Genomic DNA, 1,153,433 nt, shown 5'->3' with positions numbered 1-1,153,433 from the left:
CTTTCCTTCCACCCGATCCACACTCAGTGCTCCCCTAAAGGAGAAAGGCAAGACGTGGCAGGTAGAAAGAGCTGGATCATCTGGCGGCAGCAGCAGCACTGGATCTACTGCCAGCACTGCAGTTGCAGTCGCCTTCACAGGTTTGGCTCACTCCAGCGCCTCCCTACCGCCCCCCTTCTGTTCTTTCACCCCCACACCGCCCCTTTTCGTTCTACTGCCCCCCTGAAAAATGAAATCGCCCCCTGGGGGGCATTATTGCCCACGTTAAGAACCACTGTCCTAAATCATAGAATCATAGCATAATTCAGTTGGGCCTATAAGGCCATCAAGTCCAACCTCTTGCTCAGTGTAGGAATCCCAATCAAAGCAAATCTGACAGATGGTTGTCCAATTTTCTCTTGAACACCTCCAGTGTTGGAGCACTCACCATCCACTGAGGTAATTGGTTCTGTCATCATACTGCTCTAACAGTTAAGACGTTTTTCCTGATATTCAGCCTAAACCTGGCTTCCTTTGGCTTGAGCCCATTATTCCATGTCCTGTACTCTGGGAGGATTGAGAACAAATCTTGTACCTCCTCTGTATGACTACCTTTCAAGTATTTGAAAAATTCTGTCGTATCTCCCCTCAGTCTTCTTTGCTCAAGGCTAAACATGCCCAGATGTTTTCTAGAGCATCATTTTATTGCAGCTTTCTTAGGGAAATGTTTCAGCCTAATACTGTGAACTCTAATTGGCAATGGCTCTCCAGTGTTACAGGAACAATTCTTTCCTAGCCCTACCTGAAGGTACTAGAGTTTGAACCTGCAGCCTTCTAGGTGCAAAGCATGAGCTCTAGCACTGAGCCACAGTCCCTCACATAATCCTGTACTCCATCTCTCTTTAGAGACTATTTCAGTGCCACATCCATTCTTCTTAAAAGTCCCTTTCCAAAGTTCTTATTCCAACTCAGTTCCTAGATCATGAAAATATGTACAGTGATGCCTCACAAGACGAAATTAATTCGTTTGGCGAGTCATGTTGTCTTGCGAAATTTTTGTCTTATGAGGAACGGTTTCCCATAAGAATGCATTGAAATTTAATTAATGGGTTCCTATGGGCGAAAAAAGTCAGAAACAAAAAAGTCAGAACAAAATCACTTACAGTACCAGGTACTGTAGACCGAGCCCTACTCTTCACAGTGCCTTAGTAGCCCCAGAACAGCCAGACTCTGTGTAACCAGAGCACCAAACAGCTGAGAGGCGGCAGCCATTTTGTGGTTGTCTCCACTCCCCGCCCCCCAGCTGTTCGGTGCTGGGTTTCAGAGGCTTCCTGGGGCTTGTCCCACATGGGAAAAGGCAGGGGGAAAGGGTGCTTTGCCCTTTTCGATGCTGTGCCAGGAAGCCTCTGAAAGTGGTGTTTGCTGTGGTGGGGCACACGCCCCCATGGCCAGCGCTGCTTTCAGAGGTCCTCCGCCAGTCCTCCCAGCACTTGCTCCACCTCCCGGGGCTTGCTCCGCAGAGGAAAAGGCAGGGGAAAAAGGCAGGAAATTCAAAAATTTCACCTGCCTTTTTCCATGCTGGGCAAGCCCAGGAAGCCTCTGAGACCCAGCACGGAATAGCTGAGAGGCAGGGGGAGCCAGCGCCACTTTCAGAGGTCCCCCACCAGTCCTCCAATGGTGCTGGGAGGACTGGTGGAGGACCTATGAAAGCGGCACTGGCCACAGGGGGTGTCCCCTCGCAGCAAACACCGCTTTCAGAGGCTTCCTGGGGCTTGCACAGCATGAAAAAAGGCAGCAGAAAAGCACCCTTTCCCCCTGCCCTTTCCCGTGCGGGGCAAGCCCCAGGAAGACTCTGAGACACAGCACCGAACAGCTGGGGGGCGGGGAGTGGAGACAACCATGAAATGGCTGCCACCTCTTAGCTGTTCGCTGCTCTGGTCACATGGAGTCCGGCTGTTCTGGGGCTACCAAGGCACCGTGAGGAGTGGGGCTCAGTCTACACTACCTTGTACTGTAACTGACTTTGTTTTGACTCATTTTTTTTTTACTTTTTTCGCCTATAGGAACGCATTAATTAAATTTCAATGCATTCCTATGGGAAACCGTGCCTCGCAAGACAATTTTTTCCCTCTTGCGAGTCACCAAAAAAGCTCACAAGACGCTTTCATCTTGCGAGTTTTTCGTTGCGCGAGGCATTTGTCTTGCAAGGCACCACTGTACTAAAAAGGTACACCTTGATGCAAAATAAGCAAAAAGGAAAAAAGGTGTAGGAAAAATTTTGAAAAATGTATCTTTTGAGAGAAAGTGTTTTTAAACTATTTAAGTGTGAATGTTTGTGCAGCTTGGTTTGTTTGTTTTTTAAAAAGCCAGTTGATGCAAAAACAGGATAGACTGGAGTAATGTCTACATAACGGCATATGCAAGTGACAGAGACTCGAGAAAACAGACGTGATTCACCCACCCCTACCAAAAAAGCAGTTTTTCTTATGTCTTCAGGGAAGAGATTCAGTGGATATTATCATGGGATCTATCCAATCACTTAAAAAAAAAACCAATTCTACCTATAAGGAATATAGCAGTCTCCTGTCAGTTATTATATTTACATTGATTTGGCTTCCAATATGAAATGATTTTGCAGTTGGACTCCATTTTCCTAACCCAAACCAGTTAGACTCCATTTTCCCTCTGCCTTGCCCCTGGCTGTGAACCTCATTATTGACTGATGGAATAAGTAATCAATTGGCTTTCATGAGGGGCCCCTTGAGTTACAAAAATACAGCCCTAGTACCTGGGAAATGTTTTTATGGCTCTCAGTTGAGCTGTATCTGAACGTCTTTATTTGGATTGCACCCCCCTCTTATCTAGCCCCCATGTGTGTTTCTGTCAATATTATAACTGCTTCACCACAATGCCCATTATATTCTGTCATGTCATATACCGGTGGTGCCCTTTAAATGGACCCCCTTCATGCTGTAAAGTCTGGACTGTTTAAATCTATGTTGTTGGCCAGCAACCAAGGTTCTCCAATTGATTTTTTCCCATTGCCCCTCCCCTTTTTAAAACTAATTCCCAGCAAGATCAATGAACAGCTGAAATTCATTGCGGCCCTTCTCCTTTCATCTTGGTAATCAGCTAAATGGTAGCTGCATGGTGCAGAACAGGAAACAAAAGAGATGACCCAAGGAAAATGAAAGATAATAGTAAGATTCTACTCCAGGTATAACAGGGCTGCTTATAGCGCAAGCCCGAATTCTCCAAAAATAAAACCTTATTATTATTATTTCTTTTTTCATTTGTTTGTTTTATTTATAGGCCACCTTTCTCATGATAAGGGGACTCAAAGCAATACACAATATTAAAAGAACAGAATTAAAAACTTACCAAGTTAAACATTTAAAAAGCAACGTGGAATCAGCATTATAACATCTTCCAGAAGAAAAAGCAGAAGAAATAAAAGGTGAAATGACAAGGATCCTACGAAAAGCAAAACCCTCAAAAAGTAACATAATAAGAAAGAAGAGAAATGCTATCAAGTCCCTAAACTCAGATCCGGACATCATCATTCTGCCAGCAGACAAAGGCAACGCCACAGTAAGCATGCAAACAGAATAATACAAGGACAAAATCAGGGAACTTCCAGACCCCACCACCTACAAAAAACTGAAACGGGACCCAACCAACAAAATCACAAAACAAACAAGGATGCTGATCAAGAGTTCCTCCCTGCACCCCAATGTCCTTCAACAAATTTGCAAGACAGAAGCTCTCCCACCAAGAGTATACAGACTTCCCGAAATCCACAGACTCAATCCCACTCAGGCCCATTGTAAGTGCCATTGGCTCCCTGGTATATGAATTAGCCAAACACCTAGCGACCCTCCTACAGACCCACATTGGACAAACCTCATCCTACATCAAAGACTCAGGACATTTCATAAGCAAGATCAGCACCCTAAAACTCAACCCTGGGGACAGACTGATCAGCTTTGATGTAGTATCCCTGTTCACTAAGGTACCGATAAAGGAGACCCTGACACTCATCCAGCAGATCTTTCCAGAAGACATCAAGGCCCTCTTCCAACACTGCCTAACGACCAGCTATTTCCAGTGGGATAATGAATTCTATGAACAGACAGATGGAGTGGCCATGGGGAGCCCCCTCAGCCCGGTTATAGCCAACTTCTACATGGAACATTTCGAAAAACAGGCCCTGGCTTTTGGCACCCTTCACACCCTCAGTCTGGTTCCGATATGTGGATGATATGCTGGCATGTTTCATATTTGTATTCCCTCAATATGAATATGAAGCGTACATCTCTTGTACATTTCGTGAGTCAACACTTTTATAAGTTCCATGGATACAGTGGGACTCGTCTAATTAATATTTGCCATTGAATTTCAGCCACTGCCTTGATACCCACATCTGACACTATCCCAACCATACCAATGTAGTCAGTATTTAATTGAATAAAATACTGATATAATAGGCTCTGCCAGGCTCTGTAACAATTCATCCATTTATTTTAGTTTGTAAATGAGGTAGGATGATTTCAGGCATGACAGTAAGAAAGAAATAATGGAATGGCACTTGCAAACTGGGCAAAACTGGGCAAAATGATAGTACAGTGGTGCCTCGCTAGACTATGATAATCCGTCCCACAGAAATCGCTGTTTAGCGAAATCATTGTCTAGCGAAAATCGTTTCCCTATTGGAATGCATTGAAACCTGTTTAATGCCTTCCAATGGGGAAGAATCGTCATCATCTCACGAAGATTGGCCATAGGAAAGCCGCTTTGCAAACCGCCGATCAAATGTTTAAATAGCTGTCTTGTGAAGCTTAGGTCCTGAAAACACCCTTTTTGCATGTGCGGAGGGAGCCATCAAAATCGTTGTCTAGCGAAAATTGGTTTGCGAAGCAGGGACCAAACATTGTCCAGCGAAATTCCCCCACAGGAATCACTGTTTTGCAAATCGCTATAGCAATTGCAAAAAGTCAATGTCTAGGGGAAAAAAACTGTCATGCAGGGTACCTGTCTAGCGAGGCACCACTGTATCTGATACTTTGCACAGATTTTTAAAGGCTAGAAGCACTGGAAGGGGTGTGACCCTCTATTTCAACCACAAGCCAGTTGTCTTGTGCTTGCTGTGTGCATGTGTTTTATTTTCCAAAGGGAAAGTATAGCAGAACCCCACTATCTGCAGGATCCGGATCCACTGATACGCTTAACCACTGCCTGAAAATACTAAATAACATCCCCCATACATATCTATACATATTTCTATGGTTTACTTACCAGAACTTGTCACCAGAGGAAGACAGAGTCCATGCAAGTAAAGTGTTATATACTTCTGTGTTTTTCAGCATCTGTGGGAAACCTGGACCCAATTCCCTATGGATACTGTGGTGCTACCATATGCTAGTATTGCAAAGAGAAAATATGTGTGAATTACGGAGACCTGGAGTCGGAACTGGAATAAATACTACTTCTCTCAATCTTTTCTGGGAAACAGGAATCATTCAGGGCTTAAGAAGTCCTTGCTGAAATATCTTGTTGGGTTGAGCCAGCCAAAAAAAATGAATGGGAAGAAGTATTTAGCAATTTTATATGATGCTTTAGCTGGCTGGCTGGATAGATAAGCGAGTTTGGCTTCTGGCTGCAAAGCAGAGGTGGGGAGCTTCATTCCCCGGTGTGCAACCCCAAAGAGCCAGCCTCTGTGGTCTTGGGAAAGCTTCGCAGGCCCAGGGTGCCCCCAGAAGACCGAGATCGTAAACTACGTCTGAATCCTCCAACCCAACCTGCCTTTCCAGCATTATGATCCAAAATCCAATTTTCCCAAGCTTTAGAATCTGTTGACCTCTCATGACATCCCAAATCTGGTATCTGAGGTAGCTAACTCAATCTGCCTGATGACAGGGCTGAATCGGAATCTCTCATTAAATGAGTAAGTAATTAACTGCTCCACAGTCAAGAATATTTCATTAGGATTTCACCCTTTTTCTGTTTTTCATGCCCATTCCTGCACATTGTCTTTTGGAAAGATTCTTGTTTGAAGTACACATCACAGTTTGCTTATTACAAGTCGTTTAAAACAGAAATAATTACATACACGACGCTTAGGGTGTATTCAGTTCAGGACTTAATGGAGAAATCCTTCCCTGTGTGTCTGTTTTGAGGGGGGAAATATCATTTGATAAGAATTAATGTACAGCCTTTTGAAGATTTTAAAGGCCATTAATCCCCAGTTACCTGGAGTTTAACATTAGCAAGAAAGCAAATGAAAAATGATTTCCATGTGTGGATTGTATTATGCATTATGGATTAGTGTTTCAATATAACCAAGATCCTTGTCTTAAAATAAATTGATGGATATGCTCTTAAGCTTCACTATTTAAGACCCTTTGAACAGAAACAGCACCCCTCTAAGGATAAAAAAAAATAAGATTCTTTGTCGCACTATTTAGAATGAAAAATATTTGTTCTGAGATATATTAAAATGTGCCATTAATATACCAAGGTTCCCACCACAATATCGCAACTGTGTGTTTTTAAATTCATCTCCCCCCCTCGTTCTCAGTTTGCACATTTAAGCCAACCAAATACATAATTTATTATTTTTAAAATTATGTTTATACACAATAAATTATCCATCTACCACAGGAGAAATGACATATCAGGAGCCAAGTGTCTGAGAGAGCATTTTTTAAAAAATAGGCATCTCTGTCTCTCCTACGTGCCCAGCCGAAGTTGTCGCACTAAATCATCCCAACCTTAAGAACATACATGAACTGTAAATGAATGAGGCAGGCAATTTTGGTTAATTAGAATCAATAGTATCATCCTGTAATTAAAGAATATTGATTGCGTTATGCAGAGGGCAGCTTTGGGAAGAATGTAGTTTAATGCAATTTCAGTCTGAGTTGCAGAAGCATGTCAGAGGTCAAGTTGGACAAAGATAGAGATATATTCCCTCACAGAACGGTCTTCCATTTTGTACTAAGTGCCTTCTGTGTTTCTTGATGGAGGACAGCTGTGCGAAAAATGTTAATTTTGAGAAAACATATCAAGAAAATATATGCTGACTTCCAAAGCAAATGCATTTGATTTATTAATTTCTCCTCCCTGGGTAGGCTTCTGGTGGGTGGAGGATTCCATTTTCACATGATCTCTAAGAGCGGAAAGGGCACTAGGAAGATAAACTGAAGCTGAGACTTCAAGACACTTGGGCAGTGTCTTCAAGAATAAGGAGTTTTCCTTCGAAGGCAGGTCAGAGCAACTGAAACACAAAGAAAAGACAACAACAAAATTTTACACCAGTCCAAGCTGTATCAAGGGAAGCATAAGACGAGAACAGTGGAATCCTGTTGGAAATTCTGAACAAATAAAGTTTACTCTCTTTAACAAAGCGCTGGTCATAGTCTTGGTCATGGGCCCATTGCATCACCAGGAATGTGCTTTTGTTAATCAATGGAATTCACTGCCACAACTTAACATGATTATCCTTGCGCATGCATGAATTATCAATAGTATTTCAGCCAGTGGTCCTTCAAGAACTTTGAGCATCTTAGAATGTACCTGGCACTACAGATGAATTTGGCCTGGACAGAGCAAGGTGTGAAAGCCAAGCATTCTTATACACTTAGATGCTCTTTGGAAAGGGACAACATTGTGCTGTTTGAGATGGAGATCTTCTGTTGGGCCTGGAGATTCCTTATAAATGCCCAGACATGCCATCCTCTAGAATGGGCTGGAAAAGCATATCTGGGGACTGGATTCATCTCTCAGGTGGATAATTTATTAACTCATTCCTGGCCAAGAGCATTTGTGCTGGCAAAGAGATTCTGTGTGTGGTTGTAAAATATTTATAAAGATTTTTTAAATAGAGAATAAATATTTAGAAGCTCACTTGTTTCAGCTGTGAAATTGCTGGGTTTTTTTGCTTTGGAGCTGGGGATGATCTTATTGACTATTAGCAGAGCACTGGTGTCTATATCCTGTCCCGGGTTCAACCATTCCACCCATCTTGTCACTATGCAATTTCTGATAATTAAGAAAGAAACTTCAAAGATGTTATTTGCCATTAATTCACTTCTGATGTGCAGTGACTGTATGAGTTAATGAGCTCTAGATTGACCTATGGTTAACAGCTCTGCTCAGATCTTGTAAACCAACAACATCTTAAATTAGGTTGCTTTCTTTTCCTACTGCCTCCCCTTCCTAGAAATATTGTTTCTTCCTGTAAGTTTTGCTGAAGTCTTGCAAACTAACAGCTGCAGCTTCCTTTATTGAGACAATCTGTCTCATGTGGGGTCTTCCTATTTCTACTTCCCCCTCCCTTTTCCCAACAATATTGCCTTTTCTGGTTAGTTCAGTATTTTCAGTTTAAGTGAGAGTGCAAGCTTGACTTGTTTAATCACCCACTTCCCTGCATTCCCGGCGCTCTGCACTATCTAGAAGGCTGTCCTCCAGCACCACATTTCAAGTGAGTTGATTTTTGTTCCTGTCTTTCTTTATCGTCTTTCTTTCACAAAGTATGGATGATTTCCAATTTGGTTCCCAGCGACAATCTTTGCTAGCTCCAACCTCTCCCCCACTCTTGTTTTTTTTTTTCTTGTTTTTTAATTTCAAAAGGTGAGGGGACATATTTTTGGGAAACAAACACTGACCATGTTCATAGCGCTTTTGGTCTGATATAGCTTTTCTTTCTCAGGTTGCCTACCCCAAAGAAAAGATTTGGGAATTAGAAAATAGCTTTCTAGTCTGCATTCTGCAGAGCTGGCATGTCATGCATATGTTTCTCCGTTGTTAAGTGTTGCATTTACTCACACATTTCCTTCACCATTTCATTAAGTCCAAAAACAAGTCTTCAAAATATTTTGGCACAGAGGGACTAGAGCCACATCTCAGATATTCTGGCTTCTATCCTCTGCTAGCAGCCATAGTACAGATCATAGGCTCATCTTCTGGAATCCTCTCACACTGGGTAATTCTACTTGAGGGACATTTCTGTTGGAATTTGTGTGTAGTGTATGTATACTTAATCTCCCATTTTTAAAAGCCAGGAAATTCAATTCTTGAAAAACAATATAAGCCTCTCTTGTTTATGAATACAGGAAACTGTGCTTCTGTATCTACAATTCAAAGGACCAGGAAATCACCTGATATTGCTACACAATATCATACCCATACTGCCAGCAGGAAAAAAGGATGGCAAGTTTTGCATAGCAAAGAGAAGCCCAAATGTTGACAACACCCATGGCAGCAGTCAAGATGGTCTACATACAGGATACTCTTTTGTGCTCACTACAGTTCACAAAGTAACATTCTCACGTCTGTTATTTGACATGTGGATAATCATGTTTTTTAAACAAAAACCAAAACTGTATCATATTTTTAGGAAAAAGTGTTGAATCCTTCCTAAAAGAATGAGGAAAATCAGACTCCCTAGAAGAACCATTTCTCCCTCCAAAAAAAAAAAACAAAAAAAACCTAGGGTTGTTTTTTCTTTCTTTTTTTAAAAAATGAGGATTGATTGTTTATTTATTTGTTTGTTTGTTTGTTTGTTTGTTTATTTGTTTGTTTAACTTTGGGGAGGCTCCTTGGGGCATCAAATGGACTTGGTGGGCCACATAATTCTCACTCCTGAAGTAGATGTATCTTGAAATTCTATGCGCATGTTATTTTGGCTGTTCCGGGCAATCACGCCTCTAACATTATATGCCCTCCTCATATAATAATAATTTATTGTCATTGTAAGTATATACACAGTATACCCATACAACGAAATTCACATATGTGTGATATCAGTTCACTTGACTGAGATGTGTATTAAAAATTTACAGACCTGAACAGAACAGAAGCCTTAATGAGCTACCATAATATCCAGGTGTGTAAAATGCTGAGTCACAGTGACTCTGGAGAGGTGGTGCCTTGGATGATGCAACATCTGCTCTGATTGGGCAAGGGCAGATGCTTAAGTGTATATATATATGAACTGTACAGAGAAGATGTACCACCCTTCCCTCTTCTACTGATGATTCCATGCTGTCGTGCTGCCGCTTTGTATATATGTATATGCTGTAAATACACGTGTCGTGCTGGAGAAAGCTGAACGTTTCTGCATGAGTTGTTTTGCCATCAGGACCTCAAATAGTCCTCTGCTGGATATTCGTGGGTTCTCGCTTAAGACCCAGATGTTCGTGGGTGTGGGTGGCCAGAACACGGAATGCCAAAGGTGTTGCCAAGTATTTCCCTTCTACATACAATTCTCCCTACATGGGACTAACTCACCAATCCATTATGGACTACTTTGGCTTTAGTGAACACCACTTGGTTTAAATGTTCCTCCAAATACTCCCCATTCCCATTTTTCTTCCCAGAATTACATAGGCAAATGTTTCCCTTTGAATAACTAAACAGTATGTGGAGAAGGAGTTTCCAACACACTATCTTTCAACGTAGATGCAAGGTTCCTGACACGGAAAATATGTCAGCAAAACAGTCTAATTTAATGGCTGAGAAGACATCTTTGTACTTCTCTGAAACTGTTTGACAGGTAATGGGAGACAGGGAAAGAAAAGAGTGGGGGGAAATCATACAGCCAATTGCAGGCATCAGACGGCTTCTGTTTATTAACAGAGGTCTGACACGGAGAAGGTTTGAGGCCAAGAATTCTTCACACCTAAATGGGCTTGAATATAAGATTATTGCCAGCACAACACATTACATCAAAGGATGCATCTCATCATTGCGTTCCTCTGCCTTGAAGTTTCTAATGCCAGCTCTCATATCTTGTGTTTGACACATGAAAAATGCAAAAACGTCCCTGTTTCCACAGAATTAGGGAATGCCTTTGAAAGCTCCCGCTGTTATTCAAGGAGCTTTCCTCTGGCTGTTTGTTATTATCAGATATCTCGCTTCTCACTTCCTCAGCCACCCTGGCTAATATTACTAATGGAAGGAAGAACCATGATTCCTTCCATAAATCCCACTTCTCCTCTTTCTGAAGGCTGCTGCTGGGGCTTGTGCACTTTTTGAAATGTTAATTTGCTTTTTTTAAAAAAAATAGATTGCAATAGCAGCAGTTCTTTGGACAGTATATGATGCATAAAAAAGGATTTCGAAATAAGTGAATAATGGCAAGAGACAAGACTAATAAAGTCCAAATAAAACAAGCAGAATGGAAAAAAAAACCAACGGCATATAAAACCATAATAACACAGGAGCACTGAAGAAGAGAGTGTGTGTATTATGTCCTGCATGTTGCTTCTGACTTCAGTTATTCTAACAGTGTTCAGAGATATTGGAGTGGTTTTAATGAGCACCGCTCCTTATTGAGTTTCCAATGCTAAGCAGAGATTCACACCCAGATCTCCTGGGTCCTAATTTGTCACTACATGACATTGAGGACCCAGTGTGCTGCATATAAAAAAAAGGATTCCTAAATTCTAGAAGTGCAAATGCTAATCAAGGGATGGGATTTTCTGACTTCCTAGGCTTCAAATAGCATAATTTTCCATTCTGGGAGTTCTACCTACCTTATAGACTCCTTACAAAGACTTAAATGTTATGCATCTGGGACAAGATGGGAAGGTTTTGCTGGACCTACCTGTGTCAGAGCTCCGTGCTCCAGAAGAAAGCTCACAGCTAGCACTGGGGCAGAAATAGGAAGAGCTAGGCCTAGCTAAGCCTCAAAACCTTCCAAGGAAGCACTAGGCCTAGCTAAGCCTCAAAACCTTCCAAGGAAGAGCTAGGCCTACCTAAGCCTCAAAACCTTCTAAGGAAGAGCTAGGCCTAGCTAGGCCTCAAAAGCTTCCAAGGAAGAACTAGGCCTAGCTAAGCCTCAAAACCTTCCAAGGAAGAACTAGGCCTAGCTAAGCCTCAAAACCTTCCGAGGAAGAACTAGGCCTAGCTAAGTGTCAAAACCTTCCAAGGAAGAGCTAGTCCTAGCTAGTCCTCAAAACCTTCCAAGGAAGAGCTAGGCCTAGCTAAGCCTCAAAGCCTTCCAGGTTAAGCCTTTGTTTCAAGTGCATCCCATCTAAGTGTTTGCAGAATAGACAGAACTCCCAGAATGAAGAACTGTGTGGTCTGTGTAGTCCATAGAAATCAGAAAATGTTGTTCTTGTTAATATATTAGCTGTCCTGGGCTGCACAGATCGAAATAAAAGAGGGAAAGGGGTAGGATTTGGAAATGACCATTGATCTATTTCTATTTTTGTAAAAATAGTTTTTAAAAAAAAAAAAATTAGGATAAGAAGCGGCAATATTTTAACCAAGGTTGGCCATCTCCATATAGTTAGCCAACTCACTGAGAACCCACTAGTGCTGTTCAAGATCTCAGGATGCAGCATGAGCCTGAGATTCCAAGTAACATACTTATTTCATTGTTGCATTTAAAACTTATACCAAACTATTCTTTTTTTTTGTTTGTTTCCACGCAGGAAGCAGGCAGAAAAAGATAAGTGATTGATCACAAGGACACAAACAAACCATTTAATGCTGCTGCTGTTACAAGTTCACACAAGAGGGCGACACAGCTGTCATCTTACATTTTACAAAATGCACTAAAAAGCTGTTATTTTTAAAAGGTACGCATTCTCTCTATTGTCAACCCCCTACCTGACTCCCCCCCCCCCATGTCTCACACCCAAAATAAATGTTTTTGTTGTGCTAGGATGACCAAGTCAGGGGCTCACATCTGTTGCATCCACCCAGAGGTCAGGCAACAAAGGCAGGTCCAGTGGACATGTGTCTTTGTGACCGGGGTGACCATTATAGGCCCTTTGTCTGCCGACACATTGATGAGCAAAAGCTCCTGAAAAGCTTAGTGCTACAGGCACTCATTCATGTTACAATTTTAAATACAAATGGTTGGGTTTCCCCTTGCTCACACAGTGCTTTTTTGAGCATTTCTCTTTGTTTTGTTCATTGCACACTCAAAATACTGAACTGCATCTAGGTCATCTCTGCTTTAGACATACAGAGTAGCTCAGAACTTGAGTCTGTGATGATGGGATAAAGAGATGGGGTTCGCCTGGAATACTGTGAAGACTTGTGAATTCACCAATGCAAGAAATTCCACCACCAAGGCAGATCAGAACCACTCCACACTGTCGTTGTGTTCGTCATCTGTGAATGACAGGTTTTGCTAGGTTGATCCTAGGAGATTTTTTGCAATGGCTGATGTTTCCAAGGGCTTCCTGTTAGATATGGATCATAAAATTCATAACTAGCAGCCGGAGAGGTAAGAGGAATTTGCATTAACCATTGATAGTGAATTGATCCTGTTCATCCTGTGTACTAATAAAAGCATGCATATGTCTTTTAGTTTCTTGTTACCATCAGGAGGAAAACAGGAGCATTCCCCCCCACCCCACCACCTTCCCCACCCCTTCCTTTTCAAATGCATGCAAATAAATATGTACAAGTGGATTTTTGCACATCACCAAGAACATGCCGAAGCACATGCTACAGGAGGTCCCTGTTCAATCTTCTAAAGGAGGTGTAGGAAAGGATTCCACCTGAAAACCTGGACAGCTCCTGCCAGTCAGCATCATCCCTGGGGCCAAATGGATCGATCGTCAGTTCTCGCTATACAGCAGCTTCTTATGTTCCTTACGAGTCCAACTTTGACTTCAGTTTCCTGCTGATGGATATACCCACTGGAGATAGCTCTGTGGTGGTGAACTGAAGCTCACTTCTGTAATGAAACAAGCCGCTTCTGGCAATGCCTTCTTTAAAAGATGGATCACAAGAGTGCATTTTGCTAAGCCGTTTGATGTGGGGTGCAGAAGTAACATGCTGTTTGCTATTCTGAACCTTTCAAATAGATTGTTAGGAAATGAGCTTCCATCATCTGTTACCAGCATTTCTAGGCTAAATCCAGCCTAGATCTATCTAGAGCAGACCCGGTGAAGTGCACAGTGCTTGCTAATCACAACTAACTTAAGTCCCATTGTTTTCAATTACTCTACAACTGACTAGCGGTAGATTTAGCTCTCTGTATGCATAAAATCTCATTCTTATACCTTCACTTTTAGCTTGTTAGCATTTAGAGTGTGCATCACCTAGTACTGGGAATACTTTACCAGCAACAGAACTTTACACCCAAAACATGTTCTTCAAGGTTCCTCTGGCCATTCCTAAGGATGCAGGGAGCCAGGGCACTGCTCCATTGAATTCCCATTAGTCTATTTCTAGGGGCAATTTGCTATTGAAGTGCTTCCTTAAACTGAGACTTTTGCTGAAGGAACTTGTAGCATCTGGAAGTCACCAATCCCAAGATGTTCTTCCCTGATCATGGTCAGCCCAAGACAATCTGCTATCAATGGTGAAGAATAAAATAGTGTTTCTTCTATTCCATGAATAGAAGGAGAGGAATCTTTATTCAACAGAAGTGATAGGATTTTAAGGCAGTAGAGTAGCTTAGGTGGCAAAGGCAGATCACGCAGTACACACTTTTTTTCCTCCAATACCTTCTGCTACCCCTTCCATCTACTACCTTAGGAAGGACCTTCCTGTGCCTAATGACAGGGCTGGCCCTTCCTCCCGACCTGGCATTTGCAATTTATAATGTGAACGCCTGCTATTGCTCTCCAACCATTAGGGAGACTGGAGAGACCTTCAGAGTTTGCATTTCCTCATGAAAATTTCCACGTTGTACATCCTGAGACTGGCATCCAAACATTTCCAAGGCTTGTGATGCATTTTGATGAAGGCAAATGGATACAAATCCATGCAAATATCTGGGGGAAGTGCAGGACTAAAAAAAACCTTTAAGTTTGAAAAATGCAGACTTTTATCAATAAGGAAAATGCATACAATAGTGTATATTAGAGATGGGCAAGAGCCAAAGTCGTAAGATCAAATCCATGCGACGGAGTGAGCTTCTGCCGCTTGTCCCAGCTCCCGCCAACCTGGCAGTTCGAAAGCATGCAAATGCAAGTAGATAAATAGGGACCACCTCGGTGTGAAAGTAACGGTGTTCTGTGTCTAGTCGCGTTGGCCACATGGCTATGGAAGATTGTCTTCGGACAAAACATTAGCTCTATGGGTTGGAAACGGAGATGAGCACCGCCCCCTAGAGTCAGACACGACTGGATAAGTTGTCAAGGGATACCTTTACTTTTAGCTTTAAGAGCTGAAGTACGAAAGGGAAAAAGACACAAAAAGGGATGGTTCATGGTTCAGTTTGTGGTTCTTTTTGTGCAACACCGTTTTGCCAAAGCGAAATGGAGTGCCAAACATTTTTTCTGCTCTGTGTTTTGGCAAAACAGATGTCTGCCTGCCCCCTTCCTTCTGGCCCCATCACTTCCTGCTGCTGCTTCCTCCACCACTGCCACTGTTCAGAGACAGCAGCCCAGTTTCCCTTTCAGGAGCCGGGTCTGCTCTCTCTGCGCATGTGCCTGCCTATCAGCTGATGGGGAAGAGGCAGTAGGTTCCCCTCCCCAGAGTCACAAAGAAGTCTGGGGTGGTTCGTGGTTTGTGGGTCGCCTGATTCATCATTTTTCCAGGTTGTGCCCATCTCTGGTATACATACAAAATTGAATAGATTTGGGGGAAATGTAAATACAGTATAGACAACATCCTATGCGGAAATAAAAGAAGCATCTCAGTGTCCCGATGGCAAAAGTACACTGGAAGTATTCTGAGAAAACACAACCAAAATATATGTTTTTACATCTCTTCTCGCTATTGGTCAGTCTTCTCCAAGCCATCCTCAGCACTTTCTCCTGTGCGTGTTTTTTTAAAAAAAAACTCATATTCTTTCTCTAGCGCTGATTAGAAAAATTACTAATTTTTTTCAGAAACGAACCAAAACATTTTTTTAAACTCGTTCCATTCTGGCAAAATCAAAGGAATAACTCATACCTAACAAAGGGAGAAACATGGTATGCCTATCTGTTATATATGTGTTAAAGATGAGAAGCCCTTCAAGGAGAAACAAATAGATGCAATGCAAGTTCAGCAGTTAAATATACAGAGATTCCTAACTCAGACTTTTCAGAATCAATTCTTCAAAAAACATCCAGTTTGTGAATGTGGGATATTGTGCTTTTGTGTCCATGATTCAAAATACCAGGGAATGGAACAATGCTGCTAGCAGGAAAAAAGGATGCCAACCTTTACATAACAATTTTTTGTTGTTTAGACATTAAGTCATGTTGGACTCTTTGTGATCCCATGGACCAGAGCACGCCAGGCTCTCCTGTCTTCCACTGCCTCCTGGAGTTTGGTCAAATTCATGTTGCCAATTTCGATGACACTGTCATCGATTACATAACAAAAGGTAGTCTACGTGAATACAACAGTCAGGATGCTTTACAGGACACCCTCTTGTGTTCATGACTGCAGATGGGATGTAATGAGGGTCTGGCCCCTTGGGGCCAGATTGTCCACTCACATGTCCACTGCTGCAACCAGCTCCACTCTCCTTTCCAATCGCTCTGGAGCTCATGGTCAGCTATCCACTCGTCAGCCTGGCAGGGAGACTTTTCTTCCCTCCTTCTGACAGGAATGGATAGTCAAACGAGAGCTCAAGAGTGATTGGAAGGAAGAGCGGAGCCGGCCAGAAGCAGCGGATGGGTGAGTGGATGGTTACATCCAGCTCTTTGGGGGTATTTTACAGGTTTAGGAGAAACCTGGAGGAATTGTTAAATACAGTTTTGTACTATGCAATAAGTATTTGTAAGGATCATTACTAAAGAAACAAGCAAAGCTAGAATTTATCCAGCTGAGTAAATTGTAACAGCTGAGAAAGCAATCCCAGGATTGGCTAACCCTGGGATAAAGCTAGCAGACCTAGCACATACACTCTGTGGTGGTGTGGGTTGCTGTTGTCATGCATTGCTGTTGTCATGTTGTTGTGCTGGAGTATCCTGGAAGAAGCTGTGTCTTCGTGCTGTATATTGGAAGAAGAACTCTGGCTACTGGACTGAACATATGGTATTTGACTGCTGAACTAATTTATAAGGACTTTTGACTCTGATTTATGCATTGAACTCTGTTGAAACTGCTGTGTATGACTTCGGGACTGGAAACAAGGACTAAGCTGTACATGTATGTATATATCCTGTAAATAATACAACTATTCTGCTATCAACACTGTTTTATTGCTTGGTATCTTCATCTCTCTGGGAATTCTACTGGTTAGTGCCACCTAGTGCCTCCTGATAATAGAGCAACTCTGTCAGTATTCATATTCGGAGATGAATACAAATACCCCCATTTCTACTCACAACCATTCACAAAGTGACACCAAGCAAAGGAAAACCTCAGAAGCTCCTTTTTTCATCACTTAACCACTTCTCATTCAAACACAAAGCAACTGTCAGGGCTATCTTTCAACAAATGTGAGTGTCTCATTGGAGGTGCCAATATTTAACTTCTTATTCCGCTGAGGAAGAGGCTAAATGTTGGAACCTTCAATGTGACATTAGGAATACAGGTTCACATCAATACTGAGCCATGGAATTTACTGGCTGATCTTGGGTCAATCACTAGCCTTATTGAGTCAATTGATCAGTGTGTGGAGACCACATACCTTGAAGAAGGAACTCCAGTCCCATCATCTCTTGTGTTGTTTTCAGTATATAAAAACAACACTCTGAAGAGAGAAAGACAGCTATATTCATGTAGCCTCTCCAACTGGATTTTGAGGGGTGGGGTCAGTTTCTCATTCATGTGGAAAGACCCCACAGATACAGATGCCATGCCCATTTCAGTCTGTGCTTGTGGAGAGCAATTCCAGAGCAACACCACCATGCTTCCCTCAACACTTGTGTTCTCCATATTTTTATCAAATGACTGCATATAGTTATTCTCTCGTGGACTGGGGTTGTTATGAGGCTGAGGTATGAAGAGAGGAGCCATGTATGCTGCCTTGAGCTCATCAGAGAAAAGTAGGTCCATATGTCTGGGAAAGTTTAATAATATTATTGCACCCGGGCAAGCAACTATATGAATAGGAATTCAGTTACTACTACAACCCAGTGTGGTGGAGTGGATAGAATGCTGGACTAGGACTGAGGAGACCTAGGTTTGATAGAAACTCATTGCGTGAGTGGAGGGTTGGAATTTGTAAAATCACTCCTCTCATTTATAACTGCTGGATAGCTTAGTGGTTTAGGTTTGTGGCTGCAAAGCCAGTGGTTGGGAGTTCAATTCCCCACTGTGCATTCCTGACAAGGGCTGGAGTCGATGATCCATAGGGCCCCTTCTAGCTCTGATGATAATCATCATCATCTTAGAACTACAGAGCTGGAAGGGGCCCTATGGAGCCTCAAGTCTATCCCCTTACCTTGACAGCCCTTCTAGGATGGTTAGTTCAGTTGTGGTTAGTTAGGTCAGTTCCAACTTGATGGCACATACTGTAACACAGAGAAATGAAGAGCAGAGAATGTGCACCTTTTCGGATCCTGTGGGGCCACAATTCTCATCATTCTTCACTGTTGGTTGTGATGGCCACAGCTGCTAATCCCCATTCCTCATTTTGAGAATGCATGGACCTTTCTTGTCCACACAACTTCCCTGCTAATCCCTGTTAGCACCATCCAACATTCACCCCACCTCTAATATAGTTTTCCTTGTGTGCTTTTACTGTTTCTTCTTCTCCCCTCTCTGTTCACTAAACCACTATCACCTAAACCTATTTACTTATTGGAAGATATTGCAAAATTTGTGAGAGTCGATCCTCCCCCTGCCCCTGCTTCCTTCCTTACCACTTGCAGACTTCATTGAGTTCATCTCATCAAACATAGCCAGTGGGTTTGTTTTCTCTGCAAAGGGTGTCTGCAACAGGCTCTCAGCCTCCAGCTGTCGTTTTGGTGTCTGTCAGTTCCTCTAAATACACAGCAGAAAGTTCAGAAACACGACATGGCTCTCTGAGCTGGATCCCAGCTGTTGGAGTCTTCTTGTGAAACCTTGGAGAGGAGAAAAAGCCAGGGGCAGTTGCCATCATACCAAGTGTGTCATTTTGCATCCAAGATTTCTGGGGAGGGATGAATGTAGAGAGTCAGTAACAGACTGAAGGATGGGCATGAGATGCTGTAGGGCTCCAGCAAATAATGTGGTAGACCTAACACCAAAACATCTAGGTTCAAATTGGTCCTCAGCCATGAATGTAGTACAAGATGTTTATTCTAGAGAATCTTATCCATGCTTATCCATTATCTGTAGTCTTAACTTCTTTACAACTCATGATTGTTTTAATGTTTTCTACTAAAAATGTATATCATCATGTTCAAAGTCCTTGGATTTCTCTACAAATGCTATTTATTGGTCAATCTGAACTATATTCATCCTTTTTCTTAAAAATGATCCCCCAGTGATTCACAACATAGTTAACAAAGAGATGCAAGTAAAATCACATCAATCTATAATAACGGAAGCAGAATTAAACATGTTCTGGTATGAAGATGAAAGTCAGGGTGGTGCTGTGGATAGAGTGTAAGGGTAGGACTCAGGAGACCTGAGTTCAAATCCCTGTTCGCCCTTTAAAAATTATAGGGGTAGGGAGGTATGGTCAGGTTCAGGTATTCTTTGAACATCTTGCATGCCTTGAAACCTTCCTTAGGGTCAATGTAGGTCAGATGCAACTGGAAGGCTCATAACTAGGAAAAAAAATTAAAACAGAATTGTATGAATTCGGTTTAAAACCATTAAAATAATGGTTACATTTCCAGGCCTTAGCAGGCAGCTCTTTACTTTTCATTGGAGGGGGAGGAGAACAGGGAAGGGCCATTTTAGCCCATCTCCCAGAAGCAGCCACCAAGAATATTCTCTGTCATCAAATGTGCTTCTGAGGAACACATGATCACAGAGGATCACCCCCTACACACCATAAAGCTCAGCAGGGTCACATGGAGCAATGATTCCCAACCTTGGGTCTACAGATGTTCTTGAACTACAACTCCCAGAAATGATGGACAGCACAGCTAAGGGTGAACGCTTCAGGGAGTTTTCATTCAGGAACATCTGGAGACCCAAGGTTGAGAACCACTGTCATGGAGGCTAATCATCTTTCTGTTCATCGTCGTTTAGTTGTGTCCGACTCTTCATGACCCCATGGACCAGAGCACGCCAGGCTCTCCTATCTTCCACTGCCTCCTGGAGTTGTGTCAAATTCATGTTGGTTGCTTCGCAGACACTGTCCAGCCATCTCTTCCTCGGTCGTCCCATTCTCCTCTTGCCGTCGCACTTTCCTAACATCAAGGTATTTTCAAAGGAGTCTTCTCTTCTCATGAGATGGCCAAAGTACTGGAGCCTCAGCTTCAGGGTCTGTCCTTCCAGTGAGCATCTTTCTGTTATCCCAGACAAAATTAATATATGGCCCCACAGGTAATCTCCAGGATTTCTAACTATGCCCAGAAACAGAATTTTATGGACACACCTACTGGTACAATGCAGTTGATGCAAATCCTGGCAGTGAATTGTCATAAGTTAAGAAGCCAGTGTATACATTTGCTGTTCGATGTCAAACCATGTAGGTCAGTGCACCAGGAATTGCCTACACCAATGTCTTCAGTTGTACGAGCACTTTAATACCAAGATTTATTTAGTTTGCATTATGCTAGATCACAGTAGGATGCTGGCCTTAGGAATTATTGCCATTCATTGCTCTTTAGCATCTATACCTGTGGTAGAATGTCGAACATACTCATTTCATTTTTTTAATTCTCAAATTCTTTTCATCAACTTTATGAAGAAATTGGTCAATTTTGGAAAGGATGTGTACAAAACGAGCTGAACAATATTGTTAACCATCTGCACCTGCCAAATTCAGTAGTTACACCTGTTCCCAGGGTGCAGAGAATTATGTTGTACTTGGCTGCCATGTGGCTGTTGAAGCTGTCTGTCGGGTTTGGGGGAAAGTGGTGACAACCCTATTTCCATATCACAAATATGGCTGAATACTTAGGCTTTTTGAAGCCAGAATCCTTGGTGTAAGAGCTAAGCACTCACTGCCTTCTTCTTGGGTAAGCAAATTCAGTTTCACTTTCTTCCCCATTCATTTTTTTTACATTCTGGATTCTTTACTCCTACCCATGCAGTGGTTCCCAACCTTGGATCCCCCGATGGACTACAACTCCCAGAAATCTTGGCCAGCACACTTAGTGGTGAAGGCTTCTGGAAACTGCAGTCCAAGAACATCTGGGGATACAAGGCTGGGAGACACTGATCTAATGGATACATTTTGCATATTGTTGAATGTTCTTCTTTAAACAATGAAAAAAAAGATGAAATTCTCAGAAATTTCTCAGTGCAAGGCAGCCATTTCAGATTTGATGATGTACACACATAGATACTCTCTATCTATCTATCTATCTATCTATCTATCTATCTATCTATCTATCTATCTATCTATCTATCTATCTATCTATCTATCTATCTATCTATCTATCTATCTATCTATCTATCTATCTATCTATCAACAGATAGATAGATAGAAGGCTCATCGATCAATCTACAGTATATCACGGAAGTGAGTACACCCCCTCACATTTCATATATATTTTAATATATCTTTCCATGTGACAACACTGAAGAAATGACACTTGACTACAATGTAAAGCAGTGAGTATACAGCTTGTATAACAGTGTAAATGTCCTGTGCCCTCAAAATAATGCAGCACACAACCAATAATGTCTAAACCGCTGGCAACAAAAGTCAGTACACCCCTAAGTGACAAAGTCCAAACTGGGCCCAAATAGCTGCTTTCCCTCCTTGGTGTCATGAGACCCATTAGTGTCACAAATCTCAGGTGTGAAGGGGGAGCAGGGATTATCACTCTCACTCTCTCAGACTGGTCACTGGAAGTTGCACATGGCACCTCATGAACTATCTGAGGATTTGAAAAAACCAATTGTTGCTCTACATAAAGATGGCCTAGGCTATAAGAAGATTGCCAAAACCCTGAAACTGAGCTGCAGCATGGTGGCCAAGACCATACAGCGGTTTAACAGGACAGGTTCTGCTCAGAACAGGCCTCACCATGGCTGACCAAAGAAGATGAGTGCCCGTGCTCAGCGTCATACCCAGAGGTTGCCTTTGGGAAATAGACTATGAGTGCTGCCAGCATTGCTGCAGAGATTGAAGGGGTGGGGTGAGCCTGTCAGTGCTCAGACCATACGCCACACACTGCATCAAACTGGTCTCCAGGGCTGTTGTCTCAGAAAGAAGCCTCTTCTAAAGATGATGCACAAGAAAGCCCGCATATGGTTTGCTGCAGACAAGCTGACTAAGGACATGGATATCTGGAACCATGTCCTGTGGTCCGATGAGACCAAGATAAACTTGTTTGGTTCAGATGGTGTCAAGTACAGTATGTGTGGCAGCAACCAGGTGAGGAGTACAAAGACAAGTGTGTCGTGCCTACAGTCAAGCATTGTGGTGGGAGTGTCACGGTCTGGGGCTGCATGAGTGCTGCTGGTACTGGGGAGCTACACTTCACTGAGGGAACCATGAATGCCAAAATGTATTGTGACATGTCTCCAGACCTAAACCGTATTAAGCATCTATGGGGCATCCTGACATGGAAGGTGGAGGTGCACAAGGTCTCTAACATCCACCAGCTCTGTGATGTCATCATGGAGGAGAGGAAGAGGACTCCAGTGGCAACCTGTGAAGCTCTGGTGAACTCTATGCCCAAGAAGGGTTAAGGCAGTGCTGGAAAATAATGGTGGCCACACAAAATATTGACACTTGGTGCCCAATTTGGACACCTGAGACTTGTGACACTAATGGGTCTCATGACACCAGGGAGGGAAAACAGCTACTTGGGCCAAATTTGGACATTGTCACTTAGGGGTGTACTCACTTTTGTTGCCAGCGGTTTAGACATTAATTTATTAAATGGCTGTGTGCTGCATTATTTTGAGGGTACCGCACATTTACACTGTTATACAAGCTGTATACTCACTGCTTTACATTATAGCCAAGTGTCATTTCTTCAGTGTTGTCACATGAAAAGATATACAGTGGTGCCTCGAATAGCGACCGCCTCTATTAACGAAAAAATCGAATGGCAATGTGGTTTGGGGGCATTTTTTCACTTTGAATAGCGATTTTCCTATGGGGGATTATCGAATAGCAATCTTTTTTTTCCCCATTGAGATGCATTGAATAGGTTTCAATGCATTTCAATTGGGGAACCGCGGTTCGTGTTCGCCATTTTTAAAGGGTTTAAAGTTAAAGTTTCCTGTTTGAAATGTTTGAGATCATAAAGTGCACTGAACATCCCTGTGTTAACCCAATTTGACCTTGTTCTGACTCTTTTTTAATTTGTTGTTGATTTCCCCCCCCCATTGAGATGCATTGAATAGGTTTCAATGCATTTCAATTGGGGAACCGCGTTTTGAATAGCGAGGTTTCCTATGGAGATTTTCCATTAACGACGGCAATTCGTTCCAATTGGAACGGATTAGCCGGCTTTCAATGCATTTCAATGGGAAACCGTGTTTTGAATAGCGACGAAATCCAATAGTGATGTTTTTTGCCGAACGCATTAACATAGCTATTTGAGGCACCACTGTACTAAAATATTTATGAAATGTGAGGGAGTGTACTCACTTTTGTCATATACTGTAGCTAGCTAGCTGCCTGAGGCCAGTGTGATATAATGGTTACAGGGCTGGATTAGGACCTGGGAGACTTAGTTTCAGACCCCAACTCAGCAATGAAATTCAGTGTATAGTTTGCAGGATTGTTGAGAGATTATAGTGGTAGGAGAGGAGTACCGTGCACAGCACCTTGAGTTTGTTTGTGAAAAGGTGGAACAAAAAGGAAACAAACAAATAAGCAATATACGATCACGCAGCAAGTACAGTAGCTAACCTCACTCACTGCTGAACATAACTATAACACTGATAGCAAAACAGAGACCTTCACTGCATCAAGTTCAGTAGCTTAAAGTGCATGGGCCATACTGGTAAAAAACATTATGTTTATCTTCTCAGAGGTTACTGTCCTATTAGTGTTCATGCATAGCTGGCTGGATAGCTTTATGTCTCAGGCTACAGAGCCAGATGTTGGGAGTTTGATTCCCCACTGCCCCTCCTGTGATGAAAGCCAGCCTGTGTAGCCATGGACAAGCTGCACAGTCCCAGGGCGCCCCCAGAAGAAGTATTCTCTACCTCTAAAACCTTGGGAAGGGTCTCCATAAGTCAGAATTGATTTGACTATGGCACTGGTTCTCAACCTTGGCTTACTCAGGAGTTGTGGACTGCAACTCCCAGAAGCCTTCACCACCAACTGTGCTGGCTGGGGTTTCTGGGAGTTGCAGTTCAAAACATCCAAGTAACAAAGGTTGGGAACCTAGGGACTATGGTAATGTAAACCAGTGGTTCTTAACCTTTGTTACTCGGATGCTTTTGAACTGCAACTCCCAGAAACCCCAGTCAGGACAGCTGGTGGTGAAGGCTTCTGGGAGTTGCAGTCCAAAACTCCTGAGGAACCCAAGGTTAAGAACCAGTGATGTAAACCATCATGTTTTGCATTGCCAATTTTGCTTCCCCCAACAGTCTGCAGAAAGAAAGCAATCAAGCTATACTTCAGCATGCTCTCTTTCACTATACTTTTTCATAACGAGCTGGCACAGTCTTCATGCTTTTTTGCTGAGATGTTCTGAAGCTAGAGAGAGGTCCAATGAAGCATTTGGTTTTTCTCCTTGTTCTTCTGCTCCAGCAGATGACTTGTTGGAACATGGTTACTTGCCTGAATGTCTTCTTCGAAGTTCATCTTCCTGTCTGACCCAGCCCTCAACAGAACTCATGCCTATGGGAGCTAACGCTTTGAGAAGCTCAGAGAACGTCAACTAGAAACTGGGTTTTCTCAGCAGTGGTGCCCTCCTCATTGAATGCTCTCTTGCAGGAATTACAGCAGGTGTCCTCCCTTTGTGCTTTTAGGTAAAGGTTCCTCTTGACAATTTTTGTCCAGTCGTGTTCGACTCTAGGGGGTGGTGCTCATCCCCATTTCCAAGCCATAGAGCCAGCGTTTGTCTGAAGACAATCTTCTGTGGTCACATGGCCAGTGCAACTTGGACACAGAACGCTGTTACCTTCCCACTGAGGTGGTCCCTATTTATCTACTCGCATTTGCATGCTTTTGGACTGCTAGGTTGGCAGGAGCTGGGACAAGCGATGGGCGCTCACTCCATTATATGGATTTGATCTTACAGCTGAAGATCTACAGGCCTTACAGCACAGAGGCTTCTGCAGTTTAACCCGCAGTGCCACTACATCCCTTTGTGCTTTTAGAAAGCTCTTAGAAACAGAGCTTTTGGGGGAGGTTTTGAGGGATGCTATCCTGAATTAATTGGGACAGAGAGGAACAAGGAGGGTCAAGAGGACTATTTCATTCTAGCCATAACTGCTGGATAGCTCAGTTTAAGTATCTGCCTGTAGAGTCAGAGGTTGGGAATTTGATTCCCCACTGTGCCTCCTTGAGAAGGTTGATGGTCCAAAGGGTCCCTTCCAATTCGGCAGTTCTAAGATGATGGTGATGATGATTGTTGTTGTATGCTCCGAAACTTTTATTTTACCACCTGTCTTGTCATGTTTGTTTATTTGTGGGATAGTGTGATATATTATAGAAATTTATTAATTGTATTTCTTAATAGTCTTTGTTGTAACCCAGAGTAGCAATTTCCTAGATGGTCAGTATATGAATTGAATGGATATAAAAATAAATCCTCAGTGCAAGTCCAGGAAATAATCCATCTTTCTCTTTACACGTGTCCTTATTCTCCTTCGTGCAGGTTTTTTTTTTTTTTGCATGTTTTACCCTCAGCTGCTTTTGTGCAATCCATTCGAACCGCAATAAGAGAATGCAGGCAAAGGTTAACAATACTGTGAAGCGCACATTAAAATCTGGTGACCTGAATGATAACTTCTTCTGATCAGCATGCAAGGGCAATTTCACATGAGTCAGCAGAGTCTCAGGGAGCTTTAAAAAATGAGGAGAAAAAAAAACATACATACAGCATCATTATATTGTGTTGAGTAGAAGGACATGAAGATATTCCTTGCAGTTCAGAAACAATTTCTTCGTAGGCTCATTAGTATGGAACCAATGTCCTCAGGAGATTAATTGGGTGCTGCTACAGAAGAGGCAAATGAAGCAAGATAACAGAATCTAGTGGATAAAAAAAAAAATAACAGTAGTGCCCACAATACTGGACCAACATTTTTCAGTGCCAAAAAAACCCCAACTTTTTTCACTGGAGCTTAAAAACAGAAGAGTTTTTTTTCCAGTATGAGCCCATCCTTTGCCATCATCCACTCAAAAAAGAGAGAATTATTTCCTTCTGCCTTGCAGTCAGAACTTTGGTTTTGTTTCTGTTTTTCGAAAACTTTTTTTGGTGGATCGTTCCCAGCATCCGGCATGGCCACTGGCTAGAGGATTCAGCACCATGACAACTGACAGGAAGATTCATATCAACTGGAAGATTCTGAGAGTGGCCATCCTAAAAAGTAATTTTCATGGATCCGACTTGCAGCTTCACTTCTTATTCTGAGGTAAAATTAGACTTTCATCCAGATTAGACCCGAAAGATAGCCAAGGCACCAAAAGAGACCCCGTTACTTCCTGAACAACTTGTTTGTTTGCTGAGGGGGGGAAAATAGAGACCTTAAGCCTTCCTTGTCCCATCCTTGCCTAGGCTCTGAGGAACCACAAAATTATGCTGCTCACTCTGAGAAAGGGCATGGAATTTTGTGGTGTCCTTGGCAAGAGAAGGGTTTTGCACAAGTTAAGCAAAATCGACAGCTGGATGGCTAGCTCAGTGGGTTAGGGATCTGGCTGCAGATTACTATGGTTGGGAGTTAGATTCCCTATTGTACCTTCTGTGAGTAGAGCCAGCCCATGTGGCTTTGAAAGGCTCATCATGAGTCAGAAGTGACTTGATGGGGCATGATTATAATTATTAATCACCAAAAGCCTTATTCATGTTACATAGCAGCTGTAACACAAATGACATTTTAATGCAACATGACCATGGATACAGCTTAATTGTGCAAAACTTTAAGCATTAGTAGGAAGAAGGAAGTTGTTCGAGTCTTTTAAAATGGTGTGCCAATCATTCTCTCTCTCTCTCTCTCTCTCTCTCTCTCTCTCTCTGGTCTTGCTTTCTCAAATGGGAAGGACAGTAGTTTTAAGCATGTACAGTATCACGTGGAGCTGGGATGACAGTGCTGATGGGATTCCAAGAAATGCAAGGGAAAAAGGGAAATGATGGTCTTCACATTTGTGGATTAAGCAGTACTAGTTTTCATGAATGAATAGTCTGATGCACATCAGGCAGATTGTCTCTTATTAGCATAAAGCATGACATCCAAATAAGAAGAGGCTGTAACTCAAGGGTGGTGCACATGCGTTGCATGTGGTGGAGGATTTCCACTGTCGTCACCATCATCATCTTAGAACTGCAGGATTGAGTTGCTTGGATCCCTAGGTAGGGCTGGGCAAGCTGTATGAGAAGTACTGCTAGTTACGGTGGACGCAACTGGGCTACATAAACTCAATATAAAGCAGAACTTGGGAAGGCATGGTTTTTGTTTGGTTTGGTTTTTAATTGGGCAGGGCTCTGCAAAAAAAAAAATTACAGAGTAGCAGACATATAATTTTTGGTGTTTTTTTTAGAAAGCCACGCGTAAGCATCAATCTTCTTTGGCTTTTTTATGGTGTTAGGTAGAAAGCCAATGGGGCTGGTTTGGTGGCTCTTCTTTTTTGAGTTTGCTTGCAGAAGTAGTTTAGAAGGTTTTTATTTTTCGAACATATGTTCCAAAGCTTGCAGTGTTGAATTAGAAAAGTAAGTCATTATAGCTATTGTTTCAAATCGCCGCTAGGAGATCATTAGAATTATACCTAATGGTAAAGAACAAATGGCTGCCTTACAGATCTCATAAAAGTCACTACCACTGTTGCTTTTAAATGATATAGAACAGTGGTTCTCGACCTTGCATATTGGACTAAAATTCCCAGGAGCCTTCATTACTAACTGTGCCAGCTAGGATTTTTCGGAGATGTAGTCCAAGAATGTCTCGCAACCCAAGGTTGCGAACCACTGACCTAGATGTTACAAGCTACTAGTTTAGGCTACTAATTATGAGAAGTTCCTTAAAAATGTTATGTCACTTTTTTATTATTTTTATCCTGCCTTTCTCCTTTAAAAAGAACAAAGATAGCTGAGGGTTTAAAAGACAATATTTAAAGCTAACAATAGTGACCATGCAATACTAAAACATGGTAAATGGAAGCAGGATTTAAAGCAATAAAGCATAACCATCCATTAAAAAAACCTGCCCAGGTAGCCAATCACTAAGGAAAAGCTTGCCTGAAAAGAAAGGTCTTTGCCTGCTTGCAGAATGACAGCAAAGATGGGGCCAACCTGGTCTCCTGTGGGAGGGAATTCCAGAGCCATCAGCAACAGAGAAGGTCCTCTCCTGTGTCCCCACCAAACAGACCTGTAAGGATGGTAAGACCAAGCGGAAGGTCTCCCCTAATGATCTTAATACCTGAGCAGGCTCATTACAGGCATGTGGTCCTTTAGAAAATTTGGACCAAAAAAACTGGACCCAAACTATTGCAAAAAGGGGCTGATTACAAGGGACTAGATATTTGTTATTAGTTATTTCCAAGCTTTGGCCCTTGATTCCACAACAGGATCTCCTCCTTTCATTTCTTGAACTGTGAAAATTGCTGGAGCAAGATGCTCAAGCCAAGACTGCTTTGGCATCTCATAAAGGCCATTTTTCAAGGCTTTTGATTTCGCCTCTTGAATTAACTTGAGAAAAATCAATTTCATTGTGGCTACCGACAGAGGAACAGAGCAAAAGGAGTTAGAGAGGTGAAAGGGGACCCGCACAAGTATTGCTGAGCACTCTATTAAAAGAAAAGAGAAGAGAATGATAGATTCACATTCAGGGAGAGCAATTCACCTTTCCTGCATGCCATCCTCGCTGTGGCAAATCATCCATTACCTATTGGTGCTGAGGTGACAGGAGGAGCCCTAAGTTCCTCTTTACTTGCAGCTGTCCAGGAATCAGCAGGAGATATGTTGTATTTTCAAATCTTTAAAACAATTCACATCATCATGCTTAGGTCCATTAAAAAGAATGCAGAAGTGTCAAAAGTAAAGTACAAACACATCACTGAAATAACACATCATGTTGGCTTATACTGCAACCAATCATATCATGTCACTAGTTAGTGCTCAAAATCTGTTGAGTTCTTTATGCGATGACAAACCTAGACAGCATCTTGAAAAGCAGAGACATCACCTTGCCGACAAAGGTCCGTGTAGCAAGCCACTCTCAAGCCTCTACCCATCCAGGCCTCCAAGAGTGCTCGCTACTTTTCACCAAAACTGCTGCTACCAACCTATCCTTAAAATCAGGACAAGGGTTTCTTTCAAACAAAATAAAGTGTTTATTGATTACACAAAATAAAAGGAGTAAATCACAGGTATAAAATCAATTAGTTAATCACTGTTTATAAGACACTAGCTCACACAGACTTTTCCCTCACTGACAGGCTCTTTCTCACTCTCTATCAATCTCTCTAATCACTCACCTTCCAAACTCAATCTGATCTGCTCTCACACATCACACACACCTTATATAACCCAGCTCCTCCCACTTCTGCACCACCCTCCGTCCTCTCATTGGCTGAGGTTCCCCTGCCCAGCTATGACGGACAGGTGAGAGCAGAGCTGTATGCCAAAGTCCGCATAGTCAAAGCTATGGTTTTTACAGTAGTGAAGTATGGAAGTGAGAGCTGGACCATAAAAAAGGCTGTCCATCGAATAATTGATGCTTTTGAATTGTGGTGCTGGAGGAGGCTCTTGAGAGTCCCCTGGACTGCAAAGAGAACAAACCTATCCATTTTGAAAGAAATCAACCCTGAGCGCTCACTGGAAGGACAGATCCTGAAGCTGAGGCTCCAATCCTTTGGCCATCTCATGAGAAGAGAAGACTCCCTGGAAAAGACCCTGATGTTGGGAAAATGTGAAGGAAAGAGGAGAAGGGGACAACAGAGGATGAGATGGTTGGACAGTGTCACCGAAGCAACCAACATGAATCTGACCCAACTCCGGGAGGCAGTGGAAGATAGGAGGGCCTGGCGTGCTCTGGTCCATGGGGTCACGAAGAGTCGGACATGACTTAACAACTAAACAACAACAACAACAATGCAACTGGTGTACATCTTGTTGCGATGTGCTGCAAATTAATCTAACATATGCATTTCCAAAGGCCAAAGCACCCATCTCTGCAGCTTAGAAAATCATATCTGAGACCCCCCACCATGCCCCATGCAAAAATCTTACACGTATGTTGTTGTTTTTCAATGAAATGTCCCTTAAACCCTCCATGGGCCCAATATTTTGGGGAAAAATCAATTTAGGAAATGTGTGCAGGTCCTTAAAGCCTAGCCTAATTGCCCATGGCCCCACCCATGGGACACCAATGGATTTTAAAGGTAATCTTGATTTAAAAACATGTTTTTAATTGGGCAGGTTATAGGTGCCATGGGACCCCCAGAGTGTTGGAGGGAAACATGTTGCCCACCTCTGCACTAATCTCATCAGTTTGCAGAACATGAAAAATGACATCTGAGTATTTGGGTTCAAAAAAGTTCAGGTTTTTGTCTGTTCGTTTATGTAATATTCTGTGAGATTCTTATTACTCCAGTGAATTATCATTAATTTACTTAAACAACACTTGTCATGCAATACTTATAATAAGCACAGATGCTGCAGGTAGAAGGGGAGAAAATTGCTCGATGCTAACAAATTACAGGCTGACACAATTATTTTTTTAGAAGAATGGGATCTACACATGTAAGATATACTCTGAATTCTTTTAAATGCCCTATTATTATATGGATGGGGAAGCATTTCCTTCACTTCACATTTTGATGAGAACCTGCAAAAAATTCTCTTCTCATATAGATATATGAACCAGTGTGCATTTATCTTTTAATTTTCTCACCTCTCAGAAATATAGAATGTAGTTATTTGAACAAAAGGTGGATTGAAAAACATGTGCATTTGTGTAGCGTGTGCACAAGGTGTCAAAAATTGGGAATATAGTTATACAATGGGAAGCCTGTTTTAAAGTGATTGTTTTAGGTGAAGCTGCATAGAACAAGGTAGCAGAAGGGCAGATGAAAATGAAAGCAGATTTTGGTGTCTATGTACTTTTAAAGACTGCCTCAAACCAAGAGCTAGAACAAAAAGAAAAATGAAGAAATAGGAAATGATTGTTTTTCTAACAATTGTTCACAGAATCATAAAATCATAGAATAATTGAGTTGGAAGGGGCATATAAGGCCACTGAGTCCATGCACCCTCTGTTCAATGCAGGAATACAAATCAAAGCAGATCTGAGAGATGGTTGCCCAATTTTCCCTTTGGCATTGGAGCACTCACCACCTCCCGAGGTCATTGGTTCCATCGTCGTACTGCTCTAACAGTTAAGAAGTTTTTTTTCCTGATAGTCAACCTAAATCTGGCTTCCTGTAGCTTGAGCCCATTATTACCTGACCTGCTGTCTGGGATAATATTTATTTATTTATTGTATTTGATTTGATTTGTATCCCACCCATCTGGTCTATGCAACCACTCTGAGCGGCTTCCAATATAACATAAACAATTAATAAAATAACACAAAATTACATAAATCTTCGAATGAGAATGTAAAAATCAGGAAAATAGAGTAAAAATAAATAAAGAAAAAAAATAAGAAAAAATCAAGTACTGACAGGAGGGAAGGCCTGAATAAACATCTATGTTTTTAATTGGCTTTTAAAGATACCCAGCCTAGGGGCCATGCGAATCTCTGGAGGGAGTTTGTTCAAGAGGCGAGGAGCCACCGCCGAGAAGGCCCGATTTTGTGTCTTTTCCTTCCGGGCATCTCTCGGCGTCAGGCTCCTCAGCCTCACCTCCTGACTCGCATGGGTGATCCAGGTAGATCTTGGTGGCGTTTTGCCAGGTATCAAGGTCCTAAACTGTTCAGGGCCTTATAAGTAAGCATTAAAACTTTGAAGTCAATGCGGAAGTGAATGGGCAGCCAATGCAGTGCGGCCAGAGTAGGAGAAATATGCTGGTATTTTCTCACCTCACTAAGGAGTCTGACCACCGCGTTCTGCACGACCTGAAGTTTCCGCATCAGCCTCAAAGGCAGCCCCACGTAGAGCGCATTACAGTGGTCTAATCTTGAGATTACGAGCACATGCACCAAGATAGTGAGCACCCCTGTATAGAGGTAGGGTCGCAGCCGGGCAATCCACCTGAGATGGAAAAAGGCAGTACGGACTACCGATGCCACCTGCGTTTCCATGGTGAGTGCCGGGTCCAGATGGATCCCGAAGCTGCGAACCCCACTCTTAGCGGCCAAGGTCATCCCCCCAAACAAGAGAGAGTCACCCAAGCTGTCAACCACAGGGGCACCCACCCTCAGAACAATCCTGCCCCTGAGAATGGCTGGTCTAGATAGAATACAACAAGAAAGAACTAGCAGCCCATGATTGATTGAAATGTTGTGTCTTCTTTGTGTTGACTTCTGGGAGAACAGTATTGAAAACTTGAAGGTACCCTTTCTTAAATTGGATGCCTCTGTAACAGAATTAAATTTTTATGAACACTCCCATTTAAATTGGTAAGACAGGGTTTCCATTCCCTTATATAAAGGACATTTCCCTCTTATGCCTATTTTCCATCATAGTCTTCATAGCTTGCGCTTTATTAACACAGGAGGCTGTTTAAAGTTTTAATGTAGCTGAAAATTTTTGCTGTGGGAAAAATAGTGCATGTGTGAATCTACAAATGATGATAATAATTAAACACCCATCCACGGCAGAAAGTTTCTTCAGAACTCTGTGGGGGCCTGGAGATCATTCAAATTCCCCTTCAGCACCAAAAATGTGATTAATAATTTACTCTTGCGCTTGGTATCAACAACAAAAGCAATGAGCATGTATAATAGGAGATCTGGTGAGCAACTTGAAAAATGTACATTTTATAGTGAAATAAGGTGGGGTGCGGTGGAAATTCCTGTTTTGGTGGATTCACTGGTGTGTGTTTATAAAACTTGCAGATTATCAGTGAAGGGGGCAGATAACTTGGTACCCTTTCACTGTTTTGAATTACAAGGCATATATAAAATAATGGACAATGACTGTTAAGTAAGGTGTAGTGTAAAAAATCTGAACACCTCTCATCAGTGTTATTGAGTCTGTTGTTTTTAATTTGCTTACAATAGGCTCAATAAGAAGCTGACGACACATACAAAGATCCAAGTCTATAGAGCCTGTGTCCTAAGCACACTCCTGTACTGCAGCGAGTCCTGGACCCTTTGTGCACGGCAGGAGAGGAAGCTGAACACGTTCCATATGCGTTGCCTCCGACGGATTTTTGTTATCACCTGGCAGGACAAAGTCCCAAACAGAACAGTCCTAGAACGAGCTGGAATTTTCAGCATGAACACATTACTGAAACAGCGACGTCTGCGTTGGCTCGGGCACGTCGTGAGAATGGCTGATGGTCGGATTCCAAAGGATCTCCTGTATGGAAAATTAGTGCAGGGAAATCGCCCCAGAGGGAGACCACAGCTGCGATACAAGGACGTCTGCAAGCGAGATCTGAAGGCCTTAGGAATAGACCTCAACAGATGGGAAACCCTGACATCTGAGTGTTCAGCCTGGAGGCAGGCACTGCATCATGGCCTCTCCCAATCTGAAGCGACCCTTGCCCAGCAGGCCGAGGCAAAGAGGAAATCACAAAAGCAGCAAAACCAGGGAGCTGGACAGGGGACAGATTGGATTTGTCTTCAGTGTGGAAGGGATTGTCACTCTCGAATTGGCCTCCTCAGCCACACTAGACGCTGTTCCAAGTCCTCCATACAGAGCACGCTACCATAGTCTTTCGAGACTGAAGGATGCCTAACTAACAATAGCATCACCAAAGCATTCCTAGAATCATCTAATCATAGTAACAGGAAGCCTTAGGCCATCTCACCTAGCTGTCCAGTTTGGAGAAATCTGAAGACAGGGTTTCTCCGAAAGACCAAAAGAAAAGAAAAATTTAAAAAAGAAGAAGGTATTTGAGGAAGTTGACTTGTCCATGAAAACTCATATTAAAATATAGCACTTAGTCTTTAATATGACACAATGTTTATGTCTTCTTTATTTTTTTACTTTTGTTTTGTCTGGTATGTTGGCACACACTAATACAGCTGCCTCTTCTAAATCTATATTTCCAGTTGTTGAACATGTACTTGAGGATATCCAGGAATTTATTGGCTGAAATCCAGTAGTAGGTTGCAACTAGGGTAGACCCATTGAAACAGTGGAGATTTGGTGAGTCAGATCTTCCATATATTCACCAGATTCAATGGGCCTACTTCAGCTGTGAATTGCTACTGGATTTCAGCCATTAAGTACAGGACAGCATAGATCGCAGCTGGGACCTGTGTAGCCTATGGATCCGTTCCTTTCCATTCTTCTTCCTGCCCAAGTCCTTGCAATAGAAATCAGGGCAAAAGTGGTCAAGTGAATTCTGCAGAATCCCATGCATGTGTGTGCAATTTTCCATTTCAGTTCATTTCAGAACTGTATTAGACTCAAAATAGTATTTTTAAAATGAAGAAACAGCCCCTGGAAGTTCATGGGAATGAATACATAGTGAATATAGTCCCTGAACCCTCTGCAGTTTCCCCGCCTGTGATGGAGAGACAAATACTGTACTGTACGGTACCCCTACTGTAAAATAACTCTTCTATTCATTAGATAGATAGATAGATAGATAGATAGATAGATAGATAGATAGATAGATAGAGAGAGAGAGAGAGAGAGAGAGAGAGGGAGGGAGGGAGGGAGGGAGGGAGAGGGAGAGGGAGAGGGAGAGGGGGAGAGGGAGAGGGAGAGGGAGAGGGAGAGAGGGGGGAGGGAGAGGGAGAGGGAGAGGGAGAGGGAGAGGGAGAGGGAGGGAGGGAGGCTGGCTGGCTGGCTGGCTGGCTGGCTGGCTGGTTGGTTGGTTGGTTGGTTGGTTGGTTGGTTGGTTGGTTGGTTGGTTGGTTGGTTGGTTGGTTGGTTGGTTGGTTCAGAATAGCATGAAATTCAAAGGCCAGAGCTTTGCCAAATAGATTGTATGAGCAATACATCTACAATATGGTACCTTATATTGTTGTTCACTGCCTCCCTGGTGTTGGATAACTCTCAGTGGCAGAGCGGTGGACCAATTTTCAGATTTGTGTGTTCCCTAGAATCAACACACAGAGTCTATACAACTGAAGGTATAATGTAAATGAAGTAACTACAATAGGAATTCCCATCCGGCAACAATAGCAGAAATGTGTGGGACATGCGTAGATGTATAAATGGGATCCTGAAAATCCAGGCAGAAAGTGATATATAAGCACTGGCTTGGGTTGGCATGCAGCCCCAGAGATCCAAAGACCCCCCCCCCCAAAAAAAAAACTAACTTTCTAAGCTCTAACTCAACCCACTCCCCCATACTAGATTGTGATGAACCTGTTAGAGAAAGACCATGTGAGCTCCATAGCCTAGTCTAGACCAAAAATCACATTCTTATTATAACATACAAAGATTCTATATTACTACGAAGATAAAGTGCATACTAGACCTCCATGCTGACCTAACAACACAAATCTTTCCCCAGAAGGCACTGTAAAAATGAGAAAGTAACTAATAAAGTTCTACTCCAGGAAAATATGAGGGGGGAAAAAGATGCAATATTTGTTACACTGCTGGAGGCCAGTCCTCAGTCTTTACATCTCTTAAAAATAAGCATTTTCTTTTCTTTTTGCCTCAAAATTGGCACAGATCATGCTTAGAGCTAAGACAAGGGTTGATGTATCTTATTTATCAATGAGTTCACTACCCATTGCAGAACCAGCATGAACATACATGAGCTCATCTTTGGGAGCTAAGCAGGGTCAGTCCTGGTTTTTACTTGGATGAGAGACTATCAGGGTGTGCCAGGGTCGTCCAGGTAAGGCTAGAAAGCCATGTTGCCACCAGTACAAATTGGGAATACTGGGCTAGAGGAACTGATGGCATCTCAGAAATGAACAGAGTGTTGTTGCTGGGCAACGGAGATGGATGAGAAAACCAACATGGAGCAATTCTCATGCAGTGGTTCCCAACCTTTGTCAAGTCATGATCCTCTTTTATAATAGCCAAGTAACCTGTGATGAACACCCTTCCATCGCCATGTTTGCATTAAAAAGGTATTAGTTATACCTTCTCAGAAAGTAGAGGCTTCTTTCTTCCCCAAAGGGCTTGTTTCACATAAACACTAACTTTGATATCTGGCTCCAAAAGGCCAAGGAAGAAATTATTTGATAACACAGATAAGGCCACCCATGCCCCTCCCCAAAAAAAAACCACTCATTTCTGAGATGCCATCAGTTCCTCTAGCCCAGTATTCCCAATTCGTACTGGTGGCAACATGGCTTTCTAGCCTTACCTGGATGCCCCTGGCACACCCTGATAGTCGCTCATCCAAGTAAAAACCAGGACTGACCCTGCTTAGCTCCCAAAGATGAGCTCATTTATGTTCATGCTGGTACGGCAATGGGTAGTGAACTCATTGATAAATAAGATACAGTGGACCCTTGACTTACAGACGGCTTGACTTACAGACTTTTTGAGTTACAGACTTCACTGGCCGCAAAATTTAGGTTTGACTTGGAGACTGAGATTTGACTTACAGACCAGAAAAAAACCAAAATGGAACAAATATGGCCTGTTACGGGATTAATCGGTTTTCAATGCACTGTAGGTCAATGGAGACTTGACTTACAGACTTTTTGACTTGTGAACCGCCTTCCAATACGGATTAAGTTCTCAAGTCAAGACCCCACTGTATATCAACCCTTGTCTTAGCTCTAAGCATGATCTGTGCCAATTTTGAGGCAAAAAGAAAAGAAAATGCTTATTTTTAAGAGATGTAAAGACTGAGGACTGGCCTCCAGCAGTGTAACAAATATTGCCTCTTTTGTGTTTTTTGACTCCCTCAAGGGTCACGACCTCCAAGTTGGGAAACACTGTCCAAGTGTGTTGGACTTGAGTACAGAATGTCAGGAAAGAGTGGCTGTGGCTGTCAGTCTAAGACAACAGATAACTGTGTAGTGTTACATAGGGATTCTTGCGTGTGCTGCCATGAAGGTCACTGCGTGATCTTACAATAGCGTAACCTATTTCCCTTGTATTTCCAATCACCATGTATGGGTGTGAAAGCTGGGCAGTAAAGAAAGATAACAGGAAGAAGACCAATTCGTTTAAAATGTGGAGGAGAGCTTTGTGGATACCTTGGACTACCAGAAAGAGGAGCAAGTGTGTCCTAGGTCAAAACAAGCCTGAACTGTCTCTAGAAGCAAAAAATGTTGAAACTGAGGTTGTCCTGCTTTGGGCACATCGTGAGTCTTCTTAATGACTTGGTGGGCTGAGAGGGATTCTTCAATGGCTTCTTGTGCTCTGTTGTTTTAAATGTGTTTTAACACTGATTTTTTTCACTATTTTATTTACCGTTTTTAATATAATACTTGTTTAATTCTTTTTTAAAAATGTGTATGTTTGCTGTTTTTAGCTTTTGAAGATTGGCCTTTTAATGACACGAACTGCCTTGGGTTCCTTTTGGGGAGAAGGGTGAGACAGAACTAACTAACTAACTAACTAACTAACTAACTAACTAACTAACTAACTAACTAACTAACTAACTAACTAACTAACTAACTAACTAACTAACTAACCGTAAGACTGATGGTGAGGGCAAGATCTCTCTTATGGGACTGCCATCCCTCCTGCCCTCTGCCGACAAGGAAGTGCAAACGCCACCTATTTCCTCCCAGGAAGATAAGACCACCCAGAACAGACCCGGGGATCAAAGAATAAAAGTTGAAAGGAATGACTGTTAAAGAAAGCGCGAATGTTTTGGAGGGAGCAGAACGACAGCCCCAGGTAGAGAAAGAGAGATAAAAGGGTAGAGGCTTGTAGATATAAAAAAGGGGGGTGGGAACCTGCCTCATGGTCAGAAGTGGATCTGGTTGGAAGATCCATGGACAGGGAAGATAGAAAAACTGAGAGTCCCAAAGAAGGAGGCGGATGCAAGGAGGCGAAGTGAGAGTACCTGTAAACCGTCTTATTTGGGAGAGCAAGAGACAAAGGAGTGGAGGAGGAAGTTAAGGGAAGAGAAGGAAAAGGTGGAGAGGGAGAGGAGAGATAGATTAGAATGGCAGATGATGGAACTACAGCGTAGGGGCCCCTCAGAAGATTATGACCAGAGGACTCCCCCTCACGAGACCAGGTGTGGACAGATGACCACAATGAAGACACAGTCCCCTAACTGGAAGGGGAGACAGGACAATTATTGAACTTGGGCTTTACACTGGACTGGCCGGGACCCTGGAACACTCAGGGTGCAACCCCTTTAAAGTTGAAGAGTGGAAGCCCCCATCTAACCATCTAATGGTTGGAATTCCTTTGTTGACACAGGTTACAATCCAATAAATGTTACACCGATTTCTAAACCGAAGAAGTCTGTCAGTTTATTTGAAGAAAAACAGGAGCCTGAAACTGAACCCACACAATAACTAACTAACTAACTAACTAACTAACTAACTAACTAACTAACTAACTAACTAACTAACCAACTAAATAAATAAATAAATAAATAAATAAATAAATAAATAAATAAATAAATAAATAAATAAATAAATAAATAAATAAATAAATGAGAAGACATGATTCTCTGGGGAAGAGAAAAAATGCAAGAAAGCTGGAAGGCACCAGGAAAAGAGGAAGATCAGATAGGTTGACTGACTCCCTAAAGAAAGGCACAGGATTGAGTTCCCAAGAGCTGAGCAAGGCAGTTGAAGACCGGATATTTCAGAGATTGTTGAATCATAAGTTTGCTATGAGTTGGAACTGACTCAACAGCACATAACAACCACCACCACCATCACCACCTATCTCACAGTGTAGATTTGATATCATCACAGGAGGTGGGGAGAATCCCGTGACTGAAATATTCTACAACATAAAAGGCATGACATCTGGAGACATATTTCCTCAAAGGAACAAATATCTGTTGCATACTGAGTGACAATGGCTAAAGACATTTCTTAACTTCAGGCAATTGGCCTCCAACAATTACACTTCTTGTGCAGCAGTGCAACAGGACTATTATTCTATTTGTTTTTAACTCCTTGAAACAAGGAGGGGAATGAAACAGTAATAAGTAAGTGGCAGTCGCTTTTAATCTACCTGATAGACCTGTCTGAAGATAAGAAATTGCTTTGAGCTTCCAGGAGGAGCAATATGATGGAAAAGAAACCTGATTTGTTTGTGGCAGTTCAAAATACTAATTGCATGCTATCAGGTCACTTCTGATTTATAACAACTCTTTTTGTGGTTTCTCAGGTATACAGAGAACTCAGAAGTGGTTTATCATGGTCTTCTTCTGTGGACACCTTGAGACTATGCAGCTTGCCCAAGGCTACACAAGCTGGCTCTTCTCCTAGGATGCACAGCGAGGAATCAACCTCCCAACCTCTGGCTTTGCAGCCAGATACCTAATTCACTGAACTATCCAGCACAGAAGTTGAAAGAACGTATTTCTAGAATCTCTTTCCAATGATGTCAGTTCAGCTTCCACAATAGGGTATGGAAGGCACAAAAGTCTTTAGACATACGTGTTGTCTGTTCTTATGTAGAAGAACCAGGATTGATCGAGTTAACCTACTTAACACCAAAAAAATCCAAACATTTTACTGCACATTGGAAATAAAACTAGCTCGGCAACACAGAAGAAGTCTAGGTTCATATATCGGAAGGCCTTAGAAATGGACCTCAACAATGGGAAACGATGACATCTGAGCGTTCAGCCTGAAGGCAGGCAGTGCATCCTGGCCTCTCCCAATTTGAAGAGACCCTTGTCCAGCAGGCCGAGGCAAAGAGGCAGTCCTGAAACCAGCAAAATCAGGGAGCCGGACAGGGGACAGATTGTATATGTCTTCAGTGTGGAAGGGATTGTCACTCTCGAATTGGCCTTTTCAGCCACACTAGACGCTGTTCCAAGACCTCTATTCAGAGCACGTTACCATAGTCTCCTGAGTCTGAAGGATGCTTACATCATATAACAGCAGCAGCAACAACACAACAAAAAGGAATCTATTTCTGTTTTATCATATGTTAAATCTGGCTCAGCTTGAACAGTAAAATGCTGTTTTTAAAGTCCTCATGAGCATATTGTTCCTACAACATGGAGTTTGGATGCAATTTTAACAATTTTAACATGCATTTTGTGAGCAAATTTCCTATTAAAAGGCATGCCAATAGTGTTTTCTCAACGCCATTCATTGTTCTCTGCTCTTTAGCCTCATATGTGAATTTTGAATATTTCCCACCCACCCGCCAAAATTTGGAGAATTGTAAGTTGCAAAGGATTTCTTATTTTCCCTTTGGGTACTGGTTCAGAAATGCTAAGATATAAAGCAAAGGCAGTGTGCCACTTATATACGCCAGATGGGCGGGGTATAAATCAAATAAATAAATAAATAAATAAATAAATAAAAATAAAAATAAAAAAATTTAAAAAATTAAAAATAATTTTTTTTCAAAAAATTAAAAAAATAAAAATAAAAATAAAAATAAAAATAAAAATAATAATAATAATAATAATAATAATAATAATAATAATAATAATAATAATAATAATAATAATGATGATGATGATGATGATGATGATGATGATGATGATGATGATGATGATGATGATGATGATGATGATGATGATGATGATGTCCCATAGTGCTTAAAGCACTCTCTGTCCAGTTTATAATTTAATTATGCAGGCTACATATTGCCCCCCATTCAGTACTCATTTTACCAACCCTGGAAGGATGTAAGGCTGAGTGACTCTCAAGCCAGCTCCCTGGGATTGAGCCCAGGTTATGAGCAGAGTTTTGGCTGCAGTACTGCAGCTTAGCCACTGCGTCACAAGGCTGAGCATATTTCTATTTTTGCTGCTGCAAAATCACACAACCACTGTTCCCCACTGTGGCGAACGACCTTGTTGCCCCTATTTATTTAGCCCTCACAAGGGATCACGCTCTTTTCTCTTCTAGCTGCCACCAGGTATTCTCCTAATACCAATTATGTTATACCCGTGGGCTGCCAAAACTAAGGGTTATTGAACTTAGGAATCAGAGGTTTAATTAACAAATATTCTTTTATTGTCAAGTAAATCATAAAGGTAAATCACATATGAACTGTATCAGGTATTACTACGGATTGGATAATGTATGCAATCACTTTCACTCCAAACTACAATATATTTCTAATCAATATCTCTCTTATAGTTCTAATAACTTCATTCCTGCTTGTTCAATATATTTTGACCCTCACAATTCTTTCTCCTAACACTCTCAGCTCAATTCTCTAACCCTCTTCTTCTCACTCCTAAACCCTAACTGCCATTTCACATCTCCAACTGTCTCTCTCACTCTGCCCCTCCTGGCCTATCCTTGGCTCCTCCCTTTTGAGCTTCTGATGGACAGGCAGGCATGATGTCACCTGTAGGCATTTCGCTACACCCACCTTGCTCCCCAACGTATAGATCACTATTCATAATTACAGTTCCTTTCTCTCAAATTCCCCCTCAAAAGCACACATATATTACTGAAACATAGGTCAGTATTTTGTAATAAAGGAATTTGTGTGCGCCATATTGTTATGAGGCATACATAAGTCCATTTAGTTATGTAATTGAAAGATAAATCACTATGCAGAATCGCTGAGCGAGAGGGGCATAAAGAAACCTATGCAAAGCACATGTGACTTAAAATTGGGAGTGGAGATGATGCAACTCATCAACCAAATTCCAGTGCTTTGTTGTTGCTTTCAACTTGTATTGTACAGAATTCCCACCTCTCACATCCCTCAGACAGACACTCGCTGTAGATGTATTAACCGTCCCAACCCATTTACATCCTCAATGTCACTCACAAGGTGATTCATTCCACTTGCCACTTACGAACTGCAGAAGATTTATCTGAGTGGATCAGATCCCATAGCAAGCTCTAAAACATCTTGATGTCTTATTAATAAGTTAATTGAATTCCACAGTTCCTTTACTACTGCTAATGCATCTACGCGTCTGTCATTGACTGATAGGCAGTGATGCCTACAAAGATACTTAATAGCTGCTCTTATGAACAAATGAACACCTAGAGCCAAGTTATAGCAGAGCAGGCATTAATAAGGGATAGTGATAAGCTGGCATTAAAAAAATTGCTAGCAACATTAACTGACACAAGGTGGGTCCCTTGTCTGTTTTAATCTAGGACCTAACTTAGTGAAAGGGAAAAAAGAAAGGCAATGGGGGTGGAGGAAAAAACATTTAAAATCCTATTTTGTTATGATATGTAGCCACAGGAAGGATACAAATTAGATGGCTCTTTATGACACAGTTATCACCATATGATCTTAGAAGTGCAGAGCTAGACGACACAATGGAAAATCAAACTCTCAAACTCTACCCAACAGTTCCATCCTTTATCCATTAACGACGGGATGATCCATTAGTTCTTGACAGCAGTTGCATGTATGTACCTTAGTTTAGTGATTTCAACTGATGGGACATAGGCATATTTTCAGATGAGATTCAAGGGTTTTTTGAGGACATCTCTCCCACAAATCCCACATCCTTCAATAGATGTGATGTGCTGCCTCTTACCAAATTTACCTGACATGGATTATCTATCTGTGACTTTTTGGCATGCTAATAGCAATGATTTGTATCCTTGCAGCTCCTCCTCAGTCCCTACTCCTCTTACCCAATCCAGGGTGTCATTAATGCCCCACCACCTACCACAGATTACTCATAGTGCCTTTGTCCCATCCACTCTCTAGTACAATTCATATTCAACAGTATTGCTACAATTTTCAACTATCAATGGAATGATTCTCTTGGTCTGTTTCTCTTTACTTTCAGCAGTACTACAGTAGGACCCCCAAACCTGCTGGAGATTGGTTCCATGATCTAACATGGATGCCTGAAACTGCAGATGCAGGGAAGCCTTATATAAAACATACATGGGGGAGGGACAAAGGCTATAGGGGCTGCCCTGATATGTTGTATATAGGCTGTGGCAAACCACAGATAATGAAACAGTTGATACTGATTCCGTGGATACAGGGATTCTACTATACTGTGATTTTTATGTCCTTAAAACAAATAAAGTGGAAGAATGCATATTTTTTGTTTATATGTGGAAGTAAGCAAACTTTTGGTTTATATCATGGTGGGACCCTGGTTCATTGATAAAGTAATTGGTAGGACATGAAAAAAAAATGAAAAGTTGAGGAGAAATGTTGCTATAGGTTAAGCATAAAGGGGGTTATTACATTAGCTGCAGTACACAACACATTTTGCAGGCAGCAACAGAATTAATGTTGAACTTCTGGTCCCCGGATGTAAAGTCCTCCAAAGCTATCACTTAAACTTGCCAGATGATGGGAGCCAAGGCGGACAAACAAAGCATCAATACATGGACAATATGAGTAAGAGTAGCAGATGCAAGGCCATTTGCAATCCCAAATTTATTAAATTTTGCATACACTGACACTCTGTCTGGAATCCTACCAGTGCTGCATATGATTTGTATATCTTACCGTGGCTTACAGTGGTTCATCTGTGAAGTGCTGGAGTACATCTCAAGTGTGTGATCAGACGCATGACCAGGCATGGGATTGAGACCCACTGCAGCACCTTGCCATTTAGCTGCAATTCGCAACACCAAGTGATGCAAATATTGGTAAAAATCTGTCCCAGGTGTTGTTGTAATGGCACATACTATGTGCACAAAGTCTGCTAACACATCACTATATGGCTTTGCCCTTTCACTGAAAAAACTCCCATGGATACTCTTGCTAGTGTGGTTTGTGCACATATCATTTAATAATTATCATCGGATGCTAAATTCAGCCTAGACAGAGCTATCCTATTGGAAATTTCTGAAATGCATATAGTTGGAAGTCGTTTGTTACTTTAGATATATTGTCCAAAATCCCATTGGTTCATATATTAAGTTCTACTAGATTAGGCCCATTGAATCAGTGAGTATTTGGTGAGTCAACTCCTTCACAAGTTCAGTTGATTCAAATAACTCTTTGTTTTTTGCCTTCAGGTAGGAACTGATTATTGAGACCCTAATAAGGCATCTTAAAAAGCAGAGACAGCAACTTGCCAACAAAAGTCCGAATAGTCAAAGCTATGCTGTTTCCTGTAGTGATGTACGGAAGTGAGAGCTGGACCATAAAGAAAGCTGATCACCGAAGAATTGATGCCTTTGAATTGTGGTGCTGGAGGAGCCTCTTGAGTGTCCCCTGGACTGCAAGGAGAACAAACCTATCCATTCTAAAGGAAATCAACTCTGAGTGCTCACTGGAAAGACAAATCCTGAAGCTGAGGCTCCAATACTTTGGCCATCTCATGAGAAGAGAAGATTCCCTGGAAAAGACCCTGATGTTGGGAAAGTGTGAGGGCAAGAGGATAAGGGGACGACAGAGGGCGAGATGGTTGGACAGTGTCATCAAAGCCACCAACATGAATTTGACCAAACTCCGGGAGGCAGTGGAAGACAGGAGGGCCTGGCGTGCTCTTGTCCATGGGATCACCAAGAGTCGGACATGACTAAACGACTAAATGACAATGACGAATAAGGATCTATGTGGGGCTGCCTTTGAAGACAGTTTAGAAACATCAACTGGTGCAAAACTCTGGAGCCAGACTACTGACTGAGGCCAGCTACAGGGAGCATATAATGCACCTGTTACAAGAACTGCACTGGCTACCAGTCTGTTTCCGGGCCCAATTCAAAGTGCTGGTCATTCCCTATAAAGCTTTATACAGCTTGGGTCCAGCTACCTGAAGGACCGTATCTCCCTATATGCACCTTCCTGGTGATTAAGATCAGCAGAGGAGACTCTCCTCTTGGTCCCACTGCCACACAGCTGATGGGAACACGGGGAAGGACCTTCTCGGTGGCAGCTCCCAGGCTATGGAATGTTCTCCCTCGGGAGATCAGGATGACCCCTTCCCTGTCCTTTCGGAAAAGGCTAAAGACACATCTCTTCAGGCAGGCTTTTAATCATTATAACTGTATCCCTTAACCCCATTTTAGCAGGTAATTTCAATCTTTTTTTTCATGTTTCTATGTTTTAATCTTTTAATTGTATTTTAAATCATATATTGTTTAATTTGCCTTTTAATATTTAACTTATTGTGTTTTTAATTGGGTGAATTTTAATGTTGTCAGTCGCTTTGGGTCATTTGTTGGGAGAAATGTGACATATAAATAAAACAAATGACAATAAACAATAGAGCTTTCAAGGTAAGTGAAATATTTAAGGGGTGGTTTTATCCATTCCACGCATCCCAATGAATTTCCATGACTGAGCAGGGATTTGAATCCAGGTCTCTTGAGTCGTAATCCATTACTCCATCTACTACACCACAATGGGGTTGGGATCTGCTGTAACGGCAGCTTCTTTTAGCATAGTAAATTACAACTAGAACAACTCTATTTGAATCAATGGTACTTAGACAGAGGCGTGAACATTTCCCAGTCTCGGTTTCACTGCATTTCTACAGGGTGGAAACTTTGGTGCATATTTTTTCATGTGAACCTTTGTGTGCATTTTGGTGTGCGTGTTTCTTAAGTGACACACTTTTGAATGCCTTTTGTTCATAACAGACACATTTTGGTATGTGTTTTCATCGTGGATTGAAGCATTTTTCTACATGTTTTTAAAGGATACACTTTTGGAGTTGTTTGCATCTATTTCTATGCACTTTGAAAAAGGAAATAGAAAAAGAAGAAGCTGTAGCCTGCGGTTTCTTCTAAATTATAGGAAACCAATATGTGTGTTTTTCTCTCACGTACCACAAATTGGGTAAATGCATACCTAATCAAGATGGTTAAATGTGCTTGGGGAAATCCTAATGGATCACTCTAGTTCGAGTGGTTTTCTACAATTGGACACTTCTCGTATACACAGACATTGTGCCTTCAAGAAGGAATTAGTGGGTGCATGATTGCATATGTAATGGATTGATATTGGAGCTACACCCTAGTACATGTTGGAGACAACAACAGATAAATACTGTACTTGATTGTGGCATGGTAGCCTGAATACTTTCAGGAAATATTTGTATAACTTAATAATTTTTTCTAGTACATGATAGAAGTATCTGTGTGCATAAGTGAAGCTGTCTCACTGAATTTCTCTTTGAAATACAACCAAGCATGTTTTGAGATGATCCCATACAATATTGTTTCTCCACGTAGATATATGTAGGTGTTTTGTTTCATTTTGTTGTTGTTAATCTCCTTAATGTTGGGGTACATCTTCAAATGTAACTTCTTGCTTCTAAAATAAAGAATATCATTTTCAAAGTGGCACTTTAAACATTCAGCATTACGTGTAAAATGCTATTTTCTTAAGATTGCATCGACTCCCCTTTTTCATGCCAAAGTGCTGATTGATTGATTGATTGATTGATTGATTGATTGATTGAGTGAGTGAGTGAGTGAGTGAGTGAGTGAGTGAGTGAGTGAGTGAGTGAGTGAGTGAGTGAGTGAGTGAGTGAGTGAGTGAGTGAGTGAGTGAATTTATATACAACCCCATAATGTTTGGAGCACTTTCTGGGTGGTTTACAACAAAATTAGGCAAGGAACATGGGTACTCAATTTACCAATCTCAGAAGGATGGAGGGCTAAGTCAACCTTGAGCTGGCTACTTAAACCCATCAGGATCAAACTCAAGTCATGAGCAGAGGCTCGGCTGCAGTACTGCAATTTAATTACTGCACCAAAAGTAGAGATTTTAACATCAAAAGGTTAAATCTAATCAGTGCCAGCACACAATTTCCAAGCCATGTTGAGTTTAATATAGTTATCTAGTTGAGATTTATTGCAACCATTCACTTTTTCTTAACAAACGCAGTGAGCACTACGTCTGCATAAGTATGTATGTATGTATGTATGTATGTATGTATGTATGTATGTATGGATGGATGGATGGATGGATGGATGGATGGATGGATGGATGGATGGATGGATGGATGGATGGATTTATTTATTTATTTATTTATTTATTTATTTATTTATTTATTTATTTATTTATTTATTTATTTATTTATTTATTTATTTATTTATTTATTTATACCCTGCCTATCTGGTCGTTATGACCACTCTAGGCGGCTAAGTACTTACATGGACCCCCCCCCCTGACACCACTATCCTGAGTTGGCAAAGTACCACTGACTCCTTGCATTAGTCACTACCAATTTGTTTGGCTTTGTAACAAATATAAAATTATTTCTATGCTATTATGCTTCCCACTCCACCCCCCAGATCCTGAAATTAAGCACACTGGATTTAAACACACACACACACACACACACACCATTATCACCAGTATAACTGCCTTACAACTGGTGGCTATAATCTATAGACAAAATTATGTCTGGTGGGGAATGAAACAACTCCTATGTGAATCAGAGGTATTAAGTAGCAATCCTTTTAAGGTTATTCTTTTATTACAGTTTGTACAGCTTGAACAAGGGTGGTTTTTTTTAAAAAAAATAATAATTACAGATTACTTCTCCCTGCTTTTCTGAAATACACTCAATTATATCTGATTCTTAAATCTCCCATGGTTTTTCTAAAGAGACAATTGGGAGAGAAAAATAATCTTATGGCATCTAAAGTGCCAGCCACTTGAGGAGAATTCATTATATAAAAATACATTAAGACTGCTAAAACAATGCAGATTGGATGGGTTCTGCTACCAAATTATGGGCTACCCTTCCTCATTTTACTTTGTATGAGAGATGAATTCTTGCTTCTGACATGTTGATTGGTATCACTCGCTCTGATTCCCCCTCGAATAATTTGGATAAGATCTAATGCAGAATGGAAAAATGTTGGATCTTGGGATGTTTTGAGCCTCGTTTTCAAGAAGCCGCATCTACCATAGCTGTTTGGGTAAGATAAAGCATGGTGCAACTTATGGTCCAAGAACTTCAAATGCCCAAAGACCTTTCCCATCTTTTTTTTTAATTAATGGGAGAAAGAAAACAAAGGTCAGTGGGACAGAAATTATCTCAATCATTCCAAAGTGCAGGACACACAATGGGCTCAAGTTACAGAAAACCAGTTTTCAGTTGAATATTAGGAATAACTTTCTAACTGTTAGAGCAGTATGACAATGAAACCAATTACCTGGTGAGCATTCCAGCATCGGGGGTATTCAAGAGACAATTAGATAACCATTGGTCAGATATAATTTGAGCCAAATTTCTGCATTGAACTGAGGGTTGGACTCAGTGACCTTAAAGGATGCTTCCAATTCCATTATTCTGTGAAGATTCTGAAGATGCCAGCCACAGAGACTGGTGAAACATTCAGAACACGGCCAAAGAGCCCAAAAAACCAGCAACAACGGTTTTATAATTCTTAATTGTGCGTGACCTACTCAACTAATTTCAACAGGTCTTTTCCAGGTATGGCCAAGCTGGCATCCAAATCCCTGAAAGCATAACCTTCTTTCCACTAACGAGGGAAATCTTTTTTAAAATTAAAAATAGGGCCCCTTCAGATTTGCTTGATTAGCCAGTCTCTATGGATTGACAGATTGAAAAATTTTTAAAATTATGGTGTTTCTGTGGGAGTTGGGATGTCTTGTTGTTTAGATGTCAAAGCTGGGAATTTTTATTTATTTATTTATTTATTTATTTATTTATTTATTTATTTATTTATTTATTTATTTACACCCCACTTTTCTCCTCAAAAGGATGCAAGGCGACTCACATAATTAAAAAGACAATATCCAAAGCTAAAAACATTAAGTGTACAAATATTTTAAAAAGAATTAAATAAGTATCAGAGTAAAAGCAGTAAATAGAAATCAGTACTAAAGCCCATTTAAAAGCAACAGGGCACAAAACCCATTTCAGACTGCCAGTCACTAAGGAAAGAAGAGAAGAGTCTTTGCAGAAGGACAGCAAAGATGAAGCCATCCTGGCTTCCCATGGGGGGAGTGCCAGAGTCTGGGAGCAGCCACAGAGAAGGAATAATCAGCAATACCCTAGTATTTCCACGCTTGAATGTAGTGGGGGGTCTGTCTTAGAGTGGTACCATTCACCACTGTGATGAAGTGTATTTTTCTAATTAGAGATGGGTTATGTAGTCATGTTTTAACCATAGAGAATCCATTTTGAGTCTGATACAGGCTAAGTTCTGGAAAATTACTAGTAGTTATTTTCAGCTTCATGTCGCCATCCTTATCGCTGCAGCTGGAGAGAAAAACACAGCAGAGTCAAAATATCTCTAACCTGAATTATAAACAATTCTTTGGTGTTGATGGGAAAGTAGGGCGTACCCTATGCTAATTCTTGCCTTCGTGATTGGTCCAGTATGTCAGGTAGGGGTAGATTGGAAAATTACAAGAGGTTGGGACTCTTGAGAGAAGGAAGAAGAGAGTTTTGGGTATCTGAAAACATGGCGAAGGAACCTGATTTAACAATATGGACTGCGTAAGAATATCGTTTGTTTACCTTAGTTTATAGTTTAGATTTTGTTTTGTTTAATAGTTAACTTTTATAGAAGGTGCTGAAACGTTATGCTGTTGCTTAGAAATGAAACTGTAGAGAAATGTTTTCTTTGTTCGCTTAAATAAACTCATGTTGTTTAATAATTGGCCTTTCTAGTCCTTTGAACAGAACAGTTCCCCCTATAGATAATGAATTTGGCCTTACGTTACCAAGATTGAATCATTGAACAGTAAAGATACGGTATTAAGTGGTTTCTTTTTAGTAAAATCGAAACAGCCTTAAATGCAGGTTGTCCAAGAGTTCATGTCCCGGAACTGTGTTTGACTCAAGCAGTTAACTTCAATCGGGAGTGAAGGAAGCCTGGATTTTCCTGTTTCGTGGTTTTTGATCTCATTTATGAGACCAATAACTGACAACCACCACTCATTATATTTGTATTTTCCTCCTCCTGAATAAGCTTATGCAAGAGCTTCCTTGAATGTTTGCTCTGAGAAACCTGATTAGGCAATATTAAAATGTCCACTATGCTCTTGTGCAGTTATGTCTAGGCTTTGGAATGCTCTTCTTGTGCCTATGTGGTGAAGTCCTTTTCTCTCCATGTTTCACCAAGGCTGTCCAGGGCGCGCATACTTCAACAAGAGCCCACTGTACAACCCTCCACTTTGACGATCTTTCCAATATTGCGTAATCCCTATCCTGGCATCACTTTTACGACCACAGGGACCAACGCTTTTACATCATTCGGTGTGAGAGCAAAAGAATGGGTGTAGAAGGAAGAAAGGAGAAGACAACAGAAATCAGGGAGCTCACCCAGCAAGTCAGAAAAGAAAAAGAAATGGGGCAGAGGGGCTATGATTTGGGGAAGGAGGCAGATGTGACCTGGGAGAGTTCATCAGCCAAAGCCATGAACCCTTATGACTTTTGAATAAAGGTCAACAAACTCTACCCAGCCACAAGGACCAGGGATCATTGCACACAAAAGACCAGATAAAGACACCCATCAATCACAGTGACAGATGATCTCTCCCCCTTATCACAACAGTACATTCACGACAAAAACACGCTGATCACCATCATCACCCTATCTCCTGAAAAGGACAAAGGCTGTTCCCACAGCTATAAATACTCAACTATCCAACAAATAGCAACAGAGCATGGACTGAGTTCCTACTCCAGTCCTCTGAAGATGCCGGCCACAGAGACTGGCGAAACGTCAGGAAGAACGATCTTCAGAACACGGCCAAAGAGCCCGAAAAACCCAGAACAACCCTTTTGATTTCATTTGTGGATTTAAAGCAGATTTAGTCATGCTTAGGGTAAACCCATTAAAATCAATAGGACTGAGCCTCGCCTGAATCAAGTCTTGTATCCCTCACCCTATGTAGAGTTATCTCACCAAAACCCATGGAATTCAAAATTAATTGGGGTCCACATATCCCATTCATTCCAAGAAGTGACTTTTTGTAGGGACAGTTTTGGCTATAAGACTTTGATTTTAGTGAATCAAGATGAAGAAAACTCAACGCAATGATGTAAAGTTCTCTCCCTCATACAGACTCCGCTTCCTGAGATTGGCCACAGAGATCAGTCACCCAGAGAGAAGCCTGTTGGAGAGGTGGAAACATGCATGGGATTAACCTTACACAATTACATAACAGGATTTTGGACAATGAGCCTATTCCACACATGGCTGTTTATTTTCTCTTGAATAAGAATACCGGTTTTCAGTTGTCTTGTGGCAGTTTTTGAGCAAAGAAATGTACAATATTCAAGCACTGTCAAAGCTAGAAGCTCAATTAAGTTCCAAGCTGCAAGAGGTACAGATCACGTTGGCTTGCATTTGAAAGTTTGATGATCTCATCCCTCAAGCATCATGTCACATTTTAATATAATCCCCTTCCTTATTTCAACCTAGTTGAAAAGTTTCTCTTAGTTTGTGCAGTTATCCTGCAGAGAGGTAATATGTAAATGTGCTTGGCTTGAAAGCACATATTTTCCTACTCTGTTGGCTTTCCCTGTGAGCTCAGCGGACAAATATTGTTATTAAATATTGATTTTTAAAACTCTGGTTGGTTCTGACCCTTAGTCCCATGGAAACCATTTGCTTTGCATGCACTGAATCATTATTGCATAATTTGAAATATTTGAGACCTGAAATGGATTGGACTTTCCTATTATTAAGGCCACTGAGTTTCAGCGTTCACTGCGCTTGTTACTCCTGAACAGATATGTTGAAATTGTGACCTAAGCAAAGCATTCTTGACCCACAGGCTAAGTATGATCGCCTGTCAGGCGTTCGCAGAATTTTCCTGCTTCTCCAAGTTTTTGTGCTGTCAAACAAGTACAGTGCTGATGGTTGTTGTGGGTTTGCTGTCCTCTGAAGATGCCGGCCACAGAGACTGGCGAAACGTTAGGAAGAACCACCTTCAGAACACGGCCAAGAAGCCCGAAATACCCACAACAACCATTAGATCCCGGCTGTGAAAGCCTTTGCGAATACAAAGTACAGTGCTGCCTCGCTTTATGATTGCTCCGCATTACAACGAATCCACTTTAAGACTATCTTTTTGCAATCGCAATTGCAATCGCAAAACGATGATCTAAATGGGGGAAATTTGCTTTGCGATGATCGGTTCCCTGCTTCGGGAACCGATTCTTTGCAAAACGATGATTTTTCAACAGCTGATTGGCGGTTTCAAAATGGCCGCTGGGTAAATAAAATGGCTCCCTGCTGTGTTGAGGGACAGATTCCTCACTATACAGGCAGCAGAAATGGCCACCATATGGAGGATCTTCGCTGGACGGTGAGTTCCCATTGGAACGCATTGAAAGGTTTTCAGAGTGTTTCAATTGACTTTTTATTTTCGCTTTACGATGTTTTCGCTTAACGGCGATTTTCCTGGAACAGATTATTGCCTTTAAGCAAGGCACCACTGTATTAGATAAGCAAGGAGGTTTATCAAGCCCCTGTAGAAATGTTCTGTGGAGCTTATGCATGACAAACTATGTAGGTCTCTTTTAAAATATTTCAGATTTTGGCAGGGAAGCCACTGATTTAGAATCGACATACTAAGGTGATAACCTTTATTGTTACATTATTTGTTATGTGCCTTCAAATCAGAACTGACTTATAGAGACCCTAATAGAGCTTTTAAGATAGCCCAGAAGCCTTCCCTGCTAGCTGTGCTGGCCAGTATTTCTGGGAGTTTTAGTCCGAGATCATCTGGGGACTCAAGGTTGGGAATGATTGTTCTTGACCCATTGAGGAGATGCGCCAATCAGATATGGAATCACCCTGAACCTTCTCAAAGAAGGGAGTAATTTCTCCAGAGTAATTTTTCTCCCCATCCCTTCTCTTCATCTGAAACCATTCTTTGCTAATTAGCTTTGTACCCAAGAGGGAACTGTCGCCTTGGGGAGTCCCTTCTCACTCTGATAAGGCACTGATCTTATGGCCTTCCAAATTAATTCAGAATTTTTCTTCTTCTTCTTCTCCTGGATGGCTCATCTCAGACACAAAATATCAGGCCTGGGTCTCAAAAGGGAAACTGAAACCATGATCCTCTATTTTTCAGTTTCTTGACACACACCAACAGATGCCAATGTTCATCCTCAATTAGGTACCAAGTTGAAACACCGTTGTGCATTCAGGGTTGTTGTTCGGATGGGGAGAAGCTTCAGGGATCATAACTCGGTTTGGGTCTATGCAACTGTCAGAAGGGATTAGAAAATTGTGAATTTTATTTTGATCATGTTCCATTATGTGAAACACTGTTGTTTTTTTAAAAAATTACCTGATCATTTGATCTTAGTTATAGGAGAGACAGAACCGTTTCAACAATAAATCAATTAAAATGTGCGTTTTGCTTGTTTAATAGTAATCAAACAACATTTAATTGTATATGTAATCTTTGTCCCAGTACCTTTGTACTTTTTGGCTGGACCCATGGAAAGTTGGAGCAAGTTTACTACTGTACTTAGAGAGCTATTGGCTATGAGACGACCTAAAGGATTTTGCTTTTATTGCCTGAAAAGAAAGTAAGAAAGAAAAAGACCAGTTGCTGCCTTATTAAATGAAACCTGAACATGCAGGAGAGGTTTAGATTAGAATATAATGGGGTCGGATAGAGAGCAATGTAGAAATCTTTCTTGTACACGAACCAGAAGAAGCCAACGCTGTTTGTTAAAATAGCAGAAATGGAATGGTAGGCCAGAAGGACTTTTTTTTTCTCTTTTGGTATTGTGGCCTTCCTAACAGCCCCAGGTGTGGTTTCAGATATGATGGCCTACCGAGGAAAATTTATTCACCAGCCTATCAGGGACTTCGGTAAACTATTTTATTTTCTGCCTGGCTGAATTGTGTAAACAGAATGTGAAGACGGAAAAAGATTTCTTAAGCACCAGAAGCCCCATTGAATGGATGTGGAGTTGTATTAGAGGAGCCTCATGGCATAGTGGTTAAACTGCAGTATTGCAGTAAAGGCTCTGCTCACAACCCAAGTTTGATTCCCAGACTCTGGTAACTGGCTCAAGGATGACTCAGCCGTCCATCTTTCCAAGGCTGGTAAAATGTTTACCCAGCTCCCAGGGTGGGGAAAATGTGTAGCCTGCATAATTACATTGTAAATCACCCAGAGAGAGCTTTAAGCAAGAGGTGGGGGGGTATATAACCAGAATGCTTTGCTTTGCTTTGTACAGTGGTGCCTCGCATAGCGAACGCTTCGCTATGCGATGAAACCGCACAACGATGGGTCCCAGGCCATCACTGGAGCGTTCGCTCAGCGATGGCCCCTATGGGCTTTTTTCGCTATGCGATGATCGCGCGGACGCGATCAAAGCATAGCGAACAGCTGATCGGGGGTTCCAAAATGGCTGCCGCTAAAACAAAATGGCGACCGCTGTTTTGCCTCGCTAACGAGGCATCCAAAATGGCCGCCGCAATGGAGAAAACTCACAGAACGGTGAGTTTTAAGTCCATAGGAACGTATTAAATCAGTTTTAATACGTTCCTATGGACTTTTTTGTTTCACTTAACGATAGATTCGCTAAGCGAGGCACCACTGTATTAGGTTTGATCAGGTCTAGCCTATGACTGAATACAGCCTTTCCAGGCCTTGGAGAAACCCTGCTGGTGGCTTCCATTTTAGAACTGGGCCAGAGAGCTTTGAGCCACCCTGGACTGACAAAGGAAGGGCGGGAGGAATGAAGGAAGGGCTCATATGACACGGTGTCTATAGACAAGAAATTTGCAAAATTCCAGAAAGATAGACACTAGGGAGTTACAGTAATTTTTAAAATTTACATTGTTCGTTATTTTGCATTTCTAGTCATAGTCGGGTCTGGTTTTTTTGTTTATTATTGAATGTTATTACTGAATTTTATTTGTGTTTATGGTGTGATATTGTAAGCTGCCCAGAGCAGTGGCCAGGCCACTCGTTGGAGGGGTGGGTGGGTTTAAAAACAAACAAACAAATAAATGAGATCTGTTTCTGTAGTATTCACCCTTATTATGTTAAGTAGTTATGAATATTCATGTTTGAGGCTAATGTTGCTGAGAGGCGGAGCCGAGAGTTATGTAATAAAGAGGCGGAGGCGGAGTGAGTGACTCAGTCAGTGAGAGAGTGGAGAAGGAGATAGAGTGTGGTATTTGGGAGATCTGAGGTGATTAGAGAGAAAAGAGAATAAGAACTGTAATAACAGGTAGAAAGTTGTGATTGATGATAATAGAAGTTACCTACGATTAATAATAACATCTGTAATCAATTAAAACATTTTATTCAAAAAGACAGTGAAGTTTGGACCTGCATCTTCATCCTTCCATAATTAATGTTGATTTAGTGATCAACTGGTGGCAGTGCGGTAAAGAGGAGGAAGAGTTTGCCTTCAAGTGCTCTGTGTTTGGGAGGGGCGAATGCCACAATTTCCTACACAGCTGGCACCCAAGTCACAGAAAGTACAATGGGACAGGCATCTCTCAGTGGAATCTCCCAGTGTTTCCATGGTGGCTCATCCATTAGGACAAGCGCTGCCTCACCTCAGGCTCAGATTGCGGGTGACACCCCACTCCTCTGTTATGAGTGCATGTGTGGCTATTTTGGACAACTCTATGTGTTTGTGTGTATGTGCCTGACATGAGTGTGAATGCCTTTTGCCTCAGCAATGTCCTCCATCAGCTGCTGTGCTTCCATCCCACCAATCACGAGGGGCATCATCAGCCACCACTGGTTATAAACCTCCAGGTGTCTCATGTTCCACATCCTTGCTCCTAGAAGAGAGAGAAGCCCAGCAAAAAGCTCTCAACGGTAAAATAGTCTTGCAATATGGATCGGTACCTCAAGTTACTGAGAAATTTGGACCTATGTCATAGGTCATTTTGACTGTTCATTTAGCAGTTATCAAAAGGAAAAAAAACAGGATGTCAATTGTGTTCATCTAAGTGGAATGCTTTGTCTGCCTCTTGGTGATATGCACCCTACCTTTCAAGCCATTAATTGTGTTATACGCAGCCATTTGTTCACAACAAGGATTGGATAAGGGCTCTAGACATTTTCTGTTTCTTTTCTTGCTCAGGTTTCTTTGACATTAATAAACGAGCAGTTTCTGCATGGGGTTATGAGGAAAGCTGCGTTGAAAACAGCTCAAGGACATTGCCAAAGTAAACATAGTTAACATGTTAAATGCTACTGATGTTTACATAAGAGTGTTAGATATGAAAACTGCTCTCATTTCACATGTTTGGCCACCATCTTGAAATGGGCTAAAAGTGGCCTGAATACATTTGGCTGTATTCCCAATCTGCTGAAGTACCCCAAGGGGTAACACAAAAAAATAATAACCCATTCCTAAACATATACCTACTACAGTGGCACAGAAAGGGGCTTTCTGAAAATCATATGGAGGCATCTTCTATAACAATGTTTAAATGTATATAGTATTCAGTCTATTTAGGTTGAGTTTGGGATCTGCCTTCTATAGATGGAAAATGCCCAGATAGCAGCTGAAATCCACTGTGAAAAGATGATTACATCAACAGCAGGGGAAATGTTCAGCAGTTACAACTTCCCTCTTCTCTCCTATGGCTTTTCTGACTTATAAACAATAACTTTCATTTTGTGGAAGCCTTAGGTGCCATAGGAGAGAAGAAGGAAGTCTCTCTCTACTAGAATTATCTCCCTGCCTGTAACATAATCTACTGGGGGTGGTTTTTTGGTAATAAAAGACTTCTTACTTCCATCTTGCAGCTCCCACGGTTTTCCCTCAATGAGACAATTCAGAAAAGCCAGGAGGAGAAGGGGAATCTTATATTACTAGACGTCTGCCCCTGCTGCAGATGTTGTAACCCTTCCACAGACATAGCTAGCTGGACAGGATCTCAGCCAGACAAAATAAACACTGGATACATATTCAATAAAACTATTTTTTCTTCTTTGTCTTGTTACAATTTATTGATTGACAGCCATACTTGAGATCTGTTCAAGAATAACAAACAGGAATTTAGGCAACCCAACATGAATCCCTTTCACTCTACAGCATGGGAGAGCACAACAGAGAGTACGGGGAATTACTTAAAATGCCTCCCTGCCTATTCCTCTCATGGTGATGACAGGAAACAAGTTAGATTCCACTAAGAGAGTTCGGGCAAATCATCTCCACATCCCTGTTGAACGAAAAAATGAAGGGCCACTGTGGCCCACAAATGCAAGAGTAGGTGATACCTTTTATTGGACCAATAAAAAATCAAAACTAATAGCAAGCTTTCATGGATGAAATCCATTTCCTCAGGCTCTAAGCACACCCCCTTCATGGACGATGCAGAAAAATTGTTCAGAAATTGATATTGCATGTCTGGGAAAGATGATTGGTTCTTCTTCTGAAACTAGGCCTCTACTGTGTCTGTAGCAAGGTTTGGGATGTTTACACCCTAGCTTTTGAGACCAAAAGGCTGCAAACTACACACACACACACACACACACAGAGAGAGACAGACAGACAGACAGACCTGAAGAATGTCACTGTCGTAAACTAAGAAAAGGCAATATTTTCCTCTCTACTTGTTGTCTATGATTTTGGAATGTTTCACTATTAATGAGATAGACCATCTGCTAGGTTGTTTGTCTAGATGCCATTTTGCCTTTAGCAGTTTCCCCCTCAGTCTTGCCTTCTTCTGTTCTAAGGAGAGTGAACAGACACCTGCTCTCTGGCTTTGAAATGTGAAAGCAACAGTTCTCATTTTTAATTTTCTAAGCCTGTTCTCCTCCAATCTTTCTTCACACACAGAAGCAGAAATTAGACAAACAGCACATACATACACTCATCTATAATCACAGCCTTCAATGTCCTCCATAGTGTAACCTCAGTCTCTGGTTTGAGCAGCACAAGCTGAGTCTCGAGGACAGAATTAAAAATATGAAGATTAAAGACAATGTGATGTGGCTGCTAAAAAGGCAAATGCTATTTTAGGCTGCATTAGCAGAAGCATAGTCTCCAAATCCCATGAAATACCAGACCCCTTCTGTTTAGGTCTCATCTAGAATACTGCGTATAGTTCTGGATACCATACTTTAATGAGGATGCCAACAAACTGGAACAAGTTCAGAGGAGGGCAACAAGGATGATCAAGGGACCAAAAAGCAAGCCCTAGGAGGAATAGCTGAAAGAACCAGGCATGTTTCGCCTTGAGAAAAGAAGACTGAAAAGAGATATGATAGCGTTTTTTCAAATACCTGAAAGGGAAATGGTAGGATCTGTTCTCAATCATCCTAGAGTGTAAAACATATAATAAGGGGCTCAAGCTACAGAAAGCCAGATTTCAGCTGAATATCAAGAAAAATTTCATAACTGTTAAAGCAGTACAACGGGATCAATTGTCTCAGGAGGAGGTGAGCACGTTAAAGTTGTAGGCATTCAAAAGAAAATTGGTCAACCATCCGTCACACCTGGTTTAATTTGGATTCCTGCACTGACCAGAGGGTTGGATTGATGGTCTAGGTCCCTTCCAGCTTAGTTGTTCTATGATTCTATGCAAAAGTTAGTAAGTGGGTTGGAGCTATACCTGTGTAGAGTCCTTGTTGATGCCATCTGCTGCCATGTTGCTTGTGAGTGATGACAACAGTAACAGTGTCTTTCAACCTGTGAGATTAGGAATATAGAGAGAGTACTCAAAAATTATCATTCTCAATGACCTTCTAAATCTCACCTCCGTAAGACTCCTCACCCTGCACCAGTTACATTTCCCAGCTTCCTATGAAAACAACACTTGAGTCTTTTGTTACTATAATTTCTTTGTTGCCTTGGATGTGTTTTTTGTTTTGTGCTCGAAACTGCTAGATTCTGTGTAGCTCAGTGCTTTTTCCAGAGAATTCTCTTGAGTGCTGGAAATTTCCCCAAGCCAGCTGTTAAAGGGCAGTTTCCTGGGGGGATGTGCTTTGTGGGTGTATAACTCAGATATCCAAAATCTGATCTTCACCAGACTTGGAGGGACTGTAGAGGACAGCCAGGAGAAACGTCTCTGTGATTGTGGTATTGCTAGGTTCCTGTGGGGAATTTTCTTCAAGTGGGCTCTTTGTGGGTGTATAACTCAAATGTCCAAAACCTAAACTTCACCAAACTTCCAAGGCTTGTAGAGCAAAGTCAAGGGAAGTATCTCTATAATTTCAGTGTCTCTGGGTCCTTGTGTGGGCATTTATAGGGTTTTAAATATGAATTGACTAATCAGTTCATCAGAAAAAAATATATACAAATTTGTGATTTGTTGACCTTGACGAGTTGGAAGGAAGGAAGGAAGGAAGGAAGGAAGGAAGGAAGGAAGGAAGGAAGGAAGGAAGGAAGGAAGGAAGGAAGGAAGGAAGGAAGAAAGAAAGAAAGAAAGAAAGAAAGAAAGAAAGAAAGAAAGAAAGAAAGAAATTGAAAATGCTAGAATTTTTAACTGGCTGGCAAAGAAAGAACCTGTGGGTTTATCTGAGGTAACCACTGTGCATTAGAACAGTCCTGCAAACCTCATAAAAATGTCTTGCAAACAGTATTATATCTTCATGACATAGGTTATTTTGCTTTACTGTGTTTTACCCAATCTTTGATTTTTCTCATTCATCTCTCTTTTTATCATTTTACTGCTTCAGATGCCTTCAAATTATTGTGCTCCTATTTTGTCTGATTCTTATTGAGATTTGTATTTTTCAGAGGGGTTTGCTTTGTATGACCTTCTACACTGTTCTACACTGTTGGTAGAGCTCGGACACATACACATACACCCCCCCCCCAAAAAAATTGCTTATTGTAGAAGGTCGTATTTTGTGTCATCTGTCTCTATGGTGACTTTCAAATTCTTCTCTTTGTTGGCTCCAACCTTCTGATGTGTCCTCTGCCCTTCTTTCTTGTAGCATTGTCTCTGTACCTCTTCACTAGAATAGTAATCTTAGGAATTCTGTGAAAAGACTTTACCGGTTCTGCCAGCATTGGACTGGTAAAGAATGCCTCCCACAAGATGTATTTACAGTAATTTGTCAGGGCTGTGGGTACATTTGCACAGATAGCACCCACCAATAGAGTACAGTACATCTCTTTGTATAATTAAAATAATAAATACATTTCAGATTCAGGGGGAATAAGCATCCTCTTGTTCCCCTGCTGACACCCCTGGCATTGGTACATTGTGCAATTCATTCTGTTTCCAGGACAACGGTGACCCACAGGCCAATCAGAGGAGGCATATCTTCCTACCCCTGTGGGATGGAGTGTCTCCCCCTACCTGGATCACTGTTGGCTGGTTCTCTATTGCCCTTCCTGCTTCTCTGGACACAAACAATAATATCAGTACAACTCCTCTTGAAGTAGTCCTCCAGCATCAACCATTTGCTTTCTTCGCTACCTTTGCGTCTGATCGAAAAGTGCAAATGATCAAAATTTAGCCATGCCTAGAGACACTGTTTTGCCCACAAATGTTTCAAAGCAGACCTCTAATTGCTTTCAAAAAGTATGTTTCTAAGCTTGCTATTTTGATTCACACTACGCTATGAAGGGGTATGACCTTCTGTTCTACACTGTTTTGGAAACTTCCTGGAGCTGAAGAAACAACCCTCTTGGAGTTAAGCTCTCTTGAAACTCCTACAGATACAATGTTGGAGTAGAGCGCAACCTCCCTCCTCCCCAAAGTTCGCTTATTGTAGAAGGTCATATTTTGTGCCATCTGTCTCTATGGTGACTTTCAAATTCTTCTCTTTGTTGGCTCCGGCCTTCATATGTGAAGATCTTGATTCACATTACACTATGAAGGGGTTCATATTCACTAATGTGTCTGTGTACCTGATAACTCTCCCTTTTACTTCCTGTTCAGAAAATCCACATTAAAAAATTTGCAAATCATTTGTGATGGCAATAAAATGTAAAAGACTGACAATAGGCTCAAACAGCATAGTTGAATTCTGTGGTTGTTTCTGTTGGCTTTTTTGCTGTCTTTAGTATTTTTGGCTGGATGGGACCTTTTTGGGCTGGAGTGACTGTCAATCTATCCAGCAGTAATAGACTGACAGTCTCCTCCCTGCCTCTAAATTCAAAGGGAGCCCCACCTCTCTGCTCTGAGCATTTTCCCCCTCTCTTTTGTCTACTGGAATTAGTTAGCCCATCGAAAACAGGTAGTCTGTTAAGGCCTGTTGCTGAGAGCAGCCACGTTTGTTAGTTTTATTGTTCAACTCAGGGAAAGAAAATTATTTCTATTCTTTCTACTACGAGGGGGTGCTGATAAGTATTGAGCCTTTCCCAGAAAAAAAAAATTGAGCTAGGAAGCTGCAACTGCCACACTATTCTACATATTCCTCCAGGAAGTCATTGCACTTGTGACATCTGTCCTGCAGCTTTTTAAGTCCCTGCAAATAAAATTCTTCCGACTGCTGGTGTAACCACTCATTTGCAGCATTAGTTACCTCCAGAATACTCCCAAATCATTGTTCCTTTAGGTGTTTGGGGAACAGATAATAGTCAAAAGGAGCCAGGTCGGGAGAATAGGGTGGATGGGGCACCACTTGAAACCCTAAGGAGGTCAATTTTGCCATTGTTTCACCTGCAGTGTGTGATTAGGCTTTGACATGCAACAGGATGACACCTTTGGAGAGCTTTCCTCAATGTTTTTCCTTGGTGTTTTGCCTCAACTTCGTCAATAAAGCACAGTAATATTTTGCATTGATGGTTGAACCCTGTCGGAGGTAGTCCACCAGCAGAACTTGATTATGGTCCTATGCTCTTCCACATTGCACTTTTCTGGAGGTGCCGCTATGTTCACTTTGAACCGGAAAATGAAAGTTAAGTTAAAGTCATAGGTAGTTGATTTTTGCACCACTGAATACAAATTGGCCAACACACCCTGCAATTTATTGCTTCCTAGCTCAATTTTTTCTGGATAAGGCTCAATACTTATCAGCACCCCCTCGTATTAATGTCTCAGAGTGAATGACTGAGACTGTAAGTGCCAGGTAATGAGGCAAAAGAGTAGTCTACTCTGGAGAATGTGACGCTATTCTGCTCTATGAATTCCTGCACTTCTGTTGCCCAGCTAGAGGAATTTAACCAAACATTCAAAACTCTGCAACATATAGTTGTTTCTAGCCTAGTGAAACAGCTTCCTGAGGCCAACCCTACTTTCTTTTGTCGATCCCCTATATCAACACCAATTCTGCCTTTCAGTTCCAACACCCTGCAAAGGTAGCACATTGATAGATCTGGAGCCAGCAATTCCAGCATTAACAGTTGTCACAGCAAGCAAGGTATGGGAGTTGTGGAGTGTCAAGGCTTGTTTTCATTAGTCTAACGGTCAAGCTAATCTATTTGGCAGGAGGTACAAGGCCATCTGTATAGAGCTGCATATCAGGAAGGGAACGGGTGAAAAGAGCAGAGCTGGCAGGAGGAAGAGCACGGATTAGCAATTCAAAGCATGTGGACTGTGTGTTAGGATGGCAGAGGTTAAAACCATCACCATCGGGGCAAAAATAAATAAAGACTCCACTGTTAGGAGCTTGGAAATCATCTGTCAAAACAGCAGCAGAAAAGGGCAAGGCTGGAATGAAATGCAATGTCTGATGTGTGGTGACTGCTAACAGCAGCAGCTTCATGTCCCTTTGCTGGCACTCTCCTCCAACATCTATTACTGTAAAAATATGGCGCAACATCATTACACTCTGATAGCTTTCATTTCACTGGATGCTGCTTTTGGCAGCCTGGGGAAATTCCAGCAAAATAGTTCAACAATGACATCATGTTTCTCCCCCTCCTTTTCTCTCCATGCCTTATTGGAGGAATATGTCATGGGGACATCTACTTTAGTTTTGAAGGACTTGTAACAGTAGTTCTAGCTGAAAAAAATAATGATCTCTGGCAGAAGTCATTAGGACAGGAGCTGAAAAGGGGGTTGACAATCAAGCCACTGTTGTTCGGTCTTTAACACTAGCCACACAGAGAGCTGGAGGTCAGGCAGGTGGAAAACTCATCCAAAAGAAAAACGTCAGAGAAAAGTCCCAAAAAGAGCAATCAAAATGATCGTGGAGCCCGACACTTTTCATACAAGGAAAGAGTGAAAGGCGGTAGGTAGAGATGGGCACAAACCATCGTTCGGCGGTTCGGCACAGTTCGGTGGGTTGGCTGCACAGCTGTTCTCTGGGTGTCCTTGCCCACTCCTCCAGTGGGTGTCAACTCAGAGGAAGTGGCACAGCTCTGCCTTCTCCAGGTTTGCCTCTGAGTGGGTGCCCGGTGGAGAAGACAGAGCAAGGGAAACTGAAGTGCCCGTAGAAGTGCCAAACTGTCAAACTGCACCAAACCACTGAACTGTGGTTCATGCCTATCTCTATTGGTGGGCTTTCCAGCTTTAAAAAAAAAAGTTAAATCAAAGATATGATCAAGGGCATGACTACAGATCAAAATATTCCTTGTTTTTGCATCGAGTTTGGCATGACGGTGGGGACGTGGTGGCATTGCGGGCTAAACCGCAGAAGCCTTTGTGTGCTGCACGGTCAGAAGACCAGCAGTCGTAAGATTGAATCCACGCGACACAGTGAGCTCCCGTCGCTTTGTCCCTGCTCCTGCCAATCTAGCAGTTCGAAAGCATGCAAATGCGAGTAGATAAATAGGTACCATCTCGGTGGGAAGGTAAACAGTGTTCTGTGTATAGCTGCTCTGGCCATGTGACAACGGAAACTGTCTTTGGACAAACATGGGCTCTATGGCTTGGAAACGGGGATGAGCACTGCCCCCTAGAGTCGAACACAACCGACTAAAAAATGTCAAGGGGAACCTTTACCTTACCTTGGCATGACTGAAATCAAATTAAAAACTAATTAAAATTAAAAATGTACAAATAAGTGCACTTTTTTTCAGTTGGGAAGCACGGTTTATTAAACACCTACTTGGTGTAGTTTATTACAAATGGATTCTGATTACACTTTATTTTACTCGATTTGGCATGTGCCTGTGTCAGAGTAGCATCTGCAGGATTTGCCGAATTGCAGGCTACCCTGCAATCTGAACTCTTCCTTTCCCCTATCTGTTTCTGTTTTAGTTCTGCCTCAATCTAGTGCTATGTCAGTTCGGAACTTAATATATTTTTTTAAAAAATTAAAAATATGATTTACCAGAGACAATGATTCTTAAAAGACAAAGGCCAGAGGAAATGGCTGTTAGAGTAGTTGTCAACTGTGCTGTAGACTGCAATGCTGCCTTTCTTGAATAAAACTTTCTGTGTCTGGCTTCAGCTGCCTCAAGGCAGGCAAGGTCCAACTGAAGAACAGAGTTAAGAATTAAGTTCCTGCTACAGAGCAAAAACCTGGAAAACTGGGACATGTCAATGAACCACATGTCTAGCTATTGAACTAAAGGTTATTTCTTGTGGATGCACACACACCAGCACAAAAGCAGGTATGGTTTGAAACCATTGTCTTTTACAACCACCGCAAGTCCAAGCTGTGCCCAAGATGGACTCTTTTTTTTTTTGTCCAGCTCTACACTTTTAATTTGGAGGGCATGGCTTGAGTGATTCCCCAACAGACAAGGTTGCTTTGTGGCTTATTGCACCAGATGGGATGGCTGGATATCATTGGGCTCTACTATCTGGAAGTCATTGCTCCAGGCTGTTTTTGGAAAGACTGATTTTCTGCCTAGAATGGATACTGGAATGCTGTTTCTGGATATGTTTGGGAGCTGCTTACACCAGTGCCCTCTGCTTGGATGAGACAAGTGAACTTGGCTGGGCTGCCCTACTTAGGAGTCATCGTTCTGAGCTATTTTTTGCAATATTGATTTTCTGTCTGGAAGAGGTACTAGAATGTTGTTCCTAAGAGCATTGTCAGGCTGGTTGCATCAGTCTCCTTTATTCAGATGGGACATGTGATTTTGATTGGGCTGCCATACTGGGAAATCACCGTTCTGCACAGTTTTTGTTTTCTTTTGTTTTTTGCTGTATCAATTTCTGCCCAGAACTGAGCAAACATATAGCTCTCTCTCCTGACCCCTCTGGCCATTGAATTAGTATAGCGGATTTCAGTCTTCCAGCATCATTGAAAACTGCACTTTCTTTTTTTTCCCTTTCTTTTATTCTTCTGAAAATAGCTGAAGATCACAACTGTAAGTAAAGATACTTTTTTCTACTTATGATGCTTTTAGAGCCTTTTTTACTATACAAAGTGCTGTTGTGAAAGGGAAGGTAGCTCTGAGACGTGAGCTACTCTCTTATGCTTTCTCTGTGCAGCTGTTGTTTGTATTTTAAACTCTGCTAATTATAAAGTAATTACCAAGTTCCACAACAGAGCCAAGCATGAGCTTGGAGAAGTTATTTGGTTGGTACTACAACTCAAAGAATGACCTGCTCAGCATAAATCATCCACAACAGCTGGGAGACTCTAGGACTGCAGCCCCCAAAAGTACCTTTTCTGGTTTCTCTCTGTTGTTGAATGCCAGTTGCTGAGCTCCATAACTGGACGGGGGGATTGCTTTAGAGTCCTCTACACTGGTTTCCAAGAGGCATCTGATTGTCCTCTGTTGAGAAGAATATGCTTGACTAGACTAAATTTCAGACTGATCCGGTAGGATTTCTCTTATGAATGATATTGCAACCCAAAGGCAACTGACCAAAATATAAACAAAGGGAAAGGACAAATATGATTACTGTGGTATGTATTTCAAGATAATTCTGCCCCCAAACACCAAATAGCTAGCTCTCTCCTTGCACCCTCGTGTAATATAATATCCATTCTTGAAGTTGGCTGCCTGAAGGGATGCATAAGCATAATCTGATCTCCCCATGATTATATGATGGGAATTGGTTATGCTTATGACAAGAACATCTGAGATTTCATCATGATCAACAGTGTGTGCCACTGCACTATCATGGGAAGATCAAATTATGCTTGCAAATATCTCCAGGCAGGCAAGTTTAAGAGAGAATCTTACGCGTTATAGGGTGTGAAATGGTCTGGTTGTTTTGGGGGCAACGTCTGGAGTACGGGAGGGGTCTCGTGCAACGTACAGCCCAAATTATTTCTTCTGTGATATATTTAGACTGTTCCGGGAAGGAATAAGGAAACTGTTTAAACCATTACTAGCAGCACTTGGAGAATTACCTCAAAGTAACAGAAGAATTGCAAGAGAGACATTGATTGGAGCCATGGTGGAATAAAGCCACTGATATTTTTCCAGTGTGGTAAAAGTGACTCACAGTTAGATTCCAAGGAGGCAGACAGGAAAGTATTTAAAGAAACAGGTCACCTAATTGGAGCAGAACTCAACAAGAACTCACACGAATGAAGACAATCTTTTAAAAATTGTCCTTGCCCTAGGGATCTGTTACTTTCTGTCATATACCCAGAATCACACCTCTGAGAATTAATTGAGCTCCATTCCTTTGAACTCATTCCCTGGTTTACAGTGCATGTGGAAAAACTGGTGGTTTTCCTGCTTTCAACTGTTCTGTCCTCATCCTGTCCAGCCTAAGTGAGAGAGACTCTAGGAATACTCTCGCTAGTCCCATTTGACTTCTTGGTCCTTCTCTGGTAGGAACTGTTGCCGTGCCACAGACTTCTGCTCTAAAACATGACATCTGGGTATTCAATACCACGTTGCCCTCTCTAGCTAAGGAAGCGTGTTTGATACATGCACTGTGAGGGCTTCTAATATTTGTCACCATAGTAACTTTAGCAATGTTTGAATAAGGTGGATTTTGGATATGGTTAAGAAGATTGGCTTAGCATAACTGTTCTGTTCACAGAAGACTCAGAGTAAAGGCTAGTCTTATTAAAATCCCTTTAGTTTCTCTCTAGATAAGGAGACTAGAGATGTACAAAAATCTTGCCAAAGATGAGATTTTAGATAAGACAGCACATCCAGGATTTTCCAATCTATTTGAGAGATCTATGGAATTTTTTTTTCCTCATTGTGGTTCTTGCAATTTGCAAAAATAAAATTTGTGGAAGCTCACATCTATTTATTCGCGAAGACTTTCACGGCTGGGTTCTAATGGTTGTTGTAGGTTTTTCAGGCTGTCTGGCCATGTTCTGAGGATTGTTCTTCCTAACGTTTCGCCAGTCTCTGTGGACGGCATCTTCAGAGGACAGGAGTAGCAGAGTGCTATTCCTGTCCTCTGAAGATGCCGGCCACAGAGACTGGCTAAACGTTAGGAAGAACAACCTTCAGAACACGGCCAAAGAGCCCAAAAAAACCCCACAACAACCTCACATCTATTCTTGAAGCAGCACATGCACGCGCACACAAGAAGTACAAAAAGACAGGCTGATAGCTTCCAAGATACAGTATAAACAACTCATCCAGGGCTACTATGTCTACCAGTCCATACAAAAATGCAACAATTATCACATATTCCCTTTTTGTAGATTTTACAGAATTGTGCAAAACCCACACACAAAATACACAAAATCGCTTTAAGGCTGACCAGAGGGTCTAATCATTATTCTGTCTGTTAATGAGGAGTTTTGGTTTGGTTTCTTTTGTACCTTTGCTCATTTAGGGACTTCTGTAACACAGTGGTTGAACTATACTGCAGTCAGGTAGTTGACTCAAGGATGATTCAGCCTTCCATCCTTGCAGGGTCAGTAAAATGAGTACCCGGCTCGCTGGGGGGCAGGGGGCAGAGAGTATTTCCTGCATAATTATGTTGTAAACCACCCAAAGAGTGCTCTAGCATGACCGTGTTACCTATAAAGTGATCTGTGACTGGCCCAGAACCCCTTGGGTGTCATGACCCCTAGGTTGGGAAACACTGGTCTAGATGGCGCAGTATAAAAGTATAAGAAGCTAACAAACAAACAAATCTGAGGAATTTTAAATATTGCTAATTCCTTGGGTTTCCTTCAAAATATCTTGAATAATGTTTCTATTGATTATTCCCTGAATGAGCATCATGAGTTTTTCCTCTCAACCGTTCCGTGAGGTAGACTACTGTTATTATCTTAATATCACTGAGAAAAAGCAGAAAAGATGGCGGCCTGCCAAGGATACGAGGGATCAGTCAGTTGTTGACACAAATCTAAATCTATGTCTATGTTGTAGTTTATCTGATACAATTAAAAAGAGGAGAGAGGAAAAAAGGAGAGATAAAAAAGAGACAAATCTAAGGCAACATTCTCACCCTTTGTTCATTTTCTTAATACATTATGCCGTACAGTCTGGTTCTCCTCAGTTTTACTCCAAAATTTACTTGGAAGGGGGGGAAAAGATTCTTAAAAATTCTTCTTCCATCTCTCAAGTCATTTGACTTGATTTTAAAACAGATGTTTTTAGGGAGTCACTAGCGCCAGAAGAATTCCCTTTTAGCACTAATGAACTGAGGTTAGAGAAGGCCTACTGATCTCTTGACTTCCTTCTTCGCAAAGATGCTTTGAGCGATGGTGCCTCTCCCTTCTTATTTTTTTGGAGATGTTATCCATGAGGAACAATTTGAAATCATCTTCCTACATCTTGTGAGCCTAAAATGCATTAGAAAGCAGGCAGGTGACCTTTCAAAAAAATGTTCCAGACATGACTAGCATCTTTCTTTCTGTCAGGCTCTCAAAGGGTCCCAGAAAGTGCTACTCAAGCTGCTCTTCACACATTCCCAACAGACCCATTAAAACATTTCATCCTCTAAATTCACCGAAGTCTTCAAAATCTGCCACACAGTATTTTTTTAAATAATAAAACACATAGAATTTATTTCACCTACCAACCTTCAGGAAAGCTGCTTATGCATGGTGTTATCAAAAAATGTCTGGGACATTTGTTGACAATGCTGGTGCAAATTGTAATTTGTGTGCGCGCACGTGCGCACACTTTTCAAATGAGACCAAGCAAGAGGGCAGTACTTACTTTTAAATTTTAATATGTTCCTTACGGGAGTGGGAGTATAATGAAGGAGTAGCGACTGTGGTTTCCATGCTGTGAAAACTCTATGTGAGGACTGTTACATACAGCACTGATGTTACCTGTCTGTCATGGGTTTGGAGGGAAAGTTCCATCCTATGGGGAGTGGAAGGCGGGACATCAGGAGGAGGGGCTGTACTGTATAAATATGTGAAGCGTGTGTGGAGAGTTTAGAAGATGCTGAGAGAGACTGGGATGTGACGAAGCAGCAGCTGGGAAGAAGAAGCTGTTGTGGGAGTCTGTGTGTCAGACAGGGTACTACTGTGTGTCAGAGTACCAACCTGATAGGTTCAGGTGTCTGTTGGTTAGCCAGAACTGATAGGTTCAGGGTCTGTGCTTCAAGTTAAGGGTTCTGGGTGAACCAAACTGTGTGTATGTATGAGTGAGAATAAGCCACGTTATTTTACTTATTCACCTGATTGTTTATTTTTCCCTGTGTGTATTAAAATAAACCTTATTCTTTTTATTGTTTAAAAATCCATCCCTGGTCTGTGTGACTTCTTAAAGGGAATGGTTGGTGGCAGCTTAGTGTAACTGTGTGACATATCCCAGTAGGTCTGGGTTTGTCACATTGATTGGTGTCCAGCGGGTGGGATACGACTGGTCCAGTTGTCCAGCGGTCCAGCAAAGCCTTGGCAAGTGTGCCCAGAGCAAGGGGGGTCTAGTCAGGGACAGTCTGAGGCGCGTAGGTAATCTTCTAGGTGTACCTCACGGGGAGGTGCGCTAGTAGAAGAACGTGCCAACTGGGGAGACTTAGATTAAGGTGCTCTGAGGCAGCCTAGTTTTGGCGGGAAAAAGCTGAGGCAAAACTGCGTAGTAACAGTGAGCTAGCTTGCCAGCTGAGAGGCCCAGCAGAGGGGGGTAGGCTCTGACTCGATACTGTTGCAAGTTAAGTGCTGAAGAACAGCAGCAATCTCTAGGGAGAGCTGGTTCTGAGGCAAGAAGAAAAAAAAAAAAGTGGTCGTTTTATTTTGAGGCTTGACTTTTTAAAGCAGCCTGTTCTGAGGGGGGATTATGCCCTTGACTCGAAGCCAAGTAGCAGACATGAGTGAAGTGAAAGACCCCCAGATTGACCAAGGTTCTGAGGATGAATTTGGCTCAGTGCAAGGTGACAGCACAGGAGAGCAGAACCCAGAACTCAGAAAATTGATCCTAGCCCAACAGCATGAACTGAGGGTGAGGGAAATGGAGGAAAGATTAGAGAGAGAGAAAATGGCATTTGAGTTAGAGAGAGAGAGAGAGAGAATGGAGAGAGAAGAAAGAATGGAGAGAGAGAAAATGGCGTTTGAATTAAGAAAACTGGAACTGATGAACCAGAACAATAATAATAATAGGGATTCTGAGGGAGGCCAATTGTCTAAGGCTGACCTGAAGAAATTCCCTGTGTACCACAAGGGAGATTGCCCTGAGGTGTTCTTTTCCTTAGTGGAAAGAGCGTTTGTGGACTTCTCAGTGAGGGAAACTGAGAAGATGACCATCATGCGATCTTTAATCAGTGGTAGCCTGGCTGAGGTTTATGCCGAGATGCCTGAGGAACTGATGAAAGATTTTGCAGAGTTTAAGAAACTGGTGTTTGCCAGACATGGGATAAATGCAGAGCAGCTGAGACAAAGGTTCAGGTCCCTCACCAAGAAACCAGAACAGACTTTTACCCAAGTGGGGGCCCAATTGGTGAGGCTGCTTGAGAAATGGCTATCGCAGGAAGGAACAGAGACCTATGAGCAGCTTAAAGACTTGATAGCACTGGAACAGTTCTATTCAGTCCTGCAAGGGGAATTGAAATTCCAGGTGAGGGAAAGGAAACCGAAATCTGTGGCAGCAGCCTCAGAGATCGCAGATTTTATTTCCCAAATAAGAAAGCCCTTGGGTGAGGGGAAATCTGTAGGTAAACCCAAAGAAACCTACAGCAAGTACTCTCAGGGACCAGGGAAAAGCCAGCAAGGGGGAGGGGCCCATGGTGAAGGGAAGCCCTCAGACATGAAACCAAGACCTCAGATTTTGGAGGGAAAACCAAAACAAGATGAGAGAGAATCAAAATACACCAGAAAATGTTATTTCTGTCAGGGAAAGGGCCATCTAATCTCAGAGTGTGAGAAATTAAAGCAGCTAAAAGGAATGGTGCCTCAGAATTCTAGTGGGACCAAGCCAAAAGCTGTGTTCTGTGTCCAGAAAGAGCAAGGCTCAGTGTCACTGAGGGAGCCTGTTGCCATGACTACTCAGTCTGGAACAGCTACCGCTGCTGATCAGGCTGAGGAAAATGGTCCTCTTATAGAGGTAAAGCGCTGCTTGCTGGTAAAAACAGATTCTCAGTTGTTTGAGACAGCTGGGGTGGACGTAGGAATACTTGACCGTCAGTATAGGGGGCTGCGGGACACTTGTTCCCAGGTAACCCTGTGCCATCCAGATATTATTCCTAGGGAGTTTATAATCCCAAATGAGAGCATAAAGGTGGCAGGGATTGAGGGGCAGGTAATCTCTCTGCCAGTAGCGGAGGTACCTGTCAACTTTCAAGGCTGGAGGGGAGCTTGGCGGCTAGCGATTTTATCGACTCTGCCAGCAGCCGTGCTCGTGGGAAATGACCTGGCTGAACATGTGAAACGGGTGCTAGTGATTACACGCTCACAAGCCACCACAGAGACAGTTCAGGGGGGTAATGATGAGCCAGAGACGGAAGCAGAGGGGAGTTCAGAAGCTGTGGTGGAAACCTTAACCACAGACAGCAGATTTGGACAGGAGCAAAAGGCAGACGCCACTCTCCAAAAGTGTTTTGAACAGGTGACTGACGCTCAGCTAACACCTGAAACCCCAGTGAGATTTCTGGAGAAAAAGGGGATTTTATATAGAGAGACCCTGAGGAATATCTCAAAAGGGGGAGATGGGATCAGAAGTCAGCTGGTGGTACCTGAAAAGTATCGCCCCATGATCTTACAAAGGGGTCACTCTGACATGTTTGCTGCACACTTAGGGGTGAACAAAACACAGCAGAGAAGGGTGAAAGGGCCCCTTGATTTGATCAAACAAAATTGGGAGCAGATCACCCAGGATGACCCACAAGACGTTGTGACATACATAGACACCTTGATGAATGACCTAAGGAGAAATCTAGAGCTGGCAGCAGAAAACCTGCAAGCTCAGAAGGTCAGACAGAAAACATGGTATGACCACAAAGCTAGAGAGAGGCACTTTGACCCAGGGGAGGAAGTGCTTTGGCTTAGGCCCTGCAGAGAGAATAAACTGCAGCCCAAATGGGCAGGACCATATAGGGTCATTTCCAAGATGTCAGACCTGAACTACCTTATAGAGCAGGAGGAGAACCAAGCAAGGAGGGTGGTTCATGTGAATGCCCTAAAACCCTACTACAGAGGGGAACAGAGGGTTTTATTCGCGATAAAAGCAGCTGAGAGTGAGGAAGCTGAATTACCCTTCTGGGAGGGTAGAGGGGAAGTAAAATACAACCCAGAGGAGGTAAAGATCAGTCCTGCACTCACCCAAGACCAGCAGCAAGAACTAAAAATGCTGCTTAGTAAATATCAGCAGGTGTTTTCCAACAAGCCGGGGATAGTGAAGGGAGTGATGCATCGGATCCATACAGGGGATGCACCCCCGCAGGCAGTATCCCCATACCGAGTAACGGGACCCTATAGGGACAAGGTGCGGAAGGAGCTGGACGAAATGCTGAGGGAGAACATAATCGTCCCCTCTTCTAGTCCTTGGTCCTCTCCGATAGTCCTTGTGGACAAGCCTGATGGGAGCATTAGGTTTTGTGTCGATTACAGGAAATTAAACCGTGTAACCACTCCTGATGCCTACCCAATGCCCAGGCTAGACAACCTGATTGAAACCATAGGGGGTTGTCGGTTCATCTCATCATTGGACCTGGTAAAGGGATATTGGCAATTAAGAATTGATCCCAGGGATCAAGAAAAGACTGCCTTTTGCAGCCCTTTTGGTCTCTATGAGTTTCGAGTCCTGAGCTTTGGTCTCAGAAATGCACCAGCCACATTCCAAAGGCTGATGGACCAGACCTTGGCAGGGCTCAGTGACTTTACAGTGGCCTACATTGACGACATAGGGATCTTCAGTAATACCTGGGAAGATCACCTGATGCACCTGGAGTTAGTGCTGCAGAGGTTAAGTGCAGCAGGGCTAACAGTAAAGGCCAGCAAGTGTCAGCTGGGTAGCCCAGAAATAAAATACTTGGGTCACATGGTAGGGGGAGGAATGATAAAACCCCTGGAGGCCAAAATAGAAGCTGTTCGTGATTGGCCTAGACCCAACACCAAGAAAAAGGTCAAATCATTTCTTGGGTTGGTGGGCTACTACAGAAAGTTCATCCCGAGGTTTAGCGAGATTGCGGCTCCGCTGACCGATCTGACGAGGAAGACAGCTGATGACCGCATCCCGTGGACCAGCGACTGTGAGGCGGCGTTCCAGAGGTTGAAGGAGGCGTTAATCAACTATCCTGTGCTGCGGGCTCCAGACTTCGACCGGGAGTTCATCATCTACACCGACGCGTCTAACAGCGGGGTAGGAGCAGTTCTGTGCCAGGAGGATGAGAATGGTGACCAGCATCCAGTGTCCTACCTGAGTAGGAAACTTCAAAAAGGTGAGAGACATTTGGCAACCGTGGAGAAGGAGTGTTTGGCCATAGTCTACGCGATCCAGAAGGCCAAGCCTTACATCTGGGGAAGACATTTTATTCTGTGTACTGACCATTCACCATTGCAATGGTTAAAGACAATGAAAACCCACAATAGCAAACTTATGAGGTGGGCTTTAAATCTACAGGACTATGACTTTGAAGTGAAGGTGGTCAGAGGGTCAGTGAACTGTGTTGCTGACGCCTTATCAAGAAGACCTGAAGATTGAAGACGGCGAAAGAAACATGGACTAGGTGTATATAATGATGACAAAAGTTAAATGTACCTGGTTTTGAATTTGGTTTGTATGAATAAAGGTAAATTGATGTAATGTTAATGGTAAATGTTTAAATGCATAATTGCTATGGTTAACTTAGAATGTAAGTATGAGTAAGTATAATATGGTATGTATAACTGTTGTTGTGTATTTTACCCAGGTTGTTTTTTTGGTGAAAAGCACCTTAGCTTTCCCCCTACAAAACAACTTATAAAGAGGGGAGGTGTTACATACAGCACTGATGTTACCTGTCTGTCATGGGTTTGGAGGGAAAGTTCCATCCTATGGGGAGTGGAAGGCGGGACATCAGGAGGAGGGGCTGTACTGTATAAATATGTGAAGCGTGTGTGGAGAGTTTAGAAGATGCTGAGAGAGACTGGGATGTGACGAAGCAGCAGCTGGGAAGAAGAAGCTGTTGTGGGAGTCTGTGTGTCAGACAGGGTACTACTGTGTGTCAGAGTACCAACCTGATAGGTTCAGGTGTCTGTTGGTTAGCCAGAACTGATAGGTTCAGGGTCTGTGCTTCAAGTTAAGGGTTCTGGGTGAACCAAACTGTGTGTATGTATGAGTGAGAATAAGCCACGTTATTTTACTTATTCACCTGATTGTTTATTTTTCCCTGTGTGTATTAAAATAAACCTTATTCTTTTTATTGTTTAAAAATCCATCCCTGGTCTGTGTGACTTCTTAAAGGGAATGGTTGGTGGCAGCTTAGTGTAACTGTGTGACATATCCCAGTAGGTCTGGGTTTGTCACATTGGTGCATTTCTGAGACCAAAGCTCAGGACTCGAAACTCATAGAGACCAAAAGGGCTGCAAAAACATTTCATCCTCTAAATTCACCGAAGTCTTCAAAATCTGCCACACAGTATTTTTTTAAATAATAAAACACATAGAATTTATTTCACCTACCAACCTTCAGGAAAGCTGCTTATGCATGGTGTTATCAAAAAATGTCTGGGACATTTGTTGACAATGCTGGTGCAAATTGTAATTTGTGTGCGCGCACGTGCGCACACTTTTCAAATGAGACCAAGCAAGAGGGCAGTACTTACTTTTAAATTTTAATATGTTCCTTACGGGAGTGGGAGTATAATGAAGGAGTAGCGACTGTGGTTTCCATGCTGTGAAAACTCTATGTGAGGACTTAGAAGCATCATACAATAATATGTTTAAAATGCCATACTCTCTCTCTCTCTCTCTCTGTATATATATATATATATATACACACAGTATGGCATTTTAAACTTATTATTGTATGATTTAAAATATATCTATATATTTAAAATCTATCTATCTATCTATCTATCTATCTATCTATCTATCTATCTATCTATCTATCTATCTATCTATCTATCTATCTATCTATCTATCTATCTATCTATCTATCTATCTATCTATCTATCTATCTATACCATATATATACAGTATGGCATATACATACAGTATGGCATTTTAAACTTATTGTATGATTTTAATTGTTGTGAGCCGCCTTGAGTTCTCTATTGGGGAAAAAGTAGAGCTAGGAAACTCACAGTCTCTCTCTCTCTTTTTTAAACTTATTTATTTTTCTTTTGATAAGGTGATTGCTAGGGAAAATCCCTCATTTCTCTTTACAGCAACAGCCTCCTCAGTGGGTGCTATCTTGGGAAAGCAGTCCCCTGTGAAGCCAGAAATTCACAGCCAATTTGGTACACAACCTTGGTGGAAATCTTTCTCTACGCCTATTAAATTAATGTTTCTTGGTTATAAGGCCTACGCCCCATTGCTCCTCAAACTTCCCTAGTTTGCCCACTTCCACGTTGACACTAATACACAATTCTTTCCATGCCTATATATTATGTGAAGGTTTTCTGTTTTCTCTTTAGTATCTTCCTTGAATTCAGTTTCTGTAACAACCATTGCTTTCTTAGATCTTTTCAACCTACTGTTTCCTTCCCCCCCCACGCTCACACCTTTGCCCTCAGAAGCAAGCAGCTCCTAATGACTTTAAGTTCTGTAACAATTCTTCAGAATCTTTTTTCCCCATTTCACTATCCTATATAAACTCCTTGTCTCTTTGTATTCAATCCTCCCTCTCCTTCAAATATCCTTTTCACACATTCTTCTCTCTCCTATTATTTACTGTGCACTCTCTCTACAGCCCTGATTCTTAATGTTTCTATTTCCTGGTACTTTTTTCCCCCAATATGCAGCTTTTCCTAGACAGAAACTAACCTCCTTACAACTTCTGAGAGTCTTCACAGAAATATGGACAACTTTGCCATTCTTTACAGAGGTTCGGTTACAGACTTCTGCAGATAACTTTATCAATTTGAATATCTATGAACTTTCTATTCCACTGTACCAGCTCAGCTGAACAATGTGAGGCATTTCATTGCATAAAAACAAAATAATATAAATGGAAGTTTCGTAATTATGGGAATATCATCATTCAGTAGGTTATGTACCATTGGAATTGGACTGAAATCCAAACAGTCTCCTCATGCACACTGAAAATCAATTTTATTTTTTTAAAAAGGTTTATCACCTGAACTGTGTGTCATTCATTTAGATTCTTTAAAAATTCTACAGATACATAATAAGAAACATTTTATCTGTAATGATTGTATCTAGTAAGAAGGTGCATTCAAATTTGCATGCCATTAGGGTAATATTTCAGTAATCACTAGTAATTATGAACCTAAGTTATTACATTTGAAATACAGCTCCATATTCAATCTAGCAAATGTTCCCTTGTGAATGGTTTTGGATGTTAATTTTCTTTGTATCGCTTATCCATACCATTCTCTTCTCAAGTGTGGAACATGCTATTTTTTAAAATACATTTTAATCTGTAATTCAATTTGGTCAGAGTTATTGAAATCCAAATGATTGCCATTTCCCGTACATGCTGTTCCAGTCGTAGTCCCTACAGACTTCCAAAAATGACATCTCAGCTCTGAAGCGTTCAATCATTCCACGTGTATGTGTAATATATATACCTCACCTCAAGTACAGCACTATTCACAGCCACATCAGTATAAAATGGGTTAAGAGGGATGGGATGAAGCACAGATTACAGTTGAAAAGCAATAAGATAAAATTGTGGGTGCACACATTTGGTGCTGGAGGAGACTCTTGAGAGTCCCATGGACTTCAAAAAGAACAAGCCTATCAATTTTGAAGAAAATCAACCTCGAGTGCTCACTGGAAGGACAGATCCTGAAGCTGAGGTTCCAGTACTTTGGCCATCTCATGAGAAGAGAAGACTCCCTGGAAAAGACACTGATGTTGGGAAAGTGTGAAGGCAAGAGGAGAAGGGGACGACAGAGGACGAGATGGTTGGACAGGGTCATCGAAGCGACCAATATGAATTTGACCCAACTCCGGGAGGCAGTGGAAGACAGGAGAGCCTGGTGCGCTCTGGTCCATGAGGTTACAAAGAGTCAGACATGACTAAATGACTAAACAACAATATTTAAAAGCAGAGCCAAAAGAAGTTGGTTGCTGCATTATCAACCATATTTTAAGTGTCATCAAAGCTCCCTGTGAAGGTGTGCAGATGTGCACCGCTAGCGCCTGGCTTCAGAACACAAATAGCAGACAGCCACAAAGACAGCAAGTTTTCTCAGGATCAGGCTGGTGGGAATTGAGCCCATATACCTGAAGGAGCAACAGGTGGAGGAGGCAGGGTCAAAGAGAGTAAAAGAGCAGGACTGGAAAGGCAGAGGATCATTGCCTGTTTTCAAAGAAGAAGACTTGTGGGAGGATGCAAGAAGCTGTCTACCCTCACCTGGTTTGTTTGCTTGCCACAGGAGTCAGACACCAGATACTCCAACCACATACTTGGACAAGGCTACGTTAGCCTGGATACCACCACAGCCCTGGAGAGGTAAGTGAGGAAGGGGTTAGGTAGAGATGAGTTTCATGGACCTTATCTCTTCTCTCTTTCCTGCTTTCCAGAACCTGGACTCTGGGGAACTCCAGTAAAATTAACTAGGTCTCCAAGTTGGCAAGTGGTGCCCAAGGATTTAGAGACTATATTTCAACACTAGGGGAGAAAGGCAGAGGGAAGTGATGCTGTACCACTAATAAAAGCTGTTTGGGGTCCAGAAGTTGATCTGAAGTCCATGGAGTTATTGCTGGGGGGGTGGTCCTGGCCCCACAGGCACCAAGGGAAAAGGTCTGGCAGGGGCCATACTCCCACAAAGATTTTGTCCATATTTACATTCAGTTGAGGTGAAATTAAGGGGCAATGGGGGGAGGGTTCACCATATTTTATTTTGTGCTTCAAGGCAGGAGTATACAACTAATGAATATCCAGAATTTGCACTCACCCTACTTTCAGTTTTTAACCTTGGTGGGCTGTACACATCATGTTTGCCCCCCTCAAAACAAAGTGATGAGGGGAAAGAGCAATTTTCAGCCTAAAACTGCTCTGGGGTGGGTAAAAAACAGCCCTGAAAATTGCTTTGTGTTTGACTGAGAAGTGGTTAACTGATTCCCATTGTGGTGTAGTGGGTAGAGTGATGGACTAGGACTCTGGAAAGCAGGGTTCAAATCCTCACTTAGCGATGGAAACTCGCTGGGGGAGTAGAACTGGTAAAACCACTCCTTAAATATCTCATTTACCTTGAAAGCCCTCTTAGGGATGCTATAAGTCGGTTCTGACTTGGCAGCACAGAACAGATTAATTGATGAAAAAAGGTGTCAACTTCTAGGATTTTCCTTTCGATAGTATGACTTTGTGAATTGTAGTGAGCACAAGAGGGCATCCTATAGACCATCTTGACTACACTCTTGGTGTTGCCAATAATCTAGCTGCTGTTCGGTATGCAAAGCTTGGCATCCTTTTTCCTGTGGCACTGTGGGCATAATATTGGGGCATTTCCTGGCATTTTGAATCATGGGTACATAAGGACAATACCCCACATACGTAAACGGGAGGATTTTTTTTTTCTTTCGTTCATGAATTGGATTTATTTTCGCTGTGGCAGCTGAAATTGGAAAGTTGTGAATAGTTTGTGGTTTTGGCTGGTCCATGAGGTATACAATGGCCACCTTTCATTTAGGGTGTCAAAATGCTGCAATGCATCCATGTTCCATACCAATACAGACAATCTTATAAATGATAAAACTCTGTGGTGCTACTACAGTGTAGTTAAATGCAGACTGATGCATGGAAATGAGATGCAACAGAATTATGACTGTGAAACTTGCACATGAGAAAGTGATACACATCAGAAATAGATTCGGACCTATTCTGTGCACACAATGGTGAGTCAAGATCCAATGGAGACAGTCAGTAGGCAACTTTCTCCTCGTCTTGAGGATGAAGAAAAATGTTCAGATACAGAGTTTCAAACTTTATATTAAGTGAACCCTTCACATATCAACCTGTCTATCATTGGAACTCACACTTATTGTAGATGACTGTTTGAGGACATGAACTCAGTTCATGCAGAAAACTTCTCATGAATAGAGAACACTCCATGAACACAATGCTCCAGAGGATGTGAATTGCACAAGGACAAGATAGTTGCAAGGAAGCTGGCTTTCAGGTATGTTTCCCCACCATCATCTCTTTTTCTGGCAAAGGGGCCATGATTGTCTCCTAAAGAACACCAGCATCTCCTGGAAAATGCTATCAGAACATCCCAAACCTCCATAGCACAACCTGCCTTTGGATTTTAATACAGATACCTTTAATTCTGTCAGTCTAGTTCTCAAAATAGAGCATAAAATCCGCTCATTGTGACAGAAGAAGCCTGGAAAAGTTACTTTGGGGGTTACAATTCCATGAATCTTCCAGATAATTATTCTATCTGAAGAAGAGGATTGTAATCCATGAAAGCTTGCACTGAAGCACATGTGTAAGTCTTACGAGTGCCACCATCATTTTGTCCTGTGTTTTGTTTCTGTTGTTGCCCCTGCTGAGACAGACTTACACACACATCACTCTGAAAAACAGCTCTGCAGTAGTGACATTTCCAAGTTCTAACAATCCAGGGATGCGGCTAGGAATGGAAATTTATTTCTCTCTCTCCATGTGTCTTGTTGTATGCATTTCTTCTCCCTTTTGGAGGACAAAGCATATACATTCATCAAGATATCTTCCAAGAACAATAAAATATTTAGAGTCAGCATTACTTCCAGTTTACATTACCGCGTCTCATTGTGTTAGTTGTATCTCATGCTGCTTTGTTTTATTTCATGAACTGGTGAGTTTTGTTAGCTCTGATGTTGAATGCTAGTGGATTCTTTCATGCTGTTTCCAATGGAAAGAATCTGTTTATCCAAAAGAGATGGGTTTCTACTAGGAATTTGTATGCAAAGATGGGGACTTGAGTCACACAACTTGCTATCAAGTCAGATTTAAGTCACATGGGTGACTCAACTTGGATTTGATTTGGATTTTTCTCCCCAATACCTTGGACTTGACACTTGACTTGGAATGCACCCACCCCTCCCTTTTTTCTGGGGGAAAAGCTTGGTTTTAACTCTTCCATAATTCTTTTACATTAAGTTTAGCATTTGTGGGGTTAAAATTATGGAGGTGGGCCTTATGATTAAAAGCAGGGAAAGGGGAACTGAAAGTATCTATACCTTTAAAGGAGGATGCTGAGCAACTGCAAAAAGAGAAGGAAACCGGCAGCTTCACTTACCAATGAAGCTGAGCCTTATTGTGCACCCTTGAAGTCTTAGCAAGGTTCTCTGAATGAGACCACTAGGTGGTAGGGGAAAAAATCCTCTGCAATATTTCTAACTAGCAGCTTAAAAAACTGGGGCTCCTTTTGCAGTAGGACATTGCCTGGCCTTTGGGGGATTTTTAGCTTCTTCTTAAAAACTGAAATTACCTAATCACATTACATTATTAGGATCTAGTGTGTTTAGCAGATGAATGCATGCCATCTTTGGGTGTAGGTAAGGAGATCACTTTAAGATGCTGTGTCTGTCTTCCTCCATCTTTTATTTATTTTTATATTTTTGCCTGTTCTCTTGTTGATGCAAAAGAGTCTCTGCCAAAGTTCATAATAGCTCTCAAATCCTTTCTTTTCCTTTTGTATTCTGGGCTGGATGTGGGCAAACAATTCTGTCAAAAATAATTATGATAGTACAGCGTAACTCTCCCATTCCCAAATCATTGTTGTTGTTGTTTAATCGTTCAGTTGTGTCTGACTCTTCATGACCCCATGGACCAGAGCACGCCAGGCCCTCCTGTCTTCCACTGCCTCCCAGAGTCTGGTCAAAAAAGGCCAAACTTCCCTGTTGTTCCTTTTATCTCTTGACTCCCTACTTAAGCATTCCAGTCCCCTATGATGAGAAGAACATATTTCTTTGGTGTCAATTCTAGAAGGTGTTGTAAGTCTTCAGAGAATTGGTCAGTTTCAGCCTCTTCAGCATCGGTGGTTGGTGCATAAACCTGGATGACTGTGATGTTGGAAGGTCTCCCTTGGATTTGTATTGAAATCATTCTATTGTTTTTGAGATTGTATCCCAGTACAGCTTTTCCCACTCATAGCCATCTGCATTTTCCCAAGAGATCTAGAAAGAAACAACAGTCTGGAACCAGGCTGATTCGTTTTATCCTCTATAGCAAAACAGGACATTTTGACACCTATTTGTGTGCCCTTATTTGGATCTGGCATGAATTGGGGAGTCAGTACACATCCCTAATTTCTTTCTTTAAATCATGATCATCTTAAAACTTCAGAGCTGGAAGGGACCCTATGGATCATCAGGTCCAGCCCCTGTCAAGAAGGCACAGTGGGGATTCAAACTCCCAGCCCCTGGCTCTCCAGCCAGAGACCTACACCACACATTATTGAAACTGGTTTGTGCATTACATTTAAAGAAATGTTATATATTTTTGCAAATACTAATACTGATTATGGGCAGGGGAAAGTTCTGTTCTTATGTTTGCTTAATAAACTCAGTGGATGCAAGGTAAAACCTTACATTCTGGTGCCAGCTAGAGATTTCCCTTAAAATAAATACAGAGATTATCCTTACAAGACAGAGTAAAGGAAGGAAGGGTTAAATTCTCTTTCCGTGCCAGCTCTGATCTTATTAATTATAACTCTGTCCCGGGTGATGCAGTTTGCTTTTCTCAGACAGGCATGCTAGATCTAAATGTACACTTAACCCTGCACATTTGGGCCTTTGAGGGCTGTTCCAAAGCATTTTTTTTGTCATTCCTACAAAAAAGATCGCCGGGAAGCTGCCTTACACTGGGTCAGACTAGTGTTCATTCATCCCAGCAACGTCAGCATTGCAGGTGGTCTACCACTGAGACCTTTTCCAAAGTGTATACTTTACAAGTAGCAAGGAAATGAAACATTTGCCCAGGTCTTAACTGTGAAATACCATGCATGAGACTGCACAGTTTTCGCAATATGCTGGCTGCCATTTGCATGCCTGTTTGTGCAACTGTTCGCACACCTCATTGTGCAGTAGGACTGGGTGGCAGAGTGAACTCTTGATTGCACAATTGCTGTTACACAATCATGTAACATGGCCATTGTGTCTCGCCTTCTACCCACCTCTTCCTTTCTCTTTCTTCCTTTTACTATTGTGGGGTTAGGAGGGACGGATAGGGTGCTTATTACACAGACCTACAGACACTCAGCAGTGTTGATCTTTCCACCCAGCAAAGCAAGGCACTTCTTATCTTTCCAAGTCAGTACCAGCCCTCTAGAAGCAGCTGGGGGGAAAAACCACAACACAAGGGAAAAGACTGAACCACAACCCCTATCTCGGTTGGAGCTGTAAGAACTACCCTAAAAAGTGAAAGGACTATGTGGAAGAAAGCAAAGCAAATTTTATAGTAGGCATCCTTCAGTCTCAAAAGACTATGATAACGTGCTCTGTATGGAGGACTTGGAACAGCGTCTAGTGTGGCTGAAAAGGCCAATTCGAGAGTGACAGTCCCTTCCATACTGAAGACAAACCCAATTTGTCCCCTGTCCAGCTCCCTGATTTTGCTGGTTTTGGGACTGTCTCTTGGCCTCAGCCTGCTGGACAAGGGTCCCTTCAAATTGGGAGAGGCCATGCTGCACCGCCTGCCTCCAGGCTGAACACTTAGTGGTCAAGGTTTCCCATCTGTTGTGGTTCATTCCTAAGGCCTTCAGATCCCACTTGCAGATGTCCTTGTATCACAGCTGTGGTCTCCCTCTGGGGTAACTTCCCTGCTCTAATTCTCCATACAGGAGATCTTTTGGAATCCCACCAAATTCCAAAAAGCAAAGCAAAGAGTGCTGCTTATATACCGCCACATAGCACGTCAAGCACTCTCTGGGCAATTTTGCAAGTTAATTATGCAGGCTACACATTGCCCTTTCCCCCGGCGAGCTGGAAACTCGACCTTTTACTTTACTGTAAAATAAAGTAACTTTCTGACCTCAGAATGATAGAAGGCTGAATCCACCTTGAGCCGGCTACCTGGGATTGAACTCTGGGTCATGAGCACAGTTTTGGCTGCAGTACAGGGGTTTAACCACTGCACTACAAGAATTCACCAGCTGCAGCCTGTAAGAAGCTGATTGTGGTTTCTTGTAATTGGCATTTGAGGGGGAATAGTTACTCAGTGTTTTTATTAATGTCTGATTATAGAAACAGCAGGCATATTGATCTTAGGGTAATGTATTACTGATAATAATATTAACTGAATGATTGTGAAGACTGCGTATTTCATAAAGGAAGTGTTATAGTACTGTAGTATTACTAATGAAATGCTGAAAAGGCAACCTTTTCCAGAGTTTTCTAGGAAGAGAGTACTCAGAAGTAGTTTATCATTCCCTTCTTCTGGGGGCATCTTGGGACTGTGCTGCTTGCCCAAGGCTACACGGGCTGGCTCTTCTCCCAAGACGCTCAGTGGGGAATTGAACTCCCAACCAGATGCCTAACGCATCCAGCCAGCTACTATCTAGCTTAATGCATCCATAATTTATGTAGAAGTACAAGAATTTAATTGAAAGTACAACATTTTAAAGACTAACTCAAGCATTGCACCTTTGATCACCTGTAAAAACATATGCCTTGTATCTCTAACAGTTCTTCAAAACATTTTTAATGATGGTTGAGCTATATGTATGTTAATGGCTCCATATTATTCAGGGGAAAAATGATTATCTTAAGCATGACGTTAATAGGTATAATCATCTTGTTTTAACTATGCTTCTGAATAGGGGGTTCTCACATTATCCACCTACAGTGTGCTGTCAGACAAAAGACCTGTCGTTTATGATTGATCTGTTGCCTGGAAATCCATGTTGGAACTTTCATATAGGTAATTACCTGAGCAGCACTGTACAGCTCCTCTGGCTTCCTGTGTGGCAAACGGACAGCTCCAATTCCATTTGTACCCATCACTCAACTTTGGTTGACGACTGACCCTCCATTGACCTAGAAATCTACAGACCCTCCACAAAAGTTGAAATAACAGCTATGATAGGCAGACAGTGCATGCCACAGACTTGCAAAGAACAAAATCTAATTTATCTAAAATTGCACGTTAGCTGCTCTTCGGCATTTCCTTTTGTGCATGAGCAGATTTTGCTGGGCTACTTCTAGACAGGAACTTATAGCACTCTATTACTTATAGGAATCTGAATACATTGATATCTTTCATCACCGATGTTAATTCTCCCCATAAGAATTGAAGGTCAGTTGCTAAGTGGTATATGTTGATGGAGGGAACATTAGGTTCTGGTGGAATCTGTCTTAGGGGGCTCTGTCAATATTGCTTCCTAAATCATATACAGGATAAGATGCATTCATATTAATAGCGTTCTTTCATGGATACTGTGAGTTTCACACTGAAAGAGCACCTAAAGCTAAATCTGAAGCCTGTTTTGAGATTTCCTTCTGAGGCAAAGCATTTGCGGAGTTGTGAAGGGGGCCAAGAGAATTTTGCCAGAAGAGTGTCAGTCTGGCAGCTAAATTTCACCAAGTATCTGCAGATCCTCAAGCTGCTTCTACATCTCACCAAAAGCAGAACTGATGTGGCTTTACTAGACCAACATCGCAGTTTTGTGTTTCCTTAACTGAGAGTAAAGCCCGTAGATTTCAGTCCTGAGGAATGTTCACTCCTTTGACCAAATATAAGCTAACCATGAAATATACCATTGGACACTTGGAAGAGAGGCCTCCTTGTTAGTGAGTCTTGCAGTCCAGCTATGAGAAAATCTAAACCAACCACAGTGTCGTGATATCAGCAGAGGAGTTTCATAGTGAAAACAAGTCCAACAAACTTAGTACTCCAGAGCCTTATAATATGAAGGAGCTGTTTGGTCCTGGAGATACCAGATCCCCTACAAAACCAGGGGCCGGAACCTGTGGATGGTGGGGGCTTAGAGCCTGAGTTTGAAGAGGAGGTAGAACCTCCATCCAACTCTCATGAGCAAAGAAGGCTGAAGACATGAGCCCAGTTGAAGCCTCAAAGTTGACTGCTTAACTTCAGGGGAGCTATCCTGAAGAGATGATGGTCTTCTCATGAAATGCTCTGTTGCCAGCGCGCTGAAGCCTCTATTATCTCAGGCCTTCAGGGGGTGCTCACTCTTCTTCTTTAGTTGCTGCCACCAATACCAGTTCAGTACCAATTATTTACTGAGACATGTGTTGCTTTGAGACTTAAACTTGTTTATTTGATCAGTAAAATATAATAGGTAAATCACAAGTTGCTAATCTTTTTTTTAATCAATTTCTCTCACTCACTGAACTCACTGACACACAGAACCCTACTCTCACTGACTTTCTTGCTCACTCTCTCACAGACTCGCAGATCTCCTTAAACTTCCTCTCATACTCAATACACCCCCTTTATATCCCAGCCCCTCCCCCTTTAGCACCACCTTCCGTTCACTCATTGGCTCCTTTTCCACTGCTCAGCTGTGACGGACAGGTGAGGGCAGGGCTGAACGCTACATGCTCCTCCTCCCAAGAAGACCCAGGAGCCAAGCCCTGTGGCTGAGTTCTTTTTCTTCTTTCCATGACACTCACAGCTGTCTTGTAACATCATGGCTATAAAACAGCCTTCTATTGTTACTCTTGTCCAATAACTGCATGCTTTGTTCCTATATTCCTTACCATGGCTTTCCTAGACCTTGGTTGACCCTTTAAGCTATGACTTTTTATTGTCCTTCCTGGTTGTCTGTTGTGCTAAGCTCTGCAATGTGGTAAAAGCGTTCCTTAGAACTGCCTTTACACGAGACAGAGAGGGATTCAGAATGATCAGTCCCTATTGCCAGCAAAATCGGGTCCTGTAATTTTGCTCTAGGCGACTTCTCACTCCTTCACCCAAGTCTGTCTCGATTTTAAATAAACAATCTGGAAGGTCTGCTCTTCCTCTTTTATTACTTTAGGACCCTCATTTGGTAGCGTAAATGTGGCCAGATTAAATAATATATTTTTAACGTAGCCAATTTTACCATAGTAGCTGTGGTCTAAACAAGGAGACAGCTTACAGACAATTTGTCTTTTTATATTTTATTACAAAAGATATCATTTCAACAAGCTCATTTTAATGTCATTCAGTATTTCCAAATTATAACCAAAATAACCCCCAGCCTTAGCCACCAGTCATTTCCTCTATAAAGTGAAAATAATAAACAGTCTAGCTATATCTTAAACTAACATTCTTACACAGTCTTCTGATTAAAGTTCTGCCAGACACACCTCTCTCCGTGTGTCGTCTCTGGCTGTCGTGAAAGCAAACTCTTCCCCCATCTCTCTTCTCCGTCCTCTCTCTTCTCAGTCCTTCTTCGCCCATCTTTCTTAAATTAAGAAGTTATGTCCTTGTTCGTTGGAGTTTTGATAAGATAACGGTCATCTTGACTTTTTTTTTCTTTAGCTGGAGAAGAACTGACCTTGTACATTTTTTTTCTCTAATTAGCACCTGGACACAAGCAGATTTCTAGCTTTTTCGTTGCAGCTCTGAAATAAATCCTATGAAATACAACTCTATTCTATTTTCATAATCAAATTCATGACATGCAATACCTGGTCCATTCCCTGTTTTTGAACCTTACCCAAATGTTCTTGATGGGCACTGTCAACCTTCAGTTAGTAAATGATTAGAAGGGATCCCAAGCTAGGATGAATAACTATCATCAGCCAAATCAGAATTAGACAGCAGGAAACCACATTCATAATTGAATCCTGCGCTAGCTCGTCTTGCATTGCATCAACGTGAAGTCCTATCTGTCAACTGAAGTCCAACTGTTGTAGAAGTCCAACTGTGGTGTTGTTTGTTGTTTAATCATTTAGATTCTTTGTGACCCCATGGACCAGAGCACGCCAGGCCCTCCTGTCTTCCACTGCCTCCCAGAGTTGGGTCAAATTCATGTTGGTCGCTTCAATGACACTGTCCAGCCATCTCATCCTCTGACATCCCCTTCTGCTCTTGCCTTCTCATTTTCCCAACATCAGGGTCTTTTCCAGGGAGTCTTCTCTTCTCATGAGATAGCCAAAGGACTGGAGCCTCAGCTTCAGGATCTGTCCTTCCAGTGAGCACTCGGGGTTGATTTCCTTCAGAATGGATAGGTTTGTTCTCCTTGCAGTCCAGGGGACTCTCAAAAGCCTCCTCCAGCACCACAATTCAGAAGCATCAATTGTAGATTACATCAGATTGATATGTATGTGATTTAAAGCTTGACTGCTGGCTTTTGTCTCAAGACTCCAATCCTGCATACTCCTTGAATCTCTTCTCTGACCACTCAGCATTTGCACAGCTGTTGACTTCCTCTTTATAGATACTTTATAGACACATGGCTTGCTTTAGAATGTGACACTGGGCTGCTGTTAAGACTTCTGGAAGGCTGACCACTACTCTAAGAAGAGCTTTCCCCCTCCAGGCCAGGCACCACTGCTACCTGGGCATATGAGAGAAGTTCAGAAGTCACAGCAAAGGGCTCCTTTCTCTGCATTGCTGCAAATGACTTGAGGGGCCCAGTGTGCGTGTTATCTCTATGGGCTATTTGGTTCAGCTGAGTGAGTGCAAAATACAAAGGAAGGCACTGTGGTGGAAAGGAAAGATTCAGTTTTTAGAGAGAGGTAGATCCCCCCCAAAAAGGAGCTTTTATTCACTTAGAAAAGGAATTAGGCCCTTCTCACCTTGCTTAAGGCAACAGAATGTCAATCCATGTGCACAGGAGGAGCGGTGGAAAGCCAAAATCCTTGGAACGATACTCTGAATTTGTACCTGCCCTTGTATTTAATTTCAGACCTTTGAAGAGTTTGTCTCCAGCACTGTGCAGTTTGCATCTTGGATCCTTGAACAAGAGGAAAAACTTTGAAATATTTAATTCCTGATGCATTTGGATTAAAGGGACTTTTGAAGAATTTTATTTTCTCTGTCAATTTGCTTCTTTGCAGAATTCATATTCTCCCCCTTTCTTTCTTCTTTCTTTTCTTTTTGGTAGCATCTAATTTGGTCTGGATTTGCATGATTTCTTTGCATTGGAGGTATTTAAAATTTTTAATACTTACAAAGTTTATTGTATTTGCAGTATTCCTTTAGAAGAGAGCCCCACAGAACCAAGCAAACAGTCCTTTCCTATATGGATATACCCACCTCTGATCCGGTAGACTAGTAATCCCTAATGTGTGGAGACTCTCCACCATTACTCAGTGATGGAGGAAATACATTTTTGCAACTGCTCAAAAGCACTTTAATCTCTTCTTACTTTGTACATACCAGGGCTAAGAGCTCTGGCATTTATTTGAACAGAGATGCTCTGGTGAATCGTGGTGGAAATCAAGCCCTGCTGTTAACAATTCCCTTAAAATGAAATAAATGTATCATATCATGCTCAGCTGCTCTTCTGCAAAGTCTATATTTGGCCTACAATGTCTCAAACATGTCAGCAATAGACTCCTATTATAAATCCATTCACAGCTTGCCAATAGACATCTACTAGGGGCGAAAATGTTTAAAGCAATGACACATGGTGACAGCAGCATAGCATGAGTGGTTGGGTCAAGAACAGGTGTTTTACTCCTTCCCCCCACCCCCAACCCATCTCCATAACGTGGCCTGACTTTTGCTTGAAATCAATGAAATCCTATTGATTTCAACACCAGAGACAAAATGTAGAGACAGAAGAAAGAAATAGAGCAAACCGTGTTTTTTTTAAAAAAGTTCTGTTTCAGCCCTTTGCTAATAACACCAGAAGAGTTTTGTAGGAAAGGATGAGAATCTTGTTTCTGTTCAATTTGGGGAAAGAACTTTCCAGAATTTACCAATTACTTCAAAACTCTAGCAGGAAGAAGTTGAGATTAAAGCAAATGGATTGTGAAAGGAAAGTGCAAGGTGGCTTTGAAAGCTTAGCTCTTATAGGTAGCACTGAATCTCTCTGAATTCATCCATGTTTCTGGCAGCTGAATTAAGGTTGTGGACTCTATCTGTGTGTGTGTGTGTGTGTGTGTCTGTCTGTCTGTCTGTCTGTCTGTCTGTCTGTCTGTCTGTCTGTCTGTCTAAAATGTCTGTCTGTCTAAAACAAGACCTTCACCCTTAACAGCTACATGACTGGGAATTACAGCATAATTCTCTCCATGCCATAAATAATTGTACCAACTGAATTTAGCTTGTGGAGATGGTTGCGTGACTGTAATTCTACAAGATGGGGCCAGCAAGCCACTTCTATTGTCGGCCTATCAAGAGTGAAAACACCTAGACTCCAAGAAGTGAGATATATGGACCAATAAACAATTTGTCAGAGCCACCACGTTAATGAGGAGGCTGAGGCAGTACTCATGACACCATCATGTTAGAACACATAGATGTTGCATAGTTGTTCCAACCCAGGGGAAGCTGCTGTTCTGTGTGCCCTCATACATGTCATCTGTGAAACGTCAGCAGGAAAAACTTCCCTCACCCTTTAGGGATGATGATTCCCATATCATCAGCAGTCTAACCTGCTGTGAAATGCCTTCCCCCCTGCACAGTACCTACTAGAACTGGGCAGGTATGGATTTTTTGAGTACAATTCTCCAGAAAGCATAACTGCCTGAGGTAATTCAGAGTTAGAGATGGGGCCCTTTTCTCCTCTGAACTGGCTGGATAGCTCAGTGGTTTAAGTCTCTGGCTGTGGAGCCAGAGTTTGGGAGTTTGCCTCCTGAAAAGTACAGCTAGCCTATGTGGCCTTGGGCAAGCTGCAGTGTCCCAGGGCACCTCCAAAAGAAGGGAATAGTAAACTATTTCTGTGTGTTCTCTATCTGAGAAAGCCTGAAAAAGATCACCACAAGTCAGAACTGACTTGACAGCACATGGTTTTCTTCTCTGAAACGCACCAAATGTCATGTTTAGGAAAGTTATGACAGCCCATGGTAGCCTAAGAAGTGCATTGCCGGGAGGAGCTTCAAGTGAGCACCTTGTCTGAACAAGATCTGGAGATCAGGGAAGGCCTTTTATATCTTTGAGCTGTGATTCCTCCTTCTTGGCACCTTTCTCACAAACACAAACAGTAGAAATACACAGTATTACAGATCCATTTTTCGGGTTTACTAAATCATTAAAAGAATGTATGGGTCTCTGACAAGGAAGGGAGGAGGAAGAGAAAGAGAAACAAAAGCAAGACTTATTGATGGAATCCGAGAAAATGTCTTTAATTTGTTTTCAGATTTCCCCACAAAGAACCAATGCTTGATTTATAGAGTCATCCATGTTAGTCAATGATCATAAATACTCAATCTTCACTTAATAATTGGAATTGGTGGGGTGAGGATTTGTAGCATGCAATCTAATAACTACCTCTTTTTTTTCTATATCAGCACATACTTCTTATTATTGTTAATAAGTGTTAAAAGCAACAAGGTAAACTCGAAGCAGACGTGCTCTGGAGCTAGATTAACACATGGCCATGGAAGCTATTACGGCCTACTGGATCAATAATCCATTAGAAACTAAATATATTCTAGTGACTACTTGGCACAGGGGAATTGTAAATGGCCTACAGAGACTGCTTAACCACTAATTGGAATGCAGATGAGATCAATGGGAAGTGAAGCTGGTCACCTTTTTAAGGAACTCAACCACACCAGAGGTGGAAAATGGTGGGAGCTAGATATAACTTCTATTCTCTTCAAAGAGTCAAAACCACTGGCTTTATATCATATTGTCACTTCAAAGATCAATGAACAGTTGGGGGGGGCACACTAAGGTCTGCAACCCAATCCAACAGGAGACACTGCATAGAGAAATTGCTGCTACCTATCCATACAATACTTCTGGGATGAAAACTCAAGCCGGCATCCTAAATCTAATTGATAATCCCAAGTGTGGCACACCCATTGAATCAGCTACTGAATGGCAATTCAGCATTTATTTAGACCCTGTTTGTTCATTTAAATTTATGCTGCCTTTCTCCTGGCAGGGCACCCAAGGTGGCTCACAAACTGTTTAAAAAAAAAAAAACAAGCCGACCAATAGCATAATAAAGTTATTATATTTTAAATATTGTTGTGGTTGTTGTTTGGTCATTTAGTCGTATCCAACTCTTCGTGACCCCATAGACCAGAGTGCACCAGGCCCTCCTGTCTTCCATTGCCTCCTGGAGCTGGGTCAAATTCATGTTGGTCGCTTTGATGACACTGTCCAACCATCTCGTCCTCTGTCATCCCCTTCTCCTCCTGCCTTCACACTTTCCCAACATCAGGGTCTTTTCCAGGGAGTCTTCTCTTCTCATGAGATGGCCAAAGTATTGGACCTTCAGCTTCAGGATCTGTCCTTCCAGTGAGCACTCAGGGTTGATTTCCTTCAAAGACTAGATTCATATATCTATGTAAATCACATACTCAAGGAACAATGATTGGCTTCTAATCATAAGAGTGAAAGAGTGATGCCTCCTCTGCAGTAAAGCTCTATTACCTGATAGGCTATGATATGGTGCTATTTGTGTATTGAGCGAGCAAGCGGGAGAAATGCTCACATGTGTTCACTCATATTAACATTCATGGAGAGAGGGGAGTCTTGCTTAGTTTGCTCAATTGTGCTGACTGGGACCCCTGCAGGGACCCTCTGAGAATAAGAGAGGGACATGGTTGGAGAAAGGGATGTGGCAGTCCAGCTCCCGGTCTTGTTTTTGGCCATCTCTCTTGGGAGTATGTGTGTCTAGATTCTGCCCTGAATTTACTTCATATTCTCAACTAGAATGGACCCACTGAACCCTACAGTATATGGCTTGGGAACAGGCTATCTGAAGGACCATATATTCCTATAGGAGCCTCCCAACTGCTTAAGACCTTCAGGGAGGGCTCTTCTTTTGAACCTGCTAATATTAGACATATCTGCTAAGGACATGAGAGAGGCCTTCTCAGTGGCTGTTTGCAGGTTGCAGAATACCCTCCCTCAGGAGGCTAGTTTATCACCCTCCTTCTTGTCTTACAGACATGTAAAGATCCCTTGAATTGGATAAGGAAGAAGGTTTGATTTTTGGATGCTGCACATCATCATCGCCACCCACAACCGCCATCATCATGGTTGTTTTTGTTTTTAACTTGTTTCTGAATTTTTTAAAGAACTGGTTTTAACGAATGGGGGTCAGGAAGAGTTGGACACAACTAAACGACTAAACAACAACAAAAAATGAATCTAGTCAAGTTAGACTTGCAAATTAGACTTGTGGGTACTTTACAATGACCAATCACAAAACTAATCTCTCTGAAATGCAAGATACAAACATGAGGACCTCCTCCTAGTCTAGTCTGACTCTCTTTAACACCTATGTTGAAAACAGATTCAACACAATCCTCTATATCTTCAGAGTTGGTATGCTTATTGAACTTGCTCAGAACAGATGAGGGAAGATGTCATTTTGGTTTTCCTTTTTCAAAATTAGCTAATGTTTTAAGGCTAGGAGAGAATGAACTTGTGATTTTTTTAAAAAAAGAAAGAAATGTAAAAGAAATCAAAAGTGACATTTCTCCTAGACCTATGATTTTGAGTTACTATGCTCTGATTATTTTGCATTTGAAATATTGTGTCCAGTTCTGGGCAAGTGTCAGGGTTCATTTTAAGAACACTGTCACTAGGGAGCCATTTTGTAGCTCGATGATGTGGAATCTGTAAACTCAGTCTGATGAAGGATATCTGAAATGGCTAGGTATGCTTATCCTGGAGAAGAGAGAGTTTAGAGAACACGAGAGAGCTGTCTTGAAATATTTGAAGTGATCTTGTATTGAGGTTGGAGCAGACTTTTTCTCTCACATGCCACAAGGCAGAACTAGGAAGAAAGGAGGGTGGAAATTGTAGAGAAATCTATATTTGCTAAACATTCACAGAAATTTTCTGATGGCAAGACCTATTTGTCTGGGAAACAGAGTTCTTTGATAGAAACACTTAGCCAGAGGTTGGGCAGCCATCTGGTTGAGATAACAAGCTGCCTTGCAAATCCTACAATGAATAAGGCATTGGGCTAGAACGTTTCAAAGGGCCCTACCATCATTATGAGTTATGACGCATAATGTTCGCCTTGGATGAATGACACTGTTGGTGACAAACTCAGTGACGATCTAAAATGAAGCTATTACTCTGTGATGCACACTTCTTTTTTCTGGACTGGAACCAGTAAAGTGCAACTTGCATGGGGGTTGCTCCTATACTGTGGGTTTGCCCTAAATAGGCAGAACAGCCATATCAACATTCTCAGGGGTAAGTTGGTTGGTTGGTCGGTTGGTTGGTTGGTTGGTTGGTTGGTTGGTTGATTGATTGATTGATTGATTGATTGATTGATTGATTGATTGATTGATTGATTGATTGATTGATTGATTGATTGATTGACCAACTACATTTACATCTCACTGTTCTTCGGTCTTCTCTTTCATCTTCACAATTCATAACTACTGACATCTTACACTGTAAAAATTCAAGAGTGATGAGAATCCAATTGAATTTCTAACAGAGTGGAATCTAATTAGAACATAAGAAAAACTATCTTAGAACAAAACAAAGCCTTTTCCAGTTCTGCTTTGACTCATCTCAGTGGCCAGTGGACAAAACTTTGAGTCAATCTATTATTTCTTCATTCATTTATACTCCAACTTCCCTCTAAAAAAATAGCACTCAAGGCAGCTGACAAACATTTGAAAGAATAAAAACCGAGGAAAATCATATTTAGCTAAACACCTGGGCTTAGTGGGGGAAGGACGCCTGTTTCTATTCTTCCTCGGGCAATAAAATGATTTAATTCAGGTAAGTTGTGGCAGAAGGAGGGCTGAAAAAAATACAGTCTTGCATGCTTCTCTTTTAATGAGGAGTGTACCATGTATCTGTTAATAACTTAAGAGTTATCTCAGAGTTCTTGAGATAGCTAGCCTCATCCTTCCTTCCTTTATTAGCTGCCTTTCCTCTCTCCTCCACTTTCTGCTCTCCAAATATAGAGATGAGATGTAGCTGTGCATGATATAAAAGTAGAGAACCTAGGCATGTACTGTCAGTAAAAAAAATGTTCCTTTAACTAAGAACACAGACAGATTATTTTTCTTCTCCAAGAGACAGGGAGAGCGCTTTCCATGCTTTTCTCTGCTCTGAAGAAGGAATAACCAAATTCCAAGTCCCTCCAATGAGGAGTTGCACATTCCTCTTGCATACTAACCTCAGAGAAGGACGTGTATACTTTGAGATATGCAGAGCCAGTGAAAATGAGGTGCAATTACAGTGCTTAAGAGAGGCAGGTTTGATTAGGCAGCCCAATGCAAAGCTGCTGTTAATATTTCAGTGAAAAACAATCAGATACAAACTTTGTGCAACCACAAATATCAAGACAAGGTTATCTGCAAGATCACCTCATCACAGTGGGGGCTGGGGAAAACTTTCAGAACACTTTAGTAATGTAGACAGCTGTTGGCATGCCATATGAGGCTCAAGTTGACAGCATGTACATAGCAAAAGTATAAAATTTCAAGGGATGTATTGTGACAGCTTGGAGTTAATTATTGCTCACAATACCTAGCTACAATTGTACCATGGTGTAATTTTCCACATCGAGTTGATCTCCACAGAAGTTTCTTCTCTGACAATGGTTTCTCTGGAATTCTGTTGAAACCTCAAAAATGCAGTGGAACAGTCCCTGGTGTTTCCAACATTGCTGGGGCTGTTTGTCTATGAAAGCAAAGCACCTCATTTTAACCCTTTGCTCTAAGAGAAGGAAGCAGCATGAAGAATTAGTGCAATTTTTCTTAAATGCCTCGGGAATTGTTCTAGCAGCAGTTGAGGAAAACAGTTATGAATATAATACCCCAAAAGCTTGCTGGAGAGTGTAAGACAGAAGGTGAGAGGGATACCCCACTCACTGGAGAGCCGTCCCTCCTCCACCATGAGGATAAGGAGGTGAAACCCCAGCCAGCACCATAGCCTACGGTGGAAGCTCAGCAAGGAACAGAAATAGAGGAGCTGACTGAAGAGATGCAGGGAGTAACAATGGGGGAGGTTCAGGAGGAAAAGGCGGGAAAGGAGAGGAAAAAGAGGGTGGAGTTTGAGGCAGGAACAGGTAAAAAGAATGGAGAGTCACTTGCCACTTGATTGGGATGGGTGTGGATGGAGGATCCCTGGATGGGATTATGGGAGAGACTGAGAGTGCCCAAGGAGGAGGCAGATTACAGAAAGAGAAGAGAGATCCCGCTCTTATTGGGGAGAAGCCAAGGCAAGAGTGAGGGAGGAGAGAGTTGAGAGAGAAAAGAGAGAAAGGCTAGAATGGAGAATAAGAGAGATGAGGAAGAGTTACAAAGAGGACCCTGGGAGAATTGAAACCCCAAGAGATGAACCCTGTGGAATGACGAGACCATGCCCTTGCTGGAAGGCTCGATGGGGCAGAACGTGAGAGACTGGATTCCCTCCGATTTACCAGGACAATGGAACAATAGTTATGGTAACCCATTCCTGTTTGAAGATTGGGAAACCCCTTCCAGACCCGTTGGCAGAAGGAGAAAAGACTCACAATCATGTTACAGACACTTGTTTATTGTTAAAGGCACCAATAAATCTTTCACCTGTTTTGAAGCAACAAAAATCTACAGATTTCTTTGAACCGAACGTGGAGCCAAATGTCGAACCCTCACAGAGGGATGGCTCATGGTAGCACAGGTGAAGACACATCTTTGGGGGGAAAGAGACAACATGGCCAAAGTGTTGAATGGATCGGGATACAGAACTTCATAAAAACATTGGGAGACACAATACCTAAAATCCAGTAGTCAGTTGCAATTAGAGTAGGCCCACTGAATCAGTAGAACTTACAGAGAGGTTGACTCATCAGATCCCTACTGAAGCAATGGGCCTGCTCTAATTGCAGCTTAGTACTGGATTTCAGATGACATTGCAGAACCTCACGATTGCCACCCAGTGACATCAAATGAGGCTTGTGATATGGTGCGGATCTTAAGTTGTCATAATCTCCCAACTATCATGGTCACACTGGCTGGGGTTTTGAGGGACTTGTACCCCCAAAACTAATTTTCCAAAGTTGTGTTCAAGCCTTCCCACTGAATGCCCAAATACGGTAATGCCCAAATACGGTTTTTACCCTTGCTTCAGCTCCTAATTCTCTTTGGATATTTTTGTGTAGAATTTAGAAACATATTTGTTTTCGTCTTCTTCAGATATATGCATGCATTCAAACCTTCCCCACCCCCGCCTTTCTTTCAGAAAATGCTTCCTAACCAGAGAAAAATATGAAAGTTCTTCCTCCAAATTTTATACAATTCCCTGATTACTCCACGAAGTGTGGAATTGGGTAATCTTTCTCCTTTTTTTTTAACTCAGTGGAATAGATTTCTCACACAGCCCTCATTTGCAATATTGCCATCCTGCCTAGCAATGCTTGGGTGAAAACAACTAGACACCTAGAACTATATCTGAACAAGAGCATTCCTGTAGTCAAATGTACGACCCATGAAAAAGTTGGGGAAGACCATTTGTAACACAATACATGTACATAAGTGGAGAAGAGGTTTTTATAGGGAAGCTAAGATTCCCATATCCCATGAATGTCTCATCTATTCCTTGCTACTTATTCTGTTGCCCATCACTATCATGTCTCTCATGTATACCTTATAAATGGTTTCTTTTCTGTTTAGTTCTTCGTTACCTCCAAGCTCTTTGGCAGGAAAGTAGGATATTGATGTTTTATATAAATCAGTGAATAAATAATGTAACCCCCACTAAACTTGTGTATGGTAAGAGGCTACCAGGCTGTTTCCATGTGCTTATTGTGAAAAAGGCCAGAGGAGAAGGAAGTGTCGACACAAGTCATTGCACCAAAAAAGATATTTAAAGAAAGCTAAAATACCCTACCTTTGGAATTGTCCATTTAATTACCTTTACAGTTAATGAATGCTAAAATGCTATTAGGCAAAAACAAACAAATAGATAAGTAAAGCATCTTATAGTTTTCCCTTTTTTTAGCAGAAATTCTCTTGCTTCCCTTGTGGATATACTTTCTTCCTCCTGGCAGAAGGAAAATATTAGCATGTCCAAACAGGAAGTTATAAATTCTGTCTCTTGCAGAGATCAGCATACGTAAAACCTGGCAGCTTTTGAGGCTGTAAAGTAGATAAACAAGCAATGATTCCACTAGGACAGACATCAGCAGAATCCGTCAAACATTTCCGATTCCACCATCTCCAACGGTCCTATGGATCCCTGGACACCCCTTTCATTGTGGCGAAGCCATTGAGGCTATGAGATGGAGGATGTCATTGATGCTGGGATGATAATGATGATGATGATTTATTGGACTTATATTCCACCCATCTAGTGGTGTACCACTGCTCTGGGAGGCTTACAGAGGAACATACAGTATAGGACAACATTGAACACAAAATGCTTAAAGATAATAATAACAATAATAGAATAACAGATCAAGCTTCCTTCCTTCCTTCCTTCCTTCCTTCCTTCCTTCCTTCCTTCATTCATTCATTCATTCATTCATTCATTCATTTCTGTGCTGCCCCATAAGCGCATATGCAACAGACCAATTGAAATTTGCACAAAATGGGCCAAGACATCTCTCACGCAGAGAGGATAGACTTGAATGCCTGTTTAAATAGCACTATAATATAACCCCCACTAAATTTGTGTATGTTTACTTATGTCACTGGCATTATGCAGCATAGTTCTGTAAACAGGATTTCCCCCACTATAAGACAATTTTCTGCGTTCCATTGTGTGATATGACAATACTTTGCAAATACTTGAAAGATACAGAGGAAGAGTAGGATCTGTTCTTTATCATCCTAGAGTGAAGGACATGTAATAATGGACTCAAGTTATAGGAGGCCAGATTTCGGTTGAATATCAGGAAAAAAAATCCTAACAGTTGGAGCAATACAACAGTGGAACATGTTACCTCAGGAGTTGGTAAGTGCTCCAACATTGGAGGCATTCAAGAAAAACTTAGGTAGTCACTTGGCAGATATGCTTTGATTTGATGACCTTATAGGCCCTTTCTAACTCTATGATTTTATCATCCTAATTAAAGCAAACTTACTGAATCAACGGAACTTATGTATCCCTAATTGGGATTTACTAGGTCCACTCTCGTTAGAGCAAACAATTAGATTTGGTCCAGTATGTGTTCGCAAGAATTTAGTTAGTCATTTTCTCCATCTCTTACGAACACAAATGAAACATTTGGTCTGAGGGTCATATATTTCTATGCTTGCAATGTGATATATAGAAACGGGAAACAGGAGGGCAAAACCATGCATTTTAAAAAGGTAGTAGACGAGTAGACTTTAATACATAATAACAGTACTTTTTTAAATTTAAAAAAAATGCATTATTTATTTATTTATTTAAATAAATAGCCATGCATAAAAAAAAGATGAGGGAGAAATTTCTTAAGGCAATGACATGAACCAAAAAAGCTTCGAGATTTTAAGAAATACCTCAAGGCGCTCATGTTTTACAGACTTTCACATTCTCCATCTTTGCTTGGAAGACACGAACACATGATTATGCACCTGGCACATTTTCTTCCCAGCTGAGGCTCAGACAAACTAATATTTAGCATGTTCTCTGGAGTTGTAAATAGTAATGAAGGCATCAACAGAACCTCACTCTTAACAGAAAATGTCTACTGCTTGCACCCATGTACCTGTCCAGGAGATGTTACAGTATTTTCATTGCACATTTTTAAACAAGTCAACCAAATTCAACTTTCTCAGATTTATGTATGGCTCACAAAGTAGCTGTCTTATCGAGGGAATCCAACTCCAGATTTTTGCAAAGCAGCCCTTAGCAAAAAAAAAAGTACTTTTTGAGAAATGCATTAAAAATTCACATTTTAGGGGATAATTGCATGAGGACATGCATATTGTAGGAGAAAATAAAAATTTTAAAGGCTCATTTCATTCAAAATTTGGGACTAAATGACAGCTGCTAGTCCCAGCACAAGTCGGCACATTGAACTATTGCTACTCAGCACTTAGGAAAATCTTATCTGGTTTAGTAGATCAACTCTAGTGACGGCTAGCAATTGGACTGAGATTTTGTATATCAAAGGGAAATATGTATGCCATGCAAATTTTCTTGCTTTCTTTTAAAATCCAAAGAAAAGGGGACAGGAAGATATATGACTGATCACATGTATAATCGACACAGACCAGAAGTGGATCCTTTCACGAAGACACACAGTTGACTCTTCTTGTGACTCCATGGGTAGAACTAACGTTGCTTGCCCTTTTCCTCTTAATCTGTTAAAAATATGAGCTGTGTTAAAAATTAACTGTCAACTGGGAGTCTGGGCCAGAATTATCTGTTAAGATACAGAGCTCTAATATATGTTCTCTAAAGACCAAACAATAAAAGTACTGTAGTTATGTTTCAACTCAGGCCAGACGTTTGTTGGCTGTATAGCTAACAGGAACAAACAGAAGCATGACTTCAAATTGATACTGGCCGAGGACAGCATGTTTTTGCTATATCGTGGGAAAAGGGATGATGAAATTCAGCATCAGATAGGAGTCCTTTCTTGGACACATGCAGTGTTAGTCTGCAAACAGGAGGAAAGAAAGGGGGTGGGAATCAAAATGGGAGTGTTCTTGTGATGAATTTTACAAATGTGTCGTTAAAACAGGTATTTGTACAGGCATTTTCATGAAGATTTAAACAAATATTGCAGAGTAGTAAAAAACACCATAATTCTATCCTGTTCTGTTTTTGAACTTATCTGCAATACAGTGGTATCTCGCAAGATGAATGCCTCACCAGACGAAAAACTCGCAAGACGAAAGCGTTTTGTGATCATGTTGGTGACTCGCAAGACGGCTTCTTCTGCAGCCATGCTTCACAAGACAATTTTTTCGCAAGACCGGTGCCTCACAAGACAAATATAATTCGTTCGTCTTGCGAGGTTTCCCATAGGAATGCATTGCAATGCATTCCTATGGGAAACCACTTTTTGCAAGATGGCACTACTCGCGGAATGAATTACTTTTGTCTTGTGAGGCACCACTATATTTGTATTATATGAAGCAAAAAAAACCAAACTGTGCTACTTATATACAGTACTGCCCCACAGTGCTTAAAGTTCTCTTTGGGTGGTTTACAATTATTTATGCAGTGTACATATTGCCCATCTCTAGTGAGCTGAGTACTCATTTTACTAACCTTGGAAGGATGGAAGACTTTGTCAACCTTGAGCTGGCTACTTGAGCCCATTGAGACAGAACTTGTGAGCAGAGTCCAAAAGGTTTTTAAAATATTTCAAAGAACAATTAGAGTAAAACACAATTTGAGACAAGTCCAAGATCATCAAGAGAACACACAAGAAAAATAACAAAGCTAAACTAATCTACCTAATATTTTCACATTAGTATAGTGTCAGCATAGTTCTGAAGTACACACAGAGTGCATCTTTCCGGGCATGACATAGCAAGATAGCAACTGAGCATAGTGTCTCCCAAGAGGTGCATTAATCCAACTAAAATAATTTCTAAGTCCCGTTTTAATTAAATGTCCACATGGTCTGCCAATCAAGTATTGAGTTCCCTCACATGTTCACAAAGACAATATAATGTTATAGAAGAACTACGCATCTTTCATGTTGACAATGAAGAAATTGAAATAGTTGTTGTATACCTTAGTTCAATCTTCAATGAAGGCGACTGTAGCCAAGAAATCAGGAGACTGAGGCTCTGAAGGGCAACAATGAAGGAATTAGAAAAGATCAAGTGTAAGGATGTGTCATTGGAGACCAAAGCCTACATGGGTGTGAAAGCTAAACAATTATGAAAGCTGAATGGGAAAAAAAATGATTTGTTTGAAATATGGTGCTGGAGGAGAGTTTTGTGGATACCCTGGACCCCCGAAAAGGCAAACAGGTGGTCTTCGATACAATCCAGCCTGAACTATCTCTGGAGACAAAAATGTTGAAACCGAAGATACCCTACTTTGGGCACATCATGAGATGCCAAGACTTTCTGGAAATGACAATAATGTTCACCAAGTCAAGAGCACTTTTTGTCCCCTCCTGTCACACAGCTGAAATCATCTTCTACTTAGTGTGGTTCCAAGGAAGAAGTTGACTTTGCTTTGAAGGCATATCTCACAAGATATGGGCTGGAGGTGTTACTCCCGTCTTCTTACTGGGCAGAAATTGAATCTACTTTCTCAGCTGGCATTTCCTGGCACCCATAGAAAACCTGAACCCCCTAGATCAGTGGTTCTTAATACCGAACCCCCAGATGTTTTTGGAATGAAACTTCCAGAAGCCTTCACCACTAGCTGTGCTGGCCAGGATTTCTGGGTGTTGTTCAGTCCAAGAACATCTGGGCATCCAGAGTTCGGAAACCACTGCTCTAAAGGGACTCTATGTTCCACCAATGTTCCCCCAAATGTCTCAAATTCTTCACAAAAGAAGTACTAATAAAAAAGGCAAACATTATAATACACTTTCCTGATGACAAACAGCCTTGACCTCATCTGCAGGTAATATAAGGGAAGCTAAAATGGTTCAGAGGATACCTAGTGTGGTGTAGTCTATCAAGTCATGAACTGAGACTTAGGCGGCATGGGTTCGAGTCCCCACGCAGCCACAGAAACTCACTGGAGGTGTGGAACTAGAAAAATCACTCCTTAAATATCTGACTTACCTTGAAAATCCTGTTAAAAGTTGATATAAACCAGTTCTGACTTGACACATAACAACAAAATTTGGAGTTGTTAGTATATTGTCAATTTCAGAACCATGGATAGCAATAACTTTCTCAGGCCACTAGTGGTGATCCCCCATGGCCCCAGGGCCCTTGCCAATCCTCACCTCTGAGGCCATCTTGAAATATTTTCCCCCCATGCAGTTCAAACAGAAAGCACCATTTTAATATCCCCAAAGGCCTCAACATAATCCTACCGGTGATGCCTTGTGAGAAATTACAACAGAGTACTCGTCTTCAGTTACCTGGTACTGCTCTTACCCATCAGGAGGGCCACTGATGTAGACAGAATGTTCCAGAGGATACTTTGTCATTGGCTTTCTCTGATGTAGAACGAGTCCTGCCCAATTTAAGCCCTCCATTTGTATTTCTGTCTCTATCATTAAGAGAGTTCTGCAAATATAGCCATGTCCATAGCCACAAATCCTGATAATGAGTGGTTTGAGGAAGGTGGCCAGCATAATGAAATGAGACGTACCTGAACTATAAATACATTCAGTTCATGTGATATTCAGGCACTAAACATGTCTACACTTACTACAGGAGGAAGAAGTGCCCACTCCATCTCTTGTTCCACCATCCAGTACATATGGAGAACAATGAGTCTAAAAGGAAGAGTATCCTATATCCATCAGAGCTTTCCATATGAACAAAAATCATGGAACCTCAACATTCTAATTCATATAGAGAGCCCTCAGTGATTACAGGAGGTGCCCTCTCTTCAGTAATAGAGGCCTCATCCACATGTACCAAGGTGACAAGTGGTGATAGAGGAGACTTGACCAGAGCGATCTCCCCCATGTGGTGAGCAGTGCTTCCTCTAATTTTCCACCACTGCTGGGCAGAGGTCATGGCCCCCCACCACACGGAGTTCGGGTCGTGACCACAGCAAGATGGGCAGCACTGCTGACTGCGGGGGTGTGGCAGTAACATTGTGCTACGCAGCCACACAGCTTTGAGGGAATGCTGGTGTTGAGTGTTCTCACATTTAAATGCCTGAATATGACTATATCCTCCTCCACGGGGGTCGTGGGGAGGCAGAAGCAGAATTAGCACAGGTAAGTGTAGTTTGTACACCAACCACCTGTCTATTCTTGGTCTGAGAAGGGAGGTGATGGCTGTATACAGGAAGTGGTTTGAATTTACTTTAAATCAGAAAGGAGCCTTCAAATCACATGGAGGCTTCCACATTTAGATTTACCTCAATATATTTTCATCACAGCTCTCATTATATATATTTGCATCTCAGCATGGGGTGATTTAATCTCTCATTAGCACTAATGGTGTTGTGAATTATTGAAGGGTATATAAGAAATGCATTTTCTAACTATGACTACTCTAGGTGTTCTTTGCTGGGTTGATTTTTTTTAGGGTGTAGGCAGTCTTGGGAAAAGAACAACTGAGAAAGCCCTTCTGTTTATTATAAGTATTTTTTTTTTCTTAATGCAGCCCCTCTGTTATATTACATTTCACTTTCATTGCAAAAAGGGATAATACAAAGATATTTAAACAGAAAATAGCAACAGATTAACAGCTGCAAAATCCTAAAAACCGATAATACTGTATATAGGTTTGTCTGGGTTGTACAGACTCCAGGCTCAGGAACAGAAATCTAAAGTGGAAAAGGGAAAATTTAGTTTCTAGAGGATTGATATGCGCTGGACAGAATCCTGCCAATGAGAAGTAAGTACCAAAGCAGGACCGCAGTTGAATATTAAGAAGACAAATATAATGACTACAGAAGAACTACACACCTTTCATGTTGACAATGAAGAAATTGAAATAGAGATGTTGTATACCTTGGTTCAATCGTCAGTCTGAATGGAGACTGTAGCCAAGAAATCAGGAGACTGAGACTCTCATGCCCTGCCATGGATTTTCAGCAAAATTGGCCTTGAGGGCACCACCATGTCCTCAGGACACATTTCATTCACCCATGTTTCATTAATGGGACTGAACAGTATTCACTCTAGTGGTCAAAATGGGCGAGCACTTGAAAACTGTTCAACTTGAATAAGAATTCCTTCTCGCAGAACTGAATACAGATCTGAGTGCCAACTGTGCTTAGAAGTCCATACTTTCTTGAGCATTCACTTTAATGCAGACAAAAAAAACATGAAAGTATGTTGGAATAGTGCATATTGTTGGAAAGGTTCTTGAGAATGTGCAATTCTTTTTAATATGTGCACCAAAACACTTTAGTCATTGAGAGATAGGTAAAGGTTCCCCTTGACAATTTTTGTCCAGTCGTGTTCGACTCTAGGGGGTGGTGCTCATCCCCGTTTCCAAGCCATAGAGCCAGCGTTTGTCTGAAGACAATCTTCCATGGTCACATGCCCAGTGCGACTTAGACATTGAACGCTGTTACCTTCCCACTAAAGTGGTCCCTATTTATCTACTTGCATTTGCATGCTTTCAAACCGCTAGGTTGGCGGGAGCTGGGACAAGCGATGGGAGCTCACTTCGTCGCGTGGATTCGATCTTATGACTGCTTGGTCTTCTGACCCTGCAGCACGGAGGCTTCTGCGGTTTAGCCCACAGCGCCACCACGTCCCTTTGAGAGATGAGTGCATGAAATTAAAAAGGATACATACGTTCCAAGTTGCAATTCCAGACAGAGGCTAGAAGCCCACATACCATAACATTTTAGAAGGCCACGGTTAGACTATGTCTGCTGTGCCAGACCTGACAAACCAGTGGTCTCTTAATAACAGCACTATTCTAAAATAGTGGACAGTTTGCTGTCCTCTGAAGATGCCGGCCACAGAGACTGGCGAAACGTTAGGAAAAACCACCTTCAGAACACGGCCAAGAAGCCCGAAAAACCCACAACAACTAATATCCTAAAATACTTTACGATCGCCTTATTTTCTCCTTTCATTTTTTAAAACCTCTGTCCTTTGAAGCAAGATTTTGTGTGGAGTTTCTTTTCTCTGTCTTTGCAAGGCACCTCAAAACTTTGATGGGATTTTGAAGCCATTTCCCTCCCTAAATCGTGGTTTTCGAAATGGTCAAAGCAATACCTCTTCAGCTGGTATTATGATCACTTGCAAGATGGATAGATAAGCGTGCATTCAACTGTGTATGCAAAAAGGGGGGGGGGAACCTTTGGACCAAATCTCTTGGCAGCTTTAGGATCAGATTTCACTTATTTTATAGGTTGCCGTGGCAACTGATCAGCTCCATTGACATTTTCTGTTTTGTGTGCGTGGTTTTTTTTTTTTTAAAGGCATGTTTGAATCAAATGCAAAAGTGCAATCCACAGCATGAAAGAAAAGAACAGCTGAGGGCAGGAGCAATGTAAGCTGACATGTCAGACGGCAGCCAGACAAAGTGACGCAGGCCCTGTCTGAGCAAGAACGAACGGGAGAAAAAGAGGAACAACTGAACCCAGTCACCAAAATCTGCAGCACAAGCCAGCTGTTCACTCTCATCAGAACTAAAAAAAAAGAGCAAGACAAAAATTCCAGGGCTGGAGATTAAATTTATGAACAGAAAGGAAAGGGGGAGGGAAGTTGCTTTCATATGGAAAGACATAACAGAATTTCAATAGAAGAAAAAAAAAAACTCAGATCCTGTCCAGAGCTCTTAATCGGAAATAATTTGGCTCTGTGTTCTGGATGAGGCACACATCCTTCGGAAGCATGGTTTATGAAATGCAGTTGCCAAAAGGAATTGCCACACGGTTATTAGGTTTGTCGCCACATGGATTGTGTTCATTCTGTTGTTATTGGCTGAATGTTACTTCTTGGGACAGAGGTCTACTGGGAAGGGGCCATAGCTCGCAGGTGGGGTGCTTGCGATCTGTGTGGAACAGCAAACCATGGAAATGAATCGCTAGTTAGTCAGTGTGGGTGCATTGATCTAAAACAACCCATAGTCTGAACTGGCAGCTCACACCTTCCCATATTCCCAAGAAACACGTGGATTTTATTCAGATGTCGAAGCTGCTCATGATGTCGTACTTTCATCAAAACCAATTATGTCCCACCACCATGGCTGTGAAATAAGTAATTCATTTCAAGAACGGATTGCTACTTTAATGATTGACTTCCAAACTTTGAATCATAAGCACAGTGTCGACGGGACTGTGATTTTCAACAGCTTCCAGAAAGCAAGGAATCAGTTCCTTCAGGCCAATGAATTTCCTCTAAAATTAAACTCAAGATGAAACTCAGATCATGTTGGGAGTGGCATGGGGCAATTCATGAAGGAATGCAGGTTCAGCCTTGTAAGATAGATAGATTAACTTGCTGCTAGCCATTGGTAGTCAGCTCTTGAAAATTAATGTTATAGAAAGGAATGAAAGCCATTTTATATACAGTGGGGTCTCGACTTACGAACGGCTCGACATACGAACGTTTCGACTTACGAACCGCTCTCATATGAATATATGGACTCGACTTACGAACTTAGATTCGAGTTACGAACTCTTTTTTTCCTTTGTTTTAAAGCTAAGTCATCTTAGGTTAAAAGGAAAAAAAAGAAAAAATATCCCCCTCTAGTGGCAGAAGGCGGAATAGCAGCTTCCCATTAGTTTCTATGGACGAAAAGAGCAGATACGGATTAAATGGTTTTCAATGCATTCCTATGGGAAATGCAGATTCGACGTAAGAACTTTTCGACCTGAGAACTGCCTTACAATACGGATTAAGTTCGTAAGTCGAGACCCCACTGTATTTTGTTCTTGCAAGTGAGAACAAAACATTTCAAAAAAAGAAATTGTCCTTGCTGGGTGAGATTCTGTAAGTTTTTCACCTTTTGGCACTTTTCTGCAGAAAAATTCACAGTAGTGTTTTGCTGTTCTTATGTGCCGTCCTCTTGTCCCCAACCCACAGCGACCCTACGAATGAGCAATCTCCAAAGTGTCCAGTCCTCAACAGCCCAGCTCAGCTCCTGCAAACTCAACCCTGTGGCTTCCTTTGGGGACTCAGTCCATCTCACATTGGGTCTTCCTCTTTTCCTGCTGCCTTCCACCTTTCCCAGCATTAATGTCTTTACCAGAGACTCCTGCCTTCTCATGATGGGCCCAAAGTAGGACAGCCTCAGCTTCAAGATTTTTTTGCCTCCAGAGATCGCTTAGCCTGGATATGATGTAGGGCGCACTTGTTTGTTTGTTTGTTTGGGTTTTTTTGCAATCTAGGATATCCACAAAGCTCTCTTCCAGCACCATAATTCAAAAGAAGCCATTCCCCCAAGGCAGCTTTCTTTACTGTTCAGCTTTACTTGTATTTTGTGCCAAAAAGAGCTTGTATTTTACATAGAAGGTCCCTTCCAACCCTGTGACGATTCTATGATATATTTGACAGAAGCAAACATGCAAAATGAATGTTTTTCTCTCTCAAAAAAAATACACTGATCCGTTGGGTGCTCGTTTTTGTTTTGTTTTTGTTTTTTGTTTCATTTGGGGAGTATGTGGTTTTGTGGCTTTCTAATGCCGATGTCATCAAAACGACCAACATGAATTTGACCCAACTCTGGGAGGCAGTGGAAGACAGGAGGGCCTGGCGTGCTCTGGTCCAAGGGGTCGTGAAGAGTCGGACACGACTAAACAACTAAGCAACAAAAATGTTGATGATGTTTGTCCATCATATTATGAATTGAACTTTTTGTTAAAAGGGGATTAGTTAATGGTGAACAAAAAGGTGGGGCATGATGCCAGAGGGTTTGGGAACTGCTTATTCAGCACACACAGAGACAAAAGTAGTGGAAAGCCTGAGAAGTTATCAGTTTTTAAAGAGGTGGCTCCTATTAAGGATGCAGTTGCTGGTGGGACATGAAATAAAGAATAATCTGTTTGGATTAAGGGCACATTTCTTTAACTGCATGTTGGGATCTGTACAGGAGTGTGTGGAAAGCTCATCGATGTGGTGTGAAAGACAATTGTAGCTTTTCTGCCTTTTCACCGCTTGAGTCCTACGTCAATAAGTGAACTATAAATCAAGAGATCGGATGTACCCAGTGAGAAAAGACCCTGCATATTTTTTTTAAGTTAAACCAATAACCGAACTGAAATTCTTTAGAGAGAGAAAATCAAGGTGTCATCTATTCCAAGTGACCCAAGAATATTTCGATTCAAATCTCAAAAACAGAACAGCAACAGACCTGAGAGTGATACGTAAGTCCTTAGAAATTATACACATAAATAAATATTGATTCAGATTTAAATCCAGTTATTCAACCCTGCTAGCATAGAGCAAAGGGACTTTGGTAAATCAATACTTAAAGTTAAATCGTAGTCATTGAATGGGTCGACTGATTGTTAGCCACCTTGTGATCTCATGAACAAGAGTAACATATAAATCAAAGCAATCAATCACTCAAACAATTAAAATAGCAACTGTAGTTGAGACTAATAATTGGATTTAGCCCACACAGCTAAAAACATAATGGGAGTCTTGAGATGGTGCATACTCTATCTTCACACAAAACATCTATTGTTTGTGATTTAACTTGCAATCCATTGCTCTAAATATTTACGCCAATCTACAAGTAGAGTGTATGAAAAACATGATAGCTGAGGAATATATTAGTGTTCAAACAATGTCACTGAACTGTAAATTTGAGGCCCAGCCAGGACCTTTTTATGGCCTGACATGAGAGATGAAATGGTTTCCCTCTAGTATTTCATATGCCACAGCCTCACTAATGGTAGCTGAGACAGCATTGTCCACAGTACATAAAGATGGCAAGGTGGTCTAGGAAATTATGAAAAAAATCTAAAGAGTCCTCATATCTTTTTCTTCCAAAACTTCACTGCTATCCCTCCGTCCCTAGGATTTGCATTAGAGGCAGCCATCTTTCTTTGCCAAAAGGTGAGGCTGTCCCCATGTAAAGAAATGTAAGGGTTTTCTTTTTCCACACTGAGGGAATTAAAAAAATAATAATTGGTCCCATATGTAATTTCAGCAACCAGCTCAGCATAAGCAGGTAACAGCCTTGGTTGTTGTAGGTTTTTCGGGCTCTTTGGCCGTGTTCTAAAAGTTGTTCTTCCTAATGTTTCACCAGTCTCTGTGGCCCGCATCTTCTGAGGACAGAACTCTGTCTGTGTTCTGGTGTAGTGTGTGGGATAGTTCAGTATTTGTAGCTGTAGCTTTTTGTCCTTTTCAGGAGATTGGGTGATTATGGTGATCAGGGTGTTTTTTGTTATAGGTTGTGATAAAGGGGGAGATGATCTGTCCCTGTGATTGATGGGTGTCATTACCTAATCTTTCATGTGCAATGATCACTGGTCCTTGTGGATGGGTTGACTTTTTGCAGGCTGTATTTTTCAGTGCTGGGAGCCAGGCTTTTTTAAATTTTAGACTTTCTTCTTTTTTTGTTGAAGCTGTGCTGGTGTTTGTAGATTTCAGTGGCTTCCCTGTGTACTCTAACATAATGGTTGCTAGTGTTTGTTGTCCAGTACTTCTGTATTTTGAAATAGGATTTCATTTCCAGGTCATCTCAGAGGATGGGGAGGCTTGTTTCTAGGGATGGAGGGACCAAGGAAACAGCCCGAAAAACCTACAACAACCATCAGATCCCAGCTGTGAAACCCTTTGAGAATACAGTAACTGCCTTGCTTACTGTCCTTTTGGTGGGTAATCAGAGGCTAAGCAGTTGTCTTCTGTATGAGGCCAGGCTGGCCTCCTTCTTGGTGTTCTTCCATTGGCAGAAAAAAGACACGTTTTATTTACACAGGCCTTTGGCTCCACAATGACTGATAAGGAAGGGCCTTTTGATGGGCAAGTGAGTTTTGTACCTCTTTTTATTGTGTATAAATAGTGTGCTACACCTGTATGAATGTCATCCAATATCTTTGTTAAGGGTCTTTGAATATTGCCATGTGTTGGCTTTAAAAAAAAGCTGTGTCTTCTCCCTCCCCCATGTCTTCAGTGAGCTGCTTGAGTCCCAAAAAGGAGAAAAGTGGGATATTAAGTAAATTAATATAGCATGAAAGAATAATCTGGAGTCTAGAAAAGGCTGCATGTTCACAGGATTCTCATAAGCCCTGCTGAAGAAAAAATATACATGATTGGTTCGGATTCGAACACAGAAACTTTCAGCTTGCATTTTCCTTAAAGAGTTCCATAGCTTGGTTTCATCAGCTTCTAGATTTGTGCATCTCTTAAAACCACAGTCCACATAATGGAATTTGTTTCAGTAAGAAGAGACATATTACGGTCAGCTGACCATGTGTCAGTTAGCAATTTCATACAGTTCCAAGATTAGCCCAGCCTTCAAATCAAAACACTAGCCTAGCATCCAGTTGAGATGGAAGGGCAAGCTCTAGTTAAAGTGGGAGATTTCCCCAGGGTGTCTCAATTTCTTCACCACATGTGCTGTATTTCATGGTGAAAAGTTTAGAGTATTTAACATTCAGAATATCTCCATGACACCTGTGGCTAGCTAAGCCACTGAGCTAAATTACTCATCATATCTTATTGAATGTTCATTTTCCATGACCATTGCATCTGGTGAAAACCAATTTTCAGAATCCAGAAACTGCTTCCACTAGGCAATTTGAACAATCAGTGGTTTTTTTTTGTAAAATCTAGTGCAAGAATTCTTCTTGCACTAGATTTTACAAAAAAAAAACCACTGATTGTTCAAATTGCCTAGTGGAAGCAGTTTCTGGATTCTTCTTGCACTAGAAAAAAAAAACCTTGAGTATTTCCCTGTGACTTACAAACAAATTGAGAAGGACATGGTAACTTCAGAGGACCTGTTAGGCAAGTGTACTTTAAATTCTAGAGGGCACCACACAACTGTTCTTTTTCATTGTCTAATACAAGCATACCTGCATTATATCAACCCAACCTTGAGCCCCAAGATGCTCTTGGACTAAAACTCCCAGAAGCCTTCACCACAAGTTGTGCTGGCCAGGATTTCTGGGAGTTGTACCCCAAGAATATTCGGGGACCTAAGGTTAGGAACAGAGATGGGCACCAACTGGTGATTTGGTACAATCTGTTTCTCAGCCAAGATGATCTGCAGTTCAGTGCCCACCCTCTCCATCAAGCTGTCATTCAATAGCAAGCATCTGGAGGAGGCCGGTCATGGCACTGATGCTGAATGGGTGCTCGATGGAGGGTGCCGGGCACCACATAACAGATCAGCTGTTTGGCCAGGAAATGAACCACACCGAACCACTTGTTCGTGCTCATTTCTAGTTGGAAAGTCCTGCATTAAATAAAGAGCGAGGACTTTAAAAAGTGTTGGACTGCCATTCCTGTGATTCTTCAGTCCACTGGTTGAATCAGCTACATCAAAATGGGAGTTGCAGTCCATCAATTTGGACAGCTGCATTTTCCCCCTTCTGTTTTACACTGTTGTGATCGACCTTGTGGCCCCTGTTTTATTTGGCCCTCACAAAGGCTCACACCCTTTTCTGTTCTAGCTGCCACCAGGTATTCTCCTAATACCAATTATGTTATGCACGTGGGCTGCCAAAACTAAGGGTTATTGAACTCAGGAATCAGAGGTTTAATTAACAAATATTCTTTTATTGTCAAGTAAATCATAAAGGTAAATCACATATGAACTGTATCAGGTATTAACACGTCTTGGATCATGTAGGCAATCACTTTTATTCCAAACTGCTGTATACTTTCAATCAATATCTCCCTTATAGTGCTTATGATTTCATTCCTGCTTGTTCAATATATTTTGACCCTCACAATTCTTTCTCCTAACACTCTCAGCTCAATTCACTAACCCTTCTCTTCTCTCTTCCAAACCCTAACTGCCATTCCACATCTCCAACTGTCTCTCTGACTCCGCCCCTCCTGCCCTATCCTTGGCTCCTCCCTTTTGAGCTTCTGTGATGGACAGGCAGGAACGATGTCACCTGTTGGCAATTCGCTACATACATGGCTGTTAATTCCTGCATTCAATGCTTGGACGTTGTGGTCAGTATGTTTAGGAAATATTTCACTAGAAACTTTGATGATGGTGTTAGCATACATGAGTAAAGCTACAGGAGAAATCAGTTCAGTTCGCATTTTAATTTAATCTTTTTGCACGGTATTTTTTCCAAACTGATATGCACAGAAACACTCAGTCACCCTTCAGAATCCACACTACTGAATTTTACAACAGAGCTCTCCAACTGGATAATGTATACATATATATTCCAAAATATTAGGGAAATGCATGCGCAAAGGTGCTTGAGGTTTTGAAAACTAGGTTTGAAAACAGATTTTATTGAGAAAATTGCCTACCAAAATGTGTATATTCTCCCTCCACTATAGGGGTGCAAATGGATCACGAGAAGTCACTTGTATGTAGGATGAGTTTTAGCCACTTTTTTCTTTACAGTTGTGAGAATTCTATTACACAAATACACTGGTATTTGATTGGTATCAATCACCACTGGTTAAGAAGTTGACACTAGACATGGGGACAAATAAAAAAAAAAAGAATTGCAGTATTCATGAAATATTGCTGATTCATGGGATATTCATTCCTTCATTTTATTTATTTATTTATTTATTTATTTATTTATTTATTTATTTATTTATTTATTTAGACCCCGCCCATCTAGTCAACTGACTACTCTGGGTGGCTTCCAACACATATAATAACAATAGTAAACTAAAACAACATTTAAACATCAGTAATAGAGTTATTTAAGATGGAAAGAACTAGGGCGGAAAATTAAATAATAGCTGAGAGGAAGGCCTGCCTAACCATCCAAATTTTCAATTGGTTTTAAAAGATGCCTAGCGAAGGGGCCGCGCAGATCTCCAGAGGAAGATTATTCCAGAGGCAAGGAGCTACCGCCGAGAAGGCCCAATTTCTTGTTTTTTCCCTCTGGATCTCCCTCGGCATCAGGTTCCTCAGTCTCACCTCCTGACTCAATTGGATGATATTATTCATTCAACTTCATATTCATTAGGTTGATTTGTCACTAAAATTTGGTGTTTCGGAGATTCATCCATTCATCAACTTTGACAAATGATGAATCACAACACATTTTTTTCTCCATTCGTCCCCATCTCTAGTTGACACGTATTTCTCAGCATGTGCCAGGTGATGCAACTGGCGCACAACAAGGAATACAAGTCACAACTGCTTAACTAGCAGTAGTTCTCTGTAGCAGTTTATATCACTTGACTTAATGCTGGCATACATAAATAACAGGATTGATAGTCCATGAGGATTTGCCTTCATTGACCAATGAGGCCTTGATCTGAAGAAGCAGTCATAACCCATTTAGCTGGAAACCTTGCAGAAAACATTCCTCTCTCCTTTTCCATCCCCCATATGCCAGTTCCTCAATTATCCTTTCTTCTTTACTCCAGAGACAAAGACTCATCAAGAATGATGACGAAAGGAATTTGCCAGGTTAATAACAACAACAATCTTCATCTTAAAACTGCTGAGCTGAAAGAGACTGTATGGCTCCTCCAATTCAAGCCCTGTCAAGAAGGCACCAAATCGAATTTCAAACTTCTAGTTCTGCAGCCAGAGATCTAAACCACTGAGCTATCTAGCAGTACAGGTTAAGGGTCTATATTGTAGAGACCTCCCAATAACAAAACAAATGCTGAGGGAGAAACTGGAAGGAGAAAATATGCAGTGACTACAGATATTGCAGGTCACATTGTTTGCTCAGTCTGATCATCGTAAACACAGATCACCTAGATTGATGACCAACCAGGAGGGTCCATGCACAGGCTCATACAATGGAATGTGAGGTCAAGCACCGCTAATATATCAAGGGCTCATAGAAGAGCAGTGGAATGGTACAGCAGGATCCAGATATGTCTGGGAAAGGGATGTAGAAATAACTATAGCTGATACAAGGTAGAGAGGAAAGGAATACGAGCATCAACGTCTTTTAAAGCCACTTCTGCTAGAATGGGAAAACAATATAAAACAATACATTGCCAGCATCTCTAGCCTGTGAAATCGCACAGATTTAACACAAAGATATCCTCACAGCACTGAAGAAGCTGTGAGCAACCGCTCTACTTTCTCACAGTGTGGTTGGAACATCTAGTGATTCATGAGTATCGGGAGAAAGCTGTATCTCATTTTGTCTGAGTAACAGGGCAGCACATTATACCTTGTAGTGTATTGCTACAGTTGTCACTTTATGATGGCAGAAATGAAAATATGTTACATCAGCAGTGGATTGGCCTAATAATACTAGCAGCAAGAATGGAAATCACCAAAAAATTTGATAAAATAACACAAACCTCCGTTGGAGAGAAAGATTCTCCTCTACTAAAGAAGATGTCAGATATAGTAAGCTTAGAATTTCTAGAGCCATTCATACAAGATGCAAGTTTATTGGAATATTGTGAAAATATGAATAATGCACCAAAAATAATGCACAGTTCATGTGTTCATCTGTGGGTTTTCCTCTATTTTGTTTAAGGGTTTTTTCTTTTTCTTCTCCCCAATGTATCTCATACACATGACCATCCCTTGATGTTCATGATGCCACTTTTTTGTTGTTGTTTAGTCGTTAAGTCATGTCCGACTCTTTGTGACCCCATGGACCAGAGCACGCCAGGCCCTCCTATCTTCCACTGCCTCCCGGAGTTGTGTCAAATTCATGTTGGTTGCTTTGATGACACTGTCCAACCACCTCATCCTCTGTCATCCCCTTCTCCTCTTGCCTTCACATTTTCCCAACATCAGGGTGTTTTCCAGAGAGTCTTCTCTTCTCATGAGATGGCCAAAGTACTGGAGCCTCAGCTTCAGGATCTGTCCTTCCAGTGAGCACTCAGGTTTGATTTCGTTTAGAATGGATAGGTTTGTTCTTGTTGCAGTCCAGGGGACTCTCAATTCAAAAGCATCAATTCTTCGGTGGTTCCACATTAATGAAGCCAAGTTCCAAATTCTGAAGATTTTTCTCCCACTCTTTGCAGGGTTTTGTTGTTGTTGTTGTTGTTGTTGTTGTTGTTGTTGTCGTCGTCGTCGTCGTCTTTGTTTTGCTGTCGTTATGTGCCATTAAGTTGTCTCGACTTAATAGTGATCCTACGAACAAGGGATCTCCAAAATGCTCAACAGCCCTGCACAGCTCTTGCAAACTTAACTCTGCAGCTTCCTTTAGGGAGTCCACCCATCTTGTATTTAGTCTTCCTCTTTTCCTGCTTCCTTCCACCTTTCCCAGCACTGTAGTCTTTTCCAGAGAATCCTCCCATATCGTGATGTCTCCAAAGTAGGACATCCTCAGCTTAAACACTTTTTGTCTCCAGATCCATGGGAAGCTGATAAAGAAACAGCATGTCTTGGAACATGACACACTGTTTCTGCACCATAAGGCAGTGTTGGAAGGATTGTTAGCTGCCCAGAGTGGTATGATATACCAGATGGGCGGGATAAAAATCAAATAAATAAATAAATAAATAAATAAATAAATAAATAAATAAATACATACATACATACATACATACATACATACATACATACATACATACATACATACATACATACATACATACATACATACATACATACATACAGTGGACCCTTGACTTAGAGACGGCTTGACTGACAGACTTTTTGAGTTACAGACTTCTCTGGCCGCAAAATTTAGGTTTGACTTGCAGACTGAGATTTGACTTACAGACCAGAAAAAAAACAAAATGGAACAAAAACGGCCTGTTACGGGATTAATCGGTTTTCAATACACTGTAGGTCAATGGAGACTTGACTTACAGACTTTTTGACTTGAGAACCGCCTTCCAATATGAATTAAATTCTCAAGTCAAGACCCCACTGTAAAGACAGTTCAGACTTGATTTGATTGTTCACTTGCTCATCTTTCTGGCAGTCCAGGGTACCACAAAGCTCTCCTCCAGCACCATATTTCAACAAATCAATTTTGTTTCCCCATCAGCTTTCTTTCTTTACTGTCCAGCTTTCACACCCATACATGGTGAATGGAAATCCTAGAGTGCGGATGATCTTGTAGGCTCTTAAACGTCACTAGATGTGATGCTGAGGCTCTTAGCCGGTACACTCACACATGAAATGCACAATTGTGTTGTAGTGTTATGCACTGTGCCCACACGTTATGTTCAAAAGAAATTCCAGTGGATGACCTTGAATGGTGGTCATCAAAAGCCACTAATGACAATGTAGTGGTCCAACTGAAGCAGAAAGCTGAGAGCTGCTGGTTCAAAGCAACACCTCAGTTAATTCTAGTTAGCTTCTCTCAGCCCTTCGGTTGCTTACTTCCTTCTGATGAATTGGCTAATGGTACAGAGGGCCAAACTGTGGTGTTTTTGACATGACACACTGACAAAATTTGCTGATGTTCAGTAAAACACGTTGGCCTTCTCAACTCATATCCTGGGGAGAAAAACTAAGAAGAAATAACTATGAGCTACAATGGCAGATTCCCTCCAGCAGACTATAGAATTAATTAGGACTTTGCTCCCATGAAATTACCTTTTTTTTATTAGCTTCCCAGCACTAACTGACTCCGAGTAATTTCCCGAGGGGTTTTCCCGGAATGGTGAAGGAAAGGTTGTGCTTGTCACCAGAGAAGGAAGATCTAGTCCTGCCAGCCTGCAGAAAGCAGCAGCATATGGAATAATATATCCTACGGAAAGGCAGAAATGCTAAAAGATAGAAAGGCTGTTTTGATACCTATAGATGCCTCATTGTTTTGTACATTTTTAAAGATCTTTCAGTTTCTACTTGCCACTTCTCACAAATCTCTTATTCTTCCCCATTTGCCTGTCAAACCTTCTACAGCCCGCACTAAGTGTGCTCAAAAAAATTAAACTTTTTTAAAAATTGTCTGGCTTCATTTTTTTTAATCCAGATGATTTCAGACATACACAGAAATAAGAGGTACCTCATGTTTACAAACACAGACCAGCACTTTCATAATGATTGGAAACCACCAGAAAAACAGATGAGTAAATTCGCCTGAGACCTACTCAGGTGACTTCTGGTTTTCTCATTGTTTTTATTCAGACAAGGTCGAAGCAGAGATAATTCTCAAACACTCCATCCAGTATCCCAAATTGAATCCATGTTTGTTGCCAAAGAAGAATAAACTCTCTTTATGTGTGTATATCCATGTATACATATTTACTACATTTTTCAGGGGGGGAAAAGAGATACCTAAAGTATAACTCTTGTCAAGCTGTAATATATGGCAGGATAGTGTGGGAAGCCACATAAAAGTTGCATATTTGTAGCAAATGCTGGCTAGATGGCTTCCATATGGTTATAATTCGATTTTCAGACATACAAAGAGATCTGAGATAGAGACATAAGCAAGAGGTAGATGTTCTTTGTCTCCGGCTGAGCTGCCTTGCTACCAGGCAGATCCATGGGAAGCTGATAAAGAAACAGCATGTCTTGGAACATGACATGCTGTTTCTGCACCATAAGGCAGTGTTGGAAGGATGTGCTAGAAGTGTTTGGGTTACACTTTTTTTCTATGAAATCTCTGGAGAGTTGTAAACATCAACAACAACATAATCACCACCACTTCCACTCCATCATAATAATCTGCACATATTTTGCATTCACAACCAGAAGCTCAAGGCAACGCACATGGTTTTCTTCTTCCTTATAGTCACAAAATCAATATTTTGGGTAAATCCCACCTGCTTTATTGGGTGCTTTTGATGGCTGGAGTTGCCAAGAGAGGTCTGCAACAAAAGGTTGCAGTTTTGATTTCTCCATTCCACCATCCTGCCATAATTTTCCCATAGACAACTGGAATTCTGTGTACTCAGTCCTCACTAGGCTTTCAGGATCAGTCCCAAACAATAGTTCCTCCCCCACTACAATTCCTTCTTTTAAAAAAATGATAATAATAATAATAAAAACAAAAGTATTATGGCAACGTTAGCAGATTTATTTCAGTGTTAGCTTTGGTGCCTTGCAGTTCATTCCTGAAAAACGTGTCCAGCAAAACAACTGGCAGCTTGTTAATTAGCAACAATTCACCACTTCAGTTTATGACATTCCACTGAGGCCAGTGTAATTCCACAGCAGGATTCTGGCCACTAAATCAGGCTCTTCATCCACCTACTCCAGTATTGTCAACTCTGACCGGCAGCTATTCTCCATCGTTTCAGGCAAGATTCTTTCCTAGTCCTTCCTGGAGAAGCTGGGAATTGAAACTAAACCCTCCTCCATGCAATGTATGTACCCAATTACGCAGCTACAGCCTTCTCGCTTCATCTTGATTCCTTGCCTACCATATAATAATTCCGAGGTAAGCTGCACACAAGTAACGTTGAAATCCTCTGGGGAAGCACATTCTTTCCCCTGCTGAACAGGTGGCTGTTCCTTTATTTATTTATTTCCCTAAAGGTCTTCACCTCTGCAACATGTTCTGTGGAAGCCAGCAGTCATGGAAAGTCCTGTGATCCCCCTCAGGGATGTACTGTCACAAGACGCAGAGAAACAGGTGCCTGCCATTTTTTCTGTGTTCCCTCTCACTTTCTTTTGAGAGACATTTAGTTTGTAAGGAATGGGTGAGTCCGACATTTTTGGGCTCTTCCTTCTCCATCATGGTTTTTGCTGAGCAAACAAGCTATTTGAGTTACTACTTTTCAAAAGAAAAGCAGCAATCTCTATCATGACTGGTATTACAGATACATACCACCCACCATGCAAAGCTGGAGGTGGTAGTGACCCCTTCCTGCAACTGTTCCCAGGAAATATTTCCAGGGCAGCTGCAGAGGTAAGATAAAATAAAGCCCCAGCCCAGCCAACATCACAAGCAAACAGAGGGAAACTGGAGTGCATTAAAACAAATGGAAACCCTTCAGAGTCTTGCCCTGGTGTCCACTATTTGGCTCAAGGCCATGAAACATGGCATGTCAAGTACCCAAAATGAACACAGTCATCTGAGTTGCGCTGGCTTCCGGAAACCAGAAACGGATCTTAGAGTATTCCAAATTGTTTACATATACAGGGAAATCTTCTCAGCGGGAGCCAAATATCAAATTAACGTAGACTTGGTTACTGAAAATAGGAATAATAAATGGTCCCAACCCTAGGAGAAAGATTAGTTTAAATACATTCTTACCCTACAAGAAAGTTTTGTCGGGAGATATCTCTTAAGGGTGGATGAGAATTCTGTTTCAATTTTGGTTCAGGCCAGAATTTATTGAAGGAGTATATCATGATTCCCTGTGTACCTTCACCATGTTTAATGTGTTCCTGCTCCATGGCTGAACTCTATACATGAGTAAGAGTTCAAGAACACAAAGGTTTTTACTCTCAAGTAGAGTATACACACAGGGGTGTGGTGGTGCTGTGGGTTAAACCACAGAAGCCTCTGTGCTGCAAGGTCAGAAGACCATCTGTTGTAAGATCGAATCCACATGACGGAGTGAGCTCTCGTTGCTTGTCCCAGCTCCTGCCAACTTAGCAGTTTTAAAGCATGTAAAAATGCGAGTAGATAAATAAGTACCTCCTCGGTGGGAAGATAGCGGCATTCCATGTCTAGTCGCGCTGGCCACATGAACACAGAAACTGTCTACGGACAAACACTGGCTCTATGGCTTGGAAACGGGGATGAGCACTGCTCCCTAGAGTCAGACATGACTGGACTAAATGTCAAGGGGAACCCTTACCTTAACCCTTACCTAGAGTCTACACACAAACAGGAATGCTTCTTTTGCAGACTTGACAACTGCAACATATAGAAAGCAATAACAGGAGGAAGGGTGTAGAAGTTCTCCCTAAAGCATTGTCAGCATATTGCGATACAGGAACAACAACATTTATACAATTCAAGTGGAGGGGGAAAGCAAAGCTGGCACATGTTCCCAGCTGAGAAATCTGCAAAGATCAGAATGTAGGAGAAAAGGAAGCCATCAGATTTGGCTACCTGGAGATACCAACCCATGGTGGAATGGGGATGGAGGTCACTTCAAGCATAATATATTTCTATTGTAACATTGAATATGTTATAAATACCATAGGATTTTTACTGAGTGTGTTTAAGAGATAGGCATGAACTGCTCTGTGGTTCAGTGCCCCGCCTCTTCCGGTGGGTGTCCAATCAGAGGCAGTGCCAGAAGGAGGTGGGTCAGGAAAGTCAGGCTGCTGCCTCTGAATGGGAGCACACCAAAGGGGGCGGGGCACCAAAATGCAGAACACCTGTGGGGCCAGTAAATGAGCCATCAAGAACCACCAAACCAGTGGTTCATGTACAGTATATCTTTTAGTGTGTGTGTTTATAAGCGACACAGATGCATATGTCAAAGACTGCAATTTCTGTGAGTACTACTCTGGAAGCTATTCCTATTGAGAACAGTAGACTTACTTTTGAGGAAAAGTACAAAAGATTGCAATCCTGTGCGTCCTCACCAAACAACACATACTCTCTACTCCAACTTATTTTATTTTATTTACAACATGCTATTCCTTTGTTCTGCTAAAAAAAAAAAAGGACCCAAGTTGGCTTACATATTTAAAAACACAGTATTAAAAGTTAAAAACAATAAATTGTTCAAATATTAAACAAGAATTAATAGCATTGTATTAAAAATGTTAAGTAAAAACATTATGAAAAACGGATTTAGAAGCAACGAAATACAAAACATCCCTATTATTGTCTCCTAGACAGTCAGACACCAAGGAAATTTCCTTTCCTTTTATTTAGAGATCAAAGTCACAATATTATCTTCTTAAGGACTTCACAGGGAGGGAGAGATGAAGTGAGCAGTCTGTGTGTACGAGCAAGAGAATGAATGGAGGGAAGAATGAATGAATGCATATGTGTCTAAGTGTATCTTTATGTGTGGCAAAAAGAGAGATCAGGTTTCTTGCCCACTTTTGACTTTGTCCTTCCAAGATTTGAATTTGGTCCCCTCAACCATGGGACATACCTTCCCAACCATTTATCTATGAAAGGAAAAAGCTCCTGCCTTCAAAATTGGTCTTTACCTTCGCATGATGGGGATTCAAATGAAGCTCCACACTTAATACCTCTAAGAATACACTGCTCAGCACAAAATTGCCACTTTGCTGAAGATATTGTCCCCTAAAAGGCTCCCCTTGATACTTACTCCAGTCATGTCTAACTCTAGGGCAAGGTGCTCATCCCCGTCTCCAAGCCGTTTGTCTATAGACAATTTCTGTGGTCACATGGCCAGCACAACTAGACACGGAACACCATTACCTTCCTAACATGGTGGTACCTATTTATCTACTTGCATTTTTACATGCTTTCCAACTGCTAGGTTGGCAGGAGCTGGGACAAGCGACGGCAGCTCACTCCATCGCGTGGATTCCATCTTACAACGGCTGGTCTTCTGACCTTGCAGCACAGAGGCTTCTGTGGTTTAAGCCACAGCGCTACCATGTCCCATGTGCCCCCTATTATTTCATAAAAGTGTGGGAAATGAGTTTAGAATATGGATTAACAATAATAGTAATAATAACAACAAGAACAACAATGTGCTGTTAAGTCAGTTCTGACTTATGATGGCCTTTTCCAGGATTTTCCAGGTAGAGAAGATTCCTGAGACCATGTACCTTGTCCAAGGTTTCAAAGGTTGGCTCTACTCCCAGGAGGCACAATGCAGAATTAAACTTCCTACTGAGCTATCCAGCCAGCTAGAATATGGATTACAAAAATTAAAATCTGCCAGTCCATGGTGAGAAACCTCTCACTGAAAGAAAAAAAAATCTCAAATTCAATATTAATATGGTTGTATAGGCATAGATTCAAGACTAGACTTTTAAGGTTAAAACACTATGACCCCCAGATTAATGAATGTGTTACTTTCAATTTCTCCCACATTTGAAAGCTTATAGTATCAAGCGCTCTCTCTCTCTCTCTCTCTCTCTCTCTCTCTCTCTCTCTCTCTCTCTCTCTCTCTCTCTCTCTCTCTCTCTCACACACACACACACACACACACACACAAAAGACCAACCCAGTAAGCTTTACACAGGCAAGCTTTTAATGGTGAATATCCAAAATCACTAATTATTTCCCTGATTATTGTGATTAGGCAACCCATGTATGGAATCTTTTCTCCCAGCCACGCACCCTCCACTTCTGTTTTTCTCTTTGAATTACTCACAAGGCAAGTTACAGTATTGAACCTCGAAGATCTATAGCTGAAAAGAGCTACAGCCATATTTTCAGCTCTAAAGGGGAAGTGATAAACTTAGGCTAGGTTACAAGTGGGGGTCAATAAGAGTTGACAATGAGCCTTTGAGGTTTGATAGAGTTGAGACTTTGATCTATAAATAAAAGGACAGAAAGAAAAGTTTGCAGAAAGCAACTTGGAAGAGAGAAAATATATTCTTTGGTGAGGACTAGAGTAAAAAAATAAAAAAGACCTCAGGAGGAAAAAAGCATCTGTGAGACCCAGAGTGAAAGTACATTGGTTTTTCGTGCTTGTGATGAAAAATATAGCCTCACTTTATTGAGAGAAATCAAGGTATAGGTGGGTGCTCTTCAGTAGAGAGAAAGGTCACATTATGTTCTGCCTGAGCTCCCATCTCAGAACGTCTTGAAACATCTGCAGAAGTGTGTATAACCTGAGCAACAATCATCACACAATACAAACCGCAGTGATCTTGCTTTTTCCTGGACTGCAGCATATCAGGCGGTCATGTCCCTTAAAGTTCTGTCAGAGTTTTCATCTGCCTAAACTATATCAAAGTACATTTAAGTTTCACTTTATGGTTCCCAAGAGAACAATCCACAACACATAATATATGTTGATCTCTCCCGCTAAGAGTAGAGAGAGAAGACAATTATTAGGTGATAACAGCCAACTTCAGAGACCTCCATCCAGCCTCCACGGAAACTTCCATAGCTGGTTCTTCTCTAGTGCAAGAAAGTGGTGAAAGAAACATCCTAGATTTGAGGCAGATAGTATGCTTGGAGAAGATGGATATTCGAAGGAGCTACAGATCTGCTGGTCCCCATATCAGCACCCAACACCATCATCTCCTGGCAAAAAGAAGGGGAAGATATGGAGGCAGTGACATATTTTACTTTTTTGAGTTCCATGATCACTGCAGGTGATGACAGCATCCACAAAATTAAAAAACGCCTGCTTCTTGGGAGGAAAGCGATGACAAACCTCGACAGCATCTTTAAAAGCAGAGACACTGCCTTGCCAACAAAAAGTCCACATAGTCAAAGTTATGCTTTTTCCTGTAGTGATGTATGGAAGTGAAAGCTGGACCATAAAGAAGGCTGACCACTGAAGAATTTATGCTTTTGAATTGTGGTGCTGGAGGAGGCTCTTGAGAGTGTCTTGACTTCAAGGAGAACAAACCTATCCATTTTGAAGGACATCAACCCTGAGTGCTCACTGGAAGGACAGATCCTGAAATACTTTGGTCATCTCATTAGAACAGAAGACTCCCTGGAAAAGACCCTGATGTTGGGAAAGTGTGAGGGCAAGAGGAGAAGACGAGATGGATGGACAGTGTCATCGAAGATACCAACATAAATTTGACCCAACTCCGGGAGGCAGTGGAAGACAGGAGGGCCTGGCGTGCTCTGGTCCATGGGGTCACGAAGAGTCGGACACGACTTAACGACTAAACAACAACATAATTGTATAAATACTTGCCATGTAGCCTAACCCATATATCTGAGGAAGTGGATTTGTCCACGAAAGCTCATAGTAAAACACAGCTGTTAATCTTTAAGGTGCCACAAAGTTTTTGTCTTCTTTTTTTTCATGTTCCTTTTGTTTTTGCCTGATATGCTAGCACAGACTAACATGGCTCTCTTTTCTAAAATTCCTAACAGTTGTTTGCAATATTCAAGAGAGTGAGTTCTGTAGATCTTAAAAGACTAGGCAGAAACATTGACTATTTTATCGTCTTGAGCCTTAATGGGGCAAGGGACTTTTTTAAGGACCGAAGAAAAGGGAGCAGCTAAAACACTGTTTCCCCCTTCCTCCCATCTTTACTACTGCAAATCCAGATGGACATTGCTTTGCGTTTGTTTTTCCTTTCTTTTGATGTCAGGGCTTCCCTGCCTTGCTATAGGTTGTTGTGGTTAAAATGCACAAGAAAATACATTTGAAAGGACAGGATAATAGTACAAAATAGCCTTATGTAATATGTTATAAGGACGCGTAATCGGGTGATTCATCTGTACATGATTTAAGTCCCTTGCTCTTTAATGGAGGATTAGGCTGAGGAACAGTGACAAATTAAGACATGGGGGGAAAAAAAAACTACAATTTTAAAAAAAGAAGAAAGAAACTGACCAAATACCAGGGACACAGCGCAGTAACACAAAAGCAATGAATTTCAAAGTCATCTTTAATGAATTCTGACCCTCTGATTTCTTCTGTTCAACCTTCTGTGGAACAGATTTTATGTGGGGGGTTATTTTATTTTATTTTTCTCTTGAAAAGCAAAGAGGAAAAGATCGGCAAGTTTCAAACTTTATTATTATTATTTTAACCTTTCATTTCTTTTCAGTTTGTCCTGTCTGGCAATGGGCAAAAGGTTCAGATAACTGCAAGGCAGTGCACAAGAAATGAATTAATTCAAAAAAGTGGGGTGGTGGACCGCTGGAAGAACATCACTGTAATACGTAACTGCTGGGTAGCTCAGTGGTTTAGGTAGAGGTTGGGAGTTCAATTCCCCACTGTGCTTCCTTGACAGGGCTTGGAATTTGTGGCCCATAGGATCCTTTTCAGTTCTGCAGTTTTAGATGATGATTATCATATACTGTATGACCCAGGAAAAGTTCAAAATGAATATTAAAGGGACATAACCAATGGAAACAGATCTCGGTGTATATGAATCCTAACAGGCATTCCTATCTCCAAAAAGGCTGTGAAGTGAGGGTGGAATTTTCAGATTTCTTGGACTACAAATCTTATGATTCTCCATTCTTGGAGTTTTACCCGATAGGCACCTAAATGTGGCTAATCTGGGAGAAAGGGCGAAACTAGAAGGCTTTGAGGCTGGGCTAGGCCTAGCTCTGCCTGGCTTCCTGTTCAGAAAGAAAGCTCCCAGCGAGCACTGGGGCAGGAACAGAAAATCTGGGTGGTACTAGGCCTAGCCCAGCCAGAATGCCTTCCCCAAGAGGCTTTTCTCCACATTCAGGTGCCTATAAAGCAGCTGACTGACAGGTGAAGATGGAAAAGACTTTTAATTGTTTGGAGAGCCTCATAGAAATTTATCCTTTTTTGCCTCTGGGGACTCACTGCAAGCTACGTCACACTTCACTTACAAATGTGCAAATTTGCAAGGCTTGTGTACATTTCATACCTATAAAAGCATGCATACATTTATAGAGTTTGAACAACTAAATTGAAAAATATGTACAAACACGCTTTATAGGCGACATATGTACAAGAGTGTATACATCAGGAAAACTGCATAAATAACTGCATATTTTCCAGAAGAATGCTTATGGAAAATGTCTTTGGAAAGAAGAAAACAAAGCCTTGCACACTGATGTAAGAACATAGATGGGATCCAGATAAAGGCAACAGAAACTAAGAGTTTTCCACATCCTCATGCTAGAGTTTCTGTTTGGCACAGTGGATCGGCATACAAGAGTCCAGATGAGCATCATAAATTAAAGGCATTTATTAAGAGGCTGTAGAGCCGTACAGGTTTACCTGCTCCTCCCAACACGGTTTTGGCTGAGCAAGCATGAAGGCTTGCCAAGCCAGCAGCATCCCCTTCCCTGAGATTTCAGGACCAAACCCTAAGATCCAAAGACAGACCCTGTAATGTCATGGGGACACAGTTTTGTGGTGGCACAGGGGAAGAGCAGAGCCAGTTTTGGTACCCAGAGCTTTGCAGTCCATTGATTGGGCCATAACGATATTGCATATACAGCAAGAGGGCAGAGAAATGAAGAGGAACACATGGGTTTCATTCTGTAACAGCCATATTGGTTCCGCGCTGAGTCCATTGTTTTCCGTTTCCTTCTGCCCAAGCAGGAGTCACTAGAGGCAGAGCAAGCAGTCACAGTGGGTGGATTCTCAGCCTTCCAGTAGCAAACACCAATGGGTAAGTTGGTACTTTTTTTATCAGCAATTTTCCCCCGTCTCTAAATTTTGATGCTCTTGTGTTGAAGCCTCAAGTGCCCTACCCTAGTCACAGCTCTCTCCTTCAGTAACAATGGCAGAGCTTACTGTGTTCCTGAGACACAGATAACTTAGAAAACTCTATGAGGAATTTCCACGTTAACGTGTGAATTCCAGTGGGAGCGTCAGCACTGCAAGGCAATGGAAAAGAAAATCATGAGAATGGACCTCCCACTCTAGGACTGCTGGGGATACAGTATAGTGGAAAAACACAGGATATTGCTAAAATAATCTGGAAAACTACACATGATGAACTAGACAAACCATAGTGCTCAGAACAAGAAGGGTCCATTAACACGGAGCCATTTTCATAGCTCTTGAAAACAGAGTTCCTGATTTACCTCCTAATAGTGCCAAATTAGAGATTTCTGCCTTGGGTGCTCTTCCTGTTTCTTTTTCTTTCTTTCTTTCTTTCTTTCTTTCTTTCTTTCTTTCTTTCTTTCTTTCTTTCTTTCTTTCTTTCTTTCTTTCTTTCTTTCTTTCTCTCTTTCTTCCTTCCTTCCTTCCTTCCTTCCTTCCTTCCTTCCTTCCTTCCTTCCTTCCTTCCTTCCTTCCTTCCTTCCTTCCTTCCTTCCTTTCTTTCTTTCTTTCTTTCTTTCTTTCTTTGACTTCTTCCCCACCCATCTAGACCAAAAGTCTACTCTGGTCTCTGGGTGGCATTACAGATTTTTAAATACACTGAAACCATAAATGTATACTATGAATCCAAGATGGCAAAAATGTCAAAATTTAAAATACAGCAGGAGGGAAAGCCTGTCCCCTATAGCCAGATCTTAACTTTACTCCTCAAAACACCCAGAGAGGGAGCCAGGCGGATCTCCATGGGAAAGTTGTTCCAGAGGCAAGGGGCCACAGCCGAGAAGGCCCAGTTCCTCCTCCTTTCCTTCTGGACCTCCATCGGCATTAGGCCCTGGCCTGGCTAGAACAAGTGACTCTTGCAGAACTGGGTGGGAGGAGATGCTCTGCCATATATCGAGGTCCTAAACCATTTAGGGCTTTATATATCATTCTTAAGGCTTTGAAATCAATTTGGAAGCAAATGGGAAGCCAATGCAAGGCTGCCAGCATGAGGGAAACCTTTTCACCCCCGTTAGAAGTCTGGCTGTTGTATTCTGCATCATCTGGAGTTTCTGCGTCAGTCTCAAAGACAGCTCCATGTACAGCACATTACAGTAGTCTAATCTTGAGACTACAAGCACATGAACCAAGGTGGTGAGTGCCCCCACATCAAGATAGGGATGCAGATGGGCAATGAACTTGACATTTCTAAAACCCTTCTGTTCTTCAGGTTGTCTAGGAGCGCTGCTTATTGCAAATACATGCTTAGTTTCTTTCTATGTACATTGGCTTGATTGTTAGCCTTTCCCTTCCATGAAAAAGTTACGCTGCAATAAATGTCATTTTTTAAAAAAAAGAGTGATGGAATTTTCATTTTTTTTCTTGACTGCAAACACCATAGTTCTGTATTCTGGGAGCTCTAGTTACTGCGCAGACACCGTACAAACACCAAAATGTAATGCCCCCGAGGGAAAACCTTAAAATAGAAGGTTTAGAGACCTAGATTTGTCCAAGCTTCCCATTCCTGCCCCAGTGCTAGTTAAGAGCTTTCTAGCTGAGCAGTAAGCTTTGATCGATCTAGCTCAGTCTTAAAGTCTTCATTAGACTTCATTCTGAGTTTCTCTGAAGAACATCACATTTCAATATTTGTACTCCTTCCTATCTCTGCCATCTAAGGAAGGAATACTACATTTAATGAGCTGTTTCCGGATCTGCTCATAAATTTTACACTCTAAGATGACATGACTCAGTGTTTCTATATTCTCCTCGCCACATACATACAAGAAATGCCTACATAAGCTTTTGTAGGATAAGGATAAAGAGGTAACACACAGAGTAGCCAAATTTGGATGGCTGACAATAAAACTAAGGGATAACTGGTGAAATAATAAGGAGAGACTAGGATGTACTAGAGTTAGGGTGTAGGATATGAAGCTGATTAGAGTCTACATAACTTATCAGATATTATTTATTTATTTATTTATTTATTTATTTATTTATTTATTTATTTATTTATTTATTTATTTATTTATTTATTTATTTATTTATTTGATTTTTATCCCGCCCATCTGGTCTGGTCGACCGCTCTGGGCGGCTTCCAATAAAAGTATATACAATAAAAACATGAGGATTTTACATACGATCCAAACACATACAATAATAAAACAAATAATAAATGGGGGGGAAAAGAATAAAGAAAAGATTAAGTATTGACAGGAGGGAAGGCCTGAATGTACATCCACGTTTTTAGTTGATTCTTAAAAGTGCCCAGCGTAGGGGCCGCATGAATCACCAGAGGAAGGTTGTACAACCTTACTATAAGGTTCCCCCTTGACAATTGTCCAGTCGTGTCCGACTCAAGGGGGCGGTGCTCATCCCCGTTTCCAAGCCATAGAGCCAGCGTTTGTCCGTAGATAGTTTCCGTGGTCATGTGGCCAGCACGACTAGACATGGAATGCCGTTACCTTCCCACCGAGGAGGTACTTATTTATCTACTCGCAGTTTTGCATGCTTTCAAACTGCTAAGTTGGCAGGAGCTGGGACAAGCAACGGGAGCTCACTCCGTCACGTGGATTCAAACTGTTGATCTTTTGACCTTGCAGCTCAGAGGCTTTGCAGTTTAACCCGCAGCGCCACCACGTCCCTAACCTTACTACAGTATAGTTATATAATTTTCTTGTTGATTTTAATGTACATATATACAGTATGTTCATGGTTTTAATGGACAGAGGTTATAATAAACTTTACAGCATAGATATTTGTAAGGTATCTCTACAGTAGGCAGAACTCTCAGAATGCATAATTATGCTATCTGTAGTTCAACCCCCCCCATCCCTAATGAAAACCATGTGACATACTGCAAGGTGAGCATTCAAAGCTACAAGTCTTTCCTATGTATTAATGGTACAACATTGTCAGTCTCTTCTGCTGAAAGGTCTTTCTGTGCAAAGCTAACATTACAGTTCTGGTTATGGTATACCAGGCATCAGGTTCCATTAACTTCAGGGAGGCATTAACTTTTAAATATTCTTATATTGGATTCTCACCTGGTTGAGGCACCCTGATGTTCTCCCAGATGTTGTGCATTTCAACTCCAGTGATTGCTTACCACTGGAAATTCCAGTTAGAGTGATACAGGTATGTGGCCTGAGAAGCAAAAAAAGACACAGCAGTCTGGCTATTGCATTTTGTGTTGCTGTAGCTTCCAAACACATTTCAAGCAGAGCACTACATAAAGCAGTCTGTAGTAGTCTAGCTGTGAGATGATACAGATATGGCTCGCTGTAATTTTGGTCTTACACAAGACTACATAATTTTGTTACTGGACATAAAAAGGCCAAGAGCTTCCTTGTCTCCTCCAGTACAGGATAACTAAGTGACCATATAGAGACAATTGTTTCACTTTTCACAGCGTGCAAGGAATAGCAGGCCTTGAGGTTAAATGGGGACAAATGGCCTCCCTCCTTTTCCTAGAGATTTGCAGGGATGTAGAACTAGGCCAAAGCTGCCCACAAGACAGGTTGGGGGCAGAAAGAGCTTCAGTAAACGATCTCATTGGGGAGCGCTGAAATTGCTAGCAGGGTGAGCGAAGCAACTGTGCTAAGTGGTGAATTCAGCCATTTGAAATACTGTATCAAAATGGATAGAAGACCACCTTGGAAAGCAATTCTCTTAGAAGAATGAGAAACCTAGAATATCATATACAAAAAAAAGAGATAGGAAGGTGGAGCCATGGAGGGAAGCATGACTGGATCATGCCTCTGAGAAACAAAGCAGTGTTTGCACTGTTGCAGTGTTTTGAATTTCTGACAAAATTTCCTTTTGTTACACTGTGGAAGTACAGAGATCCACAGAGGAGATGAGCTACAAAGTTCCCCAGAGTCCACTCCCGTTTCATTAAGGGGCACTTAAAGACTTATGCTGAGACATTTGTAGAAAAAAATAATATTTCTTTGTTTACAGTTGCTTGAAATTATAGGCTTGTGCATCCTGCTTTCTTTAGTGCACACATACTGAGCGACCAGCTGAACAGACCAAGAGCACACAAACAATTGCCTCCAACAAGGAGAAAGAGAGGGAGTGGAACATTCTGCAGAGTGGAGGGACTGTCTTTGAATTTAGGTCTGGAAAAAACGATTAGTTTGTGCTGGACAGACAGATCATCACCCTAGCCCAGAAATCATTCCCTCCCAGTCACACAAAGCATGCAAAACTCACACATCTTCTCCCAGGGAGGGTTGACAGAGCATGAGAGAAAGAAAGGTGTATTAGCAACTCTAAAAAATGTAGGTCTGTGCAGCAGGGAGTCAATATAGCTTGGTGCCTGTAAGCAGCAGTCTAGGAAACATTTTCTTTCCAGTGGCAGCTCATAGACCAGGACAGGAGGGTCCTTCACTCCAGCATTTCAGTAGGCACTAGTTATGAGTTTTCCTTGCTTCTTCCTAACTACGGACCAATGTTGAAGGACATGGGGGGGGGGGTTGCATCCAGTCACCTTTATAAGAAAATGTGGAGGATCCATAGTTCTCTTGTGTGTGTGTGGTATGGGCTACCAAGTCAATTCTGACTTACGTATGACAACCCTTTCCAAGATTTTCTAGGGAGATAATATTCAGAAATGGTTTACCGGTCCCTTCTTCTGGAAGGCATCCTGAGACTGTACAGCTTGCCCAAGGCCACACAGGCTGGATCTACTGCCAGGAGATGCAGTGGGGGAATCTAACTCTGCAACCAGACGCCTAGATCGCTGACCTATGCAGCCAATCTACTGGATATCGTGTGATATTCTTTGGTATCGGTATTTCAGGTCTTCTCTCCTACCCTGCTGTGTCAGCAAAAATCTAGGTCAGCTTGGTGGTTGTTCTTGTTCGTTTGCTTAAATTAGATTTTTATTTTTTAAGAAAGCAAGAGGAATCCTCCTTTTTAGAGCTCTGCCACATGGGGGATCGGTGAATACTTACCTTATTGAGTGTATGAAATGGCCAAGAAACACAGCAAATCCTGGCTCATTTGCACAGTTCATGTGGTCCACTTGATCGAGTGTTTGGGGTTTCGATACGAGTTCAAATTCCTGCTCAATCACAAACTGACAGGTGCCCTAGGAATATTAATGCCCAGTTCCCAAGGGCTGTTGCTATGATGGATGGAGTAAGAATTTTAAGACACGTTTCACCTAAACATGACTGATAATCTACAACTGATTAATAACAACACGAGAGCACAGATAAGGCAGAAATGATGGATAATTTTGAATTGTCAAGGGGTGACATTGTAACTGAAGGGGATGGATTTTTCAGAGTCAGAGACTCACAGCCCGGGACAGGGAGGGCAAACTTCAATGCAATTATATGTAAGAAACGTTTAAAATTATTTATTGTGCAAGGACGATAAAGTAACAACAGAAAGCTCTCTTAGTGCCAGAGCCGTCACAGACAAGACTCAAGGGACTACAAGGAGAAGAAGGAAATCATTCTTTTAAGAGTAGTGTAAGGTCTGCACTTAGCGGCATGCAGTGCTATACCTTAGTAATGTTGTTGTTTAGTCATTAAGTTGTGTCCGACTCTTCGTGACCCCATGGACCAGAGCACGCCAGCCCCTCCTGTCTTCCACTGCCTCCCGCAGTTGTGTCAAATTCATGTTGGTCGCTTCAATGACTCTGTCCAACCATCTTGTCCTCTGTCGTCCCTTTCTCCTCTTGCCTTTACTCTTTCCTAACATGGGCATCTTTTCCACGGAGTCTTCTCTTCTAATGAGATGGCCAAAGTATTGGAGCCTCAGCTTCAGGATCTGTCCTTCCAGTGAGCACTCAGGGTTGATTTCTTGCCATCTCCTGTTTGAACACATCCAGCTTCCCAAGGTTCATAGATCTTACATTCCAGGTTACTATGCAGTATTTTTCTTTGCAGCATCGGACTTTCCTTTCACTTCCAGGCACATCCACAGCTGAGCATCCTTTCGGCTTTGGCCCAACCACTTCATTAGCTCTGGAGCTACTTGTACTTGTCCTCCGCTCTTCCTCAGTAGTATGTTGGATGCCTTCCGACCTGAGGGTCCCATCTTCCAGCATCATATCTTTTAACCTTTTGTTTCTGATCATGGGGCATTCTTGGCAAAGATACTGGAGTGGCTTGCCAGTTCCTGCTCCAGGTGGATTGTGTTTAGTCAGAACTCTCCACTAAGACCTGTCCATCTTGGGTGTCCCTGCATGGCATAGCCCATAGCTTCCCTGAGTTACTCAAGCCCTTTCACCACGACAAGGCAGCAATCCGTGAAGGGTTTCTCAGTAGAGATGAGTAAATCTCTCCTTTTTAAAAAAAAATTCTGTTGCATTTTGTTTCAGTTCCACAGGCATTTCCTCTCCCTCTTTGTTTTGTATCGGCTTCTGAGACTCTGCTATTTCTTCCAGCATCAATGTTCATAGCCATTTTTACACATTTTGTCTATGTGCAAATTGATTTATGCATTTTAACTAATACGTGTCTTTCCCCCTGTGACTAAAGAATCTTGGTATGCATTTTAGCTGTATACTTTTTTTAGCCATTTGCAATTTAAATTGTCTGTGTTCTTCAACGCACACACAATTTCTCCATTAATTTCCATCCATCTCAAAAAAAGTGCCAATTCTCAAGGTGACATGCATTTATTCTTATAGTAAGTCCTGGGGTACATACAGGCCATTTCCGTTAAAATGCCAACATCTATTTCTAATTCTCAGAAAGTGTGGGTGGAGAAGTATAAGTAATGTGAATGCAAAATAGATTCTTTTTTATTTCTTTTGTTAAAATATTTTTACCCTGCCTTTCTCCTTAAAAGGACCCTATTACAAAAAGATAATATTTAAAAGCTAAAAACAATAAGTATACAAATATTTTGAAAGGAATTAAACAAGTATTATATTGAAAATGGTAAAGAAAATCAATATTAAAAACAGTACCTCCCACAGGCTATCTGAAGTTTCTGTTGTCTAGAGAGAATCAAATAATAACACAGTTAGTGGCTAAGTTTTTATTTTCAGCTATGAGAACTTGCAAAATGCGATAGCTAGATTTTATATTATACTGTGCATTTATTTTATGCATTTTATCTTTGAATAATCGGGTCTATGACTGCATAATAAAACTTTACTTACTATTAAAAATACATTTTAAAGCAACACAGCACAGCAACGCTTTATTTTAAAAACCCTCTCAGACAGCCAGTCACTAAGATAGAGTTTTCCTGAAAAGATCTTCGCCTGCCTGCAGAAGGACAGCAAAGATGGGGCCTTCCTTGTTTCCTGTGGGAGGGAGTTCCAGAGTCTGGGTGCAGCTACAGAGAAAGCCCTCTCCCATGTCACCACCAAGCGTGCCTGTGAGGGTGAAAGGATGGAGAGCAAGTCCTCCCCTGATGATCTTAAAGCCTGGGCAAGCTCATAGAAGGAGATGGGGTCTTTTAGAAAGCTAGAGGCAAATCATTCTTATGGTATCTCCAATAACTGCCCGACCTCTGCGCACCATTGTGTATTGAGTGGGGTATAGGCACATATTCAGTTGAGTGTGCTCCAGATCTTCAATGCAGCCAATCATGATGTTCCAGGTTGCATGTAGGATTCTATGCACATCAGGAAATAATCAGTTACAGAGTAACCACATCAATATACAGTGGTGCCTCGCATAACGTTTGCTTCGTTTAATGTTTTTTTCACTTAACGTTTATTTTTTCAGAGTCAGATTGTGCTTCGTATAACGTTTTTCCCTATGGGCGATTTTCACATAGCGATTTTGGGACCATGCTTCGCTTAACGTTTTTGGTTTTAGGTCCCCTGCTTCACTTAACGATGTTCATTTTTTCAATTACAAAAGTGTCTTAACATGTTGAAAAATGGTTTTAAATGCTTGGAATCGTTAGTGCACCTTCTAAAATGTGTGCATACTTAATTTGGCGTTGATCTGACTTTTCGTTAATTTTTTGTGAATTTTTTTCTCCCCCATAGGAAACAATGGAGCTGTCAGATTTTGACAGCTGTCAAAAGTTGGGGGGAAAAATTCAGCATAAATTAACGAAAAGTCAGATCAAAGCCAAATTAACTTTTGCATCTGTTTTAGAGGGTGTAGAAGCTAATCCAAGCATTTAAAACCATTTTGACCCTTTTATGACACACTTAAATTTGCAAAAATTGACTTCGCAAAGCCATTGAAATGTATTGAGTCAGCTTCAATACATTCCAATGGAGGAAACACTGTATCGTTTAACAATGTTTCCTATGGGTTTTTTCGCTTAAGGACGCCAATCCGTGCCTATTGGAACGGATTAACCGGTTTCCAATGCATTCCTATGGGAAATGGTGTTTCGCATAAAGTTTTTTTTGCATAAGGGGTTTTTTTTGGAACCAATTAAAAATGTTATGCGAGGCACCACTGTACTGAATTATTGTCTGATATCCTGCATAAAATATATGCTCTCTTTATTTAAGCACAGGGGCAGGAGAAACAGACAGAAGGAACTAAAGAGTGTCATCAACAGGATGAGCACAACATTCAGTACAAGAATTAGGAAATAATGTATTTTTAAAAACAAACACACGACATATATACCTTTTTCAAAGCAACACCACAACTATGCAAGCTATACAGAATTTTAGTTGCAGAAGTATCTATATTCTAAGAGGGCTGAATGAGGGCTTCAAGACAGAAGGTATCTACTGAGAACTTTCAGCCAACATAGGAGAAAGGCCCAAGTTACATTCCTTTTTTTTGCATTTCGGGAGCGGACATGACTTACAAGAATGGAAAGTAAATTTCGCTAGCACAGCTCTTAGCAAAGACTGCAGCCAGACCTGTTCAGTTTAGATTTTTCAGGGACCTTATTACAGTTGCAACTTTATTCCTCATTCCTTTCCTAATGATCCCCAGTACAGAATCTGCATTTTGTTTGAGGCAGTCAAACACTGGGTTGATGCTCCATTCTGGCACATCACTCTGAGTCTAGACTGGGGATAGGATTTTGTGTTTTTTTTTCTGACTTCAGTTCCCCATTATCAGAGTTTGATCTTACAGACACCTACACACTTGATCTTTCATCTGAGTGAAAGGCCTTAACTAAAAAGCTAGGCCTTGCTCTGTCCATGCTTCCTGTTCCTGCCCCAGTGTTAGCTGAGAACTTCCTTTTTGAACAGGAAGTTAAGCAGAGCTAGGCCTAGCTAAGCCTCAAAGCCTCAGAGTTCAGGCCTTTCCCCCAGGTGAGCAATGTTCAAAGGCCTGTTGGGTGTTTGTCAGGTCAAATAGGATGTGTGAATGAACTCATTCCTTCTGGAATACAGAAGAAGTCTGGATACAGTACAGCTCAGATCCTCCCTTGTTCCCTTGCTTCACCACTTTGGGGACGTGTCTACCAGCAGAGCTTAACCAACAAACTAGCAGGTCTCTGTGATGTCCCAGCCACCAGATGGGAGTTCTGCCAACATAATGGAGTTTCTGCTGTTCCAAAGAGGCATCTGTATATTCTGAGCCTCCTTGAGTCAGCACATGTTCGCGTTACTGCTACGATTACCCCGTATAAAGTGAGGAATATTATAAGATTACCCAACAGTGGAAGGTCGTTCACCCATCTAACATTGCATTATGTTCCACTCTAGGCTAATTCTCTAAATGTCATTTTACGGTTTGTCCTCCATTCTAGCTGTTGGCTATGAACCCTACTTTCTTACTGGCAGACTCGTTCAGTTATATTGGGAGTAAATTTATATTTAGTAGAATAATTTAAATTGTAGAGGGCATTGCTGTTCTTGTCTTCTAAAAACAATAAAAGCAGAACCTCCAACAATTCTTATAGTTCATTAAGGCCACTCCTTTGCTCTCACTGTGGAACAGTCCTCACTCAAGCTATTATGTGCCACCATTGCCATAAGAGTTGACTGCATGCAAAATTCATCCCACTAGCAACGTGAAGACTTTAAAGCACTGTAACTGCCTGGTTAAGGCTAAGAATAATCTCCTCTTTGCAATTAGCTCAGAAGTCAAGGGGAGAAGGATGGCAAAATTGTTATTTTCATTTTAGTTGAAGTCAACAGGTTAGTGACCGTTGCACAAGATTGAAGAAAGCAAGAACAAAACGTTGACCAGAGAACAAGCTCTAAAAATTAATGCAGGGGTTAAAAGGCACACAAAAAAGTGTACAAGATTGCAAGATCATGGACCTCTTCATTAGGTAAGATACTAGAAAAGCAAGAAAAGGGGAGAGAAAAAAGGAGGTAAATCTATATGTATCAGGACCTTGCATACCTCATAGGAAATCCCAGAATTGATTTGCCATCTCACACATAATGAGGGTCACTACCCACACAGCTTTGAAGCAGAGTGGTTTCTCTTGTTAGCTTAGCTACAGAGCTATTTTCTAGTTTGGTGATTTTATATTAGGAAGCAGGGATACTTTCACCCCACAGAAGGGCTGTTATTTACATGCTCAGTTAGTCATAGAATCCTGGAATCCTGGACTTGGAAGCAGCATATAAGGCCATCGAATCTTACCCTCTGCTAAATGGAGAAATCCAAATCAAAGTATATCTGACATAGGATTGGCTAATTTTCTCTTGCAAACCTCGGAGTTCGAGCATTCAGCACCTCCCAAGATAATTGGTTCCATTTTTGTACTGCTGTAACAGTTAATTTTTCCTCCTGATTTTCATCCGAAATCTGGCTTCCTGTAACGTGAGCCCATTATTACATGTCCTGCACTCTGGAATGATGAAGAACAGGTCCTGCCCCTCCTCTTTACAACTATCTTTCAAGTATTTGAAAAGTGCTATCCTATCTCCCCTTAGTCTTCTTTTCTCGAGGCTAAGCAGGCCCAGTTCTTTCAGTCTTTCCTCCTAGGGCTTGGTTTCCAGGCCCCTGATCATCGTGGTCACCCTCCTCTGAACTTGTTTCAGTTTGTCAACATCCTTCTTAAAACTGTCCAGAGCTAGGTACAGTATGCAAGATGAGGCCTTTGTTGTTGTTTAGTCGTTAAGTCGTGTCCGACTCTTTGTGACACCATGGACAAGAGCACGCCAGGCCCTTCTGTCTTCCACTGCCTCCCGGAGTTGGATCAAATTCATGTTGGTTGCTTCGGTGACACTGTCCAGCCATCTCATCCTGTCGTCCCCTTCTCCTCTTGCCTTCACACTTTCCCAACATCAGGGTCTTTTCCAGGGAGTCATCTCTTCTCATGAGAAGATGAGGCCTAACTGGTGCCAAATAGAGGGGAATTGGTACTTCACAGAGGGGGACTTGTCTTCCATCTGGCTGATGAGAGTGAAGTTACAGTGCATCTAAGTGATTGACTTCATGTTCATCTAGTCCCACTCAGCAACAGGACCCCTTTATCACATTGCGCACTTTCAAAGTTAGGGGAATGCTACCTGGCCAACCCGTAGCTCCTTCGATAATAACATCCACGTTGTTAATAGTTAAAATGTTATCCTAGATATTGTGCATCTGCGGATACCGCACTAAGATCTTGTGTAGCTGTGCACAAACATCTGTGCACACACACATAAGCCCCAACACAAGGTAATGAAATTTGTCTGACTCTGGTAACAGAGCTGTATGCATAATGAAACATGATATTCATTTCTCTTTTTCCCTCTGCTGTCCTCTGGCTTTTCTTCCACAAAGCCAACTGCCAGATTTAGCTGTCAATTCCATGGCCTAAAGACTGAGTTGGATTATGCAGTCAGACATTTCTCATTAATAACTGGGGAAATCAATAGGAGATAAAATGTTTTGCATCACAGACCCGAGGAAATAAAAGGAATAGGAAGCTACTGAGTTTATAACAGCTTAGTTGTTCAACTCCCATGTTTTCTCAGGCAGTTTGGCATGAATGAATCTCAGGAGCTGTCTGTTAAAGCTGTCTGAAATTCCACTAATCACAAACACAGGCCTCGCCACATTTGCATGCGAGTTCTTTATCATGGCTGCGCGAGTTAATACAGGCTCCGAAATGCAAAGATACATCTAGTCATCAGAGTCTCATCAGTGGGGAGATTCAACAGAAACACAGAGACAGCCAAGACACAAATCCCAAAAACAGATATCGTGCATCCATATAGTAGAATTTAAGCTGGCTGGATAGCTCCACGGTTTAGGTAAATGGCTGTGGAGGGAGAAGTTGGGAGTTCGATTCCCCATTGTGCCTCCTGGGAGAACAGCCAGTCTGTGTAGTCATGGGCAAGCTGAACATTCCCAGGGCACCTCCAGCAGAAAGAAATGATGAATTCTTCTGTGTATCCTCTACTTAGGAAATCCTGGGAAGGGTTGCCATAAGTTGGAATTGACTTGACGGCATGCAATTGTTGTTCCTGCAGCTTCACAGACATTAGAAACCCCTTGCTCCCATACTTTAATGCTCTTGCTGTTTTTCCAACCCATTTTTCCCCACCCATCCCCTGAAATTATCCAGAGATGAAAAACATTGGTTAAAAATCCTATTTCTTAAACCCACCCTGAGCCCATCATTGGTGTTAACTTTTTAGCGGCAATTTGCTGCAAGGTGAGGATTCAACATAAGTGTTTCCTATCATACATCAAGTCATGTGGCTGCTGTGCAACAGGAGAGGTCTACATTGAGTTCTTAATTTGTGGCAATTTGCCAATGAAAGTCCTGATGGTATTATGTGCACAAGAGCAACAAATAGGATTCTGGCCACCACATTTTTGTGGTTATCACTCCCCATTTACCTCAGCCAGGATTGGAAAGATGCAATACAATTCTTTTTCGGAGCAGCACACTTTCATGCATTTGGAGCAGTTCAGCCTTGTCCTCATTGCCATGGATCTCTGGAGGTTCTCCTTCCCATCTCATTGCATGGCATTGGGTGCAAGAAGATGGCACGGAACAGTTACTATCAGTTGGCTCAGTACCATAAGGCAAGCCTGGATCGGAGGCGTGTGCAGAATTCCGAGAGCTAGTTCTTGGCTTGAAGGATCTGAACCCTGTTTGCTTCCTAACTTCCATGTTTCTGTTCTGGAATGTCATTTGTTCCAAACACAGTCGCTCCTGCACAGACATTCTTGTCTTGCTGCTCTTGGAACTCAGCCATTCTGCTCTGATGCCATAGTGTTCTTCTCTCATCCTGGAAGATAACAAAATGGAGAGGAATGATGATGAATTTCTGCTTAAGATCCTGAACACCACCCACACTAATCAAAGAACCATAAGTGCCGTCCGACAACTCCCTGTTTACCTTCTATTTAAAAATGCCTGAAAATTGACATCTCTGTGTGGTGCAGCCTACAGCAGGTTCTGGGGCCTTATCTACTAAGCCTGCTGAGATTGCTTATCATTGTTCTGAATCTTTCCAAAATATCAGAGGTTAGAATTTTTTCCATATTTGCTCAGGTCACATTCACACAAGAGGATACGGGTCTATTGGGATAAGAAGTAACCTCCCCGTTTCCAAAAAATATTACTGAACGTCTAGAGCAGTGGTTGTCTACTTTGGATCCCCAGATGTTCCTGGACTACAGCTCCCAGAAATCCTGGCTAGCACAGCTAGTGGTAAAGGCTTCTGGGAGTTTTAGTCCAAGAACACCTGGGAACCCAAGGTTGGGAACCATGATTCTACAGAAATGCAGAATACTGTTATTAGCATGCTTGGGAACATCTGGGGCTATCCAGAACCCCCCCCCCCCAAGTAGTGTAATGTTTCAGTTATGGTGGAGGTTCCCACCTCATCAACTGCCAGTCCAGGTGGCTTCTACACATGAAATGGAGATGGTCATCATCTTGTCTTTCAATTCAGACATCAATGGGTCATAGATCGTTTCTTTATTAAATGCTTTCCTACTTAAGGGTTTTCAGGTTGACAGATAGGATCTCATGGATAGGAAGTGCCTGTGCGTTCCTCTGTGTATCAATGATATAACCACCAGGATTTGACAAAAGTCATGCACTTTGTCACAACCGTCCTACAAGCTAACACCACTTCTCTCAATACCCGGTCACTCACCATCCATCTCTGACGTGCCTCCTACATGTACCTAGATTATGTACCCAATCTCAGACACCCACCACGTCCTTTACTACACTGCCACCAGTTGATCTCTTTACCAACTATGTATACTGTCAAAGACTGAGGTCCATTCAGTACTTAACTTTGAAATAAGAACAGGTTTAATGGTTGTTGTGGGGTTTTTCAGGCTCTTTGGCCGTGTTCTGAAGGTTGTTCTTCCTAACGTTTCACAAGTCTCTGTGGCCGGCATCTTCAGAGGACAGCACTCTGTGCTCTGGTGTAGTTTGCTTGGGACTTGAGTATTTATGGCTGTGAGATCAGCTTATGTCCTTTTCAGAAGAACAGGTTTATTGGTTACAAGTTGTTTCATGATTAGTTCTTCAGCACATTCTTAAAGTTACACAAAGCATCCAGTTAACCTCTTCTATACACTAATACAGATCACACTCTGGCTGTTCACTCACTAAAATCTCTCTCTGCCACAAAACTCCCAAACTATCTCTCTATCTCTTCAAATTCTTCACTCCTTTTTTTATCTCCTCCACACTCTGCTTCATCCCCCCTTCTATGTAGCTGACTCTGCCTCCAAACAGCTCCCTATTGGTTCATGCAAATGCACTGCTGAATATGCATGACAGGGTGACCGCTACACACTTCTTATGTGTATGCATCTTTGGAAACAGCAAAGTCCAGCTTAGAAGTGGCAGAGGCAGAAGGAGAGAAAATGAAAAAGGGGGAGAGACTGTGCATTGGCTGAAAACATGTATAATGGCTCTCTGCCTTTGGAGAATCTGACGTGTTGGAGAAGTGTGGCTCCTAACGCAGGTCACCCAGGTGTTCTTGAACTGCAACTCCCAGAAACCTTCACCACTAGTTGTGCTGGCCAGGTTTTCTGGGAGCTGCTGTCCAAGAACACCTGGGTAGCCCAACGTTAGGAGCCAACGTTAGAAGATCAATGAGCTATCGTCTGAGAAGTACCTGCTCTTTCCTTCCATTTATCCTCCAGTTCCATGTCAATAAGTGAAGCAAATGTTGTGAAGTTTTCAGAGTACTGTATTATTCATCTCCACAGCTTCCTCACTGAAAGGAAACCGAAACTTGACCAAAGCTGTCCCTTGAACCCACTCACCACTTGGGAAACTATGGTCTGTGGGACAAGATTGTAGCCCTGTTCTGTTTTATTCCAAAAGAGAAAACATCCAAGACCTTCTTTGCTTTTGATTTATGTAAAAAGGACAATCTACAGATGAAAAGGCTCCCTTTTTTTTCCATCTTCCTTTTTTTTCATTCTGTTCCACCACTCCTTCCTTTCTATCCTCGTCTCCTAACTGCCTATAAACCTTACAAAGGAGAGATGAATTGCAACCATCTTAAAATAAGAACATTGTAATCTGTTGTCAGAGAAAACATTCTGTTATCCTTCCTTCAAGTGTTTTCAAAGGAGATATGTTACAGTTGTTTTCCAATTCACCCTGTTTCAGAAGCCAAACCAGGCCAGAATGCTGAAGAATGAGTATCAGCATGTGGGGAAAATGTCAGTGATTTATGATGATGGGGTGAGGTGGGAGAAGCTCAGACAGTAATTTCAGCTGTCAGAATCAGGGTACTACAAATAGATATGTCACTGAGATGTATATTCTCACACTCAGAAATATGAGTCTCAGGAACTCTTCATATCAACTCAGATATGAGTTGTGTGTTATAACGTCTCTGGTCTTTCTACCTCTGATGTTCAATTTGAACAAGAACAGAACTCATAATCCTCCAAAGCTCTTCAAATTAACAATGCAGCCCAAAATTTAACAATAAATGTACAATAGCTCTAGAGGGTTAGGATTAGGCACCAGCCTTTGCTCATAGCAGGAATCACCTTTCAAGTGATGGCAGGACCCTCTTCTGCCAACCGATCTCAGAGATCTGCCAACAGAAAGATCTGCTGGAGGACCTTCTTATTGGCTAAGATCTGCCAGCAGAAGAACCCAAAGGGAGAACGACAGAGCAGGATAGATCCGACAGCATGGAGCCACCATGATTGCATAGAAGGTAGGCCAAGGTGAGGGTAAGCTCTGAAGAATTTTCATCATCTCTAAGTTGGGAGGTTTTTAGAGTTAGCAGAGCTTCAGTCAGCCTAGTGTCAGGTCAGCTGGGCTTTGGGCATCTTGACCCAGTTAGGATGGCACTTTAAGTTCTTTTTCTCCTTCATAATTCCAAGTAAAAACAGGCAGTTCTGATCCTGATTGAGACTCATATGTGAAGACAGGAGTATGTTAAACAATCCTGTCCCATTCTTTGCATTTCTACATTAGCATCACAGACAGAGAAATAGACTATGGAGGTTTAACAAAGACTGTCTTCATGCAGATTCAGGGTGAGGTGAAAGTTGAGGGATACAACTGGCTGCAGAAAGTTTCAAATTGTCCTACCCCTGAGTCTTGATTTGCAGCCTTGAAGGTGTCACTGAAATGGATTCAGCTGCATGTCTTTATTGCATGGTGTACATCAGCCCTAAATAAAATGCTTTGTGCATCCAAAAGCATGTAGCACTGAAGTCAAGCCTCTGAGAAAACAAAATAAATAAATGCAGTCCATCCAAAATAGCATCCAAGTCCGTATATGTAGTCTTCAACACTACACTTTATCCATTTACTGCTCCTCTCTTTGCGTTGTGCCTAATAACTTCCAAGTATGCTCCTCTCTTTTACAGTGGTGCCTCACTAGACGATGATAATCTGTTTCACTGAAATCGCTGTTTAGCGAAATCATTGTCTAGCGAAAAACATTTCCCTATTGGAATGCATTGAAACCTGTTTAATGCGTTCCAATGGGGAAGAATCATCGTTGTCTAGCGAAGATTGGCCATAGGAATGCCGCTTTGTGATCCGCCGATCAGCTGTTTAAATAGCTGTCTTGTGAAGCTTAGGTCCCAAAAACACCCGTTTTGCGAGCGCAGAGGGAGCTGTCAAAATCGCTGTCTAGCGAAAATCGGTTTGCGAAGCAGAGACCAAACATGGTCCAGCGAAATTCCCCCATAGGAATCACTGTTTTGCGAATCGTTATAGCAATCGCAAAAAATCAATGTCCTACGAAAAAACTGTGATGCGTGGTAAGTCTCGTGGCGCAGTGGTTAAAACGCTGTACTGCAGCTAAAACTGTGCTCACGACCTGGGGTTCAAATCCCAGGTAGCCGGCTCAAGGTTGACTCAGCCTTCCATCCTTCCGAGGTCGGTAAAATGAGTACCCAGCTTGCTGGGGGGGCAATGTGTAGCCTGTATAATTAAAATTGTAAACCACCCGGAGAGTGCTTGTAGCGCTATGGGGCGGTATATAAGTCCAAAAAAAAAAAAGTCTCTAGCGAGGCACCACTGTACTTTTATAAGAACTCAGTCGGATGGGAAATGCTGAAAGGGAAACCACTAAGTCATCATCAAGACTGAACTAAGATTTCAGCCTGGATCATCCCACTTTTACTGGAATAGGCCATTTTAGTGACAGGATTATCGTAATAGTCCTCCTATCCGCCACATCCAGCAAGGCCAAAGGTCAGACATGGTGGAAGTTGGTGTCCAAAAATCTCTGGAAGACTGTGTTTTCTCTATCCCACCTTTACCTAGAATGCCATGTTGGAACCAATCCTGTCTCTATGTTTCACCTCCTAGAAAAGCCATTTTCGTTACCGCGCTTCTTTGAAAGTCCCTTCCTTAAAGGAGGCAATTAATTAGCAAAGCCCTCCAAAGAGAAATAAAACTTTAAAATCATTTCTCGGCTTGCAACTTGATTGCATCTTTGTTCTCTGGCGTTTGGTGATCTAATGTTCTGTAACAAACGTCTCCCCGACGCTCGGATTTCAAAGGCCATCTTAACAGTTTTACAACCAAGCTTACGAAATGAGCATGAGAGAGCTAAGTGGCCTACTAAACAGCACTTTTCTTTGGTGATTTGTCCCTAATTGCAACCTGGAGTTAATGAATTAAACAGGATTTTTTATTTTAATTCTCCAATATAAAAAAAATAAGGAAAGGGGGGTCTGACAAACTAGTTCCATAATCATATAGCACAAATATTGTGCACTCACCTAATTGAAATGTTGCTCTTTCTGCTGTGTTTTGTTTTTTAATTGAGTGGTCATTAGCTTTCCACAAGGGTAGGGGCGGAATAAGCACCCCCTCTTCCCAACTGATCAACAGACAGATTTTATATTAATGGTTACCTTTGCAAACTGTATTTTGGAGCGATTCATGTTGCCAGCAGAACTGGCCACGTTTTCACCTTTTGTGTGAGAGGCTCACCGAATTTCCAGGGTCACCTTCAAAGTCTGGCATAGGCCCAAGAGAAAAAAGCATGCACAGGCCTATTTTACAGCAGATATAAACAGTTCATCATTGCAGTCCCTGAGGTTGTTGTGCAACCTGTCTGAATCTTAACTTTCAGCATCCAAAATGCTTTGAGTAACCCTTGCTGCTTTCCAAGGTTCAGTCATTGGTACCAAAGGCAATTCTACAAAGGTCCAGATTTAGAACAGTGGTTTTCAAATGTTAAGCAGGGCACAGTGGTATAAGACAACAGGGGCAGAAAACAAGCTGTGCAACGCTAAATCTGTATACATTCACCTACCTACCTTCCATGTCTTTCTTTCCCAATGAGACAGTCAAGTATTCAAAAACCACAATTCCACTATTCTGTTGTAAAATGGTGGCAATAGTTAAAAGAGAAAACAAAGATGAGTATAAAGATGAATATAAAGACATACAAAGCAATGCACACATATGCACAAAAGTGTAAAACATCCATACTATCGGTCAGAAGGTACAACTGCAAAAAATAAAGTGCTTCAAGCATCATTGGTCCACCCAGGACAAAGGAATGTGTAGAAACTGGCTTTTCATTTGGTACTAAAAGGCAAATGAACATGGGTACCACTAATAAAAAGAGTGTCTTCCATAGGATCACCTATTGTACTTGAGGTGGAAGTGCGACATAGGGCATAGGATCAGCTAAAGTGTGATTGCTTCCTGGATTTGTGGTCTTCAAATGGAATGCTGAGTTAGAAAGACATTTCTCAACAGAGTTACTTGACCTTAGAGGTGGAAGTGACATCTCACAAATCTTGGCATTATAGGTCACTCAAAGCCAACGATTGGAAGCAAACTGGAAATCAATAAAGCTGTCATAATATTGTTATTATGTAATCTACTGAATAAGCTTCTATTCAGCCTGTTGTGCTCCATTTTTCACTAGCTGAAAGTTCGCAAAGGAAATTCTACAAAGGTCCATATTAGACAATTAATTATTTGACATCAATTATTTGCTTTTCATTTATGACCATCTAGGTATAACTGGGACCTAGGGACGTGGTGGCGCTGCGGGATAAACTGCAGAAGCCTCTGTGCTGCAAGGTCAGAAAACCTGCAGTCGTAAGATCAAATCCACATGTCGGAGTGAGCCCCCATTGCTTGTCCCAGCTCCTACCAACCTAGCAGTTCGAAAGCATGCAAAATGCAAAATACGAGTAGATAAATAGGTACCATTTCAGTGGGAAGGTAATGGTGTTCCATGTCTAGTCGCGCTGGCTACGTAACCACGGAAGATTGTCTTCGGACAAATGCTAGCTTTATTGGTTGGAAACGGAGATGAGCACCACCTCCTAGAGTTGGAGACAACTGGACAAATTGTCAAGGGGAACCTTTACCTTTACCTAGGTATAAGTACTCAGAAATGATTTGTCAGTCCCTCCTTCTAGTAGTGCCCTAGGATTATTGAAGGTGCCCAACCCTGGCTCTTCTCCTGGAAGAGACAGTGAGGATTTCGAAGCCCAATCCCTGGCTTTGCAGCCAAGTGCTCCAACCTACTGAACTATCCAGCTCCTGATTACTAGAACCTTAATCAGGATATAACTATGGATACAGTTAATCAGGATATAAGGAATACGTCATCGTGGCCAGATCCTTTGTCAAATAAGGCCAGCGATACTCTTGGAATGAACTTTGAACTGGATTGACTAGATTTCAGTGGTAAGGATTGCAGCCGTTCCTGGAAATGTCATCGCTGATAATAGTAGCACATGCCTCAGTTACATCCCACATGTACGACTGACTTTAAAAGGTGTTTTAAAATTTCAGCAGGTCCATATTCTTCCAGCCAGACACCTAAAAAGGGCTGGTTATGGGTAGCATGTGACTCCCTTGAATAGCTGCATCGGGTACTGGTGTATTTCCAGACATAAGTCAAATGTTAATTGTGTCTGATACAGCTATACAACAGCAGAGCGGTCTTTGAAAAAAAGATGCATTTGGGCAACCATAAGGCAAGAACTACCTGCGGAAGGCTTTGATAATCCACAGTAAGCTTTTTAACTGCATGTTAATAATAATAATTCATTATAATCCACAAGTGAAATGTTTTGATTGCTAGATCATGGTTCCCATCGCTATGAGGACTTTGGAAACAATACCATGGAATTTCACACAGTATTATAATCAGCTGCAGACCTCATAAAGAACACCATCAGAGCTACAAAAATGGGCAATATTAGGAACAGCATAGAGTGACGAAATTTAATAAATACTAAGGTTTTGGGTTAAAACTTGTTACCTGTTACATAATAGCTGTCAATATTTTTATAATTTTGATTGACTGTAACAAGAACAACAACCTTAGAAGGGCAGAGCTGGAAGGGACCCTATGGATCACTGAGAACAGCCCCCAGTCAAGGAGGCATAGCAGGGAATCGAACTCACAGCCTTTGGCAGCCTAAACCACTGAACTCTATCCAGCAGGTTATCTGCAAACAGCCACCAAGTTGTCTGTTTTACACATCCTGCTTTAATGCAATTTAATGCATTAAAGCAGGACGTGGAGCAGCCACTGGCCTGCCAGCCAGGCGGCCAGGCCATATTGGGCGGCTTCTTGCCATTACTGACAGCCCTGGGATCAGGGCAGCAGCTGGCCTGCTTCACATGCAGTGGAAACGGAGCCACTGGCATGACCCCCTCCCTGGAACAAACAATGTCATAAGCCCACCAGTGCCAAGGTAGCCGGGAATCCTCCCAACCCTGGCTGGGCAGTGATGCTGTTCTTGCCTATGAGGCAGCTCCAGAAGCTCTGTTTTTTTGCCATGTGTTCAGTCCCGACCCCAATACTCTCATGATCTGGGAAGCCACCCAGCACTAGCTAGCCAGTGACGGAAGCCTTGATGTGGTTTTAAAAAGTGTGCATAGGTGCCAAGCCTCACCAGGGTTCGCATCCTGTGCAAGCGACCAAGAATACTGTGAATTCACTTTCCGTTATCCCAGAACTTTAGTTGCAGCTTAAGATCCTTAGAAGAAGTTCTTTCTGTTTAACTATTAATGGAGGTACCTATGGAAGGAACTCAAGGAAGGACCTTTCAGCAGTGGCTTGTTGCTGGCTGCGCCAAGAGAAGCTGGACAATATTTGATCTTTGTTGTCTTTCAGCAAGACACAGAATTTTTTTTTATCAGAGACACTTTGTGTTCATCAAAGAAGGTCCATTCTGACTCTATGACTCTGTGATTCTAGAGAAAGCAGATGCAGACTAAACAGGAAGACAACTTCCCGATAGTAGAATACCATGCAAGGTGATGGTTTGTAAACAAAGAAGGCCAACTGTTAAGAGATGCCAAAGGTATAGATTCCTGTATTGGCAGAAGCAGGGTGGATTCGATTTAAATCAAACTGTTCTAAATTGTGATTTTAAAAAAATTTAAATTTTAAAATGTGACATTTTTGACCATTGAAAATTTAAAAGCAATTAAAAAATTAAATCATGATTTAAATCATTTTGATTTTTTTAAAAAAAAAATCATTGATTTTAATCACACTAGTCAGAAGTTTGGAGAAGATGACCCCAGCAGTCAATTCCAACTCTATAATTCTATGAAGTGATGCGCTGGATCAGACCACATGCCCTGTTGGCACAAAGTGGTCAATCAGTTGACAATCTAGAGCAGGGTTTGACTGCACCTCATCTCATCATGTTCATCAGCTGATAAACTTAGGCATACCACTTTTAATATTAGAGGTTAAAATTTTCTGATGATGATGGTCTGCTATCAAGTCAATTCCAACTTATGCCAACACTTTACAGAGGTTTCCAGGTAGAGAATATTCAGAAGTGGTTTATCATTCCCTTCTTCTCAGAATGCCCTGGGACTGAGCAGCTTGCCCAAGGCCACACAGGGTGGCTCTACTCACAAGAGTAGGTACAGTGGAGAAATTAACTCTCTATCTCTGGCTCCATAGCTCAAACTACTGACCTACCCAGTCAGCTATAGTTTTTCTACCTAGTTGTTACTGATGGCCTTGTCTTTGTGGATTTATTCAACCTTGTTTTAAAGCTATCCAAATTATCATCCCTCACTACATCTTGTGGCAGGGAATTCCACAGTTTAATCATGTACTATGTGAAGAGGTATTTCCTTTAACTGTGGATGTGACTACATGGTATGAAAATCTCTGTTCTCCTCAGAATTTTTCAAACCAGCTCCATGATTTCTGTGGATGAAATCGCAATAGCCATCCAGGCCAGTACAAACAATTGTTGTGTTGAAGGAGTCAGCAGGGTTAGAGGCAGTACCTGTGAGAAGAGCAATCCTTGCTGGGATCAGCAGAGATGACAACTTCACTTCATTCTGTTTTGTTTTGTTTTTTAATTTCCAAAGTGATATAGTGCTAATCCAGTAGACTGCTAGCTTTGGCATGCATTAAAAAAGAAAAGAAACATTCCTATGACTGCCCCTTTGCTTCTGATCAGGTGATTACACACCAAAAAATGAAGAAAAGTGACACCAGCTGAAATGGAGCAAAATAATCCACCACCACCCCCGGCTGGATGAACAAAAAGAGATTATTCTCCAATGAAAAACACTGGGTTTTTCTCCTTAGCTTTATGTTGGGTAGTCAGTTTGTGTCTGATTTAGCCTTGCCAATTCAGACATATACTGTTGAATAAATGGCCAATATCCTCAATCTCATACCATTCACCTTTAGGGAACAATCTCTGTTTCTGGAACAAAGCAAGGATTTTATTTTTCAGTGCAGCTAATTTATTTTTGCATGGACATGTTTTAATTGATTTAATATAATGCTGTAGTTACAACATGTTGCTTTTTTGTTAGTGGCCTTGAACACTATTTGTAGTGGAAATATGGAATATATATTTAGTAAGTAAATTAAGGCACAAATACCAGCCTAAACAGGATAAAAGTACTTCTAAACACAACTATGACCTGAACTGTCCAGGAGCAATTCTGAATCCAGCAGAACCACCAGATCATGAAGCTGATTATTCGTGGAAATAGCAATACCATCTAAAGCAGGGATTGTTCTATCCTCAGCTCAGCTATTTGACTAGTCTTACTGTCTGATCTGTATTAAGCTTCAGTACATCCAATCCATCACTGAACTCAGATAATGGTTCAGAACTTGCACAGCCTTGCTGATTGAAAAATTAGATAGAAAAATAAATTAAAGAGAAGGAAGAGACAGTGTTATCAGCAACGCTCAAAGAAAAATGATCCACAAACTCAGATCAAAGTAGTCCCATGCCACAGTGATACCCAGCTCTCCGTCTGTCTGTCCCACTCCTCCTATGTCTACAGTAAGTAGAGAGGTTGCCCCAAGAAACAAAGTCAAAATGTAACAGAAATACAGTGGTGCCTCGCATTATGACGTTAATTCATTCCAGCAAAATCGCTGTAGAACGAAAACGTCGTAATGCGAAATAAAAAAGCCCATAGAAACGCATTAAAACCCGATTAATGCGTTCTTATGGGCTTGAAACTCACCGTCCAGCGAAGATCCTCCATAGTGCGGCCATTTTCTCTGCCCCTGCAGCGAGGAATCCATCCCAGAAAAGAGCGGGGAGCCATTTTTTTTAACCCGCCGGCCATTTTGAAACTGCCAATCAGCAGGCTGAAAATTGTCGTTTTGTGAGAATCGGTTCCCGAAGCAGGGAACTGATCATCGCAAAGCGAAATTCCCCCATTGAAACCATCATAAAGCAATCGCTTTTGAGATCGCTAAAAGTTCGTTGTAATGCGATTTCATCGTTAAACGGGGCGCTCGTCTTGCGAGGCACCACTGTAACATTAAGTGGCTAAGCAAGGGGGAGCCCACGTACACCAGATTTCATATATACTAAATAGACTATCTACTAAATAGACAAAGTGGATATCTGCTCTACAAGCTGATTGAAAAAAATGTTACATGTTGAGTAGGAGCCAAGTTTATACATGTAGGGAACACGATGTGCCTTCAAATTTAATTCAGAAGAAATATCTTGTGCTGCCAGATATGAAACTTTGGGGAGACGTCGTCTTAGAGCAAGATTCCAACTCTCAATGACAGGGAAAAGAATGGAAATAAGGCACAGATGTCAAAACTCTCATCTGAGCTACCTCATTGGCCATCTGCTATGCTTTACAAGCCATTCCAAGAATGGAAGAGGGTATATGCATTACAGGTTTTCATTACATATCCTAAAATCAGGAGGTTGAGACCTCAAGTATCACAGCTCATGGAAAAATAAAGAATATCTGTGTCATGGATGCCTATTTATTTATTTAGAACATTTTATCCTGAAAAGGACACAAGGTGGCTGGCATCATTAAAAGGCAATATGAAAGCTAACAACAGGGAGAATACAAATACTAAGAAGGATCAAACAAGTAAGCAAAAAACATAAGCAATACCAAAACATATTCAAAGCAGTAAGGTACAACAATCCATATAAAAAAATCTCCACTCAGGCAGCCAGTCACTCAGGGAAAGCTTGCCTGGAGAAAACTGCTTGTGGAAGGACAGTAAAGACGGGGCCTCTTTACCACAGCCTGGCCTCCTGTGGGAGGGGGTTCCAGAGTCTGGAAGCAACAGAGAAGACCCTCTCCAGTGTTCCCACCCTCGAAGGTGGCAGGACCGAGAGAAAGGCCTGACTGGGAATCTTTGGGCTACATGCCACGTGTAACATATAATATCTGGCAGCCCTTCTACCAACTTTCTCAAAAATTAGTAGATATTTTGCTCCTTTTTTCATCACTTTAATAATAATGATGTACCGTCAAATCATTTCTGACTCTTAATAATCCTCCCAAGGTTTTCAGGTATAAAATACTGAGAGGTGGCTAACCAGGGAAACTCCAGGAGGGTGTTCCTTATTTAAAGGCCATACAGGTGTCAGGGTAGGTTGGTGCCTCGCATAGCAATCACTCCATATAGCGATGAAATAGCTTAGCGACGCTATTTTTGCGATCGCAAAAGCGATCGCTTTGCAGTGATCCCTATGGGGAAATTTCGCTTTGCGATGATTGCAAGGAAGCGATCATCGCAAAGCCCCCATTTTCGGCCAGCTGATCGGTGGTTTCAAAATGGCCACCAGGTTAAAAAAATGGCCGCCCGCTGTTTTCAGGCACGAATTCCTAGCTTTAGAGGCACCGAAAATGGCGGCGCTATGGAGGATCTTCGCTTAAAGGTGAGTTTTAAGCCCATAGGAACGCATTAATCACATTTTTATGCGTTTCTATGGGCTTTTTTATTTTCGCTTAGCGATGTTATTGCTTAGCAGCGACTTTTTCTGCACGAATTAACATTGCTAAGTGAGGCACCACTGTACTTAACTTCATCAGCCATTCATGCTTCAGGTGATTTCAGCTGGATCCTTTCTTTGAATGCTTTGGGAGCGCCTGAGCCCTGACTTCCCATGGAAGCACCTCAACTAGAGATGGGGGTATTTATATTCGTATACGAATACCCTCACACAGCTGGACATAATGAGGGCCCAGCCCCGTGGGGGCAGAACATCCACTCATCTGTCCGCTGCTGCCTCTGGCTCCGCTGACCCTTCCAATCGTTCTGGAGCTTGCGGTCGGCTTGCCACTCCTGGCAGAAGGAGGGAAGATGAGTCTCCCTGCCAGGCTGATGAACAGACAGTGGAGCAATTGGAAGGGAGAGCAGAGCTGGCGGTGGCAGTGGACACATAAGTGGATGTTCTGGCCCCAGGAGGCCAGACCCTTGTTCCACCCAGCTGTGTGGGGGTATTCGTATTGTTTCCCTGAAAATAAGAGAGGTTCTTATATTAATTTTTGCTCCAAAAATGCATTAGGGCATATTTTCAGGGGATTTTTTTCATGTACAACCATCTACATTTACTCAAATGCAGTCATGTCATCTTCATCTGGTTGCTGCACAGTGGTGGAGGGCAGGCCTTCACTTAACTAGGGCTTATTTTGGAGATGGGGCTTATATTATGAGCATCCTGAAAAATCATACTAGGGCTTACTTTCAGGTTAGACCTTATTTTCGGGGAAACAGGGTAATGTTCAACACAGGGGGTGACAAAAGCTTGTGAGGGGGGAGCAGATACCTCTTCCCTCATAAAGATTCGGCTCTTCTAACCATGTGTTAAGTGTATTATTTAATTCTGCCCTCATATGTGCTGTGATCCCATATGTGGCATAAACTTACCAGACTGGGCTCTTTACTTAAAATGTATTTCCAGCAGACCCTCATGGACCCTGAGTTTAGTTGGTTAGCTGGCTCTTTCAGTTTCTGCAACACAATTTCTGACTTAATCTATATGTTCAACGCACTTGTTTATCTTGGACAACTAGTTTCAAAATGAGTAATACACTGAATTATACCTCTTTAGTGCCATTTTTGTTAAAGTCATAATGATCTTATATGCTTCATTAATGCTTTTATGTGTTTTTAGATATTCTTCTGTATTGCTTATTACATGCATGCTAAATTAAATTTTATTTGTACATCTATGATGTTGATCTCCTATCACCTGCTATTATGGAGCTAATTAAAACATACTTTAAAACAAAACTCTTTCATGATGCCCTTCATTTGCAGGCTCTAAAGTACTTAAACAATCACTGCAATAAAAAAAATAAGCTCCCCCTCCCCGAGTTTATATTGTTTCAATCTTTTTCTTCTCTGATACTATTTCTGAGATGACTAATGCTGTTTGAATCCAGATGGCGCCTAAATCAGTGAATTAACCACAACATTGAACGCAACTGTGCCATCATGAAAAGAAATTTATAAATCTTCAAATGCATAGGCAGATAGAAAAGGAGCCTCACTGAAGAATATGAATATCACACGGATAAGACACACACAGTTATCAAACTTTCACCTCCTCCAGCACAGTTTGCTAGGAAATTTGTCCTCTTGCATGAGTAACAGAGAAGCAGAGCCTCTATCCTGAGACCAGGCCACCCGAATTATCTGCAATCTATATTAATAGGTTTTATGTTTAAAAAACATTCTTCAGAACTGAGTATCATCATGAAACTGAAAAATCAAAGCAAGAATCATACAAGAGTTCTTAAGGGTAAATGTCTCAGATGCAATAAACCGGAGTCTCTCCACCCTCCAAATCAAAACGAGCTCTTTTTAAAAGGAAGGCTGAGTTTTATCTCTTCCACTGATGGGAGAGAATAGAAAGTAGACAATTGCTCCTACAATATTCCCTAGCAAGAAATCAGTGCTATGTTTTTGTTCCACCAGCCGCTAGCCCATCTAACAAATGGCAGGACTTTAAACATCTCTATAAAAGCCAACAGCCAAACGATATAACAGGATCTATTACAAAGGCAGGAATGTCACTGTAAAAACTGGAGCATCTGTTCATTATCTAGGGACCTCCAAAAAAAGAGAGAGAATGTTTCATAATGCAATCCCTTTGCTGTAAAAGGTGTTGAATTCTGTGAGGATGTAACACCGCTGTTTGTTCTCAGAATGGAGGAGAGCTTTTCTGATATGTGTGCTCAATGGATTGCTTGCTGGCTCTCTTGCTTGCTGGCTGGCTGGCTTGCTTGATTGATTGGCTGATTGGCTGATTGACTAATTGATTTGCTACCTTGCAGCTACAAAGAGTTACACCCCTCCCTCATTGACAGATAAATGAACAGGCACAAGTTTCACTCATACCAGGATAACAACAGAGAGCCCTGTGGTCCTTCACACTATCCAAATGTAGAAGAGGTGATACCTTTATTTAGATCAGCGGTTTTCAAACTGGGGTCCCCAGATACCTTTATTTAGAAGGCTTCTGGGAATTGCAGTCCAAGAACATCTGGGGATTCCAGGTTTAGAACCACTGCTTTAAGCATAAAGGTAAAAGTAAAGGTTCCCCTTGACATTTAGTCCAGTCGTGTCCAACTCTAGGGCGCAGTGCTCATCCCCGTCTCCAAGCCATAGAGCCAGCGTTTGTCTGTAGACAGTTTCCATGGTCATGTGGCCAGCGCGACTAGATACAGAATGCTGTGACCTTCCCACCAAGGTGGTACCTATTTATCTACTTGCATTTTTACATGCTTTAGAACTGCTAGGTTGGTGGGAGCTGGGACTAGCGACGGGAGCCACTCAGTCATGTGGATTCAATCTTATGACTGCTCATCCTATCACCTTGCAGCACAGAGGTTTCTGCAGTTTAACCCGCAGTAGCACCATGTCCCACATGCTTTAAGCATAATCATGTGTTAATTATTACAGCTCAAAAGGAATTGTCACATGGTGAAATAAAGGATCCATGTTTGGGCAGTATCATTATTAAGAACAATCAAAATATGATGAAATACATTTCTCTGTGGTGGTTGGGCCTAATACAGACATCGTCCATTATGAGAAACCAGTGAGCACATTCACTGAAACTAAATGGTGACAAATGAAGGGAAGTATTTCTTCACCTAATACCAAGTTCTATTGTAGAATTGTTCAGTTGAGAAGCAAAGTATCTGAGATAGCAGGTGGTGGTGGTCATCCCATATCAGTGACTCCCAACCTTGGGTCCTTAGACGTTCTTGGACTGCAACTCCCAGAAATCCTGGCCAGCGCAGCAAGTGATGAAGGCTTCTGGGAATTGCAGTCCAAGAACATCTGGAAAACCTAGTTTGAGAACCCACTGATTTAGACCACTAAAAATCAAACATTCAATCTAAACTTTTGTGAACAAAATTCACTTCCACAGACACAAGGTAGAAAAAGTATGAATGAAAGTCTCAAATTGTACATGGCAGAGTACAACGCCATCATCCCCCGCATCAAAGTTGAGCCACATCTGTGACCTATGGTAAAGGCAGCAGAAAATAACTTCTAATTTAAATTCACAGCTACCTTTTGGATACTTTTTCTTCTTCCTCTTCTTTGCATGTAAATTGTTACAAGTACACTTATCTCGATGAGACACTTAATTAAGGAATAAAAGAGGCTGAAGGAGAGGAAATTGCTATGCACTCTTAAAGTTCTTCTGTGCATAGAAGAGATAATGAAAAAAATGAGAATACATGTGATACTTGCTGAACAGCTGAAGTATGTGAGGAACTTTACTTTTTTGACCTCTTTGGTGTGTCTATGGATTGTTCCATCAATAAAGTAAGTCAGTGGGATGACACAGCTCAGAAAATGGCCATGTGTGGCTCAGAGCGCCTTCAAATGTCAGTCCTAATTAATGAGTTGTAGATTGTTGGTGGGTTTTTTTTAAGCTACTCTTCTTTACTTCTTTCCATCTCCATTTCTAAGCGTGCAGAGTGCAGGCACATTTAGGGAGAAGGCTATCCTGAATACATACGTATGAAGGAAAGGCAGAATCCCATTTTCAAAATCAAATTTGGTTTAACAGTCCTTGCTTAACAGAGGGCATTTTTAAAATCCACGTTTGAAATTTTATAGAGAGCTTGTATGATTCAGAAAATTGAGGATGAACCAGTCTCAAAGGTGGAATTAAAAATGTTGAAGAAACACACTAGCTCAACTACTAGCTTAAGAGAAAAATCCAGTATTCCACCCATACCAGTTGAAAGAACAAAGATACCAACAAACTGGAATCCTATTGTGCAGGTTGAGAGCTGGCAGAAGGACTCTGGGATGTTTGCTGTAGAGATGGGCACTTTGTTTGTTTCATATGACACACAAAACCACAGGTGGTGTGAAGGCCCATTCCCCCCCCCCCAGCTGGTTGGACTGCTTACCAAGTTCTGTGTACTGCTGGGATCCGTCTTCGGCAGCAGAGTTCCAATCTAGGTGGGAGCCCAGCAGGCCCTTCCCCACCTCCTCAGGCAGCTGACCACTCATTTGCTGAGTGGGAAGACCTCCCCCCTGTCCTGCCTCCCTGCAGGAGACATCAGCTGCCTGAGGAGGCAGGGAAGGGCTGGCTGGTGTTCTGCCAGGATTAGAGCTGGCAGGGACTCTTTGGAACCAGCACAAACCTCTGAACCAAAGTTTGTGTCCTTCTCTGGTCACATCACTACAAGGCATTATACAACCCAGAGTTGGGTCAATGAGAGGAGGGGAAAAAGGACCCACCAAGCTCAAATCCTTGCCTTAGGCCCAGTGAAATGGCATGGCACAGGAAACACTAGTAGGGTAGCTCAGCTTGTTGCATTGTACCCAGTTTAATGTGCTTCACACAGAATAACATCAGATACCTTGCTAAGGACAACGCAGGAAAAAATTAACAGATGAAACATGAGTGGCAGATCTTAGCCAGACCAGTTTGGCTGGTAGCCCAAGGACAGCCTCCTCCTCCTCCAACTCCTCTCTCTCCCCCCCCCTCTCTCTCAAATACACACAAACACACACGGTCAGAAAAGCCCCCCTTAAAAGCTGCAGGAAAAAAAAACAATGTGGCCCACAATTGCAAAAATGGGCATGTTCTTGTCTTATCTGTGGCTATTGTATAAAGCGATCCCACCTGTTTAAGCTTATTAAGTCATTAGCTATTGTTTACAGTGCTTCTTTTCATGTACAGTTGTGCTGTTATTGTTTTAAATTCAAATTTGTTTCAATCTTTCTTCTTCGTTTGTGACAAAAGCAAACCAGTGGTGTACCAGGAAGTGTATAGTACTGTATAGTCCAAGGGAAGAGCGCCTTACATAAGGTTTGGGGTTTTGTGTGTGTGTGGCAGATCATCTGTGATTTGGAAGATTAATTTTTTAATAAATATTGTGGAGAGATTTGGGACCTTCAAAGATAGACTTGGGGAAAGACACATTTTTCATAGGCCGAATAGTCCCTACCCCATAATTTACAATAAAGGGAAAGGCATATTCCTCTCTGTTTATATCTGTCTTTCTTATAGTTACTTCAGCTTACTTCCAAGTATAAACCATCGATAGGTTTGGCCTAGGGGCATGAGGACATGACTGGAAATTCAGTGCAGTACACAAAAAGATTTCAGTCAACAGACAGTCAGAGAAATGCTGACCTTCCATGTCGGTATGATCTTTGGGGGCGGGAGGAGCTAACGTTTGCAGGATCACAGAGGCATACCATGCAGAATGTTCTCCCTCCAGCATGACATCAGCTCACAATAACTGTATACTTTTAGAATTTAAAAAGGATTTTTTAAAACTTTGTGTCCCCCCCCCCCACGGAAACAGGGGTTTTTAGAAGTTGCATTTTTATGTCTTATACTGGACTGATTTATTACTGTACATGTTGTAAACCACTTTTGTACAGATGAGAAGCAGTATGTAGAAATGTTTATAGTAAATGGAAAAAAAATAAATAATAAGGGGCTGATATTCTGGCAGGAACATCTTTATTCCTTACTCATTTCTTCCTGCCAGAAAAGTGGATGGTTTTTCTCAATACCCTCTCACATGCTATTAGAGATCTCTTCATTATGGTAGACTTTAATGCAGTCTGGCTTACTGGTCTTGTAGTGACTTATCCTGCCTTGCCACATCTCACCCCCTGCGGCATAGCTAAACAGGAGAGGCCGTGACGAGGAAGCTGATAATGTGAGATGCACATTATGTCATTCTTGTTATTCCAGTGGTAAACGAGCAGAGATGAGAATGCACTGCATTAACAACCTTGGGAAGGAAAAGATTTCAGGAAACCTTTCTCTCTTTTTTTTTTAACCCTTCCTTTCAAACATTTGATCTTAACAAGCTAGTTTACAAGGCATGTCTCCCCACTGACTCATTTCAGATCCATTAAAAGAAGAAGAAAATACAACACAAAATAAGATACCAACGTTATACAAATGGAAAAGGACAGACATTGAATTTTTTCTCCCTCTGCCTCTGCTGTACAAAAGAGACAGACAGAGAGACTTCCATCCAGCCTTCTGGAAGATAATCAGAACAAGAGTTATGGTTTCGAAGGTTCAGTTTTTAATGTATCAGTTGTCCTTTTCAACTGATTTTTCAAGTTTAGGAAACCTGCTTGGAGCAATGTGTAGCCTGCATAATTAACTTGTAAACCGCCCAGAGAGTGCTTGAAGCACTGTGAAGCGGTATATAAGCAGCACACTTTGCTTTTGCTTTGTATCCATGTGTGTGAAATGAAAAATTAGCTGCCGGTTGGTTTACAAGGCACAAACACCACCACCACCCCTCCAAAGCTTCTCATCTATGAGTATCCATGCAAAGAAACAACCACCCTCATCCCCTCACACATTTTGCACTATTGTGGCAAAGCATTAATTTGTGCAGCTTGGCTTGATCTTTATGAAACAGTCGTCATTCTCGTTTCTCATAGAACGATCTTGCATTCTCTTGCCATCCTGTGTAAGAGCAGGGTAAATAGGAATTGGCAACCCTCATTCAAAGCAAGTTTGAATGTTTCTCCTTATGTGGAACGCCTCTGAAACATGGAACTGGAGAAATTTCATGGGTTAAAGCAGACCTGGGCAAAGTGTGGCCCAAAGGCCACATATGGCCTGTGAGCCGCTCCTCTCCGGCCCGCGGACAGTTTCGAACATCAAAACCATTTATAGCTTTTTGTCTAAAGTTGATCAGTTCCTTATCTTTAACATACCACCAAAAAACCTCTTTAGTATTTGTGAAGATTAATGAGTTTAAAATAAGAACAATCATGACATCACCGTTTCATGTTATTTTTAAATAAAGATCGTTCGGCCCCCGAGCACAGTTCAGATTTTTCATGTGGCCCCCCTATAGAAATTAATTACCCACCCCTGGGTTAAAGGGGGTGTTGATCATCTGAATGTGCTAGGGGTGCCTCCCACCCCTTCCTGCTGTTCTATATCTCTCTTCCATAGACCTTAATATTTTTACCCTGGTACAAGTCCAATCAAAGTTAGGATTTTTTAAAATTACAATAGAATATTACAATACTGTCAGGACCTTGATTTTACGTACAGCAATAATGCTGTTTCAATGAAACAATATGATTTCATTGTGTAGTTCCACCCTACCCTTTTTTTTAATCGATGCTCAACAGAACTACATTCCCTAACAGTGGTTCTCACCACTGGTCCATTGATTCCAACCAGCTTTGCTATTCACAGCAGCTGAACATCTGGTTTGACTAACTTAATTGGATTAGGACAAGAATGTAAAAAACAACAGCCAGAACAAATCCAGCTAGGCCACTAAGTGGGTCCTTATTTACATCTAGCTGCATGACTGTATGTCTCCTGAGCCCACCTCTAGCCTTACACATTAATTGAGATGTCTTTAGAATTCTGCTTTTGCTGAAACAAGGAAACCATCATATTGCAGAATGCATCCGTGTTAACAGTTCCATGGTGACAGATTCAGCACTCCCTCCTCCTTTTCTAAAATACCTTTTAGCAAAGGCCATGTCCAGACTAGGGATTTAAATCCGGATCTGGTTCATCTTTGCTTGGTAACTGCAAAATTTAAAAAAAAAAAAACACCTCTAACCACATGATCATATCATTAGTGTTGGTCTCCTAGAGATTGTGTACATTTTTGAGGGGGAAACCTGAAAAATGTGGAAACTGATGCTTTGTTCCATGAAAGCAGAAACACAAATGTTGCCTGTGTCTTACAATCATTCTGTGTTTCTGTATGTGCTTAGCTTCATAAAGGAGAAAAGACAATAGTTTCATATAGATGCAAAAATTTTCCACAAAATTGCAGGAAGGTGTTTGAGCTATATTCACAAGGGGAAGGGAGAGATATTGACTGGACACTGCCTCCTCTTGTTTGCCCAAGACAGTCTACCGAACCATGGGTAGTTCTGCCTTCATCTCAGAAGAACTTGATATAGTAACCATAGTATATCCTTTGCTCTCCCGTGGTGGCATGGCCTACTGGATGCCAAAAAGCAGTGTTCACCCCAGGGACCTGGTTCACTGCTGTCTTTTCTTTGGCAATAGACCAGGCTGTTTAGCCAATCTTGGGACACTTTGAGGAAGAAGAGCACCCTACACACTTGCTATTTGTGGCAAAGCCCCACGTGCCCTGCCCTAATTGTGGTGGAGAGCAGCCAATTCAGCATCGTGATCTCCTCAGACACCTTCCCTAGAACTTCAGCAGTGGGAATGTCCAGGAGAGGACTTTATTGGGCACTGTGGCTATCAGTCGCCTGCTTTTTTTGGCATCTGCTCTCTCTTTCTGATACTTCGTGTGAGTTTGGGCTTCCCTTTCATCCTGTGATGCACTCTTTCTTTCTTTTTTTAAACTTTCTACTTCTCATTGCAACAAGTTCAGAGGAGGGCAACAAGGATGATAAGAGAATTGGAAACCAAGTCCTTTGAGGAAAGACTGAAAGAACTGGACAGGTTTAGTCGTGAGAAAAGAAGACTTGAGGGGAGATAGGATAGCACTTTTTTAAATACCTGAAAGGTCGTCATATAGAAGAGAGGCAGGATCTGTTCTCGATCATCCCAGAGTGTAGGACACCCAACAATGGGCTCAAGTTACACAGATTTTGATTGAATATCATGAAAAACATCCTAACTGTTAAAGCAGTACGACAATGGAATCCTTTGGTTTGTATTCCTGCAATGAGCAGGGGATTGGACTTGATGGAGTTATGGGCCCTTTCCAACTTCACTATTCTATGATTCTATAATTCTATCTGTGATGACAAACCTAGACAGTATCTTAAAAAGCAGGGACATCACCTTGCCAACAAAGGTCCGCATAGTTAAAGCTATGGTTTTTCCAGTAGTGATGTATGGAAGTGAGAGCTAGACCATAAAGAAGGCTGACCGCTAAAGAGTTGATGTTTTTGAATTGTGGTGCTGGAGGAGACTCTTGAGAGTCCCCTGGACTGCAAAGAGAACAAACCTATCCATTTTGAAGGAAATCAACCCTGAGTGCTCACTGGAAGGACAGATCTTGAAGCTGAGGCTCCAATACTTTGGCCATCTCATGAGAAGAGAAGACTCCCTGGAAAGACCCTGATGTTGGGAAAGTGTGAAGGCAGGAGGAGAAGGGGATGACAGAGGACGAGATGCCGGGATAGTGTCACTAAAGCTACCAACATGAATTTGACCCAACTCCGGGAGGCAGTGGAAGACCAGAGGGCCTGGTGTGCTCTGGTCCATGGGGTCACGAAGAGTCAGACATGACTAAACGACTAAACAACAACAATAATTCTACCTTGGGAGATGATGAGCACTCCAGTGTTGGAGACATTCAGGGGAAATTTGGACAACCAAATGTCAGATATCCGTTGATTTATTCCTTCATTGAGCAGGGGCTTGACTTCATGGACTTATATGTCCCTTCAAACTTCAGTACTTTGATTCTATGATTCTAAACCCAAGAATGTGACACTGAACTGCTCAGGGTGCTACTCTGTCCCAAGGGTGACCAGGGGATTTTTTTCCCCTCTCTGGTCAACACAGGACTGTGCAAATTTCCCTGATTCAGTCTGCATTTACACATTTGTCTGAAAGCAACACACACACCCCTAGTTGCCACAGATGTCTCTGCAATAAGGAGTTCTAAAAATATGAGCATCATTCTAAAAATGAACACTGATAATGTTTTTGAAATCCATATGCAGTTCTGTTTACCAGATTTACACATGAAGGACGGCATTGCCTCTTGCTAACATTAGCTATTGTAACATGTGGTGCATTTGTTTTTTCAGCTCCATTTCTGCTTTAGCGGCCATTTGTTATAAAAGCTTTCTTAAAAATACAGGCACTAAAACCTGCTCAAATTTTAATTGTTTCAAACAGAGGAAATTATACCAGCTACGGCCCTACCTGGACGAGCGGAGTCTCATGACAGTCACACATGCACTGGTAACATCCCGCATAGATTACTGCAATGCGCTTTACGTGGGGCTGCCTTTGAAGACGGTCCGGCGATTGCAACTGGTCCAGAATCGAGCTGCGCGGCTGGTGAGTGGTGCAGCTGCCACGGAACATATCAAGCCGATTCTGTACAAGTTACATTGGCTACCAGTTGCTGCCCGGGCCCAATTCAAAGTGCTTGTTTTGACATATAAAGCCCTAAACGGCTTGGGCCCTGGATACCTGAAGGACCGCCTCCTTCCATATGAACCTACCCGGCAGTTAAGATCTAGCCAGGGGGCCCTTTTGAAAGAGCCGTCCCTCAAGGAGGTAAGAGGGACGGCTTGTAGACAAAGGGCCTTTTCGGCAGCTGCCCCCAGACTATGGAATGCCCTCCCGACTGAGATTCGTCTGGCGCCGACGCTGATGACATTTCGGCGCCAGGTCAAAACCTTCCTGTTCCAGAAGGCTTTTAATTGAAATTATATTAGCTGTGGGTCTGATGGCAATTTTAATTGTATTTTAATTGTATTTTAATTATTTTATCTTTTGCTATATTGAATTTTAATTATTGTAAGCCGCCCAGAGACCTCTGGGTAGTTTGGGCGGCATATAAATTGAATAAATAAATAAATAAATAAATAAATAAATTATGCCACAGAGTCTTCTGAGATATTTAAACACAATAGACTGATAAGATTCCATTTTGCATGTCTCCCATCATCAGCCTTACTCTTTTATTAATATGATGTTAAAAAAAGGATTATGTGAAATGCTGTTTAGTTTTAAACATTTGCAACTGACCACATTTGGACCCCCATATCCATGGGGAGTGGTTTCTAAGCTCCCCAGTGGAAGCTGAAAAATGTGGATTATGGCAAACACTATTATAATGGTGAACATTATACGTAGCATGGTCTGTGGCTCCTTCTAATGGCCAGCACTGGAAATTTCATTGTTAGAAATATATATTTATGGGATTTTTCTTTTAATATTTTAATATATTTCAGACCGTGGATGAGTGAATCAGCAGATACCGATCCCGCTGATACAGGACCTACTGTATAATGTTGCTCAATAATATTTTACCAAAAAAAAACCCTACTTTTATTTCCAAAGGAGAAATATGGTTAACCCTGAAAAGTAAATAAATCAGTGAATATTGTTTCAGATGTTAGAACCAGAGGCATTTGAAATATTTATTTTGCATTTTGTGACAATTCTACACATTTTCATCCTTATCCTCTATCTGGTGATTCAGACGAAAGTACCACTGAGTGCAAGTGGGGCTTACAGTCAACGAAGTATCATAGGACTGTAGCTATCAGTCTTACACATAGTTACTTAGTGTTGAGTATCCATTATGGAGCAATCTAGTAAATGTGCATAAGGTTGCAGCATGAATCATCTTTGTCCTCTCTTGCACTAAAAGGAAGAGTGTGACAGCAAGAGGTACTTAAAAGGAAGAGCTTTCCTATTTACAAGTGTTGTCTCCCTTGAAAAGCAGTCAAACAAAGCCCCCACTTTAATGAACAACTTCCATTATCCTTTGGGAAAGTTGTACTTTCTATTTCTTACAAGCCAACACCAGAAATCTCGCAAATACTTAATAAACTCCTTGTATGCTTGATTTTTGGCTGTCTTGACAAGACACCTTGACAAGAATTTGAAAGCACATTGGCATATCTAACAACCAGCCGAACAAAAATTTGGCTGGTGAAAGAGGAGAGTGCAAAAAACGGTCTGAAACTCAACATCAAAAAAACTAAGATCATGGCCACTGGTCCCATCACCTCCTGGGAAACAGAATGGGAAGATATGGAGGCAGTGACAGATTTTACTGTACTTCCTTGGGCTCCATGATCACTGCAGATGGAGACAGCAGCCACGAAATTAAAAGATGCCTTCTTCTTGGGAGGAAAGCGATGACAAACCTTGACAGCATCTTAAAAAGCAGAGACATCAACGTGCCAACAAAAATCCGCATAGTCAAAGCTATGGTTTTCCCTGTAGTAATGTATGGAAGTGAGAGCTGGACCATAAAGAAAGCTGACCACCGAAGAATGGACGCTTTTGAATTGTGGTGCTGGAGGAGACTCTTGAGAGTCCCCTGGACTGCAAGGAGGACAAACCTATCCAATTTGAAGGAAATCAACCCTGAGTGCTCACTGGAAGGACAGATCCTGAAGCTGAGGCTCCAATACTTTGGCCATCTCATGAGAAGAGAAGACTCCTTGGAAAAGACCTTGAATTTGACACAACTCCAGGAGGCAGTGGAAGATAGGAGTGCCTGGCATGCTCTGGTCCATGGGGTCATGAAGAGTCGGACATGACTAAACGACTAAACAAACTTTTAAAGTTCTCTATAATTTGCATTACATTTGCACAAAAGCAATGTTCTTTCCACTTGAGAAGCAAAGCACAAAGACTAGTTGGTTCTTAATGAAAGAGACCAGTAGTCCAGGAACTCGATTTCCATGAACATAAGTACTATTAATCAAGTTTTGTGCAATTTTTGCATACACTGTGTACAAATTTTGTGCAGAATACCCTCACATCCTTGCAAATGCAAATGGTCAGGATCAAAACTGGGGGGGGGGGATAAATCATTTAATCGTTGTAGATGAGGAGGAAAATGTAGCAAGTCCTCATCCTTCCTGAAATAAGAATTTATATTCCCAGATAAGATTATTACACTATTAAGCTGTTTGTGCCTTCATGAATCATCACTGCCATCCTGTTGACACTGATTAGAGCATGAGAAATCAAGATTCCATGGCCTTATGAGCTGAAGTTGCAGAAAATCCATCACTTTCAAAACTCTGATAAAATTCAGCTAAGACAGGAGGTTGTAGGAATTTTCCTTTTGTGATTTAACCTCTGCTTCTTTATTTTTTTAATCCTTCTAACTAGAATTTAGTTTGTGAAATAAAGGCTGGACATTTATTTAATAGCTTCTTTATTTAAAATATTTTTAATGCTATGGGGGTAGAGATGTGCATGAACTGGTTCGTCCCGGTTTGTAAAGGACAGAGCACTGGTGCTGCTGCTCCCCTCGCCCACCTCCTCAGCCAATTCAGCTACTCAACAGGCCCTGCTTGCTTTTTTCCACCTCCCCAGCTAATCTCCCAGTCACAAGCAAATGCACAGACTTCTCTGCACCCACCCTTTTGTCTGAGTGGGAGATCAGCCAAGAGGGCAGGACAAAGAAACCTGTGCTGCTGCCGGGACAGGAAGATCAGTTGAGGAGTTGGGGAAAAAACCAAGCAGGGTTTGGTGAGTGGTTGGTTGAGCCAGAGGAGGCAGGAGAGGAGAGCAGCAGCAGCTGTGCTGCCACCTTTATGAACTAGGATGAAACAGGACAAACCGGTTTGGGCCCATCTGTATTTGAAACCATAGCTGCAATACAAGGAGATCTGCAAGCGGGATCTGAAGGCCTTAGGAATGGACCTCAACGGATGGGAAACCTTCACATCTGAGCATTCAGCCTCGAGGCAGGCAGTGCATCATGGCCTCTCCCAATTTGAAGAGACCCTTGTCCAGCAGGCCGAGGCAAAGAGGCAGTCCCCAAACCAGCAAAGTCAGGGAGCTGGACAGGGGACAGATTGTGTTTGTCTTCAGTGTGGAAGGGATTGTCCCTCTCGAATTGGCCTTCTCAGCCACACTAGACACGGTTCCAAGTCTTCTATTCAGAGCACATTACCATAGTCTCAAGACTGAAGGATGCCTAATCTATCTATGTGAAAGCATGTTGACATTTCTCACATCCAGCCAGACAAAAATTGGCAAATTTCTAAGCAAATTTAGGGATATGATTGCAGAAATCCTGTTTCTTTTACTAAGTCACAACTAGAATAGACCCATTTGGATCAATGGAACTTGCAGATGAGTTGGTTCACTAAATCCTCACTGATTCAATGGACATACTCTAGTTGAGACTTGCTTCACTCAGCAACAGGATTTCAGCCTATGAAACAATACCTCCCATGGGGCTTTTCCAAACCAGGAAGTATGGACTGCCAGCGACGCTGAGGTTTGATGGACAGAGAGAAGATGTAAGAGAGAGAAGAAAAGCACAGAGTGCTCTCAGCTAGCTCAGTGATAAGAGAAACCCCCAAACACCCACCAAAGTAAATTCTAAATAAATTCTAAACCACCCAGAGCATGGGACAAGAAAAACAGAAGCCTCTTATGCTGGGAAGAAAACATTCAGGAAATCAGGGGACAGATTTTGGCAAAGCACTAGATCAAATAAGCTGCCAATGTAAACAGTACAGAATTGGTGTAAAATGTCTGAAATACCCTAGTTCCCACAAGCGGTCTAGCTGCTGCATTATTTTCTCATTAAAGTTTTTGAACCAGCTTTTAATAAACTAGCTTCATCCTGAAAGCTGTGCTTGCTTTTTTGTGAAACAAGTTAGCTATTTCCTTCTGTGAAATATTGTTTGGTTTTACAATTATACGAGGGCAGAGTTGCTGAAGAGATTATTCTTCAGTCAACTGAGAATGAGGGAGAGGTGAAGGGTTTGTTTTAAAAAAATACAAAAAAACCCCAGTATTTTTGACTATCGTATTCCTGCCATGCAGCCAGTCAATTGAAATTGGTGACTCACCCCACAGAATATAGCGTATACACTTTTCTTTAATGCTGCCATGGAGACAAATGTTTCATTGTTCCCCACAATTTTTTTAATTTATTATGAAAGTCATTCATGCTGAAATTACATATTCTGTTCATTATAAATCGGTGGAGGGGGGTGGGAATAAAACTCCAGAACAAAACTATGGATACATCATTACATCGATCTCAAAAAGTGTATACACACCCACACCCATTAGGATCAATATGCCCATGGGTTTATTTAACTCATTTCCCCTCAGCAAGACCCACAATGACTATCCTACCTGCTCAAGACATTGTCCTCCTGCTCCTTTTTTCTTGACGGCTGCACCTGGGAAAGAAGAACTTCAAGATCCGTTTGCTCACCTTGTGTTGCATCAAAAGATTTTTGTGAAAGCTCTCTGCTTATAACAAAGGAAGACTGGCACAGCTGGCTACTTTGATGTCAGCTCCTCTGAATCCCCATTTTGGTTTGATATCAATATAATCAATCAAGAAATTATTGGAACATCCCTTTTCGTACATACCTGCTCAGGTCCTTTAGTGCTCACTGGAAGGACAGATTCTGAAGTTGAGGCTTCAATACTTTGGCCATCTCATGAGAAGAGAAGACTCCCTGGAAAAGACCCTGATGTTGGGAAAGTCTGAAGCCAAGAGGAGAAGGGGACGACAGAGGATGAGATGGTTGGACAGTTGTCATCGAAGCTACAAACATGACTTTGACCAAACTCTGGGAGAAAGTGGAAGACAGGAGGGCCTGGTGTGCTCTGGTCCATGGGGTCACGAAGAATCGGACACGACTAAACAACAACAACATACAAAGATTTATCCCGGTCCCAGCTTCATTTAAAGAACCATAAGGAGGAAGTGGCAGTAAGGGGAACTCTAGGTGAGAGTGACCATGTCCTTCTAGAATTCTTGATTTCAAAGGAAACAAAAGCAGAGTGTAGCCAGACATATCTGCCGGATTTGTAAAAAGCCAATTTTAATAATCTCATAACAAGGATAAGGAAGGTCCCATAGTAGGGTATCCAACAAGAAAAGATGGGAGCTTCTAAAAAAAATAAATTCTAAAGGCACAACTACAAACATTTCCAACAAGGAAAAAAAGGTGGGAAGCAGCAAAAAAGGCCAGTGTGGCTTCACAAAAAGCTTAGGGAGGACCTAAAGAGAAAAAAAAAGAGACATGTACAGGATGTGGAAAGAAGGCCAGGCCACCAAGGATGAGTACAGGCAAGTAACAAGGAAATGCAGGGATGGCATTAAGAGGGCAAAAGCTCAGAATGAGCTGAGATTAGCTAGAGACACTAAAAAAGCATTCTTCAGGTATGTGAGTAGCAAAAGATAAACAAAAGACATAATGGCACAGCTCCCCAATGGAGATGGAAAAATGATAACAGAGGACAAAGAGAAGGCAGAGGTGCTCAATTTCTATTTTAGTTCAGTCTTTTCCCATAAGACAATGAACTCCCAAACAAATTGAAAGTGCAAGTGGGGGAGACAGGATTGTAGCTGTAGGTAGATAGACAGTCAAGAAATACCTTGCCACCTTGAGTTCATATCTCCAGGGCTGCATCTGAGAGTACTGAAGGAACTGGCTGAAGAACTCTCAGAACCGCTATCCATTATTTTCCTGAAATCATAGGAAATGGGGGAGGTGCCAGAGGATTGGAGGAGGGCTAATGTTGTCCATATCTTCAAGAAGAGCAAAAAAGAGGAACCTGGGAACTACAGGCCAGTCAGCCTGACTTCAATCCCAGGCAAAATTCTGGAACAGATTGTGAAACGGTCATTGTGCAAGCACCTAGAAAACAATGCAGTAATAACTAGAAGCCAACACGGATTTGTCAAGAACAAATCCTGCCAAACTAATTTGATCTCATTTTTTGATCAGGTTGCCTCTCTGATAGACAGAGGGAATGCTGTAGGCATAGTATATCTTGACTTCAGCAAAGCTTTTGACAAAGTGTCCCATGAGATCCTGATTAGCAAGCTAAGTGTGGGCTGGATAGATCAAGTGTCAGGTGGATACACAATTGGCTACAGAATTGTACTCAGAGGATGATGATTAATGGGTCCTTCTCCAACTGGGAGCAGGTAACAAGTGGGGTACTCCAAGGCTCAATCCTGGGCCCAGTGCTCTTCAATATTTTTATTAATGACTTGGATGAGGAAGTGCAGTGAGTGCTTGTCAAATTTGTAGATGATACAAAATTGGGCGGAATAGCTGATACCCTAGAAGACAGAAACAAAATTCAAAATGACCTTGATAGGCTGGAACACTGGGTCAAAAGCAACAGAATGAAATTCAACAGGGATGAGTGCAAAGTACTGCATCTTGGAAAAAAGAAACCAATTGCACAGTTACAAGATAGGGGATACCTGGCTCAGGAAAACTGTGAGGGGGAAGGATCTTGGAACTGGTGTAGATCATAAGCTGAATATGAGCCAACGATGTGATGTGTCTACAAAAAAGGCAAATGCTATTTTAGGCTGCATTAATAGAAGTATGGTCACCAAATCCCTTGAGGTGCTAATCCCCATCTATTCAGCACTGGTTAGGCCTTACCTTGAGTACTGTGTCCACTTCTGGAACACCACACTTCCAGAAGGATGCTGACAAATTGGAACAAGTTCAGAGGAGGGTGACAAGCATGATCAGGGGGCTAGGAGCCAAGCCTGATGGTGAAGATCTGAAAAAAAATGGGCATGTTTAGCCTTGAGAAAATAAGGTTGAAGGGTGATATGATGGCACTTTTCAAATATTTGAAAGGCTGTTATACAGAGGAGGGGCAAGATCTCTTCTCAATCATCCTAGAGTACAGGACACGCAACAATGGGCTCAAGTTAAAAGGAGCCAGATTTTGGTTGAATATCAGGAGAAACTTCCTGACTGTTAGAGCAGTGTGACAGTGGAACCAGTTACACCAGGAACTGGTGAGTGCTCCAAGCCTGGAGGCATTCAAGAAAAACTTGGATAATGACCTGGCAGATATGCTTTGATTGTATTCCTGTGTTGAGCAGGGGGTTGGACTTGATGGCCTTTAGGCCCCCTCCTACTTCACTTTTTCTATTATTCTATGAAGCTTTAGGGGCCCTGAAGTTGCCCATGTTAGCAGAGTTTTGAATTTTGGTTAAATTACTCTAGCTGTGCAGCAGAAGTACAAGGATTCATGGAGCTGAATAGCTTCAAGTTCCCAGAGTAGTCCACCCCTTTTCTCATTAACTGGCACTTACAGTCCCAAAAATTCACTCTGAGACATCAGTAGGAGAAAGAATTGAAATGTTTCATTACTAACAGATCAATAGCAAACTGACAAACAAAACTATTTTGAGCAACAGTGTTCAACAGACTTTGGACAGGCAAAGCGAAATAGTCTCTCTTTGAATTCTGGGGTGGAAAGGGAACGGTTAGTTAGTGCTGGACAGATTGAAAGTCATCCCAGCATAGAAAAGTTCCTCCCAGTCAAACAAATAATAGGCAGCATACAAGGTTGTAAAAGCTCCAACAGCCCATCCTCATTCATTACCTGGATGGTAGACAAGTCACCTGGTCACCACCTTGCCCCTGGAAGTGGGATACATTATCATTCTAGTTAAGGTATGAAAATAATTTCTAATTTTGCATCTATACATATAAATAATTATATGTAACTTTATATGAATGTCCTCTTTAGTCTTCCTTTTTTAACTGACCCACTGACCACCATAGCTCTTCCTTGTACCTAAGAAGCTTTTCTTCATACTGGAAAAACCAACTCATGTTATACTATTGGCAGCAGCCCAAATCCTTCTGTTTTCCCAGGTTTTTTTAATAGCCACATTTTAATCACTGTGGTTTGGTTGTCTTATTAATATGTGGTATATTCCATGGATGTGTCTGAATATTATGAATGATATTGGTCTTTAAGCATTTGTGGATGTGGTTATATTTTATTATGGTTTGATTTGTACAAATATAGAGATTGCCTCTGGAGCATTTAAAAAACTAAATCAAGCAAATTTCTAAAAATCACGTTGTGTGATCTGTTAATTAAGAAAGTAACAAATACTGGCAGATTTTCTCAACCAAAAAGAGTGTCCTGACACATCAGGAAGTTTTATTGAAAAACAGGCAACTGCTGAAAGATTTTCACTCTTAAATAAGAGAGAAAATATTAGTAACATCTACCCCAAGATGGAGGGGCCAGAAAGCCGGACAATTAGAAGCCAGGTGAGAGAAACAAAACTGAGATAAAGGAAGAAGACTGAAAGTAGAGGACATGTTCCTTCAGTCTTCTTGTAACCAAGCCTCAGGCTGCTCAGATAGTTGAAGAGGCTACTTCAAATTCACATTCTTGCTCTACTTCATATTATGCTTGGAGCAAGTCCAGAGATGGCTGCTTATCAGTCTAGATAAATACCTACTCTAGTCAACACATGAACAAAATAGGGGTGTCATCATTTTGGAGGTGGTATCGTTGCCTCCCCTACCACCACTACTGGTAGAATTCTGGTGACAAATGAAAAGGCTGAGTAAACTGTGAGTGGTCTCAGAATTCACTACGAGCCAATGAGAAAATGGTAGGTAAACATGTGAAGTTGCAGGCATGCAGAAAATGGTTTTTAAAATCAGAAATTACATGTTTAAAAATACTTGTCCATTTTTTCCCTAAATTTGGCACAGGGCAGACCCATACTGTCTGCAGTTATTTTGCCAAATATGGCCCTGATTCAAGAATTTGCTCTTTCTTTCTTTCTTTCTTTCTTTCTTTCTTTCTTTCTTTCTTTCTTTCTTTCTTTCTTTCTTTCTTTCTTTCTTTCTTTCTTTTTCTTTCTTTCTTTCTTACTTACTTACTTACTTACTTACTTTAACTTGTATATCTCGCCGCTTAGTGATAAACACTACTGTAGGCAGTTTACATCCAGAATGAAATATGAAATACAACAACTCAATATGTAATAAGAAAACACCACATATAATCAGACAAAACCATGAAATCAATGAGGGTGAATAGGCAATCAAAGATCATCAATCATATCATTAGAGACAATGCTCTCAAAAGCTTCAGTAAACAGCCTTGTTTTGAGTATACTCTTATTTGGGGGTTGATTTGGGAAACTGAAATGTATTTGAAACACAGATTGAAAAACTACTTTTTAAAAGAAATGTTCTTGTTACTCACTATACTATTGGAAAAGTCATTGGTTTCCCTTACTCCCTTACAATTGTGGATGCCATTTCATCCCTTCAGCGCTGCCTGGAGGCTGTATTGCAACAGATGCAGATGAATGGACTGAGGCTGAACCCAGACAAGACAGAGGTCCTGAGGGTGGGTGGCCCTGCCATTGGTGGTTTGGGAAACTCTCTCACTTTGGGGGGAGTGACTCTCACCACGAAGACAGGTTCACAGCTTGGATGTCCATCTGGATCCGATGCATACCATGAAAACCCAGGTAGTGTCAGTGGTCCGCACCACCTACTTCCATCTTTGGCAGATTGCCCAGCTGCATCCCTATCTTGATGGTGGGGCGCTCACCACTTTGGTCCATGTGCTTGTAGTCTGAGATGAGACTACTGTAATGCACTCTACGTGGGGCTACATTTGAGATTGATGCAGAAACTTCAAATGGTGCAGAACGGGGTGGCCAGACTTCTCACTGGGGTGAGAAAACATCAACATATCTCCCCCACTCTGGCTGCCCTGCATTGTCTGCCCATTCATTTCCACATTGATTTCAAAGTACAGTGGTGCCTCGCATTACGATGTCAATTCGTTCCAGCGAAATCGCTGTAGAATGAAAACATTGTAAAGCGATTGTTAAAAGCCCATAGAAACGCATAAAAACCCGATTAATGAGTTCCTATTGAAACTCACCATCCAACGAAGATCCTCCATAGAGCGGCCATTTTCGCTGCCCGTGCAGCGAGGAATCCGTCCCAGAAAACAGCGGGTGGCCATTTTTTCACCCGGCAGCCATTTCGAAACTGCTGATCAGCTGTGCGAAAATCTTCATTTTGCGACAATCAGTTAGCGAAGCAGGTAACCGATCATCGCAAAGAAAAAAAACCATAGGAAACTTCTTTGTTATGCAATTTCTTTGTTAAACGAAGCACTCGTCTTGCGAGGCACCACTGTACTAACGATAACATATAAAGCCCTAAATGGTTTAGGACCTCCATATCTGGTGGAACGCCTTCCCCAACCTAGATCAACCCGAACCACTCGTTCTAGCCAGGGGGGCCTAACACCAATTGAGGCCCAGAGAGAAAGAACGACAAACCTGGCCTTCTTGGCAGTGGTCCCTCATCTCTGGAACAGACTACTCCCAGAAATTAGTCTGGCTCCCTTGTTGGGTGTTTTTAAGAGCAAGCTAAAGACCTGGCTCTTTAGGCAGGCTTTTCCTCCTGTCATTATTTAATTTATTTTTGCCGTCTTGAATCATATTAAGGTTGTTGTTTTTAATCTTATACTGTTATTGTTTTATGAGTCTGTTGTTAGCTGCCCAGAGTAGACTTTAATCTAGATGGGCAGGATATAAATAAATAAATAAATAAATAAATAAATAAATAAATAAATAAATAAATAAATAAATAAACAAACAAACAAACAAACAAACAAACAAACAAACAAACAACTCATTAACACTTTTGAAGGGGAAACTCGTTACACTATTTGGTATGCTGCTCATCGGTTTTAAATTATCTTTTGTTAGTTTTGAGTGAGGAGAATTAGGGCCGATAAGTGTATGCCATAAAGCCTGAAAAATTCTTGTCCAAATGCTTCCTAAAGTGCCCTTTAAAAGCAACTTTGGCAAGCACCTCAAAAGAGTTACTTACTGCACCAATATGTTATACTCTTCATTGCCCCAGTAACAACTTAAAGCAACCCTTTTTCAGGGTTTTCCAGGTAGAGAATACTCAGAAGGGGTTTGCCATTCCTTTCTTCTGGGGCTGCCCTGGGACTGTACAGATTGCCCAGGGCCACACAGGTTGGCTCTCCTCACAGGGAGTCACAGTGGAGAACTGCACCTCCAACATCTGACTCCACAGCCAGATACCTAAACCACTGAGCTATCCAGCCAGCTACGTGATCTGTTATTTTCAAGTTCTGATTATGAAAGGACGGTACTTAGATTCAGGAGCACAATGCCCGCAGTGTTGAGAGTAGAAACCATAGGTGATTCTCTGTCTGCTTTCATTCCTTTCAGTCACATCTCCCCCTCTCCCACTGTCGAGATCTCACAGACCTATGGAATGCCGCAGGAATGCACAACTTGCATTGACATGTTCTAAAGATTTCAACGTTTTTATTGAAACATATTATTAGAGGCAACTCCCCCTTTTCTTCACCCATGAAGCCATTGTGCATGACTGATGCTTCAGACTGGTATTATATCTGGGAATTTCACGAACATCCGCCTATGGAATGTCAGACGTGGCTGGACAATCCCATCCATGTATTATGAAGGAATGTAAATTACTTACATGAATAATTTTTCACCATAGATTGGTGCGATGCTCTCTGCTTGCTAACAGAGAGCACTGTAGTAATAAGGTTTCTTTTGGGAGTGCTTTGTTCCCCTATAGAGCTGTGCTTTATGTAAATGAAAGAAGCATGCCTCGTTTTCCATTATCTATATTGATGTCGGAAATATTTGCTGTCACGCTCAATAGGCATGTTGTGAATCATTTGCTAGAGGGGACAACTCAGATTTCAGATGGTCTGAAACTCAACATCAAAAAAACTAAGATCATGGCCACTGGTCCCATCATCTCCTGGGAAACAGAAGGGGAAGATATGGAGGCAGTGACAGATTTTACTTTCTTGGGCTCCATGATCACTGCAGATGGAGACAGCAGCCACGAAATTAAAAGGTGCCTGCTTCTTGGGAGGAAAGCAATGACAAACCTTGACAGCATCTTAAAAAGCAGAGAAATCACCTTGCCAACAAAGGTCCGAATAGTCAAAGCTATGGTTTTTCCTGTAGTGATGTATGGAAGTGAGAGCTGGACCATAAAGAAGGCCGACCGTCGAACAATTGATGCTTCTGAATTGTGGTGCTGGAGGAGGCTCTTGAGAGTCCTCTCTACTGGAGGAGGCTCTTGAGAGTCCTCTCTACTGCAAGGAGAACAAACCTTGCAGTAGAGAGGACTCTCCATGCGCCACGCCACCATGAGCCTCGTGGCGCAGTGGTTAAAACGCTGTACTGCAGCTAAAACTGTGCTCATGACCTGGGGTTCAAATCCCAGGTAGCCGGCTCAAGGTTGACTCAGTCTTCCATCCTTCCGAGGTCGGTAAAATGAGTACCCAGCTTGCTGGGGGGGCAATGTGTAGCCTGTATAATTAAATTGTAAACCGCCCGGAGAGTGCTTGTAGCGCTATGGGGCGGTATAAGTCCAATAAATAAATAAATAATAAATAAATAAACCTATCAATTCTAAAGGAAATCAAACCAGAGTGCTCACTGGAAAGACAGATCCTGAAGCTGAGGCTCCAATACTTTGGCCATCTCATGAGAAGACTCCCTGGAAAAGACCCTGATGTTGGGAAAGTGTGAAGGCAAGAGGAGAAAGGGACGACCGAGGATGAGATGGTTTGACAGTGTCATTGAAGCAACCAACATGAATTTGACAAAACTCCGGGAGGCAGTGGAAGACAGGAGGGCCTGGCGTGCTCTGGTCCATGTATGTGGAGCTGCTGGTGGAAAGTGTCAGGAAACTTCAGTGAGTCCAAAAGACAGCAGCCAGATTGCTGACTGAGGCTGGTTATAGGGATCACATAATGCCCCATTACAGCAATTCCAATGGCTGCCTATCAGTTTCCAGGCACAATTCAAAGTGCTGGTTTTAACCTCTAAAGTCCTAAATGGCCTGGGTCCAAGCTTTCTCAAAGACCATATCTCTCATGATGAGCCAGCTTGGGTGTTAAGATCATCAGGAGAGGCCTTTCTCTCAGTCCCACCACCTTCAGAGGTGTGTCTGATGGGGACACAGGAGAAGGCCTTTACAGTTGCTGCTCCTAGGCTTTGGAACTCCCTCCCACAGGAGGCCAGACTAGCCCCATATTTGCTGTCCTTTTGCATGCAGGCAAAGACCTTTCTCTTCAGGCAAGCCTGTCCTTCCTTCAGTAAATAGCTATCTCTGTGTGATTTTTATTAGGTGGATTATTACTCATTACTGCTTTGACTGGATTTTTAGAATTACTTTTCCATTTTTTGTTGTTTTTTCATTTATCAGAGTGGTATTTAGTTAAAATATTTGTGTACTTATTGTTCTTAGGTTTTATATTGCGTTCATGATGTAAGATGCGTCTTTTTACTCAATGTTCTTAGCTTTAAATGCTGTGTTTTAATGTTGTAAAATGTTGGGTCCTTTTCAAGGAGAAAAGTGGAGTATAAATAAATAAATAAATAAACAAACAAACACATTACACCAGATCATTCAGCACAGTCCTCCAGGCAAACAGACAAATACCGACCTCTTTAGATTCCCTACATTTTGCAGGAGTCCACAGAACCTTACTGGAACATCAGCTTTCTTTTTAGGAAACACTTTGAAAGATCTTCCGGCATTTGAATCAGACACAAAGAAATACAAATTTATTCATTGCAGTGTTGCCCCTATTCTAGAAAGGAGACATAAAGAGCCACTTTGGAGCAGACTCATAGTCTATCTAGTCCAATGTTCTGCTTACACAGTGGCTAACTAGTTCTATCTCTTTCAAATTATAGTCCTTTCCTTTCTTCCACTCTTGGGAATCAATAACACACAAATACTCGAATAGACATACACCGAGATACAATAGGAATATCCCCAAAAAGAAAAAGAGCGAATTAGGCTTTGACCCATGTTCCCTTATTCGGATAGGGACTGTATTGAAGGGAGGGAGGTGCACAGCCCTAGATCCCATCTTTACATCACATGGCAGCACATTCCACATGGATAAGTAGGTAAAGTTTGGGAGAGTTTGGTAGTTCAATTTTCCCCCATGCTTCCTAAAACAGCCAGCAAACTGCACAGTCCCAGACAGCCCCCAGGAGAAGAGAACGGCAAACCACTTTGGAGGACTTAACCCTAGAAGACCCTAAAAAGGTTTGTTGCGAGTCAGTTCAAATCCCGGGTAGCCGGCTCAAGGTTGACTCAGCCTTCTATCCTTCCGAGGTTGGTAAAGTGAGTACCCAGCTTGCTGGGGGGGGGGGGGAATGTGTAGCCTGTATAATGAAATTGTAAACCGCCCAGAGAGTGCTTGTAGCACTATGGGGCGGTATATAAGTCCAAAAATAAAAATAAATAAATAAATTGACTTGACAGCACACGATTATCATTATTGAGTCAAGAAGCATTTGCTTTTATCTATCCAAAATGTCCTATCCTTCAGATTCAATGGAAGACCCCAGGGTTTAGTATTAGAGAGAGAGAGAGAGAGAGAGAGAGAGAGACCATTTTGTCTAGTTTCAACCCATCTAACATAGTACACATCTTCTCTTACTCATTTTTCCCAAATTAAACTGCTATAAACGTTGCACTCTTTCCTCATCCTCCAAGCCCTAATCATTTTGACTGCATTTTTCCTCCTTCAGAACTAAACCACTGTCCATGATGGGGATTCTGTGAGAAGTTATCCAGAATACAAATAAAATAGAATAGATATAGGATTTTTGAAAAAAAATTTGCTAAGCAACAAACCCCATTTTGGGAGTTCTACCTGACAGACAGACACCTTGCAGACACATAATGTGACTCACCTGAAAGAAAGGTCTAAACTGGAAGGCTTTGAGGCATAGCTCTATCCAAGCTTCCTTTTGCTGCCCTGGTGTAAGCTGGAAGCATTGTTTCTGAACAGGAAGCTAGGCAGAACTAAAGCTACCTAATAGTAGACATGGGCTATTTCTATTTGTATCCCTGGGGTCCTTTATTGTTGTCATGCCAATTCGGGAAGGAGCCCAGCCAGCGCTTCCCCATCTCCCTGTGCAGCTGACCACTCATCAACTGGGCAGGGAGACTCCCTTTCTTGCCTTCTCATGGAGTGGTTGGCTGCGTGGGGAGTCGGGGAAGCACTGGCTGGGCTCGTTCCTGGATTGGCGCAATGAAAATGATGAAGGACCTCAGCAGTGTGTGGTGACTATATGGTATCTGTCTGTCTGATAGGACTCCCAGAACTGAGAATTATAGGATTTGTAATCCAACCACCCCCTTCGAATCCCATCGCTAGAATAGCTTATCAAATTGAAAGGTGTTTTTTTTTTTCCAAAAAAAAAGTCTGCTATTTGCATTGCAGTGGTGTTTCATGAGCCCAAGAGGTAGGATTCCTGAAACTAGCCCTGTTCAAATTGGGTCCCAGAATCTCCAGATTAATAACTATCCTTTTGGGTCCTTGCCAAGAGCTACTCAAAAGCTGGCTCATCTCTTAGCAGGGTGGTCTGGCTATATGCCACACCTTAAAGAGAGAAAGAAATTTGGGTGGGGGGAGCAGCACAGCGCAAAAGCCATAACCACAAAGTCCTTTGTTTGGATTTTCTGGCACGGAATACTTACGATGCCCACCCTGTTTTCCTCTCTTCTCCTACAATACACAAAAGTAGAACAACCGGACCGAAAAGAGAGTATTGCAGTGAATCAACACAAGGGTTGTCAAGCGGTGGGCCACCCAGAAGAGCAGTTAAAAAATACCATTTGCACCAAGTCAAGGTGGAATGTTCAGTGTTTGTTGCTAACCAGAAAGTCCTGGAGACGTTCACTGGAAGTTAACTTTTTAAAAAAACTCAATAAATATTAAGATTTCTACTCAGAAGAATGCAGCACTAACCGATGCCATGGGAGATTCCGATTCCCTGAAATATGGAGCCAGGAAAGGACAATAAGGCTGCTTCAAGAGACAAACATTCAAACAGAGCTTCTGTCTGTGTGTGCTTCCCCTAAAACATGCAAGAGGCTAATGAGCCCGACAGCCATGCAAACCTCAAGGCGTCTGCCTGTGGAGCCTGCCAAGTATGTCCTATACAGCCGGAGCTGTTAATTTAGCATGACATTGTGAGTAAAGACTAAAAAGCAAGTGGAGTGGTAAGCATCTCTCTTGCCAGGAGAACTCCTTGCATTTGTTTGGAGATCTACCCAATGCCTATTTTTTTAAAAAAAAAAATAAAACAGTCCTGGGTGCTTTCCAACTCATCCGATGATTGATTCCAAATGGCTTCTCACGCAGCACCAACTTTCCAAAGAACCACAAACTTAAAATTAAATCTTCAAGGTAGGTAAGATTGCTTTAATTATTATTATTGAGATATTACACACCAAAGAGAGAAAGGTTTAATGCCATAGCTGCATAGTTATAGTTCCTTTAAGCACTTAAAAAAAAAGATGATGAGAATTTATTCTCTCTTCTTGCACATGTTTGTTCTTTTTCATAAATCACAGCTTGAGAAAGTTTGGGTTTGTTTTTTCCTTGCTTGCTTTGCCTAAGGACATTACTCTTCAACTACTTAGCTGTTACCCTTTACGGGACTAGATAGGCCTGTGTTCTAACTCAGTTGCCATTTTGACATGGTCTGCTAGCTACATGCAATGAACACGTGGATGAAACAGTAGAAGTTGTGTATAGCAGTGATCCCCAGCCTTGGGCCTCCAGATGTTCTTGGACTTCAACTCCCAGAAATCCTGGCCAATAGAGGTGGTGGAGAAGGCTTCTGGGATTTCAAATTTATGAAGTCACCTGTAACTTTTTGAAAACTTTTTTCCTTTATGAAACAAACAAAAAAGATCACCAGCTGTTCCAAACCAAAAGAATGCAAAAGAGGCTACCACCTTCTCTGATTGGTTCCATGGCTGAATCACACTTAATGATTTTTTTCCCTTTATATTCAACCAAAATCTCTTTCCCTCTAATTTGACTTCATTTGCTTTAATCTTGTTTTATGGAACACTGCTGAAAAAAATCCATGTGAGAGGTTCTTTGACAGCCCTTCAAGTAATTCAGGAACACTTGCCTTACAGAGTTATGAGCCATCTTCACCCAGCTTTTCTAAACTTAGTATAGCTTGTATTAGGTAAAGGTAAAGGTAAGGGTTCCCCTTGACAAATTTTGTCCAGTCGTGTTCGACTCTAGGGGGCGGTGCTCATCCCCGTTTCCAAGCCACAGAGCCAGCATTTTGTCCGAAGACAATCTTCCGTGGTCACATGGCCAGTGCGACTTAGGCACGGAACGCTGTTACCTTCCCACCGAGGTGGTCCCTATTTATCTACTTACATTTGCATGCTTTCGAACCGCTAGGTTGGCGGGAGCTGGGAGAAGCGACGGGTGCTCACTCCGTCATGTGGATTCGATCTTACAACTGCTTGGTCTTCTGACCCTGCAGCACAGGCTTCTGCGGTTTAGCCCGCAGCGCCACCACGTCTTGTATTAGAGATGGGCACAAATCAGAAAAATGGTGATTCAGTTTGATTTGTGATTCATCAAGGCTGACAAATCACAAATTACAAATTTATGAATTTTTAAATTGACGAATCAATTCATCAATTAATTTTGACTTTAAATCCCTATAAACTGTCAACCCTAGCACCTACAGAAACCAGATTCTCAGGAAAGCTTCCCCTGACTCTCCTCTACAAGCCTCATAAGTTTGGTGAAGTTTGGGTTTCAGACATCCAAGTTATACACTCACAAGTAGGACCCTCCCAGTAAAGCTGCCCCCCCCAGCACCTAGAGACACCAATATAACAGAGAACTTCCCCTGACACTCCTCTACAACCTCTCCATGTTTGGTGAAGATTGGGTTTGAGACATCCAAGTTATACACCTGCAAAGTGTGGGGAAGGGGAGATGGGCAGAGAGCAGGAACATATATGACTTTTTTTTTCTGGTGGGGGGAAGCTATGTTTTCCATAGGCACTCCGACTTGAGGCTTAGGACTTGGGACTTGGTATCGAAGACTCAGATTGGACTTGGGACTTGGACCCAAAACCTTGCCAATATCTTTTTAATGTTTGCAGAATCAGATAGGAATGCATGATTTGTGTTTCATTTTTCAGCTTATGGCTGCAAACGGTGCTCTCAGTTTTAGAAAGACACATCTTGGTCACATGAAAAACAACAACAACTTCCCAGTATTTTAAACAAGAGCAATTATTTTATGGGAGGAAAACAAAATGTCATGCATTCTCTGTACAAAGTCCGTGCACGTGGTTATGAAGAAATTAAGAACAAAAGCATGAAACGCTGCAAGCTGAGTACGAGATAACATTGCTTGAAGTACGCAGTAATTTCTCCGACTGTGTCTGCTATAAGAGAAAGGGACCTTTTCACCTCCATTTACATTCTAATTTTCTCTCCAAATAGAGTTCTTTTCTTCTGTTCCTTAAATATATAACATGTGCTTTCACAAGAACATTGTCTGTATAGATAATAAAAGAGGAACACAACAGAATGACAAATGGTGTTGGAATCTAAATAAGTAAAAAAGGAGGTTGTTACCCAATTTCACCTAAAGTGAAATTTAAAAGAAATGGAGGTTCACTACATTGAGCACAATCCTCCGCTCACATATGCCATGTCACCTGCCACTTGATAAAGAGCATTCTAATTTTGCTGCTTTCCTGCCACTACAGGTTTAGCTGGAGTGAGTAAACCTTTCCAGTTCACAAATTAAATTCTTTTTGGGAAACAGATGGGGAGGGGAGATCCAAACTGTTATTCATGTTTGCATTATACATTATTTTATTTCAGTAACTATGATTCTGTAACTCTGATTTTGCCTTCCCTTTTAATCTTTCATTGTGCATTGTTTTGTACATGATATGAAAAAAAAAAATGATGGGATTGTCACACAACCATCTGTTCGTCCTCCTCCCGGAGATATCAGATTGGTGGATAGTGGGAATGCCTAGATGTATTTCATCATGATTTTGGCAAGATATTTGACAAAGATCCCCCTAACATTTGAATTAGCACCTGAGTTAATGCAGGCTAGATGATCATTGTCTCATCGGAGGGTTTTCAATTTACAAAATACTCAGAAGTGGATTATCACTGAAAGTAATAGTGGTTTTGGTATCTGGTTGGGGAAGCAAAGGCTGATAAAGTTAATCCTCGACTTAGGAACTTAATCCGTTCTGGAAGTCCGTTCGTAAGTTGAAAAGTTCGTTAAGTCGAAACCAAATTTCCCATAGGAATGCATTGAAATTTAATTAATGCGTTACTATGGGGGGGAAATTAAAACAAAGGCACTTGCCAGGTCCTCACAGTGCCTTGGTAGCAGCCATTTTGTGCTCTTCTCTTCCCTTTCCCTGCCTCTCAGCTGATCGGCGCTGGGTCTCATCTCAGAGGCTTCCCTGGTCTTGCTCAGCAGGTTAAAAGGCAGTGGAAAAGCACCCGGGAAGCCTCTGAAAGCAGCGCTTTGCTGTGGGGGGCATGGGGGGCAGGGGGTAGGCCCGCCGCCCCCCACCCCCTGCCAACCCCTGCGGCAAAGCGCCACTTTCAGAAGCTTCCCCAGGTGCTTTTGCACTGCCTTTTTACCTGCTGAGCAAGCCCAGGGAAGCCTCTGAGACCCAGTGCCAATCAGCTGAGAGGGGGGAGAGGAGGGCGGGAGCAGAGAAGAGCACAACATGGCTGCTGGGAAGGCAGGGGGGGAAAGCTTGAAATTAAAAAATGATGCTTTTCCCCTGCCTCTGGGAGGCTTCTGATAGTGGTGGTTGCTGCGGGGTTGGGTGCGGGGGAGGCAGGGGGAAGGTAGGTTCCCTGCCTTCCCTGCGTGTTTTTTTCTGTTCGTAACTTGAAAAAAGTTCGCAAGTCAAGTCTGTTTTTCCCTAGTAGAGTGGTTTGTAAGTTGAAACGTTTGTATCTAGAGCCGTTCGTAAGTCGAGAGTTGACTATAGTTTGATGCCCCACTGTGCCTCCCCAGAGAAGTGTCAGTCTGTGTGGCCTTGGCAAAACCAAAATCACAGAGTTGCTTCCCATGGCTCTCCTCTACAATCCCTCCAAGTTTCATGAAGATTGGGTTTCCCCCCCCCCCAAGCCAGCTGTTAAAGGGCACTTTCCTGACGGGACCGCCCACTCTCATGCTCAGAGTCGTGGCCAATATGAAAAAAAAAACTGCTGAGCCTGCCTCGCCTTTCCTCACCCCTCCACCCTCTCAAAAACCCTCCCTGCCCATCGCTACCTCCTCCCTCCAGCCTTTGCTGCCATTTGCTTGCCTCTCCTGCATCTTCTGGAGAACATCACAAGGCTTCTTCCAGGTTTATGGTGTCCTTCATTAAAAGAATGGGGAATCAAAAAAAAAAAATGACTTGGAAAAAATGTGTCCAAATCATGAGTCAAGCCTGATATATATATTTAAAAAACCAAGCTGAATCCGAGTAGCCGGTACAACTTAAGTCCAACGTGACAGCAAGTTGCGCAACTGAAGAAATGGCAAATCTCCTTTCGGTTTCTATCATTTCTGAAAACTACATTGCGATATCCTCTGTAGGGAGGTCAAGAGAACCCTACGGATTGATTATTTATTTATTTCAAATATTTCTCCCCTACCTTTCTTCTCAAGAGGACCCAAGGTGATTTAGAAGATTAAAACAAACATTAAAAAAAAACTTTAAACAGTAGCTCCATTTTAAAGAACCTCCTCTTCGTCAGCTAATGACGGAGAAAAAGCCTGCTGGAAGAGAAAGGTCTTTGTCCACTTGCAGAAGGACATCAAAGAGAGGGGTTCTCTGACCTCCTGTGGAAGGGAGTTCCACAGCTTGGGAGCAGAAAGAAAGAAGGCCCTGTCTCGTGTCTTCACCAAAGGCATCAATGAGACAGAAAGGCCTTCCCTGATGATTTTAAAACCTGGGCAGGCTCATAAAGGCAGGTGGCACCTTTCAGGAAGCTTGGACGCAAACCATTTACAGCTCCATAGGTCAAAACTAGCACTTTGAATTGTTCCTGGTAATAGCTGAGTAGTAGAGCCATTGCAACAGGCGAGTTACATGACCCCTGTGACCAACCCCAGCTAACCATGTGGCAGCAGCATTTTGGATCCAATGAGTCCAAAACAGGCGCGCATGCCTCTGATTTTTCTAAGGGAGCCTGGTTTTTTACTGCACACTTACTGGGGCATATAGTCCTGCACTGAGCTATACACCGGTTGCAGGTTCAGCAGAAGTATTTCAATAAGGCTTTCAGTGAAACTGCCTTTCCAGGGTCATATGTCTGACTAGAATCCAAGAGAAACTGCACCAGAAAACTCTGTTGTACACAGAGCTTGAAGGAATATTAGAAAACCTGAAGTGCTACTTTTCTGTGTTGCAAGGAACTTCTGGCATGGCGACAACAGAGCCTGTCAAACCTGGACAGGAACTGAAATCAGAGCAGAAAGCTGAACCTTAAAAAGCAATAACCGCAAGATTAAGGCATGAACCCATACCGTTTCACTGCAGGTTCGTCCCCCCACCCCCTTTGGGGACTAGACATGCCAAGTCTGTGAATATATGGCCTGGATAAACTGGGGAACAAGGAATGTGAGATTCAAAGTGCATAAAAAGCTGTGCGTCTGACTTATTCAAAACACCTGTCTATGCACTTAAATGCATAAAGGCCAAGAGGGAGAGAGCAGGAGGAACATAAAAAGTGAGGCTTCCCATTACATCACCACCTGATGTTTTACTTTCTAAGTAAGAGGATATTACAATTCACTTAATAAAACATCTGTAGTATCAAATTAAAGTAGCAAAAAAGAGCAGTCAGCTGCTGGGAATGTGCCTTCGTTTTATTTTGGATGAGAAGGAAGAAATTATCTCGTTTGGAGTTCCGCAAGCAACCAACGAGATGGGGCAGAGTCCCGGTAGACAGACATCTTCCTCTTTGTTATGTGTAGCTTTGACTTAAGCCAGGCAAAGAGTTATGGCTTCGCCTCCCTTTTCAACTGCCTCCTCTGAACGAACCTTACATGTCAAAGAACCATAGGATTATGTTTGACTCTATGGGCCAGCTAAGCCTTGACCTGCGTGGCTTGTAACTTACCAGATCAAATGCAACTCGCTGGTTATTTATGATGGGATTTGAAAAAGATCCTAGTTGTGCTGCAAAAAATCTGCAAGAGAAGGGTGTTTAACTTGGCCAGTCTCATCTTGTGACTGCCTGATCTAAAGTGGTAGCACCTTAAAGACTAATTTTATATGTTCTTTAATGTGAGCTTTCATGGACAACTCCACTTCCTCAGACGTAAGAGAAGGAGATTTAACATGGCAAATATTTATACATGGCATCAAAATGTAGATATCAAAATACAGAGATCATGTTGGTTGGTAAGAAAGTTGTGGTGATACAAGTGTCCTCGATAGGCAGATCTTTCATTGAAACTAGTTCTGTAAAGAATGTGAAAATGTCATGAATATTGGTTGTTGTGGGTTTTTCGGGCTCTTTGGCCATGTTATGAAGGTTGTTCTTCCTAATGTTTCACCAGTCTCTGTGGCCAGCATCTTCAGAGGACAGGAGTAGCACTCTGTGCTCTGGTGCAGTTTGTTTGGGAGTTGAGTATTTATAGCTGTGGGATCAGCTTTTGTCCTTTTCAGGAGATGGGTGATTATGGTGATCAGAGCAACGAGCCTGAAAGACCCACAACCATTAGATCCCGGCTGTGAAAGCCTTTGCGAATAACATGAATATTATTTAGACTGGCTATTCAAAGTAGTTGATTAACTTTCCCCATTTATAAATTTTCCTTTGCAATCAGTTGCAGTAATGTGTGAATTGCCCCAGGTAATAGATGACCACAAGAGAAATGTGATTGCTTTCTTTTGTTTCTGTGCACACAGGGGGAGATACACTCCACAGATAACAGCCAAAGTCCATTGGCATTAACCAGATCCTGCAAATGTTTTGGATGTCTTAGAATATACCTTCTGGGTATTGTAGTGCTGGAGGAGACTCTTGAGAGTCCCCTGAACTGCAAGGAGAACAAACCTATCCATTTCGCAGGAAATCAACCCTGAGTGCTCAGTGGAAGGACAGATCCTGAAGCTGAGGCTCCAATACTTTGGCCAGCTCATGAGAAGAGAAGGTTCCCTAGAAAAGACCCTGATGTTGGGAAAGCATGAAGGCAAGAGGAGAAGGGGATGACAGGATGAGATGGTCGGACAGTGTCATTGAAGCAACCCAACATGAATTTGACCCAGCTCCGGGAGGCAATGGAAGACAGGAGGGCCTGGCATGCTCTGGTCCATGGGGTCACGAAGAGTCGGACACAACTAAACAACTAAAGAGCAACAATTGTAGTGACAAAAAGCAATGTGTCAAAGCACTATTGTCAAGCAGGAAGGGAAGGTACAGCCTCTTGCCAAATTATTTCCCCTGCTTTGAATGCTCACAGATGTGCCAGCTGTTTTCTAGCTATTAAGAGCAATTAGCTAGCAATGCCCCATTTGGAAAAGGCATTTATGAGGATTTCTGACTAGAAGGTTTCACCACTAAGGAACTTTGAGGCAGCCTTCTGTTTATCTGTTTAAACAATGGACAGGCAAGACATTTGTTCAGTTTGCACCTTAAGATGAGCTTTGCAAATAGTTATTTCCACACCCTATACAGGAAGCAGAGTGCATTTGGGCCTCAAAATGAAAAAAAAAAATTCTATGGCTTACTGACATTTAAAAGGAAGCTAGCCTAATGCCTGCCCACAATGCCTGTATGTTTGCAAGCGTACACATGACACATGCATGCTTTTGAAACAACAACAAAAAATAGGAATAAATTCCAAACTACAGACACATGAAATACTTTATTCAGTGGGAAAGTCAGCTGAAGGTGTGAACAGGAAAATGTGTCTATTACAAAAGCTTACCAGTTGCTGGAGAACACAAATGGTGGGGTGTTTTTTTCATCCCTATCCAGCTTGTAACCTTACACTGAACATCCGGCTGGTCACTATGAGAAGCAGGATGCTGGACTAAATGGCCCGGAGATCTGATGGAGCATGGGTCTTCCAATGCAATGCTCTGATGTTTTGTATGACTTCTGTTAAGAGGTTCCTAAATGGTGAAGGCAGGAAGAACAGCCTGACCCATAATCCTATAATCCCCTGCACTGTTCCAGATAGGGATTCACACTTACTTGGTGCAGGATCTGCACAGCCTAGAAGCAACGACACATATACAAGCTCTGCTCCAGATGGCCCTTGTCTAAATTGAATCCACATGCCCATTTGTGGTGATTTTTACAGCAACATCTGACTTTATATGGTCTGACTTTGACCTGGGACTGTGCCAAAATGAGGACAGAGGCAACAGGACATCTGCCCTCCAACCCTTCTCCTAGCTATGGTGGCCCCCTACCATGGGAATACAGAAAAGAAGCAACTTTTTTTCCCCTCACAGAGAGAAAAGTGGCTTTGTGGTGTTGTTTTCTGTTACAGCTCAGCTTAAGCACTGCTGCCTGAGATGGAAAGCAAGATTCTCCCCCTACCACCATCATATTTCATGTGCAGTAACTAACGGGGCTTAAAAGTATAGGTTTCTTCACAGTTTGTGGCTGAAGGAACACTTCCTCCTGGACCTCAGGGCAGAAAGCCAGTTAGGGGCTGCTTGGCAAGTGACTCTGCCCACAGAGTTCTTTTCTAACGCCCTCTGACCACTTCTTAGTTTATGCCACATGACATAAACATTTCATTCCACCGAAAAGTAGGGGCAAGCCGTGATTCAAACTTCATGGGCAGCTCACGATGCTCCTCCTGATCCTTCCATTCTTCCATTTCTCGGAATTCAGCCTCTGAGGACCTTTTTAAAAAGCTTCTTTTTAAACTGGAAAAATGGCTCTGATATTTCAAGTCTGAAACAATTTGGACAAACGGACCAGGCCAGTATTCCTCCTCAGGATTAATCCCCTCCCACACAGCCCAACCCTGTGTGCCCCATTAGTAGAGGAAGGTTTGATTGAATGTACCACCTTTTTCCTCATAGAGGACTCAAGGCGGCTCGCAGTTGATGAAAACAACATCATAAATACAATTAAAAATACCTGTGCCATAAAACATAATTTTAAGAAGCCGTTAAGTACCACCATTTAAAAACACTTAGAATATATTATAAAAATACAGTCCAGTAAATACAGCATGGCATAATGCTCTGACTTGTCTATCCAATGGAAAAACCTGACTAAAAGAAGGAAGGGGATCCATTGTAGTGCTTTCCACAACATGCAAGGAGACACTGAAAAGCCGCCCCCCCGGTCCTCATAAAAAAAAGACTGTGAGGACAATAGGACTGAGAGAAGGGTCTCCCCAAAAAGCCATGAAGGCCAAGCAGGCTTATATGGGTGACACAGTCCTTCAGATAGCCTGATCCCTCTAAAACTCTTCCAATCCTGAATTCCAGTCTCACCATTCTTTGCATGAATGTATATGTGAGAGGCAGACAACGAGAAAGTTGGAGGAAGGAGGATGAGTATGGGTGAATACGTAGCCAGGCGCAGAGATACACTGGAGCAGGTAGCCAGAAATATTTCTCCCTTTTTTCCCACCCTCTCTGTTCCTCAAACAACTTGGGGAATGAGTGAGTACTTCAGCACTCAGACGTTCAGGAGGCCTTCCCTAAAAAGAGTGTGAGCAGCAAAGGACGGCAGCAACTGGCATTTATAAATAGTGTTCCACGGAAGCCTTCACAGAAATCACCACGTTGATCTAATTTAACTGAAGAGACTTGATGGCTTGACAGTCAATGCACCGCTCAGTGTGAACAGGACCCATTCATTTGCTGACATCTTTTGGCAACTCATCCCAGCTGACAACTGTGTGTGAAGAAAAATTACACACGCTACATGCGGTTGGGTTCGGAATGGCCAACTGCCACCCCCCAGATGGACTTTTTCCTCGCCTTGCAACACTTACGACTGCCTCCATCCCTGTCGGGGGCCCAACCAAATATACTTTCACTGAACAAGAATCCACCAAGTGTTTTCTCATAGGCATTTTTCAGTGATTGTGCTCCTCAGAAGGCCTGTAAATCCCAAATGAGATGATTCTAGAAACCCTGGCACTTCGTGGAGCTTAGGAGGGCAGTGGAGGGCTACGGCTCATGGGGGTCCATGAGGCCCCAGGTTCAACCCTCATGTTCCAACCGCCTGAAATGTCCACAAGCTGTTGGCGGTCAATATAACTCTTCAGTACACTAATGGCCTGATGCAATAATCTTAGAAGTACAGAACTGGAAAGGCCTCGAGGAATCATTGAGTCCAGTCCATCAAGGAGGCAAAATACAAAAACTTGAAAGCATTCCTTTCCTCAATGTTGTAATTAATGTGGAAAAGCCTAGAATATTACTACTGTTGTAAACGATAAAGATTTGATAGCCAAGCAAAGAACCATAATTTGGATTATAAAATTCTTGCTTCAGTAAAAATCCTGAAACACGGGGCAGGGGAGCTTGAAAGGAAATATTGTAAGGAGTTGAATTCCCAACTCCTGGCTCCACAGCCAGACATCTAGTCCACTGAGCTTTCCAGCGGTTCCTTCAGCTATCCAGCGAGATAAGAGTTTCCTGTGTTCCTATGAATAAGGATGGACAAGGGTGAAGGAGTGCTCCTTCTCTCTTCTCTCCCTAATGCTTCTGCTGGAGCACCATCCTGTGTTGAACCCAACAATGGAGGAGAATGCAAAACATCCTGGGGAGACACTGATTGAAATCATCTCCATGTGCCAAAGGCAGAACATTGGGTCTGAGAAATCAGATTTGCAAAGGCATCATAAGGTTACAACCTGAAGACCAGTCACAAAACAAGCTCCTTCGCAAACTGCAGAAGTTGTGAAAACTTCCAGCTGTGACAATCGGATGTTTTTCACCCCACAAGGAATTCCCTTACGTGCACTCTGTAGTTTATATAGTTTAATCCAAAGCAGAGGTGTGATTCATTTCCTTCAGCTTCTTGAATTGGTTCAAGAAATGTGCTAGTTATATTTTTTTGGAGGAGAGAGAGAGAAATTGAGTCTGCTTCAAATCTGAGCACGTTCATTGAAGTTCTGGGCCATCTTACCCATCCATCCAGATGGCTTTGTGCTAGAGTTCACTTATTCCAAAAATTGGGAGAAATGAGGGATTATTTAATATTTTATTGGAATGGTGCTTATACTATTGACCATGAGCAGCTCAGAGTTCAGTTCATCCATTAAAGGTAATAATTTTTAATGGAAGTTTTTTAATTGAAATTTTTAATTTTAACTAATAGAGTTATGGATTTTGATTGTTTTTGTAGATTGTTTTTGTTTTATTCTTGCTTTTGTAGAGTATAGATGTAACCATATTGGATTTTAATGTGTTTCCTTCAAATGAACTGTTTTAATTGATATTGGAAGCCAGCCGGAGACCCTTGCAGGGTGTGAGCAACTCATACAAGGTAAATGGATGGATGGATGGATGGATGGATGGATGGATGGATGGATGGATGGATGGATGGATGGATGGATGGATGGATGGATGGATGGATGGATGGATGGATGGATTATTTTTGTTTTATTCTTGCTTTTGTAGAGTATAGATGTAACCGAATTGGATTTTAGTGTTTTTGTTTCAATTGAATTGTTTTAATTGATGCTGGAAGCCACCCAGAGACCCTTGCAGGGTGTGGGCAACTCATACAAGGTAAATGGATGGATGGATGGATGGATGGATGGATGGATGGATGGATGGATGGATGGATGGATGGATGGATGGATGGATGGATGGATGGATGGATATGTAAATAGCCTGTGATCCTAGCTGACAAATTCTTTCTCAGTGGGTGGGTATGCAGTACAGAAACTGGGAAAGGAAATTAAAAAAACTGACAGTGAGTGTGAATTGTAAGAAGTTGAGAAGAAAGAGAGATGAGAGGAAAAAAATTGAAGCAAGCTAAAGGCCCTTTTTAAAAAACCAGAAACCTTCCCTATTGTGGAACAAAACAATCTGGGTTGATTCACACTGATCTGCTGGCAATCCCCAGAAGTTTCCTGATCTTATGCTTTCTGCTTTTTAAAAAAAAAAAAAAAAGTCATATGCTTTGTTTCCAAATATTCTGAAAAAATATTTAAATCATTGAACACACAATTATAACAAGAAAGGCTATGGGTTTATGTGTTGATTTAACTGTAACTGAAATTCAAGCTAACTTGTTTTGTGAAACAGACTAGCCCATCTATCAGACTGATCAAACACATGAACAAAATAGGAACGCATGAGACAGTTGTTTCAGTTAGCCTTTTGACCAGAATTTATCCAATTCATGTTGGAATTTAGCAGCCTTTGTGGGCTGCCTTTCAGAGCTGGGGGAGACCTTTCTGGGTTCTGATAACTGCCAATCAATCCATTCCCTCTTGACCTCAGATTTTGAAGAGAGCCACGCCTCTCTACTCAAAGTAGAGCTCTGTTCTTGTTCTTCTTCTGTCAGTATGTCAGGGAGCAATTAGAGTTAGTTATGTAGTCAGTCAGTCAGTATTCTGTTAGTTATGTAGGCAATCACGTAATCCTAGTATGAAGCTATGAATCAGTTTAAGCTCTGTTCATGTATCCAGTCATTATTATTTTTCTACAGAATGCTGTTTGTTTTGATCTATGAAGTACTGTGAGTAAATGGATGCTTCGAGATGGAAATATGAAACTTGACAAGACCACATCTTGTGCCAATACCTCTTGAGAACCAGTGTGGTGTAGTGGATAGAGTGTTGGACTAGGGCTCAGAAGCTGTGGGTTCAAGTCTCTTCTCAGCTATGGAAACTGGACTATGGAAACTCATTAAGGAATAGTAAAAACCACTCCTTAAGTATCTCACATACCTTGAAAATCCTATTAGGATCACTGCATGTCAAATGTGACCTGACAGCACACAGCACGAACTCCTCTTAGTCCTAAATGCCATTAACTGTGGCCAGTGGGGTGTGTGAGGATGTCATTATGGCTTGAATACCATTGATTTCTGGACAATGCTCAGAGGTGTTGCAGCCATCTATAAAATTCCTGCCATCGAGGTCAGGGTTATCCTGGCTGTTTCCGTGGCAACGCTGTCCCCCAAATGTAACATGTCACTTTCCTCACAAATGTGAATGTCAGTCACAATTCACAGTAGCGGTCAGTAAGCTAGTGTGTGGAACAATGACCAGCTTACCTTCACTGAGCAATGACCATTGATAAGGACACCTGAGAAAGTCACCATTCGGAGTTTCAGTGTTTCGCCTTTTGTATTTTGTCATCGTTTTTCAACTATTTACCCACCTTCACACCTCCCAGACTGAACACAGAAACAAATTTGATTTCCAGTTGTAAATCCATACGTTTGAAGGTTTTCAGTGCAACCCAGGGAAAGGAAAATAGTTGAGTGGAATGCAGACATACACTTGAAAAATGTATGCACACAAAAACACTGCATATGCATACAAGAAAGGACTTAATTAACGGGGGCATGTCTGTGCTCAGCCTTTTAGTTGAAAAAAGTGCACAAAAAAGACATACAGATTGTTTCCCATATTTAGAAAACAAAACTACGACATGAGAATAGCAAGGATTTTGGGGCTGGAAAAAGGAGGGCATCCACTGAAGCCAATTTGAGTACTTGCTTATCTTCAATCGTAAGAAAGAAGGCCAATGCTCTTACTGCAAGACACTGAAATCCTCTGCTTTCATATGAAGTAACTCTTGCAGCCAATGAAGTTTGCACAATTTATATGCATAATTAATTGCATGGTTCACATAGGGACTGTCGCGCAAAACACAGGCAGAAATGCTTCATAAACACCACTTTCACCATCCTAAAATTTTTCCAAACAGGTTCTGATGCTTCTCATCACAACAAGCCACACAACAAGATTTTGGCCATTGTGTAGCATAGAGGATATCACAAATTAAGTGCAAATTTTCTGGTCCTTCACGAAAATGGGTGTCAAAAGTAACACCCTTTTGGAAAAACAGACTTTGACTGTTTTGCTCCTAAATGAAGTTGAAAATTTTTTTCTTACATCAGTAGTAAAATAGCCAAAAAACACAAAAAATGAGATTTTTGCATGCAATCCTTGCCTTTAGTGCTAAAACACTCAACTTTTGCACATAGCTGTATATTTTGAGCAAAATCCACATCTGTGAATTTTTCATGAAAAAATGCCACAATGCAAAAAAAAACCCCACAAAGCCCCCCAAAATTGGACAAAATCTGTTACTCGGTGAGGAGAAAACTTTTGAATTTTTTTGTTCTTGCCTCTGAGAACAGATGTGTGAAGATTTACATCTCTGCAGTGAAGCCATGTGGCTACCAAGTGGCTATCAGCATAGGTCAGCGATGTTCATGGCTGACACACAGCACTGCTTTCTGGTCAGTAGCCATGTCACTACATTGGGGTGAACCGAACTCCCCCATACTACTAGCTTACAACAGACATGTTTAGGATATTGGGGTCTTCTTCTTGACAGTCCCGACTTAATAACCATGACCAGTTGCTATGTGCAACATCACCACATTTGCTATTTTAGGCTCACTTCTCTCTTTTATGCCAGTAGAGCTTGGCTTTTAATTCTTTAGCCTATTTTTTGGCCTATTTCTCACAATTGCTTACTATTAGTCTAGCAGACTAGGACTGGTGGAGGTCAAAAATACCTTGAGGTCTACAGCTTCCCACCTCTTTTTAGCCAGAGACAATCTCCCTGATATTTTACCTTTGCCTGTGGCTTTGTTCAGGTTTCATCAAGAAAGAGAGGAAGAATTAACTCTAAATGGAGGAAAAGACTTTTCTCTTGACACCAGAGATACCATATCACAGCAGTCAATTGGTTTCGTAAAGTCACCCAAGTTTTGTACGAAGAGCACCTTTTGCTCCCATGTATGCTCTAGAAAAACTATGCTCGAATTTCACTCTCTAAATAGATAGAATTCTTTTCATCTTAAACCTTAAGGTGTGCCAATAAATTCTGACAACCTCACATATATTTTTAGGCCAAACTAAGTCATCTGTCTTTTTATCCTGCTTCCATTTAAGATAATGAATTATTTTTATGGCTCTTAGGCAGAGAAAACGAAGCTGGGTTGTTCCTAACTTATGGCAAGACCTACCTTTCTTTCTTTCTTTCTTTCTTTCTTTCTTTCTTTCTTTCTTTCTTTCTTTCTTTCTTTCTTTCTTTCTTTCTTTCTTTCTTTCTTTCTTTCTTTCTTTCTTTCTCTTCTCACATTGCAAGGAAAGCTCAGCATGTCATTACCAAAATTCATAGCAGCTTGCCTGCTTTTCTTTTTCTTCTTCCTTGGCCTGGAGACGGACAAACAATTCCATCAGAAATAATTCTGGTAATGGAATTCAACACATATGCCCAACTCACCACCAAGGTATATCTACAGTGGTGCCCCGCATAGCGACGATAATCCGTTCCAAAAAAATCGCTATGCGGATTTGTAGTTAAACAAATCACTCGTTATGCGGGGCACCACTGTATTTGCATTTCCCATTCACAGGCATGAGGTTTTCCCCAAAGATTCAACAACATAGAGTTATTGACATGGACACAAATATGGATGATAAGCAGGAGTATCTATCAAAGGGCTCATAGCAACATGAATTCCAGTCTGCACACCCTTATTTGAGAACAGATTGCATTAGGGTGCTGGCTTATCTGCTTGGTTACAACTGTAATGTAATATAGTGGTGCTTTCATTTTGGGGAGAAACAGTTAATTGCAATTAGTCAGTTATTTATAACTAAAAGAAGCTGACGGCATATACTAAGATCCAGGTCTATAGAGCCTGTGTCCTGAGCACACTCCTGTACTGCAGTGAGTCTTGGACCCTTTGTGCACGGCAGGAAAGGAAGCTGAACACATTCCATATGTGTTTTTGGGATCACCTGGCAGGACAAATTTCCAAATAGTGTGGTCCTGAAATGACCTGGAATTTTAGCATGTACACATTACTGAAACAGCAACATCTACATTGGCTCGGGCATGTTGTGAGAATGGCTGATGATCTGTATGGAGAATTCGTCCAGGGAAATCGCCCCAGAGGGAGACCACAGCTGCGATACCAGGATATCTGCAAGCGGGATCTGAAGGCCTTAAGAATGGACCTCAACAGATGGGAAACCTTGACGTCTGAGCGTTCAGCCTGGAGCCAGGTGGTGCATCACAGCCTCTCCCAATTTGAAAAGACACTTGTTCAGCAGGCCGAGGCATAGGCAGTCCCGAAACCAGCAAAATCGGGGAGCTGGACAGAGAACAAACTGTATTTGTCTTCAGTGTGGAAGGGATTGTCACTCTCAAATTGGCCTTCTCAGCCACATCAGACGTTGTTCCAAGACCTCTATTCAGAGCACATTATCATAGTTTTTGCGTTCCCAACACTGGAATGAAGACGTGAGACAATTAATTAATTGTCTCACGTCTTTGTTTTGGTGTCCAATTAATTAATAATTATTAATTACATAGACCACTATCAGATTGTCACACCAAAAACATACGACAATGCCTAAGCCACCAGGTGTCAACTATTGTGAAAAATTTCACAAATGTTAAATCTCTGGTGATTCCTATGTGGTGCCACTTCTCCAGCCATTTGCATGTGCACCATCTGCCACTAAAGTAAATTTTGTACCCAAAGGCGCCTGCAGCGGCCGACTGTACAGTGGTGCCCCGCATAGCGACGTTAATCCGTTCCGGATTAATCATCGCTATGAGGAAACATCGCTATACGGAACGGAAAAAGCCATAGGAACGCATTAAACTTCGTTTAATGCGTTCCTATGGCTCCTAAACTCATCATTCAGTGAAGTTCCTCCATAGCACCGCCATTTTCACGTCCTCGGTGAAATGCTTACTGATCATCGCAATGTGATGTTTTACCCATTAAAACCTCGCAATGCGATCGCATTAGCGATCTCAAAAAAGTGATCGCTATGTGGATTCATCGTTAAACGGTGTGCTCGTTAAGCGAGGCACCACTGTACCTGAATTTCAGCCTAATGCATCTTGTCTCCTCTCCAAAAGGAAATGCCCTTGCACTCAGCTAAGAACTGACCCCAAACCTTCAAATCTTCTCTTATGCCATATATAACTCTAGCCCTATGAAATGGGTGATAGAGCCCTCTCATTGCCTTGGAAAGCCACGCAGAAAGGCATGACCATGCAAAATTTAAATGTCCTACCATCTCCTGGAGCTCCCTCATGGACATTTGTTCTTTATGTAACATCGAGGCTACCCTGACCTTAAAGGCAGCCAACTCAATATCTGTCGACCTAGACGTTTGCTCTACCATGTCTACTTCAGCGCCCAAGAGCATCAGGGACGTGGTTGGTCTCTCCGTCGTTCTTCAACCAGAGGTATACCTAACTCTACTGCCATTGAACGAAAGGTATCTAGTATAAATTTACACATTCCCATGTTCCTTTCACCACAAAAGATAAACATCCCAATAATGGGCCGTATTTTTCCATACCCATTCTACACCTATGCTTCCATTCAAGAAATGAATTGAAATGTTTGAATGCTGCATATGAAGCAGGGCAGCCCATAGGCAATGCTCCATTTATATAAAAAAAAACCTGGAAGTAAAATCCGAACAGATCAAAATCCTGCAGGTGAACTGGCAAAATCCGGAATCCTGATTTTCTGTCACATTTTGCCAACTCCGCCCCTGACCACACCTACAGACCATGTCAACAGCCTCATCAAGGGAGGGATAGCGCATGGAACAAAGTTCCTGATGGATAGCATCGTTAACCGACTCCCCCTCAGGGTAAGACAGATGGTGGGTCAGTCTAAACTCACCTTGTGTCTTCTTTGGTACATTCCCAAAGGTCAACCTGCAAAGTCTCCAGAGGAGCTGTTGCTAACGGTCCCAACACTCTCCCTTCCTGTACTTCTTTGGCAGTCTTTTCTTGAACTGCAGCCTCCACGCCGTATATCGATTTAAGATTTTGGGCAAAGAATTCTGTGCCCTCCCTGACCGCTGGTATCCTAAAGCCGTTCCTAAAACCTTCCAATAAATAACCAACTTCGTCTCTACTAGGATAATCACACAGCCATGCTTCTAAAACCGGGACCTTAAATGGGCTCGGGCCTTTCCCAGGGTTATCCCCACTGCCATTGGGCTTCTTCCCATCTCCAGCGCTCTGATTCTGTCTCAGGGCACTGCCCCTGAAGCATATGGTACAGCGGTGCCTCGACTTACGACCATCCCAACATACGACCATTTCGAGTTGCGACCAAAATTTTGCTTTGACTTGCGGCCGGAGCTTCCAGTTATGAATAGAATAGCGGAACCGAGGTGCAGCTGGATCCCCTCCTCGCTAACGAGCAAGAAAACCCAGATCACTGTTAATAAAAACAATCTTAATTAAAAGGAGAGGCCCCATGACGGAAGCTGATTCAAGCTCAGACACGGCGGCTAAACACGCTCTATTCTTTCCTCGCCAAAGGGAGAGGGTTGAATGCCAAACGGCTGAGCCGAACCGAGCCCAGATCCGCTCCTTGCGCCCAAGGGGAGAGAACTTTAAGCACAATGGAGCAGTATAAAACTCAAAAGCAATTGATTGATTGATCAATCAATCAATCAATCAATATTTCTGAAGGCCACTATAATAATATTTGAGAACTGCGGAGCTGGAATGAATCCTATGGATGATCAAGTCCAGCTGATGTCAAAGAGACTCAGTGGGGAATCCAGCCTTCCAGCAGTGTTTTGGTTAACTGGAAAATGTATTTCACATTTGAAGGGGTAGGCTTTTTATGCTGACAAAGCCAAGTCATGACCTGCCATGCCCCCTCCCCAATAACAGTTTTTAAATGATCAGGTATTGGGAGCCCAGAGGCGCTGGGGATACGGTAAAGTTGGCAAACACTGTGCCCCCATGGAATCCTGGCCAAAGAGTTGACAATGCCACCGATCCTTTTTTGGCTTAAACAAAACAGAGAGAAGGAGGGGAAAGATAACAAGAATCATAAACTGAACCCTGATGGAGTGGATTTATCCACAAAAGCTCACATTAAAAACTCTAAAAGTTAGTCTTTCAGGTGCCACATTTGATTTCTCTTTTGCTTTTACCTATAATGCTTGCACAGACTATCATGGCTACTCCTTCTACAACTGCAACACAATGATAAAGTATGTGTTCCTGATGTTCCAGATGCCACCACCCAAACCTCAGCATTCTATGTCCACTGAGCATATTTAGTTGTCACTAAGCTTTTCTCAGAGGTGTTTCCCCTGCTTGATATTTTTAACCCTCCTTAAGCCTACTTCCGCTGCTCTGGGGGGTGGCAACACAAAGACCCACATTCAGAAGTTAAGCTTGCTAATAATTGGTAATAATAACTGGGAATTTTGGTTAATCTTCTGAATTGTATTATTCTACTGATCTTCCAAATGTTCCTATCATGATCCAGCCTAACTCTCAGATTTTTGACCTTTTCCTAAATTACTTTCCTTCCGCTTCGGCTTGCTTGTCTTTTTAATTGGTGCTAGCTTTGGAGTTTTTTTTTAAATTTTATTTCTCTCGGCTGTAAATCCTCCAAGTGTTTGTATTAATTATATTCAATGTGCACAAGGTTTTTGCTTTGCTTTGCTTTCCTCTCTTCATCCATAGTGGGATAATCCCCCTGTGGAGAAGAGCTGCTAACAAGCCTATCTTCTCTGGCAATAGAAATAAGTGAGGAAGCCGCTACTAATCATCTCAGAGTACCTCATCTCTTCTGCAGTGGTGTGTAGCGATATGGGACATGCTGACTTTCTTTCCCAAGGGTTGATATGTCATTTCAATCCAACCACTCTGACTAAGAGGAATTGTCCTAGCAAATCAACTATATCTGTTTCCAGAAGGATTGTGTGTGCTTCCGTCTGCATTTTCACGATGCTTCCTATTTGCATATCTTAATATTAAGGCTGTACAGGGGAACCCCCCCTCCCATATTTGTTCTAGTTCTCTGAATCTTATCTGCATTCACATCCTGCCTCACAATGTGGGCCTTCTTTTTTTTTTTAAGTTCTTTCATGGAAATGTGCATAAATTTTCTGTGCATGTTTTCCACAGTGTATATATTTGGTTATCTCCTTTTCCTCATGCACACAATTTGGTACCTGTGAACTAAAGCAGTGGTCCCCAACCTTGCGCCTCCAGATGCTCTTGGACTTCAACTCCCAGAAATCCTGGCCAGCAGAGGTGGTGGTGAAGGCTTCTGGGAGCTGTAGTCCAAGAACATCTGGAGGCCCAAAGTTGGGGACCACTGAACTAAAGCACATTTATGCACATTTGCAGAGAAATTGGCCTCAAAAATGCTTAAAAATCTCTCCATATGCAACATAAAGCATCCTAGTACTTACCGTATTTTTCGCATCTTATGGTTTTATGGAGCGAAGAAAACAGATTATATTTTCCTGTGTTCTTCTCCTAAAAAATTGGTGCGTCTTATGGAAAGGTGCGTCTTATGGAGCGAAAAATACGGTAATAGTAAAGAGAAGCCTTGCTTCATTCATTCATTCATTCATCCATTCATCCATCCATTCATTCAATTTGTACACTGCCCATCTCGTGGCTGCCTTGGGTTCTTTTGGGGAGAAAGATGGAGCAAAAATATTTTAAATAAATAAATAAATTTTCAAAGTGCCTCTACTCTGAGCAGTTTCCAACATAACATAATACATAAGGATAAGAAACTGTTTCCCCCTCCCGCCAGCCTACAGTAACAGAAAAGCAACCCACAAAAACCCAAGACGGCAATGACAAATCCAGAAACAAAATCAACATGTAACCTAAACAGCAGCAGTTATAAGGGGAGGATATCCTGATGTGCTTCGCTACAAAGCAATGTTTTATATGCTTTCTGAATATTACCTTGTCTACTATATAAAAATCAATATTTACATCCTTTCCCCCAATAGGAAGTCTGATATGAATTTATGTATGGCCATGTATCAATTTTCCCACTGACTTCTTGCTTTATTGGTTTTGAGACCTAGAGACTTTTCTAGATCTGTATCTTCTTATCCTCGTCTTCTTCGCTGGCAAGGTTTTGAATGCACTTCAGCAGAGTTTGCCGTAAGCTACTAGGCTCTTTCTCGACCCTAAGCAAACTTATCCATGCTCTCACTTGACTACAGTTGCTAGTTGCTCACTTTTGAACTCCTTTTAGAGGAACTGAATTTCTCTAAGGAAACATTGCCAGTCAAAGTCCATCCATGCTGATTCATGCAGAGTAGCAGGGGCACAATGATGTCAATAGCCCAGGCTCTTCCTTGGCTAGATGTTTTTAAATGAAGCCAATTCATCATGCCGTTTCTTTCTCCAAGGGCAGTCAGGGCACCAGAACTACTGTATAGTGTTGGAGATGAATCAAACTGTGAGTACTGGTGGCCCCCACCATAACTGGATAAACCTTAAATGATTATTCTTGTATGATCAGAAAGACTATGGATCAGGAATGCAGATGGGCACAAGGCAAACGGCAAAGCAAAAAAAAAAATACTCATGCTGTAAAGTGTACTTTACTGGGGGGACCTGCTTTGCGGAGCTGCAGTTCAGACATCCCGAATCCAATCTTTACCAAACTTGGACGTGGTGGAGAGGATAGAGAGATGAAGACATGCTGTGAGTTTGGCATCTCTAACTTGTGCAGGGGCCATTCTAACGTTCCTGGAAGTCCCAAATCACATGAACCATGAAATGAATCATTTTGTGAGAAAGTTCATGGAAGTCTGTGGTTTGTGGTTCATGAATAGTACCATGAAGGACCATGAACCGCTGTTTTTTTTTACAATTCATGCCCATCAGGAGATGAACTAAAGCTCCCAGTCATCCACATCTCCAGTGCTTCTCCCATTGTGTGCTGCGGCACCCTGGCCATCGTCAAACCCCCGAACAGGGATGCCACCAAACCCAGCCAGGGCCTAACAGTTCAACCAGCTGCTGGCTAGGTCTGGTATTGACAGTGGCACTTCAGTCAGGCTTTTCAAAACCTCTTTTCCTCTTCCCCCCCCCACTCTCTCTCTCTCACACACACACTTGTGGAACTTTAGCCTCTTTCTGCATCTCCTCAGCAGCCTCTTTGCTCTGCTGCCGTTCACGGAGGGCCTGAGCCACCAAATGACCCACTGACTGAGAGGAACCAGAGAGATACAGATTTACTGCTGCCACCACAGGCCCAGATAACACCCAGATACTTGCGGGTGGGAGATGGAGGGGTGGATGAGCATCTGTGTCTATCTATGCCTATGCGGGGTGCTGCCACTTCTTCATACCTCTCCGCCCTCACTCCATCTCTTATTTAGTTATCTTCTTTTTCTATTGACTTCAGCTTTTTCTTTCTTTACCAGTGAGACTTGTCTTCTCATGAGGTACCCAAAGTATGATACCCTCAGTTTCATCCTTTCTTCTTCTAGAGAAAGTTCAGGCTTGATTTGATCTAGATAAAGGTAAAGGTTCCCCTTGACAATTTTGTCCAGTTGTGTTCAACTCTAGGGGGTGGTGCTCATCCCCGTTTCCAAGCCATAGAGCCAGCGTTTTGTCCAAAGACAATCTTCCGTAGTCACATGGCCAGTGCGACTTAGGCACGGAACGCTGTTACCTTCCCACCGAGGTGGTCCCTATTTATCTACTCGCATTTGCATGCTTTCGAACCACTAGGTTGGTGGGAACTGGGACAAGTGACGGGTGCTCACTCCGTCACATGGATTCGATCTTACGACTGCTTGGTCTTCTGACCCTGCAGCAGAGGCTTCTGCGGTTTAGCCCACAGCGCCACCACGTCCCTTGATTTGATCTAGCGCCTACTTATCTGTCTTTCTGGTGGTCCATTATATCCACCAAGCTGTTCTTCAGCATCACCTTTCAAAGGAGTTATTGGTTGTGGTTTTGTCCTGTCAGCTTTCTTTACTATTCATTCTATAATGATAAATTATTTTCAGGGAGAGAGAAAAATGGAAGTACTACTCAGGCCAGGCTTCTCCCCTCCAATCCAAAGTATCTTATTGGGAAGCTAAAGCCAGTGGCCAGTAAGTCAAGGGTGCTGCGAGTTGAAAAAAGTTTGGGAACCACTGTACATCTCCTTGTCTTTGAAATGGAAGGGGAAAACAAATGAATCTGTTGGCATTGACAGCGCACAGCGCAAACCTGCCAATTAAGCAGTCGCTCAAGAGCAGTGCTTCATCCAAAAGAGAAAAGCAAGCTCATGTACGATGCCAAAAGCTCTCAAGGGGGTCAGGAGAGGACATGTGCAAAAGGCAAAATAGGAGAATGAGAGAAAGAGAGACCAAGAGATCAGCTCCTATAAAGAGGCCTCCAGGAGAGGTCCTGAGCAGGGAGCTGCACCCGGACCAAGATGCTTAGATGCTGTTTCCAGTGCATTGACAATGACTTTACTGTTCTGCCTGATTAAATTGTAAATGGTCAGGGAATGCTGCTACGGGTTGCTGTTCCTGGGAACCAAAGCAACACAGAGGATAGAACAGCCATTTGGAAGTGAAAAATGCAGAATAAAAATGTGGCTCAGATATGACGTTGACTGAAGAAGTTGCTATCGCTAGGGGCTGTACTGTAGAAAAAACACAAAATGTAGCAGTGAAGAGACAGACTAGCACTGCTTATGGGAGGTGTGGGTGACTTTCAGGCATGGATAACTCCAATTTGCTTTACTGGAACGGTAGAGTGAATGTACCTTATCCCTTCCACTGGTGCAAAATGCAGCAATTATTGACTGGGACCAATTATAGGGAGCATATAATGGCCCTGATACAACAACTGCATCAGCTACCGGTCCATTTCTGGGCCCGATTCACAGTTCTGGTCATTACCTATAAAGCCCTAAATGGCTTGGGTCCAGCTACCTGAAGCAACATCTCCTCCCATATGAGACTTCTCAGCCCTTAAGATCATCACCTCTTGGTCCCATTGCCGGCAGAGGCACAGTTGATGGGGATGCAAGAGAGGGCCTTCTTGGTGGCTGCTCCCAGATTATGAAATGTTCTGCCTTGGGAGGTCAAGTTGGCCCCCTTTTATCTTTTTGCCAACAGCTGAAGACCAACCTTTTTAGGCAGGCTTTTAGCAATCATAACTGAGTCTTTGAATGCCATTAAGACAGTTTTTAACACTTTATCTGTTTTTAATTATTCAACATATTTTAATCAGTTTTATCACCCAGTTGATTTATTATGTCTCTTAGGTAAAAGGTAAAGGTTCCCCTTGACAAATGTCCAGTTGTGTCCAACTCTAGGGGGCGGTGCTCATCCCTGTTTCCAAGCAATAGCACCTGCATTTCTCCATAGACCGTTTCCGTGGCCAAGTGGCCAGCGCGACTAGACATGGAACGCAGTGACCTTCCCACCATGGTGGTACCTATTTATCTACTCGCATTTTTGTATTTTGCATGCTTTCAAACTGCTAGGTCGGCGGGAGCTGGGACAAGCGACGGGAGCTCACTCTGTCACGTGGATTTGATCTTACGACTGCTGGGTTTTCGACCCTGCAGCACAGAGGCTTCGGTTTAACCCAGAGCGCCACCACGTCCCTAATATGTCTCTTACTAAGTTTATAATTCTTAATGCTGTGAGCCACCTCAAGTCTTCTTCCTGGGAGAAATGCAGCCTGTAAATAAGACAAAAAAAATTAATTTAATTAAATAAATAATGTCCTTGCAAAACAAAAAAACCACTTCTTCCTTGTTTTCATTTTAAAGCCAGCTGCACCAAGTTCTTGTTTCAAAGCATACTTGCAGCTCTGGGGGAAGGAATCTGCTTTAAAACCAGGTGGACTCTCCTGACATATCTTGTTTTAAAGAGAAATACAGAAAACAATTACAGCAACGTCTTTGTCAACCAGCTACAAAACCAAGCAGGAGGGTGTGTGATGCCCACAGGCCACATATTGCCTGTCCTAGGTTGACTGCAACCAGTCAGAATATCCTACCTCACAGGGGTGCTGTGAGATTAACGGTGAATGCAAAACCAGCAGCTCCAACCCTAGGAGATAGTTCATTGGCTGAGCACGCACCTTGCACATGGAAGCTGTCGGGAGAAGACAAGAACGGATGCAGTAACTGCTAATTTCAAATACTATGGGTTCCTCCCTTTTTCTTTGCAAATCCAACTTGTTTCTAAATCTTATGGCTTGGTCATGTTTAATTTTAATATGCTAATGTTTTCTGATATATTATTGGTGTATTACTTTCCACACAGTATAGCTGCCTCTGCAGGCAGCATGTTATGCTTGAAATCTATGTGCCATAATTTTAAAAAAAGTTCTTTTTATCACCTTTTCAGTCTCCCCCTCGGCTGTTTATATTTTGCTTTCCTCGCCCGGCCACATCGCTCCTGCATTCCCCTCCTTAAGCTGTTTTCATCAGTATTAGCCAAAATCATTTTACTGCTTAGTGCAAAATCTAAATGCATTGCGGGCACACGCGTGCACACACCCAGATATCCACCAGGACCTCTTTCAAAAACTTTGCTGCACTATTCATATAGCATTTGCAGCATTTTTGACCATTCCCCCCAGACCTGTCTCCAAGTGGTGACTTCAACATTCTTCTATGGCAAAGGTGGTCCGTGCTGATTTGCCTTTAGCTACAACATGGGAAAGTGGAATGGAAAGGAGAATTGCAAGTCAAAAATAGCTTTTATCCAGTAGTAGCATCCATGCTTCTTTTTCTTTTCTTTTTAAATCAGAGACTCACAGAATTGTGAAGTTGGAAAGGGCCTATAAGGCCATCAAGTCCAACCCACTGCCCAGTGCAGGAATATAAATCAAAGGATATATACTAGGTGGTTGCCTAAATTTCTTTTGAATTCCTCCAGTGATGTTACACTCACCACCTCTCAAGGTCACGGGTCCCACTGCTGTACCACTCAAATAGTTAGGAAGTTTTTCCTGATATTTAACCAAAATCTGTCTTCCTGTAACTTGACCCCATTGTTGCATGTCCTGAACTCTGGGATGATCAGGAACAGATCCTGCCCCTTCTCTGTATGACAGCCTTTCAAGTATTTGATAAGTGCTATCAGATCTCTCCTTAGTCTTCCCTTAACATCTGAAGAGGAAATGGGGGAATGGAGTAACACCTGTCTATGAACTTGCTAGACAGCTCAGTGGTTTTGGTATCTGACTGCAGAGCCGAACGTTGGGAATTCGATTCCCTACTGTGTCTCCTTGCCAGGGGCTAGACTCAATAATCCCTAAGATCCTTTCCAACTCTGCAGATGGAAGGGGCCCATAAGGCTGTTGTGTCCAACCCCTTGCTCAGTGCAGGAATCCAAATCAAAGCCGATCTGACAGATGGTTGTCCAGTTTTTTCTTGCGTGCCTCCAGCGTTGGAGTGCTCATCACCTTCCAAGGTAATTGGTTCCATTGCCGTGCTGCTCTAACAGTTAAGAAGTTTCCCCTGATAGTTAGCCTAAATCTGACTTCTAGTAGCTTGACCCCATTATTACACTTAGAGAGTCTAAATTTTGAGCACTGAAAAGAATGTGTAGAAATTAGCTCTAATAATAACTATAGTTCTAAGAAGAGTGCATCAAATTATTTTGAAATAATGATGTGTGCAAGGTCATTTGCTCAAGTTTTATTTATTTATTTATTTGTTCATATGGTTTTTTGTTTGTTTGTTTAAAATATTTTACCCCACCCATCAGCTCAAAAAGGACTCAGTGTGGCTTACATCATTAAAAGACAATATCTAAAAGCTAAAAAATATTTGTAAAAAATATTTTAAAAGAATTAAACAATTAATATGCTAAAAACAATAAAGAAAATCAATATTAAAACATATTTAAAAGCAGTAAGGAGCAACGATCCATTAAAAAACCACCTCTCAGACAGCCAGTCATAAGGGAACACCTGTGTGAAAAGAAAAATCTTCATTTGCTTGCAGAAGGACAGCAAAGATGGGGCCGGCTTGGCCTCCTGTGTTCCTCCTGAGTTCCAGAGCCTAGGAGCAGCAGCAAAGAAGGCCCTCTCTCATGTCCCTTCCAAGCTGCCTGTGAGTGTGGTGGGACCAAGAGAAAGGCCGTCACTGATTATCTCATCATCCCCTGGGCAGACTCATAAAGAAAGATGATGGGAGCGACCATTGGACATGGGGGGAGGGGTTCCTGGCTCACCATTCTCCTCTGACTCAAGATTCCCCATGACTGCCAGATGTTCTGTCCTTGATCTTATACCTGCTCCCATCAACAGAACTGAAAGACTTGTATTCCACCTTAAAGAACAGTATATTGTTGTTTAGTCGTTTAGCCGTGTCTGACTCTTCGTGACCCCATGGACCAGAGCACGCCATGCCCTCCTGTCTTCCACTGCCTCCTGGAGGTTGGTCAAGTTCATGTTGGTTGCTTCGATGACCCTGTCCAACCTTCTCATCCTCTGGCGTCCCCTTCGTCCTGCTTAAATGGAGAGATGCTGACGGAGGACTCCATAGTAACCTCGGGTAAGGAAGCCTGCCCATTCCTTAATGTATCATTTTTACAGCACTATGGATTTACATCATCTTAAATATCTAACATTCCCTCTCTCCTTTCTAGTCCCAATTTTAAACCAATCTAGCAGATGCTAAGTCAAAGGAAAATTGTTTCAGTTTAGCCAGATTCATTCTGTTAAATCACCCCTGTACCTCTGGAACCATTGTCTCCGTGCATCTAACAACATCTGGCAAACAAGCATTGATATATTATAATGTTTGCAGGACCATATGGCAATGCATCTTCAAGGTCATTAGCAGGTGTCTGTGTTTGTGTGTGTGTATGAGCACAAGGGGAGGGAAGCTATCTTTTCTGTTCTCTCACCCACCCACCCATTCTTTCAACTCAGCCACAGACAATGGTGCAATATATTTAAATTATTGGTTATCATGACCAGCATCATACTGAACTTTCACAGGAGGTTGACAAAAGATACTCCAGCAACACTTGCAACAAACAACATATTGATCACCTCTTGAAGAAACATCTTCCAGTGATGTCAACCTCTGCCCACCCACGCCCCAAGTAATCTGAAAAGAGAGAGATGTATGGTGCAAACGAGCCAGAAATCCACACTCAGAGAACATTTTTTGAAAATATTTATTCATTTAAAATATTTTTTATCCCACCTTTTTTCCTTCAAAAGGACCCAAGGTGACTTACATTGTTAAAAGACAGTATTTAAGGCTAACAACAGTAAGTATATGAACACTAAAAAAAGATCAAACAAATGCCACACTAAAAAACATAAGCAACAGCAAAATACATTCAAAGCAGTAAGGTACAACAATCCAGGTATGTGAGCAGAGGTTTGACTGCAGTACTGCAGGTTAACCACTCCACCACAGAGCTCTTGATAAGAAGAATGCTGAAAAATATTGCAAGGGGGAAATCTATTCATTTGGGATGTATAGCAACAGAACTGAGAGGATCCTAGATCACATCAAGCCTCCCTCAAAGCTAAAATGACTAAACTGAGCCTATCTTACTTCAGACATATCACAAAAAAGCAAAAGCTCAATGGAAAAGATAATAATGGTAGTAAAACTGGAACTAACTTGGAAAAAAAGGAGACCTAACGTGAGGTGGATGAGGTCTTTAGTTTGCAAGACCAGAGCAGAGCTGTTAATGATAAATCCTTCTGGATGTCATTAATTTATAGGGCCATTGTAAGTCATAAATAGGGGAGGATTTCTATGACATTTCACACTTTTTCTGCAACCTATACTTGAATCCACAAGCAAGTTTAAATGTGTTTATGAGTAATCTGGTCTTTCTCACCAAATTACTCATTAATATGTCCAAAGCCACTTATAAATTCAAACATAGGCTGCAAGAAAAAAAATGACATGTCATTGAAAGCCTCCCCTTTGTCAGAAGCAACTCAGCGGCACATAACGATAATGGCATCGACAATGTCTGACTGCACAGTACAGAACAGAGACGGGCATTCCCTTATCCACCACCTCAGGTGCAAAATGTTTTGGGTGAATATGTTCTTTCTACTTCCAATGATGGGTTCATAGGTCAGTGGCATCTCATTTCCCTGTCACTTCGAGATCAGAACCTGAAACCAGGTGATGTCACAGAAAGGAAGGGTTGGAAGGGACTAACGGGGGGAGTTGGCTGCTTCACAAACAAACATCAAGCTCTCTTCTGCAGCCCTGCTTGCCCTGAAGTTTTGTCTTCTTGTCTGGAGACATAGCTAGCTAATAGGAACCCTAACTGATAGAGTCCTTGTCGCGACTGCCACCTCCACCTACGTCACCACTAGAGATGACAGGCCACGATCCTTCTCTCACACACACACACAGTACTTCGCTGCCACCAACCACACATAAATCTGACACCTCAGACTATGTATGGATTTTAAAATAAAAATAATGATTTATTGAATACAGACTTAAAAAGGAAATCACGGTGTAAAAGAATCACTTCTAATACTATATTTATCAGACCTTCACCCTGCACAGTTCTTTATTTCTTAACACACAGTTTCTAAATCACCTAACCTATATCTAACCCTGTCACTCTCCAATTCCCCAACAACCACTCTCAACAACCTCCTCTCTCCTTGTACACCCCCCTTATATACACAAGCTCCACCCCTATAAGACCCACCTCCTGCCTTGCCATAGGCCAGGAAACTCCAGCCTTAGCCAAGACAGGCAGGTGACGTCATGGCACACGTCACATACCTTCCCCCTTTAATAAGTTGTTTTGTGGGGGAAAGCTAAGGTGCTTTTTCCCCAAAACAACTGCAACAAACACACAGCATTACATTTATTACACACTTTAACACAACTACAAATATACTTACACTTTCTCCATACAGGTAAATAAAAACATGCAATGTAAACATTTATCATAATACAATACATAACTTTCAAAACACTTTACATTGCCATATATCATACACTGAGTCCATAAGTCCTTTAGATGTCGTCTTCCGGTCTTCTGGATAAGGCGTCAGCCACACAGTTTATAGTCCCTCTGACCACCTTAACCTCGAAATCATAGTCCTGTAAAAGAAGCGCCCACCTCATCAGTTTACTGTTCTGTGATTTCATAGTCCTCAACCACGATAGAGGTGAGTGATCAGTGCACAAGGTAAAATGTCGACCCCAGATGTAAGCCTTCAGCTTCCGGATCGCGAAGATGATCGCCAAACACTCTTTCTCGATGGTAGAAAGATTCTTCTCCCTGGGAAGCAACTTCTTGCTCAGGTACGCCACTGGATGTTGGTCTCCGCTGTCATCCTGTTGGCACAGTACCGCTCCCACACCGGCATTAGACGCATCTGTGTAGATGATGAACTCTCTGTTGAAGTCAGGAGCATGCAGCACTGGATGGTTGGTTAGAGCATCTTTCAGCCGTCCAAACGCCATCTCGCACTCTTCCGACCAGGAAATGCTGTTGCTGCTCTGCTTCTTTGTCAGGTCTGATAAAGGTGCAGCAATCTCACTGAAACCGGGTATAAACCTTCTGTAATACCCTGCCAGACCTAGAAAGGACCTCACTTTCTTTTTAGTGGTAGGTCTGGGCCACTTCAGGATTGCTTCTACCTTGGCCTCTAAAGGTTTGATTAGGCCTCCTCCCACTATGTGACCTAGGTACTTCATCTCTGAGTTACCTAGTTGACACTTACTAGTTTTAACAGTTAAGCCAGCATCTTTCAATCTTTGTAGCACTAACTCTAGATGATGTAGGTGATCTTGCCAGGTGTTGCTAAAGACCCCTATGTCATCGATATAAGCTACTGTGAAGTCACTAAGCCCTTTCAGAGTATGGTCCATGAGCCTTTGAAACGTTGCTGGTGAGTTTCTCAGGCCAAAACTGAGGACTCGCAATTCAAACAGTCCAAATGGACTACCAAATGCGCTTTTCTCTTGGGCCTTAGGTTCACTTCTTCCTTCAATCATCTTACTTATGTCATCAAGCCTAGGCCTAGGATAAGCATCAGGTTTAGTTACTGAATACAACTTGCTGTAATACACACAGAACCTGACACTGCCATTCGGCTTGTCTATTAAAATTGCAAGGGCTAACCAAGCGCTAGATGAGTGTACAATACTTTGATCGTTTAGCAGCACTTCGTCTAGCTCTTTGCGAATATTGTCACAGTAATAACCTCTTACTCTATATGGTGTTACAGACTGAGAAGCATTCCCTGTGTCAGTCCTGGGTAGCATTCCCTTGTCAACACCAGGTTTGTTTGAGAACGCTTCTTGAGGTTTTGTAACCAGCGCTCTACAACTATTCTGCTGTTCTCTGGATAGAGCATGGCTGATCTGCACCTCTTGTGGATTGAACTTTTGTGGGCCCCTCCCTTCCCCGAAGGGCAACCCATGTTCCTCCTTATCAGCCTCTTTTATTGCCAACTGCATAAGGTTGATCTCTCTGTGATAAGGCTTCAGGGCATTTATGTGAATGACCCCCCTGCCTAACCTTTTCATAAGTTTGGTTGTATGAGAGGTTCCTAAATCTGTGATTATCTCAGAAGGACAACCCATCCTACTCATGTAATTCACTAAGGCTTCTGCTACAGTCTGGGTCTCTATAGTTAAAATAAATCTGTTCCCCCGCTTAGTGGCATTGGGCATTGGACCTATGATATCCACCCCTAGACGTGTAAAAGGAGTTGAAATCATTGGTAATGGGCATAGCTTTGCTCTGGTTTTATCACAATTAGAGCCCTGTCTCTGACAAATATGGCATCTTTGACAGACACTCTTAATATGTTTACCCATCTCAGGCCAGTAAAAGTTTTGGGCTATTCTTTGTTTGGTCTTGTTAATCCCCATATGAGCTGAGAAAATGTCTGCATGTCCCTTTTCCTGAATCATAGGGCGATATTTCTCAGGCACCACCAACTGTCTCTTAACTTCAGGCCCCCCTTTTGAAATATTATTCAATTTTTCCCTATAAAGTAAATCACCCTTAATAATAAAGCGTTCAGGGCACTCAGGTGATAAATCTTTATCAGTCACCTTTGCAAAACAGTCTTTTAAGGTGAGATCTGCTGTTTGTTCCTTGACAAAGAGGCTTTTCTGAGGTATTTCAACTGAGAATGCCTCAGGTTGTGGTACAAATTTCTCTGGCTCTTGAGAGTCATTCCCACTACTGGCTTCACTTTGTACTGATTGTGCACGTGTTACCACTAGGGCACTCTTGACATGCTTTTTTAAGTCATTACCAATAAGAAAAGGGGTAGGGATCTCAGAAGACACCCCCACTCTCCACAATCCCTTCCAACCTTGATATACAATTTTCAAGTCAGCTACAGGTAGTGAAACTAGTTCTGACCCAATCCCTTTCACAGATAGAGTCTGGTCAGCAATCATACAACTTTGTGGTACTATGTCTGAGTGGCATATGGAAATTTCAGAACAGGTGTCTCTCAAAGCTGAATAGTCATTTTCAAAAACTTTTATCCTGTCCCCAGCAGATTCCAGTAAAGCAGCATTGGTCTGTATGTAATAGCAATGGACGACTTCAGCGAGAGGTAGCTCCTTCAATGTATCCAATTCAGAGCTCCTAACTGCCTCTGCCTGGGTTTCCATGACAACAGAGCTTTCACTAGAAGAAGCTTGAGGTTTACTCTGAACACAAAATACAGCCTTTGCTTCTTTTACATTAACTTTCTGAGGTGGAATTTCTTTATTTTGCCTTGTATTAAAACATTGTGAAGCAATGTGGCCTTTCTTTTTGCAAATGAAGCAGATTCTCTCCCCCCATGAGCTTTTCCCATCAGATCTTTCAAGTTTCTCTTTTCCCTCCAAAACTTGTTTACTGTGCTGGCCCTGTTCTGAGGGCTTTTCACTAAAATGGCCGCCTACTTTAGTCTGTCTCTGTGCTTGTTCTTTAGAGAACTTTGGGTCCCATGTTTTCCTCACAATTCTCCCCTCATAACAACTAGGACCCCTTATTTGAGAAATAAAATCAGCTATTTGAGCAGCGTTTCTAACATCAGTTGGTTTCCGTTCTTGAACTAAATATTTAAGTTCCCCATGGAGTAAGGAATAAAACTGCTCCAGGCCCACAACATTTTTCAATTCCTGAAAAGTTTTTACATTCTCCTGTTCAAGCCACCGATCTAAACACTTTTCTAAGTTAAAACCAAGTTGGTTATAAGATTCATCTGCTCTTTTAGAAAGTTTTCTGAACTTCATTCTAAGATGTTCTGAGTTAATGCCAAACCGATTGTAAACCATCTTTTTGAACTCTGAATAATCTTTACTGAGCTCAACTGGCATGTCAGCATACACATCAGCCATTTTTCCACTCAGGAGAGACCTCAAAATTATCATTTTCTCTGTTTCCCTCACAGAAAAATCAGCACAACTTCGTTCAAAGATTTTAAGGAAGTTTTCAGGACAATCCCCCTGTTTATATGTAGGAAATTTCTTCAAATCTGCTTTTGATAATTGGCTCCCCTCATTTTCCCTATTATTATTATTGTTCTGATTCATCATTTCCAATTTTCTTAATTCAAACGCCATACGCTCCCTCTCTAATTCCATTTTCTCTTTCTCTAGGGCAATTCTTTCCCTTTCTATTCTTTCCTCCTTTTCTATTTGTCTCATTTGAAATTCATGTGCCTGGGCTAATTGAATTTTCTTAATTTCTGATAACTGTTCACCAATAGCTTCTTCCTGCACTGAGGCAACTCTTCCCTCACCATTTGACTCATCCCCAGACCAGTCTGACATTGCTTGGTCTTTTTGTTCACTCACTTCTGCCATTTGACTGCGCGTGAGAGGCATTTTAATCACACAGGAGGCTCTTTTCTATTTTCAAGCCTCTGTTTAAAACGTCACTTTTTTTTTTTTCTGTGCTAAGGTCTGACACTCTCTAACAGGGTATATCAACAGATATGGCTAGGCTTGTTACTGTAGTCTCTAATGGCTTCTGCCCCTTCACTGGGCCTCTTGCCAGATTTAGAGCTACTTTAACTTTCTGCCCTTGGCTCTACTTCCAAAATCCACCACAGCTTCACCCTCTCTCAGGTTCTGTAGTTCACTAGAGAAGTCCCAAATCTTCGCTGCCCTTGGTCTGTCTGTCCCTTCCGAGTTCCCCTAACTCTGGACTCTCAGACCAAGTCACAACAGCCTCCTATTTTGGGCCAATCTCCCTCACAAAATGGACCTTCTAGAGCTCATAAGTCAGTTCCCTCACTCTGAAGTTTAGGTGCCTCTCTACTAGATCTGCTCCCCCCTGGAGACAAATCCTAGAGCGTTACCCACACCCCACTTCAGGTGCTCCTAACTGAAATCCTTTTGCTCTGGTCACACTAGCCAAGGCTTTTCTGGGCAACTGGGCAACTGGACAACTCGTATCCCACACGCTGGCACCAGTTTTGTCGCGACTGCCACCTCCACCTACGTCACCACTAGAGATGACAGGCCACGATCCTTCTCTCACACACACACACAGTACTTCGCTGCCACCAACCACACATAAATCTGACACCTCAGACTATGTATGGATTTTAAAATAAAAATAATGATTTATTGAATACAGACTTAAAAAGGAAATCACGGTGTAAAAGAATCACTTCTAATACTATATTTATCAGACCTTCACCCTGCACAGTTCTTTATTTCTTAACACACAGTTTCTAAATCACCTAACCTATATCTAACCCTGTCACTCTCCAATTCCCCAACAACCACTCTCAACAACCTCCTCTCTCCTTGTACACCCCCCTTATATACACAAGCTCCACCCCTATAAGACCCACCTCCTGCCTTGCCATAGGCCAGGAAACTCCAGCCTTAGCCAAGACAGGCAGGTGACGTCATGGCACACGTCACAGTCCTCTTCAAAGGAGGGATGTGGTTAGAAAAAAGAGGCCACGCCTAGCAACTCCTCCTGCCCTGTAACATAGGAGGTTGAGCAAGACCAGTCCAGTAGAGAAGGGAGCCACCACGGACAAACATCTCCTCCCTCCCACAGTCCCAGAGAATGCCAGCAACTCAACATTCATGATGCTCATATCTGGGGGTCCTCTGTCAAGCACATCCGTGCTGTAGAGATTAATGAGTAACTGCAGCTGTGGAATGAAATTCTTTGCACCACAGTTGCATAAATATACATTCCAAGCTCCAACTCAATACTTAGAGCAACATTCTTACCTCACCTGACCTGATTTCTGCTCCCAGCTCTCAGTGTTCCTCGTCTCAGTGCCCAATAGATCCCTCCAAAGGCCTGCCCTACTTCCTGACTTCACTTCTGCTTGTTCCCTATCTGGATTGCCAATCCAGTAAGGCAGTGGTCCCCAACCTTGGGCCTCCAGATGTTATTGGACTTCAACTCCCAGAAATCCTGGCCAACAGAGGTGGTGTTGAAGGCTTCTGGGAGTTGCAATCCAAGAACATCTGGAGGCCTAAGGTTGGGGACCACTGCAGTAAGGCATTGGTTTATGGACTAACTGGTGACACGAACCTTGACTCTTCTTTCACCTACTCCCTGAACTGTTGGTAACATATCTCCTGTGGGTTGGGTCAGCTTGGCCTTGAATACTCTCTTTTCATTGCCTTCTTGGTGATGGCTTCTTCACTGAACATATTCCCAACTTTATTAGGCACTTTTGGCTTGAAAACTGGTCACTGGATAAGCAGAGCCCTTCCCCTGGATTTAGCCCAGCACCCTGAGACCTAGCAAGTATTTCCAGTGTTTAGTACATCAAATCCTGGGTACAGGTTTTTATGGAAACCAATATTAGCAAAAGACTGAAATCCATGAATAGTGGACCTTATTTCGATAGCAGATGGCACTCAAAAATTGACACCCATCTCATGCTATTAAAAAAGCTTAGTTTTTTTTTTAAAAAAAATAGCACTCTGAACAGTTTTTAATGTAGAGCTTTGGTCAATGGGCCAAAACATTCAAGGACAGATCATGGGATGTATGTCCATGAAATCAAAGAAAGTATTTTGTTCACCTTTTCCTTCTTGTTGTTGTTCTTCTTCCTCCACTCCCTACTCCTCTTCTTCCAGAGACCGCATTTTAAATAACAACTACTTTATCCTTCCACTTGGGATTCTCCATATGCTGTGTCCAAAATAAAGACACTTAGAAGTCATTTCTTTCTTCTGTTAACATGGTTCATGTTACAGAAGCTTAACAGTTTGCTTCCTGGTGTCACTATTCCAAGACAGTTTAAGGTGGGATCCTAGTGTAAAACAGAGAGAGTAAAGTGAGCCATTTCTTTACATTATATATCAGAGAAGTTTTTCCTGCTCATTTCCTCCGGCTGCCAGAGACGATATATCCTATTATGTCTTTATCAACCAAATCTTGCTTATCTTAAGGTTTCAAGTGATTTATGGTGTGCATTTTAGAGACAAAGATGAAAAGTTTTTATGGATCAAACACATGTTTAGGGCTACAAGATATTTATTTTCAAGGGCCTGCCTCAAACTGCATCATACCTCATGAGCTCTGGAGGTTTTTCATATTTTAAAACCTCACTGGCCAAATTAATACACTATATTACACGAGAAACTCTCTATCTCCACGAGAGAAAATTAAACTATTTGTCATTTATCCTTGCTCTCGGCTTTCATCCCGAGAATGTAAAATTGGCCAATATGCCATCTTCCACAGCACCTTGCTGCAAGCAGTAGCCGGCAGATAACTGGGATCTTAGACTTTTTAAAGGTACTAAGAAAGAACATTTTCAAAACAAAGACTGCTTGGAAATAACACCTCCTGACTCCCAGCTATGTTTTCTTTGTTCCTATAGAACAAACTTGAAGTATGCATAGTTCAGTTGGGGAAATTGTTGTCTTAACAACCATTTAATTTTCTCTATTGCTTTTACCAAATAAGTGCTAAAAATTAAAATGAAGCTGCAGTTAGAAGACAATGTATAAGAATGGTGTAGTTGCTTTAGCACCATAAAGCCTGTGAATAATAAATGAAAATTAAGAAAGATAATCCAGCAATAATACCCTTACTTTCGAAGGTTGTGCTTGTTCTTAGGTTCTCATTTATTTGCCAGCTTATATGTGGGTTTGCCATTCTATTTTCTTTCATGGGCTCACTAGGCGGGTTCATTAGGGAAAATAAGGCATTGACCCACTTCGGGCTCAGGTTATCCTTTGCTTGGGCTTGGGGTAAATCATGGATTGAATTAATAGGGTGGAGGTGGAACAGTGGCTGAAGTCCTGTTGCATACTCACACAGCATTTGGAAGCAAACTGGCGTAATTTAAGAAATCTCCTTAGGTATTGTACGTTGCATGTTGTGAGAATGGCTGATGGTCGGATTCCAAAAGATCTCTTGTATGGAGAATTAGTGCAGGGAAAGCACCCCAGAGGGAGACCACAACTGCGATACAAGGAGATCTGCAAGCGGGATCTGAAGGCCTTAGGAATGGACCTCAACAGATGGGGAACCTTGACATCTGAGCATTCAGCCTGGAGGGAGGCATTGCATCACGGCCTCCCCAATTTGAAGAGTCCCTTGTCCAGCAGGCCGAGGTCAAGAGGCAGTCCCGGAAGCAGCAAAATCAGGGAGCTGGACAGGGGACAGATTGTATTTGTCTTCAGTGTGGAAGGGATTGTCATTCTCAAATTGGCCTTCTCAGCCACACTAGACGCTGTTCCAAGTCCTCCATACAGAGCACGTTACCATAGTCTTTCAAGACTGAAGGATGCCTAATGGGATACATTGCACATTAGGTTGTACAGTAGATAAGGTTAAGACAAATGAACAGAGCAATTTGATTCCAAAACTTATGATTTTTTTTCCTTGCCTGAATAACAGGTTTTCAGCCATTGTCTGAATGAACGCCTGCCTGCATGCATAGGTATGAAGACCTACCTGATTACCTATCTCTCTGAGGATTCTGCCTGTCATCCACTCAGTACCTACTATTGGGTACCAGTCCTTCCACAAGCCACTGTGAGCACCAGCTGCTGAAGCCTAAAGTTACGGTGTCTGACCAGCAGTGAAATCTAGATATCACATCCCTCAAGGTAGTTAATCCTGGCGTCTAAGAAAATTGTTGGTTCAGTCAAGATATAAAAAAAGAATAAAAAAGAATGAATCAGTAGGTGAGACAATAGTCCTAAATTCAGGACACAATTGGGTATGGGAAACTGGCATCTGGACCTTTTACGTTTGCCCACCATTTAAAGAAAACATGAGAATGGGGAGAGGAAAAGGAAAGGCATGGCTTGTTGATTGACAGCTGTAGTTTCTAATCACAGCCCATGGTTTTCCCTGGGCTTCTGGTTTCCTTAAAGGACTCGTGCTGAAGAACTGTATCTCAGGACTGTTCCTGTGTGCTACGTTTTTCGCTAGTTTTTTTTCTCCAGGAAGCAGACAGGTGGAATCATCTTTTACTGTAGTTTGTGAGATGTGGGAAGATGTAGCATTAGATGGTTCCTTGCTGTACATCCCACATGTATCATCCACCTCTTCCCCATTTACATTGTCTGTGACATGGGTCAAAATAAGCCCCACACTGCATCTAATCCATCAGAACTCCCCGGTGCCTTCTTGAACTGTGGAAGGCCCTTGCCTAAGGATTTCTTTATGAAATATACCATGCCCCCTCCCAACACTTCCTTTTATCAGATCTTTCCACCTAGTCTTCTCACATTTTGCAAGTTTCTTAACTAGGGATGTTTCTATGCTATGTGTATTTTTTGTAATAATCCTCCCCATGACCATCACACTAAAAGAGTGAGCATCTTTTTTTAAAAAAAAAAAAGAAAAATTCTCAACCTTAAAACTTTACTTTTTGCTAAAAAGAAGAACCTACATGCATCGGTTCTCCTGAAACCTGGCATGCTTGATCCTCATAAGGATCATAAGGACCAAGTATGCCTACAGGAGAAAAATGTGATTTTTGGAAGTCATTGATTCATAGTGTCTCTAGAAGTCAGAAATGGCTTGACAGCACATAATACATCCCTAGCAATTTGGTGCAGTCCTTCTGAGAAAGAAGGTATCGACTTTTTCCCTTTTGCAAAATGTCATAAAATGAGATCAAATTTTAAAAGGACAAAAATAAATATGTAAAGCTGTGTATCAGAAATCCCCATTGACTTGTTTGCTTGAAATTTGGAAGGCTGCCATGGACCACCAGAAAGCAAATGGGTGCTTGCCGGGTCAAATCAAATCAAGCCTGAACTGTCTCTAGAAGCAAAAACAACTGAACTGAGTCTATAATACTTTGTGCCCATCATGACTCCCTGGAGAAGTAATAATGCTAAGAAAAGTTGAAGGAAGCAGGAAAAGAGGAAGACCAAACATGAGATGGTTTGACTAAGTGAAAGAAGCCATAAGCTTATGTTTGCAAGAGCTGAGCAGTTTTTAATAATAGTACCTTTTGGATGTACTAATATATATTGGATCACCATCAGTTGGAAGTGACTTGATGGCATATCGAGCAAACAAAAGCTGTTGCACCTGAAAATATCACCCATTTTTGACAAACTAAGCAGTTGTTGATATCCAGTGGTAGTCAATGGCAGACACAAAGATCAGGGATGGGGTGAGGTCTCAAGTCGCAGGACTCGCTGTTAAGTCAGGCTTAATTCACACCAGCAACTCAACTCAGCGGGGGGTTCAATTAGTTGAGCTGAATTTGTGACTTAGAAGATACCCACCCTCTTCTTTTTTTTCCTGGGGAAAAGAGCTTATTTTAAATAGGAACTTGGACTTGGGACTTGGGACCAAAGTCTTGGACTTGGAACTTGGCTTTCGTTGCCAACATCCCTGCAAAGATCTAGCTCTCCAAACTGATCATCAGACCTGTGTTCAGTAGAACAACCTCGTATCAGCCATATCAAGCTGAACCACCGAAGCCCAGTTGAGGCACTCCTGAAATGTCGTGTTTAAATGTTCAAGAAATGGAGCAAACCATCCCCGACACCTTCTATGGCTCAGTGATCAGTCTGAAAAGAAGAGCCCAAATTTCCTCACATGGTCCCTTTAGCACACAGCCCCAAAGACTGAAAGTGCCCCTCAAAGCAGGAAGTGTCTTCAGAGTCCAGACCAAATCTTGTGATCAGGACACACGTCAGAATATAACAAACTATCAGCATAAGGTAAACGTAAATATTCCCCTTGACATTTAGTCCAGTCGTGTCCAACTCTAAGGTGCGGTGCTGATCCCCCTCCCCAAGCCGTAGAGCCAGTGTTTGTCTGTAGGTAGTTTCCGTGGTTACGTGGCCAGCATGACTAGAAACGGAACACCATGACCTTCCCACCGTGGTGGTACCTATTTATTTACTCGCCTTTTTACATGCTTTCGAACGGCTAGGTTGGCAGGAGCTGGGACAAGCGACAGGAGCTCACTCCATCGTGTGGATTCGATCTTACGACGGCTGGTCTTCTGATCCTGCAGCACAGATCCTGATCCTGCAACACAGAGGCTTCTGCGGTTTAACCCACAGCACCACCACATCCCTTAGAAAAAGTTTTAGAAAAACCAGATAAAAGAATTGCAGTTCTTGAATAGTTCAAAACTGTCTCAAGGCAGTGATCTGTATCTTGGGGAATTTTTCTAGCAACCGTGTGCATCCAATTAATCACAAGAAAGAAGAGGGTGAAATAGGAGCCACTGCATGATTACCATTCAGTTGAAGACCCCACCACTGAAAGGCCTGGACTGGCAAGACCTGCCTCTCAGAAATAAGGCAGAACTGAAAAATAGTTATGAAATTTCTGGTACAGGAAAATGTGCCCATTATTTTGCTACTGATTTTTGTCAGAAGAAAGGGAAAGGTGGTGAAAGTATTTGAAAACTGCTCATTTTTTCCCCCCAAATTTTCCTTCTAACATTTGTGTCAACATTTTCAGTAGGCACCATTTAAAAGTTACAGCTGGGCAAAAATGAACTTTTAAGCTTTAATGTGACAAGTAAAAGTGGACAATTGTGGGTTTGGGTGGAAGATTGCGGTTGTCTCTGGCAGCTGAGCCCAAAAACAGGTTTCCTAGAAATTTCATGGGAAGGTCTAAGACCGTCCGAGCTAAAGACTTCTTTTGACTTCTCTTTAGTAGCTTAATGGCGCATCTTTTGCTCGGAAAATGAAGTGTCTCTCTTAGCTCCTTTGCATCTCCAGCAAAAATGAAAAAGAAAGAAGTATCTACACCCTGGGGAACTGTTGATGGATGGAGTGGACCAGCATGGCCAATGGTAAGGGCTCAGACCTCTATCTCATATGATGTGTTTCTGTGTGATATGAAGGAAGAACACTCAGTTATGTGAGTTTCCATATACAGTTTCAAAAGGTATAGCTTAAGAACAGGCTTATTTCACCAGTGAGAACAATGCCGAAGTGTCATGTGGACCAGGATGGGGACCTCACCCCACAAATTGTTGGGGGCACAACCTATTCCCCTCTCATGTAGAACTGCAACATCATTGTTGATGGATGTGGAGCTTCAGTTGTATGCCCTTACACTGCCAACATGAAATAGGTCCTTATATACAACCGCACATATCCAGAGCATAGCTCAGTCATAAAAATCCAGGGAGAAATGAGAGTATCAAGTCAAACCTCTGATGCATCCAACTCTTGTCTACATTACTCTCCAGGATGTCAGAAAATTCCTGGCCCTGCTTCAACCTGCAATTGAACCTACTACTTTTTGCATGCAAATGATAGAAGCTATTATTATTCCCTTAAAGACGAATCCTGATGGCTGTGAGGAGCAAAACTATTTTTAAGTAGGGGTTGTTTGGCTGGACATTCAGGACCAGAAGAACATGATGGAGGAAAGGCGTTCTTTGGTATCATCATGCACTGTCAAGTAACTCCTGATTTATGGCAACCCTTTTCAGAGTTTTCCAAGTAGATTGTACTCAGAAGAGGCTTGCCGTTCCCTTCTTCTGGGGCTGCCCTGGGACTCTCCAAGGCCACAGAGGTTAGCTGAACTCACAGGATGCGCAGTGAGGAATCCAGCTCTGACTCTGTAGCCATATACCTAAACCACTGAGCTATCCAGCCAGCTCCTCTAAAGTTCGAGCTAAAACCTGGAGTTCATTCACTACCTCTGCACAACCAAAGCCACTAGCCTTTACTGAGGCCATAGATGGAGGTGAGGGATCCTTCATCCCAAACGTTCATGCAAGATGCCTTCTTGGTCACTCTGCAAGCCATCTGTGCTTGATTGCCCTGCATCTCAGAATCATAAGCTGTCACCTTTTCTATGACAAGCAAGAGTGGATGTTTGAGCAGAAGATTCAAGGTAGCAACCGAAACGGAACCATTTCATGGCCCCAACAATCACCTTTAAAAAAACTCTTTTGACAGTATGTTGCTTCTGGAGGTCATGTCTGTATCGCTGTGACAATAGATGGAAAAAGTTACCTTTTTTGGACACCCATTTGCAGAATCATACTTAACTAGAGTGGGGCAACCACAGCTTAGAGACCAAGGCACTAAAATGTAAAGGGTGCAAAAAGCTGTTGTCAAAAGGCTGCAAACCCACCCACTTCTAGCACATGCATCACCTCTGGGTTCTCCTCCCTGGGTAGAAGTAAACAAAAGATGATTCTCACATGCCCAGTACCAGATGTTCCTCTCATTCTTCTGACCTTTTTTCACGTGTGCTAATCATAGAATAATGGAGTTGGAAGGGGCCTATAAGGCCATTGAGTCCAACGCCCTGCTCAATGCAAGAATCCAAATCAAAAGTGGATCTGATAGATGGTTGTCCAATTTTCTCTTCAATGCCTCCAGCACTGGAGCACTCACCGCCTCCCAATGTAATTGGTTCCATTGTTGTACTGCTCTAACAGTTAGAATGTTTCTCTTATATATTCAACAAAAATTTGGCTTCCTCTGACTTGAGCCCATTATTACATGCCCTGCACTCTGGGATGACTGAGAATAGATCATGTGACCACTCTGGATTCTCGGACTATCAGTGGCATTTCCCAACCACCCAGCTGTGATGGGCCTTGATGTGTTCCTGTAGGATCAGCTGACTGGCCAGCAAGAGTTTCAGGATGTTCCATTAGGTTAGCTGCCTCTTCTCCATGAAACACGGATTTCTATATGAAAGGATGTGGGGGGGGATATTTAATGAAACAGCTGTCATTAATTCAAAGTGAGACCTACCATTATTAAAGCAAAGAGATTGGGATCCTTTTGTGGCATTACAGAGCGGTCTGGAAAAGCATGCAGCTCAACAGAAATAATGAGGCAGGTTTTGCAAGCCCCAAAATTCATGACCCACCCTGAGCCTTGGGATAAGGAAGGAAAGACATCTTTATAAATGCCCCCATCTGCTGGGCTCAACAGCATGAAATGTCAAGCCAAGAAGCATTTCCCAGCATATAAAGTGGTTGGGGTGGGGGAGGGGAGGCTCCATAAATCTCTGCCTAGGAATTACTTTATCATCAGGTGAAAATTCAAACATATAGAATGAGAATTGTAGAGTTACAGATATATTCTGCTTATTTTGTATCCGGCACATTAGAGATTGTGGATTATTTATTTTTTTTAAAAAAAGAACAAAGGAGAATTTGACCTCTTCAGTGGTATATGGCAGGAAACTAGAAGCCCAACAGCTGCATTATATCAGAGGCAAGCTGCTAAGGAGTATACAGAGGACAGAAAGGCGATGGGTCACAGCTGGCAGTGTGTGCCGTGTCACTCACATTGCTGACATACAGGTCACCTCGGCTGCATCTTCCACAGTCATCCTTCACTCCCTGAACCATCAGGGTTCACCAATATGGTGCAACATTGAACAAAAGCATCACAGGAGAGAAGGTATGGCTCACATTAACAGTCTCTTCCCCACCACAGTAGCATAAGCAGCAAGGTACAGAGCACATTTATGCAACCAGTTGTTGCTGATGGAGGTAAAAGAACCATCAGGGGCATGTGGCCAAGGCTGCATAATTCTCTGTACAACCTATTCCATTTCATGCCTGCTGGTCAAGTCTGCCTATGGGAACTTAGCGACCGAACGGAGTTCACAAACCTATGTTTGAATATGGCAACTTGGTTCTCGGTTCAAGATATATTTAAATAAATACTTGGGAAGAGAGAGAGAAAAGATCAATGGAATTTAATATGCAGTTTGAAAGAAAATGATTTTCAATACATTAAAAAAGAGAAACATATTTCTGCTAAAATACACGTATTGAGACCCAATGTGATGTAAAGCAGTGGTTCTTAAACCTTTTTGAAAGAAACGCCCCCTTGAGCCATTAAGGAAGTTATCATCGCCCCCTCCCCACGGTGATATCTTATTTGTTTGTTTGTTTGTTTGTTTGTTTGTTTGTTTGTTTGTTTGTTTGTTTGTTTGTTTGTTTGTTTAAGACACTTAAATCCAATAACCCCTGAAAACAAAATTCAATTCCAAGAAAAAAAAGTAACATTTAATGATTTAGTTGCAAACGAATTTTAAGACGCAAAAAGAAATATAAAAAGGGCATAAAAACAAGCCACAATGCAGGAACTAAAAATTTCAAGACAAAAACTCTGAAACTAAATTAAGATTGGAGGAAAATATATATTCATGCACACTGTAAAAAGGCTGCAGCCATCTTCACAGGTTTGGCTTGCTCCAGCGCCCCCCTACCGCCCCCCTTCTGCTCCAGCGCCCCCACACCGCCCCTTTTCATTCTACTGCCCCCCTGAAAAATGAAATCGCCCCCTGGGGGGCATTATCGCCCACGTTAAGAACCACTGATGTAAAGGATGGAGGCTTGGATGGAGAGCTGGGTTCAAATTTGTACTTCTTGAATATATCTCATATGTATCACATATCTCCAAAACTCTATAAAGATTGCCCTAAGTCAAAAGCAACGGGACAGCACATCTGCAAGAACACAGATGTGTTTTAAATGAGAATGAAGTGCAATCAAATATGTATTTTAAGAAGAAACACACAATGTATAATTTGGGGATGAAATATATTTTATTAAGATAAATATTTAAATATACATTTTGAGATGATAACTTTTTAAATGGCAAATGAAAAGAGAAATGCTTGCTGGAGGTAAGGGAAGACGACAGGGCAAAGGCCACCCTAGCTCCTTTTGGCAGGCGGTTCCACAGACTAGGAGCAGCCGCTGAGAAAATTCGTCCTCGCAGGTCCACTGTGCCTAAGGGTGACAGGGCTGAAAGAAGACCTTTACTAAAGATATGTCATCAGTTCTGCCGAAGAAGATCTGGAATTTGAGGGGTTAATTACAGCTGAGGAGAATGCTGGGCAATCAGAATCACAGGCAGCTGAATCACCACCAGATTCTCCTCCCCCGGTAGCCAGAGCGAGGGAGAAGCTTCGGCAAGGACTCATGACATGAAGATTCGAAGCCCACATGAATGCTTCCCATAGGAACATCAGGTCGACCAGCCCTGAGTATTAGCAGGATAAGGTGTTTAGATGGCTGTTGTTGCTACAAAATCTACACCCAGAGGCTTGCAAGTTTGTGGAAGCAACAAGTCAAACACTTTGGCTTGCATCCACACTCCTGCTTATCCTGGACCTTGTTCCCTGGACCCTTGGCTTTGGACTCTGACTGCTGACTACGGTTTGTGTTTTGGCTTTGGTGTTTTGGTATTTGCTCTGCATCTTCTGGACTTCTGATATTGGACTGGTTTATTGGACTATTACCTGTTGAAACCCCCTGGGAATGTGACAAGATACTGGAGTCTAAGCAGCCTATGATACACAAGAATATCATCTTTTTAGAGAGCTTGGGCCCACATGTTCCACTACCTGTTGGAATGTCTTTACCGAATGTCAACAGAGCTTCCCAGACCAAGCTCCTCTGGGTATCCACCCAAAAGAGGCCCTGAAGTGCTCAATGAGAGATTGGACCTTCTTCGTGGTGGCTCCAATGTTATGGAACCAGCTCCCAGTGGAGCTACACTTGGCCCCCTCCAACTGAAAACATTGCTTTTCAGGGAGGCTTTCCATGCTAACCCAATTTGATATCAATGTTACGCTCCTTGTCCTGCCATTATTCAGAATATTGTCCTTGGTGCTATTTGTTCTTATTTTATTAATGTTTTAACTTTGTATAGTTAAAGTATTGTATGCTTTATCTATTGTCGTAAACCATACAGAACAGCACTTCTGCACTAATGGGGTACTATATAAATCAAAGAAATAATTAAATCAAAGAAATAATTAATTAATGTACATATCATACTAACTGCTGCTATGCTTTTGCTTTCCCTACATTTGTTCATTAAACTTATCCACGCTGCTTCCCCAGTTCAGTCTAGGGACAAATTTGGAGTTTTGGAATATATCTGGTTTCAGTCTAGGATGATTTGTGCCCTGGATCCACATCTGTTTATAAATTGGCCAAGTCAATGAATTGATTTGCATTGTAAAATCAACTTGGCTGTTAACCTTTTCGATTTTGCACTGATCTTAATTAAATCCAGCCACATGGTAGATTCTAAAGAGGGGCATAAACCTAGCAAATTTCAAACTGCTAGATTTGGTAGTCTAATTATTAGACATCTTTAAACTTGGTCTTTAAAAAGAGCAGATTTATAACCCCATGGGATTTGTGTCCTGAATCTGAATCAGTTTCTAAATTCACTTCATTTCACCTCCGAATCTGGTCATTTTGCACTGATTCAACCCTTATCCAAATTAGTCTGAATTAGGCCAATCTGGTTCGAAATTTGGAGTTTGTTTGAAACTGAGCCACAGCCCATGTTTTCACCCCCTATGGTAAGAGCAAGCCTTTCTGAGGTGGCTGCTGGTAGGCTTTTTGACTTGTAAGAGGAGGGTCTCTGGAGGAAGGCAGCCAAAGTCAACAGAGGGAGAGATTAAGTAATTCATGGGGAGGGAGTCTGGTATCCTTCCTGCCTACAACAAGACTTTCCTTGTTCGTGTCAGAAGCACCACAGTACAATTAATAAATACAGCAGATAATTTTCGCCACATAACAGGTAATACTAAGAGTATTCAGGGCAGTAAACAATGAAGCCTCCATGACACTGATATATAACTCCTCAAATTTTAACACCTAACCGAACTGAAGGATAGTCACACATGTTGCTTCAACAACATTCCGTGCGAATGCACTTGATTTGCTGCTAGAAGGACATCGCTGCCCCTTTTCTAACCACCCAGCGGGCAGTTATGGAGGCGCCAGATTGTCTCTGTATTAAAGCAGAGCAGTTCATAACCCTCATTCTGCAAAATCTCCATGGAAAAGTTAATTTTTTGCCATTAAAGCAAGGAAATCACTTGTCCCTTGAATTGCACTGGTCTGGTTAGACACAGATCTTTCTCCCCAATAAATAAATAAATAACTATTTTAATAAATAGACAAATAAATAAATTGAAAAAATAAATATTCAATAAGTACTGTGCCCCTGGCCGCCCAGAATCCCATGAGTCTCTCATTCAGCCTCTAGATTAAGGGGTTATAAGGACCTTTAAAGTTCAATACTCTATGGAAAGGATTGTCAACACCATGAAAAAGAAACCCACATCTCTCTCTCTCTCTCTCTCTCTCTCTCTCTCTCTCTCTGTGTGTGTGTGTGTGTGTGTGTGTGTGTGTGAGAGAGAGAGAGAGAGAGAGAGAGAGAGAGAGATTTAATCAATGGTTTATGCTTTATAGTTATATTTGGGCCAGGCATAAGCGTTGTACATGGAGTCTTGCGCCCCTATGCCCAGCAATGCTGAAGGGAGAAGTGTATTTTCTAGTGCTACGGTAACATTCTGCTACTTCTTCGGGGTTGTGATGACCGTGCGGGCCTTACAAGATAGGAATAGAATCTGCCAGCCAGTATGTTATAGAAACAGTTTGGACATCAACGTGGAGATCCCTTTCCCACCATTTTTTTTTCCACCAAGGAAATAAAGGTTGTACAGCTGAGTAATTTTCCATGGTTTCCAGCTTCCTTGCATGGCCCAAAATTAAGCTACCGACAGATTGTTCAGAGAATTTAAATAGGGCGGAAAGTCCCATATGCTGTGGGGAAAACTGGATACCTGCCAAGGAATTAATAGAAACAGTTTAAGATGCTACCTTTTTTCCATCTCTAATTAATATTTATATGCCAGTTCCAGAGAGATTGTTGTTTATTTAACAGCATTTCTTCAGTTCTTAATGCAGCTGTGTTCTGACGCGGTTTCACTGAGAAAAGCTTTTCTTATATTAATAATAATAATAATTGTTCTCCCTGTTTATAATACTGAATGGTTTTAAATGAGATTTCAAAACGAAGTGTGAAGGCAGCTTTGTACACATCTTTTAACTTGTCATGACCACTGTTTTTTACACCCAGCATGGTGCTCCCATTTTGGAGAAGGTCTGTGGTGACGTATTGCCATGGTAACACAGGCCCAATGGCACTGGGAAGCCACCTCCAGTAGCAGCATGGATACCACCAGGCAAGGCTGAACGATGTATTCAGAAATATCATGTGACATAACCGTCCCTGGATTGTAGCACTTCACTGATGGCCGATGAAAGCAGGAAAGCTCATTCTTTCATGGGAGAAGAGTTATGTACAATGCAAAATAGCTCTAGTCTTTTTTGCTTCTGTCCAGTTTTTGGTATAATAGACTAATTCAATGTGTGACATTCCTCTTCCTGCATTTTGAAAACAGACACCATTTAAATGCTGACAGAATGCCTCAAAGTCAATAAAGTGAAAGTGTCTTCAGTTGACCTAAGACCTGGAAATGGCCAATCTGTGTAGAATGATTACAAAATGGTGCCTTTCCAGTGCAAAATTCCCTAGAAACAATATTGAGCTGTGCAGAATTTGGGAGTTTATAGCATGAAAGGTAAGAGAAATCTGGCAAGATTTACCATGAGGATTCTCAGAAGCAAAACAAAGAAAAATCTTGCAGCAAGGAGAAAAGGTCATTTTTTCATCAGGAGCAAGAAGCTACAAGATTCACATCTCTGCTTCAAGTAATGGTTGCTGTAATCAAACCATTGGACGTTGGAAATCCTGGCCATCTATAGCAGATCACTCAGTGATCTACCACAGATCCTTGCCAATCTACAGCAGATTACTCAGAGATCTACCACAAGATCCACAACAACCTTCTGTCCATTGTGTTGCATACAATCCTGACCTAAATTGACCAACAATCTGACCTGATAGTTTCCATTCCTTATATTTGGAATTCACTAACCAACAACAACCAAGAAGGTGTTCATTTTTTCTTCTACAAATCATAAAGTCTGGGATTTGATTTGTTTTTTAATTTTTAAATGGCCAAATCAAGTAAGGCTTTAATGTGTGCTAGGCCTAAGTTCTACTGAAATCAATTAGAGTAGTAATAATGGATGTACTTTCTTATTTTCACAACAGGACTGAAACTAACTTTTTTCTGAATTGAGGCCTTTCTCCTTTCTGGAATCAGACTTTTCTCTCCCTCCCCCTCACCTGAAGAAGTTTCTCATTTGTCTAAATCTTTGGGGGAATCACCATGCTCATAATAAAACATAGTATTTCAATTATTGCCTCAGCAGTGCTATGGAGAGCAAAATAATTACCTTGCTTGATTTATATGCACCAAACCCATCTTCCTTGTCACTGACCTAGAATACAGTATCTAAAATCCATGTAGAATTTGTTCCAGTTCACATTAAGGCGTAATTACTTTCTGAATCAATTGGAAGCTATTATTTATTTTGCAAATGCAAAACTTCTGTTGGACTTTTTACTGCTATCCAGTGTCACTGCAACATGTCTCAGAATGGTACTTCACCTACCTAATTCAGCTTCTGCTAGAATAAAGCAGAGCTTTGTTGCCAGACTCCAGAGTTTAAGAGAGACTTGAATCCTCCAAACCCAAGACATTGTCTCTTTCCTAAATCCTCACATCTCATTACGGCCTCTCAGTGTGAAACAAGATTATTCGCTTAACGTAGAAGTAGTAGAAGTGCTCTGTGATTAACACTATTCTTCCTCTGGAAATGGAATTTCCTCAGAAATATAATGCTTCAGCAGACAAACCTATGGATTACCTTCCAATCATTCGTTTATTCATTTAGTCGTGTCCGACTCTTCGTGACCCCATGGACCAGAGCACGCCAGGCCCTCCTATCTTCCACTGCCTCCTGGAGTTGTGTCAAATTCATGTTGGTTGCTTCGGTGACGCTGTCCAACCATCTCATCCTCGGTCGTCCCCTTCTCCTCTTGCCCTCACACTTTCCCAACATCAGGGTCTTTCCCAGGGAGTCTTCTCTTCTCATGAGATGGCCAAAGTACTGGAGCCTCAGCTTCAGGATCTGTCCTTCCAGTGAGCACTCAAGGGTTGATTTCCTTCATAACGGATAGGTTTGTTCTCCTTGCAGTCCAGGGGACTCTCAAGAGTCTCCTCCAGCACCACAAGTCAAAGGCATCAATTCTTCGGCGGTCTGCTTTCTTTATGGTCCAGCTCTCACTTCCATACATCACAACAGGAAAAACCTTCCAATGCCTAAATGTAAAACAATGCAAGATAAAGAGGTGCAGAAAAGCACCAGACTGGATAAACAGACATCTTTCACCACTTCAGGAGATCACTTCTAAACATGTGCTAAGTGTATAGTGTAATGCAGAGGCTCTCAAACTGGAGTCCCCAGAGGTTCTTGGACTGCAATTCCCAGAAGCCTTCACCACTTGCTATGCTGGCCAGGATTTCTGGGAGCTGCAGTCCAAGAACATCTGGGGATCCCAGATTGAAAACCACTGTTCTAACTTGATCCTGAAGTATAAGCAGTCTTAATCATTACATAACAACATGCCTGTGGCTAGAGAACATAAGGAAAATTGGTCCAGTTCCTCCACACCCATATGTCATAACCAAAGGGAGCGCCATTTTGATTTCCTATAATGCCCTTGACGGTTGCTACATTGGAAATAACTGGTAAGAGAAGATGGCAGCTAATTGATAGGAAGAAGGCAGCCAGCTCACCTGGAGCTGACTGCCATGTTGAGATAAATTCAGTCGGAACCACCAGTGCAGGAAGGGTATGCTAGAAGACATTATCTCAGTAGAAAACGTGGGCATTTGAGAACCCTGGCATATGACACACTCTCAGAATGGTCCACATAGAGCACCATGAGATGAATACGATGCTGCTGCTTCAGGCCATAGGACAAAACTCCACACATTTGAGCTTTCCCCTATGGAAACATTCTACCAAAAGCCAACAAAAATTGCACATCAGAGTGATTTGTTCTCTCTCAACCTTCTGATCAGTCACAGAAGAGCATTAGAAAAGTGATCCGCCTCTTGAAGGTTCTTTCAAAGTATCAGTGTATGATGATTTTTAGGACAAAAATAAAATGACATATCCCTACCCCATAATTTTATAATCTAAAATCTGACACAGAAAGGAAAAACAGACAGAAGAGGAAGATGGAAGAAAGGATAAACTGACAAATAAGAATCCCATTTCAACAGACTAACTTTAGTTAGTTAGTTAGTTAGTTAGTTAGTTAGTTAGTTAGTTAGTTAGTTAGTTAGTTAGTTAGTTAGTTAGTTAGTTAGTTAGTTAGTTAGTTAGTTAGTTAGTTAGTTAGTTGATTTTTATACCGCCCATCTGACCCATGGTCACTCTGGGCAGTTCACAACTTAGAGCCGTAACATAAAAACACAAACAAATACATCAAATTGCATAAAAGAAACTCAAAGCAAGCATCCAAAACGAAATTAAAACAAGCAGCCATTACATAAAATGGCTGACAGTCTCAAAGTGCTTAAGCTGGCAGATTTTGAAAACCGTGACAAAATAGGGATCTTTTTAAAATCTTCTTGAAAGACATCCGGAAGGGGGACACGTGAATTCCAGATGGTAATTCATTCCAGAGCTGGTGTGCCACTGTCGAGAAGGCCTCATTTCTTGTTCTCTCTCTCTCTTGGCCTTCCTTAGGGTCAGTGATCTCAAGCCAACCAGCCTATGAAGTGCAAGTAGGATGGGCAGTAGGTATTCTGTCATGCACTAAGCCCCCCCCCCGGGGGGGGAATGGGACTAAGGAATTGTACGAACGTTCTGTGGAAAGATGGTCTTCAAGGAAGGATTTCAAAGAAAAGACAGCCATAGAACCCCAGGGTGTGGAAATTCTGGAAAGGCAGTTCCAGGGATAAGAGGTGTGGATAGCTAGAGAGAAAGCACTGTGATTTAAGAAAACACGAGACGATAAACAAACAGAATGGCTTTATGCAGCTATACATCCAGCCAAGAAAACCCTGACTGACATGACATTTCATTGTATTCAGCATATTAGTACTGGAAATGGATGGAGGTTGTTCTCTGAAATGCTTGCTGCTACTTAGAGTTCTCCATCAGTTTCTGTCAGGAAATTATTGTTCCCGGCTGTTCACTGAATGGGAAATTCACCCAAGGCAACTGGTGTTCAACACAGTGAGAATCCCCTCATCTAAGCTTGCACAACTTGTCAAATGCTACTAAAGGTGGGAAGATCTGTCAGTTCCATTTTCTTCCTTCTTTTACACATTTTTTTTCAGCTCCAGGCTCTTTCAAAACTTTTGGGAATTCTTCAAAAATGAAGTTACTTTCTTCCAATATGCACAAATCAAATCTATCCAGCAGCTATTCCTAGCAAACAGGGGCCCATTTTACAGATGCTAAATTTGCAACAAGTCTTCAGCTGACCCTTCTCCCCACCCCCTCCAAGATTGAGAAAGATTGGATTTGGGATGTCCAAGGTATAGCCCCACAAAGCAGGTCCCCGCAGGAAAAGTGCTCTTTAGCAAACAGCAAGCATATTAAATCAAATTTTAAAGGTGGATAGCATCAAAGCACCTAAACCTATGTGTATGAAGAATCAAGAATCACCCATTCACAAGAGGCTATAACATATACTTAGATGAGAAAAAAAAAAGTTATGACTATTTTAAAGGAAATTTTTAAAGAATGCTGGTTTGTAAACCCTCAGAACCCATTTGTCTGGAATGTGGCAGGAATGAGCCACTTTGAGGGCCTAAGGTCAGTTCAAATGGTACACACGCCTATGAAAAAAACAAAGTCAAAGCCATTTTAATTTCCCTAGACAAATCAGTGAGTAGGGAAAGATTAGGATGTCTGCATTTAGACTCAGTTGCAGGTGGGAATTAGACCAGATCAGGTCCAGATTAATCTAAACCATGGATTAATCCTGACTAAATGAGGACACTTTTGCACAGCCGTAATGGCACTGTGGGTTAAATCGCAGAAGCCTCTGTGCTGCAAGGTCAGAAGACCAAGCAGTCATAAGATTGAATCCATGCGGTAGAGTGAGCTCCTGTTGCTTGTCCCTGCTCCTGCCAATCTAGCAGTTCGAAAGCATGTAAATGCGAATAGATAAATAGGTACCACCTCGGTGGGAAGGTAACGGCGTTCCGTGTCTAGTCGAGCTGGCCACGTGACCACGGAAACTGTCTTCGGACAAAAACGTTGGCTCTATGGCTTGGAAACAGAGATGAGCACCGCGCCTTAGAATTGGACACGACTGGACTAAATGTCAAGGGCAACCTTTACCTTTACCTTAATGGAAATACAATAGTCATGTCATCACCATGCCTCACATTGTAAGAACAGTGAGAGCAACAAGTTACAGCATCTCTACTGGCTGCTGATCTGTTTCCGGGCACAATTCAAAGTGCTGGTTCTAACCCATGAAACCCTAAACAGCTTAGGTCCAAGCTATCTGAAAGATTGCATCTCCTTTTATGAACCTGCTCAGGTGTTAGGATGACCAGGAGAGGCCTCTCTCTCAGTCCCACCACTCTCGCAGGTGCAGGTGATGGGAACACAGGACAGGACTTTCTCTATTTGCTGCTCCCAGATGCTGGAACTCCCTCCCACAAGAGACCAGGCAGGCCCCATCTTTACAGTCCTTCCAGAAGCAGGCAAAGACCTTTCTCATCAGGCAAGCTTTCCCCCAATGACTAGCTGCCTGAGTAGAACTGTTAAACAGATTGTTGGGCTTTACTGCTTCAAATGTGTCCTTGGAGTTGTTTTTGCTTACCATGTTGAAGTGTGGTATTTGACCCTTTCTAGTATTTATATACTCACTTTTAGCTTTAATATTGGTTGTTGTTTTTTTGATTAAACCACCGTGGGTCCTTTTTAGGGAGAAAGGTGTGGTAAAAACATTTTAAACAAATAAACAAGGGTTCAATGATCCACAATACACCATTGGTTGATAATACAACTCTGCACAACTAATCATTAATAGTTCTATTCAGTTCTCTCTATTAAACTTCTATATGAAACAGTACTTTATTATTAGTGATGTATTGTTCCTGATACTTGTAGAGCAGATCATTCCACCAAAACGAAGGCCCTTTTGACCTAAGAGCATCCAGTCCTCTTATGGTTTGCCAACTGGCTTCTCTCCTGAGTTTTGAAGTGGTATTCGTATGTATTATCTCTTTGTACAAGCCTCCAGAATACCTTATCCATTCAGTAGACCCTTTGATGCTATCCTCCATTATATGTTTCTGCTGCCATCAGTGTTCTTCCAGGAGAAATTAAGTTTCTTCCATGAGCTTCCAGTAAGAAAGAATTTTAAGGTTTGAAAGGTTTCCTGGCACATCCATTTGCTTCTCCCCTCCTTCATCATTTCCCTTCCATGGGGAGAAAGAGATGAGTGTGTACCATTGGCATGAAGAGCCAAGTCAAAAACTCACATTAAGAAATTAAAATGAAGCAGAGTTGATAAGCCATATCATGAAACATTACAATTATATAGTCTCTTAACCGGCTAGGTATAGGCTTAACTGCCCCCTTGGGCATGCATCCTTATAAATGTTCCATGCTATGTTAAAAATTAATAACGATGCCTCATTTCAGTTTTTGACCATGCTGTAGGTCTCAAAATCTTAGCACACAAATACATTATCTGTGTAGGGATGGGGAAGTCTAACTGTTTCAATTTCTCCCATGTTCAATTTTTTTTTCATCTGCACATTCTTTCCATTGGGGGAGGAAAGTGTGAATGTTTATAAACACTTCCCCCAAAAAATCAGTGCAGAGGTCACCATGTTGTAACCGCCTGTGTTAAAGAGGAGGAGCTTTCATAAGAAAGTGGTAGCAACCTTAACGCAGAACCAAAAGCATGGCTGAAGACACAGTGCTTTAAACTTAGACCTTTTTCTGAATTTTACACTCAAGGCTGTGTTAAACTTTTTAAATTATCAAGATATTTCCATGCTAAATAAGTAACTTTTAGTCAACTGGTAAATTTAGTTAATTGGTTCAATAGCTCTGCTCTTATTGAAAGAAACATTGGCCAGTATCCCACTGTGTTACAGAACGGCAATTGTGTAAACATTGCCCCCGCTGTAACAAGGTCCCCTTGAGCGCCCACAGTCTTACAATGCTTGAAAGATGGATCACACAAGATGTATTATCAATTGTACAACAGAGTGCCAACAAGATCAGGGAAATGCTTTCATAATCAGCCTTATACTCTGAATAGCATGCTGGCCATTGGATTTATATCACACCTGTTTTAAGCACTAGATCATGAACAGAAATATAGAATCACAGAACTGTAGTTGTCCAAGAATCATCCAGCCCAACCCTCTGCCAATGTAAGACATCTGCAGCTAAAGCATCTCCCAAAGACATCCATATCCAGTCTTCATGTGAACAGTTCCAAAGGAGGAGAGTTTCTATTTCACTGTTGACTACATCTTATCATTAGAAAGTTCTTCCTAGTCTTTAGTTGGAATAACCCTTCTTGTAATTTGAATCCATTGGTTTGAGCTTTCAGATATCTGAAGATAGCTATCATTTGCTTCTCAAATATCATCCTTTCCAGGTGAACCGTTCATCAGCTATTCTTCACAGAACATGGTGCCCAGACTCTTTATTATCTTCATCATTGGCCTCTAGACATGTTCCAGATTGTTTATGACCTTCTCAAATTCTTGTGCAAGTCACTCAATGGCTTGAGATTTTACTGGAAACCAAGTCTGATGTAACTTTTAGAAGCATTATTAACCAGTAAATTAATGACTTCAATGTTAAGTATAATAACCACCTTAGAATTGCAGAACTGGAAGGGACCCTATGGATAATCGTGTCCAGCCCTTGTCAAGGAGACACTGTGGGGAATTGAGCTCTCAACCTCTGCTCCGCAGCCAGATACCTAAACCATTGAGCTATAATGGTGACCTTCTTACAAGTTAAAATGTGTACAATCCCAACCTGCTGATGCTAACCAGGTGTACATCATCCATTGGCCAGTTGGACCTACAGCAGTTATGTTGAAGTGCCAAGCACCTTGGTTTATGCATGCACTGGATCCTTCCTTTTGTTGTTGGTTCTAACAAGTGTGTCCACAGGCTACATAATGAAGTTAATTGCAGTGCTCCACAATCTTGTTGTCAGTGATATCACACTGCAATTTATTGGTGGTGTGTGCATTCTGTGCCATCAAGACAGAACTAAATAATCGTTCGACCCCATGGACCAGAGCATGCCAGGCCCTCCTATCTTCCACTGCCTCCCGGAGTTGTGTCAAATTCATGTTGGTTGCTTCGGTGACACTGTCCAGCCATCTCATCCTCGGTCGTCCCCTTCTCCTCTTGCCTTCGCACTTTCCCAACATTAAGGTCTTTTCCAGGGAGTCTTCCCTTCTCATGAGATGGCCAAAGTATTGGAGCTTCAGCTTCAGGATCTGTCCTTCCAGTGAGCACTCAGGGTTGATTTCCTTTAGAATTGATAGGTTTGTTCTCCTTGCAGTCCAGGGGACTCTCAAGAGCCTCCTCCAGCACCACAATTCAAAGGCATCAATTCTTCGGCGGTCAGCTTTCTTTATGGTCCAGCTCTCACTTCCATACATCACTACAGGGAAAACCATAACTTTGACTATTCGGACTTTTGTTGGCAAGGTGATATCTCTGCTTTTTAAGATGCTGTCAAGGTTTGTCATCGCTTTCCTCCCAAGAAGCAGGCGTCTTTTAATTTCGTGGCTGCTGTCTCCATTTGCAGTGATTATGGAGCCCAAGAAAGTAAAATCTTTCACTGCCTCCATATCTTCCCCTTCTATTTGCCAGGACGTGATGGGGCCAGTGGCCATGATCTTAGTTTTTTTGATGTTGAGTTTCAGACCGTTTTTTGCACTCTCCTCTTTCACCCTCATTACAAGGTCCTTTAGTTCCTCCTCACTTTCTGCCATCAGAGTGGTAGCATCTGCATATCGGAGGTTGTTGATATTTCTTCCAGCAATCTTAATTCCGGCTTGGGATTCCTCCAGTCCAGCCTTCCGCATGATGTATTCTGCATATAGATTAAATAAGCATGGGGACTATATACAGCCTTGTCGTACTCCTTTCCCAATTTTGAACCAGTCAGTTGTACCATATCCAGTTCTAACTGTTGCTTCCTGTCCCACATATAGGTTTCTCAGGAGATGGATAAGGTGGTCAGGCACGCCCATTTCTTTCAGGACTTGCCATAGTTTGCTGTGGTCCACACAGTCAAAGGCTTTTGCATAATCAATGAAGCAGAAGTAGATGTTTTTCTGGAACTCTCTGGCTTTCTCCATGATCCAGCGCATGTTAGCAATTTGGTCTCGAGTTCCTCTGCCCCTTCGGAAACCCGCTTGTACTTCTGGGAGTTCTCGGTCCACATATTGCTGAAGCCTACCTTGTAGGATTTTGAGCATAACCTTGCTAGCGTGTGAAATGAGTGCAATTGTACGGTAGTTAGAGCATTCTTTGGCACTGCCCTTCTTTGGCCACTGTTCCAGTCCTCTGGCCACTGTTGAGTTTTCCAAACTTGCTGGCATATTGAATGTAGCACCTTAACAGCATCATCTTTTAAGATTTTAAATAGTTCAGCTGGAATGCCATCACCTCCACTGGCCTTGTTGTTAGCCAGGCTTTCTAAGGCCCACTTGATAACTAAATAATAGTGACCCTAATAGAGCTTTCAAAGTAAGTGAGATATTTAAGGAGTGGTTTTACCAATTCCATTCCCCCAGTGAGTTTCCATAGCCAGGTAGGGATTTGAACTCTGTTCTCCAGAGTTCATCACTCGATCCACTATACCACAATGGGAACTGCTCTTCATGGCAGTAGGTGTAAACCCACAACTGGCCCCTAGGAGGCTCCTTGGTAAATATACAAAGGGGTTGTGCTGGGTTGCTTGGAGTTCTAGTGACTGCAGTAGTATGAAAAAGAATATCATCCATAGAAAAATGCCTGTGTAACTTTTTCAAACAGCAGAGAGTAGGTGTGCCAGTAGATCAGAGGTCCCCAACCCCCGGTCCATGGTCCAGTGGCCTGAGCCGGACCGGGCAGCGGAGACAGAACTCCCACCCCCTTGCATACACTCACCACTACACAGCCAATTTGTGTATGCCCGTGCACTCCAGCACACCCATGTCAGTGCCGCACCATCATTTGCACATGCGCATGAGTGCGCTGTGCCCGCACAAGTGCTGTGCCGCCATTTGCGCATGTGTGGGAGTGTATGCTCATGTGTTTGCACATGCGCGTGCTCACTTGTTCACGCATATGCATGAGCGCAGAGGGTGCCCCACCTTCCCCAGCTAGTGCACAGGGTGAAAAAGGTTGGGGGCCATTGCAGTAGATAATTAAAAAATGGATAGGCCGTGCTGCCTGGGGAATTTGGGGAGTTGCAGTCCAAAAAGCAATTTTACCAAATTTTGCATGACACCTCCAAACAGTAAAAATTTTAATAGATATGGGAGTAATGCTGGCACAGTACATCACTGTTTATGCATCTCATATGAACCAGCTTTGGATAGCTGCGGCTCGGTTAAAAGTGAGCAAATGCATTTGCTTTTCAATAAGCAACATCTCGCCAGATGAAAACGGCAATAAAGATAAAATATAACAATTGCCTTTAAAGGGAGCAAATAAATGTCTGTTAAATAAAATCTATAGCATAAAAAGGAATATTTGTTATCAACAGCTGGCAGGAAACATGAACGCTCATGCTTGCAAATATACATTGCCTTCTGAGGGCTCGTTTACAGAGCTTATTTCTAATTCTTAATTTGCAAATGCTGTTGATATTTCCAGTATCTCATTAGCATAGACTATATGCTGTGTAAATTATACAGTCTCTGCTATGGAGAAAAAGAATTGTTCAAGGACATTCTAGAGGGATGTCAGCACATAAACAAATATTAAGCATCAAGGCATTTTAAGCCCTGGCTCCAGCCTATGTCAAATGAACTACATTCTGGTGCACTGAGATTAAGAAAATTTCCACAAGAAAAATTGGATTCACAGTACAAGAATGGAGCATGAAAATTGAGTTTCTAAAAAGCACATACACATCTAAAGCACTGGAAATTAGTAAGATCTGGAAAGTTTACAGTTCCCCCGTCCATAAAAGATCAGGTCTATCCCAAATTTACACTGCTCTATTAGGAGATGCAACACAATTATTCCAAACAGAACTCTAAAATGAATTTATAAAACTTGAAATTCTTCTCTGGCTCAGGTTACAAGCTACAAAACAGAAGGATTTCCTACCCTACCAACTCTTTGTTATTCAAGTCTTTCTCTCTCCCATTTGCTTCTTCATGACAAAAACTGGTCTTTTTCCCCATTTGGACAAATGAAGAAAACACTTGGAACTAAGATCATCACTCATATTTGGATATCTTTTGGAGTGGTTTGGTTTGAACCACATTATAGCATTCACATGGATTTTAACTTAGAATGGTCCATTCTGAGCTGGGGTGACAGGCAATCAATCTACCAGTAAACCAATTTTTCCTTTTGTTCCTCTGATTTCAAAGAGAGCCACACCTCTCTGCTTAAGTTTCTTTTCCTCCCTTTCTTTTAGTCGCTGGCAGTTAGCAGTTAATTTATGCAATTAGTGCAGTGTGAATGTAGTCTGCAGGAGTCTGTTGGAAGCAGACTGTGAGTCTGTTGAGGCCTGTTGCTCTAAGCCTTTTTTTGTACAGTATGCTGTTTTTGATCTGTTCAATTGTGAGTAAATGAAACTTTTTATTCTTTCTCTTACCAATGTATCAGAGTGACTTCTATTATTATTATTATTATTATTATTATTATTATTATTATTATTATTATTATTATTATTATTATTATTATTATTATTATTATTATTATTATTATTTACAAACTTAAAAACATTAACAATCTAGCATGTAATTAATGAGGCAAACAGACAAAAAAAGAAAACTATCAACTAAACATCCTTCCTTCCCATATGGATCAGAGATTTCACTGTCGTCTGGACCTCAAATGTCTTCAAGAGGATTCCGGTGAGCACTGAGTTCGCTATAAACTAAGTTTCCCCCTAAGCTCCTCTCTTTTTCTGGGCCCAATTATCTATCAGCTTCCAGCTTTGCTTTACAAAGTCTCTTAGTTGATCCCGTAGTGCTTCTGAAAGCATGTCTAGTTCTGCAATGTCCAATAGCTTCTTTAATATATTCGCGAAGGCTTTCACGGCCGGGATCTAATGGTTGTTGTGGGTTTTTCGGGCTTCTTGGCCGTGTTCTGAAAGTGGTTCTTCCTAACGTTTCGCCAGTCTCTGTGGCCGGCATCTTCAGAGGACAGCAAACAGTTTGCTGTCCTCTGAAGATGCCGGCCACAGAGACTGGTGAAACGTTAGGAAGAACCACTTTCAGAACACGGCCAAGAAGCCCGAAAAACCCACAAGAACCAGCTTCTTTAATAGCTCATCCCTCGTTGGTGTCTCTTCGTTCTTCCATTTTTGGGCCCAGAGTAACCTAGCTGCTGTGAATATATACAGTAGACTATATTTTATTTTATTGTCAATAATTTCTGGCATTATATTCAATAATAAGATTTCAGGTTTAAAATTTAAATTTTGTTGAACAATTTCTTTTGCCATTTCCCAAACCTGTATCCAAAATTATTTTGCTTTTTCACATGACCACCACATATGATAGTAAGTCCTTGGATTTTTTTTTTTTTTACACTTCCAACAAACATTACTGTTACCATCTGACATTTTTGTCAGTCTTACAGGGGTAAAATGCCATCTTTGAATCATTTTAAGGATGTTTTCACTAAGATTCACTGGCTTAATCATTTTATGATTCTCTTTCTACATCTTTGTCCATTCATCAATAATTTTGTGCCCATTTTACCATCGCTTCCTTCACCCTCTCATCCTCCAAATCATATTCCACTAAGTATATATACATTTTTTGATTATTTTCTCATTAGTGTAGATCCGTAGTTCATCCACCTGGACTTTCCCCTCAAAAAAGCCCATAATTCTATCATTTTTATATCTTGATTCTAATTTCAACATTGACCACCAATCTGTAGCTAGTCCCAGTTTCTCCAGATCTTCTTTGTATTTTATATTCTGATCTTTAATAAATAAATCTTTATATGCGAGTCCCTTCTGATTCAATACTTTCAAAGTGAATGCTTCTATTGGAGCTACCCATATTGGAATTTTCTTGTATTTCTTGTATTTGAAATGTTTGCCGTACTAAGCATAGCGCCTTCCTCAGAATATGTTCTGCAAAATGTGATTGTTCTTTGTATTTCCCATACCACATGTATGCATGCCAACCCATTTTTAGAGCATGATCCTCCAATTTCAATAATCTTTGATTTTTCTAATTTTATCCAGACCATAGCACGTGCTTTATAATATAATAGCCAATTTGGTAGTCAGGACTATTAGAGTCACTTCTGGAGACTCTAAGCACCAGCTGATGAGCGAAAAGAGGTGATTTACTCTGGGGAGATTTGAAGCTAATTCTGCTCTGTAAGTCCCTGCAGACTAGTGGTTTTTAACCAAAATTCAAAACTCTGCAAGAGAAAAATGTTCTGTTTTCCCAGAGTACAGCAAAGAAAAATTAAAACATTTGCTTAAATACTCATGAACCATGAGGCTTTGGAAATGTCACCATGTCTTTTCAACCATGCTGTGAAACTAAAATGACCTCTTTCACTCTCCATTATTCTGTCAAGATACTTTGCAATATGTTCTCTTATTATACTGTGTTTTTCCTTTTTTATGTTTGTAAGCCACCCAGAGAACAATGAAACTCTACAAAAGGAGGCACAGAAATAAGCATAAAATCTAAGATAGATAGATATCCACAGAACCAATATATGTCATCCAATAAGATTCAGAAGACGCATTATTCAAATACATGCTTTGTGTTTCTTCCTTCACCTTTTTCTGTCTGCCCGTACTCTGATGATTTTTCTGTGAGATGCAGCCTGTCCTATTGTTTTGACTGTGTTTACTCTTTGCAGATAAATGAGGCTGTAGTACACTGAGACATTTTAATGAATTTCTATTTACACTCCTGTTTTTTGTTGTTCATACAGTGATAACAACTGTACAAGCCAAGACATGATGTAAGCCCGTAGTATTAAGAATGTATTAGTAGGATGAATCTTCCGGAAGTGTTAACTTCCCTTATTATCTGCAACACAATGGAGAGGGAGATTACTATCAATGAATGTTATTATTATTATTATTATTATTTTCTTGTGTTCAAACTTAATTTCATACAGGTCTTCACTATCCAAATCCACCCTCCTGAAACAAATAAATATCAGGGGGGAAAAGAAACCAAGTAAATCACAAAAACTCAAACTAGTGACTAAATGATGTCAACTATCCTCTAAGAATAAAAAAAAACCCACTAAGCCATGGGTCACATAGCTACCTAAGGGAGAAGATGGCTCTTAATGGCTTCTTTAAACAGTTTGGTTTTTACTAGCTTCTTTTATGTCTGGAGGGTGCCTGCCGAATCTCCAATGGGAGACCATTCTAGAGTGATGGAGCTACCGTTGAGAAGGCCTGATTCCTAGTGGAAACCCTCCTCACCTCCAACAACATTGCCACAACTAACAACAAGGTCTGGGAGGACCAGGTGGGACAAGCAGCAGTTACCTGGGAGAGATGCTCTAACAGGTATCGAGGTCCCAAATCTTTGAGGGCTTTACATGTTGAAACCAAAAGCTTGAACCAGGCATGGAAAGAAACAGGTAGCCAACAAAGGACTGGGCAGCTATGATCAAACTTATTTACTCCAGAGTTCAGATTGGCCACCACTTTCTGAACCTGCTGAAGTTTCCGTATCAGCTTTGAATGCAGCACCACATAGAGGGCATTACAGTAATTGATCTTTGAGACCATCAGTGCATGAACCAATGTTGTCAAGGACCTCCCATTGAGGGAGGTCACAACTAGGAAATCTGCTGAAGCTGGCAAAAGGCAGACCTAGCCAATATTTGCTGTTTCATTCAGAGAGCTGGGTCTAGGAGAACTTCAAGTTATGAAATTGATCTCTAAGGAGAAAAGTAACTCTATCCAACTTAGGGAGATTCCCACCCGACCAATCAGAGGAGGGGTGAAATAAGAAGTTTTCCATATTGTCCAAATCCAGTTTCAATTTATTAGTCTTTGTCCAATCCAAAGCCATATAGCACTCAAAGACCTGAAGAGCATCCACTGCAGATGATGTAAATGAGAGATAGTGATGATAGCAAACCCCAGAACTCCAAATGACCTCACCCGAAGGCTTTACATAGATGTTAAAAAGCATTTGGGAGATGGTCAATGCTTGTGGGACCCCATAACACAGGACCCACTGGGTCAGAACAGCCTCCCTAAGCTCCTTCTCTCAACCTGGCTGTTCAGCAGAGTGCCAGACCTCTGATCCCTCAACCCAATAGCCTATCCAGGAGGATGCTGTTGTTGACATTATTAAAAGCCACTGAGAACCAATATGGTCATACCCCCTCATCAGCCTCCCTTAAAAGATCATCAAGCAGCACAACCAGTGCTATCTCAGTACAGTGGCACAGCCTGAATGTTGACAGCACCAATGGTAGCAGTCAAGATGGTCTACAGGCTACCCTCTTGAGCTCACTACCTTTCACAATGACACCAAGCAAGGGAAAATCCCAGAAGCTGACTCCTTTTTTCATCAGTTAACTATTTCTCACCAAAACACAAAGCAATTGTCAGTTAACATCTAATTTCTGGGACGGTCATTTCCCGTGAATGTTGGCAGCACCAATGGTAGCGGTCAAGATGGTCTACAGGCTACCCTCTTGAGCTCACTACCTTTCACAGTGACACCAAGCAAGGGAAAATCCCAGAAGCTGACTCCTTTTTTCATCAGTTACCTATTTCTCACTGAAACACAAAGCAACTGTCAGTTAACATCTAATTTCTGGGATGATCATTGCCTGTGAATGCAGGCCCAAACTCAGAGGTCTTTGAAGTGGATCCAAAAATCTTGATTTCAGGGCCAAACCTTGAGACTTGGCAACTACATGGAGGTTTCTGGTTGGCTGGGTGATTAGTTGAGAGAGAAGTTATGCACACAATTGTCCTCCAACACTAAAAAGAAATCTAAATTATCAAACTCTAAAGTAGCCATTGGGGTGCTTCCTGTATATTTTTCCCCTGCCTTTTTACATCTTAGTTAATGTAAACTGTGGCTCATGACAGGAGCTGAGGTCGAACCTTCAGCCTTCAGGAACGCCAGAGAAACCCATGCTGTGGTTCACTGCGATTTTTATTCTTATGGCTATTTGAAACATTCATGTTTCAGTTAATCATATTTTATAATTTTTTGGATTCTGACTCAGTGAATCTCTTTGAGGAGGCCGAAATGCTTTAAATAAATAATTAGTAATAATATTGCCACCAAAGTAAGAAAATCACATTCTTTCTCTTCCACTAACAGATACAGCCAAACGGCACAAGGTTTTCCCTTTTGTGTACCATTCTCAGTTATAAGCAAGAAAGTTTACTTTGCTTTTGACCTTTTCTTTCTTTCTCTCCCATTGACTGTTTAATTATGTTTGCTCCGTATTTCTGAGCCAGACACCCTGACACTTTAAAAATATTAGCAGTATAAATTAATATGAGATTTTCTCCCTTCCTCCCCTTCTCTCTTCTGAACCCGTGCTAACCTATCTTTAACTGACATATAATTCTTCATAATCTATATGTGCCAAGCTGTCTCATCTTACAAGTTGTCATATTGGCTTGTTACAAGTGGCATAACAAGATGTTTTACAACCCGGAGGTATTTCTGTTTGCAAATTCATTTGCAGCTCGCTCTCTCTCAGTCTCTCTCATTTTTTGCTGTTGTTGTATTTTTTAAGGGTGCCAAAAAAAGAGAGAACCATATGAAGCAACTTTTTAGGGCAAAATAATTTTCCAAAAATAGAACAAAAAGTTACCTGCGACTTCTTGTTCTTTCTGAGGAATGGTTGCATACAGGGCTTACTAAATTGGCTCACTTTTCATATCCGGATGTCACCCCCAATACATTTTCTGTCTTCCATCCCTTGCGTTATTAAAAGCTTTTTGGAATAGCTGCTCAGCTCCAGAGGGCTCAGTTAGATAGCAGTCTGAACAGACAGTAGGTCTTAATACTGAAATTCCTGAAATTCTGTCTCGACGCCCCTCCGTTTTTCATGCTATACCGACAGTAGTCTGAACTCAAAATTCTAATTGAAACAACATAGGACAGATATGCCTGAACAGCTTCAGACAATCTTTGAGAAAACCGATTACTTGGAACTGTTTCAATCTGGTTCCATGCCAGGGCTCAGAAACAGCCTTGGTTGTATTGACTGATAATCTGTTCTCAACAAGAGACAGAATGTACAGCCTTACCACAAGGAGATACCTGCCGGATCTTCTTTTGGCTTTTGATACCATTGCCCATGGCATGTGTCTGTTTCAATTTGTTTTAACCATTTTTTTCAAGCTCAATTATCTTATAATATTGATATCTTAATCTATTTTGATTTTAAATAGACATACTTTTAGGTGTTGTGCGTCACCTTGAGTCCCTTCACATGGAGAAAATGGGATAGTTAGGCATCCTTCAGTCTCGAAAGACTATGGTAGCGTGCTCTGTATGGAGGACCTGGAACAGCGCCTAGTGTGGCTGAGAAGGTCAATTCGAGAGTGACAGTCCCTTCCACACTGAAGACAAATCCAGTCTGTCCCCTGTTCTGGCTCCCTGGTTTTGCTGCTTTTGTGACTTCCTCTTTGCCTTGGCCTGCTGGGCAAAGGTCTCTTCAAATTGGGAGAGCCTGTGATGCACCGCCTGCCTCCAGGCTGAACGCTCAGATGTCAGGGTTTCCCATCTGTTGAGGTCTATTCCTAAGGCTTTCAGATCTCGCTTGCAGATGTCCTTGTATCGCAGTTGTGGTCTCCCTCTGGGGCGCTTTCCCTGCACTAATTCTCCATAGAGGAGATCCTTTGGAATCCGACCATCAGCCATTCTCATGACATGCCCAAGCCAACGTAGACGTCACTGTTTCAGTAATGTATTCATGCTGAAAATTCCAGCTCGTTCTAGGACTGCTCTGTTTGGAACTTTGTCCTGCCAGGTGATACCAAAAATGTGTTGTTGGCAATGCATATGGAAGGTGTTCAGCTTCCTCTCCTGCCATGCACAAAGGGTCCAGGACTCACTGCAGATGGGATATCAATTAAATTAAATAAACAAGCAAGCAAGCAACTAAACGGTATGCTATTCCACCAGTTCTTTGGGATTAGCATTGAAGGCATGGTGTTACATCATTTCTTCTACCTGCAGGGTCAATGCAAGAGAGGGGCACTGTGGGACACTGGTTTCAGCCCTATGGTTGTTAAACTATGGGGGTGCCACAGTGTTCCATTCTATCTCCATTCTGTTCAACATCTATGTAAAGTTGCCGGATAAGATCACCATGAGTTTAAGAGCTGGGTGCCACCAATATGCTGCTGAAACCCACCTCCCTTGCACTTGTGGCTCAATTAGTTCCCTAACGATGGCCACAGACAGAGGTCACAGGTTGAGCCCTATCTTCCCATTGGGGTAATTGTTAAAACAGAGGTTTGACTCTTGGACAATACTTCCACTCCATCCTCCTGCCTTCCCTCCCTGTACCCTACTTGCTTTTTTCTGACCCCTCCACCATCCTCTCTCTTTTCTCATACTACATCTGCTATTTTGCTTGTTCCTCCTATCCTTCTGAGCTCTCTTCTTCCTTCTCCATCTGCCCTACACAATCTTGCTTACTTATTCTCTTATTCCACTACCTCCATCCTCTTGATTTCTTGTTGTTGCACTTCCTGACATCAGTACGCCACAACTTTTTAATGTTACAGAGCTTGCATTCAACATCTTACAACTTCAAGGGGACCAACCATGGCCAATACAGTAGGTCTGATTTCTGAAATACTTGCACTTTTCAATGCCCCCCCCTTTAAAAAATATCAATCTGATGAAGAATTCTGGAGAATTCAAAAGTTTGCACCACATTTCTACCACATGTGTTAACATTACAGTAGTCCTAATAAAAATCTGCCTCTTATTTGTAATATGGGCCACATTTCTGTTTTGTCTATTTTTTTTTGTTATGTTATGCAATCTTATAGTGAGGTTGTGATGTGGTTGTTAAAGTTTTATATTGTGTGTATAGAGTGCTAAACTAATTTAGGGGGGATAGAAAAAGCAGCTATGAAAATGAAAGTGCTTTTAAAATTGAGGTTTGAATAATAGTTTACTATCGTCATCCCAAAACAATTAGTCAGATCTGCATCTAGCAAGGTCAATGGAGGATAACAATTCCTGACAACTGAACTATTTATGTTACAATGAACTTGTTTATGTAAATATGAAGTGGCATTTGTAAGTCATACGGTGTTCTCTTTTGAGGATTATATTTTGAGTTCACAATAGTCTAGTGTTTTAAGATTTTCGAGTTACAATATCCTATACCATCAAATGTACAAAAGCACAGTGCATCATTACTCTTAAGTTCTGCAAAATTTTAGCCAAAACAATATCATAGTGGCAGCATCCCAGATTTCAGGTTATTGATTTCTGGAGTTATAAAGACTGCAGGAATAATACTCCACACCACACTGAGCAGCAGACATCAAAAAACAGGAAAATCATGGATTTTCCTCCATAGATTCATACTAGTTTGACTGGCTGAGCAATTTTCATGTTTATTTAGATATGCTAAAAGGTTGAGTACTATATTTTACTTTAATACAATTTTAAGTGTAACAGTGTATTCTCAGTTTTTAAATGTGCCATATTACACTATAATCTCCTACATTTTAGAGTGTAACTAAAACATTCTTTTCGGTATTTTAGTGTACTTTTTATTGCTCCTGTATTTTGGATGGATTTAAGCATTTGTGCCTATAATTTTCTTCCTAGCTGTAAGACTATCATTCTTTTAAAACAACTCTGAAGCATTTTTGTGTTTATGGAACATATAATCAATGTAGATAAATAAAGCTCGTAGAATTTGACAAGCTGATGTTGCCTGGAATTATTGCAGCAGTAGAAATAATTATACTTTGAAACTCAGGTGAATTTTGATATGATTGTCAATGATAGTTTTGTTTCATCATGGAATTAAGCCTTCCACTGGGATCATGCCAATTATAATGAACTTCTGATTTTACCCTGGAGGTCTATGCATTTTTGTAGGAGGGGAGGGTTCAGGCACCAGTTTATCCGCTCCAACATGGCAAAAGAAGAGTATCACATGGTTTTCATGTTCACTAATTAGGCATTTATTTTAGTTTTTAATTCAAACAGGCAAATTTGCTGGCACTTGTTGGATGGACAGTTCATTGCTGCATATAGAGACATTTAGGGGAGGAGCCACGCAAATCATCCCAGCATCTGTCTTCTGAAGGCTGACTAGGATTCTTTCCAAATTTGGAGACGACAAATACGTCCATGCAGGAAAAGGCACAAAACTTCATTAAACAGACAGGAAGCAAAAAGCACAGGCAGTAGAAGAATAAAGCAGAGAGAAACTTCACACTCAAAAGAACAGCAACATGTGACCTCTGGGATTCAGTTGTTGTGCAGCACCTCTTCAGAGTGTCATATAAGTTGAGGCTCAACATGGCCAACGATCTCCAGGCCTTACATTCCTTTTTGGGGCAGCACTCCTGTTCATTAAACACATCTCTATACCGCCAACTTCTCAGATGCTTATAGTTCACTAGTTTGCAAAATGATAGCAAAGCATCTCAGCAGTGAGGAGACTGGTAACAAAATCAGATAGCAAAGGATGACAGAGATGGACATCAATAGCTCCCACTAGGATTGTTCAATCTCGGTATGCTTTAACCCAGAGAAGTTATCTGACAAAATAATTTATTGATTGATTCAAAATATTTTTACCCCACCTTTCTCCTTAAAAAGGACCCAAGGTGGTTTACCTCATTAAAAGACAATGTTTCAAGCTAAAAACAGTATGTATACAAATATTTAAAAGGATCAAACTGTTCGAAGGATCAATACCATTCTAAGAAACGGTAAACAAAAGCAATACCAAAAACATATTCAAATCGGTAAGGTACAACAGTACATTTAAAAGCCCCCCTCAGGCAGGCAGTTGTTAAGGGAAAGCTTGCCTGAAGCAAAACCTGTTTGCAGAAGGACAGTAAAGATGGAGCCTGCCTGGTCTCTTGTGGGAGGGAGTTCCAGAGTCTGGGAGAAGCAACAGAGAAGGCCCTCTCCTGTGTACCCATCAAATGACGCCCAGAGAGGCCCGGAAGGAGAAGACACAAAACCGGGCCTTCTCGGCGGTGGCTCCTCGCCTCTGGAACAATCTCCCTCCGGCGATTCGCACAGCCCCCACGCTGGGCACCTTTAAAACACAATTAAAAACATGGCTGTTTATTCAGGCCTTCCCTCCAGCCAACTCTTGATTTTTTTTCTTACTTTTCCTTTTTATCTTTACTGCTGTTCTTGTTTGATTATTATGTATTTGTCTATGTTTTATTATTTGATTTTATATTTGGAAGCCGCCTAGAGTGGTCCGGTGGGCCAGATAGGCGGGGTATATAAATAAATAAATAAATAAATAAATAAATAAATAAATAAATAAATAAATAAATAAATAAATAAATAAATAAATAAATAAATAAATAAATAAATAAATAAATGCGCCTGTGAAAGTGGCAGGACTGGGCAAAAGGCCTCTCCTAATGAGCTCAACACCCAAGCAGGCTCATAATGGGAGACAAAAATAAAGTAAATAAATAATAAAACTGGTTTCTGTGAAGATCTAGCAACTGAAGTCATCTCTAAGTGAACTCTAACTTCCTGTCAGTGTCTTAAGCATTTTACATCATCATAAGCATTAGCATTTACAGTATCTTAAGCACAGGGCACAAAATGGAACATTAGGCCCTATAGCTTCAGCTTGTACAATGACTGTTGCATTGAGATTTTGTTTCAGATACGTAACATCATTTTTCAAACGTTGTCCATCAGAGATTGAAGCCAGGATATATATTTTCTCTCTCTCTCGCTACATTTATTGGATAATTTTGTTGCTCTGATTCAGGTCACTATGTTCTCAGTAACTGTCTGGCATCACATAGGCCAAAGCTCTGAGGCAGCTTCTAATAAAGTGTATGTTATCTTTAAAATGTTGTTCTGAGAAAACATAGCTGGGACTGGTCAGCTTTTTTGGTAATACATTCTCTCTCTCTTGCTCGCTAAATATATATATTAATATCAATATTAGCTCTCTTAATGGCTGTAGGCTGTAATTCCAAGAAGCCACTTGGCTGAGTTAACCAAGTGAATTAATGGGTATTGTTGCCTAACTCCATTATAATCTGACATTGGCTTATAACCAAACATTCAAAGAAGTGTTTTTCCCATAGAACGTAAGGAGTGTGAGTGCTATGTCTATTTTCAGGAGGTATATCATTTTTATTTAGTTTTTTTGTTAATGAAAGGCTGAAATCCTATTGGTGTTTGTGCTAGAGTTACACAACTTGCCGTGGCCAATGGTGGCCAATTGATGGGTTGTTGGGGTACACTTCAACTGCATAGTTGAGTGCATGATCAGACCCAAGACTGATATGCTCCTGGCTCCTCATTAGTTAGCTGCAGTTAGCCATGTAAAGTTATACAAACCTCACACAAACGCCACTAGGATGTCAAAAATGCTAATGTGATAAGTTCAATGTTATATCTTTAAATGGTAGCCTCATTGAATTAATTTTCTATTTTGCAGCTTTTTATTTTAACTGATGAATTTTTAGACGTGATGTAGTAGATAGAGTGATGGACCAGGATCCTGGATTCAAATCGATGTGCATTAATGGAAGCTCACTGGTTAAGGTGTCGAACTGGTAAAGCCATTCTATTAAAAAACATTTACAGTACCTTGAAATCCCCATTAAAGTCAATATAGGTCAGTTCTGACTTGATAGAACATAACATAACAATGCATGTTTAAATATAATATTTCCATTTTGGTGCTGCTGGAGGCGAACCCCTGATGGATATTGTGGATTTTTCGGGCTCTTTGGCTGTGTTCTGAAGGTTGTTCTTCCTGACATTTTGCCAGCTTCTGTGGCCGGCATCAGAGACTGGCGAAACATCAGGAAAAACAACCTTCAGAACACGGCCAAAGAGCCCGAAAAACCCACAACAACCACTAGATCCCGGCCGTGAAAGCCTTCACAAATACCCTGATGGATACTTCAGGTAGATTCATTTCCTTCACTTAGCTAGAAGATAATCCATATGTACATCATTCCTGCCACCCAGTAAGATCTACCCAAAGAGACTATCTTCCACCCTGATGCCAAAACTCTATATTTCAAGGGTCAATGTGCTCAGAGATTGTGTTCCTTTGGGCTACACATGTCTCCAAGATGGATAGAAAGCCCAAGGATATAGACAGCTATAGAAAATGCACAGCCTATCATATTTTCCCTCAATCCCAGTCACTTTGTGTGCTATTGGTATGGAGTTCATTATTTCAGAGTGCTATGGAACACCTTGAAAATGAAAAGTGGTGGATAAAGCCATCTTTTATTCTGTTGAGACATAATAAAACAAACTTTCTTCTCAGAGAACAATCCCCACTGACCCTTCCTGTCTGTTGAGTAAATTCAGAGGCTAATGTATCTTGTGTGCACTGACAAAATCAACACAGAAGCCATTGTTTTCATCTTCTCTACCATGAGGCAGGTTCCCTCCCCTCACTTTATTTTATCCAGGCAATCACAAAGAGTTGTACTTGAATTAAAATCAAATATCAGAAGCCTATCCCTCCCCTTTCTATGTGGGCAGGATTAAAAACATCAATACAGGTCTCAAGAAAGCTTACTCATTTATTAGAAAGACAGAGAAAAATAAACCTTTACAAAGGTGAATCTGTGCTTTTTAAAACATCAAGAAGAATATAATTCAGAAGCTACATGTATCTATATCTGTCCTCCTCTTACTGTTGGGGAAGCTTAAGGAATACATGTTTACAAGGAACCTCTGGTATGAATCAATCCAGTTTCCACATCTAAATTTGAATTAAATTGAGATGAGATCTCAGAACACTGGCTTTCTCACTTCCAGAGGTTCCGATGTAGTTCATGGCTCAAAACATACCAAACTATATTTTTAAAAGAGTGTGTCCAGATAACAGGGTTTTAGAAATATGGATTCTGAGGGAAAATTTACATCAATCCAGATTTAATTAAATTTAGAACAGAGATGAGTGGCTCTATAAGTTTCTCACATTCTTTATATGTTAAAAAATATTTAATCTGCGAGCTTCTTGCTTTTCTAGGTTTGTTCTATTTCAAAAACAGCAGTGCTTTCAGTAAAGATCTTATTTATCCACAGGCAAACAATTGTGGGGGAAATGCTCACCAATACAAATCTTGAGGCCAACTTTTTTTGTTTTGTTTTGTTTTGTTTAATTTAGGGCCGAGGTTGTGGGGGGAATCTCAACATTCAAGATTAACCACACTTAAGACATGAAAAGAGAGAAACTGAACAATCCCCAAAATGGTGGACTTACAGCTATAACCTGGCTGGATAGCTCGGTGGGTTTTGGTATAACAATTGTTGGCAGTTTGATTTTTGCTTGTGCCTCTTGCAAGTAAAGCCATCCTGTGTGACCTTGGGCAAGCTGCACAGTCTCAAGATGTCCCCGGAATAATACATCTGCGTATTCTCTATTTAGAAAACCCTGGAAAGGGTTGCCATAAGTCAGAATTGACTTGATCACATACAATTATTATTGGATATTTAGACAGTGGTCATTCCTGTTATTTTGAATCCTGTCTGAAAACTACAGCTCGTTTTGTGCTCTTGATTAGACCTAGTTGATGGGTGCCTTTCCCTGGGATCAGTATGGAACTGGGTTTCCAAAACTATTTTTTCGTCCCACATGAAACTTGAGGACATTCGGTTACAGTGTTTGGAGCTTGCATTGTGATGGTGTCTCTGAAACAGTAGAGAGATCACTGAACAGTTCAAACGAACTGCCCACATGTGTCCTCTCTTTTCCTAATAGACAGTCAGTAATGGAAAGAATCGTGTATGAATGTTTCTTATTCTCTCTTTCTTTGGAAATCATTCATTCATTCATTCATTCATTCAAGTTATCTACATTCTGCCTTTCTTCCCACAGGAAATCCAAGGTGACTTGCAATAGATAAAACAACAGATTTTAAAACACTGTTTAGATATCATACTTAAAAACAATTAAACATATATTAAGAATAAAAATCAAGTTTAAAACCAATTCAAAAAACCTGTAAGTTAACAATCAGCACTCCTGAGATAGCTTGCCTGAAAGAATAATACACTGTATGATGATGGAAGGACAAGAGGGATGAGGCCACCCTGGCTTCTCAGAGCAGGGTATTCCAAAGCCTGGGAGCAGCTACAAAGAAGACCCTCTCTTGTGTCTTCACTAGACATTGGGAAGAATAAAACTAATCACGACATTCATTAAAAATCGTGATTTGTTTCATATTCATCCCTTTATATTTGTCAGTTCCAGAGATGAGAGAACAGCCTCTCCAAAATATCTTAAATGGGAACGTTGGGTGGTTTTCCAGTGGTTTGGAATCAATGCCGGAGAACTGTTGCAGAAACAGTGCAAAACTGTTCGCTTTTTCAAACTGCAAATACTATAACTCTCCATTCTGGGACTCCAACCAACCTTGGTTGCACCTGAGAAACATCCCATTGTGACTCACCTGGGAGAAGGGTATAAATTAGAAGGCTTTGAGGCTTAGCTAGGCCAAGTGTCCTGTTCCTACCTCAGTATCAGCTGGGAGCTTTCTTTCTGATTTAGGCCTGTCTCCCAGGTGTATCACATTGAAGTGTTTGTAAGGTGCCTGCAAGGTAAGACTCCAGAATTATGGTATCTGTAGATCAGAAAATCCTAAAATCCTGCCACTACTAAGTATAAAGTGAGCATACAAATACATCATGGCCACTTTGTTTGTTTATTGTCCACCTTTCTCCTTAAAAAGAACCCAAGGCAACTTGCATCATTGAAAAGACAAGATTTAAAAACTAAAAACATCAAGTATATAAATATTTTTTTAAAAAATTAAACAAATATTACATTTAAAAGTGTGGGGGGGAACCAATACTAAAACACATTCAAAACAACAGAGCGCAACCATCCATTTAAAAACCTCTCTCAGACAACCAGTTATTAAGGGAAAGCCTTCATGAGAAGAAAGGTCTTTGTCCACTTCCAGAAGGACACCAAAGATGGGTCCAGCCTGGCTTCCCGCGAGAGGGAGTTCCAGAGTCTGGGAGCAGCCACAGAGAAGGCCCTCTCCTGTGTCCCCACCAGATGCACCTGTGAGGGTGATGGGACCAAGAGAAAGGCCCCTCCTGATGATCTGAATGCCCAGGTAGGCTCATAGAGGGAGATGAGGTCTTTTAGATATATTCCCGATCAGGTGATTATGAATTCTAGTGACATCAGTGATGGGATCTCTGCTTTGTGTCTTATGTCTGAGCTAAGTATTTTTGAAAATCATTCCCAAAACATGTTAACTGCTTATCTGATTCAGAAATCTAAGCCCACTGAACATGGTCATAACTTTATTATGAATTCAGTTTTTTTTTTAAAAAAAGACTCAGTGATTAATCACCAGTGGTTAATTATGTCTAAAGTCTCTTGTTAACTCTCATTTAATCTGCACTAAATCTCTGTGAGATTTTGCTATCATGCATTTCTCAACCAGATTATGTTCCTCAGTCCTTGGCTGGACTTTCCTGATCATCCATCATGTGCTTGCAAAACACTCAAAATTTTGTCAACTCTGGTTTTCTGCTCATTATGCTGCTGCCCACATAGATGATGGGCTATAATGATTGCATGCACTCCTTTTCTCAAAGGACATAAAGTTGACTTGCTGCATGATTAGCATTTTAAATGAGCATGATCCAGCCTATGTGAGCCATCTGTAAATCCCACCAATTTCAGTAGGGTATGTTTTCAAACACATTTACTCCCACATTAAAAAGCAGGAACTGAAAATCCTTCATTTTGTATGGATTATACTTTTTATTTTTGTCTCCATTTGATGCATACCTACTAGGCTATGATGCTATACCCACTTTCCTAATAGTAAGGCCAATAAACTCAAGGAGACTTACATCTAAGTATTTGTATTGCTTTTTAAAATTGCAATTAAAAAAACTTAACTTCTTTTTTTCAAATTTCTAATCTGTTTTTCCAGCTAGAAGAACACTCGAGCAATTTAAGATGTCAATTAAGACATCATAATAAACTGTAATTAAAATACAATTAAATATGTCAGAGTAGTAATACCAAGTGTTTCTGCACTCAAACAATTTGTGGTCAGATCTTCTCATCTCAAGTTTTTAAGGGTCTTTTAAAAAAAATCCCCTTATCTTTATTTTACAGCATATGCAGCAAACATGTTCCTAGCATATGACACAGCATCATCATGTTGTGTATTCATAAAATTTTTACTTCACTGGTTCATTATGTGCTTCTAAGATGACTTCTTAATGCTGAAGGTGCCTCCTAGATTCTAAATTGAATAAGTGTTAATGAGAGGATGGCAAGAGGAGGGGAGGTTATCAATTCAGATGTCATGTTCATGTCACTGTAATCACAGCTCTGGCTGGTGCAAATAAGATGGACATTCCTCTCCCAAAGAAAAATAATGTTGTTTTTTTCTCAAAGAAAAACATATCAGCATGTCCAGGATATAAAAATCACCATAAAAGCACTTTCAAGAATAGATTTACTATATATAAAACCCTGTTCCTCTCATCCCAGAATGCAGGACACGCAACAAAGGGCTTAAGTTAAAGGAAGCTAGATTTTGGTTGAATATCAGGAAAAACTTCCTAACTGTTAGAGCAGTATGACAGTGGAACCAGTTACCTCGGGAGTTGGTGAGTGCTTCAACACTGTAGGCATTCAAAAAAAACTTAGATAATCACCTGGCAGATATGCTTTGAGCAGGGGGCTGGACTTGATGGCCGTGTAGGCCCCTTCCAACTTCTCTTTTCTATAATTTCTATTAAAACAATAACTTGTTTCATCCAGATCAGATTACTTCAAAATAGTTCTGTGCTCCAATGATTTTACTACACAACCATGTGTTCACCCACGGTCCAGCCATAATCCACTGACTCTAGAGCAGTTCTGTTGACCATCATGGAAAGTAACTTGAATCAAGTGATTCTAGACATTGCAGGCTCTTCAGTGTCCTTATGGAGAACATGGGAAATTGGCAGTAGCTGAACATGCCCTGAAACAAGCTAGACATAAAATTCCATTTCAAAAACAGAAGTACTGGACAACACCAGCAATCATTATGTTAGACTGCACAGGGAAGCCATTGAAATCCACAAACACCAGCAGAGCTTCAACAAAAAAGAAGAAAGTCTAAAACTCAACAAAACCTGGCTCCCAGCACTGAAAAATACAGTCTACAAAAGGTCAACGAACTCTACCCAGCCACAAGGACCGGTGATCACTGCACACAGAAGACTAGCTAACAACACCCATCAATCACAGTGACAGATCATTTCCCCCTTATCACAACAATATACCCATAAAAACAAACAAAAAAACACCCTGATCATCATAATCACCCAATCTCTTGAAAGGAACAGCTATAAATACTCAACAATCCCACACACTACACCAGAACACAGAGAGAGTTCTAACTCTTGTCCTCTGAAGATGCCAGCCATGGAGACTGGCAAAATATTAGGAAGAAAAACCTTCAGAACACAGACAAACAGCCCAAAAAAACCTACAACAATCAACATGGAAATTCTCTGATCCCACTACCTTTTTAAAGGACTGGTTTTCCCTATGAGTTTTAAATATAATATGGTTTAATTCTTTTTAATACTGTAATAATGTATTGTTTTTAGCTTTTACACTGTTCATTTTAATACTGTGAGCCTTGGATCTTTTTTACAGAAAAGCATATTTTAAACAAATGAATAAACAGTCACTATTGAAGTTAAGGTTAAATATTCAAGCAACAAAGATGTTATCTTGATGCTTTCAAATGAGAAATGAAACATTAAAGTTTAATTTCATGACCTTTTATGCATTTGTTCTGCATTACAGAGAACAGTAATGTTTTATACATTATAGAACAGTCAGTCTGGAGAGATGACCAACTGTACACTCCAAAAGAAATAACAGATGTCCCAATATACCTTGTACAGGAATCCTGCTCGCTATCAAACATGTGAGAGCCAGTGTGGCATAGCAGATAGAGCGTTGGACGAGGACTCAGGAGATGTAGATTCAAATAGCTGCTCAGCCATGGAAACCCATAGGGAAGCTGGTTACAATAAAACCGTTCCATAGATATCTCACGTACGTTATGATCCCTACTAGGGTTGCAGGGAGTCAGAATTAATTTGACAGCACCTAACATACAGCAAGCATATATGCACAATTCATACATCATACTGTAAGTGCATGCCTTAAAATGTTTTAATTTTTATTTATTTATTTAAAATATTTTACCCCACCATTCCTTTAAAAAGGACCCAAGGCACCTAACATCATTAAAAGATTATATTTAAAGCTAAAAACCATAAGTATGTTGTTGTTGTTTAGTCATTAAGTCATGTCCAACTCTTCGTGACCCCATGGACCACAGCACGCCAGGCCCTCCTGTCTTCCACTGCCTCCCGGAGTTTGGTCAGGTTCATGTTGGTGGCTTTGATGACACTGTCCAGCCATCTCATCCTCTGTCGTCCCCTTTTCCTGTTGCCTTCACACTTTCCCAAAATCAGGGTCTTTTCCAGGGAGTCTTCTCTTCTCATGAGATGGCCAAAGTATTGGACCCTCAGCTTCAGGATCTGTCCTTCCAGTGAGCACTCAAGGCACCTAATATCATTAAAAGACTATGTTTAAAGCTAAAAACCATAATTATACAAATACAGGGGGGGGGGAATCAAACAAATGCCACTCTAAGAAATGGTAAACAAGAGCAATACCAAACACACATTCAAAGCAGGAAGGCGCAGAAATCCATTTAAAAATCCCACTCAGGCAACCAGTCACTGAGAGAAATCTTGCCTGAAAAGAAAGGGCTTTGCCTGCTTTCAGAAGGACAGCAAAGACGGGGCCAGCCTGGCCTCCTGTGGGAGGGAGTTCCAAAGTCTAGGAGCAGCTACAGAGATAGCCCTCTCATGTGTCCCCACCAAACATGCCTGTGAGGGTGATGGAACTGAGAGAAAGGCTTTTCCTAATTATCTTAACCCCTGAGCAGGATTCTAAGGGGAAATGTGATCTTTGAGATACCTTGGACGAAAGCCATTTAGGGCTTCATAGGTTAAAATTAGCGCTTTGTGGAGCTGCTGTAACAGGGGTATACACGTGTGTATGAAGCCATCCTAGGATCTTTTATTTGTTTATTCCCCCCCCCCATCCTGTGTCATGATTGTGCCTACCAATCTATTACAACTGCCCAGTGTATGTGACTATAACAAAGACTCCATAGGGTACGGCTATTATGCCTTGCGTTTCAAAATGTCTTAACCACTTACTGTATATCTGTTGACAGTCAAGGCAATTTCATTTCGTATCATTATTGATGACACGTTCTCTCTTTTTTGCAATACATAACATTATGACAGTGCTGATTAACAATTGTCACTGAAGATCGGATTAAACACTCAAGTGACAGAGATGCTATCCTGGCATCTTCAAATGATAAATGTTGAATGAAAGCTTGATTTAATACACATTTATGTACTTGGTGAATGATGTTAAGTGTGTATGTGTTTTTCCATTATAGTACTGGGTTGTTGTCGCATTGTGTCCACTAACTGGAACAAAAAAAGGGGTGTCAGAGCAGAGAAGTCTCCACTAAACCACTGAGTTATCCAGCAGTTAAGCAGCCATAGAATTCTGGCTATATAATAAAAGAATGTAAGGCAAACAATTATTTTCCACAAAGAAAACATAGGTTAAAAATATATGAATACATTATTTTTATTTTGTTACAAAGGTAACACACCCTCCCATGTATCTATTAGGGGAAATGTGGGTGCCAAATATATACAAATATTTGTGCAGGGGGAATTGTAAATGGATATTGAAAGAGAACAAAATAATCTTCGTTTCTGTCTATAAGCCCTTGTGTATAGTGAACACAATACAAAAACTAGCAGATCATCTCAAAGTAAATCACAGTCAATATCTGATCATCTCAACATCATTGCAGAAGCCAAAGCATCAGATGTGAAATGTCTTTCTTCCGACAGGTGAGCCATCTATGAAAAACAATGAAAATCTTCCAGAAATGCTGGTGCATGCACAAAACAGATTTTGACTTTTCTGTTTGTATTTTTACCACCAGGGAGAGGAAGAAAATCTTGTGAGCTTTTCTTCCTGGGGTGCCAAATAACTTGATTATGATGCTGTGTGAAGGGAAGCATTTTCTACAATGCCCCAGTCAGCAAAATATCTTGGGCTGGCTCTGAGGAAAAGCATTGTAAAATTGGCTTCCATAAGCCTTCAACACTCTCCTCTATTCTAGAAACAGAATCAACAGAAAATGGATATTTGTATGTTGTACAGCTGTTTTAAAAACAAGTCTGCTCTTGAAAGTCACTTATTTTCAGCCAATGTCTCTGAATAGGGAAAGGACTGACTTTAGATATCCCTAATCAGATGTTTATGGGACGTGGTGGCGCTGTGGCCTAACTGCAGAAGCCTGTGCTGCAGGGTCAGAAGACCAGCAGTCGTAAGATCAAATCCACGTGACGGAGTGAGCTCCCATTGCTTTGTCACAGCTCCTCACCAACCTAGCAGTTCAAAAGCTTGTAAATGTTAGTAGGTAAATAGGTACCACCTCAGTGGAAAGGTAAAAACGGCGCTCCCTAGTCACACTGGCCACGTGACAATGGAAACTGTCTTCGGACAAGCGCTGGCTCTATGGCTTGAAAAACGGGATGAGCACCACCCCCTAGAGTCGGACACGACTGGACTAAAAATGTCAAGGGGAACCTTTACCTTTACCTAATCAGATGTCATTTCTAAACTGCAAGGATCTCATAGAAATTGTAAGCATTTGCTTGAGGTAGTGAAATGAGATCCCTCAGTTTCTTTACTGCAGTGTGATGGAACACTTTGAGCTTCTTTAAGCAGTATCTTCAGTCAGCTATCGAAAACTGACATTATTAAAGATAATGGTTGAAAATCAATAACATTGTCTTCTTCTTATGAAGGTTTTTTGAGTAAAGTATGAAAAATACATAGATGCAAGCCTTTCTCTTCCCAGTTCGATTCCTTTTAAATCAACTCAATCTGCTTCTCTGAGGGGGGGTTCTTCTCACTACATTTCTTATTTTCATCAAGACACACTGGCTGAAATCTAGTAATAAGTTGTAACTAGAGTAGGCCTATTTGAGTCAATGGAGCTTGCAAAGAAATTGACTCACTGAATCCTCACTGATTCAGTGGACCTACTCACGTTGCAACTTTTTATTGGATTTCTGCCACTACTTCAAGAGACTCAGATAGCCTGTCAACAGTCTGCTGACCTGTATAAGATTTTTCTTGCATCTAGTGAGTTCAGGTTCTTTTTTTCCCCGGTTTCTGCAATTTGCACATAATTTCTGCATACTCTCTCAAGCTAGGAGAAAATTTTTGCAATATCTCATCCTCATACACAAGAACAACAGAAGCAAGAATGTTCACCCATAGTTTCCATATTGGACAAGCATTGTGGAATAGCCAGATTTCATTCATTCCCTTTTTAAAGAAGAAGAAGAAGTCTACATGATATAATGACCATACAGTCCTCCCACCATGTTTTCACTGGTCAGTTACTCAGTCCCACCCCTTCCACTGGGCTCAGAAAATGCCCTTTAGGAAACTTGATTTGATATGGCTCCGAATGCCAGATCCTGATTGTTTATTCCAGGACAGTCAACAGCAATGCAAGGTGTTGCATCTAAGGCCTCCACTCCTGTTGAGTGAGGGAATTTCTATATGCATTTGTATGGCCTCCTTGACCCCTCTTTCAAACCACCTAGAGTATCTTCTCAGTCCAAAATGAGTACATCTTGGTCATCAAATGAGTGTCTTGTGCATATAGAAAATCCCTCACTCAACAGGGGTGGAGGCCTTAGATACATTCTGTCTCCTATTTATCATGCTGCCCTTTCATCCATCCCCAGAAAAATTAGGCCCGCACACATCAGAAAGACCACTGTTAACTAGACATGACAATGGGTGGACAAGGACTGCAGAAGTGGGATTATCCCTCACCCCCAGTCCTTTGTCCCTCTAACGAGACTATTTAGACCAGAGGGGGAAGTGGAACCAACATGGAGGATATATCAGGGATCTCCTACCAACTCTCCTCAGACTGAAGAAGCTACTTGGATGAATAGCAAAATGTTTCAACCTAATAAGAAAGAAGTCTAGTTGCCATGACTCAACTTCCAGACATCTCTTTAGATGATGGCTAAAATTGAGGAAAAGTTTTCCTGAGCACGCCTCTCAAGCTCTAAATATTGAACCAGAAGAGGCTACGCTCAATCTATGGTGAGCAAAAGCAAAACTCCTTGCCAAGTGGATGAATGCAGAAGAGTGTCTCCTACCAGGTCAAGACTCCAGCTGGATAATTCCAAAGTCAATCCATGGACTTCGAAGTGAATCAGAAAAATCAAAGAAAAATCAAGAAATAGCAGATATCATACAGATCTGAAAAGAAATGGATATTTAGAATCATAGAATAATTGAGTTAGAAGGGGCCTGTAAGGCCAAGGCCAACCCCGTGCTCAATGTAGGAATCGAAATCAAAGCAGATTTAAAATATGCAATAGAGCAGTAATGTCAAAAATTGTTGCTCATATGTTGAGGTACAACAAACATGTTTCACAGTACATGCCAATTTTAATTAAAAAAGAATAAAACAGAGACTTTTGAAACAGCAATACAGGTATATATATATATATAATATATATATATATTATCACTCTCTGTTGTATATAAGACATGTTAATGCATCCACAGAATTGAATAAAGGATTCAGCCAAGCTTAGAACAGACCCAGTGGAATCACCAAGACATAATTTAGTTGTCGCTAACTTAAGTCCCATTGATTTTGGTGAGTCTGCTCTATACATTAAGATGTCTAACTTTCCCTGTGTTATTTATAACCTATTGACTTTCCATATTCTTGTTACTTAGCTATAATTTTTAGAAAATGGAAATGGATAGTACATGATCTGTAACTGATTTGAGGGAGAACCACACTGTGATATATCGTAAATATATATATAATTCTTTATTTTCAATTGTATTTTCTAGCACAGCATTAGTGTCTCAGAATAAAGTTTGTCAGTGGGAACCATAACTAGTTGACGAGATTTAATAAGCACACAAGGCAGTTAAAAGCTGAAAATATTATATGGGGGAAAGAATGCAAGTGGGATTTAGGGAAATGTATTGGTTTAGAGATTGAGGCGCTAGTTTTATTCAGGAATTAGAGATTATAGAGTCTTGAACTTCTTTCATATGATTACTGATGAGTGTGAAGAGGAGAGGTTCCTGCTCGTGTATAAGCATTAGAAGATACAGACTTTTGAATTCCTGGTAAAATTCCTTTTGCTTCGCAGTAGAAGTACAGTGTCTAACAGAAAAGAATAGCTACAAATAATCCACCCATTTATCATTAACTGTCACTTAAAGTCTCAATAGCAGACATTTGCATGAGAAAAATTAAAATGTTTCATTATTTATAGTTGTGAACAGATCAATGGTGAATAAGGAACGTCCTGCTTCCAGCAGACGGAAAAGCCCGAAAGGAACATTCGGCAGAGATGTGGTGATCTCTTTGAAATTCAGAGGTGGGAGAGAGTAATTAGTTCGTGCTGGAAAGAGCGATAGTCACCCAAATACAGAAAGATTCCTTCCAGTCACTCGAGTTACAGCATGCAAGGTTATAAAAATCCCAACGCTAGATGTGAACAACAGCCCAGAATTCTTAAGATCCTTGTTCTTGCAACAAGTATATTCATGAGTTGTCGTTTTCATTCTTGCTGGTGACTGTGGGCAGAAAGTCATGGGGGGGGGTTGCAAAACTGGGCATTCCTCTCAAAATATGTTGAAAACACCAGCTTCTCTAATTTTCATGTCACTGTCTCAGAGTTACAGATGACAGACTATTACAGTTTAAATGTTCCAGTTTCTCCGCTATTTTCTTTTTGGATTTTTTAAAAAATATTTTTTAATATCTTCTGACTGTGGATAAGTAAATCAGTGGATATTGATCCTGTGGATAAGGGGGTCCTGCTTTATATCATACTGGTATCATTTTTGTATTCGCGAAGGCTTTCATGATGGGGATCTAATGGTTATTGTGGGTTTTTTGGGCTCTTTGGCCGTGTTCTGAAGGTTGTTCTTCCTAACATTTCACCAGTCTCTGTGGCCGGCATCCTTAGAGGACAGCACTAGTATCATTTTTGTTTTGTTTAATTTTAGACCTCTATTGCTGGAAGGGACCCCATAGATCATCAAGTCCAGCCCCTGTCAAGGAGGCATATTGGGCGATGGAATTCCCAACCTCTGGCTCCACAGCCAGGGATCTAAAGCACAGAGCTGTCCATGCTATGTGCATGCAATTTCCCAATAAGATTTTAGTCAGGATAACATAAGTGTAAACAGCAAATTAAAATCAATAGAATATAAATGTAACCTATTTTCTGAATTATTGATTTAACAGATTAAACCCTTTCTCGCTAAAAGTTAGTCTGTGCTAGCATATCAGGCAAAAGAAGAAGGAAAACAGAAAATAAAGAATACAGAAACACTGTGGAACTTTAAAGACTACCTGCTATAATTTAATGTGAGCTTTCATGGACTTGTGAAAGCTCCTACTAAAATATAGGAATTCATTGTGCCATGGATTTTTTTCTTTTGTTTTTGCCTGACAAGCCATCTTGAGTTTGTATTTCTCCCATATTTGATTTTTTTTAAAATCCCAATATAAAAAGCAGAGACATCACCTTGCCGACAAAGGTCCGCATAGTCAAAGCTATGGTTTGTCCAGTAGTGATGTATGGAAGTGAGACCTGGACCATAAAGAAGGCTGACCGCTGAAGAATTGATGCTTTTGAATTCTGGTGCTGGAGGAGACTCTTGAGAGTCCCCTGGACTGCAAGGAGATCAAACCTATCCATTCTGAAGGAAATCAACCCTTGAGTGCTCCCTGGAAGGACAGATCCTGAAGCTGAGGCTCCCATACTTTGGCCATCTCATGAGAAGAGAAATCTCCCTGGGAAAGACCCTGATGTTGGGAAAGTGTGAGGGCAAGAGGAGAAGGGGACAACAGAGGATGAGATGGTTGGACAGCGTCACTGAAGCAACCAACATGAATTTGATCCAACTCCAGGAGGCAGTGAAAGACAGGAGGGCCCGACGTGCTCTGGTCCATGGGGTCACAAAGAGTCGGACACAACTTAACGACTAAACAACAAAAAACATATTTTCCATCTCAAATCTGATAAGTTTTAAGAATTTGGGAAAGAATATGCTAAAGCAAAATTCTCAGCCTCCAACCCCCCCCCCCAAGTGGAGTAGTGACATTCAGGAGTCAGAGGAACTGAAGTATTAAGCAGTATTAGGCCGCATCTGCTCATTTCTTAAGAGGCACGGCTGAGCCCTATTTCCAGCAGAACTGCAGGGTGTAAAGACACGTACTTTGTGTTTGAACGGTGCTTACTAGCAGAACAAAAAACATGCATGGGATGCCAAGATGAAACATCTTTCTATCAATAACTACAGAAACACAAACAAATTCTAAAGCCAGGTCTGCTCGAGGGAAATCCACACAGGTCAACGGCATGCTGGCTCAATTCCCTGCCATTTGAAGCTCTTTTCCTCTATGGATTCTAGTCACATCACTGCTGCTTACTGTAAAGTCACCTTGTGGGCCTCTTTTAAAATCTTGCCGGTTGATTCTTTTCTTCTCCCCCTTCTCCCCCTCCCCAGTTTGAAGGCAAAATTATATCTATATCCAATTTTATTGCTGAACCAATCTCTTTTCTGTTTGTTTACCAATGAATTTTACCAGCATCTGAAAATACTTGCACACTGAGTGTATAAGCAAGTCTGCTGCCTATTTACATGACATACCTTAACAAGCACTGAGAAATAGGAGGATAGAAATAACCACAAGATTATGTCAAATGAATGGCTAGCCAATCTACATAGCTCAGGCGGGAGCATCCGTTTCCCACCCCTTTGGTTCATTCTGAATTCATTTTGCTGATAAGGAAACTGAGTGCATGAAAGTCAATGGGAATGTGGCATAATATATCTGCTTCTGCTTTTCATCAGAAGAAAGACAGACAGATGAAAAATACCAAACGTTAGCAACCCAATAGTAATCTGTTATGGTCATCATTACACCACTGTCCTCTAGAAGTTGTCTTCACTGCAGAGGCACGGCTTGACAATGCGGAGACACAGTGGGTAGTTCTGTTTTTGCCACATGTGTGTCTACACCTTTAACCCACATTAATCGTGTACATTCATTGGGCTGTTGATCACCAGAGTGAACTCAGTGCTGATATTTTGGCTCCCTTGTTGTTTTCAAGAAGAGAATTGCTCGTAAAATCCATACAGTTCTTCTCTCTCTGTGTGTGTGTGTGTGTGTGTGTCTTCCACAAGATTAGATGACACTGAGACATTTTTCCACACCAAATATCCTCTAGTGAAATGAGGCAGCATTAGGTCAGGCTCAATTCTTTAATTCCGTTTCCCCTATACCTTCCTATATCTTTTTTTTTTTAAATTCAGGTTCTTTGTATCCCCTTATGAAGAAATCTACACATTTTATTAAAACAAACCAAGCCATTTGGCTGTGGAGCTGGAGGTTGGGAGTTCAATGCTTCACTGTGCAGTTCTACTACATTATTAGTATTAGTAGTAGTAGTAGTAGCAGTAGCTGTTGTTGTTGTAAATTTTCAAGCATTTGCATTGGCTAAATTCAACAATACAGAATTCCCAGTAGGGAAAGGACCACTTTGCACATCCTTGGCATGTGGCTGTTCGTAATCAAAATTTTGTCAGTTAACGAAGCAAGCAATTCTTATTTGAAGGATTTTAACACCCCGTTTGAGCCTTCCTGGCTATTCAGAACTTCTGAGGAGGCCCTTCTATGGGTTCCACCACCTTCCCAATCTTGCTTGATGAGGACACGGAAAAGGGCCTTCTAAGTGGCTGCTCTGAGGGTTTGGGATGCAGTTGTTCCAGGAACCCGTATTGCCCTCCTCCCTCTTGTACTTCTGTCACCAGGTAAAGACCTTCCTCTTCAGGCAGGCCTTTAAGCAGCACCTTATCTCACAAATGCTGGTTCTTAACTTAAAGGTTTTTAAATGTTTTTCAATCATTTTTAATATTTGATTGCTTCAATATTCATGTATGTTTAATCATTTTTAAATATGATATTTATACAGTGTTTTTAAATTTCTTATTTTATCTGTTGTGAACCACTTTGGGTCCCCTATGGGGAGAAAGGTGGTATATAAAAAATTTAAATTCAATAAATTAACAGTGGTCTTAATCGACTAGATAGGCGGGATATAAATAAAATAAATAAATAAAATAAATAAAAAATTCTAGTTCCACACTACGAACATAGGGATAGAATAAAAGATAGGAGCATAGAATAAAGAGCTAAATTATTAAACTCTGGACCGGACCTTTATGGATGGACTTGTCACTTTTTTCAAATGAAATTTGGAATTGACAAATGTGCAGCTTTGACTATGCACTGTGGTAAGATCCAAAAACTAAGTGGAACAGTGTTTTTAAAATGGTGATATTATAAAATTGCTATCAAGTGATGAAAATTATAAATATCTTAGAATATTAGAAGCAGATAAAGGATGGACAGAAAGGGAATACATCAAAGGACTGTGACAGAGTTGCAGTATTACCAGGATGGGCTAGGTGGCGCTAACCAGTAGAATTCCCCAGAGAGATGAGGACACCAGGCAATAAGACAGGGTTGATAGCAGAAAAGTTGTATTTACTCAATTTGTTTGTAGAATATATACATACACGTACTGCTTTGTCCTTATTTCCAGTCCCGTAGTCATACACAGCAGTTCCAACAGAGTTCAGGCATAAATTAGGTCAAAGTCCTTGTAAATCAATTCAGTAGTCATATACCATATATTCAGTCCAGCAGTCAGAGTCCTTCTCCAGTATTCTCCACGACAACACAGCACCTTCCACGAACACTTCACCACAGCACAACAACAACAACACCACAGAGTGTGTGTGCTAGGTCTGCTTGCTTTATCCCAGGGTTAGCCAATCCTGGGATTTCTTCCTCAGCTGATGCAAGTCTTGCATTACCCCAGCTGCATAAATTCTTAGTTTACTTTACTTTCTTAGCAATGATCCTTACAAATACTTATAGTCTTTGACTGCTTTATACAAAACTGGATTTAAAAATTTCTCCAAGTTTATCTCAAACCTGTCAGACTGCAGAAAATCTTTACATCAAAATTAAATGGAAGAAATACAGTCACAACCATTAACAGATGGGTAGTTTAAGTAGTTAGCTGGGATTATAGATTAGACCCAAAATGAATTTGAAGGATCAAAAAAACATGCATCATGTACTGCATCCAAAAAGTGATGTGGACAGATCATATTTACTATGAAAAATTGAAGACTGTGGATTACTGCAAATACAGCAGGTAGTATGGGAGCATTAAGTAAATAAGGTGTCAGAAAATGGGATTTCCAGATCCAAACCAATAGACACGTTGAACATAACACACCAAGCATAATAGTAACAGAACAAAGAAATATCTGCATCATTGACATTGCAATTCCGGGGTTGAAGATAAAGAACTGGAAAAACTAACAAAATCAGAGACCTGGCAATCAAAACATCTCACCTCTGGGGATGATGCTAACTTACAAAGAACTATTTAACAGAGAACAAAATTTAAAAAATAAACAAGAATTAGAGGAACTAGGGGTGGCAACAGACTGGTGGTCACTGAATAAATTAGAATCAAGATATAGAAAAGATAGAAATTTGGGCTTTTTTGAAGGTGAAGTACAGGTAGATAAACTCTGGATCTATACTGATGAGACAATAATAAAGAAAATGTATACATATTTACTGGAATATGAATTGGAGGATGAGAGGGTAAAGGAGACAATGATAAAATGGGCAAGGGATTTTGGCTATAATATTGATATTGATCACTGGACGATGATGTGGAAAGACTGTTATAAAATGATTAATCCAGTAAATCTAAGAGAAAATATCCTCAAAATGTTTTATAGATGGCATTACACTCCTATAAAACTGGCAAAAATGTCAGAAGGTAGCAGTAATATCTGTTGGAAATGTAAAAAAAAAAAAAGTAGGAACTTATTATCATATGTGGTGGTCATGTGAAAAAGCCAGGGTTTATTGGTTACAGTTGTGGGAAATGATAAAAGGAATTATTCAAAAGAAATTAAACTTCAAACCCGAAATAGCATTATTAAATATTATGCCAGAAATTACCAGCTGGAATGTAATGAGGTCTGAATCTCTGTCCTCAAAGGGGGGGGGGTGTTTGGGGTGTCTGTATTGTACTTTAGATATGTGTTTGTAGTTGAATAAAAAAAACACATCTCACCTCTGGAAGAAACACTCTTCAGCGGTCCCCGTAGTCATTGGGGCTTAGGGAACAATATCAAACAATTTCACGCAGTACTGTAAGCAGTTGCAGATCTCAGAAATCACACCACCATCAGAGCTACAAAAAACAGCAACATTCGGAAACAGCATACATACTAGGTTTTTGGTTAAAATTTGTATCTGTTATATAATAGCTGTCAATATTTTTATAATTTTAGTTGACTGTGCCTGGTATTTTGTAACAACAACAACGATGATGCTGATGATGTGCCATCAAGTCAATTCTGGTTGGTTGGTTGGTTGGTTGGTTGGTTGGTTGGTTGGTTGGTTGGTTGGTTGGTTGGTTGGTTGGTTGGTTGGTTGGTTGGTTGGTTGGTTGAAGCACTACTCTGGGCAGCTTAAAATAAACTAAAACAATAAATATAAATGAAAACAACAACAACCCCTTTCCAGGGTTTTCCAGGTAAAGAATACTGAAAAGTAGTATACTGTTCCCTTCTTTGGGGAGGTATCCTTGGTCTTTGCAGCTTCCCCAATGAGTATAGTTTGGCTGTACTCATAAGAGGCACATTGGGGAATCAAACTCCCAACCTCTGTCTCCACAGCCACAGATCCAAAAGAGGGAGCTATCCAACCAGCTATTGAGAGTTCGTAATGCAACAGTGCAATGAAAATAGAAATGGGTCTCTCTTGGGAAAAACACACTGGATGGATGGATGGATGGATGGATGGATGGATGGATGGATGGATGGATGGATGGATGGATGGATGGATGGATGGATGGATGGATGGATGGATGGATGGATGGATGGATGGATGGATGGATGGATGGATGGATGGATGGATGGATGGATGGAGATGAGCTAGAGGGCTCCCTTCTGCCCTTAATGAATACCCAGAGAATCATAATGTCTGAACAGACCTTCAGGGAAATCCAGGTTCTGGTTTCTAGTCAGGAAGAACCTGGTCAATGGCTCAGTTGCTCTTGGACTGAAGCAACTCTGAATACAAAAGAAGCCCCAAATCCTCATGGCTTATCCATAGCCAGATGTTTCCCTTACCTTCAACACTTTTGAATAATGTGGCCAAAATTAGGGCAGAGGAAGTTAGGTGGAGTAATAACAGAGGGGAGGAGGGCAAAGAAAATTCCCCCTCCTTCCTTAGGGTTTGCCATTCTAATTGCTATCCAAGCCCTGCTGCCCCAGTCTGGACTTATGTATGCTGTGAGATAAAAAAGGCTAAGAGGCTGCTCTGTTGAATTCTCTATTCTTCCGCAGAACGATGGTGTTTGGTGATACAGGAAAACAGAGCTGGGAGAGAGATACCATTTACTGAATTACTGAGTGACTGGAGAGAATCTCTCTTTTTGTCACCATAATCAGGCCAGTGCTGGCAAGCAGGAGTGACTTCCTAGGGTAACATCTGCCAGCTTCAGCAACAGAAGAGAGAAGCTCTGTGGCTTAGATACTATTCTCACAAATCGGACATAGGAGAGGAAATCCCAGCAGCAAAGGAGCAGCTGCACCACAAATGATAATAAGTTTCAGAAGCACTGAAGCAGTCGGGCAATGATAAGGCAGGTGAGACCACAGTATCTTGTAAGGCCCGGGATTTGCCATTCTCTCCCATTCTGCCCCTTGTGGCAACTGCCTCACTCTGCCTAATGGTAGGGTTGGCATTGCTTTAAATTTTAAAAATGGCGGAAAAAGAAATTCTCACTCATTATTTGGATAGATGCTTCTTTTACCATCTATACTATGTGTCTCGAGAGCCGGTGTGCCTCTTGTTTAAGCGAAGGTTTTGTCTGTCATTGTACCCTTCCAAAAGTACCTCAGAGAACAGTGAACTGTGAATTTAGCCATTCTTCCTCCCACTTGTTTCTTGTTGGCAGCCATTACGTTCTCTAAAGACTTGATATCCTCGTGCAGTTCATGCATGAAAGGCTGTGTGGAAAATATCACCATAGATTTAAAGTTAACTTTTTCCAGAAGTCACACGTGAAAATTGAAATGTAAATTATTTAAAGTGGTTAATAATTAACCACAGACAACACTTTCTAGTTGCACTGTATGCGCCTTTTCCAAAAAAATGGAACTCATTCAAAATATAAAAGCCATGTCTTCTGAAGTTGTAATAGCAGTAAATTCTAAAAATGGAGGCCCTCATCATGACAATCTCTATAGCCACATTCTCAAAGAGACCTGAAAAAAAAAAGAGCAAGCAGGTGGGTTTGGGCAGTTTTTGCCTCTGTACAGTATTTCGTAAAGCTGAATTTATGAATTGCTTGTTCAAGACCAAACCACCCTTCAAATAAGTGTGTTCTTACAATAAGAATAGGGACATGGTGGTGCTGTGGGTTAAACCGCAGAAGCCTCTGTGCTGCAGAGTCAGAAGACCAGCAGTCGTAAGATCGAATCCACGCAACGGAGTGAGCTCCCGTCGCTTTGTCCCAGATCCTGCCAACCTAGCAGTTTGAAAGCATGTGAATGTGAGTTACAGTAGATAAATAGGTACCACCTCGGTGGGAAGGTAACGGCGTTCCGTGTCTAGTCGTGCTGGCCATGTGAGCCTGGAAACTGTATATGGACAAACGCTAGCTCTATGACTTGGAAACGGGGATGAGCACCACCCCCTAGAGTCGGACACGACTGGACTAAATGTCAAGGGGAACCTTTACCTTTTACAATAAGAACAGCTCATAACTATGGGATGGCTATTTTTAGGTATATCCCTTCTCTTCCAGTGACTCACAAGGAACAAGGGAGCCTGAGGGCAGTGTCAGATGACCTCATCATCTCCATTAATCAAGAAGTCCTGTCACTTTGTTCCTAAAGCTCTGCCTTCACTATACCACAGGCATTGAGGGACGGTGGAGAGTAAGCTACACAGAAATGAACAATAACCAGCTCCTATCTGCTATTGTTCTGATCAGAAGTGAGTACCATTTGGACTACAATGGGTCTGTAACTCCCAGAACTATCCAGTCAATATTGCCATTGGCCAGGCTACCTGAAAACCCCTGGGAGCTATAGTCCAAACCCACACAGGCCCATGCCCACCTCTAGTTCTGAGCTTTGAGGAAGATGTGCTTCAGCTGATACAACCAGTAAAATCAAGCACCAGTGTCTTTTCCTTCTTCAGACTACACCAGCTGCGAGTAGATAAATAGGTACCACCTCGGTGGGAAGGTAATATCATTCTGTGTCTAGTCGCGCTGGCCACGTGACCACGGAAACTGTCTTCAGACAAACACTCGCTCTATGGCTTGGAAACGGGGATGAGCACTGAGCCCTAGAGCCGGACACGACTGGACTAAATGGCAAGGGGAACCTTTACCTTTATCTGCCTATCATTGAACTTAGTTGCCTCAAAGGACTAAATGGGCAGAATATTTGTGGAAGGAGTGGGTGGGAAAAGTGTGGGTTTAGAAAAAGAGGAGATAGGAAGCTGGAAAGGCAGCAAGACGAGGAGATTGTTGCCATGCCTGGACTTCAGCAGCAGAATTCATGCTTCATATGCAGGAGGTTTTCGATTCAAACTCTGACATTTTCATTTAAACTTGACCTAATATTTGATTAAGCAAACTGATTTGCTATACTAAGAACACCGAAGCGCTGGGTACTCATTTTACAGACCTCAGAGAGATGAGTCAACCTTGAGCCAGCTACTTGAACCCGTTGATGATGAAACAGTTTGTGAGCAGAGGCTTGACTGCAGTACTGTGCCATGGAGCTTGCTAAAAAAATCTTTTAGATATCAAGAGAGGTGCTTCTTAATTGCTGCTGAAGGACTACTGCTTCTGAACAAAAATGATCATGTTGTTTCACTTTTGTCTTGCTGGCTTCCATATTTGATTGCTTATAATATTTATGCTGCTGGATTGTCAGGTGTCTTGTTTTAAGCCAAAAGCAAGAACATAAACATTTGAATAAATAAAAAAATAGAAGCTAACCTTTCAACAAGCAAGTCCTTAATCTAAATTACTGCTGGTAGAGACTTTAATTTCTTTTTTTTAAATTCCTTTTTTTGGATTGTGGAAGAGAAAGCAATTATGTTATTCATACTTCCTGATTAAGAAAAGTAATGTGAAGTCATATTACATCTTGAAAATATACCTTCACGTATTATTTTGAAGTTTCTCTATTGGAAGGCAGTTAATTAAATGCATAAATCCTGTAAGTGGTGTCAATGCTTATAATTAAATGAGACAATAGAAAATATCAGTAGGAGCTCAAACTGCAGACAAATGTGGGAACCCAAAAAAAATAATAATAATAATGTGTTTTTATACTGTTAGTCCAAATGAGTCACTCTTCTACACCACTGTGGGAGTAAGCGTATCGTTTCAACTTCTTACATGTGAAAAAAATCAATTAAACTCTCAACCATGGAGTACTGTAGGACAAATATCAACAACAGATATCATGACCCAATTATTCTGACTTTCTTTTTCTTTTTAGCTGAAAAACACTACATTACAAATATCAGGGGATAATAGATAACAACATTATCTTTTTCCCTTTAGTTAAGTTGTAAAGGCATTTAGAAAATTTTGTAATGATTGACGGCTGAATGCCTTTTCAACAGGATGTTGGCAAGTCTTTGGGTTCAAGTACCAAATCATACTTTGGCCATCTTATGAGAAGAGAAGATTCCCTGGAAAAGACCCTGATGTTGGGAAAGAGTGAAGGCAAGAGGAGAAGGGGACGACAGAAGATGAGATGGTTGAACAGGGTCATCGAACATGAATTTGACCAAACTCGGGGAGGCAGTGGAAGACAGGAGGGCCTGGCGTGCTCTGGTCCATGGGGTCACAAAGAGTCAGACATGACTAAATGACTAAACAACAGCAACAACCAAATCCAAGTCTTTTGTATCTAGTCCCATCATAATCGAACTCTTTGGCGCCAAGTCCTGATCCCCAAGCCTTAACTCCAAGCCCCTATTAAGCTTCCCTCCCCCAGAAAAAATGGAGGGTCGGTGGGTCCTGATTTGTGTGTTGAATCTGGTGTGACTTAAGTCCTGCAGCTCAAGTTCCTATTCCTGCTGTTGGTGCAACACAAAGTCATGCCTTTGGCTGTGTGCTAGGACTTACGGTTAGACAAACACCATTGTGCAGTTAATCTCACGGTTCACAGTGCAGTTGCACAGTTCACCAGCACAGTTGTGCAATTGATTTTTGCAGTTCATTATAGCACAGCTCGCATCATGGTGGTGCCATCAATCACATTATTCACTTTGTTACTCTTCCTGTGGAAGTACTTTCTGGATATTACTTCCACCCAGCCACAAATGTTTCTACAATTTCTGCAACTCCGCGTTACATACGCATAAGAGCACGACGCGAGTTCAGCAACTGTCTGCCAGTTTCGATCAATGGCCAAGATGGACCACTGACAATAGTTTGATTTTGGTACAAAGGAATGGTCAAAGTATTTTCACGTCACATGGAGGCTTCTGAGACAAACTTTCCATATCTGTGAAATCAGATCACCAGTCCTAAAGTGTAATATTACTCAACACTCCACAGGGCATCTGTTCTTCCTCGTGTACCCTCCTTCATTTTCCCCTGAGCAGTCATGAAGGAGATATCTCCCTTTATAAGTCTGTTAAACAGTGAATGAATATGTGGGGCTACATGCGATAGCTCCCCAGGAACTATAACAAAAGACAACTGTTCCTGTGCTTCTTGTATATTGGTTGCTTATATTATATGTCTTCTTTGCCCAGAGACACACTTATGCAAAAGCTAAATGGGTAAGAGCTTAGGAGACAAGACAACACAACAGGAAAAGAGATGGGAAGGGGGAAGAAAAATAATCGCAGGCACTAATTTCTTGGTTAAAAATAGAGGTACACATTTTGACTTGATTCGTCTTCATGCAATCAATGTGGCAAAATATTTGTCCTCCATGAAAGCTGCTGTGAGATACAGTCTTTCTCCCACCACCTTAGAGAAATGTGCACTTTTTTGTAAGTGGGTTTTGTGCATTTCTATAAAAACATGGCAGTGACAGATTTTACTTTCTTGGGCTCCATGATCACTGCAGATGGTGACAGCAGCTATGAAATTAAAAGACGCCTGCTTCTTGGGAGGAAAGCAATCACAAACCTAGACAGCATCTTAAAAAGCAGAGACCTCACCTTGCCAACAAAGGTCCGCATAGTCAAAGCTATGATTTTCCCAGTAGCGATGTATGGAAGTGACAGCTGGACCATAAAGGAGGCTGACCGCCAAATAATTGATGCTTTTGAATTGTGGTGCTTGAGGAGGCTCTTGAGAGTCCCCTGGACTGCAAAGAGAACAAACCTATCCATTCTGAAGGAAAGCAACCCTGAGTGCTCACTGGAAGGACAGATCCTGAAGCTGAGGCTTCAGTACTTTGTCTATCTCATGAGAAATCTCCCTGGAAGAAATCCTGATGTTGGGAAAGTGTGACAGCAAGAGGAGAAGGGGACGACAGAAGATGAGATGGTTGGACAACATGAATTTGACCCAATTCCGGGAGGTAGTGGAAAACAGGAGGGCCTGGCATGCTCTGGACCATAGGGTCACAAAGTGTCAGACATGACTAAACAACAACAAGAAATTAAAATATGGAGCACTGGAAGTTCCTGGAGGGATATGGTTCCTAGCCAGTGCTCTGTGCTATCCACTCCCTGAATATCCCACACACCTTGAAAAACTCTATTAGGACTGTGATAAATCAGAAGTAACTTGGCAGCAGAGAACAGCTGTAAGACTCTGTTCCTAGGGTTATCTGATCTGGTTGAATGGATGAGTGGATATCTTTTCTGGCCATTATAAAGGTAAGTTAGACATATGTAGAGATATTTAATTGGTAACTAGGAAGAAAGGAGGAAGGAATAAGCTATGTCTCTTCACACCTCTTGCTGAAGTGACGCAGGCGGGAATGCTGTTGAATTTGAATAAATAAAAATAGAAACTTTCCACTGGCATCTGATTGACCGCTCTGGAACAGAATGCAGGATTAGCAAGAACTTTGCTCTAGTCCAACACAACATGTTAAATTCTCCTTATTCCTTATCCAGAATATGAGATTCGTATGAAAAGCATAAGCAAGAGTTATCCAATGAGTCATTCCATCCCACTGTGTTTTTAATACATACAAGAATGTGTTTAGGTTAAACCAGAACTATTTTAGATATAAAGAGAGAATGAGAGAGATTGAGAAAGAGAGAGAGAGAGTTTTATGGGGGCAGTAATGATGTTGGCCTACTGCAGCCAATGCTGTTAAACAGTCCTGTGGCACTAGCAAGTTTGAGTAACTGGTGTTTCAATTAGCCTCAGAGAAATGCTCACACATTGCTTAGGATGCATACGGGCAGGATCAGTGCAACTGCTTGACCTGGCAAATCTCTAACATCTGAAAATACGTCCATGGAGTTACGTAGGGGAAAGCAACAATATCACACTTTGCGTGTAGCTGCTGTTATCTGGGGATAGGGAAAGGGGAAATAAAATTACAAAAGGTTATGTCAAAACTGGCCAACTATCAACCCATATGTAATGATAAGGTGTGATTTCAGCAAACCAGTTTCTCTACTCTCACTTTAAAAAAAACTTGCTGAGCCATCATCCTCATGATCAAAAACTGGAGATAAGCTGTCAGGAACAACTCTAAGCTGTTCGATGCTAACAATACATCTGAGAACTATCACAGATTTCTTTTATCACTTCATTTATTGTCAGAGCTCTTATATTGCCTTGCATTTTCCATTAGGCGATCCAGATATTTCAAGTCAGCACACCACGAGGCCTGTATGGCCTGCATTAGTGGGATTGATTGTTTATCCATGTCGCCTGGCTGTTAAAGCCCATCCATTTTGGAGGCTGACTTAAGATATCTAGCAGGCTTTGGAGAATTTCTTTTCTATTCTCTCACTGGCCCTTTGCAGGTCATTGCCCTGTATTGTTTGCCTTTCCTGACATCTTTGTATTCCAAAGAAATAAATGCATTGCATACCGTAAGAATCGCTTTCAGTGTGGGATGTGAAAGGGTAGGCCAGTCTTTTTTTAAAAAAAATCTTGTCACAAATACAGCAACCATGCACTTGTGAATGTGTTGTTAGGAGAGAGGTAATTACATCAACCAGCTTCACTTTCACCACATCCTGGTGTATGAACCTCAAGTTGGAACACTTCACTGAGCCTCATAATGTGGTGGTTAACCTGCTGTATTTTAGGCATCCTTCAGTCTCGAGAGACTATGGTAATGCGCTCTGTATGGAGGACTTGGAACAGCAACTAGTGTGGCTGAGAAGGCCAATTTGAGAGCGACAATCCTTTCCACACTGAAGACAGATTCAATCTGTTCCCGTCCAGCTCACTGATTTTGCTGGTTTTGGGACTGCCTCTTTGCCTCGGCCTGCTGGACAAGGGTCTCTTCAAATTGGGAGAGGCCATGATGCACCACCTGCCTCCAGGCTGAACACTCAAATGTCAACGTTTCCCATCTGTTGAGGTCCATTCCTAAGGCCTTCAGAGCCCGCTTTTTATCTCCCTGTAATTCCCAAACTCCCAAATAAACCAGTGTTTTTTAAATGTCCCCGCCCCCTACAAACCTGAGTCTATCCAAAGTCCATTGCCTTCTCCTTCAAGGCAGAGTGTGTCCTCACATCTTCCTTTGCTACTCCTTCAATTTCCCTCCATTCCACTTCCTAACATCTAAAACAAATCAGCCTCTTTAATTCCTTCTGCTCCTCATGTTATCTCCCTAACTCTGCTGAGACCTTCCTTCCTGCCTCCCAAATTCCAAAGCAAATCAGCCTCTTTTCGACTGATATTTTTCTCCTCAGTTGACCAGAGCCCTCTTTTCCTCCTCTCTGTTTGCCCTGCTGTCTTTTTCCCCATGCTCGCCTTCCACAAAAACAAACAGCGGGATGCAGCTGATGAACCATCCAAGTGATCCCTTCTCCTACCTGTGTATGCTTAGAGAAGAAATGAGTAGCAGAGAGATGTAGATGTTCTTGTTACATTGAAAATGCAATGAATTACAGTCTTGCTAGTCTAAAAGTGACTCTTGTCCACCTTGTTGTATGGTAGAAAGTGACACATTGCAAATAACCCATTACTTCCAAACTCTGCTGCTTAACTTTCCACCACCTCTTTTACCAGCAAAGAGAAATGCACTACTTCAGCAAACAAAAATCCAAGGAAGTACTGAAACTCAAAGACAAAATAATGAAGAAGGCAATTTATTATCCGAATATTTATCATTCCAGTACATTATAAAACACCAGCCAACTCTCTATGCATTTATTAGTTACTTGATTTCCAGCTCAAGTTGTAACTTTGTCCATCAATTTTCCCATAAGTGCTATATATTTTTTGAGTGACAGAAATATTAGGGATGTCTCTGTCAATTAGAAGCAACAGTTGCTACTGCCTGGATATGCTCCACAGGGGGTTCACTCTGCAACACCGTCACAGGAAGAAAGGGGTCCCTCCTGAATGGCAGGGATGGGAAAAGACCATCCTATTTTCTCCCTATGAAAATATCCATTTTGCACAGCAAAGGTTTCTAATGCCCATTGCCTAGCAAATTGCAGAGGCTTCTAACTAGAGATGGGCACTAACTGGAGAACTGGTGGTTCATGATGGCTCCTGGTTCATGGCTAACCATGAACCCCCAGAAAAATGGAACCAGGAGCTGGGTGATAGATGGGCATCTGTGCAGAGGCAGCTGCTCTGGCTCCTTGTAGGGTCTGCCTCTGAGGATGGCAGTGATGGTGGTGGACGCAGAGGAGGAGGAAGAGCAGGTAGGCAAAGGGGACAAAGGCAATGGGAAGGGGTCAAAATGAAGCACTGAGAGGAAAAGGTTCAGCATTTGGTTTTGCTTTGGATCCCCAAACAGGTTCACAAATCGAAATATGAACCAGCCTCGTTCATTGGTTTTTCCGATTTGCGGTTCTTGGCCATCTCTACTTGTAACACATTTTGGCGGAGAAAGCTCTGCACAGCTCCATGCCAAAAGAGAGGGGAAATACATTAAAATGAGAAAAACACACACAACTAAAAATCCATACTGGGATAGCGTGAAAATACATTTGGAACAGAGAAATGCAACAAAAATGAGACGGATACATTTTCATATCCTGAATTGGCACCAGATATTTACTCACCTGGTAAAAAAAGGACAGTAGTGTTGTGGCTAGAGCCAAAGTGTGCCCACCATGGGACTTATGTTATCTGACCTCTATAGATAGGAACCCAGCTGGAGATATATTTCTCTGGCTGCAGCCAAAGTATGGAATAGTTGCTTTTTGGCTTCAACTACCAAAATCCCCCAGACAGTCTGTCAAGACCATGTTACGTAGGAGATTCGGGGAGTTATGATCCACAGTTCATGGACAGATTCTTTAAGAAGGATGTCTCTGGCATCTATAGTGAAATGGAAATCAAAGAGCAGTAAAAAGTCAGGCCTGAACTAAGAGGTTGTGAGATCACAACCTTTGTAAGAGATAATATTGGGCTAAATAGATACTCTAGGGTGAGGTTATAGAATCACCGAACAATTGAGTTGGAAAGGGGCCTATAAGGCTACTGGGTCCAACCCCTTCTCAGTGCTGGAATCCAAATCAAAACACATCTGACAGATAGTTGTCCAGTTTTCTCTTGAAAGCTACCAGCATTGGAGTGCTCACCATTTCTTGAGGGAAATGGTTCCATTGTCATACTGCTCTAACAGTTAAGAAGTTGTTCTTGATATTTAGCCAAGCTCTGGTGTCCTGTAACTTGAGCCCATTATTATGTGTCCTACATTCTGGGATGATCAAGAACAGATCCTGCCCCTCTTCTTTATGACTACCTTTCAAGTATTTGAAAAGGGCTACCATATCTCCCTTCAGTCTCCTCTTCTCAAGGCTAAATATTCTCAGTTCTTTCAGTCTTTCTTCATAGGGCTTGGTTTCTAGTCCCCTGATCATCCTCTGAATTTGAGCATTTTGCAAGAGAGTGGAGCAAAATGAAAAAGAAATAAAGTTTGGGCACTTATGCAGATTTATTGAAAAATTTGGGCTAGCCATTGTTTATTTGACTTTCAAGTAAGTGAGGTGACTGTTGTGGGGCTGAAGGGGTAGTCTTGGAGGGAAACTGACCAAAAAGACTTTGGAAATCACAGGGAACGTTTGGCTATTTATTTATTTATTTATTTATTTATTTATTTATTGGATTTATATACCGCCCCATAGCGCTACAAGCACTCTCCGGGCGGTTTACAATTTTAATTATAAAGGCTACACATTGCCCCCCCAGCAAGCTGGGTACTCATTTTACCGACCTCGGAAGGATGGAAGGCTGAGTCAACCTTGAGCCGGCTACCTGGGATTTGAACCCCAGGTCGTGAGCACAGTTTTAGCTGCAGTACAGCATTTTAACCACTGCGCCACGATAGCTCATGTCCAACAGCAACCCACTACACTGTTGGATCATTGCTTTCCCTTCGGAAGATACGAGTTTACATTATTCCACGATTACTTTGACCTCCAATAAGGTGGAGGCTTTTATGAAGGGTCTAAGATGACATAAAAACAAAACACAGAAAAATATACCCAAGAATGAGATGCTAAACATTGAGTGAGACAGGGCATATATCAGATTCAACCGGGCTTTTCTTGTGTTCTAAATCCTAAATAAATGGAAAACTGAACAAACCTCAACTAGCTTAACTTGTCTCATGGCTAGAGTTAAAAAATCTGCACTTTCTTCTACTGTGTCCCTGACATAGTGAAGTGTATTAAAAATATCTCTGTCATGTTTACTCCTTTTTATTATGGTCTCATCATTGTGTCATTTTCTGGTTTTGTACTTGATTCTATTGTGTCACTGGCAGATCACAAATACAGCAATAAACCCCCACTCGCTTTAAGAATAACAATAAAGATGCCGTGCTATAAAACTCCAACTATCAACAGCAATCCTTCCACAACATTTAATAGTTATTTTAGTATTGTGGTTTCTGTTTAAGTGAGAGGGCTAGGTGACCTAGCCCCCAACAACAGAAATTACTGTAGGCAGACAGGGTTAGGGGGTTGTGTATATGTATGTGTGTGTGTAGGTATGTTGAGAAACTATTTCTGGATCAGGCGTCACCTTTGAAAAATGCTCAGAAATGTCCTTTGCATAACATTTTCCATTTTAGGAAATCACCCTTTGCAAGGGATATTTATAAACATTCTATACCTCAGCTATCACATAAATTCATTCCTCCCCTGTGCAAAGATAGTTCCTGGAGCCATGTTTCTTTTTCAAGAGGTGCTTTGAGATTCCCTGGTCCTGTTTTAGGAATGAAGCCACAACATCAAACTGGCCAGATCTTACGATTCTCAGGTAGTGGGAATCAAGTCTGCCAAAGGGCAGCCTATCCCCTCTCCAGTTTTAGATTGTTCCATGCCATTGGCTTGGGCACGTTTGATCAAGCACATTGAGAGAGACCTGGATTGCCGGGATGGGGACTTGAGTCAAAGGACTGTCAAGTTGGATGTAAGTTGCATTCACTTGGACTCAGCAAAGCTTTTTTTCCCAGTGACTCACACTCAATTCATGACTCCCTTTTTTCTGGGGAGAAAAGTTTGTTTTGAATGGGGACTTGGACTTGAGACTTGGGACTTGGTGCCAAAGCCTCACCAACATCCCTGCTGAATTGTGCTGACATGCCACATTCAACCTCCAATGTGCTCCAATGTATACACATGGTATCACAGGGCCCTACTGGCATATTGTCCTCTACTATCTCAAAAACCATATCTCCCTCTAAGCCTGCCAAGGCATTAAGACCATCAGGTGAGGCTTTTCTCTCAGTCCCGCCACCTTCACAGGTGCATCTGATGGGGACACAGGAGAGGGCTTTCTCTGTTGCTGCTCCCAGACTTTGGAACTCCCTCCCTCAGGAGGCCAGACTGGACCCATCTTTGCTGTCCTTCTGCAAGAAGATAATGACCTTTCTCTTCAGGGAGGCTTTTCCTTAGTGACGGACTCTCTAGGAGACAATAAACAGGATGGTTTATCTTTTGCTACTTCTAAATCTGTTATTTGTAATGCTTTCACCTAGCATTTTTAATATAATGTTATCAATTCTTCTTTAAGGTTTGAATAATTTATTGTTTTTATCGTTTAATATTGCGTTCTTAATTATATAAGCCTGCTTGTGACATTTTTTAAGGAGAAAGGTGGAGTGAAAATATATTAAATAAATAATAAATAAAATAGGTGCAGGTCCGAAACGAGCATTTTATATGGTGTGTGTGCTCCCACACACCCTTGCACTGCTTGTGTGATTTTATATGGTGAGCTTTGTGCCAAATAGACCACCCTGCCTGAAGTGAAGGACAAGATGGCAGTTCATCCCATCCCAGTATACAAAAGCCAACTGGACTCGTCATTATGGGGACAATACCTCCACTACATCTGGTGGCATCAAGCTTAGGCAACCAACTCATCCCATCTTATTGTAAGGTGGCTCTGCTCGCTGGATCCTCAGTGCAGAACATTAATATTCAATCTGCAAGCATCAAGGGTGGCATACATATACAGGCAAGAGAAAGGGCTGTCATGGTAATTCCACGGTGATGTTGCCTCAAACAAGTGCAACAGTAGAGCTAGTTAGTTAGTTAGTTAGTTAGTTAGTTAGTTAGTTAGTTAGTTAGTTAGTTAGTTAGTTAGTTAGTTAGTTAGTTAGTTAGTTAAATGTATTCGCGAAGGTTTTCATGGCTGGGATCTAATGGTTGTTGTGGGTTTTTCGGGCTCTTTGGCTGTGTTCTGAAGGTTGTTCTTCCTAATGTTTTGCCAGTCTCTGTGGCATCTTCAGAGGACAGCACTCTGTGCTCTGGTGCTGTCCTCTGAAGATGCCGGCCACAGAGACTGGCAAACGTTAGGAAGAACAACCTTCAGAAAAAGGCCAGAGACCGAAAAACCCACAACAACCAGTTAGTTAGGTAGTTAGGTAGTAGGCATCCTTCAGTCTCGAGAAACTATGGTAATATGCTCTGAACAGAGGTCTTGGAATGACGTCTAGTGTGGCTGAGAAGGCCAATTTGAGACTGACAATCCCTTCCACACTGAAGACAAATATAATCTGTCCCCTGTCCAGCAACCTGATTTTGCTGGTTTCAGGACTGCCTCTTTGCCTTGGCCTGCTGAAGAGACACTTGGCTTCTTCAAAATGGGAGAGGCCATGATGCGCCAGCTGCCTCCAGGCTGAACACTCAGATGTCAAGGTTTCCCATCTGTTGAGGTCCATTCCTAAGGCCTTCAAATCCTGCTTGCAGATATCCTTGTATCGCAGCTGTGCTCTCCCTCTGGGGCGATTTCCCTGCACTAATTCTCCATACAGGAGATCTTCTGGAAACCAACCATCAGCCATTCTCACAACAAGCCCAAGCCAATGCAGATGTTGCTGTTTCAGTAATGTATACATGCTAAAAATTCCAGCTTGTTCTAGGACTACTCTGTTTGGAACTTTGTCCTGCCAAGTGATACCAAAAATGTGTCAGAGACAACGCATATGGAAGGTGTTCAGCTTCCTCTCCTGCAGTGCACAAAGGACTCACCGCAGTACAGGAGTGTGCTCAGGACACAGGCTCTATAGACCTGGATCTTGGTATAGACCATCAGCTTCTTATTAAGCCATATTCTCTTTGTGAGTCTTGAGAACATGGTAGCTGCTTTGCCAATGCATTTATCCAGCTCGACATCTAGAGAGAGCGTGTCAGAGATTGTTGAGCCAAGGTACACAAAGTCATGAACAACCTCCAATTCTTGTGTGGAGATGGTTATAGAGGGAGGTGAGTCCTTGCCCAGGCCCATAACTTGTGCTAGTTAGTTAGTTAGATGGTTTATATCCCATCCATGTAGTGGCAAGCCACTACTCTGGGAAGCTACAAATATAACATAAATTTGCAAACAAAAGTAAAACAATAAACATACAAAATATACCTTCTCTAAAAACCTCCTCTCTAACCAGAATAACTAAATCTCAGATGGCAAAACTAAGAGAACTGAATCAGGTGTTAGACAATAAACACCACAGGTTCAACATGCAATTACCTCATAAAGAAAAATAAAGAGAGGTAAGATTTTCAAAGGCCTGGGTCAAGAGTCAGGTTTTAATTTGCTGAAGCTCTGAAAGGAGGGGGGCCAGACATACCTCTACTGGAAGGTTTCTAGTTGATGACTTCTGGGCCTCCCATGGAGTGGCCAACTGCAACATCAGAGATTGGGAGGTACAGGTAGTTCATCTTTGGTCAAGTTGTATCTCCATGGAGCTTTTAGAGACAGTAGACAGGATCTAAATTTAGATTCAACGGCACTTCAATTAGCCCTAGATCTAAGCCAATGTCATTTCCAACTGAAGTGAGAAAAGTACTCATTAGCTCAATCATTCACTTTTGGTTAGTTCAAAACCATAATGCAATTCCCATAAAATGCTAATACTGCCGTGTTCCTTGTACTGTTCTGAGAAGCAAATTTGACTTGTTGCTGTCTCGCTTCCTGATGTTACTTTCTCGCTTTTAAAATTGTGTAAGGTAGCTTAGAAGCTAAGCATAGAAAGGCAGGCCATTGAAATGTTCTAAGTAAATGAACACAGCGAAACTACATGATTTGCATCTCCCACTTTTAAACCATTAGAGAGTCAACCTTCCTATGCCTCCTATTTTGCCCGTTTCTCTTTTAGACGGTTTTGTTGGGACATCTGCTGAAGTTTTATGGACACCTGGCTCAGGTGTGCCAGGAAGAACCTGTGGTGGTCCTGATTAACTTATGGAGAGCTGTTAGGCAATACATTAATCATAGGCATTCAGACTTGCTGGGCTAGAAGAGTATAGAAATAAAAAGGCCACAAGCACCAGTGCCATGAAACAAATATTGGCTCATCAGGGGTTGACGATGATGGATTGCGCATTGCAAGGTTCTTCAATATGTCCACTAGGCAGGTTTGTGTTTGAAGGTGGTTTTCTGGGCACCCATGTTGATGCAGATGAGTAGGGTTGATTGGAAAAAAAGTTTAAGTAGCGAAGAAAACGTTATCACCTTGACACATATGCCTGGCGCTATTATCTGCAACCCCAAAGTGCTATGAAGTTCTCAGGACTCTGGTGTGAAGTTGGAGGCATCAGTGTGCGCTGGATTAAAAAGAGGAAGATAAATGAAAACAAGATGAACTATAATACAAAGAAGTAAGATGTGATGTCAGTTTCTCCCTGTTGTCCTTCCACCAGCAAGCAAAGTTCTTTTCTTTCAGGCAGGCTTTTTATTTATTTGGATATTATGTGACGCTGGGTGGAAATAAAGAAAGAAAGAGAGAGAGATTTCTTCTAATCTTAGGCATGTATGTTTTTTAAAGTGTTTTTAAATGGCAGCTTTTGACATTGTTATCTGTTTTTTTAAAATATTTCATCCCATTGTACTTTAACTGTATCTGATTAGAACCATTTTAATTAATCCTGAGTCACTTTGGGTTCTCTGCCTTGGGAGAAAAGCAGCACAGAAAATCTTTTGGTTTTTTTTTTCAGTTTTGTTCCATTCTGTTCTCTTAAGTGTAAAGTTTTGGTGTTTGTTTTTTAATATACGGACTTCAGATTTATCTCTATGCAACTTGCATAGTAGAACATAAAAGCACAAGTCTGACTGTAAAAAGGAACAGTGGAGAGGAAAACTTGTTTTTTTTTCACACAGCATTTCCCTGTTAAATTTAATTTACAGGATGCATATTAGTGTGTGGGAGAGGGAATTGTCAATAGATAATGTGCAAGGGGGGAGGGAAAGGAAAAGAATCACACCAGTTCACCCACACATATTTTCTTGATTCATATTCTGTAGAGTTTATATCTGTTTATCTGTCACAGCTTCTCACAATGACCCTGCAGGTGGTAATCTAGCAACTGGCAATAGGATGAGAGGGCAACACCCTCACAGTTGCATTTGGTCCTGTGAGGGCCTTCTTGGTTGCAGTCCCTAGACTCTGGAACTCCCTCCCACAGGAAGCTAAGCTGGCCCCATCTCTGCTATCCTTCCACAAGCAGACAAAGACCTTTCTCTTCAGGCAAGCTTTCCCTTAATGACTAGCTGCCTGAATGTTTTTGCTACTGCTTTTGTTTACTGTCATTTAGTATGGTAGCTCTTTGATCCTTTTTAGTATCTGTATAGTTTCAACATTACCTTCTAATGATGCAAACTACCTTGAGTCCTTCTTAAGGAGAAAGGTGAGGCAAAAATGTTTTAAATTTTTTTGTCAAATCACATTTTCTTATTTCTCAACAATCGCTAACACAGAATGAAACAGTTGCTTTGTTACTTAAGGCCTCATTTACCATAAGTATACATTTTGTTCTAACCTCAGGATGGTTTTGCCAAAAATATTTTGCTATTCTTTTTGTTCCCTCACTACAGCCCTCTTCTGTTTCCTCTCCAGCAATTTCTGCCCTTTTTTTTTAATGATGTGTGGGAAGCCCACAGAAGACCTAAGGGGAAAACAGGGGAAAGGGGAGGAAGAAGGAGCTATATATGCTATTGTTCCTAAAGACTAAAATGTGATAGAAGGACCTAGAGCCTCAGGGCTGTTGGAGACATTAAAAGATCTTGACAGTCGATATTTGTGAGAAAGTTTTCCTCTTTCCAGGATTCTCCCTCAGGCTTCCATTTGACGATAGATGGAGTACAGGAGTCTTTGATATTTGTCCTATAAGGCAGTCAGTTCTGAACTCCCCATAAGCTTAGAAGGAAATCATGTATTTGATATTTAGGAAGATTCTGGGCAGAGAGCTTACTGGCAAAGGAGAATTAGGTCAAGAAGGGCACTTGAGGGGAAATGTTTTACTCCACGCTTTAGTATCACTTCAGCTTATTGCCTACAGAATGTCTGCAGGAACTTATCCAGAGGATGGCAAAGCTGCATAACGATACTCTAACGTACTTCCTTTTTATAGTGCACACACATCATGTCGGTCACTGTACATGAGAATAAAATAAATTTAGGATTTCAAGAAGGGCAAGCCTGCCTTCCACCCTTACCTCCCTCCTGTGGACACCCATGATATTATAAATATTGCTGCTGGATTATAAATGTTTAAGGCTTTTTTTTTTTTTGAAAAAGAGAACATCCCCAAATGTGCAAATTTCTTCAGAAATTAGCAGGAGAAAGCAAAACTGAGCACTTAGCTGAGCTTTTCAAAAACGGGTTTGGTGACATTATGCAAGTTTCTGGTTCTGAATTAGCGTTGCCATCTCATTTCTTTTTCCTGACAAGCTCTTTAATAGCTGCAGAGCAGATAACGTTGCTATTCAGCAGCCACACAATAGACAGATGAAATATGCTCTCTCCTTCTGAGGAATAGCTACAATACTCACCTTGCCCAGTACAGATGGTTGGATGTTTCATTCATTTCCCCGGAACAACCTTCCAAAATTCTCAAATTTCTTCATAAATTCAACAAAAAGAGCTACTGAGATTGTGAAACTTCAAATGTGAGAGAAAGTGAACCTGACAGAGTCTTCCACCCGCAATAAATATCTCTTTCTGTTATTACTTTGGTATGGAGGCACAGTAGAATGATTTCATACATCAGTGACTAGAAAACTAATCTCCATACTGGACGTTTACCCATTTTTCTTTCTATCACATTCAAGTTCTTTCCACTCTGAACCAGAGAAGTAATTTTAAAAAAACCTGCTAAATATTTCGTTCTCCTCTACTGAGATAGTCTCAATTAAATTAAGATCCCTCAAGGAATGTTCAGTTTCCACAAGTTTGTTTACCTCCAGGGGAAAGCAAGAAGGAAGTGGATTGTTGTTGTTGTTGTTTTCTATCATCAGAGTTTCCCTAATTGGTGCAAACTGTTTCTGCACAAAATGAATGTCACTTTCTTTGGGGGAAAACAAAGCACACATTCAGAACACCCACAGAAAGATTGGCTGACTGTTTTGGGGGGAAAGTACACACAATCATTGTGATGCTTCTCATCATGAAAAGTCCATGTGATATCACAGAAGGTGTCATTATTTTGTGCAATATGTGTTATTAGTATTACAGTGTTTTCTACATCAAGGCAGTATTTTCACAGTTTTGTGCATTTTGCTAAAGCGAATAAGATTTGCAAGAATCTTATTCTCTTTTGCACTGCATCACAAAGTACTTTGATTTTTCACAAGGAGAATGGTTCTGAAATTCCTTATTATGTGAGAATGAGACAAATGAGAAGCAACACCCATATCTTAAATCTGTGACTTGTAATTTTCTGGTAAATTGTTCAGTAATAAGCAAATTGAAAATTTTACCCATTTGCACCAAATTCCATAGGTACAGCTTTTGACAGTATAGAGTGAACCACGCTGTACTTGTTTGCCATATGTGCATTGAAGATGAGGAGGCACTCAGGAAAAAAATAGGTGGCAACCCCAAATTAGTATAAGATGGCTGCCTGTATAAGTATTCAAACCCAGTTAATTACTCAGAACCCTAAATCTACTTAGAGGAATCAGTGTATTTCAGTTTCACTCACATTTCAATTATTTTACTCTCTAGTTCATAGAATCGCTGTAGGGTTGGAAGGGACCTTGGAGGTCTTCAAGTCCAACCCCCTGCCCAAGGCAGGAGACCTCATACCATCCAGGACCTCATACCATCCCGGACACATGGCTATCCAATCTTTTCTTGGAAAACTCCAGTGATGGGGCACCCACAACATAGGGAGGCAAGCTGTTCCACTGTTGAATGGTTCTCAAGTTCTTTCTTTCCATTTACAATATATGTAAATATAGCAAATTTTCTGGAACCTGGGCAATAAAAACTTGTATTTAAAGGGGGGGGAACCAAAATTCTTCTCAGTCTCTGTCTGAAGGGGTCTGTGTGATTCCTACTGGTGCCTTATCAGGAAAAACTTGGGTGACCCATGTTGGCAGCTGGTGACTCGAGATTTGTGGGGTCAGTGAATGCGCTCCAGAGTTTAGACTTAACATACAAGAGTCATGCAAGATGCCAAACCTACTTTGGGAATGGGGCACAGCACTTAAGAAATGTAAACTTTATGGGTTTTACCCTCCTGAACCCAGAGTGTCCAGCTGCCCTTGATAATGTATCTTTTCCAAGGGAGTATCTTGGCAAGGGATCATTCTCTTCTGGGGCAGAAAAAGAACTGAACAAACTGTCTGTGCCTCCAAGAAACAACTGTTCCATAGAAAAAAGAAAGGTAGGAAGAAGCAACATTTTAGCAACCCAGTTCTAAGATCTAGGAGGGAATCTGTTGCCTTCAGTTTTAGTTGGACAAATTGATGTATAGAACATGAGTGGGAATTTTATATCTCCAAATACTCTGATGAATAGAACCCCAATACAGTGGTGCCTCGCTTAATGACGATAATCCGTTCCAGGAAAATCGCCATTAAGCAAAAACATCGTAAAGCGAAATTAAAAACCCCATTGAAACACATTGAAACCCGATCAATGTGTTCCAATGGGGTAAAAACTCACCGTCCAACGAAGATCTTCCATACGGCGGCCATTTTCTCTGCCTGTATAGCGAGGAATCCGTCCATAAGCACAGCGGGAAGCCATTTTAAGCACCCAGCGGCCATTCTGAAAACCTGATGAACAGCTGTTTTTGATCGTCGTAAAGCGAAAATTGGTTCCCGAAGCAGGGAACTGATCATCACTAAATGAAATTCCCCCATTTAGACCATCGTTTTGCAATCACAATTGCAATCGCAAAAAGATCGTCATAAAGCAATTCATCGTAATGCGGGGCAATCGTTAAGCGAGGCACAACTGTAACTCATTACAATTGGCTATTTAATTCTGGAAGATGAGGTCCTAAATAAGGATGTGATTTTTAAATATATATATATTTACAACAAACTCCATAGCCCCTCCTTGTGTGAGTTCTTACCTGACTTACACGCGTCATAAATATGCTCACCTTTTCCAGTTTAGGCCTTTCATTAGGAGAAGAGACCTAAACTGGGGGAAAATGAGTCTTACCTAGATTTAGCTTCACCTAGCTTCCTATTCAGAAAGAGGACTCTTATCTAGCACTGGTGCAGGGACAGAAGGTGTGGTGGAGCTAAGTCTTAAAGCCTTCCAGTTTTGGCCTGCATGATTCATTCAAAGTTACATTTTCAGTTGAATTTGGGGAAACCTCTTGAAGCACTCATTGTGTTGAGCTATTTCAATGGCTTTTGTTTGGTTTGTTCATTGTGAATAGCTGAAAGTCTGTAAATTTGGACAATAAACCAGATTTGCAATGGTGTTGAATAACTTTGATTACAACTGCCTAAGTCAGGTAGAACTCGGAAAATGGGGAATTATGGGATTTATAGTCTTAAAAAAATTGAAAATCCTATTCCTAGTCCTAAAAATCTGGAGGTCCAGAAGGCTCTTCTCCTTGGTATAGAATACAAAGTAGATATATCAAAGAAATGAAAGGAGAACAACTTAAAACAACCTGAAGACCTGGCTGTCTGTAAAACTGCTGAACCCTCCATAGAGCTGGTTTCCAAGTATTTGCTACATCAGCAGCTAACAGTTAACAGAACTTTCAATTTTAATCACAATTATAGGTGACCAGGCTGTAACATGCCCTCTCCAAAAGAATATTTCTTTTGAAAGATACCAGCTGTGGAAGTAAAAAGGGACCGGCGAACATGTATTAAACTGCAAGGATTGCAACGTGATAAGGATCATGGAAACCAAAGGAAAGTAGCCAAGCTTAAGCTGAGGTAAAGGGAATAGCCTATGATTAATGGTGCTGAAAGCAGCTAAGGTATCTGGTGACTTTATCCAGTTTTTATCCCATTTTATGATCGCTCTTTCTCCCCTGCTTATATGAAATCATCATAATCAGTTTGTGACCCAGTTGATCGGACTCTTACTGGCTTCCCAGAGCAGACCAGCAAAAACCTACATTAAAGTAGCTCCTTGGCAACCAGAGGAATTGTGTGTTGAAAGCAGTTCCTCTAATGCAGCTCCAGGTTCAGAGGAACACTTTTAAGGCTCAGGGTTAGATATTAAAGTATGCTAACACACCTCGAGATAAGATTTCCAGGCATTCCCTTCCCCCCCCCTTCCTCCTCTTCTTTGAAATGTTCCCAGGGTTTAACTGGTGCCTGCTAATTCTCTTGCAAAAGTGGGCAACTCATAAATTGAAAACTCTGGAAATAACTTTTCAAGAATGCTCTTTGCTTTCCCCCATTTGGCTTAGCTGCATGGGGAAGATAAGCGAACGGAGGGCTTCCAGGTCCAGATAATGCCCTCAGAAGGAAAGTAAGCAGGGAGAGCAGATATACTGTAGGTCTTTGACCAAAACACTGGTTGGGACACTTTGGTTGTGGAGCTGCTGATGTCATAGACGTGAGTTCTGACTGCATCTAATCCACAGTCTTCCCATGGCAGGGACGGGGAAGAAACCCTTTCTGGAACCTGGGCAATAACTCCCAGTGTCTTACTGCCAATATTGCTGGGAACTATAGTCCCAAAATGTACCATTCCCAAGCCTTGATCCTCCTCTTTGTCTTCCAGTCAGCTTCCATCCCCACTGGGGCGCCGCCATCGTCCTCCATGCTGTGGGGGGGCAGGCTGGGTGGGTGGGACTCAGCAGCCTTGGGAGGCAGCCCATCTAGGAGAAGGAAAACTCCAATTTCAACCCCCCCCACTGAGATGCCGCCATCGTCCTCCATGCCGTGAGGGAGCAGGCCGGGTAGGTGGGACTCGTCAGCCTTGGAAGGCAGCACATCTAAGAGAAGGAAAAGTCCGATTCCAAAACTCCACTGCCTTGTGGAGCTTCAGGAGTCAACCTCCAGGAAGAACCCGGAACCAGAGTCCCAGAGGCAGTTCGTGTCGTTCTGTCAACTCCTGCGACGTTGCTGGAACCATTTGTATTGGCTCTTGACTTTCCATTGGACCAATTCAGTGACGTGGAGAGGGGGGATTTGCTGCTTGGGTAATGGCCTCTCCTCCATATTATTTTACCCAGGCTTCGTGCCCTGGAGAGGAGACTCCAGCTTCGCATACAGCATCAAAATGCTAGATGCTTTTCCAAGTCCTCCATACAGAACACATTACCATAGTCTCTCAAGACTGAAGTATGCCTAGGCTTGGTTGAATGTGCTCCATGTATATTGGATATTAGAAGGTGGAATGATGGCATTGAACTAGTTTTGAGAAACATAAATTTGCTACAGTCCATTTCATATTGAAGTGTGATCAAAACACAACACTGACGCATAGCTGAGAGCCATCTAAACATGTCCTTCTCATCAGATGCTGGGAAGACAGGGAGCAAAAAATAGGTCTCAGTATATCTTTTACCCTAAATTTTATGTATTAGAATGTAAGCATACATTGTAGTGAGGGAAACAAGTAATGTACGATGCTCAAGACACTGTTAGGTCTTCTCTCATCAAAAACACATCATTCCCACATTGCCCTGCTCTAATTGACATGATCCTGTAATCCTCAGTAAATAATTGTTTATGAAATCAAGAATAAAAATTGAGATTAAGCATCTCTCTCTGCCCCTGTTATTATTGTTGTTGTTGTCATAAAAAATCCTGCCTTGAATTCAGACAGAGCTCCACATCATTTCCAAGCATGGAAAAGGGGGATTAAAGTTTAATATTGGTTAACTAGTAAAATAATACCACAACCCTAAGTCAAATATCTACTTGTTGGAGACAAGTTTGGGCAAAAGGATCTGCTGCTCATAGAAATGTCCACCTGCTGACAGACATGGTCTTCTGCCAGCAAAACCATCTTATGCTGTCTGACAGAAATCTGTTGACAGATTGAATTGCCAGCTGAAATGGCTAAGATCTACTGAAAGAAGAGCCAGAAAAGGGGGTACAGAACTGGCTGGAGGGAAAAGGCACTGAGTTAGGTCAAGTTCAAATCATCACCAGACCAGGGAGACAGCTACAGTTGTGGTCCAGTATTAGGCAAGGACAAAAATCATGGTAATTTCCAACATCTCTAGGCTGGAATGGGTTTGGATTCAACCCATCTACCACTGGAGTATTATTAGCACAGCCAACCCTTAGCTGTCTTCACTGGTGAAGATTACATTCCAGGACGACAGGTTTAACTAAAACTCCCAGAATAACCTAGCAGTGGCCATGCTGGCAGTGGGATTCTGGGAGCTGTAGTCCAAGGAGTCAATTCTTCCAGTCTTTAAGTGGGATCACTGTCCTGGTTTGTAAACTGATGGTTTAGGTTTCTGGTTGCAGAGCCAGAGGTTGGGAGTTTGATTCCTCACTGTGCCTTCCTGGCAGGGGCTGGACTGGATGATCCATAGAGTCCCTTCCAGCTAAACAGTTCTAAGATGATGATGAAGAAGTCTGATTTCCATTGTTCAAGCATAAGAAAGAACTACGGCTTAATTCAAACCAGAATCTTTGCTACCATGCCAACACACAATGTTATCAGAGAGAACAGTGAATGATGATGATGTTTCATCCAAACCAGGCCACTGATGGTTTTGGACACAACTGACTGAAGATGCTAGCGATGTACAATTTAGCTATCACCTTTAATCCACCTCTTCCCCTTTTTCTTTTGTCAGATGCAGATGAAGCATCTATTTCCTGTTTGATCGTTAAGGCTTCTTAAGCCTTTCCAGTATGTCAATGCATCACTTTAGAGAATCAATAAAACACTTTAGAACCTCGACTAAAACAACACATGGAGAACGGCTATGTCAACATACAGGAAGAAATTAGGGAAGACTTTAGAACAAACAGATTTGCCTCTGAGTCATTTCTTACAGGATACTGTTAATAGTGCACAGTGGTATCTTTTTCAAGAAACCTTTCTGTCATAATAGTTTAATTATCATAATATGATCTACAAACTCACATTTTAATACATGTATCAAAAACGTAGATAGAGCACTGTGGGAGAATAATGCAGAAAAGACTTAATGGAATCCAGCCGTTCTTACTTTAAAAATTAAATCTATAAAAATTATAGCATATGACCTTTGAAACCTATAGTTGATTGAAGCACGTCCTGGGGTGGGGGTAAGAGACAGAAAGAAGAAAAAAATTGAGTGCATATAGAAAGCAAATTTGGCTCAAACAGGACTTCCAGAAAACAACAGATATGTATCAGCCAGTTCAAGGGAATCAACATTCACAGACATATAGGAATTTTTTAAGGAAGGAAGGAGGAACGAAGGAAGGAAGGAAGAGACGAAGGAAGGAAGGAAGGAGAGAGGGGGGAGAGAGGAGGGACGGAAAGAAGAAATAAAAAAGAAAGGAAGGAAGGAGAAAGAAAGAAGGAAGGAAGAGACAAAGGAGGGAGGGAGGGAGGGAGGAAGGAAGGAAGGAAGGAAGGAAGGAAGGAAGGAAGGAAGGAAGGAAGGAAGGAAGGAAGGAAGGAAGGAAGGAAGGAAGGAAGGAAGGAAGGAAAAGAAAGAGACAAAGGAAGGAAGGAAGGAAGGAAGGAAGGAAGGAAGGAAGGAAGGAAGGAAGGAAGGAAGGAAGGAAGGAAGGAAACCAAACACAACCTCAAACTCATACAAAAATACTAAACGAACTAAATGAGGATTCAGTATGCTTTGGATCACAGAATGTTGGAAATCTGATTCAATCATTTCTAAAAAGCCAGAAAGCTGTGAGGTTTGGACAGAATGGGGTATCTTGAACCCTGAAGGTTTTGAGGCTTAGCTATAGGCTTACCTCTACCTAAGATTCATCTTCCTGCCCCACTGCTAATCGGGTGCTTTCTTTCTAAACAAGAAGCTTTGATGGAGCTCGGCCTAGCTAAGCTTCAAAGCCTTCTGGCTGAGGCCTTCCTCCCAGAGGATCCATTTCTTGGTGTCTATCTGTCAGGTAGAGCTACCAAAATAGGGAATAATGGGATTTGTAGTCTAAGAAATTTTTTAAATCAGTATAAGAAGGAGCTGCGTGATTTAAGGTTCCATAGAGGTCGTATTGGACATGTGGTGAAACAATGAAAAAAGAAGCTACTGTACTTTATTACTCCTTTAACGCCTACAGTTTACCTGAGCTATCCGAAACTGCAGGATTTTCAACACACATGCAGAAACAATTACGCAAATGGGCAAAAAATTTTGCAAAGGAGAAACTGTTGTATGTGGGGGGAACCTCAGCCTCATCCCAAATTAATCACCAAGAAAAGGCATATCTCCTCCTGTTCAATCTCATTTAAATTTAGACTATCGCACTCCTATCTCACACACAAATTTTACTTCTCACCTATTAAATTACATTCCCCGGGAACGCCGCAAAGCAACTATTCTGGCAGTGTCCTCCTTGCTCCGGAATGACATTTCGTACATTTCGGGAACATCAATGCATTCTTCCAGTTTAGAGAGGAAAATATCTTACAAGCAATTAAAGAGATGACACAGATTAACAGGGAGCCAAGCCTGGAGTTGCCTTTTTGGGGGCTGGAATCATCCAAGAAAACTCAAGTTAAAACCTGCAGAAGATTTTATTTTATTTTATTTTTTTAAAAAAATATTTTGGATAGCTGACAAGCAATGGGAGAGAAAGCCTTTTTTGGAAGTATGAAAATCCCCAGGCTTAAATGAGCACCTTCTATAAAGCCACCTGTTCTTTGCTCACGGCATGGAGCGGAAAGCTAGACAAGAGACAGCAGGAGATCATACTCCAGCAAAATGTGAAAGGGAGACCACTTTAAGGGTTTGAAACGTGAAATGCATCACCTAAAAAGACACGGAGACCATTCAATTAATTAAGGATGTATACAGATGTACCTTCAAACAAGAATCATAGAATAACTGAACTGGAAGGCCATCAAGTCCAATCCCAACTTCAGTGCAGGAATACAAATCAAAGTAGATCTGACAGAGAGTGGTCCAATTTTCTCTTGAATGGGTTCCATTGTCGTACTGCTCTAACTGTTAAGATGTTCTTCCTGATTTTCAACCTAAATCTGGCTTCCTGTAGCTTGAGCCCATTGTTACGAGTCCTGCACTCTGAGATTATTAAGAAGAGATCCTGCCCCTACTTTGTATGACAATCTCTCAAGTATTTGAAAAGTGCTATCACTTGGCATGTTTTTTTCTCCCCCCCGTAGAACTACACTTTCTGCCTCCCCACCCCCCAATGTTTATTCTGGAAGTGATATGTGTTCAATGAATATATATACAGGTACATATATTCAAATGTGGGCTCATATTTTTGTTTTTATTCTTTCCCCTATTTGTCAGAAGGGCTGTCCACTTTCCGTGTCTTTAAAGCACAGAATAGCTGGCTGGATAGCTCAGTGGTGGAGATATTTGGCTGTGGAGCCAGAGGTTTATTTATTTATTTTATTACTTTATTTATTTTATTTATATCCCGCCTATCTGGTCGGGTGAGGACCACTCTAGGCGGCTAACAATCATACAATGATACAATAAAAGTAGAAATAGACAATTCTAAGTAATAAAAACACTACATTGCGATACACAAAAAACAAAACAGAAAACAGTAAGAGAGGAAAAAGAAGGTCAGGAATTATGTGAAGGGAAGGCCTGCAGAAACATCCATGTCTTTAATTCCTTCTTAAAGGTACCCAGCGAGGGAGCCCCGCGAATCTCAGGAGGTAGATTATTCCAGAAAAGGCCCGATTTCTTGTCTTTTCCTTCCGGGCTTCCCTCGGCGTTAGGCTCCTCAGCCTCACCTCAGCTTTGATTCTTCATTGTGTCTCCTGAGAGTATAGCCAGCCTGTGCAGCCATGGATAACTACAGTTTAACTACAGGTCTCATTATTCCCTAATGAGCACAACCAACAACAGTGATGGCTAGCAGATTCTGGTAGCTATAATACAAATAAGAAATATAATCAGAATCAGAACCTTTGCAAGGTGTGGTCTCACCCTGATCAGCAGCATCTGATGTAAACACATAAGCTATGGCTTTAAATGCTCTGTTATTGCTATTGTCTCACTTGTCTACAAAAAAGGGAACATTGTAGAAAATTTAAATGCTGACTTGCTGCTAATAAACCCACAGTCAGATCCCACTGGCATAGGAGGAAGAGGACCAGTGGACACTTTGCCAAAAGCCCTTTAAAATCTGGAGATCAATATGGCTATTCTGATATGACTTCTGTCCAAAGGACCAGCTGGTTTCCTCTCTTCTTGCTCAGGATAGCCACAATTCAATTCCTCCGCTCGTTGTCCTCTCCTTACCTCTGGTTCTGCGCCCACATGTCTAAACTACTGAGCTATCCAGCAGCTCATGAATGCAACACAGAAAAACTGCCTCCATGTGACCATACCATGTATGTCTATACTATGCAGCCGATGTCTCTAAAACTCTACAACTAACTCTCAACTAATTCTCAACTAAAACAACAAAAGAAAACAGGAACTCAAGTTTTTCTGTGAAATGTGACCCAGTTACTGTGTTTGTGTAGCACAAAGGGATCTTGACAGCAACTTAAGTGGCTCTTGCACAATGCTTTGTGGTCAGCCTCACTAACAACACCTGTTCGTAAGCATTTGCAGTCCTCTGCACATTTATCATACTTTTTGTGACAGTAAAATAGTGAGGATGATAAGCTATCGATGCCTCTCACATTGTGCCACAAGTATTCACAGGCCATCCATCTGGAAGCTAGTACGACCTTTCCCCATCAACAGCAGGTTCATTTTACATTGTCAGCTTATGAAGCTATCACTGGTCAAGCCAAGCTGGCATTGTCCACTCTTTTCACCTCTGATTCTTGGAGGCCTCGAGATCTCTACGCAGAGCCAACCCATTCCAGAATGCCTGGTCTAATTCTCTCAAGGCTGAGCAGTGGGCACTGATATACGGTAGAGTTTTCTTGACAATTAACAGGGGGTGAGTCCTTTTGATTTTACCAGAATGATGATATGACATCCTTTTCACAAAACAAATGATCACTGAGCTGATCCAAGTTCACCCACACTACAATCCTAAGACGCCTCCCTTTTAATTTTTCCAGTGTTAGGATGTCAGCGGTTGAAAAATGAGGGTGTGACTAGACAGCCAAATTATCCCAGCCTAGTCTTAATCATGCTAAACAGAGTTATTATGGGCCTGTCCGCATTGTGAAATTTAGTGCAATTTGTTCGGTGCCTAATAGATCTTCATCTTCACTGCTATCTATTTTAACTCTTGGTACCTATTCGCAATGGCAGAAGAAAGCGTTATTGTGCATCGCAATGAATCATGCCAAAAAGACTGCATGCCCTAGCCCTGTACGAAAAAGTTATGAGCTGGCTCTTAAAGGGGACAGATGGATTGTTTTAAGTAGAAAAACAAGCGGACAAGGTCTTTTTTTTCTGTGCCGAATAGTGCTATCATATATCATAATTATATGCCAGTGTGGGTGGTTTCTTTGAGGCATGGTTTGTTATTTGGTGCAATCCTGGCATCCATATGCAAGGATCAGCCACACTGCACCTCAAGCAACCCTGTTTAGCATGATCCAGACAGGTCTTCAGGAAAGGAAGTTTTCCATTTCTGAACACCTTTACATGGCAAGCATATCAATGATGCTTTGAAAGGGTTTTTTTTTAAAGCTCTGCCAAAGCATCGCTGATGAGCTGTGTCAATTAGCAATAATGGAAAAGAAATGGAAAACTTTGTTTCCCTTCCCCTCCAAAGGTGAGCAGAAAGGATGCTTTCCATTTCTCAAGATTTTTGAGTGGCTTTGTCAAGGGGACAGCCAAACTGTTTCGGTTTGCTCCCAGCAATCATGCGCACTGGAATTGAACAAAAATTGAGTCCTCCTCAACCAAGAAACCCCACCTCCTGACAGGAACCCAAAGAGGAATGGGTAAGGATTGATCAGAGGCACAAACATGGTTTGCAATGGCATAATTATAATGTAATCACCAGAACAAAGAGTGAACCAGCCCATCTTAAATTTGGACTAACCCACAGGCCAAATGCCAGTCTGATCATACCATTTGTTGTACAGAAATTTCTGCAGAGACTGAAAAAAGAATTCAAGCTCAATGCTCTTTCTTTCTGAGAAGATTTGGGCTGACTTTCTCTGCCTGTGGAAAGGATGATCCAATGTGTATGATAAGGAGTGTAGCCAGTTGCATTTAGTGTAGCTGTTTTATTGCAATTCAGAGTGTGTTTCACTTAAATAATTCCTCTGAGAAACATTATCCCTGCATGAAAATGTCCACCATCAAGCAGCACTTTCAAACTGTAAAACCGTGTTAACGTCTGGAAACATTCACTGGTGCTTTGCTAAAAATATAGATTTGCAGGAAATTAAACAAATGTAGTCCTAAGAAAATTTATGAAGGTGTAAATCTCATTGAACCTATGTTAGAGACCTATCAGGATCTTTCCAAGGATTTTCTCCCTCTCCTGAAAAACTCCCTTTCCTGTCTGATGAGTCCTCTGGAAGAAATGAAAACATTACATCAAATTTGGCCCTTAAATATAAGATCTCTCTGTTACTATGTCATATAAAGCAAATCCTCTTTGTAAACCAGAAGTTATCAATCCCCTGCAAGCAAATTCCAAACACAGTTGCCAAAAGTAGAATATAATGGTTATGAAAAGTTAGGGGAAATGCTGCTTTTGAATTTGGTTGTACGGAACACAGAAAATCATTGGCTGACACTTTGAGTCATCGCTTGAGGCTGGCAACATGGAGAGGCATATTATCCATGAAATTCAAGCATATATAAGCAAAGTGTGCTGCTTATATACCGCCCCATAGCAATTCAAGCACTCTTTGGGTGGTTTACAAGTTAATTATGCAGGCTACACATTGCCCACCCCCAGAGAGCTGGGTACTCATTTTACCGACCTCGGAAGGATAGAAGGCTGAGTCAACCTTGAGCCGCTACCTGGGATTGAACCCCAGGTCATGAGCAGTTTTGGCTGCAGTACAGCGGTTTAACCACTGCACCACGACGCTCTAGAACATATATAGTTCCCTAGCTTGGGTAACCCAGGATTTTTTGGACTGCAACTCCCAGAAGCCTTCACCACTAGCTTTCCTGGCCAAGGTTTCTGGAATTACAGTCCAAGAACACATGGGTTACTCAAGATTTGGAACCATTGATATAGCAGAATAGTCGGGAGTTCATATGTTGATTTTTAATGATACTTAATGTTATCAGTGCCAGTAGTACTTTACAGCAAGAATGGGTAACTTGCAGGATTATAGCTTCCCAAATACCCTGCTGGCTAGGTTTGTTGGGAGCTGTAGTCCAACATCATCTTTGAAGGCCACATTCAAATATTTGCCTTCCTTTTACAGAATTCAGAATGATAGAAGCCTGCCATGCCATCTAAAATTTGGCCGAGGTGAAACAGGGGATAAATGGATTGCATCATTTAAGACAGCACTCCCCCTCCAATGCTCCTCTGGAAAGTGCATGATGCCTCGTGGCACAGTGATTAAACTGCGGTACTGCAGTTAAGGCTCTGCTTACGATTTGAGTTCGATCCCAACAGACTCAGGTAGCTGGCTCAAATTTGACTCAACTTTCCATCCTTCCAATGTTGGTAAATTGAGAACGTGGCTTGTGGGGGGGAAGGTTTAGCCTGCATTGTAAATTGTAAACCGCCCGGAGAGTACTTTAACCATTATGGGGCGCTATATGAGCAGCACACTTTGCTTTGCTTTGGTGAGGAAGGACACTGCTGACTCCTATTAACATAAAACAGGTATGCAGCTCGGTGGTCCTACTGGGTCAGAAGTCCAAGGTTTTCATTGTTGTTTTGATTGTTTGTTACATTTAGCTCTCACTTTTCCACCAATGAATTCAAGGTGTTGTACACAGCTGTCTTCCTCCCCACCTTGTCCTCAACCCTTGTCCAACAGCCGTTTGAGAATTGTTATACCAGAAGAAAAGAGTCGTTAACCCAAGATCACCCAATCAGTTTCATCATTCAGTGGGGGATTGAACCTGGATCCCTCCAGGATCTGGACCAACATTAATTCTAATTTTCTGTCCTGCTGTGCAGGTGCCTTGCTGTGCATGCATGTGGGAACAGGCAGGACTTCATTTGAAACGGGAAGTAAACAAACCAGCTGTTGGCTGCATGTGCACATCCCTGATGGAACTCTGGGTGAACACACACATGTGCAACTTGGAAGGAACATTGGTCCAGATTCTAACCACTACACTGCTGTTCCTCTGAGTCACTGCTTAGGTTAGTGAGCATTCGAAAACTGAATGCAATGCCTACTGTCCACTTTATGCTTCTTCTGCATGGGTACACCAAACATTACACGCCATAAACAGAGCACTGGTGCTGTTTCCCAGACAATGCTCCTCATTGGGTCCAATTCAAATGTTCCATCATCTCAAGTGATGTGTTTTATGTGCTATCAGTTTTTATGCACAACACTAATGAGGTTATGCTTCAAACGAGCTTTTTAAGAACCCATTTTGTTGATGTTTTCCAATTTGCATGCAGAGGTCTTCCTTTTCCTTGAAAAGGGGTCTGTTTTCTAGCAACCATCATCTCAGGTGCTTTTCTTATCTATTGAAGTTGAATTGCTTTTGCATATCATTCTCGGGGAGCCACATTACAGTATGTCCCTTAAATGTTGAGACACCCACTTTAATTTAAACCACCACAGAAGTTTCATGCAAAAATTCACCCAAAATCTCTTGTTCACTTTCCCTTGCAAGATCATATCACAGACAGATTGGGAATTCATTGGTAATAACCTTGTTCATATCCAGTTTATGTGTGGGGTTATCCATAATCAGGGTGCCAACTGAATTCTTCAGATCCAGACTTTATTGAAATTGTATTCTCAAAGGCTTTCACAGCCAGGATCCAATTGATGTAGTAGGTTTTTTGGGCTTTTTGGGCATGTCCTGGAGCTTTTTCTAATGTTTTGCCAGTCTCTATGGCCGGCATCTTCAGAGGACAGGGGTTAGAACTGCCGGTAAGTACACTTGGAGCAGGGCTGCGGAGGACGGCTAGGGCTGCCCCCCCCCCACGGCCCAAACCAAATTTATGTGCAGCCCAAACCAAATTTTCGTCTTCTAATATGGCCCAGGGAAAGGTTGGACACCCCTGCACTACCGTATTCTAAATGGCAGTGGTAGTGAACCAAGGAATATTTTCCAGGCAATTTGGGTGAAGGCAAAGTTTAACAAAAGAGGGAAACATGGAGGGAATAACCCCTCACAAAATATTCATGTTCCCTTCTTTCATTTAAATGAATCTTCCACGTTTAAGACGTTCACTCTTTAGGAATCCAGAAAAGAACATGAAGACTAGAAGAGGTTCCCTTCATGTTTTACTCTTTCATTTTAAAACACAAGCTCCATCCTCATCCACTCCACCACCTTGGCTCCACGGCTAGATCAGATCCATTTTAATCAACGGAATTTACATAAATGTTGGTTTAGCAAACTCCATTCGTTCAGCCAGTGCGCTCTACCTGGGACGAACCATTAGACTTAGCACACCGTCATTTAACCTGCCAAATTTTGAACAGGTGAGGAAAGGACAAGAACACAAAGCATCTAATTGCACCCAGTATACAACAATAAGTAAGCCCTTGAGTTAGAGGCTCTAATTGGCTTATCAATAGACTATTACTTGAACAGCCCGTTTTGAGTGCCAATTTTAATCAGAGGAGGAAATGTGTAATCAGTGGATTGGCAAGTTAAGGGCAAAATTATTATATTTAGACTCTCTTATTTCTCTCTGATTAATAACAGGGAAAGATGAATACGTGGAATATGACCTGTTTTCGTGAAACTTCTGGGGTTCCTTTTCCTCATTCTTTATCTATCAGCCATTTTTTTTCCAAAAAAAAAATCCTGACTGGACAGGTCCTTGGAGTTGGAGTACAAAAAAGGAACTGTTCCTAGTCCTCAACAACATTTGTGAAGTCATACCTAGGCAGGGGATGTTTGGATTTCATTTTTCCACCACAACTGCCACAATTCACTAGGAATACTGACACCTGAACCCAAAACAACCAACATCCTCAGAGTAGTTTCAGCACCAACCCCTGATGCCCAGCACATTGCCAGAATAAAACATGAGACAATGATATGGGTTAAATACAGGCTACACTTTATTAATATACATTCATATTCAAAATTGCCATTCAGAAGGAGGGGGCCTGCTGTAGTGCGGAAACAGTTAAATGACATGAGTATCTAAATATTACTAGATCAATGAAAGGGCGAGTCCCCGGCCCCCAGGCTCCAGCGATCTTAAGGATAGGAGGAACCTGGCCGGCCGCTAACAAACATCCCCAGACCTTGATCCCCCTTTATTCGAGGGTTGTTAGTCTGGAAGTGGCCCAGCGCATCATCCCGCCACAGGCACTGTAATCGCACGATCCGCAGTGCCAGGCGGTCGGATGTACTGTTGGCTTATTTCAAATTACAGCAGGACCCACTGTGAACACCTGTTTTTTCTGCACTACCCGCCAGTGTGACCGAAGTTTTAATCCACCAAAGTGCCACAACCCTCTTCTAGTGTGGGATAGGCAAAAAAAAACTCCCCCATCCACAGGCCAATCAGAATGAAGGCCAAAATTCCTATTCGGCCCCGTAACAGCGACCAGAATAACTCACACTAGCAATAGGGAGGGCAGGTGGGTGCCCGAAAAGAAGAGGGTGTTCCGGAGAGGAAAGCCTCTTTAAATACCCTGGCTTTCCCCTCCCCTCACCTGAGACTAATCCGTCTCACGATATCCCGGGTGGAAGGCTTCGCTGTTCGAGGTCCAGGGACCCTCCAGCGGCTGGATCATTCTCCTCTGCAGCCATTGTAAAGGGAAAAGGTGGGTGTGACTTTGATAAACTCCATGGGAACTACAAGGTGTGGGTAAAATCCTCTGGGATTTAGATTTTATTTTATTTTATTTTTTGCTTCAAGTGCAAGAATTCTGGCTGGGGGATTCCTGATGAATTGTGATAGTGGCCATGAAAAAGAGGGAAAAAACCATGTGTAGCACTCTCTTTTCCCCATCTCTTTGATGCTTGGTTGACTTGCAGTAAGATGAATGAAGTTACATCATTTGTTTCATTTTCCAATACGCTGGGGAGGGGGGAGGTGTAAAGTGGATTAGGGATATAAAGTATGTTCACTAAATTTCTCATTCATATCACATCCAGGTGTCTTAACATGACAACACACCTCTAGGAGGAATTTAAAGCCCAGTGAAATTCTTTGCCTGGATCTGAAAATGTGACAAAGAGCTATTTTCCCTACTCAGGGTATCTGTAATTTATCCACTATATTCCTACTGTCCTCTCCCTTTGGGAAGCAAAGCACATATCAACACACAGAAAGAGAAGGCAGAGATGATCTGGATATATTTTAAAGAAAGATGCAAAAACAAACCATCAAGTGGTTGTTGTAGGTTTTTTTGGGCTGTTTGGCTGTGATTGAGAGCGAAGACCAAGGTCCAGCTGAAATGCATGCGGGAATTCCTCTTCATCAATGACCCAGCTGTTGTTGCCCACTCTGCTGAAGACCTTCAACAACTTATAAATCATTTTAGTAAGGCCTGCCAAGACTTTGGATTAATAATCAGCCTGAAGAAAACACGAGTCATGGGCCAGGGCGTGGGCACACTTTCCTCTATTACCATCTCCAAGAATTGGAGGTTGTTCATGACTTTGTGTACCTTGGCTCAACGATCTCTGACACTCTCTCCCTAGATGCTGAACTGGATAAATGCATTGGCAAAGCAGCTACCATGTTCTCTAGAGTCACAAAGAGAGTATTATTAAGAAGCTGATGGCATATACCAAGATCCAGGTCTGTACAGCTCCTGTACTTCAGCAAGTCCTGGACCCTTTGTGCATGGCAGGAAAGGAACTTGAACACGTTCCATATGCATTGTCTCCAACGCATTTTTGGTATCACCTGGCAGGACAAAGTTCCAAATAGAGTAGTCCTAGAACGAGCTGGAATTCTTGGCATGTATACATTACTGAATCAGCAACATCTACATTAGCTTGAGCATGTTGTGAGAATGGCTGATGGTCGGATTCCGAAACATCTCTTGTATGGAGAATTAGTGCAGGGACATTGCACCAGAGGGAGACCATAGCTGTAATACAAGGATATTTATTTATTTATTTGATTTGTACCCCGCCCATCTGGTCTAAAAGACCACTCTAGGCGATATCTGCAAATGGGATCTGAAGGCTTTAGGAACAGACCTCAACAAATGGGAAACCTTGACATATGAGCATTCAGCCTGGAAGCGAGCAGTGCATCATGGCCTCTCCCAATCTGAAGAGACACTTGTCCAGCAGTCCAAGGCAAAGAGGCAGTCCTGAAACCAGCAAAATCAGGGAGCTGGATAGGGGACAGATTTTATTTGTCTTCAGTGTGGAAGGGATTGTTATTCTCGAATTGGCCTTCTCAGCCACACATTGTTCCAAGACCCCTATTGAGAGCACATTACCATAGTCTATCAAGACTGAAGGATGCCTACTGGCCATGTTCTGAAGATTTTTCTTCCTAACATTTTGCCAGTCTCTGTGACTGGCATCTTCAGAGGACAGGAGCTAGAACTCTCTGCGTTCTGGCATGGTGTGTGGGATAAGTGAGTATTTGTAGCTGTGGGATCAGCTTTTTGTCCTTTTCAGGAGATTCAGGAGATTTCAACTATCCCACACACTGCACCAGAACACAGAGTTCTAACCCCTGTCCTCTGAAAATGCCGGCCACAGAGACAGGTGAAACGTTAGGAAGAAAAACCTTCAGAACATGGCCAAACAGTCCGAAAAACCTACAACAACCATCGGATCCCAGCCGTGAAAGCCTTCGAGTAAACCATCAAGTGCTTCCAAATAATTAAACAAAATTGCAATCATTCCAGTTTGAGGCCATTCACATACTATATCACACAAGTTTGTGAATTCGACATGGGATATTCATGTTTGTCTCCCAGGGAGATGAATACAAATAAAGGTACCACAAGTGCCTGGGCTATTTGGACAGTGCATGACCATCATCATTCATGGCGCACCAACTGCAAAAGTCACCCGGCCAGTGCTTCCTACTTCCTTGCACTGCTGGCCACCCTGGTGAGGAGGCGGAGTGATGAGTTTCCCTCCTCAGCTGCTGCAGGGTCAGCAACGCAGAGGGACAGGAAGCATTGGCTGGGCTACTTCCACAATTGGTGCACTGCAAGTGACGACAGTCCAAACAGCCCAAGCACCTTTGATGCGAAAATTCGTATTTATCTCCCCCCGGAGACGAATACGAATATCCAATGTCTAATTTGAATGAAATAACTTTGCCCAAAAACTTCAGCAATTTCGTGTGATATATTATTCTTGCTAACTCTGTTAACAATGCCATGAGGTTTCTCTCCATTGTGAGAAGAATTTTGTAGTTTCCTAGCCTCCTATGTAAAAACATGATAAGGAAGGATTTATATCCATAGAGAAGACTTACCAAGGTAAATGAGACTTAAACTATTCATGAATAACCTAAGCCCCATTCATTTCAAGGGGTCTACACTTAGCCTTGAGGTTGCTTTGTCTTCAAATACTTTTACACTTTCTTCACCAACTTTCAAAATGGCTCCTATTCCAGACATGTGTACAATGTACTCATATATTCAAATATAATCAGTTACTACAATGGCCAGACTATTAAGAAACAACAAAGATTTAATTGCATGACAGGTCTAATAAAGTGCTGTGCTGAGTTTGTTATTTTAAACTATTGGATAAGAAGATGAAAAGCAGATCACTGATGCCTCCTGAGCATTTTGTGACTTTGTCACCTTCAGTGGTTATGACAAATGACATGCTATTTACAGTCAATGTTTTCTTCTTCATGTATAACTTCCACTGTCTCCATCCAGCATTATTTTCCAACACACGTTTCTGAAGCTGAAAGGGGTGGGGGAGCTTTCTTGACGTTTGCTCAGACACACAAGCCTGCTGTCACACAGAAATATAGGCAAGCACAGCCTTAAATAACTTTTTATGCTTCGATAGACGGATCTCCCTGATAAGTCGACGGAAATGAGCAGATGGCCAAACCTTGTTAGTGGGGAGGTGTCCCCCCCCCCAATTCCTGGAAATTCAAGCTGGCAACTCTGTGGCTGAATGAATCTCTTTTACCATCTAGGGTTTAATCCCGACTATGCTTAACTTGGCGAACCTGACACATGGAGAAAGGGTTAAAACTATGATTCTGATCTGTGCTAAGCTTGTCCTGGCTGGAAGGCATTCTTTGCATAGCTTTGCAATGTGTGTAATTTTTCCCTTCAACAACAAGAAAAAGGATGATTATGAAGTCAGGAAGAAATATACGGAGGAAAGGTAGTTTCCCCCCCCCCCCCCCGCTTTTGGGGAACTGTACATACTTGCTGGAAGCTGAATTTTTCTTTTTTGAGTTCTGTTTTCAACATCGTATACTGCAGTGAGCAGACAGCCTATCTTCTTCGGGGCGAGCTATAAAGTTCCTATGAAGGTATACCATCCTCTTGGTTCCACGGGGCCATTTTCTCCATGACCACTGCATATAAATAAACTTTTTCAAGGTTAGAAATATTAAATTGGATGACAACAACAAAAATTATACAAAATCAGTCCAAATTTTTGAAACAGGCCTTTAGCCACTGATGGGTTGCTCATAATAGACACAGTTTCTTTTCTTGTTGTGATTTTAAAACGGCTTATATATTGTTTAAATTCATTTCATTTCAAACAATAACTTATTCAGTTGTATTTTAATATGATAGCTTGTTGTGGTGGTGTTTTTCCCCCCTGTTTCTGCTTTTAATTCAGGTTGTCAGCCCTCTTGGTTTCTTCCTTGGAAGAAAGATGGGATATTAAAGAAATAAATATTCCAAACCTAATATCTTTAAAAGGACTGATTATTTAATGTTTTTGCTATGCTCTTATTATCTTTGTTAACTGCCCAGATTGTAACCATTGGGTTAGCTGGGTGGTATAAAGGTAAAGGTGAAGGTTCCCCTTGACATTTAGTTCAGTCGTGTCCGACTCTAGGGGGCGGTGCTCATCCCCATCTCCAAGCCGTAGAGCCAGCGTTTGTCCAAAGACATTTTCTGTGGCCAGCCCGACTAGACACAGAACGCCGTTACTTTACCACCAAGATATTTATCTACTTGCATTTTTACATGCTTTCAAACTGCTAGGTTGGCAGGAGCTGGGATAAGCAACAGGAGCTCACTCCATCGCGTGGATTCGATCTTACGACGGCTGGTCTTCTGACCTTGCAGCACAGAGGCTTCTGTGGTTTAACCCGCAGCATTAACCCAGCTAACCCACGTCCCTGGGTGGTATAAACATGAATAAATAATAAATAAATAATAATAACAAAAGTCATAATCACCACTATTAGACACACCTATAGCCAAGAAAAAAAGTTGCACCCTATTCATACACGAGATAATCTAATAGCATAAATTAAACTTTGTCAGTTGTTGTTGTTATGTTCTTACAAGCCGGAACCAACTTACAGCAACCCTAATAGGGTTTTCAAGGTAAGTGAAACATGTAAGGAGTGGTTTTACCATTTCCACTACTATGAGCTTCCATAGCTAAGCAGGGATTTGAACCCAGGCCTCTAGAGTCCTAGTCTGTCACTCTATTACATCACATGGGTACCAATGCTTTGGCAGGTACAAATGACAAAGAACTATCACCCATTTCTTAAGACCATGGATAGCTCACTGAGATGGAGGACCTGGGTACACAGCCAAGGGTAAGATGTTCAGTTCCCCAAGGGTGATCTTGAGCAAGCTGTGAAGTCCCAGACCACCCCCAGAAGAAAGGAGCAGTAAACCACTTCTGAGTACTTGATACCCAGAAAACCCTGAGAAGGGTGGCCATAAGTCCAAATTGATTTGACGGCATGCAGTTATTCTTAGCATGAAGAGAGATCTTGTTTTCAGTCTTTGGCGTCTCTGCCTTCAGACTTGGAAAGACTGTCCTAGATGGCCATTGTCAGTCAGGGTAGCCTGACAGGACCTGATGAACCAATTGTCTACTTTTGTGTAATGCGGTTTCTTGGGCAAAGCTATTTTTAGGAGAATGATGCTACAAAAAAAAAAAACAAGACCTCTTTGGCAAGTTTCACACAAGGTTGCTTTCTGTTGGGAGAGACCTTTAAAACAGGTGAACGTAAGAAGCTGCACAGGCATATGAATACGGCGGTGACATTTCGACTTAATTAGAAGCACTGCTGTGCAAACAAGTATTGGGTATAGCAAAACATCTCTAGTTCCAGATTGCAGCTTACAGCAAAAAAATGAGGCAGGGTTCAAAAGATAATTGCCTTGGATGGACTATTTGGGAGCTCACTCGCTCTTTAAAAAAAAAAAAAACAGCCAGTGTCAGCTTTTGGGGGTAGAAGAAAAAGAGTGCAGGCCTGCACTCATAATGTTTTTCCCCTACTTAGGCTGCTAAATGACAGAGAATGAGATAGTCACAGAATCAAAGAATGATGGAGTTGGAAGGGGTCTATAAGGCCATCAAATCCAACCCCCTGCTCAGTGCAAAAATCCAAATCCAAATATATCTGAGGATCGCTGTCTAACTTTCTCTTAATCGCTTCCAGGTCAGAGTGCTCATCAACTCCTGGGTTAAGTCATACCTTCGGACCTGATAACCCAGGTATTCCTTAATTATGGAATTGTCAAGGTTCTCCTTGACAATTTGTCCAGTCGTGTCCAACTCTAGGGGGTGGTGTTCATCTCTGTTTCCAACCCATAGAGCTAGTGTTTGTCCAAAGACAATCTTCCATGGTCACATGGCCAGCGCAGCTAGACACGGAACGCCGTTACCTTCCCACCATGGTGGTACCTATTTATCTACTCGCATTTTGCATTTTCCATGCTTTTGAACCACTAGGTTGGTGGGAGTTGGGACAAGCGACAGGAGCTCACTTCGACGCATGGATTCGATCTTCCAACTGCAGGTCTTCTGACCTTGCAGTACAGAGGCTTCTGCGGTTTCACCCACAGCACCACCATGTCCCATATTCCTTAATTACAGAGCCACAAAGAAGTCTGACTTCAGCTATCTATCTATCTATCTATCTATCTATCTATCTATCTATCTATCTATCTATCTATCTATCTATCTATCTATCTATCTATCTATCTATCTATCTATCTATCTATCTATCTATCTATCTATCTATCTATCTATCTATCTATCTATCTATCTATCTATCTATCTATCTATCTATACCTTTATTACTCGCCCTATATCCCAGGATCGCAGGAAGCATTACAAAGCTGTATAAAACAACTTTAAAACATTTGATATTTAAAACAGTTTAAAACCAAACAGATCTTAATAACTAGTTTATATAGGGAAAAGTGCTCCTTCAAATATCCCAGTTCAAAGCTCTTTAAGGCTTTATAAGTCATTGTCAACACCTTGAATTCAGACTGAAAATCATGTGGGTTGTGAAGGATGTTCCTGTTAGTAATCCAGCTGCTGCATAGTGCACCTGGAGAAGAATCCATGTCATCTTCAAGGGCCTCTTCAGGAAAGGGTCTACCATTGCCTCTTTCAAGACAGATGGCACCATCCCTTGTTGTAATAAGACATTTCCACTTCCTGGACACACCCAGTTAATCCATCACCGCTAGATCTAATCAACCATGATGGGCAAGAGTGAAGTATACATGTGGTAGGAGACTGATTCAAGAGCTTTGTCCGCATAATAAGGTGGCAACAACTGAAACTGATTCAAAAACAACGATCTTGACTAGATGGCGCACCAGAACCTCCCTAGACACTGTACAATTTGTGGCATCAAAATCCAGGTGAATATGAATGACTTTTTCCTAGCAAACATCTCACAGCAGGTAACTGAGGGTTCACCTCTGAGCAGTTGTTCACTGCCTGTTGTGGACTGAAGCAGAAATGACACCCTATGGACACCCTATCTAACAGCATCATGCTGCTATTGTGCAAGTACCATAGTGCTAGTAAAAACCTAGTTCCAGTCTGTGCAGGAGGAGGCACTCCCACATGGGGTTTATTTGTGCAATCTCAAGACAGTGCCTTTTTTCAAAAAAATGTAATAAATGCGCACATGCACAGGAAATCTGTAGGGAAGGACAATGAGGATTGTGAAAACACTTCACACGAAGTATTGCAAATAGAGATGACCACAAGCCATGTTGTTTTCTGGCTGAACAGCTGAACTGCAGTTCGGAGCTCTGCCACCTCCAGCAGGCACCCATTCAGGAGCAGTGTCCAGAGGAGGCAGGGTAGGGTACTGCTGCTGAGTGAGCGCCCGCTGGAGGGGGCAGGGTGCCAAACCATGGATCAGCTGTTCAGCCAAGAAAAAAACTGCACTGAACTGCCAAACCAGTGGTTTGTCCCCATCTCTAATCTCAAACAGCAGCGCAATATGATCCACTACCCAACCTTGGGTCCCCAGATATTCTTGGACTGCAACTCCCAGAAATTCTGGACAGCACATATGTGCTACCATATATGTAATTCAGTGGAACTAGTGCTGTATCCTGAAGCTGAGGCTCCAATACTTTGGTCATCTTATGAGAAGAGAAGACACCCTGGAAAAGACCCTGAGGTTGGAAAAGTGTGAAGGCAAGAGGAGAAGGGGACGACAGAGGATGAGATGGTTGGACATTGTCATCGAAGCTACCAACATAAATTTGACCCAACTCCGGGAGGCAGTGGAAGACAGGAGGGCCTGCCGTGCTCTGGTCCATGGGGTCACGAAGAGTTGGACAGGACTTAATGACTAAACAACAAAAATGCTGTATCTCCACTGTAGCTGCGTGACTGTCCACATAGAGAAAGTGATATTTAAAAGGGTAACAGCTGCACACACCTCTTTCACATGCCAAATCTATCCATAGTGGTAAAAGCTGGCTCCTCTTCTTGGGTATATGGACTGATCCAGCCATTTCTGTACCTTACTTATTTTTATTTCTTTCAAATGATGCCTAGACTACCTAGTTTTAGCACACGAATTTCCACTTTGGATGGAAACAGACAGATGGATAACACTTGGTACATATTGGAATGCGGTGTTTCCAATTTACCTGCTTCTTGAGGGTACAAAATTAAAATGATTAAAAGCAATCTGGAATATTAGCTGTCTTCAACAGGAGACTCTGATGTCTCCTGTTCCTAGTGATGATTTATGCTGTCTAGGTGTCCATTATGTTCCCTGCTCCATCAGCGTTGCCAGACTCTAAACAATAAATTTAGCCAATGTTGCAACTTACAACATCGCAAGCCATGTGCCTTTATATAGACAACTCAACCCTAGTTGGCAAGGCTCCGCCAGCAAAATTCTTGGCCCTGTGCCTTGCTTCAGAGGTCGAAAGAATGTTGTTTGCACAAACCTCTGCCTTCTTTCACTTATATTCTTCCTGTATATTAATTCCATACACCTCCTCTTCACCACGACCGCTCCAAGCCCTGTAGACTCCTAATTGTTTTTACTAGATGCACTTTGTAAATTCACAAAGAACGAGTAGGTTCTATCAAAGGGGCAAGAAGGGGAGAGATCCGCAGAGTTTAAGCAACAATCAAGGAAGCATTTTATCTTCTGCGTGTAGCGTACATCTGATCTAATTACCACCACAGAGGTGTTGGCGCACGGCGGCGTCGCAATGAAAGAAATAGTTTGGCAGCAGCAGCAACAACAAGGAAAAAAAGAGAGAGGGGGGCACATATGCTATTGTATAGCAAGCGTGCTTTGAAGCATCCTTATGCTGAAACATCACACAATCAATACTGCAGAGAATTTCACTCTCCTGTATGATCACTGCAAGCATCCTGCCAGCGACTGGCATTCCACTTCTCATTTAATTGCGATTGCATTTAAAATTCTGCTGCACCTGCAGAGGCACAGGCCAATGTCTGTTCCGTTGTTTGTAAGCCGGTTATGAACAATGAAAACTCCCCCTTTCCACTGCCTCCAAAATGTCAGACAAGAAGGCTGGGCCATAAATCACCACGGATAGCATCACATGAACTGGCCTTCCCAAGCTAAATGGCCCTGAAAATGGAGAGGCCTGGGTTTATCAGTCAGGTAACATCACCCACGGATGCCAGGCAGCAAACCAGAAAGGATAAGGAGCCTTGCCTTCTTTCCCTCCTCTCTTGCTGTGCTAGGGATCGGGGAGAATTTGATTTAGTTCATGATTCAAAGAGTTTTCCAAGACTCATAAATTGCTTAACATTTAGAACAGAAATACATTTTTTTACTTGAGAGTAAAAAAAAAATGTGGATCTGGGAGAAAACTAAAACTGACAGATTGAGTCATATAAATTCAGAGCTTAGTGTGCTTTATTTGAAAAAGTCAAATTTGAGTTAGGGTTGCCACACACACCTCTCTCTTGCTCTCTTGCTCTCTTTTTAAAAGGTGCTTCACATTTATTATCCACAGCAGGCCATATGTCACAAAGACGTGCTGGGAATAGCTGTACCTCTTGAATATGGCAGAAGAGAATGGCATTTCGGTTTGCTTTTGAAGAATTTACCAAAATTTGTCAGTCAGAAAGAATATGCCATTCCAAAAAAAAACACACACAAAAAAAACCCAAAAAAGCTAGTGCAGGTGAAAGAAAGCAAAATTGACAGGGTTTCTCTCTCTCCCTCCTCACAAGTGGAACTTCTAAGTGCCTCCTTACCATCAGGGTCCCATTTCTTTGCCATGAAAGGAAGGTGTAAATATGGCTGAGGATTTTGTTTCAGTCCATTTTTTTGAGAAGAATTCCCCCAAAATGCAAATATCTTCTAGATCAGGGTAAAATGGATTTAAGATTTTAAAACATCAGCACTGGAGAAAATTAAAATGGACAGATTCATCAATTCAGGCCAAGGGCTTAAAAGTTTGGGCAAGAATCTCTGTTTTTTCAACTATTTCTGTAATACTCAGATTTCTGCCTCTTTCTTCCTAACAGTCACGTCATTGTCATCATCGTTGCTGTCATCATTGATATAACAGGTAAATATGCAATAAAATAATCCTGGAAGCCTTGATTTTAGCCAGCAGAAATAGCACATAATTTTGTTTCATTTGATCTTTGAAGAATGCAAACCAGCGAAACGGTATATTATGGACAAAAATGAGTTGGAAGAAAACTGATGGATTTTCCCATTCCTAGAGGAGAGATTATTTTTTTGCTGGTTGGCAGGGCAGGGCTTGGGAAAGCTTCTATTCATTTGGAATGCGACTCACATTTGAATAGATGACCCTAATAGATGAACAGGTGTAAAGGGGCATTCCCTCTCTTCCATAAAAAACACATTGTGGCAAACAGTGGTCCTGCTGACTTCTGCCTCTCTGAAAAGACACTGCAGTATTATACAGTCATTGCTGGTGTACTAATAAGGCACAAATTACTGACCTCAATGGAATAGCAGGTACAGTGGCGCCTCGCTTAACGATTTTAATTGGTTAAAAAATCGCTATGTGAAAACATCGTTAAGCGAAACACCATTTCCCATAGAGATGCATTGAAAACCGGATAATTGGAATTGGAACGGATTACCATCCTTAAGCGAAAATCCCCATAGGAAAAAAACGTTAAGCGAAACCCATTGAAATGCATTGAAGCCTATTTCAATGGGGGGAAAAATTCACAAAAAATTCAAAAAGACTCAGAAGCCAAATTAAGTTAACAAAGGTTTTATTAGGTGCACTAACGATTCCAAGCATTTTAAACATTTTTAAACATTTTTGAATATTTTAAAAAATAGCAAAAACGGGCCTGTAAAAAAAAAGTTAAGCGAAACAAGGGGACCTAAAACTGTCAGCGTTAAGTGAAGCATGGTCCCGAAATCATTAAGCGAAAATCGCCCATAGGGAAAATCATTAAGTGAAGCACAAGATCGCTCCGAAAAAGCCATCGTTAAGTGAGTTTTTCGTTGTATGAAGCAATCGTTAAGCGAGGCACCACTGTATCTCTCTTTCTGGAAAATATGCACTAGACAGGTGAGTATGGAGGTATTTGTGCTCCTGCCAACAAACAAACAAAGTGTGCAAGGAAGCATGTGGGAAATCCAAGTGGATTTAGGGAAAACATGGATTTACCGGTAATACCACCTTCAGGATTCTCAGGCAAAGCACTGCCCACGAGAAATCCTGGTATATAAAGCAGTGCCATGAAATATCCTCTCCAAAAAAACCTTGTGCCCTAAAATGGGTTACTTCACATTCAAGAAAGCAACAAGTTTGCAGCCAGGCTTGTCTGCCACTGATGATTTCCTGTCAAGGAACTTGAGAAGCTGCTTTAGAGAGAATCGGACTGTTGGCATGTCTAGCCCAATATTGTCAACTTTGAGCAGCGGCAATGGGCCTCCAGGTTTTCAGGAAAAAAACAGGAAGAAAATGGTGTTTCTTCCTGGTGTTCTCCCATCCAAAGACTAACTAGAAATGACCCACTTAACTTCCAGACAAGACCAGGAGTGTTCAGAGCAGTTTTCTTCTTTGCTTGCACCACACTGAGGAAGCTGGCAGCACAACCCTGATGTTTCCGTCCTCCAGTCCATCTTTGTAGTACGGTCCCTAATTATTGGCAAGAGTTAATCCCTGACTTCTCAACCCTGGAGAAAGGCAATTTTTTATTCTAGAAGGGAGAAGTATAAAAAAGGAGTGGCATGAAATTCTCTCATACTACTCATCTCCTGAGTACTCCATGTGGTACAACAGCCATGCTGATGCCTTTTAAGTCTGTTGAGACACATGTCCATTGGCCTCATGTCAACCTATGTTGTTGGGCCTGAGGGAAATTATAGACCCAAACATCCTGGGGGAGCACTAGACAGAGGACAACTGATTGCATTATGGCCAATTGTCAACCCCCAGCTGATTCCCCTTCTTGCAACCCTCTGGCATCAGTCCTGTCAAGATATTTCCAGTGTGAGAAAAATCCTTTCAGATTCTGGTCTATGTTTACAGGGTAACCCTAGCTACCTCAGGCCCTTCTACCTCAGGAAGAAAGAAGAGGTGGAAATAAAATAAGTTCATGAATGAATGAATCCTAAACATGTTGTTTAGTTGTTAAGTCATGTCTGACTCTTCGTGACCTCATGGACCAGAGCACACCAGGCCCTCCTGTCTTCCACTGCCTCCAGGAGTTGGGTAAAATTCATGTTGGTCACTTCGGTGACACTGTCCAACCATCTCGTCCTCTGTCATCCCCTTTTCCTCTTGCCTTCACACTTTCCCAACATCAGGGTCTTTTCCAGGGAGTCTTCTCTTCTCATGAGATGGTCAAAGTATTGGAGTCTCAGCTTCAGGATCTGTCCTTCCAATGAACACTCAGGGTTGATTTCCTTCAAAATGGATAGGTTTGTTCTCCTTGCAGTCCAGGGGACTCTCAAGAGGCTCCTCCAGCACCACAATTCAAAAGCATCAATTCTTTGGCGGCCAGCCTCCTTTATGGTCCAGCTCTCACTTCCATACATCACGACAGGAAAAACCACAGCTTTGACTATCCTAAACAGAGTTGGTCAAAAAAAGGAAGCCCCACTGAATTCAATGGGGAATACTACCCAGTAACTGTGAGTGTAGAATTACTTCTGTCTTCTGTTTGCTTGCAACCTCCCCGTATTCAACAAAATCAATAAGGGGGAGGGAGCCCTCCCTTAATTTCCCATGATGCCCGGTGCTGAGACATTACAAATCAAAATATAGGATTTCCGTGCATGGCAGCCTTCTGTTTTTGATTCTCCTTCATGCTGCATGTGCCAGTGTGTACATTAAGTGCCCTTAGTGCTAAAGGGGGCTGTGGAGATCTGTTATTCTTAACTGCTGTTTCCAGCAGTGCTGAAAGCTCTTTTTCCTTCCCAAAAAAGGGAAGCAGAGGAGAGAGTCGACTGATTCTGCATATTTCAAGCAGCAGTTCACTGTTGCTTCTCCCACACCCACACCCCTGGCCCCACCATGCTCTCATTATTTGTGAAGGAGATTGGCAGCTCCAGCAATAACAATAACCTTTAGCTTCACATTTATGGCAAGGTACTAATGATCTGAGTCGAGACTTTAAAGAAGAGCCCGGCTGCAGCACGGAGAGGTCACCCTTCATTACTGGCTCATATTTTATCTGTTCTGCATTTAGGTTTCTCAAGAAAGCTGTGCTGAATGTACCAAATGGAATGTGGGCATTCCTCGGCTCATGAGGAAAAGCCTCTTTCCTCGGAGGAAGCATAGGGACTGAGAAACATGAGAAACACATTCTAGGCTGATGATGAAAACCACTGTTGCCTCTCTGTTGCTGTTACACCCAAAGAGCATGGAATGGGTATTCTTCAAGAAAATGTTCAATCATGGCTCCTGTGAGATCTGACCAATGGTCTTGTTGCCTGGGTCTGATGGAGTCCAGAGTCTCCATCAACAAATGGAGGGCCCCAGGCTTTCTATAGCTCTTGAAATATCTGATGCAGTCTACCCCATATCCTGGCTGTGATATCCAATAACATAGAGCAGAAGCACAGAAACCCACATGGTAACAATGTCAGGAAGACAATGTCAGAAAGTTGAACCAAGCTTTGCAGAGTGGGTGGGGAAGAAATCACTAGAAGGTTGCCCTTTTGAGATGGCATCAGACTCACCAGAGGTGTTTTGCTTTTCAGGCAAAGAACAAGATGACAACCGCTCCCCATTACATGTAAAAAGCAGACCAGAGTTTTATTTCAACATTCACAATGGGCTAGAATTCAATTCTTCCCCACCATCCCCCCCCCCCGAAAGTCCTCTGGTTTATAAATGTGGGATATTATACTTCTGTATCTATAATTCAAAATTTCAGGAAATGGCCCAATATTGATGCCCAATATTATCCTTGCATTGCCATAGGCATAGCAAAGGGCAGCAAGAATGTTGATGACACCAATGTCAATAGTCATTCTTGACAGGGACCATATGGAACCTGGCACATTTGAAAGAGACCACAGACTGAAAACTCTTCTATTCTATTTTTCTGTTCATCCGTTCATGTAATATCCTTATTTGACAGGGGGCCCTGGAACCTGAGAAGAGCTCCTAAAATGGCTGTGGCTTTAAAAAAAAAAAAAACAGGTTGAGAATAGCTGGTCTTCAGGTTACCCTCTTGTGCTCACTACCATTCACAAGGACATACAAAGCAGGGGGGAAACCCAGAAACTGACACCATTTTTCATCAGTTAACCACTTTTCAAACAAACACAAACCAATTGTCAGGGCTGTTTTTTGACAAGCATGAATGATAGTTAGCACAAAAGGGTATCCTGTAAATCATCTTGATTGCTGACATTGGTGTTGTCAATATTCAGTCTCTGGAGCCTGGATTCTTTCCAAACTGGAAAAAAAAAGTGAGGAGGGCCAAGCATTAGCTTTCATGAAAAGCAAGATTATTTTCCCCACTTAAGAGTCTATCAGCTACGCCTATGCCAAACCTGTTGCTCATCCAAAGTCCTTTTTTGATGTTATAATGATTTTGTTTGGGTTGATCCCATTTTTAGTATTGTCTTGTAGAATATCGATTTGCTCTGTTGCACAATAACATAGATGCACTATTGTGCAACTATAAAGTTCGCGAATTCATTGCCGGTAAGCTTGAAATTTGTCTCCCCACCTTAAGAAATGTGAAGGGAAAACAGCTTTTGAAGACTCTAGCCAGTGCCCCTCTACATGTTAGTAGAAACACACATAAAATTGGTAAACCTTCCCATTAATTTTTTTCATTCACAATTTACGATGAATCCTTAAGAAAGAAACGATCATCAAAGTTTGGGTCAAAACGAACTGAAGACAGATAAAAACAGGAAGCAGAATGAAACTGAAATTTAATAGATTTATCCATTCCTGCTCATAGCCAAAGGCTAACCATGAACATAGACATTCAGATTTCCCATGGAGACCCATTCAGTTCAATGGGATTTAGGCAAGGATAGTTGCATAAACAGACAATTAGTAATAGTTAATTATGTTTCCCATGAGGCATAACAAAAATAGGCTATCAATACAAAATAAAAGTCAAACATCATGCTTATAACATTGAAGTCTTGACAAGAGCCATAATTAAATAAGCAGGGTTGAAGTTGTCAAAATATACAAAGTGATCATCATTCAAACAATCTGTCATGTACACGCTGGTGGAGTTTGTCCCTTGCCTTCATTTAAAAAAAGCAAAGACTGGCCTTTCCAGTTTGCTGTTCTGAAGAGCTTGGTAATTTTCTTTCATTGTGTGTTCCCCATGATTTCACTGAGGCGGAGTGGGGAGGCAGAATTACTTTCAATGTCATTTCATCTTCTCTCCTTTTCATTCTCTTCCACAATTCCGAGGGGTGTTTTAATATTAATAAAAAGTAAATGCAGGCAAGCATGCCAAAGCAGGATATTCACCCAGGCCGGCATTTCAAAATTGTGGGTGTACACATATTATGAATTCAGCTTGAAACACACAGGAAAATAGATTTATAGCATAAACTTAATCAATTGTTCATTCCGATACTTCTTCAGTGGTTGGGTCTTATTACAATCACAGGGCTGGCCTACCACAGTGACAAAAAAATCAATCTGCAGAATTTTCTAAGCCTCGAGAATAACAGCAGAAGCATAACAAGAAATCCCGATAGCAAATAAGCCTATTACCCCTCAAATAACAGGGGAAAGTAGGCTTTTTACCCAACAAAATGCCAGTAATCCTTTCAGGACATTATTGATGATATTTCAGGCAGACAAAGTGGCTGTACCAATCATTATATGCTTTCAGTTCAAAGGACAGCACCAGAATTTCGACAGTGTGCTTACGTTTTTTGGACATGAACATCCATGTAGGTTAGTTGTTCTCAACCTTGGGTACCCAGATGTTCTTGGACTACAATTCCCAGAAATTCTGGATAGCACAGCTGGTGGCGAAGGCTTCTGGGAGTTTTAGCCCAAGAACATCTGGAGACCTAAGGTTGAGAATCACTGGTTTAGGTAATCCCATGCCTAATCATGACTTCCTGTTCCATGATACAGTGGTGCCTCACTGAACAGCGATAATCCATTCCAGGAAAATTGCCGTTATGCGAAAACATCGTAAAGCGAAAATAAAAAGCCCATTGAAACGCATTGAAAACCTTTCAATGCGTTCCAATGGGCTTAAAACTCACTGTCCAGCGAAGATCCTCCATACGGTGACCATTTTCACTGCCTGTATAGCGAGGAATCCGTCCCTAAACACAGTGGGGAGCCATTTTATTTACCCAGCGGCCATTTTGAAACCGCCATCAGCTGTTGAAAATCATCATTTTGTGAAGAATTGGTTCCCAAAGCAGGGAACCAATCATCACAAAGCGAAATTCCCCCATTTAGACCATCATTTTGCAATCACAATTGTGATCGCAAAAAGATCATCGTAAAGCGGATTCGTCATAATGCGGGGCAATTGTAAAGCGAGGCACCACTGTACAGTTTTATTATCATCACTCTCTTAGAACTGCAGAGCTGGAAGGGTCGTTCTGTATCATCAAACCCAGCCCCTCTCAAAGAGGCACAGTGGGAAGGAATCAAATTCCCTACCTTTGGCTCCACAGCCAGATGCCTACACTACTGAGCTATCCAGCAGTTCGTATTAATATAATTATGTGAGAATTTGGACTTCATCTCAAGAAGCCCCTGACACTACAGCCAATGATAAAGGATTTGGGTAGTTCTGGTCCAAAACATCTAGAAAGCCAAGGCTTGGAAGCAAAATGTTTCTGTCTGGAATATTCGTGTTCAGGCAAGTCCTTTCCAAAGTAAACCTGTTCCAGACTGTGCACAGGTCCCTTAAATCTGATTCGGAGACCAATTCCGGGCTCTGGAATGGATCCTAATTTGTTTCTAGAGCGATTTGTGTCCAAACCAATTCAATCTGTGTCTCAGTCAACTAGTAACCCTTCTGTTGACTTGCACTCAAAAACGGTGTGCATTTGTGTGTGTCCATTTGTGTCTCTGTGTGTTTGAACTAAGGTGCATGAAATACAGAGATATGATCATTCCCAAAGAGGCAAGTAAGTCGGCCAAATTTCAGGCAGCTGATTTGAGAGGTTTGCATATGGGGCATGTTGACAATTTGTTTTCTTCAAAAAGAAGTGGAAAAAGGCTGGAGGGATTTGTGGCCCCATCCGATTCAGTTTATGCCCCGGAAACAAAATAATTTGTAAATTGGCTTCCCTTCGAATCTTGCTATTCTGCTTTGATCTGCTCATTATACAAATCAGTTCTCATTGGGCTGATTTGATTGGTAATTCAGAGTTTGTCCAAATCAGTGCACAGACCGACTCCATTTTTTTCCCTTGTCCCCTTCCATATTTTTTTTATTTTCCCCATTAATAGACTGCCAACACTCCCTGTCTCTGGCTGAAAGCCTGTTGTGCAGTTACACAAACAGTGTAACTTTTGAAAGTGAAATTCCATAAGTAAATAAATTCCCACATAGACATTATCTGTTGCATACTCGTTTATGCAACTTTATGCCTATGGAGATTTCTTTTTTAAATGTATTTTTTAATTTTAAAAACTAGGGATAAGGTAAGGAGTACAGAAATTAGAGGAGGATATGGCAGAAAAAGAGGGGGAAAGAGAAGACAAAATGTACCGTCATCCGATCTGTTTGTTCCTGTTGTGATATCAAGTCAATTTTTCGCCTTTCTACAATTTGATTGCCCTCCAGGATTCAACTTACAGTTACATCTTAGTTTAATTCTATGTTCTTCAAGCACTACCTGGTGACTCAAACCATTTATACAATAAATCCCATCATTCAGTTGCCTTTTGCAATAGACAGTCTTTTAACACATCTGATAGAATATCCATTTCTGCCGCTTCCCATATCTTCTCAACGAGTTCCTCTTGTTTCAATATCTCCAGTTTCTTCTAGTTCTTAGCATAAAGAATTCTGGCTGCAGTGACTATATATATAACTAGGTAGTTCTTTGTCTTTTATCTGTTATAAAAAAGGTAAAGGTTCCCCTTCACAATTTTTGTCCAGTCGTGTTCGACTCTAGGGGGCAGTGCTCATCCCCGTTTCCAAGCCATAGAGCCAGCGTTTGTCCGAAGACAATCTTCCGTGGTCACATGGCCAGTGCGACTTAGACATGGAACGCTGTTACCTTCCCACCGAGGTGGTCCCTATTTATCTACTTGCATTGGCATGCTTTCAAACCGCTAGGTTGGCGGGAGCTGGGACAAGCAACGGCCGCTCACTCCGTCACGTGGATTCAATCTTACAACTGCTTGGTCTTCTGACCCTGCAGCACAGGCTTCTGCAGTTTAGCCCGCAGCGCCACCACGTCCCTTTTATCTGGTATAATGCTCAGTAAAAACAATTCTGGGGTTAGTGGAACATTACAAAGCAGTATTTTTAGTAATAGAGTATGTACTGCTATCCAATACTGTTTCGCTACTCTACAGGTCCACCAGATATGGTAAAAGCTTACCTCTTGTGCTTCACACTTCCAATAAACATTTGACACCTCTGTATAAATCTTTTTTAAAATATATAGTTTTAATTTTATCACACATATAAACATACAAAACTAACAAAGAACACACAAAACAAGCAAAAGCAATAAAAATAAAATAAAAAAACAAAACAGGACCCCACATATAGGCAGGGTGGAGGCATTTCCTCTGTATAAATCTTTGACAATTTTTCTGGAGTCATATGCCACCTATAAAACATCTTTAATAGGTTCTCCTTGAAATTTACCGATTTTGTGAGCTTTATGTTATTTTTCTATATTTGCAACCATTGATCAATATCAATATTATGTCCTATATTTTGTGCCCACCTAATCATACATTCTTTTACCATCTCATCTTGCATTTTAGTTTCAAGCAAATAATCACACATTTTCTTAATTACTTCATCATTTGAGCCCAGCAGAGGTTTATCGAATATCATTTATTCTATGTAAAAGCCCTGTATTTTATCTTTTCTGTCTCTAGATTCTACTTGTACTCTGGACTACCAGTCTAAATATATGTTTTGTGTTTTTAACTCTTATTTGGACCTTAACTCACAACCATTTTTAATAGATCTTGATATCTTAAAAGTTTCACTTCTGTCATGAGGTTAGGTTCTGTAAAGGCCTCTATGGATGATACAGGTACCAATACCAGCCTGGTGTTTTTTTGGTAAACCTGCTGGATGATCTTTTTCCAAGTCTCAAGTAGGGCTCTTCTTATCATATTCGAGTTGCAACTTTTCTACTCTTTATATTTTTTGTACCATAGAAAAGCATGCCAACCTAACTGTAAATCATGTCCTTCCAACTTGAGTAGTCTATCATAATCTAAAGTTATCCATTCCTTTATCCAGACTAATACACAGGCTCTATAATACAATATCCAATCTGGGAGTCCAAAACCTGCTCTTTGTTTTGCATCTTGCATTGATTTTAATTCTTGGTTTTTTTACCTTGCCACACAAATCTCATGATTATCTTGTTAAATTCTTGTAAAAATGACTGCTTTAATATTATGGCAATTTTATCTGAAATAAAAATAAAATTTTAGGTAGAACATTCATTTTGATGGTTGCTATTCATCCCATCAATGACAACTGTAATTTGTCCCATCTCTCCAAGCTATTCTGTATCGCTTTAATCAACTTCATATAATTGTCTTGGAATAATGTACTAGTTTTCTTTGTGATTTGGATTCCTAAGTACCAGACTCTCTCCTCTACCTCTAAGTTAGTCTTTTCTATTAATTTCTCTCGTTCTTGATCTCTCATATTTTTAACAAGCATTTTTGTTTTCTTTTGATTTATTTTCATTCCTGCCATATCCACAAATCGCCTATGCCTATGGAGCCTATGGAGATTTCTTAAATTACAGCAATGTACATCTAAAGGTTATCCTGTTTGCATAACACCACAACAGGATTTCAGCCTCTCAGTCTTCATGGGCTTGAGATGTTCTCCCTCCCAAGAGGGGTGCTTGTTTTCCTCAGCTACTGACCTCTTTTGGTTGTAGATGATGCCACTTTCCACAGAAGCAGTCATATTAATACATGAATGTTATTTACTGTTAATACAAACATCAGATCTGAGCAATACATATACAGTGGTGCCCCGCATAGCGACGTTAATCCGTTCTGGATTAACGTCGCTATCCGGAAACATCACAATGCGGGTGGGAAAACCCCATAGAAACTCATTAAACTTCATTTAATGCATTCCTATGGGGCGAAAACTCACCATTATGCAAAGATCCTCCATAGCGCTGCCATTTTCGCGCCCTCAGTAAGTGAGGAAATCACGCGAAAATGGTTGTGGTGGCCATTTTGGAACCACCGATCAGCTGGCCAAAAAATGGGGCTGGCGCTCGGGCAGGAGGGCAAGGGAAGGCTCCCCTGCCCTCCTCCTGAGAGCCCGCCGGCTTTTTCGGCTGGTTGACTGGCCGGCGCTTGGCCAGGAGGGGGGGAAGGCTCCCCCGCCCTCCTCCCAAGCGCCCGCCAGCATTTCCCCCAGCTGACCGGCAGGAGCTTCGGAAGGTCCTTCCAAAGCCCCCACCGGTCAGCTGGGGGAAAATGGGGCCTATGGGGAAAATTGCAAAACGATTTTTCCCATAGGGAACATCGCAATGCGATCGCAAAAGTGATCGCAAAATCTTCTTTGCTATGCGGATTCGTCGTTAAACAGGGCGCCCATTAAGCGAGGCACCACTGTATAAATGATGGCATATGCATTGTATATTATCATTACATCCATCTTATGTGCATAGTGTTTTTTGAGCAGCAAAAGGAAAAGGTTGCTGACAATCCAAATTAAATCCAACTCCTAGTTCTAATTAGAGTTGGTCCTACATGCTAGAAATTGGTCCTACAGTTGGTTCTGACTCACAGTAACTCCGTGAATGAATGACTTCCAGAAAGTCCTGTCATTAGTCGCCCTGTTTAGGTCTTGCAAACCATGGATTCTTTTCTCATTGATTTAATGGGCCTCCTCTATTTAAGACTAGTAACAAGATTTAGGCCAAGAAGGCTTAGGAAAGATTAAGCTAGAGGGGAATGTTTACAAGGAATGGTTGGTAAATGAGGTGTGGTAGTTAAAACCAATGCACATAAGCACTGAGATCTCAGATACATTTGACTTTCTTTGAGAAAGACCTGGAACTTGTTGAAAATACATCCTAGAACCTAATTTTTTTTAATATGGAAAAACTAATGTTGAACCTACTTGTGAGTAAGATGTACTGTTTTACCTCCCATTGACAGGTTGTAGCCATATTTCACCTCTCACTTCTTCTGGGACCCTTAAACACTCACAAAATAAAACCACAACAGAATACTACACAAAAATAAGATTCAAAAGCCACAAAAAAACTAATAGCTAACAAAATCAGTAGCAAGACTCTTCTGTTAAAGGTAGAGATATGTGTTGCACTCAGCAAGGAGCTGCTGCTCATTTATCATCAGCAATTCTGACTGTAAGAAACTGTGATGCCATTTTTATTACCCAGAATTCCTCAGGGAACGGTTCACCTTCAAGTCTTTCTCCAAGGGATTCATGAAAAATGGAGGCCAACAGCCTTCCAACAGAGGACAGTCACATATAAATTCTCATCTTTCAGTCCTGGAAATTACTAGACTCTATTCCCCACCTTCCACCTGAAACTGGGTCAGGAAAAGGACTTTTGCTCAGTCCTAAATTCATGATAGTTAATAACCAAAGGCTTTGGTTACCTTGGGTAGCTTCGAATAACAAAAGAAGCAAAACAATGGCTTCATCATAGTATATGCAGCATCCATTGGGGCTCACAGAGAAATTAACAAAAATGTAATGAATATTTAATCTTCTGAATGATTTGCAATCATATAATCACAGAATAGCAGATAAGGCTACCTCAGAAGCATCTACTTAACTTCCCTTTCCTCTTTCTCTAGTTACAGAAAGCTCTATAGAAGATTCACTAATATAATGTGCTTTGTGTTGGTCTGTTGTTGAAGACCATATTTCACCATCTGGTCCACAATGCAGTCACCATCTAAACGGCCCAGAGGGACTGAATTAAAGAGTTTCAACAGGTGCAGTTTAGTTGCCAGACGCAATTCAAAATACAGGTCCCTGTCATTAAACCATAAGCATCCCAGAATCGGGTTACCTGAAAAATGCCTTCACCAAAGATTTCTCCTGCCCCATTTATTGGCTGTCTTTTTGTGGTCTCACCACCAACATCCTGAGAAACTAGGAATTATTTCACATCTTCTGACCTCTCTGCCTACAGTAGATTATTTTCCAAACACATCCCCACCCTTTTGGATAATGGACGCCTTCTTTTTATGAGGTATTTTATCCTGCCTCATTTGATTTGACCTGGTGCCAGAGACCTAAATCCAGTTATTAGTTCCAACCATAGCAAACTCACAGAATAAATGGAATTTACATGTTAGGCATCCTTCAGTCTTGAAAGACTATGGTAACATGCTTTGTATGGAGGACTTGGAACAGCGTCTAATGTGGCTGAGGAGGCCAATTTGAGAGTGACAATCTCTTCCACACTGAAGACAAATCCAATCTGCCCCTTGTCCAGCTCCCTGGTTCTGCTGCTTTTGTGACTTCCTCTTTGCCTTGGCCTGCTGGACAAGGTTCTCTTCAAACTGGGAGAGGCCGTGATGCAACGCCTGCCTCCAGGCTGAACGCTCAGATGTCAGGGTTTCCCATCTGTTGAGGTCCATCCCTAAGGCCTTCAGATCCCACTTGCAGATATCCTTGTATCGCAGCTGTGGTCTCCCTCTGGGGCGATTTCCCTGCACTTATTCTCCATACAGGAGATCCTTTGGAATCCGACCATCAGCCATTTCTCACAACATGCCCAAGCCAACGTAGACATTGCTGTTTCAGGAATGTATACATGCTGAAAATTCCAGCTCGTTCTAGGACTACTCTATTTGGAACTTTGTCCTGCCAGGTGATACCAAAAATGTGTTGTTGGCAATGCATATGGAAGGTGTTCAACTTCCTTTCCTGCCGTGCACAAAGGGTCCAGGACTCACTGCAGTACAGGAGTGTGCTCAGGACACAGGCTCTATAGACCTGGATCTTACATAAATTTACATAAATGCTGACTTACCAAGTAATGACCTAAACTAGATTTAGGCCATTACTTGGGGAAAAAAATTTAAAAAAAGAAAAACTGAAGTTCCCAGAATTCAACAGCCAGCATAGCCACTAGTCCGTTGGCTGAAAGACTTAGTGTATTCTACTCCAAAACCTGTGCTTTTATGGTTCTCTATAGCTGATCATTCTTTGCTGTTCTTTAATATTACCTCAGCTTTTTGAGGTGAATTTTATTCATTTGCTTGAGGAATACTATCAGATTCTGAAATTAAATTAATAGGTACACACAGGGAACATAGTTAATCACAGATGTCTATGCTTCCTGAACGTTCTGATACAGTTCTTACTTGAGTAGGAAAATGTCAAAGTACATTTTTAAATGGGTATTTTGAGGGGGGAAATAAGTTTTTATTAAACATGAATTTTAATGTGGATTTATTTTTAAAATACTAATTTGCAGATTAATGTGGGGAAAGGATGGAATGGCCTTTCCGCTGAACTTATGTAAAAAAACTTACCTGGACTGAAACTAGATTTATTCACCCATCCCTGCAAATCCCATGCGTGCTTATATATGAGCAAATATGAGTGACTGGACTGCTTTTACTTACTTGTTTCATGGGCTTTCCTTGATCAGTACTACTCAAATTTGAATATGTCAACCAGTCACATTCTGTGCTTCAGAATCTGTACTACAGATACATACAAGAAAATGCACACATCTGAAAATCATTCATAGAGAAATGCACACATTTTGATGTGCACCCAACAAAACTCAAATGGTTATTCTGGGTTTTTCGGGCTCTTTGGCCGTGTTCTGAAGGTTGTTCTTCCTGACGTTTCGCCAGTCTCTGTGGCCGGCATCTTCAGAGGACAGAAACCTGTGCTCTGGTGTAGTTGGCTTGGGAGTGCAGTATTTATGGCTGTGAGATAGGCTTTTGTCTTTTTTCTGTAGATGGGTGATTAGTGTGTATTGTTGTGCTAAGGGGAAGAGATTATCTGTTCCTATGGTTGATGGGTGTCATTAGCTGGTCTTTTGTGTGTAGTTATCCCCTGTCCTTGTGGGTGGGTAGAGTTTGTTGACCTTTTGCATGTAGTATGTTTGATAGCTGGGAGCCAAGTTTTACTGAGCTTCATACTTTCCTCTTTTTTGTTGAAACTGTGCTTGTGCTTGTGGATTTCATTGGCTTCCCTGTGCAATCTGACGTAATGATTGCTGGTGTTGTCCAGTATTTCAGTATTTTGAAATAGCATTTCATGTCCAGTTTGTTTCAGGGCATGTTCAGCTACTGCAGATTTTTCTGGCTGTTTTAGTCTGCAATGTCTCTCATGTTCTTTGATTCTGGTGTGGATGCTTCGTTTTGTGGTTCCAATATATACCTGGCCACAACTGCAAGGTATCCGGTATACTCCTGCAGTGGTGAGGGGGTCCCTTCTGTCCTTTGCTGACCGTAACATTTGTTGTATTTTTGTGGTGGGCTTGAATACTGTTTGTAGGTTATGTTTTTCAAAAGTTTCCCCATGCGGTCCATGACCCCTTTGATGTATGGCAGAAATACTTTATTTGTGGATGGCTGTTTTTCTTCTTCAGTTCAGTATTGTTTTCTGGGTTTGATGGCTCTTGTGATTTCATTTTTGGAGTAGCCATTTGCCTATAGGGTCCAGTTCAGATGGTTGAGTTCAGTGCTGAGAAACTGAGCTTCACAGTTCCGATTGCATCATTGTTGTCATCACTGGGGGGAAATGCATGCAGGTAATACATATGTTTAGAAACATATGCACAAGAATGCACACATTTTGGAAAATGCATATTCCCAATTTTGTGCGGTCAGGTGGATTTTTTTCTGGAGATGGTGGTGGTGGTGGAGGAGGAAGCATAGACCAGACATGGAGATTGAAATGGGAAACTATCCATAGATAAATTAGCAACGAGATTCTGGAAGTTGTAACCCAAGAAATACCATTTCCAAACTCTGTGTAAGTTCTACAAGAAAAAAGTGGAACTGACTCCTATATAGAACCAGGCAATATGTTGTCTTTCTTCTCAAAATAATTCTAGAGGCTCCTTCACCTGCTCGTTTCTCCTACTACCCACTGGGCCACATTCCATTTCCTAATGACACTTTGTGTGTGTGTGTGTGTGTGCATGTGTCTGTCTGCGTTCCTGCACAAGGAATTCCACTTAAACTCCTCAAAGCACTTCCTCCCTATCTGAAGTGCTTGTGTGTTCCTGCTGTTCTTGAAGTCGGCCTGAGCTAATAATAGCCATCCTGGTAGCATTTATCTTTTCTGCTCCCTTATGAAATTCTGTTTACTTTAATGAGGTCCTCTGTTGAGCTCTTGATTTTCAAAGAATTCATTACCTCCTCCCTCCTGCCAGCCACCCTTATCCTTCCTGAAGAACCAGAGACACCTGTTGAGAATTTTGATTATGACGTGTATTCTCATAACATCAGCAGAGTCAGGAGATATTGGTTAGCAGAGATACTGATGGCACTATGACACTGAGAGAGGAAAACCAACAACTTAAGTCTATTTACATATATACATAGAGAATAGACATTCCTCTGACAGCATAACATGACATGAAGCAACACACAGCATAGGAAAAAGTGATCTGACTTACAGCAGATAAAGATGTTCATTTTACATGACTTATGTACAGTTCTGTGACCAATGAGAAAATACATTACTTCATTTTCTGTTACACAAAGTTTCATCATGTGCACAGCTGTACAACATTAAGTCTTAATCTTTGATACCCATACCTGAAAACAATCAGTACAGTGACTCATGTAAAATCAGTCATTTTACATTTAACTGTACAACATTTAACTATACAGCAAGGGACGTGGTGGCGCTGTAGGTTAAACCGCAGAAGCCTCTGTGCTGCAAGGTCAGAAGACCAGCCATCATAAGATCGAATCCAGGCCACAGAGGGAGCTCCCATCACCTGTCCCAGCTCCTGCCAACCTAGCATTTCGAAAGCATGTAAAAAATGCAAGTAGATAAATAGGTACCACCTTGGTGGGAAGGTAACAGCATTCCATGTCTAGTCGCACTGGCCACATGACCACGGAAACTGTCTTCGGACAAACACTGGCTCTATGACTTGGAAACAGGGATGAGCACTGCGCTGTAGAGTCGGACATGACTGGACTACATGTCAAGGAGAACCTTTACCTTTATACAACATTAATATTTAATACATTTTCATATCAAAATCTCACCAACACCCCCACCTTTCATACAGAACATACCTTCTGTTCTGTGTTTTCCATTTTTAGCAAACCAGTTGTTAAGTGGAACTGAATACAGGATGTCAGGCTTGGCCACGACGTTTTCTTCTGCTGTGGTAGAATCAGATACTTTCTTCCAAATCACATGAGACTCCACTTTCCAGCAAGAGATGACAGCAAATATGTCTTTGCTGTGAAAAAGCAGAGAGATTTATCTGCCAGTTCTTCACCAGATGGTTTATGACAATCCCCACACAGCTCCAATTTTTTTTAAAAAAAAAATGGTCACAGATCTTTGATATCAGAAATTGCAACAATTCAGAAAACTTTGGTCAGATAGATAAAAACTTGCATGTGTTTATTTAATAACCTGTCTGTTTAGAGATGCTGGTTTTGAGATTCTCAAAAGGCACTTCCTGAGACTCACTGTGAGGGGGAAAAAGCACACAAAAAGGGGGAGAGGAGAGACAGAGAACACAAAATAAGTGAGGCCACAGAATTATGACTGACTGCTTAGATGGAGCAGGGCATGGAAAACCAAGTCAAAAGGGAAAGGTAGTATCTTGAAAGAAGGTAAATGTAGGAACATTCCATGATACAACATGACAGAATTACAAGCTGTAGTAACATTAGCTGTAACAATTAGTCTATGTTCTTAGACACCCAAAATTTATATAACCACATAACTGACATTGTTGAACTAGAAATCCCACCAGCATTGACTAGTAGTTGCTGGTGACTCTGAGGTTATGGCAATGATGGATCTCTGTGGTTTTCAGTTTGATCTTTACAAGAACTATCCAATGTGATGAACCCTATGTTCACAATGTGGGTCAGCACCTTGGAGACCTCTTTTAAATTCCATCTGATATCCCTAAGCAGACCCATGATATCCAAGGCTCTGATGTCACCAGTCTTCACTAGCCCTCAGTCTTGTGTAAACTCTAATCAGAGTTGCTGTTTAACATCTGGAAGACTGCATGTTGTCCACGACAAGATTAGATGGAGGTTCAGACTCTATGATTCAAGATTGTGCAGCTCTTACACTAGTAATGTATGGAAGTGAGGGCTGGACCATAAAGAAGGTTGACCGCTGAAGAATGGATGCTTTTGAATTGTGGTGCTGGAGGAGACTCTTGAGAGTCCCCTGGACTGCAAGGAGAACAAACCTATCCATTCTGAAGGAAATCAACCCTGAATGCTCACTGGAAGGACAGATCCTGAAGCTGAGGCTCCAATACTTTGGCCATCTCATGAGAAGAGAAGACTCTCTGGAAAAGACCCTGATGTTGGGAAAGTGGAGAAGGGGACGACAGAGGACGAGATGGTTGGACATGTCACCGAAGCTACCAACATGAATTCGACCCAACTCCGGGAGGCAGTGGAAGGCAGGAGGGCCTGGCGTGTTCTGGTCCACAAGGTCGTGAAGAGTCAGAAACGACTTAATGACTAAACAACAACAACAACAAAAGCTCTTACACTGAAATGTTTCCCTAGTGTTAAGTCCACATTTAACTAAGAACATTTTTTTCAATCTTTGGTCCAAATGGATTGTGGCGGAAGTGCCAACGCAAACAAAACTTCTATCTGTAAGTCATATTTGGTCAGGCTCTACACACATATAGGTTTGTGGGTTTTTTTTTATTTTCTGGACTGGATTTCTAACGTGGATTAGTCAGATATTTATGGAATAGAAGAATGGAGATGGAAGGGAGCATGAGGCAAGGCAAAATTAGCCATAGAAACATGTGTATCCCAACTAGTACAATCTGGTCTCCAGTGTGTCAAGAGCAGATATTAGATATGCCTAAAGAACAAATAGCAAGCAGTCCATGATGCAAAAAAGCTTGTATTGAAATTCATCTGTTCCTCTTAAAGATGCAGCAATACTTTTATTTTTGCTATATATGCTGAAACAGACTTTTACACATACACTTCTCTGAAAACCAAGAATAAGTGAGATGTGTATTTTATTTTTATTTATTTAAAATATTTTCACCTATCATTCTCCTTAAAAAAGGACCCAGGGCGGCTTATATCCATAGAAGGCAAAATGTAAAAGCTAAAAACTGTAGCTTTTGTCTACCCCTTGCATACAAATATTTCACTAGTGTCAAATCTACATTTAACAAAGAACATTTTTTTAAAAAAAGATCCTTAGTCCAAATGGATTGTGGTGCCAGTGAGGTAAAATGGATAGAGTGATGGACTGGCACTCTGGAGAAGAGCAGTTCCCCACTCAGCCAAAGAAGTTCACTGGGGGAGTGGAACCAATAATAAGGCTACTCCTTAAATATTCCACCTTGAAAGTCCTACTAGGGTCACTATAAATTAGTTCCAACTTGACAGCATATAACTTACTAAAATCAGTAAGTATACAAATATTTTAAAAAGAAACAAACATTTAAAGCAAGAAGGCACAACAATTCATTTAAAAAGCTGTCTTAGTGAGTCAGTCAAAGCCAGTGAAAACCTTTGCTTGCATCATTAATCATCATATCTGGGGATCTCTATCTTTTAGATCCAAACCATGCACCCCTGCATTTATTTACTTCCAAGGAGCCATGGAAAGCTACTAGCACAATAGAAATTTCTGATAGTAGAGTTCTTCAGGGTAGCAAGATGAGTGCATGGCTGTGAATAAGGAATTATTCAGGATGGGATGTGTAGAAGCCCCCTCACTCATTCTGTAGCTCAATAGAGGCCATACAGCTTAGGATCAACCCACTTCTGTTCCAAACTCTGTTGTCTCTTTCTCTTGCTGCAAGATACGAATAAGGGGCGAACAAATTCAGAAGCAAACTTTAGAAAATAATTCTAAGAAGATTTTTTTCCCCCTGCTGGCAACACAGGCACAATATTAAGCAGCATTTCCTGGTGTTTTGAACCATGGATGAAGAACCACAACATCCTACATTCACAAACTGGAGAATTTTTTGAAGAACTGCATGCAGATCAGTCTAGTGCATTACTTCTTCATTCCCTTTTCCTCGATTCAAATTGCTGACCATCATCTTAACCTTATGAAAACTGAATGGGATAGAAAGGATTCATTATGGGGTTGCTATATCCTTGAAATAAATAATGATCCTTTTCTCTACCCTGTAGTCACCCAAGAATTGCACAAATACCTCAACTGAGTCCTTTTAAAAACATTATCCAAAGGCAATACATATGCCTAACTCAGGATGCTCACAGTAAGGTAAAAGGAAAAACTGACGCTGTGGTTCCAAGAAATTTGTTCAAGAGCAAACAATATAATACCTAGAACGGAGTTTAGAAGCTCCTTGGTCTGACTTCTTTGCGGGCAGGTGTGCTGATGGCCATCACGGAGACAACCTCTGCATTGTCTGAAATGGAAAGACAGCTTTCCATTTCAGACAAGGGAGAACAAAAAATTGTTTCCTTGAATGACGAGGAAGTAGGTCAATAAACAAATGATCAATGAGTTGGTTGTTGTGGGTTTTTCGGGCTTCTTGGCCGTGTTCTGAAGGTGGTTTTTCCTAATGTTTCGCCAGTCTCTGTGGCCGGCATCTTCAGAAGACAGCAAACTGTGCTGTCCTCTGAAGATGCCGGCCACAGAGACTGGCGAAAGGAAAAACCACCTTCAGAACACGGCCAAGAAGCCCGAAAAACCCACAACAACCATTAGATCCCGGCCGTGAAAGCCTTCGCAAATACAGATCAATGAGTTGTTTCGTACAACAATCAGGAGCAAGTAAGATACCCAGGCCCATGTGGCTACTCATGAGTTCATCACTCTTCATCTCTAAGCCTGGATGTCCAGGTTTCCGCAGTGGCCAGGATCTCCTTTGTACAGTTACAACTAGTGCGCCACTGTGGCCATTTCTAGAGAGCTCTAATTTGGTCATAGTGACACATGCCCTAGTTACACCTCGGCTGGATTACTGTAACACGTTCTATGTGTAGCTGCTTCTGGAAATTTCAGAGGGTCCAAAGTGCAGCAGCCCGATTGTGAACTGGAGCTAGTTACAGGGAACATATAACACCCCTGTTACAACAGCTCCATCAGTTTCCGGGCACAATTCAAAGTGCTAATTTAACCTGTAAAGCCCTAAATGGCTTGGCTTCAAGCTATCTAAAAGACCACATCTCCCTTTATGAGCCTCCCTGGGCAATAAGATCAACAGAGGAAGTCTTTCGTTCTGTCCCACCACCCTCACAGGTGCCTTTGGTGAGGACACAGGCCTTCTCTGGCACTGCTCCCAGACTCTGGAACTCCCTCCCACAGGAAACCAGGCTGGCCCCATCTTTGCTGTCCTTCCCTCAAACAGACAAAGGCCTTTCTCTTCAGACAGGTTTTCCTCTTCCTGACTGGCAGTCTGAGAGGGTTTTTGGTGATTCTGTTGCTTTTAAATGCGTTTTTAGTATTGATTTTATTTGCCATTTTAAATATGATACTTGTTTAATTCTTTTTAAATATTTCTAGGCTTACTATATTTAGCTTTTGTATACTGTCCTTTTAATTTTTATTTATTTATTTATTTATTTATTTATTTATTTATTTATTTATTTATTTATTTATTTATTTATTTATTTATTTATTTATTTATTGGACTTATATACCGCCCCATAGTGCTACAAGCACTCTCCGGGCGGTTTACAATTTTTTAATTATACAGGCTACACATTGCCCCCCCAGCAAGCTGGGGACTCATTTTACCGACCTCGGAAGGATGGAAGGCTGAGTCAACCTTGAGCCGGCTACCTGGGATTTGAACCCCAGTTCGTGAGCACAGTTTTAGCTGCAGTACAGCGTTTTAACCACTGCGCCACGAGGCTCTTTTAAGGATGTAAACCAGCTTTGGTCCTTTTGAGGAGAAAGGTGGGGCAAAAAATATTTTAAATAAATAAATAATAAAGCCTTCTGAATGGTCCTTTTAAATATAGTATTGCTGCTCTTTTTTAACAGTCCATCAATGCAGGGTTGCAAAAGGAGTGGCTTTATACGTTTCCCTAGTCATACTTTTACGAACTGCTTCCCGCCACATAATTTAAAAGCCAAGCAGACTAAGACTGTTCTCTTCATGCAACTTTTCCCTCAGTGACTTGGCTGCCTGAGCAGGATTTTTTTAATGGACTGTTATGCCTTAATGCTTTGAATGTGTTTTTAGTATTCCCTTTGTCAGAGTGGTATTTGTTTGATCCTTTTAAATATTTATATACACATTGTTTTAACTTTAAATATTGTCTTTTAATGATGTAAGCCGTGTTGGGTCTTTTTAAAGGAGAAGGATGGGGCAAAAATATTTTAAATACAGTTGTGCCCCGCTTGATGATTACCCCGTTTAACAATGAATCCATTTCACAATGATGTTTCTGCGATCGCAAAAGCGATTGCAAAACGATGTTTGAATGGGTTTTTTTCGCTTAACGATGATCGGTTCCCTGCTTCGCGAACTGATTTTTCACTAAACGATGTTTTTTCAACAGCTGATCGGCAGATTTCAAAATGGCCACCGGCTCTCAACATCCCCCCCCCGTTGTTTTTAGGAGGCATTTTTCGCAAGACAGGCACAAGAAAATGGCCGCCCTATGGAAGATCTTCGCTTTACGATGAGGTATTTTGCCCGTTGGAACGCATTAGCCGGTTTCTAATGCATTCTAATGGACTTTTTAATTTTGCTTGACGAGGATTTCGCTTAACAGCCATTTCAATGGCATGGATTATCCTCATCAAGCAAGGCACCACTGTAAATAAAATAAATTTGAGAGTTCCGCACCTAAATCCTTATTCAAAAGCTAGAAACCATTAGAAAATTTCTTAGACAACTCAAAAAGTGGTACTATGTACACATTGTCAGATCCAGGATATTTATTTATATCCCCCATCTCACAATGTTTTTGAATTATCCCAAAGGCAAATTCCTTGATCTCATGATCCGTACATGGCTCTCACGAGTTACAAAATTCTCTGAAATGCTCAAAGGAAAAGTCAGGTAACATAATTTGTCAGGATTTACAGCCATTCATTTAATTAATGAGGTTTAAAATACACGGCTGGTTCAAAAATTCTGCAGGTTTAATGGAACTGCTTTAAGTCATTGTGTGTTTCTCACCTATCATGACTGCAGCCCACGCAAGCCCCAGCACAGCAGAGATGTTAAAAAGCAATACATTATTCATAATAACACCAATGATAAGTAGATAAATTGCCAGCTTTAGCTCTTTGTGTTGTTGTTCTCTGCTTGTTACATACAAATCCGCTATACGTTCTTTGGCTTGATTTGTAAAAGATAGGTTTTTGTACTGCCGGTGCCAACATCACCCATTCTACCAATTGATCGGGGCAGGGTCTCTCAGAGAGTGCAGCCTCTTCTGAACACTATAAACATAAAAGGAGCCTCCCTGAAGAGTGGAAGGGCATTGCAAATACACTTGGGCCACATGGGCAACAGCGTGCTGCTGGCAGATCCTTAATTCCATATGCTTCTGATTTTGATTTGGGCAATGCTCGGATACAAATTAAGCAAAGCAAAGTATGCTGCTTATAGCAGCACCTCATAGTGCTTCAAACACTCTTGGGGCAATTTACAATTTAATAATGTAGGCAACACATTGCCGCACCCCCCAGCAAGCTGGGTACTCAATTTATCAACCTCAGAAGGATGGAAGGCTGAGTGAACCTTGAAACAGCTATCTGAGATTGAAACTAAGTCAGGATCAGAGTTTTGGTTGCAATACTGCAGTTTAACCAATGTACCATCAGAGGCTTCGCTGATTGGTTACATAAATTCCAATGTGAATTCCAAGAAAGCTGTTTCAGACGTGCAGTACCTCCTGCCTTTCTTAATCTTGGATAAGACCCTTCTACAGTCCTTTCCCCCCAAAAGTACTTATACATTGGTACTCGTGCTAACATAAATCCTCAACAGGATTCTGGCCTCAGATAAAGCAGCAAATCAAATCCTTTCCACTGACTCCATCACTCACCAACAGTGCCTTTTTCCACGTATCAACACTTCCTCTTCCTTCCCTAGAGTAGGGTAGACACCTGGTATTTTATTTGCTCGCTCCAGCCGGAGCTATATGAAGGAGAGGCAATATTGATTAAATGGAGAAAGTAACAGCAGTGAGGCATGGAGCCCACAGGTAAGGGCAAGAACTTACTGTTAGGAAGATGGCATGACCATTTCAGGCAGCAGATGATGTGGGGCAGCAGTGGCAGTGTCCCAGCAATTCTACTTGAACCTATTCTCAGCATTTCCTCTCTTTTGGGGGAAAGAGCATTTCTCTCTGTTGGAGACACCCATGTTGTCCTTCCAAAAGGACTTCATAGAATCATAGAACCATTGTAGAGTTGGAAGGGACCTTGTGGGACTTCTAGTCCAACCCACTGCCTAAGGCAGGAGACCTCATACAATCCTGGACCTCATACTATCCTGGGCAGATGGCTGTCCAATCTTTTCTTCAAAACCTCCAGCAATGGGGGACCCACAACATCAGGAGGCAAGCTGTTCCACAAACTTGATGGTTCTCACCGTCAGGAAATTCCAACTTATTTCCCAGTTGGAACTCCCTCTAATGAGTTTCCACTCATTGGTTCTTGTCCTACCCTCAGGCGCAATGGAGAATAAATTGGCACTGTCTTCCCTGTGTCAATGCTTCAGATCTTGGAAGACTGCTATTATGTCTCCACTCAAGCTTCTATTTGTTAAGATAAACATACCTAGTTCTTTTAGTCATTCTAGTCTTTTAGACTTCACTTCAGTAGAGGCTGCTGGTCACTCTGATTTTGAACAGAGGAAGTGAATCTGCCCTGGGCTTTAATGCAAGTCTTACAAGAGGTATTCAAAGTATTTTGGAGATAGAGTTCATCTGGACAGATCTTTCTGAAGTTCAGGCTGAAACACAGAGTTGCCTGCTTTGATCAAAACAACCGCTGGAGTAGCATGGATATAATCCATCATGGATGGCAGAACGCCACCGGCAGTAATAGCCCCCAGTAGAAGACCTTGTCAAGGGATCTTAGCCAGTCATGTGAATAGATGAGAAAGTGCACTCATGTGGGGCTGTCAGGGCTGAGCTTCTGCTAAGACATACAAATTACATCTAGAAATAAAAAATAAATAAATTCAGCAGCACCATTCAATGTTTAATAAGGAGAGGATCAGTAATGGTTGGCAGGTGTTCATAATGGTCAGGTCCTCCCATATGAGTCTACCCGGCAGTTAAGATCTAGCCAGGGCACCCTTTTGAAAGAGCCATCCCTCAAGGAGGTAAGAGGGATGGCTTGTAGACAAAGGGGCTTTTCGGCATTTGCGCCCAGACTATGGAATGCCCTCCCGACTGAGATTCGTCTGGCGCTGACGCTGATGACATTTCGGCGCCAGGTCAACACCTTCCTGTTCCAGAAGGCTTTTAATTGAAATAATATCAACTGTGGGTCCTGATAGCAATTTTTAGAGTATCTATTTTAATTGTATTTTAATCATTTTATCTTTTGTTGTATTTTAATTGTATTATAATTGTTGTAAGCCACCCTGAGACCTTTGGGTAGAGTGGGCAGCATATAAGTTAAATAAATAAATAATAAATAAAATAAAAGAGTATGCCTAACACATAGGACCTTATCCTGAAATAGGTAACCATATGGAATTGCCTAATGCATTTCAGAGTGTCTCTCTGTTCTTCCAGGGCAATGTTGATGCCCAACAGACCTGGCCAGTCCTCTCTGTAAAATGATTATATGCCCAAAAACCATGTTCTGAATTGCCTGCAATATCCACAGCAAGCATGGCAGAGTTCCCGTCTGACAATGGGAAAATGAAGGAAATTTTTTCCTCCAAAGTAGAAACCATGAACACCCTATGGCTCTGTGTATTTCTTAATTGCTTTCATTAAAGAAATGGAACCAATACATGAAATAACCCCATAAAACGATCAGGAGTCAATGCAGAATGGATGCAATTAATTAAAAGAAGAGAAAATATTATCATGAATATAAGAGATACTAAAAATGTCTTTCAAATAGATGGACTGAGCGTTAGGTTTATCAAAATTTCAATTGCCAAATAGAAAAGAAGTCAGTTTTAAAAAGAACAACTTCAATTGGGTCCCGACTTTATCATCTTTAGAAAGGAATAACTGAAATCAGAAAAACCTCATTTAATAAGACTCACTTAAATTTCACTTATTTCAATGGGTCTACTTTAAATATATCTGGGTGGGTTTTCCGCACCTTATCAGTAGCACTACAACACAAATAAAACCTCGCTATTAATGTTGAAACAAACCTATCAGTTCAAAAGGAAATCAACCCTGAGTGCTCACTGGAAGGACAGATCCTGAAGCTGAGGCTCCAATACTTTGGCCATCTCATGAGAAGAGAAGACTCCTTGGAAAAGACCTTGATGTTAGGAAAGTGTGAAGGCAAGAGGAGAAGGGGACGGCAGAGGAGGAGATGGTTGGACAGTGTCATCGAAGCTACCAGAATGAATTTGACCCAACTCCGGGAGGCAGTGGAAGATAGGAGGGCCTGGCGTGTTTTGGTCCATGGGATCACGAAGAGTCAGGAATGACTAAATGACTAAACAACGACGATTAATGTTGACTTGAGGAAATGTCATGAGTCCAAAAACTGAACAAATAAAGACTCCTCATTTATGAGTGTTCCAAAATATTTAATTTTCCTTGTTTAGCATCACACCACAATTTTCAAGATTAAATACAATTGACTGGTTAATGACAAGATCTTCACCAATCTCTAATTTTAAGCAATGAACAATCCTAGTAGGGACCATCACATTAGGCTTTCTGTTTAACAACCATATACCCAATGTCACTCAATAAACCTAATGACGGTGTCAGAGTCAGCTGCATCCCCTACAGCTCCAGATGAACAAATTTCTATCTTCATCCAGAAACATTCTATATATCCATAGGCACGTGTTTGATTTAGGTCTAATTGTACTCACAATCTTCACATCTAAAAAAATTAGCATACTATGCTTGGGCATCCTTCATGCTTCTAGCTACTGGATATTATCCCAATCATAAGTTTGTATTTTTTTTAAAAAAAAAACATAAACTGGCCACCAAAATTACCATAATATTGGCTTCAGGCCAAAGTAGTGGTTTAGGTATCTGGCTGCGGAGCTAGTGGTTGGAAGTTCGATTCCCCACTGTGCCTCGTTGACAGGGGCTGGAATTGATGATCTATAGGGTCCCTTCTATCTCTGCAGTTCCAAGATGATGGTGATGATCCCTTCCTTGTCTTTCTTCCACTAACAATTTTCTTATTCAGGTGTGATAGATGCTGTCATTTTTGTAAGAATATTTTGTTTGTACCCACTCCAGAGGCCATTCACAAAATAATAAAGCCACACACCTTCATTCTAACTAGTTATGAATTTTTGGCACAAACATTTCATGAACAGCTATCACAACATGTTTTTCTCCCCACTTCCAAGTCCCACAAACTCTACTTTGAGGGCCTGCCATTGACCTCCTGTTCTTTCTACACAGATTTTAAAACCCCCAACCAAAATGAGAGGAAAGGAAGATTCATGTTGAGATGGAATTCTACCTGTTGATGAAATATAGCCTTGGGTATGGATTTGCCAATTACCTGCTCGTAGCTCCAAAACAGGAATGCTTAAAAAGGACATTTGCACAGACAATTAGAAACCATCTTCCAATGATCTGGCACTGCAATCTGTTCTCCTTGCACATGGCTGATGCTTAAGTTGAAAGAAGTCAGAAGTGTGATTGGATTCTTCACATACTGCACAGCGCATCCCAGCTGTCCCTCTTCAGCAGGAACTACCCTTATACTCCTGTTTTATCTTAATTAGTTATATACTAATCTTTCTCTTCTGCATATTCATTCCAAATGATTCTTTAGCTGCTGTCGTCCTATTAATAGAATAAATTGAATATTCTCCAGTCCGTCTTCCCCATAATCTCTTCACTAAGTAGCTTTGGCATCCAACTTTGCACAAGGAAAACACAAAGATCCAGGTGCCAGTCTTCCTTCTGCTTTCACCCTTCCTCTCTTTCCATTTTTACATGTTGAGATTTTGATATGAAAATGTATTAACTATTAATGTTGTATGGTTAAATGTAAAATGGCTGATTTTACCTGAGTCCCTGTAGTATTCAGGTGTGGGTAAGTAGTATTTTGATGAAGGCTAGGTACTTACACTACGTGGATATTCAGGTGTGGGTATCAAGTAGTATTCAGGTATGGGTATTCAGGTGTGGGTATCAAGGATTAGGACTTAATGTTGTACAGATGTGTACATGATGAAACTTTGTGTAACAGAAAATGAAGTAATGTATTTTCTGATTGGTCACAGAACTGTATATACGTCATGTGTAAAATCAACGTCTTTATCTGCTGTAAGTCAGATCACTGTTTCCTATGCTGTGTGTTGCTTCATGTCATGGTATGCTGTCAGAGGAATGTCTATTCTCTATGTATCTATGTAAATAGACTAAGTTGTTGGTTTTTCTCTCTCAGTGTCATAGTGTCATCAGTATCTCTGCTAACCAATATCTCCCTACTCTGCAGATGTTATGAGCATACACGTTATAATCAAAATTCTCAACATTACATTCCTTTTGCAAAACACTGGAGCCATCTGGGTGTTGTTGTTTTTTTGCAAATAGTAAGAATATTTCTATTATTAAACAGATCACCACTTTACAATCAAAATTAAAAATTAGGAATACAGTCAGCATTAAGTACTGCAATAAACAATCACATCTAATCATTATGCACAGAATAATCAATGTAGTAAATAAGTGAGGCTTGCAATTAATTATTATTGTGTGGCACCCAACTGTTCATGATACTAATGATACCAATCTCATTCTCTCCTCCTGTTGTTCCAGTACCACTTCTCCAAAAATAAGTCAACATTCCTCAGCCACAGAACATATGTAATCTTCAGTGACCTGTTTCATGTTCTCCACATACTGCTTCATTAAAGACATTCTGTATCATCATAAAATCCTTTTCTCAGTTTTACTGAAATAATCAGTGCATGGCATGGCTGGAACAAAAGCTACAGTCAGTTTTGAAAACAATTTTACATTGCTCAGCCCTAATACCCAAAAATTCCTAAGAAGGGAACTCTGAGTCCCACTACATGAAATACTTACCATGTTTAAAGAGGAGGTGTTCCCTCAAGTAACAAAAGAGGTCTGTTTGTCACAGCATTGATTACTGGGGGGAAAACAAGGCTGAATTTGCAAATCTGATTGCTGAGGCACATAACTTTGCCAACATAATAGAATGGAAAATGAGTTATATTATAGAATGGGAAATGGATTAAGTGCATGGAATATATGTTTCCCTTCTTGTTTGATGCTCTTTGTGTCTTCGACTGAATGGGTTCTGCCATTTCAATCATATTTACTTTCTCTGTCCTTTCACTGTTCCCTTCCATGTACACATTTATTGCAAGGAATCCATGTGCATCATCAATAAGGCCATTCAATAATCTGTTGAGATGTTTTCTACCGTGTGTGTGTGTATGTGTGTGTGTGTGTGAGAGAGAGAGAGAGAGAGAGATGTTCTTTTCACATCTAACCTTTCTTCCACATAACTAACAATGTCACGCACAATATCAATATTAAATTGAAACTGTAGTTGTAATTTTTATGATTTTATATATTTTTATACTGTTTTGTTTTATTTTGTAAGCCGCCCCGAGTAGACATGGTCTAGAGGGGCGGGGTAAAAATCAAATAAATAAATAAATAAATAAATCAAAGGTACCTTTACCCGCTCCTCTGCCAGTGTTATTTCTGCCATCTTTTGCCAACAATGCCCATCTGCACTCTACCTAGGATAAATGGGACAGTCTCTATATAAAATAATTAATGGTCACAACTCAGATATCAGGAATGGCAACACAGGGAAGCTGGTTTCACAGCATTTTAATTTACTAGGTGAATCCATACACAATTTGAAAGTGACCATCCTAGGAAAGGAAAATTATGGGACAAGAATTCAGAGAGAAATAGCTGAAACAAAATATATACACATCCTACACACACATGTTAATTGACTTAATATAAGCCAAGGTTTTTTAGGGCTCTACCAGATAAAAACACCATGAAGATTGTACTGCATTTCCCAGGTTTTTTCTCCCTTTAACAGATCCACCACAGAAACCTCAAAGATTCTTTATTCTGCACTTGCAGTCATCCATTGCCTGGGGTAATTCACACATGCTTGCAACTGATTACAAAGGAAATTGTGTAGTGGGGAAAAATTCATTAGCAACTGTAAAAATTGTAAATAACTAACATTCACATTACTCTACCATTGCTATTTTATGACAGAGATTCTCACACCCTGTACAGCACAAGCTTCAATGAAATACCTGCATATCAATATTCTGCTATCACTAGAATATTAAACACTGTTGACTTTCTTGCCAACCAACCATGATGTCTTTATTTTGATATCTATATTTTGATACCATATATACATATTTGCCATGTTATATCACTTTCTCTTATTTCTAAGTAGACTTGAAAAAACAGAGGTGTTACCACTTGTTTGTATTTTTTTTAATTTGTTTTTTACTTTTGTTTTTACCTATAAAACTCAAATGAACTCAGGGTTCAGAGGTGGTATTCTATTCATGCGAAAGCCTTACCCAGGTCTGCTTAGCTTCATTTCCTGTGTTATCTTTTGCCTTCACACCATAAATTGGACAAAGTAAACGGACTTCCTTAATTTCCACCATACCTTACATGCCAGAGAATCCCTGAGGCAGTGTTGAACAAAATAATACAACCCAAATAAATCATTGAAATCATTTAATATACACAGTTAAAACCATCCAACCAAAATATGCAGTTAAAACCACTAATTAATCACAAAAATGCAGATGGCGGACCATGTCCACGGAGCTGATTGCTAGAAAGTCTTTTTTTTTTTTTTTTTTGCGGTATATTTGAAGTCTCAGAAATGCAAAGCATGGATTACAGAGCCCCATCTGCTGATCTAGGCATATGGGGATGTACAGTACATCTGTTTGTAAAAAGCCTTCCTATCCTATTTTTCCATTTTGATGATGACAGTTTGTTTAGAGAAAATAACAGCAAACTAACTGGGTTACACCAAAGATGCCTATAGTTTAACATTCTGAAACAAAACAAATGCCTTCCAGAATGTCCAGTTTTTAAGTGGGCAAGTTCCAAAACTTAGTTCAAGCAGTCCAAAACCAATGTCAGTAAAGACCAAGCAAGGGATATCCAAGGTCTCAGTCCAGGAACGCCAAAACAAACACGGTTTTACCCAAAAGTCCAACAAGCCAAGTATACAAGATCCAAAGTCAAAATTCAGTAACACTGACAGCCAAGTGCTGGCACAGTGAAGAGTAACATGAATCTAGGTATTTCAGGAATGCGAGTGGCTGACACATTCTGGTGATGGACATGTTGCTTCAGCAGATTTTCTAGCCTCACCCTCAGAAGCTCCTAGAATCTCAACCAGGTTCTAGCTACAGTGGATCCTTCTAGAAGTTGTCTTCCACACAAGGGATTTCTACTGGGATTCACATGTTTGTGTAACTCTCCATAGCTAATTGTAGCTAATTGACAAGGTGCCAGAACACATCTCCATAGCTCACCTGGGTGTGTGATGAGGCACAGGACCAAGACTTACTCCTGCACCTCATTAATTGGCCATTAGTAGTCAAAGCAGATTGCATAAACTTTACACAAATACCAACAGGATTTTGGCCAAGGAGTCCTGGTGGTTTTTCTGCAGCAGAGGAGCACTTCCAAGAAGGCAAGACATTTCTGTCCTTTCTTAGGCACTGGCATTCTGATTCTTACTGCTGCAGGGCTCCCCTCTTCTTAAAGAAAGGACTCCTGCTATTTCTCCTGACTGGCCAGAATTATCCTGGACTTCACTGTGAAGAACCTCTTGCACGGGATCCAGGTTCTCATCTGATGAGAACCAGGTCTGCATCATCTTAAGGCAGTCCTTATTAACAAAGAAAGAGTTCAGTACTCTTTATAGGTCACTCCAGTTTCAGATCAGTCATCTTCACAACAGGAAGCAGGCAGAGATGAGATCGTCATCGGTCAATTCAACATAAATTCCAGGAATCTGGAATAGCATCATAGAATAGCAGGTAAGAGGTAAATTCTAAGTTGCCTCCCATAAAGTTGGCAGCACACACAGAATGTATCACTCCCAGCCAGCTTCTCCCTGGTGTCAATTTTTTTCCCCATTTAACACTAAAACAGAACCTTGAAATGCTGGCAGCGCTTTTGCTCAAATCTCATTAGCCTGTGCCTCTCCCTAGAACAAATCCTCCATACATCCATGGCACTCTCTTCATCCCTTAATACTTCCTTGTCAATTGTTGAGGCACTGAATTCTCCTTCCAAACTGGACTCCCCCAGATGATAGATAGATAAAACTTTATTACGGTCCAAAGACCAGCCACACTCCCCCCAGATGCATGAAGCCTCCCTCCTCTTGACTCAGCAAGGTGAGGCATGACAGAATCTTTCAAATGGAACATGATATTCTACTAAATTCAGTTCTTCATAAGACCTCTGTTTATGAATATGGAATACTGTGCTTCTGTATCCATGATTCAAAACACCAAGAAATAGCCCAATATTGTTGCACAAGAAGGGTTGCAAGAAGGAAAAAGGATACCAAATTTTACATGGCAAAGAGTAGCCTGAATGTTGACAATACCAAGAACAACAGTCAGCATGGTCTACAGGATGCCCTCTTGTGCTCACAACCATTCACAAAGAGACATCAAGCAAGGGAAAATCCCAGAAGCTGAGTTCCTTTTTATCACTTAACCACTTCTTGCCCAAACACAAAGCAATTGTCAGGTCTGTTTTTCAACAAGTGACAAAATGGATTTGGTTCATTAATGCTTGCATTAAAATACAGCAATTAGTCTCTAATGTGCCACAACATATTTGTTCTGTTTTTGGCCTGTTATGCTAGCACAGACCAGCATGGTTATCTGTTTTAAAACGACATAAGGAGTGTCTTCTTTAAGAAATTGTGCCATGCCTTACACCAGTGGCTCTCAACCTTTGGTCACCAGATGTTCTTCGATTGCAACTATTAGAAATCCTGGCCAGCACAGCTAATGGTGAAGGCATCTGGGAGTTTCAGTCCAAAAACATGGACCCAAGGTTGGGAACCACTGGCATATACCAAAGTGGTAGCAAAGTACAGCTTTACATATAGTGTTGGACTGTAGCCATAAACAGTCCCACTTAATGGTAAAGAATGCTGAAAGTGGCAGTACAACCACTTCTGGAAGACAATATTTTGCCTACCCCTACCTGGAGAGGTATAGAAAGTAGCTCATGCAAGGAAGCTTCTCTTGACTTGTGGTTCCTATTTCCTTCCTTTGTTCTTTTATCTTCTCTTCTCCTTTTCCCCTTCCAGCTTTTCACTTAAATCTATCTTTTCATTTGCCTTTTCTCCTCTCTCTCTCTCTCTCTCTCTCTCTCTCTCTCTCTCTCTCTCTCTTCGCCTCTTTTCACCGATTCCTAACATGTCTTTTCTTTTCTTGACCTGACTCTTTCATTTACCCTGGGAGAAGATTGTCACTTGTTACTGTCCTTAACAGATGACACCTTCTTAAATCCCACAGTCACTCTCTCAACAGTGTCACAGCAGCAGATGCATGCCTCTTTGAAAATGCCTTTCAAACAAGATTATTTTTAGGAGTTTCTTTCTAAAATATTCAACTCTGGCCTATTTGCCAGCTGAGAAATTTCTACAGAACTCCCCTGCCCCATGCAGCCTTATTTTTCACTTGATTTCCTTTTGGGTAAAGCTGGCCAACTTTGCCCAGCTTGGAACCCTAAAGATACCATGTTAGCTACTGTGGTGCAGCCCGCCATTTTGAAAATGCAAGGTGACATGTATTTATGAACACTTGCTTCCATTCCATGACTTTTTGATCATTGGCTTGATGGGGTTTGTTTTTGCTGTTATTGTTTATTTGTTCTCTCTCTCTCTCTCTCGGTTTTTGAATTGTTGTGTTTTTGTCTCTGTTGTTGCTGCTACTGTTGCTTTTGTTTTCAGAACTACCATGCTGGGGGAAATATAAGCAGTCCCTTTTGGAGGACAGTTGAAATACTTTGATAAATGTGAGGCTCATTCTGAATAACAGGATATTTTTCTTGGATGAAATATGGAATAGAAGCACGCACGTGCGCGCACACACACACACACACACACATGCCAAGCCCAGTATCCTAGTCATAGCAGAAAAGTAATCATATATTGATTTATTGATTTTATTTATAAGCTGCCTTTCCCTCGATAAGGGGACCCAAGACAACTCACAATATGAAGAAAAGAATTAAAAACACAAGTTAAGCATTAACAAACAATTAATTAATTGTTGAATTAAAATACAACTGAATAATTAAAAGCAAGTAAACATTTAGTGCTACGTCAGTGTTCCCCCTGCTTCAGCAGGCCCTTCCATTGCACAAGCAGCCAAGTAAATGGTTTTGTAACCCATCTCACAAGCAGTGTATATCAGTGGTTCTTAATGTGGGTGATAATGCCCCCCAGGGGGCGATTTCATTTTTCAGGGGGGCAGTAGAACGAAAAGGGGCGGTGTGGGGGCACTGGAGCAGAAGGGGGGCAGTAGGGGGCGCTGGAGCAAGCCAAACCTGTGAAGATGGCTGCAGCCTTTTTACAGTGTGCATGAATATATATTTTCCTCCAATCTTAATTTAGTTTCAGAGTTTTTGTCTTGAAATGTTTAGTTCCTGCATTGTGGTTTGTTTTTATGCCCTTTTTATACTGTATTTCTTTTTGCATCTTAAAATTCGCTTGCAACTAAATTATTAAATGTTACTTTTGGGGGGCATTTCATTTTCTTGGAATTGAATTTTGTTTTCAGGGGCCATTGGATTTAAGCATCTTAAATGAATGAATGAATGAATGAATGAATGAATGAATAAATGAATAAATGAATAAATGAATGAATGAATGAATGAATGAATGAATGAATGAATGAATGAATGAATAAATAAATAAATAAATAAATAAATAAATAAATAAATAAATAAATATCATCACCATGGGGAGGGGGGGCGATGATAACTTCCTTAATGGCTCAAGGGGGCGTTTCTTTCAAAAAGGTTAAGAACCACTGGTGTATATAACTAACTGGACATACAAAAGGGGAATCTCTGCCAGAGCAGGGAGAATTTTGCCCTTCCACAATCCTGTAATGCAACAAGACACTGGCCTCAGTCTCCCAAGGAAAGCTGACAGGCAAAAGCACCAGAAATTTGATAAAAATGAGAATGTCATACAGTGCAAAATTTCCTGAGGGAATTAACTACCACAGATAGGGTGATGGTTGCAGAAAGACAGAAGGAGGATGGTGGTTTCATGTCCTCCTGTGGTTTCTTTAAAGCTTTAAACCAACTGCAAGGAGGATGGGATATGGTCAGGATTATGATGCCCCTGGATAAACATTAACCCTTTCTCTCATGCCAAATCCGACTTTCCAAACTGCTACAGCATGCGGTGTGGGGTACAGCTTCAAAGCACCACTTTTGAGGACTAAACAATAATAATTCTTTGTCGTCAAGTTGATTCTGACTTATGGCGACCGTTTTCAGGGCTTTCTAGATAAAGAATACACAGAACTGGTTTACCATTCCCTTCTTCTGGCGTACATCCTGGGGCTGTGCAGCTTACCCAAGGCCACCCAGGCTGGCTCTACATGCAGGAGGCACAGGAGGGAATCCAACTCCCAACCTCTAGCTCAGCCAGATTCCTGCCTTACTCAGCTATCCATCCAGCTAATAATCATTGCATGCCATAAAGTTGATTCTGACTTATGGTGAACTTTTCCAGGGCTTTACAGGTAGAGAGAAGTGGTTTACCATTTCCTTCTTCTGGGGGGCACCCTGTGACTTGACAAAGCTGAGAAATGGAGTCCAAACAGCCTACATTTCTGAGCTCTGAGATGGAGTATGCAGCCCATAATAAACTTGGTCTATCCTGTCTTGCCCACCATTTAGGCTTCTCATCTGTGCAAAATCTGCAATGATTCCTCCCATAAATCCTCTGACTGATACTTACACCTGACAAAAAGTGAGTATTTCTTCAGGCAGGGAAGAATATTTGTATAGAACTCTCTGCCAGAAAATGTAGTGGCCTAAATAAAAAATTGTATGCCACCATGTTAGTATCTACTTTTGGTGACCCTGCCAAAGTTTTCTAGGTATATTTTACTCAGAAGTGGTTTACCGGTCCTGTCTTCTGGTGGCACTTTGAGACTGTGTACTCCAGGTCACATAGACGGGGTATGTAAATTCTAGCAGTCACTCATGTAAAAGGGAAGATGTGGTGTCTGTGGCTGTTATATTGGAGTGGTTTATAATTTGTGTATTGTGATTTGTTTGCCACTCAGAGTAGTGGCTCTGTCACTCGCTGGATGGGAGAAAGAAAGAAAGAAAGAAAGAAAGAAGAAAGAAAGAAAGAAAGAAAGAAAGAAAGAAAGAAAAGAAAGAAAGAAAGAAAGAAAGAAAGAAAGAAAGAAAGAAAGAAAGAAAGAAAGAAGAGAAAGAAGAAGAAAGAAAGAAGAAGAGGGAGGGAGGAGGGAGGGAGGGAGGGGGGAGAGAGAGAGAGAGAGAGAGAGAAAAGAAAGAAAGAAGAAAGAAAGGAAAGAAAAGAAAGAAAGAAAGAAAAGAAAGAAAGAAAGAAAGAAAGAAAGAAAGAAAGAAAGAAAGAAAGAAAGAAAGAAAGAGGGAGGGAGGGGAGGGGGAGAGAGAGAGAGAGAGAGAGAGAGAGAAAGAAAGAAAGAAAGAAAGAAAGAAAGAAAGAAAGAAAGAAAGAAAGAAAGAAAGAAAGAAAGAAAAAGAAATACTTGGGGCCATCACGTGGTTTGCAAGGTTACAAGGAGTAAAACAGAAAAAAGAAAGATAACATAAAGAGAAAAGCTAAGCGAGAACAACCCATTGAAGTTTTGGTGGGGTTTGAATGTGACAAGCAGATGAAAAAAGGCAGAGCCAGCCATTATAGACTGCTCATGAGTAGACAGTGCCAATCCTTGAGGGCTGTTTGTGTGTGAATGTCACAAAAGGAGATTTCCTTGCCTCCTAAAAATTTGCAAATTAGCTTGCCTTGTTCTGTGATTAATCTAGGCTTGCAGCAATGGGATTCCTTTAAAGTCTGGTTATCTCAGGCATGAAATACTGCCTCGGTCTGATCTCTTGGACACTAACATGCTTCCAGCTTTAAATTGCAGACTATCCGACATCCGCTTCTGCCTTTGCAATTAAGTGGTTGGGAAGAGAAGATGGAGGAAGACGAAGACAAAGATATAAATTGTGTAGAAAGAACTGCCTCATTCTATGGCCAGGCCAGGCCCTCTCCACACTAGAAAGCTATTTTTAATTGTTCCAAAGTGAAAGCTTCCTAAAGGAAACATACAAGATGTTAACGAGCACAAATTTATGCATCCCACCTAACCCACTCATCTCCAAAAATAGAGAAGGAAAAGCAAAATCTCTGAAGAAAGGTTGAGATATTCAGTGGGAATTAGATTCTCACTGATGGTTGGGGTGGACGAAGAGAGCTGTGAATTAGCAGACGAACAAAAATACTGCATGCCACCACATTTTGTTGCAGTGTTCCACTTGAACTGTTGGGTTCCATCTGCTGGGAATCAAGTGGAAATAAAGGCTACCACCAACGCACCCTGTCTGTGAGCATCCAAAGAGATGGGTCTCCTTATTGTACAAAACAGTAAACGCCAGAACTAGGTTGACCTTGATGTGACCTAGCAAAGCGATTCTTCTCTTCTTTGCTAATGTGTTTTCAAGCTGACTGTACAACCACAAAAGCTAGAAATAACTTCCTAAATAGTAAGCATGAAAACAGGGATACATAGAGAATTCCACAGTTTCTGTGCGTATTTTCACTGAGACACTGAGACGTGCTTGGTGACATTTTCGGATGTCCTAAAAAAGGAAGAGCTTTCAGAATGCGGGGGAGTAGATGTTCTGTTCCACAGAAACCTGTAAAACAGGGATGAACATTTTCTAGTTCTTCAGATACAGCTTGGCTGCAGGTTCTGTCATCTCTCATCATTGACTATTGTGACTAGGGTTGATGGGAGTTGTAGTCTTTCAATATCTGAGGGGCCAGAAGCTGCCAACCCCTGGCATTTGTGGTACGACAGAGGAATGTAGACATTTTTCTTGGCTAGGAGACAAACTTGCCTGCTTCCATTAATGTCGTTTTATAGAAGATTTTAAAATACGTCTTTGGTTTTTTTAAAAAAAAAGAAAGAAAAGAAAAGAAAGAAATCCCCTAGAGAAGAAGAATTGCTATGACCTTGTGAAAGAATCACCCTTCCTAAGGCATACAAATATTTCTTTTGTCTTAGCATCATCTCTGATCAAACAAGTGAAGCTGGTTTTCAAAACAACAGCAAGAAAAAGCCCTCCTGAAGGAGAGCTGGCGCCACATCCCTGCGATTAAGATAATGATGTGCTGAGGCAAAAATATGCTCCTTCCCTCACCATGCTCTCTCTCTCTCTCTCTCTCTCTCTCTCTCTCTCTCTCTCTCTCTCTCTCTCTGTGTGTGTGTGTGTGTGTGTGTGTGTGTGTGTGTGTGTGTGTGTGTGTTCCCTGCTCAGCCATGGAAACTGATTGGGGGAGTGGACCTCGTAAAACCACTCCTTAAATATCTCACTCACCTCAAAAGCTCTATTAGGGTCACTATCCGTTGGTTCCAACTTGACAGCAGAAAACACACACAATACTTCTTTAATGGACCATAAAATGAAAGATACTTCAACAGATACTTCAGCAGAGTGAGAAAATCAAGAACATCGAGAACTTCAGGTATTGTCAATGATGGCAATACCTTTTCCTTCCTTCTTTCTTTCTTTCTTTCTTTCTTTCTTTCTTTCTTTCTTTCTTTCTTTCTTTCTTTCTTTCTTTCTTTCTTTCTTTCTTTCTTTCTTTCTTTCTTTCTTTCTTTCTTGTTTTTCCAACCAACACCAATGATGGTATTGTGCCACCAGCAACACAATTCCTACACAGAAACACAAACACACACACAGTGAGAGAGAGAGGAAGAGAGAGAATGGTTACCCACAAAATTATATCATTCCACAAATTTGGTATGATGGCAGTGGATGCAAATAAGGAACAACTCTGCTCCCAGCCTCAAAATACACTGGAATACTGTGGTGTCTCCCCCCCCCCCATCCCAGGGTGACATTGGCAGGGGAAAAATGAGTGGCCGCTGTGAACTGAAGGCCAGACGGTAGTTTTAAAGAGAAGAAAAACCTCAGCCACTGCGGCGTCACCTGAAAAATCTTTCCCACCTCACTCCCCAAGTATTTTCTCCCATTCTCCATTCAAATCCTTTGACTTTCTTCTTTTGTTTTGAATTTAAGCCCTCTCTTCTATTTTTGAAGAAAAATTTCAAGACAAAACTTTTGTACTAACCGGACACCCTCTTCGGGCATTCCCTGTTTGGGATAAGACTCTCCTCCATCATTGCTGCGCACATATACAAACCAAACATCTGAGCACAAACACAGAAGTCCTCCATATGATCAATATGTATGTATGTATGTATATGTGTGTGTGTGTATGTGTGTGTGTGTGTGTGTGTGTTTGTTTGTTTGTTTGTTTGTTTGTTTGTTTAGCTTTTACCCCACCCATCTAGATTCAAACGAATCTACTCTGGGTGGCTTACAGTCCGAGCAATATAAGAATTAAAACAGACAAACAATATCCAAACAAAAAAGAGAAGCAAGCAAAGTCCAAGATGGGAAAAAACAGGGAACTAAGTGATGGATGTCTGAAGAACCAAGTCTTCAACTTGTTCTTAAAAAAAAAAAAAAAAAACTCCCAGCGAGGGTGCCAGGCGAATCTCAGGGGCCAAGATGTTCCAGAAGTGAGGGGCCACCACCAAGATGGCCTAGTTTTTAGTTCTCTCCTTCCAGGCCTCTCTCGGGGTCAAGCCCCTCATTCGCCCACCCTGGCTAGATCGAGTGACATGAGTAGAACTAGGTGGGAGCAGGTGCTCTGCCAGGTATCGAGGTCCTAAACTATTTTTAATATTTAGGGGATGGGGAGGCTTGTACTCCATACTTGGCTGACAAGCTGCTCTGATGAACGGGAACATCATTTCCTGACCAGGCAAACTGTGTCCATGAGTGCCTGCTTGAGACTGTTTCTTGTCATAGGAGAAGAGTAACTATCAAAGTGCTCAGGTAGTGCCCTTCCAACCCTGCAAGTTTACTTAGTCCTAAACAGAGAATGCCCGAATACGGTTTGAAAAGCTACGTTTCTATGACATTCTCTCTTGCTCTACTCATGCCTGGTTACACTCAAGAGTGGAGAACTGAGGAAGCAGGACCACACTGCCTGCTGGGTCTAGTAGAAGGGCAACAACAGATAGCTTCCTATACCTTTGATGTTGTTTAGTCGTTTAGTCGTGTCCGGCTCTTTGTGACCCCATGGACCAGAGCACGCCAGGCTCTCCTGTCTTCTACTGCCTCCCGGAGTTTGGTTAAATTCATTTTGGTAGCTTCAATGACACTGTCCAATCATCTCATCCTCTATCGTCCCTTTCTCCTCTTACCTTCACACTTTCCCAACATCAGGGTCTTTTCCAGAAAGTCTTCTCTTCTCATGAGATGGCCAAAGTATTGGAGCCTCAGTTTCAAGATCTGTGCTTCCAGTGAGCAGTCAGGGGTGATTTCCTTCAGAATGGATAGGTTTGTTCTCCTTGCAGTCCTATACCTTAGGATTTGAGAAAAGCCTCTATGCAGATGACCAAGCTATCGGCTTCAAAACTTCAACCTTGATAGCAAGGAGTCATGGTGGAAGGAGACATGACATGTTTTTGTGGACATCATGTGGATTTTTTCCCTTAGCCCTGCTTGGAGATCCTGGGTCGTCTTCCATCCAAGTACTAACCTGGCCTGATCCTGCTTAGCTTTCAAAATCAGATAAGATTTTGAGTGTACAAGGTGGTACGGTGAGCCCCTAACGAAATCACACAGAGCAAAAACAACTGATTTGTAGTATCAGCATGAATTTTGAAGGGTTTTTCAGTCCACTCAGGCACCTGAGATATTAACAAAATTAGGACATAACTGTAACAAGAAGAAATCCTCCAGATTTTGAGTGTGCGTTTCTAAAAATGGCCTTCTGTGTTACCTTCTCGCATCCCATCAACGGTGAGAATACACGTATTCAGCCATCTGCCCACCAACCTTTCCAGTGGAGCTGCTCTTAATTATATCACAAGTGGAACCTTTCACAGGTAATCAGAATGCAGGACTAATATATAATTATTCCCCCATCAATATATAATAGACACTATTAATCAAATTTAGAGTTTCTGGTGTGCAATGATTATTTTCTAAGGGGGGAAATTATTCACTTTTTGAAGGAAAGAGAGTTGTTTATCATTCTGCAAATGGGTTTCCTTTGTTTATTAGCTCCATAATTTAACAAAATTATCTTTCCCCACCAAGATGAATAATAAGAGGTGCTAGAGACAAGTTTGGAATAGAAAGGCCGGTGAAATTTCCCCACCCCTTCTGTATCTGCAAATCCTTCGCTCCTGGTTCTCGCTAACTCATACAGACAGTCTTACAAATAAGTGGCTTTGATGTGGGCTTATCAGTGTGGTTTGGTGGTTGGAAAGTTGGGCCGGGAGTTAGGAAATCCAGATTCTAATCTCTGCTGATCTGTGAAACTCGGGGTTTGATCAGACACGCGATACAGGATGGCCATGGATTGCATGTAGCATCACATTGCTTACTGCCCTTAACCCTTCTGTGCACATAAGAATCACTCTGTCAGAACTGGGGCCATGCTGGAACCATGCAACCTTAGTGCAGGCAGGATCGCCCCCATCTCTCTCAGAAGAACTGCTCTAAGGTTTGCAGGACTGGGCCCTTTTTCTGCAGCTGTTGCCCAACTCCTCAGGAGTCACACCTGGGGAAGCTGAGGACTGGGCTATATGAGAACAGGCCTTCCTCACAGACCTTTGCCTCAGCAACAAAGGTCTCTGGCCATGCTGTGGTTCCTGTCTTGAGTCTCCTTACATCCCTGAATCCAGCTGCCTTGATACGGTTTCTCCTGGATTTGATCATCAGACTGTCTGACCACAATTTGCATCATCTGTCTACTTGGCTGCTGTTTGGACTCAAAACCCCCAGGTGGCTGGTCTCTGCTTGGGCTGTGGAGTTGGTTCTACCTTGTCCCTGTGGCCTTGCTCTGGACTGGACCCTGGTGCCTCTTCTACTGAATCCTGACACACTGAAGCACAGCTCCAGAAAAGAGTAGCCCTCCTGCTAGACCCCCCCCCCCCCCAAATCTGAGTTGGGATGACTTGAAATTTTCTGTACATCCTTTGATTGCTGGAAAAATAACTGGAGCAGGACAGTGCCATGAGCAGTCTAGACTACAAGAGGCTAGACTCGTAGATATGGGCACGAATTGGTTCACTCCAGTTCATAAAGGCAGCAGCACAGGTGATGCTGCTCCCCTTCCCTGCCTCCTCAGCCACTCACCAGGCCCAGCTTCCTGGACCTCCTCAACTGATCTTCCAGTCCTGGCAGAAGCTTAGGCTTCTCTACCCTGCCCTCTTGGCTGATCACCCACTCAGATAAAAGAGAAGTGGCTCTTGCTTGGGGATTGGACAAGGAAGTGGAAAAAAAGCAAGCAAGCTGGGCCTGGTAAGGGGCTGATCAGCTGAGGAGGCAGGGGAGGGAAGCAGCAACACCTGTGCTGCTGCCTTTATGAACTGGGATGAACTAAGATGAACTGGGATGGACCAGTTTGTGCCCATCTCTAGTCCAGAGCATGAGCTATATCTTTGGCTGATCATACCCTCAAAGGATGGTAGTGAACAAGTTATTTCTAAGCTATGTGTAAGTTTGTGTGCACACGGGCATATGTACAACCACCATATAAACTTGAGATTGCTTGTCCTAGAACCTGTTGGGAGCTGATTGTTAGCAGATGGCTTTTAAAAATTAAACTAAGGCTTCATGAACTTATGCTATTGATCGCATGTTGAATTTGCATCATATGGCCTAATTTCTGTGCTGTAAACCACAAGGAAACAACAAGGGAAAGGATGGTCTTCCTAAACTGATGCTTAGGGTGGCAGTACTGCTAATTTCTGAATAGTGGTTTAGGCATCTGGCTGAGGAGTCAGAAGTTGGGAGTTCAATTCCCGATGGTGCCTCCTTGATAGGAGTTGGATTCAGTGATCCATTGGGTATCTTCTAGCTCTGCAATTCTAAGATTATTAAGATTGTTAAATATGCCTTACACGGAAAGCAGTCTTACATTTTTTTATTCAGGCTGCCTAAGAGTTTTGTAGCCTGGATAAGTGAGAATTTTCTTTCACATTCTTTCTTTTTATGTAGGTTTCCATAATTTGCACATTTCTCCATATTCATAATAGATCTTGGTAATGAAATCATGTGAATGCAGAAGAAACAGAGACGGAAAAAGTCATCCCTTCAAGATGAGGGCTTTGTGTGTTTAAACCTCTAAAACTCTAAATTTAAAATTCTTGTAACTGATACCATGTGAATATTAAGAAGTTCTTCAGCTTTAGCCCCTGTATGAGAGTCAGGAGTAGTGTGACCCTCTCCATGGTGCAAAAAGCTATAGGTAGTAACACTTTGGCCCTTGCAAGTGGGTGAAAATGTATTTCATTTCATTTTTGAATAATTCACCAATACTTGCAGATAATCCCTTTGGGAACAGAAAGAAGGTGATACTTTTAAAAAAGGGATTGCAGGAGACAGGAAGATTGTCTGATTTTGCCATTTTCCTACTACTTCCTAATTCAACTATTTTCCCCCCAATTTGTATACTGCCTTTCTGCCTAGGAGCCCAGGGCGGGGAACAATACACATAAAATGCAGATCTCTAAAATCACAACTGTAAAATCATGGGTTATACAGATATCTTAAACACAGATTACAAGTGTCTGCTAAAAATACTGTAAGGTAAAGGTTCTCCTTGACATTTAGTCCAGTCGTGTCTAACTCTAGGGGGCAGTGCTCATCCCCGTTTCCAAGGCATAGAGCCAGTGTTTGTCCAAAGACAGTTTCCATGGTCATGTGGCCAGCACGACTAGACACGGAACGCCGTTACCTTCCCACCGTGGTGGTACCTATTTATCTACTTGCATTTGAATGCTTTCGAACTGCTAGGTTGGCGGGAGCTGGGACAAGCGACAGGAGCTCACTCCATCGCGTGGATTCGATCTTACGACTTCTGGTCTTCTGACCTTGCAGCACAGGGGCTTCTGCGGTTTAACCCGCAGCGCCACCACGTCCCTCTAAAAATACTGTAACAGGAGTATAAACAAGTAGCACTCAAAAGCTAGTGGAATATTTGCTTATAGGAGAATGGTCTGCATAAATGAAGGGGTGTGTGTGGGAGAAAGAGAGAGAGAGAGAGATTTGATGCCTGAGATACAAAATTGTGGGGACAACCAGATCCGTGATGGAAAGGATTATTATAACTGGGTCATTGCCACATATGGCAGTCCTAGAGGCCATAATACACTCAGGTACCACAATAGTGATAGCTTGAGGAAACAGGTACAACCTACCTAGCCGGTGGGGTACTGGAATGCGTGTTGCTCCATCATCATAAGCAGGTCACAGGAAGAAGAAAAAAAATATATGGCCTTGGTAAGACCTCATACATCAATAATGACATGATAAGTTTCTAAGGGTGAAAAAAAAATGTTTCGAAGAATGTCTCAAAAGCTAGCTGCACACAGCTAGAGCAATTAATATTTACGACAAGAAGCTTCATGCCACAACTGAGCAGAGCTAGGCTTAATGGGCCCAAAACATGCAATTTTAACAGCTCTGGAGAAGACGAAAATGATGTTCTGTAACAGATTTCTAAACGCCGAGTCTCCTCCAATTTTTGAACGGCAGCATATATAAGACTCGCTATTAGATTGTTAACATGTCCTGTAACCAATTATGTCGGTGTAGCTTTTCTTACAAAACTCGCCATGAAGATTTTTATGCTGCGAAGACATGATTCTGACCTAAAGCACTTGTTAAATCTCAGTGGCTAGCTGATAAGACCTTCTAAAATGCCAGAAGTGTAATGATTAAAAGTATTTTCTGCTACAGTGCCTTATATGTATTCATTCTTTGAATTATGTTACCATGCAGTGTATTGTTTGCATTAATATGACTAATGTGGTCTTACGGGTATGTCCCACACCTCACCTTTAGCCATTCGATACTAGAATAAATTCCATCACATGATTCTTGACATATGAATAGCATTGTAGCAACCATGGGGCACTGTGATGTTAATTTAAAGGTTAAAAGAAGCTAATGTATTCCTACTGCATGGGGATTTTTAATCCTATTTACCGAGGCTGGATAGCTCAGTGATTTAGGTATCTGGCTGCAGAGCCAGAAGTTGCAAGTTCAATTCTCCACTCAGCCTCTTGAAAATGCCCTCAGAAGAAGGAAACAGTGAACCACTTCTAAATATTCTGTACAGTGAGGCCTTGACTTGAGAACTTAATCCGTATTGGAAGGCGGTTCTCAAGTCAAAAAGTTCTCAGGTCAAATCTGCATTTCCCATAGGAATGCATTGAAAACCATTTGATCCGTATCTGCTCTTTTCCGTCCATAGAAACTAATGGGAAGCTGCTATTCTGCCTTCGACCACTAGAGGGGGATATTTTGTTTCTTTTTTTCTTAGGTCAAGAAAGGTTCAGGGAAGGCAGGGAAAATACAGTCCAGACAGTACAGTACCAGGCAGTCCGAAGACTGTCCCCCAATCCACTCTCGAAATGCTGGGAGGAGTGAGGAAGCAGACAGGCACCCTTTTCACTGGCCAACAGTTAACTGAAAGTTCAAATTTTGCACTTTCCCTGCCTCCCGCATGGTTTTTTTTTTCAGTTCTTAACTCAAATCTAAGTATGTAAGTCAAGTCAATATTTTCCTATGAGAGTGGTTCTTAAGTCAAAATGTTCTTAACTAAAGCCGTTCTTAAGTCAAGACCCCACTGTATCTGGAAAATCCTAAGATCGGTTGCCATAAGTCAGAACAGGATCCTAATGATGGTTTACCAAAGAAAATCCCAATATAGTTATGGTCATGAGCTGTAGTTGCCAAATGCAAAATTCACATTAGTGGTGCTGGCAGGATTGAGAAAGCTCAGGGGGGAAAGAACCATCTTTGGTGAAGCCCTATACACTCCTGGCAATTCTGCCTTGTGCACATCAGTGTCTCTCTCACACACACACATGCTTCTTTAGAGTTTTGGTGATTCAGAAACTTATCCGTTGTAAGACTCACTGTAACACAATGGGCTATAAGACATCACCACGTTGACATGCCGAACTATTTCTGATTTGAGAAACTATGCAGGGTTCGACACAGTGAGTAGTTGGACAATCACCAGAGAATTCAGGTAGGACATCCTTCCTGAAACCCCGAAGAGGCATTGCCAGACTTATGAGGCATTTCTGTGCTATATGGACTCCTAGTCTATCTTAGTATAGAGAGTGACATTGAAGGCCCATGCAAAGAAGAAGAGAATCCAGATGTGACAGAAAGGACAATCAGAAGTGGAGATGGTCAGATAGATGACCTTCAAAAGGACATTGAGAAAAGTGTAAATGAGATCCTGGGGCTTGCTGCATCCTCCCCAAAGGCGTCTAAGGGAACAACATTAGCTGTTCCTCCAGCAGATGATATTCAGCCTGTTGTATTAAAATGCACCACACACTTCTGAAAGTCACATGGTTTGAGGTATGTGATGGGTTTCAAAGAAATAAAATACAAAAGGAATAATGCGTACTTTTAAAAATATGGATAGCTAAAAATGTATGTAATTAGGGAAAATATACACTAACACGTTTTAGGCAGTGGGGATAAGCATGTGCAAAAATGTGTACCTAAGGGGGAGCCAGGAAACTGAAGCAAGGGTCTCTCTAAGTATGAGAGGAAAGTCACTGTCCTTACGTAGCTATAAGTGAATAAAGATAGACTCCTTGAACATATCACGTAAATTGAAAACCTTAGGGTTGTTATAATTCACAAATGACTTAATGACACTTAACACATCATAATGGTCACAATATTCAGCAGTTCATATGTTTGAGAACTGGAGTACTGAGTCCAGTTCTGGACACCACAATTTAAGAAGGATGCCAACAAACTGCAGCAAGTTCAAAAGAGGGCAACAAGGATGATCAGGGGACTAGAAACCAATCTCTATGAGGAAAGACTGGAAAAAAAACTGGGGATGTTTAGCCTTGAGAAAAGAAGACTGAGGGAAGATAGAATAGCACTTTTCAAATTCTTAAATTGTAGTTATACAGAGGAGGGGCAGGATCTGTTCTCTATCATCCCAGAGTGCAGGACACACAGCAATGGGCCCAAGGTACAGGAAGCCAGATCTAGGCTGAATATCAAGAAAACCATATTAACTGTTAGAACAGTAAAACAATGGAACCAATTACCTTGGGAGTTGGTGAGTCCTCCAATGCTGGAGGCATTCAAGAGAAAATTGGATAACTATCTGTCAGATCTGCTTTGATTTGGATGCCCACATTGAGCAGGAGATTGGACTCAATGGTCTTATAGGCCCCTTCCAACTCAATGATTCCATGGTTCTATAATGGTCTTTATTTGCTGAGGCAAAACTCATCATCTCCATCATAATGGAGTGTCACTCAATGTATATGGCTTGTTTGCAAGACCAGACTCTGAGTTCACACCATTCTAGGATTTAAGCAGAAAGGCAGACAATGGAATGAAATGCATATCGGGTGCTGCCATAACAAGTCAGCAAAGCACCCCACATTTTATCTCTCTGTGCCACCAAGCCCTGCTATCTAGGTCAAAGACTGGCCTACTATTATCTAAGCTTTTTTCCCCACACTTCTGAAAAAACACCAGGACCTATTCACAAATGGCAATACTTTCTCAAAACATGAAGGAAAGTTCAGTCATTCAGCGCTGTCCCGGTCCCTGGCCATGTCAAAACTTTCTTCAATAAGAAGCACCATCTTTCTGAAACAGAAATAGAATGTCTTGCTTTGTTATTTCATAGGGGTCACCACAACTGCAGGTATGGTCAACAATCTCCCTCAGATCTCCGAAGAGTTCCCTCCCCTCGCCCTTCCTGTGCCTAAAATATGGAGCTGCCTTTTGTCCTACTGCGGCGTTCATTCTTTCCTGATGGGCTGTTCAAAATGTCAAGATCTTTCTTTTCTTAGTAAGGTCATCCTAATGAAAGAAAACGTTGCAAATATTCTTGCTTTCGGCACGCAGGGAGCCTGCTGGGCAAGGAGATAGTCTGATCAAATGACTCGCTAATGTTCACAAGATTTTAGCCTACTTTTCTCTCTGCCACCAGCTGTTTGATATTCTACAGCTCTTTTTTTTTCACCCCTTTCCACAACTAAACGAAATGTTCCATCTATTTCAGATCTTCTTCGGTACACCAAGATGTCAAATAAACCTGAGTGGTAAGCTGCTTTTTTTTTTTCTTTTACTAAAGGTTACCAGTTCATTCTCCTATTTGTTCCAAAGCTGAACTAGCAGTATTCACAGAAGGACAGCAATAAGCTTTGTAATAAAATGCAGACACAGTTTGTGACAACTTTTCAATTTTCCATATATACAGTACATATCGGTTAACCTCAAAATACCCAGTTTCCAACTAGCCAGAATCCTGTTGGTGTTTACGTAAGGTCTGTGTAACTTGCTGTGGCTAATTACAGCCAGTTGCCTTGGTTGTGTGCCTGGTCATGCCCCTGAATACACCAACATGAGGCACCCTTAGCCATAACTAGCAAGTTAACACAAACCTTACAAAACCACCAGTAGGATTCCAGGCAATGTTCAAGTACAACCAAAGTGCATCAAGAAATAAATGAGGGATGGAAATGCGATGTAGAGTTAGTTGTCAAACTAGACTAGACATGGAACGCCGTTACCTTCCTACTGAGGTGGTACCTATTTATTTACTTGTATTTGCATGCTTTCAAACTGCTAGGTTGACAGTTGCTCACTCCATCATGCGGATTCGATCTTACAACCTCTTGGTCTTCTGACTTTGCAGCAAAATGGGGAGTTATGGAATATTTAGTCCAGCAAATAGAACCATCCTATCATTAGTCACTATAGCTCTTAGACAGAGTAAAAAGCATAGTTTCAGACTCAGTCCCTGGACTTTCTAGTTGAGGGAACTGAGCATCAGAAACACCCTTGCCAGAGAGTTTGGAAAACCTCAGTCAAAGGCGACAGCAGTAAGCTAGGTGAAGAAATAACCTTTCCTGACAGAGAACAATATTCACTTGATTTTTCCATAGCCGGCTTTATCCCATATATGTGATGGGAGCAACTTTTTCCCTTTAACAAATGCAATTGCACTCTTCAGGGAGACTCATCTTTCTGGGACCAAACACCTCAACACTTTACTTTCAACGATCTGACAGCATGCAATTGGCAGATATTTACATATTGGCCTTATACCAATTTATCTGAATTCATTTATTCTTGTGAGAAGAGCTATTTATACTATCGCCTGAATCCATTGGTGGTCACAGTGAAAGCAATCCATTGACTCAACAGGGTTTACAGAAGTGTTGACATACAGTGTGGATTTCGAGCTAATAGATCCACCACTGACATGGTATTCTCCCTCCGACAGTTGCAGGAGAAATGCAGGGAACAACAACAGCCACTCTTAGTGGCCTTCATAGACCTTACAAAAGCATTTGACTTGGTTAGCAGGGATGGCCTTTTCAAAATACTTCCCAAGATTGGATGTCCACCTCATCTCCTTAACATCATCAGGTCCTTCCATGATGGAATGAAAGGCACTGTAGTTTTTGACGGCTCAACATCAGATCCCTTTGACATCCGAAGCGGAGTGAAACAGGGCTGTGTCCTCGCACCAACACTTTTTGGGATCTTTTTTGCTGTCATGCTGAAGCATGCCTTTGGAACTGCAACAGAAGGTGTCTATCTCCGGACCAGATCAGATGGAAAGCTCTTTAATCTCTCTAGATTGAGAGCGAAGACCAAAGTCCAACTGAAATGCATGCGGGACTTCCTCTTTGCAGACGATGCAGCCATTGTTGCCCACTCTGCTGAAGACCTCCAACAACTCATGAATCATTTCAGCAAGGCCTGCCAAGACTTTGGACTAACAATCAGCCTGAAGAAAACACAAGTCATGGGCCAGGACGTGGACTCATCTCCCTCTATTACCATCTCCACACAAGAATTGGAGGTTGTTCATGACTTTGTGTACCTTGGCTCAACCATCTCTGACACCCTCTCTCTAGATGTCGAGCTGGATAAACGCATTGGGAAAGCAGCTACCATGTTCTCTAGACTCACAAAGAGAGTATGGCTCAATAAGAAACTGACAACACATACCAAGATCCAGGTCTATAGAGCCTGTGTCCTGAGCACACTCCTGTACTGCAGTGAGTCCTGGACACTTTGTGCCCGGCAGGAGAGGAAGCTGAACACCTTCCATATGCGTTGCCTCCGACGGATTTTTGGTATCATCTGGCAGGACAGAGTTCCAAATAGAATAGTCCTAGAACGAGCTGGAATTTTCAGCATGCATACATTACTGAAACAGCGACGTCTATGCTGGCTTGGGCACGTTGTGAGAATGGCTGATGGTCGGATTCCAAAGGATCTCCTATATGGAGAATTAGTGCAGGGAAATCGCCCCAGAGGGAGACCACAGCTGCGATACAAGGATATCTGCAAGCGGGATCTGAAGGCCTTAGGAATAGACCTCAACAGATGGGAAACTCTGACATCTGATCGTTCAGCCTGGAGGCAGGCAGTGCACCACGGCCTCTCCCAATTTGAAGAGACCCTTGTCCAGCAGGCCGAGGCAAAGAGGAAGTCACAAAGGAAGCAAAACCAGGGAGCTGGACAGGGGACAGATTGGATTTGTCTTCAGTGTGGAAGAGATTGTAACTCTCGAATTGGCCTCTTCAGCCACACCAGACGCTGTTCCAAGTCCTCCATACAGAGCACGCTACCATAGTCTTTCGAGACTGAAGGATGCCTACTGACATACTATTGAGCAATTGATTCAATGGGTCTAACTGGGACTTCAGATTAGAATTAGATCTAAATGTTTTTATCTGATGGTTGTTATGGGTTTTTCGGGCTCTTTGGCCATGTTCTGAAGGTTGTTCTTCCTGTCATTTTGCCAGCCTCTGACATTTGAACAGCCAGAGCATGGACAGAGTTCCTATTCCTGTTCCTCTGAAGATGCTGGCCACAGAGCCTGGCGAAACATCAGGAAGAACAACCTTCAGAACATGGCCAAAGAGCCTGAAAAACCCACAACATCCATCAGATCTCGGCTGTGAAAGCCTTCGAGAATACATTGTTTTTATTTGAGTATGTCCTTATTTTATTTCTGCATTTGAATTGCCAGAAACAATTGTGTTTCTTCAAGACAGTGGTTCCCAACCTTGGGTCCCCAGATGATCTTTGGCTAAAGCCCCCAGAAATCCTGGCCGGCACAGCTAGTGGTGAAGAGGCTTCTGAGAGTCTTAGTCCAATAATGTCTGGGGACCCAAGATTGGGAACTACTGCTCAAAGGGAAATAGGCCTAAGAAAATCTGACAATAAGTATGAAGAAGATTATGTCATACACAAGTGTCTACATATGCACCATGCATCACATCAATGTGATCAATGCATCACATCACTTTATTTGTCTGAATGGCAGTTCTGAAAACTTTGTGACATTCTAGCATTGCATTAAAAGACAGAATCCAAGACATCCTTATGCCTCTGAAGTCATCTCCTTGTGTTGTTTGCCTTCAGGGTTTTTCAGGGCCAAACAGTGACTCAGAAGTGATTTTATAAATAAATGAAATAGAACATGGCAAGGGGTATTTTATTTTATGCATAAAATTATTACTTCCGTGTTTTTCCCCCCTAACTCAAAAGTAAGGCTGTGTTTATAAAAATTGCACTGTATTGTGCATAGGTTATTGTCTGTATGGTTTGTGTAATTGAATAGCTATAAAATGTTTTTTTTTAAATTGCAAAGAAAAATCAATAATAAGAGACAGGTTGTCTTTCAAGAAAACATGTCGGCTACTACCACTCTTCTCTATTAGGAACTCCCCATAAATCTCCTAGGAACTTAAGAGTTAAGAAATACAACTTCAAACCCATTGGAAATGGAATACTGTATAATGGAACAGATATAAGGACGGAATCAGCACAACAGTGCATGATAGCTGGGAAAATCTTGGCCAAAGGGGTTTAATGGAGAAATATTTCCCATAATTGCTCATCATCTTATATTCATGGTCAACACATTATACCTTACTAGCTTTGTTATACACATACAGGCTCTGTATGTAAACAAGACCCAACTGCAGGCTGCAGAAAGCACTCTACCTTAGCTGCATGGGGTTATTTTAGGAATGACAGGAGCATTTCTCACCCACAGTGGAGTTCCTTACAGCTTTGTCAGATGTATCTCCCTCTTACATGGAACTGCCCCGAGCAATCTGACATTTAAAGATAAGTAGGCCAATGTATTGCCTCTGTGCGAGAAGCCAAGGAGTAATCTTCCCAGGTACACACATGGCTTTTTGTTTTTCACCGTCACCCTCCATATGACCACCGACACAGTGATGTCAAAGTGACATCTGACTCAGTGGGCGCCAGTCAACCGGTGAATCCCCTTGCTAGCTGCTGTGAAAAAGGGAGCCTACAAGAAAATAAAAGTTGTATGTTGTGATGTTTAATGGTACATTTGTACCCAGATTCTAGAGACTAGCCAGTGTCGCTGGAGCATGTTACCATGGGTCATCAAGATCCACTTGAATCCAGATTATTGTCTCTCTTGCTCTGGTGTGTACTGAGTATCTTGTGTAAGATCCTAGATTACTTTTTCTAACACAATACTTGTGTCGATAAATAGGGCAGTTGCTTTTTATTTTACAGTTAGCCTATATGTTCAGGTATGTGAACAGCTACAGTAAACCTTACAAATACACCTATTACTAAGCAGAATTGTGGTGCTGGAGGAGATTCTTGAGAGTCCCCTGGGCTGCAAAAAGAACAAACCTATCAATTTTGAAAGAAATCAACCCTGAGTGTTCACTGGAAAGACAGATCCAGAAGCTGAGGCTCCAAGATTTTGGCCATCTCATGAGAAGAGAAGACTCTCTGGAAAAGACCCTGATGTTGGGAAATAGTGAAGGCAAGAGGAGAAGGGGATGACAGAGGATGAGATGGTTGGATGGGGTCATCGGAGTGACCAACCTGAATTTGACCAAACTCCGGGAGACAGGAGGGCCTGGTGTGCTCTGGTCCATGGGGTCACAAAGAGTCAGACCCAACCTTATGACTAAACAACAAGAACAACAACAATTAAGCAGAAGACATAGATTAAAGTTCCCAAAATCTCGGGCCAGAACTGGGTAGCATTGGGAGTTATTCAATGTTACCAGTTATTGGCTTTTTTTGCCTCTGCACATAAAGGGTTTCAGCCTTGGTGTTACATGGGGTTCTGCTTCTTTGGTAACATCGCCTTTCATTCCACGTCTGTAGGAGATGAAAGGTTCTTAATGAGCTGTTAATATTAACTTGATAGGGTTAGTAATTGGAGAATGTCCCGTGGCCCTTTTTTTAATAGCAGGCTATCCTATCAAATGGCACTCTGTAGAACAAACACTGGTCGGAAATGGTTCCGTTTTCACATTCTTGAAATGAAACTGAGACTTTTGGAAACGCTGCCAGATTGCCTTTCAGAACAAGGGGGGGAAAGCAACATATATCTGTGTTTACATCTCTCTTGCCTTGATAAGGCACTAGGGTTTTCCCCACTTCTGAAAGTACATTTTATTGTATTATCCTTTTTGCAAGCTGTGTTGCCACCAAAACAAAAAAAAAACCTTGATCAGTTATCTTTATCCAATTTAATTATAACTTTGTTTCTATCCTTGAGGCATAATTTCTTTTGAAGTACAAGGTTTTATGTGCTGCATATTTTTTTAATTATAGAATTGTGAAATGTCAGAATTTGTAAAATGCAGCTCCTACTCCATCTCATTGAGAAGAAAACTCAACAATACTGGAATTTAGAAAGCCTCTTTTATTGACAGAATGGGTCTCCTTTCATTTTTTTAAAAAAAGTTTCGTTCATTTGGTGCTACGGCCCTGCCAAATACTATGAACTGTCTTAAACGAATGGCTGGATGAAAGGCATTTGAAGAATTTGTTGAATAGAGTTGGGATGAAAGAGTTAACGAAGCAGGCCAAGCAAACATTTTAAGTTGCATCCAACAACTGGGTGAAGGTAAATTTTTCAGCTATGATTTGCTCTGGGATACGAGGCGTTCAAGAGAAAATTGGACAACCATCTGTCAGATCTGCTTCGATTTGGATTCCTGCATTGAACAGGAGGTTGGGGTCGATGGCCTTATAAGCCCCTTTCAACTCCATTATTTTATGACTCTATGATTCTACAACATAGATCACTGACCAGGATGGTTCAAGACCTTTCGCTGCCTGAGGAACAAGATGGTTTCCCTTCCTCCATTCAATGTACATGTGCTGAGGAGACCATCCCTGGCAAAGGAAAAAGATCCTCCACCAGATCTGAGGGCAATAGACCAATTTAAGGGAATGGGAACTGAGTAGCATGCATTGCCTTTATCCTCTGAGAGAGTGAGGTCCACAGGCTCAGAGGAATAGCTACTGGACTGCTGCCCTGTGCTCCTCAATAGTAAGGCTAGCCCTGATATTGACAGAAAATGCTTGTATTCCTCCTCCTGTTTCTGTAGCCAGCTAATGATAGGGAATTGCTAAGATCTTATCAATTGCCAGGGGCTGCACCTAGCTTTGGAACAACAGCAGTACCTTCACTGGGAAGACAACAAACTAACATAAGATGAAACAAACCAATATTGATTTGAATGTTTCTGAGCTGCTGTTCTCCCTCCCTCCCGCTGCCCCTCAATACACCATGGCTGTAACAAGCGATGCGTTCACTCTTTCTGTAGAAATGTTCCTGACACAGATTTTAAAAACCAAGAAGGCACTATTCCCCTTGGTAAGGAAAAAAACAACAACTGTCCTGCAATTGCATATCAACAATTTTAAAAAAATCAAACTGGGTGTGCATATTGGTACCTTAGTATTCATGTGGGTAATGTTGAATACTGGTATGTGTACTAGAAATTATATGCAGCCGCAGACTTATTTGTAGACACTATAGGTGAAGGAGCTCCACTCTGGGAAAGTGTAGCACTTCCTATTAATGTTTACCATGACCTCAGTAGACAAACCTACAGTCCTGCAATGGGCATGAGCCTGAGGAACTGAAGATTCAAAAGCCCGATGGATGGAGGAGGTGCTTGGTCCTGGAGATCCTGAAGCGACAGAGAAACAGGAGCCTGACCTTGCAGATCCTGGACTCTTGGAGACCTAGAATTTTGAGCCTGTGAGTGCTGATGGCTCAGAAGCTGAGCCTGAGCAGAAGAGGGGACGATGTCTCAACCCTTGGGGGTGAAGAAAACTGAAGGCATGAACCTAGTTTAAAGCCTTAAGATGGAGTGCTTGGATGCAGAAGAGGTCTTGTAGGTACAGGGTCTCTTTGTGTGGATTCTTTCTCCCTGGGAGACTCAGGGGCCAAACCCTGCATCTGAGTTCTCCCGTTGCCAGCTGAATGCCTGCAGTTGGATGCTGGGTGGGGTTCCAGCAGCACAGCTAGAAGACTGCCTCCCTGGGGGTGGGTGGGTGGTGGGTGTCTGCATGCTGTTGGAAGAAATTCATTGAATGTCTTTCTTGTTCCTGAATCCCTTGCTCTGATTTTTCTGGACCTTTTTTCCTCTGGACGTCTTCTTGACCTATAGCTTTGGCTTAGTTCCTGCTTCAACCTTTCCTTGAACTTCACTTGACTCACCCAGTGTAGAACAGGACAGTGTTCCCCATAGACAAAACCAAAACCAGGGGCAAAGACAGTTAGATATGGAGACCAGAAAATCATAAACAGGACATTTGAAGTATCTCTAATCTTCTAATCCTGAAGCTACTTTGCTTCAGCCTGAAGCTGATTAAATCCTATTAAAGATTTCCTTCCATTATTGTCCTTGAGTTTTTGTCCTACACCCATCTCCCTGCTTGCACTAAAATGTCATGTATGCTCTTAATTCCCAACAGTACCTTGTACTTATGCCTTTCCTTTAAATGATCTGAATGAATATTCTATGACATCATAGCAGTCCAACCGATGGCTAAGAGGCAAAGAAGATATGGTGATCCATGGAGGGCTCCACACGTTGTCCTGTTATTGTTATCCTCACCTGCTGGACTATTATTCACAAGGCTGACTAGGCTGAAACTTAGGGGCCCCACAGGGATTAGGGGACAGTCAATTAATCAGGGTCAGGCTATCATCTGTAATCGGGAGAAAGATGGAAGTGCTGGAGGGAGTCCATAATACCTGAAAGTCTAGGGGCCCAGCCATGGGTTAATATGGCCATGCTCACCTCCTCTTCTCCTCAAACGATCATTATTTTACAAAGTTGCACAGAAGCTTATTTCATTCACACAGGGTGTTCTAAGGTATGAGACATCTGGAAGCAGATGGAGTTAGGTGGAAACAGAATCCATAAATAATACTATTTTAAAAAAAACACCTGGCAATCTGTCATTGTTACAAATGCAGAAAGTAAAGACTCTGAAAAACATCAAGACCAAGAGGCACTGAAATAAATTTATCCAGGATCAAGATTGTTTCGGCACAGTTTCTTATTCTAGGGTTCTGAACGGAACAGCTTTTTTGACAACAGAATCTGGGACAAGTAGTAAAGGCATAAGACTGCTCAATTTACTTAAATCCCTCACTGAGAGATGTCTCTTCTAACACAAGATGGCAGCTAATAAATGAGTACAAAAAGATCACCATTTCGAAACACATTATTTATGTATGCTTTGGGGAAAGAAAACAGGTACTGTGCATGTCTACAGCAGCTCAAAACATGGCAACATGACGTAAATCTTACCAACACTAGGCTACTCGTTACAAAGAAGGGAGACTGGGAGTTAGTGCATGATCTATTCTCTCTACTGCTTTGGGGCCAGCTGGTAAAATTTGCTCTGATTATGAGCCAAACCTTTAACAGCAGATCATTTCGAAGAAGAAGCAAGTGTACCCACTCTTTGCAAAATCAGAGCAAGGCTCTGAGGAGAGCGTGAGTTCTGTTCCAGCACCGTCATAGCACTGGGCATTTTAACAGCCAGGGTCAGATTTTTTAGCTTTTGCTTTGAAGCTTTCTGGCAGTATCTTTCGTGGTCTTTTTCCAATGTGCATTGGAATGAACTGAGGAAGGTGCCAGCTTCCCCCCCCCCCCCCATTCTTGTAATACCAGAAACAATGGCAGCTGTTTTATAAGGGGAAATAGGTGCCTGTCCCACCTAATGTTCAGGTTGCCCCTGGATAGCCCAATCTTGCCTGTCCCATTACCAGAGGTATGCAGGGAGGGCTGGCGGGGTCGGAGGTCAGGGCTCAGCCTGTGTTCTCTTCTCTGTGCTGGGAGAAGATATACGGACATATGGACTTCATTTGTCATCAATTAGAGATGGGCAAGAAATGGACCAAAACCCCAACAAACCAGGCTGGTTTGTGGTTTGTTTCATAACCCAGTTCAGGAATCCTGTTTTGCTGAAGCAAAACAAAATGGCAGACCTTTTTTTGTCCATGTGGTGTTTCCTTTGCCTCTGCAAAGGGGGATTCCCACCTGCCTCTGTCGCCTCCACCTATCTGCTCTTTTCGCCACTGCTGCTGTGGGTGCCATCCTTGGTGGCAGTGGGCCTGGCTTCCGTGCCAGAAGCTGGCCATTGCCTCTGAGCATGTGTCTGCAGTGGTGGCAGAGACAGAGGCTGGAGGAGCAGGTAGCCCACCCCCAGGCATGGACTGGATAAATAAACTGCAAATGGGTTTGGTTTTTTTGGTGGTTCGTGGTTTGTCACGAACCATCACGAACCACTGTTTTTTTCCCATCTCTGTCATCAACACATGGATGACACACAGGTCTATTGCTCCTTTTCTTCAACTGCAAATGATGCTGTACAAGTCCTTGAGAGCACCAATATTGGACTGGACGAGGGTCAATAATTGAATCCAGGTAAGACAAAGATCCTACTGCTGGGAGGATTGCCAGACCATTTAGAGCAGTAGTACCCAACCTTGGGCCTCCAGGTGTTCTTGGACTTCAACTCCCAGAAATCCTGGTCAGCAGAGGTGGTGGTGAAGGCTTCTGGGAGCTGTAGTCCAAGAACATCTGGAGGCCCAAGGTTGGAGACACTGATTTAGAGGGATGCTTATCTGGCCTTGATAGGTAACACTTGTCAGATCGTTAAGAGGATGCCTGATTCCTCCAGGAGTCCTACAGAAATATATAGACCTCCTGGGCAAATACAACAAACCTATGCTTATCATAGCTGGCATTTATTCCAAATAAGGGTGAACCACAGAATGAACTCAGACACGCACACTCCCCCTGAAAGGTCAGGTCCATCCTCAGCTTGGGGGTACTCTTAGCTCTCTCTGCAGAGGTGAAAATATATTCTGTGGTCAAGAGGGCTTTTTGTCAGCTTCACTTGACTGCCCAGCTACACCCCTACTTGATAGGAAATGCCTAACAACAGTGCTGCATGTGTTGGTAATCTCTGATTACTGTAACATTCTCTACATAGGGCTGCCCTTGAAATCAGTATGGAAACTTCAGCAGGTCCAAAATACAGCTGCCAGACTGATTACCAGGAGCTATGAAGACATACCTCCAGTATTGACATGCCTTCCCTGGCTCCCTATTAGTTTCTGTGCCCAGTTCAAGGTGCTGGTCATGACCTACAGTATAAAGTCCTAATGGTTGGGAACCTCAATACTTACTGGAACGCCTCTCCCACAAAATAGCTACCCATCCCACTTGCATAAGCCTTCCCCCATCTGATATGAAGGCCGTTATGGGGCTTTGGAATGTGCCCAAGAAAGAACGGTGTTCCATTTGAACCAATTTGTTCCCAGGATTGGAGTCAATTAGGAAGTCTTCCATTGGCTTCCACTGGAAAACCAAAACTGTTTTTGCTTCTTGAACTTTGAAGACAGAGTGGACCCTTAAAAAGGAGGATTTACCGCAGACAGCTAGCTTCATGAGTCTGGGTGCTAGGTATTCTTTAAGTTAGTTTGTTTCAAAGCTGAAATGATTTGTACCCTGTCTGCTACAATTTGTGCTGTGGACACAAATTGGTTTGCACATTTTCTTTGCTTTGCCCATAACCAGATCTGGTTGTGTAGGTTTGACCCCGATCTCATGCAGATCAGATTGAATCAGGCCAACTTGGTTCAGCATTTGAGAGTTGTCCAAATCTGACATCCAACCCCAAGAAAATAAATAAACAAACAAACAAACACATAACAACAACAACAACAACAACAACAACAACAACAACAACAACAACAACAACAACAACAACAACAACAACAACAACAACAACAACAACAACAACAACAACAACAACAACAACAACCCGTCCAATCCACTTACATCCTGGGCTAACATGTCATCCATGAGAGAATACAGTTGAACTTTAAATCAAATGCTATCATGATTTGTAAAGGACTAATTACTTTCACAGCATCATTTCTGTGTGTCTTTCCCAGGGGAAGGATTTGTATTAAGAGATCATTTTTATTATGCATATACCTTTTGTGTTCTGACAAATAGCAGGGTACCTAATATTTGGCCTGTCATAGAGGCAACTTCAGTCTACTGGAGTCCTTAAAGAGCCCTTTGCATTAATTCAACATGAAATGTCAATGTTTCATAATTCATGACTGTGCGCCAGGAGACCTATTTTCAATAGCGCACTGCTGAGGGTTCCGCTAAGATTGCATCTGAAATCAAGGGAGCCAGATCTTTCATGGGATGTCTGAATGCCTTCTTTCTGTCTCCAATTTTAATTTCTGGGATTGTGTGTGTTTTGATTAAACACTGCCGTATTGATCTAAGCTGCTATTACTATATCAGAAAAGTACATAAGCCTTTTGCAGGTCGCCGTTGTTTAATCACGCATTCAGTCGGCTGGTCACTTTTCCATGCGCACGAAGAAAAGTCTTGACAAATATTGACTCAGGGCTTGATCATAAAGGCTATGAGTGCCACAGTGAATCTCAGGGCATGGTCACACTGACAATAAGAACCACCGTCGAGTCAGGTTTGGCTTAAATAAAATCAATTTTAAAAATCCTGACTACATAACGCATATTTTTATTTTTTGGCCACAAAGTGAGTTTTTGGGAAGAGGCAAGAGGATGGTATTAGCGTTAAATAGCCCCAAACTGATTGAAACCAGGTTGCTTCAGGAATCATCTCCTCCCACATATAACAGCTTGGACAACAAGATCATCAAAGGCCATTTTCCAGGTGCCGCTGCCAGATGCTGTGTGTCAGACGAGCTACGAGACAGAGAAGCTTCTCTGTGGCGATATCCCAGATTCAGTGGCGAGAGATGGGCACAACCAGTTCGTCCTAGTCTATAAAAGTGGCAGCATACAGTAGGTGCTGCTCCTCCCCTCTTCCCGCCTCCTTAGCTGATCAAGCCACTCACCAGGCCCAGCTGGCTTGCTTTTTCCACCTCCTCAGCTAATCTTCCCATCATGAGCAAGAGCACAGACTTCTCTGCCCCGCCCTTTTGTCTCAGTGGCAGATCAGCCAAGGGGGCGGGGCAGAGAAACCTGAGTTCTTGCCAAGACTGGAAGATCAGTTGACAATCATGGAGGCCGGGCCTTGTGAGTGGCTGATTGAGCCAGAGGAGGCGGGGGAGGCTAGCAGCAGCACCTATGTTGCCTCCTTTACAAATTGGGACAAAGTAGGACGAACCGGTTCGTGCCCATCTCTAATCGGGTGCCCAAACTGAGTGTCTTCAAAGACTAAGTGAATCTACTTTTCTCATCTTTTTAATGTGGAAATCATTTTTCCTGAACTGTAAGATCTATGAATATCTGGTGCTACAGTGAGTGTTGGTACACTTGTTATATTTGTTGCTCTAGTACTTCTGCAATGGGTTTTGGCCAACATCCAGTTAACCACGGACAAAAGAGAGCTTTCTTGGGCAAGCAGAAAATGGTTATTAACGAGGAAAAGACATTCACAGGAGTGCTTCTCACATTTTCTGGGCTACCTCTTGGGTGGCTCTTTCATGTGACCATCTGCATAATTAATGGCGTGGCCATAGAAAGACCCCGGTCCTGATGGGCATCTGTGAAAACACCCCACTTTGCCCCCCACAACTACCACTACACAATGGCATTACAGGAGTCTAGCCTGCCTCTTAATATCTTTCTGAGCTCTTCCTCTTGTACAGCATTGTTTTCCACTTTATTGTAAGCCATCCGTGTAATTTTGTGTTACTGGGTGGTATATACTCACGCTACCTGACAATCAAGAATAAAATAAAGGGATGCAACCTCCATGTGAAAAGCAGTTTGCCACTGAGTGCAAACTGCTAGGGGAGGGGGATCGCCGGGGGCTATTGCCTCTGTGCCCTCCTCGTGAACTTCTCCGAGGGTGTCCATTGTGGAAAACAAGATGCTGGGCAGATTTGCTCCAATCCAGCTGTGTCCTTATGTTCAAGAAAAAGGCACATAGCAAATAAGCTACAGATATGTGCAAGCTTTTTCTCCTTGCATTGTGCTGCTGATGTGCCAACCCTGAAAAAGTGACTTTTTGGGCTACAATAGTCCAAAACAGCTCCCCCATGGGAGATGGGGGATTCTGGAAACTTCAGTCAACAAAAAACCACTTTCCTAAATTCTCCTTATATATGAACACCTCTTACGTAAGGCGGCTGTATGCACAGCTAAGCTGTGTAGTCCAAAGGTGCTTATGTGTGACTAAATAGGTTCAACTTGCAAAGTACTGCAGGTTTTAACAGCAGTGCTTCAGCTAAATGACACACACCGTTTAGCAGGGGAAAAGTTTAGCCTTCTAATTCTGAAACACCAAGGGTTATGATTTAAACTGTTAAAGTGATGCGGAAAAGATATAAAAGAATAGGAAAGAAGTGCCCAGGCTCAACCTGTTTCCCTCATTCTTTGATCTTCTGCACATCAAATGCATTCTCTGATCTTCTGGACATTAAATTGTCATGCGCAAAAGACTATTGGGGTACTTGAAAGCCTTGTTATCACCTCATTCATTTTGCCAGAACAAAGTGGAGTTGCCAGTTACCTTGCCAAAGTCAAATGACATCACTGGCCCTGCATGGAAAAAAGAAAAGGCCTTGGAGCTGCCTTTTCCAGTGTCTGCTCCCCACGACACGACCACTTTGTTTGCCACCTAATGAGCCGTTGCCATCAGAAGTTTTAATTGACTCCCAAGCGGTACCGCCTGGGCCAGGTCTTGAGTCACCTAAGGGTTTCCTCCAGGTTTTCTTGCCTACTGTTCAAAGCACTTCAGTATTCCTGAAGCTCCGTCGCTTAACTAGCAGCAATTACTGTCCTGTCATCTAAAAAAGTGCTTATTGACTATTCCACTGGAGTAGACAGAGCTCTGGAAATGAACATATCCCATAGGCATACAGAGTGTGGCTGCTAATCAACGGAACTTGCTCTCCGCTGGAGACAGTTCAGAAGAGAGTGACCCAAAAGAGAGAGGAGGAAAATCATTATAGGGCCAGGGGATTGATTAACCAGGAAAGCTGAATTAACGACTTCTCCTAATAGCATTTATCAACTGTACCTCTCTCGGCATACTGTACAAGGGGAAAGCAGGAGAGGCCTTAGTGGGCTTATCCTTCCACGGTTCATGAAAATTACATTTTGGATTGACGACTCAACAGAATTCTCCAATCCACATGGCCCTTAACCATGCTAGATGTAGCATTTTGGGAGTAGTTGTCTTTAAAAAGTAACTGCTTTCATTTCTGGATTGGTAAAGGGATTACTCTGGGGAGGTGGCCGGCTCTCCTTTGCTGGACGTATTCATGGAGAGGCTGAACAAACATCTGCCAGGGAGGATGTGATGGTGTCCTGAAATTAGAGATGGAAAAGGAATTTGAATTAGTTATTTTTTAAAGGAATTCATGTAAATTGTGATTCTTGGAACCATTTACTACAGTGTCCATATGCCACTAGAAGGAAAGAGTGATCATCAGAATCTCTTTCCTTCTTGTAATTTTTAGTTAAAGGCAAATACAGTGGTGCCTCACATAACGAGTGCACCGTTTAACAACAAATCCGCATAGCGATCTATTTTTTGTGATCGCTAATGCGATCGCATTGCGATGTTTTGAATGGGAAAATATCACATTGCGATGATTGGTAAGCGTTTCGCTTACCGATCTTCGCATTGCGATGTTTTTAGAACAGCTGATCAGCGGTTCCAAAATGGCCGCCGGCTGCCCAAAATGGCCGCCGCAAGCGTTTTCGCGCACTGCCCTCGCTTACCGAGGCGGCAAAAATGACGGCGCTATGGAGGATCTTCGCTGAACGGTGAGTTTTCGCCCCATAGGAACCCATTAAACAAAGTTTAATGCATTCCTATGGGGTTTTTAGTTCCGTTTAGCGACGATTCCAGATAGCGACAATCCGGAACGGATTAACGTCGCTATGCGGGGCACCACTGTAAATGCACACAAGGAAAATGGGTATGTTTTATGCAAAATAGCATGGGGAGTAATAATCTTAGAAGCTTAGAACTGCAGAGCTGGAAGGGACTCTATGGATCACCAAGCCCAGCCCGTTAAGGAGGCACAGTGGGGAACTGAACCCCCTACTTCTGGTTCTGCAACCAGATATCTAAACCACTGAGCTACCCAGCAGTTAAATTCACATGAATATCCTTACCGACCTTGCATGGCAGGGAGCCCTATGTTATTAGGGTTCCTGAGCACCAGAGTATAACCCAACATGTTTCAGGGATGAAGCCTGAACTCCGAATTCCAACATGTGTACAGTAGACTTCTCCAACTTAGTAACTGATGTGTTAAGACTACAAAATCCATAATGCCCAGGCTGAAAATGTCTGCTGCAAGGCTTCTTCTCTTCACCGCTGGAAAGCCTGAATTCGAGAGCAATGCCCCCCTTTCACTGCTCATTTAGCCCTCTAGACACTTTCAGACATGCATCAAGAATAAGGCTTAGGGTTCTATGAATTCTGATGTGAGCTGGGGCCACATCTAGAACCCTACTAGAACCAGGGCTTGCAGGGTTAAAGCCCCAGGACTTTCTGAGGGATATTGGGAATGAAGCCAGTGTATACCTTCCTGAAGCCCTTACAAGTGACCTCCTCAGCTAAGAGATTATGGAATTTATAGTCCAACACATTAGTTACTACGCTGGAGAAAACTGCCCTACATAACTTGGCATCCCCTTTTCAGGCTTAATCCTGGAAAAGTTCCCTAGTGACTCGATTCTTTCATGATACTCTTGAACACATAGACCTAAGAGCATTTGCCAGCTTCACATCCATGAAAAGCACACAAGTTTTGACTTGCCAGTTCCTACCTGGTAGAAGAAAGCTAATTTATTTGAGAGTAACCATTAGATTTAGGCTACAATGACATTCAAAATGTGAGGGAAATGCCTCGAGAAATGAGGTGACCAGGTAAACTGAAGGAGAAAAATGGAATATGACAAGAGGCAAACTGGTTGATGAATGCATTCATTACAATAGCCATCAGACCTGTGGAGAAGGGGTTGGCTCCATTTTGGATACAGACCTATTTGCATGTTTTCACACAAAAGAGGGAGCTGATTTAGTTATGGGTGAGATAATGCTTATGCACAACTGAAACAGTGTGTCCACATCTACAAGAAGAAGATAATAAACTGGCATTCCTTTTTTACTGTTTTCAACCAAAACTATAAGAGAAATAAGGAAAGAGAAGATATAGTAATGAGCTAGGCACGTACATTAATAGATCCCACCAAAAAGTGTCTCGTTTCAATTTCTCCTCCTAAAATATTTGCATAAAATCATTGGCCTATTGTTAGCAAAGATGTGCAGACTTTGGTCTTTTACAGTACAAGTCCCAGAATTCCCTAGGCAGAAAAAGAAAATATAAATAATTGGCACACCTGTAATTCTTACAAAGCAAAACTGCAACGCTGCTTCTTGAGACCTTCCTGTGCTGCCACGGAACGGCTCTGGTGAGGCAGGGAAACTGCAGCCTGCACAGGCCGGCATCTCTAGAAGTCTTCTTTTTTTCTTTGTCATTTTGTGTTTTGCAAATGAACAGCGCTCTTCCTGCAAGTGACCATCTGAGCTTCAGTTTCACCTTGTTTTTTTTTTCTCCCCACAGTTCTGTGGGGCTGGAGTAGCACAGCAATGCCTCGTCTTTGCTTCCTGCAAGAAGAGCAATGGTAGTTTCTCTTGCCTCCTGTAGCTTGCGCCACCCAGCCTGCCTCTCTCCCTTAGTTGTTGTTGTTGTTTAATCATTTAGTTGTGTCCAACCTCATGACCCCATTGAACCAGAGCACGCCACGTCCTCCCGTCTTCCACTGCCTCTCAGAGTTGGGACAAATTCTTGTTGGTAGCTTCGCGGACATTGTCCAGCCATCTCATCCTCTGTTGTCCTCTTCTCCCCTTGCCTTCACTCTTTCCCAACATCAGGGTCTTTTCCAGGGAGTCTTCTCTTCTCATGAAATGGGCAAAGTATTGGAATTTCAGTTTCAGGATCTGTCCTTCAGTGAACACTCAGGGTTGATTTCCTTTAGAATGGATAGGTTTGTTCTCCTTGCAGTCCAAGGGACTCTCAAGAGCCTCCGCCAGCACCACAATTCAAAAGTATCAATTCTTCGGCGGTCAGCCTTCTTTATGGTCCAGCTCTCACTTCCATACGTCACAACAGGAAAAACCATAACTTTGACTATTCGGACTTTTGTTGGCAAGGTGATGTCTCTGCTTTTTAAGATGCTGCCAAGGTTTGCCATCGCTTTCCTCCCAAGAAGCAGGCGTCTTTTAATTTTGTGGCTGCTGTCTCCATCTGCAGTGATCATCGAGCCCAAGAAAGTAAAATCTGTCACTGCCTCCATATCTTCCCCTTCAATTTCCCAGGAGGTGATGGGACCAGTGGCCATGATCTTAGTTTTTTTGATGTTGAGCTTCAGACCGTTTTTTGCGCTCTCCTCTTTCACCCTCGTTACAAGGTTCCTTAATTCCTCCTCCCTTTCTGCCATCAGAGTGGTATCATCTGCATACTGGAGGTTGTTGATATTTCTTCCGGCAATCTTAATTCTGGCTTTGGATTCATCCAGTCCTGCCTTTTGCATGATGCATTCTGCATATAAGTTAAATAAGCAGGGAGACAATCTCTCCTAGTAGTTGCTGGTAATGCAAGAGAGTGTGGACAGTCAAAGCTTGCTATGAAACTTGAGATTCATCCAGGCAGTGGTGGAATCCCTGGTCATTCTGGATATTCTAGCATTCTTTGTTCTAAATTTGAAGATATCATCTCTGTTTTGATGTCCAGACACGGAGAAGGCATTTGTTACCAAATGTACTGAGATACACTGGACTATCCCAGTACTCCCCGATGTCTTCTTCCAACCAGCTCATCTTTCCTTTCCACACCTCTGTTTTCTCCTCACCTACTCTACTCTCGCTTATCCCTCATTTCATTTGTCCAAGGGCATGGAAGGGTGGGGAATGTCCAGCAGAAAAACACCCACAAGGAAATGCCAACGAATTGCCAACAAAACACACACACACAAAATTTGCTGATCAGTGTAGAACAATGCAGGGTTTGAGTCCATCTGAGCAGATCCTGCATAAGAGTTAGCTATGTGCCTTCAAGTCAGAACTGATTTATAGTGACCCTATAAATCAGGGGAAGTGAGATATTTAAGTAGTGGTTTCACCTGTTCCAAGGGGACATGGTGGCACTGCGGGTTAAACCGCAGAAGCCTTTGTGCTGCAAGGTCAGAAGACCAGCCATCATAAGATCGAAACCACGTGACGGAGTAAGCTCCTATTGCTTGTCCCAGCTCCTGCCAACCTAGCAGTTCGAAAGCATGCAAAAATGTGAGTAGATAAATAGGTACCACCTCGGTGGGAAGGTCACGGCGTTCCGTGTCTAGTCGCGCTGGCCACATGACCACAGAAACTGTCTACGGACAAACGCTGAGACTGTGGTTGGAAATTGGGATGAGCACCGCGCCCTAGAGTCGGACACAACTAGACTAAATGCCAAGGGGAACCTTTACCTTTACCTGTTCCACTCCCCCAGTAAGTTTCCACAGCAAGTGAGGATTCAAACCCTGGTCTCCACAGTCCTAGTCTGTCAGTCTATCAGCGACACCATGCTGCATACTACAGAAGAGTAAAGCAGAACAAAAGCACACTACCGCCTAACCTTGGTTTTTCCTGCGTAAATCTACAACATGAATGGACGATGTGGAGCCATTCAGATGTTGTAAGATTACAAATCCCAGCATGACTCATCAGAGGGTATGCTAGTTAGGACTGATGGGATTTGTAGTCCAACATCATTTGGAGGGCTGCATTTTGTGCTCCCCAATCTAGGAGTGAAAATATTGGGAGAAGAGGTATGCAGATTTTTACTACTCCCAGAATTCCACAGGGAACAAAGACACAAATTTGAGAGGAAAATGGGGGTGGGCGGGCTTTCTCGAATTGATAATAATGGAATAGACTTTCCCAGATGTTTTAGACTACAAATCCCACAAACCTCAGCTAATGGTTGAGGATTTGCCTGAAACACCTGGAGCAGTTTGAGTCTTTTGCAACTCCACATGTTGACTTCACCTCTTACCCACACCACTGGGTATCCCTGCCAGGGGTTGATGGGAACTAGAGTTTAATATCATCTGGAAGGCCACCGGTTCCCTTGCCCTGCCTTCCAGAATAAAAATGGAGGGATAAGTAAAGCAGAAATACACTCTGCCAAAAAAGAGAGAAAAGCTACAAGAACTAAACACATGCCAGAAATGTGTTGAACTGTGACATTTCATGGAATGACAGAGAAGCTGACTATGTGGGCATTTCGCTTGTTGTTTGGAGAGCTGCAAGGACAGCCTAGTGCAGTCCCAAAGACGGCAATCAGATGATGTCTTTACAGGAATGCACCAGACCACCCTAAGAGGGTTCCCACCTGCATCTTTCTGGCCCCTGTCAAGGGGTTTCTCCTTCTCTGCTTCAAGATATGGGATAATTAATCACTTCCCCTGCTTCGCAAAGGGCAGAATTTTTTTGGGACTGTATATAAACCATTGCTGACTATTACTGATGCACTGCATCAGTTATATTTAAAAAATCTAAAAAAATTCTTTGCCATTTCTAATCAAGCCTGGCCTGGTCCAAAGTGGACCACACTGGACGGCTAACAGCAGTAAAAGGTAAGGTAAAGGTTCCCCTTGACAATTTTTGTCCAGTCGTGTTCGACTCTAGGGGGCGGTGCTCATCCCCGTTTCCAAGCCATAGAGCCAGCATTTGTCCGAAGACAATCTTCCGTGGTCACGTGGCCAGTGCGACTTAGACACGGAACGCTGTTACCTTCCCACCGAAGTGGTCCCTATTTATCTACTTGCATTTGCCTGCTTTCGAAGCGCTAGGTTGGCGGGAGCTGGGATAAGTGACGGGTGCTCACTCCGTCGTGTGGATTCGATCTTACGATTGCTTGGTCTTCTGACCCTGCAGCACAGGCTTCTGCGGTTTAGCCCGCAGCGCCACCACGTCCCTCAAACAGCAGTAAAGAGAAATAATAACCCATCTAAAAGACTTCAGAAGCAACGGCAGGTAAAGCTCACTTGAAAACACATGGGTCTGGGAAAATATCAAAGGGGAGAGATATTACCTAAGAGCTTCTTGAAAAGCTCTGCTTTCACCCATTTCCTGAAGGTCAGAAGGGAGCGAATCTGGTGAACATCAACAGGTAATGTGTTCCATAGCGCTGCAGCCACCACTGAGAATGCCCGGTTCCTGGTGATGGTTTTCCAGGCTTCTCTAGAGGTGAGCACCCACAATCCTGAAGCCCAAATAGACCGGGCTGCCAGGTAGACAATCTTAAGGAAAGACACTCCAACAGGGAATGGGGTCCCAAACCGTGATAGGCACATATTAATTTAAACGATCAATCCTACTTCAACCCCAAGAAATCTGTGAAATAATAGTTAAAAGCAGGCATGAAGATGACAGATAGACTCAGAAATGGAAGTTCCGGTGAATGTAGGGAAACAAACTTCTCTTCTGACCCAGTACAAAAAGTAGAAGGCATGAACCTGAGGTGGCAACTATCCAGCAACATTGACAGTTCTGGTTGGACACATTCCTGGAGGTCTGGTCATGTGATGCACCCGAACGAGCTTTTTCAGGACTTGTTGAAGTGAGAGGCTTGCCTTTAACCGCAAGGCACTTTTTCAGTGCCATTAATTATTTGATAAAAGGAAGGCCTTCGGGATTCAAGCCTGCTTGTTAATTGTCTTTTTGGCCTTCGAGCTATTCCTTTCTCAACTGCAAGATGCTCGGGTTCTGACGCTTGTACAGGGAGTGAAGGAAAAAAAAAACCACTATGTGCATGCACAAACACGCAACAGCCCCTTTGAACTGCTGTAGGAGTTAAAAACAATAATTAAAATGCTATGGTGGACCGATAGTAATAGCAATATATGTGATAAGTGGAAAGGCAACCAACAGAACATTGATCTCTCAAGGAACTGCTCTGAATGGGGACCAGTCCTTATTTTATTTTATTTTATTTATTTATTTATTTATTTATTTATTTATTTATTTATTTATTTATTTATTTATTTATTTAATATCCCACCTATCTGGTCGGTTAAGACCACTCTAGGCGGTCCTTGGCCCTTCTGAAGTGCTTGAAACTGTTCTGGAATGTTGGCCTCAAGGAGACAAGTGATGTTTGAGTCTTTATGTAGGGTCATTTGATATTGAGTGGATAACTCATTGGGAGTTTGATTCCCCTCTGTGCCTCCTTTGAGTGTGGCCTGATTGACCCTCCACTGACAACCAATTATGATTGAACACCCAGCTACTTTTGAAGTTCGCCCTACATTCTCATCCATGACCACCTCTTTCCGTCTTTCTCTCCATCGGAACTCTAGTCCTCATTAGTTGGCCTATATAATAATCATCATGTGTTGTCAAGTCTGTTCTGGCTTCGTTTGTTCGTTCGTTTAGTCGTTTAGTTGTGTCCGACTCTTCGTGACCCCATGGACCAGAGCACGCCAGGCCCTCCTATCTTCCACTGCCTCCCAGAGTTGTGTCAAATTCATATTAGTTGCTTCGATGACACTGTCCAACCATCTCATCCTCAGTCGTCCCCTTCTCCTCTTGCCGTCACACTTTCCTAACATCAAGTTTTTTTCCAAGGAGTCTTTTCTTCTCATGAGACGGCCAAAGTACTGGAGCCTCAGCTTCAGGATCTGTCCTTCCAGTGAGCACTCAGGGTTGATTTCCTTTAGAACTGATAGGTTTGTTCTCCTTGCAGTCCAGGGGATTCTCAAGAGCCTCCTCCAGCACCACAATTCAAAGGCATCAATTCTTCAGCGGTCTGCTTTATTTATGGTCCAGCTCTGGCTTAGGGAGACCCTTTCCAGGGTTTTCCAGGTAGAGAGTACTCAGAAGTAGCTTCCCATTCCCTTCTTCTGGGGGTGCCCGGGGACTGTGCAGCTTGCCCAAGGCCACACAGGCTGGCTCTACTCACAGGAGGCACAATGGGGAATCAAACTCCCCATCAGGTTCTTAGACCAGTGAGTTATCCAGTCAAAATAAGGTGGTCCTAAAACAGGAAGACTCAAACATCACTTCTTGCATCTTTGAAGCCAACTTTCCAGCACAGTCCCAAATAATTCAGGATTAATTTACGATAGTTTTAATATACCCACGTATCTGCAAAATATTCTCTCACCATGAACCTCACAATAACCCTGTGAGATAGGTTATTGTGCAGATACTTCTGAAGGTCACACAGGGAAGTACACAGGCGAAGAGAGACTATAATTCATTTTCAAATCCTTGGTCAATCCAGAAAGGTACTGGGTGGCCTTGAGTATCACACTATGGGTGGGTTTGCATGAGCAGTCTAGGGGTGAGTGGACTGCATGTTCCATTTTAAAAAGTGCAGTATTATTCAGAGAATAAAGTCATTAGCACAGTGGGGATTGTCTTCAATTGTCTTTATTGTTATGACAACCTTGTATCCCACTTATTGTGTCCTGTCATCAGTGGAACATGCCCCAAGGGTTGAGAGATCCTACTCTGGTTCCCTCACTTTTTGTATCAAACCAGGGTGGCCCAAGTGACTTTCCTGCCTGGGGCGAAGGACCTATGGATACCCACCTCAATTTCACAGAAGCCAAATGAAATGGGCATTGAATTATACTTCGGTACTGGTAAATTGATGGCAGAAAGTGAGGAGGAATTGAAGAACCTCTTAATAAGGGTGAAAGAGGAGAGAGCAAAAAATGGTCTGAAGCTCAACATCAAAAAAACTAAGATCATGGCCACTGGTCCCATCACCTCTTGGGAAATAGAAGGGGAGGATATGGAGGCAGTGGCAGATTTTACTTTCTTGGGCTCCATGATCACCACAGACGGGGACAGCAGCCACAAAATTAAAAGACGCCCAACCTAGCAGTTCGAAAGCATGCAAATGCAAGTAGATAAATAGGGACCACCTCGGTGGGAAGGTAACAGTGTTCAGTGTCTAAGTCGCACTGGCCATGTGACCACGGAAGATTGTCTTCGGACAAAACGCTGGCTCTATGGCTTGGAAACAGGGATGAGCACCGCCCCCTAGAGTCAAACACGACTGGACAAAAATTGTCAAGGGGAACCTTTACCTTTACCTTTTACTTCTTGGGAGGAAAGCCATGACAAACCTAGAGAGCATCTTATAAAGCAGAAACATCACCTTGCCGTCAAAGGTCCGCATAGTCAAAGCTATGGTTTTTCCATTAGCGATGTATGGAAGCGAGAGTTGGACCATAAAGGAGGCTGACCGCCAAAGAATTGATGTTTTTGAACTGTGGTGCTGGAGGAGGCTCTTGAGAGTCAATTGGACTGCAAACAGAACAAACCTATCCATTCTAAAGGAAATCAACCCTCTGAAGGACGGATGCTTAAGCTGAGGCTGCAAGACTTTGGCCATCTCAAGAGAAGAGAAGACTCCCTGGAAAAGATCCTGATGATGGGAAAGTGTGAAGGCAAGAGGAGAAGGGGACGACAGAGGACGAGATGGTTGGACAATGTCATCAAAGTGACCGATATGAATTTGACCCAACTCCGGGAGGCAGTGGAAGACAGGAGGGCCTGTCGTGCTCTGGTCCAAGGGGTCACGAAGAGTAGGACACGACCTAATGACTAAACAACAACAACTGGCAAATAGGCAGGGTGCTTTGAGACACACAGAAAGGCAGTATGCTTTTTTAATGGGTGCAGAAGAGGCCAACCGTGTCTTAGAAGAAAGGGAAGGTTTAGGAAGAACTGTTGGGAGGTAGTGACCCTCATCCTGGCAAATGTTAGGGATGAGACAAGTGCTTGCAAAATTTCCCATTCTCAGTGACTCTCCACCTCGGCGTCTCCTTGCATCACCAAGATCTTCTTGCTTCCTGCAAAACTAAGACATCATTTTTGGGTCGTTTTCCCCCTCCTTTTGTTTTGTGCAGAAAACCGTGAAATTCTGCATACCTTAATGCCTCTCCTGGTGAACCCTGTACAGGAAAGATGGCATTCTGTGTAGGAATGGTAACAATTCCACTGAGCTTGGCATTTCTTCTGCCTTTTTCAGATCAACCTTGCATGGGAAACATTCCATCCTCTGCAGGAATGATAACAATCCTCTGCAGTTTGGAACGTCATCCAGAAAAAACAAGCAAACATCCTCAACACTTTTGAGAAATCCTGCAAGATATCCCAGGACATTTCTTGGGGTGGGGACCTCTGTGGAGAGAAATCTGGCCTCCCCCCCTTGTTTTTTCTCGGAAAGATTCACATTCCTAACCGAGCTGGCTGCCATTGAGCGGTAGTTTCCTGTTAATCTCAAACTGGCAAGCCACAATTTCGCTGCGGATTGCAATGTGTGCTTGGACAGGAAGCATCCAGCATAGCTTGCCAGCTTGGATGTTAAGGGCAAACCACATCCCTGCCACAAAGGGAGAGTTCAGGATGAGTTTAAGACCAGAAATAAGGAGGATGAAGAGTGAAAGTCTGAAGGGCGCTCACATAATAGGCTACAACAGCTTGCTCAACGATCAAGTCACATCCACGGCTCTGCTGAAGCTCTCTGTGAGGTTTGTGAATCCAAAGGTTAAATGAAAGTCTTATCAGAGATTCTGGGCACACTGCATGGTGTGGGAGAAATTCACAGCCAAGCTGGTGTCACCCTTACCCCCGTTTGCTTAAAGCAATATCTGAACCTGTTTCTGATTTTGTTTAGTTTGTGCTATTGTGGACTCATTCTTTTACTGTTTTAGTTGTCGTATGTTCTGCTCAAGTAGTGTTTCACTAAAGCAGGTGGTCTGTTGTTTAGTCGTTAAGTCATGCCCGACTCTTTGTGACCCCATGGACCAGAGCACACCAGGCCCTGTCTTCAACTGTTGGGTCAAATTCATGTTGGTAGCTTCGGTGACACTGTCCAACCATCTCATCCTCTGTTCTCCTCTTGCCTTCACACTTTCCCAACATCAAGGTCTTTTCCAGGGAGTCTTCTCTTCTCATGAGATGGCCAAAGTCTTGGAGCCTCAGCTTCAGGATCTGTCCTTCCAGTGAAAAATCAGGGTGGGTTTCTTTCAAAATGGATAGGTTTGGATAAGTCTCTTCTAGACGGGTGGTCTAGAAGCTCAGTCAATAAATGAGTAAATGAATAAACATCAAACAAATAATTATGGTCTTATAATTTTGATTGGCTGTGCCTGGTGTTTTTGAATGATGATAATGATAATCATCATCAGCTGTAGATCTCTGAAATAACACCATCAGAGCTACAAAAACCTGCAATATGAAGAACAGCATACATACTACATCCATACTTATCACTTATACAACACCCGTCAATGTTTTCTATAATCTTGATTGACTGTGCCTGGTGTTTTTTAATAATAATAATAATAATAATAATAATAATAATAATAATAATAATAATAATAATAATAATAATAATAATAATAATATCATCATCATCATCTTAGGAAGCTGAAAACATTTCAACAGAGTGAACAGTATACTTTTTCAAGGGGGCTGGAATGGATTGTCTCTTTATACTTAGATGATCACATAAGATTTGACAGGGCAAATTTTGATGACATTTGACAAACTGCCATCCAGAGAATTTGGGGGGAAGGAAAAGGTGTCTAAGGGAGCAAGATTTCTCTGGGACAGGGGTTAGATGAGGTTGCTCACAGGTGGATCCGGAAACGAGGGTTCTCCCAGCTTTCAAATAAAGACCCTCTGTTCAAACCGAGAGGACAACGTGGCTACTCATGATTTATGTTTGGCGGTATAATCAGAGCACCGAGGGAACAAAAGTAGGAAAGAGTAGCGCAACATGCCTTGTTTGGAGCCGGGAGAGGAAATCAAGTCTCCCAAGTTGGAAAGATTTAAACCCCTTTCTGGCGAAACCCACGAAACGGGGACAGAGCGCTTAAAGCCGGTTTAGGCGAACCGCCGGGACGTGGTCTCGTATCTGACCCCCCCCCCCCCCGAAAACGCAGCGAGGGGGGGGGGATCGGATCGTCCCCTTCTTCCTCTCCTTTCCCAGCCCTCCGATCCCGATGGAGTTGGTTCCTCTTTCTGAGCCCAGCCTACCTCGGAGGGGGGGTTGTGTGTTGCGCGCGGGGGGGGGGGGAAGAAAGAGATGATGATTACTGTGATGAGGTTCTGCAAGGTTTGGAGGCAATGGCACGTTTTCCCCCAAGAGACCCAGGTGGCCGGCATCCTAGCGGTGCTTACTCGGAAGTAAGTCCTCCCGGGCGTCGAATTCCCGTGGCGAGGATGGCAGCCGAGCTGCCAGGGGACCGCCCTGCCCTTCCGCGATAACGGTGGCGGGGGTGGTGGTGGTCCAAAAGGCGGCGGGAGACCAGGCAGGCGCGCGATCCCCAAACTCGCCGGCGGAGCAGAAGCGGCTCGGGGAGGAGAAGGAGAAGGAGAAGAGACCCACCACGGATCCGGGCGCCAAGGCGGCTCGGTGCCTGGGATCGGAGGGCTGGGAAAGGAGAGGAAGAAGGGGACGATCCGATGCCCCCACCCGCTTCGCCAGCCTTGCGCTCTCCTTTCTCCCATCCGGCGGAGAGGGGAGGAAAGGCGGCGAAGCTGCTGGTGCAGCCCCTGGCGCGGAGGGGCTCCCGATCTCTCTCTCCCGATCTCTCTCTCTCTGCCTCCCGGTAGGCTGCGCTGTGATCAGCTCGGCGGGCAAGGGAATCGCGCGCCCCCCCTCTCGCTTTCTTCCCCCCCTCCCCTCCCCTCCCCTTCTCTCTCCCTCCCCCCTCCGAGTCAGGAGTTGCTACCGAGAGCGCGTCTCCTCTCGGCACCAGTCCCGCGCTGCACGCCTTGCGCCGGGAAGGGGAGCGAGAAGGAAGGGACCGCCGGGCTGAGCTTCGGCAAACCGGGGGGGGGGGGGGGGAATCGCAGGCGCTTCCGTCTCCTGCGCCCCCGCTTCCCTCTTCCATGGATACCTTATGCAGCAAGGAAGCGGCGAAGCTCCGGAGCTGACTCTCCCGGCTGCAAGGGTGGGTGCTCGCCGGATGGTGGATCTTCCTTTCTCTCCCCCCCCCCCCCGGTTATCTTTGCAAGCCCGGGAGAGCGTTGGATCGGCACGCGAGAAGGGCGCCCCGGAATCGGGGCCGAAGGAGGGTTGCACAGAAGAGCCGAGGCGCCAACTTTCCTTGCCATCCTCCGGCCGGTTTATTATTATTTTTTGGGGGGGGGGAATCATTGCAAACTTGGCCGCGCGGAGCAATCCTCCGGAGGCGGCGAGCGTCTCGGGTTCCGCGGGTCTCGTGCAAAGGGGAAAAAAAGTTGTCGCCTCTGTTTTATTAATGTGTCTCGTCTCGATTCCCTCTCCCTTTTTTTGTTGCTGGATGAACATCCCTTCGATCATTAATTATGGTCTTATTTATTATTTTTTTGCTGGTGGCGCGTGCGGTTTCTTTATTTTGCCAAACTCGGTGCTTTTCCATTGGGTTGCCGGCTGGTCATTTATTTTTATTTTTTTGCATCGCAGCGCAAGGCAAGGTGCCGGGGGGGGGGGGGCTCCCGGGGTCTCTGCCCGTTCTTTCCAACGCGATCGCCGGCTGGGAAGAGAGATGATTTCAGAGTTTCCCCAAGAGAAATGGCAAGATCGTGAGGGTGGCCGAGCGCTCCGGAGGGCGCGGATCGTTTGGGGTGGGTGGGTGGTAAGTGGGGTAGCGATGGGGAAATGCAACTCTCCCTTTTTATATATAAAAGAGGGTGTCTGGATGCGTGCAAAAGAACCGTAGAGCGTTGCAAAGTGGCGGGCGGCGGGCTTGGGTGGGGAGGGGGCGCGATCCAGGCGTGAGAAAAGAGAGAGAAAAAAGGCGCTCCTGGTTTGCAAAGGGCCAATCCTTCCTGCGGCGTCCCGGGAAGCGAAAGCCCGGTGGCTTGGGGAGCTGCGGCAGGCGCCTCCCGTGCAAGGCTTGGAAACTCGCGGCGGGGTGGGATCGGGAGGGTGGTTTTCCCGGGAACGTGGAGGTGTGTGTGTGTGTGGGGGGGGGGGGTTTGGGAGAGAGAGATGATCGGCTGCTCCTGCAGCCTCCTGCAAGGGCGCGCACGAAATCCATTTCCCGGCGCTTCCCCCGGAGCGCGGGCGGGGGGGGGGGAGGAGAGAGGATCGCGCGCAAAAAAAGGGGGAAGCCGGCGTGGAGTAATCGGAGCTCCCCCGTGGCTAATTCATTCGCTTCCCCGCTCCTTGCGTCACTGGAGAGCTGCGATCCGGTGCCCTCTCTCTAGAGCCAGGGAAACTGGTGCGTGCGCACGGATGAGTAAAGTGTGAGTGTCTGTTGGGTGGGGGGACGGGGACCGGACCGGGCTTCAATTTGGGCTCAGCCCTGCGATCCCTTTTGCAGAGTCTCACCCTCGCAACCGTGGCTCCTCGGCAGAGGAGAACATGCCGTTTCCTCCGAACAGGTGCAGAAGGTCTCATAATGGAGCAATAAAAGAGAGACCCTAATTCCTTGGGGGGGGGGGAGAGAGGGGAGAGTGGGGGGGGGGAGAGCAAGCCTTTTCAAGGAAGGCGTCTCAGGATCCCACATCTTTTGTTGCTTGCCTAGAAAGTTTAAAAGGTTGGGGAAGAGGGGGGGGCAGCTTGGCTAGGAAGAAGGAACCCCCCCCCAATTGAAATCCGTGGCATTGACTCCCAAGTAAACGGGCTTTGGATCGGGATGCCGGACTGCCAGCCCTGTAGTCAAGAAGGCACCCCCTGGCGTTCAGAGGGTCTTCATCCCAGGTAAGGGAGTCTATATGGGTTGCGAGACACTTGGCTATTAGTATTTTTCTTCCCCTACTTTCTTGGCAGAGAGGTGAAGATTTAGGGTGCGGGGGTGGGCGGACGGGAGGGCGATGATCAGAGGCCGCCAGCTCAGCCCCCCCTCCCCTCGCAGCCCTTGGTGAGATGGGGGGGGCTCGCATGAGAGAGAGAGAGAGACCTTGTTCAGCTTCCGCAGTTAATGATTTTAACAGCCACTGTCCAGAGGGTTAGCAAAAAAAAAGGGAGCTGGCGAGTGTCTCCCCCCCCCATATTATTTGCATGAAGTCTATATTACAAGCAGAGAGGCCCAAATCCAGCCTCGTTAAAACAAACATCAGGGAATGGGTTTTCCAGATGGTGCTGTTGTGGGTAAATGTTGGCTTTAGAGGGGTCCAAACCAGCCGGAGCTGAAGGTGGGTTTTTTTTTTCCTGCCTGCATGTTGCCTTTGGGGGGTCCTGGTAACTTTTGAAGGGCAGGTTAGTCTCGCCCGGGTTTCCAGTCCGGCTTGATTTCGAATAATTGTATTTCTAGGATTGAAGCCTTGGGAGGGGTCTTCTGATTTTTAAATGAGAAAGCAAGAGTTTCTGCATGGGAGAGGGGGTCTGTGAAGAAAAATTATTGCCCTTTCCCTTTTTGAAGCCAGCCACAAAACCTGTCTGGATAATAGCCACAGTCATTTGGGTTTTTATTTCCTTTCCTTTCCTTTCCTTTCCTTCCTCCCTCCCTCCCTCTGGCCTTGGTGGGGATATTCAGTCTTCCCTCGGTCTTTGGAGGTGCTGGGAGTGTACGGGTTCCCTTCCACCATCCCAAATCCAATTAAAAGAAAGGCAAGGGTAAAGGAATGTAAGGGCAAACTCAAGAAACAAATAGGCAGCAACTCGGCATGCCTCTCGCTCACCTTGGTGTAAAAAGGAAATCTGCTTTAGAAGAAATGGGCTTGGTTTTGTCTTTCTGCTCCTTGCCTGCCTCCCCTTGATGTAGTCAGACAGCCCTGGATGAGCATCTTTTTCTCTCTCTCTTGTTGCGTTTCCTCATCATATTAAAAACCAACTTCAGTCTCCGGGACAAGTCCATGAACTTCCTTCAAGCATTGAGCAAATGTTTTTCCTCTTTTCCTGTAAACCTCTCCGCCTCCCAACTTTGTGGCTGATGAAGAAATAGGAGAGGTTGTAAAAAGAAAGCCCCTCTGGATTTAGAAGAGGGCCACATTTAGCTGGTTCAGGACCAGCTAAGGAGCGGAGAGCAGGTTTCTGTCCCGCCAAAGCTCAGCCCTTTCTTTCTCCCTCTTCACTGGAGAAGAGTCACAGAAACACAAGACAGGAAAGAAAGATCGGCTGATGGTGTGTAGAGGCAAGAGAACTGGACTTTGATCTGGCACCTCTTGGCCTGGCATCAAAAGCCTTCCGCAACTTTGCTGGAACTGCTCTTTCTGCCTTGAGCCCACTTTGTCGGGAAGAATATTGGTGTGTTCGTTTTTTTTTTCATAGAGCGCAGAGTTAAGTGTTGTTCTGAGGCCTTGAAAGAAGGGACTCTTACAGAGAGCTTTCAAGATCCTGCCTAGCAGCATTAGCAGGCAGAAGAAGATGGCTTGAAATATTTTGAGGTCTTTCCCTTTGCTGTCTTGGTTTAAAATTTATTTGTAGTTTCTGTGAAGTTACTGCTCTGTTTGGTGTGTTTGGTATGTTGGAAGTCCAGTGTTCTCATTTTGTTTAACCAGGTTAGTTTACCAGGTAGCTGAAGGGCAGCCATAGACTTCAGCTCTGTTCGGAGTGTTGATTGTGTGTAGTGTGTTGTGGAGAGATTCACAGTCAAATCCCCAGTGAGATATGAAACTCGCTTGGGCCAGTTGCACACGTTCTGCCAGTGTAACGAAACTAGCTGGATAGCTCTGTGAGTTAGATGTCTAGCTGCAGATCCAGAAATTGGAAATTCAATTCCTCACTAAGCCTCCTGTGAGTAGAGCCAGCCTGGGTAGCCTTGGGCAAGCTTCCACACTCCCAGGGCACCCCCAGAAGAAGAGAATGATAAACTTCTTCTGAGTACTCTCGACTTGGAAAACTCTGAAAAGGGTTGCCATGGGTCAGAATTGAGTTGATGTCCCATGATTATTATTATTAAACCACTTTACAGGGTTGATGGGGAGAAAGGAATAGACCTCCCTTGAGATTGTATCTGGAAATGTGAATCCGTTAGTCATTTGTGACCTGGCTTGTCCACGATCAGGTCAGTCCAAGGCTATACAGTCCACTGATGGTGAAAAAAAAATGCCTGTGTGGATATCATAAAAGAGAAAAAGATCTAAATGCAATCCATTGTTGTCTCTCTTCCTTGCTCTCTTTTAATGTGAGAGAAGTGCAGCGGGCACAGCCTTGCTACAGAAGGTTTTGCCTTCGCTAGATAGAACGTTTGTAAACACTGTTGTGTTAATTCCCCTGTGTGTCTATGCAGATTAAGTGCCCAGTGCTTGCTTGTGTTAATTATATATTGATCGGGTACATTAGAATTCCATGTTTTCTTCCAGGATGTACTTACTGCACGTGGGCATGACTTTTTCGGTCATTACAACAAGCTTGTAATCCCTTAGGCTGAATGAGGGTGAATGACCTTATGGACTTCCAGTGGGCTTCATAGATAAAAATCTAGGATTTCTGAATTCAGGTTATTGTAGTAGCAATGCATTAAGCAAGTATTGTTCAGATAAGGATGATCTAAGTACCAACATGAATTTGACCCAACTCCGGGAGGCAGTGGAAGACAGGAGGGCCTGGCATGCTCTGGTCCATGGGGTCACGAAGAGTCGGACACAACTAAACGACAACAAAAAAGGGTGAGGAATGTTTAAGTATAAGGCAGATGGGGTATCCAAAGGCCATTTAGTCCTACCCTCAATGATTAGCAAATACAAAATGGGGCATTGCAACTTGGAAGGAAAAATGCCTATAACCAACACAAAATGGAGCTTTTTTGGTTATTATTTGTAGAAGACCTCAATTAGGAGATCCCTTGCATTTGTAGAGTACAGTTGCTGTGGTATTTCCTGTAGGTGGGTAAACCTGCTTTGTTTCTCTATTCTCAGAAGCAGTAAAAGAGGCAGAGGCCAAGCTTAAAGTAACTATAATGATCAAAATATCTATAGATAATTGCCAACATTTATTTCGAAAATGCATCCACAGGAAAGCCTGGTCCGCTGACCCGTGTAATTGACGTTGTGCTGGACTGCTGCACATGGTTCGAGGAGGGGGGCCCATAGACCACTCCTCAAGACAAATGTTAGCAGCTAGAGAAAAGAAGAAGAGACAGAAGATGGAAGATCTTTTCGTTTCTTTTGGGGGCAGCGGGAAGGTAAAGAAACGTGAAAAGAACGGAGACGAACTGCTCTACTCCCGCATGCTGCTGTTGGATTTTGTGACGGATGGGTGGATAGAGATCATGCCTTTTGGAAGAATCTCCCAATGATTTCGAGATTTCTTTTCCTCTGATCAAGGACTTTGGGGCAGGCAGGAGTAGCAATACTGCCTTCACCCCGTGTCAGTCCTGCAGAAGGAAAGGACGGGTGGTCTTCCACTCCTGTGGGTCGCAACAGAAGCTCTGCATAGCGGCTCCTGCCTCAGGGAACAGCCAAAGGGCTCCTTAACTCTTAGTTTACTGGTATGAATGGCGGTAGGGGCTTCACACAGTGACAACACAAGGACTCTTTTAACTGTTTACTTGCTGGTGTAGAATGGGCAGAACCAACAGAAGGCGGTCTTGAATGCCCGATCAGTTAGTGTCCTTGATTGGAGGCTAAGGCAGAAGGCAAAGGGCTCATTAACTCTTAGATTCCTTCGATGATTTGCAGCTCCGGCTTCACACATTAAAGTCTGCCGAAAGGAAAAGGGCTCTTTAACTCTTAACTTGTTGGAGCATGCTGCAGCAGGGACTTGCATCAAAACATGGGCAAAAGGCTCTTAAACGCCTGATCTCTGTGTGTGAATCATAACAGCAGCTCTGCATGGTGATTGGAGCATAAGGAAGTGGCCAAAGGGCTTTTTAACCATTCATATAAAATAATCATAATTAGGTGCTGTCAGCTCAGTTTTGACCCAGGGTTTTCCAGGAGACTCAGAAGTGGTTCATCGTTCCCTTATTCTGAGAGGTGCCTTGGGACTGTGCAGGTGGCCCAAGGCTACCCAGGCTGGCTGTACAGGAGGCACAGTGGGGAATTGAACTCCCAGCCTCTGGGTCCACAGCCAGATACTAAAACCACACAGCTATCCAGTCAGCCTTTCGTATACTTGGGTGAACCTCAGCAGGTTGTACAAAGTGTCTTGTGCACAAGGGTTTTTCTGGATTCCTGTCTAATTTTGAAAGAGACCACATGTAATAAGAGTCTTTTATAAGAGAAAGACATAGACTGTTTTTAGCCTCTCCCTGACCAGCGGTGGAATTGCAACAGCGATTTTTCCTCTTCTTTCTGAATTTCCTCTTAGGTGTGGCAGTTGGCCGTTAAGGTGATTAAAACAGGCACTGATAAGGGCGTTTGGCAGTCTTCTCACTTAGGGTGTGAGCAGCTGAGGTGTGTCCCAAAGCGAGGGCTCTGCCAGAAGCCTTTCCAGGTGTACAAACTTAGGAAGAGGGCCGGTTGGTTACTTATTTATTAAAACATTTTTCTAATCTAATCTTCATTGACACAAATACCAGACAGGATGCAAGTCAGGAAAACTCCAAACATTTATTAAGATACTGAGAGTATGGAACGTGTCTGGAGGAAGGCAATCGGAATTGAAAAAGTTTTGGAAACCAAGGCAATGTTGTGAAAACTTGGTGTGTTAGCCTGGAGGAGAAAAGGCTGAGAGGCAGTATGCTAGCCCTTTTCAGCTGTTTGAAGGGCTGTTGCATATAAAGCAGGCTTGGTTTATTTTTAGCGCTCATGAGTATGGGACCAGAAATAATGTACAGTGGTGCCCCGCATGACGACGATAATCTATCCCATGAAAATCGCTGTTTAGCGAAATCATCATCATGCAAAACCCTTTTCCCCATTGGAATACATTGAAACCTGGTTTAATGCGTTCCAATGGGGAAAATACCTCGTTGTCCAGCGAAGATCGCCCATAGGGAAGCCATTTTGCGAGTGCCTATCAGCTGTAAAAATAGCTGCCCTGCGAAGCATGGGTGTGGAAAACAGGGCAGCCATTTTGCGAAGCCGAAAAAATCGTCATCTTGCAAACAAACGGTTTGCAAAGCACGGACCTAATCGACGTCCAGCGAAAATTGCCCATAGGAATGACTGTTTTGCGAATCGCTATAGCGGATTTGTCATTTAGCAGGGTTGTTGTCATGCAGGGCACCACTGGATTCAAGTTACAGGAAAGGAGATTCTGCCTAAACATTAGGAGGAACTTTCTAACAGTGGGAGCCATTTGGCTATTGAATCAACAATCATGCCAGGCGGTCCTTTACTGAAGATTTGAAAGCAGAGTTTGGATTCTCTCACAGGCTGAGTTTCTCTCAACTGGTGAAAGAAATTTAGCTGTGAATTTCTTGAACTGGAAGGGGCCTGGACTCAGTGATCCTTAGGGTCCCTTCCATACAGTTCTGTGATTCTAAGGCTGCCTTCCTCCATTCTTGCCTGCTTGCAGAAGGACAGCAAAGATGGGGCCAGACTGGCCTCCTTTGGGAGGGATTTCCAGAGTCTGGGAGTAGCAGTAGAGAAGGCCCTCTCCTGTGTCCCCATCAGGCACACCTGTGAAGGACGTGGGACTGAAAGAAAGGCCTCTTCTGATGATCTTAACATTGGGGCAGGTTCATAAAGGGAGACATGGTCCTTGAGATAGTTTGGACCCAAGCTGTTTAGGACTTCATAGGTTAAGACCAGTTCTCTGAATTGTGCCCGCAAATGGATTGGGAGCCAGTGGAGCTGTCATAACAGGGGGGCGACTTGATGATCCACAAATCCCTTGCAGTTCTAAGATTATTACTATTATTAAAATAGGTCAGGCCAATAGCTACTTACATACAGTACAGTGATTAGGCAACATGAAAGCAAATTCTGGATGGTAGGGCTTTTTGCAGTGGCAATGCTTTCTGTTCAATGCTAAATGCAGGTACTGAAGAAGATCAGCAGCCAAAGTGATGGGAATTAGTAGGAGGTTAAAAAAAGAAAGTGAAAGACCTAGAGTATTATGGAGTCAGACCAGGGGGTGGAATCCATGAAGATCTTACCTTCAGTACACTCAGCAATGTGTAGCCTGCATAAACTAAACAGCCCAGACAGTGCTTTAAACGCTATGGGGCAGTATATAAGCAGTACACTTTATTTGCAGGAGTGGATGGTGACTCTGGTTTCAGAAGGCTTGCAAATCTGCTTAAAGCTTTAAAATGAAATTTAGAGATGCTCTCCATGGTGCTGAAACTGTTTTAGGGGCAGTGTTCAGAAGTTTTGATTGTTTTAAGGTTCAGTCTAAACTCTGCAGTGGATATGTCAGCCCTATCAAATTGGATTCTCTAACTACCTCTGCATTTGAGAGTCAGACAGGTCTTTCTTGTTTCTAGCAGGGATCAGCGGCATGCTGGTTCCTGTGACTGACAAATTAGCTGCTTTGCTGTCAAATTTAGGTGGCAGTGGCGTCCCTGTCCACTGTGTTGGTTCGAAATGTGGTGTGCTTAGAATGCAACATCTTGTTTGTAAGCCTGATAACTTCCCCAGGAACAATTCTCCATGAGTGCAGTTCAAGTTAGAAACAAGGTACACACTCCCCAGGCACCTTGATTTAAACTGAAATGGTGAGGAAATCTACGTTGGCTCGGGGCATGTCGTGAGAATGGCTGACGGTTGGATTCCGAAAGATATCCTGTATGGAGAATTAGGGCAGGGAAAATGCCCCAGAGGGAGACCACAACTGCTATAGAATAATATTTGCAAGCGGGATCTGAAGGCCTTAGGAATGGACTTCAACAGATGGGAAACCTTGACATCTGAGCATTCAGCCTGGAGGCAGGCGGTGCATCACGGCCTCTCCCAATTTGAAGAGACCCTTGTCCAGCAGGCCGAGGCCAAGAGGCAGTCCTGAAAGCAGCAAAATCAGGGAGCTGGACAGGGAACAGATTGTATTTGTCTTCAGAGTGGAAGGGACTGTCACTCTCGAATTGGCCTTCTCAGACACACTAGACGCTGTTCCAAGACCTCTATTCAGAGCATGTTACCATAGTCTCTCGAGACTGAAGGAGGCCTACGTTATGGTGAGGAGATGAGCCCCTGCAGCAGCAGCAATGAAGTACATTGTCATTGTAGCAATCAGGTTTAGTGGCGTGGCATCAGCCTGAAGTAAAAAGAGGGGAGAAACCAGACGAGCATTGAGGTGTGTGTGAGCCTGCCCAACACAGCCAGAAATTGCCTAGATATATTCTGAAGCAGGGGTTGGCAACAGATAGAGGTCTGAGGGCCACATATGCCCATTCCTAGATTTTGGGAAGAAGTATCACACCTCGATACCTCCTCTCTTCACCTGGACCCAAAATATTTTCTCTTAATGGTTCCCCCCCCCAAAAAAAAACCCTTCTATAATGGTCATTTCTAAAGTAAATGTTATTTATTTGTATGTGGGGGCCCAGGGCTGCTGCATTTCCCAAAATATGACACAAGTGCCTTCTGAGTTCCTGGCACTTATTTTGAGTCAAGTTTTAAACGCTAGATTTTTGGATGGGTCCAGATGATGTGTGTGTGTGTGTGTGTGTGTGTGTGTGTGTGTGTGTGTGTGTGTGTGTGTGTGTGTGTGCGTGCGTCCATTCAGGTCTTTTGCAGTGGCATGCAGATGTGGGCTGAACTTTGCTGATGCTAGTTTAAAGTTTAAAGGGGCCATTTGTGATATTAAATCTTGATCCCTAATCCCCCTCAAAAACCCTATCTAGCCAGAAGGGATGGAATATGCCCTTTTGGGGACCAATTCTTTATGAACCGAAAGGAAGGAGTTCACCCTATGTTTCAGGTATGCTCCGTCTTCACAAGAAGGCTGGTTAAAGAGTAATGCAAGAGTAGAAGTCACCCACTTTGTCGGAGAATGCTGATAGGTAGAGAATGTGCATGGATCCTTATTTGTGAATATGTTGTGATTACTGAACCGAATGGAGGCCGTTAATCACACTATAACAACGGTTAGTATTTATATATTTTAAATATTTGCAGCCTGGCTTTTGACATGAGCCCCCAGGACAGCTCAGCTTATAATATTATTAATATAACAACGACAGATCGATGGAATAACACAAATGGGCAAAAACAAAGCATCAGTAAAGCAACAGAAACGGCAGTGGTGAAAATTACTTAATCCATCAAACGTGGTTAAATGTCAGTGAAAGCAGGAACAGATAGAAGGCATTTTGGCTTATGCCTAAAAATGTTGCTGTAGGATTATAGTGCATCTATTAGAATAGGCTGGGGGAATTGGGTTTAAATTCAGGTGCGAATACACTGGGTGACTTTGGTCCAGTTGCTGTATCTCACAGGAGTCCTTCAAGGATAAAAAGGAAAATTATAATCAGTTACATTGGTATAAAATTCTTGGAGGAAAGATACAGATGCAAATTAAGGGGACGGGAAATGGATAGATGGAAATTTTTAAGAAGTCATGAGCCAGATAATTATGATGTTCTGTATACATTCATTGGTTGATTGTGTTGTTGTATAGTGAACAGGCTAAGATTCAGGAGACCTCTGTGTCATTACACAGAGTTATGCCATGGAATTCTTGGAGTGTGCATGCCCCACACTTAGTCTCTTTCTCTCTCCACTTAGGTATGAGTCATATAAGGCAGCGATCCCCAACCTTTTGGTTGGCAACATGCTCCCCGTGTGTTCATGCGGGGAGGGTGTGGTGGAGATCCGTATCCGCCACCCAGTTCTGGCAAGCCCATGGACCGGCACCGGGCCACGGACCGGGGGTTGACAACCCTGATATAGGGTAAATTAGATTTTATTATTTTCTGCTGTGTTTATGCTCATCATAGGCATCCTTCAGTCTCAAGAGACTATGGTAACATGCTCTGAATCGAGGAGTGTCCTCTCCAGAGCATGAAGCCCGGGTAAGGTAATATGGAGGATAGGCTGTTACCCAAGCAGCAGATCCCCCCTCTCCACATTGTTGAAATGATCCAATGGAAAGGCAAGAGCCAATACAACTGGTTCCAGCAATGTCGCAGGAGTTGGCAGAACGACACATGCTGCCTTCGGGACTCCAGCTCCGGATTTTGCCTCGAGGTTAACTCCTGAAGCCTTTTTCATGAGTGGATATAGCCACAAGGCAGTGGAGGTTTGAAATCGGAGTTTTCCTTCTCCTAGATGGGCTGCCTTCCAAGGCTGACGAGCCCCACCTACCCGGCCTGCTCTTTAATAGTGCAAAAGTATGATCTGATCCTTAAAACTTTCCTGACTCCCAGGCTTATGCCAATCTAATTGGCTTTCCTATTTACCATATTAAGGTCAGATACAAAATTTGAGAATTTCGCGCGACTAACGGCGCGCGGTCCTGGGACACGCTCTTTTAAAGCAGGAAGTCCCACCCCTAGGCCTCACCCCCAGGCCATGTTTATGCTACTGGGTAGATATTCTGGACTTCCAGAGCCTAGGAGAATAGGGCTGATAGCATGGAAGGTGGTTGAACAGCTTTTCTTAAGACTGTACTTTTGGGCAAAGCTTCTGTAATGTTTTGTTAAAGCAGTGCCTTTGAAAACCGGTGAGCTTACTCATATTGTGTAGAATTAGTGCTTTCAGGCATCTTTTTATCTGCGGGTGGAGAGATGAGATCTTCTAGAAATGGGTATGGACTGCTGGATCAGTGGTTTGTGCTGGTTCAGCTGACAATTCAGCGTGTGTTCTGTGGTTCGGTGCCCCGTACCCCCTCTGGCAGACACCACCTCAAAGGCAGTGCTCTGGCACCCCTGCTGTGTTTGCTGAAGGGGGTGATGTGCCCAACTGTGAAACACTTGTTGGGACGAATCAGCAAAAAACACCGAATTTCCCATCTGTGGTTAGGACACCCATTGTCCCTTGCCTTAATAGTTTTCATGCATATTGGGACCCCACCATTCATGAGTAATGGTAATGTTATGGTATTTTAGCCCACTTGGAAAAATATACAGTATATATCAAATTGAGGAAGACAATTCCATAGTGACAAATACAAATCTTTTAAAGGAGCCAATTATAAATGTGCAAAAATTCGGTGGGGACAAACGACATGCAGTTCCCTACTGTTTATGATATACTGTTTTCTATTTCACTGTTCATTTTAGATTGAACAATTTAATTAGCAAACTAATAATCCTGATTCCTGGTTAGGGTCCTTCCACAGAAGAAAGGTGGGAGTAGAACTCAAATGGATGAATCAAGGCCAGACTTTAGTAGCAGCCCATTAATCCACCCATTTCTAATGTTTAACATTCCCTGATTTCTAGCAGTTAACACCAACAAATTAATTTTCAGACCTAGTGTTCCAGGCTACGAAATATAACTGATATATAAATAAATAAGCAGCAGCAATCGCTTGCTAATCACATTTACAGCAACACTTTGCTCAGTTGCATCAGGCAGAAAAAGTAGTCTGCTGATTCTCATTTGCATACCATTTGAAGTGTAACAGGCACTTCTTTTTTGTTGTTGTTGTTTGCTCCCTGGATTGGATTGGCAATATTCAGATCAAAACTGAAATTGTCAGCAATTTGGCATCTTGTATACAAGAGATGGGCCAAGTGTGATCTTCCTGATGTTGTTGGACTTGCAGCTTCCATCAACCCCATCTAGCAGAGCCACTGGTGAGGAATTTTTGGAATTTAAGCAAAATCTAGAGGACCTTCCTTAACCTACCCCTGCTGTATACCCATTGCAAAATCACTATCTTATTGCAGTAGTTCCTAAATGTGGGTAACCCAGGTGTTCTTGGATTACAGTTCCCAGAAGCCTTCACCACCAGCGATGCTGGCCAGGATTTCTGGGGGTTGCAGTCCTAGAACATCTGGATTGCCCAAAGTTGGGAACCACTGTTCTAATGCAATTCCAGATGTGGAGAGAGAGAGAGAGAGAGACTTCAGTTCCCCACTGTGCCTCTTTGACAGGGGCTGGATTGGATGATCCGTAGGGTCCCTTCCAGATCTGCAGTTCTAAAATGTTGAAGATGATGAAGAAGAGGGCATGCCCGGTTGGCAAAACTATCAGGAACATACATATTTCGTTGCAGATTATGCTTGTCTTCACTGATAACATCTAAGCATGGTAACAACTCCGAGGCCTAGTTCCCAAACTTACCTTATGTCCTGCCAGTCACTGTCAGATAGCCTGTTCCCTGACTGGAATGACAAGAGAAACGTACTTTCCTAAGAAAACATTCATTATTTGTGTAGATGTTTTGTTAGTGATTTATCGTTTATGATAAATTGGTGGTATGGAGAAGCAGTGGGTTATGTGAAACACTAGATGTTCAGATTTGCCATCAGTCTATTGAAAAGTCACATATGGCTAATCTGTGATGGCTTTGTATGAGACAGTGTGTCACATTTGTATAAGGAAACAGGGCTTGAGGAAAAATTAATCCTTGGTAATCTGTGAAAACCCCATGTGTCCACCTAGATTATTTCTGGGGTCTTGTGATGATCCATGTATGGCTGATTGGGAAACAGCTCAGCCAGAAACCTCCTGTGGTCATTTCTAGTCAGAGGACAAAACACTTGGCTTGCTGGACAGAATTCTACATATCTCAGTCTTTCCTTCAGAAGTCAGAGAAACATCAATGCAACTGTACAGTGGTGCCTCGCTTAACAACGTTAATTTGTTCCAGCGAAATTGCTGTAGAGCAAAAACGTCATAAAACAAAAATAAAAAGCCCATTGAAAATAAAAAGCCCATTCCAATAGGCTAAAAACTCACCGTCCAGTGAAGATCCTCCATACGGCGGCCATTTTCAGTGCCTGTATAGCGAGGAATCCGTCCCTAAGCACAGCGGGGAGCCATTTTAAGCACCTGGTGGCCATTTTGAAAACCCGATGATCAGCTGTTTTGTTCGTCGTAATGTGAAGAATCGGTTCCCGAAGCAGGGAACCGATCTTCGCAAAGTGAAAAAAACCCCATTTAAAACATCGTTTTGCAATTGCTTTTGCGATCGCAAAAACATTGTCGTAAATTGGATTCCTCGTAATACGGGGCAATCATTAAGCGGGGCACAACTGTACCCTGGAACTTTGAAATGGTACTTTTCTTGAATCTGGCAGTCCCAAACACCACAGTTCCTTATTTACAAGAGGTCTGTGAAGCTGTACCAGACAGACGGGGTTCCTGACAGTATTTATACTAGTGTTGTGTTCATGAACTCAACTTCATTGTCCTCGGTTCACTGTTGTTTTGTGTATCTCCTTGCATAGACAAGTAGGCCACCCTGCTTTGTCACTTCTGGTATTCTTTCTCTTCTGTGTTAGGCTTTGGATGAAATCCAAGGAGCTCTAGTTATACAGTGAAAACAGAAAACAGAAACAACAAATTGGGAAGGTGGCCAGGGATTTTGAGATGTGGGGGGAGATGAGCATGCACTGGAGGCCAAGCGAACAAACACTGCAAATTAATGTAGATCAGCAACCGTCTAGATATGAATAATCTGCTATTTTTGATGCATTTTAATGTTATGTGATGCTTTAATTTTAACACAGTTTTCAGAAAAGTTTCAGCGGTCTGATACATGGTCTGCCCATTATCCATTTGCAGACAGTTTGTTAGTGAACTGCTCTAATGAATATGACCTGTCTGTGGCTTCTTGTGTTTCTGTGAATCAAATACTAGACTGTATGAATATATTGTTTCATAATGTAGAATTGCCATTTATAATCCTCATTTCATAGCGAAATCTTTGATATATTTATTTATTTATTTAATTTTATTTATTTATTTATTTTTATTTATTTATTTATTTATTTATTTATTTATTTATTTATTTATTTATTTATATAGAACATTTTAAATGAAAACTGGTCATTTAGGGTGCTTTTTTTGTAGAATAAGAAACATTTGGACAATGTCAGTAAAAAAGAATCCAATTTAAAATGAAACAGGTTTAGGCATCTCTCAGTCTCAAAAGACTATGGTAGCGTGCTCTGTATGGAGGACTTGGAACAGCGTCTAGTGTGGCTGAGGAGGCCAATTCGAGAGGGACCATCCCTTCCACACTGAAGACAAATGCAATCTGTCCCTGTCCAGCTCCCTTGTTTTGCTGGTTTCGGGACTCCCTCTTTGCCTTGGCCTGCTGGACAAGGGTCTCTTCAAATTGGGAGAGGCCATGATGCACCGCCTGCCTCCAGGCTGAACGCTCAGATGTCATGGTTTCCCATCTGTTGAGGTCCATTCCTAAGACCCTCAGATCCCGTTCACAGATCTCCTTGTATCGCAGCTGTGGTCTCCCTCTGGGGCAATTTCCCTGCACTAATTCTCCATATAGGAGATCCTTTGGAATCCGACCATCAGCCATTCTCATGACGTGCTCAAGCCAACGTAGACGTCGCTGTTTCAGCAATGTAGACATGCTAAAAATTCCAGCTTGTTCTAAGACTCCTCTATTTGGAACTTTGTTGATTTGGAATGAAACAACTCATTTGAATAATAATGTTGTTAGCTGAAATCCTCTTTGACTAAGACTAATGATTTAATCAGCTGGGATTTTTTTTTAATTTAACATTCCTACTTCTGTACTGAGAGTTCCACAGTTCCCATGTGCTCCATTTCATCATCAGTAACCCTTGAGGACGACATGCCTTTATTTGCTAGAAACTGCCGCTGACAGGATGACTTTACTGCTGGTGGCAATCCTGTGGCCCCTGTGGGTCCCCAGAGATAAAAAGGAGCCCACAGGACCTGTGAGGGAGCGAGGACAGAAGTGAGAAATTCTTGATTTTGAGAAGATCATCCCAACTGGTGACATCATCAGCCTTATGTGGCATAACTTACACAAACAGGATTTCAGAATCAGACACTCCTTTATGTTAATCATTGCTTTTTATCTACCTTTTATCCTGTTCATTTCAGTCTGCTGTAGTTGGGTCCTGAATTGGATTTAACCCATTTAAACCAGTGCTCTAAAGGAACATTTGTTCTGCATTGATCTTCTTTGTTGGGAGGGTTAATATTTTCTATGTAGCTCTTTTTTATATATTCCCAATGTGGTGTAGTGGATAGAGTGACAAACTGGGACTCTGGAGAACAGAGTTTGAATCCCCACTCAGCCATGGAAACTTACTGGGAGAGTGGAACCATTTCATAAAACAGTTAATGATTGCCCTGCATTATGACGAATCCGCTTTACGATTCGATTGCAAAACAATGGTCTAAATGGAGGAATTTTGCTTAGCAATGATCGGTTCCCTGCTTCGGGAACCGATTTTCGCTTTACGATGATCAAAAACAGCTGATCGTCGGGTTTTCAAAATGGCCGCTGGGTGCTTAAAATGGCTCCCCGCTGTGTATAGGGACGGATTCCTCGCTATACAGGCAGCGAAAATGGCCGCCGTATGGAGGATCTTCTCTGGACGGTGAGTTTTTACCCCATTGGAACGCATTGAACGGGATTCAGTGCGTTTCAATGGGTTTTTAAATTTCGCTTTACAATGTTTTCGCTTAACGACGATTTTCCTGGAATGAATTATCATCGTTAAGCGAGGCACCAATGTTAAACCTTTTCATAGCTCACTTACCTTGAAAGCCTATAAAGGTTACTATAAGTTGGTTCCAACTTGATGGCACAGAACACACACACACAGTTTTTTATAGTGTTAGTAATGCTCCTTTGTAATTTGTTTTTGTTAGAACAAGCAACAAGGAAAAAAATCTAGATTTCTGCTTTTTATTGTTGGTTGGACTGAAGTGGCCCAACCTGATGGGCACACTGAATGCTAATTTGTTTTTTGTTGTTGTGGGTGACCTGATGTTGTCCTGAATTTAGGGAATCTCTTTTGTTTCACAGGGTGAGACTTCACGTAGAAAGAGAGGGAGGGGAATTCTGGGATCATCTGCAGGCCAGATTGGAGACATCTATGGGCTAGGTTAAGCCTGTGGACAAGATAATTTTCATGTTTGCATGTATCCGCCCTGGCACCTGATTCCCTAGTTTTTGCAAATTTACTTGGAGAACGGAGTTGCATTGCTGCAGGGTACATTTTCAGGAATTCGTGTAAGAGAATCGGTGAAAGGGGAATTGCTGTGGCAATTATTTGTGGTTTTACTGTTCCTGCGGTGTGTGTTAGGTGGGGTTTCTGCTTATTTTGGAAACGGTGAGAAATCATGTGCCCTCTTAAAACTATGCAGAAAAATAGGTGAAGCTTGCTGATACTTGCCTGGTGTAAACTGGTTGAACATCCTACCGTATTTCGGTCATTTCGAGGGTGAACCTGGCACCTCCTTCTTTTGTCCAGATTGGCAAAAAGTAGCAGAATTTGGAATGGTAATATAAGTTTCAGTTTTCATTTCAGGATGAGGTAAGAATAAAATTTCAAGTAACCTGATAAAATACTGCACTTTGAAAGCTGTTAAAGGTTAGACGTACTCCCTTCTTCCAAGTCATTTCTTAGCCTTTCGCATCGTCTCAATAAACGGTCTTTCATTGAATTCTAAATTGATGTTCTGTCGTGTCTTATTATAACCATCTAAGGTACAATGAGGTCTAATTGTAGAATCAGGAGAGAGAGAGGGTGGGTTTCTTTTGGAGAAGATAAGAGCATCTTTTAAATAGGCAAAGCCCAGGGGCCGCTTGTGTGCCAAACAGTAGAAGCACCTCCTATGAAAACGATGAGCATGTCCCTTTTCCTGGACACAGGGAAGATTAATCTCTTTTTATTATTTTCCTGAGGTTGAAGGTAGTGTACTTTTAATGTTTTTTTTTTAATACTGTGATTTGCTTGATGGTTCTGTTTGATTTATGTTTCTATCGGTGTAGACTGCGCCCTGGAATCTGTTTGCTGAAGGGCAGTATATAAATATTTCAAATAAATAGGGAGCTATGCAAACACGCATTGTTCTTGAGGGTGAAGAGCTCATTCAAACTCAGCCTCTCCATCAGCTGGCCAAGCCATACCTCTTTCTCACCCTCTTTCCCTCTCCCTTTCTATATCTGTGCATCCCTGTGTTTTTATGTATTGCTGGCTGGATCGCTCAGTGGTTTAGGTATCTGGTTGGGAGTTCGATTCACCACTGTGCCTCCTAGAACCCAGATTCCCAACCTCGGGATCACAAAGTGTTTTTTAGGGGTGTGTGAACACAGTGCCTTTTAGTTACAATTATTTTTATATGTGTTATATTAAATATGGTATACACTGTGCTATTTTATTTTAATCCTCTTGGCCCACAGATAGATACATTTAATTTGAATCAGAATTGTAGGCAAGCACCGAGAGTTATTTCTGTATTGCTTTGGGCAGATTTTTCCTTTTTTGCATGCATAGCACTCTTAACCCATCTGAAAGAGCTTCTCTCCCTTGTATCTCTCCGTTCCTCTGCCTCCACCTTTGCAAAACTGATCTCAGCCCTTTGAACCTTAGCGTCAAGTCTGGCTCAAAGAGGCCTGAATGAGGCAAGTGCATGGTGCATACTGGGAACTCTGACAGCCAAGATGGCAGTGCCAATTGGAAAGAAGTTGTTGCCTGTGCAGTAGCATCTTTTGCTCTGCTTGAGTCTCCCGATCTTCCAGGTGTAGTGATGGCTATGCAGCGAAGGAGAAATTTGTCTCCAGGCCCCACCCAAACCATAGAGGAAGAAGGCAAGAGGGGCAAAAAGGTGACAGAACCAGGGAGGGGTGCATGGGAGGCCGTGGGGAATGTGTTTATTTAGGCTTGACAAGAGTCTTTTCATTGAGGGGGCTTTTTGGAGGGGGGGTAGGAGACATTTCTACACCCAAAAAGTAAGTTAAACTCAAAGTGTATTGACATTATTTTCCTTCTCAAGTTTTATCTTGTAGAGGCATATTTACAGCCTCCGATAGTATATTAATATTAATATTTTGGGTTGGATACTGGGAACTCTGACAGCCAAGATGGCAGTGCCAATTGGAAAGAAGTTGTTGCCTGTGCAGTAGCACCTTCCAACCCAATATAATTTTGGGTTGGAATTATATTCTGAAAAAATGTTTTTAGAGTATTTACTTTACTCCATTGAAACGCCCTGTTATCCAGATGTGGTAATGCTGGGGTATCACAGGTTACTTGGCTATTATAAAACAGGTTGGGAAACCCTGTCCTAGAAGAAGAGCCAGCCTATATGCCTTGGGCAAGCTGTACAATCCCAGGATAGCCCCAGAAGAAGGTAATGGTAAACCATTTCTGAATACAGTATTGTCTACCTGGAAAACCCTTGGGAAAGGTTGGTATAAATCAGAATGGACTTGATGCAACATGTTCTATATGTAAAAGTTCTAGGGTTTTCTAGGTAGAAAGTACCCAGAAGTGGCTTACCATTCCTCTCTCTCTCTCTCTCTCTCTCTCTCTCTCTCTGTGTGTGTGTGTGTGTGTGAGAGAGAGAGGGGGGGGTTGTGTTGGAAGACAACAGTTATTGTTCTGTGTCTCCCCCCCCCCATTTCTGGGTTTATTGGAGTTTATCAGTGTTCTTTTGAAGACAATGAAACACCGCCCTCAACAGCGCTCATTGACTTCAGTGGGTCAGTGTCAGACTCTAGATTAGTCATGGATCTTCTGGGGATTAGTCATGATATGTGCCAAACCGCATTAGGATTAAGCATACAAAATTAAGTGGACAATCCAGTGGCTGTTAAATACTCGCCTGTCCTGGCTTCAACTGGGGTGAAGGGGATTTAAAATTGTGCTTAACTGCCACATTGATTTCAAAAGGATTTAGTAATGTTTAAATATAACTGGATCGTGCTCTGAATATGTTCCATGTTTTATGGTCATAGTCATTAAACAGTTTAGTCCAGTTCTATCAACAGGGCAAGAGTAAGTATGCCTACATCAGGAAATATTAATAATCTGTGTCTCCTTGAGCAAGGAAGAAAGATAAGTTCTCCTGTTTTTTCAAATTCCAGTTTCTCAGTTTTGAATGTATGTAATCCAAATGTGAATACTTTTTTGCACCTGTAAAAAGGACAATCCTGCAAAAAAAAAAAGTCAGGTAGTTTAAATCCTGTGGAAGCTGGTAGAATTTATGCAGCCTAATTCCTTGCAGGACTGCAGCCAAAAGCTAGATTATCACATCATAGTAGTTGATGGATGACTTCTGCCAGTGCAGTAGTGTGACTTCCTTTAACACCTCATTAGCAAAGGCTTCCATATTATTGGGCAGCCATCTTATGGCAGCCTCCTCTCCTTCAATTCTTGGGCTGTAGCTCTGGTGCAACATGACTGTGAAGTGGAACCGACATTTCAGTCCGTTGATGCCTCTTCATGACAGTTCTCCTGTTTATAGTTCCAACCAGTGGATAACGATCAATACTTTTTCCCCCCTCAAATCAAATTGATTTAAATTTTAAAAGTCATTTTTTAAAAATTTACATTATCAAAAAGAATTTGATTTTTTACATTTTGAATCGTGATTTAAATCTATTTGATTCAAATCAAATCCGTCCTGGTTCCAACCAGATGGCTGTGCCCTCCTAGAGCATGTTCAGTCTTCTTGGTTTTCAATTTGTCTTTTCCATTTGGCTGTCAACATTCTGTGGTTACTCAACATGCACAGTGTTTGCTTGTGAAAACAATGACTCCTCCCATTTTCTCCTTTTTTCATTCTTCAGCTTCCCTTGTGGTTGCCTTTAGATGCTGATACTGTTTTTATGCTTCTCATGGGATCCTGTTTTAGCAATGATTTTTGCTGCATGGATTATCGTCGCTATGCGGGGCACCACTGTAACTAAAACTGGGTTTAAAATGAGACCTCCCCGTGCCTGAAAAAACAAACCAAACTTGAAATCCAAACAAACCTCCAATCAGGAACAATTGAGACTTCTGACGATTAAGCTTAAATACATTACAATTGTCTCTGGTTGCAGAAGTGTACTCAAGGCATTCTCCCCTCCCCCATGGATAACTAGGCAAATTGTTAGAACTCCTTGCAAAAAGAAAGCTAGCTGATGAAGAGTTTATTTCTACCTTTTCTGATGTGTTGGCTTTCTGCACAGAGGTATTCCATTTTCTAAATACACGTGTGCGTGATTGTGCATTTGAAGTCCAAAGTGTTACAGCATAGGACAGGACAACTTGCTTTTTCTTCACATTTGAATCAACCTAACCACTTTTTATTGTGTTCATTGTGAGTGTGTTCCATTTCTCTTTGGAATGTTATGTTTTGTTACAATCAGTAACAGTGATTTTTCACATTAATTGGAAGGTATAATATTGTGCTTTGTAGCGTCAGTAGCGTCGCGCATTTGATATCATGCAATCCACATTTGGTGTGACTTTAGTGCAACAAAACATGACATTTATCTGAATTACTGATTTTGTGTTTTTTAATCCAAGGTGGCAGCTGTGTTCTAGTCCTCAAGGAAAAACAGCAGTGTCTTGTAGCACCTTGAAGACTGACAGTTTTGTCTTTGCTTTGCCACCAGCTTCTGGGAAATAAATCTGATTACTTTATCAGATGTTTCTAAGTGGGCTTATGATAAACAAATGCGTGAATCTTTGAGAAACCATTGGACTTCTTGTTTAAGGAAATCTGTTGCTCTAAGGAGGCCAGTTTCCCGGCACTGAAATATGAAAGTTGCATTATCTAATTAAAAAAAAAAATAGACAGCAGTTCTATATTTGTATTCCCCAAAGCCACGTGGGACCTGCTCTTTCTACATTTGCTGACAGACTGTGTTATTAAATATTGCTGCAAGTTGCATACCAAAATTTGTAATAAAGATGGGTACATTTTGCAGAAGAGAGAGAATATCAACACAGCAAAGAATATGCTACCTAAAAACAACAAAGCAAAACCATCAATTAAACAGAATGGGTAGCCTGCTCGTTGCACGTTGGGATGAAAGTCTTACTTAAAGAAATGAAATACAGAGACACAGGGGGGAAAATAGTTGGAAAAATAGTTAGTGCGACAACTGGCATCATTATGTAGGAGGAGATGCCTGATTTTATTGATACTTCTGTGCTTTTTTTTGTCTGAAGTATTCTTTGGCTTTCTTGGTTTCTTACCATTTTAAGGTATAGACTATTCAATGGCTATCATGATGTTTTCTTGAAATCTCTGTAGTCAGAGGCATGAGCAACATGGCCTCCATGCGGCATGAGTCCCTCCTGGGATATTTTTTATTTATTTATTTATTTATTTATTTATTTATTTATTTATTTATTTATTTATTTATTTATTTATTTATTTAATTAAATTAAATTAAATTTAATTTAATTTAATTTAATTTAATTTAATTTATATGCCACCCACTCTACCCAAAGGTCTCTGGCGGCTTACAACAATTAAAATTATCCAAGCTCCCCATATCTACCCCCATTTAACTATTATTTTTTATTTATAGTTTTGCTTAGAAAGTTGTGTTCAGCCCTCCGGGCAAAGCAGCCCTTTCCAGTGTGATCATCCGATCCTTATTTTTTGTCACCGTTTGATCACACCGTAGCTCTCATTGCCTATAGAAAGACCTGCTTCACGGGCTCATAGTGTCAGCAAGAGATGCAAACACCGTAACTTTCCTATAAACATTTTCAGGGAACGCATCTGAAAAATGTAATTAACCAGGTGTTAAGAAACAAGTGCATAAGATCATCGTTCTGATCTCAGCAGATTCAAAAATTGTGAATCAGAAAAGGAATACCTGCTGAGCCTGCTGCTGCCAGGTGATCCATCTTGCCTTTGTAGATTAAAAATAAAATAAAAAGCCTCCAGTTCATATAATAAGCAGGATAGGCCAAATGTAAACAGCCAAAGCAGGGGTTTCGTGCATAATTGGTTGTTTTCCCGCAAGTGATTTCAGAAAACAGAGTACAATCTTCCAGTAACGATGCACATTGCTGGAGGTATCAGAGGCCAATTATGCCACCTAACTCCCTCTGGTTTTCAGCAAATTCCTGGTTTTAATTAAAAATGAGTAGCACACTCAAAAGGAGTACATTCAAGTTGCTTTTATCATTTAACTAGTAGTAGAACGTGATAAGCAATTGCACAGAAACGTTGAGGCTCATCAACTAGGAGCATATCTACAGTATATCACTTCGCCAATGCCATTATCGTATCTAGGGTAGTGCAGTAAGGCTACGATCCCACACTCACTCTTTTCAGTCCATTGGATGGGGGTTGCTTCCAAGTACAGTGGTGTCTCGATAGATAGTTACCCCGCATGACAGTTTTTTCGCTAGACATTGATTTTTTGCGATTGCTATAGCGATTCGCAAAACAGTGATTCCTATGGGGGAATTTCACTGGACAATGTTTGGTCCCTGCTTCACAAACCAATTTTCGCTAGACAACGATTTTGACAGCTTCCTCCGCGCTCACAAAACAGGTGTTTTCGAGACCTAAGCTTCGCAAGACAGCAATTTAAACAGCTGATCGGCGGTTCGCAAAGCGGCTTTCCTATGGCCGATCTTCGCTAGACAACGATTCTTCCCCATTGGAACGCATTAAACAGGTTTCAATGCATTCCAATGGGGAAATGCTTTTCGCTAGACGATGATTTAGCTAAACAGTGATTTCAGTGGAACGGATTATCATCGTCTAGCGAGGCACCACTGTAAAAAGGCATAGCCTTGTATTGTAATGGGGAATCATCTGACTGCAATGGGGGGAACTGGTGATGTCATTGGAGCGTGGAGTATTAGTCTGAGAAGTGAAGGAAAACTGGGAGGAAGAATGGACATGGAGAAAGTATACATGGCTAGGAAATGTCAAAGCAAGGAAGGCTCATAGACTTTTAAGTACGAAGTGGGATCTTTTGCCTTCTGTGGATTTTTGCCATCCTTACGCTCCTTTGATTGTTGAGGATGAATCCCACCCCCACCATTGCTTCTCAATCTTCCAGTAGCAAATCACATGCCCCAGTTTATGGAGATGTGTGATTTGCTTTGTACATGTTTTCCCTCCACTTCCTTGGGCTTTTTTAGCTTCTTTGGTTTTTGAAGTGATCAACTGGGGTTTGGTGGGGTGACAAATGCTTGAGTCCTGTGGGCTACACTTTGACCACCTTTGCTCTTAAGGTAGACATTTCATTATTGGTTTGGATTGTTAGTACCAATCTGATCTTATTTCCTTCCACTGTATTAGCTAATGTAGTAAATATTGTCATTTGCTTTTGTAGAATGAAAATGAATTCAGTGTTCCTTTTCTTCTTGTCCACACTCCCTAACATAAATCAGTGGTAAGATGACCCTTGTCGAAGGCTAGTATATTTACTAGGAAGCGGCCCATTAAAGCATTGGGGGCAATTAAATCTGTATCATATTCTTCCATCAGTGAGATCAGAGCAGCATCGCTTATGGTGCCAGGCAGAATTCCATCCTTTTGCTGATCAACTCCTGTCACGCTTAGCTTCAGTGATGGATTGGAAATACATCCAGTACCTTCAGACTATTATCATCTAGTTGTTAGAGCTTCATCATACTGGCAGGCCTCTTCGGAAGACTCAGAGAAGGATATTCTTTTTCCTCTTATACCAGTGATTTAACATGTTCCTGACTCCTTTAATGTTGAGATTTACACATGGCGTCTTCATATTTGTGTAGTTACTCTGCCAGTGTTTCAAAACCTGAGTGTTGACCTTCCGTGCTTTAATGTTGCTCTTTGTCTCGCTGAGATTTCTTTGTGGGCTTTCCGTACAGATTTATGGGCTCTGTCATATTTTTATGATATTCTGAGGCTTGACCTTATGGCTTCCCCTCCTTCCCTCCCTTTTGTGATTTCCAAGCAATTTGCTCCCTCGTGAGGGCTCTGCCTCCCCTCCTGCCACCAGAAAAATGGATGGGTCCTTTTAAAAACACAACTCCAGAACAGGATCCATCCATTGAACATTTTCAGCTTAAGACTCATTTATCACAAAGCTGCAATATTGAATTCTCTTCCTTGGGCTGTAGTCACAGGTGCTCATTCAGTAAATCAAGAAGGGCCACCATATTGGAGCATTCACACCCTCACTAGAAGCTGATAGCAAACGTAGAACTGTGCGATCTGTAAATTAGACTTTCAGGTAAGACAGATGTGTTGTGGCCTTAAAGTGTGGTTTAATTTGCTGTGCAAGCAGCAAAAAGAAGGAGAATACTACTGAGCCATAGGGGGACAGTTATGCTTGGTTGGTGTGCTGTGTTTGGCTTGGTAATTCTTAAATTATCCAAGGCTATCTTGATGAGCTTATTTAAAAATGGCACTTTGTGTATAGCATCTGTTTCCTTGAGTTCCCAATTACATTTTGATTTGCTTTGTGTCCTGTCGTGCCTTTTAGTGGAGAACATTTGTGTGTTTCTTCTCCTTGCTGAGGAGGAATGGCTTGTAGGCCAAGTGAAAAGTTACTACCTCATCACAAAAGTTTGGGCAGTTTTCCAAAAGCCATGTTAATAAGCCACTTATGGTGCTACGTAATGCCAGAAAATGTGGCTTTCCTTGGTTGATAGGGTTTTTAAAAATCATATAATATTGAATCTCGTTCTCAACTGTGCATTCTGGGAGTGCTTGGATAGATTTAATCACATTTCAAGTTGCCAAATTATTGATTAGAATGAGTACCTTTTGAATCCACCTTGAGGTAAGGCGAGCTTAAGGTAGAACAAGCTGCACTTGGGTGAACATGCACTGATTTCTGTACACCCACGTTGACATACGTATGGTAGAACATTGCTGTGATTTGATCACAAGATTCTTCTCTTGACCAATTCCCAAACTTACCAGGCAGACTTCAAAGAAACAAATCAAGACAAAAGCACCTTAAAGACTATTATATTTCCATGCGAGCTTTCATGGTGTGACATGTTTTTGTCTTGTTTTGTTGTGTTTATTTGAATTTTGTTGGATACACTTGCACGGACTAACACGGCTACCTTTTCCAATTCCCAAACTGTGTCCTATACAAAATCAGTCATTGTGTGATTAAGTAAAGGGTCCTGTGAGCCCAACACTCTCTGGGAAATCTGCCTGATTTCACTCTAAACTGGGGTAGACAACTCCGGGCTCTTTAGATGAAGCTGGCCTATAGCTTCCGTCATCTGTTTTCCTCAGGACGTATTTCCCAAAGCTAACAGAATTGCAGTCCAGTAATATCTGGATGGTCACACAACCCCCATTCCTGCTCTGAACGATTCATATTTTTTGGAAGACCCTAATTCTGCTTTCTGCATTGGACATGATTGACCCATTGAGAAAAGTCTGTCCTAAGAAGAGGGGCATTCACAAACATTGGAGAAGGGTATCTCTCAAGGACAAACTACCGTATTTTTCTGTGTATAAGACACCCCCATGTATAAGACGCCCCCCCCCCCACTTTTCTAATCCAAAATTAAGAAATCTAAGTGGGGCTTTGCAAGTGCAGGGGAAAGGGATCAAAGTGCTGCAGGATCACTTTGATCCCTACTTTCCCCTCCACTTGTTTTTGTTCTCTCCTCAGCTTATTTCCGTGTATAAGACCACCCTCAATTTTTAGTCTAAAGATATTAGACAAAAGTATAGTCTTATACATGGAAAAATACGGTACATTGCAGAGAGTCATTTATTCAAAGAGGAAGTTCCTTAAATGTTAAAAGAGTATGCTTATCCCAGCAGGATCTTTTCACACCTCCTGTTTACAGATTAGCTTGGTTTTGTTTAGCGATTGGTCTTCTGGACATAAGCATGGACTATATTTCCATGACTTCAGCATCTAATGACGTGCTCTTTGCAACGTATCAGTCATATTCGGCCTTTCCCAGTTCATCCTTTGTGGGCAGGTAGAGTGGGAAAAAGATAAGTGTTTGGTCTCCACATGAAATTCAAAAAGGTCTGTCCAGTGTTTGGAAGACTCTGAGCCTGGATGCGATGCAGAATTTTATTTATTCGATGTTATGATAAACTTTATATCCTACCTTCTGAAAGATGGATAGCCTGATACTTTTGAACTTTACGGTTCCTACCTTCAGTGGTTCAAATGGTGCTCTGAAGAACGAGGCCGTTTTAGTATTTAGCACCTCCTGCAAGTCAAGCCCAAGAGTGCCTTAAAGTCTGTCAGTAACACTTAATTTCCTTGTCATTTTCAGCAGCCATTCTAGGGTGAAATTCTTTCCCCTGTTTTCATTCCTCCCCATCTTTCTCCTAACTTATTGGCTATAAATGCTGTTTGGGTCAGGGCGGGCGCTCTTGCTTGTCAGCAAAAAAATTTCCTTCATTTCTCCATGACTTCTTCTGGGCCTTGATTATTTTTTGCTGCTCTTATCTAAATGCAGTTCTCTTACCGTGTTTATAAACCAATCTTGCACTCCATCATTCTTGCCAGCCTGTGCTGTCTAGCATGTGCCACCAGCCTATTGGATATGTCCCGGCTTGGCTCTTTTCAATCTGCCTCAAAAAAGAAAAAAAGAAAAAGGGAGGAGTGTTAATCAGGAACGTCCTGTAATCTCTCTGCGTGCAGCTATGTATTGTTGGGCCTGCCATGGTTTTTTCTCCTCCTTTATTGCTTGCGGCTTCAATGCAGACTGATATACCTTTGATCTGTTTTAATGAGAACTCTGATGGAGGAAGACAGGGCGCCAATATAGAAGTCAAAGGCCCATACTCATTTAAAAGCGAAGTAAAGTGTGCTGCTTATATACCATCCTATAGAGATTAAAGCACACTCTGGGTGGTTTACAGTTTAATAACGCAGGCTACACAGTACCCCATCCCAGTGTGCAGATACACAGTTTACTGACCTTAGAAGGATGGAAGGCTGAGTGAAGCTTGAGCCAGCTAGCTGAGCCCATCAGGTCATGAGCAGTCTTGAGTGCAGTACTGCAGTTTAACCACTGTGACATGTGGCTCTTATTACAAGCAGCTGGTTCCTGATATTCATTTGTCTGACTATAATGGGAGGTGGTGAGATAAACTTTCTTTGCCGTCTGCAACCATATGCACACTACAGTTGATTGGATCAAGTCCATTCAAGCACCATCTCTGCCGATAAACCTTGGCAGATCCGACAGTCTGTGTATCGAAGGTTGTTGTTGTTTAGTTGTTTAGTCATGTCCAACTCTTTGTGACCCCATGGACCAGAGCATGCCAGGCCTTCCTGTCTTCCACTGCCTCACGGAGTTGGGTCAAATTCATGTTGGTCGCTTCGATGACCCTATCCAGCCATCTCGTCCTCTGTCGTCCCCTTCTCCTCTTGCCTTCACACTTTCCCAACATCAGCATCTTTTCCAGGGAGTCTTCTCTTCTCATGAGATGGCCAAAGTAATGGAGCCTCAGCTTCAGGATCTGTCCTTTCAGTGACCTCAAGAGTTGATTTCCTTTAGAATTCATAGGTTTGTTCTCCTTGCAGTCCAGGGGACTCTCAAGAGCCTCCTTCAGCACCACAATTCAAAAGCATCAATTCTTCGGTGGTCAGCCTTCTTTATGGACCAGCTCTCAGTTCCATACATCACTGCTGGAAAAACCATAGCTTTGACTTTTGTTGGCAAGGTGACGTCTCTGCTTTTTAAGATGCTCTCGAGGTTTGTCATCGCTTTCCTCCCAAGAAGCAGGCATCTTTTAATTTCGTGGCTGCTGTCACCATCTGCAGTGATCATGGAGCCCAAGAAAGTAAAATCTGTGTATTTAAACAGGATCAGATTATGTATGATGTAAAAGGCTTTTGGGACGTGGTGGCGCTGTGGGCTAAACCGCAGAAGCCTGTGCTGCAGAGTCAGAAGACCAAGCAGTCGTAAGATCGAATCCACGTGACGGAGTGAGCACCCGTCACTTGTCCCAGCTCCCGCCAACCTAGTGGTTCGAAAGCATGCAAATGCAAGTAGATAAATAGGGATCACTTCGGTGGGAAGGTAACAGCGTTCCGTGTCTAAGTCGCACTGGCCATGTGACCATGGAAGATTGTCTTCGGACAGACGCTGGCTCTATGGCTTGGAAACGGGGATGAGCACCGCCCCCTAGAGTCGAATACGACTGGACAAAAATTGTCAAGGGGAACCTTTACCTCTACCTTTAAAAGGCTTTTGCCTTGGAGACCCTAGAGATCACTTGCCAGCCAGAAGAGATAATAGTGGGCTAAACTGAACCAGAGCATGGAAAAATTCTATTCCCAGACTGCCACTCTCAGAATGTCAGCCGGCTTGAGACCTGGTGTCTCATCTGACAAGTGTCTGGTTTGGTCTTAGGCACCTTTCTTGGGTTTTTTTGGTGCAGATGTTAAACTGTAGGTCTGTGATTGGGAATATGTAGCTGAAAGTAGCCCATGGAAGTTCCCTCTCTGGTCCTACCCTTTCCTTTTCTTCTAGACACCCCCCCCTTCTTCACACACTAATTCTGAGAATGGAAACTCTCTCTTAGCTCTGATCAGTAAGACAGTCTTCAAGAGGAATTCTCGCTGTTATGTTTGTTAGTTGATTGGAGACAGACAGCAGGAATTCCTATGAGATTTGCTTGAGCGGCGCTTGTTGGAGACGCTCCTTGGCATGTTCGCCTTTGCTCCCTGCCTCCCTGATTTCTGAGTGCTGTAGTTCAAGAACTTCTAGGGACCCAAGGTTTGGAACCACTGCTATAGTGAGCACATTGGCTTTGTTCTCTCTTTAGCCGCAATATCTTCCTTGCTGCCAGTTTCCTTCCAAATTTAGAGGCGTCTCTGAACGTTAACCTTTAACTGTTTGGGAAGTTGAAAATGACAGAATCCATGTTCGGTGAATATCTTTTATGAGGTTGACGCAATGGCCACAAGATCCTGTGGTCTGTGGAACTCTTCTTCAAGTAGGATGCTAAACAAATTAGAATGGGGAGTGGGCGGCGGAGAACAGGGAAGAAAATAGCTGATGTTTGGGCCATGCAGAGGACGTCTGCATTTGGCTGCAGTCTTGAGAAGGGAAGCGGAAGGCTGCAGATGTTCAAATTGAGTTCTACAAAGAAATGAAATTGTTTTTGGATGTCTGGACAGTTGAGAAGAATAAAGAAAACAAAAATGGCTTCATCCCTTCTTCTTCTTCTTCTTCTTCTTCTTCTTCTTCTAAATGGATAATCAGAACCTTCTGCATTGGACCAATAGAGATGCCTATATAAAAAGAGATGTAATGGAGCCACGGCTTACAGAATCAAAATGCCTGGAGTTATTATTATTTTTTTAAGAGCAGGATGATGACAAAATGTGCCATCCTTCCTTAGATGTCCTTGTTCCCTCTGAGGACAACTGCAGTCTTCACATTAGTAAAAGGGGAATGGGTTTTACCATCGACAATACAGTGGTGCCCCGCATAGCAACGTTAATCCATTCCGGATTAATCATCGCTATCCGGAAACATCGCAATGCGGGGGGAGTTTAATGCGTTCCTATGGGGTGAAAACTCACCATTATGCGAAGATCCTCCATAGCGCCGCCATTTTCGCCACCTCGGTAAGCGAGGAAATCACGCAAAAATGGTTGCGGTGGCCATTTTGGGCACCCGGCGGCCATTTTGGAACCGCTGATCAGCTGTTCCCAAAACATCGCAATGCGAAGATCGGTAAGCGAAACGCTTACTGATCATTGCAATGCGATGTTTAGGCTATTAAAACATTGCAATGCGATCGCATTAGCGATCCCAAAAAATAGATTGGTATGCGGATTCGTCGTTAAACGGTGCACTCGTTATGCGAGGCACCACTGTATACTTTTTGAGCTGTTCTTCCATTATTTAAAAGTGGTTTGGATTAGCTTAGTTTGAGTAGATAACTAAGTCCCATTAGCTACAGAGAAAATCTGCTCTTGGTGGAGATTTAAGCTGCAAGAACAGATTTGTGGCTACATATCTAGGCAATTTCTGCAGTTTTGAATTTCTCCTGGCTATGTCAGTAGGACCAGTCATGATGAGTGCCTCTGCTTCAGAATTCACCAGTACTGTACATCACTTTGTTTGAACTGCTGGATAGCTCAGTGGTTTAGACCTCTGGCTGCAGAGTCAGAAGTTGTGAGTTCGATTCTTGTGTCTCCTTCTGGACAGGGGCTGGATTCGATGTTCCTTAGGCTTCCTTCCAGCTCTGCAATTCTAATATGATGAGGTTGCTGATGTATTAAGATATTTTAGATGTGACTTTCTTTTTTGACTGCTTTGCTGTGGTTGGACACTGGAGTATTAAGGATAATAACATTTAAATATATACATACATAAAACAGAGGGCCATGAAACAACGCAGGCCGCATTTTCCATATATACACATCCACACACTGAGATTCTTCCCACTTTACCCTGCCCCAACTAAAGGGTGTATATAGGATTCGAGTCATAAATATTATTGGTGTTACAAAGTCATGGCTGTAAATTTAAATAAAGCTATACTAAAATGTGCTTTTAAAAGCCGGTGCCAGTGTATGATCCAAGACAACGTGTTTAGATTTTAGAGGGGAGTTTGTTTCCTCTTCTTATAAGCAGACATTACTGATAGCTATGACAAGAGATTAAGGCCAGTTGTGTGTACCATTTTGTATGATACTCTCCCCTCACAAAAATATATAACTGAAGAACCCATAAAGAACACTATATATTTATCAGAAGTTGAACCCTCCTTCCTTCCCTCACACAGTCTGGAAGGAGACCAGGTCAAATAGCATTTCCTTAGAAAAAACAGCAAAGCTTGCTCCTTATATATTACACCATTGCACTGAAAACACTCTCTGGGCAGTTTACAATTTAATTATACAGGCTGCACATTGCCCCCCCTCTCCCCAGCAAGCTGGTTACTCAATTTGCCAACCTTGGAAGGATGAAAGGACGAGTAAACCCTGAGCCAGCTACCTGGGATTGAACTCAGGTTGTGAGCAGAGTTTTGGCCACAGTACTGCAGTTTAACCACTGCACCACATGACTGGAGTTAAGCTCTTCCAAGGATAGCCCTGCCATGATCCCAGTGGCATATTATTAGCTCCAGAATGGAATTCTTCCCTCTGGCATGGGAAGTTAGATGGGAAGTTAGTTAAATGGGAAGTTAGGCCAGTTAAAAGTAGCTTTCTCTACGGAGCCAGTATGACCTGAGAAGCAGTATGGAATAGTGGTTAAAGTGATGGGGTGGGTGGAGTCCTGGTCCTTCTCAGCCATGCTACTCAGTGGCTGAAATTCAGTAGTACGTTGCAACTAGAGGAGGCCCATTGGATCAGTAGGGATTTGGTAAGGCAACTGCTCCGTGTGTTCCATTGATTCAGTGGGCTTACTTTAGCTGCAACTTACTGATGGATTTCTGCCACTGATTGATTTTAGGTCAGCCCTTCCCTGTCTTTGTCTGCCCTTCCTCACAGGGTTGTTATGGGGACAGAGTGTGGCAGAACTTGTATTCTCGATTTATCTTACTGGAATCAAGGTAGGATATTATTTATCAACATCATCATCAATAGTAGTAGCAGTAGCATTTTTAAAACATTTATAGCCTGTTTCAAGGAGAGAATCTAGCTTCGCTGCTGGATTCCACCTCCCTGCCCTACTGTTCTTGCATCATCTGCTTTCAGTTTATGTGGATCTAAGATATGGGGCTAGCACAGAAGGTGCTGCTGGTGGTACGGGCACATGGGGGCCCGTTTCTATTCCTGCCCACAGTAGCTATCTGCATGAAGAAATATGTGGGTATGGATATGGACAAAGATGTGTTTCAGATCATCCTTCAGCGTATTCTCTACCACAATGGTTCCCAACTTTTTCTAGTCATGACCTGCTTGTATAATAGCCAAATCAACTGTGACACGTACTCTGGCCACATTTGCTTAAAAATCGTGACCCCCAGATTTGGAAACAATACTCTTATCATTTGTAATAATTGTTCAGTATGTGGTATTTTGTGTTTCAGTGGCTGCTAACAAATAAAGTATGGTCAGCATGAACTACTTTTTCTTAGATGCAAAGCTAAATTACATGTGAGTAAAAAGAACAACAGAAAATGGCTTTACTTTCAGAAAACTATATATATAATATGTGAATACTGTCCATTTCATCGATAAGTTAATTGACTTTGCAAATGCTGTGTGACTCAACATGTATCCCATCAAAATAAATTCCCTTGATCAATTTTAAATAGGCCCAGAGAAATGCCTGTGGCATTTATTTTATTTTGCGGGGGCTAATTTCAAAGAAAGAAATGATATTTCAAAAATATGCTCTCTGTTCCCATCTCCCCACTCCATCACACATCCAGCGATTTGTTCTGCCTGTTATTCTGCTATTGAAAATTTTTAGAACACTTTGGAAACATGGTATGCCCAGCACAGAATGAATATGAAACTAACATGCTAAATTTCCCCTCCCTCATCGCTTTCAAACACACTATGGTTATCTACAGTAAATCAGATGTATGAGAGGTTGCCTTTACAGTCATTTGTTCAGGTTAACCATTTCACTCAGCTTTTGGATCTCATAACATATGTTTTAATAGAATTTATAAATCCGAAAGCCTTGGTATCTTATGGAGCTTGTAACTGGCTGTTATGTGTAGACCACTTTTCTTATACATAATCATTTCAGAGTGTGGATGTTCTAGTATGTTGGATGTACATTCCAGTCCGAAACAAAATGGATGCAGAAGATGCTGTCAGACTTGACACATTAATTTTCTAGCCAGAAAAGTGATTTTACAGTAAAGAGTGAAAAATGCTAGATGCTCAACTGGAATCAGAAAAAGAAGAGATGTTAGAGACCATATTGCAAATATATACTGACAAACCATAGCATACTAAAGAATTTCAGAAGAAAATCAGTTTATGCTTTATAGATGACAGTGAAGTCTTTGACTGTGTCAATCATGAAAAGCTATGGAGCATTCCAAAGGAAATTGATGTGCCACAACATTTGATTGTCCTGGTTTATAACTTATACTCTGGAGAAGAAACTACTGTTAGAATAGAATATGGAGAAACAAAGTGGTTATCCATTGGCAAGGGAGTCAGATAAGGGTGTATTTTATATCTTTTCCTAGTCGATCTGTATGCAGAGCATATGCAAAAATCTGGATAAGATTCAGAAGAACAAAGGATGAAATCTGGTGTATGAAATGTCAATAAGTGAATATATCGTACGGGCAAAAATAGCAACTGTCAGAACCTGATAAGGATGCCTGATACCTACCAGGAGTCCTATAGAGATGTATTGGCCCTTCCAGGGAAAGAACATAAGCCGTGATTCAGCACAGTTGGCGTTGTCTTTTTCTCTGTTTATAATATTCTGCAAAACCTATTGTACAATATATTGTTATTTTCATTTACCTAACACAGGTTTCCACATCTATTTTGCAGCATCTCTTTGTTAATTAACATTATAAGTAAAACGTAACGTAAGTGGCATTTTATTTATTTATTTATTTATTCCATTTATACCCCACCTATCTGGTCATATGAAAAATGAAATGTACTTCATTTTTTCTTGAGTTTTCTTGTTCATATTATATTGTTCTGTTATTTATTCTTTATTGGGAAAAATGACAGAAAACTGAATGAGTTACTTGTGCCTTGTTATCAGTAGCTTTGTTCCAAAACAAACTGTGCTGTAATGTGAAGTATCTCCCGAGCTGTGGTTTTTCAGCTGTACTTTCACTTTTAGTACCTCAGAAGCATCTTTTAGTACTTCAGAAGCATCTTTCAAAAAACAGTTTTCATTTTTAGGGCAACACCTCTGCACACCATGAACTCAATTTGTAAAAAAATTATTGACAGCAACATCTTGAAATGACCACTGAGAATTGAGAAAAAAGTGCAATACAGTGGACCCTCTACTTACGGAATTAATCCGTATTGGAATGGTGGCTGCAAGGGGAAAAGTCTGTAAGTCGAATCTCCATTGACCTACAATGCACTGAAAACCGATTAATCCCATAACCAGTGGTTTTTATTCTATTTTTATTCCATTTTGTTCTGGTCTGTAAGTCGATTCTCTGGCTACAAGTCAAATCTAAATTTTGCAGCCAGAGAAGTCTGTAACTCGAAAAGTCTGTAAGTCGAGCTGTCTGTAAGTCGAGGGTCCACTGTAGTAGAATTACAGTTGAACATTATAAAGTCGGAAATCATGGCTACCGAAGAATTACATAAAATTAATGTTGACAATGAAGAAATAAAAAAGTTTCAGTTTTTTTACCATGTCATCGATCAAAATGGAGACTGTAACTAAGAAATGACAAGAAGATTGATGGTTGGAAGAGTACTTGAAGAAAATAGAAGTCATTAATTATAAGGATTTGTCCCTGGAAACCAAGGCTAACATCATCCATACTATGATATTCCCAAAAACAGGTTATTGACATGAAAGCTGGATAGGAGAGAAGGCTAATGGGGAAGGTAGAGAAGAATGCTACAGATAAAAAGACAGTCTGAAAGACAAGTAAATGGGTTCTGGATCAAATCAATCTGAACTTTATGAACAAAAGGCCAAAATTATTTTGCTTAGAGTAGTATATTGCTCTAGAATATGCCCATTGAACCATTGGGAATTTGATGAGTCAACATCTCTGTAAAGTCCATTGATTCAAATGAGCCTACTTTTAACTGCAGCTTACTATGCTAAAGTAAGTCATATTTAGAGTAGTCCCATTTGAATCAATACAACTTAAAAAGGATTTGACTCACTAAATCTCCAGTGAGTCACTGCAATTTGCTGATCAAAGCAACAGGATTTTGGCCAAAATGACTCAACTAAGGATATTGTACCTTGGGTATGTCATGAGAAAAGAGGAGGCCATGAAAAAGACAGTAATGTTGGGGAAATCAGGAGGGGGTAGGAAACAACGAAGTCTAGATAGGAGTAAGAGTAACTCAGTAAATAGGATCTTCTGGAGATCATTAATTTGTAAGGTTGCTGTACATCACAAATAACTTAATGACACATAGCAACAATAATACCCTTGGCATATCTTGATAATCGGGAGCAAAATTTATGACAGTTACGATCACATAATGGCAATACTTGGTACTCATATCCTAGAGCTAAAAGTTTAATTTTCACATTTTATATTCCCACCCATCCACCTTCCCTCCTCACCTGTTACATTGCTGGTATGATGCCATGTGAGGGTCTAGGTCAGACCCTTGTTTGTACCCTGATGATTGATGATAAGACTTTGGTCAGAATCCTGTTGATTTTTGTCTAAGGCTTGTGTAGTGTGCTGTGCTGAATTGTGGCTAATTGACGAGGTCAGGGTGGTTGTATGCCGAGTCACATGTTTGATAGACGAAATAAGATGTGCCCTGGCAATTTGTTGTTCAGCTGTAACTACAAGTTACACAACCCCAACTTAATCTTCTGTAGGATTTTGGCCATTGCTCGCATCAAGGAGAATGATTTGTGTTGTTTACCCCTATGCAGCACAAATGAGTGTGGTAAATCACGTCATTATAGTGACTAAACCAAGGATGAGGAGAAGAATTATCATCCTTCATTGTCCCCATGAAATGAACGAGGGGCTACCTCAATTGTAGTCTTAATTTAATAATTAGATGTGGTTTTCACGTAGTTTAGAGCAGAGATGGATCCTGCAGGGTCTGGCAAGGTTGTAGGCTGTTTAAAAAATTAATAATGTACAGCTTCTCGTGGTAATGTTATAATCCTCTGAGGGAAATTTTCGCAATTTCATTAGTGCCAATGTACCCTAAGTGGGGTGGGTGGGTGATGGTGACCATGTTGCCTGTTCCACCATTGTCTGAAAACACATGAATGCTGAAGGGGAAGCAGCTATTTTTTGATTCCTTTTCTTGAAATATTTATGTCAGTATTTGTTTCTGTTGAAATGCTTGTGCACTTGAAAGCTGTGGAAAAATAGGCCACAAAAAGGAGGGCAAATATCAGACAACTTAAATTCAAGAGAAGCGCTTAAGATCTGTCATACAAGACGTTGGTGTGCATGCACACAAATGTTTGTGGAAAACCCACCTAACTCTGTGTTCGGCCCAGCTAATCTAATGCTTGGTTCTCCTTTTTGTTGTTGAATTGTGTTCTTTGACACAGGCAACTATAAAATAAGAGATAGAAGCAGTTCAAATGAGAATTTATAACAGGATGTTAAGGATATATTTTTTTAAGGGACATGGTGATGCTGCGGGTTAAACCGCAGAAGCCTCCGTGCTTCAAGGTCAGAAGACCAGCAGTTGTAAGATCGAATCCACGTGATGGAGGGAGCTCCCGTTGCTTGTCCCAGCTCCTGCCAACCTAGCAGTTTGAAAGCATGCAAATATGAGTAGATAAATAGGTACCACCTTGATGGGAAGGTAATGGTGTTACATGTCTAGTTGCACTGGCCACATGACCACGGAAACTGTCTATGGACAAACGCTGGCTCTACGGCTTGGAGATGGAGATGAGCACCGTGCCCTAGATTCAGACATGACTGGATGAAATGTCAAGGGGAACCCTTACCTTTACCTAAGGATATTTTTGGATTAAAAGTGTGACCAATAAAGAAGACTAAAGCAAATGAACACAGACCAAGAAATCTAAAACAGAGAATGTAGAAAGATGGAATGCTTCAGTATTCCATTTATAATAAGACATAAAAGTACCAGTTTTTATAGCTGATCACTTCAGATTAAAATAAATGGGAAAAGAAGCATGAGAGGAAGGGGAATGTTTTGGCTAAAGAAATTTAGAAACTAGTTCAACTAGAGTAGAAAGTTACTTAGAGGTGCTGACTTTGAAGTCAAATCAGCCGTGCTCACATTCAACCTTCTGAGTGAGGTGAATTACAACAAGAAGAGTAATTGTGGTAGATTCGCTGAAGCCTACTGGTCGAATTGTCTTCAGATGCAGATTGTGAAATGTTTTGAAGTCAACTGTACGGAAATGCTTAAATACTGACTAAAACAGCCATCCTCAACCTTTTTTGGACCATGGCCATAAACACAAAACATGAATGAAATAGAAGCTGAATCTGGATTGTGTAAATTGCATAAGGAACCTTATAAGGTGGTGTGTGAAAACTTGTCTACAATCTGTGGCCCTTTCAAATGTGGCAGGGTCCCCCAGGGGGGCATGTGGCCTCCATTGAGAATGGCTGGACTAGAGATATAGACAGAGAAACATTTCACTTGGGTTAATTTTTGTAAGTATCTTCTGACACTACAAATTTCTTCATGTTTAGGAGGAAAACAACATAAGAAAAAAAAAAGACACCAAAACTTATAGAAGAAAAAAATACTTTTATTTTTCTGGATGCAAGGTTTGAATCCTTGTGCATGGTGGTGATAGAATGGGATTCTTCCTTCCTTCCTTCCTTCCTTCCTTCCTTCCTTCCTTCCTTCCTTCCTTCCTTCCTTCCTTCCTTCCTTCCTTCCTTCCTTCCTTCCTTCCTTCCTTCCTTCCTTAATGAATGAATGAATGAATGAATGAATGAATGAATGAATGAATGACATGTCATATTTGTGATGAGGTTATTTCCATGCCAGTAATATTTGCCCCTGTTGAATTTGGCCAAAGAAATGAGCTTATGCCAGATGTGTCAGATTCTTCCTCCTAGCACTCTTGAGTTTTCCCAAGGAACATCTCCAAACATTGGAGGAACATGGAGGTGGTTACTTAGATGCTCACTTAGGGATAGGAAGGAATGCAGGACCTGTTCTTAGCTGCAAAATAGGGATAGAATATCATTTGGGAATCATTAGAATCATGGAACTTATCTAGGCAGACTTAACAGATGCAGTGGTGCCTCGCATTATGACGTTAATTTGTTCCAGCGAAATCGCTGTAGAACGAAAACGTCGTAAAGCGAAAATTTAAAAAGCCATTGAAATGCATTAAAACCTGGTTAATGCCTTCCAGTCGGCTAAGAACTCACCGTCCAGTGAAGATCCTCCATAGGGATGGCCATTTTCGGGTGCCTGTGCAGTGAAAAATGGCTCCTAAACACAGTGGGGAGCCATTTTGAGCACCTGGCGGCCATTTTGAAAACCTGATGATCAGCTGTTTTGATCGTCGGGAAGCGAAAATTGGTTCCCGAAATAGGGAACCGATCATCGCGCAGCGAAATTCCCCCATTTTGCGATGATCACAAAAGCCTCGTCGTAATGCGATTTGTCATTAAACGGAGCGCCCGTCTTGCGAGGCGCCATTGTATTAGAAGTATAGTATGGTATATACTAGAGGTGTCCAAAATGTGGATTGCAGACTGTGTGAGGCCCACAGGGCCATTTACTTGTCCCCAATATCAGTGCGGCCTGCAAACTCCCCAAATTTTTAATTTCTGTTTACAAAATTTTGGTTCAGAAAATAATCTAGTGTATTCTAGGGCATGTGAGGGCCAATTTTGCCATGTTTTCAGGGCCCTTAGCAACACTGGGTCTCCATATACCGCAATTTTTTTTAAAAAAAAGATTCTGCCACTAGAGGGCGCAAGGGGGCTTTTGGGTTAAAACACCACTGTTTTCATTAAAACCATTATTGAAGTAACATTTTCCGCCCAAAATCATAAAGTTTGCATTTTTTTAAAAAACACACACACCATAAATTAGGTTAAATATTCAGATAAGGGAATGAAGTCCGTGGGCTCCCATCAGATCTAAGAATGACTCTTCCTCCAGGCCACCTACTCCTATACCTTTGAGCAACTGACATGATGATAGGAAAACAGCAACTAAGAGTATTATATTTTAATGGCCTTGACAGATCAGAACTTGAAGGATTCTTGGTAGTTTAACTGCTGAGCAGTTAACACTACTTGCACAGACTACCACGGCTGCCTCTTCCAAAACGACTGAAACGAAGACAAGCATAACAAAGATATATGGGTGATTTTTGTAATGCTTATTTGCATCAGCCACATACTTGCCATTTTAGATCTTCCTGATTTATTAAATCTATTAAAGCGTCTGTTTTTGATTTTACAGTACTTAATGTTGCTTAAAGGTGAGAGTAATGTGCCATGTTCAAAAGCTGTGAATGTGATTAAATAAGTAGCAGTGTTGATTTCAAGGGAATGTGAGCAATTTTCTTTGGTCGTTCGGTGTTCATCTTGTGCAGAGCCTTTTTCATACATTACTGGGTCTACATCAGTCCCCTTGTTTTTGGAAGCAGTTGTCTTTTTATGATTGCTAAGCCCTGCTGGAATTATGTACATTGTACAGCAGAAGTGGGGGAACCTGTGGACCTCCGGATATTGTTGTATTGCAGGGTAATGGATATTTAGTCAAGTGGCATCTGAGACCTTTTGGAACGGAATCTGCTGTAGTGTTTGTGAGCACTTCCCCAACCTTTGGTTCTAACACAAGAATGTAAGAGTTGTTCTTCTGGCGATCATATATTGCTTCTCACAGTGTGCAGGCAGATGTTATGGACAACCTGCAAGGAGTCAAAGTACTTTTCTGGGTTCTCCCCTCACCCCGTGTCTGATAATCAAAGATGCGCTGCTTAGGAAAGGGGGTTACGTTTGGTTATTTGATAGAAGGCCTTGATGTGTCTGTCTGGTCTAAGGATCTACATGAACATCGAGAAGACAACAGAACAACAGAGGAAAAGAAGAAGAAACTAAAACCAGTTTAAGGGATGCAGAAGATAAATGTACTAATACCAGTTACAGTGGTGCCTCGCTTAACGAGCGCACCGCATAACGACGAAATCGCATAGCGATCCGTTTTTTCGGATCGCTAATGCGATCGCTTAACGTCTTTTGAATAGGGATCAATTCGCTTTGCGAAGACCGGTAAGCGTTTCGCTTACCAATCTTCGTAAAACGAAGCCCGACAATCAGCTGTTCGGTGGCCAAAATGGCCGCCGGAAGCCCAGAAATGGCCCAAAATGGCCGCGCGCAGTGTTTTCGCGCCCTCGTTAAGCGAGGCGAGGGCGTGAAAATGGCTGCCGGCCATTACGAAGCTTCGTTGAACGGTGAGTATTTGGCCCATTTGGAACCCATTAAACCATGTTTAATGCGTTCCAATGGGCTTTTCTGTCCCGTTCAACGATGCTTCAGCATAGCGAAGGTTAATCCGGAACGGATTAACCTTGCTATGCGAGGCACCACTGTATATAAATCCCAACATGTCACATCGGGGAGGAAGTGGAGGAGACAAAAAGACAAAAATATTCAGATTTATTAGGATAAGATAATTATCTCAAAAGGAGCCACTAACCTGCTGGCTCCTGCAATTGACTTTTTTCTAGCTTTCCTAGTAGGGAGTCTGTAGAAATTAGGTAGTGACATTTATATAGAGTATTTGGGGAAGTAAGGTGATTAACTAAGTGTTCTTGTGGAGATTAGGAGTAATTGGTATTTCTCTTGAAAGCCTTGCTCTTTGTAGATAGGGTCTGAAATTGGAAATGTGTCCTGATTGTTCATAACTGACTTTTAGGTGTAAAATTTGTGGAAATGAATAGGCTCTGCAACATATTTGTGTCTGTGTGTGTGTGTGTGTGCATCATGTATATATGATGTTGCCTTCTAGAAACAAGACTGGCACTCTTGGAATTTAAGAATGGAATCACAAACTAAAGTGGGCCATTGATTGAAACACAGACTGTTCTAGAAATAGGAAGCAATGTAGCTATAGGCAGACCGACTATTCATAAGACCTCCAACATGGGGCCTATGGGTACTAGTGTGCCAACAGAGATTTCTTGGGGTACCTGGATGGTTCCTTCTCACTCCAGATTTTAATTTCAGGAGGTGTCATTTCAAATACAAGTGCAGTGGTGCCTCACATGACAACGACCCCGCTAAACGCTGAAACTGCAGGACGATGCCTTTTTGCTATCACTATTGCGATTCGCAAAACAGGCGTTTCAGTGGGTTTTTTTGCTTTACGACGATTTGGTCCATGCTTCGCGGACCGTTTATTCGCAATACAGCAATCTTTACAGCTGATCGTTGGCTTCACAAAATGGCCTCCCGCTGTTTTCCGGACCCATGCTTCAGAAGACAGCGATTAAAAACAGCTGATTGGCGCTCGGAAAATGGCTTCCCTATGGAGGATATTTGCTGGACAATGAGGTAATTTCCCCATTGGAACGCATTAACCGGTTTTCAATGCATTCCAATGGGGAAACTGTTTTCACATGATGACAATTTCGCTGTACAGCGATTTCAGGGGAACGAATTATCGTCGTCATGCGGGGCACCACTGTAAATGAACTTGGAGTGCTGCAAATCAAAGCAGAATTCTTATTTTCCATGGGCATGAATGTGAAAAACAAAACTCATGTGTGGCATTTTATTGTGAAGTATGCCCAGGCATCCAGAAAAGACATTTACGATGATTAAGGTGTGGGATGCAGCAATGCGATGGAGCCAGAGTATATGAATTTGGTTCTTCTCTTCCTGTGTGCATTATGTGGATTCTTGGCATGTGTGATTGCGTAATGTGGATTCTGCCTGTGAGGGTCTGCCGTGGTAATCTGTTGCAGGAGAAACCATAAAGACTCTTGTGGCACACAAAAGCTTATCAACTGACTGCAGCTGAAGCTACTTTGCCAAAGCCTGAGCTGGTTAAAATTTGGTAGACCTCAAGGTGCCACAAGACAGGGTGGTTGTTTTTTTTTGCAGAAATAAGTTTTTGTTTTAATTCAGTGATTAATTGGTTTGTTCATTCTTTGAAGGAACTCTATATTTTCCTCTTCCTTTTCTTAATTTGTTTTCTGCACTATGCACAGAAATCTATCCCAGGTAGCAGCAGAACTGAAAGAGAGGCAATGTGTTCGGCTTGATTTCAGTCTGGAAAATATATGCTATGAAGGCAGGATCTCTGTGCAGATCAGTGGAATTCTAAGTAGAAAACAATAACAGAACGAAAACCAGGAACGCCAGTGTAAAAAGATAGCAGAATTTTACCCTTGATATATAATGGGAGGGTGGACTGAAAAAATAACATGGTATTTGCAGAGCACCACAAGTTATTTTTTGTGGACTTCGTTTATTGTAGAAACTTGGGGTTATCATTCATGGTGTAGTTTCATTCGGAGAGGGGGCTTGAAGAAATTTTAGGAACATAGTCCTTTCTACACACACAATGAAAGATCAGTCATTCCTAGGCATGTTTTAGATGTGTATTATACCCAAATTAGGGACGTGGTGGTGCTGCGGGTTAAACTGGGCTGCAAGGTCAAAAGATCAGCAGTCGCTTGTCCCAGCTCGTACCAACCTAGCAGTTTGAAAGCATGCAAATGCAAGTAGATAAATAGGTACCACCACGGTAGGAAGGTAATGGCGTTCCGTGTCTAGTCGTGCTGGCCACGTGACTATGGAAACTGTCTATGGACAAACACTGGCTCTCTGGCTTGGAAACGGAGATGAGCACCGCCCCCTAGAGTCAGACGTGACTGGACTAAATGTCAAGGGGAACCTTTATCTTTACCTATACTCAAATTAAATATGCACTTTTTTCTACATTTAGATGCTGCTGCTGGGACTCTGCAGGACCTACTTTGTTGCTTATGGATTGCTGCTTGCCGCCTTCTGATACGCTTTTTTAAAAAAATTAAGCGGTGACAGAGTAGCAATGAGACTGTTTCTATCCAGATAATATACAGTGGTGCCCCGCATAGCGACATTAATCTGTTCCAGGATTAACTTCGCTATCCGGAAACATCACTATGTGGGGAGGAAAACCCCATAGGAACGCATTAAACTCTGTTTAATGCATTCCTATTGAGGAAAAACCGCTATGCGGGGAATCCTCCATCCGGCCGCCATTTTCGCTGCCTGGTAAGCGAGGAATCCGGGCCAAAACACAGCGGGCGGCCATTTTGCCAGCTTCCCTGCTCCAGCCCCTCCCCACCTTACAGCTGATCCACGGTGCTCTTTGAAGCTTCCCCAGCAGCTAAATAGGCAGTGATAATGCACTGGGGAAGCCTCTGAAAGCCCCACTTTGCCGGGGTGGGTGTGGGTGTGGGGGGGTGGCAGGGACAGGCCCGCCACCCCCGCCACCCCCTCGTGCCCCCCACGGCAAAGTGCCGCTTTCAGCCGTTCATTTTCACTGCTGTAAAAAGCCCCAGGAGGCTTCCGAAAGCGGCGCTTTGCCAGGGTGGGGGTGTGGTAGGGGCAGGCCCGCCCCCCCTCACGCCGCTTTCGGAAGCCTGGGGCTTTTTCAGCAGTGAAAATGCAGGCCTTTCCCTGCCACCCACCCACCCACACCCACCCCGGCAAAGCGCGGCTTTCAGAGGCTTCCCCAGTGCATTTTCACTGCCTATTTAGCTGCTGGGGAAGCTTCAAAGAGCACCGCGGATCAGCTGTAAGGCGGGGAGGGGGAGGGGCTGGAGCAGGGAAGCTGGCTCCCAGCTCTTTTCTGGGACGATCGCTTCCCCCCCCATCACAAGCTGTGCAAAAATGGGGCATTTGTGATGGGGGGAAGCCATCATCGCAAAGCGATTTTTCCCTATAGGGAACATTGCAATGCGATGGCAAAAGCAATGGCAAAATCTTCATCGCTATGCGGATTCGTCGTTAAACGGGGCACCCATTAAGCGAGGCACCACTGTATCTGTTTTGTTTATTATACTGTGTGTACTTTCTGTTTTCCTTTCCCCCACATCTAATCTGATAGCAAAAACAAAGATGCAGGAACTTACGTAGCATGCAGTGGAGGGGTTTGCATCACTTTCTTAAATATGTTTACAATTTTGGTGTTGCAGTCCTAAGATTTACATTTTAAAATTTTGTAACTCTGCCGAATCATAGAGTTCCATATGCTAAGTAAGTTGTGAATGAAGTGTATTGCTAAAGTGGTAAAATAAGTCTAGATTTGATATCAACGTAACTATTACCTATGTTTTATTCCTCCCTGAAGTTTCCAATTTTTTTGGAAAATAAGAAATACAGTATATCAATTGGCAGCAGGTATGCACGCGTTTGCATAGAAAGAATTGGGTTGCAGAGAATTGCATGCAAGCCAAAACTGTGTACAGAGTTGTTTCAAATTTTTACTGACCCATACGTCAGAGTCTGGTGGTTCTCTTCCCGTTGTGACAGTCAATCTGCTCCTGAACTTTAAAGGAGCTGTCTGGATGCTGAACCTATCTTGAGAAAAGGATTCAAAATATTGGATAGTTTCTGCAAACTGCAGTGGATTCAATGGCCTCATGAAATTAGAGTCACTGGCCTCCACTGACCACTCACTCTAGTGTATTGTAAAAATTAGAGATTTAGACGATGACTGGGGAGACCAGGAAAATTCACCAGTCAACCAGCTTGCTGTGTGATGTTGGGCCATCCTGTCTCTCTGTCTCTGTCTGTCTGTCTGTCTGTCTGTCTGTCTGTCTGTCTGTCTCTCTCTCTCTCTCTCTCTCTCTCTCTCTCTCTCTCACACACACACACACACACACACACACACACACACACACACACACACACACACACACACACACACACACACACACACACACACACACACACACACACACACACACACACACACACACACTTCATTGGGTTATTGTGTAATTCAGATATTAAATAATTGGCTCTCAGATCTGCTGGAGTTTCCCATTCATGCTTTCAAGAAGACACAGTACTCCTGTTTGTGTCCAGTAATAGTGCATTGTGTGTGCATTCTGTTAGAATATACATTTTTCTCTGAGAAAGGTTTAAAATGGCATGAAGAGAAAATGAAGTAACTAGTATTTTCTGCAATAGTTTACTGCTATAACATTTATCTTTATTTGTCATGTTGTAAGAGTTTGCAAAAGTGAACTTTGGAGGCTTCAGTTTTTCTCCTCAACATCTGTCCACCATGTCAATACCCTTACAACTTGTGGTCCTTACAACTTGTCCTCAATGCTCTTACTTGACCGCTTTTTGAACCTATGACCACTTCCAATTTTAAACTACTTTCTCTAAAGACATCATTCCTCATGGCGATAACATTTGCTAAGCGGCTAGCAAACTTGCTGCCCTCAGATCAGACCCACCATTTCTCCAATTCCACATGGATAAGGTCACTCTCTACCTTGATGTATCATTTTTACTTAAAGTTGTCTCTGAATTTCACGTTAATCAACCACTGATATTGCCTACCTTATTCCCTTCTCTCTCTACACCACATGAGCGCATGCTCCACATGCTTGACGTGAGATACTCTCTCACCTTCTACATTAACAGAATTAAATCATTTAGAAAAACACCACAACTTTTTCTCTGTTATCATGGCCCTCATAAAGGTGCCCTGGCTTCACCTCAAACTATTTCTCGATGGATTACTCAAACCATCTCTCTTGCATAGGAACTAACAGGCAAAACACCGCCTGAACACTTGAAGGCCCGTTCTGCCAGAGCAATGTCGATCTCTACTTCACTCCATCCTGGAATTGAGCTTTCTCACATCTGCTGTGCAGCTACATGGTCCACTCCATTGACTTTCGTGAGACACTACCGGCTTGATGTCTGAGCAAAGAGTGATGCTGCCTTTAAACAGAGCTGTTTTAACCTCCTTCCTACCGTGATGTCCCACCATCTGGTAAGTGAGCTTGTCAGTCACTCAATTGTGTGCATTCACAGAGGCCACAAAGAAGAAAGAGAGGTTACGTATCTGTAACCATGGTTCTTCTAGTGGTCCTCTGTGAATCCACACATCCCGCCCATCCTCCCCTCTGTCCATCATGCTGTCTTTTTTTTTTTTTTTAAAATAGTTCTTTGAGAGCAGTGGACTCTTACAGGAACTGAAGGGACTTCTGGCGGGCACAGCATGTGCTCCACGGGGGGAACGTCCTACTAATCATATGTCTTCAAGCTCTAGAAACGTCCAAGAGCTCCTGCGCAGGTGCAGAACAACCCACTTGTGTGGATTCACAGAGGACCACTAAAAGAACCAAGGTTACAGGTAAGTAACCTCTCTTTTCCTTTCAGTAAAACTTTACATGGTGGCTGTGGAAGTAGTGTTGGGGATCTCAATCCCTACCTTCTTGAATGTTCTGTTTAAAAATACGTCAATGAATGCAGGAGATCAAACAGAGATGTCCTGCTTCAGGTCCAATTTGGGCCTTCTGTGGGGTGTGGTCAAAGCTCAGCTCAAGTGGGAATCAAAATCTTGACATTCAGAGTCAATAAATAATCCAAGATATCATACACAAGCCAAGGAAAACTCTCATTGATATATATATATATACAGTGGTGCCTCGCAAGACGATGTTAATTCGCTCCATGGAAAACATTGGCTTGGGAAATGCGGTTCCCCGTAGGAATGCATTGAAATCTAATTAATGCGTTCCAATGGGGGGGGGAAGTCATCGTCTTGCAAAAAAAAAATAAGTCTTGCAAAACGCGGTTTCCCATAGAAATGCACTGGAATCTAAATGTGTTCCTATGGGCAAAAAAAGTCAGAACAAAGTCAAATCAAAAACTTTATACATATCATAGAAGAACATTTGTCTTGCAAAAAAGTGTCCGTTAAAAAATCGTCTTGCGAGTCACGGACCCAACTGTCAAAAACATCGTCTTGCAAAAAAGCGTCTCTTTAAAAAATTGTCTTGCGAGTCATGGACCCAAACATCGTCTTGCGAAAATCGTCCGTAGGAAAAACTGTCTTGCAAAGCGCAGCAGTGATCGCAGAAACCAATCGTCTTGCAGATTAATCGTCCCGTGAGGCAATCATCTTGCGAGGCACCACTGTATATTTCTAGTGCATGCTTAAGTCCTAAAGAACTCTTAGAGAACTGCCTGGAGACAGGGCAGTAGTGACATTTTCGAGTTTCATTGGGCCGCTGGTCAAGGAGTTTTGAGTGTTCCTTCCTACCCTTTTCCTCTTGCAACTCCTGCCACTACTCATTTATATGATGATTCTGCTTGATCCCGTCTGGACCCCTCTGGCAGGGAGACAGCAAGATACACATGTTATTGCTGTTCACTTCTGTAGATGAAGGCTGATGGGTAGATAGCAACAGCAGGGACAAGGCCAGGAGGCCTTAGGGATTTGCAGCAGACTGTGCCGTAGGCCTTGGCAGGTACCCAGCGGTAGCAACGATCCCTGATGTTTTAGCTTGAAAGCCTGATGGTAAGTGTTGTAGTGGTGCCAAGGCTTTAGAAGCTTTCAGGTTAATAGAGGCGATGGTCTGCTTTGCAACCCCCATAAGCTTCCTTTTTTCCTCCAACTTTGACTGTTATCCTCATAGTAACTGAGTTGGGAGGTGGCGGGCAATAGGTTTTCTCATCAACAAGGTATTATTACAAGCTGACTGTGATGCAAGGCAGAGTATTTGTGAGAAGCCTGGTTCTGAAGGAGGAATTAAGACTAGTTTGTGTTACAAAAGACATCATCTTGGTTGGAGATGAAAACTGCTAGGTTTGTTGCTATGATTCCGTCCAGCTGCCTGGGATATGGGACACTTGAGGCCGGTTAGCTATCTTGACCGTCTTGCCGGTCACCTGATTCCAGAATCTATTGCTGCACCACTGCTGGTTGTACAGAATAACCAATTGTCTGTTCTAGCCCTGCCATGCAATGATAGCCAGGTTTCACTAATCTACGACCAACCAAGCCAAAGAGAGCCCACATGCTCCTTATGGTGTCCCACTTTGATAAACCTCTTCTTCTCACCTGCCTGGGGTGATCAAACAGTCGACGGGTGTCTGAGCTGTGTTTAGGCTGATGGAGAGAGGCAATTGTCTTCGAATAACAGTGTGATAAGGCACACCTTCACATCAGGGATTGACATAGTGATTTAGATGCCGGCAACCAGCCTGTGTCCAATTTACCGCTATTACCCGACACCATGAGTTCTGTGGTTTTTAACCCTCTTTTCCTTGCCGTTTGCAGGACACATTAATACGGCATTGCCGACATTTACCATTGTAGATAAATTTTCAGCTGAGATCTCTTTCACAGCTGTCTGCTCAGTTCTAAGTAGAGCTGAAATGATTAATCTGGTAGTTAGATCGGAGGTGTTCCATCTCTCAAACATCAAGACAGTTGGAAGCTTCAGGCGGTGCAGCATGGAAAAGAGACACAAGAGACCTGGGAAAAGTTTAGTAAAGCACTGCATTATGTTATCAGGTCATTAAAATAGCCCAGGAAGAACCATGAAATTAAGAGCTGTTGTTTCAGCATGGCAATTAGATATATACGTTATTTCTCTATTTATTTCATTAAGTTTTATGTTGCTTTAAATCATCATCAGCCCGGATCCACAGGGAAACATTTTAAACTGCTGTGTTCTGTTGTACCCATTACAGACACCTACATGCTGAAACTTTTGGCCATGAATTGGAAATGGAAAAGAAATTTCTTTGATTCACATATCCCTCTGAAAATAGCCATGTCTCACTTCCTGAGATTGGCAGTGAGATGAAACCAGTGGTGCTTAGAAATTTTTACATTTTGAAGGCTTGTGATGTGTTATGGTGAAGAAAAGTGGGCATGAATTATTTCTTTTTGAAATTATTTTTTAATTATGTCTTTAATTTACATAGCTAAGCACTATTTTACACAGTTAACCATGAAACCATGCGGAAAACTCTAAATGCACACCAACACTTTAGTCAGTGGGAAAAAATATGCACAGTAGAGGAAATGTGCATTAATGTGTGCCGTAAGAGGAAAGCCTATGAAAAAGGCTTAGCTTTAGGAAAAGGATGCACGGAGAGTACCATGAATTTTAGAGCAGGGGAAAAGATTTTACCGTATTATGGAACAGAACAAGGATTTTCTGGTGGGATTTTTAAAAATGCAAGAAAAATGAGATTTCTGCATTCCATTTGTCAGTTAAACAGACTTGATGGATGTCGATGTGTCTCAGTCACTATTTCTATGGACTCACTTGTAGCTTTTCTTTATATTTGAGGGCACACCAAAATTTCTGCAAATCCGAGAAGATAGATTAGATTTCTGCAACAGAGTTGAGTTCTTTTCCTCTTTTGCTAGTCACTTAAGGGCAGTGGTCCCCAACTTTGGGCCTCCAGATGTTCTTGGACTACAACTCCCAGAAGCTTTCACCATCACCTCTGCTGGCCAGGATTTCTGGGAGTTGAAGTCCAAGAACATCTGGAGGCCCAAGGTTGGGGACCACTGACGTAGGGTATGTTAGAGGGATGTGGTGGTGCTGCGGGTTAAACTGCAGAAGCCTCTGTGCTGCAGGGTCAGAAGACCAGCAGTCATAAGATCAAATCCACGTGACGGAGTGAGCTCCTGTCGCTTGTCCCAGCTCCTGCCAACCTAGCAGTTTGAAAGCATGTAAATGCGAGTAGATAAATAGGTACCACCTCGATGGGAAGGTAACGACATTCCGTGTCTAGTCGTGCTGGCCACGTGACCACGGAAACTGTCTTTGGACAAATGCTGGCTCTATGGCTTGGAGACGGGGATGAGCACTGTGCCCTAGAGTCGGACACGACTGGACGAATTTTTAAGGGGAACCTTTACCTATACTTTACCTTTACCTATACCTTTACCTAAATGTCAAGGGGAACCTTTACCTTACCTAGGGTAGATTGATTTCAGATCACCAAGAGCCCATCTGATTTAAGTTCAAAGTTTAACTCAACTTTGCTGTTTACCCATTCATCTGTCCCTTGCAGAATTGTGGCTAGAATTCTGTCACTTATGTCTACGGGCATAAGCCAAACCATGTAAATTGCAACAGCAGATTGCCAGGAATTAAGAAACTGGCACTTGTATTCTTCACAGTACCCTTGTCATATGACACGGCTTGTGATACAAGCCTTGATTTCTGAACTAGCTGCCATTTGCTAATACAGTTTATGCCATTTGACTTATGCAGCCGTGCATACATAATAGGATACTAGCTTATACATTCTAATTTATTGCTACAATAATTTGAAGATTCTTTTCTGCAATGAAATGCAACCTTTATTTTATTTAGGACAATACCTCAGAACTCCTGGTTTTTGAGCCCTGACATACTATTAGCTCTACAGAATCTGGATCTGCTTAGAGACAAAGGAAGTGATTGCAGAGTGTACCCTGTTTCCCGAAAATAAGACCTAACCTGAAAATAAGCCCTACTATGATTTTTCAGAATGCTCTTAGTTTAATCCCTACCCCCAAAATAAGCCCTAGTTAAGTGAAACCCCACCCTCCACCATTATGCAGCAACCAGAAGGTGACATGACTGTAAAATAAAGCATCCCCTGAAAATAAGCCTTAATGCATTTTTTGGAGCAAAAATTAATATAAGACCCTGTCTTATTTTCGGGGAAACATGGTAGGATTTCTCTGTGGTTCTCTTTGTAAAAGAACTTATAATGACACTAAACAAGACCAGAGTGCTTGCTTGAAGATAACAATAAAAGCCATCATCGTCATCAGTGTATTAGAACTGCAGATCTGGAATGGAATGTATGGATTATTGAGTGCAGCCCCTGTCGAGGCACAATGGGGAATTGAACTCTTAACCTCTGGTTTTGCATCCAGATACCTGAACCACTGAGCTATCCAGCAGCTCTATATATGTGCTTAGGAATTTGGTTGAGTTAAGAGTGGAAACATAACCCTTTGATACTTGTCCAGCCAAGAGAAGTTAGAATAGCATGTTTTTTAAAATTAACTAATACAAAATAGAATAGCATATTTTATACGTAGAATGTTGTTGTTTGTTTAGTCTTTTAATCGTGTCCGCTCTTCGTGACCCCGTGGACCAGACCACACCAGGCCCTCCTGTCTTCCACTGCCTCTGGGAGTTGGGTCAAATTCATGTTGGTGGCTTCGATGATACTTTCCAACCATCTCATCCTCTTGCCTTCACACTTTCCCAACATCAGGGTCCTTTCCAGGGAGTCTTCTCTTCTCGTGAGGTGGCTAAAGTATTGGAGCCTCAGCTTCAGGATCTGTCCTTCCAGTGAGCACTCAGGGTTGATTTCCTTCAAAATGGATAGGTTTGTGCTCCTTGCAGTCCAGGGGATTCTCAAGAGTCTCCTCCAGCACCACAATCCAAAAGCATCCATTCTTCGGCGGTCAGCCTTCTTTATGGTCCAGCTCTCACTTCCATACATCACTACTGGAAAAACAAGTATGCATATAGAATGTATGATGTAACAAAAGCTTGAACATGGGTTTAAGAAAGTTTGGTGCTATGCATTCTTGGTTCTGTAAATTGTGGAGTGTTGGAGTGGTGGTAGAGATATTGAGATACTGCTGCTTCTGTTCAAAGTACTTCTTTGTAATTTGTCTCTGTTGTGGTGTCTCTATTGGAGATAATTCAGTTGTTCAGTCATTCTCAGTACTGTGCATCTTCATGGGACCTGGGGAGATGTTTGTATTTTGCTTGACTTTTCATAATCTCTTCTTATACAGGGGGAGCTGCTTCTAGTGTTTTCACATCTTGTTTTGTAAACAAATACCCGCTTGGAGTATATTTTGTTTTCTAAACGAATACCCTCTTGGAGTATTGTGTTTATTTTTCTTTTATTAGATGCTACATTGAGGATCATTTGCGGCTGAAGAGTGGCTTCACATTTAAATCTCAGTAAAATTAATAAGGAGGCACAATAATTGGGGGATGAACAGTGGGTTTAGCCAGAAACAACTCATGCAGAAAGAGGCAGTGTCATTGAAGTTCACAGTCACATTGTAATGCCTCTCTGTATTACAAAGTTATCATTTTCTCGCTTTCTCTGCTCCCATCTGCCCTCACTGGTATCCCTTGCTAGTACCCTGTGATTTTTCCTATGCTACCCAGGCCCTGTCTCTCCTTGGCAGCCATTCTAGAAACTATCTTTCCCATATGCTCGTGAGCCGGGGATGTTGCCTTGATAAACATTGGATGCATAGTGCTCCCAGTAATTCTATCAGGCGCATGATGGGTGTCAGCATCTAAAGACTGAGCTTATACTGGAAGCCAACTTTGTGTGTGCCTCCTTTATTTTACTTCAATCTCTTAATTTTCCCAGGGAACCTAGATCCTTGTTGTATATGTCAGGAACATAGAAATTATATTTTCTTACGCTACGTGCACCTGAAATGCTATGTTTACGGGAAATGGACTGTCATTTGGACTCTGCTATACTCCTGCTTAGTGCTTTCAGGAGCACAGTTCACGTCTGAATCTTGGATCTTTGTTTTTTTGGGGAAACCAGATGTTTACTGTTTTTAGGTTTGCCACGGCCAGTTCCATACTGGGGTGGAGGCAAAAGAAGAGTTCACTCACTACAAATAAGGGTGGGAGTTCTCTGAAGGTTAGAGGCGATGCTCATTCTTTTATGGATACAAGACGTTTGAGGTTTAAGCATGGTATGTGTCCCTAGTTTTAATTCAGTAAAATATCTCTTGTGTATCAGACAACTGGAGAAAAAACAAACAAACCCTACTGTGTTGTTCGGAGTGTCCTAGCTATTGGTCATAGTAATTTGGCATTGATCACTGTGCAAGGGGAAACAATAGAAAAAAGCAATCCTGCAGAAGTATCAGTTTGAAGGGAGAGAGGGTGCTTGAAGTGGGTGTCGTGATCGCTGTTGTAATGCTATTATCGTTTCCATCGAGCAGCACTTTGAGATCAATCCTAGTGCCATTGTACAACTTAAATCCAATGACGGTTACACAATTGCAGAGTATCAAGTGCAAAAGTAAAGAGTACAGGAGAATCGATGCTTGTTGTAATCTCCTGGACCTCTTTGGGATTTGTTTATTTGTTGGCTACGTCCACTTACAGTGGATTAGGAAGGAAGAACGGTAATAAAGAACAGCTCATTTGGAAGGCTGCCTGTTAGACTGACAATTTCATTTTCCAGGAAGGAGGAAGAAGGAACACGAGGGTCAGTTATCTTGGACCTGATCCTAATCAGCATGAAAGAACTAGGTAGAAACAGCAAGGTAGAAGTAATGGAAAGATTGAGTGAAACTAACAGCACCCATTTGTAATTTTCTCTGAGGAAGTGGACTTGTCCACAACAGCTCATATTAAAATATAGCAGTTAGTCTTTCGGGTGCCACAACGGTTTTGTCTTCATTATTTTTAATTTTTCTTTTTTCTTCTTCTTTTTTCCTTTGCCTGATAAGCATCCATTTGGATTTACAGTATTATACAAAGGAAAGGGAAAGAATGCTCACTAGAAATGTCCACAGGGAGTTCAGGTTTTGTTGATTTAAGTATTTTTTGGGGGGGGGGAACAGGGAGGGTGATAAGTAGTCATTGGGATACTGGTTTTTCCATTGAACCTGAAAGTGCTTGGCTTTTTTGGGGGGGGGTCCTTTTGTTTTGGATTTCCCTTTTGGGGTTCTAGCACATGTTATTCAGGTTGTCTGTTTTAATTCCATTTCAGATGGTACAGGGCACAGAGTTTGGTACATTAAAAGGCATGGTAGTTAATTTACCTCAGATTTTATTGACTTCATTAACCAAATATAGCTATTTCATATATTCACTGCTTCAAATAGTAGCTTACTTGAATAGTGTGTATTTGGAAAATCATGAAGGAGAAGGTTACGGAGACTGGAGAGAAATATATCGCAGGAAAGAGAAGTGAAATTGGAGAGAGATATTTGAACAGGTGTATGGGAGAGGCTGAGTAATGGTGTGAAAAATGGCAAGAAATGTTCCTAGGGGGGAGGTGATAATATAGAAATGAGATAGTATATCAAGGAGTAAGATGTGGAAATTGGGAGCATTATGTAGGGGTTTCCGTGGCAGATGATTGGGCTGATGAGATATATTACATGAGCTAGTAAACATTTTCATTTTCAATTTTCTGGGTTGGCTTACAAGGCCAGGTTCTTCATAAAGTGGGGTGCAAGTGTCACATCGCAGCCTCTAGCCACTCCTGATGAGTTCCATAAAATAGCCTAAGCGTGTGGAGACTGTAAACAGCACTGATGCCAATCCAGCAATACATAAACAGGGCGGCATAGAAGTATGTCTTTATAAACCAAGTGGGGAACAGATCTCAGTCAGTTAGTTACGTTGTGGTTCCACCACTATGTCTCTGTGTTTTATGTTGAAAATGGGAAGCTATATCTTAATGGTGCAGCGTAGCCTTTGCCTGACAAAAGACTGAGGTGCAATTCATGGCATTTCATGTGAGGGAAAAATCTAGGCTAAAACTGGTGACAAGTGCCGCCTGAGAGCAAAAAAATCCTAGAAATAAACCAATATCAGTGTATCTGGAATCTTTACATAATCTAGTGCAGTGTTAGGTTGCCATGGAAGGTGTAATGACAGTAATGGTGGCAAAGAACTTCATTTCATGGTTGCTGTGGGGTTTTCGGGCTCTTTGGCCATGTTCTGAAGGTTGTTCTTCCTAACGTTTCGCCAGTCTCTGTGGCCGGCATCTTCAGAGGACAGGAGTAGCACTCTGTGCTCTGGTGCAGTTTGTTTGGGAATTGAGTATTTATGGCTGTGAGATCAGCTTTTGTCCTTTTCAGGAGATGGGTGAACTTCATTTCATTCTTTTTTTTTTGTTTGTTTTTTTTTTTTTTTTTTTTTTTTTTTTTTTTTTTGAAAATGAGAATTGTATAGAATTCCCAAATTTCCTTTGTGTATTTAACAGGGAGAGCATCTTGAGGATTTTTTTTTTGTTTTTTAAAATAAAATGTGGTAGAAAGTGAAACTGACACATTTACCTATCTGAGGTGTCTGCATCTTAGCTGTAAGCTCTGACATTGAATCCTTGTGTATTCAGCTGTGGTTGTGGTGTTGAATTAGGATTTATGTTCACCTACTATATGTTCTTGCACATAAGAACAAAAAAAGTTCAGTCTTTTTCTCACCATAAGGTGAAATTATGAGAGCTTCTCTGTTTTGTTTTGTTTTTTGTTTGTTTGTTTGTTTTTTTTTGCATTTCTGAACTCTTTTGGTAAGCATCTTATGAAAATATTATTTTGCACAAAGTGTTTTTTGTGAATGCTTCTACTGGGAAAAGGTGCTGGTCTTTCTGCTCTTGTGCATATGTTTAAAAACTTTTATAGTTTTTCACTGGGGTGTTCTGATGTGTCGAGGTGCCGTTCTTTTTAAACCAAAAACAACAACAAAAAAATCACAAATACTATTTTCATCATTATGCTATATTAAAGTTGCCCCCTTTTTTTCTCCCCTGGGCATAAGGTCTTCTCTCTTAAACAGAGTGAACCATAACATTTAAATGCACTATCTAAAAGGAACATTGGTTCATTTTTTTTCAAACCAAATTGTTTGAATCCTGCTGAACTTTAAATAAATGCAATTAATTGATTTCAAGTCATTTTGTTAATGTACCCAAATTTCTTTAATTGGATGATTTTTTTCCAGGTGGATAATATATGTTGAATATGAATCATATATATGAGAAACAGTTTGGAGTGTCTTGAGTACCCAGTATCGGCCATGAGGACTTTTGAGGTGACTACAAACTGAAGAAACATCTATTCACCAGGTACAACTATTAATTTCACTTATTTAACTATAATTGACTCCTTTCTACCCGGTGAATAATCTATATTATAACTTCAATAGAGGCTGCTATGTCTCTGAATTGTTCTTCTTTTGGGGTCTAGGATGGAAAATTCCAACCACACTCACAAGGGAGGATGATTGAGACTATGACTCCCAGCTGACTTTGCAACCTGACCAGCAGACTTGGCGTGGACATTTGCCATGAATTTTTGGGATAATTTTTTTCTGCACTATCTATAAAAAGGTGATATACAGCCTGAAGAAATGGGATTTACCCATGAAAAATTGCAATTTGTGTGATTTTTTTAGTGGTTCAATAAAGGTATCACCTAACTCTTGCATTTGAGTACCCAATGTTGACTACCACTGCATTAAGTCAAAATCTTTATTAAACTGTAAAACTGAGTTACTAGGAGCTGTTAGTTACCTTCCCTCTTAGATGACCATAGGACTCTTGTGAGGATAAAACAGGAAATCTTCCATGATCCTTTGAGGAAGAACAGAGTAAAATTCTGAAAGTTTAATGACTTACATTTTGTTCTATCAAATTTTCAGAATCTTCCACAACTAGCTCAGTGGTTTAGGTCTCTGACCGCGGAGCAAGAGGTTGAGAGTTCGATTCCTCACTGTGCCTTCCTGACAGGGGCTGGACTTCATGATCTATAGAGTCCCTTCCGGCTCCTCAGTTCTAAGGGGATAATTATGATTAAAAGGTTGAGGTGTTCAAGTTATCATTGGGTAAGAGTCAGTAATGTCTTATAAGATCGTATGGAGTTGTGGCCAAGTGTCTTTGGCCTCACCATTACCCCTAAAAACTGAGAATGCCGCTTGACTCTTGAACATCTGAAAAATGGTAACATGCATACTTAAAAGCTTGTGCATAATTTTGAAGCTGCTTCTGTTGTTTTTTAAATCACAATATTAAATGTCTTTTTTTTCCTATGTGTCTGGCATTGGACAGAGATAAAAATTCTTACAGTGTACAGACAGACTATCAGAGGGATGAAAACAAAGGCTTTATCATGCTGAGACATGACAGAACCAACATTTTTTTTTACGGGGAAAGGGACAAAATTATTCACGCAGATCAGACAGGGTAACAATTTTCTTGCTGTGTTCCTTAAGTCACAAACCTAGTATTTGTATAAAAATACCAGCTTATTGCTAGTATGGAGGCTGTTAGATTTCTTTAAAAAGCCTTGTATGTATGTTTGAAGGGCAGTTAACCCCTCACAGTGTGAAAAATAACAGTCAGAGCTGAATTTTGAATTTAGAACCAAAATTTGTACTTCAAGCAGAACTTCAGGATGAATGTGGAGAGTCCTAGAACACTTTATTTGCTCAGAATTTGTGTTCTGCTCGTGTAGTAGCCATTATTTCTGGGAACTGTGTGTGTGAGAAGCTTATGGTTCCTGACAGAAAATTATCTGTGAACCATACATAGCGTTACCAAACTGTGTCTTTCAGGATTTTGTGCAGTAGGCCTTGACAGTAACTCGGGTGAGCAGCTACCCATCCATGAACCTGGGCAGTTACATTAATTAACTTCCAAAAATCTTTTCCCCCTTTTTTCACTGAAAAAAATCCCTTTACAATATCAAGTGCAAAACCAGTGAGATGGAGGGAAAGGGCATGCTGGTAGAGCCTCAAAACATAGCAAAATCACCCCCTCCAAAAGCTGCTAAAGGTTACAAATTAGCTTTTTGAGCCACATATGTATGTACGTACGTACGTACGCACGCACGCACGCACGCACGCACGCACGGATGGATGGATAGAGAGAGATGGCTCAAAAAGGTTATTTTTGTGTGTGTGTGTGTGTGTGTGTGTGTGTGTGTGCGTGCGCGCGCGTGTGTGTGTGTGCGCGTGTCTGCGTGCACACGCACGCGCACACACACACGCACAGAGAGAGAGAGAGAGAGAGAGAGTACCCTGAAATTATAGTTAGGGTCTGTGAATGTCAAACAGTAAACTGAACTTAGGGTTTCTGAGAGAAAATTGCAAGCATTCGTACTAAATTGTATGTCACAGTATTCTTTATGTAGGCCATGGCAGTTCAATTGATGATGTAAAAATGATAGATAGAGCCTCTGAATGTGACTATAACTTGTTGTTGAGACTTCCTGTTGCATGAGGATGGGGTGAGAAGACCGGATGGGATAAGCTCAGAAGCTTAGAAGGATGAATAAGACTATATTTCCTCCCCCCGGATGCACTCTAGGCAGTTGGGATCTTAAATCTGATTAATTTTTCTCAGTGACATTTAGTTGCCAGAAAATTTTGCCCAGAGATCTCACGAGGCATATGTGTTCACACATATTAAAGCAATGGAATGATGTGGAACAGAATTAGCATCTGTTGGCATCAAGGCCTCTTCTCCTGGGTGAAAATGACAATATATAGCCCTATGTATATATAGTGGCATATTTCTGACTATACGGCAGCTGTTGCTGAGTCTATAAAAGGATATCTCTGAGGGTTTATTTCTCCTAGAGAATTCTGTGAGCACTGTTGTCATGCTATCAAATTCAGGATGCATAACTTGAAGAAAAGCCCTGTGTGCTCCTTTTGTGAGGGAAATCCGGTGTTTGACAAAGTGCCCCTCACACACAGAAGTTGTCGAAAAGGGACAAGCTGAGAAACAGAATCTGATTTTGAGAGGCATAGAGCACAGATATGGGTAATGCTAAAATGCCTTCTTTGCCACTTACAATGGCAAAATTACTATCTCTCTTTGAGTGTTACAAATGTGGGTTAAGTAAGCAAAGAAGTGGGATATGCTAGTCCCCCTCTCCTTCACCCCTTTCAGGAGGCAAAGAAAATTCATCTCAGTCCGTGAAGGGTCTCTATGAAATAAAGAACACTGTGGAGAATGTTTGCTTGTTTTTGACAGCAGTTTCGTCAGGCAGCAGTTGCTCGGAAGATGGCATGACCAAATTCAAGCTTCATAAGTCACAGCTAGAGATGCAAATTTTGACCTCGTCCATCCTCACACTAAACAAAGAAGCCAATACTCAGACCCCAATACTCTTTGTTGTAGGAAGGGAAGCTTATTTGCTTTGGGCAATTCTCGGAGAGAATGTGCACGGTTGTGTGGCCGATTTTTGTGAATTTGTGGAAATGTGCAAAATTGCATGCCCACCGCCATCTTGTTGCATGAACGATTAAAGTGGAAGTATTCCATGCTTTGTTGGTGTTGTAAGCAATTGCTCTCTCCTTCTGTCGTGGCTGTTTTGTGTGCTTGGCTTCGTAAAGCTAATCACATTTTATCGAATAGTTATAGCCATTTTGTGGAAAGCCAAAGCAAGGAAGAGTGTGGTTTGCTTTTTGTGTCGGGCGCAAGCTTCTTATGAGGCTTGGAAAGTCCATCATATTGAAATCTGTCGTAACAAACAAGCAAACAATGGCTAGCATCCAGTAACACAGGTTTCGACTCTGTTTCAATTCCACAGTTCTATGATTTTATGGGTTTTGGGTGATATCTAGCCAATCTCAGAAGCTAGACATGTAGGTGATCAAGGCTTCGATTAACATTTTGCCTCTCAACCTTAGATACAATGGCCTTGATTACTGTAAAGTTAACTAATGTGCCTGAACATCCATCTTTTGATTGTGAAGGTTGTATCGCTAGCTGACAATAACTTGCCCCTTGATCTTGCCACTTGTAGTTCTGTTTTCCTTCCTATCAGCTGACTTCTTTGCAGTCATAGCTCTCCTCCTGGCCCCACTTCGGATTAATATTTGACATATTTCCCCAGGCATGCTGTGATGCCACATTGCTATAAGTTTCAGAATGGTACTGATTGCCATCTTGTTGAGAATAATTTAGAAATAGTGCTAAACCTTCCCCCTTTTACAAGTGCAAAGCATTCGGTCTACCACTTTACTCTTCGAAAGAAAGAGATGGTGTGTGTTTTGCATGAGAAACTTGCATTACCGTACAGTTGAGTTAGCTCTGATATCATTAATGTTTTGTGTTCTTTTTCTGCTTTTTAAGAAAAAAAAGGTCTCTCTCGTTCTGTCTATTCCTGGTTTCTCCCCTCTCATTTTCCCCCCTCTTTCTCCTTCCAAACAAGATTAAGACTCAAAAGACGTTGATTATAGAGTCTTTTATGTGAGGAGGCTGGAATGGAATGTAAAGTGTGTCTCCCTTGGCCCCTGCATTCTCCAGGGTGGAAAAATAGCCGTATCTTAAATAGCCTTTGCTTGGAGCGCATTAGCTGAATAATTCAGAACTTTGAAGTAGGTGAATTAGAAGAGATTCATATTGGACTTGGGGGTCAGCAGCTACACTGGGCGCAGCTACAAAATGATTCAGAATATTGAAGCAGGGAGGCAAGGAGGAGGAAGGAGGGACCACACATCCAGACACAGTTGGTTAATTCACTAATGCATGGTTGGAGGGTGTTCCCTGCCTCTCCCTCACACACACACACAGTGACCTGAATTCAGATGAACCTGACTCCTTCTCTGCCTGTCTACACTTGACCTGCACACAGAAGCATATGTGAAATAAAAAGTAGGGCTTCAGTGACAGTGCTTTTTATTGTTCCTGCCGAACAAGAGGATTTTAGCTAGCACGAATTTGCAAAGCTGGCTCTCTTGAGATATTTGAAGGCTCTCAGATTTTGCCAGCCAGCCTGGGTTTGAGTTCACTTTAAGGGGAAGAGTGGGTTTTTCTTGTTGGCTTGATTGATCTGCAAATATCTTTGATGTTCCTTGACATAATGTTAATAGAGTTTGTGGCACTGAGTGCTAAAGAAGGCAAGGGGGAGGGGGAGCAATCCCTCTTAAAAATGAAGCCCATTGATTTCCTCTCTGCTGTGTAAAATGAATGTGAAGTATAGAGAGCAGACAATTAAAGGAGAATCGCAAACCAGATTTACTTGAGGAATCGAGTTTCTCTCTGGTGTCCCCTCCCTGTCATCATGCCAAACGAGAAACCTGGAATTAGCATTATTATACCGTAGTCTGCCTCATTGGTCTGTACGAGTGAGACACCATGTGCCTCTATTAATTTGCTTCCTATATGTTGTTGTTGCCTTGATGGCCCTAAGCAGTAAGAATTGTAAAATACATAGAAGGGTGTGTGCCGTTAGACCAGTACAGTGCTCTCTGCGACTAGGTAGGCATCCTTCAGTCTCGAGAGACTATGGTAACGTGCTCTGAACAGAGGTCTTGGAACAGCGTCTGGTGTGGCTGAGAAGGCCAATTCAAGAGTGACAATCTCTTCCACATTGAAGACAAATACAATCTGTCCCCTGTCCAGCTCCCTGATTTTGCTGGTTTTGGGACTGCCTCTTGGCCTCAGCCTGCTGGACAAGGGTCTCTTCAAATTGGGAGAGGCCATGCTGCACCGCCTGCTTCCAGGCTGAACGCTCAGACATCAGGGTTGCCCATCAGTTGAGGTCCATTCCTAAGGCCTTCGGATCCCGCTTGCACATCTCCTTGTATCGCAGCTGTGGTCTCCCTCTGGGGCGCTTTCCTTGCACTAATTCTCCATACAGGAGATCTTTTGGAATCCGACCGTCAGCCATTCTCACACCATGCCCAAGCCAACATAGACGTCTCTCCCACTGTAAAACCTTGAAAGTTGCACAGAGTTTTTGCTGATGATGAGAACGAGTTCTGTGTAATATATAATCTGCAATTAAAGTTTAAAGGTGCAATTCTAAAGTTGCCTTGGTTTTGTAGACTGCTGAGGGGGTAACTGGATAGAATCTGTGGAAGTACAACTTTATAGGACTCCTGGTGATAGTGCCGCAGCTGCTGCTCACAGAGATGGGAGTTGCCAAAACCATTTGTCTTGTGAGATTTTTTTTCCTGCGAGGCACAACTGTACTGGAATTCCGAGCAACTACTGAGGGAAGCTTCCTTTTTCAACAGAAAATGAAGGCTGAGCTCAGCCTGTCCTAGGCAAGGAGGCCAGTCTTCCTCCAGGTGAGCAAGCCGAACTCCTAGAATGGAGAATTCTGGGATTTAGAGTCCAAACCAAAACAAATGCCCATGCTTAATGGCAGCCTGCCATCTTAAGAGCCTCATGATGCAGTGGTTAAACTGTATTTATTTATTTATTTATTTATTTGATTTTTACCCCGCCCCTCTAGACCATGTCTACTCGGGGCGGCTTACAAAATAAAACAAAACAGTATAAAAATATATAAAATCATAAAATTACATATTTCAATTTAAAACAATTAATTTAAAGAGAGGATTACCAAGATGGAATAGCCAAAAAAAGAGAGAGAGAAACAGAGAAAAAGACTTAATTGACTGGAGGGAAGGCCTTCTTGAATAACCAAGTTTTTAACTGGCTTTTAAAAACACCCAGCGAGGGTGCCAGCCGAATTTCTGTTGGGAGGGCATTCCACAGCCGAGGGGCCACCGCCGAGAAGGCCCGGTTTCTTGTTTTTTCCTTCTGGGCCTCTCTCGGCGTCAGACCCCTCAGCCGCCCCTGCTGGCTATATCGGGTGATCCGGGTAGATCTGGGTGGGAGAAGACGATCTGCCAAATATTGAGGTCCCAAACCGTTTAGGGCTTTATAAGTGATCATAAGCACTTTGAAGTCAATGCGGAAACGGATGGGCAACCAGTGCAAAGCAGCCAGGGTGGGGGAGATATGCTGGTGTTTTCTCACCCCACTAAGGAGCCTGGCTGCTGCATTCTGGACCATCTGAAGTTTCCGCGTCAGCCTCAAAGGCAGCCCCACGTAGAGTGCATTACAATGGTCTAATCTCGAGATTACGAGCGCATGGACTAGAGTAGTGAGGGCCCCCCGATCAAGATATGGTCGCAGCTGGGCAATCCACCATAGATGAAAATAGGCAGAGCGGACCACGGACGCCACCTGGGTTTCCATGGTAAGCGCCGGGTCCAGATGTATTCCCAAGCTGCGGACCTCACTCTTTGCGGCAAGGGTCGTCCCCCCAAAGGAGAGGGAGTCACCTATGCCGCTGACGGAAGGGCCGCCCACCCTCAAGACCTCCGTCTTGTCCGGGTTCAGCCTCAATCCATTTGACTGCATCCATTCCAGTACAGTGTCCAGGCAGCGCTGGAGGGACCGGACGGCATCCACTGAAGTTGGTGTAAAGGAGATGTAGAGCTGTGTGTCATCAGCATACTGATGACACGATGCCCCACACCCCCTGATGACCCCGCCCAGCGGCCTCATATAGATATTAAACAGCATTGGGGAGATGATCGACCCTTGTGGAACCCCACAATTGAGATTCCACGGGGCCGAGACCCTCTCCCCAAGCTGTACTCTCTGGGGGCGGTCCTCCAGGAAGGAGCGGAGCCAGGCAAGTGCCAGGCCACCGACTCCCAACTCGGAGAGCCTCCCCAGGAGGATACTGTGGTCGACGGTATCAAAGGCAGCTGAGATGTCGAGGAGGACCAACAAGGACATGTTGCCCCCATCGGCCTCCCTCAACAGGTCATCCAACAGTGCGACCAGTGCCGTCTCTGTACCATAGCGCGGCCTGAAGCCCGACTGAAATGGGTCCAGAGCATTGGTTTCGTCCAAGAGCGCCTGAAGCTGATCTGCCACCACCCTCTCAACCACTTTGCTGAGGAAGGAAACATTGGCGACGGGCCTATAATTGCCAATTTCATCCGCCGCCAAATTTGGTTTCTTCCTAATTTATTTATTTATTTATTTATTGGATTTATATACCGCCCCATAGCGCTACAAGCACTCTCCGGGCGGTTTACAATTTTAATTATAAAGGCTACACATTGCCCCCCCAGCAAGCTGGGTACTCATTTTACCGACCTCAGAAGGATGGAAGGCTGAGTCAACCTTGAGCCGGCTACCTGGGATTTGAACCCCAGGTCGTGAGCACAGTTTTAGCTGCAGTACAGCGTTTTAACCACTGCGCCACGAGGCTCTAATGGGCCTAATGAGTGTCTCCTTGAGGGCGAGGGGGACCTTGCCCTCCTGGAGAGACCCATTAATTATTGCAGTGGCCCATTCAGTTGTTACCGGCCTGGCTGCTTTGATTAGCCAGGCCGGGCAAGGGTCGAGAGAAGAGGTGGTGGCCCGACAGCGATCAAGCGCCTTGCCTACCAAATCTGGTGTTACAGGCTGAAAGGAGTCGAGAATAACCGGGCAGGACGGAGCGCTGGACATCTCTGCTCGATCCATTGTATTTAAAAAAGGAGAAAGGTCACGGCGGATGGCCTCCACTTTGGATTTAAAAAACGCTGCAAATTGGTCAGGTGAGATGCTAGTGGGAGGCCCTTCACCCTGACCAATTCTGGATAGATCGCGAACTATACAGAAAAGTTCCGCCTGCTGGTTGGAAGCTTCGCTTATCCGGTCAGCGAGGTAAGATCTTCTAGCAGCCTTTACCTTGGCCAGGTAACGGTTAGTTGCGATCCTGACAGCTATTTTACTATAATCCGTCGGTTTCTTTCTCCAAGCGCACTCTAGCCGTCTCCTTAGCCGAGACTGTCTTCACAACCTGAGTTCAGTTTTGACAGACGTTCAACTGTGTTAGGCTAAATCAAGTTTGCTATTTCTGGGATTTTCTATTCTCTGATAAAAGTATCGTTCTTTCCATTCTGGGAATGCCTGATTCTTTGAATTTAGTGGGTGTAAATAAATTACATTTTTCCAGTTCATTTTTGAAGGGTTTAACAATATTTCCTGATTTTTTTGTCATGTTTTCTTTTTCTTTTCTTTTTTTCCATGTTTGCAACAAAGAGAACGTGAAGTTCAAAAATCACAATACAGTGGTGCCTCACTTAGCGATGTTAATCCGTGAAGAAAAAATCGCTGCTAAGTGATAACATCGCTAAGCGAAAATAAAAAGCCCATAGAAACGCATTAAAACATGATTAATGCGTTCCTATGGGCTAAAAGCTCACCTTTAAGGCAAGATCCTCCATAGCACCGCCATTTTTGGTGCCTCTAAAGTTGAGGTATCAGTGCCTGAAAACAGCGGGCGGCCATTTTGTTTACCCGGCGGCCATTTTGAAACCACCAATCAGCTGGGTGGAATGGGGGCTTTGCGATCATCGCTTCCCTGCGATCATCGCAAAGCGAATTTCCCCCATAGGGACCATCGCAAAGCGATTGCTTTTGTGATGGCAAAAAGTCCATTGCAGAGCAATTTCGTCGCTATATGGAGCGATTGCTATGCGAGGCACCACTGTATGAGAAAAATCAAAAGAAACAGATTTCCCCTTTTCCAGTCATGAGTTAACATGGAGCTATTGCTAAACATGAAAGAAATTTAGGGGGAGCCTCCTTTCCCCTCCGTTTTCATTCTGTACTTTGATAATGCAGCAGAGTGTTGTTGTTTTTTGCAGGCTTTCCAGCAATCGCCAAAGTTGGGTGGAAAGACGTACAGCATGATTTTATAATTGGGGCAGAGAATTTCGGCAGGTCTGGAAGCCAGCATTCCTTGCTTGGGATCCTCTGGGAGTCTTAGGAGTCTCCCAGATTGAATATGAAATAAAATGAAATAAAATGTCCTCTATGAAGTTGCTGGCAGTACCCTTTCACTTTTGAAAAATGGGTATTATTTCTGTATGTATTGAACACTGCAGGGTCCCCGTGACCTATTTAAAAACATAAACTGCTTCTTTCTGGAGGCTTTTAGGAATGACAATTTGCCCTTTATTTCCAGGCAAAACATCTTCTTGATGGTGAGAAGACAGCCTGCTGAAGCTGGGGCTCCTCTGTGTCATAACATGGAAACACATGATGCTTAATGGTAGAGGAGGGGGGAAAATGCTATTTTTGACCACATTCCTGTGTCTTTTGACACCCTGATTTAACTCTTAATGCTGGGATGCAGGACTTTAATTTTATGAAATGCTGAGCCTGCCCTGAGGAATGCAAAAATACCTTTAGCTTCTTATTGCTAGAGCAAACCCTTCATAAGCAAATCTCCGGTGTATTTTTTTTTTTTTGAGATAGTTTTAAATTTAGCCAGAAAACTCACAGAAGTCTCTTTGAGTGACACAAAAAAGGAAAGAGGAATTAATTGAATTAATTCAGCAGTTTGGAGCTATTATAACGTTGGCCTCTGAAGTGTATGCAAAAGGTTTTCTAGGCTTAATAGAGAAGAATGGAGATCTTGGCTGCTGCTTCAGAGGAAGCGGCAGTTAAAAATGTAATTTCAACATGGAGCATGCAGGCCAAGAATCTGTGACTGGAAGAAAGCTTTCCGTCCCTGTTGTTTTGGTTTCACAAATCATTCTGTACTTGGGTGGGATCGATTTATAAATATAAGACACCACCATTTTGAGACTATCTTTTAACAGGGAAAATATTCTCCTTGATGTACACAGAATCATATAATAATTGAGTTAGAAGGGGCCTGTGAGGCGATTAAGTCCAGCCCCATGCTCAGTGCATTCTGGGATGGTTGAGATCGGATCCTGCCCCTCCTCTGTGTAACTGTCTTTCAGGTATTTTGAAAAGTGCTATCAAATTTCCCCTCAGTCTTCTTTTCTTAAGTCCTTTCAGCCTTTCCTTGCAGGGCTTGGTTTCCAGTGCCCTGATCATCCTTGTTGCCCTGCTTTGAAGTTTTTGGCATCTTTCTTAAAGTGCCATGTCCAGAACTGAACACAGTACGTACTCTAGATGAGGCACAACCAGTGCTGAAGAGAAAGGGACTAATCCTTCACACGGTTTGGAGACTGTACTTCTGTTAATGCTGCCTAAAATAGCATTCACCTTTTTTTGCCGCCACATCACACTCTTGGTTCATATTCAGCTTGTGATCTATAATTCCAAGATTCTTCTTGCTCACAGTGTTACTGAGCCAAGTATCCTCCATTTTGTAACTGCATTTGTCCCCCCCCCCCGGTGTAGAACTTTGCACTTTTACCTGTTACATTTCGTTCTGCTGTTTTCAGCCTATCAAGGTCTTTTTTTAAAAAGGTTTGTTCCTGTCCTCCAAAGTATTAGGTACAGTTGTGCCCTGCTTAACGATTATCCCATATAACGAATCCGCTTCACGATGATGTTTTTGCAATTGCGATCTCAAAATGATGTTTTAATGGGCAAAATCCGCTTTACAACGATCGGTTCCCTGCTTCGGGAACAGATTCTTCGCATTACGATGATCAAAACAGCTGATCGTTGGGTTTTCAAAATGGCTGCCGGCTTTTCAAAATGGCTCCCCGCTGTGTTTTTGGACGGATTCCTCGCTATACAGGCACCGGAAATGGCCACCCCTATGGAGGATCTTCGCTGGACTGTGAGTTATTCGGCCCATTGGAACGTATTGAATGGTTTTCAATGCGTTTCAGTGGGCTTTTTTATTTCGCTTTACGACGTTTTCGCTCTACAGCGATTTCACTGGAATGAATTAACGTCATCAAGCGAGGCACCACTGTATTTTATCCAATTCTGTGTCAGCTGCAAATTTGAGAAGTATTCCCCTGAACTCCGTTATCCAAGTTAATTCATCAAAATGTTGAAGAGCTACTGGGCCAGGATTGAACCTTATGGTAGTTCACTTGTTACTTTCTCCTAGTTTGAAAAGAAGTCATTGATAATGGACATGGACATCATCAGGATACATACATCGACATGCTGTGGAGGGAAATAGTCCCCAAAAACGCATGCAGCAGTTATTTCGGCTATAAAGTCCCCTAGATATTTTAGCATTTGAATTGTAATGAAAGGAAGATTTGCAACCATATACAGCCATTTAATCTGAGGCTGGGATATAGATCTAGCAATAAATTTATCTCACAGAGATGGTTGTAATAACTTTGTAATACCTTTGCATTTTATTAAAAAAATGATATAAAATGCCTATGTGGTTGGTTATCATACCTTGTACAAAAACACCCGAAAGGTGTAATAACATAAGCAAAACTATTTCTTTAATGTTGACCATGAAAAAGAAAATGACACCAATGGGATGTTAGCCTGTGACGCCTTCTCAATTAATGCAGGCATGGAAAGAGACACTCTTCCTCATACTGTAATGCTGTCAGCCCTTCTCTGTCTTGTCGGGCCACACTTTCAGATTTGGTGACCTAAAGAAGGTGGAAGCAGCAATTTATTTTCAATACAACGTTGTGGTAACCAGATGTGGTAACCAGTGCCAAGGTAACAGGGGAATACTGTACCCAAATTTTAAAGCAGCAGGAAGCCATGATGTTGAGTAAAGATCAGCTGAGAGGCTGCCCACACCAGCAGAAATATTTTGAATTTGTGTTAAAGTCCACATGACTTTAGCCCAAATCCAAAAGAAATGATCCCTCTGCTGGTTTATTCCAGCAGTGGGCTCAGACCCTCTGCATTTCCATTGCTTCACCTTGTATAAATTTCTGGCTTTCTCTTGATTTTCCAGAGGGTATTCATATTCTAATACATCTAAAAGCTATGGTAGAATATTTGGCCTCGCCCTGTAATTCAAACATAGGAAACCAAACTGGGCTGACCGTAGGAGCTTGTGTAGTTTCAGAAAAATTGTGTGACAGATTTTGTATCACTCTGCACTGTCGGATGGTTCCCCGCGCTCATTTGTCATTGCTTAGAGTCAGAGTTAGGTGAATTAGGATCCAGTCACGTATTCAGAAATAATACTCACTTGCTAGACGGTTCATATTTTAAAGTGTCAGGGTTTTGAAAGCAGTAAAATTCTACTCTGACTTCTGTATTCAGCCTTCTGTACATCTTCATTTTCATCTGAAAAAAAAAAACCAGACACTAAGTTTCTAGCCCTTAGGGTTGCAAAGATGGGCTTGAAGGTGAATGGTGACAGCTTTTCGAAATCACCAGCTGTAACTGAGATGCAGTAAAAAGCTGGTAAACTTCTGGAATTGCATTTTTCCAAGAGGCCAGGCTGATTTTTTTCAAGGTATCCTGGCAAGTGAATTTGTAGATCTAGGTCTTACAGTTAGCCCAAACAAGGTGGTCTGGTTTTCTTAGCCATTGCACATAAGGAGAGTGTAAATGATTGACTGCTCTTATTTCCAGTGCCTGAGAAGGTAAGGGCGCTTAATAAATTAATTACTGTTTGATGTTGGCTAGAATTTATCCATCTGCATCTCTCCAGGTCAGACATTAAACAATAGTCTGTTCATACATTTATTAAAAATAATGTACAGATTCTGAAAAATATATATGCAAAAATGTATACACGTTTTTGTGGGGGAAAGACAAAGCTTGCAGTTTGATGTAGATGCTACTTTGATCGTCTTGGGACAATCTTTGATATAGAATTGGAGAACCTCAGTAGCTTTGGGTTTTACAGATTTTCACATGCCTATCTAAAGCTGCTTATTTATTCATGGTCATAGGTGACTGAAAATAGTTCTGAGTTGGCCACCTTATTAACCATATGTGTGGTTATTACATCTAGTTACTGCTCTTTCCATCCTTCCTTTGAAGGGAAGTTAGTGGAGAAGGTGAGAAGCTGAAGCAGGAACTGGAGGTGAACATATCCATTACAGAGACCCCAGCATTAGAGCAAGAAATTCCTTAAATGCTGGAAACATCTAATTCTCATAGCAGACACTTTTTACATTTCCTGTAGCATATAAATTTGTAAGTTTGCTTTATTCTGTGATTCCTTATTTGGAGATAAACATGGGCTTCGTACTCTTCTGATTTTCCAGGCACAAAGATCTTCCAGAGCTGCATCTCTGGAACACTAAGAGGATCTCAACTGGAGTGATATATGTCATCTGTGAGGTCTACTCTGGCCTTGAGACAGCACTGGCTGCCTGCCTGTGATGACAGGAATAGTAGGTAATTCGACATACCTACTCTGGTTCCTGAAGCCACCCCTGCTTTACAGTGGTGCCTCGCTTAACGAGGATAATCCGTTCCAGCGAAATCTCTGTAGAATGAAATCCTCGTTAAGCGAAATAAAAAACCCAATTGAAACACATTGAAAACAGCGGGGGGCCATTTTGTACAACCGGCGGCCGTTTTGACGCCCAACGATCAGCTGTTTTCAGATCGCCGTAATGCGAAAATTGGTTCCCAGAGCAGGGAACTGATCGTCAGGAAGCCAACAAAGCCCATTTAAAACATCGTTTTGCAATCGCTTTTGCAATCGCAAAAACCTAATTGTCAAGTGATTTCCTCATTAAGCGAGGCAATCGTTAAGCGAGGCACCACTGGAATGCAGTCTAGAATGCACCTCTCTCTCTCTCTCTCTCTCTCTGCAGATTGGAGGATCTGTAGTAAGGAATAGCTGGCTCGTACTGTTTTAAAGACTTATCACATGCCAGCCAACAGTTCACAAGCCTTCTAGAAATGGCATTTTGCCATTTAAACATTCTTATGAATCACTTAAGTTACACTTATTTTAATGAGAACTTCCCATTATTATATTATTAATCAGATTAAGTCACAGACCTTGGGAATTGAGCTTTTTATTTTTTTTAAAAAACTAATCCTTTTAATTCAGATTTCCTTCTGCATTTTTCTATAAGACTTCCTTAATCTGTATAGTCCTGTGCATAGTTTGCAAGGAACAATAAAATATCACGAAATGGAACGTGATGCTTCTCACTATCTCTTTTTGGCAATTATTTTTAAGAGAAGGAAGCAATCTTCCATTTTCAATGGAAAATTGTTGTGTCAGTCTCGGTTTCTCTTTCTGTCTTCCTGATACTTTTTTTCTAGCTAGTTCATGTCAGTAGCAAGGAAATGATCACAATACACCATTCTTTAAATGCGGAGGCATAGTGAAAACAGAGATTGAAAAGTCCTCTGAGCTCTACAGCTAAAACATTATTTTATACAAACATCTTTGAAACTAAGCTTACGGATTTCTTCAGGATTTAAGGTTTATTTGCATACTTTAATTACTTTAATGATTTAACAGATTCATTGGGGAAAACCCCCTTTTTCATAGTTTGTGTAGAGAAGAAATGTGTTCTGGGGCAGGAACAGGAGGTTCGGGTGGAGGTAGACCTAGGTAAATCTCAAAAAGCCTTCTCGCTGAGGCAGTTTCCCCAGCTGAGTTACATTAAGATGTGTGCCTGTCAGGTAGAAATGCCTAAGTGGAGAATTAAAGGATTTCTAGTGCAAGAAATCAGAATGTTAGGTTCCCTAGTGAGAACATAGTACCACTTAGTTTTCTTTCAGCTCTGTTGGCAACTGCTTCTTGGAGAATTCTCTATGGCAGTGGTCCCCAGCCTTTTTGACACCGTGGACCAGTTGGGGGAGGATGGGGTCCGCATGTGTGGAAAAGGCACATGCACAAAGGGGCAAGGGGCACTCACGCAGGCGTGCATGCATTCACATGCATGTGCTAAGCAGTGGGGGTTCTTGCACAGGTGTGCACACATTCACATGCATGTGCACAAAAGGGCGGGGGCATGGGGATGTGCACACACACACACATTGCGAAGGGGCTGTGCAGGGGAGATCATGTGCAGGAGTGGGTGGGAGATCTGTCTCCATGGCCCAGTCCAACCCAGGCCACGGACCGGCACCGGGCTGCGGACTGGGGATTGGGGACCCCTGCTCTACGGCTTTTTCTTTAGCTAGCTAGGTCTGCTGTATTTCTGTTTCAACATACAGTAGTGCCTTGCAAGACGAGCACTCTGTTTTACGACGAAATTGCATTACGACGAAGTTTTTGCGATCACAAAACGGTGTTTCCTATGGGGGAATTTCACTTTGCGATGATCGGTTCCCTGCTTTGGGAACCGATTCTCGCAAAACGACGATTTTCAGCCAGTTGATAGGCAGTTTCAAAATGGCCACCGGGTAAAAAAAATGGCTCCCCACTGTTTTCTGGGACAGATTCCTCGCTGCATGGGCAGGGAAAATGGCCGCGCTATGGAGGATCTTCGCTGGACAGTGAGTTTCAAGCCCATAGGAATGCATTAATCGGGTTTCAATGCGTTTCTATGGGCTTTTTAATTTCGCTTCACAATGTTTTCATTCTACAGCAATTTCGCTGGAACGAATTAACGTCGTAATGCGAGGCACCACTGTACTTGGAGGCTACAGCAATTTGTGGAATCTGTGAGTTAGTTTCAAAATTTGAAAAGCTTCCTTTTTGTTTTGGACTTCAACTCTCAAACCGGATAGCCAGCTGTGGATTTATTTTATTTTATTTTTGTAATTTTCAGACAGAAAGAAAAAAAAGCAGGGTGGAGGAGTGAGAGAGAGATAGAAAAAAAAGAGATTTTCCAAACTCTGATTAGTCTGTGAAATGTTCACCTACCTGGAAGAAATGTTGCTGTGTTTAGATTCGAAGCAACTGGGCCGAATGCCCTTTGAATCCGTTCAAGTGTTAATGTTTTCTGGTAGTTAGTGAAGCTCCATTTTAGGGTTAACATGAGCTGAGAGAAAAATGTGAGTCTTCTGTCATTGACATATGGCAAGCTGGCATCTATTGAAAGACACTCATTTTCTCATGGATGGAGCTATTAGGGCGATAGGAAGTACACTGTGCTGAGCAAGCTTCTAGGAAGCTCCTGAAATTCAGGAGCAGAATGCCAGCATACAGCTGAAAAGGAAGTGCATCTACTGCAGATTGAGAATGTCTGCTATTCAGCCTCTTTAGTTGTATGGAATTTGTAGAGTGCAGCTCATGTGGCTAGTCCATAATCTACATTTGCATCTGGAGACACAGAGTGAAGTTGGATGCTAACGATCTTTAGGGGTGAATACATTTAGCAGAGTGTTGAAATTACAATATTTGTGTCGGGACGAAATATCTGGGTATGCATGCAGCTCCTTCCTTTGAGAGATCCTTTGATTCACAGCTACATGGAATGGCTGCTGAGAAGAGTTGTTTGCATTTCTTCGTTCCATCATCTTTTTTCTTCTGGAGTGATGTTAGCTTTCTGGCATGAGTGTCCATGCTGGGTGCTCAGGTCAGCATTGGTAAATAATATTAAACTCAATCTTGACAAGACAGAATTAAGATTGGGAGATAAGATAGTGAGAGTGATTGCACAGTCAATGTAAAGAAAGCAAAAGAAAACACATAAACCTATCAGAGATGAAATAACTTTGAAGCATTCAGCATAACCTGTTAGCAGGGAAAAACAGGACACCTGATAAAGATGTTGTAGGAAGTTTGCTACTCAAGAGAACCTGCTGTGTTTCTACCCGTTTTGAAGTCTATTGCATACTTTCTCAAATATCCACTCTTTCCCTGACCATCTTGTAAAGCACAAATTGGATAAATAATTCAGTAATTATGGATTTTGCAGTGCGATGTGGCTGCAAAAAAGGAAAATTCCATTTTAGAATGTGTTAACAGAAGTGTTCAACAGAATTTAATCAGCGTACTCTCTATTCCTTCATCCAAGTTATTGATGAAGGAATATTTATTTATTTATTTATTTATTTATTTATTTAATTAATTAATTAATTAATTAATTAATTAATTAATTAATTAATTAATTAATATGGCGCCCACACTACCCAGAGGTCTCTGGGCAGCTTACAACAATTAAAATACAATAAAAAAAGATAAAACAATTAAAAGACAATTAAAATATATACTCTAAAAATTGCCATCAGGATCCACAGTTGATATTATTTCAATTAAAGGCCTGCTGGAACAGGAAGGTTTTGACCTGGCGCTGAAATGTCATCAGCATCAGCGCCAGACAAATCTTAATTGGGACGGTGTTCCATAGTTGTATGGAACATTCTATGGCGTTCCATAGAATAGAGAGCATGCTGATTAAATTTGCAGATGATGCCAAATTGGCAGGGGTTGCTAATTCTCCAGAGGACAGGATTAAAATTCAAAATGACCTTGACAGATTAGAGTCCTGGGCCAAACATAACAAAACGAATTTCAACAGGGATAAATGTAAGGTCCCACACCTAGGTGGAAAAAATGAACTGCACAGGTACAGTATAGGATGGAAGACACCTGGCTAGACAACAGTACCTGTGAAAGGGATCTAGAAGTCTTGGTAGACCACAAACTGGACATAAGAGAGCAGTGTGATGTGGCTGCCAAGAAGTAAAGGTAAAGGTTGCCCTTGACAATTTTTGTCCAGTCGTGTTTGACTCTAGGGGGCGGTGCTCATCCCCGTTTCCAAGCCATAGAGCCAGCGTTTTGTCCGAAGACAATCTTCTGTGGTCACATGGCTAATGCGACTTAGACACGGAACGCTGTTACCTTCCCACTGAGGTATTCCCTATTTATCTACTTGCATTTGCATGCTTTCGAACCGCTAGGTTGGCGGGAGCTGAGACAAGCGACGGGCACTCACTCCGTCGCGTGGATTCAATCTTATGACTGCTGGTCTTTCTGACCCTGCAGCACAGGCTTCTGCGGTTTAGCCCGCAGAGCTACCACATCCCTGGTTGCCAAGAAAGCCAATGCAATTCTTGGTTGCATCAAGAGGAGTATAGTGTCTAGATCAAGGGAAGTGACAGTATCATTCTGTTCTGCTTTGGTCAGACCTCACCTGGAGTATTGTGTCCATTTCTGGGCACCTCAATTCAAGAAGGATGTTGACAACCTAGAACGTGTCCAGAGGAGGGCAACCAAAATAAATGGTCAAAGGTCTGGAAGCCATGTCTTATGAGGAAGCGGCTCAGGGAGCTAGGAATGTGTAGCCTTACAAAAAGAAGGTTGAGAAGGGGCATGATAGCCATGTTTAAAAATTAGGAAGGATGTCATGTCTAGGAAGGGACAGGTTTGTTTTCCACAGCTCCAGACACTAGGACAAGGAGCAATGGTTTCAAACAACAGGAAAAGAGATTCCATCTGAACATTAGGAAGAACTTCCTGACCGTCAGAGCTGGTCAGCAGTGGAATAGGCTGCCTCGGAGTGTGGTGGAGTCTCCTTCTTTGGAGGTTTTTAAGCAGAGGCTGGATGGCCATCTGTCGGGAGTGCTTTGATGGAGTTCTTGCATGGCAGGGGGTTGGACTCGGTGGCCCCTGTGGTCTCTTCCAACTCTGTGATTCTATGATTCTATAAGTATAGTCTCCTAATCCCATGAGGTCCTAGTCCCTATTTACAGTGGTGCCTCGCTTAACAAGCGCACCGTTTAATGATGAATTCACATAGCGACACATTTTTTGCAATTGCATTGCGATGTTTTAATAGGGAGACATCACATTGCGATGATCGGTAAGCATTTCGCTTACTGATCTTCGCATTGCGATGGTTTTTAAACAGCTGATCAGCGGGTCCAGAATGGCCGCCGCATCCGCAAAATGGCTGCCCGCAGCGTTTTCGCGCCCTGCCCTCGCTTACCGGGCAGCGAAAATGGCGGCTGGATCGAGGATTGCCCGCATAGCAGTGAGTTTTCGCCTCAATAGGAACACATTAAACCCGTTTTAATGCGTTCCTATGGGGTTTTCCTCCCCGCATAGCGACAAATCCACATAGTGACGTTAATCCTGGAACAGATTAACGTCGCTGTGCGGGTCACCACTGTATTTGGCACTGGTTAGGCCTCATCTAGAGTACTGGGGACACCACACTATAAAAAGTATGCCGATAAACTGGAACAGTTTCTGAGGAGGGCAATAAGGGGACTGGAAACCAAGTACTTTGAGGAAAGACTGAAAGAACTAGGCACGTTTAGCCTTGAGAAAAGGAGATTGAGGGGAGATATGATATCTCTTTTCAGATACTTGAAATGTAGTTATACAAAGGAGAGGCAGAATCGCTTCTCAGTCACCCCAGAGTGCAGGATACATAATAAAAGGCTCAAATTACACAAAGCCTGATTTCAGGAATATCAGGAAAACCTAACTTTGAGAGCAGTACAACAACAGAACCAATTCCCTCAGGAGGTGGTGAGTGCTCTAATGCTGGAGGCATTCAAAAGAAAATTGGATGGGGTTGGACTGACTGACTGACTGACTGACTGACTTATTTATTTATTTAAATTTATACCCCACCCATCTAGACTGAAGTCTAATCTGGGTGGCTATTTATTTATTTATGGCCTTATAGGCCCTTCCAACTCAATTTATTCTATGATTCTATGATTCTTTATCTGTATGTGGTTGTTCTTTACCTACAATTTGTTGTGGTGCCCTAAATGTTTGCAGTGTTCTAGCCCCGATCAATAAAAGAAATAGCAGGATTGGAGCAGAAATTAGTTTGCTTTGTCTGCTGAGGCTGGCACGTATTCTGAAAACACACTCTGATAGTCAAGGTCTTGTTCATAGTGGTTTGGCATACATTAAAACTTTGTCTAGTGAAGGATACTCAGTACATCATTTTGACTTAAAGTTGGTTTGATGTGCCAAGCTTTGGGTGCAGAGACGAGTAACAGAGCTTTATTGCTCTTTGGATTTGTGCCTAAAAGGAAGCTGACCTTCGTGCAGTCTCTGTAAACATCAGACGGGTTGTGTGTCTTACATTTCTGTGCATAGCAAAACAGCAGTTTTATAACTGTGAAACATAGAGAAGAGCTGCTCTGGATTTTTTTAAAGCAAAGCTCCAGCCAATACTCTATTTATTATTCAAGGAAATGTGATGCTTCTTATAACTTAAACCCAGGGCAGATGCAGTGGTGTCTCTTTGCAAACCAAAGTTTGCAAAATGACGAGCGAGTTTCGGCAACATGCATGTTTCACGCCATCTAATGCACGTTGAAGTGAATTTCCTAATTTTCCCTTTGTAGCCTTAATTATGTTTTAATTAATTAATTTTATCCCAAGATGGTTAGGACAGTTTATTTGCTCCCATGGGTGACATTGCATTAACCATGTGAGGTAGGTTAGGCTGAGAACTACAGTAGTGGTTGTTCCAACATCACCAAGGCCTGAGTTTCATAGCTGGTTTGGATTCGAACCAATGTCTTCTCAGTTTTAGTCTGCAGTATCTCCCTTTCCAGGTTTAATTCAGTTCAACTCTATCCAACTCTTTTCAGTCTAATTTGATTCAGTATAAAAGATTTGGAGAGAAAATGTGCTTTGGGGATCTCAATATTAAACATGTAAGATGGGTTAATGGAAATATAATAATATTTTTGTTATAATAATTACCACATTAATTAGTGTCTTTCTTTACGATTGACAATAGCATCAACCTATTACCAAGCCAGCTGTTTACTCTGAATTGATGATCCTTTTCCTGGAATGTGATAATTTATTGATCACTCCTTTCTCTTTTTCTGAATATTCTAAAGATATAAAAACTTCAAGCATTGATCTTCTATTCCAGTCCCTCTAGCCAAAGAAAGGGTTTAAATCCTTGCAGTGAGGTATCGTATGATACTATTGACAAGAGAATAGACAAGATTTTGTTTTGAACAAATGAGTTAAAATTGTACAAACGCAAATAATACATCAGTGTAAGTAATGCAAAATATACAAAATGATCATGGCTGCTAGTTTGAGGCTAGGAGTTTCAAAGGCCAGAATATGGTTTCCAAAACTGATGCACTAGGGGTATGTGAAGAGGCTCCAAACAGTAGATGATGGACTGTGAGATTCCATATCATCCTCCAGATTGATTTATTCCATCCTGTTTCTGCATTTGTTAACCATTTTTTGACAAGAACTACTTCTGCTTATTTTTTTTAATTTAGAATAATTATCACTTTTTTTTCTAAAGAAGGGGTTGGATACAGTGGTGCCTCGCTTAACGATGTTAATTGGTTCCCAAAAAAAAATCGCTATGGGAAAACATCGCTAAGCGAAACACCATTTCCCATAGGAGTGCATTGAAAACCGGTTAATCCGTTCCAATGACTTGACTGCATAGAGAGAAAGTAGGTGGTGGGAATTCTATAGATATAATATATTTTGACTTCGGGAAAGCTTTTAACAAAGTGACCCATGATATTCTGATTCACAAGCCAACTAGATGTGGACTGGATAGAACAACTGTCAAGTGAATTGGCTACAAAATCATTCTCGTGCTTATCAATGGCTCCTTCTCAATCTGGAAGTTACCACAATGCTGAGTTCTGAATGCAGGACTTTCCCACAATTTTTTTAAATGACTTGGATGAGGGAGTGCAGGGAATAATCAGATTTGCAGATGACACGAAATTGGGTAGAATAGCTAATGTCCTGAAAGAAAGACCCAAAATTTAAAGAGATCTTGATAGGCTTAAGCTCTGGGCTGGAAACAACAGAATGAAATTTAACGGAGAGAAGTGCAAAGTTCTACACCTGGAGGTGTGGGGGGGAACCCAAACACACAGTTATAAAATGGGAGATCCTTGGCTCGGTAATACTATGAGTGAAAAGAATCTTTGAATTGCTGTAGATCACAAGCTGAATATGAAACAGGTGTGTGTTCTAGCTGGAAAAAAGGGCAAATGCTCTTTTAGGTTGCATTAGCATAGTATAGTCTCCAAATCCTGTGAAATACTAGTTTGCCTTTATTTGGAACTGGTTAGTTCTGGACACTATACTTTAAGAAGGATGCCAGCAAATTGGAGCAAGTTCAGAGAAGGGCAACAAGGATGACCAAGGAACTGAAACCAACCCCTAGCAGGAAAGACTGAAAGAACTGGGCATGTTTAGCCTTGAGAAAAGAAGACTGATAGGACTTTGCAAATACTTGAAAGGCTGTCATAGAGAGGAGGGGAAGGATCTAGTCTTAATCTTCCCCGATTGCAGGACACGTGATAATGGGCTCAAGGAAGTACAAGAATGGAGCATGTCACCTTGGGAGGTGATGAGCACTTCAGTGCTGGAGGCATTCAAGAAAAAATTGAACAACAATCTGTCGTATCTGCTTTGATTTGGATCCTTCCATTGAGCAGGGGGTTGGACTCGATAGCCTTAAAGGCCCCTTCCAACTACATTATCCTGTATTTCTATGACAAAGGCTTAAACCCAGGGCTCATTTCTGAATGGTAATTACCGTTTGTACAGAATATTTCATTTGCATTACGCCTTTTGCTTAAGCACATATTTCAAGGATGTTGCAGAATTTCTATTCAGACAGACTGAAGACATTTTGATTTTAATGAGAGACACAACTGAGGAGTAGAAACCAAACAGCGCTGAAACCACAATCTTGGAAAACTATAGATTAAAGCTCCCTTTGTTGCAGAACAAATGACAGGGTCTCTTCTCAAATGAACAATACATGTATACATTTTTAATAGGCTGGCTAGATAGAGGAAGTGATGAACTCGTTCTTGTGGAATAGAGGACCATTTAAGAGCTATTTTTGAAAGACTTAAAAGGGTATGCGATTCAGATTGAAATACATAAAAAGTAAATGGCCATGCTCCACGATACATCCAAATGTTGATATATCAAACTTGGTGCCAGAGTCTTCTCCTCCTTAGCCCTCATTTTATATTGTTCAAGAACCCTCTTGCTTCAATTTCGGGTGATGAACTCCTGCTTTGTGCTCATGGCCCGAAATTCTTGTACTATCTTGCACTTGGTTTCTATTTTTGTAAAGTTTTTATTATTTACGTTGTTGTATGTATGTAGACTTTTATTACCTGATGTTAGCCGCCTAGAGTGGTCCTGAGTTGGCTAGATAGGTGGGATATAAATCAATCAATCAATCAATCAATCAATCAATCAATCAATCAATCAATCAATCAATCAAGCTATTATTTTGCCAGCATGACAGACTGGCCGATCCATTACCAGCTACAAGAGTACAGCTGCTCTTTTTCCTCTGCCAGGAAAGCTAAGAGGTGTTTCATATCCACTCTGTCTTCTTCTCTGGAATAAAGGAATAAATGAACAAATGGATAAATGAATGAATGAATGAACAAATGCATAAATAAATTCTTCTGCTCATCACCACAGTTAAATGATACAGCTCAGGGCAGCCAGAATGGATGTACAAATCGCCTTCTCACTTGCCTCATCCAGATGATAAAAAGTTTCATCTGATAAGATGAGGTAGTCACTGAAAGTCTTCAAGGTCTTTGGTTTTATTTGAAAAAACAAGGCAAAAGCAGCCTCATGGAACAGCTGCATGTCTACTAAACTTTTTTCCTTTCTAGACACATTTTACTTAATGTTCCATAGAGGTTCTCTTGTGTTGGAACAGGCAGGTCTGTGTGTTTTGCAAAAAAGTTGCTGTATTAGCATGCAATTCATATATATTTGAATTAATATTGAAATGCACATTTAAATCCACATTAAATTAAGACTGAAATCCAAATTGCAGTGTGTACATTTCTGTCCAAATACTCTCCCTTTGAACACATGGCCAAATGTGTATTTTGAGACATTCCTGTGGCCAGAAGCCTTGCTGTAAAGGAGGAATATTAAAGTCTGATATGTGCATTAAACTGAGAGATGTGATGTCAGCTGAAGATCTCCAGCACCTTACCTTGTATATGTCGTGTCTAGTTTGTGCATCTGTTATGGAGCAGAAACTTTCAGGCGATGCAGACAGAGTAAAGGTTCCCCTTGACATTTAGTCCAGTCGTGTCCGATTCTAGGGGGCAGTGCTCATCCCCGTCTCCAAGCTGTAGAGCCAGCGTTTTTCCGTAGACAGTTTCCGTGGTCACGTGGCCAGCGCGACTAGACACAGAACGTCTTTAATGCAGACAGACCTCAGCAAAAACTGCATAAAATTAAAAAGAAGCATCCACATTTTTCGAATACAAATTTTCTTACGTTTTACTCATTGTATCCCTGCTCTTCTATAGATCGATTGATGTTAATTTTGGATCAAAGATGTGATCCGGAGCAAGCTTTAAATCCAGCCGACCCTGTGGAAAAAGGGAGAGACCTAAAGAGATGAGAGATTAAAAATATTTATAGTAGCTCTTGCTTTTCCCTCCTGCGAACACTGGCTTTTCTGAAAACTTGGGTCTTGGATGCCTGGGGCTACCTGCCAGTCAGTCTCCCTTACCAATCTCCCTTGCTATGACTTAGACCGTGGGGTGTATCCTGTCATAGTTGCCCCGACCCACTTTTCACACTGGCAGACTGTTATTATTTTGTCATCGGCAGAGTGACGTCTCTATTCGGCCCATTTCCACAAGGAAACCCCTGCCATTTCCCATCACTTCAGCCTGCGCTTTGCCTGCTGTTGAGCTGCCACAGTCAGAGGTCAGAGGGGGCACGCATACGCATCAGTGAAGCTTTGTCTTCCCTTATTGCCTTGGCCTCCTTCCTTCAGAAGCTATAGAGTTTGAGAAGGTATAGAAAAGGACTAGGGGGGGATGGTACGGTTTTCTCCCAAAGAAAAGACTTGAATAAGTTAAGTGGTTCTGAAGAGTCAGAGGGAATTCGTAGAGATTTTTTAAAACAATGAACAGCCCAGAAGGAAGGAATTGGAGGTAGCTGATGTCTATATTCTCGGAAAATTTGGAGTATAAAATTACAGCAGTGTTGATGTGAAAGCCTGTCAATTTCTGTCTTTGTTGTTTTTATCAGAATCCTACATGGATTCTCATTCTGTCCAAATCGCTCAGCTGTGAAACTTCTTTTCCCCTGTCTGTGCAGAGATTTGCACATTATTTTCATATGCCTCTCTCTGAATGTGCTGAATTAATTGAATTTCCCCTTAGTATTCTTACGGTCTCCTCCTGTAAACCAGTGGTTCCCCAACGTGGGGTGCCAGTTGTTATTGGACTACAACTCCCAGAAGTCCTAGCCAACATGGCCAAGGGTCCAGTTGTATGGGAGTCGTACTCCAAGATAATCTGAGACTACAAGTTTGGAAAGCATTGTCATAGCCTGAAGTGTTCTGGGTATATTTTGAAATAGATAATTGTTTTATTGTGAATATTCACTTGGATAACATTTTTTAAAAGATGATTTTTTTAAAAAGTTGTGATTTCTAGGGATGGGACTTTAATTGTTAATGGATTTCCACAGTCATAATTCAGTGGGAACTTCCCAGGTCTAATTGTGGGAATAAAAGCCCTATACAGTGGGGTCTTGACTTACGAACGGCCTGAGTTAAGAACATTTTGACTTAAGAACCGCTCTCATAGGAAAATATTGACTTGGCTTACATACTTAGATTTGAGTTACAAACTGAAAAAAACCCACGTGGGAGGCAGGGAAAGTGCAAAATGTGAACTTTCAGTTAACTGTTGGCCAGTGAAAAGGGTGCCTGTCTGCTTCCTCACTCCTCCCAGATTTAGAGAGTGGATTGGGAGACAGTCTTCAGACTGCCTGGTACTGCCTGGACTGTATTTTCCCTGCCTTCCCTGAACCTTTCTTGACCTAAGAAAAAAAAAGAAACAAAATATCCCCCTCTAGTGGTCGAAGGCAGAATAGCAGCTTCCCATTAGTTTCTATGGTCAGAAAAGAGCAGATACGGATCAAATGGTTTTCAATGCATTCCTATGGGAAATGCAGATTTGACTTGAGAACATTTTGACTTGAGAACTGCCTTCCAATACGGATTAAGTTCTCAAGTCAAGACCCCACTGTACAATCATGAAATAGATCAGCCCTTCTATCGGCACTAGATCCTCTTCCTATTTCTATTGCCAGAGGGTGTGAAACGCTCCACTGCTCTGTGGGAATTACAGTGGACCCTCGACCTATGGAATTAATCCGTATTGGAACGGTGTCCGTAGGTCGAAAAGTCCGTAGGTAAAATCCATTAATCCGTAACCCGCCCAAGAAACACCCCCCCACAAAATTAAAATAAATTTTAAAAATTACAAACCTTACCTTTTTGAAGCCTTCCAGGGGTCCCCCGCCGCCACCATCGCCGCTGCTGGAGGACTCCAAGGGCTTCGGCTTCACTGCTGGAGGCCTCTTGGAGCAACCCCACTGCCATGGGAGGCATCTCAGAGGTCCCCCCCACTGCCAATAGTGCCTCCGAAGCACAATCGGCGGTGGGTGGGGGACCTCCGAGATGCCTCCCATGGCGATGGAGAAGCCCTGGAAGGCATCCGGAGGCAGATCCGTAAGCTATGGACTGGAAGGGGGAGTTGGGGAAAGCGCCAAATTCGAATTTGGCGCTTTCCCCGCCTCCCCTTCTGGTCTGTAGGTTGATTCTCCGGCCGCAAGTCGAAGTGAAACTTTGCGGCCGGAGAAGTACGGATCTCGAAAAGTTCATAAGTGGAGCCATCTGTAAGTCGAGACTATACTGTATGAGATTCCCTGAGAATTATAAAGCCTCATGGAAGAGTTCTGTCAGAGGCTGCCTCCATATGTGGTTCCCAACCTTGGTTCTCCAGATGTTCTTGGACTGTAACTCCCAGAAATCCTGGCTAGAACAGCTACCTTGTTTCCCTAAAAATAAGACCTCACCTGAAAATAAGCCCTAGTAGGATTTTTCAGGATGCTTGTAATATAAACCCTACCCCAAAAATAAACCCTAGTTAAGTGAAAGCCCGCCCTCCACCATGTAAGCAACCAGAAGATGACATGATTGTATTTGGATGGTTGGACATGAAAAAAATAAAACATCCCCTTAAAAGAAGCCGTACTGCTTTTTTGGCGCAAAAATTAATATAAGACTCTGTCTTATGTTCGGGGGGGGGGTAGTGTTAGATGCTTCTGGGAGTTTTAGTCTCAAGGTTGGAAACCACTGATATGTAGTGTATGGATTCTGACTAGGCCATGAACCTTTTAAGCTGGGCCTTTTCTCCAGGTGACCAAAATGTAGGTTCTGTAGGAGTGAGTCAGTCAGGTGGATTTCCAGAATGGAGAACTCTATGATTTGTAGTCCAGAAAATCCAAATGGCACATCCCTGGTGTCAGATTGAACGTTGGATTCACACATATTGTGAAGCAGAACATCCCCTTCTCTTCCAGAAGGGAAGAGTGACACTTGCTTTTTGAAAGCACCACTTGCAGATTTTCATGTGGATCTGTGAGTAATGACACAAACACATTTGTGTAAAAGGTGTATATGATCCACAGTTTGTGTGTTCTGCACCTCTGATGTAGTGAAGCTCAGAAATGGAACAGTATACAATATTTTTCTCCTGACCTCATCTAATTCTGCAGTTTCCATGCTAGATGGATGTTTGTGTGTGTATGTGTATGGGGTGTTCAAGCCTATTCACATCTGTGTCTATTTAATATTATGTCTTAATTTTTTAAAATTTGCATAGCACTAAGCCTTGGTAATACCTAAGCATTAATTTTATTCAGTTTTCTCCCCCAGATCCGCACAGGAAAAAATAAAGAAACGTCAAGAATGCCACCAAGCAGGGATAACTTAGCTTAAAATTGCCAAGTTGCTCATATATTTCCCATGTTCCTAAGTGGCAGCAGTTTAGGAAATAATATAAGGAAATGGAGTCTCCCCCCCCCCCCCGTTTTATTTGCAATTAAAGCATGACTTTTAAAGCAGTGCAGGAGAAAACAAGGAAAGAAATATCTGCTAATGGATGTGAATCTCTGCCTCTCTCTTCTATATCAGACACTAATGAATGTTTGCTTAAGACATGAAAACTGTGATCTTATCCTATTCTGGGGATTTCCCCTCCCCTAAAATCTGTGGCCACATGGTATGGCTGTGATCCCTACCCATACGCTGATGTTTTGAATGGCTTGGAAGAATGGAATGCTGGAAATTCTTCGCCTGACTGTTAGTTTTGTTAGACATTTTCTGCCTCCGTAGGAAATAGAGAGTGTGTGTATGCATGTTTGTCTGTGTGCGGGCACATTAAGTCTTCCCTGTGTGACTGATATCCCTCTATGGGCTACTATATTCCATGGATTAGTGTGTGCTGCCAATCATAACGGCTCTGGACACCACTTTGAAATTGGAGAGGCAGTAACATGGAGGGGAGAGAAAGGGTGTTTCGAAATTGCTGCCTCTTGCAGCTTTTGTATCAAGGCCTCACGAGAAAAAGGTTACTAAGCTTGAACCTGTCTTCTTGTCTATCTATCTATCTGGAATCATAAGTCTCAAATCTTGACCAGGAAACTGAATCAACTAGTGTCTGGGCACTTTAATTCGGAACATCAAAGCTTCTTTGATCTGTTGGAAATAGGGCCAGAATATCATCAGCTCCAGGCATTTTAGGGAAACATCTTGATTTACAGAACTGGCACTACAGCATCTCATGGCCTGGACCCTGAGGACAGCGCCTGACACGATTCATTCATATTCTTTCTCTGTCCTCTATAAATGCCACCTTAGGTACTGCACATTTTATTCAGAGGAACTTTATTCCGAGCTTTGCTTTTGAAAGCAAGAAGTGGGACTGTTCCTTAATCTTGACTACCACATGTACTGCATTTCTTTGCTGTTGTTGTCGTGTCCGACTCTTCATGACCCCATGGACGAGAGCACGCCAGGCCCTCTTGTCTTCCACTGCCTCCCGGAGTTGGGTCAAATTCATGTTGGTCGCTTCAATGACACTGTCCAACCACCGCGTCCTCGGTCGTCCCCTTCTCCTCCTGCCTTCACACTTTCCCAACATCAGGGTCTTTTCCAGGGAGTCTTCTCTTCTCATGAGATGACCAAAGTATTGGAGCCTCAGCTTCAGGATCTGTCCTTCCAGTGAGCACTCGGGGTTGATTTCCTTCAGAATGGATAGGTTTGTTCTCTTTGCAGTCCAGGGGAATCTCAAAAGTCTCCTCCAGCATTTCTAACTGGTTTCTGTGGTTGAATTCAGGAAAATTAAAACGACAGCATTTCCAACCTCCTTTCAGTAACTTTTGAGGGCCAAGCTTGAAATAAGTTACTTTCCTGGACTGCAGTTCCAAGAATCTTCCAGCAGCTATGGCCCCTATGGTATCTTGGTGCAAGAAATTAACTTCTGCATCAAGAAAATAACTTTTCTGTTTCAGAGTGTCAGGCATAGAGAGAGGCTTTCCCCAGCTATACCAGTTCAGATCTTTACTGACGGAAATGCCGGGGGGCTGAAATGTGGGCTTTGCGCTCTGCCTTGCCCTCACTTTTCTCCTTTGGCAAGGAGGGCGGGAATCACCATTCTGATACCAAACCTGCTTGTGAGTTACAACAGCTGGCTTGCAATCGAAAAAGAGAGAGGAGGGCGAGGAAAGAAAAGTAAGTTAAGAAAAGGTTGCTTACTTAATATCCACTTTAAACCTGGCAGCTGCTTCATTGTTTGTAGGGATTTGCAAAAATGATGGTTCTTTCTTCCTCTCAGGTATTCATTTGGCTGCCAGGGTGGAAGAGCCACCATTGTGAGGATTAACAGCTCTCCTTGACAGGGAATAAATATCAAGTACACACATTTACACGCCTCCTTCTGGTATCTTTGCTTTCTTTCACCTGCTCTTCCTTTAATTCTCAACCCCCACCCTCCTCCGGTCAGACTTGGATTTATTGTTTCGCTTCTGCCTAGCAGCTTCCAAGCCCTAGCAGCTTCTGTGCTGAGTCAGGGCCATTCCTGTCTCATAGCCAGCTTTTTCTTTCTAAATGGTACGTGGAAATTGTTATAGGACCAAGACTTTTACTAGGTAAGGATAGAAGACTGATGGTGCACAAAAGGTGGCCTCAGGTTGACAGATGTTTGGTATGGCTGAAGTGTGGTTTAATCCTTGCATTGAGGATAGACTCCTAACGCTTATCCTTCATCACTAACTGGATTGTCTACTCTTTCAGTTCATACTAGGCTAAAATGAAAACGGGAGTAATAAAAACACAGTGGGTTAAACCAGTGGTTCCCAAATTTCCAGGAATCCTGGCTAACCCAGCTAGTGATGAAAGCCTCTGGGAATTTTAGTTCAAAAGCATCTGGAGACCCACGTTTGGGAAGCATTGGGTTAAGCTAGTTCTTAGTTCCAACCAGAGAAGACTCATTGAATCAATCACTGATTGGTTAATTAATACTTGTGCAAAGCTCATGAATTAATTGACTGTACTTTAGTTGAGACTATCAGCTGGATTCAAGGTATTCACTTTCTCGTTTTGAAAGAAACACTGGAATGTTTGTACCTTTTATAGAAAGGGGAGTTCTCCTTTTTCTTCCAATATAGTTTCTAAAGAAAGTTTTCGTGTTGGACTTTCCAGTAGAGATGGTATGAACAAATTGCTTCGCACAAGCTGTTGGGACATATGCTTTTGATGAAAAGAAGAAAGGTTTCAAGATTACATTTTAGAGGAAAATTTGAATAAAATTATTTCAAGCTTTCTTGCACCCCAAAATTTATCACTGATAATACAGTCATGCCTCGCTTTACGATTACCCTGTTTAACGATGAATGCGCTTGATGGTGAGGTTTTTGCGATCGCTTTTGCAATCGCAAAACAATGATTTGAATGGGGTTTTTCCGCTTTGCGATGATCGGTTCCCTGCTTTGGGAAATAATTTTCGCTTTACAATGATCAAAAACAGCTGATCGTTGGGTTTCAAAATGGCAACCGGCTGAAGAAAATGCCCCCCCGCTGTGCTTAGGGACGCATTCTTCGCTGCACAGGCATGGAAAATGGCCGCCCCTATGGAGGATCTTTGCTGGACCATGAGTTTTCAGCCCATTGGAACGCATTGAATGGTTTTCAGTGCATTTCAATAGGCTTTTTTATTTCGCTTTACGACATTTTCGCTCTACAGCAATTTCGCTGAAACGAATTAACGTCATCAAGTGAGGCACCACTGTACCCGGTTGTGTATTGACATGTGTAGAACTTGTAAAAACTACTGTGATGATCTGGCTGTCTCCTGGTCATCTACCTGATTATCTGTAAATGCCATATTGTCAGGTTGTTGCAGGACTTTATGTATTAATATAAATAGTGAATAGGATATTCAGCGAGGATGTTGGATGTTTAGGGTTTGAACCAAGGAAGTTTATGATTCAAGGAAGTTGAAAGTAGTAGCTTTCTTGAAGGTTCAATACATTAATATTAGTATATTCTTACTCTGTGAAATAACTAAGATCATCATCATCTTCGAATTCAGAGCTGGAAAGGGATCCTATGGATCATCAAGTCCAGCCCCTGTTAAGGAGGCACAATTTATTTTATTTATTTAAAATATTTTTATCTTGCCTTTCTCCTTAAAAAACAACCCAAGGCAATATAGTACTGAGCTCCCAACCTCTGGGTCTGCGGCCAGATGCCTAAAGCACTGAACCATGTTGTTATTCCAGGACTCAAGATTCAGAATAACTCAATGGCCTCTTGTTTGGCTTTTTAAAAGTTTCATGCTATGGCTCCCAGATGTTATTTGACTGGAACTCTCATCAACCTTATCCAGAATGTGAGTGGCAAGGGATTATGGGAGTTCTATTTAACAACACGTGGAAAACTACATATGCCAAGCTCTTCTGTATATATCACTGAATTTTGAAATGAATTAATAATCAATACAGTGGTGCCTCGCTTAGCTGCCTCGTTTAACAATGTATTCACTTAGCGATGAAGTTTTTGGAGCGATCTTGCGCTCCGTTTAGCGATGTTTCCAATGGGGAAATTTCGCATAGCGATTTTCGGGACCTTGCTTCGCTTAGCGATGACAGTTTAGGTCCCCTGTTTTGCTTAGCGATGTCCGTTTCTGCTATTTTAAGTGTGTCTTAAAATGTTCAAAAACTGTTTAAAATGCTTGGAATCATTAGTGCACCCTGTAAAACCTTTGCAAACTTAATTTGGCTTTGTTCTGAGTCTTCGTTAATTTTTGGTGAATTTTCCCCCCATTGGAATGCATTGAACTGTAGGTTTGACAGCTATTTGCAAAGGTTTTACAGGGTACACTAACGATTCCAAGCATTTTAAGTAGTTTTTGAACATTTTAAGACTCTTTAAAAATAGCGAAAACGGACCTGTCAAAACCATTGAAATGCATTGAAACCTATTCAATGCATTCCAATGGGGGAACCGCGTTTTGCTTAGCAATGTTTCCTATGGCGATTTTCGCTTAAGGACGGTAATCCATTTCCTTTGGAACGGATTAACCGGTTTTCAATGCATTCCTATGGGAAATGGTGTTTCATTTAGTGATGTTTTCCCATAGCGATGTTTTTTTGGGACCAATTAACATTGTTAAGCGAGGCACCACTGTATTATAATCTATTATTCGTCAGTACTGAGGATGACAACATAAGCTAGTAGCAACTCTCCATCCAAACAATTGCCAATACCATGATATAAGTCTTTGAACTGAAAAAAACCCCATATATTTTAAATGTCGAAGTTGATCATCAGGCAGTGCATTGATTTTTCTCAGCCAAAACGTCACCAAACATTAAGCAAGCTTTAGAGATTTTCACATTGTTAGCAGAAAAGTCACTTAGCTAGGCAAAACCACTTTCAGGTGTTAATCTTTGTCATCAAGCTTTGGAGCCTCCTTTAAGTGTGGAAAGTAGTCCTGTGCCTGTACATCAGGTTTTGTGATTTGACAAGCAGTCACAAGTTATAGAAGCCAGAATATCTGCTCTTTGTTATTTCTTCCTTCTCATTTCTGTTACTTCTGGGTATCCTGTTATGTTGATTTTCTCTACACCTTTGAAAACTCAAATTGTATTGCAACTGCCCATGGTCTTGACTGGAAAGAAGACAGTGGAGAGGAGAAATGAGAGACACAGGGATAGGAAATGCATGAACAGAAATTTGGTGATGTGTTTGTTGCATTTGCCCAGAGCTCAGAATCCTCGTTATCTCTTTCGGGAGGAACTACAACTCGCAGATTCCCCCAGCCAGCATGCTTAGTGGGCATACTGGCAGAGAATTATGGGAGTAAAAACAAATCTTCTAGGCTCTACATTTGATTAGATGACTATGAGAGGATAGAGTTTTAGCACTGCTGTGTAGAATACTTATCAGCACTCCCTTGTATGTCTTACACTGAGCCAGATTACTGGTCCATATATCATCATCATCACCATCATCATCTTAGAACTGTAATGCTGGAAGGAGCCCTGTGCATCATTGAGTCCAGTCCCTGTCAAGGAGGCACAGTGGGGGAATTGAACTCCCAACCTCTGGCTCCGCAGCCAGAGACCTAAACCACTGAGCTATCTAGTAGTTGATCACAATGTATTACTTGTGATTGGCAGTAGCTCTCTGGGCTCTTTGGCTCTATTGTTTGAGATCCTTAAGTGGGGGATGATGCAGTCTGAACCTGGCATCTTTTGATATGCAAATCAACAGTTGGTTGTTTCTCCATAGCCTTGGGAGAACAGATACATAATTGCTTCTGGTGACTCAAGTACAGTGGTGCCTTGCATAGCGCCGATAATTGGTGCAGCAAAAATTGCTGCAAAGCGATTTCGTCACTATGTGATATTAAAAAGCCCATAGGAATGAATTGAAACCCCTGCAGACTCACCTTAAAGTGAAAATCCTCTATACGGCGGCCATTTTCGCTGCTCGGTAAGCGAGGAATCCGTCCCAGAAAACAGCGGGCGGCCATTTTTTTTAACCCGGCGGCCATTTTGGAACCGCCGATCAGCTGTTAAAAAATCATCGCTTTGTGATGATCGATAAGCAAAACAGGGTACCAATAATTGCAAAGTGATTTTTCCCCATAAGGAACATCGCAAAGCGATCGCAAAAAGTTAATCGCTATACGATTTCTTTGTTAAACGGGGCACCCGTTAAGCGAGGCACCACTGTATATAGAATGTGTGGTTGACCTTGATTAAGGTGTTGGCATTGAGGAGTACAGTAAGAATTTGATCCTTTCACTCCTATTTTTTTTCACAGGTCTCTGTTTAACTTCTGTTAGAAGGCAGTAGGTGTCAGCTTGCCAAGCGCAGATCTCAGACTTTGCAACAGTTATTTCAGGCTATATGTAACCTAGTTCCCTATCCAACTTACCATGGTGGAATAATGTAGTTGTATATGCATGTGTTCTCAACAAGGAAAGGGTAGAGAGGGTGGAGGAGATGCAGTCATTGAGTGTACACTGGAATTTGATTGACAGCTGAGCTGGTGGAGGTCGGTAATTGGAAATTCATTGTCCATAAATCTTCAGTACTTTATCAAGAAGGCATAGGAAAGAAGATCAAAACAGTGTGGCTTTTAACTCTTTCTGAACATTGCAAATTGCAGTATGCAAAAAGAGTGTTGTTTATTTCCTTTTGGATTATTTGATTCGTTTTATTTGTCTCATTGCACAGTTAAGAAAAACGGAGTTACTCATATTCAGCATGCCTAAATTACCATTGAAATCAGGTAGCACTTCTCACTGAAATAATAAACAGGGCTGGGGAAGATATTCCACAGTCCTGAATGCCAGTTTCCAGATGTTTTAAGAAATTCCAGGATTAGGGTTTAAAATCAGCAGCTCTCTCCCATTGCTGCTCTCCATCAGCAGAGTGCATTTAAATAATTACAAGAACCAGCCATAGATTAGCTTCTCAGTCATTGACTGAACGGCGTGAGATTCAGGACAGATGAAAGAAGGTTCTTGTTTACGCAACACATAATATAGAATTCACTGCCCTAAGATTGTTGGAGAGTAAGCACACAGTGGTGCAGGAGCAATATTTGTGTCCGGATTCAACCTTTTGAAACTGAAGTACACTTTGTGAAGTAGTCCTATTTCCATTTCTTTCTTTTAAAAAGGCAAGAATGCTTGGGTTCATTAAAGAAGTACTCTTGTGATAGGAAAGGCGATAGAAGTCCTAGTTCTGACTAAGTTGGAGATGTCAGGAGTAGCAATAGGCACAAACCACCCACTCACAGAGGCACTGCCACGGCTTCCCTGCCCCACTTCCTCCGGGAACTGCTTCTCATTGGGCACCCACTGTACTGGTGGTGGTTCATGCCCATCTCAAGTCAGGAGCCATGGCTGCCCCAGATATATCTAGAGGACAGGTAAGAAGTGTGACAACAGCAACTCTAAAAATGACATTTTAAGATTGAAGGAAGATCAGCATTGGTCAGGGAACATGAAGGGCAGTCTAGGAAACCAGAGGAAGTTCTTGAGCCACTCTGTGGCCATACGGGTTGCCCAAGGCTGCACAGGCTGGCTTTTTTCTTGGCAGACACAGTGGGGAATTGAACTCTCAGCGTCATGGAGTGGCTTACTGAAGTATTCAACTAGCTTGTGCAACAGTGTCCCTTTGGAAATCAATATATTTTTGTATCTCTTTTCCCCAAACCATAACATTTTGTAATCCATTTTCTGTTTGTTTGTTTTTTGCACTGGTTACTGATGCTCATTTCGAAAATGTTTGCACTTTAATTCCTGCACATTTTTGAAATGTCCAAATGTTTTTGCCCTCCTCGAACTTTATGAACATACATGCACTTGCAGTGGAAGGTGTGTTCCATCAACAGTTTCTTGTTGGGTGTGAAAGGGTAGATAGTTCAATTGTTTTGGCACCTGATTGCAAAGCCAGAGGTTGGGAGTTCGATTCTCCGCTGTGCCTCCTGGACAAGAGCTGGATGCATGATCCATAGGATCCCTTCCAGCTCTGCAGTTGTGAAATGATGACAATCATGATGATTTCTGTACATACATTCGTGTACACATTCCTGTGCTGGAGCAGAACTACAAAATTCAACAGCCCTTCCTGAAAACAGATGCTTGAGGTTCAGGTCCTTTTTGGAAAAGAGCAGTGTCCTATTCTGAATTCCCATCCAAGCTACAGTGGTACCTCGCTTTACGATTGCCCTGCATTACGGCGAAACAATTTGATGATCTTTTTGCAATTGCAACCTTCCCTAACCTGAAGGTTGGTGGCCTGTTGCCTGACCCAGTGACAGATAAGGAAGAAGTACAGTGGTGCCTCGCTTTACGATTGCCCCACATTACGATGAATCCGCTTTATGACGATCTTTTTGTGATCACAGTTGCAATCGCAAAACGATGGTCTGAATGGGGGAATTAGTTCCCTGCTTCGGGAACCGATTCTTCGCAAAATGACGTTTTTTGAACAGCTGATCTGCAGTTTCAAAATGGCCACCGGGTGATTAAAATGGCTCCGCTGTGTTTAGGGATGGATTCCTCACTATACAGGCAGCGAAAATGGCCGCCGTATGGAGGATCTTCGCTGGACAGTGAGTTTTTACCCCATTGAAACGCATTGAACGGATTTCAATGCGTTTCAATAGGTTTTTTCGCTTTACGATGTTTTCGCTTAACAGTGATTTTCGTGGAACGGATTATCATCGTTAAGCGAGGCACCATTGTACGTTTTGAAAACAAAATGTCAGCCTCAGATCAGACAATGCAAATCTTTATGTTTGCTTCAGTGCTGTTTGGGGGAAAGAGCCACACACACGTATTGTATGGGTCATTCTTGTTCCCTAACATTTTCTGTAGTCATCCGGAAACCTTCCTTCTACCGAAGTATTAATGAGCACCTTATTAAGATTGGGTGGAAAGATTTGTCAGAACAACAATAGCTGCTTAACAAAAGGGAAAGAGAATTAGTGTTTGCTGCTTCAGGGCAAGAACTGAGGAGTAATGGAGCATTACTGGAGTAGTAAGTAGAACATGCCGGCACTGCATAGGAAATCCCTGGGACTAGGGGGAGGTTTGGCCTTGTCCCCTTTTTGATATTAAAAAAGATCAGAGCTCAAAACAAAATGCCAGAAAGTTGTAGTCTGCGCTCCTGCTCCAATGGCCCTTTGATCCAGATAGCAAATGTCACAGATTATAGGCAAGATTGGGGAAGACACAAATAGTATTTTAACACCTTGTAGCAATTAATCCAATTTATTACAAACTCCCATCAACACTCTTCATTATCTAACCCCTTCCAGTGGAACTGCTTTTATACTTTAAGGATTGTAGCCTTAGGCTCACGCTGCTGCTTAGCCTTGAAAGCTTGATGTTATTTTGATAATTTGAAAGCAAGCAGAGAGAGGGGGGGGGGCAGACTTTCAGACTCATCTGTTTAAAAAATGTAGCTGAGCCCTCAGAGTTCAGCAGGGAAATATCAGGAGAAGAAAAAGGACATAAGGAAGCAAAATAAATCTCAAAAGCTGTTGCAATTCACAATCAAGATAGTGGAGTGTTTGGAGCTGTTAAAAAAAAGGGCGAAGAGAGATATTCTAGAGGATCTCATTTGGTGTACATTTATGTTCAGTTATAAGTGAGTGGTTATCTCTGCTTTTTATAATACTGGACATTTTAGCCAGAAAAGCTGAATCTTTTGATTTATCATCATCATCCTCTCTCTCTCGCTCTCTCTCTCTTACACACACACACACACACACACACACACACACACACACACAGAGAGAGAGAGAGAGAGAGAGAGAGAGAGAGAGAGAGAGAGAGATGAAACTCAAACTTGATTATCTCTTTTTCATCCTTGGAGGCTTGAGATGTTTAGGTGGATAATCACAATTATGACTGTCCAATAAACCCCCACTGGAGTTCACCTGACTCTTGATTCTGATTTTATTATGCTACTAATGTTAGAGATAAGGACCAATATCCTACTTAGAAGTTCAACTGGAAATCTATAAGAAGAATATTACTGTGCAGGATTCAACCTTGCTGCCATGTTTAGTTAGGCACAGAATTGTGTACTGACAGTTGTCATATTTGCTCCTCTCTTGTTGCTTCCCCACTCATATTCACTGCGCAGTAAAGATCCTACCTTGATTTTATGCAGCCCTGTAAAGAAGCCCACAAAAGTTACTACTCACTCGTTCAAATCTAGCTGCAGAGCTGTTTGTGCACAATGGGCATAATGTCAGCTGTGTTTTTGTTATATTCTGTCCAGTTGCCTCTGAGCTGCGAAATTGGAAGAGAGATCTCCAAAATGTTCTGTCTTCAACAGCCACGCTCAGTGCCTGTAAACTCAAGCCTGTGGCTTCCTTTAGAGAGTCAACCCATCTCATATTTGGTCTTCCTCTTTTCCTGCTGCCTTCAGCATTATTTATAATGTCAGTAGCAGCAGCAGATTGTGGCTGATTAAAGGCTTCCCCTGGGGATTTCGAGGTGCATGCAACTTTGTTCCATTGTGTGTGAATGCTGTGAATACCTGGAAATCACCAGAGGAAACCGTTCATCAACAGTTGCTGATGATGATGTCATTCCTGTTGCGTATGTGGTTCTGCGCAACAGGATTTCAGCCAATTTTACATTTACGTACTTTTTAATTTTTTTTGTTATTATTATTTTTAAGGAGTGCTGTCCATATACAAGGCATGGAGTAGTTACATGGCCTGTTAAGTTAATCAACTGAATTTTAGAGATAAAAACGTAAGAAGAAGTCTGCTGGATCAGACCTTAAGTCCATCTAGTTGAACATCTCTTTACCCAACATAAACTTGGCCAATCAAATGTTTCGAAATGGTCATGAGCAGACAGTGAGAACAACTGATGTGCACTATGGCCTGAATTTGGATTTACACTGACTCTAGAGATTAAATTAATCAGCATTGCCCTATGATATGATATCATCATTGCTGTTTACTTTACACTGTTTCCAGCTGTAAGGTTACTTTTAGAGAATAACCTTGCTGTCTCCTTTGACCCACAAAAGTTAATGATCTACAAATAATGTTATATTTGTAACTTCAAACACTGGTGATGGAATAGTAAGTACTCCAGTAATCTCTTCCGCCATTGAATATTCTGTACGAAATTCTGAAGTAAATTAAAATAGTACTGGATCAGTAAGCTAGAGAAGCAAAGGCTCACCGTAGCTTTTCAAAATAGTTCTTCCCCTTCCCTGGGTTTAGTATCATTGCCCTGAAATAATTTAAACATAAGCTGTTAATATTCATTAATTTAACTCTTCAGTGCCTTCCACAGCAGTCCTGCATTAATGATACCTTCCTCGACAGAGCATTTTGAATTGACCTTATTCTTATGGAAATGAGATCTCCCATTAATCTAAAAGAATAGATTGGATTGTAAACCCAGCTGTTCTGTCAATGAACTTGCCGAATATTTCTTATTGTTCGTGGCTGAAATGTTGAGGAGACACACAGAAAGAGAGAGAATACCTCTCAGGGAGGTGGTTGAACATGGTGAAGAAAAACTGGTTTTCTTTTCTCTTTGAAAACTAACTGTAGGGGGTTACTTTCTTGGTTTTCATGCTAGAGATCTAAAGGCGGTAGCTGTTTTTGTCTTGTTTGGTTCAAGTTTTCCTTTCCTTAGGATTAAAGTTGGGAAGTAAGGATAAAATATCTCCAAAGAATAAATTTGTTAAACTGAAAGTTCTTGAGCATACAGACCCTAGTTAAAGCCAACACTGGGGCTCCTTTTGATAACATGTGGCGTTATCAGTAGTTTGGAGACCTGAGGTGGGAGCTCATCATCCTTATAGACTCACAGTTTTCATGTGTGGGAGAAAGTAACTTTTTTGTGACTACAACCTATATCTTTTCATGCTGGCCAAGTGGCTGTTGAACCCTAGGGCAATGGTCCCCAACCTTGGGCCTCCAGATGTTCTTGGACTTCAACTCCCAGAAATCCTGGCCAGCAGAGGTGGTGGTGAAGGCTTCTGGGAGTTGTAGTCCAAGAACATCTGGAGGCCCAAGGTTGGGGACCACTGCCCTAGGGGTTGTAGTCTCCCCCAAAAATAACTTTCCCAAGCTTTACGCATGTCAAAGTTTAAATGCTCTCAGTTTGAACAGAGGTACATTTGTCAATCTTACCTCTCCAAACATCAGATCGGTTGCCTGCCTTTCTTGTGTTGACTCCCTGACTCAGTAAATGGTTCCTACTTTCCACTTAGGAATCAATTCAGCCTAGTGGAGGTAAGATCTCTGTCCTGTTAGTTCATAAGACTGCTATATGAAACTTTCATTCTATAGATGATTACTTAAACCTGGGCATGGACCAAATCATAATCGCTGCTGAAAATGCTTTCAGTAGAGCATTTCCGTAGATACTTGGTTTTAGATATCTTCAGAGCTTAAGAGAGGTCATCTGATACTTTCTTCCCTTCCCTGTGTTACCTTTTTCTCTGTTCATCTGGATATTTCTGCATCTTTCTGCCCTATAAACAAATACACAGCAACAAAAACAAAACAGAACAAAATTTCTCTGACCCAAAATGTCATTTGCAGGAGGAAATCCTGGTTGCAGAACATCTTTGCAGTTGAAATGGGTGGACTGATGATATCAAATTACAGTGGTGCCTCGCTAGACTATGATAATCCATTCCACTGAAATCGCTGTTTAGCAAAGTCATTGTCTAGCGAAAAGCATTTCCCCATTGGAATGCATTGAAACCATTTTAATGCATTCCAATGGGGAAGAATCGTCATTGTCTAGCGAAGATTGGCCATAGGAAAGTCGCTTTGCAAAGCGCCGATCAGCTGTTTAAATAGCTGTCTTGCGAAGCTTAGGTCCCGAAAACACCTGTTTTGCCAGCATGGAGGGAGCTGTCAAAACCGTTGTCTAGTGAAAATCGGTTTGCGAAGCAGGGACCAAACATTGTCCAGCTAAATTCCCCCATAGGAATCACTGTTTTGCGAATCACTATAGCGATCACAAAAAGTCAATGTCTAACGAAAAAACTGTCATGTGGGGTAATTGTCTAGCGAGGCACCACTGTATTCTGCACAGGTGAATCTCCCCCACACCTGCACAACATCAACATTTGAGTTCGTTTAAGCACTTGCACTATATTCTTATTTTAAATTCTAAGAGGATCACCACAAAATAATCAATAATTGTAGCTTCTGAAGAGAACTGCGTCTGCTGTGGAACTTGCTACTGCAATGGCTGTCAACTTGGATGGCTTCAAAATAGAACTGAATAAATATGTGGAGGGGAGGACAAGGGGTATCAGTGGCTACCAGTCATGAAGGATATTTTGCTCCAGTACCAGAGGCCGTACACTTCTGTATGCCATCTGCTGGGAGAATGAGTTGGAGGGTGTTCTTGCATTTGTGACCTACTTAAAGGTTTCCCCAGAGGCAACTGGTTGGCTGCTGTGTGAATGAAATGCTGAACTAGATAGGCATTGAGTCTGATCCAGCACAGTTCTTCCTGTGTTTTTATGCATGCAGAACCAAAACAGCTGCCAGTGCTGGTATGGAATAGTATATGCAGACTGTAAAGAAAATGGCTGCTACTCTATTGTTACAAAGCATTATCCAGTACTGAAGGACCAAGGCACAGAGAATTAAAGTCAATCTAATTTGTCATTGGTGTTAATTAGTGTTGAATTTTATTTTAAAATAAAGTTAAACAAAAGGCATCAGAATGGATACTACCCGATAGCACAGTTAATTGATGGAACGTGTAAACCTGCAGAGCCTTTGTAAATAATAAATTGGACAACTAGAATAAATGGATCTAAGGAGAGGCTCACACTATTAAGATTGCACAGGAGGAGGCTCACTTAATCAGTGGGGATTTGGTAAGTCAACCTATACATAATTTCCATTGCTTCAAATGGGCCTGTTCTAAGAGCAACATATAATGCTAAAGTACAGCATTTTTCCGTTTATAAGATGCCCTCATGTATAAGACACCCCCAACTTTTCTAACCCAAAATTAAGAAATCTAAGTGGGGTTTAGCAAGTGGAGGGGGAAAGCAGGGATCAAAGCACTTTGATTCCTGCTTCTCCACTCCACTTGGTAAGTCTTAGCATTGCTTTGATCCCTGCTTTTAAACCGCTGCAAGATCGCTTTGATCCCTGCTTTCCTCTCCATTTGTTTTTGTTCTCTTTTTTAGTCTAAAGATTTTAGACAAAAGTATTGTCTTATAGACAAAAAAATACGGTAAGTCACAGTTAGAGTAGGCCTATTTGAATAAATGGAACCTACAGTGGAGGTGACTCACAAAATCCTTATTGGTTTAGGGGTTCTACTCCAGTGTGATTGACTGTACAAAGGAACAGGGTTTTGAACTTTCTTTTCCTCTCCAGTGAAGAAGGCAGGGAATTTTGTGATGTTCTTAATAAAGTTATTGCATTAGAAGAATTATGCTTTGAGTAAATGTCCATTTTGTACAGATTTTTACAGTTTGTGCAATTCAGGAAAGTCAATTGATGAATATTTGTGCTGCTGTTTCTGCTGTGTTTCCCACAGTTTCTTTCTATATTTATTCTATTACATACATTATGTCAGTATTAATTGTAAATAGATCTGATCTTTTTTTTCAGGAGTATGTGGTATGGTTGTTGTGGGTTTTTCGGGCTTCTTGGCCGTGTTCTGAAAGTGGTTCTTCCTAACGTTTCGCCAGTCTCTGTGGCCGGCATCTTCAGAGGACAGCACAGTTTGCTGTCCTCTGAAGATGCCGGCCACAGAGACTGGCGAAACGTTAGGAAGAACCACTTTCAGAACACGGCCAAGAAGCCCGAAAAAACCACAACAACCATTAGATCCCGGCCGTGAAAGCCTTCGCGAATACAGTATGTGGTATATTTTGTTTGGCTGCCAGGCTTTCATTTTTTTTTGTAACATTTGCATTCACATTGTTATATCTTTGTTTTGGCTTGTATGGCCACCTGTTTTGGTCCCTTAGGGTCATTTTTGGGCATTTCCAGATGATATCACTGATGAGACACAGGGCGGTGTATGTTGTCACTGATGAGACACAGAGCAGTGTATGTTGTGGGAGTGAACTCTATTCCTTTTGTCTACCTTCTGTTGTTGCTGGTAAGGACTACAACTGCAAAGCAATTTGTAAGTTGCATTTTTTAAAAAAAGAATTTATCTCCCAGTTTAGTGCTGTAACGCTAAAATGATACTGAACAAAATCAAATACTTGTTGTGTCTTCTCAATTCAGCGCTATTTCACTTGCTGCCCATTGAAGAAAAAGATAGAATGGATTTGAATGTTGGCAAAAGTGGTGGGTAACGGAGTGGTGATTATGATAGAGAAGGCTGAGGGGAAAGGGGGGCTGAAATATACCTTTGCAGAATAATTAAACATGTCTGTGTGAACTATAGCGGTTTCAGTGCCAGGTTACAGAATAGAGACATCCACATTGGCCTAAGGCAGATTTCTGCGTTGTCAGTTGCTCATGCAGTTGTGTGAAGTGAAGAATTTCCTGGGCCTATAAAATCGACCATGAATCTTGTCTCCTCTTTCTTTCAGAGGGAACCCCAGTCTTGTCTCATTGATCTCCGTAAGTCCCCTTCCCTTAGAGAGTTCATAGATCTTCTCAGACATTTTTTAATTATTATTTTCTCTGCAAGTAATGCCAGGCTACACAGGATTATTGCAGCTCCTCTGCAAATCAGCATTACTCCTAAATGGGATTCAGCAGAAAGGACATTAAGCTTTGTAGCATTTGGTGGACTCTTTCACTGAACAACAGGCAATGTCGGAGAAAAGAAGGAAACAAGGCTGGGGGCTCATTTTTGTTCAGAGCTGAGAAATTTCACTGTTGGGGAGGGAAAGCTTTGGAAAGGAGTCCCAGAATTGTGAGACTTTGCAGGTTGCTGAGATTGGGCAGAATCTGACCAATAATATGTTCTGCTTCTTAATATACCTCACACTTCAACTTTTTAAACACTCGACACCCCCATTACATGTGGATATATGTTCCCAGCCCATCATGTTTTCCCTAGTAGTTGATTGTACACAGCCTTATTTCACTCGCACAACTCTACATGCCAAATTTAAGGTTTAGCAAGGGTCTTATTTCTATGCCTCCCCCTGCAATGTACTGAAAGATGCTGGAGAGTGCTATTTCAGCTTTAGCATCCTGGTTGCCATATACCTTCCTCTTAGAGGCCCATTTGATGTTGACTTTGGCTGAAACTCACTTGCCTATTGTAGTAAGTTGGCCCACTAAATCACTGGAGATTTGGTGAGTCAACTCCCCATAGATCCCATTGAGTCAAATGGGCCTACTCTAGTTGGGTTGTTGTTGTTTTTTCTTTTTCTTTTTTTAACTTCAAGGCAGTATGTTGCAACTACAGTAGTACCACTTGGATTCAATGGAACATATGAAGAAGTGGAATAACCAAATCCCCATTGATTCGATGGGCCTATTCTGATGCTACTTACCGTGTTTCCCCAAAATAAGTCATGTTGTTTAGTCGTTAACTCTTCGTGACCCCATGGCCAGAGCACACCAGGCCCTCCTGTCTTCCACTGCCTCCTGGAGTTGGATCAAATTCATGTTGGTCGCTTCGATGACACTGTCCAACCATCTCGTCCTCTGTCTTCCCCTTCTCCTCTTGCCATCACGCTTTCCCAACATCAGGGTCTTTTCCAGAGAGTCTTCTCATGAGACTGAAAATAAGACAGGGTCTTACATTAATTTCTGCTCCAAAAATGCATTAGGGCTTATTTTCAGGGGATGTTTTATTTTATAGTCATGTCATCTTCTGGTTGCTGCACAATGCTACACAGTGCTGGAGGGCGAGGTTTCACTTAACTAGGGCTTATTTTTGGGGTAGGGCTTATATTAAGAACATCCTGAAAAATCCTACTAGGGCTTATTTTCAGGTTAGGTCTTATTTTTGGGGAAACAGGGTATTACGCTAAGCAGCAGAATTTCAGGTACTGTGTTATTTTGGCACTAGGGTTATTCAGCACAGAATTTAATACCTGGTGGAAATCATGGCTTTATTTCCAGTTTTTCACTTTACTGGATTCTATTCCGTTTGAATTGTTAATGCATTCTAAATTGCTTTGATTTTTTAAGTGTGTTTAAAGTATTCGGGCTGTTATATATATTTTTTTCAAGATAATTTTATTCAGGGTGACTTTATATGCCCTGCCCTGGAATTTGTTGATATAGGAGACATAAGAAAGAATCATCCGTTCGGATGATACAGGGCAAATTCATAATAATTAGTCAGCTAACCAATAAAGGCATGCATGTATAAGACTGAATGGATAAACCCACTCATCATATCTGATCCCTCTACGCAAGTGACACATAGAGAGGGGGCTTTCGTTTAAGGGGAATCTCTTCTATAGTTTGTCCTGATAGACAACCCCTTTTTTGGAATTGCTGCTGTTGCGCACAGTGTCAGAGTCTCATCTAGAACACCCACATGGAGGCGCCGTCTTCACAGACGGGGACTCCGCATGAATAGAGAGCCTGGAGTGGAGCCCAGAGATGCTCCTTAGCTTTTTTGAATGGTGAACCAGCCCTCCGTGCTCTTATTTCGCCTCGCCTGGGAGCCATAAATTTAAATAATGAGTAGCCAGCGTTCTCTCTGCATGCTTTGCAACCAGCTAGGATGGTCATTATCATCACAGTCCTTTTGGCTGTTGATCTTTTTTTGGTTTTTGTTGAATCATCATTTCCCTTCTCCATCTCTCTCTCTCCCACCCACCCCCAACACAGTTGGGAACAGAGGTGGGGAGCTTTTAGCAGTCACCAAGCATATTGTTGGAAGTGTGCGTGTGTGTGTGTGTGTGTGTGTGTGAAAATATATCCGGGACTTCTGAAACACAGCTTATTTTTAAATCAATCGTACAGCGCGCAGCAAGCAAAGCAAGAGTGTTAATTGGGTCCAGTGGAATTCTGATTCCCACGGGGCTGAGCCGTGCTTCTTCGGAAAGAAAGCCCTGGCTTCTGGCAGTGAGTGGGGGAGGAGGAGGAGGAGGAGAGAAGATACAGTACAGGCAAACCAGTAAACAGTAAGAAAACACGACATCAAGGCTCCTGTGTGTGGTGGCACTGCAATTTTAATGTGTGCTTTTTTTAAAAAAAAAAAGATTCTGCTTTTCACTCCTTTCCGAACAACTCAGGAAACTGTTTAACCCTCTGTGGTGGCTTATTTAGAGATTGCTTGCATTTAAAGAAAATTCTGGGAGGGGGGGAAATGCATGGGAGGATAGTGTCTAATATGTATGATACTGGCTTGGAGATCTCTTTTGCAAACTCCTGCCCTGGAGTACAATTTTCTATGCCTGTCCTTGTCAGCATTGTTCTGATACTAATTCCATATGGATGTCACATACGAGCACTCCACTGTGTTTCTCCCCCCCCCCTCCGTCCCCCGTTGCTTTGCTCCCCTTCCCCCAGTCTGTCCATTTGCTGCTCCCCCCCTCCTAAAGTCTGATCTTCTCTCTCTTTCCTCTTGGGAAGGGTGGAAGCAGGGAAATTCAAACTTTAAACAGCCCGGGTATTGTTTGAGTACCTACCTGGCAAAGATGGGCTTTGCTTAGCACTTGTAATGCCTCTCCTCTCTTCCACCCACCCATCCACCCCACACCCCTTCTGTGCTGTTTCTCTCTCCCTCTCCCTCTCTGTCTCTCTATTTATAACACAAAGCTTTCGAAAGAAAAGTAAGACCCGGCAGTTCCCTTTTTTTTTTTTGCTTTTCCTCGTTACCGTGGCAGCGTGCATCTCTCTCTCTCTCTCTCCCTCTCTCCGCCTGCTGAAGAATTAGACAAGCTGGCAGCAGTTGTTTTAGGTTGATTTTTGGGATCATCAGACTGGAGTCCTAGGGGAACATTTAAATCGAGGATATCCTCCCAAGTTTAGAAGAGTAGCGGGGTGCTATCTGTTCCGGCTGAAAGGTGAGAATTTCTCTGCCCTCCCTGGCAAAAGTCTCTGTGTGCATTGTTCTGTCCTTAGCTGTTGCTGTTAAATACCCAGAAAGAGGTGGACAGAACGTGCTTGAAATATATGGGGCTTTGGGGTTTCACTGGATAATGGTAAACAGGGGTGTGTGGAAAACCCCGTGGAATACTGTGGGACCTCTTTCTAGGTAAGTGGAAAACGGGCTGACGCTCAATCTGTCCTTTAAGGCTTTTTGTACCCCATAATGTATGTTCTGAAACATTCTCTCTGAATAATGCCAGCAGAAGCATCAGCTGTGAAGGAGTTAACCCTGCTGTTGTCATCATCATTGCCGTTCTGAACGTATAAGGTGCATGTATTCTCGGATGCGGGGCTGCACGTGGAAGATAGTGTGAGACCTGCTGTAGAAGGCCTGTAGGGAAGGAAGGATGTTATCTGTTCTAGAGTACTAGCAGGTTTAAAAGAAAAGGAAGCCCTAAGCAGTTTTCATCCCTTTTATGGTAAAGCTTGATAGCCTCAACCGTTTTTCCCCGAGGTAGGAATGCCTCATTTCCAACGAACTCAAGTTTTCAGAATTGTTGCTGGAATGGCAGGCTGCCCTTTTGGGGAGTTATTAGTTTCCACCCCATTCATAGTCTGGGCAAGTTGTTTGTACTGATTCTCACGTTGCCTCCTCTCACTTCTTGTGATGTGTTTTCGAATGCCTGTGTGCGCTGCAGCAACATGCATGGAAGCTGGGAACGTTTGGAATGCTTACTTTAAAAAGGAACGGAGGGATCGGGCCTCCCCAAATAGTAATGTGGTCCCAGATGGGGTGAAAAATACACAGATGCTGGGAAATGGACAGCATGAATTTTTTCAGAGCTTGAAACACACACAGTTGTCTTGCTAGCATCGTTCATGTGGAAGAGGAGCATAGGCTGGAAATGCATGCATGAAAACACTTGTTGTGAGATTTAGTCAGTGTTTCTTGAACCTGAGCATTTGTACTCGCCTTCACTTCCCTTCATGGGAGAAAAGTAGCATATAAATCAAATAAATACAGAAGTACAAAATAGTTTTTGAGGAATTTCTAGTGGCCAATCTGCTCTGCAGTCATGTGGATTTTAGAGTATGCAAAGGAAGCATTTACCTGAACGTAAGAAAAGAGAAGGCATACAATAGTGTTTCCCAGCTTGGAAGCAGTGACCCCCCCCCCAAGAGGGTTGCAGAGTATTTTCTGGTGGGAGGGTTGCAGGTCACCTTATATGTGTTGTAGCCTTTACTAAATAATTTCTTCCTTGACCTTTCAGAGCTGGATATTAATATTAGCATGTATATGTACATATTTATGAGAAACAGGCCTTTGGGGGGAAAAGAAACCTCTACTTTCTGCGAAGGGATAACATTATCCCATTAAAAATGTTTTTTTAATGCAAATATGATGGGGGGCATGCAAGCTGCTTGGCTCATAAGAGGAGTTCCAACTCAAAAAAGATTGGAAGCCACTGGTCTAGAAGCGCTGCCTTTCCTACTTTTGTGTTGCAGATTCCATTAGAGGTCATGCAATTGCATTTTGGTGACTTTAAAAAGAGGGGGGGAAATACATGCAGTTTGGTGTCACATGCTTTTCTCCCCTCAGAGGCATGGGTGGCTTGGACATAAGTGTTCCTCAGCTAAGCCTATCTTATACAAGTTTTCTGGGAGGATAAAGTGAGTGAAGTAGGGAGTAATGGTTAGTGTCTGCCTAGAACTTGTGAGACAGGTAATCAAACTGTTTCTATCTGGGAAGCTCACTAAATGATTTTGAGTCAGCTGTAACACCTAACATACTTCACTGTATTATTTCGTAGTGTAAGGGTAGGGAGGAGAGGCATGTATCACATCTTGAACTCATTGGAGGAAGTGAGGGGTACAAATAAAATAAAGAGGTGTCTAGACCATTCTGAGTTCTCTAGAAAAAGGCTAAGCTACAAGTGTGGTTAAATTTAAAAACAAAAAGCAAAACAAAGAAGGAAATGGGACTCCAAGTTGAAGGTGCACATACTACCACATTTTCCCGTGTATAAGACGCCCCCCACTTTTCTAATTCAAAATTAAGAAATTTAAGAGGGGCTTAGCAAGTGTAGGGGGAAAGGGATAAAAGTGCTGCAGAATCGCTTTGATCCCTGATTTCCCCTCCACTTGTTTTTGTTCTCTCCGCAGCTTAAAAAGGTAAAGGTAAAGGTTCCCCTTGACAATTTTTGTCCAGTCGTGTCTGACTCTAGGGGGCGGTGCTCATCCCCGTTTCCAAGCCATAGAGCCAGCGTTTGTCCGAAGACAATCTTTCCGTGGTCACATGGCCAGTGTGATTTAGACACGGAACGCTGTTTACCTTCCCACCGAGATGGTACCTATTTATCTACTCGCATTTGCATGCTTTCGAACCGCTAGGTTGGCGGGAGCTGGGACAAGCAACGGGCGCTCACTCCGTTGCGTGGATTCGATCTTACGACTGCTTGGTCTTCTGACCCTGCAGCACAGGATTCTGTGCCCACAGCGCCACCACGTCCGCAGCTTACTTCCGTGTATAAGACGACCCTCAATTTTTAGTCTAAAGATTTTAGACAAAAGTATAGTCTTATACATGGAAAATATGGTACTTCCAATGCAGACTTGTGCTGCTAATTTTATAAGGGTGCACTGACTTCCTTCCAATTTTCAAGAGTTTTATTCCTTGATCTTTCAGAATCAGTTTTTTGCTTGCTGGGGCAACATGGCATAAGTTTGTTTACAAGTTATTTTCAATACCTTTAAGGAACTGCTTGATAGCTCACTGGTTAGGTCTCTGGCTGAGGAGCTAGAGTTTGAGAGTTCACTTCCCATTGTGTCTCTTTGGCAAGGACTGGACTTGATGATCCATAGGGCTCCTTCAGCTCTGCAGTTCTAAGATGATGGTGGTGGTGGTGGTGGTCCTCTGGGTCCAGAGAGGGGTTACATGACCTCCAACCTCTCTGGAAATCTCTCCCCCCCCCCAGACTTTGTCAAACATTATGAATGAGTCATTTGGTGCCATTCCAAAGAATCATCTTCATGTGCCACCCAATCAATTCTGTTTTCAGCGTTTTCCAGGTAGAGAATACTCAGAAGTGGTATTTTCCATTCCCTCCTTCTAGGAGCATCTTGGATCTGTACAGCTTCCCCAGGGCCACACAGGCTGATTGTACTCAGAAGAGGCACATTGGAGAATCAAATTCGCAAACACTGGCTCTGCAGCCAGATACTTTAACATCTGAAATATTCAGCCAGCTATCCCATAGCATGCAGGCATAGAATTAAATACAAAGTGCTTCGCTGAGCTATTGGGGTAGAGCGACTTCATTTGCTATATGGATTTGCTTAACAGCTCCATGTGGAAATGCATCCCTTTTAAATCACCCCTCTAAGATGATCAGGAGGAAATCCAGCTGAGCAGCCTGCTTTCCTAATCCGACTCTGCCTTGAGTCTTGCCTATATGCAGGCTTCAAATAAGTGAAACGTGTACCCAAAGCTCGGTGATTATGTTGAAGCTCTCATCTGTGGTGCTTTCAGAATTCAAGGTGCGAAGGAAATGAAAATCCCCTTTGAAGGGCACGGGTGTCTTCAGTGCCAGAGTTATTAATATGTGCTCTGAAGTAATATGTGTTTTCTAATGCAAGACTCTCTTGGTGCAGAACACGGTCAAAAAGAGTTTGACAGTTCGCTAGGACTTATCAGGGCATGAACACTGGAGACCTTTCCTGCTGCTTTTGCCTTCCTGCTGAAGTGGCATAGCGCCGCTTGCTGAATTTCTTGCATCATCCGACTGATGTAATCCACCCGTAGCACTTCTGTCGTTTAGCAGGGCACTCTGATGAGCTTCTGTGAGGAGGAATAGGAGGGAGAATCTGGCTAAGTGGAGTCCCCTTGGTTCACATCTACTAGCTTTCTGTTTACCCCAAATATTCTAGGAGTTTGTGAAAGGAGAAATGGGAAAGGTGAAATAGTGCAGAAGTCACAGTGGCAAGCTTCCCAGTGTAGTGTAGTGGATAGAGTGATGGACTAGTGAGTTCTGGAAAACAGAGTTTGAATCCCCACTTGGCCATGGGAAATCACTGGAGGAGCGGAACTGGTAGAATCACTTCTTAAATATCTCACTTACCTGAAAAGCCCTATTAGGATCGCTAAAAGTCGGTTGACACTTGAGGGCACAGAACCCACACACAACGATAGCAAACAGTTCCTAGTTTGCAGCTGTGTATGAGGCTGGAGGTAAGTGCTCTGAGTTCAGGAATTTCATGATGACGGTCGTGAAGATTCTCACCTGTAGGTTTTGGTGTTTGGCTTCCAGTACATGTCTGACATCAAGATAGCCATCTCAAGACAAGCATCTGCTCCTTTCCCACGTATTGGGTTTGGCCCTGTACTCCCTATTTGTGTGTGCCTGAGAGAAACGGAGAGGGAGAAGAAGAAAGGATCAAAATACGCATTAAAAATCTGTAAGACACATACAAACTTAAATCCGAATTTAACCTGATTTAGACCATGATGAGTATTTCCGGAATGGATGGCTGCACCAGATTACCCCTGTCCCATAAGGGGCTGCACTGCTGTTGTAGTTCCTGTTCTTGCAGCCATTAGCATTTGACTTTGGCACAGGGATTCTTGTATTGATGATTACTTCAAATGTTTAGCAGCTTTCTATGGTAAGAAGAATGTCGGAGTGCCCTTTCACTGTCCTGTAGACTTGCCACTTTGGAGAGGCTATAAAGTGCCTTCTTCCCTTCCATAAAGGAAGTCTAGAAAACCACAGTTTGCAGTTTTTCGTGGCACTAAATTCTGTTAACAATTCTGTTAACACGGTTGACACCATCACCTTCTCTGGTGGATTAAAACAAGGGCACACTCTCTTCCTTCCTCTGCCCCCACCGAAATCCAACCTTGGTGGACACATGCGGACAGAAGGCCATTTATTACTCATCCAGTTTAGGTATTACAAGGACATATCTTTTGGACCGTTTTATCTTTTCTTCCTTACATGACACTTAAGAAATTAATGCAGAAACTAATGATAGAACAACTCATCATCTTAAATCTGCAGAGTTGGAAGGGACCCTATGGATCATCAAATCCAGCCCTTGTCAAGGAGGCATAAACCTCCGAGCTATTCTGCAGTCTCGTTTTGGTAGATATTGGCTGTACAGTTCAGTACCAGCGTTCAGAGATCAGTGGGATTTTTTTTACAACTTTGTGGCTGAATCAGTCCCTGGTCTAGTTTTTTTCCTCCTTAGTTTCCCCCTTTCTCTCCTTCTCTATAAATAAATAGATGAAGTTTTCTCTGTGGAAACAGCCCAGTTGAAAATGACAGGGAAAAGTGATGCTAAGGACAGGCTTATGGCCAAATGAGAGAAAATACAGGGCTCACTTGTTTGAACAGCATTAGCATGAGAATGAGAACTTCATGGTGTGTTGGTTGAAGTGGTCATGCAGAACTGGGGAAAGGGAGGGGGAGTGGCAGGGTGGTGCTTTGTAAAGCTCGCAAGCCATTTTGAGTCATGCACAGAGATGGCTTTTTCACAGCAAAAGTTACATGCAGAGCCTAAAATATCAACATACAAAAGTCACCAGCATTTTCTGTCTCTGTGTAAGGCATCATTAAAAAAAATATATCAGTAGGCAGTGCCCATCTGTTGTGAAGTTCTTATACCATTTTCCTTTTTAAATCCGTGTGGATTGTGCTTAAATAATTAAAAAACGGAAGAAAACAAAAGCATAGAAACAGACCATTGCACAGAAACACACACACACACACACACACTAAAACTAGCAAAAGTGGGAACAAGTAATGGAACAACAATAAAAACAGCTCAAAATCTAAATGTAGACTTCAATGAAAGATTATCAGATGCCTGGACAACATACACAGTTCATGTATATATGCCACATGTTAAAAAGAATTATAAGGTCTTCAACCCATTGATTAATAGAGGGTGGGGATCTTTCCAATGTTGCAGTTGTTAATTGTCTAATCTCCTTAAGAGTGCAGAGAATCCATTTCTATTGACAATCACTTAATTTCCATAAAAGAGAGAGTTTAGCAAAATATGCACACCTACAAAATCAAAGCTCATTCTGAAACAAAATTAATACTGTATGCAGAATAACTTCCCCCAGGATGTGTTCGTGCCCTTTTCCTCATAATTATTCTCCCTCTCAAGATTTTCAGCAGGTTACACGTTTCTCCCCAGTTGAAGTTAGAAAAGTAACTAATTGTCAACATATAATGTATAATTGTAACATATGTCATGTATCACTCCATGTGTTTATGCCTGATCTATTGATTCATTTGAGACATGAACGGGGCTTAAGTAGATTCAAATTAAATGGAACACATATGACCATATAAAGCCATTTATTTTATGTTTTATGTTATGGTCAAATATGTTGATATAATTTCTCTAGTTGGGATGCTGTTATGTATCCCAACTAGACCCATGACATTCCAACTAGATGCATAACAGCATCCCAACTAGAGAAATTATATCAACCACCTAAAAACATCACAGCTGGTGAGGGTGGTTGCAAATGTTTTTCTTCCTTGGAATGTCGAGCTAGACTCATATGACAGGTTTGCCTTTTATGTCCCTAAATTATAGTTTTCCCCAAATCGCAGCATTTGGAAGTATTGGACCGCAACTCCCATCAGCCCTGGCCACCATGTCCACTGGCCAGGGCTGATGGAAATTCTAGTCCAGCTCTTTGAAGAACACTAGGTTGAGAGATCCTGCTTAAATCCTCCTTCAGCCTTGCACTCAATTCCTCACTTCTCTACCTCATTTGCCTTACTCTCCTCTATGTTCTGCAAGATTGCTTTGCTTTGTATCCTGATCTGCCTCGTTCTTTTCGTATTCCAACATAGTCTCTTCACCCTGCTTGAATAAAGATAGATGTTTTTCCTTCCTCAGCTTCTGTATGTTTAGTGTTTTGCCTCCTAAGCTAATATCTCAACGTTTGTTAACTTTTTCCAACTCCTTTGCAGAATTAATCTCTGGAGCTCAGTTATGCAGTGGAAGAATCACGAGGGACCCCATTGCTAATAGCAAGTTGTGATAGTTAATCCCATATGGCAGGTTTGTGTAACTTGGGACCCACCAACCCAAATGCAGCCTTGCAGCCACATATGCTTGTACAGTGGTGTCTCGCTTAATGATTGCCTCGTGAAATGACAAAACTGCTATATGATGACTTTTGCAATCGCTTTTGCGATCGCAAAACGATGTTTTAATGGGTAAAGTCCGCTTTGCGACGATCGGTTCCCTGCTTCGAGAACTGATTCTTCGCATTACAACGTTTTTAAAACAGCTGATCGGTGGCTTCAAAGTGGCCGCCCACTGTGTAAAATGGCTCCCCACTGTGTTTTTAGATGGATTCCTCGCTTTACAGGCACCGAAAATGGCCGCCCCTATGGAGGATCTTTGCTGGATGGTGAGTTTTTCAGCCCATTGGAATGCATTGAAAAGGTTTTCAATGTATTTCAATGGGATTTTTTATTTCCCTTAACGAGGATTTCGCTGTACAGCGATTTCGCTGGAAGGGATTATCCTCGTTAAGTGAGACACAACTGTATGCACATCCATAGGGTGTTGTCCTATGGAGTAGGCTGGTTGGTCCTTTTTTGTTTTGCTGAATTAGTGTGTGGAAACGGCAGTAGCTCAGACCTACCCTGCCTTGGACTGCAGCTTCCAGGAAGCCCATGTTGGCTATCCTAGAAGGGAGATTATACAAGTTGTGGTCTAAATCAGTGGTCCCCAACCTTGGGTCTCCAGATGTTCTTGGACTACAACTCCCAGAAGCCTTCACCACCACCTCTGCTGGCCAGGATTTCTGGGAGTTGAAGTCCAAGAATATCTGGAGGCCCAAGGTTGGGGACCACTGGTCTAAATGAGTACTGTTTTTAAACTCTGGGGGAAATCGTCATGTCTGATTCCCTGCAGAAATAATATTAAGCTGGATGAGTGAATACTCAGTCTGACTTCTACATAAAGCAGGTTTCTATGAAGCGTGTTCTTATTAAGTACAGTGGTGCCTTGCTTAACGAGCGCACCGTAGAACAACGAATCTGCACAGCGAGGGTTTTTTTTGATCGCAACTGCGGTCGCAACGCAATGGCCCCAATGGGCGAAACTCGCATAGCGAAGGTCGGTAAGTGTTTCGCTTACCGACCTTCGCTTTGCGGCCTGCGGATCAGCTGTTCGGCGGCTCCAAAATGGCCACCGGAAGCCCCTAAATGGCCGCGTGCAGCGTTTTCACGCCCTCAGTAAGCGAGGGGAGGGTGCGAAAATGGCTGCCGGCCATAGGAAAACATCGCTGAACGGTGAGTTTTCAGCCCATTTGGAACGCATTAAACATCAATGGGTTTTCTTGATCCGTTCAGCAATGTTTTCACATAGCGAGGGTTAATCCGGAACGGATTAACCTCGCTATGCGAGGCACCACTGTATTATATAGAACTTTCAAAATTTCTGTGTTTAATTTTTTTAGATAAACAAGCAGAAGAACTTGCCGTGCAAGTCAACCTAAGAAACGTTGTGCTTTCTTCTCAAATTGAATACATTATTTAACAAGTTGTATTTTTACGTGTGTAAGACACTCCTTTTTCCTAAAATCATTACACTAAAAATTGAGGGACGTCTTATACATGGAAGTAAGCTGAGAACACAGAGAGAACAAAACGGTCTGTATCTTGCCTTTGTAAACAGGCTTCCTTCAGTCACAAGGCTTAGCTGCCTCCAATCAGGAGGTTTAGCTTCCTACAGTCAAGAGACTTAGCTTCCTTGAATCACGAGCCTTGTGGAACTGATGTCAGCTGATGCTCAACAAACAACTTGGAACACAGCTCATTGGAGGTGGAGCCTGTATGCTCAGATTCAATAGGGACTGCTAATGTCCGAGTGTTCTGAGCCCAGAGGCTGAATACTCAAAGCTAGGTTTTCTTAATTTGGGGATTATAAAAGTGTGGGGGGGCTGCGTTATAAACAGGGACATCATATAAATGGAAAAATACAGTAACTATCAGCCAATGTGATAATCACATGAAAAAGAAAAAGGTCTTTTAGATTTGTAATGAAGCATCTTTTCCTCTCTCCTTCCTCTGATGTCAGATGTGGACCAGGGGGGAATTAAATTTTGGAAATATAGCGCTTTTTTTGACAAAAGCTTCAATAATTCTCTGAGTTTCGGTAACCCCCCCACACACAAAACTTGGGTTTTCTATACTCTGTTTTCAGATGAAAATAGCTTCCTTAATTTAAAAAACACCTTGCTTTTACTTGGAAGAACTTTGCTGTTGATATTTACGCATTCCTTGATAATGACTTCTTTTATTATTACATGGATCAAGGAAAGCTTGATTGGGGGCTCACATAGCTCTCAATGCCCATGTCTGCTGAAATGTTTCACCAGTAATCATGCCAAGAACAATCAAAGGATAATTATAGCAATATCTCCATTTATACTGTACATTATTTCTAGCAATAAAAATGGCCACTGTCTGGCTTAGCAGTCAGGATATGAGGCTAGAAATCAATACTCAAATGCTTACAGCATCACCTGTCCTATAAAGGGAAATAAGTCTTTGAATGCATAGTTGTATATTACCAGATTCCCAGAAGCCCTACTACGGGAGAGTGTAAAAATTAGCAGTAGATGCATTCTAAATGAAATGTTTTGTTATGTTCCTTTGTGTATATTTATATTTGGGTTTTTAAATAGTGAGGGTTTTTTTAACAAATTGAGCAGTGGGGGCAGATAAATCTGGGTCCGTTCTAGAGGATGAAGAGTTTGCTGAGGCCATAGAGTTGAATAACGGTGCTGTCATCACCTTGAATGCACCCAAGAAGTTTAGATGCAGAGGCAAGAAGACTCGTAAAAAGACTCATTGTGTGTGTATTACCCAAGAATTTCCTGCATCTGGTCATGCAGCTGGCACTGTATAAAGTGATAGTTAAATTTATAAAGTTTACGTAGAGCTTTTACAATTGTTACGACATTTTTTAAAATAAAATTTGTGCGATCTAAGTCAGTGGTTCTCAATCTTTTTGAGTTGGACCTCTATTTTAAAATAGCCAAGTTACTTGTGTATCCCTCCATATGTTTGCATAAAAGGGCATTTTTAATAGAGTAAAGCCATCCCTTCTCAGAAGGTGAATATAATACAGCACATATAAGGCAACGCCACCCCAGAAAACACTTTGTGACCCCCCCCACTGTGACCTCCAGTTTGGGAAATGCTAATCAAAGGGGACGTGGTGGCGCTGCGGGCTAAACCGCAGAAGCCTGTGCTGCAGGGTGAGAAGACCAAGCAGTCGTAAGATCGAATCCACGCGACGGAGTGAGCGCCCGTCGCTTGTCCCAGCTCCCGCCAACCTAGTGGTTCGAAAGCATGCAAATGCGAGTAGATCAATAGGGACCACCTTGGTGGGAAGGTAACAGCATTCCATGTCTAAGTTGCACTGGCCATGCGACCACGGAAGATTGTCTTCGGACAAACACTGGCTCTATGGCTTGGAAACGGAGATGAGCACCACCCCCTAGAGTCGAACACGACTGGACAAAAATTGTCAAGGGGAACCTTTACCTTTACCTTACAAAAGGAGAAAGGTGGTATAGAAATTAAATTAATAAATAAATAATATTTTCTAGCACTTGGAAAGTTTTTTGGGGTTTTTGTTTTTAACTACAACTCACAGCAATGCTTGTAGAGATTCCAGGCATTGTAGACCAAATGTTAGTTTATTAAGTTCCATTTCCTGGACTGATGAGTGGTTAAATAATACAGTGCAGAAAAACCACATTAGTCAGACAGTTTTTACAATGGAAGAAAGCAGGGAGGCATATATTACCTATGCAGCTAGTTGACTTGCCTGTAAATGCTTGACAGTCAAGGTTGAACAGTAAAGTGGTTATGTTTGCAGATAGCACCAAATTGTGCGGCATTGTTAAAGAGAAAGGACTTGCCTGGACTGAAGAAATGAGCAACAATGTAGCTGATTAAACTTGAGGTTGAGTAGGCTCAAAATGCTCTGTACAACAACATAAATAAAATAAAGATCTTGTAACTTCACACTCATATCGTGATGGGCCTTATTCCCATAAAGTAGGTCTTTGCCTGATAACTGCGTGCTTCACGGATGCTGAAAAGTCAAGGAATGATTTTTCCAAGTCGACATTAGATTTGATTAAGCTTTTGCTGTTCCTTACTCTAGCTGTAATCAAAGGGTGAGGGATCTTTGGTTCTTCAGATGTTGCTGGATGCAAAACATCCATTGTCCCACCCAGAAATATTTGATAGAGTAAATATAATGGTCATACATAGAGATGGACATGAACCACTGGTTTATCAGCCAAACAGGAGTACAGTGCTTCAAAGTCCCACCTCCACTGGCAAGCGGCCACTCAGAGACAGTGGTCTGGCTTCCCTGTACAGTGGTGTCTCGCTTAACGAGCGCTTCGTTTAACGATGAATTAGCTTAGCAATGACTTTTTCAGAGCATTTTTGCGCTCCGTTTAACGATGGTCCCTATGGGCAATTTTCGCTTAGCGATGTTGGGACCATGCTTCGCATAACGATTAAATTTTTGGGTGCCCTATTTTGCTTAATGATGGTTTAAACAGCCTCATGTTTGCTGTTTTTTTTAAATGTTATAAAGTTAAAGTTTACTGTTTAAAGTGTTTGAAATTATAAAGTGCACTTAATAAACCCTTTGTTAACCAAATTTGACTTTGTTCTGACTCTTTTTTAATTTGTTGTTGATTTTTTTCCCCCATTGAGATGCATTGAATAGATTTCAATGCATTTCAATGGGGGAACTGCGTTTCGCTTAGCGATGTTTCCTATGGTGATTTTCGCTTAAGGACGGCAATTCGTTCCTATTGGAACGGATTATCCGGTTTTCAATGCATTTCAGTGGGAAACCACATTTCGCTTAGCGATGTTTTCACTTAGCGACTAATTTTTTTGAACCAATTAAAATCGTTAAGCGAGGCACCACTGTACTGCCTTCTCCAGGCGCTGCGTCTGAGTGGGTGCCCATTGGAAGAGGCAGGGCTTTGAACCACCCAACACCTGTTTGGCTGATAAATGAACAAGTATCTGTGGGTTCCATAAATTCTTGACCTCTTCTTATAGACGATCTCTGCTCTGCTTCTGTGTATGTCTTGCTCTGTCGTGTCTACACCTTGAGAGCAGTGAAGTCTGATAATGTGACTCAGCATCCAATGAATTTCCAAACCTGAACCAAAGTTGGTTGACCTGAATTAGGTCAGTAGACCCATTTTTGCTCATAACGGAAGTGGGGAGATTGTGAAATCTAGAGTGACAGAAATTGCTTTTCTGAAGCAATTGCCGCAGCCCAATACAGTCCTACTTTGTCTTATAACCCTTCCTTTCTGTGTCCACATCACTCACTCGTCAAGCAAATACTCCCGCACAGGAAATTCAGAACATGGGAAATAGATATTTTGCTTCAGAGCTGCCTCCAGTAATGGAGAGACATAAAAAAGTTCTGTTTGACTGGTCAAAGATACTGTAGTGTTACAGATTTTTTTTTTTTTTTAAAAAAGCATGTACAGAGAAAATAGCAAAGTTTCCAGGAATTAAATGACTGCAGGGCTCTTGAAGAGTTGCTCTTGTGAATAGTAGACAAACTAAAATATATCATTATATCATTTTGCTGTTTGCTCTGAACTTTTGCTGTTGTTGAATATGGGAGTTTTCCTTTTCTTGGAATGAAAAAGTCGTATAAAGAATGGCCACAAGTTTATGTCTGCATCTGCTGTGTGATATTGCCTGTTGTTATTCCATGCTGAGATGCTAAGAAGGAGCTGTGTCGGATTTGTAAACATTAGGATCCTTTCTTGAAAAGTACCTTGTTAGCGTGTCTCTTACCAACACCACCCCCTTGTCTTTCCTAGTCTGTTCAGTGCAGTTTATTATTATTACAGTCTATACCAGCAAAACACATTGAACGGAATACAGATGGAGTTTATAAGATAGTCACACCACTAATACAAAGGAAAAAAGAGAAAGGAAAGTTATAGCAAAAATTGCTATATCTTGCATGCAGCTGTGAGAAATTTTGCACAAACAAGTGTGGTCTGATTATTAATCTCTAAAAGTAATTTATGTATATATAATCTCTGTTTCAGGACAGCCCAAGAACCAGTTAAATGGACAGGGAAATAAGTTTAACAGGAGGTTCATGACAGAACCGGTATTTCTTTCCTAGCCAGTAGCATGTTTAAGCTATCACAACATCATTGGCACTGACAGTTTTCACAGCAATAAATGGTCCAAATGCTTTAGAGAGAGAGTCTTGATGGTGATTTAAGAGTTAAGACAAATATTGTTGTTGTTTAGTTGTAAAGTCATGTCCGACTCTTTGTGACCCCATGGACCAGGGCACGCCAGGCCCTCCTGTCTTCCATTGCCTCCCGAAGTTGGGTCAAAGTCATGTTGGTCGCTTCGATGACGCTATCCAACCATCTCATCTTCATCACTGGTTAAGATAAGAAGGTGGTCTTTGTTTTCTTAATTTACCTGTACACTTCCTGTTCAGTCAAGAACAGGTTGTTGTGTATATTTCTCTCTGGACATACATGGGTACAGAACTGGGTTGAAGCTAGGATGAATTAGATTATGTAATTTGGGAAAGTTATTAAAGAGGATGAACCTTACATCTGTATTAATTGCATACTGTTAGATTGCAGTTCCAATTTACCTTGGAATATTGTTATGTTTGTGGTGAAATGCTGAGCAGGGCCTTTAAGAAAAAGAGTTAATTGGGCTACTGTAGACGTATGGAACCTTTAAAGAAATTTCAATAATCCTGTGGAATTTAAAAAGCTGCCATGACAAACCAGTGACTACATGGATCTCCTAGGTTTCAGGTAAATCAACTTGGAAGAGGATAGGACTGAATACAGAAACATATGTACTACTGACCTGTAGAACATTTTCCTTCCCTGTCTTCTTTGGAACGCCCCACCATCACCACCAAGAGCAGATATTTCCAAGTTGGCTGTACAGCTTTGATGGAACGGATAGCCTGTTTGAGGATGTTCCCATCTCTGTTGCCCCAGCCCATGACTTACAAGCCTTCTTAGTGGAATGACTTGGAGGGAGCGGTTATCACAGTGATATGTGATGGAAAATAAAAACGTAAGCATGCACCCATACCATTTATCGTATCTGGTTGCCCCTTTGCAGCTGAAAATAGAAATGGGCACAACAAGTATTGTTCTGTCAACATGTGTTCACAGGTACAGTGGACCCTCTACTTAAGGAATTAATCTGTATTGGAATGGTGGCTGCAAGTCGAAAAGTCTGTAAGTCGAATCTCCATTGACCTACAATGCACTGAAAACTGATTAATCCCATAACCAGTGGTTTTTATTCTATTTTTATTCCATTTTGGGTTTTTTCTGGTCTGTAAGTCTATTCTCTGGCTGCAAGTCGAATCTAAATTTTGCAGCCAGAGAAGTCTGTAACTCGAAAAGTCTGTAAGTCGAGCCGTCTGTAAGTCGAGGGTCCACTGTAATGTTGTTTTCTGACCTGATATGCCTTAGGACTCAAGTGATGTAAGTGCTATGTCACTTACATAAGCCTGCCCACATACTAATGGATTCTTTAATGACAGTAGTAAAGTCAGTCACTGTAAGTTGATCTCTGTTCTTCTGTAGGCTTTAAAGCTAGAATACGCGTTTTGTTATTTTTTTTAAAACGCAGGCCTTAAAAATCAGCAAATGCTTACCTATTCTCTGATTACAGCTCTCCCAATTCTCTCCTCCATCCCCCACCAACCTTCAGCCTCTGTTTGACTTCTGCTCGACCTCTGCTTTCTTCCAGGGTGGATTTAATTGAAAATTTAAAAATCAGATCTTTTTGATGATTTTAATTTTAAAAAATCATTTTTTTAAAAAAATGTGATTTAAATTTTTTTTTTAAAAAAAATCGCTGATTTTTGTCTACCTGCTTTCTTCCCTCCTGTACAATCCCTGTTTCTTCCTTGCTGTTGTACATAAGCTGCTGTTGAGCAGTGGTCAGAAAAGTGAGTTTTGGGTGCAGGCGGGTGGGGACAGACGATCGGAAGGTTGCAAAGCAGATTGCTGTTAAGTGGGTGGGGGTCCATCCTGTTGATGTCTTAGTTGTATAACTTTATCACGTCAGCAAGATGGTAATTAAAGATAAGGCCTTCTCTTTGGTGGTGCTCTGATTCTGGAGTTCTTTCCCTAGGGAAATCTGCATTACTTCCTCAAATTCGTGTGAATTCTTCTGTCCCCACCTTCTATAAACGGCCATTAGGGGTGTCATTTTCATTTTAATCCTGTCTTTAGCTGCTGTGCAGCAGCTATGCTATACACAATTATTATTACTTTTCTAACCGTTTTTATTCTGGGCGTTTGTTTCAATGATCTGGGATAAGTCACTTGGGGAATTTTTGGATGGAACGGTTGGCTAGCATATTGTCTTAAACAAAACAGACTTTGCTTCTCCATTTGCAATTTAAATACATAATGCAAAGAAATGGTAAATGTCATGACTAGTCAAAGGCTTGACTGATGAGAAATGTTTTTATCATTTCTTGAAAAACGTCTGACTTGTGTGTGAAGTGGGCTCCTTTTGACAGGAGGTATACTGTCCAGGGGCCACACACAGTTCATGCTTAGCCTTGCTTTGAACCTTCTTGGAAGTTGCCTCTGTAGTCAGTAAGTTTTGGGTTTCACTTAAAAACTTAGTGAGACTTAGAATTCCCGCAGAGATGTATTAATGCTACGAGGAATTTATGTGACATTATCATCCATGTAAAACCTAGCAGTTCAAAAGCATGTAAATGCGAGTAGATAAATAGGTACCACCACGGTGGGAAGGTAATGGCGTTCCGTGTCTAGTCACGCTGGCCACGTGACCACAGAAACTGTCTACGGACAAACGCTGGCTCTACGGCTTGGAAACGGGGATGAGCACCGCGCCCTAGAGTCGGACACGACTCAACTAGATGTCAAGGGGGACCTTTGCCTTTTATCATCCATGAAAGCTATTGCCAAGGAAAATGTTCATCTTTAAGCCACCACAAGACATCATGTTGTTTTTTCTGTTTACATATGTAAAAGAGCTGTAGGTTTTTGTGAAATTGTGCCTCAGGCAAAAAAAAAGTCCCCAGAGGTTTTTATTGGTTGGGCTTCCATATATGTTAGTTTTCATACAAGATGGCCCAGGTGTAAAATGTGCTGACAGCCTAGCTAACATAATTCCTATCTAAGTCAGCATTCAGAATGCAACTCGGTCAATGCCTGTTCATGCTTAACATTTTAAAATTTACTTGCAGTACAGTAATTTGTAAAATAAACTTTCCTTTTTTACTTTACTTTTATTGAATTTATACCCCGCCCCTCTAGGGCGGCTTACATGAGTAATAAAACAGGATAAAATAGCATACATTATAAAACCTAATAACAAGTGTCTATATACATAATAAACAAACAAAATAAATAAACCTATAAGCAAATACTTACTTTTTTTATGCTTAGGAAAATGTCTTGGGGTTCCTTTTATAAACATGTTTCTTTTAGACAGGAAATATATTTCTCAGTTCATTCAATAGAATGCAGTCATTGTTTCAGTAGCACACAAAGCACAGATGATAACTACAATATCATTTGGACATAAATTCCAGGGACAGGTGCAAAATGGAGCCTCTTGGCTTTATTGAAATTCTGTTCATAAAGCTTTCAGTTTCTGAATGCCAAAAGCTGTTCCAGGCTTCTTTTTAGAAAATGACATATAGAAATGTATTGTGCCCACAGCAGTTATTCTTCTCAGACACAAGAGTTGGCTTCTGCAAGAGAGGAATGTTATTTTACAGCGGCTTCCAGTATTACAAGCCTATCAGGGAGGCTGACACCAATGCCAGACCTTCTCTAGTCAGTGCTACGTATTAGTGTGTATTGTGGCCAGAGGGTGCAGAATAAGCCCTGATAGGACACAGGATACAAATGTTCAAGCCAACTCTTGCATCTCAGAAGTATAACTGTTGTGGGCACAGTACATTTCTATATGTCATCTTCTAAAAAGAAATCTCTTTGGGGTCCACACTGAAACCTGGTAGGAAGATTTTTTAAAAAAAATCAGTTATATGCTCTCAGACCTGGTCATTTGAACTGGACATGTGGAGTGTCATAGCTTATCATGGTGAGCGGAGAGTGCAAATGATACACTGCAGTTAACTTGCAAGCTATGGCTTGGGAGAGCATACTGTATATACAGTACTTGAGTATAAACCTAGTTTTTCAGCACAGTTTTCTTGCTGAAAAAGCAGCCCCTTGGCTTATACTCGAGTCAGTGTCAAAATTACATGTTCTTCCCTGTGGGTGTTCTCCAGACTCCCCGACTCATCTACGGGCGCCTGCAGCCTCTGTGGGTGGTCCGATGACCTGGGTTAAGTACACTGCATTTCCGCTTCCAGGACACTCCCATCCTCCTCCCTCTGTATATTCTATGTACCCACCTTCCTCCTCCATCCTCCGTCTCCCTTCATCTTGTTACGCAGCAGTAGATAAGTGCAGCATCCGGTATGAGTCCTCCCTCCGCAGGCAGTGAAGTGTGTCTCGCAGCTCAGAAGGGCAGTATCTTCAAAAACAGACGCCTCAATTAATGTAATTTTATTTGTATCTATTTTTATTTTTGAAATTTACCAGTAGTTGCTGCATTTCCCACCCTTGGCTTATACTCGAGTCAATAAGTTTTCCCAGTTTTTTGTGGTAAAATTGGGTGCCTCGGCTTATATTTGGGTCAGCTTATACTCGAGGATATACAGCAATTAAACTACTGTTACTGTTTGCCCTATGAGGAATTGTGTCTGCACCATATTTTTCAGTACATGCGGTTTACGTGTCATCTGGCTGCAGAGCCAGAGGTTGGGAGTTTGATTGCCTTCTGTGCCTCCTTGGGGAGAGGTAGACTCGATGGTCCATAGGATTTCTTCCAGCTCTGCAGGTTTAAGACTCTTAAGATTAACATGGAGGGTGGTCATTGACATTTGATGTCTGATACTTTCTAGCTGGTTATTTGGGTCTTATTCAGTACACACAGAAGCCTAAATGCAGTTGTTGGCCCCAGCTGGATTGAATCAGTGGGTACTTGTTAAATCAGCATTTGCATCAATTCTGCTGATTAATTTGGGACCATTCGGTTCAGGGCACAGTGTCTGAGTCAGTCAAGGAGATAGAATAAAAATCTAAAGGCTTCTATTTTTCTGCATGGTTAGAACTCCAAGAGGCTTGAGGCGTTTGTCACTTGCTCTTGTTGCAAACGGATATTATATTTGCTTAATTCCTTCTTTAGGCTGTTTCCACTGAATGAGACATTGGATGAGGAACTTTAAAGTCCTGTGACATCCCTTACCTCCAACTGGGAGCAAGAGCCACCTTGTCTCTGCAGTTTGTCTAAAATGTCTCTAGTGTCCTTTGAGAAGGAAATAATACACATGCATGCTTATGCGTGCGTGTAGAGCAGCACATAAGGCTTGGTCAATGGTTAAGAAAAATGCCAACAGTACATCACATTTTAAGTAAAGCAGCCACCTTCCTGATTTTTGATGATTCACACAGCTGTGCGAATTTTACAGTTCTGTGCAAAATGGGCAGCTTGTGCAAAAATTTATGATTTCACTCAGAATGTGCAAGAATTTGTGATTTTGCACAAAACTGTAAGATTGTTAGTCACCTTGAGCTAGTGCTTTATAGTGGAAAGGCTGGATCGAAGTCTAAGAAATAAATAAATAAAATTGTCATTCTTCTGAACAAAATGTTATTCTTGCCAAAGTGAGAACTCTGTTGAAAGCTCCCAGAAGTTGCTTGCTATCCTTGCCAGCTAGAAGAGTGTAGTGATTCCTCATCCTTGCCCGTGAGGATGAGTGTTGTAAAGTGTTGTATTCCTAGTTGTGGGGTTGTAACTGATGCCAGAAATAAAAATGTTGTGTGGTGGAGTAAAGGAAAGTTAAAGCTTTATGTATTCTTCATTGAAGATACAGTTTATATCCACTTTCACATGCAGTGGTTGAAACCAAGTAATGTCAAGGTTGTATTTTTGTATTTCAGATCACCCTGTTTGGATGTGAAAACCGAACAGTAAAGAAAGCTGTCAGGGAAAAAATGATTTGAAATATGGTGCTGGAGAAGAGCTTTGCAGATACTTTGGACAGCCAGAAAGATAAAAAAGTTGATGTTAGATCAAATCAAGCCTGAACTATCTCTGGAGACAGAACTGTTGTAGTTAAGGCTGTCCTACTTTCCCACCAACCTAGCGGTTTGAAAGCATGCAAATGCAAGTAGATAAATAGGGACCACCTCAGTGGGAAGGTAACAGCGTTCCGTGTCTAAGTTGCACTGGCCATGTGACCACGGAAGATTGTCTTCTGACAAAATGCTGGCTCTATGGCTTGGAAACGGGGATGAGCACCGCCCCCTAGAGTCGAACACAGCGAGAAGAGAATTGGAGTTTGCAAGAGCTGAGCAGGGTTGATGAAGATAGGACATTTTGAAGATTGCTCATTCACGTAGTCATAGGCTGGGAATGACTTGACAATACATCAGCCACAAAGATACATCATGTAAGCCTGATGACATCATCAACTGTGGCCATATTTTCTTAATAAAAAGTTTCTTATCCCCCCCCTCCCAGTACCTAGATTCTGGAGGGGTCTTTGGACTCAGTGGGACAAGAAGAGAGTCTTAGATGTCTGAAAATCACTGCCTTTGGTCCCACTGCAGGCATCAGGTACGGAAGGGGTGATTTTCAAAAGTAGGGGATAGGGAAACTTTTTGATAACAAAATATGGCTGTCGCAGGTCTGATGGCATCATCCAGTTTAAGCAGTATAATTACTAGATTTCTGTGAATGAAAGAAAGTGACTTGTAGTTTTGGGAGCTTCGCTATTGGTAGGGAAATTTCTAGTAAACAGAGATGGGAAACAGAATTTAGTTCCCTCCTTAATGTCTTGTTCTAATGACTTGTTGGAAAGAGGTTTATTGGTTGTAGAGACAGTGGGAGAAGCCTGACCCAGGTGCTGTTGCTAAAAAAATCCCTAGATTTTTGGTTGGTTACAGAGGGAGTTAACCACCAAGTTAAAAGCTGGCAATTCATAACCGTCCTGTGATTTTATTTTTTGACTACTGGGAGATACAAGCTGCCCTTTGACTGAAAAAAAAGGGCTAGGTTTCAAGGACTGTGGCTGTGCTCTCAAAATAGGGAGTGAAATTCTCACTTTTTCATTCTTGAGCATGAAAACAAAAACCTACTATTTTTTTCTTTGTAAGGTGGCGAGTCATTTTCTGCTGTTCTTGAGGGGAGTTCTCACATTTGTGAGAAAGACTTTTGCGCAGAATTACAATACCTGCTCCCTTGGTTCATAAACTTTATAAATCAGAGGACTGTAGTGGGTTGCTTGCATCTTTTTGATCGGCCATCTAGTCCTTTGGTGCTTGCTCTCTCTTTATGAGTGCCTTGCCTCACAAATAGAAAACAGTAACTTTTCACATAAATTTTTCCACAAATTCTTTACATTTTGATGAAATACTCCTGTTTATTTAGTTTGCTTTCACGCTGTATACGAGCACTCTTGTAGAGGCTGGGAATTTCTCAATAGTCTGTTTCTGTGTTCCAATATGTCCTGTTTTCTCCACAATAGTTTTTTGTTTGTTTTAGTATGCTTCATATCTCAGACTAAACAGCCTTCAAAACAAGATGCCAGACTCCTAGTGCTGTTGAGTATCACCAGCGTGGAAGTACCAAAGTAGATGTTGCCGGAACACAGCAGCAGAGATCTCACTTAGCGTGAAGCTCTACATGAACAGAGATAGATTGCACTATGGACCTGATTTTTGTTCATAGTGGTCCCTAATCTAGCCTAAAGGAGTTTCCGGAGTGCCTTGCTATCTTCGCAAAGCCCTTTCACTTCCAAAGGAAGCTAGGGCAGGTACTTGCATCAAGAAACTGCTTTTTCGGCTTTCTTGTCTTCCCTTCTAGTGAGGTATGGCAAATGTACCTACTGGAAGGAAGTGTTTTAGCCAGGTGTGGGAGAGAGAGTAAGAAGAACCTGTTAATGAAGAAGTGAGTCACTGAAAAGCTAAACTGGTCTTTTTCTGATTCTGCTAACCAGAACTAGTCTGCGAATTAGAACCAGAACATGTGCTTCCTGGCCGTTGACTTATAGTTATGTCCTCTGCCCTACTGTATGGAGTCAGTGGGCAGATGGGCAGATGTGTGTACCATAGTATAGTGGTACCTCCACTTAAGAACTTAATCCGTATTGGGACTGCTTTCTCAAGTCAAAATGTTCTTAAGTCGAAGCACCATTTCCCATAGGAATGTATTGAAAACCGATCAGTGCGTTCTGAGGGAAGAAAAAAGGCAAAAAGGCAGGGGAAAGGGGCTGGAAATTTGAATTTCCTGCCCTTTCCCTCTACCTTTTTGCCTTCGGAGGTCTCAAAGGGCTTCCTCCGATGTCGGGGAGAAAGCCCTTGGAGACCTCCGTAGGCAAAAAGGCAGGGGAAAAGGGCATGAAATCTGAATTTCCTGCCCTTTTCTCCTGCCTTTTTTCATTCATAGGTCGAGGCTCCATTCACAAGTCGATGCCGATTTTTGTGAATGGAGCCGTTCATAGGTCGAAATATTCGTAGATAAGGACATTCGTAAGTCAAGGTCTCACTGTATCATTACAATTTCAGGGAGCCATGCCTTAGGTTGAATTTCTATTTCCAAACATAGGATCCCCAGTGGGCTCCAGCTTTTTACCTCTTTCTTTTTCAAAACCATGCTTTGCAATGTAAACTTAAATGAATGGGAACCTTTGTCTAAACAGGGTTTGTGTGCCTTGATTAAGAATCAAACAATCAAAGAATCCTCTTTAATTGCTGTAGTCTGGTCAGCACTGTGAGACATCTTCCCCATTAGCCTGCTTTTCTTCATGATGGGGAAGAGTCAACTGTTTGTGGGTGTTTGGGTTTGTTTGTTTTTCCAAATGTTTTCAACTTCCCTGTCTATGTGGATGCTCAAATTAATATGCATGTTCCAACCCACAGCATGTTGGTTGTTATGAAAAGGGATTCAAAAGGTCTCAGCTGGCTTCCAAACATTATTTTATGGTAAATGCAATAAAACCAATTGTGAATGTGAGGCATATTTTCAAAGGATATGCATCCATTTGAGATAGGAGCGAATGAAGAATAGTTCAAGAGAGACTGTGGTCATAGCTGAAAGCACATTAATTTTGGAGAAATGTGACCTGGTCAGACATTTGTGGGTGAGAAATTGGGTGTTCCCTTGTTTGAGTACTGAAGACCAGTTCAGAGTAAGACAGGCTAATTTGTAAGGTATATGAGGTGAGAAAGGCTTCTGTTGTGCATGCAGACAGTTTTCAACTGTCAAGGAATTCCCACTTGTAATGATGGATTATCTATAACATCTGTTTTTGTCCTGATATTTGAATGTGTGAGAAACAAAAGCTGACAGTACAATTGAAACCCATGCAATATATTCTTAAATTGTAAACACTTCTAAAATTCATGATGTCTGTATAAAGTCTGAATCCACTGTATTTAGTAAATATATATATTTTTGGGAGGGGGAAGTATTGATATTATACTTTAAAGGTTTTTCTTTCTTTCAAGAGAATACATTCTGGATTTAGGATGCATGGAGTCCCTGTCAGCTCTGTGGGCACATCACATTACACTGAATTGCTCCGACTTCAGTGGTGGACAAGGACTTAAAATTCTACAGCATTCCTAACATGGTGTCACTAGACTCTGTACGGCAGTAGAGTGAGGTTCCCGGGTGTTCAGTTTGACTTTTTGAATCATTGATTTAGAGACCCTGGTCTTAGAACTGGAAAGGCTACCATTTGAATGTTAACAAGAGAGATTAGGAAATAGTGTCCTGGAATCTCAACGCTAGAATGGTCTGAAATCTCATCTCATGAAAGACCTTCAGTATATTAAACTCCACCTCATGAGACTGTGTATGCATTCGGAACCTACTTATAAGCAGCAACTGAAAAATCATCTTTCTGCCCTTGGATTGTAGAGGTAAACTACATTATTTTGGACCATACTGTTGGCCTGTTTATCCCGGTATTGTTTACCCCAGAGATAGGCCGCGTTGTGTCTTCCAAATGTTGCTAGATCAGCCTAGCTGCTATAGGCAGTAGTGAAGGATTACTGGAATTTCAGTCCTTCCCTGCCATCTGTGCTACCTGGGACAGGGTGGGGATTAACACTGGGGCCTTCTTCATGCCCACATTTTGCTGTACACAGTTCAGTGCTCCCCCGAAGTTGTTGGGACTTTGGGAACAATATCAAGAAAGTTCACACAATATTATAAGCAGTTGCAGATATCAGAAATAACACCATGGATGGTATATATTTATCTTTCTACTCTTGATGTACAAGATTTTTTTTTTTTTTGAAATATTAAGAGCTCATAATCAACTCTGCTAACCACAAGCTAAGTTCCAAGGTTCAGGGATGAAGTTTAAAAGTACACTGATGTCTAAAAATATATAGCATTTTTCTAATACCATGTTAATTTGGTGAGATATCGCCAATTAAAAAGAGGCCACCACTGGATGTATATGCATCAATCCCAACATTCAATTGACAATCTTCTAAGTTTATTTAGTTCTCCCTGTAACGATCCGTCTCCCTAAAGAGACAATGATCGCGGTCAGGGAGTACCTCTGGATGCAAAACTGCCACCTTTATTTCCTGAGGTAGGTCCTTTAGGCCTCAGAAGTGCGTAGCAAGCCCCATAGACAAGCCTGAATATTAAAAGTAACCATGATGGCTTACAAAGCAATAAACCATAGACTATGTGTTTCCTTAGAATACACACCAGCCTTGTAAAGTAGGACAATAGGACCTCTTTTTACAGTAGCCACTATTAACCTTCTTTCATCCACACTGGATTTAGTTATACTGTAGTCCTGCTATATAAAGAGACTAGTCCTCTGTTGAAGTTTTATATTTGTTTTATTAAGAAAATAAAGTTTCATTAGGATAGAGTTATAGCTTTAAAGCTTAAGCATTTTCAGACAGTTACAATGTATAAATAAACTGAAATTTCTAATTAAAAACAGCTAAGTCTAGGTAATCATCTTGGCTAGTGGCCAGGCTATTCCCGCCTCCTTCTTCTTGAAAAAGCAAACAAACCTCTGTGGCTCACATTCCACAGCATTCCACAGACCAACTTTGTCACATACACAAACTCTCTCATTTTATATCTCTTTAGGACCACCTTCTACATTACACTTTCAAGCTGTCAGCCAATTAAGTCCAAGTACAGTCGTGCCCTGCTTAACGATTGCCCCGCATTACGACAAATCTGCTTTACGATGATGTTTTTGTGATTGGTCTAAATGAGGGATTTCGCTTAGCGATGATAGGTTCCCTGCTTCGGGAACCGATTTTCTCTTTACGACAATCAAAAACAGCTGATCGTCAGGTTTTCAAAATGGCCACCGGGTGCTTAAAATGGCTCCCCGCCGTGCTTAGGAATGGATTCCTCGCTATACAGGCAGCAAAAATGGCCGCCGTATGGAGGATCTTCGCTGGACGGTGAGGTTTCAGCACACTGGAACACATTGAATGGGTTTCAGTGTGTTTCAATGGGCTTTTTAATTTCACTTTACGATGTTTTCGCTTAACAGCGATTTTCCTGGAATGGATTATCATCGTTAAGCGAGGCACCACTGTAGACGTAATTCAGAACACTCCGATCACTGCCCAAAATTCTCATGAACCAGGCTCTAGGTGTCTTATCTCCTTCAATTTAGTGGTCTGTTGTTTCATCTTCTTTTTCTGGACTGTCCAACCATGTGAATTAGGCAAACAGCTCTGCACAACAAGCTCCTGAAAAAGATCTCTTTTAAATTAATCTTACACAGAACCTAATAGACTCCATGTTTGTATGACTACAGTTCCCAGTTTCCTCCCATTTCCTTACACTGCTATCTAGAGTAGACTTGTTGAATTGATGGGTTTTACATAAGTGTTCACTTTTCATTGAACACTTGATTCAGTGGGTCTCCTCTAGGTGGTACGATCAGTTGGACTTAGCTCTGTAGATATAAAAAGCCTACAGTGTAGGTTGTTCCATCTGCTCATGCTATGCACACTTTTTGGATGTGGGTGGTGTTATGTTTGCCTCTGACGTAAACGCACCCAGTGTTACAAACTTGCCTTCTATGAGGAAAAAAATATCACCCTTCAGCTGAGTAGCAAAATTCATGGCCCCTTCTCACCGGGAGAAAAATGGCCTAGAAATGCAACAGCTAACTAGAGTTGTGGTTTTTTCAGCTTTGGAGACCTATGCTAAACACTTTCTTCAACCTCATTGGAAAAGGGACTAGGCAGTGCTATCCAACGGCTTGACTTGCTTTATGGAAAAATATAGGAATGCTTGAGAACATTCGTCAGTCTGCAATAGAAAATAAAATTTGCACTTTCTGAGTTAACATGTCTTTGGAAATGAGCACAAACTGGTTCATCCCAGTTTGTCCCAGTTCGTAAATGCGGCAGCACAGGTGCTGCTGCTTCTGTCCCCCATCTCCTCAGCTGATTCAGCCCCTTACCAGGCCTGGCTTGCCTGCTTTTCCCACCTCCTCAGCTAATCTCCCAGTCATGAGCAAGAGCTCAGACGTCTCTGTTCCACCCTTTTGTCTGAGTGGCAGATCAGCCAAGGGGGGCGGGGCAGAGAAGGCTGATCTGTTGCCAGGATTGGAAGATCAGTTGAGGAGGTGCAGGAAGCTAGTACATGGGGTCTGGTGATTGGTTGACTGAACCAGAGGAGGTGGGGGGAGGGGGAAAAAGCAGCCCCTGTGTTGCCGCTTTTATGAACTGGGATGAACCAGTTCATGTCCATTTCTACATGAGTTATCCGAACATTCCTTCCTGTTGTGTCTTGTTCTTTTCAACTTCAGAATGCACCAAAAGGTGTATAAAATTGGATCGAAACGTGTGCAGACATCTATATATTTTTGTAATAGCTGTTCTGTGGGAGATGTTGTTCCTGGAACTGCAGTAGTAGAAGAACATTGTCATGTTTAATTTAAAAACCTTTCCGGAGAAGTCTCTGGAACTCTTATTCTGAAACTGAAAGCAAGGCTCCTCCAGAGATGTAATGTGCCTGGGAATGATCACGGAGGTTTCATGTGCATGTTTAATTCCAGAGACACACATAACAAAGGATATTATGTTGTTGGGTGTTGTAGTCCTCAGTTCCAAGACCATACTCTATTGGAAGAGAGGGTACTGCCCTTATGTAAGCATAAGACACCTTTTTCTTGTGGACATTCTTTGGATCTAACCCAATGATTCTCTTCAGACATAAAGAATTATGGCTTGTCATGTTGAAAATGAGGAGTCCTCCATTCATAATACAGTAACAGGAGATTAAAGGTTTCTTGCTCCTAATTCATGTCAATCTATTCTGGGATTTGCTGGTTGGAAGGCAGACAGTTTTTGAGACTAAGCACATGAGCAGGAAAGGGTAGTAGGAAGAGAGGAGAACCATAGTCCACCGCCTCTGCCATTACTCAACGTTTGTGAGGATGAAAAGTCCAAAGCAGAAAGCATCTGTTAGGCATGGAGTTACAGGTGTCATGTATGATCTTGAACACTGTGGTGGTTTTTTTTTTAGGTATTTAGCTCATTGGAGAACCTCTGTGTACAACAGAGGTCTGCCTCTTTAAACTATGGTTTGCCATAATGCAAATCGAAGGGGAAGATATGGAGGCAGTGACAGATTTTACCTTCTTGGGCCCCATGATCATTGCAGATGGGGACAGGAGCCACGAAATTAAAAGACTCTTGCTTCTTGGGAAGAAAGCGATGACAACCCTCGACAGCATCTTAAAAAGCAGAGACATCACCTTCTCGACAAAGGTCTGCAAAGTTAAAGCTATGGTTTTTCCATTAGCGATGTATGGAAGTGAGAACTGGACCATAAAGTAGGCTGACCACCAAAGAATTGACGCTTTTGAATTCTGGTGCTGGAGGAGACTCTTGAGAGTCTCCTGGACTGCAAGGAGATCAAACCTATCCATTCTGAAGGAAATCAACCCTGAGTGCTCACTGGAAGGACAGATCCTGAAGCTGAGGCTCCAGTACTTTGGCCATCTCATGAGAAGAGAAGACTCCCTGGAAAAGACCCTGAGGTTGGGCAAGTGTGAAGGCAGGAGGAGAAGGGTGGTTGGACAGAGGATGAGATGGTTGGACAGTGTCATCGAAGCAACCAACATTAATTTGATCCAACTCCGGGAGGCAGTGGAAAACAGGAGGGCCTGGCATGCTCTGGTCCATGGGGTCACAAAGAGTCTGACACGACTTATCGACTAAACAACAACAAAGAAGCAGAAACATGTGTCTCCTCTCCCCCTCAAACTAAGGGATAAGGGAAGGAGGGAACATGGGTACCTCAGACTTGCTTTTCCTCATTTGTGTAACATCAAACCATGGTTTGTTGTCCCGTTCTAACCAAAACAATATGTTCGAGCAGGCGGTACCTTTTCACAGCTCACGTTTCCTTGTCATGCAAAGCCGAGCTGGTCCTTGATGCACCTTCTCTCTCCTCCCGTTCCCTGCCTTCATTTTGTTGTAGCCTTTGGGGGAAAGTAACATGTTGCTGATTTCCGCAGACAGGAAGATAGTCTTAAATTTCATCAATATGGTAATGAAGTATTTGTCTTGGACTTGGGGGATTTGCATTCACAAGGTGAATGACAGAGGAGCCTCCTTAACACACTTCAAGAGACTAGTATCTCTTGTTGTCGGAGAGAACTCTGCCGAAGTCACCTTGACTAGTACTGTGAATATTTGGAGCATGACTTCCATTTTTAATTGACGCTGTTGTTCAGAAGAGGGCTTTACATTTTTAATTGATGCTGTCGTGCCAAAGCGAATGCACGGCTTGCCCTTTTTAAACAAAACCTTGTGCGATTCTAACTAGTTTCCTGTTTTGATATTTTGAAACAGTACACAAGAGGCCGCACTCCTAATCTCCCAGATGAAACCATAATATTTAGTTAGATATAATTTTTTTAAAAAATCCAAAAATGTTACAAAGTGATTCCTGTTCGTCTGTTCCTTTTTCATTTGCTCCTCGGCTTGTTGGAACGGGTTGCCTCTTATCACATTACATTTCCTACCTGCTAAACACGACATGGATTTTTAAAATAAATATCCAACTGGAGAAAGACTGCTGCAAACATAAACTGCTCTTGTTTTACTAAATAAATAAATAAATAAAAACCCAGTAACTTGATTGCCGAAGTCAAACCAGCCAAAAAGCCAGGTAGATGAAGAAAGCCGTCTACCATACAAGTTATAGTTTAAAACTTGTTTTCATTGCATTAGACATTTATTTTATCTTAGCCCTTCTTCAGTCTGTCAGTGACCTTCTATGACCTGTTTGCAACACGTCATTTTTTCCATTTATTTATTACATTTGTGCCCTGCCATTTGGACAGAAAATAGGACCGTAAGACAGCCAACGCGAAACAAGAACAATGAAAACATAAACATTTGATTGAAATATTAGACTAATTACAAGTAAATTCAAACTCTTAGATGGTTCTGCAGGGCTCCACTTGGGAAGAGAAGGTGAAATTATATTTCTCTCCCTTTTATCCCCATCTTTCAGATCCCATGATATTTCAGTTTGAGTCCCTGATTACTACAGTGGTTGGAAAACAAATTAGTATAGCAATTGAAGACCATCATAGTTATTCTTTTTCTTTCCTATGGCCTGGGCTCATGTTGTTCACTGCAGGAGCGGAAGTTATAAAATGGCCTCTGGGAGAAGAGGGAAGGATCCTGGTAATTATGAGTAGGCCATTTTCAGGGCCATCTTTGGTATATATAGTCTATGTTCCAGCACAGAAGTTAAGAGCATGGTTATACATCATGGCAGGATTGCGACTGTGACATTTTGTATGCAATGCCTGTTGTAAATCTTTGTCTGTCTCATTCTCCCACTTACACAGGAGAATGAGAAATGGCAAAATTTGTTCTGTTTTGTTTTGTCTTTTTGTAATAATGCTAATTTTGAAAACAGTAATAGGCCCTGCCTTGTTACATGGCCTTTTAAAAATTTGAAGCATATCTTGGATTTTTCGTATCTTCTTGATCAATCTGTCACTCTTCTGTACTCGCTCTGTTTTGCATAGAGACTTTTTGTGCAAATCACAGAAACATCAACAGAAAAGACCTCTATCTCATTCCTGTACAAGAGACAAGGAATCTTGAGGACTGTGAAATTTTTTCTTTTGCATAGTGTCCAGGTGTATATGAAGAATTCAATGCATAGTTTCATATTCCTCATGCCAATTCATCACACTTCCCTTGCAACCTTCCTTGATTACCAAAAACCTGCTACCAATAACTTTCTTAGCTCTCTGAATTGCACCGAACCAATATAATGTAGAAGGGAGGTGTAATTTGTGGAGGTAAATGTGTGTGCTTGTTTTTTTAAAAAAAGGGTCTGTGCCTTGGTAAAATACACAGGAGAGTCAATTATTGATTAATGTGCTGCACAGTTGAATATGGACTCCAGGTTTGAAGCTGAGGTGCTTTGTGGGAGTGTTAGAACATCAATGCGATAAATCGATTTCAATGAGTGCTTTAAAAATCCATCAGCAGAGTTATAGAATTATACTCTGCTTGCAAGAAAGAGACTGCAGGGAAGTTCTGCCACAAAAACAGTGCTCAACTTATAGAAGTTTACCATTAGCTTTTACTGTATTGTTCTCTGTGTAAAATGACAGTTTTTTCTAAAATAGAGGAAAAATTGAAGGTCGTTTTATATACGGAAGGCAGCGGCAGGAGGCGGAGACGGAGGCAAAGAGGCAGCCGTGCTCGGCTGCCTCTCGCGGCTGCCCATTGACTGCTGCCACCACTGTCCAATCGCCTCCTTCCTGCCAGGGCGTACCTCCAGCTCACGTCACCGCCTTGTCCCCCTGCCTGAAGGAGATAATCGGTGGAGGAGGTGATCCGGCAGCAGCAGCAGTCAATGAGCAGCAGCGAGAGGTAGCTAAGCCCGGCTGCTTCTTTGCCTCCGCCTCCTACTACAGCTGCAGTCTCCTCCAGTGCCACTTTGCAGGCTCAGCAGCAGGAGGAGGAGGCGGAGAGGAAGGCAAAGGTGCAGCCACGCTCGGCCACCTCTCGTGGCCGCTCATTGACTGCTCCTCCGGCAAGGGTAAAAATTAGGGGGTCGTCCTATACATTGAGGCCCTGATGTTGGGAAAGTGTGAAGGCAAGAGGAGAAGGGGACAGTGTGTTGGACAGTGTGTTCGAAGCGACCAATATGAATTTGACCCAACTCTAGGAGGCAGTGGAAAACAAGGAGGGCTTGGAGTGCTCTGGTCCAGGGGGTCACGAAGAGTCGGACACGACTTAATGACTAAACAACAACTATACATTGAGGGGTCGTATACACTGAAAAATACATTATTTTTCTTCTCTCCCTTCTGTGCTTACCACTTCTGACCTTATACATTTGTTTAAAATTAGCTTCTGCTCTTTCCATGCACATTGCATGTGCGAGTTGATGTTGTGAGATAATGCAAGCCATTAGCTTGTTGCATGTAACAAAATCTCCAGGGTGGCCAAGATTCAGAGAAACAGCAAGACTAACAAGGAAAATATGGCGCCTCTCAGTAAATAACTCCCTCCAGTGTTTTGTTGTGCTTTATCTTGGTCCAATATTCTTTTTGAAATGCAATAAACACATCTCACTGTCTTGATGAAGTCTAGGATTTAGTTACAAGGGGGTGAGGGGAAGGAAAACAGATTTCTTAAAAGGAGAAATTATCTTTGATGACTATTTAAGATGTTGTCCTTGCCAGTATTTTTTTTTATTAACAAAGTGGCCATTATGCTGATGAGCAAGTTCACAATCCCCTACTGTAGAGCTATATGAAGGCAATTGTTAATTATTTGAAATGGTGGCCAGATTGCGTCTTCCTGTGGAAAAAACTAGACTGTGATTTACGTGTAGGAGGATGGACATAGTCCATAGCAGGCATCAACTCAGCTTGGTACTACAGCTGCCAAGGATGGTGACTGCTGATGTCTTGCCCAGTAAATATTCTGTTGGAATCTCTGGAGCATCAACGTACTCTCTGTATCTATAGCTGCATTTTAATTGCATTATTGGGCCTTTCTTGCTGGACCAGAGTTGGTCAGCAGGTTTTAGTGAACCACCACAATATTGTATCAGGTGTAGCCCATTTTTTTTCTCTTTATAGTTTTCATTCATGTATATAATACTAATAATTGGTAGGACTGGAGACACATTCCTCAAAGGCACAATGGCTACAGTCACTCCTCAACTTTGTCTAAAGTCAGGCCATTTCAAAGACACCCATATGCGAAAGAGGTGCATCTTAAGAATGTCAGAGGCTAATGCAGGTCTGAAAATATTGTAGTGGACTATGAGCCATGTTTCACACCCTGCCAGAGACTCTGAATTAGTTTTGTAGCCTGTTTCGAACTGCAAAGACAGGGCTGGTTGTTTTAAACCATGAAATAGCCTGCAGTTCATAGCTAGTGGCCTACTCTTGGATTGTAGGGCATAGATTGTGCAGTATTCTGCTGACATATGTCAGAATGTTTTGCAAATGGGACAGAATGGTGGAAAAGGTTTATATGCAATTTATAAGCATGGTGAAACAATTGCATTTTAATTTTATAAACACGATTAAAACAGTTCTGTGGTTTCCCACTAATCAATGCTCATCTTTTCCCTTTCTTAGGATGAAAGAATGATGTGATGGAGATAAATATGGGCCATTGGTCAGGTCCTTTGGCCCCTGCATCTAGTCTCCTCTTCCTGCTTGTTCAGCTTTGGGCCACCGTCTGTCATGGCCTTCAAGGGACAACACCATTTGGCTTCCACTTCACACATTCCCTCTACAATGCCACTGTGTATGAAAACTCTGCAGCACGGACTTATCTGAACAGTCAAAGTAGGATGGGTATTACCTTGGCAGACCTTTCCTGGGATATCAAATACAGGATAGTGTCCGGCGATGAAGAAGGCTTTTTCAAAGCAGAGGAAGTGGTAATAGCTGATTTCTGTTTTCTTAGGATAAGAACTAAAGGTGGGAATTCCGCCATATTGAATCGAGAAATCCAGGACAACTATTTATTGGTCATAAAGGGTTCTGTCCGTGGAGAAGACTTGGAAGCATGGACTAAAGTTAATGTGCAAATTTTAGACATGAATGACTTACGGCCTTTATTTTCACCCACCACATACTCCGTCACAATAGCGGAAAGCACTCCTTTAAGGACTAGCATTGCACAAGTTACAGCCACGGACGCTGATATTGGTTCCAATGGTGAATTCTATTATTATTTCAAGAATAAAGTGGACCTTTTCTCTGTCCATCCAACTAGTGGTGTAATCTCGCTGAGTGGTCGGCTAAACTATGATGAAAAGAACCGGTATGACCTTGAAGTTCTGGCTGTGGACCGTGGGATGAAACTCTACGGTAACAACGGAGTAAGCAGCACTGCCAAACTGTATATACATATTGAGCGCATAAATGAACATGCTCCAACTATCAGTGTAGTAACTCATGTTCCCTTCCCTTCGGGTGAGGAACCCACCTATGCTGTTGTCAATGTTGATGACCTAGATGAAGGTGCCAATGGTGAGATTGAATCTCTTTCTATTGTTGCTGGAGATCCCTTTGAACATTTCCAGTTGGCAAAGGAGGGGAGATGGATGAATGAGTACAAAATCAAAGATAAAAGGCCCATTGATTGGGACAGTTTTCCATATGGGTACAATCTTACTCTCCAAGCAAAAGACAGAGGGTCTCCTCAGAAGTTTTCAGCTGTGAAACTGGTACATATTGCCAGTCCCAAGAGAGAAAGCAGTCCTGCCAAGTTTGAAAAGGAAATGTATGATGTAGCCATCAGTGAATTCTCCCCACCAGGAATTGTTGTTGCCATAGTCAAGCTAACCTCAGAAACCCAGGGAGAAGAATATAAATTATTGCCTAGTGAGGATGCAGACTATTTTAAGATTAATCCCTTGACAGGTCTAATTACCACTGCACGTCCTTTAAAAATTGTTGACAAAGAATTTTATGATATAGAAGTCGTAAACAAAGAAGGGGACTTAAAGACCCGGGTAACAGTCAGGATAGAGGATGCCAACGATCACATCCCAGAATTTACACAGCCTTCGTACAGCTCCTATGTGAATGAAAGTGTTCCAGTGGGAACTAGTATTTTATCAGTTTCTGCCTTTGATAAGGACCGGGGAGAAAATGGCTATATCACATACAGCATTGCTAGCCTGAATTCGCTCCCGTTTTCCATCAACCAGTTTACTGGGATTATTTGCACTTCTGAAGAATTAGATTTTGAGTCTTCCCCTGAGAGCTACAGGTTTATTGTTAGGGCTTCAGACTGGGGGTCGCCTTACCGCCACGAAAGCGAGGTTAATGTAACAGTATACATAGGCAATGTAAACGATAACAAGCCACTGTTTGAAAAGGTGGCATGTCAGGGAGTGATTTCATCCGACTTCCCTGTTGGTGGGCACATCACAGCTGTATCTGCTATTGATATAGATGAGCTGGAGCTTGTAAAATACAAAATAATTTCGGGTAATGAACTGGGTTTTTTCTATTTGAATCCGGATTCTGGGGTCCTTCAGCTGAAAAAGTCCTTGGTTAGCGCTGGCATCAAGAACAACAATTTTGGACTTAGGATCACAGCAACTGATGGGGAGAATTTTGCCGATGCCATGTTTGTTAACATTTCAGTGGTACATGGAAAAGTGTCTTCCAAGACCTTCAGCTGCAGAGAGACTAGGGTTGCTCAGAGGCTGGCGGAGAAGTTGCTCAAAAAGGCAAAAGCCAATGTAAAACTAAATTCAGAAGATGGCTTCTTGGATTTCTACTCTGTGAACAGACAGGCCCCGCATTTTGATAAATCATTTCCTTCCGACGTATCAGTGAGAGAGGACCTTCCCGTCGGTGCTAGCATATTTCGAATCAAGGCCTATGATGCTGACTCTGGTTTTAATGGGAAGGTGCTCTATACCATATCAGACGGCAATACAGACAGCTGCTTCAACCTTGAGATGGAGACCGGTCTGCTTAAAGTCCTTATGCCCATGGATCGTGAGAAAACAGAGCTCTACCTCCTTAACCTCACCATTTATGATTTAGGCAGTCCTCAAAAAGCCGCATGGAGATTACTTACCATAACTGTAGAAGATGCAAATGATAACAGACCCGTGTTTTTGCAGGATGATTACTCAGTTAATATTTTCGAAAGTACAAGTGTTGGGGTGGAGATTATCCAGGTGGAAGCTAGAGACAGAGATCTAGGGCAAAATGGGGAAGTGACCTATTCCATATTAACAGACACACAGCAGTTTGCTATCAATAGCACTACTGGAATAATATATGTAGCTGACCATTTAGATAGGGAATCCAAAGCAAATTATACACTAAAAATAGAGGCAAGAGATAGAGCAGAGAATGGGCATCAACAGTTTTCTGTTGTTCCTCTAAATATTGTTTTGGATGATGTCAATGACTGCTCTCCAGCTTTCATACCACCCAGTTACAGTGTGAAGGTCCTGGAAGATCTGCCAGTTGGTACTGTCATCGCTTGGCTTGAAACCCAAGATCCAGATCTTGGCCTTGGAGGACAAGTACGTTATTCTTTGGTGAATGATTACAATGGGAGATTTGAAATAGACAAAGCCAGTGGGGCCATCCGGCTAAGCAAAGAACTTGACTATGAGAAGCAACAGTTTTACAACCTCACTGTAAGAGCAAAGGATAAAGGGCGTCCCGTTTCTCTGTCCTCGATTTCCTTCGTAGAGGTTGAAATTGTGGATGTGAACGAAAATCTCTACACCCCTTATTTTTCCGACTTTGCGGTCATTGGATCTGTAAAGGAAAACTCACGCATTGGAACAAGCGTTTTACAAGTGACAGCTAGGGACGATGATTCCGGCAGGGATGGCGAGATCCAGTATTCTATCCGGGATGGTAGTGGACTTGGTCGGTTTAACATAGATGAAGAAACAGGTAAGTTGCTCTTTGGTTTCTCTGAAAGATGTCATTGCAAAAATGAAAAGAAAAATCACACATATCTTGCTTGGAACCTAGTAGAAAGCGTAGATGCTAAGTGGATTTATTTTGCCATTTCTCTTTCTTAGCATCTCTCTCTTGCCATACTGAGTTAAATCGTTAGTTCTAACTAGAGCAGATCCATTCAATCAATGAGTCTTATTTAAGCATTAACATGCCATTATTTCAAAGAGTCTACTCAAGTGCGGATTAAGTGTTCGTTTTATTATTCTGTCGTCTGGTTATGCCAAATCCAGTCTATATCGTCTCCAAGATGTTCCATTATTTATGAAATATGTTACATTCATATATTGGACAGCACTGCCAGTCTGTTGCAAAAACTCTTTCTTGTATTAAGTAACCAGGTTCCGTTTTTCTTTAATGATCTTGGTATGAGTGAAATCTGTCTGCTGGTCTGTATGTATTTACTTGCAGGAGCGAAAAATGTTTGATTGCTCATTTATATGTATCCCAGTGGAGATGGGGAAACGCACACTTTCTTTTGTATTTGCACTGCTCTCCATGAATAGGAAATGGAGGCCTATATGTGACTCCATTACTGTGTGTATATTATGTAGCGATAACCATAAATTATATCGGTCACGGGGCTAGGCAGGCAGTGCACTCTTGACCCAGTGAAGAACATGAAGTCCCTTAAACTAAAATTAGGTGTGCAGAACAAGCTACTAGACAGATGGAATACCGTTATGTTTCTTCTCCTCTATGTTTTATTTAAGGGAAGGTGTGTTTTTTTGTTGTTTTTTTCAAAACAACACACAAACGTATGAATTTGGCAATTTGCAAGTGGCATGATAACTGTAGATATAAACTTGGTATGGAAACATAGAGTAGACCTGAACTTCATGCTTGTATCAGATGTTTGGCTGTTGTTTTTAATGCAAAAGGCGCTAAATGTACTCATTTTGCGAAGATGATTAAGGGTCTGATGGCTTTCAGAGATTTTAAATTGCACCCTCCCTGCCATTATGAGACATTATCAAAATCAGGGAAGGGAGGAGTGGAGAGATGCCACTATATGATAAAATTGCACTTCAACAAGCTGGTTGTTTAAGTATCTAATAGCTGCTGGCATTAATGGGGCAGCTGTGACATTAAATTAAGTGAGGAAATTAGAAAGCATTGCTTTACGTTTTGAAGGAATTTCATTAAGAGCTGCCTTTGCATTAAGCTGTGCCCTAAGATGAAGAGAGAATCAAGGACATGAACTCACTACCTTTCCTTCCTCTTGAATTTCTTTCGTTTGCCAAAAAATGTGATTCAGTATTTTAGAAGGCAAAGTGCTATAGCATGAAACACACAACAGCGAACATCTTTGGGGATGCAAGGCTGAAATTTCCCTTTTTCTTTTCTTTTCTGATTTTTTTTCTAAACCTGATTCCCCCCCCCCGAAACATAAACATTTCTGTGATAGATGTTTCCTGATGTTCTTGAGTTAATGTTTAAGAGATTTTCATCCAGAAGAGGATACATATAATTCGTCTCAAGCAAATTTCTGCAGTAGATATTTCATTGGGTTTTTGAGTTTATGTTTCAATACATTGTGACCTGATTTTGTTGTTGTTGTTCAAAGAGGATTTGGTGATGGTTAAGCATAAAGGTAAAAACAAAAAACAAAAATGAATTGACAGTGATACTTCAAAGCTTAGGAGACACTGTTCTAGCCCTTAGTGAGGCCTTTACCCTGAAATGTAGGAGGTTTAGTGTTGCTCAGTGTAGATCATGAAACTGGATGAAACCATTAAGTGCTCCCTTAATTTAAGGCAGCCCAGAACATTATTTAATTGAACATATTTTTAATTATGTAAATTATGTTATATATATATTTATTTTACAATTTATGTTGTAAGCTGCCTAGAGTGGTCGCAATGACCAGATAGGCGGGGTATATATATGAAACAAACAAACAAACAAACAAATTAAATAAATAAACACTTTCCCCCCTATTGCTTCAGTTCCATATTTCCAATTATGGTCACCTAGGAAAAAAAATTACCCTCTTACTTCTCAACAGCAACCATCAGCCACAACCAGCATGGCTGCCAGCCAGGAATAATGGGAGTTGTCACTGAAATACAGACAATATCAGGTTTGGGATGGATGGATTTTGTGTAGCACATAGGCATCCTCTGTTGTAGGACTGTGTGCAAGTCATCTCTCCTAAACTAACATGTTAAATATCCCCAATATTAGAAAAAGCCTACACTTTCTCTTAAAGAGAAATTTAAAGGAGGAAATATGCCAAATATCTGCACCATGGCAGGATTCGCCTATTTAATTTGATATGACTCTGTACATAGAAGATGGTTAATCTGACTCAAAGTGGTGGCATTTAATTATAATAGTGATTCATGGAATTACCATGGTTGAAGTAGATAGTACATTTTGTTTTCAGAGTCTTTCTTTCTTTCTTTCTTTCTTTCTTTCTTTCTTTCTTTCTTTCTTTCTTTCTTTCTTTCTTTCTTTCTTTCTTTCTTTCTTTCTTTCTTTCTTTCTTGTGTTTAAAGCACATGATGAAAAGTCTGTTTTGGTGAATGCAAACTGTTTAATCAAACATTAGGATTCCAAGCTGATTATGAAAGCCAGACAGTACTGTATACACTTTGAGGTCTGGCTCATGAGAAAGGCAGTAAAAACATTTAAATCGCTCTTTGAGCTGCAGCCTTGACACTTGAATTGTATAAAGGCAGTGTGTGGTTATCAACTACATCGTCCAAAGATTAGCTTTGGGTGACAAAGTCTTTTCAAGAGTTCTCTTGTTTGAAAACTACTCGCAGTTGGGAGAGAGGCAGCTTTGATTTAGCCAGTGTTTTCTAGAATATAAACTTGGAAGCCAGGATTAGATGTAAGTACATATGTTATGTTGGACACATAGAATTGTAAAAGTTGCAGAAAAGGACAAAAGGAACGGTCAGGTGATTGGCTGACTCCTTTTTGTGGAAGTATAGCAATATCTAGGGCTTTAGAGTCTAATGATCAAACTATAGGTGAATTCTTATATTTGATTTTGCTGGGATTTGTGAGGAGAAAGAAGGCAAGCCCGTGATGTTCCTGCTGGAGGACAACCTCATGTCCAAATGGCCAAGGAGGATTTCCCTATGTTTGCTTCTCCTGTAGATATAGGGAGAGATATACAGTGGTGCCTCACTTAATGGCGATAATCCGTTCCAGAAAAATCGCTGTTAAGCAAAAATGTCGTAAAGCAAAAATAAAAAGCCTATTGAAGCGCATTGAAAACGGTTCAATGGGCTAAAAACCGTCCAGTGGGCTAAAAACTCACCGTCCAGTGAAGATCCTCCATACGGCGGCCATTTTCGGTGCCTGTATAGTGAGGAATCCATCCCTAAACACAGCGGGGAGCCATTTTCATTACCCGGTGGCCATTTTGAAAACCCGACAATCAGCTGTAAAGATTGTCGTATTGTGAAGAATCGGTTCCCGAGGCAGGGAACCGATCATTGCAAAGCGAAATTCCCACATTTAGACCATCATTTTGCGATTGCAAAAGCAATTGCAAAAACGTCGTCATGAAGCGGATTTGTCGTAATGTGGGGTAATCGTAAAGTGGGGCACGACTAGATATGGAACAGAGAGGAGAGACAGAAAAGATAGAAAAAGGGCCAGAGAAGGTGAACGAGGAAGGACTCCTAGAGGAGGGAGAAGAAGGAGAGGAGAAAAGGGAGGAAGATTCTAGAAACGGACAAAGACAAGAGATGGGGAAAAAGAAGGGAAACAGATATAGGAGAGGAGGATGAGAACTGGAAAGATGAGAAGTAGGAAATAGAGGCTTGCTGGATGGACAGTGACAGTCTTGAAAGTAAGCAACTGAATGTCAATAGGGCTGGGAATATCCTATGTAGAATGAAAGAATCCCTGGACTCGTGAGCTAGTCACTTTGAGAGTGCCCAGAGCAGAAGCAGAAAGGCTGCACGAGTCAAGACTGCCTCCTAAAGCCTTCCTAAGAGGGATTGGTGGGCAAGGAAACGAGAACTGCGAGAGTGGATTGAGAGAATACCAATTTTAATTGCTCAAGTCTGGCCCAGTCACCAAGAGAAGGCTTGCTCAGACCCTGAGCTTCAGCAAGAAGGAAGGGGGATGCAGGGCAGTTCGTCCCTCAGGACAGTCAAACAAATCTGTAAACCACCTCTGCTGTTGCAGCCGTATTTGGCTTACCTAAAGCAAGCTTTCCAAGTCCTAGAAGAACAAGGGAGGGTTCAGCAAGGACAGGAGGAGAAATCAGTAAGGAAGCCAGTTTGAAAGAGAAAGAGCCACTACCTGTTATCACTGAGTAGCACCCAGTTGTTGTTTAGTTGTTAAGTCGTGTCCGACTCTTCGTGACCCCATGGACCAGAGCACGCCAGGCCCTCCTGTCTTCCACTGCCTCTCGGAGTTGAGTCAAATTCATGTTGGTCGCTTCAATGACACTGTCCAGCCATCTCGTCCTCTGTCATCCCCTTCTCCTCTTGCCTTCACTCTTTCCCAACATCAGGGTCTTTTCCAGGGAGTCTTCCCTCCAGTACTCCTCCATAGTTGCACATTTCTAAGAAGAATTAATAGTGGAAAGAAAACTATATTTCAGGGAAGCTTATTTGCTCTTATTGATCTTACTAAATACCTCTTGTTAAGTTTCCATGGAAGTCAAAAGTTTATTGAAACACAATTCAGGACCACCAGTTTAAGGTATTACTAAGGTTTTCACCTTTTGAAGATTCTCCATTTGTGACTTGAGAATATTGTATATGGACTGTGCAGTTTAATGGACAGTGTTTATAGTAGAACTTCTGTTAAGATAATGACAGTTTAACCACTGCTGAACAATAAATAAGCTGTAAAAGTTATGGGGCTGAATTAATCATTAAGTAGAGAGAAGTCATTATGTTTTATGTGTGACGTCTTTGTCACAATTCAGAAATTGACCTTGGTTTGTTCGTTTTGACCTGCGGAAGCTTTGTGTGGGTTATTTGAGAGAAAACAGAGTAACAAAAATAAAACTATCTGATAAAGTTTGTTGCTTTATCATTATGACAGGAGAACTGCAATATCTACACTAATAATTCTTTTAAACATAGAGGCTGGCATCCTTTTTGGTTAAAAAAAAATCCTGTACACATAGTAATATAGAAAATAAAGTCGCCTACACAAATGTTGCTGTTGTAGATGTGAAAGGCAAGGTTTTCTTCATGGATCACCATTTGTGCAGTGGCAACACTTGCACAAGCAGTGTCTTCCTGCATTGAAATTACACACATGGGAAGGAACCTCAAAAGAATGGTGCCCATGGTCTCTCATTGTCTCAGGTTCTCTGTGATGATATACAAATGTGATTCAATCACAGATTCACTGTCTTTGACTTTCAAATACCGTATTTTCCATGTATAAGACGCCCCCACTTTTCTAACCCCAAATTAAGAAATCTAAGTGGGGCTTAGCAAGTGTAGGGGAAAAGGGATCATAGCACTGCAGGATCGCTTTGATCCCTGCTTTCCCCTCCACTTGTTTTTGTTCTCTCCTCAGCTTACTTCCGTGTATAAGACGACCCTCAATGTTTAGTCTAAAAATTTTAGACAAAAGTGTAGTCTTATACATGGGAAATACGGTATGTGGCTGTGGTAGTCTATTTCAGTACAAGGAAAAAAATCTTGTGGCATTTTTTCTAGTGACATTTTTAAGACTTAAAGATTTATTTTAACAAGAGTGAAGTAAACCATTACTTACACAAGCTCATGCTAGCATAAATCTGCGAGTTTTAAAGGTACCACAAGACTCTTGAATCTAGATAGCAACATGTTTTCCCCATATTGTATTTCCATCAGTAGTGTGGAAGATCTGAATCAGCACTATTAGGATTGTAGGAGTAGTTGACATAAATGTGTTAGATTGCAAACCTTTTAAGTTGTTAACTCCTGGCAGAAGAGAATTACATCTTCCTCTTGAGTGATAAGTGGCTGAAAATTCCATTAAGCAAAGAGACGGGGTTTTTTAAATGATAGCAGATGGGCAGGGTTGAGTATTTTTGGGCCAACCAATTTGATAAACAGAATTTTACATTTCTGGGTGTTAAAGTAAAGAGTGATTGAAAATAGCCTTGCCTGTGGATTTGCTCAGATCCGAATTGAATCTTGCTAGTTTGTGGGCTGGAAAAAGGAAGGAGAAAATGACTGTAGTTGTGGCTCAAAATTAACTTGTGCTGAGTACTTGAAACTCAGTGAATGCTTCAGAAAACCCTTTTCTTGCTCCTTTAGATCTCGGAGAGATGAGCAGAGTAAATGCATTCTTCAGTCGAGTTGCATCTCATTTCAGTCTTTCCAAATACTTTTACAGGTACTGAGCACATTTGAGTTGAAGGATACCTTCATTTATCATTACTGTTTGAAGGGGTTTGATAAATATGTATGTTTTTTCTGTTGCTAGGTTAGTGTTCCCTTGAAAAGAAAATGAAGTAAAAATGAAGGGAGAAAAAAAGCTCTCCCAACCTTATAGTTGATTTTTTTTGCTTCTGTTTTTATGAAAAGATGTCTTATCTGTAGAGCTGATCTTCTGAAGAGTCGGCTGTGCAGTTATATGAGTGTATATGAAATTCGAGGCTAGTCGTATGTGAGCCATAAATAGAAGCCTGGGTCTGATGTTGTGCTGAGCAGTTTTTAATTAGCCCAATATATAACTTTTCCATATAGCCAGATGCTGCAAGATGCTAAGCACATTGTACTGTTAATTGCAGCTGGGGAACGTTTTGACATTTTTCTTTGCATCAGCTCCTGTTGCTTACATTTTTGGAGTATTTATTCAAGGCTCCTGGGTCTTTTTGGTGTGCACATAAAGTTCATTCATATTATTAGAGTTGATATTGTTATGGGATGAGACTGGTATTTGGATGTACTTTAGAGAGAGTAGAGGTTAATACACAGATAGGTTTGAGCTGAGCCAGTTCTTTATCAGAGCACATACTGATGTTAAGTAAATTAAGGTAACAGTGCCAGAACCCTCCCATGGTGGAAGAATGTAGCTTTAATAATGACAAAAGAAACCGCCAAATAATTCATTTCGAGGGTGAACCTCTTTTTTCTCCTCCAGTCCTCCTCTGGGGATGAGGTCATCTGACTTTATCTATGCTTGCAGGTGACACCAAGAACAATCTGAAAATGGTAACAGTGCTGAGAGCTGAATGGCGCTCTGGGGTATCTGTTGGGGTGGGAAGTTCCAAGCCTCCATGTATGTTCAACATGTGCATATATAAATAAAGTGCAAAGGTTTGAAAATGTCTGTAAACATCCAGCCATGTTATGCGTCAGAAAACCTGCATTGTTGCATCTATGCATTTTTTTTAAAAAAATAGCATTTGTATGGCATAACTTTGACATGGATATTGCTCCAGTATTTCTCACATATACCATAACATGGACATTCCTTCCATATACAGTACCATAACGTGGACGTTCCTTACAGATTGTAGGCTACATGTTAACATACTATCAGAACCTGAGTTTTTGGAATGGTCAACAGGGATAGAATGTTCAGATTTATTGGACAAACAATTCCATAATTCAACTATCCAACGAACAGCAACAGAGCATGCACAGAATTCCTACTCCAGTCCTCTGAAGATGCCAGCTACAGAGACTGGCAAAACGTCAGGAAGAATAACCTTCAGAACACGGCCAAAGAGCCTGAAAAACCCACAACAACCATCAGATCCCGGCAGTGAAAGCCTTCGAGAATAAATCCCATAATTCCTTACTCTGGGTGTACTATCTGACAAACAGACAAATGTGGCTCACCTGGGACAAAGGCCTCAGTTAGAAGTCTTTGAGGCTGAGCTAGGCCTAGCTTCACCACTGGTTCTTAACCTTTGTTACTCGGACGTTTTTGGACTGCAACTCCCAGAAGCCTTCACCACAGCTCTGCTGGCTGGGGTTTCTGGGAGTTGCAGTTCAAAAACACCTGAGTAACAAAGGTTAAGAACCACAAGCTTCTTCTTCAGAAAGAAAGCTCCCAGCTAGCACTGGAAGCTTGGACAGAGTTAGGCCTAGCTCACCTCAAAGCCTTTCAGGTGAGCCACATTTTGGTGCCTGTAATGTGTTTGTCTCTCAGAATGGAGTACCGGATTGGTAATCAAATACTGTAAATATAAAAATCCCATCTCTGTTGCTCAATAGCACAGTTGATTGATCATTATTATTTTCCACATTAACAGTCTTCCACAGCTTAATATGAAGCAGACCTCGCCTTATTTTGCATGCGGTGTGTCAGTCTTTCTCCATGAGCTAGCCAATTGGATCCAAGAGAACGGTGATGGAGTTTCTTTGGCATTTTATTGTAGGGGACGCCCACGTCCATACTTGAAGCCATCTTGTCAGGAATATTTAGATTCAAACAATGATAGGAGTGAAGAAATTATTTTTCTCTGTTGCTGTTGCATCTGCTCAGAGCCATCAAGTGGAGCTGTTCTTAGTGGTCAAGGTCATCTTAGATCAGGGGTCTCAAACTGTGGCCCTCCAGATGTTCTTGGACTTCAACTCCCAGAAATCCTGGCCAGCAGAGGTGGTGCTGAAGGCTTCTGGGAGCTGTAGGCTAAGAACATCTGGAGGGCCACAGTTTCAGACCCCTGTCTTAGATGCTCACCCACAAGAACAGAATACAGATGACTCAACTCAAAAGAATTTGCACATCACTCTGTAGACAATCTCATTTGGATCCATTCTGACACAGTGCTGTAGATGACAAGCCTTCTTGTCAGATGAAAATTGATAAATTTAAATTAGTGCAGTCCAAGGATGTGCTCAAAGACTTTGGAGGTGTGAAGGCCACCACATGTGCTCTGGGGTCTTGCCTCCTTTGGCTCATAAAACCAGACAGAAGAGGACTGGCTGAATGGATAACTCCTTGCAGCAAAGCAACATTTCTGCATACCTGCAAGAGACACTTGTAAGACTGATGTTGAAAAAGCCCTTCTTGGACCATACCCTTCTGTATGACTATCTGCTGTTTTGGGGCAAAGTCTGGGAGCTGAAATCCTAGATTAGACGGTCCCATTTCACTCTGAGTTCAGGTCTGTTTACAGGACTGAGATGACTTTGATCACCTTGGTGGATGATCTATGCTCGGAAATGGACGAGGAGAGTGTTATATTTGGCAACCCGAGTCTAAGAAACATATTTAGGACAGTGTGGATAAAGATCCACTGGTGGCAGCGTGTAAAGGGAGTAAATAGTACATGTCTGAAGGTGGACCTGTGTTTGAGGGAAAACAAACAGGGAACACTGGGGGAACGAGACAAAGTGGTGGCAGCGGTGGGATGCGAAGCGATTAAACTCCAGTGAACCACTGGACCTCTTAGCAGTTTTCCTGCTATCCTTGTGGACTCTCTCTGGAATGGCACTTGATGCCATTTTTTCAGTGACTCCAGTCCTTCTCAGAGCCATGAGGAGCCTTGAAGGTGTGGCTGGTGAAATTGAGGTCAACACTGTGACTGTTGGCTCATGGGGTTTCTTTCTATCCCCCATGTTCTTAATTGTTTTAAATGTTTTTTATTTGCTGGTTGGTTGAATTATAATGTTTAATTGCTTTGTAATTGTTTATTTCATTGTGTTTTTAATCTGCATGTGTTTTTAAATAATTACTGAAACAGAATGACTCTCTTTATTGGTAGAAAGGCAGGACAAAAATTTAAAATAAACGAATAATGGTTGCTCCAATTATGTTACCCCCAAGATAGTCTTGGACTACAAGAAGTCCAAGCAACAAATAATCAGCATTTCTGGGATTTGTAGTCCAAGAATATGTGGGATCCCACATTTGTGGGGAGACATAGCAATGTCTATTCCTAGCGGTACACTGCCTTCTCTCGAATCTCTCTGTTTTTAATCACTGCCTCTCCATGTTCACCTTTGACATTAGAGGTAGAGGGAATTGAGTTGTTGAATGTTCAGAACATCTTTTTTCCTTTTGACATACTGTATTGGAATGCATTGTGTAGTTCTCCTGCCGGCTAAGTATAAAGGCAATCAATATTGTTTGAGCTCATCCTTCTTCTCCCCTTTGCAGCTAGGGAATCACCCTGGAATGCTTATACAACTCTATATTTGAAAGTCAAGAGAAGGAAGGTAAAACCTGACCCTAGGGTTGTGTTCAGCTGTTCCACAGGGACTCATAGTGTTGACCTTAGTTAAACATCATTGTTTATAAGGAGTCAGGGACAGAGATCGTGATCCATAGCAGGTACCTACAGATCTAAGGCTTTGGGGAATTTTTTTCAGCAAACAGCTTTCTCTTTTCTAAAGAGTGCTGTACAAAATGAGGTGATTGAATCAGTGGCTGAGTAAGTTATCTGGCTTTTGCAGATAAAAGAAAACAAATATGTAGCTCAGCGCAGCCAAGAGAATTAGCAAGATGCATAATTGAAAAACCTACTTTGATATATGGGGTCTGTCTCGCAGTGGTGCATTATTTATTGGGTAACTGATGGAACTGAGAACAGGTTGAATGAGCGTGGAGGGGTAAAATTGAATTTATGTAGAGGCTAAAGCAGTGTAGGAGACGTGGTGGCGCTGCGGGCTAAACCGCAGAAGCCTCTGTGCTGCAGGGTCAGAAGACCAGCAGTTGTAAGATCGAATCCATGCGACGGAGTGAGCGCCCGTCGCTTGTTCCAGCTCCCACCAACCTAGCAGTTAGAAAGCATGCAAATGCGAGTAGATAAACAGGGACCACCTCGGTGGGAAGGTAACAGCGTTCCGTGTCTAAGTTGCACTGGCCATGTGACCATGGAAGATTGTCTCCGGACAAACGCTGGCTCTATGGCTTGGAAACGGGGATGAGCACCGCCCCCTAGAGTCAAACACGACTGGACAAAAATTGTTAAGGGGAACCTTTACCTTTACCTAAAGCAGTGTATTATTTTGAAACAGTACTTTAGGATGGTTTTTCATAGAAAAATGACATAAAAGTCATGCTGTTTGACTTTGGGAGCAAAGGGCAGAGTAGTGCTCTACGTCTTCAGGGCAGGTCATCTTTCCGTTCCAAGTATCTCCCCTCCTGATAGCTGCTTTTCAACATACTTGTTAAGGACGGTGAACTGGTAAAATGTAATCACCATTGGAAGTCTATGGAAAGAAATATAGCTGAAATAGAATAGTCACAAGCAGGCAAGGGGTTAAGAGTGCCCCCCCCCCAATTTCTGCTCCACTCAAAACTGTGTCCCCTCAAATAATGTTCTTTGAACATCAGACTCAGGCTTTCTTATTTAGATTACCTTCTCCCATGTATACATCCTGATGCCTGGGTTTATCTCTGGAAATCCATCTGTGGGTGCCTCCTAATGAAGCATGATAAATGCACATTAGAGGAAGGCCTTTTTAATGATGATGCTCAGAACACACTCCTTAGAGAGGCTTGCCTGGTGCTAGATCAGTCTGTTGGTTGTTGGCACTAAATGAAAAGCCAGGATCTTTTTCTCGAACGTTACAGTTTTAAGATATTTCAGTACTTTCAGAATTGCTTTATAAATGCTTTAATGGCTCCTGATTTTTTGATTTGGGTTGGTTAGTCACAGTAATTTCAACATTTTTTGCGGTTAGTTCAGTATAATAAATACCTGTCTCACAGGCCATTAAGCTCTAACCTTACCCTCTGTAGAGCTGAATGGACAGTGCGACTACACCTTACAGGAAGCTGTAAGAATCTCAGGTAGCAGTGGGGCATCTTCCTTTTCTAACAGGAAGCTAGCCTTTGAACAAAGCCCTTTTTCAGGTGAGCAAAATGCAGGTGTGGGTCTGTGGGCTGGAATGCCCAGAATTCTGCCTGGGGAGTTTTTGGAGAATTTTGGGAGCAGGAGTCCAAAAAAAAGATCCAAATGTCATATCCCTAATGATACTAATGGCTCTTTCTCTTCATAAGGAGAAGAAATTCAGTTTTAGAGACTTGGTGTGCAAATGACCTTAAAATTCTTCTCCGTAGTTCTCTGTAGCAAAGTGCGTTCTTTGAAAGAAACTATACAAATAACAGGATAAATTTTAAATCTTGGCTCGTCATGAGGTGTCCCTCAGTATCTTGTACATTTCTCTTAAAGTTTTTGTTGGGCTGTTTCGCTGTTACAGTGGACCCTCGACTTACAGACGGCTCGACTTACAGACTTTTCGAGTTACAGACTTCTCTGGCTGCAAAATTGAGATTCGACTTGCAGCCAGAGAATCGACTTACAGACCAGAAAAAAAACAAAGTGGAATAAAAATAGGATAAAAACCACTGGTCATGGGATTAATCAGTTTTCAGTGCATTGTAGGTCAATGGAGATTCGACTTACAGACTTTTCGACTTGCAGCCACCATTCCAATATGGATTAATTCCTTAAGTAGAGGGTCCACTATACTTCACAATTGATGGCAAACTCAATCATGATGGAATCTTGGCCATCATTTGTGTGTGTGTGAATTCTTGCACATTGTTTTTTTGGATATTCTGGAAGAAAATGTTTGCCTTCCACAAAACGTTGGAATGGAGTATGTTCAAGAAAAATCCACGCAGTGTAGGACACATAATTATGGGCTCAAGTTAAGAGAAAGCTAGATTTAGGCTGAATATCAGGAAAAACTTTTTAACTGTTAGAGCAGTACAACAATGGAACCAGTTACCCAGAGAGCTGGTGAGTGCTCCAACACTGGAGACATTCTGGAGAAAATTGGACAGCCATCTGTCAGATCTGCTTTGATTTGTATTCCTGGATTGGGCCTGGGGGCTCGGCTCCATGTCCTTATAAGCCAGTTCCAACTCAATAATTCCATGGTTCTGTTTTCTACACCATTTTGGTCAGCCCCAGTTCTATAATGTAATGATATGTTGTGCTGTCATTGATTTTTAGATAAGAAAAATTGTCTTGAGGGGCAGATAAATTCTTACCTAAGTTCATTTAGGGCTTCCTTTATTATTTATTTATTTAAAATATTATCTATCTATCTATCTATCTATCTATCTATCTATCTATCTATCTATCTATCTATCTATCTATCTATCTATCTATCTATCTATCTATCTATCTATCTATCTATCTATCTATCTATCTATCTATCTATCTATTTGATTTGATTTGATTTGATTTGATTTGATTTGATTTGATTTGATTTGATTTGATTTGATTTGATTTGATTTGATTTGTACCCCGCCCCTCTAGACCATGTCTACTCGGGGCGGCTTACAAAATAAAACAGAACAGTATTAAAATATATAAAAATATTTTTAAATATAAAAATATAATAAAATATTTTTTTATCTTGCTTTTCTTCTTAAAAAGAATCCTTTGGCCATATTTCAGTTGAAAATCCTTGCTCCTGACAACTAAATTAAAGTGAAGTACAATATGGGTTTACTTAAATAGTTCAGGACATTACATTATGCAGGTGATGGATAAAGTGGATAGAGGGAAGCCATATTTGGGGATTATAATCTAAAACCAATTAAGGTTTGAAACATGGTGCAGATGGGGGGGCACATGCACATGTCCTGCCTCCATGTCTAATTCTCATATTGCCTTTTCAGAATTTCTGATCACAGATACTAATCATGTTTAGCAGAATGTATACAACAATGCCACTGTAGAATTCTGCTGTAAATGTGGAAAGTGTGCCAGAGATCTGATTTGGATGGGGGCATGGGGGTGGGAGTGGGCTTACTTGCTTCTTCAGGTTATCCTTTCACTTCAAGCCCTTCCCTGTTTTCAGTATAAGACCTTTGTGGGGCTTAAATTGGTAAGTAAAAAGGGAGGAAACTCCCTTTGTTTATACTAGCCATTACAGTTTGCTTACCATTTGATGATTTTATTACCAGCTGTACTTGTGTTTGAACTAGTTAATGTAATCCTTCTGCTTTTGATAGCATTTTTCACTGAAATAAGATCAAAGTCAGCCCAAAGCGAATGCCTTAGGCAGGAATGATCCATTCCACAGAAAGCGCTTCTCATGTCAAAAATTGATTATAGCATAGCATACCATTGTCCTTGCATTGACATCTGAGTTTCCCTTTGTTTTCTGTGTTATGACGATGTTTTGGTTAGCACTTGCCCATTCCAGTTTGTTACATGTTTGTGTTACCTTTTTGCACCAAGATTTCTAGTGATGTAGTTATGCCAGTGTATAGTGTTTTGCATTAAACACAAGGAGCCTCGTGGCTAGAGATGTGATATTCTTATTTGTCTCCCCAGGGAGACATATTGGCCCTTTGGACCCCCTCCCCGGAACCATCCGGGTCCACTCACCAGGTTTTATGTTATGTGTGCGGCCGTCATTGATAAAATTGCGCCAATTGCAGAAGTCACACGGCTGACGCTTCTCCACCTCCCTGCACTGTTAACCACTCAGAAGCTGAATGGGGAGACTCATCATCCTGCTGGAGTGGTCAACAGCGCAGGGAGGCGGAGAAGCATTAGCGGGGTTACTTCTGTGAGTGGTAAGTGAACTGGCTGGTTCTGAGCGGTGGACCCAAAGGGGCTAGCCAGTTGTGGTTATGATATTTGTAGTCGTCTCCCCCAGGAGACGAATATGAATATTCCATCTCTATCCGTGGCACACTGACATAAGGTTTTGTAGGTTACAGCCCACTTCAGATGTTGAGATGGGGTACAATCTGAACATGCTGACACCAAATAAAAGGCAAAATCCAAAGAAACAAGATAAAAACATGTGGTACCTTATTTTCTCTATCTACTGCCTCTGTCATTTTCTTCCTAACTGCCAAACTCATCTCTCATCACAAAGTGATGATACAGGTGATAACTGTCAATATTCTCAGCATTAAGACACGTGATTCCTCTGCTATCCACTTTTATATTCACTTTTATATGTTTTTTCACCCCTCTTGAGTTTTAACTGAATCCCCAGTCTTCCAAATCCCACCCTCACCCCTGTGCTTTCTTCTGTCTTCCCCCTCATCTTTGCTTAGGCCTGATGTCTGTTTTCTTTCTCCTGGAGGAAAGTTTACAACATTAGCCTAAAACAACATAGGCCATAAATTTCTGCATGTAGATGTACCATATACCCAAGAGCCAAGGAATACAGTACAGTGGTGCCTCACAACGAGGATAATCTGTTCCAGCGAAATCGCTGTAGAGCGAAATCCTTGTTAAGCGAAATAAAAAACCCATTGAAATACATTGAAAACCCGTTCAATGCGTTCGAATGGGCTGAAAAACTCACCATCCAGCGAAGATCCTCCATGGGGCGGCCATTTTCGGTGCCTGTATAGCGAGGAATCCGTCCAAAAACACAGCGGGGAGCCATTTTACACCGCGGTGGGCATTTTGAAGCCACCGATCAGCTGTTTTAAAAATGTTGTAATGCGAAGAATCAGTTCCCGAAGCAGGGAACCGATTATCAGAAAGCGGATTTTGTCTATTAAAACATCGTTTTGCGATCGTAAAAGCGATCACAAAACAGTCATCATATAGCGGTTTTGTTGTTTAACGAGGCAATTGTTAAGTGGGGCACCACTGTATTTAGAAAATTCTACTTGTGAAACTGATACTTCATTCAACATTTCATTCTGTTTCCATATGTCTGATGAAGTGGACGTGTCCACGAAAGCTTGTACTAAAATATAGTAGTCTTTAAGGCGCCACATGTTTTTCTTTTATTTTGTTTCTTTGGATTTTGCCTGATATGCTTGCACAGACGGAACATGGCCACCTCCTCCAAAACCCAATAAAAGGTGTTAATTCTTAAAGTGGAACAAAACTATTTGCTGTTTCCATTGGAAATTTTTGGGGGTGATGAGGAAGGGGAGTATGTGACAGGGAAGCTATTACTTCAAAAGCCTCCCAACCTTGAAAAAAAATAAGTGTGAGATTTTATGGAGAGCCCTGGTGGATTGGAAACCAAGAAGAATCCAAGATCCTTCATGCCTTGTTACCTCTTGTCTGTCATCCCAATAACCTTTCTGGTCGTATCTTGAACCATATCTTTACTCCCTATTTTCCCTTTTGACCTCTGGTCCTCAAGGTTAAAGGCAGCATTTGGACCTGTTAGGACTCTGAAGTTAGTGTATTTTCTGTTTGCCTGTCAGGAGGCTCTTTAATCAGGAGTCTGATCTAGAAGAGGGGAAAGATACATCTGTAAAGCAAAGGTGGACTAAATTAGGCCCTCCTGAGGTTATTAGTCTGTGACATTGAGCATTCTTCACATTCTGCACTCCAGTAATATTTGAAGGGTCTCATTTTATCCATCTCTGCTGTGAAGAATGGCCTATCAGGAAGAAGATGGACAGGAAGAAGTGGAAGCCCTATGAGGTCATATGTTTCCAAGTCTTTGGAGTTTTGCTGGGTTTATGACTCCTCATATAGTTTCTTAGTCTGCACTCCCTTTTCAGTTCCTTATCACAACCTTCTACATTCTCAAAGGTGTGAAGATGACTGAAGAAAGGGAGATGAGAAGAGAAGGCATGGGCTTTAATTATCACCATATTGGACTAGATGGACAGTATCTTCGTTGGACCCAGTAACTCGCCTCTTCTATTGTGAAGGAGTTGTTTTTGAAGTGCACCTACTCAGACTCTTTCCTTTTCATTGGGCATGTGCTTACAAAATTGCTGAGGAGGACCAGGATTACTGCCATTTTCATCTCCATCATAAACCTGTGGAATTCCTTCCTTAGCCATTCAGGGGGAACCTTGTGTTACTGGAATCCCTTTGGAAGCTGCCTAGTATAGGAAGGATTTTGGTTCCAGCTGATTATGAATGAAAATCTGAAAGATCTGTCAGCTTTTCATTGTGTGTGTTTGTGTTTGTGTGTGTGTATACGCACAAAATTGGGGATGCATCCTGATGCAAAGGCACTGCCTGGTCCCCATGCCCCCTCTGTCCTTCTGCGAAGTACATACACATTCATTGTCAATACTTAAATCTCTTACTCTGGAGCTGAACCAACAATGTGCTTATCTCAGTAACTGTCCTCAGAAGGCAAATCTCTTATCCTGTTAATACTTGAGAACATAAATTGAATTAGTATAATAAACTAATCGTGACACATTGATCATTGCGCTATCTACCTAACAGCTGCTTGTTTTGAGGTGATAAAAAGCAAGCAAGCAAGAAATGTGATGGGTAACTCCTTTTCATGTTCCTCACCTGTCTTTTCCTTCTTCTTGCTGTTGTTCAGAAATAATTTGGTTAAGTTTTTATTTATTTATTTATTTATTTATGTATTTTATATCCCGACTATCTGGTCGGATAAGACCACTCTAGACGGCTAACAGCATAAAAATAGGACAATAAATATATATAGAACAATTTTACATAAAGATAGATATTTCAAAAACTGGGAGCAAACAAAGGGAGAAAGAAGGGCATCAGGGATTGACTGGAAGGAAGGCCTTCTGAAACATCCATGTTTTTAGTTGATTTTTAAAGATACCCAGCGAGGGAGCCACACGAATCTCAGGAGGGAGGTTGTTCCAGAGGCAAGGAGCCACAGTCGAGAAGGCCCGATTTCTTGTCTTTTCCTTCTGGGCCTCCCTCGGCGTTAGGCTCCTCAGCCTCACCTCCTGGCTCGCACGAGTAACACGGGTAGATCTTGGTGGGAGTAGGCGTTCTGCCAAATATCCAGGCCCTAAACCGTTTAGGGCTTTATACGTAAGCATCAATACTTTGAAGTCAATGCGGAACCAGATGGGCAGCCAATGCAATGCGGCCAGAGTGGGTTTCACCCTACTATTACTGTGAGAAAAGTTTCAGCATCTTCCTGCTATGACATGGAGGTACCAGAAGTAGGAAACCTCTCAATTCTGCCTCCTGTTCCCTTCACCTTTTTGTAAAATTTCAGTTGGCTGAGAGAGCCACCTCCTCATAATAGCTCTAGCTAAATGTTGGAATAGAAGCAACCCCCTTTTGGTTGTATTGTATATGAACCAAGTTCAAAATCATGCGGAAATGTATTCATCGACCCTCCAAGGTCATCATGTGTGATGGGGCTGGGGTGGGGAACCCACCTCCACACACAGCCAGCCCCATCGGAACGCTATGGGGCTGAGAAAAAAAATAAAAAATGCAGACCCCCACATACATAGCCAGCCCCATTGCGTTCTGAAGGGGCCGGGAAAATGTTTTTAAAAAGCAACCCATGCACACACAGCCACCCCATCGGGACGCGATGGGGCTGAGAAAATTTTTTTTTAAATGCACCACACACACACAGCCAGCCCCATCACAATGCGGTGGGGATGGGAAAACAAACAAAAAACAGCCCACACACAAAGCCAGCTCCATCAAAACGCGGTGGGGCTGGGGAATTAAAAAAAAAAAAACCACCCCACACACAGCCAGCCCCATCAGTACGCGATGGGACTGAAAAAAAATCACACACCAAAAAAAAAAATAAAAAAAAAAAAATAAAAAAATAAAAAATCACAGCACAGAAACAACCCCCCCCAACCCCCCTGCAAAACCCTGTAAATGTACTCACCCAGAAGCAGAAAGCAGCACCAGGCAGTCTGAAGCCTCTCTGCAAACGTGTGCACACTAACCGTTGGGGTGAAAGAGCTACAAAGAACCTCTTCACTGACAAACAGTTAGCCCTCTAATTTGAATTCTCTGCCCTTTTCCCTTCCTCTTTTGTTTGCAACTTGAAGCTCCAGCCGCAGGTCGAAGCAAAATTTTGTAGCCGGAGCTGGTCGCAACTCAAAATGGTCGTATGTTGGGATGTTCGTAAGTCGAGGCACCACTGTATCTGTTCCCCCACCCCCTGGGGTTCTGCAGCTGGAAGTGGGTATAAATGCTATAAACAAATTAGACAAAGCAGGGTTGAAATACAGTTTCTCAAAAAGAAAATAGGAAAAACTGCTAGGTGGGAGGCATGGCACACATTACAGATGAAAGCAAAGTGTGTGTATCATGCAGGAGGACATGGATGCAATTTCATCCCTTTGTGTCCTTTCCTGTGAGTGAGCACTGTATAATTATAGCATACTGTCCCCAAACTTGGTTCCCTGAATATTTTTGGGCTACTAACTCCCCAAAAATCCAACCGCTGACCAGCGCCCCTGAGAGTTATCGTCCAAGAACATGTGGATCCCAATGGGAACCTTTGTTATAGCAGTTTGATATCACTTTAATTGTCACGACTCTCTATATGATTCTGAGATTTACATTTTTTAAAAGATATGTAGAGAGCTCTGGCATTCTCCCTTGCACTGTAACACTAGAACACTCCAGCAAGGAATTCTAAGCATCTCCTCACTCTACATAACCCATAATTCCTTAGTGTGGAGAAAGTTAAAGTGTTATCAGACTATCATACCTGTGAAATATGAATGCAATCTTCCTTCCTGTTTTTGTATTTTGAACTCAAGTCTCCCTAGTTAGAACACCATCCTCTACATCAGAGGTCCCCAAACCTCGGTCCGCAGCCCGGTGCTGGTCCATGTCCTGAGCCGGACCAGGCCGCAGAGAGACCTCCCCACCCCTGCATGCACTCCTCCTTGCACAGCCTGTTTGCACCTGTGTGCAAGCGCGCCTGCACGAGTGCTGTGCCACTCTTTGCGCATGCGCACGAGCATGCGCCCCCACACGAGCACTGTGCCTCCCTTTGTGCTTGTGCAGGAGTGTGCCCGCCCGCAAGAGAGAGAGCATGCTCCTTCGTACATGCGCAGGAGCGCGGGGGGTCCCCTCTTTCCGCATCTGGTCCACGGGGCTAAAAAGGTTGGGAACCGCTCCTCTACATAGCTCTTCTGTATACATATTTAACTGGGCATTTGCTACCGTGAATTCATTGCAGCTTATTTCTGAATAGACTTAAATAACATTGCAAGGTAAGTGATAACTGTAGACAGTGGTGCCTCGCTTAATGGCGATAATCCGTTCCAGGAAAATCGCTGTTAAGCAAAAATAAAAAGCCCATTGAAATGCATTGAAAACCATTCAATGCGTTCCAATGGGCTAAATACCTCAGCGTCCAGCGAAGATCCTCCATACTGCAGCCATTTTCGGTGCCTGTATAGCGAGGAATCCACCCCTAAACACAGTGGGGAGCCATTTTAATTACCTGGTGGCCATTTTGAAACCCTATTTAGACCATCGTTTTGCGATTGCAAAAGCGATCACAAAAACATTGTCGTGAAGCAGATTTGTCGTAATGCAGGGTAATCGTAAAGTGGGGCACGACTGTATTAAAGCACAGGAGAACTTTCTTCCAACAGACATGGTTGCCTCTTCCTCTCTCTTATGTACTTGTGGACTCAAGGCAACAATGGGCTGTTTGCTTGGAAGAAAACCAGTGTGATATATATTTTTGAGGCCGAGTCAAAGCTGGCAAATCAAGGCCAAGTAAGGCATTGCAAATGACTAGGATATGCTGCTGTGGAGAGTTACAAAATACTCAAGGCCTACCTTAACAAAAAAAAAGTTGAAAAAAGATGTGTCAGCTGAAACTGGTTGAGGAACACTGTATCATCTGGATTGCAGCTATAAATTCTAAATTGATGAAACAGAGTGTGGAATAGTGATCTATGAGAGCAGTGAGGGCTGCAGCTCACATTTACCACCAAAATCTGGCTTGCATTGCTACAGCATTTCCATAGGCACTTTGGCCTAGCATATAACCTTGACAATCTTGACTGGGGTTGATGAATGACAGAGTCTGGACAAACAGTGAAGGTATTCTCATTAGATACACCTATTCACTTGTGCATCTTAGAATTATAGGCTTGTAAGTTGTAAAAGATCAGGAGGCCATCAAGCCTTGCACCCCAGGTCGATTCATTCCTCTTCCTTGGCTTGCCAGCTTGTGGCTTAGAAGGGATTGTCCTGCCTTTTTTCCATTTCATTTCCAAACCCATTCATTACGCGGTATCTTTTTCTACTATACGTATTTTATTTATACTTGTCCATTGAAAACCTGAGGGCAGTCAGGGGGTTGCTGAATTTCAACTGTACATAAATGAAAGAAGATATTTGTTTGTTTTTAAACTGGATTTCCACTATAATCATCAAATCTATTGGCGAAACAAAACACATTGCAATTGTGAGAAATATGATTGCTATTCTCATTCTTTTGTAGATTATATGCCTAAGGATGAGATCTATATGATCTCTTTTGTTTTTAGTTTTTTTTTAAAAAGGCAACTGGTTTTAGAAGGGAAGGAAGATTCCTTGTTATCATCCATTTAAGCTGGCTAAATTCATGAGACAATTCATTGAGGAATTTCCAAGGCTCTCGAAGATTTGTATTCTTGAAGGCTTTCACGGTCGGGAACCCACAACTCCTCTCGAAGATTCCTCATCTTTAATGTGAGAGGAAGGCAGTGGCAGGTTTTTACATCATGGACTTTCCTGTTTTTGCAAATTGTCTGAATCCCATTGTGTATTTATGTTAATATAGTGCTACAATACAATGTTTAGTGGCCAATTGCCATGAGTTAAGAAGTTGGAACAAGCATTTCCTATCACATACTGAGCCACATGATGTGTGTGTATTTCACTGACTTTTTTAACTTGTGAAATTCGGTGCTGAAAGTTATGCTGCTGATGTTACACTGAAGAGCATAACTGATGGGATTCTGCCCAATGGTTGCAAAAAAGAAACCCCACCCCTCTTTGTGTTTCTCCTTTGTGAAGCAAATCACACGACAGAGTAAAAATGGAAGGACGGTGTCAGTGTTCAAAAATGTGCAAACAACCCATCCACTGCTTGGATGCAGTTGGGTGTGTTTAGCCTGGATTAGAGAAGATTGAGAAGGAGATAATGATAGCCATTTTTAATTTTTGAAGGGCTTTGACCTGAAACATGAGCAAGCTTATTCTCTGCGGTTCCAGAGGGTAGGACCAGGGGCAATACATTCAAATGATGAGCGATTGCAACTAAATTTTAAATAACATCTTCTTGTCTGTTTGGCCCTGGAAGATGTGCCAGAAGATGATTGACACTCCTCCATTGAAAGTTCTTACATAGAGGTCAGGTGGCCATTTGTCAGTGATGCCTCAACTGTGGATTTAGTGCTTTGTGGTGATGATTAGATGAAGTCCCTTCCAGCTCAACCTTTCTATATTCTAGTTCTCAGAAGTCCATGAAACAATATGGCAGCAATCGGAGTTCGCTACAGTTTGCTAAAATTATTCCCATAGATCCAGAAACTCTTACTGAGATCAGCAGGAAATATTTTGCCACCACACATGTTGGGAGAAAAATTGGCAGTCCCTTATTCCTGCGCAGGAAGATGAGACAAGAAAGGATTTAATTGCCCCACTAATGACAGTAAGGGCCAAACTAGAGAAGATGATGAATGAATCTTTGCATTTAATATGTAGTGTTTGTGTGTTTGTAAAAGGAAATGTAAATGGCATCATCTGCTCTAAGCTAATAATTAATAGGATTAGACCACATATGGCAAAGGGCTAAAACATAGTCCCGCTCCCACAAAACAAATACCTCATTACTGTATTTGCTTTATTCAGAAGAGTACTAATTCTTTGGATTCCAAGTAGGATATGAAGCGGTTAAATTATCTTTCCAAGCTTATTTCGATATTGTTCATTATTGTGCCTTAGCTGACACTGTATGCATTTTTAAGATAGCTTCACATTAGATGCAAAGGCACATATAGGCCCAATTAAAATGACATCTAGGGCACTATTAATATCACATGTAGTTTTGCCATAAGAGTTCTGTGTAAAAACGAATGTTGTGAGCAGATGGTTAAAGGCGGCTTTTCTTGACCTCTTTGTATGACAAGTTAGGATGGAGCTTGTGTAATTAAAAGCTGTACAAGTGTTGAAGACTCCTAGAACAGCGAATTGCTTAGATTTCCACAAGCTGTACTTAACTCTATGGATCAGAAGGGCTTTACGTCCACAGCATGTATACCACTGTTGCAGATTGCCAAACTCTTAATTTTTTTTTTTTTGTGGTGAGTAGGAAACCGTCAGCTTTCCGCATCACCAAAATTCTCATCTTCAAAACCATCTAAGTGGGTTCAGCTCCTTCATAGGTTTCCATGATGATCTTTTAAAAAAGTTCCTCTCCTGTGTAAACACAGATTTTATTTAACCCATATCTGAATGTCTGTAGACAGGATATATTATTATGTCATTGTCACCTTACATCTTTAAAAAGATGTAAACAAAAATGGGCACCTCCTTCACAGAGTGATCCAAAGGGGCTGAGATCCTGGGTAAAAAACTAGTTAGCTTCCAATTCAGGACAGATAAAAATGTATTTATTCTCATAACGCGTGAATTATGGGAATAGTAGTAGTTATGTGCCATCAAGTCAGAACCGAGTTATAGCAGCCCTAATAGGGCTTTTAAGGTGAGCAGGGATCTGAACCCAGGCCTCCTGAATCCTAGTCCATCACTATATCCACTACTACACCACACAGAAAAATAATTTATTTATTTATTTATTTATTTATTCAATTTCTACCCCGCCCCTCTAGACAACGTCTAGAAATACCTGCTAATTCACATGATTTCAAAAGGCAGTTCATAGAATCATCGTAGGGTCGGAAGGGACCTTGGAGGTATTCTAGTTAGACATATTCATGGAGTTCTAGGAATTTGTTAATGTTTAGTCATTAAGTCATGTCTAACTCTTTGTGACCCCATGGGCCAGAGCACACCAGGCCCTCCTGTCTTCCACTGCATCCTGGATTTGGGTCAAGTTCATGTTGGTTGCTTCGATGACACTGTCTAACCATCTCATCCTCTGTCATCCCCTTCTCCTCCTGCCTTCACACTTTCCCAAGATCAGGGTCTTCTCTTCTCATGAGATGGCCAAAGTATTGGAGCCTCAGCTTCAGGATCTGTCCTCCCAGTGAGCACTTTGGGCTGATATCCTTCAGAATGGATAGGTTTGTTCTCCTTGCAGTCCAGGGGACTCTCAAGAGTCTCCTCCAGCACCACAATTCAAAAGCATCAATTCTTTGGCGGTCAGCCTTCTTTATGGTCGAGCTCCCCCTTCCATACATCGGTACTGGAAAAACCATAGCTTTGAGTATGCGGACCTTGTATTTCTGGGAGTTCTCGGCCTACCTTGGAGGATCTTGAGCATAACCTTGCTAGCGTGTGAAATGTGTGCAGTTGTATGGTAGTTGGAGCATTCTTTGGCACTGCCCTTCTTTGGGATTGGGATGTGGACTGACATTTTAAAATGCTCTCTCCACTGCTAAGTTTTCCAAACTTGCTGGCATATTGAGTGTAGCAATGTCATCTTTGAAGATTTTAAATAATTGAACTGGAATGCTATCACCTCCACTGGCCTTGTTGTTAGCCATGCTTTCTAAGGCCCACTTGACTTAATTCTCCAGGATGTCTGGATCAACATCAGCAGCCACACTATTCTTTGCTATTTTTTGGAAGTCTGCATTCAATTTTCTGTAACTTTCCCTATCTCCTTTGCATTTTGTTTCCCTTCTCTTCTCTGCTATTTGTAAGGCCTCGTAGGATAGCCATTTTGCTTTCTTGCATTTCCTTTTCTTTGGGATAGTTTTTGTTGCTGCCTCCTGTACAGTTACGAGCCTCTATCCAAAGTTCTTCAGGCACTCTGTCCACCAAATCGAGTTCCTTAAATCTGTTCTTCAATTCCACTGTGTATTCATAAGGGATGTGGTTTAGATAGTACCTGAGTAGCCCCATGGTTTTTCCTCCTTTCTTCAGTTTAAGCTTGAATTTTGCTATGAAAAGCTGATGATCAGAGCCACAATCAGTTCGAGGTCTTGTTTTTGCTGATTGTATAGAGCTTCTCCATCTTTGGCTGCAGAGAATATAATGAATCTGATTTCGGTATTGCCCATCTGATGATGTCCATATGTAGAGTCACCTCTTGTATGGTTGGAAAAGAATGTTTGTGATGACCAGCTTGTTCTCTTGACAAAACTCTATTAGCATTTGCCCTGCTTCGTTTTGGACTCCAGGGCCAAATTTACCTGTTGTTCCTTTTAGTTCTAGAAATAGCTACTTGCCTTAATGTGTGCATTGTGTCAGATCAGAGTTAGAGAGACCCTAATAGGGCTTTCAAGGTAAGTGAAAAGCCATTTTACCAGATGCACCCTCAATAGGGATGGCTAAGTGGGGATTTCTACCTAGGTCTACTTATTCCTAATCCATTACTCTATCCACTACACCACACTGTGTATGCAGTTGCTGTGATAGCCAAATGAATTTACTGTCTTTAGAAGAAGTGCGCCGTGTATTCATATTGCAAGGAGGAACCATAGCGGATGAGCTCTGATGCCTGTAGGTTGTGCTTGTGGTAATGTTTGCAGCCAAGGAACCAGGATGTTCAGCTAGAAGGACCTTACATCTAGTCCTACATAACCTGCGTTTCACATTTAATATGAATCAAGCTGGGGAGAGGGTTTCTCACACCAGAATGTCAACACGAGGCTGCCTCGGTTAGAAGTTATTATTCATACAGGGCAGGTCTTTAATTGTTGGGTGTGTTCTCATTATAGCCTTCCGTGCTTTGGGCAACAATGAATCTCTACACAGAAAGCTTGATTCTGTGAGAGAGTTGTCCTCACTCAGTGGCAATTCAGGATACTTGAGGAATCTGGGCTTTATTATGCTTTGATTTGCCCTGATCCCCACACCATGTGGGATGAGATGCAGACCAGGAACTGTGTATCCTGCAATATTTCCAATTTCCTAAAGCTTTTCAGTGCTTGTGTTGATGTCTTGGTGCCTGGCCCACCTGTGTACATTCAAAATAGGTATTTTGATAGAAATGCTTATATATTGAGAGAAAATATTTATTTGAAGAAACACTGTGAATTTCTAAATATGCAGATTCTTCCAGTAAGAGATAGATTTGCATGTACAGTACATTCATGAGTAATCAAGAGCAGGATTGAGCCCAGCAGAAATAGAGAAGTCCATTCATCGCTAGCATTACCAACTTTGAAATGGTGTGAAATCTTTGATTTGGAGAAAGCAAATATGCTTCTTCAAATATGCATAATACAGAAAATAGAGACTCATTGCTTCTTTTTCTTAAAAGAGAAACCGTCAACAGCTGTGCTAATTTTGAAAAACTCATTCTGAATAAAATTCAGTAGGGCTACTGGATTACCTGAGAAGGGATGCTTTGGAAGCTCTTCTACTACTCTTGATTTATCCCTATTAAACAAATATTTTATCATCACCTTACAAGTGTGTGGTGGCCATAGCAGCTCTTTCTTCCACTCCCCAAATCCAAAGCTACATGGTAAGAAAAAAATGTGCGCTCTCTCTCTCTCTCTCTCTCTCTCTCTCTCTCTGTGTGTGTGTGTGTGTGTGTGTGTGTGTGTGAGAGAGAGAGAGAGAGAGAGAGAGAGAGAGAGAGAGAGCGTTCTTGATTTATCCTGTTCAAATACCTCTTGCTACTTCTACTTCATGTAAAATTTTGGCTTCATAAAAGTAATTATCCTATCACTTGAAATCTGTGGTTGTGATGTCCTTGCTTTAAATCTTATCCAAGGATATGTACTGTATCATTTTTTTCCTCTTTTCCTTGATAAGAATTAACACAAGTAAGTAATTTCCGTTTCAGGGCTTTAGGCCAGATCCTTGAAGACAATGGCATTAGCAAAAATTGAATTACCAAGACCTATGCTGTTTGATGTTTTAATTCTGAGCTAGCTGAGGACATCTAGCTTAATTCCATTGGCATGTGCCCAAAAAGAAATAGAAATAACTTTAATAAATGTAAGATGATATTAGAAAAGTGTAATTCATGTGCTTTTTAAAATAATGACTTTTTGGTGGCTAGCAGTATGAGTTGTGAAGTATGTGGTTCAGATTTTACCAAGCTAAATTGGAAAGCTGTCTGATGCTGAGTCTTGACTGTTGGCCCAAATAACTCAGTATTGTCAACTGTGATCAAAAGTGGTTCTCCAGGGTTTGAAGCAAGATAGTTATTTATTCACTGTCTCTTTTTCAAGTATTAACCAGGCCCAGCCCTGCTTAAATTTGAAAGTCAGACAAGATGTGTTGGTAATAGTACGATGTCAAAATCACTAAACCCCTTATATAGCTGCTTCCCATCTGTGATATAAGAATAACAGCATGGGTCTAATTTACAGGCCCGCTGTGTAATGTCAAAAAGATTGACATTATAATGCATATAAACTGATTTGGCAAAGCCTTATAGAAATATGGAAAAAAATATTATTAATTGATGTTCCCTGACTACGCAGCACCTGTCTGGACTGCAGAATCCGACACTTCTTAAATAATACTGAGTAGCACATTTTTGTCTGCCATCTAAAGAAGGAAGGTTGGCAGCTAGGGACGGAAGTGTATGATATTCATTATGGAGACTGTATGTACTAGAGCAGAGGTCCCCAACCCCCGGTCTGTGGCCCAGTGCATGTGGGGGTGGGTGGGAGGTCTGTCTCCATGGACTGGGCCGCGGAGACAGACCTCCCATCCACCTGCCGCATGCACTCACCCCACAGAGCTGATTTACGCATGCACGCATGCTCAAGTGCTGCACTGCCGTTTGCTTATGCGCATAAGCGCGTCCCCACACAACCGCCACACCGTGATTTGCACATGCACGCGTGAGTGCGGTTGTTTGTGCATGCGCACGAGCATGGGTGTGTGTGCCCTGACTTCTCCAGCCGGTCTGCGGGCTACAAAAGGTTGGGGACCCTTGTACTAGTGGGTGTGCCATTTGTTTTTGTTTGTTTTTACTCCCGGCTCCCACAGACAGGTACCTACAGACACCTTGTTTTTCACTCACCTGGACTGATGCCAATGTCAGGCCTTCCTTTGTGTCTCAGGCCTTGCTTCCAGTTCCAAAAAAGGTGCTTCCTGGAATATCTATGTGTTTGTGGGAAGTGTAGTCTCATTGCCTATTAGGCTATACAGAAGGCCTCTCACCAAGAACTACACCACCCACAAAAACCTTAAATGTCCCAGGATGGAAGCATCAGGGCAGATTCGTTTTTGAACAGGAAGAAAGAACTGAAAGATGAAGCAAGGCCTGAGCTAGCCTTCAGTCCAATTGAGTGAGATATATGTGTTTTTCTTTGGGCTGGAACTCCCAGGATTTTTCCTGGGAAATTCCTGGGAATTTCTGGGAGCTGGCTTCCAGGAAAAAGCTGAGTGGTAAACCCTTATTATATTCTTGCTGTACAAACTATGGGTCCTGGTTGGATTTGCTAGCAGTTGCTCTAGGTTCATAGCTATAGCTCTGAAGAAATCACAGGGAAGAAGCTCTGAGTTGTCCTGTATCAAAATCAAAGGAGGTTCTTCAGGAAAACAGAACCATCAGCGCTGTCCTGAAACACAGATGGAAAGCAGCGAAGTTTAGAGTTTTACTTCTGGACTGTAGCTCTCTCAGGTCTCTGAGACAACAATGATAGTGCTGTAGGATTCTGGGAACAATAGTTCAAACAGGAACTTTTCCAACTTTTGGATGAATTCACCTTTACTCCTCTTATGGGTGTAAAAAAAGTCCATAATTCTTGCTAATTGTCTTGACTTTATGAAACACATTGCCAAGGAATTTTCGAGCCTCCCAAAATTTCTGGTTCCCAGGGGAGAGAGTGAAACAGAAAAAGCTATTTTTCCTTTCCAACGTGTCCCGAATTTGCAAGGATTATTTCTGCTGGAAGCTAGTGTTCTTTGACAGATACTCAAGAATCGTTAAAACTGTAGTTAAGTACAGTGGTGCCTTGCTTAGCGATGTTAATTGCTTCCAAAAAAACCATCGCTATGGGAAAACATCGCTAAGCGAAACACCATTTCCCATAGGAATGCATTGAAAACCGGATAATCCGTTCCAATGGGAATGGATTACCATCCTTAAGTGAAAATTGCCATAGGAAACATTGCTAAGTGGGGGGCTTTGTTGCGGTGCTGCCAGCAACTCCAGAGAGGAGCTCTCTCTGGAAAAAGCTGGAACCCTCCGGTCCGGGATCCCCCTTTTGAAATGGGGATCAAAGGAGAGTCTAGAAGAAGTCTCTCTGAAGCAGATGGTGAGCAGCAGAAGGAGAAGAAAGGGAGGCAGACCCGGACTTTTTTCTTCTGAAGAAATCACCGTGCACGGACTGGAGCGGGCGCCATTTTTTGGCACCGAGCCGCGAGGAACCCTTTACCGGGGGAGAGGAGAGCAATCAATATAAACTAAAAATATATAACAAGTAAGTAAGCCGAAGCCTCTGATTTATGAAACAGCCTCATTAAGCTGAAATAAGAATGAAAATATTTGGCTGAAAGAATAAATGCAGCGGCGGGTTTATCTTATCAGTCTGACTCAAAAGTGAAACTAAGCTTCTCCAAGTGAACTATTAAAACACCAGGCTGATTCTAAAGCCGAGAGTCTGAGATGGAAAAATAAATCTTATGTTTCTGGAGAAGAATCCCAGACAGCAACACCGTCTGACTGGATTTAAGAGACTTCGATGGATGCAGTGTGGCTGGGATACGTTACTCTTTGCCTTCTCTGGACTTTGTGAACTATAAATAACAGAATTTGTTGGTTTTCGGAAGAAGGAGCTGACGTGGCCAACTGGACTAAGGAGCATTAAGGGGTTAATGAAGATCACAAGACGAGCTCCAAGGACAATCTACTGGACAGTTTGAGACTCTGTGACTGTTGTTTTGTTTGTGACCGCGTGTGAGTCTAATAATAGAAGCTTGCTGAACTCAGGAGAAGAAGAAATAACTGCGTCACGGTTCTAATTGATATTGTATTTGCTGGGCTAAAAGTTGATTTTTATACTACAATATTTGGACAAAGATTGGAGGGAGATCTAAGGGGAGGTTTATGATGAGGGGTGTGAATTGTTGATAAAATTGTGGAAACTGTGGAAGGATTTCTAGGGGGTGATTATTGTGGTATTTATACAAACCCCAAAGCCTGAGATGGACCCCAAAAATTCAAAAGAACAAATGGAGACTTGGTCTGTTCAATCCCAAAGTTCTGGAATAGTGGTGCAAGAAATAGAAAAGGAATGGCAGATTAATATACATTATCAGGGTTCCAGCAAGTGAATGCAGGTCTTAGTAAAATAGAAGATTTGATGAAAGGGACGAAAGAGGGGACAGTAGATGCCAAACAAAACTTAAATGAAGTTGTACAGACTTTAGAATCGTATGTATTAGACATGACACCAGGTAATATGAATGCAGTAGAGAGTTATCCAGTGACCCATGCAGCTTCCAAAATTAAAAAGCATTATGACAAAAATCTTAAGGAGGCAGAGATACTGAAACCAGATAATTTTATGGTGAAAATATGGGAAGTGAAAAAAATGGATATTCTGTCAGATGGGCTGAAAGACTGTTCAATTCAAAAAGAAACTGAACGATGGGATGTATTGTATAAATGGCAGCAGCTACCAGACAATGTTGGAATAACATAGAATAAAATTAAAATTAAATGATAAGATAAAAGCAGGAGGGTAATCAAACTGTGAAAAAGCAAAAAGTTGATATGTATTAGTAATATGAATTGATTGGATGATGTTATACTTTATGCTCTCCTATCCCCCAAAACCATTTTTCCTTTCCTATCCCCTCTTTCTTTTTGTACCCTCTATCCCTGTTCCTAAATAAAAAAAAATTTAAAAAAAAAGAAAAAAAAAAAAGGAAACATTGCTAAGTGAAACGTGGTTCCCCCATTGGAATGCATTGAATAGGTTTAAATGCATTTCAAGGGTTTTGACAGGTCCGTTTTCGCTATTTTAAAGTGTCTTAAAAATGTTCAAAAACTGTTTAAAATGCTTGGAATCGTTAGTGTACCTTGTAAAGCCTTTGCAAACTTAATTTGGCTTTGTTCTGAGTCTTCGTTAATTTTTGGTGAATTCCCCCCCCCATTGAAATGCATTGAACTGTAGGTTTGACAGCTGACTTGGATTAACCAGTTTTGCATTAGTTTCTATGGGAACTAATGCTTTGACTTACAAACCGTGCCTTGACATAAGGACAAAAAAAAAGGCGGAATGGATTAATCGGTTTTCAGTGCACTCCTATGGGAAATGGTGCTTTGACTTATGAATGTTTTTGACTTACGGCCACCGGATTAAGTTCGTAAGTCAAGACACCACTGTAATGAGTTACTATTAAAAGTCACTTCCCCAGAGGATAGTCATTGCAGCAATTGCAAGTTTTTAAAATCATTTTCTCCATTTCTAAAAAAGGTTATTGTTACTTAAAAAACAAAATCACCCTGAATCTATCGTGCTGAAGACATACTCCTCTCTTCCACCTCGCTGTCACATCAGCACCTACAGCATACTACTAGATTGACAGTACATACTTTTAAATAGGACAAAACATACAGTCAACTCTTCGGAGTCACTGGGTATTAGGAATGAAATATGAAGGAATGTATTTATTTATGTGGATCAGCCTTGAATAACATGGTTTACTCTAAGGTAGAGATGTGTATCTTTGTAGGCAAGAATGAGGTGCTGCAAAATTATTCTCTTTGCTCCAGGAGAAGAAGAGACAATTTTTGTCAACAGAAGAGAAGGAAAGAAATAAAGGTGTAACAGCCACAGGAGGGTTCACAGTAGCAAAGAATGAGACTTGAAACAATTTTTTAAAGTTTGGGAAAGAGAAGGATATCAGATGCAACGGAAGCATTCTGTAAATGTGGAGGCTTATTGTCAAAACATTGAAACTGGGAACCTTGGTGCTTATGCCGTAAATCTGTATAGCTTGCCTCTGGCGACCTAACTATACAGTATACTGAATATACACTGCACAGATGAAAGGACTGTTTTGTTTTTGTTTCTGGAAAGTGCATGGGATTGTGGCACACACTGGTGAGCAGTAGCTTCCTGCTCCTGCAGCTTATTTCCCTAAATTTGCCCTTTTTCTTACCTAGTAGCCTAAAAAAAGGGGGGGGCTCTCTTCAGCCCCAGTTACTGTGTGAGAGGGGCAAATCAAGGGAACTAAGTGGCTGAGAGAAAGGGGACAATGTTTAAACATAGCCCAGATGGGAGTCTTCCATGCTTAATTGAATGTAAACAAGAAAATACAGTACAGGATCTAGCTATATACTGTATGCTTAACATATTTATACTGTATTTAGTTTTCAGAGAAGTTCTCCTGCTCTCCCTATGCATGCATCAGAACTATGTGTTAGTGTTTTTCAGTGTCATGTCAGATCAGAAAGTCTGACACTTGAACACCTTCCTAAGTACCCTATAGATCTATGTAAAGCACTAGAAAAAAAAGCAGAAGCCCTGATTTGTCAAAGCTGGCATTTATCCCTGAAAAGGTTACTTCCAATATGAAACCAGAAAATCATTTCCAGTCGTATAAGAATTCTTTTGGGTATCATTGTGTAAGTAGATCCATTGTTTTCTCATATTCTACAATGGTTGTTGTAGGTTTTGGGGGCTGTTTGTCTGTGTTCTGAAGGTTGTTCTTCCTGATGTTTTACCAGTCTCTGTGGCCAGCGTCTTCAGAGGACTGGAGTAGGAACTCTGTGCTCTGGTGCAGTTTTGTGGAATAGGTGAGTATTTGTAGCTGTGGGATCAGTTCTGTCCTTTTCAGGAGATTGGGTGATTATGGTGATCAGAATACATATTCTACAATCTTTGTTCATTTACATTGCTTCTATATTCTATAAGCTCAAAATACTTCAGAGTTGTGGAAAACATGTAACTTTTTGAGAAACTACAAACACATTTCAGAAATCAGTCTTACAGTAGTCTGCATTGTGGTGCAATGGTTAAACTGTAGTATTGCAGCTAAAACTCTGCTCAAAGTCAGTGTTTGATACCGACGAATTCTGACAGCTGGCTCGAGGTTGACACAGTCTTTCATCCTTCTGAGGTTGGTGAATGAGTACCTGGCTCCCTTAGTGTGGGGCAATGTATAGCCTGTATAATTTAAAATTTGTAAATCACCTAGAGAGTGCTTTAAGCACTATGGGGTGGTATATAAGCAGTATGCTTTGCTTTCCCTTTTTGCATTATTTCGAGAAGTGCCAAAGGTGGTCAAATTCACAGTGCAGCAGTTGTGGTACAATGTTGAAGTGGTAGGATGTCCTTTCTGAAAGCTTGTGTGCATTTGAAAAGGAAAGACATTCTCGAAAATGGAAAGCTAGGATATGAAAGTGAAAGGTTGTGTGCAACATTTCTGCCTTCAAGGAGTTGGCAACATTCAGGCTTGTGATCTGCTATCTGGAATAATGTAGTCCTTGTCAGAAGTGTGCAGTGCATGAGGAAGAAGTGCGCAGTGCATGCAGTATAAAACTAACGTTGCCCACCTATGTAAAAGCACCTGTACTGAGCTGCATATAATGTCTTTATATTACTTTGTGTTGTGTTTGTACGACCCTAAATATGATACCTTTAAACAGGAGACAGATCACGGGAGGATATGAAGAACACACACATTGGCAGAATGACAAGCAAAACTTGCCATGAGCCAGTAATCCAAGCACCAGCTGGTGGTTCATATGGTCCTGATCTTCTCTGGAGGCGCACACTTCATTATTGTTCCTTATCACATAGCATTTTTAGTGCATTAGGTACTTTCTTCTTCTGTTCTTCAAGAAAGAGTCTAAGCTGGTGGATGTATCTTTGACCCTAATGAGATTTTCCTTAAACATATCCCACAGTGTCTTCCAAATTGCAAGCTTATCGCACATAATAATTTTTTAACCGCTAATATAATACATTCTGCTTTCTTTTTCATGAATAGCAGCGGCAGCCACAACAGTATTCCCATTTATTATTACTACACCTTGTGAGTCAGCCTATAGGTGGGACTTTCAGGACGATGTACTGAGATATAAAACAATAAAATGAATAAACCAGCAGTAAAATACAATGTGGTGCTGGACTGCAAGGAGAACAAACCTATCAATTCTGAAGGAAATCAACCCCGAATGCTCACTGGAAGGACAGATCCTGAAGCTGAGGCTCCAATCCTTTGGCCATCTCATGAGAAGAGAAGACTCCCTGGAAAAGACCCTGATGTTGCGAAAGTGTGAGGGCGAGAGGAGAAGGGGACGACAGAGGACGAGACAGTGTCACTGAAGCTACCAACTTGAATTTAACCCAACTCCGGGAGGCAAAGCATGCTCCGGTCCATGGGGTCTCGAAGAGTCAGACACGACTTAACGACTAAACAACAACAAAATACAATGAGAACTAGAAAGTTATAACGACTTATTTTGTAGCTGTGAACACTGCAGCACCAAACAGATCAGAAGCTGTCATTGCTAAGGGATTTTTCTTATTTTGCTGTTAAACTGACACATGCAGGTAGCTGAACTGCTACATTTTGAATCCATAACTTTCCATTTGTCTCACATCTGTACATGAAAAAAAGAGGTTTTGTTATTTTTGTGTTTGTGTCCATTAAATTCTAAGTTCCTTTTGGGTTTCAGATAGACAGACAGCTTTCCAAACAGCTGCAGGATAGGAGTCGTCAGCAATATATTGCACCTCCTGTTTTTGTTTACAGAGACCTTTGTGGAAGGGCCATGCACATCATCCCAGCTTCATCTTGTACAGAGCTTGATGACATGTTATTGTGCACTACTAACATTATTTTCTGAACACTTCCCGTCCAAGAGTGAAGCTTTATTTTCTTTGTGGGACAGTACTGTTGATCTGATTTTTGTTATTTTTGTAGCTTCAGTAGCTGCCTGTAATCAAATACAGGTAGTCGAGCTGAGGCACTTTTAAATGAGTCCTGTATTCTCAGATAGGGATTCTTTTAATGCTGCAATAAAGAAGGGTACTAGAAGTGGCCATTTAACTCTTTATAGACCTTGGTTCCCAAAGTAGGGGGCCCAATAGCTTAGCCTGTAATTCCCAGAAACCTGGAAAAATGCTATAGTTGCTTTGCTCTCTTAACTGAGAAACAGTGTGTCCAGATAGGGCTAATCTTGGACTGTGTCATTTAGATCTGGTTTAAAAGGGGGCAGGGTGGGTTTGATTTAAGTCCAGTTCATTTCATTCATGATTTAAATCGTAAAATACAGATTTTTTTGACAATTTAAAATATCAAAAACTATTTAAAATCATGGTTTAAATTAATTTGATTTCAAAAATCTTTGATTTTTATTCAGCCTGCAAAGGGATTTTCCTCTTGTTTACAGATCGATAATATGGACTGACATACTATTTACAGAAGGATATGCAATTAACATTTTTAACAAGTGAAACTTGTGTTCATAGGCTCTAAGGACTTTTTCTTTGTGTTGGTCCAACAGACTACAGTATTTAATATCAACCCTTTAATTTTACTCTACCACAATTATTCCTGACCTTGGGTCCCCAATTGATCTTGGACTACAACTCCCAGGAATCCTGGCCAGCACAGCTAGTGGTGAAAGCTTTTGAGAGTTTTAGTCCAAGAACATCTGGGGACCCAAAGTTGGGAACCAGTGCCTGACCACCCAGAAAGTGCATGCAATTGCTGACAGAAGTAGATTCACAGGCTCCTCAAACTCAATATCTCATCTTTTAGAGAACATGTAATCCCTCTCTGAACAAGTCAAGCAGGGGCATGCAGGACCCCAGACCATAAAAGGTAAGGTGTTGAGCAAATCCCCAGCACCATCTACTGAAAATGCTTGCTCAAATAAGATCAGAAATAACACAACTCAATTCAGGCACCCATGCCTGAAGGATACCATGACAAAAGGCGTTGAAAACAGTTGAGAAGTCCAGGAGAACCAGCAGGATTGTGTCCTCCTGCTTCTGTGCTGGAAGAAGTTGTCCCATAGGGTGAGCAAATGGGTTTCAATGCCCTAAACTGCCCCTAAATCCTGATTAAAAGTAAAGGTTCCCCTTGGCACTGAGTCCAGTCGTGTCCGACTCTAGGGCGCAGTGCTCATCCCCATTTCCAAGCTGTAGAGCGTTTGTTCGAAGACAGGTCACGTGGCCAGCACAACTAGACACGGACATTACCTTCCCACCAAGGTGCTACCTATTTATTTACTCACATTTTTACATACAGTACTTTTGAACTGCTAGGTTGGCAGGAGCTGGGAGAAGTGACGGGAGCTCACTCTGTCACGTGGATTCGATCTTATGATGGCTGGTCATCTGACCTTGCAGCACAGAGGCTTCTGCGGTTTAACCCGTAGTGCCACCACATCCCCATAAAATCCTGATTAGATCCTGACAAATTGATCCAGAAAAATCAGTGTTACCTGAAAGGCTTCTTCTCACTTGGTATATCATTCAGACACCTTTCTCTGGGAAGTTGGCAATTCCCCCCCCCCCCATTGATGTATTTCTTTTATTTATATTCTGCCTTTGTCCATGGAGGCTCAAAGCAGACGAAGAGTATAGTGATGGCTTTGTAAGATCTAAAGGAAACTGTTATCTCTTTCAAAGACACTCTTCTAACTTCCAGGATCCAGCTGGTCATCCTTACTGGTCATGCTGTCTGGAGGGACAGAAAGAAAACTCACCAAATTATTTCTTCTTGTTTAGTCTGGAAAAAAAAACTTGTCTAAACCATGTTTTTATTAGGAATGGTTTGTTTTCACCCCAGGAGGAAAAGATACTTAACAATGCGGTTATAAAGCCGAACATGGCCATATTGTAGGAATTGACATGTAGAGAGTTTAGCTGCCTGTGTTGCGCCATAGGGTTGTGGGTTTGTCTCTGCCTCAGCTTTTCACAGAATATCTGATGAATACTTCCTTCTGTTCGATATCGTGGCCTTTTGACAGTGTGTGATTTAGTCTGCTTTTGTGTTCTCCAAATAACCACAAAACATGGTTATAAGACAGTTTCCAGAAACATTAGAAGTTGCTTTATACAAAACCAGAAAATATTTTCTGTAGCTCCAACGGGTAGAATGCCAGACTTTCAGTGGAGGTTTGAAACAAAAGGTTGCATGATCATCAGCCAGGGATGTTTCTATTGTGGATTTCCTCCTAGGTCAGTGGTTTGATACAGAATAAATAGAAATTGGAGGGAGGGAGGGAGGTGTAGTTTTTAAATTTGATTCTCATTTTTAAGAAAAAGTACAGTGCTGCCTCGCTTAACAACATTAATTCGTTCCAGCGAAATCGCTGTAAAGCGAAAACATCGTAAAGCAAAAATAAAAAACCAATTGAAACGCATTAAAACCCAGTTAATGTGTTCCAATAGGCTAAAAACTCACCGTCCAGCAAAGATCCTCCATAGGGCGGCCATTTTCGGTGCCTGTATAGCGAGGAATCTGTCCCTAAGCACAGCGGGGAGCCATTTTGAGCACCCGGTGGCCATTTTGAAAACCTGACGATCAGCTGTTTTGATCGTCGTAATGCAAAAAATCGGTTCCCAAAGCAGGGAACCGATCTTCGCAAAGCAAAAAAACCCAATTCAAAACATCGTTTTGCAATCGCAAAAACATCATCATGAAGCGGATTCGTCGTAATGCGTGGTAATCCTTAAATGGGGCATGACTGTATAACAATGCTTTGGAAAAATAATCCTGTGTAATAATAGTTAATTTTTAATGTGTTGAAGTTCAAATATCTGGTTGTGAATTTGTTGTTCTTTCAAGTCAAACTGACTTACAGCAATCCTAACAGAACTTTTAAGGTAAACAAGATAGTTACCACTTCCACATCCCCATGGGTGAATGGTGATTCGAACCCAGGCCTCCTGAGTCTTACTCAATTATTATATCCATTACAGCACACTGGTTATTATGAATTAGGCGTTATAAAGTCTAATTCTTTATTAAGAGACAGTATACTCATATAATGATTTTTTTAAAAAGAGTTGAAAATGGCTTAAAATTGTTCTTGGATCGGGGCCTCAAGTTTGTGGTGTTCTTTAGCCTTCTGTTAATCTTTCTGTGTCTAGAGATTGGCAAGAACCACGTGTGTGTGTGTGTGTGTGTGTGTGTGTGTTCCTGGTTTGTTTACTGCCATAACAGTTGTTTGCCATTTCAAAGCCCTATCTCCTCTGGTGGGCACCCATCAAAGGTACCAGCTAAATGAGACAGGGCACGGAAGCCTGGACACTCCCTCCCAGTGGGTTCTTGCTGGAGGGGGTCGGACTCTGAATCGCTGAGCACTTGTGGTGGTAAACAAATGAACTGTTGAATCAGTGATTTGTGCCCACCCCTAACTGTGTGTATAGAAGGACACTGTAAACATCAGTGTATAGAGAAGAGACATCACAGATCTGATGAAGTCTGTTTTCCACCTGTGACTGATGCTATAGTTCAAGATTTCCCACCAGCATCGGTGTTGAAGATTCTTTGAAGCCCAATTACCGTATCCAGAACTGCTAGCAATAATTTTCTTTAATAATATATTTTTTAAAAAACTTAAGATTGGCAACCCTAGTTTTCTCCCTCTGCAGTTTGGTGTACGTCAATCCCTTATCTTTCTCTCTCAGTGGCAGAGTTTCGAGAATCTGAAACGTCAACAAATAGAGGATTACTGGAGATGGAGTCAATATGAGCAAAGAGATTATGAAAAATAAATAATATAAAAAATGTGTATTAAGGCTAAAGCAAGTGCACACACAAATGAAATATGAGAATTAGTTTAAATTGTGCTTTAAATCAATTCGATTTAAATCAAATCCACCTTGACTTGATGGATCTTGGGGTACCTTTCAACTCTTAGAGTTTTGTGGTTCTGTGAAAGTAGACCATTTGTTCATTTTGACCAACCTCATTTTCTTTGGCACCTACTCTCTGTGGTCTTAGGCAGAAGTATTTTCTGGTCAGCTTTTGTAATTTGTGGTGCCAAGGATTGAACCTTGTTCTTTTAATTGCAAGGAATGTACTTTGCTACTGAACTCTCTCTTTCTCTCTCTCCCTCTCCCTGACCATAGCTCATCTGCAAAGGCTTTAGTTGGAATAAAGTGTTAACTGAAAGGTAAATTTAATAAAATGATGAGTGAATGAAACCATGCTATGAACTAATTTAATGAAAAAAAATCATCCAAATGATAAAGTGTGTAATTATGCTAAATTTCATGACATTTGGGGTCACAAATGGATTTCTTTCTCATGTTCAGATGACATCAATTACTACCAGTTCTAGCTGTCTGTTAAGTGGTGGCTGTGGTAGCACATTATAATAAATGGACATTAATTCTTACTGAATTATGGAATTCCTGATGAATTAGTTATCACAGTCAGGCGCATGCCTGCGGAATTCTATTCTTCCTCTAGTTAGTTTATAGCGGGCTGGATACCTGGTTAGGTACCTGGCTGTAGAGCCAAAAGTTGGGGATTCATTTCCCCACCATGCATCTGAGAATCCTGTGTGACCTTGGGCAAACTAATGTCCCCAGATGATCCCCAGAACAAGGGAATCGTAAACCACTTCTGAGTTTTTCATACCTAGGAAACCCTGACAAAGATTGCCATAAGGCAGGATCCGCGTGAAGGCATCCGATTATGAATTGCTTTAGAGTATAACGTGCGGTACTTGATTTTAAAAGATCAGATAGCCTTCTTCAGTCGTGAGCTCCACCAAATGCTATAGTTAGGAAAAAAGCAGAAAGCGATGATCTCAAACTGCAATCAAGCACACCCTTATCTGGAACTTACCGTATTTTTCCGTGTATGAGACTATACTTTTGTCTAAAATCTTTAGACTAAAAATTGAGGGTTGTCTTATACAGGAAAGTAAGCTGAGGAGAGAACAAAATCAAGTGGAGGGAAAAGCAGGGATCAAAGCGATCCTGCAGCACTTTGATCCCTTTCCCCCTGCACTTGCTAAGCCCCACTTAGATTTCTTAATTCTGGATTAAAAAAGTGGGGGCGTCTTATACATGGGGGCATCTTATACACAGAAAAATACGGTATTTCCCAGTAGGGATCTGCCATTCAGGGTTTTTTGGACTCCAAACTCCCAGAATTCTCTAAGAATTCAACAGGCAGAATTCTGAGAGTTTGAGCCTACAGATTCAGACCTACAGACAGCAACATTTTGCTCAACTGGACCATGGCTCTCTTGGGCCTATACTTCCAGTTGTTAACATGTAGAAAAATGTAGCCACCATTGTGTGTTCTGGGAGCTGTAGTCTTGTGACTTTCTGAGCTTTATAGTGGGTGCCTTCTAAAGAACTACAAATCAAAATGGAAGAAAAATAGTCTTGGCTCATCCAGTTGGAGCTTTGAAAGCCAGATTTTTCTCTATGTTTCCCATACTCAAATAGTTTTCCTGTGTTACTAAAGAAAGACAAAAGAAATAAAGGAAGAGTAAAAGGGACAACAGTTACATTCAATAATAGAAGCTTGGGAAAGCCATTCACGCCTTTCTAGGAAAAAAATACAGATGTCAGAATCTTAGCCATGTACAACAGGTCATAAAATCATTTTGATGCTGTTGTTAGGATTAATTTAAGAAACCAAAATTGGAAAATTGAGTGACATGTTTTTTTATTTGTCAGTGGTATCGAGAGGTGAAAGTTACTATCATACACACAAATATTGTGTTCTGTACACAATTTTCAAGACTAGTCTAAATCAGTTTGCAGCGTGGCTAAATATGTATTCCAGTACATACGCATGCATCCATTGTGCCATCTAAACTGGTGGTAATTTCACACAAAATACTCTCAGTGATCTGATAAATTATTTACAAAAAGCAATAAACCGTTTGGAAGCTGGGGTAGAAGGAGGAGAGGGAAGCCTTGTTTGGAATATTCCTCTCCTCTTCATACTGAGAATTCATATCCCTTCAAGATATAAGAGCTCAATGAATTAAACATCCTGGGCTCCCGTAAGATATTCTTCTGGCTTTCTTGATATTTTACAGTTCCTGGAAGAAAGGGTTTCCTCTCTACTGTACATCTTCCCACTCACTCCCCTTTAATATCCATCCCAAAAAACTTAGAAAAATTATGTTTTTTTGGGGGGGTCACAAGACCCAGAGAGGCCACTGGCCATGCTAGCTGAGGGATTTTGGGACTCGTGGTCCGAAAAGCTTTTCCAGGCGCTATTCCTTCCCACCCACGCTTGACTGAGAAAGTGATGATTCAAGTGAAGTCATGCTGACCACACCTCTGTGGCTGAGACTGGCAGACCTCTATACAGAAATATTCTGATTCCCATACACATGACACAAATGTCATTGAGGGGGAAGGGGGCCATATTTTGCTGATCTTTTCCCTCAAAGAGTTCAATCCTCAGCGGCTTCATTTTTCAGGTCGATAGCTGTGAAGAACATAGGAGAGCTTCCCATTTCATCCACCTTTTTGTTTCTATGTGAAGAAGGAGAACCTTGTAAGCATGTCGTAGCAGCTTTCACGGAAACAGTTTTTGTAGTTTCTCGTGAAATGTTCTGTTCATAAGTCCATGCTTCATAGCAGCAGGATGAGCGTTATGCCAAACGCCACCAGCGTTATTCCAAAGGCTGCCTGCATCCTATCTCTGGTTTTTCTGAACAGTCTTTTGTGTTCCTTCATATGTAAAGTCAAAGCGACTCAGAGTTAATGCGATGAGCAGAAATAAAATGCATCTATAGTTCTGCATGCTGTCAAATTACCACTCTTTAGCTCTCCGTTCCAGCATTGTGTATGAAAGAAAACCTTTCATTTGAGGGCACTCAGGAGAAAATCGGATCACCGTTCAAAGACAATTACTGTGTTTTATCACTGCATCTCAGCTTTGATTGCAGGCTACTGTATATAGAGAAGTAACAGCTTTCACCTTTTCCTCCCCAGTTTAAATTAACTGAATCTGTTTTCCTTTGTCGGGTGACGTTTCTAGGAAAAAGAAGCGTAGGCCGCAGTTCTGTACATATTTACCTTAAGGTATACACCAGTGAACATGGTGATGCTTACTCCTGAGTATACAGTACCTGTATAGAATGACACTGTTAGGCTGCATATAGGGCTAGATGTAAAATGGAGACAGATTAAATCTGCCAATCATGTGCAAGGGATGGAAGATCCATCTAGTTTTGCTTTTTTTTTTTTTAATCTTTCATTTTTCCATTCTCAATGTTTGTCACTCCCAAGTCATTTCTTTGTGTTTCTGCATCTATTGCCACTCTTCTCAAGAATAACCATAATAGTCACACGCTATCGAGCCAGTTCCAACATATGGTGACCCTTTTTTAGGAAGAAAAAACTTGGAAGTAGTTTAGCATTCCCTTCTTCTTAAGAAGTCTACTCAACAATTTTGCTTGTGAATGAACCAGTTCATGTGGCAGTGGTGGTCACGGTGATTCCTTTTGAGAGGGGTGGTGCTAGTTAAATGCAAGTAACCTAAAGGATTATGAATGCTTTTGATTATGATGATGAATTATGATCATAATTTATGAAAAATTATGATGCTTTTGAATTGTGGTGCTGGAGGAGACTCTTGAGAGTTCCCAGGACTGCAAGGAGAACAAACCTATCCATTCTGGAGGAAATCAATCCTGAGTGCTCACTGGAAGGACAGATCCTGAAACTGAGGTTCCAACACTTTGGCCATCTCATGAGAAGTGAAGACTCCCTGGAAAAGACCCTGATGTTGGGAAAGTGTGGAGGCGAGAGGAGAAGGGGACGACAGATGATGAGATGGTTGGACAGTGTCTTTGAAGCGACCAACATGAATTTGACCCAACTCCGGGAGGCAGTGAAAGACAGGAGGGCCTGGCGTGCTCTCGTCCATGGGGTCACGAAAAGTCTGACACGACTAAACGACTAAACAACAACAAACCTAAAGGAACAAAAGAATCACCAATTTGGTAACATACACACATGCATAAATGGCAGAGGATGAAAACCTTATCTCCCTGGTTTCCTAGAAATGATTGTTTCCCTTTGCAAGTGAGTATATGGTGGGTAGAGAGAATGACAAGTGTAAAGGTACGTATAAAGTGCATTAACCAGCGATTGCCCACCCTAGGTTGGTATGAAACCTCAGGTGTCAGGAGCATAGAACTTCTGTCTACCCTCAGCTCCTTTAAAGGAGGGTATATGATTAAACAAAAACAAAACCTGATGAACAACAGTCAGGTCGCCCTTAACTACCCCGAGCTATACTAGGTATATTCGAAACATATAGGAGAGCTTCTTGATACCAAGTTAAATATGGATTTCTGTCAGAGAAGAAGAGGTGAATACATTTACTCTTATCTAAACAAAATAGTCAGTGTCTTGGCAGGATATCAGAGCCTAGATTGTGTTTACATTTGCAAATAGTGTACCCTGTATTCAGCCACATTCCTTCCGACTGACTTACGCCAAAGATGAAACCGTCTCCCCATTTTGTGCTGTCGCAGAATCCGTCCCAGATCCATTAGCCACGTGCTGACAAATTGAGTTGGCTGCTTGGAATCTCCCAGAAGTGGCCTTGATTGCCAATTATACTGTTTCCCCCTTTCTCTCAAATTGATGAGAAACAGTAAGTCGCTTGATTTATGATTACTCCCATGGATCCATCGTCTGCACGCTAGACAGCCTTTTTATAATATACCGGTTTGTAGTAGCAATGCGCCTGCTAAAATTGCATTTTTACTTACAATGTTCTTAGATTTATTAACATTCCTCTGTCTGCATTCAGTCTGCTTCTTATTGGATCATTCTGCTTGCTTGATGTTTCATTGAAAAAGAGAAGAGAACAAAGAAAACCAATGCACAGGTGTGGCATTTTAAAATATGCACATTTACACCTGTGGGTACACAAGTACACACATTAAAATAAATATTTTGTCATAGAAATATAGAATAATTGAGTTGGAAGGGACCTATACAGCCATTGAGTCCAAATCCCTGTACAACGCAGAATTCCACATCAAAGTAGATCTGACAGATGGTTGCCTAATTTTCTCTTGAATATCTCCAGCATTGGAGTGCTCACCACCTGCCAAATTAATTGGTTCCATTGTCGCGCTCCTCTAACAGTTAGGAAGTTTTTCTTGATATTCAGCCTAATTTTGGCTTCCTGTACCTTGAGACTATTATTACATGTCCTGCACTCTGAGACAATTGAGAACAGATCCTGCCCCTTCTCTCTGTGATATCTTTCCAATACTTGAAGAGTGCTATCATATCTCCCCTAAGTCTTTTTTTCTCAAGACTAAACATGCCCAGTTCTTTCAGTCTTTCCTCATAGGGTTTCATTTCTACATCGTGACCATTCTTGCCCTCCTCTGAACTTGTTCCAGTTTTTCAGCATCCATTTTGAAAGTGTGGTATCCAGAACTGGACAAAGTACTTAAGATGATTTGAATTGTATGGCTTCTATTGCTTTTATTTATTTATTTTATCATCGTAACTTTGAAATACCATGTTTCAAACACTGGAGCGGAATAATAAAAGAAAGGCTCTTGCTTTTAACTAGATGTTCCAGCTGACCTTCTTTTTCATTTTTATCCTTACTATCACATTTTGAAGTCTCAGGGATATAGAACTAGAAAAGTTTATTTAAAATGGATTAGAGGGGTATAGGACTGCCACTTCTGAGTTATTAAATGAAACATATGGAGGGAAGATTGGAATCATTTTGAGAAGCTTGACAATGTCATACATTTGCTTTAGTTTTGTTGAAGGTCCTCAGATGCTTGGTTGAAGGAATATTCTCTAAGTTAGTGCGAATTTCATTTGTGGAAGTATCTAGCTGTCTTAAATGAAATGCTTTGGGCTCTCTTCAAGTTTTGTCAGCATTTCCATCTGAGGGATGTGAAGTGGCACTGTGAGGGAACTTACACAGAACTTCTAGATTGGGTTCAACATTTGCTTCAAGGGGAATTTTAGTAGCAAATTATGCATATTAGGAATATGTGAGAATTTTGTTTAAGGTTTTCCCCTCTTGATAAGATGTTTCCAAAAATTTGCAGTTTTTCCCATAAACATTGACATAACTCAACTTTAAAGAGTAAAGAAGTGGGATAAAGCAGGGTAGATAAAAATAAATCATTTTTTGGGGAAAATGATTTAAATCAAAATTTTAGTTTTAAAATTGATTTTTTTATTTGAATTGTTAATTTTTTTAAAAAAAAATCATGATCTACATCAATTGATTTAAATCAAATCCACCCTGGGAGAAAGTGAAACTGACAAGATTCTTAATACCCACATGCATGTGTTAAAAACAAGGCACTTATGGGAAGCAGAAGTGGCAAATTATCAGATTCAGCATCATGAACATGGTTGAATTCACAAGGATTAAAAAGCTAACTTCCTTTTTTGCATTTGAGGGTTTTCTTGGACCAAGAGGCTTCTCAATGCAAATGTACTAATGAGAATTGTAAAAAACAAAAGAATTATAAAGCATAAATACAGAAATCTAGAATAATCTAGTCATGGGGTGAGAAATAAAAGGTACAAGTTGTTACTGCTGTTCTTTAAAGGAAAAAGAAATGAAAAAAGAAATGTGGGAAGGGGAAAAAACCTTATTGGTTAAAGAACCTTAGAGACAAGTTTAGTTGCAATAGAATAGAGGTCCCCAACCCCCGGTCTGTGGCCTGGTGCAAGTCCGTGGCATAAGCCGGACCGTGGAGACAGACCTCCCACATACACTCACCCCCGCACAGCTGATTTGCGCATGCATACGCACTCCAGTGCGCCTGTGCGAGTGCCGCATTGCCATTTGCACATGCTCACGAGTGTCTGTGCCCCTGCAAAAGTGCCACACTGCAATTTGTGCATACGCATGAGCGCGCGCACCAGCACAAGTGCTGTGCCTCTGTTTGTGCATGCGCTTGAGCGAGCGCCCCCAGAAGCGCCATGCTGATGTTTGTGCATGCGTATGCACATAAGCGTGGGGGTGCCCTGCCTCCCCAGCCGGTCTGCAGGGTGAAAAAGGTTGGGGACTCCTGCAGTAGAATGTCATGGTTTAAAGAAGAAGAAAATCTAAGTTTTACCATAACATTTTATCAAAAAAGGTCACTTCTGGACGGTTGGTATATCAAAAAGTCAGACTGAACAAAATACTTACCTATCTTTCAGGTTCATGTCTGTTTTGCATATGTGTACTATTCACATTTGTTGATACACATTTGGATTTGTACTTGGGCATCCAATGAAGTGAAAGGCAGCCATTTTATAGCATTCCCCTTCATGCTTTTATGTGCTCTGGAGTAACCCCGTCTAGCCTAGTGCTCTTCAGATATGTAGGCTTCACCTCTGATTATCATCCATCAGCATGTCCAGTGGAGATGCTGACTGGGCATGATGACAGTCACCTATCTAACGAGGCACCGCACTTTTGGAAGGTTATGATGTTGTTGTTGTTTAGTCGTTTAGACGTGTCCGACTCTTCGTGACCCCATGGACCACAGCACGCCAGGCCCTCCTGTCTTACACTGCCTCCTGGAGTTCTGTCAATTTCATGTTGGTTGCTTCGCAGACACTGTCCAGCCATCTCATCCTCTGTCGGCCCCTTCTTCTCTTGCTGGTTATGATACAGAACATTAAATTTTCTTATTTTTCTCTTTGCATAGTTATATCTATTCTTTTGGCTCCCTTCATGCCAAAAATCTCTTAAGAAACAGATGATCGGAAGAAGATTGTTTACATTCAGAGAAGTTGCTGAACTTAGCAAGCGAACAATAGAACACATATGCCAGGTTGCTTTCACATATGAGTGGAGAACAGTAAAATGTTATTATATACAATTATTCATCTCAGCCTGGGGTGGGGTGTTTGCATTTCTCATTCTGTTGAAATTCCTTTTAGAAAACTCAGATACCTCTATTGCGGTACAATTCCCACCCCAACCCCCAAGGTCCATCTATAAAGTTGACTCCTGCATTTACCGTCATGTAAAGTTGTTACCACTCCGAAACATTTTAGGAGTGCTGTCAACACTGAGCTTACTGGGATGGTTTGGCGAAATATGAAGCTGTCATCATGACAGTGTTTGGGTAGTGGCCATCTTGAGTTTACTCATATTCAGAAACATGATATGGTGTCATATGCAATGTGAGAGAGGGGGAAGGAACCAGAAATACATATACATAGAAGCGACAAATATGAAACCGGTTGAAGCTTTGTCAAGCTTGATGGGTGCAGAAGAGGTGGGGAGACTCCTTTCCCAAATCCTCCTTGCTCACTCCTGACTCCAGTTCTTCTTCTGGAGAGCTATATGGTGGACCCTCTCCCTGACCTCCTATAGCAGGACTAGCAAAGAAAGATCTCATCCTTTAATCCTTCCACTCAAGGTTAAACAACATTGAGCGAAAAGGACCAATAGTTTGACTCTGAGTAATGTAGCTTCCTTAAGTGCAATCACTGTAGATGGCTCCATTGAGGAAATAGCTCCCATGTTGAGGGACAGATGTAGTTTTCAGAAGAAAGTTCCACCTAAGGATGTGACAAATATGCAGTACCTAATTCTTGGTGATTGGACTCTCTTGATACAAGATGCTTCAGTGAGGACTTTCCAAACTGTATGACATTCCTTGAATTAGATGGAGCATCAAGACAAGGAATGATCATAGAATCATAGAATAATTGAGTTGGGAGTGACCTGTAAGGTCATTGAGTCCAACCCCCTACTCAATGCAAGAATCGAATTAAAAGCAAATTTGACAATCGGTTGTCCAGTTTTCTCTTTAGTACCTCCAGCATTGGAATGCTCACCACCTCCTGAGGTGATGGGTTCCAGTGTCATACTGCTTAAACACTTGACCTCCTCCCCCAATATTAAACCTAAACCTGGCTTTCTGTAGCTTGAGCCCATTATTGCATGTCCGGCATTTATTGGGATGATTGAGGACAGATTCTGCTTTTCAAGTGCTATCTTACCTCCCATCGGTATTCTTTTCTCAAGACTAAACATGCCCAGTTCTTTCAGTCTTTCCTCAGAGGGCTTGATCCTCCCACATCAAGGTTTCTAAACATTGTGCACAATGTTTTTGTGGCAATATGCACAAAATGTGTGGGCTTTCCCTTTGGAAATCAAAACACACTGTAAGGAAGGAAGGATTGGCTATCACAAAAGATGCAAATGATGGATCATATGCTTACTCCTACCTCAATATCTATAATTGCCACCTGTAACGTGATGCCTTCCAGACATTTTGGAGTACATCTCCAGTCCTTGGTCCTGACATGAATTGCAGTACAAAACATCCAAAGGGTGACAGATCTATTTAGGACACAAATTTATCACATCCTACCCCTGTTAAGTGGAGGACAGAGTGAGGTGGAGAAAAAAAGAGAGGGACTGTGAACCTATTGCAACAATAAAGACACAATCATATGCCCAGATGTTTGCAAAAGTTATTATTGATTACCTCGTTTCATTTTGGGATTAACCCTTTACTGGGATAATGTCAGCTATGACGAATCATAGAATCTGTTCTCTTTGCCTGGGAGGTCAAAAAATATCTGTAGGACTCCTAGGGGAATCAGTTATTCTAATTAGGTTGTCAGAGGACAACAACAATCTGCAGCCATGAATGCACAGAGTTGTTCAGGTTTTATGTTGCTTATGTGCCATCAAGTTGGAACCGACTTATAGTAACCCTAATAGGGCTTTCAAGGTAACTGAAATATTTAAGGAGTGGTTTTGCCAGTTTCAGCCCCCCAAGTGAGTTTCCATGGCTCGGTGGGAATTTGAACCTAGGCTTACAGAGTCCAAATTGCTTGCTAGCTCAGTGGCTTAAGTATCTGGTCATAGAGCAAGAGGTTAGGAGTTTGTGTCTCCTTGACAGGGGCTGGACTTGATGATCTATAGCAGTGGTCCCCAACCTTGGGCCTTCAGATGTTCTTGGACCACAACTCCCAGAAGCCTTCACCACCACCTCTGCTGGCCAGGATTTCTGGGAGTTGAAGTCCAAGAACATCTGGAGGCCCAAGGTTGGGGACCACTGATCTATAGGGTTCCCAAAAGTCAGTCAATCTATCCACTAACATGCTGTCTGTCTGAACAGTTAAGTGTGTTAAAATGAGGGAAATGTGAATCTGTGCAAATCTGTCAAGGTCATTTTTGTTGAGGTTTTGCTTTGTCCAGTGCTAGGCCCATTCCAACTTGCTTGTGGATTGGCCTGTGAACCTGTGCCACCCACTCACTACACACAGAAACCTATATGCATTTTCAAACATGCACAGTTTTCAAAATAGAGACAATATTCATGCCCATTTTCCAATTGTTCACAATTGGATTTTCCCTAATGATTAAACCATCTTTCTGTGCAGTTGTCAGACATGTGCGTTTTCTGTGCATGTCTCAAGACGTGCAGCTGTTTTTGCTAGGTTAGCTATGTTGTACAAATTGTATTAGAAATATAGGGTTGCATAGTTTTCCAACTTCAATTTATCTTCAGATCTGCATTTGGTTCCAAGCATACACATTGGTTAATTTGTGCATTAAACTACAAACCCAACAATGTTGTGTTGACTACACCAGGCAGCACTACGGGGACAGTAAATGTGGTAGTTTTATTTTTCACTCTATCTGTTAAGCTGTGTGTTCCAAAAATAGCAATTTCTATTACTCCTACTTCATTGTTGTCTCTATTATGCCTACATCATTGTTGCAGTTATATCTGTAGTTTTTCTAGTTGGGCATAAAGACTTCTTATCATGCTGTTACCTTTATCGGAAAGCTTTTTTAAAAAAATAGTATTCTGGAACCTTTAAGATTAGCGGATTTATTTCAGTGTTAGCGTCTATCGATTACAATCTGCACTCTGTGTCTAAAGTGGATTGTGATCTACTAAAGGTCGAGCCAGAATAAATCCATTAGACTTAACAGGTGGCACAATGCTTTAGTCTCTGTTTTATTTTTACTGTGTATGTTGAAATAGATTAACATGGCCACTTCTTTGAAAATTATTAACAAGTGTCATAAAACCCAGCCATACTTCTGAAAGCCTTTTATTCATACCAGAACGTCTAGAAATCAAATTCAGTTCATAAAAAAAACTTCTGGTTTATGAATATGGGATATAGTGTATCTGTATCTATCAACAAAGTTCCAGGAAATGGCCCACTATTGCTACAAATGTCATGTGTGTGTTGCCAGCAGGAAAAAGGATGCCAGACTTTCCATAGGAAGGGGCAGCCTCAATATTGGCAACACCAATGGCAGCAGTCAAGATGGCCTACCTTCATATGCTCACTACCATTCACAAAGTGACATCAAGTAAGGGGAAATCCCAGAAACAGATTATGTTTCATCAGTTAACCACTTCTTATCCGTGGCTATTTTTCAACAAGTGTGCATTTGCTCCATAGAGCAAAAAAGAGTAAACTGAGGCTATCCCACACTGAAGATATAATGGAAAGACAGAACCAACCAGAAAATACAATAACACCAGGGAAAGGAGGGCAACAGGAAAAGAGGAAGACCTAAAATGAGACAGATTATCTCACTAAAGCAGAACTTACTGGGAAAGAAAATATTGCTAGGAAGGTGGATGGGCAGTAGGAACAGAGAACAGCCTGACATGAGATATTGTTGGTTTGCAAGATCTGAGCAGAGCTCTTAATGGGACATTTTGGAGATCTGTAACTCATATAGTCACCACACATCAAAAGTGGCTTGATGGCACATAACAGAAATTGCGTTTTTCTGAATTAACAAACAGTTGTATTGTGACATGATGGGTGGAATGGTTGAGACTATAACAGAATATAGGCATCGAAGATCTGCTAACATGGAGTAAGACTCTCCCCAGCCATAAAGCAAAAAATGATGATTTATCAGCTTAAATGAGTGAGTTTCTGAATATTCTCTATTCTTTTATTAATACCCATTTAAATATTTTTACAATTAGACAGAATATATTTGCAAGTACAAATATTTGTTTGGCTTGGAAAGATTTAAAAATTAAATACGGTCCTGATTGACAGGCTTAGAATTCTGAATGCCCCAGATCTGGAGCTGATTTCGTCTTTAAAAACTTGTGTCAAGAGCTTGGTCTCAGAAATCCTGACAGAATGCGCTTAGGGCTGTGACAATCAGAATTGCTTTGTACTTTTGTAATTCGGAAGTACTTTGAATATGCCTTATAAAATTGTATGTTAATTCCTTGTACTTGCACGGCAAAATGTCCCCCTTTTAAGATGATTTTTACTCTATTACTTTCTTTTAAAGAAAACCCTTGTTTAAATCTCATTCTATGTGAAAAAAAGCTGTGAACTTTTTTTCACCTTTAATTCTTCCTTGCCTAAACAATGCATGCTATTGTCTGCCTGGCAAGTGTGTAACATGGATGTTCCGTTTATAACAAAGTGGCTGTTTTTCCCATTTGAAAGGCCTCTTTTGAGGATCAATATTTCAGCCCCTGCAGCCTGGATTCTTTCCAAATAAAAGTGGTGTGGCCAAGCATTCTCTTTCAAGATAGGCAAGATTAGTCTTTTCAATTTATATGAGCTATTTTAAATCTATGGAGATTTAGGATCACCTACTTATGAACCAAGATGGGCAGTTTTACTTTCAAAAATCATAACTGAAAAGATTGTCCAAACTTCCCCAAATTTGGCACAGAGGAAGAGCTGATCTGGCACCCAGTTTTAAAGGTATAACTTGTATGTTTTTTCTCCCATTTTTAGTATTGCCTTGTAGAATTTTGATTTCCTCTGCTATACAATTTCCTCTGCTATACCATACTATAATGCAAAAAGAAAAGTAAACCAACTCAAGTGAAAGAACTTGCAAAAAAGGTCCTCTAATAAAGAGTCACATATTGCCTTTGTATGGCATCTTGCTGCTAAAATGAAACATTGCAATGCTGCATGCTACACCATTAGCAGTTAATTAAATCTGCTGCTTGCATCTCTACCGGGGCAGCTAGATTAGTATATGTGCTGGAAACTGCTTTCCGCTATGTTGTTTCTTCTGTGGTTGGGTGGCTAATATGATTTTAATTGGTACATTCTGATAATTAAATTGAGAGTATGCATATTTGAAGACATGTATCTTAGGTGTGATCGGATAGGGAAATACTTTGCATTTTGGGCTGCTTGTGAACCAGTCCGGTGAAATCGATTCCCATTGCTCACACGATGGCCGAGCCATAACAATCCATCCCGACCCTAAATCATGCCCAAACTGGATTTTTTGTGTGTGTGTCCATGTTTATGGCTACTCTTTCTAGGGCTGGGCTGGAGCAATTCCCCAATGGATAGAGGGATCATTTTAAGGAATATTGCTCCCAGAAAAGCAACATGCAATCCAGACATGATCCTTTCTTGCCATCCAGTTGCACTCTCAGCCATCTTGAGACCTGTTTGGGATGACTAAGGCAGGGTAGAAATCTAGCGGAAAAATAGAATAGATTATCCATTCTCACCGGGGACCATATGACCCCCTATGGGGCACCCTGGCACATTTGAAAGGAGCTACAGATTCATGTGTCATATTCTTGTTTGAATACAGTGGACCTTCTACTTATGGAATTGATCTGTATTGGAATGGTGGCTGCAGGTTGAAAATTGATTGATTGATTGATTTGATTTGATGTGATTTATACCCCACCTATCTGGTCTACTTGAAAAGTCTGTAGGTTGAGTCTCCATTGATCTACAATGCATTGAAAACCAATTAATCCCATAATGGACCATTTTTGTTCCATTTTTGTTTTTTTCCGGTCTGTAGGTCGATTCTCAGGCTGCAAGTCGAACATAAATTTTGTGGCCAGAGACGTCTGTAACTCAAAAAGTCTGTAAGTTGAGCCGTCTGTAAGTCAAGGGTCCACTGTAGAGCCCAAAACTTCTGTTGTTTGACAGGGAACCTTGGAACATACATGTGTGTGTGTGTGTGTGTGTGTGTGTGTGTGTGTGTGTGTGTGTGTGTGTGTGTGTGTGTGTGTGTGTGTGTGTGTGTGTGTGTGTGTGTGTGTGTGTGTGTGTGTGTGTGTGTGTAAAATGTCTGGAAATAAAACAGTCATTTTGGAAAGTGTACTCTGTGGTTGTTGATATTTCAAAAAGTGAAAAGATAGCATAGTGATCTTATACTTCCAGAGTTCAGAAAAAAAGTCAATGGGGATTTACTGTTCCCAGAATTCCATACTCAGAATGGCCATATTCCACATTTGGTGTGTTCCCCAGAATTCCAGAGGTTGTCATTTCAAAAAAATAAACTTTTTAAAGTTATTTTCTAAGCAGTGCAGGATTTCTCTCTCTTTCTCTTCCTCTTCCTCTCTCTCTCTCTCTCTCTCTCTCTCTCTCACACACACACACACACACACACACACACACACACACACACAAACACACTTTCAGCTGTTCAAACGCTTCTTTTGCCTTTCACTATCATTTCATTCAAGAAGATGAGTGATGGGCTTGACAGCTCTGTCCGACTGGGATTTTGCGTGCCTCTGTAAGTGAGAAAATTTTGACAGCCTCAAACGGTGGGATGACACTGCATTGCAAGTAGAGAAGTAAAGTAAATACTGTAGCACATTTTATTAAAGTGTACAGTTTCTATCTATGCACATAAATCTACCTGCATAAAATAAAGATGTTTGGAGCACATTGACTTGCTGACTCATTCACTGGGGTAGCACTTATGAGCTATTTCCCAAACAGATTAAAAAGAAACAAACCTTGACTTTTCATTTCCTCTTGGCAGGGCCAGTGTTATTTATTTCAAATATTTATAGCTTACTTGTTGACTTAGGGTTTTGATGCAGCTTCTAATATATGTAAATGTACCCAAAAACGCACACAGACAAATAAACCAAAGGGTGCTGCTTGTATACCACTCCATAGTGTTTAAAGCACTGTCTGGTGGTTTAAAATTGAATTATCAGGCTACACTTGACCCCTATCCCAGCTACATAGCTTGGTGCTCAATTTTCTGGACCTTGGAAAGATGGGAAGGCTGAGAAAGCCAACTTCCATGAGGACATACATGCCGATACAAAACCATGTAACATTTCTAAATTTCTAAAGCCAGCTCCTGATTTAATCCCGTAGTGTTGTGGCGCCCATAGTCATGAAGAAAGGAATGCAGTCATACTGTAAGAAGCCCATTTTTTTTAAAAAAAGTATCAAACCTCCCAGTAAATATATGAGGTTATTTAACCAATGCTGAAAAGAGGATGAAGAAGCCAGAAGCTTACCTCTCAGAAACCTGTCCTTAGCAAGAGCGCCATTACTAAAAAGTCAGTGTCTCGCCATTATCTTCAGATATTCCATCTACACAATTTAGTTACAGCGGTTTATGTGCCTATAACTGTCATGGCTGCATTCCATGGATCCTGAAATTTGTCGTTTGAGAAAGAACTTTGACCTCGCTGCTAGGGGACCCTTGTGCACGTCCCTAAACTATAGGAGAGAATTCTAGGTAATTTGCCAAACTTCAAATCCTAGGATTTCTTAGGAAGGGTACCTCTGGCAATTCAAATTTTGACAAACTGCTGGAACTGTCTAGAACAGATGCTTGAAATCCTGTTGCTCACTACACATGCATAATGTCAAGTTATGGAAATGATAGAAGAAATTGCAATGCAAAAGTAATATCCAAAATACACTTCTGTGGGCATATTGTACAACAGGCCCGACATGAATTGCACAAGTGATTGTGCAACCACTATGTGAACAGCATGATTGCCTGTACAATGCAGGTGAGATTTTATATTATGCCAAATGGAACAGGATTTCAGCCTCTCGAATGCTAGTTGCTGGTGTTGTCTGAACCTGAAAGGAAGCATGTGGGCTTCCTGCTGAATCAGCAGAAAGCATAATAGTGGATTAGATGGCATCTCATCTCATCCATTGAGACTCTTATCTGTCTGTCTGCTTATCCATTTATTTCAAAACTCATTCAGTACCCACAGTTCTGTGGCATAGAGAGAGATTAAAAATATCAAAATACAAGGTGCTATTGAAGCTGTGCAAATAAAACAGCACAGGGGGAGACGCAAGATGAAACCAGTTGGAATGGGTTGGATGCTGGAAACAAGTAAATGCACTTTTTTTTTAATTACCTAGAAAAATATTTTAAAAGTCTTTCACGTAAGGCTACAAGAGCTTCTTTCTGAAGTGGAATTAAAAATAGTGTTTTGCTCAAGGCTCAGCAGTGAGAATAGAGGGAGTGCCAGCCAACGTGCATGAGAAAGTATTGACACAAGGTGGTGATACTGGAAAATCCCAGTTAGCAGTCCAGCCACTCTAAAAGAGGTATGTGAAGAATACTCATTAAATCCCTCAGTTCTTATCAGTTTAAGCTGTCTCGACATGATCGATACCTCAGTAAGGAATTCTCAAGGTCTAAAAAATTATTTTTTCTGTATGCAGAGCCAGACAAGAAAAGTAGTTTTTCCCCCTCAATTAGGCATCCCTAATTTTTAGAAACTGTGTCTGCAGAAAATGGATGCCCGTTCTCTTTGAGAAGTAAAGACCCATGCATAGGAAGCACAGAAGAAATGTACAGTTGTTCAAAAATATAACCTATTGGATGCTTCTAACATTTAATACGTACCTAGTTCATACAACAAGGCAGCAGATGTCATACTTTTGTGTAATGTTTATGTGCAGAAATTGTTCTCACAAAAACTCTAGTCGAGAAATACAGAAAAACACTCCGGCCACCGGAGTCATATGTGTCATATGTGTCAACAAAATGAGTGTGGATCCAAAATTGTACCTGGAAGTTTTTGAACTGTTTTCAAAAATCAATTGTACACACAAATATATTGTTTAATAGAGAGGGAATGATAGTTGTGAAGCTGTTTCTTTCTTTCACATGGGGTTGATACTTTGCTCTCTGTTACTGCCATGCTGCTCTGCTGGTATGGTGTCGGTGCTGATGAGGATGATGGATATGCTAAATTGGAATAGCTAGGGCTCTATAAGTGTGCATGCTTCATCATTACATATTTGCAGAAGAAAAGGACAGGAAATAATACACGCAGACAATCCTGGTATTCCTCAGGATTGTGTTGTTACGAAGTTTTATAATGCTTTAGATTTGAATATAACAAGTCTCACCAATACAAAAAGTCAGCAGTTTCAATTAGATTGTCATGGTAAGGAGACAGACACTCAGCCAGATGCTTGAAGGTCTATTGTGAGGGGAATGAATAGGAAAGGTGGGGACTATGGGAATCCTAAAATCATATTCGATCTTTTGATGAAGGGAAGATTTAGGAACTTCTCATCTAGGTTAAAATTTCTCACCATTTCTCGTCTTTTTTTCACAGTGTCTACATTCCATTTCCTTCTCTGCTTTCCCCAATTAACTTGTTTCAGTTGAATAATATTGATTGATTCATCGATCGATCGATTTAGTTTGCTTATATACTTGCCTGACTTAGAAAGATTGCTTCTCAGGGCATAGCATGAGCTAAAATATATAAACTCAAACTATAAGAGATTATTGTTGACCATCTTCCCTAGCTAAATCAACCAAACATTAATGGTACTGTATATGAAAAAAGGGAAACAGGTGATGACACCTGAAATGAAAATAAAGGTTAACTAAGTTCAAACCAAACTTGTTCCGAACCTGTAGAACAGGTTATTCAATCATGGAATCAAAAAGAAAACAATTAAAACACTGAAAAGAGATTGCCAGGATGCACTGTTGTAAAAGTGGGTGTCTGTGTAATGCTTTCAGCATATTTTTTAAAAAAACAATTTGAAGAAGTAAATGAAAGATCTTGGAAGTTTTAGAACACATTGGTGGGATCTTAAAAAGTAGAACCTGCAACAAAATATTGTAGCATGTCCGTCATAGTCCTCATCAGAGTCCCAGCCATTTTTCCAGCAGATGATCTGCATTCCACATCCAAGGAGTCCTCATAGGTATATTGTTTGCCCACCTTATGCTTTTTTTTCCTTTCAAAAGATATACAGTGGTGCCCCGCATAGCGACGATAATCCGTTCCAGAAAAATTGTCGCTATACGGATTCGTCGCTATGCAGAACAAAAAAGCCCATAGGAATGCATTAAAACACGTTTAATGCGTTCCTATGGGCAAAAAAACTCACCGTTCAGCAAAAATCCTCCATAAGGCCGCCATTTTCGCTGCCCAGTAAGCGAGGAATGGGTGCAAAAACACAGCGGGCGGCCATTTTAATTACCCAGAGGCCATTTTGGAACCGCCGATCAGCTGTTCTAAAAATATCGCTATGCGAAAATTGGTAAGTGAAACAGCTTACTGATCAGCGCAAAGCGATATTTTACCATTAAAAACATCGCAATGCGATCGCTTCTGCGATCGCAAAAAATTGTCGCGATGAGGATTCTTCGTTAAACAAAGAGCTCGTTAAGCGAGGCACCACTGCATCTGCAAAACTCAGATTTCCCCTGAACATACTGAAACCTCTCTCTTGTTTCCAAGGTTTTATCTTCATTCCTATGAGATCTTACTCCTAAACGTGTGATCCTAGTCAGTGGAATTCCCAGTGTCATGAGATTAGGTTAGGCCTTTCCTTACAGTCCTTCTGCCCATAGATGAAAACCTTTCATTTTCAGTTTGGCTTTTAACTTCTAAAACTTGGAGGATTTTCATTGTTCGAAGGAAACGCCCCATATTTTATAAGTTTTTTTTAAAGGAACAAGCTATTTTAAACCTGTTTTAATTTTTTTAAACTAATGGTGATTTTAATATTCTTTTGGTTAAATTCTAATTTAATGATACTCTCTTAATTTGTTGTGAGTATCATTAAATTAGAATGTGTACTGCCTTGTAGTTGTTGGAAGAAAGTAGGATAATAAAGTAAGTGAGGAGGTAAGTAAGTGTATAAGCAAATAAGCTGGCTGATGAAAGGGTGATTTCATTCAAGTTGAACAAGGTACATTTCCTTTAATCTCATTTAGAGAAGGATGGATTGAATTGGAGAGAATTACTTGGCAAGTCTATCTCCAAAGTTTTGGTTGATTAATTAATATGGTGGAGAGAACGAAGCCAGACACCTAATTTAGTATTTGTAGGTTTCAAGAGACTTTATCTTGGGATGGTGGCGTAGAAAATCAGAATTGCTGTGTATATGTGGCTTCCTTGGTAGCAAAGAAAAATGCTGAGGGAAGGAACTAGACTAAAACTTTCTCCAATTCTGCCACCCAAGTCGGGTTAATGTCAGTCAATTTCATACAAAGTGCAGAGGCAGCTGTTGAGTAGCGATAAGGTTCGAATTGCTGGGCCAACTTGCAACCTTATTTGGGCCATGTTCTGCCTGGGGGCTTTTGGTTGCTAATCTTTCAAATAGAAAATGTAAGTAAATAAACAGGGGGGGGGGAATGAGTTTGTTTGAGGAAATGGCTGATGTGCTCTTATGCATCCTATCCCATGGAGTTGACTCAAACAAGCTGCCTCGTTTATGGGAGTTCCTAGAGTTAGAAAGTTAATAGACTTCTCCTGGTGAATGGGAAGTTTTGTAATGACTCTGCAGTGCCCACCAGTGGACATTCAGTACATTGCTCCTTAGTTACTTTTTCATTACTTTCTTCCTTTTTTACTTTCAAGATTACATCTCTTTCTCCTGATGTAATCTCTATCAAGCAGTTCTGTACTGTTCAAATCTCCATGTTATAATCACATTTCTAGGGTTGAAATTAGAGATGAGGGTATTCATATTCGTATACGATTACCCCCACACAGGTGGAGATAACGAGGGTCCAGCTCCCTGGGGCCGGACTGTCCACTCACCTTTCCACTGCTGTTGTAGGCTCTGTGCTCTGTCGGAGAGCCACTCTTCAACCTGGCGGGGAGGCTCGTCATCCCGCCTCCTACCAGGAGTGGCTAGCCAACTGCGAGCTCCGGAGGAATAGGAAAGGTGTGTGGAGCCCGCGGAAGGATGAGTGGACAGTCACCTTGTTATCTCCCCCTATGAAGGGGTATTGATATACAAATACCCCCATGTCTAGTAGCAATTTTTAAAACATTAAATCATTTAATATTTTGTTTATACAGAGTATAAAACTTTGGCAGTCCCCCCCTCCCCTGGTCAACCGAGTGTGAAGTCATATTGTTTACAGTGGGATCTCGACTTACGAACGACCCTACTTGCGAACAAATCAACTTACGAACCCGCCCTATGGGGGAAATAAGGACTCGACATACAAACTTCCCTCGAGTTACGAACAGGAAAAAAAGTGCCCCCTCCCTCCCCTTAGAGGGTTCTGGAGGGGAAAAGGGGTCAGAAACTTAAAAATAAATAAAAGAAAGTCACTTACCAGGCCTTGGTAGCCCCCAAACAGCAGGAAAAAGAGCCGGAAACAGCTAAAAGCCGACACCCAGCAGGGAGCCTGGCAGCCATTTTGTGCTTTCCCCCCCCTCTTGCACCCTCCTCTCCCTGCCTATCAGCTGATCGGCTGGCTCTGAAGAGGCTTGGGGAGGCTTGCTCAGCACCTAAAAAGCCTGCCTGCGTGTCTTTGTGCTGAAAACATCAGCACAACATGCTTTAAAACATGATTTAAAATTGGCTTCATTGAAAAAAAAGATTTCTAAAGTGCTTTGCAAACTGTTTCCTGCCTTCTTCCTTGTTTCCTGAACCTAAGGGAAAAAAATAAAAAATATCCCCCTCTAGTGGCAGAAGGCGGAATAGCAGCTTCCCATTAGTTTCTATGGACGGAAAAGAGCAGATACAGATTAAAAGGTTTTCAATGCATTCCTATGGGAAATGCAGATTCGACCTACGAACTTTTTAACCTAAGAACCACCTTCCAATATGGATTAAGTTCGTAAGTCGAGACCCCACTGTATAGTTTTTCTTTGTTTCTGAAAAGTCTTTTTGTTACCTTGACATTCCATTTGGATTATTATAACATGCTTTATATACCTCTTCCTTTGGAAGGTGTTTGAAGACTCACGTGGCTCAAGGATGATACAGCCAGACTGACCAAAGGTGGTTATAACAAGAACTACAAATCCTTGTAACAACTGATTCACTGGTTTAAGCTTTGCTCCTGGGCACAATCCAAAGTGTTATTTCTGAAAGCCCTAAATGACTTGAGTCCCGGCTATCTTAAGGACAACATTTCTCCATGTGAAGGTCTGTAGATGTAAACATTTTCTGGGGATGGCATTCCTTTGGTCCCACCACCCTCAGAGACATGTCTGCTGAAGACATTAGAGAGGGCCCTTTCAGTTTCTGTTCTTAGGGTGTTGACACCCCCTCTCCCTTTTAGCATGGCCAGGCTCCCTTCTCTCCTGGTGGACTTTGTTCAGATAAGTCTTTGCCAACGAGCTGCTGCTGAGGAAGAGATTTTGACCTTTTCAAAATGTTTTAGTGGCTTTAAATGGTTTTCCTCAGTTGTTTTGAAATACGATGTGTTCACTGACTTTTAATATAGTACAGTGGTGCCCCACATGACGACGATAATCCATCCCGTGAAAATTGCTTCCAGTGAAAATTAGCGAAATCATCGTCGTGCGAAAACCATTTCCCCATTGTAATGCATTGAAATCCGTTTAATGCGTTCCAGTGGGGAAAATACCTCGTCGTTTTGTGAAGATCGCCCATAGGGCAGCTATTTTGCGAAGCACCAATCAACTGTAAAAATGGCTGTCTTGCGAAGCATGGGTCCGGGAAACACAGGACAGCCATTTTGTGAAGCTGCCGATCAGCTGTAGAAATCGTTGTCTTGCAAACAAACGGTTCACGAAGCACAGACCAAATCATCGTCAAGCGAAAATCGCCCATTGGAATGAATGTTTTCTGAATCGCTATAGTGATCGCAAAAAGTTATCGTTCTGCGGATTCGTTATTTAGTGGTGTTGTCGTTTAGTGAGGTACAACTGTACTCCATTGCACTGTATCCATCTTTTTAAAGATTTTTGTAAGCTGTCTTGAGCCCCTTTTTGAGGAAAAAAATTGAGTACAAATCATAGAATATTGAATGAATAAATCTTGTTACCTGCCCTGAGCACACTGATCTCATCCGATATCAGTAGCTTAGCATGGATGGGCCCAGTTAGATTGGAGACTAGCACAGAATACTGGGCGCCTCCAGATGGTATTAGGAAATCATCCTGTATGAAACCCTGGAGGATCGACTATGTTGGGTTACATGGACCAATTGTCCGACTCAGTACAAGGCAGCTTTCTTTGTCCCAACTGGGACTGGTTCTGGCTTGGGGGGCCTTGAGTTGCCAACCCTTCAAACAGAAAATTGAAATAAAATACGAAATGGAAAATTTGTGTGTCCCTGTTTGTATCTCATGGGAAAATTTCTCCGGAGAGCCCAGATTCACTGAGTGTCATATGTACTGTGGAGCAGCAGAGCAGAACTAAAGAGAAAACAAATTTCAGTCATTGTGCGTAAGAAAAAAAGCCCTTGGAGGATGCTTGCTTTAGACATGCAATGCAGCCATGCAGATGGTAACCGAAGCATAACCCTCCCTCTGTCCCTTACAATATGAAAAAATACTGCTCCTTATTGATGTTCTGCACCACCCAAATTTCAGATCCCACACCCCTCTGCAGCAGTTTAGACTCTTTTTGAGAAATGGTTCTGAACAGAAGTTTTGATGACATGTTGAGCATGGTTGAGGCCAATACATCAAGTCTGCACCGCAAGGGAATACCATCTGTTCCTTTATGGATGAAGATAAGTCTGTTGTACATGTACAGCAAACAGTATGGAATATGAAGAGCAGTTGAGTGGTATCTGGGAAGCCAGGCCTGTTTAGGGATGTAGGATGGAATAGCAAATACCTCTGATTCATACTGTGTTGTGTAGACATCCTGAGCAGACAGCAAGATCTGGAGATTTGTTTAAAAAAAAGATAGTGTATGTGAAGATGCTTGCTTTAAAAACACACACCTCTCTCTCTATAAATTAGGGATGAGTAAAATGTAGCCCTTTTAGTTGTTGCTGGACTACAACTCCCATCAGCCGTACCCCTCACAGACAGTAGGGAGAGCTGATGGGAGTGACAGTGTAATCAGAGAGCCACACTGCAGCCCGTCCTGGTTGAAATGAAGCCAAAGATTCTGTGGAATAGTCAAATGTTAGCAGGCAAGACAACGGGATTTTCAGCATCAATTGATTGAAACGAGTCCAGAAATCAATTCACATGATGGACAAAACCCCGTTCTGGGTGGACTTATTATTAGAACCACCCTGTTGCAATAGTATAAGGATAAGACAGGTGGGTGTTTTATATTCAGAGTACTTCAGTGACAGCGCAAAGCACATTTTGGTTATACATCTGTGAAAGATTTGCTTTGATTTCCATGTTGTGGGAGATGAATTTGTTGTCACTAACAAGAGGAAATTTTAGAACAAGTTATTGAAAACTCTCCCCCTGACAGCTCCACCACTCCCCAGCAAAAAGATCACAGCTCTGTACACGCAGCACTACACGTGGGAATGATGTCCATGGAAATGATTTCATCAATGGCTGTGGAAACCTGCAGGAAAGCCATGATCACATGCAGATTAAAAAAAAAATGGTCCACATAGGTTCACCGGACAGGAGATTGGATTACGGCCAACGTAAAATCCACTTCTGCTCCTCTTTAGCACAATTAAAAATTCAGGGCAGCACAAAATGAGTGGCGTTTGGGATGATCTTTGGAGCAACTGCAGAATTCAGGGAGATTTGAAATTTCAGTCTTCCGCCTCTTCTAATCCAGTATTTGACAGAGATGAAATGCTGCTTTTCTAAATTAAGTTGCTGGAGCTTGCTTGGGGGTGTATGATGCTTTCTGTCCCAGACGTCATGTCATATGATTGTGATGGGAATCTTTTGGGTGGTAGGGAGGAGGGCTTCCTCACCAGAAGGAGAGGCTCTGCAGAAAGCTGGTGTCTTTCTGTCCTCCATAATTTACTGCTGGGGAGGGGTGTTACCCTCTCCTAGATTTGAGTAGCCAGAGTTATCTAGCAGTCAGAGTGCTGAACCTGGGAGATCCAGTTAAAGTCTACACTCAACTACAAAAGTGTTGGAATTTTATTTGCAACCTTGCATGCTTTCTGTGGCTTGAAAGGTTAGGAGGGACTCTTCTGGCTGGGGTGACTGTCAGTCTGTCCAGCATTGGCCAATTGTTCCTTCCGATCTCTGAATTCAGAGAAATCCACGCCTCTCTGCTGAGTGTTCCTTTACCTCTCTCTTTTGTCTGTTGAAGTCAGTTGGTTTGTTTAGTTTGCTATTTGCTGTTCCCAACTGTGACATTTTTATCCTTCCTCCTGTTAGTGTCTCAGAGTGAGTTATTGAGACTGTAAGTGCCCGTTAATAAAAAAAGAGAGGTGAATTATCTCAGAACTTGACGCTATTCTCATCTGTGAGCCTCTCTTCTTGTACTGGGTAACACAAAGGGAATTTTAACCACAAATTCAAAACTCTGCTACAGAAACTTACCAAGTGACCTTGCAACCACGTACTGCCTCACAACATGGCTTGCCTCACAGGGTTGTTGTGAGAATGAATTTGAGCGGAGGAGAGCCCTGCATATTTTCCTCAGCAGCTCACTTTCAGAATATTGGCGTGTAAACCCAAAGAATGATACAGCAATATTCCCTCCCCTCAAGCCACAAAACAACTGGAAGCTTCTGAGTGATAGTTTTTGTTTTGGCATTAATTGGACCTGAGACCATTTATTAAAAAAATGATGTAAAAATAGAGGGATCTCACATTGCTTCCATGAACAGAGAGATGTCTCTGGTTTCCGAGGAAAATGTACTAAAGCAGCTTTGCGGATTCTGTAAATTGGCCCTCAGTTCCCAAACTAATAATACAACTGTCAGCTTTTTACTTTAGAAGAAGAAGGGGATTTTTAACCAGCAGTAGAAGCTGACCCTGTGCTCCCTCACCCTCCCTTGCCTCCATCCTCCGCCCATAATCTTCCTCTTCAAAAGCATAGCTCTGGATCATTTCATGGGTAAAAGGTTATCTTTTCCAACTACAAAGACGGGGGAAACATCATTTCTCTTTCTCTAAATTAAAGTTTTAAATTCTGCAGACGGCTTTGGGTAAATAGGGTAGTAGACTGCTTTCTTTAATCTGGTTTATTATTATTACAAGGTCAAAAAAGGGAGACACAATGAAGGTTATGAGGGAGAGGGTGAAATTTTTAAAGGCCTCAGAGCCGTCGCTCGAGGAAGGAAAGCAAAGCTGGTACTCATTGGGTTTTCACATCAAAGTGGGTTAATAGCAATGATCTGTTTGTATTTCCAGTGTGAGCCCCTTTCTTTATCCTTTGATTCCACAGCTGGAATGTATTCTCTCAGGGGACCTTGCATAGCACATAACAGATAATATTTGACAGTTGGAGCCCCAGGTTCAAATCCACACTTGCCTGCGAAGCTCCCTCGATGACCTTGGGCATCCTTTAAGCTGCACAAGACCAGTCTACTCAGAATTAAGGTCGTATTTCAAATCATAGGAATGGCAAGCCTGTGCTTAAACTCTGTCCCTTCTAAAGCTTTGCCTTTCCAATCATTTGATATCTACAGGGCTCATTTTTTTAAAACCTAGAGCATGCAAAACTGGTTCCTTGAAACCTGCCAGGTTTTTTAAGCAACCGTCTTTCTATTGCATCTTTCCATTCCTTTGGCGCAAATGGTTGTTGGAAATCATTGTTTTCATCCAGGGAACTCTCTGTGTAGGTTGTAAGAGAAAAGCAGAAAAGCAAAGTATGCTGCTTATGTACCCACACCACAGTGCTTAAAACTGTGTGAGCATTGTGCAATTTAATTATGCAGGGTACACATCTCCTCAAGCTGGATGCTCAGTTTTTTGACCTCAGAAAGATGGAAGGCTGAGTGAACCTCGAGCTGGCGACCTGGGGTTTAACCTGGGTCGTGAGCAGAGTTTTGACTGCAGTACTGCAGTGTAGCCACTGCACCACGAGGCTCCTAGTTCATACTGTACTGTTAAAGTGTTTGGTGCCCTCACTTAAAAAAAAAGATAACTAATATTGGGTTTAGAAGCTTCATTACACATAACAATTTCAGGCTATGGTGTACTTGGACTAGATATACCCAGAAAATAAATACCCCATCCAAGGCATCATTCTGGATGAAAAAGGAACTAGATAAATTCTCTTATTGCCATTGATTTGCTTTGATAGTTACACAGACGGAAACTCTATGTTCAGTGATAGTATCCCTCTTCATAGTATTTGCTGAATAATAAATAGCAAGGATGGGCTTTTTTTTCCACATCCTGCTAATAGTGTTCATAGAAGGAACTGTATAGTAGGTGTATGAACAAACATGCTGTCTAAATTCTTCGTTCTTTGTCACTCTGAGACGGTTGGACTTAAACAGTTATTCCCCTGGACTGCAAAGAGAACAAAACTATCCATTTTGAAAGAAATCAACCCTGAGTGCTCACTGGAAGGACAGATCCTGAAGCTGAGGCTCCAATACTTTGGCCATCTCATGAGAAGAGAAGACTCCCTGGAAAAGACCCTTATGTTGGGAAACAGTGAAGGCAAGAGGAGAAGGGGACGACCAAGGACGAGATGGTTGGACAGTGTCATCGAAGCGACCAACATGAATCTGACCCAACTCTGGGAGGCAGTGGGAGACAGGAAGGCCTGGCATGCTCTGGTCCATGGGGTCACGGAGAGTCGGACACGGCTTAATGACTAAACAACAATACAACAGTTATCAGACCAAGGAATTTTTGAACCTCTGGAATGTGTGTGTTTAGTCGTTTAGTCGTGTCCGACTCTTCGTGACCCCATGGACCAGAGCACGCCAGGCCCTCCTGTCTTCTACTGCCTCCCGGAGTTGTGTCAGGTTCATGTTGGTTGCTTCGCAGACACTGTTCAGCCATCTCATCCTCGGTCGTCCCCTTCTCCTCTTGCCATCACACCTTCCTAACATCAAGGTTTTTTCCAATGACTCTTTTCTTCTCATGAGATGGCCAAAGTACTGGAGCCTCAGCTTCAGGATCTGTCCTTCCAGTGAGCACTCAGGGTTGATTTCCTCTGGAATACTGGGGTTTTATTTTCATTGTTAAGGTTTCTATCCTTTACACACACTGTGCAAAAAGAAAGTAACCTTAGTCTTTGATAAGCAAAACACTAACATTACATAAAGCACAACATGAGTGGCTGATGGTTAAAAAAAAAGATACATGCTTCCCATCTCATGTTTTTGAGCCTTCACATTCCAGGCAGCAAAGCAACAGCCCATCATCCTTTTGTGCAGTTTGTCTGAACTGCAGTAATAAGTTATTTGCATAATTCTTCCTTAATCTGCACCAACTGTTGTCCTCATTCTATTTTTTAACATACAGTGAAGAGATAAATGTGTGGTTCCTTGTCTTTACATGCAAAGAGAAGACAATGGGGATTCACACTTCTAGCCCGCATGACACTGATTCTGAAAGATTTTCACTGGCTACGCGATGTTTCCATTCTTGAGTTCATGGTGTTGATGATGACCTGCAAAACTAAATACAAGTATGGCTTGGAAGCAGGTTATTTGAAGGAATGGCTCTCCCTTATAAATCCACTCAATCACTAAGATCTTCTGGAGGAGCCATCCTCTGCCTCTCACCACTGAGACACTGTTCATTGTGTAGACACAAGGAGACAGGAGCACCCTAGCTATGGAATGCCCTTCCCTTAACTCACACCAACACGGTCATCATTTGAACACCAAATCAAAACATGCTTCTTTATGAGAGCATGGGGGGGCGGTTTGAGGATCTTGGCCTGTGCAGGTTTCAGTGCAATCGTTTTAACACTTTAATGTTTCAATTTCATGCACTTAAAACTGTTTATTTTTAAATTTAATGTATTTGCTAAGGGATCTAATGGTTGTTGTGGGTTTTTCGGGCTCTTTGGCCGTGTTCTGAAGGTTGTTCTTCCTAACGTTTCGCCAGTCTCTGTGTCCGGCATCTTTAGAGGACAGCACAATCCTCTGAAGATGCCGGACACAGAGACTGGCGAAACGTTAGGAAGAACAACCTTCGGAACACGGCCAAAGAGCCTGAAAAACCCACAAGAACTATTTTTAAATTGTTTTAAAGAATTTGTTTGTTTTCACATTGTTTTTTATATGGCTCTGATACCTGCCCTGGGAACTTGCAATACAGAGTGGGCTAAACTCTTTCTTTAAATAAAGAAAAATAAAATTATAGTATTGGATAGCCGCTGTTGGAAGTATTGCTGGTTTAGATAGCATAGTCTGGCATTCAGCTGCATCTTCTTATGGATAATACCTCTAACTCTTTCAGTGTGCACTGGACTCTAAAAATACTGTTCATTTTCCTATGAGAAGAGGTCATTAGTACTCCTGTTTTAGTTTTTGGAACTGGGAAATGTTCAGAACAATTCACTGAGTTCATCCCCTTGCTGGAGTTTTTCTTGCATGAATTTGTCTTCATGAAGAGTAGAAAAGGTTGCTCACTGGTATATCACACATGCAGATCAGCCACTGTACCCAAATCCTCATGTTTTGCTCCTTCTCTCTTTCTCCACCTTTTATCATGCAGTGACAGCTATACATTTTATGTTTCCTTTCTTTGGCTCCTGTAGTTCTTTTGGCAGCTGGGGTAGCATTCATCTTCCCAAACTGACACTTTAATTTGGAGCATGTTTTAGGGAGATCGGCTGTTTTTGAAATAAATTTAATCATATGCTTCTGGTAGCTATGAAAAATGGATAATCGGAAGCAGTAGTCCAAGAGGAAGGGGAGGGAGGGAGGAAACACCACATCCTTGAAAAGGTTTTGGACGATAGGATGGAAGAAGAAGGAACTCAGTAATGGTTTACGAGCTAGATTCTACTTAGCCTTTGTTTCTGTAATCACATTGCACACCCACCCGTGCTTTAGGATCTAAATTGAGATTGGCTGTGGACGTTTGTTTCTCAATATCCTTGCCAGGGCTTTTGGTGGACAAGTGTAAAGAAAAGGGCTTTTTCAGTGGTGGCCCCACGATCTTGAAATTCCAAAGTTACATTTGTAACTCTACTGCTAAGATCCTTTTAACGGAAATAGGAAACATTTGCATTCACAAATCCACACACTTGATGAACTGGTTCCTGGTTTTGCCTCTGTTTGTTTGTTTGTTTATTCACAATTATGTTGTATTTTAATAGCTATTTTTAGCTTTGTTTTAATTGTATTTTATGATTGAACGATTCTGTTTATGCCAGAGCTTTCAGAACTCTGACTTAAGGATGGGTGAGAAATTGATTCCCAAACTAACAATTGCTCTAGAAGACCATTGACCCATTTAAAAAGTGAGCTGTGCCATTTCTGTTGACTTGCAGTATGAGTTTTATGCTGAATTATGTGGGTATTTTTGTCCCTACACTTTCACCTTTGTTCCCATCCATTACTAGGATGTGGTCCCTGACTGCTTCTCTAAACTAGAGATTGGTGCTTCAGTGGAAAAAGCTCCCTGTTCTTGTCTTGCAGCAAAGAGTTCCATGAATCAGCTGTGGATTCTTGTGTGAATTACTCGGAAGGTGCTCCCACTGTGACCACTGTGGTGTCCTTATTTGACACCTCCTGCAGTTCCATCATGCCTCATGAATATATAACTCAACCTCTATTTCAAATTTTTTTCTTGTCCACCCTTCCTGCCTGGTCTGTCAAGACACCTGTGTTCTCTATGATTTTTACCCGCAATTGCTATAGAACAGGGGTCTCAAACTCAATTTACCTGGGGGCTGCTGGAGGCAGAATCTGGGTGAGGCTGGGTTGCATCAGATTTTCTGCCAGGCAGAGCAAAAGCCCGAGGAAGCCGCCCATGGAGGGTACAAGACGCACTGTCTTGGGAGACAGCTGGTGAGCGAGGTGAGGCTTTTTTCACTCTTGACAGCAGAGGGCGCTTCAGGGGGGCAGGCAAGGCGAGGGCCACAAACTATCATCCGGTGGACCACAAATGGCCCCCAGGCCGCATGTTTGAGACCCCTGCTATAGAACTTCCTAAATGCTAGAGGCATGTTCTACCTATTCCTCTGAGAAATATATATATTTCTGTATAACAATATTATGAATATGACAAGATCTCAAATTTCCATAAATCCATTATTACACTAATCATTTTGTTTACAGTTTATTACAGATTTAAATATCACTGATTCTAGCTTGAGAAGGAGAGCAGAGGAGATCTTATTGAACCTAGTAAATGATATTACTAGGTAAATATGCCCAAGAGTCCTTTTTTTATTTCTTCTGCTGCTAATACGGATAGGTCTTTCCACTTTCCATTCACTCAAGCCCCACTTTTTTTCATCCGTTCTTATCAAGATGTGTGTGGCCTTCACATCCTTAAGTATATTTTAACTGGATCCAGTGTATGTCTGTTTAGAATTAATGACATCATGCAGGACATAAAAGAATAATATCAGGGCCATCTGCCTATGATTCCAAAGTTCTACCTTTCCCATGTGAAAAACATAATGAGTATTTGATGTTCTACTATCATTTTGATCCACATGAGCATATATCAAAGGTGTTCTCTTACATTTTTATGATTTTTAAACTGATAACATGGTTTTCATCAAGGATGATCTGTGCACTTTGGGGTTGAACTCCATGGAATCCACCCTTGATGACATGTAGATGTATAAATGAGGGACTCGCTCAGCAATCTTTTGGGATCTTTAAGTTAGAATTGCAGTGATGAAGGAATAAAGAATTAAGGTACTAAGTCAGTGTAGAGGGGAATTGAACATATGGTTTCTCAGAGGAATAGGTAGAATATGCCTCTAGTGTTTAGGAACTTCTATAGCGATTGCGGGTTAAAAATCATAGAGAACACAGGTGTCTTGACAGACCAGGAAGGAAGGATGGACAAGAAAGAAATTTGAAATAGAGGTTAAGTTATGTATTTATTTATTTAAATTATTTATATGTCACCTTTCTCCCCGTAGGGAGAAGTTTGAAGACAATCAAGAATCACAAATAACTGGGAAGGGCAAAGAAGTTTTAAAAAAGAGAAGGCAAGAAGCTCTAATTTTACACTCCAGTGTAAGGTTCTCAGGCCAGAATCCAAGTGAATATTTTATTCACTTGGATTCTGCAAATACCAATCTTGCATGCCTTACTATTGGATACAGTGGGACTGGAGAGGTCACAATCTAAAGAGATGCATGGTGGAGACTCAATTTTACCCTTTTCCTTCTAATTGTAACTATAGCTGCGTAAACTTTACTTTTTCTACCTGAAGATGCATTTTTATAGAAGACGAGCAGTTTGAAAGCATGTAAAAATGTGAGTAAATAAATCGGCACCACCTCGGTGGGAAGGTCATGGCGTTCTGTGTCTAGTCGCGCTGGCCACGTGACCACAAAAACTGTTTTCAGACAAATGCTGGCTCTATGGCAGTGATGGCAAAACCTGTTTGTGTTGCCCAAATTACAACACAAAACCAACTTATGTATTTCAGAGTGCCAACAGTGAAATTAAACTTGAATACTGAAGTTTTAGTTTAGGGGGAAAAAAACAACTGCTCCTGTACTGCAAGGGTTAAATGCTTTCCCTCCCGCCCGGAGTGGTATTAACAGAGAAATACTTATGGGTCCTCCTATCCCCCCCTTCAGGCCCAATTCCCCCCTTTGGGCTAGACCACCATTGCACCCCTCCACTGGACCACTGCACCAGCAGAGGGGAGTGCCAAGATCCAGGATTGGAGGAGTAAGTATTTCTCAACTGTGACTTATGGCTTGTATGCCCACAGAGATAGCTCTGTGTACCGGCTCTGCCACGCGTGCCATAGGTTCGCCATCACTGCTCTATGGCTTGGAAATGGGGATGAGCACCGCCCCCTAGAGTCGGACACAACTGGACTAAATGTCAAGGGGAACCTTTACCTTTACCTAGACATGACAGGAGAGGGCTGGGGAAACAGGGTTGATATCTTCACATTTCTGTGGGTTTCCCTCCCTTCCTTACGTTGTACTAACTAAAGAAATAACCAAAACCCTGACTTTTTAACTGAAAATCCCCAACCTACGTATATGTGCTGTAGTGCCTTGGTTTAACCCAGAGTGGTGAATAGTCACTAGGAGTCACTGATCAAATTCCTAGTTGTAAGCAAAGTCATGCAACAACCTTGTTTACCTGAAAATAAGACCTAACTTGAATATAAGCCCTAGTATGATTTTTCAGGATGCTCGTAATATAAGCCCTAGTTAAATGAAAGCAAGCCCTCCACCACTGTGCAGCAGCCAGAAGATGACATGACTGTATTTGAATAAATATAGATTGTTGTACATTTAAAAAATCCCCTGAAAATAAACTCTAATGTGTTTTTTGGAGCAAAAATTAATATAAGACCCTGTCTTATTTTAGGGGAAACACGGTCGTCTGCTACTAGGAATTTGATCATGAACTAGGAAATTGCTGCTATTCCTGCTGTGAGTTACAACAGTGTAATTATGCAGGTGTAAACTGTATTCTGAACAGAGAGTGTGTGTAAACAGAACACTGACATGAAAATGGAGGGAAAAGAGACAGACTCGAAAGACATGGAGGGAATGTGGTTGGCACCATTTATAATCCTCTGAAGGAGATACTGGTTACACTGGAAGAAGGACGCTCTCTAGCGTGGAGCTCTTAAATGTTGGAAAAAGAACTTGAGAGAAAGAAAAGGAAATCAGGGAAGGAGCAGAACCTGTGGAGGATTAGTAGACACAAAAGAAGGGTGTGAAGAACTCAAGGAGACTCTTTTGTAGCCAAAAAGGCATCTGGTGTGCAAAAGTCGAGAAAATAATGGGATCATCTTGCGGTCACAAGGCAAGGAACGGAGAATGCAGAATCGATTTGCTCAGTTAAGATCAGGGGGTCAATTTCAGAAAATCTTTTAATGTTTTCAATCCATTCCAGCTCTTGCTTGAGTAGGGTCTCAAATACTTCTAATTTTAGAGCTCAAAAAATCGATGATATCCTGCAACATCTTGACATAGGTGGCTCTACGTCCTAATGCGCTACAAGGTGGGTCGAACTTCTCTCCCAGTTTGGGGGAACTGGGAGAAACTGTGTGCGGAGTTGGACTTTGGATTCTAGGAGAACCGAGCAAACTGTCCATAGCATGTCTTTGGGACTTTCAGAGTCTATGCAGCTGTATATTGTAGGTAAATATCAGTTCTACCCCATATTCTTTTAATTTTGGTCTTATTACTAGATAGGGAAGAACTGTAGTATAGAGGAAATTCGACTTTGCTGAGGACAAAGGGTTCAACACATTGTATTCGTTTGAGCACATCTGCGGTAAATTGAAACAAAATCCTGATAAGAATGCGGCCAAATATATTTAATGAATAGCATGCTGATACTATTAAGAAAATTACGGTGTATACATGGACTGTGACAATAACATTACAGCGCTGGCTGACAGTGAGCAAATAAATATATATTCATTTTATGTAAATAGGATGGTTATGGTTTTATAACTGTAGTTTATTAGAAACGTGCTTAAAAGGCGCCATTCTAGGTCAAATGATTTAATGTGTAGTAAAGAATTTTGCCAGCAATAAATCAGGAGCAATGTTAATAAAGAATGGAAGGCTAAATATAGCAAACACAACAATAACCTCATTCTTTTGTAGCGGAATATGGTTCTGGAAGAGATTCAGTAAAGTGACAGCCAGCAGAACATCACAAAATTGCTCTTTTTCAGTAAACACAATTTCATTCAGGGTTTTTTTTTTAAATACTGTTTTTACTTTATTTTGCTTTATTTAGTTATAATATTCTTACAATACCAGACAATTATAAAGTTTTTACAAAAGCCGAATAATGGATCTGAAACTGTATGCCTTGCTAAACTGTGATGCTCATAAGGGGCTGAAATATGCTTTCCACAGTTGTCCTTATGAATGCAGTTGACACTTGATGAGACTTGGTGTAATAGGCCATATTTAAGGAAACTCAGCTATAGTTTGCCATGATGGGTAAGTTACTGAACCATAGACACAGTCAAAGCTCTGTTCTCCAAACAGATGCAGTGATGGTTGTTGTGGGTTTTTCGGGCTCTTTGGCCGTGTTCTGAAGGTTGTTCTTCCTGACGTTTAGCCAGTCTCTGTGGCCGGCATCTTCAGAGGACTGGAGTAGGAACTCTGTCCATGTAATGGGAATTCCCCCAAAGACACTATTTCTGATTTCATGGAGAGGTGCATAGTGAAGCCTCTCATCCTCAGATTGTAGTCCTTCAGAAATAGATAGTGCCATGGAAGAGAAGGGGCATTGTGCATGTGTTTTCTTTCCACAACCATTTCCTCTATCTTAGTAAGGTCTCTTTCTATGGTGGTATCTGTGGTGGGGCATCGGGTGGGAACAGATTTGTTCATTGTGTAATGAATGGTGAGGGTTCTTAACAAGAAGGTTTCATCGTTTACATAATTGTGTTTAAAACTGTTTGTACAGTTCCTGGGGAGGACTTTTGCAAATCATAATTCGTACAGCATTTGCTTAAAGCCATTATGAGTAATGATCGCACAACACCAAAAGTAGTAGTAGAAATTCAGAAATCCAATGTAGCTTCTGCTCATGCTTAAGAAAATAAACAAAAGAAAGTATCTTCCTTAGAAATACTGAGGTAAAATTGCAGACAACATACATTTCATTTGCAAACAGTCTTCATTAAGTTAGATAATTGCATGATTTATAACAGGTGATCCTTGTTAGAATGTCTATTTTCATTCCAGCATCTGGCGTCAAGCCACTGTGTTTTTAATAGAGAGGAAATGTTTATCACCCTTATAAGATTGGCTTAAATGGTTTGTTCAATTTGAATCATTCAATCTATTCTAGCAGAACTTTTTTTTCTTCAAGACTGTTCTATTTACTTGAACAGGGAAAGCTATAGGGTCAGCCCAGAGTGGTGAAGACACATGAGTATTATACATTTCTTATTTTAATTTTACTTACAAAGAGATATTGAGAGGTGTTTCTCCGATTTTCTGCCTTAGCTGCCCAAACAGTTTGGTTGCCTAAGGCAGTGGTTCTGAACCTTGGGTACTTCAGGTGTTCTTGGACTGCAGCTTACAGAAGCCTTCACTACTAGTTGTGCTGGCTGGGGTTTCTGGGAGTCGCGATCCAAGAATACCTGGTTTACTCAAGGTTGGGAATCACTGGGTCTAGGGTGTTAAGTGCCATGCTTTTGCAGGGGTGGGGGGGATTCTGAGTGTGTTCCATGAAGCAAAAATACTGCATTTCTTGGCGTATAAGACTACTTTTTTGCCCTGAAAAGCATGCCTCCAAGTTGGAGGCATGCTTTATATGCTAGGTGCACTTCAGTTGGGATAGACATAACTGCCCATAGTGGCCTTCCGATGCTCGGCTGGTGCCTATAGTAGCCTCCCAATGCCTGCCCACCTCATTCTACATACCGTCCAGTATCGCGTGGTATCCAGCACGGCCGTGGCGAGCATCAGCCGCGAGACAGGGGTGACAGCCTTTTTGACGTGACCGGCCCATTCTGCTCGGCAGGAAGCAGAGGCGCTCCAGACCGCCTCTTTTCTATGCAGAGCTCACACATGTGCACTTGCGCACTAGTGCCGGTCACAGGGAGATGCAGGGGCGGGCCAGAGGCGCTGCAGTCACGCTGTGGCCGTACAATGGTGACAATGAATAGCACTTTTTATTTGGTGTGTGGAAGGTGTGCGGAAGAGGGGGTAGTCTTATACTGCAAGTATATAACAAACTCTAAATTTTGAGTGGAAATGTTGGGGGGTCGTCTTATATGCCCAGTCGTCTTATACGCCAGCAAATACGGTATATTGGACTGGAGTTCTTTCTTCAGTGATTGCCTTCTGTTTCAAGAAGCGTGGTACTATACTGAGAAATTCAGTTTGGGTTAAAAGTTGCTTTCCACTTCTAATACATATACAGAGTTCTCTCTGCATTAACATTGCATCATTCAGTTCCATGTTTTTCTTAAATATTTTCTCATCTCTCTCTATATATAGTTGCATGCTGTCAAGTTGGTTCTGACTTATGCAATTCCAAATTACAAGGGAAGACTATTTGCCAGTGCAAGATCCATTTTATAGTCATCATTCCACTATTGTATAATAAAGATTCCACATCTCCACAGATTTATTTTGTCTTCCTTCCATTATGTGTTCATAGTTGGACAGTTTAGCCATAATTCTTATGATTATTCCCACATATATATAAAAGAACCAATTCTGAACATGAATTTTAATACAGTAAGCCTGTTTAACTTGGAGTTGTTTTTTGTAAAAAAACAAACAAACAAACAAAATAATACAATCACAACTTCCATGAGATCTCAGAGATTTCCCATAAGGTTTCTCTTTGGTGGTTGCAGAAGGGAATAAAATAGTGCAAACATTTTTTTCCTGTGAGAAAAAAATGTTTGCCTCGGTTTCTCAATGAGAGTATCAGGCTTTGTAGTTCACAAATTCACTTTGTAGGTGTACATCTCTCAGCTCCAAGGAAGAGATGCCATGTGGTTTTGTCCACACCTGACACAGAGCATACCTCGATTTCTAGTTTGGGATGGAGCGAAGGAGTGTGCCTTATAGCAGAGGTCCCCAACCTCTCCAGTCCATGGCCCAGTGCTGGTCTGTGGCCTGAGCCGGACTTGGCTGTGGAGACAGACTCCCCCTCCCCGCACACACTCATCCCCCACACAGCTGATTTGTGCATGCGTGCATGCTCCAGCACGGCTATGCAAGTTTGCGCATGCACATGAGCAAGCGCACCTGCACAAACACCACACCATTTATGCATGTGTGCACTCATTTCCAAGAGAGCGCTCGTTCGTGCATGCGCACGAGTGTGGGGGGTACCCTGCCTTCCCCAGCCGGTCTGCGGGGTGGAAACGGTTGGGGACCCCTGCCTTATAGCACACAAAAATGTTGCCTCCATATTCTTACTTTATTTAGCTCATAGTGACTTTAATGGAGTTCCCTTGCTTTAAATATGTGTGCTTTTAACAGTGAAACTGTAAGATTCATTTCATTGCTTAGTGGTTTAGGGGATTTTAATTCCAGTCATACAAGTGGAGATCTTGAATAATACCCTTGTTTGCATAACAGAGTCCTAAGCACCTGAAAATGTGGTGCTTGTATTTAAACATTCGAAGTTTTTCTAAACTCATCCCCGCTGAAGGCAGTAAACAGAAAATCTATTGCAGACCTATGGAAATCTTTATTCTGCTGCCAGAAATACTAAATGTTTTTCATTTTGCATGGTTTTAATCATGTGCTGAATTCTTTTTCTCCGTATTGTCTGGCGGAGGAGATCCAGTGATGCAGTTTCCACAAGTTTTGGTATAGAGGTAATAGTATTATCCAAAGCAAATCTACTGCAGAATGGGCTTCAGTCAAAATATTTGCTTCATTCCAAGACAAAAAGGACACTTTGGGTGATAACATCATTTATGGTAAAAGTCAGGAGTCCTCTTGTGGTTATAACAGGAAATTTACATATTTACAATATTTCATTTACAGTGGTGCCTCGCATGACGTTAATTTGTTCCGCAAAAATCACTGTCGAACGAAAACGTTGTCATGCGATTTTAAAAAGCCCATAGAAACGCATTAAAACCCAATTAATGCGTTCCTATGGGCTTAAAACTCACCGTCCAGCGAAGATTGAGTGCGTCCAGTGAATGAGTGCGTCTGTGCATGCACAAATGGCAACGCAGCATTTGCACAGGCACACTTGAATGTGTGTGCATGCATGAATCAGCTGTGCGGGGGCGAGTGCATGGAGGGGGTGGGGCAGGAGGTCTGTCTCCGCAGCCTGGTCCAGCTCAGGCCATGGACCTGCATGGGGCCGCAGACCAGGGATTGGGGACCTCTGGTCTACAGCAGCAGTCCCCCAACCTTTTGGGGGGCCAGGGACCAGTTGGGGTGTGCGGGCTCCGGGTGGGCATGTCACGCTCATGGATGGGCATGTTGTGTTTGCAAAGGGGTGTGTCCCCCACCCACGAGTGCAACACGCCCACCCACAAGCACAACATGCTCCTCCACAAGCGCAACATGACCCTCTGCAAGTGCAACACGCCCACCATGCATGTGGGGGTGGAGATCCTTCTCCGCGGCCCAGTTCTAGGAAACCCACAGACCAGGTTTTGGAGACCCCTGGTCTAGAGCAGCAGTCCCCAACCTTCCCTACAGACCAGCTGGGGAAGGTGGGGCACCACCCTGCGTGTGCGCATGCATCCATGCGCAAAGGAGTGGGGGCATTCATATAGGCACACTCATGCTCATGCACAAGTTGAAAGGGCAGCGCAGCGCATGTGCGGGCATGCGCAGGCACAAACAGGCTGTGGGGGAGTGCATGCGGGGGTTCAGGAGAGGTCTGTCTCTGCGGTCCAGTCTGGCTCAGGCCACGGACCGCCATTGGGCCACGGACTGGGGTTTGGGGACCTCTGGTCTACAGGATACCCGCTTGAGCTCACTACCATTCTCAAAGTGACATCAAGCTGGGGAAAATCCCAGAGGCTGGCTTCCCCCCCCCCCATTCAATTAACCGCTTCTCACCCACACACAAAGCAATTGTCAGGACTGTTTTTCAACAAATGCGAATGAGCTCAGCCACCTGTGAAACTCTGAAAAACGATCTCCTAACAAGGAGCAGTTACATGAAGTGGATGAAGGACAGACTTTTGAGTCCTGGAGCCAGGAGAACTAAAAACTCAGAATGATTTGAGACTCGTGAGGCATATTAACAATTATAGAAACGGTCTATAATTAGAGATTCATAGGAAATAATTAAGCAATCAGTTTATGAGCAATTAGTGGAGAAAAGACAACAACACTGTGATCAACAAGAGGCTGGAATAAATTTCTGAGGAACAAATTATGCCAGCATTACCTTGTGTGCCCCTCCCCCCATGTATTGAAGTTACATATAAGTAAGCATAATAATAATTTGCAGATAAATAAACAAACTATACTGATAAATATACAGTTTTCCTTTACTGTCTTAAATCATTTAAAAATGTTTCAGAATCTTGCTCAATCAGACCTAGCGTAATCTCTCCCCTCTGCTGTATAATGTAGCCTTTCCACCATTGCTCGTCCTTACAGCATCTCCAATTGTGAAATCAATATGGGCTTATTGATTCAAATTGATGGAAATTATCCTTTGCTGCTTCTTTAGACTTTACAACCCAGGGAAATTCAAAAAAGGATGGAGGAATGAAATTTGCAAGAATCATTTGGGAGTGTGCGTCTGTATAAATTGTTCTAGGCATGCTCTCTTTCTCTCTCTCACACACACACACACACACTGTGTCTGTGTCTGTGAGAGAGTGGGGGGCATGAGCCAAAAGAAAATGAAAAATTAAAAAAAGATAAAAACCCTTGGACATCAATACATAACGGAATGCTTGTATTATTTAAACCAGCCATTCTCCACAGGGGTTATATGGCCCTCTGGGAGTCCCTGGCACATTTGAAAGGGGCCACAGCCTGGAAATAATTCTTCACACACCACCTTATAAGATTTGCTATACAACTTATACAATACTGATTCAGCCTATGTTTCTCTCATATTGTGTTTATAGCTATGGCTGGGGGGGGGGGAAGGTTGAGAACGACTGATGTACAGTGGTGCCTCGCAAGACAATTGCCTCGCAGGACTATTAATCCAGAGGACGATGGGTTTTTGCGATTGCTGTTGCGCTTCGGAAGACAGTTCTTCCTATGGATTATTTTTGCAAGACGATGGAACACATTAAATAGATTTCAGTGCATTCCAATGGGGAATCGCGTTTCGCAAAACTTTGTTTTTTAGACCAATGCTTTGCATTAAATAGATTTCAATGCATTCCAATGGGGAACTGTGTTTTGCAAGATGATGTTTTCCATGGACGATTTTCGTAAGACGATTCTCCCCCCCCCCCGTTGGAATGCATTAAATAGATTTCAGTGCATTCCAATGGGGAACCGCGTTTCGCAAGACGAATTAACATTGTCTTGCGAGGCACCACTGTAAACCATTCAGAACTTTACAAGCAGAGAACGTCTTAACAGCAAGGCAGCTGACCTCCTTTATCCATCCAACTCTTACTACAGTTTTTATATGTTGCCGAAAATCTAGAAAGCGAACAGCCCAGGATGCCCTGTTGTTGCAGCTAATAACACAGCTAGTGAGAGAACCTCTTTGTCTATTGACTAGCCTTTACAGAGTATGAGGATAAATCATCATGCTTCCAGTCCTGTATCAAAGAGAGCAGTGGCTTCTTACTTAGAACTGAGCCTTTAAATTAAGAACATCCATTTGATGATGATACCATACAGTACTTGTTAACACCAAACGCCACATCTCTTCATACCACCAAATCACATCATGATGGGGTTCAAGCTTTACATGATGTGTTTAACATGAAGAATCCGAAAGATTCCCCCAACAGAGGTAATTACCAATCTGGCAACTTTAATGAAGGGCAATTTCAAAATGCAAAGTACAATAGTGGGCACTCGCATGACTCCTTCTTACGTGAAGCTGTTAATGGGAAACTGTGATACATTGATGATATCGCTATGGTGTTGATCACAAGCAAGGAACACATTGTTGTTGTTGTTGTTTAGTCGTGTCCAACTCTTCTTGAACCCATGGACCAGAGCACGCCAGGCCCTCCTGTCTTCCACTGCCTCCTGGAGTTGGGTTAAATTCATGTTGGTAGCTTTGGTGACACTGTCCATCCATCTCATCCTCTGTTGTCCCCTTCTCCTCTTGCCTTCACACTTTCCTAACATCATTTCATGTAGATAAATTTAAATCATAGATCAGCTCAGTTCATCACAATCACATCTGCATCTTGTAGCACCACTGAAAATTCATCCTTCCCTTTCTTTCATGTTCTCCCTACCACTGAAAACAACAGCATTGTTACTGTTCTTTATAGCAAGTCTACTGATGTCCACATGTATCTTAACTGGAAATCCCACTGCCCCAAATATATAAAGAGGACTATTATATACAGTTTGGCTATATGTAACACTGCATGCATTTGTAACACTGTGGGGGGAAAATGAAATATAAACTGAAGGAACACTAGGTTCATGGAAGATATTGACCAAATATCATTGAGCCTAAGATAAAAAAGCTCTGTCCTATTCAGGACAGTAGAATTATGGATTTAACAAGGAATGACCCCATTCCTTTTCTGGTGGATTTCTATCCAGCATCTCCAAATTCCAGCAAGACAATTAGAGAAAGCTCTACTTGGAGCATACTGAAAAAGCCATCAGTAAGCGTTCTGTGATAGCTTTTTGCCACTTGCTGAATCTGCAGAGATCACCCTTGTTGTTCAAAATGCTGTATAATGCACGTGTTTCTCAGGAAGACAGTCGTTTTTACTAGTGCTGTGACTGTCAAGACCTACTATATAAAAGGAAAGATCACCTGTAGGCTCTGTGATGCAATTTATTTCATTGAGTACAGGTGACTTGAATGCCATCTGCAGTATGTAAGCAAAACAGCAACAGATCTGTGTACAATCATAAGTCTGCCATCTTGACTGAGAAGTTGGAACAGCCACTGTCTAGACGCTTTAACTGAACATTATACAGTGGTGCCTTGCTTAACGAGGATAATCCATTCCAGCGAAATCGCTGTAGAGCAAAATCCTTGTTAAGCGAAATAAAAAATCCCATTGAAACGCATTGAAAACCGTTCAGTGCGTTCCAATGGGCAGAAAAACTCATCGTCCAGCGAAGATCCTTCATAGGGGCGGCCATTTTCGGTGCCTGTAAAGCGAGGAATCCATCCAAAAACACGGCGGGGAGCCATTTTACACAGCAGACGGCCATTTTGAAGCAGCCGATCAGCTGTTTTAAAAATGTCGTAATGCGAAGAATTGGTTCCCGAAGCAGGGAACCGATCATCACAAAGCAGATTTTGCCTATTAAAACAAAGCGATCGCAAAACCATCATTGTATCGCGGTTTCGTGGTTTAACGAGGCAATCGTTTAGTGAGGTAACACTGTATAGCCTATCTGACATGTATTTGGTTGGAACAGAGATACCAAATAGAAACAGATTAGAAAAAATGGAAAAACTTCCGGATTTAGAGACTGCCTCCCTTAACACCTCCTGATTTGAACATAGAAAACGTGTGACATAGTTCATCAGCTCTAGAATACTCTGTCCTCTAGGTTCTGTAACTCTCAACATTAGATGCCAAATATTATCTTTTAAGAGTGATTTAGTTTCTATTTATGTGTACAGCCTTATTGGATATGAAGCAGTAAAACATCTGTATCCATAACTCTCATCTTGGAGATAGCATACTTTGGCCTGAGAAACTGAAAAAGTGAAAGCCAAAATATTTTTGCTTCAGTGCTTCTGTTCGTCACTGTTGCAACATACACATGCACGTCTATCTGTTTGTCTATCTGTCTTGTGTCTCTGTCTATCTGCAGAAGCGTGCAGAAGCATATACCGTACATTTGCATATGCTTCTACGTATAGGTACATGTCTACACACACACACGTACACCTATATGTGAGCCCCTGATTTTTTTTCCCCAAATATAAATACCGAATGAAATGTTCTGGTTTTAGGACAAATGCATGTTGTTTTTCAAGACTCCATCTCAATATTTAGTTTTTCGCGTGTTTCAGAAAATTGAGGAGCATTTCGGCGCAAATAATGTGGTATATTTGCATGCTTGAATCCCCAAAGTAAGATCCTCTGAAGAGATGGTTGGAGAGCATGGCTTGGCAAGCAGGTGAATCTTGACTGCCTGTTCTGGAGAGGAGACAATACGCTTTTTGAACAGATGATACCACAGACTGCCTGAACCTGGAAATAATTACTAGGGCAGGGGTCCTCTGATCCTTCGCTTTCTCTTTCAGCCTGAAGCGGCTGAGGAAATTTTAGGTCCCAAGACAAATGAAGCTGCGATAAGTAATTAGGAATAATGTGCTAGCAGACAGATTTCCCAGGGAGACATGTCAAATCAACCAGTAAAACCTAATTGATCTTTTCCCAGTGGTTTTCTTTTTACAGTACTTGAGCCCCTTCGCTCCCCAGTAGCTCAGGCCTGTAGAATGCACAGGGCTGAGTTGTGCATTACAGATAACCCTTCATTAGAGAAGGGAATTCCAACCAGGGATTGTGTGTGATTGTCAGAGTGGGACCTTTCCTCACCTCCTGCAATTTGCAAACTGGCTTGCTTTGTTTTATGATAGGATTTCAGGCCATAAGCACCTTTTTTTGTGATTTCTGGATCTGGTTTCTCAAAGGACACAAGAGGCTGGGTTATCTATATAGTATCATCTGATGCTTGGTCTTTGAACGCGAAACCACTTTTCTGTTTTTATTAGAGAACTAGTGGGAGCTAATGGCCACAAAACTACATGAACTATTAAACTGAGAATGAATCTAATGACCATGGGTTTCACATAATTTGGTTATGTAGACTTTTCAAAATACTGTACAGTGGTGCCTCGCATAACGAGCGCACTGTTTAATGATGAAGCCGCATACCAATGTGGATTTTGCAATCGCTAATGCGATCGCATACCAATGTTTCTTCGCATTGCGAGGGGGAACAGCTGTCCGGTGGTTTGTAAATGGCCGCCGGAACACCCAAAATGGCCACCAGAACCACCCAAAATGGCCACCGGAACACCCAGAATGCCTGCCGGAACCACCAAAAATGGCCACCGGAACACCCAAAATGGCCACCGGAGCATAGGGAAACATCGCAGAACGGTGAGTTTTGGGCCCATGTGGAACGCAATAGGGTTTTTTTTTTATCCGTATAGCGATGTTTCCCCATAGCGAAGGTTAATCCAGAACGAATTAACCTCGCTATGCGGGGCACCACTGTATTGTGTTTTCACTGCCGTAATTGCCTCTCCTCTGCTGGTCCTGCAGAGAATCTGCGTTCCGTTGAATCTAATGTTCTGGACCAAATAAATCCCCAGGTAATATTTTGTCCATGACAACAGAACTCACACCCAGATCACCACCATCTTGCGCTATTAAAAAAAATCATGTTCTGCAGCATGATTGGGGCCAGATACCACACAGGATAGGCCCGTAGTTGTCATGGAGGATGTGAAGTCTGGAGCCACTCTTGACAAGGTTTTCTCAGCATGGATGTTGAAGGAACCTAGCACAATGGGCTACCCCCAATACCAGCTGGTTAGTTCAGGACGGGAGAATGTTGTGCAAAGGGTTGGGTAGTGCACCACCAGAACCCCTATTCTGTCCTGGAGACCAGATGGACAGAGTGAGAGTGAGGTTAAACTATGAACACCAGCCTCACCACCCCAGCTTCATCTAGCAGTGTCTCTGGAATATAGGCTAAGTCAACACAGTCCTCCAGGATGAAGTTTGTTGTTCTGCTCTTCACTGATTTGACATTGAGCAGCAACATTTTCAGCCCAGGGTGGTCTGACACTGAGGCAGTCTGAGCTGTCTGAATTGGGAAACATTTTGGGAGGTCAACCGAAGCCCTGTTGGCCACCCCTTAGGAGAGATGGGGCACTTGGTGAGTAGTTGGTTGAGTGTTATGCCCCCCCTTTTGCAAACTTTGTCTTATCATGATGTGCTCACAGTTGGACATCAGATGTGTTCCATCATTTTTCCTTCCTCAGAAAGATCAGGTTTGATTTGACCTTGGACTCACCCAGAAAGCTCTCCTCCAGCACTGTATTTCATATGAATCCATTTTTCCCCCGACAGCTTTCTTCACTGCCCAGCTTTCATTTTCCTACATAGTCAGGGCTTGAAAATTTTTAGAATGTCTCACCAGTCAGTCAAAAATTTCGCCAGTCAGCATGGCCAGACTATAGCCTTGCAATTTATTGGGATTGGGAATCACTCTCAGACTTGGATTGCTTTATTACCTGCGTGCCTGTGGGGTCATGAAGCTTGTGTTTTGAATGCCTTTCTTTTGAATGTTTCGAGCAAAAATAAAACTGAAAGCAAAAGCGCCCGGCCTCTTAAGGAGCCATGATTCCCTCCTCGTTTGGTTGAAATTGGGAGCAGGGAATCTCCATATTCTCCAGCATGGGGCTATTCTACATTCTCCTGCAGAGCTATATCTCTATGTGCTGCTCAAACTCTCTTCTTGCGAGGGCAGTTTTCCTTTTGCAATGGGAGAGGGGAGGGGAGGACAGCAGGATTAGAGAGAGAGAGAAAGAGAGAGGCGGAGGGGAAGGAGGCAAGAAGGGAAGGAACTGAGACTCGTCAAGCAGCATTTTTCACTCGTCACAGATAAGTGGACAACTGCAATTTTCAAGCCCTATGCATAGTCATCTGGAATATGATAAGATGAATGATCTTGGCCTTGGTCTGCAGTGATCCATCACACTACTAAGGCTTATAATAGCTTCCTACCAGGTTGGATAAAAATCAATGACTTTTGAAAATCAAATTGATTTAAATCGTGATTGTAATCATGCTTTGAATAAAACATCAATTCTTTAAATGTATATGGTCAAAAAATCAGAATTTTAAGAAATATATGTCATGTTTTAAATCCCAATTTAAATTATTTTGATTTGAACCAAATCCATCCTGGCTCCTATATATAACATCAAACTAGTTGCAAATGTCAGCGTTTCATCCCCCCCATTTCTCTAAAATGTTATATTAATGCATAAGTTAGATCAAAACAGCAGCAGCAAGAACAAAACATAAACACAAATCCCCTGCATCCTGGGTAAATAAGCCAATAAATCAACAGCAGATTAAGGGGCAAGTTCACCCGTACATGGCTGGCAGCTTTCTGCCTTTGCCAATAGCGCAGAGAAGCAGCTGTAAACCCCCTCTTGGTTGCCAGCCTGGAGCCTCAGTTTCTAGAGAGGGCTTAGAATCCTTTGTATATTCTCAAAACATTTTGTCCTAAGGCCTCTCTTTTTTTGGCAAGGACAGAGCGTAGATGATGTAATAGGTCTTGTAGCTTTTCTAATTTTTACAACAGCAAAGCCACTGATAAAGAGTCTGTTTTGCCAGCTTCCCTGCAAAGTGCTTCTTTCTCTCCTCTGTTTTCCCCTCCGTGCTGTAAAATAAACAGACAGTGGGATATTTTCGGAAGCTGTCAAACAAGGAATGATTCAGTGTTTAAAATGGGAAAAGTGAATATCATCTATTTACGCATTCGCTACTTCTCATAGCGAGGTACTTCAGAGGCAGCACCACAGCTTCCTGTTGGACTGTTAGGGTGTCTTTGCAATAATTTGCTTTACTTACAGAGAACACACTGGAAATAAGTGGAAACTCCTTCAGCAGAGAACAGATCCTTTGAGAACATCTTGTGTGCTCACTACTGCATCACCAGTCCTGGACAACTTGATTTAGAAATATTCTCTCCTCTCCTATATTCTTTTTTCCCCTCTGTTTCTCTCAGTTGAAACAAGCTGCTTATTGGTTTGGCTTCATCTGCATTGTCTATTTGATGTGTCTGCCTGTGGATTTCTTCCTCCCAGGACTGAAGGAAGATTCCCAGCTATCAGGAGATCATCTCCTGTCATTATCACTTATTGATAAACCTCATGGAATTAACCAACAAAATACAGTATGAGTGATGGTGTCACCTTGTGAAACTTGGAGGTTCATAAAAGGAATGGGGAAAGGCCTTGTGGAGCATAGCTGGGGAACACTGCTTTGGGGCCTACAACTCCCAGAATCCCCAGCCACCAGGACTTTGCTGGCTGTGGATTCTGGTACTTGTTGTCTAGAAGAGCAGTGTTCCCGAGCCGTGGATGTCAATAAATGAAATAGAAACTACAAGGCTGATGATGTTGCAGGGAGCAGCACAGACACCTACGAGACACGTGGTAGAATCCTGCCATATGTTAGTGTTCAGGACTATGTCGTTGAAAGTATGAAATCAGAGGTGGGAGATTTTCTGAATTTGGAGTCAGATGCATGGAGCTGACAGATGGGCCCAAAACAAACAGAAAATGCAGTGGGCAAGTGTCTACAGTGTTTGGCAACCCACATGAAATGCTTTCTGCAGCTGAACCACCATTAGCAGCTCTGCTTGGTGTACCTGTTTGGATGTAATCTTCCGAATCATACTGTTGCTAGATGTTTGGATGACCCATTATGAACAAATAAACAAGATTTCCTAGACGTGAATCTAGGGGAGGATGGGGTTACAATCTTTTCCTTGGTGTTGCTTTTTAAAAAACAACAACAAAAATAGTATTATCTAGCAATACTGTTGAGCGTGTGGATCTGTTGGAGGTGTGGATCTGTTAAAACCATTCCTTAAAACAATTATTTTTGCTCTGTCATTAGTGGAAATGTAAGGTGCTATAATGGGATAAAGCTATGCAACATAATTATTTGAATTTCAGGAAGAGTATATGTCTCAATTCAAATGTGACACTGGTTTTACAAGAAAAAGCTTAAACTAAGAGGAGCTTGTTAAACTCTCTCTTTGTATTTATTTACGATCTGCTGCTACATGTAAATGACACCTGGCTGATACATGGGAGAAGCCTTTCCTGTTGCTGTCGTTTTAAACACGAGAAATTTGTATGTTTGTTCCATCCTATGTTCAGCATGAAGTGATATAGCCCAACATCATGAGATAGTGAATACAGACCATGTGCATTGATTACAGAGAGGAGGAAGTGCAGTAACTGCATGCATGAGCAGTGGGAATAAAAGTACCGGTAAGTTTGATCACAAATTTCAGAAAGGGAAAGAAAGGAAGAGTGGGAGAAAGAGAAATGTTGACAGACAAAAGAAAGAAAGAAAGAAAGAAAGAAAGAAAGAAAGAAAGAAAGAAAGAAAGAAAGAAAGAAAGAAAGAAAGAAAGAAAGAACTAATTAGGAAGGTTGAGAAAGCTGGTTTTGAGGGTCTGAAAAGATCAAACAATACCTAATTGGTTTAAGCGGCCAATATGGTTTGAATGTGGAATACTTTCCCTTCTTGGGTAATTTTTCCTGACAGGCTGTAATGCATTCTGTTAAAACGGATCAGTGTTTTCCAGAAGACTGATTCTTCCTATGACTTTGATAGTATTCAAGGTTTTGGCAACTGTCATTTGGAGCTCCAGAGAGTCTAGAAGAAACACAGTGAGTTTTTGTCTACAAAGCAAGTGCAATAAATTCAGACAAAAGTATCACTGGCACTTACATTTCCCCCTCCCTTTTTAGTTTTCTTTTTCGTCTGCTGCTCGGCTTGCTGATGGTTTCATCTGGAGATTTCATGGCTTCTGATTAAGCTAGACATAACACTTCGGGCTTTTTTTCTGAAAACAAAAACAAAATGCTCCTAGTTCTGACAGCAATGTTAACAGCACCTCCAAGGATTGCTTCAAAACTCACAGAACACTGCTACAGGAATTAGCATACAACATTCCTGGATTAAAAGCACTTGTGAGATTTTATCTATCCCTGGAACACTATTCTGGATTAAAATTCAAGGCATACGCAGCTCTTTAAAAGTTGTGAACATGCATACACATGTCCATGCATTTAGCTACACTTATCTATGTTTAGAGATACCCGGTGTGCTATACTGGATAGAACAACAGACTAAGACTCAGGAGGCCTGGGTTTGAATCCCTGCTCAGTCATGGAAGCTCACTGGGGTTGTGAATCTGGTAAAACCATTCCTTAAATATCTCACTTACTTTGAAAGCCCTGGTTGTTGTTGTTTAGTCGTTTAGTCGTGTCCAACTCTTCGTGACCCCATGGACCAGAGCACGCCAGGCCCTCCTGTCTTCCACTGCCTTCCAAAGTTGGGTCAAAGTCATGCTGGTAGCTTCGATGACACTGTCCATCCATCTCGTCCTCTGTCGTCCCCTTCTCCTCTTGCCTTCACACTTTCCCAACATCAGGGTCTTTTCCAGGGACTCTTCTCTTCTCATGAGATGGCCAAAGGATTGGAGCCTCAGCTTCTGGATCTGTCCTTCCAGTGAGCACTCAGGCTTGATTTCTTTCAAAATTAATAGGTTTGTTCTCCTTGCAGTCCAGGGGACTCTCAAGAGTCACCTCCAGCACCACAATTCAAAGAGAGCCCTGGTAGGGTGTCTATAAGATAGTTCTGACTTATTGACATAAATCATAACATCTGTGTGTAGATCAACTTATTTGGTTGATTTCTCAGCCAAATAGGTGTTTGATGGTTCCCAGACCTGCTTCCTAAGGTCGGTGGCCACTCAGAGAAATCACCCTGGCTTCATGGCACTACCTATGAGTGGGTGTCCATTGGAAAAATCAGGACTGGGAGCCGCCAATCACCCATTCAGCCAAGAAGTGAACTGGCAAGAACTAGCAGTTCATGCCCATCTCTAGACATGTGCACTTACACATGCCTTCAGCCACACATGCACATGCGTGTATGTACCTAAACCAGTTGTGTGCTGCTTTTATTATTCTGTATCATTCGTTTTCTTTTTTCTTTTTTTCCCTTTTTGTTGTTGTTGTTGTTGCCTTTTTAAAAACCTGGTCTGTTAATGGAACTGAAGACCACTATAAAAGCTTTGTTAAGAGCAATAGATAATAATACATTGAGCCACCAGGACAATCAGCTGGATGCAAGGCACCCACAGTGACCCAGTTACCATTTGCTACTGACATTCTGCTTCCTCACCATCCAAGTAAATCAGAATTCAAGGATGGGTTAGTATCTTCTGGGCAATTATAGGGCTCCTGGGATCTTCCTGTCTTTAACAGATCCTGCACAGGCTGCCTCAGGCAACTTTGAATACATTCTGCCCTCTTGTCTGGATGATTATTACCCATGTGTTAAGCTTGCCTTCTCTCCATCAGACATATAAGAGTGGGTGTAATAAACAGGCTGTTCTAGTTTTAAAGCAAGCTCACTGGAGGTGCACAGTCTGAGAATCACTACAACAAAATGATATGAAAAAAATCAACCCCATACACCATACAGTATTTCAGTACAGTGGTGCCTTGCAAGACGAATGCCCCGCCAGATGAAAAACTCGCAAGACGAAAGCGTTTTGCGATTGTTATGGTGACTCACAAGATGGCTTTTTCTATGGCCATGCTTTGCAAGATGATTTTTTCCCCGCAAGAACGATGCCTCACAAGATGAAAATAATTCATTTGTCTTGTGAGGTTTCCCATAGAAATGCATTCCTATGGGAAACTGCGCTTTCGCAAGATGAAAATTTTGCAATACGACGCTACTCGCTGAACAAATTACTTTTGTCTTGCGAGGCACCACTGTACAGAAGGAAACGGACATCATATCAGGAGGTTGAAAGAATCTATGGAAGGGGAACCACAGCGCTGTGCTGACTAGGATGGATCACTTGGGGCTTTGCCCATGGAACCAACATTTAGAGGGCTCCAAATTCTAAAGATTAATCTAGTGAGTGTTAAGAAAATAAACAGCGGCATCCCATGCTCCTACTCACTTTTTGTTTTCTTCTTGCGGGTGTATGTGGACATCACACACTTCCTTTCCTTTTTCATTGGGGCTCATTTAGCAAACATGGATTGCACTGGATGTGGTGTTGTTTGCCCTGGGTGCCGAAATACCTATTTATGGCTCTGAAGTTGACTAACCTCAGTCCCTGTCACCTCCCCCTATCAAACATTTGGCTGCCATGTATGGAGGCTGCTTGCCACACATATTAATGCATGCCTATAATATTCTGCCCAAACCTGCAAGGATGAAGTGGAACTAGATTTCTCCAGCTCACTGATAATAGACTTTCCGTGAATTGAACTCCCTCCCCATATATTTTGTCAGGGGTGCAGTGTGTGAAAAGAGGTGTGGGAGGGTATAAAAAAAGCAACAAAATTATTAATTTTATGGCTCATATCTGTGGCAAGCTGCAGCCAGTTTTGGCTTGCAGGTCCAGCCCTCATCCCATGCGGATTCATCAAAAGTGGATTGCATCACCATCATCTTAGAACTGCAGAGCTAGAAGGGACCCTATAGATCATCAAGTCCTGCTCTTGTCAAGGAGGCCCAGTGGAGGATCAAACTCCCAACCTCACCCATACCGCTCAGCATTAATGCATGAATGTATGTGTTTATGTAGCCCTTCTTAACCTGCACCACTGTCCTAAGATACTGCGTGTGGTTGATCAACATTGCATGGTTGATGAAGGTTCAGTATCTTATAGAACATCCATGAACAGCTCATAAGTACATGCAGCCTTTAGTAGTCTGCCTTGTATCCTGGTAGTTGCCCTGACCATCCTTTCAAAGTCTTTCCCCATCCCCCCCCCCCCCCCAGTTTTGTTGTCTAGGGCTCCACCCAGGGGTTGATTGACTCTGTTGAGGGTGTTCTATGTGCAGGTGCTGGAGCATCTTCTGGGAGACTCTTTGGCCCCAAAAGAGTCTAGGTAGTAAATCCGTTTTGTAACTGAGCTGCTGATATAAATTGTACTTCTGCCAGCCTATCAGATAATTGCTTGGTGACCTGGCAGTAATGTTGTGAAGAATACTCACTAAATTGCTTGTCAGCTTAGGCGATGTCAAATTCAGCAGGACTCATCAGCGAGGATTTTGGAAGTCCTGCAAGATTCTTTATCACCAGCTGAGAATGAAGCAAAAAACAAAACAAAACCCAGTGGCCTTATTTTAATGTATTTTTTGCAAAATATGCACAAAACGTCTGTCCTGTTCTCTTGAGCTGTAAATCTCACACGTAACAGCATTGATGAAAAGAGGGACTTTGAAAAAGAATGCAAGCAACTGGCCCATGGTTAAAAAATTTTAGTTTCTATAAATGTAAGGAATAGATGTCCTAGTTTTGTGCAAACACATTCCATTTTTTTTGCTTAAGATACAATCCTCTCTAGAACTAAAAGTAATCTAAGGCCGTAATACACTTGGGGAAACTAAAAGTGCCCTACACTTGTAATCCTCTTGGGAAAACACAATGCAAGTGGTTTCATGTACTGGAATCGAAAGGGTCTAAGTTCATGCTCAATGCAAGAATCCAAATCAAAGTATATCTGGCAAATGGTTTTGTCTAACTTTCTCTTGTGCCTCTAGCGTTGGAAGCTTTCCCCAAAACAGACCATCTCTCATGTACTGTTACAGAATCAGGTGGGTGACCAGTTGCATGGCTGATTTGAAAAGGACAGCCTGTTGGAAGTGAAAACTGCAGTATAATTGCCACCTTTGTGTGAATTGGGGCCAACATTCCACGAAGTCTTTGCTGGCAAGGCTGTGATTGCTGAGACAGACAAAGATTCCTAACTGTGTTAAGCAGACCCACAGTTGTGATAGGGAGGACCGTACCCAGAGATGACTGTGTGTCATTGTTCCTTTTTAAACTGAACTCCCACCAGCCTGCCAGACAATGGTGTGTGCATACTAGTGTCCATATTAACGTGTGTGAACTTGTGTCTGTGTATGTGAATGAAATGTGGTGGTGCTGCGGGTTAAACCGCAGAAGCCTCTGTGTTGCAGGGTCAGAGGACCAGCAGTCGTAAGATCAAATCCGCACGACGGAGTGAGCTCCCGTTACTTGTCCCAGCTCCTGCCAACCTAGCAGTTTGAAAGCATGTAAATGAGAATAGACAAATAGGTACCACCTTGGTGGGAAGGTAACGATGTTCCGTGTCTAGTCGCGCTGGCCACGTGACCACGGAAACTGTCTACGGACAAATGCTGGCTCTACAGCTTGGAGACAGGGATGAGCACCACGCCCTAGAGTCAGACACGACTGGACTAAATGTCAAGGGGAACCTTAACCTTAACCTTTTTTACGTGAATGAAAGATGATGCGATACTAGCTTTGGCCCCATCCACAAACCCCTTCATCGGACAGTTAGTGATGCACTGTGTCTGTGAAAGGGACAGGATTTGTTTTTCCAGTCCTTGGAAACACCACTAGGATAATATTCTATGCAGTCATAACATCCTGTGTTAAGAAATACAGTGATGCTGCCTTAGCATCCTGTGGCAGTGAGTTGCATTCGTAACTGCTTCTGGGCTAGGTGAATGGCTTTGTTTTTGCTTTTGTTTTCCCCGAATGAATAACTGGAGCACTGTTATTTGAGTGGAACCATTCCTTTTCCATGGTTATTTCCACTTATCTTCAACTGCTGCCTACCTTTCATTTCATCTCGCTGGCCTGCTTGAACAGAAAACAAGGCTAAATAAAAACGCAGGGCATAGGAGAGATTTAAGAGGAGGGTGTCGTTGGGAAAAGGCCGAATTGCTGCTTCTCCGCACCTTATTACCGTTTCAGTCATGGTCACTGGATTGCTTATAAAATATGTTCGTTAACCTTGCTTTCCCTGACCACAACCTCTGTCTGAAATGTTGCTGCTTGTAGACTTTGAAGACCCTGATTAATATTAGCTATCTGTCTCAAGGAAGTCTTAGGAAATTGATGGGTTTTGTAATTTTTATCCCCTTTCTTCCAGAGGTTAGACCAGGGGCAGGAACGTAGAAGCTCTAGCCGTTTTTAAGGAGGGTGTAGATAATTAAACAGTTGCCTGGCTCTGTTGATGTGTTTTTGTTTTGCACGGAATGAATGATGGTCTTAAAAGAGAGCTGTCACCAGGGAAATCAAAGACCTGCCGAAGCATGGCAGTGATCCTCGCTTTGTCATGTTCGGAGCAAGGCCGGGGCGAATGCCGAACTGCTGCTGGGCTGAGTTAATTTTGTGACTGTCAGAGGGGATTGTGTCCCAGTGTTGTATTGGGGGTTGTCCGTACTGGGATTTTGAAATATTTTCAAGATTGCAGAGGAAATCCCACATTGAGATGCACCCATGCCATCCATGGCTTCAGAGATTAGAAAGAGCCTGTCACTCCTATGGGTTTATCCGTCTCAGTATGGGGGCAGTAGGGGTTCCAGTTGCTGCACCCTGATCACCCTGCACACAAATTACACTAGGATGCATGATTCCTCGTCTTAGGTGTAAATGTGTTTGCTTGCTTGTTTTAAATTACATAATGCCTTTTGAAACACTAGGTTTAAACCCGTGGACAACAGAGGATGACATAATCCAAACAGAGATTAGGGATGGATTTATTAAGAGTTTGCATTTCCTTACAAATACCAGGTTGGTGTACAGATACAGTTGAAACAATGAAACCATCAGAAACATATTTCCATGATTAAAATGAAAAAAACCCTTACTAATAATTGATATGAAGATATAGATTATTGGTAAGTATACAGTAATTGTAGGGACGTGGTGGCACTGCAGGATAAACCGCAGAAGCCTCTGTGCTGCAAGGTCGGAAGACCAGCAGGTGTAAGATCGAATCCACAGTGGGTTTCATAGAAGGATAATGTAGAGAAGAGGACGGTTTTTGGTTTTTTTATATAATTAGAGTAGGTGCTGGTGCTGGTAGAAGACATATTGGCACTCCAGCCCTAGAAGGTGATAGAAATTGAGGCTGATGTCTTCTCAGAAACTTGGCACTAGTCATACCACTGTGGTCCTACTCCTACATCAAAGCTGGAGACGTTTCAATGGGAAATTATGATGGTGTCACCCTAGTTCCTCTTGGGCAGGGAATTTGGTCTTCCTCCAGCCTTATTTTGAGGTTCTGAGCTAGAAGGAAGCAAGACAGACTGTGGAGTATTGTCTGCAGTGTAGTGTAGGCAGTGCTAGATGTCAAAAATCATTGACTGTGGTAGATGGATGTTGTTATAATGCCACATGCATGGATGTGATTCTTGTTGTGGAATATGAAGTGGTCATTTTTGGATTGCACCTTCCACCATGTCTTATGTCTGCAGGCGTGCTTCCTACGGGATTCTGAGAGCTGAGGTCTAATAAAAAAAGAAACATCTTAAAAACTCTGATTTCTACTATGTTGATTGGCTCTCTTCCACATCCGTTTTAAACATTTTGTCAGTAATTTCTGCTGTTGCGTTTTAAAATTTTCTTAGTGTTACTGTTATTATATGGGAATCTTCATGTGCATTTAAAGACAAATAATTTTTAGATGAAAACCAGCTATAATGTTTGTTGCCATTAAAATAGAGGAAGTGACAAGGGTGCCTATTGTCCTAGCTGCCTTGTTTTGAGAGCATATTGTCCAGCTTCTTCTTCAGAAGGTTTTCCATGCTGTCAGATCTGCATAGTCAATTTTAACCAGCTCATTACAAAACAGAAATATCCTAGAGCGCTGTGACCTGCTCTAAAAGGACAAGGCTGTTTCTGGCTCCGTTAATGAGAAGTCCATGGCATACATATGATAAGCTTTGTCATCTTTTGTCTGCGGATCATAGACCCTGCATTTTAATTTACTATACATAATGCTCTCTTAATGAGTTCCAGTGGATAACCATTGAAACATGCCATCGCAGTTGCCGATGTGATTACGGGAGAGAGTCCATTATTTGATTTACGTGATAGTCCGTTATGGTAACTAATATCTGCAGACAGCGTACAATAGGCAGGATGGGTGGGTGAGAGAGTTCCTTCATTTAGGCCTTGCTGGCAAAGGAATAAGGTGCTAAATCAATTTATTTTCCCTGTGTGTGTATGTGTGTGTGTGAATTGCTAATTGAAAACTAGCGGAATTACAGTGGAGGCTTAGCTCCTTGTGGGACTGCAGTGTGTTGCCTTTCTGGAAACTTCAAGCAAAGCCGATAATGGAAGAAGGTTATGATTCTTCTCCCTCACTCTGCTCCCCGATGCAAATTACTTTTCTGTTTCAGTGCACAGAAGCGCTATTATTGTACGGGCCTCAAAATAGAAGCAGATGGAGCAGATAAAACAAAACAAAAAAAAAACCCCAGATGGGTAGAAGTTGCCGTAGTAAGATAAAAATAGGGTTTAAGGTTATTTTGAGGAGGCATTGTTGATTTGTGGCTTTTGCTTTGTCCTCATTTGACAGTGCCATATAAACTTTTTAGACACCCCCTCGCCCCATTCCCCTGGCGGTCTGCAGTGTACTTGCAGCAGTGTGACCTTAAGACCTGCAGGGCCAGGCCAGAGAAAATCTGACCTTTGTATGTCTCCTCTCAGGATTTACCTTGCTGCATTCAAGCAAGGATGCACAGATTTTTCTCCTCCACCCTCTCTTATTGCAGAAGGTAGGGAGTTTGACTCCCCACAGTGTGGCCCAAGAGGAAATCCAGAAGGTGTGGCATTGAACAAGCAACACAGTTCCAGAGTGCCCGCAGAAGGAAGGGAATGGTAAACTTTTCCTGAGTACTCTGTAGCTAGAAAACCCCTGGAAAGGGTCACCATAAGTCAAAACTGACTCGATGCACACTTTTTTCTTAGAACTCCAGAGCTGGAAGGGACCCTCTAGATCATCAAGTCCAGCCCCTGTCAAGGAGGGACAGCAAGGAATCAAACTCCCAACTCCTGGTACCACTGCCAGATGATGAAGCAGTGGATTTCACTGTTCAGTACACTTACTGCAGATATCTGAGTTCCTTAGTGCTCTAAATCCAAGGGGTGGGAATCATGTGCAGGCTAATGTTGCTGAGAGGCGGAGCTGAGAGATATGTAAGAAAGAGGCGGAGTCAGAGTGAGTCAGTCAGTAAGAGTCAGTCAGAGAGAGTATGAGTAGAGTGGGAGGGTGGAGAAGGGATTAGAATGTGGAGTTTGGGGAAATCTAAGGAGTAATTAGAGTTAGGAGTGTATTATCAAATAGAAGATTGTTGTTAATAATAAATGTACCTAAAGAAAATATTCAAGAATCACTATCAATTCCTGTAATCAATAAACAAAAGTTATATTTAAAAGACTTTGAAGTGTGGACCTGAATCTTCATCTTCCTGAAGTAATGGTGATTTAGTGATCACCTGGTGGCAGCAGGGTAAAAGAGGGGATTGTTTGCCTTCGTGTGCTCTGAGTTTTGACGGTCAAGCAAGGGGCACAAGGTGCAAATGCCACAATTGGTGGCAGCGGTGGGATAAAGGAGTAGCAGTTTGCCTTCGTGTGCTCTGTGTTTGGAGGGTCAGGCAAGGGGCATGAGGGCGAACGCCACACCAAGTGTTGAAGATTCACGGCCAGCTTCAGCGTTTTTCAATTGATGATTGTTTTTTCCTTATCCAGGACTTAATCTGTGTAGTTTTTGAACCAGAGGACCTTGAAGTAGAGTGTTCTAGGATACATAGCCTAGCTTAGAAGGTCACTGCCATTCTATTATTATTCTTTCTTGCTTTATATGGTTCCTTGGTTTATAGGCTCCAGCGAGCTGTGTGTGGCTTAATGGAAGACCACACCAAGTGTAGGTTTCATGGCCAGCTTCAGCGTTTCTCAACTGATGATTGTTTTTTCCTTATCCAGGACTTAATCCGTGTAGTTTTTGAACCAAAGGACCTTGAAGTAGAGTGTTCTAGGATGCATAGCTTACTGTAATTTAGAAGGCCACTGCCAATTCTATTATTCTTTCTTGCTTTACATGGTTCCTTGCTTTATAGGATCCAGCGAGCTGTGTGTGGCTTAATGAATCACATGGATTTCTGAACACCAAACAGAAAGCTGCCATCAGAAATAACATACTTAGGAAAGTGGCTGGGTCAGACTGGGGTGCATACCTACAGCTTTGTCCCTGTGCTACTCCACAACAGAATATGCAAGGGCCATATAGTATAAATCAGCACATGCCAAACAGGTGGATGTAGAACTTAATGAATCATGCAGAATTATTACTGGCTGCCCGAAACCTATTATTGTTGTTGTTGTTGTTGTTGTTGTTGTTGTTGTTGTTGTTGTTGTTGTTGTTGTTGTTGTTGTTGTTGTTGTTGTTGTTGTTGTTGTTATTATTATTATTATTATTATTATTCAAAAATACCAAACACAGTCAATCAAAATTATTAAAACATTGACTGATACTATATAATAGATACAAGTTTTAACCAAAAAACTAAGTGTCTGTTAAGTATCAATGTAGTATATATGCTGTTCCTGATATTGTCGTGTTTTTGTAGCTCTGATGGTTGTTGTTGTTGTTATTGAAAAAGTCTATTATTTGGCTGGCATTGCCTCTCCAGTGGTATGTCAAGAGCTGCTAGCAAATAATGAACGAAATAAAATGATACATCAAACCGGTCCACTTCATGGACCCCAACCCCTTCAACGATGGCTAAAATCAAGCAAAAAAATTCTGCATACATCTGAAGCTCTAAATATTAAACCAGAAGAGGCCAGGTAAACCTATGGAGAACAAAAACAGCACACCTTGCCAAACAGGTGAAAGCTGAAGAGTGTTCTCCACCAGGACAAGATTGTAATTGAAGTATCTGGAAGTCACTTAATAGACTTTGGAATGACATAGAAAGCTTAAAGAATAATCAAATAAAATGGGGTTACTTGGACACAGGACAAATTTTCTGTGACTGTGGAGAAATTCAATCAATGCGGCCCTTATGTCCATGCAATTTTTGTACACCATGTGTACAAAAGAAGATCTGGCAAATGGAAGAGATAATGCTATTGAAGTGGTGTGTTTCTGGTGAGAAACAGTCCAATTATCTTTAGCATTTTAATTTGCTTTTAATTTTATCTATATTTTATATATGTCCATAATTTTAAATTCTGCAACGCTCTGATACTAATAAAGAGAGGAAGATGGATTTGTTAAGTGGATGCTAATAACAGAGCCACACATTGAAGAGATGGGGCACAAATCTTCACTGTGTGTGGAAAGCAAAGTCATCACTGCATAAAGAGTATCTGATGGCTTAAATTGTTTTTGTGGGTTTAGGACTGGGGGAAAAAGGTGCATGTCAGCTTTAATGCTAACACAATGTGATTTTAGCCAATAAAATTATTTTAACACAATTTAAATTGACAAGCCATAAAACATCTTCTGATGGAGAGTAATACATAGTGAAGTGAGGGGAATATAGCTTCTCATTTGAGCTAATGGAACATCCTGCGTTGCTAAATTATTGCCATTTATTGTTTACAAAGGTAATTAGGAAAACATTGCTTCACATTAACAGCAGTAAAAACGGGAGCTCTTTATAGCCCTTGTTTATAAAGCAACCCACTTTGCACGTATTTGCCTACTAGAATTATTTTCTTGCCCAAGTCACCATCTGTTTTCTCTTAGGAAAACAAAGGGGATGAGGAGAACCTGTAGGCTATGCATTGAAACAATTCTGCTGCCTCATGGAAGAGAGATAAAAGTTGTTGTAATGGCCACTGTCCATGTGTTCGCAAAGCCCTCACAAGGCTTTGTGCCTTGATGTCTTTGGCAAAGCAGAGGGAACGTTAACTTAGCTAGTGAGAAAGTCGCATCCTGAATGCAGAGGGCCAAAGGCATTTGAAGGTTTGGATGACAAAAGGACACACATGTGTCATCCATAGACATAACTAGGAATGGGGTATTTCTGAGTGTCCATAATGTGAATCAGAAGTTGGGTTGCAATTAAGGGTTCACACAAATTTAATTCAGTGGTTTGGTGGTTTTTTTTAAGGTACAGAGCTTCCAAAATGAACAAATTTCTGTAAACTTAAGATTTTATTTACAGTGGTGCCTCGCTTAACGACAATAATCCATCTCAGGAAAATCGCTGTTAAGCGAAAATGTCGTAAAGCAAAATTAAAAAACCCATTGAAACTCATTGAAAACCGTTCAATGCGTTCCAATGGACTAAAAACTTATTGTCCAGCAAAGATCCTCCATACGGTGGCCATTTTCGGTGCCTGTATAGCGAAGTATCTGTCCCTAAACACAGCGGGAAGCCATTTTAAGCACCCGGTAGCCATTTTGAAAACCTGACAATCAGCTGTTTTTGATCATCATAAAGTGAAAATCAGTTCCCGAAGCAGGGAACCGATAATCACTAAACAAAATTCCCCCATTTAGACCATCGGTTTGCAATCGCAATTGTGATCGCAAAAACATCATCGTAAAGCGGATTCGTCATAATGCGGGGCAATCGTTAAGCAGGGCACGACTGTATATGACTGTGGGAGGAATTCAAGAATGGAGTTTTAGCAACCTTCGTATATTGCCTTTAAGAAGTATGGCTGGGAGGAGCCTTTCTGGGCTGGGTTGATTGTCAGTCAATGTAGCAGTAACCATTTGTTCCCTGTCTGCCGCTGATTTTGAAGACAGCCACGCACCTCTGGTTACAAGCATTTCCCCCTCTTTTTTCAGTCTGCTGTCCCGTCTACAGTTATGTAGTTAGTGTTATGTATTGCAGCTAGTTTGTAGTTACATTGTAATTATGACACAGTTAAAGACTGTTCATGTAACCAGTCATTTTTGTACACTATGCTGTTTTTTTAATCTGTTCAGAACTGTAAGTAAATGGAATCTTTTATTCTATCTCTTACCAAACATAAGTGTGAAATATTGAGACTGTAAGTGCCAGCTCAAGACAATCAAAAGGAAACAGCCTACTCTGGAGAGATTTGAGGCACATTTTGCTATGTAAGTTCTTGCACTATCTGCTATGTAGCTAGAGGTTTTTAGCCAAAATTCAACACTCTGCCAAGAGTTGAATGGACAGATTTGTCAATCTAGGCAAATGAGAATTTCGTGTTTAAGTCTTAAAATGTTTGAGCCTGAAGGTAACTGTTTAGTATACCACCCTATTGGTACAAAAGCACTAATTGGGGTGGTTTAACAGATAAAATCCAACCACATTAAAAGCACTCACAGTGGTTCTTTTTAAACACCTGACAGTACAGAAACAATTGTAGAACAGGAGAAAGAAGAATATATATCCAGGTCTGTATGGAATGTTTCCTAAAAAGAAGTACTGTATCTTATGGTCTTCTGGTCCCCGTAGAATGAGCAGAATTTACCTAAGTTTCGATTTATCATTCAGTAGTTAATTCAGTTCTTCTGCTATAGCCGGCAGGTATCGAATTTAACTGCTGCATTTAATACTGAGTTTGAATTCCTTTGTACTTTAAGATTTTTTGGCACCACACCTTTTATTTTCCGGACAGGTTCCTTGTTTTTAATTGCTATGTGGCGAACAGGCACAATATAGTCTTCTCCATATCTGCTCAGGCTGTATCCAGGTTTGGCCATGGTTGAATTTGGTCACTGCTGAGAATTGTTTAACTTTGTTCTGAGCAAAAACTTGGCAAAATGTTCAGCTTTTCAGTTCTTTTTGTTGTTTTCCTTTCCTTCAGAACTATAAACAGTCCTTTCCCCAGGGGCCTAGAGATCAGGTGGCCTGAAACACTAAGAAAAAAAGGAAATTCTATTGCTCGTGCAGTCTTTGTAACTCCAAGGGTCTGTAGCAGAGATGGCGGTATTCGTATTCATATACAAATACGAATATCCCCCACTGGTGCAGATAATGAGGGTCCAGTCCCCTGGGGCCAGACCGACCACTCACGAATCAGCCGCTGCCACGAACTCTGCGGTCCGTTCCCATCGCTCCTTTGCTCGCTATGGATTAACCACTCCTGGCAGAAGGCGGGATGACAAGTCTCTTTGCCAGGTCGAAGAGTGGCTTATCCATTCAGGGGGCCAGACCCTCGTTATCTGCTCCTGTAGGGGGATATTTGTATATGAATATGAATACCCTCATCTCTAGTCTGTAGCTGTCCATTCAAGCAAGTGCCACTATGATGATATTGTCATTGTTTTGACTAAAGTTTTGCAAAACATGGAGGACTGAAGACTTGTTGTACAAAAGGGTCCTGGAACACCAGAATACTGGAAAACCAGAGTATTATAACACCAAGGTATTGGAAATAACAAGAGTGCAAATTATGTGTGCCACTTTCATATTTACACATCCATCTGTTAAGAATGTTGTGGTAAAGTGACCTTGCTCAGCTGGAGAGCTACCGGTAATTGCTTTGCAATAACTATAGTAAGCTATTGTTCAAGCCAAGCCTCAATTCTAAAAGCACTTGTTTCCAGGGCCACTTCTACACCCCCCCTTAATTATTTTAACACTTATTATTTAACAATTTTTTAAAACTCTTGACATGCCAAAGTTATAATAGGCCTTACAGAGGCAGATGGTATTAATATGGATTTATTCTTCAGCCAGGTTTTCTCAACCAATTAAGACTTTACAAACTGAGGGACATACTGTATGGGTCAGGCTGCTGTCCTAACCTCCATAACAAATTCTTTTGATCTAAGCTCAGCTTAGTTGAGTTGTGCTTCAGTTTGCTTGAGTCTTCTTTCCTCCCTCTTATTTAAAGGCCTTTCCTTGCCATATGCTGTGTTCTTTGAGAACATTTCAAGGTATGGACATGCATAAATTTTACATGTATCACTTTGAAGGAGAGCTTCAGTAAGTTACTTCTTTGGAGCACAGATCACTGAACACCTTATTCTCCCAGCCACTGGGTCTGGAGTGGCTGGAGCTAATGACCCGTCTGGAGCTAATGACCCATTAGCTCAAAATTGTAACTTTCCCGATTTCTGGTTTAAAGTAGTAAATATATTTCTAGTCCAGTGGTTCGCAACCTTGGGTCCCCAGATGTTCTGGATTACAGGTGTCAGAAATCTGGCCAGCACAGATAGAGGTGAAGGCTTCTGGGCGTTTTAGTCCAAGAACATCTGTGGACTCCAGGGTGGGAACCACTGGACTAGATTGTGAAGTTTTAAACTGTATTCACATCAGTCTCACAAGGAGTGAACAAGATACAGTCGTGCCTCACTTAACGATTGCATTGCTTAACGAGGAAATCGTTATACGATTAGTTTTTACAATCGCTTTTGCGATCGCAAAACGATGATTTAAATGCGGTTTTTTTTTAAACGATGATCAGTTCCCTGCTTCGGGATGGCCGCTGGCTGAAGAAAATGCCCCCCCCCGCTGTTTTCTAGGACGGATTCCTCGCTTTACAGGCACTGAAAATGGCCGCCGTATGGAGGATCCTCGCTGGATGAGCAGGTATTCAGCCCATTGGAACGCATTGAACGGTTTTCAATGCGTTTCAATGGGTTTTTAAAATTTCATTTGATGATGTTTTCGCTCTACAGCAATTTCGCTGGAACGAATTAACATCGTCAAGCGAGGCACCACTGTACGCGAAAAAATAAACACGTGCTTGATTCCCTGGAGGATATGGGGGAATCTTCTATGATTGGTATCTGGAACGCCTCAAGATATGTCAAATCTCACTGATCCCAACATCAGCCCAGACCTCTAGTCAATTGACTCTTCCTGCATTTTTGAGACTCTCATACAAATGTCTGGATATGAAAATCTTAGTCATCTTGCCTCTTCAGTTGAAGAAGCCACTTCTGAATTAAATTGCAAGAATTACTTGTTATTCCTCTGGCAGTTGTTCCAAAGCCACATGGATCATGAACTTAATTTTGACCTTTCTAACTGACAGTGCAGTGTGCTCCCTTAAAAAAAAGTTGGCCATATAAATAAATACAAGGCAATGTGGTTAATTCTTCAGGTGGTGTCTGCTTCCCGCTACTAGGCACCTCCAAAATTTGGAACAATTTCCTAATGTTGCATATTTATGGACAAAGAGGACGTGCACAATTTCAGTTACTAAGTCTGTCCTGCATCTTTCTCTCACTATCTATAGTTTCTGTAACCATTCTTTCAGGGCTTGCTAAAATATTACAGGGTTGTTACCAAGCTGTGGCCCTCCATTGGCCTTGAACTACAGCTCTTAGACTCTTTTCGCCACTGTACATAGTGGCTAGGGGAGGGCTTCCCAACCTTGGGTCCTCAGATGTTCTTGGACTAAAACTCCCAGAAGCCTTCACCACTAGCTGTGCTGGCCAGGATTTCTGGGAGTGTTAGGCCAAGAACATCTGGAGATCCAAGGTCGAGAATCACTCTTAGTATGGCTCCCACACTACTTTTTCTACTGCTAATATGATGGTTGTACTATTACTACTTCTTCCTTGTTGCTTTCCATTCCTAGAAAACTTGCATCTGTAAAGGCTTGTGCAGGAGCAGTACAACTGCAATTGGCTAAACAATGTGAGTCTTAGAATCAGAGGAATTATGCAAAACCTGTGTATTTGTTTTAATCTGCAGAAATGTTGTCATTTCTGGGTTTGTATAGACCACCCCTATCCATGAACTAATCTTTGACCAGCTGTCTCTAGTTCTTCAAATATTGCAAGCTGTTGCTTGGCATGAATACCCTTGTTACTTAAAGAAAACTGTAGATATTTGTGTTTTTTCCCCAAGAGGATTCTTGCCCAGGCTTGGAAAGAGAGTAATTCATATGCAGCATGTTCACCTTACAAGATAGATGACAGCTCGGGAGGCTCCCCTAACCACCATATGTTTATGTTTAATAGCCGTTTATAAGAATGTGAATTTTTCCCGATGGGAGATACCTAGTGCTTCTGAGGTTATAGAAACTAATGCAATGCAGCTTTTATTGCAAATGTAACTGAATTTAAGTACTTGCAAGCAAGCGTAAAATTGCATGATTGTTAGAATTTTAAAAAGTTCTGTGCAGCAAAAAGAGTATATTAAAATTACATCCTTCAGAAGATGGTGTGTATGACTTCCTGAAGCAAAGGCAGACAAACAATGGGCACATAAATGAACATTGGAATCCCATTTACTTGGGAGAGAGTGATACTTAATGCAGTGAGATTGACTTGTGATCAAGCACATTTAGGCTTGTGCTGAACACGCTCATAATTGAATTAACTTAAGTAAAACCCTTTCAAAAAATAGTTGGCTACAATTTTCTAATTAAATATAGAGCCTGTTTCAAAACTTATTAATAGGTACTGCTTTCTCCCAGACATCCACACACAATATCTCAGACATTAGCTGTAGTAGATCAGTTACCAAGAAGATAGAATTAAAAGCCTGTGAGCTATGACTAGAGCTGTGTTACTCATAAGTTAAATAAAATGTATTCCAGTGGTCCTACGTGGTGGCCAGGGCCAGGTGGATCACAACTCACAGAATCCCTGTAGTGGGAAAAAAATCAATAAATTTTCCAGGCTCTCATAGTGATCCACCAGAGGCACAATAAACTGGTTTAATGATAGTGATCTCACCTGAGGTTAAAAAGAATTGATCCTACCAAAGGTTCAATAAACTTTTTTTAAAAAATTTAAATCTGCCAGTATGTGTTAAGTGCTATCAAGACGGATCTGACTTATACCAACGCTAATAGCATTCCCAAGGTGAGATATTTAAGAAATGCTTTTACCAGTACAGTACCACCTCACACCAGTGAGTTTCCATGGCCAAGGAGGGATTCAGGCTCTTCTGAGTCCTAATATCCACTGTACCACACTGGGAAGCAGTATCTGACTGGGATTACCAATGAATGAATGAATGAATGAATGAATGAATGAATGAATGTTAAGTAGTTTACAGACAGTACAGACATATATGAACCCTTCAGCCAAGTGACTTGTAGGTCATTCCGGCCTGGTGTAGACAACTTCTTGGCCATCCAGGGGTTCCTTGCTCTTCCAGGGGTTTCCTGTCCATTCATCTCTGCTGTCAGTCCTTTGTCATTGACTGAAACTGTTCTCATAGACTGCATTTGCTTTCTTAATTCCTGTCTTCCTATTTATAGCAGTATATTGCAGCTTTCAGTCCCTAGATGCTATTGGACTACATCTGTCACAATCCATATTGACTTACTGAACACAACAAACCAGTCTCTCAATTTTTTTTCTTCACCTGCAGGAAACTGCCAAATTCTGTACAGCTTGATGCTCTTTATGGATGCATTATGTGTAAGAGCAACCTCTCTGTCTATCTCTATGTGCACCTTTTCTTACTTTCTCTGTTTCCCTGTTTCTGGCAAACACATTCTTACTACCATTTTTTAAATTCCCTCCTTCCAATAGGTCCCTCACTATTGGTTGGTTGGTTGAGTTGTTGTTGTTTTTGTTTATACTAACCTGTTTTCCCCAAAATAAAGGCCTAACCTGAAAATAAGCCCTCGTATGATTTTTCAGGATGCTCAAAATATAAGCCCAACCCCAAAAATAAGCCCTAATTGATGAGCCTCGTGGCGCATTGGTTAAACTGCTGCACTGCAGCCAAAACTGTACTCAATCCCAGGTAGCGGCTCAAGGTTGACTCAGCCTTCTATCCTTCCGAGGTCGGTAAAATGAGTATCCAGCTCGCTTGGGGGGGGGGTAATGTGTAGCCTGCATAATTAACTTGTAAACCGCCCAGAGAGTGTTTGAAGCGCTATGGGGTGGTATATAAACAGCACACTTTGCTTTGCTTTGCTTTAGTCAAGTGAAATCAGGCCCTCCACCATTGTGCAGCATTGTGCAGCAACAGGAAGATGACATGACTGTAAAATAGAACATCCCCTGAAAATAAGTCCTGATGCGTTTTTTGGAGCAAAAATTAATATAAGACCCTGTCTTATTTTTGGGGAAACACAGTATTTTGCCATTTAGCAAGTGGTACGTGCCTTCTTTATAGAGTGACACTGGAGAAGATTAGGGTTATTTCTGACCTCATGCAATGTCTTTGTCTGAGGTTCAGAGTTAGGAGGAGAGTCTTTCATCATTATGATAATCATATAATAATTGCATTGGAAGGGGCATATAAGGCTATCGGGTTCAGCCCCCTCCTCAGTGTAAGAATCCAAATCAAAGCACATCTGACAAGTGGCTGTCCAATTTTCTCTTGAATACCTGAAGCTCTGCAGAGCTCATCACCTCCTGAGGTAATCTGTTCTATTATCATACTGCTCTAACAGTTAAGAAGTTTTTCGTGATATTCAGCCTAAATCTGGCTTCTTGTAGCATGTGCCCATTGTTACATGTCCTGCCCAATCGAAGCAACAGCTATTGTTAGCATTGTTGTCCCCATCGGCACTTCCTCCATTCAGTAGGTTCGGTTGTTTCAAGTATGGAGATTACTGTGTTGTAGCTTTCCTCTTTTATCGGTGTTAAAAATGAGGCGTCTTTTGGAAAATAGAGGTCCCGGCCCCTAATTCAGCTTTGACCGGATTGAATGTGCATAGATAGATTGAGGTATATCTTGGTTTTCATTCTCACGCATTTGAAATTTGTAGATCTTAAGGATTTTTTTTTCTGTCCCAGTATGAATAAATATATTACTTTTTTAAAATTTCATAACAAAACTAACCGGTAACAAGTGTTTATCCAACCCTGGTTGTGGCCAGTTTTGGTTATACCTGTATGTATTGAGCTGCTATTAATTCAAACAATTAATGGACATGTGGAGTAGATGCCCATGGCAGAAGCACCAGAAATTACGAGCATAGAAAAGAGAGAGAGAGAGAACTCAAGTACAGAATGATTGGCTGATTTTTTTTAAAGATGTGAACAATTCTACTGATATTTCTGGGACAGAAACAGAGGAAGCACATAAAGGGCAGACTGTTTGCTTATCAACAGCTTACCTAGTACATCTGACTTCGAGAAGTCTGTGCAGCAACCACCAGGTGGTTCCCCTTGTTTCTAGAGCCCTTTGTGTGGCTTGCAAATATGAAAATAAATTTCACTGTTTAAAAACAACGAAATGATTTCTGCCAGAGTGGGATTCAGATACTTTCTTCAGCTGCCTTTTGGCATCTTCACCTTCTCTAAGAGTTGTGACTATTTTTGTTAGATTACCGATGTGTATGTCCGTTTTCAGAATAATGGGAACAATGGCCCCGAGAGGTCAAAAATTGTTACCTTGAACAAGATTAGATTAGGTATCCTTCAGTCTCGAGGGACTATGGTAATATGCTCTGAATAGGGGACTTGGAACAGCGTCTAGTGTGGCTGAGAAGGCCAATTCGAGAGCGACAATCGCTTCCACACTGAAGACAAATGCAATCTGTCCCCTATCTAGCTCCCTGATTTTGCTGGTTCTGGGACTGCCTCTTTGTCTTGGTCTGCTGAACAAGTGTTTCTTCAAAATGCGAGAGGCCATGATGCACCGTTTGCCTCCAGGCTGAATGCTCAGAGGACAACATTTCCCATCTGTTGAGGTCCATTCCTAAGGCCTTCAGATCCCACTTGCAGATCTCCTTGTATCGCAGCCGTGGTCTCCCTCTGGGGCGCTTTCCCTGCACTACGTAATTCTCCATAGAAGAGATCTTTTAGAATCCGACCATCAGCCATTCTCTCAACATGTCCAAGCCAACGTAGACGTTGCTGTTTCAGTAATGTATACATGTCAAAAAATATAGCACAGGAAGAAGATCATGCCAGGAAGGATATTTACCCAGACTTAAAATAAGAATTGTATTCATTTCTGCATGGAAATAAGTCCCACTGAGTTCAGTAGAGCTTAACTTCCGGTTTAATTGTGTGCTAGATTGCAGCCTCAGGCTTAGGTTCTTAGAAGACCATCTTGTCTTCATATGCTTCCTCACTTCAGCCATTTCTGGCTTCAATTACTGGATACCTGAATGATTTCTCCCAATCCTGTGGTGATCTCATTTCTTGCTTCCTTATTACTTTCATTATAGCCTCCAGGCTACAAAAATCCCCAATTATTTAACAATCCTCCAGGGATGCTCAGTTCATCTCAGACCACTGTTGTTGGCACTGCATGTCTGCATTATTTCCATAACTGGTCAAACAGTCTCATTCTCCCATTTAGCTGGAGCCTTAGCCTTTGTGAAACCTGATCTCGGAATGAATGAGTGAAGTAATTAAAGGAAACCATATGTTGTGCAACAGAGACATCAGGATTCAGGTGTGATGTTCTGCAGAATGCACCAACTGTTCCTATGAATTGCCAGATGCAACTCGAGTGGCCGGTAGCGTGAGGGAGAATCATGTTAATTTAGATCTGGGTGGTGGGGGATATTTTGCTGGAGGCCTTCTGTGGAGGATCACCCTAATAGCATAATTAAAAGGGTTTTTTTTAAAGTGGTTTATATAGCACCTGGTACTGTCAACAAGGAAATGGATTCTTTCACATTAGGAAATTAAATTTAGATCCCATATGGTAGAATAATTGTCATATTTTGTTCTTTGCTGGCATGATCCGAGGATGTAACTGAAAAGAGCGCACGAGCGAAATAGGTGCTGACCTTGTTTAAATCTGGACTTAATCCAGTGTGGTGGAATGTGCATCTACGCACACTTTCTGCTTTAAAGATAAAAAAGGGAGAGGAAGAAGAGATGAAGTGCCCACCTAGGGCCTCTTTCCGGCAGAGGTAGACTAAATGCAACCTGAGGCTGCAGGTGCCTCTCAGACCCATTTCTATGTTCTCTGAAGGATCCCCAATAAAAAGAAACATGCAAAAATTATTATTATTATTATTATTATTATTATTATTATTATTATTATTATTATTATTATTATTATTATTATTATTGTTGTTGTTGTTGTTGTTGTTGTTGTTGTTGTTGTTTATTATTATTATTATTATTATTATTATTATTATTATTATTATTATTATTATTATTATTATTATTTGCTTTTCATTCCTGCATTTCTGTAGGTGTGGTCGCTGGGTTTGCAATAAAATGGGGGTGTGGGAGGTGCAGATCCCCCCCCCCCAGTGAAATCCAGAAAACTGAAATACAAGCAAACTCCCAACAAAATTTGGTTTTGATTCTTTTGTAGCGTGCGTGCACACTCACCCTCCCTTCCCCATCAAGTCCTGCAGCCTCTGATGAGACACAGAAAATTGGCCTCCAGGCCCTCCAGTGTTGGTCTGGTTGCCCCATGATGCCAGGATGTTGGCAAGCCTGTGGGTCTGAGTCCCAAGTTCGTGTCCCAAGTCTTTGGTCCCCAGTTCCAAGCTAAAAGTCTGAGTCCCTGTTAAAAACAAGCTTTTGTACTGAGGGGGGGGGGGAGTGTTGGTTGGTTCTGAGTTGCAAGTTGAGTCCGTCATTGGGGGGGGGGGAACTTGAGTCAAGTCTGAGTTGAGTCACTGGGGTAACTTGAGTCCTATTTGATAGCAGGTTCCACAACTCAAGCCCCCATTCCAGCCATGAACTCATTTTTTGCCATGGTGTTGATGCTCATCTGCGAATGGATACTAAAAGGAGGCAGCCTGAGAAGAAGAATATTTGGTTGTAGGAACTGTAGGGCACAAATATTCTGCAGCAGGAGAAAGACAAGTATTTGGAACTCTCCTCAATACACTGGTCTAGGTTTTATTTAATTTATTTACAATGTGTATATCCGGCCCCATAAAGCAATTTACCCATTAAAAACAAGAGAAACATATAAAGTAGTTTTACAGTTGAAAGCATATAAAACAGTTTAAGCCACTGGAGACCATTAAAAGACTGCATAGGTTCAACAAGACTCTACAGCCAGCTGAAGCCAATGTTCTTAGACTGCAAGGGATGGGGTAAAGAGTCCTATTTTTGCTTGACACAGGAATGAAGACACAGTTGGTGCCAGTCAGGCTTTGAGGAAGAGCATTCCACAGTTAGGGGGGACCACAGTAGAGCTCCGTGATCACTGCAGATGGTGACAGCAGCCACGAGATTAAAAGATGCCAAATCTTTGGGAAGAATGCGATGACAAACCGCGACAGCATATTAAAAAGCAGAGACATCACCTTGCCAACAAAAGTCCAAATAGTCAAAGCTATGGTTTTTCCTGTAGTGATATATGGAAGTGAGAGCTGGACAAAAAAGAAAGCTGACTGCCGAAGAATTGATGCTTTTGAATTGTGCTGCTGGAGGAGACACTTGAGAGTCCCCTGGACTGCAAGGAGAACAAACCTATCCATTTTGAAGGAAATCAACCCTGGGTGCTCACTGGAAGGACAGATCCTGAAGATAAGGCTCCAATACTTTGGCCATCTCATGAGAAGAGAAGACTCCCTGGAAAGACCCTGATGTTGGGAAAGTGTGAAGGCAAGAGGAGAAGGGGACGACAGAGGACGAGATGATTGGAGAGGGTCATCAAAGCAACCAACATGAATTTGACCCAACTCTGGGAAGCAGTGGAAGACAGGAGGGCATGCTTTGGTCCATGGGGTCATGAAGAGTCAGACACGATTAAACAACAACAACAACAGTAGAGAAGGCCCTTTTGCTTATGAATGGGCATGAATTTCATTCATTTCATCTCCCAGCAAGAACCTACCACTTCTGAAATAAGTATCTTAGCCAGAAGACAGTAATTCTTCGTTATTTGCATTCCTCAGAAACTTCAGTGCTCTTCTTGAAACAGAACTGAGTACTAATATATGCGAGTTAGGCAAAAGTGCATAGAAAAATGTGTATACCAGTAGTATTGCACACAGCAAGATCTTGAACTGCTTAAGGAGAACTGCTTGCAAAGAATATGTTGGTCAAACCTCCATTCAAAAATGGGTGTTTTGGGAAACGCTGGTGAAAGAATGTGTACAGATGTTTGTGCGGACTGTTTTGTTCTGACTTGCCCACTGAGGTGGAAATGGGATGGAATAAGCCAGATGGAGAATTTCAGAAGCAGATAGTAATTAGAAGCAACTGTTTTATCAAATCCTTTGTCAAAACTCTGAAAATAGAAACCAGCACAACAGGGCATGAGACATTTCGTAGAGGAATCCATTTTGAAATCTTGCCAATGGATGGGTATGAATTATTTGAAAGATGGTATTTTTCTGTATGAATTTGAGATCTTAAGTAAAGTGCTTATTACACTTGACTGTCCCAAGAGGCTGTGTGGAGGAGCATGTGAGAAAATAGCAATTTCCAGTAGCAGCATGTTGATTGTTGGACTTCCTTCCCCATAGGCTCAATTCCTGCTGATTTTTTTAGCAACCAGTCAAAAGTATATTGTTCCATATGGTGTTTGTTTGTTTTTTCACTTGGTATTAAAAATTCACCCTTGGACTTTTTTCTGAAATTCCTTCACCCTTGGAAATGTTGTAATTCCTTATTAAAAATGTTGCCACTTTTAAAAAAAGGTCTCTTTTAAAACTTCTTTTTAAAATCTCATTGTTTTCTGAGTTCTGGCCTGAAAAAGGAGATTAATGGATAAATGACGAAATAGTAAAAGAATAGGTTGCAAATGAATAAATAATGTTTCATATACACGCATGTGCTCTCATGGTGCATGGACACACACCCATATACTTTCAAGGTTTGGTGAGATGGCCAGACTGTCTCGGGCTGGATTGGACTAGATCATGGCAAATGAGTTTGCTTTTAGGTGTGTTGTGTCACTTGGGGCAATCCTTGAATTCATGGATCGGGTTGTTTAGTGCAACTGCACTGCACCTCCAGTGGCCCTATTTGGGCCTTCTTATCCGTAAAGGGAAAGAAACAAAAAGAGCAGAGGGATTTTTTAAAAGGAAAGAAAATACTGTATTTTTCCATGTATAAGACTATAATTTTGTCTAAAATCTTTAGACTAGAAATTGAGGGTCGTTTTATACGCGAAAGTAAGCCGAGGAGAGAACAAAAACAAGTGGAGGGGAAAGCAGGGATCAAAGTGATCCTTTAGGGCTTTGATCCCTGCTTTCCCCTCCACTTGCTAAGCCCCACTGAGATATCTTAATTTTGGGTTAGAAAAGTGGGGGGTGGCTTATACATGGGGGCATCTTATACACGGAAAAATACGGTAGTAACCTAACAAGATAACTCTGCTTGTCTCTCCTTGATTGGCTCGCTCACCCCCAAGAGAAAAAAAAAACATTTTGCATCCCCATTCACCATCTCCATGAGGGAACAGGAAGAAGCTTTCAGTTTCCCAAGATACTAAAGCAACTTAAGGAAACAGCTTGAGTCATCCATTGTTTCTAGCCCAAAGACCACAAAGGAGGAGGAGGAGGAATAAACCAGCCTATCCCCAAACCAGAACAAACTGGGATGAATCTCTGTTTCATCACATCTTCACTCTCAGTTACTTGCACACTCTTTCTCAAATAAATAACAATGACCTGTTGGTGATAATATGTGTTTGCACCTAATTTGTGTAACTCACTGTGGCAGACTAATGAGCCTCTAGTCAGATTTTTGGGTACCATTTCAAATAGTCAGCAAACTTCACAATGCAAACCACACCTTGTTAGTTACCAGCAATTTTCCATGTTGAGTTCCCTAGTTCAATTTATGTACAGTGAGACCCTCGTATCTGTGGGGGATTGGGTGCATAATCTACCATGGATGCCTGGAAGCACAGATAGGAAAAAACTTTATGTACCGCATATAAGGGCAGCAGGACAAAGGGGGGGTGCCTTTGTATGTTGTAAAAAGGGCTATGGCAAACCTTGGATAAGGCAAAATGCAGATACCAATCCTGCACATACAAGAATCCTACTGTACATATAAATCACCAACAGACTTCTGACTAATAATAAAAGCACCTTAGAGTACCCCCTCAAAGTAGAAAGCCCTAAAATGAACTACTCTTCAGGTCTCAGTTGAAGTGCTAAAATCCTCTTTTCCATTGATATGTCCTAGAATTCGGATTAAGAAACAATTTTGTCTTTCTTCTCCTCTTTTAGAAGGTTCATTCAGCATGTTCTTGGCCCTCAACACCCACCCATCTACTTTTGAGTCCCAGTTCATTTTCACAACCATCAACTAAAACTAGCTATTGAAGTTGACGCTCATATCTGTGAACAGGCCATAAGGAAAAGACTATCTTTAATTAGTTTGTGGAATAAAACATTGTGCTCGATCTCCCAACAGTAGCTTTTCTGCTGTCGAGGTCAGAAAATGCAATTTCGTTTTAATTGTGCTGAGGTGTTGCGTTCTGAATCTCTTGAAGAGCCATTGCACCGGATGAGGATGAGAAAACATACATAAAGCTTTGAAGTAGGTATGTAATAAAGGAGATTATTTATACAACCAGTAAGTTTTGTCTGTGTCATCTCAGGGGTATAATGTGTAGAATGCTATTGAATAGAAAGCGAGTGTGTCCTGATGGATGGGAGCACTTCAAGGAGAGCGTGTATGAGTTTCCTCCTCTTGTCATCCTGCATCAATCCTTCCCCTCCCATTCTTCCTTTTGAGAGTGTTGCCCTTACTACATTTAGGCTCCAAACTCTGCCATGGAGCCAAATTCCATTGGCGTTAATTCAACAGGAGGGCAAAAATTCCTGGCCAGTAGTGTTATCACACTTGCCGTTTCCCCTCTTCAGAGCTCAAATTGTTTCCCCTCAGGAGGGATCATTTTCGTCTCTACCTTGTTAACTTACGCCCTGTCCCTGCTCCTTCCGCAATTCTTTGCTGTGTGCCGCACCTCCCTGAGTTCCATTTTCACTGACTAACAGTACCTTTTATGGCTGTATTTTTATGACTTTTTTTGCATTTACCAAGTTCTGTCTTGCTTAAAAACAAGGCGTTCTTAGTGGATTTGAGACAGAGAGCACACCAGTGGGAGAACTTCATAAAAAACGTGATCTACAATAAAATGAGAGCAGATTACTACTACTACTACTAATACTACTACTTTAATAAGAATAATAAGAGCAATGTGCTGATATTTAATTTATTTATTTATTTATTTGATTTTTACCCCCGCCCCTCTAGACCATGTCTACTCGGGGCGGCTTACAAAATAAAACAAAACAGTATAAAAATATATAAAATCATAAAATTACAAATTTCAATTTAAAACAATTAATTTAAAGAAAGGATTACCAAGATGGAATAGCCAAACAGACACTTAGGTTTTTGGTTAAAACTTGTATCTGTTATATACTACCAGTCAATGTTTCTATAATTTTTATTGACTAAGCCTGGTGTTCAATAATAATAATAATAATAATAATAATAATAATAATAATAATAATAATAATAATAATAATAATAATAATAATAATAATAATAATAATAATAATGTGCCATCAAGTCAATTCGGAGGTATGGTGACTCTTTTCAGCGTTTTCCCAGTGGAGAAAACTGAGAAGTAGTTTACCATTCTCTTCTTCTGGGGCTCCCCTGGGATTGTACAGCTTGAACAAGGTTATATAGGCTGGCTCTTTTCCAAGGTTCCCTTTAAGGCATGTGCAACTAATGTGCAACTCCATCTTTCTCCGTGCAGCTTTCTTCTTCTACAATCGTTTTCAGCCCTTTTGGTTCCATTAATGGCGGAAACCTGCGTGGGGGGGGGAATGGAGGTTCACATGCATGCAGGGGCAAAGTCACATGAAAGAGAGGCGCAGCCTTGCCCAGTGAGGCTGAAAATTAGAGGGTGCATGGCTCTTCTCCTAAGGAGAACAGCCAACCTCTGGCTTCGCAGCCAGATACCTAAACTACTGAAAGGAAACGAATAAACCTAATACAGCAAGGATAGAACAAAGCCAATACAGTCGTGCCCCGCTTTACGATTGCCCTGCATTACGATGAAACCACATTACTACGACGTTTTTGCGATTGCTTTTGCGATCGGAAAATGATGGTCTGAATAGGCTTTTTTTGCTTTGCGATGATCGGCTCCCTGCTTTGGGAACCGATTCTTCACAAAAAGATGATTTTCCTACAGCTGATCGGCGGTTTCAAAATGGCCGCCGGGTAAATAAAATGGCTCCCCACGGTTCTCTGGGACGGATTCCTCGGAAGACAGCCACCAAAAATGGCTGCCCTATGGAGGATCTTCGCTGGACGGTGAGTTTTTAGCCCATTGGAACGCATTAAACGGGTTTTAATGCGTTTCAATGGGTTTTTTATTTTCGCATTACGACGTTTTCATTCTACAGCGATTTCACTGGAACGAATTAACGTCGTAATGTGAGGCACTACTATATTTGACCTGAGGATCTGTTCTGCTACTGGGCGGCTCCCTGAGTAGTGGGGGGCTTGTTTCATCTGCTCAGCTTCCAAGTCTTTTTCCAAGTCCATGATCTCTCCACATGGATGCAGCTGCTGTTGCAACTTGCTCTCTAGGGCATCTTTCCAAGTCTCAGGAAATCTTACAACCTCCAGAGCTCAGTGGGGGAGAGCTTTTCCCCTGGCTTACCATAGGAACAGGTGGGAACCAAAGAGAGCAACATCCTGCTGCGTTTGGGTTTGCATCCCCATAATTTGGCTTGGGAAGTTCCTGCTGACTTCTGGAGATGGAAGTCTCATTCAGTATGAAAGTACCATCCCTGCCCACCTGTATTGTACAGTATTATGTTTTTCCTCACCTTTGTTCAATTCTAACTACCTAACTATGAATTAAACTATGCAATCTGCATGTTAGTGAGGGATGAACCAATCTGTTCACTTTTCATCTGTAGTGTCATCATAAGTGTATTCTAATCTTATCTTTGACCTGTGACATTTAATAGTAATAATAGGACAGGCAGTTAATTATTGGAGGACACTTTGGGAAGTGACCTAATTTATCTATCTAAATAACTAGCTCCACATTAAGTGGCTGATTATTGCCACTTTGCACATGTGTTTTGCAGAATTAGATCCATTCCACTTTAACACACTTCTCATTTAAAACAAGAGAGAAATAAGAATATGGAGGAGGAGGAACAAGATGAGACAATCTTTTTTCCTTCTGTTAGGGGACATTAGAACATCACAACATTGTAAGATTAGTATTAGCTTTGTCCTTATTTACCTTTTACACATCCTGTGATCTGGAATACAGGGCCCGTTGTTGTCTGTGCTCTTCTGTTTCATTGTGAACCAGAATCTGGCCCACTGCTCCAATAAAACGAAGTACGTGCTGGCACATTCCAAGGATTTGTTTGCAGATGGTGCCAGGCAAATTGTGTGTGAAACAAAAAGCGCCTGGACTTAATTGAGGATAGCATTGTCAGTGGCATTTAGGCCAGGAACAAAGGAGGAAGCTTCCAGTCTTGAGGACAAGGTTATGCCTTTGGAGGGCAACTTGTGGAGGACATACTCGTAATGTCCTTTATCTTTTGTATCTTGCATGTAATCTTTCAAATGCACCTGGGCTGAATTATTGTTGGAAATGAAATGTTGAATCATTACAGTATTTACTTATAGAGGGAGGAGGTTGGTGTACATGCCGTTCCTGCTGATCAATTCTCCATCCAGGTCACGGCTGTGACAGACAGTCAGCTGTGTCTTGGTCCAGTACGAAGCAGCTTAGCATGCTGAACTTGTAGACCCAGGACTCAAAAGATCAACGTTTTATGCCTTTATGAGTAAGAGGGAGTAAGACATCATCTGGTAACTTCCACAGTTATAGAATCGCAGAATAATTGAGTTGGATGGGGCCTATAAGGCCATTGAGTCCAACCCCCTGCTCAGTGCCAAAATCCAAATCAAAGCAAATCTTACAGATGGTTGTCCAATTTTCTCTTGAATGCCTCCAGCATTGGAGCACTTACCAGTGGTAATTAGTTCCATTGTCGTACAGTACTGCTCTAACAGATTAGAAGGGTTTCCTGATATTCAGCCTAAATCTGGCTTCCTGTAGGTTGAACCTGTTGTTATGTGTCCTGCACTCTGGGATGATTAAAACAGATCCTGCCCTTCCTCTGTATGACCTTTCAAGTATTTGAAAAATGGTATCATATCTCCTCTTGTTCTTCTTTTCTATAGGCTAAACATGCCCACTTCTTTCATTCTTTCCTCATAGGACTTGGTTTTCAGTCCCTTGATCATCCTAGTTTCCCTCCTCTGAACTTGCTCCAGTTTGTTGCCATCCTTCTTAAAGTTTGGTGCCCAGAACTGGACATGGTACTCTAGATGAGGTGAAACCAATTTCTTTCCTGCTTACTCTGAGCTTATCTACAAGTAGCTGCTGTGCACTTTGTTGTTGTTTAGTCGTTAAGTCGTGTCTGACTCTTCGTGACCCCATGGACCAGAGCATGCCAGGCCCTCCTGTCTTCCACTGCCTCCCAGAGTTTGGTCAAAGTCATGTTGGTAGCTTCGATTATACTGTCCAACCATCTTGTCCTCTGTCGTACCCTTTTCTTGCCTTCACACTTTCCCAACATCAGGGTCTTGTGCACTTAGCACACTGTAATGCAAAGTGTTTGAGGCTTACGCTGGTCTTGAAAGATCGCTAAAAGCATTCACTTTATAAAGTCTTTATAAAAGTCTTGCTCTTTATTTGTTGGTATGTATTGACCCAATTGTCAGCATTTTTAAAATTCTCCTTATGCGATGAAGGTAGCTAGTACTGTTATGAAGACCAAACGGATTCTTTACATCACTGATGTTAGGAACATGCTGACTTCTGTGGTGTAAATTTGAGCAGCATAGCAAACATTTCTTAGTTTGAAGTTATCTACTGTTTTGTTAGCTGGGATGGAGTCTCTACAGGAGAAAGAGATACAGTGGTGCCTCGCTTAACGAGCACACCGTTTAACAATGAATCCGCATAGCGACGCATTTTTTGTGATCGGTAATGCGATCACATTGCAATGTTTTAGATGGCAAAACATCACATTGTGATGATCGGTAAGCGTTTTGCTTACCGATCTTCGCATTGCGATGTTTTGGGAACAGCTGATCGGTGGTTCCAAAATGGCCACCGGTCAACAAAATGGCCACCCGCAGCGTTTTCGCACCCTGCCCTCACTTACTGGGTGCCGAAAATGGTGGCCGGATTGAGGAGTCCTCGCATAGTGGTGAGTTTTTCCCCAATAGGAACGCATTAAACGGAGTTTAATGCGTTCCTATGGGTCCCCCCCCCCCCGCATAGCGATGAATCCAGATAGCGATGTTAATCCTGGAACGGATTAACGTCGCTATGAGGGGCACCACTGTATTGTATGAGAAACTCAGGTTTTCCACCTTTTGCATGTGGTAGGTCCCAAAGTTGAAACCAAACAGTTGGGAAACAAAGCTCTGCTTTCCTATTCTTACATCTAAAAATATTATGCAATCCACAGGATTTCCTCAGCGTTTGCAAAGCTAACCATTTTCTACTGGAGCATCAGTACTGGAGTAGGAAAAAAAGAAAAGATACTGAGAGTGAGTGTGCAAATCAAATAAATAAATAAATTGCAAAGACGACACTGTGTTTGCCAAAGGATTTAACATAGTGGATTAATATGTCAGCTCCACAGGAAGTCTTATAAATCCCTGATTATCCTTACCTATTAACATTTTGAACAACAGCAACACAATTATTTATAGCAGCAATAAACATAATGTGTCTCTTGCACCACTGGGATGTTAAACCAAAAGCCACCTATTTATGGCTGTTATTCATATATACGCACATCCCTATCTGATATTTAAAAGAAATATTTTCCGCTCATTATGTTCCCTTCCTTTTAATGCGAAAGAAGGTTATCTCCTGGCCAGTTATGTTGCTTTGTAACATGAAACGGAGACACTCGCTTGTTGGGTTTAAAAAATAATCTCACCCTATTTGGCATGCTGGACTTCAGAGCACAGTTGTTGGGCTATGTTTGCAAAGCCCCTTGGTGAAGCTTGCTGGTTAATGATGTGTGAGATCTTTGCACTCATCTTATTTTGTGGAGTGCTTCCTCCGTGCCAAAAGTTTGTAAAGCCGCGGGTAAGAATGTGCGTCTTTGCACGTGCTTGTTTGGTCTCCTTTGGCTTGTTTTGGCTGCCTTTTGTAAGATACAACAGATGTTTCCATTGATTCACAATGCTTGATGCCACCTAATGGAATGGCCACTTTAATTGCCTGGCACCAGATGCTTGTTGAGGAGCTTGCATGTTTAAAAAAAATGCTCATGCCAGGAATGCCAATGTTCTTCAAAAGGACAGGACTGCCAGCAGCAAGGGAATGGCTGTGATTCAGTAGTAGAGCACATGGTTTGCATGCAGAATGTCCCGGGTCCAATTCCCATCATCCAGAGTAGGGCTGGAAATAGTTCTTTCTAAAACAATGGAAAGCTACTGTCCAACAGTGCTGACCATTCTTGCTTATCTTGGTATCTCACAAGTGTTTTGAATTCAGAATGCCTATTTATGGTCCAACTCTCACTTCTATACATCACTACTGGAAAAACCATAGCTTTGACTATTCGGACTTTTGTCGGCAAAGTGAGGTCTGCTTTTGAAGATGCTGTCTAGGTTTGTCATCGCTTTCCTCCCAAGAAGCAGGAGTCTTTTAATTTCATGGCTGCTGTCACCATCTGCAGTGATCATGGAGCCCAAGAAAGTAAAATGATCTTAGTTTTTTAGATGTTGAGCTTCAGACCATTTTTTGCACTCTCCTCTTTTACTCTCATTATGAGGTTCTTTAATTCCTACTCACTTTCTGCCATCAGAGTGGTATTTGACTTAAATTGTTTTAGCACTTTTATGATATGTTTTATTGTAAGCCACCCTGAGTAGACATTGTCTAGAAGGGCGGGATAAATAAATAAATAAATAAATAAATAAATAAATAAATAAATAAATAAATAAATAAATAACAATATTCAAGACTTAGAGGCACTGAAAATCTCCTCATTAATTAATTAATTATTTCAAATGTTTTTACCCCGCCTTTCTCCCCGAAAAGGACTCAAGGTGGCTAACAAAACTGAAAGACAATATACAATGAGTAGACTACAATGGTTAACATCATTGAAAGACAATATTTAAAGCTAAGAACAATGAATATAAAGAGGCATCATACATCAGTTTTGAAGCTAGGAACAAATAGTAAAAAGAAAACAAACATCACTCTGAGAAATGGAAAACCCCAAACTGGAAAACACAGTAACGTCAGTGAAAACAAAATAAAAATTAAAAAAGACAAAAACGATGCATCAGCAAGCATAGTGGCTTCTTTTGAGTTCTGTCTGAATAGGATAAAAGCCATCTATTTGTCAAATTCAGATGTAAAGGCTCTCATTCCTGCTGGTGTGCTGTAGTAGTTAGACTATTGGGTTATGGCTCTGGAGATGAAGATTCAAATCCATATTTGGCCATATAACTCAACTAGGTAGCCTTGAGCTAATCATGATCCCCTACCTCCCCGGGGAATCGTAAAGATAAAATGTGGATGTGTGGCCACATTTGCCACCTTGAACTGGAGTAGAAGCAGAACACAAATCCAGTAAACAACCAAACAAAGCCTTGAGACTGGATTACGATCAGTCATCCTGGAAACAATTGCTTCACTACACCTGTGCCATAACAATTGCATGAAACGATGGTGAGTAGAGTTCAGCAGTTTTAGAAGTAGGCTCCCCTTACTATTACTTGCTGTAGTTCATGAGCCCTTTAGCGGGATGAGCTCCATTTATAAGAACTGACCTACATTTGTATTGCTATATAGACCAGAGACAATTTTCTGTTAGAAAATGCAGCAGGATTAAAAATAGTCAATTAATAAATGAACTTTATAAGCAAGGAATACTGTGCCAGAGAGATAAGTGAGTAACCCTGAGCCAGTCATTGAATTAATGGCACAATCATTTTTTTTAAAATTGGAATTTTAAAACAGCGTACAGCTGAATCACAGAGTTTAAATGAGGTACTCATAAGCACTGAGCATATTCTCGGCCAAATCACTTCAATATAAAAAAAACCAAAAACATGGAGGCGACAATCTGTGTTCATCTAGGTAGCATTTGAGTGGGATTTATTTCAAAGTGAGCTGGTACGCTGTTACAAAATAAAACAACAAAACAAAAAGGTCTATGAAACCGAAATCATTTGTGAGTGTCAAAAACTGGGAAGGAGCATACAGTACAAAAAGATTCAGGGGAAAAAAATAGAAATAAGAAATGTGAGTGAGTGAATGAAAGAAAGAAAGGCTGGTGAGAAAAAACAACTCTTGAGGGCTCAGACCCACTGAAGATTGGTCAAGAAGGAGCAAGTGAAACTGAGGAGCATGAGGAATGGGATAAATCCTTGGAGGTGCTCAGTCAATACTTTTGTTTGAAATTATTTGGGGGTAGGACTAGACTCTTGAGCTCCCATAATGTTAACCTTTGAACTGCAGAACTGGAAGGGACCCTATGGATCATCGAGTCCAGCCCCAATCAAGGAGGCACAGTGGGGAATTGAACTCCCCAGGCTCTGGCTCTGTAGCCAAAGACCTAAGCCACTGAACTGTCCAGCAGTTAAGCAGCAGCAGCCAACATGTCTGCCATCTTTGGCTTTTCTCTGTGCTGTGTACTAGGGATGAGGATTTCTCCTGCATTCGGATTTTTTAATTATTATTAGGTTCCCCTTGACATTTTTAGTCCAGTTGTGTCCGACTCTAGGGGGCAGTGCTCATCCTATTTTCAAGCCGTAGAGCTAGCGCTTGTCCGAAGACAGTTTCCATTGCAACGTGGCCAGCGTGACTAGGGAACGCCATTTTACCTTCCCACCGAGGTGGTACCTATTTATCTACTCGCATTTGCATGCTTTCGAACCGCTAGGTTGGCGGGAGCTGGGACAAAGCAACGGGAGCTCACTCCGTTGCATGGATTCGATCTTACGAATGCTGGTCTTCTGACCCTGCAGCACAGGCTTCTGCGGTTTAGCCCGCAGCGCCACCACGCCCCATCTTATTATTATTATTTTACAATCTTAATTTATTTCTGATCTGAAGATGAAGAAATGTGATGAAGAGTTTTGGAAAATTCTTCAAAAAGAAGTTTTGTTTCAATAGATAGAGCTGTTCTTAGGATGGAGGTGACCATGGTGTTCCTGGGCCAATGTATAACCACTAAAGATAGGAATATAAGGACATAAGAAGAGCCCTGCTGGATCAGGCCAAGGGTCCATCTAGTCGAGCTTCCTGTCTCTCACAGTGGCCACACCAGATGCCTCTGGGGGCACATGAGACAACTAGAGACCTGTCTCCCGATACTCCTCCCCTGGATCTGAGGCACCTTCCTTCTAAGCCTGGAGATTATACATCCCCATCATGGTTTGTCACCTCCAGTGGACTTTTCCTCCAGGAATCTGTCCAATCCTCTTTTAAAGGCATCTAGGCCAGATGCCATCACCACATCCTGTGGCAAGGAAGCGTCTCATGGAAAAAAAGAGGCAGAAAACTAATTAGATACAGTCGTGCCTCGCTTTACAATTGCCCGCATTATGATGAATCCGCTTTACGACGATCTTTTTGTGATTGCAATTGCGATCGCAAAACAGTGGTCTAAATGGGGGAATTTTGCTTAACGATGATCAGTTCCCTGCTCCGGGAACCGATTTTCGCTTTACGACGATAAAAAACAGCTGATCGCTGGGTTTTCAAAATGGCCACCAGTCGCTTAAAAAGGCTCCCCGCTGTGCTTAGGGATGGATTCCTTGCTATACAAGCAGTGAAAATGGCCGCCGTATGGAGGATCTTCACTGGACGGTGAGTTTTTATCCCATTGGAACGCATTGAATGGTTTTCAATGCGTTTCAATGGGGTTTTTAATTTCACTTTACAATGTTTTCGCTTAACGGCGATTTTCCTGGAACAGATTATCATCGTTGCGAGGCACCGCTGTACTAACATAGTTAAATGCACAGGGCATAATCATTCTGATCTTTAGGCTAAAGTGGGTAAATGTTCCTCACTTTGCCTTGTTGAAAGGGGGTGGACTTAAGAATCCAGAGGGTCCCTTTCAGCTCTGCAGTTCAAAGGTTATTATTATTATTAAATTGCAGAAACATAAATGAAAAGTGGGCGGGGTGAAGCCTTGGTGTCTCAGTTATACACTATGCTGTACAGTGCTTGTAAAAAATAGAATCTCGCATAAAACTGTCACTGGGCTTTCCTGACAAATAGAGCAAACAAAGATACGTTGTGATGTATTCTCGAAGGCTTTCACGCCTGGGATCTAATGGCTGTTGTGGGTTTTTCAGGCTCTTTGGCCGTGTTCTGAAGGTTGTTCTTCCTGACGTTTCACCAGTCTCTGTGGCCGGCGTCTTCAGAGGACTGGAGTAGGAACCCTGTCCATGCTCTGGACATAGAGACTTGCGAAATGTCAGGAAGTACAACCTTCAGAATACGGCCAAAGAGCCCAAAAAACCCACAACAACCATATGTTGTGATGTTTGTAAAAGAAGGGAGAATTACTACAGAAATCGTTTGCAGTGTTCAGTTTATGTCACACTGTGCAGGTTTGTGGAATTAAATAAGACAGGTTAACCTCTTTGTGCTAAAACAAAGAAAAATTACCTCAACTAACTCACTTCATGAAGCATAATTTAAGAGAGCGGTGTATAGTAAGAAATAATACAAACACCCCTTTGTCTTGTTAGGCAACCTGAGAGTGCAATGCTGTGCATATGTTCTCTAGTAAATTTGAGTGAACTCGGTACGGTGCATAATAAATGGGTGGAAAAAATCTCTCCTATCTCAGTTTCAGCAGATTTTTCCAAATCCCACATACAGTGTCTTCCTTTCTTGTCAAGCTTGGTTTTTAGAGGCAGGCACAATGCATGGTTGGCAGTTTTAGATGAAAAGGGAAAGCCTGGCTTGCTTCAAACCGGGAAAGAAACAAGGGGCTTTCCATGCCTGAAAGGAACAAGACTGGCATGCATCTCAGGCCCCTCCAGATACCTGCCTGGCGTGGCCTAAATTTTCTCCTCCTGGAGAAAATTTAGCATTTTCTCCAGGAGGAAGAAAATGCTAAATTAGTGCAAAATCTGCTTTCTATCTAGGCTATTCTGGGAGTTCTACAATAATCCTGAATGGGGAAATCTGGTTGAAATGAAAATATTGTTTGTGTAATCTCTTGGGCAAATTGCATTATAAAAAACCCCAAAGTGCACAAGAGATTACACAAATGTTAAAGAAATTATTGTGTCGGGTGCTAATCACTGGCATTAAGCATTCTCTCTCTCTCTCTTTCTCATGCGCCCTCCACCTCTTTTCTATCATTGAGCTCTTCTTTTCTGCAGGCAAGGATGGCATCTGAGGGGGAATACCTCACCCCAGCATTTCACTCCTCCCTGCTGGATAAAGGCGATCCCTGTCTGGAAGCCTCTTGCTTTAAATCAGAGATAATCCTAGCAGTGGCGGTGTATTTTAGAGTGCCACTCTAAGCGGTTTCTCCATTTCCTTGGTATTTTCCTCAAATTGTTTTGTGAAGAATAAAAAAAGGAGAGGAGAGGAAAGCAACGTTAAGGGATGGCACAATTTGACCCAGGATTATTGCTTGGCAAGTCTCCCACCTGATGGAGGCTCTCTAGAAATTTGTTTTTCTCTCTTTCTCTTCCTGCCTCCACCCTCTAGCCAGTTGTTGGAGTGTTCAAAGCTGGGCAAGAGGACATATTACATTTCAATTAGGAAACCGAGATAAATGTGGTGCCGTAACCGCAGGTCATAGGTTAACAGTCATTTAATAGAAAGGCTGGAAATGAGAATTGGAGAACAATCCAGGGAATCTGAAGAGATAAGGAGGATGAAAACTCGATTAGAAGAATCTGTCATCTCTTGGACCTTAAGATAGTTTTCCGCCTTTAAAAAAAAGAACTGAACAACCTGGCTGACAGAATTGCTTCTTGAAAATAAACAACAAGATAAACTGCTATGTAAGATTGCCAACACTAAAACTGATCTCTCTCTTAGCGGCTCTTTCTGTCCCATTTTAGTCTCTCTCAGGAAGCACACGCAGCTTTTAAGAAACCCCTTTTTCCGATGACTCACCCTTCTCTTCTGGAAGCCTTGTGCTGATGCCTAAAATAATTCTAGCACTGCTTTTAAGTTTAAATGCCACATTAAATATCAGAAACTGTGCTTAAATCAATGAACAATGCATCATTGCTGCCCTGGGATCCCATTTAGTGGAGTATAAATCCCTAGATTTAAAATGTACTGTTAGAGCAGTACGACAGTAGAACCAATTACCTCGGAAAGTGGTGAGCATAATAAATGCCGGAGGCATTCAAGAGAAAATTGGACAACCATCTCTCAGATCTACTGTATATACTTGAGTATAAGCCTAGTTTTTCAGCACAGTTTTTTTGCTGAAAAAGCACCCCCTCAGTTTATACTCGAGTCAGTGTCAAAATTACATGTTCTCCCCTGCAGCGTGGGTGTTCCCTGGACTCCCCCACTCATCTACAGGCGCCTGCAGCCTCTGTGGGTGGTCCAATGACCTGGGTTAAGTACATTGCATTTCCGCTTCCAGGACACTCCCATCTTCCTCCTCCTGCATATTCTATATATCCACCTTCCTCCTCCCACTTTCCTCCTCCATCCTCCGTCTCCCTCCATCTTGTTACACAGCAGTAGAGCAGTAGATAAGCGCAGCATCTGGTATGAGTCCTCCCTCCACAGGCAGTGAAGTGTGTCTCTCAGCTCAGAAGGGCAGTACAGTGGACCCTTGACTTACAGACGGCTTGACTTATAGACTTTTTGAGTTACAGACTTCTCTGGCCGCAAAATTTAGGTTTGACTTGCAGCCTGAGAATTGACTTACAGACCAGAAAAAAACCAAAATGGAACAAAAACGGCCTGTTACGGGATTAATCGGTTTTCAATGCACTGTAGGTCAATGGAGACTTGACCTACAGACTTTTTGACTTGAGAACCGCCTTCCAATATGTATTAAGTTCTCAAGTCAAGACCCCACTGTAGATCCTAAACCCAAAAATCTAGTGATTGCATCAGCCCCAGTGTCTCCCTTTATCTCTGACGGGGGGATCTGCTGGAGTTCAGACCTGTTTTGCTTCGACTGAACGTGTCACATAGTTTGGCCCTTGAACTGAGTCATATCAAAAACATTTGGTTGTACAGAGTGAGCCGTTGCATTGACTGCTTTGTATGAGGCACTGAACCTATCTCAGGCGTCTGGGCAGCCAGGGCACCTTAAGATCCTGGAGTTGCCCTTCCCACTCATGCCAGTTTTGGGATCTTTCTGTACAGAAAGGTTCATAAGACTGCTTCTTGTTCCAGTTGAGCTTTGCTTCAGCAGCACAAGGTATTCTTGAGCTCTGATGTGTTCCTGTATACATCAGTTAACTCTGACTTCTGCTTGTTCATATATATTGATTCTGCTACCTAGTTTGTCCTTTGATCCCAGCTTGCTGTTTGGCCAGAATTGCTGGCTTTGTTCTCTGCAGCCAGATGCCTAAACCACTGAGCTATCTGGAGGTTTTTAGCACTCTTGTTTCTCATTCCAGACAACCATTAATATATTGGGTTTTGCATTAGGAAATAATATCTGTAGCATTACTGGTCCTGGCTGAGGTAATGTGAAATAAAAGCTGGAAACAAATAGGGTTTATCACAAATCTTTTCCACCAATGGAAACTGCATTAGCATGCTGTCAAGGGCTTTAAGAGTATTTCGAATTTGTGTATAAATGCGTGGGATTTTAATCAAAGGTGAATGGATCTGGCACTTTGTCTACAGAGAGCATCAAATATCACACAGATTCATGACAAGCAGGTTATGGACTAGGTAAAGCAGACATTTTGGTCAGAAATAAAATGGCAGCTGGAGCCGATGGTATCCATGCCCAAGTAATACTGGTTTTGTCCCTATCTTTCTACTTAATTAGAGTAACAGCTCTGAAGCATTGCAGTTCCTTAGAATCTAACTGAAATCATGGATATTGTCTCATCTTTGCTCACCTTGGGGGTCAGTATAATCCCCTAACAAAATAAAAATTTCATGCCTTCAAGTCGATTCGGACTTATGGCAAGTTTCAGTGCTAAGTCTAAAAAAGGAAAAAAAATCCTGCTGACGTACTGTCTCTCCATGAAAGCACGAACCAAAGCTTTCATGGAGAGACAGTACCTATGTCAGCAGGATTCTTTTCCTTTTTAGACTTAGCACTGAAACTGTTAGAAACGCAACTATGGAGGGAGGCAGAACGATGCAACCCTTCAAGTATGATCTTTTCTAAGGCTTGTATGGGGCGAGCAAAGGAATATGGCTACAGCAATGTTGGAGGTATCTATGGAGGTAGGAAATGACAGCCATGGGCAGATTGCTAACTTATCCCCGAAGGCAGGGCGGAGCTTTGCAGATAATGATGGATGTCTCTAGATGTTCCATTTTAGATACATGATCCGATGAAGGAAGAAAGGGGAGGTTGCCTTTTAGATCACGGGCTTTTTAATACATCAGCAAGTTTGATTTTCTCCCCTCTTGATTATAATTGCCAAATTACCGGTACCCACCTGCCCTCAAATTCAGCTGCATCTGGTGTTTCTCCTCATCCACCGTTCTCTTGTATTACTCTGTATGCCTTGTAATCAACGTATATCATATATTTAATATTTATTTTATGCATTTCTTGCAGTGGTTCCCAATCTTGGATAACCCAGGTTTTCTGGGACTGCAGTTCCAAGAAGCCTTCATCACCAGGGTTTCCGGGAGATGCAGTCCAAGAACACCTTGATTGCCCAAGGTTGGGAATCATTGATGTATGTACTTTTCCATACTGTTCAAAGTTTTTCAGTTTTTGTGGTGAGCCCGGTACCCACCCACACACCCCAAGTCCATGACATAAACATTATAAATGTCAGTTGCAATGAGTTCAAATATAAACTTGTCTCTTCTTAATGATTCCCTTGTGGATTTACTTTCCCTAAATAAGGTTTTCCTTCCAATCCGAGTGATTCTAAACTTAGTGTATCACCGTAATAGCACTGAAACAACTTTCATAGGTCTTCTTTCCACAGCACTATGGGGGGTGTTGAAGCTGACCAAACGGATGGGACTGTCCCATCCAAGATTCAACTTGCTTAGTGATGTGATTAACAAGGTTTAGCCCTCTCTGGGGCTTGAATTTGGGCCCCATACTCTCACATGCCACCTGCCCGAATCTAAATGTTGTTAATATGATAGATATTCTCCACCTTTTCAGTAAATTTTGGTGAAGTGGCCTTGATGAATTATATCAACACAATGATGTGTCATTGATAATTGAAACCACGTTAATTAGTCTGAGTTTGGAACCTGGATGCTACCCTTGGTCCAGGTTAATGTAGAGAAAGCCCCTAATAAATGCATATTTTGTTTGTATAGTATAAACCACATTGATGGTTCGGGTATTATTCATGCTCTAAGTCAACTGGCCTCAGCTTTTTTTGCCCATGGCCATAAACTCAATACGAAAGAAATATAGACCAAATCAGGATTGTATAAGTCACATAACGAACCTCATAAGGTGGTATATGAAGAATTGTTTCCAGTCTGTGGCCCTCTTCAAATGTGCCAATGCCCCCTATTAAGTATGGCTGCTGTTATACCTAATAATTCATTGGCGAATTGTTAAAATTATTTTTCAAATTCAACATTTGACTTCAGACCCCTGTTGTTTATACAAGTGAGTATGACTCTTAGTACCTGGCATTAATATTATCTTGTAAGGCTTAAACATACTTGCCAGTAGCTCCTTATGGGGAGAATCACATGCTTGCTATCTAAAACTGTGCATACGACTGCAGGCGGTCCTGGAGAAGTGTTCACTGGATAGCATAATCAAAAATTCTCTATTAGCACTGCCTAAGAGCCATATCTTTCTCCTGTGAATGACAAATTGATGTACTTAAACTCTTTAACTAGCATTGGCAGCTAAATCCAACTTTCCTTTCCTTCCATTCTGCCCTATGGCTTCCTTCCTAATTCTGTCTATTATTTGCTCCCAGGATCTTTCTTTTCAAAACGTTTCATCCTTGAATTTTAATGATGGATTAGAATTAACACCCCCCCCAAAAAGTATTGAATTTATATACTGTAAGTGAACTTGCTAGTTCTAGACACACACTATGGATTATCACTATATGCTTAGTGCTATTTCTGCTGTTCAGTAATTGCAGTTAAGTCTGTCTCTTTAGGTGGGACTTGGAATATTAAAATGCTCAGTACATTTTCATTAAGGTCAGCCTGGGTTAATAGTTTCAGTAGAAGCCAGAAATAGTTCCTAAATTGCCTTAGTCCAGAGCGTGGTAGCAAATACAGTTAAAGACATGGAGCTAGTTGATCTGTGGTAATACTTTTACAGATGGTTAAAGGAACCGTGGGATGACAGCAATCCAATGGAAGTCCAAACAGAAATGAGCCAGGGCATCTTACTGAAGATGGAGGAAATAATATGCAACTACTGTAGAAACTTAAAATGAATGTTCAGAATGCACAGGATAAGTTGCTGCATATTCTCAGTTCTAGTGTATGTATGAATCAAAGACATTAGCATAGGCTACATAGAAGTACAGTGGTGCCCCGCTAGACAATTACCTCGCAAAACGGTTTATTCGCTAGACAATGAGTTTTTGCGATCACTATAGCGCTTCGCAAAATGGTGTTTCCTATGGGTGATTTTCGCTGGACGATGTTTCAGTCTGTGCTTCGCAAGATGGGTTTTTTGGGGGGACCGTTTTTCGCAAGACGATGATTTTGAGAGCTAGATCCGTAACTCACAAAACGGGTGTTTTCGGGACCGTTTTTCGCAAGACAGCGATTTTGACAGCTGATCCGCACTTCGCAAAACGGTTTTCCTATGGGCAATTTTCCCAAAACGATGACAATTTTTCCCCATTGGAACACATTAAATAAATTTCAATGCATTCCAATGGGGGAAACCGCATTTCGCAAGACGATGTTTTCGCAAAACAGCGATTTTCGTGGAACAAATTAACATAGTCTTGTGGGGCACCACTGTATAGTTGGTCGGTTGGCTTAGTTATATAGAGTACCTTGATTCTGATCTTCTGTGCATTTGTTGAATATGTTAATATTTCTCACGCTCAATACCCTGTTGCCTCAGTTTGTACAATTAAGAATCTGCTTGACATCCAGACGCTTGGTTATGTAACAGATATGTTGGCTTTACTGAAACATTCAGTGAAGGAGTGTTAGCAGGAGGTAAGCTTCTGACAGGATTTTCCTCCCACCCCTGAGATTTCCAGGTTAGCAAAATGTCTTCAGTTCCTTCCTGTGAAATTGTGTTCATAATTCCTTAGATGTTGTACAGGAGCTGATGCCATTTTTGTCAGGACTCCTGATCAGCTCTTACTGTCCTTCCCTTCTGCTGTGCAAGCAAACAATGAATGTTAATCAGATTGCCTGAGCATTGGTCATTATGGGCCATTACTTGGCCATTAAGAACAGAATAGCAAACAGTGAAGGCTGTCTTGGCTATAATTTTGTGAACTCATTTAGCTAATAATCAGGGATTTTTTGACTGAGGGGAAGGGGGGACTCTTCCTGTACTGTGGGATTCCGTTTGTTATACTATTACATTAAATCACAGAATGTTTTGAATTTGTGATTATGTTACTTGTCTTCCCTGCCTCTAAGCTTTAGAAGAGAACCATTTTTGCCCTTCCCACAATTTCCTGTGTGGAATTCAAGTCTGAAGTCCTGCACTGTTTGTGCCTGAAGTCTTATGTTTGCCCATTTCTTTTGGTTGACTCTTTGCTGCTCTTATGAATTTCAGACTCTTGCACTGATCGGGTTTCAAATGGTTTGTTATCATTTCATGTAGGGCGTCTGAAACTGACTAGTATAACAGCCTGAAATTGACAAGAGTAACAAAGAGGTAGAATTGTGCTATGGGAGAATATGAATTTAAATCACAAGCAGTGCAGGACTGCCAGACTTAATCTTGCCCTGGAAATCCGCGCGAGAGGCAACCAACAACTGTGCTTATTATTTCTCGCTACTGGTGTTCCAGGAAATCTCCCAGTCTCCACAGGGATTCAAGAAGGAATCCCTGATAAGCCAAAATGTCAAAGGTAGCCAATAAAATATGTGATTGAATATTCATTACATCATTAGGAAGAGACAGAACCTACCACGTTCCTCTACCTTTTAATTTAATTCATGAAAAGGGGTGGAGTTTTTCGTCAGTCTAGTACATTGCCCATAATGAGTGAATTGTCACTTCACACTGACGTGTTCCACAGTGCACATCAGTTTATATGTTGCTGTTAGTAAGGGCAAGGCTTGGTTTGCATTCTCTTTTATGCATCTGTTTGGATTACATTATCACGCGGAGACTGTGGATTGTTTCGGCCCCAGGGGCCACGCTGGCCCTTCAGTTAGTTTGATGTGTGCCACAGCTCACCATCTCCATTCCTTTAATCCCGCCCTCTGCCAGTCTCCCATTCTCCTTTTATGGTTCATTGTAAAGCTGGTGGGCTGTTTAAAGTGTTGCACAAGATTAGGAAAGGGAGTAGTTTTCCAAAGTTCTCTATAATGTACAAAAACCTACACATATACTACATGGATATAGTAGCCTGCTGTAGTTTGTAGAAGTTTTTCCTATTTCATATTGAATTTTAATATTTTTTGATCAGCTGTGCAGAGGTGATCTAGCGCTATACTAGTATATCAATGTAGTGATCAGGTGATCTAGTGCTAAACCTGATAGTTTGTTTTTTTTAAAAAAGAAAGGAATACTTCGGAATGATTAGGGAGAAAGATTTTCAAGTACTGTAGGTGTTCCTACTGTCCAAAACATCACGCTCAGCTTACTATGTCACCAGAACATCACCCACAGTCACAAGCACCTCCTTTTGGAGAATGAAACAACTAATCACATAGGGAAGAATCTGTTTAATTTGTTCCACCTTGAAAAAAGGAGAAGGCCCCAGCAGCAGAGAGCAAAAAAGGCAGGATTGATTCAAATTGGCCTTTGTGATCGGTTAAAAAGTGAATTCCTCCATTTTACACCCCTAGCAAGTTTCACAGTAGATGGCATTGTTTTGCAGCCTAAGTTGGGATGGTCAGGGAGTAGGAGGGGCTGAACAAAGAGGATGATAGTATGGGGAATGTCTGAGGGCGGAGTGTGAAAGAAAAATAGGCAAAGAGGAAGACTGCATATAATCAGCTACTGGTCAGGAAAGCTGGTGTCCTCATATTGATGGACATCAACCAACCTGCTCTCTGGATTTGGGCATCTGATTGCATAAAATGGCTATGCAGCATTTTCTCATGGAGTTCTATTTTACAGCTTTGCACTTGAGATTGCTCTCTTGTTCTTTCCAGAAACCCTTAATATTTCTCTCTCTTTTTCTGCAGGAGTTATATATACAGCTGATATCCTGGATCGAGAGACAACTCAGTCCTATTGGCTAACCGTGTATGCAACAGATCGTGGTGTCGTTCCACTTTATACCACAATCGAAGTCTATGTGGAGGTGGAAGATGTGAATGACAATGCCCCATTGACTTCTGAGCCCATTTATTATCCATCAGTTTTGGAAAACTCCCCTAAGGATGTATCAGTTATTCAGATACAGGCTCAAGATCCTGATTCCAGCACTAACGAAAAGTTGACCTACAGGATTACCAGTGGAAACCCCCAGAATTTTTTCATCATCAATACCAAAACAGGTAATGCAATATCTTTTACTTTGTATGTTAATAATAACTGATATGTTCATGTTATCTTCAGTTTTCAGATGACCTCTTAAGTCATTATATCTGATAAACACAGTACTTGCTCCCCACAGTTTGCGAACTGGGAGCCAAATTTGTTAATATATGCTGAGTTCTCTCAGACACAAATTTGGTCATCATGATTCAGTATTATATGTGCAATGATGATACTATGACTCATGCTAACCAGGTTCTCATCTTAATCAGGATCTGAAATCTGGGTTTGCAAAAGATGGTGAAAAAAGAACCTGGTTAAGAATATCCATGGTTAGTTTCATTGTAAGTCGGATACTAAATTGAGGTAAATGCTGGTATCAAGATAAAAGGAGGAAGAAATTTTGCCAATGATATTTTTATCATTTTTTTTCCAAAGCAGAGAGCTACCGTTTTCTTTATACTTGACCTTAAACTCATCTTCCCACTGTTGGGGTTCCTCTTTACCATGTGTTTTAACAATTTTTCAGATTTGCCAATTAATGTTACCAGATTAATAGGCAGATATTAGCAAGATTTAGGAAACATCTGTTATATATCAGTTCATGAGGAAATCTGTCAACTAATGTGGCAATTGAGGATTGTGTGGGATGTTTTTTGAGAGCGGGAAGATTGTCAGGTCTATCATTTGAGAGATAGTTCAGTGCTGTCTTTGTGCTGCTACATCTACTGCCTATACTGTACTACAAGTAGTACGAGACAGAATATCTCTGATAGGACCTTTATGACACAGGGATAATATGCCCTCGGGATTCTTGCTGTACCCAATTCAGTAGACAAAGGATGATTGATATCTGGGGACTATTGTTTAACATTAAATCAACTGTTGTAAACAGTTTATACAAGAGTAAGAAATGAAAGAGGAAACCCCATAAATCGCTCTGTTTCTAATCTTATAACATACTTTCCCTCTCCTAGATAAAGATAATCAGTGGGTGCTCTGCTTTTAATTAATTCAATTTTTATATTTTTCAAAACTGTACTTTAATATTTTATCTTCCGTGCTTTTATCTGTACTTTAGAAGAAACCTGCGGTAAGAGTCCCAGTTTTGAAAGAAGGCAGGATATGAATCAGTGATTTTAAAATGTTAGTCAATATATTTTAAACCAATAACTGGAATATAACGATGAGAGGGGAGAATGCTTTGGGTTATGTTTGAATCCACATATTGCTACAAGAATCTAAGGGTCGTGTTGGTTTGAACTGGAATTCACAAGGGCAGTTCCTCAAGAGTCCTTAATTACTAGAGGACAGAGGTTCTGAGTGAGTAATGCTGTCCATGGATATGACTTTCATTCTGTCTGTGCCTGTGTATTACAGGTCTTCAGCTTGGTTGTTTATTTTCTCAAAAATAACTAAGTTCAGGATGACACTGGTTCACCTTCATGAAGTATTCATTAAGCTGGAGTTCTCTAATGGTTCCAGTAATTGGTAGGCTCGAGTTCTATAATAGTTTCTATAATGCACTGGAGTTTTAAAAATTGCCGTGACATGATCCATAACAGGCTATTACCTTTCCATCCGGAGTTGTTTCTAGAAGAGGTTTAGTTTAGGGGCAGGGAATGGTAGAAGAAGGTAAATAAAACAAATGATGGAGTTATATACATAAAAACAAATTGATTGAGGCCATAAATTTACTGTTTTATTTCCCATATATGGATGCTAATTCCCCAGCAAAGCATAGAAGTAATTTATTGTCTTGATTTATTGCATTTTTGTGCTCTGAGGGTAGCAGTGAATTTTAATTCAAACCATTACACACTTTTTAAAATGTCATTCAAAAGATTGGTACACCATGCAAGGTGCAAGAACCAACTCCAACTGTATTGCCATGTGATACAGATGATTAAAAAGTGTGTTTTTCTATTCTTGGTAACTAGCATTTACAGGCAAATTATCAGGTATCAAGAGTCAATTAATGGGATGAAATCCTATAAATTGAAACTCCATATAAATAAGATGGAATTGATGATGGATACTGAATACTTTCATCTCTCCCTATTCTTTTGGAAGTCAAGTCAAAATTTGGTCGTCAATTTATTTGTATACTCATGATTATTAGCTTTAAATGCTGTCTTTTTGATATTATTTATTTATTTATTTATTTATTTATTTATTTATTTATTTATTTATTGGACTTATATACCGCCCCATAGCGCTACAAGCACTCTCCGGGCGGTTTACTATTTTTAATTATACAGGCTACACATTGCCCCCCCAGCAAGCTGGGTACTCATTTTACCGACCTCGGAAGGATGGAAGGCTAAGTCAACCTTGAGCCGGCTACCTGGGATTTGAACCCCAGGTCGTGAGCACAGTTTTAGCTGCAGTACAGCGTTTTAACCACTTGAAAGAGAAAGCCTGGGTAAAATATTTTAAGTAAATAAATACATTTATTAAATAAATCTGTTTTTTGTTGGAGCTGCTAGTGATTACTATTTCTGCTACTGGCTTTGTGGTTGTTATGGGAACAAAATACAACAACACAATAAATGAACAAATAATCAGATCAATACAGGCAGAGATCTGAATGACATGCAGGTGGGTAAATGCCCTAAGCCTCATTCACAGGTTTGCATTATTGGGTAGTCTTGGATTTCCTGATAATGCATTTTGTTCTGTTTTTAATGATCTGGTGATGTGATGGTTGAAGGCCAAATCACAGCCAAGGAACTAAATCACTCAAATGATCAGTTTAACATATTTATTTAAGATTGAAGTAGAAAGGAAATTCAGTTGCTTAAAAAACTCTCCTCAGACTGAAGAAGCTACAGTGGGGTCTCGACTTACGAACTTAATCCGTATTGGAAGGCAGTTCTCAGGTCGAAAAGTTCGTAAGTCGAATCTGCATTTCCCATAGGAATGCATTGAAAACCATTTAATCCGTATCTGCTCTTTTCGTCCATAGAAACTAATGGGAAGCTGCTATTCCGCCTTCTGCCACTAGAGGGGGATTTTTTCTTTTTTTCTTTTAACCTAAGATGACTTAGCTTTTAAAAAAAGGGGAAAAAAGAGTTTGTAACTCGAATCTAAGTTCGTAAGTCGAGTCCATATATTCCTATGAGAGCGGTTCGTAAGTCGAAACGTTCGTATGTCGAGCCGTTCGTAAGTCGAGACCCCACTGTACTTGAATGGGTAGCGAAACATTTCAACCTAACAAGAAAGAAGTCCAGTTCTCATGACTCAACTTCCAGATAACCTCACCTGTAATAATAATTGTGAGCAAACATATCTTGAGGTAACTGACTTACCAAAATCTTGTGAATAAACTCATGGAGCAGTTTTCAGGTGCCAGGGAAATTTCAACCTCCATGGAACAGCTTAGGCTGAGGTATTGTTGTTAGGCATAAAGCTGGAGTGGCCACATGAAATGCATGATAGAAAATAAGTTCCTTTTAATAATCAGGGTAGAAAAAGACATTTCAAGCAGGGGTAGCTTCTCAAGCTTGTCTTCTTCCCGAGAAGGACATCCATTTCTTTCCTTCTTTTTAACAAATAATGGTGAGCCTCTGGCAGGATGGGTTGTCCTGCAGAATGAAATTCAAACTCAGAGTTTTATGGATATATTTTTTTAAATTATAGAAGTCTTGGGAGATCGTTGGATCATTTTGGACATTCATCAAGTCCTTCTAGGTTTGCTGTAAAGAGAAAGAATGATAGAAAATATTTTCCCCTTTGAAAGGAAACCCGTATTTTCAGGACTGCTGGTGTTCTGTAGCATTGAGACACCTCTTATTCACGGTGACCCTAAGAATGAGCGCTCTCCATAAGTAATGTCCTCTCCTCAGCTGTCCTGCTCAGCTCTGGCAGACTCAAACCTGTGGCTTCCTTTAAAGAGCCAGCCCATATTTTATCTTCCCCTTGTCCTGCTGCCTTCCACCTCTGCCATCCTTATTGTCTTTTCCAAATAATCCTGCCTTCTCATGATGTGCCCAAAGTAGGACAGTCTCAGTTTCAACATTTTTGCCTCCCGGGAATGTTCGGGCATGATTTGAAATAGCACCCACTTGTTTGTCTTTCTGGCAGTCCAGGGTATCTGCAAAGCTTTCCTCCACCACCACTTTTCAGACGAATCAATCATGTTAAAAAAGCAATATTTTACACAGAGATATTGTGTGTATCTTGCAGAGCTCCTTCAAGGAGAGGTGCTTTGCCTTCCTCTCACACAGAGAGGGTCAGGAGTTTCATGGGGCTTGAAAATTCCTCATCAAATTGTCTTATTGTGTCACAGCTGTCTGAGCCAATGTGAAGGAGGAATTTAGCAAGCTTCCTTCGTTCTCCTCGTTTCATATGATGGATGTGGTCACATAATTCTTATTAGAAGCAGAAAACCTGAAACAAATTTCTCGCCTATTTCCTGCTAACCTACTACTCACAGTGCTTCCCTTTTTTAATGGCAAACATACTTATGCATTGGTTAAAGCGACTAACAAGACAGAAAAAAATTGCAATTTGCTAGATGTTTTGGCTCCTGCCTTCTTGAGTTGCTCTGAATACTCTAAAAGTACTCTGTCCAATGTAGCAGTTATACAACACAGAAGATGAAGCATTCAATGGTGGAATATAAATATAAATCTAGAAGCTCTTCTGAAGTATGTGTACTTGTTCCCTGTGTCCTATATAACTCATCTTGAAAATAATACACATTTATTCAGGGTAACAAAAGGTCATGGAAACAATGTCTGCGTTTCTGACCAAATAGGTAGATAGGTAGGTAAGTACTGTAGACACAAATATATTAATCTGTTTCACTTACTTTGAACACAGTAAACAATGTTCTCTTGATGTTTATGTCTTCTGCTCTCCTAGCTCTTTTAAATAAAAAAAAAAGTTTTGAGGATTGCGGCTTAATCATCGTCATCATCATGAGGGGGAAGATTGCTATGCCATTTCACATTTTCTCTGCAATCTGCCTTGGAACCCATAAGCAAGTTCAAACATGTTTATGAGTAATCTGGCCTTTCTCACTAGATTACTCATAAACATTTCCAAACCCACCCATAAACTCAGACATAAGTTGCAGAATAAAAGATGGCATGTTATAGAAATCGTCCTCCTAATCATCATCATAATCATCTTAGAACTGCAGAACTTGAAGGGACCCTATGGGTCATTGAGTCCAATCTCTGTCAAAGAGGCAGAGTGGAGAATTGAGCTCCCAACGCTTGGCTCCATGGCCAGATACAAAAATCACAGTTCTTTTATGCTTTGCACTGAACTTGAATGACATCCCACACACCTTTAAATATTTTATTAAGCCTCTTTGTAAACCAGAGAGTGCTTTAGCACTATAGGGTGATATTTAAGTCGAAACAACAATATATTGGGACAGTAGAAACTGTGCTGAATTGAAGCCTTTGTTTGTCTGCCTTGGTACTGTTTGGACTTACTGGCAGCGGTTTTCTAGGGCTAAAAATCAAGGTGGGGGAAAATCTTTCCTGTCCCGCTTGGAGATAACTGGAGCTTCTATATGCACCCCATGTGCTTTCTCGTTGCACTGTCACCCTTGCATTTACTTTGAGTACACTAGGACGACCACCTTATCCGCAGGATCAGGATCAGTTGATTTACTTATCCATGGTCTGAAAATATTAAAAGAAAAAAATGTGTGTGTCTGTGTGTGTGTCTGTGTGTGTGCGTGCGTGCACACACACACAAAACAGTGAAGTTACTATAACTAGCCTCTAGAGGGAGTCATAGAGTGCACAGCATTCGTTAGAGAAATAGATTTCCTTGATGTCATTAGCAGAACTGGCTATGATATAGAGCCAGAGACCATACTGTGTATAGCATTCGCTATTCAAGTTGCCTTCCTTATTTTCTAGTTTCACTGGGGAACCAATCCCCCACAGATATGTGGTTCCTATTGTATATTGATTTCCAGAGCTTAGAATGTTTTAAAAAAATTACAGCAGGAATCTTGTTGGTGCCCACAGAAGAGCTGTGTTACTTATTTACTTATTCATTTATTTATTAGATTTTTATCCTGCCCATCTAGACCAAGAGTCTACTTGCTATGGCTAATTGTGATTAATAGACGAGTTGCCAGGCTTCTTTTGGTCACATGCTTGGTTCTGGCCTGTGCCCCAGTTCTTCTGCAATTAGCCATGGCACATTACACAGTCTCTTCAGGAACACCAGCATAATTCCACCTAGTGTCACCATAGTAGTTACTCATTACTTTTCTGCATAACATAGGGACATACTGCTACTTTTAACAGTAATGCAACCCACTTTTTTCAAACACAAGTAATTTATACTTTGGTTGTTGTGGGTTTTCCGGCCTCCTTATTTATACTTTGTCAGCTTTGCTTCTTCCTTCCTTCCTTCCTTCCTTCCTTCCTTCCTTCCTTCTGTGAGGTGGCTAGGGACTCTTTCTGTTCCGATTTTCACTGGGCAATAGGAATCCCTCTGCCACTCCAAATTATAATGTTTCCTGCCAAAGAACAGGGCAACGTGAGGGGTAGCCATCCACACTTCCTCTAATGCCTAGCACATCCAGTTAAATAAGCAAGAGGACACTATAGGCCACTACCTGGTAGATGGCTGGGTCGCAGCAAATAAAATTATTTTTGGAGCAAAGGACAATATCCCTCTGCTGTTGTGGCTGACTCAGCATCCTTATATTCCAGTTAAAGACAGAATACTCCCAGCCAATCCACCTTACATGAGAAAAAGGAACCGGTCCTGAGCAACCGAACAACTTAAAACAGCAAGTGATTTTCGTGGCTGGTGTAGTGATAACAATTTCTGTTGCGAGTTACTTTGGCAGGGTAACACGTCTGGCCACGTTGACATCACGGTTTGAAGAGAAGCTGCACTAAAGGGAACCTTTTCCAGCTACACATGTACTTGAAGGAAATGTTTTCTTAAATAGCCCTACTAAATTCTCCCTCCCTCCCTCCCTCCACATCCTCAAGACTGAGGGAGACAAAGAGAGCAAATGTTGAAGACAGTACTCTTTATTATTTCAGGCAGTGGGTCTTTCTCTGCCAGGGCCTGAGGAAACCTCTTTGTCTTTCTGCTGCAGTGGATTTTAATCTAGGTCAGCTCAAAAGGGAGCTCCCAATCTATCAGAAAACGGGCCTGATTGCTGTCCTGGGCTAGAAAATGGCTAAACATAAGGGAAAGTGGCAGAATTGTTCAGATCTCTTGCCCCAAGATTTTCTGATAACTGGAGGCCTAAATACTAAGGTCCATACCAAAGTAGACACACTGAATCAGTTGCCATGTGGTACATTTTTTAAAAAAGAGAGGTAGGAAACAGCTGGGACAAAAATTGTCCCAGTAAATATGCTGTATTTTGCTGTTCGTGCTGGATTTTTTGGTCGCAGTCAGTGTAATTCGTTAGTATAAAAAATATCCTGTGATCCTTTTTTAGGTGTTGTGGTGGTGGCAGTTCCGAAGCCAGAAAGCAGAATTAGTGTGTTGTGGTTGTTACTAGCTTAGCATTTCAGCACCAGAGCAGGGTTGTTATTAGGTTAGTATTTGTAACACCTGAAAGAACTGGGCATGTTTAGCCAGGAGAAAAGAGGATATGATAGCACTTTTCACATACTTGAAAGATAGTCATAAAGAAGAGGGGCAGGATCTGTTCTTGATCATCCCAGGGAGCAGGACATGTACTAATAGGCTCAAGCTACCGGAAGCCAGATTTCGGCTGAATATCAGGAAAACTTCTTAATGGTTAGAGCGGTATGACAATGGGGCCAATTATCTCAGGAGGTGGTGAACGCCTTAATGCTGGAGGTGTTCAAGAGACGTGGTGGCGCTTCGGGTTAAACCACAGAAGCCTCTGTTGCAAGGTCAGAAGACCAGCGGTTGTAAGATCAAATCCATGAGACGGAGTGAGCTCCCATTGTGTCCCAGCTCCCGCCAACCTAGCAGTTTCAAAAGCATGTACAGTGGACCCTCGACTAACGGAATTAATCCATCTTGGAATGGTGGCTGCAGGTCAAAAAGTCTGTAGGTCGAGGCTCCATTGACCTACAATGCATTGAAAACCAATTAATCCGTAACTGGCCGTTTTTGTTCCATTTTGTTTTTTTTCCCCTGGTCTGTAGGTCCATTCTCCGGCTGCAAGTCGAACCTAAATTTTGTGGCCAGAGAAATCTGTAACTCGAAAGGTCTGTAAGTGGAGCTGTCTGTAAGTCGAGGGTCTACTGTAAAAATGCAAGCAGATGAATAGGTACCACCACTGTGGGAAGGTAACAGCGTTCCGTGTCTGGTTGCGCTGGCCACGTGACCACGGAAACTGTCTACGGGCAAAACGCTGGCCGTATGGTTTGGAAACGGGGATGAGCACCACCCCCTAGAGTCGGACACGACTGAACTAAATGTCAAAGGGAACCTTTACCTTTACCTTATTCAAGAGAAAATTGGACAATCATCTGTTAGATCTACTTTAATTTGGATTTATCCGTTGAACAGAGGATTGGACTCAATGGCCTTCCAACTCAGTTATTCGATGAGTCTGTGATGTTACTTGTAGGATGTTTTGGAAGCGGACAGTTGTGTGAACAACAGTTGTTGGCCTCATTCTAGTACAGCATTAGAATTCTCATTGAGTTCAGGAAGTGCACAAGCTGGGAATGCCATCTCTACCTCGGGCCCTACTTCTTCTGCTAACCCTCAATAATTTAGAATTCCCATGGAGAATTTAAAAAAAAATACTCCTGTAGTCTCTTTACATTTTAAAAATTAATCTGTTAAAGAGAAGCCTGAGATTTCTACAGGTGGTTTGTTTGTTTTGGATTTTTATGTATCATGAATTTTAACTCTATGCCAAAATAATGCCAGTATTCATGTGGTTCAGGCCTCCAGGGGAGAAAGCCTGGAAAATAGCTCTTGTTTCACATTACTTCTTTATTGCCTATAACACTACCCGCTCCAAGCAGCTGGCACAAATGATAGACCTCTGCCTGTAAGATGCTGCTTTTGTAAGTCTGCAGGGGGAGTCATATTTCAGCTCTTCACCCTTTTACTCTGTCTGTCTGAAGTCAAAACCAGTACGGTGTAATGGATAGAGCGTTGTACTAGAACTCAAGAGACCTGGGTTCAAATTCCTGCCCAGCTGTGGAAAATCACAGAGAGAGGGTAGCCCCCTTGAACACCTCACATAGCTCTAAAATCCCACTAGGGCTGACAGTAAATTGAAAGTTATTTGATGGCACATAACAACAGCAGCTTTTTAGAAGTGAATTCCAGTGTTACGTGCTTGGGTTATAATTATTATCTAGTTCCGAACAGGCCAAAAATAGCTTCTTTTACTCTGTGGATTGCTTAAGGAAATAGACTTGAGTTACTGCAACAACAACAAAAATGCAGGAAGAAAAAAAAGCCGTGGTTTGCCTTATTTTCTAGACGAGTCAGATTTTCGATATGCCCATCACATTGCCTGTTGGGAAAGGCCTTAGAATTTTTGGCTCGTTAGCCTCTGGAAGAAATAAATTTGTGTTTTGTCTTATGATGTTCACACAGTTCTGTGTCTTGTCTGATAATGCTATTTACATGGGAGAGTCAGGGGTTTGTAAACTAGTTGCATTCATATGATAGGAAATCTTTTTTCATCTCTGATTTTAATGTGAGCTTCAGGTCCCCTGTGATCCTCGTCTCCATGAATCATTGTCTTGAAGGCCATCAACTTACATCACAGAAATAGCTGGGATTGGGGGAACTGGCTTATTTTTGAATATTTCAGTGACACCTTTTAGTGGGGTGACATTGGGAGAACTTTTCTAAGACTATTCCAGACTCCTGAAGATATTTGAATGTACAGAGAAGATTCGTTGTTGTCATATATCAACAACAATTATAGCAACTACCCATGAATTCCCCGAAAGCAAAGTCTCTTCCCCCACCTATATCAGGGAGATTGTATCTTTAATGACTGTAGCCTTTCTGCTGAAACCTGTTTTGAAATTGGTAAGACAATTGGTAAGTCAACACATCTAGTCATTATAAATTTAAAACCATGTCGTATGTAAATCTTAAGACTCCTGTTGGTACCACATAGTACAGTGGGGTCTTGACTAGAGAACTTAATCCGTATTGGAAGGCGGTTCTCAAGTCAAAAAGTTCTCAAGTCAAATCTGCATTTCCCATAGGAATGCATTGAAAACCATTTGATCCGTATCTGCTCTTTTCCGTCCATAGAAACTAATGGGAAGCTGCTATTCTGCCTTCGACCACTAGAGGGGGATATTTTGTTTCTTTTTTTCTTAGGTCAAGAAAGGTTCAGGGAAGGCAGGGAAAATACAGTCCAAGCAGTACCAGGCAGTCTGAAGACTGTCTCCCAATCCACTCTCTAAATGCTGGGAGGAGTGAGGAAGCAGACAGGCACCCTTTTCACTGGCTAACAGTTAACTGAAAGTTCAAATTTTGCACTTTTCCTGCCTCCCACATGTTTTTTTTTCCAGTTCTTAACTCAAATCTAAGTATGTAAGTCAAGTCAATATTTTCCTATGAGAGTGGTTCTTAAGTCAAAATGTTCTTAACTCGAACCGTTCTTAAGTCAAGACCCCACTGTAATAGGAATAGTAATTCTGGCTTAGAGGCGGCTCAGAGGCTGATAATAATATATGCAACGCATAGCCTAGTTTCTGGCTTCTCTTTCACCCCCTTTGCGCCACTTCCTCAGTGCCCTTTGAAGTAAAGACCCAGTTGACTGCAGTCTTCTCCTCAATTTTACAGACGAAAGGAATCCCACTTTTTGCAGTTACCTCCCAAGATGAGGTTCTCCTTGATGTGGTTTTGGAAGCCCTCATTTTAGGCTGTCAGAGGTGAAAGCTTTTTGATCTGGGCTCAGAGTCTCAAAGTGACGGAAGGGGTGTGCATATTTGAAGGCGAGTGTTCCACACTAGCTGTTGAGCCGAGATAATGCCGTTTTCCTTGGCAGCTCAAAGGGTTTTGGCTTACGCCTCCAATCACCTTGCTTCACAATTTATCTGTGCAGAACCAATCCCCTTTCAAAGCCCTCGTTGCTCAAATACGGCATGTGTAGTATGTGCTCCAGTGATAAACATATAGAACGCTTATACTCTGTGTCCGTTGAATATACGTTTTTCTTTCTCCCCGCCTCTTCTCTCTCTCTATCTTGCTTCTCCATGCCTGGTTCTTAATTTGCTTGTTCCCTTTGGCTCAGCCAGAAGGCAAAGACCTGGCTTACGTTTCCTCTACAATCCATATTCTCTACACTGGCCAATTTCGCAAAGTGTGTGGGGAGAGGAATCAGGAGGAGGAAATAGGGAAGAGAATAAAATTGTTTTGGATTTGTCAACCCACATGGAAGTACTATTTTCCCACCTCCCCTCCCCACCAAATATCCTATGGAATTACGGTAACGTTTTCTTCCAAGATCTCTGCAGCTGCCAGATTTGCAATTGTATTTCAGAGGGGAGGAAACATATGCATGACAGTGCATGTGTATCAAAAAAATCTGTACATCTGAAGAATATTGACAAATGTACTTTGTTCAGCTAAAAATGTGTGGACTTTAAGAACAAGCAGAAGTTATGCCCAAATTTGCATTCAAGGGGGAAAAAATTCTCACAGCCAGTACAGAATTAGGACACAATAGAAATGCTAGAGGGAAGCTGAAAAACTTTTTTACTTATGTATTTATTCACATACACATACATACTGCCTTTCTCAACTAAAAAGTACATATGTTTAAAATCACAATAAATTAATGTACAGTATTAATTTTAAAGTTAAACAACGTTAAAGTGTCACTGGCTAAAAAAAACAAAATTTAAAGAAGATGTAAAACATATTTACATTTCCTTTGCAATAAACACCATTCTAAATGGAATCGATTTAGAAATTATGTGTGTGTGCCCCATCACTAAACGTAGCAAGGTAATTAATATAATTATGGAAGTGACAGAAGCTCCTGCTGTGACATTCAGATATTTTCATTAGTAAAAAAATTTCCTTCTTTCAGTCACGAGTTATCTCTAATGTTTGTTTCTACCCTGAATGTATCTCTTTAGAAAATAGTTGCAGTAGAAATAGTTAGTGGTGTTTACCTGCCTGGATTAATTTGGATACCACAGGAGAGCAGTTGAGAAAAATCTTGTAGTACATATAATCTATTCTATACCCTGAGACACATTCACTTGACTCCTTAGGATATTTTAATTTTTAATCATTATTCAGGCATGTATAACCAAGAAATTTACAGCATGGGGTAAACAGATGGATTAGCAATTGTGCATGTAATTAGAAATAACCCTTGATTTTTTTTAAAAAAAACTGTTTAAATATTCAACTTCTTTTGTGTGTTAGAAAAAAAGAAGATTGTCTTGATGGGAAGTGGTGATGCACGGTAACAAAATGAATAGAATTTCTTCTGAAAGCTTGTCAGTCCTCACAGTCTTGACATATAATATTCACATTAAGCAAATTGCAGATGGAAATAGCAGGTGAGGAGTTTTAAAGATACACTGTAAAAAGAAAAGCCAGTGGAGAAAACTTTGGAAGGCTTAGGCGTGCATTGTGCTATTTTGCCCATAGACAGTAGTAAGTTGTTCTTCTTGTTGTTTAGTCATTTAATCATGTCCAACTCTTTGTGACCCCATGGACCAGAGCACACCAGGCCCTCCTGTCTTCCACTGCCTCCCGGAGTTGGGTCAAATTCATGTTGGTCGCTTCAGTGACACTGTCCAACCATCTCGTCCTCTATCGTCCCTTCTCCTCCTGCCTTCACTCTTTCCCAACATCAGGGTCTTTTCCAGGGAGTCTTCTCTTCTCATGAGATGGCCAAAGTATTGGAGCCTCAGCTTCAGGATCTGTCCTTCCAGTGATAATTCACAGTTGATTTCCTTGTAGTAAGTTTTGTAGTAAGTTTGTAGAGTAGTAAATTAGGTGGAACCATAGGTTATATAGTAAGTCTGTAGAGTAGTAAATTAGGTGGAACCAAACTTGAGAGTTTTGTGCTTCATGGGAGAACAGTCAACCTGTTTGGCCTTGGTCAAGTGGCATAGTCCCAGGGCACCACCAGAAGAACAGAATGGCAAACCACTTCTGAGTATTCCCTACCTAGAAAATCCTGAAAGGGTCATTGTAAGTTAGAATTAACTCGATAGCACACAATTATTATTATTATTATTATTATTATTAGTAGTAGTAGTACAGTCAGTCCCATAATGGGCTCTGACCTCTTGATGGCATTGCTCGCAGCTTCACTGGCACACTCAAACCTCTTTACTACATTAAGGTGTGCATACAAGAAGGGGGTACAGTCAGGAGTGGGAGATTAATAAGACTACCTCCATCCCTATTCAGAGCTTTCCTGACCTGGTACTGTGACCTGTTAGTTGGACTACAAGCTCCAGCGTCTCCAGTTATGGTTATGATTGATGGGAATGATGAATTTTGTAGTTTAATTCAGCAGAAGGAGGTCACCACATTCGGGAAGGATGCTCTTAGTCAAATCCTGCCTCCATCTGCTGTTCTCCCGTTGTGTATCACATTCTTTCAGTGCTAGTTAAAGAAGCAAAGTCAACCTGTTTCCTCATAATTAAACACTCTGCAAATGGGAATTAGTATTAAAGAATCTTTTATATGCCAGCAAACAGAATTTTATACCGTAATTACTTCAGATAAATTGCATACATCTCCATACATATACTTCAGATAAATAGCATACTGGGCAAGAGGAGAAGGGAACGAGACAGGGGACGAGATGGTTGGACAGTGTCACCGAAACGCCCAACATGACTTTGACCCAACTCTGGGAGGCAGTGGAAGATAGGAGGGCCTGGGGTGCTCTGGTCCATGGGGTAATGGAGAGTCGGACACGACTTAACGACTAAACAACAACAACCAGGAGGGCTTCAACTGTACCCCTATAATGGGGTGATGCCAGTGGAAATGGGATCCAGTGCTGGAAATAATTTAAACTAATGTGAAGCTTTCTGCCCCCCTTTTCAAGTTCCAAGGGAAACTTTAACAGTCAAGAATCACTGCCACCACTGGGATCGGCACCACTAACAATGATCCAGCGTCTATTTTGGACTATTAAAGTATCCCCAACCCTTTCTTGGTAGTCCCAAAAACTTCCCTGGGGCAAAAGGGAGCCCCAGAGAGCCTAGGAATCTGAAGTGGGGGCAGGGGAGCTGAGGAATGGGAGGCTTTCAAGTAGTTTAAATTAATTCCACCACCGGATCCTGGTTATGCTGGTCATGCAACATGATTTTGCCCATTGATTTACTTAATCATTTTGCAAGCCGTATTGGGGCACTTTCCTAGGTGTGCACTCAGGTGCATGGCCAGGGAAGCAACCAGCACCTTCGGATTGGTAATTTGCTCCCAATGCTTATGTGATTTCACTTAAGCAAGTATAAATTGGCAATAGGTCTCTGTCCCATTTATTTAGGCTATCAGCAGACATGCTATTTATAGTAAGTTTAGAGGAGAGAAGGGTATAATTAAAACACACACACACATAAATATATATAGTGTGTTTTAATTATACCTGTATTTCATATACTTACATAATATTTAAATTGTGTAATTCTCTAATATGAATAAAGATGTATATGAAATATAGTTATAATGAAAACATTAAAATGTTAAGATAATTAAACTGCTTGTGATCATAAAAGGGCTATTTCAATACAGTAGGACCCCCTTATCAGTGGGATCACTATCCACTGATGCATTTATGTATGGACTGAAAATATTGAAAATATTAAAAGAAAAAAAATCAAGAAAATAACTATTTTCACATGTATTACTAAATGTGGAAATATTTTTTTCTGATTTTTCCTCCTTTTACCATGCTACTCGTTTCCCCGAAAATAAGACTTAACCTGAAATAAGGCCTAGTATGATTTTTCAGGATGCTCATAATATAAGCCCTACCCCAAAAATAAGCCCCAGTCAAGTGAAACCCCACCCTCCACCATTGTGCAGCAACCAGAAGAAGATGACATGACTGTATTTGAATAAATGTAGATGGTTGTACGTGAAAGAAATAAAGCATCCCCTGAAAATAAGCCCTAATGCATTTTTGGAGCAAACATTAATAAACAACCCTGTCTTATTTTCAAGGAAATACGGTATATAGAGATAGATAGTGTTCACTATTATCTGCAGTTTTCCATATCCACGTGTCAGGACAGCATTAATTGACAGGAACAACAGGTTTAGGAAGTATTCTCCAGATTTCCACATAAGATATGGACTGTCTTTGTCATATACATGCATGCATGAACACAAACAATCTTCAAAAAGAACTAAAAGTAACAGAGTAGAGAAGGAACTCTTTAGGCAAAATACTTTTACAGTGGTGCCTCGCTTAGCGATCACTCTGTTGAGCGATGAAATCGCTTAGCGATGAAGCGATCGCTTAGCGATGAAGCGATCGCTTAGCGATGGTCCCTATGGGGAAAATTCGCAGGGGAACGATCATCACAAAGCCCCCATTTTCGGCCAGCTGATCGGCTGTTTCAAAATGGCCGCTGGTAAACAAAATGGCCACCCACTGTGTGTCCTCGCTTTAGAGGCACTGAAAATGGCCTCCCCTATGGAGGATCTTCGCTTTAAAGTTAGTTTTGAAGCCCATGGGAATGCATTACAGTGGACCCTCTACTTACGGAATTATTGGAACGGTGGCTGCAAGTCGAAAAGTCTGCAGGTCGAGTCTCCATTGACCTAAAATGCATTGAAAACTGATTAATCCCGTAACCAGCCGTTTTTGTTCCATTTTGGGGTTTTTTCTGGTCTGTAGGTCGATTCTCTGGCTGCAGGTCGAACCTAAATTTTGCAGCCAGAGAAGTCTGTAAGTCGAGCCGTCTGTAAATCGAGCCGTTTGTAAGTCGAGGGTCCACTGTAATGGCATTTTAATGCATTTCTATGGGCTTTTTAATTCCGTTTAGCGATGAAATCACTTAGCAGTTTTTTCCTGCACGGATTAACATCGCTAAGCGAGGCACCACTGTATCGACATAGAAAATCTAAAATGCTAAGTGGAAAAATGCTGGTGTGAACAACAAGGTGAGTACTCAGTGAAAATTTTGGGGGGTGAGGAGGATTCCAGAAATGAAAAACTCAACCCATTTCTTTCTGGTTGCCACCTTTCATATTCACTGGAGAGACACAGCAGATGGCCTTAGTAACTGGAGTAGTTGGTATGGGAGAAGAATATGCATATGTGCTTACTGGGAATGGAGGCAATATTTCCTTGGTGCACCTTTCAATACCAACTGGCCTAATTTGCAGTTCCCGTCATTATTTCCATCTGGAATTATATTTTCACTGTTTTTATTTTATAATGAGTAAATATAAACAAAATATACATGAACCAGAACACAATTCTTCTTACTCTGGTCCACAGTATGCTGATTCAGAAGTGCCTGCAAAATTAGTGTGTTAGTAAGAAGCATCCACAATTATCTGTATGTTAGAAAATAGCTTTTAAAATAGCTTAGGATTTGCAGTGTGCTGTAGTGGGCAGAGTAACAGACAAAGACTCTGATGGACAGGGTTTGAATCTCCACTTGGCCATGGCTGTGTCTCACATGGGGGAGTGGAATTGGTAGAACCACTCCTTAAATAGCTCACTTATCTTGAAAGCCCTGTAGGGTCACTATAATTTGGTTTTGACTCGGCACAGAATTCACACACAAAGCAGCTTAGAGGAGTGCTAGCAAAAGTTGTATACTAAGGGAAGAAAATGTGTGCACATGTACAGTATATGTTACAAAAAAAAGGCATATGATAGTCTGGTACCTTTGAAAATGCCATTTTTTTCTTTGCAGAAATGGAATAAAAACAAAATTGGGCTTCTTAAAATATGAAGGTTACAGAAGAAAGATTAGAAAGCTGTGTCCATCTAAAATGCTTATCTGGAATTTTGGCTTGGATAAGTGATCCTTTCAGGGTGAACAGAGAACACCCAAAGACAATCTGTTCATAATGCATCTCCTTCAGCTGGCAGAAGAGAAATGGGCGACATTGCGAGAAGTTTTTCCCCCCCTACACAACAGAAAAAAAATCTGGCTTTTTTCCCCAACAGCGAAAGAATTCACAGAAATAGAGAAGGTTTTGCACGAAGGCCTTACATTTCGTATTAAAAATCTTAGCTTTCTTCTGAGTTGGCTGCTGAATATGTGCGAATGTCTTGTCTTTCATGGCATAAACTCCTCGGTGGCAACTGATAAACCTTTTAGTTTCACAACATCAATTAATGTCTAGGGGAAGATGTCATAATCTACTTTCCACTTTTTTTAGACTGGGAGATGTGGGCGGCCGAGGAAACTGCTAAATGAGGTTGACGTGTGTAGCAGGAAAAAAAAAGCAAAGAAACACAGCACTTTTGGCCATCTTGCAGTGTTATAGCAAGCTGAAAAATACAGTGGTGCCCCGCTTGATGACAACCCCGATTGATGACGAAATCGTTTGACAATGAGTTTTTTGCGATCGCTATTGCAACCACAAAACTATGGTCCAAATGTTTTTTTTTTTTTCACTTTACGCTGATTAGGAGCTTGCTTTGCGAACCGTTTGTTCGCTAAACGATGATTTTTCTGGTTCCGCAAAATGGCTTCCCTCCGCAAAATGGCTTCCCTCCCTTCGCAAAATGGCTGCTTTCCAGACCCCTGCTTCAGAAGAACAGCGATTTTAAACAGCTGATCAGCGGTTCTCTATGGGCGATCTTTGCTGGACGATGAGGTATTTCCCCATTGGAATGCATTAACCATTTTCCAATGCATTCCTATGGGTTTTTTTCCGCTTGCCGATGATTTTGCTTAACAGCGATTTTCCTGGAACGGATTATCGTCGTCAAGTGGGGCACCACTTTACATCCTACAAAAAGCCCTGAGAAGGTGGTCAGAAAAATGGATGCCTCTTTCATAGGGAAGTAAAACATTGGGAAAATTGGTGGCCTTATGACTCAGCCCTAATCTCATATTTTTTCTGGAGTTTAACACCTGCTGGAGTAGGAATTGTGAACCTGAGATTCCAGATGTTTTCAATTACAAATCCTATAGTCCTGGTAATGTAGTATGGGCATTGTAGGAGTTGCAGCCCAGAACTTCTAGAGTGTACTAACTAGAAACCTGACAAGGAAGGAGCTATATTAGATGAATCTCCAGTAGAGGCAACATGACCAGAATCCAACTGAATGCTTATGCCAGCCTACATCTGATGGTTTTAACCTTAGAAGGGAATTGCTGCTAGTTAAGAAGTCGGATTCTGTATGCATTGGGTAACAAACTGAGCCTAAGAGGCACATTCACCTAGGTAACCTGAGCTTTCTCTGGAGATTTTCAGTGAAATGGTCCCCTTGATTTCTCTTCCCATAAATATGGTAAAGAACTTTGAAAGGCCACTTGTGCACAGCCATGTTTTAGAATAATATCAACCATATGTTGTAGGTTCATTATTTTGAAACCTGTACTTGCTCCATCTTTAGGCTATATTGTTTCTATGAAGAAACAAATATATTCTATTTATAGGCTGTGTCTTAAGGAAAACTCACTAGTTTGACAGCAGAGTCTATACTTATCTGCTCAGAAGTAAGTCATATTGAAACGCTGATACTTCAAGTTGACCCCTTTCCCAGTGACGTTGAGTGTGATGTTTATTTTCACTGTGTCCCAGTTCAATCTGGTTAATTCCCACGTCAGTGTCTGAAATAGATCAACCCAGAACAATTAAAAGCAATGCAAGGTATAACTTTGATCACTTGCTGTATCAAAATTGGTCAACGTCTGGCTTATGACCTTTCTTTCTAGGTGCTAGACAAAACGAAGTTCGGAATATTTGATTTGCAATGTTGCATTTGCCAAATGTGAAATTTTTAACCATCCTCTCTGACAGAGTTGACAGGTTAATAGTACGCTTCCTGAGTTTGTCAGTGTAAATGGTTCATTGATCAGAGATGTAGCTGGTTACTACAGGGCGCATTGCACGTGCACACATCTACACCCAAACTAATTGCAAGCATAGCATGGTTCCTGCTTTGGGTGGTCTTAATTTTTCCACATGCATTGTAGGAAATATTTTTGTCGTCAATGCGAAGATATTGTTTGGAAGTACTACTTTTAGGATTGCAATTTGCAAAATGTGCATTGGAATTGTAGACTAAAAGATGCATACCCTTGTACATTTCAGCCTCCCTGTAAAACAAGGCCCTACTACCTTCGCCCTGACATGTTTTTGTGGCTGGTCTCCCGTTCCCATGTGCTTTCAGCGCACTTTGTTTTATAAACGAATGCATATGGTAATATTACATTTTGTGGTATCATGAGCCCCATAGCTTGAAGACAGGGATGAGCACCGCGCCCTAGAGTCGGACACGACTGGACTAAATGTCACGGGGAACCTGTACTTTTACCTTAACAACTGCTTTGCAGGGCTGGGGCCCTACTGAGCACAACGCCACCTCATTTTTTTTTACTTTCATAGTTTTACATTAACACACTCTGATTGTTGGATCATTAATTGGTCCCTCTAGCCCTGTGAGCAGCTTGGTCTTGGTTTCAATGCATTCATCTGAATGCCACCCATATTTTCTTCCCATCCTTCTTTAGTATCAGGGAGCAAGATTTTGTATTTCCTTTCCACATTGAAATTTGAACACATCTTCCGTGTGTTTTCCTAAGTAAATGTTAATTTATTAATTTATTTTGCTCAGCATGCATTGGTTTACATACTTTGCACAATTGATTTATGTTTTTTGTGTTGATTACGTATTTCCTTCCGTTGACTAAAGTGGGTTTGAATCTATATTTTTGATGTCATCATCATGGTGCCCTCAAGTCAATTCTGACTTATAATTAACCCTTTTCAGGGTTTTCCAGAATACTCAGAAGTGGTTTCCCATTCCCTTCTTCTGGAGGAACCCTGGGACTGTACAGCTTGCCCAAGGCTACGTAGGCTAGCTCTACTCACATGAGACACAGTAGGGAGTCAAACTTCCAACCTCTGGCCGCACAACCAGATATCTAAACCACTGAGCTATTAAATAGCTTCATGCACTGTTTAATGCCTGTCCACCCCTTTGCCCACAATTTCCTATATACCTGGTAAAGAACTAATCCTCAAGGCGGATGTCCTCACAAGACGTTTCAACACATATGAGGACACCACAGTCAGATATTTCAGATTGCACTGATTTTTTTTCTAGCTTTACTCCTTCTCTTTATATCACACATTCATCCTTTTCTTTTCCTTATTTTCTCTCAGTAACTTCTGTCATTAAAATAAAAACAGTTCCTCACAAAGGGGACTGCTCTTCTGTTATGTTCACACACTTCTGTCCTAACCCCATGTCTGAAGTGGCCACCTTTGACCACAAATGTGTGTGAGATACATTTTCAGTAGGTTGATTATCATGCCCAAGCAATTAAACATTTTTCATCATTTCGACTGTGTATTTTTATTTTGGATTAATAAAGTTCAACAAGTCGAGAGGTATATCTTTTCATTCATTATCCATACCAAAGAAAATTATAATTTACACCTTCACATTTAAAATATTTAGAAAAGCCTTCCTTATATTCAAGATCATCCTGTTCTGTTAAGCCTGTGAATAATAATGTTATTAGGTCTTCATTTTGTTTTTACTTTATAACTGAAAAACAAAGATTTTAGGAATTCCTTTTAATTCAGGTTGTCATGAGATCCACACACTGAAGTCGATTTATAATAATCCAGTATTTGACTAAAGCTACAGTATTAAACTACAGTAGGGGATTTGAGCGATCAAAAAAACTGGACAATATCCTGGGGATATTTTCACGTTTTTGACAATTACCAAAACACACGTTGGTAGCTGGTGTTGTTGAATAATGGGTACTGTAAATCCTGTTGCGTAGTTACACCCACAGATGGCAAAGAGCATAACTCAGCAGTTTCTCATGGACAAATCATGAGTCCCTACTTAGATTTTTGGACACATATCTGTTGGGTTGGCATGTGCCTGATAATCCATGTGGGAAATAATAAATTTCCAGCAAAAAGGTGCTACAAGCTTTACCATCTGCTCAACAGCATCACCTTGGACTCTCTTAACATCAGTCACAAGGACTTCTGAGGGCACTACAAACTGAAGAAACATCAGCTCACCAGGTAAAACTATTCATCTGACTTATTTGACTAATGGGTGCCTTCGACCTGGTGAGTGAATTAAATGATAACCCATCCTTTTGGTAGAAGTTGCTATATTTCTCTGTTGTTTCTCACACACATCCACAGCTCAAAGGAAACTGTGTTTCATGAACAAGCAGTGCGATGGGGTGTGTGTGGTGGGGACAGTCACAGAATAATGAGCAAACCCTTTGTCTGGTGTTTGGGATGGAAAATTCCAAGCATACTACAAGGAAGGAAACTTAAAACCACACCTCCCAGCTCAGTTTAACTGACCACATGCAGACAAGACTCAGCATGACAACATCATGGAAATTTTGGGGACTCCTGATATATGTACAGTATTTTTTTTTCCTCTTTGCATTATGGTGCACAGCCTGAGGAAATGGGATATTTACCCAGGAAAGCTTGCAGCTTGTGTTTCAATAAAGGTATAATCATCCTACTCTTGCATTTGTGTAACTCCCAGAAGATTATGGTTTCTGTGAATTGTAACAAAAAGCAAAATTATGTGGGGCAGTTTTAAAAAAAGTTTCCCATCACTGCTTTTTATTATATCTTTATAATTCTATTTGGCTGAGAAGCTCAGGGGAATGTGCGTGGTTTCCCCTTCTCGTTTTATCATCTCATCAACTTGTGAGGTAGGTTAGACTTGATAGGCCATGGCTGACTGAGCGTCACCTGCTGGGTTTCATGATGACTTGGACTTGGCTTTAGAGCTGGACAGCTTCCAAGTCTGAAGAGAGTGTTGGCCACACACACACACACACACAGAGAGACAATGCTTGTGCTCCACGAAATTTGAGAAAAGGAATTGTTGCCGTTTTTATAAAGCCTTTTTCAAGCCTAGAACAGCCTCCGGCTGGGCTGAGAGAATTAAATTTAAAATTCAGATTATGTTTCTCCAGTCCTTTAGAGCATGCCATTTGTGCTTCCGGAGTAAAGCAAAATATTTGTGGGGCCATCCTGTGATCCTGTGTCTGAAAAATAAACATTTCCAATCTAGTTTTTTTTTTAAAAACTGCCCATAAGAACTATTACTGTGTTGGACAAGAACAGAATTAAATGGGCTTCTCCTCTTCTCTTTGAAAGCCTCTGGAAAGAAATGCAATTGAAAAGAATCTTATCAGCCCTGTTATTCTGCTGCTTGAGAAAACTCTGAGTTCAAGTAGCCTTGGGTATCAGAGGCTGTCAGAATACCCAATTAGGTATTTAGATACGGAATAGCTCCATGTGGGCCCAGCAAGGAGAGTGTTCGTATGTTTTAAATGCTAAGCACTGACATTTCTGGGTAAGCACCTACTAAATAAGGAACAGTTGTCCTTTGATAACACACTGATCTGTTGCCAGGAGTTTACAGAAGTCATTCACCACCACCAGTTGCCCATGGTCCATCTGGACAGGGAGGCTTATCCTGTAGGAATAGAGGGAGGCATCCTGCCCAGACCAGTGCTTTGCCATTCAGACTGCATCAATCATGCAAATAGAGAAGCTTGACAAATTCTTCTTAATTATGCTTCTCAAAAGCCTACCAGTACCCTTGTGCCATTGCAGTTCTGTGTTAGTTACTTAAAGATTTGTGCAGGTCTTGTTTGCAAAATTTACACATTTTTGTACATAGTTTTACTAAGGAATACCTTTTTTTGCTTTTCAAAGATAGCCTTGTCAGCATTTTTTTGAGCTATGTTGTTGTTTAGTCGTTAAGTCGTGTCTGACTCTTTGTGACCCCATGGACTGGAGCACGCCAGGCCCTCCTGTCTTCCACTGCCTCCCAGAGTTGGGTCAAATTCATGTTGGTAGCTTCGGTGACACTGTCCAATTACCATATTTGCCGGCGTACAAGATGACTTTTTGGCCCTGAAAAACATGCCTCCAAGTGGGGGGGGGTCATCTTGTACGCCGGGTGCATGTCCAGCAAACCCTCCCTCTCTCCCAGCGAAGTCACTTACCTGGTAGTAAGACCGAATACAGCCCCGCTCCTAGCCTGGGAACAGCCTGACTCTAGTGCCGAACTGCTGACTGTCAGGAACAGCAAAGAGGAGGCAGCCATTTTGAGATGTGACCACATGGCTGCTGCCTCTCAAAATGGCTACCACCTCTCCAAAATGGCTGCCGCCTCTCTGCTGCTTCCTGACAGTCTGCTGTTCGGCACTGATGCTGTCCTTCCAGGAAACCCTCGCTCTCTCCCAGCAAAAGGAACCAGAATCACGCATGCGGAAGAGGGGGTAGTCTTATACAGCAAGTATATAACAAACATTTTGAGTGGAAATGTTGGGGGGGTTGTCTTATACACCCAGTCACCTAATACACTGGCAAATACGGTATCTTGTCCTCTGTAGTCCCCTTCGCTTCTTACCTTCACAGTTTCCCAACATCAGGGACTTTTCCAGGGAGTCTTCTCTTCTCATGAGATGGCCAAAGGATTGGAGCCTCAGTTTCAGGATCTGTCCTTCCCATGAGCACTCAGGGTTGATTTCCTTCAGAAATCTATAGACATCTCCCAAATATATGCATGGTTTTGTTAGTCTGTGTAAACCTTATACAGTAGTTCTCACATTATTTACAGCACAGGCTCCTATGAAAGACCTGCATATCAAAGACACTGTCATCTCAGTATTTAATACCTCTGACTTTCTTACCAACCAACCACAACCTCTGTATTTTAATATCTGTACTTCGATGCAATGTATGCATATTTGTTTGACCAAACTCCGGGAGGCAGTGGAAGACAGGAGGGCCTGGCGTGCTCTGGTCCATGGGGTCATGAAAGTCAGACATGACTTAACGGCTAAACAACAATACATATTTGCCATGTGATATCTCCTTATCTTATGACTTAGGAAGTCCATGAAAGCTCCCATTAGAAAAATATATGTTAGTCTTTAAGGTGCCACCATGTTTTTGTCTTTTCTTGTTTTCCTTTTTATCTTTATCTTGTTTTCACCTATAATATATGGTTTTGTGTCCCTCGTTTGTTCTCCCTTCTAGCTCTCCAGTTCTAAAAAGAAATTCTCTTAAAAACCACCTGCAACATATTTAACCACATTATATGTCACAACCCCACTCGTTTTTCCCAACCTCACAGGAGAATAGTAACGGCAAATAAAAAACTGGGTTTGTTTGGGAGTTCGTATCAGAACCTGGTAAGAGACGGATGTTCAAAGTATGCTGTTTTCAAAGACTTCGTCTGCTCTGCTCTCACCAGCCCCAAACTTTCCAAGTGGATGGAGAGAACATCTAAAGGCACAACCTATGGCAACACATTGAAGCGCTCGACGATCCAGCCCCTTTTAAACAAGAAAGGAATTTGTAAATGTAGCAGAAAGCATCGCCGGAGGCTTCAGAACCGCTCCTCGGGCAAAAAAAAGTCAGAAAGCACTTAGCAATTTCATATGAGAAGCTAGGTAGAGTGTATAAATCTGCATGCTTATTATTCTGCCATCCTGGGACCATGGATATGTACTGCACATCTCCATGCTTATTCTTTTCCCATCCTGTCAGTGTAGCAGTAAAGTATAGCTAGGGGGTGAGCTGAGCCAAAGAACACTGTTCTCTTGGTAGTAGAAACGGAGAAGAAAGCAGCACAGATACGTCTGTTGTAATGAGTTCAGTCTCTGCATATGTGGAATATTGCTGAAATATTTTTTTTGACCTAGCCACTTCCCACTGAGATTTGTATTGGTGAAAATTATAGGAAATTGTATGCATAGGTAGGTGTCAGGAGAGACTAGGCACACAATCCGTCTGCTTTATATCAGACTCTCATTGGATTATGACATCACTTCTTATTGAATTCAGACGGGAAGACGTACAGTATTGATTCCTGGTGCAAGTCAGAGAGATGGAGAAAAATTTCCTTGGATTTGACATTCTCCAGATCGATTCAAATGGGCCTACTGTAGGTGTGACTTACTGGGCTAAAGTTGCAGATGGGTAGGCCCATTTAAATCAATGGGACTTACGGAGGTGCTGACATGCCAAACCTTCAGTAATTCAATAGGTCTATTCTCTCTCACTCTCATTCTCTCTCTGTGCAGAAAAAACTGCAAATGTAATCGGTGTGCGTGTTTGATTAATGCAGGAATTTCTGCCAAAATGGGAAAGCTAGAAGGAGGTTAATGGCATTTTAAAAATAATAATTCCTTCAGCCGATTCTGCATTGTTAGAAATGAAACCATTTTATTTCCGTCATGTGCACGCATAAAACATCTTGCATCAAGTAGCAGCTTAAAATTAGATTGCTATCGTGCTAGGGAAGCAGGCTCAATATGAAAGTACTTTCTACTTCTAAGAAAACATAGAAATTCATCTCCCATCTAGACCAGGCAAGGGTAGTTCAGAAACCAGTTGCTCCTTTGAAGTTGGCTGCATCCAGCTATTGATGTCTCTGAGCTACTGGAGAGCCATTGCTCAGAATATTACATGTTTAAAGGCCCTTATTCTTGGTGGCAAGATTGCCATTATCACTATAGTTGCTCTGATTGCACAAGTAATTGTTGCGTTAACATGTTGCCTTGACATTATTGACAGGCCAGAAAAATACAAGGGAATTACTTTCTGCCTCCCTCTATGAGCCAGTGGTTATTTTGAGCCTTTTCTGCTTAGGAGGATGCTGAAGGCAAAATGCCTTTCCATTGTCACTTTGATTTGATAAAAGAATGGCATCAACTCCGAAAATTCCTGTCAAAAAGCCTTAAAATGCTCTTAAAAGTAGCTTTTGAAAGTAGCTGGGTGCTACTTTTGTAAACCCTAGAGAGGTAGCATACTTTACAATAAGAAATACTGGCCTGAACTGGCAAATAAAAGACAAAATCTGGATAAGGCAGGAATGGAGAATGTATGAACCTGATAAATTACTAACTCCATCATCCCCTGCAGTTGGCCTGGCTGGTAGGTATGATGGGAAAACAGAGTTTCTCGTCCTGTGGAGATCTACAGATTTCCTAGTCTTGATGTAACTTTTAGCTTCATTCGTAGTGACAGTTGGAAAGTGTGTCTCAGTTTCAGTTTCATATTTATAAAGTCTGTTGTTGCTGTTCTGTGCTGTCAAGTTGGAACCAACTTGTAGTGATCCTAAATGAGGTGTCAGCAATCAGCGGGGTGTAGTCCAAATAGGTTAATGTTTCCATTCTCTGGCTCAAATGCTCTAAAACTCTTATACCATTCCTCCTTGATTTTCTATATAATAGCTCTTATTTGGGGACACAGCTATTTAGAATACTATATGGCTCTTCAACCAGTTTTTACTTATTAAAAAATGGCACTTATTATGGGGGTAAAGATCCTATATTCTGGCAGGGCATGTTCACTGCAAACATATAGCACCCACCACAGGTTCCTGTAGAAACAGATTTTATTTAGTCCGCTCATGTATTAAGCTTTTGAAAATATTGAAGGAATTAGAGATGGGCACAAACCACTGGTTCGGTGTTTCTTGCTGGTTCATTTATCAGCGAAAGAGGTATTCAGCGCTTCAAAGCCCAACTCCTCCAGTGGGCACCCACTCAGAAGCAGTAGCCTGGCTTCCATGCCCCACCTCCTCTGGTGCTGCTTCTGAGTGAGGGACCACCGGAAGAGGCAGGGCTTTGATGCACCAAACCCCTGTTTGGCCAATAAACAAAGTGGCACAAACTGTCAAACCAGTGATTCATGCCCATCTCTAGAAGGAATGTGTGGAGAGAACTGAACTGAAAAAAAAACCACACACACATCTTTCCTGCCTCTGAGGATCACTTTGCCTGGTGGATATTGTCTGCACTCCTCCTGTCATTAAACATGTTGGAAACCATTAAAAACTCAGCCAATACAAATCTGCATAGCCCCTCATTTGCCTAGTTCCACCCTCAGGTTCTTCTTTGTGTTTGTGTTACAACATGAATGTACAGTGGTGCCTCGCCAGATGAAAGTAATTCGTTCCGCCAGCAGCGCTGTCTTGTGAAATTTTCGTCTTGCGAAAAGTGGTTTCCCATAGGAACCTCACGAGACGAATGAATTATTTTCGTCTTGCGAGGCATTGGTCTTGTGGGGAAAAAATCGCCTTGAGAAGCATGGCCATAGAAGAAGCCATCTTGTGAGGCACCACAGCAATCGCAAAAACCATTTGTCTTGCAGGTTTTTCGTCCCACGAGGCGTTCGTCTTGCAAGGCACCACTGTACGTCATTTTTTGCCCTTTGGGTCACATCAGCAGTCAGCTGGGATGCTGGGAATGCTCATTTGTGCATGCATGTGCGTGTGTGGAAACATATGCACAGATGCAGATGCAGATTTGATATATTATGAAATCATACAACTGACTTCAGCTGTTCTTGAGCTTTTGTTGTTAACATTATTTTTAGCATCAGTTGATCCCAACGCAATTAGGGGACAAGCCACAGAACATTAAACAGAAAGTACCCAGAGCGTGCCTGAAGGTATGCTTCTGTTTTATGTTATTCTCTGTCTTCCCTGAGTGACTCGCAGTCTTCCCTGAGTGACTCTTGCCGTAGTAATAAAGATGAGGCATCAGCAAACATAGGCTAACTGGGGTCATTCACATTTCTGTCAGCTTCGGTACCAAGAACGATTTGTTATGCAGAGGTGCCTCAATAAAGGAGATCCATCTTGAGCAAGCAGGAGACTCAGTGGGTCTAAGCAAGTGACTGTGTCACTCTTTCATCATCCATCCCCTAAAGCCAGATTCCTAGTGTTGTGCCACCAGCACAAATGGAAAGCTTGCATTTAGTCAGTCTGGCCTTAAAGAAAAGAAGGCAACGTATCCTCTCCATCTTCCTCCTTCTGGAGGGATAATTTCATCCCAGAGTGAGGCAGTCTGCCAGCAAGAAGCAAAAGGGGAGTTAATGGTTTCGTCTTTATTCTTAGAGCCAAGACAGGTGTGCAGCAGAAATCTCAGCAGAACAAATTTAGAAAAAGGCTTGGAGCTCACTTAGCAACGGCAGCCCCTCTTCTACACGGGATACACTCACTGCGTGTAGAATGGGAGTGTTCTGAGCCTGGCCCCCGTTATCATCTCTGCAGGTGGAGTGTGTCAGATCTAGAGAGCTCTGCTATCCGGGGACACTGCTCCATGTTGGGACTGTGATTTTCCAAGGTCCCAAGTCACAGGCTGTGCAGTTTGAACTTTTTAAAGCAGGGGTCCCCAACCCCTGGTCCATGGCCCAGTGCCAGTCCGTGGGCTTCCTTGAACTGGGTCGCGGACACAGATCTCCGTCCCCCTCGCACGTATGCACGACGGATGTGTCGCGCTTGCAGGTGGGCGTGTCATTTTTTTGGAGGATCGTGTCAAGCTCACGGGGTGGGGCGTGTTGCACTCGCAGGTGGGCGTGTTCTGCTTGCAGGCATGCACATGAGCGCAACACACCCTTCTGCAAACACGACACGCCCACAAGCACAACACACTTGCCTGAAGAGTTTAGCAGACCTCTTTGCACTTCCATACGGAAACATGACGATTTTAAAAAAACGGAAGGAGGCTTGTGGCATAGTAGTTAAACTGCAGCACTGCAGTTAAGATTCTGCTCGCAATGTGAGTTGGATCCTGACAGGCCGAGGGAGCTGTTTTGGAGTTAACTCAGCTTTCCATCCTCCCACCTTCAGTCACTGATAACCCGGCTCACTGGGAGGAGGAGGAGTGTGTAGTTTGCATAATTAAATTGCAACCCACCCAGAGAGTGCTCTAAATACTCTGGGACAATATATAAGCAGCACACTTTGCTTTGTTACAAGTTAATTGACTGTTGTGGTTATTTTAAGGGCTCATGGAGGGGTTGTTTTTTTATGATATTCGTGAACCACCTTACATCCTGGGTTTTAGTGGAGAAGCAAGATAGGTAAAGATAAAGGTTCCCCTTGACATTTGTGTTGTGTCCAGTTGTGTCCAACTCTAGGGCATGGTGCTCATCCCTGTTTCCAAGCCGTAGAGCCAGAGTTTGTCCATAGACAGTTTCCATGGTCACGTGGCCAGCGCAACTAGACACGGAACGGCGTGACCATCCCACCGAGGTGGTCCCTATTTATCTACTCGCATTTCCATGCTTTGGAACTGCTAGGTTGGCAGGAGCTGGGACAAGCGATGGGAGCTCACTCCATCGCATGGATTTGATCTTACGATGGCTGGTCTTCTGACCTTGCAGCACAGAGGCTTCTGCGGTTTAATCCGCAGCGCCACCACTTCTTGCTTTAATAAAGTAAGAATTGTGAAGAGTGGAAAAAGGAACTGTTCATCATGATTTTTTCTTGCTTGCTTCTGAATCCCCCTGAGATTCTAGTTGCTCTAGTTAAACAGGAGGAGTCTGTACCTGGAGTTCCGCAAATGATGATGTTATGTTCAGGAACTCAGAATGTACAAGAAGAAGCCATCATTTTAAGCAAAGGGTCATTCTTAAGCCCTGCAGTTTTGTTGTGTGAAATAAGTGATATGAGAGGTGCCAGCCCTTAGGCGCAGCTTCGGAAGGTGACTACCTGCTGAGGCCAGTGGAGTGAAAAATAATAATCCCGTGTGATGTCTAGTTTCATAGTGTTGCAGGAATAATAGAGGTTTTAAACTTCCTTAGGAAGCATCCAGTAGTGGCCCATTGTTGGAAGCATAATAGGCAAATTGTGGCAAAAGGACTTTTCCTCCTTTTTTAATATAAGACCTATTCTTACATCTTGGGATCAGAAAGAGGGGGTCACAAAAGCCATCGTATGTGAAATACGAAGCAATTATGTTTGGAGATTTTGTAAGCGCTTTAATCCTTTATGAAGCAGGTCTGTCCCAAGCTTGAACCAAAGACGTCTTTGTCCAACCTCTCACTCCTTTTCTCTCTAGATTTAGCAGACAAGCTGTCAGATCCCTGGGATGCAATATACTGTACTTCTAATCTATAGTGATAGCTATTTGCAGGGATTTTGTAATGTTCACTTACACCTGCTATTCGTCGGATCTACTATATTCTTTTCCTTCCTCACACCTCAGTCCTTTTTCTTCACATCATGCAGATCTCAGTCATTTGTTATTTCTCTGCTGTGATCTGAAACCACATAGGAGATTTAATATGACTTTTTCCTTTTACATAATCCAAGGGTCGTTTATTTAATAATAGCACTGCAGTCTTGTGATAAAAAGTGAAATGCTGGATGTACATCCTGATGTTCCCCATGGACAAATGTGCCTCGCCTGGTTATGGGGACATAAAACTTGCAGTTTATTAAGTAAACTTGCTGAACTGCAAGATGGGAAAGTGTGGGGGAAAAAGATGTCCAAAGCACAAACACTTCCTTAATACATTGATAGGACAACAAAAGCAAACGATCAATTAAAACAGTTTGGTTTTGCGGATTACAATCCACTTCCTCAACTGATTGGCAACTAGTAATGGGATTTTCATATCTCTTCAACTTCAACCCACAGAATTCACCTGGAATTCCCCCCAGCCAGAATTCTGGAGGCTTTAGCCAAGGAATTGAAGTCCTAACAGGAGTTTTCGGTTATGCTCATGTAGGGAATGAAAGGTATTCTGTTCCTATGTAAAAGGCAGGAGAAATGGGTGGGGTTGGCCAAAGTGCATGGGAGATTCAAGGGATTAGGAATCTGTTAATATATCTGCCCATTACGATCTATACAGGGTGTATGTCTAAAAACTACTGGTCTTTAAACTCTCCACTCTATTAATAACCCCTTGAGTCTTGAATCTGCTGCAGTACAAGATATTCCCTCCCACTTTGGCATAATCTGCACATTTGAAAAGCATTCTTACTACACCTTTATCTACTGTAAGTCCCTTATAAGATATTGAGCAACTCAGGGTGCAGGACAGAACCCTGTTCCACCTCACTTGTCACCTTTCTTCAGGATGCTGAAGAACCTTTGGTGAGCAATCTTTGGGCACAGCCTGTCAGCCAGCTAGTAGTAGGTGTCATCTAGCCTGGTGGTTCTCAAACGGGGGTCCCCAGATGTTCTTGGACTGTAATTCCCAGAAGCCTTCACCACTTGCTGTGCTGGCCAGGATTTCCAGGAGTTGAAGTCCAAAAACATCTGGTGACCCAAGATTGAGAACCACTGATCTAGCCCACATTTTACCAGCTTGTCTCCAACATAGGTAAAAGTTCCCCTTAACATTTAGCGCAGTCGTGTCTGACTCTACGGCGCGGTGCTCATCCCTGTCTCCAAGCCGTAGAGCCAGCGTTTTGTCCGTAGACAGTTTCCGTGGTCACGTGGCCAGCGCGACTAGACACCGAACGCTGTTACTTTCCCACCGAGGTGGTCCCTATTTATCTACTCGGATTTTTACATGCTTTCAAACTGCTAGGTTGGCAGGAGCTGGGACAAGTGATGGGAGCTCACTCTGTTGCGTGGATTCGGTCTTACGACGGCTGGTTTTCTGACCCTGCAGCACAGAGGCTTCTGCGGTTTAACCTGCGGCGCCACCATGTCCCTTGTCTCCAACATACACCTCTTATTTTGATTGCTTTTTCATGTACCTGGTTCAAGGGAACTGTTTTCCTAACTTTCCTCCCTTGAGTCTAGTGAATATTTGGATCCGAGACAGACAGAAGCCCTGTTCAGACTGATGTATTCACCCCTGTTCACCCAGCACACTTGAAGTCCTAGACAGTGTCAAACTATAACTCCTGTATAAGCCTGCTGAAGATATACGACAGAAGTAAGGCAACTTTTGTTTCACCCGTAAAAGATCCTTTGGGCCAATCTCTTTGCTGTTAAACTGTCATGTCTTGAAATAGAAGAGACTTCACCCTAGGGGGAAAATGACAATAATTTGTGCACTGAATGTTTTAGAAGGCTTCAAGTTTAAAATGTTTATCGTTGTCTCATCTATCAAATGATGGCTTATCATTGTCTCTTTTTTATGAGCTTCCTTCCCCTGTGAGAAGCTGTAATTTTCAATCCACTTCTGTGCCTGTTTGGGGTGAGTTTCAGCTGAGTTATTCTCCAGCATCTATTTGCATATCACTAGGTTTCCTGGCCTCATAGGTGAAGAATTAATTTATTCTGAGTGGAATAAAGGATTTAAAAGAAGCTGATCTGCTCAGCCATGAGGAGAAACCCGTAATGTCACATAAAGTCAAATAACTGCAGAAGGCTGAAGTACAGTAATAAGATCTGTTCGAATGTGTTAAAAACTCAAAATCCATTCCATGCTTCAGCCCCTGTTGGTGGGGGTGGGGAGACATGGGTTTCGGGAGGATCTGCATTTAAGCCCCTCACTTCGCCGTGAAATTTACATCATGACTTGGGCTTCGTCTTATTTTAACCTCACAGGGTTGTTGTGAGGAAAATGAGGGGAGGAGGAAATGTCTGAATATATTCCTTGGATTTTGTTAAGGCTTTGCTTTTTCTTGATTTTTTTTTTAATTCCCAAATAGCTCTGATAGTTAATCTTGTGCACATGTAATCTGCCTAAAGTTGTAATACACTATAGGGCAGGGGCCTCAAACTCAATTTACCTGGGGGCCGCTGGAGGCAGAGTCTGGGTGAGGCTGGGCCGCATCAGATTAAAAAAAAAACCCTCACAGAATCACCTTGCCAAAGGAGAAAAGCCCCCATCGGTCCCTGCGAAATTAAACAGAATGGGGCGCATGCCCCACAGGTGCACGCCCCACAGGTGCACGCATGCGTGTGTACACACACACACACACACACACACACAAACACACGGAGGTCCGGCAACCTTCCTCTCAGCCCCCCCCAAAAAAGGCGCACTCAGTAGCAGCAGCTACCCCCACCACGACAGGGGAGCAAACTTTGCGAGGCAAGCCCAGGCAACCTCCAGAGCCAAGGTGGCTGAAACAGGACGAAGAGGAGGAGGAGGAAGAAGCATCGCTGGGTGCTGAGGCGGCCACTGGCCGGGCTGGTGCTGGGGGTGCGGAGAGAGAAAGAAAGCCAGAGAGCTGCTTCCCTGGAAGAGGCAGCAGCGGCGGCTGCTGTTGGCGATTTGGAGGCGCTCTTCAAGGACAGCCCGGGAGTGAGCTCCGCTCTCCGGCATCGCTCGGCGATGGCTCAGGGGCTCGGGGAAAAGGGCCAGCAGTGCGCCTTGCTCACCGGCCCTTCCCCAAGACAGGCTGCAGTCTTGGGAGAGAGCTGGTGAGCGAGGCAAGGCTTTTTTTGACTCTTGACAGCAGAGGACGTGTGGGTGCTTTGGGGCAAGGCAGGGGCCACAAACTATCATCCGGCGGGCCGCAAATGGCCCCCGGGCCGCATGTTTGAGACCCCTGCTATAGGGTCTGTAATCTTAGGATGTAATAATTGTTGGGTAGAAACTATTTTTACAGGAAATATGATAGTCCATTTTTCAACCTTTAAAAAAAACATTGTTTCTCTCTCTCTCTCTCTCTCTCTCTCTCTGTGTGTGTGTGTGTGTGTGTGTGTGTGGACGCGTGCACATGCACACAGACATACACGTGGGAGGGGGGCATGCATGACTGTACTAAAGTAGACTTTGCTTTCCAATCCTATCCATTCTGATGGCTTGAATACTGTCATACATAGAATAGGTGTATTCATGATAGCATTGATACCAAGGAGTAAACACTGCCACATCTGATTGCTGTCCCCTTGCCAGAATAAAATTCAATTCAGAGCGTTTATTTCCTTTCACTCCTTCTAGTTAGTGCAATTCAGAAGCTGCTGGAGTTCCCCTCCAAGCTTCTGCAGGTCACTTCTAACAAGATAGACTTGCTAATGGTTCACTTCAAAGGGCAGAAGCAGCAATCATCATGTCTGTTCATTTGATAGGTTCTGACAAAGTAAAGGACAAATTCATTTTCCCTATTTAAGGCAAAGTTTTTGAAAGCAGCCTCCAGCAGGGATGCTTGTGACTGCTGTACCTTATTATGTATAGCTATGGAGTCCGTAATCCACCCATAAATGTGTGCGGCTGATCAGTTAAATTGGAGCTTGGGGAGGGTGGTTTCCTCTGCCTTGCCAGCTGAGTTTTCATGACATCTCTAATACCCTCCCCAATTTTCCCCAAGAGCCCATGTGGTCTGGAGTGTCCAGGAAGAGCATTCAGAGAAATGTAGCACACAGACCGGTAACCCCATCTGAATGGCCTGCTTATAGCTTGCTGTAAACACGGTACTAAAGAACATTTCTTGCTTTGCAGATAATATCCATGTGCTGCCACTGCCTCCCTTTCTTTGCCCCCCAAGAGCCCACAGAACAAACATGTCAGATCTGCTTTGATTTGGATTCCTGCATGGAGCAGGGAGTTGGACTTGATGGCCTTACAGGTCCCAGATGCTTTATAGGTGGCATTTGACTCCGGAAAAATGGTCAAATATTTGTACAGAGGTGTCAAATGTTTGTTGGAAGGTTGAAGTACAAGAGAGAAGTTTTTACGATATGTGGTGGACTTGTAGAGTAGCGAACATTATTGGATAGCAGTACATAGTCTGTTACGAAAAATACTGCTTTGTAATGTTCCACTAACGCTAGAATTGTTTTTACTGAGCATTATACCAGATAATATAGATAAGACAAAGAACTACCTAGTTATATGTATAGTCACTGCAGCCAGTGGTTAAAATGCTGTACTGCAAGCAAAAACTGTGCTCACGACCTAGGGTTCAAATCCCAGGTAGCCGGCTCAAGGTTGACTCAGCCTTCCATCCTTCCGAGGTCGGTAAAATGAGTACCCAGCTCGCTGGGGGGGCAATGTGTAGCCTGTATAATTAAAAATTGTAAACTGCCCGGGGAGTGCTTGTAGCGCTATGGGGCGGTATATAAGTCCAATAAATAAATAAATAAATAAAATATGCTAAGAACTGGAAGAAATTGGAGATACCGAAACAAGAGGAACTCATTGAGAAGATACGGGAAGTGGCAGAAATGGATATTCTATCAGAAGTGTTGAAAGACTGCCCAATACAAAAGGCAACTGAACGATGGGATTTATTATATAAATGGCTTGAGTCACCAGATAGTGCTTGAATAATATAGAATTAAACTAAGATGTAACTGTAAGTTGAGTCCTGGAGGGCAATCGAATTGTAGAAAGGCAAAAGGTCGACTTGATATCGCAACATGAACAGATTGGATGACAGAACATTTTGTTTTCTCCTTCTCCCTCTCCCCCCCCCCCAATTTCCCCCTCTACCTTTTGTACTCCTTACCTTATCCCTAGTTTTTAAAAATTAAAAATAAATAAAATAAAGGTGCCTACTTGCTTTATCTGATGGCACATGGATTTGGACATACTTCCAAAACTCATGTGGATGAACCAGGGTTTCTTCCTTGGCATATTCAACTAGGTCAGATGGGTTCGGGTGCTAGACCACCAGATGCCTCCATATAGTAGAAGTAACCTTGTCCCAAGGTTAGTGAGAACCACTTGTGAAATGTGCCCTATATTAGGTATAGGGACCCTTGGTTTAGTGGTTCCCAACCTTGGGTCATTCTTAAACTCCCAGAAATGCTGGCAAGCACAGCTAGTGGTGAAGGCATCTGGGAGTTTTCAGTCCAGGAACATCTGGGAAACCAAGGTTCGGAACAACAATTTAAAATTATAACCCCCATAAACACTTACTATGCATTACTGTCTAGGGCTTTTGGTTGCCAAGAACCCACCCTTTTTATAAATGCTTAGCTATTTTTAATGTCACATTTAAAACACAAACATACACCCACAGTGTGCCAGACTTCTTTAGGTTTTGTAAGGTGGTAAGTTGCAAATAGAATCACAATGTATATTTCTTAGTATGTGGGTTTGGATTTTTCTTTTTTCTTTTTAAATGAGTTTGATGGATTCCAAAGAACACCATGTTCTTTTCCTCTAACAAAGAGTTAATAATGTACAGTGCATGCATGGCATGCTATTATTAGCCCTGTCATGCCAGATTTATTCTGCTCTGTGGGCCATGTCGGCTATTAAGTGCCATTCTTCCACTCCTCATGAGCCGTGCGTGATGGCAACTTGTCCTTCTATGCGCTGCTCCTTTTATCGGTGCATGCCATCGCCGCATATGTAATTCATCTAATTTTCGTCAGCCCAGGTGCTCAGCGGACATTTCTTTTCCTGCAGGAGAGAGAGGCTGGAAACCGCAGAGTGTTTAGCGAAACTCCAACTTGTGGAGGGGGGGAAGCACAATCAGTCTTGAAGCGTCAACATATTTCGACTGCTACCTGTGTATTACCTTTTGACTTGACAAGCAGTTTTTTTTCACTTGAGATCTCAGCATACAAAATAACACTATGAATTGCAGGCTTTCTTTTCTGTTGCTTCTGCCTGAAACACCTGTTTTGCTCAGGCCCTTAAGCAAAGCAGGCAACAAAATTCTGATGCAAACATATTGTTTCCCCAAATCCCAACCAACGTCCAAGAGGCTTCTGGGGCATAGTGCTAGTGTTTATAGCAGCTGTTCTCAACAGAGGCCGTATAGCCCCCCCCCGGGGGACCCTGGCACATTTAAAGGGGGACACAGACTGGAAACAGTTCTTCACACACCACTTTATAAGATTCGCTATGCGAGTTATGCAATCCTGATTGAACCTGTATTTCTTTCGTATTGTATTCATGGCCATGGCGGGGGGGGGGGGCGGGAGAGAATGGCTGTTTTATAGCAGTGGTCCTCAACCTTGGGCCTCTAGATGTTCTTGGACTTCATCTCCCAGAAATCCTGGCCAGTAGAGGTGGTGCTGAAGGCTTCTGGGAGTTGTAGTCCAAGAACATCTGGAGGCCCAAGATTGAGGACCACTGTTTTATAGGATGCGTGCTGTGCAGAAAATGATGCAAGAAACAAGAGGTGTGTTACTGCTTCTGATGTTGTGGAGTTGCATATCCTAGTCTTGGTAAATTACACTCCCTGGCTTCCTGTAGTTAATGTAAAAAAAAAAAAAGGAAGCTGTTACAGTGCTTCCTGGAATTCATAGTTCTTTGGGAGGTGCCTTCCATAGTGTCTAAGGGGCAGCAAGACTATTACTCCCACTGCTGCAGCTTCCTTTAAAAAAATTTAACAACACTAGGCAAAGACAGAGAAGGCCATGTAACCTCAGATGTAGGACCTTCTCCAGGTGAGTGAAATCTAGGCATCTGTAGATGTGCGTTTATGGAACGAAACTCTCAGAATTCTGCCTGAGGAATTATTGGAAAATTCTGAGAGCTGGAGTCCAAAACAACAGAAACAACACCGAAAGAGCACACCTGTATATTTGATCTATTTAGGTTAGTATTTTAAGCCTAAGAGTCAATTTTCCACAACAAGTGGGCCCTCAAATTTTGTATCACTGCCACCATTGTTGTCCCCCTCGCACACAAAAGCTTTTAAAATAATGTTCTATACACCTTGAGTTTTCCAAACATACTGATATCTCCCTTTTGTGCAGGGATGGTCCTGTTTTGGTGACCTAAGCAACTGTACACAGTTCTGAAATTAAGAAACTGGAGGAATTCTTTGCATATTTTTAAGGCGCCCCACACCCGCCATCTACACCTATCCCAAAAACTAGGATAGTGATAAGAGCACTCTTGAAGAATCAGGTAAAATACAGTGTCAGCTTCCATCAGAATCTTTCTTTCTTTTTGAAATGCCCTACATTGTGGGGGGGGGCATGTCTTTTGAAGGCTGTGTCTCTCTCCCCCCCACCCCCTTTGGGGTTCATCTCTGTTTATTCCACAACAGAGCTTCCTATCCTCTGGTTCTAACATTTTTTAATTTATTTATTTGATTTATATCCCGCCCATCTGGTCTGGTCGACCACTCTGGGCGGCTGTTTGCTGCTGGGATGAATGCGAATTCTCAAGGGCAGTCTTATGACTATAGGTGAAGATTCTGCAGAAGGGAGAGATGATTTCCTGTGTCAATAATCAGTTTTTCATGCTCACTTCCTTAGTAAGGGAAAACAGAGTTGGTGGGGGCAGCAGGAAAATGTGACTGCTCAGCAGAATTTCTTAGTGTGGCTTTCTCAAAGGTATAATTCCTTTAAGAGCTAAAGAAGGTGGCCTGCAAATCACCTGCAAGCATTAAATATTTCATTATGTATACTGTATGATCAGTTCAGAAAATGAGGTTCTAGTGCAATATATCATTACTGCTCAAAAAGTAGAGTATATTAAATGAAAATCAGCCATTTCTCCCTAGAGGGCTAGTCTAATGGCCAGTCACTTGGAAAAAGAAAGAATTAGAGAGAGAGTAGGTGAAACAGGATCAGGAAAATGTAGAAGAGGATAGGGCTATTATACCACAACAGGTGGGACCTGTAACAGCATCTGAAATGAGGCAAACCTGCAGGACCTTGGGTCCCCAGATACTCTTGGACTACAACTCCCAGAAATCTTGGCCAACAAGGCTAGTGGCGAAGGCTTATGGGAGTTTTGGTCCAAAACATCTGGAGACCCAAGGTTGGGAACTACTGGTAGAGGATATAACAAATGGTTGCAAAGTTTTTCAACTTGGATGAGAAGAGATATGATGATGCATGGAACATCATGTGAAAAATAATGGTCAGACGCTCTGAAATACTCTGCTCTTTCTTTATACAACAGCAAAAAGACCAGTGTCTTTCTCTTTCATTATCAGCCTGTTATATATATTTGCACCCTCTTCTGCAAATACCAGAAAAGCCCGCAAATGTGAAGAATACACAAAAACTCCTATAACATTGTCCACCAAGGAGAACAATTTTAACATTTGTCATCCTAACCAGAGAGCAAAATAAACAAAGATTTATATCCCTAAAATGGATGGATACAAGTTAAAACTTAATCCAGCCAATTGCTGGGATATGATGCAATCCAGGAGCAAGTATGTTTATAATAATGTGAGGGGCCTTGTCTGTGCTGAAAGTTCCACTGAGACTGGCATCTTCACACAGTGAGATAGTAACCTGAAGAGTCTTTAACCCCCTTGTGAGATCTCACTGCCCGTGTTGGAAGAGGACATCATTATTTTTCTTGCCTCGCTTTCTTTAAATTGTGTAAAACACACTTTGGACCAACTGCTGTGTCTACACAAAACGACATCTTTCATTCGGTCATAGAATCATGGCATTGGAAGGGGCCTATAAGGCCATTGAGTCTAGCTCCCTGCTCACTGCAGGAATCAAAATCAAAATATATCTGACAGAAGGTTGTCTAACTTTTTGTTGAATGCTTCTAGCATTGAAGCTTTCACCACCTCCTAAGGCAATTGGTCCCATTGTTCTACTGCTCTAACAGTGAAGAGGCTTTCCCCTAATATTCAACCAAACTCTGGCTTCCTGTAATTTGGCCCATTATTACATGTCCTGCATTCTGAGATTATCAAGAGCATGTCCTTTCACTCCTCTGTATGGCAGTCTTTAAAGTACAGTGGGGTCTTGACTTAAGAACAGCTCGAGTTAAGAACATTTTGACTTAAGAACCGCTCTCATAGGAAAATATTGACTTGACTTACATACTTAGATTTGAGTTAAGAACTGAAAAAAAAACCACATGGGAGGCAGGGAAAGTGCAAAATTTGAACTTTCAGTTAACTGTTGGCCAGTGAAAAGGGTGCCTGTCTGCTTCCTCATGCCTCCCAGCGTTTAGAGAGTGGATTGGGAGACAGTCTTCGGACTGCCTGGTACTGGACTGCCTGGACTGTATTTTTCCTGCCTTCCCTGAACCTTTCTTGACCTAAGAAAAAAAGAAACAAAATATCCCCCTCTAGTGGTCGAAGGCAGAATAGCAGCTTCCCATTAGTTTCTATGGACGGAAAAGAGCAGATACGGATCAAATGGTTTTCAATGCATTCCTATGGGAAATGCAGATTTGATCTGAGAACTTTTTGACTTGAGAACCGCCTTCCAATACGGATTAAGTTCTCAAGTCAAGACCCCACTGTATTTGAAAAGTGCTACCCTATCTCCCCTATGTCTTCTTTTCTCAAGACTAAACATGCCCAGTTCTTTCAGTCTTTCCTCATATGGCCTGGTTTCCTCTGATGATGCTTGTAGCTCTTTTGAATAAAAAAGGAAAAGAAAGGAAAATAAGACAGTATTATGATGGTGCAGATAAAGGCTCACACTCATCCTCCTAGGGTATCGATGGCGGACCTATGGCACGCATGCCACAGCTGGCACACAAAGCCCTTTCTACAGCACGCGACAAACCTTTTGAAGTGGCTGCAGCTGGGATTCCCCTGTTCTTCCAGTTCTGAGTCCTTTAACTTCCTGTCCGTCCCCATGATACCCCCTTTAACTTCCTTTCCGTCCCCATGATTCCCCTGAAACTGCCACTTCCTGTTCCGCTTCTGATCTTCCAGGCAGCATGGCAGCCACTAGTTTCTTCCCCACACCCTCATTTTGGGCACTCGAGCCAAAAAAGGTTTGCCTCCACTGTCCTAGGGTCTAGAGGTGGACCTGTTTGGCTTCTGGAACCTCTGGAAGTTGCTTATCCTAGTTTACACCTTCATCAGCAGTTGCTACATAAGGAATAGTTCTGAGGAATCAAATCTGTCTCTATGCATATGCAAACCCAGCTCTTGTTAGCAATAGAGGTGTATCTACCCAGCACATACACTGAGTTATCTTAGTAATGGGGTCCTTGACACTCCTTATCCTTATATACCGTATTTTTCCATGTATAAGACGGCCCCTACACTTTTCTAACTCAAAATTAAGTAATTGAAGTGGGTCTTAGCAAGTGTAGAGGGGAAGGGATCAAAGCACTGCAGGATCACTTTGATCCCTGCTTTCCCCTCTACTTGTGTTTGTTCTCTCCTCAGCTTTCTTCCATGTATAAGACGACCCTCAATTTTTAGTCTAAATATTTCAGAGAAAAGTATAGTCTTATACACGGAAAAATACGGTATTTCACTTGCTCCTTTTTCTAAGCCACTCTTTTTCTTGCCTATGGTAAGGGCAAGATGCAAAAGCAATGACAGGATAAAGTCCAGAAAACGTTCTCCCTGCCTGTGTAGTTTTCCATACCTGCTTTATCCATAAGAAGGTTTCTTATTGATGTCTTAGAAAAATCCACAATCAAGAACAAAGCACCAGAAAAGAAAGAACTAGATGCCCTTAGGGTCAACAGTAATTAATATGGAAGGAAGAACCAAATGACAGGGAAAGCATGGGTTTCTTCCCATCTCCACAGAGACAAGGGATAATTGCTGTGTGACCTGCCTGACACTGAATGCGCGGTGGCTTACAATTATAAACCATAATGTCATTGTCTTCTCGCTCACAAAACAACAGAACTTGAGCAAGCCCCCATGTAGTGGCTTAAGAGGAAAATACATTCCGTTTGACTTCTCAGCCAGATACGTTTGCTTTCCAAGTGGAACTTGGCTGCTGTTACTAACACAGCATCAAAGTACTGCACCTCCATGCGGTACCTGTCACTGTCTGATTCCAAAAGAAAGACAGCTGGCAGCAGTGCTGTCTACATACAGCCAAAGGCACTCAGCGAAAGGATGGGAAGTGATAAGGACTCTCGGGCTAGAGATGCAGATTGTGCTGTCCGGGCCCAAAAATGTAGGTGTATCTGCACACATCAAAAACACATCTGCTGGATTTGGGCACCTCATCAAATAAGGACCAACATCTATGGATTTCTCCTGTGAACTGTCCTGATTGAAATGTGCTGAACTTCCCCCCACGCCCTGCCCACAAATGTCTATATGATTATTTTTTTTCAGACATCGGACATACCAGCAGTCCTAGGCCAGTAACAGGGCACATGTTTTGCAGGCACAGAGACCCACATTGAATCCTTATCTGCTTCATGCAAAGAGATCTTCAGAAGCAAAGGTCCTTTTAGAAGCATGCCTGGGTGTATTTAGTGGGGGAGGATGGTATTTGAAGAAGCCAAGACCAAATCAGCTAGGGCTTTAAACATACAAAACAAGGAGTGCTGGAACTTTTCAGCTTGATATTCCAACTTCCAATTTCATTGGAAGTTGGAATTTTGTGGAATTCTAGATGGAAATTGTGCATGTCAGTCTCAGATTCTCCAGCTTCCTTTTATCAGATTTCTTCGAGAACTGAAATCATCAATCGATTTTTTAAAAAGTCATGTTTGAAATTGTGATTTAAATCAATTTGAATTCAAGGAATCACTGATTTCTATCCACCCTTCTCAGGAACAACAGCTTTAACTTCTCTTCCTTCTCTTCCTTCTTCTTCCTTATTCCTCTGACCAGTGGTTAAGTGGTTAAGTTATAATATTGTCATCTCTACTTATTTAGTTTTTGAACAGAGTTTGATTAATTTTTCTATTAAGTGGGTTCACCAGTGCATGCTGCTGCACTGTCATACTTCCACATGGCATGGTGCTTCTGTCATGTGATCTCCCACATTGGGGGGCACACAGCCAACACGACTGACATGACTCGTTTAATTACTTGCATCACCACACTTTTGTAGCCCCATCGCTGGGTTGTGTGTTGCCTATTGGAGCGCATTTGAAAGTTAATTAGAATGAGTGCTGCTTCTTATCGCGTTTAAAAAAAAAAACACCAACCGCTTCTTATCTCATAAGCAATTACTACTTTGAGCATATAAGAATTTACATTGTGGATGCATGCCAGCTCTTTGGATTCACAGAAATGCAGAATTTTGTCCCTGTCTCACATTTACCAAGCAGATGGACCTGATGATAAATCATCTTCTTACAACCCAACAGCCTTCCCTAAGGCCATTCCACATCTTCCCATCATACAGCTTTCGTAGATATGCAGGATCACTTGGGTAAAATACACAACCCTCTGCGCTTTTGTTCTTTGTTAAACATTCCTGAATATCTGTCTCCCGATCTCTCATAAATTGGGGTCCAAAGCCAGTGGCAGGTTCTTCCCAATGGACTGATGAGAAAATAGCAGATCCATTTCGAGTTTGCAGAATTGTCAGGATATACAGAACAGGTTACTTCTTCTTTTGCTAAAGGAGTATTGTGCCACCCTAGGAATGGACCTCAACAGATGAGAAACCCAGACATCAGAGCATTCAGCCTGGATGTAGGCCGTGCATCACAGCATCTCCCAATTTGAAGAGACCCTTGTCCAGCAGGCCGAGGCAAAGAGGCAACCCCGAAATGAGCAAAATCAGGGAGCTGGGCAGGGGACAGATTGAATTTGTCTTCAGTGTGGAAGGGATGGTTCCTCTCGAATTGGTCTCCTCAGCCACTCTAAATGCTGCTCCAAGTCCTCGATACGGAGCACGTTACCATAGTCTCTCAAGACTGAAGGATGCCTAATCTGATTGTGACACTTTAAGGATTAACAGGTTTTCTCTGACAAAAGCTTATGTGGACTGTAGCCCACTTCTGCTGAGGTAGTATGCAGCCTTCTTCTTCTTCCTCTATCATTTGTTGAATTGGTTTTGAGTTGTTGTTTTCTCCCTTAATAGTTCAGTGAATTGGAACTCCTGGCTTAGAGAGCCAGGGCTGAAAAGTTTAACTCCCCACTGTGCTTGTGGATGAAAAGCCACCCTGTGTCTCTTTGGGCAAGCTACATGGTACCAGAGCATCCCTGGAAGAGGGGACCAATAAATCATTTCTGAGTACCCTATATCTAGAAAACCCTGGAAAGTGTTGTCCTAATTAGAAATCCTGCCAAAGAATCGATGCTGTTGAATTGTGGAGCTGGAGGAGACTCTTGAGTGTTCCCTGGACTGCAAGGAGGACAAACCTATCCATTCTAAATGAAATCAACCCTGAGTGCTCACTGGAAGGACAGAGGCTCCAATACTTTGGCCATCTCATGAGAAGATAAGACTGCCTGGAAAAAGACCCTGATGTTGGAAAAGTGTGAGGGCAAGCGGAGAAGGAGACGACAGAGGATGAGATGGTTGGACAGTGTCATTGAAGCAACCAACATGTATTTGACCCAACTCCAGGAGGCAGTGGAAGACAGGATTGCCTCGCGTGCTCTGGTCCATGGGGTCATGAAGAATCTGACATGACTTAAGGACTAAACAACAACAATTAGAAATCAATTTATGGCATGCAATTATTATTGATTATCAAATTATTGACTACTGAGCTATTCCCCCCCTTTCCTCCTCAGGACTGAGTGGCATTTATTCACATCAGTGGAGGAAAGTAAAGTCATATACAGTGGTGCCTCGCTTAGCGATGTTAATTGGTTCCAAAAAACATCGCTATGGGAAAACATTGCTAAGCGAAACACCATTTCCCATAGGAATGCATTGAAAACCGGATAATCCGTTCCAATGGGAATGGATTACTGTCCTTAAGCGAAAATCGCCATAGGAAACATCGCTAAGCGAAACGCGGTTCCCCCATTGGATTGCATTGAATAGGTTTCAATGGTTTTGACAGGTCCATTTTCGCAATTTTTAAAGTGTCGTAAAATGTTCAAAAACTCTTTTAAATGCTTGGAATCGTTCGTGCACCCTGTAAAACCTTTGCAATCTTAATTTGGCTTTGTTCTGAGTCTTCGTTAATTTTTGGTGAATTTTTTCTCCCCCCATTGAAATGCATTGAACTGTAGGTTTACGGCTGTCAATGCATTCCAATGGGGGGAAAAATCACCCAAAATTAACGAAGACTCAGAACAAAGCCAAATTAAGTTTGCAAAGGTTTTACAAGGTGCACTAATGATTCCAAGCATTTTAAACTGTTTTTGAACATTTTAAGACACTTTAAAAATAGCAAAAAAGGACATCGCTAAGCGAAACAGGGGGACCAAAACTGTCATCGCTATGCGAGGCATGGTCCCAAACATCGCTATGTGAAATTCCCCCATTGGAAACATTGCTAAATGGAGCGCAAGATCGCTCCTAAAATCTCATCGCTAAGCGAATACATCGTTAAACGAGGCAATTGCTAAGCGAGGCACCACTGTATAAGGTCAAGGTCAACAATGCAATGAGAAAAACAGGGCCCTCATAACAGAAGTCCAGAGTAGAGGGGATGTTTTGCTTATCTGTGTTTTTATTCATCATCCCCTACTGACTGCGGTCTGCTCCTATTTGCATAGCACCTCTATTTAATTTAAATAAACATTATCATCATCTCAGAACGGCAGAGCTTGAAGAGGGACCCTTTGGATCATTTGAGTCCAGCCCCTGTCAGGGAGGTGCAGTGGGGAATCAAACTCCCAACCTCCAGCACTGAGCTATCCAATAGTTACATTCATGTTCTTTCCCCACAACTATGGATGACCTCTAGATGTATTGGTCTGCAGTTTCCCTCATCTCTAGCCAGCTTGACCACTGGTTTGTGCTGGTAGTTTTAGTCCAGCACCTCCAGAAGCCTCTCGGGTGAGACATTGCTTGTCTCCATAGCTTTACTCACTTTTGCATGTTGCAAAGACACAGGTTGATGTGAATTCGATGTGGTAGTTTTAAAAACAAACAAACAAACAAACTTCATGGATGATAGTATGCTTCAATATGAGGAAGCAGCATTGTTTAAGAAACAAAAGAGTGATTCCACATAGGTTCAGTGCTTGTTTGGGAAGCACTTTAAGCTGAAGTGCCAAACACTTTTTTCCGCTGAGTTATTATTTTCCTTCGCTTTCCTCTCTCTCTTTTCAAACATTAAATCCAAACATGTTGTGGCAGTCATTATCAGAAGCTTATTGTGTGTTCGTTTGGGGAGGTGTTCTTTTGGGGGGGGGTGATTCCAGTGATAAATCCTTAAAATAATGTGACTAAAAAAACCTGTTAAAAATAAATATAAATATAAATATAAAATAAAAACTTAATTGCAGTTTAGACTTCAGATTTATTTGAAAAGGGGATAATGATAGTAATTACCCAGTTTCGGTTTTGGAGGAGGCTAATTAGATCCCTAACACATTTGTATGCACAAAGCAAACCATAAATACAAAGGACCATCTGGTTCTTATCAGCTTACAACACTAACACTGTCTGTAATTATTTTTTTCTATATTGTTTTGATGTTGACATTTGATGCTGCAATACTTCAGGCCTTAGTAAGGGAAGAACCTGCCATACTGAAAAGCTCTGAGGGTTTTTCCTTTGTACCTAAAAAGAAGAGAAAAAGACCAACTCTCGCTGTGCTTCGAAAGAGTTGGCATGTTTTGTTGGACCTTAGAAGTATGTGTGTTAACTTTCCTTTGTAAGATGGGCATCTCTTGAATTCTTAAGAGGATTTTGTAGTTCAACAAGATCTTCATGGCATGCTCTCTGCCAAACCCTGGCATTCATTCATCTCTATGGGTGCAAATTTGCATTTTGGTTTCATTACATGGTGAGCCTACATATTCTGTTGAATAATGACTCTGGCCATGTAACCAAACAGCTTATGGAGCATCAAGATGTTGGATAATTAAATCAGAGCTACGGTCTTGAATACAGTATGTTCTTTTATATAGGTTTCATTGCAATCAGTGGGGGTAAACGCAACTGTTAGTTTCAGCTTCAAGTAGTAGAATCATTGAATCAGTGAAACTCACTAAGCATTTGCTAACAAGCTCATGCATCGATTGAATCTGTTCGAATCCAGTGAGTTCCAAAGGCAGAAGAAAAAGAAACATTATAAGTAGCCCATCATCATAATAAGAAAGTCTTCATGGGCTATATGTGAGTGTCCCATGAGGAGGTTCTCTTCGTCCATGTAGTGTAGTTTGGAAATTATTTGTTTATTTCTGGTTCCCATCCCATTTTTCTAACAAAAATGAGGACACAAGATGGCTGCATTTTTTTTTATCTGTCTTAAGTAAAGGACGTTAGTACCGAAGTTCAATCTGATTTTTCAAACACAAGAGACAGCCTCTGTTGTGCTTCCCGAAAAATAGTGTGCTTTCAGCAATCTGTGTATATTACGTATATCTTTCTGTAGTTAGGGTAGTTGGAGTCACTGGGATTAATTTCTAATTAAATCGTCTAGATCCAAGTGAGGCTTACCTAGAACAGAGCCACCAACGACTTGCCAAGCACTGATTTCACTGGATCTACTCTAGGAAGTACTGATCTTGGAGACATTTATTAGCATTGTAACAGAAGTTGGAGACTTCTTGGGGCATGTGACTATCCCTTTGTTGTCCTTTCACAATTCACCATTTGGATTCAATGGCCTTATAGACCCATTCAACTTCATTATTCTATGCTTCTGTGATTCTATGAAAGATTTAAGCCTTACAGCAGAATGCAAGAATCTGTGATTCTTGTTTGCAAGGAAATGGGACTTCGGCTAAACCAGTTTTCACTAAACCTCTCACAGTCCCTTACCTCTGGCCATCCTACCTGGTGCTTCTGGAGGTGGAAGTCCAAAATATTGGAGTGCCTCAGAATGTCCCCACCCCTGCCTTGCTGACTTTATGCATCATTGCAGCTTATATTCTACCTTCTCCTGGTCATTTTTAATTCGGGATGAACCATCCTTGAACAATTAGACCTGGAATCTTCTTCTGTTTCTAGCTCATTCACAACTTCATGGGTCAGTCAGGATGAAGTGAAATAGAAACAATCCCTAGCAACTCCCTTGTTTTGGTCCAGAATAAGTGGCATGGAAGCAAGGCCTCAAGCTTTCCAAAGAGTTCTCAAGATTCATGTTGTCCTAGGAAACTAACCCTGTGAACTGAAAGACAGAAAGTCTTCATGAGAGATTTGTAAGAGCTGACTATTTTTACTCCTAGGATTTCTCCAAGTGTCCTCTAAAACACATTGGTAGAACACTGCGAATTCTGCTCAACTGAACTCACATTGTAAAATAGTTGTTGTTTAGTCGTTAAGTCATGTCCGGCTCTTCGTGACCCCATGGACCAGAGCACGCCAGGCCTTCCTGTCTTCCACTGCCTCCCGAAGTTGGGTCAAATTTGTGTTGGTAGCTTCAATGACACTGTCCAACCATCTTGTCCTCTGTCGTCCCCTTCTCCTCTTGTCTTCACACATTCCCAACATCAGGGTCTTTTACAGGGAGTCTTCTCTTCTTGTGAGATGGCCAAAGTATTGGAGCCTCAGCTTCAGGATCTGTCCTTCCAGTGAGCAAAATAGTGCTTCCAGTATAAAACAGTAGAAGAATATAAAAAATGAAGATTATCTACAATACTCACTTCATTTTTAACATATTTGGTGGATATACATACAGGAAGTATTTATCATTTGTGTATACAACTCTAATGCTGGAGGCATTCAAGAGAAAATTAGACAACTATCTGACAGACATAATTTGATTTGGATTCCTACATTGAGCAGAAGTTGAACTCAATGGCCTTTTAGGCCCCTTCTCACTCAATTGTTCTATAAGTCTATGATGTTATTTGTAGGACATTTTAGATTCAATCATCACTGTTGAACAGTAAATCAAGGTTTATATAAATTGCATTGATTCAGTGGGCATTCTCTCTCTGGGACAAGCAGCTGGATTTACAGCTTCAAGTCTACAGTCTCCTAATGTATTGAGACTTAGAATGAAGTATATTATTTGTGACCATTTTATTATGTTTTCATATGCTGATATTTTGCTTCAGTGTTGATTATTAGCTGCCTTGAGGTTGCCAGTGTGGGTGGAAACATGTGATTAGAATTTAACTCTTAAATAGCGAAAGTCACGTTGTATATTATTAAGGATTGAGAACCAAGGATTTTGAGCTAGGTATGCTGCCCATTAAAAAGGCTTTGTGTAGATCCAAATGCTTTAGTCCCTAACATATAGTCGGCTCAGAAGTGTGTATCCTACATTTTCATTTCATGGTATCATGAGGTTAAACTGAGCTGTAATTTCAGTAGCTCAGTGATAACTGAAGAAGAAAAAGAAAGAAATACAAACTGATGGAATGCCTTAATGTTATCATAAATGTATTGCTGCCTATTCTGCTCTACTGTAGTTATAATTTAGTTACATTATTTTGGTTACAGTCGTACAATTTATTCTAATATATTTTTATTCTAATATATTTTCTTTTGTGTACTGTCTTAAACTGCCTAGCCTAGCATTTTCCACTAGATGGGTGGCATAATAAACAAACAAACAAACAAACAAACAAACAAACAAACAAACAAATAAATAAATAAATAAATAAATAAATAAATAAATAAATAAATAAATAAATGTGCATGTTTTCCTTGCAGAAAGTCATGGGTTCACTTCTGGCATCTCGGTATATGTCTGGGAAAGATCCCTTTCTAAAGCTCCTGAAACCCTGGTCAGCATAGACAGTATGGAGTATAAGGCCAGTGCTAGATCAATTGGCTTAGTCACGGTATTTTCTGTTTCCCGTGGACTGTCCTCTGACTTACCAAGAAGACAACATAATTTGTAACCAAATTATGTTGTCTTCTTGGCTCCAGTCACTCACTCATCAGGGACTGGGTTTCTGTTGCATTCTATCCAGACCTTCCTATAATGATAGTTGCATGCCGATTCATATTCTCTTTGGAGATCATTCCATTGTTTTTGTGCTTGGACTTTGGTGGCTTTCAAGACTATCCTAAATTCGATGTTAATAATCCTGTGTATTAACCCATGTTCTCAATCTCAGAGCATAGCTCTTAAAGTAACCCAGACTGTACTCCCCAGGCACAAGAGAGAGGTGTCAGCGGACTTTCAGAAATCCCAAAGCTTATGGAACTACCACAGAAATCATCCCAGAGTTGTAAGGGTTCCTGAATAGAACATTCCCAATGGCCTCAGGATTATGAATAGCTGTTGAAGGACAAAAATAAATCAAACACACTTACAAGATATAGAAGAAAGGAAATAAGATGGAGTATGCTGTAAGAAGGCATTTGTTGTGTTGGTTAGTCGTTAAGTCGCGTCCGACTCTTCGTGACCCCATGGACCAGAGCATGCCAGGCCCTCCTGTCTTCCATTGCCTCCCGGAGTTTGGTCAAATTTGTGTTGGTAGCTTCAATGACACTGTCCAACCATCCCGCCCTCTGTCGTCCCCTTCTCCTCTTGCCCTCACACTTTCCCAACATCAGGGACTTTCCCATGGAGTCTTCTCTTCTCATGAGATGGCCAAAATATTGGAGCCTCAGCTTCAGGATCCGTCCTTGTAAGAAGGCATACCTTGTTGTAATTCTAAATAAAGAAATTTAGTTTAGATCAAGGTCAACATCACCACCTTTTCCAAAAGTAATCTGCCCCACAAAAGTGTGAAGTGCATACATGGTACATGTGGGATGTGTGTTTGATTTTTTGGCACCAGGAGCTTTGCTGGGAGCAGAATGGATTTGATTTAAATCAAATCAATTAAAATCACGATTGAAGTTTTTTTAAAAAAAGATATAATTTTTGATGATTTTAAATTTTAAAAAATCAATGTTTTGATTTAAATCAATTTAATTTATTTTAAAAAAATCATTGATTTTTTTAATCAACCCTGACTGAGAGGCAGCTTGTTTTTCTTTGGACAAAACCTCAGTTCTGTGTGCGACCGCTCCAAATAGAGTTTGGTTTTTTAAAAAAAGAGTTCAAATGAGAATTTTGAAAACTTCTCGTTACTTTCTTTTGCCCATTGCTGGAAGTTCAGTTGTTGAACCTTAACTAATAACATTATTCCTCTCTCTTCCCCTTTCATAAAAATCCACACCAGCAATTTGCGTTTTGACTTGCCAGCTCCTCACAGCTTGCTGTTAATGTGTTACAATATATGAGCATTGTGTGCCAGGAGCTATTATTTGGAACAGAAACGAGTGTGATGACAGCCTCGATAAGTGACACACTCAACCTGCAAGGTGACGGAGAAAAGAATTCCCCAGTTATTTCAGCTCTGTTGCACTCTGGGAAGCGAGGAGAGCCTGCAAAGATGTTCTTTCTTCTGAAAAACTCCAGCATATGTTTTGCCAGAAATGTTATGCCTCTTTTTCATAAACATTGTTTGCAACACAATTCATTGTAATTTCAAAGCCTGTGTGTGCGGTAGATACCGCTGAGTTTATTCTTGGGTGGGGAGAAGGAAACTGTGTGCTAAGTTTCTGTAACCTGACTGTATTGTAAAAAATGTGAATATATTCTTGTTCAATGTTAAATAGTTTTATTTTTACCACGACTAGTATTAGTTTTAAAACTCTTCTGAGTTTACCAGTCACTAGGCAGGGCAAGGAATTTTGAAGTACATTAGACCCCAAACAGCAGACACTTTCTGCTACATCTCTGGTTTTTATCTTCCATGTACACCATTTTGGCTACATGGATTCAAAGCACTAATTTAAATGAAAGCTGAGATTCTCAGGTAGCTAATGCTACAGTCAGTGAAGATTTGTTGTTTTTGTTGTTTAGTCGTTTAGTCATGTCCGACTCTTTGTGACCCCATGGACCAGAGCACGCCAGGCCTTCCTGTCTTTCACTGCCTCCCGAAGTTGGGTCAAATTCATGTTGGTCGCTTCGATGACACTGTCCAACCATCTCGTCCTCTGTCATCCCCTTCTCCTCTTGCCTTCACACTTTCCCAACATCAAGGTCTTTTCCAGGGAGTCTTCTCTTCTCATGAGATGGCCAAAGGATTGGAGGCTCAGCTTCAGGATCTGTCCTTTCAGTGAGCACTCAGGGTTGATTTCCTTCAAAATGGATAGGTTTGTTCTCCTTGCAGTCCAGGGGACTCTCAAGAGTCTCCTCCAGCACCACAATTCAAAAGCATCAATTCTTCAGCCGTCAGCTTTCTTTATGGTCCAGCTCTCACTTCCATATATCACTACAGGAAAAACCATAGCTTTGACTATGCATACTTTTGTTGGCAAGGTGATGTCTCTGCTTTTGAAGATGCTGTCTAGGTTTGTCATCACTTTCCTCCCAAGAAGCAGACATCTTTTGATTTGTGGCAGCTATCTTCATCTGCAGTGATCATGGAGCCCAAGAAAGTAAAATCTGTCACTGCCTCCATTTCTTCCTCTTCTATTTCCCCGGAGGTTATGGGACCAGTGGCCATGATCTTAGGTTTTTTGATGTTGAGCTTCAGACCATTTTTCGCACTCTCCTCCTTCACCCTCATTAAGAGGTTCTTTAATTCTTCTTGTCTTTTTGCCATCAGAGTGGTATCATCTGCATATCTGAGGTTGTTGATATTTCTTCTGGCAATCTTAATTCTGGTTTGGGATTCATCCAGTCCAGCTTTTCGCAGGACAGATTCTGCATATAAGTTAAATAAGCAGGGAGACAGTATACAGCCTTGTCGTACTCCTTTCCCAATTTTGAACCAATCAGTGTTTCCATATCCAGTTCTAACTGTTGCTTCCTGTCATAGCAGCTATCAAATGATGCCACAACATTTCTAGAATGTTAGAATTTGAAAACAGTACCCTCTCTTCTGTTCTCAAAATGGATTTTGTAACAGTGATCATAAATTACTAAACCAGTATTGGACTGGATGATATATAACACAATGCTCCAGTAGTTAAACTGCAGTATTGCAGTCAAGCCTCTGCTCACAACTTGAGTTTGATTCGGACAAGTTCAGGTAGCCAGCTCAAGGCTGACTTCGCCTTCCATTCTTCCGAGGCTGGTAAACTGAGTACCCGCCCAGCTTGCTGGGGACCAAAGTGTTCCTTGCATCATTATGTTGCAAACCACCCAGAGAGTGCCCGAGCCCTATGGAATGGTAAATAAATCAAAACAACAACAATGTGTGTATCTGCCATGCCCTTTCTATCACGTTACCCCAATAAGCATATTGTTTCTCCATTGTGTCTACTCTGCATCACTCTTACTAACTTTGTCGTAATGATGCTTCTTGATAGCTACAACCAATCAGGTATCATGAAGTCACGTTAGTCGTTGTGCCCAACAGCCAATGAGATTTGCCATTATGATAACATTACAAAGCCCAATCAGAGTGAGGACTATGTTTCACAGTTGCACAAATTACTGCCAAACTTTAGGGGGAACATTTTACCGGGAGCTTCTGTCCCCGTATCTTCCCTCATTCATTCTGCACAGTTTTTTTTCAGTAAGAAAAGTGAGTCTGATGTTTTCCTCACTCATGTTTACATCCAAGGTATGTTGGAAGAGACAGACTGAAAGAGTGAAAGATAAATTAAATGGATTTTTAAAATAATAATAATAAATCTGAGATTTAAAGTTACTGATAGCTGAGCTTGCAGCCTATATGCCTGTCCTTTCATAAAAGCATCACTAGTGATTTAAAATCTTACCGTATAAGCAATAAAACGGAGGAAAGAAAATCTACTTGCTAAGTGAATCTTGGCTGTCTGTGTTCTCTTCCTCTTCTGCTTTTTTTTCTTAACCGAAGGAGAAGTCAGATGAATAATAGGACCCCAGTGTGTTCTGGTCTATGCAGTTTTGTAGACTCGCTAAGTAATTTGTCATGTTTCATTTTATCTCCCTGAAAATTTAATGCCTTTAGTGTGCGAGAGTGCCAGTGCCATTCCTTTTCCCACCTAGCAGGGGAAAAAAAGCTGTGGGTTGTACTGGAAATACTGGGCTGTTTCAGCTTTGTTATATTTTGAAAGGAAGATCTGTGGATCCTCTATGATTCTGTCTGTGTAGAATGCCACTTAGAACTTGATGTCGGGTACAGAATATTGTTCTCAGTTGTTCTCTCCTCTTTTAATATTTGAAGTAAGGCATGCCTGCGTCATCTTTAGATACAAGCTGCAAAAAAAAAAAAAAAAAAAAAAAAAAAAAAAAAAACATGTGCAACCAGCACTTCTGGGTACAGAAGCTTGGGTAGACCTCTTCCACCACAGAGCCACAGACTTTGCAGATTTTGGTTTTACCAATGTATATGATGTTGGGAAAATGTGGTCCAGAAGTATTGAAAATATGCTGAAATGAATTTCCATTTTTGGATATATATATTCCAAAATGCAAATTCATTTCAGCATATATTCACCACTATTGGAACACATTTTTTTCCAGTATCATAGAATCATAGAATAATTGAGTTGGAAGGGGCAAATAAGACCATCGAGTGCAACCCCTATTCAATGCAGGAATCAAAATCAAAGCAGATCTGACAGATGATTGTCCAATGTGAATGCTTCCAGCGTATGCTTTCGCCACCTCCCAAAGTAATTGATTCCATTGTTCTAACAGTTAACTTTTTCCTCATATTCAGCCTAAATGTGCTGCGATTATTATGCGTCCTGCACTCTGGGATGATGAGAACAGATCCTGCCCCTCCTCTGCATGACTATCACTACAGTGGTGCCTTGCTTAACGAGGATAATCCGTTCCAGCGAAATCACTGTAGAGTGAAATCCTTGTTAAGCGAAATAAAAAAATCCAATTGAAACGCATTGAAAACCCATTCAATACGTTCCAATGGGCTGAAAAACCGTCCAGCAAAGATCCTCCATAGGGACGGTCATTTTTTGTGCCTGTAAAGCGAGGAATCCGTCCAAAAACAAAGTGGGGAGCGTTTACACAGCGGGCAGCCATTTTGAAGCTGCCAATCAGCTGTTTTAAAAATGTAATCTAGCGAAGAATCGGTTCCCAAAGCAGGGAACCAATCGTCGGAAAGCGAATTTTGCCTATTAAAACATCGTTTTGCGATTGCAAAAGTGATCGCAAAACAGTAATCGTATAGCAGTTTCATCGTTTAACGAGGTAATCATTAAGCGAGGCACCACTGTATTTGAAGAGTGCTATCATATCTCATCTCATTGTGCACTAGTATACTGTTGCACTAATGCTTGTTCAAATAGCTCCGCTTTTGTAGCATTGCAGAAGCCTGTATATAGGAGAAAGATCTGTTCATGGAGTGAAACAACCAGTTCTTAAGTACAGTGGTGCCGCACATTACAATGTTAATTTGGTCCAGCGAAATCGCTGTAGAACAAAAACATCGTAAAGCGAAATTAAAAAGCCCATAGAAACACATTAAAACCCGATTAATGTGTTCCTGTGGGCTTGAAACTCACCGTCCAGCGAAGATCCTCCATAGCGCGGCCATTTTCGCTGCCCGTGCAGCGAGAAATCCGTCCCAGAAAACAGCGGGTGGCCATTTTTTTTTACCCGGCGGCCATTTTGAAACTGCCGATCAGCTGTAGGAAAATCGTCATTTTGCGAGAATCGGTTCCCGAAGCAGGGAACCGATCATTGCAAAGCGAATTGCAAAAACTTCATCGTTATGCAATTTTGTTGTAAAATGGAGCGCCCATTAAGCGAGGCACCACTGTATCAGGGAATGCAGAAATGGCACCCTGTTGCTTCCATGAGCAGAGCTGGTTGGCACACCAGATCTAAGGCGGAGGAGGGGGTGCAGTACACAAGGGAACAGAAATGCCTGCATGCAGTGAGTAAGAGGCAAGCAGGCATCAGAGGTGGCCTCTGAAGGGGGATGTCACATCTTGCATACTGACTATCAAGAGCATATGGGCAATAGCCACTCCACTTGTGAGTCCGCAAACAGAAAGACTGAACAAGCAGGTATGCACATCCCCATTGTTCTGAATGAGTTCAGCATGCACTCCTCAGAGTATGATAGAGTAGTAACACTGCTTCTGGCAGTTATCACAGAGAAGGTTCACTACCTCATGTGGATTCTTGTGTTGCCACACGCAAGTTCAGCAAAGCAATTCAATGTGGACTGCATTTGTATGACACATACAGTCACTGTTCTGATAGCTGTATGTCAGCTGTACGGTGCAAGAGTAGTGACTGGATGCTAAATGGGTAGGATACAATTTTGGAAGGAAGGAAGGAAGGAAGGAAGGAAGGAAGGAAGGAAGGAAGGAAGGAAGGAAGGAAGGAAGGAAGGAAGGAAGGAAGGAAGGAAGGAAGGAAGGAAGGAAGGAAGGAAGGAAGGAAGGAAAACTCTCTGAGGAAACATGCACTGAGGGGCCATGTTCACTGTGTGTGCCGACCTGTAAAGAATCGTATGGGTGGGAAAGAGTGGGTACCCACAGCCACCTGGAATGCAGAAATGGGATATAGTTGACAAAGAGGGAGGTGCACAGGCAGATTCATTCAAGAATCGAACACAAGCTGTGGAGCAAATATCAGCAGGCTGCCCGTTCATATTTCTTTTCACCTTTGACTTCTTGAAGGTGGGTATTGTGTGCGCCTGAAGTAACAGTGCACACATATTGGGGAAGAGTTTCCTCTCATTGTATGTAAGCTGAACACTGAGACTGCAGGTTTTTTTGTCTTTGCAAAGGAGCACTTCAGAATGATCTGGCGGGATCAGTGGCGTCGGAGTACAGTTCATACGGCTGATCACGTTTGGTAGAAGCAGCACAGGAAAAGCATGGAAGTAGAAAGAGCAGGTCTACTCTCTTTGGATTTTGGTGCTTCCAGAACCAGAATTCAGCCTGGGAAGGTCTGGGAGAATTCTGGGACTAGGAGATATGAAAGCCACGTCCCTAGATATCATTTGATTTGGGAAGCTAAACAAGGCTGGTCAGTACTTTATGGGAGACCACCAGGAATTGCCACATAGAGCCAGGGAAATTTTAAATAATCTCAGTTAGAGATTAAAATACAGTTCTAGATGGGCTAGTGGTCTGATTCAGTATAAGGCTTCCATATGTCAGAGGTACATATGGAAGAAAGCAACCTCAAGCCATTTAGAACTTAAAACCCTTAGACTGGAAATTGGAACAGGAGCCAGTGTGGACAGGAACATAAAGGTGCCATATTGTTAAGTGGAAATGATGGGAAAGAGACTGTGGTAGTTGCAAAATTTTTGAAGTTGTAGTCCAAAAAAGTAACTTTTTCAAGCTCTAGGCAAGAGGCCTAGTCTCAGTTCATAATCTTGCAGTCTTGAAACAAGAATAATTTCTAAATTGTTTTTAAAGACACCATCATACAGTGGTGCCCCGCATAGCGACGTTAATCCATTCCAGGATTAACGTTGCTAATCAGATTTGTCGTTATGCGGGGGGAACCCATAGGAACACATTAAAATCCGTTAAATGCGTTCCTATGGGGTGAAAACTCACCGCTATGCGAAGATTCCCCCATCCGGCCGCCATTTTCGCCGCCCAGTAAGCAAGGGCAGGGCGCGAAAACGGAGCGGGTGGCCATTTTTTCTTCTGGCGGCCATTTTGGAACTGCTGATCAGCTGTTTTTAGAACATCGCAATGTGAAGATCGGTAAGCGAAATGCTTACCGATCATTGCAATGCGATGTTTTGCCATTCAAAACGTCGCAATGCGATCGCATTAGCGATCGCAAAAAACATGTCGCTATGCGGATTCTTCATTAAACTGTGCGCTCGTTAAGCAAGGCACCACTGTATATAGCATTCTGGTGTTGTTGTAAGAGCTAATTATGAGGAAATGGACCATCTAAGGCCAAAGAACTAATGTTGGTAAATATCCTTGGCTGGGCTTCCATCACGACCACTTATTTACTCGTTGAAATAAAGCAAAACAAAAAAAAAATGTTGCATAACACATTGTTTCTATTTTCCCCCCAACAATTGTCATCCTCGATGTGAAAGAGCCTGATTCTGAAGAGATGCGTAGACCCTGCTACAACCATACAGCAAGAACTGCCAGTCCTCTGGATTGCCGCCTAACTTCGATTGTCTGTGTTGAACAGCAAGCCCGGAGTGTTGACAGTTGAGGTCTTTCTGAATGGGCCTGTTAGTGATCTTCTTGCTTAATGAGACAAACAAAATCCGGGAGGGGAAAAGGCCTAAGGAATAGAAGAGGTGATGTCATCCCCTAGCAACCGAAGGCTAAGTGGCCTCCTTTGCAGCTTTCCCTAGCATTGCCTGGGTGTCAATGTTTGCAAAGCCATGTGACGCTAAGGCTACTGCTGGGTTAACCGCTACTTTTATCTGCGCCTTTTGTGTCATCTCAGCATTTTCTCCATGGAAACGTCATTTGCTGAATTGCTTGTTTGCTCTCCCTCCTCCCTTGGCTTTTATTCCTTGGTTTGGCTCCTCGGCCTCATTGTAATATATATACGATGAAAGCCGTCACAAGCAACTTCTAGCTTTATTGGAACTTGACACAAAGTGAATTTAAGGAGAGAAAGCAACACTACTACAAAATGATTTTTCTCTCACCCCAAGAAAAATGCCATAGTGTTACATCATTGTGCTTTCCGCTCCAGTATCAAAGCCTTTTAGTACATTAACGAAGACTTGAGAAAGGCACTGTTTAGTTATTATGGGTCAGTTGTTTGTTCCTAGTGCAGAACATCAGCTAGTTTCAACTGTTTTTGGTTCATTCCATGAAGGAGAGTGATGTCATCCCCTAGCAGGCTGTCAAGCTGATTACCGTAACTGAAAGTGGGCATAAATCTTATGTGCATATATCCTGCACAACACATAGGCTTCAAATGGTCCCTGACACCATGAACTTTCAGAAGAAAATAAATATACTGACCTTTCCTGCATCTTCCAGACAAATGTGCAAATCACAAAATAATGCACATTGGTTTTTTTTTTTACAATTATCTGAATTCTATGACTCATTTCTTACAATTAAAAAGAAATCTTCTGAATATATTTTTAATTTTGCATTTTGAAGTAAAATATATTTAGAAATGCCATGTGCGAGATAAAAGGTTCAACATTTATATTTAAAATTTCAGTTTTTTTGGGGGGGACACCCCACAGATTTATGCTTGAATAGCAAAGAACATATGAGAGAATATTTGCAAATTTTACATGGTTGGAAACATACTGATCTCTTCCTCTCCACTCACCCCTGCTAGTTAAGATGTGCCTCTTTCTGGAGCATTGGAGTGCTCTGGAGTATCTGCTGGGCACTTAGATGCACATTAAAAGGACATTTACAAGGACTGAGTGATGCTAAGCTGCAAGGAAGCCCTTGGCCGCCCACCCTCCGAGGAGCCTTCAGAATGTGCTCCCTTCTTCACAAAGATATGTTGCATAGGATGTTATAAGCCCAACCATACAATCTTTAGGGTTATTACATGGTTTTTAAAAGGGCAGAGGGAAAACATTACCTGCCTTGAGCAGGAGACTGGACTCGATGGCCTGATAGGTCCCTTCCAACTAATTTATTCTGTGATTCTGTTCTTCGGCAATGTTGCAGATAAATAAGGTATTAAGTAACATCTGCCAAGGATCAAATAGGCATGATATTAAATTGTAAATGATATTTCTGTGACCTTTTAAACAATTAACATTACCAGCTGTGGAAAGAAGAGAAGAAAGAGATCAGGATTGGTACCATTGCATGCAGGGAAACACGTGTTAACGTGTGTTTACTCTTTTCTCTATTATGTTTCTCATTCAATGAAGAATTGTTGTATTTGGGGGGTGGGCTTGCTACAACTGCTTTGTAGGGAGAAAGAACTCGCAGTGATCTCTTTCCCTGGTCCTGATTTTGCTTGGGTGTCCCATAATAGCTCTTGCTTTTCATTTTTTAAATTTAAATGCATTGAAATATGAAGTGCACAGTATCGTTTAGTTAAGTAGAAGTGGGTATAATACAATCAGACCAATGTTCACTGAATTTAAGTTTGGATGGATTGTGAATCTGCTTATTAATCATCTGGAAAGAAGTTAGCAATCAGACTGCAATAAAAACAATGTTCTTTTTGAGTTTTAATTTAACACACATCTTTGCAAACTAATGTCAGGGAAGCAGAAAGGAGAGTTAATGCACGGCCATGTGCGGTGTGGCCTTCATACCCATTACTTCATGCAAATGGGAAATAATTCTTGTTTCAGTACCATTGTGAGAGAGCCCCCAGCAGGGTTGACGTTTCTGTAATTTCATTTTCTTGTTATAGATTTGCTCACGATTGCTGGAAACTACACGGGGAGGCTTCAGAAATGGAAAATGGGATCAATTTGACCACTATGCAAAAGTCATTCATTTACCAGGGGGAAAAGCTTTACTAGAAAGCATACCCAAATCTTTTCAGCTTGTTTGCAGCACTCAAGGCAACAATTCTGGAAGGAAACAACCTCCAGGAGGTTGACTTTGATATCTATTGAGATGCAAATGGAAATGCCTACCAAACCACTTTGTTTCACATTCACTTCATCTGCTAGTATCGATTTCTGGTCAGGATGGATATATCTGGGGCTAGTTATAAACTGAAGAGTTTTGAGAACCTACTTTATTAGGAATGGTTGAGGGAGTTGGGTATGTTTAGCATGGAGAAGAGGATGTGGTAGTCATTTTCAAATATTTGAAAGGCAATTATGATTAAGAGATTGTTGTTCTCTGCTGCTCCAGAAGGTAGGACCTGAACCAGAGGGTTCAAATTGTTGGAAGGTTTTCAGCTAAATGGGACGAGAAACTTCCTGGAAGTAAGAGGAGTTTGACAATGGAATGGACTATGTTGGAAAGTAGTAGACTTCCCTTCATTTGAACTTTTTCAGAAGAGGTTGGGTGGCCATCTGTCAGTTATGCTTTAGCTGCAGTTTCCTTCCATTGATGAGGGTTAAATGAGATGACTCTTGTAGGCTCCAAATGCTGCAGTGCTATAATTCTGTTCCCAAAATGTGGAAAAGTGGGGGGTTTTTTGGGGGGGGGGATTACACCTTAAAGAACTCATGACCCAATCTAGTCAGTGGCCACGATAGTTGGGAGACTAGGGGAGCTGTGTTTTGAAGAAGTAATTTCTCCATGTTGCTTGCGTTTCTTACCTTGATAGTTCACCTTTATTTGCATCCCAGTTGTCCATGATAATTGACGAACCACATTAAAAGTGATTCACAGAAGAGATTTATTTCTTTTGGTTTTTTTTATTTTCATTACATTTGTATCCTGCTATCTAGTTCTTGAGCAGTACTCTGGGCAGCTAACAATAGTTAAAACACAACTGCCCAATCCCACCCACAAGAACATAAATAAAGAGAAACAATAAACATTAAAATTCAGGGTGTCAAAAAAAGGAAAAGGAAAGGAAACCTGGACAGCAAATCAAAATCAATAGTCAATTCAGTTCAGTTCACAGGCCCATGAAGATGTCAAAAGGGTAAGATAAAGTGTAGCATTTCAAGATAGTGCACTGTTTGTTTCAGATTAAAAATTGACTAATCATTCAAATATCAGTAAACACACACTGAGTTAAAAATAAAAAGAGGTTCTGTAGAAAATACAGTTTGGTAAAACAGATTCCATATCTTTTTTTTTCTTGCACTTAACATGAATTAAGATGAAGGAATAAATTTGATTTTCACAGATTTAATGTAATTTTATATAAAAAATATAGTGTCCAGTTTTTTAAAAAAAATATTTTATTCATCATATCATATATCATATTTATCATATGTTACATATGTGTTGAGGTAAAAATCCCATGAATGTACCGCCAATGTAGACAGTGTGCAAGGCAAATGATATCAGCAGAATGTCACATATATATTGTGCTATTTTTCTTCTTACTAGCCCCTGAAGAAGTCCACAAAGTAAACTGCCCAAAATATTTTCGGTTCTTGTTATAAAACTAAGTGAATAAAACTATTTTTTCTAATAATTTGAGGCAGGGTAATGTCTCTTTATAATTGAGGAAAATATGGGCAAAAAAATTAATGACATACATTTTTTACATATTATATATGAGAAAAATCTCCAATTTTCCTGAACAGATCTCTGGTTTTTCCTTTTCTATTATTTTCCTCTATTTCTTTGCATTGTTCATTTAAGAAGGCCATCTTGTCTCTCCTTGCTATTCTTTGGAAGTCTGCATTCAATTTTCTGTAACTTTCCCTGTCTCCCTTGCATTTTGTTTTCCTTCTCCTCTCTGCTATTTCTAAGGCCTCATTGGACAGCCACTTTGCTTTCTTGCATTTCCTTTTCTTTGGGATGGTTTTTGTTGCTGCCTCCTGTACAATGTTACGAGCCTCTATCCAAAGTTCTTCAGGCACTCTGTCCACCAAATCGAGTTCCTTAAATCTGTTCTTCAATTCCACTGTGTATTCATAAGGGATTTGGTTTAGATTGTAACTGACTAGCCCAGTGGTTTTTCCTAATCTCTTCAGTTTAAGCTTGAATTTTGCTATGAGAAGCTGATGATCAGAGCCACAATCAGCTCCAGGTCTTGTTTTTGCTGACGGTATAGAGCTTCTCCATCTTTGGCTGCAGAGAATATAATCAATTGAATAGCAAGGAGAGACAAGAGGGCCTTCTTAAATGAACAATGCAAAGAAATAGAGGAAAATAATAGAAAAGGAAAAACCAGAGATCTGTTCAGGAGAATTGGAGATATTAAAGGAACATTTTGTGCAAAGACGAACACGATAAAGGAAAAAAATGGGAGAGACCTCACAGAAGCAGAAGACATCAAGAAGAGGTGGCAAGAATACACAGAGGAACTATACCAGAAAGACTTGGATATCCCTTACAACCCAGATAGTGTGGTTGCTGACCTTGAGCCAGACATCCTGGAGAGTGAAGTCAAGTGGGCCTTAGAAAGCTTGTCTAACAACAAGGCCAGTGGAGGTGATGGCATTCCAGTGGAACTATTTAAAATCTTGAAAGATGATGCTGTTAAGGTGCTACATTCAATATGCCAGCAAGTTTGGAAAACTCAGCAGTGGCCAGAGGACTGGAAAAGATCAGTTTACATACCAATCCCAAAGAAGGGCAGTGCCAAAGAATGCCCCAACTACCATACAATTGCACTCATTTCCCACGCTAGCAAGGTTATGCTCAAAATCCTGCAAGGTAGGATTCAGCAGTATGTGGACCAAGAACTCCCAGAAGTGCAAGCTGGATTTCGAAGGGCAGAGGAACTCGAGACCAAATTGCTAACATGCGCTGGATTATGGAGAAAGCCAGAGAGTTCCAGAAAAACATCTACTTCTGCTTCATTGACTATGCAAAAGCCTTTGACTGTGTCGACCACAACAAACTATGGCAAGTCCTTAAAGAAATGGGAGTGCCTGACCACCTTATCTATCTCCTGATAAACCTATACGTGGGACAGGAAGCAACAGTTAGAACTGGATACGGAAACACGGATTGGTTCAAAATTGGGAAAGGGGTACGACAAGGCTGTATATTATCCCCCTGCTTATTTAACTTATATGCAGAATACATCATGCGAAAGGCAGGACTGGAGGAATCCCAAACTGGAATTAAGATTGCCGGAAGAAATATCAACAACCTCCGATATGCAGATGATACCACTCTGATGGCAGAAAGTGAAGAGGAATTAAGGAACCTTGTAATGAGGGTGAAAGAGGAGAGCGCAAAAAATGGTCTGAAGCTCAACATCAAAAAAACTAAGATCATGGCCACTGGTCCCATCACGTCCTGGCAAATAGAAGGGGAAGATATGGAGGTAGTGACAGATTTTACTTTCTTGGGCTCCATGATCACTGCAGATGGTGACAGCAGCCCCGAAATTAAAAGAAGCCTGCTTCTTGGGAGGAAAGCAATGACAAACCTTGACAGCATCTTAAAAAGCAGAGACATCACCTTGCCGACAAAAGTCTGAATAGTCAAAGATATGGTTTTAACCATATATTGTCCCCCTGCTTATTTAACTTATATGCAGAATACATCATGCGAAAGGCAGGACTGAAGGAATCCAAAGCCGGAATTAAGATTGCCGGAAGAAATATCAACAACCTCCGATATGCAGATGATACCACTCTGATGGCAGAAAGTGAAGAGGAATTAAAGAACCTTGTAATGAGGGTGAAAGAGGAGAGTGCAAAAAATGGTCTGAAGCTCAACATCAAAAAAACTAAGATCATGGCCACTGGTCCCATCACGTCCTGGCAAATAGAAGGGGAAGATATGGAGGTAGTGACAGATTTTACTTTCTTGGGCTCCATGATCACTGTAGATGGGGACAGCAGCCCCGAAATTAAAAGACGCCTGCTTCTTGGGAGGAAAGCAATGACAAACCCTGAAAGCATCTTAAAAAGCAGAGACATCACCTTGCCGACAAAAGCATGCATAGTCAAAGATATGGTTTTTCCTGTAGTGATGTACGGAAGTGAGAGCTGGACCATAAGGAAGGCTGACCGCCAAAGAATTGATGCTTTTGAATTGTGGTGCTGGAGAAGACTCTTGAGAGTCCCCTGGACTGCAAGGAGAACAAACCTATCCATTCTAAAGGAAATCAAGCCTGAATGCTCACTGGAAGGACAGATCCTGAAGCTGAGGCTCCAGTACTTTGGCCATCTCATGAGAAGAGAAGACTCCCTGGAAAAGACGCTGATGTTGGGAAAGTGTGAAGGCAAGAGGAGAAGGGGACGACAGAGGATGAGATGGTTGGACAGTGTCATCGAAACGACCAGCATGAATTTGGCCCAGCTCCGGGAGGCAGTGGAAGACAGGAGGGCCTGGCGTGCTCTAGTCCATGGGGTCACGAAGAGTCGGACACGACTCAACGACTAAACAACAATATGAGAAAATCTTTTATTTGCTAGTTTTACATATACATACACACACATACATACATACACACATACATACATCTTTCAAAATAGTGGCTAGAATCCTATTGCGGATTAATGCCGCCAACTTGTGTAGTGGGCATACAATAGAACTGCAAACAGCAAGTCATGAATTAGTGACAGCTCACCACTCTGGTTTATGTCATAAATCATGGCTCCATCAATGTTGTCCACCCCTTGCCATAGAAGAACTCCAAATCATTCCACATGTGGTGATGCTGATGGTTTTGACAAGTACATGAGATATTTTCGGAAGTACAGTACAATCTTGATAGTGGCATTTTCAATTAATTTTCCTGGGTTTTTCATTGTTAATGGTATGACCTGGAACTCTGCATGACTATAGAATCCAGTTCTTCATCCACAGTCAGAAAAGATGGGTGCATTCATTTTGCCAGCTGCACGTCTTATATAAAATCTTCTGTTAAAACAAGAAGAATAACTAGATTCTTAAGCAACAACTGCAGATGTGGCAGGGTAACAAACAAATTTTCTCTCTCATCCTGTTAGTCTGGGTGAGCAGAATATCAACGTGTTGTCCTTCTGTGACTTGTGCATGTGTTTTACGAAAGAAAAGATACAAGAGGGAGAATCCTCACTGTGTTTCCTCTCCTATGTTGACACGGAGATAGATTCAAATGGAATGATGGCATAGCAATTTTATTTGACATTCGAGATAGCCAACTGGTATATGGCTTGTTTGCTCATCTTCTTTGCCTCTTCCAGTGCCACTGCCACCTGGCTAACATGGCACGAATTTACTTTTGGCTAAAGGGCCGAGCCAATTAGCACAAATTACAGCCATAGGCTTCCGAAGTTTTACTCAGTTTCCCCTGGCATTTATGCATGGCAAAAATGGAACAAAATTGTATAATGATCATGTGGGTATCAAGCTAGCCAGCAGAAAGATAAGTATTTATAGCTACTGCTAGAAGTACTAATTACATGCTAATTACAAGCAGACTAGAATACCGTAATTTTCACTGAAAACGAGAGAGTGATACAGTTGTTAAAAATCTGTGCTGAAGCTCCATATTAACAATTAGCTGTTTAGGAGACACCGAATTTTGTCAGACAAAAAAAAAAGACAAATTTTGTTTTATATCCATCTATGTTTTCATTTGCCTGTAAATGAGTACATTTTGACATCTTTTAGCTGCTGAGAGGTGAGGGATGCTGAATGAGTAGCATTTTGTTCAGAGCAAAGATCCATTGCTTAGCTGCCGCATTCATTAGCACCAGCCACCCCACTCGCTGGATTTTTTTTGGAGGGCTTTAAGTTAGAAATGTTTTGCTTACTTATGAAGTTTGGAAGGAGTGCTTCATTTTGGGGCAGACTCTACTCCTGAGTCTAAGGGAGACATGCTCCAGCCCTGTCACCACCCAAGGGGCCATATTTCATTTGGACAGCTGCCCCCCCCCGAGGATATAATGGTAAGATCCCATATGTTACACAAAGAAAATCCACCGTGGGGATTGTCTTCCTGCAAAAGAAACAGCACTCTGCTTCAGATTGGCTACCAGCAGCCTTTGTATCCTTCCTGAGACATTCCCATGGGTTCTGACCTCCATTTTCAAATCACTATTCTGAAGAAACATTGGCATGAGACCCATATAATGAATGCTGGGTTTTTCAACCTTCTCATGAAGATACTCTTATTGTAGGTCAGTGAGCTAGTGGCAGTTTTCTGGAAGTGGAACTGACTCAGAAAGAAGGGCACAAATCACTGCCAACATTATGGGGAAATGTTGGGTATTTATAGAAGTATAATGCAAAAAATGTATTCATGAAGGCTTTCACGGCCAGGATCTAATGGTTGTTGTGGGTTTTTCGGGCTCTTTGGCCGTGTTCTGAAGGTTGTTCTTCCTAACGTTTCGCCAGTCTCTGTGGCTGGCATCTTCAGAGGACAGCACTCTGTGCTCTGGCGTATGCTGTCCTCTGAAGATGCTGGCCACAGGGACTGGCGAAACGTTAGGAAGAACAACCTTTAGAACACGACCAAAGAGCCCGAAAAACCTACAACAACCATTATAATGCAACAGTTTTGGTGCTTGAGTTTGCTTCTCTTAAAAGATGTAAACAGCTTTTGGTCATTTATTTTCTTGTTTAGCAAATGTACACTTCATTGCTTCAGGAAATTCATTCTGAGATACATTAGAAGCAAAGATTTCAAAGTTTACAGAAGCCCCTAAGAGCTGGACTTCATGAGTGCAACCATGCTCGGGGCCATTACAGAAACATGTGGCAACGTCTTGCTACGTATTAGGGATGGAAAAACATGCACTGCTTTCTATTCAGGAAATCACACAGTTTTCTTCTCCTTGTGATGGAAGTTTTTAAAATTGGTTTCAGAAAATGTACAGTGTACAAAACAATGATTATCTGTGCCTAGTTGTGTCATAATACATAATAATAACATGCTGTCAAGTTAATTCTATGAGTGGCCTTAGATCAGATGGGCAGAAGGAAGGAAGGAAGGAAGGAAGGAAGGAAGGAAGGAAGGAAGGAAGGAAGGAAGGAAGGAAGGAAGGAAGGAAGGAAGGAAGGAAGGAAGGAAGGAAGGAAGGGTGGGTGGGTGGGTGGGTGGGTGGATGGATGGATGGATGGATGGATGGATGGATGGATGGATGGATGGATGGATAGATAGATAGATAGATAGATAGATAGATAGATAGATAGATAGATAGATAGATAGATAGATAGATAGATAGATAGATAGATAGATAGATAGATGGATAGATTCTGACTTACGGTGATGTTTTTCTGGTAGAGAATACGCAGAAATGGTTTACCATTCTGGGGCCATCCTGGGATTGTGCAGCTTGCCAAAAACTACATAGACCGACTTCTCTTACAGGAGATACAGTGAGAAATCAAACTCCCAGCCTCTGGCTCCACAACCGGATACCTAAACCATTGTACTTTAAAACAAATAAAAAAGCCACGTGATAGATTATTTACAACGCATCTTTATGAGCAGTCTGCTTTTCCTTCTGAGTTTGGTATCCACGTGTCTGCGTGTGTCCATGTGGGCACATTCCTTTGGGGGAAAAAACAACAACTAGAAAAATGAGTGTCTCACTCCCATACTGGAGGTAGCAACATTTACGGCAGAAGTATTGATAGGCTGTTGTGCCATGCCAAGGCAAGCCTTTCTTGACTCTAAGCAAGATGTTGGTGAGATTTTAATCACATCCCTACTTTCTAGTTAGGCATCCTTCCGTCTCGAAAGGCTATGGTAACGTGCTCTGTATGGAGGACTTGGAACACCATCTAGTCTACTTTCTATAACAAAGAAATAATATCTATTTTACCCAGACTAGTGAAACCGTCCAGAATATTGCTTTGCACTAACGGGGTGGCACATAAATCAGTGAATTAAATAAGTGAAATAACTAACCAACCCTGGAGAAGAAACAGGAAAAAAGTGCAGTGATCCAGCTGTGAGCAAATAATTCCTTAGGAAGAGAGAATGAGACCAATGGGCCTTTCTGGCTGCAGTTTTGGGTTATTTATCGTGAGCCTTGGTGCTCACCTTCCACCAAACATGAGTAAACTCATGAACCTTTTCCACTTTGATGACTAAGCAGCCATGTTATTATCTGTTAGGAAGAATAGGTTGAGAGTGTCAAAATGCAGGATGTGTTAATGTTAAGTAGATCTATACGTTGGTTTGCTGTTTGATTTGTCACAGAATATGCATGTAAAGAAGATATGTAAAAGGATCTCTGCTAAGGTGTGTGTGTGTTTTTTTTTTTTACCTGATGCACACTTTCTGGACCAAAGATGCAATTTGGAGTGGCAAATCTGTGCCATGCATGGCATGGAAGAAAGGAATATTTGACAGTATGTGTGCATGCAGAACATCACACACAAAACCTGCAACCATTTCTGCACTGGTCCCAGTTACAGTTAATGGGCTGTCTGTTCCTTTGAGAGGTTCACATATCTGTCTAGCTATCTGTCTGTAAATACACGTTCGTTTTTTGGTTTTTGGAGGGGGAAAAAAGGGGAAAAATAATAACATAGAGCTGGCAAGAACAGGCTTCGAGGTAGGAAAAGGAAGAAGGCCATGGACCCAAATTTGGCAGAGCAAACCATATGTATTCATCTGTACATAGTGCCACAAATGAAATGGTGGGTGAGACCTTAATGGTATGTTTCAATAGACTGACAAATCAGGCAGCATGATGGCTGCTGAAATGTCCATTTTTTATGCACATACATGATGCACACATTAAGAGCTTTATTGCATTGATATTAAATCATGAGAACTTGCTTGTTGCAAAGAACAGAAAAATGAGCCTGCTCTCCAGAAAGTGCTTGATTGTACAGTTGGATGTGCCATTAACTCATATGGGGGTCTTGGCGAAAGCAGTCTGTCTCATCTTCAGGCTCCCAGCTGAATCCTGCCTGAAACTGTGGTGAGCTGCTACCAGCCAGAATTGATAACCCTGGATTAGATAGATCAGTGGTCTTATTTAGGGTAAGACAGCTACATGTGTTCTTCTTGCTGGAGGAAGAGGAAGCCACATCACACAGAAAGTGTGCACTGATTGTTTGTTTAACCAAGCCTGTCTGTCCTCCATCCCCTGTTCAGCCATGTCAAAGACTGTTCTGACGTCAGTGGCACATACAGTGGTGCCTCGCTTAGCGATTGCCTCATTTAATGATGTATTCGCTTAGTGATGAGGTTTTTGGAGTGATCCTGCGCTCCGTGTAGCAATGTTTCCAATGGGAAAATTTTTCATAGCGATGTTCGGGACCTTGCCTCGCTTAGCGATGACAGTTTAGGTCCCCCTGTTTCGCTTAGCGATGTCCGTTTTTGCTATTTTTAAAGTGTCTTAAAATGTTCAAAAACTTGTAAAACCTTTGCAAACTTAATTTGGCTTTGTTCTGACTCTTCGTTAATTTTTGGTGAATTTTCCCCCCATTGGAATGCATTGAACTGTAGGTTTGACAGCTGTCAAACCTACAGTTCAGTGCATTCCAATGGGGGGGGGGAATTCACCAAAAATTAACGAAGAGTCAGAACAAAGCCAAATTAAGTTTGCAAAGGTTTTACAAGGTGCACTAACAATTCCAAGCATTTAAAACAGTTTTTGTACATTTTAAGATATTTTAAAAATAGCGAAAACGGACCTGTCAAAACCATTGAAATGCATTGAAACCTATTCAATGCATTCCAATGGGGGAACCACATTTTGCTTAGCGATGTGTCCTATGGCGATTTTTGCTTAGGGATGGTAATCCATTCCCATTGGAACGGATTATCTGGTTTTCAATGCATTCCTATGGGAGATGGTGTTTCGCTTAGTGATGTTTTCCCATAGTGATGTTTTTTTGAACCAATTAACATCTAATTGATGTCGAGCTGGACAAACGCATTGGGAAAGCAGCTACCATGTTCTCTAGACTCACAAAGAGAGTATGGCTCAATAAGAAACTGACAACACATACCAAGATCCAGGTCTATAGAGCCTGTGTCCTGAGCACACTCCTGTACTGCAGTGAGTCCTGGACACTTTGTGCCCGGCAGGAGAGGAAGCTGAACACCTTCCGTATGCGTTGCCTCTGACGGATTTTTGGTATCACCTGGCAGGACAGAGTTCCAAATAGAGTAGTCCTAGAACGAGCTGGAATGTTCAGCATGCATACATTACTGAAACAGCGACGTCTACGCTGGCTTGGGCACATTGTGAGAATGGCTGATGGTCGGATTCCAAAGGATCTCCTATATGGAGAATTAGTGCAGGGAAATCGCCCCAGAGGGAGACCACAGCTGTGATACAAGGATATCTGCAAGCGGGATCTGACGGCCTTAGGAATAGACCTCAACAGATGAGAAACTCTGACATCTGATCGTTCAGCCTGGAGGCAGGCGGTACATCACGGCCTCTCCCAATTTGAAGAGACCCTTGTCCAGCAGGCCGAGGCAAAGAGGAAGTCACAAAGGAAGCAAAACCAGGGAGCTGGACAGGGGACAGATTGGATTTGTCTTCAGTGTGGAAGAGATTGTAACTCTCGAATTGGCCTCCTCAGCCACACTAGACACTGTTCCAAGTCCTCCATACAGAGCACGCTACCATAGTCTTTCGAGACTGAAGGATGCCTACACACAACATCGCTAAGCGAGGCACCACTGTAATTGGCTTGATTTGTGTCCTAGACCCTGAGTCCCCACATGTTTTGCCCCCACTTTTCATACAAAACCGACTACGACCTCTGATGCAGGGCTTTCCTTATTCATGTAGCCACTTCTCCATCTATAGTTCATTATGGGTTTCCCATAAAGTCTTCTGCTACACACATTGCATCAGGGACATGCAGTTATATTGTGATGGTTGATTTATGTGCTATCTTAAGGTATGCAGAGGAAGGCACTTTGTTATATTAGGAAAATAAAGAGCTACAGTTGTTTCTTTTTTACTGTTCTTTGGGGAGGGACAAAATATATATTTAGCCTTTGCTGACAGTTCAGCTGTTGATGATCACGAATTACAAAATTTGTAAATAAGATAATTTATGTTCTCTTCAATTCTCAAAAGGTACATAAAATGTTGACTGGAATCCAACTGGCAGCGCAAGGAAGAACTTGCTCATACTCCAGTATTGCCATTAATCTCAGGTTATGACTATGAATACAGAAACCCCACATACTCTGCTCCTGACTTATGCCTCGAATATTTGTTGGCTTTATACCATTTTAATAGTTATGACCTCACCTTCAGGATTCTTTTGGAGCAGAAAGGGAATGTTCTTTGTCTTCTCCCTCAAAATTATAGTTTTCAGAGTTTGTTGCAAAAGAAGAAATGGCAATTGATCCAGTTCTGTCTTGAGACAGTACTAGAGGTACTGTAATTTAGGGTACTAAAGAATAGCGGCTACATTCTTTATTTTCATTGATTTTAGTTGTGCCAAATTTATGGGCAACATTGGGAAGAAATTTTCAAGCCGTGTGAGATTCATGTCTCTAGGCGAGATTGAAACAAAAGGCATTATTTATTTTGCCCCGTTGCCTGATCGAGGTCTCTGTAATCAGTGCAAACTAACTGTGCAAAACCAACACTTTTCATTTTTGGAAGCAAAACACATGCATGCTGCAAGCACACAACAACTGACTGATTATGTAAGGAAAAAAAACCTTCCGATAGTTAAAAGTTCGCAGTACAGTAGTCATTGTTATTTTATGCAGCTTGTATTATTTTCATTAAAGAGTTACTTGTACAGTTTGTATAAAAATTAGGTCTCAGTCTGTTCAGAAAGCTCCATAACACACCTCACACTCTGGGAGGGTAATTCTGTAATTCCGAAACAAGAATCCCTATTGCATCTTTGCTTACATCTGTCTAGAGACAGGAATGTGTCCAGAGGACGGCGACTAAAACGGTTAAAGGTCTGGAAACCATGTCCTACGAGGAGCGGCTTAGGGAGTTGGGAATGTTTAGACTTACAAAAAGGTCAAGAGGGGACATGATAGCCATGTTTAAATATTTGAAAGGATGTCATGTTGAAGAGGGAACAGGTTTGTTTTCCAGAGCTCCAGAGACTAGGACACGGAGCAATGATTTCAAACAACAGGAAAAGAGATTCCATCTGAACATTAGGAAGAACTTCCTGATGGTCAGAGCTGTCTGGCAGTGGAATAGGCTGCCTCGAAGGCTGGTGGAGTCTCCTCCTTTGGAGGTTTTTAAGCACAGGCTTGGATGGCCATCTGTCGGGAGTGCTTTGATGGATGTTCCCGCATGGCGGGGGGTTGGACTGGATGGCCTCACTGGTCTCTTCCAACTCTATGACTGTGTGATTCCATCCATGCCCAGTTTTGCCTATACCACTATTGTAACTCTGTATTTGCATTTGTTAATAGGATGTTATCATGATTTTAGTAGTAATGTCAAATTCGCGATTATGTTGAGAGAAATTATTATAAGAGAAATGCTAGTGTAACAGTACATTGAACAACAAAATCCTGTATTAGAGAGCATTTGCTGTTTCCACCTTTTGACAAGACAGTTTATCTCTCTTTATCTCAGAAAGAGAGGTCATTTCAACCTCATCGTCCTCACAAAGAAATGAAACATGAATAATGCAGCAACTTTTAAAATAATTGAACATTTGGCCTTGAGACTAGTTTTTGCAATATTTAACGAATTCCCATTTATTCCAGATAAGAATGCATTCTCTTTCAAATTAGAGACTTCCATGAGTAATTATATAAAATGATATGTTTATTTACACCCTTAAGTCACATTTAACTTATTTTCTGTGATTTTATTTTTTTAAAATGCTCCATTTCATTATGTCAATCTCTAATTTACTGTGCTAACTAGATGAACGTGCTGTTACTGTTTGAAAGACAACTTATTCATAGTGGGTAATAAAATTGCCCCTTATTATTGTGATGCCTTTCCTTACGCCTGCTGTCAGGAAGACAAGAGAGGCTTGCATGCAGCGCTGAGAGGGGAAGAAAAACCTCTGATGTATTGTATTAGTCTAGACAAGAGATTTTTTCTCGTTCTGATAATGAGCCTGCCTTAACTAAGAAGAATAGGGAATAAAATTCAATTCTTCATACTTAAATTGGGGTAGCATTAGTGGGAGGTGAGGGAAATAGAAATAAATAAACCTGTGAATGGATATTTGGCTGAATGAGCAATTTGTATATCTATACAATCGTAATTATGACTGCCAGGGATAAAACAGAAGCCTGTCTAATTCAGCCTTCGTTAATGAGATCGGAAACATTGGGGAATTTAGCTTGGTCAGCAAAAATGACATTTATCTGCAGCATTCCCAGTCTGCAAGGAGTTTAGCTCAGTGTATTGGTCCTCATGCAGCCCAGAAGCCAAGTTCGAACATGAGTCAAGGACCTGTGTGGTTGTACCCTATTCAGATGTTACAGGAAGAGAGAGGTCCATGTCATCCACATGCTGAGGGCATTTTGCTCCCAGACCCCTACTGCTACCAAAAGCTATATAGAGAGAATATTAAATATCACTATAAAGAAGATGGAGTGCACATCTCAGTGGCCCAAGGCTATAAGAATAATTGCTGGTCCAGAAGAGTGTTGATGGATCCGCAATCCCCACTTGCCACCAGTAGAGGGGAGCATTCTGTTTCCAGTTCTGTCACTCTCCTACATGTAGCGAGTGACTACTCCTAATCTGAAGATAAGACCCCGCTATCCATGGAGCCACCATGTGTGTTGGGACCCTTGAAAATCAGCATTCTGAAACAAAATTGGAAACTAATTTATGCTTGGGCCAAGAAAAAGACAGGAGTATAGCGTAACATTTTATATGTTATATTTTCAATGCTCACCGGAAACCTATTGGAGAAAGAGAATGCATTCTTATCTATTGGAGAAATCCGAGATCCAAACGAGGTTGGAATCTCTGTCCTTAAAGGGGAGAGGGTTTGTTTTTGCTTAATGCTTTTAAAATATTTTTTGTTGTAGTTGCTGATTGTTTGATGATTTGTTTAAGTGGATGGCTTTATTTTCTACAGCTTTGTTGGGACAAGTGATAATCTAACATAACACACAAGAGTTTACCTTCTGGTACATCAACACAATTCCTATTGTGTGGGTAGAACTCAATATACTTAATAATAATCCAGTATAAAACTAGTTGTCTTCTCAAAGTTAATTAAAGCTATTCTGCTTTTTTTTTTGATAAACAGGTCTCATAACCACAACATCAAGAAAATTGGATCGTGAACAGCAAGCAGAACATTTCCTTGAGGTAAGAGGAGATGGACATGTGCTCTAAAACATGGCTAAGCAGACTAGGGTTCAAAGTATGTATATACCAGTGAGTGTTAGTGTGTGTGTTTTACTAAAAGTGCACAATTTTCTGCTTCACAAATAAGTCTGATTCTTGCACATCCCCCTTGATTCCCTTGTTCACTCTTGATTCTACCCTCATTTCGGATTTGGCGACAGTACATTTTAATGACATTCGGATCTGCCCACAAACCATATTTTTGTAAGTTCTGACACCAATAGCAATGAGGAAATCCAGGCTTAAAAGCACTGAACTGTCTTCCAGGAATGAAATAATAGTAGCATACGATGTTCTTCTTGTGGTCTCTGTGAAATCACACATACAGATTCATTCTGTGCCTGTGCAAACATCCTTGAGATCTTCTAGAGCCTAGAAAACGATTAAGACATGCCATCTTCATTGCCCATGTTCCGCATCCAGAGGGCAGCCTTTTTGGTCACCACGGAGAGAAACCCTCAGGGGTTTTCTTAGATACCACCATCACTAGATTTCTCTCAAGCTGTATGTATATAGTTTTTCATACCTTTCTTCCATGCCTTCAGCTTTTCTCTTCCTCATTCCAAAAATATTGTTTATTATTTAATCGTCATTCAAGATTACTGGCTATCCCCATCTTTTATGGCCCCATCTGGCCCATTCTAAAGATGTGTGAGTTGTAATTAGAGATGAATGAGAATATCCCTGTCCCAAGTGAGCCTAATAGAGGTATGGCCCACAGAACCAGCCTGTCCACTCATGCTTTGCTGTGCCACCAGCTTCCCGTTTCTCCTACCAATTGCAGTAGTAGCTCCGCCGTCTCCCTGCTCGGCCGGCCACTCTAAGCAGGGGGTGGAGGATAAATCTCCCCGCATCGCTGCTGAGTTGTAGCTGTAATAATAAACTCTCCTTTGCTGAAAGACATTCAAAGTGTTTATATTACCTTGGTGATGGACATCAACCACAAAGCTGATTGTTTAATCATTAAGTCGTGTCCGACTCTTCGTGACCCCATGCACCAGAGCACGCCAGGCCCTCGGGTATTCCACTGCCTCCCGGAGTTGGGTCAAATTCATGTTGGTAGCTTCAGTGACACTGTCCACCCATCTTGTCCTCTGTCAAAAATTGATGAAGGGAGCCATTAGGAACCACCAAATATCCCTGGGATTTTATCTGTGGGAAAATCACTGCAGGCTGTTGATATAGTTGAAGCAACTTCCATTCCTACAGCTTTGGTCTGTAAATCTCTGATGGAGGTTCTTCAGACCAATTCCACCTGCTGTTGAGGAGCAAGCTACTCAGATAGACCCTAGCCAGTCAATTCCAAGGCCAAACCTTGAAACTGAGAATAGGCCTTCCACTTTTAAATCATTGATACCACCAACATGGATACAGAAAAGAAAGAAGAGGTCTACTGATCCCGACCTTAAGTCAAAAAAGGGACCAGATCAAGAACTCAAAGAGCCAAACACTTCTGCCCAAAGTAGGAGGGAGAGGAGTCCTGGGATCAGGCATTGTCCACAGACTTTAGCCAATTGCCCAAATAGAGCCCGTTTGCCCAGGAAATGCTAGGCAAGTTATCACCACCCAGTTGAGAGTTTCTACAGGAGAAGAATCCCTTATTTGTTAAGAACAATATTGGGTGTCCTTCTCAATGTTGGGTTTCAACCTTCAGGATAAATGCTCTACAATGGTAAACAGACTGTTGAAATGTCGACACTGGCCGATGGAGGAGTTGAGATACCTTCCTCAGTTCTTCACTAGCACTGTACTCTACTTGTTTCCCAACACTAAGTGGATAATTAGCACAATATCTTTATGCTACCAACTAGTACAGAAGCTACTGCCTAGTTCCCTGAAAGGGCATTCTGCTAGAGTGGTTGCTGCATCCATGGCATTTCTCAGAGGAGCGCAACTGAGAGGTATTTGCAAGGCAGCAACCTGGTCTCAGCCTTTGACATTTGCCACATATTATAGACTGGATGTCTGGGCTAAACTTGATGCTGCATTCAGCAGAACGGTGATTTCCTGTGTATTGGTGTGACATTCTGCTACTGGTAAGGGGAGTTACCAGTCCCTCATGTGTGATTTCACAGAAACCACAAAGAAGAAAGACAGGTGGCTTACCAGGCATGGTGGACGTGGTGGCGCTGCGGGCTAAACCGTAGAAGCCCCTGTGCTGCAGGGTCAGAAGACCAGCAGTCGTAAGATTGAATCCACGCGACGGAGTGAGCTCCCGTCGCTTTGTCCCAGCTCCTTGTCAACCTAGCAGTTCGAAAGCATGCAAATGTGAATAGCTAAATAGGTACCATCTCGATGGGAAGGTAAAACAGCATTCCCTAGTCGCGCTGGTCACGTGACAACGGAAACTGTCTTCTGACAAGTGCTGGCTCTACGGCTTGAAAAACGGGATGAGCACCACCCCATAGAGTTGGACACAACTGGACTAAAAATGTCAAGGGAACTTAACCAGTAATTGTAGTTCTTCAAGTGGTCATCTGTGAATTCACACAACCTGCCCATTTCCCCTTCAGTCTGCCACACAACTCTTGGTGTTTCTGAATCAGTAGCATACTAAGAGAACTGCCCTCAGGATTGGGAGGGAATGTGGTGTAGGGGGCATGTCCTAATATTTTTTTCTAGGCCCTATAACAGTGGTTTCCAAACATGGGTCCCCAGATGTTCTCAGAGTAAAACTCCCAGAAGCCTTCACCACTAGCTGTGCTGGCCAGGATTTCTGGGAAATGTAGTCCAAGAACATCGAGGGACTCAAGGTTGGGAACCACAGCTCTTGAAGATTCCCATATGTGCAAAACAAACCTCGCAGATGACCACTCAAAGAATTCCAGTTACAGGTAGTTACACAGTTACACATATAAACCAGTTGCGCATAAGTAGAGTCTCATTGTGTCAGCATCCCAAAATATACTGATACCTTCACTGGATTTTGAGGGGAGTGATTGTCACCATTGCAATAATGCTACTCTTTATTTCCTTCCTTTCTTTGCTCCTCCTCTTCCTGCTTCATCAGCCTGGCTTGTTTGGGGAGTGTTTTTTGCCTCTTTTCTGTCCCAGACTTAAACTCCTTGATTTTTTTTTGTTTTTTGTTTGTTTGTTTGTGTTTTGAGATTTTAACGTCCCAAGTTCCACACAGAAAGGGACAAAAAGGGGCTGATGTATTTGATGGCCAGAGGGGATGTCATAAATTTAAGTTCAGGCCTTCATCACGCCGGTACCCATATCCATAATGGAAGGAACGAAACAGTGTTGAAGTGGAGCCAAGATTCACAGTGTTGAAGAGCCGGAACATGTTGATTAGCAGAGACGTAATTAGTAATCTCTTTCTGAGTGGAAGCACAGTCCTCACAGCATAGTTGAGAATGGTATGGATTTGCCCTGCAGCAATTCTGTTGTTGCAGCCTCTCCCTAGTGTAATGAAAAGTTTGTAGCTAGCTTGGTCTTAAGTGGACAATTAAGACCTAGGAGCTTTTTAAAAACATACCATTGGTGGATGTGAACACTGCTAGAAATGATTTGGTGATATGGGTCCTTATAGCTGCATGCAATGTTTGACTCCCCTTTTTTAAAAACAGTTTTCACTGACGAAGAAAAGTGACTAACTGAAATTATCTTACCACAGAAATCTGTGCACTAATTAAGAGGCTTTATATCTTTTATTAGCCTTGGGCGTAGGCATGAAACATAGTGAACAGAATATTTCCTGAAAGTATCCGTTAATTATTATTTTTTAATGGGATTTGCTTTTTAATTGGGAAAGAAGTTGCAAAGTAGGTGATTCATTATAGTTCAGCTTCAGTTATTTGAGCGTGGTTGATTTACATGGGGAATGTTAATAGGGAATCTGGTACCTGTTGCTTTTGAAGATAAGCCCAAGGTCCCCCTGTCACAGTCTGTCTGAACACGGAAAAATCAAGGAAGGATGATTAGTACCCTGAGGCTTCTGAACCTTTATGACTAGAAGAAGCCAAATTATTGACTGGCAGATGCAAAGAATAGAAGCCCAGATTGGCCTCTTGCGCCCACCCCCATATTAAGAACCCATTAACATTTGTCCTTTTGACAGCAACTTTTTCTCAATAATGAAAACAAACAGGCTGTTGACAGTTCAAGGCTAAGTCATCTGAAGGGGAAGGGTTCCTTTTATGACACTTGCAGAGCATTTTTTTGTGAACTGTATGGCTATTAACGTGGTTAATTAACCTCCTGGGGGAACCCTTAATTGCCAGAATAACCACAGTGTCCCCATAGAATCACTTTAGCCCTCCGGAATGATTTCATACTCTTCCTCCCATTAGAGTCTGATTGACGTAAAAAGAGAATAAAATTGGCTCCCTATGAAAAGATAGTTGACTAGGCTTTGACCTGAAAGCTTCCGTTTTTCCGCTTCCATGGTGCGTGTGCATGTGTGGAAGGAGGGGACCTTGGCATTGATGGGACCCCGTGAATATGGAGGTCCTTTAATTATTTCTTAAAATAAACCTGATTTCCTCTAAATCTGACTGTGACATAGTACTCATAAAGCTTTTTCTTTAGCCCATTCATAGCCTTCAATGCAAGGCCTGAATAAAATGAAAGAGTTTTGTAAAAACTGTAAAAGCAATGGTGAGGACAGCTAAGAGCACTGAAAATGGGCGAGTGTGTTACTACTCCTGAGAGGACAATTTTGGTGAGTTGTTCATTATAGCTTAAGATAGGTTTCCTGGATAATAGCGGTCTCTTGGACCAAAGCATAGTACTGTACTAAACATTTGAAGATAGGACTTATGTATTTATCTTTTAGAAAAGTATCCATATTTTTTCCCTAGGTACTTAATGTCAGTCTTGAAAATTACTGTGAAATTAATAGCCCCCGCCCAAAAAATGTTTTGGGCGGGGGCTATTGTTGTTATGTTGTTATGTACAGTATCATCAAGTGGGAACTAACTTATTAGTGACCCTAATAGGGCTTTCAAGATAAGTGAGATATTTAAGGTGTGGTTTTACCAGTTCCATCCTCCCTGATGAGTTTCTGTGGCTGAGAAGGAATTTGAACCCAGGCCATCTGAGTCCCAGTCTGTCACTCCCTCAGTTTATATCCCACACTTTGTATCCCCTGGATAATAATAGCTCACATGTGCAATGAACGTGTGTCAGTTCATTATTTAGATTCAGAATCTTATCGGTTATTTATGCTGGTATAAATTCAGTGGCATAAATTATAGTAGATACAGTAATTACTACCAGTTAACAGATCACTGTTTTGGATGTACAAGTGGCAACTTGTTAACTAATAAAAATTAGCTGCTTCAATTTATCCCATTGAACTTACATCCGTTTAGTTATTAGGCCACTATTATGAATTTCCCTCAGCATGATGCAGAAACAGTCTACCTGATTAGAATTTTGTCACAGATGTCTTAGGAAGTGAGGTGGATATTCTTGAACACCATAAATGGACTCATAATGTTCGCTGGACTGTAGTAAATTGGTTTTTCATTTCATATGTGTGTCCAGAGGCAGAATATTCATCTTAGTTCACGGTAATGTAAAAACATCTTTGAAGGAGATTTGTAAGGCTGAGGAGACTGATGGGTAAGTCTGGGAATTCTCTGAGGCCTTAGTGCAAACCAGAACACAAGCAGAAGCTTCCTTCCATGCTGTATTCTCCATTAACCTGGTATCTTCAATCTCTTTAATTTATAGCGAGACTTCTGAGACACACACAAATTGAGACTTCTTAGATATTTTGCAAGTCAACCATCTCATGTGTGGAATTTCATCATCGAGAGTATTATCTGCGAACTTGGGCTCAAATCCAGTTGGCAGTCCCAACAAAAGGAAATCCACCAAATCCATAGCATTCACATACAATAAATGTTGATTTCCTGTTTATCAATAGATTTAATGGGTTTCCTGTAATTGGTAGTAACAATTAGGCCTTAGCAAGTGTACTTTTGACTGCAGATTATTTAGGACTATAAAATGATGCTGGCTCCTCTCCTTGCACAATTCCATTGTTTATTTCCTTTGATTCAATGTAAAAATTGCACCACTTTCCTCACTGTTTTGTGATTGTCTTATTGTTTTGCTTATCAAAAAGAAAACCTGCCTTCTCCAATTCACCCTTTTAGGGTCTTCCCTTCAGTTTCTTGTTAGTTTGGTGCTGACGTTATACCACCGCCAACGTTCCTGAAATGCAACACAACCAGTGCCTCATATAAGGCAGTAGCCTGTCATATTGTCCTTCATCCCATCCCCCTGGCCGAACCTCCAGTAGGAAGGACACCTGTTCCTCAATTGACAGGATTACACAGTCAGCAGCCGCAGCAAAAAATGTCTGGACCCCAGGTGTTTCCAATTTGGCACACTTGACTTGTGGTCTGAGGTCCACGCTGTCCCCCAAAACTTATCATGTTGTGTAACACTCCTCCAAGTTATGGCGGTTTGCTTTTCTCCGTTTGAGCAAAAGATGGGAGGGGGTGTTGTATCGTACTATGAAATGACAAGCATGGATGCAGATCTGATAGGAGAATCTCCTGGGGAACATGGACTGAATCGGGCACTTATTTGTAAGCCCTTAATTGGTTGTGGATTGGATTGAGGGGCCACTGCACAGCTCTACTTGGGACTGCCCTCAATTTGGCATAATTTTGTCTCCCCACAGTATCTGTGTCTCTGCACTACGAGGAGATTTGCATCTGACATAACCTGGCCGTGCTCTTACTCCACCGTTCTCCTTCCCCTTCTTTGGCTTTTCTAATGGCAGACCTTAGGTCTGCTGGCCGTTTCCTTTGCTCACAGATCTCCATAAATCAGCCAGGAGAAGAACTATGTTGTGACCTAAAGGCATTTCTGCAGGCAAAAGGGCAGTTCTACTGACTTATTTATTTATTTATTTATTTATTTATTTATTTATTTAATTTATATGCCGCCCACTCTACCCAAAGGTCTCTGGGCGGCTTACAACAATTAAAATTCAATGGAATAAAATAAAATGATTAAAATACAATTAAAATACAATTAAAATACAATTAAAATTGCCATCATTAAGACCCACAGTTAATGTTATTTCAATTAAAAGCCTTCTGGAACAGGAAGGTTTTGACCTGGCGCCGAAATATCATCAGTGTCGGCGCCAGGCGAATTTCAGTTGGGAGGGCGTTCCATAGTCTGGGGGCAGCTGCCGAGAAGGCCCTTTGTCTACAAGCCATCCCTCTTACCTCCTTGAGGGATGGCTCTTTCAAAAGGGCCCCCTGGCTAGATCTTAACAGCCGGGTAGGCTCATATGGAAGGAGGCGGTCCTTCAAGTATCCAGGGCCCAAGCCGTTTAGGGCTTTATATGTCAAAACAAGCACTTTGAATTGGGCCCGGACAGCAACTGGTAACCAGTGTAAATTATACAGAATCGGCTTGATGTGCTCTCTGGCGGCCCCACCACTCACCAGCCGCGCAGCTCGATTCTGAACCAGTTGCAGTCGCCGGACCGTCTTCAAAGGCAGCCCCACGTAGAGCGCATTGCAATAATCAATACGAGATGTTACCAGTGCATGTGTAACTGTCATGAGACTCCACTCGTCCAGGTAGGGCCGTAGCTGGTATAATTTCCGCAGCTGAAGGAAGGCACCCCTGGCCACCGAGTCCACCTGAGCTTCCAAAGTTAGACTGGGGTCCAGGAGCACCCCCAGGCTGCGGACCCTGTCCCTTAGGGGGAGTGTAACCCCATTCAGGACAGGGAAGTGGCCCTCCAACCTGTCCGGCGAAGCACCCACTAACAGCACTTCCGTCTTGTCTGGATTGAGTTTCAATTTATTAACCCTCATCCAGTCCATTATCAGGTCCAGACACGAGTTCAGCACAGAAACCGCCTCACCTGGATTGGTGGAAAACGAGAGGTAGAGCTGAGTGTCGTCAGCATATTGCTGACTCCTCAGCCCAAACCTCCTGATGACCTCTCCCAGCGGTTTCATGTAGATGTTAAACAGCATGGGGGACAGTATCGAGCCCTGAGGAACCCCATGACATAAATGCCATGGGGCAGAGCAACTGTCCCCCAGCACCACCCTCTGGATACGGTTAGCTAGGAAGGAGCGGAACCACCGTAAAACAGTGCCCCCAACTCCTAACCCAGCCAGCCTATCCAGAAGGACACCATGGTCGATGGTGTCAAAAGCCGCTGAGAGGTCCAGGAGTATCAACAGGGTCACACTCCCCCTGTCTCTCTCCCGGCAAAGGTCATCATACAGGGCGACCAAGGCCGTCTCTGTACCAAAACCCGGCCTGAAACCCGACTGAAATGGATCCAGAAAATCCGTTTCATCCAGCAGCGCCTGGAGTTGCCCGGCCACAACCCGCTCCAACACCTTGCCCAAATAAGGGAGGTTCGCCACTGGTCGGTAGTTGACCACCAGCCTTGGGTCCAGGTTAGGCTTTTTAAGGAGTGGTCGAATCACCGCCTCTTTCAAGGCGGTAGGGACCACTCCCTCTCTCAGAGAGGCGTTTACGGCCTCCTGGACCCAAGTGCGAACCCCCCTGGCAGATCTTCCAATTAGCCAAGATGGGCAAGGGTCGAGCGGCGTGGTGGTAGAACGGACAGATCCAAGCACCCTGTCCACATCCTCGGGTCTCAACAATTGAAACTCATCCATTAAAGTTTGACCTAAGCACGGCACACTGGACACATCTTCCGATTTTGCAGTAACAGTGGAGTCCAGCCCACTGCGAATCTGAGCGATTTTTTCCTCAAAATGAATAGCAAACTCATCACAGCGAGCTGATGAGCAGTCCGGGACCTCCACCGGGTTTCCCGGTTGAAGAAGATCCCGGACCACCCGAAACAGCTCTGCTGGACGACATTCTGAGGAAGCAATGCGGCTGGAGAAATATTGCCGTTTCGCCAGCCGTATTGCCACGAAATAGGCCCGATAATGGGCTCTAAGTCGTGTTCGATCAGATTCCCAGCGGGACTTCCTCCACCTGCGCTCTAGCCGTCTCCCCTCTCGCTTCATCGCCCGCAGTTCAGAAGTATACCAGGGAGCTGTCTGGGCTCGGCGAGCAGGGAGAGGGCGCTTAGGCGCAATCGTGTCAACCGCCCGGGTCATCTCCCTATTCAGCTTAAGGAGCTTCTATTCTTGATTCTCCCCGCAATCAGTACATTTTAAAGTTCATACTGCCTTTGAAAGTGGTAGTCCATTTGTTTCCAAGATCTTATGGAACAGCAATGCTCCCATCAGTCACAACCACCTAAAACCAGTTGTTTCTACCCTTTCTGAAGTCAGCTGATGAAACTTCACTTGTGGCAGACCGTGATATTCCAATACAAACTGCCCACTTGAATGCTTTTATCTTGTTCTACTGATTAGTCTTCAGAGATCGCATATTTTGTGATTCCCTGCATCCCCTGCCCTTCCTAGAGATGTGCAAGTAAAATAGCTTCATCTTAAATCAGATGAAAATTACATGAACGTTACATTATTTTATAGCCTTTAGCAATCCAGACGCAATTCCACCGACAGTTCCACAAAGTAATAACTTAAATGGATCGATTTCCGAGATGAGGATAGTGCTTCTTTAAACATTCAAGATGGTGAAAGAAATAAAAATCTAGTTGTTATTCTTTTTTGTGTGGATCAGATAAATGGAAATAAATGCTTCATAGAAAGTAAGCTGTGATTGAAGCTTCCAGGATTCTGATACAGTATTTCGTGAAGTGCTAGGCCATTCTGAACATAAAGTCCCTCTCACACACATTCACGCAGTTTCCTCCTCTCTTCACACTTTTCTTTTTCTTTGCTCCTTCGGATGTACATGAAAGAGAAAGTCCATCTCACCTCCTTTTACACTTAAAATACATCTGAAAAAGATGAGCAAATAAGAAAGTAAGAATTACATTCCTGTGCTTTCTGAATTATACAAATACTCACTGCAGGTGAGAGAACAGGGGCTCAAGAGAAATCATCTGCTTCCTAACTCTAAGTTGGGTTTACAGAGAGCTCCCTTCAGAAATTACTTTCAGCAATTTCCCAAGGGGCGGCCATGTTAATCCAGACTCTGTTGCAGCAAAAGTGATAAAGAGTGTTACCAGTACATGTAATGCTCATATACAGTATTTTATTTGGCATAAGATTTTGTGGACATGTTGCGAACAGGAGCTACACTCCATGCATCCGAAGAAGCAGGTTGCAGTCCATGAAAGCTTTTACCACTTCAAACCTGATGACAAGGAGTTTGATAGAGGTAATTTGGAGATAAACAAGGATATATTTTACCTGGAAGCTCAAAATCAAAATTACGAATGTCATATAAGGATGGTGGTTGCCTTACTGAAATCTCTTATTGGAGCAGAATATACGTAATAGCAGTGAACTGTATGCTGGTGAACAACTGAATGGTGTGACTGGGAAAAGAGAAGAGGCACTATCATACAAAGGGTAGAATGGTTTGCACAGTCTATTTCTTAGACCACGCTGTTAAGCTATTTTTAAAATGGATCTTTTTTGTTGACTATACTTGACATCCCTGAATGCGATGACTGGTAACTTCATTTCTAGAAAGGAAAGAAAAAGTCAAAAAATATTACAAGTAGCATACAGTGGTGCCCCGCTTTACGACGATAATCTGTTCCATTAAAATTGCTGTTACGTGATATCGTCATCAAGCGAAAGTAAAAAACCCATTGAAATGCATTGAAAACCATTCAGCGTGTTCCAGTGGGCAAAATACCTCATTGTAAAGCGAAGATCCTCCATAAGGGAAGCCATTTTCGATCGCTGTCTTCCGGAAATAGGTTCGGAAAACATTGGGTGGCCATTTTGAAAACGCAACGATCAGCTGTTTTTGATCATCGTGAAGTGAAAAATCGGTTCCCGAAACAGGGAACCAATCGACCAGATAGGCGGGATATAAATAAAATCCGACCAGATAGGCGGGATATAAATAAAATAAATAAAATAAATAAAATAAATAAAATAAATAAAACAAATAAATAAATCTTCGTCAAATGAAAAAAAAACATTGAATCGTCGTTTTGCAGTCACTAGAGCGATCACAAAAAACTAATCGTCAACGATTTCGTCATCTAATGGGATTGTTGTGAAGCGGGGCACCACTGTAATTGTGTTTGTTTATTTTTGGTTTGTTTCTTTAAATTATTTTTATCTCACCTTTCTCCTCAAGAAAGACCCAAGGTGGCTTACATTATTAAAATGTATAAAGCTAAAAACAGTAAGTATACAAATATTTTTTTAAAAAATCAAATAAAACCAAAAGCAACACCAAAATCACATTCAAAGTAATAAGGCACAACCATCCATTCAAAAACCCCACTCAGGAAACTAATCACTCAGGGAAAGTCTGCCTGAAAAGCAAGGTCTTTGCCTGCTTGTGGAAGGACAGCAAAGATGGGGCCAGCCTGGCCTCCTGTGGGAGGGAGTTCCAGAGTCTGGGAGCAGCAACAGAGAAGGCTCTCTCCTGTGTTCTCTCCTAATGTGCCTGTGAGGATGGTGACACTAAGAGAAAGTGCCACCATCCTAATTTTTGTTCTTGTTTCGTCGTTTAGCTGTGTCCGACTCTTCGTGACCTCATGGACCAGAGCACGCCAGGCCCTCCTGTCTTCCACTGCCTCTCAGAGTTTGGTCAAATTCATGTTGGTCGCTTCGGTGACACTGTCCATCCATCTCATCCTCTGTCATCCCCTTCTCCTCTTGCCATCACACTTTCCTAACATCAGGGTCTTTTCCAAGGAGCCTTCTCTTCTCATGAGATGGCCATCCTAATAAGCAGATCTTATTACCCAGGTAGGCTCATAAAGGGAGATACAGTGTTTTAGATAGCTTGGACCCAAGCCATTAAGTGCTTTATAGCTTACAACCAGTACAGTGGTGCCTCGCATAGCGGCGTTAATCCGTTCCAGGATTAACGTCGCTATCCGGAAACATCGTTTTCCGAAACAAAAAACCCATAGAAATGCATTAAACTCCGTTTAATGCATTCCTATTGGGGAAAAACTCACCGCTATGAAGGGAATCCTCCATCTGGCCGCCATTTTTGCTGCCCGGTAAGCGAGGAATCCGGGCCAAAACACAGGGGGCGGCCATTTTGCCAGCTTCCCTGCTCCAGCCCCTCCCCCTCCCCGCCTTACAGCTGATCCGCGGTGCCTCTTTGAAGTTTCCGCAGCAGCTAAATAGGCAGGGAAAATGCCCTGGGGAAGCCTCTGAAAGCCCCGCTTTGCCGGGTTGGGTGGGGGTGTGGCAGGGACAGGCCCGCCACCCCCCGCCACCCCCCCCGCGCACGCCCCCGCGGCAAAGCGGGGCTTTCAGAGGTGCATTTTCACTGCTGAAAAAAGCCCCAGAAGGCTTCCGAAAGCGGCGCTTTGCCGGTGTGGGTGGGGGTGGGGGTGTGGTAGGGGCAGGTCCGCCACCCTCCCGCCTCCCACCCCCACCACCCCACCCCCCGCGCCACTTTCGAAGACTCCTGTGGCTTTTTTCAGGAGTGAAAATGCACCTCTGAAACCCCCGCTTTGCCGCCGGGGGGCGTGGGGGGGGCGTGGCTGGCCTGTCACTGCCACCCACCCACCCACCCCCATCCCGGCAAAGCGGGGCTTTCAGAGGCTTCCCCAGGGCATTTTCCCTGCCTATTTAGCTGCTGCGGAAGCTTCAAAGAGGCACCGCGGATCAGCTGTAAGGCAGGGAGGGGGAGGGGCTGGAGCAGGGAAGCTGGTGCTCAGCTCTTTTCTGGGACGATCCTTCCCCCTCCCTCATCGCAAGCTGTGCAGAAATGGGGCATTTGCGATGAGGGGGGGAAGCCATCATCGCAAAGCGATTTTTCCCTATAGGGAACATCGCAATGTGATGCAAAAAGCGATGGCAAAATCTTCATCACTATACGGATTCCTCTTTAAACGGGGCACCCGTTAAGCGAGGCAGCACTGTATTTTGAACTGTGCTTGGAAACACATTGGTAGCCAGAGGAGCTGTTACAGTATTTCTCCGTTTATAAGACGACTCAATGTATAAGACGACTCCCCCTTTTCTAGCCCCCAAATTAGATAATTTGATCCCTGCAGGGCTTAGGAAGTGAATTAAGCAGCTGTGAAAGGGCTGCACGATCGCACTCCTTTGATCCTGAAGCTGCCATGAATAGGCATCAGGATCAAAGGGATGCGATCGTGCAGCCGTTTCCTGCCTGCTTTACCGAGAGGGAGCCTTCCCTTCCTTTTTGCTAAGCCCTGTGGCTTCGCAAAAGGCAGGGAAAGTGGCTGCCTTCCATATATAAAGCGACCCTCAATTTTTTGTCTTAATTATTTAAGGAAATAGTGTTGTTTTATACACGGAAAAATACAGTATTTGTTCTCTGTGACCAGCTCTAGTTAGTGATCTGGCAGCTGCATTTTGGACCCGAACACTTTTCAGAGGTAGCCCCACATACAGCTTGTTACAGTAATCCAGCTGGGATGTAACTAGGGCATGACCACCTGCCATACTAATGAAACCAAGTTACTTATTTGCTCCTTGCAAAAAGTTACATAATGATTTACTTTGAAGAGAAACTTTCCAAACTGTGTTGTTGTTGTTGTATTTTTAATGTGTCATGGGGAGGGTTGGAGAATATGCAGGGCTGCTATTTTCATTGGCCGTTCTAAGTTTATGTACCGAATGTAAACATGCACTAGATCTTTGTAGGTTCCTTCTAAGGCTGTGTTTTAGCCGGTAGCCCTTTCCTGGGCTCTTCCCCTCCCTCCGTTTCCCTCAGTGTCTTTACAGCTTGTCGGCATGGTGAAATTAGTTGCCGATTTTGTTCGGATAGCAAATGGAATGACAGCTGTCTGAAATGCATGCTGAAAATTAATCATTCTCAGATATGAATATACAAGCACCCTCCCCAGCTTCCCCAGAAGTGGAGAGAATATAAATCATGCCTGTTCTGTTCTGCCAGTGTACATGTGCGGTTTGATGGAAGTGAAACGTTTAATCCAGTTACAGCTCATTGACTTGCACATTGATGCTTAGAAAAAGGAAAATAAATCCAAAGCTTTATTCTTGGTTCCAATATTGGAATGAAGTCTCGCAACCGCAGGCCTGTTCATGCCTTTCTGGGCAGGCATCTCATTCTGAAATGGCCATTTTTCTTTTCTTTTCTTTATTTGGTGCCAGGTAAATTTAGTTTTAAGAATAATTTCTTACCTTCTGAGCTCTCTCTTTAGCAAGGAGCCGTCTGTTAACAGAAGTGAAAGAGTTAGGTTCCAGCTTATGGCTCTCCCTCTGGACATCAGAAGTGGATTTTCTCAGGCAGCTCTGTTGTGTATACAAACACATTTTGTGAGAGGTGCACAGGAGTATACCTCTGATATTGTGTCACCCATCAGTAAAGTGGTCCAGAGACCATTACTTAATAGAAAAAGTCAGTCCAAACACCATGTTGGAAAACACAAGTAGTACTAAAAATCTAGTCAAAGCAGTAATGCATAACAATCCATGTTAAAAATTCACACACAGGTAGCTTGTTACCTTCAGGTAACAAGCCTGCTTGTGGAAGGACAGCAAAGATGGGGCCAGCCTGGCCTCCCATGGGAGGGAGTTCTTGAATTGGGATTAGAGATGGGGGATATTTGTATACAATTATGAATTTCCCCCCCACAGGTGAAAATAACAAGGGTTCGGCCTCATGGGGCTGGATTGTCCACTCACCATTCCATTGCGGGCGCGCTCTCAACGGAGCCTTCTTATCATGCTGTTGTCCACAACGGATTAGCCCCTCTGCGACCTGGCAGAGAGGCTTGTCTTCCCGCCTCCTGCCAGGAGTAGCTAATCCATTGCAGACAGCGACGCGATAGGAAGCCGCCATCGAGTGCGCGTGAGTGGACAGGCCCTCATTATTTTCACATGTGGGGAGATAGTCGTATACAAATAGCCTCATCTCTAATTGGGATCGTATTTGACAGAGTTATGGTAAGCAGCATGGCCTTGCTTTGTGCTAAAACTTGGACAAGTTTTGAAAGGATGAAGAGGCAGCTCTAATTCTTGTTCTGAAAAGATCCTGCCACGAGCCATTTTTGCGACCATTCTTGCCAACACGTAGCCAGTTCAATGGTTATTGTTCTGAAAAGAAAATGCAGTGGTGCCTCACTTAACAATTGCCTCATTTAGTGATGAATTCGCATAACAATGTGTTTTTTTAGAAAATAATATGCACCGTATAACGATGTTTCCTATGGGTGATTTTCGCTTAGCGAAGTTTGAGACCATGCTTCGCATAACGAATTGCGATTTTAGGTCCCCTGCTTCACTTAATGATGTTTCTTTTTTCAATTTAAGAAGTGTCTTAGAAGGGTCAAAAACGGTTCTAAATGCTTGGATTCGTTAGAGGACCCCCTAAGTCGTGTGCAAACCTGATTTGGCTTTGATCTGACTTTTCGTTAATTTATCGTGAATTTTTTTTTCAGCCCATAGGAACCAATGCACCTGTCAAAATCTGACAGCTCCATGCTTTCCTATGGGGGAGAAAACAATTCACCATAAATTAACGAAAGTTCAGATCAAAGCCAAATCAGGTTTGCACACGACTTAGGGGGTCCTCTAACGAACCCAAGCATTTAGAACAGTTGCTGAGTCTTCGTTAATTTTTTGTGAATTTTTTCTTCCCCCATAGGAAATAATGGAGCTGTCAGATTTTGACAGCTGTCAAAAGTTGGGGGGGGAAATTCACCATAAATTAACGAAAAATCAGATCAAAGCCAAATTAACTTTTGCATCTGTTTTAGAGGGTGCAGAAGCTAATCCAAGCATTTAAAACCATTTTGACCCTTTTATGACACACTTAATTTTGCAAAAATTGACTTCGCAAAGCCATTGAAATGTATTGAGTCAGCTTCAATACATTCCAATGGAGGAAACATTGTATCGTTTAACGATGTTTCCTATGGGTTTTTTCGCTTAAGGACGGCAATCCGTGCCTATTGGAACGGATTAACCGGTTTCCAATGCATTCCTATGGAAAATGGTGTTTCGCATAACGATGTTTCACATAACGTTTTTTTTTAACCAATTAAAATCGTTATGCGAGGCACCACTGTGCTTTGATTTTAGTCTGAGAAGGGTAGGTGATACCTAAAGAGAGGATGATTTCAACCTTTCACTGTTATCTGCCACTTCTGTCCGTATATCACTAGGTGCAATGTGTGGTAGGTAATTGATTTATCAATAGGGTTGGCTTCAGGCATCCAGTAATGATTCATTCATTCATTCATTCATCCATCCATCCATCCATCCATCCATCCATCCATCCATCCATCCATCCATCCATCCATTCATTCATTCATTCATTCTTTCTTTCTTTCTTTCTTATTTATTTATTTATTTATTTATTTATTTATTTATTTATTATTCAACTTAAAATACAATAAAAGATAAAAACAATTTTAAAAACAGCACAGCCGTTCTCAGTGTGGATACCATAGCTGGTGAAGATTAAGGAGCCTTTTGGAAAGAAAGAAACAGCGACCATAATATCCACAGAGGATCAGTTCCAACCACCACCACCCCTGCACTGCAGATACCAGAAAATGTGGAAGGATCAAACACTGTACATTTCATGGTTTCTGGCTCCCTCTAGCTGTTAAATACAGCCTGGAAATACATATCAATATGTATTGGGGGGGGGTTAGTATTTTCAAGATAAGTGAATCAGTGGATACTGATCCCATGGATAGGGGGTCCTACTGTATTTTGCAGAGGGTGGAATCTCAAGTTCTTTCCATCTAGGTTATGAGAAAATTTTCAAAAACTGGTGAATTTTCATCAGAAATAAAGTAAAAACAAATATTCATCCATTCTTAGATATTCGTTGTTTAGTCATTAAGTCATGTCCGACTCTTCGTGACCCCATGGACCAGAGCACGCCAGGACCTCCTGTCTTCCACTCCCTCCCAGAGTTGGGTCAAACTCACGTTCATAGCTTCAGTGACACTATCTAACCATCTCGACCTCTGTCGTCCCCTTCTCCTCTTGCCCTCACACTTTCCCACCGAGGTGGTACCTATTTATCTACTCGCATTTTTACATGTTTTCGAACTGCTAGGTTGGCAAGAGCTGGGACAAAGCGACGGGAGCTCACTCCGTTGCGTGCATTTGATCTTCCAACTGCTGGTCTTCCGACCCTGCAGCACACAAAGGCTTCTGCAGTTTAGCCCGCAGCGCCACCACGGTATACCCAATAGCAATTGCTATGAAGATGGGAGCTAATAAAATTGATGAGTTATACCTATATTTTATTTTATTTTTTAGGAGAAACCTGCCTTTCCCCTTAAAAAGGACCCGTAGTTAAAAATACAATATTCAAAACAAAAAACAGTAAATTATTCAAATATGTTAAAAGAATTAGATAAGCATTAGATTCTAAATGTTTCATAAAGGCATCACTGGTATCTGTTCACACATGACGATTGCCAGGACATGGAGAAATAGAAGGAAACAAAGCCTACTGTGTAAAGTGCTCCGCTGTGACCTGTTTCTCAGCTTTCAAGCGTAAAAATCACTTGCCTGGCAGAATGAGAAAGTCTTCCTGCTGTCACAGTTGTCGGTACCGATAAGTAAGTGCATGGATTCTCGGGCTCCTACTAATTGATAGGATCCAAAGAGATGAAGCATTGTCAGCTGCCTCACCCTGGATGCCGCTATTCCATTCTCAGGCCCAGTGGATTCTTAATGGGTGGTTTGAGTTGTGAAACCCTGCAAAATAGTTGAAAGTCGTGAAGCTGGGGCTGCTGTCTTTTCCCTTTCCCGCTTTTTATGACAATTTTGGAAGCTTCTTTCTACCCCATTATTTTTAAGAGAAGCAAGGCTGCTCAAGAAGCAGGTGAGCGAATAAAGAATGTTGTTCTCGTCAGCAGTTTTTATAGCACAAACCCAGTCAAGGCTTTTGTGCTTCAGTTGATGTAACTGCAGACAAAGGGAAAAGGTAGTTATGCTGCAATATAATAGATTTATTTAAGCCTCTGTGCAGGCAGTAGATTTTCGGAGACTTGAGGGCAGTGTTCCTGCAGTAAACATGTTGGGTTTTTTTGCACTCCCTTGGTCTCTGGCCGGATAGTTTCAAACTTCTGGAACACTGGAAAAACTGGGGAAGTGGGGGGAAAGTAATGTATGTTCACTTTTACTGCCTGTTGTTTGTCATGCTTGAAAATCCCCCCCCCAAAAAAACCCACAAAAAAACCCCCATCTTTGATCTGAGAAATTTCAGGACAGAAGACATAGACTGTATGTCAAGGGTACAATAATTGGAACGGGAAATGTGTGGGCCTGTTTTCCCCCAGGGGTATTTCAGAGTTGTTGTTGTTGTTGAAATGAATGCTTTTTAAAATTAAAATTCAAAGCAATCATAGAAGAAAAGATAGACAGTATGGTTATGTTAAAAATACTGTATATGGATTATGAGAGCTGACGTCCCAAACAACATGTGGAGCAAATATTGAGAACTGCAAGCCAGAATCCTGTTGAATATTTATGTGAATTTAAGAGCAGGCACAGAATTAGCACAGCTAACTGCAGCTAACTGAAATGGTGATGTGCATGTGCCAGACGCATGAGCAGGCATATGCTCAACATGCAAACACCACTATTATTCATTCACTGTAAGCATCCTTCATTCTCGAGAGACTGTGGTAACATGCTCTGAATAGAGGTCCTGGAACAACATCTAGCATGGCTGAGGAGGCCAATTCCAGAGTGAGAATCCCTTACACCGAAGACAAATTCACTCTGTCCCCTGTCCAGCTCCCTGATTTTGATGGTTTGGGGACTGCCTCTTGTTGGCCTTGGCCTGCTGAAAAAGTGCCTCTTCAAATTGGGAGAGGCCATGCTGCACCGCCTGCCTCCAGGCTGAATGCTCAGATATCAGAGTTTCCGATCTGTTGAGGTCCATTCCTAAGGCCTTCAGATCCCGCTTGCAGATGTCCTTGTATTGCGGTGTGGTCTCCCTCTGGGGCGATTCCCCTGCACTCATTCTCCATACAGGAGATCCTTTGGAATCCGACCGTCAGCCATTCTCACGTCATGCCGAAGCCAACATAGATGTCGCTGTTTCAGTAATGTATACATGGTAAAAATTCCAGCTCATTCTAGGACTACTCTATTTGGAACTTTGTCCTGCCAGGTGATACTAAAAATGTGTCAGAGACAACGCATATGGAAGGTGTTCAGCTTCCTCTCTTGCCGTGCACAAAGGGTCCAGGACTCACCGCAGTACAGGCGTGTGCTCAGGACACAGGCTGTATAGACCTGGATTTTGGCATATTTCGTCAGCTTCTTATTAAGCCATACTCTCTTTGTGAGTCTAGAGAACATGGGAGCTGCTTTGCCAATGTGTTTATTTAGCTTAACATCTAGGGAGAGAGTGTCAGATATCGTTGAGCCAAGATACACAAAATCATGAACAACCTCCAATTCTTGTGTAGAGATGGTAATATCCTTTCACTATGGCATCTTACAAAGAATTCTTATCTCTGTTTAAATTTCTGGTAGGAGTTCAGTGCAAATCAGTCTGGAGTTCTCCCTCTCTAATCCAGACTTCTTTCCTTGGCTGCAGGGACTTCTGTTTTTTTGTTTTTGGTACCAAATGCATTCTCATAAATTCAGGCTTGAATCGATGTGGGGGTGTAGTGGTTCTGTTTTAAGCCGCTCCACTCAGCTACAATAGCAGGGAGACAGGCAGGGAAGCTGGCTGTCGTTTGGATCCTTTTCTCCCCAAATGTCAGAACCCTGTGGTAAGCCCTGCGAAATTTGTCACCGTCCCTGCGAACCAGGAGAAAAATATTGCAATTCCTTGTTGTGGGTTTTTCGGGCTTCTTGGCCGTGTTCTGAAGGTGGTTTTTCCTAACGTTTCGCCAGTCTCTGTGGCCGGCATCTTCAGAGGACAGCAAACTGTGCTCTGAATACATGTGTTCGAGAATACATTGCAATTCCTTGTTGTCAACTATAAGCCAAAGTTGTGTTTTCCCAGCCAAAGCAACTAGAACCATCACTGGCGTTGACAGCATCCCCATCAACTTCACTCCTGCAAGGATTCCTTCTGCTGTCCAGTCAGCTGCGATGGTGGGGAAGCTATGGGGCAAGACTCACCAGCTCCTCATCTGATATTATCATACCATATGGGATTGACAAATAATGATCTGGTCCCTTCCTGGATTTGGGGAAGGGGACATGGAGAAATAGAAGGAGGGATAGTTCACCTAAACAGCTGGGAACTGTGTAGTCACTCAGGCATACAGTGAAGGAATCCATTGTCTTGGTTCAGAATGGAAGACCTACTATTGAGTCTGGGGATGTGGGGAAAATCAGTTTATTTCTCATTTTAATACAGACTCGCTGACCTAATTCTCACTTTCCAAAAAGTATGCAAAACAGAATGCAATTATCCTTCAGTTTTTGTACTTCTCCAAGTTTTTCCTCAGCTCGTGTATTTTAAAAGAAATAGCATGCAAAAGAGCACGGATACGTTGTCTGGGGAAAGAGGTCTGTGCTGTAGAGAGTTGTCTAAAGGGTGTGCGCATTTGTGTGAGTGTGGAAAATGAACTCCTGAGCTCCCTGTGTTGACAAGGAAGGTCTGCAAAGAAGTTGTAAACCTATGGTTGTTGTAGGTTTTTCAGACTGTTTGGCCTTGTTCTGGAGGTTTTTCTTCCTAACGTTTCGCCAGTCTCTGTGGCCGGCATCTTTTGGCGAAACGTTAGGAAGAAAAACCTTCAAACAGACTGAAAAACCTACAACAGGCATCAGATCCCGGCCAGGAAAGCCTTTGAGAATAAGTTGTAAACCTGTTTGGCTGAATATAGCTACAGAGCTCCATTAAATTAGGGTCCTCACAGATCCTCAGCTAGCCAGCATGTCCCCTGGCCATACTACCCGGGAGATTTGGAGAGCTCTACTGCAGAAGTACCTTGCAAGGGAAATGGTATTTCCGTGTCATAAAAGTGGTTTTCCCAGGGGGAGGCTCATCCATTGCACTTTGGGTGTGCTGCTGATCCCTATGATTTCCCCAAATGTGGGGAACTCAACTGCATAATTTGTGAAATGGGGGATTGCCCTTGTGATTTCCCTGGTTTTTCTAGACTCCTTTTCATCTCTTTTTCTCCTCATCAGGACCTATTGCAAAGGCAGCAAGTCCTGGTGATGTCTTGTATTGCTTTCTCCCTCTTTTTCTTCCCTGTGGTAAAGGAGCTGGAGTCCCGAAGGCAGTTCGTGTTGTTCTGCCAACTCCTGCGACATCGCTGGAACCAGTTGTATTGGCTCTTGCCTTTCCATTGGACCATTTCAGCAATGTGGAGAGGGGGGGTTTGCTGCTTGGGCAACAGCCTATCCTCCATATTACTTTACCCAGGCTTCATGCTCTGGAGAGGACACTTCTTGATACAGAGCATGTTACCATAGTCTCTCGAGACTGAAGGATGCCTATGATGGATATGGTATGGTTTCCAGTTATATGGAACATTGTAACCAGATTCAGTTGCGTTCAAGTATAGCCCTATAGAAACCCTTCAACACAAGAAGGTCAAGAGTGGAAAAGCTGAAGAGCATACCGTAGTATGCTCAGAAATGAATAATACTGGAAAACAGCTCTTATGCAGAAATATTTATGTCCCCCTTTAATTGAGTAAATAACCTTAAAAACTTTTCATTGAAATTGGCATTCAACTATTCCAAATACACAGTAAAATTTTAATGCACCGTACTTTCCACTGAAATTAAAATGCACCAGAAACTGTTTTAAGGGCTGGCCCAAGCAAAATCTTTCTGGATTCAAATTGCTCTCCTTCCCTCCCTCCCTCATATTGTGTTGTGTTGTGGTATCTCTCTCATTGTAATGCCTCCATAGTGCCTGAATATGTTAATACTAAAACCTAGAGCAGGCAACAAGTATCGTCAAGTAATAGATGAAATGGTTAGAATTAAGACATGGAAAACCTCACATCCTGCTGATATTAATGCCCTCCCCTCCAGCCAACAAATAATGTATCATTTGAACAAATGTCTATTATTCACAGGGAATTGTAGAAGCAAGGCTGAAGGCTTGTCATAATTTGTAGCATGATGCCAATAAAATATATAGATAGGAAACCTTCAGAATCACATTGGGATTGTGTGGAAATAAAATATGGTAGCCTTCAGTTTTTCGTTTAACTCGTTTTTCAAAGATGGCGGGAGACTTATATTTTCTAACTGTAACTCAGGGAAGTATAATTAAATTGTGGATGGCTGCAAAGAAGACCATATTCGGAGTTCTAACAGGATAATTAATGTTCACATTATTTTAATTTACACAATCATTTAATCGTGTAGGTAGAAGGTGATCTGGCTTGCTTATGATACAAACGCAAGAGGAGATATTACAGATCATATTTTACAGATGGTACTCAGGTATTGGGAAATAAATTTAAGGTTGTGTTCCTATACCCATTTATCTGAGAGTAAGCCTCATTGAAATAGATTTGGCTTACTTCCAGGTAGACATATAGTATATTGCCTTGTGCTTTTAGATCAGTGGTTCCCAACCTTGGTTCCACAGGTGTCCTTGAAGTAAATCTCCCAGAAGCCTTCACCACTAGCTGTGCTGGCAAGGATTTCTGGAAGTTGTCGTCCAAAATATCCAAGGACCCACGGTTGGGAACCATGGTTTTAGACAGTAAGATTGGGCAAACTTCCAGTGTCCTATTCCTTTATTGTTTCACTAATTCGGACTGCACTGAATTAAGGAGAATTTTAGAAAATTAATTCTGGAGTTAGAACATCTGTAGTTTGCCATAGCTTTTTGTTTACTCGGTTAGAATCAGATCATGTGTTAAAGCAAATGCCTTTTTCCCTGTCTTACATTATCCTTCTAAGTCTCTTGGTGATACATAGATGAGATGTCAAACATGCAAACCAAGCTGTGCTATGTCCCAAATAACAGATTACAAAAGCAAGGGAGTTTGCCGAATGTTGATTCAGCAATGCCGTTCTAAATTAAACAGCCTTTTCCTGTTATAGGTGCACAGTTTCTAGATCTAGAATCAGCATCTCATCTCATTAGATCCTATATTTGGGGCCGGGCTGGGCTGTCTCTCTAAACAGAGTACTGTATTTTTTCGTGTATAAGACGCCCCCATGTATAAGATGCCCCCCACTTTTCTGATCCAAAATTAAGAAAAATAAGTGGGGTTTAGCAAGTGTAGGGGGAAAAGGGATCAAAGTGCTGCAGAATCACTTTGATCCCTGATTTCCCCTCCATTTGTTTTCTCTCCGCAGCTTACTTCCGTATATGAGATGGCTCTCAATTTTTAGTCTAAAGATTTTAGACAAAAGTATAGTCTTATACACGGAACAATACAGTACATTGTAAGCTGTGTAGAAGAAATTTAGCAGAAGTGTGTGGAAGAAAATTGGATAGATTGTCATCATGTAACAATGCTTAAAGTTACAGATTTTTTTGCAGAATTGCTGTTTCGCTGTTACAGCACTTGACAATATATAAATATAGGACATTTTAGTTTTTCCAGATAATGAGCTGCTTCACTAAATTAATGTTCAGTTTATAATCACAGACCAGATGTTGCAAGTCTGTCTGAGGAAGTGGACTGGTCCATAAAAGCTCAGATTGAAATGCAGCGGTAAGTCTTTAAAGTGCCACAATGTTTTTGTCTTCTTTATTCTTGTTTTGTTTCGGCCTAGTATTCATCAGGAAGCATCTTTGTCAGGAAGAAGGGAACCAGAGTTCAAAAGGATTGAGTGCAAAGAAGTCTTATCCTTAAAAAAAAAACCAAAAAAAAAAACCACCGCACAATTTCTTTCTCCTAGCCTGAGGAATTCAAGATGCCAAGAATGATAGGAATATGATGAACCATAACATCATTTTCTCACCTGCCGCATTACAAAGATAGTTTGCAGCATGCTTCCGAAAAGCATTATCTGATTCTTTTTGAGAAATATGCTTATTCTGAGCACCCCTGTAGGAAATACTAGATGAATACATATATCCAAAAGAGTAAGGATGACAGGACTGAATTAATCTGTGTCTTTCTTCTAAATAACTCAAAAGCAGAAACATGCAGGGATATTTTAATACAGCTTTTCACAGGTTTACCTGCTCTTCTCATGCCATCTTTTTTATGTTTATCCATCTTTGAGTGCAAAGAAAAATATGGGGAAGTTGTAATCGGAACCCCAGCCTCCTGGCACTGGGCTTTCTCTTCACATTTTCCCACCCAAACATTTTTTGAAATATAGATTTTAAAAAAAATCTCAGAACAACATTCTGGTATTTAAGAAAAAGATTCTTGTAATAGAAAGTCAGAAACAAGTTTGCATAAAAACAATGCACCCTCATAATAGATTTATGCAGCTTTATATCTATAAGAAGGACAGAGGGCATGTTTGTATCATCTTTCATAGATCAGAACCACCGTTCCGTAAAACCTGGACGCTTAAAACTTGGCATGTGTACGAGTCACTCCCGAGAAACAGTTCTTCATGCACCAAAAGCCAGGGGTGCAGGGATAAAACTACATTTGAATTGAAAATGGTGCCCCTGCTAAGGCTCTTGATTTTACTATTTGGTGAATATTATTTTGGAGGCATCGAAAAGTGTCTTGAAACATACTTTGCCACCTTTGTCCTAAGTGTTTTTGCCCGGATTCCTTGCTTACCGGGCAGCGAAAATGGTGGCCGTATGGAGGATTTTCACATAAAGGTGAGTTTTTTGCCCATAGGAATGCATTAAACAGGTTTTAATGCATTCCTATGGGCTTTTTTATTTGTATAGCGCCGAATCCGTATAGTGATGATTTTGGCTGCACAGATTTTCGTCGCTATGCGGGGAAACACTGTACAACAAAACCGTCTTGTGAAGCACGGACCCAAACATCATCTAGTGAAAATCGCCCATAGGAAAAACCGTTTTGCGAAACGCAACAGCGATCACAAAAAACCATCGTCTTGCGGATTAATCGTCCCGTGAGGCAATAGTCTTGCGATGCACCACTGTACTCACTTCACAAATCTACAAAAAGGGATAGGAGCTTAAAAGATTTTTTAAAAAGAGAAGGAGCAGACAGGGGGAGAAGGATTCTGTAAACATATAAGTCTCTTTGTTCCTGCTAGAAATGCTGCTGCGGGTGCCTTGTATTCTGGGCCAGCCAACCTGTAATGGAGGCAGTTAGAATTTTCTAGCAATCACCATAATTTTAAAGAAACTTTGAAGGAAGATGTATAGTTCCTGCTGGTTTAGGAGATTGGAGTCAAGCAAGTTGCATGAATAGGAAATGAACGGTAGGTGAGCCTCTGAAAAGATGGTAATATGATGAGCTTTGTAGTCTGTGAGTACCGCTCAGCAGGCACAAGGACTCTGAGAGGAGTCAGACTGGGAGATACTTTATCCCCTGAAGTGCTCAGACAAGAGGTTTTGAACGACTATTATCCACCAAAGTAGAATCAGTCAAAGTTAGGGGAGAGTGTTTCTTTAATATTCATACTCAATAGAAGAGCTTCCTAAACCTGCTCAAATGAAGCAATGCAGGTGGAACTATCTGGGTACGTTTGGGAAAAGGTTTTCAGGAACTACTGGTGGAAATACGCCTAGCTATTTGTTGGCCAATACATATACTGTCTATACCAGTTCTGTATATATTTTCCATTTAGCTCAGTGTTGCATAGGCTTTTTAAGAGTGGTCCTCTGGGGTCTCAGATGATCACCACTTACCTAAGAAAAAGACATACCAGCAGATTGCTCATTGCCAGTAGCAGGAAAACAATAATATCCATGTCTCCAGATTAGCATTAGGACATAAAGTATTGGGGGAATTTGGTTATTCCTTTATGATAGCAAAGTATGAGGTAGAGAAAAACAACAAAACAGTACAGAAAAATGGAGAGGCCAGATCAGTCCCATGACATACACAACATGGTTTCTTTTGTGCACAGACTTGCACTTTGTTTGATAAAATCAGAAACTCTTAAGAAGAGTCTAGAAACTCTTAAGAAGAAAAAAATTATCTTTACTTACAGTTACCATCTGTAGTTACAGTTAGAAGATTAAAAAGGAAACAATGGAGTCTCCACCATGTGGAAGACTCTCCATGCTTGTTGCTTGGAGAAAGGTCAGAGAAAGAAGAGCAGCTATCAACAAAAGCAGACAATGGAAGCAATCCAACAAACAGGAAAAAGGGAGCAGGGGCTTGTCTCAAATGCCAGAGATGGGAAAAGAAATTTACCAAGAACAATCACATAAGGTGGTCAAGCCCCTTGCAACTGATACCTAGCACTAGTGCATGCAAGATTGTTTTTATCCCAACATTAAGGAGGGTGGAACTCTTGTTTGTGGAGATAATACACAAAACCAGGATGATACAGGGGTCAGTGTTTTTGACTGAGACTTGAGGGATCCAGGTTCTACTGCCCACTGTAGTATAAAACCCATTTAGGTGACCTTAAATCAGTCACATTGTCTGTCAGCCTCACATGTGCCACAAGAGTTGTTTTAGATCCAGAGTGGGCAGGTAAAGAGCCCTTTCGGAGCCTTTTTGGAGAAAAGTCTGTATAAAATATCCTTTAATAAGTATATAAAATACCCAGCGAAAAATGTGTGGCTTAATGAGGCAGCAGAAAGAAGGCAAATAAGATTAAAAATATAAACTCCCCAAACTGTAAAGCGACAGTTATCTCCCGAGCACTATGTATAATGGCCTATAAACTAAGCTGTGCAGGTCTGGGAGAGACCCGGAGAACTTAATGTATGCTGCCTCGAGTTCCACAGTGGCACAAGGCATGATATAAATGTGTATCAAGGGTGGGTAAAGTAGATCTTTTGGGATTGAAAGTCAGTGTGTGAGCGGAGTGCTGGCTGCAGTACTGCAGAGAATGGAATGTAAGACAGCCCTGGGAGGTTGTTTTTTAAAGCCCCCCCCCCCCACAAGCAGAGTATACAACACTGGGCTAAATAAAAAAAGATTTGTGCTTCTTAAAATATGGTGGAACTGTCCACATGTTCCTTTGTGGATGCGAGGAGACTTTTTAAAGTAGAAAAACTGAGCAGAGTATCGGAGTGCGGATGTCCATAATAGGACTCTCAGAGGCCAAATAAGGCTTCGTTGGTGAATAAAGTTTGGCCACAATGGGCATAACACAAGACCAGTGATTGAAAGGGACAACTTTCATAACAAGTGGGTTTTAAGACTAATTTAGTAGGGCTCCAGTGTGTACACCAACTAACAGGATTTTTAGCCATTGTATGCTTCCTATTCCAGCCACTGATTAATTAGTTTAGTCATTTTGAACACTTTTAATAAATATGTGCTGTGGATTAATCAGGTGGAAGGGCTGGATCCAGACAAAGTCACATTTAGGTTCCATTGGAATCAGTTGGACTTTAGCTAATCACGGCAAACTTTGACATTTGTTTCATTGGCATCTGACAAAATCTGGATCCATGAAAGAGTTGGAGATGGTGAGCACTGTCAAGAGGATGTTACTCTGCTCCTTACTCCCACAGGGAAGAGTGCCACTTCTAAGACGCTGCCGTACATGTCTTCTTCATAACAAAACTCGACTCACTGATTTCAGTGGCTCTACTCTAAGCATGAGTAAGTCTGAATCTAATGCCATGGCCGAAATCCTGCTGCTTAGTCTGGTAAATTGCACGAGACTAGATCATTGAATTAGTGGAGATTTGCTCACCCACTCTCCACTGATTCAGTGTGCCTACTACACTACAGGATTGTATGCTTCTTCCTCTAGGATGATTGTTTTTTTAACAATATGCAATCAGTCAGTCAACTAAAACTTACATTAATCAAGGCACAGACCTTAATTTAGTGCTTCTAGTTTCAGAGAAATATCTAGGGAATTGTAATTTTTTTAAAAAAAATCAAGAATGGAAGCTGTGTAGTTATCTTTTCACCTTAAGAGACTACTTCCTTTACTTGGCAGTGTTTAAAGAAAACTTTTTCCATTATACTGTATAAGTTTGTATTGTAAACCAAGGGCAGAACAAAACTATATGCAGTCTCATACTTCTTTTCAGTGTATTCCTTGGTTTTGTATTTTGTTCCGTTTTGTATTTTTCCTTTACTTTGTGGGTACCTTTTTTGTTTTTACGCCTTAAAGAAATTGAACAATTTCAGTCGTTGCTACAGATATTTTTTTTCTTACAAACTAATTCTGACTGCAAGTGTGAAATAACTCTTTATTTTTATCCTTTTTTTTACAATTTTGCAACGCTGCATCTTTCAAAATCTTGAACTTCAAGCGTCTTCAGATGCTACTGCCACCTCAGCATTCACTTGATTAATAAGGAGAATTTGAAAAGAGTTGAGAGTGGCAAGAAATTTCTTGCTTCTCTATAAAATCAGCAGCAGCAACAACAAAAAATCCCTACCTTCTAATATTCTCTGGTTTAGAGAATAAACCTCATGCACCATGTTACTAGCCCCCTCATGCATGCATGCATGCATGCATGTATGTATGTATGTATGTATGTATGTATGTATGTATGTATGTATGTATGTATGTATGTGAGTGAAGTAGATTTGGGGGTAATCGTATTCATATACGAATACAAATATCCCTGCACAGGTAGATATAATGATTTATTATTATAAAACCACTCATGATTTTGCCACTGGTACAAGCTTGACAGAGCCTTCCTATCACTCCTTTTTCTGGAATTGATTACCCACTCCTAGCAGGAGGCGGGATGACAAGCCTCTTTGCTAGGTTGCAGAGTGGCTAATCCATTGCAGAGAACAGCGCAATAGGAAGGCTATGCGGAGTCGGTGACAGTGGTGAAATCATGAGTGGTTTTATAATAATAAATCATTATTTCCACCTGTGCAGGGATATTCATATATGAATACCCCCATCTCTAATGTATGTATGTATGTATGTATGTATGTATGTATGTATGTATGTATGTATGTATGTATGTATGTATGTATGTATGTATGTATGTATGTATGTATGTATGTATGTATGTATGTATGTATGTCTAGGACATGGTGGCGCTGCGAGTTAAACCACAGAAGCCTCTGTGCTGTAAAGTCTGTAGACCTTCAGCTGTAAGATCGAATCCACGTGACGGAGTGAGCACCCGTCGCTTGTCCCAACTCCCGCCAACCTAGCAGTTCAAAAGCATGCAAATGCGAGTAGATGAATAGAGACCACCTTGATGGGAAGGTAACAGCGTTCCGCGTCTTAGTCACCCTGGCCACGTGACCACGGAAGATTGTCTTCGGACAAACGCTAGCTCTATGGCTTGGAAATGGGGATGAGCACCGCCCCCTAGAGTCGAACACGACTGGACAAAAATTGTCAAGGGGAACCTTTACCTGTATGTATGTATATGTGTGTGTGTGTGTGTGTGTGTGTGTGTGTGTGTGTGTGTGTGTGTGTGTGTGTGTGTGTGTGTGTGTGTGTGTGTGTGTGTGTATGTATGTATGTATTTATGTATGTATGTATGTATGTATGTATGTATGTATTTCTGCATTATATTTTATAAGGATATAAAGCCAGTAGAAAGTGCTGAAAGCTCTCAGGAATAACTTCTTGTGAATGCCATCCTAAATTTAAGCAGTGGCTGTGATACCGAATACCATAACTGTGTGGTTGCATTGTTAGAAATAACAACATGAAAACACTGGCTTGCAAAGAATTTATGTTCTTTGAGACTGAATAGAGGAAACTAACATTCTTCTCTTACAACATTACAAACGTATTGTAAGCTATACCTTCAATATTAGGAAAAGTAATTACCAACAGTTAACTAGTTATTGGTAACTAGTATCTTAAAAATATTTGCGCTCAGAAGACATACCTTTTACTGCTGTGTGTGTCAGAAGAGTTCCTCTATTTGTGGGGTTCTGTTCTCTCTCTCTCTCTCTCTCTCTTTCTCTCTCTCTCATTCTGTCTTCTCTCCTAGCCACCCACTGTTGCCTTCAGCTAAGCACAGCATTATTTTACAATTAATGAGATGTTAGATTCCAAGTTTTTGCAAAGAAACATGTTAAAATTCCTCATGTATATCAAAATGCTTAACATTTCTTGGTTTGCTGATTAATTGGAAAATGTTACAATATGTGTGTGTACTGCTACACGAAGAGAAATTGATGCAATAAAAAACCAGAACCTTATGTTCCTGGATTGACTGTAATATTTCCTCCCCCGCCCCCCAGCATCTCATGTTGTGCGTAGAGAGCACTTGGTTGTAGAGAGGATGATTGAGATTATGACAACCATCACTTGCAATCTGAAATGATGGAGCTGAGATTAGGGATGGGAAATTTGTCAGTTCTGTTTCCTTCTGCGCTGGAATGTTTAACACCATAAATTCCTTCTCTCCCAAATATGAAGACCTTTCTGTGTTTAGTTTTAAACAACAACAACAAATGCAACAAAATCATAGCCCATTTAGACTGGCCAAATTCAGTAAGTACAGCTGTTCCTAGCCTGAAAGGGGCAATGTTGAATTAGCTACAGTGGTGCCTCACTTAACGACGATAATCCGTTCCAGGAAAATTGCCATTAAGCAAAAACATAGTAAAACGAAATTAAAAACCCCATTGAAATGCATTTAAACCCATTCAATGCATTCCAATGGGGTAAAAACTCACCGTCCAGCAAAGATCCTCCATACAGCAGCCATTTTCGCTGCCTGTATAGCGAGGAATCCATCCCTAAACGCAGCGGGGGGCATTTTCTTCAGCCGGTGGCCATTTTGAAAACCCGACGATCAGCTGTTTTGATCGTCGTAAAGTGAAAATCGGTTCCCGAAGCAGGGAACCGATCATTGCTAAGCGAAATTCTCCCATTTGGACCATTGTTTTGCGATCGCAATTGTGATAGCAAAATGATTGTCGTAAAGCAGATTTGTCATAATGCAGGGCAATCGTTAAGCGAGGCACTTCTGTATTTAAATATTAAAACTGATGGCCTTCTTAGGAGGCAAATGAGAAGGCAACCCCAATATAGCAGTAAAATGGCTGGACACATAAGGATTCAAATCTGTATTTTAATAGTTTAGCACTCACAGCTCCCTGCCTCAACTGGAGAAATTGTAGTCTTGCTTTTTCCCACTCAAATTTTTAGATCTCAAATTCTTGCCATTTTGAACATGAAGAAATGTGACAAAGGTAAATGAATCCTTGTGGGGAAAAACCTGTAAGAAAACTCTGGCTCATCTCTTGTCCAGACAAAAGTCTGCTTTCCTGTGAGATTTAGGCCACTACAGGTGTGTGTGTGTGTGTGTGTGTGTGTGTGTGTGTGTGTGTGTGTGTGTGTGTGTGTGTGTGTGTGTGTGTGTGTGTGTGTGTGTGAGAGAGAGAGAGAGAGAGAGAGACATTGGTGCATATACAATAAAACATGTCAAGTAGCCAATGGATCAAGAAGTTTTAACACATTTCTACTTCGGTTCTGTGAGTTCGTGTCTTTTTCCTTGTAATCTGATCACTTATTAATTGCAGGTCTGCTTTGCAGGACGACAGAAAACATGGTGTTTTTAGTTTGGTAACAAGGAATATATGTTAGTGTTGACTCTAATTCCATGAACGAACAATATAGATGAGGCTGAAAGATAGAAGACAGAGTTAACAAATGGTCTTAAAGTCCAAAATGAGATTGATTAGAATTTTACAGCAAGATCATTATAGAAATAAAATACATAAATAATCCAGAATCGAACAGCTTCCAGGAGATAAAAAATCTGTGAATCTTTTGAAAAACAAATGAAATCCATATATGTTTTGATATTCTATTCCTTCTCATTTCAGCTATAACTTTTGTTCACATTAACAAGTGTCGGAAATGAGTTCTTACATGAAAGTAGCTTGAGTTTTGCTTTAGCCAAAACCTGCTGACATTCTAATTCTCTCAGTGGCAACATTTATTTATTTATTTATTTTATTTCTATCCCGCCTATCTGGTCTTATTCGACCACTCTAGGCGGCTTACAAATCACAGCAATAAAATCTATACAATACATAAATGTGATGGTTTCCAGCCAAGAATTCTGCATTTTGCTTAGTCTAATTGCACTGACCTCTCATTTTATATTGATTGCTTTCTTGGCTAACTGCTGGTTGGTTTATTTACCTTTTTCTTTTTTAAATTACAAATTGGTGGCTCTGAATCATGATACAAAGAGTAAAATACGAACGTGTGGGCCTCGTTACTAGTTATTCCTTTCCATTTAAAGTACATCTTTGGTCAAAAGACAGCAAAATCCAAATTCTGGAGAACTGAATAACAAATTATAAAATCCAGTTAGGGATATTGTGTTCCCTCAGAGACCAACTATTCACCTTCCATACATATTTCAGGGAAGGCAAGGTGGCATAAAAAGGGTTCCCAGGTGATCCTCCCAACATAATTCCATCTATGTGCTAACTCAAGATATTTGGGGGCAGGACCTCAATTCCATTGTGTTTCTCTCAGCCATGCCTGAGATGTTTTCCCATCCTTCATTTATATCAGATCATGAGACTCTGGTGTTGTTATTCTTTTGTATGAAAATAAGTATGTGTTTCTCCTCCTTTATGTCATTTTGTATTCATTTTGTCTAATGTATGAAATATCTGAATTACTAGAACATGCATATTTTTCAAGTACACACATTTTCAATGCTCACATGCATACAAGTTTCTCTCACAGCTTGGACGTATTACTTTTTGGATCACAAAAAGGGAGCTGTAGTCTGAAAAAGTAGTTTCCAAGCTGATTTTTGTGGGCATTTTATTTTTCCAAAATCCACCACAGGCCATCGCGAACTCCAAGACAGGTGGCATAGACATCTCTATCAGGAGGCTCAAATCCATGGGAGACCTTTTGCTTCTGTAATGCTTCAGCAGATAGATCTGTTTATTTATTTATTTTTCATTTTGTTTCGTTTCTACCCTGCCATTCTGGCCTCAGTCTCCAGAGTCCTAGTTTGTCACCCTATCTAGTATATCACACTGTTAAACTAATTAGAAGTATAAAAATCACTTTTAAAAAAATTAAGCATGTTAATTACTAAAAGGCACAGAATAAAACCCCACTAAAACCAATTAAAAATGCACATTTAAAGAGCAATTTTCCCTTTAAAATCCCTTTCTCAGCAGCATTTTACTGCTGAAAAGCTTGCCTGGAAAGGAAAACCTCAATAGGCATTATAATGGATGTGTGTGATGGGGAAGGAGGGGCTCAGAAGGCAGGGAGAAAGTTCCCCCTTGTAAATTTAAAATGGCCAGTATCCTAGGCTTCTGTTTGTGCCTGGAGTAGTGGTTTGGAGCAATACAGATAAACTGCAGTTTAGCGAAACAAATCATAGCCTGGTGACAACATATGAATATAACATCTCCCTTCTCTCTCATTTTCTTTCTGTACTGTAGTTACACTACCCAGTTATAGGAATTTGATACCACTTTAACTGTCACGGTTTCCATCTTCTGGAAACCTTGAAACTCTACTTTGGCAAAGAACTAGAGTTCTCTCTTTTTGTTCATTCCTCTCCCCCACCTCCCCCTCAGGTGACCGTTACGGACGGAGGCGCCTCTCCCAAGCAGTCCACCGTCTGGCTGGTGGTTCAAGTTCTGGACGAAAATGACAACAAGCCCCAGTTCCCGGAAAAAGTCTACCAGATCAAATTGCCGGAACGGGACCGCAAGAAAAGAGGAGAGCCCATCTACAGAGCATTTGCGTTCGACAAAGACGAAGGCCCTAACGCAGAGATTTCTTACAGCATAGTGGATGGAAATGAGGACGGGAAGTTTTTTATTGATCCAAAGACGGGGATGGTCTCTTCTAGAAAACAGTTTACCGCTGGGAGCTATGATATCTTGACTGTAAGCATTTGTTATTAACATAAACCTGCACTTCTCATTCATGCTTTTGAGTTTGCTTGCTGCCATTCTATTCCAACAGGAGATTTCCTCAACGCTAGTTGACCTTGTTAGGTTTAAAGTGTTGTTGTTAGTATGTATATGTATGTACATTTCAAGAGCAGGTTGTCTCTAGAAGCATCTCTTCTGATACCAGTATCCCGAGACACTACAATCTTCAGGGGGAGGTTGCCATATTTTGTGCCAGCAAAAAGCCCCATCTTTTTTAAAAAAACAAAAACAAAATCAACTTATTTTGGCTAGTAGATGGCACAAAATGGCCTTTTTTCAGTTAAGAGTCCCCTTTTTATACAGTAGGGCTCCCGTATCCGTGGGATCAGTACCCTGTTTTCCCGAAAATAAGCCCTAACCTAAAAATAAGCCCTAGTATGATTTTTCAGGATGCTCGTAATATAAGCCCTACCCCAAAAAATAAGCCCTAGTTAAGTGAAACCCTGCCCTCCACCATTATGTAGCAACCAAAAGAAGAAATGACAGTATTTGAATGAATATAGATGGTTGTGCATGAAAAAAAAAGCATCCCCTGAAAATAAGCCCTAGTGCATTTTTGGAGCAAAAATTGATATAAGACCCTGCCTTATTTTTGGAGAAACACCGTATCTGCTGATTCACTTGTCCATGGTCAGAAAATATTAAAAATATTAAAAATATTAAAAGAAAAAACCTAGAAATATATATTTCTAAAGATGAACTTACCAGACATGTGCAGTAGAGGGAGGCAGAGATCATGCTATATATAGTGTTCACTATTAAAATGGTGTCTGCTACAATTTGTATTTTTAAACATCCACAGAGGCCCGGGGCGCTTGGAACCAATCCCTTTATGGTAGGGGGTCCTGCTGTAAGAGAAGTTGTAGAGATCACAGAACCAAGTGTGCCCCTCAAAGTATGTGTGTGGCCCTCAGAACTTGCTTTATTACAAGAAAACAATGAAAGATGAAGCAATACAAGTTATATAGAACTATACCAAGGTAATAAATAATAGACAATATTTTAAAAAACCACATGACCTATATCAATTCAACAAACACATCTTAAGTTAGTGCACCCATCACAGGACCGGTAGAGATATATTTCCTCCCCAAACCAATGATTATGATGCCCCATACCCCTTCCAAAAAGGCGATATCTCTTGTTTGGCCATACGCTTTAAACCGACCTTGTCTTTTCAATAATAGAGAGTCCAAAAAATCTTGCCTATATCAACAAAATTATTCTCTTTTAATCATTCTTTTTTTAGTCTTAGATCACATGTCAACTTATCATTAATTATTAGTTTGCAAACCTTGGTATACCGTTCACTTAATTTTAACATATGATTAAATTTCCAATTTTTCACAATCACTAATATAGCTGCCATCACCATATTCGTGAATATCTTTTTCGCCCGCTGCTCTTTGTCAAAAATAGATAATAATGCAAATTTTGGGGAGACTGCTAGTGTAACTTTTGTAATTGTTCAGATTTCTTTAAGTACCGACTTCCAAAATTTCGGTAATGATTTACACTCCCACCACATATGGAAATAAGTACCTATATCCTGACAACATATCCAACATAATATATGGACATGGTGCAGAGGATTGGACCCACACATGTTGCACGGGAGCCCTGGATTCTATGCCCCGCCCCTTCCTGTGGGTGCCCCATCAGAAGCAGAGCCTTGGATCTCTCTGCCCCACTACCTCTGAGTGGGTGCCTGTGGGAGCAAGGGTATGCAGAATCCCGGGGGTCCACGCAGCACCTGTGGGACTGATCCTTTGCACCGAACAATGGTAAGTGCTCATCTCTAACACAGTGCATTTAGAATCAATAATACTTGATTTTGGAGGCTGTCCTCCACCAGACAAATATAAACAAGAACTAAGTAGAAAGACGTGTGCCACTTTAAAGACTAATGAATGTATTGTGACATGGGCTTCCATTGGCAACAGACTACCGGCCAGAACTATCACATTAAAAGCTTTTAGCTTCTCTTTTAACTGAGATGAGTTCAGGTGTCCCCATTCAAACTGAAAATGCAAGTAGATGGCTTGTCAAATGTACACGAGGGCTTCCTCCAACCCCCAAGCAATCTGGGTCTTAAGGACTATAAAGAGTACTTGGCAGGCTCGTCTTTTTGCCGGCGGTTAATTGGAGTCCATTTATGTAAAAGTTGGAATGGTTTTACATGGGTTGGAAGTGGTTTTATAGAGGAGGAACCTAAATGAATGGCAAAGAGCAAAATATTGAGTGGGCACAGGTGTCTGGTGATGAGCCATGCAGATCAATAGCTTCCCCCACAACCACGTCCCACCTCCTTTATAAGCCTTAGCAGTGATTTCCAAAATGAGAATAAACAGCTCTGTAAACAGGTGCCTTTCAGAACTCACACCGTGATAATCTTTGGGATCTGGCTTAAATGAGAGACAGCACGTTCTTAATGCAAAGAACAACTTAGATCTGTGGACATCCATGTACCACGGACTCCACCATCATCTTCCACTGTCTTTTCATTCAGTTCCTCGAGGTTGGTCTTCTCAGAAAGACTAAAACTTGATACGGACAAATGTGTCGATTTGACTTCTGCCCCTGCCCAATTTTGCTTTGCTTTGCTATTAAATTAATTCCTTTCTGTCGAATTTATGAAGATATTCACAGATTTTGGTAAACTCTTCAGTAACAAGTTGAACGAAAGCATCAGTCATCTGACAGGAAAAAACTCTTAACAGTTAGAGCAGTATGACAATGTAACCAATTCAGAGGGTGGTGAGCATTCCAGTGCCGGATTCGTTCAAGAAAATTGGACATCCAATTTTCTGCTTTGATTTGGATTCCTGCATTGAGCAGGGGGGTGGATTTAAATGGCCTTCTAGGCCCCTTCCATGATTCTATGATCAAATCCAGCCCTTGCGAAGACAGACAGTGGAGAATCAAGCTCCCAGCCTCTGGCTCCACAGCCAGATACCTAAACCACTGTATTCTGAATACCCTGTATTCAGATTAGGATGCCTTACCTCAGCTGTATGGGTGGAAATTATAGTACAGTGGTGCCCCGCTTGACGATTACCCCACTGCACGATAAAATCACGATTAATTTTTTGTGATCACTATTGCGATCACAAAATGATGATTGAATGGAGAAAATCCGTTTTACGATTCTTCGCATTACGACGATCAAAAACAGCTGATCGTCGGGTTTCAAAATGGCCACCCGCTGCTTTCCGGACCTGTTTCTGGAAGACAGCAACAGAAAATGGCTTCCCCTATGGAGGATCTTCACTGGACGATGAGGTATTTCGCCCATTGGAACGCATTGAACTGGTTTTCAATGCATTTCAATGGGCTTTTTCTTTCGCTTGACGACGATATCGCTTAACAGCAATTTTAACAGAACGGATTATTGTCGTCAAGCAGGGCACCACTGTATAAACTATCTGAAGGGTGAAAGCACTGTTTTAGCCAAAGATATTGGGTATTGATCAGGGCTCTTATTACAGGCACCCTATCACTAAGTCATAGTTTCTAGAAACTCACCAGAGAAGTAAACTACATGATTTAAAGAAAAGAATATGAGTAAATGTCTTACATGCTAAACTGTCACTGGTATTCTCTTAACACGTGCAACAGATAAAAGCAGTAGACAATGGCCGGCCACAGAAGTCTTCAACCGCACGCCTGCACATTGAATGGATTAAGAAACCCCCTCCATCGCCGGTCCCACTGACTTTCGATGAACCGTTCTACAACTTTACTGTCATGGAAAGTGACCGAGTGACCGAAATCGTTGGCGTGGTCTCTGTGCAACCTGCTAACATCCCACTGTGGTTTGACATTGTCGGTAAGCTTGGGCAAGGTGTCCTAAAGTCCTGTTCATGGAGGGGAGGACAGTAGTGTGTAAATTTTCGATAAGAAGAACACTAACAAGGGATGAGCTCCCCTACATTAAAACTGCTTTTGTGGTGCTGTACGGAAAATGGCTAACTTACTGTACTACTATACTACTTTTTCATGCTTCGGTTATGATGCCTTAGCTAAGCTGTATGGCTGGATTGTTTCTTCCTCTTCCATAATATGTGATTGACTCGCAATCCTAATGTTGTCTTGTCATTTAAAATCTCTGACCATAGTTTGCTAATCTCATTTCTAAATGTATTTTGACGGTAACTTAGATTGGCTGTCCCTCATTTCTCTCTCTCTTTTCTCTTCACGCTTTTTTCCCCTTTTGCATTCTGTTTTCTTGTTTTCATTTTTTTTCTGCTTCCGACTGCTGTGCTTCAAGGTGGCAAGCATGCTCGAGAGATGTTCTATATCCTACAGACAGCTTGTGGGCAGAACTGTTCAACAGAAGGTACCTTCAGCGCAAACACATTTATAAGCTGCCTTTTTTGTATTTCTTTTTTTTCCCACCTTCTTCCTGCAAATATATAAAATGAGTTCTCTGAAGCCAACTGTACTTGTATCTTTCCTATTTTCCTGAGAGACACCACATGGATTTTGTTCTTCCGTTTGTCAGCAGTTTGCATATTTATGCCTAATTACAGCCTTTCCTTGCAATCATCAGTTTTATCCTCCCCAAACAGCCTTTTAAAGAGTTTGCAAAATCCACAGAAGTTGCCAGCCTATAAATATTGCTGCTAGTCTGTAAATATTACTGCTAGATCACGGTAATGCCCTCAATATGGCATTGCGTTTAAAATCTGTCCAGATGTGGTAACGGGTTTGAGATGCAGCAGTTAAGATGTTGGCTATTGCAAGCCACATGGGGCGTATTATACTGAGTTTGTAGCAACTTCACTGACTCTCAGGCCCAATCTGAAGTGTTAGTTTTGACCTTTAAATCTTTTGCAATTCCCAAGCTTTTTGGTTTTGACCTTTAAATCTTTTACAGTTCCCAAGCTTTTCGGCATCATGGCCTCTGTTTGATTTCTTTTAAAAAAAATCACCCCCATGCCTTGATCATCATCCAGCCCCTTTTAACAAAAAGAAAAAAAGAGTGTGCGCGCGCATGAGCAAATGGTGGCGTGGATCTTGTGTGGGTGCACACATTCCCGTGAGCATGCACAAATGGTAGCACTTGTGTGTGTGTTCATGCGTATGGGCAAATGGTGTGGCGCGTGCACGTGCAAATCAGCTGTGTGGGGGTGAGTGCATGCGGGGGGTTGGGGCAGGAGGTCTGTCTCCACAGCCCAGTCTGGCTCAGGCTACGGACCGGCACTGGGCTGCAGACCGGGGGTTGGGGACCTCCGCTCTCAACAGTATTGGCCATGGGCAGAGCAACATGCTCTGGGCACAGCTATAAAATCATGCATGGCTGGTCAGAATCAATATACAGAGAGAAGATACAGGGCACGTGTGCTGCTTTATAAGACATATTCTAAAATTCAAGCCACGGTGATGTCTTTATTAAGCCAGCTAACTAATTCTTTGTGAAAATCTCTCTGCACAGAGTTCTTTGTGCAAACTTCTAGATCCCTGGAAGGAACAGAAGTGGTGGGGATGAGGCCACATGTCTAAACTAGAGATGGGGGTATTCGTATTAATATATGAATATCCCCCCACAGGTGCAGATAATGAGGGTCCGGCCCCCTGGGGCCAAGTCGACCACTGCTGCGGGCTCCGCTCTCCCTTCCTATTGCTCATGTGCTCACGACGGATTAACCAGTCCTTGACCTGGCAGAGAGGCTTGTCATTCCACTTTCTGCCAGGAGTGGCTAATCCACTACAATCTCCAGAGCGATAGAAAGGGAGCGCAGAGACCATGGCAGCGGCGGAATGGTGAATGGCCAGTCTGGCCTCCCTGGGGGTCCCCGCCACCGCAATTGGTGCCTTCAGAGGTTTCAAAGGGCTTTCCCCCGACGTCGGAGGAAGCCCTTTGAAAGCTCCAAAGGCAGGGAGGAAGGGCAGGAAATTCGAAGTTCCCGCCCTTTCTCCCTGCCTTTTTGGCTTCGGAGCCACCGAAGCTCACCCAGCACCGGGAGGCTAGAGCTGGCCGGGTGCTTGGCCGCTCGCCCCCGGCCGCGTGGAGGCAGCAGAACACCAGCAGGCTTTGGACTGGTAAGTCCTTTTTAAAAAACTTGATCTGGGTTGGTTTTGGAGGGTGGGTTTGGACTGGGGGGGTTATGTTTCTGTGGTTTTGTGTGTGTGTGTGTGTGTGTGTGTGTGTGTGTGAGAGAGAGAGAGAGAGAGAGAGAGAGTTTTTGCAGTCCCAGCGTGGGACTTGCTCTTTTTATTTTTATTTTTATTTTTTGTTTTTTTGAAATGCTGGAACGGATTAATTCCGTTCCCATGCATTTCAATGGGAAGTGGTAGGTCGACTTACGAACTTTCCGAGGTACGAAAGTCCTCCCAGAACGGATTACGTTCGTAAGTCGAGGGCCCACTGTAATGACTGAAATCCTGATGACTGGAGCAGGACTCAAGGAGCACATAGAAGAGTTTAGGAATAGAGCTGATAGTTGCAAAATTGCTTCTGTTGGAATGCCTGCTGAGCCAGAGGCACAGGCAGGTGACTCTCCCCTTGATCATTTTGAAAAACAGTGATTTAGGAGAAGAACGTCAGATACAAGGTATGAGTAATCTCTGCTAGGTTCCTTATTCTCATTCACCTAGATCAGTGGTTCCCAACCTAGAATAAACCAGGTGTTCTTGGACTGCAACTCCCAGAAACCCTGGGCAGCACAGCTGGTGCCGAAGGCTTCTGGGAATTGCAGTCCAAGAACACTGGGGTTACCCAATGTTGGGAACCACTGATCTAGACTGCCACTACACCTTGAAGAGAAATATTCATGCCCTATGGAAAGAAGATGGCAGCAGAGCAGATGCTCATCCATAGTACCTGTCCCTTCTCCGCATTCTACAGCAGCGGTCTCAAAACTTTTCACACTCCTGCACGCATGCTTGCCCATCCACACACAGGCAAGCACTCCCACTTGAACACACTCCTGCCTGCCTGCCCACATGCATGCATGGAATGGCTGGGGAAAAAAGGCCAGGCGGGCTGGATGTGGGCCGTACTTTGGAGACCCCTGCTCTACAGCCCCCCCAACCTCCATTGGGGAGGGAGCACAGCTCATTGGCAGAGCATCTTGATGTGCATGCAGGAGGCCAGAGATTCGACCCTTGGCAATCCCAGTAGACTGTTTGGCATGCCATCTTCAGAAGGCTACTTCCACAGGACAATATGCACAAATTTATTTTTATGTTATTTATTTCTTAAATTTATACCCGTTGCTTAGCACCCCTCCCCCTCCATCGGGTGGCCATTTGGTGGCAGCACCCCAGAGGAAGCAGGGCAGGGCGCTGCTGCTGAGCAGCCACCCACTGGAAGGAGAAGTGTGCGGAACTTTAGATCAACTGTTCAGCAGGGAAATGAACCACTCCAAACCGCCAAACCTGCAGTTCATGCCCTTCTCTAGTAGAGAGTATGCATTAGTAGTTTACCATTCCCTTCTTCTATGGGGACCCTGGGACTTTGCAGCTTACTCAAGGCTACATAGGCTAACTCTACTCACAAGCACAGTGGCGAGTCCTAACTTCATTTGAGAGAGAGAGAGAGAGAGAGAGAGAGAGAGAGAGAGAGAGAGCATGGTAAAAAAAGAGGGCGACAGATTATTTTTTCATGTACTACCAGAACTGGCCACTAGACAATGCCAGAGAGCATGCAATGTGTTCTTCACTAACAAATATTAATAGAATGGACTCTGGCTCACTCTAGTGGCCTGTTTTGGTAATACATGTTAAAATAGTTTTTTTCTGTCTTTTAATATTTTTAATATTTTCAGACTGTGGCCAAGTGAATTAGTAGATACTCATTCCATGAATAAAGAGGTCCTACAGTGTAAAGCTCCATCTGTGATCCAGAACCTGATTGTGAGATGTTTTTTGTAGTGGATTTGTTTGGAGTATCTTAGTTTGAAGTCATTTTAAATGAGAAATCTAACTACTTTGAGCATAAATACAAGAAAAGTAATTGGGTAGATCAACACTTACACAAACACAAATATCTCCTGGGAAGGCTCTGTATTTCAGTCTACCACAATGCTGCTATGTGCATATTTAAGGATGGAGGGGCAAGAATCAAAAGGAACTGAAAACTGTGTCAAAATATACATGTTCTTAGACCAGCTAAAATTGAATTCTGGGACCCTTGAAAATAGGACAGAGTTAAGCCCAGCACATTGAAAGAATTCAGCTAGGGGAGTTATGATCATCCTGAGGCTGACGAGATAGCTAGCTGGCTAACCAGCACTAGTAAGCTGCTGGCAAAGCTGTTCTTCCTTTGCTTTACAAGGAATCATTCTGCCTTGTAAGGAATAATTCTTCATGAAGCAAAACTCATCTGCTTGTTATCCTTCAACTCTTCATTGCTTCTAGTATTTGTTCAGAAATCCTCCATAGCTCCTTCTCAAAAGATGAAGGATTATCCTGAGGGGGTAGCCGGCTACCCGCAATTTCAACTCAGAAATCTCAAAGGGGCAAAAAATATTACTTACTTACTTACTTACTTACTTACTTACTTACTTACTTACTTACTTACTTACTTACTTACTTACTTACTTACTTACTTACTTACTTACTTACTTACTTACTTACTTACTTACTTAAAATAGTTTAACTTGCCTTTCTCCATAAAAAAGGACCCTAGGTGGCATACATAGTTTAAAACACAAAATTAAAAACTAAAAAAAAACCCAGTAAATTATTCAAATATTTTTGAAGAATTAAAGAAACATACTAAAAATGTTAGGTAAAAACTATTGCTAAATACATTAAAAAGCAACAAAAATATAAATAGTTTCATTTTAAAACCATTCGTAAACTGCCTGTCTGTTGGTTTGTTTTAATAATGCTAAAAAAAAAGTACAAATAGAATACCACAAAGGAATTAGAGAAAGAAATAATTTGCATTTTGGATTCTTTGTAGTGCGGTCCAGCACAAGCTATTTTCTGGCAGTCAGGAGATAGTGAACCCGCCCAGCCCTGCTCTATGCCCAAGCTGGACCTTTGAGGCCCAGCAACAGAGCTAATCTGTTAATCCCAGATAGGCGGGATATAAATGAAATAAATAAATAAATAATCCGTTTGATCTGTCTTACCCAGGCATTGATCATCATGTGTTTTCCCTAAGACTTTCTTTCGTCACTGGTTTTTAATCATCCTAAAGACATGGACCTAATAAATATTAACTGAAAATTCAGAGTTCTGGCTCAAATGAAGAATCCTGACAGATAACAGAGTCTTCTCCTCTTCGGGCATGCCATCCTCCATTCATTTAATGAAACAAAACAATACATTCAGGGCAGCAAACTTGATCAGGGTATGCGTAAGTTGAGCACGCCTTCTGTTCACATGGTGAGTATACTCAACGTCTTCTGAATAAAATCTTCTGCTTCTCCTCTCCTTCACCACAGTTTGCACCACCTGTCAGTCTTTAAATGGCCATTTCCTGACATTCCATGCCCACCTTCTCCCCGCCGACATGCTCAGAAAAAAAGTTAATGAAAACTGTCATGGGACACACAGTCCGCTATTGAAGGAGAACATTAAAAAGCAACTGATCACATAAAGTTCATGAATAAGGCAGGCTATGGCCCGGTTTCATGCTGGAAATGAGCGTCAGACTACCAGAAGGAAACTGCTACATGAACTTTGGTTCATGACAATTGCAGGCACCCTCTCTTGAAGATCTGCCTCTTAGAGCAATTGAAACCTTTCTTCCTCGGCTCTTCAGTGATGCAACCAATGCATTTGCTGGGAAACTATCGTATTTTCCACTCCATAAGACGCACCTGACCATAAGACACACATATTGTCATCCATATTGTGCCCTTTAATTGATACTGCCATCCATATGTGCCCCTTAATGTCACCAGCCGGTAACCCAGCCAGGAATTCCTCTGTATTGTGGTATCTGTTACTTACAGTACCTGGATGAGTCGTCTGCCTTCCTCCGCGGTGCTCTCCTCTCTCTCTCTCTCTCTCTCTCTCTCTCTCTCTCTCTCCCCCCCCCAGCGTCTGGCTGATCATGTGATCTGGCTGTCCTGTAAGCAGCGCTGGTCCTACAGGGCTGCTACAGATGCCCTGTAGTGCCAGCGCTACTAATGAGTACAGAGCCCAACCATGTATGTCCACAAATTGCACAATTTTTACAATATTCGCTCCATAAGACATACTTCCCCCCCACTTTTTTGGGGGGGGGAAGTGCATCTTATGGAGCGAAAAATACGATATTCCCAAGGGCCTCACCAGAGGCCTGGTTGACCTCAAACAATAACTGTTCCCTCCCACCATCATCATTGAGGGGTGGGGTTGTGCTTTTTCTTCTTCTTTCGTTTTTTTGCGAAAAGCAGTCAGGCAGCCAATGTTCTCACAGTTTATTTCGGGGGAAGAATTCCAGGTATCTTTGAGTGATTACCTGATTACACTTCCCCCTTTGTAAAGGAATCACCTCTACACTTCTTTCTAAGTGTGGGCCTGATTCCTTTACAATGCTTGTGTTTTGTTAAAAAAATAAACTTGTGATAGGAAAAGTGATGGCAGTCTTAATTCTTGCTAACTAAATTAGAGTCATAGCTCTTTCTTTCATATCTAAAGAACAAAATGTCTCCTCCTTAGAGGGATGAGAGAAAGGTGTGAGAAGGAACACCAAAATCCTAGGAACAGCAATCTCATGTTGAAGGATGGGTGATCTACGTAGGAAACCTTGAGATGTTTTCTTGCTATTCTTTCTTGACTGCAGGCTAGGTTACACCCACTCACTTCCAACATTCTTTACTGCTACTTCCCTTAATTTTATCCTTGATGAATGACCTATAATAAGAAGTTTAGAAGTAAACTTAAGACATGGCTATTTAGGTAGGCTTTCCCTCCTGCTGTATTTTAATATTTACATTTTTACATCTTGGATTTTTTGCATGTTCATTGGTTCTATTGTTTTTAAATTTTGTAATGCCGCCCAGGGTAAACTATCTGTCTAGATGGGCGGGGTATAAATCTAATTAAATAAAATAATTAATAAATATAAAAAAGTAAGTTAGAGGTCTTAAAGGGATATACCTGGGCAAAAGAAGGCATAATTATTGGCTTTTTTTGAATAATCTTTTTAACCAAATTCTGCATTGAACATAGTTGATAGAAATAAAACATACGTGTTAAATCAGTGGCACTCGCTAAATCAACACTGACGTAACTCTTTTTCAAACCCACTACTGGATTTAAACCTCTGCTTTTAAAATAAGTTCCAGTCTTTCATTTTTAAAAGAAAAAAAGTAAAGCATTTTGAAAGATATATTAGAAAAGATTCAAAATAACATCCCTAGCATGAGTATGCAAGAAACAGTAGACAGGAAAATACATAATCATTGAACTCACTCCGAAACAGTCTTTGATGTACTAAAGAGGAATTAATTAAGCAGAGTGTGAGGATTTTAGAAAAGATGGGTTTGGGGACCATTAAAAGGTTTAGACAGATATCAGATTTACTTGACATGAATCTATATTTTTATGAGGGGAGGGGGGAAAGGAGCATTTAAAAGCATCAGCTGTACTATCTCTCCCTTTTAATTCCTTCTGCTTTTAAAGACAAAGTTTTCTTAAGAAGTGAGGCCTGATAAGGTCACCAGCTTCTGATTGCTCATTAAGATGGCTACAAAGAAACTTAAATTAAAAGTCACTACTTCCTTTCCGTCCTCCTTCCCTCCCCAGTTATCAGCATAAAACATTCACTTTGGAAAAAGAAAGTGTAGTGTCCCAAGGCTAGCCTCATTTCATCAGTTTTTTTAATGAAAAAAAATCTGCAAATCTTGTCTTGAAAAAGGTTTTTTTTTCTCTCCCTGAACTGATCAAGAGATATCCTATCTCTGCCCAGCCCCTGCCCGTGGAAAGTGAAGGGAAGATTTAAATGAAAGGCATATAATCCAATAGAAATGTTTTAATACCTTGATATCTCCCTAATTTTAATTAAATGTCAAGAACAATTATGTGTTCGCTTACAATTAAATGCTGTTAAGTGTGTGTGTATATAGTGGCTGAAATGAGATAAGTCCTTTAGACATGCATACAGAAGGCGTTGGTATATATGTGCTTTTTCCATGAAATTGAATTAGAATATGGTTCACAGTGCCATATTCTTTAGTGACAGGGCGAGAAAACCTGTGGCCCTTCAGATGTCATTGAAAATCAGTGCTTACCAGTCTTACCTTGACTGGCTCAGAAAGAGGCATGATAGAAACAATTTATCCAACGTGGAGGGCCAAAGGTACTCCATCTCTAAAGACAATTTATGAAAGTCCACACTAGGATATGGCTTTTTAGAGAACAGTAGGGGGGTAAGTGGTAGAATGTGTTTGAATGTCTAAGTCCTAGGTTAAGACTATAGCATCTCAGCATGAAGGAGCTGAGATCTGGTCTATAGATGCAACAGAAAAGTGAAGTTCTGAGGTGGTTGGGGAGACTATATCATTTCACTGCTGAAGTGAATGCATTAAAATAACATTTCCACAGAAGTAATTATTCTTCTTCTGTGTGTGCTAATTCTATCTGTTTAACTGCTTAAATTAAGATTTCAGGAAAACACACAGTAAACTACTAACATCAATATTATCCTCAATAATAATAATAATAATAATAATAATAATAATAATAATAATAATAATAATAATAATAATAATAATAATAATAATAATTGTGTGTGTGTGTTTTCTACTATAACTCTGAGACTGTGAACTCTTGACATTAACCCTTTCCATAGATAGTAGTAGAACTCTAGTCATGTGCCGCTCAGGATTATTTTATGTTGAAATATCATAATTATATTCAGTTGATTAAAATATGTCCATAGTCTGCAATACCATCTTCAGTCTCTAGGTGGGAGATGTTCCTAACAAGCAGAGAGGAAGCTGAGGTCAAGACTGGAATATTTATTTGTTCAAGGGGCACTCTGTGCAGTGGGTTCTTCTGCAGATCTCAGATATTACAAACTGTTGGGAGGGAAGAGACCAGAAAACCTAGTTGGCCTGGTGAATGCAGAAGAAAGCAAAAGGAGCCCTCGTGCAGAGGAAGAAGACTGATGAAAAAGGAAGTAGTGGATAGTGGAAGGTTTTTGTGTACTTATTACATTTCCAGTAAAGGAGGCATTTGGAGCAAGTCTTCAGTGGAGGGTATGAACACAGGGGCAAGTTGAAGGCAGTGGGGGCTCGACTGCATGCCAGCAATGGGCAGAATCACTGCTGACACATGCTGCCACTCCTGCTGTGCTCTGTCTTGCATTTCTGCAACCACACATCCACCATCAGGAATAGTAGTCTGAGCCCCTTTCATCATTGATGCTTAGAATCAGCTTCGTGATCATATAGAGATGTTTTTCATGGTAATCTGATAGATTTTCCTGAAGCCACAGTGTATCCTGACAGTGGTCTGCAGATGTGAGGTTGAGTTCTGTTGGTCTATATAACTCAATACAGGCATGGCTTGTATTGAAATACAAAATGGCCCATTCACAACATACTGCATGTGCGATTTGTAATTTGACCTTGCTACAGTCTGAGCAGAGAAGTGGCTGTCAGGGTCTGATTAAACCTATGTCTACCACCACCATCTCTCTTCCTCCTTTTGAAGTCACTTCTTAATATGGAAGCCACTGGACCCAATTATTGTCTTGTTTACTATAGCAAACACTTTCAAGCACTTGAATAACAAATGGTTAGTTCAATTTTGCTCAGTCCCTGGAGACACAAAAGTGGAGTATGGTTTTGAAACCATCAAAACAGTCTAAAACCTTAAGTTTCCAAATGTGAAGAGGAATAGGAAGCATTGTGCTCCATTTCTCTTAACGCTATACATAGGGAAGCTGTGATGAAGATGGTGCTTTCCCATTTGTTATAAATAGCTGAGATGCATAATAAGAGCAGGTGTCTCCCAAAGCACCAAGTCTGCTTTGGGAACCAGCAGGGACTGGAGGTTTAGTTTATGTCTAGAGCATCGGTTCCCAACTCCCAGAAACATTCACCACTAGCTGTGCTGGCCAGTATTTCTGAGAGCTGAGCAGATTGGGAACTAATGGTCTAGTGGTTCCCCAACCTTGGGCCTCCAGCTGTTCTTAGACTTCAACTCCCAGAAACCCTGGCCAGCAGAAGTGGTGGTGAAGGCTTCTGGGAGTTGTAGTCCAAGAACATCTGGAGGCCCAAGGTTGGGGACCACTGAAGCAACTCTGCTGCATGATTGGGGTGGGGTGGGGAAATCCTGGAAACTGAGACCTACTGGAAAATCCATGGGGACTGGGCTAAGTAAGGAAGCTGCCAGGTTTTTTTTTCTCGTTTAATTTAAGCCATTTGGTGTTTCATTCAGGTGATATGCAGAGTAGAAGACTGTTTTTTTTTTAAAAAAAAAACCATTATGTTAAATATGCAATTATCCTTTGGTGTTATTAAAGCTGGTGAACAAATGCCGCCAATTGCAATGTTGAAATAAAAGAGAAACCCTTTCGTTCTGCTCCCTTCCCCCAGAAAGGTTTAAAAAGCAATAAAGGATTTTCCATAGTGCTCAAACAGTTCAAGAGAATAGCTGGAGGGAAAGAAGGAGGAGATAAAATTAATCAATGGACTAAAAAAATATCTGCCCCCCTCTGTCATAGATACAGTGACCTATCTCAGCAGCGGGTTTTCAGCATCCTGATGTATTGCTGTTCTGCATGGGAACAAACAAAAGTAAAAATGCAGTGTTCAGGATCAGGCCTGTATCGTCCATTAATTTACTTTGCTTCTAGTTAAAACTGGAGGAGAGGGGGAAAAAATCTTTGGTCTCCATCACCAGGAAGCTTTTTTTTTTCTAAACTGCAATTACGATGGATTTATTTCACTGCAAGGCACAGGAGGCCAGCAAAAGCCACAGTGATTCCTCTTTTGATCCGTTATGTTTCTGAACATAATGATCAATTCACTGAGTCACAGGTTATTTATGGCCTGCCTGTACCATGAGGAAAGGCTGATTTTTTTTCCCTTTATGCTAAATGTGAATTTTTTAATAAAAGGTAATTGGGGAGAGTCAAAGGAAATGTAGAAATGTTTAGTTTAGCCAAGGTGCAAAGCGTAACTAGGGCAGCAGGGAGCTGATGTTAAAATGTAAAAAAGAAATACCAGATTGTTGTTAATTTGAATAAAAATGATCTTAATACTAAATAATTCGCTGTCAGTTGTGATTAAGTGCCATATGATTTGAACCCTACTGCCCAGTATTTTTGACTAGCAAAATTCTGATCATTATGATGGCCGGTGCTTGAATGAGGACGTAGGTTCGGCATAATTTCAAGAACTGCTGTGTAAGATTATTGAGTTCTGCACCGAGCAATGTATTGCACCCCTATTAAGGAATCCCTGCTGTTGGGAGCTAGGCCAATGTCAGAGATAGAAGCAGAGTTTGGAAGCTTACTTGTTTGGGACTACAGCTCCCAGAAGCCCCCACACTGTGCTTAAGAGATGGGGGGTCTTCAGATGCCATCGTTCCCCATTCTGGGAGTTGTGCTTAAGTTACCCACACCTTACAGACACCTGGATGTGGCTCACCTTTTCAGAAAGAAAGTCTCCAGCTAACACTGTGGCAGGAATAAGAAGTTTGGCTGGAGCTAGATCTGATTAGGGACGTGGTGGCACTGCAGGTTAAACCATAGAAGCCTCTGTGCTGTAAGCTCTATAGATCTGCAGCTGTAAGTTTGAATCCACGTGATGGAGTGAGCGCCCATCGCTTGTCCCAGCTCCCGCCAACCTAGCGGTTCGAAAGCATGCAAATGCAAGTACAGTGGGGTCTTGACTTAAGAACGGCTCGGGTTAAGAACATTTTGACTTAAGAACCACTCTCATAGGAAATTATTGACTTGACTTACATACTTAGATTTGAGTTAAGAACTGAAAAAAAACCACGCGGGAGGCAGGGAAAGTGCAAAATGTGAACTTTCAGTTAACTGTTGGGCAGTGAAAAGGGTGCCTGTCTGTTTCCTCACTCCTCCCAGCGTTTAGAGAGTGGATTTGGAGACAGTCTTCGGACTGCCTGGTACTGTACTGCCTGGACTGTATTTTCCCTGCCTTCCCTGAACCTTTCTTGACCTAAGAAAAAAAGAAACAAAATATCCCCCTCTAGTGGTCGAAGGCGGAATAGCAGCTTCCCATTAGTTTCTATGGACGGAAAAGAGCAGATACGGATCAAATGGTTCTCAATGCATTCCTATGGGAAATGCAGATTTGACCTGAGAACTTTTTGACTTGAGAACCGCCTTCCAATACGGATTAAGTTCTCAAGTCAAGACCCCACTGTAGATAAATAGGGACCACCTCGGTGGGAAGATAACAGCGTTCCGTGTCTAAGTCGCACTGGCCATGTAACCACAGAAGGTTGTCTTCGGACAAAACGCTGGCTCTATGGCTTGGAAACGGGGATGAGCACCGCCCCCTAGAGTCGAACACGACTGGAAAAATTGCCAAGGGGAACCTTTACCTTTACATAGATCTGATTAGGTCTCAAAGCCTTCCAGGGCAGGCCTTTTCTCCAAAAAAATCCCCATGCCTGCTGGACATGCTGTCTGGTGGCTTCCCAGAATTAGAGTCCAAAAAAGTAACTTTCCCATAGAAGGCAGGTTTGGCCCTCAAAAGCACTTGGCAACCTCTGCAGGGAAAACAGGCTTTTCTTCTTTGTCCCCCTAACCCAACTGGAGTCAGAGAATACCTCGTGTAGCAACCTCCAAGGACAACAGATGCACTTGGGGATAGCAGCTCATATCAAGTCAGGAAGCGGCAAACTACACACCTCTCTGAAGTTAGTTCTCCTCTACCATAAGTGAGAACTGGATGTTCCAGCTGATGAAGAATCTGAACCAGCTGCCACTGCCCAACCCCAAACAATACCCCTTAGTGCAGTGGTTCCCAGCCTTGGGTCTCCAGATGTTCTTGGATGATATCTCCCCAAATTCCTGGCCAACACAGCTAGTGGTGAAGACTTCTGGGAGTTTTAGTACAAGAACCTCCGGGAACCCAAATTTGGGAACCACTGCTTTAGTGGAATGTTTCATTTTTTCTTCTTTGAGAAGATCGACAACTGTTTGAAAGGAAATGGAAGGTTACACTGAAAGGATACCCTCTTAGTAATTTAAGGCTCATGGCGATCCCAGGCATGAAGCCAGCCCCTGCGTGCATTGTTTTGCCCTTCATTTCTATATCCCCATCCTGTTCTTTTCATTAGTCGTGCTGGAAATGGATGAAGCGTTATTAGGGGCTGGCTTTTGTACGTAGGCATCAAGATTATCCTCGGAGTAGACAACGTGGATTTGTAGAGCATATTCTTTACATTCAAGGAATGGCATAAGACAGCTAAATGAAAGGTGGTTGTAGAGCCTTCAGGACTATATGAACTGTGTTTTCAGTGCCTGTTGAATTCTCCAGAAGCGACACACAAATAACGCTTGAATCCTGCTCCCGAGTGAATATTTAATGAAGAGGGGAATTGCTTGTTCACACTAACGAGGGCATAAGTCTCTGTAGGTTAATAGCCTTGTAGAGCCTTTTTAAGAAATCAATTATGCTTCCCTTGGATGCATTGCTGAATCTTTTGTCTGCAGTTATCGGTTGTTGATGCCTCCCCCACTTTTCTTTTATGACATCTGTTCTGCAGTATACAAATGATGCTTGAAAGAGGAACAACTAGCGTAGAACAAAGGTTGCTTAATGTGCAGTGCATGCTCTGTGCGATGCTTCTCTGTAAATTACCATACCCTGATCTGTAGGTGTTGTTTTTCAACAATGGCAAAAAAAAAACCCTGTTCCAGAGATTTAATTGTACCTTCTGTTGTAACAACAATTAGGGGGGAATTTCGAGAGCTCCTTCGATGCAGACAAAGGTGTGGGGACCATTGTGATCGCAAAGCCCCTGGATGCCGAGCAGAGGTCGATGTACAACATGACTGTGGAAGTCACCGATGGAACAAACGTGGCCAGCACTCAGGTAGCTTAAAAATATAGATATTTTTCAAAGAGGCATCTTTGTATCTTAGTCTCTCTCAGCAAAATCAAAGGGGAAGCAAAGATATGGTAGAGCTTCTACGATGAACAATTTATCTCAGTGTAGGCTTTCTTGGATCACAGCCCACTGAATACATGGACTATGTCTGAAGAAGTGACTCATGCGGAAAAAACCCTATGAGTCTTAATACCTTTGATTTTGTTTCTATTCCTAGATACACATATACAGTGGTGCCTCGCATAGCGAGGTTAATCCGTTCCGGATTAACCATCGCTATGAGAAACATCGCTCAACGGAACAAAAAAACCCATTAAAACGCATTAAACTTGGTTTAATGCGTTCCAGTGGGCCCTAAACTTACAGTTGAGCAAAGCTTCTCCATAGGGGCGGCCATTTTCGGGCCCTCGCAAAGCGAGGCAGGAAAAGTTGCGGCGGCCATTTTGGAACCGCCGATAAGCTGTTTTCCCCCGCTTCGTTGTGCGAAAATCGCTAAGCGAATCGCTTAGCGATCGTCGCACAGCGAAAAAAACGCCATAGGGGCCATCGCTGAGCGAACGCTCCAGCGATGGCCCGGACCCCCTCGCTATGCGAATTCATCGCTCAATGGAGCGATCGCTAAGCAAGGCACCACTGTATATGAGAAAATTTTCATTAGTCATAGGAAGGCTCTGGGCCCCTGTATGTACACCATGACTAAGTTGTTGGTGTTATGAACCCTCCATTTTCTTCCAATATGAGGCAACCTCTAATAAGTTTTTTGAGGTGTGTGAGACATTCCAGGAGTGGTTTACAATTGCCACTCCCTAGGACGGTGATGGCGAACCTATGGCACGCGTGCCACAGCTGGCAGACGGAGCCTTCTCTGTGGGCATGTGAGCCATATGTTGCCATCAAGAAATACTTACCCATCTTCTGATCCCGGATTTCGGCACTCCCCTCTGCTGTTGCAGTGATCCAGCGGAGGGGTGTAATGGCGACCATTACCAGTCTAGCCCAATGGGGGGATTGGAGGACCAGTAAGTATTTCTTTGTTAATACTGGGGGGGGGGGGAACCAAGCATTTAACCCTTGCAGTGCAGGAGCAGTTGTTTTTTTTCTGAACTAAACCTCAGCATTCGGGTTTTAATTGCAGTATTGGCACTTCGAAATAAATAAGTTGATTTTGTGTTTCAGTTTGGACACTCGGGCTCAAAAAGGTTCACCATCACTGCCCTAGGACATTTCCATAGCTGAGTGGGGATTTAAAACCAGGCTCCTGAGTCCAACTCTGATGCTCCATCCATTACACTATCCTGTTTTTTTACTACAACACCCACAAAGAAAGGCATATTATAGTATCACTCACACTGATCAAAATCCTCTTAGTATACAAAGTGAAACTAGAGTAAACCCATTGAATTAATGGGGTTTTAGTGAGTCAACTCCTCCATAAATGCCATTGATGCAATGAGCTTACTCTAACTGCAACTTTCTTAGTAGTTACATAGTAAGTTGCCGTTAGAATAGCTGTTGAATAAATGGAACTTGCAGATGAGTTGACTCATTAAATCCCCACTGATTCAGTTGGCTTATTCTAGCATGATTTAATATGCCAAGCAACAGGATTTCAGCCAGCGAGTTGATAACATCACTTGTTCATTCATTCATTTGATTTGTTTGCTTATTGTATTTATAAAGTGCCTAACAGTCTAGCCAGTGTTGATTGACACAGAACTAACGCTACTGATTGTTTCCTGCAAGTAAGGGTATGGAAAACAAGTGGCAACTGGAAAAGATATTTGCCCTATTTCTTCTTTTGTGGTTCCTTCCCTAACCAGTTCTTCTGCCAACACCCTTGTCCTGGAAAAAACATGTCCAAGATTGCTGGCTATGGAGAACCCACAGATATAGGTGGAAGATGATCATAGGGAGAAAGGTTAAGCACTCTGTTCTCCATCTGCCCACACTTGCACCCATGACCACCAAGTCTAAAAGCGACAACTGAGAAGTGACATCGAGAAGCATGTGGAAATTAAGAAATCAAAATCTATATTTTAATCCTATTTGTTCTCTGTGTTTGTTGTTTTTTTAAGAATATATTTCTATGGAAACACAATCCTTTTGTGTTCCTTTTAATGTTCTTATGTTCTTTTCCCTCTTTTTTTTGCCATATGGCCATATGTTAGAACGAAACTTTGCCATGGAGAAGTATCAGTAACAATCTCCAGACAGTCCTTAAACATCTATTTCCCCACCCCAGCATGTAGCCCTTTGCCTTCTATACACAAAAACACCTGTAGTTCTAATGACACTTGCTATACACACCCATACACACAGAGCGGAGAGAGAGAAAGAAAAGTGGGTAGTGTAAGAAATTATCCACTATGTCAATTTTCTTTCTCTAAACGGCTCAAATTCCTCTCTTGTGGCAGAACAGCTAAGGTTGTCTGTGTAAAAGCTGAGCTCTAAGCCATGGAACACAATCCCGTTTCAATATATTCCATACCACCTGCTTGCCCTTTACAGTATTTATGTTTTGCCCGGACGGTGTGCTCGCTGTGCATTTGGAAGTGGTAAAAGTGGGCCGTTGTAAAAGTGCCAGAGATGTTTTGGTTTGGTAATGTGACCAGCGGCGTGAATCTGAGGAACGGCTTTTAGTTTCTTCAATAACAACACCGCTGCTGCCTGCCTATTATATGGTGTCTGCCCCCCCATCCCTTCGTAAAAACCCTTATGACTTCCTTTCCTTTTTCCCAGCCTCTCCACACTGCACATTACTACGGTAGTAAAGGGAATCAAATGACTACGGTTTAAAATTCACACGGGGTTGTGTTACTCATGTGTTAGCTTTGATGGCAGCGAACCAAAACAACTTACGAGACCTTAGACGGAACTAAGACCTCCTTCATAAATTCAAGGAGACATCTGGAGGGGGGGAGGTTTGGGGTGAGAAAGATGCAGATTTTTTCTTTAAAAAATTGATCTGACTTGACTCCCAAAGCGAGGTCTTTGAAAGATTATATTTATTTGTGTTAATCACCTGTCTTTGGCCATCACGCTCCCTTTGTAGACAGGCGGCCACCACCAATGTTTTCACGCCAACAAAGATCCATCTTAATGCGGCTTCCCTAGGACTTGAAGCAGGACAGTGGCGGCAGCAGGGAGGATGTTGATTTACTTGATTTATTATCTGAGTACGGGGTATGAAGGTGCTTGTCAGATTGATTAACTTCAGCAAAGACTGAGGCAGGAGGACCAGGCCAACAAGGGGTTTTTGTAGGGGAGGGGGGTTCCCTCAATGAATCATCACTCACTGCTCAAGGCGATTCAGTAATTTACAGAAGCCTGGATTTTTTCTGTGCCATTATTTTAATTGCCTCAGGATAAATTTCCTTGTACCTTTTCTTTTTCTTCTTCAAGAAGTGCTAGAAATGGGACAGCTTCATCTCTTCTTCTGCCTGAATGTAGCTTAAAGCTTGAGTACATAAGGGGTTGTCACAGTAAACTGTGTAACTCAGAGCTTCCGTACACATTAGATGTCATGCTAGACTGTGCTTAGCAAGACATTAATGAACCTGGACTCCTTCTAGGGATTAGGAACATAGAAAATCTGTATTCGCGAAGGCTTTCACGGCCGGGATGGAATGGTTGTGGGTTTTTTGGGCTCTTTGGCCGTGTTCTGAAGGTTGTTCTTCCTAACGTTTCACCAATCTCTGTGGCTGGCATCTTCAGAGGACAGCACTGTGCTGTCCTCTGAAGATGCCAGGAGCACAGAGTGCTGTCCTCTGAAGATGCCGGCCACAGAGACTAGCGAAACGTTAGGAAAAACAACCTTCAGAACACGGCCAAAGAGCCCAAAAAACCCACAACAACCGATAGAAAATCTGCCTTATACTGAGTCAATCCTGCATCCTTCTTGCCTAGTGTTGTCACTTTGGGCTGGCATCCATCATCACATTCTCTTGCTCATGTGTAGAACCTAAGAGATTTTTTGCTCACCTAAAAAAAAATCTAGGAAAGACTCTTGCTCACATGTAGAACCTGCAAATCAATGGGGCTCTTCTTCAGATGCATGACTGCTCACATAGAGAATGCCCTCCATCCTTGCATTCTCTATATTTCGTGTTGATGACAATTGTGATAATGACTAGATGGAGTTATTGTCCTTTCAGATTGGCTGGAGTGGAGGTATGGATGGGTGTTTTATCTCCTGTTTCCAGCTCTATTAAATTTGCAGATTTTAACAAATACTAAATCTAAACCAGAGTCTTCACTCATCTCTCTCTCTGATAGAGGAGAGGTAGGCTCAGATTTGAGCTGTATCTTAAACAGTAGTCCAAGAAGACCAGAAATTTTAGGAGGGTGGAGAGCTGCTAACCCCTCACGTCCTTTTTTGAGGCAAGCGTTACAAAACACACAAACCGGAAGTCATATCCAACACCAGCCAGGCAAGCTTTTGTCTGTGTTGCTTACTAATAATGGTGATGAGAGCAAATATTACATTAATAGGTCTTTTTTCCCCCCTTCCTTCCTCCCACCCTCCTCATTCTTCCCTCCAAAAGGCCTTACTTAATTCAGCTACTTAATAGATTGTCCTACTGCTGTACCACAGCTTGAACAAGCAATTAGCCAAGAGGTTTCTTTTAGCTTCAGAGGTCAATGAAGCAGTTCTTGGCATACGTCCATTTTGCATTCAAATGCATATAGGCCTAAACCAAAGGTATTTCTGATGAGCAACAGCTTTGGAAGAGACCGGCCAGCCCTGGATTTTTATCTCTTTTGATTTAATTGTACGGTATTCCTTCAGGCCTTTTCAATTGCAGATTCCCCCCTCCTTCTTTCCTAAGTGCAACATTTTTGCTAATGCTCTGAGTGTTAGTACTTTGCCTAATTTGTAAGATTAGAGGCCTCAGAGAGCCTTTATTTGGAATTGCCATAACTGTGGGAAATAGGAAGTCAGCTGAGAAGAGGAAATCTTTTATACCAAGTGTGAATAAGGACGCTTAGAAAAATATGTGTGATTACTACTGGAGTGGCAGGTGGGATCTTAAATGACGGACTTGCTGTTCCATGGGAAGAGACAAGACAGAATCTTCTCATGTTGAAAACTAGCATGCCAGGGAAAGATTAAAATATTTTCCCCAAGAACTCATGTTTTTTTGATGTAAGAAAGTTGTGTGAAGTTTCACAGACAATTGGAAGTGGTACAGGCCAAATATAGCAGAGACATCACCTTGCCGACAAAGGTCCACATAGTCAAAGCTATGGTTTTTCCTGTAGTGATGTATGGAAGTGAGAGCTGGACCATAAATAAGGCTGACCACCAAAGAATTGATGCTTTTGAATTGTGGTGCTGGAGGAGACTCTCGAGAGTCCTCTGGACTGCAAAGAGAACAAACCTATCCATTTTGAAGCAAATCAAACCTGAGTGCTCACTGGAAGGACAGATCCTGAAGCTGAGGCTCCAATATTTTGGCCATCTCATGAGAAGAGAAGACTCCCTGGAAAAGACTCTGATTTGGGGAAAGTGTGAGGGCTAGAGGAGAAGGGGACAACTGAGGACGAGATGGATGGTCAGTGTCACCGAAGCTACCATCATGAATTTGAACCAACTCTGGGAGGCAGTGGAAGACAAGAGGTCCTTAACGACTAAACAACCACAACCACAACTCTTGTTTGTGAGAAATGGGCTTGAGCAAAAAACTAGGATACAGCTAAAACTAGTGATGTGTGAAGATTTTGTTTCAGTTTGTATTTGAGATGAGTTTAAGAGTATTTACCAGAATCCCCAGAGAAAGTTGAGATAAAAGATTTACACGTGTTTAAAACCTATCTCAGTAGACTCAGTATAAGCCAAAGTTTCTTAGGTCATTATAAAATATAAAATAATGTATTGTAGTACAGTACTGAAATTCCCAGCCATCCAACATATGGCATTGAACTATCTAACGCTTCATATGCTGTTTCCTTACTATCTACCACTGCCACCTTGCAAGCCCTGTTGGTGATTAGAGGTACTGAAGTTGTTCCTACTTGTTACCTATAGCCTGCGATTAATTTACCTGCCAATCATTATTATTGCTTTCAGAACAGTGCTTCCTGGGAGAGGAACTGAATATCAGCAAGAGTTTTAAAGGTCATTGCCCAAGTCAACAACTTGTGCCCAAATACATTTCTGATTTCGGACCATGTATAAATATTTGCCATGTAATCCCACTCTTATGTCTGAGGAAGTGGACTTCTCCATGAAACCTCACATTAAAAAATCGCAGTTAGTCTTTAAGGTGTCTTTAACATATTTTCCTAAATTTTTTTGTTTTCTTTTGCTTGTTTGATATACCAGAATTTATGATTTTTTAAAGTAAAGATGGAAAGAATTTGAGTAGTAGTAGTAGTAGTAGTAGTAGTAGTAGTAGTAGTAGTAGTAGTAGTAGTAGTACTACTACTAATACTACTACTAATACTAATACTAATACTAATACTAATAATAATAATAATAATAATAATAATAATAATAATAATAATAATAATAATAATAATAATAATAATAATAATAATAATAAAGAATTTATTATGGACAGACCTATGAGTGCTTAACTTTTGCACATCTAGATTGAAATCTTTGAGGATTCAACCTCTTTGCCCTGAGAGATGCCCATATTTTACACATGGATGGCAGATATGCACCAGATGGCGCTTTCTTGGAGATACTTGTGCCTCTTGAGTTTGGCTAATCAAAATAGTGGTGAATTTCTGTTCCTGCTGGCAGATTTCATCATGTGTCTGATCGATTTGTCTAGCTGTTTTTGTACAAGAAAAATTACACTCAATAGGATTTCACTTAGTTAGGTTTTTCACATTGTAGTTTTCAAGTATAAGAGGCATGCTGTAGGCAGAACATAAAAGAAAAATTGAAAAGCTTCAGGCAAATGGATAGATTTTTCTAAAATGTTCTGATCGATGGCTGAATACCTTACCTTTTTATTGTTGTTGTTTGGTTATTACTGTATTTTTCCATGTATAAGACGCCCCATAATATAAGACACACCCCCATTTTTCTAACCCAAAATTAAGAAATCAACATTTTCAACATAAAAAATACATATTTATTTAGTAATTAGGTAATATTTACATAACAGTACTGTCATACTCTGCATCATACTTAACTTTGAGCACATCACTTTATTCAGCCTCTGGGCTCAGAATGCTCAGACATTACCAGTCCCTGTTGCGTCTGAGCACTGCCTACACGCTCCACCTCCGAGTTCTGATCCAATTGATTTGGTAAGCATCAACTGCTGTCAGTTATTAAAGGCTCGTGATTGGAGGAAGTTAAACCTCGTGATTGGAGGCAGCCTGTTTGCAGAGGCAAGGTATGGGCAGTTTTGCAATTGTGCTGTTCTCTCCTTGGCTTATTTCTGTGTATAAGACGACCCTCAATTTTAGTCTAAAGATTTTAGACAAAAGTATCATCTTATACAGAGTAAAATACGGTATGTTTGATTATGTCATTTTGCATTTCTGTTCAGGTATTTACATGTACGCTGGCCAAAATAGTGTCGTGCGCCCATGGGGTGGTATATAATATCTCAGAAATAAATAAATAACCCCACTAGTACAATTTGATCCTAAGTGCAAAGCAACTTGCCACTAAAATCTATGAGGCATATGCAGCAGTTTTTAATATTGTACTCAGTAGTTTTAAAACTTTGGTCTCCAGATGTTTGGGACTGCAACTCCCAGAAATCCTGACCAGCACAGCAAGTGGGGAAGACTTCTGGGAATTGCAGTCCAAGAACATTTTTGGACCCCTGTTTCAGAATCATTATTCTAATTCTTGCCCACTTTTCTCAAATACAGAGACCCAATACAATCCTAGATCCATAAAGCAAAGCTAATATTAATTAAATGGCAAAAACCTTTATAAAAATGATCTGGATTAATCTGGCAGTCTAATGAATCCATGACTGGCTAGTGTTTTAAACTAAGTCTCCTGGAGGAAAATTCAGATCTTTGCCCAGTTGATCAAATTGAGGTTATCTATCATGGGTTTGTATGCTCAGTTTATCGCCCAGCTCATGTTGAAGTCTTGGAGCAGATCGTTATATCTTACCATGTAAACCACCAAGAGTAATGGGTTTTCCCTAAGAGGGCAGTATGCAAGCCAAATAAATAAATAAATTGTAGCAACAACAAAACCCATCCACCTACCCACCCTTCCCCAAGCAGATGAGATTAAATTTCATCATATGAGAACCTAATTGAAATGAAGCAGCCAAAACTATAAACGTGATTCCAACTGGCAAGACTATCAAAGCTTCCACTGTTAAACTTTACAGCAAGGTTGTGTTGTTTTTTTTAAATTCCTCTAACAAGGAAAAACTTATATAAACCTAACCAAAAACAAGAGTGAGAAACAGAATAGGGGAAGGCAAGAGATGCTTGGGAGGCAGGAATAAAACAGAGCAAAAGAGTGGTCTTAACCGACCAGATAGGTGGGATATTAAATAAATAAATAAATAAATAAATAAATAAATAAATAAATAAATAAATAAATAAATAAATAAATAAATAATAAAAGAGGATCTGGCAAGATATGTTCTTTAGGATCCAAATGGCAGATGTAATAGGGGCAAACAGCCAAACGTTCCACAAATTTTGGTTTGGTTGCTTATTCAAGGTAATTAAGTATGGCCACTGGTGCAGCATGGGCTGGACCTTAGGGCTAAAGCCATCTCAGCTTAGAAAGCAATAGCAGACATCAACACCTGGAACAGTATGGGCAGTTTGGGGTTCATTTGCCTTGGCCTGTTCACCACAGCATTCTCCTTCCCTTCCTCTTCTTGTTTTAATGTTTTGACAAACATCATTAAACACATATCAAATGTTCCCTCTAAGCTGTGCAGCACTGCCAGGCATGCAGTGTTTCTGCGGCTTTGGTTCTGGTCGCACCCAGAGCTGTGTGCAGGGTGGCGAAGCCACACACACAGAGAGAACAGAGCCCCAACCCGTGGAGCAGGAAATTGGAGTCAATATTGCACGTATCCCTTTCATCAAAAGGTAGAAGCATAAGACAAAGAAGAGAATTCATCACTGAGAAGTGAACTTAAGATATCTTGCAAAGGAACTGGAAAAGTCCAAGATTCCCCTACTGGCGAAGCACTTAATGGACTCATGAAGGAAAATGCCTTCACATCCCATAGAACAGGGGTCCCCAACCCCTGGTCCGCGGCCCGGTGCCAGTCCGTGGGTTTCCCAGGACTGGGCCGCGGAGACGGATCTCCGCCCGCCCATGCGCGGGGGCGTGTTGCTCTCGCGGGTGGGTGTGTTGCACTCATAGGGGTGTGTCGAGCTCTCAGGGGCATGGGGTGTTGCGTTGACAGAGGATGTCGTGCTACCTGGCATGAGCACGAGTGTAACAGGGCCCGCGAGTGTGACATCCCCCCGCGAGCGCAACATGTCCACTTGCGAGAGCGACTGAGCCCTCCCCCCAACCGATACACGGTTCCAAAAAGGTGGGGGACCACTGTCCTAGAAACTACATGTCATGATTCATTGACCTAAGCAACAAAAACATGTGTGCATCACCCCAGCTTGCAAATGGAACTTGCTTGTGCATACATGCCCCACATAGGGCAAAGTCTGGCTCTGTGCTTCCTTAGAGACACATTCCTCAAGGAACTTTGAATTTTAAACTGCCTTCTATTTCAGTCACTCTGCCATTGTGAAATAAACCTTATGTTCTTTATAGAGTATTTTGATAAATGAGGCTGTGCCATACAGTGGTGCCTCACTTACCGATTACCTCATTAAATGACTAATCCGCTTGACAATGAGGTTTTTGCGATTGCTTTTGCGATCGCTAAATAATGTTTTAATGGGCAAAATTCACTTCCCGACGATTGGTTCCCTGCTTCGGGAACTGATTCTTCGCATTATGACAATCAAAACAGCTGATCATCGGGCTTCAAAGTGGCCGCCCGCTGTGTAAAATGGCTCCCCGCTGTGCTTTAGGACGGATTTTTCGCTGCACAGGCATCGGAATATGGCTGCCCTATGGAGGATCTTTGCTGGACGCTGAGGTATTTCACCCATTGGAACACATTGAACCGGTTTTCAATGCGTTTCAGTGGGCTTTTTTATTTCACTTGACGAGGATTTCGCTCTACAGCGATTTCGCTGGAATGGATTATCCTCGTCAAGCGAGGCACCACTGTACTGGCTAACCTTCTATAAACTGCATGGAAAACTGTTGTCAATAGGAATGTTCAGATCCCATTAGTATGTAGCAGAACATATGTATTAAAAGTTCTCTTTCCTCTCCCAGATAGCTTTTGCTCAAGTTCAAGTGTGGAGTGGCACTGCTTTTGCTTTTCTTGTCCTTGTAAGCAAGGATAAAGATTTTAGTACCCTTCTTTGTCAAGGAATTTCCTGAAATTTCCTATAACAAGTTCTCAAGGGGCGTGTCCATTCAGAGTGCATATACATGCCAACAGGAAGAAGCTAAGGTCTATAGCCAGTGTGCAGGCAGAAGAAAAAAGAAACACCATGGAGACTTGGAACCAAATTATGCATGATAGATACCTGTTGTTAGAAAGTCAAATTCTTTGATCTTCTAGAGCAGTTATTCTCAACAGGAGCCATATGGCCCCAGGGGGTACCCTGATATATTTTAAGGGTGACACAGACTGGAAACAGTTCTTCACACACCACCTTACAAGTTTCATTATGCAATTTATACGATCCTGATTCCGCCTATCGTTCGTTCATTTAGTCGTTTAGTCGTGTCCGACTCTTTGTGACCCCATGGACCAGAGCACGCCAGGCCCTCCTATCTTCTACTGCCTCCCGGAGTTGTGTGAAATTCATGTTGGTTGCTTCGCAGACACTGTCCAGCCATCTCATCCTCGGTTGTCCCCTTCTCCTCTTGCCATCACACTTTCTCAACATCAGGGTCTTTTCCAGGGAGTCTTTTCTTCTCATTAGATGGCCAAAGTACTGGAGCCTCAGCTTCAGGATCTGTCCTTCCAGTGAGCACTCAGGGTTGATTTCCTTTAGAATTGATAGGTTTTTTTCTCCTTGCAGTCCAGGGAATTCTCAAGAGTCTCCTCCAGCACCACAATTCAAAGGCATCAATTCTTCGGCGGTCTGCTTTCTTTATGGTCCAGCTCTCGCTTCCATACATCACGACAGGAAAAACCATAGCTTTGACTATTCGGACTTTTGTTGGCAAGGTGATGTCTCTGCTTTTTAAGATGCTGTTGAGGTTTGTCATCGCTTTTCTCCCAAGAAGCAGGCATCTTTTAATTTCGTGGCTGCTGTCTCCATCTGCAGTGATCATGGAGCCCAGGAAAATAAAATCTGTCGCTGCCTCCATATCTTCCCCTTCTATTCCCCAGGAGGTGATGGGACCAGTGGCCATGATCTTAGTTTTTTTGATGTTGAGTTTCAGACCGTTTTTTGCACTCTCCTCTTTCACCCTCATTACAAGGTTCTTTAATTCCTCCTCACTTTCTGCCATCAGAGTGGTGTCATCTGCATATCGGAGGTTGTTGATATTTCTTCCGGTAATCTTAATTCCGGCTTGGGGTTCCTCCAGTCCAGCCTTCCGCATGATGTATTCTGCATATAAGTTGAATAAGCTGGGGGACAATATACAGCCTATATTTCCTTCTTATTGTGTTTATGGCCATGGCTAACAAAAAAAAGGTTGAGAACAGCTATTCTAGAGACATGGCTCAGACAGACCCTTATGTTTGGATAACCAGATATGGAAGCAACGGCAGTACCTACCTCTTCATGAACATTTGCAAAACAAAGCACACTAATTTGCGAACAATAGGAGAGCTGAAAAATCTCCTGTTGTGATAATCAAATCTTTCCAGCAGTTCAGGAATCTCCTCCTTTAATCACAGGGTATCTAGGGTATCTGTAACATGTATTTTCAGCCCCTTGATTAATGATAGAATACAGTTGGGTAAGAAATTTGTTGAGCCTGTACTTGATATGAAATTACCCAGTTGGTAATATACACCTCTCCAAGCTGACCCAAATTAATTTACAGTGGTAAGCCTGTGTGTTTATGTCTTTGGATTTCAATTTGCACGTAACACATACCACACACATACAAAATTTGGAAAATGTATCAATGCACATTTCAGTCAATGGGAGAATGCATAAAAATGTGTACATGTAAAAATGTGCTTTTTTTAAAATACAGAAACATATTAAAATATGTTTAAGTTACAGGATAAGACCGACTATCCAGTATAGACCCATAGTTAAACCAGGATCTTGACAGAGAGGTTCAAGAGTCTTGATGAACTTGAGTTCAGCACATTCACAGATTTTTAATAGAGGTTGAAGTATAAGAGGATGGATTACATCAAGATTTTGATAGTAGCATACATTTCTGGAAAGTTGTCAGTTACAGTTAGGCATCGTTCAGTCTCGAAAGACTATGGTCACGTGCTCTGTATGGAGGACTTGGAACAGCGTCTAGTGTGGCTGAGAAGGCCAATTTGAGAGTGACAATCCCTTCCACACTGAACTGCTACTTTCCGTGTTGTTTCGACGCTGTATGGGAAGCTGGAGTGTCCTCTCCAGAGCACGAAGCCTGGGTAAGATAATATGGAGGATAGGCTGTTACCCAAGCAACAAATCCCCCCTCTCCATGTCACTGAAATAGTCCAATGGAAAGGCAAGAGCCCAATACAGTGGTGCCCCGCTTGATGATGATAATGCGTTCCAGCAAAATCGCTGTACAGCAAAATCGTCGTCAAGCAGGGGGAAAAACCATTGGAATGCATTGAAAACTGGTCAGTGCGTTCCAATGGGGCAAATACATGCTCGTGCAGCGAAGATCCTCCATAGGGCGGCCATTTTGCAATCCCTGTCTTGCGAAAATAGGTCAGCAAAACAGTGGGGAGCCATTTTGCTAACTGCCGATCAGCTGTTTTTAATCGTCGTAATGCGAAAAAACGGTTCCCGAAGCAGGGACCGAAATGATGTAAAGCGAAAAAACCCATTCGAACCATATAGCGATCGCAAAAAGGCATCGTCAAGCGATTTCGTTGTCAAGCGGGGTTGTTGTAATACGGGGCACCGCTGTACAACTGGTTCCAGCGCCGTCGAAACATCTTTTAAAATTACGAATCAGCCAAAATAATACATTTCTCAGCAGTAATAAACTATAAAAATAATTAAAATTAAGTACTTTTAAATATACATATACAAGAATGTATGTAATGATCAGAATCCTGCTAGTTACACCTACTGGCATCATTCAGTTGGCACAAATCTCAGCAGTGAATTGCTGCCAATTGAGAACTCAGTGCAGGCATTTACTGTTGCATACCGAATTGTTCACTTAATTGTTTACGAAGTAGGCATTTCCTGTTGGCACACAACAAGAAATACCTACACTGACTTCTTAGCTTGCTGGTTTTTTCTGCTAAGATCTATGCTGATGGTGGCCAGAAGGCTGCAAATCCATTCCCCTGGTATTTGCTGTTGCCTTATTCTGATTGCATTTATCGCCTCCAGCTGGCTTTTTTCTTGGGCTCAAGGAAAGAGAATACAAGTTTAACATGTAATAGGATTCCAACTGATAAAACCCTGCTACATAACACCTTACTAATGTATGGCTAACATTCATGCCGTTTATATCCTTCTGGAATGTGGGCCAAGTGGCAGCCATATTGTACATAGCTCTAAGATTCCACCCCAGGTTTTCTAATTTTATTCACATTTGCTGATCACGTACGTGTTGTCAGCTTTATGGAAAGAGCTGCCATTAGCTTTCTTCCCTCCCACCTTGTTCCTCTGAATTTTTCAAATCACCAGCAGTTTTTAAATTGTTTTTGTTTTAGGGGCTTCACTCTGATGGTCTGTTAGCTACTGGGTTGGAGATAGAAACACATGTAAAGGACAGGACGAGATGCTGAAGAACTATTTAAAGAATAATACTTAGGAACATAAGAACCTTCTACACCGTTGATTTCACTGGTGTCACATTCAACAGCATCCTGTAAAAAAACAACATCAAGTTATGATTGAGTTACTTCCCTTTTTGTTTACTTTCTTGGAATCTGACAAGCATTTTGATCTTGTCCAAGGACTGTAATTGATTGTGAAATGCTTTTTTCCTTCCCTTCTTAGATGTACTTTTTAAATGCACTTTCTTAGAGCACATAATGTTACACGTTTTCCCCATTGACTGAAGCCTGTTTATAAACATATTTTTGGTCGTTTGGATTTGCATAGGTATAACTTTAAAAAGAAAAAGAATCTGCTGATGATGTTTTCCTCCTGATAACCGAAAATAAAGATGCATGCACTTTTCTTCATAGTCTTGCAGTCCATAAAGTCAGTAAAGTTGCTTTTTTAACAAACAAACAAAAAACTTGATTAAGGCACATTTGTTTTCCATCTCTACTAAAAAATGAATAAGCTGGGACACAGTGTCTTCCTGGGCATACATAGCTACCAAAATGAAATTGGTTTGATTAAAATGACTTGAACCAGGGCATGAGGGAACATAATGCAGCAGCTGTCTTGCTTTAGCTAAGCAAGCCCGAGGACAGCCAATGCCTGCACCTGGCAGAGCTATTGGGAAAGTCTTCTTATGCCTCCTTGAATTTCACAATGGAAGAAGGTATGGGTACAAAAGTTCAAAAGAAGTTGAGAATGAGTAAAGTGAGAAACTAGTTGAGAACAGAAAATGAACCAATCAAGAACACAGTTTTGTTCTGCAAAATGGTATTAAGGGACTTGGGCTAGGTGTTTCTCATCCAAAACATTAAGGCTAACAAATAGTCAGATTAGAAAGTCCTGACACCTGAACATCTCTCCCTATGAGCCCGATAGAATTTTATAGACGTCTAGAAAATATCAGACAGCTATGTTCACTCACAGCTGACATTTATCCCATTTAGGGTTATTTCCAGAATGAAACCATACACCATTTCCAATCAGATCAAATTGTCTAGATATCAAGATAAAATAAGTTGCTTCTTTGTTGAAATGATTCCAGGCAGCATCAGCATGTCCACTTCTACGACTTTTAGTCCACATTGGTTCTGTGTTCCAGATGCACAAAATGAAATCCCAAATTCAAAATGTATTGAAAGCATTCTTAGGAATGTTTGAGGAAAACTGTAGGCACAAATGCTATAGTATTAGATCTAATTCACAGTCATGGTTCTATGAGAAAGGTATGTGCAGAGACAGAAACAACATTTACAGTCAATAAAGAAAGGGAGAAATAGGAAATGCATACATGCTCAGTATCAGAGTTTGTGATCTCATCGCTATACACAGAGAGCTCCTGCCTAAGCAGACATACCCGTCCACATCAGTTGAGCTGTTGCCTATTCATGAATCATGAAGAACTGTAGACATGGTAAGGATCTCCATGTGAGCCAGAACTCCAGGAATCTGTGAATTCTATCTTGTATGGAGATCTTCCACATATCGAAAAACACCAGCCTAACATATTGCTTTAACTTCTTTTTTTACTCCCTAAGTAGCTCTGTAGTTTAAATTATACCATTTTAAAAAACTTCTCTGCTACCTCACTACAGTTTAAAACATGCACAGCAATCCTAGGTGTGGCTTCTCAAAAGCAGATTCCTCTTGAGTTTCATGGGGCTTACTCCCAAGTAGGTGGATATCGGATTGTAGTCACAAGGTATGCATTGTAATTGATTTTATAGCTTTTCACATAATAGCTGGAATTCAGTAGTAAGTCACAACTAGATTAGGCCCATTGAATTGGTGGGGATTTGGTGAGTCAACGCCTATGTAAATTCCATTGATTCAGTGAGGAATTCTTACTGAAATTCTGCCATTAATTAAAGAGTGTTACTTTGAATTCAACAAGAATAGTTCAGTGCTTTGATTGCATTTCTTTGCCTTCTCCAGAAAAAGGAGGGACGTTTTATTGTTATTTTATAGTAGGCCTATTCCTTAGCAAAATACTCAGTCTGACTGAATTTACAGTTTATTATTTTTGCTTAGCGAGACCAGTACGGTACCCTAGTGTGCATTAACTAAATTTGAGCTGTAACAAGTAAGGGATATTTGTCATCATTAGTACTGTGACTTTTACAGGATATATATCCCTTAGCTTTATCCCCTTCTCCATTTTCCACAAATCTGGGTACCACTTCGTCCTTCTTTGCATTCCCACAGCCTCACAGGAATCACAAAAGAGCTCCTCCCCAAGGCTACCCAGGTTTCCTAAGTAACATATAATATATTCTCGAAAGGCTTTCACGGCCTATAATAGTCTTAACCTAGACTATAATAGTCTTAACTTAGAGAGAAATTTTATTACAGCTGCCTTCTAGACTGTTCCCATGATGGGTCGTTACTGGCACACACAAAAAATTTCCGGAATTGTTTATGCATTTTCTGGTAAAGTATTCAACAAACGTCTCGCTAATGTCACAGAAAGCTAATGTTTCATGTCTCTCTGAGGGCAACCTCTTTTCATAAAATACTGCTATAATAGCATATAAGTAAATCTTTTCCTCCATTAAAACACGGAGTGTGGGTGTAAGTGACTGGGCTTGAACAAAAGCCTTGTAAACACTTTGGCGTGTGCGTCCTTCCCCCCCCCCCAAGTGCAGACTTTAGAAGAGAGGAGATGAGGGCCTTAACAACTTTCTCCACCTGCGAGATTTTTCAGAGTTCACACTCATCACTGAACGCACAGGAGAGGAATGGCTGCCAATGGCCGACAGTGGCTTTAAAATGGCTGCCATCCCTTGACAGAGTTGTTACAACTCAATATACCAAGCAGGTGGAAGTGGTTTCTCAGTTTATGCAGCCATGAGTTCAGCTCCTCAGTGGTTGTAAAGGAGAGGCAGTGATGTCTCACTTTAGAGCATTGATCAGCATGTTGGACCAGAACTTCAGGAGGCCTGAGTTCAAATCCCTGCTCACTGGGTCACCTAACTCACAGGACTGAGGACAGACTTGTGGGGAGGAGATCATATATTAACTGGAAATAAAATGGATATAAATGCTACAGGTCATTAAATGAAATAAATTCCAGCTACTCTGTGCTGTTCTACACATGGAGCAAAATGGAGTGCAATTGAGTGAAGATAAAAGTGTGTGGGTCTCCAGTCCAACTAATGTACAACTAGGACAACTTTTGATTACACATCTGTTGTGGCACATGGGGAAAAGAGACTACTTTGGCTTACAGTTGGTTCACTCAGTACTACTTTATCGTAAGCATGTGCATATGCTTAAAATACATTGTTGAGTGCCTTTCTGTAGAAGCCTAACACTCCTTTTCTTGTAATGCTTGCTGCCCATAATGGGAAAACATCTTCACTACTTATTTGCTGTACTGCAGTCAAAGTCAGAGACAACCCGAATCTCACACAGAATCTAGTACTGGTTTCTAGGGCAGGAGAGATCAAATATTAGACCTCTTCCGTGTGACAACCTTTTAGAGTTTGAAGACTGTTACTCTGTCCCCTCTTACTTTCTTAAAACTACCCCGCAACAGCAATACGGAATTGTTTTTTGTTTATGTGAGATTTGAATAACATTTTATATCTTTTAACGTTCAAATGATGACTTGACCTATAAAAAAAGAACAATAAGTGAAGTTTCTCATTATAGTATCTCATTATTAGGGGGTTGGGCCATGCTTAGCATTAATGGATTTTAAAAGTAGCATTTCACTAATGGATTATTACTAAGCAACATAATATGCTGCTCTTTTAATTAACTTTTTAAAATAAGAGCAAATTACTACTAGAAGTAAAACTAACATTAGTGCATTAATGTTAAAAGCAGTGTTTCCCGGTGTCAGTGAAACCTAGATAAATCAACCTGAGCACTAAATATTAGATTTATTACACAAGCTTGTGTGATTGACAAGGTTTGGTAAATTAATGTATTTCCCACATCTTTTGTTAACCTCCTTGACCACAGGTTCTGATCAAAGTGCTAGACAACAACGACAACGGTCCCGAATTCTCCCACCCAAGTTATGAGGTCACTATTTCAGAGGACATCCTCCCAGATACTGAGATTCTTCAAGTTGAAGCCATAGACAGAGATGAAAAACATAAACTCAGCTACATTGTCCACAGCAGCATTGACTCCATCAGCATGAGGAAGTTCAGAATGGATCCCAACACAGGTGTGCTGTACATCGCTGAGCGCTTAGACCACGAAGCTCAAGATAAGCACATTCTAAATGTAATGGTAAGAAGCAACGATTAACTCTGTGCTCAGACACAATGGCCAACTTATAGCAACCGCTACAGACTGCCAGTTGCTGCCTTTAACAGATAACAGGTACATCGTATAGACTTCTGATAAGCAAGAAGTCTTTAAAATTAGGCAAGGAAGCAGTAATTAATTCTACGCTCCATGCCGCAGTGCATTTATTCATTCATTGTTGAGGTTTAATAAGGCTTATAGTATGAAAGTGTTTTTATCTTTCAAAATGGTTTTGCCATCTTGAGGGCAAACCTGGAGAAAAACATTATAATCTCCTGGTGCTGATGCCTGTTATCAGAGGTAGCTTTCTTTGAGAGTTTCTCAGAAGTTTTGACGTTCTTTTGGAAACTGTTAAGGGGGGGATTATTGCTTTGGTTTCTTTGCCCAGCTCTTGAAAGAAAATTACCCTGATTTATCGCATCCTTCAGTAAGATTCTTTCAAGGTCGGAAATTCTGGTTTATGTGCCTAAATTGCAGAGCAGTTCTTCTGTGAAGTAGGTGCTGAATATTACGGTGCCAGAATTATTTTTAAGTATTTTTAAAGAAGTTTTTCATGTTGAGTCTCACAGTCCCAAACTTCCCGAGAAAATTTTATCAAAACTAGGGTTACTAGGTTTACCAAATTTTATTCTGGAGTGGTGTAGCAGGTTCATTCTGCCTCACATCCCACATTTGAACTGCCTTTCAGTCAGGCTGGGTGGCAGCGTTGGCTTCCATGAGCTGCTGAAGAAACTTTACCTCAACTAATACTTTCTCTGGATTTGACCCATCCTTCTCTCCTCGAGGTGCATTTCACCTTGTGGAAAATGGCCCAGAGCTGCCTACCTTTTTAGATTTCCAAGGGTGCTGGTGTACATTGTTTTCACATTAGCCACTATGCCATGTCACAAGGATGCAACAGAGCATTTTGGGACATGGAAAATCATGCCTTTGTTGTGATTTAACACAGATAGTGGTTCTGTTGCTCACCTTGAATATATCTGGTAGAGGAAGGACTGTTAATATCGGGGAGTATATTATCTGCTTCTCTCTCTCCCTTTCACTTTCTGCAAATTAATCAGGTTTTATTTGTACTGGAGTACATCAGTAGCCTTTAAAGAAAAATAAACAAAGAACCTAAAAACCAGAGCAAAGAGCACATACTGTATGTGTTTGAACAATGTTAAAAAGTCTAAATCAGAAGAGTGGTGTCGGGTTTTTATTGTACCACTCCAGGAACAATCTGCTAGTAAATAGCATTACACGAATGTTTTTAAATCAGCCAGCCAATTAGTAAAAGTGCAGTAAATGAGAACTCCAAAATCCAAGGAGAATTTCTGATGGGAAAGTTTCTTAGTCATGTTTTACTGAAAACTCATTTGCATTGCTTCAAGACTTCCTTAAATATTTCGCCTAAGCAGAAATTTACAATTCCCAACCTCCCATTTTAACTCAAGCTTGATGTTGGTGACAGTGCTGTAATCTTTTTCCCCACGTGCCTTAATTGCTTTATGCTATACATTATTCTGTAAGATGCTGTTGTTTTCTCCTCCCTCCAGGTTCGTGACCAAGAGTTCCCTTATCGCCGGAATTTGGCCAGGGTAATTGTCAATGTGGAAGATTCTAATGATCACAGTCCCTACTTCACCAGTCCATTGTATGAAGCCTCTGTGTTTGAATCAGCTGCCGTTGGATCTGCCGTTTTGCAGGTCACTGCCTTGGACAAAGACAAAGGAGAAAATGCTGAGCTGATCTACACAATAGAAGCAGGTTAGTCAGCAGTCTAACAAGCTGTAAAATTGCATTTAAGGAGTCACAGAACTTCATTTAATTCTTTGGTTATGTTACTACCAGACCAGATGGGCAGGATATAAATCAAATCAAATCAATCAATAAAGGGGGAAATGGTCAGATCCCATAGCTTGCTTCTCTCTCTGTCTCTCTCTCTCTCCATATGTACAGGGGTGCCTCGCTTAACGAGGATAATCCATTCCAGCGAAATCGCTGTAAGTAAAATACTCGTTAAGTGAATTAAAAAATCCCATTGAAACTCATTGAAAACCCTTCAATGCGTTTCAATGGGCTAAAAACTCACCGTCCAGCGAAGATCCTCCATAGGGGTGGCCATTTTCGGTGCCCCTAAAGCGAGGAACCTGTCCTAGAAAACAGCGGAGGCCATTTTTGTACACCCAGAGGCCATTTTGAAACCCGACAATCAGCTCTTCCCATTTAAACCATTGTTTTGCGATCACAAAAAACTAATCGTCAAGCAATTTTCTCGTTACGTGAGGCAATCGTTAAGCGAGGCACCACTGTATGTACGTACATATATACATACACGCACAAACACAGAAAGAGAGAGCATATTAACTGCTGTATAGCTCGGTAGTTTAGGTATCTGGCTGTGGAGCAAGAAGTTGTTCCTCCTTGACAGGGGCCTGGACTCAATGATCCATAGGGTCCTTTCCAGCTCTGCAGTTATAAGATGATGATGACTATTATTAGCAATATTATAATGTATACATATATATGTGTGTAACAAAAAATATATCATTGGTATTACTATAGTGGTGATCTTAAAGAAAGTTACTAAGATGTCAACCCAGTGGGACTGATAGCTAACTATACATAGGATGAAAGAGTAAAGTCCTGTAAGTCACTACCATTCACACTTGTTGAAAAACAGTCCTGGGATTTTCCTTCTGGGATTTTTCTCTTGCTTGGTGTCACTTTGCGAACGATAGTGAGCAGAAGAGGGTATCCAGAGGTCACCTTGACTGCTGCCATGCTTGTTGTCAACATTCAGGCTGCCCCGTGACTATGTGAAGCTTGGCATCCTGGGAACAAGGGCCCAATATTATATGCCGCAATCTTGAGGCATTTCCTGGTGTTTTAAATCCTAGATACAGAAGCAGAATATCCCACATTCATAAACCGGAGTTGTGTTGTTTTTAAGAACCGATTCACATGTGGATATGTCCTGTTGTACGTAATCTGGAAAGGACCGCGTATTGGCATGTGTGTATTCAGAGATCTGCATCATGACAACAAACATACAAATAAGCAGGAATGGAGCATGCATAGCCTTTTTGTCCTACCACAAATTAACCTATGTGTGGATTTCCCTAGTGTGGTATTAGAAAGATTAGATCTGCTTTTCTTTCTGCCCATTCCTGCCCCTGTACTTTCCCATTTAATAGAGTATCAGGGACCTGGGGACCTTGAGAAAAATGAGGTCTGCAGCTTGCATGCAGCACCCCATAAGCATGACCTAGCTGTCGTCCAGATTCATCAGCTCAACAGATTTAGCTGCCTTTGTCAGAGTTTAGTAGAGGCAATAAACAAACTGTGAATGGGCTGCTATAGGTGTTCCGTAGGAGGTCTGGAACCAGAGCTGCTGATGAACAAGGGAGATGGTTCCAGCAGAGAACTCGGGGACTGCTTAATCCATCCTTCATTTTTACCTTGCAGTTCATTTCCCTAGCTCTGGAGAGAGGCTTAGAGGAGGAACCTGGCGGACGTAAAGTGCAAGTATTCCTCTCCGTATCCACTGCAGAGCTTGTCATTGTTTTGCTGCTTTGCTGTTGAGACTACAGTCCACTGCTGGCCATTCAGTTCAGCTGTACAGTGAACAGATGTACTGATGCAATGACAAAAAATTGAACCTATAACGGGTGGAACCACTCCAGTAATAAAGAAGGAGGGAGCGATGGGACAATGGCCAGGAAGTAGGATAGCATGAAGCTTCCGTCCAGAGCCATTGTGGAAAAGCTTGAAACCTTTTAATGAGACGTTATATCTCTGTGAGTGATTCTAGCTTCTTTTGCATCTTCCTCTCTACATGCAGTTGGAGGCTTGAAGCTCCACATTCCTGCTGTTTCATTATCCACCGATGTTCCTGGATACAGCACAATACAGCTTTTTGAGGCTGTCATTCAATGATCTACAAAGAATTTGTAGCAAAGATGCTAATTCTCACTGATAGGTTCAGCTTATATACATGGTCCTTTGCTTCCTAAGGAATTCAAATAATGAAAACCTGCTTCTGAAGAAGGAAAACCAAAATCCTCGCACTTTAATAATATCCGACTAGGGGAAAGAGAGTTGTCTTTCATAAATGCATCCCTGTTTTGATTAACTCATGTTCTGTTCTGCAAATACCATCCATGCAGTAGAGCTACATACAGACCGAATAACTGATTAGGCCACACTCTTCTGCTGTCAGATAGGTAGCTGATCGCCAAGAGAAGCCCCCCAAAAATATTGTGGGGCAACATGACTCCCATCCCAGTCCACAAATAATCTCTGATCCATCATCCATGATTCAGCTCTTTGTTAATATGTATATTAACCGTATACAGCCTGGTGCTCTCCTAGTGTGTCAGACTGCTCACCTTCCGTGAATATTGGATGATGGGAGTAAAACACATCTGCAATGTGCAAAGTTGGAAAAAAATTCAGAGTTCCCAAGGGTCCCCAGAAGCCCCCCCCCATTTAAAAAGCAAGGGCGTTTTTAAAATGATAATGGAGTATTTTCTGCTCTGAGGAACTTCCAGGAGCAATAGTGGGGCTGCCTACCCTCCAAAAATCAGAAAAACAAAGCTAGATGTGCCCATCCTAGCTCTTCTGGCTCACTTTTTAAAAATGACAATTTGAGGGCTCCTTGCAGCCTGTGATGTGAGCTGTAGTTACAAATTTGGCTCCCAAGTCCCCTGAGCAGCCATTCTTGCCCTGGTCAATCCCTCACAGGAATTCATTCACATCTTCATTAAACAATCATTGGTCTTGATTGCTCTCCATCCGCCGTGATCAATGAACACATCTTCCATGAATTATCTGTTTCATGAGGTCTTTGTGCCCTTTGATTTTTTTTGTCCACTACTGGCTTCATACCCCCCTTTCAGCTCTGGATCATTAACCCTAAATGGCTCAATATCTTCTTTATTGCAGTCCCAAGATAGTTTTTAATGCATTGAACAATTGATCACTTAGCATTCTATTACTTATTTCATACCTGTCCCCTTGTCCTAAACCTGTTCACTGTAAAGTCCAGTGGCTGCATAAAATCACACCCTTGCACTACAGTCCTGTATATGTCTATTTGAATGAAAGCTGCAGCGAGTTTAGTGCTGTTTGTTGTAGTAGTTGTTGTATGCTGTCAAGTTGCCTCTGATTTATGGCTGCTGTACCAAGAATGACCCTCAAAATGTCCTGTTATTAAAAGCCCTGCTCAGCTCCTGCAAGCCTCCTTATCCCAAACACATTTACTCCTAGGTAAATGTGTTTGGGATAAGGTGGCACTTATGTACACGCTTATGTGAGATTAAATCCTGCTCAGCGCAGTGGGACCTGCTTCTAAATAGGAGTTTGCACATAAACTGACATCATTGATCTCCTTACATTAGTTGTTTGAAGCTAGGCAACACTACACAAAAACTGTAGCACCAGCTTTGAAGTATTTCTATGCAACAGATGTAAGCTTTCATTACTTCTTTAGCTAAGACTTGTAGGGTTCCTAGCATAATCATCAGCACTCTATTGAAATCTTAATTCTCTGTGTTTCCTTAGGAAATTTGAAGAGTTGACTTGGTTTAAAAATCTGTTTACAATTATATTTCAAGGCTAGCTGTGTCCCATGGTTGTTGTGGGTTTTTCGGGCTGTTTGGCCATGTTCTGGAGGTTTTTCTTCCTCATGTTTTGCCAGTCTCTGTGGCCGGCATCTTCAAAGGACAGGAGCTAGAATTCTGCCTGTGTTCTGATGTAGTGTGTGGGTTTGTTGAGTATTTGTAGCTGTGGGATCAGCTACAGTATTTGTCTTTTTCAGGAGATTGGGTGATTATGGTGATCAGGGTGTTTTTTGTTATGGGTGTATTATTGTGATGGGGGGGGAGATGATCTGTCATTGTGATTGCCGCCCAGAGTAGACTTATCTGTCTAGATGGGTGGGGTCTAAATCTAATAAATAAATAAATAAATAAATTGTTGGATGTCCTTAGCTACTCTTTCGTGTGCAGTGATCACCGGTCCTTGTGGCTGGGTAGTGTTGGTTGACCTTTTTGCAGGCTGTATTTTTCAGTGAGGGAGCCAGGCTTTGTGATCAGCCCATAACAACCATCGGATCCCGGCTGTGAAAGCCTTTGAGAACACATTAGCTGTGTTCATCTGTCACGGCAGAAACAAAATAAAGAATTATTGCACCTTGAAGGCTAAGAAGCTTTATTCGGCTTAAATAAAACTTTATAGAAGGCAGAGCACTCCATCAGACGCATTTGTTAGCCCTTCAGTTTTCTCACTTGTTAAAAATCTGCATTATATAACAACAACAGCAGTTGTGTGCCATCAAGTAAATGTTGACTTATGGCAAGCTTTTCGTGGGTTGTCTAGATAGTGAAGACTCAGAGGTGGTTTACCATTCCTTTCTTCTGTGATAGTGCAGCATACCAAAGGCTACACAGGTTGGCTCTTTTCCCAGGATACATAATGGAGAATCGAACTCCCATCTTCTGACTTCACAGCCAGATACCTAAACCACTGAGCTATCCAGCCGTCAATCGCCAGTTGGATTTATACACTTGAAGATAAATTTTAATCTGTGTTTATTTGTATTGATGCCTTCCTCCAGAAAGATTAGAATGCCTTATATGGAAGACCCATGTATCACATCTGATACTAATGGGCCAAGACCTGTGTTATCTGTGCATGAGTAAGGACTTCAGTAAGTGCTATTTGAAGATTGCCTGGACTCCCACATTGCCATTTGATTTTTGCATTCTCATACTTCACTTCCAGTAAATATCCCTATTTCCTTTTTTTCAGGAAACACTGGGAACACATTCAAGATTGAACCAGTTCTAGGCATCATTACAGTGCAGAAGGAACCGGACCTAACCACCATGAGCCAGTTTGTTCTGTCAGTCAAAGTAACCGACCAAGGTTCTCCGCCACTGTCATCCACTGCCATTGTCCGCATATCTGTGACAATGTCGGATAACTCTCACCCAAAATTCATGCACAAAGAATGGCAGGCTGATGTGAACGAAAATGTGGATTTTGGAACCTCAGTTGTCATGGTGTCGGCAATCAGCCAGTCTACATTAGTGTATGAAGTTAAGGATGGCAACACCGATGGAGCATTTGCCATAAACCCCTACTCAGGAGTCATTACTAGCCAAAAGCCTCTTGATTATGAACGCATGTCCTCGTACCAACTTACTGTGCAGGCCACAAACATGGCAGGGATGGCATCAAATGCCACTGTGAACATCCAGATTGTCGATGAAAATGACAACCCACCAATATTTCTCTTCTCAAAATACTTGGGCAGGATCAGTGAGGCTGCTCCTTTGAACAGTATAGTCCGGAGCTTGGAGAACAACCCCTTGGTGATTCGAGCCACAGATGCTGACAGTAATCAAAACGCCTTGCTTGTCTACCAGATTGTAGAATCCACCGCTAAAAATTATTTCACAGTAGACTCCAGTACAGGTGCAATTAGAACCATTGCTGATTTAGATCATGAAACTATTGCACATTTCCATTTTCATGTCCATGTTCGAGATAGCGGCAATCCACAGCTTACAGCAGAAAGTCCAGTTGAAGTGACTATTGATGTGACCGATGTCAATGATAATCCTCCGGTTTTTAGTCAGACCATGTTTGAGACTGTTTTGCTTCTGCCGACGTACGTTGGAGTAGAAGTTCTTAAAGTCAAAGCTGCAGATCCAGATTCAGAAGTCCCCACCGAAATGACCTACAGCCTTATTGAAGGAAACACAGAGTATTTTCTCATCGATCCCATTTCAGGGGTACTGACTATAAAAAACAATAGCCTTTCCAAAGACCATTACATGCTCATAGCAAAAGTCTCAGACGGGAAATTTTACAGCACTGCCATAGTGACCATCATGGTCAAAGAAGCCATGGACAGTGGTCTTCACTTCACTCAAAGCCTTTATTCCACATCAATCTCAGAAAATAGCACTAATATCACAAAGGTAGCGGTGGTCAGTGCTGTTGGAAACCGCCTTAACGAGCCCTTGAAATACACCATATTGAACCCAGGGAACAAATTTAAGATCAAGCCTACTTTGGGTGTCATTCAAACCACTGGAATTCCATTTGACAGAGAAGAACAGGAATTGTATGAGCTAATTGTTGAAGCTAGCCGTGAACAAGATCATCTTCGTGTCGCCCGGGTAGTTGTCAGAGTTCACATTGAAGACATCAATGACAATGCTCCAGTGTTTGTCGGACTTCCATACTACGCCGCTGTACAAGTCGAGGCTGATCCTGGCACCCTGATTTACCGAGTGACAGCCATTGATAAAGATAAGGGTGCCAATGGTGACGTTGCTTACCTGCTAAAGGAGGATTATGGGCACTTTGAAATTGACAGGCACACAGGCAGTGTCACGTTAAAAGCAGCTTTTAATTCTGACTTATCTAACATAGAGTATTTAATTATTGTCATTGCTAAAGATGGAGGCAATCCATCACTGTCGGCATCTGTAGAATTGCCTATAACAATAGTTAATAAAGCGATGCCTGTTTTCGACAAGCCTTTCTATACAGCCTCTGTAAACGAAGACGTAGAAATGCACACCCCGGTTCTGAGCATCAATGCTACCAGTCCCGAAGGTCAGGGTATCATTTACATAATTGTAGATGGAGATCCCTATAATCAGTTCAACATTGATTTTGACACAGGAGTCCTCAGTGTCATCAGTCCATTAGATTATGAAGTAAACTCCATTTTCAAGCTGACGGTAAGAGCCAGCGATGCCCTCACCGGTGCCCGAGCAGAAGTCACAGTGGACTTAATAATTAATGATGTCAACGACAACGCTCCAGTTTTCGAACGTTTTTCATATAACGCCACTTTGTCTGAAGCCTCTTTGATTGGCACTCCTGTCTTGCAGGTTGTTGCAATGGATGCAGATTCTGAGAATAACAAAATCATTCAGTACCAGATAGTCCAGGACACCTTCAACAGCACAGATTACTTCCACATTGATGGCAGCAGTGGCCTGATCCTTACCGCCCGCTTGCTGGACCATGAGTTGATGCAACAATGTACTTTAAAAGTCAGAGCAACGGATAATGGATTCCCACCTCTGAGCAGTGAAGTCCTGGTTAGCATCTCTGTGACAGATATGAACGACAACCCTCCTGTTTTTAACCAATTGATATATGAATCGTATGTCAGTGAGTTAGCTCCTCGGGGTCACTTTGTGACTTGTGTCCAAGCCTCCGATGCAGACAGTTCTGATTTTGATCGGCTGGAGTATAGTATCTTATCTGGAAATGACCGCACAAATTTTGTAATGGACAGTAAGAGTGGCATCATTACTCTTTCGAACCATCGGAAACAGCGGATGGAATCAATGTACAGTCTGAATGTCTCCGTGTCGGATGGTTTGTTCACAAGCACAGCCCAGGTACATATCCGGATCCTTGGAGCTAACTTATACAGTCCTGTGTTCTCTCAGAGTATTTATGTGGCAGAAGTTAGAGAAAACGCTGCCCCAGGAACTAAAATAATCCATGTAAAAGCAACAGATGGAGATTCAGGCATATACGGACAAATCAGCTATTCAATTATAAACGATTTTGCCAAGGATCGCTTTTTAGTTGACAACAACGGGCAGATCATCACGACGGAGAAGCTTGACCGAGAGATCCCTTCAGAAGGTGACATCACTATATTTTTGAGAGCTCTCGACGGAGGGGGGAGAACCACTTTCTGCACTGTCAGAATCATAGTGGTGGATGAGAATGACAACGCTCCACAGTTCATGACAGTGGAATACCGGGCAAGCGTCAAAGCTGATGTTGGGAAAGGACATCTGGTCACCCAGGTACAAGCAGTTGATCCAGATGATGGTGCAAATGCAAGAGTTGCTTACTCCCTGTACAGCGAGGCCTCCGTTTCTGTTGCCGATCTCCTGGAAATTGACCCCGATAATGGATGGATGGTAACCAAGGGTAACTTCAATCAGCTGAAAAACACTGTGCTCTCTTTCTTTGTCAAAGCAGTTGATGGGGGCATTCCCGTAAAACATTCCCTTATCCCTGTCTATATTCATGTTTTACCACCAGAAACCATCTTGCCTTCATTTTCTCAACCCCAATATTCCTTTACAATATCAGAAGATACACTGATAGGTAGCACTATTGATGTTCTTCATGTTTTGCCTAGTCAGGGAGCCACCTATAGCACCGTTAATGGCGAACTGACAGAAAACAACAAGGACGGAGTTTTTATTATAGAGCATGATACAGGCCTCATAAAACTTGATAAGAGGCTTGACCACGAGACAACTCCTGCCTTTCACTTCAAAGTTGCTGCAACCGTACAGCTAGACAAGGTGGATGTCGTGTTAACAGTGGACGTGGACATCAAAGTTTTAGATATTAATGACAACAAACCCGTGTTTGAGGCAGCCAGCTATGAAGCCATCATAATGGAAGGCATGCCGATAGGAACCAAACTTGTCCAGGTTAAAGCGACTGATGCAGACTGGGGGGCAAATGGTCAAGTCACGTACTCTCTCTTACCAGAGGCGGAAGCGGACAAAATCACAGAGATGTTCACCATTGACAGCAACAGCGGTTGGATCAGCACATTGAAAGACTTGGATCATGAGAAGAACCCCACTTTCACCTTTACCGTGGTGTCTTCTGATCTGGGAGAAAGCTTGTCCCTTTCATCAAGTGTCATGGTTTCTGTCACAGTGACAGACATTAATGACAATGCTCCTGTATTTGAGAATGAGATTTACAGGGGTTCTGTGAAAGAGAGTGATTCCCCGGGTGAAGTTGTGGCTGTCCTCAGCACATGGGATGAGGATACATCTGATGTCAATCGCCAAGTCAGCTACCATATTACAGGTAAGTGTTTCCTGGGAATGAAAATCTAAAGGATGTGAGGACTCACAATTATTGGTAGAGAATTGACTTTGTGTGCTTAAGCTCCCATAGAATCATGAAACTGGAATTGGTCTGTAAGGCCATTGAATCCAAACCCCCCTGCTCAATGCAGGAATACAGATCAAAGGATATCTGCTTGGTGGTCATCTAAATGTCTCTTGAATGCTTCCAGTGTTGGAGCACTCACTGCCTCTCAAGGTAATTGGTTCCATTGTTGTACTGCTCTAACATTTGGGATGTTTTTCCTGGTATTCAACGGAAATTTGGCATCCTGTAACTTGTTAAGGCAAGAGGAGAAGGGGATGACAGAGGAAGAGATGGTTGGACAGTGTCATCAAAGCTACCAACATGAATTTGACACAACTCTGGGAGGCAGTGGAAGACGGGAGGGCATGGCGTGCTCTGGTCCATGGGGTCATGAACAGTTGGACATGACTTAACGACTAAACAACAACTTGAGCCCATTGTTGTGTGTCCTGCACTCAGAGATGATTGAGAACAGATCCTGCCCCTCCTCTCTATGACAGCCTTTCAAGTATTTGAAAAGTGGCATGCTATTTCCCCTCAGTCTTCTTTTCTCAAGACAATACTCCCCATGTTCAGTCCCTGACTCTCCAGTTTTTAAAAAGGGCCATGTAGCAGAGGAGGCAGAGAGTTTCCCCTGAGATCCTGGAGATCCGCTGATGATCAGAGAAGACAATTCTGAGCAAAAAAAACTACAGTCTGCACTAAATAAAACAGTATCATTATGTTCATCTTGAGCCTGATTTGATTCCGGTTACAAGGAGCAACTAGATTAAATCTAGGCGGCACTATGCAGAATTTGTGTTTCCCTGTTATAGATTTAGGGAAGTGAAACAGGGCTGAGTGACAAGCAATCCCACTGGTGAATAACGGAACTGAGGGACTGAGCAAAAGGTAGGTAACAACAGTCTGAGAATAGCTTGACTTTAAGCAACATGTAGCTGATATCAGAGCTTAGAAAATGGATGTGCTTGAGGTATAACTTCCAGAATCCTTCAGCCAGCTAGGCATAATCTAGCTCAGCATCAGAGGCCAGGATGAAACCATTCTGAGACTAAAGTTGAAACCATTTTGTATGTGCATCTCCTGGAACATTCCAGCCCTAAGCAGTGGTGTTTGCCACAGAATAGGCCAGTCTTTCTTTCTAGTGGTAGGCTACTCATAGTGCCACTCAGCATGAAGGGTTTCTGTCCAGCTTTCAAAGGGGTCAAGATTTCTACCGTTTTACAACACCACGGTGTGTAAATCCATGAAGTCTTATTTTGATACAAGACATTTTTCAGTTGTTTGGCCAAGCACTTAGCAAATACTGCAGCGTGATTGGAACAAAGAGAGAAATGTTTGATTGGGCTTTTTCAGTTTAGCCAACTCAACCTTTACAGTTTGCTGCCATGTAACAGACTATAAACTGTGTTGATAGATGTATCAGTGTGGTTAGAATCGTAGCCTTGTGTATGCTAGAGAAAATGAACAATATTTGTTTTTCAGGACTGGATGAAGGAAGGGATTGATGGAAGTGAATTTTATTTTATTTAATTGCAAGCATTGTTTCCATTTCTAGATGGCAAGGCTCATTTGAAACATCCATTTCTAAAGGCATGAGTATTGCTGGAAAAGAATTGACAGTGTGAACCGAATAAACTGCCTAGATGAACAAATACATAGTGGTAATAGGGTTGTACGCTGCATTGACCTTTAGAAAAATTGAGGGTACAAATAATTGTTGCACGAGCCAACTCAAGATATTTCCTTTCCTCCCCACTTTCTAGTGTAGGGCTGTTTTTCATATTTTCAATTTAACGCAGGCATGAACACTTCGTGACCCACCAGACTGAATGCTCCCCAATAGCCATATATTGCAGCCGGCCCAGTGCTTGTGGGTTTTGTTTTAAGTCCAAAATATGAGGAAATAAATAATAGAATTTCATTGAGTGTCCTATTCCTGGGCTGTCCAAAATCAGGATGGGAAGATGGGTGTTTTGTGATCTCTTGCCTTTGAATATTTTAAGTCTCACTTTTTTTTTTCCCTTAAATCTAAAGAAATCTGAAAACATTGGTAGTGTTTTCTTTAAAATTCTGCTCAAGACCCAGGGTTCAATCCCAGGTAGCCAGCTCAAGGTTCACAGTGTTGGTAAAGTGAGTACTCTGTTAGCTGGGGGGAGGTAGGACAATGTGTAGACTGCATAACTAACTTGTTATCTGCCCAGAGTGTGCTTTAAGTTCTATGGGGCAGTATATAAGCAAGACGCATTGCTTTCAGAACAAACAGACTAGAGAGAATCATGTTCTGTCTGCCTGATAGACCTTGAGGAGGTTCTCGGTGCAGGGGGGTGGAGAAGAGGTGTAGTCTTAATTCAGCACCACAAAAATAGTAGTAGCACAAGGACAAACAGAATCTTAAGCATTCAAAGCTCTGGACCTGGATAGTTAAATCTGCCAGGGTTGGTTTCACTCACATTCTTTTTTTAAAAAAAGCTCTTCCAAGTTCTTTTCATCCAAAATTTGAAGATGTTTGCTGAATTCCTATTTAAAAATAAAGTTAAGGTGAATTGCTCACCCCACCCTAGTCAAAAGTGGCCATCCAAGTCCAGGATGTGCAGTGTCAGGTGCGAAGTTTCCTTCTTGTTCAGTGAGAAAGATGGACGAAGTCATCTCAAATATAAACGCTAACTGAAATCTCTTCTAAACTGTAAATGCCAGTGGCATGCTGGGAGGGTGGATTCTGCAGGTGGGGGGGTGCTGTGGTTCAAAACAAGAGCTTTCACAAGTTTTGCAAGGGGCTGAATTAAGGATCATCCACATGCTCTTCTGTCACTGAGTAGGATGCTCACCATTGAATCAGACGTGGTCTGTCAAATTAATCTGCCTGGCTTCTTGTAAAGATGGAAACCAACTGGTGTGTACCTTGAGCATTTGTTGACGGCTTTGGGGGTCTGAGCTAATTAAAGAAGGAAGGAGAAAATTATGGGGGACATTCAGAAGCTTTCATTGGCCCCAGATTTTCCTAGGAATAGCCATCAGGGCAAGTGGGCACAAGGGAACTGAGCTGCTTCATATAGCACTTGATAATAGCCAATGAGAAGGAATAGTTGCCAGAATTACAGCTAAGGAGATACTTCAAAACGTGACCATATCATGCTCTGAATACAGGAAAAGATAGAGGCAGTAGCACACAGCTTTCCAGAAGGGATGGGGATGTTACTATCCTATTAAAACATACTTGTCCTGGGGAAACAGGTGCCGTTTCATATCCAGCATAAGCCATATCATGTATTTTAATTAAAACCAATAGTGTCTATCCGGTTCCTTATATTAGAGATCCCAGCAGCCTGCTTGTTTGTGAGAGTGGGACACATTTTTCACTAGCAAGAGGAAGCACTGAAATTATACACATTTGAGCCCTATTTAGTCTTTCAGGAAAGGGTTGATTTGGAAGCAGGGCAAGCGTTGTAGCTCTCTCTCTTACCTGTTGCTGCTTCTCTCAGGAGAAAGATCGCCTGGCATTTGTGCTACATGGGGAGCCTGAAAATTCCGGGTTCTCAATCGTGCGTGGATTCTCCATATGCACCAAGCTTTCTCCCATTCAAAGTCCTTCCAGGGGATACAGATGGAGGCAGGGGGCATGGCTAGGATGCCATCATTCTTTGTGTAGAACTTGGAATATTGTTATATTGTGGTGTGTTGCATTATGTTACTTTTTGCAGCTTCCAGAAGGATTCCGTGATGTAGTTCTAAAACCACGAGTTCTGCAAACGTGCCTGCATATTTTAAAGCCTGTTTTGCTGATAACGTTCTCTCTCTGTCTCCCCCGTCCCTTATCTCCTTTTTCAAAAGCCTGACCATCCTGATTTCGCCATTAATAAACTCATTTATAGATTGTTTTTAAAAGCATGCTCCATGGGAAATTAAAGTATGTGGCACTGTTCTACCTCCCATTGAATCCAGTGAGATTTGCCTTTGAGCAAACTTACAGAGAATTCAGAGGAGTAGATTACAATTCTCATTTAAATAGTGGCGGCCACATTTTGGGAGTTCAGGCTCCAACTTTCATTGCTGCTGATGAATTCAGATTTTGAAAGGATGGTGTCACAGCTATTGAAGCACCTTTAGGCATGGATTTGTTACAGTGGATGTTCAAAGTACTGCCATCTTCAAGGGAATTAATTCATTCATGACTATTTCTTTTTTCCCCCTAAAACTTTCAAGCTTTATTTGCTGCACTGTGAAAGCACTCTCTCTCTCAGTAAATACACAATCCTAATAATGCAGCATTTGGAACAAATTTCCATTATAATTTCATTCCTTTTCCAAGAACAGAAGTAGAGCAGTTAAAATAATGCAGTCAATTCAAGTATATGGGGCTGCGTTAACCAAACACAACATTATGAGCTGGCATAGCCAGAAATACAGGACCCAAGATATAAGGACAGAGTATAGGAGGAAGAAATAGTTGGGAACTAACCTCTCCTAATCTGTTTCCATTGAAATAATTTTTAACTTGTATGTGTCTTCACTGTGATGAATGATAGTGTGACATTAAGTCATGAGCTACAATGCATAGAATAGGCAATTCAGACATTACTCCCTCTTAGATTTATTTATTTATTGCATTTATATGCCGCCCATCTGGACATGGTCTACTCTGGGCAGCTCACAACATATACAATTAAAGAATTTAAAATATTCACAGTTTACATAGTTAAAACCAAGTCAATATAAAATATAACAATTTAAAGTAAACAGTTCCAAGATAGCATAGATCAGAAGGAAAACAAAAATACGAGTCACTTAGTTGTCTGAAGGGAAAGCCTGCTTAAGATACTTCCTTCGACGAGTGAATCCTGTAAATTCATTGCATCCAGTTGTCTATAGGCCTTTCTAGAGATCGGAAGGCCTGGGGAAAAATTGGGGGGAGGTAAACATTCCCCCCCCCATTTTCCCCCAGAAAAATTGGGGAGGGGGGAGAGAATGGAGTATGTAATACGTCTTTCTACACTGATAAATAATATGTTTATGATACGGTATTCAAACTCTATAACATGAAGACCTTAATGAAAGACTTCTGAGATTTTATATAGTACTATACGTAGGTTGCCTTTCTGAAGGCAGGTTGTTAAGAAACCAAGATGTACATGTGAGAAGGTAGCGACAATCTCCACAATCAAATCTGTTGAGAAAAGTGCAGAATTAAGCAGCTTTCCGTGACCCAGGGGTATCGCTCAGTTCTTAGCCGCCTTTCTCCCTTTGCATAATCACTGGTAGGAATTTGACATTCTAATGATGCCCCTCGCGACTGCATGTTTTAACAGCAGTGAAAATGGCCCATTTCTATCCCTTTTGAAGGGGAATAGCTTCATAACATTTCTTCAAGCATTGCCCAGTGACAGCCTTGGTAAGCAGCCCCTTGAATAAATTATACAAATAGGAATTTACCTCTTGCAAAGCTTTCTGTGCCCAGTCTGTTGACAGGGTATACAGTACATGTTCACATTTGGTTTACAGTCATTTTATAGGCATCAGTGTCAGATGTGACCAAGCTGCTGTAAATTTTCCTTTGAAACAGCTGATCCGAGTGGCTTGAAAGACAAAATAACACTAACACAAAAAGAAGGTTCTTGTCTTCATCTTGTAGGTTTAGATCAGTGTTTTCCAATCTTTATTCAGTTGTGACCCCCTTTTATAATAGCCGTGCAACTCGCGACCGCCTTGCCACCTTTGCCGAAATGGGCCATCGTTGTTGCTCCCCATTTTGGCAGCAAAACTGCCTGCTCTCCTACCGCACCTGCTGCCGACTCTGCCACCACTTCGAAACTGGAGAGGGAACAGGCTGAGGGAGGTTAAAGGCAGGGAGAAGAGAAGGCAGAGGGTTTTAAGGATGGGCCAGGGGACAGAAGGACATTGAGGTAGCCAGGGAGGGAGCAGAACCTTCATGCAGAGAAGATCCTTCTCAAACCAGTACAAAGCTTGCCTTTCACTTGCTGAAGAAAAGGTGGTCCTTCATTTTTGTGTCCCACTCCTGGGGGTTTATTATGTGGTTTTTTCTTCTTTTTCCTTTTCCTCCCCTTCATTAGGCTTTCTGGTTGAAATCCCTTTCTTGTGGAAGCAGCATCAATTATATCATTACACTGGCATTTCATCTCTTTTTTTGTAAAAAAGAGTCCCGGTCATCCCTTCTCAGAAAGTAGAGGCTTCTTTCTCCTACATACACATATACACTAACTTTAACATCCTACTCCAAAAAGTCAAGGAAGAAATTAAAGGGCTGCAACACATATAAGGCAATCTCAACTCCCCTCCCGAAAGCATGTTGTGACTCCCTTCGGATCATGACCCCCAAGTTAGGAAACACTGGTTTGGATACAAATTCTAGAAAGTAATAATGTAAGCACTCCACTCTACTTGTTTCCTAAAATACTCAGAAATTCATATGGCGCTGATGATTGTGAGTGGTTTAGCTTACGCTTGCCGGTTTGGATAGTTCTCATTTTTTAAATGTATTATTTGCACGTACGTATAAGACACTAGGATCTCAGTTCTGTCCCAAAATGAGCTCATGCTGAAGTTGGAAGATTCCACCTGGATCAATTTGAGTGTTTGGTGTTTTCTTTGCCAAAGCCATTTTGTCATTTCGAAGCTCAAAAGGCTGCTCTGTAAATACAGTCATGCATGAACCATCTACTTAACAGAGTCTGAGCCAGTAAGTGGATCACTGAATTAAATTTGGAGGAGAGGGGATAATTAATGAGCATTGTGTTGGCATATTCCAAAGAGTGTTTCAGGTCTGCCCTCCAAGGAAAGAGAATGATTATGTCCAAGATGTGGAAAATCCATCTTGAGAGAAAAATGTAAAATCATAGGATCATCTATTGTGCTCTCAGGACATCTCAGCGCTTTTTCAAAGAACACATTCATCTGCTTCCCACATTTTATTATGTGGGAAACACATAACAAACAGACAAACCAACCATTCCCACGATTAGCAGGTGATCTGGAAATCATAAACTCCTTCATAATATTGGAGTACTAAATCAGAATTCTACCACTGATAGCATGAATGATTGTCCAAATTCTTCAGCTGTGTCTACTTTACTAAATCTCCAGTTTGTCTGCAAGTATTTATTTTGTTTATTACCCATAAGTTCCCCAAAGAGCTGAACATGTAGTGTGCATAATTCCTTCTCCTTTTATCCCTAAAAATAGCAACCCTGTGAAGATGTTTAGGCTGAGAAAGTGTGCTTGGCCCGAAGGTTTCCTGTTAATTTTATGGTTGAACAGGGGTCCAACTTAGTCTCCTCCGTCTACATGTATGTACAGTAATTTATTGCAAACATTAGTTTCAGTGTTTAATAAAAGTTGAGTTCAGTCAACCCAAAGGCAGATCAGCACTATGTTCACAAAGTGGCCCACCAGTCACAAGGAAAAGAGAGCAGCTGCACTCTGCATTTTGTGTTCAGCAGTATGCTTATAGTGTTGTGCTCCAGAGATGTGTTCAGTGCCATTTTAGAACTATCCACTTTGGGAGACTTCGTAGGATCTTGCAAAGTGAATTCCACTGTTCAGTTATGCAGTGCTGTTTCTTCACCCTTAATACCAAAAGGGGTTGTTAATGTGTGGTTTCATCTCATGCCATTTTACTGTCAAAAACAGTGAAGACACCAAGACACCATGGGTGAGGAGCATATTTAGCCCTAGATGGGAATGATTTAAGAATTATTCTCTATGCAAGTATCGTACCGCATCAGGAGCCAGTGCCATATACATCAGGGTTGGGCAGCCTCCAGAAGTCTATGGGTTGAACCTTGGTGAACTACTTTATAGCCCTGTGCGCACACAAACATGTTTTTAATCTTTAAAGCTATCTTAAAAGAAAGAAAAAAATGGAAAAGTCCCTTCATGGATTCTATTGGCCAAGACAGACAGACAGACAGACAGACAGACAGACAGACAGACAGACAGACAGACAGACAGACAGACAGACAGATAGATAGATAGATAGATAGATAGATAGATAGATAGATAGATAGATAGATAGATAGATAGATAGATAGATAGATAGATAGATAGATAGATAGATAGATAGAAGAAAATTGTCCAGAAACAATCATGGTGGAGAGGCTGATGTTCTAAGAACCCCCAAAACACAGTAGAATTTTCTCCAGTGCCCACTAGAGATCATAAGGAGACTTTCTGAATGATTTTTTGGGGAGGAGGGATGGGTCCCCCCTCCGTGCAAGTGCTGCAGTGCTACATTTGGTCCTCTGCAGGCCATATTTTGCCAACCCTTCTCTTATACCGCTGCAATATACCATTCTCATGGTGTCTTTGTATTATACTGTTACTGTTGTACATGAAAGAAATCACTACAGTGTGAAGATAATGCACAAAATACTACTCAGACTTATAAAAGTAGGAACACACAATAATGTTCAAACGTGATTTGGAGGTTTTACATTTCAAATTAAGGCTAGAGCAAAAAAAAAAACCCAACCCATGATCAAAACATATCTGCCTTTTAAATATATATCCATGTGCCTTAGTAAAACTATTTAAAAGGCTTTGTTTTTACTTCGGATCTCTACATTTCCTCTTATCTCGCAGTAACATGCACTGAAGGGCTGGTTGGGTGGGAGTGTTATTCATACATGAAGTAAACAAAAAAAAAACATAAATGCAGATTCTTCTAGCCTTAAGATCTTTGGGAAAGGCTGTTTCTGGAGCGAATGCTCAGCTGTTGTGATGTTCAAACAGGATGGAGATAGGAAAGTACCAACAGACTTTTAAAGCATCCATTAGCGTTTGCATCCAGGAGTCTTCCATTTTAAAAATCTACTGTGAAAAATGAATTAATTAGAATACTCTCAAGATACAAAATCTGCTTAAATATATGCTGACAGAAAAGTTAAATTAATCATTACAGAATGAGGTCTGTGGAAGGGCACATGTGCTATTTGTACGAACGTAGATACCTGGGCCATAATTTCCTCCCTTATTTTAATCCCAGGAATGTTTGAAGTGTATTGTATTTTTTTAAAAAAAAAACATCTTGTTGGTCATATTACATTTTGTCAAATACGATTCTTGAACATCCCATAGTACATTTTGAGCTGACCGGATAGATGGAGTCAATGTGCCCCTCCAGCAAATTCCTCCTGCATAGAAATGTTTTTACTTTTTTTCCTGCCATTTTGTTTTCCTGTGGGCACAGGAACCAGAGGCTGGTTTTGGTTGGTGGTTCCTATTCAAAACCTGCAACTACTTCACCTCCCAGGAAGGTGCCAATGAGTAGATGTTTGTTTGCTTTTCCCAATGTGAGAATTACCTCGAGTGTCAGGATGTTCCTCACTGGCGGGGAGAGGAATGTTTTAATTCCTCATCTTTGTCTAAAAGGACAAGACAAGTATTGAAGGGATTTGGGGGTGGGGGGCGTAATTCTCTTTCAGCTAGCAGAGCATAACATACAAAAAAGAAACAACTGTAGCACAGGGAGAATGTGAAGGAGAATAACTTCTACCCAACCGCTGTGTTCTCACAGTGACTAGCCTTTGGTATATAAAACTCACTCTACAAGTAGCTTAAGTAGAAAAGAAAAACATCTTTACCTATAGTTGATCTTCAGTTACAATCAGAAGAATAAAAGAAAAAAATAGAGTCTCCTTCATGTGGAAGAGATGCTTGCTACATGATCAGAGCACAGAAAGTAAGAGAGAAAGAGAGAGCAAACAAAACAATGGAGGTAAGCAAACAGAAAGAGTGGCAGGGACTTGGCTCAAGCCTGGGGAAAGGGCTTTATGAATTGGTTAGCGGGAAGCCATAATTATGTTAGATTGTGAAGCTCCCTCTTCTCATTGAAACCCAGAGTTAGGTTGCATGCAAGATTGTTATTTTATCCAACAACAAGGGTTTACTTCTCTAGATATAGTTTTACTGAAGATGATTGTTCAGAACAAAGTATAACATTTGAAGTGAAGGCTTCATTAACTACCATACAGAAGGATTTTTATTCCTTGTATCCCCCACTGTATGAGTGGCCTTGATTTTTTTTACAAGTTACCTGGCATTCTGCCTTGATTTTGTCTCCCTACAGTTTAATGATGCAGCAAAGTGATATCACAGGGTTGAGTGTCACTGTTTTATTGTAATAGAAAGCTGTTTGGCTCCATCCTTACTTCTTGCTGGTTTTTCCTCTTGTATAAATTTGATCTAATTGCATGCCTTATCTTTAAGCTACTCCTTAAATGACCTCTCATTAGGTCCTACTTAAGACTCATGTGTCTTTGTGTGTCAGCAGACTCTTCAAATCCACGTACACACCCAAATGAGAAGTGTAATGAGTACAAAAACAACACTGTAGTTTGATAGAAGCTTTCATTAAACGATTCCTTAATGGAACCTGCTGCACTCTGTTGATTGCACAATCAACAACTAATGAAATTGTCTTGGTAACAAGACTGAGAGGGTTGTAGCATATCCTCTCTTGAGATTGAAGTGGGAAGACAATTGTGCTGTCATGAAGAGGAGGCTATTGATTGTTCACAGTTTGAGCTTGATTGCCCTTAAGAGGAACTAAGCAAGGAGATCATCTCAAAACTTGCCTTAAATGATTGTATTGTCTTGGAAAGTTGCAATTTTCATTCTCTTATGGAAGATTCAAGCATCCCAAACTGTTGTTGATGTAATCTCAGGAGGCCAAACAGCATTCTCATCTAAGTAAAGCAAACTTATTGTTCTGTACAACTGTTAATGGAGGAAAGGTTCCAAACACTGAGGAGAAGTAACAGGAGATGGGAGTTCCAGGATGCGAACGTGGACAAGATAAAATTAGGAAAGAGTGTCAGGAGAGTGGGAAGGGTAAACAAAGAGGAGAACTGTGCTCCTCCATCTTTCTTAGCTGTGTAGAAGAGGATATTTCATCAGGAATTGAGTGGAACTCGTCTCTTTAGAGAAGAGTATGAGAAGAACTGTAATGATCTAGACCAGTGGTCCCCAACCTTGGGCCTCCAAATGTTCTTGGACTACAACTCCCAGAAATCTTCACCACCACCTCTGTTGGCCAGGATTTCTGGGAGTCGATGTTCAAGAACATCTGGAGGCTCAAGGTTGGGGACCGCTGATATAGAGCAAGGATGTAACGAATGCTCTTTCAATTCTCAAACGAAAAGGATGTCCTGGTGCATCATCATAGCCCAGCTGAGAAAATTACTGGTTTCTGTGAGCTATTTCACTCTTTCACAAGACCAAAAAGATCAATGTGGTTTCCCCCCCCCCCCCCCAGCATCAGAATTAAGAAAGAAAAGTAGGTTTTTGCCCAAAGAACAAGGCTTTTGTGCAAAAATACAAGGTTTTTTTTCCTGCGAAAACTTTTTCCATGTTCCCATTATGGAAATGAAGAAAATACACAAAAATTTAGTGGAAGGAACCGTGACACTTGGAATCTCTTGTTCATGGAGAGGAATGGAGTTTTAAAAAACACATAGCCAGGTTTCTCAACACAATTTTTCCCCCAAACTGCACGGGATTCTTAAGGAAAACTACGTATTTTCTGCACAATGGGGAAATGGAATGGGGAAAAGAAAATTGTAATAATCTTTCTCACCAAGCTGAGGATGATCACTGCAATTCTTTCTTGCACATGATCCCCTAGAAGGGACATTAAACTGTGTGATATCTGACTGTTTCCTGTGAAGACCAATAGGTCAAAAACAGGTGGAAATTTTGAGATCAGAGCTGGGTCTTGGTTTTGTGGGAATCTGGGCATGTTTTCTGATTCAAGGGGAAATCTAATTGGGGTATGTTGTCATGGCAAGACTTCAGAAATCGCTAAAACCAGGATATTTTTCAAGCACGTGTCACATGCCTAGTCTAGATTGTAGAAAAAATAAATAAATTGCATTCACATTGCTGAACTGTGGCCCAGTGCAGAACTAATTCCCAGTAAAACATTCCACAGGATCCCACACTGTGGATTTGTATCTTCTTCCTTCCTCAAATTCAGATTCACTTGTCCCCTTTCATTTTCTTAGCTAAGAAGGACTAGAGTTATCCATACATCGATCTTAGTGATACCCATTGTAGGCTAGTTATGTGACTGGACTCACATTTGCAAGCACTCATTAGAGTAAATCATGGTTACATTTAATATCAGTGTATGTGTAATGCTAGCCATAGTTAGCTTTGAAAAGGATGGAGTCTGCACATTGGGAGGAGGGGGAAGGTTCCAGAAGTTCAAGTGGGAGAGTATGTCTGAGTTGATGGGGTGCCCAATTTCCTAACCATTACATCTTCCCCAAATACAGTGGTGCCTCGCATTACGATGTTTATTCATTCCAGCAAAATTGCTGTAGAACGAAAATGTCGTAATGCGAAAATAAAAAGCCCATTGAAACGCATTGAAACCCCTTCAATGCGTTCCAGTGGGCTGGAAACTCACCATCCAGCGAAGATCCTCCATAGGGCAGCCATTTTCGGTGGCTGTCTTGCGAGGAATCCATCCAAAAACACAGCGGGGAGCCATTTTATTTACCTGGTGGCCATTTTGAAACCGCCGATCAGCTGGAGGAAAATCGTCGTTTTGCGAAGAATCAGTTCCCGAAGCAGGGAACCGATCATCACAAAGCGAAAAAAAATCATTCAGACCAGATCGTTGTAATGTGGGGTGATCGTAAATCAAGGCACCACTATACAGTGGTGCCTCTCAAGGTGAATTTATTTCATTCCGCGGTTAATGTTGTCTTGCGAAAAATTTGTCTTGCGAAATGCGTTTTCCCATTGGAATGCATTGAAATCTAATTAATGTGTTCCTATGGGCAAAAAAAGTCAGAACAAAGTCAAATTTTGTTTACAAAGGGTTTATTAAGTGCTTTTTAAAGCCACATATATTGTGCAGATGATTTTTTAAAAATTCAATCAAAAAACTTTAACTTCTTAAACATCATGGAAAAAGATTTAAAAATCAGCAAACATGAGGCAGGAACAAAAACCGGAAAACATTTGTCTTGTAAAACACAGCCATAGAAACATTCGTCATGCGAGTCATCAACCCCCATTGCCAAAACCATTTGTCTTGCGAGTTTTTTGTCCTGCGAGGCATTTGTCTTGTGAGGCGCAACTGTATATAGAAGGGATGATTTATGAAAACTGTGCCCTTAAGGTACTCCTGTGAGTGGAAACATTGTCTAAGTTGCCTTTAAAAGATTTTGTGAGAGAAGTTGGTGGACTTGCAACCCATTGCCTCAAACAGAGACATATTTAAGAAGCATCTTAACTCATATGGAAGATGGAACATGCTTTTTTTTATGGCTCCAGAAGATAGGATTACCGTAGAAGTAATACTTTCAAGTTTACAAACAAACTAAACATTGACTAAACTTCCTAACAGTGGGAGCCATTTGACAATGGAATCGGCTGCCTCAGAGGCTGGTGGACTCTCTTTCACTGGAGATTTTTAAGCAGAAGTTGGATGGTCAGTTGTAAGGGATGCTTTAGCTGTGGATTTCTTGAACTAGCAAGCAGCTTCATTCAGTGATCCATAAGATCCCTTCCAGCTGTATGATTTTATGTCAGGAAGTCATCTTTGGGGAACAATATTTAAGAACTGGATGTTTGTAGGTGTTCCCACCCCACATATAATTTATATACCATTATGGTAATGACAGATAAGGGTTCCAGCAACAGCTGTTGTTTCTTTCCACAGGGGGAAATCCGAAAGGGAAGTTTGACCTTGGCCTGGTACAGAATGAGTGGAAGGTATATATAAAGAGACCATTAGATCGGGAAGAACAGGACCTCTATCTTCTAAACATTACCGCCACTGATGGCCTCTTCGTTACACAGAGTGCTGTAGAAGTGATTGTCACTGATGTTAATGACAATAGCCCCGTCTGTGATCAGGTTAGTTGGATTTATGGATAGATTTGGGAGTGGAAGGGTGCCTCATCCCAAAATTTGCGGGTGGGGGTATGCTCGCTCTTACCCTCGCTCTCTTATCTCTCTTTAATTATTAGCTGTGTTATTTTTTATTTCTAATTTCATTTTATCATGTTCTTGTATTCGTTTCTGATTTTTAAAAAAGGCTACATAAATATGCATACAAATTTCCGTGCATGTTTCTTCTAATATATGCAGTTACTGTACGACATTTTGCCTAATATTCTGAAATTATGCAAGGATAATGATGAGAAGTCACTAATTCCTCACCATGTTTCCAACCCATGCCTACATGCTTTCATAATTGTTGATCACATTCTGTCATTTTGGGATTTGATCCTCAGGTTACATATATGGCATTATTTCCTGAGGACATTCCTCCAAACAAGATTATTCTCAAACTGGGCGCGAGAGATGCAGACATTGGACCCAATGGTGAAATTCGTTATTCTCTGTATGGCTCTGGGAACAACAAGTTTTTCTTAGATCCAGAAAGTGGTAAGATTACAAGCATTTTTATCTATTTTATGCAGAGCTGGCATGAGACTCACATTAATTCCCAGGTTGCAGGAGTGAGATGCATGGAAGAAGCTGAGTTGAAGGACTTTAACAAATACTTGAAAACTTTCTTGGTATCAGCAAAAATAAATACATCTAAATACAGTGAGATTTATTTCCCGTATTTTCCGTGTATAAGACTATACTTTTGTCTGAAATCTTTAGATTAAAAATTGAGGGTCATCTTTTACACAGAGTTAAGGTGAGGAGAGAACAAAAACAAGTGGAGGGGAATGCAGGGATCAAAGCGATCCTGCAGGGCTTTGATCCCTGCTTTCCCCTCCACTTGCTAAGCCCCACTTAGATTTCTTAATTTTGAGTTAGCAAAGTGGAGGGCATCTTATACATGGGGGCGTCTTATACATAGAAAAATACGGTATTTATTTATTTTATTAGATTCATACCCCACCCATCTAGACCAAAGGTCTACTCAGGGCGGCATTACAAATTAAAAAACAATAAAACCAATAAACATGCAGTAAATGCAATAAATAACAAGATGTGAAAATGTGAATTGAAGATACAGCAGGAGGGAAAGCCTGCCCAAATAACCATGTCTTAATTTTACTTCTGAAGACACCCAGAGAGGGAGCCAGGCGGATCTCCACAGGCAAGTTGTTCCAGAGGCAAGGGGCCACTGCTGAGAAGGCCCGGTTCCTTGTTCTTTCCTTCTGGACCTCGCTCAGCGTTAGGCCCCTCAGCCGCCCAGCCTGGCTGGATCGAGTGACTCTGGCAGAACTGGGTGGGAGGAGGCGCTCTGCCAGATACCCCTTTCCAAAATTAAAAAAAAAATGGTGAACAACTGTGAGATTTCTCATTTCTCTGTAAAACTGAAAAGACCAAGTAGTTATTTGGTGAGGAAGAACTACTTGTGCTTTACATTAAAGTTGTAAAATGTTTATGAGCAGACAAATTAAGCCATTGCTGCAGCATAAGTGCTAGCTGCTGATGCTGCACAGAAGATAGTTCGCTTATGAATGAGGAGGCTGAGTTGCTTCAGTTCAATAATGTAGGAGACATAATGAAAGTATCTGGGTCAGGCACACCCCATGCAGACAGAGGACAAGGGTCGTGGACTGCAATGGTGAGGAAGCTGACATGTCAGCTTTAAAGCAGTAGGGAGTAGGGACCTCCATATTTAATTAACTTATCAGTAGGTGTGCCACATTTCAGAGTTATCAGAAGAGGCAATATGAGCAGACCCCAAATAAAACGTATACTGTATATGGCAGGAAGGCTGAAATTGGAGATGAATGGGTCTTGTCAGCACCAAATGTTGAGTCATAAGTCTATTCATCTCTGATTCCTCTCCACAGAAATTCACATTTCAACAGTACTTTCTTTTTCTTTAGGACACATGCACTTCTGCTAAAGCAGGGGTGGGCAACATTCAGTCTATGGGCTCCCTGCAATCCCAGGGAACTGGATCCCTCTTCAACATTTGGCTCCCAAACCCACACATCCTTCTCAAATTACTTTTTTTAATTGTTCACAAAGTCCTAGTTTGCTTTCTTGGGGGCATGGGGCCAATTCTGACTTGTTTCCAGGAGCATCCAGAACCACTGCAGGTCCCACAACCCCCACATTAAAAAGAAATATAAGCGCTTAGAGGATATTTTCTGTTAAATAAAATCAGTTTTTGTAATAAGGAGGGGAGGGGCGGTCATGGAAGCAGGGGTCATGTGGCCCTCCGTGATCCAGGGATGGATTTGTATGGCCTTTAGACCTCTGGAGGTTGCCCATACATGCCCTGAAGTGTGCATTACCCCTAGTTTATGTATTTTTTTACACATTTTTCTCTAAAATATACAATGCCCTTGTGGCCTTTGAGCCTAAACCTGAATCACAAAATCTGGAGCAATGAATAATGCAAAGGGTGATTGTGTATTGATCTGGGAAGTACAAATTAGGAGACTTCGGTCGTAAGTACAGGTCAAACAGAATTTTTCCCCACCATCTGTAGCTTTATCTCCACTGTGCATCCTCAAGTCTCTTCAGAGCCTAATTCCCCACCATTATCAGGCAACATACAATAGTCTCTCACCAAATGTTATGCAAGTTAGAGCTGATGGAAGCTGCTGTCCAGCAACATCTGAAGAGTCACATCTCCCTCCCACCCATCCATGGAAGACAGACTCTGAAGATTGAACCCTTCTGACTAGAAAAAGGTGATGGGAGGGGGGACATCTGAAACAGAGAGGGAACTATTGGCTGTTAATGGATTGATTGACATTAACTGCAGCTCCCTCCCAGCCATCACCTCTTAAAGGCATCATATGTTGCAATTTATCCAACACTTCCATCTGCTCAGTTCTCAGGATCCAACCCATTTTCAGGCAAAATTGCATTGTAAGTACAATATAGTAGTAATGGTAGTAAAGCAAACATCATTATGATAATGTTGTTTGTCTTTATATTTCCTACTTTCCTTGTTGAATCCATTTTAGGAGAGCTCAAAACTTTAGCTCCATTAGACCGAGAGAAGATCCCTGTGTACAATCTAATAGCCAGGGCAACAGATGGGGGAGGAAGGTTTTGTCAGTCAGAAATCCATCTGATTCTTGAAGATGTGAACGACAATTCACCAGTGTTTTCCTCCGATCATTACACCGCATGTGTCTATGAGAATACCGCAACTAAAGCTTTGCTGACAAGAGTACAAGCCAATGATCCCGATATGGGTGAGTAAATGAGACTGCAAAGAATACTATCAATATTTTATAAGTAAGTCAAGTTTGGTGATGCCTACAAGTTTGTATTCATTTTCCTTGTACAGCGGTGCCTCGCTTGACAACGTTAATTCGTTCCAGCAAAATCGCTGTAGAGCGAAAACGTCGTCAAATGAAATTTTAAAAAAACCATTGAAACGCATCGAAAACCATTCAATGTGTTCCAATGGGCTGAATACCTGCTCGTCCAGCGAAGATCCACCATAGGAGTGGCCGTTTTCAGTGCCTGTAGTGCGAAAAATCAGTCCTAAAAACAGTGGGGGGCCATTTTCTTCAGCCGGGGGCCATTTTGAAACCCAACGATCAGCTGTTTGCTGATCATCGTAAAGCGAAAATCGGTTCCTGAAGCAGGGGACCGATCATCGCACAGCAAAAAATCCCATTTGAACCATCGTTTTGCAATCGCAAAAGCGATCGCAAAAATGTCAACGTTAAACGGATTCATTGTTAAATGGGGTAATCGTCCAGCGGGGCACAACTGTAATTCTTCCGGAACATCTATGCTGAAAACAATCGCTTTCAGAGCTCTGAATGTGATACAAAACAAATCTTGTTGTGAGAAAGGGCTCTGTTTCCCCTACAATAGGCTAACATTTGAGCGATCAGTCACAGAACTGGTTGGGCACCCATTTTGCAGTCTGTCCATGAGCTAGATTCTGGGCTTGGAATTCAAATGATGAGTGAATAAATTTGGACACTAAACTTCCAAGCATCTGGAAATACTGGCTTTTATTTTGAAGACAGAACTTCACCTGATATGAATGATTTCCCACATTCATATGGTGATGAAAAAATGAACTGAAACAAATTTTCAGCAAATTTTGGAATACCAGCAATCTGCTGTTTTAACGTTTTTGGAATTCAGGGACATTTTTGATGCAGAATTTTTGGTACTCTGAGTGAAAGCAAAATATATAAAGGGACTCCTTTCAGCTCTTCCGCTTCTCCTGCCAACACACATTTCTCTCCTTTAGTGATTGCACAGGGCACTCAGTGTCAGAAGTTAGAGAGGATAGCGTTGTGAAAGAAAAGCTTTGAGTCAGCAGCTCTTATGGTAATGATTAGTAGTATAGACATTCATCCCAGTCTTATTCTATAGCTTTTGACCTTCAGACCTGCAATCCTCTGTGCTGATGATCTATTAGGGTCAAACACCAGTACTGCAAGATGCTCGTAATGAAACATGACAGTATTGATATGCTGATATTAAAAGAAAGATTACTTGATTCAGCAGTCTGTTTAATACAGCTATAAATCTTTCTGTGCTGAGGACAAGAAACCATCATACACGCTCTCACCATTTGCAGACTTTCCTCATACTTAGTTTTATTATCTGATTTAAATGTTTTTTAATTATTATGAAACAGAACACTCTTTTTTTATTACAGAATAGCAAGAAGGATGGACAGAAGGAAGCAGATAACATGAAGCTTCTAATGATTACCTTATAAAAGTTTTTGATTTTTCAAAACTTCTTTTTAAGCCTAAAATAGAATGATCATGTGCAGCGAAATATTCCTGACCACCCCCCAGAAATGTTTGGTTGGTTGAATCCATGTTTCCTGGAAGGACAATCCTTAAGTGCAGCTATGGGTGTGATCTAGAGATGGGCACGAAATGCCAAATGGTGGTTCGTCCTGGTTTGTTTTTCGGCTGAACAGATGTTTGACACTTCCCAGCCCTGCCTTCTCCAGCAGTTGCCCACTCCGAGGCAGCGCCCTAGCTTCCTTACCCCACTTCCTCCGGCCTCTGCCTCTGAGTGGGCACCTGCTGGAGAAGGTAGGGCTGGGAAGCACCGGTTCGTTAGTTCGTGCCCATCTCCGGTGTGATCACACGGGGATACAGCTCACATTTTGAATCACTTGTGCGAGCTATTTCCCTACAATTATATGATGTACAGTGGTGCCTCGCTAGACGATGATAATTCGTTCCACTGAAATCGCTGTTTAGCGAAATCATTGTCTAGCAAAAAGCATTTCCCCATTGGAATGCATTGAAACCTGTTTAATGTGTTCCAATGGGGAAGAATCGTCGTTATCTAGCGAAGATCGGCCATAGGAAAGCCGCTTTGCGAACCACTGATCAGCTGTTTAAATCGCTGTCTTGCGAAGCTTAGGTCCCGAAAACACCCATTTTGCGAGCACGGAGGGAGCTGTCAAAATCGTCGTCTATCTAGTAAAAATCAGTTTGTGAAGCAGGGACCAAACATTGTCCAGCAAAATTCCCCCATAGGAATCATTGTTTTGTGAATCGTTATAGCAATCGCAAAAAATCAATGTCTAGCGAAAAAACTGTCATGCAGGGTAACTGTCTAGTGAGGCACTACTGTACAGTGTTCCAGCCTGACCTCAATCCCTGCCCAAGCTTGGTCCAGCAATAGGGATAATGCTTTTGGGGTCCTGGTTGGAGTAATTTCCTGACAGACAGAAGGGTCAGTTTAAGGGAGCTTGCCTTTGTCAAAGCAGCCCTTTCTGGTACAGTCAGATGTCCACTTTTCTTGTTCGATTGTACCCTATTGTCACCTGTATAGTTCAGTCCTCTTTCTGAGGCTAATCTGCTCAACGTCATTGTTGGGTAGATTGAGATGAGGTAGGGTGCAGAAAGCAGTGATATCCTTTTATGAGAGTGCTGAATCTGTGACAAGTCGATATTTATAGTCAAAAGAGAACAGAAACAAGCATTTTCTGTTGTCCCATGTGCAAGTCTTTACCGTTGTTTTGTAGTTCATTAATCTGGAGAATCCCATTGCATTAAAGTATTAAACGGGAGTTAAGGATGTTGAATCTGCATGGAGTCCCTGCAGAGCTCACATGATTGAAATCTATCTGAGCATTAGGGTTAGCATCAAACACCCCCACTTCAATTCAGTGGACAGAATTCAGCAAACATCCAGAGAAGGCTTCTGCTAGCTGGCTTGGGAGAGTTGCCATTTTCAGTAGTTCCACCTCATTCCTTAATCTCTTCCTACATCCAGTTTCTGGTGGTCCTCAAGGCACAGTCTTCTCTCTGGCAGCCCTGCATCCAGGGACCTACCTTCTCAGGGATATACACAATTTCAGTGGAGTGTGGAGACCACACATAGAACAAGGAGTGTATTGTACACAATCATTGCTTTAATCTCAACAATAATTTTCTCTGAAGTGGAGGTTTGCTGTACCCAGATTGCCTCTCCATGTGAGTAGACCCCCATTTTTGGTGGTGGCGGTGGTGGGTATCACAGGGAGATATTATCTGGACCAAACCATCTCTGCGGACTTTTTAAAATTTCTATGATTAAAGCAATGACAGAGGAAGACAAAGCAGACTGGATGATTGAACAGGGCTTCAGTATTGATGAGGAATAAACAATGTAAAGACAATGGGTTTAGCAGGTGCACAAATAATGTAAGGGCTTGCATAGTGCAGCTGTTTTTCCTCAAAATACTCATAAATGCAATTATTCCTAGAACCCGTTCTCTCCAATTGCCCGTCTTAACTCTCTTAATTTCCTGCATTCTCTCCTGCCTCCCAGCCGTACCCAGTCCATTGTATTCCTTCCCACATGCCCTGTCCCGCATCATGTTCACCACACATGGCTTCATTCAGTCATGGGGTTGAACAGGAAGTTGGACTCAATGGCCTTATTAGTCCCTTCCAGCGGAACTATTCTATGATTTTATTTCTGCTTGTCCCAAACCTTTGTTTATGGTTTCTGATGAAGTAGGAATCTAGAATCTAGAAACATTCTAGTTTCTTGACATATCTGTGGAGAGAACAGACCAAAGGGGCTGAACATATAGCCAAAATGTTGTTGCCTATTGAGCCAAAATATTGTTATCTCAACACACCCGTTGTCTCTCACACCATTTTATAGATTCCCGGTCTCTTCTCTTCCTTCTTAAACAAATCCTCCCCCTTCTGAAATCTGTCTTATTATAAGATGTGTGATGTATTTCTCTTCTTTACTAGACCAGTACAAATAGGTCCCCTGTGACAACTCCATACATGCAAAAATGAAATCTTCCAAATCTTCACTGACAAATAAAACACTACAGCTACATATAACCCCAGATTTACGGTATATGCTGTTAAACCCACCAATGCCTTTTCTCACACTGGGGCCACTGGGAACTCATGTAGTACAAATAAATAAAAATAAAAGTGGATTATAAAGCTATCATTTAAATGTCTTGCATTTGTAATGTCTTCTGAAATACTACAAAATACAGCCATAGTGTATCAAAGAGGCAGATAATAATCTTAGAATCTAGAACTAGAAGGCGATCCTACGGATCATCGAGTCCACTCCCTTTGCGGGGAATTTTAACTCCCAACCTCTGTCTCCACATTCAGATACCTAAACCATCCAGCAGGAAAAAAAATGTCATTTAAATGTCATATGTCTTTGGGGAGTTCAGAAAGTTGGAAATATCTCCTATCTGTATTGACAGGGTCAATGATAAATGGTGAAGTTATAATTTTGGTATAATTTGCTCTTAGTGACATTTTCAATAATGGATGTCATTATCTTGAGTGGATCAAGAAGGACTATGTGACGGTGCGTGGGTGTAATCTCTTTTTCCCTTGGAGAGTCATCTAATCTTTTGGAATGCAATTTAAAGAAGAGTCGGTGTTTCCCTCTGGGGATTGTGTTTTTAAAATATGGTTGGAGAAAAGGGAGTTCCCCAGATTTCACCAGCATGATAGTTCTTCTGTTCTTTAGTGTCAAACAGATAATAAATGTACTTTACATGGCTTTTGTGTCTTGTCCAAGGTGTCACAGACTGGCTCTCCTCACAGGAAGCACAGTGGAGGAATCAAACTCCCAAACTCTGGATCCGCAATCCGCAGCCAGATATCTATACCACTGAGCTACACAGACAGCTTTAAAAACGGCTTTCGATCAATCTTTTATTACAGTGCATCCCCATCCTTGAAAAAGCAAGCCAAAATACTTCAGAAATGTTTAAATTAACAGAGTATGCTTGGAGGGGGAGTCGGTATTTCTGGTGCCTCTGATTAATGTTAGGTTTGTAGCTTCTTCCTTCAGACAGCAGGGCCACAGATCTTTGGTGGCCTGTGAGGGGCCTGTGAGGAAAAGGACTCAGCAGATTCAGGAATTGTCATGTTTACATCAGGGCTCTTTGTTTGAGATTGCCGTGGCTGGAGCCACATGAAGAGAAACAACAACATGGGAATGTGCCGCGCTCAGTTTTGGCAATTGTGCTTAATTAGGTTTCAAGCAGTTGTCCCACTGCAGTGGAAAGAGAGTTGGCAATTATAGAATACTTTCCCTTCAAGCCTAGAGGCGACTTCGGCATATAAATCTCTGTAATTCAGCAGGTGATTGAGGTCGGCTCTCTTTGCTGAGCAGACATCTTAAGCACTGGATATTGTAGTGAGGGGAGGAATTGAATTCCGTTTGATTCATTTTTAAAAAATGAAGAAATGTCTAAATGCTCAAATTGCTGGATAAATTTGATGCAGAGGACTTTTTTATTTTATAAAAAGAACGGATTTGCAATTAAAAATGAAACGGATTTGCTTAGCCAGGCAGAGACTATTGCATGAGCTCTTCAGAATCTGGTTTTGAATCTCTATGGATGCAGCTATGTTTATAGTCTAGAACAAAGCCTTTTTAAAAATTCCCGACAGGCTCCATAATTGTTGGGTGAAGCCAGATCCACTCAGCAACACAAATACCTGCACCTACTGAACGTGGGTAGTATAGATAGCTGAGAATTTCTTTTAGTTCATTTTTATAAGAACACTGTATTTCCAAATTTTTGGTAAATATCTTCATACATTCGTTGGGAAAACAACCGAGACCTTTTCCCCCAGAAAACAAAAATAGAAGAAAATAATATTTTGTCCAACCTTAAGCACCCATCTAATTGATGGACAGCAGGGGATTATATACTTGTGTGAAAAAACAAAGCTGAAAATGCCTGGAAATCTACTTTAAATATGGTGTTTTTTTCATGTTAAACAGCAGAGAAAAGAGATAAGCTACATCAGACATACATTAGCCTAGCTCTTGGGAATTCTACGTGTGTGTGTGTGTGTGTGTCTGTGTCTGTGTGTGTGTGTGTGTGTGTGTGTGCACACAAGCATGCATGTACACAGACACAGTACTTTACACATGGATACAGATACATGCAGTTTATGTTTCAGCGCCTCACACCATTTTCAGTCATTAGAAAATTATGTATGCTTATGATGGGTAGAGGAGAGTGCTCTCGCCTTGTCCCGGGCCCTCGTTTCTTCATTCTCCTACATGTGGAGAGCAACCAGTCTGAAAAAAAGTCTCTACTATCAATGGGAGCACTGTGTGTGAATTGGGCCTATGGGGAATTCTGTATCCTGACTCACATAGAGACTCCCCACAGGTACGAGAAAAGCTCCTTCCGAGATTCATTGCTCTCCATTAGAGATGGGCACCCACCAGTGGTTTGGCAATTCATCCCAGTTTGTTTGCCATTGCAACAGGTTCCGGTGATTTGCTGCTCTGCCCCCTCCAGCAGGCGCCCATTCAAAGGCAGTGCCCGGAGGAGGCGGGGCAGAGGAGGCAGGGCAGAGAAGACTGCTTCTGAGTGAACTGAGTGAAGGACTGTGCCCATCTCTACCCTCCATGTGTAGCAGAGTAATGAAACCAGAAACAGAGCAGGGTGGGGCTAGAGCATCTCTATGCGCTTGTGTGTGGCAAATGTGCACAGTTTGCTAACAATTGAACAGGGCTTCTAGACTTGTTCAAGTGCTGAAAGCCAGATACGGTTTGATTCCATCTGATGAGATGTCTGCTACACTCCATTTTGACTGGATATGCTTTATTTTATTTTATTGGCCTTTGCCTTACTGGCTGATATAACGAAAGGAGACTTCTTGTTTTTCTCTTCCTCCTTTCAGGTGTGAACAGAAAGATTGTCTATTCCCTAGCAGACTCTTCAGAAGGCTTTTTCTCAGTAGATAAGTCATCAGGAATCATCATTTTGGAACATCCTCTGGACAGGGAACTTCAGCCTTCTTATAATGTCACTGTCAAAGCCTCCGACCAAGGCATCGTGCAGACCCTCTCCTCATTTGCCACAGTTACAATTACGGTTCTGGACATTAATGACAACCCTCCTGTCTTTGAGAGAAGAGATTATCTTGTAACAGTGCCTGAGGACACCTCACCCAGTGCAGAAATTATCTCCGTTTTTGCCACTAGCAAAGACATTGGGACCAATGCTGAAATCACCTACTTCATCCGGTCTGGGAATGAAAAAGGGAAATTTAGGATCAACTCAAAGACAGGTATGTTTTTGAAATACTTGTAATGCAGGATTAAAGAGCTGTGTTTAAATATACTGTATATACATAAAGGAAATAATTATTAATCAGAGGTTTAAAAAGTATAGATAAAAATAATCTAGGCCGGGCATAGCACAGATCCCAAAAGTGGCAGTATGGCACAGTAGTTAAAGCATTGGATGGAAAAGTTTACCTTTTGACTTATTATCCTCTTATACAGAAATAAATGCACATTTGTCTTGTCCTTTCAGGCAAGGAGAAAGAAATGTTGTGTTCCTCTTCTTGAAGACAATTCAGGAGGCATAGCATTTCAATGACAATAATGTCTTCCACAAAAAGCATAGTTTTTCCTCAAAACTGTGCAATTTTACAACTGTGGGAACATTATGAATCACCCAAATTGGTAATTTATTTAAGATGGGTTATTGACATCCTTCTTGACAATCAGCCAGTGCCCCTGCACTCGCAATGTGCGTGTTTTGCTTTCCAAAGGGGGGGAAATAACACTTTGCACAAATTATAGAGATATTGAGGGGGGGAAAAGACCCTTTGCCTCCACTCTTCCCTGGAGGGGAAGAAACGTACAGAGCTTTAAAATACTTTGTTGATGTTCTTGCCTTGTCAAGAAAGCCTAAATCCACAAGAACAAGAAATTTATTGACTGTTTTTACATCCATACCACAGATTCATTGTCAAGAGGTATTTCTTACATTAAAAGGACCTTGTCAGCTCAATCCTTTTTTTAAAAAACGGCAAATAACAGTAGTTTAGGAAAATTCTGAAACTGCATTTATAAACACGATTTAACATCTCTCTTCTTGTACATCAACCTGTTCTTTTCCCCATGTTTTTTCCTCAGTTCGTTGGAACTAGTTTCCACAGAGCTTGGAAGAGTTGCTGTTTTAGACTGTAGACTGCCAAAACTCCTTAGCTAATATGGCCAACAGTAATTACAGTCTGAAAAAAAAGTAACTTTCGTGAGCGCTGCTTGCCTGTTTACATTTAAGCTGTATTGTCTGCCTTTTTTTCAGAAAGGATTCACAGTATGTTATAATAGTACACTGAGCAATGCATGAAGACATATACTGTACAGGATGGCTGTATGGATAGCTCAGATTGTTACTGTTGCCCCTCCAAAATTCATTCTTCCTTTGAATTTGGCAGTCCCATTTTGCCATCCTGCCTACTAACCACTTGCCTCCATGAATGCCTGATTCCTCTTAAAGCTGTTCTGACTCAACAGTGTGCCAACTATAAAGAACTAGGATGAGCCTCAAATCTCTTCTGCCAGCAGAACCTTCTTCTGCCAGGTGACCTCAGAAATCTGCCAGCAGTCTGTCAGCAGAATATCTGCAGTAACTGGCAGAGATCTACTGACAGAGAAACCAGAGGAAGGGGTGAGAATCAGGTTAAACCAGGTCCAAACCTTCTCCATCCCAGGAATGCGGCCAAAATGCCAGGACAAAATTGAACCAGAATGAGGATACAATGGTGCCTCACTTAACGATGATAATCCGTTCCAGGAAAATTGCTGTTAAGCGAAAATATCGTGAAGCGAAATTTAAAAACCCATTAAAATGCATTGAAACCCATTCAGTTTGTTCCAATCATCTGAAAACTCACCATCTAGCAAAGATCCTCCATAGGGGCGGCCATTTTCGGGTGCCTGTATAGCGAAAAATTGCTCCTAAAAACAGTGGGGAGCCATTTTGTACACCCGGCGGCCATTTTGAAACCCAACGATCAGTTGTTTTTAGATCATCGTGATGCAAAAATTGGTTCCCAAGGCAGGGAACCGATCATCGTGAAGCGGATTTTTCCCATTCAGACTATCGTTTTGCGATCGCTTTTGCGATTGCAAAAACCTAATCATCAAGTGATTTCCTCGTTAAGCGAAGCAATCGTCAAGAGAGGCACCACTTTAGTTATCAACATCCTTAGGGTGGAACGGATTCAGCACAACTTTAGCCGGTCTTTGATTATTTTAGCCAGTTAGGGTAGAAGTGGTCATGAATCTCATAGACTGGACTGTAAATATGCCTTCTCTTGATCCAATCAAGGAGAGGAAATCTGCCTGCCCAGGTTTTTTTCTTTTCTTTTAGACTATAAGCTCAAAATATTAAATCAGTTTTTTCTCAGCTTTTTTGTCTGGCAGGTCCTGTTCTTCCTTCTCTCCTCCCCCTGGCTGTGAAAGTGCTTTCCTTAGTCAGAACAGTGTTTAAAATACTCTTGTAGTGTATTTTAAGATTTATTGTATCAGTGACATCAGCGTAGCGCCTCTCCTGAAATAACAGAAAATAAATATTTTTTACTCATCTGGAATAAAATAATAGTTGAAGGTTTTTTTGCCTTCTTTTTACAATAAGGAAGGCAAAAAGATAGATCAGTTTTTTAAAAAGAGAGGTGACATGTAATCACTAGAGAGGTGGGGAAAAGGAACATTTGTTATGCATTAACATGCAGTGACTCCCATGTCAAGTGGATCTTCAGGCAGGAACTACAGATTTCAGGCTCTTAAGTATTTTTTATCGACATATACATAGTAGGTGTCTGTTGTAGTATCCATCGGCCAGTAGCAAATGCAAACACAGGATGTCCATCTGGGGCTGGTCAAAGAACATCTAGTAGTCTTAATCCACCTTTACGGAGATACAGACAGGTGTACCTTTTAGCCAATATGGTCATCTGCCTGATCGTGCAATTGTGTGATCACTTTATTTATTTATACAGTGGTGCCTCACTTAGCGATCGTAATCTGTGCAGCAAAAATCGCTGCTATGCGATTTCATCGCTAAGCGATTTTAAAAAGCCCATAGAAACACATTAAAATGTGTTTAATGTGTTCCTATGGGCTTAAAAACCCACCTTATGCGAAAATCCTCCATAGGGGCGGCCATTTTCAGTGCCTCTAAAGCGAGGCAAAACAGCGAGCGGCCATTTTGTTTACCCGGCGGCAATTTTGGAACCGCCGATCAGCTGTGCGGAAATGGGGACTTTGCGATGATCGCTTTCCCACAATCATCGCAAAGCCCCTGCCGATCAGCTGTGCAAAAATGGGGGGTTTGCGATGATTGCTTCCCCACAATCATCGCAAAGCGAATTTTCCCCATAGGGGCCATCGCAAAGCAATCACTCTTGCGATGGCAAAAAGTCCATCGCAAAGCGATTTTGTCGTAAAACAGAGCGATCGCTATGCGAGGCACCACTGTATTTATTTTATTTAAAATGTTCTTTACCCTGCCTTTCTCCTTAAAAATGACCCAAAGCAGCTTACATCATTAAAAGACAATATTTAAAGCTGAAAACATGGAGCATACAAATACTGAAAAGAATAAAACAGACACCACACTAAAAGACTACCGTAACATCAAAAGCACACTCAAGGCAGTAAGACACAACAATCCATTAAAAAAAACATTCAGGTAGCCAATCACGAAGGGAAGGCTTGCCTGAAGACAAACATCTTCGCTTGCTTGGGGAAAGAGAGCAAAAATGGGCCACCCTGGCTTCCTGTGGGAGGGAGTTCCGAAGTCTAGAAGCAGCAACAGAGAAGGCCATCTCCTGTGTCCCCACCAGAGTATCATGAAGGTAGTGGAACTGAGAGAAAAGCCTCTCCTGATTATCTTAACACCCAAGCAAGCTCATAAAGAGAGATGCAGGCCTTGAGATAGCTTGGGCCCAAGCTGTTATAGGTTAGAACCAACACTTTGAATTCATCCTGACAATGGATCAGCAGCCAATGGGTCTTCCGTAACAGGAGAGTTACATGTTCCCTCAACAAGCTCAAGTTATTTTTATTTATTGATGGATTTGATTTGTACCCCACTCATCTGGTCTATAAGACCACTCTAAGTTAACAATCTGGCTGCAGCATTTTGGAACTGCTGAAGCTTCTGGACCTTTCCAGGAGCAGACCCATATAAAACACACTACCGTAATTCAGTCAGGACATAACTAAGGCATGTGTCACTGTGGCCAGATTAGACCTTGGTGCACTTGTCTTAACCGTGCAAATGCACAAGAGCACCCACAAGCTGCACACCTGTTTTTTTCAGGGGGACTGTAGCCCCATCCTACACAGGCTGCATCCCTATTCCTTGATCTGCCTTTTGACTTACCCAAGAGCACCCCTGTCTCGTCTGAATTAAGTTTAAGTTTATTCATCCCCATCCAGTCCATTACTGACAGCAGACACTGATCTAGAGTTGAAACAGCTTCCCTGGATTTAGATGGCAAGGAGAGATAGGGTTGGGTGTTACCCACATACTCGTTACACTGAACCCCAAAACTCTGGACAGTCTCTCCTATGGGTTTCATGTAGATGCTTGTAAATAACATAAGAGACAAAGACACATTCTGAAAAAACAGATTAAGTTTTTTTTGCAAGCCATCAATACATTTAAGTAAAACAATGTTAGCAATTCAGTAAAAATTGAGTAAATTGCAATGAGGTACTGTAAACATAATATTTAACAAGTACAAAACAAAGTCAGAATCCAAGGCAACATTACTCTGTAATGCTACCTGTAATTCATGTTCTAATAATAACTAATATAAGCATGAGAACATATAGTTAAAAATGCTGTATAATATTTAAAGGAAACAGGGTGGGGAGAAAACAAGCCCCCAGGCTTCTGCTTCAATGGCCATCTCTAGACAAGCATGACTGAGGCATCCAGCCATTTCACAAAAGACTTGCTATGGACAGTTAATGACACAAAGAACTGTATACTAAATTAGCTCCCTAAGAAAACAGCTTGGAAACCTGTTTTGGACAATGGCTTCCAGAATCCAGCATGACCGTTTTTTCCATAAAAAGGAACCAGAGAAGTAATTTTGGAGAAATCTGTGGCAGCTACCATTTTAAGAAGCGATATAGTGAGAATTGTGAAGGGTTAAGTGATGTGTAAAGCAGGGGTCCCCAACCTTTTTTACCCTGTGGACCGGCTGGGGAAGGCGGGGCATTCCCCACGCTCGCGCGCATGCATGGACGAGTGTACTCTCTCACGAATGAGCGCATGCACAAATCAGCTGTGCGGGAGTGAGTGCGTGCGGAGGGTGGGGTGAGAGGTCTGTCTCCGTGGCCCAGTCCGGCTCAGGCCATGGACTGGCAACAGGCTGCGGACCAGGGGTTGGGGACCTCTGGTGTAAAGCACCCATATGTTTCCTTTGGTATCCTTAATACCTCTAATTGTCATGCTTTTGAGGTAAGAATTCAGTGGCTCATATCCTGCTGCTCATCATAGTAAGCCACATTAGAATAGACCCATTGAATCAATAGGGCTTTGCTAAGTCAACTCCTTCATATGTTCCATTGGTTTAGATAGGACTACTCTAACCATGACTTAGCATAGTCCCATTTGAATCAATGGAACTAATGGATGGGGTTGACTCACCAAATCCCAGTTGATTCAATGGGCCAAGTCTAGTTCGATTTACTACATTGAGCAACAGGACTTTGGCCACAATGGGCCATTTCTGTAAAAAAACCATCTGACTCATCCAGCACTGAGAAGCCCTGTGTTCTGCCGTTTTTGGCATAACTTTGCTCTGGATAAAGTAAGGGAAGTTGTATCAGAACTTGCTCTCCATCTATAGCTTCACCCTGTCTGAGAGGGCCAAAATTAGTATTCAGAGAATCGTTTGTGTCCTTAAGGTTGTAATATACTAACATTTCATCATCTGTCTCCAAGGGTCCATATCTGTAATTGAACCTCTGGACTATGAAACGTGTAAAGATTTCTTCCTAGTCGTCGAAGCTAAAGATGGGGGCAGCCCAGCACTAAGCGCTGTGACAACAGTGAATATAAATGTGACAGACGTTAATGATAATGCGCCAAGGTTTAGCCAGGAGGTCTACAGTAGCGTCATCAGTGAGGATGCATCAGTGGGTGATTCATTGATAACGGTGAGTTGTGAAATTTTCCCCCATATTGATATATCCGTGTGCAGCCATTGTTACTGAATTCTTACCTAAATCTCTATGAGAAATGTCAGTAACTCCTGGAGTGTTAAGTCCAAAGCCAGGGATGGAATTTCTTATATTCTATTTAAAGAGGAATCGAAGTGCTTCTGATATATGCTGCCCCTTGTGGCAAGTTGCTTAACACTTGTGTGCCTGGATTAAAAAAAAAACAAGAAAGCTTGCACTCTGGTGAATTGTGGGATATTTTCTGTCTCGTCTCCTTTGGCTTATGAACTGATAAGTTCCCCAAAAGCCTATCCTTAGCAACCCTGCTCAAGTCTTACAAACTCAAAAGTCACTAATAACAATAATCATAAATAAATGATATTTCAAAAATTAAACTCTAGCCTATTCAGTGATCTAATTTAAGGAAGCAGCATTCCGATCATTGAAAAGCACCCCTCTCCCCAATGGGAAAGAATTTCTCTACTATCTGTCAGAAATCAAGCCGCTTTCCTGCTAATTCCCCAGTCTTTGCTTGCGTTTGCACTCCCGCTTTGGCCTCCTGGACGAATCTGCCACAACATTTCCTCCTGTGCTTCGGTCTTGAGTCCACAGAGGCCTGACCCCTGTCCTCCCATCTGCCCGCGCCCTAGAACTGTCAAGTGCCTAGCCACAACTCAATGCCTGCCGAACATTAGTAGCAGAAGCAGTGGCGAGGAAATGACAGTGCTTGACTTCCTAAAATGCATAGATCTGTCTCTTATGAAGTATCCCCAGAGATCTGATTGGTAAATATATGTGATATATTTTTGTTGCATTTTAACAGTATTATTTATTTAAAATGTTAACTGCACGTGTATATCTTTATCCATACAATGTGTTAAGTAGGCACTCATGTCCCTTTCTCCTTTTTTCTTTTCTGGGTCCTTATCCTTCTTCCAAAGTTGATAGCTGAAGACGTAGACAGCCCTCCCAATGGACAGATTCATTTTTCCATAATCAGTGGCGATCGGAACAATGAATTTTCAATTGATCCTAGCTTGGGACTTATAAAAGTTAAGAAAAGATTGGACCGAGAACGGGTGAGACTGCTGATTCTCTGTTTCTTTAGAAATATTGTGTCTTTTGTTTCCACACACTCTTTCTGGTCCAGTTACACATCCTTTTTATGTCAACAGACTACTGTATTTGCCGGCGTATAAGACGACTGGGTATGTAAGACGACCCCCCAACATTTCCACTCAAACTATAGAGTTTGTTATATACTCGCCGTATAAAACTACCCCCTCTTCCGCACACCTTCCACACACCAAATAAAAGGTGCTATTCATTGTCATCATTGTACAGCCACAGCGCCTCCAGCCCGTCCCTGCATCTCCCTGTGACCAGCACTAGTGCGCAAGTGCGCATGTGTAAGCTCTGCATAGACAAGGGGCAGGCCGGAGCGTCGCTGCTTCCCGCCAAGCAGAACGATCCAGTCACGTTGAAAAGGCTGGCACCCCTGTCTCACTGCTGATGCTCACCGCAGCCACGCTGGATACCGCGCGATACTGGACGGTACATAGAATGAGGTGGGCAGGCATCGGGAGGCTACTATGGGCACCGGGCGAGCATGGGAAGGCCACTATGGGCAGCTATGTCTATCCCAACTGAAGTGCACCCGGGATATAAGACGACCCCCCCCCCACTTGGAGGCATGTTTTTCAGGGCAAAAAAGTAGTCTTATACGCCAGCAAATACAGTCAATACATGTGTTAGTGCCCCAGCTAGAGTAGACCCATTGAATGAATGGACTTTATGTCAGTGTTTATTTAAACAAGTCCATTTATTCAACAAGTCCACTGTAGTTCTGTCTAACAGTTGGATTTACCCCAATATAATTATTATAAGAAAAAGGCTCTGACATTTTAAGTTTTTATTGTCTATATTTTCCTGCATGTGGGTACCACTGAAGCATTTATGAAACTCTCATATACTTGGTTCCAGCTACGACTGAAAGCCCTGAGTTTTTAGATTGTCGGAGGGAACACAAAGTTTGATAGAGATATAAAAGAGGAAACTAGGGATCACAATTTGAGGCATAAAAGGTTATTTGATGTGCTTAATTATTAACTTTTCAAGTCCCAGATGTCCTTATGTGTAGCTAGTTCTTCCTGTGGCACTGGCAGGAGAAAACAAAATGATCTGGCAGCAAAATGGGCAAATCCCATAATAAAAAAAATCAGATACTAATTGCAAGAATAGTGCTCCCAACAGAATTTTACAGCTTCTTGAATACTTATGAGTCAGCAAGCAAGGCCTTTAGGTACTAAAGTATGTAGTGCCACCTTGAGTTCAGGTGGGACATAAATCAGACAAGTAAATAAATAGAAAAACTAACCATTTGTCTATTCAGAGATAATGATAGAGTACTATTTCCTGCTGTGAGAACAAGCCAGGGTTAGCCACAGGCTCATGTGGTCCTCTCTTCTATTTTCAACTAACCGCATTGTCTCATTTTATCGAAACCAGGAACTCCGGGTAGTGTTAATTATAGTTTAGGGAACTAAGCCAGGATTGGTTTTGAAACTGGCTGAACCTAAAAATTGATTGTGCTTGTGGGACATTCTGCAGCCTTTGATCTAATAACATATGGCCTTTGATAGCAGGGTCTAAAAGACATGTATCATTCTTATGTAATTAATATGTTTTTGTTTTTGTTATACATAATATACATACAATACTACCATGCCTGCATGAATCAGGTGTACCTCTTCAGACTTTAGAATGAAAATATCACCTTCATACTACCATAGCCAGAGACTGCAGTGATGTTATTGTGCTAGCAGAGCAAATCAGCATTTCACAAGGCAATTTTAAAAAGGGGGGCTTTCTAAAAAAAATATATAACTTTCAAATCGGACTTAAGATCAGCACCAGATTTGGCCTGGGTGTTGTAAACAATTTGCTCTTGTTGTGTGCCAAATTTGTGGAAATGTGGGCAAAGAGGTCTCCAGTTATGATTTTTTTAAAAAGTAAAACTGTTTTAACCCCGGTGCAGAAATGTCACCCTAAACATCCCCAGAGTTCCGTTAGCTCATACAAACTGGAAAGAGGAATCTTGCTTGCCTTAAAAGGGAATGGTTGGTCCCATCTGCTTTTTTTAAATTTGTAAAGAATCCAGGCTGTAGGGGCTGAAATATTGATACTCAAAAAAGGCCTTTCAGAAGGGTAAAATAGTGACTTCCTTTTAAACTGAGCATATGTGGGAGAGGCTTGCCCCAAGACTGTTCAAAAGTAGACATATGTTTGCAGCTTGGTTGCCAGGAAAGGAGATGTTTGGAGAGCAATGAAAGGTCACATCAACAGCCAAAATAGAAGTTTTCTTTCAAGAGTTAAAAAAAAAGAGCTTACTTTAAAGAAAGTGACAAAGTGACAGTATTCCAGAAAGGGACATTTCACCATGTATCTCCAGGGAATTAGCATACAATTTGTAAAGCATATTCAGACTATTTCTGCATTACAAAACACAAAGCTGTTGGGTTTCTCCCAGCCTTGAATGCCTTGTTTCAGGAGATGAGGCTCCTGAATACAGATGAGGATATTTGTATACAAATATGAATATCCCCACACAGATGGCGATAACGAGGGTCCAGCCCCATGGGGCCAGATGGTCCACCAGATCCGCCACTGCCACGAACACCGCAATTTTTCCAGTGGCTCTGCAGATCACAATCTGCGAGCCAATCTTTGACCTTGACTGAGGCTTGTCCTCCCGCCTCCTGCCAGGAGTAGCTAGCCGATCGTGGTCTGCAGAGCCATGGAAAGAATTGTGGCGGCAGCAGATCAGTGATTATTGATCCGCTTATTGCCACCTGTGCAAGGAGATTCGTATGCAAATACGAATACCCTCATCTCTACTCCTGAACAGAGTCAGGGGCAATTTGAATTTTTGACCCTGTCGGTCAGGATCCAACTAGCTGACTTTTAGGAGAACTTTTTAACTCCTAAAAGTCAGGATCCAACTAGATGACTTTTAGGAGAACTTTTTAACTCCTTTCTGACCAAGCAATCATTCATGCTGGCAAAGGGATTCCGTGGCAGTGCTGGCCCAATATTGTGCAGCAATAATGGGCCATTTCCTGGTGTTTTGAATCCTAGATACAGAAGCAGAATATTCCACATTCATAAACTGTGGATTTTGGAAGAACTGATTTCTGCACAGCCCCATGACGAGTTGAGGATACAGATGATGTACAAAATGACAATGGTTCATTAGTAAAGGAATAGGACTACCAGGCTGTGGATAATTTTAGTTATGCGTCTGCAGGGCAACTGCACCATTGTTAATGCATGTGACAAACTGTCAGACTGAGTGTAGGATTTCATCTTTTTTTGCGACTTGTGTCAACAGTGCTGTTACCTTGTTGACCCTTAAATTATTCACAGCTTGATAGTCCTCCTGCTCCTTTACTAATGAACCATTGTCATTTTGTGCTGTATCTGTATCCACACTTGGCCATGGACCGTGTATAAATATATGATGGTCACATAGTGTCACATTAAAACACAGCAGTCAGTCTCAAGCTGGGAACAACAACAGCCACTCTTAGTGGCCTTCATAGACCTTACAAAAGAATTTGATCTGGTTAGCAGGGATGGCCTTTTTAAAATACTTCCCAAGATTGGATGTCCACCTCGTCTCCTTAACATCATCAGATCTTTCCATGAGGGAATGAAAGGCACTGTAGTTTTTGACGGCTCAACATCAGACCCCTTTGACATCCAAAGCGGAGTGAAACAGGGCTGTGTCCTCGCACCAACACTTTTTGGGATCTTTTTTGCTGTCATGCTGAAGCATGCCTTTGGAGCTGCAACCGAGGGCGTCTATCTCCAGACTAGATCAGATGGAAAGCTCTTTAATCTCTCTAGATTGAGAGCGAAGACCAAAGTCCAACTGAAATGCATGCGGGACTTCCTCTTCGCAGATGATGCAGCCATTGTTGCCCACTCTGCTGAAGACCTCCAACAACTCATGAATCATTTCAGCAAGGCCTGCCAAGACTTTGGACTAACAATCAGCCTGAAGAAAACACAAGTCATGGGCCAGGGCGTGGACTCACCTCTCTCTATTACCATCTCCACACAAGAATTGGAGGTTGTTCATGACTTTGTGTACCTTGGCTCAACCATCTCTGACACCCTCTCTCTAGATGTCGAGCTGGATAAACGCATTGGCAAAGCAGCCACCATGTTCTCTAGACTCACAAAGAGAGTATGGCTCAATAAGAAGCTGACGACACATACGAAGATCCAGGTTTATAGAGCCTGTGTTCTAAGCACACTCCTGTACTGCAGTGAGTCCTGGACCCTTTGTGCACGGCAGGAGAGGAAGCTGAACACCTTCCATATGCGTTGCCTCCGACGGATTTTTGGCATCACCTGGCAGGACAAACTTCCAAACAGAGCAGTCCTAGAATGAGCTGGAATTTTCAGCATGTATACATTACTGAAACAGCAACGCCTACGTTGGCTTGGGCACATCGTGAGAATGGCTGATGGTTGGATTCCAAAGGATCTCCTCTATGGAGAATTAGTGCAGGGAAAGCACCCCAGAGGGAGACCACAACTGCAATATAAGGACATCTGCAAGCGACATCTGAAGGCCTTAGGAATAGACCTCAACAGATGGGAAACCCTGACATCTGACCGTTCAGCCTGGAGGCAGGCAGTGCATCACGGCCTCTCCCAAATTGAAGAGACCCTTGCCCAGCAGGCCGAGGCAAAGAGGAAGTCACATAAGCAGCAAAACCAGGGAGCCGGACAGGGGACAGACTGGGTTTGTCTTCAGTGTGGAAGGGACTGTCACTCTCGAATTGGCCTTCTCAGCCACACTAGGCGCTGTTCCAAGCCCTCCATACAGAGCACGCTACCATAGTCTTTCGAGACTGAAGGATGCCTAACTAACTAACTAATGATTACACAGGCTAACATGGCTACTTCTTCGAAAGCTACAACTGTGATTCATCTGTTGTACTTCAGTTGGGACTATGAGTTAGTTGCAGGTCATTTTATTTATCTTGGAACCCAATAATAAACCCTACTTGGCACTTCCTATGAACAGCAGCAATGTTGGAGGCACTAAATCAAGCAAGCAAGCACATTTCCTATTGGAAGACGATTCTGTTCCTACTGAAGCTGCTTAATGCAGATGAAAACATCCTTCCCGTATTAACGTGACAGCAAGATGAAGCTGTCATTATTTGAAATCACCATTGCAAATAGTTTGCCAGCAGAATGCAGGAGAAGCCGTGGATGTGTACACTTGTTGCCATCTGTAGACCACAGGAAAAAATTCTGAGAAAGAATTTGTGTCTTTGGAATTAAGTGGAACTTCAGCAAACGCGGATGCTGAGAAGCCCTGTGGATGTGAATGGCACTTCCAACAGCTGCCACCTCTGATTATGCTTTACCTAGAAGCAAGGCCTGCATGGATGGGATAGTGCAGAGAGAGATTATCTCGTGTTTGTCCAATAGGATCTAATCAAAATGAATTGAGCATTCCACAACAAACATCACATTGCAGAGAAAAGTCTCCCTAATGTAATAAACTTACATATGCAACGATTTCCTGACTCGGAAGAACATTATTGTGACTTCACCTGCATTCTGAATTCTTAGGAAGATTTTGTAATGTTTCTCATTGTTTACATTGGTATTTGGACAACCTAAGAATTCATGTGTCCTTTGAACAAATACCTTAATAATGTGATATTGTCAAGTATTGCTAGGCCTGGCACAAGATACTTTACTACTGGAGTCAAAGGATGTCATAACACCCTGCAGTGTTCTGGAGGGCGCTCCGGAATAGAGATGGCCAGGAACCGGTTCATCCCAATTCACCCCAGTTCGTAAAAGTGGCACAGAGGTGGTGGTGCCCCCCCTTCTCCTGCCTACTCTGGCTCAAATAGCCATTCAACAGGTCCAGCTTCCTTGTTTTAACCTCCTCAGCTAATCTCCCAGTCACCAGTAAGAGCACAGACTTTTCTGTCCCACCCTTTTGTCTGAGTGGGAGATCAACCAAGAGGGCAGGGCAGAAGAAGCCTAAGCTGATGGCGGGAGTGGGAAATCAGTTGAGGAGGTGCAGGAAAGTAGCACACTGGGCATGGTGAGTAGATATATTCTTCTACAGTTTTCACATACTTCCCCATACTGTTGCCGCAGACACCACACTCTCTCAAAGGCTCCTCTCTCGTTGGCAATTGAGCCACCTTCAGCCGTACCAATGAAATATGATCCTCTGCAATTCCTGAAAGTAGCAATACCTGAACACACATGCACACCAGTCCTTCAGGAGATGGGTAACATCTGGGAAGTTCAGGAAAAACAGTTGTAAAGCAGTACTCCTGCTCCTTTCCATATGTACCACCTGAAGCAGTTGAGTAACTGTCTAATTGTAGGGCTGGCCTTAAGCAGTGCTTGGCCTCAGTTGGTTACAAGGGCGGACTTAGGTCTCCTGCTCCATGGGAAAGATCCATTTGGTGGTTATATTAATAATTTGTTGTATAGTTTTGCATGTGTTACATACAGAAGCATAGTTTGGAACTCATTCTCTTAATGAAGTTGTCTCCAGAGCCCAAGTTTTTGTTTGATATTCAAAGCGGTTCCTGTTGTGCATACATACTAGCTAAAATAATAAAGGCTCCTAGATAGCAGATTTCCTATACAAGGCATTTAGATGTTTATTTTTTAAAGTGCCCCTTTATCTGGAGCTTGCATATTCTGATGCAGTAATTTTAGTGTCACAGAGCGATTATGATTATGGATTGCCTTATTAAAAAAAAGCAGGATCTCAGACATATTGCAGTAATAACTAGGAAATTGTCAAGGCCACAGAATGTAATGAGATCAGACATCATCTGTTAAAATATGAGATGTGAGTTCCAGTGTACACAAGAATCAGCACGAACTGATAGAGTCTTGAAGTTGTAAGGTCTACTGTAGTGTATCAGACTGCAAGCAGGCCATGTAATCTTTGAGTGCTTTTTCCCTGGGGGTGAATGGGCATGCAGAAACTAGTTAATGGGTGACAATGGTTCTAGGTGAGGTTCCATCAGCTGTTCCAGTATTTCCCACCCGCTCAACTGTACATTTTTCACTTGACTGCTTTAGAGACATCGCTGTCCAGTCAGATGCTTCTTTAGTGCCATGTGAAAAGCCATCAACCCTACTGCTTCTTGACAATGTGTTCCTATTGAGGATTGTGGATGATGACGTCAGCATCTCCATCTTCTTGACAATGTGTTCCTATTGAGAATTGTGGATGATGACGCCATGTATTGCATAGGCAAATGTAGTTGATTGTCTGACAGTCCTCAAATCAGTTCAGATTGAGGCTGATGTTTCCTTAACACACTTGCCCCGCGTGCTCCCAGAGGCGTCTGATGGGGCCACTGGGAGATACAGGGAGCTGGACTAGATGGGCCCTTGGCTTGATCCAACAGGGCTCTTCTTACGTTCTTACGTCTCCTTGTGCAACTCCCTTCTCTGCCAAGAAATCACTGAAGGAAGTGTTGCTTTTTCACAGCTATCAAAAGCTTGGAAGAGAAGCTTCCTCCATCCTTGCTTCTCACCACCTTCTGCTTGTTTTGCTCCTTTTCTCTTTGCAGGAACTTAAAAAAAAAATCTAACTCACCTCAAATTCCAAAATTATTTCACTCTGAAACTACACCAGAGTCCTGTCCATTCCCTCCAACTTCATTGTGCGAATACATAGAGCTAGCTACCCAGGTTGTAACAAATCCAAGATGGACTCTTGTACTTTTTAACAGGCTAATTTCTAGGTTTTTATGTAACATTTCTGCAGATTTCGGGATACTCATTAGTCATACAGGCAAGAGACAGCGGCATTCCTCCTTTGTCAGCATCTGTGACTGTCAACGTTGACATTTCTGATGTGAATGATAATGGCCCGGTATTTACACCTGCCAACTATACTGCTGTGATTCAAGTAAGTTTATCGTAAGCATTAAAATGATATGATCGTAGTCAGACCTTTAAAATATGAAGGTCTTTTAAGTCGCTTTTGAGGATTTATCAGTTTGCAATGTATAGAATTATCTCGCTCTTTCCAAATAACAGATAAGGATATTATTCCTTGACTCTGAGTTTTATGTTTGCAGAGATAATGAAACTCTGGACTGTTGTGTTATAACATTTATCATTTACACAACGTTGTTCAGAAAAGGTTTGAATAAGCAGCAGTTTCGTGGCTGCAGCTGGGATCTCAGACAGAGTAGCTTAGGGACAAGTCCCATCACCTGTGATTTACAGCCAAATATTCCCATTAGTTATATTGTTAGAGAAAATTAATAATAATATTTAGAGTTAATCCACTTATTGGACCTAACTAAAGTAAATCTAATGGACAAAACACTGTTGCATTAAATTGTACCAGCATAACATATATACAGTATGACTCTGGAAATAATTAATGTGATTAATTGAAAACATCTAATCCCCCATCCTCCCACTTTCAGGTTCTGAGGCTCTCTGGGGCTGTCTTTTGCCATTGGGAAGTCTTCGGATAGGGACAGGGAGTCTTTAATAATCAAAAATTGCTGCCTGGTTGTTGCCAGTGATGTCAAGGCTTTCACCAGTGATTTTTGACTGTTAAAGGCCCCCTTCCTGCCATCCTGAGATTCCCAGAGTTTTCCACAAGGCAAATGTCCTAGAGAGCCTTGGGGACTGAAAGTAAGAGAGATAAGAAGTTTTCAATCAGTTTAAATTGATTATTTCTGGTGCCAGATCTGATACACACAGCATAATTTTACACCAACAGCTTTTTGCCCATTGAATCGCTTCTGGACTTACAGAACTATTAGTAAAAAAAGACAGTCTTTTCTTGGTGATTCAGAATGTTAATTCCATATGGATTGATAATTTAGAAAGTCAAACCCATTAGAAAGCCTACAAATCATAGTTTAAGGACTGCCAAACTAGGATAACAAACTATAGTTTGAAGCTGGTCTGCAAGCCACAATTAGCCTTAACTGTCAGAGACAAACTACAGTGTGAGTCATTGTTGCACCATGAAAACAAAAGTGAATTTATTGCCTGTAAAAAAAAAAATTAAAGGAAAATGAAAGCAGACGAGCAACTCTGCATTATTTTCTTTTTTGGTGACTGAACCCTAAAACTATGTTGTCAGTCGTTCACTGTGTTAATTAACATACCTTTTTTAATGATGTAGGCCACTTTGGGTCCTTTTATGAAGATAGGTGGGGTAAATTTTTTAAAATAAAAATTAAAAAAATAACCCAAACTTTATGGGATGTTGAAATTAAACTACTACATGGTTTTAGCTAAACTGCTTTCTCTTGGCTTGGACCTTCCACTAGCAGTATGGAAATAATAACAGCGAACTACCTTGCAGGTTGTTTTAAGGATCACTGAGATAAGGTATATAATGCACTTTGAATAAACTAAGTACTGTAATGTATAAAACAGATGCTCAGAAGCTAAGCCTAATTATTAGTTCAAATTAGAGTTGTTCAAAATGCTGCAGTTCTTCACATTTTTAGCAGCAAGGACATTGGTTCAACAGAGTGCCAACATGTATCGCTAAAATCTTCCATATGTTGTTTTTTTTAATACGTACCTTGTGTCTACCAAGGAAAATAAACCAGTAGGAACAAGCATCCTGCAGCTGGTGGTGACAGACAAAGACTCTCTGCACAACGGCCCACCTTTCACCTTCTCCATCTTGGCTGGCAATGAAGACGAGGAGTTTATACTGGACCAGCAAGGAATCCTGCGCTCTGCCATCATTTTCAAGCATATGATAGCAACGGAATATGTCCTGCTTGTTCAGGTACTGCTCCCCTTGTACCCACTTCTTGCAGAAATAGTGGGAATCCATTCTTGAGCCATAGCATCCTCCACTCATTATCTCTTAAACTCCCAATGTGCATTGTTTTTAATTGAATTTCCATTGACGTGCACAAGAGTTGCACATTTCATACCATAGAGATCTATAGATAACCAGCTCCTATGCGAAACCATTTGCATAATAAGGAAGAAATTGATGTTTTCTCTACCTCAGATCACCAGACAGTACTTTTTACAGAATAGACAAGGTCTCAATGCCGCCACAAAATGAGGGTAAATTTTCTGAGCATTTCCTAATCTGAATGCATAAAAGTCACAGGATTATTTTTTAGGATGTGCTCCCTTCCAGATGTGCTTGGGCTGCAACTCCTCAGCCCCAGCAAGCATAACCAATCATTAGGGAATGATGGGAGTTGTAATCTAACACTATCTAGAGGACCATATATCACCCACACCTGTTCTGTATGTATATCCTGGTTTGGAATTCAAAGTCTGTGAGCAGATAACTGTCTTGTAGTCCAAAACCTTTCCAGTCTCTGATTAATCCTAAACTTGACCCCTTCATCATCTTTCACCAGGACTGTGCTGTATCGGGAGTGAAGATTTTATCCTTCCTGGAAATTCCACTTCCTCCTACCTTTGTGGTTATAAAATATTTTCCATTATATATTTGGCAACAAAAATGTCTGATTCACCTTCTGGGAAGGAAAAAGGTGCTTGCATAGTTTTTGACTGGAACTCAATTGTTTCGCTTTTCTAATTTCTTATACCTAACCTTTAGGCAAAGGATTCTGGGAAGCCGCAACAAGTATCCCACACCTATATCCAAATCCGGGTTATTGAGGAGAGTATCCACAAACCAACCGCCATTCCCCTGGAGATTTTCATCGTCATCATGGAAGATGATTTTCCTGGAGGTGTAATTGGAAAGATCCATGCAACAGACCAGGATGTGTATGACGTCCTCACGTACGGCTTGAAATCAGAGCAGAAAAGTTTGTTCAAGGTCAACAGTCATGATGGCAAGATCATCGCCCTTGGGGGGCTGGATAGTGGGAAGTACGTTTTGAATGTATCTGTCAGTGATGGGCGTTTCCAGGTGCCAATGGATGTGACCGTCCATGTTGAGCAGCTAGTGCAGGAAATGCTACAGAATACCGTAACCATCCGTTTTGAGAACGTCTCCCCAGAGGATTTCGTGGGACTGCACATGCACGGATTTAGGCGCACCCTGCGCAACGCTGTCCTCACCCAGAAGCAAGACAGCCTGCACATCATCAGCATTCAACCTGTGGCGGGCACCAACCAGCTCGACATGCTGTTCACGGTGCAGATGCACACCGGTGGCTTCTACAAGCCAGCCTACTTGATTCAGAAGCTCACCAATGCAAGGCGGCATTTGGAAAATGTGATTCGCATCTCTGCCATCCTAGAGAAGAATTGCTCTGGCCTAGATTGTCAGGAGCAGCACTGCGAGCAAAGCCTGTCTATCGATTCTCATTCTCTGATGACCTACAGCACGGCACGGATTAGTTTCGTGTGTCCCCGGTTCTACCGAAACGTACGCTGCTCTTGCAATGGTGAGTCATAGCGCTCCTATCTCGACCTACCCCAGTCCCCTTTTTCCACTGTCTCCATATTAGTGCTCCATTTTCATTTCTCATGCATTAACCCAATATGGGACATTTCAATTTATTCAATTAAAAGAGCTGAGAAAGAGCCTGGCCGATAATTGATTCCTCATGCTCAGCAGGAAGAGTTGGTGTTTATCGGTGTCAAATGGGAGTCGTGAACTTTGACCCCCTTGAGAGAAAGCTGGCCAAACTTTGTAAAGACAGCCCATTCAAAACAGTCAATACGCCTCATGCTAGGGAGTTTCATAGCTTTTCTTTTTCCCCAGCCAAATCTTGCAGGGCATGCAAACAGGGCCCGTGTCAAGCCCAGCTCCATCCTTGCCTTCACTTCAGGAAAACAGAAGCTGACATTTGACCCAAGTCATAAAGTTTAGAAGGCCTCCTCTTGCTTTTCTAATTTTTTCCTGAAGTAAAGCATTTTGTTAAGTGGGAGCAAAAGAAGGTTGATGACCTTTCCCCGGTTTATGCTGAGCATGTCCAGGATGTAGCACTTTTTGTGCTACATTATTTGTTGTCCTCCTTGGGAGTGCAATCCGAAACCCTCCTGCCATTTTGAAGGGGGCATGCCTCACCAGAGCATGCGGCAGTGGGTTGTTTGCTTCGGGGTCATTTCAGACACCATCAACATGCTGCAGTTGGTGTGCCCCTTTTAATGAATAAGCTTAAATCTCCTCCACGTGGTTTTCAGAAATTTGGTTGTGTGAGTTCCGGGATATTTTCTGATCCCGTATAGGAATAGAGTCAGAGTTGGACTCAGAATCAAGAGTTCAGTTGCATTTACACATCTTGTATTTCATGAGATCTCCAGTACACATGTGCACGTACGCAGGGAACCAACCTACTGACAACTGGGGATGTCCTTGGGGAAAACATTCATGATTCATTCATTTCAGGTTGTTTTAGGGGGAACTCCTCAATTGGTTTGGATCCTTTCAGATACCAGTCCTTTCAGGAAGCACAAAACGATCCAGCTGCATTGGGTTATTGAGTTCTGACACTAAAAAAGTCCAGCTTGGCTATTACAAAAGAGGGAAGAGGAAGGCCAGGGCATGATCAACAGCGGCAGCAGGGAGGCGAGGACAGGGGAGCGGGTAGAGGTCTGGGCCTTGGGTAATAACAGTGACAAGGCATTTTAGATCGTTAGAGGGTGGCCTGCCTATCGGTCCCATTGCCAACACAGGCACAGCTGATGGGGACACATGAGAGGGCCTTCTCTGTGGCGGCTCCCAAGTTATGGAATGCTCTCCCTCGAGAGATCAGGATGGCCCCTTCCCTGTTATCCTCCTGCCAACAGCTGAAAACCCCATCCCTTCAAGCAGGCTTTTGACAATCATAATTGAATCCCTGAATGCCTTCTTAGAGCTATGATAGTTTTCTAATGTTTACTTGCTTTTCATTATTGAATTGTAGTTTAATTAACAAATAAAATAAAAATAATTAATAAAGCAATGATAAGGGTGGAGAGATGAACAGAGCCTGGAGAACGGTGGAAGAAAAGGGAAAGAAGGAGGAGAAAGACTGTACGTACCCTGTTTCCTTGAAAATCAGCCCTAATCTGAAAATAAGCCCCAGTATGATTTTTCAGGATGCTCGTAATATAAGCCCTACCCCCAAAATAAGCCCCATTTAAGTGAAACCCCACCATCCACCATTGTGCAGCAATCAAAAGAAGATGACAGAAAACTGTATTTGAATAAATGTAGGTTGTTGTACATGAAAAAAGAACACATCCCATGAAAATAAGCCCTAATGCATTTTTGGAGCAAAAATTAATAATCCTGTCTTATTTTCGAGGGAACGTGGTACATGTAAAATAGAGGAAAGTTAGTATATGCAGGACTTCTTCTTTTGGGAAAACGGTATCAGATTTCAGAAGCTCTCTATCAGAAAAACACAAAAGAATTTGAAAACAAGTGGAAAGCCTCTTTTGGAGTTCTTTTTATTTGTGCACATCCCTGCTGACATCCGGAACACATCACTTCTGCATTTTGGCATCATGATTCACAGAAAAAAGTGGTACAGGAGCTTTTTTATCCCAGTACATCACATTTAGTGGGGGGAGAGTATTCGAGTGGCACTAGATTTATTAGGACCATTTTTGCCCCAGTCATCTTTCGTCAGAGGGCAAATGGCTGAAACTTAAGAACATTGTACCCGATTCCATAAGGGACGATGTTGTAAAATGCCTACCTTACAGATCCAGTTCAGTGTGAATTCTGCAATAAAAGTGTGAGACATGGAAACTCACACACCCCAGCTGGGTACACAAGGGTTGCCACAAGGCAGAGATCATTCTGGAGAAGACCACATTTGAGCAGAAATAATTCCACAACAACATTGCATGCATATTTACTGGCTAAATTTACACACAGTCGAAGGTAACCTGAGCAGAAGCATGGATGACACATTCTTGAAATATGTATCTCACTAGGAACGCTGTTCCCATTGGCAGATGCTGCAAACATCTAGTATTCATGGACGCCAGCTGTGCAGACATTTTACCTAGTTTATCTTGATTAGCAAACTGAGTTATCAAAACACAAAATAGTCTAAAAGACAGGGAAACAAGGATCTAAACATCTCCAGGGGTCAGAGTTTTGTTTCATCTTAGATGATGTCAGCCTTTCAGTCCAAATCTTTAGAGTACAATCTACAAAGTTTAATTTTTAAGCCACACACAAATCCCACTGACTTTAGATAAATTATTCAGAAGGATATACATCCAGCCAGTGGCCCAAAGGGTGAAGAACATATAAATCTAGGACCTGTGATGCCACCCACCCCACCCAAGTAGACATGTTAACATTAACAAAATTGTTATTTTCCATATCCTCGAATGGAAATAAAAGCACTGAGTGTGTTAATCTAGCCAAAGTTAATTGTATCCTGAAGATTTCCCTACTTATTGGCTTTTCTTATATTCTCTTTCCACTAGAGAGAAGTACAGTGGTGCCTCGTTTGACGATGTTAATCCGTTCCAGCAAAATCACTGTAGAGTGAAATCGTCGTCAAGCAAAATAAAAAAGCCCATTGGAATGCATTGAAAACCGTTCAGTGTGTTCCAATGGGCGAAATACCTGCTCGTCCAGTGAAGATCCTCCATAGGGCGGCCATTTTCCAGTGCCTATCTTGCGAAATGAGGTCTGGGAAAGAGCGGGCGGCCATTTTGAGAGCTGCCGATCAGCTGTTTCTAAATTGTCCTGTAGCGAAAAATCAGTTCCTGAAGCAGGGAACTGATCATCGTACAGCGATTTTTTCCTATTAAAACATTGCTTTGTGATCGCTATAGTGACTGCAAAATGCTCATCGTTAAGCGATTTCCTCATCTAACGAGGTAATCATCAAGTGGGGCACCACTGTAGTAATATGGAAGCCTGTATTTCTTATTTCTCCTACAGGTGTTCTATTTTTCTCTCTACATTAAATCACCATCTCTGTCTATTGCGTATACTTGATATTTGATTCTTCCTTTCTTTCCCCCCATCCTAAAGTGATTGTGGGTTGTTGTTTTTTGTATAACTGCAAATTTTGGGATTTAGGCAATTCATGACTGAGCTGAGGTGCCTCCTAAAATTCACACAGATGAACCACTATTCTTAGATTTCCCCCAGCCTGTTGATAGCATCTTTGTCCTGCATGGGCGATGCTACTTTGCTTACTTTAGGGTGCACACTTAAAAGAATGGTCTTACTCTTAGTATCCAAGATTAGCAAAAATTTATCAAGAGAGATTGTATAGACCCATTTTTAAACATTTCTTAGGGTACCCACCTTCAAATTTTTCAAATCTAAACCCCATTATTTCAATTCCACTTTTCATTGTTCTCTTTAGTTGTCTCTCTTTCACACTTCCCTCTCTTAGAAAAAGATTACTAAAGAAAAAAACAAGAGAGAAGAAAGTGGTAGTGCTATAGTACCGTAAGGTAGTGGTATATCATAAGGCATCAATTTTATAGCAATATTCCAAGCAGAATATCAAATTAAGATCCACAGAACACACTCACGGAAACCTCCTGCATTACGCATTAAACATATTCATTGCATTGTGCGTTGTTGTTTTTTTCAAAAGTAAACACCTCTTTTTCTTAATATTAATGAGTATAGCCACAGCTATCAGTCACAATTAATTTAAAAGTGGAAACCACATTGTAGATGTTATCTCTTTTAATGAACTACAGTTTTAAAATGTGTTTCGAATTATATCTAAATTAAGGGCCTGACCAATTGCCAAATTTGGCTTCTGCCTTATAAGTAGAGTGCAGATGTCACCCTGATTCCTTGCAGATGAGGATCCAACAGCAGGACAACCTCTGTTCTCCCCATCATCAGATTTCTACCCCTAGCATTAGTCATTTCACTCTTCTCTCATCCCCTATGTTATTCGTCTTGCATGTTAACCAGGTTGTCTTGTAGCCATGGTTTGCATTCATTCACACCATGGTTTCAAATTCTGATCTACAAAAGAGCCACACTGTGGCCGTCTCCTGGTGGAACCACAATGGCATCATGCTCGGGTCGAGAATGCGAATCCGGTTTCTCTCATCCTTGCACAGTCTTCTTCTTAGCAATAAGGACATCAAGGAAGCACATTGGTGCTCTTAATACTGTTCTGTTACTGGTGACAACAATTATATGTTCTATCATTATAGCTGTTGAGCAAAACTGTGCAATTTGCAGAATTGCAAAAATGTTCAGTTCAAAGAATTGCCAGACAACACGAATTCCTCCTCCCCCCAAACTATGATGACTGCTGCTTTTTGGTAAAAATTTGAAGCACTGGATGTTTTTTCCCCGCCCTAATCTCTGTTAACCGTTGGGTATTTCCATTTGTGCTCTCTGTCATGCAGACACAAATTACAGACCTTGAGAGGGAAAAGGAGTGCCTTGTCTTATTCGCAGCTGGAGATGAGGAATCTTTCAGGGCTTTGAAGTTCCTCATCAAGACATCTCGTTGTGTCACACCTAAATCAGTGAAGAGGAGGAATTTAGCATGTATCCTTTCCATTCTTCCTTCTCATAGTTCTTTGGAAGAAGAGTGAAATGGAAGCTTGGAAAAGTTACTTTTTTGGAATACAGCTCCTGGAATCTAATGTTTCTATGTTCTGGGCAGGATATAAATGTGGTACATACATGGTAAACCATGTCTGCTATTGATATCAGAAGGGAACTTGTTTTCAGAGTAGGAGAGTGACCACACATTCCTGAAGCTGACTCTTCTTTTGCAAACCAAGGGCTGGAACATGCCTGCCAAATGTTGACTTCATCAAGATACTGTATGAGATGTCAGCTTTTTCAAGTCAACATCCAATAATTTTCTTAACCACCCCGGGAAACTTCAGAGGCTTGCTTTTGTGGTGTTGAAAAGGGCTTCTATCTCCCTCAGGCAGTTTGGACAAACATAGTTAGGCAGAAATGGTCGTGGTGGTGGAAACTAAAGAGCTAGTAATGTGACAGTGATTTAACCATTCAAAAACTTGGCAGACGGTACTGCGCCGTATACAATACTGTTTAAATACCGGTTGTCACAAGTCGACATTAGTGCTGACAGAATGTCATTCTGTAGCATGGCAGCAGTTGGTTTTCCTATCTGGAAAATAAAATATAAGATGCAACAGAAAAAAGAAGAGGAAAACTGATTCAGTACTTTGGATTCCTAGTCTAGCTTGACATTTCGAAGGAAGCCATCTGTAGTTAACCTGAGCCTCTGCTACAGCTCAGATAATGAATCTCCAGTTGCGAAAAGTGTTGAGTGTTTTTCAGTTTCTCTTGGGATCCTGTGTGGAATAACAGAAAGAAATGTACCCATCACCCATCATATTGATGCCATAATTAGGTAAAGGTAAAGGTTCCCCTTGACAATTTTTGTCCAGTCGTGTCCGACTCTAGGGGGCGGCGCTCATCCCGCTCTTCAAGCCATAGAGCCAGCGTTTGTCCGAAGACCATCTTTCCGTGGTCACATGGCCAGTGCGACTTAGACACGGAACACTGTTTACCTTCCCACCGAGGTGGTCCCTATTTATCTACTTGCATTTGCATGCTTTCGAACCGCTAGGTTGGCGGGAGCTGGGACAAGCGACGGGAGCTCATTCCGTCACGTGGATTCGATCTTACGACTGCCGGATCTTCTGACCCTGCAGCACAGGCTTCTGCGGTTTAGCCCACAGCGCCACCACGTCCCTTCCGCCATAATTAGAGATGGGCACAAACATCGGTTTGAAGGTTCGGCCCTTCCCTGCCTCCTTGGTTGATCACCCACTCAGACAAAGAGATGGGGGGGCAAGCCAAAGAGGAAGCAGAGAGGAGTGCGCTCCAGGTGGTGAATGGGGCATTGGCTGGCACAAACCTCTGAACTGATGTTCATGCCCATCTCTAGCCATGATTTTGGAGACAAGTCTAAACCCAGCACAGTCCTTAAGTAATGTGCATGTGCTTTTTCCATTTGGTACTTAGGGCTAAATCAAGTATCAAGTCCTACCTACAGCAGACCTCTTGAAATAAGTGGGACTTGTTAAGAACAACTAACATGAGGACTCAGTGGGTGTTCTCAAGGTGCGATCAGACAGTGATTTATCTCATGTTTTGGACTTCTTTTGGCACAGTCAGATGTGATATGTTTCCCTGCAAATAGATGATGTATAGGCAATCACGAACTAGCCTGAGCCTTTTTCAAATCCATCTGCATCTTTCTGGAAGACTGGCAGGGGCTACTGATTTATTTATTTTTTAGCACAGGTGGGATCGCACTGTTTTAGTTTAGTTTCTGGCATGCGTGATCGCTGGTACCAAACAACTAACAAATAATTTTAAAAAACAAATTTCAGCTTCCCTAGGCAAGAGATGGTATAGAGCAGGGGTCCCCAACCCTCAGTCCACAGCCCAGTGCTGATCCGTGGGCTTCCTGAAACTGGGCCACGGATATGGATCTCCAACCCCTCGCGCACACACACAATGGGTGTGTTGCGCTTGCGGTTGGGCATGGTGCACATGTGCGTGAGCGCGACACATCCACCCGTGAGTGTGACATGCCCACCCGCAAGCGCGGGGGGTGCCCATGCCCCCCCACGCACAGAGCCTGCAACCCCCACCCGGTCCGTGGTCCCAAAAAGGTAGGGGACCGCTGGTATAGAGCTTTTTTAAAAAAAGAATCCAGTGTTACATCATTGGCGTGGCAACCCAATTCAGTGGTCTGCTGTTTACCAATAAATGCATATAAATAACAATGAGTCTGGCTTTCCTCCAGTCCACTATGAAGGAGGTGATTGAAGAGGATGTGGAGAGTTTCCTTTTATTTTTTTCTCGGAATCCAGTGCTATGTCAGCTGTGAGGCAAGGCAATTCAGCAGTGTGTTACTTACCAATAACATTTTTTTAAAAAAATCCCTCACTCATCTGCAGAGGGGAGACAGGAACAGGACACAGCGGCATGAAGCAGAGACAGAAGAATGGGCTAAGCAGGGTCACTTTGAGTTGTTGTAAAGCTGTGCCACAGTCAGTATAGCTGTGCAGGAGTTCAACTATAGTCTTTCCAGTTGAAGCAGAACTCTTCCCAGAATGCCACATTTGATCTCAGAGCCGTTGTCTTGTTTACTTCCCAAATTAGGAGATTCCAGCCCATCGTGTTAATGAAACTTGATTCTTTGGTTGACCTCATACTATAGCTAGTAAACTATTCATTTGCAGGTGGGGTGTAAGGATGCAGGAACACCCATATAGTTCCTGCATTATCCAGCCTGTCATTGTGCAAGCCAGAGATCTCCCCCATTGTTTTCAACAGGGTTTCCTTTCTACCTGTTTCCATAAGCTGCAGGAAAGCTCCACTGCATGTATAGTGGAGCACTGTGCCCTCAGTCTAAGGAAGTGGTCCCTTAGAATAAATATGTTCTTAGACTAAAATTCACAGAAGCCTTCATTACTTGCTGTGCTGGCCAGGATCTAAGAGCATCTGAGGACCAAAAGTTGGGAAACATTGGTCTAAGGCAAAAGGATTCTGATCTTTGTTTTTCCCAACCTTTGGGGGGGGGGGGCTTTTAGTAATTGTCCCCATTCTAAGCTAGAATGTCTTCCCATGAAGGTTTATAAGAATTGACACATAATATCTGTCCAGATGTTGTTGGACTCCAAGTTCCATTAGTTCTAGAAAGCCTGCGCAGTGGTGGGTGTTGATGGAAGCTTTGGTAGCACAACAGCTGGCGAATCACAAGTTGCCAATGTCTGCTTTGCCAATCTACTCACAAGTAACTCCCAACTGAGTTCATGGACAGCTACTCCCAAATGAGTCCACAGGCACACTCCTGTTGCAAATCTTTCTGCATTTTAAGATGGTGCCTAATGTGCACCATTTTCAACCACACTAGGGCTTCATCTGTAGTCAGCAGGGCTCGGATGGTGGTGGCGGGAGCATAGTGGCGGTAGTGTCAGGGTCTTTGATGGCCAGGGAAACCTCCACTACTGCTTCTTCCAACACACTTCATGGCCACTGCCACCACCATCCAGCTGCATGAAACACACGCATTAAAACTGTCCTGTCTTTCAAGCAGTTTCACCCTAGTTTTCAGATAATGCGCAGTAAAAAGCTCACTGCCGGTTGTTTGCGAACATATAGTTGCCTGCCATAGTGTGTGCAGGATTGCAGAGTTAATTTCTTCTACCCATACCCCAAGGGAAGCGCCATTGATTTCTGCCAAACATGCCTAGAGAGAATTTTCTAAAACTCTTAATGTTGGATCTAATTTTAGAAGGAACAAAGAAGAGCAGAGAAACAGCCCAACTTCAGACGAGATACTCAAGCCTTGGCTATAAATCCCTAAAGGTGCACAACATCCTTGTGAGTGCTTTAGCGTTTTTTAGCCTCTGTCATTGTGAAATCACCCTGAAAATGCATGTTAGCCAGGAGCAACACAATAAGACATGATTTGTAGCTTGGGGCCCTTATAACCGCAAAGGCAGACATAAAGAACTCTCTCCAGAGCTTCAATATTTTAAAAGTTTTGTGACGGCTATAAAATGCACACACAGGAGCTTGAATAAAAAGTTGAAATGCTTGCAGTTTATCTGTCAGAACCACTCTTAAACAGCCTGATAGGAAAGGCTGGCTTGCTCTGAATAAGGGCTTTGTATGAAGAAGGTCCAGGTGCTGTGCCAAAAGCCAAAGCGACCCCATGGTACTGGGAAAATGGGATAGAGCCATCCAGTTTGTATGGCCCCACTTGTTTGGTAGAAGCCCTTTCAATGAACAAAACGTGGAAACTACTCTATTGGACAGGAACTCTCAGGTTCTTGGAGCTGTAGTCTAACTAACAAAAGTGTCATTTCCAAGCCCTCGCTGTGATGTAGGCAGAGAACGAGAGGAGAGGAAGTGACATCTTTGTGCTATCGGAGTCACTCAAAAAGCCTGGGCCATTTCCCCATTTTTTTGTCCCCAGCATTTCCACGAAAGTGCCCGGGGATGTGACAAACACTAACATTTTCTCACCCTTGAGAAATAAAGAGGATGTTTTGATTGCACGTCAGTCAACCTTATTGCACACAGTTGAGGAAAAAAGGGATAACTAATCTAGATTTTCTGCTCTTGCATGGGAACAAAAAGACCAGGTCTTGGGAGTAGCAGGGATGGGCGTTTTGGATTTTCTGGACTAGAAATACCACAATATTCCATTCTCAGAGTTCCACCTACCTTAAAGGCACCTTACACCTAAATGTGCTGTACCTCAGAGAAAGGTCTCACTTGGAAGGTCTTGAGGCTTGGCTAGGCCTAGTTCTGTCTAGCTTCCTGGGATCTCCATTGTGTAATACTGCAAGCTTCCTTTCTGACCAGGAAGCTAGGCCTAGCTAATCCATAAAGATTTCCAATTTAAGCCTGTCTCCCAGGTGAGCCACATTTTGGTATCTGTAGGTGGAACTCCCAGAATGGAGAATTATGGGATTTATAGTTTTTTTAAAAAAAAATCCAAATATCTTGCACGTAATTGTTTGATTGTTTTAACAATTCTCTAGGCCTCCTGTACTTGTATGTGCGTGTTTTGCTAACTACACAGAATGTACACTAGTTTTGCAAAGACCAGAACAATTTAGGGTAAAGTACAGAAACCTCCCCCTTCATGGATTGCTGCCTTGTCAATGGCGAAGGGGCTTTAGTAATTCAGAGAAGCTATGGGCTGTGCTGTGCAGGGACACCCAAGACGGACAGGTCATAGTGGAGAGTTCTGACTAAATGTGATCCACCTGGAGCAGGACCTGGCAAGCCACTCCATTATCTTTGCCAAGAAAACTCCATGAACAGAAACAAAAGGCTAAAAGATATGATGCTGGAAGATGAGCCCCTCAGATCGGAAGGCATCCAGCATGCTACTGACGAAGAGTGGAGGACAAGTAGCTCCACAGCTAATGAAGTGGTTGGGCCAAAGCCAAAAGGACGCTCAGCTGTGGACGCACCTGGAAGTTAAAGGAAAGTCTGATGCTGCAAAGAAAAATACTGCATAAGAACCTGGAATGTAAGATCTGTGAACCTTGGTAAGCTGGATGTGGTCAGACAGGAGATGGCAAGAATAAACATTGACATCCTGGGTGTCACTGAACTAAACTGGATGGGAATGGGCGAATTCAATTCAGATGATTACCATATCTACTATTGTGGGCAAGAATCCCATTGAAGAAATGGAGTAGCCCTCATAGTCAACAAAAGAATGGGAAAAGCTGTACTGGGATACAATCTAAAAATGATAGAATGATTTCAATACGAATCCTAGGCAGACCTTTCAACATCACAGTAATCCATGTTTATGCACGAACCACCAATGCTGAAGAGGCTGAAATTGACCAGTTCTATGAAGACTTACAACACCTTCTACAACTGACATCAAAGAAAGATATTCTTCTCATTATAGGGGACTGGAATGCTAAAGTAGGGAGTCAAGAGATAAAAGGAACAACAGGGAAGTTTGGCCTTGGAGTTCAAAACGAAACAGGGCAAAGGCTAATGGAGTTTTGTCAAGAGAACAATCTGTCATCACAAACACTCTTTTCCAGCAACACAAGAGGCAACTTCCAAAGAATAGCAAGGAGAGACAAGACAGTGCAAAGAAATAGAGGGAAATAATAGCAAGGGAAAAACCAGAGATCTGTTCAAGAAAATTGGAGATATTAAAGGGACCTTTTGTGCAAAGATGAAGATGATAAAGGCCAAAAATGGTACGGACCTAACAAAAGCAGAAGACATCAAGAAGAGAGATGGCAAGAATACACAGAGGAATTATACCAGAAAGATCTGGATGTCTCGGACAACCCAAATAGTGTAGTTGCTGACCTTGAGCCAGACATCCTGGAGAGTGAAGTCAAGTGGGCCTTAGAAAGCATGGCCAACAACAAGGCCAGTGGAGGTGATGGCATTCCAGCTGAAGTATTTAAAATCTTAAAAGATGACGCTATTAAGGTGCTGCATTCAATATGTCAGCAAGTTTGGAAAATTCAGCAGTGGCCAGAGGATTGGAAAAGATCAGCCTACATCCCAATCCCAAAGAAGGGCAGTGCCAAAAAATGTTCCAACTACCGCGCAATTGCACTCATTTCACATGCTAGCAAGATCATGCTCAAAATTCTACAAGGTAGGCTTCAGTATTATGTGGACAGAGAACTCCCAGAAGTACAAGCTGGATTTTGAAGGGGCAGAATTGATTCTTTTGAATTGTGGTGCTGGAGGAGACTCTCGAGAGTCCCCTGGACTGCAAGGAGGTCAAACCTATCCATTCTGAAGGAAATCAACCCTGAGTGCTCACTGGAAGGACAGAGCCTGAAGCTGAGGCTCCAATACTTTGTCAATCTAATGAGAAGAGAAGACTCCCTGGAAAAGACCCTGATGTTGGGAAAGTGTGATGGCAAGAGGAGAGGGGGACGACCAAGGATGAGATGGTTGGACAGTGTCACCGAAGCGACCAACATGAATTTGACCCAACTTTGGGAGGCAGTGAAAGACAGGAGGGCCTGGTGTGCTCTGGTCCATGGGGTCACAAAGAGTCGGACATGGCTTAACAACTAAACAACAACAGAGACCTCTATGTGGAAAGAATAATTTCTTGTCTTCCACTTGAGGTGAGGATTCTTGTGAGGCTCGAAAATTCCTTGTTGAGGTGTATCGTCATGTTGAGACAGCCTAATTCAACAATTATGGGGAATTCAAGAAGTATTCTTCATACCTCTGTTCTGGAAGGTTTTCCTTCAACAGTTTGCCAGAACAAGTGTTTCCTGTGATTGCTTATGCACATAGTAATACATAAAGCAGAACTCAGCCTGAAGGCCTTCAGTGAAGGCTTAGCAAGAGCTTGACGCTGTTCCCCCACTTCTGCTATTTGTCTATGCTCAAGCACCTGTGAAGCCTCCACACACAGCTGGTGGGCCATATTTGGCTTGCTGGGCCACCAGCTTTACAGTCCTGTCACATTAAATGATTTGCTTTTTCTCACACACCTCAGGGCTTCATAGGGTAGTGGTTCTGCTCTGAGTCTGAATCAGCTGAGAGTGGCAAAGATTGATTACAAGGCTGCTTACTGATTTTATTGTGTGGTGTCAGAGATTTCACCAGAGGTTAAAAGGTTGCAAAAACATGTGGTGGCTCCATCTGCAATCTCTGCAGGACTCCCTTCCCACGAGCTTATGGATATTCATAAGTCCTGAAGCCTTTTTCGCAGAAGTGACTTGTCTTTCTGTCAGCCACAGAGGGGCTTGTTGAAAATTATTGCCTGACATGACATAAAATTTAATTGTGTGCTGAGAACAAATGCCCTCTGCATACAGATCTGTGTTCTTACTATGCAGTACATGGAAAATACGCTGGCAATGCTGATGGAATCAGATGGACAATTGAATAGTTCTAGAGGCATAATCGCAACTATTCTGTATTTTGTAACAGAGCATTATAGACGTTGGCTGCCAAATCTCCTTGCATTTAAATGAAAATTGAAGGAAAATAGAGCAAGGATTTCCTCACGTTTTTGGAAGAGAGATCGTAATTTTTAATGTGCTGCTGATCATATTGAAAACAAACAGAAGAGAGGGATAAAGGTCTTAATATCAGAAAGGGAAATAGTTATATAGGTGATTCGCTTTTTGATGAAACAAATAATTGAAGTGTGAAAAGCTTCACTGCCAATTTCTACAGGCTGAGCTGCTGTTATAAACACAGGAAACATTTGTGTCTTTTCGTTTTGAGGTCATGTCCTGATCCCCTCTGCATCTCCCTGTTCTTCCCAATCCCAGTGGCAGAAGAGGGGCAAAAATTAATTGTGCTTGTGACAATGGGACAGGTTTATATATGAAGGAATGGGGGGTGGGTGGAATTCAGATGAATGATTTTTTTAAAACAAAGGTATCCAGTTTACAGTGGGAGAGACTATTGATGAAAGCATGTGTAGCAGAAAGGTAAATCTCCATGTGAGAACAAGGGGGGCGGGGAGAAAGTATTTTCTGTCAATCAAAGTTGGACTTTTTGTACAAATAATGCAAACTACTCAAAACTGTAATTGCTGCCTTGCATAGATTTTTAAGATGCAAAAACACTGACTTATTGCATCTTTTTGTGCAATCAGCCAGTCCAGTATTTGTTCGCTCTGTGTGTGTGTGTGTGTGTGTGTGTGTGTGTGTGTGTGAGAGAGAGAGAGAGCATGTGTACATGTTGAGTTTCATAAAGAGAAAATACACTAGTCTTACACAGAGACATTTTGCACAAATTGCCGAAACGATTAGTAAAAAGAATAATTTTTCATTCTTTTATTGGAGGCAAGGAATTTCATAGGGTTTAATAATTCCTATCATGACCCAAATCAGTGGCTGAAATCCAGTAGTAAGTGGCAACTAGAGTAGGCAATTGAATCAGTGGGGAATCTGGCAAATCAAATCCTCCATAAGTTCCATTGATTTAGTGCACCTACCCTAGTTGTAACTTATCACTGGATTTCAGCCACTGATAATGGGTTTATCACTTTTTCTTTCCCTTAATGGAGAGGAAACCACCAGCTCCAGATTGTTGCTTTGCTTCTTTGCTTTAAAACCATTTGTTGTTATGTGCTGTCAAGCTGTTTCTCACTTATGATGACCATAATAAGGCTTTTGAGATATGTGAATTGTCAAAAAAGTTCATGGCCATGAATTTCTATGGCCACTCAGGGATTTGAACCCATGTATCCTGAGCCTTAATCCAACACGCTATCCATTCCGCCACACTAGCTTTCCAGTAACTCTACCAACTACATCACATGTATAACTCAAGATTATATGCACATACCGTAATTAAAATGTGTATGTTGGAAAAAGTGAGTACAAACACTGGCCAACACTTTCTTGCACAGGTTTCACTGATGTAGGGGAAATAACATTGCCAGCAGTAAATTGTTGCTAATTAAAGACTCTTTGTTTTGATTCCCGGTGTCGTATAACCCAGGCACAATTAGATGAAGTTGAAACAATGAGGAATCAAAGCAGGCACTCTTTAGCCCTCTTATTGGGAGAAAGGTAGCCTATCAATGAGACAAATAAATAAAATAAAACCATTATCTAGCAATCCGTCACTGCCAGTGACATCATTTCCACAATGCTGGGTAAATTACCCAAGTGGATTTGGGACACTTATTCAAAAGAAGAAAACATGTTAGAAGTGCATAAATGAAGAAAAATGGATAAAAAATACGTATATCAAAGTACACATGAATTTCTATGCAGGATGGAGATAAAGGGTCTCATAAGCTAATAGAGAATTTAGATAAGAATTCTGGTGGGATCCAGATAAATCAAAAAGCTTAAAACTGATAACAGTTTCACATCCTTTTATGTAGGCCATTGGGGAGGAAAATGCCTCGGTCCCTTTTCCTCTTGTGCCTGTCAGCAAAACTAGCTGCTGTCCACGGCTGTCTGTAGTTCTAATCCACGTTTCTGGCAAATAATATCTACCGCAGCAATACACAGGCGTTCTCTGCAGCACTAAAAACTCAGCTCCAAATCGAGTATAAGGTTTCTTAGCGCAGCCGTATATTCCCACTAACGCAGCCAGGACTATAAATTGTTCATAAGAACTTCCACGCATCATTTTGCACAGCTCTGGCAAGGCAGGCTTGGGGTTTGTTTTATTCCTTTGAGACCTGGCGAGCAAATATTTGACAAAGTGGGGGGAGTGCTGTGCAAGATTAAATTGACCGCAATGCACTGTATATCAGGCCCGGCCGTTTACAGTCGTTGCCATATTTGTATGCAGCTGGTGTCCACTTTGAAACCTACAGTAGTAATTTCTCTGCAGAAAAAAGGTCTGTGATGCAAAATAATCTTGACCTGCATATTAAGCAAAACCATATTTACCTGGAACCGAAGTTCTTTAGGAACTAAGCATGTGATAACTCAAAAGGGTATTTGACCTTATAGAAGTTCACAGCACTCTTTATACAGTGTAGATAAGACTCAAGACTTAAATAAATAGCATGCCTCGAGAATACTGAGTTTGCAAAATTAATAGGAACACCTTTTAATCAGTAAGGGTGTTTCATTCCATGTTTTTTAATTTTATTTAAAGTCAAACTGCATCTTTTCTGACAAATGCATCATATATAGATTGGTGTGCCTCCGTGTATGTATGAACAGTTGAAATAGCCCATTCACTATTCATCTTTCCACCCATCTCCACAGTTTCACTCTTGATTTTATCAATCAAGATGAAATTCAAGAGAAGCAAAAGAAATCCATTGCTTCAGAATTTCCTCATCATTCTAAATGTGCTCTTAAATGCCTGGTTTTTCTTAGAAGTCCCATAAGTTAGCCCTTTTTGTGTGTTCCTTTTTCATGGGTTTTCATGGCTTTGTCAGGCATCGTGGTCAAAAAAATCTAAGGATTCCTTTGACGGCTGTTCAAATAAGCCGAGGTGTGTATCGTTGACATGATAATGTTGCGAATACATGTATGTGAATGGGTGTGTATGCAAAAGGCACTCCCATGTGCAGCAATCACTTGTCAAGGGGCTCTTGAGAGTGCAGTTTGCCCCACATCAGGGCATTAAGGAAAATCCCTACTGCTGCCGACTGAGCCAATACTTTAGAGCTGCAGGTTGCTTCCAGTGTCCAGTATTGTTTTATAAGAAATTGATTTCCCATTATTAAAAACCCACACATCTTCAAAAAATGTGCACATTTTTAATGGAGCACTGGGCTTTCAGGAGATTCCCAGGAAGATGATTCTGCTTATTCCCCACCATTAAACACTGTGGAGTGGAGCACACAGAACTGGTTGGATTACATTACTTGTGGACCCTGTCCTGAAAAGATTTGAATAAAGAAGGCAGGTTGATCTGTGATTTGAGTGTTTTATAGGGTATGCTTTCAACCATAGGGACATGGTGGTGCTGCGGGTTAAACTGTAGAAGCCTCTGTGCTGCAGGGTCAGAAGACCAGCCTTTGTAAGATCGAATCCACGCGACGGAGGGAGCTCCATTTGCTTGTCCCAGCTCCTGCCAACCTAGCAGTTCGAAAGCATGTAAATGCGAGTAGATAAATAGGTACCACCTCGGTGGGAAGGTCACGGCGTTCCGTGTCTAGTCACGCTGGCCACGTGACCATGGAAACTGTCTTCGGACAAACGCTGGCTCTACGGCTTGGAAACAGGGATGAGCACCGCGCCCTAGAGTCGGACACGACTGGACTAAATGTCAAGGGGAACCTTTACCTTTACCTTCAACCATAACTTTTCTTTCATGCTGAAGAGAATTTTCCCCCTTTTTAGGAAATGAAATAAATAAATAATCTCATCCCACACCCCAGGAAATCAGATCTTGCTTATGTCTTGTCTATGGGCAACCAAGGAGGAAAACTTACACATCTGTCCCACCTTCCCCCATCAACCTTTTACTCTGTTAGTGGGTAACAGAGACATGTTTGTTTGTTTTCTGCATGTACCACAGGTGCATTGTGTCCAGGCTTGAGTGATCCTTGCACAGATAAACCATGTCCAGGAGATATGCAGTGTGTGGGCTATGAAATCAACCGAAGGCCTTTTATTTGCCAGTGTCCTCCTGGAAAGCTTGGAGAGTGCTCAGGTACAAATTTTGTTCAGGTAAACTGCGGGTCTGCTTAACTGTTGCCAGCTCTCCATTTCTCCTGATCCCTCTTCACTTCAAGGTCAACACTGAAGGCTTCAAGATGTCCCGCCTGAAGAACAAAGAGCAATGCGAGAGGTTTGGGCTGATGCTTGCTTGACTTGGAGATATACCCTGTGGGAGAGGCCACAAGTCTCTTTAGTACAATACCAGGGGAGCAGGAAATAAATGGAAAGTAAAAGAAGCATTACTGGTTATTTCTTTATTATATGTTAGTTATACAGTGGTGCCTCGCATAGCGAGGTTAATCCGTTCCGGATTAACCCTCGCTATGTGAAACATCGCTCTGCGGAACTGAAAACGCATAGAAATGCATTAAACTTAGTTTAATGCGTTCCTATGGCTCTTAAACTCACCGTTGAGCAAAGTTCCTCCATAGCGCTGCCATTTTCGTGTCCTCGGTAAGCGAGGGCAGGGAGCGAAAACACTTACGGCGGCCATTTTTTCTTCCAGCGGCCATTTTGGAACCGCCGATCAGCTGTTTCCCCGACATTGCTATGCGAACAATCAGTAAGCGAAACGCTTACTGATCGTCGCACAGCGATTTTCTCCCATAGGGGGCAATGTTATGCGATCGCATTTGCGATCGCAAACCCCCCCTCACTATGCGGATTCGTCGTTGTACGGTGCGCTCGTTATGCGAGGCACCACTGTATTTAGATCCCACCTTTCTTCCAGTGTGCTGATGTCATGGTAGATCAGTGGATCCCAACCTTGGGTAACCCAAGTGTTTTTGGACTACAACTCCCAGAAGCCTTCACCACTAGCTGTGCTGACTGAGGTTTCTGGGGGTTGAACTCCAAGAACACTGGGGTTACCCAAGGCTGGGATCCACTGGTGTAGATTACTCTTTCTCTCCCCTTATTATCCTGACAACAACTGTGTCAGGCTGAGAGGGACAAGTAGGAAGTTACTCCCAGTGAGTGTCATGGTTCAGTGGAGTATAGCACTCAACCACTACACCCCGGGCTCTCATACGAGTGTTTGTTCAGATATTTAAGACAACTGAGAAGAAAATGCGAGTTATCGCGGTAGTTTCACATCTAGGGACCAAAGTTAAGAATCCCCAAAAACAAACTGTATACTCTTTGTCAGATAGAAAAACACCTGTGTGGTGCCTTCTCCAACCTGGGCATTGCACTGTCAACTTAAAATCTAAGGGAGGGTTCATATCATTTTTGAATGTGCCCCCCCATAGACTGTATGAGGAGTTACCAAAAAATGTGTGGAGGGTGGATGGTTGGGGAAAGTTGCTGTTGGTATTAAGAGCACCTGTATCAACATCCTGGCTATTGTGGGGTGAGCAAGCTGGTGCCTTCCAGATGTTTAGAGCTATATTTCCCATCATCCTTGATTATTGGGAATACTGGTTGAAACTTATGGGAGTTACCCAAAACATCTGGAGTGGATGTGTTCAGACCACCATCAGGTATCTGTGGTCCAGTTACTGTCCCATTGGCTAACCTGCCTGGGAGCCCTCTTATGCGGACACATAGTATGAATATAGGGTCGCCCATAGCTAGTAGTTCAAAGAAGACACTGACATACCAGGTCAAAAATCAGTTGCTCTACAAAGCCAGGTGGAAATCAATTGGCTCCTCTGGTCAACTGGTCCTTAAAGGGCTCAAAGGTGTAGTACATCTACCAGCCTAATTTAAGGATGGGGTTGCAGTGCTAACATACTCAAGCCAACAGACTTCCTTTGCTTAAAACCCCAGATAATATAGGAAGTAAAGGACTGGGTTTTTGCTTCCCATGTCCCTACACATCCCACCCTAACCCCCAGTGTAGGACCCATAATTCCTTTGGCAGGACTGCAGAACCTATGATTTGCCAAGAAATTCCCGCAGCTTTTCTCGCCCTTCTGGAACTGCAAAAAGTAAGTGGGCAGGTATTTAACAGGGCACTGTGTGCGCTTGCACAGCTGGATTTGGTTTCCTAAATGCAGATTGAACAATCTAAGTCCAGGCACATAAAAGTGATAAGTAACAGAATAATAATTTTGTTGTTATCTGGTTTGCTTTTACAAGCTGTCCACTCTGGTTTTATGAATAGCAATAATTCCTATCGAGGAACAACATTTCTCCCCTTATTAGTGAGTTAATCTTCCCTAACGTAAGGTGCACATACAACAGAGATAAGTTTTTTATCTGTCGATTATGTGCTTGGTTTTTAAGATTCTTCCTTATCAGATCCTTATTAGAGTCTTCCTTCCTTGTTAACCATGCATCTTCCTTAATTAACTTTGTTTTCCCTCTTGGCAAGCGATAGGATCATCTCCTGAGTCTTATTTCAGCAAGCAAAAATAAAAGCCGCTGTCTTTTCTCCAAATGGTTATTTCAGGACACACTTCCCTTAGCTTTGCTGGGAATAGTTACATCAAATACCGGGTTTCTGAAAATAGCAAGAAGGAGGAATTCAAGCTGGCGCTGCGTCTGCGGACTCTGCAAAGCAATGGGATTATAATGTACACCAGAGCAAATCCCTGTATAATTCTGAAGGTAATTAAAACAAGTTATCTTTTCCCACAGTTATTTTTCTTGATTATATGCTTTCCCTCTCTTTGGGTTCCCACTATCGGGAACGCTGCTCCCATTTTAGCTGTGGAGGCAGAAACTCCAGCATTCTTAGTTTTTGAGGGCAATGAGGGGGGAAAAAACGCAGCTTCAGCAACAATGAGGGAACTGTTTCATTGTTCCCAGTAGCTGTATTTTTGGTGAAACAAACTCCTTGCCGGGTATTAATGTACTGTAGCAAAACTGGGCAGCTGTTCTGTACTGTGTTGGTGAGGCCTAACAAAACTATGGCTTGCTCAGATATTTCTGATAACCTGTTGTTTTTACGTGCCATCAAATCACTTCCAGCTTGTGGTGAACCTCCAAAAGTTGTCATTAACAGAATCATAAATTAATAGAATCATAGTATAAGTGAGTTGGAAGGAGCCTAAAGGGGCCGTCAAGTACAACCCCCTGCTCGATGCATGAATCTAAATCAAAGCTGGTCTGACATATGGCTGTCCAATTTTTTTTTTTTGAATACCTCCAGCATTGGAGCACTCAGCACTGCCCAAGATAATTGGTTCCATTGTCATAGTGCTCTAACAGTTAAGAAGTTTAAATGCCCTAATCATTTCGTCTAAGCTAAAAAGCTGTGGTTTACTTATGGAGTCAATCCACCTCATGTTCCGTCTTCCTCTTTCCCTGTTGCCTTCACCTTTCCCCAGCATGATTGCCTACTCCGCAATACATCCATGGTACATTAGTACTGATAACTTGTTGTGCATAATTAGGTCAAAAAGTACATCTTTACCGCTGTGATAGACAATGGTACCGTCCGTCCTGTCATTGGCTTTTTGACTCAAGTCAAGTCATAGTCCTTGGAAGCTGTGACTGGAGAGTTAGAAAGTGAGAGAGGGAGTTGTGATCTGGAATTTGAATGTTTGATATATATGAAGGAGAATGGATGTGTCTGGAAGTCAGACAGCTGAGTGTGAGTCAGTGCACGCGTGGGTGGTGAGAGAAAGCTGGTTTATGGAATGTAAGCTAGTGTGTGGAATATAATGTCATGGTAACTAAAACAGTGTTAACTTTCAGGAAGTATTGCATGACAGTAGGGGAAACTGAACACCTTCCATAGGCGTTGTCTCAGATGCATTTTGGTATCACCTGGCAGAACAAAGTTCCAAATAGAGTAGTCCTAGAACGAGCTGGAATTTTTAGCATGTATACATTACTGAAAGAGCAACATCTACATTGGCTCGGGCATGTTGCGAGAATGGCTGATGGTCGGATTCCAAAAGATCTCCTGTATGGAGAATGAGTGCAGGGAAATCGCCCCAGAGGGAGACCACAACTGCGATACAAGGATATCTGCAAGTGGGATCTGAAGGCCTTAGGAATGGACCTCAACAGATGGGAAACCCTGACATCTGAGCGTTCAGCCTGGAGGTAGGCAGTGCATCATGGCCTCTCCCAATTTGAAGAGACTCTTGTCCAGCAGGCTGAGGCCGTCCCAAAACCAGCAAAATTAGGGAGCTGGACAGGGGACAGATTGTATTTGTCTTCATTGTGGAAGGGATGGTCACTCTCGAATTGGCCTTCTCAGCCACACTAGATGCTATTCCAAGTCCTCCATACAGAGCACGTTACCATAGTCTCTCAAGACTGAAGGATGCCTAACTAACATGCCTCTTACTTGTGCAGACAGTTGAATGCTTTAGGACCTTGTTACAGCCCTGTTAACTTTGGCCTGAGTATAATTGCGTGAGGGATATATAGATTCATGAAGTACTTCTGTAAATCCTTAGAAATACGCAATTACCACTGGTAGAATTCTATGCTTCCTATTCAAAGGTCCTGTGGTTGATTAGAGCCAGTGAATGCATTAGGATTTAGGAGCTTGGGGACAATAAGCAGGTGTCCACCAGAGAGTGGCATCTGCTTGGACATCTTTGCCAGAAATGTTTGCATGAAATGAGGAACTATCCTCAGATGGTGTGGGATCCAAATGCCTTAAAGTAGCAATTAATTGAGATACGAGTTTTGGTACTTCAAGATACAAAATTCTGATAATATAGTTTCTTCAGTGTAAAAATACCTTGTGGCAGGTGATGCGAAAGACCTCTGTCCGGGATCCTTCTAAACCCCTGGTTTTCCATTTTGGCAAACATTCACAGACATTTTTTTCTGTTTAAAAACCTACATTTTCTGGGGGAAAACCCGTATTTTGCAAAGAAAACCCCTCTGGCACTCAAATGTTGTTTTCAATCTTTCGTTTTTCGTGCATCTGTGGGTGGGTGTTTTGGTCACAACACCAGAAACAAATCCTGAAAGAAGGGAAATGATCAGAAGAATAAAACTAGTTATATTTTGAGTTTTGTACTAGCTGCTGTTATTGTTTCGGCTTTGCATTTTACTGGATGTTGCTTTTGCAGTGGCCTGTGATCAAAACAGGTAGACCTAATCTAAAATAAACCATACTCAGGGTGATGCTGACACCAGAGAGCTTGCGAATTTGTGATCTGGCAGATGGGAATGTCGCGCATGCGCCACAGAATGCTTTGAGTCTACTCTTAAGTCTCTTCCAGCAGAGATACAAACAGTCTTATTTATTTATTTATTTATTCGATTTTTACCCCGTCCCTCTAGACAACGTCTAGAAAGCTTTCAGCAGCCAGGGAAAGGGCTGGGATTTCTTTTTTATTTATTTCAAATATTTTTACACTGCCTTCATCCTAAAAAAGAATCCAAGTTGGCTTGCATAATTAATAACACCATATTAAAAGCTTAAACAGTAAATTATTCAAATATTAAAGAAGAATTAATAACATTTAACATTAGGTAAAAGCATTACTAAAGACAGAGGGACATGGTGGTGCTGTGGGTTAAACCACAGAAGCCTCTGTGCTGCAGGGTCAGAAGACCAGCCGTCATAAGATCGAATCCACACAACGGAGGGAGCTCCCGTCGCTTGTCCCAGCTCCTGCCGACCTAGCAGTTCGAAAGCATGTAAAAATGCGAGTAGATAAATAGGTACCACCTCAGTACCTATTTATCTACTCGGCATTCCGTGTCTAGTCACGCTGGCCACGTGACCACGGAAACTGTCTGCAGACAAACGCTGTCTCTACGGCTTGGAAATAGGGATAATCAGCGCCCCCTAGAGTCGGACACGACTGGACTAAATGTCAAGGGGAACCGTTACCTTTACCTTAAAGACAGATTAAGAAGCACAACAAAATATAAATCATCCTGTTTCATAGATAGTCAGACACTCAGTGAAAGCACGCATGAACAGAAAGGTCTTCGCCTGCTTGGAAAAAGATGGCAAAGATGTGGCCAGCCTGGCCTCCTGTGGGAGGGAGTTCCAGAGTCTCGGAGCAGCCACAGAGAAGGCCCTCTCCTATATCCTCACCAAACACGCCTGTGAAGGCGGTGGGACTAAGAAAAGGGCCTCTCCTGATAATCTTAACATCTGAGCAGGCCCATAAAGGGAGATACAGATATTGAGATAGCTTGGACCCATGCCATTTAGGGCTTTATTGGTTAAAATCAGCACTTTGAATTGTGTCCAAAACAGATCAGCAGCCAATGAAACTGTTGTAACAGGGACGGGTTATGTGGTCCTGAGTTAACAATCTGGCTGCAGCACTTTGGACCTGACAGCCCCAAGTACAGCATGCTAAGAGTAATCCAGCCAAGAGACAATTAATGTATGTGTCACCATGACCAGATCAGACCTCTAAAGGAATGGGCGCAGCTGGCGTACTAATTTGAACTACGTAAAGGCACTCCTTGCCACTACTGAAACCTGGACATCAAGGCTCAGAGACAAAACCCAGGAGCACAACCACGTTGCACACCTGGGTTTTCAGAGGGAGTGTAACCTTATCTAGTCCATGTTAAGTCCCTGCCTCTGTCTTGTTTCAGTTACTTAGTGGTACTGCATATCTTAATCTGGTTTGTATTTTGATAAACTGTTCTAACAAATTGTGTTTAGAACATTACCATCTGTTTTGAGATACTGGAGACAGCAAATGAGAAGTAAAAATAAAATTGTCAGTGTTAGAACGCCTGACTATAAGTTCATTGAGGCATAGGTTCAATAATTAGTGTTGGGTGGCACATGTAACGGGAGATGAACACTGTATCTTTACAGATGGATCAACAACTGTAGGCATGGACATATAAGGTGTTTCAGTCCTCGCCTGCCTTATCCCTGGACCCAAAGACAAAGAGCTGCCAAATTATTTTCCCTACTTAGAGAGAAGCAGAAATGCTTTGTGGCACTCCCATTAAGAGAGGACAATGAGGCTAAGAATGAGTTTTGCACAAATTAAGCAAAACTGCAAGGTACACTTCCATGCAAAATAACAGCAATGGCTGTCTGGGCCTGTACACAGATGTTTAAAGATTAGAAAACAGGAGGAGTTATTTGCTCTTTAAAAAACAAAACTTTAAAAAAATCAACTAGCCGGTTGTTACCTGCTTCTTGTGTGTATTTGTATTTTACTTCTGAAAGGAAAGGATACACACTGTTTGTAACTGGGGAAAAAATAGTGCTCCATATCTTGCTCTTGCCTGGAGATAAGGAATCTTGCAGGCCTTCTGAATTCCTTGTTGAGATGTCTCTTTGAATGGAGACAATCTACAACCACTAGAAAAAAGAATTTGGCTAGTATCCTTGATATCCCTTGTAAGTATGCATTTAAATTACGTACTTCTACATAAAACAAGCACAATTTCCACCTTTCCAAAGGCTGAAAGCATGTGATGAAATGATATTAAATAAGGTCTGGTTATTAGTCCATTTCAGAGCTTGTAAAAGTTACTTTTGGGGGTTTATAACTACAGTGGTACCTCGCTAGATGATGACCCCGCTGTATGACAAATCCGCAGGACGGTGACTTTTTTGCGATCGCTATAGCGATTGCAAAACGATGTTTCCTATGAGGAATTTTTGCTTGATGTCGATTAGGTCCGTGCTTGGTGAACCGTTTGTTCGCAAGACGACGATATTTTACAGCTCTGCAAAATGGCTGCCCTGTGTTTTCCAGAGCCATGCTTATCAGGGCAGTCATTTTAACATCTGATTGGCGCTCGGAAAATGGCTTCCCCTGTGGGCAATCTTCGCTGGACAACGAGGTAATTTCCCCATTGGAACGCATTAAATGGGTTTCAGTGCATTCCAATGGGGAAACTGTTTTCGCTGGACGATGTTTTCGCTTAACAGCGATTTCAGGGGAACGGATTATCGTTGTGGTGCAGCGCACCACTGTACTAGGAATCCCAAGGCAGGATGTCTTGGTCAAAATCATAACTTTTACAAGTTGTGGTCCCAGAATGAAAACTTTTCCAAGCTCTGCTCTGTATAGGCTGGTGTTGATGAGAATGCTATTAGTGTTGGTATATTTTCTAAATAACTTGCTGCAGTTAATGGTAGCTATGGGAGGCAAGTCGTGCTTTTTCATGTACTTGGCCATATGCCTGATTCCACAACCAAAGGCCACCCAGCACTTTATCAGTTAGCTGCAATTAGCCGTGGAAAGTTACACTTACTAACTTAATTGGTTCCTGAACTCTGGTCATAACTCGAAATGGCTGTAAGTTGAAGCACCATTTCCCATTGAAATGCAATTAATCCATTCTGGCCGAAGAAGAAAATCACAAAAAAAAATCACTGCAAGACCCATCGGAAACGCGATTAATCTGTTCCGGCCGAAGGGGGGGGAGGGAGAAAAACAAGCAAAGCGTGCAAGACCCATCGGAAATGCAAAAAAAGCAAAGCAGAAAGCAAGGAAAGCGTGCCAGACCCATTGGAAATTCAAAAAAAGCAAAGCAGAAAGCAAGCGAAGTGTGCAAGACCCATCAGAAATGCAAAAAAGGGAACAGGAGATAGATAGATAGATAGATAGACAGACAGACAGACAGACAGACAGACAGACAGACAGACAGACAGACAGACAGACAGACAGACAGACAGACAGACAGACAGATAGATAGATAGATAGATAGATAGATAGATAGATAGATAGATAGATAGATAGATAGATAGATAATCATATCATATTATAATGTTGTCCAGCAGGGAGAGGCCTTTAGAAATGTTTCATTCTCATCTGCGGGAACAAAACAAGCAAAGATTTATATGCCTGTTCATCACTACGTCTTGCATTAAGATTCTTTATTTTATGATTGGCTATTGAAAGGTAAACACAAGTTTAATTTCAAAGTTCATATCTCTGCAGCTCATATCTCTGGGGAAACCTCAAGGGGGGCATCTTAATGACAGGAAATATTCATTCCTCTTAATTTGATGAAGGCTTGGCACACAGATCCACATCATCCTCATCCATGTCTCGGTTAAATTATCTCAAAACAACCCGCAAAAGAGAGAAAAAGAAAATTCTAAAGCCCCCAAGAATGAGGCAGGATAACAGAGAAGCGTATTCTGTGGGGAAGGCACAGTTTGTACGAAATGGAATGACAGATCTCAGCACTAAACCGAGCGGGACTGTACTTCCCAAGGGAAATGGTAGAATAAGTTCTCAATCGTCCAAAAGCCCAGATCTGTTTCATCACCATTTCATTCTGCACTGTAGGGGTTGTGGATCCTCAGTGGCTGAGCGGGGACAGAAGTAAGTTAACTCTACAACTGGTGATCTATCCTTGCCATTGGTTGCACTTAGTTAATATATTTGTGGCCTTGTTAAGTAAAATTCAATACAGGTAAATGTGAGGCCGTGATATGTGATGGCAGAAAGTACAGGCCTGAAAATTTCCATTGCCTGAACAGCAAGAAGTCTTGGCTGGAATCCCAGCCATGGCAGGGGCTGAAGAAAGTAATATTTTAATTAAATCTGCCGTTTTGCTCAGATTAACTGGAAATGTAATCCCGCTAACTCAGTATTCCCCTAGATGCTTCCGTCAAGGGTGGGCCCCGTTTCCTATTCATGGGCTGTGATGGCAGATGGGCTCTGCAAGTCTAAGGAGGTCCCTGAAGGACTGTTTGAGGGTTTTATTGCCAGTGTTGATATACAGATATGGATGGCATCCAAGCACCTTAGCTAGGCTAATCTTCTGGAATGGTCTGTGATGCCCATTCATCTTGTTTTGCTTATTTGATGAACAGTCGAAGAAAACCAATTTGTATAAGCCTTTAGAGAGCCTATCCTGCCCTCCTGCCTGGTCAGTTTAATGAGCTTTTATGCAGATGCCTATTTATGTGTGTGTATCTTTGAGCTGTGGCTTGATTTTTGTTCTGTTTTTAGGTTTAACTGTTTTCACTCTTATTATGCTTGTTGCCCTTGAGAGCATTGGCCGGGCTTTTGCAGCTTCCTCTGGCCCCTACTCGCTTGTGCTCCCCTGAAACTGAGACACAATACCACTGATATTGGAGGGAGCAATAGATCTGTCATAACTAGAGTGAGGTAACTCTTCGTTATTGTGTGTCATCAAGTTGCCTCCAAATTTTGGTGGCCTTATGAATGTTGTTGTTGTTGTTTATTCATTAAGTCATGTCCAACTGTTCGCAAGCCCATGGACCAAAGCATGTCAGGCCCTCTTGTCTTCCCCTGCCTGCCGGAGTTGGGTCACATTCATGTTGGTAGCTTCTGTGACACTATCCAACCATCTCATCCTCTGTCGTCTCCTTCTCCTCTTGCCCTCACGCTTTCCCAACATCAGGGTCCTTTCCAGGGAGCCTTCTCTTCTCATGAGATGGCAAAGTACTGGAGCCTCAGCTTCAGGATCTGTCCTTCCAGTGAGCACTCAAGGTTGATTTCCTTCAAAATGGATAGGTTTGTTCTCCTTGCAGTCCAGGGGACTCTTGAGAGTCTCCTCCAGCACCACAATTCAAAAGCATCAATTCTTTGGCAGTCAGCCTTCTTTATGGTCCAGCTCTCACTTCCATACATCACTACTGGAAAAACCATAGCTTTGACTATGCAGACTTTTGTTGGCAAGGTGATGTCTCTGCTTTTTAAGATGCTGTCGAAGTTTATCATCGCTTTCCTCCCAAGAAACAGGTGTATTTTAATTTTGTGGCTGCTATCACCATCTGCAGTGATCAGGGAGCCCAAGAAAGTGAAATCTGTCACTGCCTCCATATCCTCCCCTTCTTTTTGCCAGGAGGTGACGGGACCAGTGGCCGTGATCTTAGTTTTTTTGATGTTGAGCTTCAGCCCTATGAATTAGTGGCCTCTAAAATATTCTAATGGTAACAACTCTGCTCTTGCAAACCGAAGTTTGTGGCTTCTTTTATTGAGTCAATCTATCACATATGTAGTCTTCTTTTCCTGTTGTCTGGGAACAGCATGATGGCCTTGATGTGCCCAAGGTACTGCAGCCTCAGTGTCATCATTGTTTGCTTCCAGAAAGAATTCAGACTTGATTGAATTTATTTATCTTTCTTGGGATTCATTTGTCTTTCTTGGGCCCATTTATTTATCTTTCTTGGGATTTGTAAATCTCTCCTTCAAAATGACATTTCAAATATATCTAGTTTTTCCTTGTCTACCCAGAAGAAGGGAATAGTAAAGCTCTTCTGAGTATTCTCTGCCTGGAAAACCCTGAAAACAATCACCATAAGTTAGAATTAACTTGACAGCAGAGGGCTATTATCATTACAGTGGTGCCTCACTTAGCGATGTTAATCCGTTCCGGAAAAAAAATCACTAAGTGATTTAATCGCTAAACGATATTAAAAACCCCATAGGAACGTATTAAAACGCATTTAATACGTTCCTATGGGCTAAAAACTTACCTTAAAGCGAAATTCCTCCATAGCGGCGGCCATTTTGGGTGCCTCTAAAGCGAGGCAAAACAGCGGCGGCCATTTTGTTTTTGCGGCGGCCATTTTGGAACCGCCGATCAGCTGTTTTAAAAAGTTCGCTTTGCCATGGTCGCTTCCCCGCGATCGTCGCAAAGCGAATTTTAGCCATAGAGGCCATTGCTAAGTGATCACTCCAGCGATGGCGAAAAGTCCATCGCAAGCAATTTCATCGCTCAACGGAGTGATCGCTAAGCGAGACACCACTGTACTTTCTTTGCTGTCCAGCTTTCACATCTCTAATTAGCAGCTGGGAATACCATCGGCCTTGGTCTCCAGTTACACTCAAATATTTTTTTCTAGTTCCTTCATAGATGCCCTTCCAAATCTCAGTCTTCTTCGGGTTTTTTGGCTGCAACCGTAATTTGGATTGATGGTTGAACCCAGATCTTAACAATCTCAACTTCTTCGTAGTCAGTATTAAAGCCATGTGATTTTCCTGTAAGTCATGATTTTTGTCTTCCTAATATTTAGCCGTGGACGTGGTGGTGCTGCAGGTTAAACCGCAGAAGCCTCTGTGCTGCAAGGTCAGAGGACCTGCAGTCGTAAGATCGAATGCATATGACGGAGTGAGCCCGGTCGCTTGTCTCAGCTCCCGCCAACCTAGCAGTTTGAAAGCATTTAAAATGCAAGTAGATAAATAGGTACCACCTCGGTGGGAAGGTAACGGCGTTCCGTGTCTAGTCACGCTGACTATGTGACCACGGAAGATTGTCTTCGGACAAAAATGCTAGCTCTATGGGTTGGAAATGGAGATGAGCACCACCCCCTAGAGTTGGGCACGATTGGACAAATTGTCAAGGGGAACCTTTACCTTTACCTAATATTTAGGTAAAGGTCCAGCTTCATCATTTTCTTTTTTTCGCCTTCATTAGAAGTCATTTCAAGTCATATCGTAGCATCATAGCTTTCTGCCAGTCATATCATAGCATCTGCATAACTTAAACTACTGATGCCACACTGATTATTTTAATAGTCCCCTTTGTCTCTTTGTGACAGCTGCTGAAAAATTGCGTTTAGGATTTTGACCTTATTTCTGTCACTTTTGCGTTTCTTCTGTCATTGGCAATGTTAGGAGTTTCATCAGTTATTTATCTAAGCTTTTTTTCTCCCTTTGACTACAGGACTAATGTTCTTGGTCACTTCCCTAACAATGTCTCTCCTTCTGTATCAATTGGTTAAGAATGCACATCTGTTCTTTACATGGACTTTAAATTAATCAGAAACACTATTTGAATTATATTTTGGCACAAGTGTTCTAGTGTTTCTCTTCAGTTTTATTTTAAATGTATATATTAACAGTTCATGGTTTGCCGCATGATTTGCTCCTGGTCTTGTTTTGCCAGAAAGAATACAGCTTCTCCATCTACTGCTTCTGATTATGCAGTCTGATTTCTGCATTGGACATGGGATAACAGTCATATCTATATTCATCTGTTCAATTGCCTGAATTATGTATTTACAATAAAAATATCTGCTTCACAGAATTCTATGAGTTATTCTCCTTCTCTGTTTCTTACCCCTAGGACTAGTTCTCTAACAAAATTTGGTTCTGATTTTCCTACTTCTGTATTCTAATCACCTATGATCATCATCAGCACATCCTGTTCTGGTGTTTGATTAATTTCTTGATTTTAAAAAAAGCTTCTAGTTTCTTCTTCAGCATCTCTAGTGGGAGCATAGCCTTGGTTATTTATATAAGTTTTTTTCCAAGACAACTGATTGCAAGCCCCTAACTGCTTGTATTCCATCATGCCTCGATATTAAAGCCACACTATTTCTTCTGAGTTTGTCATGTCTGGAGTAAAACACTTTGAAATTGTCCAACTGAAAATGTTCTATACCAGCATACTTGAGTGAACTCACACTAAGTACTGCAATATTTAAGCATTCAGTTTCTTGCTTTCCAGTTGGGGTAGCTGCCCTTAAAAAGTTTCCCCGTCCGCATCCATGTTAAAACTACCCATTATTTGCTGCTGTAATTGTTACTTCTGAAAAGGGTAGATGCATCTTAGTCTGGTGTCTCAGCTTTGACCATTTCACCTTAGGTGACCCTTCTAGGAGCCCAGACTCGAACACGGTACAGGTGCCTGATGGCATTGCTCTCAATGTCCCGTACATACTGAGCCCCCTTCCCCTGTTAAGCTATGTATCCTGGGGGCAGGGCGATAGCTCAATCCTCCAAGAATTTATCTGGTTGTCTTTGAAAACAATCCAAGTTCGTAGCTGTTCCTACATCATGTGGGCAGTATGTTCCATAGTTTAATACTGTGTGAAAAAAGTACTTTCTTTTTCTCTGTCTGGAATCTCCCATTATTCAGCTTCAGTGGACAACCATATTAAAATGATCTCCCTATCCATTTTCTCTATATCGGGCATAATTTTATACACACCTGTCATGTTCGTATGCCTTCACCATTTTTCTAAACCAAACAGCCACCAAATGTTGTGACTTTCCCTCAAAGAAAACTTGTTCCAGCTCCTTGATCATTTTTAATGCCTTTTCATGCACCTTTTCCCTCCTTTATGTTATCCTGTTTCAGGCTGTATGGGTAGAATCGTACATGACATTTAAAGAGGCTGTGCTGCTCTGACTGGTTTTCAGATTAAGCTCAAGATGGGTTTTACTTCTGTACAGTAGCTGCATGGCGGGTTGGCATGTCTGTCAAGCTGTTTATCATAACCCCGAGTTCCCATTCCTGGCCAGTAATTGTCATCAAAAATCCTTCAATGTATATGTGAAATTGAAAATTCATTTACGGTATTTATCCACCCACCCATCACTGTGCATGTGTATATATTGTACTTGCCATATTAATGCCTTCTGGAGAGATCTCTTCAGAGTGCTTCCCAATCCATATTTGTTTTAACCACCCTAAATAATTTGATGCCACCTAACAGGGCACAGCCTTGGCAAATTTTGCTTAGACTTCCTTTCATCCACCCAAGTCATAACCCCCTCATCACAGTCACACTACAGCTTTGCCCAAGCAGAAACTCTGCTGAGCTTAAAATGTGTCCTTTGTTAGCAAGACAGTCTGGAAGATTTGCAAACGAAGAGTAATTTCCAAGTTTTGGGGGAAATAATTCAGCTTGTTTCCATATCAGCTTATGAGTGGCTCACTCATCACGGGGTCATTAATTCATTTGGTTGTGGTATTTTCAGGATTTTAACTTCCTGCTGCTATTATCCTGTCATTGCAATATTACGGTTCATGATGCGCCATGCAATATCTGTAGAATCTTTTCAGCTTCCAACTGTGAGGGTTTTTTAACCTGGATCCCTATTTTGGTGATGTAGAGACTAAAGAAGTATAAAATGCAAAGGAAGCAGAGCGCTCAATCAAAGTTATTCAAACCTAGACAGGATGAAATAAGGGAGTGTAAATCCTGCTTCAGCATTAAGAGGTGAAGCGTTACTTCAGAAAAATAAATGATAGTTAACTTGTATTTGCAAATGTGCCTTCGACATTTCATTTAGGTAGACTGAAAGTGTATTGTATCTACAGCGATGTGTATATGATACAGCTTCCAAGGAAGAATAGATTTCCTGGAAGCTGCAAGAGACTGTTCCAAAAAAGAGGGTCCTCCCAAAATTTCTTCTGATATATACTATAAAAAGCTTCATTCAAAATTGAAAGAAGACAGAAAGAGGTTAACCAGAAAACAATTACAAAGTTGGTAGATGAGTGTTTGCCTTGTTGTGCTTTTCCCTCTGTGTATGCTGAGATTCATGAAAGGAAAAACCTACGGGTTTTTGTACAGACAGGAGTTTTACACAGTGTATTTTGCTATAGATTGTAGAAACTCAAAAAAAATACACATGATTTTGACACCTTGGCCTCAAACTGCATGCAAAATATGACAAGGGGATTTAGATGCCATTTCATTGTCCTGAGATGCTTAGTCAACAGTAGTAAGGTTTTTTCACATCCCAAATAGAGCACACTAGATTCCTTGCTCTGCGAATTCCACAACACAGGCATCACACTGGGAGTGAGCTTGCTCCCATCTTCTTCCAGTTGCACCTTTCTTTGTGGAGGGATCATATGAGAGTAAATATCCCCTCAACTAGGCTGCTTTCATATCTCTAGAACCAGAACTTTGACTTGAACTCAGAAACAAAGCAGAAGAAATAACATTATAACAGACACAATATACAGCTCTTCCAACTTGATGGTTTTCAGACAGTTCCATAGACACAGAAACATTCTGACAAAAATGTGCTGAAAGAGGCATGTCTCCAAGTCAGGGGTAAATTTTGAGTTCTGTTCTGCCTACTGATCTGCTTTAATATAGAGCAAGGAACGGCAATCATGGCCCTCTATATGCTTTGACCATAAGTCTTAGCCAGCATAGCCAGTGTGGAGAGAATTATGGGAGTTGTAGTCCATAAATCACTGGATAACTAGGGTGCATCTAGTTTGATATACAACTAATCTGGTATTCAGAATGAAAGAGAGTCAGAAACACACAACAGTCTTTATTGGGTTCTTGGCTAGGAGTGGACAAATGTTCAGTTCCAGGTGCCTCCAGTTATAAGGACTTCTGCCTAGCTCAGCTGGCAAGGTCTTTGTTTGGGAGCTATTGTCAATTAAAGTAGGAAATACAGTGGTTCCTCACTAGACGATGATAATCCGTTCCACTGAAATCACTGTTTAGTGAAATCATCATCTAGCGAAAAGCATTTCCCCATTGGAATGCATTGAAACCTGTTTAATGTGTTCCAATGGGGAAGAATCATCGTTGTCTAGCGAAGATCAGCCATAGGAAAGCTGCTTTGCGAACAGCTGATCAGCTGTTTAAATCGCTGTCTTGCGAAGCTTAGGTCCCGAAAACACCCGTTTTGCGAGCACGAAGGGAGCTGTCAAAATTGTCGTCTAGCGAAAATTGGTTTGTGAAGCAGGGACCAAACATTGTCCAGCAAAATTCTCCCATAGGAATCACTGTTTTGCGAATCGCTATAGCGATTGCAAAAAGTCAATGTCTAGCGAAAAAACTGTCATGCGGGGTAACTGTCTAGCGAGGCACCACTGTATTGAGCTGGATCAAGCCATATCTGAGATAGCAAATGTCACCTATGAGTCTACCAGAAAAATAAGAAAATCTCTAACTCAGGAGTCAGCTCTGGTTAGTCACTCGGCACATAGGGGTTGAAAGTAATCCCAGAGGTAGCCAAAAAAAGTATTGGAAGTCGGAGTAGCGGGAACTGAGAGGCAATGAAGCCGAATGATATAAAGATTGAGAACCCTGATGGCCTATAGTTGGGAATGTGTGTGTCTCCCCTCCTCCACACCAAGGTTAGTCTCCCTCTTTTTGGACCACGAGTCGCTGGTAGTCTAGGAGCCAAACGGGGCGGTTTGCTCTGTATTTAGCATCAAATGTAATGTAAGGGAAATACGGGAGAGATTGGTGAAGAATATAACAGGCTATGAAGCACATGAACCATGTTATATGATCTTTTGCTGGAAAATAAATTGCCACCATTGCAAATTTGCGAATAGCTAGCCGTGCCTGAAAACGTCCATGTAAATATACCCCAGGCAGCTTAATGCACAGAGTTTATAATGTGCCATGTGACTGCTATAAACGCAGTTAAATGCTAACTACTGTAAACAGTAATCTCAGCCTGTTTCTGTGTACTGTATATGCTATGGCCTCGCCTGTGTGGCATTAATCTCTTTTCTACTATGCTACTTTGCTTTCCTGCAGTGTTAGAACTAACATTAAGAGCGCCCAGTAAAGTTTGATATCCCGGTGTTTTGCCTTTCCCTTTACAGATCGTAGATGGCAAGCTGTGGTTCCAGTTGGACTGTGGGGCCGGACCGGGCATCCTGGGAATTTCTGGCAGGGCCGTTAACGACGGGGGCTGGCATTCCGTTTTCCTTGAGCTGAATCGGAATTTCACCAGCTTGTCTCTCGACGACAGCTACGTGGAGCGGCGCAAAGCCCCCCTCTATTTCCAGACCCTGAGCACCGACAGCTCTGTCTACTTTGGAGCCCAGGTGCAGGTGGATAATGTCCGGAGCTTGACGGACAAGAGGACTACCCATGTCCTGAGCGGCTTTCAGGGGTGCTTGGATTCCGTCATCCTGAACAACAACGAGCTGCCACTCCAAAACAAGCGCAGTAGCTTTGCGGAGGTGGTCGGTCTGACTGAACTGAAGCTGGGCTGTGTCTTGTATCCAGATGCTTGCAAGAGGAACCCCTGCCAGAACGGAGGGACCTGTACCAGCGTGCCATCTGGTGGTGAATATCTTGCCTTTTAAGTTTACATTGTCTGAGCGGGGAGCATCTAGTTTCTCCTGCTAGCAGTCATATTCCTATAATAGGCTGAAAACATCCTAGGTCTCGTTTCTGCCTGCAGCCTGCAGAAGCACCAGCTTTGCTGTTCATTGTAAGGATCACAAGAAATCATTAGATTCCTCATGATCAACACATATACCACATTGAGAGTTGTGAACTCCTGCAAGGTTTCTCATCTCCATCAAGAGAATGAGACAAATTCCTTTTCTTTTTTCTGTATTTTGTAAAATATTTCTACAATTCGTGGCTTTAGGTGGCCGTGCAAATCCAGCACGAAGGACAATCCTGTGCTGATATAGCATCAGGATAACAACCTACAGACAAGTAAAGACATTCCTGTGAGTAAGGGACTATTCTTGGGTGATGTTAGGGAGCCAAGAAAGAAATACATGGGATTAGAAAACAAGAGGGAAAGGGGGAGACAAGGGAGAAAGTCTAGGGGTGGTCTTATTATCAGAACAGAGCTGGAAACAAATTCTTTCTTTAAACCCAGAAGCCGACAGCCAGCCTGGCCACTAATCAAGCTGATGCTAGAAACTGAACCCTAAAAAGTAATTTGTATGTATCAAAATTTGGACATTTCAGAGGAGAAAGAACTAGGTCCAAATTGTCTTTTTTTCCCCAGTTGAAGCCAAAGGAGTTCAGGGATCGCTTTGTGTGCACAGTAAACTTAGAGTGTTTTTGTGAAGACCCTGACACTGTCCTCTGAATCCTTCCGAAATTTGTCATTACTTTTTGCAACTGCTCCCAGTCTGTTTAAACATATCCTCTTCAGCTCTCCGTCCATCCACTCATCCTCCATCATCGTATTTCATGTTTGTGGTTCTACCTCATTGGCTTCAGAGAATTCCTCTGCGGCCTGAATATTAATGCTGACGTACAGTACTGTCTGGAGGGACATGGTGGCGCTGTGGGCTAAACCGCAGAAGCCTGTGCTGCAGGGTCAGAAGACCAAGCAGTCGTAAGATCAAATCCACGCGATGGAGTGAGCGCCCGTCGCTTGTCCCAGCTCCCGCCAACCTAGCGGTTCGAAAGCATGCAAATGCAAATAGATAAATAGGGACCACCTCGGTGGGAAGGTAAAAGCGTTCTGTGTCTAAGTTGCACTGGCCATGTGACCACGGAAGATTGTCTTCGGACAAAACGCTGGCTCTATGGCTTGGAAATGGGGATGAGCACCCCAGTCGAACACGACTGGACAAAAATTGTCAAGGGGAACCTTTACCTTTACAGTACTGTCTAGTTTATTTTGGTTGAGCTGGAGGGCACAGTGACTCTAGAAGGTGGTGGTGCCCAGGGAGCTAAAGGCAGAAGTGTTGGTACATTAAACGAATAAAAGCGTGGATTTTTTTATCAGGGCTCATGTCAGTGCTGACATAGTTCTTTATCTACAAATGGCAACTTAAAAAAAAAAGACCCAGCTAAAAAAGCAGCATAATAATTCAAAAGATGTAGAAGCTTTTGAAAATTGCTAAACGAGATTATTTATATCCTGGGGGAGTAAGGATAAAACAAATGCCTAACTTTATAACTTGGCCACGTATGATAAATTAGGTCAAGCATTCACTGCATGAATAAACTAAGTTAAAAGGGGGAGCCAGCTCGTCTTTCAAGTTATTTCACTGAAGTCTATTTAGACGATCATTCTACAAATAACATGATGTGCAAATTGAAACCTTTCTAACCAAATCACTTTAGGATAATTTCCTCCTTTCCTTCCACTCTCTTGACAGGATTAGATATTTCACATTTACATTGGCTGCTGGGAGGAGGAACAGGGCTATATACACACATTTTCAAATGATGGGTCCATTTTATTATGAGAGGCATATAAACAGCTCATGTTGGAATGGTCTCCCGCACCATTCTGTGCTCCAAAGCGACTTAGGCCTCCATGGCCTATTGAAGAGCAAATCCCCGGAGGGAATATTTCAGATGGCGTGCTTGCTCACTGGCTCGCTTCCTTGCTCACTCTCATTAGAAAATCTATTTGCTCGAGATTTTTTTTTTCACTATCTCAGCAGTATATGTAAATAAAGGATGGTTATGGTGCCATAATTCTAAAGCAATGGGCCCTAACGATACATCAGCCAATCTGTAATGCAATCTGCTATGACATCGTCATGGCCGCCTTTTGCTGTTTTATCTTTTTTTTCTCCTCTCCCCAAGGCCAAATAATTTGTTAGCCCAAGCAGTTCTCTGTACATGAAAAGGAGCATAAATAATCAAATGGAAACCAAGGCCTTGTACCGTGTACCAATGCTATCCAAATCCAGCACACCACTGGATCTGGACAGAGTATTTGGGAGTAGAGATACTGGCAGCAACTCCCATCAAATGGGTCTAAAAGCTTTTTCACACATTATACCATTCTCCTTTGAATTACAGGTGCCCAGGCACAGATACATATTTTTTTCAAATAAATAAATAAATAAATGTTCAATAAATATTGTGCTGCTCTTCATCTCTAGGCATTGGCCGAAGAAAGATGGGCCTCAGGCTCATTCAGGCTCCTATTGTTGCCCGTCTAGCAGCCCCCAGTCCGTTGACCTGGCCAATTTCTCTCCCCTGTCATGGCAGTTCCACATGGAGGCCACAAATGATACTGGGACATGCCTAGAAGCTGACGCAGGTTGGGGGAGGTCCCAGCAGTGCGCTGCTTCACTGAGGGGGACAGATTGCATCTTTATACCCCCCCCCCTGATGAGGGCTTTATCTGCTTAATCTGCATTGTTGGTGGCATAAGAATTATACATGGAGTTTAAACTCCACAGAGGGGGTCTGGTGCTCCTAATCCTAGTGTTGTTGAAGGAAGACATGTAAAACCCTTGCAAGTCTCTAATATCCATTAAGAGCATGCATGACAGGAACTCACAGTTTGTGATTTCCAATCTGTGTCATATTTGTTGGTGTTCACTCACCCACACCTCCCAATCTCCATTAACCTGCAGGCGTTGTTTTTAGGATATACAGCAAGCTTTTATGTTTAACATAACCTTGCCTCTGTAAACCTGCTGCCTCCGATTACAAGGCTTAGCTTCCTACAGTCAGGAGACTTGTTTTTGTTGTTTAGTCGTTTAGCCATGTCTGACTCTTCATGACCCCATGGACCAGAGCACGGCAGGCCCTCCTGTCTTCCACTGCCTCTCGGAGATGGGTCAAATTCCTATTGGTCACTTCGGTGGCACCGTCCAACCATCTCATCCTCTGTCGTCCCCTTCTCCTCTTGCCTTCACACTTTCCCAACATCAAGATCTTTTCCAAGGAGTCTTCTCTTCTCATGAGATGGCCAAAGGATTGGAGCCTCAGCTTCAGGATCTGTCCTTCCAGTGAGCACTCAGGGTTGATTTCCTTTAGAACTGATAGGTTTGTTCTCCTTGCAGTCCAGGGGAATCTCAAGAGTCTCCTCCAGCACCACAATTCAAAAGCATCAATTCTTCGGTGGTCAGCTTTCTTTATGGTCCAGCTTTCACTTCCATACATACATCGCTACTGGAAAAACCATAGCTTTGACTATGCGAACTTTTGTTGGCAAGGTGATGTCTCTGCTTTTTAAGATGCTGTCGAAGTTTATCATCGCTTTCCTCCCAAGGAGCACATGTCTTTTAATTTTGTGGCTGCTGTCACGGCCTGCAGTGATCATGGAGCCCAAGAAAGTAAAATCTGTCACTGCCTCGATATCTTCCCCTTCTATTTTCCAGGAGCTGATGGGACCAGTGGCCATGATCTTAGTTTTTTTGGATGTTGAGCTTCAGACCATTTTTTGCGCTCTCCTCTTTCACCCTCATTACGAGGTTCTTTAATTTCTCCTCACTTTCTTCCATCGGTACTCATTTCTAAATATGTATTGTGGCATTTTCATGCGCTAAAAACTCTGTGAGCACACTCAGGAAAAGGTAAAGCCACCGGGTGACTTAATTTTAATTTGCATGTCTGTCTTGGGCATGTTCGGTTGGATCAGTTTATAACAGAATGCTTAATGATCACACTCTGCAGACATTCTAAGAAACACTGAATTATGACACCCTAATTCACATAAGACTTATCCCAACCCTTGAGAAACAGGCCATGGTATCACATGGCAACGATGAAACATAGGCATTACTCACAATATAAAACAAGGTGTGCAAGGAGTACACTCCTTGACGTATAGGAAGGGCACACCATAAAATTCCAGTGATGACAGGAATGTCAGTGGCTGCAAAAATGTGTGTCAGGGTCCTGCACCAACTCCTTTGAGGTGCTAACAAACTTACACTACCAAAAAACCCTCAGAAGCAGTACTTTGTTAGTAGCGCTTGTGACACTCAAAGGTGTTCTCAGCTTGTATTTGCATATGGTGAGGAAACTGGTTTCTGCTTTTCTCAAGGTTCTAAAATTCAGCAAGAATGTGCACTCAATTAAGAGTGGTTGCTTTTTGCCTTTTCTCTTACGTCAGCAGCGTTCACAAGTGATCTATTCCAAATTGAAAAGCATGCTTAGAGTCACTGATGCCAGCCTCCCCCTGTTCATCTTTTGTACACAACTAATTCCGTCCCATTCAGTGAGCCCATCTAACCAGCCATGTATGTGGCCAAACAGAAGCTTGAGACACCTCCAACCCAGCTGGCTGCCCAACTGGCCTCTTAGAAATGGCCTGCAGTTGTTCAAGCTTGTTCTACAGATGGATGTGGAAATTGGTTCCATTGCATTGGTTCAGTGCTCACTGGTGTTGTCTTCCCATCTCTGTGTTCTGTGTCTGGTTGTGATACCCTTTCCTCCTTCCCACATGGAAGCTAGTTTTTGTCTTTTTGTGTCCCCCACCCCCACCCCAAATGTTTGCATTAGAGATGGGATACTTCTATGTGTCTCCCGGGGAAGACAAATACGAATATTGCCAGCACAGGTGGCCTAGCCCTTTGGACCCTCCCCCCCAGAACTATCTGGTCCACTTACTGCTTCTGGCGCACACAGCCGTCATTGTTTGCCAATTGTGGAAGCGATGCGGCTGGCCCTTCCCCACCTCCCTGCGTGGCTGACCACGACGACAAGGAGGGAGGAGGACGAGTCTCCCCGCTCAGCTGCTGGGGGAGGCGGGGAAGTGCCGGCTGGGCTACATCCACTATTGGTGTAACACAGTTGACAGCCATGCACGCCATGCGGTGAGCACTAAGTGGACTGGCCAGTTCTGTAGAGAAGATCCAAACGGCTCCATCGCCTGTGGTGCAGGGAGCCATCATTTATACTTTAGCATGGCTATTCTATTACAGAGTTTCTATGATTGGAAAACTACTGTTTCAAAAATAATCCTTTGTCGCCTTTAATAATATATGTAATCTCGAATAATCTACATCCCTTTTGAGAAACAGTGAAACTGTCAGAAGCAGTGTAGGTTTTCTAGATCTAAAATCATTGCCCATTCATTTTCATTAAACAGAGTAAGTATCTATAAACAGCATAATGTATGTATTTCCTTAATGTCTCCAGCTGGAAGTCAAAAATTGCTTAGACTTATAAATATCAGTTCCATTCCTAAACCAGCTGCTAGAGGGAAATAGAAACCCACATTTATGCTATCTATGTAACTAAATCATATCCTGTTGAGAATTTGTATTTTCTGTTGTGTCTTTTTTTAAAAAAAAATTATTATTTTGTCCTTAGGTTATCAATGCAGTTGCCTCTCGCAGTTTACCGGGCGAAACTGTGAGTCAGAGATCACGGCCTGCTTTCCAAACCCATGTCGCAACGGAGGATCGTGTGACCCTATAGGCAGCGCCTTCATCTGCAGCTGCAGGAGTGGGTTAACAGGCGTGACGTAAGTAAGCTCACCACACTTAGTGTGGTGCTGAAGCTCACAAGTGCTGTTCGAAAGGCAACAGATTCCATCTCTAGCATCCCCACCACTCAAGTACATCAGGAAAGAAGGCTGCGAAGGAAACCTTTCGGGAGTGATTCTGTTCAGAGCAAAAATAACATGGACGGGCAAACTGCAGCTGACTTTAAAAAAAAATTTACACACTCAAAAAAATTTTACACACTTCTAGGCAGCATGAAAGGGGAAACAATTTTGCCATCTCTTGCCTCCAACATAGCTGTTTTAGGTTGGGAGAGTTCAAGACCAGAAATCACTCGGAACAGAAAATCGCTTTTTGTTCAGGAACATTGAAGGTGGCAAATGGGATTCTAGAGCCACTAAATGGTACAAGGGGTCATTTTAATTTGAAAGAAATAATGGGGGAAGGCACAGGAGCGAGCGTGACCCTCCAAGGGTCTTGGCATAGACTCCAGACTACTAAAAGTGGCCTTCCTCTGGTCTGATTCAGTCCCATACTCTAATAGTACATCAGTGATGAAAAAGTTCCTGATACAGTTGAAGCCCAGCAACAAAGAGCTTGGTACGATATTATTTAAGATTAGTAAGATATAGCTGTTATTGTTTTCTACCCTTATGCTTAAAGGCTGGTTGAAATTTAGCAGAATTGCTGGGCTTCCCAGGGTACAAATCTTAAAGTGGCATGAGGAAAGTTTGGTTTTCATCTGTGAGGTGGCTTTGAAGTTGGTGAACAAAGCCCAACCGGGAATGATAGCAACCACTACAGCTTTGCATTATCATCTGCCGGTCTTCCACCATTGATTGAGTTGCCATGTTATCTGGCTAGCTGTGTTTTCTGCACAGTTAGGGAGCATTTATCTGGATTCCACTTATACCCATTTCCAGAGTTCTGGCAGCCTTGCCTTTTCTTGCAAGCACAACTCTTGTGACATCACAGGGAATCACCCCTTTGTCATCATGGGGCCCCCTTGCGCGCTCCTCTTCTCTTCCTCTCAACACTGAAAGCGTGCTACAAACCGGTGTCTAGCTGGAGAAAACACAGTCTCCTCTCAACACTGAAAGCACAGTACCGAACATCACCATGAGAGACTCTGCTCAAGCCAGTGTCTGAGCCATGTGATATTCTTTCTCCACCGTTTATTGAGGCCACTGCCCTGTATGATAAAAGTTATGACAATTGTTACAGTTACACCCCAAAACAGCGACGTCTACGTTGGCTTGGGCACGTCGTGAGAATGGCTGATGGTCGGATTCCAAAGGATCTCCTGTATGGAGAATTAGTGCAGGGAAATCGCCCCAGAGGGAGACCACAGCTGCGATACAAGGATATCTGCAAGTGGGATCTGAAGGCCTTAGGAATAGACCTCAACAGATGGGAAACCCTGACATCTGACCGTTCAGCCTGGAGGCAGGCGGTGCATCATGGCCTCTCCCAATTTGAAGAGACCCTTGTCCAGCAGGCCGAGGCAAAGAGGAAGTCACAAAAGCAGCAAAACCAGGGAGCTGGACAGGGGACAGATTGGATTTGTCTTCAGTGTGGAAGAGATTGCCACTCTCGAATTGGCCTCTTCAGCCACACTAGACGCTGTTCCAAGTCCTCCATACAGAGCACGTTACCATAGTCTTTCGAGACTGAAGGATGCCTAACTGAACCCCAAAAAGAGTGGAGTTAGGTTAAGTTACACTTGTAATGTCATATGGTTATATTTTTGCTTTCAGGAAAAAGGGATTAATTGCAGTCAGTCAGAAAGCAGATGTAGGACATGTTTGCTTGTTCTCTTTAATTTAATTACCTTTTTTCAAAACGAAGAAATGTGAAATAGTATGTGTTGAGGTAGATCTTCTTGAAGGAACTAAGTAATGCCAAGGAAAATAGGCTTCTTGCTTCTCAGAAGTTCTTCCTCACATGTTGCATTGAAAAGCTGGTAAGAGAAAGCAGGCCTACCTCATGATGGAGCCTACAAGCTAAGATGGAGCCCACTGACCCCCGCGTTCTCTTTATTTCAGAAATGTGGCAACTCCATGGTATTTCTTGAGCCCCTGGTGGCATATATGACAACTTCTGGACGTATAGCCCCTCCATATGATGCAGGATTCCTATGAGTTTATTGCTGTAACCATACGTCACAGAAGAGCTTTAGTGAGGGAATTCTGAGGAAGTACCGTATTTTTCCATGTATAATATGCCCCCATGTATAAGACGCCCCACACTTTTCTAATCCAAAATTAAGAAATCTAGGTGGGGTTTAGCAAGTATAAGGGGAAGGGATCAAAGTGCTGCAGGACCGCTTTGATCCCTGCTTTCCCCTCCACTTGTTTTTGTTCTCTCCTCAGCTTACTTCCGTGTATAAGACGACCCCCAATTTTTAGTCTAAAGATTTTAGACAAAAGTATTGTCTTATACACGGAAAAATACAATATTTTGCAACAAAAGAGGGCTTTGTTTTGGTGTGTATCTCCGTCTGATGCTAATTTCCAAAATCCTTCATCTTTTTTGATGTTTCTTTTCCCTCAGGTGTGAGGAAGATATTAATGAGTGTGAAAGGGAAGAATGTGAAAATGGTGGCTCATGTGTCAACGTTTTCGGCTCGTTTTTGTGCAACTGCACTCCTGGATATGTGGGCCAGCACTGTGGATTGCGACCGGTGGTCGTCCCTAACATTCAAGCCGGCCATTCTTACGTGGGCAAAGAAGAGCTCATTGGCATCGCGATCGTCCTTTTTGTCATCTTCATGTTAATTGTCCTCTTCATAGTGTTCCGTAAGAAAGTCTTCAGGAAGAATTATTCCCGGAACAACATCACTTTGGTCCAAGACCCAGCAACTGCTGCTCTCCTTCACAAAAGCAATGGGATTCAGTTCAAGAATATGAGGAACAGTGGGGATAGCCGCAACATTTATCAAGAGGTGGGGCCACCTCAAGTGCCCGTAAGGCCAATGGCCTATACACCTTGTTTCCAGAGTGATTCTAGGAACAATTTAGATAAGATAGTGGATGGACTCGGAGTGGAACATCAGGAGATGACAACATTCCATCCAGAGTCTCCCCGGATCCTCACTGCAAGGCGGGGTGTCGTAGTGTGCAGTGTAGCTCCCAACCTACCAGCTGTTTCTCCATGCCGCTCGGACTGTGACTCCATCAGGAAGACCTGGGAAAATGGCACTGAAAGTGAGTAATCCAGATAGAAGCAGGTCTGGAATTTGAGACAGTATAGTAAAGTAATAACAAACTGGATTAAGCTCAGAGGACAGCAACAAGGATGATCAGGGACTGGAAACCCATCTTTCCTATGAGGAAAGATTGAAAGAACTGGGCATGTTAGCCTTGAGAAAAGAAGACAGAGGGGTGATCAATAACACTTTTCAAATACTTGAAAGGTTGTCATACAGAGGAGGGGCAGGATCTGTTCTTGGTTATCCCAGAGTGCAGGACATGCAGCAACATGGGCTCAGGTTACAGGTTGAATATCAGGAAAAACTTCCTAACTGTTAGAGCAGTACGACAGTGGAACTAATTACCTCAAGGGGTGGTGAGTGCTCCAACACTGGAGGCATTCAAGAGATACTTAGACAGCCACCTGGCAGATATCCTTTGATTTGTATTCCTGCATCGAGTAGAGCAGTGGTCTCCAACCTTGCGCCTCCAGATGTTCTTGGACTTCAACTCCCAGAAATCCTGGCCGGCAGAGGTGGTGGTGAAGGCTTCTGGGAGTTGTAGTCCAAGAACATCTGGAGGCTCAAGGTTGGGGACCACAGGAGTAGAAGTTTGGACTAGATGGCCTTATAGGCCCCTTCTGACTTCACTATTCTATGATTATAGAATGTTGGATGGTGGAAACCCACGATCAAATCTATATATAGATATATATCTCCCCTACATTTTTTTCAAGTTGAAGAAACTTGAAACTCCTTGGCCTAATGTACCTCACAGATTTGATCTGGGGATAAAAAATAAGGAGGAGGAGGAGTATGTCCGCTCAGCCCAAATGGGATTGGCACATCTTGCTCTATAGAATTAAACTAATAAGTGTTTGTGTATAACTGAGAGAGAGATACAGAGAGAGAAGTACACAAGGTAGAATCCATCTATACTAGTGGTTCTCAACCTTGGTTCCCCAGATGTTTTGGGACTACAACTCCCAGAAATCCTGGGTAGCACAGCTAGTGGCAAAGGCTTCTGGGATTTTTAGTCCAAGAATATCTGGGGACCCAAGATGGGGAACTGATGTATTTCATTTCATGGGAGCTTAAAACAGAGGTCAATGTTTCCACCTGACCCATTGCCTTTTGTTGTGTGTGTGTGTGTGTGTGTTTAGGCAAAGGAGTCGATGACATTGAAGAGGTGACCTGTTTTTCAGGAAGCAATAAAGGCAGCAACTCTGAAGTACAGTCTCTCAGCTCTTTCCAGTCAGACTCCGGCGATGATAATGGTGAGTCTATTGCTATCTCGCTTCTTGCACAATAGCGGGTTGTTATTATTTTTTAAATTGTCATTTATTGCCAAGACTGTGTTCCATCCTGGTGTTTCTAGAAGGCTTTATTGTGTAGTAGTCAACCGAAATATGGAGTAGCATGTGTCTCCCTTATCCGAGGGCTGGTTTCCAGATGGAAGAGGTAGTTGCGAAGGCAGGAGCGACGTTGTTCTTGAACGCTCTGTGCCAAATCTGAGGTTTGAATTAACAACCTTGTTGTACTGAACATTGTTATTCTCATTTATTTTGTACATGTGTGCTTTAACAACTGCTGCCTTTTCCTACAATCACAGTGAGGGAGGATATGTAAAAATCTTATGGTGTTGGGATTTCTAAGAAAAGTGTCTGGAAAGCAATATGAAAAACTGCGCTAGAGTTTTTAGCCTTAAACTTACATACAATCACACATTCTGTGTCTGACTCTGTCTCTCCTCAGACTGCTAAAGTCTTCAGTGTTGGCTTACTTTATTACAAGCAGAGATGGACATGAAGCGGCAGCTTGTAATGGTTCGTCCTTTGGGTGAACAGGTGTTCTGTGGGCCCCAGCTTCCCACCCCCACGTCCTGTGGTGGGCCCCCACACAGAGTCAGTGTCCCCAGCTTCCCTGCTCCTCTGAGAGTGCGCTCGCTAGAGGGGGTGAGGGACGGAAGCTGGGGCACCACAAATACCTATTTGTCCAAAGGAAGGACCATTATGAACCACCAAAGCATCAGCTTGTGCCCGTCTCTAATTACAGGCAACAACCAGTGGAAAGTGCTGACACACAGATGTTACACCATGTAAGTGCCAATGGAAAGCTAGCATGAATGCATAGGGCAGATGTGGGGCAAAAGCACCCACTCCTCTTCCTATAATACATGGTGTGTGACTTCTGGTTGCAGTCTAAGGTTCAACAGGGCTGGTGTCAGTCTGTAATCCTGGATGTCCATGAACTGAACCTTGTTGGCACTCTGGCATCCTCGCAATTATAAGTATTTATGGAAGTGTCAAAAAAAAGTGTATGATTGTTTGGGGGGACATGGTGGCGCTGCGGGTTAAACCGCAGAAGCCTCTATGCTGCAAGGTCAGAAGACCAGCCGTCGTAAGATCGAATCCACGCAACGGACTGAACCCCTGTCACTTGTCCCAGCTCCCTCCAACCTAGTGGTTCGAAAGCATGCAAAATGCGAGTAGATAAATAGGTACCACCACAGTGGGAAGGTAACGCCGTTCTGTGTCTAGTCGCACTGGCCACGTGACTACGGAAGATTGTCTTTGGAAACGGTGATGAGCACCACCCTCTAGAGTTGGACACGACTGGACACAACTGGACAAATTGTCAAGGGGAACCTTTACCTTTTTATGTATGTTTGAAAAGTATGCATAGAATAATTCACATTTCAAGTATATAAAAACAGTGCTGAAATGCATCTGACTTTTATAATTTTGTCACTAAGAAGAGGGAGTGGTACTTGTGGAATTTTCTACTTCAGTTGCCGAAAGAACTCAGTGGACTTGGGCTACCTGGAAGTGGGGGTAAGGGGTGTCATTTACTAATCCACCTCAGGGCAGAAGAATATCTTGGGTCAGCCTTTGGCACCTGAACAGTTCTTTTCTGAGGATCAGGTGTATCATATCTTAATGATCCTGTGCTCTAGGCAACTGTGTTCATATATGTTTCCTGATCACGCAGGTGAGACTTTTGAAACTTAGAAGCATTTATAGCCAATGTATTCGCGAAGGCTTTCACGGCCGGGATCTAATGGTTGTTGTGGGTTTTTCGGGCTCTTTGGCCGTGTTCTGAAGGTTGTTCTTCCTAATGTTTCGCCAGTCTTTGTGGCCGGCATCTTCAGAGGACTGGAGGAGGAACTCTGACCATGCCGGCCACAGAGACTGGCGAAACGTCAGGAAGAACAACCTTCAGAACATGACCAAAGAGCCCGAAAAACCACAACAACCATTTATAGTCAAGTTGGAGAAAATAATCAATGGTTGCTTGGTTGAATTTAGTTATACTCAACCTTTGAAGGTAAACCTAATTTCAGCAAATATATATTGCATGGCTCAACGCAAAAAGCAAAAGACCATAAGGAGGTAGGAGTAGCAAGTCAGTGGTAGAGCACATACTTTGCTTGCAGAAAGGGATGCTAAGTTCAGTGTAATCAACATGACAAAAGTAACAAGTTACTTTTTGGAACAATGAAGGTGTTGTCATGTTCCTGTCACAAAGCAACATATGAACTGGTAACTTTGTCCCTTATTTTAAGTGTAACAGTTGACATTGCTCTCAAAATGCTGTTCCAAAGGGGTAACAGGGGAATTTAAATTTTGTAAAAGATATTGAAAAGTACAGTAACACATTATTCATATGTTATTCTTTAAATAGTGAATAACATTTAATGGGCTGCTTTTTTAAAAAAAATACACTATTCTAAACTCTGATTAAGTTTAAATACAGTGGTGCCTCGCTTAACGATTGCCTCGTTAAACAATGAAACCGCTATACGATGACTGTACAATTAAAAAATCAAGTGAGAGACATGGCCATTGGCTAGAGTCAGTCTATTAGAACATACAGTGTTGTTGCCATGTGTCATCAAGTCAGAACTTGCACACAGTGATATTAATAGGATTTTCCAAGTAAGGTATTTAAGGAGCAGCTTTACCAATTTAACCCCAAGTTAGTTTCTGTTGCAGAACCAGGGAATCAAACTCAGGTCTTCTGAGTCTTCACTACATCACACTGGATGTCCAGAACATGCAATACTGATGAATAAATGGCCATAACGTAAAATATGACCATCTAACACACAGGCCAGCATACCTCAGTCCTAGGACTGCAAAATAATCCTCCATCACACGGGCTGTCTCGTATATTAAAAGAGTCTCTTACCTGGTTCCAATCTAGATGGTTACTCTTACAAAAAGATAAGCCTTAAATGAAAGGAGTATGATGATGGTCAGGTGAATGAAAGCTTCTGAATTTGGTTATTTCCCTGCTAGGGCTTTGTTCCGCAGCCCATACATAATAAGAAAGGCTTTAGTACTGGGGAGGGGAAAAAAAGATTTAAGCCAAAAGACTTCTAAACCATCTCGTATCTTTATGATTGCCTAAAAGATTACGGCTGCTAGGAAGCTACCTGACTGCCTCCGGAGGCCTTTTAGAGAGAATTAATTAAAGATTAGCGTCAGGTAGACAAGATACTGTCCCGGTTAATTGAATCTGCTGGACAATCCAGGCTGAATTTATGAAGTGATATTCATCATCTCATATGAGCTTTTCCAAAAGTGCTGCTTTTGAATGTGTCTCCATTTGCTTCTGTGTTGTGGAAAGGGAGGGAAAAAATGTATGAGATTATCTGAAATTGAAATGTCCTTCAAGCCACTGCATAATTCATTAATTCTATAGCCTTTCCTCTCTCCCCACCCCCGCTCCTTACACCCTTCCCAGAAAATCTGTCTGAGAAAATTTAATATTGGTAACCTTACAATGCAGTGTGTTATACATACTAACATAAAGCTGTCCTTCCCTTTATTTCTGCTTTCCTTCTCCCACAAGCTTCCATAGTGACTGTCATACAGCTTGTCAACAATGTAGTTGACAATATAGAAAATGAAGGTATTTAATCTTTTTACATTATTTTATCCTGCATTTGTGACCTATTGTCTTCTTCTTCTTCTTTTGAAATGCCACAGTAGAGCCTCATTAGGTCACGCTGACTAGCCAGGCCATGACGAACTATTTGACTTGACCAACAAGGAAGGTCTTGAAGGAGGTCAAAAGACAGAGCGAGGAAAAAAAATGTATTTTTACCATTTCAGTTCATATCTGGGATCAGTTCGGACCAACAGGGATCCCCCTCCCCCATGTCATGCGATGCCCGTTGTAGTGTTGACCACCCACTGGAAGGAAGCTGTCAGAAAAGAGCCCCAAGGAAAAAGTTGAACAGATTGCTACAGTCCTGGTGAACTATTTTTTTTCCAAAGCACAAAGAAAGTCCAGCCCAAACTGGCAAATCTGTTAAAATTTGGTCCACAGTTTTGTGGAGCTAATAATAATGTGTTTTTGTAATATTCAACGTCCTTTCTGTCCGTTATTTGAGGTTCTAATGGTCTCTTTAACCCCCATGCACCAGGATATTTTTAAGAAATACATTGAGTTATCTATCGAACCCTCTGGAATTCCCATTTTCTGAAGATTAGCGCTAGAGTTGACAAAGGTGGTTAGGTTTAGTTTCAGGCTTAGAAATTGGATTTAATCCATAGGCAAGTCCATGACCAGGATGAGAGGGTGCATCACCTCCATATTCTGTGGGGCACGCCACATTCATCATGACTTATCGTTTTAATATGTACTCTCGTATTTCCTTAATCACCACCATCATCATTATAGTGTGTGGTTAAGATGATTCTGAGTCATGGTGATCCTCCTGTAGTTCTCTAAGTAAAAAGTATTCAGAAGTGGCTTACCAGTCTCCCTTTTTTTTGTGGCACACTGGGCTTGTACAGCTTGTCTAAGACCACAGAGGTAGCAGGGCTCATAATCCCATAAACCAGTGGTCCCAAAACTTGGGCCTCCAGATGTTCTTGGACTACAACTCCCAGAAGCCTTCACCACCACCTCTGCTAGCCAGGATTTCTGGGAGTTGAAGCCCAAGAACATCTGGAGGCCCAAGGTTGGGGACCATTGCCATAAATGATATGTACTGTGAGTGATCTGGCTGGTTTTTCTCCCAAAAGGAACAGTGGAACTTTGAAATCCCCTTCCATGGCTTCATAGCTAAACGCTTCAACCCTCTGAATTACAGATAATGTCATCCCACTTCTGCTTCTTGATACCATAGCCTATGCCAGACTCCACCTCCCCTTTTAAAAACAATCTGTGCATTGTGAGTGGCTGAAACCTGCGGACACTGCTCATAGTTGTTCAGTTGACAGTGCCATAGACTAGTATATCTAGTTCTGTGTGAGTTCTTCAGCAAACTAAATGTTGTAGCCTGGTGCATGAGGGTTAGGGCTTCACAGCCACTCTGTGAACTAAGCTCCTGTGGGATAGACCTCCTTTGGTTAGTATTGACGATACTCCTTGAAATACAACATAATTATTTTACAGGGGCCAGAATCCTATTACTTACTTGTGTTGACATAAGGCAAACAATGTAAGTCTCTGCAGTTAATTCATGCCAGCGAAGAAGTTGTATTTCTTGTCACATGCCGAGTCACGCAACTTGTGCACGCGGAGAAAGGCAAGCATTGATTTCTTAAGTAGAGACCAATTTGCCACTCTGATTTATGCTGCTTCACTTATGCTGTCGTAATTAAGTAATAGGATTCTGGTCAATGTTTCTAATGTTGGACAGGATCAAATTACATTAAATGTAATTCTCTCCCCCCCCCCCCCAGTAGATTCATGTCAGGAATACTACCACTATTGTCAGCTATCCAATGGTTACCATTGACCTTCAGTTGTTTGTACAGCCCTTCAGTCTTACGTAAAATAGTTCATGATGTATTTGGGTACACCTGTTAAAATCTGGAGGTGTTCAAGACTTACATGACTTTTCCTTCAACTTGGGAAAGAGGCCGGGTGCCAGGCAAGTCAGCAAGTTAATGAGGTTCTGCTGTGTGAAGAAAGATAATAACTGTGTTTAGACATGCTAAAGCATGCCACAGTGTAATGCCCCTGAAGAATACAGGTATATATATAAAAAAACGAGCGATACAGGAATGATCCTTGTGTCCGGTCAACACAGGGCTTCCACTCAGTGCGCTTTTTGTTCTGTTTTTCTTTTTCATAGTCAGGGCCGGTTCAGACAGTGCTGCCTGAGCTGCAACCACTGGTCATGAGAAAAAGGATGTGCCTTCTGCACATCAGATCGCTAGCCTAGTTTCAATTTGTCCCCCTTATCTCGCATAAGGAAGGCTGTTATCCGATGACAAGTAGTGTAAGATAAGTGCCATTCCAGCTGTGCAGTCAGAAATACAGTGGACCCGCGACTTACAGACGGCTCGACTTACAGACTTTTCGAGTTACAGACTTCTCTGGCCACAAAATTTAGGTTCGACTTGCAGCCGGAGAATCGACCTACAGACCAGAAAAAAAAAATCAAAATGGAACAAAAATGGAACAAAAACGGCTGGTTACGGGATTAATCAGTTTTCAATGCATTGTAGGTCAATGAAGACTCGACCTACAGACTTTTCGACCTGCAGCCACTGTTCCAATACGGATTAATTCTGTAAGTAGAGGGTCCACTGTATCTAGGGTCTTGACCCAAGAAAGCACCTCACGACCAGTGCTTGGAAAGGTTGACTTAGCCCTACAACTTTCACAATGTCCAGGCAGTATAGCCATTGTCCCTGGGAGTTGTACACCCCAAAGAAGTTACTTTTCCAAGCTGTTCTGTGTAACAATACTGAAATACTTGGATAATCGCGTTTTTGCACAGTTGATGCTTCACTGTAGGGATTCAGCCTAATGGCCAAATTCTACCCCAATTCAGATCCAGGGAGGAACCTCAGATTCCTTATGGGATGGAGCAGTTTTAGAAACCAAAGCCGCCCAGTCCTGGCATGACCAGTTCACCTCTCACACTGATGAAGAATCTAATGACAACCCAAAGAAATGAATAACTACAGGATAACTAGTAAATGCATAAACCAAATAAATGAGAATGGTTTGCATTGATTCAGATTCTTACCAGCCCTGAGAATGCACCTGTGGAATTAACTTTTCAGAGATAAAGTTATATCAGAAAGAAGAAATAGTATACAGCGGCCAGTATTATGTTGGGAACGTGCACCGGCATCAGTGTAAATGTTTAAATATGGTGATGTCGCTGTTCACATTGCCAATCACATGCAACCAGGAATGTGAGCAGCAGTTTGTTAATTAGCAGCAATTGGCCAGTACAATTTATCCAGTTACATTGACACCAGCATACATCTCCAGAAGGATTCTGACCAATCTTTCTATAGTCTCCGTTTTTCATGCTTTTTAAAGAAGCATGGTTTTGCCTCCTGATTTATTTATTTTTTTGAAATCTATGTCTCCTGCTAATAAAAGAACTTCCAGTAGGTCTGCTCCTAAGTTACTTTTCCCCAAATAAAATCAGTAACTTTTGTAGCTGGCTCACTTCCATCCCCCTTTCTTTAACAGCAGCTCAGTGAGCAGGCTGTAGAAGATACTTAACGTGTGTTTCCATGTACTCTGTAGCTCAGGTGTGACATGCTTTGGCAGGCAAATGGTTCTCTAATTTTGTCCCTGGCGCTGGGAAAAATGTTCTGTCCATAACCCTGGAGAGCTGTTCTCATTAACTATAGACAGTACCAAGCAAGACGAACCTGTGGTCACATTTGGTATAAGCCAGCCTCTTTTAATAAAGGCTGGTAAGAGGCCCTGGCTGTTTTCTCTGCACCCGGCCAGCTGCCCCTTCTAATCCCCATATGGAAAGTCGTATTTTTAGCTAGGAGTAGACTCTTTGGTGTTTGCTTCTGGTGGCCCAATTGACTGCCTTTCTATTCTGTTCTGTTCAGGTTGTTATACCGTGCCTCTCACCGTGGTATCTGAGCGTACTTGGGCCCAGATTTGTTTGAACCGGCCCTGAGAATGGTAGATTCTTATTTTTTGTTTCCGTTTCACAGTGAGCAAGAGAGAATTAAACAATACATCTCATCTTTTTAAAAACACTGTCTAGACTTATGTGTTAAACCTGTATGCTTGAGTCAGTTTTGCATGTTCGATTCCAATAACTAAAGTAATGAATACACCCTAACAGTTGGTGGAACGTGGTGTTTCAGTCTGTGTCTTATGTAAGTCTGATTAGAAGAAGCAGATTTAATTTTTCACCTTTTAAAACTGCTTAAAGTCAACTTCATTAATGCTTTAAGTCAGATTGTCGTAGAAACATATGCCATATTGTTAGATTTTATTCAACATGTCTGTGTAAATCCTGTGCCGGTTGTAGACTTGCGAATTTCCAGTGTTGGTTTTTTCCCCCCACTTTGTATTTAACAGTGTCTGGTATGGATCAAGGACAGAACTACAACAGAGGTGACATATCTGCCTGCTGCAATGGGTGGTCTTTAACACATTACTAACATGTTTACTTTGGCTTCTACGTATGGGATCATGCCGTGCCCACATTTTGCATGTTTGAGCATGTTATAGTCCTTATTTTGTTCATCTGGGGAAATATATATATATTTATCTTCTTTTTTTATTTCAGGTGTTTGCTGGTTCTTTTTCATCTCAGTATATTATTTTGTGTTGCCTGTGTGATTTTCTTTCCTCAGACCAAGATTTTGGAAAATGAACATAGCCTCAAGGGCATGCTGACTTTTATTAATGTATATACCTATGCTCTTTTCTAACGGATTGATGGATTCTCACATCTTCCATGAGCAGAATCTTCCATTAGGGTTTTGCTTCCCCCCTCCCTTTTCTTTTTTTACTTTCTTCACTTACTTAAAAATGGCTGTTTTGTGGTTGCTGGCTGTCAAGACGTGAGGTGGCTTCTCTTCATCTTGGCCAACGCATGACCGGCCAGTATTTCGTTCTGTTCTGTTCTGTATTTTAAAAAAAACAACGGTGATGCATGTTAATTCTTTGAGTATGAAGTTCCATTCTGCTGAGGCTCAGAAGAATATGCTTCGTATCAGCTGCATGCCCATATATTTCATTTTGAGTGAAGGTTACACCACCTCCCCCAATCACTGTGGGTGTGTTTTCTTTCCACAGCGTATCACTGGGACACCTCAGACTGGATGCCAAGCGCTAGGCTGTCCGACATTGAAGAGGTGCCTAATTATGAGACGGCGGACGGCAGCTCAGCGCATCACGGGAGCACAAGAGAGCTGGAAACGGATTACTATCTTGGCGGCTATGATATTGACAGTGACTATCCTCCACCACATGAGGAGGAGTTTTTAAACCAGGACCAGCTTCCACCTCCCCTTCCAGAAGACTATCCTGACCAATATGAAGCCCTCCCTCCATCCCAGCCCGTCTCCATGACCGGAACTCTTAGCCCAGATTGTCGGCGACGCCCACAGTTCCACCCGAGCCAATACCTCCCTCCGCACCAGTTTCCCAATGACGTGGACAATGGTGGATCTCAGACTGCTAATGAATTTAGTACTTTTGGTGTTGGACCAGGGCCAAACAGAGAAAACATTGGCAGTGGAGCCAAGAAGACCTTGACCTTACACCATTCCCTGGATGCCTCCTCATCTGACGTTTCGGCAGGTTGTGGCTTTGATGACTCTGAGGTCACCATGAGTGACTATGAAAGCATTGAGGAGCTCCATCTAGACCACCATCATATTTGCATTCCTTTCATGGAGACGCATCACCAGACTCAAGTGTGAAGAAGCTGTTTTTGTTGATGTCGTTCTTGCTGTTGTTTGGTCTCATTCATAGCATAACTATTACAATGGATCTTTTTTGTTTTCCACTAAGAATATTGGACCTATATATGGGGCATGGTGGATTACTAGCATAACCCATTTTTCTCCCCGACACAAAATCCCTGATGTATGTGCACATTACACAGAGGGAAAAGAAGGTTATCTCAGAAAATTGGAACCAAAGTTGGCACGTCCAGCTTGTGGCCAGTAGAAAGCAGAGAAATTGTTTGGTGACAGTTTTCCTTTACTTTGCTTTATGGATTGTCCTACTACTAAAAGTGTTGCAAGATTAAACTCAGTGTTAAGAACAGGCCAAAAAAAAAAAAAAAAACAACCCACCACAAAAACATCTCAAATTCTTCTTAGCGTTGCTGCGTAGTTTGAATATTGTCCCGTGAATAAATGAAGGTAAAATTAGCTGGTAAGGCTGCAATTGTATAAATTGGCTCTTACAAAATCAAAATCAGTCTTTTTAGTCCACAAGAAGTTCTTCTTCTGTATTATTCCATTCAATGCAGGATGATCAAACTCTGGGGATCCTTCCAGAGCTGATTTTCCTACTCCCAGGACTTGTGGGAAAGCTAGACTGTCCAAGTAAACTGGAAGATCACTTCCATTTCAAAACAACAACAAAAAAGGTTTTCTTAATAGAAGGTAAGGTGATCATGGCTTGTGCTTAAACAAGGACTATACCTCCCAGTGATATAATTTTGCCATGTCTGGAGGAAAACCCCAAAGATTTTGGGGTGGGTTTTTAATTTTCTTTGGGGTGCTCCAGGGGGCATAGAAATGCTTTCACAGGCTTCGCGAGTCCCATCTCTGCTGTAATGTATAATTACATATGGCTGCATTTCAGATGTACGGCTACCTGGCCATTGTGTACAACAGCCGAACAATGTGTGTTGCCAAATAATCCCCGGCTCTAAACCAGACTGAAACTGCAGGTGAGCAGTCTGTTGTTGTTCTGCTCTCATCTATTGCATATCACGATGAGCCTTGCACACAACCACTCTATGAGGATCACATGAAAGTAAGTTAACCTCAGAGAACGATATGAAATGTAATCATTTATTACACGGATTATCAAGCACGCATCACTGGGGGTAGGATGACCCAATGCAGGAGAACTATAGGCTCCTTTACTTCTAGTATACAAGGGGAGGGGAGGGAAATCTTGGGAGTGCATCCTGCAGCCGCAGCAGAGTTGGAAGAGTTATTTCCAGGTACTATACTTGGAGAAGGGGTTAGGATCCAAAGTGTAGCTTTGAAAATTAACATTCTATGAAACATTTTGTATGCACCTGTGGAGAAGCTGGCCCCAGAAGTGGTCTGTGCAAAATCAGAATGATCATTTATGTATTTTTCTTTTTGTAAGACTCGTGCACACAGATGTACCGTATATACCAGGCTCCTTTGATTCAGTCATATTCTTTGTCTCTCTGCAGGTGCCTTTTAAAAACATTGTGCAGATGCTTGCTCTCTTTCATTCTTTCAAGCACACTTCCTTTAGCGTTGCCAAAAAAAAGACAAGCCACATTTTGCCCTATTTTTGAGCACACACTGTTCCTTTCCTACCTGTAATTAAAGGTTTTTCTTCACCGTGCAGCTGAAAGTTGGGGGGAGCATCATTCCTTTCCTGGCAGAATACTGCAATACCAAACAAATAAATTGTTGGTCCTAGAGCATAGTCATGGATGAATGGATCCCCTAACAGTTTTTTCATGGCCTTGCCTTATCCTGGATCCTGGTCAGCACAACGTAAAATGAGCATTTCGGGTGCCTGTCTTCCATGAAGTGAGGGTTTTGTCGGGGGGGGGGTTGTTGGCTGGAACTGAATTTCAATGCCTCCGTTTCATTGTTCATCAGTGGCAATTTCCTTTTGTTACAGGAGATAGTTGATTGCTCATAAGCAGGCAGTGCTATGAGCAAAATGGGTTTTAAATAACGAGCAGCAATCATGTAACACTTTAAAAAGTGGAGGAACTCTGAAACCCAGTCTTAAACTTGGCAGTTCGTTCGTTACAACCCCCCCTTCCATACTGTAAGAGAATTATGAATATTTCTTATGCAACAAGCAATCTAGTTAGAATATTGAAAAGTATGTTAACAATGGGTTTCAAGGCAAGACAACATGTTCATGTAACTCTTCCGGGAAGTAGCACAGGCCTACTTGTGTATCCTGGTGGAAGAACTGATTTTTTTTTTCTGCTCCCTTCCTTCCCCCCAGAGCCCTGGTGTGATAAATACTAGAAGTGACCATTTATAGTGTGTTTTGTGCAGTGTTTGCTTTCTCCACTCCACCCTAGACTTTCACGTGTCCCCCCCCCCCGTGTTTTATGGGAGTGGGGAACATTATGCTTGAAATGTATGTGTCCCCATCTCACCCCATTTGTGAAGAAAGAAAAGACAGATTTCTCTTCCATACTTGAAACAGTTCTTCCAAGCGTGTGTAGCCAGAGTCAGAACTTAGAAAAGACGCTTTGGGGACTTAAAACTCCGGAATCCTCCAGCTTAATATGGACATTTTGGCTAGAGGATTCTCAGTTCCAGAAATGACCCTCTCAAGTTCTGGCCAAAGTTGGCCAATAGACTCCTGTTAAAGAAGCTTAAAGTTTCGAAGAGGCTAGCATAGGGTGACCTTGTGGACAAGTGTTTTTTTTGTTTTGTTTTTTTTTTTTGTTTGTTTTTTAAACAGGCATGGGTGTTGAGGTGCTTGTACCGTAGTCAAAACACCAGTCAACTATGTCTGTTCCCAATTCTCAAGCTCACAGTTAGAGTACACATTGGAGCTGCTTCAAGTAGATTCCAGAATAATACATCTGAACTTTGAACTTTTGTTTGGTTGAACTATTGAGCTCTCTTGTTTTCTTCCCCCACAAAGTAATTATGAACTAATCCTTCCTGGCGTCCAGTGAATGTGGGCATCTTCAGCTAATGCTTCTGTGGGACACTTAATATCTAGGTTTATTTTGATTTTTTTTTTCAATTTTGATGACGGACATATCAACAACATCACGCAGGGAAATAATTAGGAACAAAAGAAACCTAATGCAAATAGCTGAACGTGACTATTCTCTGCACATGATTATTTTTTTCCCTTCTAGTCTTCCTCAGAACAGTTCCTAATGTTGTCTGCACTAAGTAACCATGTGGGAGCCCTGTTTATATTGCATTTTCCTCCATTGGCATAGACTTTTAGTTCCTTCAAGGTTACATGTAGTTTGGGGCCCTCTCATTTTTGCCAGGTCCTGTGCAGTTATCAGGCCTCTGACTTATTTTACTAGCAGCCGGCTGCTGATTACTCCCAGATCCATGTAAACTCACTTACACAAGATAGAGACAAGTCATGATAACCCCAAAAGCCTCACAAGTTGTGGACTGAGGAACATCTCATGCTGCAGTGGTAATGAGAACCCCTCCCTCCACTGCTCAGATCACAAAATGTTGGCTCTCAAGAGGAATTAGGGTCATTGATTTCCTTCCACATGTTTCCTTCCAGTTTCTTTTCTGTGATCTGCTAACGTATTGTTGGTGTTGGCAACATCAGGCATTGTCCATCAAATAACTGTTGTGAGTAACACCATGCTTATTTTCCATTTTGATTTTTTTCCCCCCTGAAACCGATGGTTGTGATTTTGAAGCCACTTTCGCACACCGACTGAGGCGGTAGAAGTCTAGGCTGAACCACTTCCAATGTTGCACATGTGTTGGATCGCATTTCTGGTGCCCATCCAGAAGTACCGCCATCAGACTGATGGTGATAAAATAGGACACACTTCAGAAGGCGTCATGACATCTCTCTCTTACAAAGCGCTGCTATATTTAAATGAAGGAAATGGGCCTTTTCAAAGAGCTGTGGAAAAGCTTCTTAAAAATTACCTACCTACCTACAATCATTGGTTGTACCAACCCAACCAAAACTCCAGGTTCCTTCTGCTTCATGAGCAGAAAAGCTCTAGTTTCTGCTTCTTCTTGTTCTTGTTCTTCTTCTTTTTTTGAGTGTGCCCCTGTCCTAGTTCTTCCCAAAACAGCCACGTCCTGTGGGAGCAATGTCCTTTCAGATGGCTGATTGGCACTCAAAACAAACAAAAACATGCATTCCCACATTGAAATGGTAAATGTCAATCTGAAAGATCATAGCCATGCTGCCGTTCTCTGCTGTAGGTTGAAGAGGTGCAGTCTGTATACAATACTACCTCAGCAAACCAGGCTTCCGCTTTGACTGGTTTCTTGCCCTCAACTATTGCCAATGTTGACTCTCAAAGTTATATTAAAATATATTTCTCAGTTCATCCAAACAAATTTAAACCACTAGCCCAGAGTTTTGGCAGGGGAGGAACAACAGGTCCTTCAGCTGCCATGTATGTCCATTAAAGTTTTCCTTAGTGTTATTTGAGAGTCCCAACCCACAGCTCGGTGTGCTTGCTGCTTTCCTTTCTCCACTTAATCAGGTCTGCCATTCTTGTAGTAGCTTATAGGGATCTTGGGAAGGGGAAAAAAAAAAGAATTTTTGGACCATCGCTCCTAGCATTCCTCACACTGGTGACAATATTAGGGGATTATGGGTGTTGTAGCCCCCCCCCCCAAATGAACAGTTCCAGGCATGGGGGGGGGCAGAGATCCTGAATGCAAAGCTAGTCTTCCATAATTAAAATTTTGCTTTTGATTTTCCCTGTTGTCTCTTATAAAACATTTAAGGCTTATATTTTCATATATTGGTCACACTTTTTCACACAGTGAAATGTCCGTAAGAAAGATAACTGCAGGCCACTCACTATCAAGATACAGCACACAGTACATCCAAGGGATGTGTCTTGTACAGTTTAAAGTCATCACTCCCGTTTGTAAATTGTTAGTGTCTTTGTGGGCTCAGTGCACTGAACTTCCTTGAAAGCAGACTATCCAGAAGAACACTGGTCTGTCTCCAAGCTCATTGCTTGTAGAAATCTTTCCTCTCACTGAGTTCTTACCTATTTGGGAACTGGCCTGAGGTTGAGCTAGTTGTACTAAAATCCAGCAGAAGACACTCTCTAATGCAGTGGTCCCCAACCTTGGGCCTCCAGATGTTCTTGGACTACAACTCCCAGAAGCCTTCACCACCACCTCTGCTGGCCAGGATTTCTGGGAGTTGAAGTCCAAGAATATCTGGAGGCCCAAGGTTGGGGACCACTGCTCTAATGGATTTGAATCCGTGTCTTTCAGACCAGACCCGGATAATTGATGATCCACCAGACCACACATAATCTGCATTCTCAACAAACCTACATTTTCTGCTTACCTGCCTGCTGGGTACTCCAGAATAGAAAAAGCTGTTGGTTTCCTGACAGGCACAAATACCTGTCTAATAGGCTGTATAGGTGTGCTCTGGATATAAAAAAAAACATTTCTCAACACGTTAAGGTATCAAGGATTGGATTGTCCACTTGTTATATCTGGCTGGTGAGCCAATCAATGTTTGTTTGTTTTTTGGAACTGGGATGTTGGTCACACACACAAAAAAACACTGAAGAGCATTTGCTCATTGTTTTCTTCATTCTAATGTTTGATCCCAAACAGTAATGTATGAACAGTCTGTTTTTATCTTGAAGAGTGGTTTTCAAGATCTAGAGCAGGAAAATCTTAGGACTGACACAGAACATAGGAATCTTCTACAAAGTACTTGTTGAAGCCGTTGTGTTGTTTGGGAGCTTCAATTTCAGAAAAGAGAAATGTCTTAAATGAAATAGAGAGAAAGAATCATATGCCTTCCATTGATTATGCACAATTGGTTTCTTGTGATTTCATTTTCTTCTGTTTGCCTATTCAAAACTGTTCTGTTAACTGCATGTTTTTGTATTAGAATCGACTATAAGGTTACCCGGTGAAGGTCATTATTTTGAACTTATATTTTCTAAGGCTATGCACCAAACAGAAAAAAAGCACTGAACATTTGTTAATTTCACATGGGAGAAAGACACATAGGGATGGGGTGTAATGCAAATAAGTTAATTTCATCATGTACACGTTTTTTAAAAAAGCAATAATTTACAAATGTTGTATTACAAGGCCATAAACCAGTCTTCAGTCATGGCAGTGTTAAGGATACAGTTGAACTGGATGGTGGAAATTCAAACCCTCACTGGTGTAGCTTAATCCTGTCAATGAAGACCTGGGTTGTTCCCAGAACAATTTTGAATTTTGGGAGGTTCATGTGGGAAATGTAAGCAGTTCTCTTTGAAGCACTATATAAGAAAGATAATTGTAAATTTTACCTGTTGCAAAGCAGGCTGGTTTGTAAAAGATGTATGTTTTTGGTGTTGAGAAAAAAAAAGTTTATAAAATAATGTATATAATAATTTTGAAATTACTGGGCTTTTGTAGATATTCATTGCCGATCAGGTTGCTTTTAATTTTTCCTTACTGTGTTCGTTTGTGTACTCTGAAGAGCATCATCCATGTCAAATTAAACATGTAAGGCAATGGCAGATCAGCAGAAAGGCTAATAGGTTTGAAAATGGTACTTCTTAATCACTTCAGAACAAACTGTAACTGTTCCCCCCCCCCCCCCCGGTGACTATTGTTTCTGTTCCTAAAAGACAGTTTCTTAATGACTTTTTTTTCTTCCTCAAATGTGTCTTTGCACAAATGCTCTTACGGACATGATTCCTAATGCCATTTGCACCATTTCTCCCGTCACTCAACAACTGTATGCAAAGGGAAAGCTATCACTTAGGCGGATCGGGTCCTTCGTCAGCAAATGCATTGGTCTTTCATATTTACTGTTGGCAGTATTGTCTTGTGTTATTTTGCTACAAAAGAAAAAAAACAGACAAAAAAAGGTGTACAGGTTTGTAACTGCCAAAATTTGCTAAGTTGATCATTAAAATCAGTTTTCAAGTAAAACAAAACAACTCTTGATTGACTTCCTTCGCTGAGGCGCTGAGGCGGTTGGCAAACTTTTTCCGCTCGTGGCCTCCCTGAGTGACTGTGTCGGCAGGAGGAGCGGTGAGGGGTGCAAGGCAAAGCACGAAACAAATGAGGACAAATGAGTCGGAGCTAGAAGAGCAGCGCCACCACCAGGTCATGGGAAAAAAAGCTTTAATGTTGCTCTGGGCTGGTTAGGCAGTGCACCAGGGAGTTGAGGAGTGCAGGGCGCTAGGGCGCACATTTTGGAAAGCCCTGCTATGGTACATCCTCATTTTACACTATATGTCAGTCTATGGAGGTGATGCGGCCATTTTCTCCTTCTTATCATAGATGCCCACAACTTAAATCTCTAAGGATGTAGTACAAGGAATCTGATGAAGCCTGCTTTGCCCTGTGGATTTTATTCCATCTGTGTTTCCTGGACTGTGCAGACCAGAGACAATTTTCACTCTAAAACCTGTGCATTGACCAGCAAGAAATGTTTCTTTCTTCCCATAAATTGTGCACACGTCAAAACACATGCTAACACTGTTAAGCATACTATAATTGATCAGATGTGTTTAAGAGAAGTACAGTAGTACCTCAGTTTACGAAATGAATACATTCTCCGGAACATTATATAATACAGAAATTTCGTAAACCGAAACGAGGATTGCCATAGCAACGGTGGTGGTGCTACAAACCTCCAGGCACGGGGAAACTTCCTTCGCAAACCACTCCCCCCCCCCCCCCAAAAAAAAACCGTGGCATTATTTTGAACAGATTTCTGTTCGTAAACCGAGGTGTACATAAACGGAGGTACTACTGTATTCAAATTAAAGCAGGGACATTTTCTAAAATGATAAGCAAAAACAGAGAGTGGAATTTGTTATGTTTAAAAGCAGAACAGAACAAGGATTAGACCTCAAGGTGAGAAAAAAGAATGTCTCAAGTAGTCACTCTATAGTATCTAGAATTCTGCTGACCAATTCAGTCATATTCTAGATTTTGCTGCTCTCTTAGAGAATTAACCACCGTAATTCAGTCATAGAGCCCACATTTTCAAAACAAAATATCTAGATTTGACATACCTTGTTTAAAAGATCATAAATCAGGTAGCTAGAAAGATCTCTTGCATACTATACTAGTGATAATCATGTCATCCAGTCAACCCCGACTGAAGGTGTCCCTTTTCAGAGTTTTCCAAGTGGAGAATACTCAGAATTAGTTTACCATTCCCTTTTGGCGGGGTCCGGTGTGCAGCTTGCCCCAGACCACACAGCCCGGATGTACTCACAGGAGGGGACACAGTGGGGAATCCAACTCCCAATTGAGACATAAATCACTGAGCTTTGCAGTATGCTATACTAGAAACAAATTTGTTGCTTTCGTTTTCTCTCTTACGATTTTTTTTTTCATTTCTAGAATAGCTTCATCCTATTTTTTTCATGGGTTTGTGATATTTTTAAAACTTGCATGTTCGGATGCATGCATTTTCTCAAAATGAGCAGATTTTTACCCACAATGTGGTATAGCAGACATATTTTGCAAGCACATTTCCATTATATAGTGCAGTTACACTGATTCTTTCTCTGATGTTTAAAAACAAAACAGCTATTTGGTATATAGAATTAGAATATAACTAGTATATTAGAAGACCTAAACCACTGAGCTGTCCAGTAGTTCAAATGTTACCTGATGTGTTGTTTCAGGATGAGTTCATCTTAAACAGAGAGAGAGAGAGAGAGAGAGAGAGAGAGAGAGAGAGAGAGAGAGAGAGAGAGAGACACACACACACACACACACACACACACACACACACACACACACACACACACACACACACACACACACACACACACACACACACACACACACACACACACACACACACACACACACACACACACACACACACACACACACACACCAGGTCAGCCTTATCCAGTGAACCATCTTCCCAAATCTTGAGCAAAATCTCACGACATCCTAGTCAGTATGGCCGATGGAATTGTAGTCAGTATATCACTTCCACATTAAGGAATGCAGACCTAAACATTTGAGGCCAATGTTAGTACATAAAGGAAGAGATGAGTTCGCCTTTTGATTGTATTGATCTGTTCACTTCTGAATTCTTTTAAGGCCAGTTGCTTTCCACCTACAGCTGTTGTAATGACAGATAGATACTAGTTTTCATTCCAATACTGTTAGCAGCCAACACTGCTTTGTCAACTTCTTACACAATTCAACAGGCATCGCGAGCCATCCTCCTCCTGTTGTAAAACTGCTTTGGAACGATGCATCCGGCTCTGTTTTGGTTTTCTCGTTTTTGTTTTGCTTAAATACAATCACACAATGATCACCTGAGGTAACCACCAATACCTACAGGCTCTCTTCCATGCAGCTTCACATGGGTCATGCTTTTGATTCTTCCACAGTGTGTGTGCAGCCGCCACTAATCTACAAAAGAGGGCAATATCTCGCAACCTGATCTTAAAAAAATAAAATAAAAACACTGATAAAAACTTTCTCACTTGGTTCTCAGGAACATACTCATAGAAGGGATCCTCTAGAACACTGGCTCTTAACCTTGGGTTACTCAGGTGTTTTTGGACTGCAACTCCCAGAAGCCTTCACCATCAGCTCTGCTGGCTGAGGTTTCTGGGAGTTGCAGTTCAAAAACACCTGAGTAACAAAGGTTAAGAACCACTGCTTCTAGAACTCCTCCCCCTTTATGATAGATATATATTAGCAAAGTCTATTTCAGACCTGGAGAAGGTAGAGAAAGGTGTGACCAGCTTGATCAAGGGAGTTGAGCCATTCGCCTGTGTGGAAAGAGTGCCATATTTGTGGTACTTTTGCTTAGGATGTGTAATGGAGCCGGATAGAAACTCCCGCCCTCAGCCTCTCTCTCTCTCTCTCTCTCTCTCTTATAAAACTAGTGAAACTGAAGTGTGAGAAGTTCAGAACAGATGAAGGCAGTATTCCTTCCCATCACATGCAGCAAAGCCAGATATGGCTCCTCAGGGAGCAGATGGCAGGAGGAGGCAGCAAGCTATTGGATGAGAGAGACTGTATGACTGTGAGCTATACTTTGGCCCCTCCAAGTTATCTCAATATTGCATAAGTGCAGCACGCATGCAAAACCTTGCATGGAGAGTGAGTTTTCCTGCTTTAAAAATCAACGCTCTCCTATAGCTCTCATCCTGAGGTTTGCTTTTCGACCTGGAGATCCAGAAAAGCATAGCCATTCCCCGAGACTTCAGCTGGTATTCTGAGACCTAGAATTCTTAGCTAAGTCAAGACCTTTGAATTCTTGGCTTAAATTCAAAGGGATTTACATCCAAGACATGTGCAGTGTTAGGGTCTAGGGCTCCAAACCCATGCACCCCTTGGGAATCAGCTGAATTCAGTGTCACCATCACCTGAAAAAGTTGTTCGTGGCCAATGGCCGCATTAGCTGAAGTTCTCTGTGACTTCAAGTTCCAAACAGTAACTTTTCCAAGCTCAAGGCATAATATAAGCGGACATCCATTCGACTGGACTATGCATTGTTTATGCAGGAAGAAATAACGAATGTTCCATGAGTATAAATAGACAATTAAAGCAGCATGTCTGTTGTTGAACTAAATACTGGCTTTGTGATTGCTTCTGCGGTTGCCAGTGCAATCAATAGAATGCAATCGATGTGGAGAATTTTCATTAATAATAAAATTGTCCTACTGTTGTTGTGCACACAGCTGGCTTTCAGCCTGAGTTGGATAATTGCATTTGACCGGCTAATTGATATACAGAGGATGTACAAGCAGCTTTCTTGCCCAGAGATTGTGTGTAATAGTGAGGCTGTCTCAGTCCAAGGAGACCAGAGTTTGACTGGGCCAAGGAAGAAGAGAGGAAATGGGAAACACCGGGCACAATTAAACCGGGAGCACTTGGAGCAATCTGGGTCATGTTGAAAAGGCTGTTATCGTTGGTACGATCTATTTTATATAGCACTTCAGCAAAGCCTCCATTAACACAAGAGAGATTTCATCTGTGAGAAGAATCTGGATGGCACTTCAGATTGCTCCATCATCTCCCCCTTTCGATTATTTATGCCCCTTCTCCATCCCTTTTCCTGCCTTTTGTCGTAGTTGTCATACCAGGGGCTATGGTGACTTCCCTTTTGTGGTTGCTTAATTTAGCAAATGGCATAGCACTACAGCAATACACCAACCCAAGTATTCCCTTATATCCGAAATAGCACTACATCACTTAGGAGTATGTTTTTAAAAATTATGAGATGAGGAAAAGAGAAGAGAGGGTATCTCTGCAGCTGTCACCACCCACTGCATGTGTCATACGCTTGTCACCAAAGAGAACACTGCCCACAGCTCTATTTGAGAGTGAATTATGTAGCCATACAGGCTGTAGAACAGGATAATCATGGGGCACGCGCAATTGCACTAAATAAACTGCAGCCCTGATTCTGGGCTGGGAAGGAATGGAACAGCCTGCAAAAGAAGCAGGATCAATGGTTGTTACCTAAAACACAGACGGTTGCTGGAAAACAGGGCAAACCAAACCGCACCAAAAGCAAACCAAGTAGCAAGCTATATGCTTGTCTGATGGTCCACATTTGTAGGTTGTGTTTCATTTCTTGTTCAAGCATCAGTAGCTACTGTACTGTAAGAGAATAGGAGAATGGTAATAGGAGAACTGTTTGAACAAGCTCCAAGTTGAAATGAGGGTTTGGTGATGGCTTCCTTATCTGTCAGTGGCTTCCCCTAGTAGCTGTTGTTTGTAGAGCAGTGTCGGGCAAATAGCTTTGGGCCAAAATGTGCATCCCCATCACCTGCTATGGGCTTCACCAGGCCTAGAAATGCCAAGAAATGCCCAGCCTGAATGGGGAAGGATCCCACAAGTGGCCAGACAGCCACTTATAGTTTGATTTTTGGGGTTTGAGGGGACTTCCTCAACCTCCCTGAAACAAAAAGTGCTACTCTTAGAAGACAATGCCATTTTTAGCAGTAGTGAAGGAGACAGTTTGATTTTTATGAGTGCCTTCAGAACTGGAGCCTCAATCACCACCCATTGCCTGCTGCTACCGCCTTGGTGTACAGGATCAGCATGAAGGTTTGGATGTTACCCCCCTGTGGCCAAAGAGAATGTACCCACTGACTTTCTCCCAGACTTCTCCCCTCATTCTCTCATTGGGCCTTCTGGACCCAATGAGAGTTGAGCATCACCATTGCAATCGACGACCCTTCTTGTTGCAGAAGTCCTGGCAGCAGTGGCATAGGGCCTGGGAACCAAAATTCACACCACTCCAATCCTGCTCTGCCTTTTTCATGCCACAACAGCATGTCTGCTGGTCTCTGGTTATAGCCCTGAGGTAATGGGCTGGAACTGACTTGGAAACTCTATCAGCAGTGGTCTGAGAGAACAATTTCTTTCTTTCTGTGGGGGAAGGGTAATTTCCCCACATCTACTGAAGTTCTCTATATGTATAAATTTAACCTGCTGCCTTTTCATCTGTCCCCGGAAGGTCAGGACCACACCCATCAGAAAGACCACTCTTAACGACCGTTAACAACTCATGACAATGGGTGGAGAAGGACTGCAGAGGTGGGATTATCCCTCACCCCCCCCATGCATTGTCCACCTAATGAGCCTATTCAGACCAGGGGGAAGTGAAACCAACATGGAGGATCTATCAAGGGTCTCCTACCAACTCTCCTCAGACTAAAGAAGCTACTTGGATGAGTAGTGAAACATTTCAACCTTCCAGATAACCTCACCTGGATGACTGATAATCTTCACAGATATATTCTCTATAAACAATTAATAAAAATTGTCCTTTTTTCACTATCCCTTGTACTCACCATACCCTCTAATTGTCAGCCCGGTTGAGTGGGGCTTGGCCTCTTGTGCACACGACTTCACCCCTGCATGTGTGTTGTGACTCTGTCTCCCCCGCGTGCTGGGTTCCATTGCAACTGGAATATAACGTGATCACAGCTGTGCGCAGGGAGGCAGAGACACACGGGCATGCATGCCCAGCTTAGCAGGAACCTTGCTTGTACTCTACAAAAAATGTTATATAGTTGAAATGAGAGCTCTTTGGCTGAAATCCTGTTGCACCTTTATGCAACTAGCACACAGTAGGACCCCCTTATATGCAGGATTTTCCGCTGGTCCATGGTCTGAATTTTTAAAAAAAATCCTAGAAATATATATTTCTAAATATGAAGTTCTCAGAATTGGCCACTAGAGGGAGAGAGAGACCATGCTATGTATGTTCTTGTACATACATGGATTTTACTTTGTCCTCTGTCGTCCCCTTCTCCTCTTGCCTTCACACTATGCTATGTATAGCATTCACTAGATAAAAATATTTCCACAATGTCATTACCAGAACTGGCCACTTGTTTTGTTCGTTCGTTTAGTCTTCGTGACCACATGGACCAGAGCACGCCAGGCCCTCCTATCTTCCACTGCCTCCCGGAGTTGGGTCAGATTCATGTTGGTTGCTTCAGTGACACTGTCCAACCATCTCATCCTCGGTCGTCCCCTTCTCCTCTTGCCTTCACACTTTCCCAACATTAAGGTCTTTTCCAGGGAGTCCTCTCTTCTCATGAGAAGAACTGGCCACTAGAGGAAACCAAAGGCCATGCTATGCATAGCGTTCACTATTAAAATAGTATTTGCCATAATCTCTGTTTTTCAGCATCCATCTGGGGTGGACTGAGAACTAATTCTCCATAGATGTGGGGGTTCTACTGTAACATTTAGTTGTAAATGACTGTAAGTTAAGCAATCTCTGCTGATATTATCTGTTGCATCTGCATTGCACACCTCCATCTATGTTCAACAGTTAATATCTATAGCAGTGGTGGTCAACCTGGGAAAACTCAGGTGTTTTTTTGATTGCAATTCCCAGAAGCCTTCACCACCAGCTGAGTTGGCCAATGTTTCTGAGAACTGCAGTCCAAAAACACATGGGTTATTCAAGTTTGGAAGCCACTGGTCTACCATGTTCTCTAGACTCACAAAGACAGTATGGCTTAATAGGAAACTGATGGCATATACCAAGATCCAGGTCTATAGAGCCTGTGTCCTGAACACACTCCTGTACTGCAGTGAGTCCTGGACCCTTTGTGCACAGCAGGAGAGGAATCACCCCAGAGGGAAACCACAGCTGGGATACAAGGATATCTGCAAGCGGGATCTGAAGGCTTAGGAATGGACCTCAAGAGATGGGAAACCTTGACATCTGAGTGTTCAGCCTGGAGGCAGGCGGTGCATCACAGCCTCTCCCAATTTGAAGAGACCCTTGTCCAGCAGGCTGAGGCAAAGAGGCAGTCCTGAAAGCAGCAAAATCAGGGAGCTGGACAGGGGACAGATTGTGTTTGTGTTCACTGTGGAAGGGATTGTCACTCTCGATTTGGCCTTCTCAGCCACACTAGACACTGTTCCAAGTCCTCCATAGAGAGCACATTACCATAGTCTCTCAAGACTGAAGGATGTCTAATCTAATATAAAACACTATTTGTGGGCTTGCACAACAGAATTCCAGCCATGACATACCATGGTGGCCCTCCAAATATTGCTGGATTGCAGACCCCTCGCATTGTTGCTATGCTGACTAGAACAAACAGGATTTGCTGACTATAGGTGTATGGAAGGCCACATATTACTTTTCTCTCTTTTTTAAAATGATTGCTTGTGAGTAAAATCCATAGATGAAGTTTAACAAAATCAACCTAAATAGTCCTTCTCAAATGGAAGTACCTCATCATTAAAAAAATCTGAGGAACAAATTGTAAAGAATGGTCCAAGCTAGTAAGGACTGTTTGATTTACTAGCTTATACCTCAGTTAAGAACACTTCTTAGACCTTATTGGGCTGCAGAATCTATCAGTTACTTTTACCTCAGACAGAGGCAGTGGAGCACTTTCTTCTTCAGATACTAGAGGAGTGTTGGTCTACACTTCAGATTGAAGCCACTTTCAAATCAGCCTCATTTCTTAATAGGGAAACATGACAATGTGCATTTGCTGTTAAGACTGAGAAGACCTCTGATGCTGAGCAAGAAATACCACACGAGGGCAGTGTTGGATAAGACACAATATGGCTGATAGCTGGTCAGATAGAAACTCTACCAAATCTTATCTATGCACGTGTGTTTAAAGCAAAGAGGAAATATTCCACTAATGGAATTACAATTTATTTTGGTAAGTCTGGGGGGTGCAGTCCTGTTCCAAAAGATATATTTTACTTAAATTTATTTTAAATAAATGTCTGAGAGGGACCTAGCAATCTTGCAAGCTACTCAACATGGCTTACAATAGTGAACCCATCTGATGAGTGTCAACAGGATGAGAAGCAAAGTGGGCTTACTATTTAGGTGTTGACAAGGATTTCTACTCCACATGCAAGGAGAGAGCATGTTATGCTTTCTTGCTCTGTTGTTGCTTTCTGCTCACAAATGCAAAATGTGTGAAGAGGTTCTGTTGTACCCATTATTGCTTGCTTGCTTGATTTAGGAGCCTTGGGGCACAATGGTTGAACTGCAGTACTGCAGTCAAGACTCTGCTCGTAGGTTTGCTCCTGACAGGCTCAGGTGTACTACTTGAGCTTGACTCAGCCTTCCACCCTTCCAAAGTCAGTAAATTGAGGGCCCAGCTGTTGAGGGATGGGGGTGGGAGGGAGTTGGCAATGTGTAGCCTGCATAATTAAATTGTAAACCAGCCAGAGAATGCTTCAAGCCAATACTGGTCTGTGGCTTTGGCAGAACCGGGCCGCAGAGACAGATCGCCTGGGGGAGCCCACGGCCACACAGATGTACTCCTGCCCCCTTCACAAATGCTAAACCAGTCCCCAGTGTCAAAAAGATTGGGGGCCACTGCTTTAAGCACACACATTTTGCTTGTTTATTGCATTTATACACTTGTTTATTACATGTATACATCTAGTGGCAAGCTACAACAATTTAAAATGCCATGCCCACTCACCTTGACAAGAAATAACTAACTAATTCCAAAGAGAGAGAGAGAAACCTTCCAAATGCAACAATTAAATGGAAATAGAATTTTAACATAATGGGTCTACAAAACTATCACACAAGGAGGACATTCTTCAAGGCCCCTTTAAAAAGTCCAATTTTAACCAGTTGCGTAGAGGTCAGGAAGTAGGTTTTCCTTTGGAAGACATTCCAGAGTGTCACAACCACCAGGATGACTCATATATGGGTTGCAGAACATGGGAAAACTGGGGTTCTAGGACAGTAGGTTTTGTACACAGAAGGTTTGCCCAAATTATAGAAACCTTGTCTAGGAAACAAAGACAGCACTCCTCCCTTGGAGAGGAGAAACTGAAAAATCTCAAGTGACAGAAGCCAGCATAAAATGGACAGCAATAAACTGAGTTATTACTATTTAGATAATATTATTTACATCCCAAGGTTGTGTTTAAGCCAAACTTGTGCCAATGGCCCCGTACATCATTTTACAGGCTCACCACATTTTATAGGTTTGCAACAGCTCAGTGGGAGAAACTTCCCTCTCTGCTCTGAAACGAACATCTGACAAAAGACAAATTAGGCAATTTCTACCTAGCCAGTGGTAGTGTTGGCTGGAAGTTGGCGCACCAGTGAGAAGATATCCATCTGGCTGCTATGTGACATCAACTGGTAGGTAGGATAGATCAATTTTAGAGATGTTACTTCAGTCACCAGTGGAGATGGGGGTATATGAATGGCTTCTCCCCCATTTCTGATTGGTCTTGGGGGGGGTGTTGTTGCCTTTTGGAGTGTTTTTCCCATTTCTGATGGGTCTTGGGGGGGTTGTTTTTTTGGGGTTTTTTTCCCATTTCCAATGGGTCTTGGGGGTTTGTTTGTTTGTTAGCTTCCCCCCATTTCCTATGGGTCTTGGGTTTTTTAAATTGCTTTTTGGTTTTTCTCACCTATTTCCAACGGGTCCTGCATGCTTCCCTTGCTTTTTCCTTTGTTTTCTTTGCATTTCCAACCTACCCCCTTTGTTCTCTGTGCATTTCTGATCTGCTTCATTTGTTTTCTGTGCATTTCCACAGAAGGGATTGATCACGTTTACAATGAGTCTTGCAGTGATTTTTTTGTGTGTGTGTGATTTTTTTTCCTTTGGCCGGAACAGATTTAATTGCATTTCAACAAATTCCTATGGGAAATGGTGCTTCAACTTACAACCATTTCAATTTACGTCCATCTTCTGGAACGGATTGTGGTCATAAGTCGAGGCACCACTGTACCCCAATCTCTAGTCACCAGTTATATGGTATCTGAGAAACGTGGTGCACATTCTCCTCCAATTTCAAATTGCTCAGTAAAAGCAGGCTAAAAAGCCAGCACGCACTTATGCAACCGAGGCCTGTGAGAGAGAGAGAGAGACTGTGAGAGTATCCACTAAAACACTGGTTCTTAACCTTTGTTACTCAGATGTTTTTGGACTGCAATTCCCAGAAGCCTTCACCATCAGCTCTGCTGGCTGAGGTTTCTGGGAGTTGCAGTTCAAAAACACCTGAGTAACAAAGGTTAAGAACCACTGCACTAAACGCACCCTCTTTCATGTTTTCACCAGACCTGCCTATGAGGGTGGTGTGACTGAGAGAAGACCTTCTCTTGGAGATATCAACAACTGGGGATGGAACTTGGACTTTTTAACATAATTGAGCTATATTACTATAATCTGAAGTAAATTTTTTGCCACACTTGTATGTAAGAACTTGGTCTGATGTACACAGGACACTGAATTAGACTGAGAATTCATAGACTCTAGCATCTTGCTATATCCCCGACCCATCAGATTTCTCTGCAAACTTCATAAGCAAAGTATGAGATTAATGGAAGTCGCTGAAATCCTCTTGCTTTGTTACGCAAGCAGAAGTAGCGTTCAGTCACTTCAAGCTGGTGATTAACAAGTCGCTGCCAGGTTTCTTGGGGATGTATGTGCCCACTGGCTTGGAATGCTTTTGAGAATTTCAGTGGGGACTTGTTAATTGCCAGCTAGAAGTGACTGAATGTGATGCTGTTTGTCTTCTGCATGCATAACAAAGTAACAGAATTCCAGCCAACTTCTCCTGTTCCCCAAAACCTCAATAACTAACTGGTATTCGATGATGGAAGTTCTACATGGCTGCCATGGGTAACAGCCATTGTTAGACTTTGGCCACCGGAAAAACACAAAGGAGTTTTTCAATTAAAGAAAAAACAACAACTAATTCCCACCCCCAATTGATACTGCTAAATAATTGTTATTGTTATTGATCTCTTGCGTTGTTGTTGCTATGGAAAATGTCTGCCTCAAAAGGGAAATATTCATGTCTCCCCCCCATCAGGAAATCCTTCAGAGATTCTTTAATCCTTATTTAAGAAGAATTTGCAGCCAATTCCTTATCATGTCTGACATTAATAGACAATAATCTTCATTAGTCAGTTCTCTGTTACTCAAACTTCCGCAGTATCTCTTTGTTTAAAAGGCAGGTATCTCAGCATTTAATTAGACTTTTTTCTTTTTGGATTGACAGTTCTTTGGAGAGTGTCGGCTTGATCAAATATTTCTGGGCCCTACGTGGTGCAAAAGGTTCTCTGTGGCTTGAAGATAAGCACTTATGCCCGAGAAGACAGATTAGTTTCCCCCTCCTGCCAGAGCTGGTGTCAGCCTGAGGCCATGCATGATTGTTAACTGATGCTGAGTCACATGTGTGACTTCATTTTGCTCCTCATCTAAACACCCTGAACTTTTGCTATCTCATCCTAAGATAAAGGATCATAATGCTTCATCCACCTTCTTCTAATCAGGCTCTCATTAACAGGTGGTGATGACATTCTGTGGTAATTTAGAACTTTGGCAGAACTTTTTATTTTCTCCGAGAAGTCTTCATCACTAGCTGTGCTGGCCAGGAGTTGTGGGAGTTGTAGTCCAGGAACATCTTGGGACCCAATGTTGGAAACCACTGGGATAAATCATTATGTAAGATTCAAAGTTCAAAGCCTTGCTTGGCCATGAAAACTCACTAGGGGTGGGCAATGGTAAATTACTCTTTGAAAAAAAATACATATACTGTATCTTGAAAGTATTGTAAGGTTTCCATAGGTGTAAAGTGACTTGATAGCACATAACAACAAATTCTTTGACTGTTAGCTGATCCTAATAATTTGGTATTTAGATTGCTAATATACTACTTTTGATCCTTTTGAAAACACCTTCCTTCCTTCCTTCCTTCCTTCCTTCCTTCCTTCCTTCCTTCCTTCCTATTTCTCTATGAGTGGGGAAAGTGTGGCCTGCAGATTGCATGCACCCCTGGGATTTCCCTGGACCCCTCCAATACACACACTCCATAAAAATCATCAGTTGCAATTCCAGAAGCTCTAGGACAGTGATGGCGAACCTATGGCACGCGTGCCACAGCTGGCAGACAGAGCCCTCTCTGTGGGCACATGAGCCATAATTTGCCATAGAGAAATACCCATCCTCTGATCCCAGATTTCGGCACTCCCCTCTGCTGGTGCAGTGGTCCAGCAGAGGGGTGCAATGGCGGCCATTACCAGGCTAGCCTGATGGGGGATTGGAGGACCAGTAAGTATTTATTTGTTAATACCATCCATTGGGGGGGGGGGGGGAGAAACCAAGCATTTAACCCTTGCAGTGCAGGAGGAGTTTTTTTTTCTAAACTAAAACCTCAGCATTCGGGTTTTAATTGCAGCATTGGCACTTTGAAATAAGTACGTTGATTTTGTGTTGCAAGGGTCCCACCATCCCTGCTGTAGGGGATGTAACTGGCCATTTGGGACCACTCTCACTTTCTGGAAGGTGGGTTCAGAATTAGAAGTGACTGGGAGTCAATGGTCAGAATCATACTGTTTAGTTGTGCCAGCGTAAATGCAATGGCATATATAAATGCAGAACTGTGCCGATAGTAAATGAGCTGCAACTTGTATCCCTCATCACACACTAACTCACACGGTCCCTTCTGAGTTAGGTTGAAGGCTCTACTTTTGTGAGTGGCCACACCAAGGAAGGCAAAGAGGAATATTATTAGAAATTGGGCCTTCTTGGTCATAGCCTCATTCCTTATGGAATGGGTTCCCACTACATCTGTGCCAAGCCCCTCCCTCCCGACCTGTAAGAGGATGTTGAAGACATTACTCTCCAGAGAAGCATTCAGGGATGTCCTCTCCCGATTTAGACTATAAACAAATCACCCAATCCCTCCCCATCATTTCAGTTTTAGTTAGCTTGTTTTACTAGTTGCATTTCTTTGCGTGCACCCCCTCCGCCCTTTAGCTTAGCCTTTGATAACCGCAGAAGCCTCTGTGCTGTAAGGTCTGTAGATCTTCAGCTGTAAGATCGAATCCACAAGACGGAGTGAGCGCCTGTCGCTTGTCCCAGCTCCCGCCAACCTAGCGGTTCGAAAGCATGCAAATGCAAGTAGAGAAATAGGGACCACCTCGGTGAGAAGGTAACAGCGTTCCGTGTCTAAGTCGCACTGGCCATGTGACCACGGAAAGTGTCTACGGAAAAACACTGTCTCTATGGCTTGGAAACGGGGATGAGCACCGCCCCCTAGAGTTGAACACGACTGGACAAATTGTCAAGGGGAACCTTTACAATTTTACTCCTCCTCTTCTTCCTTTAATTCGAACCCACCTCAGGCACCTTATAAGCATTTGAAATGAATGAATGAATGAATGAATGAATGAACAAATGAACAAACAAACAAACAAACAAACAAACAAACAAACAAACAAACAAACAAACAAATGGTGACTAATTAACTGATGCCAACTCACTGCTGCAATTCATGCCATTGCACCTAAGCCAATAATATTCTGGCTATTTTTTTTCTCTCTCTCTCTCTCTCTCTCTCTCTCTCACACACACACACACACACACACACACACACACACACACACACACGTCTTTGAGCCCTTCTTGTAGACAGGGTCTTGAAGGCTGCTTTGATGACAGTCTGCATTTCAGCATTTATCATTACAGTGCTGTTCAACCTGTTGAACTTTCTTCTTGTTGCTAGTCCTTTAGCAGAAACCCCCACCCTTTGCAGGTGTACCGGTTTAATGTGCTCTGGATCTTCACATTTACTTCCAGTTCCTAGTGACTCAAGGTAAACAGATTAAGCTGGTTGCTTCTGATGTGTGTTTTTCTTTGAACTTCAGAGTTTCTGCTGGGTAATAGCCCTCTAACCGAATCTTTCTTGTGTTCTGAAATACATCAGTGGCCTCCACTTTGACAAGACAATAAGTGGCTGTTGGTATAAACAACAGATAATTGCATTGTCCTAGAGTAACTAAGACAGGTGCGGGATATGAGCCTCATTAACAAGTTTCTTGGGACTTGTGTCTAATTGTTTTCAAGAGCTTTCTGAAAAGGGCTGCAAACCACACTTTACATCTTAGTTATACAGACATTTTTACTACTGCCTTTACTCCATAACTGTAGTCCAAGCTGACTGGTCCTAGAGATTTTCTTTCGGCATTTTTAGGATGGAATTAAATGATACAGAAACCACAAGGCTGACCTGAAAAACAGCAGCTCCAGGTTAGGTTTCCTACCACAGTGTCTCCACTCATAGCAAATGTGGAGGCTGGTGACTCCAATTTCATGTATAGTGGTTGTGGCGTATTCGCTATGAGTTTTGTTCTGAACTAAAAAAACAAGAGGGAGTTACAAAACATGTTCAAGGAGGCTCAACAATTTGCGGAACTTTAGAATAGTAGTATTGCACACAGTAAAACTGCATATTAGTGGGAGGGTGCTTTAGAGCCTGATGTATTTGCTTGCCACTCACTTGACTGTGGGCTAAACCACAGAAGCCTGTGCTGCAAGGTCAGAAGACCAGCAGTCATAAGATCGAATCCACGTGACAGAGTCAGCTCCCGTCGCTTTGTCCCAGCTCCTCACTAACCTAGCAGTTCGAAAGCATGTAAATGCGAATAGATAAATAGGTACCATCTTGGTGGGAAGGTAAAACAGCGTTCCCTAGTCACGCTGGCCACGTGACAATGGAAACTGTCTTCGGACGGGGGCTGGCTCTATGGCTTGAAAAGCGGGATGAGCGCTGCTCCCTAGAGTCGGACATGACTGGACTAAAAATATCAAGGGGAACCTTTACCTTTACCTTACACTTGACTGGTAAAGTCTGATAAGCAAAATTTAACATCCAACCCTGTCTCTCCTTGCCATCTAAATCCAAGGAAGCTGTTTCAGCTCTAGATCAGTATCCGGTGTCAGTAATGGACTGGATGAAGGCGAATAAACCGAAACTTAATCCAGGAAAGACAGAGGTGCTCCTGGTCAGTTGAAAAGCAGATCAAGGAATAGAGCTGCAGCCCATGATGGATGGGGTTTCCCGTCTCTGGCACTTGAGCCAAAACCTCCCTTCTTCCTGTTTGTTTTTGTTTCTATTGTTTTGTTGACAGCACTCTTCTCTCTCTCTCTGTGGCCATCTTCCAAAAAAATAAAAACAGCGTGCTCCTAAAATAGAAAGGAAATGAGTTTATTTTGGCAGTGTAACCATCAAAACTGGTTGAAATCACCAGAAATAAACTGATTACCCTTCACTTCATCTAAATGTAGCCCCAATTTAAATGCCACAAGACCTGAACCTGATTTTTAAAAATTCTGAACAGAAATTGCCAGTGTAGCCACAGCCGAAGGCTACTTTAAAAGCTTCTTGAGTGATTTTTATCATGGGAAAAGCTACCTTTTGTCAGATTAAACAGATGCTGTATTAAGAAGGGAGGGTTGGATAAGACAGGGCTGTTCACATCCCTGAACTTTTCTGCCTCATACTCAATTTAACCATCATCCTCATCATCCTGTGCCATCATGTCAGATGATCTATGGTGGCCCTTTTCAGGGCTTTCCAGGTAGAGAATGCTCAGAAGTGTTTTCCCCTTCCCTTCTTCTGGGGTGCCCTGGGATAGCTGTGCAGCTTGCCCAAGGCTCCCCAGGATGGCTCTTTTCTCAAGAGTCATAGCGGGGAATCGAACTCCCGACCTCTGGCTCCACAGCCAGAGACCTAAACCATTCAGCTATCCAGCCAGCCTAATAACGAAATTCCTAGAAACCTTTTCACTAAAAATGCCCAACATGGGAATGCAAAGAAACAGAAATAAAACCCGACAGCCCCAGCAATCCCCTAGCCTGGTCACATCCCCCACCCGGAACATCCCGTTGAGGTCTGGCCAGGCTCCACCGTCACAGCATGTTGATTGGCTGAAAGGAGCAACAATCAAATTAAGATCGAGAGGGATTGGAATAAAATGCCCCAGAAGAAGGCATGATTGTCTGGTAGCCTAGAAACCCAAATACAGGCTGGTTGTATACCATAACGTGGTTGTGTTTCCCACTTTTGTGCCATTTCCTGAAATCTTTATATCACTGGTTGGATGCGCACAAGGAAAACCAGGATGCGCTTAGGGATTGACGTGGATGAAGATGCCTCTGAAAATCTTGCAAGAAACTGTTGCGGCTCCGTTTTTCCTTCTAGGCTGTAAACATGACATTTAGAAACATTCACAAAAAGACAGTCGGGGAGGAAAAGGGCTTCGTCAAACCTATCACTTCCTCTTCCTCAACATTATGTAGGCAATAGAGAGTGGGCTGAATCTAAATACTGCGTCATTTTCCCCTCCAGCAATCAGCCCAGACACAACCTATTACCAATCGTCAAAAATATCAAAGGAGGCTAGAAGGGTGGCAGCAGAGAAATGGCTTATAACAACTTGGCAATATTCACCTCCTGGAAGGAAGGAGGTGGGTGTAACTTTGCAGGTCTCAGGAAAGAGAGTCTACATCCTGTAAACATTACGTAAATTTCCCAGTTCTCAATATATAGAATCCTCTAACTTTAATCTGGCCCCAGGGGTTTATATTGTAGAAAAGAAAGCCTTTACTTATAATCTGTACTTTGTCAGGTATGCAACAGGTATTATTTTTCAGGAAAACTATACCAACCACGGGTATGTACCCCTCTCAGAACTATTGGACTTTGTAGCTTCAGCATGCCTCTGAATAAAAAAATGAGAGAGCCAATGTGGTGTAAGTAGGTAGAATATCAGACTAGGACTCACAAGACCTATGAGCTATGTTGAAGAGTTTTGAATGTTTTGCTAGATTCCTTTTACTATGCAGCAGAGGTGCAGTGATTTACAGAGCAGAATAGTGGCTATTCTTAGTTACATGACACCTCAAATCTCAATAACTCACTTGGAGACATTTTCTTTACTTACAGTTGTGAACAAAATCAAACAGCAAACTGACCAACGTGACCACTTTCAGCAATAGACTTCAACAGACACAAGAGAGATAAAAATGACTGAGAAGAGAGGTGAGGCAGGGAAGAAGCAATAGGTTAGCGCTGGATAGATTAACAGTCACACCAGCCGAGAAAGGTCCCTGCTAACCAACCCTACTAAAGGCAGCATGCAAGGTGGTAAAAACTCCAACAGGTTCAAATCTCCACTTGGCCATGGGACCTTACTGAGGTGGCCAAGGGAAACCATTCCTTGAATATCTCACATACCTCAAAACCTGTTTTAGGTACATGTTTATGGTCTCTACTGGCCTATTTAAAAGGTGTACGCTGTTTGAGGCTGAAATCCCTCACACAGAAGGGTACTTGGGATGCCTTTTTTGGGTTTTGGACAGGCATATGTCAAAGGATCCCCGGGGGACCAAAATATCAGTCCAAACAAAGCTTTTTTAATAAAAGATACAGAGTGAGGTAAACCCCCACTCCAATCCCAAGAACCTCAAGCTCTTTGTAGCCCACCTGCCACAGGTCCCCCCTTTATGTCCAGTCCAGGAGCAGTTCACATCACCCTCCTGTACCTGTTTTCTGAGTTTGATTCACCGAGGGCCAATTTAAGGTTCATCGTCCAGCTTCTTGAGTCTTCACCGGTTGGGTCCAGCGTCACCAGCCTGCTGTTGGAGCCACTCAGCCTTCCTCCTCCTTCTCCGCTGCCACGACTGGGTCAGTGTGGGTCATGGCAGGTGACCTCTAAGCCTTGCTGAGGGGAAAGGGGTCAGGTTGCAACTTGTAAGGGCCAACCTTTATAGGATAAAAAAACAGCCGCCTCTCCTGTCTCAGGGAGACCGAGTTAGAGATAGCAATTCACTCATCCTCCTCACCCTCTTCCTCACACATCTCCAACAGCCACCCCTTCCTTACAGGCTCTTAAGCCTTGGGCCCTGCCCTCACCTGTCCTGATGAAGTGATTCTTATTACCTGTGGACCACCCCCTCAGGTGATCTTCCCTATTGAGCCCCAGTCATTACATCTTCATTAGAGGTGGCGAGCTGCCTTCTTTTCAGAACACCTGCAATCAAGGAGTTGCTGCCACGCAGGAAGGTCCCCCTCCAGGCAGTCACGATATGGTCAAACTGCTTTTATGCCACCAGTGAGCCTGGATGCCAGGGGGCAGAAGTGTCCGTGGGTGAGACTCTGTGGGGGCCACATGGGACAGCCTGGGTGCTGTGTCCTCCATGGCCTTGTCACAATAGCTCCTGTTAGAATCATAGACTAATGGGATTGGAAGGGGTTTATAAAGCCATCGGATCCAACCCTATACTCGGTGCAGGAATCCAAATCAAAGCAGACCTGACAGATGGTTGTCCAATTTTCTCTTGAATGCCTCCAAGGCAGGACTAAATTCAGAACAGATTACTTGAGTAATCAAGGTCACCAGCCAATTCTCATCAGAATGGCCATTAGGTAGCACCAGGCTGGTTATAGCTATTGTAGATACTTGTCTTATGGATGACCATTCTAACATATGGTTGTATTTGGCATCATTTGGAAACATTTTTGGACTACAAATTTCAGAATCCTTGAGCTAGTATGGCCATTGACGATGTGGGTGGAGGATTATTGGAGCTACAGTGCAAATAACCCTTCTATGCTCTGATAGCTGGTGTGTACTAACATTCTCCACAACATTTACTAGAGTGGTACACATCGCCAAGATGGGGAAGAAGAGACAGACAGGTAGGGAGAAGAGGGAGCATTCACTTTAACAGTGCACCCTAAAACAGTGGTGAGAAATTCCAAGTATTTGTTGGGTTTATCTGTTTAGATCACTTGTTCACAACTCTCCACTCAGAAGAGCTTCTTTTACAACAGATTAAAACTAGCATAAACAGATATCAAGCAGTTCAAACTTTCCTTATCAGCTAATTTAAGAACCCTTTTAAAAACAGTGTTTCTCACTTTTTACTTTAACAAAAAAAAAAGTCCTGCAAACTGAATCCCCTCTGGAATAGTTCAGCTTTAGCTGTCCATCAAAAGCTGAACTGAAATAGAACCAGCTGACCTTGGGAAATGGAAATCTCAAACGAAGAGATGCCGCTACAGAGACATCCCTATCTTGTGCAATCATCACCCCAAAATCTTAGATTGGGTGGGACACCCAACAGGGCTTCTGATGAGGGTCTCAGATTCTAGATGGGCACATATAGGAAGAGCCATTCTTGCAGATATTCAGGCACCAAGCTGTTTATGGCTCTTCATCTTGAATTGATCTCAAACCAATTGGGTACCAGTATAGTTCTTTCAAGACTGGCATTGCTTTGTCTCTGAAACACACATCAGAGGACAGTATGGCTACTGCATTTTGCTCTGGGCATTGGATTTTAATGTGAGATTGCCCAAATTGCTTCTCCTGTGAAATTGAATGCAATTTTGTTTGAAAATGCCTATGTTTCCAAACTTATCTTGTAATTTACTTTTTTAAAAAGTCACAAACAAAGAAAAGTATATGTTCTTGAAAATACAGTGGTGCCTCGCTAGGCGATGATAATCTGTTCCACTGAAATCGCTAGCAAAATCATTGTCTAGCGAAAAGCATTTCCCTATTGGAATGCACTGAAACCTGTTTAATGCATTCCAATGGGGAAGAATCATTGTTGTCTAGTGAAGATCGGCCATAGGAAAGCCGCTTTGTGAACCACTGATCAGCTGTTTAAATAGCTGTCCTGCAAAGCCTAGGTCCTAAAAACACCCGTTTTGCGAGCGCGGAGGGAGTTGTCAAAATCGTTGTCTAGTGAAAATCGGTTTGCGAAGCAGGGACCAAACATTGTCCAGCAAAATTCCCCCATAGGAATCACTGTTTTGCGAATCGCTATAGCAATTGCAAAAAGTCAATGTCTAGTGAAAAAACTGTCATGCGGGGTAACTGTCTAGTGAGGCACCACTGTACATCAGGAAATTTGCACAAACACACTGTAATGAATGAAGACGTTTGTTCCCTTTAGGGAGAAAGTGCACAGAGATATACTGTATATCAATAGCCATGCTTGGTGTGGGCGGAAGACCACATTTTGATATATGGACCCAAGTCAGAATGAGATTGATGCTGGAAAAATAAATACATGGTTGAGCTTGACAGATTTTCATGCTCTGAGGGAAAAATTGTGTGCTGAAGAATGAGACTCAGAAAGGAAGCTGTAAAGGACATAGAAGAGATCCTTAAGTGTGAGCATCTGTAACTGGAGACCAAGGACAAGATAACCTACAGTATTTCCCATTATTATGTGTAATCTGGACATTGACGAAAGTTGAAAAGAGGGGGGAAATGATTCACTTGAAATGTGATGTTACAGGAGAGCTTTATGGATACCATAGGCTGTGAAAAAGGCACATGAATAAATTCTAGGTCGAATCACTCTCCCTAGAAGCAAAATTGACTTAACTGGGGCTATTTTAACATTGAGCAGATCATGAGAAAACAAGACTCACCATAAAAGACCACCTTGTTGGCAAATGGTGACAACCAACAATGGGGTGGATTGGCTACAGAAAAGAAGCCACAACCTTGAATTTGCAGAAGTTCAACAGGACTGTTCATGATAGTGCTATTTCTTAGAGTCATCACAATTTAGAAGCAATCTGATGGCATGGAAGAGCGATCAGTTATTGGTTCTCTTTTCAATTTCAGGAAGCAGATGCATCCATGCATGAGTATAACAACTGCCCCCTTTTCACAAAAGATGCAAAATGGCACTTCCAGAAGACTGACACTTGCTCATGTTGATTCCAGTGAGGTGAATAATATACTGATGCTTGAACTTGGGGGGAATAAATGGCAAGCAAGAGGACAGGAAATAATTTAGTCCCAGAGACAAGTGGGCAGCAATCCGGAACACTGTGGAACAGTCAGTTTATTACGTGCTAAAAAGTATTATGTTCAATTCGTAGAAATGCATGAGAGCAGCTTTGGCCTTTTCCCCACCTCTCTCAATCCATTCAGATGTTTGGATTTCTGTGTTCTTACATGGAATCAACATAACTTTTTTCCCCCTAAAAACAACTTTAATCTACTATTTTCTTCCCAAGGTCTGGGAACACTGTGAGGATACAGCTCATGAGAAATCTTTCACTTACCTTGTCAAACCTTCCCGGATGTCTGTCTGTCTTTGAAACATAATATGAGAGAGAAGAAGATGGGCGGGGAACACTTAGTGGAAAGAGACCCTGAATACTCTGCACTGGAAATGGGAAATCCAGGCTCCAGGCCTCACTGAACGATGAAATTCTTTTGGCAACCTTGTGCCGAAAGTTGTACGTTCTCTATCTGGCCTACCTCAGAGGACTGTTGTGTTGGGATAATATGCAAAATAGGAGAACCCTGAGTTATCACTGGAAGAAAGATAGACCGCAAATATAACAGTCGTGGCTGCTCCCGCTGCTGATAATCAGGATGATGAGCTTGAAGAGAATGGATCCTCCTGAATCATCATGGGTCCAAATTTTATGAACAGGCAAGGTCTTTTTTCTTGATTCCTTCAACTGATCTAGGGCACCGTCCTTTACCCCCTTTGACTGCGTAGGCACGGGCCTTGAATGCCTGTGGTTCAAATTAAAAATTCCACGAAAAGCTGTAATCTTTGCAAAACAGAGAGCCTCCCCCCCACTCTCCTATCCATACCAACACGCAATGCATTTTGACATTTTCCTTCAGCTTGCAGTTGAAGGAAAATGTCTGCAACAGCCAAACGAGGGCCTGCAGCAAATGAGTGTTTTTTCTTATAGTCCTCACTCTACATCCCATGGTTACTGAGCATGTTCATTCTTGACCAAGCCTTCTTCTTCTTCTTTTTCTTTTGCCCCGTCCTTTCCCACTGGAGTGGGGAAGCAAGCCCTTGAGGTTTTATAAAACTCTTTTGTTCTTCTGCAAATCTTTGTGTTCTCCCAAGCATTCTTATCCCTCCTCTCCCGGGGATATCCTCTATTTAAGGACAGGGTTTGGCACCATATCCTGTAAGGCTCAGACTAAAATCCAGAATTGGCTCCCAATTCTGAAAAATACAGCCTGCAAAAGGTCAACGAACTCTACCCAGCCATAAGGGCCAGGGGGCCAGGGATCATTGCACAAAAAAAGACCAGCTAATGACACCCATCAATCACAGTGACAGATAATCTCTCCCCTCCCTTTATCACAACAAAAACATGTTGATCACCCCTATCTCCTGAAAAAAAAAAAGACAAAAGCTGTTCCCACAGCTATAAATACTCAACTGTCCAACAAACAGCAACAGAGCATGGACAGAGTTCCTACTCCAGTCCTCTGAAGATGCTGGCCACAGAGACTGGCGAAACGTCAGGAAAAACAACCTTCAGAACACGGCCAAAGAGCCCACAACAACCATTAGATCCTGGCCGTGAAAACCTTCGCAAATACATTAAAATCCAGAATTTTACCTTCTGGAGTCACTAGATACCCCTGCCTCCCTTTTGCAGCTGAGTAGGCCCTTCTCTTTTTTTGCCTACAAGCTTGCTAGCACTCATTGACCTGTAATTGGTGTTAGAAAGAATGACACCATAGAGACACATCGAAGTGTTTTCATTTATGTGTTCAGCACCCCATGGGTCAGCTTCGTGGAGAGGAGAAATTAGCCATTGTGCACTGATGAGAGCAGTGTGACTGCTAGACCACCAAGTACCAAACATAATACAGCTATGACTAAGAGGTTCTTAGGGTCTTATTTCTCTCCTCCTCCAGAAAGCTTATGCTGGGGTGGAATGAACTTTGTGGAGAGGAAAATACTAATGACTTTATTGGCTGAGTCATCATGCAAAGCCCATGAATCTCTCCTTCAGAGCCACAAGAGCATAAGTATCTAAAGGTTAAGTAGTGAAACAGGATTTAAACACACAAACATGTTATTCCAGAACTTCCTTGGGGCAGCACATAGAGGATAATGCCCGAAACTTGGCTAAGGATTGTTACTTCTTGAACTATAGCTGGCCATGGTGGGAGATTCTGGGAACTGTAATCCAGAGAATCAAGTTTTCCAAGATCTGGTTCAGATTGTTATTTATTTATTTAGCCCCCAAAGTACTGGAAATAAGAGCTTGGGGGGGGGAGAAGAAAATTTACCCATTTACTTTGCTTTTACAGAGCACATCCTATGAGGGATGAGAAGATTTGCCAGCATGTTTTTCTTCCTCATGTGGCAAAATTTCCCAGCTAGCTCTGGGTGATTCATTAGACAGACTGCCCAGCAGACTAGACTACTGTGATATGCTCTACATAAGGCAGCCCTTGGTGAGAATTTGAAGGGTATAATTAGTTCTAAACACATTGACCAGACTATTGCTTGTTTCTCTTGACTAAGGATGGAACATCTGTGGAAAGCCTCAGATGGTATTGAATGCCTAGCACCTCTGTTTCAGGTTGGGAGCAATTCCTTGCTGAAGCCCCCCAGAAACTGTTGCTGATGACTATAGGTACCTATGATCTTGCACAGCATCTTCTCACATTTGTAAAGATAGATAGATAGATAGATAGATAGATAGATAGATAGATAGATAGATAGATAGATAGATAGATAGATAGATAGATAGATAGATAGATAGATAGATAGATAGATAGATGGACGGACGGACGGACGGACGGACGGACGGACGGACGGACGGACGGACGGACGGACGGACAAATAAATAAATAAATAAATAAATAAATAAATAAATAAATAAATAAATAAATAAATAAATAAATAAATAAATAAATAAATAAAATGGGTATTTCCAATTCTCAATGGCTAAACAAATGAACTAACTAACTAACTAACTAACTAACTAACTAACTAACTAACTAACTAACTAACTAACAGGCAAAACCAAAAGAAAAGTTAAAAAGAAGGCAAAACTGTTATGGCACGTTAAAAACTAACTGCTATATTGTAATGTGAGTTTTCATAGAAAAATCCACATTCTCAGCCTTGTTCAGGAAAGCTCACATTAAAATATAGCAGTTAGTCTTTCAGGTGCTACAACGGTTTTCTCTTTATTTTTTTCTTTTCCTTTTCTTTTTGCCCAATATGCTAGCACAGATCAACACAGCTACCTCTTCTGAAACAAGAAGCTGTATTCTTTTAAATCTGCCATTTTTAGTTGGATTATATCAGATCAAACGGTCACTCTTTCATTATGCGTGTGATTAATGTTCACCTTGTCACTGTTTCACATTTTGTACTATATGTCAATCTTGAAATCTTGTGCAGAAATGCAGAGCCTCATATTGTTGGAATAAATCAACTCAAGATCCACAGCTGGGCAATACTTATATGTTTCACTTCAGGGAAGAAAACATACCAGTTTACCACTTTCATATTTTCAGGGATGGGGGTGAGCATGAAAATGATAATGAGAAGGTAATAATTATAATGAAAAGGTAGATAAATTGGAAGTTGTCTTCCAACTTACTCTCAGGTATCAAATGAGAGAATGATGCCAGCTAATCTAGCTGAGTGAGTTAAGTATCCGGCTGCAGAGTCAGCAACTGAAAGTTAAGTTCTCTTCTTTATGTCCTGAGAGAAAAACCAGCCCATGTATCCTTGGGCAAGCTGCACAGTCCCAGGGTATCCTAGGAAGAAGGGAATGATAAAAACATTTTTGAGTACTCTCTACCTAAAAAACCTGGAAAAGGGTCACCATAAGTCAGAATTGGCTTGATGGCACATAATTTTTACTCTTCCTGTTGTGATTATGTGAAACATCAGGATTTTTATTTCATTACTCTCTGAGAAAAATTGCACGAAATATTGAGTGAAGCCCCTGGATCAGGAATCTGATTCCTCGTTGTGCTTATAGAAGAAAATCCAGTCCCTGTGGTCCTCAGTAAATTACACAGTCTCATAGTCCACCAGAAGAAGGGAGTGGTAAACCATTTCTCAGTACTTTTTACTGAGAAGGGTTGCCATAAGTTGTAACCAGTGTGACAACACCATCATTGTCATCGTCATCATTAAAGATATGTGCAGATTACAGGTGTGCATCATATGGGGGAAAAAACTGACTATAAAGAAACAGTGACAGTGACAGATTTTACTTTCTTGGGCTCCATGATCACTGCAGATGGTGACAGCAGCCACGAAATTAAAAGACACCTGCTTCTTGGAAGGAAAGCGATGACAAACCTATACAGCATCTTAAAAAGCAGAGACATCGCCTTGCCAACAAAGGTCCGCCTAGTCAAAGCTATGTTTTTTCCAGTCACGATGTATGTAAGTGAGAGCTGGACCACAAAGAAGAATTTATGCTTTTGAATTGTGTTGCTGGATGAGGCTCTTGAGAGTCCCCTGGACTGCAAAGACAACAAACCTATCCATTCTGAAAGAAATCAACCCTGAGTGCTCACTGGAAGGACAGATCCTGAAGCTGAGGCTCCAATCCTTTGGCCGTCTCATGAGAAGAGAAGACTCCCTGGAAAAGGCCCTGATGTTGGGAAAGCATGAAGGCAAGAGGAGAAGGGGACGACAGAGGACGAGATGGTTGGACAGTGTCACCAAAGCTGCCAACATGAATTTGACCAAACTCCTGAAGACAGGAGGGCCTGGTGTGCTCTGGTCCATGGGGTCACGAAGAGTCGGACATGACTTAACGACTGAACAACAACAAATAAACAGATTTTCTCCCACTGATCATTGCCATCAGTGCCATTGACTGATAGAACATACAATACAATATTTCACCTTTTCCATTGACATGGGTGCGTTCTGAAACATGGTTGAATGACATTCTTCACCAGCTTCTTTTGAATCCATACCCATTCTCTGGTTTTGAGGTCTGAAGTTGCAGATTCACTCATCAGTATAACTCAGTGGATCTACTGTTGCAACACAGTGGTTAGATTATTGGGCTGGGACATGGGATCTCCATCGGGTAGCTTCTTTTTGAAACAGGAAGTTATACTTAAAGCATAAAGCCTGTCAGCTGAGCCTGCTCACCAGGTGAGCAGAACTCAGTTTCCATAAGGTCTGGAACCTGCAAATGGGACTCCCAGAAAGGAGAATTATAGGATCTGAAGTAAAATAACATAAAATAAAATAAATTCTATTGTAATGGAGAGTGGGGGGAAAAAGGAAAAAAGCATGTCACACGTAGTCTACCTGAATATACTAAATGTGTTCATACTTACAGCACAAGGAAAACAAATACCCCAAATGATTTTGTAGAAAAAGCAAAATTAGAGGCTGCAAACTTGCTAGTCATGTGCCATCCACCTTATGGAGAAGCAGAGCTTCCAAAATTTTCCCTTGAGAATACAACACTCAGAATTCTCCAGCAGTTGGGTTACTGACTGTAGTCTTAATAAAGGGAACTTCTCCCAGCTCATTAATGTGGCTCCTGGCAGCAAATAGGGCTGAGTTGTATTAATATGGTGGCTGGATAGCTCAGTGAGTTACGTATCTGCCTGCAAAGTTGGGAGTAAGATTCTTCACTGTGCCTCCTGGGGGAATAGCCAGCCTGTGTTACTTTGGGCAAGCTGCAGAGTCCCAGGGCTTCCCCAGAAGAAGGGAATGGTAAATAACTCTCTACCTAGAACCATGGAACGGGTCGCCATCAATCAGAATTGACTTGATGCCTTGTAATTATTATTACTCAGTACAAACTCCTGAACTAACACTAGATGGCAGCACAGAGTCACACCGCAACAGATTTAATTTACAAATATATCATTCCTCAGATATGAATCTTGTCTATTATGTGTATGTTTGCAAACTATTGCTCCTAATATAATGCATTTTAAAACATATTTTTCATGAATAGGCACATTTTTTTTCTAAGAGAATTGCATCACAAAGTTTGGAGAACCAGCCAAGTTTTGGTTTGGGAAGAGAAAAGTACTTTCGTTCGTGATAAAGGGCATAAAAAAAAAACAGTAGCTTCCATTACCCCTCTAAAATGGTTGGCATTCTTTTTCTGCATAAGAGATACTATTTTACTTGATGTTATTCATCTGCATTGAGGCATCTCCCTCTCACATGATTTCTTCTTATTCACATGCTGTCAACACTTTCCAAAACACATGGCTTCAATTCAAATGTTTTCGCTTTCACAGTCTAGCTGGCACCTCATGACCACAACGGGGGGAGATCAGCAAGAATGGAAGGTTGATATGAGCACAGTTAGATCACAAGGACAAAACTCTGAAGAGGGAGGCCCAAAAGCCAGTCCAATGATGACCGAGCATGCTTAATCACTGCAGAATGCTGACTGGAAAACTGTTGCTCATGGACTGAATAATCCTTTGGAAAAGCACAGCTGGACCCAGAACAGGAACAGCACATACTGCAATATTTTGTTGCAGATCTTAGCTGTGTACTGTGATACAGAGAGTGGAACAAAATAGATATTTGTAATTAATTCCTTTTTGCAATAACAAAGGCATAAGTAAATTACAGTGGTGCCTTGCAAGACGAATGCCTCGTGGGACGAAAAACCCGCAAGACAATTGTTTTTTTGCAATTGCTACGGTGCTTCGCAGGACGGCTTCTTCTATGGCTGTGCTTCACAAGACGGGTTTTTCCCCCCGAGACCGATGCCTCTCAAGATGAAAAATTTCATGCGTCTTGCGAGGTTCTCGCAAGACGATTTTTTTGCAAGACAGCGCTTCTCGCAGAACGAATTACATTCGTCTTGCAAGGCACCACTGTACATTATTATTGTTCTTTAATAAAGGATAATCTCCTTAAGATCTACTACCCAAGCTTCCTATTGTCTCAGGCTGTAGTATTGCAGGTGGCCTCTCTGAGGGAGATCTGGAAAATGTCCATCAGGAACCGGGACTTCTCGGTGGTGGCTGCAATATTAAGGAATTTGCTCCCTGCAGATGTGCGCCAAGCGCCCTCTCTTCTGTCTTTCAGGATACAGATGAAAACAGTATAGGCATTCAGGTCCATCCTCTCCTCATGAGAGATAGTCTGACTCATTTTCCATAGTTTTAAATTGATTTGCTGTTGCCATCTGTGGGAGGTTTGCTATGTTGTATTATTTTATGACTATAATGTTTGTTCTGTTACTCTTATATGTTATTTGGGGTTGAATGTTTTACTATACGTTCTTTTTGAAGTCCTCCAGAGTAGTGGTATGCTGCTATAGGAGCAGGATAGAAGTACAATAAATAAAATTAATTCATTCTTTATCCAGTATAACTGTAACTGTTTCTGTTACTTCTAAAGTTAGTGGGTGTACAGTAGTTAGCTGAGCCTCATATCAGAAGTTAGCCGCTTGAAACATTCTGATGGTTTTTTTTTTAAAAAAAAAACTAGAAGCAATTCCTGAAATAAGACTTCAAAAAGATATAACTAGAGCAGTAATTCACTACCTTTATGCCCATGGAACTATGTATAACTGATTGCTTTTGAATTCACTATTTTCCAAGCTGTACTATGATTAAGATGGTTGGGCAGTGTCATCAAAGGTACCAACATGAATTTGACCCAACTCCGGGAGGCAGTGGAAAACAGGAGGGCCTGACATGCTCTGATCCATGGGGTCATGAAGAGTCGGACATGACTAAATGACTAAACAACAACTATGATTAAAGCTATTCCTGTTTTTGGTTACCTGGAACAGCAAACTTATCTCATGTCTGCCTCTAAACTGAGGACTTCCAGATGGGCTAAACCATAAATCTTAGGCAGGAAATGCAGGGGAAATTGCATGAATAAAATTGGCAGTAATTCTCTGTGGTCTGAGGTGGGAGCTTTCCCAGTCATACTTTGAAAAGATGGGGGCTAAACCTGCGACCTTCTTCATTTAAAACATAAGCTCCACCACAGATCTGTGCCCCTTTCTATGGATCTGTGCACCTGCAGAGGAGAATTATTTGTTCCAGAAGATGGTGGACAGGTGAAAAGAAATTCCTGATGGGTACAGGAATTTTTTTTCTGGTTCTTAATGTTGCCATCTTGGAGAATATTAATTATCATAATTGCATCATATTATTTATTTTTCTACATTGTTTTAATGTGTTTTAATTTTTGTAAGCCGCCCCGAGTAGACGTTGTCTAGAGGGGCGGGGTAGAAATTGAATAAATAAAATAAATAAATAAATAAATAAAACATATGGTCTCCCTTCTATTTGTCTACAGTGGACCCTCGACTTACAGACGGCTCGACTTACAGACTTTTCGAGTTACAGACTCCTCTGGCTGCAAAATTTAGATTCGACTTGCAGCCGGAGAATCAACTTACAGACCAGAAAAAACCCAAAATGGAACAAAAATAGAATAAAAATCGCTGGTTATGGGATTAATTGGTTTTCAATGCATTGTAGGTCATTGGAGATTCGACCTACAGATTTTCGACTTGCAGCCACCATTCCAATACGGATTAATTCCTTAAGTAGAGGGTCCACTGTATTTTATTATGTCTATTTTTATGTAAAATTGTTTTATATTTGTTTTATATTTATTATGTAAAATTGTTTTATATTTATTAAAATTGTTTTATATTTATTCACTGTTCTATTTTATGTTGTTAGCCACCTAGAGTAGTCTTAACCGACCAGATAGGCAGGATATAAATAAAATAAAATAAAATAAAATAATTATAATTCTTTTTTATAATTATAATTATAATTATAATTATAAAATAATTCTGGAACAATTATATATATAATATATATATAAAAATAATTAAATAAGACTACACACAGAGACACAGAATGCATGATATATGTGTGTGTGTGTGTGTGTACGTGTGTTCTGACATCACATCCACTGAGGAGGAGGGAAGCTGTTTTAAAAAAGGAAGTGGTTTGTGGGAGGAGAGACTTCGTGGAGAGAGGTGAGTGCTGGCACTGCTTGTGTGTATGTGTGTGAGTGCTTGAGCTTGTCCTCCCTTGAGAGGCTTCATCACTGAAATACACTACCTATAGACACGTCCACCCTCTTTACAAGATCTCACCAGCTAGCTGCACAGGGAGGGGGGAACATTCAAATCATTCTGGCTAGAAAAAAGTACAAGTCCTTCAGAGGCTGAGAAGAACCAGTTGCTTTGGGAGCAAAAAGGGCAAGATCAATTTGCTTCAGCCTTTACAACATGCAGTCAGTGAAAAATACTTTAAATTCACCCATTCTAGAAGCAGAGCAAATCCAATGGCATTTGCCCAGGTAATCATATTCTTTGTTCTGATGTTCTCTTGTTTTCTGGTTTCTCTAAATTTCTCATCTGTAACATCATCAAATATATACACATCATGCATGCTGGGGAGGTGGGTGGACTCCAACCCATAGTGGTCACCGAAGTGGATTTGTTCTGGAATTCAAAAACCAGACACATACATTTTGGCTCAGCTATAATCTGTACATATCTAGAAAAACAAATATAAATTACTTGGAGAAAAAAGTTCGTGGGATGGTGAAATAGCGCCTACACATAGGGGCATTAGTCACCACAGCTCTCTGTGGACTTGCATTATTTTGTTTAAAAAACATCCTTCTAAACTCCCCCTTTGCAAGCATTTGTTCTAATTGGCTTAATTTTACTTTAATGAGGCTTCCCACAGCTCTTCTTTACCATCTCTCGGACCACAAAAAATGGCCCTATATTTCATATACGCAACAGATGGGAACTAAGATGCTGTTGCTAGGATCACATTTTGGAACACTTACTTTCTCATGAGGGCTAGCTGGGATATGGGGAGTCATCATCCAAAACAGCTGAAAACAAACAAACAAAAACACTAAGTTGTTATTTTCCCAGAAAAGCTTGGAAAAGTGGTCATGTTGGCTGGGATTCTGGGGAATTGTAGGTGTTTTTTTTTTTTAACCTGCCCATCTGGTAGGTTTGAAAGATGGGCACAGTCTCAATAGCAAACTAGCTCAGGAGTTTTTGGATGGTTCCCCCAAGCCAATTTGACGCTAAGATAAATGGCTGCACTCCTACATTCATTTGGCTCAAGAGCAGCATAGTTTAATGCCTGTTCCAAAACCAAGTGGATGGCGGAAGGCTGTCTTCAGTTCCTCTCAAGGAAACGGTTCTCCCTTCTGCTTGTTGACCCTACCATTTCTCGTTTCTCCTGTACGGTGCAAGAGATCTCCATTATGCTGCATTAGATAAGTGTACAATTCTTCTCCAACTGGAAGGTCAACCCAAGCCAGAAAACAAAACAAAACAAACCAGGGCTTCTAAAGCCCTCTTCTCCTTTGAGGTCACCATTCATGAACGGCTGAAATTCTTTACCAAAACTTTCTAGGGATAACATGGCTGTTCAGAGCTTTGCCTCAGTGGTGGCCATTCGTTCAATAAATTAGGTCTTCTGAGGAGCAGGCTTTTATTGTTGTGTGCTTCTTAAAAACAAAGATACCCATGATCTGAGTTTGGAGACATGAATATCTGCCAGCATTGTTTCTGCAGCTGTACTCAGAAACCAAGATGGCCCAAGTTTCTGAGAGTGAGACAGAGGGAGAACAGCTGTCCTGAGCACCCTGCTGTCCGCAGAACTGACCATTTTTCAAATGCCGAATTCTGAGTGTCTTCAGAGGTGAGCACCACAGATGAACGAATTGGCGAGAGAGAGAACCGGGACTATTTTTCCCCCTCCTGAAGTGTGTGTGTGTGTGTGGGGCATAGAAGTAAAATTGTCTAGTTTAAAGAAAATCATGTTGGCTGGTAACTCTGTTCTTGAAAGCACAACTGTGCATAGTGCAGATATGCTTATGGACAACCATAGCAGCTCACCCACTGGGACTGGGACTATGGTTTTATAGGCAGAACTGTGAATAAAATGTTTTCCCCTACAGGGTTCTCTTTTCCTACATTTGATGCAGGCAATGCATTCACTTTGAAAAAAACCATACAAACATTAAAGAAGTCCTTTTTTATTAATGGTGCCATTAAGAAGCACTTGGGATCATTATTTCCATATGTTCTTCAATGAATCATTCCACACAGACCTTTATCAGGCTCAACAAACTTAATAATAAATAAAGAGTCCTAAATCGCATCCTAATATATACTGGAGCTTTTGCAACCTCACATACTGCCTTTAGTAAGTTTGGCTGGCAGGGATCTTTCCGGGCTGGTGTGACTGTCAATGTATCCAGCAATGTATCATTTCTTCTTTGCCTGTGAATTCAGAAGGAACCCTGCCTCTCTGCTCTGGTGTCTCTTTCTCTCTCAGTAGTCTATTGGAATCAGTGATTTTGTTGAGGTCTGTTGCTTCAAGCAGTCATGTTTGTCAGTTTGCTGTCCGATCTGTTCAACTGTAAGTAAATGAACTGTTTTAATTATTTCTTGTACTAATGTCTCAGAGTAAGTTATTGAGATTGTAAGTCCCAGTTAATGAACTTGAAGCTACCCTGTTTCCCCGAAAATAAGACCTAACCTGAAAACAAGCCCTAATAGGATTTTTCAGGATGCTCGTAATATAAGCCCTACCCCCAAAATAAGCCCTAGTTAAGTGAAGACCCGCCCTCCACCCTTGTGCAGCAACCAGAAGAAGATGACATGACTGTATTTGAATAAACGTAGATTGTATATGAAAAACAATAAAACATCCCCTGGAAATAAGCCCTAATGTGTTTTTTGGAGCAAAAATTAATATAAGACCCTGTCTTATTTTCGGGAAAAGCAGTATTCTGCTCTGTGAATCCCTGCATGTCAGCTGCCATTTTAAAGGTCCAGAGCCCATTGGTGGGAAAAGAGCGAGAGCGAGAGAGTGCACTGTAGAGCCAGCTAGCCTGAAGATGGGGGAATATACAGGGATTCAAAGCCACCTACCCATTTCACGTTCTCTTCTCCTTAATTTCTTTCACTCTCAAGCTTTATTGGTCACTTCTATGCAGAGATTTTTGAAAGTTCTTCTTAAGAAACAAGCCAAAGGAAACCCTCAAGCTACCACAATCCAGTCAGTGTTGGGGCCAGTGGGAGAGGGCATCTTTTATTTCATATATAACAGGAAAGGAGATAAACAAAGACAATGGGCTGATTAGCTTACAGTAGTTTATAGACTTGTGAGTTATTCTGCGCTGTGATCCAGTAAAATCATGCTGAAACCCCATTTATGGGACCCTGACACCCGTCTTATCTTAAAATGACTCACAGCAGGAATTCAATAGCTTTGATTCAGAGCGTGTTGTTTTCACCATGGTGATGCCACTTCATCATTATAAAAACGTTAATGAGGTATCACTCCTGTTAGCAATAACAGGGCTATACAAAAGCCCCTTGGACCTTCCATTGAAGCATGCCGTTGACAATATTGGCGGAAATCTCACAGCAAATGGAACATAAAATTGAACAGACCGTCAGGCAGATTTTCTGCAGAGGTCTGCTGCCGCAGGTTCGGGAGGCAGAAATGGAATACGGAATTTTCCTTGGGCTTGTTTCACATTATTCAGTCCTATGGAATTCACGCAGCTTGTCATATCATTTCACGACAAGCAGGACTTTTTCATATGGGATTGTACTGATAACATGGCCAGCAAGGAACCAAAAAGCACTTTGTACAGAGTCTCAAGAAAGCTTGACTTCAGAACTCAGAGCAAAGAGTTCAAATCTCCGCACCTAGCTTCATGACTTATGCTGATTTTAATTTCCCTGCTATCAGGGAATTGTGGAGAGGGGGGATTTGCTGCTTGGGTAACAGCCTATCCTCCATATTATTTTACCCAGGCTTCGTGTTCTGGAGAGGACACTCCAGCTTCACATACAGCATCAAAGTCCTCCATACAGAGCATGTTACCCTAGTCTCTCGACACTGAAGGATGCCTATGATGAATGATATCAGGGAATTTGTTTAATAGACTGGACTACAGTAGCAACCAAAGAACTCAAGCCAATAGGTGAGGAAGAAAATATTGTTTGAGATAATGAAGGCATTTTTATTAGGATCCATGCTCAATCCAGTGGCTGCTCATGGATGGGACACAAGGGGATGCCTCACCCCAACATTTGGGAGGTGCCCTGTCCCAGTCACAAGCTATCTGTGGCCCAAGCCCCTCCATTTTCTTTGTCTTCATCAGTTTCCCTGCCTTCTGATGTGCTACGATAATAACCAAAGTCATGAGGTCTAGAACCATGGAAAGCTGAGGGGCTCAGGATGCAAAATTTTGTTGTTTTTAACCACCTCACATGCCGCCTGACTAGGATTAGTGAGGGCTGCGTGCCAATGGTATCTGGAAAGCTAGATGGGAACCTATCGTTGGGCTAGATCATTGGTTCCCAACCTTGGGTAACCCAGGTGTTCTTGGGCTGCAACTCCCAGCTGTTACTAAAGGCTTCTGGGAGTTGCAGTCCAAGAATATCGGGGGTTACCCAAGGCTGGGAAACACTGGACTAGATGGAAAAACAGTGTGACCTAGTATAAGGCCACGGCCATTGGGTTCTTTCTTCTTCTTCTGCTTGAAACTGGCTTTGTTTATGGCATCTTTGCACCTGCGGTGAGTTGAGAGCACATATCTCAGGAAGCACACCGTGTACCAGATGATCATTTGGCCTTACAGGAGGCATTGCCTTGTTTGACTCTAAACTGGCTAATAAGGATTCCTGGTGATTTATAGAATAGCATGGGGCGCAATAATGAGCTTGCTTGACATCTCCGAAGTACTCAGTACTGCTTCCTGTGAGCTGCCAATCATGAATCACCTACAGGCAGTTAGGGTCAGCCGCCTGAGAGTGAAACACTCGGGAAAGGAAGGGGTCTGATTGTTCTGGCAGACTATCATCGGCGTAACCAGAATTCCAAATAAAACAATCAAACATGGTGAATCTGTTCTCACCAGAAGAAGGAGAGGGAGGTTTATCATCCGACTTAAGATGCTGGTGCCCGCTCCTCAAATTTCATCAGAGGGATGGAGGCCTACTAGAACTTTATATGTGTAGGATGATGAAAGCAAAAGGAGGAAAAATTAGAAAAAAGCTCTTATTTTTGCTGTTTTTATTGTTCTTATTAATGCATTTATTACTGATTCTATGAGAAGTGGGAGTCTCTCACAGATCAAAACATTTGGGATTCAGGCCAATACACAGAGTAAGGTCTTTTTTTAAAAAATAAGAAACTCCTGATTATGAATTATATCTATTATTCAGCACAGCTTTTAAGAAATAATTGGCTTTCTTTCCCTTTCTGTGATCTCCTTTGGAGTTGCTGCTAAAACTGCACTGGAAACAAAATCTTGAATCAACGTTGATGAATATTGTGAAAAAATCTGAAGTGAATTGACAGTGATAACAACTACTTGGGGAGGTGTGTATTCCCAGCTGTGTGGTGGAGAGAGGGGAGTGCTTTCTATAAAACTGTGATCAGATATTGGTTGAAGCAAAATCTGAAATGAATTTTGACATTCCTCTTCAGATAAAACACCTGAAAAATGTTGAGAAACTAGTTTATGTCACCAGAGAGCAGAAATTCCTGGATGTGTTACTTGAAAATAAGAAAATGAGGAGTCCTAGGAAGGGATGATCCCAAATAGTTGTGAATCATGAGGTATTTTGCAATATGACTCTTCAAGCTTTTGATGTTGTGTTTTCCGAGAATATGAAGTACTTTTTACACATTACCTTTTCTCTAGAAAAGCTTTGTGGAGAGAAGGGAATATTGGCACTACAGACACACTCCCTCCGGTCTTTACAGCAATGACTGAAGGGGGAAAAGTTCAACCAAATTCTCTCATCATGGAAAAGTTGTAGCCTTCAGAAGGGGCAGGAAAAAAAGCTGGTTTGGCTTTAAATAGACTGGACCAATTCGAATCAGCCTTGTAGTCATGCAGACATTATTTTTTAAAAAATTGAGTTCACCTGTTTTATAAGTGATATTCTGTGGCAATTGACCACGTAGTTGCCCTATTTGTCAGCTTTAAATGTCCATGGATCCATTTCGTGATGGGGTTTTGTCCTAGGAGTCATATCCTTGCAGGCTGGGGCAAATATAGCAAGAGGCACAGATCTAACAAGTGGAATACAGCCAGAATTGTTTAAATCAGATGTGGAAAATCTGAAGGCAGTCCAAAAAGCCATGCATAGTCAAGTTTGGGATACACAGAAAGCAAGATCAAAACCCCACAGGGGCATTGTTTCCAGCAAAAATCATAGTCCCAAGCCAAGACTGTTAGAACTGGGAGAGAAAGAGCATTTCATTTTGGAAAACCCTACTCACAAAGAAGCCTTTTCTCCAGAGGTGTCTTTCCCTGCAGCTAAGCACTTAGTCTGGGGACATCTATAGAGGCTCATGCCTTTGGCCTATGGCATTCTTCTGGATAGGTAGGGGATCCAGGATCTCCTAACTCAGCCACAGAGTTGCCATTACCTGAGGGTTCAGATTGCTGAACCCCCAAGGATCAGAGATACAGTATTTTCATCCAAGAGCCAGAGATGCTATCATCTAAACCAGTGATTCCCAACCTTGGTTTCCAAATGTTCTTGAACTGCAACTTCCAGAAATCCTAGCCAGCACAGCTAGTGGTAAAGGCTTCTGGGAGTTTTGGTTCAAGAACATCTGGGGACCCAAAGTTGGGAACCATTGATTGAGAGTTTGGCCTCCTGGATCAAAGTTCCTCACACCCATGGGCTCTGACTCAATCTCACTGGGGGACCTTTTGGTGGAACCATGAGACTGCTGATGATGTTCCATCCTTACAAGAACGTTTTGCTCCACCACCATCCCCAACAAACCTCTAGAATAGGGCATGAATTTCTGTTTTAGCCAATAGCTATAACCTTCTGCAATTCACAGCTTAATGATTTTGTGTGTGTGTGTGTGTGTTTGTGTAGGAGAAAGTCAGTGTAGGGGGACAGATTTCTAATTAGTAAATATATTTAGTCAAGGGAAGCAATGGTCAATATCCAGAAGAAAAGCTGATTCACAGCACCAGAACTTTTGGTATCATTTCTTGTGGTTCTTAATATTGATTCCTGGTCACTGAAGCTGTTAATTGGATTTCCAAGTAGAGCTTCAGAACAGGTGTGAAAATGTAGCCTACAGTGGGAATGCTGCCTATATCACTCATGTTCTGTACAAATTAGACTGTTGTAATTAGCCTAGTTTAAGCAGGCTCCACTGAACACAGGGTGTGGATACTGATCTTGACAGTAAAGACTACTTAGTCGAAGATAAAATCCTTCACTGACTTGTAATTTATACTGTGGTTTTAGCTACCACAGAGTTATGGTCGATGACATTTTTCCATGTGACTTGCTCTGTTATACCTAGATTCACCCAACATTAGTGATGTAGTATCAGATGAACCATAGGAAGGAATTATAGAAAACACATGTACCCCAAAACCTCATAAAACGTGGGGGGGGGGGGTTGGGTCCCATAGAAGATGGTGAAAAAGCAGCAGTCAGCATCGTTAGCAGAGAACTCAGTGCTACTTTATTGTTCATGGTAACATCCTCTCCTTCCTGGTCAGCCATCAGGGGATATGTTTTACTTACAATACCTTAGGTCAGGCTTAAATAGCAACTCCCTGTGCCGTCTAAGTAGGTAGCTTCCCTATTACCAGAGGTTTACTCCAAGGTAGAGCAGCAAATGACATCACCCGCCCAAGTCAAGGTCCATGGTGCCCAAAGTCAACCAAGGTATTGAGGTGCATGAGACAAAAAAAGCCACAAGCGACTCTCTCCACCCACTGAATTGAAAATACAAAGGAAAGAAATGAATTTACGGGCAATTTGTCGCTCCTTCATGCAGCAGGTCTCCCACACGTCTAACAGCTGTGTGGAAGAAAGAATTTTAGCAAGTGTGGGTTGCAGGCCAAAATATGCCTGCTGAAGTTTCTCTGTTTGTTTAAAATGTTTTCAACCTGCTTTTCTCCTTTAAAAAGGTACCAAAGGTGGCTTACATCAATAAAAGACAATATTTAAAAGTTACATGCCCTAGTTACTTCCCGTCTGGATTACTGTAATGCGCTCTGTGTGGGGCTGCCAATGGAAAGTGTCAGGAAACTTCAACGGGTCTAAAATGCAGCAGCCAGATTCCTGACTGGGGCTGGTTACAGGGATCACATAACCCCCTTGCTACCGCAGCTCCACTGGCTGCTGATCAGTTACCGGGCACAATTTAAAGTGCTGGTTTTCTGGTTTTAACCTATAAAGCTCCAAATGGCCTGGGTTCAAGCTAGCTCAAAGACCATATCTCCCACCATGAGCCGGCTCTGGTGTTAAGATTATCAGGAGAGGCCTTTCTCTCAGTCCCGCCACCTTTATTTATTATCTGATGGGGACATGGAAGAAATGCCTCTATTGCTGCTCCCAGACTTTGGAACTCCCTCCCTCATGAGGCCAGACTGGCCCCATCTTTGCTATCCTTCTGCAAACAGGCAAAGACCTTTCTCTTCAGGCAAGCCTTCCCTCAGTAACCACCTACCTGTGTGTGATTTTTAGATAGATTATTATGCATTACTGCTTTGACTGGATTTTTAGTACTACTTCTGTTTTCCATTTTTCTGTTTCTGAGAGTGAAGTTTTTTTTAAAAAAACTGTATACTCATTGATCTTAGCCTTAATATTGCCCATTAATGATATAAGATGCCTCCTTCTTCCTTGTTCTTAGTTTTAAATATTGTCTTTTAATGATGTTAACCACTGTTGTATACTCAATGTTTTCAACCTTAAATATTAACTTTCATTGTTGTGAGCCGCCATGGGTCCTTTTCAAGGAGAAAGGAGGGATAAAACTATTTCAAATAAAATAAATAAATATAAATAATAAAAACAGTAAATATACAAGTACTGTATTTAAGAAGAATCATATACTACTCTAAAACTGGCGAACAAACTCAACACCAAAACCAGATTCAAAGCAGCAAAACATACCACTCCATTTAACAGCACTGTCAGATAGCCAGCCTCTAAGGGAAAGCCTGTCTGAAGGAAAAGGTCGCCTGTTTCTTGAAAGACAATAAAGAAGGGGTCTGCTTGGCCTCCAGTGGGAGGGAGTTCCAGAGTCTGGGCGCAGCGACAGAGAAGGCCCTCTCCTGAAAGGAAAAAAAAACCTTATCTTAACCTCTGAACCCCTGCTTCCACACAATAAAAAAGAACAAAAGAGCTATTTTCTGTAACCATATTCATTTCATGATCCCCCCCCCCACCTGTCATTTCAATGACCTCAGCTGTCTGTCTTGCTCTGGCTGATGGTGGAGCTGGTTCTACAATACAACCACCAAACATATTGGAGCACTGTAATACGGATTGTTTGTTTTCACAAGAGAAAATAAAGTTGTGATGTGTTGCATCTAAAGCCTCTCTCGCCTGGTTTTCTAGGAAACACGAGAGAGAGAGAGAGAGAGAGAGAGAGAGAGAGAGAGAAATTGATGGATGGAGATTTAGCTAATGAGTGGCAAAATTGATATGGAATCAGGAAAAACTGATAACCATTTCCAAAACACATGGTTTGTACCTCGCTGCCATGGAATGGTAAAGCAAAAGAAACATTATTCATTAATATCACAAGCACACTGTGAAATGGTTGTGATCCCACAGCTACAAATACTCAACTATCCTACACCAGAACACAGACAGAGTTCTAACTCCTGTCCTCTGAAGATGCCAGCCACAGAGACTGGTGAAACGTTAGGAAGAAAAACCTTCGGAACACACCCAAACAGCCCCAAAAAACCTACAACAACCATCGGATCCCGCCTGTGAAAGCCTTCGAAACTACAGACTCGAAGTGTTTATATTCCAGAATGCATTTCTACCTGAACCGGTTAAGAAAGGTCAAAAGGGGGGTGTGTGGACACAGTTTCCTGAGCTAGCATACCACTTCCCCCATGGACGCCAGTTTTAAACTAAACACTGTCGGTCTAAATGGTACAGGCTGATTATCTGGAGCAATAGAAGGAAGAATTTTAAAGGTGGGAGGTTCAAAAGTAGAGATCGGCACAAACCAGACTATAAAGGCTGTATAGTTGCTGCTGGTCTGTTCCCTGTCTCCTCTGGCTCAAACAGCCCCTCACTAGGCTCAGCTTGCTTGTTTTTTTCCACCTCCTCGGCTACTCTACCAGTCACGGACAAGAGTAACGACTGAGTGGGAGATCAGCCAAGAAGGCAAAGCAGAGAAGCCTGAGTCCTTGCTGGTTCATGCCCATGTCTGTTCAAGAGTTGTATGAAAAGGTTTCTGAGCTGCAGCTGGAAAATAAAAGCTTTGAGGACCCACAAAAGCTCACCTCGAAAGAAAGAAATTCTCAAATTTTGTCCAGCTTAGTTTGAAAACCACACCTCAGAACGTAGCCTTCGGGCTATTCCATTGCCTTCAGTAAGAGTCGAATTCAGTCCTCCCTCAATTATGACTTGGGGACTGCCATTCCTGCACACTATCTGAACTGGTTCCATCCAGCTGGTCTGATTAAGAACTGTAATTTAAGCTTCATTTTTTCTCCACTCTTCCCTCTGTGTGACCTTGATAGTCTGTTTCACTGGCTTCCATGCCTCCTAAATCAAAAAGAGAATCTGAAATATATAGGTTAGCAGGTAAGGTCTTGTAAGTGACGAGAATAAGCTCAACTATAATGTGACCTACCTAGAGATCAAAGTTAATTTTTTGAATCAGTCATTCAATGTCATCTGAAAACCACATTAATCTTTCCAACAGAGCTGGAAAAAACAATTTCCAGGGTTCCCCCTCCTTTTCTCCCATCACACGTGTGTTTTGTTGTTATTCATATGTGTCGACAAGGCACCCCTGACTTATGGCGACCCCATGAATGAGCAATCTCCAAAATGTGCTGTCCTCAATTGCTCTGTTCAGCTCCCGCAAACCCAAACTTGTGGTTTTCTTTAGGGATTTATTCCATCTCATATTTGGTTGTCCTCTATTCCTGCTGCCTTCAAACTTCCCCAGCGTTATTGTCATCCTGTCTTCTCATGATGTGCCCAACCTCAGCTTCAACATTTTTTGGCTCCAGAGATAGTTCAGAAATAGTTGCAGGACGTGGCATGGGCGGTTTGTTTACCAGGGACGAATAGACCAAAAGTTACAACTTGGCTTAAGCTAAGTAAAAGGATTTTGGCCTCTGACTGGAAAAATCTCTGCCTAAAACCATACAGAGTAGATTAATTAGCAGCAGGTGAGACAGAACAACAGTCTGAGCTAGTATAGGACAGCTCCACATGTTACCACACAGATGTTCATCAAAACATCCAAAGATATTCAACTTTTGTGAATGACACATGACTCTTCCAGAGTAGCAATTAAGAATGATGTCCTCATATTGTAGGATCTTGGCCTAGCCACCTGAATTCTCTATGCACCTGCCACCCCATCTGTTAAAATAATTGTGATGATGATACATCCTTGCCAGATAGGTGGTAAAACATCTTTGAGCACTGCTGATTAGAAGCACATTGCGTAGCCCACAGCTCTCGTTATTTATTATTTCAGGCCCTATTGCCTGCATGCTTAATGAAGAGGACTGGGGAATTCAGAGGTGGGAACTAGAATACAGTGCCTGAGTTCAAGAGCAACAGTCTTTTTTCTTTGTATAGCATAATAAATACAATCAGTGCTTCTCACTTCATCTGAAAAGACAAAGCCCACAACATGGAGAGCTTGTAACCTAATAAAAAAATTACATTATATACAGAACATCACATTGGGCATAAAGTAGTGCAGAGATAAGATGAGACTGAGTTCTATCATATTTAAAAGATACTCCTATGATATATAGGAGGTCCCCTGTATCTGCAGGATTGGTATCTTTGGTTTCCCTTATCCACAGTATGCTGTAGCCCTATATGCAACATACAAGGGAACTCCCTTAATGTGTAGCCTGTATAATTAACTTGTAAACCGCCCAGAGAGTGCTTGAAGCACTATGGGGCGGTATATAAGCAGCATGCTTTGCTTTTGCTTTGCTTTGCCCCACCCTCTTCTGGCCTTTGTCCTGTCTCCTTGCCTATAGGGTTCCTTAGTATCCAGTTTCAGGCATCCATGGTAGATCGTGGAACCAATCCCCCGTGGATATAGGAGTCCTACTGGATTAGAGAGATGCCTTGCAAGACTATGGCCACAGGCCCATAGCTTTCTGTATTTCACTGATATACTGATGACTCCTATTTTCACACCAACGTTCAGTTTTCAAGGCTGTAATTTCCCATTGCTTAAAGATGATCATTTTTGAAGCCTCCCCTTTCTTCCCATGAATGACATTGCTGCAGGTTCACAGTGGAAAGCTAATCTGTGCAGTAATGGAGAATGGAAGGGCAGTCACACAAGCAGTGTGTGCTATTTTAAGGGCTGTTTGTTGCACAGTTTTTCATGCCCTGGTTGCACTGATGATCATGTGACAGAACAGCAGCAGAATGCATAAAACGCCCCGACATAATTGCATTTCTAGACATAGTCATTTTCAAGAGGCTTCTGGCTTAAGTTTTAACGCTAGTTTGGAAATGTGGGAATGAGCATCTAGGTACAATAAGGCACTTTATACAATATCCCTCTAAACCCAAAACATCCCCTCGCTCTTTCCTCTGTCTGCATGGGATCAAGAAAAGGATTTGCTCAGCTCCTCGGCAAGGTGTAGATTATTGCATCTAAGTACAGATCAACCCTGCCTGTCTATTGTATTTGGTTTTAAATGGCAGTGATTCCATTTGGCTTTTGCAGTGTGACTCACTTGGCTTAGGATGTAAGTTAATGTTATGATATATACGGTGGCTAAAATAAGAAAGCATCCACTGCAATTACAAGGCTATGGACCATGCTTGGAAAATGTCAGACTTGGTGGAGGAGTTTCATGAGAGCTTTCTGCTCTCTTTGGATGTTGGCACTAATCACAATGGATGAATGGCAAACAACAAGATTCTCATGCTAATTGAAGCTTCCCACCAATGGTCTGGTACTAGAAAGGAAGAGTTATGCCACATTTTTCCATCTATAAGATGCCCCTGTGTATAAGATGCCCCCCCTACTTTTCTAACCCCAAATTAAGAAAATTTAGTTTTCAGTATTCAGCCCGTGGGCTCGGAACTCTCGGACATTATGAGTCCCTGTTGAATCTGAGTGCTGCCTACAGGCTCCACCTCCAACAAGATGTGTTCCAATTGGTTTGTACAGCATCAGCTTACATCCATAAGGCTCATGACTGGAGGAAGCTAAGTCTCCTGACTTGGGCTCCAGGATCAGTGCAGATGGTGACAGCAGCCACGAAACGAAAAGACGCCTGCTTCTTGGGAAGTAAGTGATGACATACCTTGACAGCATTTTAAAAAGCAGAGACATCACCTTGTCATCAAAAGTCCGCATAGTCAAAGCTATGGTTTTTCCTGTAGTGATGTATGGAAGCGAGACATGCACCATAAAGAAGAACTGATGCTTTTGAATTGTGGTACTGGAGGAGACTTTTGAGAGTCCCCTGGACTGCAAGGAGAACAAACCTATCCATTTTGAAGGAAATCAACTTTGAGTGCTCCCTGGAAGGACAGATCCTGAAGCTGAGTCTCCAATACACTGGTCATCTCGTGAGAAGAGAAGAATTCCTAGAAAAGACCCTGATGTTGGGAAAATGTGAAGGAAAGAGGAAAAGGGGACGGCAGAGGACGAGATGGTTGGACAGTGTCATCGAAGCTACCAACATGACTTTGACCCAACTCTGGGAGGCAGTGGAAGACAGGAGGGCCTGGCGTGCTCTGGTCCATGGCGTCACGAAGAGTCGGACATGGCTAAACGACTAAACAACAAAAACAAGTCTCCTGACTGTAGGAAGCTAAGCCTTGTAATCGGAGGCAGCCTGTTTACAGAGGCAAGGTATGTTCCATTTTGTTCTCTCCTCAGCTTACTTTCGTGTATAAGATGACCCTCAATTTTTAGTCTAAAGATTTTAGACAAAATTATCATCTTATAGATGGAAAAATATGGTATATCTTAGCGATGAACTGTTAAAGCTGGCTGGCTAGTTCTGTGGTTTAAGTATCCAGCTGCAGGGCCAAAGACTGGAAGTTCAATTCCCCACTGTGCCTCCTGTGAGTAGAGCCAGCCTGTATGGCCTTGGGCCAGCTGCACAGTCCCCAGAGTAACCCCAGAAAAAGAGAACAGTAAACCTCTTCTGAGTATTTTCTACCTGGAAAACCTTGAAAAGGGTTGCCATAAAACAAAATTGATATGATGGTACATTATTATTATTATTATTAGCTGTTAAATGATGGCGGCATGCCAATAACTACAAAATAACAACAGGGTGGCGATTCTTTTTCAGAGAAGTCTGAAAGAGATCACTTTTCTATCCTAGCTCACTGGTTAAAAATTTGCAGGGATGTTGGCAAGTCTTTGTGTCCAGGTCCTGAGTTTGAGTCTGATCCAAGTCCTGAGTCTCGATCTTTGGTACCGAATCCAGAGCCCTACAAGCTTCCCCCCCCCAGAAAAAAGGGAGGGGTTTGGGTGGATTCCGAGTCAGGAGTCAAGTCTGAGTCACTGAAAACAAAACAAAACCGAGTTGAGTCCGAATCAAGTCATCACTGTGATTTAAATCTGAATCAACAGCGAGTCCAGTAACTCAAGTCCCCATCCATGAAAACTTGGGAAACTTTTGGAATACTCAGAATCTTTCAGCCCTCAGAATCTCTCAGCCAACACTTTCTGTTCACGGAAGTCAATTTTCTGACAGGTTTGACCTTATCTTTCGGTGAAGGTGTATTTTACGCAGAGAAGCTTATATGGTGCAGGAGAACAGCTTGTCAACACGGTGTGCAATCGTTTAACCTGGCAGTTAACAAAGACCGGGGTAATCCAATTGCTCTTTTCATGAACCATGGCAATTTCTCATCTATTATGTTGTAAAGTGCCAAAGTGCCACTGAATGTTGTTACCTGAAGAGCACCATCTGTACAGACTAAAAGGCCATGCTGTCGAGGGGAGGGGAGCTTTGGCATTTGTGTGTTGTATGCCTTTCACACATCACATTGATTGATTGATTGATTGATTGATTGATTGATTGATTGATTGATTGAGTCAGTCAGTCAGTCAGTCAGTCAGTCAGTCAGTCAGTCAGTCAGTCAGTCAGTCAGTCAGTGATTGATTGATTGATTGATTGATTGATTGATTGATTGATTGATTGATTGATTGATTGATTGATTGATTGATTGATTGATTACCCATCCAGTGATGGTCCCGAGCAAATAGATTAGCAGGCAGGTCGGTAGAACAAATAGCATCCTCCTCCTTTCCAGGGAACACATGGATATCATATTGCTAAAGCCACACTTCATCTCTCCTCTGGCAAACATTATTTAACTCAATGACATTATTTAGCACAATGTGTTTCAGCTTGGGGTGAGACAACACAGCTGGGAATGCCCAATTCAATCCAAAGTTTTTCAAACTGAGTCCTTGCTAGTTTCTGCAGGTGAAACAGCTACAGCCATCCAGATAAATGCAAATAACTACCATGTTGGAGCAGTTAGCACAGGCAGAGACAGGAAAAGTTGTAAATGTATTGCATGGAGCTCCAACAGTGGTAGCTGTCCTTGATCTGGTGAGTTACCAACTGGTAATATCTACTCAAACAAACCCTGTTCTTCACCTCTTTTTAATTTTTCCAAAATGACTTAGCGCTAATCTATAACACTATTTTTGGAAAACATTTTAAGGAAACACTGTTTGGAGACAGCAGGCACTTGTCTGAAACAAACTCCCATGAGTGCCCCTCAAGTGTCATGATTCATCATAAAATTTTTGTGAAATATGACCAAACAGTACCACTAAGTGACTGGTTCCATTGTCAAAATGCTCCTACTGTAGAGAATGTTCGAGCAAAATCTATCCTTCTTTAACTTAATGAACAAATCTTGGCCCTTTCTTTCATACACAACTTCTCTGATTATGGGATTGGTTGTTCATTTAATGCTACAATTACTACTATGGCCCCTAGAAGAACTACTTGGGGATTACTTTTTGTGACTTGAAAGAGTAGATAAAAAGGTATCAGGAAAGTTGAAGGTATTTGGTAAGGAAATCACAAAAACGAGTAGAAACTGGTTGTCTAAAATGATGTAATATAATAAAACTAATCTGATTTTTTTCTATAAACAACTGCCACATTCCTGCCTTCCCCTTGGTTGTCTTACCAAAGGCACAACCTACGTGTCGTTCAGCTGCCACCAGTTGATTACATCAACATTATTCAATATTAAAGACAGAGGTCCAGTCAACATGTCATTTAAAAACCAAGTAGAAATTGTTTATTGTTACAAGAAATCAAAGTTCAGTCAGTGTTGTTAACTCTCAACTGAAACAACCTTCCTTTCTATTCTCTCCTGCCTTCCCAAACTCTATTCTAACTCCAACCTCCTTCTAATCACCAGTCTCCCCCTGCAGAGACTCTTATATCTCATGACTCCACCTCTCCAGCACTCTCATTGGTCCATGCCGATAGCACATTAATATCCATGACCTGGGAGGACGCCAGAACAACTTATGTGCATATGTAGGCGAATGGTTTATAGACTAGAGCAAGATTGTGTAGATCATGAGAAATTATAGGTTGTTCTGAAAGAAATGGGCGTGCATCAATACTTGATTGTCCTGTTGTATAAATAAGTTTTTTTTCTCCATTGGCAAGCCAAGCATGCCTACACCCCCAGGCAAGTGCAACAGCATAAGCTGACTGCTCAGGAAGATGTAAACAACCCATCCAGTGCTTCTCCATTTTACGAGGTCATGAGACAAGGCAGTAGCCATCATAGTTGTATATTTTTGCACTATTTATAGCTATGTGCATTAGTCAACCACATTGAACCACATGCATAAATTCGGAGACAGCAAAAATAAAAGTCTTGCCATCTCATTGTAAGGAGGCTTCTTCCCCTCATTCATACTTTGTTTAAAGTTGGAAAATGATCAGGCTTTAGAATCACAGACAGAGCTGTGTGTGTTATTATGGCCTGAACTAAACTGAGACTAGTGTGATGAAGGATGCTATCCAGTCACTAAGCAGCAAAAGTAATATTCATCCTCCAGTCCACTTGGCTTTTGGAAAGAAAATAGCCATTTGGTCCTTTGTGTCAAGCAGCAGAATGTCTTCCTTCCATCCCTCCTAGGTATATAGACCTTCTTTCAAACCTTTTTAGGTCTAATGGGGAGAGGATCAAATTTTGCCCTTTCGCCTCCCCCTTTCACAGCCCCACAGCATAAGAGAGATGCTTGATAACAGATCCAGATAAGTTATACAATTGAAGCCTAATAAGCTGCTGAAAAGCTACTTGCATTTTCCCATAAGCACTTGCATGTCACCCTATCGTAACCCTATTTTAATTAAAACTCTCCACTACCTTGCTCTTGAGTCATACCTTGCCCTTTAATCAGACGAATTTGGTTTGGCTCTCTGTGCGAAGCAAGCTGTTCTGGGAGCAGGATCAAGGTCAAGAATGGTAATGGGTATCAGATTACTGGTGGAGCTGTTTTTATTAACCTGTATTTGCCAACAAGAGCCAGAGTTCAGGCTGTGTTATTTTCCATTGCTCTCGGTCAAAGGTAAGACCTGGATCATCTCTGCATCTGCCTTTTTATGATACTTGGTCTCTCCCTTAATGTATACATCACATTCATACAAATGAGAAATTAGAAGTTTTGTGGTCTTCTGAAACCCATTGTAATAGAAAGACCAATCCTCACGTTTTTCCTGTTTCCCTTAAACCCATCAGCAGGATTACAATGTGAGCATATTCTCTCTGTCTTTCTTTTTTTCAGAGGAATGTGCATTATTCCTAAGGCTCGGACTTGGGTCCCAAGACTTGCCAACATCCCTGGCAGTAGGCAACCACTGGTGACTCCGGATCCCATCTTGCAAAGGCAGGGAGCCCAGAGTTGGAGTCGGTGAAGGAGGTGGGGCTTCCTCCTAGCCCAAGAGCATGTCACAAGAGAAAGGCACAAGTGAGGGAGGAGGCAACTGGATACAGCGCACAGATACAAGTCAAGCGTGACTTTCATGTGAGTAGTGGCCTTCTTATGAGCAAGGGGTCTTCTTGAAATGGGGAACTGTCCTCCCCATGAAATCTAATGCTCAGAGTCCTGCAGCTGAATCCCTGTTGGGAAACAGGGCAACTTAGCTATAAGAGGCTCAGTTGGAGATTGTAAAAATTATTAGAAACATAATCTGCTAGGACTCAGAAAACTGACAAATCCTGCTTTGTACAGTATGTTGACCCTTCTGCCTGCTTTCTCTTGACAGAAATGAGCCAATTTGCACCTCTGACTTCTCATGTGTTCTTCTCTTGTCAGTTTCCTGCTTGCTTGAACTCCTGGCAACCTGAGCTTAATACTCCTTTACTGTTTCAGATCTTCTCTGTTTGAATTGACACCATTATTCATGGCATAATGGAGTGAGTACTCTGATCAGTCTCTTTCCTGCCCAGTTAAACTCCATTGGAGATCAACCATGGATGGCTTTTTGGACTTCCTCTTTGGTCACCCTTCAAAGACTGCAATCTCTGTCTGGTATGCTCCCAATCAGTTGAGCACTGGCAGCTAGATAACAGCACACCAGTGGAAATGCTGGGAATTTTCATTCCAATTTAGTTTCAAAGGATTTTTCTTTCTTTCTTTCTTTCTTTCTTTCTTTCTTTCTTTCTTTCTTTCTTTCTTTCTTTCTTTCTTTCTTTCTTTCTCTCTCTCTCTCTCTCTCTTTCTCTCTCTCTCTGATAATTTTCTATTATTATCATTATTTATAAAATCCATCTGTGCTTATTTAACATAGTGTCCACCTGGGTTCAGCTTATAATCATTTGTTAATACAACTACAGTACATATTAAGCCCTTAATCTATACAACATGCTTCTAACCACTGATAAAACAAGTTCCATGTTTGATAATATTCTGCATCTTCCTTTTCTTTGATTTTCAGTGTCAGTCTATCCATTTTGGCACAATCCAATATCTTTTAAATCATTTCTTGATCTGTAGGTGTTTCTTCATTCTTCCAGTACTGTGTAAATATAATCCTTGTGGCTGTTAAATTATGCAACATTACATATACATTTTGTTTATCAACACTTTCTGGTATTATACCTAATAGAAAAAGTTCTGGCCTAGAACTCAAAGGAATTTTTCAAAATACACACATTTCTTTCTATTCAAAATGGAAAGAACGTCAGTTGTTGTTTTAAGCTGGAAGTGGGAGAAAGCAAAGCTGGCAGGTTTCCCCATACTTAGTCAATACAGGAATGAACCTGCATGTTTTTCAGCCTTGCCTCTTCTTCTGTGTGTATGAAAGCATCTGTTTTGAACTATACACAGTTCCCTGCTGTGTAAAAATTCAGGAAAATGCCCACCCCATTTGCTTTTCCATGCTTTTTTGGGGGGGAAATAGGAGACTCACACAAGTGATAAAGCAGGGGAAGAGGCCATACCTTGTACAAATCTACTTCAGAAGTGAAACAGCTTCTGAATACCTTGTTTAAAGATCTGAGTGATGGTGTCAAGAGTCCTGTATCATTCTTGTGTTCTCTAGCAAAGTCAAAGTCAAGTTCATTTCTTTAAACAAAAACTCTATGCCATTCTCAAAGTGGGGACGCGCCTTCCATGTCTAAACCAAAGAACTAAGTTCAAAAATGGCTCTTGTCATGCAATTTGTGTTATTTTGATGGTTGATGAAAAGAGAACCTGTGGTTCATATATATGAAGGAAGAATAAATCAAAAGTTCCATGTTTCTTTCATGTTCCTCCATTCATGTAACTTTTCAGTGCCCTTTCATTCTTTGTCTCTCAAATTGGCTAATAAATTTTTCATCCAATAGTGTTCGAGGGCTGTCGGGAATCGATCAGAATATCTGGGGGGGGGGGCAGGAATTTTGAGTCTATAAAAGGGCCTAAAATTGTGAGGAGTACTCTTTGTTTCAGTTGTTCCCTTCTCCCGGAAACCTCTCAAAACCACACTTACAAAGAACTTGTATTCTTTGTACTACAATTCCCAGACTCCCCCAGTTGCTATACAGGTGGGACATTTCTCTGCAAATACCCTATAAAGGCCTAAATGGTTTGGGTTTAAACTATCTAAAACAGTGGTTCTCAACCTTTTTAACACCACATACTGGTTGGGGAAGGTGGGGCAACCCCCCGCACTTGTGGGAAGGGGTGTGTGTGAGCTTGTGTGTGTGTGCACTTGTGAGTATGCACGAAGGAGCTGGGGGTCTGCTTGCGCGGGCACACACACTCATGTGCATGCGTGAAGGGCGGGGGCGCTCGGGAGCAATTGAGCACATGCGCAAAGGGGCTGTGTGTGGGGAGTGCGTGTGGAGTGGGTGGGAGATCTTTCTCCACGGCCTGGTCCGGCTCAGTCCACAGACCGGCACCGGGCCGCAGACCAGGGGTTGGGGATCCATGATCTAAAAGACCTCATCTTCCTCTATGAGCCTGCCTGGGCATTAAGATAATCAGGGGAGGCCTTTATCTCAGTCCCACCAGCTTCACAGGCACGCTTGGTGGGGACATGGCAGGTGGCCTTCTCTCTCGCTGCTCCTAGAATCTGGAACTCCCTCCCACAGTAGGTTAGGCTGGCCCGCTCTTTGCTGTCCTTCCACAGGCAGACCAAGACTTCTTCAGGCAGACTTTTCCTAAGTCTCTGGCAGTCTGAGAGGGGTTTTGTGCTCTGTTGCTTTAAAAAAAAATTAGTATTGATTTTAATTATTATTTTTAATATGATACGTGTTTAATTCTTTTTTAAAAAAATATTTATACACTTACTGTTTTTAGTTTTCATATATTATCCTACTTAATGATGTGAGCTACCTTGAGTCCTTTTGAGGAGAAAGGTGAGGTAAAACTATTTGTAATAAAATAATAAATAAGAGGAATGCTTTCCTGGAAAAGGTTGGTAATGGTATTAACTAAAAGACAAAACTGCTTTGATCTATTAATTATCCTGCATACTATTACCAAGCTGGTTTAATAAATAAGTGAGTGAGGTATCTGGCTGTAGAGTCAGAAGTTAGGAGATTGATTCCCCACTTTGCTTTCTGGGTGAAGAATCAGCCTGTGTAGTCATGAGCAAGCTGGACAAATCCAAGACCCTTCAGAAGAAGTGGGTGGGTGTTCCAGACATCAGTGGTCTGGGAAACTCTCTCTTTTTTTGGGGGGGGGACTCTTACCACCAAGAGTGAGGTTCACAGTTTGGGTGTACATCTGGACCCGGTGCTCACCATGGAGACCCAGGTGTTGTCAGTGGTCCGTTCTGCACATTTCCACCTCTGACAGATTGCCCAGCTGCGTCCCTATCTTGATGTGGGGGCACTTATGACTTTGGTCCATGTGCTCGTAGTCTCAGGATTAGACTACTGAAATGCGCTCTATGTGGGGCTGCCTTTGAGACTGACGCAGAAACTTCAAATGGTGCAGAATGTGAGGTACCACCATATTTCCTCAACTCTGGCAGCCTTGCATTGGCTGCCCATTCATTTCCGCATTGATATCAAAGTTCTTACGAATACATATAAAGCCCTAAACAGTTTAGGACCTCAATATCTGGCAGAGCGCTTTCTCCCACCCAGTTCTGCCAGAGTCACTCATTCCAGCCAGGCCGGGTGGCTGAGGGGCCTAACGCCAAAAGAAGTCTGGAAGGAAAGAATGAGGAACCGGGCCTTCTCGCCAGTAGCCCTGCACCTTTGGAACAACCTGCCAGTAGAAATCCACCTGGCTCGCTCTTTGGGTGTTTTCAGGAACAAACTTAAAACCTGGCTATTTGGGCAGACTTTCCCTCCTTAATTTCTTATACTTTTGCTATCTTGGATTTATTATATATGCTTATTAGTTTTATTGTTTTTAAAGGATAGAAATCTAATAAATAAATAAACAAATAAGAAGGGACTGGTAAACCACTTCTGAATATTCTCTACCTGGAAAACACAAGGAGGGTTGTCATAAGTTAGAGCTGACTTGACAGTGCATTATAATTATTAATTATTATATGCTGTATCAGACTTCTTACTAATGACCTCATAATGGTCTTTCAGGAACTCCAGGGCTTCTGGGTAGATGAGCTGAAAGAACTCTATACTAAATGGTCAGTTCATGGCCTCTTTTATAGCAGATTTCATTGCCTTCCCATAATGCCTTTACAGATTTGCATCTGAATGCTGAATTAGGAAGGCCATCAAAAGTAATGCTCACAATGATAAATCAGAATTTTGGTTCTCTGGTTGAAACACACAGCTGGATTAAAGGGGGGGGGTCTAAATGCAGAGCTCAACAGAAGTAATTATTTAGAGATGTAAGAAAGATTTGTCACCAAAAACCTACAGGTTCTGGTCATCCATTTAATGCACACTAAAATGTTCATTCATGGACACATTAACCGATAGGCATTTACCCTCCCTGAATGCTTTTAAATATGAAAACCACTTTGCTTGTTTGGCTTGTGCAGCTCTTTTATGAAGTTTTTTAAATAAATGACTCTCACAGATGCTGTGCTGCATGTATCCAAGTGAACAGCTCAGCCTCCAAAAATAGCATTTTTTTTAAATCAAGTTCCCATTTTGTTTTGATCAAATTTGCACACTGGGTTCAAATGAGTAATACTTCAAGGACTTTCATGTTTTCCTCCTTTTTTGTAATAATTGTGAACACCAGTCTCTCTATATTTTGTGACTTGTTAACACATACCTTCCTATGACAAGGTTTTCCAGGCCTCAAAGCACTGGTGGAATTCTCAGGAACTCCTATGCTTTCCAAGCAGAAGCCGAATCTCAGGTTGACTGGCACAGCTGGAGAAGAAAGCTTGACTCTGATGTGTGAAGTGACTTTAGAGCATGGGCACCCAATACACACTTTCCAGGAAGCAATAGGACTCACTGGTTCATTGTGAAGGTGTCTATGCAAAACTGTGCTTAACCTTGGTGTAACAGTGGTGCACCGAAGAAACAAGAGCTAGGGGTGCATTGGGACATGGAAATCACATAGTCCCTCATCCTCAGAGAGAGAATGGAGTTGGGGGGAAGGAAAAATACTTTTGTCCTCACAGCAAGATGCTTCTTCATGAGATTCTCCATCCCATACACCCTCACTCTCACCAAGAAATCTCATGGGACATCTTGAAGGATTTCTTTGGCATTTCTTTTTTCCTGGAAGAAATGCTAAGGTACACAAGATTGTATAGAATGCCATTGATCTCATTCAAGATTCAGTTGGAAAGGCAAAAGGAACACCAAGGTGCACTGGACAGTTACACTTCCTGCACAAAATGGCATGTGTCCTATGCAGGATTCAACTGGAAGGGCTTTAAGGTCTGCACAATTTGGCAGTTTCCTGCATAGAACAAAGGGTAAAAATCAGAGTGCCTTTGTATATGAGAAACATTTTGTTTTTTTGGGAAGCTAGGAAGCCTTTTTGACACAGCAGGAAATCTTAGAGAGGCACTTCAGACTGGCAAGACTCACAAAACTGGTCAGAGTGAGCAATGTTTGCAGTTACTCATGAGCTATCATGTTACACAAGCCCTCACAACAGTAGCACAGGGCTTGTCTGTGTGCTGTAATCTTTTCCATGAGATAGTAGTGAATCTTTCAGAAGCCCCCAAAGCCATAAGTGTATGTGTTCTTTGCTATCAAGTTAGAACTGACTTACAGTGACCCTAAAAGGGCTTTCAAGCTAAGTGAGATATTTAAAGAGTGGTTTTACCAGTTCCTCTCTCCCATTGAGTCTCCATGGGCAAATGGGGATTCAAACCCTGTTCTCCAGAGTCTTAGTTAATACTAGCAATGTAGTTACATATACTTGTTTACTTCTGTCTAATTGATAACAGCGCAAAAGGGTCTGAAGCTCAACATCAAAAAAACCAAGATTATGGCCACTGGTCCCATCACCACTTGGAAACAGAAGGGGAAAATATGGAGGCAGTGACAGAGTTTACCTTCCTGGGCTCCATGATCACTGCAGATGGTGACAGCAGCCACGGAATTAAAAGACGCCTGCTTCTTGGGAGGAAAGTGATGTCAAACCTAGACAGCATCTTAAAAAGCAGAGACATCACCTTGCCGACAAAGGTCCGCATAGTCCAAGCTATAGTTTTTCCAGTAGTGATGTATGAAAGTGAGAGCTGGACCATAAAGAAGGCTGACTGCCAAAGAATTGATGCTTTTGAATTGTGGTGCTGGAGGAGGCTCTTGAGAGTCCCCTGGACTGCAAGGACAATAAACCTATCCATTCTAAAAGAAATCAACCCTGAGTGCTCACTGGAAGGACAGATCCTGAAGCTGAGGCTCCAATACTTTGGCCATCTCATGAGAAGACAAGACTCCCTGGAAAAGACCCTGATGTTGGGAAAGTGTGAAGGCAAGAGGAGAAGGGGATGACAGAGGATGAGATGGATGGATATTGTCACCAAAGCGACCAACATGAATTTGACCAAACTCTGGGAGGCAGTGGAAGATAGGAGGGTCTGGTGTGCTCTGGTCCATGGGGTCACGAAGAGTCGGACACAACTAAATGACTAAACAACAACAACTGATAACAGAACCAGTATTTGCAAAGTTACTTCTGAGATGTAACAAGCAACCCATACATTATTTAGGTGTCATGAATTAACACCTGGTTATGCTCAAAGTAACTTGCAATGGGCCCTTTAAGGTAATTTCAGGGGCTTCTAATGCCATTCTGTTATCAGTCTTAAGTTTCAAAGGAAATACTCTTTGGATTGTATTTTGTATTGCCTCTGTTTTCCTGGACTGTTGGTAATGACAATGCAAGACGTTAATAACAAATGACCTGGGCCACTGGAGCAGCAATTGTGACAGTAGTAATACGCAACACAAAGAGTGCCTTTTAAAACATAATGTTCTGTTCTCTGGGGAAACCTTCTTGTCTGTTACATGTACCATACGTAAGGCTGTGCAAGATGGAAGGACTAGCAGCACCCTCTGCAGCAGATAGATCTTCAGTCCTTTTACCAGACCTTCCAAGGACCCAGTACCATAAGGGTTTGGCCCGGAAGCCGTTTGGGCCTTGCTTCCCATGCTTGCCTATCATATCTTTGTGACAGCACAACAATTAGCTTCTCGTGACATCACAAGGATAGACCCATTGGTCTAAGTGTTTTGCTCTGAACCCTTAGGGGTGTGGCTCCACCTGACCTGGCAACCTTAACTATGTATTCATGGTAACTGCATGTCTATTTGCCAACAACCAGGGACAGAACAGGATTGCCGTATAATTCTAGTGTCTTGGTTGAAGTATATGTGAGCATGTGCAAAGTGCCTTTTTCCTGCAAAGAAAAAAAAGAATGGAAGAAGGTTGCTGAATATTTATAGAAGGGTATGGTATTGCTAGAAATGGAACTAACTAAAAGAACTGAGAACAGTAAGTAACAAGGCAAACCCACATGCACCTATTCAGATGGCAGACTTATTGAATCCAAAGGCACTTATTCCAGGGCAAACTGATACAGGATTACTGTCTAAGTGACAGGTTGTGGGATTCAGCCAACAATAAAGACAGGGAGTAAGTTGGACTGGCAAAGAACAGAGTAAATTTGGTTGACTTGGTTAATAAAAGCAATTTTATTTCAGGCAATTCCTGGACCATTCTTTAGTAGTAGCAAAACATATCTTGTAACATGAATATTTGACCTTTGTGAAAGCAAAGATTAAAATAATGACATGACAGAGCACCCTAAAGGATGCGGTGGGTTTGCAAGAATTAAGCAGGGCTAGCAGAGACAGGATATTTTGGAGGTCACTCATTCACAGAGTCTCTGTAAGTCTGAAGATGACACTTAACAGCAAGAAGAAGAAGAAGAAGAAGAAGAAGAAGAAGAAGAAGAAGAAGAAGAAGAAGAAGAAGAAGAAGAAGAAGAAGAAGAAGAAGACGACAATGGGCTCAAGTTACAGGCAGCCAAATTTCAGTTGAATATCAGGAAAAACTTCCTAACTGTTAGAACAGTACGGCAATGGAACCAATTAGCTTGAGAGGTGGTGAGTGCTCCAACATTCAAGAGAAATTTAGACAACTGCCTGGCAGATATCCTTTGATTTGTATTCCTGCCTTGAGCAGGGAGTTGGACTCGATGGCCTTATAGGCCCCTTCCAGCTTCTCTATTCTATGATTCTACGAACAGTGGATGAGTGGGGAGACCTTTTGAGTTTTAAAAAGAATCAGAGGAGGGGCGTCAGTCTTAGCCGAATTACTGCTAAGTAGTCAGACTTTTTGTCCAAAGCATTTCTGAATTCAAGTCTACTTTGTATAGTACAGTAGATTGTTCCACTGACTGACAGTTTAAGAAAACTTTAAAAACTTAATGAGAGTTAATTTGCAGAAGCCTTATTGATTCCTCTCCAGCAAGACTTGCATTTCTACCTGTTCGATAATGAATGTAATTTTAAATGCTGCTTTCAGCCATTCCCCAGAACAGATATTAAGCTAACAAACCTGCAATTTACTTAATTTACCTTGTGTATATTCTTTAAAAAAAAAAAAACAGCATCAAACAATCTATGTACTTTCAAGTCCACTGCTATAAAGGCTTTTCATAGGAGACACATTACATATTTTTGTTAGGGGCTGTGCCAAATGTGTCCTAAAGGCCTCTAGTGGGTCCAGGATGTCAATATTGGTCCCTAGATCTCTATAACTTGCCTACCTCTTATGTAAAAGGCCACAACTCAGTATGCAAACACTGCTCCTTTTAGATAAGTGCTTTTCATTAAGATGGGTACAGGGGAGGTAGGAACAGAGGAGTTTGGTTTCTATTCTCTTTCAAGTGTCCAGTGTTTTCCTCACCCCCATAATTATAATGCTTTTAAAAGTTTAAGGCCAAAAGATGACTTGAGGTCATTTTGTTACAAGCTCATTTTAAAACGATGAGTGCACATTAAAAGCATCAGTATGAAAAAAAAAGAGTCCCAGCCATTGCGTTCAGTCTGTGCAGAACAATTCACAAAACAGCCAGGCGAAACAAGCCATCTTGGCTTCTTAATCACAGTGTATTAAATGTAGAGACGGTCAAAGAGTGTGCCTCTACTACCTTGCTGGGTCATTCATTACGGCGAGAGAAGTCATCATGCATATGGATGTGGCACAATCAGATACGAGTGAGCCATTTATATGCAGTGCTTGGATGCCCCTTGTTTTTCACAGAATAATTTATTTGAGGCTAATGTTCATGCCGGCTGCCTTGGAAACTTCCAAGCTCAGGTATTCAAAAGGGAAGCAAACAATTTCAAAACAGAAATGTCTCTTTGTTAACAAAGCATAAGCAGACAGATATGCGAAGTGGTCAGAAGCATTGATTCCAGCTTAAACCAATGAGCAATGCAGCTTGCCAAGTTTCATGGGTATGATACTGTTGCAAATAATGGAATTTGGAATTCTGAATATCACCCACCGGGGTCTTTGTGTGTGTGGCAGAAGGAAAACATTGTTTTCTTGTTCTCACCATTTTGCAAACAACAAGCTTAAAATGATTTTAGTCCCTCTCTGTGGATCCCAACCTTGGGCCTCCAGATGTTCTTGGACTACAACTCCCAGAAGCCTTCACCACCACTTCTGCTGGCTAGGATTTCTGGGAGTTGAAGTCCAAAAACATCTGGAGGCCCAAGGTTGGGGACCACTATGGCACAGGGGGAGCATGTGGTCCCTCTGTTTCTGTATCACAACCCCTCTGATTCCTCATCACTGATTTATGATGAATAACAGAGTTGGAAGGGGCCTATAAAGCCACTGAGTCTAACCCCCTGCTCAATGCAAGAACCTAAATCAAAGTATAAAAACTTTTTAAAAAGAGAGATACAAGTGTTGTATCTATTGCTTTCATAGTATGGTCAGTTTGAAATTATGCTACATTTTTTTAGTTTCTCTTTGCGAAATGTCACTCGTAAAATGAAATCTGGGGCCTTCTGCACTATGCAAACACAGGCATAAAACAGAGAATCTTTGGAATACATTTAACAATTATTTTACATTTACCCAAGTTAATAGATGGGGGATATTGGTACAGTTCAAATGTACTGATAACTATTGGCAGAAAGTATTAAAAAATTCCCCTCCACTCTTTTCTGTTAAAGTAGGTTGAATTTTGTTGTTTTTCTTTCTGTGACGGAAATTATTCTGTGATGAACTTTGTAAGGCATGTTCAGACTCAATTGCTTTTTGACAGAGAATACTATTTTAAAATTTACAGAAATAGACTTTCTTGGGAATGTCTATAGGGGAAAAATGGCAACTTCTAGATATCAAGTGTTTGGATATTGGTAAAGGGTGATGTTATAGAAATTAGAAACACTGGCTAAAGTCCTATTGCTTAATGCAGTAAACCACATTAGAAGGAAAAAAACCAGTACTAAAAATACATTTTGTAGGCATCCTTCAGTCTCAAGAGACTATGGTAACGTGCTCTGAATAGAGGTCTTGGAACAACGTCTAGTGTGGCGGAGAAGGCCAATTTGAGAGTGACAATCCCTTCCACAGTGAAGACAAATACAATCTGTCCCCTGTCCAGTTCCCTGATTTTGCTGGTTTGGGGACTGCCTCTTGGCCTTGGCCTGCTGGACAAGGGTCTCTTCAAATTGGAAGAGGCCATGCTGTACTGCCTGCCTCCAGAATGAACGCTCAGATGTCAAGGTTTCCCATCCGTTGAGGTCCATTCCTAAGGCCTTCAAATCCCACTTGCAGATATCCTTGTATCACAGCTGTGGTCTCCCTCTGGGGCGCTTTCCCTGCACTAATTCTCCATACAGAAGATCTTTCGTAATCTGACCATCAGCCATTCTCACAACATGCCCAAGCCAACGTAGACATGTCTGTTTCAGTAATGTATACATGCTAAAAATTCCAGCTCATCCTAGGATTACTCTGTTTGGAACTTTGTCCTGCCAAGTGATACCAAAAACACATTAAGGACAACAAAAACACAACAGGCCCATTAAACAAAAACACTTTTAGACAACAATTCACTAAGAATTTTTTTTTCTAAAGAGAAAGGTCTTTACCTGCTTGTAAAAGGACAGCAAAGATGGGGCCAGTCTGGCCTTCTGCAGAAGGCCGTTCCAGAGTCTGGGAGCGGCAACAGAGAAGGCCCTCTCCCATGTCCCAATGAAGCACATCTGTGAAGGCGGCGGGACCGAGAGAAAGGGCTTCATGATGATCTTAACACCCAGGCAAGCTCATAAAGGGAAACGTGACCTTTGAGACAGCTTAGACCCAAGCTGTTTAGAATTTTGTAGGTGAAAAGGAATTGACAGCCAGTGGTGCTGATATAATGGGAGATTATGTGATTCCTGTAAGTAGCCCCAGTTAGCAATCTGGATGCAACATTTTGGACCCACTGAAGCTTCCAAACACCTTCCATCAGCAGCCCTAGGTACAGTGTGTTACAGTCATCCAACCTTGTGTCACCGAGGCCAGATCAGAGGCCATATCCTTCTGTCATCTAGAAGTCGTTTCATCAATGTGAGATGTGCATTTTTCCATAGAAGATGGTCCCCCTAAAAGCATTTTTTCTTAAAAGAAATGAGAAAGAGTGCTGATTAAATATGATTGCTAATCAAAACCTCTACTTTCCCTGCTTGGCCACTGAAACTAATTGGGGGAGTCGGGTGCCCACTTACACATCTTGAAAAAGGTCCTCATTCCTCATTCACGTCTTTGCCCTCTCCCCCAGGCCTATCTTTTCACTTTGGAAATTTGAGATTCTAGTGATATACCAGTACACAGAGGCTATTTGAGGTGATTTCTTTGAGTGCTCCAGACAAGAACTCTCCTGATATACATATCAAGTAGGGTTGAAGCTTTACAGCCACGCTGTAAAAAAGATCAGAACATATTGCGGTTCAGACTGTTATGTCAAAGAATTGTAGGCACTTTTATCGCAGCATTACAGGGCATTTCACAGCTAGCTGCCTTGAGAGTTTAGATATTGTATTCTCAAAGTTTAGATATTGTCATGTCTTTTCAGGATGCAAAGTTAGGCCAACTTTAATAGAGCGAGAGAGAGAACAGAATTTCTTCTCTGAAAGAATGTGCTGCAATTCTCAAAACTGTGATGAAAAGTTAAAAAAAAAAACATTCAGAAACCCATCCATCCAGAGCATGATGATGGATGGTTGCTCGTTTTATTTGTACTATTTCCTGCTGATGAATTGATGAGCAGTGAAGTGATGATAAATATGAACTTTAAAGACCTAGTAGTACCTGCATAAGCCTGTAGATGATTGATACAGTATTTCTTTCTCATGTGATGTTGCCATTGCCTACTTTTGGAGTAGATACCCTGTCCCTGCTTTTTTTGGGGGGGGGATGAGTTTTTAGGGTTTTTAAGGGCTTTATTGGCTCTAGTACCAAAACCCATAATGTGAAAACCATAATGAAAGAACCCAAAAGATGTCGATATTTTTTTTGGGGGGGGTTGCTTATTTACCCTGCCTTTCTCCTCAAAAAGGATCCAAGCTACCAACATGAATTTGACCCAACTCTGGGAGGTACTGGAAGACAGGAAGGCCTGGGGTGCTCTGGTCCATGGGGTCACAAAGAGTTGGACATGACTTAATGACTAAACAACAACAACATGTAAATTTGGAAACTCATATATATATGTAATGATGACATTACCAGAGGGAGACAGAGATAATGCTATGTGTAGCACTTGTTGTTGTTAAGTTGTCTGACTCGAGGTAGCACTCATTAGAGAAATATATTTCCAAGATATCATTACCAGAACTAGCCATGAGATGGAGGTGGAGACCATGCTATAGCTAGCATTTGCTATCAAAATAGTGTTCACTATAATCTGCCTTTTTCATCATCTGAAGGAAGGGGGCTTATAACCAATTTCTCATGGATATAGAAGACCTTTGGTATCTATAAGACTCCAACCCCATGTTTCAAATTAATCATTTTTTTCCTAGCAGCTTTCTACATTGTTCAGTACTCACATCTGCAAATAGTAATCAGGGATCATCTTAAAAACTCCAACCACCACCCACAGCAAAAAAGAGGCATAATCAAAACACTGGTAGACCGTGCAAATCGGAACTGTGAAGCTCAGTTTCTCAGCATTGAAGTCAACCATCTGAATTGGGCCCTACAGGCAAATGGCTACTGAAAAAATGAAATCACAAGAGCCATGAAACCAAGAAAACAACACCGAACTGAAGAAAACAGCCACCCACAAATAAAGTATTCCTGCCATACATCAAAGGGGTCACAGACCGCATGGGGAAACTTTTGAAAAGATGCAACCTACAAACAGTATTCAAGCCCACCACAAAAATATGACAAATGTTACGGTCAGCAAAGGACAGAAGGGTCCTTCTCAGCACTGCAGGAGTATGCCAGATACCTTGCAGTTGTTGCCAGGTATATATTGGAACCACAAAACAAAGCATCCACACCAGAATCAAAGAACATGAGAGACACTGCAGACTAAAACAACCAGAAAAATCTGCAGTAGCTGAACATGCCATAAAACAAACTGGACATGAAATTCTATTTCAAAATACTGAGATACTGGACAACACCAGCAATCATTATGTCAGACTGCACAGGGAAGCCATTGAAATCCACAAGCACCAACAGAACTTCAACAAAAAAGAGGAAAGTGTGAAGCTCAACAAAACTTGGCTCTCAGCTCTCAAAAATACAGCGTGCAAAGGTCAACGAACTCTACCCAGCCACAAGGACAGGGGATCACTACACACAAAAGACCAGCTAATGACACGCATCAACTACAGTGACAGATAATCTCTTCTCCTTATTACAACAATACACCCACAACAAGACACATTAATCACCCATCTACAGAAAAAGACAAAAGCCCATCTCACAGCCGTAAACACTTCACTCCCAAGCGAACTACACCAGAGCACAGAGTGCTGTCCTCTGAAGATGCCAGCCACAGAGACTGGTGAAACGTTAGGAAGAACAACCTTCAGAACACAGCCAAAGAGCCCGAAAAACCCACAACAACGATCATCTTAATGTTGGTCTCCAGTGACACACTATTGCAGTTAAGAATCTTCTCTAGTTTCTTCATAGCCATGCTTTCAAATGTCTGTCTGCTTTTGATTTTTTGGGGTGCGGTATCCATTTTGGTTAATGGCTGAACCAGGGTAGTGAACAACAATTTATACAATTCTTCTGTAGCTCTCTTCAAATATAAACCAGGTTTTGCACTTCATTCTTTGACCTTCATCAGTAATTATTGCAGATTGCTACCATTTTCTCCCATTAAAGTGGTTTCATCTGCATATCTGAAATCACTGAGGCTTTCCCCTCCAATTCCCACTCCTCCTTTATATGAATCTAATCCAACTTTATGTTATTGAGAAGACAAACAAGAAGATAAAGTACATCATTGTCTGACACCTTTGCCAATAGGAAACTGTTCTGTTTCTCCATGTTCTTTCCTGACTTTAGGCTCTTGTCCAGAGTACAGCATACACATTAGAAAAATGAAAAACTGCAGTACACCCTTTACCTATAAAACAAACTGTAACTCTTCATGACCCACACCATCAAAGGCTTTACTGTAGTCTATAAAACACGAACTCATTTTCTTCTGAAGTTCTTTGGGGTGCTCCAGTAGGCAACATATATTTGCAACAAGTTCTCTAGTTAATCCCTCTTTTTTCTAAATCCAGCTTGAACATCTGGCAGTTCTTGCACCATATATGGTAAAAGTCTTTTTGTAAAAGTTTGAGCATCCCTTCACTTACAAAGGAATGTAATGTGATAACATCTCCTTTCTTTGTGATTGAAATATATACTGTATATTTTCAACATTTTCAGTCTGTGGCTCATTATTTTGTTTTGCATATTTCTTGGCATATTCCTGTTAAGATTTGGGTAGTTTCCGCCACTGAAATAGTTCTGTTGGTATCCCATTTTCTCCTCCACTCTTTCCAAATGGTCTAACTTCCATGTGACCTTCTTAAAGGTTTTTCCTCAAATAATTCTTCTTTAAAGAAATCTGTCATTCTCATGTTTCTTTTATATAATTCTTCAGTGAATTGTTTCTACCTTTTATTTTATCCACTTCCAATAAAGCATTCCTATGATACACTCTCTGGCACATTCAAAGTGCCTCATCACATTAAGGTGTTTATCCAAGGAATGTAATGTATTTTTAAGACATTATTAATAGACAAATTTAGTTACTTCTGTAAGATCTCCTGTATGGAGAATTAGTGCAGGGAAATCGCCCCAGAGGGAGACCACGACTGCTATAGAACAATATCTGCAAGCAAGATCTGAAAGTCTTAGGAATAGACCTCAACAGATGGGAAACTTTGATATCTGAGCATTCAGCCTGGAGGCAAGTGGTGCATCACGGCTTCTCCCAATTTGAAGAGGCACTTGTTCAGCAGGCTGAGGCAAAGAGGCAGTCCCGAAATCAGCAAAATCAGGGAGCTGGACAGGAGCCAGATTATGTTTGTATTCAGTGTGGAAAGGATTGTCACTCTCAAATTGGCCTTCTCCGCCACACTAGATGTTGTTCCAAGACCTCTGTTCAGAGCACGTTACCGTAGTCTCTCAAGACTGAAGGATGCCTTCTAAGTTGCTTTCATTATTATTATTATTCTTTTTTTTAAAAAAGGGGGGAAATGGCCCAAAATGAAAAAATAAATCACCTCAAAACCTCCCCCCAAACCAACATTTTAACAGTATTAATCATTGTTATACAACTTTGCAAAAATAACATTTTTATCCTCTCATTAACACCAAATACAGTGCCTTACAATTCTTATTGCCAAGCTCTGGCCCAGAGAAATGTTTATGTGGATCATAGGAACAAAAGTGTATTTATTTTCACTCTTTTAAAAACTATTGTCTATTTTCAGCTTTTATGGAATCTTGGTACTGAAATACTAGAAGCCATTTTTATCTTATGAATAAACCCAATCATGGCTTTTCAGGCACATAAATGATTCCTGATGGAGAGAAACCATTGAGTCAACTCCACTGAGTAAAACTAATGCCATTTCTTAAAGTTTTAGCACTCTGTGTTCTTGAAACACAGACCAATATTTAGTCACTGAAAATAGATATGCTAAGGAGCAGACTAAGCACATTTATTTATTAATCACAGTTTAACCCTTCCCTTTGCCGTAAAAGCTTTCAAGAGTGGCTTGAAAATGTCAAAAGTTAGATAGTCCGTGCCTATAGGCATCCAATCTTAAAAATATACAACAATAAAATAATAACATGAAAGGAGAAGCAGTACTGGAGGAGAGCATTGTAGGTAATTCAGGACCCTGGACTGCCAGAAAGACAAACAAGTGGATCAAAACAAGCCTGAACTATCTCTGGGAGCAAAAAATGTTGAAACTGAGGCTCTGTTACTTTGGGACATTCTCTCTGAAATTCTCTGACAAAATTAATGCTGAGAAGGCAGCAAGTGAAGAGGAAGACCAGATGTAGGATGGATTGATTCTCCAAAGGAAGCCACAGGCTTGAGTTTGCAAAAGCTCAGCAGGACATTTTGAAGATGGCTTATTCCTAGGAGCGCTATAAATCGGAAGCGCCTTGATGACAAATAACAGCAACTAGGAAAACAAAACAAAACAAAACACCCTCTGGCACTAGATTCCTGGTCACAATATTCAGCAGGTAGTATTCCCAGTATTCCCATCCTCAATTAAAGTTTGGAAACATTACTCTATGACATATAGATCAGTGGACTCTCTAAACAAGACAGGCATGACATAGAACATGTTGGCTGGGGTATATTGGGAGTAGTATTCCAGAAAAGTAATTTTTCTAAACTCAGTTCTGAACTGCTTTTTATGACAAATGTTGTTTCCCTGAGTACGGTGTATTCCTTTCCCCAAAAAAGCACATACCGCTCAGGACATATAGTATGTTTGATTTTGTTGCTCAATGGTTGAGCATGCCTCTTTCTTTGCATGCTCTGTTCCCCAGGAGAGGTAAATACATAGGTAGCTCACAACTTTTGAATTTTTGGTTGAATTCCTCTAGCTGTGAAGCAGAAATGCAGGGGCTCGCAGAGCAGAATTAGCTTCATGTTTCTCCTGCCAACCTAGCGGTTCGAAAGCATGCAAATGCAAGTTGATAAATAGGGACCACCTCGGTGGGAAGGTAACAGCGTTCCGTGTCTAAGTCGCACTGGCCATGTGACCACAGAAAGATTGTCTTCAGACAAAAAGCTGGCTCTAAGGCTTGAAAACAGGGATGAGCACTGCCCCCTAGAGTCGAACACGACTGGGCAAAAATTGTCAAGGGGAACCCCCATTTAGTCCACCCCCTTTTCTCATTAACTGGCTATTATAGTCTCACTAACTGACTCAGATATCTGAACCACAAAGAATAAAAAGTTTCATCTACTTACAGAGCTGAACAGCTCTACAGCAAACTGGACAAATCTGGCTAACTGACTTTCAGCAACAGGCTTCAACATACATAGAGATTTCCAACAGATTACCAAGAAGAGGAAAAAGATACAGAACAGAGAGGCATGGCTCTTGTTGAAGTCAGAGGCAGGGAAAGAACAATTGGTTAGTGCTGGATAGATTAACAGTCATCCCAGCCTAGATAGGTCCCTTCCAGCCACACCTACTAGAGGCAGCATGTGAGGCTGCAGTAACTCCAATAGGATAAGGGATGAGTGTTGTTGTCCTCCAGTATGTGCTGCCTGAAGCCATTCCTGAAAAATTGATACAATTCTGTAAAGATCTGATGGGAGGAAAACTGAATATGGGGTAAGAAAAACCTAAGCTCTGTCCATCGTTAGGACAATGTCACTTCAGGATATCAGACTACATTGTTTAGAGATTTCACCAAGCCAGGAAGGAAGGGACAACATTGTATCTTCAGCCTAAATACCCCCATGCACAGGGGATAACCAAGCACAAAACTTGGTTATTAATAAGTGGTGGCTAGATGCTCTTGGGAGCATGGGATGTGGTGGTGCTGCGGGCTAAACCACAGAAGCCTTTGTGCTACAGGGTCAGAATACCAGCAGTCGTAAGATCGAATCCACGCGACAGAGTGAGCTCCCGTCACTTTGTCCCAGCTCCTCACTAACCTAGCAGTTTGAAAGCATGCAAATGCGAGTAGATAAATAGGGACCACCTTGGTGGGAAGGTAAACAGTGTTCTGGGTCGAAGTCACGCTGGCCACGTAACAACAGGAACTGTCTTTGGACAGATGCTGGCTCTACGGCTTGGAAACGGGGATGAGCACCACCCCCTGAAGTTGGACATGACTGACTAAATGCCAAGGAGAACCTTTACCTTTACCTAGATGCTCTTGGAAGAAGCAAAGCAAATAGCCTCATCCAACAAAGGCAACTTCTGTTTTTGTGCTGTGTACTCAGAATCCAGGAAAAAAAAATTAATAGGTCTATAGCTGACCTGTCCTTTTATGGGTGGTGTAAACATTTGCAGATACAGAAAGAGACACTGGGATTCTTTGAGAATGCTCTAATGGTCAGGGCTGAATGTGCTGTTCCTGGATTATGTCATCCTGGCACATGATGCCAAAGACTGCAGTTGGGCTCAAAGAAGTTGGTGAAGTTCTGCAGAACTTCAGGCCACACTGGTGTCTGCCTGACAGGATGGGCAGTCTGGGTGACTGATCTCCTTAAATGACCTTGTCATAAAGATGGGTAGAATTCAAGTTTGCATTCTCTTGTATTCAGTTTTCTTTCCAACAGATTTATTTTTTTAAAAAAAATTTCTTCAACAGATTTATTGATGCATTGTATGAATTTCTGAGAAATGGCTTCAGCTGGCAGACGCCAGGCGATAACATCACATTAACTATTCCTCCCACGCTTCACGGTTTTCACCTCTTTCGGGGGACAGAACTCTGCATAAAATGTAGGCTCTTTATTTCCAAAATTTAAATGTTCTGCAGAGAATATATGGTGAATTCCAAAAGCAAACATTATAGAACTGCTAGATAGCTCAGTGGCTTAGGTATCTGGCTGTGGAGCCAGTGGCTGGAAGATCAATTCCCCACTGTGTCTCCTTGACTGGGGCTGGACATAATGGTCCATAGGGTCTCTTCCAGATTTGCAGCTCTAAGATGATGATGAAAACAAACTTAGTTAAACATATATTAAATCAACAAGTAAAATGGTGAGAAGACATAGATAACGTATAACATCTGAATGGGCTACAGCAATAATGAATGAGTCTCTCCAGGAGGGCAAGGTCCCCCTTGCTCTCAAGGAGACACTCATTAGGCCCATTAGGAAGAAATTGAGCTTGGCAGCGGATGATATTGGTAATTATAGGCCCATCACCAATGTTTCTTTCCTCAGCAAGGTAGGTGAGAGGATAGTGGCCGATCAGCTGCAGGCTCTTCTGGATGAAATCAATGCCCTGGATCCATTCCAGTCGAGCTTCAGGCCACGCCACAGCACAGAAACAGCATTGGTCACCTTGTTTGATGACCTAGTGAGGGAGGTCAACAGGAGCAAAATGTCTCTGCTGGTCCTTCTCGGTATCTCAGCTGCCTTTGATACTGTTGACCACAGTATTCTCCTGGGGAGGCTCTCCGAGTTGGGAATTGGTGGCCTGGCTCTTGAGTGGCTCCATTCCTTCTTGGAGGACCACCTTCAGAGAGTACAGCTTGGGTAGAGGGTCTCGGCCCCATGGAGCCTTAATTGTGGGGTTCCACAGGGCTCAACCATCTCTCCAATGCTGTTTAACATCTATATGAGGCCGCTGGGAGGGGTCATCAGGGTATGTGGGGCTTTGTGCCATCAGTACACTGATGATACTCAGCTCTACATCTCTGTTTTTCCAACAACAGTGGATGCTGTCTCATCCCTTGAGCACTGCCTGGGGACTGTTCAGCAATGGATGCAAGTGAATGGACTGAGGCTGAACCTGGGTAAATCCTTTGGGTAAATGTTCCAGACATTAGTGGTCTGGGAAACTGCCTTTCCTTTGGGGTGTGTGTGATTCTTACTACCAAGAGTGAGGTCCACAGTTTGGGTGTACATCTGGACCCAGCGCTTACCATGGAGACCCAGGTGTTGTCAGTGGTCCGTTCCACACATTTCCACCCTCAGCAGATTGCCCAGCTGCATCCCTATCTTGATGTGGGGGTGCTCACCACTTTGGTCCATGTGCTCGTAGTCTCAAGATTAGACTACTGTAATGCACTCTATGTGGGGCTGCCTTTGAGACTGACATGGAAACTTCAGATGGTATAGAATGCAGAAGCCAGACTTCTTACAGGGGTGAAAAGGTACCATCATATTTCCCCCACTCTGGCTGCCTTGCATTGGCTGCCCATTCATTTCCACATTGATTTCAAAGTTCTTACGATTACATATAAAGCCCTAAACAGTTTAGGACCTCGATATCTGGCAGAGCATCTTCTCCCACCCAGTTCTGCCAGAGTAATTCATTCCAGCCAGGCCAGGCGGCTGAGGGGCCTAATGCCGAGGGAGGTCTGGAAGGAAAAAATGAGGAACCAGGCCTTCTCGGCAGTGGCCCCTCACCTTTAGAACTACTTGCCAGTGGAGATACGCCTGGCTCCCTCTCTGGTTGTTTTTAGGAATAGACTTAAAACCCGGCTATTTGTGCAGGCTTTCTCTCCTGCCGTATCTTAATTTCTCATACGTTCGCCACGTTGGATCTATAATATATGTTTATTGGTTTTATTTTATTATTATTATTATTTTGAAATTTATAAACCACCCAAAGTAGACTTTTGGTCTAGATGGGTGGGATAGAAATCAAATCAATAAATCAATAAATCAGTAAATCAATAAATCAATAAATAAAGAATGAATGAATGAATGAATGAATGAATGAATGAATGAATGTTCAGGGGGACCTGTGAAAAGAAAATAAGCAATGCAATGTAGAGGTGTGTGGAAGCCTTCCCACCCCAAACTATCCTGTGCCCTTTCAGAAACATTTTGATCCACTCCGTTTTTTTGTCCATGGTATTATATTTGCATTCCTAGATTTTAGTTTTAAGAAATTAAAAATCCTACGAATGGGAGAACATGCAAATAGGTATCAGCTGAGTGGGGACTGCACAGCACATATATCATATGACCTTATCCACACAAATCCCATATCACAATTAATGTTCTTCAATCTCTCACACAGGCTCAATCCTAAGAATCCATTAGATGGGCCCACCCTTCAGGTAAAGAGAAGCTCCTTTTTCTTCCCTGTAGCTACTTTGGATCGTACAAATACCATTAATTTGGCTCATTTTTAGACATTTGTCTGAAGATTGTGCACATCTGTAATCTCTACACTGTGTGAAAGTAATAATTAAATCATAACAAATGAAGCTGCTACATCTAATTACCACAAAGGCTACTATAAAATTATGCACGAACAATCAAAGTTAAATGCATTAACCAATCCATAACTAATTGAATATTGATTAAGAAGTTGTATTAAAAATTAAACTCCATCATGGTCCAGCAAGCACTCATTCCAGCTATAGAAGACAGGCATATGTGCTCCTACAGCAGAGGGTACAGGATTCTTAGAGGGTTTTAGTAGCAAGTTCCAGAAAGTGTTTTGGACGATTCTCAAGGCAATCCTTAAAGTACAGAAAAACAAAAAAACAACTCTAAAACAATGAAGGCCTATTGTTTGATCTACTGGCAGGGAGAGGGAAATTCCACAGATAAATTGTTTGAAGAGAGCAATCATGCAGAAAGGTTTAAGAAATAAAATTGCAGTGCAGAGAGGCAGAGAAGAAGGGAAATTGTGTACTGCTGTTTTTCGAATTAAGGGAACAGTAGCTGTGCCAGCCTATCCAGTGGTAAGATAGCTGTCTCAAATGGTTGAACACGGGGGGAGTTGGAACCAATTCATTTCTGTCTGAGCTGGTTGCCATAACTGGCTTCTTTCTTCAAGGTTGAAGATGGCAGAACCACTGCCTGGCCACTTCTATTGTGTGGCTGCTTTGCAGACAGCTGTTTGACTAGTATCTACCTCAGAGTCCCCTCAGAGCAAGAAGTTATTCACCTAGCTTGTCAAGAAGTGGCCACACTATGGTGGTGCTGCCCTCCTCAGCCAGTAAGAGAATGTGTGCCAGCGCCAGACATGTATACTGTAGAAAGCCTCAGAAGATGTCAAGAAAAGTTAACGAAACCTCCAAATTCCAACCTTTCTAGTGCCACTGGATTTGTTCTAACGAACAAATCCATAAACGAAGAAAGAACTGTATGTAATGATTATAGGGAGAAGGAAATAAAGAGGAAAATTCTAAGAGTTGAGTATTTTACAACGCAGAAATTTTATAAAAGGAACATGGCATAGGGTGCTAACAGCAGATTTCCTAATCATATAAGGACACATAAGAGATCACTCTTTAAACGCTGGCTGGGGGAACGCACCTTCAAAAACAAGGACACCACTATTTCAAGAGGGAAAAAAGCAACTGTCTTATAGGGTTCACCTTGGACACTAATAATTCTTTGGATCTTGGCCGCACAACTCCTTAGATTTGGAGACATCTGCCCCCCACTGCCTGGTCGACAACAGGGTTGTTACAGGATGTCAAATATACTCCCTCACATGTGCTCAGATCCATTCATTTTCTGCATGGTGACCTTCTATTGGCAGGACAAGTTGTCAAAAAACACAGTTGTGCATGATAGGGATATGCCACTCAGTTATTTGCGACCCCTGCTCCATCCTAGAATTCTTTAAGAAGAATTCTCGAGACAGAATTTGGAGAGTATTTAGAAATGTTCATGTTGAAATGCAAAACTATAATCAAAACAAGGAGAAATTACAGGGAAGAACCTTAAAAGAAGAGGAATGCAAAAGACAAACCAAGGAAAAACGTAACATCAAAACTCGGTTATCTACAGAGGGTTTGATATTTAGAACATTTTTAAATTTACATTGTCATTACAAATATAAAAGCTGGCTGGATAGCTCAGTGGTTTAGGTATCTGGCTGCAGAGCCAGAGGTTGGGAACTCAATTCTCCATGGTGCCTCCTTGTGAGTAGAGCCAGCCTATGTAATCTTGGGCAAGCTGCACAGTCCCACAGCGCCCCCAGAGGAAGGGAAGGGAAAATCGCCTCTGAGTATTCACCACCAGGAAAACACTGAAAAAGGTTGACATAAGTCAGGATTGACATAATGGCACAAGATTATTATTTACAAATACAAAAGGAATTCATTAGTAGCCTGGAGATTTTCTTTGTATTTCTTTCTATTGCAATTGAGAAAGAACTTTGAGAGATGCTGAGTGCCTTTTTGAATTGCGTATGAAGTAAAATCATGCCATGTGTCATAAAAATCTGATATTTACCTTTATTAGGTTGATGTGTCAGTTTTTTTCAGTTCTGAATACCAGGGGTTTAGTGCTAAGAGTTCTGGGGTCTTCCAACATTTTGCTATTACCCAATGGGCTGCCATCAACATAAGCACAATTAATCCACCGGTTGCAGCTTTTTCTTTTTGTTCCTCCAAAAAGCGTTAATAGAACTGAAGCTGTTGTAAGCATGAAGAGTATGGCATGCAATAGATGCCATTTCTGTAAATAATTATATCCTCCCCAAATACTGCAGGACATAATCACTGCATGTGAATGTATGTAACTTGCTGGTCACTATTTCTTTGACATTTTTCACTGTTTGTATTGCTTATCCCTGCAAAGTCTATTGACTTAATATACTATTGATTTGTTTTAAAGAGTTTTCCCTAAAAACTAATATGGTTTTCCTTGATAGAGTCACCTACAGTGCTTTGTTCTGTTCTATTTATGTTTTGTTCTGTTTTTATCCCAATATCATCTACTTAAATTGTTTGCAACATTTCAGTCCATTTGCCATTCTTATATTGATCCCCATTAAATATAGATATATTTTAGAAATTCATCCTTTTATATTTTTCACACGTTCCATCAGGATACATTCAAATGTTGTCATATTTCTGATCATACTTTGCTTTACTGTGGGATTTGCAATTAGGTAATGTGGCTGATAGCAAAGAATTTGATTCATTTCCACTCCCTGCAATTTTTCTTTTAATTATATTGCAATGAGAGGTCTATTTTCATAAAGGTCTGTCACGGATTTGGCAACAGGAAAAACGCAGAGTCATTGAAGACACTTACAAGTTCTTCTTTGTTGCAAGACGGTTGTATTTACAAGTATTTACAGATATTTACAGGCAGGTATCTCAACAGTATGGCAGGAACTCTTTATACAATCGGGCATAATGCATGGCAGCAAGTGGCAGAGGAGGAAGAGAAAGACACAAAGACACAGTCCACTTATATACATGTACATGGCATTTTTAGTCCAATCAGAAGGCAGATGACTTCATCCTTTTGACAGAGGTGCTGCGTTACCAGACTACGCCAGGGGGCGTAATGGTGAAGTGAACTGCCCAGAGATGAAACCAAACAGACACTGTTGTAGTGTTGAAAGTATTATTTACATTAAAGTCCATATATACAGGGTAAAATACAGCTTCTCTTGGTCTTTATACAGTCCTGGTCATTCACAGTAGTTCTTCAGTATACAATGGTAAATTACAGTTTCAGTAACCAAAGATTGTTACCACTATAAATAGTCCAGCATCCACGAAGTCTTCTCCTCTCACCACAGAGATAGTCTTCGTCCAGGATCTTCTCCTTGCAATATGGCAAGTCTTCATCCAACGATGCAGAATATACAGCTCTCAACAACACGACCACCAGCAACACAACAATCCAACCACCCAAACTATCCAACTACCCAACAGTTTGTGTCTGCAAGCTTGGCTAGCTTTATTCTTGGATTCTCCAATCAAATTGGTTGTCCCACAGCTGCCTCAATTAACTCAGCTGTGCTCCTTTGTTACATGTTGCTTGACCAAATCCTGATCCTGTTACAACTTATCCACTGAATTGCGATGAACAATTCCCTAGGTTGACTTTGAGACCTGTCACCTTTGCACCTGGCCTTCTTCTGATTTCAAGACATTGCATCATCTCCAGAGTGATTCAGCATTCTCACATCTGTGTACAATGGCAGCTCGTTAATGAAACACTTATACATGTTCAGGCCTACAAAATTTCTATATTCTGACAAGGTCTCTCTCCAAAAATCCCCTTTTCTTTATATCTAATATATTGTTCTCCATAAGACATCTGCATGAGACATATTGGGGTGTAGTATAAATGGAAACATCCTGGGAGTTCCAGCCCAGAAAAGCACACCTACAGGTACCTGAGGGTAGTAGTCTTGTTACCTTTTATGCTCCATAGAGGGCGCCTCCTGAAGAACCAACATCCCCAGGAAGCTTTGAGGAAGCTTTCTTCCAGGAAACATTCTAGCAGGAAATAAGGCCCAGATGAGGATTCAGTCTTTTTCCAGGTGAGTGAAATGAAGGTGTCTGTTGGTGGGCTGGAACTCCCAGAATTTCGTCTGGGGAATTCTTGGAAAATTCTTGATGTGGGGATCCATGGCATTGGAAAATTCTGGGACACCATGACTGGGCCTCTTTGGGAGATCACTGTTCAGTCCTGATCCATTTGGAACCATAAAATGGTATTATATTTGGTTGTTGTAGGTTTTTCGGGCTCTTTGGCCATGTTCTGAAGGTTGTTCTTCCTAACATTTCACCAGTCTCTGTGGCCGGCGTGTTCAGAGGACAGCACTCTGTGCTCTGGTGCAGTGGCTTGGGAGTGCCAAGGTATTATATTTGTTTCACGAATGTTGATTTTATCCCATCAACAAATTACTAATAGTTCCCACCATTCCACATCTTTTGGGATTTTTTTGTAGCAATGTGGAGAGATTTAAGGCTGCTATTTCTCATATCTTTGTAGGAATCAGAACACCTAGGTATTTCAGGCATGCTGATGTGCATTTGAATGGCCAGCCTCAGTACCACCCTTCATTTGTCTCATTTACATGACAATTGAGTTGTCTACATTTTCCTTGTACCCTGAAATATTTCTGAAGTATCTTGTTAAATCTATTAGTCATGGCATATTATTTCATATACTTTGGTGACCTGAAGGAGGAATTTAAACTCCAAATTGCCATTTGGTATTCTCTGTGGGCAAGTAGTGATGTATGGAAGTGAGAGCTGGACCATAAAGAAAGCTGACTGCTGAAGAATTGATGCCTTTGAATTGTGGTGCTGGAGGAGGCTCTTGAGGGTCCCCTGGACTGCAAGGAGAACAAACCTATCAATTCTAAAGGAAATCAAACCTGAGTGCTCATTGGAAGGACAGATCCTGAAGCTGAGGCTCCAGTACTTTGGCCATCTCATGAGAAGAGAAGACTCCTTGGAAAAGACCTTGATGTTGGGAAAGTGTGAAGGCAAGAGGAGAAGGGGACGACAGAGGATGAGATGGTTGGACAATGTCATCAAAGCAACCAACATGAATTTGGCCCAGCTCCGGGAGGCAGTGGAAGACAGGACGGCCTGGCATGCTCTGGTCCATGGGGTAGCACAGATGAAATGAATGGTAAACCACTTTTGAGCACTGTCTATCTAGAAACCCTGAAAAGACTTCAAGGCACACAACTATTACTATAACTCTGACAGCTAGCTGGAGAGATCCGTGAGTTGAGTATCTGGCTAGAGAGTCAGAGTTCACGAGTTCTCTTCCCCACTGTGCCTCTCAGGGGAAAAGCCAGCCTGTGTAGCCTTGGGCAAACTACACAGTTCAGGGCTCCTGGGAGAAGGGAATGTTAAACTATTTCTAAGTACTCTATATCTGTAAAACCCTGGGAAGGGTTGCCATAAATCAGAATCAACTCAGACTCAGTTTAAGAGCTAGCTTTGGCCCAGATGTCCTGGTAGCAGCAGAAAAACTAGAGACACACCAGTTAATGTACATTCTCACAACCACGCAGGCAGTTATATTCTTATAGCAAATAGTGAGCTAGAACTCATACTGGGTGAGCTGCAGACTAAGTGGGCTGCTTAAATGCCTACCAATGGAATGACATTTTTGCAAATATTAAAACCTCCCTGGATATGTGACTCAAGCTAATTTGAAAGTAAATAATTACATGAGCACATTTAGATGCCACACAGTTTCTGTTGACTGAACAGACAGGTGCATAATATTTGCTGGAGAGGCTCCAAACAAGGGGGAACTCTAACACATATGCTATGGTCATGCGTAGTCGTGGCCCCCTTTTGGCAAGCAACAAGGATATGCATTAAATTTGTACATGAAACAACATGTAATCTACTGCTAGTATATCTGCCGGGGAAACAGGGTGGAATGGTGAATTGACAATGTCTGTGTGGATCCGAAGAGCAGACTTAGTAACTAAAGGCATCATTCTGCACAACGAAGTCTCCTATATCCTGCATATTGAACACTGGAAAGAAAACATCATGAATTGGGGCACAAAAGAGAAAAGACATAATAGAACAGCGGGGTGGGGGTACCAGAGTTAGAGATGTGTACGAACTGCTGGTTTGGCAGCTGTTGCATTTCAAAGCTCCACCTCCTCCAGAGGGTGCCCACCCAGAGGCAATGGCCTGGCTTCCCTGCCCTGCCTCCTCTGGATGCTGCCTCTCAGGGGCCACCTGCCAGAGGAGGCAGGGCTTTGAAGTGCCAAACACCTGTTTGGTTGGTAAACAAACTGCTAGAGCACTGATTCATGCCCATCACTAATCAGAATAAATGGACCACTTTCGTAGAATCGATTGGTGATTGACTAGGTAGATGTGGGACTGTGAAAAGTGGTAGTCTGATGTCCCCTACCATGTCCCCATACCCCAGCTTTTATTTTCTTTCCCCTCCCCTGTTCTTCTCTGTTATTATTATTTTTTGTCTGTTTTATCTTGTATGGTTGTAGCCGGGGTTGCACTTGTGTGGTACGTAAGTAGTTTCCATTCTAAGTCTATGTACCAAGTTACTAAGTGTTGGGGTGCCATTCCCAAGGTTGCTAAGCCACATGGGTGTTGTAGTGTAGAGAAAACTCTCCTAGCATCCTGTGGCTGCTTCTGATGGGAGGAGCTGCCACCGTTCTTCCTCTTTCTCGTTATCATAGAGAGCTTGCCACGGAGGCCTTTCCTTAGGCCAATCAGAGGGCTTGATTAATTGCCTTTCCCTAGACCAATCCTAATAACATGATACAACTGTTGTCCTATCTGAACACTGTCTACTATCTGTAATACTGTCACTACCTGGGACCTTGTAATGTTAATAAAAGAACAGTTTCCTGGGGGGGGGCAGGAGAGAGAGAGAGAGAGATGGACAGAGAGAGAGAGAGAGATGGACACAGAGAGAGAGAGAGAGAGAGAGACGGACGGGGGGGGGAGAGAGAAGAGAGCCAGGAGAAGACTTCTCATTCTGCTTCCTTGCTGAGTCGCCCACCAGGAGCACTGCTGGCAGACATCCATCTGACTGCCTTAATCTATTGCTATCCTATTATCTGGTGATCACCACAAAGCCCATCAGCCTGCTAATTGCCTGAACCCATCAACTACGTGTGAGTGGAAGGGTAATACTGCAGAGGGATGGACAGACTAGGGTCTTAGAGGGTCATGTTTTGGTTGGATATTTTTAAAAATCAACAGAAACTTCAAATAATTATATATGGGAGGCAGGATCCCTTAGGCTTCTGTCCAGAGGATCCTCCATGGGTCAAATGGACTGGCCAAAATTAAACAGAAGAAAACAGAGAAAGTGGGAGTGGCCCTGCCCCAGTTTTGAAAGCAGCTTTTCTGGATTTTTGTGTATGTATTGAAAACTGGGGTGGGGGAAGAAATGGAGATGGGCAGATAATATTTGATGGAATCCTTTGCTCTGCAGCTTAAAAGAGCTTATCACAAGGGCAGTACACAAAGCAGAAAGCTTTGAGAGTGCGGGATCAGGCGTGAAAGTGAATCTACAGAATAAGTGAGTCCAGGAGAGGTCGTATTGAAACAACAGCAGGTCTTTAATCTGGCCAGCCCTATATTTATCAATTAGACAGAAGCATTGGTTTGGGGTGGCAGATGGTGAAAGGCAACAGTAGTAGCTAAGGATCTGTCATTTGGGGTTTTTTGAATACAACTCCCCAAATTCTTCTAAAATGTTCCAGGGTAGAATTCTTGGAGTTCCAGTCCACAGAACTATGCCTACACCTGTATTTTGCTCATCTACTTGGGCAAACTATGGATCAAGGTCTAATCCTCAGAGGCTAGATGGCACTGAGGTCTCAGTTTCTTCCGGAATGTTCCCCTGCAGTCTCATTGACCTTAGGCTAAACAGCCGTGAAATTTTCACCCCAGAAAAATATTGTGGCAGCTTCATACAGAATTCTTCCCTGTGGTATTCTGGGAGTTGCAGTCCAAAAGAAAATGATAACAACAGTAGATGGCATATCCCTAGTGGTGGGATATATGGCGTTCCTTGTTTTAAAGGCTAGATCTACGTGTACCATAAATTTGTCCCTTATCAGCTAAAGTCGCCTGCTGCCCTGAAGTGTGACTAGTATATTTCATTTCTAGGAATATTCCAAAGGCAAAAATGGAAGACTCCAAAGGGAGACTGCAGCCACGAATTCAGAAGACAGCTGAGATAAGGAAGGGCAGCAATGAAAGAATTTTAAAAAGCTCATAAAATATAAGGATGTTTCACCGGAGACCAAGACTATCCATATTCTTGTATTTCTGATCACTATATACAGTGCAAAAACTGGAGAATTAAGGAAGCGGACAGCAAAAAATAAAAAATAAAAATAAAAATAAAAAAAGAAAGAAAGAAAGAAAAAGAAAAAGAAAAGAAAAGAAAAGAAAAAAGAAAAAAGAAAATTGTGATAAATATGATGCAGATATCCTGGATTGCTAGAAAGATGAACAAGTGGGTCCTAGATCAAATCAAGCATGAGCTATTTCTGGAGGGAAATATTTTTAAAAATTAAAGCTTTCTTAGTTTGGGCATATGGTGAGAAAGCAGATTTCTCTGGAAAAGACAATAATGCTGGGAAAGGTTGAAGGAAGCTGGAAAAGAGGAAGATTTATTTATTTATTTATTTATTTATTTATTTATTTATTTATTTATTTATTTATTTATTTATTTATTTATTTATTTGATTTATACCCCGCCCATCTGGTATATTCTACCACTCTGGGCAGCTAACAGCAACATATAAAATTAAAATAATATAAATGCATTGACATCGTTAATAAAAACATTTCAAAAAATATAATAAATGATAGATAGACGAGAAAAAAGAGTTACATACTGGCAGGAGGGAAGGCCTGAATGTAAAGCCATGTTTTTAATTAGATTTTAAATGTACCCAGCGTAGGGGCTGCGCGAATCTCAGGAGAGAGATTATTCCACAGGCGAGGAGCCACCACCGAGAAGGCCCGGTTTCGAGTCTTTTCCCTCCGGGCCTCCCTTGGCGTCAGGCTCCTCAGCCTCACCTCCTGGCTCGCGCAGGTGGTCCGGGTAGAACTTGGTGGGTGAAGGCGTTCCGCCAAGTATCAAGGTCCCAAACCGTTTAGGGCCTTATAAGCAAGCATCAACACTTTGAAGTCGATGCGGAAACGGATGGATTGAATACGTGATGGATGGATTCCCTAAAGGAAGCTGCAGGGTTGCATTTGTAAGAGCTGAGCCGGGCTGTTGAGGACAGGTCATTTTGGAGAAAGCTCCTTCACAGATTCACTGTAAGTCAGAGGCGACTTGACAACGTGTGACAATAGTATGTGTGTGTTTCTCCTTATCAGTGAAACAAAGACGTTCTCAAACCTCACCTCTCTCTTTGGTTCATCAAGAAAAGTCTCAGCAAAATATACACGGCTGTGGGCGACACGGGATACAAAAGATGACGAGGTAATGACTCAATTCTCATTTTCTGTACGTATCTGAATATTTTTCACAGTTCAGGGGGTCTTGGACTGAGGAGGCTGCCCTGGCGCCGTGGGATTCTCTCTGTGGGCCGCACTTTGCCACTTTCCTCCCTCATAGAAAGATTCCGGCCTGCTTCATTCTTACCGGTAAATGCATGGAATGAATTTAACTCTCCGTGAAATCTAAGGGTGCATTACCCAAACTGAACCTTTGATGCTATTGTTCAGAGTTACAGAACACAAAGTAGAGGCAAAGAGGTACTACTCAATTAGTCATATGCTGCCACAGCTAGTTTTTGAAGTACGGCAAATGCGACTCAAGTTTCTAAGACGCAGCCAGGCTCATTTGAGGAGATGATTTGCTTCTCTCAAAAGCAAAGCATTCTTTTCAGAGCACAGCATTGTCTAAAGTACATAAAGGATTTGCAGACCTCGTACGGCCCTTCATAGTATCATAGAATTCTAGAATAATGGTGTTGGAAGGCGTGGATAAAGCCACTGAGCCCATACCCCTCCTCAATGCAGGAATCCAAATCAAACTATATCTGATATGTACATATAAAGGGGGATACCAGATTTTTTTTGGCGGGGGAGTGAGGTAACAAACAAGTTCAGAGGAGGGCAACAAGGATGATCCGGGAGGTGGAAACCAAGCCGTATGAGGAGAGACTGAAAGAACTGGGCATGTTTAGCCTTGAGAAAAGAAGACTGAGGGGAGATAGGATAGCACTTGTCAAATATTTGAACGGAATCAAACGACCCATGAACTGGGCTGGTTCGTGATTTGGTTCATGGTTCAGTATGTGCAAACTGTTTTGCCAAAACGAAGTGTTGAACTTTTTTTCCCCACTTGACGCTTCGTTTTGCTTTGGTAAAATGGATGCCATCACCCCACCCGCCGCTTCTCACTGCTCCCATTCTCGACCTGGTCCCGCTGCCTTCCTCCTCCTCTGCCACCATCTTCAGAGTCAGTGGCCTGGCTACCCTTCCAGGTGCATTTTTCCAGGGTTCGGGGGTGGTTTGTTGCTAGCCACGAACCACAAACCACCTTGGTTCATCATTTTTCCAGTTCATGCCTATCTCTAGACTTGTATGCTTGTGTTACCAAACTGTCTTGGATGGACACTGGACAACTTCAAGCTCCTTGCTCTTCCCCTGCACTTGTTTCATCTTTACATGAGGCGTGGGCAGAAGAATTTTCCAAAGGAGGACATCATCAAAAGAAGCATTGTCCTCTGGCAGTCTTCCAAATGAAGACTGCCCTGCCTCAAAAATATGTGACCTCTCTAACAGAGTGGGGGACAGTGGTTAGCATTTCCCTCTGAATCATGGCAGCCAGGAAGGAATTTGGCTTCTCTGTAAAAAAAAATATGCTAAGATGACAAGTTCCCTGACCTCCAGGTAGCTAAAGCAGCAGCAGCATTATTATTTTTGGATGTGATACTGGAAACCTAGGCAGCTCGTCTTGACTTTGAACAACAACAAAAAAAGGACCTATATGTCATCCCTACGTCCAGAAAAGTTTACTTTTTTATCATATACCAAAACCTAATCCAACTCTTTAATCTCAGTTAGAGTAGATCCAGTCAATCTATGGAAAATTATAGAGTCAAGGCTTCTGTATAGTTCATGAGTTCAAAGTGTCTGCTGTGGCTGGGAATAAACACTGAATTTAGGCTTAAGAATGTCCTTCAGAGTTTTTTGGGGGGGGTTTATGAGATTATGCATCAGGTGGAGAAGAAATAAAAATGTAGTAGTTTTTTTTTTCTCTCATTAGACCATTAAAGAAAATTGGCAGGGGCTACAGGAGAGATCAGAGGAAGTATTTCGTACAAAATGGATTTCCAGAAGGATGATTACCTAAATTTAGAAGGAAGCCCAACAAATCCAAGAGTTTCATCAAAGCACTTGATGATAATCCATCTTTTATAAGCAAAGCCAGAGAATTTGTTGAAAAAAACAGCCCTGGCAATTGCTTTATGTTTGGGTGAGAAGGGGTTAACTGATGAAAAAAAAAAGGAGACAGCTTCGGGGATTTTCCTTTGCTTGGTGTCATTTTGTTAATGGTAGTGAGCCCAAGAGGGTATCCTGTTGACCATCTTGACTGCTGACAACATTCTGGTTACCCTTTGCTATGCAAAATTTGGCATCCTTTTTCTTGCTGGTATTGCAGACACTGTGCAGCAATCTTGGATCATTTCTTGGCATTTGAATCATGGACAAAGAAGAAGAATATTCCACATTCAAAACCAGAAAGTTTTTTTTTTTTTTGAAGAATCGGATAATGAATATGCTTCCCATAGCAGTGATGCAGCATCTCTATCTCTGTCTCTATCCCTGTCTCTGTCTCTGCCTATTTAGGCCAGAATCCAACTGGAAAGTTAGGCATGTGGAGGTGAAAAGGCATACACTGCAGCAGCAGACGGCCCTAATCAACATGGTGCTGGTTCTGTTCCTGGATGTACTTCCATTCACAAGATTGGATGTACATCCAGGAACACAACCAGCACCTCATCGATTAAGAGCAATTTGCAGTTGCAATTTATACCATTTCACTTATGCACATGTAAATTGCCAGTTGGATTCTGGCCATATATGTATTTACTTTAATTTAAACACACATATAGATGTGACAAAATAAAACAAATTTGGGACACATTTTTGATAGATGATGCTCAAACAAGACATGCATGTCTTGTTTTCTTTTGGTTTGGAATTTCTTGAACAGGATACACTTTTTGAAAATGAGTCTATGTATCACTTGCCGTCTTCTATTATGTGTTAATTGACAACCACAGAGAAGGGGAACTGTTACTCATCAGACCAGACTCTTTAATCTTTGGATTCTAATTAATGTTCTAATTAGACCTCTCTTGCTTTTTCAGTCAACACACTGGGATATTGCTCTTTCACAGTTATTCAAAATTGCTAGGCAACACTTTACACAGTTATGGCCATTGATAGTTGCAACAGCAGCAGTGTAATCCTTAGAAGTTAATTAATTATGTGATGAACATACAGATTTTGAAGGGATAAATCATACAGTGATTAGCATTTCAAGAGTAAGATGAGTTTGGGGCTTCAAATCTTTGGGGATCTTTCTTTGAGCAAGTGTACACTCCATAGTTTAATAAGAGAATCACAGAGCTGGTACAAATTAATCGGTGTGTCATAAAGCTGGTCCAGTAGTTTTGCAAAGACTCAGTTAAGGCAGCTTTGATGATTAAAGTGTTGCATAGCTTAGGGTTGAAGTTTTACAAACATGCCTTAGATTTAGAAGCTCAGGCTTGGCAACATTTGGCTTGTCCCTAACTCATACAAGCACTTTTCCCCAGCAAGCCAGCAGGTAGCTGGCTCAAGTTTAACACAACCTTTCATCCTTCCAAGGTTGGTAAAATGGATACCCAGCTCGTGTGTGTGTGTGTGTGTGTGTGTGTGTGTGTGTGTGTCTGTGTGTCTGTGTCTGTGTCTGTGTCTGTGTCTGTGTCTGTGTCTGTGTGTCTGTGTGTGTCTGTGTTGTACAATGGGGCTGCATGTAAGTCAAAATGGCAACAAATGACAACAAGCTACTGTGGTTAAAAGGAGCAACAACAAAGTGTGCTATACACCTTTATCTAGTAAATTACTGCTCTCCTTGAATACAATGTATTCCACTTGAAGCAATATATTCCCCTTGAAGCTGTCCTTGGTCCTTTTTAAGGAGAAAGGTGGGGTAAAAATAATTTAAATAAATAAATAAAATAAATAGCACTAATATCTGCTGGTGTTTTTTTTTATCCCAGTGAAACATAGGAGATCCAGGGGTGTGTTTCCTTTGAGTAGCATATCAGTACTTTATGGGGAACAGATTGATGAGTATGTCTTTGTAATATGCAGAACCTGTCACTTCAAAAGATAGATTTAAATAACTTGTGAGGGTTCATTTTCTGGAGCTGTCGGCACCTCCAATAAAGGACGAAACGGTGGTAACAAATCAAACGGTTCTGTGTTTATTGCTACATCAACATTGAGAGGGTGGGGGTTCAAAAAGGGGTTCAAAGTCTCTTGCAATTCCAAACTCGGTTTCAAAGGTGTCCACAAACTGTTTATAAACGGATTAGTGTTCTCCAGGTTCCATGGTCCTGTTAAGGGCTTCACAGCACCAGGAATGGGGTTCAGTTCTTCTTCTAAAACAATTAAGGGAACGGTTTCTTCATCTCCGCTCCAGTCCCCCCAAGACGACCCCTCTCCATCGTCGGCCAGCCAGGGCCCGGGAAACCCCCCAACTTCTGTAACTCGGCTATGTGCCATGCCTTTTTCCTCTCCAACTCACGGGCCACTGCTTCTCTTTCTTCCCTCAGCTTCCGCCTCCACTCTTTGGTCTCCGTCTCTCCCCAGTACGAGGGACGAGGCTTGAGACCTAGCTGACGTCTATTCTCAGCCTCCTCGTGTGGGACCTGCACCTGCTCCCACTTGTGGGTCCACGGATCTTCCATCCAGATCCATTCCCAACGGCCTGGTATCTCTTCCCTCTTTTCCCTTATATCTCCTACCGCCGCTTCGATCTCCTCCCCCTTTCTTCCCGCCAAAGTGCCCCCGGACCTGGGGGTAATGTTTAACTCTTTCATGGCTGATGCCAGGTCGCTAGTATCTACCCCTTTATTCTTCATAGGGGGTTCTGAGGTTTCTTTCCCCCAATCAGGGGTCTCCACTCCCTTCTCTTCCCAACGCAGTGGTGTAGGAGGTGGAGATGTTTGAGTGTGTTGGGCCCTCGACGGGAGTGACGGCACTCCTACCAGGGCCTCCATCTTGGGGGCCTCACACAACTGCTTTCCCTTTATGAGTTGGTGTGATTTTCTTAATGAGAGAACATTCTGGCTGTTTTGTACACAAGTCCATAGTGTTATGTTGCTGTTGCTGTTTGCTCTGTTTACTGGTATGATGGTTTGATTGTTTGTTTTTTAATCTCTTCCCTCAGACTTCCTTTTCCCATCATTGAGGTCTATGTGACCTTACATTTCAAATGTAATGTAATGGAAATTTCTCAAAGAAATTTCTGAAAGGCTGGGAGGAGAACCCTTTGTCTTAAAGAAGACACACTATTCAGCCATTTCACAAAGGGTTAGTTTGAAAGCATGAGCAGGCAGAGAGTTCAAGCTGTCCACATGAAGAAGGAAAGCTTGAAGAGGACAGTCTCCTAAACACGGAGCATCTCCATACAATTAAGAACCCTGATTTTTTTTTTCCAATTTTCACAATGGCATGAAGACTCTTTGTGTGCAGCCAAAACTTCCACCTTCAGAAAGACCTCTCCCTGTGGAGACACCATGAGACAGGCAAGGTTCTAGAACTTTTTCCTTGTTTATCCTTTCAAATTTACCATATTTTGAAAGGCAATAGTTGAAGCGTACCACTCTCTTCAAATCAAGGAAACACAACTCAACCCCCACCAATCCTCTCTCAAAACATGGAACATTGATACATTCCTCTTATATGAGAGGTCCCCAACCCCTGGTCTGTGGCCCGGTGCCAGTCCATGGCCTAAGCTGGACCAGACCATGGAGACAAACCTCCACCACACACTTACTCCCCCCTGCATAGCCCCTTTGCGCCTGCATGTTCACCTGTGCCCACGCGATGCTCCCCCATCCCTTTGGGCATGCACACGAGTGCCCCTGAGCATTGCACCACCCTTCACTCATCCGCACGAACGTACGCACGCTTGCACAAGCACTGCGTCACCCTTCACACCCACACGAGCACCCTCCCGCTCCTTGTGCACGAGCACAGGGGTTGCCCTGCCTTCCCCAACCCATCCGTAGGGTTAAAAAGGTTGGGGACCACTGTCTTATATAATGGCCACCTGAAGTAAATGCCACAGCTCAGAGTATAACTTTTATAAAGTCACTCATTCTGTTACTCACTACTTTGGATTAACAGTTACAGTTACCATTATCCTGTCTGCAGAAGTAGGTCATCTCCTTTGTTACCAAAAGGTTATTATTATTTTTTTACTGCTACTGGTGTGGCCATTGGAAAATATATAAAAATGCTTCCTGGTTCCCTCAAGTGGCTAATTCTTTTTATTGCATGTGATAATACTATGAAAACACATTACAAAGTAAAGATTCCCTTGGGACTTTCTTTCCTGTTGCCTTGAACTAGATGGGAGGAATACTGAAAATACATATTTCTAGATAAAATGCATTCATTGTCTCATTCTTATACTGAAGGCGAGGAATCTCAGGCAGCTGAAAAATTCCTTGTTGTCTAAACTGATGAGACTGAGTAATCACATCAGTTATTTAAATGGGAGTGCAAAGTATGCTGCTTATTTTCCATCCCATAGTGCTTCAAACACTCTCTGGGTGGTTTATAGTTTAATTATGCAGGTTACACATCCCCCCCCCACATGAGTTGTGTACCCAGTTTCTCAACCTGGAAAAGATGAAAGGCTGCGTCTACTTTGAGTTGTCTACCTGAGCCCATTGGGGTCAAACTCAGGTTGTGAATCTTATCCACTGTGCCACAAGTCTCCTTCATTGCCACCCATGGAAATATGTGTACATGTGCACATGGATGGATGGATGGATGGATGGATGGATGGATGGATGGATGGATGGATGGATGGATGGGTGGGTGGGTGGGTGGGTGGGTGGATGGGTGGGTGGTGTTTGTGAAAGGGATAGGAAGGAAGGAAGGAAGGAAGGAAGGAAGGAAGGAAGGAAGGAAGGAAGGAAGGAAGGAAGGAAGGAAGGACCGACCCTGACAGATTGGAAGTTGATTCCTTATCTGTGTGCAAGAAAGAATTTCACTGGATCGGAAAATTTGAACATAAATACCTTTTGCATACCATCTGAGACTTGTGAGAGGAAATCCAATTTTCCTTTGAGAAGTTACATATTTGTGAGTATTGTGGGGTGTTCCAGAGAGATTAAAGTGTGCACAAAACCAGGTGCACATTTTAAAATGTGGATAGCTAAAATGCTTATAATTTAAAATACAGTAAGGCATAGATGTGATTTAATCAAGAGGTGAAATGTGTGTATTAAATGAATAAATGTGTAAAAAAAGGTCCTAAAAATTGGAGGTGGATTTTCATGCAACTCCCACCATAACAACAACAACAGTAACAGGGGGGTAAATGATATTTCTATGTCTCAAAGCCCTGATACTTGTGATAAACCTCTGGAAACTGAAGATAGTCCTCTTGTCTCTGAAGTCATCCTAATTATGTAGAATGCCTCACCATTTGTGAAGCTGTTCTTTCTAGCTTCAACAGACATCTAAATGCAAGACATCCATATCTATGAGAGGCTATGATTTTCCTACGTCACAAATCCTTATGTAAGGTCTCATATTTTCACTGTTTTGACAGCTTCCTTGGGTATGATGCTATCGGACGAGCATTTCATTGGTTTTGTTATGGGAGGGGGGACAGAAAGAAAGGAAATGTCAATAGATTTATCAGGTTTCAGATGCTCCCTCTCCAATGAAGTGGACTGAAAACATCCTCCAGGTAATCTCTGGTGAGTCATTTTGACAACTTCTGAACCATTTAGGCAAAAAAGTGCTTCTTTTCTGATGGATGATACAGTACCGTTGAGCAAGAAGGACTGCGTTTGCATGGCTGTGTGTGAAAGGGTGCATTCTGCTCCTCTTACGTCACACAGACTATTAACGCATATCCTGATCTGAGAATGTGCACACACCTGAATGATGCCTCCCAGGAATCTTTAACCCTCATTCTTCACACTACAGAACAGCTTTACCTAACCTGATGCCCTCCAAATGTGTTGGATTGAAACACCCATCATTCCCAGCCAGGTGACAGGAACTGTAGTCTGCACAGATCTGGTGGGGATTTGGGTTGGGAAAATGCTAACATAAAATACTTATCCACAATTGATCCCAATTACTACAACAGATTTTTCTGCTCTGAATTGCGATATACAACAACAGCGCTCACCCGCTCATCAACTCAGCCCATTGTAGGTAAAGCACACCTAATTTTTGGTTGGACAGTTGGATTGCACTTTGAGACCAATGGATAATTTCCACCAAGAAATAATTAGGCTTGTCTATTTGTACATTGATACAGTATCACTCATTATTGCATACTCCTCTGTCCCACTATCTGTGGTGCTACGTGACACTCTTTTACTACTCTTAAAGAGATGGTAGGGTCGTCCAAAAGAGTAAGGAAATGGCTTAGCATTTCCTTGGCAGGTGGGGGGGGGAACTGTCTCAAAATGTAAACCTTACATGAAAAAAAAATGAAAATGGAATGATGCCATTTGGTACAGTACTTTCTCAAAAGACCTTCATTATGCTTTCTTTATCCAAAAACTAGCACATTACAGATTATGTTGTTGTTCGGAACACAGTGCTTACACGTTCTCTTTTAGACACCAAGAGAGTGATACAGCTAAGCCGGTGATTTCTCAAGACATCTTGCTGCCCGAAGCAAAGCACGAGATGTCCCTTATCCCTCATTTCCATATATAGAAGGTGCTGGGTGAACCTTATACAAGGGGAAGAAAGATCCTGAGTGCTGAAATTCCATCCATTTCTGGTACCAGTGATGGACTGGATGAAGGCGAATAAACTGAAACTTAATCCAGACAAGACAGAGGTGCTCCTGATCAGTCGAAAGGCAGACCAAGGAAGAGGGATTCACCCTTTGCTGGATGGGGTTACACTCCCTCTGAAAACAGAGGTGCACAGCTTGGGGTTACTCCTGGATTCGTCTCTAAGCCTGGATGCCCAGGTTTCAGCAGTGGCCAGGAGTGCCTTCGCACAGTTAAACAGATGCACCAGCTGGATGAACCTTGCACAAGGAGAAGAAAGGTCTGATTTGGCCATGGTGACTTATACCTTAATTACCTCTCAGCTGGATTACCGTAACACGCTTTGTCTGGGGCTGCCTTTGGAAAGTGTTCCAAAACTCCAGTAGATCCAAAATGCCACAGCCAGCGTGTTAAATGGGACTGGCTACGGGGAACATGTTTCCTGTTACAGTAGCTCCACTGGCTGCTGATCAGTTTCCAGGCATAATTTAAACTGCTGATTTTAACTTATAAAGCCCTGAATAGCTTGGGTCCAAGCGATGTAAAAGATGCCATCTCACCCTATGGACCTTGTGACAATTGCCCCATGTCACTCCTGTCACTCATAGTCAGGATCTCATTTGCATGAACCCATGAGGGGATTGGAGGGGCGGAGTCAGTGGATATAAGAAGGTTTGGCAGGAGAGAGAAGGGAGAGAGATAGAATTTGCAGATAGAGAAATAGATAGTCAGGGAGATAGTGAGAACAGATACTAATAGAGATAAGCTAGTCAAGATTAATAGATAGAACAGGTGGTGATTGGTTATGTGGCAAGATATATGATATTTGAATGATTTGATTGTATGCACTGAATAAAGAACATCTGTGATTCTGATTTAATACCCTTCAACAAATAAGTTCTGTTGGCAGTAACCAGACAAGGGTTTGACTAAAGTCTTTTACACTGTGGTTAAAGGAAATCCACTGGTGGCAGTGAGGGAAAGAGAAGACTGAACCCTTTGTGAGGACACAGCACGTGGGTGCATCAAAGGAGTGAATGTCACCATTGGTGTCAGCTGGTGGGATGACGTAGCATGAGCTCTTTGTTTGGTGAAACAAGCAGGGGCCACGTGGTAAACGTCACAGACCTGTCCAGGCATTAAGATAGGAGAGTCCTTTCTCCTGGTTCCACCACCCTCACAGACACATTTTGGTGAGGACATGGGAGAGGGTCTTTTCTGTTGCTGCTCTGAGAAGCCTGAACTCTCCCACAGGAAGCCAGACTGCCCCTCCATCTTTCCTTTTCATCTGCAAGCTGTCACGTTCCCGGGGGTTACAACAGCCGAGGTCCGATAAGCCAGTCCAAAGTCAGGAATACTAGGAATGCAAAGCCAATATCCAATTACCAAACCAACTCACAGAACGTAGTCCAAGGTCAGAGTCCAGAGTCAGGAGTTCAGGAAACACAGTTCAAGGTTGTAGGAGCATGGATGCAAGTCAGAGGTTTTGACTTGTTGCTTCCACGAAATTCTAGCTGACTAGGTGCTGTTTTATAGTAAAACAGCCCCTTGAGCTGCTGGAAACCTTTCCATCCTGTCAATACTCAGGGCTAGTTGAACGGATGTGTCTGTGGACAGCCTTCGAGCGATCCTCTGACCTTTTTGCCATAAGTCTTCCCCGAAGCCTGGCCCGAAGCTTGTCTGCTGGGGAAGGAGAATCTGGAGGCGAGTCAGGTGTTTCTGATTGTTCAGCATTCTCCTCAGCCTCAGTTAACCCTTCTGGTTCCAGGTCTTCACTGCACTCATGACACAAGCAGGCAAAGACCTTTCCCTTCAGGCAGGCTTCTCTTTATGACTGGGGCGGTGTGTGTTTGTGCAGATTGTTATGCCCTGTTGCTTTTAAATGTGTTTTCAGTATTGATGTTAATTACCAGTTTTAATATAATCCTTATTTAATTTTTAAAAATATTTTCATACTTACTGCCTTTAGCTTTTAAATGTTGTCTGTTCAATGATGTAAAGGATGGGTCCTTATAAGGAGAAAGGTGGGGTAAAAAAATTAAATAAAGAAATAATTTCCAGCAGCTTCCAGGGCTCAGTGTGAAGGCGTCTGTGTATGTCTCATGCATGTGCAACATCAGCATAACTGAAAGCCAGTTGTGAGAACAATGGAAAATCTCCCTCTATTATCACGTGTATTATATTTATGTCCCAAGGTGAATATGTCCTAGCAGGAATGACAACAATGGTGCATTTGAATGAACAGAGCATGGACAGAGTTCCTGCTCCAATCCTCTGAAGATGCCAGCCACGGAGACTGGTGAAATGTCAGAAAGAACAACCTTCAGAACATGGCCAAATATCCCCAAAAAACCCACAACGACCAACGGTGCAGTTGTTTGGCTGTCCAGTTTGGCTGTCCCTCAAAATAGGCTTTTTCCTCCTGGATCTGGGTTGCCGTATTGCATGGCGATCCAGATTGCCCTGGATTTTGTGCCTTGTTCTACAGTCAGCTAGACCAGAAAAAGTTCCAACCACCCTCCCAACCCTTGCCTGCCCCAACACTATGACATCACAAAGACTTTTTTTCCCCTTTGCATAGGTTTTGGCAGTGAATTATCAATGGATGAGATTCTATGGACCTGGCAACCCTATAATAATAACTATGTGCATTCAAGTCAATTTTGACTTATGGCAACCCTTTTCAGGGTTTTTAGATAAAGAGTACTCAGATGTGGCTTACCATTCCCTTTTTCGGGGGGCGGTCTTGGACTCCACAGCTTGACCAAGGCCACACAGGTTAACTATTTTTGGATGCACAGTGGGGAACTGAACTCGCAAACTTTGGTTCCACAGCCACATACCTAACTCACTGAGCTATCCAGCCAACCCTGCAGTAGGGTATTGTTTTCCACCACACCTGAGGGCAGTAGGCTAGGTTGGTGGTATGTACCATCAAGTTGCTTCTGACCTATGCCCTCCGTAATAGGGCTTTTGAGGTACACAAGAGGTTCAAGAAATGGCTTGCCTCTAGATCTTGCAGCCTTACCTTACTTCAGCGGGAGACCTATGGAAACTACTGCAACCGTCTAAGACTTCTGTTGATACTCTGAGACTTGGCAACCCTATGCTGGCTGAGACAGTTCCCTCGCTCTGCATAGGCTTTAAGAATATGAGGGAAGTCACCTTAGATAAGACCCACAACTTACTGAATCAAGAATTCTGTTCCCACAAACAAATGCCCTTAGGAAACCTGCAAGGTGACGAGTGCCGTATTTGCATCTTTGCAAATAAATTGGAAAAGCACTTTCTAAAAAAAGCCCATGTTGCCCAAACTCCTTGAAGCCAGAGTGCAAAACACAGACATAGGGGGAATATATAGCCCTGTGTCAAACTGAAGCTTGCTTTGTAAATCAAAATAGCTAATTAACATCCCTTTTCCCTTGGCTTTTACGTCATATTTGATGCTTTTAAACACTTTTCTGCTCTGCTCCTCACATCAGAAGGTTGTTTTTTTTTGGTGGTGGTTGTTAATGCAGTTATCTACCCATATAGGATGCTTCACACAACACTGTAAACTTCACACCTTAATTATCTTCCCAAACACCTGCTCTTCTCTTGTGGCTGAAACCAGCCAACTTTGGCACAAAAATCGTTCCTGTTTCTCTCCCAGCCCCAAGCTTATGCCTTCCTTCTCTGTTTCTTGACTTCCATTTTCCTTCCACAAATCTGAGACAATTATTTTTAGCCCTCCAAATAGTTTTGGTCCATTCACCATCTTTTCCGTCTTTGCAGCAACAACAAGCAACACTCAAAAGCAACCCCCCTCATATATTCATGAGCTGGAAGTACATACTGAGTGACACTGTACTTTCTACTTTTGAGTCGATAGTGGAATAAATATTTGAATGCAGATCACACCAGGAAGATTGTAGCAACGGTGTTTAAGCCTTGAAATATTTTTCTTGAGTTATCTGTAACTTTCTGCTTACACTTTCCACCCACTACATGACACAAGCTTCGAAGTCTTCACAACAGAGTTGCACATTTTAGCTTGCCAACTCATTTCTCTGATGGATGCTCTTTTTTTTGGGGGGGGAGCTAATGTAGTGCTCCAGGATGCTTCAATGAGTGGTTGAGTCATTTTTGCAATACAAAAGTCATTTTCCCCCCAACCATGTTTTGAAGCTTCACAATATCGAGGTCATCTCTTCTTTGAGGCGAGGACAGTCAGAGCTTGGATAAGTTACTTTTTGGGGCCTTCAATTCCCAGAATCCCTCAACCAGTATGGCCCATTGGAGTGAACATTTGTGGAATTGTTGATGTCCAGGCTGGAAGATTCTGGGAGGTGTGCTCAGAAAAAAAAAAACACCACCCCTAACTTTTCAAAGTACTTAATCATCAGTGTATGGGTAATCTAATTTAACAGTTTTCACTGTTTGAGCTGTCTTGAAACATTTTAATTGCTTCCATTATTTTAAATATTACATGTATGTATTTTAATGGGTCGGATACCGCAAAATAAAGATTGATTGACTGTATACAATATTAATATAAAAAACAACATATGGGAAATCTATCTTATTACTTTATACTATTTTAACATGTTTTAACGTTAATGTTGAAATGTTTTGATTGCTTCCACTTATATAAAATATTACATTACAGTATGTATTTAATGGGTCGGAGACTGCAAAAAGAAAGAAAGAAAGAAAGAAAGAAAGAAAGAAAGAAAGAGAGAAAGAAAGAAAGAAAGAAAGAAAGAAAGAAAGATAGATAGATAGATAGATAGATAGATAGATAGATAGATAGATAGATAGATAGATAGATAGATAGATAGATAGATAGATTGATTGATTGATTGATTGATTGATTGATTGATTGATTGATTGATTGATTGATTGATTAATCCAAGCTGATATGGAATACATTGTACTGATTCAGAGTCCAAACCACTGTTGCATCATCTCAGTAGCATCTTCTCTATAATGTTCCAAAAATGCTCCATGTAACAGTACCCCAGTGTTTTAGGTAGAGGTTGAGAGTTCAATTCCTCACTGTGCTTCCTTAAGCAGTGGCAGGACTCAGTGATCCATAGGGCCTCTTTCAATTCTGCAGGTCTAGGATCATAAGTTTGAGGAATTGACTCTGCTTTCAAAAACATTGGGAGGAAACTACATATCATGTTACCAAAAGGGAGGGAGGAACACCCTTCAGTTTAAAAAGCAGAAAAAGTTTTGGTTGTAGCTACATCTTCTCAATGCTCCATGTGAAGAAACCAGTACAGGAAAATTCCACAAGCCAGCTCATTTCCTGTATAACAGTTCTGGTGATGTGGAAGAAATGAAGTGCAACGTAAGCTTTCATATTGACAATATCTGCACCCTGCAGATTTGCAGTGTAGTCATATCCATAGTTATACAATCTTTAGTTGTCCAGTCCAGTTGATCTGTATTTGGAAAGTGAAAGTCATTTAATGATCTTGATCTTACATAAGCAGAAGATTTCTCTGTGGCAACAGTGTATCCACTCTTGGTTACTATCTCCCTTTTACCCAAGCTATTTGAAATGCTGAGACTATTTGGGAGTTCAGCTTTGGAAAGTTCCTGTTAAGTGTGGACTAAAACACACAGCAGATTTCATAGCTCCCCCCTGAAATGGAATCTCCAGTTGCCACTGCTTTAAATAACTGAAGAGTGGAACTCACCCCTTGTGTTTATGTAGGGTGGAAATTAAGGAAATTAACAGGATACTGACATACTCATGTTTGGGATGAAAATGTGGATGGATATCTAAGGCAGTGGTTCTTAACCTTGGGTTACTCAGGTGTTTTTGAACTGCAACTCCCACAAATCCCAGCCAGCACAGCTGGCGGTGAAGGCTTCTGGGAGTTGCAGTCCAAAAACACCTGAGTAACCCAAGGTTAAGAACCACTGATCTAAGGCATAAAATTCCTTGTTTTTTATGGGGTGAAATATATGAGTGCCTGTAATCTTCCCTTTAGTGGTTTAAACATAGCTATGAGGCTGTGTGTGTGTTTTTTTAATTAATAAGAATATCCTTCCACCTCCTGCACTGCTAATTGCAGCTTTAGATATTGGGAAAGGTGGGGTTTTTGTTTGTTTGTTTGTTTCTATCCTGGTGGAACCCAGGTTTGACAGACTGAGTCCTTGATTTATTGACTAGTACATAAAATACTAATGGGTAAATACCACTCTTCTAGGTGATGGTGTCCATTACAGTGTATATTATTCCTTGGTATATTTCAGGCACAAATACCATTCAGAAGAGAAAAGAGGTCATCTCGGAACAGTGAGTATTTTCTTTCCTTGCATACATTGCATCTTCCACTCTTTAGCTTGCCAGCAGAAGACTGATTTACTTGGCTGTTAAACAAAGGAAAAGAAGCCAATAATCACTATGGAGTGAACTGAACAAGAAGGCGAGACAATAATGTGGATTTTCCCTTAGCAACCATTTACAAGTAATGTTTTTGTTTTTGTGAAAGAGACTCCCTGAATGTGCATTTTCTTGGAAAGACAAAACCTTTTCCCTTTAATGAAACCTTCCTCTCACCTTGTTTTTCTTTACTTTCATCATCTATCAGAAGTTTAGGAGATTGAGAGGATGGCCAGAATAACCAAGTGCTCATCATCATTTTCTATATCATAGCCTGAAAGATATCAGAAGCACCACAGGCCTGCTTTATAATGTGTTTACTGGAACCAGACATTTCTAAAATACCCTCTCCGTGTCAGATTTCTTATAACGTTTACCTGTTTCCAAAGCAGCAGTGATACTACTCCACTACTCTTGCAGCAAAACAACAAAGAAACATGTGTGGCATCTTTATAATGGTACAAGGTTTTGTGGACTACAGTCTACCTGTTTGTATATAAGAAATATAATCTTCTTGGTTTAGGTTAGGGAGGGAAAAAACGCTAGCTAAACACAAAAGCCAGAGTCCTCTTGCTTACGTTTACGGGCTTAAGTCTATAGGCATCCTTCAGTCTCAAGAGACTATGGTAACATGCTCTGAATCGAGGAGTGTCCTCTTCAGAGCATGAAGCCCGGGTAAGGTAATATGGAGGATAGGCTGTTACCCAATCAGCAGATCCCCCCTCTCCACATTGCTGAAATGATCCAATGGAAAGGCAAGAGCCAATACAACTGGTTCCAGCAACGTCGCAGGAGTTGGCAGAACGACACATGCTGCCTTCGGGACTCCAGCTCCGGATTTTGCCTCGAGGTTAACTCCTGAAGCCTTTTCCATGAGTGGATATAGCCACAAGGCAGTGGAGGTTTGAAATCGGAGTTTTCCTTCTCCTGGATGGGCTGCCTTCCATGGCTGACGAGCCCCACCTACCCGGCCTGGTCTTTAATAGTGCAAAAGTATGATCTGATCCTTAAAACTTGCCTGACTCCCCGGTTTATGCAAATCTAATTGGCTTTCCAGGAAAGCCAATTAGGGCTTAAGTCAAGTGGTATAAAAAGGTGCAACAATCTGGCACTTATTACGCTGGCCAAATAGCTCAGTGGTTTAGGCATTGAGAGTTCAAATTTCCTGGAGTACAGCCAGCTTATGTGGCCTTGGGCAAGCTGCACAATCCCTGGGCGCCCCCAGAAGAAGGGAATGGTGAACTACATCTGAGTACTTTTTTATCTAGAAAACCCAGAAAGGGGTCACCATAAATCAGACTTTACTTGAAAGCACACAGTTATTACCAGGAAATCAACACATATATTTTTCATGAACATATCACTCACATGATTTGGCATATTCCAAGGAATGCAACGATGGACTTCTTAACTGGTGGCAATTTGTGACTGTGATTTATGCCAGTTGACTTACACTAACATACCTAAGTAATAGGATTTTGGCCAAGAAAATTAGTAAAATGCTTTAAAATGAAAAGAAATACTTATTCTTTTTACACAAAAAAAATCAATAGGAATGAAATCTATCTTTTAAAGCAACAGAAACAAAACACATTTAATGGATTCCCATTCCATGGGATTTCTTCATGCCCCTTGGGAATGAGGGGGCATGAAGGGGCACCCACCCTGCTTTGGAAACCAAGGGCTCAGCAGTGTACGTATCTGGCTGTGGAGCCAGAAGTTCGGAGTTCAATTCCCCAATGTGCTTCCTTGACAGAGTGATCCATAGGGTCCTTTTCAGATCTGTAGTTGTAAGATGATGATGATGATGATGATGATGATGATGATGATGATGATGATGAAGAAGAAGAAGAAGAAGATGAAGATGAAGATGATGAACATGAGAGCTGTGTGCCTGTTGCGTTTCGTTTTGTTGTTTATCTCCTTTTTGTACTTTCACCCACTGGCCTGCCAACGTAGTTAGCTGAGATTTTATTATATCTTCAATGTGATGCCAGTATTTATCAAAAACCTTGCAGGATGCTAGGAATCTCTGTCAAACAGATTAATGTCAGTTGTTTTTTTTTGTCCATAATCAATGTTTGCTTTGTTGGACACATAGTATGTTAAAAGCAATTACTGTATGGTTTCCAGGAACATGATTGTCCTGGCTGTGCAGGTGGTGAAACTGGTAGATGGAAAGCTGGCACATTTCTTAGAGAGAGAAAATGAACACAGTAATGGTTACTGGTGGGATTAATTAGACTTATTAAGAAGACACACCTCAAGTTCCGAATGGAGTTTTATTTTGGTTAGAACTATATGGGGTTGCCTTAGATGCTTCCTGCTCAGTGGATGTTAGTAAATCAATTTGCTGAACATTTTCCAGATTGATTGCTTATATCCAGCAAGCTTACATCTGTCCTTTTTTAATATGCAACTTGGAACCTCACTGATTCATATACTTTCAGAACAAGGTATAAGCCAGTGTCAAAACTAGAAATGATGTTTTGTGACCTGCAAACATTGCTTATAAGCTTCATGCATCCTATAGCTAAGGACCACCAATTCATTCATTCATTCATTCATTCATTCATTCATTCATTCATTCATTCATTCATTCATTCATTCATTCATTTTTCTTTTTTTTTCTTTAAAATATTTATAACTTACCTTTCTCTGCAAGAGAACCCCAAAATCATTTGAAATAATTTGTGGGACAATGGACAGTGGCTCTCTATGTATTTTTAGATTGTTACTGTTATACTTGCTTCCTTTTTCTCTCTGAAGTCATTTTCTGGTTCTTCTTGTTTCTCCAACGTAGTCAAAGAGGGAGACAGAACTACATGTATAAAAGCCCGCTCTAGGGTCTTCTGTAATTAAGAATATTCCAAAATGGATTTCCTTTTTAAAAATGTTCTCTCTTTTTGCCTTTTCATCATTCTTCAGACGAGTAATTTCTGTTCTGTAGTCACAAACTAAGCATTAGGACACTCTGTGGTTTTGGTAGAATATCAAATTATCCTAACAATTTCAGCTACTCAGGGTCTGAAAGTGTAGGGACAGAACTCACCTACTCTCCCAGCAACTAGTTTTGATACTGTCCCCTATTTTAATTGCCATGAATACTTGTTAATGACACTACGTGTCTAACAACAGACTTTCACTGTCATAGATGGAAATTTCCTCCTTGTTAACAGAGACTTGTGACTCCACTCTGGGTTAAAGAATGAACTTTACAAGAGCTGTCCAAGGTGCTGAACTTTGCATGAGCTGTCCAGGTTCTGAACTCTCTCTGCAATATAGGCCCTTAACCTTCCATTTGCATCATAATAAGCTCAGGGTGAGGCTGAGAGACAGTGAAAAGCCCAAGGTCATCCCAGTGAGTCTCATGACTCAGAGTAGCCTAAATCTTCCACCTCTCAATCCTAGTCCACCTTTACCCCCTTAAAATGTTTTCCCCCCATCCCATCGCTAGCACTTCCCCCAAATTTGGGACAGACTCTTACTCCGGTTTGGCCCAGTACTAAAATATTAAATTATGGGCACTTGCTTCTCTGAAACTGTAGAGTGTGGTTATATTATTCTATCTTGTTCACTTTGTTCTTGTCTGCTGCCCAAGAAAAAGTTTCCCACCTCCCTTGGGAAGGATATAAATGTTTCAAATGAAAATGAAGCTTTAATTTCCTTGAGGGAAACCTGGCAATAAATGCAGTAGATCAATAAGCTCGCTCCACCTAGCATGTGTAAACACCTGTCTTCGTCTTCATATCCCTTTTTCATATCATGAACAAAAACGGAATAACTGGTCTCTGCTATAATTGGATTTTCCCTGTTCGCCTTTGCTTGGTGTGAAATGTAGTCAGATCAGTAGCCAGCTCCAAAGAGCACTGAATGTTTGGGCAGATGGTTAGCTTCGACATACTGCCTGGTTACTTAAATTTTACCTGGATTTTCAACGTACCACCTGTTAATTGACATATCAAGATTCCAAGCTTCCTTAAAAAAGAAAAAGCACATCTCTAGATGTTGTGGAACTGGGGGTGCTAGGTATGGGATTAGCCGATGAATGAAGCCGTCTGCAGCTTGGCAGGATTTCCTAGAGGTTATATAAAGAGACCTCTGGGTAGAGTGGGCGGCACTAAAGATTCTGGGGAAATGTTACGATTGTGGGAATGGTAGTTCCCTGGCTGGTTTGCAAACAGCTGGGAACTGTTTCCAGAGCTTCCTCCTATTGGTGCCCAGAAAACGATGAAGCCATAGCAATGAATGCTGGCGGGATTCATGGAAACTGTAGTACATAAAGGAATTTCCCCCCAAGTTTGGATATTACCCATCTTGTGCATTTTCCACTTTGGCAACAGCGGAATTGACTCTAGGACTCTTGAAATCAATTCCAGGGCTACAGTTCTATTGGTCTATGATTCTGTTGCCTTCCAGTAACACCAAGCATCATTTTGTTATTGACTTTTGTACTGCTGGATAGCTCAGTTGTTTAAGCATCTAGTTGTGCAGCCAGAAGTTGGGAGTTCAATTCCCCAGTGCGTCTCCTTGGACTCCATAATTCATAGGGTCCCTTCTGGCTCTGGAGTTCTAAACTGATGATGATGATTGATAAATTGCAGAGAACTTAGCTAGCTGCTGCCTTAAGGACTTGCCAAAAGCAGTACCCATGAAGGCCTTCATCCTAGGCACGGATGAACACCTTGTTGAGGAAACAGTATGTAAGTGTTTTATTGGGATCAGGTTGTATAATAATAATAATCATGTATCATAATCAATCCTGACGTATGGTACTCTTTTTTCAAGTTTTTTCAGGTAGAGATTACTCAGAAGTAGTTTACCTTCTTCTGGGGAAGCCCTGGGACTGTATAGCTTGCCCAAAGCCACACAGGCTGGTTCTTCTCCAAGAAGTGAAGTGGGGAATCGAACTCCCAACCATATCTAAACCACTGAGCTATCCAGATCAAAATTTAAATTTATGCTGAAAGATAATATAAAAGAGAGAAGAGAAGGAAGGGGAGGGTGAGGGTTTATAAATTTAGAGCTGTTTGCTGATTGCTATCAGTATAACTGCTATTGAGCTAATTTTTGCTATTAATTGTAAATTTCTGGAATGATTTCAGATAAGAAAATCATATTTTTAAAGCACTAATTCTACATGGATTTGTTTGATATGACTCTTTGAACTACTTATACAGACCTATATCCTACTAAACTAAATAGGTCTTACATCTCGGGTACTGTGCATAGGAAACTGATATATCTATACTAATTGGGAAACAGAGATTGGCAAAAGTGAGTTTTTGAACGACAGCTCCCTGGATACTGTAGCCAACATCGTTGTTGTTGTTTAGTCGTTTAGTCGTGTCCGACTCTTCATGACCCCATGGACCAGAGCATGCCAGGCCCTCCTATCTTCCACTGCCTCCCGGAGTTGTGTCAAATTCATGTTGGTTACTTCGCAGACACTGTCCAGCCATCTCATCCTTGGTTGTCCCCTTCTCCTCTTACTGTCACACTTTCCTAACATCAAGGTTTTTTCCAAGGAGTCTTTTCTTCTCATGAGATGGCCAAAGTACTGGAGCCTCAGCTTCAGGATCTGTTCTTCCAGTGAGCACTCAGGGTTGATTTCCTTTAGAACTGATAGGTTTGTTCTCCTTACAGTCCAGGGGATTCTCAAGAGCCTCCTCCAGCACCACAATTCAAAGGCATGTAGCCAACATAATCAGTAACAATTCTGGTTGAAGTACCAGGGATGGTAATACTAGATTTGCAAGCTCTGAGAAGAATCACACTTTCTATATCCCACAAAATGACACGGTGTCTCTTCTGGGGGATTCCTGTGTATTGCCATGGATCTGTAGTATACATTTGCCATTTAAAAAAATGATCAAGAAAAACAGCCTACTCATGAGAATGAATAGCCCAATGTTTTTGGAAATGCCATTGTTTCTTTGTTCATAGGCACTAGGAACGTATATGGCTGTGCTACATCCTTCCCCCTCCCTATTTCATTCCCAAACAACCCTATAAGGTGAGTTTGACAAGAAAGATGTTTGAACATGGCCTTCCCTTTGGGCATCTCTTTTCTAAGTCGAAGAATCTAACCATGACTCTATGCTAGGTCACTCAGAATAGTGGTTACTTATTACATAAATGATGCCAAGACTGAAACATATGGTTAGAAAAACAGTGCAAGAATTAATGGGCATGATTTACATGCTATGGAAAAATCCAAATTGGTTTGCAAAATATCACTGGAAGGACAGATCCTGAAGCTGAGGCTCCAATACTTTGGCCATCTCTGAGAAGAGAAGACTCCCTGGAAAAGACCCTGATGTTGGGAAAGTGTGAGGGCAAGAGGAGAAGGGGATGACAGAGGACGAGATGGATGGACAGTGTCATTGAAGTGACCAACATGAATCTGACACAACTCCGGGAGGCAGTGGAAGACAGGAGGGCCTGGCATGCTCTGGTCCATGGGCTCACGAAGAGTCGGACACGACTAAATGACTAAACAACAAATATTTTGTACAGATTATAATGCCCCTGATTTTATCCAAATAGGGGCACCCGGCTGGAGAACTGAAATGTGACAATCCTAGAAACTGTTACCTCTAAAAAATAGTGGAAATATCAAGTGTTTTGACGTTAAAGACCAGCTCAATGCTTTGTGAGGCTGGGAGTACCTCAAGAGGTACTCCTTAGAGTCTACCGTCTATTTCCTTGATCAAGAACATCAATAGACACATGACCACCCTTGGAGAAGAATTGGAGGGGCTATGTTCGGAAGAGCAGGGGCAGGAGCAAAAAGAGGAGAAGGATTCGCTAGAGGGTGCTATTTTGGTGAGAAAGGGTGAAGAGAAAAAAAGGAGAGGTGAAAGGGGAAAAAGGGGGAATTTGGGAATAAAGGAGGAAGAAGCTTGTTGGGTGCAGGAGGAGGAGGCTGAAAGAAAGAAGGACTGGTTAAAAATAGTACAAGAGAAGCTCTGGACAGGGGAGTGGACTGAGTTTAAGGTCCCTAAGAAAAGGGACCTTAAACTCCTTTTCATTCCCACTGAAAAGGAATGGAATAGAAAGATCTACAGAAAGCCACCATATTGGAGCAAGACGGAGGAGAGAGAAAGATGGAGAAGGTTCAGAGAGTGGCAGCCGTGGGGGCCCAGAGACAAGAACATAGAACATGTACAAACCATCCTAGGAAACCCTGTGGAGCAAGTCCATTCCGACCAAGTCTGAGGCAAAACCTGGGCAAGAAAGTATTGGAGCCACGGGTGGCCTGGGTTTTCCACCCTCCCCAATGATGTTAATCACAGGTGTATCTGATGAATCGGGCGTTCCACAGAAGTGGCATGATAAGAGATTTACGTTTTGCACCCTTTCTGTTAAAAAGAGATTTGTTATGGTTTGAGAAGAGAAGTGATGGCCCGTCCCTGAAGCAAGAGACAGAATAAGTGGTTAACGTTAAAATTGACAAGCTGTTGACAAATAAAGATGTTTTGTTGGAAATTCATGATGCCCCTGAGTCATCCTTACGCTGAGACTTGTCAGATGGAAAAAAGGGATCTACACAGAATCACATGCTTACAGCTCCAGTTTCTCTTTTTGCTAGTGCATCGTTACTTCACTCCATTTCCTGTCCGTTTCAGAACCTGATAAGGATGCCTGACTCCCCTGGGAATCTTGGAGCGATTTATAGACCTCACAGGCAAAGAAGAGAAGCCTATGATTTGTTGTAGCTGACATGATCCCAATAAAGGGTTAATCCCAGAATGAAAGCAGACAATCAGTGGCAAGCTTTTCCAAACCCACAACAATGCCAAGCATGTTCGCCAAAAAAGACTTTTCTGTAGTGTTTTTAAGTGCCTTTTAAATATGGGGAGGGAGGGAGCCAGGCGCAGTTCTACCCATCATTGAGAAGAGCCTCAAACCACCTCTGCCAGCTTTTCCTCCCCCCTGCCTTTTCTACAGAACATGAAAACAGATTTCTATGGATCCACTTAAGTAATGCCCCCCAAATGCTGAAATGGGAGTAAGAAGCTCCAAAACAAGCTCTTTTGCCTTTTATATTGCTTTTATAAAATCTGGCAACTTATTGCTCAGTTTCCTTAGACTAATGATGAGCAGCTGTGGTCCTCCATGATGGCTGTCTCTAATGGGAGTTGCAGTCCAACAGCATCTAGGGAACTACAGTTGCTCTTCTCTGCATTAAACTCAGTCCCCCTTTCGAGGTCCTGATGGTAGCTTATAAAACAGAGCTATTTAACTTTACTCCTTGACTTTTCGTTCAGGTTACAACCTGCGGGCAATACATTATCTTTTCTTTACTGGCTCATTGTACAGTTTTCAGTAAATTCCTCAACTTGACTGAATACCAATAAGGCTCAGGAATATCATTTTTTTCCCCTTGTTCCTTTGAGTTACTTTCCATTGATTAAAAAATGTGGAGAATTTCTACCAACTTGCCTCAAGGCCTTTGGTTTTCTATTAATGAATGTCTGTCGACTCCTGAAAGAGTTATCACCACACATCAGTGCACTTTTACTGTTTTAAACAATGTTGTAAATACTTTAGGACATGCACAACCCTTAAGCTGATATCTAACACAGGCCAGATTAACCATAGAACTCTTTTGTTATTGTGCCTGTTTTAAAAAAATCTGGTATTCTATGCTTTTAGCAAGAACATACATGGGTCATTTGAGGAAACAGTATGCAAGTGTTTCATTGAGATTAGGTTGTAGAAGAGTTTACAAATGAAATACATTCCTGATGCAAAACATACTTCTTCCACAATTAACTATGTGGTCCTCACAAGCTACCATCTCTAAGTCTCACACCTGCAACAGGAGCATTTTTTTAAAAAAATGTGGTAACTGCAACAGAATGTTGTAGCATGGCATGCAACTGCACAAAATTCCAAGCATTCTGTTGCAACAGACTGTCATCCAGACATAGTTCAGGTGTTATGGACGACAGCTCCCATAACCCCAGTGAATGTGAGTAACGGTGAAGATTGGTGGAAAGCAGAGTCAACAATTTGGACAGTGCCCTCTTTCTGGTGTCCACACTCTTAAGACCCAGTCAGATTTCCATGGACACTGATCATGCTTGGTCCTCCTTGAACTGTTGTTGTGATTTTCCTCATCTGATTTGGGGGGGGGACAGCAACAGTGCCCAGTGGGGCACAGACAAACCGCAGGACCCATATTCTGTAGAACAGGACTTCAGATATTTGAAACCAACCACTTTCGCTTTGATTTCTTCTAAAGTACTTCCACACCTATTTCCTTCCCCAACTCCACTCCTTCCAATGTGTTTGTCCTCTACCATGATCTCATACCATCTTCAACTCCATGAACTGCTGACAGAACTTAATTCTCCCATCTCTGGTTTTGCTGTTATCACTCATGCCTTCTTAACTCCCAACAGGAGCTGTTTTGACAGGGGCCGATGAGCACCACCTCCTGCTCCCATCCCCTTTAACTCACATGAAACAGAGGATTTGCATACTGCCTTGAACATCCCATTACTGGCTTCCTTTGGAGATGTGTCTTTACAGAGCCAAAATCCACTGAAGCTATCAACAGGTGCAGTTTCAGGTATGTTCCAGGTAGATTAATATTTAGGACACAGCCATGAATTTGCATTGAAGGAGTGAAAAACAGTGCCTTGTTTCCTTTCAGAGGTGGCAGGTGGCCATGTCAAAAAATGACCAGTTCACACATTTCTCTGACTTAAACTACCTATTTGGTTAATTTTCCTTTCATCTGAAGAAGGTAGACTGAGATTTCATGGACAGTGAGGCAATTTTAAACAAGAGTTCCTGAGATCCACTGAATTTCCTGAGGTTTAACAACCATGGGGTAAATGCCCTTCTGTTGCATTTGGCATCCGTAATTCTGACTAGACATCCATTAGCCCCCAGGGGATGTCCTTTGCTGACCTCCACTGCCATCACTGCTCACCTCGATAAGCAATCACGTTAAATCTTCACTATTCAGTAGAAGTTAGGTGTATTGTCAACACCTTTCTCTGTAGAAACGTTCAAAAAGAAGGGTGGTTGGTTGGTTGGTTGGTTGGTTGGTTGGTTGGTTGGTTGGTTGGTTGGTTGGTTGGTTGGTTGGTTGGTTGGTTGGTTGGTTGGTTGGTTGGTTGGTTGGTTGGTTGGTTGGTTGGTTGGCTGGCTGGCTGGCTGGCTGGCTGGCTGGCTGGCTGGCTGGCTGGCTGGCTGGCTGGCTGGCTGGCTGGCTGGCTGGCTGGCTGGCTGGCTGATGTTTTCATTTCATTTTATTTTATTTTTATACTGCTTTTCTCCCAATAACAGGATTCAAGGTAGCTCACAAACTATTGGAAAACACACCAGTAAAAATATGATAAATGATTACATTAAAAAGCAAATTAAGCATGTATTTTGCAAATAAATAAATAAATGTAAAGTACATAGAGGAATAATATGCAATACCCAAAACTAAATCTCTTTGCTGCCCAATTAGCTGTCAAAAGCCTGTCTAAATGTATGGTCTTTGCCTATCACCAGAAGGACATATAACCTTCTGACACTACTTAATTTATTCTTTCATCCCATCTTGAGTCATTGTTATCATTGTATATTGTTGATAAATTGTTAGTATATATTGACTGTTTTTATTTTCTCTGTTGTGAAATGCCCAGAGTAGACAATGTCTAGACGGGCGGCATATAAGTGCAATAAATAAATAAATAAAATAAAATTAGAGCTGCAGAGCTGGAAGGGACCCTATGGGTTATCAACTCCAGCTCCTGTCAAGGAGGCACAGTGGGGAATCGAACTCCCAGCCTAAACCACTGAGCTATAAAGAAGGAGGCCAACCTTGTCTTTTGAGGGAAGGCATTTCATAAGTTGGGATGTGGTGGCGCTGTGGGCTAAACCGCAGAAGCCTCTGCTGCAGGGTCAGAAGACCAGCAGTCGTAAGATCGAATCCACGCCACGGAGTGAGCTCCCGTTGCTTGTCCCAGCTCCCGCCAACCTAGCGGTTTGAAAGCATGCAAATGCGATTAGATAAATAGGTACCACCTCGCTGGGAAGGTAACAGCATTCCGTGTCTAAGTCGCACTGGCCATATGACCACGGAAGATTGTCTCCGGACAAAACGCTGGCTCTATGGCTTGGAAACGGGGATGAGCACCGCCCCCTAGAGTCGAACATGACTGGACAAAAATTGTCAAGGGTGTGGTTCTCTTTAAAATCCGGGCAGAGAAGCAATAATTGTCAAGGGGAACCTTTACCTTTATTTCATAAGTTAGGAACAGCCACAGAGAAAGCCCTTTCTTGCTTTCCCACTAAATGTGCCTCAGGGGGCAATGGGATTCAGGAAAGCCCCCTGCCCCAATATCTTAAAACCAAGAGGCTCATACAGGGGAAATGCAGTCCTTCAGACAGCCTAGATCCAAACTGTATAGACGCCATTCTATTTTTCTCTAAGATTCTAGCCTCAATAGTCTGTTTCCAAGGTCCAGAGCAGAGCCACCATTTTTCCTGCGAGGTTAGTGGTATGAAGAAAAATCAAAGGTGGGCAAAGTAAAGCCTGCAGGCCACATGTAGACAATGTGGGAGCAATGGTAGCTTTCAAGCACCCATTTAATTTATAACTCTTGGATAGCTCAGTGGCTTAGGTCTCTGCCTGTGAGGTTGGGAGTTCAATTCCCCTCTGTGCCTCCTTGAGAGGGGCTGAACTTGATGATCCGCAGGGTCCCTCACAGTTCTGCGGTTCTAAGGTTATTATTAGTTTAGTTATCTCTTGGGACTCCTAGTAGCCTACAGAACAGTTAAAAAGAACATAAATTAAAAATACAAGAGAATTGCAAACATTTAAAAACAAAAATGCTTTCCAATATTCACATTAAAACACTTTAAAAACATTTAGTTAATAATACTAACACAATTCTACCTTTTTACAAGAAGATCAGCACATTATGTAAAATCTTATTGCCTCTTCTTCACACACCAGGCATGATCTGATAATGGAATCAATCATTTGAAGGGCATTGCACCAGAGTAAAGGAGGGAATATTACATGTAAATCTTAAATAAGATTTTAGCCTTCTGGTTAAGAAAAAAAAGGTCTGTCTTAGGCCTGGAACAGCTCACAACTTGCCAAGTACTTGGTTAAATTGTCTTTTCCTGCCCCTAGGGGGCACAACAGGACTTCTTCTGTCATTGTAAGCATTCTCTGGGTGTTCACCCTGTACTCTCTCAATGTGAAAGGACACCAGTTTTGCATTGGCACATTTTACACAAATTGCAGAGACTCTGATGAGGGGTAGAAAAAACCTTCTAGTGTTGCTCTCATGCTGAAGGTGAGAAGTCTTGTTCAGGAGGAAAGCGATGACAAACCTAGACAGCATCTTAAAAAGCAGAGACATCACCTTGCCAATAAAAGTATGACTATTCGAAGCTATGGTTTTTCCTGTAGTGTTGTATGGAAGTGAGAGCTGGACCATAAAGAATGCTGAACACCGAAGAATTGATGCTTTTGAATTGTGGTGCTGGAAGAGGGTCTCGAGAGTCCCCTGGACTGCAAGGAGAACAAACCTATCTATTCTGAAGGAAATCAACCCTGACTGCTCACCGGAAGGACAGATCCTGAAGCTGAGGCTCCAGTACTTTGGCCATCTCATGAGAAGAGAAGACCCTGATGTTGAGAAAGTGTGAAGGGGAGGAGAAGGGGACAATTGAGGATGAGATGGATGGACAGTGTCATCGAAGCTACCAACATGAATCTGACCAAACTCCGGGAGGCAGTGAAAGACAGGAGGGCCTGGAGTGCTCTGGTCCATGGGGTCACAAAGAGTTGGACACGACTAAATGACTAAACAACAACAAATTGACAGAACGATGAATTTATCAGGCATTCTTCATATCCCCAGCCAGGAAGAAGTAGCATGGTCAAAGCCATGCAAAAATTAAATTCTGTTCTCAAAACTGAAAAGTTAGAAGAGCAAGAAGTGGGCAACGAAATCTGCATGAGGACAATCAGGATGTCAATCCTGTTTGCCCTCCCCGTTTTGCTTTTATTATTATGTTCAATTATGGGCCCTTCAACAGCAGGACATGACAGATGGATCTTTAAACTTGAGTTCTAAAGGTTGTTTTAATGGGCTCTCCGGTTGTCTACAGCAATCCTAACAGGATTTCCAGTGTGTGAGAGGTTCAAGAAATAATTTTATGAGTGCCACCAGTCCATGAGATTTCAGGGTGGAACTTGGATTTGAACCAGTCTCCAGGAGGGCCTGGCGTGCTCTGGTCCATGGGGTCACGAATAGTCGGACACGACTAAACGACTAAACACACACCTGGGTATTCATTTGCTGCTCTGTCTACTATGTTGCATTGGCTCTCCTGCTTCTTCTAGAAACTGCTATTATGGTGCCATGTTTCCTATCTAGGTTGCTTGTTCTTCCTCATTTGTGGGTTACTCAGCTGGATGATATCATCTCCATCTTGTATCTCACAATAAATGTGAGGATGCTGCACTCGCAAAAGGATATGATGGACCAGATCTGGCACAGTCATTAACAATGGAAAAACAGATGAGGATGATGGGAATAAACTGACCAAAATTATGAAACAAAGTGGATGCTTTGCAGGACCGACACAGAAAAGACCATTTAGTAACTTCTCTGTTTGCAGAGAAGTTAGTAAATGGTGCTTCTTCATATAGTGGCAAGTATTAACCCAGCGACTAAGCCTATTTATTTCATTCCATCAGGACTATTTATTCCATTTTTAATGAAAAACCAGGAACAAAATGGTGGAGTAGCAGGAACGTAGGGACGTGGTGGTGCTGTGGGCTAAACCGCAGAAGCCTGTGCTGCAGGGTCAGAAGACCAAGCAGTCGTAAGATCGAATCCACGCGACGGAGTGAGCGCCCGTCGCTTGTCCCAGCTCCCGCCAACCTAGCAGTTCGAAAGCATGCAAATGCAAGTAGATAAATAGGAATCACCTTGGTGGGAAGGTAACAGTGTTCCGTGTCTAAGTCGCACTGGCCACGTGACCACGGAAGATTGTCTTTGGACAAAACGCTGGCTCTATGGCTTGGAAACGGGGATGAGCACTGCCCCCTAGAGTCGAACACGACTGGATAAAATTTGTCAAGGGGAACCTTTACTTTTACATTTTAGCAGGAACATATCTCTTGGAAGTAGTTTTAAATCTACAGTTAAACATGAAAAGAAATGCTTTGGGCAGAAAGCAGCTCTTGAGATGTTTGAAGGCTTCATTTTAGTAGCAACAGTTCCATTTCCTTTCCCCAGAGCAGAAAAGCAGAGATTTTGAGGCAGGATAAGATACATGACGTCTACCCCAAAGTGTCTCATGAAACTCAACAGAAAGAGGGACCCCTTCATAACAATTCAGAGGCGCTTCCCTTTGAAAACCCAAAACAAACGCATGCAATATGTTTATGTAGGCACCCTTATCCCAGAGAGGAGGCTCACTTAGATTTCTTACATGATCATTTTGTGCAGCTCAAAACCACCACAACTGGCTGTACATATAAAGATCATTTTAAGTTCCTTGCATGCCTGCAACACCATGGACAAGATATGGTTAAAAATCACCATAATCACCCATCTCCTGAAAAGGACATAAGCTGATCTCACAGCCATAAATACTCAGCTCCCAAACAAACTGCACCAGAGCACAGAGTGCTACTCCTGTCCTCTGAAGATGCCGGCCACAGAGACTGGCGAAACCTTAGGAAGAACAACCTTCGGAACACGGCCAAAGACCCCCAAAAACCCACAACAACCATTAGATCCCAGCTGTGAAAGCCTTCGCGAATACATATGGTTAAAAATGTCCTTCTAAGATGTTTCAATTCTATGGGTCTGTTCATTTGCTTCTCTGGTGCAGCATTCTTCCCGAAACTTGGCATGGTTACTGTTTTGAATGACACCTCCCATAATTCCCTCTATCTGCCATGGTGAGTATCTGAATAGACAATTCTGCTAATTGTAACCTGGAAATAACTCCCAAGCTCTAATGTCAGTTGTGCACCACTATGCTTTTGTTGATTCTCTACCTACCTATCTGTTTTGTTCCCTTTCAATCTTCCAATGTTTCCAAAATCACAAAGACTCGGGTCAAGACTTAAGAGTGGGCAGGTATTACCTTTAATTTTCATTTTGATTTTGAGACTGATATATACACATTTCCAGATTTCCTCATTGTTGGGATGGAAAGAATTTTCAATTTAAAAAAAGTGATTAAAAATGGCAATGTAAGACAGTTATCCACCCAAGTCAAGAAGGGTTGTAACTTGCAAGATCGTACAGCTAGCATAGTCACTAGCTGTCCAGGCTGGGGGATTAGGGAAGCTGTGCTTTGTTGTTGTTTAGTTGTTAAGTCGTGTTCGACTCTTTGTGACCCCATGGACCAGAGCACGCCAGGCCCTCCTGTCTTCTACTGCCTCCCGGAGTTGGGTCAAATTCATGTTGGTAGCTTTGCTGACACTGTCCAACCATCTCGTCCTCTGTTGTCCCCCTTTCCTCTTGCCTTCACACTTTCCCAACATCAGGGGCTTTTCCAGGGAGTCTTCTCTTCTCATGAGATGGCCAAAGTATTGGAGCCTCAATTGGAAGCTGTAGTCCAATGTAAAAACAGAAGTTACCCAAACTCTTAGAATCAGAAGAGCTCATCCCTTGGAAAGACCAGATGGGACCTTAGTGCTTACCTCCAAAAAAAGCAGAGGGAGCCTCCTGAATTCTAAGAAGCCAAAGCTGAGCAATTTTCTTTCCACATGGCAAGCACCACATAAAACCTGGCTATTGATCTTCAGTAGTACTAGAAAAACGTCTGTGCGCCTCATCCAAGAACAGGGAGTGACTGTGTGAAGATACTCTATGACTATCTCATAATTTCAAGCACCAGGTTGTGTTCTTTGCTCATGCTCCTCCCACGCAGGCACCCTGTTGAAGTCACTTCTAAAGGCTACAGAGTTGTCATGGGGTGTCTCAAGTGCATTGCATCTCAATTTTGTTGTCTGTCAGAGTTCAACACAGTCACACAACTAGAACGTGATTTGTGAAAATAAGGTAGGCTCTGCTACTGGTGTTCCCCAGTTTCTGCCTGTCGCAGGAAAGAGCAGAATGATTTCCTTCCAACTCCAATCCCCCTTTTAAATTTATTATCAGCAACAGCCCTTTCTGTAGTATATTCTTGGTTCTAGCTTTAAGTCTCGCCTCAGTAGAACACCTCTTATTTGTTTGTTCTCATCAACTGGCACTTACTGTCTCAAAAACTCACTCAGAGACACTGGTAAAAGAAAGAATTAAAAAGGCTTCAAGTTATTCACAGTTCTGAACAGATCAAAATAGCACATCATAGAGAAATAATAAAGAAGGCTGACCACTGAAGAATTGATGCTTTTGAATTGTGGTGCTGGAGGAGGCTCTTGAGAGTCCCCTGGACTATCAAGAAGGAAATCAACCCTGAGTGCTCACTGGAAGGACAGATCCTGAAGCTGAGGCTCCAATACTTTGGCCATCTCATGAGAAGAGAAGACTCCCTGGAAAAGCCCCTGATGCTGGGAAAGTGTGAAGGCAAGAGGAGAAGGGGATGACAGAGGACGAGAGGGTTGGACAGTGTCACTGAAGCGACCAACATGAATTTGACCCAACTCCGGGAGGCAGTAGAAGACAGGAGGGCTTGGCGTGCTCTGGTCCATGGGGTCACAAAGAGTCAGACACGACTTAATGACTAAACAACAAACAACATGAACAGAGCTTAACTGAGTAACTTTGCTGCATAGTGACTACATATCTGACTCTAGCTAATCACAGACTGTCTGACTATCTCCTGGCAGAAAAAAGAGCAGCAAAAGAACTCTGAGCAGAGAGGTGTGGCTCTCTTTAAAATCTGGGGCAGAGAAGCAATAATTGGTTGCTGTTGGGATGATTGTCAGTACCGTATTTGCCAGTGTATAAGGCGACTGGGAGTATAAGACGCCCCCCCACATTCCCACTCAGAATGTAGAGTTTGTTATATACTTGCTGTATAAGACTACCCCCTTTTCCACATGCGTGATTCTGCTTTGGCTGCATCATGGGGAGAGTTCCTTTTGCCCCTTTTGGTTTCTTTTCGGAGGCGGCAGCCATTTTGGAGAGGCAGCAGACATGTGGTGGCATCTCAAAATGGCTGCCACCTCTCTGCTGTTCCGACAGTCAGCTGTTTGGTGCTAGAGTCAGGCTGTTCCCAGGCTAGGAGCCAGGCTCTACTGGGTCTTACTATCAGGTAAGTGACTTCACTGGGAGAGAGGGAGGGTTTGCTAGACATGCACCCGGCGTACAAGACAACCCCCCCCACTTGGAGGCATGTTTTTCAGGGCCAAAAAGTCATCTTGTACGCTGGCAAATATGGTAACTGCAGCCCAGAGAGGTCGCTCCCAGCCCAAACTTCTTAAATGCAGCATATTGTATGAAGGTTGCTAAATTCCAGGAGTATCAAAGGGTGGGATCAGAGCAGAAGCAAGTAACTTCATGTCCTCCATAAGTTCTGGACTAAAGCTCCCATAAGCCCCAGCTAATTCAGCCAACAGTCAGGAAATCTGGTTGTTGTTCTGCATTCAGACAAAACTTTGTTGCCAGCCACTGGATTCGTTTAATATTTTGAGTATTAAATTATTTGTTGTTTTTCACCTGGGCTGTTTTTAAAAAGTATGCATGCTTGGCACCTCCCAGCCCTTGCAACATTTGAAGAACTGACAAGTTTGAGAGAAGGTTAATGGAATGGAACGTCAGCAACATCCAGAGCCACCACCCTGAAAATACTCTTTATTTCAGGTATAGAAAGTGGGAAATCAATGATGTGCGGTTGTGTGTGTGTGTGTTTGTGGAGGTTGCAGTGAGTCAATCAATTAAGCAGCTGTAGGCAGGAAATAAGAAACTCTATAAATTGTCTACAGAACAGGAAGGCCTGGGTAGCTAGCTGTGTGCTGCAAAGGGCTTCATTATGTGAAGTGAGAGTAAATGAATATATTTATTGCTATTGATGTGTTGCTTCTCCAAGGAATGCTTGAATCATTGGAAAGAACAGCACACACATGAGATACCAAAGCAAAAAGCAAAAAAATTCATGACACATGAACCCAGCAAACCTCAAGAAACAGGGCCAACTGGGTTTTTTCTTTAAATTGATAGATTTCTTCCCCACAAATGTTTTCAGAAGAACTACATATGTGGATAATTTCCCTACAAGGTCAGCTTCAGAAGCTTATTAAAGCTCCTCCCATCACCAATACAGACAACACACTTGTCGGTCCTACCATAAGGTGATAAATGCTGAAGTATCGGAGTGTGTACCTGTCAGGTAACCCCAGACCAAAAATGAAGACAGGAGTGCTGAGGTAAAATGTGATAGCCACACCAACATATTTCCATATCAGGGAGTGCAGCTGTAACTGGAGCAAGGGAAGCGGGATGTTGACCCGAGGTGGCAAAATGTACAGGGTACAAAAATGAGTTATCAGAAGGGTTCAATTTGAATTTGAATTTATTGTTGGAAGACTATGATTCAGTCCACCCCACATCACATATCCAACTTGTTTTTCTCAGCCAGAAGGAGATATAAAACTGTCCAACTTAGTGTGATTCTCCCCATTCGTTCACCTTCCCCTCACATGTGCCTATCTCACAACACACAGACTGAGGGCCTAATCACACCTGCCAAAAGAAATCCAGTTACATTATACTGATTCTTTCCATGTCTCTGTTGTACTGATACATTTATTTTCATGGCCATGCTGTACAGTATATACTGTATACTGTTGGGAGTGTTCACATCGTATTTTAACTGCATTGATTCATTTCTTTCTATTTGAACCGTTTATAGCAGGCTACACTGCTCTTTAATTTTGTATTGATTCATTTTCTCTACTGTTTCTTAAGGCAATTAGGCCCTCTCTCTCTCTCTTTTAACTAACAAAGCTGGTATATCGATACAGAAATACAGTGGTATGTGGCTTCTCTCCTCCTCCCCTTTTCCCTTCCCTCCGGAAATAAACTGGAAATAAACCGCTGGCCAGGAAAATGAGTTGATCTTGGCCATGTGTTGTGTGCTTGAAATTTATGAATTAATCTTAAAAAAACATATTAGTATAACTGGAGCTCTGTTGCCAGGTGTGATTAGGCCCTTAATAGGGTAACAAAGCCAGAATTGCTGGTTATGTTTCTTGGAACCCGCTGTCATGTTTCAGGGTTAAAGTGGAAGGTTGGGATGGGCAAGATCCTGGTTCTAGTCCCTGTTAAGGCCATGCAATCCGCTGGGTTGTGTTGACTGAGCCCCCCCCTCTCATTCTCTCTCTTTCAGCCTGATCTACCTCGCAGGGTTGATGTCAAGATGAATTAGATAGAAGAGCCATGTCTAGCCTCTTGTGGTTTTTGAGGAGTAAACACACAGTGGTATGGGTTCAACCTTAACTTGTGGATCTAGCGCTTTGAAACTTAAAATGGTTAAAAAGTGGGTGATGGTCTCTTTCTCTACTCTTCCCCATGCAAAGATATGCATCTGCTTAAGTGTAAGCGGAATTGCACCAAGTCACTTCCAACCATGTTAACTGGTGGGAAATCATGATTAAAATACTAACTTATAACAAGCAATTAGGGCAACGCATGGAATGGAGGTCAGTGCAATATCCTGTCTTCTGCCTCAGGTAATCAAATACCTTCGTTTAGCCCTGTGCAAATGAGCACACTGTGGCAAGCTGCCAAATCAGAATCTTACATTGTCATGACAGAACTCCCAGCTTCAGTCTAAGAAGGTATCAAAGTATTATTTTACAGTTGCTCCTCTCTATGAAGCCAAAAGGCTGGCTTGAAGTTCCTGTTGTTGTTGTTTAGTCGTTTAGTCGTGTCTGACTCTTCGTGACCCCATGGACCAGAGCACGCCAGGCCCTCCTGTCTTCCACTTCCTCCCAGAGATGGGTCTAAGTCATGTTGGTTGCTTGGTCCAGCCATCTCGTCCTGATGTTCCTGTAGATCTGTTAATCACAGCCTCCTTTGTTTATGTATGTTTGCCATCCAGGTGCATCCAACTGATAGCAACTCTAATAGGATTTTAATGATAAGTGAGATGTTCAAGAAATAATTTACCATTGCTATGCTTTTCCAGCTCCTAGCCAGACATTTTATCCACTCTACTACGCTGACTTGGAGCTTCGGATTTGTTGAAATTGTGACTACTATCTTGTTTCAAGCTGGACTGTGTACCTCGAACCATGTAATGGATAGGTCTGCTTCTGGCATGTAGTTCTCCTTTTCTTTTTTCCTTGTTAGTCTTGGTAGTTTTTTATGGGTATGCAAAAACATGAAAGGGCCATCAGGATGTATGTTTCGCACTCTGATACCAATCAACACACAGCAGTCTATGCTCTTGGATACTCTTTGTGGCAACTGCTTTGGAAGCTGTCATGATGAATGCTACAATTTCACCAATATAACGTGTGTGTGTGTGTGTGTGTGTTTATTCCTGAAAATGCACCTTTCCTCAAAATGCATCCCCAGGGGGAGGCATGCTTGTCTCGGTCCTCAAGCTGTCACTGCTTTCAAAAATTAGTGTTTGAGGGCCTTTTAAGACATTATTGCCAGATAGGTGGGACTCAGAAGGCAGCCCATCTAGGAGAAGGAAAACCCTGTCAACTACCTCTTTGAGTTGCCTGTCGAGTTACACTCAGTGTTCTTTTCCATTCTCCCCAATCTAAACAGCCGGGTAGGTGGGGCTCATCAGCCTTGGAAGGCAGCCCATCTAGGAGAAGGGAAACTCCAATTTCAAACCTCCACTGCCTTGTGGCTATATCCACTCATGGAAAAGGCTTCAGGAGTTGACCTCGAGGCAAAATCCAGAGCCGGAGTCTCGGAGGCAGTTTGTGTCGTTCTGGCAACTCCTGCGACATTGCTGGAACCAGTTGTATTGGCCCTTGCCTTTCCATTGGACTATTTCAGTGATGTGGAGAGGGGGGATTTGCTGCTTGGGCAACAGCTTATCCTCCATATTATTTTACCCAGGCTTCATGCTCTGGAGAGGACACTCCAGCTTCACATACAACATCAAAGTCCTCCACACAGAGCACGTTACTATAGTCTCTCGAGACTGAAGGATGCTTATTTCATTTCAAGACATTATTGAGGCATTTAAACAAGATTTTCCCTTATTAGACCTAAGCACCAAGGGACATATTCTCTGATCTTCTCTATTGTATTTACATATTCTATCCGTTAAGTGCAATATCAAGACTGGCCACCAGAGGAAAAGCCAATTTGGTATTTTCCTGGCCTGCTGGCATGCAATAATCATGCATAATACAACAAATTATCCACACCACTGGAATAATGATAACAATAACCTGGCTGCAGTGAAGTCATGAGGAAAGGAACAAATCCTTAAAAACAAAAAAACAAAAGCTATGTATGCATGGTCTTGCTGTCCTGGTTTGTACAAGCTGACTCTCCCACAGATCAAGCTCTCCCGCTTGGCTCGCCCCCATGCCTGACAGAGCTTCAGCTACTCTGAGGGCTGTGGCAAAATACAGATGGTGGCTATCCTACCCGTTTTTTCCACATATATTACTTCGGAGCAGGGAAATGTTCTTTAAAACAACCTATCTGTGTCAGAATCAGTTCTCAAATTCTTGAGGCTAAGCGAGGAGAGATGGTTAAGACTGAGGGAGATTACAAGGACTACTTAATTTAGATATGAAGGAGCAACATTCAAAGCTCTACCCCATTTAAGAAAGGAGATAAAGAGATTAAAGAGCTGTTTACTGCACTTGATTGCCTTATCTTAGTTATTCAGGCCATTCAGAGAAGGCAAAAGGAATTAACGAATGAGATGTAGCTTCCTCTCTCCTGGCTTGGCCAGTCAGTTTCCATCAGACAGGGTTTGGAAAATTTTCTTTTTTTTCTCTACTACAACTCCTAGAATTGTCCAGCCAACATCATGAATTGCTATACTGGCTCAGGTTTCTGTAGTCAAAAAAAAGGAACTTTCCAAGTTCTGCCATCAGGTCTGTCTCAGCAAATCACCAAAGAAGCTCATTGGCCTAAGGAATTCATCACTGCCCCATATGATAGAAGCTTAACATGAATCAGGATGGTTTTTAAACACCCAAAGTCCTTCTTTGCCCACACATCCCGTCTCTAATAAGAGTCCAGATTTCCCTTTTTTTACATTTCATACTATCCTGCTTCTAGAATTTGTACATGACAGTGGTGATTGGGTTGCAGTCAGTGCTTGGAAAAATTACCTTTTAATCCAGTGGTTCTTAACCTTGGTTACTTAGGTGTTTTCGAACTGCAACTCCCAGAAACCCCAGCCAGCACAGATGGTGGTGAAGGCTTCTGGGAGTTGCAGTCCAAAAACACCTGAGTAACCCAAGGTTAAGAACCACTGTTTTAATCTACGACTTCCAGAATCTCCAGGCCAGGCCCCCCACCCATCATCTTTCCTTCTGTTTGCCCTCAAATCACAACAGCAATGATTAAGCACAAGAATCTAGTCCACAATAGCCATACACGACAGATGAGTTGTAAACCTGAGTTGTAAAGGTTGTTGTCATTCCCATTGAGCTATTTTTTTTATTCCAGGCAACCCTAATAGGATTTTTTGAGATATGTGAAGTGTACAAGGACTGGTTTACCATAGCCACCCCCTTTCAGTGAGCTTCTGTGGCTGAATGAGGATTTGAACCCAGATCTCCCAAGGTCTAGTCTGATGCTCCACCCGCGTCTCATGCTACAGTGGTTAAACTGCAATACAGCCAAAACTCTACTCACGTTCTGGGTTCAGTCCCAAGTAGCCAGTTCAAGGTTCAAGCAGCCTTCCATCCTTCTGAGGTTGATAAATTGAATACCCAGCTTGCTGGAGGGGTAGGGGGGAACAATGTGTAGTCTACATAATTAAATTGTAAAACAACCAGAGAGTGCTTTAACCTCTATGGGGCAGATTATAAGCAGCGCACTTTGCTTTTAAACTGCTCTCCTACTAATGCAATAAAGATAACGGGCTTCCTTCTCCAGGCTACTGAAATCATAGTATTAGACAGCATTGTATGAGATGGGGAATCTAAGTAAAACACCATTGGAGATAACTGGTTTATTCTCAGCTTGTGCTGAACAAGATGCACGTCTTTGCATGGGGAGGAGCAGGCAAGAAGAGAAGGACATCTTCAGGAAACTGCTCTGACTTATGCTGACCTATATTCAAGTAAGACTTATGCTCTTAGGATTGCTGAAGTCATCTCCTTCCATTTCTTTTCTCTCTTAACCCTCTCGGGGAGGGGGAGATATTTTGCCCTTGTTCTCCAGTGATAAGGAGGCAGCCATGGCTGGCTTGATCGCTCCATCTTAGTTATCTCAAACTAGGATTCCTATTATTTTTCCTGCCTCGTGTTTCTGTTAGAAATACTAGCTTTCTCATTTTCCAACGATAAGGAGAGTGGGTGTGATATCTTTCCCAAGGAAATAGCATTAAGGTTGTTGTTTACTCGTTGAGTCGTGTCCGACTCTTCGTGACCCCATGGACTAGAGCACGCCAAGCCCTCCTGTCTTCCACTGCCTCCCGGAGCTGGGCCAAATTCATGTTGGTAGCTTCGATGACACTGTCTAAACATCTCGTCCTCTGTCGTCCCCTTCTCCTCTTGCCTTCACACTTTCCCAACATCAGGGTCTTTTCCAGGGAGTCTTCTCTTCTCATGAGATGGCCTCAGCTTCAGGATCTGTCCTTCCAGTGAGCACTCAGGGTTGATTTCCTTCAGAATGGATAGGTTTGTTCTCCTTGCAGTCCAGGGGACTCTCAAAGTCTCCTCCAGCATCACAATTCAAAGGCATCAATTATTTGGCGGTCAACCTTCTTTATGGTTCAGCTCTCACTTCCATACATCACTACTGGAAAAACCATAGCTTTGACTATGCAGACTTTTGTCGGCAAGGTGATGTCTCTGCTTTTTAAGATGCTGTCTAGGTTTGTCATCACTTTCCTCCCAAGAAGCAGGTGTCTTTTAATTTCGTGGCTGCTGTCACCATCTGCAGTGATCATGGAGCCCAGAAAAATTGTTAATTGTTGTAAGCCGCCCAGAGACCTTTGGGTAGAGTGGGCGGCATATAAATTAAATAAATAAATAAATAAATAAAATAAAAATAAAATCTGTCACTGCCTACATATCTTCCCCTTCTATTTGCCATGAGGTGATGGGACCAGTGGTCATGATCTTAGAAGCGTATTTGCTAATTATTTCAATATTAAGGTGCTGAACAAGTTTACTTAGCTGGTACCTGTGGCTGCTTACTCTGGTAACAGACATAAGTGAACCTGAATAGATGACAAAATCATAGGTAGGTGACAAAATCCTATGCAACCCAATGGGGAAAGATTAGCATTAAAACAGCTGTTTGAGACAAGATGTTTCCAGTTTCACCAGGGCCTCACTGTGGGCTGCTTCAGGACTTTGACGTGGCTGGAAAAAGACATTAAATACACACAGACAGACATGCACATGCACCTGGTACCCATATAGGGACATTCAGTTTCCATTTTGTGGTTTTGGAGGGTGGCCTTTTGAAAAAAAAGGTGCAGCCGGGCACAAATATGTAGGGGGGGGGGAATGTGCAGTTTGAAAATGGTCGATAGGCAGTAGAGAAGTAGAGAAAAATGTGTTGTGGATAGCTATATATTGAAAACTTGAAGGACATGGAACATAGTCTTCAACTCTGCACTTTGGGTCTAATTAAACAATAACAACAACAAACAACAAAAACAGCAATAGACTCCGCACCAGGCCACCCCAAGCTGAAAACCCTATTCTTAGAGCTCTCTGGAAGGAGAAACACCTTTTGCCCCATAGTTTCTCTTCTTCCCTGAATTAAGCCTTTTTCTCTTCTGCACTTTTTCCATCCTCATTAAAAGCCCTGCACAACATCCTAGGCTTCAGTGGTGCTCAACAGGGTTCTATGCACTATCGTATTTGGCAGTAAGTTGGTGGAATGGCATGCAACTTGTTAGTTTCTAATAAAGGCATAAGTTGGCTATCTTCTGATCCCATCTTGGTATTATTGTATTGGTCTGTTTACATATATTTCACTGATTGTATGGCATATCTCTTTCACACTCTATTCACTGTTACAATAAAAGTGTGGCTACTGTTCATGACCCATGGCGCTTCAGTCTTTCTGACATAACGGAAAGAGGTAGCGGCTTATAGTGAACGATTCAAAAAGCATTTACATCAAATGCACTTCCCATCTTCAGCTACCATCCCACCTCTCCCAGACTAAAATCAAGGAAAAGACTTTTTCTCCCAGAACATCCCTGAATCTTGAAGGAACAGCAGAGAATGGTAGTACAAGAATGGTAGTACAAGAGCCTCGTGGCGCAGTGGTTAAAACGCTGTACTGCAGCTAAAACTGTACTCACGACCTGGGGTTCAAATCCCAGGTAGCCGGCTCAAGGTTGACTCAGCCTTCCATCCTTCCGAGGTCGGTAAAATGAGTACCCAGCTTGCTGGGGGGGCAATGTGTAGCCTGTATAATTAAAATTGTAAACCGCCCGGAGAGTGCTTGTAGCGCTATGGGGCGGTATATAAGTCCAATAAATAAATAAATAAATAAATAAATACAATAAGAAGAACCACATTTTTCACCGCACACCTCTTAAAATGGGTGGAACCCCAGGTCTAGCCTCCGGCCACACAGAGAACTGAGTTATTTGAAAGACACTTAATAGGCTATTCACTGGAATTGGCAGAACCAAACAGAACCTTTAAAAATGTGGGTTTTGCACTGACACAATCCTCGGTGAGTGTGCAGAAGAACATTCAGCTTTAACAGTCACACATAATATCACCACAATCTATATATATGGAAGAGAAGGACCTGGCTTGCAAGAGTACGTACCTTGAGCCGTGAACTTTTATCCCAGATTTTATACCATGATAAAAATGCTTGCTGGGGCATTCTGGGAATTGTAACCACCCCCAGTAGCTTTTCCTGAGAGTTCCATGTACTGGACAATTCTTAAGAAGGATCTCCTGCTGTCCCTGCCTAGAATTTAAAGCTAGAACTCATTAGCTCATTCAGCCGTCATAAAGAAACAGGACTCTCTCCCCCTCCCCTCTGGCAATGTGAATTCTGTGTCCTGCATGAATGATGCATATCAGCCAAATGGGCATCATCTCTCTTCCATCAACTGGGATCAACTTCCACAGTATCTAATAGCAGAGGCTAAGAGGAACAAAAGCCAGTCTCTTATAGCACTGGTTCTATACCTGGGTGAATAGCTCAGTGAGTTAGGTATCTATCTGTGGAGGTAAATATATTGGGAGTTTGATTACCCACTGAGGAACCCAGGGGAAGATCCAGCCTGTGTAACTCTGGGCAAACTGGCACAGTCCAAGAGTGCCCCAGGAGCAGGGAGTGGAGAATCAATTCTGAGTACTTTTTACCTAGGAAATATTGGACAGGTTCGTCTCAAGTCAAAATTGACTTGACGCTACATGATTATGGTTATGTTTATGAATACTGTATTCTATAGCCCTCTGCATTTCTCACATTCCATGTGGCGCCATCCATAGATTTTTCAATTAGACTGTTAAAAAAAGCAGCAAGCTTTATCTGGGGATTTCGACACACTATCACAACTGAATTCTGCACCCAATATCATGTTATTATTATGAGCTATCAAGTCACTTCTGACCTACTGTGACTCTCAAAGGGTTTTTAAAGTTCATGAGATGTTGGTGACTAGTTTGCTGTTGTCATGCACATGCACACATGCACACCCACCCATCGGCTTTCCATGGTTGACCAGGAATTTGAACCCAGACTTACATGACGGTAATGTGAAAGTCTTCAAATGCAAATCAATTTATTGTCATTGTAAGTATATACAAAGTATATCCAAACAATGAAATTCACACAGACACCCAGAGATCAGACCCACATTCACACATATTAAAAAGTCCCCAAACACTCCCCACCCACTAAAATCCCCCACTAAGAATACAAACATCTACACTGCAGGCCAAGTAACACTGTCCAGCTATTCACTACTGGTGGTCTTTACGTTCATTGTTAAGTGCAATTATAGCTCTGGGATAAAAACTCTTCAGAAAACATGTGGTCTGAGTCTTAATTGTTCTATATCTTTTGCCAGATGGGAACAGTTTAAAAAAGTTGTAAGCAGGATGGGAAGAGTCTCTCAGGATATGTGACTTCCTCAGACAGCAGGATGTGAAGATGTCATCCAGGGTTGATAGCTGAAGCCCGATGATATTCTGGGCAGTTGTAATGGTTCTCTGTAGAGATTTTTTTTTGTCCGCTACAGAGCTACTCCCAAACCATACAAGAATGCCATAAGTTAAGATACCCTCAACGGTGCTACGATAGTAGGACAGTCTTATCATTACACCATATGGACATGGTTGCTCAACCACCAGGGATACCTGTTGCTGACTTTGAATTGATCCATATGATTGAACTGCCTATGGGTGATGTCTAACTGAACATGTATGCAGCATCTGCATAAAAGGACAAAGTTTTGAAAAATCGTGAGAGACCTGTGATGCTTGCTATATATACTCATCTCACCACAATGTGTTTTTTTTAATTGTAACCAGAATGCATGTGTGAGTGGTCTGATATCAGGATGGAACAGAACGTGGAGCACCACCAGAAATCTTACCTTACCTTATCTTATCCATTTCTATCTCCACAATGACCCTGCAAGGTAGGTCAAGTCGGGTAAGTGTGACTGGCCTTAAATTCTCATTGAGTTTCACAACCAAGTGAGGATTTTAACTCAAGTCTGTCAGGCATTGTTCTTCACTGTAACCACTACACAGTATAAATTATAGGCATCTCTCTGCATTCATCCCAAAGCTGTGGAGCTTACAGATGAATTTTTCATTCCAGGGGGCTTGGTGATCCTGTGTCTGGACTACAACTCCCCTTATCCACAATGGTCCTAGATGATAAGAGTTGTAGTCCAAGACAGCTGAAGTGTTGCAAGTTCCCCATATACAGCATGTGTTTCTTATGTATAGGTAAACGAAAGGATTCTCACTCTCAAGTCGTTTCCCACCGTTCAGCTGATCACGTGGGCTGACTCTTCCTTCACAAAGCATTCATGAAGGGAGTTTGCTGATAGGGACAGGAATTGCCCAGTATGAATGAAGCAGCCTGTTACAATGACTTCCACATAGGTGCCGTTTCTAGCTGCCTCCCCCACAGGAGCTGTACTGTGGGAAAGTGGCTTTAAATCATCCTTGTACTTACCTTGCCAGATAGGCAAGAGGCCACCAAAATTTGAATGTGCTCTCCAGAAACAGCTCTCATAATCTGGCATCTACCACAGAGCTTCTGTTGTGGATGAGAAAGAGAACACATGATGAAAGGGCTTGGGCTGTTGGTTCTGGAATGCTAATACATGCATATATGCAAATAAGGACACAGTCAGACATTCGCTTCTTGCTTTCAGTGGTTGTTTGTTTTTGTTGCTTTAAAATAATGCATGGTGAAAAAGACCCATGTAACCAAGTTCTCTCAAGTGAATGCAATATGTGAAAGAATTTCAGCATGCTTGATAGAGTCGGCATCCTGTGCCTTTTATGGCACTGTGAGCTAAACCACAGAAGCCTCTGTGCTGCAGGGTCAGAAGACCAGCAGTCGTAAGATCAAATCCACGCGACGGAGTGAGCTCCCATTGCTTTGTCCCAGCTCCTCGCCAACCTAGCAGTTTGAAAGCATGCAAATGCGAGTAGATAAATAGGGACCACCTCGGTGGAAAGGTAAAATGGCATTCCCTAATCACACTGGCCACGTGACAATGGAAGCTGTCTTTGGACAGGTGCTTGCTCTATGGCTTGAAAATGGGATGAGCACCGCCCCCTAGAGTCGAACATGACTGGACTAAAAATGTCAAGGGGAACCTTTACCTTACAATTGATGATGGTTTTCTTAAGATGAGTGGTGCCAGAGAGACCTGGACGTAAGTAATTGCCTAAAAATGACTTATTTTGAGATAAATGCTACAGGCCAAAGCAGAAATAGTAAAGATTCTCTCTCTTTTTTTTTAATTTAAAAATGTTGGTTCCCAAGGACCAGCTAAGTCTTTGGGAAGAGTCAAATTCAGGTATAGTTCTGTTGAGAAATTCTGGGGGTGGCAAAAGTGGCAGTTCCTCAGCTGTCCCTCCTTAGATCCCTGGGCATTCTTTCTGTCAAAGGACAAAGCTGGGTGGGTGGCAGACAATGGCTAGAATGGAATGCAATTCCATTTATGTCATTTGTCCCAAGTTAACTGAAGCGGGCCACACCCCAGTGGATGTGGGCGACTCCAACTTCATAGGGATTGTGAATTCCCTCCAGGAATTTTAGGCTGGGTGGAAGTCATCCCGGGTACTGAATCGTGTCCCCCAAATAGGTTCAGCACAACGGACAGCTCAAGTAAAGTTTGGAATCAGACTCAGAGCAGAGTCAGCACATCTACATCACCAGTCATGGAGCCAGCCCTTTTACTTACTCTCATAAAAACAGGAGAGCTGTTCTGGATGAGACCCACAGCCTCTCTAGCCCCAAAATCTGCTCATATAGCAGCCAACCATATGCTTAAGGGAGACATTTACAGTAGCTAATGTAGAGAGGTATGCTGATATGCAGAGGCCATGATTCAGCTCCCGTTTGTAGCCCTGGCTTATGTTATTAAGACCGAGGGACACAAAGCTTTCTCTATCCATATTCTCCAGACAAGGCATAATTTAATCATGTCTGCTCCTTGCATGCCTTTTTTTCTAAGATAAACTGTTCTCTTATAATGTGCACATGGGGACTGATGTGTGGAGAAAGAAGCTGCCCTTTGCTTCTATACCCATGTAAACACACTTGGGATTTTCTTATTGTTATTGTTATTCTTATTTGTTGTTGTTGTTATGTGCTATCTAGTCACCTCTAACCCACAACAACCCTATGAATGAGCATTCTCCAAAACGTCATGTCCTCAACTGCCCTGCTCAGCTCTTGTAAACGTTGTGGCTTCCTTTAGGCAGTCCATCCATCTCATATTTGGTCTTCCTCTTTTCCTACCTTTCCCAGCATAGAGTAGGACACCCACAGTTTAAACATTCTGAACTATTATTCAGCACCTGTGCAAAAGCTTGGCCAAGAATAAGGGTCAATCGGAAATGTCTTGTGAGGTCACAGGAGAGATAGCCACATATTTCAGCAAGCAAAGGTAGTTCTTGAATCTTCTCTCTTCCCTCTCTCCTCAATGGAGAAGGCTAAACATTCTAGGGTTCTGCTGATGCTAAAGCATGCTGAAAGATATGTACCGGAAGCATGCCAATAGCTTTCTTCTTTGAAAAACAATGAAGGGTCTTGTGGCATATGGATGACTACCAATTTTTAGTTTTTTAAGGTGCCATAATTCTCTTGGTTGGGCTTTCATTTTTTTTGTTTGGGTAATGAAAGACTAACACAAGTCTATACAAACAAGCAGACGGACACAGGAATTTCAATTTCCACATTATTATCTTTTCTCCAACTGTTGACACAGTAATCAGCTTGGAAAATGGCTGTGAAACTGAGTAAACTGTCACTGATGAGACCGTTGTTTTTACGCTTGTGATGTGAAAAACGGAGGTGGATGAGTGGGTTAATTCACAACTATCTGAAAGCAAGATGCTTCCACCAGTGACATCATTTAGGATTCCACCTAGTCTGTGTCTGTGTACCCACCCCTCTTGCAAGTGTAATTCTCTGTCTGTGGGGAGAAAATTCTACATGGTGCTTAGCCAGACTAATGAACTAACAAGGATGCATTCTGTTAATGAGGGATAGCTTAAATCTTTAATTCTCTCTCATTCCTCTGTAAACAGGCAAATGCCCCACTGAAATACAGTAAAATGAATTTGCATCCTACTGAAAGATCCATGAGTTGGCTTGAACCTCTTGGAAGAATACATTGCACCATACAAGCATTTCATCGGAAATGAGGAAGCACATTCACACTGTTTTATACTGTTCACCTATGTACCTACTCAGAAACAATACCCACTGAGTTCAATTGGGCTTATCCATCCTAAGGGTATAATGACTACAGGCTTAGAATGGCTAAAGAAAATGGTCTAATTGTCTTTTAAGCTAGTGGCTGCCATTCCCCAATTTAAGATCTTGAATTTTTGTGTCAATACTGTTAATAAAGAGAATCCTTCTGAAATGTTTAGCTAAGACCAAAGAGGCCTGGATTCAAATCCCTGCTTAATTATGGAAATTCGCTGGAGCATGGCAGTTGTGAACCAGCCTTTGAACGTGTCCCATTCCTTTAAAACCCTGTCAGGATCACCATGAGTTGGAATTGACTCGATGGTACATAGGAACAGTGCTCTCTTCAATCATTAATGTGAACTACAGAACTTTTAACTTGGAGTGAGTGATTTATAAGGCAGTTAGAAAAACGCAGGAGGGATATGTGAGCCACCAACTGAACTGAACCTCCAATTTCAGAAGCAGCAGATCAGCGTTTTCTGGTCTGGTGCCCTCCGGATGGGAGCTTGACATCCAGAGGCAGGAACAGACATCGCTGGAGAGATGGGCCTGCCGTGCCTTCCAAGTTCGTGAGTCTTTTTTTTACACGGGAGGTGCTGGCCGGACCAGATATATATTTTACCCTTGATCTTCCGCCTTTCCTCTTTCTGGAAGATCGTAAGGGCACAGCGCGCTCTCTAAACCTCTTCCTACGGGTTCGGCCGCTCGGAATGTTTCAGCATCGGGATCTGCTTTGGACAGTGATCCCCACGTCCCTTTCGCGTAACCCTTTTGAACGTCTGAACCGGTCTTCGTGTAACAAACATAAAACACGCAAACGAGCGATCGCTTTCCAGCCTTGCGCGCACGCTTCCTTCCCTGCTCTTACAAAAAAGCGTGCCAGCCTTGTTTTTTCCTGCGCCCTCTTGTCCGTGAGTAATCCGCGTGTCACTCCGCCTCGGCGGGTGGGCAAGGAAAAGCGGGATCCTTCCCACCTGCCCGCTTGCTCGCCCGCTCGCTCGCCCGCTCGCCCGCCTCCTTCCTCCTTCGGGGGCCCGCGGGCGGAATGGAAAGAACGCGGAGAAAGCGCCTTCAAAAGCCGAAAGGCCACGCCTACTCGGGAGCGTAGGCGAGGGGGCGTGGCTAGAAGAGGGGGCTGATCCTCATACCTCCTCCTCCTCCTCCTCTTTCCCTCTTCTACACAAGAGGGGAGTAGAAGGTAAAATAGGGCCCCGCCCACAGGGGCGAGAAAGCTCCTCCTCTTTTCCCTTTTTTGGGCAAAGAGGCGGAGCAAGCCGAGTGGGCCCGCCGCCTATTAAAAAGCCGCGCGGTTCCCCCAGGGCCGGGCAGTTTAGCCGCGGCGGCGCAAGAAGGGCGAAGGCGGCGGGGAAAAGGAAGGGGAGAGGGAGGCTGGAACAGGCGGGTCGGGGTCGGGGTCGGGTGGGCTTCTTTCAATGCCAGCCCCGGGAGCCGGGAGAAGGCGAGGGGCGGAAAGAGGAGGAAAGCAGCGCCGGGAGCGCCCAGGGGCTCCGCGATGCTGGAGAATGGCTCCTTAAGGAACTGCTGCGGGCTGGGTGGGCGAGGGGGCTTCGGCTTCCCCCATCGAGGGGAGCCCGGAGAGGGGGAGGCAGCCTTGGCCGCCGCCGCGGGGGCAGCAGGAGGGGAGGCGGCAGCGGCCGGAGCGAACCCGCCGCGCCCGGGCTGGGTGGTGACGGCGCTGTCCGGCGTGCTGATCTTCACGACCGTGGTGGACCTCGTGGGGAACCTGTTGGTCATCATCTCGGTCTTCAAGAACCGGAAGCTCAGGAATGCAGGTAAAGCGCGTGGAGGAGCGGGAGAGGTGCGCGGGTGCGTTCCTTTGCCTCGACCCTAACGCGCGCCGGGGAAGGAAAGGGTGGTTTCTACCCCCTCTCCATCCCCACCCACCCAAAAGGCTCTGTGTGGTCTCTTTTGGGGGGCACCCTGTCCCTCCCGGTTTGGGGAATGAGATTTTTCAACGATGGAACTGAGAAACAAGAGAAATCTATGAGGGATCTTATGCTCTGGGACCAGGGATTGATTCCCAGTTAGGTCGTGAAGAGATGGAACTGGGAGGTCAAAAGACCTAAATGTGCTAAGTGGGAAGACTCTAGGGAAAAACCCCATCTGATGATTGATATCATCATAGGCAAACCCATAAGATCAAGGGAGATGGTGTTAGCCTTGATGGACTTAACTTTCATTGATTTCCGTGGGTCCAATCCACATAGGACTGAATCGAGAACCAACCCAAATATACTTGGATTTCAACTTCAAACCATCTCAGGCTTCTTATGGGGTGGTAAAGATGACAGCGCCTCCCTGGGTTACCTTTTGGAGCATCCCTGATCCAAGCCTGTCTCAGAGATATATGCTTGGCTCCAGAAGACTCCCCCAACCCTAAAAATACTGGAAAATCAGAGCAAAGATGTATAAGGTCCAGTAACTTATCTTCCAAGAGCAGACAGTCAGATGCCCCATAGATCTGATAAGGCTGCAGCCTGCCCTTCCCATTATACTTTCTCACAACTTCTGACCAGGGATATCCTGTTCCTAGAAACAGAAGCTATATACATTTATCTCCTCCCTTTGAAAGACATCTGAAGACAGTGTTTGTTGGATGCAGCCTTAGGGGGCTCTAAAGAGTAATTTTAGGTAACTCAGCTACTAGTCAGTACTCAGATGGGTATACTCTGTACATGATCTGGAGATATTTTAGCCACCCAACAGTCCTCTGCTCCTTTGTAAAACTGGATTCTGTCTCAAAAATCCTCCTCAAGGTCTTTTCTTCTTTCCTAACTGAGAGACAGACTGCCAGTTCTTTCCTAAAACAAACTCTACAAGTGGAAAACAGCTTTATTAAGAGCTACTATAAATTCACAAAATGTGCAAGCTTCTGAATTCTCCAAAACTTTTCATCAGGCTAGATGGTTTTTAGAAAGTGTAAATGGGGATTGAAGCATGGAAACCCTATTGATATTGTTTTGCTTGTTGTTCAGTCCTGTATACTATGTGGCGAGGGTGGGACTGCAGAGTTGATCAATGCTTTTTGAACTACATTTTCCAGAATTTACAAGCCCAAAGGTTGTAGTCCAGAAAAGTAACCATTATGAGTATTGAAAGGAGGCTTCTTGTTCCGTCAGACCAAAACTTCCAAATACTCCTGCTCAGATCAGGGTAGCAGCCTATGTACTCAGCTCTAAAACCGACTGACGGTGACTTCTGCAAGTGTGCATAGATTTCTCGTGCCACACAGAGTGCAAGATATCATCAGCTTGGAATGAACTTGGGTCCTGTAACAGACCCTTGTTACGCTAACAGACCTTCACCTCAGTTCATGTATGTGCATGATTAACCACCGTAGGGCATGGTGTATGTATATGAAGAGGGCTTTGTGATCTAGTCCAAAAGAATATGCCCCGTCTAGATGTAGCTCTCTCTCATTCTCTCTCTCTCTCTCTCTCTCTCTCTCTCTCTCTCTCTTTCTCTTTCTCTCTCTCTCTCTCTCTCTCTCTCACACACACACACACACACACACACACAGAGAGAGGGGGGTGGTTTAGGTCTCTGGTTGTGAAGGCAGAGGTTGGGAGTTCAATTCCCCACTGTGCCTCCTTCACAGGGGGTGGACTAAATGATCCATAAAGTCCCTTGCACCTCTGCAGTTCTAAGCTTATTTTCCTGATAATGACGTTACCTTCCCACTGTTTTACAGCTCCCCAAAGTAAAGTTATAACCATTTATCAAGATGCACACCCCATCAGTTTTGATGGGACATAACACTGAAATTGAATTGTAGCATGGCAAAAGTCCCCCCTCTTTGCTTGTCTTCCTTGCTATCTTGCCTTCTCTGCAATTGATGAATGCTAATCCAGAGATGGGGAAAAGCAGACGAAGAGTGTAACTTATGCAAGTTGCTTTGGTGTCCTGCTGGCTTCAAGAAGGAGAGACCAAAGCATGTGCTGAAGTCTCTGATTAAAAACAGTGGGTTTTAACACAGTTGTGTTGGGTTGGGTCATTCCTTGGATGGATTCTAAACCTAGTAAAGTTTCTTTGTAGAGCTGTTTTACTGAGATGTCCCAATCAACTTGGGTTAATCAACAGATTTATCTTCTCAAAGCATGTGCAAGTGAAGATAGGTTCTGATTGGGGAGTTGCTGGGTTTCAGTTTAAACTTCTGGTCATTTTATGAATAGTGGAACAAAGCAGATGAATTCTCTGCAGCCTAGCAATGCTTCAGTCTTGACTGAAACTGACAACAGAGCTCTGCCTCTGTGGGGAGATCTTCTTAACTGCAAGCTAGTGGAATGAAGGAAAATATGTGGTTTCAGAACTTGCAGGTTGGACAGCTCCACGGTATGGGCATTTCCAGAACATAAAAGAGCTTGATTCTCTGCTCTCTTACAACTTTGCAAGCCAGTCTAGCTAGATTCCCCTTCACAGATTGCTGCCCTGTCGTGTTAAAGGGACTTGAGTAATTCAGAGAAGCTATGGGCTATGCTGTGCAGGGACACCCAAGACGACAGGTCATACTGGAGAGTTCTGACTAAATGTGATCCACCTGGAGCAGGAACTGGCAAGCCACTCCAGTATCTTTGCCAAGAAAACTCAGTGAACAAAAACAAAAGGCTAAAAGATATGATGCTGGAAGATGAGCCCCTCAGGTCGGAAGGCATCCAACATACTACTGAGGAAGAGCAGAGGACAAGTACAAGTAGCTCCAGAGCTAATGAAGTGGTTGGGCCAAGGCGAAAGGACACTCAGCTGTGGACGCGCCTGGAAGTGAAAGGAAAGTCTGATGCTGCAAAGAAAAATACTGCATAGGTACCTGGAAATGTAAGATGTGTGAACCTTGGCAAGCTGGATGTGGTCAAACAAGAGATAGCAAGAATAATCATTGACATCCTGGGTGTCAATGAACTAAAATGAATGAGAAATTCAATTCAGATGATTATAATATCTACTATTGTGAGCAAGGATCCTGTAGAAGAAATGGAGTAACCCTCATAGTCAACAAAAGAGTGGGAAAAGCTGTACTGGGATTTAAAAAAATGATAGAATGATTTCAGTACGAATCCAAGGCAGACCTTTCAACATCACAGTAATCCACGTTTATGCACCAACCATCAATGCTGAAGAGGCTGAAACTGACCAATTCTATCTATGAAGATTTACAACACCTTCCAGAACTGACACCATAGATGTTCTTCTCATTATAGGGGACTTGAATGCTAAAGTAAGAAGTCAAGAGATCAAAGGGACAACAGGAAAGTTTGGCCTTGGAGTTCAAACTGAAGCAGGGCAAAGGCTAAGAGAGTTTTGTCAAGAGAACAAGCTAGTCATCACAAACACTCTTTTCCAACAACACAAGAGGTGACTCTACACATGGAAATCACCAGATGGCAATACCGTAATCAGATTGATTATATTCTCTGCAGCCAAAGATGGAGAAGCTCTATACAGTCAGCAAAAACAAGACCTGGAGCTGATTGTGGCTTTGATCATCAGCTTCTTATAGCAAAATTCAAGCTTAAACTGAAGAAAGTAGGAAAAACCACTGGGCTAGTCAGGTATAATCTAGACCAAATCCTTTATGAATATACAGTGGAAGTGAAGAATAGCTTTAAGAAACTCGATTTGGTGGACAGAGTGCCTGAAGAACTATGGATGGGGGCTCATAACATTGTACAGGAGGCAGCAACAAAAACTATACCAAAGAAAAGGAAATGCAAGAAAGTAAAGTACAGTAGCTATCCAACGGTGCCTTACAAATAACAGAGAAGAGAAGGGAAACAAAATGCAAGGGAGCTAGGGAAAGTTACAGAAAATTGAATGCAGACTTCCAAAGAATAGCCCTCCTGCCTTCTTAAATGAACAGTGCAAACATATAGAGGAAAATAATTGAAAGGGAAACACCAGAGATCTGTTCAAGAAAATTGGAGATATGAAAGGAACATTTTGTGCAAAGATGGACATGATAAAGGACAAGAATGGAAGGGACCTAACAGAAGCAGAAGACATCAAGAAGAGGTGGCAAGAATACATAGAGAAATTATACCAGAATGGTTTGGATATCCCAGACAACCCAGGTAATGTGGTTGCTGACCTTGAGCCAGACATCCTGGAGAAGTGGGCCTTAGAAAGCTTGTCTAACAACGCCAGTGGAGGTGATGGCATTCCAATTGAACTATTTAAAATCTTAAAAGATGACACTTTTAAGGTGCTACACTCCATATGCCAGCAAGTTTGGAAAACTCAACAGTGGCCAGATGATTGGAAAAGATCAGTCTACATCCCAGTCCCAAAGAAGAGCAGTGCCAAAGAATGCTCCAACTACTGTACAATTGCATTCATTTCACACGCTAGCAAGGTTATGCTCAAAATCCTACAAGGTAGACTTCAGGAGTATGTGGACCAAGAACTCCCAGAAGTACAAGCTGGATTCCGAGGGGGCAGAGGAACTAGAGACCAAATTGCTAACATGCGCTGGATTATAGAGAAAGCCAAGGAGTTCCAGAAAAACATCTACTTCTGCTTCATTGACTATGCAAAAACCTTTGACTGTGTGGACCACAACAAACTATGGCAGGGTTCTTAAAGAAATGGGAGTTACCTGAGCACCTTATCTATCTCCTGAGAAATCTATATTTTGGACAGGAAGCAACAGTTAGAACTTTATATGGAACAAGTGATTGGTTCAAAATTGGGAAAGGTGTACAAAAAGGCTGTATATTGTCTCCCTGCTTATTTAACTTATATGCAGAATACATCATGCGAAAAGCTGGACTGGATGCATCCCAAACTGGAATTAAGATTGCTGGAACAAATATCAACAACCTCAGATAGGTAGATGATACCACTCTGATGGAAGAAATTGAGGAGGAATTAAGAAACCTCTTAATGAGGGTGAAAGAGAAGAGCGCAAAAAAAAAATAGTCTGAAGCTCAACATCAAAAAACTAAGATCATGGCCACTGGTCCCATCACTTCCTGGCATATAGAAGGCAAAGATATGGAGGCAGTGACAGATTTTACCTTCTTGGGCTCCATGATCACTGCAGATGGTGAAATTAAAAGACGCCTGCTTCTTGGGAGAAAAGCAATGACAAACCTCGACAGCATCTTAAAAAGAGACATCACGTTGTCAACAAAGGTCCGCATAGTAAAAGCTATGGTTTTTCTTGTAGCAATGTATGGAAGTGAGAGCTGGACCATAAAGAAGGCTGACTGCCAATGAAATGATGCTTTTGAGTTGTGCTGGAGGAGACTCTTGAGAGTTCCCTGGACTGCAAGGAGAGCAAACCTATCCGTTTTGAAGGAAATCAACCCTGAGTGCTCACTGGAAAGACAGATCCTGAAGCTGAGGCTCCAATACTTTGGCGATATCATGAGAAGAGAAGACTCCTTGGAAAAGACCCTGATGTTGGGAAAGTATAAAGGCAAGAGGAGAAGGGGACGACAGAGGATGGGATGGCTGGACAGTGTCACCGAAGCTACCAACATGAATTTGACCAAACTCCAGAAGGCATTGGAAGACAGAAGGGCCTGGCTTGCTCTGGTCATGAAGAATCGCACACGACTTAAGGACTAAACAACAACTAGCTAAATGAGTAAATTTCCATCTCTCCTTGAAGGAAGCATGCTGTGTGTTTGCATCATGGTGACAAATTCCAGAGGGGAAGCTGATTAGTCTGTTACTCATAAATGTGCCATATAAGTCTTTAAGGAGCTCCATGTGTAGGAGATAATGCAGTCTTCAGGTAGGTCTATTGAGAAAGAAGTCCCACTGAGTTGCATTGGGCTTAAACCCAGATAAGCGTAATGCTTGGCAATGTTCCTTTTTTGGTCTACAATAGGAGTTTTAGTCCACAGAAAGAATGTTGCTAAGGTCTGTTTACATGGGAATGCAGTATCTTCTTCTTTCTTCTTCCATCTTCTTCTTCTTCTTTGTTTTCAAAGTGATTCTGAACCCTAGGAAGGTTTCTGAGTTAAGTGAGATATTAAAGGAGCAGTTTTACCATTGACATTTGCCGGTGCATATCTATATTCTGTGTTAATGACCTGTTCATAAATCTGTTCATTGGGATGCGAACTTGTTTTATTTCAGTTGAACTTTTGCGCAGCCTTATTTTATCTTACCTTAAAAGAAAGTAAATCCTGTAGAACTTACTTGGAAAGGTGCAGGAAAATCTGAAGAACAGTCCAAAAATGTATGTTTTCTGAGCTCTGCCAAGGATCATTGCCTAAACAGAGACCATGGAAGAGAGGGTCAAGAATGGGACATTGTAGTTTTTAAAACTATAACTCCCAGAACTTGCCTGTCAAGATGGGCACCAACCATGCTAGTGGGGAAGTTATATGAACCATACTCGCAAAAAGTAACTTTTCTGACATCACATGGGAGTGCTGCAGAACAGGTGAAAAGTGCCACTCTCTTACCACTGAATATTGACAGAGAACTATTATGGATTGCATTGAAATCTTTCTGAGACCAGAGGGTGGTGTTTTGAGGTAGAGCTGAGCTCCTGAAATCCTTGCCCTAGAAACATTATGTGTAATCAGTTAAACCAATTGAATGGAATGTAAAAAGAGAAAGAGAAAAAGGATACTCTTTTGGACTGGGCCTTAAAGTGTGGGAGGAATCCCATCCTTTGGGTTGTTTTTTTTTTTTAATAAAAGAACTTTAGAGAGATTAAAGGATGGGAAAGATTCCAAGAGCGGAAGCACGTAGGTGGCACAGCACTCATTTTACAAAATCTTTCCCATAACAATGACGGTTGTAAAGTGGGATGAATGGGACACACAATATGCCTTCCTGCAAATTTTGCTTAAGCAAAATATAATATAACCTATAAAGTTTGGCCCCAGACAATACTGACTCACCTCACAGATTCGTTTCTGTCATTGAGATGACTGAAATCTTCAGATTTCTCTGTGAGGCGGAGACAGAAATAGTTCCCCTGTTTATCCCTGTTAAGTTGTTTTCTTCTTCTTCTGCCTCCCTTCAGTCAAAGTATAGAGCAGTGGTTCCCAACCCAATGTTTTTGGACTACCATTCCTAAAAATCTTGGCCAGCACAGCTAGTGGGGAAGACTTCTCCGAGTTTTAGTCCAAGAACATCTGGAGACCCAAGGTTGTCAACCAGCCTGTAACCCCCTGAGAGCAGGGATGTGTCTTTCAATACTCTGAAAAATACCATCCACTATGATCAGGGGCAATGACTATGGAAACTCTGGAGACCATTTTTGTTAACCCTCCAAAGTCCTGGTTGGGCTGCAGACTCATACAGCATTTGCTATAGTTGTTTCCATTTTTTTAAAATACTGTTTTGACATAAAACGGGCCCAGTGAGAGGAGAGTTTTTAAATTGTCAGTTGCCATTCTGGTAGTACCACAGTCCACCTTTTGGCATGGCTGTCACTCTCAGGTGGTCCTACTTCATGGAGGTGTTGTGAGGAATCAGTGCAAAAGAGGAGAGCCATACCTGCCATCTTGAACTGACTAGAGAGGAAATATTATCTTCAAACTGTTTGCAGGAAGGTCTGGTATAAATGTTGCTAGGTACAACATTAAACCATTGTTTAGTTGAATTAACTCTGTATTCCCAAGGGTTAGAGTGAACCAGAGGTAACAAATGTTACTTTTTTTGGAATATAAATCCCAGCATCTCCCTGGCGATGCAGCTTTTGGACTACAGTAACCAAAATGCCCTAGCTAACATGGACAGCGGCCTTGCTGGCTGGAGGATTTTCCAAGCTGTAGTCCAAAAAAGTAACTTTTCCCATTTCTGGACTGAATTCAACTGAGAGGCTGAACTTTCCTGGTTCAGACTTTGCTGTGTTGAGTAGCAATTCTGATGCAAGGTCTGCTCATGTTTGCTTGAACCAGTTCAGATCCTCATGGGACCCTGATAACAGAGGTCTAGTCACCATGGAGTGGTCTACTTGTGTTCAAGGCAATTTTCATTCAGAACTTGCTATTCACTGTGGCAGAGTCAAGCAAGAGGGCAGTGGGCCAGAATGTGTGGGGACATGAGAGGGTGATACTCGCCTGCATGGTGCACATACTTCGCCTGCTCTGTTCAGCTTGAATGCCAAATAGGCTTCTGTTGTTAAAAGTACAGTGGGGTCGCTACTTAAGAACTTAATCCGTATTGGAAGGTGGTTCTCAAGTTGAAAAGTTCTTATGTTGAATCTGCATTTTCCATAGGAATGGATTGAAAACCATTTAATCCGTACCTGCTCTTTTCCATCCATAGAAACTACAGTGGAACCTCTACTTAAGAACTTAATCCGTTTTGGAATGGTGTTCTTAAGTTGAAACGTTCTTAAGTTGAAGCAAAATTTCCCATAGGAATGGACTGAAAACCAATTAATCCGTTCTGGCTGTTTTTTTGCTATGTAGAGGTGCGTTCGTACATTGAAGCATTAGTTCCCATAGGAACTAATGCAAAGCTGGTTAATACGTACTCTACCACTAGGGGGAGAATTTTTTTTTAACCTAAGATGACCTTAAAAAAAGAGCAGGAAAGGGTTTTTTTCCTGTTCTTATCTTGGATTTCTGTTCTCAAGTAGAAGCAAAATTTAGCAAATGGAGCTGTTCTTAAGTTGGATTGTTCTTAAATAGAGACGTTCTTAAGTAGAGACCCCACTGTAGTGATACACAGAAGCCTCACCAACCCATTCTGTGCCTGAATACATATAGGGTACACGGATGTGCCACTGCCCTTTTAGTGATCTCCAGCCCATTCTTGGTCAAGGTGCCAGACATCCTGTGTCCCTTTCCAGTTCTCTGTGGAGACTTCAATCCTGCAGAAGGGGCAATGTTAGGTCATAGATTAAGTGTTATTTTTAGCATAGATACATTAGTGAAACAGCAACGTCTGCATTGGTTTGGGCATGTCGTGAGAATGGTTGATGGTTGGATTCCAAGGGATCTGCTGTATGGAGAATTAGTGAGACCACAGCGGCGATACAAGGATATCTGCAAGCGGGATCTGAAGGCTTAGGAATGGGCCTCAAGAGATGGGATACTCTGACATCTGAGCGTTCAGCCTGAGGTAGGCGGTGCATCACGGCCTCTCCCAATTTGAAGAGACCCTTGTCCAGCAGGCCACGGAAAGGAGGAAGTGACAAAAGCAGCAAAATCAGGGAGCTGGACAGGGGACAGATTGGATTTGTCTTCAGTGTGGAAGAGATTGTCACTCTCAAATTGGCCTCCTCAGCCACACTAGACACTGTTCCAAGTCCTCCGTACAGAGCACATTACCATAGTCTCTCGAGACTGAAGGATGCCTAAGATTAAGTGTTAGCAAAAGCGGTTGCACAGCTGGGCATTCTGTTTTATTTTTATATTTACCTTCCCCATCTTTTTCAGGAGAAAGCCCCAAGTGGCTTCCTAAGCCAGTTACCAAGAAGGGACCTTAGAAGGGCGGTGAGGTTACTCATCTTTCATCCCTTCTTCAGTTTGTGGGAAGCTAGCTCTTCTACCCATTCCTTCCTTTCTCTTTCCTGTTCCCTTCCTGCTCCTTGTATCCTAAATTAGTGGTGCTGTAGCTACAAGAATTTATTGATTAATCCCATGCTATCCCAACCTTGGGTTTCCAGATGTTCATGGACTATTATTCCCAGAAATCCTTGCCAGGACAGCTAGTGGGGAAGGCTTCTGGGAGTTTTAGTCCAACAACACTGGGGCCCCCCCAAGTTTTTAGTCAATGACTTTGCAGAAGGAAAGGCAAAGAAGATTCATTTTTAAGGTAAAGAGTGTACTCATTTTCAAGTCCCTCCAGTTTTTTTCCTTCCCTTCTTTTTTCCCCCTACATGTAATCATGACACACGAATACTGAATCTAGCATGAGAGATGTGTCAAATTGCTACTCCAACCCTTGGATGCTTCTATGGCTCTTTGCTCTACCCCATGGTCACTTCAGAATTGCACAGACACCCATGCTATGATTCACACTTGTCAGAAGACAATGTATGCGGCTAATTAGAAGTCTGAAACTCTGGGTCTTCCTTCCTAAATTTATCTAGCCCTCTTAAAAATGTCATCGGAGATTGCAACCAAGTAATCTGGCAGAAAATTCCATTTCTGTTGGAAATAAAAAGGTATGAAAGCATACTTCTGACGCAGGGTTTGGTCAAGTTGGTCACCTCCATGATACTGGCTGGATAGCTCAGTGGATAAGTATCTGGCTGTGGAGCAAGAGGTTGGGAGTTCAGTTCCCCTCTATGCCTCCTATGAGTAGAGCCAGCCTTTGTGGCCTTGGGCTAGCTGCACAGTCTTGGGGTACCCCCAGAAGAAAGGAATGGTAAACCACTTCTGACTGTTTCCCTACCTGGAAAACCCTGAAAAGGGTCACCATAAGTTAGAATTGACTCAACAGCACATGGTTATCACTAAATATTCATGTTACAGACTAAGAATGAACATAACATAATGCAGTCTTAAAACTGCAGAGCTGGAAGGGATCCTATAGATCATCCAGTCCAGCCACTGTCAAGAAAGCACAATGGGGAATTGAACTCCCAACCTTTGTCTCCACAGCCAGGCACCTAAACCACTAAGCCAGTGGTCCTCAACCTTGGGCCTCCAGAGGTTCTCGGACTTCAACTCCTAGAAATCCTGGCCAGTAGAGGTGGAGGTGAAGGCTTCTAGGAATTGTAGTCTGAGAACTTTTGGAGTCCCAAGGTTGGGGACCACTTCTCTAAGCCATCCTCCTACCTCACTCCCTGAAGCAGAACTGGGATTTGTTTCCCCTTGCCCATGCAACTTTTTCAGGCTTTGATTAATGTAACAAAAAAACATGAATGAAGAAACTTTCTGTGCCTGAAATCCTGCACCTCAGTTACTGCATAATATGAAAAGGCAGAAAGTATTAAAAGTCACAATAAGGTGGAAGCACTTCCACATGAATGTCATGGCAAAGTCATGATTGAACCACGTGACTGGTTGCGCAATCAAATTTCCCAGTGTTGTCTGCCTGGGGATAATGCCCAGCATGCTTCCACAGACGTAACTTTCTTTTGCACCATGATGGATTTCATCCTGGGTGTAAAAAAAATGAAAGTGGGACTATTCTTTTGAATTAGATCTGCCAGAATCTCAAAGCCATAATAACAACAACAACAATAATAGTGCCATGTGGTCAAGTCAATTCTGACTTATGGTGACCCATTCTAGAGTCTTTTAGGCAGAGAGTACCGATAAGTGGTTTGCCATTCAATTCTTCTGGGAATGCCCTTGGACTGTGCAGCTTGCCCAAGGCTATTCAGGCAGAAAATGTAGGAATTTCCTCTACAAATGCACCATATTCAGAATAAGCATATGGGTGTGTTTGTGTGTGTGGATCGCTTTTTAATCCCTCTCAGTTTAAATAAACGAATGCCTGTAAGAAGAAAGCTAGCATATCATGGAGACCCCTCTTCACAGATGTACTGGCTATCTATTTTCAGACCATTTTTGTTCACACGGGCGTATTTTAAAAATGTGATTCCACATCCCTCCTACCTGCAGCCTGAAATGGTACTTTCTACCTCATCAGCTCAGCCTACCCCATATTCTGCTATGTTGATTAAGCTTTTCAGTTGCCAGTGATCAAGTGGCGATTTGTGAAGTGCACGTCTGAATCAGTCCAAGGGTGACTAACGACTCAGCCATGCTCTTAAATTCCTTTGCATTGTGTGTTGGGAGAGTTCGGCCATTTTGAAGAGGGCAGGATAAGGAGAGGTGTAGGGGGGAAAGGGGGGAAGCTGTTCTCGAGAAATGGGAGTCTTTTTTTGGAGGGGAGCTGAAGAGTAAAAAAATTACAGCTTGTTTGTATTGCGGAAGGAATGAGTCAGAAGAGAACGATAGTTATGAAAACAGTGAAAAGAGGTGGAAAGAATTGAGGATAAGTGCCACTGAGAGGTAAAAACAACAACAAACAAAGGGAAAGAGAAGGGGATAATTTTGCAGGCTGATGAATAACCTCTTAATGAAACCAGCCTTCAGCAGGAAAGAGAGGTGTTTTTAGACTGAAAGGAAAGCCAGTGCTTTAACACAATAAACTTCCTGCTAAGAAGCACATATATATTCCCACATACATCCTATTCCTGAATAAATATGAGGGTAGGACATTACACTTCATTTATTACATGCTTCTCCAGTTATATCCCATATTTTCTCTGATGAGCTCCAGAATGCACACAAGATGGCTCTAAATTCCCAGACACTTTCTTCACAACAACCCTGTGAAGTGTTTGTTTGTCTGTCAGACTTCTAAACAGCCCATCCAACCAATGGTCTCTCCAGGCAGTGTACAACAATGAAACATCTATAAATATGCAATTTGATGTAAACAACAAATAAACATTATTTAAAATTGGTCCGGGGGCTATAGACGTTAAGCTTACATTCAAGTGGAGCTCTTAGAACTGACATGATTTTAGAAGCCTGCCAAAATATTAAAAAAAGGTTTTTAGAGACTTTAAAATTTCCAGAGAAGGGGCTAGTTGAATCCCAGGTGGCCGTTCATTCCAGATCATAGAGGTGACTGCCAAGAAGGCCCTGTTCCTTGTTTCTCCTTCCAGATCTCTCTCGGGGTCAGCATCATCGGCCACCTGGCCTGAGTTGCATGGGTAGAATGAGCAGCCTCTCTTGGAAAGAGGCGTTCTGTCAGGTACTGAGATCCCAGAAAATAGACCATTCAGAGGGAATGTAACTAGACCTAGAGAGTTTCATGGTTCCATAGGCCCTTGGATCTCCTACATCCCAGTCCATCATTTTAACTGTTACACAGCACTTGCTGAGGGCCACATGTAGAAGCTAAAGAAAAGAGAGTAACCCATAGTCAAGGACTGGTTATTTAAAAAAAGTATCATAAACAGTGGACAGCATGAGGATGAGCAACCTGCAAGGGTTGACATAATTTCACATCGTCCTGTGCAAATGTTCCCTTCATACCATTTGGAAGAGCAGTCTGATCTTCTAGCAGGTAGGGACGAAGAGAAAGGAAAAGGTTGTACAAAGAAAATAAAGAGGTATCTGTGCCCATCGTTGGCTCTGGGCCAACCCATCAGTATCAGATGACCAATAAGGGAATGAGGGAAGGGAAGATTCCTCATCCTTGATATAGACTAATTGTTTCCAAACTTGAATCCATAAGTGTTGTTGGATTTCAACTCCCAGAATTTCTGCCCATTGACTCCGGGAACCCAACTTTGAGAATCACTTCACTAAGCCACTTTGGCCAAGATTTCTGGTTACTGAGACATGTTTTCTCGTCCTTCCCCCCAAATTATAACAAGATGCAAAGTTTTACTAATTTGACATTGGAGACATGGTTTGCTGGGATGTTTTGGGTCAGCAAAGCATGTATCCAGTATTTCTCCTTAAATGAACACTCCTTCTGGGTCTCTAAAAGTATGGTTGTGTGTGGAGGTCCAAGAGAAAGATGAAGGGTGGTGGTGATGATGATGAGTAGAAATGGATGGGTAGAAGGAGAGGAGCTTTCTGGAAATGACACATTCAAACATCTGGCATGACTGGGGGGGAACAGAGGAGGGAAACCAAAGACACATGTGATGGAATTGCCAAAATTGATCTGTCCTTCACTCCCTTGGTAGTCAGCTAGGAGGGGATGTAGAAGGAGGAAGAGATGAGGCACATAGCTCATTGGCAGAGATCATATGCTGTGTGCAGAAGGTACAACCTTCAATCCCAGCTTCTTCTTCTTCTAATGCAGTGGTTCCTATCCTTGGGTATCCCAGGTGCTCTTGGACTACAACTTCTAGAGACTCCAGCCAGCACAGCTAGTGGTGAAGGCTTCTGGGATTTGAAGTTCAAGAACACCTGGGTTGTCCATGGTTGGAGACCACTGTTCTACTGTTAAGAAGGAAGCCTGAAGCCCTGGAGAACTGTGGCCAGTGGGTTGATCAAAGGTCTGAGGGGTGAGATGTTCTCCGGCAACTTCCCGTGTTCCTAAGCTGTAGAAAGAAGGGAGTGACAGAAAGAAAGAAGGGTGGAGGTAGCAAACAAAAGATTATGGCCCGTCTATTGCTGTCTGATTTAGTACTGAAAAAGTTGCCCATTGCTGGAATAGCTGTGTCCTTCACGTGGGTCACTTATTAATAGGGCATATTTGAATATAACACAGGGACAACAGGCTCATGTTCCAAAATGCTGACTTCAGCACACAACACAGTTTTATTTGGCTCCTGACAATGATGGGGACTCAGGTCACGAGATTCACTGTCAAGTCAGGTCGCATTGGCAACTCAACTCAAACGTGACTCTTTTTTTAATGACCTGGAATTCTCAAAGGCTTTCACGGCTGGGATCTGATGGTGGTTGTGGGTTTTTCGGGCTCTTTGGCCATGTTCTGAAGGTTGTTCTTCCTAATGTTTTGCCAGTCTCTGTGGCTGGCAGCTTCAGAGGGCAGGAGTCAGAACTCTGTCTGTGCTCTGAAATTTTCTTGCAATTTGAAACCCACCCCTTTTTTTTTCCTGGGGAAAAGGCTTATTTCTAATAGGGGTTTGGACTGGGGACTTGGTACCAAAGGCTCGGACTTGGTACCCAAAGACTTGGCAACATTCCTGGCTCTGGAAAGCATTGCTCTTTGGAATCGCTAGTTCATTGAATGCTAAACAGGGCAATATAAGAAGCATAAATCCAAAGGAGAGAGGCTGTATCTGCCCTGGGAAGTTTGTAACTTAAATGTAGTGTGTGTGACTTACAAGCATGAGTAGATTAACAAGCCAAATCAGAGTGCATTCGGTTCTGCAGTGGCTTGATTCAGTCTTTTTTGGAACTGCATTCAGTTTAGGTGACTACACAAAGACCGTAGGTTGTTTTGGTGCCGAAGTTCTCACTGGCCTCTCAGTCTGATGTGGTGTGTGACAACAAGGGAGAAGGGACAGTTTTCCAAAATAGCAGGGGGTGGGGTGGGGAGTTCAGATTGGAAGGGGGAAAAGGACAGGCTGATTCACATTGACCTTTATGTTGCGAGACCCTTGAAAAATACTTCAAATTCACCCCCATGCCAATTTATAGTGCAAGGCAAAGAAAACAACAGCTTTTTTCGTGAACAGGAAGCTCTTCCTCAGAGTCTCTGTGTGCCTTTGCAGACAGAGATAGAATGGTCAACCACCACGCAGGGCAAGATCTTCTAGTGGCCCCCAAATGGTAGGAATTTGTATGGATTACATAAGCCCACTCCATTTCAGAGTTTGGAAAAATTTCCATTTTGGACTGAAGTGCCCAGAATTCCCTGTGGCCATGCCAGGTAGAAGATTCTGAGAGTTGTAGTCCAAAAGGGTAACTTTTCCTAGCTCTGGTCTATTTGTTGCGTAGTTTTGAATTTTGAATTAAAGGTCCCCCCCTTTTTTTGATATCCAGTAAAAATACAGAGAATCACAGAGGAGAATAGTTTCAAGTTCCCTCAAAGTCCACCCCTTTCTCATTAACTGGTATTTAAATTCTCAAATGTGGTGGCGCTACGGGGGACGTGCTGGTGTTGTGGGTTAAACCGCAGAAGCCTCTGTGCTGCAGGTTCAGAAGACCAGCAGTCATAAGATTGAATCCACGCAATGGAGTGAGCTCCTGTCACTTGTCCCATCTCCTGCCAACTTGTCCCAGCTCCTGCCAACCTAGCAGTTCAAAAGCATGGAAATCCGAGTAGATAAATAGGTACCAGCTCGGTGGGAAGGTAACGCCGTTCCGTGTCTAGTCACGCTGGCCACGTGACCACAGAAAACTGTCTTCGGACAAACGCTGGCTCTATGGCTTGGAAACAGGGATGAGCACCACAACCTAGAGTCGGACTAAATGTCAAGGAGAAAGTCTCAATAACTCACTCTCCTCTATGTTATTTGTTGTCTAGTTTTGAATTTTGAATTTCTGGTTAAAGTTTCTCTCCCCCCCTTTTTTTTTTTTTGATGTGCAGTAAAAATACAGAGACTCACAGAGGAGAATAGTTTCAAGTTCCCTCACAGAGTCCACCCCCTTTCTCATTAACTGGCATTTAAAGTCTCAATAACTCACTCTGAGACATTTGTAGGAGAAAGAATAGACACATTTCTTTACTTAACAGTTGTGAACAGATCAACAGCAAACAAAAAGCAAAGTTCAACAGATTAAAAAGAGGGAAAGAAAAGAACTCAGCAGAGAGGCAGGGCTTCCTTTGAATTCAGATGCAGGAGGGAATAACTAGTGCCGTACAGATTGACAGTCACCACAGTCTGAGAAAATCCCTCCCAGTCACTCAGACCATAGGCAGCCTGCAAGGTTGCCATAAAACTCCAATATAATTAGCTTCTACTTATCATAACTATGTGTGGCTCTTTTCTACCAAGCTTTTGGGGAGAAATAAGCACTTACACGACTGAATATTTACTGCTGTTCCAGCATTGATTCTGTTTAGAGATGGGCATGAATTTAAAAACGAACTCAAAATTCATTTTTTGAAAAAAAATGCTAATTCGTTGATTTATATTCGCCCAAAGTGATGCCCCTGATGAATACGAATCAATGGATTTTTAGCAAATTTTTGATTTGTCAATTTGTTGGACTATAAAACAGCCCCACAGGCACCTAGAGAAACCAAATTACTGATAAGCTTCCCCTGACTCTCTTCTACAATCGCTCTGAGTTTGGTGGATATTGGGTTTCCCACAAGCCAACTGCAAAAGGGCACTTTCCTGGGGGGCCCCTATAACTCAGATGTCCAAACTTCACCAAACCTGGAGGGATTGTAGAGGAAGGTAAGGAGAAGTGTCTTTTGATTTTGGTGTCTCTAGGTGCCCCGGGGGGGGGGCATTTTATGGAGTTTTAAAGGCAAAATGAATCCAAGGATTGATTCATCAGTTCATCAGGGGAAAAAAAATTTATTATTCCTTATTCGTCAACCTTGACAAATCATGAAATGAAATGAATGACCATTTTTTGTGGCCATCTCTAATTCTGTTGTCTTTTGCTTAATTAATTGATATTAGGCTTGTTATTCTGCATTGAGGTTTTGGAATGTCATTTGTAAGTGACCGTGTGGGTACATTGATCAGAAGCTGTGATATAAATATATTAACAAATACACCATTGAGATCTTCCATGTTTCAATGCTGCATTTCTTTCTCTGCTGTTTTGGGTGCAACATGCATTCAGTACACATTTTACTTCACCTGAGTGCATATAAACCACATGTATTGCATACAACTGGACATCACCAAATTTAGTATACTCTGGACTCTTTGTGAACAAGAGCAATTAGAGCAGTGAAATGTTTGTATGTTTGAAAAGTTTGTATGCATGGAACAAATAAAAGGGGACTCCCTGAAGCATATAGGATTTATTGGTCTTTATATGACTATACAGTAATTTCGCGGGACAGCTTCATGTTATAGGTTTTGGATATGATTCTGCCATGGAGGATAGGGGAATGGGAGACAGGGAGAGGAAGAGTGCAGAAATGTATCAATCTGTGTACTGATTGGAGTCTCAGTTTGTTTTATTGGATAGATTGATGGATCAGGACTCTGGAGAACAGGGTTAAAATCCCTGCTCAGCCACAGAAATTCATTGGGGGAGTGGAATTGGCAATACCAATCCTTAAATATCTAACTTGGAGCTGATATAAATCAGTTCCACCTTGATGGCACAGAACACATATACACATACTGATTAATATTATGAATAAAAAATTAATTTAAAACTGAAAAATGGTAAAATATATTTTTAGTTTCTGACCGTTGTTTTCAGTAATCCTTGGAAATATATGTGTTGGCTATCTTTTATAAGACGAAATAGAACTCAATTGACTTTACAGGATTAGATGTACACCTGGAAGATTTATTTGTCAGTGTGAATCAACTGTGATTAGAAGTGAGTAAGTCATTCGTTCCATCAAACATTTTTAATGGATGTACTGGAGAACTGAACACAATTAGCAGATTTCCATGCTTGCATTCCATGAAATAAACTAGTAAACAGACAAAGAACAAATGTTAGGGAATATGCACATTTGAAAAATATTTAGAGAAGAGTGAGTGCCATTTAAAATGTGTGAAACTGTGCTTTAGTTGATGGATGTATGCAAATAAATGAAATGTATACATTTGAAAATATATATGTATGTTATGCACACACTTCTTTGTTTGGAAAAAAAACCCACACAGAACTCAAATGATATACAAGCTTTCAAGCTGACAAACAAGAACCTTGGCAAGGTCAAATTTCATCGGAGTGGTAAAGTTGTCCAAAATGAATGAAATATTTTTAAAGCTCTGAGTGTTTAGGAGGCAGTTTGCCTCTGAAATGCTTGGACAAACAGAAGAGGCAGTTCTCAGACTGATTAGAGCAGTGGTTTCCAACCTGGGGCCCGTAGATGTTCTTCAACTTAAACTTCCAGAAGCCTTCACCACCATCTCTGCTGGCCAGGATTTCTGGGAGTTGCAGTCCAAGAATAGCTGGAGACCCAAGGTTGGGAATCACCAGATTAGAGGTTTCCCACAAGCTTAATTTAGCTCTGTCTTGGGCAAAATTATTTCTTCTTCTAAAGTAGGCACAATAAAAGCACCAATTTCTTCCCAAGTCCCACTATTTCTAAAAAATTAGATATTACTCCAGAATCACCAGATTAGAGTTTTCCCAGAAGGGATGTGGTGGCACTGTGGGTTAAACTGGGCTGCAAGGTCAGAAGACCAGCAGTCGTAAGATCGAATCCACGCAACGGAGTGAGCTCCCGTCGCTTTGTCCCAGCTCCTCGCCAACCTAGCAGTTCGAAAGCATGTAAATGCGAGTAGATAAATAGGTACCACCACGGTGGGAAGGTAATGGCATTCCATGTCTAGTTGTGCTGGCTATGTGACCACGGAAACTGTCTTCGGACAAACGCTGGCTCTATGGGTTGGAAACGGGGATGAGCACTGCCCCCTAGAGTCGGACACGACTGGACTAAATGTCAAGGTGAATCTTTACCTAGAAGCTTTCACCTGTCCTCTATTTGAAACAGGATATTGATGTACGTAAGCTTTGGTCTGATTGGGCAGCCTCTTCTGTGTCTGTGTTCAACTCTTTACTTGCCTATGGAATAGAGTTAAGCAAGGAGAGCATTGTGAATACGAGAATGAGAAACGAGCAGGAGGGAATTAAGTCACTGAAAGCTTTCCCCGCTGTTGTATGCAATAATTGGTATGAATCAGCCACACTTTGCTGGTTACATAAATGTATCTAACCTTTTTTTAAAAAAAACACGTGGTGTAATATCTGATCTTTAGAAATAGTGGGACCTGGGAAGAAATTGGTGCTTTTATTGTGCCTACTTTAGAAGAAGAAGAAATAATTTTGCCCAAGAGAGAGCTAAATTAAAACTCCAGTCAAGGGCACGGAGGAACAAATGAGTTTTGTCCGGTCTTTCTCTTTCTTGATATGGGGATGGGGGTGGTTTGGAAAGAGAAGAAAAATATTTCTCCCAGAAGTGTTTCATGGTTATAATGATAGTGATTTGCAGTGAAGATTTTTTAAGATGCCACAACCAAACAAATTCCATGTAATGACTTCTCCAAAAATTATTTTCTTCCCCATGGCAATAGGTCTGAATTCTCAGATTAGCCTCCTGTTCTTGTTTTATACAGTGAATAACACTGTAAACTTCAACCTCTAAGTTACAGTGTTATTGTTCAGTAGCTACTGCAACCTGATTGTCTTTTTAAACATGGGGTAACATACATTTAGAGTGCAAGAGTAAGCAATACTTTTATAGACCAGTATAAAATAATAATCATACAATATGCAAGCTTTCGTGGATCAAGACCACTTTGTCAGGCTTGTACCAGTGTGAAGAACTTAAAGTCCCAAACCTTTTGGCAAGATGGATTGTGCCAGAAAAGGTACTCTTAGATGTCCAAAAGTTCTTAGCAAGATGGATTTTGCCAGGCACATATTTCTTAGATATAAGTCAAGAGAGGCAGGTAGGTTACAGCTGAAGCAGCTGTGGATTGAATATCATACCCCAGTTCTTCAAGCAGAGACACACAGGCCATGTGCGCACATACACACTTTCCCGTTTGGCCTTGCATATGTATCTTGTATTGACCACATGTCTCCCTTTTTATTTCAGTACATTCGGAGGTATCAGGATGGGATCATAGCTTTGCATTTCTAACATGCCAGATTCTGTCAATGACATGTCAGAAGAAAAGGGTCAAGGAACAGGTGCTCAAAAACTCCCAAGAAAGTGCTGCTCTTCAAGGTGGACAACCCTTGGCAATGTAGTAGCAGCTAATTTTGAGGTGTGTGAAGTCCTCTTTGTGACAGTCTTCATACCTACATCTCCAAAGGTGTTCCAGAAATGTTCCAGAATCTATAACTCAGTCATGGCTTAGCCAGTTCTTCACAACACACTTCGCGGAGATGGGGGAGGTCTAGCTCCATCATCCCTTTCTCCATGTGGTGAACATGCTGTCTGGAGAGCAGAAGGGCATACGTGCATACCAACGTGCAAGCAGGGATCTCTCCTGACATGTTATTCTCCATATGGAAAAAAAACAACATTAGAGGAGGCAGGTCTTCAAGTGTGTCGCCAAGATCCAGATAAATAAGGACTGAATAGCTCTCTTATTTTGAATTTCCACCAAGAACAGATCTTTTATAGTTCTAATGGGTCTTGATCCCCAATATTTTACATTACACCAGGCACAGATATTGGAAGTTGCTGGTAAAATCCATCCTCCTGTTCTCAGCTATTGTGGGAAGGTTGGTTAAGCTTAGAAAGAAGAGGGGAGCTAGTGAGGGAGTCACAGATGATACTGTCTGATTCTCATGAGAATGGCAAGGGAGTGAGGCTGGATGCAAAGGGGTTTCAGTTGTCGATATTGCTAAGGATGTCACAAATGCTTGCACGTATTTATAGTCCTTGATGAAAAACAGTGTCTTGATATACCAAGTCACTCTTTCAAAAAGATAATTGACTTGTATGAGATTTTTCTCCTGGATGGATAGCTCAGTGGTTCAGGTAACTGGCTGAAGAGCCAGAGGTGGGGAATTCAACCCCCCACTATGCCACTTGCAAGTAGAGCCAGCCTGTGTGGCCTTGGGAAAGCTGCACAGTCCCAAGGCACCCCCAGAAGAAAGGAATGGTAAACCACCTCTCAGTACTCATAGAGTATTTCATAGATAGCCAAATTCCACATTTCTTTAAACCAGTTGTCCATATTAAACTGGTTATTATCTTTCCAGTTCCTAGCAGATATCAGACTTGTGACTGTTACTTTAATAATTACAGTATTTTTCCTTGTTTAAGACACAACATTTTCCTAAAACCATTTCACTAAAAATTGAGGGGCGTCTTATACATGGAAGTAAGCTGAGGAGAAAACAAAACGGCACATACATTGCCTCTGTAAACAGGCTTCCTTCAGTCAGGAGAACTGGCTTCCTCCAGTCATGAACCTTATAGAACTGACGTCAGCTGATGCTGAACGAACCAATTGGAACACACCTCGTTGGAGATGGAGCGTGTAGGCTCAGATGCAACAGGGACTCATATTGTCCAAGCGTTCTGAGCCTAGAGGCTGAATACTCAAAGCTAAGATTTCTTAATTTTGAGTTAGAAAAGTCGGGGGCATCTTATATACCAAGGCGTCTTATATGCGGAAAAATATGGTAATTAATTCCTTTTTTCCAGTTCTATTTTCGAACATGTTTAACAAAGTTATCATTGGACTCCTTGGTATATCAATACACATAATTTCTTTTAATTCTTTAAATATCATTGTCTATTCCTTCTGCCTCATTTCACATGTTCGCCATATACAGTATGTAAATATGCCCCCCTTTCTTACTTACATCTCCAACCTGAGGGTGGTAGTTTGTTAATTGAATTCAGTTTCACTGAAGTTAAGTACCATCTCCATATTACTTTGTAACCATTTTCCTTGACCCTTGCAGACATATTCTTCATTATTCTTTTATCACATCATCTTCCACTCTTCTCCACTAATTTCCTTCCTTAAATCTCCCTGCCATACCTTGTTAAGAGCAATTGCTTTATATTCATCCTCTGTCAACATCTTATATGTTGCACTTATTAAAGAGAAAATGGAAGGTAATAAAAATAGAAAAGGGATAATAAGTGCAAAATGCACTTCCTGCCAGAAAAAAAAGTGCTTTAATGCAAAAATACACACAAACTGTCTCATAATCTCACCAAGTGTGAAAATTATTTCAAAAAGTTTTATTCCCACTGGTGACATGAGTGAATATTTACATCCCTAGATACAAGTTTCCATGCTGAACATCTTTCTAACCCAACTCTTGACTCAGTGGGATAACTGCAGAGCTGAACCATCAACATTTGGAAGACTGTCCTGAAGGATGATGGAGAAGACATGGGAAGATCTGCTCACTCTTTTTTCTCTCTCATGGGATTCAATCTTTCTCTTTCCACCAATGGAAGATGAGCAGCCAGAGGAGTTTCCATTGGGTTCTTTGAATTAGCTTAGGTCAGATCAAAGGGATGTGGTGGCGCTGCAGGTTAAACCGCAGAAGCCTCTGTGCTGCAAGGTCAGAAGACCTGCAGTCGTAAGATCGAATCCACACAATGGAGTGACCTCCTGTCGCTTGTCCCAGCTCCCGCCAACCTAGCTGTTTGAAATCATGCAAAAATGCGAGTAGATAAATAGGTACCACCATGGTGGGAAGGTAACGACGTTCCATGTCTATTCATGCTGGCCACATGACCACGGAAGATTGTCTTCGGACAAACACTGACTCTATGGCTTGGAAATGGCGATGAGCACCGCCACCTAGAGTCGGACACGACTGAACAAATTGTCAAGGGAAATCTTCACCATTACCTTTTTGGTCAGATCAAACCAGCTCATCTTTCAGATTTTGTGGGTTTTGCCTCCCCGAGTGTGAGTCCTGAACCAACAGATGTGAACTAAAATAAAAGAGATTTTCACTACCTGTTGGGTAAAACTACCAGAGGCTTTCAAAGGTGGGATTGATTACCTTAAAAGGTGACAGATTCTCTTTGATTGGGAGATGATTACCCCTGTCTGTGAGACCTACGTAATTATCCATGAGATCTAGTCCTGTCCCAAAATAGTAAAGAATAACTCTTGTCCCCTTCTGTGGCAGATATTTAGGTATTTAAAGAGTACTGCTGTTATATTCTCCTCCCAACCGAAGCTGGGTTCCTAGAGTTGTTGAATTGGAAGGAACCTCAAGGATCAGCTAATGTTATCTTAGCTAAGGCAGGAAATCCACAGCTAAAACACCTCTGACCAATGGCCATCCAACCTCTGTTTTAAAAAAAAGGAGGTCCACCACCTTCTGATGTAGCATCTTCTACATCTTAGACCACCAGGAAGTGTTTCCTTATCTTTGGCCATATATCTCTTTTACTGTAATTTGCATCTCTTGGGTCAGGCCCTATACTGTGATGCAGCAGAAAGCATATTTCCTTGATCTGCTATATGGTGGTGATCTAGCTGTGCATTTCTTCTATTGCGTAGGTAATCAGATCATGATGGGATAGGAAGCAATAGCTTTACTCTGTGGACCTGGAAATCCAGCTTCGCTTCTTTTCTAGCCTCTAGAACCTGCCTTCCACCCATCAGCCATGGTGGCTTGAAAACCCTGGGAATTAGAGTTTAAGAAAAAAAAAAAACACCTTCTGATGTCCCCACACCTATCTTGTCTTCTCCATCCGAAAGCTTACCTAGTTCAACACCATTCTTTCTTGCTATCATTTCCAAGGGCAACAGTTAATCGCCTATGAGATGTTGCTTTCCTGAATTAAAACATCAGTGTTTTGTGAGCCTAAAAGAAACTTGGATGGATGCTTCCCATAAATCACATTAATGACATCTTGAGAGAGTGATTTTCCCCCATATCTTTCTCCCTTCCAAGTGTATGTAACCAGCAGCTATTAAAGAGCGTGATCAAGTTTTCAAGTAATTCATTTGCAATTTAAAACAACTGGAAATCTCCGTTTACAGACTCCAGCTCTGAAAGCTTCAAAAAGGCAGAGAAGGATTGATGTGCTTCCTCTGGCTTGTTTTACTTAACAGCGGCAAGCTTAAGTATATCATTAAAGGGTGCATTTTGGGATAGCGATGCTCAGAACTTGAGAGAGTTACTTTTAGGACTACATAAGACTACATAAAGTAGCTTCCCTAAGTTCTTGGGATGTCTAGTTTCAACAGAATACACCACTGTTTGGGTACAAAATTCAATAATGCTTATGCTTCTCATAATAAAAGCAAGGCATTCAGCTGCTGAACATTAAGGCCAGTGGCCAGAACCTGGGCAAGCTTTAAGCTAGGACTTGTAGAATGGCCATGCTGACTGAGTTGTAGTTCCAAAGAGCTACCTTTCCTGGCTCTGCCAACAGCTTATTTGTGATTTTGGGGGGTGGGGGGAAATTGCTGTTTGTGACCACTACTTTTCAACCATTTTACAAGGTAAAGGAACTTTATATTTCACTGGCTGAAATCCTGTTGCTTCACCAAGTAATTTGCTTTTAGAATAGACCCATTGAATCTTTGGGGATTTGGTGAATCAGTCTCTCCTTACGTTCCATTCATTCAAATGGGCCTGTTCTAGCTGCATCCTACTTCAGTGTTTCATGTTTCAAGTAGAGTAGACCTATTAATGGAACATATGGAGGGGTTGGCTCACCAAATCCTCATGGATTCAGTGGACTTACTCTAACAAGCAACAGGATTTCAGCCACTGTCACTCCATTGTATCTTTCCATAACCTGACTGTTTTCCTGGTGTTAAAACTAGGGCTGAAATTCTGTTGCACAGTTACACAAATGGTATAATGTTTGGAGGTAAACTGCCTTAGTTAAGAAATCTCCATAGACCTCATTTGTTATACACAGAGTTGTGCAGCTTTGCATGCAGGAGGTAATGTCTACAGAGATTGCTTAACTTATAGCAGGTCAGTTTGAAAACTTATACTGTTTGTATAACTGTGCAAAAAGTAATTTTTGCAGACTCTATCCTTGCCAAAGTTGAAGGAAATTGGCTTGACGGCCACTGGATCCTAGCCAACATTATGAGATTTAAAATAATCTGAAGCTATCTTGTCTTGTTTTTCATTTCGGGAGGGTAATAATTTCACCTCAGGTTCTGGACCTTAATGCAGAACAGAAGTCTTCACTTTTGGCAGGATATTTATCCGAGCATTCCTGTTCAGATCTGGCCTTTCCTTCTCCTCCTTACTGGTGTCAAATCTATTGGCAGTTGGTGATTTGTGCAGCCCAAGGGACAGTGAAGGAGAAGTTTGACATGATCTCAACAACACTATCTGCTTTCACTGTCAAAACTCCTTTGCCTCTCCGTCTCAACTGATGCAGTAAATTGCAAGTTCAGTGTGCTCCAGCCATTCACAAAATACAGTAATGATAGCAATTGAACTGTGTTGATGATACGACATGTAAGGAGAGCAGTATTTTCACTGCATTCCAGGAGAATATGTTATATGTTGCTGGTAAATGTTTGGGTGACTTAAGCTCTAAACCTACAAGAAGGCCAATTTCACTGAGCAGAACAGTTATCCCAGAATTGCTCCTAAACTCCTCCACAAACTGATTTCTTCCATGGGAGATGTGGCAATGTGCTGTAGTGGTTAGAACTGAAGAGGCACAGGTTCAAATCTCTGCTCAGCCATGAAGCTGGGGGACAACCTCAGGCTAGTGACTCTTGGTTTTCAGTATGATACCATATGAGAATATCATATGTCATTCAGATCTCCTCGAAACCGCAATTAGAGTTGTTATGTGCCATCAAATTGCTCTCAACCTATGGCAACCCTACAAAGGTAATTTATATATCTCATATGTTCAAGAAGTGGTTTAGCGTTGCCCTCTCTCAGTAAATTTCATGGCTGAGTTGGAATTTGAACCTAGGTTTCTTGACTTCTATTCCAGCTCAGTCTTGTACTTCACCTGACTTTCCCCAACTATAGCATTGTTGGTTGGTATATCAACATTTACATAAATCCCAATAAGTCTGCTTTGGATGGGACCAGCAACTGGATTTAGACCTAGCATTTTCATGAAATAATATTCATCACAAAACTAAACAATCCTTTCCTTGTTCCAAGTTATAAGGTGCCTTTCTGCGGGTTTTTATAGGATCATCATTTCTGAAGAATCATGTTTGTAGAAATTACAACGGGGGGGAGGGGTTTCCATCTCTAAGCCTCCTAAGACGACTGTGCTGTGGCTTTCACCCATGCATAAAGCAGCAACATGGAATTGCATCAAGAGAAAATGGCAGTCTGAGACTTCCTTACTAGCATCTTTCCCAAGCCATTAGCGAGCATCTCAAACTTAATGCTTTATGATTATAGCCTTGTTGAGTGCATTACGCCACCTGGAAAGGCTACAATAGCTCATTAACTATGTCTTTCATTGACAGTAGAATAATGAAGCTAGCATACAAGTCAATCAGAAAGACATTTCTGTTGGGCTGCAGTTGTTGAGAAAGCCTGGAATAATACATATACCAACTCCTTCCAGTGGTGCTATTTCTTCATTTCCTTCTGCTGCTTCTGCTTCTGCTTCTGCTTCTTCTTCTTCTTCTTCTTCTTCTTCTTCTTCTTCTTCTTCTTCTTCTTCTTCTTCTTCTTCTTCTTCTTCTTCTTCTTCTTTTCTTTAATTATTATTTTTATTCATACGTACCAACATACAAAACAAAAAACTAAAACCTAATAATAATAACATCAAAACTAAACATCCATACTACACCTATAGACCAGAAATTTCGCCATCGTCTGGTCATCTGAATATCATCAAATGATTCTAGTGAGCCCTGATTTGCCGTAAACTAATTCTTTCCCCTAAATTCCTGCCTTTTCCTGGTCCCAGTTATATATCAGCTTCCAGCTTTCCTTTACAAATTGTCTCCATTGATCCCATAGTGCCTCTGAAAGCATATCTAATTCTGCAATGTCCAATAGCTTCTTTAATAGCTCATCCATCGTTGGTGTTTCTCCATTCTTCCATTTTTGGGACCAAAGTAACCTAGCTGCTGCGAATATATACAGTATACTGTATTTTATTTTCTTATCAATTTTTATTTTCTTATTATTTTCTTTCTATTTCTTCATTTTCTGATAGACGAGCCCCATGTCCTGTTATTAAGGTTGTTGTAGTGAAGTCATTTGTAGCATGGTCTAATTGAATGATTGAGAGAAAAAGGAATGGATCGCCCAAGGGAAGGATCTCGTGAGAAATAGGAGGAAGGCTTTCTCCCCACCTTTTCATTTTTGTTTTTTACTGGTATACAGAAGAGAGAAAAAAAAGAAAAACGACAAGTGTTCAAAAACCCTTTCAGGCAAGCAAAATCTGCAAAGCCTAAGAGACATTTTTGAGTTCTGGAGGCATAAGCTAGCATTGGAAGTTTTCTCCACAGGTTGCACAGAACAATGGCAAGCCATTCTTCTCTCTAGTATAACCTGAGAGTTATGTGCTGTCTTTGGACCAATTAAAAATTACAATTGCCTGAAGTTGTTCTTACAAAAGCCCCTTTGGAAATAAAGAAAATAACTTCATCTTTTTTCCTCCTCTTCTGTTTCATTGCTGCCTGCCTGCTTGATAACACTAATGGCTTAGACAGGGAGCTTAGAAAGTTACTTCTTCACCAAAGTTCACTCCTGTTACTCCTGCTGTTGGGAGAGAAATGTTGCAGCTGAGTTAAATTGTTGACTCGGCCCATGAACTTCAAACTGAAGGACACTTAGACTTGAGAAAGAAGTCATGGGCCCAATTCTTCTTCTAAGAAAATAAGAAAGCTACTATTTATTGGAGAAATAAATTGTGTTAGGAATATTAGTTCTAATGACCAAGATGGAGATGTAAGGAAGGCCTCAGCAGACCTATAACTATGTAGGGAGACAGGAACTTTAAGTTAAAATACAGAGGTTGAGCCAATAACTAGTTAGCAGTAACTATATTACTTGGGTCTCATCTGAGTCTTTGCTCGGATCAAAGGTTAAATCAACTTATGGTGGAGGGTTGGTGTGGGCTCCTGAACAGTGGGATAGGCCATGGGATCTGCCAGGCGACTGTTAGACTCCAACTATCCACAACAATAATGTGTTTGGAAAACAAGAACCGGTTATGGGTCCTGCCAAGCCACCTGTGTTTCCTAAGAGTGCCAACTGAAGCCATGTTCCCACCTGAGGCTAAAAATAAGATGGCGCCCCTTCATTCCATGTACAAAACTCACTGGTCAGGCAAATTTTTCTTTGTATTCTCAAAGGTCTTGTTCAGTTTCAGTTTCTGAAGGAAATCCATAAACATCAGCATAGCTTCAACAAAAAAAGAGGGAAGTCTGAAACTGAACAAGGCCAGGCTACCATCACTGGAAAATACAGCCTGCAGAAGGCCAACGAACTCTACCCAGCCACAAGGACCAGGGATCATTGCACAAAAGAGACTAGTTAAAGACACCCATCAACCACAGTGACAAATAATCTCTCCCACTTATCACAACAATACATCCACAACAAAAATACACTGATCACCCTATCTCCTGAAAAGGACAAAAGCTTTTCCCACAGCTATAAATACTCAACTATCCAACAGCAACAGAGCATGGACTGAGTTCCTACTCCAGTCCTCTGAAGATGCCGGTCACAGAGACTGGTGAAACGTCAGGAAGAACAACCTTCAGAACACGGCCAAAGAGCCCGAAAGACTCACAACAACCAAATTTATCTTTCCTTCAACACTGTTGCTGATCTTCCACTGCCTAAAGGTAGCAGCAAGCAAGCATAGGAGGCATATATGAGCACTCTGCATGTCACACACAGTGTCCTTCTTCCCACATTTATTTTTTGCCACCCCCAGCATCTGCTGCCTGAGGCAGCCATCTTACTTTGCCTAATAGTACAGCCAAGCCTGCTCCTCAGAGGTGCTATATGGTGCTGAGGCAGTGACAGCTCCAACATACATCTTCCTCATGACCTGCTAACTTGACTGTTGAAGTAAAGACTGTTGAAGTAAATAGGTGTTTTTCCACCTATTCTATACACCCTTTCCTGTAATCTCTTCACTGTATGTGCGTCTCAGCCTTGGGGTTAATTAAGTTATTAATTAATTTGCCTATTGCAGTGGAAGCGGTTGTTCATGAAGGTGGTGCAAATATGATTAACTTGAGCCTCCTCATTTCTCAAGCTTAATTACTCCTGGATAGTTTCCTTCCCATTTCCTAGGACTTGAAACAGTATCTGTGTTCAATAGACAGTAATCATTGTGATGCTGAAAACAATCACTGGATTTCTGGCAACTGCTGGTCTGTTAATTCTTGGTTATAAGCATGCAAGATGGATTGTTCTCTATCATCATGATCATCAATCACTACTGTTATTTACTTAGCATTTATATGGTACATTGAAGACTCCTCCAATCACTATGCATGCATTGTCTCAGTAATCTTTACAACAGCTGTGAGGTGTCGGTCTATTGTAATGCCACTATTGCAGTTATAAAGGGGGAGCTGTGACAGATAGCAGCTTCTCTGTTTAATCTACTTCTTGTCTGAAGAAGTGGCTGTATCCAGCACGGCTGACATTGAACTATACAAGTTAATCTCCAAGGTGCCACAAAAGGCTTTTTAAAAAACCTGTTTAGTGTGTTGACTGAGACAGAATTTGACTCTGAGACCTCAGATTCGGTCATTTTAGCTCCCCAGATTCTTGTTTTGCTGCAAACTCATACAGAATTAGGTGTATAAGATACATTTTCAGTGGCATTGTCACCTGAAGAGTTCTGGACAATATTGAGTTTTAGCCATTTGCCGTGTACAGGTGGTTTCTTTCTACAAGCAAGCAAGCACGCACGCACGCACGCACGCACACACACACACACACACACACACACACACACACACACACACACACACAGCAGATGGAATAGAAATGCCCCAAGAAAGCTATTGATTTCTGCCAATATGAAACATAGTGGTAGTACTGAGAAGGAAAAGTGTTCAGTTATTTTTATTATGGGGGATCAGGGGAGGAATTTGGAATTATCAATAGATGTTGGACATTGTGACATGTAGGTTAAACCCTAACCATGGTCATGACCCCATGGAACCCAACAGCTGACTCAATGCTTGATGATGATGATTGTGGTGTACTCTGTTGTTGAATGTTTTTAATGACCATAGAAAACCAGAAGCTGCTTGAAAAATGTTTTGCTTTCATGGAAGTATCCACATACGATAGCATATTACAAATAACGTATCATTACTTTCTTTTTGATGTATGAATTTTGATCTGGGCATCTCCGGCTGAAAATAGTGGATTTGTATTTAATACTTTCAGTGTGAAAAATCACCCGATTCATCTATATTTTCCAACGTCTGTTCTGTAGCCTTTTAGATTCTTCTTCTATAATATGCCCATAAGTGCAGACTTCCACACCTCTTCTTTCCTGTAAATAATATTCAGAACTACCTACTGGGATACCTGATTCTCTGAAAACTACTAGCATTGTAACCCTCTAGACCCATTTGTACTACAAACTTATTCAAACTGACAATAGCAGTTCCTTTAAAATCCTGTGAATTTTAGGTGAGAAGGAAAAGCTTAGTAAGTTGGCTACCTGGCTTCAAAGCCAGAGGTTGGGAGTTTGATTCTCACTGTGCACCCTAGGGAAAAAAAAAACAGAGTGTGTAGTTTTGGGAAACTTGCGCAGTCTTGGAGCAGCCCCTGAAGAAGGGAATAGTAAACCACTTCTAAGTAAACTATGGCCAGAAAACCCTGGAGGGAGTTGATGTAAGTTGTAATTAACTAGATGCCACATGATTATTATTAATTAAGGATGTTGAGCGAGTCCTCTAAGTACTCCCTTATAGAATGTCAGTTTCCAGGATGCTCTGGGGTAGAAAAAGACCTACAATTGGTCTGAATGAGGCAACTGCCCTAGATGACGTCTTCTAGAAAGCAATATATCACAGACTCCAAACGTTTTCTCCTGAGCGACTTGACCATTTCTCTCTGTTGCAGGACAGAGGTATTGGTGCCCAGTGGCCTCACCTACTCTCCTAACTTGATCTGCTGCCCTCAGATATGGAAGAGGCTGTCCTTCCTTTGCCAGTTAATTACATGGCAGTTGCATATCTTTTATGTGCAGGATCCCGAAGCCTCTGTGCTGCAAGGTCAGAAGACCTGCAGTCGTAAGATCGAATCCACGTGATGGAGTGAGCCCCCATTGCTTGTCCCAGCTCCCGCTACATGACCACGGAGGATTGTCTGTGGACAAAACACTAGCTCTATGGGTTGGAAACAGAGATGAGCACCGCCGCCTAGAGTCGGACACGACTGGTCAAATTGTCAAGGGGAACCATTACCTCAGAAAGGGGGACACCATTGCTTTAGACATCAGAATGTTTTGGTCTGGACCTGCCTTTGGGAGAAAACATCACATTGAATGGGTTTGAGGATCTCTTTTCCTGTGCTATGTGACTATTAAGTTCTGGCCTATCTTGAACCGTTGGGGAGGAGGAGAGGAAGAAGGTTTATCACCTGGCATAGGAAGGTTTGTCTAGAATCCTGCAGCTGTTATGGGGGCTGTAATAGCTACAGGATTCTTGATGGGCTAGCCTCAAAACCAATGCTCTCTGTCTTCTTTTCTTTTCCTAGTTTGGGCTGTTGCAGAAGTTAGTGGTAGGAGGGATGTGTAAATGTGTGTGAATAACACATTGAAAGTTTGTCACACATACAGCTTGGATGCAATCCAGGGAGTATGCTTTCATCCCAATGGAATCCATTTCAGTGAGGTTTTTTTTTAAGTGTTTAACTCTCTTGGATGGCTGCCAATGCTTATTTTATCCTTGGTTTCTGCATGAAGAGGTGTTTGCGGCAAGCTCTATTTCTGTTTAGTTGATTCAACACAATTCCCCAGAGACATAAAGACATCTTCAGCTTTTCTTTAGTACATGGGTGGGCTGAGAGTAAGCTGTTTGCTACTGGGCACGTGCTGGCAGATTTTGGAGGGTGGAATCACATGTAGGGGTGTAAATCATCACAGACTCTTTTTTTCCTTACACGTGAAATGATACAGTGCTGGTTTCAAGGCCAGTTTTCACAATGGTGAAATTTGGGGTGGGTGAGTTTGGTGTGAATCGCACAATCACACAATTGCAATACCTGCCAACTTGCAGCATTGCCTTAGAAGAATCAGACTGGTTATTTGTCCTTTTGTGCTTAGCCTCACAAAGAGGAAAGACACCAGTTTTGCACAAAATATGGAAACCCAGACAATCAAAAAGTGCTTATTGTCAAAATGTCATACTGGGGGACAGGAACTCTCACAAGAGTTAGTGATTCCTAAATGGCCTGTCTTGATTCCCAAGAAAAAGAACTGTTAGCAAGAAGTCCTCACATCTTTAGTAGTGCGAGGATTTATTTTCTTTTGTTTCAAACACTGTTGAACTGCTATATGGCTGGATAGCTCAATGGTTTAGGTAGAGATTGAGAGTTCAGTTCCTCGCTGCCCCTATTGTGAGTACAGCCAGCCTGTGTTACCTTGGGTAAGCTGCACAGTCCCACAGTGCCCCCAGAGGAAGGGAATGGTAGACCACTTCTGGGCATTCTTTAAAGGGTCATGAAAATTCAGAATTGACACAATTATTATTAGACTGTTGCACAATGAAAAGCATTTCTTTGTGGTTTGCAAGTGTATAAACACAAGAACAACAAAACTACCATTTAATCTGTAATTTCGATCTGTAACAAAAGGTTGCCATGTGGAAAGCACCTGTTTTAGAATCCAGAAACTTGATTCAAGAATTTGGAATGGTGCTTTTAAAAAGTAATTCATTGGTTATAGTTATAATTCCAAAGTAGTGGATTACTATCATAAATATTATTATTTTAAAAAGTAAAATTGCCTTCCTATTTCTCACAGACACCAAAAAAATTTTTTGTCTAAATGTTACAAGTCGTTGGTCTGTGACAGAAAACACCCTCTGTCAAAAAACAGTCATCATCATACGCTGTCAAGTGAGTTCTGACTTATAGTGACCCTTTTCCAGGTAAAGAATACTCAGAAGTGGTTTACAATTCCTTCCTTCTTGGGGTGCCCTGAGACTGTGCAGCTTGCCCAAGGCTACATAGATTTGCCTTTCTCCCTGGAGGCACAGTGAAGAATTGAACTGCCAGTTTCTGACTCCACTCTGCCATTCAATTCATCAAGATAGAAAAAAAATACTGACTTCGTGCTATGCATTTTTGTCATAGGTAATATTTCTTCTAAAACTTATGAAGATAAGTGTATCTTTTTAGCAGGTAGATTCTTTTGATTCCCCCCCCCATTAAATTGTATATCTTATTTTTCAAGAGCAATCTTTCCAATGCGATCACAGAAATTCATTTGCATCAGAGGGCCATCTCACCCCACCATGCATGTGGAAAACGATACTGCATCCTTCTTGAAGTGTATTATAAGGAGCTGCTCTGGGCTTCCTATTGGACATCGTGGGCCTGCTGCCCTAGGTGGCTGAGTGAGGTCGCTCCTGAAGGAATCTGTAGAATCCTTCTGGCTGTTCTCTATGAACACTCTGACTATTCCTTTCTATTGGAGCTGTTTATGCTACTCTAGCTGTCTAGGCTCCCCTGACGTAGTCTGCTGCTTCAGGTGTAGTGGAGAATTCTGTCCCATCTCCAATGCTGAAGCAGGCCTCAAAAATCGATCCAGATGCTTCTTTACCGAGGCATCAAAATGGCCAATCCAGATGCGTCTTATCATGGAACGGCCATCTTGTTCTTCACTCGGGCAGCAAAATGGCTTGAATGGCTCAGAAAGGCAAAGTAGCAGAAGAAGAGCACTATGGTGCAAAAAATCTTTAGAAGAACAAGTGGAAGATTTTTTTCTTAAAAAAGAAAGAGACTCCTCAACTCCTCAATCCTTCTCACATTTCTTGTAAACCTATCCATCCTATCACAAATGGAAGGAGGAACCTTTGAAGCCATCAGTGTGGAAGAGTGCCTCAAGAACAACAAAAATGCCAGGTTGGAGTGTCGATAAAAAGCAGTGGTGGAGGATTAGATGTGGATGACTCTTTCAATTTTGCTTCCCCTTGCAGTTCAATGTTCACGTTTTAAACATTCTCCAGACATGAAGCAATCCGAGAGTTTGTGTAAAGTCTTACCAAAAAAGAAAGGAACCCAAATAAAATTCTCACCCATCCATATTGGGGATCGTATGCATGAGATTTCAGCACAGTGGGGTCCTCCAAATTTTGTTGCACTGCAATTCCCATCAAACCTAGCCAGCACAACCAAGGACAAGGGATGATAGGAACTGTCTCTCAACAATATCTGGAAGGTTGCAATTTGCCCTCACCAGTATACACCAGTTTGGGTTAGATATACAGTGGCTGAAATCCTGTTGCTTTGTTTTGCATGTGGAAAGCAAAAGGTGTAACATTCAGTCATTCCTAGCCTACAATTAACAAGTCACCGCTGGGATTTTCAGGGTTCATGTGCTTGGTGCATATCAAGAATCCCAGCAAGGAATCATTAACTGCCAGCTAGGAATAACTGAATGTTATACGTTTTGCCTTCCACATGCATAATGAAGGTACAGGATTTCACCTAATATATTTACTGTATTTTTAAATTCTGCTGTACAGAGAGCAAATATTTGGCCATGTAAGCTGACGGAAGAAATACCCGATGATCATGGTATGAATGGCTGTTTCTCTCTTTCCTATTTCCAGCCTCATCCTTTTAATGTTGGCTACATTCCCCAGAGCTCCTAGTAAGGACTGTAATGAGTCACTGGTTAATCACTCAGTACTTTGTTAAATGATATCTTAGCCATGTGATGATTTATTAGTGGGGGAAAAAAACCCTCCTGCCCAAATATACATACAAGCTGCACTCCCAAGCGAGATGAGAAACTATCCATAAATAATATGATGTTTAATTTCAACTTTTTGGGTTTCGGAAATATTGAGAAAAACAACTAAAATTTTAAAAAATCAAATCCCATAATTACGTCTTGAGCTAGCTAATCTAGAAGCTACTTAATCCTCTTTTGTAGTTCATACGCAATATCCATTAGAAAGGAAATATTAAAGTTTTTAAATGTTTGCTTTCCTTAAAAAAATTAAGGGTAGCCACACTTTTAGACAAATGTCTGTAAAGGATTATATTGGGTAGAGTGTGCTTCCTTTTTATCTTACTATACAGTTTACTATTTTGGTTATAAAAGTTACCTTTTAGTCTACAACTCCCAGACTTCCATCAGCCAGCATGGCTAATGGCAGGGGATCTGGCTAATGGCAGGGGATCTTTGTTTATGTAGTCCCAAAAGACAAGTGGGTACTGTTACATAACAGCACTGATGTTACCTGTCTGTCATGGGTTTGGAGGGAAAGTTCCATCCTATGGGGAGTGAAGGCGGGACATCAGGAGGAGGGGCTGTACTGTATAAATATGTGATGCCTGTGTGGTGAGAGGGAGATGCTGAGAGACACTGGGTTGTGACGAAGCAGCAGCTGGGGAGAAGAAGCTGTTGTGGGAGTCTGTGTGTCAGACAGGGTACTACTGTGTGTCAGAGTACCAACCTGATAGGTTCAGGTGTCTGCTGGTTAGCCAGAACTGATAGGTTCAGGGTCTGTGCTTCAAGTTAAGGGTTCTGGGTGAACCAAACTGTATGCTTGTATGAGTGAGAATAAGCCACGTTACTTTATCCTATTCACCTGATTGTTTATTTTTCCCTGTGTGTATTTAAAATAAACCTTATTCCTTATTTGTTTAAAAATCCATCCCTGGTCTGTGTGACTTCTTAAAGGGAATGGTTGGTGGCAGCTTAGTGTAACTGTGTGACATATCCCAGTAGGTCTGGGTTTGTCACATTGATTGGTGTCCAGCGTGTGGGATACGACTGGTCCAGTTGTCCAGTGGTCCAGCAAAGCCTTGGCAAGTGTGCCCAGAGCAAGGGGGGTCTAGTCAGGGACAGTCTGAGGCGCGTAGGTAATCTTCTAGGTGTACCTCACGGGGAGGTGCGCTAGTAGAAGAACGTGCCAACTGGGGAGACTTAGATTAAGGTGCTCTGAGGTAGCCTGGTTTTGGCGGGAAAAAGCTGAGGCAAAACTGCGTAGTAACAGTGATCTAGCTTGCCAGCTGAGAGGCCCAGCAGAGGGGGGTAGGCTCTGACTCGATACTGTTGCAAGTTAGTGCTGAAGAACAGCAGCAGTCTCTAGGGAGAGCTGGTTCTGAGGCAAGAAGGAAAAAAGTGGTCGTTTTATTTTGAGGCTTGACTTTTTAAAGCAGCCTGTTCTGAGGGGGGATTATGCCCTTGACTCGAAGCCAGATGGCCGACATGAGTGAAGTGAAAGACCCCCAGATTGACCAAGGTTCTGAGGATGAATTTGGCTCAGTGCAGGGTGACAGCACAGGAGAGCAGAACCCAGAACTTAGAAAAATACTCATAGCCCAACAGCATGAACTGAGGGTGAGGGAAATGGAAATCAGAAGAAAAGAAAGAGCTGAAATCAGTCAGGCAGAGGCAGATGCCAAGAAAATGGGAATGGACATGAGGATCAAACAGATGGAACTGAAACTCCAAATTAGAATGGTACAATTAGAATTGAAGTTCCTAAATAAGTTCATTAACAATTTATCAGTGGAAGAAATGTCAAAGAAAGAAAAGTATGAGGCTCAGGCCAGACAAAGGGAGCAAGATCTTGAAAAATATAATCAGCAAAAAGACATTAAATTAAAAGAAATCAGAGATAAGACGGAAGAAAAAGTAAAAGAGATAAAAGCTAGGGCTGAGGAAGAAATTTTACAGATCAGGGCTGAGTTTGAGGCCAAGCAAAAGGAGCTGGATTTGAGAATAAAAGGAAGAAGCCAGCAAGGGGGAGGGGCCCATGGTGAAGGGAAGCCCTCAGATATGAAACTAAGACCTCAGATTTTGGAGGGAAAACCAAAACAAGATGAGAGAGAATCAAAATACACCAGAAAATGTTATTTCTGTCAGGGAAAGGGTCATCTAATCTCAGAGTGTGAGAAATTAAAGCAGCTAAAAGGAATGGTGCCTCAGAATTCTAGTGGGACCAAGCCAAAAGCTGTGTTCTGTGTCCAGAAAGAGCAAGGCTCAGTGTCACTGAGGGAGCCTGTTGCCATGGCTACTCAGTCTGGAACAGCTACCTCTGCTGATCAGGCTGAGGAAAATGGTCCTCTTGTGGAGGTAAAACGCTGCTTGCTGGTGAAAACAGATTCTCAGTTGTTTGAGACAGCAGGGGTGGACGTAGGAATACTTGACCGTCAGTATAGGGGGCTGCGGGACACTTGTTCCCAGGTAACCCTGTGCCATCCAGATATTATTCCTAGGGAGTTTATAATCCCAAATGAGAGCATGAAGGTGGCAGGGATTGAGGGGCAGATAATCTCACTGCCAGTAGCTGAGGTACCTGTCAACTTTCAAGGCTGGAGGGGAGTTTGGCGGCTAGCGATTTCATCGACTCTGCCAGCAGCCGTGCTCGTGGGAAATGACCTGGCTGAACATGTGAAACGGGTGCTAGTGATTACACGCTCACAAGCCACCACAGGGACAGTTCAGGGGGGTAATGATGAGCCAGAGACGGAAGCAGAGGGGAGTTCAGAAGCTGTGGTGGAAACCTTAACCACAGACAGCAGATTTGGACAGGAGCAAAAGGCAGACGCCACTCTCCAAAAGTGTTTTGAACAGGTGACTGACGCCCAGCTAACACCTGAAACCCCAGTGAGATTTCTGGAGAAAAAGGGGATTTTATATAGAGAGACCCTGAGGAATATCTCAAAAGGGGGAGATGGGATCAGAAGTCAGCTGGTGGTACCTGAAAAGTATCGCCCCATGATCTTACAAAGGGGGCACTCTGACATGTTTGCTGCACACTTAGGGGTGAACAAAACACAGCAGAGAATCACCCAGGATGACCCACAAGACGTTGTGACATACATAGACACCTTGATGAATGACCTAAAGAGAAATCTAGAGCTGGCAGCAGAAAACCTGCAAGCTCAGAAGGTCAGACAGAAAACATGGTATGACCACAAAGCTAGAGAGAGGCACTTTGACCCAGGGGAGGAAGTGCTTTGGCTTAGGCCCTGCAGAGAGAATAAACTGCAGCTCAAATGGGCAGGACCATATAGGGTCATTTCCAAAATGTCAGACCTGAACTACCTAATAGAGCAGGAGGAGAACCAAGCAAGGAGGGTGGTTCATGTGAATGCCCTAAAACCCTACTACAGAGGGGAACAGAGGGTTTTATTCGCGATAAAAGCAGCTGAGAGCGAGGAAGCTGAGTTACCCTTCTGGGAGGGTAGAGGGGAAGTAAAATACAACCCAGAGGAGGTAAAGATCAGTCCTGCACTCACCCAAGACCAGCAGCAAGAACTAAAAATGCTGCTTAGTAAATATCAACAGGTGTTTTCTAACAAGCCGGGGATAGTGAAGGGAGTGATGCATCGGATCCACACAGGGGATGCACCCCCGCAGGCAGTATCCCCATACCGAGTAACGGGACCCTATAGGGACAAGGTGCGGAAGGAGCTGGACGAGATGCTGAGGGAGAACATAATCGTCCCCTCTTCTAGTCCTTGGTCCTCTCCGATAGTCCTTGTGGACAAGCCTGATGGGAGCATTAGGTTTTGTGTCGATTACAGGAAATTAAACCGTGTAACCACTCCTGATGCCTACCCAATGCCCAGGCTAGACAACCTGATTGAAACCATAGGGGGTTGTCGGTTCATCTCATCATTGGACCTGGTAAAGGGATATTGGCAATTAAGAATTGATCCCAGGGATCAAGAAAAGACTGCCTTTTGCAGCCCTTTTGGTCTCTATGAGTTTCGAGTCCTGAGCTTTGGTCTCAGAAATGCACCAGCCACATTCCAAAGGCTGATGGACCAGACCTTGGCAGGGCTCAGTGACTTTACAGTGGCCTACATTGACGACATAGGGATCTTCAGTAATACCTGGGAAGATCACCTGATACACCTGGAGTTAGTGCTGCAGAGGTTAAGTGCAGCAGGGCTAACAGTAAAGGCCAGCAAGTGTCAGCTGGGTAGCCCAGAAATAAAATACTTGGGTCACGTGGTAGGGGGAGGAATGATAAAACCCCTAGAGGCCAAAATAGAAGCTGTTCGTGATTGGCCTAGACCCAACACCAAGAAAAAAGTCAAATCATTTCTTGGGTTGGTGGGCTACTACAGAAAGTTCATCCCGAGGTTTAGCGAGATTGCGGCTCCGCTGACCGATCTGACGAGGAAGAAGGCTGATGACCGCATCCCGTGGACCAGCGACTGTGAGGCGGCGTTCCAGAGGTTGAAGGAGGCGTTAATCAACTATCCAGTCCTGCGTGCTCCAGACTTCGACCGGGAGTTCATCATCTACACCGATGCGTCTAACAGCGGGGTAGGAGCAGTTCTGTGCCAGGAGGATGAGAATGGTGACCAGCATCCAGTGTCCTACCTGAGTAGGAAACTTCAAAAAGGTGAGAGACATTTGGCAACCGTGGAGAAGGAGTGTTTGGCCATAGTCTACGCGATCCAGAAGGCCAAGCCTTACATCTGGGGAAGACATTTTATTCTGTGTACTGACCATTCACCATTACAATGGTTAAAGACAATGAAAACCCACAATAGCAAACTTATGAGGTGGGCTTTAAACCTACAGGACTATGACTTTGAAGTGAAGGTGGTCAGAGGGTCAGTGAACTGTGTTGCTGACGCCTTATCAAGAAGACCTGAAGAATGAAGACGGCGAAAGAACATGGACTATGTGTATATAATGATGACAAAAAGTAAAATGTACCTGTTTTTGAATTGGTTTGTATGAATAAAGGTAAATTGATGTAATGTTAATGGTAAATGTTTAAATGCCTATTTGCTATGGGTTAACTTAGAATGTAAGTATCAGTAAGTATAATATGGTATGTATAACTGTTTTTGTGTATTTTATACAGGTTGTTTTTTGGTGAAAAGCACCTTAGCTTTCCCCCTACAAAACAACTTATAAAGAGGGGAGGTGTTACATAACAGCACTGATGTTACCTGTCTGTCATGGGTTTGGAGGGAAAGTTCCATCCTATGGGGAGTGAAGGCGGGACATCAGGAGGAGGGGCTGTACTGTATAAATATGTGATGCCTGTGTGGTGAGAGGGAGATGCTGAGAGACACTGGGTTGTGACGAAGCAGCAGCTGGGGAGAAGAAGCTGTTGTGGGAGTCTGTGTGTCAGACAGGGTACTACTGTGTGTCAGAGTACCAACCTGATAGGTTCAGGTGTCTGCTGGTTAGCCAGAACTGATAGGTTCAGGGTCTGTGCTTCAAGTTAAGGGTTCTGGGTGAACCAAACTGTATGCTTGTATGAGTGAGAATAAGCCACGTTACTTTATCCTATTCACCTGATTGTTTATTTTTCCCTGTGTGTATTTAAAATAAACCTTATTCCTTATTTGTTTAAAAATCCATCCCTGGTCTGTGTGACTTCTTAAAGGGAATGGTTGGTGGCAGCTTAGTGTAACTGTGTGACATATCCCAGTAGGTCTGGGTTTGTCACAGGTACCATATTGAATTAAGCTTGAACTTTCTCTGGAGACAAAAATGATGAAACAGAGGTTGTCATACTTTGGGCACATCATGAAAAGGCAAGTATGGACTGCGACTCCCAAGGAATAGCCAAAGCTGGGGAGAATGGCCATGATTACTCCTTGTCTATGAGGTGTAAAAAGCTAGGTATGCTTTATTTATTTAAGCTGGCTATCTTTTTATGAGAATATGGATATTATGAATCCAGATAAATATAGAGCAGAACTGCAGTGTTTAATGGTAATATGAAAGAGAATGACTAATTGGTTCATCTCAGCGTTTCTTTGGACTTCATCCATAAGATGGTAGGAGGTTTGTGAGTAAGAATTCAGTTCCACTTCATTCTTAGTTGTTGTACCGTTCGTTATGCTGAGGTGAGGGGGAGTCTGAGAGGGAGGATTTTATTTAGTACTTATGTGATATGATACTTAGCTGACTGGATAGCTCAGTGACTGAGGTATGGGTTGGGAGTTCAATTCCACGTGGTGCCTTCAGGGAGAAGAGCCGGCCTGTGTAGCCTTGGGCAAGCAGCACAGTCCTGGGATGCCCTCAGAAGAAGAGAATAGTAAACCAATTCTGTGTTTGTCTCTGTGTACAGTCTGATTCAATTTTCTCACACACCTTTCCCTTTGTTCACCGTTCGCCTTCTGTTTGCGAATCTCCTGTGCATTGTTTTAAAGATGAGGCACATTGGCAGACGATGGTCTTTTAGGCTCTCTTCCCAAAAGAAGCAGATGGTCAAGACTTGCGATGGCTCATAGCATACTTGGCTCCTCAGGGATATCCTGGAAGAGATACAAATGTGCCTTCTGTTATTCATTAGGATAAGGGCTCTCTTGGTGGCTTCATATTAGTTACCATAGGATCCATCCAAAAACGCATTCGGATGGGGGAATGTCTTAGTCAACCCTCCACAGGGCTGACTAGACTCAACTATTAACCTGAAGGAAACAGAAGAAGGTTTAGGCATGTGACAACATATTTGCAAAAATGTTCCTTCTCAATGGCTGGAATGCTATTGCGCAGTAACACAAATGGTGTAACTTTTAGATGTGAACTGCCATAACTTTAGAAACCTCCCTAGGCATTATCTGTTCCATGCTAAGTTATGTGACCCAATATGAAAAAGAGAATATCTCTAGAGATTTCTTAACTCATGTCAATCCAGTTCTAAAGGTTTCGCCACCTGCAGGACGGTGCAACAGGATTTCAGCCAGTGATTTTCAGAGTCTTGTCGTACCAAGTCTTCTACATGTATCAACAAGATTTCCAAGCTGCCTGGTAGAAATGGGACTGAACACAAGAAAACTAAACTATGAATGAGAGTGTTTTAACAGATGGACAGAAAAGGGAAATTAAAATGCTGCATTGTAAAAACAAAAAATAGTAGATGGGTGAAGTATTTAGAATGCCAGTACAGTATCATATTGTCTCCCATGTTCATATTATTGTTTTCTGGGAGTCCTTGCTTAGACACCTAGCAAAATGAAATTTCCTGGCTTCCCAAGTTCATTCTTCCTCCCCGACCAATACTTTTCACCCATTGAAAAGTATTGGTCAAGGAGGAAGCTTACTATATCTTCCAGTGAAACCAGATGGATTATATTTCTCTATATAATCATCCTTGGGTTTTAGGATTATCCAGAAGAGTCCCTTCTCTTAATCCTGTCACCATAGAATCATAGAATAATTGAGCTGGAAGGGGCCTATTAGGCCATTGAATCCAACCTCCTGCTCAAGGCAGGAATCCAAATCAAAGCAGATATGATAGATCCTTGTCCAATTTTCACATGTCTTCAGCGTTGGAGTTCTCACCATCTTCTTAGGTATTTGGTTCCATTGTCATACTCATCTAACAGTTAAGATGTTTTTCTAATGCTCAGCCAAAATCTGGCTTCCTGTAATTTCAGTCCATTGTTGCATGTCCTACACTCTGGGATGATTGAGAACAGATGCGAGTAGACATGGTCTAGAGGGGCGGGGTATAAATTTAATAAATAAATAAAATAAATAAATGCTGCCCCTCCTCTGTATGATACCTTTCAAGTATTGATGTACCCTTATAGGTGCATTTGAGAGGGCCCAAGAACTGGCCCTCTCAGTGGTTGGCCCCAGATTATGGAATGCCCTCACCCTTGAGGCTCTGCTCCCCCCTTCTCTCTCTCTCTCTCTCTCTCTCTCTTGTGGCAAGTGAAAACGTTTTCTACTTCAACAGGCTCTTAGTGTTTGATATTTAATTTTAACATAGCTAGGTGCCCTGTGTTCACTGATAATCCATCCTTTTAAATGGTTTTTATATTTTTTATCTGTTTTATATGATGGTTTTAATTATTCTTTGTTTAATAACATTTAATTGCTGGTTTATATGTTACTTTTAATTCTTCTTCTTTTAACGATTTGTGAGCTGCCTTGAATTCCCCTGTTGGCAGGAAAAAAATCCCACTGTAGATCTTTCAAAAAGATTGCATAAGATTTCCCATTAGATTTCATAAACAGATAAGCAAACAGGAGTAATTTCTGTGGGCTATTTGGTTCATGTGTGAGTTTCCCAGTGAGTGGGAAAATCTTATGAAGGGGTTGTGATTCAAAACCTGCAAGGCCGTGTGTGTGGAGATGCTTTTTCCCTTGAAGATGATTTCCCTTACCACCTTGGTTTTAGTTGTAGAACTTTAGTGTATTTAAGACCAGGAGAGAGGTTCTGGAAGGGTGAATCCTTATAGTTATATTATATACTTAAAGCAGTTTCCTGTGTATTGTGAATCTCCTACATTGGGGGGCAAAGGATATGCGGGACCTTGTTCCTGAGCTATTTGTCTAAAAGAATAATTTGCATACTTCATTTTTCCGCTACAAGCAACTGCTTCTCTGACATAGTGTTAGTGAATGGAACTTAAGATCATGCATTTTGTAACATCTAGTCTGGGATGAGCTTCTATTACTGTTCTGATTGGATGGATGGATGGATGGATGGATGGATGGATGGATGGATGGATGGATGGATGGATGGATGGATGGATGGATGGATGGATGGATGGATGGATGGATGGATGGATGGATGGATGGATGGATGGATGGATAATGTGCTGTTACATCAATTCTGACTTTCTAGGTAGAAAGTACTCAGAAGTAGTCTACTCTTCCCTTCTTCTGGGGGCATCCTCAGATTGTGCAGCTTGCCCAAGGCACACAGACTGGCTGTTCTCATAGGAGGCATTCACAAAGTTCATTGCGTTTGCAATACTCATATAAAGAATAGAGCCCCGTAGAACCCAGAAAGCAATAGATAAGCAAACAAACATATACACGTGCAGAGAAATCTCCCTGTAGGAAGAAAAGAGTGGATGCCCCTCACCATGATTTCTGTCTGTGGGTGAAAGGCTTGGAGATGCACATCCCTAATTCAGTTGGCTTAATATATTCTGTGATGTTGCTGGCACCTATTGAGATTGGTAGGGCAACAGTGACCAACGGAAAGGAAACCACAGTCAACAGCAAACGGAATTACTTCTGATTTCGTCCCATTCTTTGTTTCTGTGCAGGTCCTTGAGACTGAAGTGTAACTTGGTAGCGAGCAAAGTGTGACCCTTTGTGTTAGGTTGGTAGGCTTTTACCCTGTCCCTCAGTTGATTCTCTGCAGAGTGAAGGAGTGGGGTCTCCATCATCTTTTCAAACCAATAGGAAAACAAGAGAGGGGCCATAGCTCCTGCCCTAGTTAGGTAGGGAAATCCATTCTTGCCTTGCCCTCACAGACGAAAGCACTGAACTACAAAATTACTCTCTTCAGCCCAGGAGTGGCAAGTTCCTTTTCTTGCACTCTGCAAAAAAAGCAAGAAGCAAGAGTGAAAAGGAAACTTAAGCAACATGTTGCAAAATAGTGTGTTGATGCAAATAATGCAATGTGGCTAAAATAATGATGGTCGCTGCTTCACTGCATGGCCTTGTGAGCATTAGAAGCACTCAAGGAAATGATTGTGTGTTGTGAAACAAAGAGCTAGTTATTCTGTGTTTGCCGTGAATGTAAACAGTGAGCATAAGATAAGGAGACCTTGTTGAGAAAAAGACATAACCTTCCTTGTCTTCCTCTGACTTGAAGGGAAGGGTTATCAAGGAGGCCGACAACTCCTTGTTGATGCTCTTGTGACAGAGCCTAAATTGATGGGAATGGATTAAATGACTACTCTTTACATCCCTATCCAAAATGGATCAGCCTCTGTGGATGGAATTATCAGTTACATTCATGCCCTGCCTTTCCTCTGTGGGTTCAAGGAGGCGTACATGCTTTTGCTTTCCCACCGCATGCTCACAACAAACCTATGACATACGTCATGCTGAGGGAGAGTGACTCAAAGTCACGAGACTGAGTGGGGGCTACAACCGGACTTTCCTAAGTCCCCTTCCAAAATTTTATAATGCTTGGTCTCACACCACCCTGTTGCAACACACCATTTCAATGTGCTTTCATCAGTACATATTCCTCAACTGCAAACCAGTGAAGCAAAGGACACATAATAATGGGCTCAAACTACAAGGCGGCTAAATATCAGGAAAACCTTCTTAACTGTTAGAGCAACATAGATGATCAGGAGACCTGAAATCAAGCCGTAGGAGTCATCCCAGAGTGCAGGACATATAAGGATGGGTTCAAGAGAGCGACTAAAATGATGACTGGGCTAGGGCCCCCTCTTATGAGGAAAGGCTACAGCATTTGGGGCGCTTTAGTCTAGAGAAAAGGCGCCTGAGGGGGGGGGACATGGTTGAGATGTATAAAATTATGCAGAGGATGGATAAAGTGGACAGAGGGAAGCTCTTTTCCCTCTCATGCACTACCAGAACCAGGGGACATCCACTCCAATTGAGTGTTGGGAGAGTGAGAACAAAATATTTATTTATCCAGAGTGTTGTTAGTCTGTGGAACTCCTTGCCACAGGATGTGGTGATGGCATCTGGCCTAGATGCCTTTAAAAGGGAATTGGACAGATTCCTGGAGGAAAAGTCCATCACAGGTTATAAGCCATGATGGGGATGTATAATCTCCAGGCTTAAAGTGAAGGTACCTCCAAATGCCAGATGCAGGGGAGGGGTATCAGGAGACAGGTATCTAGTTGTCTCCTGTGCTCCCAGAGGCATCTGGTGGGGCCCCTGTGAGATACAGGAAGCTGGACTAGATGGACCCTTGGCCTGATCCAGCAGGATTCTTCTTATGTTCTTATGTTCTTAAACGTCAGGAAGCCTGATTTCAGTTAAATATCTGGGGGGAAAACTTCTTAACTGTTAGAGCAGTACAATAATTGAACCAATTACCTTGGGAGGTGGTGAGTGCTCCAAAGCTGGAGACGTTCAAAAGAAGATTGGAGAACCATCCGTCAGATCTGCTTTGTTTTTGATTCCTGCATCGAGCAGGGGGTTGGACTTGAAGGCCCTTCAAACTTTGTTATTCTGTGATTCTATGATTTCATGATCCTTTGATAAAAGGATGTAGTTGAAGGCAGAGAAGACAGTGGAAAAGGCTGGCAAGTTCTTGGCAGAATAATGAACAGTTGCAATGTGTTTCCGCTATAAATACAGCTGTTGTAAATTACTCTCTGCTGTTGATCCTCTGGGAGGATGTTAACAGAGGCTTTCATAGAGTTCCACTATCGTTTATGGCGTACCTGCAGAGCTGTGATTTACAGGCTATTCATGAGGCTCTGATGAAGTGTACTTACCCGGCATGCCTGCTGACAGGCTTCATTTGGGCCATGCCCATTATTTTGATGTTTCACACCACTCCAAGTTAAGAAGACAAAAAGCTTGGCCATTGTTAAAGCAGCTGTTCGTTTCTCATGAGCATTCAGGCCATGTGCTCTGGAATGCCTGAGGGTTGTTTCGGTCGTCCAGTGGATTATAGCGGAATTCAATATTGACTTGTCATTGTAAACCATGGAAAATTCCTCATTGACAGCGGCTGCGTCACACAGCACACTCTTCTCTAATTGCATTTATTTATTTATTTATTTATTTATTTATTTATTTATTTATTTATTTATCTATTTATCTATTTATCTATTTATTTATTTTTTATTTAACATATATATTTAATATAAGTTTTATATATATTATATTATTATATATTTAACTTATATAATGCCAGGCCTTTCCGATTCTCTTCATATGGAGATCTTGGATCAGCCTGAGTATATGTGAAACACAGAGCTTGGAAAGTAACTTTCTGAAAGTAATTTGTTCCTGTTCATCTTGACCCAGGAGGAGGGTAGCTTATCTTCTTAAAAAAAAGATATAAAAGCAGAAAAAAATCCTGTCAAAATATTCCAATAATACCCTTTCCAAGTGACTTTTGAACATAACAAGGAGAAAATATTTCTTGCAGTAATAAAGTAACATCAGTTATATTTGAAGTAAGGAAGTAACATGACAGTACACGTGCTTGAAAAAGTTACCTCCAGAGGACCATGGTAAGCATGGTCACTGATTATGGGGAATTAAGGAGTCATGAAACAAAAGGCTAAATTTGACCAAACTCTGGGACTGGAGGGCCTGGCGTGCTCTGGGCCATGGGGTCAGGAAGAGTCGGACACGACTTAACGACTAAACAGCAACAAAGAAGTTGTAGTGCAAAAATTCTTCCCAAGCTGTGAGAAACAGAAGGAAAGAGACAAAGCTGAGCTTGATTGTGAAGTGGCTAAGTTCTGAACAGTTTATTCTTTCTAGTTCTACAACTTTCACAAATGATGTCTTTTCAGTACATTTGGGCTTCCTGGTGAATTTCGTATTCAACCATCTTGAGCCTCTTCACGATCTCAAACACACTTCTAGAGGGCATGCACTTAAGTTTTGTCGACATTTCCTTGAGAGGCCACATTTCCTCTTTTAGAGATAATGATCCTTCATATGAAGGACTGCAGGAGACAACTGCTTCTTTTAAAGGAGTCCTCCTTTGGAGGGGCTGCGAAATTCCAAGTCTATGTGAAGTTACAGCAGCACCATAAAACTTTCCCATCCATCAATAGCAGCACCAGGACAGCAAATTTACCATGTCAAATATCACATGTCCCTAGTCTTCAAGTGAGATGCATTCCAGTTCTGCTTAAATTATAAAAACGGCTTCTAAATTTACATCCACATATACAAATCAGTACCCAAGTTCTTGTGTACGTAAAGCAACCTCTTCCACTAGCTTTCCATTCTGGTAATACATAAAGGAGCCAGTGATGGACCTACATTTTGGGGCCCTGAAGCTTGAACTGTTATGGGGGGCTCTTCACAACCAGCTGAGTAACCAGTGCTACCTTCTTCGATGAGTTTTTTCTATCACCACAGCTTTTTTAAAATGTAGATTAAAGTCACTTTTTGGACCTCTCCAGGATTAGGGGCCCTGAAGCTTAAGCTTCATTAGTTTCATAGTAGATCTGCCCTCGAAGGGCCCACTCTAACATTTCCTCCACACAGTTCCATGATATGTATTTTCCTACTACCTGTTTGTAGCCAAGCAGTAGGAAAGGAGGGCTTAATCCTGCAAAACAGGCGCTTCTCTTTTAATGACTCACTGGTAGAGTTCAACAGGGTGGACTGTGCCATTGCAGGCTGAAATTAGGGATAAGTAATAATGAGGCATGTACAGAAGATCACCTCAGGGTTACCTCAAAAAATGGACAAATACTGGTGATTTGGATTTTTTGACATGTTTAGTTCAAGATCATTTAAATCCCTTGTGATTCCTGCACTTAGGCAGGAGAAACCAGATGCACAGTTACAGGATAGGTGGTACCTGGCTCAACAATAGTATCTGTGAGAGGGATTGAGGTGTTCTCGTGTACCACCACCTACAGATGAGTCAGCAGTGTGCTTCAGCTGCCAAGAAAGCCATAATAGTCCTAGTCTGCATCAAAAGGGGGATAGCATCAAGATGATGGAAGTGATGATACTACAGTGGTGCCTTGCTAGACAGTTACCCCGCATGGCAGTTTTTCGCTAGACATTGACTTTTTGTGATTGCTATAGCAATTCACAAAACAGTGATTCCTATGGGGGAATTTCGCTGGACAATGTTTGGTCCCTGCTTCGCAAACCGATTTTCGCTAGACGACGATTTTGACAGCTCCCTCCGTGCTCGCAAAACAGGTGGTTTTGGGACCTAAGCTTCGCAAGACGGCAATTTAAACAGCTGATCGGCAGTTTGCAAAGCAGCTTTCCTATGGCCGATCTTCGCTAGACAACGATGATTCTTCCCCATTGGAACGCATTAAACAGGTTTCAATGCGTTCCAATGGGGAAATGCTTTTCGCAAGACAGTGATTTCGCTAAACAGCGATTTCAGTGTAACGGATTTTCATCGTCTAGCAGGGCACCACTGTATTTTATACCATGCTGATGAGGCCACACTTGAAGTGCTGTGTCCAGTTCTGGTCACCACAATACAAACAGACACTGATGCCCTGGAAGGGGTGCAGAGAAGAGCAACAAAGATGATAAGGAGACCAGAGGCTAAATGCTATGAAGAACGACTAAAAGAACTAAGTATGTTTAGCTTAATGAAGAGAAGACTGAGGGGAGACAGGATAGCAGTCTTCCAATATCTGAAGGGTTGCCAGAGTGAAAAGGGCATCGATTTATTCTCCATTGTGCCTGAGGGTAGGACAAGAACCAATAGATGAAAACTTGTCAGAGGGAGATCCAAATAAGGAGGAATTTCCTGACGGTGAGAACCATTAAGCAGTGGAACAGCTTGCCTCCCGATGTTGTGGGTGCCCCATCCCTGGAGGTTTTCAAGAAAAGATTGGACAGCCATCTGTCCAGGAAGGTATAAGGTCTCCTTCCTTGGGCAGGGGGTTGGACTAGAAGACCTCCAAGGTCCCTTCTAACCCTACAACGATTCTATGATAATTTCATTTCAGTTCGTTTTTAAACAGATTTTACTAAAGTTTGGAAAAGTCAAATGAGAGCCTCGTGGCACAGTGATTAAAACGCTGTACTGCAGCTAAAACTGTGCTCACGACCTGGGGTTCAAATCCCGGGTAGCCGGCTCAAGGTTGACTCAGCCTTCCATCCTTCCAAGGTCGGTAAAATGAGTACCCAGCTTGCTGGGGGGGCAATGTGTAGCCTGTATAATGAAATTGTAAACCGCCCAGAGAGTGCTTGTAGCACTATGGGGCGGTATATAAGTCCAAAAATAAATAAATAAATAAATAAATAAATAAATAAATAAATAAATAAATAAATAAATAAATAAATAAATAAATAAATAAATAAATAAATAAATAAATAAAATGTGGGAGAAACTTACAAGAGCCTTGTGGCGTGGTAGTTAAACTGCTGTACTGCTGCCAAAACTGTGCTCACGACCTGGGGTTCAATCCCATGTACCCGGCTCAAGGTTGACTCAGCCTTCCATCCTTCCAAGGTCAGTAAAATGAGTACCCAGCTTCCTTGGGGGGCGGCAATGTGTAGCCTGCATAATTAACTTGTAAACCGGCCAGAGAGTCCTTGAGGCACTATGGGGCTGTATATAAGCAGCACACGTTTTTGCTTTAAACTGGCAGACCATTCCATGCATAAGTGGAGTTCCTTTCCTCACAAGCCTGGATTCCATTCTGGTGGCCTACTCCTGCTCAGTGGCAAGGTTGGTTGAACTTTAGCTTTCAGTGCAGTACAGCTAAGACTGCTGATGGGGAGAATGAAAGTGTTTGTTTAGATTTATATCCTGCCCCATTAGTGCAATGCAGTATTCTGAGTGGTTTACAGCAGTCATGGATAAAACACAGACAATCAAACTACATATACCCACATACACAACTAGAAAGTTAAAAACAGCAGGTAAGACACATGGCGCCAGTGGTAGGTTCACAATAAAACAGCAGGACAGGAGATGTAAAGTCAGCTAGGATCAGTGGGGAAGGCCTCCCTGAAAAGCAGTGTTTTGAATTGCTTTCTAAAAGTTAACAGGGAAGGGGTCAGGCATAGCTCCACTGATAACTGGTTCCATAAAGTTGGTGCCACAGCAAAGAAGGCCGGACACCTTGTAGATGACTTACAGTCCTTCTTCAGAGTGGCTAACCGTAGGAGCATAGCCTGGGAGGATCTGGTGGATTGGGTAGATGACACTGAGGGAAGACGCTCCAACAAGTAACGTGGTCCCAAACCATTGAAATGAGCTGTCACTAGAATTTACAGATCGGAGAGGGAGAGACGGGAGAAATAGCTTCTTACACCCATTCTCCCTTTTTTTATTTAGGAGGGATTGACTGGGTGTTTTAGGGGGATCAGAAATGTGTTGCTCATTTCCACTTTATAGTCGGGATGTCTTTTCATTTACTCTGTACTCCGTGACTTGGAATGAAAGGATTGTGTGCCGTATCAGCTCTTTTAGTCCATTTGTTCACATTCGGTCAATCTGTGACTGAAGGTGCCATCAGATGGAGAAATAGCTCGCACCTTGGACCACTTGTGGAATGGTCTGGTGTAAGCTGCTTCCCAGCAATCACAAGGTGCAAAGGAAATTGCAAACCAGCCCAACCATACTCTGTGCCCATACTAAGGACCTAAGGAGCTTCCTGATGCAGTGGTTAAAGGGCAAGACTCTGCTCACAGCATGAGTTCGATCCCAATGGGTAGCCGTCTCAAGGTTCACTCAGCCTTCCATCCTTCCAAGGTCCGTAAACTGAGTGCACAACTCACTGGGACAATGTGTACCCTTCATAATTCAATTGTAAAGCACCTAGTGAGTGCTTTGAGCGCTATGGGGTGACATCTAAGCAGCACACCTTGCCTTGCTTTTGGTCCGTGAGAGGGGTACACTTTTGTGGGGTTGGGCTGGAGCGATTCCCATAGGAACAGAAGGGTCACTTTATGAGAGATTGGTCCCTGTGCATGCTCAAATGTGATCCTTTCTTGCCATCTCACAGGTTGATGAAGTCATTTGGGCTAGTTTTATAATGTGTTCCGACAATGGCTTTAGATTATGTATTCGCGAAGGCTTTCACGGCCGGGATCTAATGGTTGTTGTGGGTTTTTCAGGCTTCTTGGCCGTGTTCGGAAGTTTTTCCTAACGTTTCACCAGTCTCTGTGGCCGGCATCTTCAGAGGACAGCAAACTGTGCTCTGGTGTAGTTTGGCTAGGGCGTGGAGTATTTATGGCTGTGAGATGGGATGATTAGTGTGTATTGTTGTGGGTGTATTGTTTTCTGTGGATGGGTGATTAGTGTGTTCAGCAGTAGCTGAACATGCCCTAAAACAAACTGGACATGAAATTCTATTTCAAAATACTGAAATACTGGACAACACCAGCAATCATTATGTCAGACTGCACAGGGAAGCCATTGAAATCCACAAGCACCAGAAAAACTTCAACAAAAAAGAGGAAAGTTTGAAACTCAACAAAACTTGGCTCCCAAGGGGATCACTACCATCAACCACAGTGACAGATAATCTCCTTATCACAACAATACACCCACAACAAAACACACTAATCACCCATCCACAGAAAACAATACACCCACAAAAATACAGATGACGGCCACAGAGACTGGAGAAACGTTCGGAAAAACCACCTTCAGAACACGGCCAAGAAGCCCGGAAAACCCACAACAACCATTAGCTTTAGATTATCTTTGGTCATTTTTGGTTTCCACTGGCAAGTTTGGGGAAGAATTCTTTCAATGAGTATTTACAAGTATTTGGGCGAGTGGCTGGGTGGAGCAAAGAGCAGGGGGACATGGCAAAAATGTCCTCTGGAAAGCATAAGAAGATTTTAAATATTATTTCTTTTTTAATTCTTGTAAAAATTAGAAGTGAAAGACAAGGCTGGGAAGCTCCAGACAGCTGTTTGGATGAAAAATGAACTGGCACAAACTGCCCCATGGCCGGTTCATGACCATTGTGTCTCATCCAAGGGACTAATCTGAAGAATTTATCAAGTTCATATCTGCTTTTGGGTATAAGTAACTTGAAGAAAAGTAACCTGTGTGACATAGTAGATCAACTGACAGACCAGGACTCAGGAGACCTGGGTTCAAATCTCTGCTCATCCATAGAAACTCTCTGGGGGGGATGATAGAACTAATAAAAGCACTACAGAAATACTTCGTTTACCTTGAAAACTCTATTAGATTTATGATGGTTTGTCTGAATGTACACTCCATTTTCTTAAAACAGAGAAAAACCATGGGCATCTGTCAAGGTGGTAACAGTTTTCTGTCTATCCATCTTAAATTCTATTTATTAGCGAAGGCTTTCACGGCCGGGATCTAATGGTTGTTGTGGGTTTTCCGGGCTCTTTGGCCATGCTCTGAAGGTTGTTCTTCCTAATTTTTCACCAGTCTCTGTGGCCGGCATCTTCAGAGGACAGCACTCTGTGCTCTGGTGTAGTTGGCTTGGGAGTGCTTTCCCAAGCCAGAGCACTCCCAAGCCAACTACACCAGAGCAGAGTGCTGTCCTCTGAAGATGCCAACCACAAAGACTGGCGAAACATTAGGAAGAACACGGCCAAAGACCCCAAAAAACCCACAACAACTATTAAAATCTATTGTTTTTAATTCTGTTTTGGATTCAGTACAGTAATTTCTTTTGTGTATTTGAACCGAAACACAAGGTGGCAACAGAGAGTCATTATATTCTCACCGTTATTAATACTGAGTGGGAACATATTTGGGGACAAGAAGGCAGCACTTTAGATATGTAAGGGGCTTATAACCTTTTAATTTTTTTAAAAAAATTGAGGAATGAAGGATTAAATGAATTTATTTTATTTAAAAAGAATTTATTTTAATTTATTTTATTTCTTTTTGCACCTTGAATGATCAGTTGCAACAATCTTCACTTTTCATTTGTAATTAGGCGACTGGAATATTCAAGCACTCTCCATTTATACTTCTTACTATTTCATTCTCTTTGTGTGTTTGACTTTGTTATCTTCTCAATCCAAGAAATTCTTGGTGTGTTGTAATAAATCAATTTCAAATGCTTCTCTCTTCTTGGCTGTGGAAGCAGAGATTGGGAGTTTGGTTTTTCCCACTGGGCCTCCTATGAGCAGTTCCAACCTATGTCGCCTTGGGCAAGCTGCACAGTCCCAGGACGCCCAGAACGGAATGGTAAACCACACCTGAGCAAGGTGGATAAAAATCAATCAAATCACTTTCTTTATTTAAATCATGGTTTAAATCAGTTTGATTAAACTCAAATCTACCCTGCTTCTGAATATTCTCTACCTGGAAAACCATGGGTCAGAACTGACTTGATGACATAAGAGTATTATTTTGTCTTTTTACAATAGCTTGTGTCCATTTGGGACTGAGAAGACATAGTACCATCAAATGTGCCTTCTCAAAGACCTATTATTGTTTATATTATTATGTCTTATTTATTTGATTTATATACAGTACCACCCATCTGGGCGGTTTACAACAAATATTACATTTTTCATCATAAGAAAACTCTTTCTGGACCACGTCTATTCTGACTGTTATTGCATGGCTGATCCTGTTATTTATTCAACACAATTCCAAGGTGCTTCTGTTTCTTGAAGAATTGTTCTCAGAACTTTGTTTAAGCAGTTTATAGACTGTTTCGTTGAAGAATTTGAAGCATTAGATTTCTGCTTCATCTTTGTTTATTTGTTTGTCTGTCTGCTTGTTTACCGGTTTAGCATTTTTCTAAACAATCTCCCAAATTTGAGCTTATTGTGTATGTGGGTGTGCTTTGTGGGAGGGACCACAGAGACCTTTTACAAATATTAGAGTGATCTTGAGTGGGAAAAAAAGGACTAACAAATGCTCCTTGTGTCACTCTCAGCTGAAGATTAGAAATCTCACACTGCTGTAAACTTCTGCATTAACCGAAGGAAGTATAGCTTCCAAATCCTCCTAGGTCCCTAGGTCCCCTCCCCCATTTGGCACTGGTTAGACCACATCTTGAGTCCTCTGTCCAATTTTGGACACCACACTTTAAGAAGGATGCCAACAGACTGGAATGTGTTCAGAGAAGGGCAAGAAAGATGATCAGGAGACTTGAAACCAAGTCCTGTGAGTCATCCCAGAGTGCAGAACACGTAACAATGGGCTCAAATTACAAGAAGCCATATTTTGGCTGAATATCTGAAAAAAACTTCTTAACTGTTAGAGCAGTACAACAATGAACCAATGATCTTAGCAGGTGGTAAGCGCTCTGATGCTGGAAGCATTCAAGAGAAGAATGGAGAACCATCTGTCAGATCTACATTGATATAGATTTCTGCACTGAGCAAGGGGTTGATGGCCTTATAAGCCCCTTCCAATTCCTTTGTTCCATGATTCTGTGATCCATATGGAGATGAATTGTAGTGTTCATTAGAATTGGGGATTTTTCAAGTATTCTTTTCATTCCTAGTTCCAACAACCCTGCTTCCCTGAAAATTAGCCCTAGTAGGATTTTTCAGGATGCTCATAATATAAGCCCTACCCCAAAAATAAGCCCCTGTTAAGTGAAACCCATCCCTCCAGCATTGTGCACTATTGTGCAGCAACCAGAAGAAGATGACTGTGTTTGAATAAATGTAGATTGTTGTACATGAAAAAAATAAAATATCCCCTGAAAATAAGCCCTAATGCATTTTTGGAGCAAATATTAATATAAGACCCTGTCTTATTTTTGGGAAAACATGGTAGAATAGATTTATTTTATCAGTTGCTGAATGGTTAGTTGACTTCTGCGAATCCCATGGATTCAGCAGGTCTACTCTATCTGGGGCTAAAAACTGTATTTAGTCCACAGTATCCTGGCTCTGCTAAAGTTTCTAATTTGTTAACAAACTGTCAAAATGTATTGAGAATTTTTTTAAAAAAAACAGCCCCAGTTTTCTCTTTCTCTTGTATTTATTTATTTATTTATTTATTTATTTATTTATTTATTTATTTATTTATTTATTTATTTATTTATTTATTTATTTATTAAATTTATACCCCACCCCTCTAGACCATGTCTTGCTCATTCTCTTTTTCCTTATCTATGGACAATGAAGAATAATAATTCTAAACCATTCTGAGGGCAAAAGTTACATTTAAAGTTATTGATAACTCAGTGAATTGGGCATCTAGAGTGAAGCCAGTTTGAGAGTTCAATTCCTCACTGTGCTTTGCAAGAGAAGAGCCAGCCTTTGGCACCCTGGGCAAGCTGCACAGCCCCATCCCCTTCCCCAGAAGAAGGGAATGGTAAAGCATTTCTGATTGCTCTCTACCTAGAAAACTTTGGCATGGCTTGATTTGATGGCAGGCAACTATTATTAATATGTCCCACCTTATACTTCCTTATGCTCTGCCCATTGCTTGAAGGTTACGATAGTAAGTACAGAACACTTCTGTTAAGATTCTAGCATCTCTCGGCTTTTAGTGTGCTGACAGTTGTAAACATAGTTCTCTATTAATGCTAATATGGGCCATTAAAGTATTTGCGTGCTTAGATTCTTGTTGTTGCTGTTTCCAGCAACTCATTTCCTCATATATTTTGTTCTGCATCAGTTGGCGATAAGACTCCAGTTTTTCCCCACTGGGCTCAGCTTTGCATAATCTATAATGTTTCAGAACAACATAATATTGCATATGCATTTGCTAACCTTCACAGGAATGAAACTATATTAATTAAGGCTGTATTTACTTAAACTTGAATTGGTAAAGGTACAGTACACACAACTCCCCCTCCCCTGTATGGCGGCATTGTAAAATACTTTATGCTTTGAAAACATAACCAAGACACAATGTTTCAGCCCGGGATTAAAAATAAAGGCCATGTGTCATCTTCGAAACTAGAAACAGTTTTTCTTTTAGAATACAGATAAAGTAGGGGACCAGAGAAGCTTAGCCAGGACGGTGAGAAGTCTGGAAACAAAGTTTTAAGAATCAAAAGGCAGATCAGGGAATAGCTATGCATCCTGTACTGGATGGGGTTGTAGTCCTTCTGAAAATCCAGGTGCAGAGTTTAGGGGTGCTCCTGGATTCATCTCTGAGCCTAGATGCCCAGGTTTCGGTAGTGGCCAGAAGTGCCATTGCACAACTAAAACTAGTGCATTAGTTTCACCTGTTTCTGGACAGGTCTGATCCAGCCACAGTGACACATGCCTTCGTTATGTCCCAACTGGATTACTGTACTATGTTGTTGTATGTGTGGAGCTGCCACTGGAAAGGGTCTAGAAATTTCAGTGGGTCCAAAATATAGACTCACGTAATCTCCCTGTTACAGGAGCTGCACTGCTTGCCACTCCTTTCCGGACACCACTCAAAGTGTTGATTCTAACTTATAAAGCTCTAAACAACTTGAGCCCAAGTTCTCTCATGGATCATGTCTTCTTTTATGAGCCTGCTTGAGTGTTAAGATCAGCAGGAGACACCTTTTTTCAGTCTCACTACTTTCATAGGTGCATCTAGTGAGGACATGGGAGAGGGCCTTCTCTGTTGCTGCTCCCAGACATTGGAACTCCCTCCCACAAGAGGCCCAGCAGGCCCCACTTTTACGGTCCTTCAGTTTTAGAGGGTTTTTTTTTTTTTTACATTCTTCTCACAGAAACCTGGAGCAGAGTATTTTGTCTCAATAAACTCCATGTTCACGTATCAGTTTTCGTATCCTGCTGTTTTAAAAAAAGAATGACTTCATACATATAGAACAAAGACATTAAAAGAACATAATTTAAAAGATGGAAAATTCTTGGTGCTTTATCAGGAAAACAGGGGTTGCAGGAAACATTTCTACGAATCTAGAAGTGAAAGCCTTTCTTTCTTTTCATTGACTTCCCACAGCTTTCTGTACTTTATTTCTTGAGATACTCAAAGCAGATGTCCGAGGTGTTTACTTCCTGAATTTCTGTGGAGAAAGAGCAATGGTGGCTGAAAACATTCTGTCCACTACTCCAAGGAAATGTCAGATCCCTCCAGAAAACTCCCATAAAGCTGAAGAGATAAAGCAAAATGTGCTACTTATATATTGCCCCATAGTGCTTAAAACACTGTCTGGTCGGTTTACAATTTAATTATGCAGGCTCTTTAGTCTAGAGAAAAGGTGCCTGAGGGGAGGGACATGATTGAGATGTATAAAATTATGCAGGGGGTGATAAAGTGGACAGAAGGAAACTCTTTTCCCCCTCACGCAATACCAGAACCGGGGGACATCCAGTCCAATTGAGTGTTGGGATAGTGAGAACAGACCAAAGAAAATATTTATTTACCCAGTGTGTTGTTAGTCTGTGGAACTCCTTGCCACAGGATGTGGTGATGGCATCTGGCCTAGATGCCTTCAAAAGGGGATTGGACAGATTTCTGGAGGAAAAGTCCATTGCAAGTTACAAGCCATGGTGGGGATATATATTCTCCAGGCTTAGAAGGAAGGTACCACCAAATGCCAGATGCAGGGGAGGGGGATCAGGAGACAGGTATCTAGTTGTCTCGTGTGCTCCCAGAGGCATCTGGCAGGGCCATTGTGAGAGACAGGGAGCTGGACTAGATGGGTCCTTGGCCTGATCCAGCAGGGCTCTTCTTAGGTTCGTATGCTACACATTGGGGCCCCCTCCCGCAAGCTGGGTACTTAATTTACTGACCTCAGAAGGATGGAAGACTGAGTGAACCTTGAGCCAGCTACCTGGGACTGTACTCAGGTTGTGAGCAATATACTTCTAGTTACAGTTTCATTATTGCTACTTTTTTTTCTAATTCAGAAACATGTGATATTTATCTTGGTAGGAGCCAGTGCTACATGAGGAAATTGACATTTGCATCCAGCCTTCAGGAGAGGCAGAATGTTTTCCCCCAGTCAAACCCCTTTTGGAAGCCCTTCTTGGGTTCCAGGACCTCCTGTCAAACAATGAAAGCTTTTGGGGTGGTAGTGATTGCCATTGACTTCTCCAGGGGCACTAAGGAGTGGTGGCTAGGTTTAAGGTGTTAAAAGGTGACAATGGGATGCTTTACCATGACTACCTGAGCAGTGTATCAACCACTATGTATTTATTTACAGTGGTGCCTCGCTAGACGATGATAATCCGTTTCACTGAAATTGCTGTTTAGCAAAATCATTGTCTAGCGAAAAGCATTTCCCCATTGGAATGCATTGAAATCTGCTTAATGCGTTCCAATGGGGATGAATCGTCGTTGTCTAGTGAAGATTGGCCATAGGAAAGCCACTTTGTGAACCGCCGATCAGCTGTTTAAATCGCTGTCTTGAGAAGCTTAGGTCCCAAAAACACCTGTTTTGCAAGCACAGAGGGAGCTGTCAAAATCGTCGTCTAGCAAAAATCGGTTTGCGAAGCAGGGACCAAACATTGTCCACCAAAATTCCCACATAGGAATCACTATTTTGCGAATCGTTATAGTGATCGCAAAAAGTCAATGTCTAGCGAAAAAACTGTCATGCGGGGTAACTGTCTACCGAAGCACCACTGTATTTGACTTATATACCACCATCTGAGTTTCACTACTCTGGGCAGTGAAAATTAATGGAAACCAGAATATCCTTTATTTGCATTAACCATATGCCGTTGAAAGTAGTACATAACATAACAGTTACTGGGATATTAAAAAACCAGACTGACATCAATACAACACACACACACACACACACTTATGCCTACATATTCCAAAAAATTAAACAGGTAAGTCTGCAAAGAATCCCAATTTTGAAACCATTTTTGATCTAATTTTAATTCCCACTGCTAAAAATTTTGCCATCACCTGTTTTTCTTGGTCTGCAACAAGAAAAAAATACATAAAAAACTGATGAGTGACCCTGTCTTGTTATCTAAGAAAGGACAAATTTGTGTACATCTCTGTAAGAAGAGCAAAACATGGGGAAATTAATGGAAAAGTCATTGCCTGCTTTGGAAGTAAGGTCAGGGCAAAATGCACGTCCCAGAGAACATACCGAGAGGATAGCAAGCTGTGAAAAGAAGCACCACCAACATCTTGAAGAGGGGGGGGGGAAGGGTTTTGCTTCTTAAACACCAGCTTCATAACGTTTTTGATCTGTAAGTTCTTCAGTAATCACTTTTCTTTCAACCCAAAGACACTTCAGATAAATTGTACAAAAATAATGTATACAGAGATCATAAAATTCACTTTAGGAAATATAAAATTTTGTTCCTGAGCTCAGCTTCTGTTTATCAACCCATACATGCAAGCATTAAAGGCCTGAATTCAGTGGCTCATTCCAGCTAGAGTCAACTCAGTGAATCAACAGATAACTCAGGATTTGTGTAAGCCCCAGTGATTAAATAGAGCTATTCTACATGTGACTAACAATGAACAGGATTTAGCCTTTGTTTTCTGTGAATATGATGTTCCGTAAATGATTAATTGCTCATCCTCTGTCTCTTTTTCTTCTTTCCCAGGTAATGCATTTGTGGTTAGCCTGGCTTTGGCGGACTTAGTGGTGGCCTTATACCCTTATCCGTTGGTGCTGGCGGCCATTTTCCACAATGGCTGGGCCTTGGGGGATACACACTGTAAAGCGAGCGGCTTTGTGATGGGGCTGAGCGTCATCGGCTCCATTTTCAACATCACGGCCATTGCAATAAACCGATATTGCTACATATGCCACAGTTTTGCGTACGACAAGGTGTACAGCTGGTGGAACACGATGCTGTACGTCTGCTTGATCTGGGTCTTGACGGTCGTTGCGACCATACCCAACTTTTTCGTCGGCTCCCTCGAGTACGACCAGCGCATCTATTCATGCACGTTCACACAGACTGCTAGCTCTTACTACACGATCGCGGTCGTCGTCATCCATTTCATCGTACCAATCACCATTGTGAGCTTCTGCTACCTGCGTATCTGGATCCTGGTGATCCAAGTAAGGAGGAGGGTCAAGTCAGAAATCAAGCCGAGGCTGAAGCCGAGTGACTTCCGGAACTTTCTTACCATGTTTGTTGTCTTTGTGATCTTTGCCTTTTGTTGGGCACCGCTGAATTTCATTGGACTGGCCGTCGCCACTAACCCTTCTGAGATAGCACCCAAAGTTCCCGAGTGGTTGTTCGTTGTGAGCTATTTCATGGCCTACTTCAACAGTTGCCTTAATGCAATAATCTATGGACTTCTGAACCAAAACTTTCGGAAGGAATATAAACGGATCCTGATGTCACTGTGGATGCCTAGGCTGTTTTTTCAGGATACTTCCAAAGGTGGGACTGAAGCTCAGAAGAGTAAACCCTCTCCGGCTTTAAATAATAATGACCAAATCAAAACTGATAGTATGTAAATATATGAAAATTGAATGCTTAAAGGGTATCTTTTTGTGAACTTGAAATTCTGTAGGGTTTAAGGTTGTACACCTCATCCTTGCTGACTCTGTTCTCTGCGTTCCAGCTGAATGATCTACCTTGATGACTGGGATCCTGTCTTCTCAACAAACCAAGTTCTGTTTACACGTCTGTAATTTAATCATTAGGCACTAATGTGAAGGCTTGAGAGTTCAGAAAGCAGAGGCAGACGCACCTGCTCTGTTTTGTTTTTAAGTGTTTGAAAGCCAGTCTTTGGATTTGGATGTACGCACAGGAACAACCAGTATGTCGTTCATGTTTTTATAAAATATGGTTCTCAGGAAGTAGTATATTTGCACTGTCTTTTGAAGAATTATGGTAGGTGACGGCTTAGCAAAAAAAAAAAAACCACTTATGGATTTGTGTATGAAGCTGGATGCAGCCCTTTTCTAGATGAATGTTGTCCAGACATTACCCCCCACTTCTCAGCAGCTAGGGGTTGCAGGATTTAATGTCCCAGGACATTTTGATCTGCAAAAAACATCATCTTCCACCCCCTCAGGCATTCCTGCTTTCGCTGAGCATAGGCGCAAATCTGTACAGTAGTTATTTTCCTAAGCAACAATATATTTGTGTGAATTATTAATGTGGGCATGCTTGCACACACACACACACACACACACACACACACACACACAATATATCCAGGAATAGATCAACACAGCTGCCTCGATAGTTTGTGAGAGGGCTGTTATGCTGAACAAACACTTCAAAAATGGATAGTGCTCCTCAAAGCTGAAATATATGGCCCTTAACGATCATATATAGCCACACAAAGGCACTGAACAGTAATCTACTGATAGACAATACGAAGGAGTGACTTGTAGAGCCACCCAGGGGAAAACTCCTCCTCATAATTTCAAAGGTGTGCCCCCTGCCTCAAGTCTTGAGACACTTTTAATTATAGGCAATCTCAATCCCACAAATCTCCCCTTGCAGATCTAGTGGAAACAACATTCTGGTGCGAGTGTGCTCATAGCCAGCTACTCTTTTGATAACCACTTACAAGTCAACTGGGCAACAGTTCAATGCTGTGATTCTTTACATTTTCTTTAAAACAAAATCCCAGACTATGGTCTACCAGTAGAGATCACAAGTAGAGATGAGCACATGCTGGAAAAATGACGAATGGGCGAATCCCCCACCCCAACCCCAGAAAAACGAACCAGTTCATGGTTCGTTTTTTTTTCCAGTTCATGCCTTGGGGAGGGTCACTTACTGCCTCCACCCCTTCTGTCACTCGCCTGCCCCCTTCCCACTGTCCCCATCACTTCTCTGCCTGCTCCTGCTTCCTGCTCCTCTGCATTCTCCCGTCCAGGAGCCGAGCCATACTCTCTGAAGATGGTGGCAGTGGAGGGTGAAGAAGAGGAGTTGTCGGGGCCAGGAAGGGAGGCGGCTGGGGCAGCAGGAAGGGGGCAGAGGGGACTTCATTTTGCTGAAGCAAAACAAAGTGCTGAGCAGAAAACAAGTTTGGCACTTGGTTTTGTTTTGGCAATACGGGTTGCATGAACCAGTTCAGTTTGTGCCTATCTCTAATCACAACGCAGCCACTTTAAGAATGTCGGCCATGGCCGAATCCAGGAGGGAGCGGATGACTCCGATGTCACAGGGGTGGTGAATGCACTTTAGAGAAACTGTCCAAGGTTCCGATTCTATTTTGAGTTCAGTTTGAGTTGCTTAACATTCACTGTCATGTGTTGTCAAGTCAGAACTGACTAATAGCAACCCTAGCAGGGCTTTCAAGGTAAGTTGGGATATTTAAGGAATGGTTTTACCATATCCCCAGTGAGTTCCTGTGACTGAGTCCTAGTCCACCACTCTATCCACTGCATCACATGGAGTATCACAATAAATTGCAATGATGGTAGGCCATTGAATCAACGAGGATTTGGTGAGACCACTGCTGTATACGTTCCATTGATTCAATATGCTTACTCTAGTTGCAACTTGCTACCCAAAGTAACAGGATTCCAGTCACTGTGTCTTCCTAATTTTTTGGAGGGGGGGTCTTTATTGCAAGTAGACACACTTAGGATTGTTCCATAAAAATCCAGCCATGGGTAAAAGCATTGAACTTTCGCTAGATAATTCTTCTCTGGAAAATGTTGCCCCCCATGAATAAGCAGTATCTTTTCCCCAAGGAGTATATATCAGGCATCCTTCTATAAAAGCTGAAGATACGTTCATTTCCCTTTTCACCTTTCTCCCCAACAGACACATCAGTCTATTTCAGGTCATTATCAATGTTCAGACATGCTGATTCATAAATCCATTTTGTTTCATTTCCTCACAAATATACGGGGTGGGTTTTTTTTTAATTCCCCATGAAAATTCCTGTGTATTGCCTGGAATCCTATATGTGTTCCTACATTAAACCATGGCTTTAACAAGAACAACAGCAACAGCCTACATGAAAATCCCAGTATATTGGCTCAAAGCCTATTGGCACAGCTTGCTGCTGCTAGTTGATGAGATGCCGGTGCACATATCAGTTGCGGGCTGGGTTCTGTTTCCACAGGCTAAGCACACCCCAGCACCTCATCAATCCGCTGCAATTAGCTGCAGTCAATTGCTCAAACTTTACACATACACCAGCAGGATTCCTGGCATTATCTATTAAACAAACTGCTGGATAGCTCAGTGGTTTAGGTAGAGGTTGGGAATTCAGTTCCCCACTTTGCCTCCTTGACAGGGGCTGGATTCGATGATCCATAGGATCCCTCTTAAAAAGGTAAAAGGTAAAGGTTCCCCTTGACATTTTTAGTCCAGTCGTGTCCAACTCTAGGGGGCGGTGCTCATCCCATTTTTCAAGCCGTAGAGCCAGCGCCTGTCCAAAGACAGTTTTCATTGTCATGTGGCCAGCGTGATTAGGGAACGCCGTTTTACCTTCCCACCGAGGTGGTACCTATTTATTTTATTTTATTTTATTTTATTTATATCCCGCCTATCTAATCAATTAAGATTACTCTAGGCGGCTTACAACAATTTATCTACTCGCATTTACATGCTTTCCAACTGCTAGTTTGGCGAGGAGCTGGGACAAAGCAACGGGAGCTCACTCCGTTGCGTGGATTCGATCTTACGACTGCTGGTCTTCTGACCCTGCAGCACACAAAGCCTTCTGCGGTTTAAATATTTCTTAACAGGATATGTTCCCGCATAATGCACATTTTTAATTGACCTCACATAATTTAGTCGGTATGCATTAATAAATTATTTTGGCATACTGTTGAGCTGAACACTGCATCACTGTGTTTAGACAAGCAGAAAACCAAGTTAATAACTGTACTCCATATTGTATGGATCAAATTGATTCACAATCTAAACTCCAAACGGTTGACTGTTCCATGTAACTCTGCTTTCAAATAGTAAATTCTCCTAACATTTCATTATAGAGATATTGTAAGTACAAGAGGTAATTATTTCTGGCACAGTGAAGGGGGGGGGAGCTATTTTACTGGTCTTTGATAGAGGTTATATGTTTGCAATATAGATTTAAAGTAAAAATTCTGGAACAATATTCCAAAACTGTATGACAGTATTGACTATGTTGAGGTAATAAACTTGATGGTTTCACATCTGTAAAGGTTCGATACCAGCATTTAAAATAACGATGGATTAATATTTCAGAGAGCAGCAAAGAGAATTGAAATTTAATGTGTATCTATAAAATATTTTGGAGAACACAACACTTCAGGGATAGAAAACGTCTGCTTTGGGAAGAGAATGTGCCTGTACAAACATTGTATTCTCTCTTAAGTACTCAGTTTTTATAAAGTGGTTGCATTTATTTCCAGCAAACAGTAACATATCCTTCTGCAATGTTCCCAGTATATGCATCCTTCCATTCGCATTGTCTGATTGTTTTTTCCCATGGGAAGGATCCAGGCAGGTAGTCTTCAGATCACTCCAATTTGTCCCCCTTTTGATAACACTCTCTTTCTCGCCCCCTTCCTTACCTTTTCTTCTGGCCATCATTCAGTGGCTCACAGCAATTTTCCTCTTTTTTTGTGAAACCAAGCAAGTGACATAGTGAAACAGCAATGCATCAACCTAGCATGGTACACGTAACACTGCCAATAAACACTTAAATGAATTCCAGCACATGAGAAACTTTGCCTTTCTTGGACAATACGTTCCGTAATTCCTTGGGCAATACAGCCAGTAGTAATATTGGATGAGGTATTCTGATGTTAGTTTGGGGAAAATCTCACCCCTCTCTTTCTCCCAAGACTGGGATTCAAGGTGGCTCACAAGATGATTAAAAAAACAGATACAACTAAAATCACAATAGGGTATTATCAAAATGTAATTACACAGATTAATAGTTTGAAACAATCACCTAATTAAAAAGTGCACCAGAAGAGGAGAAAAGAGAAAGGATAGTATCTCCCTCTTCCCCTCATTCAAATATTGCTTAAAAATTGTCAAAAGAATTAATTTATGTGTATCATAAGGGTGTATAACACGGCATTTCTTTCATATAGAAATAAAAGAGCACATCGATATATCCAGGCTACTTTGTACAGTGCAAAAAAAATTTGTGTGCAGAATGGCTCCTCAAAAGCAGTTTGGCAAGGGGGAATGATTGATACAGACACAGACAAAATAAGTTTCCAACCTTTGGTCTCCAGATGTTCTTGGATTACAGCTCCCAGAAATCTTGGCCAGCACAGCTAGTGGTGAAGGCTTCTGGGAGTTTTAGTCCCAGAACATCTAGGGACCCAAGGCTGTTAACCATTGTAGAGCTTGAGTTTCCAGAACGCCCTAGAACAAATGGCCACTGAGGCATTCTGGGAGTTGTGGTTGAAACAATTAATTTTACCCATGTCTGGATTTAATTTTTATCATATTAAATACAGAGGGTGTCCTAATCTTGACAAAGCATACAAGAAATTAAATAGTATGCCAAATGTTGTAACACAGCACTAGTCACTTGCTAATGCTTTTGCTATTCTATTAGCTCCATCTGTGGCAATGGAGGGAGAAGGTAGATAAATTGTGATATTTTGATTAGAAGTTTATTTCTTTACAAATATTTTGCAGTTGTAATTTTATTTATTTATTTATTTATTTATTTGATTTTTACCCCGCCCCTCTAGACCATGTCTACTCGGGGCGGCTTACAAAATAAAACAAAACAGTATAAAAATATATAAAATCATAAAATTACATATTTCAATTTAAAACAATTAATTTAAAGAGAGGATTACCAAGATGGAATAGCCAAAAAAAGAGAGAGAAACAGAGAAAAAGACTTAATTGACTCAAGTAATGTACTTGAGAGAACCTCCAGCGCAACTGCTGATTTTTAATTACATTGTAAAGGGACTCCCTCTTCTAATTAAGTAATACCCATTGGTTTTTCCCAAGCAGCAGCTGATTTGAAATTATGAAACATGATGTCGACGCGGGCCTACTTATGTCTGTACTTCATAGGCTCAGAAGATAAACAACCCAATAGTTTCTTGGGTAAACAAAGCTCACGGGCCTGGTTCAAGTGTTAGTAACACACACACACACACACACACACACACACACACACACACACACACACACACACACACAGAGAGAGAGAGAGAGAGAGAGGTAAACCACATGAAAGAGTACTTAAATATGTGTGAATCTGAGCACATCCATGAGCCATGACAGCAGAAATACTGAAAAATATCAAGTACTGGCAAACAAACTCAGAAGCCACAATTAGAAGAAATAACTCAGGGCTTTGTGGTGTGCACACAAACATGTAAACAGGGCCAAATATATGCATAGCTACAGAGTGAGGGTTGAGAGTTTGCATCCACAGTGTGCCTTCTGTGAGAAAGGCCAGCCAAGATCACACAGATCTTGTGTGACTGATGAGATTATATATCCTGGGCAACAAGGATGACCAGGGAATGGAAACCAAGCCGTATGAGAAAAGATTGAAGGAATTGGGCATTATTAGCCTTGAAAAAATGAAGACTTGGGGGAGATATGTATGATAGCACTTTTGAAATACTTGAATGATAGTCATAAAGACAAGGAGCGGGATCTGTTCTCAGTCATACCAGATTTGATTAATAACAGGCTCAAGCTAAAGGAAGCCAGATTTAGGCTGAATATCAGGAAAAATATTCCTAACTGTTAGAACAGTGCAACAATGGATTACCTTGGGAGGTGGTCTGCACTCCCATGCTGGAGGCATTCAAGAGAAAATTGGAGTACCATCTGTCAGATCTGCTTTGATTTGGATTCCTGCCTTGAGCAGGGGGTTGGACTTGATGACCTTATTAGGCCCCTTCCAATTCCATTATTCTATGATTCTGCCTCCTCTGTGATGTTGAGCAAACAGAACACCACCAGGAGGAAGTGGTAAACCACTACTTCTAGAAAACCCTGGAAGCACTGCCATAAGTAAGAATCAAGATGGCAGATAAACACAATTCTTAAATAATGCCATGGGGTGTGTGTTGTGCAGCTGTTTAATATGGCAGATAAAACTTGGAAAGCAGAAGCATTAGCCCAGGGGTTTGCGTTTGTCAGACTCGGACTTATTAGATTGTTGTCAACTAGCAGTTCTGTATCATCACACTGTCTGTTTATTTTTCCAGCTGTGCCCTGTTCATATTGGCCACTTGCACCACATGTTTTGTTGTTTTTGCCATCACAACTCACAAATATTTCTATAACCACTGGATTTAACTACGCATGCGCACGCTGATAATTTAGAGTTGTGGTTTTTGTCAATGAATTGCTTGCAGGTCCTTGTCTTATCTTTTGTCAGATTGCGAGCCCCCTGTCCTGCTTGTGTGTTCTGAAACAAAATTTGGCACACAATTCAGCCACTGAGCAAAACTGTTTCTAAGCGAGAGCAATTCTTAGATTAGATTGGATTATATTCATTTTTTTTACCTACCAAAAATATCAGAACACAAGGAACGACGTATTTCTCCATGTATAAGACGCCCCCACTTTTATAATCCAAAATTAAGAAATCTAAGTGGGGCTTAGCAAGTGTAGGGGGAAAGAGAACAAAGCGCTGCAGGATCGCTTTGATCCCTGCTTTCCCCTCCACTTGTTTTTGTTCTCTCCTCAGCTCACTTCTGTGTATAAGACGACCCACAATATTTAGTATAGAGATTTTAGGCAAAAGTATAGTCTCATACATGGGAAAATATGGTATATAAAAGAGTTAAAACATAATTATTATTGTTTCAACTTACATAGGGGACATGGTGGCGCTGTGGGCTAAACCGCAGAAGCCTGTACTGCAGGGTCAGAAGACCAAGCAGTCGTAAGATCAAATCCACGCGACGGAGTGAGCTCCTGTCACTTGTCCCAGCTCCCGCCAACCTAGCGGTTCGAAAGCATGCAAATGCAAGTAGATAAATAGGGACCACCTCGGGGGAAAGGTAACAGCGTTCCGTGTCTAAGTCACACTGGCCATGTGACCACGGAAGATTGTCTTCGGACAAAACGCTGGCTCTGTGGCTTGGAAACGGGGATGAGCACCGCCCCCTAGAGTCGAACACGACTGGACAAAAATTGTCAAGGGGAACCTCTACTTTTACCTTCACCAACTTACATAGCGCCCCATATTGCTACAGCACTCTCTCAGTGGTTTATAACATAATTAATTACTCAAGGAATACTTTGCACACACACACACACACACACACACACACACACACACACACACACACATTACCTGGGTACTCATATTAACAACTTTGGAAACGAGGGAAGGCTGAGTCAACCTTGAGCCAGCTATCTGAAACCATCGGGGTTGTACTGAGAGGCAGGGGGCCTGGCTTCCCTGCCAGGAGACAGCTGCTGCTTCTGTGCATGCCCCTACCTACCATCTGAGCATGTGCAGTAGGCACATGCTCAGAGGCAGTGCCAATCTCCAGGAAGCCAGGCTGCTGATTTTGAGCACACACCCACTACCTAGCAGCTGGAACATTCTCCAAGGCATCTCAGAGCTTCCCCACCAGGATCCTGTTGTTGTTTCTGAGCATGTGCCCGTGGTGGAGGCATGGGAGAAGGTAGAACTCCCCCAGGATGAACCAGAAAAACAAACGGAGAACCATTTTTCCTGGGTTCATGGTGGTTCATGGTTAGCCACAGACCCTCACAAACAATCGGTTTTCCAGTTTGTGGCCACCTCTAGTCAAGAGGCCACAAGATCTAGGCAAAAACGATATTCTGATTGATACAGTGCTGCTGCCTTTAAACCAGTGAATTGTTTTTATTTACTTTCAGTACAAAAGCACAATAGAGCATCCACTCGTGCCTGGCTAAATGCTCTGCCATCAGCAGTCCAGGAGGGGAAGTTTAGTAAGATCTCATGCTGCCATCTCGAATGATCTTGTACGTCTGGAGGAACAGAAACAATAACTCATGTCCTTTTGCAGCACAACCCTTTTTATCTGGATATTCAGAAAACTTTGAAACTGTAATGTGATTCTCTGGATGATCGGAGGCACATCACACCCTTTTGTTGCTTTCAGGGCAGGATATACAGTAAGTATGCTGTATAATGTGGTGAAATTTTGCAGAGCTGCAGTCAAAATGCATGAAGGAAGGGTTTTTAGTAAATCTATAATTATTTTTAGTTAATAGTAGCCATCTTTCAAGAGGGAAAACACTTATTATACCACTGGGAGATTTTTAGCTATAACTTATATTTTTAGGGTGATAGTAATGTAGAATAACATGCTTTTTGCATCTATGGTTTATTTGTATTTCAGATACAGGTCACTGATCAGAATAAAGTCTGCTATCTATCTATCTATCTATCTATCTATCTATCTATCTATCTATCTATCTATCTATCTATCTATCTATCTATCTATCTATCTATCTATCTATCTATCTATCTATCTATCTATCTATCTATCTATCTATCTATCTATCTATCTATCTATCTATCTATCTATCTATCTATCTATCTATCTATCTAAATTTAACAGAGACCTGTGCTTATTGCTTAAAGGCCTGAGTTAAAAGCCTGTCACCTGGTGACAGAAGAGAGAGGGCAGTACTAATGAATAAATTGATCTGAGAAGCCAGAAGAACAAGGTGAATTTGACTTTTGTAGACCACTGGTTCTTAACCTTTGTTACTCAGGTGTTTTTGGACTGCAACTCCCAGAAGCCTTCACCATCAACTGTGCTGGCTGGGGTTTCTGGGAGTTGCAGTTCAAAAAACACCTGAGTAACAAAGGTTAAAAACCACTGCTCTAGACAATGTGAGGGGTCTTTTAAAGTTTAAAAACATATTAGGAGTTTCAGGGACCAAGGGCTGTCCTCCAAAGTCCTGAAGGCATATGTTTGCCCTCCCTCCTGAGCCACTAAAACTTGTTAACTACAAGTTGCTGCTCTAGGCATAAAAATAATGTATAATAATAATAACAGCTTTTATTACTTGGAAAGTCCAATCGTAATAGGGAATAGTAGTATTTGCAATATGTTACCCCACAGCTGTGTTCCAGGGTTTCCCATAATGCATTTTTCTCAATATTGTTTTTGGGGGCAAATCCCTCTCATTGAGGTGGTGGATATATATGCCTGAGTGATTACATTTTAAGTTGTAGGCAAGGTCCAAATATAATCAGATATAAAACAAACCCAGGCAGCTCCATGCCTGGAGGAAATTCAGCTACAAACTCTTCTTGTTATCTGCATTCTAGAGTTTTGGAAGACATTTCCATTTTAAAAGTCTGGCATGATGTAGCTACACCGCACAAAGTGGAGTTAGTGAAAACTAGATCTCAGACTGTGTACACTCATGGAAATTAAGATTCATTTGCTTTTTCTGAAACTCAAAGAACTAAAAATACTTAGGACAGCTCTTCCGTCTGAAGTCACATCATGCCCTCAGAAATCAGCAGGCTATCGGAGGCATATTAGTGCCCATTTGAAGCAGCATTAATCTTGAGCTAGTTTCTCATTCTTCCCCTTACCACACCTGATCAAGTTAATTAATGGAGCACTGCTGCATTAAAAGTGGACTTTTTCAGACTTTGGAATGTTTTTGTACAAACTTTTTGTGTGTGGTGGGAGCCTCCAACCCTGGTAAGCTAAGACCTTCTTTGCCATCAGGGAGAGCTGCTAGTGCTAAGCATTTAATGGTTGCAAAATGGCAACTTGAATAGCCCTTACTGCTGTGTTTCATCAACACCCATGGCAATAAGGCCATCCACGTTGCTGTTATATATTTTGCATACTTCCCCATACTCTTTTCCAGATGCATTTCTGCATTATGTACAGTACATGTTTTAAGCAACTGCAAGATATGCATGGGTGTGTTTTCTTTTTTCAACCCTTGACCCAATCCTACAAGATGTTTTGATGGCTTATCCGGGGCCCCTCTACCATAATGGCTCCTTTGTTTCAGTTTAGTAAAGAAATGCAATCCTCATGAACCCATTTGATTACATGGACAAGTCAACATACCCCTTTGACATGAATGAAGAAGGCCACAATCATGACTGAACAAAGTATGCAAAACAGCCAGGTCATTCCATGCCCATTAAACTTAAATTCACTGAATCTGCTGTTGTGGCTAAATCCCACCCAACCACACATCCCATTATCTTCTCTCTCTCTCTCTCTCTCTCTCTCTCTCTCTCTCTCTCTCTCGGTTGCTTGGTGTTGCAGCTTCCTTTATGTTGTGTGAAATCCTAGCTGCTTTCTCAGGCTGGGGATGCATGGAAGCAGCATCTGTTACGATGCATGATACTCATAGAGGTGTACGGCCCAGCTTTTGGGGGGGTGCATACATATATATATTACAGATCTGGATGCTCTTGAAACCTATTCAGTCTTTTCTAAGTTGGTACAGTAAACACTGGAGGAGCGGGAACATGCTATCCCAGTGCCCCGCATCATCCTCCAACACATGGAAGCCATTGAGTCTGAAAGGAAGAACCTCTTGCATCCACAGTGGTCCCCATACGAATCAGAATTTGGGGAAAGATTTTGAGGTCAGATTCATTGAAGACTGTACATAGGAGGGCAATGGAACTGGGACACAGGGGTTAAAGCTGGCACTTTCTCCCATTCGTGTGTTTGCTGTACATGATTGACAACAACTGAGTGCCCCTTATGAGTCAAGTATCTGTGACATACATGGATCTATAAGTCAGGGTGCAGAGTGCGTTAACAAGTCACCGTTTAGCCATAAGTGCCATAACTCTGTGTTGGATTGTGGCCAGCTCACCCCAGAAACACTTTGTTCCTTAACCTCACCCTGCCGGTATTTTTTCCAAGACCTAGCCATTAACATCAAATTAACTGTGTAGAGAAATGATTTATGTTATTCTTCAAAGGACTAGACATAGTGTTGAATTTGTAACAGTTGGCTGTGCTCTAGTTTTTTGTTTTAAGCAAGACCTTCTTCGGGCGTTGCTTTCTGGTTGTCTGATGTTCCAGTAGATTCAGTTTGATAAACCTTTCTCTGTAATACTTCACTGTTTTCTTCTTTATGGGTTTTGTATTAGTGGTTTCATTCCCTATGAGCCAGGAAACAAGTTTACTTCAACCTGTGAAATAGTTCTGCTAATTAAATATAATTTTAATGATCTCACAGGTTTTCCTGTACTACGTATCTTCTTTTGGCTGTATTTGATTTTTAAATTATCGTTACTAATAACAGCTGTGAAGAATCATGGACCATAGAATCAGAGAGTTTGATGTGATTCCAAAATAGGGATGGAAAACAGTTTTGTGAGACACTTCCCTAGAAAAATGTCCAACTCGTACCTCCTCAAACTGACAATGAAGGAAAAAGGGCTTGGCTTCAGAAATTATTCCGTACATTTCCAAGGCAGTGTGTTTCAACAAAAGAAAAAAAAATGCACACAGAACTTTTTTTTGCTTATATTAGAAAAATCAGCATAATTTAAATAGTTATGTTTTGTTTGTCTTATTTATAGGCTGTCTTTCTCCTCCTAAGGGGAGAAATGTGCATGGACATTCTTTAGTTGGTCTTAGAAATGTGTTTTTAAAATGTGCATTGGTAAAATGGGGAACAAAGGAGTGTATTTTAAAAAGAGAAAAATTCGTACAGATTTCCAAGTAGGAAAGAAAATAATTCATAACCAAGTACAGAACTGGGACAGGGAAATTCAACAACAACAAAAATGAAATGGGCGGAGTTTCACATCACTGTCAAGGAGCATTCTAGCACAACCCCCTTGTCACTCAAGGCAACTAAAATCATTTATTTGCAAGTAAAACATAAAGACAAATAACATAACAGTTACAAATAAAGCACCATTTTAACAACCGGAGCAGAGAAAAATACATTAGGAAGCACTACTCAACAAAACCAAGAACTGTCTGCTTGTCATATAATTAACTTCTGGAATCAAAATATTTTGGCGCAGAGGGACCATAGCCACATCTAAGCTGTTCTTGCTTCTTTCTCCTCCCAGCAACCAAAATACAGATCGTATGCTCGTCTTCTGGAATCCTCTACTATTGGGTAATTCTATATGAGGGGAAATCTAATTGAATTTGTGTGTAGCATATGTATATATAAACTCTTATTTTAAAAAGCCAGGAAATTCAATTACAAAAAAACTTCTGGTTTATGAATGTGAGATATTCTGCTTCTGTACCCATGATTGAAAGAAACGAGGAAATGGCCTGATACTACTGCACCATATTGTGCCTGTGTTGCCAGCAGGAAAAAGGATGCCAAGCTTTAAGTAGCAAAGGGCAGCCTGAATGTTGACAACACCAATGGCAGTAGTCAAGATGGTCTATAGCAGTGGTCCCCAACCTTGTGCCTCCAGATGTTCTTGAACTTCAACTCCCAGAAATCCTGGCCAGCAGAGGTGGTGGTGAAGGCTTCTGGGAAATGTAGTCCAAGAACATCTGGAGGCCCAAGGTTGGGGACCACTGGTCTATAGGATATCCTCTTCTGCCCACTGCCATTGTTGAAAAACAGCCTTGACAATTGCTTTGTCAACTCATTTGGAATATGGTGTTGGAGGAGAGCTGTACAGATATGAAGGCAACCAGAAAAGCAGAAAAATGGGTGCTCAATCAAGTCAAGCTTGAACTCTCACTAGAGCAAAAATTAGTCACTTGTGCCTACCCTACCATGCACATGTAATGAAAATACAGAAGTGACAAGAATAGACGACATTGCTTTAGAAAGTGGGGTGGACCAGTAGACAAAGAGGAAACTCTTAACTAGTTGGGCAGTCAGCACATCATGGCCAGTGACCCCACTCACTTTTCACCGAGCTCTTTTGAGATCTCTGTAATTACCACTTTTATCTAAAGCCTTTTTTCGAAGCTGCTGGGAATCAAGGGGGTCCCTTAAGTCTGATGATACCTCTGTCTTGGGTGTTGATGGTACCCTTTTCCTATTTTTGAGATCTTTCGGGTGGACCCTTTTCATACTCTCCCCACCTTTAGAGGCATTCTTGCTGGGAAGGTGAATCAAAAGGCCTTCACTTTTCTCGTGATATTGAACTCCCTACAATGTTGACCCCTGTTGCTGTTGTTCCCCCCCTCCTCCAGGATTTGGAAGGAGCACACTGCAAATAACATAGTTACCTGTCATGAACTTTTGTTTTGATGCCAAGAGCACAACAAAGCTGCATTTCAAAACTAATGTAACCAATGGGAATAACCTGACTTTACTGGTGTAATTATTAACACTTTTAGTTACTTAAACATTATTTTTAAATGGCGCTTTAGAGGCATTTTGATATAAAGTTTTCAAATTACCCTTCTGTTATGAATCCTAAGATAGTTTTGAAAATGGAAAGACACCAAAAAATAAGAAGAGATGGAATGAACCACTCAAAACGTTGCTGGTTTCCCCATTGGAAAAAAGGGGGACACCAAATTCTGTTGTTTAGCGTTGTAAATCGCACTAGCGTAGGCCCATCAAATCAACGGGGATTTGTGGGTCTACTCCCTCACAAGTTCATTTGGTTCAAATGGGCATACCCTAATTGCAGCTGCGGGTTAAACCGCAGAAGCCTCTGTGCTGCAAGGTCAGAAGACCAGCAGTTGTAAGACTGAACCCACGCGAAGGAGTAAGCTCCCGTCGCTTGTCCCAGCTCCCGCCAACCTAGCAGTTCGAAAGCATTCAAAATTCAAAAATGCAAGTAGATAAATAGGTACCACCATGGTGGGAAGGTAACAGCATTCCGTGTCTAGTCATGCTGGCCACGTGACCACGGAAGATTGTCTTCGGACAAACGCTAGCTCTATGGGTTGGAAATGGGGATGAGCACTGCCCTCTAGAGTCAGAAACGACTGGACAAATTGTCAAGGGGAACCTTTACCTTTACCTTTATGCTAAAGTAACTCACAGTTAGAGCAAACCAATGGAACTAACGAAAGAATTGACTCACCAATTCCTCATTGATTCAGCAAACCTAATCTAGTGCAATTTGTAATGCCATGCAACAGGATTTTGGCCATGGCAATGAATGGAAGCAAAGCAAAGCGTGCTGCTTATATACCGCCCCATAGCACTTCAAGCACTCTCTGGGCGGTTTACAAGTTAATTATTCAGGCTACACATTGCCCACCGCCACGAGCTGGGTACTCGTTTTACTGACCCCGGAAGGATAGAAGGCCGAGTCAACCTCGAACCGGCTACCTGGGATTGAACCCCAGGTCATGAGCACAGTTTTGGCTGCAGTACAGCGGTTTAACCACTGCGCCATGAGGCTTGAATAAGAGCAACAAATTGTAAGTAACCACTATAACAAGTAACATGAATAAATTCATTTTTAGAAGTAGCTTTCCAACCTTTGGGCCTTCTATAGGCAGGCAAAGACACTTTTATTCAGATTACCTTTCAGCATATAAGATGAGTCACTTCAGAGTCAGGAAGTTTGTTTAACTACTGAGGAGGGTCTTCTTTTACAGGTGTGTTTTTAGATTACATTTCAATCTGTTTTGCTCATTAATTAATCTGCCTTATGACTTAATTGCATTTTATGATTATTAGCGCCTTCAGTGCTGCTTTGTTGAAGAAGGGAGGGAAGGAACTCGATGTAATGAAGAAATACATAAGTAACAGAATTCACAGGCCAGACATCAGAAACTGAGGAATGATATGAATATGAATAAGCTCATTAAAAGTGGAACAAGAGGCAAATTTTACATTTAAAAAAATAATAATTCTATAGCAGCTTCCACTGACAGACCTGAATAATGGCACACCTCAATTTTCAGTGGCAATATACACAGTGGAAATTTATTTTGTTCAAATAATTGAGTTAATGCGTCTCCCCAGTTTGCCTTGATAATATCACATTGCTTTTCATTCATATGGACCTGATCAAAAAGCTTTAATGGAGGGTATTCAAGTTCACAAATCTGAAAACCAGCCCTGAGGGGAAAAGAATGGACTTACAAAACAAGATTTTGAACGTAATGAAATATTCAACATTATACAAATAGGGAAATGTAAAAAATAATTGAAATTTCTGTTACAGACATGAGGTTTTCCAAGCCTTGAGCATTTCTCCCACCTCTTCTTGAAGCAGTTACTGGAATTATTTGCCTGCATAATCACTTTTACTTCTCAATGATGTTACGTGGCTGCTTCAAATATGAGAGATTCAATAACAGAAAAGCTAGACCTTGGCGGATTATTGTAATGCCTTTTCAGCCAGCTGCTCAGTGACATTTCCATTCCGGAGAAGAAATAAATATGAGTGATATATATCCATTATTCACAATGTCATAACTGGATCAATGTATTGTGGTGATGCAAAGTGCACCCATCCTAACACCAGGAAGTCTGAACAAAGAAAACTGTTTCTGTTTAATTCCATTGATTGTCCAGTATATTTCTGGCCTGTAGAAATGTAGGGTTGCAAGGGATGTCAAGTCTCATTGAGGCCAGCCACATAAGGAAGCAGGAAGGCCACAGATGAAGCATCTCTGAAAGATGGCCATCCAAACTCTGTTTAAAAACCTCCAATCAAGGAGGCTGTACCATCATCCAATAAAAGAAGGCCTACTATTTCCAGATTATAGAACTGTTGAGTTAGAAGGGATTTCAAGTGCCATTTAGACCAACCCACAATAAAGTAGGAAGTCCACAGCTGACGCATCTCTGAAAGACAGCCGTCCAAACTCTGTTTAAAAAACTTCAAATAAAGGAATGTCTACCATCTTCCAAAGTAATTTGTTCCATGGTCAAACAGCTGGAAACTGACACTCTGGAAATTCTTCCCAATGTTTAGTCAGAAGTGTCTTTCTTGCAATTTGAGTCCATTGGTTTGGCTCCTACCTTCTGAAGTAAACAGAAACCAGTTTGCTCCATCTGCCAGGTCTTCACATATTTGAAGATACCATATCATATCTCAGTCTTCTCTAACCCCAGGCTAAACATCTGTTCAGTCCCTCAGCTGCTCCTCATAGACCGTGGCTTCAAAATGGTTGTCTTCAGAAGGTAGTGCCCTCCTTCTGGATGACCTTTCACGTTGTTGATGGTCTCCTTAGTGCAATGTCCACAATTTGAGGCAGGACTCCAGGCTTACAGGCTCTTGTACTAAATACTCAGGATTACATTGCTTTAAGGACCCTCTTCAACCATAGGGCCATGCCTGTACATTATGATTTGCCCCAGAGGTCCTGCTCCTCCACTCATCACTAAGATTGGTTGCACTGGTATGAGAGACAAGACCTTTTTCATGGTGGTGCCACAACTTTTGAAAATGCTTCCAAGGGGCATATGATTGGCCCCTTCAGATTTTTAAAGGGCTTTGAAATATTATCTCCTCAGGATTGCCTTTAGAGTATCTGATTCAGGTGAATCGTCAACTTTCCATAACAATTGTGCCGATTTGATTTGTGGTGATATTACTATTATAAGTTCTCTTTCTTTATGTTGCTTTGCAAGGAGTTACCACTTCTAAGCAGCTGATGAATGCCTTTTATGAAGAATCAAAGGAATTTGACGATCCATTGTTTTCTCCAAAATATTTCCTTTGACAGAACACACCTCAGAATTTACCTGACTGCAAGGCTTACAGACAGCACTGAAATAGTTTCTTTATCCCCACTACCCTTCTGCCTCTTTGGGAAGAACTTTGAAACAAAGGTCAGTCAAGCTGCATATGAGGCAACGAAAAAGGCAAATGCTATTTTATGCTGCATTAACAGAGGTATAGTCTCCAAATCCTACAAGATACTAGCTTCCCTCTATTCAACACTGGTTAGGCCTCACCTTGAGTACAGTAGGACCCCCTTATCCACGGAACCAGTATCCACTGATTCACTTATCCATGATCTGAAAATATTAAAAAATATTAAAAGAAAAAAATTCAGGAAGAACTGTTTTCACATGTATTATCAGAACCGGCCGCTAAAGAGAGTCAGAGACAGTGCTATGAATACTTGTTAGTGAAGAATACATAGCATGTTCTCTGGTGCATTCTGTGGACTAGTTCTGGTAATGAATGCGAAAAAAATTTTCTGGTTTTTTCCTGTCATACAAAGGAGGGGCAAGATCTGTTTTAAGTCATCCCAGAGTTCAGGACACGCAACATTGGTCTCAAGTTGCAGGAAGGCAGATTTCACTTGAATAGCAGGAAAAACTTCCTAACCATTAGAGCATTACGGCAATGGAACCAATTACCTTGAGAGATAGTGAGTGCTCCAATGCTGGAGGCATTCAAGAGAAATTCAGGCAACCAGCTGGCAGATATCCTTTGATTTATATTTCTGCATTGAGCAGGGGGTGGAACTCAATGGCCTTATACGCCCCTTCCAATTTCATGATTCTATGATTCAGCTGAAAAAGGGACAGTAGTTTGCATGACCTTGCATCTCAAGTTAGGCTTATAACTATTTCATATTGCATTTCACTGTGATCAAGAAATACTCCCACTGATTATTACTTTCCAGCCAATAAATAGACAACTAATACATGCAGAAAACAATCCACAAGCTTTAAAATGTGGACTGCTGAAATGTATATAGTTGAAAAACTACATAGGAATGCATGTTAGTCACGAAGGTGAAACTTATAAGTTACATGCAAAAATCATGAACCCATTAGATAAGTTGCAGAAACATAAGCACACTTTCAGGAAAAAAAATTGCAAATTTTAATATGGGACTAAAAATCCCAAAGCCATCACAACTTGATGCAAATCAAAGATGGAAAGGCAATGCAGGTGGGATTTGAAGAAACATGGTGTGTCATTGCGTCTAAAAACGGTGTGACTGTTTTTTGCTCAAGTAAACACTTTGTGCATCTTAGCATGTAAACTAGGTGTTTGCTATGCAGCTATGGTCTTCTTCGCACAATAGGCGCAGTGGTCAAAATTAAAAAAGGAGAACATTCCATAAAGAAACCCAATCAGTGCATTTTTACTTAAAAATAAAATCTCCAGCTGACTGTTGCATAAGAGTGAACACGTAAGATGGTCTTAAGAAGCATAATTACTGAGCCCTTTGAAAGGTAATTAAATGCTTTGTGCCATATAGGTCTGCTCTAATTGCAATGCATTGGCATTGGAGACAGTAATAATTATTTATGCTTTAATTTGGAAAAGTTTATGCAGAAGCACTTGGGATACTAAATATACTGATATTTGCTTTCTGCTAACCAGCTGGAGAGAATTTTAAGGACTGTACTGATGTTAAGGCATGGTGGAACAGTGAAAAATTATCACATGCAGATGACAGTTTCAGAGTATAACCGGAACTCAGATTTACAAAAAACACTCTCCTTAGCTAAGAGCTTCCATGAGAATCTTCATATTCATGAGAACATGGAAAGCTTTACCCACAAGGGCAGATGAAAAAGAAAGCAACTTGCACCAAACTCTGGAATGATTTATTTATTTTATTTATTATTTATTTATTTAAAATATTTTTACCTAGCCTTTGTCCTTGAAAGGGACCCAAGGCAGCGTACATCATTGAAATGTGATGGGCGGCTGAGGGGCCGAACTCCGAGGGAGGCCTGAAGAGAAAGAACAAGAAAGTGGGCCTTCTCGGCAGTGGCCCCTCGGCTCTGGAAGAATTTCCCCCCAGGAATTTATCTGGCCCCCTCGCTGGGCGTTTTTTAAAAGCCAACTTAAGACCTGGCTCTTCAGACAGGTCTTCCAACCTGTCAATACCTAGCTTATTTCGCCATCCTCTAGTGTATTATTATTGTTGTTTTATTTTATTTTAATACTGTTATTAGCTGCCCAAAGTAGACTTCGGTCTAAATGGGTGGGATTAACAACAACAACAACAACAACAACAACAACAACAACAACAACAACAACAACAACAACATTTAAAGCTAAAAATAGTTAAGTATACAAATAATATTGTTGTTGTTTAGTTGTTAAGTCAAGTCCAACTCTTTGTGACCCCAAGAACCAGAGCACGCCAGGCCCTCCTGTCTTTCAGTGCCTCCCGGAGTTGGGTCAAATTCATGTTGGTTGCTTCGATGACACTGTCCAACTATCTCGTCCTCTGTCATCCCCTTCTCCTCTTGCCATCACGCTTTCCCAACATCAGGGTCTAGTATACAAATACTAGAAAGGGTCAAATACCACACCACAACACAGTAAACAAAAACTACACCAAAACCACATTCAAAGCAATAAGGTACAACAATCCATTTAAAAAATCCCCACTCAGGCAGTCAGTCACTGAGGGAAAGCTTGCCTGAAGAGAACGGTCTTTGCCTGCTTGAAGAAGGACAGCAAAGAGGGGGCCAGTCTGGCCTCCTGTGGGAGAGAATTATACCCGTCTCTCAATTCTTCTCTTACCAGATCCGGGCTGAGAAATATGAAAATCTAAATTCCACTTTGATAGAGAGACTGAAGGTAAAAAAATGGCCATAAAATCACAGATTGTTTCATGTCTGTTCTCCACATTCTAAGTTTCGTGATGGAGCAGAGAGCTTCCTAGCACATGGTTGCGCGTGACTCTCATTTTAAGAGATCGGGAAAATATACTGTTTATACTGTTTTGAATTACAGCTCCTATGATCTCCCAGACGCCATGGTATCATAAATATTCCCTGCATTTGGGAAAGGCTGAGGAAATGTTTGCCTCACAGTTGTCAAGCTCATATAAGTTGTTCATAAGCAAATAAATTGAGCATGTTTAGTAATTCAGAAATTTAAAATGCAAACTTATGTAAAAGAGGGGGCACAAGGGAGTCAATATTTAATCCGTCTGTGAACTGATGTGGAATCAACACTTTCAGTGCTGGATAAACAGTTGGAAGAACTAATTGGATGATGCGTCCAGGAAATCCCTGCTTGCATTTGAACTAGGAAATAATGAGCTTCTGGTAACTTCGTGATGCAAGAGCCATAAAATATATACTAGCGTCATTTGTAGAATATTCTGACCTTCATACATGGGTAGCCAAAGATAAAGAAGTTTCTACACAGCACACATAGTTCTAAACTCTGGAACTTAGTCGGTGGACAGTCTTGCCTGACACTGCCCACATTCCTGGTGATATTTTTACAGTCTTCTTTCTCTTACATACTGTACTGCAAAAAGCTGATTTTAGAACTGTTGGATAGTTCAGTGGCTCAGGTCTCTGACTGTAGATCCAGAGGCTGGGAGTTCAATTCCCCACTGTGCCTCCTTGACAGGGGGTAGACTTGATGATCCATAAGGTCCCTTCCAGCTCTGCAGTTCTAAGATGATGATGATGATGATTACTTGGTTGTTGGTCATTAGGCAGTTAATATTGGCTTCATTTGCAAGGCTGATTGCACTGTCAGAGAGTTTGAAGGAATTACATTCTTGCAATAGCGGGGCAGTAACATTTATCTTAACATGTAATTTGACCCTTAATCTTAATTTCTCTCTGTCATTCCCTGTCCTTCACATTTTGCAATTTCTCCTCAGTCAGGTGAAAACTCCTCCTCACCGCCCCATCTAAATTTTTTATTTATTTATTAAAAAACGGCCTCAACTAGAACACTCCAGGGGATATCAACAGCTCAGTTTTGCAATTAAAGGAATTAAAGCTCATTTGCAATGCCGTCAGCACAAGCTTAGTCTTAAGCACAGCCAAGGATCCCCCTATCTCTAGTCCAAAAGATTCTGGGTTTCCCACAGGCGAGTCATATACGGCAGAGGATAAAAAGCTTAGCAAGTTTGTTTAGCACAAGCTCCTGAAGCAAGGAATGCTGAGAGATAGGGGCCATTGGATCATTGTATTCAATAAGCTGTTGGATTTTGCAGAGGAGAAAAACAACATTCCTTCCTATAGGGTTCGGATATGCGACTTGATGCTTCATTTCTTGGGAGGCTTGTGGGAAGAGAGGCATAGTCCGAATCCACTGTGCCTCACGCTGACCTTATTAGGGGGTGATAAACTAGAGGAGAGGAAAGGCAGTTCGTTAGACTTTAGCTCTTTAAATTTACTTGCCCAGTCATGATGGTCCACTGCATGGTGGGGTGGGTAACCTCCTCTAGGTTCTACCATTGAAAGCAGTAGACTACATGGAAGCTGTTGAAGGAGGTTTTCTCATCTCTGGAGGGGAAGAAAAGCAGGAAAAGCTTCTTCCGGCTCCCAGTGCAGAACATTTTCCAGAAGGAAAGAAATTAGGCCATCGGCATTCCTGCGTGGAGGAAAAGAGAGGTCCTGCATGTCACCTGCCAACTCAGGGGAGTGAATAGGCAGGGAAACATTTGTTGCTGTGTCCCTCCACTTATAGGGATGTGGTGGCGCTGCGGGCTAAACCGCAGAAGCCTGTGCTGCAGGGTCAGAAGACCAAGCAGTCGTAAGATCGAATCCACGCGACGGAGTGAGCTCCCGTCGCTTGTCCCAGCTCCCGCCAACCTAGCAGTTCGAAAGCATGCAAATGCAAGTAGATAAATAGGGACCACTTTGGTGGGAAGGTAACAGCGTTCCGTGTCTAAGTCGCACTGGCCATGTGACCACAGAAGATTGTCTTCGGACAAAACGCTAGCTCTATGGCTTGGAAACGGGGATGAGCACCGCCCCCTAGAGTCGAACACGACTGGACAAAAATTGTCAAGGGGAACCTTTACCTTTATCCTCCACTTCCCCTACAGAACTTCAGCCTGTGGGACTCCCTGCTCCTCTGCATGACCAAGCAATCGCTGCATGCTGGATTATGAAACAGCTACTGTACTTTGTTTTCTTCTCCATCCCTTCCTCTAATATTTCCCCTCTTGGCTTTTATCACTTGTTTGGGGTCCATAAGAAACATTTTTGGTGGGCTTGTTTGTGTTTGGTTTGGTTTTTTTGAGAGGGAGGGACAAGGGGATTTATTGAATGCAGCCTATGCCCACCTGAAGTTGCTGTTGTGGGGTCTTTTGACCATTGAGGAGGAATGTGTTTTCAAAAGAGGCGGGTGTTGTAGAAGAGTAAAGAGCAGCCATTACAGTTACAAAGAGCAGGAGGAGATACAGAGTTTGGAAGCATCAACATTATGTGCTTTTTAGTTTACTTGGGTTCTTTTATGTGTTTCTCACTGAGTTTTAAATTCTGTTCTTTTTCATACTGTAAGCCACCTTGGGCTACTCCTTATCAGGAGGAAGGCTGCCAAGAAACAAACTAAGAAACAAGCAAAGAACCAACCAACCAACCAACCAACCAACCAACCAACCAACCAACCAACCAACCAACCAACCAACCAACCAACCAAATAAATAAATAAATAAATAAATAAATAAATAAATAAATAAATAAATAAATAAATAAATAAATAAATAAATAAACAAATAAATAAACAAATAAATAAACAAACAAACAAATAAATAAATAAATAAATAAATAAATAAATAAATAAATAAATAAATAAATAAATAAATAAATAAATAAATAAATAAATAAATAAAGTGCTCCAACACCGGAGGCATTCAAGAAAAACTTAGATAATCACCTGGCAAATATGCTTTGATTGTATTCGTGCATCAAGCAGGGGGTTGGACTTGATGGCCTTGTAGGCCCCTTCTCCACTTTTCTATGTTTCTATGAAATAACTTAATCATGGGAGGGGGTAGAAAATAAGAGGGCCTGTTGACGCCTCCCCAAACTGTTTCCCAGGTCAAATAGCCTGAATAGCCTTGATGGCAAACCACCACCCCACCCCCAGGGTGGTAGGTGTTGTTGCTAAATGATAGGTCAGTAAAAGGTAAGACCGCTAACATACAGGATTTGAGGGAAGGTAAGACAGCTAACAGGGACGTGGTGGTGCTGTTGCTTGTCTTGGCAGTAGATTCTGTCAAGGCTTCGCTGATCACTGCAATGAGGAAATGACCAGGGCTATTGACACAATAATGATGCATCCCACCCCATTGTTTTTAGTGCCATTGACCATGGTATCTTTCTGGGGTGCCTTTCTGGGATGGTTCCTGGAGGTACTATTTACCAGTCCTTTCCGGATGGGCAAACTCAGAAGGTGGTGTTGGAGGAATCCTGCTTGACATCCTGGCCCTGTGGTGTTGCTCAGCGCTCAATTCTCCCCCCACCTAGTCTGTTATTCTACTTGTACATGAAACCATTGGGAGAGGTTTATTTGGAGTCTGGGGGTTTGATACCATCAGATATGCCGAGGACACCCAACTCAATCTCTCCTTCCTTTCTGATTCCAAGGAATGTGTTCTCTGCTGAGACCAGTATCTCTTGTCAGTAATGACATGGATGGGGTCTAACAAACTGAAATTTAATCCAAACAAGACAGAGGTGCTGCTGGTCCATCAAAAGACAAATCAGGATACAGGTATTCAGCCTGCACAGGATGGGGTGACACTCCCCTGAAAAGTCAGGTTTGTTCCTTGGGTGTGTTCTGAACCCAGCTCCGAGCTTGTATGCACAGGTTTTGGTGGCAACCAGCAGTGCATTTGCACCGATAGAGCTGGTGTGCCTATCAATGTTCAAACATTTGAGTTATTTTAAAATGCAGCTTTGAGCTAGTTGTTTCCAAAAGCAATCTGCCATTTCCCACAATCAAACAAACCTTTTCCAGCCCTCCTGAGAATGAGGTCATCAAAATGATAACACTGCCAGTTTTCCAGTGAAAGCAAGTATGATGATGTAAAATCCAAATACAAAAATAGGCCATGCCTTTATAGACCACTAAAAAAAAATCATCACACAATAATCATTGTATGTGATGATTTCTTAGTAATCTAGAAAGGTATAGCCTCTTTTTCAATTTGGATTTTATTTTTCTATGACCAGACGGCTGCCCTTTTTACTTCAGTGATGATGCAACAAGATGGAGGGGTTTAGAGGTCGAAAATATGAAAAACTGGCAATCGTGAAATTTTAGCAATGAATTAGAACTCTGGAGTCTGGATTTATTAACTTACCGGTACATATTTTTAAAAAATGTTTTATGAACTGTTTTAAAACTGTTGGAGTGCAGCTTGGTGAAGCTTAGCTAACAAAAACCACAAGGCAAAGCAGGCAACCAGCTTGAGCTTGAACACAGCTCAGATAAGAACTTGTATCTAATTTCTATAAATCAATGTACTGCACATATCTAATGAGACTGTTCTTGTTTAGTCATTAAGTCATGTCCAAATCTTTGTGACCCATGGACTAGAGCACACCAGGTACTCCTGTCTTTCACTCCCTCCTGGAGTTGGGTCAGATTCATGTTGCTTGCTTCGGTGACACTGTCCAACCATCTCATCCTCTGTCGTCCCCTTCTCCTCTTGCCTTCACACTTTTCCAACATCACGGTCTTTTCTAGGGAGTAACCTCTTCTCATGAGATGGCCAAAGGACTGGAGCGTCAGCTTCTGGACCTGTCCTTCCAGTGAGCACTCAGGGTTGATTTCCTTTAGAATTGATAGGTTTGTTCTCTTTGCAGTCCAGGGAACTCTCAAGAGCCTCTTCCAGCACTACAATTCAAAAGCATCAATTCTTCGGTGGTCAGCTTTCTTTATGGTCCAGCTCTCGCTTCCATACATCAGGAAGCGAGAGCTGGACCATACTTCCATACATCCAGGAACCATCCATGTCTAATATAGAAAAGCTATAAACTGCTCTATAAACTGTAGTGTTCTGGAATGCCCTTTTAAAATAAAGGTTCCCTCTTGTTCTTCTGCGGCCATGAATGATAAAGGATCCTCTTTTATTTCAAATTAGTATCTGAAGAGGGTTTTTTCCCCCCACAATAGATTTTTGGTTGTGCAAAGCTTTCCCCTTGGAGCCCCAGTAAATAGATACCCATTGAATGGTCAGGGTGTCCACGGGCCTTGTGGATGGTAGGGTTTTCGAAGTTGTTGGAAAAAGCAAAACCAATGCTTCACCTCTCCCTTGTGAGTTTAAGCTGCAGCCGGGCACAAATCAGCCTTTTCTATTTGTGGAAAGAGAAACTTGGGAAGAGGACAATATCAGAGAATTTCCCCAAGGGAAGGAATGATCGTCCATCAATTTCACAGCACAGGGATTCACCCTTACTCATTGCAGCATACTGGGATTCTTCTCCCGGTACAGTTTTCCTCATCCTCATTCCAGATTAATCTTTCCTTCCTCTAGTTGTTCTTCATGATGGGGCTGTGCCACAGATAGTCTTTAGTTACTCCCAGAAAACCCATTTAGTATGTTCTGTTGATAACACTTTTTAAAGGAGTTGGCTGAGTCTTCCTTCATAGGAAAACAAAAAATGTGTACCGAAGATTGCAGAGCAAAGAAAGCTGAGTCATGCTACTTTGAAACACATTCCCGCCCAGCCCAGAAAGAGGACTTTCTGGGGTCAGCTTCCTCTTATCAGTATGGCCCAAGCACTCCAGCAGCTAATCCCAATTTAGCTTTATATAAGAGGGATCGCTAATCCTCCTTGCCTGCCGTATTTAGTCCTTGTCATGGCACGGCTTCAAAACTACGAGCAGTCTGTCTGAGAGGTCGTAATCCCTGCCACAGTTGAACACAACGTTGATCACCAGGGACTGGTTAGAAGTGAGTCTCCAGGAACCATCCATCATCATCATCCCCCAAAACAGCCTGTTGTCCAACAGATGGGGAAAAAAATTAAGTTACATCCACTAAAACCTTGAAGGATGTTTGAGACTGCTGTTGCAAGGAACCTAATCACAACTAACGATCTTTCCACACGCCTGACAGCCTTTGGGCACTTAATTGAACAGCTAGCCAGGCTGTTTTAAGACATTGCTCACACCTCAAGCTCAATCTCTCCCTGAGCAATTAAAGTCAATAAAGACGAGAATGGATAACTTCATCCTTATGAGGAGTTCCTATGGAAATGAAATCAAGAGGGGGAAGGACAGATCCGTCTCTACCTCGTTTAAGCATTCATGCAGGCAGTTTCATTTGAGGGCAAAGCTGGTTTTGCAAAGGGACACGGGCTCTCTTTTCAGGGGATGGGATCACTGGGCTAAGATCCAGATCTATTACATGCTATCCACGTTTTGAGTTACGGCAGCCCTTTCCAGAGTTTTCTAGTTAGAGAGAACTAAGAAATAGTTTACCATTCCCTTCTTTTGGAGGCATTCTGGGACTGTGCAATTTGTACAAAACTACACACTCTGGTTCCTGAGAAACACAGTTGGGGGGGTTGAAGTCCCAGCCTCTGATTCCGCAGCCAGATGCTTAACCTCCTGAGCAACTCAGCCTATTTTCTAATATATGAGTGTTTCATCTTTGCAAAGAAGGAAAAATTCATGGTTTGTTCCCAATGTTTAAGGGGATTGCAAGATATCTCTGTATCTAGCAAAGCAAAGTGTGCTGCTTGTATACTGCCCCATAGCGCTTCAAGCACTCTTGGGGAAGCTTACAAGTTAATTGTGCAGGCTACACATTGCACACACCCCTCCCCCCAGTGAGCTGGGTATTCATTTTACCAACCTCAGAAGGATAGATGGAAATGAGAGTCTGGCCCCATGGGGCCGAACTGTCCAGTCACCATTCCGCCATGAACACACACTCAATGGAGCCTTCCTATTGCACCGTTGTCCGTAATGGATTAACCACTCGTGGCAGAGGCAGGATGACAAGCCTCTCTGCCAGGTCGCAGAGGGGCTAATCCATTGCGGAGAACAGCGTGATAGGAAGGCTCCATTGAGCACGCATCCATGGCGGAATGGTGAGTGGACAGTCCATCCCCATTGGGCCAGACCCTTATTATTTCCACCTGTGGGGGGGATATGCATATTGGTATATGAATACCCCCATCTCTAGCTGAGAGTCAGTCTTGAGCCAGCTACCTGGGATTGAACCCCAGGACATGAGCACAGTTTTGGCTGCAGCGCAGCGGTTTAACAACTGTGCCACGAGGCTCAGTATCTAGAGCATACAGAAGCACACTGCATTCCTTAAGTGATCCCTACTTGTTTTATTATTCCTTATTCCAATGTACATCCTGCCTTTCTTCCAATAAGCTCAAGGTAGCACACATGGTTCCCCTCCTTATTTTAGCATCAAAACAATTCTGCATGGGAGGTCAAGCTGATAGACAGTATCTGGCCCAAGGTCACCCAATGAGCTTAGGGGCTCCTTGTGAACAAGAACTTGGCTTGCCCAAATCCCAGTCTCACATTCAAATCATAACACCATATGGGCTCTAAAAAGTCATCCCCCTTAATACATCCCACACAACATAATGGTGACAGGCATTTTACAACTCTTGAGGTATCACAAAGGCACATGAGATGTACCTGTTCAGATGCAACCAATATTACATGCCTTGAATCAATTCCCAAGCAGTGTTGGAACATCAGGTGATGTTTCATTTATTGAAGCATAATAAAGACAGATTAGCCCCATAGCGTCTGAGTCCCTGGGATTCTTAATTATACACCAACAGGCTTTTTCGTTTTATGTGTATTTATTTTTTTCCAGAAGTCAAGCTATTTCAATCCACCTCACACAGATGTGTGGTCTCTGACTGTTGCCTATTTTCTACCAATCTTCCCCCACAAAATATTCAGTTTTTCCCACACCTTCTGGAGGTGGGGTGGAGAGGGGAGTCCTGGGGGGGGGAGAACCCATAATTCTGCAGCAACAAAGGAAGTTAAACCAAACAGCTACCAGAAACTATCATGAAAGAGAAGAAATTAAGACAAACTGAGGAATTCTCCGGGCACAACCATAGAGTCCATGTCCTCAGACATCTTGAGGGTGGAGATTGCTAAGTGAATTTTGTTAGCTGGGAGCACGGTGGAAAAAAATACACCCTCATGAGTACATGCTGTATAGTAGTTTGCTTTTACTGTGAGTTACACACAACAGGGACAGGGTCCGCAGCTTGGGGGTGCTCCTGGAGCCCAGTCTAACACTGGAAGCCCAGGTTGACTTGGTGGCCAGAGGCACCTTCCTTCAGCTGCAGAAACTATACCAGCTACGGCCTTACCTGGAGTCTCATGACAGTTACACACACACACTGGTAACATCTCACATGGATTACTGCAATGCGCTCTACGTGCGGCTGCCTTTGAAGACGGTCCGGCGACTGCCGCTGGTCCAGAATCGAGCTGTGCGGCTGGTGAGTGGTGGGGCCGCTAGGGAACATATCAAGCCGATTCTGTTTAAGTTACATTGGCTACCAGTTGCTACCCGGGCCCAATTCAAAGTGCTTGTTTTGACATATAAAGCCCTAAACGGCTTGGGCCCTGGATACCTGAAGAACCATCTCCTTCCATATGAACCTACCCAGCAGTTAAGATCTAGCCAGGGGGCCCTTTTGAAAGAGCTGTCCCTTAAGAAGATAAGAGGGAGGGCTTGTAGACAAAGGGCCTTTTCGGCAACTGCCCCCAGACTATGGAATGCTCTCCCAACTGAGATTCGTCTAGCACCGACGCTGATGACATTTCAGTGCCAGGTCAAAACCTTCCTATTCCAGAAGGATTTTAACTGAAATAATATCAGCTGCAGGTCCGATGGCAATTTTTAGAGTATATATTTTTAATTGCATTTCAATTATTTTGCCCTTTTTTGTATTTTAAATGTTGTGAGCTGCCCAGAGACCTTCAGGTAGTGAGGGCGGAATATAAGTGAAACAAACAAACAAACAAACAAACAAACAAACAAACAAACAAACAAACAAACAAATAAATAAATAAATAAATAAATAAATAAATAAATAAATAAATAAATAAATAAATATATTGGTGGCTAAAGCTAGCATTAGAAGCATCCCTCATAGACTCACAGAATAATTGAGTTGGAAGGGCCCTATAAGGTCATCAAATCAAACTCTCTCTGGTCAATGAAGGAATCCAAATCAAAGCAGATCTGACAGATGGCTGTCCAATTTTTTCCTGACTGCCTCCAGGGTTGGAGCGCTCACCACTTCTGGAGGTCATTGATTCCGTTGACATACTGCTCGAACAGTTACAAAGTGTCTTCCTGATATTCAAACGAAATCTTGCTTTCTATACAGTAGTCTGAGCCCGTTATTATGTGTCCCACACTCTAGGATGATTGAGAACAGATCCTGCTCCTTGTCTCTATGACTACCTTTCAAGTATTTGAAAAGTGCTGTCATATCTTCCCCTCGTCTTCTTTTCTCAAGGCCAGACATGCCCAGTTCTTTCAGTCTTTCCTGATGAGAGACAGAATTTGGGTTCACCCCTCCAAAGAAAAGCATAATCTTTAATTCAACTGTGAGATGCATGACTGCCCTTACTATTAGTCATAGTGAACCACCCACCTCATTCAAGAGGTGCTGGGGAGTATGAAGGAAAGCCTTCAACTATTTCTCCCGGGCTCTCTGGCTTCTGTGTTCATCTGTCATACATTTGAAAAGTACAGACATCTTGCAAAGTTTTAGAGAAGTTTTTCTGGTTAAGATAGAAATTACCAGAATATCTCAGTGGCCATGCCTGCTGGGCAAGTCTGAAAACTGTGGTCTTTCCTTCCCAAAAAAAACATTTCTCAATCCACTGACATTTAGGTATCGATAAATTAAAAGGTGAAATTCTCAGGATTCCAATTCCTTACTTATATATTGCAACTGATACTCAGTGTGGTGTAATAGTGGACAGAGCTAGATTAGGATTCAGGAGATCTGGGTTTGACCTGAGCAGGCAAAACCATTCCTTAAATATCTCATTTGCTGGAAAGCCCTATCAGAGTGGTTGTAAAGTCAAATTTGCCTTGACAACACATAACATAACCCATGTTGCAAAAGCAAATTAAGTGCCAAAACTACAGATTTCCTGCTGCAGACTATACAAAAGCAACCTGGTGGAGGTGGGTTTATAATCAGTGCGAGTGACCAACAATTGAGCTCAAGCACACGATCGTTCCTCCTTAAGATGTTAAATGCAATTACCTGTTTGGAGTTACATGCATTTCATTCACATCAGGTATGGCTGTCAGATTCCCGGCTCTACCATAAATAATCATTTGCTGTCAAGCCAACTCTGATTTATGGCAACTCTTTCCAGGGATTTCTAGGTAGAGAATATGCAGAAGTGCTTTACCATTCCCTTCCTCTGGGGGCGCTGTGAGACTGTGCAGCCTGCCCAAGGTCACCCAGGCTGGCTCTTCTCCCAGAAGACATTGTGGTGAATCAAACGCCCAACCCCTGGCTCCATTGCCGGAGGTTTAACACCCTACGCCAGCCAACCAGTACCCCTATACCCCTCCGTACACAAATTTAAAATGTTTTTGCTCCATTAAGTGCCTGGGTGTCCTTTAAGACAGTGGTCCCCAACCTTGGGCATCCAGATGTTCTTGGACTACATCTCCCAGAATCCTTCACCACAACCTCTGCTGGCCAGGATTTCTGGGAGTTGAAGTCCAAGAACATCTGGAGGCCCAAGGTTGGGGACCACTGCTTTAAGAGATAGGGCAATTTTGCCACATTTGGGTCCTGCTTCAGCACAAGGATGGGGGGGGGGGGGTTCCAGATCAGAAGTCACCTAAGCAAGGTTTAGGAGCAACAATAGTAGTGGTGAAATTGCTTCTTTTGGCCACAAGAGGGCAGAAGGGGGCCTTTTCAGGGAAAGCTCTACTAAAGTAGTACCTCAGTTTACGAACACCTCAGTTAACGTAATTTTCAGTTTACGAATGGAAATTCGTTGAAAAGAATGCCTCGGTTTATGGGGGGGGGGGTTCGGTTTGTGAAGCATGTTTCCCCAGGATTCATTGTGCCTGGAGGTTTGTAGGATCACCCCTGTTCCTACGGGAATCCGCGTTTCGGTTTACAAATTTTTCGCTTTACGTAACATCTTGCATTACTTTCGTAAACCGAGGTACGCCTGTATATTCATTCTTCTTAAAAAGGACCCATCCAAACTATGATTCGACTTTTTAGGAAGTACGAGAGCTGCATTCTGTCAGCTCGGTAGTCCAAGGCAGGATCGGTGCACATACTCACCTTCACAGAGATCTAATTCTTTACACTTTCTCAGAACACTGAGGTGTTCAGCCCCGAGCTCATTAGACAGAGAACAGGATAAGAAATATGATAATTAATAACACTCCTGCTTAACTCCATGATTCCAGCTGACAGCTAAAATTAAGAACACCACAGCACATTATTAGAGAGTTTCCCTGCCTAAATTGAAGTTTAATTACCCTGAAGAAGAAGAAAAAATAATGAAACAAGTGTATAAGCTCATGATTCAAAATGACAATTTGGGCAATTTGCATTTAATTTAATTGTCACTTTTATCACCATTGGTAGGCACAGTTATGCAATTTGGTTGGAACTACAGAATCCACAAGAAACCAGGCATTAAAAAAATGAGAAAATTAATTGGAGAATAAACTATTGAAAATTAAGGACTAATTCACAACGATGAACAGTTTTAGTTCAAAAAAGTAGCTATTCCTTTTATATTCCAAAATGCAGAGTGCCAAACTTTTATAGCTTATATCCAACCAAACACTTTCTCAATGAACTTCAGCCCCACCACCTTAGAAACAAATAACCTCACTTTTCCTAAGAACAGTGCAGTAGGAAACCCCCCCCCCATATTCTCAGAGGATGACTTCCAAGCCCCCCACAGATGCTGAAAAATGCAGATTATAAAGGACGTAATTTTGATTGCAAATACTATGCATAGTATGGTTTCTGGCTCCCTCTAGTAGCCAGTTCTGGTAACTTCATTCTTAGAAACATATATATTTCTAGGATATTTCTTTTAATATTTTAATATTTTCAGACCATAGATAAATGAATCAGTGTATACTGATCCCACAGGTACAGGGATCATGCTGTATTTCTATGCAATTGTGTTATTATATTGCAGAAAATTCTCTTCCTCTCTCCTTCCTGACTCCTATGCAGTTGGCTAAAGCAAACTCACCCAGGGAAACCTAACTTCTAGGGGTGCAACTTCACAGTGGATCCATTTGTAAGTTTTCTGCAGTGAAGTAATAACCTTGCAGAAACTTGGTAGATGGAGAGAATGGTAGATTAGGAGAAACATTGTGGGTAAAGTCCTTTTGCAAGAACATGTATGCACAGCGATAGCTGTGCTACTGGCTCACCTGTCCTTCATGTGATTGGGCACACAACTGGTTGTGCACCCAGTTTCACAACCAGTGCATGACCAGATAAACAAAGTACAACCCACTGGAAGGGGAACAACTTGCATGATTCCCTTTCAGCTCCACACTTTCCCAACACAATTCTCAATTGGTGGTTTTGTCGTTGCTGCTGCTGCTGTTGCGCGTCATCAAGTCACTCCCAACTTACAGTGGCCCTATGAGTAAGAGAACGGCAAATGTCCTGTTCTTAACAACCTTGCTTAGCTTTTGCAAACTCAAGGCTGTGGCTTCCTTTATGGTGTCAATCCATCTCCTATTTGGTGTTCCTCTTCTCCTGCTGCCTTCAACTTTTCCTAGCACTAAACTTATTATGAATAGAGCATAAATGGAAAATTCATGGCAAATCGGGTTGGTAAAAGACAGCAGATCAAGCTTGGAAGAGGGGTTGGGAACTGAGGGAGATTGAATTCTTCATAACTGTCATAATTGCCCTTTGTCCATCTTAGGCAGCTTCTGTATCCCATTTGTAGTATGTGTAACAAAAGCCATTGTGCTGGTCATTTTAAAAAGGACTAGAAAGTCACATTTAAAAGCTATGCTGTGGAAATGTGGTAATCTCTCTCTCTCTCTCTCTCTCTCATTTCTGTCTGCTTACACACAGTTTTGCTTTGCTTCCACCAGTGTCCTAGACTCTACATTCACCTTAGGTATACAACTTTCATTCTGAGATTAGAAGCAACTAAGCACAAATAACTACTGTAGGTACCTGTCACCATTTCCCTTTCTTCCTGTAATGGTAAGCTACAAAACATTACAATTGTAACTTAACAAAGGATAACTTCGCACCTTTTGCAATATAACTGTGACTGTAGTTCCTTTTACAGCTGTGGGAATGTGACCTCACTAATGGTGAAAAATCAGATGGTTCAAGTCTTGATTACAAGACTTGTAAACATCCTGCTGCTGTGTGTTTCGTTGTGACTATGAAGGTAAAGGCAAGGGAGATGGGAGCCATCTGTTTCTGTGTTGTAACTTTTTATTTTTTAAAATATAACTGAAGAGTTCCCATCAAGAAATGGGAGATTAAAGTTATTTTTAAGAAGTCATAACTACAGCAGCAAGAAAGTAAGGGGGGTTAAAATATGTTGCAGGTGAGTTTTAAGGAGCAAAGAATAGTTGGGGAAAGATTTAAGCACATCTTCTTGTAATGAAGAAGGGAGAGTTGGACAAACATCTCACAGGGCTGCATCGTAACTTAAAACAACCTGAAAACAACATCCGATAAACTTAAAAACAACAACAAAATGTAAGCTGCTTTTGAGCAATTAAAGCAGCCAGAATATTATGCTGGTGTGCCTCCCTCCATACTTAATCATCCAGTGACACCGGGGGGCAGAGATGAGAATCCAGATTAATAGGATATTTAAAGTGGCTAAATAGTTCTAATGAGTGTCCATTCAAAATCGCATAACATGTTTTTGTTTAATTACCTATTGCCGCACATGTAATTCAAATTTTAATGGACTTTTACTGCCCATAAAAATACACCATGTTTATTTGCACAGGGAGGCGTGGGGAAGAATATCGCAGAACAACAAATGCACTGAAACATTTGTTTTGTCAATCAATAACGATTAGAAGTGTTTCATAGTATTTAAATGGGTCGGTAGCCGCTGTATTGTTTGGAGCCTTGAACTACACATAGGGGAAGCGATGAAAGCCGGACTCCCATTGCCCTCTTGCACAAGCAGTAGAGATCTTGTGAAACATATGCCAAGGAGTGTCCAGTATCCCCTTGTATGAGCCTAAGGGGGATCGCCAGCTTTCACAATGTCATGTCAAAGATCGCAGAACATGGTGGTTGGAGGAGTGTTATACCCTGCCGGCTCACAACAAGATGCTGACCTAAAGTTCTTATTTCAGGGGAAACTCTCAAATAGCAAAGTTTCTGTAGTTCACAGGATTTGATCTTCTGTTCTTGAGGTCCAGCTAAAAGGCACCCAAACCTGGCAGCTGTGAATCATGTTTATGAGAATCATCCAGCAGCGACACCACTTATTTTCCTGGCATTGTGGATTTCTTAATCAAATGCCTTGTTTTGAATAATAACTATAAATGCTGAGCTGTCAAATTGTTTTGATTCCCATATGTGATAAATATAACTTACGTCATGCAACACTCTTCCCAGAGAAGTTTTGTGTTAACAGCTGCCTAGGATTTTCCTATAAGCAGTAAGAAATCTTGTGGGTGAGATACAGCCTCACCTCCCACCGTTTTACACAGCAATCCAGCTTTCTTTCCAAGTTAGCAAATATAAACGATGCCCCCGGTGTGATCTATTTAAATTAGAAGCTGGAGCAGAACACCTGGAAAGCACCCTAGATGCTTTTAATTATTGCTTTGATTACTCTAACAAGTCTGTTGCATCTGTATTTCATTTGTTGCTGCTCATTATCTCTACACAGTCTAGCGTACTTCTTTTCAAAGTCTATGCATTTGTAAAGTATTGTTCTCGTGCAGAAGTAAAGGACCAGCTTTGGGCTAGGTCTGCAAAAACTGGGGAGAACCAAGCTGATTGCATCCATCATGGCAACTGGAGTGGGCTGAAGCAGGCTAAATCAGGTTGCTAGGAACTCCAGTATCCTAAAGGTAAAGGTAAAGGTTCCCCTTGACAATTTTTGTCCAGTCGTGTTCGACCCTAAGGGGCGGTGCTCATCCCCATTTCCAAGCCATAGAGCCAGTGTTTGTCCAAAGACAATCTTCCGTGGTCACATGGCCAGTGCGACTTAGACACGGAACGCTGTTACCTTCCCACCGAGGTGGTCCCTATTTATCTACTTGCATTTGCATGCTTTCGAACCGCTAGGTTGGCGGGAGCTGGGACAAGCGACGGGCGCTCACTCCGTCACGTGGATTCGATCTTATGACTGCTTGGTCTTCTGACCCTGCAGCACAGGCTTCTGCGGTTTAGCCCGCAGCGCCACCACGCAACGTCTAAATGGCATATGAACCTCAAGCAACCCTATTTGGTCGACAGCAGCAACCTACTGTCAAGTTTCCAGAGTCGTGAAGTGGCTTAAGAAGAGAGTCTCTTCACATCCTCAGCTCTGTGGAGGGGCTGAGGAAGTAGAAAAAATATTTTTAAAGTGTGTGCTAAAGCAGCGAATATTTGTTGCATCACTTTAAGAACAGCATTAGTGACCTATATTACAAGTTAGCTATGTGCATGAGGTATCTGTATTGGGCATAACTACCCAATGTACATATCTAATTTGGAATAGGTAAAGGTAAAGGTTCCCCTTGACATTTAGTCCAGTTGTGTCCGACTTTAGGGCGTGGTGCTCATCCCTGTTTCCAAGCCATAGAGCCAGCATTTGTCCGTAGACAGTTTCTGTGGTCACATGGCCAGCACGACTAGACACGGAACTCTGTTACCTTCCCACTGAGGTGGTACCTATTTATCTACTCGCATTTTTACATGCTTTCGAACTGCTACGTTGGCAGGAGCTGGGACAAGCAACGGAAGCTCACTCCATCGCTTGAATTCAATCTTACGACTGCTGGTTTTCTGACCTTGCAGCACAGAGGCTTCTGCGGTTTAAGCCGCAGTGTCACCATGTCCCATAACTTGTAATACGCATTCCTAATACTGTACTGTTTATAAAGTGATCAGGTTTTAAATTTGATCCAGGACGAGTGGTTCCTAGATCCTGGATCAAATCCAGCCTGAACTATCTCTGGAGGGAAACACTTTGAAACTGAGGCAGTACTATTTTGGGCACATCATAAGAAGACAGGATTCTGATTGGACCCTCAGTGGGTGATCTTAGGCCTGTCAAAGATTCTTATCCTGACAGACCTCACTAGACTGTTGTGAGGACAAAGAAACAGAAGGAAAACCTCACATGTATTAGGAGAAAGGTGAGATATAAATACAGTAGGACCACGGTATCCATGAGGGGTCAGTTCCAAACTCCCCCCCCCTCCATCAATGTCAAAAAACACAGAAGTAGTGAATGCTATACATAGCATTGTCTCTGGCTCCCTGTAGTGGCTAGTACTAGTAAATGCATCACAGAAATACATATACAGTAAATACGTATTTCTGTATTTCTTTATTTAATATTTTCTGGCAACAGATAAGTGAATCCACAGATGCTGATCCGGTGGATGGAGGTGTATGTGTTTCCTACTGTATAGCAAAAGAAAAAAAAGAACGAATCACGTGACCAACATTGCTTTTAGACAACAATTTTTATTCTGTTTCTTCCTCTCCTTCTGCAGTGGAGGAATGTGTGAAGCCTGCAAATGCCAAGCTTCAGGAAAATCTAAGGGGATGTCAAGTTGGAAGGTCAGCCATAATCGAATGCGTCAGCTGAGGACTTTCCCAATCAAAGTGCAGAGGGAGAGCAGAACACAAGGGCCAAGGAAGGGGACCAATAGCCACCTTTGATGCAGTCAGCAAAGGTTCTGCTTTTTCTTCTCCCACACTCTCAGCCAACAATGCTGCTTTGGACAGAGAGGGGCTGGACTCTCTTCATCCTTGGAGAAGAGAAAAGGCTTTCTTGGTATTCTGAGGGAACACTACGACAACACCTTTTAGCTCTATGGAACTATTTGCTTACTGTTGATGGATCTTGCAAACACAATTCCACAAAATAAGTCTCTTCTTATTTGCATTCATATAACAGACAACATGAACAATTATCACAACAACAAAATGCTGCAAGTTGTGCACCAAAACCTTTGGCAGCAGTGCCAATACAGAAGCCGCTCACAGAATTTGCAAAGTTCAAGTGTCCCTTTGATTTCAAAGTTAGACAAAAATCCAAGATATCTTCCTCAACTGGGTTGGGTATCCATAACACAGGAGAATCTTCAAAACCTTAAATAAAATATCAGTACAATCGTATGCAAATTTATGGTTTCACTATCTAGTTTCACGGCTCCAACATATAGAAATTATTCCTAAACCAAGTTGGCAAGGGCCTTGGTGGTTCAACTGGCAACAGCAGCTCTGGCTTCTTCAGCTCTGCCATGCTTTCTGGGATTCAAACCTCTTACTCACAGCCCTGCTCTTTCTTAGTCCCACCCCTTTAGGCTGAGTCAATATTTCATAGGGGTTACACTACCAGAGGTGTCAAGGTCTGATGGCATTTCCTTCAACCTGGCTTCCACTAGCAAAAGCTGAAGCCTCTGAGCCTCTTTCTCCTCTTCTGAAGAGGGGGCTCAGCTGAGTAAAGCATTATACCTCAACCTGGTTATTGCGTCAACATCATTAATCATCCAACACAATTCACTCACTCCGTTTTCAAAATCAGCATTCAGAGCCTGAGTTCCTGTTTCCTTATCTGCAATAAAGACTGGCAGGTGGTGGTGGGGAGCCTTACATTGCCCCTCCTGATTAAGTGGCTGCATAATTCATCTTGTGAAGACAGATAACACTTAATTGCATGGACTGTTCATCATTATAACTTTTACTTAATTAAGTAATTAGAATATGAGTTTCATGTAACATGGAGTGATTAAAACTTAATTCCTCCAGGATTATTTTAAGTCTTCTCAAATCATAAAGGCTGAGAGGGCAAGAGGTTTCCCCCGTTCATTCCACACTCTCTCCTTTCTTTCCTTATGACGTTTATTCCAGCCTTTAAAGAAGCAACTGGCCAAACAGAGTGGGTTTCTTGTCACCCATTGCTAGGGGTGTCCCAGTTCATTTTGGTTTATTACCCAGGAAGCATTCTGAGAGTTCCAGCCAACAAACCCACACCTACATTTCACACATTCGTGTTGGAGGTGATAGGTTGGCCATTTTGATTTGTATCTGTTGGATGGTTTGACTTCCGTGAATTGATCTAATCCTGTTCTAAAGTATGCATGTCGGCAGCCGCCACTAGATCTTGTGGCAATGAATTTCAAAGCTCAACTTTGCCCTTTAACTCTAGGGTTGGTATACAGTGGTGCCTCGACTTACGACCATAATCTGTTCCAAAAGATGGTCGTAACTCAAAATGGTCGTAAGTCGAAGCACCATTTTCCATAGGAATGCATTGAAATGCAATTAATCCGTTCTGGCCAAAGAAGGAAAAAAAAACACTGCAAGACCAGTCAAAAATGCGATTAATCCCTTCCAGCTGAAAGGGGGAGGAGGAGAAAAGCAATCAACTGTGCAAGACCCATTGCAAATGCAAACAAGAGAAAGCAAAAAGCAATCAAGCGTGGAAGACCTAATGCAAAGAAAACAAACCAAAAACTCTGGGAGGCAGTGGAAGACAGGAGGGCCTGGTGTGCTCTGGTCCATGGGGTCACCAAGAGTTGGACACGACTTAACGACTAAGCAACAACAAAAATTCTGTGACCTGTAGTAAAAAAATAATAATTTTTCCTATGCCAGCTTTTTCCTGATACCCACCTGCCTGTGTCAAAATGCCTGCCTTCCTCTCTTCACTCACTTCTGTTTCCCTGTTGCAGCCACACAGGAAGAGATGAGAGGACAGAAAGAAGGAATGGACCGAAGGAGGCCTCCCTCTTCGCGCTGCTACACCATCAGGAATGCAAGGAGGGGAGGATCTAACTAAAATCAGCATGGGCTTGGATGAAACCAAACTATTTCACAGGTGAAGGGAGGAACATTTTCATTTTCTAAGCCCAGTGACAAGCCCTTGGCAAATGGGCAAAGTACCTGTTATGTCCTCAGTTTTGCAAATGTCTACTCACATGGTGGCTGCCGAGGCTGTCTGTTCTATTAAACATTTTTTTATCTCCTATTTATTTATTTCTAATGTTTCTATGTTGCCTGGCTTTGTGGCAGGCTCGAGTCTAGGCGATTTACACTCAAAAGAAGAAGAAATAACCCATGAACTGACCCCCACAGTAAACTAACAAAGAAAGATGCAACTATGAATACAGCAAAACAAGCTAACTGAAATGACAGCGGAGTCGGGTGGTTTAAATCAAGAGAGGATGTCCTTGAAGACTTCTCTCAAGAGCAATGTCTTCTACATCCTCTTAAAGGTTGGGAGGGAGGGGTCCTGGTGCCGGAAGGAGCCCATTCTGTATGGAATGAAATATGAATTCACGTTAGACACAAAATTATATTGGTCCCATTCACAGGGACAAAAAGCAATAGTTCAGCCAAGAAACTTGGTTGCTTGATTCATCAAACGTAAATAACCTTGACAAAGGTAGCCAGCTGAATTGGCAAAGCCTTTTCCCACTGTGTGGTGCATGCCAGTAAAACAACAATGGATGTTTTTTTGAATGGGAGAAGGTGACCTTGATTCACCTTCTCTCCTGACAAGCTCCAGACGACAAGGAGCTCTTCCTTTCACACAATATTGTGTGTGCAATACAGCATAAAGGTGGTGGTGGAGGAAATAAATGGTGTTTCTTCTTCTTGTCTTTGTGCCAAAAAAGCAAAGCACGAAAGTGTTTGAAATTAAGAGCCACGGCCATACAGTTCCTTTCATCGCTTCTTAGCTCTGCATTTTGGGATTTTGATCTGAGTTCTTCTCCTAATCCAGAACCTCTACAAACTGCTAAGATCTCCCAGCGTTTTGTCTCCTAGCCATCAGAAACCATTAGCATCTCATCTAGACCCACTTGAAGATCTAAAAACACACTCCACCTTCGCATCACAATGTTTTAATTTCAAGACATAGCAACCCTAAACACAGATCCTGAATATCAGGGCCATCTCAGGAAAGTGCCACTGTTGTTGTAAAATTTGGAAGGCCAAAGAATCATGAAGCCAAAGGGTCACTGATCCACCATTGCAGAAAATCCATAACTGCCTGCTCAACTGAGAATCATTCAATCTCTGTTTCAAAACTTCTAACAATGGGATGTCCTCTGCATTCTATGGTGCTGAGCTCCACTGAGAAAAGTTTCTTACTATCCAAACAATCTTGTCATTTTAAAATCAGCATCCATGAGTTCAGGAACTTCCTCTCGATATCCTTCTTTAAAGCTGGGTTTAGGCATTATTATCCTCAGGATGGACTGAGTTATAAATGTGGGGGAGGAGCTGGAAAAACAGGGTGTAACCTTAATGTAAGAATCAATGAATGGCATCATCCAGGCCAAGAACATTTCAATACACGAATGATGCTTCGATTATTTAATAAGGAATTGGTAAGCAGATCACCAAGTAATAGTGTCTAATAGTTATCATTACATTCTCGAAGGCTTTCATGGCTGGGATTTGATGGTTGCTGTGGGTTTTTCAGGCTCTTCTGACATGTTCTGAAGGTTCTTCTTCCTAACATTTCACCAGTCTCTGTGGCCAGCATCTTCAGAGGACAGGAGTCAGAACGCTCAATCAGTCTTCCATCCTTCCATCATTGACAGAGCACAGACAGTGTTCTGACTCCTGTCCTCTGAAGATGCCGGCCACAGAGACTGGCGAAACGTTAGGAAGAACAACCTTCAGAACATGGCCAAAGAGCCCGAAAAACCCACAACAACTAGTTATCATTGCCTCTTGCTATCCTGCCCAGCAATTTCTAAGTTTTGGAATGGAGACAGCAAATAATTTTTAAAAACCTGAACAGCGACTTAATCTTTACTTCGTTCTTTTCTAATTGGAGAGGTCATGGAAATTAATTAAATAACTCTCTGGTTGTTGTGACAGGTATGATTCCATTCAATTGCCACGGCAACAAGAATCATTCTGCTTTTGATACTGGGGGTAAATATACTGCCATCACAATTGATAGTTATTAATTTGTAGCTTTATCCTCTCTGAATCTGTCCAATCCCGTTTTCAAACCCTCCAAGTGGGTGACTGACCATTTCTACAGCCTAATGGTAGTCAATTATTTATTTATTAGATTGATTGATTGACTGATATAATGCCCCATAAGTGCAATCACTACCCTGAGTGGTTTACAGGTTGAAACTAAAATCCCACAAGATCCCACATACCAAAATACATTCAACAATATGGTGATCCACAAGTTTAAGTCTAAAATTCGTACAAAAAGAGGAGAAAAAGAATTAAAAAGTAACAGCATTCAGAAGAATCCATCGTGGAAGGCAGCTTTGAACAATTCTGTTTTCACCAATCTCTGGAATGTTACCACCTGAGATACTTCAGTCTCCTTCTCTCCTTCTGTTCATGAGACTGAAGTATCTCAGGTGGTAACATTCCAGAGATTGGGGGGCCACCACCAAAAAGGCCCGATTCCTTGTCTTGTGTTCTCAACGTGGATTGAGAAGAGTCAGTGAAATGGGAAGCTGACTTCTGAAAGAGATGCTCTGACAAATATGGAAGTCTTAAACCATTAATGGCTTTATAGGTCAAAAGTACCTTGAGTTGAGCATGGAAGTCAACAAGGTGCACTAAGACTGGGGAGATATGATTGAATTTATTAGGGACAGTAATCTGTCTGGTTGCTGCTTTTGGACCTGCTGAAGTTTCCATACTATTTTCAAGGGTAGCCCTATGTAAACAGCATTGCCGTAATCTATTTTGAAGATTACCAAAAATATAGAGAATATTCCATAGTCTATCTACGGGTTGTTTGAAGAAGTGTCTCTATCTTGAATCTCAATATTCAGCTTCATTAAAGATACTAGTACTATGGCAGGTTTCTAGCCATTTTTCACATGGAACTTGTTCCAGAACTTTCAGTTGCCTTCTCCTTCATTTTTTTTCCATCTCTACAGGATATATATTTCTATTTTTCCTTCAAGGTCTTGTGAAGTGCTAGGCTGGCTGCTCAAGTAAAGGAAGATGGTTGAACATGGCAGGACTTCAAATCAGTCCTGGGCATGGATTTCTCTTCACATGACTCTCCTGTCACCCTCCCTCACAACTTTATTCACTAACGATAATTTGATGAATCATTCATACAAGATGATTACATTAAGGGGATTTTGCATTCGCTGACTACACTTCAGTGATGCTTGATGGCTGAGTAATAACACTCATGGTTAAAGTTCAGTGCAGACATTAGAATAAAATGTGCTAAAATGGAAGGCCATGAACTTGTTCATCTTCTGGATGGTATTCTACATGTCCTTGAGTATATACATATCACAGTGAATCAAGAGGGATAAATTATGTGGTATTTAGAAGCTAAAGGACAAAACACAATTCTCACATTTTAGAGTACAATTTCCTGATTATTTAAGTCTCAGTGCTGCCATATTCTGTTATCTTTTTCAGTGAGAGTACACCAGCTAGATGACCTGTGAATCATACTGTAACTATTTAATAAATGAAAGTGTGTAACACAGTAATAGGCATTATGATGCTTTTTGATGTATCAAACCAAGTTTATCCCATATGATTGATTCTGTTGAACCCATTATTATTTATTTGATGTCTGTGGGAATTTTGGAACATGATGGATATTAGTTAGGCATCCTTCAGTCTCGAGAGACTATGGTAATGTGCTCTGTATGGAGGACTTGCAGCAGCGTCTAGTGTGGCTGAGAAGGCCAATTCGAGAGTGACAATCCCTTCCACACTGAAGACAAATGCAATCTGTCCCCTGTCCAGGTCCCTGATTTTGCTGCTTTTGGGACTGCCTCTTTGCCTCGGCCTGCTGAGCAAGGGTCTCTTCAAATTAATATATGCAGTCTTTTTCTAGCTGTTCTATCTTCTAGTCTCCCCATAAGAGCCTCCTACCCTCTCAAACATCGAAAAATGAGTAAATGAACAAATGTAAGATGATTCTAATGTTTAAGATGATACAGGTTCGTTGAAATTTATGTTGTCTCACTTTTTAATTACTAAAATTAAAATATTAAATGCCAATCAATAAAATGGAAGCTGTTTCTTCAAGTGTTAGGATGGGACAGTTCAGTTTTCCAGCATAATATTTTGTTGTTGGTATGCTCAGAAATAGACAGGCAATGTGGATAAGGAGCCTTGTGGCACAGCGGTTAAATTGCAATACTGTAGCCAAAACTCTGTCGACAACCTGAGTTCAATTCCCAGTAGCTGGCTTGAGGTTCAATCAGTCTTCCATCCTTCCAAGGTCACTAAATTGAGTACACAGCTCGCTGAGGGGAGGGCAATATATAGTATATGTAATTAAATTGTAAACCACCCAGAGAATGTTTTAAACACTATGGGGTGGTATAGAAGAAGGAAGCACGCTTTTTTACTCTGAAACCTTGTCACCTGAAAAATTGTGAACAACTTCCCCAAATTTCAACCACTTGTCACATAGACAAGCAATAATATTGATTGGCATCGAGTTTAGTTCATAAAAACGTATGCTAGACAAGTCTTGTTAGTGTTTAACATGCCACAAAAAGATAGAGCCTAACATGACTACCCTTTTAAAAAAAATTGGGACATCATGTTTTGTTTGGTTTTTTTATCGGGAAAAAATGCTTAGGACAAAAATTGTCCCAATAAATCTATTGCTTGTTGCCATTGGTGTACTTTATTGTCCCACCAGTGCCTGCATTTTTTTTAGTGAATCACAATAAAGAAATGGCTAGAGATTTGATTAAAAAAAAAAACATTGAGTGCTTTCTGACCTGGGAGCCTCATCTTCCAGCACTATCTCTTGTTTCATTTTGGACTATCTCATCATAGGGTTTTCATGGTATGGAAAGTTCAGCAGAGGTTTCCCATTGTCACCTTCTGCACAGTACTAACAAAAGTTAGCTTGAGTATCACTGGTAGTGCCTTCTCCACCAGCCACTGCTTCTACCCAATAGCTACATTGACATGGGTGGATGCTTCTTAGTTTGCGATCTCAGCTGCAACCATTCCACCCTGGGTAACCCTGCTAAGAATCCAGGGTTGTAATGGTGTCTGGCCTCCTGATTGTATCGCTCTCAGCTTCATTGTTCCTTAATTTTAGGTGATTCATCTCTTGTCACACGATTTACCCTGCAGTTCCAAGTACAATACTAAGTGTGCACTGAGCACCACACTTTGTGTGCACAGAGACACTGACCCTGTGCAAGAGATCTTCTGGCATATGCCTGTGTAAGGTAAAGGTTTCCCTTGACATTTAGTCCAGTCATGTCCAACACTAGGGTACGGTGCTCATTCCCGTCTCCAAGCCATAGAGCCAGTGTTTGTCCATAGACAGTTTCCAGGGTCACGTGGCCAGCGCGACTAGACATGGAATGCCGTTACCTTTCCATCGAGGTGGTACCTATTTATCTACTCGCATTTACATGCTTTCAAACTACTGGGTTGGCAAGGAGCTGGGACAAGCGATGGGAGGTCACTCTGTTGTGTGGATTCGATCTTACGACTGCAGGTCTTCCAACCTTGCAGCACAGAGGCTTCTGTGGTTTAACCCGCAGCGCCACCATGTCCCTTTTGACACCTGTGCAAGAGTAGGGCAAAACCATTCAGCTTTCAGGACCTTAGCGGTTTTCAGCTGTTTTCAATTCTTCCTCCATGCTTCTGTTCCCAATGGGGAGAGTTGTACTAGATTACATTTTATCCCTACTCAGGCATGCCGTGTTTCAGAATGATCAAATCAAAAAAGGCCAATTTGACAAAAAAAATCGGTGGGCTGTCCCTTCCTGGAAGTCTTCAAACAGAGTCTGTTATTATAATATATATAGCGTTCCTTTAACTGAAGTTGTTATTTCAAACTGCATGAAGGCAGCTCACAAAGATCTTCTATGAAACTTGGAGAAAGCAAAATGCATGAATTAAAGGCAGGGTGATGCAAAATAGCCTGAATAAAGAGAATAGTGAAAATGAAGGGATTGATTAAGGCAGCTTATGTATATGTATGCAACACAAGCAGAATTTCTTGACTATGCTGAGTCACACAGTTATTAATAGTTTGTGTCAGATGGAAATGATTCATTCAGTTCATATTTCAAAACTGAATAAAATATGGACTAAGATTAGGATCGGCTGACAGCAACTCAGGGAATCTGGGCACAGGCCCCAAACCAGCTTCGCATCCACAAAGAGTCCTCTTAGATAGGTTGTGATCAGGCCATTGAACTGTTTGGTATGGAGAGAAGCAGGGGGAATGAGGTCCATCAGCAGCCCACTCATCCTTCCAAATGGCTGATTCACACCATTGGTACTCAAGAGCAGTGGTCCCCAACCTTGGGCCTCCAGATGTTCTTGGACTTCAACTCCCAGAAATCCTGGCCAAAAGAGGTGGTGGTGAATGCTTCTGGGAGTTGTAGTCCAAGAACATCTGGAGGCCCAAGGTTGGGGACCACTGCTCAAGAGGATCAACAGGTCCTCACTGTGTGATGGCTGGGGCTCAGAAATTATGCCCAGCCCTTGACCGTACATTGGCAAATCAGATCTGTTTCCATGCATGTGCGCACAGACATACACACATACATGCACATGCACACACATGCACACACATACATGCACACACACACTGACACACCGACACCCCCACACCCCCACACACACACCTCTGTTAGGGTACGGCTGCTACCAAGATTCTTAGTAGAGCCAACTCTCATTCTTACCAGTGTTTCCTATCTGCAACTTTTAGGTTCTACAGATCTCTGTGCCTTTATTGGTAGCAATGAAGCATCAGACGTGGTTACTTAAAAAGATGATTTTATTAATTACAATTCAGTTGAAAAAATAGTTACAATTAATGATAATTGTGTTATAGGTAATAGTCCAAAACTGCATTCGTCGTAGCCTTAAATGTAAGCCTGCGAATCACACATTGAACTGTAGGTCACACTGAAGCTGGTAGGATAGTTCAGTTTGATTCCCCACTGTTCCTCCTTGGGGGAACAGCCAGCCTGTGTAGCCTTGGTCAATCTGCATAGTCCAAGGGCATCCATGGAAAAAGGGAATGGTAAACCGCTTCTGTGAATTCTCTACTTGAAAAACCCTGGGAAGGGTCACTATAAGTTGGAATCAATTTGAGGGTACACAGTTACTAAGTTGCAAAGAACTCATTAAACTGTATTTCCCCCTGAACAAATATACACAAGACCTGACAATAAAGCTGCCAGGAACAGTTTGGGATGTATTGTAGTTGTACTGGAAATATGAGTGACAGAATCAAGAGGGGAAAAGAACCAACCTAACAAATATTATTATGCCAGATAAATAAAAATATTTAATTTCATGTTCTAAACATTCCATTTCATGTTTCATGTGTATGCAGGCCAGTGTTAAATGACATTTAAAAAGAACACTATAACACAGAACAGTGTTTCAAAGATTGTTCAGTTCTATAGTGTTCCATTTTATACTGTCCTTTCCTGGATCATTGGTACTTAAAAAGCACAACATATGCTGGCCCAAATCCTCACCTCTGGTTATGCTGGCATAACACAAGCTTGGTAATAAACTTCCTTAAGAAATCTCTCTAGACATCTGAGTTGTGTAGCTCAGTATGTGGTTGATTTTTAAACTTAGGACAATTTACCTCCAGTGATTTTTTTTAAAAGTTAGGACAATTTACCTCCAAAAGTTACACCATTTTGCATAGCTATGCAAAAGGGTTTTGGCCAATGTCTTTGGCCAAAGCTGGTTTCATATGACCTGCCACACTAAGGCCTCCTTAACCCACAGTAAAATTCTGTCCTCATTTTGAATAAAGTTGAAAGGTACGAGTACGCCATGTCCTGTCTTCTTTCTATGCCAGAACCTGAACAAAATAAAACCTCAGAAGAAGATTTGACTGCTGCTCCTAATAGCTAAAATCTGTAAGTTGGGCAAGAGTTGTGAAGGCAAGCGGAGAAGGGGACGACAGAGGATGAGATGGTTGGACATTGTCATCGAAGCGACCAACATGAATTTGACCCAACTCCAGGAGGCAGTGGAAGGCAGGAGGGCCTGGCGTGCTCTGGTCCATGGGGTCACGAAAAGCCGGACATGACTTAACGACTAAACAACAACAACAAAATAAGTTGGGCACACAGAAGACAAAAAATGACATTCCACAGCTATAAATACTGAACAATCCCACACTACACCAGAACACAGACAGAGTTCTAACTCCTGTCCTCTGAAGATGCCGGCCACAGAGACTGGCGATATATTAGGAAGAAAAACCTCTAAAACACAGCCGAACAGCCTGAAAAACCCACAACAACCATTTCTCCAGTTATTTATTTTGCTCTCCCTTTGTACTTTGCTCTTTTTATCTCCAACGCAGCACAATAATGAATTTAAAAAATAAATCATTGAAAAGCACAATGAATATCTCTTGCAAATGATCACTTTGTCCCAGATGTCATGACACTTCCCTAATTTCCTTAATTTTATGTGCTTAGTTTCAGCGCCACACAGACCTGTAAGTGTACCCCTGATACCTGCTGTTATTACATCAAATGTGTTGTGTGATCTTGTTTGTTGCAGATGGAGTCATAAATACAATCGTTAATGAGTTTATTATCATTCTCATGTCATTACCATCTGGATCGACTGCCTTTACTTAGCAGGTCTTGTTTATCTGCATCAATATGATCTGCTTGAGCATCTGTCAAAACTGATTAATCAGCCTGCATAATGATGGGCAAAAGTGAAGAAAGTTACTGGAAGGGTAAATTTCTTACTATTATGCTTTTAAAAAATGTTAAAACATACTGTAGAAGTTGCATGTGATTCCAGCTTCCTAATTAAAGCTATGAAAATCTGTAGTGTCTCTCCATGTAGTGACTTACTGTTGCATTACATATGTCATTTTAGAATGAATGTTTGGATGAAAGAACCATTGAATAAATACAAATTTGATATTATTGCATCTACATAACCATTCAAGTTATGGGCAGTAAACATAGGCTTCACCAGTTACAAGCTACATTGGTGCCTCGTTTAACGGGCGGCCCGTTTAACGACGAATCTGCATAGCAATGGTTTTAGAGGCACTGAAAATGGCTGCCCCTATGGAGGATCTTCGCATAACGGTGAGTTTTCCCTCCATGTGGGGTTTTTTGCCCCATATAGGATGTATCCGGATAGCGATGATTTATCCGGAACGGATTATCGTCACTATGTGGGGCACCACTGTATTACTCAATGGCTGAAATCCTGTTGTGCAGCTTTATGCTGCCTAAGGCTGGATGATGTCATTAGCCAATGCAGTTTTTCAGAAATCAAAAATCCCCCAAATGCTCCATGGCTCCCTTTCATTGTGGGGAAGCTATAAGGAATCATAAGGTGGAGAAAATCTTTATACTGTATTCTGAAAGTTGCCACAGCCGGGAATTAGAATCCCCTCCTCCCTATCCTGCAGCCCCAACAACTTCATGAAAGTGCTCCCTCCCTCCAGAGGGAGGAGGCAGTTCAGAAAATTTTAATTTCGGAAAAACTGCTGCAGCTACTGCTGTCATCAGTCTTATGTGTAGTCAAATTATGCAACAAGATTTCAGCCAATAATACACTTGCTCTTAATTATTGTAAATATCTTTTTTTCAGAAAAAGAAACAAAAGCATCCAATAATTAAATAACAGCAAGAGCAATTCTTTTATGCTTGACAGAAAATTGTGGTATAAACAAGACTGATCTAAATAAATAAACATATACATACCATAGGCAAAGCCTGAATGTGCTTTACTGTGTTAGGCTTCATGCATGGCACCAAATAAGACAGTGCAACTGACAGCCTTTTTGTTTATCTGACTTGATTATGTTGCTTGGAAGGCTGTTCTCTGCTCGGCCTTCCGCTTTGAAAATACATTTATTCCAAATTGGAAAGAAAACCACACATTGTAATAATATTGTAACAGTCGACATTCCAATGTCCAATTTATGTAGGCATTGTCCAACCCATGGGTCTGGTTTATCAACTCACTTTGGCTACACTGGCTGTGTCAGTCATACTGACTCAATCTGTTACGTTGTGACTTTGTTTGT

General features: G+C 41.9%; 2 protein-coding genes, 3 long non-coding RNA genes and 1 other non-coding gene across 14 annotated transcripts; 3 read left to right on the top strand and 3 right to left on the bottom strand.

The window, feature by feature from the left end:
- Positions 1 to 387,269: 387,269 nt before the first annotated feature.
- On the top strand, positions 387,270 to 916,494 carry FAT3 (FAT atypical cadherin 3). 8 transcript variants are annotated; one of them, XM_072993570.2, is made up of 31 exons: positions 387,270 to 387,491; positions 443,418 to 443,541; positions 522,483 to 525,791; positions 656,906 to 657,220; positions 731,183 to 731,244; positions 764,774 to 765,088; positions 768,755 to 768,965; positions 769,407 to 769,475; positions 782,970 to 783,109; positions 801,065 to 801,340; positions 802,897 to 803,107; positions 808,154 to 812,227; positions 825,981 to 826,177; positions 826,558 to 826,711; positions 829,219 to 829,452; positions 836,386 to 836,775; positions 842,466 to 842,680; positions 843,625 to 843,762; positions 851,526 to 851,669; positions 853,335 to 853,532; positions 854,331 to 855,129; positions 872,106 to 872,240; positions 874,644 to 874,801; positions 889,409 to 889,877; positions 895,575 to 895,728; positions 898,262 to 898,914; positions 900,062 to 900,175; positions 903,756 to 903,815; positions 907,733 to 907,808; positions 908,214 to 908,249; positions 908,937 to 916,494. In XM_072993570.2, the coding sequence occupies exons 3-29, from the start codon at positions 522,500 to 522,502 to the stop codon at positions 907,801 to 907,803; spliced, it is 13,248 nt and encodes a 4,415-aa protein (XP_072849671.2). In that variant the 5' UTR covers positions 387,270 to 387,491; positions 443,418 to 443,541; positions 522,483 to 522,499; the 3' UTR covers positions 907,804 to 907,808; positions 908,214 to 908,249; positions 908,937 to 916,494. The 8 variants fall into 8 exon arrangements, with proteins under 8 accessions (XP_072849671.2, XP_072849672.2, XP_072849666.2 ...); XM_072993565.2 differs by lacking the exon at positions 907,733 to 907,808 and having other exon boundaries at positions 387,272 to 387,491; XM_078390134.1 differs by lacking the exons at positions 387,270 to 387,491; positions 907,733 to 907,808 and adding an exon at positions 388,503 to 389,227.
- LOC144588084 (uncharacterized) lies at positions 482,330 to 498,368 on the bottom strand. Its single transcript, XR_013543426.1, has 2 exons — positions 490,259 to 498,368; positions 482,330 to 488,389 (listed from the first exon to the last, which is right to left on the bottom strand). It is a non-coding gene; the product is annotated as an uncharacterized LOC144588084 (long non-coding RNA).
- Positions 752,177 to 752,346, top strand: LOC140706162 (U1 spliceosomal RNA). The gene has a single exon (XR_012085865.2). It is a non-coding gene; the product is annotated as a U1 spliceosomal RNA (small nuclear RNA).
- On the bottom strand, positions 908,669 to 1,051,452 carry LOC144588086 (uncharacterized). 2 transcript variants are annotated; one of them, XR_013543429.1, is made up of 2 exons: positions 1,049,551 to 1,051,452; positions 908,669 to 908,764 (listed from the first exon to the last, which is right to left on the bottom strand). It is a non-coding gene; the product is annotated as an uncharacterized LOC144588086 (long non-coding RNA). The 2 variants fall into 2 exon arrangements; XR_013543428.1 differs by lacking the exon at positions 1,049,551 to 1,051,452 and adding an exon at positions 941,234 to 945,684.
- LOC140705386 (uncharacterized) lies at positions 946,578 to 958,831 on the bottom strand. Its single transcript, XR_013543424.1, has 4 exons — positions 952,559 to 958,831; positions 949,541 to 949,697; positions 947,431 to 947,478; positions 946,578 to 947,074 (listed from the first exon to the last, which is right to left on the bottom strand). It is a non-coding gene; the product is annotated as an uncharacterized LOC140705386 (long non-coding RNA).
- On the top strand, positions 1,042,810 to 1,108,354 carry MTNR1B (melatonin receptor 1B). The gene is made up of 2 exons (XM_072993572.2): positions 1,042,810 to 1,043,208; positions 1,103,324 to 1,108,354. The coding sequence occupies exons 1-2, from the start codon at positions 1,042,929 to 1,042,931 to the stop codon at positions 1,104,190 to 1,104,192; spliced, it is 1,149 nt and encodes a 382-aa protein (XP_072849673.2). The 5' UTR covers positions 1,042,810 to 1,042,928; the 3' UTR covers positions 1,104,193 to 1,108,354.
- Positions 1,108,355 to 1,153,433: the final 45,079 nt, after the last annotated feature.

Source organism: Pogona vitticeps, chromosome 3, assembly GCF_051106095.1.
Source record: "Pogona vitticeps strain Pit_001003342236 chromosome 3, PviZW2.1, whole genome shotgun sequence".
In the NCBI taxonomy this organism is placed as follows: domain Eukaryota; kingdom Metazoa; phylum Chordata; class Lepidosauria; order Squamata; family Agamidae; genus Pogona; species Pogona vitticeps.
Note: the sequence above shows the minus strand (reverse complement) of the source record. Positions and strands in the feature narration are given on the sequence as shown.

What these genes read in the sequence shown, in the direction of transcription:
- FAT3 (XM_072993565.2), top strand. Translation starts at nt 522,500, where the DNA reads ATGGAGATAAATATGGGCCATTGGTCAGGTCCTTTGGCCCCTGCATCT. An exon ending in ACTGTGGTTTGACATTGTCG is followed by an intron (nt 768,966 to 769,406) that starts GTAAGCTTGGGC and finishes CTGTGCTTCAAG; the next exon opens with GTGGCAAGCATGCTCGAGAG. An exon ending in CGTACGCTGCTCTTGCAATG is followed by an intron (nt 855,130 to 872,105) that starts GTGAGTCATAGC and finishes CATGTACCACAG; the next exon opens with GTGCATTGTGTCCAGGCTTG.
- MTNR1B (XM_072993572.2), top strand. Translation starts at nt 1,042,929, where the DNA reads ATGCTGGAGAATGGCTCCTTAAGGAACTGCTGCGGGCTGGGTGGGCGA. An exon ending in CCGGAAGCTCAGGAATGCAG is followed by an intron (nt 1,043,209 to 1,103,323) that starts GTAAAGCGCGTG and finishes CTTCTTTCCCAG; the next exon opens with GTAATGCATTTGTGGTTAGC.